At 32.9% G+C, this 975,175-nt stretch overlaps 4 protein-coding genes and 1 non-coding gene across 7 annotated transcripts; 1 reads left to right on the top strand and 4 right to left on the bottom strand.

Annotated features, from left to right (window-relative positions):
- Positions 1-255,034: 255,034 nt before the first annotated feature.
- Positions 255,035-255,748, bottom strand: LOC149373841 (uncharacterized). Its single transcript, XM_089595667.1, has one exon. It carries the CDS (start codon positions 255,746-255,748, stop codon positions 255,035-255,037), a length of 714 nt encoding a protein of 237 aa, XP_089451793.1.
- A 120-nt stretch (positions 255,749-255,868) lies between these two features.
- Positions 255,869-257,530, bottom strand: LOC149373842 (uncharacterized). Its single transcript, XM_089595668.1, has one exon. It carries the CDS (start codon positions 257,528-257,530, stop codon positions 255,869-255,871), a length of 1,662 nt encoding a protein of 553 aa, XP_089451794.1.
- Positions 257,531-257,875: 345 nt separating this feature from the next.
- Positions 257,876-259,678, bottom strand: LOC149373843 (uncharacterized). The gene is made up of 2 exons (XM_089595669.1): positions 258,721-259,678; positions 257,876-258,321 (listed from the first exon to the last, which is right to left on the bottom strand). Exons 1-2 carry the CDS (start codon positions 259,676-259,678, stop codon positions 257,876-257,878), a joined length of 1,404 nt encoding a protein of 467 aa, XP_089451795.1.
- Positions 259,679-271,911: 12,233 nt separating this feature from the next.
- Mccc2 (methylcrotonyl-CoA carboxylase subunit 2) lies at positions 271,912-974,054 on the top strand. Of its 3 annotated transcripts, XM_089595591.1 has the most exons (10): positions 271,912-272,107; positions 300,825-301,078; positions 374,714-375,000; positions 524,301-524,448; positions 650,287-650,702; positions 735,780-735,914; positions 831,059-831,195; positions 970,977-971,062; positions 971,132-971,245; positions 974,033-974,054. In XM_089595591.1, exons 1-10 carry the CDS (start codon positions 271,997-271,999, stop codon positions 974,034-974,036), a joined length of 1,692 nt encoding a protein of 563 aa, XP_089451717.1. In that variant the 5' UTR covers positions 271,912-271,996; the 3' UTR covers positions 974,037-974,054. The 3 variants fall into 3 exon arrangements, with proteins under 3 accessions (XP_089451717.1, XP_089451718.1, XP_089451719.1); XM_089595592.1 differs by lacking the exon at positions 974,033-974,054 and having other exon boundaries at positions 374,729-375,000; positions 971,132-971,378; XM_089595593.1 differs by lacking the exons at positions 831,059-831,195; positions 970,977-971,062; positions 971,132-971,245; positions 974,033-974,054 and adding an exon at positions 775,211-775,301.
- On the bottom strand, positions 932,391-932,551 carry LOC111643499 (U1 spliceosomal RNA). The gene has a single exon (XR_002759707.2). It is a non-coding gene; the product is annotated as a U1 spliceosomal RNA (small nuclear RNA).
- Positions 974,055-975,175: the final 1,121 nt, after the last annotated feature.

The raw sequence follows: 975,175 nt of genomic DNA on the forward strand, positions 1-975,175 counted from the left end.
AAAGTTTTAAACTAAAACCCTAAAACACAGAAAATGTAACCCCAACTTTAAAATTTTTCGTGTCTTAAGAAAAAAAACTTAAGGGCTCATATTACCCCCTAGAAACCATTCTCCACCAATAAAGATAAAACAGATGTCATTTACTTTTTAATTCTTTACCAGAGTGCAAAAGTTTATTAAAATCAGTGAGTAACACTTGGGTAGGTTTACTTGTGAGTTTATAAAAAAATGTTGTTCGTATATGTAAATAACACTATTAATAATATTCATCTAATTATAGATGAAAGAGTCAATTATAGCAATAGTCTTAGTAAAAAGGCCATATTAACTTTAAAAAAAAAGTAATGACTGTGTAGGACGCTGTTATTAACATCAACGTTTGTGAAAAAACATTGATTTACAAATTTTTGACACTACTAAGACTTTTACGTAAATGACAGTCCATTTTAGCCTTAGTCATATATATTTCGTCGAACAGTTGAGTGCAAAATTATGTAGCAATGCCTTGGATATTACGTAAAAATCTCTTAAAAGTTGGCACTGTTTTTCTTGTTTGAGATCACTACTTCTGCAACACACTAATAAAGTTGTTGGATAATAAAACTTAAGCTTTCATAGCTATCATTATCTTTAGATAAATAATAGCTTACAATTATCATTAAAGGTATGATAGTTTGTGATAAAATATTTATCTGTATGTAGTTATTTTATAAACTAAATTTTTTATAAACAGCATTTTTTAGTGTTTCCTTTAACAATAAACATGTTTGTCACTCTTTTTTGTTTTGTTCATTAATTTTTTTAATAAACTGAGCGGACTGTACAAATACACAAAAGACTTTTTTATGCTATTCACAAGGACATCGTCTTATGTGTACTCAACCGACTTTGATAAAATTATATGTGTTATAATCAATACAATATAATATACGTATTTTCTCTACTTGCTGAAAAACGTCTTTAAGAAGGTGAGATATACGCTTAAAGCTCACCCTTCAATACAGTTTTTCTTAATATCTCCAGCTCTAGTTATTCTGTTAACTTAAAAAAATTTAAATCATACGTCTAATAAAAAAAAATTATTTTCTGTGCGTATTGTCGCTGTCAGTTAATAAATAATAGTATATTATTAAAAACTATTCAAATCAACTTTACATATTAAGGAATTATATTATACTTCATTCCTATTTTAAGAATATTCATTTGTAGTACCCCATTCTGTGCCCTTGATGATGCCCCAATTCAGAGATTTTTGAGAGGAAAAAGTGCCAGAGGGAAGAGCAGCTCCTTACAAGTACCTCTTAATCATTTTTTGTTTTCAGTGACGTCACAGCGCTTAAAGTTTAGAGATGAATAAGACGATCTGAAGTTTCAACTTTCTGCGCAGGATAGTTAAAACCGGAAACATGTCTCGACTTTTAAGCGTAAAGAAAGAAGAAGAAAAGGAGATTAGTTCTAAAAGTAAAATAATAGTTACAGTTCTTTCAGACTGTGCCACATGAGCATCTATGTCAAATGTCTTGATTTTTTTACAGTTTCTAGGATAAAGGGGCATCAGTATGTCAAGAATAACTAAGGGTCTCATTTATTTCTCTTTTCAAATTGCACCCTACTATAAGCGTGTTAGCCAAATGTCTTGAGTTCTTACTGTCTTCCGGACTTAGTGTGCAAGCACAAGTGCCTACACCAAGAGAGAATTGGTATAGGTATTATCCTACGTGAGGCACTTACTATGCCAAAGAGACGGAGAGGGACTCTCTTTCTGTTTAAGAGAGGTACTTTCTTGCGTTGGGAGACTGAGTCTTCCAAACGTGGAGCAGCACCGACACCATCTCACTGGGTGAGCCACTGAACTTTTTGGCGGCAAATATTCTGTTAGTTTTAGCGCCTGGACTCATATAGAAAAGTAACGGATATTTTGTTATTTACACCATATATAAGAAATAGATTTCATGAAAATTCACGTACCTATACTTAAGAATATGTTTTTTTGTACAGTTTTAAACAAAACATTCAACCATATGCTACATTAGAAAGCTGATATTATGGTAGTAAATACTTTAATTCTTTGGAAAAACTCCAAAAATTTGATGAATATATATATTATGAGGTTATGTATTGCTGAGGAATTACAATGGTTATTGTATACCTACATCATCCATTTTGTGAATTTATATTGTAAAAAAGTAACTCAATTTATAAGTCAGAAAATAATAAACCTTATTTATAAAAAAACTTTCTGGTGTTTCTATGAATTATTATCTAATGAATACAAATAGCTAGATACTTAACAAAACCATTGCAGTATAATATATTTTATACGTAAGGGCATAGTGGGGAAAAAATTACAATTATTACTACAATAAACTTTGATTCTTCCATTAAAATATGAGTGAATACGTTGTAACCTACTAATAATATAAATCAATGCAGGTATACCATAGAACCAACAATTTTTCTCAATAACACTTGTATTAAACTAAGAAATAATCAAAATACTATCTTCCCTAGGCTTCAGGTACCTCAGAGACCGTAGTCGTCGCGATAGTTGAGTTAGTGAAAATTAACTCCGGAGTAACAAGTTTCGACTGATATATTACAAATACCAATTAAAGTTCAGAAGACATTGAGGATACCATCCATCCAAGGCACCAGGTATCTCAGAGACTGTGGCCATCGTCATAGTCAGTCTCAGCAACCCTAAAAACCCCTTAATTGCAGAAATAAAATGACTTTTGTCATTATTTATCTCGTTATAAATTAAGAATTTGTTATCTTTTTGGATTGCTAGTATAAAATACATATTGTTTAAAAAAAAGCGTATTCAAAAAAATGTATTTATGACTTAGGTCACAACGTATGTTGACGCTCTAAATAAAGCGAACGCAAAAAATCATATTCAGATCCATCTTACTGTTCAAAAAAATTAGTTCAATGCTTCATTTTTTTAACAAGTATAGTATATACATAGAATTTATGCATTTGTTAATGTTACTTTTCTTTAAAACGGAATATCTTTGTTTGATACATATAACTTTTCATGAATTGAAGATTTACAATAGTGCTTCAAAAATATACGTATTTGATAAACGTATAAAATGCGTAAGTATGCTAGTTTATTCCTTTTCTAAACAGAGGTAGAGGTAAAGGCACTCCACCATTATGGGTGTAGTGATCGTTCCACACATTGAAACAGTCATTCCACTCTTTGTGAGACTCAGTCTCCCAAAAGTAGGAGAGCACGATCACTAACTCATGGTTGTACTGCTATATTACTACTAGTACACTATCCTTACTGACTTTCTCACAGTGTATGAATGCCAAATATAACCTCACACTTTCTAAGAACATTCTTTTCCTGAATTATATGTAACAGACTCATTTAAGCAGGTAGAATCGAATGACTATTTTAAGAATAAGATATTTTAGAATAAGGTCAAAAAGATGATGCTACAGTTTTATTTGAAGAGAATCAAACTCAGAAGAAGGAGAAACTCAAACTATATGCTGATTTATTAAGTAGGTTACAGGCATGAATCTAAATGTAGCTACTTAACGCTAACCCTGGGAAGGGTCTTGAAGAAACTGCCTCTCAAAGTTGGTGTGAACTTAGAATATATCCAGCTTGATAATGAGATGGTCTCAGATCTGCAATCTAAAAACATGATGAAGAGTCTAGCAACAGACACTAATGACCTATGCCAACAGAGGCAAGATATGTGGCCCTCTACAGAGAGCACCTGCTTACATGTCAATACTATGAACACTATTATAATATCGGCAGAACTCTTTTTTCACTTAAGTTAATCGTTGAGGCTTTGCATAATGTACCATTATGAGAAAAATCCAGAAAAAGCCCAAGACTACCTTACTTTTCTAGTTGGTGATAACCTTAAAGTGGTAATAAAACGTGATAGATACATGGGTAAAGTTGCGAAGTATCTACATTCTGGATGTAGATCTCCTTTAAAGTAATCGGACAAGAATCAATGGTTCTAGAGTAATTTTTAAGCAAGACAAAAAATAAGCAAAGGTAGCACTGGCTTGCAAGAATCATTTAGGTATTTGTCAGCGTGGTCCGAGCTTATGCTATAGACCTTACCCTGAAAGAGAGTTTTATAGCAAATTTTAGCTACGTAATTATAAGAAATAACAAGATGACTCTAATAAGATAAATATATTTAAGTTTTTTTAAAGTCCTTTGGTTAATATCTAATTAAAATCTTGAGTAATAAAACGAGCATAAAATAATTGTACTTTTTCAAATAAAAGAAAGTTGACAGAACCAATGTTTACTGTGTATTCGCTAGTGGCTCTAAACATTCATAAAGAAATATCCTTGAACAAGAAATAAAGTGTTATTTATGGTTAAACAAACCTTAGTGAAGTTCAATTGTAATCATAATAATAAGCTTGTTCGAGAATTTTCTAATATCACCGTAAATGTACTCACAGTTTATACATTTTCACCTAATATACTTTTATTTCTTAAACTTTTTAAGACTTACACTCATTTGGCTGGTGCATTGAGAATAAGATTAAATTATGTTTAAACCTAATTATTATAAATTTACATAAATAAACAAACACATCTAAAATTCAATCACTTTTTAACTTCTCAATGATACTTATTAAAAAATAACCTTGAGATGATCGGTCTTTTTCAAACTTAGGTGTCTCACTGAACGTACCAGATGTGTAAGAGTCAACTAAAAGTAAGCCAGCGTGTTCAACATACTGAATTATCTTACTAATATATTAAGCAAAATCGCAAAAACCGTTGTAATCACTAACCGCAAAAACTACTGAACTGATTTTGCTGAAATTTTGCACACTGATTCATGATACTTCGTAGATGGTTTTAGTATAGTTTTTATTTTAAAAAATTTAATAACAATAACAATAAATGAGCTTGAAATTTTTCAAAAATACGCCAGCTTTAGTTCAGTAAAATCCGCTAGGTGGCGTCGACATGAAATCGAGGCTACCTGCAACAGAATTAAATAAGTGTGGGTATAATACGCCATAGCGTCATCGATAGTGATGCAGTTGTGCCTCAGCAGTTCAACGGGCTGCATAGAGAATGCTGATGATAGTCTTGCAGCTGAATATCCTGGTTACGGACAACACTCGTCTGTAAGGGGGAAGAGACCTAGGTGTCCATTCAACCTGCATCACGACGAGTGCGACCAAAAAAAAATTCATTCCAACCGATGGCGTCTCTGCCACAATACTAGGAGACATACATAGCCAGAGCACAATCTGCACTAACTCTTCGGAGTTGTGTGGCAGTCCCACCATCCCACCTGGTGCAGTCAGACAATTTTTGGCTACAAATGTTAACCAGGGAAAACAGCTCTGAGGGGCGCGGGCAGCCACAATGGCTACCTTCTTAGTCGTCACGTCTCCAACGCACTTACTCACATGTTTCCGTCTAACGATGAGCGGTTGGTTATCTGGGTAACGACCCGAAGACGAGATATTCTTTGGTCAGCGGCGTACCTCCCTTTATCACAGTCTCCGTAAATTGAGACTCCTAGGGTAAGAATCAAGCTACCTGTAGCCAGCTCTTTATCATCAAAAATGATAATAAAAAATAGCCTGGAAGTTTCACCACTGGTGCTTTTTAGGGTCATTATATGTATTAACATTCCCTACTTACTTAACCATCAATTTCATCGATTCTTTTTAGGGGCCACCTAAGTGTAAACTACCTTGCCAACAAATACATTTTTGCTACCATTTCCGGAAGCGATTAGTCGACTAAAAAAATATATTAACTAAAGACGGGCACTATTAAACCAAGTCAGCCATTCACTGGCAGATGTCACCGGCGGAGTTGTTCTTCGCAAGGCTGAAAAACTCGGTGACCGACGACCCTATATTACCCTCTTGACTCTAAGCATTCAACCAGGAATCACTGATCCTCTCCAAAGTCTGCGCTGAGCAAACCTATAACAGCTATGAAGGAAAAAATAATTGAGCCAACGGAACAGCCTCCACTGGACAATTATCACTAACCAATCTCCCCATCTAAGATCACCAAAACAACTAAATCTTCAAATAATAAAGGTGCCTGAGACACCAACGTCTTTGATGTTATACCGGGAAACGTTGGGAAAGAGCACTACAACTAGCCCCAAAGCTTCGAAATACGTAATTTTTCTTCTAATCAGTCTGGGTCTTCAACAGCAAGCCAGAGAAGATCACCCTAAGGTATCCAGGCAGTCACAATTGCTGTTAACGGAAGTCAAGAAAGAGTTAATTTAAGAAGCTAACAGGTCTTTTTTAGGGCCATCGGACGTTAAACTACCTTGCCAACAAATACATTAGAACTTAACAAAATTGACAGGAAATAGCCTTTAGGGGTCAGAAAAGTCGCAAGAGGGTATATTGGAAAGAAAACCTCAAATGTATCTAATGAATACAATTTGAGGCGTCAAGTAACTGACGCAGAAAATTTATCGAGATTGAAACAGCAGCGTCAAAATCGTCAACTTAAGAGTCCATTACGTGAGAGATCAGCTTTTCATTGTACCCTCACAGCAATCTTTGAAATCTTTAAATATCCAACTTCAGTTTTTTAAGTAAGTAGAAAATGTATTTGTATTTTTGTGGCAATAAAAATGTAGGGTTTCAGGTCCAGGACTTTGTTGCTGTGGTAATAAAGTTGTTAGATAAGAGAAAAAAATTTTTTTTAATATTAATTTTTTGGGAGTTCAAAATCTCAACTTTTTTAAAAAATAGCTCTTTTCGTAAACAACACGGGAAAAACTGCAAATCAATGGCTCCTTATGGCCACCGATTATTTTATGGCACAAAGAACGCACGGTACTTTTCAGCATAATTATTTTCTCGAATTCTTAGACCTTATTACTTGACCAAATAAACTATATGGATTCCGAAAAAATTTGTTTTTAATAAGAAGATTTTTGTTCTGAGATGTGTCAAAAATATGTGTCAAATTCCTAACTGAAATCGTTTCACATTACATGTCAACACACGACAGTGTTTCATTTAGTAAGTCTCGGGCAAAGCCGAGACAGGGGGCAGTTAGTCCTTAATACATGCCAAATACATAACAAATTGAGAAAAGTTTAATCAGCTACCATAATGAATTTTACAATATCGAAAGTTATTACATTTTAAGACTTAATATTTTTTTAATCGAAGCAGTTTTGTTAATAAACTACAAAAATGTATTATTTTTCACACTTCTTATGATTTGCACTTATTCGGCTAATGCATAGATCATTACGCAGTACGGCTTGTAGCTGTACTTATAGCCTGTTAACCCAAATATCAAGCTTTTTTGATGTATGATAGTGCTTTAGCGGCTCATCACGTATGTTTACGGTAAATTTAGTCCAAAAAAAAAAGTCACGAATGGTTTTTCACCAAAACTATCACCAACAGTTCCTTATCGTATTATGTAGAGTGTAGTTCGCTACATTTTAAGCATGTTTACATATATTAATAAGCACAATCTTTATCTATGCCTTGTTGACTGAGGATTTCTTTTATTGCATAATCTGATACGGTGGCTGTTATAATAAGGGATTTATTTATACACGGAGTTGTAAGTACTAACTCGCTAAAAAGAGCGTCTTTTAGTGTTGTATGCATTTTTTATTGTGGATCTTCCCATTTGAATTCTACTGTTTTTCTTATTAGTTTTGAAAGTGGTCAAGCTATTTTTGGGTAACCTTTAATGAATCAGTAATAGTACCCTGCATAGCTGAAAAATTGCTTTGTTTCATTCGTATTTGTTGCTTTAGGGAAAATTTTTTACTGCTTTTTTTTCTAGATTTGTTTTGATTTAGCCATTTCCGGCAATATGTCCATGTACCCATGCTTTTTCCCGAAGAAATTAAAGTTTTCTACTCTGTATTGTCAGGTTCGCATTAGTTTACGATACTTACAGCCTTTTAAACCCTATTTCTAGTTGATCCAAATTTTTTAGAAATACCATGATAACATCCATGTATACCACTTTCTCACGCCGTAGTAGGTCCGCAGATGCTAAGGTTATTGCCCGTATAAATATGCTTGGGAAGTATATGCATGTCATTGGAATCCATTAGTATTAGTAGTGTCAATTTGGGCCTAAGAACTTTGTTTTAGAAGTTTTCTTACATTTTATTCTAGAATGGCAATGCATATCACGTACCAACTGTTATCTCCTTTAATACCTACAAGTCTGTTACGACTCTGTAGCGTTGTTTTGTTCGGTTTAACGTTTTTTAGGTTAATCCACATTTTTAAGTTATATGGGGACATCAAAAGTTAAAGTTTTTATTGCTGCAATTACTTCTTTATTTAGACTTGCATTAGTTTCCTTAGTTCAATAAGATGCCTTACACTTTTTGCAACGATTAGTTTTTTTGTTGGTGTCGTGATTTGATGTTTTATTTAAGTATGTTTGTAGCCTGTAGTGGTTCACTGTTCAGGCTGACTACAAAGGGACTGTATTTTATAAATTCTCAGATCTGTTGAAGCCAGATACATCAAAAATTTTTATTATGTACTTGCACCTATCACTATATCTATTCTTTAATTATCTTCAGGATTTTAAATGCCGTTATTAATAACACTGTAACTATTTGTGTAACTTATAACACTTTTTTATTTTACATCTTTGTTATATTCTACACTTTTCCTAGCTTTTTTAAATGGTTTCATCATTTGTCTAATTTAAGATTAGTAAAAATCTACCTCTGGTATTGGTAAGACAATTTGTTTATTTTCAATATTTATTCTCTTGTAGAAGCAATCCAGTTGACTTGTACGTAGCTGCTCTTATCTCTTACACGTGCAAATCTTATTTTCTTTGACATTGTGGAGATTGTAAGACACTATGTTTTCAACAGCGAAAATCGAATGCTATTGAATTCTAGATTATTTTGTTTGGCCCTGATATGGCCATTATATAATTTAAAAGAGTCTCTGCCAATAATGGGACAATAATTTGGGACTAAATCTAAAGTAATTATAATACCATTAAAAGACAGCCTTAAGAAAGTTTTTTTCAATAATTGTTATTTTGGCACCAGTGTTAACGTAAAATTGTGAGCTATGCAACTCCAGCTTCTTGCTGCTACATATCACCGAGGGTGGTGTGCTTAATATACTTGGCGTATTTTCCCTTGCAGAGAGGTTGATTTATGTATATTTAGTCATAGGAATACAAGCCATAATTTTTCGTTTGCATGGCTTTCTTCTGTTTGTTCTTAGTCATTTAAGGAGCCGGCTCGTTGTTGAAACTCTAATTTTTTTTCTTTTCGTTGACATATTCTTCTGTAATATTTTACTAGATTTACTTCTGATGCATATTTCATTTGACTTCATTGACTCTTTTTCTTCTTTGGCTGCCTCGTTCTCATTTTTTTTATGTACACTTTTTCTCTTCTTTTATTTTTATACTCAGGGCTTAAAAAACATGACGAGTATCCTGCAAGTTTAAATGCTCTGTATAATGATTGTATTTTTTTTTTTAAGTCAGGGGTATTATCTGTTTTATTTGTAGACTCTCTGTTGGGATAGTTGTTCCCCTGTTTCAATTTCTGTTATAGTTATATCTACGATTATTATAATTACAGTTCCAATTGTTTTACTATTACTATTGTTTCTTGAATAATTAGAATCTCTGTTGAAATAATTATATATGTTGTAATCCACATTGTTCTAAGGGTTCTTTTTTCACTCGTTTTTGTCGCTCGGGTAATTAGTATAAAAGGTTTTATTATAATTACTTTAGTAGTTTAAACTATTTTTTGTGCGATTTTGGTCATCATTCTTGTATTGCTCACGTTATTTCTTCCTCGCTTGCAGAAAGCTCAATTTCTATTCTTGAAATTTTCTGTATCTTATGTTTCTTGCTCTGCTTAGTCACTCTTATTTAAATGTAGGTTATAAATGATCTTATTTTTTGCGTCTGCAGCCACTACTAATCACAATGTTAAAGCGTATTCCCCGTATTTATTGCAATACGAGTCAAATTTATGATCGCATACCGTTCTATTTTTCTCAGTCATGACACTTTCTTCTGTCTGCTAACGGCTGCGCACATAATCATCTGTATTTCTTGACTTTGTTCTCGCTAGATATACGTGAGCCTTGATTCGCACTGTTTCACATTATTTCGCGTAGACTTAGATCGTTTTTTATTTTTTTATCAGAGACTATAGCTTTGTCTGATGCTTTCACACAAAGGCATGTTAGTCTGTAGTTATGAGGGGTTTGCATCCGATATATGTATTATATTACGGCTTCTTTTTCAATTTTTTATAAATACTTACCATTGTCTAAGCAGTAGTGTCATGTCCAAGTCGTATAAAGTTGTTGTTTCACTGTTTGTTTTCTGAACGCGACTGCTGTATTTTTCTACTGATTTGTGTTTGTATTGTGTCACTACTTTTAATTTTTCTTATAGTGTATTGACGGTACCAATGCTGCTACAAAATTTATCGGCTGATGGCAACAATGCTGCTATATCTATTTTCTAGTTCTGGTGTCATTTTTCCTATATTTATTTTTTATTACTAAAAATTTATCGGCTGATGAGAACTACCCTGGGCATCGTAAGAATTCGGCTGGCTTTTTTCTAATTAATTTTCCAGTAGACCTATTACAAATTTTTTACGTTAGGGGCTTACTGTCCCAGATACCATTCTTACCATTTGCTTCAACAGTGGTAACTTAACAGGTTTTCCATCAAATATGGAAATATTAATTAATGGAAATATATCAAATCCATAAAAAATTTCCGCATAACTATTTTTATTGGATTAGGAGAGCTCTGATGATATGAATGAACATCAACTTCTGTATCTAGCTCCATATTCAATTGAATAGTACTAATGAACAACTGCAACTTAGTAAAAGGGCAGCTTATTTGTTTATTCTAAAATATATAACGCTTTATCAAACCACTTTGACCTTTTCAGAGATCTACAAAAAGTATTGACAATATAAAAGTACGTATAAAATTGAGCTGTGCAAATCAAAACAACACCACAGAAGCATGTTCACGCATGTACATACTTTTACAGAAAGTGCCTCCCCAACCATTTCATGACGATAATATAATCATATAATGAACATTGCTTACAAATAAAATTTCTGATGTAGGGACTCGGTATAATAAATGAAGAGTCATCAAAAATTCTATTGCAAGTTGTGGTTGTAACAAACAATACACAAATGCGAGCGTCAGTAATAAGGTTCATATATAAAACTGTCTTCAAATGAGAAAAACTAAGGATCATTAAGCATACAAATTCAGAGTTTTCATACACGTACACATAGATGCAAGATTCAGCCATATGCTAGGGGAAAAGTTATAAGTGTCAGAAATGATAATAGGGACGGAAAACGATAAAGGAATGAAATAGTTGGCAAATTGAATTAAAGGTTTAAAACGGATGTATGATAAAGGTGTTAAAAAAAAGAAACTGCGTGTACAAATATTAAAAATCTAAGACATTATGAATAGAAAGACATAAACAAGTATTTATAAAACTTATAAACTCCCAATTATAGTTATTAACAACATTTCTTACAGACTCATAATATTAAATCTATATAAGAAGTATCAAGAACGCTTTCTCTTGGGGTAAAAGAGTGAAAATGAGACACATGTTTCATATTCTGTAGTTTGTATTTACAAGTTAATTCTGTCAAAATAATAAATAAACCTGTGCTTATGAACATTCTCATGAATACTCCAAATACTCCATCCTTGGTATTAGTTGTATGGATCGTCCTCATTTTTTATATTTTCTTCAGTTAAGTAATTGGCAGCTACCTTTAGCATCCTGGTTTAATTATTCACTGGCTTGATGTACAATTATTTTCCCTTATTGTTGATCTGGTCTCCTAATCATGTTGAACCTTTCTTCCAGATAATTTCTATCTTTCTTTATTGGAACTTCTTGTCTATGAGAGAGGTAGCACGTGTATTTTGGTCTCGTAGGACTGGTGTGTTTGCTCTCGTTTCTCTAGCGAATCTCTCTAATTCACTGTCTCTTACTTCACTTTTTCTTTCCCACAGTTTCTTTTCTTTATCCCCCTATTCATAGGACCCAAACTAGAAGAGATGCACGGATGCATATCTATATTCTACTGTTCGTAACAATAGTTAACTTAAGGACATTCGGTAGAGATAGTGGAGGGGAATCACTTGCGGGGCAAGGGGGAAGTAGCGATGAGTGAAGGTGGTGTGCACTGTGCAGTGTCACTGTCTGATGTATCAGTTACGGCAGCGTATATGTATATTTGTAATGTATTAGTACTAAAGATATAAGTATTTAATTTTTATTTGTTATAACAATGTAATGAAAATGAGTAAATAATTAAAAAGACTTGTGACAGATATATGGACATACAATTATATGCGTAGCTCTCATTCGTAGAGTAGATTTTAACGTAATTGTTGATCAATTAATGGAAGGCAACGCTAGTTTAAGATCGTTTTTATTAAATAAACAAAATCCTTTTATTAAAAAAAAAGCTAATGTAAATAAAATTCTTGAATTTTTATGTGACTTGAAAAGTCTCATTGAAAGTGATATGTTAAATAATTAGGACAGACTCTAGTCTCTGCAACTTCTACAGGTATGTGATTTTGTTATGTTGCGTAAAAAAATTGTATTGTATAAAAATTAGAAATTAAGAATTTTATTAAGAAAAACAAATGTGTTATGATAATACATTGTTTTGTCATGGGTACGGATGAGACCTATGTACATACACTCACAGACTATATATAAACTTACGTTTTATACAGAAATATAAAAACATGTACCATTACATTTAAATATTTACTTATTTACGTCCTGGAACATTTTGAATTTACCGCTTCTTGCGGCGTTGCCGTGGCGTCTTTGTCGAAAAATTATGTAATTTATTTCATTTATAAACTAATCAGACGATCGTTGCGAAACTTTGTGTACATATAGTTAATAACATTATCGGTGACATATAAAAAAATTGGAGACATTCATTACGCCAATTTTTTTAACAATGAGTTTTTATAAGTTTTCCCACAAGCGACCGTGTTAAAATGACTGAACTTTGAAATTTAATATCTCGGAAATGAAACACACAAACCTCTTGAAATCTTATAAGCTTTAGTGTAACAACAATTTAAACGTTTGGTTAAAATTTTAAAAAGATTCATCAAAGGGTTCTATTTCTACCAAACGTCCTTAAAGAAAAGAGGGTTAAGAATCATTCGATCAAGACGATTAGTGAGAAAAAAAATTATAAATAATTAAAACACCTACGATTGTATTTTAAAAAAAAGTGTCTTCAACATGCTATAATTATGATTTCTTAAACTAAATAAACTAAGAGTAAGTTCATGTGTTAAAAATATCTCTGTAGAAGCAGTTAAGAAGACAAATTAAGAGTAACTATGACAGTACACCATAGATATCTGGTATAGACTTCATCAACATCTAAGGTTTACTAATATCAACAGTTATAAGTTTAAATAAGTTACATTAGTTATGTATAAAAAAGGAGTTGTTTCTTATAATGGTATGATATTTCTATAAAAATGACTTTTTAATAAGATGTTCGGAGAGTCTAATATGTTGAATGAATTTTTTTTAAGCAACGTTAGAGCTCTTATACAGTGTCAATAAATTGCATTATTTTCAATAAATCCTAAGTCTTACAAAGTTCTGAAGTTAACATCTAATAACGTTCGAATTTTTTAATTTTTTTGCCACAGAATTTTTTTGTATGATACTTGTAGTATGATACTTTCTTGTACTTGTACATACATATAACTAAACTAAGTGATAGTGACACTTGATTTTTTTGACAGGTACGAAATTCAAACCTCACAATAAATACATGGATATTTCATTAGTATACGTAAGTATGTACAGTGCTTTTTTTAGTCATATATACCTTATTATATCGTAAGCAGAAGAAAGTAAGGTAATTACATGCATGGGGTAATTGCAACTAAAGCTATTTCGGTATGAAAGACTCGTCAAAGCTTCTTTGTTAGTTGCTCTCGTTTTTACTTGACTCGCATATAGCATAACTATCAGAAGAGCGATATGGTAAACGTAGTTCACTGTTAGTATACTTGTGTATTTTTATTGATTTTCATGTAACTTGTTCTTTGAGCTTATATGGCAGTATTCTATATTTCATGTATACTACATTCTTGTTTAAGCAAGTTTAAATTTGTCACAAACTAAATAATGTTTATATGTTCTTTTATTTTCAGATTTTATTTTAGAACTCTAAAAATAAAGGAGAAAATTAAAATTGTTACTGTGTAGGATAATAGCATACGAATTAAGCAGAGTAGTCTCCAACGTTTGCATCTCCTCTAATAATATACTATTTTTATCTTATTAGATTGGGTGCCTGTTAATATAAAAGTTACACATTTTTATGACATTGCTTATTAATATTCTGTAGCTCCTATAAAATCAGAACTGAATGAAAAGGGTTGTACGGAAGTCTTGTAACTAAACATTAAATTATGTGCTACAGTTGTACATTATGCGTTTATAGAAAATGTATCAGCAGTGAGAGTACATCAAAACGCGATATTTATGATTATCTGTTAGGGGATAATTAACACAAAGGGTGAAGTTCTAAGTTCAGAACTCTGTATTGTTTGTTTAGTTTATACAAATTTTCGATGGTAAGAAAAAAAAGTACGAGCTTTGATCTAGAAAATGAATACATTCCAGAGCCTCAAAAAATTTTGAAAATCATTTGGTCTGGAATGAAAAAGGTATTATAAAGGTAATGAAGCTTTGTTCATAAAAATATTTGCTTTGTTTTGGTATTTATAGTTACTAAGTTAGCATGTGATTTTTAATTGAGAGAAACCTACAAGTTATACTTGCGTAAAATTTGAGCGATCTCTCTGATTTGAAAATTCAAACAATAAAAAATAAATAGTTTTACAAAATTAGGGACTCTAAAGTAATCACAAAATAAAAAACCTAGAAACAGTCAAAACACAAGTCAACCTTAGAACTTAGAGATTAAAAGTACGCAATCAGAGGAATCAGGCGGTTCAGAAGTCCAGAGCATGACAGTAGGAAAAGTTATTACAACGGTCTGCTAAAATAAGAAAAGTAGCTGAAATCACAACCACAACAACCATTCTTTAAACAATCATTCTTTAGTTAATTTACAATTTAATAACAGTTAGAGACTTCTGAATTAAAATGATTAAGAAATTGATATAATTTTAGAATATCTGAGCCAGTTGGTTGTCAGTTAGATGTTAAATCGACTTGACTATCATTCACACCCAATTGATTCATAATAAAAATAATATACTTGCTTATAGAGGGTCCCTCAATTTTTAACTTGACTACAATACTTTGAAGTTAAAATAAAATAATCTTTCAGATGTTATTAAACACGAAAATCTGAAGGAAAACTACATCGCAGACAAAATAAAAAAAAAATAAAAAAATAAAAAAAAATTAGTCAGAGAATAAATAACCAACCATTTAGATGTATGCTATCACAAAAATTGTAAAGATTACAGATATGGAAGTAAAATGGAGTAAGAAACATTTTACCTAAAGTCAATGTCGCATCCCCTTTAGGCAGAGAAAAATGAGGTTATATTAAAGTAATTCTAAAAAAATATATAAAAATCGTATGATAAATTTTACAGAAATACCTAACTTAGAAAAAAAAAGATCTTAACAATTGGAGAAGAACTTTAAAAAAAAAAATAATCCCAAATCAACGTAAGTGAACACTTAGAGACGATTTCATCATAAAGAAAGAATTAATTTGGAAGATTCTCGTATGCTTTTCATCTGTGGTATGTTTTAATATCATATGTTAAATTAGGCTATACATACGTCTGTAAGATATTTGAAACAATACGTATGACGTTCTTATGAACTTTAACTATCGTGAGTACCGATTTAAATTTTCTCATTTTTTTTTATTCGTTTTTCAAGTTTTTGTTTCAGTGAACTACATGAATGCAGTAATTATTTTTATTGAGTCTCGTTCTTCCCATAGGTCTGGCGACCCCTTTGTTACCTGAGAAATTTTGTGTCTTTATACTTATGCCATGTTTAAAGAACTTCGTTCTTACGATGAGTCCCATGACCCATTCATACCCCTGGTTTTTTTTTAAAGTACTGGTCAAAAGGCTTATGTTGATAAAATTTAATATTCTAGATGTACAGCTTATGCTACAATCTCAATTGCTTAAATCAAATTTTTAGGAAGAGCTTTAAATGTCACATAAGTAGGCTAGCCTTTAACAGGTTGCTTCGGCACTCTTTCCAATATCCCAAAATATTAAGTTTCATAAGAAAATAGCAAATAAAGTCATTAGGATTGACATGACTAACATTACAGAAATTAATTAAACAAAAAATATAAAGTTCCAATCAGCGATCGAGTATAAAAATTCTAAGACTTCAGAGCACACTTAAGAATCTACTTATTCAAATACTATTTTCTAAGCAAGAAGAGGCCAACCAAGGAACAGAGAAGCTGATAAAGAAAGTATACACTAAAGTACAAAAAAATCTATTTAATAGAAAGGCAAGGATCAACAAACCTACTTGATTTTATTTCAGACTGGCAAAAAAAGACACTACTTTTTATGATATTAGTTGCGTACCCATCATAAATGAAGAACAAAAAAATGTAAGACTAGAGAATAAAATTGTTTTAGCTTTCTTAACTAAAAGAAACTTTTGAGCTTGTAAAGAGGAGCATTTAATATTGGTGCGATAAAACACAATAGTTAGATGCCATTAGAGAAAAACTCAAAACTATGGAAACCAAAAAAGTGCGAAACATAGTAAATAAAATTGCATTAGATGAAAAGATGCCAAATTACATACCATACACTTAAAAAAGGTGATTAGAAAAAAAATTAGGCAACATGGAAAACCAACTTTGAGAAACTTACTCCCTTGTCTCTAGACTGGCAGAAATCAGACTGGCTCTTGCTATCATCAATAAATATGATATTAATGTTTGTAGATAAATGTTAAATCATTCTTTCCTAATGGGATCGTTCAAAAAAAATTTTTCATGAAAATTCCAGACGTGGCTCAAATAGGTACAAAGGCAAAAAGATATGCCTGTCCAAAATATTAATTTATGGTTTTCGTATTATTCCCAAAAGATGAAATAAGCAGCTTACTACTGAAGCTTTAAAACTTGGTTTAATATAAGGTATTTATGAGTCTTTACTCTTTAATAAGAGGAAAAATAACTTGTAGTAGTACTAAACTTATATGTTAATGACATTATACTAGCTGAAAATAAAATTACGAGTATAATTGCTATCAAATCAAGTTTTTGTACAACGTTTCTGAGCTTAGATATAGGAGACCCTAAACAAAATCTTTGTATGCAAATTTTCAGAGAGAGAAATGAAATAACTCTTACCAATACTTAATCAAAGTAAACCAAGATAATTTCATAGAGATTTATCGTCAATTAGAGCAGACGAAATGAAACTTTTATAGTAACGAGACCAGTAAAAAAAAAGAGATAAGGAACTTACAGCAGAGTAAAGCAGTAGAGCAAAAGTAGCACAATGGACTCAGGGATTTGATAGAGTGGCTATATCTTTAAAAGTCAACTACTCGTGTAGGTGTCAGCTGGGATCTACTGAATTTAAGTGAAAATAAGTTGAATGAAAGTTTTGGTACAGTAAAAGCACTTATGAGTTAGACCTTGTTTTCAGAGCCAAATTTAAGAATATGGATGTTACTACTAATACTTACTTTATAGACTTAAAAGATTTTACCATGACTAGTTATTCCATTACTAAGCATTATATAGATGCCTAGAGACTCTGGATATTAGAGAACTCATAAACAGTGTTAAGAACTTATATCTTGAGACAAGGCCATCTCTTCTATAACAGAAAAACCATGTACCCTGAAAAAATTTGGAGTGACAGTCAGTCTGCAGTGAAATTAACTAAGTTAGATAGAATTTACAAGTCAAAAAACTTTGATACCGACTTGATAAATACTCAGAGATAATTATAAGGAAGAAAAACTACTGGACCGAATAAGTGACATGATTAATACCTTAACAGTTTTTTAAAATTTTGTGTACAACCAAAAAAGTAACTTAGCAGTGGGTAGATTTATTAAAAAATATAGCTTTAATCATGACCAAGCCTTTGCCTATAAAAAGTCACCACTTCTTTAAAGACAAAATATTAAATATTAAATTTCTTTTATTCAAAAAATGTTAACTTATTAAAAGTAAGCACGTGCATACACGTATACATGTATAAACATATAAAGCTGTTATGCCAAGTACACATCACAAAGAGTCAACAGTGTCCACCGAATAAAATTATAAAAGAAATGGTGATTATAAGATGCATTTCTCAGAGTGATTATATCAAAAGTAAACTTCGATGAACTCAAAGTAAAGAAGAGTAGAGTAGTAATTTTATGAGGCTAGGAACCAACGGTGCACGATAGCCTTGCAGTATACATATATATATATATATATATATATATATAGTTGATTTAGACAGCTTACAGAAATTTATGAGATACGTTTTCTGTTACATTGTGTTAGCGAGAAATATCTTTCGAGAGTCAGCCTTTGGCCCAGGTGAGCGGTTGGTGGCGTTGAGAAAAAGGTAGGGCGTTCCATTATTTAGAAACTTCTTTGGTAAAAGAGTTGTTGTAGATGTCTAAGTTGACATGTTGCTCTTGTGGCTCTAAGAAATCAGTGTTGCGAAAGGCAATGGCGTCGGATGGTCTGGTCTTGAATTCGAAGAGTTCAGCCAGGTATTAAGAGGACCCAGTTTTGAGTACATTCTTAAAGAGGCTAAGCATAATATATGGCCTTTTGCTAAAAAAAGACTGGCATTACCGTGGATGTAAAAATAAAAATTGTCAGTGTATATGTGATGGTTGCACTCATTTTATACTTGAGGAAGATTATTAATAAACACTGAAAACAGTATGAGGCCAAAAAAGCTGCTTTAAGAAACGCCTGAGTTCCTGCAAAGAGTTTGTGATAGCTCACCATCTAGTGGATGTAATGTTTGCGTTTAATTTGCCAGATATAATCTAATTCTCAGTTAAGTAAGCAGTTAGTCAATGTTGACAAAATCAAAGGCTCTGGTTTGATCAGTTGCTACGAAAAGTTTAACCTTTTTTTTATTCACAGCTTTCCTGACATTATCAACAATTCAGATAATGACAGTACAGCAACTGTGTATTTGTCTGTATCTTGATTAAAAGCGATCCAGGATGCCCTGGCTTTTGATGTACTGCATAATCTGGTTAAGAGCCACAGACTCAAGTATCTTACCTGCGGTGCATAGTATGCTAATAGACCAAAAGTTATGTGTGTCAGTGACATTTTTTATTTCGGCAATGAGCATAATGATGGCAAGAATGAGAAGAGTCATTGGAAAGCAGAGTTTCAAAAACTTGAGACTTGAACTGTCAGAGCCATTTGTATTTGAAAGTGCAGAATTAATGGCTTTAACTTCCTCTGAGGGCTTTATGTATCTGAAGTGAAAGCGATTATCAGTGGTGATCTTTGATAATGGTAGCAGTGGTGTGGGCATGGGGCCCTCAGGTTCAATGAAATGTTTGTTCAGCTCAGTTGGCGAGACCAGAAGCTGGCAAGGATGGTCATTCTGTTCAACGATGCCCAATGATCTGACAGCTCTCAAAGTCTTAGCAGAAGATTTACACTTAAGAAGCTTAAAGCGATGGTAATTCTGAGTAGTGTTTCAAACGACAACCTTTACTCTATAACGTAACTGCTTATACGTGGTGAGATACTTCTTAGTTCTGTGGCGTTTGTAGTTGCGCCATGATAAATTTCGCTCTCTAATGAGTCCACAAATTTCAGGAGTGAGCCAAGGAGCAGGTTTTTTACTTCCTATTTTGATTATGTAGAAGGGCGCATGGCGATTGAGTACATAAGTCAAAAATTGTTTGAGGATTTGTAATTTTTATCTACATTGGGTGCCTTGTGTAAATTCCTCCTATTCAGCTTACGTAGATCTTTAAAAACAGAATTTGCGTGAAGGTCTCGATACATGTGGCATCGTAAAGTTATTGGAAGTACTGGAGGAAGGGGGATCCTCAAGTTAAGTACAGTAAGATCATGTCTGTTGGTGGTTTATGATGGTAAAAATTGTTCGTGGCTCTTGACAAGACGATTCCCACTCAGGTATATATAGCCAATCGTGGAGTCAGAAGTAGTGCAGTGACGGGTAGGGTCAAAAGGCATTGTTTCCAAGCCCAACTACATCAGAGATTGCTTAAGGAAGTTAAGGTTAGTTGTGTTGGAGTTCCATTCTATGATAAAATCACATATAAGTACTAATTAATCGTAGGTGCAGTTACAATTAACGATGGCAGACACAACATTAGTCCAAAAGCCAGCTTTCAGTGGACTTCAGACTACTGCTTACAAAATGGTGTATTCATTGCTTTTAGTTTCAGCCAGTAAGTATTCAGAGCTCTTGACGTACACTTGAAGAGTGTCATGTATGCCCACAGTCATGGGCCTGAATAATTCGTGAACGTACAAAGCTACGCCTCCACAGCCCTTACTGACACGATCACGTCATAATAAGTTATATCCTGGTATGGACACTAGTTGACAAGGTATGCTATGCTTTAGAAATAACTTGCTGATGAAAAAGATATTAACATAAGTGACTGTATATCGTTTAAGTTTCCTGGAAGCAACTGAACATTAGCATGGGTTAGAGTGAGACAGTATGGGTTTGCAGGTACAATGTTATTCATCGATGTCAATCGAGCTCAATTCACACTCTATACTGGCACGAAGAGTAGGACATTTAGCTTTGTCGAAGGCGTAGTGCATATAGTTAGGAGCCTCGGAGTTTTTGCAGTTGACGCAACAAATAGCAGATTTAGTTGTGTAATCTTTAGAAGAGTGATGACCAGCGCAAAAACCACAAACTAATGTGCTGCTGCGGTCAGATGTAATGTGTCCAAGTTTGTGACACTTTAAGCACTGAAGTACTGAGATGTGATCGTTGAATCTACACTGCACCCAGTCAAGGCTCATTCTTTTCTTGGAGAATAACTTATTTTAACACTCAGAAGATACCTCAACGACGCAAGACATGTGCTTTTTGTTGTGAGCCGGATATAGGTAAACAATTTTAATGTCATCAGGCTTGGAATCACCCAAGTTTTGTGCAATCATATATTTATGTATCTTTCCGTGAGTATACTTAACTGGTATGCCGTTTATGAGGATGCGAGGCTGAAAGTTTTTTTTAAGTTGAATCTCTAGTCCAAGGTCATTCAGTGCTGGGCTATATACGAGACCCTGTAGTGTGTCACCCTCACATATTACCAGTTTTTCAGCAGCTAGAAAAACATGCGTGTCACAAAACCATTTATAGTAGCTCGAAGCTCTTTTTTGTGGGTAGTATCTTTTACATTGGCTAACCATAACATTAATGTATTACAGTGCTCATTTATTTTAGCATCGAGAGCTTCAACATCAATAGCAAGCGTCATAGCTCACTCTTTAGTTTATGTAAGATGCATAATCCCAACTATGCGAAGCAAAGTGGAGTAGGTAGCTCTGCAAATAACAGTTTAACCCACTCTCACCTTGATTTAAGGTTAGGCCTAGTATTTATGTCCAGGGTGAAAAGTATCCTTGGAGATAACAGTACCACGAGAAATTGCACATAACTTTGCGCCATCTAGCAGTATACCTGAACACTGGTTATACTGTCTACATATGCACGTGAACCACGCACTTTCGCTCACTTTGATGCCAGCAGCATTACAATCAACATGCACTCTTTACTTTCTCAGTACCTTCATTATCACATTGTTTGTGTTCAGAGAATTATTGCTATTCTTAAATTTAGAGTGTGATAATTAGTACATAAGTTTGTTTGTTACGAAATTTTGTATTGAATAAGCATTAATGAGTGTTGCCAAGATAAAAAATTAAGTTATTCTACCAAAATCTTGCTAAGCCAGCCACACTTATTCTAGCAACTTTGATAAAAATTTATTCTTATTGACATTATTACATTAATCTCAGCGCTTTCTTTGTTAAGCTAATTATCAAGATTAAATTACGCTTCCTACCAAAATTCATAAACAATATACTTGGTGATTAGGTGGGCTTCCTACTAGGCCAGCTAGGCTTCCTAATTGGCAAGTTGGGGCCTATCTAGGCTGCCTTGGTAGGACCTACGTAGGCGTAAAACAGAGCATGAAGTTAGCGCTAGCTTATGCTTGTCTACGATGTATGCATATATATACAGTCCAAGGTACACTAGGTTAAGACTCTTTAAATATTCTCTAACATGGTCTTTGGATAGTGCCTCAACTGTTTGTTTGAGCACTTGCCCACCCGTTATTGAGTCTAACGATACTAACTCATCTCTTAACTCAAAACTTGTATTAAAGCTAAGGTCCAAATCACTATAGTTGAATCTCATTGCTACAAACCCAGTACACTGTAGGGGCAGAGTAAAAGAGACGAAGGTAAATAGAGAAAAGAAAAGAAAGCGACAGAGAAAAAAAAATTAAATTCACTGAACGGTTAAGAAAAGAGAAAGAAAACAAAGTTTAGTAACAGTATAAGGAGAAAAGAAAAAAAAGTAACTACAAGAAAGAAAGAAAAAACAAGCCTATGAAAATTGTAGAATGTAAAAAAAATTTATGTGTGTTAAACAGAAGAAAAAAGGAGAAAGATACAAGGCCTAAAAAAAAGCCTTTTTTTTGTGCAGTTATAGGAGAGAAAAAAAAAATTTTATTTTCTTATTGGTGTAGTGGTAAGGGCTGTTGGTAGTAATAACGGCTAACATACACGTATTTATAAATTTGTTATGTTTAATAACATGCACATAATAGATAACATAATAATATTAAAACAATTACTAGATTTATAATGTGTGAATAATAAAATTGATATATTGACAATAAAGTAGGCATTATTGTCTACTATGTCTATTCATAAGAAATCCGAAAGATGACGCTATAACTAGGTAATCTTGTTACTATTTATTTGTTATTAATATTTAAAGAAAAAGTAATAAATACGTACATTTTTATATACTACAATATTGTGACATGTTCCAGGTATATTATGTGTAAAACAATTAAATAAACACGTGGCTGTAGTAGCAGCATTTTGTCTAACAAAGGCTGCCAGAGTGTTAAAGAAACAAATCATCCTGCTCCTCTCTGTTCTATTCCTTTACGTTAAAAGAACGGTGTCAAGTGCAATTTTGTTACATGTTTTCCTGGGATTATAACTAACGTGTGTATTTTATTTTTGTTTTGCTAAAACCTCATTGTTACTGTATTCGGAAAAAGATTTGATTATTAACAGCTAAGCATAATGCCAACTGCAGCAGTCTGTAGTCAAGTGTAGATGGTGATTTGGAATAGCGTGGAAACACTTTTATACGTATATATACAAGTTGGGCTAACGCCTCCCTGCGCGCTCCGCGCGCCAACCCCCCACTAACAGATTGAGTAGACAAACTAATGACATTACTCGTGTAACTATCAATGCAGGCTGAAAATTAGTTCACAACAGCACAATACGTGACTCAGGAGTTAATAAAACATATGATTAACTTAACATAATTAAATTAACATAAATGTTAATTTTTCAATAGTATTTTGAAATAATATGAGAGAGTCTCTTTCATTACATGAATTGAAATTAAAAATAAATGCTATAGTAGTGTTAATAAGAACTTGAAGTATATCAGACGATCTCCGTAGAGGCACACGATTGAAAATAACTGAATTATTTAAGTTTAATATAGAAGCAGAAATAATCATGGGAGAAAAAAAAGCAAAGCTCATATTGCTAAAATAACATTAAATACTGGCACCAGTATTATTAATTTTTATTAAAAATTCAGAAAAACAGAGTTTTGATTCTTTAAAATTGTATATTGAAAAACTTTTATTCTTTTACGGACAATTATATGTTGCTTTATTAGGATGTAAGAATTCAAAAAGAATTTTTTTCAAAGTGCATCCGAAAACAAATCAGAAATTAAAAATATTGCTATAGCTAGAAATTTTTGAGTAATTTAAAAATATGTAACTTTGAAAATCGTCACATTAAAACAGACGTATGTTAATTTATAAGAACCATGACAAACAAATATGTGAAAAATGTGATAAGGGTTTTAAAAGAACAGATGGGTTAAAATAACACATAAAATGTCACAAAATTAAGCTAACAGAATAAATTTTTGTTTTAAAAGCTTAATTGTGTTTGTTCATTTAATTATCTCTCCTTCGAAATTCTGTCTTTTACTTAATAAAGTCCTAAAGTAATCAAGAATTTTATATTTGGGTAAAATAGACATGGACCAGAAAGAGATTTTGAATGTAAAAGTTTAATCAAGTTAAACAAATAATGGTACTTCAAAGACACATAGTGAGTAAGGGGGAGCGAATAGACAGAAGGAGACTGATGATCAGTGACTTCAAAAACCCTAAAAACGAGGTATTACTTAGGTCGTAAATTGCGTATATTATTTAACATTTATGATAGTAAAACATTAGATAAATAAGTATTTTGTTGGGGGGAGGTGGAGCGAGAGTGAGGGGGAGCTGAGGAGGAGTGAGAGGAAGCTCACTTAAATATAATTTGATTAAAAATGACGTTAAAATAAAAGCAAATCACTACGTAAATCGAGGGGGAGCTGTGGGGGAGCTAAGGGGGAGCTGAGGGTGGTGGTGAGAGTGGGGGGGCTGAGACTCACTTTTGTCAATACATATTTATAATATAGGGAGATATTTACGTACGTATAAGTGTACGCAAAGGCATTTACATTTTTCTCTGAAGTATTTGAACATAACCTTAGTATTGTATATTTATATATACGATTGACCTACATATTGGGAAACAACTACCTTAAGTTCTGCAACAGCCCTTTGAGTCAAGTATCTGGGTTGTTGATAATTTGAATTTCCGGTGATACAAGCCACGAGTTCATTCTTAGAATTATTTTTATTCTAGAGATTTACTTCCACGAGCAAATAAAGTTGTCGGTAAATGCCTGCGATAATTGACTGTTTGGACTTTGGGTCGAATATGTTGATATGTTGACTCTCTAAATATATGGATACACCTTGACCAACAAATTTTTGAAGCAACAGCAGATTTTCAACCAGTCAATCAGAAAAAATTACGTTATCCAATTTCATTCTATTATTATTTAAAAATCCTCTGATTTTGCTAACTTCCTGTGTTTGCAGATCAGCTGTTGAATGTTTGTTTGCGCATTTAATTTTATCAAGCTTTCTAAATTTTAAAGATTCAAAATTATTTTTTGAATTTGCAAGGTGCTCCGTAGCACCAGAATCATCGACGAATCTTACAGTAGAACAATTATTAAATTTATTCAAGCCAAATTTAAAGGTCAGAAAATTTGTACAGACTAAAAAATCCTCACCTTTGTTACTGTTTTTGTTTTTATTTTTATTATAACTGCCCTGATTCTTGTTGTACTTGGGCTTTTCTTTTCTGTCGTCAAATCTGACACGTTTAAGATCTTTATTATTGTCGTTCGAATAGCTAACCTTTTTTTGCGTGAATCTTTCGAATGACGAGATCGTTGGAGTTTTCCTTCATCATATTTATTTGTGGTACAATACCTTTTATCCTCCTTTCGCTTGGGGCAGTTTTTCTCCTTATGGTTGGTTCTCAGTGGATTAATGTCTGGTACATTATCGTAGGTTCTCATCAATTTCTTGAATAAGTCCTAGTGCTCCGAAGCCTTTTGCTTCTTGAGGTAGTATTTTTAAATTTGCAAGTTTGCGTCAAATATCGGAGAAATTTAGGCAAGATTCATACTTCTTGATTCAAATTTTTCGAATTTCGAATTTTTCTTGAATATGTGATCAAATTTTTGTTTATTTTCATAATTGAATCACCTGGGCATGACCTTATTAAGAGTAACGAAGGATTTGGACTTAGCGATTTTATTTAAATTGACAGGCATGGAGCCATCTGTTATGACAAAAATGTTCGATAAAACTCGAAGATCCTCGTCCAACACACCAGTTTCTTTTCCTCGAGAAACTTTTCCTGCGAGGACATTCCACTCAGAGCTCTTCACCTTGGTCTGCTCGCTGCTGCTACTCTTCTCGTGCCTTTGGTTTACCTAGGGGCTAGTGTCAATCTCACTGTCTTTATAGATATCGTCAGCCTTAAAAGGCGTCTTTCTGTTAAAATTCATCACCACCTGCACCGGACACGATACTTCAACAAAAACTGCCTAGCACACAAACTTTTATCGAAGTAAGAGTAGACAAAAATACAAGAAATAACTTTATTGTTATCGAAGATATCTAATGGTATTGAGTAGTGCAAGGAGCCGTAGGCTTCAACAACAAGAGCACGTCTGTACAGCACGAGTGGTAAAAGAAAAATAAATCAGCGCTGAGCAAAGAGAGGTGCTGCAACTATATAAAGTTAGATATACAAACGCTATACAATACATGTGTCAGGAAGCCAGAACCACTTATATTCTAGCAGCTTGAAACAAGTTTGGATTTCTTGTATAAAGAACCATTTTATATTGATGCTTTGCTTAAACAGAACACCAAATTGTACAAGAAATATGAAGAATTTAATTCAATCTTTTTTTTCATCAAAAATTCATGGAATAGCAGGAACTAGAAATACGCAGCTTAGTATATTTGTATTAAAAGAATACAAATTATAGATGTGAGCTCTCTTCTAAGTCTTCTCACGACTTATTTATACTAGGCCATGTAGTATTTATTGTTTCTATACTTTTGTTAGTTTTTGGTGTGATAGGTCATAAATGACATGTGCATTCGCTGTGTGCTATCCATACACGTATGACTAACACTTGAGATACGTAATGCAACTTATTTACAAATCTGTATACAGGACTGACTGTTATTTGTATTTTATTAAACTTTTCATGAAATTTAAATGATTATCATAAATTATAAGGAAACGAATATGAATCATAAAATTAAAAAAATTTTACCTTTTAAGTATTATAGCCCTTTTCAGTTTTGTGATACATGCTCAGATGCTTTGAAAACTTAGATGTATTTCCTATTAATTTCATGAATAACAACTATTCTTCAGTATATACCTATATGTATGGTTAAATGAATTAAGTTTAACTATGAAAACGATACGTATTTAAGAAAAAGTCGAGTAGTAAACGTTGTGTAACATAGCTAATTTGTTAAAGATTGTTTGTACATGACTATTAGGACCCAAAAATGTTTTTAACAGTTTTTATAACACTAATAAGACTCCAAATTTTATTGTATGTGTATTTTCATTTACTAAAAAAAAATGTTACGAGGTTTGTCAGAAAACTACTGGGTTGACCTCTACAACTCCACACCGTAGTATTCGAACGACCTGTGTGGTGCATTCACGTAAACCGTAAAGCCTCACAAACTCAACGGTTGCTCGTTGACACATTTCGGACGCATAGTTGATGCACAGCGCATCTTTATTTAGAAAGTTATTTTGAGTTTGGTGGATTTCGTGATTGTCAAAAATGACTGAAAAGTAATATCAACAAATTTGCATGACATTTTTCTTTCAGCTCGGAAAAACGAGCTCTGGAACTATTCAGACGATGCAGAAGGCTTATGGAAATGAGTGCATAAGCAAAATATAAATAAAAAATTGATTTAATCGTTTAAAACATGTTCTTACTTTTTTTTAATGGTGATCCTCGTTCTGGCGGACCTTCGACGATAAAGACATTGGATAATATTGAGCAGGTGCGACTTGTGATCGAACAAGATCGCCATATGACTGTGTGGAAACAAGAAGAAGACCTTGGAATAACAAATACTATAATTTGGGGAATTTTAACCTCAAATTTACGAATGACTTGTGTGCATTCGAAATTCATGCCAAAATTGCTCAAGGCAGAGCAAAAACAGCTCCGCTTATAAATTGCATGAGAAAACTTAGAAATGGTCAAAAATCAATGGTCTATCTGACGGGACTACACTTCTAATCTTAGCATACACTTAAAAACTTCTGTACACTCTTGACTTTTTTCTATACTTTCTAATTATTTTATAAAAAGTGACATTACTCAAAATAAACTTTGCATAGAAAAACATTCGATGAAATTTTTATATCCTCCAGTAAATTCCTTTTACAGACTTTGATAATAGTATAAAAAAATTTCATTCTCTTATTTAAATCAAACAAGTAAAAAACAGTTCTTGACTTATATGTGTACAAATATTGAAAAATTTATTTCATTTATCTAAATAATATATAAATTGATGCAAATAGCTACTTACTGACATACTGACGCGTCAGTTAAGTAAAGATAACTCCAGATCTTGTGTGTATCGTCACCTAAGGTAAAACAGAGAGTTATAAACACGAAATCTAAGTTTTAATGTGTATATAATTTTACACCTCATCTTTACCGTTACTTATACGCAATTGCCCGATTAGTGAGTGGTTGATGATTAGTTTTGGGCTAGGTGTGGTGTAAATCCTTTTTTTAGCTGGTATTTAATACTCTCTCTAACGTACCGAAGAAAAAAGATAAGCGGTAACTTTGTTGTAACGAATATAATAAATTAATTACACTTTTCATAATACATTTTATTTCCCCAAAATAAAATTAACGAGCAAAATTTTAATCATATGTGTAAATAAAAAGTACCTGTATTATTAGTTACTGGACTTTTTGTTAAAAAATAACTTAACAAATACAAATAATGTTAAAAGTACATTCATAAAACGTTTGTAAACCATTTACGAGTTTCTACCAAGGTGGTAAATATTGTACACTAAATAAGGAAAAAAAAACATTTGTTGAAGATGCACCTTATCAGGACAAAAAATCTCTCTGGCCATGTAGGTGAGACAAACTTCTAGAGATTTTTCGGACCAGCTCAAAATCTATGTAATCTTCTTACTTGAAGTAAAAGCTTCTTTTTCTTTGGTTTTTTTACTATAAGACTAAGCTAATTATGTACCATAAATATAGGAGGAATAATCAAATTTAAGGGCTTAAAAAAGTATGATATGATCCTTCTGTTGCCAAAAATTTTGCTTAATATCGTGTTGGGTACATGCTATGATATCGTACAAAATTTTTGTTACGGAAAGGGTATCAAACGTTATACCTGAAATAAGGAAGTAAACATTCGTTTCAGAGTTACATTGTGGGGACAAAAAATTTTTTCCAACTTTCAAATCCACTGTGGTCCGATGTGTTAGACACTTGACTAGCGATCTTTTAAACCAGATTTAAATTTTTATACTAGATGTAACAGTTTCCTCTTCTTTTTTTTTTTTTTTCTTTTTTTTTTTTTTTTCTGTTTTTACTAGCTTTTTTCAAACTTCTTCTACAGAAGGAATCTTAGAACAAAAAAAGTACCCGTTGTATGGTTTTATTTTTAAGCTGCCAAAAATAATGCTTGATATTGTGAAGATCATCATGTAGTCAATCGTGCAAAAAATATCTCTATTATACTTTATTTCATGCAACTATTGTCTCTTGATTAATTCTCGATAAATTCCAGATTTTTTGTACGAAATTTTAAATCATACTGCATGAAACATTTTTTCACTAAATTAATAACTAGGAATCCTTAAAGGAGTTAAAGTGCCATTTATCTAACAGTGAGAATGTTTTAAGAAAAAATGTATGTGGTAAAGAAACACTCCATACATGTAGTCACAAAATTTGAGCAATCACGTCAACCCGTGTCAAGAAAAAGATTCATAAAGTTTTCTTTATACTTTGTGTTAAACATGGGCTTAAATGTAAGCTGTCGGAAAAGTTTTGGAAAAACACCAGTTACGCTTGACGTAAGAATAAAAATGTTTTGAAAAACTAATATGTTATTTATACGAACCTTATTCATTCATACGCTGAGTTTTAACAATATTAAGTCTGCAGTTATGAAGATATTTGCACAATCATATACAAATTTATTTCCAGCTCGTATTTCTTACTAATATAAGAGACAAAAATGCACTAAGTATACTGTCTACCGTCAGCTTAACTTCTTACGTGGCATGATGGCTTTTCACAAAATCACTTTTACAAACCGTTCTACTTAGAAGTATGATTTTAATTTTTAGTAAGCTCTTCATGAGGCTTTGTTATTTGATGCTTTATTGTTTAAGCCTCAAGTTTCAAAAATTCAAAGCACATATTTATCGGAAGAAGATCAGTTCGACCAAACCTATCTCTTCTTATTTTTTGTCTCCTATAAAAAAAGTATTTCGGCTTTTTGATTTGCACTAAAAAAAATAGTTACCTTTGAGAACATCCTGTAATTGACATAATGTTAATACATTAATGAGTACTGGCAAGTTAAACACATCTGCATTTTCCGTAATCAAAAGAGCAGATGTTCTTGGGCTATATTAGTACAACAGACTTCATTACGGCACCTTATGCTCTGTAACGGGGTGTCCATGTTCACTTATGGCCTTGATAGCCACAAATTAATACGAGGGATACTCTGACCAGGACTGTGTTTCCCAGGCACCCACGGTGACAAACTCGCGTTACAACGCGGACAGCGATTCCGCTTTTCCTCGTTGACGTTTGCTTGCTGAGGAGCCAGCTCAGCTCTGGCTCAGCTCAGGACGCTCGCGCGTTGGTGTTTACGCGCGAGCCCGCGGAGGCGGCAGGATAAGGCCGATGCCCAGCTTACAGCTCCCTTCTGGACGCCAAGATTGCTATGGATAAAACCTGTAAGGGAAGAGTAGCTGGAAGGGCTTCGTGCAAGGGAAGGCTCACGCAAAGCAAAACAAACATTTACTGATCAAAAGAACGGAAACTATATTGTCTGCACTAGTACAAAAGCATACGTGCGTGTGTGTGTGTGTGTGTGTTTCGCTCGATCACGTTAATGGCAAAGCCTGTACGGTCGAGGAAGGCTTTCCTCTCTGGGCCGACGGCCAGCGATAATTCGACCGGGCACAGAGAGAGATTACGCGGCTATTATGGTTCTCGCGCACGCACTGCGCTTACCTGGCTTTTTGCAGCCTCTTATTTGCACCTGCTCGCCAAGCAGTTGGCCTCTCAGCAGAAATATTCGACCTGGTGTTTAGTCGATAAGCCTTCTCGTCGACGGTACGTGGCTGCAGGAGCGGGCGAGGCGATGGCGAGGTTGTCCTCTCGTGGTTTGACAAACGTAGCGAGCAAGAGACGCACACGTGTTTTCCCTACCTATACCTTATCCCTTCTGGCCTAATGGCCAAGAGCGTCCCTCGCTAATACTCATATCAAGACGCTTGTCTCTTCTTTCTCTCTCTCTTTCGCACGCATTATCGTGCTCCCTTCCCCTCTCGCTCTCTCTCTGGCCTTTTTTCCTCGCGCAGTCTAGATAAGTGTAAACGGCGTTTGAGTATTAACCACCCGTTACACCCCTGCCCCAGAAGATTTGTAACCCTGCGGATCTTCTTAATGGAGTTGCTCACCAAACGGCGGAGAGAGAAAGAACAGGATGAGCGTAGGAAGAGCAGTGCAAACATTTATCATAGAATGATGGAATAAAAAAAAAAAGAAATTTTCTCAACTTTTGCTTGGGCCGTTCTGGCCCCTATTCTCTCTCCAGGCCAAGACGGTTTGTGCTTGCCACGAAGCTTCTTTCAACTGCATCCTGTCCTGCAGTGAGTAACCACGGAGGGAGAGGATTTTAACAATTGGGTGGAGAAATGAAAACTAATCTGTGGTATGAAATGATTAGATGTAATCATGTATAAAAGAAGAGAAGGGCACAAGTGTAGCATGTAATTCAAAAAGAGAAAAAAAATTAAATGATAATACGGAAGAAGAAAAAGATGAAATGTTCGGCGTGAGGTGCCTGTGGTCAGAAGGACCTCTTGATCTCTGAGATTTATTGATTTTTGCGGTGCCAAGTGCCATCTGGGTAACGCTCCCACATGTTGTGATCCTTTCGGCGTGGGCAGCGGTCAGTACGCTTCACTTAAAAAAAAATCCACAGCTGTGACAGAAGCCAATTTGCCCTGTGCTGGTGTACTCTGGCCACAGGGCCGTTGGGTCGCTAGCAACGGTCCTCGGGTACCAGGGCCGGCGGCAGGTGTCAGTGGTCGTAGGCTCCTCTAAGTGTACGCGGGGGCTTTCCCTCAGCTCCTCCTCCAGGTGGTGTTGGCATGCCTTGGAGTAGGCCAGTGCATCCTCAAAGCCCTTAAAGGCCGCTCTAATATGTCGGGCTGAAACCTCATGAGCGTTGGAGTCTTCGTGCGCTCCATATTTCAGGAGATGTCGATGCATCGCACTCAGGAACTCCGTAACCTTTACCCTAGTTTCTGTGAGAGCGCAAGCGGCACTCTTCTTTAGGCGGCTTATCTCAGCCATGCTCCTCTTCCGCGCCAAATCATGAGACGTAGGGGCCGGTGCGTGTAGCTCCTGAGTTGCCAAGGCTGCCTCTGAGTAGGGTGCGTTATCCTCGGCAGGGGTAGCTTGTGTGGCTTGATCCTCGCTTCTAGCGTCGCCTGGTTGCTCAGTGTAGGCAGCGTCTTCGGCCGGAATGGCCTTCGTGACTTCGGAGGCGGGTATGCCAGCTTCTGAAGTGACGACTTCCATGGGGTCGATGACGAGTATACTTGCCTCTGGTGGGCTGGCGTCTAGGGCCTCAGTTGCCGACGCAATGTTTTTGGTCGGCGCGGCCGCTGTGTGAGTGGCTGGCGCACCGATTTCTGCCAGAGTTTCTTCCATGGCCTCACTGGCCGGCGCTTCGCTTTCGGCTTGGGTAGCCTCAGTGACCTTGGAGGTTGAGACCGCGCTTACTGCCGGGGCGGCCTCCACGGACTCGGTGGCTAGCGTATCATCTCTGGCCGGAGTGGCCTTCTCATTCCCGCGGGCGGGTAAGCTGTCTTCCGTAGGGGTGAACTCCATGGGCTCAGCGGCCTGGCATTCCCTTGCTGCATCATCGGGTTTCTCCGTGGTTGCGGTATCCTCGGTATTGACCGTCTCCCCTGTAGTCTCATACCACTCGCTTGACTGGTCCCTGACGGGAGCGTCAGCCCATGAGATGCCCAGCTCGTCCACGTAGGCGAGGGATCCCACCTCGTCAGTCCTTGCGTGTGTAGGTGGCCGGTCAGCGTCCTCTGCGTCGGATAGCGGGTAGTCCGGCCAGGATGGCCCTAGGCGGGTGAGGCAGACCGTGAGGTCATCTGCTTCCGTTAGCCAGTCTACGACCAGCGGCTCAATGGGGACGTAACTGGAGGACACCGTCATCTCTGCGGGCTTCTCTTGTTCATCCAAGTGCGTACCCCTCAGCCGTTCTTCTATCTCGTTCTCAGGGGCTTGGTCCATTACTGAAAGGTGGTAGTGAAAAATAGATGAGGCAAATAATGAAAACAGTTATGCGAGTAATTAATGAAATGTATGAAATGACGCATGAACGGTGTAGGAATGAATAAAAATAAAAATAAAAAAGATTGGAGCGCACAACTAGTAAGCCGACGCAGTGGCTTTCTTCGGGCGCCCCCTTTTGCGTTTTCCTGGCGCGTCGACCCGCAGCGGTTGGTCTACCTTTTTCTCAGGTTTTGTCGACTCAATGGCCTGTACACCCGGGTTTTTAGGCGTGCGCCCGCGCCTCCACTTGATGGGTCCCGCAGCCTCGCTAGGATTTACAAGGTTATTCGAAGGCGGGGCATTGGTCTTCGGGGTTGCGAGGGGCATTTTTCGCCGGTGACCCCGACTTCTATTTACAGACTCGTCATCGCACAGATCTCCCGCAGTTACGCTCGCTAACGGCGGGTCGCGCTTCGCCAGTTCTTCGTTCTCCAATAGCGGTAGAGATAACTCTGCAGATTTTTCGTCTTCTTCGCTCTCTGAAGTGTCTTCCCTTGTTGAGTAGGCCTTCAGTTGTTGCACATGAACAGGGCCTTCTTTCACGCCTTTAGCGTTCATTAGCTCGTATGAGTTAGAGCCGGTATTCTTAAGGATGGTGTACGGACCAACGAGTTTTGGTGCCAGTTTCGCCGCAAAGTTCTTACTGGCCGAGGATAGAGCTCGATTCTCCTTCCAGACTTTGTCACCGGCCTGGAATTGTACGTCACGTCGGCGCACATTATAGTATTCGGCCTGTTGCTCTTGGGCTTGCCTCGCAGCATCGTAGGCTTCTTCGTGCAGGAGTGGCAGACGAGTCATTCGATCCTTTCATTCCTCGATGGCTTGCTGACCGAGACAGTTCATTGCCGTGTGGTCCGTTTGCCGCTTCAGAGCGTTTGGAGCCAGTGGCTCGTGGCCGTGGTTGAGCATGGCCGGGCTCGAGCCTGTGGATTGGTGTTTGCTTGTATTATAGGCAAACACGAGCTCAGCAAGCTTTCTATCCCAGGTACGGTGGTCTTTTTCGATGAAAGACTTGATCATTGTTTTGAAGACCCTATTGACTCGTTCCACCGAGTTTGCCTGTGGATGGTATGCGGGCGTGTAACAGTGTGTAATATTTCGTTGCCGCAAATAGTCGTCGATTAGGTGGTTTTTAAACTCCGTCCCATTATCGGTGAGGAGCTACAGCGGCGCACCGAATCGCCAAATAATTCTCTCTTCGAAGGCACTTAGTACAGCCTTCGCATTGGCTTTTCGCAGGGGTACAAACTCAATCCACCTAGTAAACAGATCTTCAAAAATCAAAATATACTCGTATCCATGCGGGCTGCGTGGTAAGGGACCCATGATGTCGGCCGCGACGACCTGCCACGGGCCGGGAATTACGCGCCTGCTCATCAGACCCGCTGGCAGCTTTTGTTCTACTTTAAGCTGCTGGCAGACCCGACACTTTCTCACGTGCTTGGCTGTGCTTTGATAATATTTAGGCCAGTAGTAGTGTCAGGCCAGGCGCGTGAAGGTCTTCTCTCAACCAAGATGGCCTGCAAACGGCTCGTCGTGGCATTCCTTCAGCACTTTATTTCTCCCCTCCTCGGGTACGACAAGCTTCCACGCGTCCAAGTCGCCCAGCGTATCGTCAATTTCGGGGTCAGGGGCGGTACACATAGAGTTGTCCACCAACGATTTTCCAGCGCGGAAAATCGGTGGCCAAGCGACTGACTTTCTTTAACCAGGCGTTATACCAGGCGTCTTGCGTGATGTCCGTAAGAGTCATCGCTCCAATAGGGAGCTCCTTTTCTTCTTCGTACAGGCGTGAGAGCGCATCTGGCACGTAATTTAATGCGCCTTTTTAATGCTCTATTTCGAAGTCATAATTCTGCAACTCCAGTGCCCAGCGCGAAAGTTGTCCGGTCGGGTTATGCATATTGCGCAGCCACCGGAGGCTACTGTGGTCCGTGATGACCTTGAAGTGACTTTCTTTTACATACGGGTGGAACTTGTGTATAGCCCAGAGCACAGCGAGACATTCCTTCTCAGTCACGCTATAATTCTTTTCCGCTGGCGTTAAATTGCGGCTAGCATACTCGAGCACTCGCTCCTGCTCGTCGACCTCTTGCGTGATCACGGCGCCAAGTCCAACATCACTGGCGTCTGTTTGAATAGTGAACGGCGCGTCGACGAGGGGCCTTTGTAGCATGGGTGCCGAGACTATAAGAGCCTTCGCATGCTCAATAGCATTCTGTTGTACCTCGGTCCACTCAAACTTACAGTCTTTCCTTAGTAGTTGGGTCATGGGATCAGTGACAGAAGCATAATTAGGCAGAAACTTCCGGTACCAGGAAGCCATGCCTAGAAAGCGACGTAACTGCTTTAGATTCCGGGGCGCCGGATAAGTTAGAATTGGCTCAATCTTCGTTGGATCAGGGCAGAGGCTTTCACGGTTTATAAGGTTTCCAAGGTAGCGAACCTCCTCACGACAGAACTCACTCTTCTTTTTATTGATTGTAAGTCCCGCGGCTTTTATCCTCTTAAGTACGTGTTCGAGCCACTTCAAATGTTCCTCGAAAGTCTCGGTGACAATAATAATGTCATCAAGATAAGCGTAGGCGAAGGGCTCTAGTTCAGGACCAATCACCTTGTCGATCAGCCGCTGGAACGTGGCCGGGGCTAAACTCAGGCCATATGGCACTCTGCAAAACTGAAATAAGCCCTTTCCCGGTACGGTAAACGCGGTGATCTTGCGGGCACGCTTGGACAGCGGTATTTGCGAAGCTTGCGCAGAATTGTCTTCATGTATGGTAAGGGGGACGCGTCCGATTCTAACACAGCATTTACTTTCCTGTAATCGACACAGAAGCGATAATCACCATTTGACTTTTTTATCATCACGACAGGGCTCGACCAGCTACGGTCCGACGGCTCTATCACTTTGTTCTTAAGCATTTCATCCACTTGCTCGTGCATTTCCTTTTACAATTTCTCTGACACCGGATAATAACGTTGTTTAATCGGCTTTTTCGTGGTCAGCCCAATATCGTGCTCGATCCACGAAGTACAGCCAAGAGGTGCTTCATCGCTTGTAAGGCTGTCGACTAGCCGGCGGACTTGCTCCTTTTCCAAGGGTGTCACGTCAGCAAGGCCGATTGAAGCCAGTTGAATTTTATTCCCTGATTCAACTGCCGCGATCTCAAGGTCAAATCTCTCGCTTTCTCGCAAAATTTGGCCTGCATATGCATCGAAGACTACCCGAAAAGCTCTCATGAAGTTCATGCCTAGGTAGCAATCGTCCTTCATGTCGGGTAGGATCGCAACTTCGATCTCCCTCGTTTGTCCTGCGAACTCTATCGGGAGGACTGCATAGCCTGCACATCGGGCTACACTGATACCCGCTAGGTCAGCTCCATGTCCGTAATGGGGGCTCAGGACCCGGCCGAATGTGCCAGCTAGTTGCAAGCCTATCTTGCCCATCACCGTTTTCTTCGCACCGCTGTCTCCAAGGGCTTGAAATTTGTACCCCTGTAACGTGAGTGGAAGCCAGCACCGGCCCTTCTCTTCCCAATCTCGCTCTGGGACCGCCTCGTGGTGCACTTCAGGAGGGAGGGGCTGAGGGGCACTAGAAATGCTCGCAAACGAGGGTTGTGAATTCCGAAGAAGCGTAATTTCCTCGCTTACGCTCCCGGGTTGGCGTTTCCTGGATTGCAGGGGCAGTCCAGGAAGCGATGATCTGTAGAGTTACAGCCGAAGCACCGTGGCTTCCCTGGCGTGCGTTCAGCTGACACCACGCCACGCCCTTGGCGCCTTGGCTTTTTATTGTTTGTGTCCTCTTCTTTTCTTGGTTGCGTTGTCTTCCGCTGTTCTACCTCTTCGTTTCCTCTGTCGTCACCATTCCGGCCGGAGTCATTTCTTTCCTGGTTTGCCCGAAAGAGTTGTTGCAGCAATTTTTTATTGGTGCGTCTGTTGGCTTCTTGTTCGATAACCACTTTCTGTAGCCGGCTCAAGATTTTCGGGTTGTCGGCCGTTTCCTTCACATCTACGGCGCCGATTTTTGGGGATGGCTTGGGTTTCTTTGACACCGGTACTATTCTTGGACAGGCTAACTCTGGTAGCGCAAAGTACTCTGGCGCTGGAGGTTCCTGAACGGTTTCTTTGACCTGTAGCAGCCGTTCGGCCTCCACGGCTTGAGTTTGCAGGTCCCACGAGTCGCGCACCTTATGCCGTTTAATACACAGCTGCAGTTCCGGCCTCATATTGGTAACAAGCAGATCGACTTCTGCTTCTGCATCTATCGGTGGGTCTAATCGACGCAACATTGCCGTAAGTTGCGTTAGATAGCTTCGTACTGGCTTGCCGTCGTATTGTCGGCGCATTAGCGTGTCCTGCTTCAGCTTGTGTTGCAAACCCTTGCCGATGTCGGTCCATTTCCTTGCTGTAGTCACGAATTCTGCCCAGGTTCTCCATCTCCATTCCTCGTTGCGAAACCAGAGGAGCGCATTGTCGCTTAGGAGCGCGGGCACCGCTCAAAGCATTTCGTCGTCCGAAAGGTCGACGAACTCTCGGCATTCCTGTACTTTTGTGTAAAAGCCATCAAAGCTCTCTTTGCCTTCCCCTGTGAACTTGAGATCCCACTTACGCACTACTTGGCCCAGATCGCGAATTTTTTCTCTGTTGTTGAAGCTGCCGGCCGCTTGAGCACTACCTGTAGTTATCTCCCTTCCCTCCCAGGCTGGACAGAAGTCCGATGCCAATGGAGTGGAGTGGCCAAAAGGCTTCTGCTTGCCTAAGTCTGCTGTTTGATGACCAAAACCCTCGCTATTAAAATAGTGCTGTGTAAAGGTGTCCTGAAACTGTACTTTATTGTTTTCGCAATTTGTGAGGCAGGCTTGATTTGCACCTAATATCGACGAATTTCCAGCGGGCCTAGTGCTACTCTGCAACTCTTTGTATCTTTTCAACTCTCTTTCTTGGTATTCCTGGTTGAGATGCAAATCATCTATTTGCTTCCTCATCTGTAGAACTTCGTTGGCAAATTCCGCAGGTACAACAAACGGTTTGCCACCGCTGGTCGTGAGTTTAAAGACTTCTTCATTTTCTTCTTCTACTGAACTTACGTAGGGCGTATCTTTTAGGGGATGGCCTGGAGTTCACACAGCTTGTGTCTTCCCTTGTTTTCACGTTTTGTCGTAGACGTCGGCCGATTCCTCGTCGTTGTCTCTTTCAGACTCCTTGGAGTGATTCTCTTCTATTAAGCAGGTGTGGTGTAGATTTTGTTGCACTGCTTTTTCGTCTAAAAGTTGCAGCAGGTAGACATCTCCGCCATTCTCTCCCTCGCTTTCCTGAGGCATTTTGAGCTCTTCATCCACTGCAGTCTCAATGAATGAAGAGCTAGTGGCACAGCGTCTAGTCCTGTCTTCGACTGGATTGATTTCCCTAGTAAAATCTTGGGGAATATATTCTCTGGACAACCAGCGTGCAAGTCTGGCAGCTTTATTAATCCTCGATCCGTCCGAACGCAGTTCTAAATTCTTCATTATCCCTTCGCAGGTTAGTCGACAAGCGACATCTAGGCAATAATTTTCTATGATCTCTTCGGCCTGTGGCCCGAGTTCGCTCATCTTCCTGTAAAACGGCGGTGCAACAAATATATAAAAAGAAATTGGACGTGTAGCTGAGTGTAACTCACTCTGAGAAGAGAAAAGGATCGGGGAGCTACAATTAGGGCGGACTCTACGCTCAACTGTTAGTTTAACGTATTTGACAGCTCTTTTAAGCTTTACAGCTTGTCGTAAAAAAAAACAAAAGATTTCAGAAAAAAAAATTTAATAGAAATTGCTTCATCTAAGAAACAATTTTTAATCTAAATTTAAGCACGACAACTGTAACTCCCTACTAGTGTAAAGTGTATGTAGTACAGGAACAGATAAATACAACTATGTTTTTGTGTACCTGCCTACACACAGCTACTCGTCTCCGCTTTTACGCACACGGTCAACAAGGCGTTCAGCCAAGCGCGATGTTGCTTGAAGCCGAAAAGCAAGCTTGTACGCCTTGACTTGGGCTTTGTCAACAAATCAAATGTAGTATTCTAAGTATTTATCGAAAGACACACGTAATGCAAGATAACTTCTAAACATATAATCTATAAGAAAATCAAAACAATCTATTGCTACAAAAAGCCCAAGCCGAGGAACTATACACGGATTACGTATGTTCACAATACATGTAAGTCCTCGTTGACTGACAACAACGTGACACGCTCTCGTGCCCTTAGCGACCAATCTACTCTCTCTCTGGCCATGCGCGAGTCGAGGCACAAATGTAAACACACGCAGCCTTGAAAAATCCGAAGCACACACACACTACACTAAAGTGCATTAAGTTGTAACTAACACGATCAAATAAAACGCTGATTAACATAAATATCACCTAGGGAGTGTAAGGCCTCTGCCGAGCATCTCATGCAAACCACAAGGTCGGGCGCCAGTTGTAAAGAGGTGTCCGTATTCACTTATGGCCTTGATAGCCACAAATTAATACGAGGGATACTCTGACCAGGACTGTGTTTCCTGGGCACCCACGGTGACAAACTCGCGTTACAACGCGGACAGCGAGTCCGCTTTTCCTCGTTCACGTTTGCTTGCTGAGGGGCCAGCTCAGCTCTGGCTCAGCTCAGGACGCTCGCGCGTTGGTGTTTACGCGCGAGCCCGCGGAGGCGGCAGGATAAGGCCGATGCCCGGCTTACAGCTCCCTTCTGGACGCCAAGATTGCTATGGATAAAACCTGTAAGGGAAGAGTAGCTGGAAGGGCTTCGTGCAAGGGAAGGCTCACGCAAAGCAAAACAAACATTTACTGATCAAAAGAACGGAAACTATATTGTCTGCACTAGTACAAAAGCATACGTGCGTGTGTGTGTGTGTGTTTCGCTCGATCGCGTTGACGGCAAAGCCTGTACGGTCGAGGAAGGCTTTCCTCTCGGGGCCGACGGCCAGTGATAATTCGACCGGGCACAGAGAGAGATTACGCGGCTATTATGGTTATCGCGCACGCACTGCGCTTACCTGGCTTTTCGCAGCCTCTTATTTGCACCTGCTCACCTAGCAGTTGGCCTCTCAGCAAAAATATTCGACCTGGTGTCTAGTCGATAAGCCTTCTCGTCGACGGTACGTGGCTGCAGGAGCGGGCGAGGCGATGGCGAGGATGTCCTCTCGTGGTTTGACAAACGTAGCGGGCGAGAGACGCACACGTATTTTCCCTACCTGTACCTAATCCCTTCTGGCCTAGTGGCCAAGAGCGTCCCTCGCTAATACTCACATTGAGACGCTTGTCTCTCCTTTCTCTCTCTTTTTCGCACGCATCATCGCGCTCCCTTTCCCTTTCGCTCTCTCTCTGGCCTTTCTTCCTCGCGCAGTCTAGATGAGTGTAAGCGGCGTTTGAGTATTAACCGCCCGTTACAGCACATATACGTGTTCCCCTTTACTCACTCACTGTAGAAGCAGCCAAACTCCCTTAAGAAACATGATAGCATGAGAAAAAAAATAGTTAAGTAATTCTGGAAAAAAACTCGTTCTATATTAATTTAACGTACGATGCAAATTCTTAATGCTATAAATTACGTAATCCTGGAGTGGAAAAACACCATTACACTCAAATTTAACGGTAAACTGAAAGTGCTCATCAAACGAGTTCAACATAGAAATAACGTCATCTGGGTATTTGTTTTTCATTAACGTTGAATGTTTATATATGCATGCGTGCATGTGCTTATGTGTGTGCACAATATATGGCAATGTCTTGCACTTCTAGGCAGTTTGCCTTAAGCCACCGCCGCACTATGGGTAAAATGGGACTCTTTTTATTCAAAACCTAATAACTTGGGAAGGAACAAAGATTATTAAAAATTTTCAAATAAAACGTCCAATGACAGTTGGTAAATAATTAAAAACAACGTCCAATGGTGGTACTGTCATATTTTGAATTTATTAAAAAACAAAACGACGTTCCGGCCGTTTGGACAACGTCCCAGCCCTCATTAGGTACAAAAATCTATGAGTAACAAAATTCTTTGCAATACAAATTTAAGTAATATATAATAAACGCAAATTAAGTTACATGTATAACATACCTCTGACTCTTACAAAAGGGATGTAAAATCGTAATGTAGTCAGAGTTTCAAGCTAAGTTGCTTTTATACCCTGCACATATACAAATGACATAGTACACGCACGTAATACAATCGAATAAGAATCGCAAGCAGTTCCTTGAGACGCACATAAACAGTTCATGTTTTCCTAATACTATGAATGAAAGAGGTCCTCGAATCATGTATATAAAGTTAGTCACCTTTCTTAATTGACATAACGAGAGACCTATAACAATCTTTCAATTTTTCTGTATCTTGTTGTCTATTAATATTATTATTAAAGTAATGTATATTTAACATCTCGGAAAAAAGGCGCTTTTTGTAATTTTGTTCTATGTCTAAAATTTTAATATTATCAAAATTAAAATTATGTGTAAATTCAATGCTATGTTGTGATAGTACCGATGTATTCTTTTTTTTCTCGATGTCTCTTTTGTGTTCTATCATTCTTAACTTTACAGCTCTCGATGTTCGACCAACATAACAGCAGTTGCAATTCGCACATGGTATGTGGTAAACAACATTTTCTTTATCGAGTGGCTCAGTTACATCTTTTCCAAGTGAAAAGATCGATTTTAATTTATTGTTTAAACTGTATATAATACCAATGTGAAGCTTCTTACAATAATATTTAATATGACTATGCAAGTGGGGAATATACGGTATTGATAAGATTAATTTATAATTATTTTTATTTCTGTTGCTATTGTCGATCATATTCATGTTTTTCAAGGTATTTAATCTTTAGGTTTCTCGTTATGTCAATTAAGAAAGGTGACTAACTTCATATACATGATTCGAGGACCCCTTTCATTCATAGTATTAGGAAAACATGAACTGTTTATGTGCGTCTCAAGGAACTGCTTGCGATTCTTATTCGATTGTATTACGTGCGTGTACTATGTCATTTGTATATGTGCAGGGTATAAAAGCAACTTAGCTTGAAACTCTGACTACATTACGATTTTACATCCCTTTTGTAAGAGTCAGAGGTATGTTATACATGTAACTTAATTTGCGTTTATTATATTTTACTTAAATTTGTATTGCAAAGAATTTTGTTACTCATAGATTTTTGTACCTGATGAGGGCCGGGACGTTGTACAAACAGCCGAAACGTCATTTTATTTTTTAATTAATTTAAAATATGACAGTACCACCATTGGACGTTGTTTTTAATTATTAAAAATTCTTTGGAGCTTTAAATAAAATAACAAAAAAAAAAGACCACAGAGAATGTCAATTAGTTGAAACCTAACTTTAAAATTAATTAGAAAACTTGAAAAAACAGTCTTTTTAGCTAAAAAATTACTTAAATCAAAATATTTTTTTTTAATCAATTTAGAGGTCAGGGCTTTATAACATAATTTTCTTGTATTGTTTCTCTATTCCCTCCTACTTTATGTAAAAACTTTACCTAGAATTTTTTAAGTATTTCTTATTCTCATTATAATAATAGGTTTCTGTCACTGTTACCTATAATTTCGAATTTTCATGTTAGGTATCAATGACTAGACATTTTCTCTAGTTTTTCTTTATTCTTCATTGTCTTAACTTGAACCTTAAAAAAATGTTATTGATGAATCTTTTTTCTTACTTAAGTTATAAGGTCTCAAACGAAAAAACCCATATAACCCATACTGTGCCGTACGTGTCTTCCACGCCTTACTTGTATTGCAATTCTTTACTTCAAATAAGCACACGTTTATATAAAAATACTACGATAGTACTACTTTTACATACTCAATTAGTTGATCTTAGACGATTAATAGATTATGGGCTGAGGTCAAGGTGTTTTACAGCAAGGAAAGTAAAAGTTCTTCCATTGTAAGTCGCACGAAGTACTAAAGGGACCGTACAAGGTGGTGGAAGAAATATCCACATACCTTGTATCAAAGCTTAATAGAATGTATGTCTTGGCTTGGAAATCCCAGATCAATGCCATTTTGATCGCACATGATATACTCAATGTCATAACCAGTATGCAAGTGAAACCAAAAGTAGAGATTCATAAGCTGATAATGGTAACGTTGATGCAGCTAAGGATTGATGCAGAAAACAGTAAATATCTTACATGTGACAAAAAAAGGATATTATTAGTGTCCCAAAAACAAGAAAAAGAATCACACTGTGCTTACTAAGGATCCATCTCAAAACATTAGTTAGATTGACGAAAATAATATCTTCATAAAAAAGGAAGTCAATGGCAAGGTGCCAACTAAGAAATTATCTCTAAAACGCGAGATAGTTATGGACACAGGTACAAAAATGTCTGGTTTACCGACAGTGGGTTATCTGCTCATATCACCTACTAAAAAGATTGGTTTGTTCGTTACAATTTTAATCAAATCAAAGCGTTTTTTTTTTAGCCATGCACAGGCTTTAAGTAGGTATATACTTTATAGAGAACAACACTAACGTGTTTGAAAAATTCGCAGTATTTTAAAAACTACTTAAGTATCAATTTGGTAGGACAATTAAAACTCTACGCTCTCATAACGAACATGAATATGTCAAAGGCAAGATAATATAGTATTTTATCACGTGACGTATAATCAACAAACTTACAGCTCTTTACACACCTAAGCAGAACGGCAAAGCAAAAAGTAAAAACAGAACAATCATCGAAGCAATCGGCACTATGTTTAATGCTAAACATTTACTGAACTATCTTTTGGCCGAAGCAGTCAGCACAGCCGTGTATTTTTTAAATAGAACAAATATCTGACCCGTCCAAAAAACAGGGCTGTTTATGAAGTGTACATAAACAAGAAGGTGACATTAAAACATATGAGAACGTCTGGGTATAAGGCTGGTATAAATATACCTAAACAGCTGATTAACAAAACTATTGATTAAGCAATGTGCTCGTGTACATGTGTCAAGTTACGTAACTTTTAACGAACAAGATTGCAGCAAACCAAACGCAGGTGTCAGAAGAAAAGTGGTATCTACTTGGAAGTTTTCAGCCGATGAACAAAGATACTGTCAATAATGAGCAGGTTCATGATTTCACCAAGTACGACGACGCAGAATAGGTGGCTTCTGGATGTATGGTATTGCATCCTCGCTCTGCCATCAGACTGCCGGATAGGCTTACACTTTACATCACAGTTTTCAGACCTGCTTACTTATTTGAAGATTCAACAGACTAACCAGATGCCATGAACAGGCAGACGGCTATTGAAAAGGAGCTGAAAAGTAGCACTAGAAAAATGGGACGTTGGATCTCGTTTCCAGGCACCTAGGTATTAAACTGACTGACTCAAAATCCATTTTTGTGGTAAATCCAGGCTCGTCGAATCAAGATGCTTACTACAAGGGGTATCTATGTATAAGAGGACTAATATAGATAGATGGTCTAGGCTGCCCTGAAACATTTACATCAATAGCGCAGTAAGATCCTCTGTAAATGCTGCTAGCCCACGTCGCTCAACACGATTTGAAAACAACTCCTTATAGCATTAAGTCTGCATTCTTCTATAGTGATCTGGAAAAAGAGATGTCCATGAAGTTGCCAACAGGTGTGCGCGTGTACGAGAGAGGTATGAAGTATGATATGAGTGGACAAATATGCACTGTGTGCAACAATGCAGGTGAGTTTAAAAGGCAAATAATATGCAAATTGCAAAAATACCTAAACGGGCTTAAGCAAATATCTTGTTACTGGAATGAAAAATTCAAGTGCTTTTTGTGTCAGCTTAATTTTAAGGAGAGTCATGCCAATAACTGATAAGTGCAAAGGTTAAGCAGTGCACTAAGTTCTGCAAGATAATAATAGGCCTTAAGTTTGTGAGCCAACAAAAATGTTGAACTTACTTTTGTCTCAACTGTGTGAATGTTTTTAAGAAATCGTGAGTGACTTTAGCTATTTAATTGGCTTTAAAATCAGCAGGAAAAGTAAGTCTGTATATGAGTTTACGATCTCGTATCAAGTATGTTTATAAAAAATTCAGAATGAATAGTGTAAACCTAATTTAAATGTACATGTGCAAGAAGCATATGAGAGTGTTAATAATAAATTATAAGAACCTTATCACTAAGCTATAGGCTTCCTTATGAACCTTGCCTTTACTACAAGACTCGACACTGCCTATATAATTAGCTTTCTCAGTAGATTTCAAAATTCATATAATAACTGTTACTGGCACGCAATTGAGCAAGTTTTAAATCATTTAATGAAAACAGTATATCTGTGCTTGGAGCATACATCTAGTAATCAAGCTGGCAGTTAAGTAGGGTACTACAATTTAAGCTTTGCTGGATGCTTCGATACCCAAAAATAAACCACCATCTATGTTGCTATAACGGCTAAAGCCACAGTTACGTATGCTTTAAGACGCCATGAGCTGATAGCACCCAGCACCGCTGAGTCAAAGTATGTTATTGCCGACTCAGCAGTCCGTGATACAACGTAGCTCAAGAAATTGCGACTGAATTTTGAATATCAATGTGGTTGGTGTATTTTTTTCTGCATGTTAATAATAAAAGGGTTTTTTATTTAATATAAAATATAATTAATTATAGTGAAATAAAGCACATTAATTTCCAATAAAATTTTGTCGAAGAAAGATGCAAATGTGACAATATATGAACATATATAAACTTACTTGTAGGGCTTGGCTCCCTGTGCACTTGGCACACCCATTTCCCTATTTTAGAATATCAAATAAAGAATTCATTTTTTCAGTTATTTCTGAACGTTAAATAAATATAAAAACCGTGTACATTTACGTATAAATAAAGTTGTACAACTGAAAGACAAATCATTTAGAAATTTAAATTTACTCCTATCAACAAAAGTTAATAAAAAAAAAAACAGTACCATAATAAACATTGTTTTTTGTATTTAAATGTTTAACTCATCGTATAATGAATTAAATGAAGATTAAATTGTGTCTTTTAAGATTCTATGTTATCAAAAAAAAAATTTTTTCATTTACGCCCCAGGAAGTTAAGAAAAAATACTTCTATTTTAAACGATAATTTATTATTGTAGTATTCGTGGAAAAAAAGTTTCTTCTATGGCCTGAACTGCTATAACTATAATATTACTTCCCAAAAATATTACTTTGTTCTTAAAATTTAAATCTAAAAGAAAAAAAAAATTAGAGAAGTTAAATTTATTACGTGAGATGAGGCTTCTATTATCCCAAAATATCCTTAGAAATAAATGTAAAAACATATCGTGATTTATGTAAAACTTATAACCATTTAAGTGATGAATAATTAGATTTAGAAGAAAACCTTGGACAGAATCTTTCAGTTTCTAAAACTTAAAAAAACTAAAAAAAGAATTATCGTCATATATTTGAACATTACTTCGTATTCGAAAGCGTAATATTAACTCCATAAAAGTACCTTTTAACAAAGCAAAACGCTTAGGTTAGTTCAATGTGTTGAATTAATATTTTGTAAGAAATTTCTGAAGCCTTTGTATACTGGCAATAAATAGTTGTCTTAAAGCCTTAAACAGTTCTAAAATCTAAATATAAAAAAGGTAAATTTTTTTTTTTTTTTGAGCAACATAAATTTCGTATGCCACTCGTAGTATAATACTGTTTACTAATCGTACTTTAACAAAATCAATCTAAGTAATATTGACTTATACCCTAACGTTTTTATATACTTTCGACATGGTTTAGCATTAATGTATTTGCTGTGAGGTTTTGTATAAAAGGCCAGTCCAAAGGCAATATTACTTAGCTTGATTTCGTTAAAGTACAAGTACTAAATAGTATGTTACTACAAGTCTCATATAAAATTCATGTTGCACGAAAAAAAAAAAAAAAACTTTCCGTTTTTATATTTTAATTTCAGAACTTTGCAAGGCTACAGATTCATAAGGAAGGAGACTTTTACAAAGCATTAACTTAACATACCCAACTTACCTAACTGTTTTGTTTTCTTCAAAGGTATTTTTATGGGGATATCATAACTTTTCAGGAAAACACCATTTTTCAAATGTTTTTTTTTTAAAAACTTTAATATTCACATTAGAAAGTACTGGATAGAAATGAATTCTGTACAGTATGGCTACGGTGATCTATACAGGTTTTACTAAATTTCTACTAAAAATTGCTCATATGAAGATGTTTAGAGTAAGATGAATGTGTGCAGAAGGTAAATTGTACAAATAGCTTATAAGCTTACCGAACGAAATAAATTTTTCTAAGAAATACAGTTTCAATATTTTTATCTATGACGCTTTCTCTTTTTCTTTCTTGTATTCAACCACACAATCTCACAATTTTCAGGAATTCTGTCTTTAAGCTAATAACATAAATTAAATGACTCTTTCCAATAAAAGTTACAGATAAATTCGTAATTGTATGCATTAAAAATCTCAAACGTGTAATTTATTTAACTGGATCTTATTCTTACATTTTTTTTATGTATCGATGAGATTTTAACATTTTAAATTACAGTTATTAAGTAACTAAATAAACCTCACAATAAATAATTTTTTATTACGAAAATACTTACGAGAACTGTAAGGGCGGTGTATACTAAAAATAACTTTAAAATTTGATTCTTTGAAATGATTTTTTATTCTAATACCAGTTAAATAACTGGTTATGAATATATGATAACTAACTACCTAAATAGCTGAATTGAACGTGGTAGAGGCTTACAGCTTGTTGTTCAGGGCACTCCGGAAAATGTTAAGAGTTTCCTGTCTTCCCGATAAGATTATGTTGATACTACGGCAGCTGTGTTACACGACTTATTGTAAGCAGGTATTTTATCAAACAATACGTAAATTGTTAAATTTCTTGACTGCATCTTTGACTAATGGCACACTTTTAACAAGATTAAAAAATTAGGTTATATTTTTAGCATCTATAATCTTATTTTTCTTCTTGAGCTGTTAATTATGTCACCAAATGTAGGCTTTCTTATCTATAAGAAATAGAGAAGTCAAGTGATAGTTCTTCTTTTCCCGATAAAATAGTATTTTTAGTAATAAATTTGTTTAATTAACTAAATACTTGAGCCAATCTAATAAATAAAATAAAAAAAATTAAATTTTTTTGGATGATCCATTATTTCTTATCAATAATTATTGAAAGAATCAAACTCTTTCTAGAGTTAATGCATGTTAACAAACTCCAAAGATACGTAGAAGCGATACGAATAATAACTGAACAACATAACTAAAAAAAAGTTTAATTTATTACTAATGATTCGTTTATTTATAAGACATTTTACTTTAGATACTTAAACTAAGGTGTGCAAGTGTAAGGGACACGAAATTCAGGCTTAAGATAAAATATGACATTAATCCATTCTAGACATTTAAATTTTTATGCATCATTTGAAATTCTTCACCAAGTAAGTATCCCACCTTAGCAACGCCACGTCTTCACTGGCTTTGTTAACTGCTTTTTTCACTTCTCGATGTATTTCATTATTTTTATTAATTATTTATTTTTATATCTTACTACAAAAAAATTATCTACCTATCTCCCTCTTTGAAGACATTGTAGTTCTCTACTTTTATCTGAAAATCAGCATGCCACATGAAAATGATGTATACTAGAAGCCTATTTATACAATACTCTAGTGATTAGATTATATAAAAAACATCATAGAGTTACCCTGGAGAAAGTAACAGAGCAGAGTCTCAAACCCGAACCCTCCAGGTGGGGAGCAAGTGCTCTACCATCTTAGCAATTGAGAACCCCAACGCTGCATGCTATCTACTGTGACATTGGAAAGTACCTGTAGCCAATATCAGACTGTTAGCAGCTCTGCTTGATTCTAAGGACACGCTTATTCAAATTATACACAAGAAAAAATTGGCTTCCAGATAAATTAATGATAAGACCATTTGTCGAAGACAGCCTAAAAAAATCTTGTTTTTAGCATTTTGAGACTTAAATGTAAACCAACTTTTTGACCTATATTTTTTGGTAAAGCTGTAAAGTAGGATTAAAGATACTGAATAAAACTAAAATACATCAATTACACTGGCAAAAAAAGTTTTTTTTAATATTTAAAAATTTGAGTACACCAATCTGAAGTTAGTAGTAGCACGGTAGCCGAGGCTTCGTCTGCTTTCTCAAACTTACCCCGTTACGATCCCTCAACTTGATATTCGTTTAATGGAGAAAATGATCTCTTATTCATCATCATTACCTTTCATTTGACGAAGAAGACTATTTTCCTTAGTTTAAGCGTTTTTCACGATTATAATTAAATCTTAAGAACATAGTTTTAATAATATTGGATTATGTTGAAGACAACTACTATTTTTGTCTTATCATATAAACGTCATGCTATTAACATGCAATAATGAAAATGAAATTTATACTCAAATAGAAAAAGATAATAATATAGAAATAGAAAATATTGTTTGAAAAACTACTAATGACGCTCACTATTTTTAGGTAGATAAAAAAATCTAATTTTCATACATTTGCTAAAGAATAAGACTGTATGTGATACTATTGATTATTTGATAATGCTAACGTTTACAAGAAACAAATTTTAATATATCATTTAATGGCCATATTATTATAACGTAAGCTGTTTTATTTTAATTTATATCTTTAAATGAAAAAAGTTTTTTTTTAATAACTGATTTGTTCAAGGAAATGAAATTTTTTACGTGAAAACTTTAAATTAAAACATGAATACATTTATATTAAAATAACTTGATTATGAGAAATTTGAATGATATATAATTTTTATTGCACACGATTTTTTTTTCAAATTTTGCGTTTTATTGTGGTTGGAGACAAAATTGCAAACTTTATTAAAAGATGTAACACACTTAAACAAAATAAACATATCGTAAACAGAGCTACTAGCAAGGTCCACGATCTCAATATTCTATGAGATAAGTCATTGTTTTGTGATTTAATAGAAAAATATCATGTAATGGTTTTATACATGTACCCGATAATGCCCTTATTTAACGTACTGAGAATTTAATAAGAAAAAAACCAACGTCTTATAACACTCGTTAAGAACGGTATAAAAATGTGATAATAAATTGTATGAATAAAGGAATTTTTAAGTGAGTGTTAAAATGTGTCTAAAAAAGGTAAAGAAAATTTTAAAGCATGGCTTAGACTTTGCCATTAATAAATTCAAATTCTTTACATAAGTGTTGCAGTAAAAAGCAAAAAATCTTTTTTAAAATTAAACATTCTATTTTAAAATAAGAGTTGTGTGATTTGATGTAACTACTGTATTCTTAGTCCTAAATTATGAGTCACGTGATTTCTTAGTGTAGAAAGTAGTAATTTATTTTAAGTCATTAGTGAAGCAGAATCTTTTGAAATGTTAGAAACAGTTGATACACTACGTCATAGTGATCTTTTTATTGCCTTAGGTTAGGTGTTACGTGATTTCGAAGTCTAACTTATATATGAAGCAAAGTCACAAAAAATCATTGTAATTGCTAACCGTGAAAACTACTAAACAGATCTTGCTGAAATTTGGCATACTGATTTTTGACACTTCCTAGATAGTTTTTGTATAGTTTCTATAATAAAAAATGCAGTATTATGAGTAACAAATAAGCTTAAAATTTTGTTAAAATAACCTAGCTTTTCACTTCAGTTTAGTAAGATCTGTTAGGTGGCATACAAGTGAAGTTAAAGCTACCTACAACAGAAATAAGTAAGTCTGGTTATTATATCCTCAAGCAAAGTACCGAATAGCACAGTTGATCATTGGCAGTGCATAAAGCCAAGAGCTGGAAATTGTGCAGCTAGATATCCTAGCTATTAATAACACTGTTCTCTACCGGACAAGTGATTTACGTCAAACTCCATCCTGAAACACCAAGACTGACGAGTGCTACCAATAAAAAGGTGTTCCTAATACTAACGTCACCAGCGGAGCACTAGGGGACGTGTCTAGTAAGAGCACAATCTGCTCTAGCATTTTGAAGTTTGATGGTCTCTATCTCAACCTTTCTGGAGCTACCAGATCGAATTTTGCTACAACAGCAAACCAGGGTGAACAACCCTTAAGAGTTCAGGCGGCCACAATGGCTTTTTTCACAGTTTTCAGTGGTCATCCCAATACCGTACTCACAGAAGACGTATTGTCCAGGCCCACTTTCCTGACTAATGGTGAGTTGTTAATTATCTGGGAAACGACTCAAATGCGAGATACTCTTTGGTTAGCAGCTTACCTACTTCCAGCTCGGTCTCCGTATGCTGAAACTCTAATAGTAAAAGTCAAGCGTCCCGCAGACGGCTATACATCATCAAGAATTATGATAAAAAATGGCTAGAAGTATCAACACCTAAATTTTTCAAGGATATCATAAGTATTAACGATTCGTACTCAACCATTAATCTCATCGATTTTTCTAAGGCCACCTACCGTTAATTTAGCTTGCCAACAAATACCATTTTACTACTATTTTCAGCAACGATTTATCGGCTTAATACTATATAAAGCCTACCACTACTAAAACAATTTAGTCATTCTTTGGCAGAAGTCACGAGCAAAGTTATTTGTTGCAAGGCTGGGAACTTCAGCGACTGACAACCCTGCATTACCCATTAAACTTTGAACATTCGTCCAGAAATCACCAATTCCTTACGAGGTCTGTGCTAGGCAAATCTAACAGCTATCAAAAAAAATGAGCATGAGCAAACAGGACAGTCTCCTACGGGCATGCATCAAAATACAACTTTCCCACCGTAGATCACCAAAACAATTAAGTCTCAGAAAAAGGTACTTTAGACACCAACGTTTTTGGCGCAATACAGGGAGACATTGGGAAAGAGCTCTACAGTTAGCTTCAACACTTTAGACGTTATGGTTTTTCTTCCGATCAGTCTGGTGCTATAATTACAAGCCAGAGGAGATCATCCTGAGATGTAGAAGTAGTCACGTTTAATGGAAACTTTAGTCAAGAAAGAGTTTACTTAAGAAGCTCACCAGTCCTTCTTATGGCCATTGGACGTCGAACTACCTTGCCACTAAATATATAAGAACTTAACAAAGTTAACGAAAGCAACCTTTGGGCTTACAAAAGTTTAAATCACGCTCACAGTCATGAAAGAACGAATTAGAAGAAAAGCTTTAAATGCTTTATACTTTTAAAACTTTTGGCGTCAAGAAACTGACGCAGAACATACATCAAGATTAAAACAGTGGCGTCAAAGTCAACAAATAAAGAATGTATTATCTAAGAAATTAGATTTTTATTTTTACCCTGACAGTAATAACTTAAATCTTCCAGATTCTTAAATAGGTAGAATAATGTGTATTTGTATTTATTGTAGCAACAAAAAATGGAGAGATTAGGCTCCAGTACTTTGTCGCTCTGGGAATAAAAATGTTATATAATGAAAAAAATTGTTTGATTATAAGATTTTTGTACGTTTCAAATCCTTACAGCTTTAACAAACAGCTTTTTAATAGATTTTACTGGTAAAACTTTGACTTAGCGGCCGTTAAAAGCTAACGATTACTTTATCGCATAAGGAAGGTGCGGTACTTCTCAGTGTAGCTGAATTTTTTTTTTACCTTCTACAGCTTATTATGTGACAAAATTAACTGCGCTGATTCCAAGTCCAAATGATTTTTATTAGAAGATTTTTTTTTAGAAGTGTCACGAATAGATGTATAGTTTTCAACTGAAAACATTTACCGATACGTATCAACACACTTTAGTGTTCTATTCAATGAATTTTGGGTGAAGCCGAGACGTAGAGGCCAGTACTTCATTATATTTTTGAAGAAGCATGTAATGCTATGCTACCATGCCAATTGAAAAATTTTTTTTGGTGATTTTAATGTCTGAAGATATTTGAGGCTAAAATTTATGGAAAAAATTAAAATAAGTGATCTACAATATTTAAAAAAAGGAAAGTATAATAATTCTTTAATACAGCTAAATTTAATTTTGTTATTTAAAGAAAACTCAAAAAAATGTTTAAAAAGTCTTTTATTAACAAAACAATTTTTAAGTTGTTATTAGATATTGGAGAAAAAAGAACTCAGTGATTGCAAGTGCCAAATAAATGGAAGGCAACTGATGTTTATTCCAATATTTTTAGCAAAGATACTTACTTTTTAATACATAACGTTATACTTACTTCTCATGATAAATATACTTCTTTTTCAAATAATGAGATTCTAAATCATGTTACAAGGGAATTAGAACATGTTACAGCATATATCATGTAACGCGCAAAAGTGATGATAAAGTTGATAGTAATATTGATACGAATTCGAACTTTAATTTCTTAACGATGTCGATAAAGGATTATCTTCGTAAAAACTTTATTCAAAAATAAGAACAACTGTTATGCTAATAAAAAATTATGCAATTGATAAACTTACTAAGAATTTCAGATAAAAAAGCCAGCATGCCACAGCACTCCCTTAAAAATGGTGAGAAAATGTGTTGACAAATTGTATAGAGATAATTATTTGTAAAAAAGTGATGTAAAATGTCTGAACAGGGCTGGGACATATGTTGAAGCGTTTCTAAGACAATGTATTTGGAAATTGTAAGGAAACTGAGGTCATTTCCTTGAAGAGTGTAGGAAAAGCTTCGAGGGGTGTGAGAGGGGGGGGGGTAAAAAAAGTAGTTAAACAAAAAATTACATGACAACCAACATACTTTAACCTTGTTTAAAGATGTAGATAGTAGGTGGCTGAAGGTAGTTCTTAGAAGTTGTGAGGAAAACTTATCTGGTTATATGGTTAAAGGATTATATTGCGTAAGGGAGGGTGGGTGGAGGAGGATAAACAAAAATTTAACCCAGTTGAAATAAGGTAAGAATCAATAGAATAGTTCCTTAGTTAGGGGGAAGATAAGGGGTAGCAGCAGAGGGCTCAGGGGAATCTTTAAAGTCGAGTGGGGGGTGGAGTGGGGCCTCACAGAAATTAAACCCAATAATAGAAAGATGAAAACGAATAGAAATTTATCTTATGTAAAGGGGTGATGAGGGAGTCTGTTGTTGGTGAAGGGGGAGTCAGGAGGTCGTGTGAAATAACTCTCTAAAATTATTCTATAATATGAAAAGATGTATACGTATTAAGCTCTGTGTTAAATTTTTTTACTTTCCTGTTACCCTCTTTTTCTGATTGTACATAGCACTTTATTACTCACTTTATAAACGAAGCTTACAAAAATATAATTTATTTACTATTTAAGTTGAGTAGTTGTCTGTTCTAAGTTGCGTGAAATGAAAAAGTGTGTCACAAAACTCGTTATTTTACTGTAATTCAATTATAATATCCTTATTGAAAATTTGCATAATTTTTTCAAACTTTCTTTTAAAATTATGGAATGTTTATAAGGTAAAGTAAGTTAAATCTCGTATAAGTCACAAAAAGTAGGTATTCCAATCTTTTAATGCTATCACTTTATTACAAACCAAATTATAATGAAATAAACATATGTACTACATACAGAAGAACAATAAACTTGAAAACAAACTATTTAGTCACACTACAAATCTTTTTAATAATTGTGGAGTTTATTGTTTTGGTAAAACGAATTGTATATTTTGTTTTTCGTTACTTGAGCGTGTGTTAAAGTTTCAATTGCAAAGCAATTTGTTAAAGTTGAGACAAAATAGAAAATAAATTTGTAATGTAATGTTTTACCTTGTTTGCCAATGGACTTTTTAGCTTTAGATTGTCATATATTTTTTAAAGATTCATAGGAAGTCCGTGATAATTGATGTCCCAAAGGTGAAATAATGTTATCACTATGGTGTAAATGCAATAAAAGCATTAAGCAGCTGGTATTTTATTTTGAAAGTTGTAGGCAGTTAATCAGATACTAGAGTATTCAGAGTTGTTTTTTAGAATTCAATACAAATAGATTGTAAAAAAGCAACTTACAACCATAAAAACAGTTAAGTGTCATGCAAAAAATTGATTTAAAATCACGTTGAAATTTTTCAATAAATTTCCAAGAAAAATTTTGAGACAAGAAGAAAAGAAAGAAAAAATGGAAAGTTCGAAAAAAGTGTTTTAGACTCTCAATACAAATAACGACCTTATATGAGTTACCAAACAACAAAATGTGCTTTTTACGTACAAAAATGAAAAAAGATACGAAAATAATTTAATGAGAGCTTAATGCAGTGCAAGAATAGTGGTTAAAATTTCAATAAACCTATGTATTAAAAAATATGCCAAACAACATTTTAAATTACGCATACTTGAGTAAATCATTGTAATTTATAGACTCAATCGTATGTTTTTTTATTTTTTCTATTAGGAAATCTGGGTTGGACCACAAATACTTACAAAAATCAAGCATATGAATGAAATTTTTTAAGTTTACAGTATAACTCATATGGATTATATATCGTTTCTCAACTCGTTGTTATGTACCAGGAGATCCACACAACATTTTTTATAACTAATACATTGCAGTAAGAAATCGTAAAATTATTTTTTAAATGATCAAATAAACAAAACGAAGTTAATGTCTTGTATAAATGCATCAGTAAATAATATTAAAAATACTGGTCCTTGATTACTCAATAGTTTTAAAAATAAAGATACAACTTGAGACCTCCTTATACTTTGACGTTGGTGGATCACGTTACGTCTAAAGACGATATCAGAATGTGAGTATAATGTGCGATTGTGGTAAGCTAGATTAATGTATAAGTGTAATCTTTTAATTATAATGAAATGAATAAAAGAGTGTTTTAAAAATTTTTTTTTAGAATTCATCATCAAACCATGTATTGCATACTACTAATGAATTATTTTGTACGAATTTTTAGTTCAAATTTTTTAAAAGTAACAAAAAGTTACATTTTCGTAAAGTTGTCATATATTTGTATTTCATACTCTTAAAAAAAAAGTTTGTCACAAGCACATCTGTTAAAAACATTACATTCTCATAAAACTTTATTTTATTTAGAAAGTATAAATGTAACCGTATAAGCCACGATATCTTAAATAATAAAAATCATAATTTAAAGAAAAATGAGTAATGACGATTCGTTGCTAAAAATGATAGTTGTTTGCAAGATAGTTTAACGTCAGGTGGCCACAAAAAGACCGATGAGATTGATGGTTAAGTAAAAATAACGTTAAGGACGTTGCCCTGTTTATAAAAATGATTACAGAACTTAACGAAACTTGAAAGTATGATGGATTAAACCATTCTGAACTCTCACACGTTTTTTGGGCATACCTTATAATACTAAAGAAAGAGAAATATGCGATCTATGATAAGCAGTTTAACACTGTTTTTATGGGACAGCGATTGAAATAACCTTATTAAACCTGTTAGAAATAACACAAGTGAGAAATATAATTTTGTTAATAATTAAAAAAAATATTTTATGATTCCACCCTTAAAGTTTGGAGCCATGTTATGATGCTTTTCATTAAGATATCAATGAAAATAGTAACGTCAAAAGATGTTTGAAGGTGAACGTGGCAACACCGTATCTTAGAGAAAACGGAGGAGAGAGCGGGACATTGGCGGCACATTCAAATGTACCTCATGTGCGATACTGAATCTACAGCAAGTTATTATAGAAGGTGTGAAACAATATAAAAAATTATTAATTGACAAATACAAATTTATTTATCACAGAGATATGGCGTAATATGTATAAATTAAGGTATCGAATTTTTATAAAAATTTTTGCTTCTCTATTTATAAATTTTACATAACATTACTTGCATTAGTACCAATGCGACAAACACTTTTATTCCTCAACATGTTTATACAACTCTAATATCACATAAAAAATTACGCATGTAATGATATAACTTCAGTTATAATCTAATTTTGTACTTTTGTGACTGACAGTAAGTGATTGAGAATATTATCGAGAATCAGTCTTTTTCTAATAATTGTTGCTGATCCATTTACTCTGCCTTCTAAAAGGTGAGTTGCACATTCTGGGCCAATTTTATGGGCATCGATTAAATTTTGATAACTGAAGTTTGACTCAGCCAATCTTTGCATCATTTCTTTTGAAAGTATACCTTTTAAAGGTAGAAATGTTACTACCGTTCTCTGATCTCTGCAACATGTGTTTGTAAACCTTTTTGGACACATATTTTTCTTTCCAATGGTATCTTTCGGGAGGCATGACACTTGACTCGAATACTAATACCTAATAATGAACAGCGATCAGCTGTATCTAGTATATATTCTCTTACCCCATGTATAAGTACTTAACAACAGCCGGCGGTGTTGCCGAGTTTCGACTCTACGTCGATAATACAGGTAACTGGTCAAGACGAAAAGATCCAGGGCAACGTCCTTAATACTTATGATGGCCCTGAAAAGGACCAGTTGTGATACTTCTAGATATTCCTTATAATTATTCTTGATGACCGCTGACTTCTGCTGGCTGTTTGGGTAGCTTGACTTCAACCCTCAGAGTCTCTGCGTATCGAGACCGTGTTGAAGGGAGGTATGCCATCGACCAAAGAATATTTCGTCTTTGGGTTATTCCACAGATAACCAACCGATCATCAGTAGTCAGCAAAGTAGGCCTTGAGAATACCTTTTCAGTGGACATGCTGTTACTACGAACCGCTGAGATGGCTGTTGTGGCTGCACGAACTCAAGGTTGTTCTCTCTGGCTTACTGTTGTAGTGTAATCTGCCCTGATAGTAGCCTGAAATTAGTTTAAAAAATGGCTAAAAGACTTTAAATAGGCTAAGATAATTAACTACTTTCAATGTTTTTTTGGGACGAAATTCCTTAAAGGTAACGGCATACATTGTCAGGTGTCTATTTGGAAAACAAACGTTCCTATTGAATATCTTCAATTTTAAAAGGTTGGATCATTTTTTTTCCGTTTTCAAGTAACAAAAACAGTTTTTCAGTACTTGTAAAAGAGCTAAAAGCCTATTAACAATATATAAATACAAAAATCTTTGTTTAGTAAACGATACTTAAACAATTAATTTGCGACCAGAAATATCAAAATATGTCAGTATTTGTTATTAATAATGGCAATATAGTGCCGAAATATCAAACATTAGATTATTTTTCAATTTCATAAGTAATTATCTTACAGTTTCAAAACTTTTTGTAAATATTTATTTTGCTGTCTTATAACCACTGTAATTTTTTTCCAAAAAAAAAAAAAAAATTTTCAAATTGTTGAAAAAAACATTTGTTTACTAAAAAGGTCTTAATTGTTAAAATCAATCTGACTCAGTTTCTGCTATTCAAAGTAACTCTTTCACAGCTTATTTTTGTTGTTGTTACGTCCAGTTTATAGATCTGAAACTGGCTTAATTTTTCCCTTTTTTCTTAAAAAAACCACGTTTTACAAAGTTCAACATTTTTGGGCGTTGTTTTTCGCAAAATATCTTTTAAACAAATTATCACAGGGACAATTACATGACTTTTCTTTGTATCTGGCATTTTTTTACGAATTAAAAAAAATTTTTTTTTTATGTTCAGAAGCCAAGATAATGTTTTTAATTGCTTATTACGCCAGTTGTTTCATAAAAAACATTAGATTTTAAAATTAACAGGATAGCTGGTTACAGCCTTTATCTTTATTTTGCATACTAATAAGCAGAATGTTACTTTCAACATCGTCTGATTCAAATTTTTATAAGTCACACTTTTCATGAGTCATCAAGACCATCGAAAATTTTTCCCTTAAAACTTTTTCGGTCGAGCTACTTCAAATTTAATTGACGAAAAAAAATGCAATGTATCTTGGTCAATTTTTATCTAATTTAAATCTTTTATTTTAGTAGAGGTAAAATGATGATGTATTAACAACTAACGTATGTACGTTGTTACTAATTCGTTTATAAGTTTGTTATAAATAATTTTTAAAAAAAGATTTTTTTTTGCATTTTTTGTGGAAAAAAAAGTTGACATAATTTTGTGCTAGTTTCTTAGTGAACAGAAAAAAGTTTTGACTTTTTTTATAAACCTATATTAACGTTAGTTATTTAAATAAGCAAGATTTTGAAGCCGGAAAAAAAAAAGTGAAAATTTTAACTATCTCACGTCCTCCATTATATGGACTTCAAAAAGAACAAATTAAAGAGTGTATAGCAAAAAAATAATGTTCTTACTGTATTATTTTTTTAACGATAAAAAAAAAGATCTATTTTCCATCAGAGACGTAAGAACAGTCCAAAATCTGTATAGTTTATCTACATAATTTATTGTTAAATACAGTTTAAACGGAACAACGATGATTAGTATACAGTATTTATTCATTTCTTGCATCAATAAAGTTAGAAGGACATTCAACATCACAACCCTTTTTTTTCGGTAAAAAAATAATGTTATATGACATCTTACAGTTTTATGTTACTTTTTTCAAAAGTAAGGGTCCAAACAACGTTTTTATATACATTCAAAATTGTTTTGCAAATAATAACTGCAGTAAGGAACGAAATCACACTTTCTTGACTTCTGTAGCCACAAAATTTTACTAATGTGATTCATATACATTTGGTTTTATGGAAAATTTATAAAATTTCAACACTCCTACTCAGTACAATCAACTACAAGACTTTTATTTAAAGTTTAAATAGTGAAGAGTTGGCACATGTAGCAAGCATAGTGGTAAAGCTTAAGAGTATACAAATAGTTGCACCAACTTCAGACAGGCACTTACGTAAAGCTCAACTGGATCCTTGGTCAGCTTGTTTTGTGACTTTTAACATTATAACCTTTTTTTTTCTCTTCGGTTTAAAGGTATTACACTAGAGTTAGGTTTTTTTTTAGATTTGAAGAGGAGGGACAATCCTTATCAACAAACGGATAGAACCCAGAAAAGTGTTGGATTCACCAGCAAATCCTGGTGCCCACTGACTAAAACTAACCTTTCTGTTTATAGACTAACCTATAAGGTTCCGTCATCTTGAAGCCTTATTAGAAAAGTGAGAAGGAAGAACAGAGAAAATCAGTGGCCCGCTTACTCTCAAAAGAGTGAGGTGGTGAAATCAGGTTAAACAAAGGGGTTATAACGCTGTTTTATTGTAGGTATTTGGTGTAGGCTGAGTACGTGGTGTGCAGGATACGCAGATGCGTAGTTAGTTTACAGTTAATATTGTTAGTTTTTAAAGTTAATGAGTAGATACTGTGTCATGAGTGTGTGTATATGCTGTATGTGGGGTAGGTAAAAGCCTATTTGAGTGAGTGTAAGTGTACATAAGTAAAGAGTGTAAAACTAATTGTGTCAATATAAGTTAAAAGACGAAAGAATGATACTATTGAAAGGGCAAATTAGTAAACGAAAAGATTTTTCATCCACAGTATTTAAATAATTAACAATTTAAAGTAAGTGTAAGCACTTTATTTAAAATATGAAAATCGTTGTAATTATTCATGTAAGCTTTTTTTTTTATTTGATAACTTAAAAGTATAATATAACTGTAACAAAGAGTAAAAATATTCCAGTTTAGTACCCGGTTAATTAAATTATTGCTATCAGTTTATCCTGCACATTTGTAATAAAGAATTTAAAACTATTACTAGCCACCATTCATAGTGGAACGTTCTTAAACATAAAAATATAAGTTGACCACACTGCTGACTTCTGCGTCAATAATGTTGGGTATAAGTTAACTTTCTTAAGACTCTAATAAGATAACTTTTAGTTTAAAATTATCTATAAACAATAACAGAACTTCGCTTTACCCAAGAAGATTTATTGTGAATATCTAGCTATTTGCTTATAAGGTTACAAGAATGAATTACAAGAGGACAAAACAATTATTACTTGAAAAATAAATGTAAGACAAGAAAATAAATCAATTACTGAATTTTATATGTATGTAAAATAAAAATGTAAAAGAGAATAACTTCTTTTGAGGAATATATTTTTCTCGAGAACGTTAAATTTGAGAGTAGTTCCAGTCATACATTTTTTAGAAACAAAAATTCTGCCAGATCAAGATGAATGTATTGTAAAATAGTTAAAAGATTGTATTCATGCAGACTCAAAAAACATTAACTTACTATAACTAACTAAATGGATAGAATTGGCTGGATTAAAAAAAATAACGTGTATAGGAAATTACTTCTCTAAAGAAATAGTGAAAACTTATTAAAAAAATAATTTTACTGGAATAATTCTAGGTGCATACTTTTTAAAATATAAGTCAAAGTTTGTTTGGTCTAGAGAAGTTTAATGTTTAGCAGAAAATTTAATAAAATAAAAGAAGTTGTTTTTTAATACCACAGTAACTGTTTACGAGAAAATGTGAAAATTTTTTTTATCTTACAAAAAAATAGTTCCTCTTAACAAGCCTGTTATATTGGATGAATATGTGTTTCCTAGACTATAAGAAATAACTTTTAACATATAAATCTATAAATGAGCGATATTCCAGTTTTTCTTAGAACAGCTTGAATCAAGTTTATATCGTAGCAATTTAAATAAAGTCATTGTTACTTATTACCATATCTTCAATAGAGAATCAAAATTTTAAGTATTTTGCGTAAAAGAAACCAAAATTATTTCATAAATCGTATTCTATTAGGTACTTACATAATAATTACTCACATCCTTAGTAATAGGGTCCAACTCAAAAAATAAGCAATGTTAGAGATTAGTAGGGAGATTGCTGACTGCGTTGCTACGGAGTAAATCCACTTTTTTCAGTGGTTTAAGTATCCTGCCTGCGATAAAGCCAAGCGGCCGAACCAGGACGACATTTTTTTTTATTTGAAATGCACGGTAGAGGTATGTGCCTACGAGGAGAGGAGGGGATTCGCGTGGAAATGTCCATATAGGCGCATATCTTGAAGATGCGTGAAAGGGAAGTGGAAATGTCAGCTATATAACTGCATAGCTGAGCGCACAGCCAAAGCAAGCAATGACACGAGTTTTTCTCTTTTGAGTCTTTTAACTCTGCAACCGAGTATATGCTATATATATTTAACTGACTTCTAATTTTTATACATGATTTTTGTATTCTCCCGTACTCACAACATTCCCAAATCCATTTATGTTTTTAAAAAATATACGGTTTCAACTATTTTTTAAGGTCTTCAGTACAGCTTTAACCACTATTTTACTAATTATACACACCCTAACTGCTGTGAACTGTAGGACAAGCTCCAGAGGATATTCATGAACAAATAAGACTTCAAAAGAAAATTCATGTGTCCTTTGGATAGCTGAGATGGATAAGGCTTTTGTCGCTTTCAGGGCTGTTTTGCACTTGAGGGTTTAAATCCACATCATGGAAGATTTTTTTTTTCTTATTTTTAAATTAAATTTATCATTTTGTTTTTATTTTTTTTACTTATGTTTTGTTATATATAAATATGTCGTCAACATTTTTTTTGGATACACCAAAATAAATATTGTTACTTTGATACTTCTTCTTATCAAGGCCATTTCATAATTTTGTATTACTACGATAACTTTTAAGGATTGGAACATAATTTGTGTATTTAAAAGCTTCTAAAAAATTACAATGATTCTATTTACGACAAAAGAAAGCTGGAGGCAGAAGTTTCAATTAGAGTACCATCATCAGCGCCCTTCTACTGCTATTTACTGAATATTGAAATTTGAATCAGTAAACGAATTTGATGAACAAAATAGAAAATAAATTTGTAAGAATTTTAAAATTGTTTGCAAATTTTTAATAAGGTGTGCTATTTTTATCGAATCTTAGAATTTCAGAAGAATCATAAAGAATAAAATAGTTCGATGAATAAGTGATGAAAATCATTTGACAAGATTCTGAGACAAAATATTTATTTATAATACGATTGTATTTTGCTTAAAAAAAGAATTAATTACCTCTCAGAGTGATGATTTAAATAAAGTAATTTCAAGGCTGTAGATTATTAAGAAACTTTGATGATTTATATTAAATGCAGAAAAAGCATCGTAATACTTTCAATAATGACACCATCGGGTGAGTGCAAGAAAGAGTCTTTTCAGAGTAAAAGCCAAGAAAGAGCCTATTTAGATTTTTGGGCAGAACAAAGTCTTCTTAAAGTGCGCTAGCTTATCCGAGAAGATGTTGGCGCATTTAAGAATGTAATAGTGTGTGCACATAAGTATCAGAGTGTTCTTAAAGTCATTATAATTGTATCTGTTTATTGCGTTTATATTTAAAAAAAATACAATAAGTTATTTAATGAATTCGTTTTCAACAGCTTTTAAAATAATTATTTAGTATACATAAGCTTATAGTTTAAATGACATTAGATTCAATTTCAATGATATTAAGCATACTTTGATACGTATGGGCACACACTATCATATTCTTATATGCACTAACGTGCTCTCGGATGTGCTAGCGTGCCCTCAGAGTATTTCTCTGATGCATTCGCGTACGCTCGCACATTCTAGTGCTCCTCAGACGTGCGTTTATAGGAAGCACTCGTATAAGCTTCTTTTTTTTGGATGCGCCTGTATAAGCTTGTATTTCTGAGACATGCTTGTTTATACTAGTAGTCCTTGCATGCGCTCGTGTAAGATTATATTTCTTGAATGTGTTCACATGCACTTGCACACGCTGGTATTCTTCTGCTATGTTTACGTATTCTCGTATACGCTATTGTTCCTTGGATGCGCTCGCGTACGCTAGTATTCCTTGAATGCGTTTACCTATGCTCACGTATTCTCATAACATGTGGAAGATGGAAGATACAGTCTGTGGGTTCTGCCTAACACTCGCATCCTTCTGTGAGGGATGAACTAGGTTACACTTGAGTACACCAAATGCTTAAGGATGTGTAGGGACAAGTTTAAGTAATGCTGTGATATGCTAAAGATGCATGGATATGTCAGGTAGCAAAAAGGCTTGTCTTACGTGAAGACGGTTGCATGTAAAAAATAGATCAGTCAGTACTCTCTCAAACATTGCATCCGTACGAAATAGCTGAAGAATATTATTGGTTGTGCTGAGGTTTGTCTGATACGTGGAGCCACGCATGAGACATGTTGAATGCCACTGGAGAATAACTAACAAGTGCATGATTACAAAATATGGTTAGGTGGGGTTGGAATCGCTGGTCCTACGCAAATGATTAGTGGCGCTCAGATGACAAGTCGTTCTTGTTAGCCTTGGTACGCATCGCCTGTAATACACAAGGGCACGTCAGGTAATACGAAAACGTACCTGGTGAATAGGCATAATTATGAAATTAAAATGAAAGGAAGCTACGGTAGCATAGTAAAAGGCTGAATTTCGTCAGATTATACTGTCCTTACTAGAAATTGGGTTGCTTACAAGTGCATACGCAACCTAAGCTAGGCATTAACCAATACTTTCATGTTGTCTGCCGTGCCATACTCAGGGTTCACACGAGCTGCCGTAGCAGCTTGGTTGAACAGGTGTAGTTCAGATGGTGATCAAGATTGTATGTATTTCATCCCAGGACGAGTTAGTAAGAATCCTTAATTTTCTAGAAAGTTCGACAATGTAAATTATCTACTTCATAGTGGTTTGTCGAACAAAGCTAAGCTTTACCAATGCACTGGCTTTCACGATAAGATCCAGAGGATAGCTGAGGCTGACTTATAATCACTGATCTTGGATATGCTCATTGAATCAAGAGTCCTAGGAATTGTTTTAAAATACGAGATCGCGCTGGATGGCGCTAGGGTCAGTCAACTTTCAGGGGTACTGGTAATCTCGGCTGCCAGAAAGCTCTTTTTGTACTTCACTGATAATACTCATATTTAAAATAATCGTAGTTATTGTATAAGTTTTCTAGTTCCTCCAGCTTTTTTTGTTGTAAATAGTATGTTCAGAATTTTTTAGGAGTTTCCTCGTCTTTAGGAGAGGACACGTATATGTTTTTTTACGAAACGTAAATAAAAGAAATGAAAACAGAATGATGAATTTAATTAAAAAAAAAAAAAAAATGTTTCATGATGTAAATTTTCGCAAAAAAATACACGAAGTGGCAAAAGCCTTATCCATGTCAGCTATCCGAAGGACACATAAATTTTCTTTCAAAGTCTTATGTGTTCATGGATATCCTCCGGAGCTTGTCCTACAGTTTACAGCAGTTAGGATGTGTAAAATTAATAAATTAGTGGTTAAAGCTCTACTCAAAACCTTAAAAAATAGTTGAAACCGTATATTTTTTTAAAACATAAATGGATTTGGCAATGTTATAAGTACGGGAGAATTAAAAAATCATGTATTAAAATCAAAAGTCAGTCGAATATATATAGCTTATACTCGGTTGCAGAGTTAAGAGACTTAAAAGAGAAAAACTTGTATCGTCACTTGCTTTGGCTGTGCACCACACTATACAGTTTTATAGCCTACACTCTCACTTCTCTCCTCATAAGCACATGTTCGGTATACCCCTTTCATGCGTCTCCAAGATCTGCGCCTATATGGATATTTCCACATGATTCTAGTTTTCTTCTCGTAGGTACATATCCCTACCACGCTTCTAAAATAAAATAAAAATTTACGCCTTGTTTGGCTGCTTGGTCGTGGTGGAGTGCTCGAACCACTGGAAAAAGTGGGCACACTCCGTTGCATGGCAGTCAGCAATTTTTTCACTAATCTCTGGCAATGTGTGATACTGAAAACTCTTGAAACAAATACAAAAGTTATTATAAAGTACAATTGGGCTTAGAGTAAGAGATGAAATCCTTGAAACTGTATGTGATGGATGCATAGCCCTTTGATTGATGAATTCTTAAAACTACAGTCCAGTGTATAGAAGGTTCTGTACAAAAATCGCATTTGGGAGATTTTTTTTGGCTTTTATTTGCTGTTGGACTGTATTTTATATAATGTGTAAGTTTTTTTTAAAAATTACCCCTTAATAATCGCTATTTATTTATTCCATTTGGTATTCAGTACTTAATCGAACAGAATGTAATAAAATAAGATATTATTATATTTCCTCAAAGCAAGTCATAATCTCTAGCAGTTTACTTTACAATACATAATACTATGAGCTAGTTAAATAAATTTAATAGAACGAGACTCATTCTTAGATTCCTCGTTACTTTCACTGCTAGTTTTTAGAGAACACTGCAAGTAATAAGAGGACTCATAGTACATAAGAGGGACTGTACAACAACTCAAAGTCATCCTCTCGTACCATCCCATCTGTAGCCATCGCTAAGTCTTCGCTCCCTCGACAAAACCTGTATAACATCAATTGCAAGGGCAGTGATTATATAAATATCATTTCTATGTATAATAATATTACCGTGTTAGCTTTCCATAACCTGCTCTTACCCATTATTATCTACACTCTTTGCTCAATTGTCCAATGACGGAGGAAATCGAGTCTCAATCACACTGACTCATCTTACTCTCTGCATACTTCCATACAGTCATCCACCAGTTCCAGTGGCAACTCGAATCTTAAAAGCAACAGCTGTCTCTTTCAAGTCACCCACTTCAACATGGTGCTTTTAACAAAATAAATGTTACATTTTAAGATATAATTAAGAATAGTTTTTCACTTGTCGATAATTAAGATATTAAAAGTTTGTGGTATAACTAAAAAGCCACTTAGTAGCTCAAATAGTAAAGTAACTGTCTTGTAAACAAGAAGCTATGTGTTTTTAAAATTTTTTGTTATTTTCTAGTTATTTTCTTATTTTTCAAAAGCTTGATTTGATTAATTTTTTTAACACAACAGCAAAACTAAGTTCTAGGCAAAAATTATTAAGATTTGTTGCTTTGACCCCGGAAGCGAGAAGCTAACGTGGCCTGGCTTTCTAGCGAGCGTTTTCTCCACCTATTTTCTATTATTTCATCCTATGCACAGTGCGGCCGTGCACTGGGTGAGCTGCTCTGATGGTCCATCCTCTAGTACTCGTCCACCACCATTGACTGTCAAAGGACGTCCTGTCAGAACGTTGCTCTCCTGTTGCAACTGTAAAGTAAACAGAAATTTATTTGTTCTATCCACACCTACAAAAGATTTTTTCTATTCTTACTAAAAACTTAAACTTATTTAAACGTTTAACTTTAGACACTTTCAAGTTCAATCTTGAAAAACTATTTATTACCAAAAATAGACATGGGTAGGTTGAGAATTTCTTGGACCATACCTCTGTCTATATGTAAGCCCATTCATTTGATGATATGCATGTAAAAAAAATTTCTTGTTATAATAGTAATATTGTTACACTGATTTTATAGAAACGAATGTAATAAAGCTACTCAATAAGGAGAAAATAAATTGGATAACATCTCATTAAGCCATTATATTTGAAGACTCCTGCATTTGCTCTGAAAAGAAATATTTTCATCCATTTTTAGTTATAAAATACTAACGTTTTACATAATTTTCTGTACCTGTTAATATTGCGTCAATTGATAAAAAAACATAATATGGATATATTTTGATACTTAAAATTGTTTTAGGAATGACTTGTGTATTCACTGGAGTTGTAGTAACAGCAATAGACTTTATTTATCCACACTCATTTTCTACAATCCTAGAAGTTGATTACGACACTCCCTATGACCGACATGTAATTATTGAAGAGAGTTTTGATACGCAAAAGAGAGATTTCTGTAAAAACATCAGCATCATCAAAGATCCTTACGGGGATGAATATACAAGGTAATATGAAAAATTAATTTAAAAAACATTTTCTTGCATTGTGATTTTTTGACTATGTAAAATTTTGAAACTATTAAGTTGTCAAGTCCTAACGATGTGAAAAAAGTAATCATTAAAAAATTACTATCACAAAAGATTGTTAACTAACTAGTTCTTTGAAAACGACAACATGCTATACAATCAAATAGATAAAATAATTATAAATAAAAATCAAACGAAAAATCCAATAAAAATTACATACAAAAGCTACTGTATGACTTTTTAATAACTTAATTTGATTTATCTTTTCAAGATAACAGCAACACCAAGTTCTTGACTAAAATTTTTAAAAATTTTTGTTTTGACCTAGAAAGCATGTAGCTTACCTGGCCTGGCTCCCTGGCTAGCGCTTGCCTCACCTCTTCCTTTTTTCTCCAACCTATGCATAGTGCAGCCGTTAACCAATTAAACTGCTCTGATAACGCACCCTCCAGTACTCATCCATCACTATTAGATAACAAAGGACGTTCTAGCAGAACCATACTCTCTTGTACTTCAGCTACTCTCTACTGTCTACGTGTTCGCATGAAACGCTTAACTTAAAGGAGACTGCCACGATTGCCTTAGGCTTGTGTCACAGACATAGCAAATGTTTGCGTTCAAGCTCGATCAACACGCCATACCATGGCTACGTCACAGCCAAGCTACAGGTTACCTCCCCGATATCACCCTTAGATCAATGTAGCTCTAATGAATTAAGGAACAACAATGAGGCTTCTGATGAACAGCAATGTGAATTAAATTTAAATGTAAATGTTTATGTAGATAAAAATACGCGTGATGATGAAAATTTGAACAATGAAACTTCTAAAAATGTTCTGAGTAAAAATGATGAATGGAATGATAAAGCAAGTGACGTTGAAGAGAATCAATATTTATTCAATCTTATCCTAGCATTTGTGGCGACGAGGATGAATGTGTAAATGACTACGAAGATAATGAATCTTTTAAGGAATCACATATATGTGGCTAGGATTTTGGCATACTATGCAAGAGAGTGTAAGCCCCCCTACAGACACATTGAATTTTTATTAAAGAAATTCAAGTCTTATTGTCCCAATTTACACGTATCACATAAAACGTTATGGAAAAGAAAATACGTTCTAAAACATACAGTTGAAAAGTTCAATCCCGCAAACCCAAAGGATTCATCTCAGTATGTATATTTTGGTATTTCTGAAACTTCAGGAAAGATAGTAAATCCCATATATCATAGTGATAAAATAATTTGTTGCAACTGCAACCATTTGTACTTGCATATTTTTTAATGCTTCCTGGCCGTGTACGGGTACTTTATGGTACGTATACGGTCCATAATACTTCCAGTAAATGGAAACTGCCCGGAAAGTTAGCTGGTAACACAACATGAAGGTACCTTGAAGGCGGTGGAAGAGGTCTGTATACTTACTTTCCAGCAACATGTAATGTCCATATACTTGCTGTGGAGTCAATTTCTGATTGGTTAATTGCTCACGCAAGATTTGATATCATTCCAAACTGCTCCAGCCCTCACCTTGGCCCATGTAATAGATAAGCTACATGCTTGCTCTCGATATTTTTTTCCGTAGATGTAGTCGTGATGGCTTCAAAGCCATATGCTTCTATGATACTCGCACAAAAGAGTACAATTGGAACAGCCATTATGATCGTTCCACAGTCTACGTCGTGAGCAGAATCTAATCTTGCATGAAACCCCCACATCCATTTCTGCGACTTTGGCGGAGGAGAATGGAAAGCTCCGTTTAACAACAAATATCAAGCTTACACTCTGACAATGTTTCAAGGAGGACAACAGCTGGGAGGACTCTTTATCGGTACAGTGTACTCTAGTCGATGTTATTATTGCCTTCTTTGTGATGTCAATGAAAGCGATTAAGGCCCATCAGTGGATTCTCTGGGAGGTTAAAATCTGAACAAAGCTGTTTGACAACTATTTTCGCCACTGGGATGCCCTCCAAAACCCAGAATCATTGGAAAAAAAAGCACTAGTGATTCACCAAGTCTTGAGTTATAACTATCTTGGATCAGGCCACTTAGTTAAAACGTACCTCATGTGCTCAGTCTGCCAACGCTTTAATTTAACTCACCATAGCCTGCTAAATGAGAGCAGTCACAAGCGGAACTGTTCATCTCGGGTCACTCAGCTGAATAAAATAAGTGATAAGTGGAAGATCAATTTGGTTATCGATCTCTGAGCCAGTAGTGCCTTATTACTACAACTTTCCGTTTTGCCAATGGCGCAGACTCAGTACAGAAATCTGGGCCACCTCGTGACAGCGTAGACCCTCGTCGACACGTGCTAAAGAATATCCTTAACTTTGACCAGACTTACCTAGTGTCTGTGAGTACTTCTTAAACTGAACTTTACAAGCATCTCAGGTGTCAGACGCATTAATGGCACACAATCGCAGCATCAAGCACAAGTTTTTCACAAACTATACGATACAACTCTTAAACTTCGAATGATGACAATGAACTTATGCAGACCCATAAAGGTCGAGGCCCTTCTTGGTTTGGACGTATATCTAAGCTTACTTCATGTAGAAATGCTTCAGCAGGGCCAAATAGTCGATGAAGTAACGTTACTTGGCTGGATTATCACTGGTGAGGCCACAGAATGTGTTTAGAACACCTAGGCTACCTCGTGCTCAACAGCGTAGAACGACTTCAGGCCTCTTCGTCATTAGAAGCTCACCTCCCTTCTACAGTGGTTTTGCATATTATAAGAAGTTCTCCAGGTGTGTTGAAAATCATCCAGCAACATTGAGTGTGTGGACAGGTTTGCAAGTTACTTGCAAGTGACAGTTGGCAGGTACATTGTAAGACTGCCATTAAAGAGTGACAGTTTCAGGGCACTTGGAAAAAGTTTGACTTGATGATCTCTTGCCTTGCCATGTTCCTGCAAAGCCAGATGCGCTATAACCCAAAGACGGTGGTTTATGGATAAATACAAGTTACTCAGCCACATGAGATCGCTTACCAAGGATAAGTTGCCACAAACTATCTGCCTGATCTATTAAAAACCTTACCATAGACTCTACAAAAATGGAAATAGTGAAAAAAGCTAAGCATAGTCTTTAACGTGTCCCAACACACATGTAGTAATTTAAACTTGATTGCCTCTCTTCACACTGGATCAATGCTACGGGCCTCTTTTTTCAGTGTACATATAAGGTAAAAAAAAGATTGGATGGCGTTTTAAACCAATATTCGCATAATATTTTGGCATCTTTGGATCCATCATCACAATGTGAATCTGCAAAGAATGGTATAGAGCTTGGATCGTGGAGGTCCGAAGCAGCTAGTTTTGTCAGGCTCTTAGTGCGTATCTATTTTGGGTAAGACTTTTTTCATAGCCATTGATGCTTTCGTTTTCGAGGTAAAAAACAGAATTAGGCTACTTTTACCAAATTTTAACCTTACAAGAGATTTCGTAAGAATATCTAATATATTGCTTTCTGGTTGTACTTTTACTCTCAATTATTTCTTTTAAGTAACTTTCATAAATATAATGATAATGCACCTTAATTTATTTCCAATTATTTGTTAGATTTCCAAATTTTGCGATGCTTAAAGTTCCTGAATTGTCTTCATAAATTTTTATCATTGTCATTTTAATACTCAGCATCTTTAAATTCGTCGCTTGACTCGGATTTATCATCTACAATTTCATTTTCATTTTTTAATTCATCATCATTATTATGTCTCAATCCAATATTTACATTTTTCAATGACATCTACATGTCTTGCTATAATAAATCTATAATTAATTAAACTTTGATATTCTACATTTTCATAACCTACAAGAGTTCCTCAATCGGCTTTTCTATCCCATTTTGACTGCCTTCGCTGTTAAGGCACACGGACAATACTCTGGTTCCATACATTTTTAAATGTTAAACATCAGCTTTTATACTAAAGAACAACTAAAAGGAGTTATGAAATCAGCAGTATTTGCAAGTATCCTGTTTTTTTAATATGCTGCCGCACATACAACTTATGGTCAAAATCTTCTATTTATTCTACCTTCAGATGATAAACATCTAGCGATTTCCGTAATGATTCTATCGTATATCTAAGCAGTACCGTTTAATTCATAAACATATGGTGGACAAGCATCTCACATAATACCTTTTTTCTTTTACTAATTCAAAAGTTTTCTTATTCACATATTCATTTCCCGTGTCACGCCAAAATTTTTTTATTTTTTTCCCGGTTATAGTTTCAACTTCATTCATGTATGACACAAAACAATCATAGACTTGATCTTTTGATTTAATTTGATTAAATATACTTCGTCTATTTTGCTACAGTCATCAATAAAAGTTAAAAAATGGTTTTTTTCCCATTTAATCCAGTGGTATTATGAGGCCCATTCAGATCAGTATGTACTATTTTTTAAATTTCCTTGGCCTTTTGTCTATTATTTTTAGATGGTAAATTGTGCATTTTATTTTCCATACAACTAGCGCATTTCATGTAGTCACTCTCAATTTCTTTTGGCAGACCTTTCGCTAGCTAATTTTTACACAAAACATTCGAATACTTGGTCAATCATTTGAGCGTCAAAAGACTGAGTAAATTTCTTAAATAATTTTATTTTTCATGAATAAAAATGGTGTTTTATGATTTTTTTAAAGTTTTAAATAATAATATAGTTATATATCTTATTAAGGATGATACAATAATTTTTAATTTGCGCTAAACCGTTTTCTGTTTTTTTTTCTTAAATTTTTTTACTGACAAAAACTTTTGATATTCTCAATTTGGTAGTAAGCAATCTCGATCTATTATTATTCATTAGTGTTTCGATTTTTATGCCATCATTTTAATCTGCTTAATTTTGATATTGACACTAACTCTAACTTTGCTCATGAACCAGCACTTTATCATGTAGATCAAAATCGTACATTAGTCAATAATAAGAATAGCTGCTATGTAAATATTACAAAAGTACGAAATATAAAGAAGAAATGTTAATATAAGCCAAAAAATAGAATATATAAATGCAGACAAAAATTTATGTATAATGGGAGGAGCGCACGGTGGCTCAGTCGGCTAGGTCGTGGATTGGCACGTGGGAGACCGTGGTTCGATTCCCGGCTGATAACATCCTTAGCTATATCACATGCAAAATAAGAAAACTCCATAAATTCAAATCATTTTTCATCACTACCCTAAATAAGAGCTACAGGTATAACAGCAGACGCAGCTCCGAAACCATCTTTCATCTAAAATTTCTTATATCTCAAGTCAACGATACACTCAAAAACGAGTATAAAGTAGCCTACAACAAATATTGGGACAAACAAATCAAATTTATCGACCACACTAAATCGCAGTCTTTCTTTCCCAAAATAAACTGGTTCTTCCGTCCCAAGGGAGCACCCAAAATCGACAACATTCTTCTCGACAGTCAAAATCTAAATCTACTGGTGCGTTGCAATTGTAACCCAGAGAAACTTACAAAAATTGATGACAAATTCTTGTTACACACACCTCAAGACAATCTTAATGTGCTAGGAGCCTTCCTAGAAACCATCAACATGCCTCGGCAATTAAACGCCAATACACCTCTCTCTAATATAGTCAACAATCAAATAGATACCTTAATCCTTGACTTTGAGCAAAAAGAAGCCAATAACATCACAATCACTTCCTTCAACGACGAAAATACAGCCCTCAACCCATCCCAAATAAATGACTCCATCACCTTCCTTAGTGTTCCACAAGTGGCTAGAATTTTCAGCACACTGCCCAATAAAACCTCTTCTGGACTTAACTCCATCCCCCCTATAGTACTTAAACATTTATCTATCAATGTTATTAAAGACTATACTACTATCTTCAATAACTGTATAAATAATAAGCACTATCCATTGGTCTGGAAAAAAGCCAAAGTCCTCCCCATCCTCAAGAAAAACAAACCCCCTAACCATATAGCTAGCTATCGCCCCATTAGCCTCACACCCGCCGATATTAAAGTCTTCGAAATCATTATTAATTACTCATTAAAGCACTATACCAAACTAAACAAAATCATACCTCATAATCAATTCGGCTTCTGCCAACGATTATCCACAACTCATGCCATTCACAAAGTATCAACCGAAATCAACAGTCATCTACAAAGAGGCGACACAGTTGGAGCCTGCCTCATAGACCGTGAGAGAGCATTTTATTCTGTCTGGATTAAATGCCTGCTCTTTGTTCTGCTTAAAAACAAATACCCACGAGACCTAATCCAATTAATTTGGAGCATGACCCAAGACAGAGCCTTTATTACATGGAATGGGACGATCACATCATCCATCACCTTTAACATACAAGAAGGCCTAATGCAAGGTACTGTCAACTCGCCCGAACTCTTGAACATTTTTACACACGCCCTACCTATACTTTTTGGTCTCAATTCGGGCAATAATACCTACTCAGCCTGCTTTGTCGACGACTTTATTATATTGGTTGCTGATAAATATCCCTTTGTTATTCAACATAAGCTAGAAAGCCTAGTTACCGGCAGTAAAAAATGGTACACTAATTGGAATTTAAAGATCAACCCCCCCAAAACGGAACTAGCTCTTCTCCATAAGCCTCTAAGATTCTTAGGCAGTAAAATAAGAAAAGAAATAGAAAATTTCCAGATTACTATAAAAGACGATGATGCTACTCACATTATTAAAAATCAAAAATCAGTCAAACATCTTGGCCTACAACTCGACTACCTATTTAAACTCACCCCACATGTACTTGCTCAGCTCGACAAAGCTAAAAAAGCTTTCAAGGCATACTCCCGTCTATTCTTTAGCAAATCCCTCTCTTCTAAAGCAAAAATTATATGCTACCTACTGCTGATTCGTCCGATCATGACCTACGCCTCACCGATTTGGTGGAACATCAGCGCTTCTACCATCGAAAAGCTGCGCAAGTTTGAGCGACATTGCCAACGAGTCTGCCTTCACGTATTTAGAAAACGCGACTCCGTGCACTTCGTAAGCAACAATACAATCTATAATCTTGTGGAATTCCTCGCATCGATAACTTCCTGCTAAAAAGCAATCGAGATTACTTTGCCAATCTCAGAAAAGTCAATAATTACTACTATAATAAATTCCTAGCCGAAGCTACGTCTGACTTTTTGACCGAAACTGTCTTGGGCTATCTCCCACCTCACTCCTTTGTGTTCTTCGATAAAAAAGGATACTTACAGGATGCCCTTAATGTACCCATTCTTTATCATAAAGCAAGACATCACACCAACAAATTTATTACCTTCGATCCACAAGAAGACAACATACACACATTCAAATACTCCCGCACAATCCCAGACCGAGACAAATGAGACTGTCATAGATTATAAGAAAAATATTGGTGGCTCACGAACGATGCCAAGTTCATTGACGAAATTAGAGGGCGAAAAATTAGCTTAATCGGTCCAAAATTTAATCATAACGTCATCCCCCCTGATGCTTATTGTCTTATCGATCATACCTTAATTAAAAGTATAACTGGTTTAAGATATCTATTCATATCTTTTAAAATCAAGCCTCTGGCACTCTTGTATCTAGCCCAGTGTGCCGAGATCGTGCTGAGAACTCGCGCACACTTGTGCGCAGCCGGCCTCTGATTGGCCGAGCGACTGCGCGTCGTTTGAACGTACAAAACTCAAAGACACAGCGCTCAAAGCCCGAACACATGAAACCCAAATGCCTAATCCCCAACGACCCAGTGCGCTTACTTGGCCGCACTTTTATTTTATTTATTAATAAGAACAATCTCAAGCGGCTAATCCCCAACGACCCAGTGTGCGTACTTGGCCGCACTTTAATTTTTTTTATTAATAAATACAATCTCAAGCGGCTAATCCCCAACGACCCAGTGCGCTTACTTGGCCGCACTATCATTTTATTTATTAATAAGAAAAATCTCACGCGGCTAATCCCCAACGACCCAGTGCGCTTACTTGGCCGCACTATCATTTTATTTATTAATAAGAACAATCTCAAGTGGCTAATCCCCAAAGACCCAGTGCGCTTACTTGGCCGCACTATCATTTTATTTATTAATGAGAAAAATCTCATGCGGCTAATCCCCAACGACCCAGTGCGCTTACTTAGCCGCACTATCATTTTATTTATTAATAAGAACAATCTCAAGCGGCTAATCCCCAAAGACCCAGTGCGCTTACTTGGCCGCACTATTATTTTATTTATTAATGAGAAAAATCTCATGCGGCTAATCCCCAACGACCCAGTGCGCTTACTTGGCAGCACTATCATTTTATTTATTAATAAGAAAAATCTCATGCGGCTAATCCCCAACGACCCAGTGCGCTTACTTGGCCGCACTATCATTTTATTTATTAATAAGGAAAATCTCATGCGGCTGATCCCCAACGACCCAGTGCGCTTACTTGGCCGCACTATCATTTCATTTATTAATAAGAAAAATCTCATGCGGCTAATCCCCAACGACCCAGTGCACTTACTTGGCCGCAATTTTATTTTATTTATTAATAAGAACAATCTCAAGCGGCTAATCCCCAACGACCCAGTACGCTTACTTGGCCGCACTATCATTTTATTTATTAATAAGAACAATCTCAAGCGGCTAATCCCCAACGACCCAGTGCGCTTACTTGGCCGCACTATCATTTTATTTATTAATAAGAAAAATCTCATGCGGCTAATCCCTAACGACCCAGTGCGCTTACTTGGCCGCACTATCATTTTATTTATTAATAAGAAAAATCTCATGCGGCTAATCCCCAACGACCCAGTGCGCTTACTTGGCCGCACTTTTATTTTATTTATTAATAAGAAAAATCTCATGCGGCTAATCCCAACGACCCAGTGCGCTTACTTGGCCGCACTATCATTTTATTTATTAATAAGAACAATCTCAAGCGGCTAGTCCCCAATGACCCAGTGCGCTTACTTGGCCGCACTTTTATTTTATTTATTAATAAGAAAAATCTCATGCGGCTAATCCCAACGATCCAGTGCGCTTACTTGGCCGCACTTTTATTTTATTTATTAATAAGAACAATCTCAAGCGGCTAATCCCTAACGATCCAGTGCGCTTACTTGGCCGCACTATCATTTTATTTATTAATAAGAACAATCTCAAGCGGCTAATCCCCAACGACCCAGTGCGCTTACTCGGCCGCACTTTTATTTTATTTATTGGTAAGGAAAATCTCAAGCGGCTAATCCCCAACGACCCAGTGCGCTTACTTGGCCGCACTATCATTTTATTTATTAATAAGAAAAATCTCATGTGGCTAATCCCCAACGACCCAGTGCGCTTACTTGGCCGCACTATCATTTTATTTATTAATAAGAAAAATCTCATGCGGCTAATCCCCAACGACCCAGTGCGCTTACTTAGCCGCACTATCATTTTATTTATTAATAAGAAAAATCTCATGCGGCTAATCCCCAACGACCCAGTGCGCTTACTTGGCCGCACTTTTATTTTATTTATTAATAAGAACAATCTTAAGTAGAACAATAGTTATTAAAAATTTTTAAAGATCTCTATTTTTAAAATCTCTTCTTTTAAAATCATCCTTTATACTTTGAGTTATTGTATTTCGCGCCGAAACAAACGAATTTGCGATGCACGTGCAAAAGCATGCTCGCGCTCTTGTCAACTGTCAACACACGTCAAGGCGTCGCAAAGAGCTATCTATATATCTCTCTTTGGCCTGGATGTCTTCGTAAAGCAACTGCTTCTTCCAACTTCATGCGGATTAATAAGGTATTTTATTAATTTTTGTGTAAAAGTGTGTCAAAAACATACACATACGTGCGTGGTGTGAGTAGAAGTTGTACTGTGTTGCGTAAATAATTGTAGCAACATCTGTAGATTCTGCTTTTACGTGAATTTTTGTAACCTTTGTATTTAAGTTGTGACAGTCTTTGCACTTAATTTTACTTGTTTGTTGTTGTTAGCAGAAAGTCTATCATCATGAATATGTTGATGATTTTATTTTTTTCTTTTTTCACATTAGCTCTTGTTATCGCGATTTTTTTTAGTTCTTTTGTTTCTAACCTTGATGACATCACTAACAACAACAAGCGACCGAAGAAAAGCGCAACTGAAACACCGAAAAAAAGACGGTCGGCTATTTTGTTCCAGGAAGACTGGTTACGCGATCCGATATTAAAAGATTGGCTTGTAAAGCACGCGACCGATAAGCAAAAGGCTTACTGTAAAGCTTGTCAAAAAGATTTAAAGTTTTTTAGCAAAAGTGACTTGATTGCTCATAGCACAACTTTTACCCACGTCGATAATTTAAACGCCGCGATCGATTCAGGTACCATTGTAACAGTTGTTATTGAAGGACTATCTTTTCAAGATAGAATTCATGCCTTGGAAATGCGCGTATCAATGTTTATTGCGCAAAACCCCGTCAGTGTTCGAATAGTAAACAATTTAATTCCTTTCATTAAAAATCTTGTCGAGGATTTTCAAGCCGTGAAAAATATTCGTATGAAAGAAGATAAATGTGCAAAAGTCATTAATAACATTTTGTATAAAAATGAGTTTGAAAATTTAACAAGTATTTTAAATAATTCTTATTACTCAGTTCTTATTGACGAAAGCACTGACATTAGTAATAAAAAATTGCTTTGTGTTTGTGTACAATATTTTTCACCGCAAAAAAATTCGGTTGTCCAACAACTTTTGCAATTAATTGAAATCGACGCTCAGAAAGGTAGTGCACAAGAGTTGTTTCGCGTGTTTAAAAAATTCCTTGACGATAATTCAATAAACATTAAAAATATAGTTGCTCTTTCGTGCGATAACGCTAGTGTAATGGTCGGCAAACATAACAGTTTTCAAAAATATCTTCGGGATTATGTTCCTAATTTAATTGTCCGGAATTGTATATGTCACTCGGCCGCGATCGTGGCAAAAAATTGTTGTAGTATGCTTCCTAAAGAAATAGAAGAACTTGCTCGCTCAGTGTACTCTTATTTATCCTCTAGTCTAAAACGCACCGCGGAATCGTCGGAAAATTTAGAATACTTGAATTTGCCTGATAACAAAGCGCTCAAATTTTCGGGAACGCGATGGCTCGAAGCTTTTAAATGTTATGATCGTCTTCTTTCTATGTGGCCAGCTTTAATTGCTTTTTTTTCGATAGAAGTTTTTGAAAAAAGATGCCTGTCGCGTGAAAAAAATGGGCCTGAATCGAACGCGGAAAAAATTTTAAATTTACTGCAAAATAATACTGTGAAAGCCTACGTAAGTTTTTTACATTTTAACCTAAATTTCTTTAACTCTTTTAATGCAGCCTTTCAATCGAAGGCTTATAAAACACACCAGATTAATGAATCCATCAAAAGATTATTAATGCAACTTGCAACAAATTTCATAAATGTAAACGTAATAGAAGATATCTTTTTACCAAATTTTGATGTAATGGAAAATCTGATGTCCTTGGAAAAAATCTATACAGGACCCTTATGCTCGGAAATAGAAGAAAAATTAACAAAAGAGGAAGTCGAAAATTTACGGAGTAATTGCAAAAAATTTTACATTCGCGGTTTTCATGAGATCAAAAAGCGTTTTCTTCAAAACGACGATATTTTCAAACATTTAGATTTTCTTAATCCACAAGTAGTGTTAAATGAAACGGAACGACAACGATATCCAAATTTAAATATTATTTTAAAGTATTTTCCATTTTTAGATGCCAAAACTGTTGCTAATGAGTGGCAAGATATTCATACAAAGTTTAACGAGCAGGAAAAAAATTTATTAATGAATTTTGATACGGAAACTTTTTGGAGTAAAATCATAAACTTAAAGAATCAGGCAAACGAATGTCTTTATCCCGCGTTAACATCTTTAGTTAAATTAATTTTCGCTATACCTCACTCAAACGCGGAACCTGAGCGAACTTTTTCTGCTGTAAATGAAATTAAGGATGACAAAAGTAATCAAACTAGTATCCCTTTACTTAATGCGCGATGCTTTTTAAAATCGTACGGAAAGGCGTATAATATTAATTGCGAAAACTTAGTATTAACGGAAAACCATTTTAATAAATTCAACAGTGCTAATATGTACTCCAAGTAAATTTTCGACTAACTTAGCTATATATTTTGTTTCAATAAATTCTGATTTAATACTAGAAACAGTATTCTTGCAGTAAGTTTAAGTGGTTTAGGGCTTCGAGATCTTTTTAATTAGAAAATTATTACTAGATCTTAAACTTTACTGACTAAGAATAAGAGTATTATTACCAAATTAAAGTAACATTACCAAAGAATTAGAAATAAGATGGATAAGTCAAAAAAAGGTCTCTTGGCGAAGGAAGTCAACAGTTGAAACTAATGTGTGAGTAAACTAAATTAAATTTTTTTTCAAACTAAAAATATGACATGTTAAAAATTCTCAAAAAAAGTCAAAACATTATTATTCTTTAGACACTTTGGCAAAAAACACAATAGTTTCAATAAAAATTCCAACGCACCATAGACAGTACCTCTTCGGTGGTGTGGAAACCTGTCTAATAATGAAGAAAATTAAATAAGTAGCAACCAAAAAGAAACATAAGCAAACATAAGAACAGTTTTAAAATTATGTTATAATTATATAAGGCTTTTTATATTTAGTTATTATAATTGTTTAGTTCATTATATAAATAAGTGTATTTACTTAATAAATAAAAGCGAACACAATCGAGGAATTCAAATTTCTTAGGATAAGCCCCTGAAACGATCAATAATTAATAAATAACTAATACTGTGGCAAGGAAAGCACTTCAAATTACTTAACAGTAGAAAACGCTCTCGAAATGTAACATACTTCGCAAATAAATGAAAGCGCACACAAGCAAGCGCTTCAACTTACTTAGGCTGAGTAAGTAAATAAAAGTGCGGCCAAGTAAGCGCACTGGGTCGTTGGGGATTAGCCGCTTAAGATTGTTCTTATTAATAAATAAAATAAAAGTGCGGCCAAGTAAGCGCACTGGGTCTTTGGGGATTAGCCGCTTGAGATTTTTCTTATTAATAAATAAAATGATAGTGCGGCCAAGTAAGCGCACTGGGTCGTTGGGGATTAGCCGCTTAAGATTGTTCTTATTAATAAATAAAATAAAAGTGCGGCCAAGTAAGCGCACTGGGTCTTTGGGGATTAGCCGCTTGAGATTTTTCTTATTAATAAATAAAATGATAGTGCGGCCAAGTAAGCGCACTGGGTCTTTGGGGATTAGCCGCTTGAGAATGTTCTTATAAATAAATAAAATGATAGTGCGGCCAAGTAAGCGCACTGGGTCTTTGGGGATTAGCCGCGTGAGATTTTTCTTATTAATAAATAAAATGATAGTGTGGCCAAGTAAGCGCACTGGGTCGTTGGGGATTAGCCGCTTGAGATTATTTTTATTAATAAAAAAAATAAAAGTGCGGCCAAGTACGCGCACTGGGTCGTTGGGGATTAGCCGCTTAAGATTGTTCTTATTAATAAATAAAATAAAAGTGCGGCCAAGTAAGCGCACTGGGTCGTTGGGGATTAGGCATTTGGGTTTTATGTGTTCGGGCTTTGAGCGCTGTGTCTTTGAGTTTTGTACGTTTAAATGACGCGCAGTCAATCGGCCAATCAGAGGCCGGCTGCGCACAAGCGTGCGCGAGTTCTCAGCACGATCTCGGCACACTGATCTGGCCTCCTTAGGCCCCTTCCCTGTATATAATCCCCCCCTTAAACTTTTTATCTTTTTTTTCTCTTTCGTAACGTTACCACTCTCGGGTTTTAAAAAAAAAAATACTTTTTACCCGTAATTATCCCCCGATACAAGCTTGACAAACGACGAATCTGTCACCGTCTCTTAAATAAGTTATAGTAAGCTTACTTTTATTCGTCAATATGTTTCAGATGCGAGTTCACTTAGCTCTTAGTCATGTATCTGCTCATCTAATGTTAATCCGTATGGCTTTTGTTTGTATTTTTGTTTGCGACAACCATGTACTAATTTACTGTATTTTTGATTTAGCAAATAAAAACTTTTTAAAAAAAAAAAAAAAAAAAAAGGTTCGATTCCCGGCCAGTGCGACTTTTTCGGTCAAGTACCTCTGTGATTCTTCACATGTGCTTTTTCACCACGCAATTCTCCTCGAGAAGAGTTTAGGTGACCTCCTCGCAGCATAATTGCCTAATTCCCCCCCTCCCCAGTACTGGGAGGCATCCCATCTGTCTTCCCTTGCTTCTCCAAAGTGCCGGACGTAGAGCACTATAATATATAAAAAAAAAAAAAAAAACGTATAATGGGATGTATTGTTTTACCCTGCTAGTGATAGTTATATTCTAGATGGTTGTAAAAAAAGTAGATTTTCTTGTGCTTTTAGTTTTTTTTAAACTTTTTTTGGTCTACAATTTCTAAGGAGTTTTGAAGTCTATCGGTTATATTCGCATCCTGAAAAATCAATTTGTCACTTTTAAATTAAGGAATAGGCTTGCAAACAAAAAGTATTTAACAAGTTAGTTAGGAAAGTTATTATTAAAATGTTTAGTTCAACGTATAGGAAAAGAAGTACTTACAGTAAATATAAATATAAGTAATACATAAATTAAAAAATGAGAATAGGATGATAAATGACACTAAAAAAAAATCTGCTAACAGTTGTAATTAATCCAAAAATTAAGAAAAAAATTGTGAAGCAGCATAATCCTTAACCATCCAAGCTATAGAAATAGTGTAAAGTATGTACAACAAAATTCCATGTATCAATAGATGATCTCGGAAACTAGTCCTACAGTTCTTAGCAATAAAGATAACTAAAAGTATTTGATTGGAGGTTATAACTGAACTGACATTTTTAAAGAAAAGCTTTCGCTGAATGTTTTGTAAGAATACCAGATTACTGTAGCCAAGAGTAAGTACTACAAAAACAAAAAATCTAAGGAAAATTTCGTGAAATTAAAAGTCTGTGCATATATTTGTGAGTATTTAGTTCCCAATTTAACTAAATAAAATTATCGGATGAGACTGATATTTCCACTCCACTCCTTGTAGACGTACATTTAATACAAGCCTTCCATACCTCTTCAAAATGTGTCTCTACATGCACAATTTTACAGTAATCTACTCTTCTTAGTGTAGGCACACGTTTTTTGATATGAGTGTCACTCTCTCGAAAAATATGTGCCTGGCTCTACGGGTGGGAACGTTGGTTGCTCGAATCAGTGGCTAAAAGTAAACATGCATGTTAACTTTGGCATTAATTATTTTTTACTAATTCGAAATCATGTCATGTCAAATTGGTTACACAACTAACTAAATCAAGAAACGCCTAACCTCACTAGGCTTCTAGCCCCTTGTATTCAATATTTTCTACAAAAAAATTGTTATGATGAGCCCGTAGGGGCTAAGTCTCTAACTTATTCGGTTGCTATTGTAAATTTCTTAGCTGCTTAGATTTTTTTAGAGGCTGGTAATGCTACTTGTGATAAGAAAAGGGTCTGCATCATTTCTCATTACCTTTATCTTACTATTCGTTCAGACAAAGAATTAAACAAGCTGCTTTCCTGATTAACACAGAGCGGAACTTTTCAGAACATAAAAGTATTTTTTTCAATCAAAAAAATAAACTGAAGCTGGTAAATAGTATCTATGTATTATGGTATCTAAGCAACTTTGCTTATTAAAAACAGTACAAGGACTGTTATACATAGGTTACAAATATAAATTTTTTTCTTCACAGTTGAAGCATCCTACAAGTATTTCGATGTCTAGCTTACACGGTTCTTAAGCCCTATGATCATGCTTAGCTCTCGTCACCTAGAATTTGCTACATGCATAGAAAAATCGAACAACATGCTGTTACACCGCAATATGTAATGTTTACGACCAAGACTTTTGCCCTGTAGCCTGCTGTAGCTTCAACTCTAGATTCGCGTCAGCAGTCTACAGGGCTACAGAATTCTTTATAGTCCCGATGGCTGCTGTTTTTATTTGTCAAGAAGAGACGCTAATGTTTAAATTCGTGTCAGCTAACGTCAACGTTTACTATATTGCCCAGTTCGGGGGCAACCTGTACATTTGCGCCCAATAATTCTTGGGTGGGATGAAGTGAAGAAAGAGAAGTTGAAAACATACTTTTATTCATCTAAATTAGGACACTGAGGTGCAACTCGTGTACTGGAGAGCAAGGCTCTTATTTTAGGTTCAGAATATACACTGAAGTCAGGAACCCGATGAGGAACTATTTGCTCTGACACTATGGGCCCTTTTTATATAAAAAACTTTAACCACTGGCGTTGTTATTAGAGAGGACTTGGCGAGGGGAATTTTTAGCTTCCTTATGACTTATGGTTGAATGAGATCAGGCCAAGCTTTAGGTAGCCAATTGTTGAACATACATACAGGCCACTTCTTTCCCGTCCAGCTCATACCGCGCCAGAAAAAGGTAAAGAAGTTTTTGGTGTTACTTATCTCTTTTCAACTTTCTTTACATAGGTAAAAATTTATGCGGTTGTAAATGATTCAAGTTTGCTCAATTGGTTGGGTCTTATATTATTGCAATTATAATTATCTTGGTAAATAAAGAAAGTACCAATTGTAACGGTAAAAATTGGCCTATCTGGTGAAAGATCACTCGAGGGCGTTTAAACATACTTGTTTTATTCCTTGATTTAATTGCTTTTTCTTACTGCTAATATGTTGAACACACCGTTTTTGGGGTACAAAGTATCATTGAGTATTGTGCATTGCTTTTGCATAAGATAACTGGATTGCGCAATATGCTGCTGCTTTCTTTGGTTATTAGTGACAGTTCAAAAAATCAACTTTTTCCTTGTTTTTTCGTTGTATAATTTTCACCAAAGATTTCGCAGCCATATTTTTATGAAATCAGTCATAGGTATTGAAAATATGTAGCAAATAAGCCCAAAAAAAATGAGGTTAGTAATTTTAATGTTTACGAAAATGTTTAAAACGTAAAAAAATACAGTTTTATAATAAATTATGAATTTAAAGAATAACAATTGTAGAATTTTGTCAGTTCAACTAAATAATAGTTTTGTAGCAAATAAATAGTCGTTTTTACATTTAAAATATTAAAGGTTTTTGAAAAAATGCTTTATTGATTAAAATGGCACTATTTTCTAAATTAAAAACTTTTGCCCCAAATGCCACAACAAAACGTTCAACGGCTCATTTTATTCTTAAAAATTTGAACTACTATTACACCCCGAGTTGATACGAATTATATGATAACTAAAAGCTATCCGTCCGTCAAATTCAGATAAGATGTATTGTGAATATAAAGCAAGCTAATAAGACAAGAGGAGCTTGTACGTTGTTTCTGTGTGCGTGTGTGTGTATTAGCTTTAAGGTGAATGCTTCATAATATGCTGACATGGAATACGGCCAGCCTCATTGTTAACATTCATGTATGTACGAATAAATAAATTGTATTGTAGGTATGAATGAATAGTTACTTGCTCATTAATTGTTCAATTCTGATAATGTCTACTAATTTAAAATTTGTAATTTACACATTAATACATTATATTCAAAATTGATTGTAAGATCTCCAGAAGGATTAATTTCAAAATTTGTAAGCTTACTATCACAATTAAACTTGTAATTGTCGTTCTTACATTGGTGATGCGAGCTTTCATCAACTTTGACGCACAAAAAACTCAATCGCACTTGTTAGAAAAATGCAATTGGTACTTTTGTATTGTTATTTCCTAATATGTACAATCATAGCATGTAACATTATCGTGCAACTGTCAACGCAGTTTGCAAGAATATCGCTCATTGGTTGATCTAATTCAACCAAAGGCCTCTTTTACTTGCTCTGATGCTATAAAAACGCACCATGAAGAGGAAAACTCGCTTTCTTTACGTCTGTCACCTGTCCTCTAAAGTTTTAGTTAACTCTTGATTCTCGCGACTCCTGAGTACCTTATATACGTAAGGCATAACGTGTTGGCTGAGGCAACTTGAGTGCGTATCGAGAACATCAATAGTATCGGACTACGCTAAGGAGCAAGGTACAGCAAAGGAGGCCCGCCGAAAATGGTTCCGACGATAGCAGAGAAGGCAAAAATCGTAACATCCTACTGGCAACGAACTCATTCGTGTATTTTAAGGAAACACCTAAGATTATCGCACAAAGCATTAGGGAACTTTGAAACAGCAGTAATAACAATCAGTGATAGAAGTAAGTTATCCATTAGTAATAAAATTAACACCGAACCTTGTGAAAGTGATCTAATTAAATTGCATTTAAAAAAACAAATTATTACTAAACTGCTGTAATAAAGGAAAACAATAATTGAAATTATCCATTTTGTTAAAATAAAGATACTTATTTAATACAAAAAGAACAAAAGCTCAGGAGCTGAATCCTAAGAGACCCATGAATGACATTTAAATAAAACAGTTAAGACCATACTCTAAACAGGTCCAGTCATAACACTAATTCCAATCACTTGTTCACTGCAAATTAATTCAAACAACGTGGTTACTATAAATAAGACTATAAAAAAGCGTTAAGCTAAGAAATTAAATTATAAACAATTTAGACGATAACAATTTTGAACTTTCTGCAACAGATTGGCGCAATTTATGTTCAAGTTTGATAAAAAGTTGGCTTTACGACCTGTAGACGTAAAAATAAGTCTTTTTATATATATATTCCAGCCGCTTAATCTTACTAATATGTATATATATATAGCTAAGTCTCAAAATTCATTGTTATCCCTAACCGCAAACACTACTTAGCTGATCTTGCTGAAATTCTGCACACTGGTTTTTGGCACTACCTAGATGATTTAAGTGTAGTTTTAATCTTGAAAAAATGAATATTGCTAGCAATAAATAAGCTCAAAATTTTGTAAAAATACGCTATCTTATTACTTTAGTTCATTAGGATCTGCTAGGTGGCGTAGAAGTTAAATTAAAGCAACCTACACTAGAATCAATTTAGTCTGGTTATTATATTTTCAAGCAAAGTATCGAATATCATAATTAATCACTGGCAGTGCATTAGGCATACTTTTCTCTAATGGACTAGCAACTTACTTAATCCCGAACTTCTAAGATTAATGAGTGCCACCAACAAAAAGTGTTCTAATTGCTAACGTCTTTGGCAAAATGCCAGAAGATGTGTCTAGCCAGAGAACAATCGGTTCTAGCATTTTAGGATTTAGTGGCCATTCTTTCAACTGTTCTAAGGTTAGAAAAACCAATTTCGCTACAATACCAAGCCAGGAGTAACAGCCCTGAGAAGTTTACGCAGCCGTAACGGCCTCCTTCTCACTGGTCATCCCAACAACATACCTACTGAGAAGGATTTCTCTAAGCCCACTTTTCTATGATAAGTAATTGCTGAGAGTTTTAACAGTGGCCCTTTCAGGGCAATCATATGTATTTATATTCCCTACATAACCATAAACCTTATCAGTTCTTTTGAGGGTTGTTGAATTAAACTACCTAAGCTCAAACTGCTTTACTAACAAATACATTTTGACTATTATTTCCAGCAAGGATTCGTCGACTAAAACACCATATAAAACCGGCCACTATTAAACCAAGTCAGTCATTCACTGGCACACTTCACGATAGGAGTTATTCGTCACAAGGATGAAAATCCCAGTGACTGACAAAAAAAAATTTTGTCAAACGGGAGAGTCTCCAATAGTCAAGCATCACGAACCAATCTTCCCACCTTAGATTACCAAAACAACTGAGTCTGCAAAAAAAGAAGATGCTCTAGACACCAACGTCTGTAGCGTAATATCAGGAGACGTTGAGAATCATCATTACAACTAGCAGCAACGCTTTGTACTACAATATAATGACAAAAAATATCATCCTAATGTATAGAGGCAGTCACTTTTGCTGGAAACTTCAGTCAAGAAAGAATTTACCTAAGAAGCTCACCAGTCCCTTTTAGGGCCATCGGACTACCTTCCCTTGAGAATAAATATATTAGAACTTAACAAAGCCTACAAAAAATAGCCTTTAGGCCTGACAAAAGTTTTAAATATGCAAAAAGTCACAAGAGTTTAAATTAAAAGTACAACGTTAAATGCATCTAATGTATACAATTTTAGGCATAAAGAAACTGACGTAGAACGTTCATGAAGATGGAAACAGCACCGTAAAAATTGACAAATGAAGAATCCATCACGCGAAAGATCTGATATATATGATAACTCTGACAGTAATCGCTTAAATATTTCAGATTTTTTAATAGGTAGAACATCGTGTATTTGTATCCATTGTAGCAATAAACAATAGGGAGGTTATGTTCCAGGACCTTGTTGCAATGGTAACAAAGTTGTAAGATTGAAAAAAACAATTTTTTAATCATACAAATTATGTCAGTTTTGAAAATGTATAGTCCTAACAAATAATTTTTTTCATTCATTATAATGGGAAAAAGCGAAAATCAATAACCCTTTAAGGTCAGCAATTATTTTATAGCATAAGGAACGCCAGTTACTTCTCTGCATAATTAACTTTTTTTTTCCTTTTTACTTCTTCACGAAATAAACTGCATGGATCTGAATGAATAATTTTTTAAAAAGAAGATTTATATTTTAAAAAGTGTCAGGAATAAATGTAAAATATTGAACTGAAAACATTTTATATTACTCCTCAATATGTATACTTTGGTCTTCTATCCAGTAAATATTGGACGCATCCAAGACGGGAGGCCGGTAGTTGGGCTTATAAAATTAAAGATATAAATATGTACCTAAATGTAAAGTAAAAGATAAGAAGTTTTAATACTTTAGATAACGTAAAAGACTTATAAGGGATCAAAATTACAAAAAAATTGTTACCAAGTTTGTTGGTTTACAAAGTAAAATTTACTCAATACGTGGTAGTAATAGAAGAACAATGAGATTAAGTTATTATAATATAATTTGTTTTATTAAACAAACCTTTTTATTTTAATACTATGTGAATTGCTTTTAACAAAATAGAATATTTTTGTACGGAAGATAACAGACGCTCATGATAACACGTTGTACATGCAGAAAAGCGAGGAAAATAAGTTGAAGTAATTTTGATAACAAGCGTTATCGACTTACAGATATGAGGGACTATGTATTATACATGATGTGTTATATCTGTAGATAGATACTGCAGATGAGTAGGTGAAACAGTGGAAGAAAAATAACGTTATCTCTTATTAAGTGTTGTGGTACTTGAGGGTATGACTGACAGAGATAAAAGCGGTACATACATTTACAGCGTTTCGTGTAGTAGAAAACAGTTACATAACCATATTTTTCTCATGCTACTCATCATAAAAATTGTTATAGAACAAGAGTAAAATAAAAAAAAATTCTACGCCTCCTTACCTTAATCAAGGTTTCTTTTCAATTGCTTCTAAATAGTGTTTTACACAACATATGTAGTAAGTAACAATGGAGTTCAACCGTGTCGCTCATTAATGATAAGTCAGTGGTGTGAGTCCAATATTTGAAAATTAGGGTTAAAGTGTATGTAAATATCGTCAATTTAAATTAAAAGTTGTAACATGGCAAAAAGTAGAGTTACAAGTTGAAAAACTGAAAAATACGATATTTTTGTGGTTATTAAATAGAAACTGTAGCAATTAGAGTGGGATGCTCAAAACCTTCTAAAATTAAGTGTTATGTGTGCAAAAATAATAGTACAAAAATAAAATTGACTTATCTTATAGGTACTAAAAAATCTAGTTTGCATCTAAGAAATAAGAAAAATTTAATATAGTGTTTAATTTTTGAAAGCAATGGGAGTTAAGCCACACGACTGTTTAAAAGAGCGTCATCACTGAACGTAAGATAATTCATGAAAACATAGAAAACTGTATGTAAAAATAGAGTATAAAATGTCAACTTACAGTAAAATCGTTATTTAAAAATTTCTACCTCATCTGTATTATTGCAAAAAAGAAAGATTGATTACGTGCCACCACTTTAAAAGAAAAAAATTAAAATAATAATAAACTAGACAATAGAAAATTCAATATTGCTCGTGTCCACGAGTTCTAACTCAATGGATTTTTCATATTAAATTATCAAAGAAAAATTGTTATTTACTTTCGTTTACGTTCTCCAGTTCAATAACTCGGACGATTGACAGTGATGGCGTTCTTTCCAACTTTTGCATAATCTGAGTATAAGCGTCCATTACTATTTGTATTTAGTTCATCATATATTTTAATATTTAATCGTAAGGTAATTTTTTTAGAAAGAGTTACTATTTTAAACTATTTACAATGGTTGAGTAAAATAGTTATTTATTAATTTATGAGTTTTGAAAAACTTAGAAATAGATTTAGTTTTATTGCGTTGCTAGGCTTATTCTGAAAGTTAAAAAAAAAGTAAATGTTATACATTTAATAGGTGCAAAAAAAGTTTTTTATTAAATCGTTTTGTTTTTTTATTGTCAATATTAATACGTAAAAATACAGTAAGTCACAGCATAAAAAATAAACTTTTACAAGAATTTCTATTTATTTCCTGCATTTATCTATTTGATGGCTAAAATACAGTTAAAAACCTAGTTACTTTGTATCTTCATGGGTATTTTAGAATTTTATCTTCTGCTGTTCCTAAGCTATTTTTCTAAAAGTTATACCTCTATAAGCTTATTCTACGCTACAGACTTAACCAACAGTTTTATAATTGTGACCTTTAAAAAAAGTTTAACAGAATGAGTATCTCATTTTATTTCCCCCTGCTTTTTCTGGTCATGGCATGATGCTCCTCGCTTTATTTAGCCTAAAGCGTACATGTGAAGAAAGTAACTTTGAATTTTTATTCAATTTTTATTTCTTGTACATTACTGAATTTTCCTACAAGAATGAAAAAAAAAAAAAAAAAATAAATAAATACTTTCTAAAAACATCCAACTAACGATCTTTTTTTAATGAGGCAACAGCCTTGCTCATTTTAATACAAGTGATTTTAAAATGAATGAACCTTTTACTTGTTTTTGAACTGTAGCTCGTTATTTATTTCTAATTAAAGATTCAATTACTAGTCGAAAAATTCTAGATGTAGATAATCATGCTGTCAAACTTTTTGTTTGTTGAATAATATTTTAGCCTGTACAGAACAAATTGAAGGCCCTTACTAGGTCTAACCTGAGTTATTATAATGACATATTTAAAAACAGTTGCACTAGAAATACTTCCTACTCTTAATTAGTCACACAGCAAACTACGTTAGCACCGCCTTAGATATTCAATCACCGACTATGAGTATAACATTTTTAATTGCGCTTTTATAGTATCGAATGGTAAAGTATTGGTGCGTAAGCGTGAACTACAACAAGTAACACACATAACTGTCTAAAAGTATGAGTCAATGACCCCCCACTAAGTAAGAGAAAACGCAGGGTCTTTTGTCCGAAAAAGCGTACGAATAATAGAGAGTCAATAAATCATTTGGAATAATTTTTTAACTTGTTTGAGTTAAACCGTCTGTTAACGTCATCATGTTTAATATGCCTATAAAGCACTTCTGAGAATTGTCTCTTGAACTTCTTATTCTCAAGGCTTAAAGCTTTTTATTAGCAAAGTCAAAGGTTTGTGAAAATGATGTATTTTTCATAAGTTGCACTAATGCTTATTTATCTCTTAATGCTTATAACCGCGTATGTATTCATGTATTCTTGGTCTTGGACTTCTAGAAGACTGCCCTATGTAAAAAGCTTGGTTATCGCGAAGACTTTTTTTAAAGCAATATTAGTTTTGTCATTATCCTTCAATAGATCTTTTTCAATTTCAATAAACTGAAAGAACTTTTTGATACCTTAAAAAATAAAGAAATGTTGTGTTCTTATAATAAAAACTTTTAGTAACTAAAAGAATAAGTTTGTTTTCGGTATCGATCAGGATTGATAAAACCACCTTTTTTTATGATTAGTGTCGGGTCATGAGAATTAATTACGTTTGTACAGTTCTATATGTAACTTGTTGAAGTGCACACTAACGTAGTGAGCGGTCCAAAACTTCAGTATTTGATACTATAAAAACTGGATTCATTACGTTGTATTCGTCGTCACTGAATGAATATTTTAGGCGGTGCTACCATCACTCGTTGTGTAAATGTTTGTAGACAAAAAGTGTTCTAGTGATAGTTTTTTGTAAGAATTTTTTTTTTTAATATTTAATTGTTGTTATTAAGACTATAAGAAAAAACTTGTTATTTTGCGTACTGATAATTGTATAAAATGTATGTGTTTTATCATAAGATTCTTTGTAGGTAAAATCGTCTCGTACTTCTCTTTATACTTATTTTATTTCTATATATTTACAATAAACTTCTGCATAAGTAAAGTAGCAGGGCAAACGCGTAAATATTGACTATGTAAACGTGTTATATATTGTATTGCATCTCCCGATACTTATGCGATAATTTTTGTTATTTCCGTGAACGTCTTAAATAGCGACAAAATAATTAGAGTAACTGTGTTGTATTGTAGGCTTGAGTGGGAAAATTTAATGTTTAATTTATTTACACAAATTTTACTAGGCACGATACAAGTATAATGTAAATTAAAAGTTATCAGCCTATTGGCATTGAGCCTAAATTAAACTTGTTTTTAAATATAACAGTCTTGTCAGGCGTATTGATGACTGGTGATCCACCGTGAGCATGGTTGAAAAATGCATGGCAGAAATGCCGTGATAGTCGGTGGTCACGTGATATAAGATACCAGATTTGCGACGGCAGGAAAGCGCATCCCGAGCAGTGAAGGACCCAGAAGATCTGAGAGTGTTAGTGAGATGAAACTTCAGGTAAGGGAGGCTGAGATTTTCTTGATCAGAAGCTGTCTTTAGTTGACCTTACGCGGGCAAAGTCTTTTCTAGTAGGCTTAGTATAACAGTTACTGATATTTTTTTAATTTTTAAGTTCACCCGTTATTTGATAATTTCTTGTTGTTAATTCAGTATAGTTAGAACAAAAATTTGTTGTAAGGTGGAGTTTTCTACGGACATTAGATTTACTATTATTAATGAAGGTGAGGTTTGAATGCATGTTTTTGTAGTTTGAATGTTACATGGTTGTACACGTTTAGTAGTGACAAAAAAATATATTTATTGTTTTTGTAGTTTTGACGAGTCATAGTCAGAATCTTTGAAGACTCCTGTTATCATATTGTTCTAAGATTATCTCAACTCAAATGGTTAATTCAAGAGAAGTTTTTTTTGTTTCGATGAGGTTGGCACTTAGACAGAAAGATCAAAAATAAGACCAATCGGTGGTTTGATTGCCAGTGATACTTACCAGGAAATCTCTGATTTACGATGGATTGTAGTATGAAAAACATATAATTTACAATAATTCATGGCCGTTGACATCCGAATTGAAAATTAAAAATTTTGATCTTATTTAAAAAATTTTAGAGAGTTTGTCAAGACAGTTATTTTAACGCTTACGATGGAAAGGCATCGTTTGGGTGAGTTATGGTGTCATAAAAACTCTCAAAGTTATCGGGAGCACATCTCCTGTAGATCCTAGGGGCACGAGGTAACAATCGTAGGCGCTTGTTTCGGACAGTTAGCTGTAACGCGATTGTCTCTGCATATTTTAAGTTTTCAAATAAAAGACTTTATCTTTTAAAGTCAATTTATTCTCTGTGAATTAAATAAACAGAGCCCGAGGAATGTGAGGGAGCCACGGGGCAATGGTACTTATGTAGTAAATCCTATTTTTCTGCCGAGCGTACACTGACCTCTCGAAAACGTGGGAGGTAGACAAATTGTTTACTTTTTGACCCTAACTAATTTTTCTTTCATATTTTTTTGTTAAAAAGACAGTTCATTCATAAATATGTATTTCTATAAGTGAATATAATAGATAAAAAAACAGCAAATTATGTTTAAATTTTTTATGTTCATTAACATATAAACAACGAAAATAAGGAAAAACAATGATACATGGCAAAGATTACATATACTCCCTAGCTACACATAGGTACGTATAGTAGTTTAACAAACGTCGTGTGTAAACGTTCTCTGCATCTCTCTTTCTCTTTTTAAATACCTTTTTACTCTGCGTAGTTGCGTATGTGCCCGAGTTTCGTTGGCGCTTTAGAGACGGGCTTAGATAAAGTATGAATAAACACAATCGAAAAGACACCAAGAAAACTCTTGTTACGTGGGAAAACCGAAAGGTAAGGAGGTGCTTCGCGAGAACGATCAAAACCTTGGAACCTTAAAGACTTTTAGTTAAGATACTTATTTGTAAGGCAAAGACGCGTGTGTGTTCCCGATGAATTGCCCGAGCTCTCCAAGTGCTCTCTTCGTTCTCTCCGTCTGTGCGAGTCTTCTCTTCGTTCTCTCGGTCTGTGCGAGTCTTCTCTTCGTTCTCCCGATATTGAAGCTTGCCGGGCCTTATATTATCTCATTCCCCTCCCGTCGGCACCCTCTTGATAAGGTAGCTTCGTGGTCACCAGGGGGAGTTAGAATGATATGCCTAGCATATCGTACGTAACACGTCTGAGGCCGCGACGGCGTCGCCCTCGACGACGCTGGCTTTCTGAAGTTTTTGGTACTGAGCCTGTGGATTTGTTGCGAGTGTGCGTGTGTGTGCTGTATTGTATTTTGTTGTTTGTGTAGTTTATGTAGTTTAGTATCCTACACTCATTCTTTCATTCTTTTGGAGAACCGCTGTTTCTTTTACATTAATATTTTTGCTCTTACAATCATTCAGTCTCTTCTCATCGTATGCTGAGTGTATAACAATACTGTTTTTGTATGCGCTTTGCCTTACATTACAATTATATATGAAATTGCCGCGAAGCGGGCTTCTGCTTACGACTACTTTACATTAAGTGTGGTTTAACAATGTGGTTTTTTTTTTTTTTTTTTATACTTTCACTTGCGCTTATTTATCAAAAAAGAAAAAGAAATATAATAATTCCGTATAGCCTTATCATTAGAGGGAAAAAAAAATTTTATTGTCCTATGGACTGCGCCCTCCGATATAGTCGAGCGACTTCTGGTGCTCATTCTTATTTTTTTCATTGTTAAAATGGTTTTTGTTGTGTTTTTTTTTTTTTTTTTTTTTTTTTTTTTTTTTTTTTTTTTTAATATTACTATTACCTTATATCTATATAACTATACTGTATTATTATTACATAATTTTAATTAGTATTGTTATCATTATTATTACAATGCTTTTTCCCTATATTTTACTTGTTATTTTGTGTGCCTTAATTTTGTTATTTTCTCTTTTTTTTTGGTAGTAGGGATCACTTGTTACGTCGTATGTTTTATTTGGGCCCAGGACCCGTGGAGGATGCTCCCGTGATGGTTACCGGGATGTTAGCTAGGTGTCTCGGTGTCCTCTTCTGCATTTCGAAGGATGTCGGCTGAGGCGCTGAGGGACTCGTCGCTGCAGTCCCTTCCCTTTCTGCGTTGTCTCTGCGTTGTCTACCTGCGAACATTCTAGCCAGATTTAATATCAAGGGGCCCCCCCATTTAAGGAATCCGAATGACCCTGCTGCTAAGCCTAAAGTTATTTCTGCTGCCGCCCACGCGTACTCCTTCCAATCGGATAATTCGCTTTGTGTTTGCAAGAGTTCGTGCACGCGTTGGACTATGTCCATTAATTTTGTGCCAGTTTTTAAGTTTTCCTCAGCCCCGTGGTCTTGATTGCCAAGGTCCTGTAACCCATCTCTTTTTATTATTATACTCATTAGCTCTCGTAACTTGCCCCCTTTTATCCCTTTTATACCCTGTATTATTCTCCCTATATTTAGGTTCGAGTCATTAAACTTCATTATTTGGCTCTTGCCCTCTTCTGATCCTGGACTCAGTCTTGTTTCTGATGCTTGAGCCGTGCAATCTTCTGAAAAATTTATCATTCCTGCGTCTGTAATTTTTAACGTTTTATGCTCCGTATGCTTGCATTGCACATGTATTTTCTCCTCTCCCGTAGTGCTGAAAGCATGCTGGTTCTTCGCATGTAGGCGTGTCCAATAAGTACCTGTTAATTTGGCCAAAATTATCGGGCATTGCACTGGATATTTTATTGGATAATCCAGGATTAATCTTATTTCGCACGGGTGGTCTTCTTCTATCTCATGTGCTGATTCCAACAGTGTGCAAATTCGTTTTCGTCCTATTTTTTTGCATTTTTTAACAGTTTCTGGCGACACTGGTGCGAAACTCTTTGCGCTTGTGCTGATTGCTACATATTTGTATGTTGGCTGTAAGTATGCTACGATGTCTGTTGCATTAAACCACTCCTGTTCCACCGGTAACGGAGATATTCTGAGGAGATCGAAATCCTCTTTTGTCACCAAGGGTATCTCTATATAATATATAATTTTTCCGTTAAATGCTATGGTTGCTGCCTCCACAGTTTCCCCGATTTCTTCCTCTGTTGTAGCGCTTTCCTCCCCCGGAAACTTAAGGTCTGATCTTAACTGTCCTGCCAAAATTTTGGCCTCTGATATGGCTATTAATATTCCCTCTGGTAGGTGTATTACGCCATGGCTCGCTAAATATACCTTGTCCATTCCTGTTATCCAGTCTGCGGCTACTGTTAGTCCTTCTTCCTTTATTTTCCCTGCTTCTTCTTCAAATTTTCTCATTTTCTGTATTTCTTCTTCGTGATCCCCAAACGTTGAGATCGTTATATGTTCCGTTAAATATTTGTTTGTGTCTATTGTAGTAAGAGGTTTTGAAATTGTTAATTCTTGTATTTTCTTCTTTTCCGCACCTGTTAATTGTCCTTGAATTATTTGCACATTTGTGGTGTGACTATATATTCCTTGGCCCACTACTGCTCTGTAGGCTTCTTACACTTTTTCCCTTGTTTGCAGAACTTCCTCAGTGGCCCGATTTATTTGCTCCGTACATTCGTCCTTCTTTCTTAATGTTACTGTGCATTTCCAGCTGGCCTGCCTCTGCGCTCGTAAAAATTGTCCCGCCTCCTCGATCAGCTGGCTCCAATCTACGTACCATATAACTTTCCACGTTGCTGTGGCCGACTGGACTGGACCCAGGTTTTCCACTATTATTCCTGGATTTATTTTTATTTATTTTACTTCTCCTATTTGTTTTTTTCCTTGTGCGGCTTCCGCCCTAAAACAAAAAAAGGGTGGGTACTTCTCTGCAAGATACTTTTCGCGCGCGTTTAAAGGCCGCTAAAACTTTATCGTAATTCTACTTGATCCCTTTTTCCCTGAAATATTTTCGCGCCGCGTCCAGGGGCCGCGAAAATTTAAGTAAAGTCAAATGTTTAATTCCAAACTTCCGTGTTCTTCACCCTGTTCGCATTTTCTGGCGGTGCCTTTACCATGCATGCTTTTTTAATCTTATCTACATGCGATACTCTTATTTCGTCACCTCTCTGTAATTTTACGTTTTTGTTAATATAATTGATACCTGTAATTTCATACGGGCCCTCGTATAGTGAATCATATTTGCCTTTCAACGGCTCTTTTAATATGTACGCCATTTCTCCTTCCATAAAAAATTTGGTGTTAAGTTTTCTGTCGTAGTGATATTTGGATCTATACTTGCTTTGTACTTGTTTCAGCACTGCTATTGTTCGCATTTGTGTGAGGGTATCCGTGATTTGCTCAAAGTATTTGCTATACGTTTGATCTGTTTCTACCCTTTTGAAGCTTGCAGGGATACGTGCTCTCTGTCCGAAGAGTAACTCGTACGGAGTGTACCCCGTGCTCTCATGCTCGGATGTATTATATGCGAGCATGCATAAAGGTATTAATTCATCTCATTTTTCGTTTTTGTCAACGTACGCCTTGAGATACTCGCATAGCACATGATGCATTCTTTCTATTGCTCCATTACTCTGTGGGTGGAATGCTGTGCTGCCGATTTTATCGATTTTGAACAATCTTGCGAACTCTTCCATTGTTCTGTTCATAAAGTGTGTCCCCCTATCTGATAATAATTTTTCTGAGGCTCCAAAATATGCCATAAAGTAGTTTAAGAGAGCTTTTACCGTCTCTTGCGCCGTTGCTCGCTGTACCGGCGCTAATACTATGTATTTTGACAGCCAGTCCTGGATTGACAGTATATGCGTATTACCATGGTCTGAAGGCTTATTTATTGGTCCATAAAAATCTGTTGAAATTTTCTCAAATGGTCTGCTCGGTGTGTCAGTAATAAGCATCGCCTGTTTGGTTATTGGTTATCACTTTCTTCAACTAGAGCTTAGTTGAGTCCCCTACTCTCTTCTTCGCTTCCCAAGGCTATTGTCCATGTGCTATCGGAATCAGGTGGTGGTGGAGGGTCAGGTGGTGGCGTATCCCTGTCCTCATGCACCTTCTCTGTTGCGCTCTCTCCCTCTTTTTGTACGAAATTTTCACTGCTCGTCTGTCTCTCTTCTTTTCCTGACTCATCATTGGAGCTCTCCCCGTTGCTCATACGTCTTACATCACTATCTCCTGTTTTGTGTCCTTCTTTGCAATTGCCCTGCTCACTGGTGCTGACTCTAGTATCGTTCAAATCTTTCCCGCCAGCTAAGCCCTTTTCACTGTTTTCTTCGTGATCTGTTGTCAGGTGGCTGCCTCCATCGTATTCTATCAAAGCCTGATAATGATCATTCTTGAGGCGTATGTGTTTAAATGTTTCCCTTTTTTTTCCTATAAAATGTTGAAAGATTGTTCTTTCTCTTGATAATTGAAAGTGGATGCATATGTTTACTTTATGTATTTGGGAAAATACAAAGGCGCATTCCCCGTCCCCAAACGCGTGGCTCTTCTTTAAGATATTTTTTGTGCCCTCTGGGTCTTTACATTTATTTATCCATTCCGAGCTAAGGAGCGTTTTTCTCAGTCTGTCCTGTAACATTTCCAATCCATATAAAAGTATGAGGCAATAAAAGAGACAGCTTCCGTCCCGGGGTACATCGACTAACGTGAGCCTCTTATTCGGCTTTGCGCAAGAATCTCCACATTTACGAGTCTTCCTATCGTCTCCTTCGCTCATTTCGACCGACGTTGCATAATTTTCCCTTAACTCATTTGTTGGTGGCGAATCGTTCCTAATTCTCGTGTTCTCATTTCCTTTTTGGTTTTTACTGTCCATTGAACTTTCTAATTTTTCTACTCGGTCATTTTCATCTTTCCATAGGTCTATTCTTAATCCTTGTTTACCTTCAACCACTCGTTTTTTAACGTCAATTAGGACTTTTGCCCAAAATCCGCCACCAAGGCCGTCTATTAGGTCGTAAAGGTGTGCGTCGTGTCGGATTGCGCCGTTTATACGTTCAGTATTATTATATATGTTGGTGCCGTTGGTGAGTGGGCTATTCATCATATGCTCGTCCCGTGCTAGCTCCTCTTCGCTCTCTTTTTCCTTTGGTTCGCTTCGTGCTTGGTCGGCTCTCTCCATCACTTCGACCTCCTTGCTTTTGAAAATGCCTTTCTCCGTGATCTCGGTCTTTTCTGCTGTTTCGTCAATTTCCGTCAGCTTCCAGATATCGCTTGCTTCTTCTTTGTCTCTCTTTTTCTCCCCCGCTTCGGCTGCTAGGCTTGCTTGTATCAGCTGCCGACCCCAATCATCAAGTTTTGGACTATGGTTTTCTGAATCATCATTTGTTATTATTGGTGTCCTGCAGTTTGCAATTATAATATCTCTTGACGAACTTTCGTTGTGTTCTGTGATAAAAAATGGTGCTTGCTTCCTTGTAAGTGTGTCTAATTGACGCTTACAAGTTTTCCGTTCTTTTGGTCAGATTTCGTTTTTCTCGATTGCTAGTGTGCTTGTAGCAGTTATCCCTTTTCGAAAGCCCAGTTCTTTCTTAATGAAGCCCAATTTTCCGTCTGCTGGCCCCTTGTGAAATAAATTCCCCTTTTTCTGTAACATCGCGTATTTTCAACTCGTTTTGATTCCGTAGTGCTTGCAGCAGCGGCGAATACCTTTTGCTAGGCTCCTCTGATTCGGAGTCCGCATCGCCGTTTTCTTGACCTTGTGTTCCCATATCTAAATTTTTCCCAATATTTTCACCCTGATATCGTTTCTTTTTCTGTATTACGACGTTCGAGTTTTCTGAGTCGGTGCAGTTGATTTTTATTTTCTTCGGATTACCTTGAATTCTTTTCTTAAGAGTTGCCCGTATTTTATATATGCGCGCCGGTGGTCCGCTGCTATCGGCCAGTTCTTCATTCTCTTGTTCGTCCGCTAGCTAATATAGCTCTTGGCGTGACCGTTCGGGATTCACTTCCCCTTCTTGTTATATTGGGTTTCGTGATAATGCGTCGGGTGGTCTGTTGTTTATGCCTGGGTGGTATATGCTTTCGAACTCATACCCTCTTAATTCCGCTTTGAGCCTATTGAAATGAATGTCTGGTTTTTTAGATAAATGAAAGTGTTTAGCGGCTCGTGGTCTGTAACTACCGTAAATTTCCGTCCGTATAGGTATGGCCTAAATTGCTCTTTTGCGAATACAATTGCCAAAAGTTCTTTGTCGTACGTCGGGTAGCGGAGTTCGCTCCCTTTAAGACAGCGAGACGCATACTCACACGGTCTATCTTTCCCAATCTCTCCTTGACTCAAAATTGCTCCAATCGCGTAATCCAATGCATCCGTCGTAACGATAAAAGGTTTTTCTAAATCTGAGGCAATGAGTAGAGGTCCGCTGCACAATGTATCCACAAGAGTTTTAAATGCCTGCTCCTGCTGATCGCCCCATTCGAATTTCGTGCCCGTTTTTAGGAGATTTGATAGGGGTTGGGCAATTCGTGCATAATTCTTAATGAATTGTCTGTAATAGCCTACGAATCCTAGAAATTGTTTTATCTTTTTTGCATTTGTTGGTTGAGGGTAATTTCTAGCTGCCTCAAGTTTCTTTGAGTCAGTCATTATCTGTCCATTGCCTACAATATGACCGAGCACTTTCGCCTCTCTTTTTAAGAATTGACATTTCTTGGGCTCTATCGTGAGGTTGGCGACTGCGAGCCGTTTTAGCAATTTCGTAAATCGTTTCCCGTGTTCCTCAAGGTCAGAAGCAAATACCATTATGTCGTCAAGATGAACTTCTATTTTATGGCCTTGTAATCCTGCTAGTGCTAGTGCGATAGCCCTTAGAAATGTGTTTGGTGAGTCCTTGCACCTCATAGGCATCCTTTTGTACTGGTAGTGCTCGTCTGGGCCCGAAAATGCGGTTTTATGTGCATCATCTTCGTGTATTTTTACCTAAAAAAATCCTGATTTGAGGTCCACGACCGTGATGTAACGTGCTGATGCTAGATTCTCTAAATTGTCACTCTGAAACGGTAGTGGGTAACATGACCCTACTGTGACTTTGTTTAGTAGTTGAAAGTCTGTGACTACTCTTATTTTTTTTTCATTGTTTGGCCCCAGTTGTTTTGCCACTATCCATGTATTTGAATTATACGGGGAGGTGGAGGGTTCAATTATCCTTTTTTTAAGCATTTTTTTAATTTCGACTTTTATTTGATCCCTTATTGCTGGTGGATATCTGAATCTTTTCGCTGCGATGGGTTAATTCGACGTCGTTATAATTCGGTGTTTTATCAGGTGTACTGCCTTGAGAGGCTCACCGTCGAGGCCAAATACATAAGGGTTTGACTCGATCAGTCTTCTCACATGTTCTATTTATTCCTTGTTGCAACCAGCTGTGTCTACGAGTTGCATTATGTGTCTACCCGTTTTCGTTTCTCTAGCTCCCATTCGTTTTTTGTAAAAATTTCAATTTTTTCCTCGTCATCTCTTTTTTCTTTATTAAATAATCTTATCGTTGCTTCCCCCAAGCTTTTGACGTCGTCCCCTTTGACGTCTTCTGCGTACTTCCAGTAAATTTCCCCGTATTCTAGCAGCTCTACTTCCGAAACAGGCACTTATTTTATTTCGTTACTTGTATTAATGCACTCTGCGACTATTTTATCATTAACATTCCTGGCTATAAAGTTCCCGAACAGTATTCCTTTCTCCATTTTTTGGAGAGTATCCAGCCATTTTCTTAATTATTTTTGCTTTTTCTTATTCGCGCATAAATTATTTGCCTCGATCCCGCAGGTATTTTAAAACACTCCGGCCTTACCAGTGGTATCTCTTGTGATATGGTAGCCGGGGATTACGACTAGCGTGTCGGTGTGGTTTTTACCTTAATCTTTTTTTTAGTTATTTATAGCAACACTCTGTAGAATATTATGTTTAGATTCTACTAGAGAAAGGGATCGGGATTCAGCTAGCAGTGTACAGTGCTGACTGCAGCAGCATGTAGCGCAATATAGCAAGTATCGTGGACTAGCTTTTTATGACCTATGCAACGGCACTAGTCTGCTGCCACTTCAATCAGCACGGCTCACTTCCAATTAAAAATAACACTTTGTGTCTAATTTTGAACTAAGTGTTTATTAAAATCCACCTAATTACTGAAATATAAGATTCTAGTGGCACACTACGAGGACGCTCCCTCTGTTGTGGCTTACTAATCTATGTGTTCCTATACGTTACTAACTTCCGTAGGGGTGCTTCGGGTTGACTTTACTTAAACATTTAGGGATAAGTAGTTATGGTAGGACCACTTTAACTCACTGTATGCACTACGCTAAGATAACCTGGCGTCACCTACCAGTTCAATATTTCGGCTGGACCAATCGTCTTGTTCCCAGCGATGCTGCGTGCGTCACGGGCAGCGGAGAGCTTGGGCGACCTAGTTAACGTCGTCGAGGTTGTGTATTGGCACTAGATTGCAGTGTTGCGGCTACTAAGTGGCTCGGCAGGCGAGAGTCTAACGATGCTACGTCGTGCAGCACCAGTACCAGCCTTGAGGCAAGCCCGAGTGTCTATCCTCGTCTTGCCGCGCAGGCGCAACGTACTCTCTACGGTCTGCCACACACACCACCCAACATGGCCTCACCGGTCGACCACTGCTACCAAGCTATCTCCCAATACACTGACAGCTATCGCTTACGGACCTACAGCCTACTTTCATGATATTTCTCATGTACACATTACTAAGGTGCCTTTGTAGGACCACGGGAGAAAGAGTCAAGCCAAGCTCTTATATTGTTTGTATTATGACGGCCTCCGGGCCTTGTATCGAAATTCCGCGTGTTATACTTAGTAAGCCACATACACGAGGGAAAGAGAGAGCTATCTTTGAGACTCTCGCCGTTCATTCGCGACGATAAGGGCTCTGTGACGTGCTTATACACACCTTCGCTTCGCCACGTCACAAATCCCCCCTCACAAACCCTACTTCCACCTTGCGCAGTTCAAGTTAATCTGTAGGTGTAGGTCCTATCATAGAAACTATCAAAAATTCGACGAAAGCGTGCATTGATGTGAGTGTGTGAAGCGTAGTTGTTCGTGTATTGTCATGTACCGTCTTCTTCTTCCGGATCTTTTTAGGATATACTGGTCGGCATTATGTTGCCTTGTTCTATGTATTTGTAGTTATGTCGCGCTGTTCTTATGTAATTTACTCAGTGTATCATTATTGCTATTGTCCCTACTAGTTTGTGCTGTGCCAATACATTTACAAAAAAAATCATTACTAAAAATAATTTAAAAACATCGTTACAAAAGAAACAAAGACAAAAAAAATAGAAGGTTGTACATTATTCGTTGCTGAGAAATGTACAGGCGTTTACAGAATTATTTTTACTGAATGGTTAGAAGTATAAAGTATATATTAATAATAATGGAAGTTATACAGAAATAATTATATTAGTGGGGTGAAAGCAAAGGGTTACGTTATTCGTTAACTATTGAAAATTTATTTGAAATGAAAAAATTTTTTCCATAAATCTTGTGACCACTTTGCTTTCTTTCTCAGGTACTAGTGCCATAGTGTATTACATGTGTATTGCTTACCTGATTGCCCAGCCTTCCCGTGCCCAAATTTTGCCAATACCTTGGCGTATAATTGTACACGAATTTCGTCGTATTTTGTACGACCAGGTTACCAGCGCTATACATGTCGGCCACTGTAGTATAGTATATTGTTATGTATGTGGTTTTGATAGTTGTTAAATAAATTATTCCAATTAGATAAAAAAAATACTTATTTATTTTCTCTGTAATCACTGAGTCCCATCAGGGGAATTTACAAAAGTTAAAAAAAACGAAAATTTACTAACAAAAAATAGAGTTATTTAAGCAATTTATTTTAAATTGGGCAAAGAAAAGAAAGAGAAATGTAAAGGAAAGAGAATAAAAAAAAAATAAAAAAGTGTTAAAAGAAAACAACAACAAAAATATTAGGGGGCGGTAGGGGGTCGGTAGGGGTGGCCATTTGCCAGCTCGGCCAAGTATTGTCGCCTTTCTTCCAGCCAGCCCTCGCGGCAATACGGACAATGTGCTACTGTTACGTTCTGGAGTCCACACTGGTAACAAAATTTCCACGTTAGGGTGTAGCGACATCGTACGAACTGGTGCCCAGCTTGTCCGCAACCCCAGCAAGCAGTTTTCGGAGCTGGTTCCGAAGGTAATACCTCCTCTTCTGGGAGTGGGGGTGGGTTCTGTGTGCTGCCCGGGCTTTGATGCACGGTGTCGCTCGGCCATGTAACTTTTAAGGCCATTAGTGCCGGGATCAAGGCTGGATGAAAAGGCTCTTCGGCCAGTCTGCCCACCACGTCTTCAGTGTCCATAAACTCCGGGGCTGCCTCCTCTACTCCTCCCACTTGTATATGTTCTAGCTCTGCCTGCTCCTCGATGGTGTTGCGGGGAGTACAGAGCGCTTGATCAGGCTGGGTTGGATTCACGGCCAATTTTCCGGGATGGTAATCGTCGATTCCAATCGGCTGGGTTAGCGATATTGGGTTGGATATTGCTTGGCGTCGCCGCTTCTCCCACCTCTGTCGCTGCCTGTCTCGGACTTCGTCCAGGTCAGGGAGCGGTGTTGTCTCCCAGGGCTCTGGAATCCAGCCTCTGCTTTGCACAAAGGGATGAGGCTCAGCCTTCTCGTCGTCTCCTGGCTCTTCGTATAGGGTTTGAACCCTGGGATCCCGGCGCTGGTGGATCAGCCATGACCATTCTGACCTTGTGTTCCTCGAATGCATTCTCTGTAGGGGTTAAGGTAGTCGTTAGGGGTGGGGTATACTTTTTTAGAACTGACACGTGTGCTTTGACTGTTTTCCCGGTGTTTATGTCTCTAACCTTCATAACCACTTCCGACAATGCCTTAACGATCATTAAGATCAGCAAGTCCTTTAATAAAACGCGAGTACCAACCAACCATACCAATAAATCGCTTCAGTTGTTTTAAGTTTACTGGCGCTGGGTAATCAACAATTGGTTTGAGTTTATCTGGGTCTACCCTCAGTCCATATTTATCTACTTTGTATCCCAAGTATTGAACTTCGGCACAGCCAAATTTCACGATTTATTACTAAGTTGGCATCTTTTAAAGCGTTCAAGACAATTTTTAGCCATTTCTTATGATCCTGGAAGTTTTCCGTCACGACTATGATATCGTTCATGTATGTATGAACGTAGAGCTCCCATTCTAGCTTAATGATTTTGTCCATGATCGCTTGAAAAGTGGCAGGTGCATTCGTGAGGCCATGAAGCATCCGTACGTACTAGTAGAGACCTCGATCCGGTACCGCAAAGGTTGTTAGCTCTTTGCTGCCCTCTTCCAATAATATTTGATGGTACGCTTCGCTAAGGTCTATTTTTGAGATAAATCTTGCTTTGCGGAGCTTATCTAGAATGTTGTCTATCAAACGCATCGGGTATGCATTCTTTTTTGTTACCTCATTTAGCTTTCTGTAGTCGATGCAAAATCGGAATTTCCCGTTAGCTTTGGGGGCCAATAGTGGACAGCTGCACCAAGCACTTTCAGACTCCTCTATTATGTTCTCTTGTTTGGGTCTTTCGATCTCGTCATATGCTATTTGCAATACTTTAGGTGCATATCTCCGTGGTCGTTGTTTAACTGGTGCTTGTCCTTGTACATCTATCCGATGTTTTGCAACAGTCGTAACGCCTAGTTTTTTGGGACGTGGTGGTATCAGTTCATCCAAAATTTGGGTCAACTCATCTAATTCTGTAGGGGACAGGGAATGTAATCCTTCAACCATTGCTGTGGCTGAACAACAAGCAGAATCCTCTGCTATTGGATAGAACTTTTCCCATGTCAATTTATCCTGACTCTATGAGTCAGTATTGTAATCTATCAGAAATTTAAATTGGCGTAGGAAGTCAATACCTAGAATTGCTTCGTACTTCAGTCCATCTGCCAGTCCAAACTCGATTGATTCCCTTATACGACCTATTTTAAGGTCTACCTTCATTGTACCTTGTAACAAGATGGGCATACCATTTGCTACTGTTATTGTGGACTGACATGGATTAAATTTCTCCAATTTTTTTGAAAAATTGTTACGCAAGTAACAATGGGCGGCCCCACTATCAATTAACGCGGATACCCGTGTCCCGTTAATATATACAGTGAGAAAATGCCTTGGTTCGCTGTTTGATGACAATACTTCTAATATCCCATTAGCACCTGTAAGTATCCACGGACTTATTTTGTTGCCGTTTAACCTACCCGTATCCTTTGGCGTTGTGCCGCTATTTCCTGATAGCTGCCGCCCCAAACGCCTGCTTCGCAATATGGGTGATATTCTTCCACCACATATTCCTAAGCCTGTCGAATGGATCCTTTTTATCTGTGTGCTAATACTTTTACCTAAATTAACAAGACTCGCGCAGGTTTTGTCAATTTCCATTATTCGTTTGGGGACGACACTACATGCTCTCCCTACGAATCCTTTTATCGTTATGTTGCCTAACGTATACCCCCAGAGGATTTGTATGATGAGCCACCATAACTTTCCAATTATGGGTGTAAATCTAGCGCATACTAACGAAAACTTATTAACTACACTATTTATGTTATACTTAACATCGATTGGTAACTTAGCCTTATTTAGTATTTGAGCCTTTTGTCGGTTTGGAGAGGTAGCACCGACTCCTAACGCATTCCCTCCTACAGGTTTTTCGGCCTAGGAGCATCACAATTTCTACATTTAACTCTCTTGCTGCCAATCTTACCACACTTCCAGCAGTAGATGGCTTCTGGGCAATTCCTGCGCCAGTGTCCACCTTGCTTGCAAATAAAGCATGCGCTTGACTTCGTGCTCCTTTGCCCATCGCTGCTAGAGGTGTTTCCGTTGAGACCCTGCTCTGCCGTAGGGTTTGTTCCTGTGCATGCCTGATTTAATTGATCGTTAGTGCTTATTTTGGTCATTGATTCTACGTTTTTGATAGCACTTAGTGCATCATTATTATTTATTATGGAATCTACCGCTGCAACTTTCCTGGTTGTTACTTGTTGGCGGGGCTGGTATGCAGTAAAGGAAACGAGAGATTCTTTAGGTCCGGGAGGGGGTCTATAGTCTTCATCTTGGCTTTTAATCAACTCTACTTCTTTACCTAAATTAAGAAATATGTGAAATTTCCAATATGGGCCCTGTTGATTCTGCCTCGATAGCTAGGATGTAGATTCCGATACGCTCTGTTTACTTGCTGCTCTAGGGTAAGGGGGGGGGGTTGACTTGATCCGAGAGAGTTCAAATTTTTGACAGGTAGGCTGCTATTTCTTCGTTTGGCCCTTGTGTGCGCCTATCGATCTCTCTCAATAATCTCTCCTGTAGCTCCCCAACCCCGAACTGTAATCGAAAGGCATCCGCCAGTTCCCAAATTGACCGCCACAAAAACTTCTCTCTACGGAACCAGTGGTTTGCCTCAGCATCCAATACTGCAGGTAAAGCCCGTACCACGTCCTCTAATGTTAGCCTATAGGTTAGCGTACATTCGCATAATTTTGCTTTAAACCTCTCTGGATCGTCCCTACTAATATTACGGAATTCTATTCCCCATTTATGAAATATATCCACTGTTTGTAATTCACGTCTGAAATCTGTACTGCACCGTTGTCTGCTTGTTTCATTATGCTAGTTATCTACTTGGACCAGACTTGGCTGTCTGTACATTTGCTGATTTTGTCCGTAATCTGTTGTGTGATTCCTGGACGTTTCTAACTCATGCGCGGGAGGACGTTGTCGTATTCTATCTGAAGTGTAGTCTATATTCACGTACTGCCTAGACTCGTCGGTATTCTCGAGGTTTATTGACGGTAATAACAGACTTGGATTCCGTCCGTACACTCTTCTAAAAGCCTCGTGTAACTCTTGGTGTGTATCTGGGTAAAGCGACTGTTGTTGTGTCCTTCTTAGTTAATGTAGCGTCAATTGGGCTTGTGGGCCCAACTCGCTTCTCAATCGATTCCCTCTTTCTATATCTTCCATATACACATCCTCTCTACGTCCTTCCAAGTCGTTATTTCCCTCTATACCTGCATTTCCTATGATGGCAGTTTGTCTTCTTCTCCTCTCTTCCAACAACTGACTTAATTCTACCTAATCACGTCGTTCCACGTGTGCTCTTCTAGTCTGGATGTCATCGGTAAGCAAATCCTGTTGGTTTCTGTTGTACGAACTATTAGAGTAATTCATTCCATTTGACGCTGCTTGCTCATCTTGTGGGTCCTCAGACAATCTCATTAGTAACATCCGGTTCTGTAAATTTATTTCAACTTGTTGTCTGACTACATCTTCAGAAGTATTCCTGTCCCTATTAAGAGTGTTTATCTCTTCACGTTCATTATTCGTATTTAATTGGACAATCATTTGTTATTCGTATTTTATTTTGTAAGGTATAGCAAAAAAGAAGAACGAGATAGAGTAGAAAAGAGAGAAGAGAAAGAAAAGAGAAAGTGGGCTATAACTATTTAACGGAAATATCACCCGTTGTAGCGAAGAGAACGAGAGAAGGACACAACACAAAAATTTTTTTTTTTTTTTTTTTTTTTCTTTTTTATTACGGGTGACGGTAAGGGTTTGCCGGTAGTGGTGATAGATAACAATTATGTATATTTATATATATATATTTGTACTCAAAATATATTTATGGTACAATTAATCTGTTTTTAAATGAATATTTTAATTATTTACAAAAAAAAAATTGTTATTGTTACGTGAAATTCAACGTGTATATTTATTAATTATATATTTATTGTATCCTGTGTGTATGTAAAAATGTGTGAATGAAAACACACGTGCTACAGTAGCAGCGTTTTGTACTAACAATGGCCGTCTACGTGCAGTGAAAGTAGTCTTCCCGCTTCTCTCTGCTAAATCCCTTTACGTGGAGAGAACAGTGTCGAGCGCCATTTTGTGATACGGTAGCCAGGGATTACGACTAGCATGTCTGTGTCGTTCTTAACTTAATCTTTTTTTTAGTTATTTATAGCAACACTCAGTATAATATTATGTTTAGATTCTACTAGGGAAAGGGACCGGGATTCAGCTGGCAGTGTACAGTGCTGACTGCAGCAGCATGTAGCGCAATATAGCAAGTATCGTGGACTAGCTTTTTATGACCCATGCAACGGCACTAATCTGCTGCCACTACAATCAGCACGGCGAACTTCCAATTAAAATAAACACTTTGCGTCTAATTGTAAACTGAGTGTTTATTTAAATCCACCTAATTTCTGAAATATAAGATTCGAGTGGCACACCACGAGGACGCTCCCCCTGATGTGGCTTACTCATCTATGTGTTCCTATACGTTACTAACTTCCGTAGCGGTGCTTCGGGTTGACTCTACTCAAACATTTAGGGATAAGTAGTTATGGGAGGACCACTTTTACTCACTGTATGCACTACGCTAAGATAACCTGGCGTCACCTACCAGTTCAATATTTCGGCTGGACCAATCGTCTTGTTCCCGGTGATGCTGCGTGCGTCACGGGCAGCGGAGAGCTTGGGCGACCTGGTTAACGTCGTTGAAGTTGTGTGTTTGCACTAGCTTGCAGTGTTGCGGCTACTTAGTGGCTTGGCAGGCGAGAGTCTAACGATGCCACGTCGTGCAGCACCAGTACCAGCCTTGAGGCAAGGCCGAGTGTCTATCCTCGTCTTGCCGCGCAGGCGCAACGTACTCTCTATGGTCTGCCACACACACCACCCAACACGGCCTTACTGGTCGACCACTGCTACCAAGCTATCTCCCAATATACTGACAGCTATCGCTCACGGACCTACAGCCTACTTTCATGATATTTCTCATGTACACATTACTAAGGTTCCTTTGTAGTACCACGGGAGGGAGAGTCAAGCCGAGCTCTTAGATTGTTTGTATTATGACGGCCTCCGGGCCTTGTATCGAAATTTCGCGTGTTATACTTAGTAAGCCACATACACGAGGGAAAGAGAGAGCTATCTTTGAGACTTTCGCCATTTATTCGCGATGATAAGGGCTCTGTGACGTGCTTATACACACCTTTGCTTCGCCACGTCACACTCTACGCTATTCACTTTAATCGTATTCTCGGTGGCGCTTATCTGGCCCCGGTATCGCTTAGAAATATCTAACCCTATGATTCCTTCCGCGTCAATTGGGAAGTCATGGGGGACTTTATGTTATGTGCACTCTTATCCGTGCAACTGGGCCTGTACTGTGCCCAACGTTTTTCGTGCTCCGTGAGTCACGCCGATAATAGCTACTCGATACCTTCTGTCTATTAGCATGTCTGTGCTTAGAAAATCAACCTTTACAATCGAAATCACTGCACCTGTATCTGCATAAAGAGTCGCCTTTCCATTCTTTAACTGTGGTCCCTGTAACTGGACTGATAGTGGCCTATGCCCTGTTCTCGCGAGTTTTATAGTTATCTTGGGAAGCTGCTCTATTTTTTCGTCGCGCTCTGAAAGCTTGGGTTCATCATTATCTACATGTGCGTCCGGTGCCTTTGTCCAGTTACTTTTCTTGCGGGCTCTCCTGCCTTTTCTTGTGTGTTTTCCGCTCCGTTTTATCGGAGTGGTATCCTGCTGTGCCGTAATACTTTCTATTTTTTTTTGCACTGTGTAAGTACTCGGACTGTCGTTGTGCGTCTTCTTCTCTACTATCTCTTTCTTCGTCTTTTGCGGCCTCTCTCTCACACATTCTTCCTCACTGGACACACTTTTCTCTATCTCTTTCTCTAGTTGATGCCCAACGTTTGGGGAGCACGCCGAACATTTTGCGAGTTTAAAGCTGCCGGTACGTCCCTCCTATTGTCATGGCCGTATGCGTTGTTTTCTCGATGCTGTGGGCCCCTATCCCATGGCGGCTCTTGCCTCATTGGGTCCCTATTATAGCCGTTCCTACTGTCTTGATTTTTATAGTTGTTCCTATAACGGTTGAATGATTCCCTGTTGTTGTTGTCATAATACTGGTCACTGTAGCCGCGGCTGGTGTAATAATTGTTCCCTGTAGGGTTGTAGTTATTATACCTGTTATTGTAATCATTCCTGTCATAGTAGTTGTTATTTCTATTATTGTAATCGTTATTTCTATTATTGTAGTTATTATTCCTATAATTGTAATTATTATTTCTGTTATATTGTTCCGCCGGGCCATTATTATAGCCCCTGTTGTAATTATTGTAATTATTGTTATTAAAGTTATTATTTTCACCCCTATAATCATAGGCTTTTCTGTTGGTATGGGTATTATTCACGGGTTGGTTGTTTCCCTCGTTTTGCCGTCTTTTCTCTTTCTCTATGTCTTGCATACGTAAACGACAGTCTCTCGCGTAGTGTCCTGGTCTCTGACAATAACTGCAATTCCTTTTAACTCTCTTCCGTTGTCTCGCGAAGTTTTTCTGTCATTGATTACTGCTAGTAATTTTCGGCATTCCTCGACTGAATGCCCGGTTTGGCCGTCGCAATATATACAGCGTTTTACGTTTGCTGCGGTCTCTTGTGCCCCGTTAGTAATTTCTGTTGTGTTATCCTCTTTACTTGCTAGGTTTACTAGTGGCCCTCGCTCGGTTGTTGCCTTATTGTATGCAGGCAGTGCACTTACTGGTAATGCGTGCGGTAGACTGAGGTCACTCTCTATTTTTAATGCCTCTATAATTGCTCCACAGAGAGTCCTCAGATTTAAGCTTGTGATTTTGCATCTGTATATTGGGTGCAACCCATATGTGAATTGTTTGACTGCTTCTGCCTCCACGCCTTCCTTTAGGACCTGCTTTTGAATCGGCAGTAAGCTTGGATTCGGATCGTGCAGCATCGTGAGCCTGTTATATAATCGTTGTACCCTTCCGCCGTAATCTTCTATCGATTCCCGATTTTGCTGTCTGATTATCTTCAATTGTGCCATTAAAGTGTCCGAATTATTTATACCCCCATATCTGTTCGAAAGTTTCCGAAAAAATTCCTGGACCGTGCCGAATAAAGCCAATCTAGGCGCGAAATGCTCAGCTGCTTTTCTCTTTAGTCTGCTTGCAATGGTTCCAAGGAAAAATAATCCGTATTCTGCACCGATCATTTGAGCAGTCATTCTTACCATTCTTTCGAATAGCGGCAGATTGATTGGGTCGCTGTCGAAGAACGGGATGCTATTTGCCATGTGGCTGAGCGTGGGCAGAATGTTTTGTCGTAAATTCTGCGGTCTGCGTGGATGGTTATGATTACCTGTAGCTTGCATATTTTCTGTATATAGGCCCATGGTTGGTGCTATATTGTCCCTATCCCTATGTTCATTGAAATCGGTCAAGTTTGTGTAATTATTAGTCAACGGTGGTTCTGCTACCATAGACACAAATTCCTTTATTTTTCCAGGTTCTTTGTTCATATCCCTTAATCCGTCCCACAGCTGTTGAGCATGTAAGTCTCTCGTCCCGGAGTTTCTTGTGCCTTGATACTCGTAACGGGGTGTAACGTGAATCGGCCGCTCTTGTTTCTCTGGCATGCTTCATTGTGTTGATAACATATTTGTTTTATTTTTTCGAGTTCCACGTATTTCTTCAGTTTCTCTTAAGCTTCGCCCGAAAACTCGTTCGTCAGAAAGAGGGTCCATTTCTTTATTTATACGTCCTGTGTTTGTGTTTGTGTCACACAATATGTCCCTTTGATCCCTTATCGTTGGTGACAGATTTCGGCTGGTCTCAGTGTTTGACTCACGTGGCACGTTCACTTCCTCTGCTTTTTTTAGTTTTGCTTTCATCTTTGAAAATAAACTCATGACTATCGCTTTTGTTTCTTCGTCCAGAGCGTCTAGTTTCTCGCACCCCTCGGGTTCCAGCTCCAATTCCAACATTCGTTCCGTCATATTTTCCTTTTTTTGTTTACTATTGGGCTCTGGCCTGTACAAGTCTGCCGTCATATTATTACTTGGGCCTTCGCTATCACTCTCTGACTCATGGATAGTGTCACGTACATGAATCATTTTTTTTCTTTTTATTTTATTTTTCTTTTTTTTTCCTCTTTTATATAGGTATTTCTATGTGTCGTATCCTCCTTTTTGGTTCTGATAAGGTGTATTTATTCTCCTAGCGACGGGGCTGCATTTAATTACCTGTGTCACAGCTTAACAATAATCAGGTGGAAAAAGTAGTGACAGGCGAGATAAGAAAATAAAAGAGCAGCGTTCGTCTTTTGCTAGCTCTCTTTAATTTTGGCCCTTTCTTTGTTAAGTGATAACTAGGAAAAAATATTATTTTGGGAATATCTGCAGTCTGTTTTGTTAATAAGAATTATAATAATGAAATAATTGGTGTATATGGGTGCCGGTTATTATTATTATGTTATTATTTTCGAATATTTCCTATATCTGTGGAAGCCTACTTATAAATTTCCTCTGTCTTATGTTTGATATGCCCAAATTTTCCTAATCTGCTGTTTGTTTAAGTCTGTTGTCTCGCTCGATTTCTCTTCGGGTTCTAAGAATGAGAAAAAAAAACGCCAAACACGGGGAGCGGACGTGATAATAATTATAAATCCAGAAACAAAAATTTTCTACGACCTTATTTTCGCCTAATAAGTGCCTTCCCTCTTTTTCCCGGGGAGTAAGGTATAAAATTAATTTGATTATAAATGGACTTACGTTCTCGTTGATATGCACACCAGGAGAAATAAGATTTTAAAAATCATCTCTTTTCAGCGCTTGCCGCTTGTCTCCTTGATCCTTGATCCTGTGATTATCAGCAGTTGGTGCCCTAGTCCTGTTTTTCTGCGGGTTGATGTCACCGTCGCTTGCAGAATATGACTGCTCCTGTCCTTTTTGATCGGCTTCTCGGCTCCTCGATTTTTAATCGTTGTATTCTCGTGGCACTGCACTATGTGTGCTTCTCGGCGTGAAAAAAAAGATTTTGACTCTTACCAAACCCCACACCTAGCACCAAAACTGTTACGTGGGAAAACCGAAAGGTAAGGAGGTGCTTCGCGAGAACGATCAAAACCTTGGAACCTTAAAGACTTTTATTTAAGATACTTATTTGTAAGGCAAAGACGCGTGTGTGCTCCCGATTAATTGCCTGATCTCTCCAAGTGTTCTTTTTGTTCTCTCCGTCTGTGCAAGTCTTCTCTTCGTTCTCTCGGTCTGTGCGAGTCTTCTCTTCGTTCTCCCGATTTTGAAGCTTGCCGGGCCTTATATTACCTCGTTCCCCTTTTGTCGGCACCCTCTTGATGAGGTAGCTTCGTGGTCACCAGGGGGAGTTAGTATGATATGCCTAGCATATCGTACGTAACACTCTCCATTACGGTTAAACATTAATATTTTAAAATAACCATGTTTACAAAGAAGAAATTTCTTAAAAATAATAAAAAAATGATACAATTATTTAAATAATAATGAATCATTTTCTACAAGTACAAAATATTTAAAAAAGCGATAAAAAAGCCCTACCTAAATGAGTACAATAGACAGAGATACAGAGAGCCAGCGCAACAACAGACGATTAACTGCTCTTTCTATCTCACTTACCTTTACAGGTACTGTAGGTCAAGATTCTACGCTTGTTAAAACAAAATTAAAAGTGCTTATCAATAGAAAATTTTTCGCCCTACACACTTGTATTTTTATTTTTTCTCTATATCAAACCGTTAAAAGAAATAAGCAATACGAACTTCACAACACAATTTTACTTAATTTTAACATTGTTCGACGATAACAAAATAATCATAAATATTTCTTCCGAAGTCAGCAGGCTAAGTTATATGTAGTTTAATGAACGCCTGATTATCAATCAATTTTCTTATTCAGAAGTTTCTCCGTTAGTATCGATAAATAATAAAAACAAAGGTTGTATTGGCGTGCTGCGTAGCACAATCGACAATGTCCCCGACTACCAATCCAAAAGATGTATTTCGATTCTAAGAGTCCATCAAACTTCATTTACACACATATAACATATAATAAATATGTATATGTATATCTACGTGCTATTTATACAATACATACATGAGAATCAATAAGTATAAGCTCTTTCATATAGCCAATATCTACCGGTACCCTTTACAAACAAGAGAGGGTGGCAGTAAGCGTGCAGAAGAAGAGACAGAGAGCTTAACGAAGCCAAGCTATATGAAGTTTAACCGGAGATCGTGTTATCACACGGATCACTTCATCACGTCAGTTGAACCTCCAAGCGCCCCAACAGATGTTTTACATCGAAAATCTTATTCATCTCAGATTTGCAGAGACGTGTTTCTCGAGCAGCTGCCAATAAGTTTGCTTTCGCCCACCTCTCAAACACATCTACAAGTGTTACGAAGTAACAAGGAACTACACTTCCTAAAAAAAACTGTAAAATAACTTGAACACAATTTAATAAAAGGATCTTGAGAGTAAAACTCTTATGCTGTAATATCCTGTTATTTAACATATTTATGGTATCTAATAATGTAACAGCGATTTAAAAAAAAAAAAAAACTTGTTTCTAATGGTCCAACGACAATTATTTTTTGTCATTTTTTTTTTTGCAGAAAGAATTAAGCACCTTTATGAAATTAAGGCCATTATTTAATTTTATCAACTCAACGACTACTTAAACATGTAACCAACCCAACAAACGTTTGTAGTGTAAAAAACGTGATTATTACATAGTTGCTTTTTTTACTGTAAGAAATTAAAATTAAGGATCACGTAAGTATGTGAAGTGAAGGACCTTGATTTATCATGTCTCGAAACAATTTTCGCAACATATTTTATTTTTCAGATTTTTTAAATTGCAAATTTCAGTGTTTAGTATATATTTTGAGGATTATTCTAACTTAGGAATAACTGTTGTTTAATTGTGTTGTATATATCTTGTTCTATTTCTGCATAAATAATGCAGCTTTACGATTGAATTGGAGCATTTTATTATAGTGGTGACAACTATTATCTAGTAACCACCAAAAAAAAGTCTCTGTTTCTTGTGACCTGCAATTTAACTTATAATCAAGTAAGACATGATCGCACGACATCTTAGTTTGAGGAGACAATGCATGGCACCGTGCTATTATATAAGTCTGAATGATGCTTTCTAGTTTTCAAAACTTATGAAAAAATATTCAACATCACTGTAACCTTGACGTTTTGTCATAATAAAATGTTATTCGCATTAATTTACCACTTCCCAAGAAAATCTTGACTAGAAAATCCTTTTAATATCGTTATTGAGGAATAGGTAGCGTTGGTATGCTCATTAGCAAGATTCTCCAATGTTCCGTTTCATCTAGCTGAAACCTTTCAATCTAGAAATCAGCCACAAGTAAATAAGTATTTCTACACAAACATATTTGAAGTAATCAATAGCAGATAAAAAACACAAAGAGAGAAAAAGACAGAGACTGACATCGACCATATTGTTGGCGTTGTATGTATGTATATTGCCATTCACGCAATGTGTGCGCGTATGCATGCATACACGGCTGTGTGTGTTGCTTGTGTTTTAAAGTATGCATGTGTGTGTACTGGCTACCCTTAGATCCCTTATTCTACAGATTGTGCTGTCTATGCATGCGCACATATGAGCTCCATGAACTAGGCACCCAGCATTGTTTAAGTGAATAAATAAAATATTTTACGAATTGTGTCTTATTTGCGCTTTTTATATTCGCTTGAAACACATTTGTGCGTCTTTTTGTTTATGTTTAATTAAATAATTAAATCCGGGGGCTCAAATTTTTTCGTTTGCATTTTGAACCATGAAAAACATTATTTTAGGCATCTTTCACTTTCTCATTAAATTGCGCTTCATTTGTTCTTTCGATTTAGCTTTTTGTTCTATCGAAATGATTAATAATTCGCAAGATATTATAAAAAAAGGTTTGTACAAATATAAATAATAAATATAATTCTGCGCATGCGCATTGTGCGAGACTCTCAGACTCTAGTCCACAGTCCACGCTCCACTCATCATCTACTCAATCACTCCAGAGAGTCCACGGTGCAGCCCAGTCCTTCGTCTCATCTTTAAACCCTAACACGCTTATTTATATATACATACATGTAGCATCGACTCCGATTCAACAAAAGGCTAAACGAAAACCTCAATCCAGTCTACATGCTTATCTATATTATTTTATAAAAATTTTCCAGATCAGTAATTGAGTTAGCAGGAAATGATGCCCAAGAGGAAAAGCATTGGATCATTCCTCCTCACCTTCAACTTGCTATTTGCAACAACGAAACATTGAATAAGTTGCTACATGGACTTACTATTGCTCATCATGATGTTCTGCTTAAGATTCAGGCTGTTTTTTTACCCAAAAAGACAGAAAGAAAAGATTAATCTACTTTTAATCACTGTGGTCTGCTTTTGCAATTGATAGCAAGGCTACGGCAAATATGATGATGGAAAGTGGAAAGGTAAGACCTATCTCAACAACAAATGTATTCTAATGAGGTCATTACTATTTATTGCTCCATGATCTAACATAATTAATTTAACAATAAATAGAATGTAGCTTATAATTAATTTTATTTAAAAATATGTACGATTGATTGTTATGATCAATGTAACTTATATTTTCAGGTAAATTACCAAGGAAACTTTTATTGAGAAATGTAATGTTTTTGGGTCCACTATCTTCTTGTATTCGTTGATATTTTGGTTTTTTCACTTATAATACATGTAGATTATATATGTTTGTATTATTTTATTTTTTTATCCACGTGAAGTTGTGAATTATATAATTTTTTATTTGAAGTATGAAGTTTTATGATAGTGATGAGCGTATTATTGTCCTTATCCTATTATCTAGACGTATTATGGAGAATTAGTTATGAGACCATGTTTTGGGTAGGAATATGCAATACATAACACCAAGAACAATTTATTTTATTTTTTTTTTTGTTCATTCAATAGTTACAGTATGTTAATTTTTTAAAGAAATATGCTGGTTTTTTACTTGTCAGTATAAACATATAGTATGAAAGCTATTTTTATTTTCAGATCCTTGTTAACGCGTGAAACTTCGCGATTTTTTTCATCACGCTTTTGCCATTGTCCATTCATAAATCTAATGTAAGAAATGTAGTAAAATTGTCCATTTTTAATAAAAGCTGCTAAATGCTCAATTATTTCAGTTGAAACAAAATATTTATTACAAAACTTGATTTGATCTTGAATATTATTAATATTTATTGTATCTTGTTCAGGCAGAATTGATATAGCTCAATATTTTGTTACTGTGTATGATATTAATCAAACGCTTTTAAATGCGCATGTTTTACAAACTTTTTTATAGTTAAGATCTAAGATTTTGACAAAGTTATCATCAGTAGTATTAATAGTAATACTATAAACCAGTAAGCAAACAATATTTTTATATCTTAAACATTCTTTTTTACAGTCTACACATCACATTTTTATAACTAAACTATGCTTGTGATGAATGAATTGTGTAAAATAAGTACTTGAGTCATCGTTGAAAAGAATTCTATTTCCATCAAAGTTGCCATTCTGAAAGATTAACTGAAATCTACTATCGTAATAAAGTTGTTGATTGTTATTGCTCTCATAGTCAAATACTATTCCGAAAGAGGTCAAATCACTAGTTTTTTTCAAAATTTTTTCGCAAAAATTATGAAACTCTTTATAATTTTTCACAGAATGTATAAAAATTTCTGCAAGACTATCGAATAAACAAGTGCTCTCTAATTTATACTTTTTGTTTGACAATATTTCTAATTTTACTTTATTACCATTTATTAAGACCGGATCTTTAAAATTCTGTTTCGATGGTTTATTATACATTGTATTAATATAAGGACACGGATCTATATATTTCGATTTTTTACACTTTTTAATAGGTAATTTTTTATTTTGAATTAGTGTCAAATGCAAAATAGTTTTGGTTTTCGAAATATTTTCTGGTGAAATGTTTTGAAGTGCAAAATTAGAAGCAGACTGGTATGAGTAGATATGTTCAAAACTCATCATTTCGTTAATTGACGACTCAGTACACTTCGGAGAAATTTTTGTTGTATTTGTTCTTTCAAAAATGTCATTGGTTTTCATTGAAGTTTCACTTTTTATTTCACTGGGAACTTTAATATTTCCTAAACTTTTAATACATTTTTCTCCTTGGCCCTTCCAGTTTTCTCTAAAATTAAGAAAAGAATTACTTACATCTCGGACTTGTTGATTTGAAGCACAGAAAGAAGAAAGTGTTAAATTTTTAATAATGTTGCGACTTTTTTGAATTCGTTTTGTTAATAATTCTGTGTGTTGTAAAATAAAATTCTCAACGAGCAATAAATTACTGTTGTTTGATAAATTCATGTAATCACGTGTTGCCATAAAATTTTGTTCGTAAACATTGGAAGTCCAATGTTTTTCATCATTTAATAAGCTACTCCATGTGGGAAAAGAAGTAAGAAAATTTATCAGTTGTTCTAGTAATATTTTGTTTTCGTAAGGATTCAAATCATTTTCTAAATGTTTATAAAATCTATTTGTCATTGTCAAGCAAATGTTTTAAAAATTTTAACAGATTTCATAATCATTTTTATATTTTTGAAACTCACTCATAATTTGTAAACACTTGAAAGTATCCCTTACATAATATTCCAAATGCACTTTTCAAACTTATAAATTATATTAGAAATATCATCTTTTGTAATGTCAACCATCAATTGGTCTCGTGCTTCTTCAAATTCTCTATCACGATTATTTTTATTTAAAACTACAATGAAATTGTAGCGAATGCTTAAAATTCTTCAAAGTTTGTGGTTGTAATTAAAAAACTAAAACATTCGAGACAAAATTCACATATTGCATTTGAATCAACATTCATAGTTTCATAAAGTAAATTTTTTAAAAAACCTAACAACAAAAGTTGATCAAGATTCACATAACAAGCTGGCAGATTAATGTTCTCTCCAATTAAATGCTTGTACAGTCTTATACAATAATCTTCTTAGCTACACTGATTGAAAGCCAAAGTAGCTGGTTCTAACAATACACGAGAAGCAATAGTGCAAAAATAACGATGAGTATGTTTCAAAATTTCACATAAAAAATGAAAAACGAATTTTGTGTTTGTTCTTTCGGTAATCATCCGAGCAAATATAATTGTTTTGTTATTAATCATACTAAACAGAAAAAACAGCACTAAATTTTTGCTATCATTGTTAAAAAACTCGTGCTTTCTTCACAAAGATATCAGAAACCCCTAAATGTATGGGTACTCCAATAGACCTAACTTCTTTGAACAAATCCATTTGATCAGAAAACCAGTATAATACATATGAAAAGGTTTAGCTCCTATTTTTTTCAAGATAGGGTTCATCGACACATCAGATTTCAACACTCGAAGCTGTTCAATGGTGTCATTATAATATAATTGTCCTTATCCTTACTGATTTCTGAATACATTGACTGTAAACTAGCATTGTGATGATATATCAATAACATATCCATCGCACCTTGCCTGTTATCATAAAATCTTGTATAAATATTTTTGCTACTGATTTTGAAAGACAATTTTTGACGAGGCATTTTTCAAACTGGATCTCGTTCTTTCTTCAGCTTCTTATCATTGTCAAAAATTGGAAGATCCTTGACAACTTAAAATACTTCTTCATGGGAAATTAATGGTTTTCTTCCTACCATAGTAAGTCCTGCTGAAAAAATCAAAGTTTTTGATAAGGTTATAAATAACTAACTACTTTTAACGTGGTCAATACATAATAATTATAATATATTAACTTTACTCTTTAATAAACTCTTTAAGCAAGTAGGTTTGTTATTCTGTTTTCAAAATCATAAAAAATTTTACTATCGAAGAATAAACACTACGTAATCGTTCATCTTTTAGAAACAAATAAAAAAAGACAGAGCTATATGAAAATGCAGACGTTTTGCGCGTTTTTCAAGATCAGGCAGGCACGAGACTTGTCGTATTATTTTTCTACGTGAGTATTTTATGAAATTTCGAAAAGAAATAAACGTTAAAATGTGAAGTACGTCTAAAATATCAGTTGTAATAAGTTGTACAACTTAAATTTTAACAATGTTTTATTCTGTATTGTATTACTTCTAAAAGGTCTGAAAACAGTAGAATTTAAAAAAATGGTTGGACGTCAGGTAGCAGTTGCTGCAGATAAAACTTTTAATGTGCTAAAGGATTTAAACATTTTTAGTAAGAGTGGAGAACTAATTGTTGAAAGAAATAAAGTGTGGGATGAGGCATGTGCTTTACTAAATCATGAGATAATAAGGAAAAATCTGTATATATTTGTTCATCAAAACAGAAAAGAAATTTTTACAAGACTCGGATGGCATTTAAATATCTACGAGACTAAAGAACTCGAAGTCGACATTCATACATCTGGAATTTCAGATGACGAGTGTATTGGAAATGTTATGAACGATCCAGAATACAAGACTAGAAACCCACCAAACCCTGCAAGATATGAAGCTTTAAATCTCAGTATCACCCAGAATATAAAAGAGTGGGAAGCTATAAAACCAGTCGTAATCACTTATGCTGATGAAAGAGAGTACACAGTTTTTCAAGCAGATTGGACGGATTTAATTGCAAGTAAAATATCATACACAGAAAAATTTTGTTGCAGTTATGCATTTAAAAACAGTAAATTTTTTTCAAAGCCAGATCTTCCATTTTTTGAATTTCAAGACCAATGCAAAGAGTGTTATATTTTTTTTAAAGAGATTTACTCAAATGATTACAATACACACAGTGAAACAGTAACAACTGATATTTACACATTTGACACCAAACATTTGAAGCATAAAAATAAAAGAAAATTAAAAGGAAAATACAGGAGAGAAGCTATGAGTGTGTTAAGGTACGTAAAAGCCAGTCAATACCGCCAAGAAAAAGCTAATGAAATGATGGAATACTCAGATTTAGAATCACCGGAGTTTCCAACTTCACGTGTACTAAGAAAAGCAAGACAAGAAGCAATAGATAATGCATTAAAACTAACTGGTCCAACACCAGTCTTGCAATCTTTTATTTACTTGCAAAGTAATGGGTTCCCCAAGATCAGAGAGATTTATTTATCCTCATTTATAGTTAAACACTTTACAGATGAACAATTAAAATTGTGGACTGAATTAAAACACAGTGGTTGGTTTCAAGTTTCAATTGATGCAACAGGTAGTTTAGTAAAGAAAGTGACCATTGACGATTATAAATCAGATTTTTTTAAACGCCATGGTTAAACCTTATAATAATAAAGTTGTACCCCTTTGGCAAATGTTAAGTGAAAGACACGATACCAACACTCTTCAATTCAGCTTAAGTGGGCCTATCAGCTATGGCGCACCTTGTCCCGATGAAGTTGTCACTGATGGCTCTTCTGCTTTGCTAAATGCAGTTTCATTGGCTTTTAATAACTGCCCTTATAAAGAATATTTATTAACATCGTTCAAAGTACTTATGAAAAAAAACATGCAATCAAAACCATGTTATATTCATTTGGACCGAGCACACATTATAAAAAATGTAACTCAATGGAAATGCTTTCGAGGTAAGATTATGAAAACAAAAGACTTTTATACACGTTGCGTGGGCTTATGTATCAAAATAGATAATATTAAAATGATATCAGACATTATTTTTGAAATATTCGTTATTTCTTTAACCCAATGTTCTAAAAATGGTTCTTTATGTGATCAACAAGTTAAATGGTTGATGGAAGAATTTAAAGGTTTTTATTTTGACACTGATATTAAAAATTTTGATGATACTGAACATATAATAAGATACCAAGATGTGAAAAATGAAGAGGAATATAATGAAATTGTAACTAATAGTGAAATGAAAGATTTTATTATAAGTATCCTTCAAAAATGTATTAAATCAATAGCCAAGAAAACTAAGGTTTTAAAAGCAATGCCCAACATTTTTTATTGCCCGTCAATCAAAGATAATATTCTTTACCTCTATAGTCAATTTCCAGCTTGGACGAACTGCCTAAGATCTTTGCACAAATCTCCTGTTGAAGCAGCAAAATTCGCAAGATCTGAAGAATATTTCAAAGATGTGAAAAAAAATAGTTACGCACAACATTCAATCAATACAAATAAATTTGTACTTAGTCATTTAATAACAATACAAGGAGAAGTTAAATTGGCAAAAGCAGCAATAAATAATGAGAATTTAAAAACAGTTAAAACTGACACTTTTAATTTGAATTCTAAAAAAAATAAATCTAAGCAGAAAACTCTATGTACAAAACGATAAGAAGTGAAAGAGATTGAAAATAATTGTAACCATAGAGAATTAATTAATGCAAAAAAAACCCTTAGCTAATCAGAAGATCAAGATACCACGGACAAAAATAAAGTATTTTTAAGAAATGGTTAGAGTTTACCCCCAATTTTGTACGAGGAAAAGTTAACAAAATTCGTTAACACATGTGCTTTTGACAGTATTACTGAAATTGTTATACAGTCTTACAAACAAAGTGGTAACTTTAAAACTTTTGTAAGTAATTGAAAAATGTGCAGATATTTAAAATTTGTTTATACCTGCACTATGCATGGAATTAGTTAAAACGAGATGTATACGGAAAGGGCCTAATTGTTACTTCTAAAGTACAAAGAAACCGCTGCTCCTAATATTAAAGATTGCTCTATAAATGTGACAGAATCAGTTGAAAACATGTTGCGGGATAGCTCAAATTTTTTAATTAAAAACCAAAAGAGATGTTTTACGTGTAGATTTGAGAAGAGTGCTCGATTCTTTAATACACTAGCGCTTCCTTTCAAGGTACTTTATAAGATAATTAAAGAAAACCACGGCATGAAAAATTTACAAAGTTGTCTTAGTGATATCGTCAATCCTGATCTAACAAAATGTTCGTCATGTAACAGTCGAACTTTACAACTGATATATAAAATAGAAAACGTTTTAATGATTGAAACCAAATCTATTTTTACAAGTAACAAGATAAATAAGATAATAAATAGTCAGTGTCCTACACATGTAACAGTTAAAAATGATGTGTATCAGATTATTGGAATACTAGAAATTGTTAATACTGGCAGAAACACAAACCATTACATTCATCACTCTTTTGTCAATAACCGATGGGAAAAAAAAGACGATCTATTGGACTTGATACACCATAACACTGATCAACTTTCAGCATTAAAGGTTTCCTTGGTAATTTACCTGAAAATATAAGTTACATTGATCATAACAATCAATGGTACAGATTTTTAAATAATATTAATTATAAGCTACATTCTATTTGTTGTGGAATTATTAATATTAGATATTGAAGCAATAAATAGTTATGACCTCATTAGAATAAATTTGTCGTTGAGATAATTCTTACCTTTCCACTTTCCATCATCATATCTGTCGTAGCTTTGCTATCAATTGCAAAAGCAGACCACAGTAATTAAAAGTAGATTAATCTTTTCTTTCTGTCTTCTTGGGTAAAAGAACAGCCTGAATCTTGAGCAAAACATCATGATGAGCAACAGTAAGTCCAGGTCGCAACTTATTCGATGTTTCATTGTTGCAAATAACAAGTTGAAGGTGAGGAGTAATGATCCCATGCTTTTTCTCTTGAGCATCATTTCCTGCTAACTCAATCACTGATCTGGAAAATTTTTATAAAATAATGTAGGTAAGCATGCAGACTAAATTGAGATTTTGTTTAGCCTTTTGTTAATTCGGAGTCGATGCTACATATATGTATATATAAATAAGCGTGTAAGGATTTAAAAACTATACGGAGGACTGGGCTGCCCGGTGGACTCTCTAGAAAAATTCAGCAGATAATGAGTGGAGCGTGGACTGTGGACTGGAGTCTGAGAGTCTTGCACAATACGCATGTGCAAAATTATATTTATTATTTATATTTGTACAAACCTTTTTTTATAATATCTTGCGAATTATTAATCGTTTCGATAGAACAAAAAGCTAAATCGAAAAAACAAATGAAGCGCAATTTAATGAGAAAGTTAAAGATGCCTGAAATAATGTTTTTCATGGTTCAAAATGCAAACGAAAAAATTTGAGACCCCGAATTTAATCATTTAATTAAACATAAACAAAAAGACGCACAAATGTGTTTCAAGCAAATATAAAAAGCGCAAAGAAGACACGATTCGTTAAATATTTTATTAATTCACTTAAACAATGCCGGGTGCCCAGTTCACGGAGCTGCACATATGTACGTATTATACACATATATTCTATTTTATGATGTTATTTCCATAAAGATCACAAAAAAAATTTTTCATGCATGGCTGATCGACGCAGATAGCCACTATCAACATGATTACTTTTCATAATGTATCGTATTTGTCCTATCTGTCTTTATGTCCTAAAAAAAAAGTTATAAGCGTCATTACTAACGATTTTAACAAGTTTTGTAAGAAAAATAAAATATCACGGTACACAAAACTAAAGGCATTGAGTTACATAAAAAATATCTTTTATTGTAAATATTTTTAATAAACCTTTATAAAATCAAGAAATGGTAGTTTTAAAAAAATTTATAGAATGTTGAAAAATTAGAGAAACAACACTGTAGAAATAATTTTTCGTGGTCATGCGTGCACATAAATTATCCATTCATTATTTAATAATAGGGCTACATACGCAGATGTGTCTGCATGCATACGTGCACACATTATGTGAACGGCAATATACATACATACAACGCCAACAATATGGTTGATGTCAGTCTCTGTCTCTTTTTCTTTTTGTGTTTTGTATCTGCTATCAATTACTTCAAATATGTTTGTGTTAAAATACTCATTCACTTGTAGCTGATTTCTGGATTAGAAGGTTTCAGCTGGACACAACGGAACATAAAAGAATCTTGCAAATGAGCATATCAATGCTACGTATCCCTCAATAACGATATGAGAAGGATTTTCTAGTCAAGACTTTTTTAGGAACTGATAGATTAATGAAAATAAAATCTGAGAATGGCAAAACATCAAAGTTATAGTGATGTTGAATATTTTTCCTTAAATTTTTAAATTGGGTGGCCCAATTTAGACTTATATCATAGCACGGTACCATGCATCGTCTGCTCAAACTTAAATGTCGTGCAATCATGTTTTACTTGATTATAAGTCAAATTGCAGATCACAAAAAACAAAATTTTTTTATGTTGTTGCTAGATAATAGTTGTCACAACTACAATAAAATGCTTAAATTTTATCGTAAAGCTGTATTATGTATGCAGAAATAGTACAAGATATATACAACAGAAATAAACGACAGTTATCCCTAAGTAAGAATAATCCTCAAAATATGTACTAAACACTGATATTTGCAATTTAAAGAATCTAAAAAATAAAATATATTGCAAAAATTGTTTCAAGACATGATAAATCAAGGTCCTTTACTTTACATACTTACGTGATCCTTTATTTTAATTTTTTACAGTAAAAGTGGCAACTATGTAATAATCCCTTTTTTACGCTATAAACGTTTGTTGGGTTGGTTACATGTTCAAGTAGTCGTTGAGTTGATAAAACTAAATAATGGCCTTAATTTTATTGAGGTGCTTAAATTTTTCTGCAAATGAAAAGAATGACAAAAAAATTGTCGTTAGACCAATAGAAACAAGTTTGGTTTTTTTTAAATCGCTGTTACTTTATTAGGAACCATAGAGATGTTAAATAACAAGATATTACAGCAAAATATATGTTTATACATTGTTGCTAATGTATGCTAATAAGTACTTACACATAATCTCACTACCGTGCCATCTAACAGAGCGAGCGAGATTGATGGTAAAAGTGAAAGTGTATGTATGCGTTAGCTTGGTTATACCAACACTCTGACTTAATGGCCGCTATGGCTTCTATCCTAATTGGTATTGAAGGTTAGAGCTGGTTTTTCTTAATTGATTTCTAATAGAAGCATATTGATGATACCTCATACGTTTAAGCAACTATTCCGACTTTAATTTTAATGGACAACATAAAGAATATAACGAATACACGACTGACTTAGTACTTGAAAAGATAATATTTCTTTTCTTTAATTTTTAATCTTCAAACAAATTTTCAGTCATGGCAGTAAAAAGAGCAGTTTCAAATTAACTAAGAACCGATATTACTTTGGCAAATACATGAATCTCATGCGTCAAAATAGGCTGTTTAACTTTAACATGTCACGTTGTATATTTTATTAAGAAGTGATTCTGAAAATATTACAAATTGTGAAATACAGAACAATAATACCAAAAGATTGAAAAGTGAAAAGGATTTTGATATTGTCAGTGACAGTGATTCTAACATTAGTGATAGTGACACTATAGCTGGTCTAAATAAAAAAAAAGTAACGGTATCTGTAGTGGTGTAGATTGCGGTAGTGATAAACATGTTTTAATTAGTAATAGAGACAGTAACACTAACACTGAGATGTCGTTAATGGTTCTAATTTCGATCGAAAAACTTTAATAAGTGATAGAGACAGTGACAAAAATACAATCGTTGTAGACTATGATAGTGATAGAAACATTTGTGATAGTACGAGTAGAAGTCGACTTTCTGTAGTGGATGAATAGAACATTGATAATAATGAATTAACTGAAACAGTAGCTATCATAAAATATAATTTGGATAATGAAAATAGCTACACTTTAGTAAGTGAAGAAGATTTTCGAAATGTATTTATGCCCCTTTAAAATAAAAGAAGATAAAGACTTGTTATGATTCAAAAATAATATTTATGAGTGCCATGCCTGTTACACAAAGGAAAATGTAATTGCTTACCGGAGAAAAAAGTGATAAGATTTGATAAGTGTAGAATACGAAAAAAATTATATTGTAGATAACATAAGACTGCTAACTACAAGTGGTAGTTATAGTGGATTAAGTGGTTTTGTTTGTTATAAGTAAGTTTTCCTCATTTTAGAGTAATAATTATAAGTAATAAGTAAATACAATGAAACATATAAGATTTATTAAATTTTTATAAACATGTATAGCTATAATGTAAGAAATTATAAATGTAAGAATTATCATCTGTTAATAATAGATGTAAAAAATAATATAAGAAATTGTAGATGTGAGGAATATCATATATTATAAAAAAGTTTCTTGTCTTCACATTTTAAATTTAATATTTTTGTGCATGACAACACAAAACATATTTATTGATGTAAGCTATTCTATCCACATCCTCGATCAGCAATTTTACTCTGCTACTTTAGGTACGATGCTGACATCTGAGCGTAAAAAGCTGTTTACCTGGTTGCCAGCATAGCTCTGACTAGCGCAAAAAGAAATAATATATTATAAGCCGATGTATCTGAGGGAAGACTAGTCTGATTTTCATCGTAGGTGCAGAAAATTTTTTATTATTTGTTTTATGTATCTATCTATTTTGAAGCGAAAAAAAAACAATTGTCACTAAATTCTTTATGGGCATAATTTTTAATTCAATCGCCTTAATTGCCACTTACCGTAAAATACAATTTATATTTTATGTGGAGTTGTTATACAGTAACACTTTTTAACCGAAGTAGAAAGTATTTTAGATTAATTAGAATAAATTTAAAGTTAATCAAATAAAACATTAATTAAACTCAATCGATAAAGACTTTTTTCTTACTATTTTTGGTACATTTTTTTGGACTTTGAAAAGAAGCACACTAGTTAAAAAACAAAAATTTGATCCAGCGTGTCGCACGCTCTTACTGCTCTCTATATAGGTGTACTGCATTATATCTGTAGATTTATATATACATACATGTACCTGCTACCTGTTTTTTGTTGTATGTGCTTGCTGAGTTCACTAAGCAGTGATGGCGTGGTGTCGATAAGGTGGCCCGTCAGCGACTGCTGCTCTCCTCTATGTTAATGTCTTAGTGGCAAAATCACATAACCGTTCTTTGAAGCGTTTTTTTACAATTTTGCACTCAACCAAATCAAACGAACAATGTCTGTATTCTCATGCAACTTTTCGTGCACTTTTGATTGGTTCAAGCCATTTTTAGCCTAGTACTACTCTTCTTACTACTCTTAGTACTACTCTTCTTACTACTTCTCTCAAGTAATAAGAGTTTCTGCAAAATTTCACGAATAAACGGTATTTTTGCCATGAAATCCAGTGTTTAGAGCATTTTTACGTTTTTTATTGTAATCAGCGTTGTTACTTACGTAATAAAATTCAAAAATTCAGCCAAACATTTTTTCAGAAAATTTTAGACCTTTAATTATTAATCTAGTAGCAACTTAAGGATTACCAGTTCCTACATCTAGCGGGCCCTCCTACATGCATTAAGGTAAACGAGGGTGATTCAGTTTGCCATGCCCTTTCTTCCACTTCAATATCCAAGTTTTACAGATTTTCTTTTGTAAGTTAATAATAAGATAAAAATAAGATGTCACTAACATTGACTTTTGCTATACACTGTTAGTTTATTCAATAAAACTTATTGTAAAATGACCTATAAAAGTCGCTTAACATTTTAATCCAATGTCTGGGTAAATAAGCACTCAGTGTGTTACGATGTACTAATAAGCATTAATAGTTAAACAATAGCAACAGTGGCCGTCGCTATGATAATTATGGTTCTAATATAGGTACTGGCAATAATAACAACAACAAAAACCACAGTAGTAGTAGTGATTATAATAATAATAATAATATTAGCAATAATGATGGTTATAATAGTAACCATAGTGGCATTAGCTACAGAAATAAAAAAAATAATAGTACTAATGAAAAAATTAGTAGTACTCAACCTGTAACGAATTAAGACTACTGAGTTCACTGGCAGTTTTGACTGATTATATAAATGTAATAAGGAATATTTGGTAAAATTTTGATCAAATTATTTACTGCTAGCCATCAGAAAGAAAATTTGTTCACCGTGCCCTGAGAAATTAGGAATTCCCTTACTTTTCTTAAAAACAGCAGTACGGATTCTCTTTATTTTTTGTAACGACACTAAGATGGAACGAGGAGAAAGGGCAATATCCAGCTTCTTTATTCTTCTTTACACATTGAACAAGTCGCAAAAATTAATAAGGTTACAAAGTTAGGCTATTACGGATAGCTCATGAAATCAGTAATTTAATGAAGGAAGTAACTTAGAAAATCATGCATTTACAAACAATAAATGGTGAAAATCAGATAAAAGGTTAACAATATTAATTTGCAAAATTTGTCATATCTCACATCCTTATATATACATATACGACTATCATCTACTGTAGGGCTAATAAATTTAGTATACAGGTGTTTAACTTTACTTCTTAGGTATGTTTGACTTTTTTTTGTAATCTATACGCTTTAGTTTTAGATTGTTTTGGAGTTCAATCTTATTTTTCAGTGTAGCTGTCTCCAGCAAAACTTTGTATCTATGGGTTTCTGAAATTTATCTTAGTTACGTGTACATAAGACAATATTAGTTTTTTATTTTTGGTCAGCAAAGGCCAGCGTGCACGTGCAAGAATCATGCTTAGTCTTATTACAGCAGGTAGTAGTAAGCTCGCATGAGATTTATTTTTTTTTAAATGGACGTTCGTCTTTGCTTTAAGTGCTTTTTTAATAAGCATGGAAAATTCAAGAACAATGAGAGAAAAAAAATCATTAGTTGTTGTGTTGAAGATAGTTTACTGATATTACAGTAACTTAGATATACAATCCATAATTGTCATTCTATTTTTCTTATACATCAGAAAATTATGGCATCTATAGTAATTGAACATCTAACTGTTGTTTAAAAAAGATTATTAACCATATAAAACTCTAACCCGTCTTGTCGACAATCTATTTTTAATTGAAATTTTAATCCATTAGCTTCTGCCAGTAACATACTAAAAAACAGAAGCAAAAATGTACGGTAGCCCATATTGCTCACTTCTTACTGAGTGGCAAGTGGTGCTATCTACATCTCACACAGTTGGAGGTAGCAGAAAATAAAATATCACTATGTTGGGATCTGGTGTATTTATATTTACTAAAAAGGATTACGCGTTAGCATGAGCATATAAATCTATAACCAATAAAATTATTTGTGAATAAGTATGCTTGGTTCTCTGCATGATTTTTTCGACCATCTCTTTTTGTATCCCACCTCTTACTGTGTGAGAGGTAGTGCCCTCCAACCTCTCACACAGTTGAAGGTTAGTGGTATGCTTACTGCAGTTGCGACTGCGAGTTGAAGGCCGCAGTTTTGGTTTCTTTTCGTTTCCTTTTTAGAGGGATGAATGATAAATAATATTTTATTATTAGCTTTAAGTCAAACACACAAACAGCATATGTAACATGGACTGTATTAAAAAAAAAAGGCACCTGAGCATTAACAAATTTCATACATGTAAAAAAGGTGCATAACCTTACTTTACACAACAGACAGGAGAACGTCAATTTTAAACTCGTTGCAACCACTGCCCTAACATATTAGTCACTGTATTAGAGGTAAGCTGTAAAAAAAGATAATTTAAGAAAATCATGTGGAGAAACAACTGTATTAGTTCATAAATAATTCTATTGGCTATAAATAAATGTTAATATTAATGCGGTACCCTTTTTTGTAGATCAAAACACGCCAAATCTCAAAACGGTGATATTTACCGCTCTGCTATCTCTAATTGTGTGAAAGATAGAGAGAATCACTTGCCACTTAGTGAGAGGTTAGCTGTACGAGCTTTCGTAAAAATATTCATAATGAATCCTGTTATCTAATGGCTAAGTGACTTACGCCAAATTTTATCTCAAACCACGAAAATTGATGAGTGTTACCAGTAAAATGGTGTTCTAAATGCTAGCGTCTCTGGAAAAATACCAGGAGACGTATCTTGCCAGAACACAATCTGTTCTAGCCTTTTAGAGTCTTATGGCTATTCTTCTGACCCTCCTGGGACTATCAGAGCAGATTTTTCTACAATAACAGGCCAGGAAAAATATGTATGAGGAGTTAGAGTAGCTACAAAGGCCTACTCACAGAGAAGTTATTTTCCAGGCCCATTTTCCCAATTAACAACGAGTGCTTGGTTATCCAGGGAACCACCCGTAGACAAGATATTCTTTGGTCAGCGGCATACCTTCCTCCCACATGGTCTTTGTGCACAGAGACTCTGAGGATGAAAGTCAAGCTATCCACAGCCAGCTCTCTATAATAAAGAATAGTAATAAGGAATAGCTAAAAGTTTTACCAATGGCCCTTTTCCATGCCATTACACGTACTAAAATTCCCTTCTCAACCATTAATCTGATCGGTTCTTTTAAGGGCCACCTTAGGTTTAACTACCTGGCCAACAAATACATTTCAACTACCATTTCTGGCAATAATTCATTGACTAAAGTACTATATAAAGCCAGCCACTATTAAATCAAGTTAGTCATTCACCGATAGATATCACAAGTAAAGTTATTCGTCACAAGGATGAAGCCCCCAGCAACGGACGACCCTATATTATCCTCTTGACTCTAAGCATTTAACTAGGAATCACTGATCCTCTACAAGATCTGCGATAGGCAAACCTAACAGCTGTGGAATAAAAAAAAACTTAAGCTAACGAGACTGTCTCTAACAAGTTAGCACTACGAGCCAATAAACCTACCTTAGATTACGAAAACTACTCAGCTCTGCAAAAAAAGGTGCTTTAGACACTCACGTCTCTAGCAACGTTATGATAACTAAAGTAAAATTGTTCTTGAGAATGATTAAGTCACTTGTTGTGTGTCAGTAAAACTTTCGTTTTTCTAAGTATATCGTTTACCAAAATCAGTAGTAGTACTTGTGTTTTTTTACCAGTGAGTGAGTGTGCAGCAGTATATGCATATTGCGCAATAATGTTGACGCAGCAAAGTGTGGGTGCCAAGCCACATACAGTCTCCTCAAACATTTATTTGTGGGTCACTGGGGATGAAAGTACACACGTATTTGAAGTTTGATCTCTCTATTCATTTTTTAAATTTTAATATTTAAATTTGCTACCAATTTCCTAGTAGTTTTGTAATTGTAGCACCTAGGCTTGGATGGGTATGAAAGTCGTGTGCTTGCGTGTGAAACAAAACAGTGCTTCTTTTTTTTTAACACCACCAGTTTGCAAGAATTTTTGTGTCATTTGATTTATTATCAAATTCTTTTTAAATTTTTATTTATTTTTTTTATTTTTTCATTTGGCTTTTTTTTAGCCAATGACAATAGAAGTGCACGTTTTTTCCTTATGCTTTCGGGCCGACAGGTCCCTGCTCTAGCGGGCTCTTCCTCTTTATGTAATGCCACACTTGCCACTACTATTGTGTTCTCCCCCTTTTCTTTAGGTGCACGCCTTTTTCTTAAAATTTCTGGCTAATAGGTCCCTGCGCTGCCTGGGTATGTATCGCTACTGCTACTCTGTGATACCCCCACTCTAAAAGTCCACGCTTTTTTCTTACACTTTTTGGCTGTTCAGTCCCCATTCTCAACTGTTCTTGTACACAGAAAATACACTCAAAGTATGTATTCTATTAGTACCTACGATAAAGAACTTCGTTCTCAAAAAAAAAAAAAAAAAAAAAAAAAGGTAAGACTGCCAATACATATGACTTTAATTTTTTAAACAGTTAGACGTTATAAGCAGCTTAGACATTAGGCTTATGTGCTCCTAATAAAAAGAAAGTTTTTACGTACATGCGTACACTCATACACACATTCTGGATATTTGCGATATACATTTCTTTCTATAAGTAAATATACATACTCACGCCTGATTTTTTCTGCTTTTTTGACACACTTTCACACAACCAAGTTAATGGTAGTTCCCAACTGCTTTTTCTAATATAAATGCGTGCAACTCTCTCCCATCTCTCGTGCCATGGTGCCCCACTCCGTGCTCATGATCCCCTCTCTACTCCTTCCTTGTCACAAAAACTGTATGGACACTTTTTCCGTTGCATTAGGTGAATTTACTCGTCTTCAGACTTTATGTACACAGCTATAGAAAATTCACTTTAAAAATTGAAGTATAAAAATTGTAATTTCTTAATTAATCTCTACGGTAGTAAAAAAAAACTGATACCACAGTACTTGTAAAACTAGCACTATAATGTTTGTAGATGTATTTAAACACACACATTGTCCATTATTGATTTCTGATCTGATCAAGTTTTAATAAAGATCAAACAACAATAAGAAGTGAACTTTTGATCCACTTATCTTTGACGTTAACTAATACAATTCAATCACTTTAACTGACGTGATACACTTTTTATAGTGCACCATCATAGGAGTTTTTTTATGTAATGATACATAAAGAACAGTAAAACTATGTAAAGTATTTGAATAATTTAAAATTCATTAATACCTCAAAGTCTGAGTTTATGTAGTTAGAACTCAAAAGAGCATTACTTTTACTCTCAAGTTGTTTACAAGAAATAGTTATATTTTATGTACTTCACGTAATAACGAATTTTATACAATTTTGCTACTTACATAAATAATTACCTTAGTTATTTAAAATATTCACAAGAATTATATTGAAGTTAATATTATTTGGTTCACATTATTATTATTGTACAAAGATATCTCAAAATTTCAATATAATACGTTTCTAGGATTGTGATTCTTTTTTTTTAAATAGCCACTTACTTTTTAACACATAGATTTTAAAAATGAGTTATTGCTGCTCACAGTACTTTTATATTCATCAAATTAAAAGATTTTAACTGCTTAAAACACAACTTGCATTTAAAATGTGCTATAATAATTAAATAGAGTCTCAAAATGTAACATTAATAAACTAACATCTACATTGCAGTGAGGTACCTGTAAAATATGCCAATAGCAGCATCATCCACAATGACAATTATCAAGGCCTGGTAAATCGAGGCTATCATCTATCAGATGCTTGTGTGGATACTACGGATAAGCTGGACAACTGGTCATATCCATTTCCATCCTCGAAGCTGCGGCAAATTGTTTGAAGGTGTTTGCAATAAATATCCTCACATTGTTTTATGAGTTTTTACTACGAAATATAATTTTTGAAGTTCTTGTTTTTCATGTATTAACATGATTTTTGTGCAGCTAGAAAAAGAGTTAAAAAAAAGTTTAAGATATTGTATATTTTAAGAATTACGAACATTACATTTGTCTTAACACTTACTGTATTAAATTTGAAGGTTCTGTGACAGTAGGTGAGCTATTAGGATTCCAAGCCAATAAGGATTCTCATCCAGTATGGGTACTTATACTCTCATGTGGATAAGATCACTCACTGGATTGTCCTTCTTACTGGATATGAACCCTTTCTAGATTAGAATCCTTATAGGAGTTTTCAGCCTGGTAGCCGCAATGCTATTGCATTAAAAGTGCTGCTGCGTTGAATTCCATTACTCTGTTACCTCCAATCTTTACTGTGTACGTTACTGCATAGGAGCAGCCAACAGCACGTAGATGCTGTTGTCGCGCGGCAGTTCTGCTGCTGACCTTACTGCTCTTGGTGTCATAGTTAAAAAAAAGCTTATGCATACATATAAATGGACAAAAATTTATAAGAAGATTTGAATTCAAAATTGCTGACAACAAAAAATTATCTTTCAAAATAAAAGTTAATTATTTTAGTCTTATAAATATCATTTATATCCATTCCATTAACACAGGCAAATCGAGGAAAAACTTTTTGTGCAGTCTAATGTTATGATGCGCACAGTTGGCCTTGTATATCTCATTGTAATGTGGGAGAACAGTGGCTAGTTATGTTATTTTAGTTGAAGGATAGCCCAAATCAGTAATATCATGACCAATAAATTTGAATCCCTCCAACCATTGTGTCCTTAACGAGCCAAAAACATGCAATTTTCTAGCATTGTGTAGTTGTTCTTGGAGAGTTGTTTCTATTGTATTGTACGGAAAATTTTTAGATTTACAAGGTATACTGTAAAAACAGAGTTCCAACCATCAACTTTCTCTTTTGTATTTGACTGAGAGCTTTGATGTTGTGGGCAAGAGTGAATATCCATAGAGCTCCTAAGTTTGGAGACTTATGAATATGAACTTATCTTCCTGTTAATAATAAAGTAGTTAAATTTCATAAGAATCTGACATCACTATATAGTGCATACGTCATTCAAGTCTTAATATTTCTATTTTGATCTCTTTTCAGACTAATACTGCGTTAGCGTTGCCACTAGACATTATCTGTAATTGCATGACTGCATTGAAATTAGTTTTTGATCACGTAAGTATAAGTTTATGTTTCTCGTTAATAACTATCTGGCGATAGTCTTTAGAAAAATCGAGAATCATATTCGAAGGAATCAAGGCACCAAAGTAAGTATAAAAATAGAGTGTCAGGAATTTTTCGGTGGAAAAAATTCTAACTGCCCTTATCAGTAGAAGGGCATTTTTTTTTTTTTAAATTTAGATGAAAGCTTCGCTAACCAAATAGCACAAATTTCGAACCAAAGCTATTATTATTTACTGTCTAATTTCATTTTGCAACTTATCACTGTTTTTCACTCTGATTTTCAAGATCCAAATTGTGAAAGTAAATGAGCTGTTAACAAACACTAGTAGTTCAACTCTTAATAAAGAAATTAAGCCCAAATACAACACTGTACGACTTACAGAAGAGATAATCATAAAAATTGCAAATGAGTGGTTTTTTATAGATAAATTTGTAAAAAGTATGCAAGGTGAAAAATCAAAAAAAATACCACTAGCACAACTCGTTGAAGCCTTTAATGTATTCAAATGTAAGACGTCTAAGTATAAAATTCTTTGTTTAAATTGTTGTCTTAAGAACACTGATTTTAAGGAGTTTTTTGCATTTTGAAAAAAATTATTATAACTTGATTAGTCTTATTTTGTTGATCTATTTAATATCTACAAGTTCTTTTAAGGACACTGTTTTTTAAATAGTTAAAAAAAAATTGTAACTGTAAAAAACGACGTTTTCACAACTTCACCGGTAAATAAAAAAAAAATAGTACAGGTATTTTTAGGCTCCTTTTTCATTTTTACGAATAAACCTAAGTCCACTAAAATATTTTAGCTAGCGTTTTTTTTAACCACTCTTCTTATCCACTACTTTTCCCAGTCTCATAACTGCAGACGTTGTTTTGTTAAGACTGTGTACGAAGATGTCATTACTAACGTATTAGTTTTCAGGAACTTGTTATCTCTGCATCAAGCTCAATAAGTATTTAAAAAAAATATTTTCGACAATTTTGCTTACGTAAAAGATAACGAAAAAGTAAAACTTCAGACGGTTTCTTCTTAAAATCGGTAGACAAGATTTTGTTAAGATTTTGTGACCCAATTAATGCTATTCTTTTTTACAATATACTTAAATATATGTATATTTAAACATTGGTATTGTTAAATAAATTGTGCCCCAACAACTTTGAGCTCTTATACTTAAACATTTACCATTTAAATTTCTTCTGTCGTTTAAAAGATACTATACTTCATAACTAGGTGCTTTTTTCTACTTATTCTTTGTTTTAATCATTTACAACATATTTGTCCGATTAAGTTTTTAATAAAGTTTTTCATGAAACTTTGAAATATGAAGTGAATGATTTAAATTATAGATATTTTAATAAATAATGCACAATTCTGCTACTAAAAAGAAATTTAGATCTTCGCATTTAGTAAATATTCTTTTGTGTTTAATTAAAAAAAAAAGATCAGAAAATGCATCACAATACAGCAGTACTGTATAGGTTATAGAAAAATTAATAGTAATATACAAAAAAAATTAGTAATTTTCTTTTTTTCTACGTATGAGATGGTAAAATAACGACTATCGTCGATTTTTTAAAAACACTTACAAAGTGTCATTCTATTTTTAACTGTGATTTTTAGTTGAGAATCTTGTTCTTAAAAATAAATAATAAGGAAATTGAAAGAACGTTTTATTATTTTATAATAAAACAAAAAAAAACTCTTATTTAGTCAGTAAACTCTGTTCCAGCTTAACCCAAATGCATACATGCAAGAATTGTAAGTAAGGAATTGCAACTTTCACAAAACTGTATACACATGAAAAAATGCACAACTACTGTTAACGTTTAAAATCTCTAGGAATGTTGTTTTGGAACTTAAAAGTTGTATTTAATTTAAAAAAAAACAAAATAAAAAAAAAAAACATAAACAATATTCATTATACTGCATAAAAGATCCATACATTTAATGAGACACAGGGCCATTGTAATTAAAATAAAAATTATTAAGAATATCTACTTTTGTATTTGTTTTGTGTGTATTTAATGATAATTAAATGCTTCACGTTTTGGATTCCATTACATCGAAAGACGCTGGAAAAGTACTGATGAGTAGGTGAAAATTTTTAAAATAACTTTATAACATAGGAAAATTATGATTATGTATGTTAAGGGTCTGAAACTTGTCAAAAATACCATTATTTTCAAAATAACTAAGAATATGCCAACATTTTTCCTTACTTGTATAGATGGATATAGTAAAAATAAAAAAAATTTCCAAGGGTAAGTGTAACCGTTTGTAATAAAGCAACATTATTCTATTAAAAAATAGGATGATGGAAGAATTTAACAGGACCAGAGATCAAGGGAAAAAAGATGAGAACATTTAATAAGCCAACTTGATTTAGTTGATATAGTTCAAGACCATAAAAAAACCACAGAATAACAGTATATGATATTTGGAATAGGACCTAAGAAGGGGCCGTAGTAACGGCAGATGAGGAGCTGACGAGGAGTAAAGATGGAGTGAGAAGAAGGAATTAGCCAATTTAAATGGGTTAAATATGACTAAAAATCTACAAAGAACTTACGTTATTTGAAAATGAGTTAACAAAAAGCCAAAGAGGAGGTAGAGAAAAAGCTGAGGAGGAGCGAGAAAAAGAGAGTAGGAGCAAGAAAAATGAGGGTGGGGTTGATTGACAACTTAATTTAAGAAAGCTATGCAATATAGAATGATATATACATACAAGAACTCTTACCAACGGTAAAAAGTCACTAAAATCCTCAAAATTAAAAACGAAAGGTCAGATGTAAAAAAAATGCAGGACAAATTATATTGTGTAAGACGAAACATCAATGATCCCAGAAAGCTTAAAAAATCGTTAATTGTACAATGACAGACTTGTCCGATACCAAAAAACTATCAAGCAACAAATTAATAATTTTTGTCATAAGCTTTGCTTAATTTAATTATTTTTTAAAAATACAAGACAGAATATAAAAATAAAAGCAATTAAATTTCTTTCTTCTTTGTCTATTACACTTTAAAACTGAAATCAAATAGATAATTTCCTAACAAAGATTTTTGATTACTTGCATAACATTTAATAAAGGTATAATAAAATTATTGAAATTATTAAAAACTAGCTGCCCCGCGTCTCGGCTTCGCCCAAGACTTACTAAATGGAACACCGTTGTGTGTTGACATGTAATGTGAAACGTTCTCAGTTAATAATTTCACATTTATTCTTGTCACTTCTCAGAACAAAAATCTTCTTACTAAAAACATATTTGTTTGCAATCCATTTAATTTATTTGGTCTAATAATAAGCTATAAAAACAAAAAAAATTATAATTATGCTGAAAAGTACCGTACGTTTCTTATGCACAAAAATAATCGTTGGACATAAGGAGTGGTTGATTATCAGTTTTTCCCGTGTAATTTTTGAAAAGGGCTGTTTTTTAAAGACGTTGAGATTTTAAACTCTCAAAAATATTTCTAAAAAAAAATCTTTTTTCTCTTATCTCACAACTTTATTACCAGAGCAACAAAGTCCTGCAGCTTGATCTCTACATTTCTTATTGCCACAGAAATACAAATACATTTTCTTCTTATTAAAAAATCTGAATTGAGATCTTTAAAGATTTAAGACATTACTGTAAGGGTAAAATGAAAAGCTGATCTCTCACGTAATGAATTCTTTATTTGTCGATTTCAAAGCTGCTGTTCCAATCTCGAGAAATTTTCTGCGTCAGTTTCTTGACGCCTAAATTTGTATTCATTAGATACATTTGAAGTTTTCCTTCCAATTCACCCTCTTGCGACTTTTCTGACGCCTAAAGGCTATTTTCTGTCAATTTTGTTAAGTTCTTATATATTTGTTGGTAAGGGAGTTCGACGTCCGATTGCCCTCAAAAAGACCGGTGAGTTTTTTAAGTAAACTCTTACTTGACTAAAGTTTACAGCAAATGTGACTGCCTGGATACCTCAGGATGATCTTCTCTGGCCTGCTAATGAAGACCCAGACTGATTGGGAGAAAAATTACAAAGTCCGAAGCATTGGGGCTAGTTGCAGTGCTCTTTCCCAACGTCTCCTGGCATAACGTCAAAGACGTTGGTGTCTAAAGCACTTTTTTTGCAGACTCAGTTGTTTTAATGATCTAAGGTGGAGAGATTAGTAGAAAATTGGTTCGTGATGTTTGCCCGTTGGAGTTACTCCCGTTGGCTCAACTTTTTTTTTTCCTTCATAGCTGTTAGGTTCGTCCAGCGCAGACCTAGGCACAGACCTAATAGTGGCTGGCCTCACGTAATCTTTTAGTTGACGCATAATGTTTCCGGAAATTGGAGTAAAAATGTATTTGTTGGCAAGGTAGTTCAAACTTAGGTGGCTCTTAAAAAAACCGATGAGATTGAAGGTTAAGTAATGAACGTGAACACTTATTTTGGCCCTGAAAAAGGCCAGTGGTAAAATTTCTAGTTATTCCTTATTATTATTCTTGACGATAAGGAGCCAGCTGTGGGTAGCTTGACTCTTACCCTTAGAGTCTCTGTGGGGGGAGACCGTACATGAGGGAAATACGCCACTGACCAAAATATATCTCGTGTTCAGGTCGTTCCCCGGATAACCAACCACTTATCGTTAGTCAAGAAAGTGGGCCTGGAGAATACCTTCTCTGTAGGTATGCCGTTGGAATGACGACTAAGAAGTTGGCAGTTTTGGCTGCCCATACTCTTCAGGGTTGTCTTCCCTGGCTTACATTTGTAGTAAAAAAATTCTCTAACGGCGGCAGGCCAGATTGTGGTACAGCCACATAACTCTGAAGTGTTGGAGCAGAATAGGCTCTGGCTAGACGCATTGCCTGTTATTCTGCTGGAGACGTTATCGGTTAAAACAAATTTTTTATTGGTGGAACTCGTCAATCCTGAAGGATTGGAGTGGAAGTAGACCTAGGTTCCTCGTCTAAGGGGAAGAGCGTCATTGGTAACTGGGATGCCCAGCTGTACGACTATTATCTACATTCTTGATGCAGCACTATGATCCGCCAGTAGACAATTACAGAAATTTCCATGACGCTCTGGCCTATTATAACCACACTTATTTAATTGTGTTGCAGGTAGCTTTGATTTTATGTCAATGCCACCTATCGGATCCTACTGAACTAAAGTGAGAGGCTGGCGTATTTTTGCAAACCCTTATGCTTATTTATTGCTATTGTTATTAAATTTTTCAAAATAAAAAACCATACTAAAACTATCTAGGAATTGTCAAGAATCGGTATGCAAAATTTCAGCAAAATCGGTTTAGTAGTTTTCGCGGTGAGCGATTACAACGGTTTAAGCGACTTTGCTTGATATATTAGTAAGATAGGGAGCTAATGATGATTGTTAAGAAATTTTTAGAAACGTTAATGATTCTTTAACGAAAAGCTTATTGCAATATGTTGTAATAAATGAACGTTTTTTTTAACCATAAAATTTTATAATTCATAACTGGAGGAATAAAAACTCATAACGACCTAGATCATGCACTTTTAGAATGAACTATTAAATGTTGCTTTATTAGGATACAAGAATCCTAAATCAATACTTAGAATAAATTAAAAAGTTTCTTAAATGTAAGAAATAAAAGTAATGTACGAAAAACCATTTTTAATTGACCTATATAAATTATCACATTAAGTTACTAAATTTGTTTTAATTATTAGTCTGATAACACTTAGTATCCAACTAAATATTTTATATTAAGTTGTTTCTCTTATTCTTTAGTTTGTTAAATGAACGATACCTGTTTTTGTTTCAAATTTCGTTAAAAACAAAATTAATTTTTATTTTTTCTATGAAAGTATGCATAGTAGCTAATACTTATCCAATTGCCACTGATCTTTTAGAAATACAAAAATGTGTACTTTTTAATCAAAATGGATTCTTAAAAAAAATTTTTTATTAAGATGTATTATTTATTAACAATAATTGTACTCAATAACATTTGTATCTATAAGGTGCCAAAAAATATATCTATAAAAATAAGTAGGGTTTTCTGTTAACAGAATCACAAAAATTATATAAATTTGTATTTGTAGATTGTAGTGAAGGATTAAGAAAGACCTTTTCATGTAAATATTTATGTATTATTTTATAACTCAGTATAGAAAAATTTTATCAATAGCTTGCACTGCTGTTGCCTCTATTCTACTTTTAAAAAGAATGGCGAATCATATAACAGTTTATCAAGTTTCAGACTTAAACAATCTTAGAAGTATTCTTTGAAAGTTAAGATCATCAGAAAGAAAACTAAGAAAAATTGATCAAATATTTAAAAAAAAGTTCTTATAATGTTTAAAAAAGCTTCAATAATAATAGATAGAACTTAAAAAAATGTATGCAATACAAAAAATAATTTTGGAAACGAAATAAAAAAGATTTTTGGTAAATGAAACTGATTTTAAAAAAATGTATAGAAATTATTACGAGAGCTATTAAATTACTGCTGATTTGAATATACTTTTAATAATCAACATAAAGTGTTAATACTTGATTTTGTGACAAGGAATTTCTAAAATTATCATTAAGAATAAGATAAAAATATTATAGACATTCAACGTCTTTATTAAATACAAAACAAAGAGTGTCTTTTAAAATCTTTGTATTGAATACAATACGATAATTTTTTGATAAGCAGTACAATAAAAATGTCCTATAATAAGTATATTTATTTACTAAATAATAAATTTTCAGTTAATGTAGAAATGAAGAAATACATATTTCAGCGTAGATTGCGCAACGTTCAAAAGTGTTGATTAATCATGTGGTAGCATCTATTTGAATCGTCAAACTGAAACAATAAATAGTACTCATAAAGTTTTACTAAGCCATAAACTTTAATTAAAAATTAGAGCTATAGTAATATTGATCAGAAATTACAGTTCAGCTGACGGTTCGTGTCATGGTAGAAGTCTGAATGTAAAAACAATCATAAGAATATCATTTTAAAGCTACAGTGATAACGAGAGGTAACATTGCTTCTGAAGTTCTTATACCAAAATCAACATATAGTTTAAAAATAACAGGTTTATGACTATTCATTTCGTATAAAAAAGCAACTTCTTTTAGTTTTAGCATTTAATATAATAGTAAGTAAGTCCCAAGGTTGAAGTTACGACAGCACAGGTTGAAATTTGTTAGTTGTTGTTTTTTAACATAAAGAATAATATGTTGCTAACTAACGTTTTAAGAATTAGTAAAACAATTTTTTAACAAATTAAAAGTGGAAATAATTTAGTCATAGAAAATAAATTTTGGCAAAAAAATTTTTAGTTGGAAAGTGAGACTCCTCTATTACTTTCATTTGCTTGTTTTGTACTAACATCATATTTTAATTTTTTAATAAAATAATTATTTTAACTTCATTTCATTTCAATTTAAATGAAAAGTTTTTAATTACAAATATTTTTAAGATTGAGATAAAAAACTTAAAATAAAATTCTTATGTAAGATCAAACAAGGAATGATTAAATATGAAAGACGTTCCCCGAAAACTAAATTTTGAAATGAGATCGATAAATAAGGCTTTACTTATCAGTACCCTCAAATTTTTTTAATTAAACTCACAGTTTACTTTATGAAATACATAAAAAAACCAAAAAATACTCTGTTTTATTTCACTGTGTAGCCCAATACATTACAAAGTCAGAGTGATTTAGTATCGCTACCAAAAATCTTTTTTAGAGCAACCATATACTCCTTTTACATGCTCCTTGGTCATCATAATCAATATTAGGAAATAAACTTGGTATTATGGAGCATGACTACTTATTAACTCTTTATTTGTATAAAATTCATATTTTGCTGTTCTGCTGACAGCCTCTTCTGGATTAAAAATCTACAATCATAACAGACCATAATTGAGTGTTAGTTCAAGAGGAGTAAAATAACAAATTTATATATCTACATAAATATTTATAAATAGAATAATATACAATGTATTTTACAAGACAACATGTTACATGGACAACAATTGTGCCTATAATTTCGTCCAGATATTGCAACAACTTAACTTGGTTTAAAAAAAATCATGTTCTCAAAAATTTAATTATATGACAGTCATAAAGTAATTTTTTCTTTAAAAGTTGTACCTAAGTGGCACAACTATTTAAGAGTAAAGAAAAGTAAAGTACAGATCGCAATAGACACTAAATATAAGTAATAGAAAACAGTAAACATCGAAAAAGACACAGTACCAGGAATGAAGAGGAGTTATATAAACATTTAGAAAGACATTATACCGAGGATAAAGAAAAGTTATCTGAAGATGTAAACAATTGCGTATAACAACTACGAGAATTTATAGATGTTTTAATTATGGAATTGTGTTATTAAAGACTATAATTTAATTTTCATGTATTTTTTCATTTGAAATAAAAAATTTTCGTGAAAAATATTGAATTTTTCAGTATCTTATTCTCTATTAATATTGTTATTAACTTATACTATAAAAATTATTTCAGAAAACTTGCGCTTGTATCTATTAGGCTCTTGGTCAAGGATAACTGTTTTTTTTTAAATCAAAACTCTGCGGACAAAGTACAGAGAGACAGTGCAGGGCCGATATTTTGTCTTTGTTTTTAATGTAGCGCTCGTGTTCTCGTAAAAGTATCCATACGTATCCCTTACTTTAGCCAATATAACACAGCTCGCACCTACATGTTTTCTTGTAGACAATGCTACTTATATCTAACTTACTTATTGTATCCTTTAACAACTTGACACTATGAGTAAGACTCCTAGAATCCGTATATACTACCCGTATGTTGCTTTTAAATAGGGATTTCCAAACAGCCGTCTCCAAAGGTTAGAAATAAGGAACAGCAAGGAATTCATTCCTGTTTAAGCCAAACTGACTCGAAAATCCAGAGATAACTCTTGTATCACATTCTTGAAGATTTTGAGTGCGAGATTCCTGCAAACTCTTTTTCTGTCTATTGGGAAAACTAATTCTAGCTTTTATGCATCGATTTATAAAAGATAAAGGATAAGCAATATAAATTAGAATTTTGCGAGTTGCTATATTATTCTTTGATCGAAACGATAAATCAGCGAGTTTAAAGGCTTTCTCAATCATAGAGAATGTAATTGCGATTGATTGACATTGTAGGTTGTGCGAAAAAAAGAATTAAGTGTTTAACCTGAAACAGAGGGTTTTTTATATAAATCTATCTTATAAATTAAATTCATTCAACGTGCGATGTAAATATGTAAAAAAGAAATAAGATTGTTGACTTCGTATTTGACTGTAAAGTGTAAAAAAGAATTAAAATTGTTAAAAAGGTTTAGGACATAATGAATTTTATCAGTTTTTATGACTGGTAGGCAATCATCAACATATCTGATATAAAGGAAGACAGAATCATAGCAATGATAAAGCACTGAATTCTTCAAAGATTCCAATACGATTTCCACGAACCATGGTGAACAGCAGCCTTTCATGGGAGTTCCAGAAGGTTGCTTCTATGCGTTGTCATTTAAAGAGAGATAATTAGAATTGATAAAAAGATCAACTCCATCTAAAATCTCAGCTCTCTTATTACCTAAGAGGTTACTAAAATTGGTTTGCTAGTATATATCAGTGCCCTTCGGTGAATTTGGAAATTCAAAGTGATCAGTGATCCGTTGAGCGAAACGTTGCGCATCAATAAATCAACGCAGAAAATTTAAATACACTTTACTTGTATTTATTTATTTGGTTACTAAAATTGTTAAGTTTTTAAGAAAACATCGTTTCATCAGAGAAAAAGAAAAATGAGTACATAGTAATACCACGTTTAAGGAAACAAAAGAATAGTTATCTGAAATTGCTAATTTTTTATTTTTTCCTTAGTTTTGTAGGAGTTTTTTACAAAATATTTGTTTAGAAGTTCGTTGGAAAGTGTTACAAACCAATTATCAAGTTGATACATGAAGGTACCAATTGGAGACACAATTAACCTTGCCTGAAAATCCTCCTTATGTACCCTAATTAGGCCGTAAGCCCTAGAAAGTTGGCTTCATTTAGGTTCAAAATATCAGACTCCAAAAACTCTACTGCGTTGAAGTTATTAAGAAATCCAAAGACACATACGAATACGTTTACGAGAATACGAACGTTATATATAAAACAGGGACGAAAGGTTAGCCCTGTGCTGTCATTCTGTACATTGTCCGCAGAGCTTGGAATTCGAGAAACAGTGAGCCTTTATTAAGAGCCTAATAGGTATAAGCGCGAATTTTCTGAAATGATTTTTATAGCATTAGTTAATAACAATATTAATAGACAACTGAATTCCTAAAAATAATAGTTCTCACAAAAACTTCTTATTTCCTATAAAAAATAATGTAAAAATGACATTATAGTCCTTAATAACACATTTCCATACTAAAAATATCTATAAGTTCTCTTAATTGTTGTATGCAATTCTCCTACATCTCCTCGTAACTCTTCTACATCGTTGGTATAATGTCTCTCTTAATGTTCACTACTCTTCTACATCTTGGGTACTGTGTACCTTTTAATGTTTACTGTTCTCTATTAAGTATATTTAGTGTGTATTTCAATCTTCACTTTACTTTTTCTTACCTTTGATTAATTATAATATTTTTAAATAGTGCCGCTTTGGTATGACTTTTTAGGAAAAAACTTCTTTATGACTATTATATAATTAAAGTACCAAGAACATGACTTTAAAAAAAACTCAATTAAGTTGTTTAAAATAGTGGATGAAATTACAGGCACCAATGTTGTCCATGTAACGTGTAGACTTGGCACATACATGGTAAATTATTGTATTTTTTAATTTTCACATAGATATATAAATCAATTATTTCAGTCTTCTTAAACTCATACTTAATGGTAGCTTACTAATATATAAAGTAAAGACGCTAAAACCATTGTAATCGCTAACCACAAAAACTACAGAACCGATTTTGCTGAAATTTTGCATACTGATTCTTGATAACTCCAAGATGGTTTTCGCATAGTTTTTTTCTTTAAAAAGTTAATAACAATAGAGATAATCAAGCTCAAAGTTTTGCTTACATAAGCTAGCTTTGCACTTTAGTTCAGTAGGATCCACTAGGTGGCGTTGAGGTAAAACTGAAGCCCCCTGCAGTCGAAGATAGTGAAAAGTGGTTATAAGATGCCCTATTAAATAATCAATTGTCAAAGCCGTTCTTGTCAGTACACCAAGGACAGAGGCGTTAGTCATGCAGCTGGGCATCCTGGCTACCGATGACATTTTTTTTTTATGGGCAAGCTAACAAAAATCTTATTTTACCCCGGAACGCCAAGACATCCGAGTGCCACGAAAAAAAAGGAGTTTGGAACGTCAACGTCTCCAGCAGAACGCCAGGAGATAGTTTAACTAGAGTACAATCCGCTCCAACACTTCAGAGCTCTGTGGCCGTTCAACCATCCAGCCTGGTGCCGTCAGAGAATTTTTTACTCTGAAAACAAGCCAGGAAAGACAGCCCTGAAGAGTACGGGCAGCCACACCGGCCTCCTTCTTAGTAGTCATCCTCAGGCCATACCTACAGAGAAGGTAATCTCCAGGCCCACTCTCCCGACTTACAATGAGCGGTTGGTTATCTGGAGAAGGATCCGAAGACGAGATATTCTTTGGTCAGCAGCGTACCTCCTTCCGTCACGGTCTTACACAGAGACTTTAAGAGTCAAGCTACTTGCAACCAGCTCTCCGTCATAAAAAATAATGATAAGGAATAGCTGGAAGTTTTACTACTAGTCCTTTTCAGGGCCTTTTTAAGTATTAACGTTTCCTACTTAACAATTAATCTTATCTGTTCTATTAAGGGCTACCTAAATTTAAACTACCTTGCCAATGAATACATTTTTACTACCATTTCCAAAAACGATTCGTTGACTAAAAGACAATGTAAAGCTGGCCACTATTAAAACAAGTTTGCGCTGGGAGAACCTAACAGCTGTGAAGAAAAAACAAACTTTAGCCAACGGGACAGTCTCCAACGGGCAAGCATCACGAACCAGTCTCTCCATCTTAGATTACCAAAACAACTGAGTCTGCAAAAAAAGACGGTGCTTTAGACACCAACGTCTTCAGCGTAATACTTGGTGACGTGAGGAAGGATCTCTAGAACTAGCTTCAAAGCTATGAATGTTGTTGTTTTCCTCCCAAAGGAGGGGTGAACAGGAGAAAGAAGATCACCCTAAGGTAAAGAGGCAGTCAAGTTTGCTGGAAACTTCAGTCAAGAAAGTGTTTACTTAAGAAATTTACTGGTCCTTTTAAGGGCCATTGTACGACGAATTGCCTTGCCAACAAATATATTAGAACATACCAAAGTTGATAAAAAACAGTGTTTAGGGTTCCTAGAAGTCTTAACCATGCCAGAAGTCGTAAGAGGGCGAATTCGCAAGAAAACTTTAAATGCATCTAATCAATATAATTTTAGACGTCAAGAAAACTGTGCTGAACATTTCTTGAGATTAAAGCAGCATCAAAATCAATAAATAAAGAATTTATTAAGTAAGAGATCAGCTTTTTACTATAACCCTTTCGGTATCTTTTTTTGGAAATCTCTTGAATCTTTCAGATTTTTAAATAGATAGAATATGTATTTATATCTTTGTGGTGACAAAAAGTATAAAGATTAAGCTCTAGGTCTTTGATGCTGTGGTAATAAAGTTGTGAGATGAGAGAAAAAAAAATTTTTTTATTCATATTTTTTTGGTGGGTTTTTAATCTTTATAGGTTTAAAAAAAGCCCTATTTATAGATTGCATGGGAGGAACTGCAAATTAACGGTCTTTTACGGCAAAGGATAATCATTATATGGCATAAAATGTGCACGGTACTTCTCTGCATAATTATGTTTTTTTTTACTTTTTGCAGCTTTTTACTTGATTGAATAAACTGTATGGATTTTAAACAAATATGTTTTTAATAAGAAGATTTTTGTTCTGAGAAGTGTCATAAATAGATGTAGAATTTTTAACTGAAAACGTTTCACATTGCATGTCAACACGCTGTGGTATTCCATTTACTGATTCTTGGGTGAAGCCGAGACGGGGGCTGCTAGTTCTGTTATCATTGTAGATACTCAATTCAGAAAAGGCAGTTTTTAGGACAGCGAAATATTGATCTCATGTTCTAAAAAATTCAAGAAACAGTTATGCTTCACAATACTGAGTTAATTCCTTACAATTATTTATTTTAGAATGTTACATTGATAAATAACTTTTTTCGTGCAGCTAATTTTTTTTAAAGAATATACATAGTAGAAAGTAGAAATGCTGTCAAGTCAATGATTTATAAAACTGTTTCTATATTTTATTTCGACAATACTGATTTTTATTATATATCTCCTTATACGAATTTACAAAACAGTTGTATTAATTTGTGTGTCTATTACATGTTTTTGTTAATATATTTGTATTTCTAAAAATTGAGAGCTGATAAATTCTACAAATTACATGTTATATTTAAAATTTTTTTTTTTCCAATGCATATAGGTGACAGACGAACGGGTACTTTTAGGAATAATAACCATTATCATAATAATAATAATGATAATAATAATAAAAATAATAATAATAATAATAAAAATAAGAATAAAAGTTATTACTTATAAAAGTTATGTATAAACGTAATGCATCTCTTTTTACATGCAAAAAAGATCATGGCAATTATTACTATTGTTATGATTACTATATTGCATTGTCACGTTGACGTTGGTATCTCTAACTAATATCACACACGGAACGTTATTAAATTCGTTTATCTAATAATTGAACAGTAAAATAAATGTATTGTCAACGTTAAGAGATCAACGCTCATGAACTCCATACTTAAAAGAATTATGGTAAGTATTTTTTCAATGTCTAATGGAAATAATATCAGATTACATTATTTTTGAAGTGAAAACTTTTTATGGCGCGTTGGGCACTTTTGTGGGTGAGCATTTTCAGCCGTTCTCGCGATAGACGAGATTTTACACAGCTATTCTACGCGTGTATTCTTATAATATATGTGTATACTGTACGCGCTCTTTGTATGGGCATTCGTTCGTGCTCTCGCGACAGACGAGATTACATACCTACATGTATACTCAGAGTGTATAGGTATGCGAGAGCGCTGCATGTTATACGCAGCAGCGTTGATGTGAGCATTTTTCCAGACTCACAGTTCATGCTTGATCGCGCATAGCGCCGCTGCCTGGATCTCACCGCAAACTACTTGGCGAGAGAATTTAAATTCAAAATCGCATGATTTTTTCAGCAGACAGTAGGCACAGAAATTCAAATTCAAAATAAGACTTTGTATGTATTGGCTAATTAATGCCTAAAAATATTGGATAATGTTGTATGATTATAGAGATCAAGAGGTCGTCTATAAGAGAGTTACAAGATGTTCTGTCCCGAGAGCACGCCAGGACTCATCATGTAAGGCTGATGACGTGCTCCCTGCCATAGACACAGAAGAGGTGTGGGCTTAGAGTGACTCGATCGCGCTTATATATGAATCGTGCGAGAATTTCGCCGCTTGACGGGAGCGAATATCAGGGGCTTGGCCACCTGGCAAGTAGAGCCTGAAGGGCGAGAGATGTGAGACGCCACATGATTACATACATAAATAGTAGACCAAGAATTCTTTCGAATTTGAATTTCTGTGCCTACTGTCTGTTGAAAAAATCATACGATTTTGAATTCAAATTCTCACGCGAAGTAGTTCTCAGTGGGATCCAGTCAGCGGCGCTATGTGCGATCAAGCATGAACTGTGAGCGTGGAACAATGCTCAGACCAACGCTGATACACAGTCTTTGCATGTGCATTCGTTCGTACCCTCGCGACAGACGAGATTGAGAGTTTTTCATCTTTATTTTTCATGTACAATTCCTCATGTCGCGAGCGCACCTAAAAATGCTCACCCAAAAAAGTGCCCAACGCGCTATAAGTTTAAGTTTTCACTTCTGCCTGCACTCCCGGAGTGCTACTTGTACTTCTACTTGGTTTTTAGTCTTATAAGAATCAAGTAAATTTATTTATCTGAAAGGCTGCGCGGAAGACTAGACAACATTTACATTGTTATACTATTCAAAGAAATTATTTGATAAAGAGTGCCCCCCTCGTATCGACTTCGCCCAAGACTTACTGAATGGAACACCGTAGTGTGTTGACCTTTAATGCAAAACGTTTTTAGTGAATTATTCTACATTTATTCTCGACCCTTCTAAGAACAAAAAGCTTATTGTTTATAATATGTTTGTTTGGAATTTATGCAGGTTATTTAGTCAAGTATTAAGCAGTAAAAAGTAAAAAAAATATAATTATGCTAAAACGTATAGTGTGTTTCTTACTCCATTAAATAAATAATTGTAGGCCCTTAATGCGGTTGATTTGCACTTTCTTACGTTATAAGAAGTGAGGGGCTATTTGTCAAAACTGTAAGGATGTAAGACTATCAAAAAATATAAAATAAAAAATTGGTATTTCCAATGTAACAACTTTGTTACCAGAGCAATAAAGTCCTGGAGCCTAATCTTTCTATTTTTCGTCACCAAAATGGAACGAAATAAATATTATTTATATTATTGCAACTATTTCAAAATCTCCAAGACTTTAATAATCACAGTCAGTGTCATAATGAAAAGCAGATTCCTCACGTAATTGATTTTTTATTTGTGGATTTTAACGTGGTTATTTTAATCTTAATAAACGCATCAGTTTTTGACGATAAAGATTGTATACATTTGAAGCATTTTAAGTTTTCCTATAGATTAGCCAGTTTGCACCTATTGGCATGGCTAAAGCTTTCGTGAGCCCTAAAGACTGTTTCTTGTCACCTTTGTTGAGTTGTAATATATTTGTTAGGAAAGAAGCTCAACGTTTGATGGCCTTAAAAAGACCAGTAGGCTAAAATCTTTTTTGACTAAAATTTCCAGTATATATGACTGCCTAGATACCTCAGAGTAGTCTTTTAGTCAACGAATCGTTGGTGAAAATAGTAGTTATAATCCTCTTATTAGTAGGGTAGTTTAACGTTAGATAGCCCAAAAAAACCGATAAAACTGATGGTTGATGAGAGAACGCAACTATTTATGATAGCCCTGAAAAGGAGTGGTAATTTTTTTAATCATTTCTTATTATCATTCTTAATAAAAGAGAGCTGGCTGTTGTAGTCTGCTTACAGAGACCATACTGAAAAAAGGTATACCGTTGGTTGATGAATGTCTCGTCTTTAAGTTGTTTCCTTGATAAACAACCGTTTACCGTTGGTCGTGGCAGTGGGTCTAGGGAATACCTTACCTGTGTGTAAGCCATAAGAACGAGCCACTGAGGAGGAGGCTGATAAAATTTCTAGTTGATAAGGTGCCCGGACTCCTGAAGGTTGTTTTTCTTGGCTTACTGTTGTAGCGCAATCTTCTCCAGTAGCGTCTGCTTAGTTGGAAGAACAACCACTAAACCCTTAATTACTAAAGCAGACTGTGCTCTTGCTAGACTTCTCCTGGTTTCATACTAGAGCCGTTTGCGTTCAGAATATCTTTTATTCGTTACTCTTGGTCATTCAGGGTGGAATTTAACGTAAGGCGTGTGTCCAGTAAAAAGAAGAGTTGTTGGTAGCCGGGAACATGACTCCCAACTCTAGGCTTCATGCATTGCTGGTAAACGACTGTGTATAAAGTATATTGCTCAGGCCTACTACAACTACACTTATTGAATTTAATTGCAGGTTGTTCAGATTTTTCTCTGATGCCACCTAACGGATTCAACTAAACGAAAGCGCAAAGCTAGCGTATTTTTAAAAATATTTGAGCTGATTTTGTACTTTCGTTATTAATTTTTCCAAGACAACAACTATGCTTCAACCATCTAGAAAGTTTAAAGAACCGGTATGCAAAATTTCAACAAAATCAGTTGAGTAGTTTTCGTGGTTAGTGTTCACAACGGTTCTCGGAACTTTGCTTAATGTATTAGTGAAATTGAAAGTAAACATTAAATGTCTTTGCATAATATTAATGGAAGCTTTGTTGTACTGATTTTCAACTGGAACAGGTAGCGAAGTAGAAAAAGTCAATTTTTTTTACTACTGTGTGTTTTAGTAAGAATAATTAATTACATATTTATGTACATAATACAATTATTTTGATAAAAATAGAGAGCTTAACGGAAATACTAACAGCTTAATGCACAAAGTACAGTTGTTTGAACAGAACAGCAAATAGTAACTGATGTAAAGATCGCAAAGGAAGTAAAAGGGATCTTAAAATCAAGCAGGGGAGATAACAAGGTAAGAACTCGTGTAAAGCCGCGCTAAAAACATTATGGTATATAAATGAAACGTAGACGAAAAATGTAGTGCTTACTTAGTTTTATTTTACATGTTAAAATAAAACTCACTGAGATTTTTTACGAGATTATTACTAAATATGCACACTTTGCATACTACTGCTTAAGTTTTACTTTGCTACAAGTGTTCAATTTATACTTGGCGATAATTAACGGAGGTAAAGAAAGAGGAAAAATCATGAGACAAAAAGAGTGTTAACGAATTCATTTAATTCTCTTATTATAGTACACAAGAAAACACACCCTCAAAGACACTTGTAATGCATGTGTGTATGTTTTTGTGTGTATGTGTGTATCTTCCTACATCACATAATTTTTTTAGAAAAGCTTTATGTACATATGTATGTATACCAGTAGGAATTCACCCACAGCGCACTTAACACGCCTTCCCCTTATCACTCAATAAGAATTTATTGTGATAATAAAATACAGATGATGGTCAAATGTATATTAGTTATCATTGAAGAATATTTTAATTCAATAAAACAATTGTAATATTTTCATAAATATGAAAAAAATTTAACTTTAATGTTACGAATTTGCAAAAAAGCAAAATTATTACTGTCCATTATTTCAAACGTTGGTTAACTTTTTTTTAATAACAAATTTATTTTGTTTCTTAGATCTGTACTAAATATTAAAATTAAATATTCTCTTACTTGATAATCACAAGCCTTTTGTTATTAATTTATAAAAAAATATGGTATGGGCAGTTTCATCATTTTAACAGTAAAAAGAGCAGCTAGACTCATAAAAGATTGTCTGAAACCTCCTAGAAAATGCCATACTAAAATTTTGTTATATTACGTGATCAACCCTTCAGATTATAGAATTTATATCCAAAAGGCTTTAACTGTTGTAATCCTAGCAAACAAAAAGGTTTTTTTGCGAATTCAGACGAAAAACAATGATAATTAAGAAATAGAAGCACGTATCAAAAAATAGTTCATCTAATTTAAAGAGCATCAAAGATTACATAAAAATGGACCCTTTGTTTGATTTTGATAAGTGCGAAATGGTGAGGAAAATAGTTCAAATAACGTTATTCTAACTTTGCGAAAAGATAATCTCGTAGGAGTAAATAGTGGCCATATCTCCACCATACTGCTGACAGCACGAAATGGAGAAGCAAGGGAGAGAGTGCAGGTAAAAAAGAGAGAGCAGATCAGCTGCACATAGATAATACATATATTGCGTGCAGATACTGCAGACGGCCAGGCGCTGTTGTTTCCAATAATTCATTGAATGCGTATTCTGTATTTTCAGATAAATGTGATGTGTGATTAACTTTGATGACTTTGTTTTACTGTGCATTCATTAGTATTTAGCGAAACCACTGCGAAGCATGTTCTATGTTGTAGCTTTGGTAAGGGCCTAACCTAGTGTCTCCACGTAAAGCTGAATGGTAACGCCACAAGTCCCAACAGTGAAGGGACTTGCAAAGGAGGCGAAACTAGGATTAGCTTTACCTAGTTCAAAGTGATGTTGCAAGAATTGATTGACTAAAGGTAAAGTGAAGTGGCTAGCCCTGAACGAGCTTGCTTGGGATCAAGCGTCCTCGTTTCAGAATTCTCAGGGGGCCGTCGTCAAAAAATGACGGTACGGGTGCGGCAAGCCCGAGCGACTCCGAGCTAGGGGAGACGAGCGCCATCTCCTCTAAATATGGTATTCAAACTTGATGCTTCAACGACTTGCACTAGGACGTGAGTGTAGGAACGTTACATCGATGTAGATCTGGGGCTTGGCTTTACTGCCCAGCTGCGAGGTAAAGTCTCTTTAAACTTCCCAGAATTTTAAGCTTACACGGATGGTCAGAAAATGAATGACCCACTGGGAGCCTGGGCCTCTAGTTTGTGCTGATTTTTCTCACGATTATACAATAAACTGAAAGTCTATCCATGGACGCTGCGGTGTCCGGATGGAGTAAGAAACGGATAATACACCAAAATAAATAATGAAAGCGAAAGAAAGAGGAGGAAAAAGAAGTTGTGTAAGCAGCAAAAGGAAAGCTACAGTTGAAAGCACTGAGTCGCATGGTGAACTTGTCTGCCCCAAGTGACGTAAAATTGAAAGCAACACAAGAGCAATAAGCAGCCCTTCGACACCCTCTCAAACCCCCGGTACATTGACTACTCTCAAAAGTGGTGATGACTGGCGGGCAAAGGGTACTGGACAGCCGAGAATGCATATAGAGAGCAACTTAAGGAAAACATATATACTTCTGAGAAGATGTGATGAAACGCATCTGTCCACGTCATCTCCTTGGAGTATTGAGAATATAAGCATTGAAAGCATTGAACCAGTTAAAAGTCACCATAATTCGTCGAAATACAGTGATTTCGAGTCCGGTCGACTCCTCAAGATCGATTTCCTACAACTTAACGTAGGACGATCAAACAAGGTCACGGGGGAGATAAGCCACCTTATCTCTACCAAAAGATTAGATGTGCTACTTCTCCAAAAACCGGCCAAGAGTAAACTGGGCAACTCTTGGAAATGCACTGGGCTTGGCACTAACATGATTATGGCTACTTGTTCCACGAAGCCTTGGGCTGCCGTCGTTGTAACAAACCCCAACTACAGTGCACTACATATTCCGCAGCTGAGTAACCAATACTGTGTAGCTGCAGAAATCACTGCTCCCGGACTCTTATTCTATGTCGTGAGTTGCTACTTTAAATTCAACGAAGACAGGGAGTCGCACTTAATCCATCTGAAAATGGTGCTTCGAAAGCTAAGCGGGAAGCAGGTAATAATAGGCACCGATTCAAACGCAGAGTCATCACTTTGGAGCCCCAGAGGCACCAACATGAACGGCGAAGCTTTTAAAAAAGTGATAGCCACCCACGGGCTTGCCACCCAAAACAAGGTCACTGGGACACCGACATACGAGTTGAAGGGGCGTAAGTCTTAGATTGACGTCACCTTGATGAACTCGTCGATGAGCCACAGAATCTTTAATTGGAAAGTGCAGGACCTGTGGACAACTAGCAAGCACAAATCGATCTCCTCCAACTTCGAGGTTCAACAAGTCGAAAGCGAAACTCCCCCTGCAAAATCAAGGTATAACCTTGACAAAGCTGACTGGGAAAAATTCGAAAACGAACTGAAGAGACTCTCTACAGAGAGACTCGATATCCTCGAACTAAAGGACATTGATGAAGTAGAATACTACGCTCAAGAACTAAACAACGTCATAATAGACGCATGCGATTTAGCAATACCTAAATAGGGTCGTCGGAGAAGCTGGAGTCCGTGGTGGAGTGAAGAATAAGAGGCAACTAAATACAAGCTAAATAAAACACACAGATTGCTCAAGCGATATCGCCACGATCCAGAGTTAGTAAATAAGTACATAGCACTGATAAAAGAATAAAAAAGAATGATACACCGTGCAAAGGATAAGAGTTGAAGAGATTTCGTAACGACAGTCGGCAACGAAGACATTTTTGGCCACGTTTACAAATCTATGACGAATAAGAAATCTCCTCGAACAGGTTTTAGCGCCCTAATGACTGATGAAAATTATACCATGTCAATGGTTGAAACAGCTGACACCCTGTTGAACACTTACATCCCGGACGATGACAGAACTGACGACTCTCCAGAGCTAAGTCACATGAGGAGAGAGATGGAAGCCCCCCCGGAAACGGAGGACGCCCAAATCTTCTCTGCTCACGAGCTCAAACTTGCTTTAAAAGGGTTGAAGAATGGCGAAGCACCGGGAGCTGATGTCCTGGAGGCGCAAGTTGTTAAACATGCAGCAAAGCTTCTTCAGGCGCAGTTCCTGGGCGTAATGAACGCCTGCTTGGTAAAAAAGTACTTTCCACAAGTGTGAAAAAAGAATACGCTTACGATCTTGCTGAAAAGCTTTGATAAAGATCTGACGGTTCCGCGTTCGTACCGCCTAATCAATCTTCTTCCTGTAAATGGCAAGCTTTTGGAAAAGCTCATAGTCAACAGACTTAATCGTGATATACTGAACTCTGAAGGTATCTCGCCTCATCAGTATGGCTTCCCATCTCTCGGAAATCGACAGAAGACGCCATCGTGGAACTCAGACGTCTGGTGAACGATTCGGATAGTCGGTACACGTTGGGGATTTTGTTCGATATCAAGGGAGCGTTCGACAACGTGCAGCACTCGGCAATCCTCTCAGCTTTAAAAGTGAGAGGATGCCCTAAGAAGGTGTATCAGCTCATAAAGAGCTACCTCGAAAACCGTTAAGTTAATCTTGAATGGGCCGGTCAGACTGCCTCTAAGGTAGCAGCGAAGGGTTGCCCCCAAGGCTCAATCCTCGGACCGAACTTTTGGAACTTGGCTTTCAATTCGCTGCTTGAAACCTTGGAGGCTAAGCCCAACGTAGAGTTCCTAGCCTACGCAGATGACCTCATAACGGTCATAGGTGGAAACTCGCGAAAAGAAATTGAGCTGAAAGGCCAGGAAGTTGTTGACGAGGTTCTCGGGTGGAGCGAAAGGATCAAGCTCGAGATCTCAGAAAGCAAAATTGAAGGCATTTTCCTCAAAATTAATGAATTTGGGAAAACTGATTGGAAAGGGAGACCCAGACCTCACAGACCCCGGAAATCTAGAAAGAAAGAGGCTAGACCGCTGCTGCGAACGCCTATAATCAAGATAAGGGGAAAAAGTTTGAAAGTAAGAAAGTCTGTCAAGTATCTGGAAGTCATGATCGATCAGGACATGAGCTTTGGAACCCACTGGTCATACATAAGAAACAAAGTGACGCCTCTCTTCCAAAAATTAAGAAGACTTACCAAAAGCACGTGGGGACTTAAGTTCGCCACGAACTTGCGAATTCACCAAGCCGTTTTCACGCCAACAGTCGCGTACGCGGCTGCGGCGTGGGCGAATAAGTGCACGGTGAACGATATCCGCAAGCTAGAAAGTGCTCAGTATACAACTCTGGTTGCAGCAACTAACGTTTACAGAACAACATCAACAGATGCGCTGTGTGTACTCACGGGAACCCTCCCAATTGATCTCATCCTTGAAAGCAGAATCGCTCTGTATAACTTGAGGAAAAGAAATACCATTTCCTTTGGAAACCTTATAAATATGGAGGCCGAGGATGTGAGTGAGAAGCAAATCAGGAAGGAGGCCCTGGACATATGGCAAGAAAGGTGGGATAGCTCAACAAATGGAAGAGTAACCTACTCTTTTATAAGCAACGTCAGAATAAGAATCAACTCAAAATGGTTTAAACCAGACCACGCATGCGTTCAGGTGTTAACAGGTCATGGAAACTTCAACGCGAACCTTCACAGGTTTAACTTAAAGGACGATGACCTCTGCACTTATGGTACCGTGGATACCATGGAGCATTGATTCTCAAAATGTCCAAGAACAATTAAAAGTCGTAAGCAGTTCATGGACAAGACGGGGCAAAGGACATGGCCAAGGAACAACGAGTTCTTTGTATCAGGTCCTGAAGTCTTCCTGGCTTTCTCAGAACACTGTTAAAATGTTGTGAAAGTCGCAGACTCTGTAGAATAAGCCAAGATGGTAGCAAATACAAAACTTCGAAAGCCGGGTGTGTGCGGCGTAAGGGTCCAGCCATCAGGGAGTTGTGCCCCTGCCCGTATCACATGCTAACCATGTCGCTCCAGGCGGGAGCTTGCGAACGCGCCTCCTCGTAGTCCTTGTGGACGCGATCATCGTGAAAACTGTTGCCGAACGGTTAGCTCTGGAATGACTGATCGAGAGTCGGGACAGTTGATGATCGTGACAGAAGCGTTCGTCCCGGTTCAAGCACAACACCCATGCTACTCGATAAAATTTACCTTCGAGCGGCATGAGCGATGTGCTCGACACAACCAACGGGCACGTAAATTTTTCTAAGTCAGATCCCTGGCATGTTTTGCTGGGCGCAGGTGGTAATTCTTCCGATTTCCCTAGTACTAGCAAGTGGCTGAAAACCCCTTACGGTGGTGTCCGACCTTGAACGGGGAGCAGTGTCAGCCTTTCGGAGTATACCGCTGTGGGCTTTTTTGCGCGTCGATCACCCTTCTGTCCATTCATTAGTATTAATAAGACTTCGATTTTCATCATATATTTTAAAAAAGTACTCATTGTTCTCAAAAGATAACAGGGTGATTATTTAAGAAACATTTGCTTACAAGAATTTTTTATTTTTTATTTTTTTTAAATCTTTTTTAGTTGGCAGAAATATGTAAACCCCAATAAAGATAGTTCTCATGCCCTAAGTGGTAATCAGACTTTTTGTTAGCTACTTCTTCTAGTGAAAAAAAAAAAAAAAAAAATTTTAATATCCAGTGCCAAAATGTAGTCTTTTTGTTATTATTGAAAAATATATCTTTTCTTCAATTTATTCAAATGATCTAGGAACTCCATATATGTATGGCAACATTTTTTTGTGTTGTATGTATAAAAGTTGACATATGCATGCAAATCTTTGGATTTAAGATAATTTTATTAAAGAATAAAATCAAGTCACCAGTTTTACAGTATTTTAGCTCTTAAATGTACTTGCTCTTGTTTTAAGTGACATTTAAAAAATTGTATTCTATTAGTGAATGCATTTGAACCTTGTGATAGCACAAGGGCGTTTTTTAGTAAAGGAAAAAAGCACATATTTTCAATTTTTGAAAGTTACGATTTGACCAGTACGATGAAAGCGTTCTACGAGGCAAGCACAATCCACAAAATTTTTCAGGCTGGAGAGAAACTAAGAGTACCGTTGTAAAAAACTAAGAGCTCAGTATGTGCATCAGTAAATAACTTTTGATAGGAAGTATGTGCATGGTACGGACATAAAGGAAAAGTTGTTTATCCGCGTTATCTCTAATCAACGCAGCCCTGCTTGAGCATGCAAAGAGAGTCTTCTTTCAAGTGAAGTAGTGTTCAGGCAACTTATTTAGTCCAGAGGATGATGGCTAGAAAAAGACATTATTTATTCTTGTTTTAGTTATGAGCATTTAACAACCCACAGCTCAAGATTTACCTCATGTAGTAAATTATTTCTTAGTGATTGAATCACATCAAGCACCCTGGTGGTCCAAAAAGTATCGTAAGTTAAAAGAAGTTTGTTAGTTAGTAGAGTATGTACCATTCAAGCGTAATACGGTGGACGTTAATATTTCTTTGTGTCGTTTTCTCATCAAAACCACTGAAAAAATGTACCTTTAAAACTTGAGTAGCAACAAACTTTCTTTAGCGTGTCAAAGTTTAAGTTGCTGTTAGTATTCACGTGTTAAAAATGCTTGTCAATATTTTGTTTTTGTATTCATTTGACAGTCATAGCTTTGGAAATAAGCTTTTTTACAAAATTTTGCAATGAATAATTAAAGAAAAGTGCTTCATGAAAAAATTTTTTTAGCCATAATACGCCGCAACTAGAAACTTTCATCCCATTTTGTAAATAAAATTGCTCTTTATTAAGGGACTGGTGAAAAATTGCTTAGAATTTACAGGGTGACAAAATAAAGTCTCAAACACTTTTTTTTAATTTTTACTCTGTAGGTGATATAATTAATATTATATTACTTAAGCATTACACTTTTTCTGTTATTTTTTTTCTTGTTTTATTCTTCAAGAATAAGATTTTATCAAGAACTTTTAGAATAATGTAGCTTGACGTATATTCTGTAAAAAAATCCTAACATAAATTTGTGTTTTTCACGTAGATTATCATTGTAAAGGCTGATGTACTACTGCATGGTGTATCTGCAAGAAAGCTGGTCGTGATAACGCATCCATAACGGAGTCGAGTAATAAGAGATCTTGATGAGACCTGCAAAAATGTTGCATGCCAAGATGAGATATCTGTTGAGTTAGTAGCTGGAAAAAAGCATAACTTTTAAATGAGCCCAGCAGTCAACAATAATTGGACACAATTCTTTCCATACAACTGCATTTAAATGCACAAAACAACCATTGGACATGTAATGAAAAACTGCAAATAAACGATACTTGTATAAGACGTTAAAATCAGTTATAACTTAATATGTACAATTGAGTTTAAATAACACGTAAAATACACACATATTTTTACAAAAACAAGCATACGAAAAAAAAACTGTGATTATCATGTAAGGCATTATAACTGTGTGTTCATTCATAAAAATTCTCATATTCCTGACAATTAAGACACTTTCAAAAAAAAAATTTATGACTTGTAAGCGAGTTTTTCTCTATGATCACTTTTTACATACAGCTTATCTGCTTTCTGTCTTTTACCTATACTCTCTCCCTTGCATCTCTAGTTCGTGCAAAAAAACGTTATCTTCGCAAGTGTGTCAATTCTTTCTCATTTTTGAAATTTTTGCATATTCAGAGAGGTCCATTGCATAATATAACGAAATTAAAGTACGGTATTTAATGGGCAGTGTCATTTTTTTTTTATTAGATCAACTGAGCTTTCTCTTGGACTTTCGTACAACATTTAAATCAAAAAGTTATTAATAACTACGTGTACTAATGATAATTGCAAACTTTTGTTTTGTTTACGGATTTATTTGTCACAGTAAGTAAGGGTGATAGCTGTTTCGGGAGCTTAACTATTGTCAAAGTTTTTAAATACATATGTACGTACTTCTTTTCTCAGTTTACACAACAATATAAATCACAAAACCTCTAAAGATAGTTTTGTTGTGTTAGTTTCCGAAAAAAGGATTTCTTGATTTAATAATATTTTTTTTTAAATGCTTTTTGTTAGTTCAAACAGTTTTTGTGTGGTTTTAAGTTGAAAAATTAGAGAAATGTATTTTTAAGAGGAGATTTAAATGAAAATACCAACGTTTGTGAGCTTTTGTAAATATAAAATTTCTTAATAAAAAAAGTAATTTCATCACGTTTGTCTAACATTATATGTTAAATGTGTTGTGTATTTGATGAAACAGTAACTAAAACAAAATACTTTCAATATTTCAAGTCGAAAAAATAAGAAAACTTGCATTTTAGACTGTCCTAAATAATAAGGCAAAAACATTTTTGTCGAAAGCTTAGGATAATTATAATACTTTCTAAAAAAAAAAAATGTGTTAATGGCTTAGACTGACATTGCATTAAGTATCCTTCTTATATTAAGAAATTTTTAGTAATAAAAGAACCTTTTGTTTATTGGCTTTTCCTACTTTTACTTTTCTAAGCCCAATGAATGTTATTTTGGGTGCTGATCTTGCAGGTTATTTATTTTAAAATGGTCCTTTAATTGGTTCATTAGAAAATCCAGTAACCAAATTTACTATTCTGGGCTTGATTCTATATGGCAAAACTGGTCCGTTAATGCTGAGTTCTTTGAACTGTTCTCTAAATAAAAGTCAAACTTTTTCCTCGTGTGTTGAATTTCATACCAAGCTCTTTTGGAAAGCTTTGTTTTCCACTTGGGCATACTGATAAGGTAGATTAACTACTTGTTTAATCAGTAAGTATTTTAATAAGTATAGGTCCAGTTTTTAATTTTTCTTAGCTAAAGGGTGTTACAATAGTGACTTGCAAAAATTCTGTTAGTTAGATAATTTCCACAATCTTCCTTTCTAGTCTGAGAAAAATATCAGATTTAAACAATTTTTCACCAATTCTGTTTTATGTACTGATAAAAGCTAGTACATAATTTTGTTACTATTTTAACTTGATCCAGACTAACATTTACAGTCAAGTTTTAAAGATGCTTCCCAACTCATGAGCAATTAAAAATCCAGGAAATAAAAAAACGCTTTCTTGGTAGATAAATAGCCAAGTTTTGTTACTGCGTACCAAACTTTGAGTTGAATGTTGGCTTTATCTTTTCTAACGGATGTTGGTTAATTTTTACAGCACCATAGAAATAAAAAACCATTAGATTCTAACAGTAAGACATGTGTCGTGTTAACTGAATTATCTTAAACTTTATTTCGTTATTCATGGAACAGTTTGCCTCTATGCAGGCTCCAAACTTTAAAAAGACTTATCTTCTTCCCTATTTCTGGGTTAACAAGTGTTAAAGCAGTTTGGTCCGTGAAAAAACACTTGATTTTTAATCAAGGCTAAGGTCTTGGTCGATGATTTATTCATACATAATTTTTATACGGAAGTGGATGATAAAAAAAAAAACTTTATGCTGCCTTTCATGGCATAACATCGGTGCAGCTAAGAATCTCAGAACTATGGTGTCGTGATCCTAGACAATTTAGGAATCTAAAACTTGACTGATCTTCGTTGATTCCAGAACTACTTGATTACGTCCTAAGAACCAAAACAAATTAAACAGTGCTAATAGCTAAATAAAATATTAAACTTGATTTACTCTTAAGGTTTTCTACCCTTTCACAGTTAGTTGAAGTTCCAGTTTGTATTCTCAGATTTTATTATAAAAGTAGAAGTTCATTTTCTTGTCACGTTAGCAGTCTGTTTACTCTTAAACTAAGTGAAGCTAAGAAAGTATTGATAAAATACTCTTAACTACACTTTTTTTCTCCGAAGACTCACAATTAGACATCTAGAGGGAGATGTGTTAAATGAATATGCTATGAGTCAGTGGATCAATAATATAACACTTGTGAACACTTAAATAAGTGCATTTAACAATAGAAATAAAAATTAATTGAGATTGCAAGATCTCTCTTTATACTAAGAGAAACTCTACGAGAGCGTGCGTGCGTGGCAACGGCCATGTTCTTTCTACTTTATCTCCATTACTGTACAAACTACAAAGCACACACATATCATCCTGCACTCGCAGTGCTTACGCCGCATAACAGACCTCACTACTCACGCATCTAATACAAATTTATTTATATTCCAACACGCCTCCTTAAGTTAATAGTACAGTCTCAGATTTAATATCTTAAACTACTTTACATTCAACATATTTCTAAATCCATTGAACTTATTTCAGCCTAAAGTTTTAGTAAAAATATCTGCTATATTTTGTCGTGAATACACTTTTACAACATAAATTTCGTGTTTCGCATAACTCTGGTTTACAAAGTGATGATAAGTTTCAATGTACTTCGATTTTCAAAGAAATTTTTAAATCTAGCTATTCTTATCGCACCAGAATTATCTTTATACATTTAAATTGGATTGCAAACTAAAATTTTCAAATTAAGCAATTTATCTTTGATAACTTTTGATTCACTCACGCACTCAGACAACGCTACAAACTTATTTTCTTTTAATGATTTGGTAACACTATTCTGCTTTCTGGATTTCCAATCAATTGCATTTTTAAACATTCTTATTACATAGCCTGACGTTGGTTTTCTATCAATTATATTATTAGCCCAATCAGCATCGACAAAGCAATCAATGATATTATTATTACTACTCTTTTCATACGATAATTGTTAATCCATTGTTGAAAATAAATATTTTAAAATCCTCAAAAGCATTTTAATAGTGTGTTTTACCGTAACTTAAACAATATATACTGAAAGTAATGTTGGATCTAGTTCCTGTACGTACATACAGAAGGGCTCCAATTAAGTTTCTAAACTTAATAACATCGCACAATGATTGCGCTGCTTCTAATTTCAAATTTTGTTTCATAGGAACCGCATACAATTTTAAATTTTCAATATCATACTTCCTTGTTCATGTTTCAATGTAGTTTTTCTGATAAAGTGACGTCTTTTTATTTTCAGAGTTATAATTGATACTAATACATAAATTAGTACTTATTTTACCCGAATTTATCCTTTTCTCTATAATCTTTCAAACAAAATTTAATTTTTCTTTTTTTTTTCAGCAAATTAATAAGTCATACACAAAAAGAATTAAATATTCATTATTAATTTGGTCATTTAAAAAATATAAGCAACAATCATTTCCGCTTCTTTCAAAATAAAAATTTTGAAGTAAGAATCAAGACCTTTATATCAAGCTCTTGGGCGTTCTCTCCATCCATACAACGCTTTATCCAATTTTAATACCTTATATTTCTTCTAAGAAGCACAGCTGTTTACTTCAATACGCAACTAATTATGTCTTTCCTCAAATGTCGCATGAAAACTACTCACATTATCATCTTTGTTTTGATGCCTTTGATTATTCTGCTTCCAACCACCCCTTTAACGATGTTGACTAGAGCCTCTATCAGCTCCATAACCTTGGCCTTGAATACCACAATGTTAGCACTGCTGTTGTTGTTGTTGTCACCCCCCTTGTTGCTGCTGCGCACTATCTTGCTGACCTTGCTTCCATGAATTATCGCTCTGTCTCGTTCTTGTAAATTGTGCCTTGAAGTGTCTATATTTTCTGCACTTGAAACATGCTCCTTTTTTTCCTTCCAATTTCAAATGCACTTAAACTGTTTTTGCTTCCAATATTTCAGTTGGCTGCTATTATAACCCAAACAGAAGTTGGCTTCTTCTTTACTTATTTTCTTAGAAAGCACTATATTTTACTGTGCCGTCAACATGGTGGGAGAAAATTTCAGAAAACTTCATTTTCAACAATTTTTTTCGCTTATCAACAATAATTCGACAATGTTTCAAGAGTTAACGAAAAAATGACACACAGAAATTTTTTTGTAATGCTAACAATTTTACTAGCTTGTTGAATTATTCTGGTAGTGGGGGGCTTATCTGAATCATTCAAGTAGCGTTTTCTTCGAACCCTTGAGATTCCGCAACAGCTTGGCCATATTTATTTTACAATATGCAAGAATATTTCTTCAATCCTTATAATGTTATAAGAGTTAATATCTGCAATAGAAAATATTCTAAAGTATATTTTATCATATGCCTACTTTTTGCGGTACCACAAAAATCTATCAGCAAGATTTTTATTAATTTTTTGTTGTTTTGGGAACTGGAGGTACCTTACTGCCACTCATGTTTTCTGCAAAAAAGTTCTTACATTTTACTTGATAGTTTGTCGTTCTTACGCATTGGGTATATGAGTACGAAAGCTCTTGTACTTAACCTTAATAATTCGCTCTGGAGAATTTTTTTTCTCTCTCTCTCTCTTATAACTAGCACAGTGGTGGGAAGAGTGTGATACCGCCTTAGTGGTGGAGCCTTGTGCTGTGAGATGGAGTGCATACAATATATATATATATATATATATATATATATATGTACGTATAAGGCCTATTTCAAGGACCCTCAGAATTTTTGGTATCAATGATATCTCCGCAACTGCCTTATAATATATTGCAAACATTTAAAGTTGTATAGTACATTTTTAAAAAGTTGTGATCAATTAAAAAAAAAAATATTTTCAAGGACTTAAGATACTAATTTTTCAAGGACTACATATTTTCAAGGACATGAATATATAATGAAACTACATTATCCAGGACTTACATTGTACATCTTTGGGGACTTTTTATTTTCCAGGACATGAATATTTTTATTTCAAGGACTCCTTATTTTCAAGGACTTAAATATTCGTATTTCCAGGACTACTTATTTACGGGGATAAGCATCTTTCAGAATAGTTTTTCATTTATGTTATAAATAGTTTATTGGTACAAGATTTTGTTGCAATACTCTAAATTTTTTCAGGACATAATATTTATACGAAAACTGATGAGAAACAAAATCCACGTCAAAACATGGAAACATACTTTCTTGTACCTCTCATTCAGAAGAAATAAGTTTTTTGATCATACTATGAAGTGACTGTACTTAAATCGATTTACTTAAATGTGCATGCTTTTCCGTATCCGAAAGTGAGATAAAATAAAAGCTATTTAATGCTCGTTTTACTGCAGGAACTAAAAATGAAGATAAAATTACTTTAATAACATAGGTGCTTTTCTCTACAATAATCGTAAAAAGTTTGTAGAAGTTTTTACTTTACACTACCTTATACACTTACTTAATGTTGTATGGAACCACACAGAAATAGTTGCTTTACTTTAAGTACTAAATCTCAAGGAATCTACAGTATTGAGTTAGAAAAATGCTTACATAGAAAGTATTTGAAAATCCATACATATTAAATGTCTTAGATTTAAGCTCTTTACAGCAATAGATTTACATGTAATGTTGTAAAACAAAAGAAATAAGTTGAAACTATTTTTTTTTTTTATATTTAAGTTTTTTTTTTAATTTCTTATAAAGAGTAATTTTAAATGCTCGCTTACGCGCATTTTCGTCATTTACAAGCACAAATCATATATTTTCTTTTAAGCAAGAAAGAGCGTATTGTAATGAACTTGGAACAATAGTTAAAAAAAATGCAGTGTTATTTAGCATTAGTTTGCTTTTAACAAAATTACTTTTTTTTAATAATAAGACCTAACCCAAAGAAATTGTATGAAAAAGTGGTACAACGCTTTGGTTCTTTTAAGTTCTAAAATAAATAGTCCCATGATTACAGCTAGCAGTATGACAAATACAAATAATTTATCCGTTTCGACGCTAGAAAAATAGATACTATGGATGAGGTTTTTAATAAGAACATAATTCAATAACATTACGATTTAATATTTCGTTAATTTTAAGATACTGCACAATTAAAATTTGTTTTTTGACATACGCTGTGTGGCTCTTAACTTAAAATAGTAAAAAGTGCATTGTCACTCATTTACAGCCGACGACGTCACAAAACAAAATTCATTTATTGATGTACCTACAACAATAGGTCGAAAAAGTACAGTTAAGAAAGGAGATAATGTTTGAACGGATCTACACACATTTATTCTCGTAAAATCATAATTTATTTATTTAACTTTAAAATGAGATATCAAAAAACTACTACTCTTTGGATTTGTAAGGCTCCGGAGAATATAACATGGTGGATAACCGAGAAAGATAGAAAACCGCATCTCAACCACTTAAAATATTATATGTTACAGCACTTTCTTAAGTTTTGTATTTATTAAGCAATAGTTTAAATCTTTCATACGATAAGGATTTCTAATTATATTTCTTAGTACATATGGTCATTTTCAAGACACAAAAAATCTTTACAAATAACAAGCATACAATTCAATTGCGTCTTTTGATGTTTGTTAGGTTTGTAACGGAGATTTATATTATTACTTGTTTCAAACTTCTAGCCAACTGTAAAAAAAAATTCTTTATCAGTTAATGCTAGTACATAAGGTCGCCAAATAACGGTATTTACTAAGAGAGTGATACGCTAAGTACACAAACGTTACTTGTTTTATAACATTTAGTATAATAGAGGAATAGAGTAAGAGATGCTGTAAAAAATAAATACTCAATTCTATGACACTTTCAGTAAGAGTAAAATACAGCTTTTATTCAGTAAAAATAAATGATCTTAAACAGTAATGCCATGATAAGGTACATCAGAGTGAAATGCGTTGTTTTTTCAAGCATAAATGTCAGACTAAAATAAATATGAAATTACGTATGAAGTCTCTTCATTACTCAAGTTTTTATTCTATACTGTCAAAAAAGCTTGCATCCAAATCACATTTATTATGAAATTGAACATGTGTGAGTTCACTAAGTGAAAGAAATACGAAAATAAAATAAATGTCGAATTTTTTTTATTAAAGGTGTGCTTAAATATGTTTTTGTAATTGACAGAATCAAATTTCTTACTTTTTTGAAGGCACAAGGGAACACTTGTTGTATTACAACATTAACAATATGTCGCAAAAATGAAGTGTTACTATCCAGGAGTATGATTTAATGTAAAAATAACAATACTTTTTACGTGCCTGATTCTCAGAAAGTAAACATTCTTGTCTACTGTGCGGATGGTAATATTGACTTTCCGAACACCAGAACACGTAAAATTTTATACGCACCACGTTTGAAGGTTAAAAAAATGCCATAGATTTCACGTTATTCACGTTTATTCACGTAAAATCTGTGACATTCTTAACCTTGCTCACTAGGTGCGTTAGTATATTATGGTGAGCGATAAGACATAATGCAATAACAAATTCTGTCTAAATATCTTTAAGGTCTTGATGCAAAATGTTAAAAAACTTGTCGTCTCAAGCTGACAGCCAGTAGTAAGAAATATACAAAAAAATAGCTTATTTTGCGATAAATTAGTGTACTACAAAAAAACGATTCTTAACACGTCCATGATTTAGTAATATACCGATTCCACCTTCTATCCGTTGTAAAAGGGGTTAAAAAAAATTTGATTTTTAAATACATAAACACTTTAATTAAAAAATTGGAATTAAAACTAATTGCCTCTTACTTTGCATATTTGCATCATGAATACAAAAAGGTTCTAAAATTTGTCTTTAAACAGGAGGTCACAAAAGTACAATTTAAAAAAAAGCTTCAAGAAATGTACTTTACTTTATTTAAACATGGTGTAAACATGTATATACATTTAACAAAAGTTTGTAATATAATGAAGGTGAAACTCGCAGACAAATTCCAGCAGCGATATCATCAAATAACAATTGAACTTGGGGTACCCTCAAAGCTAAGACGAGGTACCTTTTTAATTTAGTAAGATAAAAAAGTACCTATCTTAGTTAAAAGGGTACCCCAAGTGGAACTTATTATTTGACTATACCACTGCTGGAATTCGTCTGCGAGTTTCAGCTTCATCAATTAGTATGATGAAAAAAACAATACATTTTGGTTGTTAGACTACATAAAGTATTACATGATAAACAATTCTTAAGAAAATTAGTCAAATAAAGAAAAGATCTTATGCTAACCACGTGTAACCATCAACGCTAAAGCAATTTTTGTGATCTTGCTTTTCTAAGGCAATAATTTTAAATTTCAATACATTAAAACCTTTATTATTTATTTATTTGTAACATATAGTTATCTACTCCGGACAAGATGTTATACGACAGAAGATTTTAAATACTAATGTACGGTGTCGACTAATGGTGGTAATTAAAAAATCCATTACTACTTTTTGTCAAGAATGCCGTTCTTTCATAACTTTTTTTTGAATTTCACCTAACAGCACTTTAGAAGAAGCATATTTTTCATTGCGTTATAAATGTAATAAAAACAGTTAATGTTTTTTACTCGTAAGACTTCTTAGATAAAAGATATTATTTTGATTAAAAATAGTCGAATATCCTAAATAGGAACTAACAAATATATCATAGTTTTCGCTGTTTCTAATGTAATTGTTGTTACTAAATTATTACTGTAAAACTTTAAACAACCTTAATAACGATGTACTCGATTAAAATTAATGGGGAATGTATGGTGTCCAGCTCAGTTCAGAGGGAGCCAGTGCCCGCTGATCGAGAACGTTTAAATAAAAATAATATTAGTTTAAGAAATAAAGTGAAATGAAACTAGAATTTATCGACAACAACATGGATTTACTTTTGCAAAAAATGAAATAGCGCATTATAAAATGATAGTCGTTTTTGAAATCACTACTAGCATTATCGAGGACTCCAAAAAAATGGACAATAGATTAAAGATCAACATCCTTAAATTCTAATATTAACATGAAAATTCATAGAGAAACGATATGATATTTATTACGCAATTAGTAGTGCAGGTTAAATTACAATGTTGTGCAAAGTACACAAGTGCATAAATAACTTACTTTTGTTGGCTTCGCATCCCTTGTTTCAGAATATAGAACACAACAAGTTGAATTCTAGCCCTTAAAGTTTGTTGGCATAACATTAATATTTATATTCGAACTACTGACTTTTTTCTACCTTTTTTAATTTTTGGCAAACTGAAAACTAAGCGGTTGTTATTAGTACTGTAATAATTCCCAAGGTCACCAGAACAAGGAGTAAGATCAAGAACATTTATCTTGGAATTTATTTATCAACTGTGTGCAAAGATACTATCTCTTTTATTAACAGTGTCAAATTTTTTAATGAATATAAATTTTCTTATATCATAATAACTTAGCCGTAGACTGAAACATGGTTTTTGATAAAAGCATGGATTCACAATTAAACCTTCTTTCAATTTATACCATATGGGCATGTAAAAATAAAAAAAAAAAAGCAGGTAGATACATTAAAACTTCTCTTCGTATAATAGGTAACGAAACGGCAATCACTTTTATTTAATAACGTAAAAGAATGACACTTTTTTGTGTTACTTAGATTTTTTTTACAACCAAGTAGATTTACACCAAGGTGTACACTGAAAAAAGTGTTTCATTTAAAATGACCACTTGTTTCTACCTAAACCTTTAAAAAATAATTTTAAGACTTAACACAACATGTAATCAATTGTGTTGTTTAAATAACACCTAAAAGCAAAGTTCTTTTTTTGCAGTTTTTCAATAAAGGCAAATTATGTATAAGTGTTAAGTGTACGATTCCTTACAACACAAACTCTCAGGAGATTGGCTTAACTAATTGTAAGACCTAAGTCCTTTACCATTTAGTTTTAAACAATGATGAGTGCAAAAAAGTGCACTGGCATTTCTACTATTATTTTTATTATGTTGTGGCCGATTCTGGAAAAAGGAATTGTTTAACTCTTAAAAGAATACGTAAGGTCACAAAAGTGCAGTTTGTTACCGAGAGCGTTCGACTAGATGTTATTTTCAAGAATACTTCGTAACATGATTTACCTTATAAACAAAGTCAAATTATGTTTTAAGTCTAAGGGGGATTAGAAAAATCCTTGTAATCTCACTTACATTGCAGGTCGCAGAAGTGCAGTGTTATTACCAAGACGTATGGCGCAGCAAACGACTATAATATTTAATATTAATGTTAAGATAAAGTGCAACTTTGAAGAATATTTAATAGTATTAAAGATCCCGATGCAGAATGTTTTAAAAACGTTTCTTTTTATGCTGGCAGCTGGCAAAAACATATTAATAAACAATTCGAGCCCATAACAATAAAATGTCAGATCAAGATCATAGAATATCAAATACAATAACGCTTAAATTAGGAAAAATACTGTTTCAGTAAGGGATGAAGAAAAATAATATGAAAATTTTTGGACAACAACATTGATCTTCTTGTGCAAAGGATAAATTAGTGCAATACATAATTAAAGTCGCTTGAAGACTCACTACTTGTCTTATCCAAAACTTTAAAAAAAAACGAGAGATTCTACATCAACGTTTTCAAATTCTAATAAAAACATTTAATCACATAGAGAAACATTCGTACGGTCGCGAAAGGGTGGTTTGTATTAAAAAGTGTTTAACTTAAAAATATTCAATAAACCGCTTTGTAACATAATTTTCTTCATTAACAGATTCAAATTATAAAAAATGTTCCAGGAGGTCTAGGCTAATATTTATAATATAACTAATATCATAGGTCGCGAAAGTGCGATGTTATCAAATAGGTGTATAGCTCAGTAAACGACTATAATGTTTTATATTAATAAAAAGGTGAAATGCATTTTAAGAGTATTTAAAAAATTGTTTAAGACTCCAATGCAAAATGTTAATAGATATTTTTTTCTGTGCTGACATCAAGCAAAAATATTTCAATACAGAGATACAGTCTATAACAATAAAATACAAGATTGATAAATAAAATATAATACATTAAATGGCTTCATAAATAAAAAGATAGTTTAACAGATACAGGACAATCGAATTAGGATTAACTAGACAATATCATAGATTTACTTGTGCGAAAAAAATTGGTGCTTTATAAAATTAAAGTCGATTTGCTCTCACTCCTAGCATTATCCAGGACTTAAAAAAAATGAACAAGAGATTCTAGATCAGCATTCTTAAATTCGTATACAAACATTTAATTACACAGAAAAATTACAGAAAATTTCTGAAGTGATCAGTAGTGCAAATTAAATTATATGGTAGGGCCCCAGTACGCAACTGTCTAGATAACTAACTTTTGCAGGCTTCACGTCCCTTTTTGCAGCATATTGAACACTAAGAGTTTAACGTTGTCAGAACTTAAAGTATGATCAGGATCTTTTAATTTATTTGTCAATAGTGTACTGTCATACAATTTCTTATATAAACAGTGTCAAACTTCTTAGTAAGTTACATACGCAATAAACACCTTTTTGTATCAAATTTCTATCAACAAGGGGCAATGTGTCGCCTACTAAGCTAGAGGTATTAAGAACTATGATATGAATATTTCTTTCGTCAACGGTAAGTCCAAATAAACTTTTTCTTATCATTATGATTTAGTAGTTGGCTATAAAGTGGTTTGTGATAAGAGCATAGATAAATGAAAAGAAATTTCTATATTTTTAACTCAAAAAGCATGTTCGAATAAAAAAACAGTTAAAAACATAAACATTTTTTTCTAAATAATAGGTAACAAACCGTCGACGACCTCTATTTATCTAAGTACAAAAATTATGCTTTTTGTGCAACTTAGATTTTCTTGACAAACGAGTAGGTACATACAATCCGAAAGTAGTGTTGAATTCAGAATTACTGCTTGTTTCTTTCAAAACTTTTTAAAAAGTTATATGATACCTAACACAACCTGTTATTTATTTTGTTAAAAAATAATACTTTAAAAAATTCATATCTTCTTATTGCGATCAGTTTATAAGGGCAAATTATGTTGGAGTGTTAAGTACACGCTTGATTACAACACAGCCTCTCATGCGCTTGGCTAACTTTTATGTGTGCAGAAAAGTACACTGGAATTTTAATTATTATCGTTGTTGAATTGAGATGAATTCTATAAAAAGCATTTGTTTAACTCTAAATAAAATACATAAGGTCGCAAAAGTGCAATAGCTTACTTGACACGTTTGACGAGAAGTCATTTTATAGAATGCTTCGCCAAATGGTTTTCTTCATTAGCCTAGTTAAATTTTGTAATATTTTCCAGGAAGACTAGACTAATTTTTTTAATTTTTTTTGTTTTACAGGTCGCGAAAGTGCGGTGATATCAGGTAGTTGTAAAGCTTAGTAAACACCTTTAGTATTTTATATTGATAATGAGGTAAAATGGAATTGATGAGTGTATTGAATAATGTTTAAGGTCCTGATGCAAAATGTTTAAAAACATTTGTTTTTTTGCTGACATCTAGCTAACATCTATCAATATAGAGATAAAGTTTATACCAATAGAATACTAGATTGAGCCAATGAAATATATACGCGAGTATACGCTTTATTACAACAGAAAATTTCAGCTTGGCTTAACTTATTGTAAAATCTAGGACCCGTACAGTTTAATTTTAATCTTTCATTGGACCAGAAATAAATCCTGGCATTAATATTATTATTGTTGTTGAATTGTGGCCGTTACTTTAAGAAGCAATTGTTTAACGTTAAATCAAATACGTAAGGTTGCAAGAGCTTGGTTTGTTCGTAAAAGTATTTGACTTAAAAATGTTTACTAAACAGCTTTGTAACATAATTTTCTCAATTAACAGAGTCAAATTATGAAAAATGTTCCAGGAGTACTAGGCTAATCATTAAAATATAACTAATATCATAGGTCGCGAAAGAGCGGCGTTATCAAATAGATGTAGAAGACTATGATATTTCGAATTAAAAATAAGGTGGAATACCACTTAAGAATGTGATAAAAATTGTTTGACGTTTCGATGCAGAATGATAAAAAATATTTTTATATATTCTGACACTAAGCACAAATATATCAATATAAAGATAAAGTCTATAAATAAAATACTAGATTAAGTTAACGAAATAAAAAATATAAGGAAGTTTAATAAAAAAGACTAATTCAACAGATGAAGTGATATCTAATTAGGATTTGATATAAAACATGATAAATTTAGTTGCACAAAAAATGTATTGCAGCGTTATGAAACAAAAGTCGGATTGGACTTACTACTAGCAATAACCAGGACTTTAGAAAAATGATTAAGAAATTTTAGATCAGCATTCTCAACTTCTTATAAAAACTTTTAATTACATAAGGAAATGACCGAAAGTTTTTGAACGTGATTAGAAGTGCAAGATAAATGATATGGTTAGGCCAAGTACGCAAATGCCAGATAAGTAACTTTGGTAGGCTTTGTGTCTCTTTTTTTTGAATATAGAACACAATAAGTTCAGTTGTAACAACTGAAGTCTGTTAAAATAATAATAATTATGTATTCTAACAACCTACTATGCTCTACTTTTTTTTTATTTATAGAAAACTACAAACTAAGCCATCTTTATTAAGTTCAGAATAATTATCAAGGTAGCCAGAATAACAAGTATGATAATCAAGAACACTTCTTTCAGAATTGACCTGTCAACTGTGTGATAACATTGAATTTTTAAATTCAACAGTGTTAAACTTTAAAGTTAGTTTATAACGCTGTAGAATACTATTCGTAGTACAACTGTAGTACTGGGGTTTAAATGTGCACTCTGATAAGCTAGAGGTATTGTTAACTGAGCCATAAATTTTGTTTTGCAAACCGCATGTTAAGATAATTACTTAGTGTATTTTAGAAGGATTAAAATCTTGATACAAAAAAAACATCTTAATGAGTCATGCTAACGGCCAGAAGTAGAAAGAAGCGAAGAAAAAATTTATTTATATGATCATAACTTAGTAGATGGCTGTCATACAATTTTTGATTAAAGATTATAATGATCATAAAATAAATTTTTCGGTTTACAGAACATGATCATGATCAAAAAGAAAAAACAGTTTATCACCTTAAAGCATACCTATAAATAAGAGGTTAGACTTTAATCACTAACCTATACGTAACTACGTAAATAAAAATACCGATTTTTATGCAAAATAGATTAACTATACAAACAGGTAGATTAATATGATCTTAAAATAGTATCAGATTCAAATTTAACAATTTTATGTTCCACGCCCATAAAGAAAGTGACATAATACTTAAAAAAATCTCTTATTAATTTTCTTTTAACTTAATAATTAAAAATAACATATTTTCTAGATGCGACAAGTTAATAAGTGCAAATGATGTGAAAATGTTAGGTAAACGCTTTGCTACAACGGAAAATCTCAGCTTGAATCGACTTAATATATAACCTAAGACCTATACAGTTCAATTTACATTTTTCATTAGTGCAAAAAAGTGTACTGGCGTTTATAGTGTTATTCTTGTAAATACATGGATGATACCTTAAAAGCAATCGTTAAACGTTGAAAAAAATACGCAAGATCGCAGAAGTGCTATTTGATTTGAAAAGCAATTGACTTAAAAATATTTGATAAACTGTTTTGTAACATAATTATCTCCACTAACAGATGCGAATTATAAAAAATGTTCCAGGAGGACTAGGCTAATCTTTATAACATAACTAATACCATAGGTCGTGGAAGTGCGGTGATATCAAATAGGTGTATAGCACGGTAAACGACTATGGCATTTTGTATTAATACTGAGGTGAAATAAAATTGAGGAGTGTTTTTTTGTTTCACGCCCGTCAAGAAAGTGACTTAAAACATAACAAAATCTGTTATTTACTTTCTTTTAATTTAATAATTGTAAATGACATATTTTTTAATTGCAATAAGTTGTTAAGTGCAAATTATGTGAAAGTGTTAGGTGGACACTTTTCTACAACAGAAAATCTTAACTTGGCTCGACTTAATATGGAACCTAAACAGTTTAATCAACAAAATTAAAAAAAGCAGTTGTATAACTATCAAAAAAAGGTTAGGTTACAAAAGTGCTGTTTGTTTTCAAAAGTGCTTGGTTTAACAATATTGAATAAATTGCCTTAAAACATAATTTTCTCCATTAACAGATTCGAATTATAAAAAATGTTCCAAGAGGACTAGTTTAATCTTTATCATATAACTAATACGGTAGGTCGTGAAAGTACGGTCTTAACAAATTGGTGTATGGGTCAGTCAACGACCATAATATTGAATATTATTAACGGGAAAAATGCAATTCAAGAGTGTGTTTTTGTTTCACGCCCATCAAAAAAGAGACATAAGATTTAACAAAATCTAACATTGGTTTTCTTTTAATTTAAATATCAGGAATGACATATTTTCTGATTTCTGAAAAGTTGTTAAGTGCATATCATGTAAAGGGTTAGGCGCACGCTTTGCAACAACAGAAAATCTTAACTTGGCTCGACTTATCATAAAACCTAAGTCCTATACAGTTAAATTCACATTTTTCGTTAGTGTGGAAAAGTGTACAGGCCTTTAGGGTGGTATTGTTGTTGAATTGTGGCTAATACTTTGGGAAGCAATTGTTTAACGTTACAAAAATAGTAAGGTCGCGAAAGTGTGGTTCATTTTTAAATGTGTTTGACCTTTCAATATTTAATCAGGCATTTTGTAACATAATTTTCTCCATTAACAGATTCGAATTATGAAAGATGTTCCGAAAGAACTAGGCTAATCTTGATATTATAACTTATATCATAGGTCGCGAAAGTGCGGTGTTATTAAATAGGTGTATAGCTCCCTAGATGACTATAATATTCTATATCAATCATAAGGTAGAATGCAATTCAAGTGTGTTTTTTTGTTTTACGCCTGTCAAGAAAGTGACATAAGACTTAACAAAACCGTTATTGAATTTCTTTCGAAATAATTATTCAAAACGACATATTTTTTAGTCGCGATAAGTTGTTAAGTACAAATTTTGTGAAGTGTTAGGTGCATGCTTTGCTACACCAGAAAATCTTAGCTTTGCTTGATTCATTATAATACCCAAGAACTGTACAGTTTTTTACATTTATCATTATTGCAGGTAAACATTCTGGCATTTATGATGTAATTGTTGTAGAATAATGGCCGTTACTTTAAAAAGCAATTGTTTAAAGTTAAAAAAAAATGCGTAAGGGCACAAAAGTGCAGTTTGTGCAGAAAGTGTAATGGCAATTATGGAGTTATTGTTGTTAAATAATGGCTGATACTTAAAAAAGCAATTGTTTAATGTTAAGACAATTACCGTAGGTCGTGAATGTGTGGTTTATATTAAAAGTGTTTGTTTTCAAAAGTGTTTAAAGCGAAATTATTTAATTAACCACTTTGTATTAAGATTTTCATTATTTACAAATTTGATATATAAAAAATTTTTTAATAGGACTAGGCTAATCATTGTTAAATAACTATCATTATAGGTAGCGAAAGTGCGGTGTTACCCAAAAAATGTATAGCTCATAAAACGACTATAATATTTTATATTAATGATAAGGTAAAATGCAATTAAAGAATGTTTTATTGTTTCATGCGCTTCAAGAAAGTAAGATAAGACTTATCAAAATCTGTTTTTTATATTCTTTTGATTAATAATTAAAATTGACTCACTTTCTAATTTTGATAAGTTGCTAAGTGCAAATTATGTAAAGTGTTAGGCACACGCTTGTCTACAACAGAAAATTTCAGCATAGCTCGATTAATTATATCACCTTAAAACCCATACAATTTAATTGACAATTTTTGTAAGTGCAAAAAAGTCTACTGGCATTCATGGTGTTATTGTTGTTTAATTGTGGCTGATACCTTATGAAGCAATTCTTTACCGTTAAAAAAAATACGTAAAGACGCGAAAGTGCAGTTTCTTTTTAAATGTGTTTGACTAAAAAATATTTATTAAACCGCTTTGTAACATTATTTTTTCTATTAACAGATTTAAATATAAGAAAAGTTCTAGAAGGACAAGGATAATGTTTATAATGTAACTAATATCAAAGGTCGCGATAGTGCGGTTATATCAAATAGGACTACAGCTCAGTAAATGACCATAATATTTTATATTAATAATAAGGTAAAATGCAATTTAAAAGTGTTTTTTTGTTCCACGCCTGTCAATAAAGTAAAGTAAGACTTAACAAAATATGTTTTTGATTTTCTTTTAAATTATTCATTGTAAATGACATATTTTTTAGTTGCGATAAGTTGTTAAGTGCAAATTATGTGACCGTGTCAGGCGCACGCTTTGCTGCAAAAGAAAATCTCAGGTTTGCTCGACTTATTATACAACCTAAGACAGTTTCAAACACATTTTCCATTAGTGTAGAAAAGTGTACGGGCCTTTATGGTGTTATTGTTGTTGTGTTGTGGCTAATACTTTGGGAAGCAATTGTTTAACGTTACAAAAAAAGTTAGGTCGCCAAAAAGTGGTTTGTTTATAAATGTGTTTGACATTAAAATGTTCAATCAACAGCTTTGTAACATAATTTTCTCTATTAACAGATTTTAATTATAAAGAATGTTCCAAGAGAACTAGGCTAATCTTTATATTATAACTAAGATCATAGGTCGCGAAAGTGCGGTGTTATGTAATAGGTGTATAGCTCAGTAGATGACTATAATATTCTATATTGATATTAATGTCAAATGCAATCTAAGTGTGTTTTTTTCTATTCTTCTTTTTAGTTCTACACCCGTCAAGAAAGTGACATAAGACTTAACAAAATCCGTTATTAATTCTTTTTTTTAATTAATAATTATGAATGACATATTTTTAAGCTGCGATAATTTGTCGAGTGCAAATTTTGTAAAGTGTTAGGCGCCCACTCTACAACAACAAAAAATCTCAGTTTTGCTTGACTCATTATATTACCCAAGACCTATACAGTTTTATTTACATTTATCATTATTGCAAAAAAATATTCTGGCATTTATGTTGTTATTGTTAAAGAATTATGGCTGTTACTTCGAAAAGAAATTGTTTAACGTTAAAAAACATACGTAAGGTCGCAAAAGTGCGATTTGTTTATGAAAGTGTTCGATTTAGAAATATTTAAGTAACCGCTTTGTAACACAACTTTTTCCAATCAACAGAGTTGAATTGTAAAAAATGTTCTAGGAGGACTAGGCTTATCTTTATAATAAAACTAAAACCATAGGTCGCTTAAATGCGGTGTTATCGAATGGGTGTATACGGCAGCAAACGACGATAACATTATATGTAAATAATAAGGTGACATGCAATACAAAAGTGTTTTTTTTTACGCCCGTCAATAAAATGACATGAGACTGAACAAAACCTGTTATTAATTTTTTTTAAATTTAATAATTGAAAATGACATATTTTAAAATTGCGATAATTCGTAAAGTGCAATTATGTAGAAATGTCAGGCACATACTTTTCTACAATAGAAAATCTCAGCTTGGCTCCACTTTAGATAAAACCTAAGACCTATACAATTTTTTTCACATTTTTAATGAGGGCAGAAAGTGAATTGGCATTTATGGTACTATTGTTGTTCAATAGAGGCCGATACTTGACAAAGCAATTGTTAAACGTTAAAAAAATACGTGAGGTCGCGAAAGTGCCGATTGTTGTTAATAGTTCTTAAATTAAAAAAATTTAATTAACAACTCCGTATTAAGATTTTCTCTATTAACAAATTTAATGTATAAGAAGAGTTACACTAGAACTTGGCTAATCTTTGTTAAATAACTATTATCATAGGTCGCGAATAAACGGTGTTATTCAAAAGGTGTATAGCTCATGAAACGACTATAATATTTTATTTTAATAATAAGGTAAAATGCAATGTATAAGTGTTTTTTTGTTTTACGCCCGTCAAGAAAGTGATGTAAGACGTAAAATGCAAATTAGGTGAAAGTGTTAGGCGCACGCTTTGCTACAAAAGAAAATCTCCACTTATCTCGACTTATTATAAAACGTAAGACCTATACAATTTTATTTATATTTTTAATTAGTGCAGAAAGTAAACTGGCATTTATGGTGTTATTGTTGTTTAATTAAAGCCGATACTTTACAAAGCAATTGTTATACGTTAAAAAAAAACGTAAGGTCGCGAAAGTGCCCATTGTGTTTAGAAGTGTTTAAATTGAAAATATTTAATCAACCACTCTGTATTAAGATTTTCTCCATTAACAAATTTGATGTATAAAAAGAGTTCTAGTAGGACTAGGCTAGTCTTTGTTGAATAACTATCATCGTAGGTCGTGAAAGTACGGTGTTATCCAGAAGGTGTATAGCTCATGAAACGACTATAATATTTTATATTAATAATAAGGTGAAATGCAAAGTAAGAGTGTTTTTTTGTTTTACGCTTGTCAAAAAAGTGATGTAAGACGTAGAATGCAAATTTTGTGAAAGTGTTAAGCGCACGCTTGGCTACAAAAGAAAATCTCAGCTTAGCTCGACTTATTATTGAACGTAATACCTATATTCGGTTGAATTAACATTTTTGATTAGTGTAGGGAAATTTACGGCCTTTATGGTGTTATTAATGTTGCATTGTGGCTAATACTTTGGAAAGCAATTGCTTAACGTTACAAATAAAGTAAGGTCGCGAAAGTGCAGTGTTATCAAATAGGTGTATAGCTCAGTAGATGACTATAATATTCTATATTGATAAGAAGGCTCAATGCAATTAAAAAAGTCTTTTTTTTTGTTTCACGCCCGTCAAGAGAGTGACATAAGACTTAACAATACCTTTTTTTCATTTTCTTTTAGTTTAATGATTAAAAATAACACAATTCCAAGTTTTGATAAGTTCATAAGTGCAAATTATAGAAAAATGTTGGGCGCACGCCTTCCTACAATAGAGAATCTTAGCTAAGCTCGACTTTAAATAAAATCCAACACCTTTACGACTTTGTTAACATTTTTTAGTAGTGCAGAAAGTGAACCAGTATATATGGTGTTATTGTTGTTGAATAAGGGCCGATACTTTCAAAAGCAATAGTAAAACGTTAAAAAAAACGTAAGGTCGCTAAAGTGAGGATTGTTTTTGAAAGTGTTTCAATCGAAATTATTTAATCAACCACTTTGTATTAAGATTTTATTTATTAACAAATTTGATATATAAAAAGTGTTCTAGTAGAACTAGGCTTATCTTTATTAAATAACTATCATCATATGTCGCCAAAGATCGGTGTTATACAAAATGTGAATCGCTTATAAAACAACTTTAAAATTCAATATCAATAATAAGGTAAAATGCAATTTAAAAGTGTTGTTCTTTTTTAATGCCTGTCATGAAAGTAATGTAAGACTTAACAAAATATGTTATTGATATTTATTTGATTTAATAACACAAGACTACAAAGAAAACTTAGTTTGAGGGGCCTTTCAAGCTACAGAACATATCCCACGTATTTTGAGGTGCTGAATTGAAATCCGTTTTCTAAATTGCTTTATTACGTTACAAATTTTTACACTTGCTTACGTAGGGACTTACTTACTCACCGAAATTATAGCATTGTTACTTATGGACTCGTTTTTTTTAAATAAAAAAAAGTCGCGACGTGATAGAGCAATTCTGACAAAAGATTGGAATTAAGCATCTTGAAATACGTGGAAAATGAATAGTAGCCAAAAAAGACCATTTCACTTATTTTTTTTCGTGGTCCTGTATAATTAAAAATAAATTACTTTTTGATTTTAATAAGTAGTGAATTGAAAACGACGTAAAGTGTTAGGCACACGCACAGCTACAACAGAGAATCTCAGCTTGGCTTGGTTTATTATAAAACCTCAAGACCCATATAGTTTAATTTACACTTTTCATGAGCACAGAAAAGTCTACTATTAATTATAATGTCATTTTTGTTGAATTATGGCTGAGACCGTATAAAGTTATTGTTTAACTTCAAGAAAATACGTAAGGTCACAAAAATACGGTTTGTTTTTCAATGTGTTTGCCTAAAATTTAATTATTAAACCGCTTTGTAACAAAGATTTTTCCATTAACGTATTTAAACTATAGAAAATGTTTCAAAAAGATTATCTTTATATTTAAAATATAACTAATATCATAGGTCGCAAAAGTGCGGTTTGTTTTAGAAAGTATTTGACTTAAAAATATCTAAGAAACGACTTTTTAACATTATTTTTCTCTTAAACAGATTTAAATATAAAAATTTTTTTAAAAGGACTAGGCCAATGTTTATAATATAACCAATATTATTTGTCGTGAAAACGCAGTTATATCAAATACGTGTATCGCTCGATAAACGACTGTTAAATTTATTATCGATAATGAGGCTGTTTGCAATTTAAGAGGTTTTTTTTGTTTCACGCCCGTCAAGAAAAAGACATAAGACCTAACAATATCATTTATTGATTTTTTTTTGTAATTGAATAATTGTAATTGACATAATTTTGTAGTTTCGGTAAGTTGATAAGTGCAAATTATGTGAAAGTGTTTAGTGCATGCTTTGCTTCAACATAAAAGCTTAAATTAGTTTGACTTATTATAAAACCTAAAGCTCATATAGTTTAATTAACATTTTTTTAGTGCAGAAAGTGAACTGGCGATTAAGGAGTTATTGTTGTAAAATTGTGGCTGATACTTGGAAAAGCAGGTGTTTAACGTTTAGACAGATACCTAAGGTCACAAAAGTGCAGTTTGTATAAAAAGTGTTTGATTTAAAAATATTTAATAAAATTTTTTTTCACATAATTTTGCTTTCAACACTTTCAAATCATCAAAAATATTCTAGGAACACGAGGCTTACCTTTATTTTATGACTAGTAGTAAAAGTCGCGAAAGTGTGAAGTTATCTAAAAGGTGTATAGCTTATGAAACGACTATAATAATTTGTATTAGAAATAAAGCAGAAACAATTCAAAAGTAGTCTTTTTTAATTCACGCCCGTCAAGAAAAAGATATATTTTTAAACAATGTCTTTCATTGATTTATTTAAATTGTATAATTGAAAATAACTGAATTTCCAGTTTCGATGAATTAATAAGTCCAAATTATGCAAGGTGTTGGGCACACACTATACTACAACAGCAAATCTTAGCTTGGCTCGACTTATTATGAAACCTAAAACCTTTACAGTTTAATTTTACTTTTTATTAGTGCAGAAAAGTAAATTAGCGTTTTTAATGTTATGTTTGTTGGATTGAGGCCGATATCTTAAGAAGTAACTAATTAACGTTAAAAAAATCGCAAGGTCACGAAAGTGCGGTTTGTTGTTAAAAGTGTTTGACATTAAAATATTTAATAAACCACATAATAACATGATTTTTTCTATAAACAGGTTTGAATTATAAGAGATGATGTCGGAGGAATAGGCAAATCTTTGTGATATAACAATTATCATACGTCGCAAAAGTGCGGTATCATCAACTAGGTGTATAGCTCGTGAAGAAACTATAATATTTAATGTTAATAACAAGGTGACATGCAATACAAAAGTGTTTTTTTTTACGCCCGTCATAAAAGTGACATGAGACCAAACAAAATCTAATACTAATTTTTTTTAAATTTAATAATTGAAAATGACACGTTTTTTAATTGCGATATTTTGTAAAGTGCAATCATGTAGAAGTCTCAGGCACACGATTTTCTACACTAGAAAATCTCAGCTTGGCTCAACTTTAAATAAAACTTAAGACCTATACAATTTTATTTACATTTTTAATTAGTGCAGAAAGTAAACTGGCATTTATGATGTTATTGTTGTTCAATTAAGGCCGATACTTTTTAAAGCAATTGTTATACGTTAAAAAAAAACGTAAGGTCGCGAAAGTGCCCATTGTTTCTAAAAGTGTTCAAATTGAAAATATTTAATCAACCACTTTGTATTAAGATTTTCTTTATTAACAAATTTGATGTATAAAAAGAGTTCTAGTAGGACTAGGCTAGTCTTTGTTGAATAACTATCATCGTAGGTCACGAAAGTACGGTGTTATCCAAAAGGTGTATAGCTCATAAAACGACTATAATATTTTATATTAATAATAAGGTGAAATGCAATGTAAGAGTGTTTTTTAGTTTTACGCCCGCCAAGAAAGTGATGTAAGACGTAGAATGCAAATTTTGTGAAAGTGTTTAGCGCACGCTTTGCTACAAAAGAGAATCTCAGCTTGGATTGACTTATTATAAAACGTAATACCTATATTCGGTTGAATTAACATTTTTGATTAGTGTAGGGAAATTTACGGCCTTTATGGTGTTAGTGTTGTTGGATTGTGGCTGATACTTCGGGAAGCAATTGTTTAACGTTTTAAAAAAACTAAGGTTGCGAAAGTGTGGTATTATTAAATAGGTGTATTGCTTAGTAGATGACTATAATATTCTATATTAATAATAAGGCTCAATGCAATGCAAAAGGTCTTTTTTTTGTTTCACGCTTGTCAAGAAAGTGACATAAGACTTTACGATATCTCTTATTTATTTTCATTTATTTTAATGATTAATAATAACATAATTCCAAGTTTTGATAAGTTCATAAGTGCAAATTATGGGAAAATGTTGGGAGCACGCATTCCTACAATAGAGAATCTTAGCTAGGCTCAACTTTAAATAAAATCCAACACCTTTACAACTTTGTTAACATTTTTTAGTAGTGCAGAAAGTGAACTGGTATATATGGTGTTATTGTTGTTGAATAAGGGCCGATACTTTCAAAAGCAATAGTAAAACGTTAAAAAAAACGTAAGGTCGCTAAAGTGAGGTTTGTTTTTGAAAGTGTTTCAATCGAAATTATTCAATCTACCACTTTGTATTAAGTTTTTTTTTATTAACAAATTTGATATATAAAAAGTGTTCTAGTAGAACTAGGCTTATCTTTATTAAATAACTATCATCATATGTCGCCAAAGATCGGTGTTATACAAAATGTGAATCGCTTATGAAACAACTTTAAAATTCAATATTAATAATAAGGTGAAATGCAATTTAAAAGTGTTGTTCTTGTTTAATGCCTGTCATGAAAGTGATGTAAGACTTATCAAAATATGTTATTGATATTTATTTAATTTAATAACACAAGACTACAAAGAAAACTTAGTTGAAGGGGCCTTTTGAAGCTACAGAACATATCCCACGTACTTTGAGGTGCTGAATTAAAATCCGTTTTCTAAATTGCTTTATTACGTTACAAATTTTTACTCTTGTTTACGTAGGGACTAACTTACTCACCAAAATTATAGCATTGTTACTTATGGACTCGTTTTTTCCAGATAAAAAAAAGTCGTGACGTGATAGAGCAATTCTGACAACAGATTGGAATGAAGCATCTTAAAATACGTGGAAAATGAATAGTAGCCAAAAAAGACGATTTCATTTATTTTTTTACGTGGTCCTGTATACTTAAAAATTAATTACTTTCTGATTTTGATAAGTTGTTAATTAAAAACGACGTAAAGTGTTAGGCACACGCACAGCTACAACAGAGATTCTCAGCTTGGCTTAATTTATTATAAAACCTCAAGACCCATATAGTTTAAGTTACACTTTTCATGAGCACAGAAAAGTCTACTATTATTTATGTTGTCATTTTTGTTGAATTATGGCTGATACCGTATAAAGTTATTGTTTAACTTCAAGAAAATACGTAAGGTCACAAAAATACGGTTTGTTTTTCAATGTGTTAGCCTAAAATTTAATTATTGAACCACTTTGTTACAAAGATTTTTCCATTAACGGATTTAAACTATAGAAAATTTTTCAAAAAGATTATCTTTATCTTTAAAATATAACTAATATCATAGGTTGCAAAAGTGCGGTTTGTTTTAAAAAGTATTTGACTTAAAAATATCCAAGAAACGACTTTTTAACATTATTTTTCTCTCAAACAGATTTAAATATATAAATTTCTTAAGAAGGACTAGGCCAATGGTTGTAATATAACCAATTTTATTTGTCGTGAAAACGCGGTTATATCAAATACGTGTATTGCTTGGTAAACGACTGTTAAATTTACTATCGATAATAAGGCTGATTGCAATTTAAGAGGTTTTTTTTGTTTCACGCCCGTCAAGAAAAAGACATAAGACCTAACAATATCATTTATTGATTTTTTTTTGTAAATGAATAATTGCAATTGACATAATTTTGTAGTTTCGGTAAGTTGATAAGTGCAAATTATGTGAAAGTGTTTAGTGCATGCTTTGCTTTAACATAAAAGCTTAAATTAGTTTGACTTATTATAAAACCTAAAGCTTATATAGTTTAATTAACATTTTTTTTAGTGCAGAAAGTGAACTGGCGATTAAGGAGTTATTGTTGTGAAATTGTGGCTGAAACTTAGAAAAGCAATTGTTTAACGTTAAGACAGATACCTAAGGTCACGAAAGTGCAGTTTGTATAAAAAGTGTTTGATTTAAAAATATTTAATAAAATTTTTTTTCACATAATTTTGGTTTCAACACTTTTAAATCATCAAAAATATTCTAGGAACACTAGGCTTACCTTTATTTTATGACTTGTAGTTAAAGTCGCGAAAGTGTGAAGTTATCTAAAAGGTGTATAGCTTATGAAACGACTATAATAATTTGTATTAGAAATAAAGTAGAAACAATTCAAAAGTGGTCTTTTTGAATTTACGCCTGTCAAGAAAAAGATATATTACTAAACAATATCTTTCATTGATTTATTTAAATTGTATAATTGAAAATAACTGAATTTCCAGTTTCGATGAATTAATAAGTCCAAATTATGCAAGGTGTTGGGCACATGCTATACTACAACAGCAAATCTTAGCTTGGCTCGACTTATTATGAAACCTAAAACCTTTACAGTTTAATTTCACTTTTTATTAGTGCAGAAAAGTGAATTGGCGTTTATAATGTTATGTTTGTTGGATTAAGGCCGATATCTTAAGAAGTAATTAATTAACGTTAAAAAAATCGCAAGTCGCGAAAGTGCGGTTTGTTTTTAAAAGTGTTTGACTTAAAAATATTTAATAAACCGCATAATAACATGATTTTTTCTATTAACAGGTTTGAATTATAAGAGATGATGTTGGAGGAATAGGCAAATCTTTGTGATATAACAATTATCATACGTTGCAAAAGTGCGGTATCATCAAATAGGTGTATAGCTCGTGAAGAAACTATAATATTTAATGTTAATAACAAGGTGACATGCAATACAAAAGTGTTTTTTTTTTACGCCCGTCATAAAAGTGACATGAGACCAAACAAAATATGTTACTAATTTTTTTTAAATTTAATAATTAAAAATGACTCGTTTTTTTAATGCGATAATTTGTAAAGTGCAATAATGTAGAGGTCTCAGGCACACGATTTTCTACAATAGAAAATCTCAGCTTGGCTCAACATTAAATAAAACCTAAGACCTATGCAGTTTTATTTACATTTTTTATTAGTGCAAAAAGTGAACTGGCATTTATGGTGTTATTGTTGTTCAATTATGGCCGATACTTTACAAAGCAATTGTTAAACGTTAAAAAAAAACGTAAGGTCGAGAAAGTCTCTATGGTTTTTAAAAGTAATTAAATTGAAAATATTTAACCAACCACTCTGTATTAAGATTTTCTCTATTAACAAATTTGATGTGTAAAAAGAGTTCTAGTAAGACTAGGCTAATCTTTGTTAAAGAACTATAATCATAGGTCGCGAAAGTACGATGTTATCCAAAAGTTGTATAGCTGATGAAACGACTATGATATTTTATATTAATAATAAGGTGAAATGCAATGTAAGAGTGTTTTTTTGTTTCACGCCCGTCAAGAAAGTGATGTAAGACGTAGAATGCAAATTTTGTGAAAGTGTTAAGCGCACGCTTTGCTACAAAAGAAAATCTCAGCTTGGCTTGACTTATTATAAAACGTAAGACCTATATTCGGTTGAATTAACATTTTTGATTAGTGTAGAAAAGTGTACGGCCTTTATGGTGTTATTGTTGTTGGATTGTGGCTAATACTTTGGGAAGCAATTGTTTAACGTTTCAAAAAAACTCAGGTCGCGAAAGTGTGGTATTATTAAATAGGTGTATTGCTTAGTAGATGACTATAATATTCTATATTGGTAATAAGCCTCAATGCAATGCAAAAGGTCTTTTTTTTGTTTCACGCTTGTCAAGAAAGTGACATAAGACTTTACGATATCTTTTATTTATTTTCTTTTATTTTCATGATTAATAATAACATAATTCCAAGTTTTGATAAGTTCATAAGTGCAAATTATGGGAAAATGTTAAGAGCACGCATTCCTACAATAGAGAATCTTAGCTAGGCTCGACTTTAAATAGAATCCAACACCTTCACAATTTTGTTTACATTTTTTAGTAGTGCAGAAAGTGAACCGGTATATATGGTGTTATTGTTGTTGAATAAGGGCCGATACTTTCAAAAGCAAAAGTAGAACGTTAAAAAAAACGTAAGGTCGCGAAAGTAAGGTTTGTTTTTGAAAGTGTTTCAATCGAAATTATTTAATCAACCACTTTGTATTAAGATTTTTTTTATTAACAAATTTGATATATAAAAAGTGTTATAGTAGAACTAGGCTTATCTTCATTAAATAACTATCATCATATGTCGCCAAAGATCGGTGTTATACAAAATGTGAATCGCTCATGAAACAACTTTCAAATTCAATATCAATAATAAGGTAAAATGCAATTTAAAAGTGTTGTTTTTTTTTAATGCCTGTCATGAAAGTGATGTAAGACTTAACAAAATATGTTATTGATATTTATTTGATTTAATAACACAAGACTACAAAGAAAACTTAGTTGAAGGGGCCTTTCAAGCTACACAACATATCCCACGTATTTTGAGGTGCTGAATTGAAATCCGTTTTCTTAATTGCTTTATTACGTCACAAATTTTTACACTTGTTTACGTAGGGACTCACTTACTCACCGAAATTATAGCATTGTTACTTATGGACTCGTTTTTTCCAGATAAAAAAAAGTCGTGACGTGATAGAGCAATTCTGACAACAGATTGAAATTAAGCATCTTAAAATACGTGGAAAATGAATAGTAGCTAAAAAAGACCATTTCAATTATTTTTTTTCGTGGTCCTGTATAATTAAAAATAAATTACTTTTTGATTTTGATAAGTTGTTAATTGAAAACGACGTAAAGTGTTAGGCACACGCACAGCTACAACAGAGAATCTCAGCTTGGCTTGGTTTATTATAAAACCTCCAGACCCATATAGTTTAATTTACACTTTTCATGAGCACAGAAACATCTACTATTATTTATGTTGTCATTTTTGTTGAATTATGGCTGATACCGTATAAAGTTATTGTTTAACTTCAAGAAAATACGTAAGGTCACAAAAATACGGTTTGTTTTTCAATGTGTTTGCCTAAAATTTAATTATTAAACTGCTTTGTAACAAAGATTTTTCCATTAACGGATTCAAACTATAGAAAATGTTTTAAAAAGATTATCTTTATATTTAAAATATAACTAATATCATAGGTCGCAAAAGTGCGGTTTGTTTTAGAAAGTATTTGACTTAAAAATATCCAAGAAACGACTTTTTAACATTATTTTTCTCTCAAACAGATTTAAATATATAAATTTCTTAAGAAGGACTAGGCCAATGGTTGTAATATAACCAATTTTATTTGTCGTGAAAACGCGGTTATATCAAATACGTGTATTGCTTGGTAAACGACTGTTAAATTTACTATCGATAATAAGGCTGATTGCAATTTAAGAGGTTTTTTTTGTTTCACGCCCGTCAAGAAAAAGACATAAGACCTAACAATATCATTTATTGATTTTTTTTTGTAATTGAATAATTGTTATTGACATAATTTTGTAGTTTCAGTAAGTTGATAAGTGCAAATTATGTGAAAGTGTTTAGTGCATGCTTTGCTTCAACATAAAAGCTTAAATTAGTTCGACTTATTATAAAACCTAAAGCTTATATAGTTTAATTAACATTTTTTTAGTGCAGAAAGTGAACTGGCGATTAAGGAGTTATTGTTGTGAAATTGTGGCTGATACTTGGAAAAGCAATTGTTTAACGTTAAGACAGATACCTAAGGTCACGAAAGTGCAGTTTGTATAAAAAGTGTTTGATTTTAAAATATTTAATAAAATTTTTTTTCACATAATTTTGCTTTCAACACTTTCAAATCATCAAAAATATACTAGGAACACTAGGCTTACCTTTATTTTATGACTAGTAGTAAAAGTCGCGAAAGTGTGAAGTTATCTAAAAGGTGTATAGCTTATGAAACGACTATAATAATTTGTATTAGAAATAAAGCAGAAACAATTCAAAAGTGGTCTTTTTCAATTCACGCCCGTCAAGAAAAAGATATATTATCAAACAATATCTTTTATTGATTTATTTAAATTGTATAATTGAAAATAACTGAATTTCCAGTTTCGATAAATTAATAAGTCCAAATTATGCAAGGTGTTGGGCACACGCTATACTACAACAGCAAATCTTAGCTTGGCTCGACTTATTATGAAACCTAAAACCTTTACAGTTTAATTTTACTTTTTATTAGTGCAGAAAAGTGAATTGGCGTTTATAATGTTATGTTTGTTGGATTGAGGCATATATCTTATGAAGTAATTAATTAACGTTAAAAAAATCGCAAGGTTGCGAAAGTGCGTTTTGCTTTTAAAAGTGTTTGACCTTAAAATATTTAATAAACCGCATAATAACATGATTTTTTCTATTAACAGGTTTGAATTATAAGAGATAATGTCGGAGGAATAGTCAAATCTTTGTGATATAACAATTATCATACGTCGCAAAAGTGCGGTATCATCAAATAGGTGTATAGCTCGTGAAGAAACTATAATAATTAATGTTAATAACAAGGTGACATGCAATACAAAAGTGTTTTTTTTTTACGCCCGTCATAAAAGTGACATGAGACCAAACAAAATCTGTTACTAATTTTTTTTTTATTTATTCATTGAAAATGACACGTTTCTTAATTGCGATAATTTGTAAAGTGCAATAATGTAGAAGTCTCAGGCACACGATTTTTTACACTAGAAAATCTCAGCTTGGTTCAACTTTAAATAAATCCTAAGACCTATACAATTTTATTTATAATTTTCATTAGTGCAGAAAGTAAACTGGCATTTATGGTGTTATTGTTGTTTAATTAAGGCCGATACTTTACAAAGCAATTGTTATACGTTAAAAAAAAACGTAAGGTCGCGAAAGGGCCCATTGTTTTTAAAAGTGTTCAAATTGAAAATATTTAATCAACCACTCTGTATTAAGATTTTCTCCATTAACAAATTTGATGTATAAAAAGAGTTCTAGTAGGACTAGGCTAGTCTTTGTTGAATAACTATTATCGTAGGTCGCGAAAGTACGGTGTTATCCAAAAGGTGTATAGCTCATAAAACGACTATAATATTTTATATTAATAATAAGGTGAAATGCAATGTAAGAGTGTTTTTTTGTTTCACGCCCGTCAAGAAAGTGATGTAAGACGTAAAATGCAAATTTTGTGAAAGTGTTAAGCGCACGCCTTGCTACAAAAGAAAATCTCAGCTTGGCTTGACTTATTATAAAACGTAAGACCTATATTTGGTTGAATTAACATTTTTGATTTGTGTAGAAAAGTGTACGGCCTTTATGGTGTTATTGTTGTTGGATTGTGGCTAATACTTCGGGAAGCAATTGTTTAAAGTTTTAAAAAAACTAAGGTCGCGAAAGTGTGGTATTATTAAATAGGTGTATTGCTTAGTAGATGACTATAATATTCTATATTGTTAATAAGGCTCAATGCAATGCAAAAGGTCTTTTTTTTGTTTCACGCTTGTCAAGAAAGTGACATAAGACTTTACGATATCTTTTGTTTATTTTCTTTTATCTTAATGATTAATAATAACATAATTTCAAGTTTTGATAAGTTCATAAGTGCAAATTATGGGAAAATGTTGGGAGCACGCATTCCTACAATAGAGAATTTTAGCTAGGCTCGACTTTAAATAAAATCCAACACCTTTACAACTTTGTTTACATTTTTTAGTAGTGCAGAAAGTGAACCGGTATATATGGTGTTATTGTTGTTGAATAAGGGCCGATACTTTCAAAAGCAATAGTAAAACGTTAAAAAAAACGTAAGGTCGCGAAAGTGAGGTTTGTTTTTGAAAGTGTTTTAATCGAAATTATTTAATCAACCACTTTGTATTAAGATTTTATTTATTAACAAATTTGATATATAAAAAGTGTTCTAGTAGAACTAGGCTTATCTTTATTAAATAACTATCATCATAGGTCGCTAAAGATCGGTGTTATACAAAATGTGAATCGCTTATGAAACAACTTTAAAATTCAATATCAATAATAAGGTAAAATGCAATTTAAAAGTGTTGTTCTTTTTTAATGCTTGTTATGAAAGTGATGTAAGACTTAACAAAATATGTTATTGATATTTATTTGATTTAATAACACAAGACTACAAAGAAAAATAAGTTGAAGGGGCCTTTATAGTTACAGAACATTTTTCACGTATTTTGAGGTGCTGAATTGAAATCCGTTTTCTAAATTGCTTTATTACGTTACAAATTTTCACACTTGTCTACGAAGGGACTAACTTACTCACCGAAATTATAGCATTGTTACTTATGGACTCGTTTTTTCCAGATAAAAAAAAGTCGTTACGTGATAGAGCAATTCTGACAACAGATTGGAATTAAGCAACTCAAAATACGTGGAAAATGAATAGTAGCCAAAAAAGACCATTTCACTTTTTTTTTTTCGTGGTTCTGTATGATTAAAAATAAATTACTTTCTGATTTTGATAAGTTGTTAATTGAAAACGACGTAAAGTGTTAGGCACACGCACAGCTACAACAGAGAATCTCAGCTTGGCTTGGTTTATTATAAAACCTCAAGACCCATATAGTTTAATTTACACTTTTCATGAGCACAGAAAAGTCTACTATTATTTATGTTGTCATTTTTGTTGAATTATGGCTGATACCGTATAAAGTTATTGTTTAACTTCAAGAAAATACGTAAGGTCGCAAAAATGTGGTTTGTTTTTCAATGTGTTTGATTAAAAAATATTTATTAAACCGCTTTGTAACATAGATTTCTCTATTAATGGATTCAAACTATGGAAAATGTTCCAAACAGATTAGCCTTATCTTTATAATATAACTAGCAGCCCCTCGTCTCGGCTTCACCTGACACTTACGAAATTAAACACCGTAGTGTGTTGACATGTAACGTGAAACATTTTAAGTTAGAAATTTTACACATATTTCTGATACATCTCAGAACAAAAATCTTTTTATTGAAAACATATTTCTTCGGAATTCATACAGTTTATTTGGTCAAATAATGTGTAAAAATTTAAAAAAATAATTATGCTGAAAAGTACCGTGCGTTCTTTATGCCATAAAATAATCGGCGGCCATGAGAAGCCGTTGATTTACAGTTTCTCTCGTATAATTAACGAAAACGGCTATTTCCTAAGGCTGTTAAGATTTTAAACCCCCAAAAAATGTATATTAAAAAAATTTTTTTTCTCATATCTCACAACTTTATTACCTGGGTCCGAACCATATAACTATTTTTCTGTATATCGGCCTATGTTATAACATAGGCCCGTAAAGCTAAAAAAAATTATATGGTACGGCTCCAGAGCAACAAAGTCCTGGACCTTAAAACCTACATTTTGATGGCCACAAAAACACAAATGCATTTTCTTCTCATTAAAAAATCTGAAGTAGGATCTTTAAAAATTTCAGAGATTGCCGTGAGGGTACAATGAAAAGCTGATCTCTCACGTAATGGACTCTTTAGTTGTCGATTTTGACGCTGCTGTTTTAATCTCGATAAATTTTCTGCGTCAGTTTCTTGACGCCTAAGTAAAATTGTATTTATTTGATACACTTAAAGTTTTTCTTCCGATTCACCCTCTTGCGACTTTTGGCATGCTTAAAATGTGTGTGACCCCTAAAGTGTGTTTTCTGTCAACTTTGTTAAGTTCTAATATATTCGTTGGCAAGGTAGCTCGACGGTCGATGGCCCTAAAAAAGACCGGTGAGCTTTTTATGTAACTCTTTCTTGACTGCAGTTAACAGCAATTGTGTCTGCCTGGATACCTCAGGGTGATCTTCTCTGGCTTGCTGTTAAAGACCCAGACTGATTATGAGAAAAATTACAAAGTCCGAAGCTTTGCGGCTAGTTGTAGTGCTCTTTCCCAACGTCTTCTGGTATAACGTCGAAGACGTTGGTGTCTAAAGCACCTTTTTTATTTTGCAAATTAAGTTGATTTGGCGATCTTAGATGGGGAGATTGGATAGTGATACTTGTCCAGTGGAGGCTGTCCTGTTAACTAAAGTTTTTTTTTCTTCATAGCTGTTATAGGTTTGCCCAGCGCAGACTTTGGAGAGGATCAGTGATTCGTGGTTGAATTCTGAGAGTCGAGAGGGTAGTATAGGGTCGTCGGTCACCGAGGTTTCCAGCCTTGCGAAGAACAACTCCACAGGTGACGTTTGCTAGTAAATGGCTGACTTGATTTACTTAATAAAGCTTATTTCCAAAACTAAAAAAAAAAAAATAAAAAAAACTGACTTGGTTTAATAGTTCCCGTCTTTAGTTGATATACTCTTTTAGGCGACGAATCGCTTCCGGAAATCGTAATAAAAATGTATTTGTTGGCAAAGTAGTTTACACTTAGGTGGATCCTAAAAAGAACCGATGAAATTGATGGTTAAGTAGAGAACGTAAATACTTATAATGTCCCTAAAAAGCGCCAGTGGTGAAACTTCCAGCTATTCGTTATTTCTGATGATGAAGAGCTGGCTACGGGTAGTTTGATTCTTACCCTGTGAGTCTCGATGTACGGAGACTGTAATAGAAGGAGGTACGCCACTGACAAAAGAATATCTCGTCTCGGGTCGTTCCCCGGATAATTGACCGCTTATCGTTAGACGGGAACATGTGGGTGAGCACGATGCGGACGCGACGACCAAGAAGGTAGCCGTTGTGGCTGCCCATGCCTCTCAGAACTGTTTTTCCTTGCTTACATTTGTAGCCATAAATTCTCTAACTGCACCAGGTTGGATGGTGGAACTACCACACAACACTAAAAAGTTGGAGCAGACTGTGCTCTGGCTAGATATGTCTCCTGGCATTGTGGCAGAGATGGCATCGGTTGGAATTAATTTTTTTTTTTTTTTATTGCACTCGTCGAGATTTAGAGTGATCGGACACCTAGGTCCTTTCCATCTTAGAGAAAAGTGTCGTCCGTAACCAGGATACCCAGCTGCAAGACTATCATCAGAATTCTCTACACAGCTCATTAAATTGCCGAAGCTCGACTACAACACTATGGAGACGCTTCTGCCTATTATAACCACACTAATTCAATTATGTTGCAGGTAGCTTTGATTTTATGTCGAAGCCACCTAGCGGATTTCACTGATTTAAAGAGAAAGGCTGGCAATATTTTTGAAAAACTTTAAGCTCATTTATTGCTATTGTTATTAAATTTTTTAAGATAAAAACTATGCTAAAACCATCTAGGAAGTATCATGAATCAGTGTGCAAAATTTCAGCAAAAACGGTTCAGTAGTTTTCGCGGTTAGCGATAACAACGGTTTCACGCTTTTGCTTTATATATTAGTAAGACTAATATCGTAGGTCGCGAAAGTGTGATTTGTTTTAGGAAGTATTTGACCTAAAAATATCCAATAAACCACTTTGTAACATTATTTTTCTCTTAAACAGATTTAAATATAAAAAATGTTTAAGAAGGACTAGGCTAATGTTTATAATATAACCAATATTATAGGTCGCGAAAACGCAGTTATACCGTAAAGGTGTACCGCTCGGTAAACGACTATAAAATTTACTATTGAAAATAAAGCTAAATGGAATTTATGAGTTTTTTTTTGTTTTACGCCCGTCAAGAAAGTGACATAAGACCTAACAATATCTTTTAATGATTTTCTTTTAATTTAATAATTGTAATTGACATAATTTCTAGGTTCGGTAAGTTAATAAGTTCAAATTATGTGAAAGTGTTCAGTGCATACATTGCATCAACAAAAAAGCTGAAATTAGTTTAAGTTATTATAAAACCTAAAGCTAATTTAGTTAAATTAACATTTTTTATTAGTGCAAAAAGTGTCCTGGCGAATATGGAGTTATTTTTGTTAAATTGTGTTCGAGACTTGGAAAAGCAATTGTTTAACGTTAAGACAAATACCTAAGGTCGCGAAAGTGCGGTTTGTATAAAAAGTGTTTGACTTAAAAAAATTTAATAAACCACATCATAACACGATTTTTCTATTAACAGGTTAGAATTATAAGAGATGATGTCAGAGGAATAGGCAAATCTTTGTGATATAACAATTATCATATGTCGCAAAAGTTCGGTATCATCAAATAGGTGTATAGCTCGTGAAGACACTATAATATTTAATATTAATAATAAGGTGACATGCAATACAAAAGTGTTTTTTTTTACGCCCGTCAATAAAGTGACATGAGACCAAACAAAATCTGTTACTAATTTTTTTTAAATTTAATAATTAAAAATGACACGTTTTTTAATTGCGATAATTTGTAAAGTGCAATAATGTAGAAGTCTCAGGCACACGATTTTCTACACTAGGAAATCTCAGCTTGGCTCAACTTTAAATAAATCCTAAGACCTATACAATTTTATTTACATTTTTAATTAGTGCAGAAAGTAAACTGGCATTTATAGTGTTATTAATGTTCAATTAAGGCCGATACTTTACAAAGCAATTGTTATACGTTAAAAAAAAACGTAAGGTCGCGAAAGTGCCCATTGTTTTTAAAAGTGTTTAAATTGAAAATATTTAATCAACCACTCTGTATTAAGATTTTCTCCATTAACAACTTTGATGTATAAAAAGAGTTCTAGTAGGACTAGGCTAGTCTTTGTTGAATAACTATCATCATAGGTCGCGAAAGTACGGTATTATCCAGAAGGTGTATAGCTCATGAAACGACTATAATATTTTATATTAATAATAAGGTGAAATGCAATGTAAGAGTGTATTTTTGTTTCACGCCCGTCAAGAAAGTGATGTAAGACGTGAAATGCAAATTATGTGAAAGTGTTTGGCGCACGCTTTGCCACAAAAGAAAATCTCAGCTTGGCTTGACTTATTATAAAACGTAAGACCTATTCAGTTGAATTTACGTTTTTGATTAGTGTAGGAAATTGATGGTGTTATTGTTGTTGCATTGTGGCTAATGCTTTGGGAAGCAATTGTTTAACGTTTAAAAAAAACTTAGGTCGCGAAAGTGTGGTGTTATTAAATAGGTGTATATTAGCTCAGTAAATAACTATAATATTTTTTATTGATGATAAGGCTCAATGCAATTCAAAAGGTCTTTTTTTTTGTTTCACGCCCGTCAAGAAAGTAACATAAGACTTCACGATATCTTTTATTTATTTTCTTCTAGTTTAATAATTAATAATAACACAATTTCTAGTTTTGATAAATTCATAAGTGCAAATTATGAGAAAGTGTAAGGTGCATGTTTTGTACAACAAAAATGCTCAGCTTAGTTCGACTCATTATAAAACCTGAAGCTTATATAGTTTTATTAACATTTTTTATTAGTGCAGAAAGTGTAGTGGCGATTATGTAGGTATTGTTGTTTAATTATGGTCGATACTTTAAAAAGCAATTGCTTAGCGTTAAGACAAATACCTATGGTTGCGAAAGTGCGGTTTTTATAAAAAAGTGTTTTACTTAAATATATTCAATAATATGTTTTTTACATGGTTTTCCTACTAAAATATTTGAATGATCAAAAATGTTATAGGAATACTAGGCTTACCTTTATATTATAAGTAATATAATAAGTCGCGAAAGTGTGATGTTATCAAATAGGTGTATAGCTTAGTAAGCGACTATAATATGTTATTTTTATAATAGGGTGAAAGCAATCCAAGAATGTTTTTTTGATTCACGCCCGTCCAGAAAGAGACATATTGCTTAACAAAATCTGTTATTGATTTTCTTTTAATTTAATAATTAAGAATGACAAATTCTCTAATTGCAATAAGTTGTTTAGTGCAAAGTATGTAAAGTGATAAGCTCACGCTTTTTTATAACAGAGAATCTTAGCTTTGCTCGATTTATTATAAAACCTAAGACCCAGTTTAATGAACATTTTTTATTAGTTCAAAAAAGTATACTGGCATTTATGGTGCTTTTTTTGTAGAATTATGGCCGTAATTAAAAAAAGCAGTTGTATAACGATAAAAAAAAGGTTAGGTCGCAAAAGTTCCTTTTGTTTTGAAAATTGCTTGATTAAACAATATTCGATAACTTGCTGTGGAACATTATTTTCTTCATTAACAGATTTGAATTATAGGAAATGTTCTAGGAGGACTAGGCTATTCTTCATAATATAACGAATATCATAGGTCGCGAAAGTGCGGTGTTATTAAGTAGGTGTATAGCTCAGAAAACGACCATTATATTTTATATCACAAATAAGGTGAAATGCAGTTTAAAAGTGTTTAAAAAACTTTTTAATGTTCCATTGCAAAAAGTTTGAGTGTATAAAATTTAATATATTAAAAAGCTTAGTTAATACAAAAATAATTCAACAGTTACAGGAATATTAAATGAGGATTAACTAGACAATATCATGGGTTTACTTGTGCAAAATGATGTTTTGTGCTTTATGAAATTAAAGTCGATTTGGGTTCACTCCTTGCATTATTCAGGACTTAAAAAAATGAACAAGAGATTCTAGATCAGCATTTCGAAATTCTTATGCAAACATTTAATTACACAGGGAAATGACAGTATATTTTTGAAGCGATCAGTTGTGCAAGTTCAATTATATGGTTGGGCCCCAGTACGCGACTGTCTAGATAACATACTTTTGTAGGCTTCGCGTCACTTATTTCTGAATATAGAACACAGCAAGTTTAATGTTAACCCTAAAAGTTTCATGGCATGATAATTATATTGTACTCTAACTACTGACTTATTTCAACCTTTTGTAATTTTTGGATAACTACGAACTAAGATATTTTTATTGTTTTTAGAATAATTTTTAAGGTCGCTAGAACGAGGAGTATGATGAGGATCTTATTATTTATTTGCTAATTGTGTGCTAACATACAATTTCTTATATCATCATTGTCAAACTTTGTAGTTAGTTACATTCGCTATATACTCTATTTTGTAGTACATTTTTTTTAACAGGGTGCACATGTGCTGCATACTAAGCTAAAGGTAGTGAGAACTATTATATAAAAATCTTTTCAGTTAACGCTAAGTCAAAATAAACTTTTTCATATCATCACTACTGAGTAGTTGGCTATAAAATGTTTGATGATTAAAACATAGATTAGTGTGATGATATGATATTATCATAAATTAAAAAACAGTTAAAATCATAAAAACTGTTGTTCAAATGATAGGTTTTAAACTGCCGGTCACCTGTATTTAACGACGTAAAAAAATTACGCTTTTTGTGCAACTTAGATTTTCCTGACAGACAAGTAGATACATATAATCTAAAAGTAGTGTCAAATTCAAAATTACCGCTCGTATTATCTAAAACTTTTTTAAAAGTGACATAATACCTAACATAAGTCGTTATTAATCATGTTGTAGAATAATACTTAAAATCAAAATCATATTTTCTTATTGTCATCAGTTGACAAGAGCAAATTATGTGGTAGTATTAAGTATATGCTTGCTTACAACACAAACTTTCAGACTCTTGGCATAACTAATTTTCAGACCTAAGTACCGTTGCGTTTAGTTGTAATATTTGCTGTGTGCAAAATGTTTACTGGCATTTCTATTATAATTGTATTTGAATTTTGGTCAATTCTAAAAGAAGCAATTGTTTAACTTTGAATAAAATACGTAAGGTTGCTAAGGTACCTTCAAAGTAACCGTACGTGCGGTTTGTTTTTAAAAGTATTTGACTCAAAGTTGTTGTATAAAATGCTTCGTAACATGATTTTCTATACGAAACGAAGTCAAATTTCGTTATAAGTTCTAGGAGGACTAGAATGATCTTTGTAATCTTACTTATATCACATGTCACAAAAATACAGTGTTATTAACTAGTCGTATGGCTAAGTAAACGACTATAATATTTTCTATCAATAAATAGGTGGAATTCATTTAATTTGAATATCAAGAAATATGTAAGGTCTTGATACAGAATGTTTAAAAACTTTATTTTCTGCGTTGACTGTCAGCAAAAATATGTTAATACGTAAATAGTATTCTTTCTAATAAAATAGTAGATCAGGAAAGTACAATATTTAGTACGAGTACGCTAAAAAAAAAAAAAAACATGTAACACTAGTTAAATGAATAAAGTACAACAAAATTCAGACTTTATGTACAATAACAACATTGTTATGCTTGCGGAATAAGTAGATAAGTATATTCTTAAATTAAAGTCGTTGTTAGGTTCACCACTAGCATTTCCTAGGACCTTTAATAAAGGGACATGAATTTCGAGGTTGTCAGATATAAAATTTCGTATTAATTTTTGAATTTTTAAAGAAACGATAGCAATTTTTCATCGCAATTAGTTTATCAGATTAAAATATATGGTTGTGTTTAGCACATTTTTGCATACAGGGCTACTTCTAGAAGGCTTCACTTAACTTATTATACAACATGAAATATAAACAGTTTACTTTTTACTTCTAATGTTTTTTGTTAATTATAAGGTAAAATGCAATCAAGGATTTTATCTAAAAAGATTTTAGTTCTTGATACAGAAATTGAAAATTTTTTTCTTTTATGCTGACAGCAGTAGAAAATACAAAAAAAACTCGTTCATTTAACGATAAATAAGTGCAATGTAAAGATGCAATTAAAGCTTTGCTTACATACTATTGTTTATTGTAACATTATTATCCTAAAGTTTTTATATTTACGTAAAAAAACTTGGATTTGCGAAAACTCGTAAATGTTATTTTTCTACCTTGAGCACTTTTTAAGAGGCTAGTGTGCTCTTGGTAGAAATATAAGATTTGCAACATAAGTGCCATCGCACCGTAGTTACCTAACGTTCTTTGAGCCCTGCTTTGCAGTTATCTAGGGCCGCAAAATAGCGTCGGCGATGATGGCACTTATTAGACAAAAACTACTTTGTCAGAAACAATTGATATGCTTGATGTAGCGCTAATAGCGTTCTGAGAAATCGATAGGTTGTAAATAAAGACTTTAGTAATGCGAATTAAATGTTTACCCTAAATACTGTCTGCAGTTAAAAATTATCCCCAAAAATAAATAAAATCGGATAATGACTTGTACGCTGAAAAAAGAAGGGTTAAAACTGCAACATATATTCACAATTTTTATTTTCACGCATTTGCTTGGAAAACACCTTACAGAAGCCATTTTATGTAAAAAAATGATTTAAAACTTTCTGAGGCACTATACGAAACTATGTACATTGATGCTATCCAAACAACTACACTTTTCAGAAATCTATAAAACATCTCAAATAAAAGAACGACCAAATGTTGATTTAAATTTTTTTTTATCAATAGTAAAAGGTATTTATGCTATTAGTCTTCAAATTTAAAAAAATAAACGAGTTTTAATACATTCTGTAAATCTTTTTACTTAATGTTAATGTACTATGTAGTTTTGGCAAGTTCAATATAAATGCTTTTCTCACAATTAAGAAATCAGATGGTTTTTTGTAGGTTAGTAAATTTTTATTGATAGATTTTTCTACTTGCTTATGCTATGCATTAGCGTCAAATTATCCTTAAAGAGGATCGGTTGTTTTTTTGTGGGGCAGTGAGCAGGTATGCGAGGGCTCTCATATGACAACGCGTTAAAGTGATTTGTACAAACCGTGCATGAAAACAACCATCTACTGCATCATGGTTAATTAAATTACTTATAAAAAAATTACCGTACGTACTTAAAAACAGCTAGTTTCTGATAGTATGTGTGTAGTATAAAACTCAAAAATACGCTGTTTACATTATAAAAATAAAAAAAAATTGAAAGAGACTCGATAAATTTTTGAAAAACAAACTTATTTTGTACAACATTACAGTTTGAGGTCTTGAGGAGGGCTGTGATAAGTTTCAGATCATGATTTTAAGTTTAATAAATTCTAGACACAATTTGGTAAAGATGTCTCGCTGCCTATGGAAAGACCAGGTGGCAGCAGACGATGGTTGGTTTTCTCCCATACACATAGCACATGACCTGCTCGTGACTCTGTTTACGTTTGCATATATATTTCTTCCAAATGCCTGATAAGTGCATATTTTTCACTATAAGAGTCTTTCTTAAGAGTTGAGTTCTCCAATCGAACTTTCTCCCTATTATGAATCTATCTCTTGCCTCAAAATTTGTGCAACAAAGGCTGAATAATCGCTCTTGCCCATGAGATCAATGTTAGATAATGCAATTTTAAAAATTTTTTTCTTAAAAATTTTGGCTTGTAAAAAAAATGGAAAAAATATATGTGTACTTTAACATGCTAAAGTACAACACAATGATTTATTTAGTGAGTAAGTACATCTTATCAAAAACGACAAAACCTTCATGAAATAAAAGTAGTTGAAAAAAAGAATAATAGATTACGGCTCATACTAAAATTCTTAGATTAAAATGCAATGAATATGAAAGTATACTTGAATACTCACACTATTTTACTAGTGGCCTTACTTACAAGATAATAATTTTAAATTATTGATCTTATGTATTTATATTTATTTTTATCTATTAAAATTTAAATAATCTTGATTAAAATTTCCAAGGACAGTATTTGCACTTTCAAGGACTGCCCTGAAATTTTCCAGGACAGTTCAAAATTTCAATGACATAAGTATTTTCAAGAACATCACTAAAATATTCCAGGACAGTCTTATATTTTTCAGGACAGTCCTTGAATATTCCAGGACAGTCCTTGAATATTCCAGGACAGTCCTGGAACATGACGTTAAACATAAAAATTTTCCAGGACTGTCCTGGAAGTATGCAAAAGTCCTTGATAGTGACGTTATACATACGAAAAGTCCTTGAAAGTTACCTTATACGTACATATATATATATATATATATATATATATATATATATATATATATGTTTATAAAGAGGTGACTTATGCGGACAATCACATGTATGTAAGGGTTATTATGAGGACAAAAGTGGAGTTTGTGGATGTCCGCATAATTCTACCATGTTGTTAATATATATGTTAGAAGCACGTGAAGTCCGCATAAGTCACTATTTATAAGCACACACACACATATATCTTAAGCTCCTAAAGAACTCTTAAACAACTTAACAAAGATTTTAAAAATTTTTTTAACTTTAAAAAACAACTGAAAAAATGAAGTAATTAACTAATTTAAAAATGGGGGAGTTAACACACGTGTCGGGGGGGAGGGGGCTCCATCTCGTGCGCACTACAAACATTTGCCTCACAATTTTTAAATTAGTTAAGTAGCTCATTTTTTTAGTTTTTTTTTAAAGTTAAAAAAATTTTTTTAATTTTTGTAAAGTAGTTTAAGAGTCAAAACAAATGCAGTGTTTATTTAATAAATACTTTTTTGTTTATTCATAAGACAATTTTTTGCCTCTTTACTAATCGCAGAAAACATGCAAGGAGATAACATTTTAAAAACATTTCCAATCATTTAATTTATTGTATAGTGTTTCCGGAGATAAATAGGATGTTAAGTTTAGATAAGAATATTTAAAGAACTTGTGAAATTAAAAAATAAGTTGTATTATTCTTTGATCATTATGAATCTCTCTGATCGTAAACCATGATTTTCATTATTGTATGTAAATAGACAGATAACATTTTTTTTATTGATGGCCCAGGAGGTTTAGGAAAAACATTTTTTCGTAGCTGTGGCTGTAAAGTGGTGAATCACGCAAACGTGGTTAGCCGTTTTATGACCACAGAGGTACGAAAAATATTATACGTACCACGTTCAAAGGTTGAGAAATGTCCTAGATGTCAAGTTAATCGCCATCGGCTTGGCCTGGGGCGCTTGTTTACGTGAAATCTGCGATATTCTTAACCTCGCTCATGAGGTGCGTAATGTACTATTATATAAAATGTTAGTTTATTATCTTCTTCCTCGTGGAAAAAATGTTATCTGTGAGATGGACTGGTAAAGCATCAATACTACTCTCAAAAGGAATGCCTAGTCATAAATTATATCGTTTATTATTAGACTTAAATAATGTAGAAAGGTTTTTCTTGAAATTTGAACCTGAAAGAAAAAAATTAAATGAAATAGATTTAGTTAAATGGGACGAGGCTTCAATGATCCCAAAAAAAGCCTTAGAAATAGTTAAGACTAATAACGTGATTTATGTGATACAAATATTTATTATGGTAATTAACTTATTGTTTTAAAAGGCAACTTCAGACGGATTCTTTCAGTTTTTAAAAATAGTAATAGAAACATGATTGAACTAGACAGTATAAAATTATTACATCTTTGGTCATTAACTCGATTTCCAAGACTTAATATAATTATTCGTTAAACTGACAAAACAGTGTAAAAATTATTATGAGACAATAAAAAATAAAAAGTTAAATTATTTTAAGTACCAAATAAATACAAAACAACTTATGTTTGTTCCAATATTTTTGTTAAAGATATTAACTTTTCAATAAATGGCGTTGTACCTTCTCATAACGAGTATGCCTACTTTTTCAATCATAAAATTTCAAATTATGTAAAAGGAAAAATCAAAACATGCTACAGCACACATCATACTACTTGCAAGGGTGATCATAAATCTGATAATGATATTTATTTAAATCTTTCAATTGAAATTCTAAACAATATTTGTGATGGCTTACCACCACAAAAGCCTAACTTCACAGTTGGAGCAATTGTTATTTTGATACGAAATTTAAGTACAGTTAATGGCTTATGTAACAGTACAAAATTACAAGTTGCAAAATTATTTAAGTACAATATTAAAGCAAAAATTATAACTGGGGAAAAGATTTAAAAAAAAGTTCTTACACCAAAAATAACTCCCAGTACAGAGAATTCATCATTATTAACTTTTACTGTACACTGAAGTCAATTGCCTATAGTCTTGGCTTTTTTAATGAGTATGAATTAATTTCAAGATCGAAGGTTTAATAACATTGGATTATACAAAAAAAAAAAAAAAAAACAATTTTGGCATGGTCAATTTTATGTCGCTTTAATAAAATGCAAGTATGAAAATAAAATTTGTATTAAAATAAAAGGTGAGAATAATTCAAAAATAGAAAATATGGTTTGGAACAAAATTTTTTATGTTAACTCATTTAAATTAGATAAAAAAAATTAAATTACTATAGATCAGCAAAAGTATAAGATATACATAATATTCTTGCATAGTTTATTTAAATAATAAAAAAGTGTATTAAATTATTAAAATTATTATTTAAATATTGTTTCATGACGATTCACCTTATTTGACATATTTTAATGATTATGATTTCTATTATTGAGTAGTAAGTAGGGCTACGAGCTAAGTCCTTGGTTTTCATAATTTGTAAGTTCATTTGCTGTTATTGATTAAATACAAGAAATACAATGTTATATTCTTATATATATTCAACAATGCAATTAATAAGTATTTAGAAAATTCAAGAAAAAAAAAAAAAAAAGAACTAGTGCGCCATAGCACTACCTTAATGGTGGTGTGGAAATGTGCTAATAGGCTAGAAATTAGAGGCTTTCTTAAAACTGTAAGGAGAGCTGAGAAGAAAGGTGCAAATAGTCATATAACTAGCAATGAAATGACATCCGATATAATTTTATTTCATTTAGAGATGTGGCTAAAGGATGATTGAAGGGAATCCCTGAAACTGTGATGAATTATTTGGTGGTTAGGTAATAAAGTTATGAGAAGAAGATAGAAAGGAACTAAACGAAAATGTATCCCAATAAAAATTAAGTAAAAACTAACAGTTTAAAAGTGTGCCAACAAATTATACAGCTAAAATAATTTTAATATTTGAATAAAAAATAATAACGTGGAGCAAAGGAGTGATAAAAAATGGCAGTTTTAAAATTGTGTTTTCTTAAAAAGTGTAAGGACAGCTGCGAGTGTTGATGGAAAAAGTAATCAAAATTTAAGTGATATGATAACTGATATAATTTGACTTTTTTCAGAGATGCTACTAATGTGAGGATGAAGAGAATTTTTTAAATTGTAAGGGAGACTTATCGGATTTTTTAGTAATTGGGTTATTAAATTTTAAGAAGGGGCTGAAGGGTTGTTGAAGAGGGGTGGAGGAAAAGTTGTGTTAAATAAGCCCTTCAAAATTACTATAGAATATAGGAAGATTTGTATATTGCTTTACAGAGTGCTCTCTTTTTCTTCCTCCTACTATGAGACAAAGGTTCAAGCACTTTATGTATGTGCATGTTTGTATTACTTTTAAATTAGCATATAAGTACAAGTGAGAGCGTATTTATACAGGCAAAAGTACACATGTACTTACATTAGGTAAGGTCAGTTTATTTATAATCCTAAATGATTATACAGATAGCTAGATAGCTTAGTCTTAAAAAAAAATTTTTAATGTACATGCATTTGTTGTGGAACGAAGATTTTATTTATGCTCTGTATTATGCAAGCTTTTAAGCTTAGTTGATCAACCATGTCATTGGTATGGAATAGTTAATCATCTTTATCTGTTAAAAATCTCAGCTTTTAATTTTTTTGTACTTTTGATTCTTCAACTTACTTTTGGTCTTTGTCAAATTTTTAACTCTTGGTAGCAAGTAATAAGAAAAGTTTAATCATAAGTAGTTCAAACAAAATTATATGGTATAAGTTGTATAATCAATATTAACAAGAACTATATTTTGAACATATGAAAGAAAACTTATATATAGAATGTATTCTGCAAATTGAATATAACGTATCTATTACGTATTTTATGACACAATTAACAACGAATTCTGTTTAGTTTTTTCTTACATATTTTTTGGTTTCTATTAACACAACAGATTACCTCGTTAATAATCTCTAGTTATCATGGAGATGATTTAGTCAAATCCACTAACAGTATTGTCCTAGACTGTTGCATAGAGGTTACTAGTGACTGGACTTTCAATCTATCCGTAAAGAAAAGATTTTGGAATGCTGGTAACGGTGTTGATATCCTAGTCTAAAAACAGTATCTTTGTCTGATTAAGCTGGTGATGGTGGCATAGACCACAACAGGCCGCTATGATTTATAAATGGTGACGGAAGTAGAAGCCATTTAACGTCATTGATCGTCGAAGGTATTGGATTTTACAGTGTTAAGTCAAGTAGCTCTGAAGTAATAAGAATCAAATAAAGAAAAACAAATTAAAATACTTGTTATTTTGCTATCTTGAAAATATAAAAACTTACCAGAGATAGTGGGTGGAACGACATCTGGTACATTCTAAATTTGGACCCTACTACAAGTTAAGGCTCTGTAGCAATAAAAAAAAAATTTAAGCAAATATTTTAACATTTCAGCGTTACACACTCATATATAATGATAACTTACCCGAGACATTAAATGAAATCACATCTTGATTATTCTGTAAACTGAATCTCAGTTGAAAGTTTAATAAATGCTGTAAAAACTCATCTAATAGTGACTGAAACAGCGTGTACACCTCGTTGAAATATCTCTGATTCTCCATGCTGCTAAAATACGACTTTAAAATCTTAAAAAACTGTCGATTAACAAACTGCCCTCTGTTAGTAGTTGGTTTAAATACACCTCAGAGCAGCAGTGTCAAGTAGCTGTGAGAAGGGGTAGCTTGAGAAGAGAGGTTGTTATAAGGACTTTCTACTAAGAATTTTGTAAAATTTAGAATACTTCCGAAATACTTTTTTAAGTCTGGTTAATTTTGCGTCTGAGACATTTTCAAAAATTTTATAGGGCTGCTTCATCAAGTAATAAAAAGCAGCAAAAATCTGATGTGCACGTGGTTTAAAGGATGGTGATGCATGTTGACGAGTTAAACTCTAAGCGCGTAATATAAATTCTTGATATTGCTGTACATGTAAGACAAATTTTGCTCTCTTTCCAAATAGCTTTCCTAGAAAATTATTACACATCTTTTGGGATTTGATACTTGATTTTATAAGCATTTATATTAAAAGCGTAAGAATATTTAACACCCTGATAAAACATTTGTAAGGGCTTACTTATACAAAGAAAGTTGTGGCGCGCATGTGATTCAGGAGAATTTGGGCCAATCCGAGAAAAATACCTTACTTAGACGTCGCTGGAGTGTACTTTAGGAAAATATGTACACTAATAATGGGCAGTCTTTCTTACACATATTATATAAATGCACGAATTTTTGTGTACTTTCCATGGTGGTCTTAATATGTAACCGCAACTTCTCTCCCTCTTGCAGAATTTCATTGATAAACTGCTATAAATAAAGGTAAAAGCAGAGCATGCTATTGGTCGAGTAAATAAGTGCTTACAATCAGCATCACAGACCAACTTTTTATGCACTTTGTGAATGCTGATTCTGTGAAACGTTACGTCATTTTTTGTAATATAGTACGACTAGTTCATTGACATTTGATAAATAGTGATAACGTTACAAGTATTCGAGATCTGATTGATAATAGTAAGACAGTACTTAAAAGTATTTCAGACTTCAAGAAATCCATAAAATTATTATCATTCATCGAACATTAGTTATTGAATACTGGACGTCTAGTATCAACTTTTTTAGCAACATTTTGTAAAAAATTTAACGTGCAGAGTTTAAATTGCTACAACATTTGCTAAAGAAGACATGGAGAGTCTCACAAGAGAATAAATCAATAGCGCATATGAAGAGCGTATACGGACCACTATATGTGGTTATAGTTAACACTTTAATGTAATAACATTTTTTAAATCTGCAAAAAAATTTTGTTTAAAGAATGCGAGAAATTCTGAAACAACCGCATATTCTAAAAGTTAATACTATAATTTTGGCTGAGTTTGCTATAGTTAAGAACAATGTTATTAAAGTAAGAAAACGAGACTATAAAAGTAAAATATTTTTATACTTAACCAGAGTGCGCTCTCCATACCACAAACTTGCATAAATGGTTTCAAATAAATGTAGGAAATCTTATTTGCACTGACGTTCAAGAGCTTTAGCAGAGAGACTTTAAGTGAACACTGTACTCCATTTTGGATTAAATATTGAATCTAAATAAGTATTGTATAATTAATAGAACTTCTTACATTGAACTATCACCTACTATCGTTAACGAAACCTTGTATAAATATATGAGATACAGATTACCACTGCTTCATTTGGGCTATTTTGTCTGCTTTCCATTCTACGCGTAATATATCAAACCGCGTCTCTAGATAGATAAGATATAAAAGTAATTACAACTTAAGTGGCATTATTTACTCTGTTAAAACTCAACAAATACCCTTATTTAGAAAATAGAATGATACTTAAATTATAACATAAATTTTAAAGAAGAAGAAAAAAAAAATACATTTAAATAAAAAAAAAAAAGAAAAAAAAATAACAAGTAGTGAGAAGTCTACGGACCCCCAGTTGGAAAGTAACTCTCTTTGCTTTTTTTGTAAACTTTGGCTAAATACAGTCATAATGTACAGGATAAAATATTAAGTTAGTATTCTAAACAAATTTATTATAAAACGTATTTACTGTACATAAAATGAATAATGATAGCTTACAGGAAGATTAAAAAAAAAAAAAAAAACAACAACACATTACAAAGAACGAATTGACCAAACAAATCAGCGGCTTATGTACATATAAGGTTTAAGTACAGTATTAAATTTGTTTGATGGTAGCACATGTGCTACGAGATTAGAAATACGTAAAACTATGCATTGTGACTGTGTCAACATAACATAACGATTATTCTTTTAAACTGACCATAAAGTTTGTAATAACACTTTAAAAAATCTTGTTCGGGACGTAACAAATTTTGTGTTCAACTCTAATTACTAAAAGTGAGTTACAAAAATTAAAAATGAATTTTTAAAAGTGTCTTTTTTGTATAAAAGTTATTGATGAAAATATTGATGGTCAGAATATTACTCGACAAATAATAGAAGCGAATTTATAACCAAAAAACAACACAAATAATTGGCAATTGATGATGAACTTTTCAATAAATAAATAAAGCTAAGTGTTGATGTAGACACAACAGTTTATCCTAAATTCTTGAAAAAATCCTGTTGGAAAAGGACTAATTTTTCTTCTACTGAAAAATATAAAATTGAATCGTATTTTTTTTTTCAGACAATAGACTAAACAGCTATTTTTACAGCCAGTTTTATTTGTGCAATAGTGTATGATGCGGGTCGCGGGGTCCGGGGAGAGACTTATACGTTGTATATTACCGAAACAGATAACATACATTACACGACCAATTTTTAGTCATACCTGAGTTGGTCACGTGACGTAGAAGTCTTCTAACAGCTCAAAAAAAATAAATAAACGCAGTATAGGTAAGGACCTTACACTTCTGCATTTTTGCACGGCTGCTCACTATCATTCTCTCTCTCTCTCTCTCTTTCTCTCTCAATCAAACTTATTAATTTTACAGAGTACCTGCTTGTTGGATTGCGTTTGGGGGAGGGCAGCGTTTGCTTCTATCATCAATTTATCGTAGACCAAAAGGCGTAGTTCTTACAGATTTTTTCAAGGTAGTTCAGGATGAAGTACGTGGCTACTCAAATATTATCCTTGCAGGTAATTTAAATTCAGACCTCTTTTGTTATGATTATTATTCTAAACAATTAAAAAGTTTTATTGCCGAGAACTCACTTTGTTTGGTACCATTTTGCGTGACTCATCATCGGAACTAGTCTGATATATGGCTGGATGTTATATTGGTGGATTCAGGGAAAAAAGGTGCCCATTTCGCATCATCGCATACTCCTTTAATGAATGGCCACGACTACATGTATGTTGACTATTTGGTAGGAACGTCAAATCAACGCCTGAGACGTAGGTTCCAAGACCTTAGCCGGTTTGATGCTGTGGCTTTTGTTGTGACTCTTTCCCCTTAGCTTGAGTATGAAAGCACGATGGATAGGGGAGTGGAGGAAATTCTGGCTAAGGCCTCTTGGGCTCTCAGATGAGCTTTAGACTTCCATGCACAGGTGACCACTATGCCTCTATGGTGATGGATTACTTCAGAGTTGGGTGAAAAATGTCGTGAGCGTGATCAGCTCTATAAAGAGGGGCGTAAAGTTTGCACAGATCTCGCTTTGGTTCGATACCGTGAGATGAGGCGAAACGTGAAGGTGAGCCTTCGTATTATAAGGGATGTTTTTCTGCGAGATTTGGTTCGTTGCGAGCGTGGTCCAGGGGCCTGCTGGAAGATCTTGCAACCGTACGTAGTTGTAAACGGAACACGATCGCTGCGTTTTGATAGTGATATGCTTGAATTACTGGCAAAGTATTTTTCAGATACGTCAAGTGTCCGCTCAGCCTGTACAATTACCAAGCTTGAGGAGATGATTGCAGAATTGCCAAGGATAGCACAACACTTTAAGTTGCTACCGATTACTAAAATGGAGGTTCGGCAAGCCTTTATTAAATGTTTGGATCACACCCATAGTAACTGCCTGGATAAGCTGTCACTTGCATATTTTTAGTCATCTTAGCAGATTATTATCTCATTCTTGACTAACCTCTTCAATCTGTGCATCTCGAGTAGCGTCTATCCGGGTGCATGGAAGCGCTGTATTATTGTTCCTCTGGGTAAGGTGGCGAACCGTTAGGGTTCCAGTTATTTTTGCTAAGTTTTAAGGCAGGTACACTTTGCCAAAGTATTTGATACTAGAAACCGAGGCACGCAGTCGGATTTACTCAAGCTCACAGATGATATCCGTATTGAGATGGAGGCAGAAAACGTGACTATTCTTGTCCATTTGACTTTCGTTGTGCCTTTAATTCTATTGATCATACCGTGCTGATAGAAATAATGGGGAGACTAGGCTTTTGGGAGTATCTTACGGTGGTTTCACAGTTATTTATCAGGCTGCTCCTAATCAGTTTTTGACTCGGACGGTGAGCAGTCCGAATTTCTTTTGTCGACCTTGCAAGTGCCACAGGAGTCATCCACTGGTCCTGTCATCTTTTTCTTCTTCATTGATAGCATCTTGTCCGTTTTTCTTATGCCTTTGAGGTTTTTTTTTCAGATGATTCGCAACTTTACCTCACATGCAAGCCATCGGAGCTTAGACAGTTTATTTCGCGATTTAATGAAAATATAGGCAGAGTTGTAGGCTGGGCTGAAGCACATGTAAATCAATTTGATTTTGGTAAATTCTATGTAGTTTTAGTGGGCACTAGTTAGAGTCGAATGCGTATAGACGAGACTAAATTACCATCACTTGCCACTGGTGGTCGCGTTGTTCTATTTATAAAGAGGGTTAAGACATTAGGGGTTGTGCTTTCGAACGATTTAAGCTGGAGTGCCCACGTGGTGGCTATTTTCTCGTGAGTTCATAGGGTTTTCTATAGGCTGTGATATTAAGTTGAAATTTTGACTAGTTCCTTTGAGATGATGCTGTCATCTAGCTTGATAGTGTCTCACTTTAATTATACGTGTTTGGTCTCCGAGGCTTTATCGGGGTATCTTGCTATTAAATTTGACAGACTCTATAATACCATTGTTAGGATTATTTTTAATCTCAAGCGTAATGCGTTAATGAATTAGTACTATGCGAGATTGGGATGGCTGTGCCTAAGCGTTAGATGTGATTATTTTTAGTAGCTGTAACGTATAAAGTATTAAGCACGTGAGAGCCTCAGTACGTGTACGATCTCTTTCCACCAGTGGGTGAGATGCTGCAGCGCTCTGAGCGTCTCCCTCAGTCTAATTTTAATGCACCACGTGCACGTTTGTATTGTTATGCAACATTTTTTTTACAACGTACTATAAAGTATTGGGACCAAATTCTCGCACGCATGAGGCTGAGGGGCTCACTTGAGTCTTTTGGAGAAGTATGCTACAAGCACTTACTCCTGCAAGGATCAAAAACTTAAGGAGATCAGTGACTTATTCATGTTATTCTGATTTTTATGCAACAGTGATTTTATACTTATAGTAAATTTATAAATGCGTCTGCAAATTACACTGAAAATTATATTTTTACTGAAGTATATTACTGCGATTGTCAGCGATTTATATAAAGGCAATATTATGTATGTATCTTTGTGAGCAAAATATTTATGTATTTTTTATGATTTGTAATAATGTTTGAAAGCCTTTACCATACAAGTACATGTAACCTTTGGTATAAATAAGATGTATGAAACTCAAACTCTCAAACAAGAAGTAGGGAGTAGGGAGCACTGCTGCTTGATCTCTCTATCTTTTTTCTAGGCAAGGAGAAGTAGACAGCCAAAAATATTTTCTCCCGATCCTTATACGCGATATAGATGTCAGTTTGGTAGAGAAAAAACATTTGCTTTCATCCGTATACACTGCCGCAAAAACTGTAAATTTCAGGTGAGGTAGTAAGAAAAATGCTTTTACAGTGGCAGTAAGCGTATGGGTATAGTGCTAACGCTACGCTTGGAAAAGCTACTGACCAAGTACAATGAAAAAGACCAAACAAAAGAGAGCCATCAAATTCTTCGGTTTGAAAGCGGAAAAACAGAGAAAAAGAGCAGCGAGCTGCAATGTATATAGCCTTATACACTGCAATGTATTACTAAAGTGGGGTTGAAAAAAAGTCTTGGTACACTTTTTTTGGTCCAGCCCCCATTCACCCTAAACTCATAATGTGAAAATAGGAACATACTTCTAAAAATAATGAGAAAACAAAACAAGTGGGTATTAAAAATATACATTTATAATGCCATGGACAAAGAAGAGTACGAAGAAAAAAAAGCAAGTCAAGAGCGTAAATATAATAGTTATTATAACGATGAGGAATATCACAGTGTTGATGCTGACAGATGTCGGATGTATAAAAAAGCAATGATGAATATTTACAATTTTTACGGCTACTGTCATTCAACTATACAGTCAGAAGTAAACATTGACCTAATTTAAGACATTATCTTCTTAAAGTAAAAATCTTATATATATTGGTATATGTATTGGTAATATGATGCTGGTAAAATCACTGAAAGTTGTGGGGTTCCCTGTACGTAGGAGAACTGCAACCTTCGCAGATCAGTTTGATCAAGAACATATACCAGCATCCTCAAGCAACAACCGTATCAGTTGTTGACTTAAAAATTATGAAGAAGCAAGAAATAAGTCACAAAAGGAATTCGGAGTTAAAAGAACTGACAGAAGAAATTGTTTTGAAAAAGCTAAAGGTAAGTTTTGAGGTATTTAAGAATTTTGTCTTATCATCAATATATTTTTGTATTCTTTATGAAGCTATTTTTGATAACTGTTCATTATTTTAATTTAATGGAAACAATGCATTTTTACCTGAGAAAATGATGCATTTGCTTTACACTTAAGAGCACTTTTATATCTTTTTTTTTTTTAATTTTAAGACATACTTTCTGTTTTAATTGTACAAGTAATTAATTTCTTTTTTTATTGACAATGTGCATGGTCAATTTAGATGGCTATATAAATTAGCCAGTAAAGAGTTCCTCCCAATAAAAAAAATAAGTAAGTTGCCAGTTGAAGAAAGTCAAATGGTTGCTAAGCTAAAAAATATAAACAACCGACTTTGGCGAAGAAATGAGAGAATCATTTCAGAGTTAAGAAAAAAATTTTTAATATTTATACCTGAACGTATATAAGCAGATTTAACTAAACAAGAGAGTCTCTAAAGTTTGCTTGGCTTGGGAAATAAAATAGAATTATTTATTAAATATATATTAATTTATCTATTAAAATTTGTTAGGCATAACAAGATTTAAAGTAAAAAATTTATTGATAATTCATGTATTCTTCTATTTGTTAAACAAAAATCGTTCCTTCTTTTTTATACAAAGCCTTGATTAGCATTCATCAGAATATAATGAGTATTGACAAAGCCTAATCACTTGACAAAAGTTAACAGAGAATTTTTTTAACAAAGTAAGTATCTGGATACTGAGTATTCTGCAGTTTCTGCTTGTAGAAGCCCGCGAAAATTTGGTGCTATAAGTTATCCGTCAAATGTGGCTTGGTAGGTGCCACTCTTACAATAGTTAATACCTCAGATAATCAATTAGGTGTCTGCTACTTTTCAAACACTCGCTTTGAATTACTCACTCGCACCTTATCATCCCCGTTTATTTTATGAGATATTTCCACTTTTGCTATGGACGTAATATTTTTTAAACCTTATCCTTATTAGCAGCTAACACATCTTTGAATTTCGTCACAATTGCTAAATGTTTGTAATTATTATATGCTGTAACTAAATTAGATAGAATATCGGTTCATTAACAGTTACCACGTACGATACATTTTTTCCACATAGCATGTTGTTAAGTACGATTAAATCCCTATATTTCCACCAGATTCATTCTTTACTAGCGCAGCCTATACATACAAGAAGAATATGTCGATGACGGTAAGCATACATCTATATCCTTTGTTTTCTTGAGCATAGGGTTGCATCTCAGTAAGATCTGCTTGCCAAGTCTCATCCAAGTCTCGCACACTAAATTTCTGGCAAGGATGGTTACAGCTAGGGGACTTCTGACGTTCTTCAACAAACCTCTCGGTCTTTTGAGTTTCAGTTGTCTGTTCAGTTATCTGTGACAGTTTGAATACTGTCAATTTTTTTACCAACAATTTGAAGTCTTTCTTTCAAATAAGCATAACTTATTGCAACATTGCACAACCTCTTGTTATTTAAATCGTACTGGCCATCTAAAGTAAGTCTGTATCTAATACTCAGAGGGCCTTGAATGCTACAACCCTAAGTATTACCCAATTTACGTCCGCAAACGTCAAGGCTCATGCTACTACTGATGTCAAGCTTGATCTCTCAGTAATTATCAATCGAAGGCAATTGACTATCCGATTATGATAATTTAAATATAAACAGTCTGTGTAAGTATTTAGTTGTACAATTTTTAGTTGTGGTAATGCACTCCTCACTCTTCGTGCAACAGTTTTATAAAAAATTGGTTTGATTACTATATTAAATTAAATGATAATCTGATTTCATACACTCGCATTTTTGTCAAACTTTTTTCTATGTACGCTTGAAGTTCTAGAAAAAGATAATAATTTATTCAATTCTTATTTGTGACGAAGTTTTTTAAAATATTTGTAATGAGCAGCTTTTTCTTTTAACATGTATAAAATATTTCCTACTATTTATAAAAATTTCATCATTATTTAAACTTATTTTTAAATAACCTAGTACGTTGTAGCCTCCATCCTTTTTTCGTATACCATAAATCTAATTTTATTCGTCTGATTCATTGTGATTCGATATTTAAAGATGTAACTTGGTATCTTGAAACATATTTTTTTCAGTGTAATTATACTTAACTGTGGCAAAGCCTCCTAAAGGTCAATCCAAAGAAACATTAACGTTATCAGTGCTCTGACTCATAGATGTTTGAGATGCTTGAGTTTGGAAAGTATGCTGGGCTAGACTGGTAGTACCATCACTACTATAAACAATGGATGACTGTAACAGTAGAGATTTACAAGCTTGTCATATCATTTTTGCATGCGTTTATCTAATTTCATCCAATCAACTAAGGGTACGGACACTTTAAGTAATAATTCTCTTGGTTTCTTTAATGATTTCTCGAAGAGGATCGGTGCTTGGTTTGAATGATTTGCCGATGGCTTTGTTCCTATTGGATGTATCATTTTTAAAAAATCTATAATAATGCCTTATAGTCTCTCAAGACTTTTCAATATGCTAAAAAACTTTTTTTTTAACCTAAGTCAGACATGTTAGCTGTTTGCTGAATAACAAAGGTCTTAAATAATTCAACGGTGTATGCGTTATAATTATAGCAAAACAACTAGAACCTTTTCTTTATCTACTTTTCTCAACATCTTTATCCTTATCTGTCACGACAAATCGATGTTTCCCATCTTTCCACCATTTTATGCATAAGTTTTCAAATTCTGCAAAAGTCATCTATGTATTTACATGGTCGTGATAAGTGTGTTTTAAACTTATATCATCCTGTCTGAACATTAACAACAGATTAACATTATTTTGAACCAAATTTTTTGAAATTAGTGCGTAAGATAGTCATAGATAGAAACAATTGACGTTTTTGTATACCCTCATACAAAAAACTGCATTAACACTGAAATGCTAAATCATTAATAATCATGATACAATTGAAAAGTACTTTGTCTTGCGCTATTACAACTTTAAACTCACTAAATGAAAGAAACGTAATATTCTTAACGCTATTTAATATAACCTTGAAAAATTTATGTTTTGGCTGACTCATTGATTTTAAGTAAACGTAAACATCTTAAAATTTTTATTCATAAGAATGTGTTAGTAAACGAAATGAGCTGTTTGTATTTTTGCAGCTTAGAAAGCCACAAAAAACAGGCCTCATCGTGTCGAAGAGTAGATCTCTGTTTAAGCGGTCGATGGCGACCTGTCTTGATTGCTCTCCACGTGAGAGAAATCAAGTAATTAAAAAATTTTGAAGGAAATACTTGGTAACAGGTGATCAACACAATAAAACACTCATTTAAGAGAAAAAGCCGTGTACGGCAGTAGAATCCGTTTTATTGAATTATTAAAAACAACGACAACAAACAAAGAAGATATTGACACTTGAATGAGATATTACAATAACGAAGCAGTGATAAAAAAAAGGGGAACGTGATTCTGTATGAATGTGAGTGAGTGTGTGTAGAGAAGACGTCTTGAGATGCTGATGATCCTAAAGTCAGCACGTGTGGCTGCAGTTCGCGCACGTGAGGGTGAGCTTGGCCAGCAAGAGCAGGTAGGTAGACACCATTGTCACAGTCACGCATCGAGATCAAGGCGATGGAAAAAGTAAAATTCGTGGGTGCAGAAGCTGGGCCACAAGAAAACACAAAAACTAAGAAGGCTAGAGAAGATATCCTTGGGTGTTGGATAATATACGAGCTAACCAATCACGAACCTAACGCGATGAGATCAATAACTGTACTACTGAGAGCTACCGTTGACCCTTACCAAAATGCGCCTTTGCCCCCCACCCCTCCTGTCATTTCTGCGAGAAGAAAGAGGCCAATTAACGCACGTTAATTATCTGCTGTTACTGAGTTGCGCATTCCGAAGTGAAAAATCCCACCACGCGTTGAATAAACAGGACGGGAGGAAGAAAGAGAGAGAACAAGAGTAAACGTAAAAAGAGTTAACGGAAGGATCGGAACCAGCTGACTTAACCTGATGCGCTATCTCTATCTCTCTCTCTCCTCACTACCTAGACTGTGTTCTGGGCTCCAACGGAACAACCTCCATGCCATTTTATTTGTTTATCTTGTTTAACAATTGTGTCAAAATTTTCAATAAAAAGTTTTATTTTTTGCTGGATAAAATTCATGTTAACTGCGCAGTGACTCACATACAAGTGATTGTCCAGATTTAAGAAAAGTGTTTTAACGATTTTAACATCATTTTCAATCAACCACAGTTATGAGCATTCACCGAAAAAAAGGTCATTGAGTGATTTATAGACTAAACAATTGTCTACCCATAGAACAACGCATACTATGCTATCGATACTGTGGACCAGGAACCAAGTAGTCCAGAAGGTTTTGCCATCGGATTCCAGCATCATACTTCCGGATAAAGCTTGTGAGCAACGTGATATAGCGTATTCTTAAAATCTGGAAGATATAACAACCAGAAATGTTGTAGACAAAATTCTTGCAAAGAGTGCTTAGCAGTGATTCAAGGCAAAAGATTTAAGTATTAGTAAGAAGGCTACTGCTTTTGCTGTCACTGGTGCAATAGTGTAATAAAAACAAAATCAAAACTTGAAATGGGTCTGTCTGAGAATAAGAAAAAAAAAATCACGAAAAAAAAAAAAAAAAGGAAATAAGATATTTTTAAACTATTTATTTAAAACTCAATGTTTTGTATGTAATTCAAAGTAAATGTACTTGCAAAGCTGTAAAATCAGCTATAAGGGCAGCTTGAGACGCTATAAAAAAAGCTGATGGGAAAAAATGTTAGAACACCTTGTATGGGACGTTTACCTATAAAGATTGGTGATTTTTAAAGTTATTTTTCAGTAGGTGCTTTATCAACAAAGATAAATCAACGATTTCAGATTCTGATCTTAAAAACAAGTGTTACGGAAGTGGATTTTTCTTGATTCTCCCCCTTTACATCAGCCATCGTGACGTACTGCTGGTCTACTTCACACCACATAACGCCTCAGTACTACATGACAGATTTTGAATTTCATGAATTTGATTTTTGAAGTTATACTTCCGTAGGTGCGGTCTGTCCTACAGAGTAAGTCAACGATTTCAGATTGGTGACCTTGAGAAAAAGTGTAACGGAAGTAAACTTTGCTTGATCCTTCCCTCTTTACCTCCTCTCCTCATGACGCTTTTTTCGTCCCCTACACACCACATGTACTACAGCATGCATTTTGAAAAAAAAAAAAAAAAAAAAAAAGTAGTTTTCCAAAAGAGTTGAGCCTCCAACCTTGTGTATGCTGGCCAAGACCCTTATTCTATCTGCTATGGGCGTGTTTGACGTAGAAAATTTGAATACTTTCTGTTGTCGTACAGTTCGTTGCCCATTTTTTATTTTAATTTTTGATCACTACATAGTAATTTATCCATTTTTATTATACATTTGATAAATAGATAGCTTATTTAAAAAAAATACATTTTTTAGCTTTATAATTCTCAAATTTCACGATAAGTACATATTACTAAAGCAGCTTTTATATTATATAATGATAAACATTAATAAACTTATAAATAATTTGTTACTTTTAAAATGAATGAATAATTATTTCAAAATTTTCATATTAAAAAAAAGCTTTGTACTGTATAAATACAATAATTGATTTCGATTGCGTTTTCTTCTTATACAATTTTTCCTTTGTGATTAAGGTAATTTTTTGACTTACGAACGTTTGTCACATAGTTTGTAGAATAAAAGTTAAGCTCAAAACTCAGAAAGGTGAGAAGAGCAGCAATTTATGCAGCCACGGTGAAAATTATGTCTCTCATTTGGATGTACTTACATCCACGCTTTTACGCGTACTAAGCCTTTTTTTTCTGTGTTATTAAGAAAACAAAAAAATTGAAAGATCCATTTAAAAATACAATAGGCTTATCTAATAGTAATCTTCCATACAAAACAAAATCAAGAGGTTCATACAGCTCTGATAAATGGAATTTTAAGTGATCTTCTTATAAGATTACGTGTAAAATTGCAAGTTTGTTAGATTTAAAATGTTAACAAGGGTATAGCTAAATAAACTGCGAATTTTAAGGTTATTTAATATTTTCTAAACAAGTTGTTTTTAAACCAACGGAAGATTTAATGAAAGAGCACAGTCTTGTTCTGGCCAGCCTCCATATTGTTTATATTGTATTGTGCTATAAAATGCTGTTTATAATCGTTTAGTTAAGAAATATAAAAAAATTCATTGAAAGCACACCTAACTAACGTTGGTATACTCATTTTCAGAGTACTTTTTTTTTAAAAAGGTTTTTTCAGAAAACTTATAAGTTAGAATATTTTAGCGGAGCAATTTATTTAAATAGATTAAAAAATATTTATAACTTGATATTGAATTTGTTACTTTAACATTAAAGAAATAATTGTGTATACTATTCTTATAATTTTTCAGAATTTTTAAAATTAAGAAAAATTTTTTTTCAATACTGTTAAAATACAATTATCAATTTTTAATGTGTTTTATTTCTTTACAATTTTCTTATTCTCAATTGACATAATTTTTTGACTTATATATGTTCTTCACATAGGAAGTGGGGAAAAAGTTCAGAGAAGTGAATTGCTTTTTCAATGTGAATGTACCTACATACATGCATTAACGCACACTTCATCTCCTCTTTCTAAATTTATTCAAAAAGTGACTTGTGGGTTCATCTTAAAGATTGATAAGTTAATCAAAATGTAGTTGTTTGTACTTGAAAAACTGGGATATTTCTACAATTATGTAAATGCCATTTCATGTGAGTTTCTTATGAGTTTAAATGTTGAACATCGATTCTATGAAATTAAACGTATGAACAGTTTTGAACAGTTAAACGAGCTGCATCTTTTGTAGGTCTTCTCTATGCTTCGTCCATATACGTTTTACGTTTGAAAAATATCTGTCAAAAAAATCTATGTGTGATAAACGTCCTGAAGGAGCATTCACGTGCATGTAATACTTCCGTATTGAAGAAAGCGATACTACAGAATGGATTTCTTTAATTTTTCAGATGCAATTTTATTTTAGGTATTGAATACAGTCTAGGAATAATTGTTAGAGCGTATATAATAGATGTAAGCGTGATGTTACAGATGTAATCAGCGTATAGTCAAGAGAAAGTTGTATTTAAGCCATTGAAAGATTAGATAAAAGTTTTAATTTTGTTATTTTATTACACTCATACCCCTTATTGTTATTAATTGCTTAAAATAAAATAAAGCTTCGAAGCGAGGGCTGGTTAGTGTTCGTTCGAAATTTGAGTCAAAAAGTGGTTTTCGATGAGGAACATCTGCTTATTGTCTAATTCTACACGATCGTATAGTTAAATATAACTATGTGAATGGAGACGTGAAAAAACTTGTCTAGACTTGGCTTAAGATCGAAATACCTTAGAATCAGTCATTAAAGTTAGTCCTTATCATGATGGAGTACAAAGTAGACATGCAGGGCTCCAAGAAGCCTGGTTATGATTATGTATTTAAAGAGCTGGCCATTCTTGGGCATAATGAAAATATTCAGCCATGTGTTTTTTTATTCAAGCACTGTTTTCTTGGCATTAATGAGGTGACAAATACAAACGATTAATTTTATGGCTCAAGCTTAACAATCATGGACTAGAATAGCAATCAGATGATATAACTGTACAAAAATTGGCAACGTGCTTCGTGATAATCTTTAGTATGCTTAAAATATTGCTGTTATCGGTGGGATAAAGAAAAAATGGCGTTAGTGATTTTACTTTAAACTTCCCAATCTGTCGATTATCTGCCATTTAAGCTACCAGATTTGTCAAGCACATTCTCTTATAAAAATGGTCCATATAAATCCATGTGTGCCATTCGCAACGTAAAAGGAATGACAAAATTGCATTTTTAAATGTTATGAAAATATGTCACAAGCTATGATAAAAAAAGGTAACAAATATTGGTTGCTTAATGTATTTCTCTAAGTTTTTCACATTACAGAAAAGTAGTTAAAGTGATAGCAAAGAAAAGAAAAAGCCCCTCATCAGTGGCAAAGGCGAGGAGAAAAAGAATAAATTGCTCTGCTTGCTTGAGCAAATCACATGGTAGATCTCTAAAGATGGCGTTGTCATTCATCCTCACGATGGCCTGACGTTTCTCTAAGTGGTCCAGAAAGTCTTCGGGGTTGTCCGTTTGCTGTCTTTTCATATAGCGCAGTCCCTAATTCTGTAGATCTTTTACGGCCTTCGTTTGGGTGTCCTTCTCTCTAAAGTTACCCTGCGACCTTTGGTCCTCACAGATGCCATCATGTGGTAGTGGTCCTTGTTTAATGGTGCAATGATCTGCTAAACTTCCTAGGAGGACGCTGATAGATCTTTGTTCCTGGTATTTAGATTTCTGTTAAGGAGACTGACTTTTGAGTCCTCCATTCTGGGTTGGCCAATGGGGTTTGGGGCACCGATCGTCTCTGGCTACTTTTAAGTCTTTACGGTTGTCCTAGTACCTTGGGTTAAAGTTCTGATTCGTACTGTTGACTTAGAAGCGATTTACCACCGGTCACTTCACTAACCTTGAATCATTACTTTTCTCGCAATTGTCCTTCTTTCTTGGATTACGTTGACCTGAGAGCGGATCATACCCCCAGCTCATATTTTCTTATTCTGGAAGTTTGTGTATGTCACCTTGGACTCGGCCAGTGGCCTAAACTCCTGTTTTGTGGAGAGCCCCAGTTAAAATAACTACAGTTTCTAGGAGTCTGAAAGTCCTCTGCGTCCAATTCCTTTCCGGATAAGTCCCTGGGTTTTTAGTCCGTGGATTTGGGTCGTTGATTTCCCAGTCCTCTGTCAATCTTACAGCGTAGCAAAGGAGTAGATTATTTCGAGTTGTTCTCGTAGATTGACAAATTTGTTTATCGCGCAATTGCACTCGGATCTCTTTTTGATGAAGTAACCGGATTTTATGCGAACGCTACGCTTTCAGCAAACACTGTCGTCTGCGCTTTCAATTGGGAGCCCACTTCTCTGAGGATTCTAGTATTCTACATCACTGTATTTAGATGCTGCAGTAAGTAATTTATTATCTGGAGGGGTATTAGGAACTGATCTCAAATCGCCGATGGTTAAGAGTATGGTATAGGACGAGTGCTCAGAGGGTGATAAGCTCTTGGAACGGGCCTATTGGCTGTTCTCCTTGCGAGAAAGTCATGATTGTCCTGGTTATGGTATATGTAGTTTTAGTGGAAAGAGATGTCATGCACAAGTTGATTGTCTCTGCTGATAAGTATTCTCCGTGGAAGAGTTGTTTGTCCCATGGATTTCTTCTGTCCAACTCTACTGAGCTAGTTTCTTTGTACAGGCCTTGTCTTCTGAGTGGCCTCTCTTCCTTAAAAGAGCTGGTGCCTCAGTAGGCTACCTTGTACTCTGTCTTAAGTCCCTCTGCTAATGAGTCTCCAGGCGTGTTGTATCTGTTGAACTTTTAGATTGGACATGTTTTGGTTCGTGCGCATTATCAACTGGCCTTAACTAAATCTCCTAACGAAGGGGTCTATATCTAGGTCTTGTGCCCCCATCTAGTATACAACCAATTTATAATTATAATAATGATAATGCACAGACTTAGTTGTCCAGCTGTAATAGCATGGTGGCATGGCTTTTTTATATCTGGGTACAGATACTCAGAGATCTGCGATTCCACCGATGGATCTACCTGGCTCATGTATGTTCTGTTTACTTCGTACTTGTACGGGGAAACTAACAACACTTGGGATAATCTTATGCGCACGATAGTATTCACTATCAGTTACTCACTTGTGAGCTACAAGATCGTTCTCAACTCTAGCGCATTATCGACTGAGCTCATAATCCGGGTTGTGCAGCTGTCAGCACTAATGCACTACCGTATGCTGGTTATTTACTTTTATGATAAAAAATATAGAGACTTTTCTTGTTAAGTATAAGTATAAGTTCTCTTTAAGTGTCGCACTGTCGCTCAAATTAATAAAGTGGTAATTGTAGAGCTCACTGACTGTTGCATACAACATGAAGTCCACCAGTAGCACATCTATAACTTTTCTACACTTATACCCTATATTTTACTTGTAACAGTCTCACTTCCACCACCTAACGCTAGTTTGAGGAAGCACTTACTATAGAAACAACCGCAGTCCCACACTGGTCCTTACACTGGGATGCCATTATGACACACTGCTTCTATACCTGTGAAGAAAAGGGTGGGGGCATACTAAAAATGTTGACACCTCTCGTCTCGTACATTTTCTTTGTCTCTTGTTCTCTTAATTATCTTTTTTAAAATGAGGAGAATTTGTTTAGAATTTCTCTCTTTCTAAGAAGAAAAATAAAGGGTAAAGACCTAATGACTTTTACGAAAATAATTTATTAAGCCCCTGCAAATTACCCAAAACAGCAACTCGACGATGGTACAGCAGCTCTGCCTCACTGCACCAACTACGTCTAGGATCCTATCACCAGGAAGATTCCCTGCCCTGTCACGCACCTGTTCCTTATCGCTCGCACACTCATACAAACGTTTACCCTCACACGCACGTCCCTTGTCAGACTAGTCCTTCGCTACTTTATTCTCTCTCTCTCTCTCTCTTGCTCTGCATTCCCTTCCTCGTCATTGTACTACTTTGATCGTTCCACTCTTAGTCGCACTTTTCTAGCTTCTTCCTTGCTTTTAGAGTGTTTCACTCATGGCATAAATAAATTCATTTACAATTAATCAATCGCTTTCTCCTCTCTCTACATGAATCCCCACATTTGTCCCTTATGTGCTTTGTAACGACTCTCTTTCTATCTTCCTTTCTCTCTTTTTCTCTCTCTCTCTCTCTCTTGTTCTCTTGGCTTGATATTAATATCTTCACCTAGCCTACACACCCCAGGTGAAATCACGCGAACACTAATAAGTGGCACTCCTGAGCATGCACCCAGGATTTCTCGTACATTTTGTACTCTCTCTCTCTCTCTCAAACAAGAAGCCTTTACTCTTCGTCTCTATCCTCTACTCTAGACCGGTGTCTAGGTGTCTAACTAACGCTCATGAGCCCAAGCACGTTGCAAGAAAACAGAAAAAAATCACTACCCCTCACTCTCAAGTCTTTTTGGCGGATGCTGAGTGTCTTGCTTGTTCTTGGGATGCCTGGTAATCCTTGAGCTGTTAGTTGTCGTTTGTCTCTTTCTTTTTGAAAACTCAACTCCCTTTTTTTCTCTCTCTCTCTCTCTCTCTGCACACAAAAGCTTTCTTTACTCGCATGCTCAGCTTGCGATGGATTTCGAGTCGAGACTAACTCGGCTGGTCTCATGCCTATTTCCACAACTGCAAACTATAGATACCACGGTCTACCTTTCACCAGGTTGCATAGTAGGCACTATCAGGATTTAGAACAACTCTTAATGGACGTTCAAAAAAATTTGGATCCAAACGAACGGTTTTATTAACTAATTACTGACTCTTTATTGATCTTAATTTTAAGACAATCTTTTTCTAAGCAGAACTTAACAACATAAGGGATTTTTACATGGGAAGCAACGAAACTTATACTGCATCAGTCAAAGTAATACTCTATAATGCTTGCAGTTGTCAGAACACAACTTTTACGATCAAGCAGGTTTCTGTCCATTTTAAAGTTATGATTAAAGTTGATTATTCGCTTATACTTCTCAAAAAGTATGAAATAAGCAGTTTTTGTATGTTTAGAAAAGATAATTTCTACGCGAATGACTAAGGCATTTTAGTTACTATCCGTAACAACGTAGTCTTTAAAGAATTTAAAGTTAATCTCCCCCACTTTTTTTTAGAATGTGCAGGCTTTTATTTAATATCACTGAAGTAAATATCAAGTTGTACGTATGTTTTAGATCTCCCAATTTTATGCAAACCCAGTCAGAGTGGAACTAAAAAGTTTGCTGCGTTGACACTAGCTCGTACTCCATTCTGACTGGTGGTTTCAACGTCAAAAGCTTATGTTGGAGTTGAAATTTAATAACGATTATAATATCCATGTAGAATTGGCATACCAAGAACAAAATGTATTACTTCACAATTGTTAAGCCCAATTGTATATTAATGTTAGTTTCATATCGAACACTCACTCATTTTTCTCAAGTACTAATTAAGCTGACTGGATTAAGGAAGAAGTTAACGATAACTCTTGGGAGTGTGACTACCTTACAATATTTTCTAACATTATGTAATTGAGTCAACTTGTCACAAAAAAAGTCTTAAAACGAAATTTTACCCACACTAATTGAAACAGGGTCAATAATGTGTGGCTGAATGCTTATTGACTCTTTCTCAATCCATAATACGAAGATCTGAATCCTGTGAAAAAATTTAATACGCTCTTAACTACTAATACTGGCACTATTTCTTTACAAAGCATACGCATAGAATCAAAACGCAGGCACATCAATCCTGTTTCATGGTAGGATACTAACTGTAATCGTAACACAAGACTGAAAAAATGTATAAAAAATTTAATAATACATAAAAAACAATGTACCGTAAGTGATGAGCTATTGAAACTAAAAAATAAAACGTCTTTTCAACGCTTTATAAAGAGCATAAGATATTGCTCTAACCTTTCTAACGTTGAAACAGATAAAATGTATTAAAAAATTTCTAGTGTCCTGGTTAACCTAACCACATAACGCAACCTCTAACAAAACAACCGCAGTGTACTGGAATACTAACTTGACAAAATCTGCACTTCCTGAGGGCAAATTGACCCTTTTTGAATACCTCTAAAGAGAACGAACTCATTAATTCCATTTTCTCTTTCACTAAATTTAACCTAGCTCAAGACAGAAAAAAACAGTAAATTAATACAGGGTGTGGACGGCATACGTTTTAATGTAATTAAAAGACTTAAAAATAAATATAAACTACTTTTCCTCGATGTTTTTTCAGGCGATGTTTCTGAAAAACAATTTTTCCGACTTGTGAAATTATACATTCGTTTATTTTATAAATAAATAAAATGGCAACGGTCTTAAATCAATCCTGGTAACCTTCTGCTTTTGCAAGCTCCTTGAAACATTAACTAAGAACAGAATGCAGTGGTGGTCAGAGGTGAGCGATCTTATTCTCTAAAGCCAGCATGTCTTTAGAAAAAGCAATTCTTGCCCTAACAATCTATCAAGCTTTATTTTATTCACTGAGAAGGCCTTCTAGAAATAAGCTGATGTTCATGTTGTTTTTCTCGGAGTTGAAGGGGCTTTTAACCATGTCGACATTCATATCCTTTTTCAAAAGTTAAAACTTAGAGGATTTTCTTTCGTAGTGATAAAGATCATAGGCTTCTTGACAAAAAAAGACACATGTATTTTGACTACAGAAGAAATTTTTATGTTACTCACAAAGGAGTTCCACAAGGTGCCATCTTAAGTCTTCTGTGGTACTCCTTATACGTCTCTGACTTAACTTTAATACTAAGTACCGTTGTAGTGTCTTAATTTGCCGATGGCATCACCCTATACTGGTGACCCCTCTGTTAAGTCTTCTGAGTACGTAAGATTTAAGGATGTGCATTTAGACTATCAACTGAACTTGGATCATCACATCTCCCACGTACTCAGAAAATCCATGACGGCCACAAATATGGTCAAATATCTAAAAGATACCTGGTAGAGTGCCCACCCAGAAACTCTTTTTATGTTATATAAAAGCTACATTTGCTCCTGGATCGACTACACGTGCTTTATTCACCTTCCAAACAACTACAAAAAAGTAAACTAAGTGGAAAAAAATCCAGTTTACCACTATAACTGTACATCTAACAGCATCCTACTATTAAGCTTCAGATTTTAAAATAGACTAAGGTACCCCAGTCTTTTTCATCAATGTATCTTTTAATTTCCAGACATAAAGAATACTTACAATATGGTCATCAACAACCACTTCTGTATGTACAATATTCATTTGTTACTAATATTACGTCCATCTTAGTAGACATAAGCTTAGGGCCTCCTCTTGTACTACTACAAATATTTTTATTTTTCAGATCACAATGCCATGGCCAGCTACACTAATGGCATTAAAAATTTAACAGCTTCTAGCACTGGCGTGGCTTGTTTTTGCCTCTAGCTTTGTTCTCACATTCCTCCAGCCATACTTCTTTGTCCTCCATATTCATGGCTAAATGATCAGCTACCGATGCTGCCTTCAGCATAATACTTACCAACCCTAGCAAAAATTTTCTCGCTCCTAGTGTTTCCCTTAGCACTCTGCTAGGTTTAAACTTTTCTATGCTCAGCATCAAAACTAGCTATCTTATTTTTGACATGTAATACAAAATTTATATGTACTCTACCAACAGTTACCTTGATTTTGTCAGAATAGTGTGAATTCTAGCTTGTGTTGACTTAAAAGATAACGACATGGTATTCTTGATTGTAAAAAATTTTACTAATTACTACACCTACTATAAAATACGTCAATTATACACATCTTTATAAAACATTATACTCCATCGCTCTTACGAACTTTTATTCCAACGAACTAGAAGGTAGAGTAAAAGGTAAGATCTAGGTTCATTATTAAATAAAATAAATGACTCTTGATTCAATAGCCGATCCTCACTTTTGTTCGTTACAAACGTTACAGCTGCTTCAGTATCATAGTACCTTCTTCAGACGTATGTACGACAAGACTATGTAATATACCACGCTCATGTAATAACAATACAAACAGGCGTACATGTGTTTTAGTTTAACAACAATGGACTATACACACAAATCGTACATGGTCAATACACATATATTATCTTAATTTTAAATTTAGTAAAGGTGAGATATTAGGGTTAAGCATATCACTTAGCAATATTTTTAAATTTTTAATTCAATAATTTCTAATGCTTTTTTTGATTCTCATGCTGCAATAGAACTAATCAATAAAATAAAAAAACTTTAAAATACCACATAATTCAATCTTAATCTCATTTAATGTGAAAAATGTTTTTTCTAGTGTACCAGTTCGCAAAGTACAAAGAATATTATGAAAAATATATTAATAATGTCCCAAACCAATAATTTCGTTACACAAAAAATACTGCAGACTCTTAAAATATTCTTAAAACAAAATTATTTTCAGTTTTAAAATAAAATATTTTCAGCTACAGACGGACTTACAAATGGCGATCCTATTAGCCTGCTTCTAGCAGAAATCTTCATGAATCATTTATAGAAAGATCTTATGAAGCATAATTAAAGTAATAATTTACCGTTTTTACCATAGTAATAAAAACTATACAAGCTATGCTCATCACTAACACACCAAATTTACCATTTGAAAAGATTTATATAGACTTACACGGGCCTATTAGTAAACCCTCAGAAAATCAGAGCACACACATACTATCCATGCGAGACTGGCTATCACAATTTGTTAGCCTTGCACCTGTAAAAAGAGCAACCACTGACGAAGCAGTAAAACCGATTATGGATAAATTTTAGCGTACTTCGAGGCACTGAAACATCCATCATCGGACCATGTCACTTATTTTATGAACAAAAGCATGAAAAAACTCGCAAGGTTGTTTGTAATCGACAAAACGGACAGCACAGCATTCTACTCATAAAGAAACAATGCTATTAAATGTATGCATCATAGTTTGCATACCCAGTTCGGATGAAATACCAATCAAAGCATTAGTACGACTACAAACTTAATTTCAAACATTTCTCGTAAGGTAAAATGGTGTGTGTACTGAAAAAGCTATCAAAAGATGAATGAGATTTACTATACGAGGACACATAAAATAATAGATATTTACTATTTTAGCAAAAATTTATCACCACAGAGAGGCGACGAAATGAGACTATTGCACGTAAATAAAATCATAAAAGCATGAATGATAAGAGCCCTGCCCGAAAATAAAAACTGGGTAAAGAATGCGAAGGTACAGAATTACATATTTGATTCCTCATACAATTTTTGCAGCCCTTGGACGCAGCACAAAAATATTGTAAAAAATAGGGATCAAAAAGAGTTACGATAAAATTTTGGCGGCCTTTGGACGCGCTTGAAAATACAAGTAGAAAAAAGGAAGAAGAGAGGAAGAACTATAGAAAAGGAAATGCAGGCATAAAAGTGGAAAATAATACAGGCAATGATAGGCACAATATCATCGGAGAAATAGTCAGCAAATATCATATGATATTAGTTTGTCATACTACTTAAGCTTAACAAAAAAAAAAGGTGTATGGCGTTACATTATGTGATAAACTTGTTAATCACAAAAATGGAAAAGCACTTCTTAGGATAGTAAATACATAAAGTAGCGTGAAAAACACGGTAGAAACAAGAAATATTGAGCTTTCTAATACTCAGAATGTTATTTTTATGGTCGATTATCTTGCACACACATACAAAAGGAAAGAAAACCCTTTTTTATGACTTGTTTCTTTCTGGACACTCACAAGCATGGTATGATGTAAAACAAACAGCAGATTGCATTAAACTAATACATGCATTTCAGCAAAGTAACGAAAAGAATTATGTGACAAATACGCACATTAGTGGGGATTGACAACTCTTCTGAGTAAAAGTTAAGTGAGATACATATAAAAATACAAATATAAAAACATAATGAATGTGAAAAAAGGATTTGCTAATCAACTGATCCACGTGTCTTATTAAAATCGAAATGTAAGGTATCGCTATCCTAAAAAAGAAAAGAACTAAATTTTCTTTACTCAAAACCGAAGAAAAATTTTTTTAACAGAACAATGCTAAAAAAATAAAGGGGTAGTACAATAAGACTTGACAGCCGTTGTTTTCGTTAAATGTTTTTTTATTTTTTTCATCTAAGGTGTGATTTTTTTTTCTTTCTACAAATAAACACGATTTCTATTATTTTTTTTCTATTTTATATTCACCCCTGTAAACATTATCTCGTCCCCGTCCCCATCCCTGTCCCCACCTACGAGATCTATGCACGACACCCACTTCTTGCACCCCTTTTATAAGCAGAGCGTGGCCCGATTTCGATTACGTCAGCCAAGGGGAAAAAACACTACGGCAGTCTGCGTAGAACTTGGGTGCTGTTGCCTCACCAGCAACAACAAATAGCCTGCCTGTGACCAGCTTGTTCTACAAAAACAAATACCAAAAACATACTGGAAGATTAACAATGCACGAAAAAGTAAGTATTCACAAGTATACAAGGCCGTGCTTTTAATGGAATCCGTCAGAATCATCCGCCTTCACATCGATTACCAGAGCAACAAAGGTGCTATGGTACGTGCAGCCCAGAGCAACTCTAAAGAATGTCCCTGACTCCAGAACGTTGCAGCGGGCTTGGACCACTCGATCCTAGAAAGGCAATGGTGGACACCGAAGACTGTCCTGAAAAACAGCTATAAGCAACGGTTTAGACGGACACTAAATGTCGCAATACACATAACGCCTCCACGATATTTATACCTTTGTACCAGCATAGACCAAGTGTTAGCTGGTCAACCATGCTGACGCAGAGAAAGTAGCAGATCAGAAAATTTGTGCGGACTTACGAGCAAGCCCATCCCTAAATGCAATACAAAAAAAAAATAACCAGGAAGGTCATATGATGCACAATAACAAAAAGTGATAAGTAAGTAGAAAAAAAAAATGTCAACAAGATACCTCTCACTTGATAAGTTGGTCAGACAATTAGAGCCAACACCATCTGCCCTTCAATAATCACGAGCTAGGTACCATGGATATACGTCCAACAAATGGCACTTACCGATAAATATACAATACAACAGACTTAGGGAGAAAGACAAGAAATATATATACGGTTACATACACAAAGTAATTGATACAAACTAAGCTAAGAAGAATTGACGTAAAAACACTCGTGGCATACCAACGCCTCCTCCGAGGCAACACTATCTAACATAGCGCACCTACTCCTATCAGTAGCTACGAATCCCGTGACACTGGTATTATCGAGTGGCAGGCTCATGAAGTCACCTAACCAGCGTAAAAAAACGGATGCACTCGTGGAAGAGGATGCCATTATATTAACATAGAAAAAAAAGGGAGAAAAGGAAAAAAAAAGAAATGAAGGTAGTGTTAACAAAAAGTGTGTTGACAAAATAAGCAAGTGCTAAAACAAACAGACGCTGAACACTTTACAAGCAAAAAAAGCAAGGAGTACTGCAGGGAATTCTAGAGAACTTAACACGACAAGGTCAGGGTGCGTAGTGATAAAAAAACTAAGAGGACAAAAAAATACCTGCAACGCCAAATACACCTTTCTGTTACAAGCAATATGCATCGTTATACGGTATGACAGACAGAAGTATGCACAATAATCTGCTAGTGTTACCTATAAATGTTAATACACGCATACACTTCCTTCGAACACGTTTACACTAATGTTGTACCATGAAAATAAGGAAATAACAGCTAGACTAGTAATTTAAGTATTTTTAACAAACTTTAGCTATTTAATAAAGAAGAAAACAAGCAGTATTCAATACGTTTTCTCTGACAGATGGGAAAAAAAGTTTTTTTTTTTTTTGTTTCTTCGCTAATTTTTTGTAAAAATGTCGAATTTTAATAGCTTTCTATGATCTAAATCAACGAGTACTAATTTGTCCTTTGGTTTTAACCGTACAATAATGTGATAAATATTTTATCATACAGTACGCAGTTTTCAAGCAGTGCACAAGCACCGAAATATTTAAGGGTAAAGCTGTACTCCCGACTTGACTTGCGATATATAACCTTCTCATGTAATAAAAGTATTGCTTCAGCTATTTGCATTGTCTTTATAAAATGTCAGGCTTAGAAGGGTAATAAAAAGCCATGTACAAGTCACCCTCACAATCTGTTTTTTTTTTCTTTCTAAATAATTGAGAAAGTTGTTCATAAAGAGGGGAAGTGCAAGAATCATAAAGAAAAGTGTTCTTTTTTTATGTTTTAGAGTGGAAACCACAAAGAAGAAAAACAAATAGAGGAAGTAGAGTCGATCAAGAAAAATTCAGGGAAAATAGTAGAAAACATAGGCCCGATTCAGTGAACCACATTAAGGTGGAAATTTATATCGTATGTACATTGGAGTCAGCTAATTGAGGAGTCAAGACAGTTTCTACGGGCACAAAAGCAAAAAAGGTAGGAGTACGCAGTAACATTAAAAAAGGAAAACAAATGTAGTGAGCAAATAAATTAGGCCAAGGACAGAGTTCTACAATCAAAAGAAAATTCGCAAGAGGCATAAAGAGCAGTAGTGGGTCAAAGAATTCATAGACAAGCTACAGCCATGCAAGTGATTCAAAGATTAATAATAGTTAAGGAAAAGGACAAGATACAAGAATTAATAGTATTAAAAGCAACTACCACAATCAATACAAATAAATTTTAATGGAACAAATGATAGTCGCAATGTTTTAGAATCATGAAGAAAAAATTCAGAATACGAAAAAATTGAAAAAAAAAACTGTGAAAATAACAAAAAAAGGGTTACCAATATTAGCAGACTTTATAACTGGAAAGGACGAGGTATCAAACATGGAAGAAGAGCTTGAACAAACAGCCAAAGAACTGACGACAAAACTTAAAAACGCAACTGATATAATAAATTAATCGATTTAAGGTAATACACCTACCAGAGAAAGCATTAGTAACAATTTTGGAAGACAAAATTTTGGCAAGGCAACTTAGACCGAACCTTAACTTTCCAGGGGAATAAAATGCCATAACAGAGAAAGAATTTGAAGAGACCACTACCGTACCATTTAATGGTAAAATCATAAACTATATACAGATACCTTTGGTAACGATAGAGAATTTTAATCACCGTAAAATATTTTTATTACCTATAATCTAGTGGGACAAAAGGGTTTAACGTAAAAGACATCGTGGTATATCTATAGCCAACATATGAGTACGTGGCAGTCAGTACAAGTGCAAAGAGTTTTGTGCCAGTGTTGCAGGAAACTGTTAAGAAATACAAAAGAGTAGAACGAAAACGTATTAATACACTAATGGAATTGGCATATGTGGTAGAGATATACCATTCTTGTGAAATAAAATGAATCCTGGGTTACCCATTAGTAAATCCAGAGAAATGCCTAATAATATAAGCCAAATTAAAAGGCACTAACTGGACGCGCATACATGCAAGAAACCTGCACGCTTTTAGCACCACGGGTCAGGAGAAAATACACGTGCAATGCAAGCTTAGAGAGCATTAAACGTTGAAAGTTGTAGACTCAGAAGGAATAAATTTATCAGAAGATGGTATGGTTTAAGCGTCAGACACAAAATTAAGCCTGGGATTAGAGGAGGGCAAGAACAAAATAGTAAAGTTTAAAGATTCAAACTTAAATATAGGAAAGACAATACATTGTATAAAAGTGATGAAAGGGGACAAGTTATAAAAGCTTACGAGTACTATAGTAAAGAGGAATGGATTACAGAAATTCGGCCATTAAGAGCACAGGGCACAAAAAAACTTAAAAGCAGAGACAAGACCAATGGACATAGTCCAATGCCTACGCGAACTCTTGTACTCGAAGGCGCTGAAGGGCTTTGGTAGAAGACAGCTCTGAAAATTAAGAATGGGAGACTTATCTGAACTTCCGGTGTGAGTAAATGTACAGCTCCTCGGTAGCTCAAGTGGTAGAGCAACTGTCTAGTAAACAGGAGGTTGTGTGTTCGATCTTCACCCAGAGAGAATATTTTTCTCATTCTTATTCATTGTTTAAAAAAATTTTGTTTAAGAAGAATAAACGTGGTTTGTTAGAATGAGTCTCAAGCATATTGGACATTGAAAAAAAGGGCATGTATAGAGGATGTCGAGTGCTTGCATTGAAAGTGCCGCCATCTATGCATATGTACCTCTTGATACGATGATTTAGATGTATCAATATTCGCTTGTATACCATTGGTCGTATGAATTTCTCATTCACTGACAAGCATTAGAGTCACATAACTACAATCAATATTGTAATACACTAAACTTACAATGAGAGAAGACTGAATAATTAGAAAAGCAAGAATATTAATGTAAAGAGAACAGTGGTTTTCAACAATTATATGGAAAGATAAGTGTGAAATACTTAACTACATAGACAACACAAACAAAAAAATACAGCACAGCACACATATGCACAATTGGAAACAAGTCTACAGACTTAAAACTGGATAATTTAAAAAGTCAGCATCATTGAAAGCGACGACGTTGCGGCCTCAGACGTGTTAAGTACGATATGCAAGGCGCACTATACCGACTCTTCTTGGTTACAGAGAGGCTACCTTTGCAAGAGGGCCGTGACGGGAGAGACATGAGGTTAAGTGAGGCCTCACGAGCCTGAAATCGTGGCACTCGAGCGTTATCAAAACAAAACACCAGGTGATAGATCCAAGAGGACACAATGAGCTTTGAAAGGGAACACACGCATGACTTTGACTTATAGATATAATATCTTGGATACTAGTCATTAAGTTTATAAGTATTGGTTATCCTCGCGACGCACTACCGTATTAATCTCTTTTTCACGTAACGCTTATTACGTGGGCCAAAACTTTTTTTGAAGTAAAACTTCTTATGGCACGTTGTCAATTTTTTCGAGCGATACGAAATTTCTGAGCCCCCCACCACTCCAGCCACTCTCTCTCTCTCTCTCCGCGTCCCCCTTGCCACCACATGCTATACAAGCAGTGCATCCCTACCACTTCAGCCGCTCTCTCTCTCTCTGCCGCGTCCCCCTTGCCACCACATGCTATACTAACAGGCATCCCTACTACTCAAACTCCAGCCACTCTCTCTCTTTCTCCCTCTCTCTCCCTCGCTCTCTGTGCTTAATGAGTGCAACTGGACGTTCCTTTTGCGTGCTCCTCCAGGTTTGTGCTTTTTCTTGTTTACTGCCGTGCATTTTATTCAATTTGTTGTAGATTCGCTTGCTGGTAGGCTCGCGCAACTTATGAGCAACTAGCTTCGGGCTCCTTCAAGTAATCTGAGCCACGGCAAGCTTGAATCTACAACGGAGGCCTTTGGAGGTTAGGAGACTTTCCTGACTGACTTCTGCAGCTCCACTGGGTAAGGCGTCGCTTGCATCCCTACATTGTAGTGTTGTTGCGGAGGCTGAGTAACGTTCAGGGTATTGTGGTTGAAGCCTGGGACTGCCTGTCGGTGCCACTTGTGTTGCTGCTGTGTCCAGCTGTTAGTGCATCATCTCCGAGGCCCGGAAGTGTTGGGGTCAGGAGGTTGTCTTGGCTCGCTCAGTAGTGACATCTGTTGGCTAATTCTGGGTCGCTATTGCTGATAACTGCTCAAATGGTAACCCATTATTACATGTACTGCAAATTAAAGACAGGTAATAGTAATAAGGAATTGAACAGTTAGACTATTAGCAGCCTCGAACGATATAGAGATTAGCTGAGAGAGCATCTGTTATTAATGAGCACATCCAATGAGATTTCTAAAGCTAGTTTATTAAGTTGTGCTGACTACTTTATATTTTGTACGGTATCCGACTGTCTTCTTGTTAATTTGTTCTATTGTTTTACCGTTATATAGTGATTGCGTGCTTTGTATGCTGGCTCTGTACTGTTAGTCTGCCCTCTGAAATTTAGAATTATTTTAACACGATCTTCAGAACTATTAGTAAACTTAGTGTGCTAGGTATTTTTATGTAGTACATTTTACGTTATCGTTTGTGTATTTATTTATCTGTTTAATTTGTATACATTTTTAGTGCCTCACTAGCGTAACGCTTTAATGCGATTAAATTGTTTTTGTTAAGTTTGACAGCTCTATGGGATATATGCCTGGTGGGGTTGTCTGAGTAGCGGTAGGACTTGTGATTCATATAATCGATCTTATCATAAATCGTGTTTTGTTAGAATACCTCTCAACACGGGAACCAACAATTGCTGTGCCCGTGCGCTATCGGAGTCCGTGCGTCGTGCAAGACCTGCGTTCTCTCGTGCCTTGTCTTAACCTCAGGTTGACCGACGCTCACGCCAATTTGACGTTGCCAGGGGAGTAGTTGTTCCGTCCGTTCATCATTCAGATATGTCAAACTTTGACTCCGATATGGATTTGAATATGGATAATATTCTTGAGGGGGCGAATGAAGGTGTTGCCACGAGTGCATCCGGTGTTGACCTGCCCGTTGGTTGGGAATCTTTCTCACCCTCGGAACAGTTTGCTATCCTTTTTAAGGAAATCAGAAGCTCCAGTCGATCGGTTCAAGAGTCCATTAAGTGTGTTGAGCGTCGTTTAGACGACCATAAACGCCGTATTGATGAGTTGGAAGCGTCAAATGCTGCATTGAGAACTAGACTTGATTGCCTTGATAGTGTGAGGAAATACCCTGACAATTCCGCCGATGAGTTGAGAGTAACGGGTTTGCCTCTTAAAAAGGGGTTATGCTTGCACCTTAAAAGGTGCAAACATAATAATGATGGTTTTGAGTTTGCAGGCCCTTATGTCCGATATTATTGAGGTTCAGCTATTGGTTAGTAAGCGTGCGGAGGGGTTGGGGCTTGGCGGCAAAGGTGGGTTTGGCTCATTTGCTATTTGGTTAAAGTCAACTTCGGCACGTGACTTCATTCTGCGAAAAAAAAAGCGTTTGGTGACTTGAAGTTTACAAACTTCTATCTGGAATTCACTGGCAACAATGTAATAAAGCTTTATCCAACGTTGTCTTCCACTACTTATTCGTTATTATATAGTACGTTTGGGCTAAAGGAAGATATGCTTATGTTAAGCGAGATGATCGGTCGGAGCGCCACTGTGTTGCCTCGGAAGATGATCCCTCTACAGAAATTCTTGGCCTAGTATTTTGCTAGCAAGTTTGCTTTTTTCCTCACGCAGTCTAGGTGAGCATAAACGGCGGTCAGGTATTAATCGCCCGTTGCATTACATATATTGTAGGTATGTAGTATGTATGTTTCTATGCTACGACCAAACCGATGTGCTTGCTTAAGATAAGGTAAGCGCATGGGAATTAAACAAAGGGCGAGAAAAACAGTTATACATACCTATACTACAGGCAAAGAATACTTATGTATATTGTATATATGTACGTGTTGCAAGATCTGGTCTTTGTATAAACGTTCTTATGTAAACATGTATCTAGAAAACGTGCATATAAAATAAAATATTTAATACGACCACCTTTTCTTTCCAAACAAAAAAAAGGCTATATCTAGGAGAGGAATGAAAATTAGCTAAAAATATTCAATTTGACAGGTTTTTAAACGGGAAGCTACATAATAAACGCACACAAATAGACAGGGGTTGGACTCCCCACAAACATAACATGTATTTTCTCGTTATTTGGCTGTTTTTTTAAAACAACAAGTCAACAAAATTCATTATTTAGTATCTCATATTAGTAACATTACTGTAAATGTTAAGAAAATCTTCGAAGAATTTTTGTTACAACTTAATCTCTGAAAATTCGAAAAACAGCTGTATATCGAAATGGAAGCTAGATAGGCCAAAAATAATTCCATGTATATAAAATAACTATTGAGATGCAAAAAAAACATATTACATGGATTTATACAAACAATCTTCATAATTTTAAAAATAAGAAGTCGTATTTTAAAGGTAAAGTTACATTCTATATATTCTAGCAATAAATAACTTTATTTTCTATTGTCTACCTTGTCTTATAAGACTAATTTTTAGCCGACCAAAACTTTTATTCTTAATATTAATTCTAAAAAAAGTAGAAATTTATTATAAGCATAGGTAAGCTTCAATATTATTTCTAAATAATCTTTAAACACGAATTAACTGATACATTACAACTTTGCAGTGAAAAATAGCTATATGTCTCTTGTTTTCCTCAATCTCAATTAGACAGAGTAAATTATCTCATTTTTACTGTAGCCAAAATTTAAGAAGAATGATATTTGTTTGACATGATTCCAACTCAAATTAATTTTTAATATATAAAATCACATCAAATATACAAATAGTAATTTGAAACAAAAAAAATGGGTCGTGGGACCCAGGATAGAAGTGAAACTTCAAGTATTAAATAATGAACTCATTTTATACAAAAATTATATGAGAAGCAATAATATGTGTTATTGCTACGAGTTAAATAAGTTAATTTCTTTTTATAACATTGAACAAGTAAAAAAAATTCGTATTTGAAATGGCTGAAAATCATGTCTTTATCAAACCAAATTAGTTCGATTGTTTTTCCCCTTTAGTAAACCCATGAAAATTGGTATATTCGCCTAATGTTGCGTCTCCTTCGAGATATGGTGTTTTTTCTAATTTTTTGAGGTTATGTTGTCATAAAAACACTTTAAATTCTTCGCACACATCTGCATTATTGTTTAAAGTATACTGTAATTTTAATCGCAATTTATAACTCCACATTCATAAAGATAGAGCGAAAATAAGAATTTGAGGTTATGTAATCACAACAAATGACACCTCTATTTGTGCATCTCGATATTTTATTTTCCCTTCAGGATACCCATAAAACATCGGTATTATTGGCCTATTTTGCTTCTCCGTCGAGATATAACGATTTCTCTTATTTTATGAGGTTATGGTGTCGTGAAACCACTTTAAAGTAATTTGTGGACATCTCTATTAATTTTCAAGCTATGCTATAACTTTTTCGCAATTTATAACTCATATGTCAGAGAAGTACAACAAAAATACGAATTTGAGGTTATTTAATAACAAATAATACGTCATTACCACACACACACACACCCATGTATATATATATATACATAAAAATTTGAGCATGTAGTAGCAAGGGGAGCGAGGCAGAGGGAAAGGCCGTCCCACGTCCCACTTCACGCGTATATGCACTGCTCTGGTGGCAAGGGGGACGAGGCAGATTTAATTTGATTTGAAAGCTATTTATTTATGCCAAGGGCATTACGCCCGAATGGCAATTATTGAAGTACAAAGATTTTATAATATTGATATTTTCTACAGTATTAAACAAAGGTTACAGAATTTTTACAGATTTTAATTTAATTTAAACGGCGACAGTTTAACATAGCAATCTATATATATATTCGTTAATTTACATAAGATTGCACTTAATTTAAGTTTTATTTACAGTATGCCCTAGATTTAAGAAAGACAAGTAATAATTAATAACAACAAAATATTTTTAGTCTCGCCATAATGACTTCATAGAGCTTACAATCATAAACATAAGCGTGCTTAGTAATCAGTCCCTCTGTTTTTCTAAATAAAAACGGTAAAAAGTCGTCTTAAAAACGTTCAGTGAATCAACCTGCCTAATACTTAGTGGGATAGTATCCCACAACCACATAAGTCTCTGCAAAAAGGCTGATGCGTATGACGATAACGATGCAGTGGAAATCATGAATTTCGGCCGATCACAACGTGCGGAACGGCGGAGCCCATCCGCAAATCGGGGGAGTGAGTCGAACAAGTACGAAGACTTACCCAAGGTCAAGAGTTTATAGGCAAACACAGCAAGAAAGTACTCCCTTCTAAAGCTTGGCCGTAATCAACTCAACCTTTTATAGTACTGAGAGAGTGATGCATCCCTCCTCAACTGAAAGATGTACCTAACAACAGTATTAGACAGACGATCGAGCTTGATGGCCAGGTGGGTACCCATGTAGACCCATGTAGACTAAGCAGGCATAATCGAAGTGGGGAACAACAAGACTCACAGTAAGAGCAGCTCTAAATTGAGGTGACAGGGTGCCACTCCGATACCGGAGACGATACAACACACCATGCACCCTTGAGCATATTGTTGCAACGTGGGCGTTCCATGAAAGGTCACTCGACAACGTCACCCCCAAGTCCTTAACCAAACTAACAAGTGGGATCACCTTCCCATCAGCCAGTAAGGGAGGTATGGCATCAACGTCAATTCGCATTAAATTCTGACAAGTGGTCAGAAGCATAGCACGCAACTTTCCAAAATGGAGCTGAAGACCAAACTCAGACGCCCAGGCTACAACCCTCCTGATATCCTCATTGAACCTGCCCACAGCTCCAGCAATCTCCGAAGGCCTGCACTGCATGTACACCTGCAAATCATCCGCAAAAAGTATTCCCGTACAATGAGACAGTACCACCAAAATAGAATTTATCACAATTAAAAACAAAATTGGTCCCAGAGAAGAGCCCTGAGGCACACCCGACGTACACGGCAGAAAATCAGTCTGCACCCCATCCAGCCCAACGACGGCCTGCGATCGGTCAGACAAGTACGAGTGAAACCACCTAATAGCGTCCGGAGAGAAGTTCATCCTGCTCATAGCCTTTAGCAGGACCACATGGCTGATGAAATCAAATGCACGCCTGAAATCAAACAGCACCAAAATCGTAACCTTTCCAGCCTCCATCCCAACGCGAACATTCTCCGTTAACTTAAGTAGAGCAGACTGCGTGCTATAGCTCCTCCGGAAACCTGATTGCATGGCCGAAAGGAGTCTCCAACCCTCCAAGTAAGCCACCACCTGTCGTGACACAAGAACGTCCAGAACCTTCACAAAATGCGCCATATTCGTGACAGGACGCACATCAGAAGGGCCAATGGGTTGCGTAATCTTAGAGAGCGGCACGATCACAGACCGACGCCAGGGTGCAGGATACCTGCAAGATGCAAACGAGCGATTGATAAGGCCGGTGAGGAATGGCACAATTGCGGCAAGGGAGCCACGAAAATATGAGAGAGACAGCCCATTCAAGCTTCTACCCCGTGAACGAACCATGCAATGTGCCATCGCCTGAGACACGCCCACAAACGACACTGGAGCCAATGAAAAGCCATCAGGACGGGCACCAGCATCACCCAAGATACCCTCCAGCTCCCACACGGTGCACGGCAAGTAAGTACAAGACATCGCCGAGAAGTGCCGGGACAGCACCACGGGTGAAATAAAATGTAATGGTGATCGCTGTGAGCCTCCAACTATTCCAAATCTACGGAGAATACTCAATCGCTGGGATGGCTCACGTGCACCCTCCAAAGCACGACGCAGATACTCCTCTCGCGCCTCTCTTATGTCTCGCTTCAGGGCTGACCTCAGCGCATGGATATCCAGAGACGACCTCAATACCTCCTGGAAGGGCCCAAGTAATGTATCCACGTCCACACCATCATCCACATCGACCCTTGCCAACCCCGACGATACCGCGGCCGAGAAATCCTCAGCCGAGAAGTGTTGAAACTCACGAATCTGTGGCAAAACCCTCACCAAAGGCTCACTCAAAGCGTAATCTATATACAAATAATCATGACCGTTGATGTGTGGAGCATAAGACGACACCACAGACCGCACCACTTCACTTGAATTTGTTACTATCACATCGATCCAAGTATCAGCCAACGGACAATGGTGCGTTGCACCTGTAGGCGCAAGGTACATTGAATTCTCAAGAATCAACCGCCGCAGCTGGCACGCGTAGTAATCGTCTCCCAGTATATCGAAGTTCAAGTCACCCGCTATTACAATACCTGAGAAGCGTCCCGAGCTAGCCTGAATTGTGCCAAAAAAATCAGTGAGAACATCACCCTTCGGACGCCTGTACACGGACGCAAAGAGCATACGTCACCCTCTTCCAGGCCGTAAATCGAATAACATGTACTAGGTTTCATTTAGAGGCGTTATTTGCGGTGTCGCTACAATCCGAAAGAACAAATCATGTCGTATATAACAAGCAACACCTCCACCCTGCATGAACTCACGCCTCCCATTGTTCGTTCTGAGGCTCCTGTCATTCCGCACAAGAGTGTAATCAGGCAACTCGAAAAGCGATGAACAGTGGCGTGGTGTCAGCCAAGATTCTGAGATTGACAGCACGTCTATATTATTTTACCCTAAAAGAAGTGGCACTTCGGGAAGATGCTCACGCAAAGAACTAGCATTCAATTAAGCGATGCGAATAAAACCTCGGACCCCCACACCATCCCGACAAACATTAGATCTTGACCGTCATTTGAAAGATCTTAAATCATCTTTCGAGGCAACACAGTGGCGCTCCGACCGATCATCTCGCTTAATATAAGCATATCTTCCTTTAGCCCAAACGTACTATATAATAACGAATAAGTAGTGGAAGACAACGTTGGATAAAGCTTTATTACATTGTTGCCAGTGAATTCCAGATAGAAGTTTGTAAACTTCAAGTCACCAAACGCTTTTTTTTCGCAGAATGAAGTCACGTGCCGAAGTTGACTTAAACCAAATAGCAAATAAGCCAAACCCACCTTTGCCGCCAAGCCCCAACCCCTCCGCACGCTTACTAACCAATAGCCGAACCTCAATAATATCGGACATAAAGGCCTGCAAACTCAAAACCATCATTATTATGTTTGCACCTTTTAAGGTGCAAGCATAACCCCTTTTTAAGAGGCAAACCCGTTACTCTCAACTCATCCGTGGAATTGTCAGGGTATTCCCTCACACTATCAAGGCAATCAAGTCTAGTTCTCAATGCAGCATTTGACGCCTCCAACTCATCAATACGGCGTTCATGGTCAGCTAAACGACGCTCAACACACTTAATGGACTCATGAACCGATCGACTGGAGCTTCTGATTCTGAAGATCGCAGGGTGACTCTAGAAAGAAGGCCACCCAAGCCAAGGCCATAAAAGCTCTGCAGAATTAAGGACTGCGCTATATGAAAAGACAGCAAACGGACAACCCCGAAGACTTTCTGGACCACTTAGAGAAACGTCAGGCCATCGTGAGGATGAATGACAATGCCATCTTCAGAGATCTACCATACGATTTGCTCAAGCAAGCAGAGCAATCTATTCTTTTTCTCCTCGCCTTTGCCACTGATAAGGGGCTTTTTTTTCTCTTTGCTATCACTTTAACTACTTTTCTGTAATGTGAAAAACTTAGAGAAATACATTAAGCAATCAATATTTGTTACATTTGTTTATCATAGCTTGTGACATATTTTCATTACATTTGAAAATGCAATTTTGTCATTCCTTTTACGTTGCAAATGGCACACATGGATTTATATGGACCATTATTATAAGAGAATGTGCTTGACAAATCTGGTAGCTTAAATGGCAGATAATCGACAGATTGGGAAGTTTAAAGTAAAATCACTAACGCCATTTTTTCTTTATCCCACCGATAACAGCAATATTTTAAGCATACTAAAGATTATCACGAAGCACGTTGCCAATTTTTGTACAGTTATATCATCTGATTGCTATTATAGTCCATGATTGTTAAGCTTGAGCCATAAAATTAATCGTTTGTATTTGTCACCTCATTAATGCCAAGAAAACAGTGCTTGAATGAAAAAACACATGGCTGAATATTTTCATTATGCCCAAGAATGGCCAACTCTTTAAATACATAATCATGACCAGGCTTCTTGGAGCCCTGCATGTCCACTTTGTACTCCATCATGATAAGGACTAACTTTAATGACTGATTCTAAGGTATTTCGATCTCAAGCCAAGTCAAGACAAACTTTTTCACGTTTCCACTCACATAGTTATATTCAACTTATTGAGATATTTTTTGTCAGTTAATCGATAAGGCAAGTTTTTATGCCTTGAAAGTCATAACTACCTGTTATTAGAATCATTTTCTTATCACCCACGTTAAGTTTATTATAACCCTTGTAAATATTTCGTATGGAATTAAATGTTAGTAGTTTTTCTAATTTCAAATTACAGTATGTTTGCAGTAAAAGTTGAATTAAAGAAAAATATTGTGCTTCGAGAACAAATGAAGAACTAGTCAAACTCAAAGTAGATAATTTTTTTTACGACTTTTATCTAACAAATGATAATTTGATATATTTATTGCTTATACAGGTTTGCAGTCAAGGTACTTTGATAAAAATCCAAGCCATAGGTAACCACAGTTTCATGTATTGAGCTTTGTATATTCTTCGTAACAGTACCTAAATTAATCAACTTTAAAATATAAGATTAAATCTAATAGGGGTTGAAGACCACTTAAGCTATCAAAACATGTAACACAATTTCCACGTTTTTTTAAGGCAATGCAGCCAGTGCCAGGACTATCTTTACTGTCTAGATTAACAACAGTAAATATATTCTTAAGTGCACTACTAAATGACATATTATTTTTTATGTACACTTCTTTAAGATGTTGGATTCTCGAAATTCACTTTTTTTATGAAATAACCTGATTTTTTAGCACTCGATTAGAAAGTGTTACTTTAAACTTTTTTTTTTAACCCATGTCTTATTTCTTAATAGAGTCCCAATTCTTTTTTATTAAATTTTCAGAAAAGTCCTTTCCCAAGCAAAATAGTTTTTATTTGCTAAGTACATCACATACTTTCTTTAAGTTGCTTTTAAGCTTGATTTGCATTATTAATTGCTTCATATATACCACTTGCTCTATTAGCAATAACCTATATTGCGCTTGGACCTGCAAACGTAGGAATAACATAGGGTTAACCTGTAGACAGTGGGTGCTTGGGTACTCAAGTATAAACTAATTTTTTCATAAAATTATATGCCCAACAATATAATTATAAGTATAATAATCCCTTCTATAAGACAATATTATGTACGAAAGTGATGCATTTATCGTTGAGATGAGTAAACCTACTTTAATTGAGTATGATTTTAATTATTCTTCAATCAGTTAGCGGTTATGAGTAATATACATATAACGGCCCAATACAACAAGTACGTAATATCGAAAAAGTTATGTTGAGGTTAAATGTAAAAAAAAAAAGATAAAAGAAGAAATTCACCATTGATTTTAATACATGGCACTGGAAGCTATAAAAATGATAATTATTATAAAAATTATAATCATAAGAAATAACAATGACAAACAGACAGAAGTAAGCACTGGCAGACGGTCAACTGTATTGGGAGACGCAGTCCATAGGACAGAGACAAGAAAAAGTTCTTTTTTCCTAAATACGTAATGACGGTAAAGTAATGTTAAGTTTGATTGTAAATAAAACCAGTGGACAGTGGTTAAGTTTTTTAAAGAAAAGTTATACTTCTAGATGGCAGATAATATAATTATAAATATAAATTTTCCTTCTATAAAATGATGTTGTGTACGAAAATGGTGCAATTATTGTTGGAAAAAGTATACCTCCGTTAGTTTGGTGTGCTTTTAACAAGTATTTAAATATCTAATAAGTTAACGATTTTAAACAATATATTACAGCACAATGCAATAAAAACAATATATAGGCTGGCCAGTACTAGACTGGTCGTTTTTATCGAATCTTCTGTTGATTTCAAAACAACTTCCTACTGCTAACACTGATTACATTTGTAACGTCACGCTTACATTTATCATATACGATTCCACACTTATTTCTCGTAAATATTTAATACGCAAAATATAATTATACATAAGAAATTAAGAAAAACCATCCTGTAGTAAAGCTTTCTGCACTGGTGTAGTATGACGTGTCAGTGAATGTCCCTTCAGAACGTAATTTATACATAGGTTTCGTTGATAGAAATTATTAAAAATCTAAAAGATCTTATTAAATTAAAAACTGACAAGTAAGTATATAATGATTATTGCAAATAATTGATGTGGTTTAAACACGTAAGTTGGAAAATTTTAATTTTTTATTTTATTGATACTTCTAGAAAAATAATTAATTTGTAGTATACTGCCAATAAAATGGGGTGAACCAAAGATTAGAGAAATTTTTTCAGTTGGACCAAGTTTCATTTGAAATATGAAAGCAATGCTCAAAGAGAACGTTAATGTTAATACTCTTTATAAGAAAACAGTAAAATCAGAAAAATCTACTAAATTGAAAAAAAATGTTGTTAATTTTTATGAACGAGAAGACAACTCTCGTCAATTACCTGGAAAAAAAGATGTCAAATCTGTTAAGGATTTAAGTGGAGAAACTCATTTAGTGCCAAAGAAGTTGATATTATTAAAGTTAAAGAAACTATTTCAAAAATTTAAAGCAGAATACCACGACCTAAGAGTTGGTTTAACATCATTCACTCTTTTAAGACCTCAGCATTGCGTATTAGCTGGAAGTAGTGGCACACATACAGTGTGTGTTTGCACGTATCATCAAAATATTAAATTAACGTTGGACGGTAAGAACTTTTCATAAATTTGTTTTAAGAATAAGAAATTACTTCAAGAATAAAATGTTTAAACAGAATAGCATTTAAAATTTTCTATATTATTTAAAAAGTTAATAATTAACAGTTTGCTCTCCAATAAAGAAAAAAAAAATTTACTGTTTTGTTTATTTTTTATTGTTTTTTATTTTAAGAAAGTAAATTGTTCTGAATTGTAGCACAGGGGTCTTATACTACCCTAATGACTGCGTCTAAGTGATGAAGCCATGTAATTTATTAATTAACTGAAAAAGAGGAAAACCGCGAAGCAAATACAAAATACAAAATAAGAAAACGCGAGACAAGCAACACTATGATGCGAACAAGTTTCTAAATTCAAGGGCAACAATTTAACAGATAAATTATTAAATTACTTTTACTATAAATGAAAAGAATTAATTATGAAGCACTTACGTTAATAACGAAGGATAGAATATGTGGGGTTGAACTAAATAAAAAACACTACTTATGAGCCACTGGTGAAGAAGTAATTTGTTGCTCAAAGGAGGAAACTCTTGCGAGAAAACCCCCTAAGAGGAAAAAAACGACCGATACAAAATTAAATACAACAAGAACTACAACCTGGTTTAAATTGATGTGTAGATGTGTAGGTGTGAATGTGTGAGAGTGTGAAGGTAAATGCGCGTCCGCACTGTTCTCCTCCTCGTCTTCGTACCACGGTTCCGCGAGTGTGGATGTTCGCCGTGGGTGCTCACAGCACGTGGTGAAAGTTAACGCGGCACGCGGATGTAAGTTAAATTCGGACGAACAAGAAGAACTAATGTAAGAAACACGTTAATGCGTCGCGGTGCAACAAAAAACTCCTCAAAAAAACTCAAACGAGCAAAATTTATCCTAGATAAGCTACGTACACGATTTCTCAAAAAAAAACTGAAGACCGCTCTGTACAGAAGCAAGTATCGGACTGGACGAGGCCTACCAAATTTTCCCAGAAGAGACGCCCTTTCTCTCTCCCTCGACCCCCCTCCCCTTACTAATGATGTGCGCCAATTAGCGGAGGTGTTATTCTTTTCGAGTGTCAATTCGGGAGCCAGGACACGAACAATGCCGAAGATAAACGATGTATACTAATAAGTCGGTTTTGAAGGGAGAGAGCGACCGAGAAACTAGAGCATAATAATAATCGCGCGCAACAAATGTGTAAAAGTAAAATGATTTAAGTGTAGTTCAATGTATTGATGAGGACGGACGTGCTGTGAGCTTCGATGCTCCTCCGCTCACGTGGCGGTACTCGATTTAGTCGCGTTCGACTAAACATGTTCTCTTTACTCGAAAATAATGAATAGATTAACAATGCAGGTTATAAGAAATCACTATACAAACAGTTGCTTTTAAAACTGGAGTGCATTGATCTGATAAAAAAGTATTTTTTTCAAAAATTTAAAAACTGCCAACTAATCGACGATTCAAGACAACAATGACTGCAAGCTCTCCATTGATCATCGATAACTAAAATTTTATTAAAATTTTGGTGTATTAGAAAACGATTTACACTACTGGAAGTAATATGCAATGTTGAAGACTTTATAGAGAACTTAATGAAACGTTTGGAAAAATTGGCACCTCATGACTTTATTTCAAAATCACAAAGTAAATTTTACATTGAACTCAAAAATAACTTGAAAGAAAACGAGGTTCTTGTTGTGCTTGATTTTTCCGAGAATCATGCGTTTATTTGTCAAGAAGCAGCTCAAGCTTTTCACTGGAGCAACAATCAGTTTACAATATTTCTAGTAATTATTAACTACAAACAAAATGGTGAGCTCAAATATATAAGCATGGTTTTTCTGTCGCATTGTCTCTTACAAAATACAGTTGCTGTCTACGTAATTCAAACAAAAATAATCATTTATTTAAAGAGTACATTCACAAGGATTGATAAGATTTTTCTTTTTCTGATGGCACTCCACAACAGTTTAAAAATAAGATTGGTTTTGAAAATCTATCGTTGCATCATAAAGATTTCAGTATCCATGTAGAGTGTCAGTTTTTTGCTGCCTCTAATGAAAAAAGGCCATGTGATGGATTAGCAGCAACAATCAAGTGCAATGCATCAAGAGCTAGTTTAAGAAATCAAACTATTTTGAACGCTCTCTCGATGTATAAGTGGGCTAAAGATACGATGAAAAATGTTGAAATTTTTTTTGCGCTGCAAGATGAGTACTTGACTTTCTCTAATTTTCTCGAAACAAAATTCTTGAATCTAAAGACTATTAAAGATACTTTAAATAATCACGCGTTCATACCTTGCAAAAACAATGAAAATCTTATAGTTAAAACCATTTCAAACTCAAATTAAAGTAACAAAATTGTATTTCTAATTATCAAAATCTAATTATAAATATTACCCTTTCATGTGTTATTTTAGTCATATAATAGATTATAAAGTGTAAGGAAAAACAACCTGTTATATGAATGTAAAGTATTAATGCTAAACAATTGTTGTTTTGTAAAAAATTAGTTTCGATAAAAACACTTGAATTTAATTTTTTCACCTCAGTCCAAACGCAAATCCCCATTTTCTGTAACTGTTTTTATCGTAAAATATTTCGCTCTTTCTGATGGGGAACTTAAATTTTAGCTTAGTTGATAGGATAACACTGAAAAATTGATTTTTTTCATTAACATCAATTTTTTTCACAGTATTTATGCAGATGAGACAAAATAGATATTACCGTTGGAAAGACCAGGAAACTTTACGTCGGTATGAGGTTAAAAAATTTTTTTAGTATTATTAGAGTTATGATAAACGATTTTGAGGAAAACGTACAATTTACAGAACAGTCCATAACTATAACTGCACTTGATATGTTTGGCTAAAAATTGATGAGTTAACTCAGCAAATGGTAGAAAGTATTTGGTTAAATTTTGAGCAAGTTCTGAGACATTGACTCCAAATCCCTTACAGAATTTTTTTATGTTTCCCAACTATAGAAGAGTCTCTGATTGTTGTGCTATAAAAATAACGCATAAACCTTAAAATTGTTCTTGCCGTTTAATATTCAGCAAACAGTCAGCATGTCTAAATTTTGCCGAAAAAAAAGTTCTTTAACAGATTAAAAAGTCTATAGAGGCTATAAGGCATTATCATAGATTTTTGAGAAATAACAAATTCAATTTTGACAAAGCCATCGGTGAAACATTTAAACTAAGCACCGATCCTCGAAAAACTGTTAAAGAAGCAAAAGAAATATTACTTCTCAAACGTCTATACCCTTAGTTGATCAAAAGGAGTAAGGTAAACGCATGCAGAAAAATACGACCAGCTTATAAATCTTTACTGTTATAGTCATCCATAGTTTGTAATAGTGACGCTCATGTTTCTAGTGATGGTACTACCAATCAAGCCAAGCATACTTTCCAAACTCGAACGTCCAAAACACCTATAAATCAGAGCACTGATAACGTCAATATTTCTTTAGATAGTACTTTGAGAGGCTATGTCACAGTAGTTGAGTAAGATGGCACTGGAAATGATTTATCTTATAATAGCAAGTTATATCTTAAAGTATTGGATCACAATGAATCAGACTAATTAGATCAAATTTATGGCATACGAAAAAAGGATGGGGGTAACTACATACTAGAAAATTCAAAAATAACTTTTGATAATAATGAAATTCATATAATTAGTAAAAAGTATTTTATAAATGTTGAAATAATAAAGCTGCTCATTAGGAAACATTGCAATAAAAATCTCGTCACGAATAAGGATTTAATAAATTTTTTTTTTTTTTTTTTTGGAAACTTCAAGCGTACATAGAAAAAAGTTTGACAAAAATGCAGGTGTACAAAATCAGAATATTATTTAATTTAATAAAGTAATTAAACCAATGTTTGATAAAGTTGTTGCACAAAGAGTGAGGAGTGCATTGCCACAACTGAAAATTGCACGATTATATATTTAGACAAACTATGTAGATTCAGATACTCATTATAAGATAGTTGTTTGCCTTTGATTGCTAATTGCCGAGAGATCAAGCTTGACAACAGTATTATCATGAACGTTGACGTTTTCGGACGCCAGTTGGGTAAAACTTAGGGTAGTAGCATTCGAGGCCCTCTGGGCATTGCATATGGACTTACTTTAGATGGCCAGTACGATTTCAATAACAAAAAGATATGCAATATTGCAATAAGTTGTGCTTATTTGAAAGGAAGACTTGAAATTATTGTTGAATAAATTAACAATATTCAAACTGTCACAGACAACTTAGAATAAAAATTTTTATTTGTTCGGGCTTTAAAAACAACTTTTAGTCGAAAAACTCGAAACATGGAGAGGTTTGTTGAGGAACGTCAGAAGCCCACTAGCTGTAACCATTTTCGCCGAAAATTTAGTGTGCGTGGCTTGGATGAGACTTGGCAAGCAGATCTTACTGAGATGCAACCCTATGCTCGTGACAACAAAGGATATAGATGTATGCTTACTGTCATCGACATATTCTTCTTGTATGCATAGGCTGTGTCAGTAAAGAATGTAACTGGTGGAAATGTAACAGCAGCTATATAATTTTTATGAGTTAAAGGACTAATATCAAAAGATCTCCAAACATATCGCGTAAAGCAATTTTACAACCTAAATTTTCAAAGTTTTATGCAAAAAAAAAAATTAATTTATACTCTATATGTTGTTATCTGAAAACACCGATGCATGCTATGTAAAAAAAATGAAGCGTACATGGCAGCTGTAAGTGAACCGATATTCTATCCAATTTAGTTACAGCATATAATAATCACAAACATTTAGCAATTTCAACGAAATTTAAAAATGTGTCAGCTGCTCACAAGAATAAGGTTTTAAAATATTTTGTCTGTAGCGAAAGTAAAACTATAGTATAGAAAGGAAGAAATGGTTTTTGTCTAATAAGTATAAAAATACATAAACTATTAATAAGTTTTATATTTAACGTCCCGTTAAGCTTAACAAAATTCAATAGATAAGCCAATATATATTTTATAAATAATTTCATCTTATTTACCAAGCCAAGCTAACTTTATATACTATTTGTTTAGCAGAGTATAGTCCTCTGCCGCCCTATCGGCTGCGTCCATGCGACGTCGCCGACTGATTTCTTAATTTTAATAAATAGGGAAACCGCGGTACAAATATAGGTAAAATTAGAAGTACGTTAAGAGATTAAATTCACTTTAACTAGAACTGATACACGAATTTACAAACAACTATCGGAACACTAAAAAATATGCTAATTTTCGCGTGGACTTCAAAACAAAATGATTAAATTCACTCGACCTTTAACACTAATTTGAACAACTCACTGATTTTAAACTATAACGGAGGAAAGGATGGCGTTGGGTTAAAATAAAAGGAGACGCTATGTATGAGCCACAACGAAAATATATTCGTGACTCAAAGGAGGAAACTCCGAAGAGAAAACCCCCTGGAAGAACGACCAACCGATACAAAAGTAAAAAATATAAATAGAGGTATAAACAACTTCCTGGTGGAAACAAAAATGTGTGGATGTGCGTACGTGTAAAGTATGTGTGAAGTGCGCGTCCGCACTGTTCTCGCTCTCGATCACCGTTACACGGTTCCGCTGACGCGGATTTTCGCCGTGTTTGCTCGCAGCACGTCGATATGAGACAACGAACACTAATAGCAAGAAGAAAAAAGGATATAACGCGTGATGTTAAACACGTGCACCCGGTATGCAAACGATGTAGGAAACTCCCTCCGCACGATGAGACAAGGAAATCCGATAAAACCAGCTAGTATTCGAGATCGCAGTAAAAACTGTAGACCGCTCAGTACGAACTGTAACTTCGGAATGACTGCGCCCCCGCCGCATCTTCTTAATTTTCGCGTCTCGGCCGTCGGCGGCTCCACCCCTCTCCCTTCGATTTACCTTAAGTCTCTCGGATGACGTCCACCAATTAGCGCGGTAGAATAAGACAACTATATTAGACCATGCCGACTAAACACGGACAAAAACGATCATGAAAACGAATCCTTTGCCGGGTGCTCGACGTGTTGCGATACGCATCCGTGCTGCGAGGCTTGCTTCTCGGCCACTCACGTGGTGGCCCGTACGTTTTTAGTTGTTTACGACTAAACATGCTCCCCCCGTTGCGAGGGAAGCGAGCAAGATTAACTTCGAATCCGTGAACCGTATGTCTCGATGATATGTCGTTAGCTGTAAGTGTGTGTGTGTGGTGGTATACGTGTTTACATTCGAGTAATTGATATTTACAAATATACAAATCGTAAGATATCGATATGAAGTTTAGACTTCTTCAGTAGTTGATATCGGTAGTGGACACAGATGAGTGATATTTCGCTTGAATGTCCCATGCGATGTTCTTACGGAGACGACGCGTATGATGCCATCGGAGCCAGGGTAGACCTCAGCGACGACCCCCAATTGCCACCGCATGCATGGTTGATTTTTCTCAATGAGGAGGACGATTGAGTTTACCCTGATTTCGTGGTTAGAGTCGTGCCACTTCTGTCATTTTTGCAATTCGTGGAGATACTCCAAGTTTCACCGCTTCCAAAAATCTTGCCTTGCCTTTGTGATGAAGCGCCACACCGAAAGTCGATTACCTGTAACACAAGAGAGATCAGCCTCTGGCAGAAAATTCATCGGTCTTCCAATCAAAAGATGTGCCGGCGTGAGGGCCGTTATGTCATTAGGATCGTTTGAAAGAATATATAAAGGTCTCGAGTTCAAAATAGCTTCGATTTCTATTACCAGAGTATTGAGGACTTCGAAAGTTAAAAGTTGCTCGCCAACTACCCGTTTGAGATGATGCTTAAACGATTTAACCGCAGCTTCCCACAACCCGCCGAAATGTGGCGAAAGAGGCGGATTGAAATGCCAATCGATATTTTGTTGAGTCGCAAAATGATTGACTTCGTTACGAAATTGGTCGGAGTTAAATAAAGTATACATTTCTTGTAATTGATTTTTTGCTCCGACGAAGTTCGTACCGTTATCTGAATATACATGACTGGGGATGCCTCGTCGGCCGCAAAAACGTTTAAAGGCTCCTAGAAAACCCTCAGTTGTTAAATCGCTCACTAGTTCAATATAGGCCGCTTTAGACGCCATACATACAAATACACACCCGTAAATCTTTACCTTGACGCGATTACGAAATTTATTCTTCTTCATGAATAATGGTCCGAAAAAATCGATGCCCACCTGCGCAAATGCGGCTGCTTCGGTAACACGAGCTGACGGTAAATTTCCCATTTTGCTGTGAATAGGATTGAAAGGATTTCGCACGCATACGACGCATTTTCTAATAATTTTTCTAACCTGATGCTTTCCGTTGAACAACCAAAATCGTTGTCTGATCGTGTTCAATGTCGTTTAATTTCCGGCATGCAATGTTTGGTGATGCGCGTCGCGAATGATCAGATCGGTAACGTGATGATGCGATGGTAATAAGACTTGATATTTTTGATCGAACGAAATTTTCGCATTTTTGAGCCTGCCGCCTACCCGTAAGACACCGTGCTCATCGATGAAGGGATCGAACTCTGCTAGTCTCGAACGTTTTGTCCCTTTCGAATCCGATAAACGTGCGATTTCGTCCGAAAACTTCTCTTGCTGAATCAAACGGTGGATTGCACGCTCCGCTTCCCCTTTTTCCTCCACGCTGATCGTTTTTCCCTTGTACCGATTCGAACTCCGCATTCGCAAACAATAGGCAATTACGTTAATTAATCTTCCATACGACGAAAAACGCGAAAATATTTCCTTCCCAGAATTTATTACGAAGCAAGCCTTTCCTTTCAGACCCGGTAATTTGCTCGGCACCGTAAGAGCAATTTTCGGCCACTCGATCTCGGATTTCTTGAGCCACTCGGGGCCATTGAGCCAAACTGGGTTTCTCACGAAGTCAACCGGTAGTTGACCTCGAGAGAGCGCATCCGCTGGGTTGTCCTTCGTTCGCACATGCATCCACTCGGGAATTACGTCCAGCGCTTGAATTTCGCTTACTCGATTAGCTTCAAAAACTTTAAGAGTCGCTGGTGACTTTTTTAACCAATGTAGAACTATTGTCGAATCCGACCAAAAAGCTACTTGATCGATTTTGAAATCGAGCGCTGGACACATTTCCTTATATAAACGCGTAAGAAGCTGTGCGCCGCATAATTCGAGTTGGGGAATCGTTTTTAGCTTGAGTGGAGCTACCCGGGATTTTGCACATGCAAGACGAACGACGCACTTTCCTTGCCGATCAAACGAACGCAAATAAATACACGCTCCGTAACCGGACTGACTGGCATCGCAAAAGCCATGCACCTCAATTCTCGTTGGTTTATCGATCAAAAAATTGCGATTTACCGCAAAGTTACGTACAAGATCAAGCTGACGTGCAAATTCTACCCAACGTGAATAAAGCTCTTGCGATACCGACTCGTCCCAATCGCACGCCTCTTTCCAACAATCTTGAATCATACTCTTTGCATACAATACGATAGGCGCCAATAAACCCAACAGATCGAAAATTTTCGCGATTTCAGAAAGAATATGTCGCTTTGTAATCCTCTTTGGAAGTTCTATGCCCTTGACCGTATAATTAAATGTGTCTGACTGCGAATCCCACGTTACTCCGAGTGTTTTTGAAACGGTTTCTTTTTTAAATGCGCAATCTAAATCGAACACTCTTTTTCCCAAGCCCTCGAACGCGTGTTGATCGTTAGAAGCCCACTGCCGGATGTTGAAACCGCCGCGTTTAAGAAGACCAATCATCTCATCGCGAATTTTCATGAGTTTCTCGACCGAATCTGCGCCCGTTAACAAGTCATCGACGTATAAATCGCGTTTTAAAATTTTCGATGCACGTGGAAAATCATCGCTTTCATCGTCAGCTAATCGGTGCAGTGTACGTATCGCAAGATAAGGGGCCGAGGTGACTCCGAACGTCACGGTATTTATTTCGTATACCGCAGTATTTTTACCGTGAAACCAAAAGACTCGCTGATAACGCCTATCGTTGGGGTGCACGAGTACCTGCCTATACATTTTTTCAATATCCGCTGTCAAAACAAATGCGTGAGAACGAAAGCGCAATAGATGCGTAAACAATTAAGGTTGAATAGTCGGTCCCACGAGCAGCTTGTCGTTTAACGATATACCTCGATCCGTTTTCGCGGACGCGTCAAACACCACGCGTACCTTTGTTGTGTTACTCGATGCCTTAACGACTGCATGATGTGGTAAGTAATATCCGTCCGCGTTTTTGTTTTGAACCAGCGTCATGTGACCAAGCGTTATATACTCTTGAAGTACCTTCGAGTATTCGCGGCTGAGTTCCGGATCCGCCTGTAACTTTCGTTGCATCGCATGAAAACGCCGAAGGGCCTGGGCTCAAGATTTTCCTAATTGAGGTGACTCTTCGCTGAAGGGAAGTCGCACTATGTATCGTCCCGTTTCATCGCGTGTCGTGTGTTCAGTGTAATGACGCTCGCAAAACGAGTCTTTCGTCGCGATTGAAGCCTCGGGTTTCATTTCCTCTATCGTCCAAAATTTTGCAAGTTGTTCCGTCAGAATCGTTAAATGGCATGACGCTACCTGTTTCTCCCTCATCTCGCGCAACCCACCTGCGATCGTCCAGCCCAACTGAGTTTTTTGCAAAATTAAGTCACTCCCTTCGCGTGAAAGATTAATTTGACCGACTGATAAAAGTGATAAAGTGGCCCCGGATCCAATCAACATGTCTATTTCGCGCGGAATGTGAAATTGTGGGTCAGCTAATTTTAAATTCGACGGAATATTGATTGACGCACGCGGAAAGGGTTCGTCTGGTATGAAATCTGCGATTTTAGGGATTGTGAGAAACGTTAGTGTTTTTGAAAAATCGTTTGTCCGCGATCTAAAATATATTTCCACGCTGTGTTTTGTCTGTGTATTTAATGTATTTATTGCACCTACGGGAATTCTACACGCTCGTAATGGCAATCGTAAGTCACGCGCAAACCTTTCTGTGACGAAATGCGCCGTAGCGCATGTGTCTAAAAGCGCGCGAGCTTCAACGAAATTGCCTTGTGCATTTCTAACCCAAATAACTGCGCTCATCATCAGCTGTGACTGCGGCGCTCGAGTAATCGTCCCTAATACGCTTGTTCCTAGTCAGATAGACTTCTCGGGCTTCGATTCGCGATGTAGAGAAGTATGATGCTGCTCGCCGCATTTCCTACATGTCCCTGACTTACAAGTGCCGGTGTGCTTGTTCAAACAATTTTTACACAACCCTTTAGATTGCACGAATTTCCAACGATCTTCTACTCCCAACCCACTGTACTCTGAGCACGAATACACGCGGTGAGCTTCTCCGCAACGCACGCATTTCAATCCGGTGGCGGTAGTGGCCATTGCACGCGCAGACGAATTTTGTTTTGCCTTTTTAAACGTTTCCGATGCTTGTTCCGCTTGTCGCTTGTTTCCCCTGTCTCCCGTTACGCGCAAGATTTCACCCTCCATCGTGGAAAGCCGGAATGTCGTCGCATTAACGAATTTGTAAAATTCGTCGAGTTTCGGAAGTGCGTCGAGATCTAACGATTCCTCCCATTTTTGTCGAATACTAATCGGCAAAGCTCGCTCTAATAACCGCACGATGAAAATGTCGTCTAATTTCACGCCTAAGGAATCTAAAACGTTCAGATGTTGACGCGTGTCATCAACGAGCTTTGACAGACCCTGTGCTCTCGGCGTACCTAGTGCCTTGATGTCGATCAAAGCATCAAGATGTTTCGCGACGAGAATTCGCTTTCGATCGTACACTTCGATCAGGATTTTCCACGCACTCTGATAGTTCGCTGCGCTCGCATTAAAAATTGAAATTTTATTCAACGCCTCTCCCTGTAACGCGTTTTGCAAATAAAAGAACCTCACCAAATCGTCAATATCCGTGCGCGCATGTACCATCGTCGCGAACGCGTTTTTAAATGGCATCCATTTGTCATACTGACCGCTAAATTTAGGGAGTTCCGCGATCGGTAATTTTAATAATTTTTGCTTCTCGACGAACGTTGACGAACCTATCGGTTGGGTGCTGTTCATCGGATCGGTTAAAGACCCGCCTGGCATAGATGCGACGCGAGTTGCGAGTTCGTAATATCGATCCCGGATCTCTTCGAGCACCGTCGCCGCTTCTTCATCTGGCTCCGTCATCGCGAGCTCTTCGTGCAACTCCTCTTACGCAAAAAAACTCGCCTTCAGACGCTCAAGTCTCAACACCGCGTTCGGTTTGTCAACCGTCCCCTGTTCCAGGATGTTATGGAGCGATGTTAGCTGCCCTTTTAACGCGGCCCGTTTTATAGCAACTGTTTTAGCTTGCGACATCTTACTTGACCGACGATTTCAAAAAATAGAAAACCGAACTCCCACAAATAATGAAAGAAACAATAGAAACTTATTTAGAACAAACGCGAAAAACAAAAAAAATTATAATGTAATAAAACTCCCCTCCGATGTCGTTGAGGTTAATTTACTAAAACGAGAGACAAACAAAAATCTGATTCAACAGTTCCGGTATTATTTGAATTAAATTCAAGACCCTTTAGTTTGATGATAAAAATGACAAGACCGACTAATTAAGTAAATTATACGAAGAGATGTAACTACTATATTAAGTCAAGCGATTCGAAAGTATTAGCGAAGCCACGCGTGGAAACAAAAGCTACGAGAACGCGACCGTTACGTTAGCTGGCCCGAGCGTGTTCTCTCTCCCCCCGATTTTGGTACTTCTCGTTCTAGCTTGCACTCGTTGGACGCGTGATCGTCACTAACACGCGCCAACTCTCCTACTGGCTGTGTTTGGCGCGATTACCAAGAACTCGAATTACACGCACTCACTCTCGCTCGCCGGAAAAACGACGTAACGAATTTCCCGCACTATCGCTGTATGGTTTTCACTTCGATTTTCGCGCACTTTATAATAATATTCTAGAGAAATAAATCACTGTATACAACTAAACGCCAATCTCAAACTGATACTTATGACTAAGTAAAAGTAGCTAAAGAAAGAGGAAACGAATGCGTGTGAGTTAAGATAGAGTGCAGTCAAAGAGAAATTACAAAAGAAAAACAATTTTCGTAAATCTTAGATAATATAAGCGCTTGGTAAAGCGTGGGGCACTTAGCTTTTTTCGATGGTGCACGTGGCGGCTGACGATGAGATCCCTCCCCGCCTGGCTTCAATGGCAACGGCCTCGATGACCTCTCAATCCTTGTCCTCGTAGATGCTGTGTCTCTCCAAGAAACCGAAAGATGCGAGACAACACGAGAATTCGCGATCACGAGAAACGCCGAAATACGAGGAAGTGTTCAGACCTCACAGGAGGCACCAAAATGTTTAGCAGAGTATAGTCCTCTGCCACCCTATCGGCTGCTTCTATGCGACGTCGCCGACTGATTTCTTAATTTTAATAAATAGGGAAACCGCGGTACAAATATAGGTAAAATTAGAAGTACGTTAAGAGATTAAATTCACTTTAACTAGAACTGATACACGAATTTACAAACAACTATCGGAACACTAAAAAATATGCTAATTTTCGCGTGGACTTCAAAACAAAATGATTAAATTTACTCGACCTTTAACACTAATTTGAACAACTCACTGATTTAAAACTATAACGGAGGAAAGGATGGCGTTGGGTTAAAATAAAAGGAGACGCTATGTATGAGCCACAACGAAAATATATTCGTGACTCAAAGGAGGAAACTCCGAAGAGAAAACCCCCTGGAAGAACGACCAACCGATACAAAAGTAAAAAATATAAATAGAGGTATAAACAACTTCCTGGTGGAAACAAAAATGTGTGGATGTGCGTACGTGTAAAGTATGTGTGAAGTGCGCGTCCGCACTGTTCTTGCTCTCGATCACCGTTACACGGTTCCGCTGACGCGGATTTTCGCCGTGTTTGCTCGCAGCACGTCGATATGAGACAACGAACACTAATAGCAAGAAGAAAAAAGGATATAACGCGTGATGTTAAACACGTGCACCCGGTATGCAAACGATGTAGGAAACTCCCTCCGCACGATGAGACAAGGAAATCCGATAAAACCAGCTAGTATTCGAGATCGCAGTAAAAACTGTAGACCGCTCAGTACGAACTGTAACTTCGGAATGACCGCGCCCCCGCCGCATCTTCTTAATTTTCGCGTCTCGGCCGTCGGCGGCTCCACCCCTCTCCCTTCGATTTACCTTAAGTCTCTCGGATGACGTCCACCAATTAGCGCGGTAGAATAAGACAACTATATTAGACCATGCCGACTAAACACGGACAAAAACGATCATGAAAACGAATCCTTTGCCGGGTGCTCGACGTGTTGCGATACGCATCCGTGCTGCGAGGCTTGCTTCTCCGCCACTCACGTGGTGGCCCGTACGTTTTTAGTTGTTTACGACTAAACAATTTTCGTAGTTAAATATGCTAATACACGTTCTCGTTTAAATATTAGAATTTTGTTTTGCTCAACTCTGCAACGATTTTTTCATTTTCTCACTAAAGTTGATTTTTACTTTCTTTAGCTTTACAACGATTTGTTTTTTATTAACTAGCCACTAGCTAATTTTTTTGGTTTGAAAGAATTCTTCACTGACTAATTTATATAGTGCTGCCAAATCTACCATGCACAATGTAAATCAAGAAGAAACTCAATTAGTTGTTCAAGTTATACAGGAAGTATTTTTTACAATTATTAAAGAAAAAAGAACCAAAATAATATTCCTGAGTGTAAAGCAAATGCAATGTATCCTCGGGTGGAAATGCATTTCTTTTAGCAAATGGAAATAATGAAAAACTTTGAAAAAAAGTTTTATCAAGGATATAAAAATGTGAATAATGAAAAAAAATTCTAACATACCTTAAAACTAACCTTTGGTTCTTATAAAAAAGTTTCTTCTGGTAGTTCTGCTGGTTTCAAATTCCGTTTGGGACTTTTTTTCTGCTTTTTATACTTTCTTAGTTAACAACTAATACTGCTGTCACTTGAGAATGCTGATTGATGTTCTTGACTAAACTGATCTGCAAAGGTTGTAGCTTTCCTACATATAGGGAGCCCGACGACTTAAAATGATTTTGCTACAATTAGCTGATCTATATCTATCTTTTTTTGACTTGTCATTTTTATATCAGTCTTACACCCTTTGTTTTCTTTTTTTGTTTCTTATACTTTATCGGTTAGATTGCATTACTCTCCAAATGATAACAATTCAGTCATATAAGATAACTCTATTTGACTTACTGTTCACCCTCTTTCTTTGTTTTTGTCACGTACGCATTTAATTTGCTGCTGCTCATCTTCGTTATCCGTTTTTGAGATTTTCTAGAACATTCCATTGCTTACTATTTTTCTCTTTACTAGCCATTTTTACTTCTTAGGCTTACAAATTTTGATAAATTTTTACATTGCACTCATCGTTTATTAGTATAACAATTTTTTTATTTTCTAACGGCATCATAAATTTATTACTTTTGAGATAATTTAATGTATTAAATTCTTATATTTCAGCATTCATTATTCTTTAAATAACATGGTTTGTTATTCGATGAAAAAAACTGTCTGTATCAGTGTAAAGTAATTTGAGATTATTTTTAAGCTTGAAGAGCATATAGTCATAATGCAAGTGGTAAACAAAAGTTTTTGATAAGTCTATCACACTAAGTCCAATATATTCAGGCTTTCTTATCCTCACTTCTGTCCGTTGCAGTTAAACGGCTACGCAATTTTCATCGAAAATATTATAGCTGTGGAAATTTAGTTGAGAAATATTAGAACGTGCACCATAGCATGTACACCAATGATCTAACAGCTTAACAATTAATACATTTCCTCTCGTTTTTTATTGTTTTACCAAAAAACTGCATCTTTGATGAGCTTAAAAAGTATTTTTTTAAATTCTATTTTAGACTTTTTTTGTTGATTACGATTTAGGTCAACATATTCCTTGACTCATGCTTTCTGCCAAAATTCTAAAGCACAGTAATATTTCTCGTAGTCGATGCTGCACGATTTTCTCAAAAGCTTCAAAATGCGGTACATTAGTTGGATTGTTATTCAAAGTTATTAATGATTTTGTCAGTTCTGATCATAAAGCTGCTATATAATTGGAATAAAATAGCAAATCATTATAAAACTTATGAAGCTTTTTTGGGTACTTCGAATCAACCTCTAAAATATGTCCGTAAGTAATTGTGCGCAAATTTTGTTGGCTCTTTACTAAAGACGGCTTAAGATCAGAATCCTGTTTACAAAGAACCAATTTGTTAAAAATAATAAATAAAAAATACTAATTCTACTAATAATTTATTATTTTTTACAAGCGCAAAATATTAAGAAAATCAATAAAAAAAGCTTACCTGTATGAGAACAGTAGAAAGAGAACAAGCTCGGCAACAAAGCAGACGATCAATGGCTCTCTCTATCTCACTTACGCTTACAGGCACTGCTAAAATGCCTTTTATAATTTGAAAGTTATTATTCTCAATATTTAACGCTTATTAAGACACAAGTTAAAGTGTTTTTTAACAGAAAATTTTCCACCCTACATGCTAGTATTTTCACTTTTTCTGTTTATTAAACCGTTACAAGATATAAGAAAACGAGCTTTGAAACACGGCCTCAACATTATGAGACCACTTAATAAGAATCAGAAATATTTCATTTTATAATAGTGATTTGAATTACATTAAACATACGAAACGCCCAATTATCGTTAAATTTTCTAATTCAGAAGTTCTTCAGTTAATATCCTTAAGTACTAAGAACAGAAAACAAATCAGCGTGCTGAGTAGCACAATCGATTAGGTCCCTGACTACGAATCCGAATGATCTGGGTTCAATTGTCGAAGTCAATAAAATTTGGTAATTTTATTTAGACATATTTTATTTACACATATATTATAAATAATATACACACACGAAATTATGTATAATACACACATACATTATATATAAAGTATACACATATATACAATGTCTGTGCCATGTGTTATGTATATGCTAGGTATACAGTACATGTATGATGTTATCTTATATATGCACACGTATACTTCTTCATGGCAATGTAGAGTGTGTAGATTGATAATATATCCATAAACGTACTTTACAACAAAAAGATATTTATACACGACAATGAACCATATATACGAATATATGAATATACAAGTTTCACTGCATGTATATATATGTACATATGGGACATTCCACGTCAACGCGAACGCTAAAAAAATAGATTTTGCTTTTATCTAGCGCAATCGATAGTACTCATTGAGAAAATAATCCCCTAATTTCTTCAGATTTTTTGACACATCCCATGACCGTCAGTGACGGTCACAAAATCAGAATTTTTTTCTCTAGACCAAAAATCTTTATTTTTTCTCTGGAAAATTAAAAAAAAAGTGTACAATATAGGGATGGTTTTCTCCGTATTCTTTCACGTAGATTAGGATAAAAACATTTAAAAAATGTTTGGGGGTAGTTTACACCCCTAAATTGCTATTTTCAAGTTTATAATCGAAATTTCGGAAAGTATGCCATGATTTTTTTTTATTCTTTATTTTTCATTTTTTAACTTTTTTGATCCCCTTTCAACTCGTCAAAGTCGCATAATGGGCGTTACCCGTTAACTTGCCCAAAACAAAGGTTAAGGGCAAAACTCCTGAAAATAATCGAGTTTTGTATGTATTTCTACAGTTTTAAGGTTGCTGATTACGAATCAAGGGTTAAATTTTCAAAAAAACAAAATGGCGGATCCAATATGGCGGCCAATGTTTGTGAAATTCAAAAATTTTTTAATTCTAAAAATACTACTGCAATCTACATCAAATTCTCAGTAAAGAATGTATTTTGAATATTTTTTATTAAAGTTGCCATTACAGAGAAAAAAATTCATTCAATTTTCTTGAATAATAGTTTATGTATTCACGATTTACGATTTTAGTAATTTGTTCATGACAAGTTAGGATTCATTTTTTTAACTGGTTATTACCTTTGTCATTTTTGATACTGATTGCTTATTGAAAGTTTAATTTTTTAACAAAAAAATATCAGACTCTACATTGAAGCCATCTGTATTGCAAAATTTTGTCAATATAATGTGGATTTGTTCGAAAATATATTTGTTGTATGTGTGCAAGAAAAATAAATAAGGAATGCCTAAATAAAAGATTAAAGATGTTTATTCTTTGTTTTATTTTTTTATTTCCAATTTACTAGTAATTAAAGATTTTTCAAGTGAAAACTTCTTATGGCACGTTGGGCACTTTTGTGGGTGAGCATTTTTAGCCGTTCTCGCCACAGACGAGATTTTACACAGATATACTCCGCGTGTATTCTTATAATATATGTATACTGTACGTGCTCTTTGCATGGGCATTCGTTCGTGCTCTCACGACATACGAGATTACATACCTGTATGTATACTCAGAGTGTATAGATATGCGAGAGTGCTGCATGCTATACGCAGCATCGTTGGTCTGAGGCCTGAGGCCTGAGCCATTATTCCACGCTCACAGTTCATGCTTGATCGCACATAGCGCCACTGTCTGGATCTCACTGCGAACTACTTGGCACGAGAATTCAAATTCAAAATCGTATGATTTTTTCAGCAGACAGTAGGCGCAGAAATTTAAATTCGAAAGAAATCTTTGTATGTATTGGCTAATTAATGCCTAAAAATATTAGATAATGTTGTATGATTACATACATAAATAGTATACCAAGAATTCTTTCGAATTTGAATTTTCGCGCCTACTGTCTGTTGAAAAAATCATACGATCTTAAATTCGAATTCTCGCGCGACGTAGTTCTCGGTGGGATCCAGTCAGCGGCGCTATGTGCGATCAAGCATGAACTGTGAGCGTGGAATAATGCTCAGACCAACGCTGATACGCAGTCTTTGCATGGGCATTCGTTCGTGCCCTCGCGACAGACGAGATCGAGAGTTTTTTATATTTATTTTATAAATGAATATTAAGTGGAAAATTTATTTACTTTTATATTTCATTTGACTTGTGTTGCTGCTATGGTATTGTGTTAAAAAAATTGATAAATTTTGTATTTACTATTTACTAATATTTATTCATTTAAATAAAACCACTTCTTTCAAATATAGTTTCTATATTATTATACTTCATGTCCATTCAAGAAGTGCCCACATTGCTTTGAGAAACTTGATTTTTTTATGTACCATTTCTTATGTCGCAAGCGCACCTAAAAATGCTCACCCAAAAAAGTGCCCAACGCGCCATAAGTTCAAGTTTTCACTTCTGGCTGCACTCCCGGAGTGCTACTTGTTTATTGTAGAATTGATCAAAAAAAAACTTAAGTGGCATCTCATGAGAAAAATATAATCAATATTTTTATTTCGAATCACAGATAAAAAATAGTAATCCTTAAACCAAAAAAAAAATTTTACAAAATTATAAAATTTCGAAATCTTTATAAAGACCTTACCCAGAGTGTTTTTTTGCATGCACGTTACCATTTTCTAAAACAATAAGACAGTGCTTTTTCTGAAGAGATTCAATCTTACAGTAGTTTAAGAATCTCTTGTTTAGTTCTTTTTTATTACATCGTAAACTGCTGAGTCTAAGTATTCAAATTGAATATTTGGCAATCTGTTGTATTTTTTGTAAGAACACATGTATCTTCTTTTTATGCTGGAATTGTTATGTAAAGCCTTTTCCTCACTGATCCGCTCCTGCCTAATCAAATGGTATTTCTAAATTCTCTAATATCATTAAAGATTTAATCAACCAGTAATAATGTATATATTGAAAAAATAAATTGTTATTAATTTTTTTCTCTGTAATGGCGACTTTAATAAAAAATATACGAAATACATTCCTTACGTTAAGTTTGATGTAGATTACAGTAGTATTTTTAGAATTTGGAAATTTTTGAATTTTACAAAAATTGGCTGCCATATTGGATCCGCCATTTTGTTTTTTTTTAAATTTAACCCTTGATTCGTAATCAGCGACCTCAAAAATTTAGATAAATTTTTTTCTCAAACGAAAACTTCAAAAACGAAAAATTAAATGAATTTTTTTCTCTGTAATGGCGACTTTAATAAAAAATATACAAAATACAGTCTTTACGTATCATTTAATGTAGATTACAGTAGTATTTGTAGAATTTGGAAATTTTCAAATTTTTCAAATATTAGCCACCACATTGGATCTGCCATTTTGTTTTTCGAAAATTTAACCCTTGATTCGTAATAAGCGACCTCAAAAACGTAGGAATACATACCAAACTAGATTATTTTTGTGTTATGCAACAAGATATAATGATAAATTCATGGAGTTTTGCCCTCAACCTTTGTTTTGGGCAAGTTAACGGGTGACGCCGATTATGCGACTTTGACGAGTTGAAAGGGGATTAAAAAAGTTCTAAAATGGAAAATAAAGAATAAAAAAAAATCATGGCATACTTTTCGAAATTTCGACTTTAAACTTGAAAATGGCAATTTCAGGGGTGGAAACCACCCCCAAACATTTTTTCAATATTTTTATTCTAATCTACGCGAAAGAATACAGAGAAAACCACCCCTACATTGTACATTTTTTTTTTAATTTTCCAGAGAAAAAATAAAGATTTTCCGTCTAGAGAGAAAAATTCCGATTTTGTGACCGTCACTGACGGTTATGAGGTGGGTCAAAAAATCTGAAAAAATTAGGGGATTGTTTTCTCGATGAGTACTATCGATTGCGCTAGATTAAAGCAAAATCTATATTTTGAGCGTTTGCGTTGACGTGGAATGTCCCATATATACGTAGAGAGAGGGAGAGAGAACAAATCTCAGTGGTACAGTGAACAGCTACTGAGGAGTGGACCAGACTTTTCGTTGCATATTTCCCCTTACACGGCTGTTCACTGCCAGCCATAAAATGTTTCACACAATAAAATATTAATATCAGTGATAAGTTCCAGTGAAATCTGAAAACAAAACTAAATTATTTATTACCAATTTGTACGTTAGTTATATTAGATGTACTTGAGTATGTAACAACTAAAGTTTGTTTTTTTCTCAACATAGCATCTCAAGTCAATCCTGGTGTGGTAAAACAGTACACGGGACTTGATTTATATATTTTTAAACAATTATTCCTAAAGTTTTCAAAAACTTCTATTCATAGAAGCACATTAGTTTTGAGATATAAGTCTGAGTATTCGCCAAGGTTTTTAATATCAAATTTTTTTTATATAGTTTGAGGGTGTATATAATCCGCATAACTTATAAGTGTGTCTCATAATCTATACTGTAAAAATTCTTTCGAGAAGGAAGCTCAGTTTCTCTTAGTTTTTCATACTACGGCACATTATCGTATGAAAACAAACCTTTTGTTTTGAACATATTAATTTGGTCTGATGAGTAAGCATTATCTTGGCTGAAAATATAATCTCAACTATTTTACTTCTCCAAGTAGGATGTGAATTTATCTAGAGTTGATGGTAAAAGTTGAGACGAGTCAATGAAGCGTAAGGTAATGCTCGTCTCTTTAAAATAATTTGTAAAAGAAATATGCTTTTCTTTCCTTTGGAAAACTATTTGTACTCGTCTAAGAAAACAAGTTATAAGTTGTTTATAAATAAAAGTGCATTATAATTACTTAGATTATGAAAAACTATGGGCATGGATCGTGAGTCCGGGTACTTAATATTGCATTTACTATGTGCAGGTCCTCGATATCTAAATAATGAAAATAAGAACTTATCTTTGAGAAAGAAATGTTGAAATAAGGTAAATGTCTACTTCTGACTTCCTAGTTGAATGACAGTGGTCATAAATTTTGTTAAATTCTTAGTTGCTTTTTCACATATCCAACACCTGTCAGTATCAAAACAATTGAAATCTTCTTGTTAAGTAAGAGATCTCATAGGCCCCAGATTGTTATATACTTTGCAGCTCCAAGGAAAAATTATGCATTTTTTTAACATCATGTGGCCGAATCTCTAACATTTTCATTGTCTTGTCTATAACATATTTATCATGATTAAGCGTTATCAAAATTGCACTTTACATAAAAAATCTCACACTTAAATTTTTATGATGCTGTATGGCTATCTACACCTTATGTATTGGTTGTAATTTGTATTCAAAGTCTGCACAGAGAAAAAATGTTGTTAGATCTTGATTTTTTTGATTTTCTAATCTTAAAATGTTATTAAAACATGGATAGTATTGAAACAGCGTCACCAACGGCAAAAATTGTTTATACGTACTCACTGTATTTTTTATGAAAAAATTTTTTTTCATCGTGAAACAGTGGCAAAATTACTGTCAGCTCAAAACTAATTAACAACATTTAAAAAACCTAACTATATCATAAGAGATCCATTAATGCCTCCAAAAAATGTATGAAATGTCATGACCCATTTCTCATGAGTACCGCCACTTTTACCCATGCTGGGAGCACTGTTTCAGATTGCTGTACGGAACGAATACCGTAGATGAATTAAAAACTCCAGATGTTGCTTCCTGGCGCCGTCAAAACTGCAAACTTACGAGTGACACACGGGCCCGTAACGCTAATTGAGCCCCTTTGTGTATTTTAAGCTAGAGCAATACTTTTTCATGGTCTTTGTTCTACTGTGCCTTTAGCAAAAAATGTTTCTTGATTATTTTAAGAAGCTTTTAAATCAATATCTTCTTACACGAGATACGGTTTTGGATAAAATGTCCCATATTACATTCTTGTTTGCTTGTAAGGTATAGTCCACATACATGCATACTAAATAAGTATGTAAAATATATAATCCTTCTTAAATGTTAAAGGTTGTCAGAACATTTGATAAATTATCATACCTAATATGCTGCCATAGTCATTTATTAAATACTTATTTTAGGAAAAATTATAAATATATTCCACAGAAAAAATACATCAATTAACAGAAGTTTAAGATTTATATAGTTTCTATATACATTGATATTTTTTTCTACAGATACTTATAAATTTTAAAAATGTCTTTATTTCAAAAAAGATACGCAGTAACATGGAATTAAACCTCCATCCTTCGGCCTCCGCATCAGGCTCTACAACCACTAGACCACGATATATAATGTCTGCGCAATCTTTCATAAAGAATATGTAAGAACGTGTGCTCTTTATATGTAATGCAGAATAAAGTTAAAAACCAAAGGGTTTCCTGTAGACCAATGTGTTAACAGCGGATACGTCATTAAGTAAGTATGTCTTAGCTTTCCTAAAAAATATCATAATTTTTAGTATTGTTAAAATAAAATTTATAACATCATTTTTCTCAGTGTAGCAAGCATGTATGCAAAACTATTGTGTGATCTGATATTCGAAACATTCTGTCAGAGTATGTAAGAAATAAAAGTAATAAATAGATATTCAAATTTAATGCAGAAATTTAAACAAATAACGATTGATGCTATATTTCATCACTAAAATAAACATTGAATAAAATCAACAGTTTATACCAACTTTTAAACTGTTTACAGTACCAAAGATAAAAAAAAATACGAAACATCAAATAACTTTTGTTAGAATAGAATTTTTAATGCAGACTGTTGTTAAACAAAAACGTATAAGTAGTCTATTTCTTCTTCAAGAAATAGTTGTACCCAATTTAAAACAAAAAATTTTAAGTTTTCTAAGATTTTAAAAATATATGTTCCAGTCATTTGATGAAAACGGAAGTGTATGCACTTTGCTTAAAAGTTTCTTTAACACACACTTTTTGCTAGCCATTTGAACAGACAACTGTAAAAGTAATTTACAGTTTTACAAAATCAAATAATTAATTTAATTTACTGTCAAAAGTCTCACACAATCCTTAATAAGTAATATGTATGTAAAGGTATCTAGATATAGGTACGAATAGGTATGTATACCGAAATTAGTTTCAGGTTATGTTCAAACATACGTCAATCAGTACAAGTATGAATACAGCGGTCTAATTGCGTGATTCGATATACGCAATACGGTTTGAGATTTACCGTCACACTACTCACTTCATGACGATAGCGTAACAAAAAGTTTACTTTTTGATGTTCAAAGGTATATTATGACTGTAAATCTCGAAAGCTATTGCGTATATCGAAGAACATAATCAGACCCCAGGTGTATGCATTTATGTATATAAGGACAAGTGTTTGTACAGAAATAATGAGCGTCAGAGTGCTACGTTTCCATTACAACGTATACTAAGAATAGCATTCCAGAATGTTTATATAAAACTAAGAAGTTAAGGATGATAACAGGTGACTCAAATGATAATAAAAATGTAAAAATTGACTAGCTAAGAAGACAGTTTTAAAGCGAGATATCTCTATTATAAGAGAGATGTCACCACTTAGATTTGTTATCAAATGAAGATAACGTATAGACCCACACACAATCTGTACATAAAATCACGAGGTCGTATTTGAGTAGAAGGCATGACAAGAACATTTTTTAATTCTTAAATGTTTTGAGTATAAAAAAAATTGTCATTTAATTTAAAATGCTGCGAAAGTGTGTATTTATCAATCATTTTAAAATTGTGAAGAGAAAGTTTGGTAAAGCCACCTACGTTATTGGTAACACGCAGAACGTAAATTCAAAAGAATATCAGGTGAGTTCAATGATGATTTTAAATAAACTATCATGTTCGAATAAGACTATTTGTTACAATTAATTTGGTGATCTAGTTTTTTTGCTCAGTTAAGAAAAAAATTTTTACTATCCTATTGTGATAATTAAAAAAAATGTTAATCAAATAAAATAAAAACATACTCAGAGTTACCTTATCTTACTATAAATATCAGACATGTAGAAGTTATTTATTAAAATACTTTAAAACAAGCTGCCTGTATGTCGTAATTGTCTCACACTTTATATTGGGAGAGGTTGAGTGCTGTTAGGTAATATACACACACGCACTATGTTACGTGTGAATATGTGCATATGAATAGGTAGTAGTAGAAGTTTGTGTCCACACAGTAACATGGTAAAGCAAGCTTTCATTTTTAATGAAGGTATAATGTTAAGAAGTACAACTGATCAAGTATTGCAACAGTATTTTGCATTTATGCTCTTAAAAAAAACTCATCCCTAATTAAACTTTATTTATAGTGACCACATTATTCCACTTGAATAAAATATTAAGAAGCAAAAATATCATACATCATTAAGTATAAATAATGTTTTATAATAACTTGCAAAAAATGTAATTAAATTATTATTATAACAATTCAGAAACAGATAATTTCAAACTGTTATCATTATTTATTGATACTTGTTCTGATTTGAATCAATAGTTATATTGTACTTAATGCACCCTCATTCACTCTATTTATCTTTATTACTCCAAACGTAGCTTGTTGCATTTTTTTCGACGTTCTAAATAGTCTGCTTAATTGAAGTCTAGAATATCAAGAAGGTTTCAAATTCTTGCTCGATTGAATCTTATACCACTCGAAAAAATTAGTTTCCTGGAACGCAAAGGTTCTTATGAATTTTCAAGAGATGTAAGAATGAGTTTTTATAAACATGCTAATTTCATAGGAGCTTAACAAGCACTGCTAACTTCCATTCTAATATTTTATAAAATAGCTGACAAACACCGTTCTTCTTTAAATTGTAGAGTAAGATATTATTTTTCATTAAATCTTAATACTTCTTCAAAAAATTTTACTACTTTTTTTTAGAACTTTTTTTTTAGAAATATTAAAGAATTTATACCAGTAGACAAGAACAATGACAAAAGAAATCTTAAATAGACGTTTTATTATTTTTTAATAGATATTTTTAATATTTGATTATGAAGAAGTGAGTTAATAACAGGTGTTTTCTTAATAATGTACAGAGCAGACGTTTTAAAAATGGGTTAGTTAAATTTTTTATAAGACAGGAGCTTGTCATTCTTCACTTCGTGTATAAAAACATTATTTTTCTTAAATATGTGAAAAGATCAAAGTTTCTCTTGCATTAAAAAAAAAAAAAACTGAATCCTTGGAATGACTTGAGGAGGCTCATCACCTTTTTGAAAGCCGAGCTATTGCACAGAAACTAAAATCTGTGATGAAGTATCACTTAACAGATGTACAGTTGCGATTTTAAAGCATGCTGTCAACCAATAAAAAAAAACTTTCAAAATTTTAAATTTCCGCATCGGATTTAAGAGGCATATTGATTTTTTCACTAGAAGTTTCAGCTTTCTTAGGCTAAAAATCAAGCCTTATACTCTATAACTTAGCAGCAGGTTGCTGTAAAAGTATTTTTTCCAATGAATTTGCAAATGTCCAAGGTTGCCGAGTAGAAAAAAAATATGACGTACTAAAAGTCCAAAAACAGAGGCTAACTTCGGCACGTAAACAAGCAAGCTTATATCTATACGGATACATATAAGGCCTGGTATATGATATTCTTAGGTGTGACAGTCTTACGAGACACCAATGGATAGTACAAAGACTGTGTACCACCTTAAAGTCGTTTATGCCAAACTCTGAAGTCAAGAACACGAACAAAAAATTAAAAAAAGCCTATACTATAAATATACGTATATCTGAGAAATAACTTTAAAATTTATTCCTTTTTTCCATGTGTCTAGTTATAATACAGTTTCTTAACCTAAAAATAAAAAGAGTTGCCGACGCAGCGTTGACGAATCTCGGTCATGTATGTCACCTATGTCCTTCTTACACCTTGGGTCTTTTCTCCTGAGAAAGGGGTACTGGTGCTGAAATTCTCCCGTTCTACAATGAGAACTATTAAACTTATACCAACAAATGTCTAACTATTTATTTATTTAATCTCTTAACGCTAATGCACAGTATCTCCTTATATTTTACACAATATAACGCTTAACATCATCCCCTAAACTGCACTGCAGCGACTCCGTCTCGCACCACGCGAGCCACAAGCACCCATTCACCATGTCCTGCTCATCTTGGACCAGGAGGGGCTTCTTCTCGTGCTAGACCCACGCTAACATACACACAATTATACTCCGTCTATAATCTCACACTCTACTATATTCTCTATCTCTCTCTCTCTGCTCTGCTCGCTCTTGCTCTCCACATTCTTACTCTCTCTCTTTCTCTCTCTCTCTCTCTCTCTCTCTCTCTCTCTCTCTAGGCACGAGTCCATTGGTTTTTCGATTCCTTTTGCGTGAACAGTTATGTACAAGCTCTTTTGCCCTGAGTGCGTTAAAACTATGGGAAGACATTCTCGCAGGGGTGAGATCGGTGAGTACTGTCAAATCTTTCAAAAAAGGGCGTTTTTAATTACTTGTTGGAGGCTGAGGGACGGCTCTGTATTATCGTGCCTTGTTTTGAGCCCCGTGGTATAGGTAGTCGTACTGTGTTTTTACCCGGGTGTTTTCTACATCTACCTTACGTTACCTATTTTCCATATTTTTGAACGTTACTGTGCTAACTACCATTGTTATTATTATTTATGTTGTAATTATTAATGGTATGTTACACACTATGCTAAAATTATCAAAATTCTGTTTTAAATTTTGTAGTTTGGTAGTAACTTAACTCACTAATTCTGTAAGTAAACTGCGAACTACATTATTTGTACAATTGCCACGTGCCATTTACCGAACGCTTATTAAATGTACGTACATATTATTATGTATCAAATTGAAATTACTATGTATTTTAGTTGCCATACGGTTTATCACATCTAGGCATTAAAAAACTTGTTTCATCATCATCATCTCTCTACTCGAAAAAAGTACTCTCTCTCTCTTTCTCTGCTATCTTTCTCACACAACTCTGCTATCTATCCTCACACACGGCAAAATGCACAAACAATAGCGGCAACTCCCAAGCATGCACCTTGCGGTCTCTCTTACACCTCGTCTCGTCAATCCACACACTACTTTTTTCTCTTTCTCTATCTCTCTCACTGTGTACGCTAAACTCTCTTTTTCTCTGGTCAAACAACCGTTAGTCTAACCCAGCGCGATGTTGTCCAGGGTCTTCAAACGGGTCGTTCGTCCTATCGTTCTGCTCTTTGTCTTTACTCTTTCCTACTCTCTTCTACTGGTCTGAGCTGCTTTCGTACTCATCTGCCTTGAGACCTGGTTGTCTTGGTAAAATCCAGCAGTTGCTAGACTCTCACACAAACCTCTCTTCTTTCAACACTCTATGCACCTTCTTGAGAACTCTCTCTCTCTCTCTCTATTTCTCTCTCTCAACTCTCTTCACAAAAATCCTTAGAAATCACGGAAACTTTCACTGCTCACACTTAGGCGTACAGCTTGAGACTCTCCTCGAGACTGACTCACAATCTCCTGCTTGAGCAATGTCTGCTGCCGTTGCTGCTACCACGTATCTTCCCCTGCAGTCACTCTTGACATAGCAGCTACTGTGCGTCCTGGTAGTCGCGTTCGCATTTTTTTCGTCCTTTCTCGCTGGCACTGCTGTGTGTCTGAGGGTCAGCTGGTTGACCTTAAGCGTCCTCTCCTCCATCTCTCAGTGTAAACACAGCACTCAAAGTACGAACTAATTTTGAAAAGCTTTAAATTAATGCTCCACGTATGTACGTTGCATTAGCGAGAGCATTTTTGGGCATAAAGGCCATTTTTGCATTGTTATAAGCCCTAGGCTTAATCACCTCTCTGGTTGCTTGAAAGCCGATTCTTACCAGCATGATCTTGCTGATCCAGCTCCTTTATAAAGTAATGAAAAGAAGGAAGAGTACGTACGTTGTCTCTGCACAGAATGGTGGTCCTGTGATTATTCAATGACGTCTCCCTAATAGCATCCATCTGGTCCTTGGTCAGCATTTTAAACCTTGAAATGGTCTCTATCGTCGTCCCGAGCTGCTTATCCTATCCTTTCATAAGTGCTGTGTCCCTTATGGTTTCCTTTTAGTCTGGCATTCCTCAATTCTATCTCTGTCTTAAGTTTGTCCATCTTCTTTTTTAGTTCCTCACAGTTCTTTCATGTTTTGAAATTACATCCAGAGAAGTTGAAATTTTGGCTACTGTCAAGGGGTAAAGTCATCTTTGAAAAGTGATAAACCAAATGTCTCTTTCCTTGGCAAGCAAAACACTAGATCGGAGTATGCTCAGCCGCTCGGTGTCCTACTTTCTCACAAAGGAAGCAGACCCCGTGACACAAGCTCTCAGATTTAGTCGTAGCTGGCGGAGCAAGTGTTACTGTTACTGGACTTATTGTTTGTCTCCATGCCAGGTTATTTATCCAGTCCTGCCGAGTCGTCCTTGAAAACGGTCCATGCGTTTGTTTTTGACTATCCCTGTGCACTTGGACCCTCATTACAGACAGTTGCGCGTGTACGTCCTCATCGCTTAGGTTGAGTACTAATGTGGTCGTGAGTGGGTCTGGGTTTGAACTGATCTCTCTATTAAGCAGGAAATCATTTTTTGAACGTTGTTTTTTAAAGGAGCTTCATTCCGACTCTTGAGTCTTTCTGGCAAATCAGTTACTTCTGAGATTCTCGTCTTTGGTGTGGAGTTTAAATACACGGCACGTTGAACATTCATGGTTTAAGCGGGCCGATATCATCAATTCAGGTCCTTTAGGCTTATGGGCCTAATATAAGCCTATGGGCTTTTGTTACTCCGGTAGAAGATTTCGGTAAGCCTCATCAGCCAAAGTCTTTTCAGACAGGGAGAATTTTAATTTTGAGGCAACGCACCGGAAGTAGGTTAAGAAAACAAAGACTTTCTCAGTCTTTCCTCAAGTCCGGGTGTATACGATGTTAACAGCAGCTTGTTGGGGTGGGTAGTTTTAAACTGTGGAGGGTTGTTGGGGATAGAGAGAGTCACTTTCAAATGAGTCAAAACGATCCTTTAGGCTTAACAACGATGGTGGTATCACAGCCAATGCTGTAGGAGTGGTAGAATCGTCGTTTCTTCAGGTCTGGATCGCCGTAGCTGTGTGGGGGCTGGGCAGTGATCCTTAGAGACCAGGGAGGTCTAGTCACCCGGGTGGTTGATATATATATATATATATATATGTGTGTGTATTGCAAAATAACGATGACTAAATATATTTTAACTATTCTATCCTCGTCTGGGTAGTTTTGTGTTGGCTTGGTGACCGCCCCTGGGCCAAGATGCCTTTAGATCCTGGAGGGGTGACAGCACTGCGGATAAGGAGTTTTGGCCCTTCCAAGAGCTCTGGAAAAGTGACGGGGAAGTGGGTGGGGATTTGGCCTTGTGGGGCAAAAGTACTAGAATTGTTTAGGGTGGTCCTAACCCGTTGGGTAAGATCACCTCTTATCGTTTCGAGAGGGTGTGGTGGAGAAGTTTTGAAAACGTCTTCCAGGAACTGTGTGGCTCCGTCCCAAGTGGATTTCCTAAGAAGAAACTCTTGAGAAGTTACCACTTTGTAGCCTTGTGAGAGACAGTCGTCTATTCACTGACCAAGGGTCAATTGTCTCCACTCTTGGTTGAGAGGTGAAGAGGTCATGAGCTTTTAGCTTAGACGAAGTAAGAACAAAGGAGAGAAGAGTAGAGAGGTAGAAGTAAAGTGAGAGACGAATTTTACGTACAGTGATGTTTATCGAACACGTACATTCTTCTACCACTGCTTTATATGAAGACACTTGGGAAAAATAAGATACATGCTATACACAATTTTGCACGATCAAAGTTGATTGCTCTTGGATCATTGCGCAGTCCTTTTTATGTACTATAAGTAACTTTTTTACTAGCGATGTTCTCTAAAAACTAGTAGTTGCTACCTAGCGAGTGATAGGTTGTACTTTCAAGTACAAAGTTTAAGATTGGGGCTGCGTGCGATATTTCACAATAAAATTTATTTAAAATGATTAAATTTAATTATTAATAATTATTTTGTTAACTAATAATCAATAAAATAATACCCCGGATAATAAAAAAAGTCCTGAAGTAGACTTTTTTCTGGTTCCTTCCACCACCTTGCCTCTTAAAAGACTTACAAAACGCGGTCCAGTTCATGAAGTCCTGTTTATTGGTCCTTAACCAGCACGGAGCCCGTTTGAGCAGGCCACACGGTAGAGATCTCAAGAGAGCTTGGTTGCTTATGTCCATGCTATCCTGACAGTTATCTAGGTGATCTAGGAAATCCTTGGGATCTTCTCCACGTTCTTCATCTGTGTAACGTAAGGCCTGACTCTGGAGAGGTTTAACTGCTTTCGCTTGGGTGGCTTCTTCTCTATGGTCACCTTGGCACGGCTCACGTATGTCTGGGTCGGGAGACTCAGAGATTTGCGTTTTTGCAAGATCGACCTGACTCACGTATGTCTTATACACTTTGCACTAGTCCAGGGGACGTAACTGAGAATGCTAACTAACTAATGCTGGGAAATACAGTAAACGCACAATAACAGGATGTCAAATCCTCGGCCAACTCTAGTGAGCTACTTGGTCAATCGGAACTCCAGCGCGTTATTAACCAAGCTTACAGTCTATTACGCGCAACTGTCGGTGCTAGTGTACTCTCGCGCTAAATACAACAAAAGTTTACGAGAAATAAATTATTTTTCTGTAGTGTATTACTCTTACTAGTCCTCTGCATAACCTGCACAAGTATCTAGCTACTGAGACTAGTCCTACACGAAACACCACGCACCACTAACACTAACTCACTCAAATACGTTAAACACTTATTCAGAAAAAACTACAAAGTCCCGCGCGTCTCCCTAAAAGCAATAATATTTTGTAACACTGCTTCTTTACCTGAAAATAAAAAAGAGCCGTCGACGCCGCGTTGACAAATTTTGATCACGTACGTGACCTATGTCTTTTGTTATACCTTGGGTTTCTCCTCCTAAAAAAGGGAGAATAGTGTGGGAGTCCTCCTATTCTGCGAGAGCAACTGTTACATTAACACTAACAAACACCTCTAACTAATCTTTTATTCAATCACTTATCACTAATACACAGTATCTTCTTACACTACACACAACACAACGCTTTACATCGTCCCCTAGACTGCACCGTAGTGACTCCGTCTCATACTAAGCAAACCTCAAGCGGCCATCTACCTCGTCCTAATAGTCCTGGACTAAGAGGGGCTTTTCCTCATCCTTGACTTACGCTAACATACTCTCTCACATACTCTCTTCTTCTGGTCTGAGCTACTTTCGTAGTCCTCTACCTACAGATCTCATCGTCTTGGAAAAACACAGCAGCTGCTAGAATCACGCACTTACCCTTCTTCTTTTAACACTCTACGCACCTTCACGACAATTTTTTCTCTCTCTCTCTCTCTCTCTCTCTCTCTCTCTCTTTATCTCTCTCTCTCTGCTCTTGCAACGAAAATCCGCAAAAATAACCGCAACTTTTACTGCTCACACTTAGGCGTACAGCTTGAGACGCTTCTCGAGACTGACTTGCTATCTCTCGCTTAAGCAATGGCTGCCACTGTTACTGCTGTCACGTATCTTTTCGGGTAGTCACTTTAGACATAGCAGCTACTAGGTGCTCCGGTAGTCGTGTTCGCATTTTTCTTGTCTTATCTTGCTGGTGCTACAGTATCTGTACAGCTTAGCTGGATTTCGATTGGCGTCCTATTCTTCTCTTGGCATCTATACAGCTCCCAAAAAGTAAACCTATTTAGAAAAGCTTTAAATTAATGCTCCACGCATGAACTTTGCATTAGTGAGAGCATTTTGGGGCTTGCTGGCCATTTTTGTATCATAAAAATATAAATTTACGTAAGTTGTAACACGTTAGCCAGCGATTGAAACTAACGTGTGTGGTTATTATGACTTTAACTGTAATGCTGTTATTTACGTTATGCCGTACAACGTTTAGTTAACGAGATTGGGAAAGGACCGGGTACAGCCAGTAATGTGCAATACCAATTGCAGCAATAGATAATACCGTACAGCAATCGCAATTGGATAGCCTTTTATATTCAGAAGCACTTCTTAATCATGCACTGAGGCGCCACTCTGTCTCAGCTGCTCTCGGCAGCGCTCAAGACAAGACACGACAACACGACTCACTTGACTATTAACTACTCATATATTCTTATTGATAGCTGTTATTAAAATAACAGTTATAGCACGGCACACTACAAGGGCAATGATCCTGAGTTGTGGCTTGCTGTTGTCACTAACTTATATTTAGTGATGTCGTTTACCTGGTAACTATCAGTAGGGGACTCGAGCTGACTCTATATGGCATCCAGAAAGGGTAATTAGGGACGACCACTTTCGTGCACTTGATACACAGCACCAACACTATATGTATTTCCTTACCAGTATATTGCCCCGGTGGAATACTTGGCGATGCTCCGGGCGATGCTACGGGCATCAAGGGCACTAGGGAACCTGGGTGACCATGTGAGGGCTGGCTTAAATGTATGTGTGTATAGGGCAGTAAGGCTTCGGCTTCACAACGGCACAGTAACTCGGCAGGCGAGAGTCTGCTGAGGCCGTGCCGTAATATCACGATGCCAACCTCACAGCGAGCTCAAGTGTCTGTCCTTGTCTCACCACGCAAGCACACCGTATACTATGCGGCCCAATACACACTATCAGCCAACACAGTACTACGCCCGCTCTCGGGATACCGACACACCGATAGCTACCGTTCACAGATACATTCTCTTAACATTGCCCATACACTTTCTCGAGGTACGGGTATAGGATGAACGGAAAAGAAGTCAGACCGAGCTCTATAGTTTCTCTTACTGCTATGGCTTTCAGGCCTGATACTGGGGCTTCGTACTCTTCAGCAAGCCACATGCAGGAGAGAGAGAGCTACCTACGAGACTTTCGCCACTTATTGACAGTGTCAAGGGCTGTGTGACATGTTCAGATGTATCTTCAATTCACCACGTTACAAAATGTAACATAGTTCTGTTAGGAACTCGCACTGTACGCAGATTAAAAACTTGCCTAATTGTTGATGCGTGTACATATAGTGCAGCAAGTATGAAGCTTGTTTTTTTGGCCAGACAATACATAAATACAATTATACCCATAAATAGAATTATACCTCGTATTAATCAATCTAGTAAATAATTCACTGTAGTGTATCAAAGGTGATGTAATCACCGTGAGACTGAGGATATTTGGTGGTTAGATGTGATTTAAATGAATGATTTAATATTTAATTAATAAGCTGTGTAGCTAAGCTGGCCCGTAAAAAACTATGCACTTTCATCGATTCTTATGATTATTTTAAAACAGTTTTCTTCCATGATAAAATCTTTGATGTCACGCTTGCACCTACCAAATACGCTCACATATAGCCATTCCTTATTGCGTTTGTAACAACCATGAAAATTAAACAAATTTCTTGTAAAAAACATTTTGTAGTACCATTTTATCTAAAGTAGGGTAGTATTGTATGCCAGTATATGTCATTTTAGAACATTTATAATACGCAGATTTCTTCGATGGATATTGTTGAAACATTAAATGTACGTTTGCTGTAGGATAAAAAATATCCACAAAAGTGGCAAACAGCTTAACTACGCCGTTATTTAAGAACTGTCAATAGAGGATGGAATTTAAAATTCTGGTTGAAATTTACGAGTAAGTTAACATAAAAATATGTCTTAAAATATTGTTCTACGTAAGAATGTATGTTACAGTGGCTATGTAAGAAAGCAAAGAACTAAAACACTTACAAAACTTTCTAAGTTTCTTTAAGAAATAAAATAGATATGGGTAAATCTGCCGGATGCAACTAAAAATGCCTTAAAGAATCATTAAAAAAAAAGTTGGTAAAAAAAATTCTTATTCATAGTATTTTTACCTCAAATATTACCCATGACAAATATCTAAAGTCATTTGACTACAAAACTTTTGGATCAAAAGATATATGGTATTTTTCATAAGTCATTGATTAGAGTTCATTTGGAACCACCTAAAAAGGTGTACTGTTTGCTACTAGTGTTGGAAGTGGAATCGATATTTACCGATGTATCTCGCAAAAAAAGGCCAATTAGACTATACATCAATACATGTGTCTTTTGCTTCATCTAAATGTTACTGGAGGAAAAGTTTCGTAACGCTCTGATGCACAAAAGCTAGGAAAAGAGTCACTTTTACCATTGAGGCGAATGGAAGAACAGAGGTTACATTTCAAGCTTTGGAGTACTATTCCAGCTCATAGAGCTTACACAAACGATTTTTTTACTTGCAAAACATCTATCCCCAATTAATATTACAAGAAAAAATTTTTTATTACCTGCATGAGTTACACAGTACTGGAGCCACGGGCAGACGGAAGTAACTAAAATTTTTGCACGCACGAAAGTTGAAAAATTAAAATGTGCATCAATTAAAAAGATTAGAGTTTTTGACAGCTTTGGCTTGTGCACTTATATGATTATAATATGAGATTAAAAAATTGACCACTAAAAGGGGTTACAAAGTATAGCAGTGTAAGTTTAAACAGCGATTTCCGCTACAACTGACTCACGACGTCTATACTTGACAATGTATGTGCGAGGACATGGCAAAAAAACTTTTTTTTTTTACCACGAGATTTTAGGGGTGCAATGGAGATGGGAACATAGTATGGAAGTGACATTTTGATTATTTTTTCGTATTTATCTCTTCGATAAGTCAGTGTATGGGCTTGAAAGTTTTTTCCAAGATTTTTTAACACTTTTGACATAATTTCACGCAATTAAAACATTTAACTTTAGATTCTTGTATAATAGCAAGGGTTCTGGACACGATTTTGACCACTTACAGCAGAATCACTATTATACATTCAAAATTTTTGCACATTAGTTGTTTCGTAACATTTTTGAAAAAATATTATTATTTAACAGTAAAAAGACCACTTTTTTGTACAGACTTCTGCAACCATTACAACATGTATTTATTTCTACCTACAAGAAATATTATGTAAAAATGCAGAGAAAAAAAACAAAAACTGATACTATACAAGCAATCATTTATGTACTTGATGAATCTCACCGGGTCCAGCAGCAGGCTTGAGCCAGGACTATTTATTAGGGTTTTTCTGATTGTGGGATACGCAGAGTACTGAAATCTGATAATTAAACCTTATTGTATTAAGCAATAGTATGTCGATGCCATAACAGTAAGTTGGAAGTGATTAAACAAAGATCAAATAAAAGTATCACTCATATGCTGTTATATGCTATAACTTTGCGTCCTAATATTCATAAACAATGTTACAAAGATTAAAATAAAAAGAAAATTTTTTTGATTCTATTGGTCATACAACAATTCATTCATTTTTTTTTAATTTGCAAATTAGTTCCAGTAACACAATAAAATTAAAACCGTTATTTTGTTTTATCAAATGAATAAGCTCTGAAGCAATTGATTAAGGTGAAAAAAGAGTTTTTAGTGCAAAGTGATCAGTTCTTATAAAATTAATTGGCTCCATTTTTACGATTAAATATATAAACATACAAATGTAATGATAGAATTACCCAATTATGAATGGTAAAGGACGCTTATCTACCATTACCCAAAAATTTTTTTATAACATTCTTAATTTTTTGAGTTCTTTTAATTGCCCGCAAAAACTTTCAGTACCCACCTAATGGATCGTTTGGATTTTTGAATGACGATAAAGGACCCAATACGAGACAACTCTACACAGTTTTGAGCTTGATTGCCTTCTAAAGTTTAATCACCTGCAAGGGGGCACTTCTATCACCTAGAATTTATAATACACGCTTTACATTTATATTTATATTCTTGTATTTATTATATTTTCTTGTAATAAACAATCCGTGTAATGGATAATTCAATATGACACATTTTTTTTTATACATACACATATTTCATTTTATAAAAAATTCCTATTTGAAAATTCAAATTTGAACGCCACGCGCCGGGAATGTGCGTCTAGTACGTTAAGAAAACGCTAGAGCGCGTTCACCCAAAGAAGGGAAAACCTGCTACTCAAAACGAAATAACGTTAGCATAAAAGGCACCAGTGCGCAATGCAAAAATGAGTTCCTCTTCCAGCGAGCCTGGTACGCGGTATATCCGTTGCTCACCCAGACCTGGAACTTTCCCGTGCACCGGTACAATACCGCGACGAGCACGAAGGGAGAGAAAGAGACGAAGTACGAAGACTGATAGCTGAAAAGTAAGTGTGTACACCACCAACAAGGTAACACTTCCACTAACCGGTATCTACTTGGACTTTCGGTGCTCGACCGCTTTAAGCGTGGAGACGACGCATCCCCAAGTAGTCGAGGCACTAGGGTTAGCGACCACGTTCTTAGGCGAAGTTCCTGGGTTGACGACTTGAGCAGTGCTCAAGACACCCAAGGGCCCTGAGAACGACCTAACCTTACGTGACTTGGTCAGATAGATAGTTACCTAACACTAACTTTCCACGGTTGTAATAAAAATTCGCATTAGTCTAACCTAACGTGTATAAGCGGAGATATTAAGGAGGGAAAATTCAAATTGTCATTTATGTAAAATTCTCTATTAAAAGGGCGGATAAATTTTAAGTAAATTATCGAGTATATTATATATTTTTATTATTAACGTAAATAATTGCGATTACTCAAATACAATTAATACATGTTAAAATTGAAGATATAATTTCCTTAGAATCATATGATTGAATAAATATAAGATAATTAAAAATAAATTGATTGTACTTATTTAAGCAAACCTTCCCCTCCACGTAAGATTGAGAGTTCCTTTTTATAGTTTAAGATAAAAACTAGAAAAATAGCTGTTAAGATTTGAAATCGTTTATATAAACTGAGAATATTATCTGGACCCCAAAAAGGGACAGGAATAAAATAAAATAAAAAGATATTAAATTAGAAAAATATTGAATAAGTTAAAAAACGTATTAAATTATCAAATAAATTAAATTAAGGGAATATTCAGGAGAATTCAATAAAGTAATAATCAATAAACAATTGCTGTATATGGTGCAGGAATTAATTGATTATTCAACAGATAAATTTTGAAACTTAATAATAATTATTTTTTAGTATTGTATATAATCGTCAATCTGAGCAATTTCGCTCTTTTTACACAGGGCAACGAACCGGCCCTCCGACATATAAACACAATCATTGTTTGTGTGTTGGTTCCTAATCTTAGAGTTTTCTCGGTACAGATAATATTCTTAGCCAATTGTTACCATCACAAATTAACCGGGGTTATACTCAAAGAAATAAAAGTCGTACACCTTTAAGAATTTACAAACATAACTTTCTTATTTCTAAAGTCGATTACCTAATTTATTTCGATTTTTGCGAATGTGTAGATTACAAAATTTTACTTTTGCGTTCGTGCAGATGACATAAATACTGTGTTCGATTGTTGGTGCTCAGTCAAATATTGTGTCCTTTACCTTACAACCTCCACATAACTTATACTACGTTTGGATCGATTTTGAACATACTATACTCTTGGTCACTAGATAACGACATTAGTTTTTAAAATACCACAATAGGGGGTAAGAGAAGTTAAACAGGTATGTAATGACCATGCAGAAAGAGCTTTATTGTTTTTTCATTTAACGTAATAATAGGATAATAAAAGGGCTATGAATCTTTTTTATAATTAAATTAAGTATTCAAGTAGTGAAAGAAAGGGTGTTTTTCAAATGCAAGTAATCGACAAAGTTTATATCTCATTAAATAAACTAAAATCTAATTTCACTGACACAAACATTTCAACGGATCGCAATGTTCTACAAGGTAAAAGGTACCAGTACGTGAACACTTCCTAAAATTGTACCAGTAGATTGAACAGCTTGAATAAACTTTTTTTAATTTTAGTGGATAAAAAAAATGTTTCTGATATCCTTTAATCGTTCTTTAGATAAAACAAAATTTCTATTTTTGTAAGTCTTTATACTTAACGAGAAAAAAATTATTTATTCGTGCAACTTGCATGAGGTGGCTTGTGAGACTCTTTAGGTACTGGAACCATTAGGTTTTACCTATGCCCAGTACTCGAACACATAAAAACGATTGAAATCACTGTTATACAATAATAATAGTACGTCAAGTCAGTCTTTCCAGTTTTCATAATATGTTACCAATAAAATTAGAAAGAAATTTTGCGCTTTCGTTATTGCAATACATAATGAAAATAGAAATCAGTAAAAGGCAGCTAACATAACCTCTCTCCCATTTAATTAACATGCGATATTTAAGTACTCGGTCAAAAATGCGTATTGGTACCAATATCTGAACACGCTGTTCATCTACTAGGTCATTGATAAAGAAACTTTAAAGTTAAGTTATTAATTGTATACGCAACCTAGAAAAACTTTTTTGTTTTCTTTTGATAGGAAAAAATATTAACTTACTGGCTCAATGACTGTTTTATTGTTATGTTATTCAGAAATTTAATAAAAAATGTGAAAGCAAAGACTTTATGGAAAAAGTGTTCACGTACTTGTACTTTCACCATAATTACGTAAAACTTAAAAACAAAATTGCTTTATTAATGTGGTTATTACATACCTCCTTATCTTTTCTTACCTCTCTATAAAAAAATGCATTCGAGAAATGGCCCAGACGTTTTACACTGTAGGGCATTATCCATTGATCCAATTATGCGATTGCAATAGTTGTTCTTTGATAAGAACGAAATGAACGTTTTTTTTTTGTTTTCTGCAATTTACAGCTTTTCACATCGCAACTTTTTTTCTAAAACTGTTGAAAATTATATAGGCCTTAACTTTTACAGTTATTATTTTTTGAAGAATGACTTTCACAACAATCACAAATCAAGAAATGTTCTTAAATTTTTAATGTGTATCTATTTCATTCCTAAAACAATATTTAATAGTTTGTTAAATGGTTTTAGTTTTTTTCTTCCTTGAACAGTCACTGTAACATAAATTCTTACATTGAAAGGTATTTAAGGATCTTATTTGTATATAAACTTGCTTGCAAAGTCCACCCATAGTTCTTAAATGCCACGTTCTACTAACATTTTTTTTAAACTTAGTAAATAAATAACGGGATTCTTAAACTATTTGCTATTTCTTGTAGGTATTTTTATGCTGTAGCATTTGTACGTTTAAAGTTTCAATAATATCCATCGAAAAAACCTTTCGTACTATAAACGTCCTAAAACGACGTTTACTGGTTTATAATTCTACTTTTTTCTGAATGAAATGGCACTACCAAATACTTTTGAAAAGAAATTTACTCATTTTTATGGTTGTAACATACGCAATTTGAAATTACTGTGAGTGAGCACATGTGGTAGGTGAAACCATAACGTTATAGACCTTATTAATGTAGAGAATTGTTTAGAAATAATCATAAGGTTCAATAAAAGCGCACAGTCTTTCACCAGCCAGCTTGGCTGCATGTCGTCCCATGGTCTTACCTTAAACTATTTTTGTCTAAAATAAATGTTTGATATAATTGTTTATTAATGCAATATTGAATCATTCATTTGAAATTATATCCAACCATTGGATAGTCATACTTGAACGGTAACTATATAACCTTAATTACACTACTGACAATCGTCTAAAATATTGATCCATCGACGGTATGTTTCTATTGATGTATTACATGGCATAGAAGTATAACTTCATACTTAGGTACCCAAGCCCCGGCTGATAACTGGGTTTTTTTAATTGTAGATAATTAAACAAGCTTTAATTTTGGCATTCAACATTATTTATTGTATTACTTACAGTTTTCCAAAATTTTGTTGAAACTGAAAGAAATTAACTTTTTACGACTTATTTACTAACAACAAAGAATATGGTAGGTTAGTGTTACGTGTTTTGTAAGACATTATTTTAAAGCGAATGAATAAATAACTCATTAGAAGATGAATTAGAAAATTAGCCTATGAACGTTTAATTCTAGTGGTCCGTTTGGTGCTGGCGCATATACTGAATTGATGCTCTTGGAGTCAACATTAATAAATGGTAAGAGCGTTAACCGAGTGTTCAAAGACCTGACTCAAGGGTCTCTGGTATTTTTTCATGTAGTAACCATCTTTTCTAAAGCTTGTTTACAAAATACATTATAATTTTAAATTGTCTTGGTTGAATGATGATATACTTGTGGGATAGAATTAGCGCTTTAAGTGAAAAGCCTTTGACCTCGAAAATTCTCACTAACTCGACAAAAAAGATAGTTGTTTCAATGCATAGTAACAAACTGTCACAGAATTAAACTAGCAAAAACTTTAATAAAGAACCTGAAAACATGGCAAAAATGGTTAGTTAATGTGTTTTACGTCAAGAAGGAAACCAAAGAACTGCACATAAAAAAGGATGGTATAAAAAAATGGGCCATGTCCATAAAAATAAAATGAGCCACATTTGATCTATATGGGCTTAGCCGTTCATTTGCAAATTGCCAAAACTGCCAATAATAGAAACAGTTAACTGTGGGTGCTTAAGTACCCCAGCATACAGTTATACTTACTGGAAATCATATAACAAATAAATGCAATTGTTACTATAAAAAAACCTTCTATAGAAAGATGTTTTTTACGAAGATGGTGCAATTATCGTTGGAATAAGTATACTAACATTTATGGGATAGAAATTAAAAAATACGTAGGCTAACCAATACAAGACTGCGGCTTTCATCAAAATTATCGATGATTTTTATAGAAGAACTTTCAACCACCTACGCTGGGTACATCTTTTACTTCACGCTTGCTTTGGTAGTGTTACGTGCTAGTGAATGTCTCTTTCAGACATTCATAAAACACCGATTTTTTTTTTTCCATTAAAAAAATCTTAATCATTTATGTTGTAGCATTATCAAACAATCACATAAGTGATGAATTTATTATTAAACTTTCTTATTATTTTTTAATAAAAATTAATTGTAGATAAAACTATTAAACTTTCTAATACATCTAAAAATTGATTTTTTCAACAACAAACGTAGCATAATATACTTAGTTTTTCAACCCAGAAAATTCTAACTACCTCAAAAAAAGTAAAGGGGATGTTTTAATGCATGGTAACTAATTGACACAGTAAACTTAATTACTAAAAATGTCAGCAAAAGCCCCAAAATATGGCAAATATGGCCCAAACATGTTTTTTGCATTTGAAGAGAATTAAAAAGTTACATGTTAAAAAAATGTTGTGGAAAAAAATGTGCAATTTTAAAACAACTAAAACAAGTGGCGTAAGATTAGAATTAATTTAGCTATTTCACCGAAAATCACAAAAAATGGTCATTTTAAGTCGTTTTTCGAACATCAATAACTCTCGTTCTATACAATATTTAGCTGATTCCAGTGACCAAAGAGCCAAAAGCCGTTTTTTGCAATTGATGTTAAGGATATTTCTAACTGGTAAAAACAAACGGTGTTTTAAGTAGTTGTAGAGTAAATATATACGAAGCAAAATACGTTTGAAAATTGTACGTATGTGGGCAATTAACTTTTTTACGGCAATTTTTCGAGAGGATATTTTTTTGGTGTTTGCTGTGGTTTGAGAAAAGTTAAAAACCAATCAAGCTGAAATTTCGTGTGTACGTTGAAAACTATAATTCACTGCATGTGGCGTATCTTAAGCTCTAAATATTATTAAGGATGCGAGTTATTGAATTTTGAAGAAATTACTCCAAATGACAATTTTTTCGTGATTTGTAAAAAAATGGCTGAATTGGCTTGAACCGAACGCAGCTTATGCCTTAGGAGCCATTGCATCAGCAATGTTATTGTTTTTAAATTTGAAAGTCCATTGGGAACTATAAAAGATTATCTAATCAGTGGTTACAAGCCTTTTACTCAGTTATATAGTAGACTTAGAGAGAAATTTTCTAATAATTATTTCAAAGATGAGTGCATTTCTAAATATAAAACTTTAAAAAATAATAAAAATGCTGCCTCCTACTTAAGGAAGTTAAATACAATCTTTAAGATGGGTGGCAAAGTGTGGTCAAGGGTGTGGAAAGCTCACATTATTACCGATAGAACGTAATACAGCTTATTCCTCTGGAATGCATGCATCCATCTTATTAACCTAACCAAAGTTTTTATTTTTATTTAAGAAAATTGTCATTTTCTGTCTGATCAGTATGAATACTGATAAAAATTAGAGGATCCTATGAATCCGTAGTATTTGGAGTCTTGAAAGTTATTTTTTGTCAATTTTTTTAACAATCATAACTAAGGTGTGTTACTTCAAGGTTACAACATTGTTTCCGTAACAGCCCATGTTAAATTGTTCATATTTCGTTTTGAGATATATTCAAATAACAATATGGCTGAGATCGCCCGAAAAAGTACTTTTTTTTTATATAACCCATACAATGAATTAAAAACTAAGTTAGTGCCCCCAACTAACGTCGATAAAATGTATCCAACCTCCTTAAAAAAATTATCTTCAAAATGAAGCAAACGTATGGTGAAAAAGCTAAATAACGTATGTGAAGACACAAGGTTAGAAACAGTGAAAATACAAAAAAGAGTACTGTACAATCGTGATTTTTGAAATGTAGAAGTAACTGGATAGCAGTTACGTACTGTAGGGCCAGTGTAAAGTTATCCAAATTTTTAAGAATTCACACATTTTTATTCAGTAAATGAAAAAGAATCGATTACTTGCATCAAAATAAAACTTGAAGATATTTAGTATACAACGATTTTTTTGAAATTTTTAAATTATCTAATGACATTTTGGCACTGTACGTAACACTTTTGTTGCATTAAAACGAATACTTTTTCGCTCGACTTAAGTACTTTAAAAAGTTGTGGTAAAAAAAAAAATTGTTAAATATTTACGCAGATTTTATAATTCTTATATTGAATAGTGTGTACTCACTATAACTTGGCTATCTTCTATTATATTAAGTGACCATCAAGTCATCTGTAATCCAGTTGGGTCAATTTGATTTTATGAACAAAGTTAATCAAACTGCAGTGTAAGCAATTATTTTTATTCACAACTTGATCATTATCTTAAGGTACTGTAGAGATTACTTGTTAGTCAATATTTTTAAGGTTAAATTTACATACTCTCTGCTAAGGTATTCTCAATATAATTATTTGAAAAATGCTGTACAAATAATAAAGGTAAGATTGAACGAAAATTTTACTAAAATATTACTTGATAATTCAGTCATTGTGTTGGAGATGGGATCAAGGAAAAAGTATTTTGTTGTCATAACTTCTGATTGTTTAGCTTTTATCAAATTAATTATTGTTTCTGAAGCATTCATGATTAACTATAATGCAGGACCTTTTAATATTAAATACATGGCTCCTTCTAACTCATTACATGATGTATAATGTATACCATTCAGTAAAAATACTGCTACACCATACCCCCTGGCGGTTGGATTTTATTTGAGAGTCAATTTTTATAAGCATCAGGTTTATATATAGCAACTTAAAGTTTTAAATGACTTTTATATTTTTCTGAAATTTAATTAATTTTTAGAAACAATGGAGCAAGCCAAAGTCTGTCACAACATACAAAAGTAAGATCCATCCATCACTTTATCAAGTTGAGAGAGACACAAGTTACCAAAAAATTGCATTGAATGAGAGAAGTGTAACAAATAAAAAAAGAACATTTTACGAAATAATGTCAGTGTCTGACTTGTTTGAACCACCATCAAAAAATAAGTCTAGAACTTTGCAAGATTTATTTCGTAGTATTTGAATAAAAACATTTTTTTGTCTTGATGTATTTGGCCGTAGTTAACACTGAGATAGACATGAATGTGAAAATAACTTTAAAAACTGCTGGCAGATAGACTAATAACACTGGGACATCCCACGTTATTTGCTCAATATTTATTAAGATAAACCACAGAGTTCCATTCTAAAATTATAAAAAACGAATATGCAGCGATCTTCAAACATCGAGCAGTATACCTACTTCTGCAAACACCTCATGTACAACTTATTTCATTTGAAACGATTTGCTGACGCGAAACTCGAACATCGTGCGCAATCTCCAAACAATTTTATAAAGCACTCATCTCAAAACATCAGTTTGCACTACAATATTTAAAAATGAGAACCATCAACAGTTTTAATGTTCTTTACCAAGTATATCCTTTGAAAAATATTATACACCATTTCGATAGCAACTTGTACCTAATGTCAGATCCAAGAAATCAGCAGTTTTAACCATTAAGTACTATATAGTTATTGCACCATGACTGGGCTCATGTCAATCAAGAGTAATTAGATTAACCTCTGATGGGTTGTTCAGATCGTCAATCTGACATGTCTCTCTTAAATGCAAGAGTATAAGAACTCCTTGCATATACCAATATTCGCCTCTTCTCTTTCACCAAGTGCTCTAACGTGACTGCAGAAGTTAGAGAGTGAGTTCTGTTGCGCCTTTTGAGCGAATGTATGGCTTAATTCGTTGATTAAATTGTGTCAAAAAATCTCGAGAAAACCACAACACTGTAGACTCGTTTAAAAATTGGATTAAAGACAAACAAGAAGGAAAGGACCATCGACTTAGAGACTGACGTTAAAAGCAGCAGCCTAATTATAATTATCGCCATGAGTACTATTGTGTAGAATTCGAATCATCGTTGCGATCATCTTCGTAAGATCTTGCGACTGCGTGCGCACAAGCAGCGGCTAATCAACGATTATGGAAGTATGTTAAAAAAAACCATAAGTTGTTCAAACAGCATAAATACAAACTTAAAAATTTTTAAAGTATTTTATTCGTAATATCAATTTTTTCCGGCTTCATCAAATTCATTAAATTATTAAATAAGACATAACTTTTTTTTTAAACAAATTAACTTTCTTTATTCGAATATTTTAAGATCTTAAATTTGAACTGATAGAAACATTATTTCAGCTTTCATAAATAAATTAAATATCAAGCAAAAGTAAGCAGATAATGTATGACAAAGACCTTCACAAGGCCGTGACATAAAGAGACAAGCACAATACGCTACTACTGCTTTATGTTAGTTAGAAATTCAAGCAGTAGAGCACGACCAGCTCAGCGTAAAACCCATTAAGACCACCCTATACACACCATATGGTGAATCTAATATCACTACGCCGAGTGAAGGATTTAAAAGAAAAGTATACTTCAACTAAGAAAAAATAAGGCCTTTCTGCTGATGGATGGTTCTTAACGAACAAAAATCAAATTTGTTTCATTGTAGAACAAATCTATGAGTTCCACCCTTCACTTAAAAGTTGAGACGTTACAACACTGTAAAGGAGAACTGGTTTTAACAAGAAAAAACAAAAAAACAAAAAAATCGAATGGCATAATCTATCCTTTGAGAGCTTATTGTTTATAAAATGGTTATAATTTTAATTTTTTTTTTTAATTCACACAATTCAAACTACATTTAAATTGAAAGCTGGTATTACAACTGCAAGGAATAAAAAAAATTCGGAAGTTATTATGGTTTTTTTGATATAACAACTACAAATCATCAGAGGAGAATAAATTCTAACTTATCATGAACTTATTTTAAAATAGAAGAATCATGAATTTCTGATTCCTACTAAAGAAAATTTTATGGCTTTTTTGATTTAACTTGATCCTAATACTAGTGTACAATGAGCAGTGGTAGAAAAGTTGGTTTTTAATGAAAATAAACTTTACTCTTGGCTTTTAAGTGAATTATTAACACAATTGCTATAAACTGAATTCGATTTTTTAAATAGGAATTTATTTTTTAAATTCTTTTATGCGTTTCTACAATTTCTCTTTACTTAAAGATAAAAAACTCGATGAAAAGTTAATATTAATAGCACGGGGCTGCATTTCTCAAAATTGCAAGGACTGTATAGGAGGAAGGTCTGTGAGGTTAAATAAAAATTTGAATGTATCGAATGCTCAAATAAACTAGTCATGACATGTGTTAGTTAGATTACATGTGTGTTGTAATGGACGATAAATACTTAAGCGCCGTTTGCGCTCGTCTAGACTGTGTGAGGAACAAACGCCAGAGAAAGAGAAAGGAGATACAAACGTCTTGATGTGCACGAGACGCTCTTGGTCATGAAGCCAGAAGAGATCAGGTATAAGTTCAGTTGACACGTGTGTCCTTGCCCGCTAAGCATTTGCAATCGCCTCATCAGTGTTTTACCTCTCACACCTAGAATCCAACGATATATCACTGAGGTATTGGGTCAAGAGTTCTTGTCGGAAAACCATCCGCTTGATTAATAGAGTAAACTAAGGGTACAAAAAGCCAGGTCAGTGCAATACATGCGTGAAAAGCGTACTAGATGCGTAAGCTCTTTCTGTGCCCGGTAGAATTATTATGTGCCGTCAGCTCCAAAAGGAAAACTTTCCTCGGCCGTAAGCGCCCTGTTGTTAGTGTGATCAAGCGACCCACATACACACATAAAAACATGCTTTTGTACCAGTGCAATTAATTGATTTTATTTTTGTGTGGCTCCCGCATAATCACCATTGCGAGAGCATGCTGAGCTAGACCAGGGCTGAGCTGGCCCCTCAGCAAGCAAACGTCAACGAGAGAAAGCGAACTCGCTGTCCACGTTGTAACGCAAGTGTGTCTCTGTGTACTAAGAGAAGGATTTGTTAATAATTAACATTATATGTTAACCATAAATTTACGTATCATATGTATTTCGTGTGGTGCTATCTAACGTAGTGCAGGTTCAACGTAAATATGGCATGTTAAAATGACCATACAGTCTGTGTCAGTCAAAATTTAAAAAGTTGTAAAGAACATGTAAGCTTATTTTCTGTCAACATACTTGTACGTTGACAGGTAGCAAATTCGTCTCTCAAATTTGGTACCTAGGAAGCACAGTCCTGGTCAAAGTATTTCCAATCGTTATAAGTTATTGATCAGAGCCGTCAGGGAGTATAAACACCCCATTGTAATAGATTAATTGTTTAGACTTTGTTTATCTTATGGGACAGAATAAAAACTTGAATCACTTGGTGTTGAGTAAAAACAAGAAAAATATTCTCCTTGAGTGTGGATTAAACGCACAAACTTCTGTTTACTAAACAGTTACTCTACCACTTGAGCTACAGAGGAACCGCAAATTCACTTGCACCGTAGGCTTGGATAAGTTCTCATTCCTGATTAGAGCTGTTTTAACCCTAAGCTCAATTTTTAATAGATATATCAGAAAATAATTCTGGTGCTTAAAGAGAATGTAATTCTTCACTTCTCTACAAGCGTTACCATCATTTTCTAATATACCTATTAAAAATTGAGCTTCGAGGGAAATCAGCTCAAGTTAAGAACAAGAACTCATCTAAACCTACAGTGCGAGTGAGTGTATGACTCCTTCGTAGCTCAAAAAGCCTTTGCCTTGTAAATTTATATACTTATTTTTACTACAATTCCACCCATAGAGATATTATCATAGATCGAGCAATCCAGCTATAATCACGTCCAGTTCATTGAGAGAGGAAGAAAATTTCAGTGGTCTCTGCAGTGTCGTATACGCCACTTATAGTAAGCATGTAAGGATCACTGTATGTGGCAGATGCGAGCTCGATGTTGGAGATGTTATCAGAATAGGGAGTTCTTTCAAAATAATCAATTAAAGCGAGTACTTTCATACGTCACGTTATAATTATACTACGTACTATTTTTCGTTATAGTCTTATAGGCACGTTATGCATGATGGAAAATAAACAATTTCAGATAAGTAACCTTAAGAAAAAGTATGACGGAAGTAGATGTTGCATGTTACTCCCCCTTTGACCTATTTTTCTAGCCGTACCATCCAACTCCGGCTGCACAACACCATACATTTTTTATTTTATTAAATTTCTATTCTTATTCCTCCAACAAATTCTGAAAAAAAAAAAAATGGTTTCTGAATAGATTAAAGCCTCCAACCACCTGCACCCTAGTTGAGGTCCTCACCCACATAGTGGGATCGAATTAGGTTTTTGGCAATAAAAATTCAGACCAGTGCGAAAAAAATTTGTTGTAGAAAAATGCACAATGCCAATCAATTGTAATAAAATCCAACAAAAAATATTTTCAACTACAGCTTCAAAAAAAATGGCAAAAATGGTAAATCTCTGTTGTTAGCGTTGGAACTGTATAACAAGCTTTAGAAGAAATATATAAAAGTATGTGTGGAAAAAAGACGAACAAAATAAGCTGTCATCAATCTTAGTTGGTTTAGTGATTTCCCCGCGAAATGCAGAGAACCCATTTTTTTAAGCTAATACTGAAAAATTAATAACACTATTTTGCATTAACATTAGGAGCTATAATTCAACAGAGTTTAAGTTTTAGTATTCTACAACAACTACACCAAATTTTAGCAAGATCGAATAGATAGGTTCTGCAAACCGCAGCGTAATGCAAAAAAAGGTACTGCAGCAAAACGGCCGAAAAAAAGTTGTTTATGACGTTGGATGCAATTTTTTTGTTAGATCAGATTTTTTAATACTTACTCTACAACTTACTGAAGTATCAAAGTCTTTTGCAATGCAGAAGTTGGTTAAAAAATGATAAACCACATAGATAAATTACGCACATGGCAGCACCGGTGCATAAACCACGTTTACTTTCTAAAGCTCGACTCTGGTGTTATTGATGAAGTACGTTCAAACTGCAAGTGCTCTTAAAAATAACGAAATCTTAAAAACGAATAACAAACTTTCACACTGTTAGAAAAATTTAATATTTTGGTAAGTTATAGAGTAAGTAATAAAGAATATGATCCCACAAAAAATTGCATATAACGTTGTAAACAACTTTTTTTAGGCCGTTTTGCCAAAGTACCTCTTTTTGCATTTAGCTGAGGCTTTCAAAAATTATCTTTCTGATCTTGCTATAATTTGTTGTGGTTATTGAAGAATTCTTAAGCAACAGCTCAGCTTTCAATGTTTATGCAAAATAGAGCTATTAATTTTTTAATATTAGCTTAAAAAACGAGGTTTTCTGCATTTTGCGGGGAAACCGCTAAAGCAATTGGGATTGGCTGAAAATGTTTTGTTCGTCTTTTCGCCCCGCATACTTATACATTTTTTTTTAAGGCTGTTGTACGTTTCCAACGCTCAAAACAGTGTTGTACCATTTTCGCCATTTTTTTAAGCCTTAGCAAATACTATTTTTTGTTCTATTGTATGACAGTCGATTGGCATTGTTTAATTCTCTATAATATATTTTTTAGCACTCGTCTGAATTTCATAAAAAATTACCGACATTGTAGCTAATTCGATCCCACTCATTCTGTTGTGAGCAATCCCTACTTTGGAAATTCGATTACGGCATACTATCATTCGTAACCTATTATTAATATAAATATTTATTTACTGTATAGTAATTTATTTAGTTAAGTTATAAATCAGAACAATTAATACTTTTTTTGACAGCAGTATTTTTGCAGATATACGTTTTTTTCGATAGCTTAAAAATTATTATGCTCCTTTTGCAAAGCAGTTTTTTATGTAATAATGAATACTCATCTATTTATTATTAATTTGTTACTTAAACGATGAATAAACGATTTTTTGTATGATTTTTTTAATGTTATCCATAATTTTCAAAAATTAAAGAAAATTCTTGTACTGTATAAATACAATAATTGATTTGTATTGCGTTTTATTATTTTACAATTGGGCCAGTCGTAATTAAGGTGATTTTTGACTTCAGAACGTTTTTACACAGTTACCAGTAAAAAGTTCAGAGGGATGAGAGAAGCGCAAATATTTGCAACAACACTGGCAGCTTTTTTCTCATATGGATAAACTTGCTACTCGCTTGTACACATACTTGACGTCCTCTTTTTTCCTGTGTTATTTAAAAAAAAAACTTATACATCTATTTAAAAATGCAACACGTTTATCTTAAAGTAATCTTCCATTAAAAAAGTTGCGAGGTTTCTACAAACCATATAAATGCAACTTCACTTGACTTTTTCAAATGGTTACATGTTACGTGGCAATTTTTTAAATTGATGAAAAAGGATGTAGTTAAACTATATACAATTTTTTGGGAATTTCTTACGCTATTTTGGATATATGTTTTATGTGAATGTGGTCTAGAAAAAAAGGTTTCAGCGTATCTGACAGATGTGAGCATCACGTTAGTGATGTCATCAGCGTAGGTAGTAGGTAGTTGTTTGAAATCATCTAAAAAAATGATAAAAGCGCATAGTCTTGTACTAGCCAGCCTATATACTGTTGATATTGTATAGTGCCGTAATATGTTGCTTCTAACTGTTAATAAGTTGAATATTGAAATATTTATTGAAACCCTGCTCAATGAAAGTAGGTTTACTTATTTCCATATTAATAGCACCACCTTCGTACTTAATATTGTTTCATAGAAAATATTTTTTTACTCACAAGTATATTGTTTGCCATACAATTTTGTATAAGTATAACTTTATATGTGGGTATCAAAGCACCCACCGTTAACAGGTTTTTTCATCTACTTTACTTATTCTTTATGGTTATTTATTTATTAAATATAAAAAAATTCATTAAAACCACACCCAATGAACATACTTGTTCAAATGATCTTTGCACCACCTTCATATGCAATATTATTTTATAGATATAGTATTGTACATACCTGGTTTGTATACATTTATAGTTGTGTGTGAATGAATTTAATTTTTTTTTTAACAGAAGTATAAGATAATATCTAAGTAGCTATAAAAATTAACTTTCTGTCTCTTTGCACAAGGCATTTACATTGACATATTTCTCCTATTGATCTCTCACTAACACAAACACTTGATATAATATGAATGCAAAACATTTTTTAATCGATCGAATTTTTTTGCCATTTTGTAACGCGTCACATGGTGACACATAATTTTTTGACATTTTATTTTGAGAATTTTGAATGGACCCATTTTGATTTAAGAGTTTGTTGACTCTTATTTCACTCTTAAGTTTTCGTGCCCATAATAATTTTTGTTATATTTTATAACGTGAATCACGTATAACCATCTACAAATCATAAAGAAACGTGTTAGTTACCCTAAGAAAAAAAATTTTGTTACATCGTCTAAGATTTGAATCCGGGACCTCCACATGTCAATTAGATCATCAGTCATCAGTTCATTACGCCACAGTACCACTTCATTCTTGGTGCATAAATAGAGTAGATATACCAACTGCCCCTTTGCATATAATGTGTAGTTGACAGAAAGAGAAAGAGAAAGAAGGAGAGCATGCACGTCTTATACGCTACATTATATAAACTACTAGCTTTTTTTTTTTTTATTATCACTCGTAGGCTTAGACATGGCTTTCTTTAACACAAGCACAGTGTTTATAAAGCCATTGATGCCCCTAAGTTATGACCAGATGTTTATACGTATAAGTACGAGGGCCAACTTAGTCACACCTATAATCACGTAAGTAAAGCGTCAGAAAAACAGTTAATTGACCCACGAGAACCAACAGCACAGATGAAACGGCGAGACTTGAACGGTCACCCATGCAAGTACTAACCGCATCAAATGTTGCTTATCCTCGGAGATCGACGAAACTGCAACTTTACCATGGCGCCACCGTGACCAGTATATATATATATCAGTATGATATATATATATATCATACTGTAACATGTAAATATATGTATAGATAGTTTATCATACATATTGAACTACAATCAGTGGTATTGAACTTTAAAGTTCTCTTACATATTTGGTTCGGATTTTTTATATAATTGAAGCTCCGTTATTTGTAATCCATTACACATAAAGGTCACCTCAGAATTTTCTATTTTAACTAACATCAGAAATCATGAGTTATTTTTCTCTTCAGCTTAGGCATTAAATTTGTTCATAAGGATGGCATTAAGTTTTACTGGAACGCTATGGGTTATAATCTAGCGCAACTTGTACATTCCACAGTGAAAATAAGTAACTCTTTCTTTTTATCACTATTGTATGTGCTTCCTTTATTGAGGATATTTTTACATAAATCAGTTTAATACAAGTGTTATACAAAATTATGCTGCACACAAATGAACCTACTATTTTCTTGGCTTTGATCTCATAATTTTTCAAGGTTGATGAATTATTTGAAAAAAAATTTTTTTTAGGTAATGTTACATGAAAATTGCAAAATAAAAAAAGTTTTTAATTTAACACATGAAGTGCAGCTAAACCTTTTTTTCGTTTGAAGAAGATGTATATTCATGAAAATTTCATACAATACAAACACAAGTTTTTTAAGACTTCTTGACATGACAAGTGGCTCATATCACTCTAGTCAATAATAGTTCCTGAAGTGTCTATACCTTTAATAAGATTTTGAAGGACTTGTTGTTACTTACGGGTTTTAATTAAGTCTCTGTTGTCATAAGTGAAAAATCTAACTTAGCTACGCATTTTACCGTTAAAAAATTTTTTTTAGTATAAGAGAAATGATAAAGATAAGAATACTGTTATAATTTTCTGTAATATCTGTAGTTGATAATAAAATTGATGGTTTTGTATTGAAGCGTGAATAAATAGCTGTTGTTTTATTTCAGAAAAATTACATTAAAATGAAAGAATTAGTTCAGGAGTTAAAATCTGTTGTTGAAAAGATAGTGGAAGGTGGTGGAAAAAAATCAAAAGAAAAACACGTTAATAAAGGAAAACTATTTGTCAGAGATCGAATCAATCTTCTACTTGATCCTGGCTCACCGTTTTTGGAGTTTTCTCAACTTGCTGGATACCAAATGTATGGTGATGAGGAAGTCCCTGCAGGTGGAATCATCACTGGAATAGGAAGAGTACAAGGGTAATCAAGTTATATTTTAACTAAATAAAGTTTTTACAATACAGATGTTTCCAAATATCACAACATATTGAAGATGTACTATTAGTCTTCCAAAAATGTGTAATCTACGTTCAAAAAATTTCAAAGCAAAGAAAATGATTATGAATAATGTACCGTGAATTAAAATTTATTTTAACACTAGTACCAATCATAAAATAAGTCAAAAAATATGTGTGCATAGTTGGAAAGCTTACTAAAACACGCTTATAAGAATATTTACACAAAAGGTTCTTCACTTGTCCTGTCAAAAATTGTTTTTCTATTTGTTTCCATAAAAGTATTTCTAAGAAAACTTCTAATTTTTATGCAAAAAGTTTAGTTCACTTATTTTTTGGTCTCTCACAAACGTATTAGGGTAACAACAAAAGGTTGTGGAAAAAAAGTGTGAAAAAAACATTTATAGAATAAAGATATCTTAATTTATCTTAGTTTCATTTGTAGATTGTTCATATACGATAGTATTGTAAGATGTATGCTCTGGCTTCACAGAACTCTAAGGTCTAAGTTTTAAAATTTATACGTATAAGTGCATCCGTAAAATTATAAAAAAAAGAGCCACACCTTGATAATATAGATAAATTATCATCGATCCTTACGGATAACATACTCTTATAGTAATTTATCATTATAAAAATATTTTAAGATTAGAAACTATAGTGCCCTCTTTGCTACGCCTTTCTTATAATTTGATAAAAAAAAAATCAAAAATTGCTGCGTTAACTTATGGGTATATGAAGACACTTTTTTTTACTAAGTTAACAGAATGTTCTATTTAAAAGTTGCTCTTAAAAAGTTTTTATCAGTTCTTTTTAAAGTAAAGTTATTTTTATTTTTAGTCAATAGAGCTTTATTTTAAATAAAAGTATTAAAATCAAAAGCAAGCTTATTAATTAACAAAACTGTTTGAATTCTAAGAAAGAGTTCTTGTGTCACATAACTACATTTTTAAACTGTAATCAAATAAAAATCTCAACTACACTTTGGATGCATAGACCCTACTCTTTGAAACATGCACGTTAAGCTTCCAACAATGACAATGCTTGATTGAGAATGTGAATATGAAGAAGAAATGTTTATGAAAGGACTCTAAGTGACGATAATATTGTTATTGTGTGCGTAAATACATGAGTATATTTTATTGTAATTTAGTAGGAAAGTAGAAATATATGTGTTGTTGTGTTGTTATTTGTGGCTATTATCATAATTATTAATTGTATTTTACTATCACTTCTGTAAATTTTATTGCGCTGCGAATAAGAAGAGTATATACATACGTGTAGTTGAGGGAAGGATGGGCCATGCACGAGTTAGATTGTATAAGAAGAGTAGGGGAAAGAAAGAGATACAGAAGATTTCGGAAAAAGTAGGCCACGAGCAGCGAGGCTGAGAGGACTCTTTGACAGGCCTTCGAGAAGAAATGATTTAGACCGTGTGCACCATCAAGAAGTTGTCCAACCTACGTCCATTCATCAGCTCATGGCAATATATGAGAGGCATTATCTGTAGCTTGGCTGGAGACTGGGTAGTCACAAGCCACTCGAGTGCACTGGGCGGCTCTGTGAGGACACGACGCAGGCATCTACCCTAGAGATAAATTGTCAGGAGGTATTTCAGCGTATTACAAGGTAAGGTTAGCGACTAGTGGGGACGTGTGGAAGAGAGACTTTCCACATTGTGCTGAGGTGATATTATTCGTGTGTAGGATGTGTCGAGGGTAGGGATAAAAAGGGTACGTGTGGATAAGTGAGTGTGGTTAAAGATACTGTGAATTTCCTTGCATCTAGGAGAAGAGTGATAAGTGTAAGTAAGGGGTTGAGATCGCTAAAAAAGTGAGGGAGAGAGAAGTAATAAGAAGAAAGAGAAACGCGTAGGTGAGAGCGAAAATAAGGTTGTCCAAGATGAAGACGTCCAGCTCGGGGAAGAGAACTTGGCGGGCGTGATCGCTCGAATCGTGGGCGAGCCGATGCATTAAGAACGACGGAAAGCTGTAGCACTGCATATGCAAGAGGTATATAGAAAGAGTGTGTGCGTATTAGAAAAGTTGTCTTAGCTTGGCAGTTGGTGAGAGGCCACCTGCTCATTGTAATAGGACGAAGAGGGTGCGTGCCTATCTATGATCATCTGAACCTTGACAGTCAGCGATGGGCTACCTGCCCATGTCAATACGACGAGAAGGGTGTGTGCATATCCAATGGGTCGTCAGAGCCTCGACAGTCAGTGAGAGGCCGTCTGTCAGTTGCAATAAGACGTATTAGGAAGTGTATGTGTGTGCGCGTCTGCAGCATCGTCAGAGATTTGATATAGGTTTCCGTTTACGTAAGAATGTCAACCGGGCTCGAAAAATGCAACGTTACAACAATCTAAAGTAGATTTACTCTGAGCATCCTATCCAATCTAATGTACACTTAAAAAAATTAGGTCTACAGGCCGAAAGCTCACATAATTAAAATCTTTAAAGTAATAAATGCTTATTGTTTTCGTCTAAACATGTATTCTAGGAATAGTTATCATTTGTTATGAAGGCACGTTGAGCGTGAAGGTAAATCAACAATTTCAGATTCTTACCTTGAAAAAATTGTGACAGAAGTAGATTTTGCTTGATTCTCCCCTCTTCGCCTTGTCCCCCGTAACGTACTTCTGGTTCCCCTACACCAAATAATGTTACGCCACGTCACTACATTACACATTTTTAATCTTATAAATTATACTTATTTTTCATCTCTTAACCAATTCTAAAGAAAAAAAAAATGAATAAATAAGGAAAAAAGCAGTTTTCAAAGAAAATTGAACCCCGCACCTTCCACACACTCTTTCAGGCCCTTACTCACTTGGCTAAAAACAGACTTAATATTGGAAATTCCATTACTGTATATTATGCTGTGGTTCGTAACTTATTTTTAAAATAAACTTTTATTTAATGTACATCAATTCCTTTAGTTTAATTATAAATTAAATTAATAAATAATTCATGTAATAGAATAACCTGTTTTTAAAAATTTTTTCGGAAAACTTTGAAATTAGAATATTTTAGCAGAGCAGATTTTCAATGTAATAGTAAATATTCATTCCTATATAAATAGTTTGTTACTTTTAAAATGAATAAAATATTGTACGACTTTTGATATTCTTACAAAATTTTAAAAAATTAAAAGAGAATTTCATTTGTACTATACAAATATAATAAAAAATTTTTATTAAGTTTTGTTTTTTTACAATATTTTTATTTGTAATTAGAGTTATTTTTTGACTGACGGACGTTCTTCACGTTATTAGTGGGGAAAAATTTTGAAGAAGTAAAAGAAATGCTAATGTGTGCAGCAAAGCTAGCAATTGGTTTTCTCATGTGGATGTACCCACATACATGCTTTTACGCACACTTCATCCCCTCTTTCTAAATTGCTTGACAAACTAACTTATAGATTCCTTTAAAAATTTGGTACGTTAATCTTAAAGGAATATTTTGTACCGCAAAAGTTAGAAAATTTAAACAGATAACATTAATGCCATTTTAAGTGATTTTTTTGTAAGGTTACATGTTAAGTTTGGATTTTTCGAAATTAAACATATATAACATTAAAGTACACTCGAACAAGCTGCAGTTTTAGTGGGTAATTTTTATGCTATATCAAGTATATGTCTTACATTTAAATAACATTTGCAAAAAAATTTGAGTATAACGAACGTCCTTATAAAACATTCACTGGCATGTTATCCTACCCTACTAAAGAAACCGATACCACAGGATGGTTTTTCTTAATTTTTGAAAATACACCTATATTTAAGGTATTAAATATGGACTAGGAATAAGTGGAGAGCGTGTGTAATAGATGTGAGCGTGATGTTACAAATGTAATTAGCGTATAGGCAGTAGGAAGTTGTTTTAGAACTATCAGAAGATTTAATAAAAGCGCAGTCTGGTACTGGCCAGCGTATATTTTTTATTTTATTGTTTTGTGCTGTAATATACTTATTCCCACAATAATTGTATGACCTTTGTACGTAACATTGTTTTGTAGGAGGTACATATATATATCAATAATTATATTATCTGCCATGAAATTTTATCAAAGTGTAACTTCTTACTAGGGTACCCAAGCACCCACTGTCTGCTGATTTTTTTTGTAAGAAACAAATGTTTTTTATCACCGAAACTTCGTTTAATTGTTTGTAGTATCATTCTTATTATAATTATCATTATAACTATTGTTATTCTTATTATTATTATTATTATTATTATTATTATTATTATTGTTGTTATTACTATCACTTCTATCATTATGATTCCTATCATTGTTATCATTTTTATTATTGATATTATGATTATTATTATTATTGTTATTATCGTTATTACTATAATTATTATCAGTATTATAATTTTGTTAGTTTCATTATTATTATTTTTCTTACAGTTCTCTTTAACTAGATATTTTTCTTCCTTAGTGTTAAGGTTAGTGTTAGTTTTTGTCACTGGTATTAGTCGAGACCACTGTGTCCAAAATCTTATTTCTTACTTACACAACACGTTTAAGTCTTGTTAAATCTGGTAACATACCAGTGACAAGCTGTAAGTAGTTTTTCTTATTATTTTTTCTTTGGGAACCATTTACACCTTTTTTTTACTAAAATTTAAGTTATTTTGAGTAATTAGATAGATTTTTTTCGAGCTTACTTTTTTTTTTAAGCAATTCGATTCAACTTGGTATAAAAAATATCTATACATTCTAAAGCATTAATCAGATTTATACATTTTTTGACTTCATATTAAGAATATGGACCTCATTGATTCAGCACTATTTCTAACTGCTTCATAATATCATACTATATTTGCCGTGAAGGTACAGGAACTTTTGGAAGGTCAACTTATACTTTATCAAGAATATGAACTTGCTCAGGTCTTTTCAAACAAGTATTTTTCATAGGCTTTGATATCCCACTCGCAGAAAAAACATGAACACCTGCTGTGTTCACCTTGATTATCAGGAATAACGGATACGACTGTAAAATTCCTACATATTATAATTCATACGTCATGCATGATGATGCATATTGTTTACAATAGTACACGAGAGGCATTCTTGAACTACGTGTAAAAGAGTAAAGAAAAAGTCTTTATATATTTTGATCACATGATTAAAGCCATAAGGCAGTTATCAAACCTAAAACATTAGTACAAAAAACATATAAGCTATCTTTAGGAAAAGAGAAACATTTTTGTTTTAATGCTCATACCATGCAAAGCCAAGTCTTGTAGTACATCTTTTTTTTTTTTTTTCTTAATTTTCTAGACCCTGATTCGAATCATTTGATTAAACCTAATTAAAAATAATGGTCTTACCAGATGGTGAGCACAGTTCTTTCTTATAATATGCTAGTACACATTCTACATCAGAATTTTTTGTTGACAACTAGTTTTTTTTGTTCTTGGTCTAATTTCTTATTAGAAATTAAATAATACTAAATAAACTTTTCATGTCAAAAGAGTCATGACAAATCAATGAACTGAATGAAAATACAAAAAAATAATGGATCAAGTAGTAATGAAATAATCCGTTCTAAAAAAATCTTGTGTTGTACAAGAACATAATATAAGATTGAGACAGAACTACACAAAAATTACTCGTGTAATAATGGTTGTTACATTTGCTATACGTAAACTACATTGGTTGTGATGGATTTACCATACTCCAAAAGAATTTGTGTATGTATACACGTCTATAACCAATTTAAATTCAAGCTAATACCGTTTAACACCGGCTAGATAGTATACAATAATGTAATTACGTAAGATCAATGTGATAGCGCCTGTGATATGATGATATGGACTACTTATGTGTATACCAAAACACGCAAAAGTTGAAAATTGCGTTGAAATAATGCAAGTCATTTGAGCCACCTAATGACAGCCACCAACACCGTTGATTCTCTGGAGGGTACGAAAAGCGCCTGCCAGTCCATGTTAAAAACATTTTCCATCAGCAACGATTCCTGCGCTATGACTAGGGAGCTCTGCTTTTCAAAGCTCTATTGTAATCTGACATGTTTATTGCAATAAATAGCAAAATTATACCTATATCTTTGGTTACCGCTTTTTATATTACAACGTTTACTTTACATTCCACTCTGGCTAAGCGGGCGACGAAAATGCTATGACGGTCCCTTAGTTATCCCCGTCCACCAGTGATTTCTCTTTTATGTTCCTTGGGTAAAGAACGGATCTCTGGGGCAATGCAAACCGGAGCCATCCTCTAGATAAGGAAGCTAGTAAATCGGTAAATCTCAAGGGCAGTATAAACTGGAGTGATCCTGGGATATTGGCAATCTACCACGCCCAACGGAAGCACAAGAGAGATGATGAATCTATACTTCGTAATGTCATGAGACCTAGGGACGTTATGTATCACGCGTCAGGGGCATTATGAATCTGACTATGTTCTTATGTACTCCCACTGAAGTATCTGGTAATATAGGTTAGAGGCAATACGAACTTAACTTTATACCTACGAGTCCTAAATGTCTTTTTTCCATCTTAAATTTTAATCTATTAATACTCACCTACATGAATATGTGACGTCACGTAAAAGAAATCTATTATAATAGTACACCGTATTATATAATAAATATATCCATGTACAATCACGTTCCTCACATAGTATATTAGTAGTTTTAGATTTACTTTAAAAACAAATAGTAAGCTATTAGTTAACAGTTTTAATAAAATCAGGGAATACCTCAAATACCAGCAAGTAGACTCAGTATTAGAAGCTAATACTTTAAGGAAACGTTTACATATTTGTTTCAGTTACTAAAAAAAGTAAACGTTTTTTAAAAGTATTAGCCTCAAAAAATGTATACACAATTACTAAAATTCACATTATTTTGGGTAAAATTTGCTCAAATATAATTAATCTGATGTTATTTTACTCATGTTCACATTAAATGCTAATGTCACCAAGATGAGGCCAAAAAAGATCTAAAACTTTTTTCATCCCTTCATTTTTTTCTATGAATATCGAATTTTCTGCTATACTGAAATTATTTTTTCATTAATAACTAATAAAGAAGTACTTGCCAAACCATGGAATTTTTAATTAGAGTAAACATTTATTTATATAACTGGGGTTACTTTCCCTCACGTTTTTATTTTTAATTATTAACTATCTAAGTAGTATTTCATACAACTATTTTTGTATATTGGCCGTGTTGTGATATTGAGATAATAAAAATACTCTCGTTTTTATCCTTAATAGAAAGTGCCATACCTGATAAATACTTTGCACTAAACAAAATAAAATAAATTACACATTTTTCTTCTAATCTTCCTTCTTTCTACTCCACATAAAAAAAGATGCGTTATTCCGAATTCTAAAAACCATGTTTCTTAGGTCAGCTTTAATGGTAAAATAATACTATCCAAATCTTATTTGTACACATACAATTAAAAACGACGTTAACAAATCATGGCTTATTACGGCGCAGCCGCTGTGCGTTTCAGGGATCATGGAGAGGAGACAGGTGAGGAAGAGCGAATCGAAGAAGAGTGAAGAGTGGAGCTAGTCGAGTTAGAATAGCTTGGGAATCAGTGTGAGACAGTAGTAGCATACGAATAAGAGTGTTGTAACGTAGAGAGGTGAGGGACGCCAGCAAATTCTGGTGAGAAGCAAGACCCGGCCAAGGTTGATGTTTTGAGAATCTGGAGATTCCCGGGACTTTGCTTCAGGTCGTGAAAAGGAAGTTTGGCTGGTGGGGAAGCCTATCAGTTCCTTTCTCTAACTCGAGTCTCATTCCATAGTTCCATATTAATCGACAGTCTGGGTAACTGCGTGTGATCAAGTAAGTGGATGGAAGCGTTTCTGAGCATTTATTGTGTTGTGATTTGGAAGATCTGTCCATCGTATAGTAAATAAAGGTATGAGAGAGACAGTGGTCTTTTCTAGTAGATCACTCTGGGCTTCTAAATGATTGCTATCGTTTATGTGTGTGTTGCCTATGTGATAACCATGATCCCACTCCTTTGCATGCTATTAGAATTTTAGTGTTGCCTCTCGTCCAAAGTTTATGTTCTCTGCGAGATCGTCCCCGTAATCTCGAGGCACATGGCTACATATATGGTGTGATAGAGGCGTAAATGCAGGTTTATTAACCTGTGTGTTCAATGAGAAGTGTTAACGCAGGTTTCCGGGCCTAACCGCACAATCGAAATTCGATTGGGCAGGGCGTGAGACCATGTCCTGTTTTTTGTGTTGTCTTGAGCAGAGCAGAGCTCAAATATGAGGCATATACCTAGCCGTTAAGTGGTACGAGCTCTTATTTAATTTCTGAATATAATTATTTTTAAATAGTTGATCCATCTCTTAAACATACACTTTCGCATATTTCTGATAGCGACTTTGTTTTTTGTTGTCATTGTTAATCTACGTATGGCAGTTGGCTACCTAGTCATATTTATGTAAGTATTATGTTTCTGAAGCCAACCAATCTCCCAGGTTCTACTTTATTATTTACTTATTCAATATTCTAGATAAAGTTTAAGATGTTTTTCATCATTATCTATTAGAGATCCTTTAGTGTACAATGTTTTCCTCCAGAAAATATTAAGATAACCCATATGAGCTAGTTGAAACTGTATCGTTCATGTATCATTGACCCAAATAAATAACCATTCAAGCAAAAATTACTGAACAACAAAAAAACTCTTGGCTTACTATAAGAGTACAATAGTCTCGGCCAATTCACATATCTCGGACTGTAAAAATTGATGCTATTTAAATCACAGCAATATTTTTAAAAAACTTTAGCAAAAAGTATTTATACATTGATCGGATACTATGAAATTTTCAACGACTGATGGATTATTAGGGTTGTATTTCTCATTTTTTGCCTAAATTTAAAAGTATGATTTTTTGATGGATATGATTGCAGAATCGTTTACAAGTCAAGTTTTACAATTTTATTCTTCTTGATCATTGTTATTTTAGAAATTAAACATAAATTTTATGATTTTTTTAGCTGTTTGAAACTCTTACTTTCATGTAGTCTATTATAATAATTACCTTTTCACTATTTGCGCAACTCGTTTTAACATTTTTGTGATCATCCCCATTTTTCTAGCAATTCTAGCATTATATTAATGCTTTTTAAATTTTCCAACGTAAAGAAATTGGAGTACCAATACATACATTATTTATAAATTTCAGTCACTGCAAATTGAACATAGTCATAAAACATGATGCTTGACATCTTACACTATTTGAGATTTTTATAGCATTAAAAAGTCAATACAATCTATTCCACTAGTTTTTTTACGTCAAAAGTCTTTGATTTAACTTATCATTTAAAAAAAAACTTTTAAAGGACTTTTAATATAACAATGCTTTGACAGAATGAGCATTGTCTATCAAATATTCATACAATCTCTTCATATTTTTTAGTTGGTATTAGTTTTGAGTTCCGTGGAACTATCATACACTTCTTCAAACCATATGTGAACGAGATAATCACTACTAAAAAATGCTCAGTTTTTAAATTAAGACATACAGTTTATTAAACTATGGTATTAATTATTTATAGAATTCTTGCATATTGATAAAAAAGTTATGTCTATGATATCAAAGGAATGTCTTGCAGAAAACTTGTCTAATTGAAAACGTTTCCATTAATTTTTTATTACACTTTTTAAGAGAAACTTATTAGAAGTATTGATATTTTCTTTAAAATATTTGCTATTATTACCCTCATCGTAATTTCTAGCATTATTTTCGAGAAAGTTTTTCTCACTACTAGAAACAGAAGATCTGCCTTCAACAACCTTATAATAATAATGTAAGATCATGCTACCACTAATGGTAGAGGTGTTAGCAGTTTATGACCAAGGTCTGTCAAAAGTAAAGGGCAAGGGGGAACGTCATGGGTGCAGAATGTAAAGTCATACTTAATCAATTTCAAGTTTTACCGTGTTGTGACACGTGACTCCATTATACTTTAGTTATAATAAGACAATAGTTTCTATAATAGAATTCGATAATTAAATTTTTTTTATTAAACTCAAATTTTTCCATTTGTTTTCATAATGTTTGCATCAATCTATTTAGTATTTTAATGACTAAAGCTTAAAATATTTTTAACAAATTACTTTTTGTGTATTTCATTATTTGTTTTTCGCTTTTCATAACCAAATCAGATATTTAAAACTGAATTATTATTACTTTAAATTAACCATTAGAATTATAACTTGGTTAAAGAAATAAAATCAAATGCTTCCTGGCTAATGGGTTGCGTACTAACTCCACGTTTGTCGTTCTCTTATCTCTTAACGACTGCATTCTTGGAGTGTACATATATCGTGCTAAATTTGAATCAAAGAAACTACATTTTGTTGACGGGCAAAAGTTGTGAAAAAACATTCTCATATCTGTCAATTTCCCCCTTGTTTTTTTTTTCTTTTGTTTTTATTTGTCTTCTTTATCTGTTTCGTTTGAAATTGGTATTTGTTTTTTTTTATAGAAATGATTTGTCAAAGCTTTCCTTTTTTTTGTGTTTATCTCATAAGCCGTATTAAATAACTTTTTTGTTAATTCAAAGGGACCGATTCTTTAAGAGCCCATTTTTTTCTATTTAATTTATTACTGCTCTTAATGTAGACTTTATTTCCTTAATTAAACGTGTGATCTTTGCGATTTTTATTGAATTAAAGTTTACTATATTAGAGTGATTTCAAAGTGCTTTTAACTGCTTATTTACAATTTTTCTACGAGTTCTCTTCTTTTTCAATGTTTTTTAGCTCATGTGGTAAGAGTTTTGTATCCATGATATGAAGTAGTTGTTTTAGAGCGTAACCAGTTACTAAGTGTTTTGTTGTATTGTATTTCTCTATACATTTTTGTGCTACTGTTGTCCACAATTTCTTGTTATTATACTCGTTTTTTCCGCATCTTAATTTATTTACTACCGTTTGGTTCAATCATGAAGTAAGTCTATTCAAATGGATTCATTTACTGCTGTTAAGACGAGTTGTATGTTGCTATCTATTAGAAATTCCTTGAACTTTTTAAAATTTATTCCTGGGTACTGGTCCGTAAGAATCACTACAAAATGATCATTTTTAAGCACTTTTTGTGTTAGCTTGATAAAGTCACTTGCGCTTTGCGTCTTTGACGTTGTAACAAAAACATATCTTGTGAAATGGTCCACCAAGAGGTGTCAATATTTTTTTGTTGATCTGGATCCTCCAAAACCACCTATGGTCTCCATTAAAACAATCTCGAATGGTCTCGTTGCTGGTTTAAGGTAAAACATTAATGCCAATTCTTCTAGTCCTTTGGTTTTATTCTTCATGCATGTTTCACATTTTTTTTATATTTTGATATATTTTTCGTTCAGTTTCTTGCAGTATACTGCGAATCAATTTTCTCTTGCATCTGTCTAATGCTTTTGTGGCACCAATTTTCGTGCACTTGTTTTCTAAGGTTTTTGCAAAACGCTTCCGACAGTATAATTTTTTTTTTTTCATATTTTTATAATAGATATTATTTTCTTTCTTTAAATTTTCATTGTTTTTTCTTATGTGTTTATTCGTATTTTGATCTGATATTATGACCTTTAATCTTATTTAATTTATGATCTTAAGTAACTAGTTGTTGCTATATGCTTTGGACTTTAGTGACGGATTTTGGATTCAGCAATTAGTTTTAATATATTCGTTGCCTGGTATATATTTTATTTCAAAATCGTATTGCAATAAGTAGTAGGTCAACTTACCTAGTTCTTCGTCAGTCCTCGCTTTGATGTTGAGTTCTTCTAATGGCTTATGATCTGAATAAACCACGAAATGCCTTTCTATAAGCTAGTGTTGCCAGCATTTTAATGTTTACTTTATGGCTAAGCACTCTTGATGAATGGCTTTCTTTCTTTTTTCGACTTCACTTATTTTTTTTCAAAAATATGCCATTGATTCATCCTTTCAATCTAGTTGTGTTTGCTAATATACTGCTCCAATACTTTCTATCGATGCGTCTGTGTGTATTTTTATTGGGAGATTCGGATCAAATATTTGTAAGATCAGTTGATATTAACAAATTTTGTTTATCTTTTTGAAGGCACTCTCACATTGTTCAAACCGTACAAACTTTTTTTTCTTCATTAGGAGGTTATTGAGTGGTTCCAATATGATTGCACTTCTTGGTATACATTCATGGTAGAGTTTTATCTTTCCTTAAAATTGTCTTACAATCTTTTGGGCTCTTGGTTTTGCGAAATTGTTTAATAGAGATCAAATTATCTTTTATCGGTCTTACTGAGTTATTTTGTATTATGTGGCCAAGATATTTTACAGAGTCTGAAACAAATGTACATTTTTTCGATTTGAGCCTAAATCCTTCTTTTGTTATTGTTTCTACAACTTGTTTTATGTATTCTTTATGCTCTTTGACAGACGATGAGAATATTAAAACGTCGTCAATAAAGTTCACTGAGAATGTTGTAAGCTTTTTTTTTTTTAAGATGTTACTTAGGATCCTTTTAACAATTGCTAAGGACATTTTTAGTCCAAACAGCAAGCATGTCCATTGAAAATGTCTATCCTGAGTAACGAATCCCGTTTTCTTCTGTCTTTAATTCGTAAAGAGATCGACCAGACAGCCGAGCTTATATCTTGTGTTCTAAGGTACTTGCAGTTTCTTGTTTTAATTATGAAGTCGTCTATTAGAGGGAATGGTTGTTCTTGTGGTACTATGATTTTATTTATATCTCGGAGATCTATACAGAGCCTAAATTTTTTTTCATCTTTTTTAATGCTTGTGTTACCGGGGTAGCAAAGAGTACCTCAACTTAATTTTTCTAGTAAATTTGCTACTTGCAGCTTAGTTCTTCTTTTGTCTTTTATTGTACATCTGTATGGCCTTTTACTACAGTATTTGTCCATCACTTAATCTATGTGTGCTTCATAATCTTTTACCGTTTTTTTATTATATTAATCTTTGGCAAATACTGTTCCATAATCTTTTATTATTTTTTTTATCGTATATTTTTTTTTGTCTCAAATTATCGGTTTGGATTTAAAACTCTTCTTTATTCATATTCCCAATGAAATTTACCGAGAATACTGTTGGTTTCTCTGTTTTTTTTTTTTTTTTTTTTTTTTTTTTTTTTTTTTTTTTTTTTTTTTTTTTTGTAAAATTTTTAAATTTTCTTTCTAAAGCAACTTTAAATTTTAAATCATGTCTGGACCTATTATAAGGTCTTTACAACCATCTTTCTCGATTACAAATACATCTATCTTTTTTTCAATGTGAAAAACTCTTACTTTTATGCTTATTAACCCTTTTGTACTTTTTACGCCATTAACCGTTTTCACAAGTACTTTATTAAAATCTTCCTTTTTTTTATTTATTTTTTGTAATCTCAAGTTTAGTAACAATAATTGTAAGTCAGAATTATATAATCTGTTTTACTTAAAATTTACTATTCAATAAAACTTTTACCTTGACTAATGGTGTGATTATTTATATTTTTACTCTGTGTTAAGCTCCACTCAACACAGAACTCCTACACTTATCCCCCTTTTGAGGAGACAAAACCTAAAGTGTGTGAGGAACAAAGGTGACGTACGCAATCGAGATTTGTCAACGATGCGTTGGCGCCTCTTTTTGTTTTCAGGTCAAGAAGCAGTGTTACGAAATGGCATCTCTTGACACAAACGCGTGGGATTTAATAATTTTTAAATATGTTTTCAAAGTGTTTGTGCAAGTTAGAGTTAGTAGTAGGTGGAGTTGCGTGTAGTAATAGTGTGCGTAGCTGAGTTCTTATACAGGTTGTGTAGATAATGAGTCCGCGTGGAATATTTTCTTGTTACAGTTTATTATATTCCCTAAATTTTTTTGTTCTTAGCACGGGAGTACACTAGTACCGACAGTTACACACCGAGGACTGTGAGCCTGGCCAATAACGCGCTAGAGTCACGGTCAACCAAGTAGCTTGCAAGTGACTGACGAGAATTTTTCATCCTGTAGTGCGTATAGTGTAATTTTGAATGCTGTTTCATTTCCCAGACTAGTGCAAACTGTATGGAACATATGGGTGCCATTAAATCGTGTTTAATTAGCTGGTTCACTAAGTCTCTGTACTACAGTGAAGGTTACGGATATGAGACTGTATTGGACGTCAAATGGCAGTCTAAGGACTGGTGTCAGGTATAGGACAGCTGCTGACCTGCCTCACAGTGTAAAATATTTAATGAAACTCAAGCCACGACTCAATTTTTTACGGATTAAAAATCCACAGGTGGAAAATACTCGGATGATTGTCTGCAGTAACATGCCTTTGATACATTCTTATTTTTTATAAATCTACAACTCCTAAAACCACCCCTGCCAAACAACAAGTAGCCCAACCAAACTGACCCAGGGAGAAAAAAGTTTATATTCTTATTTTTTCTTTGAAAACCAAATTCCACACCACAAGCGGGCTAATTCACCCATTTTCATACACAATAAGCTAACCTACCCATCACAACTCTTCAAACCCACCCCTACCATATTACAAGCAACCTCAATTACCTGACCTCAGAATCAGATTTGTATAAAGATATTTTTTTACTAAAATGTTTTTCTGGCTTTAAAAGTATTTAGATGTGGTATAAAACTAATTTCTTTTTTCTTTTTTAAAATAAGTCAGACTGTCTGTTTTTATATAAACCGTTTTAAGTACTCTAAGAATCTTTGTTTGAACGTATACAAAAATAATAAAAATGATTTTTTGACTCTCTAATATAAATAATTATTTTAAATTTTTATGTAGGTTCTTACATATTGATATTTTCATTATACTTACAGTCATAAAAATTTAAAACATTGCAAGGTATTGACTATTTGGTTAAAGTATCTTTGTACTTAAAATATTCGGAATTATGTGAAATAATTTTAAACAAGAAAATTAGTGAATCTCTTATTGATTCGGTTGTAACAAGTCTGAAACACAAATATTTATTTTCCCAATCTAATGAAAACGAAATAAAAAAAAAATTGAGTAAGACATTTATCGCTTAGTTTAAGAAAAATTGGAGTAATGCTTCTCGTAGAAGAAATATCTTTAAGACCAAGTACGACAATTTTTTACAGTAAGGACTTTCTATCACTTCAGAAAGTAATTGTTCTTCTAATCAATTGACATCATTTAACAACTCAAATCGTTTGAATCAGATTATATTATAATTGCAGTAGGAGGACCACGGATATTTTCCTTAGAAGCATCTTCAAAAACAGATTATAGAAGATCTGTTGAGATTGCTAAAATGTATACAAAACAAGAACTTACTCTGACATTAAAAATCAAACTACGAGAAAGCACCAGGCTGAGTGCCTCTAAAAATGAAGGTGTTTTTGACCCTCAATTAATTTATAAATCATTAGCTATGTTTTCTGACTAAAATTTGTCTTTTGGCAAACACAAATAACTAAGATCTGATAATCAGTCAATATTTCATATCAAATTATATCTACGATATGGAGTGATTACTAAATCTTAAAATGCATGTTACCCAGTAAATATTAACATATCTGATACTAGAGCAGCAATCGATGTTATATCTCTGCTCAATCGAACTTTACAACTGATTTTGATGATGTTAGACTCCACAGAATTAAAAAAATGCAACAAAAAATTAATTTTTTCAGGTAAGTACGTAATAGATGGAAGCTCAGGGCAACAAAAAGCAAAGTAGCCTTTTACAAACAATTTTTTAGATAACACTTTAAGTGATGATTAAAACAATAGCAATTATCATCAAAAAGACTTTACTGATGTATCTGTGTTGATTGCGAATCTAGTTCTTATTAAAGTAATGACTGTTGACGATGAAATTGTGTGGCTGAATGAAAAACCTTCTTCCACAGTGTACTGCCGTCTAATAAGCTTTGAATTTGTTAAAGAGAGCGATATTATTACGAGAAATTGTTATACAACAAATTTTAAATCATTGACTGAAGGAAAACATTATGTTTTAAAATTTATGGATGTAAAATTTAAAACTACGTTCGATTTTGGGCGTATTATGATAGATGATAAAGAAGGAAACGTTTTAACAGATTAAAAATCGTCTAATTGTTGTAATATTCATAAAGTTGGACCCAAATAGCTAAACGAAATTAATTGTATTTTAGATCTTCTTTGGTATACAGAGTATTACAAATCCGGATTTCCAATATTACATAGCTAGATAAGATTCATGGAGTATGTGTTGGATATTGCCTATAATTCTGGTTTTGAGGAATGGGCAGCATCAGATTCAAATAAGTACTTGAAATTAAATAGAAAAAGACAAATTCAGCAAGCTTCAAGACAGAAAGTTAGAATAACTGTCAATATCGTGAAACAAGGTTCCGGTACAACAAATACTGGCAATGTAACCCATGCCTTTTTTTCTAAGTATGAAGATGTTTCTGAAATTTTAAATATCAATGAGGAAATTAAAAATGATTATATGTAGTGTAGCCAGTTATATTTTCTAAAAGCATGGTTCGTTTGAACTTATTTTAGAATGACTGTTTAAAAACTGCTAGAAAACGTGTTTCAATGTACGGTTGGTATAAAATGCCACCATCCATACATAAGGTACTCATTAGTGGTTGTGATATAATAAAAATATTTTCAAAATCTATGAGATATTATTCAGAGAAAGCTCAGGAAGCCAAAAACAAGATTTTTCGAAAAGCTCATATTTCCTATAGTAAAATGATGAACAGATTACAAACGTAAGCATTTAAGCACTCCGTTTTCGGGTTCAAATAGTTGAGGTTGCTTGTGGTTTGGTAGGGAAGGTTTTTAAGAATTAGAGGTGGTTACAATAGGCTTAATGGACTCAGTATAAGTGGGTTAGCTTGCTTATTGCATGAAACATAATTATTTTAAGAAAAATATATACTCTAACACTCTGTTACCACGGTCAGATTGGTTGGGATACTTGTAGTTTGGTAGAGGTGGTTTTTAAAAGTTTGTGATGGATAGGTTAGCTTACGATGTATAAGGAATGGGTGGGTTAGCCCACTTGTGGTGTGGAATTGGGGGTTTAGAGAAAAATTAAGAATGTAAAATTCCTTTTTATCGGGTCAGTTTGTTGGGCTGCTTGTGGTTTTGTAGAGGTAGATTTAGGGGTTGTAGATTGAGAAAAAATGAAAAAAAAAGCAGTGTCATGTTATAGCACACATTCTTCCAAGTATTTTTTATGTGTGGTTGTTATAATAAGTTAAAAATTGAGCGGCAGCTCGAATTTTGTCTAATATTTTACACTGTGTCCCGTGGCATGGCAAGAGAACATCTTCTTATACTGGCTGCTACCTCTTGGGCTACTGCTACCTCAACCAAGACTTCGTGCACCATAACTGAGTCAGTAATGACTTCCTCTCGAAGAGAAAAGGCTATCAGCTCTCATTTTGAAGGGGAATCATATTTTCTACAGTGTCTAAATCCAGTGATGCGGAATACTGGAATCCCCAGAATAGTAGGCTCCCTATTTAGAGCGTAGACATTGGTGTATGCTGGAAGTGCGGCGTTTGTACAAGGTCCCCTGGCTTCACTGAAAAGGGATCCAGATGCACTTGCGAGATGAAAGAGTTTGCAAGCCTGTAAAGGTGACCCAAACAGACTGTTTACCATGCCACGCCGACAGATGGACACGGGACTAGAGAATCAACGACCCAAACCCGTGGATTAATAAAGAAAATTAAAAAAGCAAACCAGGGGGTATAAATGGGTCATGGGACCCACGGTAGGAAGAAAGTTCTTTAAACATGATATGAGTATAAAGATACACAATTTCTCAGGTAACAAGGGGGTCAGTACTCACGATACTTGAACTTCGTGAGTACTGTATTTATGCATGACGTACACACAAAGTTCAACTATTGTGAGTACTTAACTAAACTTCCTTTTTTTTTTAAATTTCGTTTTTAAGTTTTTGTTTGAGTGAACTACACGAACGCAGTACTAATTTTTATAGAGCTCCGTTCTTCCTATGGGTCTCATGACCCCATTGTTACCTGAGAAATTGTGTGTCTTTATACTCATCTCATATTTAAAGAACTTTCTTTCTACCGTAGGTCCCATGATCCATTCATACCCCCTGGTTTGTTTTTTTAATTTCCTTTTTTATTTTTTACTTTTTGTTTTATTTTTGTTTACATTTCTTGTTTTATTTTTTTTTTCATATTTCATTTCATTGTTATTTCAAATTTCATTTCGTTTTTTTTTTGTCCATTTTTTTGTATTTTCCTTATTTCATTTCTTTTTAAATTTTTTATTTAATCTTCTTCTTTCATTCCCTTTTTTACTTTATTTTTTTTTTCATTCCATTGTATTTTTTTATGTCTTTATTGATTTCATGACTTTTTTTTTATATTTCATTTCATTAATTTTTCTTCCTTAGTTTTTTTCTTACTTTTGTTTTTGCAATTGTATAGACAATTATTGCAATTTTTGTTTTATTTTTATATAATAATTTCATGACATTTTGCCATTATTCGCTTATCAAATTTAAAATAAGCGCCCTTAAGATTTCTTAAAGTGATATATAACTCGAAATATCTACATATAATGGTCTTACATAAGTTATTCATTAATAATTTAACAAATAACTATATTTATATAATTATGTGACATTGTAACATAATTTGTTTGTCAAATTTAAAACAAGCGCCCTTAAAAACTATTGATACGTTCTGCAACTCTATAGTATATGTTTATTTAAAAAACTTACTTATTTGTCAAATAATTTTTGTATAGCAGTAATTACTAGAATAATTTTAATGCTTAAAAAACATCAGGTTTAAAAAAATCGGTTGGTATTTTATGCATCAAATACATAAAATACTAATATTTAATGCATAATAACATGCCTTATTTAATTTAATCTACATAACCATATTTATGCTGATTAAATTTTTTGTTTTCTTTCAATTTATTATTTAGAAAAAAAAATTTTTTTTTTTGGAGGAAGAGACTTCCGTTTCATGGAAATCTGTCGTTTTTCTATTAATTCTAGCCTCCCAAGCACGTGACACAAAGAACTTCGTTATAATAAATGATTGAATAAATAATTTAATCAATTAAATGTATTATCAGTGAATGCATATGAAAATGAAAAATAAGTCACGAGCTACACAATAAGTACAAGAAACCGAAACTGTGTAGTCAGCAGCGTTCGTAGCAAAATGGGTAAGGTACTCGACTCGTATGCAGGAGGTCAAGAGTTCAAATCTTTTTATTGGGAAGTGTTTTTTTTTTAAATTAAAATTCGTTTGAAAATTACCTGCTTGGAAGTGTGAAGAGGAATGGTGGGCTGAGGTATGCAGGAAACTAGCTCAGCACAGTTGAAAGACATAGGGTGAGGGCAAGTGTGTAGGGGACTAATGGTGAAAGCGACGGGGTAAGGGGGAAAATGCAGTGAATTAGGAGAAAGAGACTTCCGGTTAATGACTTCCATTTCAAACAAATCTGTCGCTTTTAAAATTCCAGCCCCGCTCAGTACGCATCGTAAAGAACTTCGTTCTAAAAATCCAGGGACCTATCTGGAGAGGAATTAGACCAAGATGACTTCCGGACTGCTACAAACTGGAGTAAGTTTTACCAGGGCTCTCCACCAGGACATAACCTTAGGTCACCGGCCAAGTTTTAAATGACATGGAAGTACTTATAGGACGAAGGGATGTGGGTTAGGTGAGATGACCTATCCCCAGGTCAATGTAACCCAAGGGACGACTACTACTTCCAGGAATGTGACGGTTTAAGCTGGGTGAAGTTACCACCAGTAAATTTCTTGCAATAATTAGAACCCCAAACCCTTTTAGCCCACCCAGAATGGGGGACGCTGGAGTCGGTCCCCCTAACGAAAATCTTGAAACCAGAATCCAAGATATGTCAGCGTCTTTCTGAAAAATTCCGTAGACCATTGCAGCAACAAACAAGGACCACGACATGCTGATAACTGTGAAGACTAAAGGGTGCGGGGCAATTCTAGAGAGGACGCCACTCAAGCCAAGGCCGTTAAAGCTCTGCAGAATTGGGGAACGTGGTGTATGGGTGAAGAACTCGCAGAGAACTATAAGGACTTTATGGACTGTATAGAGGACTGCCAGGCCAGCGTGGGAATAAATAACTATACCCTCTCGGGAGCTTTCACGTGCATCCTGCTCAAGCGAACAGCGCGCTGGTTCAGGACCAATAAACGGGACAATATGAGCTGGAAGGTATTCTGTTAGTCTTTTAAGAGGTAGTTTGGGAGGAAATACCAGAAAGAGGAACTGCTTCAAGATATATATGCCCAGACACAAAAAAAGACAGAGAGGATCTCTGTATTTCTAATCAACATCCGGTACTTTGCCTCCAAGTTAAAAATCTCCTTGTTGGAACGGACTTTTGTCGATAGGGCTTACCAAAACCTTTTACTGGAGTATAGACAAGCTATGGTGGACAAAGTGATTTGCCATCTAGAGAGCATAGAGAACTATGGACGGCCTCGGAACAGTCAAAGGAATTGGACGGTATCGTCCTTCTCACGGTGTGAAAACTGTGCACGTCCAGGAGGCAGCTCACCTAAACCTCATACCATAGACGAGGATCTCAGAAGTAACTGGGTTGCCGGAATGACTCAAGAGTCGGACTCCAGCTTCTTGAGTAATCAACGTTAAAATAAACGATTTCCAGCATAATGCACAGGTCAGCTCAGACCTGGACCCACTCCCGACCACGTTAGTACCTAATCCACGCTCAACTTGCTACCATAAGGACCCGAGTCTACGTGAAAACTTAACGACAGACCCCTGGACTTATTTCAAAGACAACCAGACCAGACTAGACTACTGAACAAGCGTAGAGAAAAACAGTGAGCCCAGCTAACAGTAACATCTACATCACCTGCTACAAACAGATCCAATGGACCATTTATCATGGTCTGCTTCGTTTGTAGAAGAGTAGAACACTGAGTTGCCAAGCGTTCCCTTATCCAGTATTTGGCCTCCAAAGAAAGGGGACATTTGGTACGTCACTGTTAAAAAAAAATAGCGTCACCCTGTGATGGTTGCCAAAATTGCGACACCTTCAGATGCACTTTCAAAACATGCAGGAACTGTGAGGAATTAAGAAAGAAGATGGACAAGCTCAAGACAGAGATATCATTTAGGCAGGCCAGAGTACGAGGAAGCTACCAAGGACCCAGAACTCATTAGAAGGAAAGATGAGCAGCCGGAAACGACGACGGGGACCATTCCAAGGATTGAGATAATGACCAAGGACCAGATGGATACCACCAAGGAGACATCACTGCAAACCCACAAGACTACTATTTTGAAGAAGACAACATAAACACACCTCCTTCTTCTCAGTAATTTCTAAAGGCTCACACTGCATCTGGTAGGCTCACTCCAAATCAAACTCTACAAGGTCAACTGGGTCAAGCTCAGCAACAGCCACAACCTAAAAAATCAACAACGGCTTACCCATGCACTTACTGTGGACAATTTCATTCTGTTGTTGCTTGTCCGGGTTTTGATTCACTAACAGTGAATCAGAGGTATGGATTTGTTCAAAATGTTTGAACACTAAGAGATGTTGTGATAAGGCTCACAATTCGATGATTTATTGTGCGAAGATGTTGCAACCTATAGTTCGTTTAGCTTCTCAGCCAGATCAAAATCAAGCTTAATAGGAAGTCAGTGCAGTTATGAAGTAGTCAAACTCATCAAGTTAAAATCAATAGAAGTGTTTATCTTTTCAGATATTCATTAGTCAAGAAATCGAAATCGGTTCAGTCATACTCAGCATTCAGAAATAGTCATACTCATCGAACTTTGCTACCAACTGCTATTGCCAACGTTAGTTAAACTCACCAGACTTTATTTCACAAGCCAAGTTCTTTTGGGTCCAAACCACTCAACAGCAATTTTTCAAAGAAGAAATATATCAACTTAAGAGTAACTTACTACCAAAAGGTCATGTTTTTTACCGTTTAACGGCTTGTATTAAACATAAAGGCATTTTAAGAGTGGACATTTCACTACTCTCGTCATAAGTTATGCTCACTATCAAACTCTTTATGGAGAAACTAAACTTACACTCAGCAAAACTCGTCAAGGCATGCTAGATATTGAGTACAGAGGACACAACAAATAATGGGTCAGTTGCCAGAGGCCAAAGTAACACCCTCTAGACCGTTTTTCTATATTGGTGTGGATTATGCTGGTCCTTTGTGTCTTCGTTTGCTTTTTAACTTTAGCAACTCATCTTGAGATAGTAACAGATTACTCAACAGACGTATTTTTGGCAGCTTATAGACGCTTGATTTCTCGACGTAGACTTTCTTTTAAGTTATATTCAGATTGTGGGACCAATTTTATTCGCGTGGACAAGGCTTCTCAACAGTTATCCTTACAAGCCCAACGTCACAACTTAAATCTTTCAGCTATATTTGCACAGAATGGTACTACTTTGTTCTTTAATTCTCCAGCGGCTCCTCACATGAAAGGTAAGAGGGAGTCAGCAGTGTAATTAACAAAATTTTATTTGCGACGTACCATGGGTGAGACTCTCTATACATTTAAAGAGCTCACAACTCTACTTACTCAGATTAAAGCAATTTTCAACTCACGATCACTAGAAACACTCACTAACGATCCAGAAGATTGGGATATTCTTACTCCAGGACATTTTTTAATAGGGTCAGCACTTACTGCTTTTCCACCAGAGCCACATTTGCTCGATTTTTCTGTGAGCAAGCTCTCCATGTGGCAGCTAATCCAAGCTGAAACTTGGAAATTCTGGAAACAGTGGTCATCTTATTATATTCAACGTCTGCAGTCAATATTAAAATGGCATCATCCAGCACAAAATATTCAGCAAGTTCATTGGTGCTTCTCTCTAGTGAAACTCTACCACCTGGTCAGTGGCCTACAGCCAGAGTGGTAAAAACTAATCCAGGAAGAGATGGTCTTACACAGATAGTTACACTCAAGACAGCAACATCAACGATACAACGTCAAATTCATAAGCTCGTGATTCTTCCAGTGTATGATTTAAGTCAACATATTCTTGACAGCAGGTGGGAATATTCAGAATTTGGAAGCAGCAGTATTTGTTTGAATCACGAGCACTTTTTTACAGTAGATGTAATGGCAACACTGAACGGCTCACAATTTACAACCGTGACTAACCCTCAATATTTTTCCTTTGCACGCCTTTTCCTGCCATGCTGGCCAATGTGACTGGTCTACTTTTGCAGTTTGTATCTAGCTCTCAGCCGTTCATGTTCAAACCTTGTTGTAGCTAATCCTCTAATAGTTACCACTAACACTCATTTTAGTTTTCAATCAAGATAGTTGATTATCGTGCACTATTTTCTGTATTTAAACTCAGAAGACTAAATTCTTAGTTGTCTATATCAGTTTAGTATCATTAATATACTGTTAAAGTTGACATCACCTTGCAGTAAGTTTCATACAAGAGCTACACATAGTACACACGTCTTATAAGGTGAACACAACTAAGGAGATAAGGTTCACTGCAAAAAGTTGTCTTTCATCTGTGCTTTGTTGCAACAGTAGTGTAATCTAGTGTTACATTGTGCTTGCAGTTTAACTTCAGTAAACTTGAACTTCAATAAAGTCTTATCATAGCAGTGCCTAATTCTAACTTTCTAACACAGATGCACTCTCTACAGATACAACACACACACACAAACACACACAAATGTATATGGGGCATTCCATGTGAACTAAGACAAAAAAAAATTTTTTTTTTTCAAACTTTGGCTATAGATATCACTCGGTGAGCTGACAATACTTTAATTTTTTCAGATTTTTTGACACACACAGAGGCCGTCAGTGACGGTCAGAAAATTGGAATTATCGCTGGTACCGGTATTTTGTTAATTTTGCTGTAAAATAAATGTAAAAAATAAAAAATTTTAAAAATAGCTATTTAATAGTATTTTTTTCGTAGAGCACGATGAAAATATTTATAAGATTTTTTAGGTTACGTTTTACCATTATTTCAGCATTTTTAACTTTTAAATCGGAATAACGTTATGATCGACACGTTTTTTTTTAATTTTATTTTATTTTATTTTTTACCTTTTTTTTACCCTACTTGCAACAATAGTTGTCCCGGTATAAAAGTTGTACGGAAACAGGCCCAAAAACGGGCCCAAAGTTAAATATCCACAACTTTTTTTTTTCAGCACTAAAAAGTCGTAAGTTGTGATATAAAAACCAATTATACGGTTTTTTGGGTCGCTGAATACCAATCTAGGGTCAAAATGCCGAAAAACAAAATGGCGGATTTAATATGGCGGAGAATTTTTTTTTGATTAACAAAATTTCAATTTCAAAAAATACCATCATATTCTACATGAAATTTTGAGTCATAATGTATCTTGCCGCATTATTTATTAAAATTGCTCTTTCTGAGAAAAAAAAAAAATAAGTTTATGACATTTCTTGAGCTTAATGGAATTTCCTAATTTTGCCTCGCACATAGTTATATCAGTATTGTACAAAAATTTTTCGTATACCATGAACTGTTTAATGGTGGTGGGTTTCCAACACGATTTCTAAATTTTCTACATGTCATTTATGTCGTTAATATAATAATAAACGCGTTTTCTGCAAGCTCTTTTTCCTTACCACAAGACTGCATAAACTCGGGAGTCGTAATACCAAAGTTGAATTGACAACAGTGGCGTTTAGTAGACAATACTAATAGTATAAATATTGGCTGACGAACGGTGAGCATTAATTGATTTAAATTACCGAAAGTTTTACAGTTTCGCAAAATTGGCCATAATGAAGGAAGTGGAATATGAGAAACATCAACAAATTAATAATATCTCACGTTTAATTTTGTTCTAGTAATAAGTACACGTATGTAGAAAATTAAATAATTCTTACGGTAATTTATATCAATTTCTGACGCGTCATAAGTATAATTTTCAACTTCGCACAAGATCTCTATTCACCACTGCTTTTGACTGCTGTCAGTTACTTCGTGAGGGGCGAAAAGTACAGTATTCCTTTTGATTATAACCAGGGATGGGTACGTACAAAACTGCAGTGTCGAAAAGGTAGTTTTATGCATGTAGAAAACGGTGTATAAAATTGTCGAAAACCATTTTTGAGTAGTTTTATACACAGTTTCATACAATTTTCTACGTTTTCGACATTTACACATACCGTCGAAAACTCTTTGTTTCTTACATCTACCCATCCCTGATTATAACTCTGAAAGTCTTAAATGGTAAATATATCGTGATTTTTTGGAAACAACTATAAAAATCTATTAACGGACCGAAGACGTAATGCATTATTCTTTGGGTGTACAAAGCAGACGACACTATATTAATACAGTGGTCTAATCAAATGTTTTAATATACGCGAGCAAGTACGAACTTTGACCGTCATTGTACGGTTGCGGGGGAAGGGGAGGGGGTGTTTGTTATATTCTCCTCACTTTTTTCGTATACGTCATAGGTAATGTCACTGTCAAATTTCGAACTCGGTCTCGTATATCGGAGCAGTCGATCAAACATTCGGTCTAAGAGAAGCGTAGTCAAGAGTCCAGAGTTAATTACTCAGTTGTCACCATTCAATTAGAATGCGCAAAGTGGTGCACAAATTTGAATGTGAATAAATCAAGTAATTGAAGATAATATTTTTTATTTGCACCTATAATTTTATTTAAATCGTTCTAATCATTGCTTTTTTTTTTTCTTTTAAAAAAAAGTAAGAGACCCAAATTTGTAATAAAAGCAGATTTGCAATGTTTATCAATATGAATTTATTGAGCTAATTGTGTTTTATCAAATTTTTGAATTTGGATGGTCCAGGGGTTCGATCGAAGTAGCGATTTGACGTCAAAATACCGAAAGACGAATTAACTTACAATTATATAGGTGTCTTACCCGACAGTCTCCTCCTACGCTCCTTGCCTTAGAAAGTGTGTTCGGTTGTCGTATCATGATGTCAAATTTTTTACCTTGATCGAACCCCAGTTCACAAGTCTGACTGTAATTTGTAGTTGTACATATAAGTGAATCAGTACATATAGGTGTACGTATAGTATACCTTTTCTGAGTGTAGTAGCATCCCTGCAGTAAGGTTGTATTATTTGGTTTGACTTAAAATTTTATGTAGAATATGATAGTATTTTTTTTAATTAAAATTTTGTTAATCAAAAAAAAATTCTCCATCATATTAAATCCGCCATTTTCTTTTTCGGCATTTTGACCCCAGATTCGTATTCAGTGACCCAAAAAACCATGTAATTGATTTTTATATCACAACTTACGACTATTTAGTGCTGAAAAAAAAAAAATTGTGGATATTTAACTTTGGGCCCGTTTTTGGGCCTATTCCCGTACAACTTCCATAACGGGACAACTATTGTTGGAAGTAGGGTAAAAAAAAGGTAAAAAAAAAAAAAAAATAAAATTCAAAAAAACGTGTCGATCATTACGTAATTCCGATTTAAAAGTTAAAAATGCTGAAATAATGGTAAAACATAACCTAAAAAATCTTATAAATATTTTCATCGTGTTCTACGGAAAAAATCCTATTGAATAGCTATTTTAAGAATTTTTTATTTTTTACATTTATTTTACAGCAAAATTAACAAGTTACCGGTACCAACGACAATTATAATTTTCTGACCGTTTCTGACAGCCTCTATGTGTGTCAAAAAATCTGAAAAAACCGAAGTATTGTTAGCTCACTGAGTGCTATCTATAGCCAAAGTTTGGAGAAAAAAAATTTTTTTTTGTCTAAGTTCGAATGGAATGCCCCATATATATATATATATATATATATATATATACACAAGCAATTAAGTGCACACAAACACTTTCAATAGCATATCTGCTCAAGTGCACATAAACATACTCAGTGCTTACAAACCTAATAGTGATAAGGGACAGTAGACCTTGTGTTCATCTTAAGTTCAGTCAATCTTATTGTTTCATATGAGTTTAGATATTATTTACTACATTATTATCTTGTTAAATAACTCAGTGTCAATATTTTTTATACACATCAAGACTCTTTCCTATTTTATTATTACCATACAATTATTATTTTATTAATGAGTGTTAAACATGCTCAAACCTACCTGAGCTGGTGCCTTAGAAGTGCATCTACATCAGCACTTAATATCAAACAATATACTCGACAATACACTAAGAGAATATTAGGTAAATACCGTTAATTAAAATTGAATACATCAACACAAACATTTTTTTAGAAAAACTATAAAGTCAATTTTATAACACAAATTGAAAGAAAGTCTTAGTACGGGTACGATGTGTAGACTATTTGTATTTCAGTATTAACCATTCTATCATGGCCTAATGTTTAAGCGTGCTTGTATGACATGTGAAATTTTGATGGCCAAAGCTCAAAATCAACTTCTGTACGACTTTTTTCATATGTCATGTGTGTAGATCATTTGTATGTTGGCATCAAAATCTAGATTGCTCCACTTTTTTTCAGTTGAAATTTTTGATGATTTTTTTATTAGAGTATTTCTAAAGAATAACTTTCACTTTTTGTGTTACAAAATTCAGAAAACAATAGCTAAAATCGAGACAAATATTTCAGCAAAAATTTAAATTTGGAATCTTGTCCAGATGTAACTGCACTGGTAATACTTATATGATTTTGTCCATACATTTTTATTATGTACTCACTATAAAAAATTGTACAATCCACTACGCAAGTTAATAATCCATCATTGAACAAGGATACTAAGTGGTACCGGATAGCGTTACGGGATCTCAGCAAACAATAGAGTGTCACGGGCCCTTGTAAATTTGTTGAAAAATCGAGATTGTTTCACACTTAATGAAAATCGAACTTTGCCTTTGAACTTATATGATATATATTACAGTTATTTTAACCCTCCGTTTTCTAAGTCGATAACCCAACACCTTGAAAATCCACATGAGATTTCTTACCGTTACGGGCTTTTAGTTTTGTTTCGGAAAAGACGAAAAAAGAGCCTATATTATTGGAGAATTTGGAAAAAATTGCGCCACCATCCACAACCATTGTTAAATACGAAATACTGTAATTAGACTACGCAAGATCAGTTATATGCATTTGTAACAGCATTTTTCGTCAAAATGTTAAACTTTTAAAGAGTTATAATATCACAGCTGAGTAAATTCTGGGAACAGTACCGCTACCACATGAAATTCCTTAGCAAGTGAGTACGTATACCCTACAACAACAACAATATACGTATAAAAGGCGATGAATCTGTAGAAAATTCTGTCCCCTGTTTGCCATAAGATGATACAGACTAATTATATAAACTAATGGCCGTCCCATTGTCTCTGGCCATTTTAACGATAATATGGAAAAAGATTTTTAACTATATAAGCTCATGGTTTCCTTTACAAGCGATTTATATGATGGTCTGGTGAGCTTATATGTACACCTACAGCAATAGTAAGACTCAGTATGTGACCTTGAGAATCCATCGGTGCAACATATACGAGTGACCGCTTTAAGTTTACCCCACCCCCTTTAAAATTATGTTCTTAAAGTCAAATCATAACGAAAGGCCCTCCAAGTCAGTAACATTCTACAATAAATCTCAGGGTGTCATCAAAATAAACGTAAAATCAACCATTTCCCACATATAAGTTAGATTTCAATAAAATGGTCTTAATTGATAAGTATAAATAGCCAAATTAAATTCTCCGCATTTTTTTATATAGGTAGTCCCTTTGTCACATGAGTTTTGACCTTGCCTGTAATAACAAATTTATATTGCAACACCAAATGATTTACATACAACTTTTCTGTATCGTGACTCAGCGTTCCAAGTCATGTCTGCAACTTAGCTGCGTTCATTAGAATGCTCTTGAATTTTAAGGTTAATGCATATATGCTAATCTTCTCGGGTAAAATGCAATAGCCTTCTTAATTGCACATTAACTGTAAATGACGTGATAAAAATTATGTAAAACTTATAGGCTAGTCACTTGTAAGTGATTTTTCTTTATTTTTTTGCGGTTCAGTACCCAATTCTTTTACTTTGAGAATTGAAACACTAATAAATTTAAAGTAAAATATTTGCGATGGATGTTAAAGCATTAGTGTATACTATTTTACCTCAAAGAATCTGCGATACCTAAGCAAATCAGAGGTATATCACATTTCACCTCAGAAAATCCTTGGTACCTGTGCGTATCCAAGGCGTATCGCATTGAACCTCAGGGAATTTGCAATAGCTAAGCAAATCTACGGTGCATCACATTTCACTTCAGAAAATTCACGATACCTGTGTGTATCTAAGACGTATTTCACTTTACCTCAGGGAATCTGCAATACCTAAGCAAATCAATGGTTCATTCCATTTTACCTCAAAAAATCCGCGAGACCTGAGCGTATTCAAGGTGTCAAAGCGTATCGCACCTTACCTCAGGGAATTAAAGATGTATCAAATTGACCTTTAAGAATCAGTGATTAGTAAAATAATTAATAGCGTCTCGAACAATACCTCCAGTAATCTCCGTAACGAAACCAAAAGCGTATCACACTGTATCCCAGGCAATCAGCGATAGCTAAGAATACCTCAGATATATCGCACTTTATCTCAGGATATCTACGATAACTGAGTAAATTGAAAGCGTATAACATTTAACCTCTGAAAATGGGCATAATCTAATAATTCAAGAAGTATCACATTTAAGTCTAGAGATCTGCAATAGATGAAAAAATCAATGGCATATTACTTTTGACCTCAAGATATTTGCAATAGTAGTTATACAAGTGTCTTGTCGCGCTTTATCTCAAAGTATCAGTGATACCCGAGCGTATTCAAGGCCTATCGCACTTTACCTCAGAAAATTTGCGATATCTGAGAAAATCAAAGGTATTTTGCACTTCACCTTAAAAAATCCGTGATACCTGAGAATATTTAAAGCGTATTACCATATACTTCAAAGAATCTATGATATCTGACGAAATTGAAGGTGTATCGCATTTTACAACAGAAAATTCATAATACTGGAGCAAATCAAAGGTGCAGTGCATTTGACCTTAGAAGATCGTAGATGATTTAGCCATAACAAGTACAATAACATCAATAATATCGGTAGTAGTGGTCCCTTTTTCTTTCGTACTACCACCATCATCATCAGCAAGAGCTGGACGTGTACCTACAGGTCTATCAGATACAAAACGACTAGGGTTCTGATAGGCACGACTAGGGCATCCTGGCTAGGGCCTGTGTTGACGTTGTTGGTAGCATTGACGTTAGGCAGCGAGCTGCCTTCGTAAAGTTGGTTGTCCAGGCTGATGTGCAAGGCATTGCTGCTTGGCTAGGGCTAACTGGCGATTGCACTCTTGACCAACAGCCTTGGTCCCTGAATCCCAGTGTCCTTGGTTAAAGTAGGTAGGAAGGTGTAGGTATTTGCGCCATAGATACAGTAGGATTAGTGCGCAGTGTACCACCTCTCCTCTTGTCTGCTACTCTTAGGCACACACTTGTATTTTGACGTGGATTTATCACGTCACAATACATACTGTAGCAAAACGTTATTTGTTCATCTCGTGAGATCTACTTTTTAAGGGGGCCATGGTCGATAAACTTTTAAAGCGTTTTATTATGCCCGCTAGTTTCAAATGTCAAAAAAGAGCGTATCTCACTTTACCCGAGAAAATCTGCGATATCGACTTTGAAGATTCCTCATGTGACAGAGCAGCTCCTTTGGCAATGGCGTTTAAGTGACAAAAACTTTTATTAAAAGTACTTTCTTAATTGTTAAAATTTTATTTATTATAAGTTTAAATCGTAGTTGAGGCTTAAACACCCAGTATGTTAGCTTGCAAGTTTGCCAGTTGCAAACCAGCACTCTCTCTCTCGTTCACGCGTGTCTCTTGGATTTAGAGGTCAGAGACTCTTGCTTCATACAGCTCAGCAGGCAAACACGTCACTAATGTACCAGTGCTTTATCTCATTACCTCCTTCTGTATTTCATTGACAGGTTTTTATTCACATGGGCTGACGTGGTTATCTGCTCACAAGTATCCCAACGCTTTCTCTTTTTGTCTTCTACAGCATAACCAGAAGACTTTTGTGTATCTACATCAGATGTAGTCAGGTGGCAAATATGAAATAGTTAAAATTGAAAGTACAATTTATAAAATCTTATTCGACAGTTCGTAATTATGTATAATGTTCATCTTTAGCAACCAGCTGTTTATTTTTGAATGTTAATTTTAGTCCAATGACCTGTGTTTATTGTGCTGTTTGAGGTAAAAAAAGTAATTTTTTTTAATGTTTAGTTAATTGAAAAAAACTAACATTATTTATTCATAAACATACTACGGATGGTGAACCCACTTGTACCAACTGGACATTGCCAAACTCATGGCTATGCATAAAAAATCATTAACTTGCGAATGTTTCTATTTGCAAACATGTACACTAAAGGACAGATTTTAGAGAATGATCTGAAAAACGTTAAAAGTGCTTATAGAGCGTTTGGATGCAAGCCTACGAGTGTTTCATTAAAAGTTTTTCTCACTTTCTGCACCGTCCCTATCAAACTCTACGATGATCTGATGAATAGCAATCTTGATATCATTTTTCCAGGGAGTCTGGCTGTAGCATGGATTTATGCATAAGTAGTATTTTTCCCCTTCGTTGAAATGTGTAAGACAACTGCACAATACATATACTTTGATCAGCGTCCAATTCAATATTAGGATTTAGATAAGTTAACTTAGGAAATTGAATTGAACTATTAAGAATAAAAAGAGAGTCGCTCCTGTTTTATTGATAATTAATTACCAATCTTTCAGCCACATGTCAGCTACTCTAGCTTCTTTTGGTAAGTGCATTCGATGCAGGCCTCAGCAAGCAAGAGATTTATATAACGACTTAGTGCCATTTTCATCAGGGACAAGGTTTGTTAGCAACCTTCAGGTCCAAAAGGTGCATGCCTCACTTGCATGTAGTAAACCAATCGCTGAATCTGTTATAAGTTGCGTCCTGCATGTTTATAAGGATACCACTTTTGAATGTCAAGAGGGCATCACTCTTCGACTGCTATATATAATGTGAGCATCATGTAAATTGTTATGTTATACATTTATTCAACAGACATGTATTTCAACAGCAAAGCAATCTCAGTTTACTACTTGGCTTTCGAGTATACTAGCACGTCTAAAAAATTATCTGTACAGAGCGTATTAGTAGGAACCATTGCAAAATAATTGATATTTATACGCATGGAAAATAATAACTGTTATAGTAACGATACTACTGGCGTTAGTATTTATCGACGGGACATGGCTAAGGCTGATAAAGGTGAAGGAAGTAACAGCGTAGAAAACGATGAAGGTGTAGACAAGGAATAAAGACAAAGATGCAGCCGATGACACAGAACATAATGACACTAACAGTGAAACGGAAGCTAGTACAACGGATAAAAAGGAAGCTCACACCCAGTGGTAGGCATAGTTTTTTGTTATTCTTCAAGATTCTTTTTTTCCTGTACTCATAAATCGCTGACTTCTTTTAACTCTGTAACAATTGGTAAATAATATCAGCATTGTTAAGAATTTTTTGTAGTAAAACAAGAAATTAATAATACATCTAATTTTTTATGATTTGAAGAGTTATTTTTCACAAGTTTATTGGATCTTCTTTAATAAAAATATCCCGCAAATAAATGAGTTCATAAAAAAAAAATTAAAGGTTTGAAAATTTTTTAAATTATTATATCTGCCTCTTATTAATAGCTCAGACGAGAAAGCCACTGCTAAGAATGAGAATAAAGCAAATAGCAGTGTAATCAGTAACGAAATCAGGGCTTTTGGTAAGGAAGCTGCTAATGAAGGTAAAAGAGACTATGAATACGTTGGACCTGGGAAAAATTGTTGTGTAGTTTGAAAGACAGCTTATAATTCAAGAGAAATGAGAACCAGTGATGCGAATGACATGCAGGCTACTAGTACTGTGACGAGAAATGATACCATTGATGACAGCTGTGAAAAAGCTACTAGGTCAGATAAGGATGCACTTTTCGAAGAAAACAAAAACTCTAGTAGTGCTCGCCATGCTAAAGCTAAGAGCCTAGATGTTCCGTCATCAACACGAAGATATAAGCCAATTGCTACCAAGTTCCTCTGAGCCGTATAATAAAATTATGTCTAAATACGAGACAACAAAGTCACAAGTATTTAGAAGGAATGAGCATTTAAATTAACATATTGGTATGGATTTCTTGGCTACAAAGGGCACCTCTGCTTTCTGGCTAGCAATAATACGATTGTTAAACAGATGCACTTATTTCCTTTGACTAAGTATCAATGTAAAACAGTGACCGGAAAGCAACATAACATCAAACATTTTTTAAAAATTTATTTAAAAGAAGAAAGAAGAAGTATTGATTCGTATGCCAAAGTGTTAAAAAAGTCAATGAGAATCAACTTGAATTAATTAATAAGACCTTCAGTGAAACTTATTATATATGGTTGTATGCCTTTCTTGATGCTGTATCAAATTAGTCTGAAAGGTATTTTTTGATACGATTCGCTTAACAAGTTTTGTCCGGCAACTCTCTCTTACTCTCTCTCTCTCTCTCTTTCCCTCTTTCTTAGTTTTAAAAGGCATCTCATCGTTATGAATCATGCTATACCGGACGCCATGCTCTATTGGCTGATTCCAAAGCCAAAATCATACGCTCCACTACTTCAGATGCCCCGTACATCAACGACCATGACTACATCTTTATCGATTATCTGCCACACATGTCCTTCGTTGAGTAACGTCCAAAATTCACAATTTTCGAAATTTTTCTCTCGAGATTTTCTGCTCTTTTTTTACCCCATCTCAATATTCTATGAAAAACCGTATGCCAAGTAGATGAGGTGCTTTCCACAGGATTATACTTGTAGAGCTGTACGTCAGTACCCCTCAAGATAACAGGAAGTTATACCACCACTCCCCCTCTCACTGGTTTATCCCAGAAATAAGACTATGTTTCAGAGCTTGCAATCGCCTTAATAAGTCAGCATGGCGTACAGGTAATCCTGCACGTCTAAGGCTCTGTATACCATGCACTACGTCGCGACTTCTAGCGTGATATTAGAAAAGCACGCAACTTCTTTCTGCGTGGGGCCCTGGAAGATGTAAGAGAGCCTTTACTGTGCTGGTGAATACTTTTTTTAGTGGTGGATATCTAAAAACTACACTAAATATGGGCTAGAAGTTGGCTGATTTTCCTCGCACGAGACTATAAGCAACAGTTATTGCAAAGAGCTGTATCAAAATAATCGATTAAGCCCCTCTCTGGAATCTAACTACGTGGTCTTTTTCAAATTTTTGTTAAAAAAGACAATAAAAGTAATAAGCACCTACATTCGAAAGTGTATATGAAACTAGTAGAATACAGGTGTATACTATTTGGGTGCTCTAGTTATCCCAGGTGGTGTAGTAGACTTATAAGATCAACATTTTCTTCTTTTTCTGTGCATTTACCTATCAAATAATCAAAAACTCCATCAGCTGTATAAGGTAAGAGGCGCAGTTGCTTCGATATATTTGATATTTACAAGTGAGGTAAATAAGCTGATCGTGTCAATCGAGAGATATAATTTCGTTTAAATACGATTCTAATGGCCCGTCAACGACAACAACAACGACGTCTAAGGCGTGTCAGTATAGGGGCTCATCTATATACTGAGCATGTAACGCTCTATTGAAAGAAAAAAAGGGGGATCTCTGTATAGCATTAAGTGCGATTATCGGGGTCTCGTGATGCAAGGCACAACCATAATTGGCATACATTACGGACGAGTTAAGGAAGTAGTGCAGCACGTTCATGTACATGTGGGTGTGCGCTTGCACGTATACTTATTGTAGTGATAATATAATGATAAAGTTACAGTATAATGATAAAGTAACTGCTGTTATAAATATAAACTCCTCCCTTAGCAATAAGACACTCCATTTGGCGCCCCATTGAGAATTGTGCGTTTCTTATTTCCTGAGGTGTAATAGCAGCGTATTCTCAACGAATTCGCCTTATCATATCTTCCAGAGCCGTTGGTGGCCCTCTGTAGCAACGTTTCTTCAGATCACCCCAGAGCCAGTTATGACATGGAGTCAGGTCTGGGGATCTTGAAGGCCAACGATGTAATCCGTTTGTACCCAGCCTTTTTTTGGGAACATTACGTTTAGACAGCTGAACGCATGGCTACTATTGTGCGTGGGTGCCCCATCTTGTTGCCACCACATACTCCGTTGAGGAACAGGATTGTTTTGCAAAAGCCTTGGCAAAGTATTTTCCAAAAAAAAGGCAGAACCACGCCCATGTGGATTTTGATTAAAGAAATGAGGATCAACGAGCCTATTACTGATGATTTTAATCCAAACATTTACTTTCCACTGTCTTTGCCTTTCAATTTCAAAAATTTTGCGTGGATTATCGTTACTCCAACTGCGATAACTCTGGCTATTTAGTGTGCCTTTCTAAGTTAGTTTCAACTCACCAGTGAAGCAAATGTTTCTTGCAAAGTCGGGATTACGTCTTAATTTGTCCTGCATCTATCGAGCATAGTTTAATCTTCTTAGTTTATCACCTTCTGATCACAGTTTATGCAAAGCTTGCACTTTTTAGAAGTGGTACGGGCAGCCAGTTTCTCTGGCTATCTTACGTACTGTTTCCCGATGTCACCCTAAATAGTTTAATTAAATTGATGCCTCAAACATTTTTGACGATGAATTTACAGATATTTACACAATTTTTTATAACCTTGATCTTGTGAAAGTGTTCGTACGCTTTTTACTGGTCGTTCCTCAAGATTTCACTCAACAACTGCTCGTAATAGGCCATTTCTCATAGGTCCCTGTATCTGGGCTCATAGATGATTTACCAATCCATCTCATCTATACGCTCTCAGAGTGCTGTAAATCTATAATTTATCATACAACTAGATGATTTATCATTGCTTTGCTGTTTACAATTAATGAAATGGGAGTTAAACCTTAATCTGTATCGTTTAATACACTATAACTAGAAAGTTAAATTTTTGGTTCTCGAAGCCATAACTTAACAGTAGTAAATCATGGTAAAATATGATCTCGAAGGTAAAAAAAAGCCAGTTGAATAAATAATAATTTCATAGCATAAAAATCCAAACAAGAGAAAAAATTACTTGCGAAATGTAGCACATATTTGGCAGCAAAAATTTGGAAAGCACTAAAGATGTAATTTGATTGCAGCTTGATAATTCTTTATACCATTTACACGTGTCTTAAAAATTCATTCAATAATAAAAAGTCTTCTTTTTTCACGTTAACGTAGAGGATTACAGATTCAATCTGCCATTCTTAGTCCTTTAAAAATACAAATTTTACGAATGAAAAAAGCAGAGAACTGGTCTACGTATGTGGATCAGCCGCTGACAGTATCTAGGACGTACTCCCCAGGAAGTGAAGCTTTTTTCACACCTGGGCTATCAAGTGCGATGTCTAAGTATGTGGACACATCGCAGACAGCGTCTACGAGGCACTTCCCAGGAAGTGAAGCTTTTTTTACATTGGGCTATCGAGTGCGATGTCTAGGTATGTGGACACACCGCAGACGGTGTATAGAAGGTACTCCCCAGGAAGTGAAGCTTTTTCCACATCGCACTCTATAGCCCAGATGTAAAAAATGCTTTACTTCCTGGGGAGCACCTCCTGGATGCCACCTTTGGATGGTATATGTACCTAGACATAGCACTTGATAGCCCAGACGTGTAAAAAGCTTGACTTCCTGGGGATCATCTCCCAGATGGCACCTTCGGTCGGTGTATGTATCTGGACATCGCACTCGATGGCCCAGGTGTGAAAAAAGCTTCACTTCCTGGAGAGTACCTCCTAGACACCATCTGCGGTGTGTCCACATACCTAGACATCGCACTCGATAGCCCAGATGTGAAAAAAACGCTGACTTTGTTGGGCAAGCTTTTTATATGCAGCCGCGTCATTTTCAGTTCGTGCGCGTAGGTTGAAATTAAATATTTTTTATACGATTTAAGTTTTTCCAGCTTTAGTTGGCAATATTGGGTACGCTTTTGTTTGTTTGTCTCAATGTCCAAGTTTTCGGCTAAACGTCCGATTCGGCTCATTGTCCTAGGTTCCAAACTAAATGTGACTGTTAGTCATTGTCGTTGGTTGCAAGCTAAACTTCTTCTTTAACCAAAATCAACAACATCTTTTGAACATGACAACGCTCGTGATTTACATTCAATAATTTTTTTTTTATTTTACTTCACATACACAACAAAAGAACTTTCACATATTTTACTTTAAAATATATGCTCAACTGATCTGGAACATCTTCATCCTGAAAAACATTAGGTTTGTACCATATGGAATAAAAATAAATAATGTGGTAGGGGTATGAGCTAATTTTTAGAGTCAAACAAGTCAAACTTATAATTGTTATTAATTCAATAGTCTTGATTTTATTATTAAGATTATTTAATCAGTAAAAAAAGTTCAAAAGATAAATTCCTTCATTTGACAACTTGAAACATACAAAGATAATCGCTTCACAGCTGACCATCCACAAAAAGTTTTTATGCTTGTGACTCCGTGCCAAGAGGATATACAGGGAATATATATCTGGTAACTTTCAGAGAGTCTTCGTAACAGTACAGCTTACATAAAAGATGCCTTTTTATCGTAAGTGCTAAGACAGCTGTCTCTTTTCAATTTTTTTAAGAAAATCAAAGTTTCCAGTTTTTCATTTAGATGTCAACAACCACCACTTCTTTCAAATAAAATGTGTTTCAAACTACAATCCATTCGTAAATCCGATTCTTTGGTGAGTATCACTGCCAATTAAGCTACAGAATGATGTCACTTTTGATCTTTATGTCTTAGTGCTAACTCCATCGAAACAAAAGAAAACTTTCCTTGAAATAGCCGTTTCAATTGGGATAGTTCTAAAAAATTGTGAAAAAAAATTTAATTTGAGAAATTCATGTAAACGAAACTTTTTTTATTTTTTGGTTTTAATGAGTGACTTTCTTTAAATTCTGTCTATAATTCTTCAAAGCTACGAAGATAGTACATAAATTATTTTATAACTACTAAATGTGTGACAACCGTATCACATTCATACAACAAAGAAATGCATTCAAACCTCATGTTCATTCGAATTTTTATATAATGTCTTTAGAAATTCCTACCTTATGATGAATGTTTGTTTTAACTATCCTAAATTGGCAATAAGAAATAGCAGAATCAAATATGCGATAATTTTGAGGTCCTCGATAGTATTAATAACTGCTGTGCTAAAGCTACGAGAGAAGACTTTGCTCGCATGAGGTCAAAGAATACGGCTTTCCACCAAGGAAATTTCAACTTCCCCAAGGATAGGCTTCGTCTCACTAGCACTCTCAGATCTTTAATGCTCGAGAAGCACATCTCTGCCATAGCGATCTGTGTCGATCCCAGAATAGATTTCCGGGTCCTTCACTGCTCAGGGTGCGCTCACCTGCCGTCAAAAACTTGGTATCCTAAATCACGTGATCACTGACTGGCCCGGCCTTTCCTGACATTTATTAACCAACCATGTTCACAGTGGATCACCAGTCAGTGATACGGCTGACGAGACTATCATACTTACAGCAAATCTGATTGTTGCTTATAGACAAATCGATTGTTATTTACATAACTGTTTAAATTAAATCCTCCCACTCAAAATAACAATATGTACAGTTTTTTTATTTTATCATTAATATTTGAAATGTAACCAAAAAATTCCTAAAAAAGTCACAAAAATAAAAGTAATCATGCTACCGGTATGTAGCTTAATGACATCGTCATAATAACGCAGCATTCTCAAACGCCCAGTTGCTCAAAAAAATCAGGAAAATAAGGAGATGGTCGACGACGATATGGCGTGTGCAAACGCACTGCCACTACGAAGGATCAGAAAGTCAAGGTTAGGGCATGCGTGAACGCACTACCACTTAGCAGGATCAGGACAACAAAGTTACGGTGTGCGCAACGCACTGCCACTAAGCACGATTAGGACGACGAAGAGACGGCGTGCACGAACGCACTGTCGCTAAGCAAGACAAGTACAATGAGGAGACGGCGTTTGCATACGCAGTGCCACTTAGCAGGACTAGCTAAAATTTACTTAATATTACTTAATCTTATGCTGTTAGAGTACGAGTACTCAACAGTATTATACAACAAGTGTTATTCAAATTGTATGTTGCACCTAAAGAAAAACTTTACCGTTTTTACATTTTTTACTTCAGTACTTTTTAAGTCTATTGATTGATTTGGAAGAATACTATGCATTACCAGCGCAAAAGTGCTGCGCACTCGTGCGAGTGCGTGTGTACGTCGAGATCTTTAGAGCCACATTAGATGGCTTATAATCTCGTTCCCCAATCACGATGCGTCGAAGAGTTATATACACCACACATGCGAGAAGTTAAGTGATTGACATACGTGTGCATCAATCGCCTTCCTCACGCACTAGTATCGTAATTTACTATCATCTACCACCCTCCCTAAGTAGCCTTAGTATTGCACATCTATATATTTTGTTAACATATAGCTTTGTAAGCAATAACATTAACGTTGCATTATTAGAGATTCAACATGGGATCAATACAGAATCAAAAATGTAACTTACGACTGATTTTATCATTAACATTTTTGGTAGGGCATGCAGTATCACTTTTTATTTTTACATCCATCGGCTCTTACTATGCCAGAAAAGAGCTTATATATATCATATCTGTGGATAAGAGTCAATAATTTTTGAGTTCTTTCGACCAAGTATCACAAATATTGCAGCTAAATTCTTTTATGAACAATTCGTAGGGAAGTGTGCATGTAGCTCCAAAGTTGAGTCAAAAAGTAAAGGTGTCGCATATTAAGCCTTGACATAAGTTCTGTTTCGTATTATTGCACTATACAATAGTAAAGTTTCTAACTTTAGTGTAAATGTAAGCAGTTAGCAACACCGTATTTAATCTATATTTAAAACTCTAACGTTACCAAGAACTCAAATTTTTAAACTGTAAATGGATAAAACCTTTCGTCGTTCTCGTCCACCTTTATTCTGCGACTATATAATTTTGGAAGGTACTAAATATGTATTTTCTTCAAGTATACATTATACTACAAGAATTTGTATCACCAGAAAAATATGTACATTCTCTTGGCTAGTTGTACGAGCTTTTTAAAGCTCAACAGGTCCCTTTTGTCCACTTTAATTATAGATGTACTTCTTTTGCACACTTTAGGGCTACCAGTTATCATGATACTTTCTTTTCGACACTACTTGTTGAGCATATATCAGATATGTGCTTCTGAATATGTCCAAGAAAGCCTTTTTTTCAAGATACATCTATTAACGGTAATACTACTGCTAACGTAAGAAGAAAAGTGATGCGTACACTAGCATAGGTGGTCTTTGTAGAGCTTAAACGGATATTGGGACCGAGCCTGTCAGGTATAAAAAGTTTTTACCAAAAGTTTTTTTCTTCAAGATTTTTTTTCAGACAGTTAAGAATATTCTAATTATACAAGCAGCTTACCTTTTGGCTGGGTGACAACAAGGTGCTGAATCCACCTGGTTCCCCAAGCTCTGTCAATTTTCATGGAGAAAGAGTTAGTTTGATGGCTGGTAATGGTGAGCTCGGGCCCTCATTCCCCTAAATCTAAGTGTTAAAATGACTAGTGACACCAGCCCTTTCCTTGCACGACTTGCACCTTGCAGAAAAACTCATAAGTGCTTGAAAAGCTGACTTACCTTTCACGAAGTTTATTTTATTTTTTGGACAGTATAATTTCAAAAAAGAATTTTTTCCACCTTGTGTTATGGATGGTTATTTAAATAAAAATACAATGACGAATACTTTTCTACAGAATTTTTTCCATACGGACTTTTAAAATCATCTTAAATCAGTCATGGAGGAATTACTAATATGTATGAGAAGGTGTGAACAAAAAATATTCCCATTATTTTGTCCAATTTTCAAATAAATTCTTTTGCTTGCTATGTCATGAATTATAAAAAAAATATTTGTTCAATAACCTAGCTAGGAATTAATTCATAACGACTCACTGCCTGGGCAGTCAGGTTCACGTATGACTTCCAGGTGAGGTGTAAAATAATTTATTTCTTACGGGCAAGAGTAAAGAATTCTTTAATATCGCATTTATAACTTTTGGCTATGCCTCAAGTGACAATACTCACGTAAATCATTCTTTACATAACCACCCTAGGTGTAATAATAACAAGTAACATAAGTTGCAGAGAAGGTGATACCATTTTTTGGTGATCTAAGTATAAATGTAATATGTTAAAACCATATTTGCATACTAGCAGCCCCCCGTCTCAGCTTCACCCAAGACTTACTAAATAAAACACCGTAGTGTGTTGACATGTAATGTGAAACATTTTCAGTTAAAAATTTTACACATATTCCTGAAACATCTAAGAACAAAAATCTTCTTATTAAAAACATGTTGTTCCGGAATCCATATAGTTTAATTGGTTAAATAATGAGGTGTAAAAATTCAAGAAAATTATTATGCTGAAAAGTACCGTGCGTTCTTTATGCCACAAAATAATCGGTGGCCATAAGAAGCCGTTGATTTACAGTTTCTCCCGTGTAATTCACGAAAACGGCTTTTTTTTAAAGCTGTTAAGATTTTAAACCCCCAAAAAATTTATATTAAAAAAAAAATTTTTTTTCTCATAACTCACAACTTCATTACCAGAACAACAAAGTCCTGGACCTTAAACCCTACCTTTTTATTGCCACAAAAACACAAATACATTTTCTACTCATTTAAAAATCTGAAGTAGGATCTTTAAAGATTTCAAAAATTGCTGTGAGGGTACAATGAAAAGCTGATCTCTCACGTTATGGATTCTTTATTTGTCGATTTTTACGCTGCTGTTTCAATCTCGATAAATTTTCTGCGTCAGTTTCTTGACGCCTTAGTAAAATTGTATTTATTAGATACACTTGAAGTTTTTCTTCCAATTCACCCTCTTGCGATTTTTGGCATGCTTAAAATTTTTGTGACCCCTAAAAGCTGTTTTCTGTCAACTTTGTAAAGTTCTAATATATTTAATGGCTAGGTAGTTCGACGTCCGATGGCCCTTAAAAAGACCAGTGAGCTTTTTAAAATAACTCTTTCTTGACTGCAGTTAACAGCAATTGTGACCTAGATACCTCAGGGTAATCTTTTCTGGCTTGCTGTTAAAGATACAGACTGATTGGGAGAAAAATTACAAAGTTCGAAGCTTTGGGGCTAGTTGTAGTGCTCTTTTCCAACGTCTCCCGGTATAACGTCGAAGACGTTGGTGTCTAAAGCACCTTTTTTATTTGCAGATTCAGTTGTTTTGGTGATCTTAGATGGGGAGATTGGTTAGTGATACTTGTCCAGTGAAGGCTGTCCCGTTGGCTCAAGTTTTTTTTCCTACACAGCTGTTATAGGTTTGCCAAACGCAGACTTTGGAGAGGATCGATTCCTGGTTGAATTCTTAGAGTCAAGAGGGTAATATAGGGTCGTCGGTCACCGGGTTTTCCAGCCTTGCGAAGAACAACTCCGCAGGTGACGTCTGCTAGTGAATGGCTGACTTGGTTTAATAGTGCATGTCTTTAGTTAATATAGTCTTTTAGTCAACGAATCGCTTCCGGAAATGGTAGTAAAAATGTATTTGTTGGCAAGGTAGTTTACACTTAGGTGGATCCAAAAAAAAACCGATGAAATTGATGGTTAAGTAGGGAACGTAAATACTTATAATGGCCCTAAAAAGCGCCAGTGGTGAAACTTCCAGGCTATTCTTATTCCTGATGACGAAGAGCTGGCTACGGTTGCTTGATTCTTACCCTGGGAGTCTCGATATACGGAGACTGTGATAGAGGGAGGTACGCTGCTGACCAAAGAATATCTCGTCTCGGGTCGTTCCCCGGATAACCAACCGCTTATCGTTAGACGGGAACATGTGGGTAAGCACATTGGGGACGCGACGACCAAGAAGGTAGCCGTTGTGGCTGCCCATGCCCCTCAGAGCTCAGAGCTGTTTTCTTCCCTTGCTTACATTTTTAGCCACAAATTCTCTAACTGCACCAGGTGGGATGGTGGAACTCCCTCACAACTCTGATGAGTTGGAGCAGATTGTTCTCTGGCTAGATATGTCTCCTGGTATTGTGGCAGAGACGGCATCGGTTGAAATTAATTTTTCTTTTTTTTGATCGCACTTGTCGAGATTCAGGGTGAACGGACGCCCAGGTCCCTTCCCCCTTAGAGATGAGTGTTGTCTGTAATCGGGATACCCAGCTCCAAGACTATTATCAGCATTCTCAATACAGCTCGTTGAGTTGCCGAAGCTCGACTACAACACTATGGAGACGCTCCAGCCTATTATAACCACACTTATTTAATTATGTTGCAGGTAGCTTCGATTTTATGTCGACACCACCTAGCGGATTTTACTGAAGTAAAGTAAAAAGCTGGCATATTTTTGCAAAACTTTGAGCTCATTTATTACTATTGTTTTTAAATTTTTTAAGATAAAAACTGTACTAAAACCATTTAAGAAGTATCATGAATCAGTGTGCAAAATTTCAACAAAATTGGTTCAGTAGTTTTCGTGGTTAGCGATTACAACGGTTTTAGCGCTTCTACTTTATGTATTAGTAGGACAGATGATAGGTATGTACCTTAATGTAATAATAGCATGTATATCACGAAAAACGCTGTCACCGCTACTAAGATCCATGTTTCAGATTTCCTCGTCATAGTGCATGGCAAGAAATTTTTTGTGGATTTCTGCATTACACTAAGAACATTACAGTTAGCTAAAAAGTGATAAAAATTAAAATATTTTATTTTTCTTATGTACCTTATGTCACCTGAGCTTCTTCAATTTTTTTGGACAACTCGCTTAGACCAATTGAACCAAAACATCAAGTAGCATTGTCGTGCTACATGCAAGTTTGAGCAGACTATACATGGCACCATACCATTGTATACGTCTAAGTTCCCCACATTTATTTTTAAAATTTATTAAAAAATATTTAACATCACTGGAACCCTTATGTTTACCAATTATTAGGCCTTAGTAGCATACAATTAAAATTTTTTAATACAAAATTTTTTAATACGACCAGAAAAGCCTTTTGATATTATTATGAAGAAATATGTGAACATAGTTTGCAAGGTGATATGCTCATTCTCAAAATTCTCTAATATTTCGTTTTTACTGGCAGAATTCTCCCGATCCTAAAATTAACAATGAGTGAATAACTATGCTGGGAGACCCACTGCACAAAGGGAGGAAGAGACCGAAGTTAACTATCGAAATCGAAAAATTGTTACAAATATGCAAAGTTATAATTTTAATCTTTGCACAAACGTCACCTTAAAAATAATTGTAAAAATGCAAAATTACTAACGGTATAACAAATAGTTTAATGAAAAATAGTCTTTGTATGTATGCTCGTATATTCAATTTCAATTAGCAGTATTATATAAACTTAACATTATATCGGTATACTTAATGCAATACTGGATCTTTACGGCAACAACAAGAACCTTACACTTTCTAGACAAACTGATTATTAAACATGTAAAGAAACATCCATAACCTTAAATCTCTTACATTTTTATACACGAACTCTTGTTTTATTGTAAATTCATGTATACTAAAATTATTTTTTAAGTTCTTACTTCTGTGGTAGATCACATGAAATGCAACACATTTTTTTTATAATACACTTCTTATGACATGTTTCAAAAGTTACATTGTAATTTTTTTGTTATTATTTTTTTGTTTGTTATTGTGGTCATCTTGTTTTTTTTAAATCCTAAGTCGCATCTTAGGTCCACTTTAAGATTCCAAGTGTATCAGATCTACACTAATTACGTATATTTTCGTTTAAGGCTATAGCTTGATCTTACACCTTAAAATTAAATGGCATGACAATTAAGTTTTGCTTATTATTCTTGTAAAAAATTAAGCTACAGTACCAAATATTAAGAAAAAACTTTATCACTGCGTATCCAATGATTTCTGCAAATCAAAAACTGGTCTGTATTATATCTGAATCCCAAAATAAAAAACGGAAACACCTTTAAACAAAATAGATTTATATACACCTAGTAACACCTCTTAAAGCTCTTAGGGCAGTGTCCTTATCTTTTAAAGTTGGGTATGGGCCAATGATTTCAGATTTACAATTTTTCATGGTTGCTTAATTATTTTTTATCTTACTCAGTATCTTATAAAAATTTTATTTTACTTTTTGAAAAAAATGTACAAAAATGAATAAAAAAACATATGGGGAATGCCTTATGTGTGTGTGTGTATGTGTGTGCACGGGAGCGTCGGAGGAAAAATCGGTTTGGAGAATGCGCGAAAGGTCAGTTTGATGATGGGCGCAATTTGACTACAGAGGCCTGTAGTGGTTAACCAATAGTAGCATCTAACTTGAGAGAGCTTGAAGTAAAGGGCTAAGAAAAGCAGTCTCAAAAATTTGACTCGAAAAGAAGGACAAAAAGCGTCACTACGAGAGATCAGATTGGAGTGCTTTTTTTCTGCTGCCAGGCCGTTATATGCTAAGGTCAAAGCATCACTCCGCATTGCTGAACAATCAGGAAAAAAGTAAGTTTACTCTTTGTCATCTGGATTCTCGCTTTCATTCATTTCTGGATGAGCTCAGGTAAAGAACAAAATATATTCATGGTTGCTTAGTTAACCCAGCCAATGGGTGGTCCTGAATTGGTGATAAGTAGCAAAGGAGTATTATTTTGTTTGTGTTTTTTTCTTGATGTGTGGGTGTTTCGCTTCGGGAGAAGTTTTCTGGTGCTTCCCAATGCTTTTTTTTTGGGGGGGGGGGCTCCCACTTTAATTAATCTCAACTTAGTGCTATAGTAGCTTCCGTGAAGTACTATCACTGAGTAGCTGTTGCGTGTATCATTCAAGGGTTAGTGACAAGCGTTGGATTTATTTTGTGAAAACATTTTGTTGGTGAATGAAACTGTTTAGCTATTTAATTAACTGATTAGTGGCTTACCAATAGCTTTCTTCGTCATGCCTGGGGTTTTTCTTTGTTGCGATTTTTTTTGTAGGTGTGGTTTCTGAGACCACGTTCTCGCGTTGTGGTCTGTGCAGTGGTACTGCTTGTGTATGTACGATACATCTGTTGTTTTTCTATTTCTTATTTAATTCAATTTTCGATTGATAAAAAAGAAATGGAAAAGTTAAGCCCACTTGCATTCTTGAGTAGCTTGTACTTACCTTTTTTCAATGCACAGCAGTGTTGATGTTATATGATATTGTTATATTATTTTCTATGGTAAATTAAAATTTTAAATGTTTTATTGTACACAGCGTTTATGTAGTAAATTTTAATCATAGAATATTGAAAGGCTTAGTATTAAAAAAAAAAAAAAACATGTTCTTTCCACGGAGGTTACAGAGTTAAGATAGCTGTTATGTAGAAGGTATTCTACGAAACTTCTTCTGTACCGAGTATTATTTTAATAACGTTAACTTTTTGGCTCAGGTACTTTCTTCTCTTGTAATTTTATCTTATTGTCTTAAATAATTTCGTTAAATCTGGTTCTTAATTTTCTTTAGTTTTGTGTTAGATTATGTTTTATAAATTAATAACAATTAAAAAAATCATTTTTTTCAATGGTTCATTATTTGCTATATAATAGGCGAGTTTCAGGTTATTTTTAAATTATTTAATTGAATCAGGTAAGCATGAATAACGTATTAATCTTTATTGGATTATTTCTTTGGTTTAATAATTTAAAGAATTAATTTTTTAAATCACAAATAGTAATTTTTACTTCAAATGAAATATTAATTATTAATTATTCAATTTATAAAATTTTTAAATGTATTTGATTCTAATACAATTGGTATAAATCTATGATTAACTCTACAAATTTCTGAACATTGACCGTAAAATAATCCTGGACGATTTAAATTTATTCTAATTTGATTTAATCTTCCTGGGATTGCATCTACTTTCATTCCTAATATCAATTTTAATTTTATTAATTATACCATTTAATTTTAAATATGAAATAAAATCATTTAAATTTTATTTTTTAAATCAAATTCTATTTTGAAATTTTGTTGGATTATTTATAATTTTAACTTGAATTGGAGCCCGTCCAGTTGAAAATCCCTACATTTTTATTGGACAAATTTCATCAATTTTTTATTTTTTATATTTTTTTATATATTTTTATATCTTTAAAAATTCTAATTTATATTTAAATAAATAATTATTTAGTTGTTAAAACTATATGTTTTGAATACATATGTAAGAAATTAATTTTTTTAATAATTTAAAATTTTAATTAATAAAATAAATATTAAATAATTTAATCTTACAGGTAAATTACTTATTCAAGTAAAATATAATTAATTATTATATCGAAATCGAGGAAATGTTCCTCGAATTCAAATTACTAAAAATAAAATTATTGAATAAATTAAATAAAATTTTATTTTAAATAAATTTCCTCATATAAATATAAACATAAATAATATTATTATAAATATAATTATTCTGTATTCTGAAATGAAAATTAATGCAAACTTTTCTCTTATATATTCAATGTTAAATCCTGACACTAATTCCGATTCTTCTTTAGAAAAATTAAAAGGTGTTCGATTTATTTTTGCTAATAATCTAACAAAAAAAATTAATATTAATGGAAAATTAAAAAAAAAAATCAAGAATATTTTTGTAAATTTATTAAAATAATTAATTGAATTATTTCCCTTAATAATAAAATTGATAAAATTATTGAAATTATTCTTACTTTATAAGAAATAGTTTGAGCAATTCTTCACAATCCTCCTAACAATGAATAAATTCTATTTGATGATCAACCTCCAATTATTAAAGGATAAACTCTTGAACATATAAAACATAAAATAATTATTTAATTTATTTTACTTAAAATTATTATATTTAAATAAGGAATTAAATTTCATAAAATTAATATTAAAAACATACTTAATAAAGGACTAATAAAATAAAATAAGAAATAAGATTTGAAAATTAATGAAATTTCTTTGTTAAATAATTTAATTGCATCACTAAATGGTTGAAGTAATCCTATTTTTCCAACTTTATTTGGACCCTTTCGAATTTGAATATATCCTAAAACTTTACGTTCTAATAATGTAATAAAAGCTTCTCTAATTAAAACTATTAAAATTATATTTCATCTTCTAATAAAAAAATGTAAATTTATATATATATATATTTATATATATAATTATTACTTAAAAAAAATTTTTATTAATAAATTCTAAATTTATCACACTTATCTGTCAAAATAATTATTTTATTTTTAAATAAATTATTTATTAAAAAAATAAAGTCCTTTCGTACAAATATTTTTTAAAATTATAAAGATAGAATCCAATCTGGCTCACACCGATTGAAACTCAAATCATGTAAGATTTTAAAAGTCGAACAGACTTAATTTATTAATTTCTTCATTAATAAGTTATCTTAATTCAACATCAAGGTCGCAATCTTTTTTACCAATATGAACTTATATAAAAAATAACGCTGTTATTCCCAAGGTAATTTATTTGAATTATTATAATTAAATTTTTAAATATAATTTATTTATAATAAATTAATAAAAAATTTATTTAAATTTTTTTATATCCCCAATATAATATTCTTAATTTGTAGAAATTTTTATTTATAAATTATAAATTAATAATATAAAATTCGATGGGGTCTTCTCGTCTTTTATAAGTATTTAAAATTTTTTACATAAATATAAAATTTAATTATTCAATTTGATAAAGTTTTTATTTCATTTATTCTTTTATTCTAGACTTTATTAAAAAGCCAAATAATTATGCTACCTTAGTACAAAAATGCAGCTATTTAAAAAAAATTCATGGAGCAAAAATTATTTATTATTAATAATTCAATAAACTATGTTTTTATTAAACAGATAAATGATAATTATTGTCGAATTCATTAAATTTATTTTTAAATTTTAAAATTTTATAATTTAATTTTTACTAATTTAATCATTATTAATTTAATTTTTTTATCAAATGGAATAATTTTATAGATGTTTTAATAAAATTTAAATAATTTTAATGTAATAAATTTATTATTATAAATTATAAAAAAATAAAAATTTTTAATTTTTTAAAGTTAATTTATTTTTATAATTATTAAAATAATTTTTAAGCTTATCCCTAAAAATTTTTCTAAAAAAATTTATTTAAATTTTTTAAATAATTTAAATATTAATTTTGAACTAAATTGAATTTAATTATAAAATAATTAGATATCAATAATTATAAATAACATATGATTTTAATAAAATTATTTGAAATATTAATTTTCAATAATTTTTATATTTATTTAATTAAATTGTTTTCAAAAGAATAAAATTAATTATTTAATTTCAATTAACCCTGATACAAAAGGTAAAAAATAATAAATTTATAATTTATTTAACTAAACACATTTTCTTTCTAAATACTAAAAATATTAAATTATTTAATTTTTAAAAAATAAATTATCTACATATTTATTATTGATTGAAAAAAAATTAAAATTAAAAATCTTTAAAATTAATTTCATTTATTATTTTAAAATAATGTATTAAAAATAATTTTACTAGCGAAATAAATGTTATAAATTGAACTATATTTTTATTACTAAATACACTTCCCAGTATAATTACTTTGTTTCGACTTATTCTAAATAATTTTTAAAAGTGACGGGCAATTTGTACATATTTTAAATTAAATTAAAAAAAATTTTTTGTTTTTTACTTTGAAATTCAATTTCAAAATAATAATTTTAATAATTTGAATAAATTTAATTTAATGGATTTCATTTATGTTCTTATATATAATTACATATTGATTTATAATTTTATTTTATAGATATTTGAATTATTAAATTTTTAAAAAATAATTTTATTAGAAACATACATAAATTTTATAATATAAGTTGATTTTATTGTGGAATATTGAATTAAGTAACAAAATCCCCTAATAAATTACAATACCGTCATAATTTTAAATTTTTATTTTTTAAAAATTAATAAGTTATATAATTGTCTTTAAATAAAATAGTAGGGTATCTAATCTTCGTTTACATTATATTTTTATAATTATCTTTATTTAATTTAACAAAAATAATTTTTAATAAAAATTTTAAATTTTATCTTAAAATTTTTATTTAAATTATTCATAATAATTAATACTACATAAATTTATTTAAATAAATTTATTCATTTATATGCTTTGTATAACCGCAAATGCTGGCAAAAAGTAATTTCAGATTAATTTTATATCTATTTATTAACTTATTAATAATTAATAATTCTATATCTTAAGTTTATATAAATTATTTAAATTTACTTATATTATTAAATTTTATATATACAAATTAAAAACAATAAATTTTTAACTAAATTAAAATTTATAAAATTAAATTTTAATAATTTTCTTTTTTATGTAAAAAAAAAATTTCCAATAAACTAAAATTTATATTTTAAGAAATTATAAAAGATTATTGAAACACTTTATTCTAAAATAAATATTTAATTGATAAATTTTGATAAACAAAGAAATAATCCAATCAATGTATCCGTATAAAGTATTCTAAGGTAGGTACCGTTGGGGCAGGATTCTATCTAAAAAATATTATTAAACCAAGAAATTTTGAAGAGTATACTGCAAAATATTTATAATTCCTCTTACAAGGAATGCAATCAATGTATCCGTATAAAGTATTCTAAGGTAGGTACCGTTGGGGCAGGATTCTATCTAAAAAATATTATTAAACCAAGAAATTTTGAAGAGTGTACTGCAAAATATTGATAATTCCTCTTACAAGGTATGCAATTAATGTATCCGTATAAAGTATTCTAAGGTAGGTACCGTTGGGGCAGGATTTTATCTAAAAAATATTATTAAACCAAGAAATTTTGAAGAGTATACTGCAAAATATTGATATTTCCTCTTACAAGTTATGCAATCAATGTATCCGTATAAAGTTATTTAAGGTAGGTACCGTTAGGGCAGGATTCTATCTAAAAAATATAATTAAACCAAGAAATTTTGAAGAGTTTACTGCAAAATATTGATAATTTCTCTTACAAGGTATGCAATTAATGTATCTGTATAAAGTATTCTAAGGTAGGTACCGTTGGGGCAGGACTATATCTAAAAAATATTATTAAACCAAGAAATTTTGAAGAGTATACCGCAAAATATTGATAATTCCTCTTACAAGGTATGCAATCAATGTATCCGTATAAAGTATTTTAAGGTAGGTACCGTTGGGGCAGATTATTTCCTGTTCAATAAATATTAAATTGCAAATTCAAATAAATTATTTTTATAATAATTTAAATTTAAAGATATAAATAATTTAATATTTATATAATAAATTAGAAATTCAAATATTTTAATATCTTAATTAATATATAAAATAAAATAAATTATTGTCTTAAATTTTCAAAATTAAAATGTATTAAACAATTTTATATAAAATAATAATTAAATAAACTTTATCAATAAATTTACAATTTATTTGCTTTAATAAGCTACATTATTAATTAAAAATTAAATTTTAATAAAATTATTAACAATAATTGACCTCTATTTTGGTTTTAACTAATAATGAAATTAAATATTTGATAATTAAATATTTTATTTTATAAAAATTATCCTTCAATCAGGCTTTTCATTAAATTTTTAGATATTATTATTACTTTTCTATTCCTATAATTTTTTTTTCTAATTTTTCAATTTTTTATTCTAAGTCTTTTTTTTTATATGAATAGTAATAGAATTAAATTTGTTATGTTGTATTCTTTTCATTTATATATTTAATCAGATAAATATAGAAATTTTAATAAATCATTTTTTAATTCAATCATTTAATTTTTATTTATTCTCATTTTCGTTAATATTTATAGTCAATTTAAATTTTTTTAATAAAGAAATATTATTATTTTTAATAATAAGAATAATAATTGAAATAGGTCTCCCTCCTTTTCATATGTGGTATATCAAAATAAATAAATATTCAAATTAAATTTTTTTTTACTTAAATTCTTCAGTACAAAAATTTATTCCTTTAATAATTTTATTTATTTATAATAAAAAATTTTTTTTTAATAATTATAATCAATTTAATTTAAATTCCTTTAATAAGAATTAATAGATATTTTTTAAAAATTATTATATCTTTTTCTTTAATAATTCAAGTATTTTGAATTTTAATATTAATATTTTTAAATGAAAAAATTTGAATAATTTTCATTCTATTTTATAATTTTATTACTTTGAATATATATACATTTTTATATTCTTATTTTAAATTGTACTTTTGAAATAAGAAATATTGAATTTTCCAATTCTATATTCAATTTTTAATTATTAATAATTTTATCATTAGCAATAATCTCTCCTTATACTGGATTTCTTATTAAATGAATATTTATCAATAATTATTTTAATATAAGATCAATTAATTTATTATTATTTATAATAATAATTTCTTTACTCAATTAATTTTTTTATAGTCAAATCATTTATTCCTTTTCTATAATATATTTTTATTCAATAAATTTGAATTTCGAATTTATAAATTTTGAAATATTTAATATCAATAATTTAAATTTAATATTTTTATTAATATTAATATTTATTTTTACTAATGAAATTGTATAATAATTTTAAGTTAAATTAAACTTAAAACCTTTAAAGTTTTAAATATATTTATTAAACATAAATTTTATAAATTGATTAATAAATTTAAATAAATAAAAAAAAATTCATTTTTCCTAAATTTATTAAAATAAATAAAATTTAACTACATTGATTGCATACCTTGTAAGAGGAATTATTAATATTTTGCAGTATACTCTTCAAAATTTCTTGGTTTAATAATATTTTTTAGATAGAAATCAATTTAAAATTTATTAAAAATTTTGTAACTTCGAAAAATAAAATAATTTATATAAATAAATCTTAAATTTATTGCACTAATCTGCCATATTAAAAATTTAATTTAATTAGATAGAAATTTTTGGGATTTCATAAAAAAAATAAGACCTTGGAGGATAAGAAAATATTTAATCAATTGAATTATCAGAAATTTTTATAAATAAAATCAAACGTATTCTTATAAATCTTTCTAAGATAATGTAAAAAAATATTAATGTTCTCATTAATGAAATTAAAGATCCAATTGAAGAAATTATATTTCAACATACATATGAATCAGGATAATCTCTATATCGTCGTGGTATTCCACTTAAACCTAAAAAATGTTGGGGAAAAAAAGTTATATTTACTCCTAAGAATATTAAAAAAAATTGAATTTTTAATATTATTTTATTTAATAAAACTCCAAAAATCATTGGATATCAATAAATAAATCTTCCAAAAATTGCAAATACTGCTCCTATAGATAAAACATAATGAAAATGAGCTACTACATAATAAGTATCATGGAGAACAATATCAATAGAAGAATTAGAAAGTATAATTCCTGTTAATCCTCCTAAAGTGAATAAAAAAATAAACCCTAATAGTCATAAATTTGTAACATTTAATTTAAGTTTCATTCCATTCAATAATGCTTATCATCTAAAAATTTTAATTCCAGTAGGAATAGCAATAATTATTGTTGCAGAAGTAAAATATGCTCGTGTATCCACATCTATTCCAATAGTAAATATATGATGAGCTCAAACAATAAAACCTAGTAAACCAATCGAAATTATAGCATAAATTATTCCTATAATGCCAAATACTTTTTTTTTTATTCTTTCATTACAAATTATATGAGAAATTAAACCAAATCCTGGTAAAATTAAAATATAAACTTCTGGATGACCAAAAAATCAAAATAAATGTTGATATAATACTGGGTCTCCCCCTCCAACTGGATCAAAAAAAGAAGTATTAAGATTTCGATCAAATAATAATATAGTAATTGCTCCTGCTAAAACAGGAAGAGATAATAATAATAGAATTGCTGTTAATAATATTGCTCAAGCAAATAAAGGCAATATTTCTAATTTAAAAATTTTTATATTTAAAATTGTTAAAATAAAATTAATAGATTCTATAATAGATAAAGCTCCTGCAATATGTAAAGAAAAAATTGATAAATCTACGGATGGTCCTATATGTGATAAATTAGAAGATAAAGGAGGGTAAACAGTGCAACCTGTTCCTGTTCTAATAAATATTCTAGAAGTTAATAATATGATTCTTGGAGGAAGTAATCAAAATCTAATATTATTTATTCGAGGGAACGCTATATCAGGAATTCCTATAATTATAGGAATTAAATAATTTCCGAATCCTCCTATTATAACAGGTATAACAAAAAAAAAATTATAATAAATGCATGAGCTGTAACTAAAGAATTATGAATTTGATCATTTCCAATTAAAGATCCAGGGTTTTCCAATTCTAATCGAACTAAAATTCTTAATCTTGAACCTTTAATTCCAGATCATATTCCAAAAATAAAATATAGTATTCCAATATTTTTATGATAAGTAGAAGATATTCATGTTTTTATTTATTTATATAGTTTAAATTTTTAAAACATTATATTTTCAATATAATAATAAAATTAATTTTTATAAATATTTAAAAATATAAATATTTTCTTAATATTTTTATTATTAAATTTTAAGATAAACTATTTAAATTTAAATTATCATTATCAATAAAATGAATAATCTTATTATTATTATTAAATTTTTTATTAAACTATTAGAATAAATTTTAAAATTTATAAATTTTAAAATTTTAATAATTAAATTTTCAAAGATAAAATTAATTATTTCTTTATCAATAAAAAAATAATATTTTTTTATTATTTTCAACAAAAAAAAATTTAAATAAAAATTTAAATAATATAAAAAATATATTTTTCCGAAAAAAAATATTATAAAATTATTTTTAAGATGTTTAAATTTGAATACATTAAATCTTAAAATAATTGAAATCAGACATAAACATAAAATTTTAATTTTTTTAAATTTCAATAAATAAATTTCCTCAATATTAATAGAAATTATTATAAAAAAGTATTTCCCAAATATAATTAAATTAATTATTAAAATTATCATAGAGAAATTTATAACTTTATTCTCATTACAAATAAAGTAATTTATGAAATCTATTTTTTTATTTATTAAATAATAAATTAATCGAGTAGAGAACATAACTGTTAATATTGTTCTAATAATTAATATAAAATATAAAATTAAAAAAAAGTAATTTAAAAAATTTTTTTCTAAAATTAAATCTTTAGAATAAAATCCAGAAAAAAATGGCATACCACATAAGAAAAAATTAGAAATTATTATTTAATATTATAGTTATTGGTATTAAATTTATTAAATCTCCTCTAAATTGAATATCTTGATAATTATTTATTGAATGAATAATAATTCCTGAACATATAAATATCATTGATTTAAATATAGCATGAATAATTAAATGAAAATAAGCTTAAAGATAAAATTTTATTCCATAAATTACTAATATTAATCCTAATTGGGATAGAGTAGAATATGCAATAATTTTTTTTAAATCATACTCGAAATTTGCTGATAAACCAGCTATTGATATAGTGATTATTCCAGTAATAGTAATGTTAAATAACAATATTCTATTTTTATATAATAAATTATAAAATCGAATTAAAATATAAATTTCTTGCCGTTACTAAAGTAGATAAATGAACTTATATTGATACTGGAGTTGGAGCAGCTATAGCTGCTGAAAGTCAAGAAGAAAAAGAAAATTGAGCTCTTTTAGTAAAAGCTTGAATAATAACTAAAATTATTAATATTTTATTATTGAAATTTAAATTCATAAAATTTCAAGACCCATAAATTATTATTTATCTAATAGATAATATAATCATCATATCTCCAATGCGATTTATTAAAATTGTTAATATTCCAGAATTATAAGAATAAAAATTTTGATAATAAATTACTAAACAATAAGAAACTAACCCTAAACCATCTCATTCTAAAATTGAAGAAATTATATTTGGCCTACTAATTATTAACAATATAGAAATAATAAAAAAAAATACTAAATAAAAAAATCTAATATTGTATAAATCATGATTTATATATTTACAACAATGAAATATAATTATTGAAGAAATTAAAAATACAGTGAATAAAAAAAATATCGTAATTCAATTTATGTAAATTAATATATTTATTGATAGAGAATTTATAATTATTAAATCTCATTTAATAAATAAATTTAATTTTATAAATATAAATATGTGGCCAAAAAAAAATATTTATAATCATATTATAAAAAAATAAATTCCTTTCAAATGATATAAAATAATGTATTTAAAACAAATTTTGTAAAATTAATTCCGCAAATCAATATTTTTAATTAAATTATTTAAATTGATGAGAAAAATTAGTTTTTAAAATTAATAAATTTAAAGGTAAAAAATGAAAAATTAGTATTAAATACTCAACTATATTATTAGAATTAAATCTTATTAATTTATCATTTTATATTCCATGAAAACAATATGAAAATAAATAAATATTATAACATGCTCTAAAAAATATTCTTAAAATTAAAATTGATATAATTATTTTTCTTCATCTTAAAATAATTATAACGATTATGATTTCTCTAAATAAATTTAAAGAAATTGGTGAAGCTTTTTTATTTATACATAAAAAAAATCAAAATATGATTAATGATGGTATAAAATATACTATTTCTTTATTTATTATTATATTTCGACTTTTAGATCGTGAGTAAAAATAATTAACTAAAACAAATATTCTTGATGAACATAAGCCACGAGCAACTATTATTATTAACCCATCATAGTACCCTCAAATTTTTATCGAAAATAATCATATTAACATTATTCTTATATAAACAACAGATGAATAAGCAACAATAATTTTTATATCATAATGTCGAAGACATAAAAATCTTAAAAATAATATTCCAAAAAATCTTAAAATTATAATTAAATCATTAAAAATTAAAAAATTAATATCTATTATTACAATTATTCGATAGAATTTGTACCCTCCTAATTTTAATATGATTCCTGCTAAAATTATTGAACCAATAACAGGAGCTTCTACATAAGCTTTAGGTAATCAATTATGAAATGAAAATATAGGTAATTTTACTAAAAATGCTCTAAGCATTAAAAAATAGAAAATAACTATTAAAAATTTATTTAATAAAATAATTTCTGAAAATATAAAAAATCTTATTGAATTTGATATTTTTAAAAAAATAAATAATAAAATTAATAAAGGAAGAGAAAAAAATTATGTATAAAATAATATATATAAAGATGCTTTAAGTCGTTCAGGTTGATACCCCCAACCTATAATTAATAAAAAAGTAGGAATAAGACTAAGTTCAAATATAAAATAAAATATGAATAAACTAATAAATATAAATCTTATTAATAAAACTAATATTAAAATAATTAATAAAAATAAATAAATTAATATATTAAAATTTTTTTTCCTTACTATAATTACTAGCCTAAATGATAATAATGTTAATATAATTATTATAAATCTAGTTTTATCAATTATAGAATTAGAATAAATTATTATAAGATAATTAGTATAATTAAATATTAAAATATTAATAAATGAAAATATAAAAATTGGAATCCTTAAAAATAAATATATATATATATATATATAAATAAAATTATAAGTTTAAATTAATATAATTGAATAAATTTAAAATTTTATCATAAATTTATAAATAAAAATTTAAATCTATCTCTTTCTTTATTTCGAATTAATAATAATAATAAAGTTCAACCTAAAACTCTTTCACAAACAACAAAAATTAAATAAAATAATATTAAATATAAAAGATTTATTGTATTCACTATTAATTATAAAAATATCAATAATCTTAATATTAAAAATTCTAATCTTATTAAATTTAATATTAAATTTTTATATAGGCAAAAATATAGAAACAATGAAATAATTAATATAAAAATATATAAATGTTAGAATAAGAGTTTGTATAAAGCGCCATCTCTGCTATTATATATGTACTGTGCATACGCGAGCCCCGATGCTGCGCATCAGGCCAGCTCAGTTGATCGCTAGTCTCTAGCCAGTTAAGACTTAATTGAAAGAACAGTTTGTAAAGACGGTATTACGACAGTTTATATCTAAATAATAATAATTACGATTTCTCTACAAGTGTTTAGTGATTTTCCCTTCTTGTTATCCTTCCTGGCTTATTTCCCGAATCCTGAAGGCCTCGCGCAGTGAATTATAATCTCAGCAGGTTATGGGCCCAGCACGCTTCCACTGCGCGGGGCTTTTCTTTGTGATAAGGGACTTGAGCCGGGATTGACGCGTTTTTCTCTTTTCCATCTAGCAACTACTAATATGAGTGAAAGTGAAGAAAGCAACGTGCCAGTAAATGAGATTGGGTTCGAGGCAGAAGTGCCAGTAAATGAGATTGGGCTCGAAGCAGAAGTGCCAGTAAATGAGATCGGGGTCGAGGTAGAGGTGCGAGTGAACGACGGCGAGACGTCGGCCAACGACAGCGAGGTGGCCCCACCTGGGTTAGAAGGTGCGGCGGAAGGCGTGGAGGAGGCACGAGCTGTGTCACCGGAGACGAGGATACAAGGACAGGAGGGAAGAGGAAGGGTCATGAAGGACGCAGCATGCCAAGGTATTAGTGAGTCCTGTATTGTAATTGTGTTAAGGGGGCAGTTATTTTTCGTGCTTAAAATTCGTTGCCTATTGGCTGGGCCTAGCCCTGGAAGAGGAGGTGAGCGAGCGCACGGACGGATTGGCGGCGCTGTCCGTGGTTGCTGTCGCGGGCGGCCGAGGCGCCGGGTTGGGGCTGGGGACGCCTGGTCACACCTGTGTGCCAGAACGCCGTCACCGTGGCGCAATCATGGCGGTCGGCTCGTTTCTTTCCTCTCTGTAGTCCCGTAGTGCGCGCGCATGTGTTGTGTTCACATATGTGTGTGCATGTACGAGCAGCTCATGCGCCATCTTTTCTTCCTTTAATTACATCCCGGCGTGCCGGACTGTATGTGTTCTACGGTTTACGTGTGCGTGGGGAAGGGGCGGCCCAACCTGCCTGCTCTTCGCGCGCAAAGTGGTAACGTGTGCAGTGTGCATGAACAACTGTGTCTCGTTGTTTACGCACGCTTGTACATTTCCAGTTGAATCCCTTCTTGGAAATAAACAGGTAAACTTACGTAATGACGACTTTATTTTAGATGAAGATGTGATCGACGCGTATATGCGATTTTTCCAACTCGGTGTGGATATTTGCGGAGAAGATCTCGTAAGAGATTTATCTGTGAGATTAGAAGACGGATTAATTCTATTCGCAAATAAGAAAGAATCGATCGCAGCCATCTCAAAGGGTAACTTTAAGCCCTCAGAGTTTGACAAAATATCGCGAACAATTAGAAACTCTGGCGGCGTTGTATCCCTGTCTGCAAAAAGGACTGAAAATTCGCAAGTCCCAAAATTTTTGGACGCGCTTGATTTCTCGCCCGGATATTCAAAGAAAGCACTGTTTAAAACGACGGAACTGCAAAAGACTGAACTTCTGACTGATAAAAGGACGGACGATGAGAGTTTTGACGAAATGCATTTCGGAAATTATCGTGACAGAGTTCCAAAAGAGAAATCAACGAGTTCAACTATCTCGGGAAAGCCGAAAATAATAAAAAATGAAAACGTTCATTTTAAATACGACAGAGAAAAAGATAAACTGGTCACTCAAAGACAAGTTATCAATAACTACTCAAGACAGGCACTTGATAAAAATGAACTTTTAGTTAGAAGGAGTGCGGCCGCGGAAGAAAGGGACAGCCTGAGACGTCGGATTGGCTGGCTTGAAGAACGGCAGAGGGCGGAGCACCAGAGTGCTGTACAGACCACGACTGAGGCCGTTGCCCGTATAAGGGCCCTAGAAGAGGCAGTGGCGACAATGTCCAGGTTGTCCGAACGACTGGAACAATTTATGACAGCTCAAGAGGTAGGTCAATCAAATTTTGCAGTAGACGCGCTAAACTCTACTGCAATACCTTCACCAAATCAAAATCTCAATAAGTTATGGTCCGAGCATGTAAATCGTAAACACAAAATTGATTCACTCTTGGAAAGAACCCTAAATCGAGTACTGCATGACAGAACGACTGATCTTGATCGGAGTGAAAGGTTCCAACTCGAACTGTTAAACAAGGACTCACCGTCCCGTTATGATTATAAATTAACCCCTAAAACAAAGATAGAATTGTTTCTCGATAAATTATTTTCAGAATTAAAAATTAAAAAACTACTGTACGTCTTGGATGATACCGTTGAGTTTCCCACATTTCTGTCTGCCAAAGAATTAGATGATCACAAAGAAAGGGTACGACATGTTATAATCAATCACATTGATGACTTTTACCATCTAAAGACTGCTCATTATTCCGATCCCAAAGAACTACTAAATAAATTGAAAGAAATCAAAAGAAACGAGTCAAACTTATCGTCAAATGAAATCAGACGAAAACTGTATACTTTTCGGTATTTCCCAAATAAAATGACAGGGTCTGACTTCGTTGATAAATTTGAAGAGCTTCTCAGAAGCTACGAAAATTTACAGGGAAAACAACCCTTGTCAGAAGAAGAAATACGTGACGCATTCTACAATGCCGTCGTGAATAACGTAGCGCAGATTGAAACCCTCGACGCTGTGATTGAAGATGCGCAAGGAAAAAGGATGACTTATGACCGTTTGAAATCTTTCTTTTTAAAGACAGAGTCGAGACGACAGAGGACCGGAGCTGCTGGGGGAACTGCGCCTGCAACAGCGCTACGGGTGCACCAGCCCAACTCAACCCACGATAACGAACGGTGTTATCGGTGCGATGACTACGGGCACCACTCCTATAACTGCCCAGTCGACGCAGGAATGAGAAAGTGCTACTCCTGCGGAAGGCTTCAACGGAACCTCATGGAGCATAAGAAAAATTACAGGGGTGCCAAATCAGGTGAGAAGAAAAATTTAAATTGGGATTTCAAAAGACGGGAAAACAAAGACGGACAAGGATCTAAAAATTCGACAAATAAAAGGGGAAAAAGGGAGCATGACAGTGAAAAGAACAACCAAAACAAAAGACAGAAAAGGGACAGTGATAAAACTAGTAAAAATGAAAGTAAAACAAAAAGAAAGAGTGGAAACACAAATGACAAGAAAGGTAAGACTGTTTTTAAGCAAAGCGACATCGCCTCTTCGCTGTTTTCAAGTTCTGCAAATAAATTAAAGACCGACAACTACAATCTAGTTAAATTCATCGCTGACTCAGGAGCAACCGACCACTTGGTTAACTCTCGGCTAGTATTTAAGAGCTTAAATTGTGATAAAACAAGCAAAATTAAGTGCGCGAATAGTAATCCTCTGGCAGACTTGAAAACGGAGGGAGAAGGCACCATCGTCGGTAAAAATAATAACCATGAGCTGACACTAAATAATGTGATCTGCTCTGAATCCTTGTCGGAAAACTTACTTTCTTTGAGAAAATTTGTGGATTCAGGCCTGGCCATATACCTCGATAATAACAAAATTGATATATTTGACCCGACTTCGAACGAGTCATTCATCACAGGAGTCTATCAACAGCCATACTGGCTTGTTGAATTAAATGTTCACAATAAAGATAAAAACAAATTTCACAGAAAATATGCATATCTAGTGACGAATGGCTCGGGTGAATGTCGGTATAATACACGAAACAAAGCTATAACAAAAGACAGTGAACAAGACAGAGACTTAAGTAAAAATGTCGAGCAAGAGGAAGCTATTGGAAATCCGTTGGCACTACATCCCATAGGATCTTGCTTTGATAACTCAGTCAATGACCGTAAGCTTCTGAATCCTAATAAAATAAGCGTGTACAATACACCCATTAATGACAGCTATAGAACTCTTGAAAAAACAAGCCCCATCAACGAGGCCATCCTATGGCACGTGAGATTAGGGCATGCTTCCCTCGCTTATCTAAAGGCATTTCAGAAGAAATTTCCAAATTGCAAAGATCTGAAGAAAGTTATATTTGATGACAGTATAGCTAATTGTGATGTATGCTCCAAGGCAAAGTTCAACAAACTTCCGGCTAAGACAGTTAGAGTGAGATCCACCGCTCCCCTCCAAATTATTCATTCGGATACCATGGGTCCCATAAGTCCAACTTCATACCCCAAACGCTACAAGTTTGTGTCAGTGTTTGTGGATGATTACTCAAGAATGGCCATGGCATATCCAATGAAAGCTAAAAGTGATACAGGGATTTGCCTGGAAAATTTTGTCCGGAGCGCCAGAAACATCTTGGGGTATGACGCCAAGTTCTGCTATCTTAGGTCTGACCAAGGTACGGAATTCACTGGTGGCCATACCCAAGAGGTCTTAAAGGAACTGGGGGCCGAACTGCAGCTAGCCAGTCCGGATACACCGGAGCACAACGGGACGGCAGAACGATTTAACCAAACAATCGCAAAGAAGACAAGAGTCTACATGTTCGACTTCGGTCTCCCAGAAAACATGTGGGACTTGGCTCTAAGTGCAGCAGTTTATGCTTACAACCGAACACCTCACAGGTCGAATGGAATGGAAATTCCGTTGGTAAAATTTGCGCCGCATAAGAATCTCAATATCGAACAACTGAAACGGTTTGGGTGCTTGGGATACATGAAGATTCAAAGAAATTCCGGCCCGAAGTTCAGTCCGTTAGCTCAACGAATTGTTCTAGTGGGATACACAATCACAGGATTTATCCTGATGAAACCTGAAGACGGAAAATTTTATGAAAGCAAAGATGTGAGATTCAATGAACGACTGGTATACAAAGACAGATACCTGAAAAACGATATAGTGAATTGGGAATTAGTTACAACGACAGTTGATAACGACTGCTGGCTCCTGAAGTTCGACGAAAAGACGGAAGAAAGCACAAAAACGAAGGGAGAAATCGTCAAACGAAAGAGAGGACGACCGCCGAAAACATCTGGTTCAGGAAATACGGAAGAGCTCTTACCAGCGAAACGACAGAAGATAATATATGACACTAGTTTCACAGGACTGCAGGTGCCCCATGATTCAAATAATCAAATCAGATTTGGACAGGAAAATTTTAACGAAGAAGACTGCTCTGTGGATCAAAATCAGGATGAAGTATATCATGCATTGTTAGCAGAAATTTACAAAGATCCAACCAACTACCAAGATGCTCTGAAGAGCAAAAACAGCACAGAATGGCGGAAAGCAATAGAAGAGGAACTGAAGTCGATGAATGACAACTTTGTTTGGAAAATTGTAAATAAACCAATGAGTGATAGCAAAGGCAGAAAACCAAATATAATTGACTCCCGGTGGGTCCTGAAAAGGAAAGAAGACAACTCTGGAAACACAAAATATAGAGCCAGGTTAGTGATCCGTGGATTTAAAGACAGAAACCAATATGATCTGATGGAAACTTATGCTCCAGTCTCAAGACTAGCAGTGATTCGAGTCTTACTGGCAGTCATAAACAAATATAACTTGGAAACACGACAGCTTGATGTAAAGACTGCTTTCTTGAATGGTACATTGAATGATGATATATACATGGAAATACCTGATGGTGTTCCGTGTGCCCAAGAGTTGAGAAAAACCAAAGTGTGCAAGTTGGAAAGATCCCTGTACGGTCTTAAAATTAGTCCCAAACGCTGGTATGAGAGGTTTTCAGAGACTGCTACAAAAATAGGACTCCAGGAACACCCAAGTGAGCCCTGCCTTTTCATATGGAGATGTGAAAGCAAATTTCTATTTTTGATTCTGTATGTGGATGATATGCTGATGGCAAGCAACGATGTCGATAAACTTACAGAAGTGAGTGATAAGCTTAAAGCCGAATTCGAAATGACAGATCTAGGGGAAGCAAATAATTTCCTGGGAATACAAATCGACAGAGACAGAAGAAATCAAATCATTCGTTTAACACAGGACAAATATACGAACAAAATACTGCAGAGGTTTGGTTTCGACAATGCACGACAGTGCAGGACACCTATGGTGACGAGACAAGTCATAAATCAGCAACGAAGAGACAGAGAAGAATCTGGAAACGAAGAAGAGCAAAGTGTGAATAGGCCAGAAGATTTCCCATATCGAGAAGCAGTCGGCAGTTTGCTGTACTTAGCAAACACTGTTCGACCTGATATTTCTTATGCAGTGAACGTATTAAGTAGACATCAGATCAATCCTACAGAAGAAGATAGACAAATGGTCAAGAGAGTTTTCCGTTACCTCAATGGAACTAGAAAGAAAGGACTGACTTTTAAAGGAAGCACAGAAATCATGACGGCTTATTCAGACGCAAGTTTCGCAGACTGCAAAGATTCGCATACGACGAGTGGATACGTCATACAACTATTTGGCGACTCTGTATCTTGGAGAACGCATAAACAAACTTACGTCTCGTTGTCAACCTGCCAAGCTGAATATATAGCTATGAGTGAGGCATGTCAAGAACTCATGGCTCTAAGAAACACCTTAACAGCAGTGCTAAATATCTCACTCTATCCTATGACTGTGTGGTGTGACAATAAAGCAGCCGAAGCCAGCGCCAAGTCTTATGGAGGAACTAAACTCAGACACATGTCATCAGTGCGAGAACATTATGTGAAAGAATGTGCTAAATATGGGTTCATAGAAATCAAGTGGATTGCCTCTAAAGAACAGATTGCCGACATTTTTACTAAAGCTTTACCGATTGAATTGCATGAGAAAATGACTGCAAAATTACTAAATGACTGTTAGAACTACATGACAGTGAATCTCGTTTAATCAAAAGAATCTAATCCTTATGGTTTGAATTCTGTTTTAGGTAACAACAATCAGTGAGCAGACTTCAAAGACCCGAAAAACAGCGAGATTAAGGCTGACCCATTGATACATTTTATTTATTACTTCTATATTACTTATTTCTTATAACCGTTCAGAGATAGGCGCTCCATTAAACTGAAGGGAGTGTTAGAATAAGAGTTTGTATAAAGCGCCATCTCTGCTATTATATATGTACTGTGCATACGCGAGCCCCGATGCTGCGCATCAGGCCAGCTCAGTTGATCGCTAGTCTCTAGCCAGTTAAGACTTAATTAAAAGAACAGTTTGTAAAGACGGTATTACGACAGTTTATATCTAAATAATAATAATTACGATTTCTCTACAAGTGTTTAGTGATTTTCCCTTCTTGTTATCCTTCCTGGCTTATTTCCCGAATCCTGAAGGCCTCGCGCAGTGAATTATAATCTCAACAATAAATAATAATTTTAAAAAATAATTTAAAAAAAAATAAATTTATAATTAATCTTCAAAATTAATATTTAAAGAATAAACTTTTTTTAAATAATCATTTATTTAAATAAAATATTAATTTTGTAAATTAAATCTATAAATTTCAATTTTATATAATTATATAACAATAAAATTTTTAATCAATACATTTATAATAAATTTATTTTTATCACCTTTAATTTTAATAATTATTAATTCTTTACCTTCTTATTATAAAATATTTCATCTTATAATTTTAAGATCAATTCTTTTATTGTACAATATAATATGTTTATTAAATTTATCAATTTTTAATAGAAATAATTGATGATCATACATTAAATTGTAATTATTGTAGGAGGAATGATAATTTTATTCTTATATTTTACTAGATTTATTAATAATATAATTACTTCAATAAAGAAATTTTTTTTTTTTAAATTTTATTATTAAATCAATAATTATATTTTTATTATTTATTATTATAATTTTGAATGTTAATAAATTTTCAATTAGGTACAATAATTTTAATTAAATTTTTAGAATATTTTTATTAAATAAATTAAATTTAATTAATATAAATTCAATATTATATATATATATATTACTATATAATATAAATTTAAATTTATTAATTTCTATAATTTACATTTTAATTGTTTGAAGATAAATTGTAAAATTAATTATTTTAAATAAATTTACTTTACGTAAGATGAATTGAATAAAAAAATCAATTTTAAAGTCAAATGAATTATTAAGAATTAATAATTCAATAATTGTAATTTTACCTACTCCTTTAAATATTTCTATAATATGAAATTTTGGTTCGTTATTAGGAATTTGCTCGATCATTCAATTAATTACAGGATTATAAAAAATAAAAATACCTACCTTAGAATACTCTATACGGATACATTGATTGCATACCTTGTAGGAGGAATTATCAATATTTTGCAGTATACTCTTCAAAATTTCTTGATTTAATAATATTTTTTAAATAGAATCCTGCCCCAACGGTACCAACCTTAGAATACTTTATACGTATACATTGATTGCATACCTTGTAAGAGGAATTATCAATATTTTGCAGTATACTCTCCAAAATTTCTTGGTTTGATAATATTTTTTAGATAGAATCCTGCCCCAACGGTACCTACCTTAGAATACTTTATACAGATACATTGATTAAATACCTTGTAAGAGGCATTATCAATATTTTGCAGTATACTCTTCAAAATTTCTTAGTTTAATAATATTTTTTAGATAGAATCCTGCCCCAACGGTACCTACCTTAGAATACTTTATACGGATACATTGATTGCATACCTTGTAAGAGGAATTATCAATATTTTGCAGTATACTCTCCAAAATTTCTTGGTTTAATAACATTTTTTAGATATAATCCTGCCTCAACGGTATCTACCTTAGAATACTTCATACGGATACATTAATTGCATACCTTGTAAGAGGAATTATCAATATTTTGCAGTATACTCTTCAAAATTTCTTGGTTTAATAATGTTTTTTAGATAGAATCCTGCCCCAACGGTATTTACTTTTTAATATTTTATGAGAGTATATTGATAAATATATCATATAAAAATTATTTATAATTTATTATTTATTTATTTAATAAATTTATTCATAAATTTAAAAATATTTATATAATATAATAATAAACATTTTTTTTTAAATATAAATAATAAATTCAATTCAAATAATATTATTATTTTCAAAAATTTATTAAATATTATTAATTTAATTTTTAAAATGAAATTTTATAAATTTTAACTAATTTAGTTAAATTACTATTAATTTTTTTTTTTTAAATCTGAGTTCATGTTTTTACGTTAAATAGTATACATATATATATATATAATTTTATTAATTATAAAATATTTAATTATTGAGAACACATATATAATTAAAAATAAATTATTCAAATGTTTAATATAATAATAATTAAATATGTATTTGTTAAAAAAAAAAATTTATTAATATAAAAAATTTATAATATATGAAAATCTTAAATTTTATATATTATTATTCTTTATATTTTAATTATTCAATTAATATTAATAAATTTGTTATTATTAATATTATTATTATTATTATTATTATTATTATATAATATATATATATATATATATATATATATATATATATATATATATATATATATATGTCTCATTCTCATGAGACCAGAGAGCTTTGACTGGCAGATGCTAAAGAGCAGATCTTTCATGTACAGGCACCGTAACCACAGACCTGGCTACCATGTTTAATAAATGTACTAGGAGGTAGTTAGATCAATAATGTTACATTTGTTAACGCTTAAATTAATTTATTTGCTAACAGAAATAAAGATTAATGAAGATTACAAAATTTCTCCTTTCATTGTACCGAGAGAGCGTTCGTGCAGGGCAACGGCCGTGTTCTGTCTGCTCTAACTGTATTACTATACAAAGTACATATACATATTATCTTGCACTCATAGTGCTTACGCCACATAATAGAAATCTCTAGTCACTTACATAAAAATAAGCTTACTCAAACTTTAACGTAGACTATTTGAGGAATTAGACTACATGGTTTGGGTTTGTATCTCCTACTTGTGAAGAAAAATTCCATTGTGGTGATACAATAGTATATTACGCACCTAGTGAGTGAGATTAAAAATGTCGCAGATTTTATGTGAAAGCCAAGAGCGGATAACATAAAATCTAGGACATTCCTTAACCTAGTGATTTTGTATAGCTCAATATCAAATTTTTACATTAGAATTTGAGCTCAAAAACGTCTTACATCAATTATTAACTGAAATTTCTTATTTAATAAGAATATATTTGAATGAAAAGAGAAGATTTGTTGTAATTTGTGGACTAATAACAAATTTACCTTTGCCTAACTCCACATTTTCGTAAAAATTATTTATTTTATAATTCATGTAGATTTTCAGTGAATAAAGTAATATCTGAAATATATTGATCTCATAACTTCAAGAAAATAGAAATTAGTTAAGTAATTTGTATATAAATAACGTTTGTTGTTGAATCTTGTTTTTATTTTAAGTATATTATATACATGTTTATATATAAATTTTGTACTTAAAACAACAAAGATACACGTGTTGTTATTAGTATATAATAAAAAAAATTAAGTATTGATTACTCGTTATCAAATTGGTACAGACATAATCAAAAATTTTTTTTTTTTAAAGATATTCAACATTATAAGGCTATACATACATTAATTATGCTTACCTAATTTAATTAAATAATTTAAAAATAACCTGAAACTCACCTATTGTATAGCAAATAATGAACCATTAAAAAAAATGATTTTTTTAATTGTTATTAATTTATAAAACATAATCTAACACAAAACTAAAGAAAATTAAGAACCAGATTTAACGAAATTATTTAAGACAATAAGATAAAATTACAAGAAAAGAAAGTACCTGAGCCAAAAAGTTAACGTTATTAAAATAATACTCGGTACAGAAGAAGTTTCGTAGAATACCTTCTACATAACAGCTATCCTAACTCTGTAACCTCCGTGGAAAGAACATGTTTTTTTTTTTTTAATACTAAGCCTTCCAATATTCTATAATTGAAATTTACTACATACACGCTGTGTACAATAAAACATTTAAAAATTTTATTTACCATAGAAAATAATAAAACAAAATCATATAACATCAACACTGCTGTGCATTAAAAAAAGGTAAGTACAAGCTACTCAAGAATGCAATTGGGCTTAACTTTTCCATTTCTTTTTTATCAATCAAAAATTGAATTAAATAAGAAATAGAAAAACAACAGATGTATCGTACACACACAAGCAGTACCACTGCACAGACCGCAACGCGAGAACGTGGTCTCAGAAACCACACCCACAAAAAAAATCGCAACAAAGAAAAACCCCAGGGATGACGAAGAAAGCTATTGATAAGCCACTAATCAGTTGATTAAATAGCTAAAGAGTTTTATTCACCAACAAAATGTTTTTACAAAATTAATCCAACGCTTGTCACTAACCCTTGAATGATACACGCAACAGCTACTCAGTGATAGTACTTCACGGGAGCTACTATAGCACTAAGTTGAGATTAATTAAAGTGGGAGCCCCCCCCCCCAAAAAAAAGCATTGGGAAGCACCCATTGGGAAGCACCAGAAAACTTCTCCCGGAGCGAAACACCCACACATCAGGAAAAAAACACAAACAAAATAATACTCCTTTGCTACTTATCACCAATTCAGGACCACCCATTGGTTGGGTTAACTAGGCAACCATGAATATTTTTCGTTCTTTACCTGAGCTCATCCAGAAATAAATGAGAGCGAGAATCCAGATGACAAAGAGTAAACTTACTTTTTTCCTGATTGCTCAGCAATGCGGAGTGATGCTTTGACCTTAGCATATGACGGCCTGGCAGCAGGAAAAAAGCACTCCACTCTGATCTCTCGTAGTGACGCTTTTTGTCCTTCTTTTTGAGTCAAATTTTTGAGACTGCTTTTCTTAGCCCTTTACTTCGAGCTCTCTCAAGTTAGATCCTACTATTGGTTAACCACTACAGGCCACTGTAGTCAGTTTGCGCCCATCATCAAACTGACCTTTCGCGCATTCTCTAAACCGATTTTTCCTCCGACGCTCCCGTGCACACACATACACACACACACATAAGGCATTCCCCATATGTTTTTTTATTCATTTTTGTACATTTTTTTCAAAAAGTAAAATAAAATTTCCATAAGATACTGAGTAAGATAAAAAATAACTAAGCAACCATGAAAAATTGTAAATCTGAAATCATTGGCCCATACCCAACTTTCAAAGATAAGGACACTGCCCTAAGAGCTTTAAGAGGTGTTACTAGGTGTATATAAATCTATTTTGTTTAAAGGTGTTTCCGTTTTTTATTTTGGGATTCAGATATAATACAGACCAGTTTTTGATTTGCAGAAATCATTGGATACGCAGTGATTAAGTTTTTTCTTAATATTTGGTACTGTAGCTTAATTTTTTACAAGAAAATTAAGCAAAACTTACTTGTCATGCCATTTAATTTTAAGGTGTAAGATCAAGCTATAGCCTCAAACGAAAATATACGCAATTGGTGTAGATCTGATACACTTGGAATCTAAAAGTGGACCTAAGATGTGACTTAGGATTTAAAAATACAAGATGACCACAATAACAAACAAAAAAATAATAACAAAAAAATTACAATGTAACTTTTGAAACATGTCATAAGAAGTGTATTATAAAGAAAATGGGTTGCATTTCATGTGATCTACCACAGAAGTAAGAACTTAAAAAATAATTTTAGTATACATGAATTAACAATAAAACAAGAGTTCGTGTATAAAAATGTAAGAGATTTAAGGTTATGGATGTTTCTTTACATGTTTAATAATCAGTTTGTCTAAAAAGTGTAAGGTTTTTGTAGTTGCCGTAAAGATCCAGTATTGCATTAAGTATACCGATATAATGTTCAGTTTATATAATACTACGTAAGAAGTTATATTTTTATAAAATTATATGGCAGATAATATAATTATAAATATAAATATACCTTCTATTAAACGATAGTTTGTACAAAGGTGGTGCAATCATCGTTGGAATAAGTATACATACGTTAGTTTAGTGTAGTTTTAATAAACATTTCAATATCTTATAACTAAACAATCATAAACAATATATTATGCCACAATACAATATAAACAATATGAATGCTAGCCAGTACAGGACCGAGCACTTTCATCGAATCTTCTAATGGTTTCTAAACAACTTCCTAAGAAAATAAGAAATACCTTTAAAAAATAGCAGATCGCTTAACTGTACTATTTTTCACATGTTTAATTTAAAAAATTTGCAGTTTAACATGTAACCTTATGAAAAAATCACTCACAATTGCATTTGTAAGATTTGCATAAGCCTCCCAATTTTTGTTTGTATGAAATATTACTTTTACATAAACCTATTTCGTTTTTAAACAGATATATAATTTTTTTTTTATAACACAAACAATTTCCAGTATTGCTGTATATATATGCGCTCCTCAAACCTCTCTGAATTTCAAGCTAATTTTTCCCCCACTAACTATGTTATAAACGTCTTTAAGTCAAAATATCAATTCAATCTTAAATAAAAAATTGTAAGAGAAGAAAACGTAATTAAAGTCAGTTACTGCATTTATTCAGTACGGAAAATTTTTTTTTTTGAAGTATAAAAAATCGTAAAAAATCGCATATACAACAACTTATTAATTTTCAAAGTAACAAATTGATTATCAGTAAACAAATGCTTATGAATACATACAAAAGCTGATCTGCTAATATGTACTTATTTTGAAATTAAAAAAAAAAACTTGTACCAAAAAAATGAATACCCTTAAATAAACAAGTTATTTATTTATTATGGAACCAAACCAAATTAATTAATACACAGTAAACATTTTCATTAGTAATAAGTTACAAACTGTAAGATAACATGAAGTAATTGATTTTCAATGTCAGGCTTGCTCGTAGTAGAGTTGGTATGGGCCTCGGTCAGTATGCAAGAGGTGAAGACGTCAAGGGGCTCAAATTTTTCTGGGAACTGCTTTTTTTCACTTTTTTTTTTTTTTAGAAATTGGTTAAAAGAAAAATTGAAAAAACATGCTGTAGTGTGGTGTAGTGTAGGAGGGACTAGAAGTACCTCAAGATGGGTAGGGCAAAGTGGGAGAATCATGAGAAATCTACACATCCGTTATACTTTTACTCAAAGTCATCAATCTAAAATCGTTGATTTACTCTGTAGGGCAGAACGTGCCTATAAAAGTATAACTTCAAAAACTGTGATCTTGTCGATCAACTACCTTCTATTTTATATATTTAACAACACTGCAACAACAGTACCTTAAATTGAAACTGAGTATGATACCAAGCTAACGATTTATCGAACTCTAAAGCAATTTCAGGGCTGGCAAGATATGTAATACCTCTTCTGTGATTCGAAATCAAATTCTTAAATTATTATTTTAGCTTAGAAATGTTTCACATCTATTAACAATTTAGTTCATGGAACTGTAACATTAATTTAATATGGTTATTATCAAATTCAAAGAAAAGCATTCTTTTGATATGTGGACTAATAATGAATATATCTTTGCCAAATTTCATATTATCTCAAAAATTAGTTTTTTATAATTATCATTCATTTTTAATAAATATATTTTAAAGGTTAAATACTTTTTATTAATCTTATAACTTTAAAAATATAGAAATTGGTTAAGTAATTTGTGTATCAATAATGTTTGTTCTAAAATAATTTTTTCATTTTAAGTACATTAGATGTACGTTTGTATGCGCACTTTCGCGCACGCATGTGTGTGCATGTGTGCGTACGCGCATGCATATGTGTGTATGAATGTGTGCGTATGTGTGTGATGATATATTTCTATTTAAAAGCAACAATATTACACATGTCGTTATTAAGCTATCTTAAATCTTTTGTAATATTTTTACTAAAAATGTTTTTCAATGATATTTAATACGTTTTTGTACGTAAACATCCAATTTTTTTCAATTTTTAACTTTAATAGAAGCGTATGATCTTACCTTGTGGAATGTTGAAATTTGGTATTTAAATATAATTTTAAAAAACAAGTTCTAATCATTCATAACCAAATTATTTAAGAAATCTTGAGAAAATAATATCCTTCTGAAAAATATTTGACAAAATAAAGCTGTACGTATAATATTCATGCTAAAAATAAACTTGAACTTGCATGAACGTTACTTTTATTTTTTTATGGTATTAAATGCATCGATGCCTCAAGATTAAAAATTTCGGCTCTATAGAGACAACCTTTTATTTAATACACAAAGTGATGCACTTTTATGTAAAGATATATATGTGTTATGATATTATCACACAGCATTCATAATTTAATTAAATACGTATAAGATCTTACATCTTTTTCGAAACACATTTAAAAAAAAGCCAAAGAGATCCCCTTAAATTACGTGTATTGTATACAAATATGTCTATCAAACCTTTTTACATACAATTTTGTGGCTTGTTTAAGATAAAATTTCTTGCAGATTAGAGTTTAGAAATATTTGTAACATTATAATCATAGTTTAATATTTAACAGTATTGAATGCATGATTGTGGCAAACGATGCCACAGTAAAAGCCGGCTCCTACTACCCTATTACCGTAAAGAAGCAGTTGCGTGCTCAGGAAATCGCTAAAGATAATAGGCTTCCCTGTATCTATTTAGTGGACAGTGGAGGAGCTAATTTGTCAAGGCAAGGAGAAGCTTTTGCTGATAAGTCTCATTTTGGAAGAACATTTTACAATCAAGCTAATATGAGTGCCATTGGGATTCCACAAGTTGCTGTCGTGATGGGAAGCTGTACTGCTGGTAAGTTATGGATGTTTCAAATATTAAGTTAATTATTATTGTAAATAAAACGTATCAAAAAACCATTTGGTCTGGTGTTCGTTGTTGTATAAATAAAATTTGCCTTCTGAACTTGAATAACTTTAAATTAACAGTTATAACTTATGACCATAAATATTAAAATTTATTAATTACAATGACAATCGATACTGTTAGTGTAAAATTTAACGCTCATATTGCTTTTTGCCACTATATTGAGCACCCTGTAGTGGCTGAACGGGGAGGCTAGGTGCACATATTTCTATCTACTACGGGAATTTGCATTGGGCAGTAATATTTAGGCGATCAAATGACTTTTTTACTTCACTGGCCTAGGCTCGTTATATTCCCTTGTCTTCAATGATCAGGTGAGATCTCACCAGAGTTCTCAGCTAATTTATCAGGTGAAATCTCATGCCAAAAACTCAGCTGAAAACTCAGCTGAGAAACCAACTAAGAACTTATCTGAGATTTTTGAAAAAAGTTTTCCTAGGAGTTTGCTGTTTTTTCATTTCAAACAGTTTCTAGTCGTTTAAGCTATACGTTTAAAAATGTTTTTTTTTTCAGTTTTTTCACCTCATATGCATTAAGACTTTAAAAATTTTTTATAATAAAGAAAAACGTCATGTATTAATTAGTTTTGTTGTAGTTACGGGGATATTGTCTAATTAATCGCAACTACTCCTATATAGATGTTAACTAGAGCTGCCTTATTCCTACAATAAAATGTGTGACGTCATTGGAAATATAATATGGCAGGTGGCACAATATGGCAAACGAGCTTCTTTTTCACAAACACTCGAATAATATGTGTTAAATAAATAAGTTAAATACATATTATGTTTAATAAAGTTGATAAACAAAACGCCAATTTCCATTCAATGTGGTGGTCAATACTAAATAGCGAATTACATATGTTTTTGGTGACTCTCATGATATGGGTGTCACATAGTACGGATAAAAAATAAAGTACACATAACTAAGTGGCCCTACGCTTAGTCTAATATGGTGGCCACAACAGAAATATAACACCACGTGACTAGTTTAAAATTTTACGATATTAAATAAATATTAGTCAAGATTTAGTCTATGGATGACTGAAGGATCAAGAGACCATTGCCGTATAATTACTATTTTAATCGCCTAAAATCAATTAGGAAGAATAGGAAGAATTAGTGAGACTGAGTCGTCACAGTACTCGTATTTTTATGACACCGTGTTCAGAACTTGATGACTGTTATTAATGCTCATTCCAAACTAGGGCTTTTACCTTAAGAATACATCTAATCACATAAATAAGAATTCTTTGAAATGTTGAAAGAGGGGCTTAAAACTATGGTTAAAGATTACAGATAACTTATAGATAATTTTATTACTTTGTTCACAAATAAATAATATCGAACGGTGATTAGATTGTCCAATGTTTTGTACCCTTATTTTTTGACAAATTGTGTACTACATAATTATGATGTATTACAACAATTTATACTGATTTTCTTAGTATAACAAGCTGAGTGAAAAAAGTGGTTGTATCGCAAAAAATATAAAAATCCGTCGTAAGTTATAAGGTGATGTTTTCAAACTTTTTTCAGCAATAAAATTTATTTTAAAAACTACATGATTTAATTATAACGGTATTTTTTGAAGAAATACACGGTAACGTAAGCCAACCACTTGGCTTATAACGCAAGACCACACGGTTTTGTTTGTTTAGTACAGTTTTTTTGATAATCAGTAATTTCAAGTGTTTGGTACTAAGCATAAATACATTACATCTAACACTTTAACGACCACGCAAATCTTTTCGATGTCTTCTATAAAAACTATTACATCTGTTTCTTCAATTTGTTGTATTAATTGCATATCTTCGCACATAACTTATTAAAATTTGTTGTACGTACTTTATTGCACAGCATTACTTCAAAATGTCTTTGATAATCTACAGTGAAAGCAACTATTTGAATATATTTTACATTTTTTAGTTTCACTAAAGAGTCGTTAGACCTTTTTTAATTTTTATATGTGACTCGTACATACATTTTGTTTTAACCATTTTATTATAAATATAAGCCTGACTTGACAAATTTAAGTTGTTAGAAAATACACTTAGTTTTGTGTACTCCATTTTTTAGGTCATTCTAAAAAATTCTTATTTTTGTGATTAGATGTATTCTTGAGGTAAAAGCCCTATTTTAGAATAAGCATTAATAAGAGTCATCAAGTTCTGAACACGGTGTCATAAAAATACGAGTACTGTGACGACTCAGTCTCACTAATTCTTCCTATTCTTCCTAATTGATTTTAGGCGATTAAAATAGTAATTATACGGCAATGGTCTCTTGATCCTTCAGTCATCCATAGACTAAATCTTGACTAATATTTATTTAATATCGTAAAATTTTAAACTAGTCACGTGGTGTTATATTTCTGTTGTGGCCACCATATTAGACTAAGCGTAGGGCCACTTAGTTATGTGTACTTTATTTTTTATCCGTACTATGTGACACCCATATCATGAGAGTCACCAAAAACATATGTAATTCGCTATTTAGTATTGACCACCACATTGAATGGAAATTGGCGTTTTGTTTATCAACTTTATTAAACATAATATGTATTTAACTTATTTATTTAACACATATTATTCGAGTGTTTGTGAAAAAGAAGCTCGTTTGCCATATTGTGCCACCTGCCATATTATATTTCCAATGACGTCACACATTTTATTGTAGGAATAAGGCAGCTCTAGTTAACATCTATATAGGAGAAGTTGCGATTAATTAGACAATATCCCCGTAACTACAACAAAACTAATTAATACATGACGTTTTTCTTTATTATAAAAAATTTTTAAAGTCTTAATGTATATGAGGTGAGAAAACGTAAAAAAAAACATTTTTAAACATATAGCTTAAACGACTAGGAACTGTTTGAAATAAAAAAATAACAAGCTCCTAGGAGAACCTTCTTAAAAAAATCTCAGGTGAGATCTCAGTTGGTTTCTCAGCTGAGTTTTCAGCTGAATTTTCGGCATGAGATTTTACCTGAGAAGTCAGCTGAGAACTCTGGTGAGATCTGATCCGATCATTGAAGACAGAATCTATTTTGTATTTAAAACGTATAAAGGGGGTGTTCAGAATGTATGCCTACGAAGGTAAGTAAAAATGTTAACTATCACTATATTGCTATAAGTGCATGAACCTATGATCAACCGTTATGTCAGTTCATCATCTGATTACGTTTCGTAAATAAGTAAGTAGGCTACAACTTTCAGTAAAGAAATGATAATTGACTATAAAAGCACATAATTAGAATTTGCTGTTTATTAACCATTGTCTTACATTTATGTTCATCAGTCTATTTTAAAATTTTTAGGGGTAGTGTATTTGTGGTGTTGATTGACAAGTAGCGCAACCCTGATGGTTAAAAGCTAAATTCATTGTACTATTTAGTATGTTAATCAAACTAAGAGTATAGAGTATATCCCTTCAATTATAGAAGGCCAAAGCGGTCAGTTTCTTGATGCTGAAAACATACATCCCCCAGCTATAGTAAGCCCCCCGTAACGCAGGTGGCGTTAGCTCTGATGCGGCAGTTACCAATGTTACCATTACCAATGTTACATGTTACCAATGTTACATGAATAATGAGGAGTACAGTTAAACAATAACATTCTGTTAGAAAAATAATGAAAACAATAGTCGTAAGTTTAAATACACAAATTTAAAATAATAATCTCCAATTTCATCTTAAGCTCTAATTCTTGATTAAACACTTCATATATTGCTTATAACTCTTTGATCAGAAGTCTCATCAATTGCTGCGTGGTTAAGACCACACGGTTCGCTTTTGCGCTCATGCTTTCGATTCCACAGGGCAGTCTATTTTTTAGTTTTTTGTGAGTTTACTTTTCACAAATATATAAGTTCTATATTATATAACTATGTTGCAATAAGGATGAAAAATCGTTTTATTAAAAAAAAAGAAACAAATTTAATTTCATTAAATTTCTTTAGTACCAAATCATCAAATAAAAATAAAATATTATAAACAAATAAAAAAACTGTAGAATTAAAATAAAACAAAAAAGATGGTTTTTGTTGGATTTTAAGGATAGTTTCATTTTAATTTTTGAGGCTCAACACACGGTTTAATAATTTTCATGAAGAAGTACGTTCATAATGTAATATTTTAAATTAACAAATGACATTTTTTTTCTGAATACGAAGTATAATGTAAAGAGGGTGTTTACACATGGACAAAATATTTTGTAAGCTCCTTTCTCAACATTTTATTGGCATTAGCCAAGTGCAGTACTAAAATGAAATTAAAATTTTTTTTTTTTTTTCTATAAAACAATTGTACATCTTTTTTAACACAAAGTGATATGTAATACAACTAATATATTTATGAAAAAGTAAGCTGACGAAAAATGAAATAAGACTGCTTTCCGGAATCGAATGCATGGTGATAACCGCGCAGTCATTGATGAGACTTATGGACAAAGAGTTATTAGCCATATATAACGTGTTTAACAAGGAATAAAAGCTAAAGATACAATTGGAGATTATTATTTAAAATTTATGTGTTTAAACTTACAACTATTGTTTTCGTTACTTTCTAAACGGAATGTTATTGTTTTACTGTATTCCTCATTATTTAGGTTACATTGGTAATGGTAATATTGGTAACTGCTGCATCAGAGCTAATGCCACTCACCTTATGAGGGGCCTACTACAGCTAGGGGACGTGTGTTTTCAGCATCAAGAAACTGGCAGTTTTAGTCTTCTATACGTAAAGAGATATATTCTATATCCTCTGGCTTAAACGGTATTGGTGGTAAAGAGTAGTGAACTGAAGCACTGATTTTTTCGTCATAAACTATGTCAGCAAAAGTCTCAGCACTATTTTTGTAGTGTGTCTGGCTGCGATAATAATTCAAGCATAGATAAAATTATTTTTTATAGTATACCAAATAATACTAGTACTCAAAGACATTGTATTAAGGCGTGTTACATTACCAAAAAAAGGAACTACTTAAGCATTTATTTGCAGTAAAAGTTTTGAAAAAGACAATTACTTCCAAAATTGTTTGATTATAATGTATAATATATCGCACGTGAAAATTAATGTTCTTCAGTATCAGATATTGTACAAATATTGTAACCTATATAGTTTGACAAATATTTTAAGATACCTACAATATGCTTTTAGCTTTCTGTAGAGCCAGTTGGTCTAGAACAGCTACAATGATATAATTATTTTTTCTCACAGCTTATAGGACTTACATATTAATTGCCGGTTTATGTAGCTTTTCAAGCAATTTATTAAATTTCAAACATTAACGGAATGCGTATGTTTGGTATGACGCTCTCAAACTTATGGCACACTAAAAGATATGCTTAACATTTGCTACATTTAGCCTTTGGACGTATTTATAGGGTCCTTTATCAACATCATTAGATAAGTCAAATAAACTTGTTAATGGAATACCTAACTCATGTTTTAAGTTTATTCTTGCGTCTACAGTTTGAACTCAATACTTAGTAGTAGAATTGGTTCAACTTCTAACTATCAGGGAGGGCTGCTTGTCACATAACATTGTGAATTGTAACTTAATAAATAATTCCTTAAAGTTTTATGTTATTTTCTCCATAATCATTTTATAAAAAAACGATAGTAAATAAGATTTAGGAGACTAAAGGGAAAAAGAGAAAAGACGTTTCAACAGATCTGATGTTTATGAAATAAAACACCTATTTCTGCGTTGAAAAAATATTCAGCTTAAGCAATTTTTGAAGGTTGAGAATACGGCTATAACCATCTTATGTACGATTTATTATTTTTTCTCATCATAATCGCTATTAACTGTACGTCAAGCTTCGGTAATTATTAATGAACATATGTGACTCCGAAATGTACCGTATCCAAAGTTTGGATAGCTAAGATAGCTACGGCTTATTTCGCTGATTTAGTAAGTTTTTAATTTTAGATTCAATTCTAATTGCCGTTGGATTTTTTTAATAAACGCACTTTAGTATTTTGTTTTTATTTCTTATAACAACTTTCGTGAAAATTCATCTATGTTGTCAACACTTTTTTTTTAGTTACGTCAAAATAAATATGTTTTCAATACTGACTCTATTAAATAATGTATCACGTTATTAGTTCTTGTTTGTCAGACTATTCTATAATTTTTAAATACTGAACAAATGATTTCTTAGTATATGAATACAATAAACACGTTTTGAAACTTTTCACACATTATGAGCATCCAGTTTACAAGACGAAAGAGCTAAAAGCCCCAAGAAAACTGACTTTTATTTTAATAATACTTACAACGATTGTTATATCAGCAAGTTCTAACATACATTTCATCGTATGTAAATATTGTCTCCATGTGTTTATTATGTTTTTTTAGCATGCTTTGATATCTTATTTATACCTCATGGTTATTATATGATCAACATGCAACATACTTATAGAAAAATTAACACAGCTTTGTACTTCTAATGAATAGGGTATATTTTAGATTAAAGAATCTTGCTAAGACTAAATGAAACCTTTTCTTTTCAAATCACTAAACAGTGACGAATAAGAAAATTGTAATGTATAAGTATGATCATTATAATTATTAGATTTAAAAACTCCTACTCAAGTTACTCATTAGAATCATTCTAGGAACTAGTTTGCGTATAAATTTTTTAGTTATGGAAGCTTCATTTTTCATATCAGTTTAATGTATAATTTCAATTCTTATTCAAAAATGATGATTTAAAAACAAATTTTTAATTATTCAAAATATTAAAATCAAATGGCTTTGACAAATGATTATGGAATCAGAGCTCGGGCAATCTGAACAGCGATAAAATAGATCAAGTTTGTTGATTTGCAAGTAAAGTAATGATATCTTCTTACATATTTCTATAGAGTTACTTATATACACTCTAGACATTTGCTCCACTTTTTATTAAGGTCTGTGTACTGCTGATTACTAAATGCTTAAATGCAAATTAAAAAAGGAAAATTTAGTTAAAAAACAGAAAACGTGATGTAAAAGTTAAAATCAGTAATCCATTGAGAGTAAGACAAGAAAATGACACACATATTATTTGACATTGCCAACAATAAAGCTCTTTATGCAGAGCTATTCAATGCATACGTTTAACATTTGCTTAGGTCCAGTATATACAACAACATGAGGTTAAAAAGGAAAAAAAAGATGCTTAAAAAAGTGGATGTGCTAATGATCTAAGCCTTTTTTACTCTTTGTAATGTAACAGTGAAGGGTGTTTTGACTAACAAATGCTCACATTTTAAGTCTAAGATCTGAAAGAGACTCATGACAAATAAAAAGGTTTTACAACATCCTGCACTGTTCGTCAAGCCTTTCTGCTTCACTATACATACACCCACACTAATGAGTTCTGCTAACGATCTAAGACAAAACGTGTTGAAATCCCTTCCTCTTTTTTCTCTTTTACTTGACCTTGCTGTGTATACTGGGACAATGCAAATTAAACCTTTGCTTCAAAGAGCTCTCTTTAGAGAACTACTTCATGATAGTACTAAATACTTTTGTGTGTCATTATCCTACCTTACCCATTAAAAATCACTGATCTGAACTTCTTTATCATGTGATAGTGGGGGGTGCTTTAACTCATGAATGTTAAAAATAGAGAACAGTTTTAAAAAAATTTAAAATTGTTTTTATATATTGAATAAGATTTAAAACAACTTTTTAATTTTATACTACTAAAAGAATAATTATGAACAACTAAATTAGTAACTAAAATAATTTAGGTAGTTTCTGAGACACAAAAGATATTGTAACATTCCGCAGTATTTTTTTTAGAAAAAAGAGAAACTCAACAACCTTTTAGAATAAAAATAATATATTTGTTTTTATGTTACAGATCTTTATCAACATTTATGTATTCACTCACCAATTTAAAAGTAGTTGTGATACTTTTAAAAACACTTCGTCAGGTTAGCGTATAAGTCTTTACAGAGTAAAAGGTAGAAAAGAGCGTTTTTAAATAAAATGGCTGGACAGAGCTTTTTAGATTTCAAGACAAAAAAAAAACATATTAAGACTGAAGAACAGTAAAAAACTTCTTTATGTAAAACCTTTTTTCTCTGGTTTTGAGTTAGTGACACATGTAAGTATGTACATAAATTAATGAATTATTACTTGATAACATAAAAGCCAATCGTCAAATCAGATGTGTGGCTTACTTGCTAATAAATAATTAAACTAATTAGGAATTAACTAGTAACAGGAACGCTATTATTTTTATAAGATAGGGTACGTAATAAAAACTTTTTTAATTAATAAAGTGTTTATTAATTATACAAGTGCCAATCACCAGGTAGTATAAATCACTTATTGGCCAATATTTAAACAAATAAGTTTATGATTTAAATAAATAAAGTGGCCAGGAAGTTTCCCGTATTATTAAGTGATATGTGCTTTTATTATTAATTCATGCATCAATAATACTTAACAAGAAGTGTTAAGTAAGCATCTCATGCTGTTAAGTAATTCATTTTTCCGTTATTAGATAAAGATTTATTAATTACATGTATTGCTAACTTCAAGTTGGACAAAAAACATTTTATCAAAAAAAACTTTTATTTACAATTGAGCTTGAAATGGCTTTCTGTTATCTTTTATTCTAATACGATTGTTTAGTGATGCCCAGATATAGTATTACGTTGTTTCTACACCTGGCCACGCTAAAATTTGACATCACATTACAATGCATGCATAATTCAACAGTAACGTACCGTCAGTTTGTAGCGTGGTGAGGTCTTAAAGTTACAGAATATCACCCCAAGGGTGGACGAATTATTCAGAGTCGAAAAATTGAATGAATTGAAAAAAATGTTAGTAGGGTAACTATACACGTACAAAGCCACCCCCTTATCCTCGCTCTGAGCTCCCCTATCCATATAGGTACTAAGTCTTCCCCCCTAAATTTGCCCCAAGCCCAACCACCCATACAGATACAGGATCACCCCCTGATTCCGTTCCAAGCCCTACCACTCCGCTACTTCTCAATAATTATCAGTGGTAAGAGAGCTACCAGGCTCATTCAGTGTTTAGAGTCGTACGTGGGCACGTTTGCCCTCAGCAGTGTCTAGCGATTGAGCTCGTCGTCTGATACTTTTTCCCTTTTCTTTTTATTATGCTCTGTTATAGGTACGCTAATAGTTATGCTTTCGTAGAGTTGAAAGGTAGCTGTACTAATACAGATATATTTGGAAGATGGTACTGCACTGTTTTATCAACAAAAAAATGAAAGAAAATGTCGTAAAGAAAACTTGAAGATAACTTCAAGATGAGTGAAAGATGACTTTAACGTTACTTAAATGTGTTCAAACAATAACTTTAATATGACTCTTATACTGTTTATAGCTGTAAGGTAATTTAATTAAATTTTTCACGTTTATGAAGCAGAACGAATGATACGAGCTCCAACAAAACGCTATTACCTGTGAGCTACAACCACTAAATCTCACCTCTCCAAAACAAACATGGACAAACATTTTAGTTTACCTACTTAATGCAAAATAGCGTTTGTTAATTTAAAAAAATATCTAATAAAATAATAAAATACTAAGAGCAATAGTTACATCTATTCCATAGACTTAGGCAAATCGAGAAGAAACTTTTTGTACAGTCTAATGGTATGATGTGCACATTTGGCTTTGTACTCCCCATCATGATCAGGAAAATACTGGCCAGTTACATTTTGTCAGTTGAAAGATAGCACAAATCTGTAGGATCGAGAACTTCAAATTTTAATCACTCCAACCATTGTTCTATTAAAAATTTGAATGCATGCACATTTCTTGCATTGTGCAGGTGTTCTCTAAGCATTGTTCATATCGTATTATCAAAGAAATATCTTGACTATTATGGTGTACCGTGAAGACAGCCTTCTAACCATGAGTTTTCTTTCTGTATTTGTCTAACCGTCACTGTCATAGAAAAAACTTTTTTTAGAGAAATACTTCAGGTTCAATATAAGTATAAAGCTGTAGTATAGCTAATACCTTAAGAACTAGATTGTTGACTGGCTATGTAAAGCCTTGCATATCAACTATGCAGTCCATAAATTGCTCATATTTTTCTCACTACCTTATTTTTTGATTTATTTTCTTGCATAATGGGTCAGTATTTCTTATTACTTTTGTCTGAAATCTTTTCTATATGTTTAGTCCATTTAACATACATGTAAATGAGCTTTTAACACTTTTTGTATTTCCTATCATATTTTTTCTACTTGCCACTATGATCTTGTCCTGATAGATAAATGATATGAGCAGAGTTATGCATAAGCCTTTAAAGCTTTACCCTCACCAGCATGATGGCAGCTGTGTAATTCGTTAATAACAATCGCTCTAAGTCTGCACATTGAGCAAACGATGATTTATAAGTTGAAAACTTTTCTGTCAAATTCTTCAACCAAGATTTTTTCTTATTATCATCCTGGGTAAAAATTTTTTCATAAATTTTTTATCCCAATCTTCTTGTCTTCACTTGTTTTCTTCTTCTTCTTCTCTGCTGTAGCTGCTAATACGACTTTTCTTTATGACAGTTGCAATACAAATGGTGTTGGTAGAGCTGTGCGCATGGTTTTAATAGTCTGACATCAGTTTTATAATGTCCCTGTTCATTGGACTGCACTGAACAATATCATGTAGAATCAAGCAGTAGGCTGATGTATTGGAAGAAAAATGAGCGTAAGATTTTAGTTCTAAGCGCACATCTACTGGAGCATTTTTTTATGACTTATTTTGCTTGAAGCTATCAGTTTTAATTAAAGGCATGACGTTAAGAAAATCATATCTGTTATAGCAAAGGTGTGGGATCCTTACTATAATGTGAATTCTAAAAATGAGCATACATGTCATACAACAGTTCATACTGATTTTTCATGAGAATGAGATTGAGGTTACCATTAATATAATATTGTGAATTTAAGTAGAGTCTCACATTTTTTATGTTACAGTGATCGAACTTACTATCACTAGCAGCTCTCAGATTTTTTAGGTTTGTTTGGAGAGCCCGTATACCGTAACGTGGCTTTTCCAACTCATAGAACGTCTTGACTGTTTAGGTACGCTCTGATTTTGTGGGCCAGAGTGGATATTTATAAAGCTCCTTAGTATAGAAATTCATAGATGTCAATTTCTCTTTTTGCAAATAATTAAGCAAACAAATTTAATGAGAACCTGACATTAATGCATAAAGCATAAGCCATTCAAGCTTTAGTATGACTATTTTAAACCCTTTTAAAGTCGGTTACTTCTTAGCATTAGCAGCAGAAATAGCACCTTAAACAACTGCATTTAAATAATTTCTCGATCTTAGAAGTATGAGCTGATGGTTAACATTGACAATTATCTTTCATTAATCTTAAGCAAAACTTAAAACCATGCTGAGGGGATTCAAAACATCAGAGCAGCTACCCTCTGTTAAACTCAAGAAATAAGTTTTCTTATAACCTGCACTATGACTCAATACGTCTTCATCTGGACTAAGTGCTAACTCATTTCTTATTAGGGTAGTTGGACCTAAATTTTCACGCTTACCTATCTTGATAACGTTCATCTTATATCCAATTTCATTAAATGAGAGGCAGATGGCGTTATTTAACAGCTTGGTGTTCGTAGTTGCTGTATTTCCATCTGCTTTAACTAATTTTCTATAAATGGGTCATGAGCTGCTAGATGGTAGCAGACATAGATTCTGATGTTGTATTGATGTACACATTTTATCGGTATTACCATAAGTTGCGGATGTGTATGGCTGATAAGCATGAATCTCATAGTGCACTATGGACTCATTAAAGTTAACAGGAGAATGAACGCTTAGAATTTTTATGTTTCACGTGACAAAACCAAAATCTGCCAGTTAGTTTTAACCACGGCCTTTTATTTTCAATCCTCAACTTATTAGAAAATAAACGTATTGACATGTTAGTTGTATTTGGCGTGTTAACAGTTTCACAGCTCATTATCGACTGACTGCTGGAGCGCATGTTAAACTTCTTATATAGTTTTTTGTATTGTATGTAATCCTCATTATAGTAGAGTTTTTATATGTTACCTCACTGTTGAGACTTTTCTATGAAAATTGACTAAATTATCATTCTGATCGTCCATGAATAGTTGTATGTAGCTATAATGCGTCTAACGATTAGCAAGTATAACTTGTTTTTTTTTTTTTTTTTTTTTATATTATAGTGCTCTACGACCGGCTCTTTTAATAAGGGCACTACTATGGGCACTTAGCACTTGGGTAAGTGACAAGGAAAGGGATGGGAGGCCTCCCATTACTGCGAGGCGGGTAGGGGGAAATTAAGCGATTTTTGCTGCGAGAAGGTCGCCTAAAACCCTCTTCGAGCAGCATTGCGTGGTGAAAAAGCACATGTGAAAAATCACAGCAGTACTTGCCCGCAAAAGTTGTACTATGGCTGGGAATCGAACCACGGTATCCCGCGTGCCAATCCACGACCTAGCCGACCGAGCCATCGCGCGCTCAAGTATAATTTATAATGATACTTCGATAACTTTAGATAGTGGTATAGCTGAAAAAAATTTGTTAACGGTATAAACTTTTTTCCGTTTGTATATACTTCAGTAGTGATATTACACTTAATGCTTAGCGCATTCACTTTGAGATTAGCTAAAGGTCAATCTGAGCTGTGGTATCTTTGCTACCTTCAAAAACACGTTCAGTAAAACCTAAAAGACATCTTATAAAATCTTTTGGTCTAAAGTCGATCGTATGGCTACAAGTGATGACACTACAAAGTATATTGTTGTTAGGTTTGATATCAATAGTAACATTGATAGACTGTAATACGTTCACTAAAAATGACTCAGCATCTTGAATTTCAGATCTGCCTGTTAGAAAAACGACCACTTTCTTTGGCTCGTGAGATTTATCATTACCTTCGGAAATATTTAGAATCGAATTAAATGTTAGACTTTCACTAAGCCAAGAACGTCGTTATATTTTAATAATAACGTAATAGGTAGAAAGTCTTGTTCTTAGAATCCAAAAGAAGTTTCAGACAAACATAGTGTCTGTATTTCTTTCATGACTGCTCAAAAGCAAACAAATGATTTTGCACTATGACATTACCTTGTATACTTTTTAAGAGAAATTTCAAGCATAAATTAATACAATTATAAAAATCTCAGTATTTTACATGGTCATACTTTAAATTGGCCACTCCCAAGTACAGCATTCAATGGATGGGTGGTTGTTGATTACTTAAACTGTGGAAATAGATAATATCAGTACCACGCTTTCAATACGCCACTCAGTGTGTTCTAGAAGCATCTTTATCATTAAGATTAACTATAGCAGTTTTACGATAATAAGGTTCAGCAGCTGGTAAGTCATTTTATATATGAGTACAACATGAAAATTGTGTATTATAAACTTTTTAAAATATTTTTTCAAGCCAACATTTGTCAGAGCTCTTTTGACTAAATTCATTTTAAACTTTTTTTTCTAACTTTCTCTACGTACAGCTTAAACTACACACTTAATCCAGTTTTACATGGTTAAGGTTTTAGATCTTCCTTAAGTGCAATGACCTCCATACTTTTATTGTATCTTTGGCTTTCTTACAGTTGCTGTTTAGCAGTTTTTCTTGCACTTATACTTTATATTATTTCAGCTGCACCGTGAGCTAGTGTACCGGTTGCACTCAAGGTAGAAAATAAGGGTATTGTAGATAGAGCTCCACCAGTTCGAAGAGGGAGACATAAGATATGTAGTATTTTTACACTTTTCTTACCACCTGCTTTCGTTTGACAAGCTTAATGCCAGGATCACAGTATTGATAGCCTGATGTGTGTAATTCTTAAGGTAAAGTAATTATATCTACATTTAGAAGACCCCGTACTCTTGTACAATAGATAATCATCACTATTAAGTGGTTGAATCATGACTGAGCACCTTTGGCAAAAATCATTGTGTTTATAGGTTGTGAAAACACTGTGCATTCAATTATCACATGAGTCGTTATCCAGCCATCATACCATCTAGACATGCAGTTCAAAAAGCCAATTATTAAATTGCAAGTTTTAAACTTTGACATGGTTGTGAAACAGAAAAAACGTTTGAGTAAACATGACGATTTACTTCCAGATAGTATTTGAGTTATATTCTGTGGTCTATTCAACTGTGCTAAAACAAACAGTATACTAGCACTTATGGTAAACCTCAGTTGATTAAGGTTTGGAAATATCGATTTTTACTTACAGTCGCTTAACCAGCCAAATTACAAGTTTTTAAAAGAGCTGTTGGGAACGATAGATGACATACAATTTTTTACCTTCAGTGAACAAGAAGCAATAGTACCTCCAGATGATATACTACCAAACTCAGTCATAATTCTTGATGGTAAAGTTTGGGAAAACTAGGATACTGCCAGAAATTTTAACTGTGTGGGAAGACATAAAAATATGGACTGTTTTTATCTATGCCAGTCATACGCACAAGTATCAAAACATTTTGTAAGAGACAATATTATTCTTTTAGAGCTTTTTGTCAAAATAAACTTAATTATAAACGTGCGTACAATAATTACATAATCTCTGGCGTGCTATCTATTTAGTTCAAGAATCTCTGCTTATTATGTTAGAACAATAGTAAGTATGGATTCTTTATAATTGACAAGAACAGTTAAACATCGGTCAATACCTCGAAGGTTTTGAAAATTTTGCTGCAAATATAGGCCAAACATAGTTTACTACATTTAGTCTACTCAAAGATGTTCTAGTGTCAACACGTACAAAAAAGAAAAAATGTACTTCATCAATAAGGGAAGGTCAGAGAAGCCGTCAAAAAAAAGTATAAATTATTAAAATTTAGAAGAGCAAAGGTTGAAAAAGTACTCAATAAAACTTTCAAACCAATTACTAATCCTCTTCGGGAAAGCATTACTGAAACGAAAAACGACAAACAAAAAAACTACTTGTTTATTTATAATTATTACGATAAACCATACATGCCTAAGCCACTACCAATAAAACAAATAAAAGAAGAAAAATACAGTGATAAAAAGTCAATATTTGAATCTGCTTTTAGTCAAAGTAATCACAATAAAATAAATGTTACCATCTAAAATCACACTGATAAGAGTCCTTCAAAAAATATGTATCTACAAATAGTTTATCAAAATCAAAAAATATCATTGGATTTGGTGTATGGGCTTTAAAAACAATGTAAAATGTACAAACTTGGTAATTTTCCAATTAGAACGAAGAAGTTCAAGTTTTCTATGAGTGTTCGATTCATGGAGTATCATTGGTGATGAAACATCCTGACACAATTTGGATAGTTGAAAATAATTTGAAAAACTGTTATATTCTTTTGCAAATTTTAAGTGCTAATTAAAAGGGGTATGACAAGAATGAGCCTCTTTAAACGCATATGTGATATATTAAATGAAATTATAGCTCTAATATTTGGTCTTATTTCTAGCAAAGATCGAAGATTATTATTATCTTTTTACAAAACTGCTTAAACAATGCAGCAGCAAGTGTATTACGTACACTCGAATGATTTAAATCAGCTGGTCAATTATTTTTGATTACGAATAGCAGACGGATTTGCAGAAATTCTTAGCCATAACAATAAGATAATTCGATTATTGAAGAGTTAAGTAAAGCTGTATATGTATACTTTAGCTGGCAAACATTTACGTCAGTAGCAATATGAGCATTGACGTGTTCGGACGAAAGAGTAAAGGCAATAGCCAAGGTCCTCCTGGTCCTCCAGATATTGGCTATAAACTCACTACAGATCTACAATATGGTTTGGAGCACAATAGACTATTTAATGTTGCAGCAGCTAACTACCAGAATAATGCAATGAATCTTAACACTTTTCAAAAAAAAAAAAAAAAAAAAATGATTAGCGATAAGCAAGGTAAGAAGCTAAGCAATGACAGTGGAGTATGTGCTATGGCACTTTCTTATAAGATAGTTGTAAGCTTTAATCTAAAAGTAAATACAGTTAAAGAGATATTGTCTTAGACCTCAAATATAACTTCAAAAAATAAGTAAGTTGGATATATAAAACCAATAATCCAAGGATTTGATTGTTATTCTCTTATCAGTCGTCAATTAAGATGGATCGTAAGATGTAAGTCGTTGTGAAATAGCTCCACAAACCACCTCGTCGTAACCATCAATGTTGAAAGTATAATTTTTATCATTTGGATGAGACATAGCAAGCTGACCTTGTAAAAATGATACCCAATGCTCGTGAAAATATAGGTCATTGGTACATGCTAACTGTAATAGATATATTTTCAAACTATGCATGGACTGAGCCCATAAAGAGGATAACTGTAAAAGATGTTACATTAGCTATGAAGTTTGTATCACAAGATGGTTAAGTACCAATAAATCTGAATACCAATAGGTAATAAGAATTTTCTAATAGAAGTTTTTAAGTTCTTATGCATTATTAACATAAATATTTATTTTATATACAGTAATATAAAAGTATTCACAGCGTACAACACTCGCAAGCATCGAAAAATTGATATAAAGCCTGCCAATGTCACAGCCGGCTATCAAGCTCAAGTTGAACAAAAATTGATGATAAAGAAAAAAATAATAAAAAGGCCAAAATTCGGAGTTAAAGATGAAGTGCCGGTGAACAAAATTAAAAATGCCTTTGTAAAAGGGTACACGCCAAACTGCTCTACTTAAATATTTACAGTCTATAATTTATTGTAAACTAATCAAGTTCCTTATTATTTAAAAAATTGTAAGTATCAGCCTGTCTCTGGTGACTCTTATAAAAAGAAGCTTGTTAAATTTAAGTATCCAGACATACATATGGTGAAAAAAGTCATCAAAATCGTGACCAAGTGGCTTATGTTAAGTAAATTAGATTCTATCAATCACATAACAGTTGAATTAACAAGTCAGATTTAAAAAAAAAAAAAAAAGAAAGTAAAAGAGACACCATCCAACGCCTTATTTTGTAATAAACCACCTGTCATGCATTTCCATCTTTATTAAATTCTTTCATTTATTAATTTATGAATTTACAAATTTAAACTCACTATTACCATCGTATACCATAAGTGAAGCATATTTTTTTACCTTTTTTTCTTAACTCATTGTATAAATAATCATTGGCTTTTATTGCTTTTAAAACATGATATAGAATGAAGACTTAAAATTTGTTATTGATGGTGATGACCATTTTGCATCAAAAGCGAATACTGACCTTCTTAAGCTTGGTCCAAACTTATTTCCGCTTTTACTCCAGCTGCAACAGCCTTATAGTTGGGAGGTAGTTATTGTTTGCGATACAGTTTAATGCAGTGAACGCCATTTAACTGGAACAAAAATAAAAAAATTTTGGCATACAACGTGTAAGATTTTTAAAAAATGTTGCGTACCTCAAAGAATTTTTGCTTTTTTTCTTGAATATGCGTACTCCCAGAGAGACAGAGTACGCTCTCTAGCTTGTCAAGTGACAGAGTGAGCTCTGCTGAAGATTGCAGCTCTATTTGTAGGTCTTGTTTCTCCTCTTTTTCTTTTTCTACGTTTTCTTCTTATTCCATTATCTAGACAAAGAAAAATATCCAATAGCCGGAGATCTTCATCATTTAGTATAATATTGCCCCATAATAGCGCATCCATACTGTCCGGGAGTAAGTGACGTTTGTCATCTAGTGGACAAAGAGCTATTTTTTTTTATGCTTTGTATGGACGATGTAAAGTCTAAAGCATGTATTATTTTGCTCAAACATAACTGTTGACTTATTGAAGAGACAGTTTCAGTAGTCCTTGAAGCTGGTTTTTGTCTCCACTACTGCTGTTTTGATACCCTTAGCCTTCTCATTAAGCCTTTTATTTTGCACGTGAATACAATACATCTTACTTCGTAGTCCAATGAATTTCGTAATAATGTTGCCACAACACTCATCCTACATTAACCCTATAACTTTTTTGCTTACGAAAGCTATATTAGATTGATTATTCGACGGATAATCTGACGTATCGAATTTACTCATATCCTGCTTTATAACTAAATAAATATTTTGAACAGAAATTTCCTATACTACGCTGTCCATGCCAGAATACAGCCAATTGCACTGATCAAAGCGGGGCTTCATATACGAGTAATAAAAATTATATTCATAAGAGTCTTTGATACGCCAAGTTTGTACGTTCTAACTGAAGAGCCACAAGATTCTCTGCAGAAATGGAGCATCTGTGAAAGTTTGGCTGGGCTAGAAGTGTTTTTGCTGTATAGCGTCTTTCTCACTTATGTATGAGCTTAACATCTACTCACTTTCACTCGTTCTTCATGGTCTAACAAAACACAGCGTTAACCATGAGTTTAAGGAAAAGTTTTTCGAACTCATTTTTACTCTGTTTTCTCATCTTTATGTTAAAATCAACGTAGGGTTTAAACCATAGACTTAGTTGAAAGCGTAAGACTTTATGGACTTTCTCGAGCACCAGCTCTGGTGTGAGAGCTTACTTTAGTGCCTTGTAAAATATGATATATGATTTTTATCATACAAAGTCGTTATGAGCTTCTGATGCTTGAAGCAAGTCGAAACCATATGTTGTGGGCAGAGAGGTGTATTCTCATGAGCATCGTGGATAGCTATTAGGTACTCAAGATCTACTTCCAATAAGTAACCGCTATGATGGTTATCTGATATATTGAGATAGAAACATTGTCAACTAATTGAAAGTCTCCTTTCATCGATGCATGTATCATCACCAATCTGTACAAGTTTTTTGCATCAAAGTATATGAAATACTTGTCTACTTCCACAGATTTTTTATCTTTCATGTAACTATTATTAGCTTTGGCATACCAGTTGCAGCACTGGCTCATACCTCCTTTGATGCTTACTTTACTTATACAAGCTGACAGTATAGTATAGTCAGTATTGTATGGAGCAGCGTCAAGAGTTGATCGTAGAAAGAGACTTATAGAAATACGGTAAAGGTGACAGATGAGAGGTAAGAAGAGTATTAACAGAGATTAAGATAGAAGATACCAGCAGAGAGAGAGAAAGAGAGAGAGAGAGAGAGAGAGAGAGAGATTAGCATATGGAGAATAAAGTGGAAAGAGTAAGAACAGGAAATATCTAGAAAAGAGGATAGTGGCAGCAGATTGATTTTCCTTAAGTTATCTACGCAGCTGAGCCGCTGCTAGGACCAGAAAGAGCTCTAGGTAGCACTGGGTAACAACGAGGATAGTGATAAGGTAGGTGGGCTGTGCAAAGTGCACTGAAGGTATAATACGGAATTGAGTGTTAGGGGATGATCCGAGGAAACATGAGTGTATGTAAGCGGCTGTGCGTAGAGCTACGGAAATTAAAGTGAGCGATATTAAGTGTGTGTAGGTTTACATAGAGATAGAGCTATTAAACCGATTACGAGGTGTGTTTGAGGTTGCGTGTGTGTGCACGTGTAATCTAGATGCCAGGTGCTAACAGATTATCCAAGTAGGAGTTCAGTAGTAAGGACAACCAAGAGGTGCTTGCACGAAGACATTTTACCTCGATAGTGGTGTGCCAATATATTTATAGAGAAGAGAGAGACAGAAAGTGTGTAATAGTTGAAAATGTTTAATGTTTAGAAGACGAATATATAGCGCAGGAATGCTGTGTAATTCTCATGTGTGATTGGATTTATTTGTAATGAGTGGTCCTTTATCTGACTTTTTAATTTCCTTTTATGAGTGTTTAGGGTTCCCAAGCTTAACACCAGTGGCAGGCCTCCTGAAGGAGAGAAATTCAGTGTGTAGAAATTAGGTAAGTGACGTACGAGAGATTTTGTTACAGGAGATTAGGACGGCTATTTATCAGCTCCAACATCCCCGTCACAAGCTTTTCAAAAAGCTGCAACAACATAAATTATAGTGAAGGGCTTTCGTATGATTCTCATCTACTTATTTAATTGAACTTTGTTTCAAGATTTAGAAGTTTCTGCCTCAAATTCTATATCTTCAAATGTCTATTATGATCTGACAGATACAACGCCACCTGTTCATTTCATATTATAATTTTCTTTTATTCACATGTATTTGTTCATATCACTAAATATGCAAGAATCACCTATTTAGCCTGAAGTAATTGCTTTGGAGTCTGATATTGTGAATAGACCAAGGACTTTACTCCATTATCTGAAAAAATAGCATAAGTCAATTAGTCCCTAAAAAATGCTAATGGCATTATTGCTTTACTAGTAAGAATTTAATGTCCGCTCTAGAAGAAACATTACAAGTATTGAACAGAAGTTTATTTATATTGAATGTAAATTCCAGCTTAGCTCCTTAGAAGGGCACAGAAACATTAGATATAAGTAAAAAATCGAAGATCTACACAAGTGCTGAAAAATTGGAACTTTAATTGAAATTGTATGTTTAAATTTTTTTTTTTTTTTTTTGTGACAAAGACAAATCGAAATAATAAAGAAAAAACACTAATAATTACTTCTTCTTAATATATGGATAAATTGATTGCTTCCAAAGCCAAACAACCAAAAATACAGACAACTAACTGACATTATAAATGTAAACTATGTTCCACAAAATGCATTAAAGAATCAACCTCAAGAAGAAGTGTTAGTAAATTTGCCTAATCTAGCTATTATTGAAAATATATTTGTACAAATATTATCGCAGACACGAACTTTCCAAATTCATTATAGTTTAGTTGAACGCAACTCAATCGAGTATCGCCACCTAAGTGGAGGATGATCGAAGCTTACAGCAAGTTCGTTCTTGGCAACACATTAAAATCGTGTTTAAATTCTTACTTCACACATACACGCTCATTTTACGCATTTCTTATTTCGCTCTAGATTCTCATTCTTTCTCCCCCTTTAAAATCAATGTCTTACCCACCTTTAGCATAGTTAACGTCCTGATGCCCAATTGACATTCAAGATGAACAACACGTCTGCTAAATAGCACGCATTATCAGTAAGGGAGATTGGAGGAGAGAGTCAAGGTACTGCCATTAGAAAAATTTGGTAGGCCTTGTCTAGCTTAATACTTGCTTCTATACAGAGAAGCCTCCAGTTGATTTCTGAGAAAACGTGTACGTAGCTTCTCGTGGATGATTTTTGCTCGTTTGAGTTTCTGATAAGCTTTTGTTAAACTGCAACTCATAAACATAATCTTACATTAGCTCATTTTTTTTTGCTCGAATCTTAAAGAAAGCCACGAGCCACGTTAACACTCACGAAGTGTGAGCACCTACGGCGAACATCCACTCTCGCAGAACTGCGGTACAAAAACGAGAAGGAGAACAGTGTGGACGCACACTTTCACTCACACTCTTACACATTAATACCTTTACATCCACATACTACTTTGAGCCAGGTTGTTATTTTTGTTTTATTTAATTTTGTTTCGGTCATTCTCTTCTTTTAATGGATTTTTCTGGAAGAGTTTCCTTCCTTGAGCCACAGATAATATCTTTATTGCTGGCTTATAAATAGTATTTTTCATTCAGTTTAATTTAAACAAATCCTATCCTTCGTCAATTAACGTAAATGCTGTCGAAATTCATTTTTCATTATTCAAAAAGAAGTAGTTTCATATTTTAGCTGTTAACTCATTGCTTTTAAATTGAAAAGTTTGTCTTGCTCTTTTACATCTATGTATTACCTTTTTTCTGCTCATTTTGTGTTTGATTTGCGGTATCTCCAGTAATTATCATATTCAGAAATTAGATAGCTGCATCACTTAGACAGCGCTATTAGGGTGGCATAAGACTTACATGCCACAGCTCAATTATTTGTCCTAAAAATCTGAACGTGAAGTCTTGTTCTATAGGTATAGTCACATTTACTTACGATTAAGAACAAGTCTTATACAAATAATCTATTAGCTTTTACGTTATAACAATAGACAGTTGCAACGCTAATGTACTCAAAATTTTACTGACTCATATGAGCAGAATTTAACCTACTTTAACGGCAAAAAAACAACCAACTTAATAAGAAAGTCTGACTTCCTTACACATTGCCTAAAAAATTTTTCCGACACTATAAACCTTTTGAAGACTCCTTAAATCAAGAAATTAGCTGTAACTTTATCTAAAGTAATTGATAATAAAACCATCACAAGTGTTTGTCAAGACAAATTAATATGTGACATCTTAAAAAATTTACTAACTAAGGAGAGAACATAATTTTTTTTAAAATGATTGCCATTTAGCAAAATAAAGCCATTGCCAACGTTAACCTAAAAATAAGTAAAATTTTAAAAAATGACACATAAATAACGAAAGATTTTTAAATATTATATCTCAAGACCCCATTTTACACAACCATAAAAGCATAACATCTCACCTATACCAATCATAAATCATGATTTTTGCAAAACAATAATGTAACCAAGTCAACTGAAAACAAAATCACTAACAACTTCAAGCATTGGTGCAATACCCAAAACGAAAGATATCATCGAAAAACCTAAAAACAACAACGAAAACAAATTTACAACGAATAATTACTCCAATTTTTACAAAAATTTACTTCTAATCCCTCTTTTAGAACTGTAAGCAGCTTGTATATCATAACGCAATCGAAATGATACCTATCGACAATGGGTCAAACATCCTACTCTCAACCTTCTTAGATGGCTGCGGAGAAGCATGCCACGTAATCCCGAAAATAAGTGAGCCTGATTTAGCAAAATTAAATTAAATTTAACTTTTAGAGAAGCATTATTCTTCTTAAAAAAGAATTCTTTAACACTACCAAAAAAAAGCAATACTTTTTACAAACATCTTTGGATCCGCAAAAACATGGCACTAAATAATAGGTGAACAAGCAGCCATAAAAAAAAGACAGCGTTATCTCTTTTTCTAATAGAGTTCAAGATACCACTCTCGAAAAAATTGAAGCAACTCTCTGCGACGGTTAAATACATCTGAAATTCTATACACTACTAAAAAAGGACGAAGTTAAATACTCTACCAGATGGCTACACTGGGTAATAGAAGCGCAAATGGGCTTTGCGAAAAACTTCAAAAAAATAACAACTCAAGTTGTTAAAATGAAGAGAGACTTGGCATGCAATAAGCCCAAACATTAACAAACCAAGTTAAAATTATAACTAACAGATAAAATCACGATGCACGAATAAACTTTATCCAAGAACCAGAAAAATGCCAAATTTGAAAAAGTCAAGGGCACAGAGCAAGCACTTGCTGGTACTACTATAATACTACTAAAGACGACACATGTCAAGCCACATCCAAGTACGTTACACCATCAGCAACCAAACATCACCCAAGCCACTCCCCTATACCATTACATAGTTACCAAAAAAGAGTGTGTCATGGTGTCAACTATAACATAATAATCTTGTCATTACATACTAACCTAACAGTTATGTGTTAAATCAATGCATTCAGCAACAAGCGTTCAATTTAATTAATGATATTCATGACTGAAATAATTAGAAAAAGAATGCAGCTGTTGCAAAAAATTAGGTCTTTATAATAGTAAATAGAAAATAAAGACCTACAACGATAAAATAAAGCAAGTGGCATAAGAAAACGATTCAGATTTCTTTTAGAATAGAAGCTTTGAAAAAACAAGAAATACAACACTAACATTTCTTCTAAATAGACAATAATTAACAAAACTGTCATACTGAACATCAAAACACTAACTCCTTCTGTGCTAATGAAATTCAGTGAAATTAATTAATCTTTACTGTTTCTTTTTGAGACCAGTGCAGAGGCTTTTCTTATTAAAAAATCCATTATTCCATCAAACATAATAATTTTCTAAGATACCATTTTGCTATTCAAAGGCATAACGTACAAAGAAATTATAACTAAAGCGTACATCATTCGAAGATTTCATAAATTCTTCTTCAAATTTCCCACCATTATGGATGATTTTTCTATAAAATTATACGGCCTGATAGAAAATAATATATTTTTTACTTGTACAGTATACATTAATGACTATATTAATCTTTAAAAAATACAAAATTACGTAATGCCTATTAAAACCAGAATAAATAACAAGAAGTATTTCCAGAAAGAGTGTTAAAATCTTGCCACATACACAAATATTGTATTTTATTTCGTACGCTTTAAAAACATACCAGCCTTACTCAGAATCTCTGAAAATTGCCAAATCTAAACTTAATAGTTATCAAAAAACCAAAAACTCCGAAGTATCGATAATTTCCGAAACCCAAAATTATGAAACGGAAAATGATGTTACAAACGCCGAAATCCAAAACCAAGAATTAAAAACTTAAGCAACAGACTCTGAAATCCAAAGTCTAAGAAATCAGAACACCGATAGACACGACAAAAAAATTTATAACTTTGAAGTAAGCAATAATCAAGAATCCGTATTTAAAAACCAAAAAGAAATTCGAACCCTAAAAAAATATTGCGAAACCACCGATAATAGTAAAGACATCAAAGGTGAAAATCATAGCAACAATCTATCAAAAAATCTACTTAAAACTCCATACACGCAAGATTATATTACAAATAAAAGCGACACATAAGCCTTACAAGCTTATGAGAATCACTAATATATGAAAATAAAGATTACGACTACACTTGAATTCAAACCTTTCTTAAAAATATTTCATTTCAAAGTACTAAGAAAAGCTTTATACCTTGCTTAAACATATAGTAATATTTTTGAAAAAACAAAATCCTTAGAAAATCATACAAGCGAAAGAACGCGCTTACAATTGCACCAAAAACGTTAAATTACTAAAAAAAAAAATGTACAGTAGAACTGGGCGATATTTTTCGATACACAAGAATATTGATACTTTTTATGTGAAATATCGATATTTTGTATCGATATTTTGTCACCGTAACTATCGCTGTATTGATACTACATGGCGCAGTATCGCCAGTATCGCATGCCGATATGCAAAATTTAAACAATTAGAAAAATGGCTACTATTGTTATCTGTCTTTTACAGATACTTAGTAATTGCTAAGATTAAATAGAACAACAAATATTTAAATCTAGATATATATATTTAATCTATGTCTATAACCTTATATTGGATTCGTCATTCGTGCTTCTGTTCGTTAATTATTGAATTTAAAAAAAGATTTGAATTTTTAGAGGACATTTTAATTTTTGCTGAAGCCACGATTCTCGACCCTAGATTTAAAAGAAATACATTTTAATAATCATTTATCTTATTCTAACGCACTGAAAAAAATTGTGAATTCTGTAAGGGTATGCTCAAGGGATACAAACCACAAAGAGAGAAGTCCGCCATTATTGGAAAAAAAATGATAATTTTTGGTCATTTTATGAGAATAAAGCGCAAACATTAAAAAATTCAAATGCCGTACAGAACGAAAATGAGTTACCTTAAGATCTACAATACTATTTACATCAAGATGTTTTGGATATGACATCTAATCCTATTACGTTCTGGAACAATAATGGAAATACACCTTTATCTCAAGTGGCGAAAAAGTTTTTTTGCGTCTTAGCGACTTCCGTTTCCTGTGAGAGACTATTTTCTGACACAGGAAATATTGTCACAGATAAACGAACGTGTTTAAGTGGTAGTTATTTACAAATGTTACTATTTTTACATTCATTATCACTAGACGATTGGAAAATTCAATTTTTTTTTTTCAACTCGAACGAAATTACATAAATCTGTATAAAAGACGATGTTTTTTAACTAATTTTTTTTAATATAAGATATTTATGTAAGATACATTGTACACTATACACATTAATAATAAGAAAATCCTTAACACATTCATGCACCTCGAGGTAATACCACGTTAATAAGATACTATCAATTTATTATCACTAGAACACATTAAGCAGAAATAACTAACAATCATAAAAAGATAGTAGTAGACTATGCTGACAAATTTTAACACACAGGTGAAAGTTTACCTGCTACTGACTTCATAGAGCTAAGCATTTTAACAATAGCTTGTACCCCCAATAGAACTAAGCCTTTCTGGAAATCTCTTGCCTTAGAAGAAGAAATAAACAGACAAGTCAAAGAAGTGCTTAACAACAAAGATAATGAGCCCTCTGTGAATGCTTATGTGGTGCCTGTTTTCTGCGTACCAAAAAAGCTGGAGCCAGATGGATGAAAGTTATACAGTACAATATAAAACCCGCGCATCTAAATATTTCTTAGTTATCATTTCAAAAGTAGTCATCATCAAATTAAAATAAGAAAAGAAGATATATATCAAACAACCTTTATGTGCGATGTAGGGCGTTTTTATGTTAAAAATTCTCTTCCGCATTAAAAAGAAGTGCACCAATAATTGTAGCACTCATAGCCTGCATTATTTTAAACATTAAAGGAGTAGTTAATTTTTGCAACGATGCATGCATTCACTTCCAAGAATTCAATAAACACTATACAATAATCATTTAATTTTAAGAGCAACTAAGAAAAGCCACTTGTCTTACAGTTAGAAAAATGTGAATTTCTAAAAGGAAAAATAAATAAACCTGGCCACATGGTTATTCAAGAAAGACTGAAACCCAACTTTTAAATAATAGAGGCAGTGGAATGATTTTTCTCACCAAAAAAAAAGCGCAGTGACTTTTTGGATTAGTAGGCTACTACCGTAGATTTATAGGGGACTTTCCAAAAACAGTAAAACTCTTGAAAATAGTAAAACACTCTTTAAAAAGAATTTGGAGCTCTCATGGAACAAAGAAGCTCTAACAGCATTTAAAATCTTAAGAGATTAAGTATACATTCTTTAGGGATCAAATCAACGCCCATATACGTATACTCACCTGCACAGACGGGGGGCCGCAACAGCTGCCAAATACAATATCAGAAGAAATCCTAACTATATGGCATAACGATACGCCAAAAAGCAGGCAAAAACATCAGATCCCGCTACAAAGAAGCCTTATTAGGCTTAGCCTACAAAAAACGAGATCTCAATAATAATAAAAGAAAGACTTTGCACCTTATTTACCGACGTTCGAGAACACCATGCAAGAGTAGATGGTCTTCTCTGTAATAGAGAGGCAAACCAAAAGGAACTTGCTAATCACCTATTAAAAAACTACTAAATGTCAATAACCATATTCTCATAATGGTGAAGAAAATTTGTCTCATACTCTACCCTTATGCGAAGCATCGATTCTTGGAAAACACATTAAAAAATAATACTCAGAATAGCTTACCCACCTGAATCATGCAGAAAAATGAAATAATTTTTTCTCGAGAAAAGGTCTAGATCAGAAAAGACAATGACGTTTTTTATACTGACAACCTTGTTCATCCAATCGATGACGGAGCACTTACAAATTAGTTAAACATAACACACATTTTTACATAGTTTTATTTATTAGAGGTTAAAGTAGAGAAAGCATAACAAAGATAACAACAGCACTAAGTAAGACATTTATCAACTTAAACGAAATAATGAGAACAAAAATATATTGACCGTCAATACCTCTGGAACCGCTGAGTTAGACAATGTGGAGTTCCAAAGGTATCGCTAATATTGCAAGAAGACACTAGGAGGACACAAATGAGTAAATAAAACTTATAATCAACTGTAGCACACATACTTTTGGAAAAATCTGTAATAAAACATATAACCCTCCACACAAAAATGCCTTAAATGCTAACTAAAAAATTTTTACTTGTAAAAACTAAACAAAATTTAATGATCACTGATACACCTACAAAATCTTTTGCAAAACTCGCTCTAGTTACGGTAAGTCTATCACCATCAATGCTACAAAAGAATAAATATATTTTAACAAGGCCATGCTTATTTTTAAAATACGCTAAAGCAGTACTATTAAAAGATAAAAGTAAAATATTAATAGCAGACACATTTGTCAATAAATTTACTTGTATGGATAGTGGTCTAGCAGCTACACTGACGTACAAAGGCACTTACTTTCTCGGAAAACTTGTTAAGATAGTAGCTAGTCAATTTAAAGTTGAATAATTTTAAACAACAGCCTCTCACCTCAAATTAAATGACTTTCTTGTGAGATCACATTATACACTTGCTAAATAACTTAAAGTATTTATTACAAAAGAACAACGGTGACAACAGTGGAACGAATAGGCAGAATCAGCATTATTTAATTTTAACAATAATAAACAAAAAAGCACTAAACACCCACCTTTTAATAAGTTTATAGGACGGCTACCTAGTAGCAAACCCCTAGAAGAAGATGATTTATTACTCACATAGTCACAATATATGTATCAAATTAGCATTCCTCGGCATTAATGCAAATGTTTAGTCTGAATATTTAAGACTTTTGTAGTTCTAGCTAATTATGGAGATAATTTATTTTTGTATATTATTTGAAAATACTAGAAAATTTCTATCTACAAGCGAGTCATTGAAGTCAAAGATTATCTAACGATAAATATATATTGAAATCCATAAAAATAAGGTATACTTAACAATAAACGTTAAAATAAAATTTTACTTACAGCAGTCCTTTGAAGCACCCCTTTTTTATTAGTTCCAGAAATCCTCTAAGACCACAAGAATTGTTGGAACTTGCAAACGTAGCCACGACAAATACATCGTTTAAATACTGTCATGACTGTACATTACAAAATAAGAAGTAATATGTTGTACTTTAAAAGTTCTCACAATAACTACTAAGCTTTCTACACTGAAGAAGTTAATAGTACCGTTCACACAAACCATTTACATATAAGAATTGTATGTAACATTGTCCTATAAAATTGCGTATGGTATTGCGAAATTGTATTGTACAAAATTACCTCGCTCGTATAAGGCCATATGTACTAAATATACAGTAAAATTTCTAGTATGTAAATACACAACGTTAACAATTATTCAATGAAAAACAGAAAATTTTTGTTAAAGTAAACGACTGTACCGCTATACTGTATTTATGTGAGTGTGTATGCATGAGTGCATGCAGTTCAAAGGATGCACAGCACCAGTGAGTATTCAGCAGTTTTGCTTTGACTGTTATCACGCGCATACACTAGGAGCCAACGTTCATGTACCACACGGTTCTGTGTAGGCTTTTTTCAGTATATTTTACTAAATCATTTTTCACTGTCAAATATTGATTAAAAACATTTTACATCAATGTTTTGGGTTCCTTGCATGTAAGATAACTTTTTTAATATAACACCGTAAAAAAACACTTTTACAACAAATAAATGGTTTTAAAATCGTACTTTTGATTACCGTACAACTGACTCTATTACCGCACCCCATCTACCGGACGTGTTTCCAATACCGCATACCAATTACCACCCGATGACAAGCATAAGTAGAACCTGAATTCTAGTGCATAGCTTTATTTATAATTGATCGTTTCTGTTGTTGTTATTTTCATTACGATGAAAGAATTAATAAAAGTGAGAAGTAAAAAATCTAAGGCTAAATGAAGATAAAAACGCAAGTGCATGATTTTCAAGGAACAAAGAAAGAGACCTGAATCAATTTCTCTAAAGAAAGTGTCTCCAAAGCTTTAGATAAGATCAAGTGAGGAGCAGGGACTAGCAACACAGTTTCAGCGAAATATAGAATTCTATCAATGACTCTGAGAGGCAAAATAAAGACCCAGTATTTAGAGAATAGACCCAGAGTCTCTACGGCCCTTATTCAACAACAAGAAAATAATTTTAAAGACTGGATTCTTAATGCAGTCGAGAAAACTACTTCTTTTTATAAATTTGAATTAATTAGTATGTAAGAAACATTTGTATAAATCTTGGAAAAATACCCATTTCTCAATAACACATCTGGCAGGTAATGGTACGAACTGATTATGAAAATACATCTAAGAATTGTCTCACGAGTATCTGAAACGGTTACTTACAATAAAGCTAATGTGACTGAAGAAAGTTTACGGAATTCGTATTCTCTGATTAAGGAGTACTAAAGCGAAGAAAATATGTAGTTTGTTAAAATGGACCGTCTCTTTAATACTGATGAAACAGGAAAAATTATGAGAGGCAAACATAAGTGATATCACTTTACAGGAGGTGTCTTTCATCATGACAAACTTAATCTATAGCTGTTTCATTAATTTTCAGGAGTACCACTAAATCTACATGTATTTCTTTGTGCTAGCAACAAACGGTTGCATAAATGGGTACGAAGTAGTCGGCAACAATGAAAAAGAAAATGTCAGTGTATTCATCACAGCAAATACTGCTGGTGAAATAGCTTTACGATTCATTCTTTTGAAAGGGGAATCATAACTAGAAATGGTTACACAATTTGTACCAAATGATTATACTTTAAGATTTAGTGATCATGAGTACATGACTGCTCAAAACTTTATTGAATAGATAGAAAATTTTTTGAGCCATGCTTGACTAAGATAGAAAAAAGACCAGTTTTTATGTTTGTTAATAACCGTAAGTTCTACATGACATTTAAACTCAGTTCAATTTGGCGTAACATTAAATTGCTCTTATTTCTCTAAATCTGAATACAGCTAATGTCACGGAACCATGAGATGCTGTTTTTTTTCGACCATTAAAGGTTTTGTGGAGAAAAATGCATAAAAAATTCTGCTTGGATTTCTCAAGGAGTGGGATTTACAAAAATTAATTTGCTTCTGTACTAAAGGCAACACTTAATCAAATGAGCACACAGTCTATTTTACCTTATGGTTTTAGAAAATGTGGATTAAAACCTTTCAAATAATTAGTAGACTTTTCCATAATCTTTATTCCCTTGAGCAACAACCTGTGACCAAAGATCTTAGTACTGAAGCACCCAGTACTGAAGAAGCTCACAGGACTGTTAATTCTCAAGGACTTTTACTGGATCCTTAAAAATAAATTCCAAACGATGTTTTGGATGCATTAAGACTAAAGAGTAGCTCTGGCTGGAGAGGTGTGAAAAGCCACAGGAGTCTGTACAACATCTAGTTCAAATCATCTTATCCAAATGGACTTCCAACCAATGAAAAACGGGCCAAGGTAGAATACTATGTAAAAAAATAAGTAAAAATGACTCGTAGAGCTACATGATTTTAAGTTTTCATAAAATTGAAAATAATTTTTTTTTCTTTTTTTATAAAAAATAATTTGATCTTGAAAAATTAATTAGTACATTATAATTTTTTAAAAACAATTTTTTTTTAATGATTGGGATCACTTAAGATCATTCAAATTTTGTTAAGCCTTCAGATAAATTTTTATTGCTGGTTAATAGTACCTGACCAAGCATGTATTTGTTTTTTTTTTTTTTTTTATAAATAAATAACAATCTTATCCAAAACTGCTAGTTGAAAGATCGATTTTATCAAGCCCATTACTAAGAATACCCTGAGGGAAAATTTTTTGTCCTTTTTTCGAGAGTCCAGATATTGCCTTTAAAAATCAACCATCTACCATTGTAGAAATTGATGACAGTGTTACTTTAAATTTTATTAAATCCTTTGGTGTAGAAAAAATACATTTTTTTAACTGTAATGAATGTCTGTCTTTTAAGAATTATACTATTGTCAACGTAGGTAGTTGACAACCAAACCTTTTGTCAAAGTAATCAATAAAATAGAATATCAATGTCAGAGCGCCATTGAGAATGAGTAAGTAACAGTTAAAGATACAATTAATTTTTATGAAATCTCTAGCACTCCAGATTTCAGTAGTATACGTGATGAAAATCTGATACTGATTACGAAAAAAAGAAACAAATTATCAAGCTTCACACACTAGCACTGTCTGCACCCCATCATCTGGGCAAAAAAATGTAATACTATAGTGCCTCATTCCCTGCTCTTTCTAAAACCGAATCTGCACTCAACGAATCTTATTTCACTTTAGAATACAATTTTAATGCTGAAATCTCTTGTACGCTTAGTAATTCTGATGAAAAAACTTATCACTTGCCTTCGGAGCAAGACGATGAAGACGACCAACCAAGTCACATTTTTAAGAACATTTTAGTTCCTAAACGTTGTAGTCAACTAGATTCTATTAAAAAATTAATGCAATACCTACGCATAGATTTAACAAAAAAGAGCAGTAATAAGGAAAAGGTAGAATATTAACAATATTAACAGGAAAGAAGTAGTTAGAGCAAGATAAAATAGAGTAAAACACAAACGTAAGAAAGAGAAAGATTTCATTGATAGAAAAAACTTAAGTTAGAAGTGCAAAATGAAACACAGTTTAAAAAATTGGCAGGCAAAAGAATTTTAAAAAAGTGGTTGTTAAGAGATAATCAAAGATTACAAAAAAAATATAAATAGTTATGGGAACAAGAAGAAAAATTAAAGCTTATTGAAAGTAGAAAAAAATCTGTTGAGAAAGATTTAATGAAGAACAAAGAACAAATGGATTTAGAGAATCAGTTTTAAGACCCTTAGAAGAACCAAAAAAAAAATTAAGATACAACAAAATAAATAATCTTTGAAAAAAAATTGTAATTCTAAATTGTATAAATTACTTTTGTCAAGTAATATTTCAAGGTATTATGGAATTTTTTGTTCACGTTATTTTTGGTATACTTGGAAATTGAAAGCGTCTCATACTGCATTGAATAACTTTTTTGTGTTAGTAACTGCTAAGTGTTATGCTTTAATAGGTTTCATTAAAGGCACCTGACAGCGTATCAGTGTTAAATATTTTTCAGTGCCGTTAAGGGGACAGAAATTAAGTTAAATAGGTTTTTATTCAAACAATAATAAATAAATCTGTCATATGGAAATAAATAAGATTAATATCATAAAGAAAAAAAACTTAAATAGAGGTTGTACTCGTATTTGTTATCAGAAAGTAATTGATGTGCAGTATTAATAACACGTACGGTAGATGGAGTGCGGTAATAGCGTCAACTGTATGGTAATTAGAAGCATGATTTTAAAATTATTTATTTGTTATAAGATTATTTTGGTACGGTAAAATAATAAAAAAAATTTTCTTACATGCAACTGTCCCAAAAACTACGATTTTATATGTTCCTAATTCATATTTGACTGTAAACCATGATATAGTAAAATATACAAAAAAAACTCGGTGAAGAACTGTATCGTCATGAGAACGCTTATCCCTACACTCTGATCCTTTTATACTGTAAAGCTAATGAAATATCTTAGGTCAGTGTATTTTCTAATTAACTTTTTTTTCCTAATAAAATTGGTGACAGATTTATTCTTCCTTTGTACAAAGCCATCGACTCCAAAACGTCTTGATTTTGTTCAGAACTGTCTACGATTGTTAAATCAAGGTATCAGTGTAAAATGTAAGAATACTCTTGCAATTCATCCTTAGTTGAATGGCTTACACTTAAAAAGCTTTAAAAAAAAGTTCTGGAACTCTTGTTACTATTTAAAAAAAACTCTTATTGTAATCCCCTAAATTAAAAGACATGTAAATTTTAGGTGTGGTTAAGAAAAAATAGATCTTAAGTCTCAATACCAGTAGTCCTTTTTTTTTAATGGGCTTCCTTAAATCTTACTCTTCTGTTTGTACTGATTATAGAAGATTAACGATAAAACTCATGGTAAGATATTTTTTACTTAAAAAAGTTTATTATTTGCAATTAACAATAAGGATTTCATAAGAATCGCGAGTCCAGTGCAACAAAGATGATAACTATAATACTTTTACACTTATAAATAGATACATTTTGTAATAATTATTCTCCCCCTTACTAATGTCTTCAAACTATGTAATAACGTGTAACACCATACTTGCTGAAAAAACATTAAAATACCATGTTCTTTTTTTAACAAAGTAATTAAACTCGTTATGTTATGAAAAAATTCATGCTCAAAGAGTTCAAGAACAATTCTTCTGAAAATAAGTACCCTTAGGTATAAGGTAATTCGTGCTTGTGTTGCAATATAATTGTTTTCTTATAAATTAAGTGGCTTGTAAGTATCCATGATTGTGGAGTTATTAGAATTTATGTTAATAAATCATGAGGTGGCCAGTAAGCCATTAATCAATAAATTATTTATTGAATAGTACAGATAGTAAAGCGTATTAAGTTATGGAGCTACTGCTAATGAATCTAAAAATGCTTTAGGTAATTAGGAAAAGGTACATGGATTCTTATCAATTCCGGTGTATAGTCTGTTTAAACTGCCCATGGCAGCTAACGCATGCTCAGTTTTTGGATGTTTTCTGTGCAGTATCATGTCACTTGAGGTTTTTGGGTTGTTTCTACTGTCTCTACCAACGCATAACTTCAATTATACCAATAATTTTAAAAGCAGAGACCAACGCATTGCACACAATTTGAATTGGGTCTAGCAATAAAAGTTGCTTCAACTAAATAACCCTGCTGACTCCCTAGGAATCATTCTTGACAAACAATACAAACATCTTCAACCACACGACTCATAGTACGATTTGGCATCATTATGATTTAATAACACAACTGCCAATTATCAGATAGCCCAGGCTTCTTACTTGCTTCTTTATTAACTGATAGATCATCAAATAGTAACAAAAGTGCCGGTCACTGGATAATCCAGGGCACTTACTGGCCCCTCTATTAATTGAGAAATTATTAGATAATAACACAATCGCTAATCACCACACAACATGTTACTCTTACTGCCTACTTCATAAATAAATAAACCATTTCATAATAACATAAATGTAAATTACCACATTATCTGCATTTACTAGCCACCAATTGTAAATAAAAATGAATAAATAACAACACAAGCACCTATTACAAGATGATGTGTAGCGTTGACTGGCCTCTTTTAATTACAATAGAAAAAAAAAAATTCTTAACACAATCATCTATCATCAGAAGACCTGGGGCATTTACCAGCCACATAGTAATTAATAATAATAGACAGTTATTAACACAAACACGTATCAGCACATGACTCAGAGTGTTTACTAGATACTTAAGTATCAGTAAAATTAAATGAAAAAATACACAGTTACCAATCATGAGATGACCCAGGGCATTAACGATCAAAATTATTCAGTTTTTTATCAACAGAATATAAAATAAATAACACAAGCACCTATTACCAGATGATTTGGAACGCTTATTGGCCACTTTATTGTTAATAAAAATTGATAATTATTAACACAGGCATCGATTCCTAAATAATTTTCGCACGTTCTGGCTACTTTATAATCAATAAAAAATACAAGTTATACTATATGTATCCATCAGCAGTTACTGGATAGATTGCTCTGTAATAAAATTAGTAATTATATAAGCATCTACTAACATGTAAGATAGGATTCTTTTTTGATACTTTGTTAAGCAAAGAACTATTTATAACACAAGTTACTATGATCGTTTGACCTAAGGTGTTTACTAACAACATTACTTTGACATATATAAATAATTTATATTATCAGTGTCCATAACAAGGAAATCCAGAACACTGTGTGGCCACTGAAATATTTAATCAAGCACTAATGTAGTACTTAACATAACAGTAATCTAGTGAAAAAAAGGTTCTGTTAATAATCTTTGCTTACATCATTGTTAAATTGGTGACTATTCACCCTGGGTGACTTGGTTATATGCACTTACCGTATTCCTTATTCATTTTAATGGAAATGAGAAGTTGCTAGTAAACACACTAAGACACATTTTGATAAGCATCTGTATTCAGAATTCTTTATTTTATTATTATTAAAGTGGCCAGTTAATGCTTTCATCCTTCTAGTAATGGTTGCTTATACTTTTATAATATAATTTTTATTACAAAATAAAAGGTCAGTGGATGGTCTGGGTCATGTAGTTATACATGATTGTGTTAATTATTTTTTTTTTCTTGTAATATTCAACTGCAAAGTCAACGACCTAAGTAGTCATCTAGTGATATCTGCTTGTATTATTATTACTTCTCTTTTTAGAATGTTTATCTGTACAGCAAATGTATTGGGGGAACTAGTGATAGTAACTACCGTTATAATTTACTTTTATTTATAAATAACTGGCTACTCAATGCGCCAAGTTATCTTTTTATATGTGCTTTACAATAATTTTACTTTATTTATTATTGTAATAAAGATACCATTAAACACCCCAGGTCATGGGGTAATTGATGTTTACGTTATTATTTTTTTCATTTTCATTTAAAATTATAAGGAGTTATTTAATCAGAGTTATTTATTAAGACCATTTTTGCTGCAATTAAATGAACTTAAAAGTGGCTTACATTTCCGACCGTAAGAAACGAATAACACACATCCTATAGGGTAACTTTTGAGCTGGAAACCGTACCCGAAATTCTGGGTAACAGTAAGAGATATATTACTCATATCAAGGTATCTGAAAAATTTAAATTATGTCCCTTAAACTTTCACTTAACCTAGAGATGATATTTTATGTACACAAGACAATTTTAGACTTCACTCAAATAGTACTTATTTTTGTGTAGTATTATAAACAACTAGTATAATTTAACTAAATAAAAAGCAAGCTCTACTCTAAGGTATAATATATACATATATGTACTATTAAGGCTTCACTCCCCTGTGCGCTCCGCGCGCCATCCCCCTACTGTTTTAACTGAAAAGGAGAGTCTTTAAATATCATTTGTAAGTGAGAAGAGGTTGGTAACCAGAATCTTCTGAGGAAAAAGAGTTTTTGATTTACATTATTAAGCATTAGTTATATATTTATTAGTAAATTTCCACACCACCTAAAAGGTACTATTGTGGTACGTTGAAATTTTCTTTTAAAAATCTCCGTTATGTTTAGAAAAAAAAGGTATACATCATTTTCTTAATGATTAAATTCTAAACAACGAAAAGTTTTAATCACTTCAATCACATATAAATTATTCAAATTTTACATAACATATACTTTATATTATGTTTGTAACTACTATTCATTGTATATTTTATCAATTGATATAAGTGGTTGGAAAAATTTTTTCATTTTTAGATTCAATAACAAATATGGAAATAATTATTTTACAGAATTCCACACTATAAATTAGAAAAATTGTTCGTACTTTGTAGTATTAAAATTTAATTTGAAAACAATCTAAATGTTCCTAAAATTTATTTAAATAAACAATTTGATTTATTACATGTTCACGTTATAGTTAATTTCTAGAACAACGATATCCTAACATATGGAAATTTAAATAGTAATCTTAAACTGAAAACTAATCTTAAAGAGAGAATGTAATACGAAATATTGCAATTGGTCGATTAAACATTGTATCTGCAAAAAATTATAAAAAATTTTTTCTTAAACTTATATTAAATAAAGTAACTGATTTGACATCGTTCAAAGACATTAGAACATATATAGGAATAACTTAGAAAACTTTCAATGATACTGCAATTGCAATGGGTTTAATAGACAATGATGAAAAAATCGATAATATTTTTAAAGAAGCAATTCCTGTTATGTTTCCATACAATTAAGACAATTTTTTGCTTGGTTTTCAATTTCAATAAACATTCAAGGTGATAAAATATGGAAAAAATACCAAGAATTTTTTACAAAGGGTTTGCCTAATTATAAAGATAATGTAGCTCTTTTACATATTAACCAAATTTTCAATTTACAAGATAAATCATGTGGATACTTTAATTTACCTACACCAAAAAAAATGGAGAGTAAGAAAGAAGATATAGATTATGAAATACGTTCCAGTAAAGAAATGTTTAACTTGATGTATAAAAGTTTAAATAATGACCAGAAAAATATATTTCATATTATTTGCGAACAAAGAAATGATGTTTTCTTTATAGATGGTCCTGGAGGGTCAGAAAAAACTCATTTATATAAAACGTTAATTTACTTTTTTATTTCTCAAAATAAAAAAGTCATGTCAACGGCATGGACTGGCATAGCATCAATTTTGCTTCCAAAGGAAATGACCAGTCATAGAACTTTTAGACTCTCTTTAGATCTTAGTAATATAGAGAGCTCATTTTTAGAATTCGAGTCAGATAAAAAAAAATTAAGAGAAGTTGATTTAATTACTTGGGATGAGGCTTTAACGATTTATATAAAAGCATTGAAAATAGTAGACAGAACGTTGAGAGATTTATGTCATACTGAAAGATATTTTGGAAGTAAGTTAATTACTTTAGGAGGTTACTTTTGTTGGATTCTTTCAGTGATAAAAAACGGTAGCAGAAAAATTATACTTGAACAAATTTTTAAATCTTTATTTTAATGGAACTCATTCCAAATTTTAAAATTAGAAATTAATTTTCGTTCTAACGATCAAGGATTTTCAAAATCATTATTTAAAATTGGGGAAGGGGAAATAAAAACTTTCAACATTTCTTTAAATTGGATCTCAAATAATAAATGTTTTCAAATATTTTCTAATATCTACAATTGATCGATAAATAGTATTATACTTACATCGCAGAACGAGAACACTTTATTTTAAAATAATAAAATTCTTAAAAAATTAACTGGAGAAATTAAGACTTACTAAAGTATAGATAACGCAACTTATAAAGGGGTTGATGAATCAGATAATAATATTTTTTTAAATTTTCCGGTGGAAATGTTGAACAATATTCGTAAAGGATTACCACCTTATTAACTAAATCTAAAAATTAGTACAGTTGTGATATTACTGAGAAATTTAAGTATATAAGATGGACTCTGTAATGGAACACGCTTACGAATCACAAAATTATCACAGTATATTCCAAGCATAACTTTAGACACAGGAAACTTCTCAACATTATTGTTTATTTTGTATCGTAATTAATTTTTAATTGTTGTGGCATTTGCTATAACAATAAACAAATCCCAAGGTCAAAATTGCGATAATAAAGGTTTGTATTTTAAAAAACCCTCATTTTCTCATAGTCAATTGTATGTGGCTTTATAATAATGCAAAGATAAGAATAATTCATTTATTCAAGAAGAAAGGCAAAAAAATACAGAAATAGAAAATTTTGCTTGAAAAGAAATTTTTACATAATTTATTGACCTTACTCGATGATTTTTATTGATAAATCGGTAATATTTATGGTAATAAATTGAAAGTCACTTATGAGTATTTTATCATTTAACAAGTATACATGACATGATATAAGAAAAATGGTGTGGGGGCCTGCGGGGGTCTGTAGGGGGACAGGCAAAATTGTGTGGGGAGCTGTGGCGGTCTATGAGGGGACTGTGGGGGGTTTGTTGGGGGCTTTGGAGAATCTGTGGAGGGCTGTGAAGGGACTCTAGGGGGAAATGTGGAATGCCCTACACAAGTAACTATATAATATGTGGTAATATGTAAATATATAAATACATACATAAATATATTTCACGTATATTGACGTAAGAAGAGTCTAGTAAATGGAAGAATTGGATGTATCTCAAACATCACACAATGGACAATTTCGCGTTTTTTTTGAATATAAAGCGCCAAAACAAAGAATAGTGTTGAACTACAAAAAAAATGTGAAACTTGATATGCACAAATGAAATCATTGATGAAAATGTACATTTGCATAATATAGGTTAAATACTGTAACAGTCCAATACACCAAAATTATTTTTAAGTATATACTACAATCATTAATTAGAATCTGCTTTTAAACCTAAAAATAATCTAATACTAACCTCTAACTTTCCATAAATAACCTTAATATGGGCTCTTTTTCTTTTACATTCTGCTATTTTTCCACTCTCAAATTCGTAATTGGTTATAATTTTCTGTTTCTCAAATGATTAATAATACGATGTATATTCCTAAACGTCCGTTTGTACAGTTCTGTATAAATTTTTCACCGGCACTGACGTCAATATTTACACTATTTAATATATAAAAGGTTTGTTGTAAACTTGGAACATAATCGTGTTCAAAGTCTATTACGTGGCCTTTCTCAAAAGTGCAAGCACGACTATAAGACAATATTTCATCATCGAATGCCAGTACCCATCTTCCAGCTTTATCATCAGACCTTGAAATCTGATCGTGGTCACAGTTGATAACAAGACTTTCCTAAGACATCTTAAACAGCTACGTTACAATTTTTTATCATAAGGTTCCAGTTTATATCTTCTGGCTCTATCATCAGATCAGTTTGATAGTACAATGTTGTATTGTTATCAGAACGTGATACAGCTGTCAATTTTGATTACGCTTCGATCCTTGGAAGACAGTTGAATTAGTAACCGTAGATTTAATTACATAGTTAGTTCCATACAAATTAAACTAACAAAAGCATGTTTACAATCAACAATGAATTACTTAGTGAATTTATGAGTTTAGATTGTATTTTCAGAGGTTTCTTGTACGCTTTTAACAGAGTAAATTGTTGGGTCAGTATGAAAGTTTGAGTACCTGAAAATTAGTCTTACTTTTTCCAGGCACAAAATCAGTCTTAAAAGATTAACATAAATAGTAAAGTTTCTAGAACATAAAAGGTTTTGTGAGAAATTAATTTTCATGCCAGCTTGCATTGTTACGTTAATCATTAAACCGTAAGACCTTAAATCTATTAGCGCATATTTAACAGGAAGCTTTTTTAAACATTTACTTGCTTTGACTCAAAAGTCTTCATTTCCTATTGGAAAATTGGACTTGCTCATATCTTTTATGAGCTTTTGAATTTTTTTCTAATCTTGGAAAATGGGTTTAAGCCTATTATTCTTTTCACAATGGCTTCCGAGCGATTTTCTGTTTCTTTTAACAGCCTTTAAGTTTTGAAGCAAAGTTTCTTGTATTTGATGCAGGTAGGCAGGTCGTATCTGTACCTCATTGACTTGAACACTGCTCTATGTATTCGAACTTCTCTGCTGCATTTCTTGTCTCCAGGTGTTGTGGACGACTCTTACTTTATTTTTATTATTTGGCTGGCGGTTATTATTATTTGCGTTCTTGATATTATTTACGATGATATTATTGGGAGTATCTGCAAAAAATTTGTACTGTACTAGGTGGTCTGCATTAAAAAAATCAAGGCTTTGAAATTATTCTTTCTGACTATCTATATTTTTTAAACATTTGTTATTATTTAACATTTCTAAGTTGTACTTGTACTTTTTATGAGTTCAATCTCTGGAGAGGTATTTAAATTAATTTGTATAGGAAAGTGCTTGCTTCCTCAGGAGTCGTCCATTACTTTTCTGTTGATATTTAAAGCCAGATCCATAGAAATCAAGGTAAGTCAATGGTCGGGAATTGTAATTCCTCGTCATGAGGAGTAATAATGTGTGGGTTGGCAGTTCTTGAGGGGAAAAAACTCGTCCAAATCTGAATAATCATAAGCAGTATGGCTATTCTCAGAAAATTTATCACTACTCCAGAGAGAGTTGTGTGCATTTAATTTCTCTATTAGCAAAAAATGTTCTAATTACCAATCTCCTAGCTTAATGTAGAAAGTTCAGAATGCGTAAGATTATAGTTATTCTTTAGTAACCTATAATAACCCGTTACTAAGAGGTTGTCTTTACCTGTGCCATTCAAAGTTAAACCAACATCTAGATCTTCATTAATAGCGTTCAAGTTGTTACTTATCTTGGAAACCCAAACGAAGAATAAAATCAAAATCCTTTACACCACTTTTGTTTCAGTTTTCCATTGAGAAGAATTTTGGTGGCATCTTTAAACTTTTTGTGTAGACTGTTTTTGTTTTCAGTGTCCTTTATATTACTTACATTTCAGGCTAGTCTATGATAGCTTAGTTAAAAATATAAGTTTCGAGTATTATACTTCTGTGATAATGTTACGAAGCAAAGTGTGCTTTGAAGAATACATTTGTGCTTTAGCATCGTTCAGATGAAGTGGGAGAAAAGCTTATTCTTTAAGCACGTAATAACTGCTAGGATGTGTGAGGCCTCGCATGTTTACCTCGTTCTCCATTTTGTCCTTTTTTCATATGAAAATCTTTAATTATTGTTCGAACCATTCATGACTTTCACATTGAGAAAATGATAATTCATTAAGTAAGAATTTTTCTGTTAAATTTTTCAGCCAATATTTTTTACTTCTGTGAGTATTATGTTTGAGAAAGATTTATTAATATTTTACATCAGTTGAACATTTGCTAATGGTTGGGTTATAAGGCATATTGAATTATAAGAATCTCTTTCATAAAGTTGATCTTTTTATATCAGAGTGTGTCATCTCAAATTTTTTTTTGTTTTCTTGTTTTCTCTTAGTATCTTTTTTTATTTCTGGTGTAGCTGCTCTGAACTTTCTCCATGTTGGTTAACAGATAATGTTGACTCTGGTGTTTTGCATAGAGCTTTGTAGCCTTACATACTTATTTTGACTTCTCTACTTAAGAGACAGTACTACACGATACGATCCTGGAAAATTAGGCAGTAATCTGATGTATTATTAGAAAGTTTTTGTTAGATTTGAACTCTAATAACACATCAACGACTCATTTTGTTTAGAACAGTCAAAGATAATCAATTTGCTTAATGAAGATGCATGTTCTTTACTGCAATATAAACTCTGAAACTAATTATACATGTCATAAAACAATAGAAAACGCTTGTTTGTTATATTGATATTAAGATCTCTATAAAAATAATATTGTAAATTTAAGTACAGTTTTAGATTTCTTATACTACAATAGTCCAACTGGTTAGCACTTACACCTCTTTGATTTTTATAATTCATCTAAAACGCTAATATAACATAGCACGTTTTTTTCAACTGATTAAAGAGCTTGACCGTTCAAATAAGTTTTGATGTAGAGGATTACAGTATATATATTTACAAGATCTCCAAGTTTGATTGCTCACAGATGCAAATTTATCTTTTTGCAAATAATTAAGTAGGGGAACTTTATGCCCATTTAAGATTACAAAATGAGCCCTTCTAGTTGAAATATTAATATTTTGAAGTCTTCAAAAGCTGTGACTTTATTAGGTTCTATAGCATAAATTTCATTTTGTAAAACTGCATTCACATTACTTCTAAATCTTGGGAGTATAAGTTTGTGCTTTTTATTAACAACTATTTTACGATTGTCTTTAGCAAAACAAAAACTTATACTAAAAGAAATTAAGAGATCAAAGAAGTCATTGTTGTTTATTAAATAAAGTTTATTAAAAGTATCAAGCCAACCAGCATTCTCAGTTAATACATCTTGATCAGGATTGAGCATGAGCCAGACGTTTTTGAAAGTTTTGGAACGTACATTATTACGCTTGTTGATATTCATAGCATTTATCTCATATTTTATTACTCCAAATAGATAAAAGATAGCATTTTTTAACTTATTTAGTATTTTCAATTATTGTAGTACTATCTACTATGACTTATCATTCATGAACATGTAAAGAACTGCTGAATCGTAGCAGGCATAGGTCTTGATATTGAATTAATATACGAATTTTATCACTATTATTATATGTTGATGATACATACGGTTGATGAGCATAAGTTTTAATAGTTCAAGATAGACTTATCGAGCATGATGGCAGACTGAATTCTCAAAGTGTCATCCATCTTTAAGGTAAGAAAGGTGAAAGGTTTCTGATGCTTCCATTGTCCTTTCTTACGTATCAACAATTTGAAAGTATTCTGTGGTTTGAGTGCAGAAGAACATGTTATGCTGTTAAAATACATTTTTTTATTATGAATAATAGCCATTACTATGTAGGTTTAATGTGTGATCTTATCATTTTAACTTCTGCGACAAAATTAATTAAATTACCATCTTAATCAAGTACTCGTAGTCTTAAGTGATTTATGGCTGGTATGATGACAGGTAAGTAGATTTTGTGTGACATAAATTATTTTATAACCAATAAGTACTGCTAAGAAAATCTATCAATTTTGTGAAGTTTTTGTTAATTCATGTAAGCTGCATTAGTAATACTTTACTTGACTCACAATGTGTTAATCTTTAGCATGCATACGAGTAAGTCAGAGTCATGAGTTAGATTATATTGCAGTACTTGTTTAGTAAAACCTAGTCACCTTATAGAATCTTTTGGTCTAAAACTAATCATACAACTACACCTAGTAACACTACAAAACGTTTTTTAAGTTGGATTATTACCGATGGTTATATCTTTTGGTTGTTATACATTGACTAAGAATGACTCAATATCTTAAATTTGAGAGCTGTTAGTTGGAGTAACCACCACTTGATCACTTACGCATAATTTGTTATTATTAACGTCAACATTAAAAATTAAATTGAATGTTTAAAGTTCTACTAAGCCATAAACATACTTCTTTTTTAATAATGATTCAATAAGTGAAAAATATCGTGCCAGTAGGGTAAAAGAAGTACCAGACAAACTAAGTGTTAATCAGTTAGCCCGTAAGTATGTGCTTACGTGGACAAGACAGACCATATAAAGCCATTTGCAACTTCGCAGCCCTCCTGTATGAACAAGTGCAACATTATTATTTAGCTGGACAACTCACGGCCAGATCCTTTACAGGTTCTTTCCAAAAGCTCCTGAGAAGCACGAGACTGCCCCTAATTGTATATTTTTCTTTTAAGACCGTCAATGTAAAACGACACTTTTTTTTCATCATTTTAAGTGCTCCTATATTTTTGGACACAAACTTTAAGCACAAATGACCACAGCTATAAGAATGAAATTTTTAATATTGTTTATGATTATAGTAAACGGTATCAACAAGCCAATACAATATTAAAATCAGAAGGTGACTGTGAATCTCTAGAACTGCTATAATAAACAACGTTCCAGTCATATTTTTGATACGCCACCCAATTAGTTCCAGGTCTATTAGTATTGTCAAGATTTACCATAGCAGGCTTACGATACCGTGGCCTATGATTTAGTAAGTCGTTTCGCATGAAAACACCACAAAAAAAAACTTCTAAGCTTAGAAAATTCTACTAAATCTACATTTGTTAAAGCTCTTTGAGATTATTCTAGTTTTTTTGACTTTTTTTTTTGAGACTTCTACCAAGTAGATTGGAATATACTTTCAATCGAGTTTAATGAGGCTTTAGATAAGGACCTTTCCCTAACTCAATAGCTTTCATAGTTTTATTATATTTTCAATTTTCTTCTAGTTTTTTTTGCAGACCTATCTGTGCTAACGCTCTGTACAATTTTTGCTAAACCATTTGCAAAGTGCTAGTTGAACTCAAGCAAACAAATAAAGAAATCAGACGTAAGGCTTTACCGATTCAAAGATAATGACGTTAAATACAAGGAACTTCATTACTTTTTACCATCACACTTCTTAACTGCACTACGAGCACCTTTTAAAGCACTCCTGATTCCAAAAAATTCTATACTTGCACTCATTGGATGAGTTATATTATAGCCATGGTTAAACATAAATATGCAAGAGTGTAAAGTAAAATACCATTTTATTTGACAGTTCAGTAACAACTACAACGTCATTCAAGACAAACATTATATTTGAAGAACAGTATGTAACATTACAAGTTTTTAAGTTTAATACTATTATAATACAAAAAATGCGTGTAAATTGACATGGCAAGCACCTTCCAGATAGTACTCGAGCTGTATTTTGCGGTACATCTTACGTATTAGCATTGTTAGTACATCATATTTGACTGAAGTTTGAAAATATATACATACATTTAAAGTCGCTAAAGCAATCACAATATTAATTTTTAAAAAGCTGGTAGCGCCTACAGATAGTGTGAAGTACTTACCTTATTGTAAATATGAAGTAGTAATCTCACCAAATAATGCAATACCTAATTCGATTGTGATTTTTAACAATATAGCTTGTGAAATAAAACACATAATAGTGTAGACAATGTTTGTTTTCGTCAGTCATATGCTCCAGTACCAAAACATCTTGTGAGAGATAACGTAGTTTTTTTAGCTTCGTTTCATCAAGATGAAGTATGTTTGAGGCAGGTATACAATGATCATGTGAACTTAGATATGTCATGCATTAAATTAAAGGAATTGTTCTCTAGTTGTTAAATTTCTGAGTGGTATGGATTTTTTGTTATAATTAAGGATGTATAAATAAATAATGGTTAATATGGAGAAGCTTCTAACAATCATGCTTTAAATAAGGGACACAAAGAGCAAAAATTTGTGGTCGAATAAAGAATATTAAAGCATCAATGCGTGTGAAGGAGAAAAAGACGTGCACAAATGATTAGTTGAGGCAAAAGAAGTTGTAAAAAAGAACATACAGTTAAAGCTTAAAAGGGATGAAGAAAAGAAATTAATAAGCAAAACTTTTAAACCAATAACATATTTTTTACCAGAAATTGATACTACAACAAAGAAAATGGCAAGAAATTAACCTATAGTCTACAGCTAGTTGAATAACAATAAAAATTGAGATGTTACAAAAGTGAATACTAGAGAGCCCTCCAGCGTTGATAATAGAATGGTGTTTGAGTTTAATGTCAGTAAAAGTGATGACAGTATATATGAAGATACTAAGGAGATAAATGAAACCATTCAATATATAACAAATAATATTCAGCCTAATAAAAGCTTTTCTAGTAGTTCATATTTTTAAATGATTCATAATAATATAAGAAAAGTTATTGGCTTTGATTTATAAACTACATCTAGATACAACGCAGGAAAGCTTATAAAATCATACTTGCTTTTCAAAAGTTCGACTGCTTATAAAACAGATGGTAATAAAAATGGACCTATTAGGCAATATGATAGTCATCAATTTAATTAAGTTATTAATTTAATATCGGATAACGTTCCAAGTAAGACAGGAGGATCATTATAACCACAATACGAAATTGCTAGAAAAATTCACATGGAGATTATGTACATTGGGACAATCTCAACAAATTTATGGGTTGTTTACAATTACTCACAGGTGAAAGATTGGCAGCAAATCTAGGTTATGACAAGGAAATAATATTAGTTATTAAAGAGTTATGCAACACAGGATATTTATATTTACTTAAGCAATCATTTGTTTCAGTATGAAAATAAGTGTTGATGTACTTAGGTGTTAGCTACGTTGAAGTAAGGGCTGTAGTTAAAATCCTTCTAGGGTTGGATACAAATTTACTTAGAGGGGCAGTATGACTAAGATCATAAAAACTGTGCAATGTTGTATCACCGGAAAAATCTCATGCTGCTGTAAATTGTGCTTACTTAACCAAAAAAGTTAAAAGTAATGAAAAAGAAAGATTTTGTACTTGACCTTTCATACGTCATAACGAAAAAAATTCAAGGTAGCAAGACGTAATTATCCTTGCTAAAAATTGGATGTCCGTGGCTTAGATGAGACTTGGTAACCAGACTTTGTTGAGATGCAACCTTACACTGGTAAAAATAAAGATTAAAGGTACATATATACTAAAACAGATATAATGATGTTGTTTCCAAGTATGCATAGGCTGTACTGATAAAGATAAAAACTGGTAAAATAGTGTTAACAGCGATGCGGTCTATATAAAAGGACGTAAGAGTGCCAGTAAACTTATAAACTAACCAGAGCAAGGAATTTTACTGCTTAAAGTTTTAAAATCTTATGTAAGAGTACAAAGTTAACTTATCTTTACTTTACAGCAACCTCAAATCATCTGTATGCGTCAAAACGTGAAAGTAGCAGCAAACAAAAACCAAGATTCAAAGCTGGTGGTAAAATGTGCGTAAAGAAGATAAAACAAGCATTCAAAAAAGGTTGTACTTCCAATAAGTCAACAGAATCGTTTAAAATTGCTTATGTAGCAGAAATGAGCCTAACTATGTATCGTCTTACAGATTATTGATATGAATCTATCTCTGGAGATTTTTACAAACAGGAACTGCAAAAATAAGAAATCCTGATATTAACCTGGTGGAAAAAGTTCTTTGAAGACATGGACATTTAGTTTTTGTCAAGCGGTTAGGTTTCAACAACACTCACAATAGTTGGATTAATTAAAGTAAATAACACAAAGTAAGTAACACAAGTAAATAAATCTTTTCTAGTTCTTCATTTTAAGTAAAAAAAATTATGTGCAATGTCATAAATTAAGTAAGCAAAAAAATAAGTTAAAAAAAAAAAAAGTTTATTAAGAAAATTTTCTTAATGTAATTATTAAATTTAATATCACTTAAAAAAAAACTTTTTTGAGTTAAATAAAAAATCTATTTTAAAAATAAATGCTTTAAAGTTAAAAAGGTCTTTTATTATATTGAATTATTCTTAGTCACAAGACAATACAATATATTATCAGTTGTTCATGACGAATAATTCAAACTTGTTAACAGCATCCAATGGATTATTATGAAAGTAATCATTATTGTACACAGTTACGCATACTAAATATGGTAAAAATGTCATAAAATCATCAGTCAATTCAGTTAATTTTTTGAACCCAAATTTCGTATTGGCCATCTTTAGTTTGGTCACCATACACATTTTTTTTGCGGAACTATCTCATATACTTTCTTTTTTGGCAGAAGACCTTGGTGAGAATTTTTATTAAGTCTTGCAAGATCCAGCTGTCATTTTTTTTATTTATAATTATTATTTAAGCGTTAAAATTTTTTTTTTTTTGAAAAAGAAAAGAAATGGAAAAAAATCATACTAACCTGCGAAAAGTTAAGGCTTCTTACTCAGCATAACGTTGTAAAAAACAGCTACTGATAACGACAAAGAATCTTGTTGTCATTTTAGTCAAGTTTGATATGAGCCTCTGGCTCAAAGTATAAATTTATCTTAAAACTTTATACAATACATTTTACTCATCAATCTTAAGACTTCCAACATGACTTTCCTACTTAACTCGTCCTTCATCAGGCTAACAATTTTTGTATTACAACGAGGCATGTTAAAATTATTAGTTACATGATAGTTCCATGTATTAAGGTCTATGATGGTTCTATGCATCCCATTTAAGCTATTGTTGTTTGTTATTTCATACAGAAAACTTATGGTATATGTACAAAAAAGTTAATATTGATCTGCCATTTGACTTCTCATAAGCTTTAAATGAAGTTGATACCTACATAAGCATCTTAGATAGGTCCAAGACACTCAATATAACATGTATTGGCTTCTTGATATATATTTTGGTACGTAACAATTATCTTGACACTTAATGCTTATCTAATATGTCACGGCTATAGAATTTGGTCAAGCAATGTAACTCTCATCACAGTTACATCTTTCTATTTGCTAGTAAGCTTTAAATTAAAACGTTTACGCTTCTTCCACATTGTTTTTGAAGATACAGTATTATCAAACAACTTATACATTTTTTTAATGTAGTTTTCTTGCATTCTTACGTTTTCCACTAGTAAAGTCTATATTTTCCTTTAACTATGAACTTTGAATAAACTGTAAGAATCAATGAACTTCTGTCAAATGAAGATCATGACTCACTACTTGTTTGGCTGCTTGTTATGTATAGTGTAGTCATTGATATTTGTGGCCTAAATACCGGAGGTGCAATGTGGTGGGCATAAGAAAGTTAATACTTCTATGCTTCAGAAAACGTTTTAGAATAGTCACGATCCATTTTTTATATGCAAGTGATTTCGCCATCGTCTGCCACGTTTAAAATACTAACCAAAATAACACTTTAAATACATTTAAAGTCTAGACAAGACAATGTCGTTGTCATAGCCCACCCATACAAATTATTAACATCATAATACATGAAGTATTCATTACTTTTATTATCTTTATAGCCTTCTTTTATGTATAGATTCCTGGCCTTGACATACCAATTGCAACATTAGCTTATATCATTACGAATTTTACGCACCATAAACATAACAATATGTATTATTCAGCAGCCTAAATTTATTTCTTATTTTATATACATATATATCTTCTTATATCGTACAGTTAGTTTAGTGGGTCTGTCTACACTACCCCCCCCCCCTGTGACCACCAGAGCCCCTCCGCCATCTTCACACTTCCCATGGTCGTACTGGTAGTCTCCTGGCAGCTTTACAGGTACCCACAAAACAACGATAGTGCTATACGATTCTCCGTAATTTTTAGTAAACAGCAAGTGTACAACCCCCAAATCCCCCACTATTCGTCACAGCCTTCCTCCTGAATCCGATAAGCCCCATACCCCCCCAACGACAGCCTCTAGACACTTTAAATATTTTGAAAAGTGTAATTGTAATTGTGTTTTTGAAGCCACATCACAAAATAAGTCGAAATTTTTTATATTTTTCCGTGATTTTTACCCAACAATAAATGTGTAAAACCCCTCCTCACCACCCCCTCTACTCCCACATAAATTTAGTGTCCCTCCCACCTTTTTAACTACACGTAACAGAAACTTAGAGTATTCCTAGAAAATGTAAAACTTCCTTTACTCTACCCGGAAAATATTAAAAAATTTTCCACATTTTTTCGTAATGTTTACCCAGCTTAATAGGTGTAAGACCTCCCACGCCTGTCGTCTACCGACATGGCTCACCTTAAAAATTTGGTTCCCCTGGCACATTCCAACACTACCCCCCACAAAAATTTGAAACATTTCTAGAAAACAATGTAAATATCCTGATTTTTAAAGCCCCTCACAGCCCTACAAGAATAAGGGAAATTTTTTTCATTTCTCCATGATTTTTACCTAATAAAAATTTTGTCCACATCCGCATCTCTCCGCAATCTCTATTGCTCCCCTTACGAAATAAGAGCTTTTTCCATATTCTTCCACAATCCCCCACAGAAAATGAAATACGTTTCTAAGAGACGTTATAATTATTATGTTTTCTGACACACTACCCTCCATGGAGTCAAGGGAATGCTTTTTCTACAACAACAAGCCAGAAAAACAGCTCTGAGGAGTACGGGTAGCCACATTGACTAAAAATTTCATTAGCATTCTCTTAAGTCATTCACCCTAACATCATATCCACAGAGAAGGTATTCTTCCGATCCACTTTTCTGACCAACAGTATGCTGTTGGTAATATGGGAAATGATCTGAAGACAAAGTATTCTTCAATGTATTTAGGGTAATTCTTCAATATAATTTTAGCAACTTACAGCTGTCTCTCTATTATTGAAAACAAAAATAAGAAATGATTGAAAATATATTTACTGGCTCTTTTTAGGACCATCGTAAGTCTTTACGTTAACTAAATCATCATTAATGTCATCGTGTCTGTCAAGGCAATCTAACGTTAAACTACCTTTCTGACGAGATATAAATTAACAATAATCATTTTCGACAATGATTAATCCATTAGAAGACTTTATAAAGCCAGCCATTGTTAAATCAAGTAAGCCGTTGACTAGCAGACGTCACAATCAAAGTCGTTCATCGTGAGGTTGGAAACTCCAGCTATCGATTACCCTGCATTACCTTCTTATTTCTTACCATACAACCACATATTACTGGTTTTCTTCAAGGTTTGCGATAGAAGAACCTTACACTGGATAAAACAATAGATAAAAAATAAACTCGAGCGAATGGGACAGTCTTCAACAGGAAAACGCTCACGTACCAATCTCTTCACCTTGGCATACCAATATGACTGAGCTCTGCAAAGAAGATGATGCTTTGGACACCGTCATCTTTGACGTTACACCAGGAGACGTTAGAATGGAGCTTTACAACTAGCTCCAACGCCTAAAAGTACTATGGTTTTTTTCTCAATCAGTCTTGTGCTTTAACAACAGGTCAGAGAAAACCATCCTGAGGTATCTTGGCAGTCTCGTTTACTAGAAACTTCAGTTAAGAAAGAGTTAAGCTTACCATTTGTTTTTACGGCCATCAAATGTCGAACTACCTTGCCAACAAATATATTATATTTTAACCAAGTTGATAATAAACAGCTCTTAGGGCACAAAAAAATTTTATCAATGCCCGTAGTTGTTAGAAAGTAAATTGAAATGAAGACTTCTAATACTTCAAAAGTATACAATTTTAAGCGTTAAAAGACTGATGCAGAACATTTATTAAGATTTGAACAACAGCTTCAAAATTCCAGTTCCTTAAGTATATAGAACTAGCAGCCCCCCGTATCGGCTTCGCCCGAGACTTACTAAATAAAACACCGTAGTGTGTTGACATGTAATGTGAAACATTTTCAGTTAGAAATTTTACACATATTCCTGACACATCTCAGAATAAAAATCTTCTTATAAAAATCATATTTTTTTGAAATCCATATAGTTTATTTAGTTAACTAATTAGGTGTAAAAATTAAAAAAAATAATTATGCTGAAAAGTACCGTGCGTTCTTTGTGGCATAAAATAATCGGTAGCCATAAGAAGCCGTTTATTAACAGTTTCTCCCGTGTAATTTACGAAAAAGGCTATTTTCTAAAGCTGTTAAGATTTTAAATCCCCAAAAAATTTATGATAAAAAAAATTTTTTTTCTCATATCTCACAACTTTGTTACCAGAGCAACAAAATTCTGGATCTTAAACCCTACATTTTTATTGCCACAAAAACACAAATACATTTTTTACTTATTTAAAAATTTGAAGTAGGATATTTAAAGATTTCAGAGATTGCTGTGAGGGTACAATGAAAAGCTGATCTCTCACGTAATAAATTCTTTGTTTGTCGATTTTGACGCTGCTGTTTCAATCTCAATAAATTTTCTGCGTCAGTTTCTTGATGCCTAAGTAAAATTGTATTTATTAGATACATTTGAACTTTTTCTTCCAACTCACCCTCTTGCGACTTTCAGCATACTTAAAATTTTTGTGACCCCTAAAAACTGTTTTCTGTCAACTTTTTTAAGTTCTAATATATTTTTTGGCAAGGTAGTTCAACATCCGATGGCCCTAAAAAAGACCGGTAAGCTTCTTAAGTTAACTCTTTCTTGACTGCAGCTAACAGCAATTTTGACTGCTTGGATACCTCAGGGTGAATTTCCCTGGCCTGCTGTTAAAAACCCAGACTGATCGGGAGAAAAATGACAAAGTCCGAAGCTTTAGGGCCAGTTGCAGTGCTCTTTCCAAACATCTCCCGGTATAACGTTGAAGACGTTGGTGTCTAAAGCACCTTTTTTATTTGCAGATTCAGTTGTTTTGGTGATCTTAGATGGGGAGATTGGTGAGTGATACTTGTCCAGTGGAGGCTGTCCCGTCGGCTCAAGCTTTTTTTTCTTCATAGCTATTATAGGTTTGCCCAGTGCAGACCTTGGAGAGGATCAGTGATTCTTGGTTGAATGCTTAGATTCGAGAGGGTAATATAGGGTCGTCGATCACCAGATTTTCCAGCCTTGCGAAGAACAACTCCGCAGGTGACGTCTTCTAGTGAATGGCTGACTTGGTTTAATAGTGCCCGGAAATAATAGTAAAAATGTATTTGTTGGCAAGGTAGTTTACACTTACGTGGCCCCTAAAAAGAACCGATGAAAGTGATGGTTAAGTAGGGAACGTAAATACTTATAATAGCCCTAAAAAACGCCAGTGGTGAAACTTCCAGGGCTTTTCTTTATTATTATTCCTAATGATGAAGAGCTGGCTACAGGTAGCTTAATTCTTACCCTGGTAGTCTCGATATACGAAGACTTCAATGGAGGGAGGTACGCCACTGACCAAAGAATATCTCGTCTTCGGGTTGTTCCCTGGACACCCAACTGCTCATCGTTAGACGGGAACATGTGGGTAAGCAAGTTGGGGACGCGACAACTAAAAAGGTAGCCGTTGTGGCTGCCCGTGCCCCTCCGAGCTGTTTTTCCTGGCTTACACTTGTAGTCAAAAATTCTCTAACTGCACCAGGCGGGATGGTGAGTCTGCCACACAACTCTGAAGAGTTGGTGCAGATTGTGCTCTGGCTAAGTATGTCTCCTGGTATTATGCCAGAGACGTCATCGGTTGGAATAAATTTTTTTTTGTTCGTACTCGTCGAGATTCAGGGTGAATGGACACCTAGGTCCCTTTTCCCTTGGAGAAGAATGTCGTCCGTAACCGGATTATCTAGCTGCAAGACTATCATCTATATTCTCTATGCAGCTCGTTGAACTGTCGAAGTAAGACTGCATCAGATTTCCATACGCTTCGGCGTATTATAACTACACTTATTCAATTCTGTTGCAGGTAGCCTCGATTTTATGTCGAAGCCACCTAGCGGATTTTACTGAACTAAAGTGAAAAGCTGGCGTATTTTTGCAAAACTTTGAGCTCATTTATTGCTATTGTTATTTAGTTTTTAAAGATAAAAATTATATTCAAACCATCTAGGAAGTTTCATAAATCAGTGTGAAAAATTTCAGCAAAATCGGTTCAGTAGTTTTCGTGGTTAGCGATTACAACGGTTTTAGTAACTTTGCCTTATATATTAGTAAGATAATGTGTTTTTGTATTAATTGTAGCACTCAAATATAAAGAAATAAGACTTTACATCTTTGTTGCTCTAGTACAACAAATTTTGGATTGGAAAAAATTGACTGTTTATTCAAAGTATGTTTTCAATATTTACAGTCTGAACCAATAGCCTTTTTTGTTGATTTTAACGTAAAAAAGTGATAATTAACGTCCCTTTAAGGCCATTAAGTATTTTATGGCGTCAGAAGCACACGGTACTTTTCAGCATCAATTTTCAAAACTTTCCTACAGCTTATTCGTCTAAAACCGCCCGGATTCAGAAAAAAATTTTCTTTAATTAAAATTTTTTTTCGAAAAAATATTAAGATTTGATGTCAAACTGTTAGCTAAAAACTTTTTCCATTACGTGTCAACTCATTAAAGTGTGTCCATTTAGCGAGCTTCGAATGCAGGCGAGACAGGAGAGGGCTGCTAGTAAAATATGTTACGATTTGAACGCTCTACAAGGAGTACACATTGAACAAGGAATTACCATCTCTTTATAACTAGAAATAAGCTTCTACAACAAAGATAGAATGTTTTCTCGATTAATTATTTTCAGAATGCAAAATAATAGAACTACTTCATGAATTAGATGATGGCAATAAGATTCCTGCATTTCTGTCTGAAAAAGAGTTAAATGATCACAAAAAAAAAGTGTACAACATACAGTAATTAATCACATTGATGATTTGCATTACTTAAAGACTGCTTATTGTTCCAACCCCAAAGAACTGCAAAATAAACTAAAAGAAATGAAACCGATGTATCGTCAAACAAAATTAGACGAAAACTGTATACTTTCCGGTATCTCCCTTATAAAATAACAGTGTCAGACTTTACGGACAAATTTTAAGAGCTCCTCAAAAGCTACAAAAATTTACAAGGGAAACAATTTTTGTCCAAGGAAGAGATACGTGACGTATTCTATAATGCAGTTGTTAACAATGAATCACAGACTGAAACCGTTTACTACCGAAGACACCCAAGAAAAAGTAAATAACCTATAACCGTTTAAAATTTTTCTTCTTAAAACTTCATGGAGATGGCAAATAACTAGGGCAGCTAGAGAAACTGCTTTTGTAAAAATGTTGTATATGCCCACATTCAAGTTTTAAAACTTGTTTTATTTTTCTAGTAGAGAAAAGCAATTTTTTTTTATGTTATATAAGTATTTAATTCCTAGAAGTAGAAAGTAGACTTAAAAGTTATGATATATTTATGAATATAAAGTAAAAACATGGAAACACTTATGACTAAGGTTAATTACAAAAAAAATTAATACACTTCTTACGAAACACTTTTGGATTAATAAAAATAGGTTTTTTCAATTGAAACACAAGCATAGCACAAATATTTAGCAAAATATAGATTAATTGAGCAAAAAAATCAGTTAACATTAATTGTAAGCGAATTTACTACACACTTGCTAACTAGAAACGATATTTATGTTTTTCAACAGATTTTTGGAAGAAATAAAAATAAAACGCAAAAAAAGTTCCAGTGAAATAATGAATATAATAAATAAAAGACAAAAAATAAATAGTGAAATAAGATATTTGCAGTGCAAATCAAGGACTTTTCACACTGTTCTGCGATCACACTGCTAATAGTTGACTTTTCAAATTTTTTTACAAACGAGAAAACTTATTTTGTTATTGCAGTGCTCCTTGATTTGTTGTGAAACTCAAAACAATTTAAAAATTTTGCTTGAAAGGATGATAAAAAGCAAGCTGCAGATTTCAGGTAAAAACGATTAATGACTGCGCAGGAGCCAATGAGCATTTCCAAAGCTTTAAAAACATTGTTCAACTTATCTGGAGGAGGATATTTACCAACGTACAAAATATGTTGTTAAGAAGCATCTTCATTATATTTTCCCAAAATGTTCTCTGAGCTACTTTGGTGGTGTGACTCTTATGTTCTTTAACTGGTGTGGCACCTACAAAAAATAAACTATACTTGCACTTGAGTTTGGATTTCGTAAAAGTGATTTTCTATTTGAATAACGAAGATACTACAAATAATAACTACGCATGGGTGATCGATCTCTAATTCATATGCCATGGGATCTGCAGTTAGCTATGAGGTAAGCCAAAGCGCGTTAGGATTATTTACTAAATGTTCAGAAAATTTATACATATGAGGATATTAACTAGACATACTCCCTTAACTAGCAAAAATATTTAACTAGACAAATTTTTCTGTACCACCATATTTTAAAATTTCTCCATATTCTTTTAAGAATCTTTTGTCAAAATCGAAAACTATTTTGTCTGTGAGTAAGTTAAAGTGGAGGTGTAAAAGTTATTTGTTTTTAATTCAAGGCCACTCTTTGATGCTTTTCTTAGCTGTAGAAATATGTTTAACGTTCTCTAACAATTGACATTACGCATCGTATGATCTTTTAAAAGCATTCGTATGTAATTATATACTTGTAGGGTACCTGTAGTTAATACTCTAAAAATTAAATAAAAATTCTCTGTCAGTTTCCATTTATTCATAGTTTACATCAGGACCCTTGACAGGATGCTTATTGTTTATGCTATTTTGCGTTATTAACTTTATTAAATGGTACTAGACTTTTTTGGAGGTTTGAAGTCACACTTGTAGCTTGTCTTTTTCTATTTTTGTAATTAGTATAATCTCGACGCTTCTAAGAATAGTAAGATATCTATTACAATTGATATTTTTAACTTAAAAATTGTGAAAGACTCAAAAGAATAATATAAATACTTATTATTTCAAATTTTTCCATGAAAAGCCCAAGGGAAAACATATCTCAAAAGCATCCTCTTGAAGTGCTTATTCAAATGTCGTATTTAATCAGAAAAAAGCTATCCTTTATTATTTTATCATCTACGATATCATGATATCCTTTTTTTATCTGTATTTATGTAGTTCAATACAGTCCTATTTTAAACATTCTTGCGAACGTCTTCAAAGTAGGTACACTAGAGTAACTTATATAAGTAGGTATCCTACTTGTATTATTAATTGCTAAATCCGTTGGTTAAACATACTATTTGCGAACCACATAAGACTTTGCTTGCATAAGCATTTCTGAGCTTTCTATGCCAAGGGTTAAATTAATCGTCCAAAGCACTGAAATTACTTTTCAGTAATTGTATGATATAGTAACTTTAAAACTCTGACATTAATTGGCAGTATTCATTAAGTCTAAGAATCTCCAGAAAACCTTCAATAGGACTTGGCAAATCTGTGATGTCCTCCAAAGTATCTGAGGGCGATTTATTTGCACTAGTGAGTGGCCGTAAAGTATCAAAATATGCTGACTTTTCTGTTAAGCATATATATTGTTATGATATGTGAACCCTGAAGAACATTTTGCAAGAGCGTGTGCAATATGGTCGGATAAAATGTTCATTTGCATTACGTTAATATGTGTGGTTATACTTTTTTAAAGATAATGCATTACTAGTCGCACACAAGCAACTTTCATGTATAAAAATATGAGAAACATCGGCAGAATATTTTTGAAATTGAAAGAGGTTTTTTCTAAAACTAAGAAAAGTGGAACGCGAGGCATTACGATTAAGTTACAAGCACTCAAATGATTGATTAGCTCCACTTTTGTGGTCTTGCAAGTGCTCATAGTAATAAACTACATTTCTTACGTTAAAATTAAAAAATTTCATTTTGGAAATATTTAAGAAGGAAATAGTTTTGTTAAGGTAATGAAAATAGAGTCACACATCAACTACTCAATTTTTGCTTATTGTCGATCCTATGAGTTGTGGCTACGGCAATTAGCTGAAAGAGATATTGCTGTTATGGTACTAATAATTTTCAAATAAAAATACATAATTAAACTTATATACTAAGTTTAATCAACATAATAATTTAAAAGAACAGAGAGATTTTTACTTACAAACAATTAACTGCTTTTTACATCAAAATCAAAATGTCATAGGGAAATTTATTATTTAGGATGAAATGGAATGAAATAATTTAATTTTAATTATGTATTGCAGTGATCGGCTGTTACTGTAAGGGACACGTGCCATCTTATACTTGTTATGACAAGCATAATATTTTGAATACTGCATACTCCCTGGTACGTAGAACCCTTACATTATTGTGATTCAGACAGAAGACCAGTAGACAAATGTATGTATCCAGTCTGCTCATGTAAAGAAGCAAAGTCAATTGTTAAAATGATAAATTATAACGTAATAATTATATTTATCTTTTGTTCTGGACTAAGTTGATATTTTTGACATTAACATAGTATCATTAAAAGACAAACTTCTTTTGTTTCTACTCACACCTTATTCTGACATTACAGAACCAAGAATACTTTTTTTGATAATTATAAGCCATGTTAAAAATTATTTTTATGATACACAAATTTATTTAAGCACAAATTATAAAGTGCAAATATTAACTTTAAAATACAGCCGTAGATCCCAACATTTTACTTAAAATTTATAAATAACAGTATTGAAGCCAATTTTTTAAACTCATTAAATCTTGACCCATTAGAAAGAGTCTGTCTAAGAGGCCCGTTTCACATTACGTGTTACGACAAACTCTAAATATTGTGAGCATCTGATTCAGCTGATGCACATGTTTAGCATAAATCATTGTCTTTATACGTGCTTACAGCAAGTAAAATATTTTAAGTCGTACATTGATTAAAACAAAATTTTTAGAAAAAAAGGTAGACTTTTAATCAAAGAGATAACAACCTTAGTATAGTACAATGTGGGGTTTTAAAATTTTTTTATAAGAGGCATCTCTACTTTTACGACTCTTTTTATTAATACTATTCTACAGTATTATAGCTACTATTTAAGTAGAAGAAATAGCATACGTACAAGACTGGAATCAGTACATATATCCAATCTACGTGAACTAAGAAGTAGTTGATACCATTACTGAGGTACTGATCCCAAGGACTTATAGTCTGCAAAAACTTAGATATTTGTTAAGTGATGCATGATACATACATTTACGTACATTTGTTATGAATAACCATGTCCCAGGCTCGTTTTTTAGGACGTGGTACTCCAGGTTCTTCTTGTAAGAGATGACCTGAGATTACTCCAGACAACTATAGAAGTCTTGTCGTAATCGCTTTAAAATACAATTACTGTTTTTTAAGGACAAAGAACGTTAAAGAAATGCACTATTAGGTAGTGAATCACTAGCATAACACTTGTTAACACTTGAACTAATATATTTAACAATAAAAAGGAAGATGAATCAAGATTACAAGATTTCCTTTCTTGGTACTGAGAGAGACTCTACGACAGCGTGCGTTCATGGAAACGGCAATGTTCTATCAGTCTCAACTGTATTACTTTACAAACTACAGAGCATACACACACATCATCTCGTACTTACAGTGCCCATGCCGCATAACAGATGTTACCACTTACGCATTAATTATAAATATACTCATAATCCAATAAAGAACTACGAAGTAAAGAGTTGGAAACTCTCGAACTTTGTAGAAACGAGATTGCACTGGAATCACGTTCAGTTGTGTTTAACAGAATCACAAAAATTGAAAGGAAGATCAATATACCTACAGGACATGACGTACTAGGTGCATACAAAGATGACACATTGTTAATAGGTATTGCAGTGGCTGTACTAAAATTACAAAACTTCTATTGTACGTAGCAATGTTATGAATTCTATTTTAAAAATAATTAATAGTGCTAGCGTAAAACTATCTTGTTTAGAATGAGTTCACGTATAATGATCGCTGCATGAAGTAAAATTACCATCTGCGTTATAAAGTACCTAAGTATTTGTAAAAATACTAATGTAAATGAAATTTTATGACACTTAGCATAAAAACAGTTTCTAACGTCATAGCAAAGTTACAAGGATATTTTTTACTGCGTAGGCTATGGGAGTAGAGAAAAGAGGGAAAACAGAAAAAGTTGTATAGGACATACGTATGCTAAGAGAGAAAAAAAATGAAGGAAAGAGCTCAAAGTACGAAAAAAAGCAAATAAGATTGGGCCTGTGAGGGGGGCAAGAAGTTTGTACCCACGCCTTGATATTGTTGTTGTTGTTGTTGTGCATTTTGCTGTCTCTGGCGTTTTTCTTGGTGTGACGTCCCAGTGCAGTGCTTTGAGCTGTTGTTTTATTTCTGGTCCTGCTGAGAAAGTAAATGACGCAGGGCTCATGACCAGTGAGATGAGCTGCGAGCAATAGTTATGTGGCTTGGTCAGCAGGGAAGCCTATTGACTTCAGTTGATGCGCTTCTTATCAACACCACAGCTACTGGAAGTGATAGCGTCTTGAAAACAGAGTTTGTAAAGGGAAAGAAACGAGGATATTGTTGTGGTTTTTTTTAAGCGGCTAGCTTTAAATATTTATTAAGAAATTTAGTTCGTTGAATCATTCTTATTCTTAAAGTTATACTTTTATAGGTACGTTATGCATGAGGGTATATCAACGATTTCAGATTTTGACCTTGAGAAAAAGTGTGACGGAAGTGGATTTTGCTGGATTGTCTCCCCGTGACGTACTTCCGGTTTCTTCTACACCACATCACGCCACATAACATTACTACGCCACATATTTTGAGTTTTGTATGTTTTACTTTTTTTTTAACATATCTAAAAAAAAAAAAAAAAAAATAAACATTTTTCAAAGAAATGTGAACCCTACACATTCTGCACACTAGTCAAAGCCGTTTCTCACTTTGCTACGAACAGGTCTAATATAGGAAATTCAATTCTTTTATGTTATAGTGTAGTTTGTCATTTTTTTTTCATGTAAATTTTTGTTTAATGTGTATTAAAATATTTAATTTAGTTATAAACCGAATGAATAAATAATTTACTGAATAGGGTGATCTTCTTTTCAAATATTTTTTCAGATAACTTGTGAATTTGTATATTTCAGCAGAGCACCTTTCCAATGTATCAGTAAATATTTATTCTAATATATTTTATTTGTTACTTTTACAGTAAATAAATAATTGTTTATATAGTTTTTCATATTTTTTTACAATTTTAAGAAATTTGAAGAAATTTTTGGCACTGTATCAATACAATACCAAATTTTTATCGTATTTTGTTCTTTTACAATTTTTTTATTCGTAATTATAGTGACTTTTTTACATAAGGACGTTCTTCACATAGTTAGTGGAGGAAAAGCTCAGAAAAGTGAAAGAAACGCTATTGTGTTCAGTAAAGCTAGCAATTGTTTTTCTCATGTAGATATAGTTGCATACAAGCTTCTACGCATACTTTATACCATCTTCTTAAATTCATTTGAAAACCAACTTGTAAGTCTATTTGAAAATTTTATAGATTTATCTTAAAATAATCTTGTATCCTCAAAATTGGGGGACTCCTAAAACGTATACAAATTACATTTAACGTGATTTTTTTGTAAGTTTACATGTTAAATATAGATTTTTTTAAATGTATTATACATAAAATAATCATACAGTCAAACAAGCTGCGAGCTTATGCTTCTTTAATATACGTTTAACGTTTGAATAATATCTGTCAAAAAAACCTATCTGTGATGAACATTCTGAAGGGACATTTTTGGCATGTCATGCTAACCTTCAAAAGAAACTATCTATGGGATGGTTTTTCTTAATTTTTTACATACAATTATATATAGGGTATTAAATATGATCAAAAAACAAGTGTAGGATCGTATGTGATAGATGTGAGCGTGATTTTACAGATGCAATCAGCGTAGGGAGTAAAAAGTTATTCAGAAATCACCGAAAGATTCGATGAAAGCACGCAATATTTTACTGGCTGGCCTATATATAACTTTAATTGTATTGTTCCGTAATATACTGTTTATAGTTATTTACTCTTTAAACATTTTTTCAAAATCATACCCATTTAACGTAGGTATACTGATTCCCACAATAAGTGCACCACCTTCGTACACAATATAAAAAGGTCAAAAGTTTAGTGGCCAATGGTGGTATTTATTTGGGCTTGTATGTATCATTGTGGTCAATTTTAAAAATTAATTTACGGGGTCTTCACAACAATACCATCATAGTGAAAAATTTTATGTGTACACCAGTTATTGTGCACTTGATACTTTTTTATGTAAATGTAAAGTTTTTAACGCCATTTTGGAACTAAAATCTTATGAATTGTATACTTCATTACTTTATTTGACGATTTAAAGTACTTATTTACCATAAATCACCAGTTCAATTAAAATACATGCATTAGTAAGGAGTTTGACAATAACTGGAGCAACCACAATAATACCTCCGTTAACCAATATCTGCCAGCAGGTAGTTTTTGTAGAGAGCAGCAGCCTGCAGCCCTCTTTAATGCGCGTGCATTTGCTCGTGCCATGATTTTGCGTTTCGAGCTCGTCAAGCATACACACATACACACACACACACACACACACACACACACACACACACACACGTGTGCCCATGAGTAAGCTGTAAATTATTTTTATTTTCTATGTATATAATGTTATTTAGTTAAAATAGTCGCAAAAAGAAAAGCCGCCTATAGCTGCGACATCTTGTAGCCGTGTTGTCTTGACGGGTCAGACTTGCGTATTAGATTATATAGATGGTGTCACTAAGGGTATTCATGCAGCACAGGCCCGGTGAAGAACAAAGTTTCTACCTCATAATTCCGCATTGCCTGCACCCTATAACAAAGTACTATTTGATAAGTACTTCAAATTTTATTTATATTCTTAATCCTTGGAAAGTTTCTAATCAGTAGTACGTTTATTATTAATTTTTAACTTTTTTTTACGATAAACAGTTGCCTTCTTCAAGAATTTGTATAAAATGTTAGTGTAACGAAGAACAACACCATTTTTTTGTGATATGTGTAACACAGAATTCCATGATTTTAAAAAAAAAGTCTTAACACATTGTTTCTAACCAAATCACAAGGTTGTGTTATAAGTATGACTAAAATTTTAGTTAAAATTTTTATCTATTTTTCTTACTATTTTTTCAGTTCATGCTTATCATTTTTATCTCAAATTATCTATAAAATTAATTTTGTAGCTAGTAAGACGTGAGACAGTTGACTTATTATAAGATAATGCAGTAAAATATAATTATTTCGTATAAATAAGAGTATAATAAAGTCTTTGTGTCAATGTTAATTACAACATACATAAACACAGGGGTACTGTAAAATTGGCAAAATTTTGTATGTTTCAATTGTAGTATTGTCTTGTTTAAAATTTTTTTATTGCTGTATCAAAATAAAAAGAAAATTAAAATTTTGTTTACTTCACTTTATACAAAGGCAACATTTTTATAAAGTTTTGAAGTCAAGACGTTGGACCTTAAATGGCTTGAGTCTTATTTATGATTCAGTTTATTACTTTTCTTATCGTGAGAAATTTTATAATAGTTTTTCTACCAATACACTAATCACTTATCATTCTTAAATACTGTCTCGTTTATAAGGTGTGAGATGATAGTGACTTGACTTTATTTGACAAGGGATCTGTAACTTACAATATCAATATAAAAATAAAACAAGCTTTATATAAAATGAGCAGTTTATCTGGCAGAAAATATTTAAAAAAGTAATAAACTTTTTAATTCTATAAAAGATGAAAGGGTTGTAAGAGTAACTTGTAACGAACAATTAGTGACAACGTAAGTTTTCGTTCAAAGATGCAATAATTTTGTTTTATTGTTTGTTTACTCCTTTAAAATTAGTTCTATTATCACTAGAAGTTTTTTGCGGGAGACACGTTCTTGCTGCGAACCAATGCATTGCCATAATTGCTGAGTCTACTCTTTAGCAATGTACTAATTTACCATGCATTTCTCTAACATTTAAATACTTAAATATCCTCTAAAATTTTTCAAACCTTAGGAATCCGAAGTTCTTATCTTAATTCGTTTAAAACAATCTCGGTACTTTTATGCTAAGACTCTCTATGATGATGTTTGATCAATAAGCGAATCTTTCGAACATTTCCATCTAAAATTGAAGACACACATGTTATTCGTTCTTTTGGAATAAAATAAACCTAACCACAAAGGCGTAAGAGATTTTGATCATCGAAAAATCAGTTTAATTGTAATAAACAGCTCTGTTGCAGAATATTCCTAATAATTTAAGACTATCGATCTCTTTTTTAAAAAATATAGATTGAAGAGATTTAAACCACAGCTTTTTTGCGAAGTTAAAACGCTGCCAGTCAGAAAACTGATGATTTGTGTCAAACAAAATATCATGACCCAAAAAAAAATAAAAAAAATAAGAAATAAATTAAAAATAAAGGAAATACAAAAAAACGAAAAAAATGTAATAAAATGAAATATGAAAAATAATGAAACAAGAAATGAAAAAAAAAATAAATAAAACAAGAAAAAAAAAAAAAAAAAAAAAAAAAAAAAAAAAAAAAAAAAAACAACAAACCAGGGGGTATAAATGGGTCATGGGACCCACGGTAAGAACGAAGTTCTTTGAACATGACGAGTATAAAAACACAATTTCTCAGGTAACAAGGGGGTCGCCAGACCCATTGAAAGAACGAAGCTCTATAAACGTTAAAACTGCATTCATGTAGTTCACTAAACAAAAACTTGAAAATCGAAAAAAAAAAAAAAAAATAAAAAAAATAGTTCAGTACTCACGATGGTTGAACTTCGTGAGTACTGTATTTATGCACGACGTTCTTACGAAGTTTAACCAGCGTGAGTACTGAACTATTTTTTTTATTTTTTTTTTTTTTTCGTTTTTCAAGTTTTTGTTTAGTGAACTACATGAATGCAGTATTAACGTTTATAGAGCTTCGTTCTTTCAATGGGTCTGGCGACCCCCTTGTTACCTGAGAAATTGTTTTTTTATACTCGTCATGTTCAAAGAACTTCGTTCTTACCGTGGGTCCCATGACCCATTTATACCCCCTGGTTTGTTGTTATTTTTTTTTTTTTTTTTTTTTTTTTTTTTTTTTTTTTTTCTTGTTTTATTAATTTTTTTTTTCATTTCTTGTTTCATTATTTTCCATATTTCATTTTATTACATTTTTTTCGTTTTTTTTGTATTTCCTTTATTTTTAATTCATTTCCTATTTTTATATTTAATTTTTTTTTTTTTCATTCCCTTTTTTTTTATATATCATTCTTTTTTTTTCATATTTAATTTCATTACTTTTTTTTCATTCTTATGTATTTCCTTCATTTCTTTTTTTATATTTTTCTATTTATATTCATTCTTTTGTATTTCCTTTATTTTATTTCTTTTTTTATATTTTATTTCATTATTTTTCAATATATTATTTTATTTGTTCAAATTTCATTTAATTTTATTATTATTTTTTTTCATGTTTCATTTTTTCCTATTTCGTTTCTTTTTTTTTCATATTTAATTTCATTACCTTTTTTCATTTATAACAGTAATTATTAGCATTACTGTAATGCCAAAAAAACCTCAGGTTTAATGAAAATACAAATATTTAATGCGTAATAACGCGCCTAATTATATTTAATCTACATAACCATATTTATGATAATTAAATTTTTTTTTTTTTTTTTTTTTTTTTTTTTTTTTTTTTTTTTTTTTTTTTTTTTTTTTTTTTAGATGTATTATTTAGAAAACAAATACACAATTTATGAAACAAATTCATAATTGAATGTATTATCAGTGAATACATATAAAAATGGAATGTTATAGTTACGAATCACACGATAAGTACAAGAAACCGACTTCTAAAGTCGGCAGCGCTCGTAGCAGAGTGGGTAAGGTACAGGACTTTCATGCAGAAGGTCGAGGGTTCAAATCTCTTTAATGGAAAATGTTTTTTTTTTTTTTTTTTTTTTTTTTTTTTTTTTTTTTTTTTTTTTGAGAATTGTGAAAGAAAAAAATTCAAAGTCAAAGAAAAATTACTGTGGGGAAATGAAATTAAAATTTGTTGAAAAATTAATTGCTTGGAAGTGTGAGGGGGAATGGTGAGTAAAGGTGTGTAGAAGAGTAACACGGCACGGTTGACAGATATACATATATAGTGAGGAGAGGGGAAGTGTGTAGAGAACACTTGGTGAGGGGCGACGGGGTGAGGGGAAAAACTTGAGAGGAAAAGATTTCTGATTCAAAAAAAAAAAAATCTGTCGGTTTTAAAATTCCAGCCCCCCGAGTAACGCGACATAAAGAACTTCGTTCTAAAAATTTCTTTGATTGATTTCGTCTAAAAAGACAATCTTGAAAAATCTGGCAGGTAAGCAGGACTTTAAGGTGTTAAAATTTTAACAAAGTTATTTAGAGCACAAACTACTATTTATGCTTCCACATTAGAATTCTTACAAAAGTCTTTTTTTTTTAATGAACACAAATTTTGTTGTTGAAAAGGAAATTAGGGTGTGACAAACCACCGACTCTAACTATTTAAAACTTTCTAAGTAAGTCTAGTTGTGTAATCTGCAGGATTTTCAACCAAAGCAACATGATCCAAAAATTTTGTTTTTTTCAGAAATGTTACTCAAACAGTTTATCACAAAAATGTCTTTTAGAAGTGTGACGTTAACTATCTAATTTCATGCTGTCTAAGAATCTGATAAAAACTTACAAGTTATGAAAAACGAGTACTCTCGTATGATTAAATCAGCAAGTTGTACTGCCAAAATAGCTGTTGGAAGTTTCAAACAGGGAACTTTTATTGCCTTCATAGAGGCAACATGGCTGTTTCAGGCTATGCAAGATGTGCAAAAATGGCCATTTTCAAGAATGAACCTTTAGTAGGTCACAGCAGAGAACGCTTGAGTGCTCGCATTACAAAAATGTGCAACTCAGTGGATACAAATTTGCTATCTTTAACTTCATAGCATCTTAGTATCTTACAATAATCAATGTTTGCAATTTTTAAGCCATTGTAACCAAAGCTCATTTTTATCCATTTTCAAACATTGCTCCCATTTCAAATCACTTTTCCAAGCTTTTTGCATCAAGATTCGTGAATTTATTGTTACGGTGCGAGAAATTCAAGGGGATCAAAAACTTTCATAGTTACAATCAATGATTCTCGTTTCATAGGTTTTCTTCTTCTAAAATAAGAGTCGTCTTATTTCACTTGCAAAATAACACCATAAAATAATGTACACTGTATATAATACAATGAACCAAGAACTTACTTTTTTCTATCATCAGATAAACCTATACCAACTGATTTTGTCTCAAAACTTTCAATGGAACTTAATGCCATAGGTTTATCATCTCAATAAGCTAATTTATACATACGAATAACCTCAATTATCTGCTTTTTAGCCTCCCAAAATAAATCTGTACTGACTAAAAAATCATCCATGTAAAAACTCTAATTTTTTCTTTCCGCCGTTGTTGGAATCAAATTTTTTAATAATCTCACGTTTTTGTCTTTGATAAAAAGCGCAGTTGTTAAGGAAAATTTTGTATTCTGGATGGCGCTTGAGTGATCTTTTTACCTTGACAAATATCTTTGCGCACATTCATCTTCTTTTCTTATTTTTATTTTAGAAAACAAATCTTTCATGAATCCCTTGTAAGCGAATAAATCCTATGTTTAACGCATTAAAACTCCTAGAAGATTTTCAAACAAGTTTGTACCTTTAATCATGGGACCATTAAAACTCACTGAACTTGACGTTGTAGTGGCATTTAAAATCAGGGAGGCTCGTTCCGGCTTATTTGGATTGGTTACTCCAAAATAAGGCAAACACCATAAGTGCTTATCAAGTAACGTTTCAGCTTTTTTTGAAAAACCAAGCTCAGAAAGTCTCGCCATTTTTTATAGTGAATTTCGGCGTTGTAAGGATCCCTTTATAGTTTTTTCTCTATAAATATAAACTATTAAGGGCACTTATACAACTGTAAGAAACATCGTGTGAAATGTTTTCCCAAAGAAGACCTACTTTCCAGACGCTGTTTACGTAATGGCTTATTTCTTCTCGTATTCTTAATGGTCAGCTATGATCATAATTTTGCATAGATTTTTTTTTCCAATGCAATAATGGTAAAGTATCTCTTCATGAGGTTATACAGCGAGTCAAGAGACATAAAATTACAAACCGAAAAGTTTGAGTTATGGCCAGATCTCACCCCATACATTGACTATCTCAGAGAAAAACTCGACAATTATAAAAAACTTTTAAAATTTTTAAAGTTTCTTGCAAATAATAAAATTTATGCAGTCTTGACCTTATAACAAGTTTAGAAAAGTAAAAGAACGATGTATAAAAATGCAAGATTTGGACTTGAAAAAGTCAGATTAACTCTTCGTTATTGTTTTGGATGGTAAATGAGGGTTTTCAGTGACTCATTCAAAACTTTTTTAGTATCCAAGAAATAAATGGATCTTGTAAGACCGAAATGACCAATTATGAGCAGGCTAGCTTCGAAAAACAACAAATCTGCTGCTGTTTTAATAACAGTCTTAGAATTCATGACTCAAAAAGTTAAATTTTTGTCTATAAAGGAGTAAATAGCTTAAGAACATTTTTGACCATGCACTTCGAGAGGTAAAAATTTTAGAAGTGGCCATTCATGTCTAGATCTAGCAACCATAAACGCTTTATTTTCAACGGAATTGGAAACAACAACAGATTTTGTTTTTTCTTGAGTATATTTTTTAGAGCTTGCAAGATTATTATTACTATTAAGTAAGCTATCGTGTCTTGGCGTACAACAAGAACATTTGTTTTCAACTTCATATTAAGAACGTGCATAATCTTTCTCCGAACAGTTAAAGCTTACTGCAAATTTTCTTGTTGTACTAAATTTGTTCCTTACAGACTTTTGCGTCCAGTCATGATAAGCGGCTGTAGCATGATTTTCTCAGTGACAGAAAAAGCAGCCCAAATTTTTTTTAAGTATAAGGAGGAGAAACTTTGATACCTGCAATAAAATTCTCTTTTTAACTATAAATACAAATGCTATTCTTTTTCTTGTTAGGAGAGTGTAACGAACTTTCAAAAATTAGCAAATAAACTATTCCAGCAAATAAACTTAATATACCCTCACGGGATAAAAAATAACTTACAATTTTTAAGGGTGACGTCTCAGTTCCTTAAATATTAACAAAATATTTGTTATTGTGCAGCATAGATTTCGGATTTCTTTTCAAAGAGTATTTGAATTATTTTTAAATGTAAAGATGTTCTTAATAATTACAAGATCTTATTGCTACTACGGTATCATTTAATTTAAACAAAAATTTAACTTGATGTATTGTACATCACTTCAAATGTATAAAAGATTACACCTCTTTTAAAATTTTTTTACAAAAATGCAACTTTGTTTCCATAGCAAAGCTTTAAGATACCAAACACGTATTCGCTCACCATTTGAACCTAAAACAAACTGTGTATTAACAGCTTCTGTAGCTCCTTCTTACAAGGATTTGTTTAGTCTTATAATATTATTTTTCTTAGAAAACTGACATAGATTCATGGACAGTTTAGAAGCATCTTTGAAAAAAGGTTATTAAAAAAAAACTCCTGAAAAAGTTGGCAACTTTTTTACTAACATATAGTGGAAAAATCGAGAATTTTAGAAAGAAAATTTCTTGTTGACAAAAAACTAGTTACTTAATAGCCTAGGCTAGTCTATGAATGGGTCTTAAGAGCCAGTAACACCTCTAAAGTCTTCTGTACTGGATATCCATTCGTTGTACTTTTGAAAAAATGACAGATTCTGACGAGGGAAAGAAAAATTATTACTCGTTGCACTCAAGTAGAGGTAAATGTAGGTATTACTAACAGTCATGCAATTACCACCACTTCAAGTAAAATGACGAATAGTAATCTTTAATAATTGCATATTATGTCTAAAAAAATATTACAGTGAACTTCACGTATTGCAGATAAAATTATCATAGTTACACAAAAAAAAATTAATCTTAGATAAGCTATGATAATTATTAAATGTTTACAAGCCTATTAACATTTAAAAAGTGCAGTCCATCGTATGAAATCAATGGGTTTCAAGTAACTTTTAAGAAAGACATCACCCGTAAATGACGTTCAAAATTTAAAGGCCTATAAAGTCATAGTTGTTGTTTCATAGTGTTTAAATTATTCTTTATTAGGACGTCGAGTAAATACAAGATCGGCAAATCAGCCGTAACAGATATTTTAGAGTAGGCAGATCGACATGGAGGTCCGGTTCGAGAGTTCCCAGCGAAGCAGGAGGTCGAGGCGTGCACACACGTTGGCTCCACTCGATCAAGCTGTACGCTCGCGCCGGCAGAGACCAAGCGAGCAGCAGCTTCCTCTTCTTTAAGCAGAAAGAGGGGGAGGGGAGGGCATGGGTGCGCAAGACAAATCTTGCACAACCCGCCCGCCTCGTTCCGTGAACGATCTCAGTCTCCGCCCGCCGTACCTGGGTCAGATTCGGCCACAGGGTCTTTGGAGGCGGCGTCGCCGGCACTAGGCGATCGGACGGGCAGTAGAGAGAGCTTGCTAATGAGACGGGTGTATTCACCAGTGGCGGTCTAGATGGTGGCGGCGCGAACGAGCCCGTCGGGTCCGGGATGAACCGAGATGATGCGACTGAGCGGCCACGTGCCGCTAGACTGGAGGAGCGTGGCGTCCAACACGGCGACGACGTCATCAACCTGGAAATTACGACGTGGGACCTTCCACTTGGGTCGTTGTTGGAGCGTGTTCAAGCACTCGCGGCTCCAGCGGCTCCAGAACTGGTCTCAGATTCCCTGGACCAGCTTCCAGTGACTTAGGCGATCGAGCTTCTCGGGCGGGGTACTGGCCTCAAGCACAGAATTCAGCGGGCCACCGACGAGGAAGTGTCCAGGGGTGAGAATGTTCAGATCATTTAAGCCTCCGGTGAATGGAGTGAGCTGGTGCTGGGTCGGGCGCGGCCCTGTGCTTGCGACCGCCATCATGGATGAGGCTGTGATGCTGCTCCTTGCAATATTGGCATACGCCTTGGAAAGGGCAGACAGTTGCCATGTGGCCCGGCTTCAGGCAGTTAAAGCACAGCTTGTGCTGAGCGACAAAACCCCTTTGCCCAAGCGCGTCCAGTTTCAGGAAACGGCTGCAGTGACCTACGTAGTGCGGTGCGTGGCAAGCAGGGCAGTCATTGTTGACTGCGTGGGTGGCTAAAGATCGGTGGTTGCGGCTGAGTGGCGTCGGCGCGGGAGGGCGACTGCCGGTCGAGCGTACAGGATCGTTCGTCGATCGGGGAGGGCGCGAGGCTTCCATTGAAGTCAGTGAGCGGCCACGCCTCCGCAGAAAGCTCCGCAGACTCCTCGCGCAGAGGCTTGAGCGTTCGGAGTGCCATGACGTGGTCCTGCACAAGGAGGCGGCGATGCTCGAACCGCGAGACAAGAAGACTCCAGGCCGTAGGATAATTGGAGCCAACGAGCTGCAAGGTGTCCAGAACTGCTTTTGCCTCACCCTGCACATTTGCCTTTAGGTAGTAAAGCCTCTTAACGTCGGTGAGCCGAGCATCCTGGTGAATGAGCGCCTAGAACAGGTCACGGAAAGACTGCCAATCCTTGTGACGGCCAGAGAAGAGCGGGATATTGATGCTCGGCAGGCGAGGGCCCGAGTGCGGTCCAGGGAGCGGTCCGGGGAGTGGTAACTGGCCACCACCTCCTGGCATGGTCGGGAACAGCCGACTCCTAGGGTCATACAGGCACGCCTTAGCGTCGAGGTAGTATCCCTCTGCAGACCTGTACAGGGCTCTCAAGGAGGCAACTTTGTCCACAGGTGCGCCCTGAATCAGATCCTTATGATTAGCTTGAAAGTCATTCGAATAATCAGCGAGTAGTTCGAACCTGGCGTCGACGAGACCCATGCTCCATACTTCGACGCTCTTGGCGGATTGAGTGAATTCCGCGAGAACCTCTAGCAGGGCTTGTTGCGTTTCCAGCAACGAGGGCCAGCCTTCGTTATCCCTGTAAATTAGTCACGTGCTGAGCTCGACGCTTGTCTCTCAAACGGCGCCTTGTTACTTGTGGTGCAATCGTGCGTGCCAAATGAGTCTACGTAGAATATTGAGAAAAAGGGCGTGAGGAATCGCAAATGAATCTGTCGACCCGACCAGCCGCGGGATGACGTGAACTAGTAAATCCCGTGGTTTAAACATGAAGCAGCCTGAAATCTGCAACCCAAAACCTCTCGACAGCCTCACTGACTGAGTAATCGCGGTCGCACGCGAGGTCCACGACGCGGACTGCACGGCAGTCGCGGTGGGGCATCTCTCGCCTGTCACATCTTGTTAAGGCTATCATAACCTCAAATCCCTTTACCACGTGGCGCGGCTCTGCACGATTGCATCACTTGCAACAGAGGCCTAATGTCTCGATACGTTCTCGGATGTAGAGAATGTATTTTCGCATGATCGCATCTCACATCGTCCTACTTACATTGCTTCGCGTAGCACCGTAGTCCTGGCTGTCCTGGGCTCGATGAGGTTCTGGCGGTTGTCCGTCCCAGTCACGGTATCCGGCTCGAAGGACCAAAGTTTCAATTATTCTTTATTAGGACGTCGAGTAAATACAAGATCGGCAGATCAGCCGTAACAGATATTTTAGAGTAGGCAGATCGACATGGAGGTCCGGTTCGAGAGTCCCCAGCGAAGCAGGAGGTCGAGGCGTGCACACATGTTGTCTCCACTCGATCAAGCTGTACGCTCGCGCTGGCACTGACCAAGCGAGCAGCAGCTCCCTCTTCTTTGAGCAGAAAGAGGGGGAGGGGAGGGCATGGGTGCGCAAGACAAATCTTGCACACATAGTGATTCAAAAAAATATTTATTGATCACTTGGATCTTATTTCATTCAAATGACAGTATTATATACACCATCAGTGCCTGTGATTTTATTACTGTCATCAGTTTTATTAAGCCTTGACCGTGAAATATAACCTATCATGATGTTACGTGAGCGTGACAAAATTGTTGTTAAGTCTTTTTTTGTTGCGTTATTTTTTTCTATGTATGCATAAAACACATATCTACTAGGCAAATAAAAGAAAAGAAAATTCTTGCCTACTTAATTTTTTTTTTAACTCAAATTCTTTTTACACGTAGGTACGTATTACTGCAGAAATACGAAAGAATAAACATATTCAGATAATGCTATTGTCACGAAAAAACTATTGGTGCTTCAATCATAGTAAAATTTTTTCTTAAACGTCATTTCCAATTCTATAGGCAAAATCCAAAAATGAAAAAAAAAAAATTCATAGTCCAACTGAAAATACAGACATGCAAACAGTAACAATTTTGAGCTCAACTTAACTACAATTCAGTTTTTCAAATAAGACATTTGTAAAACACTCACCTTCTCAGGTGTCCCTAGTGACACGTAGTGGCCGAGTATGGTACAGAAATAACCACGAAATTGGAATGTAATCATCATGACAAATCTGCACTCGTTAGGCTACGTTTTGCAGTGACTGTCAGTAATCATTTCTGATGTTACTGTTTAAAAAGATTTAACCTAACAAGTGCAGATTTATTCGTTGTTTTCTTTTAATGTGATCATACGGCAACTAAAGAAACTGACTTTATGATGGTATTGTAAACTTAAACACTTAAAAACACTTTTTTCTCTCCTGTCAAAACCTTTTGTTTTGTCTTCTTGTGATTTTTAAGTAGTTTGTAATGATGATTTCACTCCAATCACCTAGTTATCTCAGTGCTATACTAGGCAACTATGTGTCACTAGGCACACCTAACAAGGTGAATACTAATTTTACAACTCAAGGCAATCTTCACATTTAATTTCAAGATATTTACATGTCCAGGTAACAAAATCTCTTACTCGAGTAGCAAAAAATAAAATTAAAAAAAAGACCAAATTAAAAAAAAAAATCTGTTATATCTTGTCCTTAGTGACAACAAGCCGTTTAAAAAAAGAAGACCCAGAACAGTATCAAAAAGACGACTGTTTTATTAAAAAAAAAGATAACAGAAACTGATGTATTAAAATCCAAAGAAGAAGATTGTTTGACCAAACAAATCAGTAATATGTAGAAACAGTCACACTCTGTAACTCAGTAATAATTATTAATTCTTGATTTTTGTTTGAGATTGAAAATCCAATGATTGTGGACTGTATGATTTGATTTACTGGTTGCGAGGGAAAAGAGTGGGAGCCAAATTGCTTGATTTTATTGAAAGATTAACACTCACACCTTTTTATATATAACACAATCATAAAGTATATTAACAGCAGAAATTACAACACTTGATAAGAAAAAATTGAAAAACTCTGGTAAAAAACAAAATTACATTTTATATGCGCTAGCTGAAGGATATTGAACAAAGTTGAAGAACAGTTATTTTACTAATATAATTAAACTGAAAGTGATGTTGTTTGAGTCACGTGAGTAAATTACACAAGACATTATTTTCTCTTTCTATTTAAAATGATTTACTCTAGAAAATGTCTGCTTGATTGGTGTACACAGTGACCACACTGTGGTTCACTGGACAAGCGATCGGTGCGGACTGACTAAATGCTCACAGGCGAGCAGTCGTGAGCAGCCAAAGTAACTTAAACGTGGAGCGCTATGATTGGTGGTCACGCAGGACCATCGTACGCACGCTATTGGTTACAAAATACTAAAGTTAATTGCTTGCGCGCAAATATATAAATTCTATATAGTTAATGTTTTGTAATACTTATTTGATGTTGAACACACTACCCAGGTTGATGGTCAGCAGTCAGTACGAATGTACATCAAAGAAAGAGAAAAATGAATAAAATAAACAAAGTTTAACGTATAAATAAAAATTTGAAAATATTAATATAAGCCGTTTATCTACTTACAAGGATAATTATATAATATAAATATGAACAAAATTTTAAATTGGGCTTAATAACAAGGTATTACATTTAAAATTTAATCAATTCAAACTAATATGCTCCCGTTTTTTTTATATAATCAACATTTAATTCTTGTTCTAAAATCCTATTCTTAGTTATTGGCGTCGATTTAGAGCTAGTTTTCAGCACAATTAATTTGTTAATGGGTCTAACTAAGACCTAGTCCCTAGGTCCTAACCCTTACAACTCTGACTAGAGAGTTGGGGTCTTTAAAAATCTCTATTATTCGACCTAAAGGCCACTTGCCAGGTGGAGTCAACTCAATTTTTATAAGGATCAAATCTCCTACTTGCATGGACCTTTGAGGCGTAAGCCACTTGGATCGTGCCTGAGGGATGCTGAGGTACTCCGAGGACCAGCTTTTCCAAAAAAACTGAACTGACTGCGATATTAATTTCCATCTTTGTAATGGAGAAACCCTTTCAGCTAGAAGGTCGTGTTCTGGGACACAATAAGAAGCCTTCAGGGTTAATAAATGTGCAAGAGTTAATGGATTCGAGTCAAGTGGGTCGTCTGTCAAGGGGCAGAGGGGACGAGAGTTAAGGCAAGCCTCAATGTGACAGAGAAAAGTTGACAATTCAACGAAAGTCAAGATTCGGTCACCCACAACTCGTTTTATATGAAACTTGGTTGATTTCACGGCTGACCCCCAAATACCACCAAAGTAGGGAGCAGCCGGTGAATTAAAATGCCATTGTGTTCCTAATGACGACAAGTTATCAGCAAATTAATCTGACTGATGTCGACCCTTAAGCATTTTTCTAAGGTCGTGGTTAGCTCCAACAAAATTTGTACCCTGATCACTGTATAAGTTAGTACCATGACCTCTACGTGAGACGAAACGCTGGAAGGCCACTATTAACAACTCTGTTGAATAATCTTCCACAATCTCTTAATATATGGCTTCAATTGCCATACACACAAAAACAACGACATAGCCTTTGAGTGTGCCCTTTCCACGACATTTTAATAATCGAACTGGAAAAGTCCAGCATAATTAACTCCTGTCTTCTGAAACACTGCAATCGGAAAGATCACCCATTAATTGAGTTTGAGTTCTTGACTTGTATCGCTTACAAGTAAAACAATGACTGATTTCTGCGCGCACTACTTCACGGCCTCGTAGCACCCAATATTTTCTCCTGAGAGAGACTAAGACCATTTCGACACCTCCATGTAACATGGTTCGATGAAAGTAGTCAATCAGTAGTCGAGTGATGTAGTCGTAACCATAAAGTATCAGTGGGTGTTTAGAATACGAATCCAATAGCAAGTTGCTAAGCCTACCAACTATTCATAGAAGTTCATAAATAAGCACTGGTGTAAGTTTACGTAAGCTACTAAACGATGAAAGCTGTTCAAATTTATCAGGTTTGAAACTTTGGTTTCGTCGAAGAACAGCTAAATCGGCAGAAAACCAACGTTGCTGATGTGTGTAGACTAACAAGAGTGCAGCATTTTCTAATTCCTCGATTGATAGGTTGAATAAAGCTAAATTAAAATAAGTACTTACGGAAATAAAAGGTAATTAAGGTTTAAAATTGTCAGTATGATTTTTTGACTTCCTTTGAATTATTTTGACAAGGAGTCTATAAACAAATCTAAGACAGTAGGCAGTTACTTGAAGTAGCCTTTCCCATTGGGAATAACGTCCTTAGAATCCATTGACAAAGGTATCTAGGCCTTTATCCTTAACTTATATATTTACATGCGAAATATCTTCAAGGAGGTCAATTTTGAGCTTTGGGTATTCGGGTTGGAGCTCATGTAGTATATCTGGACCAGAAAACTATAAACGCTGTCCACTCATTTGACTCGGATAAATCCCCCACGAGGTGATATTAGCTGGGTTTTGCTTAGACCTTATATGATGCCATTACTTTAGGTTTAGGTACTAGCTCATAAATACTAGAGCATCTGTTGGCAATAAAGGTAGGCCTCTTAGAAGGTAGAGCATTTAGCCAATGCAATACATTTAAAGAGTCGGTCCATAGGTGTACAAGTGCCTCCTTGACAGGACAACAATCTGAGAAATGTCTAATTATTTTCACAAGAAGCTTAGCAGCGCAAAGTTACAACCGTAAAATACTCAAAGTCTTAATTGGGCTTACTTTGGTTTTAGCTAATTGAAGAGTTACATCAACCCCTTGATTCTTGACAATACGAACGTATACAACTGCAGCATAAGCTGACTTAGATACGTCAGCAACACCATGAATTTCAAAGAAATCAAAATCAGGCAAAAAGAAATTCCAGCAAAGTATTGTAATTTGGTTTATTGGGGTAGTTTGTCCCACCAACTTATCCATTTAGAGACTATCGGTGGTGGCAAGGGTTGATCCCATGATACTTTAAGCAGCCACTGGGACTGAAAGAGAATTTTGCCCAAAATGATAACAGGCGAAAACCATCCCAAAGAGTCAAACATCTTCGCCAACTGTCTTAATAATGATCGTCTCGTCCAAGACTGAGGACTAAGATCAACGACTAGTTGAAATTAAAATTCATCATTTTTGGGATTTAAAGACAAGCCAAGAACAGGGACCGTTTGATCATAGTCTTTGAATTCTTTGGGCTTGCTAATCTTAAACTTATCAGGGATCTTTGAGAGTACTTCCGCCGAGTTAGAAAACCATTTTCTCAGAGGAAAACGGCCTGATTAAGCTAAATCTAGAAGTTCAGCGCCCTTTTGCTGTGCTTCCAAAAGAGAGATAGAGCGCCAGAGAGACAATCATCAACATAGAACTCTTCTGAGATAATTTTGGCGGCTCTTGGGTGTGAATGAATACTATCCATTGCCAGCTGTCAAAGAACACGAGTAGCCATATATGGCGAGCTGATCAGGCTATAAGTGACTGTAGTGAGTAAATAAGTTTTTACTGGATCAGATGGTTGTGAGTGCCAAAGAATAGCCTGAAAGACCTGATCCTTAGGGTAAACCATTATCTGTCTAAACATTTTGTCCACATCAGTAGTGAATACAGAACTATAAAATCTTCATTTAAGAATGATCTCAAACAAATTATGTAATAAATTGGGGCCTGAATGCAAAACGGAATTCAACGAATGGCCTTCACGATTTTTGAATGATCTATTAAATACAACTCTTAATTTTAGAGTTTTACCATTAGTTTTAGAAACACCATGATGGGGTAAAAAATGTTGAGCACGATTAAGTTCATGACCTTTCCTCATATGCCTTGAGGCTGAGTACTTAGTCATAAACTGGTTATAAGCCTTAGACAATTCAGGGTCTCTGACGAATCTTTGCTGTAGCTGCTTGAGCATAGACAATGCAGCCTGATGCCAGAACTTATTAGCGGCTTCGAGGTCATCTGCCAAAGCTTTAAAGGGCAAACAGACCAAATGCCAGCCATCAGGTTGCCTGGAATAAGTGTTAGAGAAATGCTCTTCACATTCAGATTCCTCAGGACTTAACGTAGGTTTAGATACGGGCTCCTCAATCGACTAAAACTTACGTACGAGATCAAAAAGATTAGAATTATCTATGATATCTAAGGACTCTGGGTTTGTTGAATTTAACGACGATGATGAAGATACTGGGCCGGGCAGTAGCCAACCAAGTTTGGAAGATGAAGCTATGGGTTAACCAGCTTCATCTCTTTTAACAAAATTATTCATTATTGCAGCATAAACAGATGAATCAAGTAATAAATCTATTTTACCCAGCCCCCAAAAAAAAGGGATCAGCCAATTGCAGACCCTTTATATGGCTTAAGTTTATTACCTCACGAAAAACCGGAGGTTTATAAGAAGTGATCTAAGGCACTACCAAAGCTTCAACTTCCAAACTAAAATTGGATTCAAAATGAAGTTGAATTTTGAATTGAATTGACTGTTTTACATTTACAGCTTGTTTTCTTATACCAGACAACGAGATGTTGGTACTGCAACTCTTAAAATTCAATAAGTCATAAAGAGATTTAAAGACAAGAGATGATTGCGAGCATTGGTCAATTAATGCTCTCACTTTGAGACTCGAACCATTAGAATCAACAATGTATACCACTGCAGTGGCAAGAAGAACTCTGGGTGCTCTGGGAAAGCTCACTTCAGAAGCAGTAAGGACATTAAGACATGAACTGTTTTTAGAATCAGGATTCTCGTTATTCTTTCCATTATTAAGTTTTCCCTGGTGAGAATCAAGCTCATCTTAATGCATCAATGTGTTATGCCTTTGATGACAGTTAAAGCAATTTAGTTTTGATGTGCACTTATTAAAATTATGTTTACCAAAACAATTAGGACAAATTCTTTTGCTTTCAACAAAACTTTTTTTTATTTCAAGGCTTTGATTTGAAACTGTCACATTGGTACAACCTATGAGTTTGATTACAGAACAAGCATTTTGGTGTATTGATTTCAGAAGAATGAGCTGCAGTTTGATGCACTACAACTGACTTATTAGGTGTATTTGTTTCAGAAGAATGAGCTGCAGTTTGATGTATTACAACTGACTTATTAGGTTTGCTCCTTTGGTCCAGATTGATCAGAGTCTTCCTAGCAGAAGCTTTAAAAGTTATAATTTGGGCTGTTATAAATTCACGTAGTTGTCCTAGCGTAGGCGTATTACTACTGCTCCCCAGATGCTTCTGCCAATCTTTATATGTGTGGAAATTGAATTTGCTAGTCACGAAAGCAATGAAAATGTCATTATCGCCCATGTGTCTTCCCATGGCTGACAAAGAATTCAAGGAACCCAGCATTTCTTTGGAAATGCGTTTTATTTAAATGCAAGAAGACTTTTTCATTGGTTGGGCACTAATAATATTGCTGGTATATCAGGACACTAATCGACACTGGTTGTCGTGGAAGGCAAGCAGGGTCTCCCAAGCCTGCGAGTAGTTTTTCTCAGTAAGAGGAATTGTTTTAATTAAATCTGAAGCATCACCAGTAACGTGAGTACGTGAGTGCTGGTACTAAATAATACCTGGGGGACCCTGCTTCCTGTGTACTAAAGCTCTATACACATCGCTAAAATCCTCCCAACAATAAAAGTTACCATTAAAAACTAGTAAATCAATAGAAGGTAACGAGGCATAACTTTGCACAAAATTTTGAGGTGAGGCAAAGTTGGGAGGTACAGGAGCTGGATTATCGGTTGATAATAAGGACAGGTAGTCCTTAAAGTCCCCAAAGGCCAAATAAAAAAGGTTTTCACCACCCTCGAACACGCCAGTTTTAAAATAGTCGTGTTGTTTATTAAGAGGATCCACAGTCATAATAGTAAAACTAATCATTTTAAATTGTTCAAACGCATCTTCAATTTGTTGTAGTCAAGCCACAGCTTGACCCTTTGTCATTTTGGCCAAGCCAAGTTTTTTGAATGTAATGAAAGCATTCTTTATTTTGATATTAAGGCCAAGCTGCGTTGAGTAATATGCATCCATAGTGACCAAACGTTATCTACACCTGGCAGTGACAATCAAGCTAGCTCTTATCAGTACAAATTGTTTAAACAAATATTATAATAAAATAGTAGAAAATGTTTAAACAAATATTATAATAAAATAGTAGAAAATCTCTAAATTAAATAGTTGTATAACTAACGCAAATCAATACTTGCACTAGTGCTTCAATAAACTGAAATTTTCTTATTTTTATCGCTGAATTAAATCGTGTAATTAATACATATTTAAATTTACTAGAAATCGCAATTTAAAGCCTGTTGAAGAAGCAGCCGTAGACGACGTAGGCGATCAGCTACCTGCTCAATCGAGTGCAAAGAATGTATGCAGGACCTTGAAGACGACGATTATGTGCACAGGTACTTAGGCCCACGCAATGGGTACCCAGACATTGAAGTGGCTCAATAACAACGACGGTTTACGTTGAACCGGCAGGCAATGGCGGCCTGCAGCTATGATAAGAAGCACTTTCAAGTGCTATGATGCCCTGCAGTGACAAGCGAGCACACCGTAAGTGTTAGTGCACTGCCGATAACACCCTTGATGTTCTATGGAGCAAAAAGGTTTATAAGTACGGCACACGAAGGAAATTGAAGAGCAAGGGCACCAATGGCCAACAATGTGCGAGCCACGTGCTTATAAGTGCAAGAGTATATATGGCTAAGAAGGCCAAGGCTCAGTACAAGCCAATTGTTTTCTATGTAGCTAAAAGCTATTTACCAAAGAAGAAAACGAGTAGTAGTACTCGAGCTAGTACAGCTAGAATAAGCTGAGCTTTAATATGAAGCTAAAAGCTATTTACCAAAATAGCGAACGATTAATAGTACTCGAGCTAGTACAGCTAAAATGAGCTGAGCTTTTATATGAAGCTAAAAGCTATTTACCAAAGTAGCAAACAAGTAATAGTACTCGAGCTAGTACAGCTTAAAAATAGGCTGAGCTTTTATATGAAGCTTAAAGATATTTACCAAAGGTGTCAAACGAGTAATAGTACTCGAGCTAGTACAGCTTATATGAGCTGAGCTTTTATATGAAGCTGAAAACTATTCACCAAAGTAGCAAACGAGTTATAGTACTCGAGCTAGTACAGCTCAAAATAAGCTGAGCTTTTATATGAAGCTAAGAGCTATTTACGAAAGTAGCAAACAAATAATAGAACTTGAGCTAGTACACCTAAAATAAGCTAAGCTTTTATATGAAGCTAAAAACTATTTACCAAAGAAGCAAACGAGTAATAGTGCTTGAGCTAGAACAGCTTAAAAATAGGCTGAGCTTTTATATGAAGCTTAAAGATATTCACCAAAGTAGCAAACGAGTAATAGTGCTCGAGCTAGTACAGCTCAAAATAAGCTAAGCTTTTACATAAAGCTAAAAGCTATTTACCAAAGTAGCAAACAAATAATAGTACTCGAGCTAGTACAGCTAAAATAAGCTGAGCTTTTATATAAAGCTAAAAGCTATTTACTAAAGTAGCAAACGAGTAATAGTACTCGATCTAGTACAGCTAAAAATAAGCTAAGCTTTTATATGAAGCTAAAAACTATTTACCAAAGTAGCAAACGAGTAATAGTACTCGAGCTAGTACAGCTAAAATGAGCTGAGCTTTTATATGAAGCTAAAAGCTATTTACCAAAGTAGCAAACGAGTAATAGTACTCGATCTAGTACAGCTAAAAATAAGCTAAGCTTTTATATGAAGCTAAAAACTATTTACCAAAGTAGCAAACGAGTGATAGTACTCGAGCTAGTACAGCTAGAATAAGCTGAGCTTTAATATGAAGCTAAAAGCTATTTACCAATATAGCGAACGATTAATAGTACTCGAGCTAGTACAGCTAAAATGAGCTGAGCTTTTATATGAAGCTAAAAGCTATTCACCAAAGTAGCAAACGAGTAATAGTACTCGATCTAGTACAGCTAAAAATAACCTAAGCTTTTATATGAAGCTAAAAACTATTTACCAAAGTAGCAAACGAGTAATAGTACTCGAGCTAGTACAGCTAAAATAAGCTGAGCTTTTATATGAAGCTAAAAACTATTTACCAAAGTAGCAAACGAGTTATAGTACTCGAGCTAGTACAGCTCAAAATAAGCTGAGCTTTTATATGAAGCTAAAAGCTATTTACCAAAGTAGCAAACAAATAATAGAACTTGAGCTAGTACACCTAAAATAAGCTAAGCTTTTATTTGAAGCTAAAAACTATTTACTAAAGAAGCAAACGAGTAATAGTGCTTGAGCTAGTACAGCTCAAAATAAGCTGAGCTTCTATATAAAGCTTTAAGCTATTCACCAAAGTAGCAAACGAGTAATAGTGCTCGAGCTAGTACAGCTCAAAATAAGCTAAGCTTTTACATAAATCTAAAAGCTATTTACCAAAGTAGCAGACAAATAATAGTACTCAAGCTAGTACAGCTAAAATAAGCTGAGCTTTTATATAAAGCTGAAAGCTATTTACTAAAGTAGCAAACGAGTTATAGTACTCGATCTAGTACAGCTAAAATAAGCTGAGCTTTTATATGAAGCTAAAAACTATTTACCAAAGTAGCAAACTAATAATAGTACTCGAGCTAGTACAGCTAAAATAAGCTGAGCTTTTATATAAAGCTAAAAGCTATTCATTAAAGTAGCAAACGAGTAATAGTACTCGAGCTAGTACAGCTTAAAATAAGCTGAGCTTCTATATGAAGCTATAAGCTATTCACCAAAGGTGGCAAACGAGTAATAGTACTTGAGCCAGTGCACAAAGCAAAAAAAAATTAATCTGTCTGCTCAACGCAGGAAGAACAAGATGGCCAGCGAGTATGCACTAGGGCCTGTGCGCTAAATGATGACGATAAATTGCACGAGAAAAGTGTTGCAATAAGCTACGCAACGAGGCCAATGAGTATGTACTCGAGTTTGTGTACGATGAGAAAAAGCACTGAACTTACTACAGGTACCAAGTGTTGTTGTATGCGAGTGTGTGTGAGAGAGAGAAAGTACACCCAACGCGCCGGTGTGCTGACCACGTCCGCACGTCGCGCGTTGCTCGTGAAGAAGAAGTTGGTTAAGATGGCCGACTCTGTAACTCGCACGTGGCTAATAAGAAGCCAGAGCTCTCCACTTATCCTTTTTTATCTGGCTAGAAGGACAAATGTTTGGGACTGAAAATCCAATGATTGTGGACTGTATAATTTGATTTACCGGTTGCGAGGAAAAAGAGTGGAAGCCAAATTGCTTGGTTTTATTGGAAAATTAACACTCACACCTTTTTATATATAACACAATAATAAAATATTGTTACGTTGGTGCAACGTATTATTTGAGCCTAAGCTTTTGGTCAATAGCTCGGGACTCACACTGGAAGCGTAGGTGGGACGCGGGGTTAAAGGGGTAATTTAACTTAACGACGCGGTATTTGAAAAAGGGCTACGACTGCTTTCACGCGACTAAGACTGACTGCTGTGCAATATTCCGATAAACTTGCTCACGGCTTTCTTTTACCAGGAGCGGTGTATACCTCGTTCACGATCTAAAAACTGTTAACACCGTCACGAGTAAGGGTATCGTACGTAATTTGACTTTGACACACCAATATCGTGGTGAGTAGTTGCCTTAATCCGATCGGTCCTTGTTATTCTGATGGTATTATAATCACGGAGAGCAATGGTATGTGCGTGGCTAATTTGCTATTTCCGGTGACCAACGGGTGCCAATACTGTGGCGAATAATGGCGTTCACGAAAAACACTTTATATTTCTCGGTGATCCACAGGTACCAATACTATGGTGAGCAATGACATTCACACAAAAAAAACACTTTATGTTTCCTGATTATCCAAGGGTACTAATATTATAGCAAGTAGTGGCGTTCGCGCAAACAAAACACTTTATACTTCCCGGTGATCCGTGGGTACTAATATGGCGTTCGCGCAAACAAAAGCACTTTATACTTTCTGGTGATCCACGGGTACTAATATTAGAGTAAGTAATTGCGTTTGCACAAAAAAAACACTTTATACTTCCCGGTAATCCACGGGTACTAATATGGCGTTTGCACAAACAAACAACACTTTATACTTCCCGGTGATCCACGGGTACCAATACTATGGCAAGTAATGGCATTCGCGCAAAAGGAAACACTTGATAAGAAGAAAGAATCTTTAGAAATATGATACTTGGTCACTTATTTTTATTTAAAAGTGAAAGTTGCTTCAGGCGTTGAACCAGCGTAGACAGAAACCGTGCTCAAAGAAGATCAAGTGGTAGTAGAGGCGGACTCTGGTAACCAGTTGATCGTTCGAGGGTGATCACGAAATTTGACTGTGTCCTCGATTCGTAGTAGACTGGGTTGTAGCAGAGTCGGGCTCTCACTTCTTAGTCTACTTTGAAGGGTGTCGTCGAATTTTGCGTGCTGAACTGAACTGAACTTTTCTTTCGACCTACGGGCCTTTTTATTGTGAGAAGTGGACCTCGATCACGCGCTGGCTCGAAAAATGCAGGAAAACTTGCCGGGGGAAAATTTCGGAGAAAAGACAATAGCCGAAAATCTAATTGGCTAGAACTGCTCTAGTTTAGCCACTCAGACATTGGCACAACCCACATCCGGCTTGTTCTCCTCTGTGCGTCAAGAGAAGGGAAGGTGATTCACTTACTCATAACCTTCCTTTCCCTTTTACATCAAAAGTTACAAGATTTCATCATAACTTAATATTAATGTTAAGATAGTATTAATAAGTATTAACTAATAGTAACCGTTGTTTATCTATTCAATCGAACCCAATGCAAAAAGAGCGGTGAAAATCGCTTAATATTCAGGTTTGATTGAATAAGTGATCCGTACTTTATGATATTAATAATAGTCTTAGTAGTAGTTAATAACTGTAATAATTGCTAGTTTTTCCGCTGTACACGTGAGCATTGATCGGACTGATAAGTTTTTATGAATGATTATTTAACAACAGCGGTTTCTTTGGTTAAATCACGTACATCCATAGAAACAGTGGTGGGGGCTCGTCGCGAACTATTATGTTGTTAACTTACTTAAATTTACTGATAGTTTTCATTCATTGTTCGTTGTAAATGTATTTAAAAATGTTAGTAGCATTTGGTCAACTATGGGTTTTTCTGCTTGTCGTAGGAGAGAACGTCGGCTTGGGGTGCCCTGGGGAATCGGAAATTTCGTTACCCGTGTTGGGGCAAGAGTGCGGACTCTCTCTCGACATCTCTGCGTCAGGGAAAGGGTGAAGTGCCTCTACGGTTCCGTTTTTCTTTACATTTGAAACCGTTACAGTTTTTTAACAAGATGACGATGACAATTCAGGCTATTTATATTACTAAAAAGCATTGTCTAAGCGTAAAGAGTTCCATAAACAAATATATTTAACAAACTGAATATAAGTTCGTTATTTAAAAATGCTACTATTAACAATAGAGATTTAAAAAATTAAATAAGGAAGTTAAAGTCACATGTATATATCAAATAAATGTATTCGAAAATTACACAACATTTTAAACAATAGTTATTTATCAGATCTAAAATGTTACAAAAACGTAAAATGAATCACTTTTGGTACTCAAAAAATTTTTCCAAAAAATTAAATTGTTTGAAGTAGTATGACACGTTATAGTACCAACAGTAGTTTTCATTTGAGTGTAGTTAAGTATTATTATTTTTCTCGTTGATCTTTGTAATACATCCCTTTAAAACCATTTTAAGGAACACTCTGCCTTAATTTCAACTAATCTCGAGGGAAAAAAGTAACAATTTTAAGGTTTTTAAGTAATACAAAAAAATCGAATAAAACCTGCGTTTATTTACTTGTTTACATGTTTGCATGTATATGTGTGATTAAAGTAGTTAATGCTGTTGATTAGTTTTCAACCTATGTAATTTAGATTCTCCATCATTTAGAACAGTAGTTATCGTTATCTAGTATTTGTTGTACCCTGAATCATCCTTAAGTACTGATAAACAAGAGGTTTTAATAAAGTCTTGAAAAAAGCATAGAATACATGTCCTATTTGTTAAATAATAAATCGTAACTATTTGACTTTATCATCCAGTAAAAAACTGGATGTTGGTGATTTTGAGTCTCACGCTCCCTGACAGGCCGCGGGACCAGCAGTATGTCTAACTATTCGGTTGTCTACTTTCCTAAGTGTAAGGTAATTTTTTATTTATTTATATGTATGTGTGTGTATTAAAATAATGAAAAGTCAAATACCTGATTTCATTCTTCTTGGTTGTATTAGACTTCGTTGCTGTTGATCCGTCATCCAGTGGTTCTTTCCTCTATTTATTAATATTCACTTCAGGTAAATTAGTTCAATAATTTAAGTCACTGTCACTTTATTTGATTTGTTGTGAATTGATTTATTTTTATTTAATTCAGATACAAATTGATCATGCAAAGTGATGAGAAAAAAAAATAGTCAGTCACTTTTTAACAAAAATGTTTAGCAAGCTACCTATTTAATAAAGTACTGCACTCGATGAGCGGCAGCGGGCTACTTACTAAAACGCCGTGCAAAGGAATGCACCTTGAACGGAGTTTTAGTTAAAAAATCTTCGACTTACTTGCTATGGGGCTGGTACTTGCTGACTTCATGTGTTTAGGCTTCATGGCTCGCTTCGATTGTTACTTGACACTTCCGAGAGCCACGAAGTACACAGTCAGCTTTGTAAAGCGATGACTTTTTTTAAGTACGATTCTTTTAAGAGTCTTAAAATTTGATCATAGGAATAAATATAATATAAAACGAAATAAAATTATGAAATTTATTTATCCACGTAAATCATCACATAACAGCCTTCGTTTCTTAAAACTGTTACCGTCCTCGGTGAATGTACATATATTAAAATAATCTGATTTAAGGTAAGAAGTTCATCATGGTAAACTTAATACTTGAAAAAAAAATTTTTTTACTTTTCACCTGTTTTTTAAAAATTATTTTAACCTTAAAATGAAAATTTATTAGCAATAGTCTTAACATCTTTGTTTTAAAAAAGTTGATTTTTTAAAAACTTTTATATCGTATTATACTAAAATGGTCATTTATTTTATCATTCTACGGAACAATAACAGTTTTTCGGAAGTATGCAATTTGGAAGGATAATAGAATTTAATATTATTAGACATCAATTTTATATTGGTTGTGAATGGTTATAATTTATATATTTATTAGTTATTAATCGTAGATTGTTTTTTTTTTACCCTCCTTTGTCCTTGGTCTTTTAAAGCTTATTAATAATCTATTGAGGACATTTAGATCTGCTGAAGCGCCCGTTTTATGGCATAGCTTGTAGTGCCAGTCGTATTTCACTAGATTAATATCTTTCTGCCATGACGGACAATTTTATTTCAACTTCATTTGTGTTCTGCACAAAAGATTGTGCACCTCCATATCACTTTTATATGTTAAATTTCCACGTTGTGAATGTACGATTTATTTGCGATTTTTTTTAAATCCTTGTTAGAATATCTTACCCCATTTATCCTAAATCCTTGAAAGGCTTTTTCGTTTGATTCTTCTTTCCACCGCAGTGGATCATAATTTTTAGGAGAATTATTTTTACTGTCCGTTTTTTCTGTTTCTTCCTTTTTAGTACTTACAATTTTTGGCTGCCACGTTATACAGTATACTACTACTTGGTGCATGTTTTCTGCCCACTTAGATGATCCATATGTTATATACATGAGAATTATATCTGCCTGTGTCTGTCTCTTGGCCGAAATATAATTATTCTTGATTGGATACTTGTTTTCAAAAAAATCGATAATATAGCTTGTGTCAAACGGTTTTTTAATAAGAACGCTCATTTCTGTCCCAGTACGCCTTACTCTTACCAATTGTAGTATTGAACTAGATTCCTTTATATCATCTTTTACAGGGGATTCCACTTTTGTGATCAAATTTATATTCTTTTTTAGCGCTTGGACGTTTTGTATTTGTAATTGGCTTGCCCTTTCTATTTCGAAGAGTGTTGTTTCATCTAGGGTCGCTGCAGCAATTGCTGCATCACATAGCTGATAATGTTTGACCTTACATCCGGTATACAAAATGGTACAAGGATGTTCCTTTAAAGATAACACAGGATCAAATTTGTTTAAAGAAAATTCCATTTAGTGTTTATTAACCAATTCTTTCGTCATTATGTCTAATCGAGGTCCATTTATTGATACATTGTGGACTTTGATTTATTTCCTATTTATCTGGAACTTAGATGCCGTTGACGTTACCTGATTCCTCACATTATCTGATGGACTAGATAGTAAGTCCACATGCTCCTGTAGCGTTGGCACTGTATTTAAACGGTCAACCGCCATTTCTGCTTCCGGTGGTGAACGAAATACCACCCCATAACTTGAATAACTCTTAGCACAGAGTTCTCGTTTTATAGACAGCACTATTCCAAAGTTCCTCAGAATCCCTTACAGCATAAGCTGGCTTTAATTTCCCTGCAGCAGTATGTGAAGTTGGGTTCTATCGGCCATTGCTTCTACGATTTTAGGATTTTGTCTGTCTATCGTGTATATTATTCTGCAAGCGTAAATATGATGGGTGTTGTGAGGATACGTACTTAATACTGTATGTATGAGTACTGTCGTAGTGTATTTTGTGCTGTTAATAATTGTAAGGATTCGTAGGTTATATGTGGAATGTAAGTATGAAAATAAAATTAGGTTTATAAAACTATGCGATAGTGGGTAGGGAATATATGGATAAATACAGTCGTTATCATTATGGTATATCAAAATATTTGCAGATTCACAATACAATTGAATAAGTAGTTTTAATACATGCTAAAGCTTGTTTTTGAAGAAAAAAAAATCTTACCACAGAGTAACATGCAACTGTGATAAAATACCGCAGGCGTTTTTTGGATTAAAAGCCTACTAACAATTAGTTTTATTATTATTGTAATGATAAATATGTATATTTTTTTTTTTTTATTTATATTTCTTATATGCTAAAACTAATACAAACATACTTCATATAAATTTAAACATAAAACTAAACAATAAAGTGCAATTGGGAAAAAAGATTACGTAATGTCTGTGCGTACTTATATAGTTTGCATATGAAACGGTGATAATTAACTAAATGTAATTCGCTCATTGATTTTACAAAGCTTACAATTAAGATCTAACAACTACGTAATGTATTTTTTGACGTAAAATGTGGCTAGTTTAAGGGTCGAGTTTAACTATTGGGTTAATTTTCTGCTACTTATGATCCTTTATCGTAGATCGCTGATTTTAGCACGGGTTATCTTCTGCATGTAATCACATGTCTTTGATAAGTCATTAACCTAACTTGTCGTTGACGCAATGAGTAAGTCAATTCTGTGATCATTTTGTATTTGAAACTCTTATGAATTAGTTCAGCATATTTCGTGCGATACTTGGATTTATTATTCTGCAATTCTAGAATATCACTTTTAGAATCCACGTATTTTACATATCCTTGGAATAATCTTTCTCGCCAATCTTTAACAGCATAACAATATTCTAGAGTACCAAATAGAGAAAAATAATTAAAGAAATCTTTTTTCTCTTTGTTTCTACTATATCCCGCAGTAAAAGACAAATAAGTCTTTTTGGATCGATATTTGGTATGGCAATGTCACTTTTTGGTGATGTTGATGGAGAAATCCTTTCTACTTGACAAATACTGGATTTCATCTTAAATGTGGAAAATATTTAAGCTTCCTCTTTTATTTTTAGTGTTTCATCGGGTTATTGATGAGCTGCATCACTATTGTAAATGGTGGTTAAAGTTCGATGTGTATAACAATGCAAATCTGGAAGGAAGTGCATTTCCTTCATGTCTCCTTTATTCTCTAATTGTTCAATGACTTCGTATAAAGAATGATTTATGTTGACTCTAATGTTTATTGTTATTTCATAATCGGGGTTCATCGTACAGTCTGGAGAAACATAGTATTAAATTACTATTGATATATGAGTCCATTTCTAACTTTTAGGGTGTATGGCGTGGAAGTATCAAACTCCATGTCTTTATCATAGGTCCAGCCTTATATGATTAAGTTTTTTTTTATTTTTCTTCAGTTTTGACATAAAGTTCAGTGAGTTCGTATTTTTTTGGTTCTTAATTATTTTGATTACTCGGGGTTCTGCGTTTAGTGGGTTGATGACGCGTTTTATGAATTTGTCTGAGATACTATGTTTTATAGTCTTCTTGAAACAACTTCTTATTTTGCTGATGAGTATTGCTATTATAATAATAATAGCTTTAACGATGTAACATATTAAAATAAATAAAAAAATTTGCTTCTCCTCTTACTTTCGAGTTTGTATTTTTACCATTTGATTGATTATATTTTGTACATTTTTCCTTATCCGTCCATGCTTGTTTATTAAGGTTTGGTTCTCGAATCAATTTTATATTATCATGACAGTCATCGGTGTCTTTTAAAAGTTCATGTAATACAATTCTTTTTACTAGTTAATACAGTTAAATTCTAGCTCGCTTCTACTTGATATGTATATTGTATCTGAGTGATAATCTTGTGTTTACTGGTTAAGGTTAGTTTGTGTGTTTTTCCCGTACATTTATCATTCATTTGTAAAAGACACATACCTTTAACTCTTTCTTATTGATCTAGTATATGAGAACAGATGACGTTTATTTCTTCTTCAGTAAGTGTCGAGAATAACCATGAACTATCATCTGGTAAGTAAATCCATTGTCTTTTGGTTTTTATAGTAAACATAATTTCACAGTATTTAAATACTTTTTTTTCAGGTCGTGATAACATAAGGATTTTACATTTATTTATAAAAAAGGGTTCTTTCAATGGTTCCATAGCCAAGCATATGTAACCGTAAACAGTCGTATCACATTGATTAAATGAAACTTCGTTTAATCGTTAATACGAATTATGAACTGCTGCTACTGCTAAGTAAGAGAATGATATTTTGACATAGGCATAAGATTTTGTCTGAACAACATTTTTTTAAGTGATTTAAAAGCTTTTATAAGACTTTTTAAAGTGACTAACTCGGTAGATGTTCCATTAATAATGATTGACAGTATATTATGTCTTCTATAAGGTGTTATTATTAGTTGGCTAACTTTTGGTTTCTTTAATTTCAAATAACTTAAGTTCAGTGCACCTATCGATCTCGACAGTCTTAAGACAGATGTGACTGGTTGACAATCTTTGCTAATAAAATGAACTAAATTGTTTCTTTTGTACGTAAGACAAAACCTGGTAGTAATAACGTTGGTTAATAGCTTGGCTCTATTTACGTTCTTATTATTCTCAGTACTACTGCTACTATCACTAAGCTTACATACAGTATTTCGTACTGATGTTTGTATCGACTGATTGGTGAGAAAAAGTATAAATTCGATAGTAGCATGAAATCAGGTGCAATACCTCGATTTACTAATTTGTTTGTATTGCAGTTTATTTGTTTGTTGTTTTTATTTAAATAATCTGAGGCTTCTTTTGTTATTTGTTTCAAGTGCAGTGATTTAGTCCGTCTGTTTTTTTGCAAGAAAATTACTCGTGTGCGTTGGTGTACTAGAACATAAGGGTATATTTTTTTGAATACGAGAAGTAATTGATAATTTTCCACTCGTCAAATATTTTCTTAAAATTTTATCCTTATAAAATAGGGGTTCAAAGTCCGCTGAATGTCTTGATAGATCTGCAATTTTTTCATCTTATACAGAATCATCAAAATTATCAGGATCAAAGGTGTCCATTTCAAATAATATGTTCTAAATTGTAGGATCCAGCCTGTCTCCATTAGAAAATCTAGTTACTAAAAAAAAATCCGTATCAGCTTGCTCAGGTTCATCATTGTTATTGGAATTGTCTTAATATTCTCAAAGACTTTGGTTGAATTTTTTAATGTAACATTATTATGACATGTTGTAGTTTTGAGTTGGTCTTCAAACCTTTAAATGACAAGGTCTTTGAAGACCAACTGAAAGGTAAATGTCCTTTACGAATAAATGATAAATGTACGGGAAAAACACACAAACTAACCTTAACCAGTAAACACAAGATTATCACTCAGATACAATATACATATCAAGTAGAAGCGAACTAGAATTTAACTGTATTAACTAGTAAAAAGAATTTTATTACATGAACTTTTAAAAGACACCGATGACTGTCATGATAATTTAGAATTGATGTAAGAACCAAACCTCAATAAACAAGCATGGACAGATAAGGAAAAATGTACAAAATATAATCAATCAAATGAAAAAAATACGAACTCGAAAGTGAGAGGAGAAGCAAATTTTTATATTTATTTTAATATGTTACATCGTTAAAGCTATTATTATTATAATAGCAATACTCATCAGCAAAATGAGAAGTTGTTTCAAGAAGACTATAAAACATAGTATCTCAGACAAATTCATAAAACGCGTCATCAACCCACTAAATGCAGAACCCCAAGTAATCAAACTAATTAAGAACCAAAAAAATACGAACTCACTGAACTTTATGTCAAAACTGAAGAAAAATAAAAATTCCTCAATCATCTGAGGCTGGACCTATGATAAAGACACGGAGTTTAATACTTCCACGCCATACACCCCAAAAGTAAGAAATGGACTCGTATATCAATAGTAATTTGATACTATGTTTCTCCAGACTGTACGATGAACTCCGATTATGAAATAACAATAAACATTAGAGTCAACATAAATCATTCTTTATACGGAGTCATTGAACAATTAGATAATAAAGGAGACATTAAGGAAATGCACTAACTTCCAGATTTGCATAGTTATACACATCGAACTTTAACCATTATTTACAATAGTGATGCAGCTCATCAATAACCCGATAAAACACTAAAAATAGAAGAGGAAGCTCAAATATTTTCCACATTTATGATGAAATCTAGTATTTGTCAAGTAGAAAGGATTTCTCCATCAACATCACCAAAAAGTGAAATTGACGTACCGAAAACTTCTGCCTTTATTTTATCAGCCAAATGCTGGTATAACTGCCAGTGTGTTTGTATTATTGACACCAAATTACTGTCATTCTTCAATTACTGACACCAAATTACTGCCACTACTATAATTACTGTCATGAGTTAAAGAGTTTAACGTAAGATCAAATCAATAATGTCTTATTATCGATCAAAAATTAAAATTATAAATTAGTAACAGAGTGTAATTGTTTCTGAAAATTACTAATTTGTATAGTCAAACAATTTTTTTCTTTGGATTTCAATACATCAGATTTCGTTATCTTATGTTTTTCTCAAAAAATGCGTAACTAGTTGTTGCTTTTTCTACGACGATTAATAAATTGCAAGGTCAAAGGTTTAATAAATCAGGATTTTACTACAAAACACTTTTGTTTTTTCATGGTCAACTATATGTATTGGTATTAAGATGTAAGAGTCCTTAGAATATATTTATGCAAAATAATTTGGAGAACCAAGCAAACATTGAAAACATTGTATGGCAAGAAATTTTTGATCATCAACAAGTTTATTATTTGTTTGTTAAAGTTTATTCTTTACAATTTTTTATTTTACTTCAAGAAACTAAGTTTTTTAAATATGCTGAATGCATCTTAAGCATCAGAACTTTAACAACTGAAAGTATAAAAAAACCTGATATATCAAAATACTGTCTTTATAAATTTATACATTGAAAAAACTGAATTGCTTACATTACAACATTTTTCATGCTTATATAAACTTAACATTTATCTTGAAGATTTTTGAATTTTGTTAAAAAACTAATTTTACAAAACTAAAGAACAAGACAGCCTTGAATTTCGTGCTAAAAATTTTATAATGATACAAGTCATCTCATATTTTCAATCACTGGCTTGATAATTATAAAAATTTTATACTTTTATTTCTTGCTCTAAATACTGTTTCACCGCTATGTTTTAAAAATAATAAATTCTAATTTATAAATATCTCAATTTAAACGATGATACAGATATGTAAATTTTCCTTTCACAAAAAAAGCTTTTCTGATAAAACTTTTATCCCTGAATACTTGCACTCTAAGTATAAGTTGTATTTATACTATAATCAGATTTTGTGATACCAAACCACATGTTGTACGTGTATTTTAAGTATCTTCTCTTCCATCAATAAAACAAAATATTTTATTGTTTGAAATGTACGAAAATTCGTTATGAGTTGTTAGAATTACTTTGTATAGGCAGCTATTTATACCATTTCTATACATTTTTTTAGAAACATTATAAGTTTTCTATCCTTGTGAAATTTTAGAAGACTTTATTGTTCTATTTTCAATGTCTATGAACAATAACAATAACAATTTTTAATCAGTATACCACATATAACTGTTCAATTTTATTATTTTACAGTGATTTTCTAGAAATGAATACCTTATAGTATTACTCACTATAAAACTGTCACACGCATGCTTTATAACCAGAAATAATTGTTTATCTCAAATTGGCTGTTGTGATAAGCAATTTCCCTTCTAATAAAATATCATTATAACATAATTCTTTCGAAGTTTCATCTACTATCTCCAAAGCTAGGGCTTATGAAAGGTTTATACCAAATAATAACATGTACTTCTCGTAATTTTTTTTAATCAGCATTGTATTTTGAGAAAAAGGTTTTAATGATATTGACATCTAATGGTAATCAAAATGTTTGATGACTTGTCATTCCTTTAGGTAATAAAGTTAAAGCAATTTCAGTCCAACCCATAGATATAACCTTTTTCATTCGAAACAAAAAAAAAAAATTATAATATTTCATAAAAAATTTCTACATCGTGTTTTTTATCACTCGTATCTGTTTTTGTTATTTTACGTAATTCTCTATCTACTTCTTCATGAACATAATCAAAAATATACTTTACATTTTAAATACATGCACAATACTCAAAATTAATATGGCAATTTTATTTTGTTAGTAAAAATAAATTGTATGGTTCTACCATTGAATTATTAACTAAGATTTTTTCATTACTTTTTTTGATCCCATGTATGAGATAATCACATCTCTTGCCACTTCTTCGGTAATTTGGATATCCACTTCTTGTAAAAAAAAGTATAATTAGTAAGCTTCTTCGGAAACTTTTTTGTACACATTTTTTGATGACCGGTAAGACATGGTCTATCTTTATTATGAGGTCCATGAAGCATATAATTGATAACCAATTTTTGTATTTGTGAATCAAGTAGAATTTCCACTCAAATACATTTATCTCTGTCTGTAGTAGTAAATATTTTATTGTTTGGATACAATGTTACAATAATATTAAAATGAAATGATTCTCTTTTTTGAATTTCAATGTTCAACGTAAGCAATGGCTTTTCCAAAATTATTGTGTTTAGTTTTATCGTCTAAAATTAATTACAACTTTGTATGAAATAATCTTACAGTTATATTTCGTATATTATTCAGAGTGGTAGCTTTAAAAAAGTTTTTTTGAATTTGCTTTATTATTTTTTCATTTAGGGTTAAATGTTACGGTGATAAAAAAATCAGGTCGTCCAAACTTTCGCACTATTGCCATTACATTTTGATAATGTTTCTGCATATACTTAGTACCACCGAAGTATTTCAAAGGTAAAATGAACACATTTTTAACTTTATTGTTTTTAAAACTTTTAGAGTTATTAGAGGCACTACGCATTACGTGACCTATTTAGCATTACTAAAAATCCATTTTTAGAATCTTGTTATACTTACTAATAAATTGAAGTACAACTTATATGATTTGGTTTTTCATCGTACCTTTAGTTGTATGAATAAAATGGTTAATCGTTATTCGCAAGTATAAAGTCCATCTATTTGCCTTCTGAGCAAGGCATGAATAAATGAATAATCTTTCAACTACCAATATAAATGGTTTTATGTAGTAAAATATTGCTTGGAACGCCCCACACAGTTAACTTTGTGATATAACAGTTAACTTTATAATTTAATAGATAAATATTATAACGCTTTGCACAATGACCCTCTATAAATCCATCATAACTCAAAATTTTTTTCTTGGCGATAAAATAATTCATGTCAATGAGACAGTTTTGTTTTAAAGTAATTTAACAATGAAGCAGTTCAAAAATAGTACATTAATTCATTTATGACACGCACACGTCTGTATACACATCAAGGTCCAAGAAAGACTGTATGATCCCTGTCAGGTTTTCCAAAAGTAGTGTTGTGGGTGGTGAGAGTGGTAGGGGATCAAGAAAAAATGCGTAGGGGTCTGTGGGGGGCTGTGGGATTTTTCGAAAAAAAACTACGATGTGTTAAAAAAAGCGAGACAATGACGAGATTTTACCTCATTTTGTGGGAGGGGCAGTAGGAAGGCGGTAATGAGGATATGTTATGGGTCTGTGGGGGCTTGTGTGGGATGCCCCACTGAGATAACTGTATAATATAAAAAGAGATATACATATATATATATATATATATGTGTGTGTGTGTGTATATACAACAAAGTAAATGCAAACAGGGTACCGACCGATTTAACGTTTAACCTCTGCATTCCATAGCTTTATATTCAGTTAATTGCACCAGGATTATCAGCTGGGAGAGTTTAACTGAAAAACATTGATCAATTTTTTTTAATATCAAGAACTTGTTGTTTGTTTGTACTTCGGTTATTGCATAAATTCTATCATTAGATGCAGTAGTAACTATAATGCAATGGCTGCCCGACACATATAACAAGTCATAACATTTCGTTTTTGTGTTTATACAATATGTTAGGATATTTTTAATAAGCATGAAACTTGCAGGGTCTTTTGATTTCAGCTTGCTTGTGAGAGGAACAGGATACACACTTTATTACCATGCAACGTTATACATCACAAAAATACTTATAATAAATAGATGACGTAGTAGTACTTTGCATGTGTTAGGAGGCAAAATAAACACTAGAATCACTTAAAATTCAGTTAAAACAAAAAAGGTATTCTTTCTAAGTGCGGATTAAACGCGCAATCTCCTTTTTATCCGAAAGTGGCTCCAGCACTTAAGCTACCAAGTAGCCGTACATTTACTTGAACTGTAGTTTCAGATGAGGTCTTACTTTTAAATTAAGCTGTTTTAACCCCAACCTCTATTTTTTATAGGTATATTAGGAAATAATTCTGATGCCTGTTGATAAGTGAGAGATTTAATATTATTCTAAGAAGTATACGAGCAACAATTATACATTTATCATCTTATCGGCACATATGTAGATGGTAGGTCTTATATGAGCACTGTTAACATGTCTATGTCTTCTTTTCAATAACAAGTATGTAACAAGTATTGTATCGTAAATTAAATAATGAAGTATAATTGGAAAATAATCTTTTTGCCAAAAACTTTGAAAAAATAAATTGTTCGAACATTATAGATTGTCTAGGGTAAAATAAAAACTTGAATCCGTTGATGTTGAGTTACAATAAAAAAAATATACTCCCTGAAAGCAAATTGAACGCATAACTTTTGTTTACCAGACAGTTGCTCTACCACTTGAGCTACCAAGAAGCCGTACATTGACTCGCACCCTAGGTTAAGACAAGTTCTCGCTCTTAATTCAAGGTGTTTTTACTATAAGCCTGATTTTTAATAGGTATATAAGAAAATTACTTTAATGCTTTTAGATAAGTGAAAGATTTAATATTTCTGTAAGAGGTATACAAGCAATATTAAAACGGTTATTATCAAATCGACACATATGTAGATAGCAGCACTTTAGAATGAGCAGTTTTAAAGAGATTGGCGGAGAAGCGCAAGCCATTGGTAAGTAACGACAACCGTATAAGATTATAAGTCTGAGCCTTAAGTTTTTGACAATAATTTTTTACTATTTTTGATATTTTTTTTAACGAAGCGCACGTACAAGTTGCCTCTCTATTGATTGTAGTTTAATAATAGTAATCTCCCTCCGAGCAAGAAGCTAATCGCACTTAACATGGATTATGGCATAAACAAAGGCATGACATTCAGCCTAGTAGGAGCTAAAAGATAGTTCTAAGTAGTTAACATAGAGGAATTCAACAGTGCAGAACTCAACAACCAGAACAAAAAGTTTGAGATAATTAATGACTCTTTGCCGGAATGATTAAAATCTAAATTGTCTAACATCACTGGAAGCAAAGAATTTTCTCATGGAAGCAACCTTGGCCCTTATAATGTATAGGTAAGACTTATCACCCAAGAGGGCCAGAAATAATTGAATATATTTGCAGTTCTGGGCATCGTCTTTCAATCTTATAAACATATTGAATACATAAGAAACAAAACTAGATATCTAGTCAAAATAATGATCAAAGATAAGAACAAAGCTAACAAGCTCTTACTTGATCCCACAATCAGCTCACACGAGTAAGAATCTTATATTCCAACTATCCGTAAGCTAAGCAAGAGAATAATGAGGAATGTACTGACCTACCTATCTGAGGAATCTATCCTGGAAGGCCTCCAATCAAGCATTGAAGTCAATGATGTCAAAAAGATGAACAGGAAAGACATAGAATCCCAAACAGAAGAAGATAAATAGCTACCAAGTAAATCCATACCGATCTTGTTCGTTAGACAAGAACTCCCAAAATGCATCTACCTTTTTTTATGTAAAAAAACAGTAGAACCATACATTTTAAGACCACTACAATGTTTTTCGTGTCACGATTTGGAATACACTAGCAAAAAATACTAATATACAAGACGCATAATATGTTTACAAGAAACACATAAAGGGCTTCCATACACCATCTTTTCTACTCACCAGGGTGTGCAAACTGTGGTGGAAACCACAAAAGCATAGATTCGCCATGCAACATGTATAAGATTCACGCTACATTCAATGGCATCATGGCATTGTACAATACTTTTTTCATAGAGGCTAAGCAACAAATCATTAAAGAACCTGGATGTCCACTTTTATCCATCGAAATACATCTGAAAAAACTAAGTAAAATTTCGCAAATCTTAAAAAAACGAAAAAAAACTAACTCAAGAAATACAGCTATGTAGTCAATTAAACGACCAAATATAAGAATCATTATGGAAAAGTACAATATCAAGAGGAATGCAACACACTCAAGATTTTCAAAAACAAGACAGAAGTTGGTCAAACCCCATTATCCTTGTCAGATCACTTTGTTATCCAGACAGGCCAGAATCTACCAAAAACTTAAAATGGGCCTAACTAATATCATAGCTTGTAACAAGATCGTCATTCTCAAGCTTCGCAGACCCGACAACCCAAAGATGAAGAATAATCTCTAATGCTTGAGAACAAGTTGAACCACAGCAGTATAAGTATTAACAACTCCACTAACAAGTTATCTACTAGGTTAAAAAGCGATGCATCCAAGGCAGTGATACTGTAATTTTACTCTATTTCTATGTCTAAGGCTTAGGCTTAGAGTTAAAGTAAAATTACATTATCACTGCCTTGGAAGCATTGCTTTGTAACCTATTGTGTAATTTGTTCGTGGAGTTGTTGATACTTATACTGTTATGGTTTAATGTGTGTATCTATGTATACATATACATATATATATATATATACATATTTATATACCTATTTATACCTATTTATACATTTAAATAACTCCTTGATATAACACAAAAAAAATGTCTAGATTTAACTTGAAGATACTGCAATGGAATTGTAGAAGTATTAATAACAAACTAGACCCTTTCAACAAGCCCATTACTTTGATGTTATCACTTTTCTAGAAACATGCCTCGTAGAGGAGGACAGATTATTTATTAGGGGACTCAACTCAGTAGGATTTGATAAAATAAATATAGACCATGGTGGAGTGGAATTTTTATAATAGTGAAAAACTTATTTATACTACTTTTATTCTGAACTTGCTTTCTGATTGCCTTTAACTAGGTTCTATTGTTATAGACGCTGACTCAAGGCCTTTCACAATCATTTTATGCTATTGATATCCCAAACATCATTATAATATAACTATCGAAGCATGGTTGGAACTATCTGACATTATAAAAAATTCAGACACCTTCGCTCTTGTTGGAGACTTTAGCTTACATCACCGTGTAGGGCAGCTCCAACAGCTGTATCACTGGGAATTTAATCTTTAATAACATTGATAATGACTTTTTTTTCTAACTGATGGCAGTTTAACCCACTTTACCTTTAATGAACATGGTATTACTTACTTAAACATAGACCTTTCCTTCATATCTATAAATCTTGCATCTGCCTCAGAATGGGATGTCCTGGAAGATCCCTGGGGCAGTGATCATGAATCAATGAAATCTCAATCAATATTAAACCAGGCTACATTCCTAAAATTGATTACAGATACAATCTAAAAAAACTAAGCTGGGATGAGTTCTATCTTGAATTGGAAAAAAACAAACATATTTTCTTCTCTCTTAACAATATTGAAAGTGACGTTCTGCTGAGATACAAGACCCTCACTGATGGCCTTCACAACAGTATTCCAAAATCTCTTAACTATTGTTTCAAAGAACCAAATTACTTCCTCAACCCTTCTCCACATAAACCCAAAAGATGTATTAATCAACTTATCTGCTGAAATGAAAGATAAAACAGAGCCATCAGAATCAGGAAAGCCAGTTTCAAACCTATACAACATAAGTGTAACTTATACTCTTCAATAAGCCATACAAATATTATGACATAAGCAAAAAAAAATCTTAAAAAAGAAAAAAAGACTCCTTCAAAAAGTTTTGTACTTCTATTAATATTAAAACTAAAATCACAGACGTCTGGCACAAAGTCAAATGCTTTAAAAATGGCTTTAACCATCCTTCCAAATCTATGGGCAGCAAAACTTTCCTGAAAGTAACAGAAAAGTGTCTCAACTTGTTGTGCAATCGTATGTCCACCTCAAATCTTGTAGACTTTTCTATAATCAAAGATGACCCAGGAAGCTCAAATTACATTATTTCCAAATCTTTTTTCTAAGTATATCTTAATCTTGCTTTAACCTCTGTAATATTAGATTTGTTCCCAGGTTATGACATAATTACTTACAGGATTATCTACCACCTCCTAGAATCATACAAACACAAACTCTTAGACATTTTTAATAATTTATACAATCAGAATATATTTCCTGAGGACTAGCAAAACTATCTAATTTTTTTCATTCATAAACCAAATAATAAAGCCAGGTTCATTGCCATGACCTCTTGTTTCTTAAAAATCTTTAAAAAGATAATCAGTAACAGGTTTCCCCTGGTATTTTGAATCAGGCCACATTTTACGATATTCTTAAAATTGATTTTGCAAAGATAGGTCCTGTATTTATAACATTACTAAACTTACCAAAAACATCGATGAAAGTTTTTATCAAAAAAAAGCCTTTTCACACTATTTATTAAAGTCAAAGAAGTTTTTGACAATGTTCTACGAGATATTGTCATCCAAGTTTCAATTAAATTAAATTTTCTTAAGAACTTAATTCTCTTTGCCAAAAAATTGATACATGACCGCTTCTTTATCCCTCTCAACTAAACAAAAAAAAAAAAGTTCTATGCAAACAAAGAACTTCCTTGAGGTTTGACCCTCAGCTCAATTTTATATGCCCTATACATCAACGAAATTAACTCTATCCTAAGTAATTAGGCCAATGAATTGAGCTTCACAGACGACGAAGTCATTTACACATCCCTAGATAATATTGTGGACTTTATTAGGCTAATTAACTCTGAAATAAACAAAGTTTTTGCTTTCCTTGTATATTAATGACTATCAATAAAACAAATATCAACTCTAAATACTATTTCATCAACATAAGGTCTTGAATTTGTATCAGCAAACGACGTCAAATTTTTAGAATATATCTAGACAAAAATCTTAATTGGCATAAATAAATGAACTACCTTGTTGCCAGGAGCCATTTTCCTATGAGCGTTGTAGGATTTTAAAGAAAAATGTGGCAGGGTGCCAACGCACTACTGCTAACTTAACTGTACAAAGCGTGTTTAGATCTATCCTGGAATACTTAGGCTTTTTAATATCTTCTAGTTCTTAATCCTTCTTAAAAAAAATGGAATCATGCCTAAACAAAGCTTTAAGACTAGCCTTAAAATACAGAAAGAGCACCCCAACTAACATTATTCTTTCAGAATCAAAGACACCTTATCAAACTGTCAGATTCAAATACCTCGCTTACACCTTTCTTCCAAAGTCTCTCTCGTACAAAAACAACTTGATCATTAAGAACCTGGAAGAACTCTCACACTTATTTAACGACCAAATCCTTGATTTTCATTACAAAAAATCTTTTCTTCTAGAATGCTATTAAAACTGCTAGTTTTACGAAGATGCGATAATCTAATCTAACTTTTACCCTAATTTCTCCCATCCATTTTTCCGCAATTTTTTTCTCAAATAACTGCAATCCCATAACCAGAAAATTAATACAAATGTCGAGTTCTTTGAAAAATAAATTTATCAATTCATTCCATACTGGTTCAAACAATATTTTTATTTACACTGACGGCCCTACAGAACACAACTCTTACACTGGTTTTGCCACCTGGTCAGAGAAGAGGGATTTTATTTCAGCTTTCAAGTGACCTTACTCCTAATCAGTTCTTTTAGCAGAATATTTAACTCTCATCCAAGTTTTCAAACAAATAATTTTTTCTAACAAAACAACTTCCAAATTTTTACAGACCCCCTGGTGTTTTAATTTCTTTCAGTAACATATCTTGACTCAAAGTTGAATCTCAACTGATAGTTCAGTTAAAAAACTCATGTTATAAGCTATCTTTTTTAAGAAAAACTTCAAGTTAAACTATATACTTTTTAATTGGGTATACGAGGCAATGATACAACTGATCTTTTAGCAAACAATGCTATACGCCATGGCACACTGATAAATCTGCCAATTCAATTAACTAATTTTATACCTAAAATTTGCAACAATTACCTGATCAAAAATAATCTGCTTTTAGCCAAATCATTTGAACTTGAAGGGAACAAATTCCTTAAATTTTACCACAATTATAAGAAACAACCTTTGTACCGTGACCTTGTGCTCCCAACGAAAGGTATTGTAACTTTAAATAGGATAAGAAGTGGCCACACGTCACTTAACTGTGATCTCTCTAGATTTAATATTGTTAATAGTAGTAGATGTGAGTGGAACAACAGTGATATGAATATTAAGCACAATTTTTGGCAATATGACTTTTTTCTACTATTAACTTACTGTTAAGGATAAACCAAAATATTCTTATAATTCTGGCTGACCATAGACGGCAAATAAAATAAAGTAAGTATATGTCTTACTTACTAATGTTTCATCAACCTTCTTAGCCAAATAACAAATTGTAAAAAAAAAGGTCGTAACATATCAAGTACACAATAAATATTGTTTATTAATTTTTATAATAATTGTAAGTGTACTTTAAACATGGAATTTGTGCTAGAGAATTCCTTATTATTTCTGTATGTACATGGCTGTGTAACTCAAAGTTAGTGCTCATAAAAGCTATACGAATACCAATTCAAAATCGTACAATATGTCCTCTTTTAGATAAAAAATATATAGAACTCAGCTATATCTAGATCGTAGATTTTATAATATTTAACAATAATAAAAATAGTATAATCTTTTTACCATAAATTTTGAAAAAATAAATTGTTTGGGCTTTGTTAATTCTATTAGATGAAATAAAAACTTGATTCACTTGATGTTAAGTAATAATAAGAATCATGTATCCTTCGATTGCAGATCGGACGCACAACCGCTTGTTTACTAGACAGTTTCTTTATCACTAAAGCTGCCAAGGAGCCGTACATTGACTTGCATTGTAGGTTTCGATAAGTTCTTGCTCTTAATTTAAGTTGTTTTCATCCTGAGCTTAATTTTAAACTGGTATATTAAAAAATGATTCCAATGCTTGGAGATAAGTAAATTAAATATTACTGCAAGAATCATACAAGCAATATTGATACATTTATTATTGCATCAGCACATATGTGGCACTTTAAAATAAGCAGTTATAAAAACATGTTCTTTTTCCATAACAAATGTATAGTACTTAGCCATATCTAAATTAGAGACACGATAATATGTAATGATACTAGTATAATTTTTTTGTTCCAAATCTTGAACAGGTGAATTGGTCGGACTCTGTTTATCTTACAGAGCGAAATAGGAACTTGAATCACTTGATGTTTAGTAAGGACGAGAAAAATATTTTCCTCGAATGCGGATCAAACGCAGAAGCCCCTCTTTACTAGACAGTTGATCTACCACTTGAGCTACTATAGAACCGCACACCCAAGTGTAAGTGATCCTTTTCCGGCACTGACCCTGAATGGCAACGTCGAATATCGCTTCCTCTTGAAAGACAAGAGATGGCGTTAGGGTCTGTAGGATAACCATATATTTACCATTAGAGCAGTATAAGGAAGAGAGAGAGAGAAAGAGAGAAAAAGATTCAATATAGCATCTGCATCATCTGCTAGTGTTTTTGTTTGTAACGTTTTTGCATTCGAGTAATTATCAAAGATGATTTCATTGGCCTGTTAATAAGTTATGGCACACAATGTCTTGTGCAAAAAGAATGATACTGTAGTTACTACCTGATGGATATGTTTCTTTATGGACAGCTGCTTTCTAATGAGATGATCATTAGTTATCGTTTGCAACAATCTTTTATCATTGCTCCAAAAGTAGTAAGCAAATACTATCCTTCTTAATGTCAGCCCACCTTAAAAAAAATAACAGAATACTATGTGAAATTACTTCTGCATTATCCTTTGGAAAGCCATTTAGCTTTACGTAAGGTTTTGTGTATGTAATTACATAAGGAGTTTCAGCTTGGTGATACTTTATTTAATTCTCCATGGAAAAACATATAAAGTTACTAATAAGAAGCAACAAAAAATTTTGTCATCTATAAATAACTGCAAAATATCACAGTAAGTTATTTGCAGTTAAAAATTTATAGTACCATCGAAACGATAACTCCCAAACAAGAGTGTTCACATTTTTCAATGAAAAAACTTATTAAGAAAATTTTTAAACTATGATAGAAGTGTCATCTTCTTGTCCTCAATGTTAGAAAAATTAATTGTTTAGGGGTAGTTGATTTTCTAAGGCAAAATTACAACTTTAATCATTTGATGTTAAGTAAAAACGAGAAAAATATCATTTACGCGTGCCGATCGAACGCTCAACCTCTTGTGTACTAAACAGTTGTTATACCACTTGAGCTACCGAAAAGCCATACATTAACTCGCACCATGGGCTTCGTATAATTCTAACTCCTAATTTAAGCTGTTTTTACCCCTAGCTGAATTTTTAATAGGTATATGAGATAACAATTCTAATGTTTGTAAATAAGTAGGAAATTAAATTGTACTCAGGAGGTATACAAGTAATATTTATACACTTATCTTTACATTGGCATATATGCAGATAGTGGTGCTTTCATATAACCACTTAAAAGACCATCTATGTACTTTTTTTAATAATAAATGTATAGTATTAAGCCACATCTAGATCATGGACTTAATGATATATAATGATCATGGATAATTATCAAAGCACGAGTATTAAAGTGTTGCCATCTACACATGTGCTGATGCGATAATAAATGTATCAATATTGATTAAGGTAGTTGTATCCTCAATCAAAGTATCTAAAAAGTTACGATATTGTCAGAAAAACTAATATAAGCGTCGAGAAATATGTGTAAAAAATTGGAGACTTATTTACCTCGTCATTATTAAAATATCCTCATCTAAGAATCCCTCTTTTTACATTGGACCAATATAAATAGTGTAAACATGACATAGCCCCATTATCTAAATAAATTTAACTTACCTTATATCTATAAATAATTGAAAAACTACTGAAATTTACCTAAGACAGTAAAGAAACACATAAATTTTTGTGAGAATTCTTACCTCATAGTTTTAAAGTAATAGTCATTAAAGAAGTATTGCGTATGTGGTGATGTCGCATTGTCAGATGAATACAAGTAGATATATACATATGTTGATGTATGTATAAGTATATGCAAAGGCATTCACATTTCACTCTAAAATTTTTAATACGGGATGATATATGTATATTGTATATCTAAGTATAACATTGACCTTTGCGTCAGGAAACAACTACTTTAAATATCTCTTAGAATTATAATCAGCTTATCACTTGTCTATAAGCTTTAGGAGTATTCTATAATATACCTGTTAAAAATCAAGCTTGAGGTAAAAACAGCTTAAGTTTAGAGCGAGAACTAATTTAAACTGACAGTGCGAGTTAATATATCGCTGCTTGGTAGTAAAAGCGGTAGAGCAACTGTCTAGTAAACCGGAGGTTGTGTGTTTGATCCACTCTCGGGGATAATATCTTTTTGTTCTTAATTACCATCAAGTGATTCAAGTTCTCATTTTGCTTTATAAGATTAACAAAGTCAAAACAATTCATTCATTTTAAATTTGGGGCAAAAAGACAACACTATTATTATCACATTTGTTATGAATATTTATGAAATATTTACAGTATTTTTTATATGATACCAAGAAGTATCCAAATTAATTAAATAGTTTGGATGTTACTAATAATTTGATACGTCAAAGCCCATTATTTTTTAGAATTGTGGAATTTCAACGCTTGTATGAATGTTACTAACACGGATGACATATATTTTGATTTTAAACATTTGTTGGTTTGTAAAAGAATACTCCTTTTTTCATCTAGAGCTTATATCTACGTACCGTATATTCATACATTTCTATAAATCATGGTCCATCGTACATTGGAACGATAAAAGAGCAAATAAGTCTAGTATTCTGACGTATTACTACGACTTAAGTACATTATACTTATAGCAGTATTGAGTCATACAGTAACGAAACATCAGTTAAGCTATCTCATAAATATTTTTTAACTTAACACGTTAAATGTTCTCTTTAAGTGAATAAAAGAATATCAGACAAGCTTCACATATGTAACACTATCTTACAGTCCTGCAAGGGTAGTTTAGCTCTACTAGTAGTTAAATTAGGCTTATATTGTACGCTTTACTATTTGACAAAGACAGCAGTGAATATCTGAAAAGTACTTAAAAGTAAAACTTTCGATACGTAAAATGATTGCTTTTACGATTAACGTTTGAAAAAAACGTTCTGACACTCAGTGAATATTAAAAAAAATATCGTGGTTTGTTTTTATTATGCATTATTTGAGCAATTATAATGATACTATTTTTTTTGCACATTTTTATTAGTGAACTGTAATTTTTTGATTCATTTTCTAAACATTTATACAAAGCTCGCTTTTGCCTGAGTGCACAAAGTGATGAATCAAGCACTAAGTATTCTCACAGGAGCAACATTACACTTAGCACGCTTGATAATCATAATAAACCTGAGTTAGGCATGAACATACATTAAATGTGTCCATTAGGCACTGATGTTTATACTTTGTGCCATAGTAACGTAATGTATTATTTTCTACTTCTGGCGTTTTTCATACCATTTGGACGTTTACTGCGCCCTCAGTAAGAAAAGTGGGATTTGCCACACACGCTATATTTTAGAAGGACTACTCTACAGTTCCACATCCCCCAAAATAGCTTTGATGACGATGTCACTTATGTGACGAAAACAGCTACCATTCTATCCTTGATAAAAAAAAAGTTACCTGCTGATTTATTGCTCCTTCTCTTTTTCTTCTCTTAGGGTTTTTAAAACTGCAAATCTGAAAATCAAATTAAGTTATTTTTTTGACTTCATCAATAAAAAGTTAATTAGTTATTGACATCAATCATTTCATTTATTTGTATGTGCCATGTACAGCTTACGTTTCAGTTTTATGATTTATTGACTCAGAATTTTTTTTTTTTTTTTTTTTTTTTTTTTTTTTTTTTTTTTTGTGGAGGCAGGGAAAATGTATTGAGGCACACCACAGGGACAGCGGTAGTGTGGGACTCAGTGGATTTTTTTTATTAGACCACCCATACCCACTAAAGCCCCCCCATGCCGCATGGCTTTTGATCCACCCCAGAACCGCGTTAGCATTACTTCAGGGTGGAGCCACCAGGGAGACCATCGCGTCTCACAGCATTAACGAGCTAACTCGCCACCATTTGCTAGAGGTGCTGATGCTCTCGAGTCCTGAAAAGGACTCGGGGTCTCTGAGGACCAGCACCTTGTCTAGCGCTCCATAGTAGGCCGCCTACTTAGCCAGCACCACTACAAGCTTAATGCTTTCCCTTGCTGATAGGTAAAAAGTACCCAGCGCAGCATGGGTTCACATAAGCCTGTCTTTCAACTCAAGGCCTTTTTGCCTTATTTTGATCCTGCTTGGGCCTTATCCCTGGCCTCTTTCAGGGCTCTTCTGAATAAAGGGCAGCTCCCGCTGCCTGCTTCGGGCTTGTTGTTCGTTGTTGGGCAAAGGAAGCACCGTGCTGGGCCTGGACACTCTTTCTTCCGGTGGTTTGAGCTTCCACACCGGAAGCAAAGCTTGGATCTGTTTTCGTTCTCACAGTTGCCTGAGACGTGTCCAAATCCCAGGCATTTGTAACATCTTGTTACTTCAATTCTTCTTCAAATTCGGCAGCATACAAAGCCAACTCGTAACCTGCCTTCCTTTTCTACTTGTCTGGCAGATGCTTCGTCCACCTTTATTAAAGCCAGCCTCTGTCCTCTGGCATTTGGCTTCAAGAGAGCAACTTCTGGCTCCTGGCTCTGATGTCCAAAAGTCCTAGCGAAGGCCTCTTTGACCTCATCTTCCTCTACAATGGCATCCAGGTCTCGGACCTCTAATTATTGACTCATGTTGCACGGGTTGTAGTAGTACCACTTTATTGATAGTTATCGTATTTACTGATCAAAAACCGTTTGTTATATCTGATTACAGTCTACTTTAATTTGAATATGGGTTTGAATAATTGTCATGGTCTTGTAAAAAATATGGACTTGTGCTGGTAAATATTGGTATAATACTAGCTAAAGAACTGATGCAGAGGTCATAAGGTATATTTAGTAATACTTTATAATCATACGTTGATTTGTTATGGATCGATTTGGTGAAATCAAACATTTTAATACAGAGCAAGGTGTATGATTTTATCCTATTGATTTAATGAACTAAGGAGAAACTACCTCGGTACTAACTATATAAGTCTAATTTATTATCATAAAATTTGGTATATATTTACAAAATATATGTCACCATTACCATGACTACCAACTATACCTCAGAATTCACTCCAGTACCGCAATGGCCAAAAATTTCTCTATAGTTTGACAGTCTGAAATTTGTTTTTTTTTGCGCTATTCTATTTATTAGATTATGCCATGCAAACATGAATAATACTGAGTCAATTAGCTTAAGATTATAGTTATTTACTACTAATGATAATAACAATGATATAATAGTCATTTTTATACGGCAATTACACACTGCTGACGCTAATATTCGCTATGCACTGAGTACAGGAAGCATCACTGAGTGAGGGAAATTGTCTGTCACTAAAATCATCAAAGTGCACAATACCTGGTGCCTATAAAAGAGATATTTTTTAAATCTATTTTTAAAAAATTGTAAATACTGAATAATCCAAATGAGAAAGTAATTTAAGTATACATTCTGCTAGTGTACAGTAACAAAATTTGTTTGGTGTTGTCGTGCATACTACAATGTTAGAAAAAATAAAAACATGCATTGTAACTGTGTCAACACAACATGTATAATTGTATATACATGCTTGCAAATGTATTACGCTTAAGAGACACAAGTTATCCCATAGGAACGCAATATGAACGTAATATAAATGTATCAAAGTTAAACTTATCTACCAGTAATATTTATGTTTGTTAAACACTGTGTTGTCACAAAAAGATAAATGCAAGTGTTCTTATGTAAAACGATAGAGACACAAGTTATACTATATGGAATTATAACATAAGTGTGCAAAAGTAAATCTTATCTGCTATAATTATTTATGTTTCTTAAACACTACATTGTGGCAAATGGACAAACGCAAGCTTGACTTGTACTTCTACAGCCTTACACAAGCGCAAGCAAGTGTATGCACTTATATAGACTACGTTGACATAGCTGAAATCCATGTTTTTTATTTTTTCTAATCTTTTATTATACGTAACAATACCAAACAAAATTTAGAACTGTATATCAGTAAAATATACACTTTCACCACTAATTAATTTGGCTAATTAACTCTCAATCTTTTTTTTCAAATAATTGAAAAACTTTTAAAAATTTGCCCATAAGGCTTGAACCTCCATGTATTCTAGAGGTCTTAGTGAGAAACAATTTCTCTTATTCGGTGGTGCCTTTTGAAATAGGTGCTTAGCAAATACTCTACAGTATATCAAAATACTGATTAAGGCTAAGGGTATAATTCACTTACGATTTTTTTCGTCAGATGAGTCAATGGTATGTACAGTACGTATATGCCTTTACACGCTTACTCAGTTAGTTAACTTTTAATAAGGATGTTCTGGCACTTTATCATGTCTTTCATCACTGTTTTTTAGAGAGATTAAGGAAAATTATACAATAATATACTTGATAGTATTAATAATATTGCAGTGCATGAAATGCATTACCATTTTTTTATTCTGTAGAATTAGGCCATATTCCTAGTGAGCTCAGTAAACGAAAGCAGCTCACTGAAAAAATTGGCTAAGATTAGGAAAACGTAGCTCATCAACACTACTAGGTGTTGCTTACACTTTTTAACTCTTACTTTATGCTGCTAACTGTTCCTTTTTAATATACGTATGTACAAAATAGTATCAACAAAGGATATCATTAGATAAGAGAAAAGAGATGCAAGCAACAGATGGTAGAGCTGGTTCTTTACTTTTTCTTAACCTTTGCCAACTTTTGCTGTCAGCTGCTGCGTTTTCTTTAAGTGGGGCCTTATACATGCTACTTTCTTTACTTGAATCTGTGGTTTATAGTATGCGCCTACTTTCTATGGCAACTACTGGATGATCACCTAAATAGTTGTCTCCATCTACAGCATTAAAATTGTGATTACGATCTGAATCTTAGCCATTATCACCGTTGTAATGTTTACGACCACCATATTTAGCATTACTGCCAGGACCAACACGACTACCATGACTACTACTACCACCACCACGACCATGGTTGTGGCTATTGTGATATTGTGATATTCTTGCTCCTTTTCTCCTTTTAGAACTGACCCTCTTCATTAATTCGACCCTTATCATAATCATCCTTACTCATCATTCTCCACCCCCTTGCACGTCTAACCTGTCACACCATTTGCTCGTTCTACATTTACTCCCTCTCTCTATCTTTATCTCTACCTTTCTTCCTCTCGTCCATCTTTGCATCGACCGACGAATATAATCATGATCACAAAAAACGCTTACTTAATCCCCTGTCTCTCTTTTTATCTTCAGAATAGTACTCTTGTCTTAAAGTACGCAATTACCTTCTGTAACAGTGATACTATTAACGTGTGAAACTAGTTTTTTGTAGCTTTTTTTTAACTAATAGCATTAAGGGTTATTGTTGAACTGTCCCATTTGTCTAATACACGAAAAAAGCGTTTCTAAGAGGTCTTGGACAAGAGCTTAAAGCTTAAAATGTGTTCCATCAAGTTGTTTTTTAAAAGATACTGGAGATTTATTTTTAACCCAACAATAAAGCTCAAAAATCCTGTTTTTTTATTGTTTATACTTTTAAAAACTGATTTCACCTTGCCTTTTTGCAATATTTGTAAAGATTGTATGTAATCAATAATTTTTATTCAATGTGTTTTGATGTTGTATATATTATAATTTTTATCCCGTTTTGAAAAAAAATTTTTCCAAACTTACGCCGCAAATTCGAAATATTAAAAGCATTGTTAAAAGTGTAACAAAAAATTAAGGTGGGCCTAACGTTGTCAAAGTCGTTAGGAAACTTTTTTTCCATGAAAATTTAAGCCTTGGATACCGATTTAATCAACACTTGAGCAGTCAATTCTACTTTCATCTTATCATGTTCAAAAAATACATGACAGCAACGTATTTTTATTGCTGCATGCAAACTTTTAACCTCTTAAACATCCACTAATTTTAAAATATTTTTTTACTGTATAAGATTACCTTTACCATCGTACAAAGGACAACTAGCAAACGTATTCCGTATAAGCTTAAGAGTACGACATGCGTCAGGTATAATAAAAATTGGCTCCTTGGTAACAGGATGTTCGATACAACAATCACAATTTATTTTAGAGATGTGCGCACCCAATGACGATATCATAGATAAATTAGTCGACGCCCCATTGAATGTTACGGAGCGCACGCCACTAATACCGTTTTCATTAAGATGTATGAGCAATTGATTCAGCAAGTTAGCTCTTGCTTCCCAAGACAAACGTTCAACAAAATAATACTTTATGGGCGTTGCAAAGGTTCCATTTAGGCACACAAATGTTAAAAAAGCCCATATTAAGCTTTTTCTCGTATTGAATCATTACTTGTTTTATACGAAGCCTCACCGATGTTTACAAATCACTATCACTCTTTTTTTCTAAATTGAATTGGAGTTTTTACAGACACTTCATCCATTTACATTCCAAACTGCAACTCTTCACCTATTACTCTTTTAGCTGTGATCATTTATTGGGTGTTTTTTATTACAGATTGACTTCTACCAGAATCTAAATTTATTTTTGAGAACAACCTTTGAACTGTTTGTGGATGTGGAAGTACATTATTGAATTTTTTCCTTATAAATTCGTAGTCAAGTGTTGGGTTAAACAATAAGGTGCATGCAAACTGCTTTATTGTATCTGAATATTCTGAAACGTACTTGTTCATAACTAAATTTTTGAAAATTTCTCTTGGGGCAGGTGATGTTTAAAACTACAACAATAAAAAAAAATATTTGTAAAGGGATTTTTTAACTTGTAAAATAAAACAAAAATTTTCTTATGCTTTATAATAATTTTTTTTTTTTAATGTATATATACATACAGTTAGACCTAATATGTTAAACGTTTAGTGTACGAATTTTTTATGATGTGAATCTATCATTAATATATTGTATGTAACAGTATATGCAGAATTCGTGGGAATATTTTTTTTCTTCAATGTATACATGTACACTTAGAACTTATGTTAAACATAAAGTGTAAAAACTTTTTATAACAAAAATCTATTATTAAAATATTGTATACGACAGTATATGCAAAGCTAGTAGAAATAATTTTTTTTTAATGTTGTATACCATAATTCACGTACAACTAATACGTCCAATGTATTAACCTCTCTTTGACCCACTGTCATCATAAAATACTGCTGGTTCCAAGCTTACTCGTAAAGCATTTTCTGCTTCTGCTGTTAAAACTCCTTGTTCTTTCTGATGCAGCAGTATTCCGTATAGAGTTCTGCATCTCTTTTTCAAACCATTTAGTTTTTAATTTAATGTTTTTATTTTTGTTTGAGTTTTATTTTCATATTTTCTAGCAATGTTATTTGCTGCATCACACGTAAAGTGCTCATGAAAAAGGTCTTCTATGTACCAGAGGCAAGGTCTTTTGGAGTTGTTCACAAGACTTTCTTTAATTTTACTCCAAATAAAATCTATTTTTCTAGGTCTTATTACGAAAATTTTGACATAAAATTAGTGACGACTAAATTTGGTTTCACACTTTTCATTTCCATTAGTACATTCATTATATAATTCAATGGTGATTCTTTTATAGTCTGTTTCACGAGATTCCTAGATTTTTCTTGTTCACTGGTGTAACAGTCTGTAAAATTATTATCACTGATACTTCTGAAAAAAATTTTTTTATTACAAATCCAACCTAGTACAAGAAAATCTGGAGTAATAAAATTTTACCAATCCACTTTTTATTAGCTGCAGTGAATTATCACTCGTACTAAAATGTATGGCTTCATCGACATTGCAGGACCCTGAACATGCAGTTTACGAAAGACTAAAACAGAATAAGAATTGTACATACTCACGAAAAATATTGCTTGTAATAGTATATAAAATTAGATTAGTCAATATGCTTTTTACCTTAAGCATTCTTTAGCTCATAGTGCAGGAACTGCTGAAGATTTTAAGTATCTCCTTATTTCACTACTTACCGTAGAGTTTGTATTAAAAATCAGATTTATTACAATGACGGCTGTAAACATAAACTGTCTTTGCCATAGTTTTTTTCAATGTATTGTTCCCATTGCTCTTTTTGTCTGCTGTCTCCCGAAAAACATTTTCATAATTCACATTTTTATCCACAGATATTTGTTCACGCTAATTTTATCGCAGTATGATAAACGTAACATAATGTAATCGTTTCAATAACTTTAATATTTACTTATAAAAGCAAATATTTTAACAACTCCTTTAGTTAACTTGCAAATACAACAGGGTTGAACCATTATGATGGACAATTTTTATCTTGAAAAAATCTATTTTCAACAGTGATTTGGAGTAGATTACAAAATTATCCATCATCACTTGAGTCACACCACTGTTAAAGTTATTATGAACGTTAAATAGTTCTTGTTATAGACATGTATCTGTCACACTGCTTAGTGCCTATCACTATAACCTCATCGCAAAACAAAAAAAAGGGAGGACTGAATAACGCTGTCTTAAGAAAATTAAGAAGACCTACAGATTTTCTTTTATAAAACTACTATAAATCTTGTGGCATGGAACCTGCAGGGGTCAAAAAAGGCTTTAATAAAAAGTCTTAAGCTCTTCTATCAACATAAGTATAAAAAAGGTTCTTGTCTGCCATAAAATTCAAAATGGTGGCAATAACATGAGACCAACAGCTTTTTTTTTTTAAAACTACTATAAACCTCACAGTATAAGCCCTACAGGGGTCTAAAAAGGCCTAAATAAAAAGTCTTAAGCTCTTTTATCATGTGTTGTCTAAAGAAAAATTTTTTTTTTGCCGTCAAATCCAAAATGATGGCAATAGGACATGACCAACAGCTATTTCTCAAGAAAACTACAGTAAATCTCGTAGTATGTAACGTAAAGGGGTCTAAAAAGGCTTGAACAAAAAGTCTTGAGCTTTTCTATCCAAAGATGTATAAAAGAAGTTTTTTTGTCTGCCATAAAATCCAAAATGGTGGTAACAACACGTGCCCTACAGATTTTTTTCAATAAAACTACTATAAGTCTCGTGGCATTAGCCCTACATTTATCTATAAAGAATTGAATGTAAGGTTTCAATCTTTCCTATCAAAAGATGTACAAGGGCAATTTTTTGTCTGCTACGAAATCCAAGATAGCCGTAAAAAAACGCGACCAACAGCTTCTTTACATATAAGCTACTATAAATCTTGTGGCATAAACCCTACAGGGGCTTAAAAATGCTTAAATGAAAGGTCTTGAGCTCTTATATCAAAAGCTGTGTGTTTTTTTTAGCTGTACAATTTAAAATGGTGGCAAAACACGTGACCCACACCTAAAAAACACATGTAAATTACGGGTTTTGGCATCATTTTAGATTTCATATTGGACAAAAAAATTTTTCTATATGATGATTAATAGATTTGCTTAAGACCTTTTACATTAATTTCTAGTAGTTTTATTGAAAAAAACCAAAAAAGCATGTGTTTTTACCACCATTACTAATTTTATAGCAGACAAAACATTTTTGTTATATTTTTTTTGATAGAAGAGCTGGAGACTTCTAATTAAAGCCTTCTTAGATGGTTGTAGAATTTATGCCACGAGATTTATAGTGGTTTTATTTTTAAAAAATTTCGAAGGTCACGTGTTTTTACAGCCATGTTGGATTTTATAGCAGACAAATAATTTCTTTTATACATCTTTTAATAGTAGAGCTAAAGACTTCTTATTCAATCTTTTTTGGACCCCTGTAGAATTTAAAAGCTATTGGTCACGTGTTATTGCCGCCATTTTGCATTTCATAACAGACAAACAATTTTTTCATACAACATTTGGTAAAAGAGCTCAAGACTTTTGATTGAAGCGTTCTTAGATCATTGTAAGGCTTATGCTGCGAGGTTTACAGTAGTTTTCTAGAAAAAAAACCTGTAGGTCACGTGTTATTGCTGCCATTTTGGATTTTATTGCACACAAAAACTTTTTTTATACTCATTTTGATATAGGAGCGTAAAACTTTAAATTTAAGTCTTTTCATCCCTACAGTGTTTATTCCACGAGATTTATAGTAGCATCATTGAGGAAAATCTATAGGTCACGAGGCTCAAGCAGCTAAATTGGATCAGGAATGTTGACTGTATATATATGCCTCTCGGCATTAAACACTAGATGCTCAGACCTTTTATTTGACTACATATAGAACCTAAATAAATTAGACCAATTTTGGAGAAAAGAGGGTCATTCGTTTACAAAGAATATCTCATATATATATATATACTAGCGAGGCTTTGCGTGTTTGCGGGCTCCGCGCTAACACCCCCTTTTCAGTTTAAAATAAATTAGTGAAATAAAGAAGGTTCTCATTTTTCGTTTTGCTCATACAATCTTTCAACGAAAAGTAGCCTAATCCAAAATATTAGCACATTAAATTTTAAGATAACATATTAAAGAATGATAATTTTTATAGTTTAGAAGTTAGTCAGATGATTGAAAACACGAAAAAGTTAGCAGTACGTTTAAAAAATTCACGACTAACTTTAAGCTTGTCTTTGCGCCCTATTCACGTTCTTCCTATTATCAGAGATTTGTATGAAGTAAATTAAATGTACTCCATTGTGTTTTTTTTCATAAATTTTTAGTACGTCTTCTCAAAAAATATAGTAGCAGTATTTGCACTTAAAAATAAATAAATAGATGAAAAAAAATTTCTGGCTTGTATAACAACTTTGATTTTAGATATGTATATTTTAAAGTGGCTCATCACCTTTTTGATGTTGAGCCAATACATTTATATTGAAATCCATGGTAAAATAAAACTTAAAGAATTGACAGTATAAACTCTTTTTTTAATAAAGTGGAGAGAGTGAAAAATTGCAGAGTGAAAAAAAAGATATTACATGTTCTAAGTCCAAAACGAAGGTTAATCTAGAAACGTAAGGAAGTGGATTTATATCTATAGGTGCAACTATCAAACTTGCTAATCAATGTTCTCAGGTGTGATAGTCTGAAATTGCACCAACATATAGTTCAGGGGTAATGGAGGCTATTCTGCCACTTGGGGCACTATGAGCCATCTTAAGTATAACTTCTCAATGCTTTTTTTTAACAACAAATATTTCAAACTTAATAAAAATAATGCACTTATAAGAGGTCTTGATATATTAAGTATTGTATTCTAAAAGCATACTGGTTTTATATATAACTCTTATCTTTGAAACGCAATAAACTTTATTAACTTAAATAAAGATCCCAGCAAAATAAGCCCATAATTTATGGTAAAGTTACGAATAATTGTACATGTATTAAAAAAGTGAATAAAATTACGAATACTTGCTTTTGTTACATTTTGAAGACAAACAAATACAAAAAGAAATTTATATTAAAATATTACTTAATTTGTATAACTTGTGTGAAATTTTCAACAATACTAGTATTATGAAAATAACAATAACGTTTTTTTTGGGTACTAAGAGGATTAATGCCATTTGGGGCGTTGAAAAAAAAAAAAAAAAAAAAAAAACAAACAAATGTCAGAATTTTTCTTAATTAATAATTCTTCTTACTTCATGCTATATCAGCAGAAATTTGGAAAACAAATTAAAAGTTGGTGACAAGTCTGCGTAAGTAAATAATGATTAAAATATTTCATACTTACAGAAATATTTTACACAGTTGTTTTATAGTTGACAAAGAAATAATTCAATGTTTACATAAAAACACAAAAATAATAGTAATGCAAGATAATTTAGATAAAAATAATTATTTAATTTACTTTCATAAACTCCAAAATAAGTCATAAAACCTTTTTATACTCTAAGCCTGAAAGAGTTAAAGTGGACGCTAGAAAGAGTAATTTCTCGATTTTACTTTTTTCAAAGTAGTAAGAACTCAAAATTACTCTTTATGAATAGTAGTTTCTAATATTTTCTCTTTCCAAATGAGTAATGTTTGAATTTGACTCTTTTGAAAAGAGTAAAAACCTTAAATTACTCTTTTGAAAAGAGTAAAAAGCCAGAATTACTCTGTTGAAAAAGTCAAACTCAAATTTTCTCTTTTAAAAAAAGTAAAAAACCAAAATAATTTTATGAAAGGTACAAAAAGCCACAACTATACTTTTTTTAAAAGAGCAAGCTTAAATTATTTTTTTTTCAAAAGAGTTATTACTATCAAATTTTTTTTTTTTTGAAAAGAGAGAAAAGCCAGAATGACTGTTTTCAACAAAGTAAATTTCAATCCCCCCTTTTCGAAAGAGTATAATTTTTAAATGTTACTCTTGTGAAAAGAGTCAAAAGCCAAAATTACTTTTAAAAAAGAGTCAACTGAAAATTACTAATTTATTTGAATTTGCACTTTAAAAAACCAAATAAGCTATATTTTTTAAACAGCAATAAACATGAACTAGTATACAAAAGACTGTTTAAGGTGAAAGCAGAATCTGCCTGCTCGTGTTTGAAGGCAATTGTGTTTCTTCTTATATTGTACAGAATACAGTATAGTATACAGGAATGCTTAAAGGAGTTTGATCATACTTTGAAAAAATTGATAAGTGAAAGTCAAACAAAATCCATGTAACTTTTTTCCTAAGCCTCCTAGAAAAAAAAGATAGGAGTACAACATTTTTGCTTAGAATGCATTGTTATTTCAAAAAAATGGTTATCTGAGTGACTTAAATACTTAAAAAAAAAGTTTGATTTTGGCAGTGTAGACCAAAAGCAAGAATCTTAAATCTTGCGACTCCAAACTCTCTTACTTTCATGTATAACGTGGTTTATCATTTGTTCTTCTTAGTGTTGGTCTTATTTCTCTTAAAAAAAAAGTTATGCATTAACTTTGACAGTTAAGGTATAAATTAAAATAATACATATGCATGCATTTAAGAAACTGAAGTGGTATGATTTTTACCATCCAAAATATGTACAATAACAAAGTTTCAATTTTCATTGGTAATTAGAGGCTATTCTTAGTTCATATTGTTCGTAATATTAAGTTTGTATTTAGTTATACTGAGTTGCGTTTGAATTCATGTAAAATAAAGGCAAGTAAAATTAAATATTTTTGTAACTTCCAACAAGTTTTTTCAAACTCTTCCATCTTCTGTACCCTTTTTCTCATTCTTTTATCATTGTTTTTTATATACACCCTCAATTGTATACACACATTTCCCATTTTCAACAGTACAACTTGTAATCGTTTCCTTTTTTTAAACAGGTAAGGCGTTTTACGCAAAACGTCCCAGGCCTACCACACGAGCGCTTAAAATCACTGTTTTCAGCTCATTTTCTCGGCCTTATACCTATTCTTAAAAAATGTTGCAAATGGCATTTTTGATTATTTTCCAGTCTGCTTTCCGGTGGTATGGTTAGTTTAAAAAAAAATTATTTTACTGAAAAAAGACACAAAACGTATTATATCTCAAAAAAGGCATTTATGAATTTTTTTTTTTTTGATAGGCTAGATGGAAAGCTGGGGTTTTTTGCATTGAAAACGTCTTTTTTCACAGTGTGCTCTCACTAAAAAGTCGAAGTAAACTATACCAAAGAGTAGACGTTCGGCCATCTAAACGTGCGCCAAAGATCAGTACCGCCCCACGCTTTGCTTAAGTTAACTAATATTATTAGTTTTGTAACATTTAATCATTTATTTAACAATGAAGTATGCTCATACGTTATGACTTAATATAGTATCTTATTATTAAAATAGAATATTTGATTTTTTATTTTAAACTAATTCTTGAAGCTATAGATCTGGAGCAGTTATCGGAAAATACTAAACTGCCTTTTAAAAACTACTACGACTCTATTAAAGCAGTAGTGTGCATTAGCACTATTAAGAAATATTTCTAAGGTGTAGAATGTCTGGATTGTCCCAATATGTCAACGTTACATCCACATCTGCTTAAATGTTTGGAAAAACATAATATTTTTGAAATTAAATGTGAACCGTGGTTTAAAACAGACAGATGTACCATTAGCACACAAACCTTGAATTCTCATGATTTTGTTGATTTACTAAGTGTAGAATTTACTGTAACTTGTGATTTTTCGGAAAATCATGCGTTTGTTACACAAAATAAAACACAATTTTACCATTGGAACAATAACCAAGCTTCCATTTTCACAGTTGTTTTTTATTATAAAGACAAAGATAAGCTTAAACGCAAAAGTATTGTTGTTATTTCCAATAACCTTAATCATGACACAATCGCTGCATTTGAGTATCAAAAAGTTATAATAAATTATTTAAAATCAAAGTCTGTAGTAAAGAAAACTTTTAACATAACTGATGGATCCAGTCAACATTTAAAAAATAAGAGCACTTCTAGAAACACACTTTTTTACAAAAAAGATTTTAAAGTCAATTGTGAATGGCATTTTTTTGCTACTGCTCACGGAAAGGGAGCGTGTGACGGTATTGGAGCCAACTTGAAGAAAGGTGCAAGACGTGCAAGTCTTCAAAGTTCCTCTAATAACCGAATTTTAGCAGCAGAAAACTTGAACGACTGGGCAAAGAATCATTGCAAGGAAATAGAAGTTTCTTATTTGAGTAAAGAGTCGTATGAAAAATGTAAAATTACACTTAAATCTTGATTTCATGAAGCAAAATTAATGCCAGGTACTTTGCAACTCCATGCTGTCATTTCAATCGATGATGAAACATTGAAATGATTGTTTAAAAAGTATTTCTAAAATGATAATATACATAGTTAACTTGAGCGTGGTGCAGCTGATTCCACAAGATATGGTCAAAAGTCAAAAATGTAAGTAATGCATTTCAAACAATAAACTAGAGGATTTTTGAAGTTGCTGATTACAAATATTATGTCAAATTTATAAGAATTTACTTCACTGATCCCTGGTTCACCCCGTCTGTCATGAAATACATCAAATTATTTAAAATTATTGCATCTATAAGAATTCCTTCTATCAGATAAGTTTTAAAAAACGCAGTCAGTCTACCGATTACTGTAGATCTTTTCATCATCTGTTTCCAATTCAATCAATTAATTGAGTTAACTTCTATTGTTTCACGAAAATGTTCACTCTTTACTGAAGCTTTTCTCTCATCTTGCTATAATTTTGGATAATAATATTCTAACAATGTTTATAGAAGAGTCAGATAAAGTTTAATGTAGTAATGGCTTTGTATACATCAATTTTTCAATTATAAAATGCTCCTCTAAAGCAGTTACATTAGCATTTTCTTTGATTATATCTTAATCTTCTTTCAGGTCACTCCATTCTCTTAAGTATTTCCATTTAAGTAAAAAAGTAAATAATTCGATCTTGCGTTTTTCTATTTGTTTAACTTATTTGTTAACTTATTCGTTTTTTATTTTTTATTAATCAAATAATAATTTTAGAACTTTTCTTGGTTATAATAGTGCCAGAATATCCTTGTAATAAATCTCTTATTGTAAACTTTACAATATTACTATTTAATTGATCTTTATTTTGTGCAACATTTATCTACTTGCATTTATACATCCCGCGCTTGACATACAAGATTAGAGACGTTGACCCTACAGTGACAGAGCAGGACGTGCAGGCTGCACTTAGACGCTGTTTTAAGAAAAAGAGGGCCCCTGTCATAGAGGTGGGGCTGTCGTCTGGCACTGTCAGAGGAAATTGGGTTACCTACGTTAAGGCACCTGTAATGGTGGCTACAATCCTAAATAAGATGGATCACATAAAGCTGGGCTGGGTAAACTGCAGGATACAGCTCAAGTCCAAAACTCAGCGCTGCTTCAAGTGCCTAGGCTTTGGCTACATTGCCAGGCAGTGTGGTGGGCCTGACAGGACCAAGGTGTACTGGAGGTGTGGTAAAACGGGCCCATGTAGCACGTAACTGCTCCAAAAAAGGAGTGAGCTGTTACCTGTGTGAATGCGTCGTCTCCAAACCAAACACCAGATACGTCTCTGGGACTGCCGGGTGTCAAGCACTGCGGGCGTTTGAAGGAGAAGCTCAGCAAAAATAGCGGTGATCCTTCAGGTAAATCTTGATAGGACCGTACTCGTACATTATCTGCTGGACCAGCTTGCACGTGCCCGAGGTGTGGACTTGCTCTTTACATATGAGCCGCCCCACACGTTACCGGGCCGGGGCTGGTACTGCGACAGGACGAAATGCACGGCCATCCTGATCCGCAGCGACAGGCTCTTCGTATCCAACACTGGAGGTGGAGATGGTTTCATGTGGATCAGGTGTGGGAGTGTGTACTATGTGAGTTGCTATATTTCCCTTAACATTCTGATTGGCGTTTTTAGAGGGCGGCTTGCCGAGCTTGAGGATGCTGTTCGCGCATCTGGGGAAATATAAGTACAGGTCAAGTGCCTCTCTTTACCCTTGATAAACTGAGGTCAGTGGCATTGGAGACGCCAGGGCGACAGGCCTCTGGCCTAGACGGGGTGCCTTCCGAAGTCCTTAAGGTTATAGCTGTGGAGAAGTTGAACGTTTTGCTGGACATGTTTAATGCAAGCCTGCACGCTGGACTGTTCAGCGATCGTTGGAAGATCCAAAGGCTTGTTCTTTTGGACAAGGGCAAACAACCCTCCCTGGTCTCATCGTCATTCCGACCCTTACGTATGTTGGGCAATTGTAGAAAAATGCTTAAGAGGCTGATAAGAACTTGCTTAAGAGGAGAAATCAGCCTCTCGGAAAATCAGCATGGATTCATGGAAAGGGGCGTTCTACGGTTATGGCTCTGGCTGATGACGCTCAACATCAGGAATGCCCTTAACTCGGCAGAATGGTCTTATATAATGAGGGAATTGAGGTGCCAGTATATATCGGTCTACCTAAGAAAGATCTTGGACAGTTATCTCCAGGACCAAGTACTCCGGTACTATACAAAAGACGGTCTGAGAGAGACGCGTTGGAGTAGCTTCAGGATCACAGTTTCGAGCTGGCTATTGAAAAGATGGAAATGGTCGTTCTTACCAGGTAGAGATGGTTCGGGCGAGACTTCTGCCTGAACGTTGTGGGTGAGGTAACCTGAGCGAGTCCGGTAGTGCGCTACCTAGGAGTGTGCATCAATTCACAGCTCACCTTTTGGGAGCACATCAGGAGAGCAGCCGACAAAGCCACTAGAATTTCTGGGGCCTCACTGCATTGGATCGCTGAGAATCGCGTGCGCCTATTGAACAGTATCCTCCACTGCTGCTATGGTAATAGCACGAATGATTCCTGTTATGTTGCTTGCGTTGGAGTGGTGAAGGAAGTTCCTGTTTTCCGGTGACTAAGGTGATAGTAACAGGTGGGACAAAATGTTGATGACGTGGCAACAGGAGTGGAGTTGGTCTGGTATGGATAGGTAGACGCATCGGTGGATTCCGCACCTGCGGCCATGGGTAGAGAGAGGACACGGAGAGGTGAATTACTATCTTACCCAGTTCCTCTTCAGGCATCGCCAGTTTAATGCCTATCTCCATCGCATGGTGGTGATAGCATCACCCAGATGCACTTACTGCCCTGCGTTAGATGATACCATCAAACATACGTTTTTCTTATGTGAGAGATGGTACCGTAAGCACCAGCAGCTGATGGACGGGATCAGCGTGGCACCCGCTCCCGAAACCATCATCTCTGAGATGCTATGCACCAAAGAGGGATTTTAGACAGTGGATGGCTTCGTTGCGTCTATCATTTAGCGTAAGAAAGAAGAGGAGAGAACTGCCACGCAGGAAGCAGGGGTTCCTGAGTAGGTTGTCAAAGATGATCAAGGCTAAGAGGTAAGAAAGCATCCTACAAAGAAGCGCTAGACATAGGTGCCAGTCCTTAGGGACCCCGAGTCCTTTTCAGGACTTGAGAGGATTAACACCTCTAGCAACTGGTGACGAGCTTGCTCGCTAACGCTGTGAGATACAATGTTCTCCCTGGTGGCTCCACCCCGAAGTAATGCTAACAAAGTTTCGGGGTGGAACTAAAGCCACACGGCATGGGGGGGGGTAGTGGGTATGGATGGTCTAATAATAAAAATTCTCCAAGTCCCACACAACCGCTGTCCCTGCGGTGTGCTTTAATGCATTTCTCCTCGCTCCACAAAAAAAAAAAAAAACTTGCATTCATCAATGTTTATTTATTTTGGTACATTATTTTGTTTTTTAAGAATTTTTACAATGAGAGAAGTTCAAATTACTCACCATTTTTATTAACTTGTCACGTCGTCGTTCTTTAACTAATTATGGTTATAAGCTTCCCATCTTTATCAATATATTTATATACGACGGTACTTGAGAAAAATTGTATGTGTATGAGTGAAGGTGTGTTTGGGTGTGTGCTAGAGTGTGTCATTTATGTTAAAGTTTGTGTATCCCACGCTTTGTTTCTTATATAATGAGGTTGGATGCATACAAAAATAACTGTTAAGTAGAGAATATATAATTCTTAGCTTTAATTGTTCACAGTCAATTTACTACCAAAATCGAGTAACATAATTGTCTTTCACTACAATATAAAAATAAAAAAAAGGCACAATTTTGTGCAGCAATTTTTTCAATCAATTTATAATATAATAAAGTAAGACTCAAAATTTTTTTTATGGAAGAACAACGTACAACAACTAATTTTTTTAAGTAATAAATTGTAATAATTGAACGTTTTTCAAACAATAAAATTAACAATAATTGTTGTTTGACTTATGGGAAGTGCTAAAAAAAGATTATTTAATTATTTATCATTTTATTCTACCTCTATTCAAAAGCGTATTTTCTTTCATCAAACTTATTTCGTTTATCAAAATATAAATTTTGAAACTCATACGTCGTTTAGTAACATAAAAGCAGTATCAACAGTGCTTCAAAAGAGGTAGAATTACTACTACTACTACTACTACTTTGGAGCAGGTAAACAGAAATAGACAAAGTTATGAGTATTTTATGACCCTTGATGGTAAACTACAGCCAACTCAACACTTGGTATTTTTTTTAATACTTTTGACCAGCTTTTTTGGAGCTATCTGCACTGTGCAACATTAAAATATAGGGTGTTGAATTCTTTTTCCTTTTTTTTTTCAATTGAATCATGCTTATCTTCTCCATCGTAAGAACATGAAAGGAAAAAATTTGTCGTGCACGAATAAAACAAAAGTACTGTCTTCGAATACATAATCACAACGGCTGCAAGCTGTCACTCTTTTGTTACAGGGTACCTTTATAAAACACATCTCACTGTAAAGTTTTTTGTTGTAAAAATGTACAACCTTTTTCCTTATAATGTATACAGAAGGATATTCCAAGCACTAGCTAGAAAAAGCGCTAAGGGTATTATTACTGCACAGTACAGTGTGGCTTACACTTTTGAAAGTATTGTTGTGATGAGTTGCCACGGTACTGTGGCAACACAATTAATTGTAAGTCATCCCTACTGCCTATATTTCTTCTTTATTCTAAAAATCAAGTAATATCTAAAAAAGGATGTAGTCTTGACAAAACTTACGTTAACTATATTATAGTATATAATGACTACACCTAAAATTGTAAGCACTCTGATCTATTAATATCTAATCATTTACTAAAAGACTTGTTGCATTCAGAGTATGTTGTTAACAAGAACTTGAAATATTTTAACGAACGATCACATTGGTTGTATGTTGCATTATTATTTTCTTCAACTAACCTGTCACTGCTGCATTTGTAAGGCTTGTGTTCATTGTTGTAGCTCCAGTCTTTACTGTCCAAGCGGTTGCTGAGCCAGTAGCTGCTGCATAATGAAAGTATAATGAAGCAGGGTATATTAATCTACAGACGTTCTCTACTTAATACTTGGAAAAAAACTCAGCTTACAGTAATTATGAGAGCCAAATACCTATATTACTGTTTAATGCAATTTTTTTGCTAAAAAATCCTACATTATAGAAGAATAACTTTCTTTTCCAGCCAACATCAAAAATCTAAGTTAGAGACGGATTTGAAGTCAAGCTATCTAAAGTTTTGGTAAGGCCCAGAGGTAAAGCTATTTAACATAACTGTAGAACTCAGCCTGACTTTCCTCCCACACTTCCCACCTATACCCTTAAAGTCTTTGTGCTGTTGTTTGTATAAATATGTAAACGGCCACCAAAGATATATTGGTGTACTCGGAGCTAGAATAGAGATTTTGGACATTTCACACTAGTGCCCTTGCTACAAGTATGTAGTGGGCCGTATAGTTTGCAGTGCGCAACTGATACTGGAGCAGCGTGGCGTGGCATCGGTAGAATCTCGCTTAGCATGATACTGCGTGCTTAAAAAAAATAAGCTGAGAAAAAACGAGAGCCCCAGCAGTAATGAATACGAGCTCACTCAGCTATGACTGTCTAGACTTCTAGTGCCCAGGATGCAGATCGTGCCATCGAGAGCATCGTTATGATCAGCCTTAGAGATATTCAAGTAGGTGCTATTACCTTGATTAAGTGCTGCATGGAGTCTCGAGTAGAAATAGTTGTCTCCATATACCCTATTCCAGACTATAGAGTTAACCCAAGTTCCCTTGACTACCAACTACTGAACAATATTGAATGCAAGTAATCTGTGTGGGAGCAAGCCACGACATTAAAAATTGTTGCCTGTGTAATGTGCTACCAATTTACGTACAATGCAGATTTTTGTTCAACATTAATATACGTAGCAGTATTCATTTAATCAAACTATCCAAACTATCAGAAGTGTGACGTGATGAATGATCTTTGTCCCTTTTACATTTAACTTTAAGCAGAAATGCGTTTCTCATAATCTTTTATTTTCCTTTTTTAAAGGAGCTTTTCGTAAAGCTTTGTCAAAGTACATTATGAAGGTTACTCACACCAGTTTTGGCAGTTTGACAAACATTAATAAGTTAGGAAAGAAAACAACGGATGAATTAAAAAAGAGTAGCATCGTCCGTATGATCTTATGTGAATGTGGAGTGCGATATACCGACTAAAGTAATAAGCACTCACGTGGACGCTCGTGCGAGCACAAACCATGCTTGAGACACAATGATGATACTTTATGCTTGTACGGTCATTCTATGCATTGTTCATAGGGTTTTCAGTTTGATGATTTGTATGTTCTTAATTAAGAACCTGATAAATCTAAGAGTCAATTATTGAAGATGATTTTTATCAGACTATTAAATAATAACATGAACAAAAAATTAGATATACAAAAACCTAATAACTTATAAAAAAACTTTTTATTTCTTATTTAAAACAAAATAAGAACCAAATTTTATTTTTAGTTTTGCACATAACTTTTCGTAAGAGTCTTATACTTACTATAGTTTAAGTCCTTTACAACTTTTTTACGTTACTTATACATCCTTGTCATTAGTTCAGGGGCTCACTGTTTCTTCTAATGAACATGTAGTTTGTGTCCATGATGGATTGTGTTCATTGTGGTTCTTACATGTATGCTTAGCCTTACATAATCTTTACGACTGACTTTTTCTTTTAGTTGTACATTTCAATTTTTATTACATAAGTTGTATTTTTGCTCAGGTTGTATGACTTTTTTGCTGCAACGTATAAATAATTCTTTAAGTGCTATGATTGTACATTCAACGTGTTATTTTTGCACTCATATGGCAAAATTAAACTTAATAAAAACCTTACGTTAATTGTTAACAAGCTCGCTGTTGTTCATTCATTTTTGTTATGATTGATGATTTCTCTTTTAGAACATTTCGTTTGGCAATCATGCTCCTAGTACAAAGTCTTGACTATTTTCGTATTCATAATGACAGAGTAGTAACTTTAAGAAATTCCTAGATGAACTATTATTTAACATTATGTTTACAGTGAAAACAACAAATATATGGAGCTTAAAGGATAACGTTAAAATATAAAACTTACACAAGTGGTGTGAAAATCTGTGTTTCACATTTTGTTTCCCCCCAATGAATAAAATTTAAAATGCAGACTTGAAAACTACTTGAAATGTGCCTTACATAAGTTTCAGTATAAACTTTAATATTTATTATTGTCTATGTTTTTTTTTCGTAATAGAATAACCTTGCTAATAAAGATCTTGTTATGGCCTGACTTGTTCAGAGTTTGGTCTTAACTGTTTTATTTAAGTGCCATTCGTGGGATTCTTAGATCTCAGCTCGTGAGCTTTATTTGTAATATTTTTGTATCAAATAAAAATCTTTATTTAAATAATAAGGGTAATTAATGTATTTCTTTATGAAAGCTATTTCATAATAATTCGTTTGTTTAAAAACAATGTAATCGGGTCACTTTAACAAGATTCAGCGTAAGTTTTATTACTGTTATTTTACTTACATCTATCACTGATTATTTTTACTGCTGCTTCGAAGTTCCCTTATGCTTCGTGCTGTAACCGTCAGTGTTCCCTTAAGCTACACGAACGAGTTCGTAGCCAGTAAGATGTTGCGATTTCTGCTTTCTCTGCTATCACCGGAATCATTTTCGGTGGGCCTTCTTTTCTTTACCTCGGTCCTTAGCGGAGTCTGATACTTTTGATATTCTCGGTACGCACTTAAGTTGCCTCAGCCAACACGTTATGCCTTACATGTATAAGGTACTCACGAGTCGCGAGAATCAAAAGTTGACTAAACCTTTAGAAGACAGGTGACATACGTAAAAAGAGCGCTTTTTCCTCTAGATGGTGCGTTTTTATAGCATCAGAGCGAGTAAAAGAAGCCTTTGGTTAAATGAGGTCAACCAATGAGCGATTTTCTTGCCAACTGCATTGACAGTTGCACGATGGTGTTACATGTTATGATTTTACATATTAGAAAATAACAATACAACAGTACCAATCGCATTTTCTGACAAGTGCGATTGAGTTCTTGGGTCGGTCATGATAAAAGCTCGTATCAGCAACATAAGAACGCCAAATACAAGTTTAATTGCGACAGTAAGTTTACAATTTTGAAATTAATCCTTCTGACGATTGTACAATCAATTTTGAATATTATGAAGTAATGTGTGAACTAATAATTCTAAATTAGTATACATTATCAGAATTGAACAATTCATAAGCAAGTAACTATTCATTCATACATACATGCATTTTTACAATGAGGCTGGCCGTATTTTATGTCAGCATATTATGAAGCATTTACCTTGAAGCTAGTACACACACGCGCACACATAAACGATGTACAAGCTTCTCTTGTCATATGAGCTTGCTTTATATTCACAATGCGTCTTATCTGAATGTTGATGGACGGATGGTTTTTAGTTATAATATAATTTGTATCAACTATGGATGTAGCAATCTTGACATTTTTTAAAACTAAAGTGTTTAATAGTTTAATCGTTGCGGTATGTTTTTGCGTATGATTAAATCATAAGCAAAGCTAAGTTTTTTTTAACACGAAACACTTAGTCTGCCTTCTGTTTTAGTGCTGATTACGATGCATTTGTATAGTGATACAATAAAATAAATAGTACCAGTAGAAAGTCGAGAACAAATTTTATCGATATAGAGGTTGATAAATTGTTTTCCGAATTTTCTCGACAAATTAGTACATTTTTTTATAGCATACAAAGAAAATAGCTTTCAATTAATAGCACCAGTAGGAAGACAAGAAAAAACAATCTTGAAGACATATTATATCACTTTTGTCTACTATTTTGTTACCAAGTAATTTTTTAAACATCTCAAAATTTCTGGTACCAGAGCTTACCCGCACTTTTATATTAGTTTGTGATAAAACAGTTGCTTTAATCGGTCTAAAAAAAATTCCTAATGTTTATTATATAATAAAGAAGATGCTGGGTACGGTCTACATTCAAAACAGTTAATAAATAGCTACTACGAGCACAAAGTTAAAAATAGCGTATCTTAGTTTCAGTCATTGTAAGAAAAATTTTTTTTAGCTTCATTTATGAATAAATTAGTACAATCAAAACCAACTACTTCCAGATCGCTAAAACAATTACTCACGACAAAAGTGTCTTAAGCTACGGGTTTTATTCATACAATTATTTTATTTATTTATTCTATAGTATGAATATTGAACCAATCACAAATTTTGTCTACTTCTTTTGGTTCTAGCAAGCTTGATTTTGGTACAATGGGCAGGACCAAAATCCATAAAAATCCAGATTTCAACTTAACGATTTTGCAATAAGCTGCTGTATGCAAATTTTTCGATCGAACTTACGGTCTACTTTTAATCATAGATAAGAATGTGTTACGTACGATAGCATATAGCTATGCGTGCGTGCACCTCTGCTGGCTTGGGCCTGAAAGGTAGGGGAATAGGGAAGAGAGGTGATAGGAAAGGTAGAGAGAAGGGACAGGGAGATCAGCTAGAGACGCGAGAGGGTAAGGACGAAGTCCGCGAAACGATAATACATGCACAACTTTTCTCAATGATAAGTAATTCTGATAAAGCATAAGTAACAACGAGTCACGCTTCTATTTATTCCCGCACCGAGAATTCCACGTAACAGCTGGTGTCAGAAGTGAAATACAGATAAAATTTTTTACGGTCTGTCGCGTGTGCGGAAATCACTTAGTCTCGCAGAACAAAAAAAAAATTTTTTTTTTTAATTAATTTTTTTCTTGTTTTAATTAACGGAATAAATAAAAGAAAGAAAAATAACATATCTCTCGCCGCAAAGAAAAAATTGTCAGAAGTGCCAGACGCCAAATTCAGTGTGTCAAGTGCCACAATATAAGGAAATTGGAAAAATAAAGGAGAACAGAAAGATATAATCGTAAAAATCTTTGATACTGCAAGGATACCAGACAAAAAAAAACTGCATATTAAGCCAGTGGACCAACATACCAGGACACTAGAGGCAGCTACCATTCACTCAACCCAGAAAAATACAGACAAAGAGAAGAAAGCACGGTACGCCAAGCCCGGACTACAGCCACAGAACACGGGATACATTGCACAGAAAAAGGGAACAACGAGCAAAGGCAGAAGCTGAGCAACTCCAGAAAGCATCAAAGAAGGAACCTATAAGTATTCACGGGATCATCGTTATGCTGACCATCGTCACGGCAATCTAGTAAGTGAATTTTTATTACTCGTATATACTATACTCATAACCCCCGAGGGAAATACGCACCTAAAAGAAGAAACTTAAATATCGATATTATTTCTAAATCGCAATATCCTCAGACCTTAGCGGCAACCCATAATTGCATGCACAAGCATATAACCGATACAAACGACAAACACCCCATACAAAATTTTTCAAATTAGTTAATAAATACAAGGAGCCAATCGAAAACGAAAACGAAAAAAAAAGACTATCGACTAACACTCGATAGAGCGCGCGTATCTATCAGGTTAACACAAAGTACACAGAAACGACGGCGTTTTGTGATTAGAAGAATATAAATACGAACTAGAAAAGCACAAGAGAAACTACAGAAAAAAAAAAAAGACTTAAGAACAAAGATATGAGTGACGTAGAAACAAATGATACACTGGGAAGGGGAGAACAAGAAGCCGTGAGGTGTACAGATATACACGAAACAGGACCAATTGACACAGATGACGAAGTAATACAGATTAATTTAGAAGATGATCCAGAAACATGGACAGAGTGGCAGAAGGCCAGCAAAAAACAGAGGCTTTTTATGATGAAAATGTTAAGAAAATTAACGCCAAGCATAAAACGCAGACAGTTATCTCATAGACAAAACATAAGCAATAACGAAACTGATGCGCCATCCCACACAGAAACACATAGACCCCCCGTATTTGAAAAATTAACTTCCTTTACCGAACGTGAAAACGCGACAACTGACATGAATTGACGAGTCACTAATCCACATAGCGATAAAACACAAGCCAAACATGACACTAATTTACACGATATAATAAGAGAAGCAGCGGCCCAAGCGGTGCAACAATATACAAATCGAATACCTACACCTACACAACCAAAACATCAATCATCACAACAGACGTACGGAGAAGTTACACGGCGTCAAACACAAATGTGAACCCCAGTAGCTCAAGGTGAGCAAGAAATCGGGAACTACGGCATCGCCCACAATACAAACCACGACAATAATTATTATAGACAGAACACAGTGGCACCAGTTTATCGTGCAGGAGAGGACGAGTTAGGCTGGGCAAATGAAAATTACTTAAACGCCCAAGACCAATTTACAGTACCCCCACATTACACAGGAAATCCTTTTTACGAACGCCCAATTCAGAACACACTGTCGTCACTAAGTCACCTAGCAGTAAACATACCGATATTTGACGGCGATTCTGTTAAACTACCCCTTTTTGAACAAATGGTAAGAGTAGTATCGTGAACGGTAAGCCCCGTATATGAAAAAACTTTTATAGGCTCACTAGCGAATAAGCTAAAAGAAGCAGCCACCGAATTTAGACCACGCCTGGCACAGTTCTCATCTGTAGATGAATTCTTGGTAGAATTGAAAAATAGGTACAGCAGCATCGGAAGCGTCGACACGTTATTAGCAAAATTAAAAGTAGTGAAACAATACAGAGGGGAATTAGTAGAGGAATACAGCAGGCGCGTTCAAAAATTATACGATAGAATAATAACTCTATACGATTCGGACACGACACTATCACCCAGACAACGACACGCATTAAAGAAGAGCTCTGAAAAAGAAGCTATAAAGCAATATACGTACGGGATACAATCACCTTATAACTACAGGGTAACATGCCTTAACCCGAAAACGTTAGGCGAAGCTATAGTAGCCGCGCTGAAAATGGAAAGCGACTTAAGTCTACGAGAAATAATGCTGGCACGAATCGAGGCCCAAATATACCAAGCGAGAGCAGAAACAAGAGATACGGACGATCGTGTAAGCAGCCACGAGCAGGCAGAAATACGCTACACAACAGATAAAAATAAAATAACAGGGGACTATCAGTATTGCTTATATTGCAATGAATACGGGGAGCATGCTACAAAAGTATGTATGAAATTAGTAGCAGACGCAGTGAATAAGAGAATTCAAAACCCAGACATAAAGACAAATGAGCCACTAGTGGAGGTATCACAAGATAAACAAAACGTAAAGGATAAAAATTGCGCTTACTCCAAACGCAGGGGGCACTATACAAGCGAATGCCGTACACTAGTAAGAGACGCAGAGAATGGGAAAATAAATTGGAGGACGGACGCGAACAATTTAACAATAACAACAGGGAATAGACGGAAGAAAATTTTAACTACCGGAATAATTATTATCACCCCCCTAATACGTATAGCCAAAACTATAACAACGATTATAGAAGGAGCCCCTATACGAATACAGGCTACAACAGATATAATAACTACAACAGAAATCATGATTACTCAAGAAATAATAATATCAATTACAACAACCAGTACGGTAACAACAATAATTATAGAGGAAATAATAATTATAACAGAAATTATAGAGAACCTCCAAATGGAACAAACGATGCACCTGATGAAAAAATATCCACGCGTAGCACGGATCATTTAAACTCGCAGGACACTTGTCGTGCTCCCCAAGCGCCGAGCGGGCCCCGAGAATAGAGAAGGAGATAGAGCATAAAAACGAAACGGAGTCAGCTGAAGGAGGGGAGCAAACAGAGTCAAATAAAATACACATCAGAGGTAAAGATAGTGAGATATCACGCAAAGAAAAGTATATGAAAAATGAAACAATTAAAGTATCGTTAGAAACAGACTTCGAACAGGCTCCTCAAACAGCTAAGAATGCCCACAAAGAAAAAAGAATTAAAACATAATTTATAACTAGTAGCCCTTTAGCTGGTAAAGAAAAAATCCATGAAAACATGAACCTACCTCTCCGCAGGGTAAATATATCGAGTACTGGAAGCACACCACCATCAGTAATATTAAACAGCAATCAGCTGCAATCTTATAGCGCAAAATTTTACGCGGGTACTGGTGCCAAAGTATCAATTATAAGAAAATGCTGTCTCACTACAGACACGCATATAGAGAGCAGAGAAAATGTCCTAATAACTGGCGTCACACACGGAGCACGCTACACGTTAGGGACGACTAAAATACCTCTTAACGGTATAATAATGAATCTGCACGTAGTCCCCGATACCTTTCCGATAGAAATGGAAGGCATTATTGGCTGGAACGCTTTTAAGTTGTATAATGGCCTCATAAGTGCCAAAGAAAATTATTTAGAATTAAAAGGCATCAGAATCCCATTACTAAAACCAGAATATTTTAAAATCCCCGCAAAATCTAGGAAAATAATATTTGCGCGTATAAAAGATGAGAGCAGCTACGTACAAGTCGGCTGGGTCCCTCTACAAAATATAAAGGAGGGAATCTTATTTGGAAATTTTATAGGAGAAAACAAAAACTTAAAGATATATGCAGAAATTATAAACATATCAGACAAAAAAAATTGACGTGCCAGTACCAGAAGTAAATGTTTTCGAATGTGAAACGAGACAAGGGGCGGAACCATTCAGCATCGCTGGGGACGACGCTGAAGGGTTAAACGAAGCCATGATTGGGCTTTTTATCGCTAAAAATTCAGACGGAAAGGTGAAAAATAATGAAATTATAAAAGAAAGAAATGCCGTAGGCAGTAAAAATAATGAGAATATAAAGAACAACAGCGAAAATTTCAAAGATATTAAGAAATTGGATATAGCGGCTCGAGTAAGCAAAATAATGGAAATCGTCGATACATCTGGCTGAAACATGGAAGAATTAAACCACATCCAGAGCCTCATAAAGTACAATCCATTCGTATTTGGCCTCGACGGCGAGCCACTAAAAGTTACAAACTTACTTAAGCATCGAATAACAACGGCAACGGAGAAGCTAATAGTTGCCAAAAAAATACGCTACCCAATAAAACTAAAAGAACAGATGCAAGAAGAAATAGATAAACTACTGCAGCAACAAATAATTGAGCCATCGACATTCCCATATAACTCAAATATGTGGATTGTCCCGAAAAACGTGGGACCAAACGAAGAAAAACACTGGAGAGTCGTAACAGATTTCCGGCTATTGAACGAAATAACAGTCGGTACGTGCTATCCACTGCCATTCCAGAACGAAATTTTGGAAAATTCAGCGGCTGCAAAATATATAACCGTGATAGATCTGAAGAGCGGGTTTTTCCAAGTAGAGATTCACGAGAAGGACGCTCATAAAACTGCGTTCTCAGGACCAAACGGACATTACCAATATAAACGAATGCCGATGGGATGCATAGACTCACCAAATACATTCATGCGAGTGATAACACTGGCACTAGCAGGCTTACAAGGACGGGAGATAAAGGTATATATAGATGACATCATGGTATTCGCAGAAAACTTGGAACAACACGAGATAAGATTCAAAAGGCTCCTAAAACGGCTAGCCGATGCAAACCTCACAATAGAGCCAAGAAAATTCCAATTCCTTAGAAAAGAAGCGAAAGTGCTCGGTTATATTGTAGGAAACGGCCAGATCAAAACAAATCCTGAAAAAATTGAAGCAGTAAAAAATTTTCCTAAACCAACAAATGCGAGGAAAATGAAACAATTTCTCGGGTTGGCGGGGTACTATCGACGCTTCATCAAGGATTACGCAAAAATAGCCCAACCTCTCTCAAAGCTTACAAGAAAAACAGCCGAATTTAAATGGGAAGAGGAACAAGAACATGCATTTACAAAATTAAAAAACGCTGTGAGCAGTGAGCCAGTGCTGAGAGCTCTAGACATAAACGAACACTTTATCGTAACAACCAACGCATCCGACTACGCTATCGGAGCAATTTTAAGCCAGGGAGAAATAGGCAAAGATCACCCTTGCGAATATGCATCCAGAAGCTTAAATGGCAGTGAATTACGATATCCGACATATGACAAGGAATTATTGGCGATAGTGTATGCCAAGGAGCAATTCAGGCCATATTTGTTCGCTCGTAAATTTACAGTTATAACTGACCATGAACCACTCAAACATTTCCACACATCAAAGAAATCGGACTTAAGATTCACAAGATTGAAGGCTCCGTGGATATGAGTTCAATGTTGTTTATAGACCTGGACAGAAAAATAAAGCACCGGATGCTCTTTCTCGCAATCCAGTACTCAAAAAAGGGGAAGGAAACCCAGAACTACCACGCTGGGAGCTATACGAGCTTGAGGAAAAACAGGAAAGGGACAATCACGAAGACATAAATGCACCACCGGCACGAATATACAAAATGCGTACAAAGAGATGGAGGAATCTAATACGAAAGAACAGGAAAGTAAAAATCGAAACGTCAAACTCAGACGAGTCAGACGAGAAGGCAATTAAAAAGAAGCCCAGAAAACTTGGAGAAAGCGAACAAGTATCAGGTACCCACAACTACAGTAGTACAGACACAGGATCAGAACGGGAAAGGACGGAAAAACTAAAAGATAAGGCAGATAAAAACACCCTTACAGCAGTAAACAATAAAGAAAAAATTGTGTCACAAGGACCAGCGGACGATAAACTGGCGTACATGTGCAAAGAAAAAAATATGGAAAAAGGGGTTAAAACAAGGAGCACACCATTTATCAACAAGGGTGTAACAGAGAAAACACAACACAGAACCCGTAAACGACAGTTAGATACTCTACATAGGGAAATCACAGATTTTTCTATCACCGCCGAGCACCCGCACAACTTAAAGGAAATTATTATCGCGCATTGTGATACACCAGCAGCAACGCAGAGGGATAATGAGCAAGAAAAACATTTGGGTAACCAACAAGCGCGGAATAGCGAGGCAGCAGAAAGAGCGGAGAAAGAGAGAGAGCGGAAAGCTAGGAAAGCAATAGGGGAAGCAGCAAAAACACCTGACAGAGACAAAGAAAGCGAAGGGAAATTGGAAAATAAAGGAGAGGTACATGACCAGAGAGAGAGTAGAGCCAAAGGTAGACAGCAAGTAGATGAGTGGGGGACGGAAATGACCGAACGAAGCTGAACGGCACCGAACGAACACGAGAGCCAATAACCACCAGATACACAGGTACCCAACGGCGGAAACGATAAGGATAATAATAACAAAGGTCAAATTACCAATTTAAGGTCAATATTTGATGAAACAACCAATCGAGACCGAGCAAAGGTCTCAAACGACATTGAGAAGAAAGAAATCAAAGGAAAATAGGGCATAAGAATCGATGTATGGGAAAGCGATAGCACACCAACCGCAATGAACGAACAAGAGGATGCAAAGATTCGAGTATCGGGGACCCAATGCGCAAAACCTTACAGACAGCTAATAATGATCGATGTCCCTAGAGACGAAAGTTGTCTGTTTCATTGCCTAAAACTTCTATACGGATTGACAGAATCAACAGACGAGCTCAGAAAAATTCTACGCGGGTCAGAATGGATAAATAAATGTAAGGACCCAAAAGGAACCAAACAAATATTAAATAGCAGCCATGAATTCGGCGACGGAGAATGTGCTTTTATATTTTCACAATAATATGAAGCAAACATATGTTTACACCTACAAGTATCACCCGATAAGATAGTATACTAACAATTCATGGGGGGAAAAGACGAAGAATTTAAACACATGCATCTCAGAAACCAACACTATCAAATCCTTGTAGAAGAAACTAGCGGCGATCACTCACCCAAATTTAATAATGAGAAATTATACGACGATTCCGATACTCAGGAACCTCGAGATAACATAGAGGGAAATTTTGAAGGAGATAGCAACGACCACGCCGTAAACGAACAAGACGAAGAAAACGATGAAGAGGATGCATGGGATACAGAGAGCGAGGAAAAGAGTGAGAGGGAGCAAGAAGGAGTATGGGAGCCCAACGAAATGCGCACAAGGCCCCCACCTGAACCACCACCCCCACCAGACCTTAAAGCGACTGTCAGCCATTAACTGAAGAGAATACAACGACGATAGTTATAACAATATCAACAATTTTAATAATAATAATAATAGTAATATAATAATTATAATAATGTCAGAAGAAATACTGAGTATAAGAGTAATAAAAATAGTAAACCAAAGTAGTATATTGTATAGGAAGACAGGATACACAGAAACGTACATGTATAAATGTATATAGGGAAAAGCGTTGCTTTTCATTAATTCGTGGCCCTCGGACGAGCCGCGAGAGAAAGCAACAAATTATACGGAAAGAAAGTACAAAATAACTAATAACTTCGTAACCAACAGACATTCAGACAATTACCACCCCCCTTTTCTAAAGGAATAATATCGATAAAAAAAAAAAAAAAAAAAAAAAAAAAAAAAAAAAAAAAAAACTTTTTCTCGTTGTGACCTTCGGACAAACGCTTAAAGTAAAGGCGAAGAAAAAAAGAAGAAAGAGAAGAATACTTATGTAAAATTTTTGGCTATACAACATCCAACTTATAGAAAAATGAGTAATAGGATAAAAGATAGAGTTATCGTATTTTGCAACCCTCAAAAATAACAGGCATTGTCAAAAAAAAAAAAACCAATAAGAAATATTGTTTATAATAAGAATATTATATGTTTGTACTCGAAACTATAGAAAAAAATATAATAAGAATAATAACAAATAGGTAAATAATATTAATTATTATTGTTTTCTATAAGAAAAAAAAAACAATCAAAAGAAGAACATTAATAACATTACAAAAAAAAAAAAGGATTTAATAACAAAATAATTACAAGTACAATTACGATTAAATATGACGCACTTCAGAACAGTATTATGAGTAGATTTTCAAGGACGTGAGACATGCAAAGTTTTAACCAAAAAAAAAAAGATCTTATTTTCAAATGATTTTGATTTTAATTATCAAGAAATACAGCTGCAATTGAAAAATTTTGACCAATTCCGCACTCAGCTATAATCCGTTAATTACTCTATTCATAGCCAATCCTGATATTCCTTACCTACCATCAAAATCAACGGTTATCAGAGGATGACAACAACTACTAAAAATTCTGGAAGATTCGATTACATAATAAGATTAAAATAAAACTGAACAAGGGAAATGGTCACACACATTTAGTATGGAAGCCATATAAGATAAGACTTCCACCACTGTATAAGAGATCAAAATCACAATTAAATCTGAAACAGCATTTCACCACGACAGTAACAGTAGCATCTACATGCATAGTCATACAACATAGCAGAGCCTACAGGGGATAGTTCCAAACAATAAAAAAAAAAGAAAAAAACATATACATACATTCAGATGTACATACATACGTATTCACATGGGAAAAACCCTATAATACGAGTCATCAGTCTCATAAACGAAGCCAGAACATCCTAAGAGGGCACCTGTGATAAAAATTCCTCAAAATTTGCAGTGGACATAAAACATAAATGACCAGAACAATGGAGCAACCCTGCTAAAGGAACACTACACAATACTATTAGTGAATGCTAGTACTACCAGGGCAGAAGAGATATACACCAGAGAAAAAAAACAACTCGATTATGACAACGTAAAGGGAAGTCAAAAACCCTCGTATTGTCTGACCCAGATACATGTATCCAGAGAAAAAAACCAAACATTCGCGAATCATACGGAAATGTGAAACAAAAAACCAACAAATTACCGCCAAAATACTAACGAATTTCCAAATAATTTCCCTTCCAACAACGTACATGGTCACCAATCAAAGAAAGAAACAAACATGTATTATAGCTAAGAAATATTTGAAATTGACATCGGATGAAAAAATATTAAGCATTTTAAACATAAAAAAAGAGCAGTTACAGAAAAATAAGAATTTAACAAGAGGCCAGAAAAATTTAATGTGTAAAAGGGGTGCAGAACAAATAAGTACCTAATGGCAAGATCTATTAGCATATAATAAATATTAAACAAATTATTTTTACCCTGTTACGTTAGGTGCAAAGATTCAGCATATTGACTCAGCTTGCCTTCTCTTTCTTATAGCAATAGTCAAATTTAAGTGCCATTCCCACGGGGGGGCCCCGCTATTCACTTGTTATAAAATGATTTCAGGTAATAAGCGAAAACACACCAGTCAGAGAGCCAACAAAACGTCACTGGACAATAGTTTGGCATTGAAACAAGCAATAATTTTTCAGGAAGGTATCAAGACAAACCTAAGTGGCGTACTGATACAAGGGCAATAATTGTCCAAGCAACCAAAACGAAGAAAAAAATGTATTAATAATAAAATTAATGAACGCAGTAAGACCTTGACCCTCGACATCCTTAACACAAAAAAAAAAAAAAAAAAAAAAAAATATGAAACTGACAATTATATTAATTTTTATCCAATGCAAGAATAAACTGTTAATAATAATAACCCTGTATAATGCATATGTACATAAATGATAAGCAAGAAAACTGTATTTAAGCGATTATATATAATAAGTAACTAAGCGAATTCTAGGATAAATTTTTTGTACAAGGGAAGCGTGCAAACAATAAACAAAAAAAATGTATACACATGAAATACAGCGAATTAAACCAGTAGAGAAAATAGGGATAGAGCGCTTCAAACCACCCTCTTTCCTCTAACTAGAAAATGCTATACAACACAAACAACATAACACAGACATAAGTACACATCAAAAAGAAAAACGCCGCACAGTGGTCCCAAACGCTGAAAAAATTATCAAAATTCGTGCTTCACACGAATTTTCAATCAATTTCATCAATTTTGGGCTTATTTTACTCCTAAGGCCATAACCTTCAAGAATCCGTTTCCCTCCGTCCTGTGACGACTTTGTATATGTATGATTTTTATGTATATATATAGCGAATTTCGATAGTCACATTACTGTGTATACATAAAAACGTTGTTAAAATCAACCAATTTGTACCAAACTTAGTGTACGGGGGTTTTTGGGGTCACTGATTACGAATCTGTAGTTGGATTTGCGAAATTCAAAATGGCGGATCCAAGATGGCCGACAAAGTTTTCAAAAATCAACCGATTCGCACCAAATTTGGTGTACGGGTGTTTTTGGGGTCGCTGATTACGAATCTGTAGTTAGATTTGCCAAATTCAAAATGGCGGATCCAAGATGGCCGACAAAATTTTCAAAAATCAACCGATTCGCACCAAATTTGGTGTACGGGTGTTTTTGGGGTCGCTGATCACGAATTCGCACACTGGGAGAAGGATTTATTAACTGTTAACATTTACGTATATTGGAAGAAAATTAGTTGGCATATTCATAACTACCATGATATATTTTTTATCTGAATAGCCAAATGTTACTTTACAAATTTTCAAACTGTAATGGTAAACAGACGGTATCTTAATATTTAATACACCAAAGTTGAGTTGCACCTGGATCACGCTAGGTACGGTACGCGAGGCAGCAGAAAACTGGCTACAGTGATTCAGGAAGCCGAAAAAATTATCAAAATTCGCGCTTCCTGTGATTTTTCACTCAATCAATACGAATTTGGGCTTATTTTGTTCGTAAGATCATAGGTTACAAGGATCCGATGTCCTCCGAAGTGTCATCCATCATTATATATATGTAATCAAGGTATATATATAACAAATTATAACAATTCGCATTATTTATTGTAATAAAACAATGAAAAAGTATAAAAACGACCAAACACATGAGTTTCATTCTGTATATCGATGAAAACATCCCAAATTATGACTTAAGCGGGCTACATATACATATGTATGTAATAATGGACACACACACACTTACATACATATATGGGACGTTCTTTGTGAAACGGAACAAAGATCTGCCCAAAATTCTATAAGTCGTAAGAAATGTTTTATGGGCGCAAACTGTAGCTTAGTTAGGAGGCTTTCTTTTGCCGTCTGGCTTTTTTCCAAAATTAAAAATGGCGGACCAATATGGCAGCTGCAATTAGTCAAAATCACTCTAAGGTAGCTGTTTTACTTGATTTAAAATAATTTTGGACTTTCAAAAATCCAAATTAAGGCTTAATTATATGTATTTTTCATCGCTGATTACAAATTTATACTTATTTTTGATCGAGCACATCACTAATTCTTCCTAACCTCAATAAACTTCGAAAAAAAGTAGTTTTGCGTAGTTTTTCAACGTTTTGAACGTTAAAAAATTCTTAAAAAATGATTATCATGCGTATTTTTTATACCAAAACATGAATTAATACTCTTTGTTTGTCTACCTTATTGCTGAATTTTCCTAACCTCAAAAAACTTCGAAAAATGTCGTTTTGCGTAGTTTTTCAACGTTTTGAACGTTAAAAAATAATTATCATGTGTATTTCTTATACCAAAACATGAATCGACACTTTACTTTAGTCTAACATATCGCTGAATCTTCCTAACCTCAAAAATCTTCGAAATAAAGTAGTGTTGCGTAGTTTTTGATAGTATTATGCGTCAAAAAATTCTTTAAAAAATTAACCATCATGAATTTTTCATAGAATGATGAGAAACATTTATTACTTTTCATTGTGCTGATCACTGATATTTCCTAACCTCAAAAAACTTTAAAATAAAGCAATTATGCTTTGTCTTTGATTGTTTTAAAAGTAAAACAATTGGGATCTTGCATGAAAAATTCCATTTGGTCCGTCTTGTAGTGCTTTGAAAAATAATCGACACGTATTTTTTCTTTTTTCTTAAAAATAAAAATTGAAAAAGATATAGTACCTTGAAAGTTATGCTATTTTAATAGGGTCGTTTGCGCCAAACGGGACTATCATATTCGTAATCAGCATCCCAAAAAACATAAATACACAAATTTTCAGCTCGATTGGTGCCTGACCGTGTTCGGAAGTACAGCCATTTTTTTTTTTTTTTTTATTGAATGATATTCACACTATTCGTTTGTCAATAGGATCGCAACAAATACGGACATTTTCCAGAGGCTTATGATACACTCAGATCCGTTCTTTTCCATGTGTCGATCAAGTTCGAAATTATGAAGGGAATAGTAATGATGATGATGATGATGATGATGATGATGATGATGATGATGATGATGATGATGATGATGATGATGATGATGATGATGATGATGATGATGATGATGATGATGATGATGATGATAATGATGTTTAGAACAAAAATAAGATGTAAATTAGATAAAATATTTATACAGTGGAATTTTTTATAAAAATACCAGAAATATAATTCATAATAAAAATGGTGTGAAAGCTTCAGATAAAAAATATATTATGGTAGTTATGAATATGCCAACTAATTTTCTTCCAATATTCGTAAATGTTAACAGTTAATAAATCCTTCTCCTAGTGTGCGAATTCGTGATCAGCGACCCTAAAAACACCCGTACACCAAATTTGGTGCGAATCGGTTGATTTTTGAAAATTTTGTCGGCCATCTTGGATCCGCCATTTTGAATTTGGCAAATCTAACTACAGATTCGTAATCAGTGACCCCAAAAACACCCGTACACCAAATTTGGTGCGAATCGGTTGATTTTTGAAAACTTTGTCGGCCATCTTGGATCCGCCATTTTGAATTTCGCAAATCCAACTACAGATTCGTAATCAGTGACCCCAAAAACCCCCGTACACTAAGTTTGGTACAAATTGGTTGATTTTAACAACGTTTTTATGTATACACAGTAATGTGACTATCGAAATTCGCTATATATATACATAAAAATCATACATATACAAAGTCGTCACAGGACGGAGGGAAACGGATTCTTGAAGGTTATGGCCTTAGGAGTAAAATAAGCCCAAAATTGATGAAATTGATTGAAAATTCGTGTGAAGCACGAATTTTGATAATTTTTTCAGCGTTTGGGACCACTGTGCGCCGCCGAGGACGTCGGCGTCGCGGCCTCGGACGTGTTACGTACGATAGCATATAGCTATGCGTGCGTGCGCCTCTGCTGGCTTGGGCCTGAAAGGTAGGGGAATAGAGAAGAGAGGTGATAGGAAAGGTAGAGAGAAGGGACAGGGAGATCAGCTAGAGACGCGAGAGGGTAAGGACGAAGTCCGCGAAACGATAATACATGCATAACTTTTCTCAATGATAAGTAATTCTGATAAAGCATAAGTAACAACAAGTCACGCTTCTATTTATTCCCGCACCGAGAATCCCACGTAACAAATGCAACATAGTTATAATTTTTCTAATTGTTATTCACCTTTATAACTATTTTGCTACAATTTTATTTATTTATTTTTCTTTTTTTGCTTTTATTGCTTGGTTGAACAATGGAAAACTTTTCAAATCTTTTTAAGTATCTATTCTTATGTCAAATTATTGCCTGAACAACTTTTATTAACAACAGTTTTTTTTTTATTTTAAGACCCAAATCGTTATTATGGAAAACACTTCAAATTTCGATACCTCTGGCTCTCTGAATATTTTTAAGTTTTGAATGCACTATTTCCATTTTTGACATCAGTATGATATTCTATAGATTAATAATTGTATTAAAAAAAATTTTGTAACGAAAGAAAATGTTAAATCTTATACAAACATTCTTTTTATAACAGTCAAAAACTACGAAAGTTGAAGGTTATGGTTTGATTAAACCGTTGAAGCAGTTGTTAAAAAAAATTTAGTAATGAAAATTGTATTGATGGTGATTAGTCTAAGAATGTAACTATTTAAAAACTAACAATGAATAAATCTTTATCAGCAGTTGATTTTGCAGCGTTGTGAGAGTGCTTTAATGAATAAAAATTTGAGAAAGACCTATTAATTGATTTTGATATAAACATTTGCCATCCTACAAAGATACATAGAGAAGCTCATAGTGTTTTTGATATACAAACGCTTGAAAACTAAAAAAAAATCTCAGTGGACTAAAACACATTATCACTTAATAAATGAAAAATATACAAAACAGAAAATTTTTCTTGTAAAAAATCAATCAGACGAGAATACAGTAAAAATTTTCATAAAGGATACGACACAAACCGTTTTTAATGCTCAGAAGTATGCTAAATTTTTAAATCCTGTCTTTAAAATTCTTTAAAAGTGTCGTAACACTTTTAAATACTTAAACTAACACTGTAAAAATTAAAGATATCCTATGCATAAAATAAAGAAAAATTTTTGAGCAAAATATGCTGGATGATGAGAATATGTGGGATGTATTGGGAGAAGTAGAATAGAAAATTTGTCAGCTGTCAAGTATACATATTCTTATAGGCCGGTGCTTGAAGCCCAAAGAAAAGGTCAATAACGTCTTTTTTCCCCACTTCGACCAAAATTAGTAAAATTGCTTTGTATTATGGTCAGGATAGATGGAAAAATAGTTTTGCCCAATAAGTGTGCAGGCATTTTTATTTAATAAACTAATACTAAAAATCGACCCAATTTTTTTTCAGAATTTTTCTTACAACTTTTTTCAGGGACGTCGTATTGCAAAAATCGGTAAAGATTATTTGCTCGTTAGATGATTATCTATCAACCTGTACTTGTTAAATTACATTTTAACAATTTTTCGCGAAGTTATAGTGTAAAAAAGAACAAAAATTTTCATGAAAAATTTCAATACTGCAGCATCGTTGACTCTTACGTTTGTCAATGAAAACGCTGCAAATTGTGGGATTTGAGACCTCTTATGAGAATCTTAAACCGTTCGCAACAATTTTTTGCTAAAATTAAAAATAACGTCACAAAACGAAAAGGATTTTTCAGATGTCTTTTGATATCCTGATTCTCACAGAGCAGCTTCATCAAAACTTTAAACAGCATTTCATTAGGTATTGCTTAAACTTTGTTACAATAAAAAAAAAATTTTTTGTCGCATTTTTAATCCCAATTATTCAGAAATATCAATTTTGCAATATAAACAAATTGACGTTACTTTGTTATATTTATTCTTACAATATTTCGACCAATTGTATTTAATGAAAGGTATTTTTACACGAATTAAAAAAAAAAAAAATATTGCGATAGCATTTTTTTAACAATAGTTATTAACAATTTAGTGTTACTCGCAATTGTTCAACTGTGAAAGGTTTTTTTGATTGAAAAAAAATTTTTTTAATTTTTTTAGGATATCTCTAATCACTTTGTAAGGGTTACTGATTTTTACACAGATAAACAATGTTAAAAAAAATAGTATTCTTGAACACTTTTTCGAGCAATATGGTGATTGTATGGTGGGTTGCATGCGTTCGGGCTTGAGCAGACAACTGAAAAAACTCATATTCTATGATAACACGCATTTATTATGATTCCATTCTTTTTTGAATAATACTTATCACATTGTACATAAATAATTGTATCATATCCTGTTAAATACACGTCATAATACAAACTATTTTTAAATTCTTCGTTTTTTTGTTGTCGGAATGTCCTCACTCTCGCTATCTGTAATATCATCGATATCTGCATGAAGAATATCGTCAGAATCATCTTCTAACACGTTGCCACTGATGATGTCAACTGCCTCATGCTCTACTGTTGCTTGAGCTGCTTCCAATACGTCGTCCTCTTCATCATCATTAACGCATATCTGTTTGTCTGTTAAGTTTGCCCAATTTTTTCCTTCACAGTGCTTACAGACTATTGAACTCTTGATCCCTTTTGTTTTGCAGCTGCATCTTTCTCCATAGCCTTTCTTGCATTTACAAGCGATTTCTTGCAAAATCATCTCGGGAATTAGTGGTTGCAGTGTTGTAACTGGGAGAAGCCCATTTTCAGTTTTTTTCCAGCCTCATTTTTATACGTCAAGTCCTACCTTCGTACTGAACCACTCGCGTAATTGATAATACACTCTACAGAAGTGCTCTTAAATTGCTCTTTCAGTTGGTGGTAGCATTGCAAATTTAAAATTCTTGTAGCTCGAAATTTTTTGAAATCTTTGAGATTGGAATTCATTTAAAGTACTCTCTTTCTCACTAACACCCCCATACATAGCTTGAATTAGTTTCTGTCCTGCCCAGTTGATATAATTCGGAAAAGCTTTGTCATTGTTAAATACTTTACACACAGTTTGCAGATCTTTATTTTAGTCCAATACCCTGATTAACTTACCTTTTCCCTGATTAAAGAAGGTAGACGTACTATCACAGCCACTATACGCATGGATCAGTCCAATGAATTCTTTTATATGGGGGAACTAAAAGCTATTGCTGCCATACCTTCGCGGTTCCTTACCATCTTGACCGGGCTTTAGGAAAAAAAAACATTACACTCACGTGGAGCGATTTGAGTATAAATTACAAGTAAGTTGACATCTTCACCGACTATTACTACATTACTGTAGTTTCTTTTTTCAGCAAACGTAGTATGCACTATCAAAGCATCAGAATCTTCGGGAGCTTGACGAACAACAAAATCTGAGTTATTCAATTTTTGTATGATTTATGAGACAAATCGTTTTTTATTGCTTTTATGTGACAAAAATTTCGACTGTGCGACGGGTGGAACTATATTTACATTAAAAATATAATTGGGACATGTGTTCTTCTTTAATCTGCGTGATCTTCTGCTGCTTTTCTGTGTTTTAATCTCGCATCTTCCAGGTAACCATCTAAATTTTTTGCAAGAAAAAGTTTATTTACTGTATCCTAGTTGTAAATTAGGAAACACAAGTCACAAAAACATTGTTGAATAGTTGACAAAAAATTGGCAAGAAACGCGGATGATGCGTATTACGTAATACAACCAATGATCCCAACGGTCTATTTCAAAATGATACATCGTGAGCGAGAGCAACCGAAGCAAAGATTCTCTTACTATACAGAGTGCAGAGTGAAAAGCAGGGATTCTCAAATTTTCACTGGCACGGAAACCTATTATTCGCATGTGACGCCTGCGTAAATGCAACCCAACATACAATCACCATATTGCACAAGAAAATGTTCAAGTATACTATTTTTTTTTAACATTGTTTATCTGTGTAAAAATAAGTAACCCTAACAAAGTGATAAGAGATATCCTAAAAAAGTAAAAAAAATTTTTTTCAATCAAAAAAACCTTTAACAGTTAAACAATTGCGATTAACACTAAATTGTTAATAACTATTGTTAAAAAAATGCTATCGCAATAGTTTTTTTTTTAATTCGTGTAAAAATACCTTTTATCAAATACAATTGGTTGCAATATTGTAAGAATAAATATAACGGAGTAACATCAATTTGTTTATACTGCAAAATTGAAATTTCTGAAAAATTGGGATTAAAAATGCGACAAATGATTTTTTTTTTAGTTTAAGCGATACCTAATAAAATGCTTTTTAAAATTTTGATGAAGCTGCTCTGTGACAATCAGGATATCAAAAGACATCTAAAAACTCCTTTTCGTTTTGTGACGTCATTTTTAATGTTAGCAAAAAATTGTTGCGCACGGTTTGATTTTCCCATAAAAGGTGTCAAATCCCACAATTTGCAGCGTTTTTATTGACAAACGTAAGAGTCAACGATGCTGCAGTATTAAAATTTTTCATGAAAATGTTTGTTCTTTTTTACACTATAACTCCGCGAAATATTGTTAAAATGTAATTTAACAAGTACAGGTTGATAGATAATCATCTAACGAGCAAATTGTCTTCAGCTATTTTTGCAATGCGACGTCCTTAAAAAAAGTTGTAAGTGAAATTCTGGAAAAACATTCGATCGATTTTCAGTATTTGTTTAATAAATAAAAATGCCAGTACGCTTATTGGGCAAAACAATTTTTCCATCTATCCTGACCATAATACGAAGTGATTTCACTAATTTAGGTCGAAGTGGGGAAAAAAAACGTTGTTGAATGCTTTAAGCACTGGCCTATTACTGTCTTAATTAGTTTTTTTCTGTCAATTTGCTATCATATTTATGACATATTTAACAGTTCTTTTGTAAGTTGTATTATTTATGCCTTATTGTCTAATCTATAATAAAGTAATCTGTATAACGTACTTGTTATACGGTATACAATTTGTGAACGACGTCACAAGTGTATTTTTTTTCCGTATCTATTATTTTAGCTTATAAAATACATGGTGTAATAAATATGACAGTTTTATTTTAATATAAGCTTGTTATTCATTATTTTACAGGTGGTGCTTACGTGCCAGCAATGGCAGATGAAACAGTGATAATCCGTCATCAAGGTACAATTTTCTTAGCTGGGCCACCATTAGTAAAAGCATCAACTGGAGAGGAGGTTACAGCTGAAGATTTAGGAGGTGCAGATCTTCACTGCCGGCAAGTTTATTTTTCATCACTAGTACAATAAGAATTTAAGCTATTTATCTGAAAACTTGAGCACTTATTATTTACTCAACTTACAATGTAGAGACTTCCAAGACCTTGCTTCACAGTTTTTGAGAAAAACATCGCAGAGTATTTTTGACAAACATATTCACAAACAATAAATTTTCAATAGATAGTTCTAGTAATAAATCAAATTTAAATTAAACGAGCTGTATAGTTGACTCCTCTATCAACACGATGTTTTCTCAACAGAAACACAGACATTCTTAATTATAAATTTAAAAAGGAAGTTTTTAAGTATTTTTTAACTGATTATAAAATATTAGTTAGACTTTGTAATTTGAGGAAAAAAAATTTGTATTTTTCGATTAACTTATTTAATGATATTTTTGTTGCACATTGAGACTAATGTATTAAAAAATTGCAAGTATAAGATGAAGCTTATGACTATGTACTTTAAAAAACACTGAATTGCGTGTTTTTTTCTTTCCAGAGATTAAGTATCAGTTTTTGTAGAATGAGCGGAAAGAAAGAAGAACTCACCTAAAAGATAAGATTTTTGTACCTTTGTGACTAAGGTGACAACAGCGTTTTTCTATCAGATGGCCTAATTTCATTACTAATGCCAGTAGGCCCACTTTCCCCACCTTCTGACCTTTATTTCCATTATAGTTACCCATGGATGAAAGTTACTTAAAGGATGCAAAAAATAATGCATGCAGGGGAAACAAATTTAGTACCTATTGTAAGACAGATTTCTCGAAACTTTGTTTGAGGAGTAGAAGTACCTTAGCGGAGGCATAGCTTAGCTGGTATTACGGTCACGCTACGATCTTCACCATGCAACAGTAGGTATAGAGAAAGTCTATATGATGTGTATCGATTGAATCACTGTGGGACGGTGCACCTTTGAGTGCTCGTGAGAGGGAGAGAGAGAGAGTAAGAGAGACAGACAGACAGAAAGATTTTCTGTTCTACAGTCAGTGCTAACTAATATGTAGATAATATCTATAAATATGTACACGCCAGCATTGACTTGCTCTTTTACTTAATGCGTAGATTATCTTCTTATATAAAGCGCACCCAAAAAAATTTTCCTCTGGAAAATCAATTCAAGTTTCTCATGAGGATGTAGGCAATTATTTTTTGATACGGCCACAGAAGTTTTGCTAGGGTCAACTTAAATTTAATGCATTAAAATGTGTAACCTTCTTCAAACGTTGACAGTTTGTTCAGCTTTCGATATTCTTTCTTTTTAGTGCAACAACGTATTTTGAAGTGAACGAATGCAAGTAGACCAATGATCCTAAAATTATTACCTTTAAAAAAATTGTGAACATAACTAATTGCTTTATTTACTTTCCTCCTTGCCTAGTTCTACCATGCCACACAACACCGAGCTATGAAAGCACATATAAAAAGAAAATAAACAGTGAATTTTTATGCGTGCTCTTTAGCTACTACTTGTTAAAAAATATAAATTATCATAAATTATATCAAAAGTAAACAAACAACTGCATAGCAACAAGCTGTGTATCGATAAGAAGTTCAGCTGTACGGATCTGGTGATTTAGAGGTAACACGGTACATTGTTGCAAAACACAAGTTTATTAATACTTACTACTACAACAGTGTAGTACGTTTTAGGAGTAAAATTGTCATTACATTATCAAATGAAATACGTTATTATTTAACTAACATTTCATTCTCATTTTGTGACGAACAACTGACAATAACTACGAGTGAATATACTACAAAAACGTTATCCTTTTATAATGTAGTAGTCGAAGTGACAAAGAGTTTATATAATCGATAAACCATAAGACAACTGACCACAACTTATACAGAATATTTTTTTTTTAATGGAGACAAAGATAACAAAAAATTTAAAACTTATACCAGTACTTAGCTAAAACCTTACTTCAGTTGTACTTGGGTTTAAAAAAATCAGTGGACAATGGGTGCTGGGATACCCACGTAAGAAGTTGAATTTCCATAAAATTATTGGCAAATAATAAATTTATCTTACTAATATATGAAGCAAAGTCGCTAAAACCGTTGTAATCGCTAACCGCGAAAACGACTGAACCGATTTTGCTAAAATTTTGCACACTGATTCATGATACGACCTAGATGGTTTTAGTATAGTTTTTATCTTGAAAAATTTAATAACAATAGCAATAAATAAGCCCAAAGTTTTGCAAAAATACGCCAGCTTTTCGCTTTCGTTCAGTAAAATCCACTAGGTGGCGTCGACATGCAATCGAGGCTACCTGCAACAGAATTAAATAAGTGGGGTTATAATACGCCGGAGCATCTCAATAAAGATGCAGTCATGCCTCAGCAGTTCAACAAGCTGCACAGAGAATGCTGATGATAGTCTTGCAGCTAGATATCCTGGACGACACTCTTCTGTAAGGGGAAAGGGACCTAGGTTTCCATTCACCCTGAATCTCGAAGAGTGCGATCAAAAAATAATTCATTCCAACCTATGACGTCTCTGGCACAATACCAGGAGACATATCTAGCCAGAGCACAATCTGCACCAACTCTTCTGAGTTGTGTGGCAGTCCCACCATCCCGCCTGGTGCTGTTAGAGAATTTTTGGCTACAACTGTAAGCCAGGGAAAACAGCTCGGAGGGTCACGGGCAGCCACAACGGCTACCTTCTTGGTTGTCGCGTCCCCAACTTGCTTACCCACATGTTCTCGTCTAACGATGAGCAGTTGGGTGTCCAGAGAACAACCCGAAGACGAGATATTCTTTGGTCAGTGGCGTACCTCCCTCCATCGAAGTCTCCGTATATCGAGACTCCCAGGGTAAGAATCAAGTTACCTATAGCCAGCTCTTCATTATAAGGAATAACAATAAAGAATAGCCCTGGAAGTTTCACCACTGGCGTTTTTTAGGGCTATTATGAGTATTTACGTTCCCTACTTAACCATCAATTTCGTCGGTTCTTTTTAGGGGCCACCTAAGTGTAAGCTACCTTACCAACAAATACATTTTTACTATTATTTCCGGAAGCGATTCGTCGACTAAAAGACTATATTAACTAAAGATGGGCACTATTAAACCAAGTCAGCCATTCACTAGCAGACGTCACCTGCGGAGTTGTTCTTCGCAAGGCTGAAAAACCCGGTGACCGACGACCCTATGTTACCCTCTCGACTCTAAGCATTCAACCAAGAATCACTGATCCTCTCCAAGGTTTGCGCTGGGCAAACCTATAATAGCTATGAAGGAAAAAAAGCTTGAGCCGACGGGACAGCCTCCACTGGACAAGTATCACTCACCAATCTCCCCATCTAAGATCACCAAAACATCTGAATCTGCAAATGAAAAAGTGCTTTAGACACCAACGTCTTTGACATTATACCAGGAGACCTTGGGAAAGGGCACTACAACTAGCTCCAAAGCTTCGGAATTTGTAATTTTTCTCCCGATCAGTCTGGGTCTTCAACAGCAGGCGAGAAAAGATCACCCTGAGGTATCCAGGCAGTCACAACTGCTGTTAACTGCAGTCAAGAAAGAGTAAACTTAAGAAGCTCACTGGTCTTTTTTAGGGCCATCGGACGTCGAACTACCTTGCCAAAAAATATGTTAGAACTTAACAAAGTTGACAGAAAACAGCTCTTAAGGGTCACAAAAATTTTAAGCATGCCAAAAGTTGCAAGAGGGTGAGTTGGAAGAAAAACTTTAAATGTATCTAATAAATACAATTTTACTTAGGCATCAAGAAATTGTCGCAGAAAATTTATCGAGATTGAAACAGCAGCGTCAAAATCGACAAATGAAGAATCCATTACGTGAGAGATCAGCTTTTTTTTGTACCCTTACAGCAATCTCTGAAATCTCTAAAGCTCCTACTTCAGATTTTCAAATCAGTAGAAAATGTATTTGTGCTTTTGTGGTAATAAAAATGTAGGGTTTAAGATCCAGAATTTTGTTGCTCTGGTAACAAAGTTGTGAGATATGAGAAAAAAAATTTTTTTTATCATAAATTTTTTGGGGATTTAAAATCTTAACAGCTTTAAAAAATAGCCTTTTTCGTAAATTACACGGGAGAAACTGTTAATAAACGGCTTCTTATGGCTACCGATTATTTTATGGCATAAAGAACGCACGGTACTTTTCAGCATAATTATTTTTTTGAATTTTTACGCCTTATTATTTGACCAAATAAACTACATGGCTTCCGAAAAAATGTGTTTTTAAAAAGAAGATTTTTGTTCTGAGATGTGTCAGGAATATGTGTAAAATTCCTAACTGAAAACGTCTCACATTATATGTCAACACACTACGGTGTTTTATTTAGCAAGTCTTGGGCGTAGTCGAGACGGGGGGCTGCTATTTTATTCATAAGCATACCTCGTATGAAACGATGTTATAAACAAAGGTGGTGCAATTATTGTTGGAATAAGTACACCTACGTAAAGTAGGTGTAGTTTACATAAATATTTTAAGATCTACAAACAGAACAATTCTAAACATTAGTTTTTGGCACAATACAATTCAAACAATATGGTTGCTGGCCAGTACAAGACTGTGCCCTTTATCGAATCTTTCGATGGTTTAAAAAAAACTTTTTAGGAAAATAATAAATACCCTTATAAAGTAGCAGATCGTTTAACTGTACGTTTTTTCACATTTTTAATTTAAAGAATATTAAATTCAATTTAACAATCAACCTTACGGAAAAACCATTTTAAATTAGATTTACAAGATCTATAGAAAGCTGTATTTTTTTTAGTCATGTGGAAGATTTCTTATAAATAAACCTCTTTCATTTTGAAATAGATCGATAATTATTTTATTTATTTTTCTTTTTTTTTCATTAACACAAAAAAAAGGGGCCAAGTATGCATAAAAGCTTGTATATGAGCTTATACTTAATGAGAAAAATAATCTCCAGCGTTGCAGCATATATTTGCGATTTTCCTACCTCTCTGAATTTTGTTCTCAGTTACAAAGGAAAAATTGTGAAAGAAGAAAACACAATAAAAATCAGTTATTGTACTTATACAGTACAGAAATGTTCCTTGCTTATCTAATGTGCAATACAACCAAATAAATGATTCCTCAATCAAAGAAAATTTACACTGAAAATACGTTTCGAAGTGTAAGATAAAATGGAGTCATTGGTTTTCCTGGGATGAGCTCGCTCATAGCAGAGTGGATAAAGAGCTTGCCCAGTGTGCAAGAGAATGGGGGCTTAAATTTCTTTGAAAACTGTTTTTTTTTTTTTTTTTTCAAATTGGTTATAAGAAAAAATAAGTAAAATTTAAAATGTGTGGTGTGGTTTGTTGGGATGATGTTGTGTAGTGTGGTGATTTGACGTTTTGTGGTGTGGTGTAGTACTGGAGGCCAAAATTACGTCAAGAGAGTCAGGGTCAATAGGGAGAATCAAAACAAAGCTTACTTCCGTTACACTTTTCCTCAAGGTCATCAATCTAAAATTGTTGAGTTACTTCGTAGGACAGAATGCGCCTATAGAAGTCTAACTTAGAAAAAACACAATACTAAAGATCCATTATATCACAAGTTTTTTTAGTCGGCTTTAAATTAGTAGAAACTTGGTGGGCAATCAACGGGCACTTGGCTAGCACTTGACAGGCACTTGACAGATACTTAATAGGTACTTAGTAGGCTTCTGACGGCTCTATGGCAGGCTAATGATGGTTAGTTGATGAGCACTTGACAGACACTTGACAGACGGTTTGTTAGTACTTAAGAGAGCACCCGATGGGCACTAAACATGCTCGTGGTTGGCAGGTTATTATTAGGTTTTTGACGGGCACTTTACCAGTACTTGATGTACACTTGAGAGGGCACTTGAAAAACACTTGCTAGGTACTTTGCGAGTACTGTACAGGTTACATTACTAATACTTTGTGGACTTTTATCGTATACTTGGTTGGCATTTCATAGGCACTTAGTGTGTATTTAAGGGGTATGCATCAAGCACTTCGCTCTTATTATATTTTACATAATATTAGAAAATATTCAGTATCCAGGCTTACACCAAGAGCTATTTAGTACCTGTAAAGTACTTCCTAAGTGCCCGTAAAATACCCACCAAATATACTAACTCTTGTGTTATCACTAATGGCTCTTTTTTTTAACCAAGGTTAAATTCGTCAAATTTGTATTTTTTTTATTATCATTTTTTTAAAACTCATTTGCAAGTTTCTTACATTCTTTAGTAAATAATACGATTTAACCAATAACATGATTAAAATATATTGGTAATTCTAAATAAGGTTTGTAAGCTCTTTTTTTTAAAGTTGTGCCAAAAAATAATTATTAAAAAGATAAAAAACAGTTTAATTCAATTTTTCAAAAAAAAAGGGCTATGAGATGTTTAAAAATTAGCAGCTTAGTCTTTTAACACTTAAGAGTATGTTATGCTTTGCACTTTATCATACATATTTTAATAGTAATTTGTATTAAAATTGTAGTTTTGTAATTGAAAAAGATTGTTAATAAAATACCACATTTTTTGATACCGTAACATATAAATAACAGAATAACAACACTTACAAATATGAAGTGAACTATATTTAATAAATAAGAAGTTAATATTTTTATTGTTTAGGGTTTACATCAACAGTAAAACACCACTTCGTTTTTCTTGAGCAAAATTTTTTTATTTTTATACTTTGCGATATTTTGTCTCATCATGGAGATTTTTTCAAGACTGAATACATTAACTTATATATTAGTTTATTGTACATAAAAAATTAAATAAAATGATGATAAAAATTCAACACGTCTACTACCTTTTACTTTTTTACGCAGAAATCTCACGCACTATTGACCAACAGTTTTATTTTATACACAGAGTATCTTATAAATTAAGGAAAAAGATTTTTTAATTAAAAACTATAGGTAGACTGTTCATACTGACGGATGAACGGCAATGAGATTACAAGGTATGCGGTCTTCATGTATATGTATATATTAGCGGTCAAGTTGGATTATCTAGCTATTAGTGGAACTATGTATAAATGTGTGAGAGTGGATATAGTTGCAAGAAGTATATAGGTACAGATTAATACATTTTTATTAGTTTAGACTTATAATACAATTATTTAGTTGCTTCTTTTTACACTGAGATACGGTATATTTTAATTTATGAGATAATTTATTTAAATAATTTTTTGTACTTATGTTATATTTAAAGTAAATAATGTTAAACATTTCTATGATTTCTCTTTGTAATTACTTTTGTTCAGTACCTATTACTTTGATATTTTTTTTATTGGTGTCAATATTAAAGTCATAACCATGGTTATGTTCTCTTGCATATAGAAAAAAGACAGATTTTTCAGACTTATTTTTATATAGTCTCTTATGTTCTTATAATCTGGTCGTAAGTTTTTGTTAACTTTAGGCTAAACAGATTCTGTTACATTTTTGTTATTTAATCAAATATACGAAGTGTGTTTTTCGTCCTGTATCTAAGGTATTTTTTTCAAATTCTATAATTGAAGGTAATCTATTCTTAATCCTGTTAGTTACAGTTACACTTTTTTGAATAAAAAAAATTCTTGCATTTTGAAGCAATAATTAGATGGTAAGGTATTATTATGAGCTGTTTTTTTAGTTTCTGGTAAAAAGTTTGTTGGTTTTTACATCAGTTTAATTAACGACTCTATTAACATGTTTTTTATTTCTATAAACATCAAACGTTAAGTATCGATATAGACGATATACACGGATACATCAATTTTTTAGATAGAGAAAGAAAAATCTTTCTTTTTTATTACAGCTATTTATGCCCAAACAAATCATTTATAATTTCACTCATTTTTAACGCTGCAAAAACTGTTTTTTTTGTTTTTAAAAAAAAAAAGAAAATCACAAAAAAGTAAAATGTTATTTATAATCCTCAACACAAAATATACAAACTCTTTCATCATGAAAATAACTATAGTTTTTATCACTGTTTGAGGCAAAAATGGCTTGTTTGAAATATTAATAAGAATTAGATATTTGGTGTTTATAGAAATATAGAACATACCGATAGAGTCATTATTTGGACTGATATTAATGTGCCACAAAAAGTTACTTATATATTATCTTTAGGCTGAAATTATAACTACAGCAATATAAACACTAACTAGAAACTTTTGTTTAAAGTTATCAAAGAGTTAAAATCCAGTATAATTTTAAATAGCCTTGACGATTATTACAGTCATTAACTTAAAGAAGGTTTTAATACAATTTTCACCAAATGGTGTATTAACATCATTAGATCCACATACATTGACAAACAATTACAAAACGATACCTCGCTCAATAAACGTTTTTTTAAGAAAACATTATGACATCTTAGTAACAAAATCTGAAAAACGTGGTACTGTTGTTATCATTAATAGATCTGAATATATGAAAAAAGTAGAAGCACGTTTAATTGACTAACAACAATACAATACACTTAATGTCAACCTTGAAGCTGACATGAAAAACTCACTAAAAATACAGTTAAAAAAGTGGGATTAGTGGAGTATTTTTGATAATGTGCATAGATCAAGAAATTTGTCTCTATGGTTGACAACACTTTTTTGTCAAAGGCACATGAAACTCTCAAAGTACACAAAGATAACATACCCGCCAGACTTATAGTCTCATCAATAGGGTCCCTTACTTATTTCCTAGATAAATTTATCTCCAAATTAATAACAAAATACATTCTGAAACGTAAACTTACTGTCAAAAGTTTTTATGATACAAAAAACTATTTTTTTAATATTTAAATACCTGAGGATTTCTGTCTGGTCTCTTTTGATGTTGTGTCTCTGTACACCAATGTACCCCATGATCTCATTATTAAAGGCTTAAAAAATAAGTGAAATTATTTACCAAATTATAGTGGCATGTCTATGAATAAGTTTGTGGGGAGTGTAAAGTTGTTGCTTGCCTCAACTTGTTTCCAGTTCAATAAAAATTTTTTTTAGAAAACCATAGCGTGTCCCATGGGGGAATGTGTGAGCCCAGTGTTTGCTGATACAGTTTTGGAACACGTTGGAGAGAATTGACTATTTAAACTACACGATGATGTTTTGGTATACGAACGTTATGTAGATGATGTCTAAACAATAGTTAAAAAAACACAAGTAAACAATATTCTAAATAAATGAAATAGTTACAGTAGTTTCATATAAATGACATCGGAGAACAAGGTTGATGGCTCTTTACCCTTTTTTGACACGTCAATCATAAGACATGACAACAAAAGCTGTCGAAAGTTGTGCTTTGGGGTGGTACAAATAGGCTAGCAGTACTAATCGTGTATTAAATTACCACACACACTACTCGATGTCGGTAAAAAAAGACATTGTGTTAAATATGATTGAAAGAATTTTGGAATTCTATGATAGTTAATTTAGAACTAGGAACATTATGTACATGCGTAATGTGTTATGTGAAAACTGTCATCCAGAAGACTTTGTTACAAAAATAATACAAAAAAAATTTAAAAAACATTGTTATAGTGATAAGAATCAACAAACTTTTATTCAAAAACTTGTTATTATACCTTACTATATAATTATTGCTCCTACATGCAATAATTTTTTGAAATCAAAAATGTTAGTGTAATAAACAGGATTAACAACAGATTATCTTTAATTGTAAGATTGAAGAAAAATACCTTAGACACAGGACAAGAAACATACGTCGTATACTTAACTAAATGTCAAAAATGTAACAATCTCCATTTAGGCTAAAGTTTACGAAAATTTACGACCAGATTGAAAAAACATGAGAAACTATACAAAAATAAATTTGAAAAATTTGTCTTTTTTAAACATGCGAGAGAATATAACCATGGTTTCGACTTAAACATAGACACAAATAACAAAAATATTAAAATAATAGGTACTGGACAAAACCAATCACAAAGAGAAATCATAGAAATGTTAAAAATTATTTACTTAGACCAAGGTAAGGTATATTTTTATTTATTAGATAATTTATCCGAATCATTTTTTCTTTTTATGTTATGGTCAAAGAAGAAACAACCAAATAATTGAACATTAAGTCGAAACTCATAAAACTGTGTTAATCTGTATCTATATACTTCTTGCAAATATGTTCACGCTTACACATTGTTCCACTAATAGCTAGAGAATCAAACTTGACCACTAGTGTGTACATATACATGAAGATCGCGTACCTTGTAATCTTATTGCCTGTTTGTCCGTGGGTGTAAACAGTCAACCTACAGTTACTAACAAAACAAGTTTTCTCCTTTATGTTTAAATTGCTGTGTGTAAAAAATAATACTGTTGGTCTATAGTGCTTGAGGTTTTTACGTACAAAAGTAAGAGTTAGTACACGTATTACATCTTAACCCTCATTTTATCATATATTTTGTGTACAATAAGCTAATAAATATGTCAATATGTTAACAGTCTTAAAAAGGTCTTCATTACGGGACGAAATATTGACAAGTTTCTAAATAAAAAATTTTTGCTTAAGAAGAACCAAGTGGTTTTTTATTGTTTCTGTAAGCTCTAAACAATGTTCAAGTTATCAAAAAACGTGCAAGTGGAAGTTCTGAGGGAGTTACTGTTTCCAACTAAATATATTTATGTTATGATCACCTTTTAAAAATGTAAAGTTATTTTGATAAAATTTATTACCCAATTATTTTAAAATATATGTTACAAATTTGCTGAAAATTCAAAAGTAGCTTATTTTTACCTAAATATCAAGAGTAGCTGCGATTAATACAATAGTAAACTCAACCGGAAGTAGAAGAGCCCATCATCAGTTTCAGCAGGGAAATCACGGCAGATTCTGGGTTGGGACTCTTAACATGAGTAAAGAAGAATAGTAGAACTAAAAAGTCTAACCACAAACAGATAACAATGGAATTAAACAGATTCTTTCTCAAGTTGTAGGGGTGCATGGTGTGGTGTGATTAAACTTTCATGAACAAAACTGTGTAGTGTACAATAACTATCAAACTATGTCGGACAATAATACTACATCATGTCATGTTTGATCAAACTAGTAACCATCCATGAATACGATAACATTAATTATATTATTTTAGTAATGAATAACTATTACATTACTAAACATTTATAACAAATAAATTTTTGTTTTCATAAGATCTCATTTTATTCAATCATTTTAATACTAGAATTATGCTGTCTTTCTGTTCAAACGAAAATTATATCTTGATTTTGTGATATTAATGGAGCTATGTACAATTAATCGTAAAAAAACAAATTTTTGTTTACGTATAATTCCACATTATTGGAACTTTGATCATAAAACTTGCTTACAGTCATAGCAAATATTACAATAGAAATCTTTTTATTAATAAAATGAAAGGTAATAATGAGTTATTTTCTGCATTTGACATTATTATAGCGATGGGAATATTACGACAAATATATTTTCTGTGATTATTTTGTTTTTAATATAATAGTTTCACAATATAGTAACTTGTAATCATACACTATTACACAAGCCATTTGGTACATGAAAATTTTAAATGAGCATTACCATAATTTCTTTTTCTTATTTTTTAGTAAACTTTACGTATGGCAAAAGTTTTTAAATATTTAAAAAATTCCTACAAAGTAATTTATACAGACATTGTCATTCTATTTAACAAGACCTTGATAAATTGCTTTATTTACGCTGTAATAAGTTGAAGTTTATATTATAACGTACAGTATTTAATAGTACACATACTACGTAGGGTGGGCAACGGCTCAATAGTAAAAGAAAGAAGGATAAACAGAAGAAGAAAGAAAGTAAAAAGGTCCGCAGCAGTGGCCACATGGTCTTAAACGCAAATACTAGAAGGGAAAAGAGACCGTTATAAGTAAATCAGGACTGCCAAGTGCCTTTCTTTTAAAGGGTTACAACAATAAAGAGATCAATTTGGTTCAATTGTTTTGTAATTGTAGAGCACCCAGAACCCTTACAATCCTTCATTACAATATATTAAAATCACTTTTTTAAAAGCAAAAGTTATTGTGTTAGTTATACTAAGCACTTATCTAACTAACAATTATTTAATCTAGCAGATAATGTAAAACAGAATTTGCTCAACATTTTTTAAAAACATTGTGAGCTAACTCTTTCTTACCAAAATATCAACAATTATTAATATAATCTTATAACATGTGAAAAAACGTTAGATTGTGAATGAAAAATGTAGCCCAAAAATCGAAATATGATAATTTTCAAGGTTTTGCTAGTATGTTTCACGATACATATGTACAGAATACAGTTTTTTTCTGAACGTAAGAATTTTGCAAATTTTTGTCTTAACTCAATTAGTTTTTTCCCAAACTACACTTAAGCATCATATAACTATCTCAAAATTCTGTTAACTGTTTCAATGACTTCATTTCAAATCGTTGTGGCTCTATCTTGGTGGGTTAACTCTACTTTTCCTAGATTTTTTAACGACTTACGGATTCTTGTAATGTGATTTAGTTGTTGTTCAAATCTTACAAAAATCTAATTGTCCTCTGACTTCACGTACCTTTCAGAATCAAAAATATTGCTACGCAGGTCGGAACTATTAAGAAAAGTCTCTCAGATTAACAAATAAAATAACAGTTGGAGGATTCACATAAATAAGTTATTCAGGATCCTCTAAAAACACTTATTGAGAAAAGCTTATGTTTTTCTTACACAGAGAATTCTTTTTTTCTTTATCATCACTCAAGATTATATACATGAGGTTAATCATTTTTTAACAAAAAAACATTTGCATAGCCATACAATTTTAGTAGCTTGAGTTTGTTCTTGTAAACGTACATCAAAGCATTAACATAACGTATATTTTGATTTTTTCTATTTAATTATAATGTACAAGACTACATTCATGTTTATATTTTACAAAATCTTCTGTAAAAGACTTTTTAAAGTAAAAACTTCTTATGGCGCGTTGGGCACTTTTGTGGGTGAGCATTTTCAGCCGTTCTCACGACAGACGAGATTTCACACAGATATACTCCGCGTGTATTCTTATAATATATGTGTATACTATACGCGCTCTTTGTATGGGCATTTGTTCGTGCCCTCGCGACAGATGAGATTACATACCTATATGTATACTCAGAGTGTATAGGTATGCGAGAGCGCTGCATGCTATACGCAGCAGCGTTGGTCTCTTGGTCTGAGCATTATTCCATGATCACAGTTCATGCTTGATCGCACATAGCGCCGCTGCCTGGATCTCACCACGAACTACGTGGCGCGAGAATTCAAATACAAAATCGTATGATTTTTTCAGCAGACAGCAGGCGCAGAAATTCAAATTCGAAAGAAATCTTTGTATGTATTGGCTAATAAATGCCTAAAAATATTGGATAATGTTGTATGATTATAGAGATCAAGAGGTCGTCTATAAGAGAGACAAAAGGTGTTTCGTCCCGAGAGCACGCCAGGACTCATCAGTAAGGCTGATGACGTGCTCCCTGCCTTAGACACAGAAGAGGTGCGGGCTTAGAGTGACTCGATCGCGCTTATATATGAATCGTGCGAGAATTTCGCCGCTTGACGGGAGCGAATATCAGGAGCTTGGCCACCTGGCGAGTAGAGCCTGAAGCGCGAGAGATGTGAGACGCCACATGATTACATACATAAATAGTTTACTAAGAATTCTTTTGAATTTGAATTTCTGCGCCTACTGACTGTTGAAAAAATCATACGATTTTGAATTTAAATTCTCACGCGAAGTAGTTCTCGGTGGGATCCAGTCAGCAGCGCTATGTGCGATCAAGCATGAACTGTGAGCGTGGAATAATGCCTAGACCAACGCTGATACGCAGTCTTTGCATGGGCATTCGTTCGTGCCCTCGCGACATACGAGATTGAGAGTTTTTTATCTTTATTTTTTTATGTACAATTTCTCATGTTGCGAGCGCACCTAAAAATGCTCACTCAAAAAAGTGCCCAACGCGCCATAGGTTCAAGTTTTCACTTCTGCCTGCACTCCTGGAGTGCTACTTGTACTTGGTTTTACTCATTCTATTTTTATCACTTTGAAATTTTCTAAAAATAAAAACCATGCCCTTCATTTTCCTTAATGAACAAGAAAAAAGTGCAGGAATCACTTATAAATTTAAAATTCTCCACTAAAATCTTTTTCTAATGCACTAAACATAAAGTCATTGTTTTAAATTTGCCGTGAGAGGTCATTTAAAACTAAAGCCCAACTGGTATGTACGAAAATATGCTTTTAGAAGAAAACGTACGCACAGTGACACACATGCTTGTCTTCAAAATTACGTAGGTATTTAATAAAGGCATTCCACACAACCCCCTTATAGCGTCACAGCAATCCTACAACCCCTCACTAATCTCCAATCACCATTACTATCCTTTTACTGATATATAAAATGAAGGAAAATTCAATCATTTCCACCGTTATTTTGACTTGTAATATTCCTTGTCACCCTACAATGGCCTCATACATATCTTATACCAAATCCATACATAATTTTTGCTGACAACCTCATGTGTGCAGGAAAAAGAAGGCACTAAATACATTTATATTCAAGGAAGGTGGCTTATGCAGACTTTACGTGCTTATAAGATACGTACTTAAAACATGGGAGAGTTGAGCAAACTGTCTTCATAAGTACAATTTTGTCGTATAACGGAGATTGTTTTTTTTTTGAGCTGAAAAATACCAAAACTTGGCTTGAGGAAAATTTTTATGCCCAAGGCTCTTTTTAATGCCTATGTACGTGTGTTAGCCTTTTTAAATATTTAATGTCAGAGAAATTAAGAGAAAGACACAGAAATATAGCCGTTGAGACGAGCTAAGAGGAAAGCAAGGAAACGATTGATTAGTAAGGACGTGAAGAAGATAGGTGTATTAAAGGACTCTAAGTGACGTTGATATTAATCGTGCATGCCAGTGTACGTGTGTATTATAGTTTAATTCGTATCCTTTGTAAATCGTTTTGCACCGGGAGTAAGTATGAGTGTGTAATTGTGTACAGTTAAAAAAAGACATGTCGTATGAAGGGCTTGTGTCCAATCAGGAGTGATTTGAAGTGCCTAAATAAGAGTGAAGGAGATACCTGCATATTGAAAAAAAATTATGAGAGCCGTGGGCTTTGCAGCGTCCTTTTTTGGCTAGTCTACGAAGCCAAAGAGACAGTTCAAGTCTACACTTAGCAGATTAACAGTAGCTTTTGGTCTACAGCAGCTAGCTGCCGTTGCCATGCCGAAATCTTAGTTGTCACCGCTACTTCTTGGGACCTGCCAGACCCCAGCCATGGCAAGTGTATCCCTCGACATCAAACCCGGTAATCAAGGGTGGAGAAGAATGTCGCAACTGCAGGTAGGAGTTGAAATCGAATGACTGGGCGTTGACAGTCACTAGGTAGTGGTAGCTAGTACTCAAGACGGTCAGGGGTGGAAAAAAATTAGCGTGAGGTAGAGTGCAGGTGTACGTGTAATAGAGAGAAAGAGTATGCATGTAAAAAGGCTCAGAAGTGAAAGGTGATTTTACAGGTGCGAGTGAGTGTGTGTATGAAAAAAAAAATATAGAAAGCGAGAAGGAGAGAGACAGAGATAAATATATAGAAAGTGAGAGAGTGGGAGAGAGAAATATTAAGAGAGAGAAAGATATACATGTATATATATATACACAGTAATCTCGGTGGGGCATTCCACACAATCTCCCACCGCCCCCCTTTCACTCCCCACCGCCCCCCCAAAAAGTAAGGTAAGAACCTGTCATTTTTTCCCTTGTTATAACATATCGCAGTTTTTTCCAAAATCCCCCACTGCCCCTTATAGCCCCCCTACAAACCTCCCATAGCCCCCGTAAATTTTTTCGTGACCCCCCACCGTCTGCCACACTTCTTTAGGAGACCGTAGATCAAATCGTATTTATTGTATTTCTTGGACCTTGATGTGTCTACCGACGTGTACGTGTCGTATATAAATTAGTGTATTACTTTTAATCTGCTTCAATGTTAAAGTACTTTAAGACAAAACTATCTTATCACCACGATTTATCTCATCGTATGAATAAATTTAAAGTCATAATTTAGCTATAGGGGATCATTGCGAAAAGCATCAGTATTATTATATATTGAATTATAAAATTAACTGTTATATTAAATAGTTTACTGTGTAGGGCATTTCAAGTAACGTTCCACCATATAAAAACCATTTATATTTGGAGTTTTAAGATTATTTAGTCATTCATATTTTACTCAGAGTCTTTTTAAGAAATAAATAATTTAATAAATCATAAAAAAAATATGTCATTTATATTTTTGTACCGTAAAAATGTTTGTGAAGAATGTTAACTAATAAGATTATGTTTTGTTTTTTACAATATATTTTGTTTTCATCTATTTTTCTACACTACCTTAGAGGTCAATAGATGGACTTTATACATACAAATAATTCATAACCGTTTTGTTCATTGAATTCAATATGACCAAACATAAATTTATATTAATTGTATATTTATTTATTTGTAAGTATAAAGTTCTTGGTGCGTTAAACTTTTTTTTGTTAGCATAAATGATAAACTATGTGTTAAATTTTTATGTGTATGTATTGTATTATTTTATATATGAATGAATAATACCAATACATACAAAAATTTAAATTACATTTAGTTTACTATTAATACAAACCGTAAGATTTTCGCATTAAGATGACACATTATTTTATGTGTCAACTTATACAGCTCTATCAAACCACGAAGACTTAGGTCTATTCTTATTCTGTTTTAAAACGATGTTGAAATTGGCACAATAAGTACAATTGGTACAACATAATATAGATTTATGGGATGTATTATTAAGTAGCAAATTTTGTCCATACATAAAAGAATATCAAAATCATGTTGTTATTATAAGATACATTATTACTTTTAATAAAAAATCTCTTTCCAAACTATATTTTTAATATTTAAAATGTCTTCTCTATCGATTTGAATGAAAATTCCATTTTTATATTTGCATCTTGTTAAGCCACGTATAATTAACTATGAGAAAAAAGAGGTTTTTTAAAGTATAATCCTACATTATTAAAGCTTTGACCTTGAGACTTGTTTATAGTCATAACAAATGCTACAACTAATGGGAATTGTTATCTATATAAAATAAAGGGTAATAATGAAGTAATTCCAGTATTTAATGTAATTTGAGAAATAAAAACTTTATCACCAATTTTTACTCCCGTAACTATTTCACCCTATATGTTATAAAAAAAATTTCTTTATTTTCATTTTGTTTTTACCAAATAAATTAGCTTCAGCTATTCTTAGCCTCATTCCGCTATTCCTAAGCTTCACCATATGATTTATTTATAAAATAAAAGTATTTAACCAATTTAAAAGTTGGGGAGGTAAGCACACGGAGCGTACAGGGGGACGAAGCCCTACTATTGTATATATATATATACTAGTAAGGCTAACGCCTCCCTGCGCGCTCCACGCTCCAACGTCCCACTAATAGGATGAGTAGACAAAATAACAATATTACTCGTGTATTTATCGATGCAGGCTAATAATTAGTTTACAACAGCAGAATACGTGACTCACAAAGGAGTTGATAAAACATATGATAACATAAATATCAATTTTTCAATAGAATTTTTAAATTGTATCAGAGAAGGTACTTGACCACACGAATAAAAATTAAAAAATGAATACTATAGTAGTGTTAATAAGAACTTTAAGCATTTTAGACGGTCTCCGTGGAGGCACAATATTATGAATAACAAAATTATTTATATTATAGAAGCAGAAGTAATAAGGACAAAAAAGAAAAGCAAATAAAGTTCCTATTACTAGAATAATATTGAATACTGGCACTTTATCATTACCTTTTGTCTTGTATAGGAAACAGTTTCCCTTTGTATTAGCATGTTCAATGTTTATCAACAAATCAGAAAAACAGAGTTTTGATTCCTTAGGATTGTATATTATCAAACATTTATTCTCTTACAGACAATTATACGTTGCTTTATCAAGATGTAAGAATTAAAAAAAAATTTTTCTTTAAATTAAATCTGAGAATAGATCATTAACTAAAAATATTGTTTGGAAGCAAATTTTTCAGTAATTCAAAAATGTGTAACTGAGATGATCGTCACATCAAAACAGACGTATATTAATTCATAAAAACCATGAAAAATAAATATGTAAAAAATGTCGAAAGGGTTTTAAAAGAACAAATGGGTTAAAGCGACACACCAAATGTCACAACATCAAGCTAGCAGAATGAATTATTGTTTAAAAACATTAATTGTGTTTGTCTATTTAATTATACCTCCTCCTGAATTCTGTCTTTTTGTTAATAAAGTCCTCAGGTACTCAAGAATTTTATATTTGGGTAAAGAAAACATGAGCCAGAAAGAGATTTGAAATATGAAAGTTCAATCAAGTTAACAAATAATGGTACTTTAGAGACATATAATGAGTAAGGTGGAGCAAATAGACAGAGGGAGACCAATAACCAGTGACTTAAAAACCCATAAAACAAGGTATAACTTGGGTACTCAATTACGTAAATATTTTAACATTAATGATGGTAAAGTATTCTATAAATAAGTATTCTTTGGGGTGAAAGTAGAGGGGGAGGTGGAGGTGGAGCGAGGAAGAGCTGAGGGATAGCGGAGGGATAGCGGAGGGAAGAGGGGGTGAGCTTACTTAAATATAATTTGATCTAAAATGACATTAAAACAAGCAAATAACTACGTAAATCGAAGGGGAGCTGAGGGGTAGCTGGGGGAACGGGGGGCTGAGATTCAATTTTGTCAATACAGCTATATAATGTAGGGAGCTATACATACATACATACATGTATATGTGTATATATATATATAGTATATATATATATATATATGAATAGTGACTTATGCGGACTTTACGGGTTTTTAATGTGTGTATTAATAACATGGTAGAGTTATGCGGATGTCCACATAATCCCACTTTTGTCCTCATAGTAACCCTTACATACATGTGATTTTCTGCATAAGTCACTTCTCGATAAACACATATATCCCTATATTATAAGGGTATTTGTGTGTGGCATTCCACATACCCCCCCCACGGACCCCCACAGACCCCCCATATGAAAGCTAAAATTCAACCGTTTTTACGTTTAGTTTGACATTCTAAACTTTTTCCTAAAACCTCTCAGAGCCCTCCTGGCTATTTGTCAGCCCTCCACAGCCCCCCAAACTATATTTTTGGTCTTTAAAACCTTCTTACAACATTTTCTTGTCCCTTTGCCACATCCTCTATTAAGTATAAATCATCACTCGTTTCAAGATATTTAGTTAAAGTAGTTATGTGGCTCCAATGCTTGTGAGTAAATTAAAAAGTAATATGACCAATAGTATACAAGCAAATGTTGATACATCTTAATCATTGTGTCAAGAGGTGCATATGCATAGAAGGCAGCACTTTCCATACAAACACTCTATATCCTTTATACATACCCTTTTTTTCAGTATCTAATACACTTAAGACCCATAATACTTGACCACATAGCTTCTTTTTTAAAAAAATTTTATTAAGAAATAAATAAGAATGAGAAAAATATTCTCCTATGCATATGCAACTCTCCAAACAATAATTAAGATGTATCCACATTCGTTTGCATACTATTGGTCGTATTAATTTCTTATATACCAACAACCGTTAGAGTTACGTAACAACTTCATTAAGCTTAAGTAAAAGACTGCTCTTAAAACTAAGAATAAAAAACTTATCTGAACTTACAGTGCGAGTGAATTAATAGCTCTTCTGTAGCTCAAGTGGTAAAGCAACTGTCTAGTAAACAGGAGGTTGTGTGTTCGATCTGCACCTGGGGAGGATATTTTTCTCATTTTTATTTATTTTTTAAGAAAATTTTTTTTAAAAAGAAACTTTGTGGCTTAGTATTATGAGTCTTAAGTATATTAGATATTAAAAAAAAGGACATGTATGAAAGATATAGAGTCCTTGTTTTGAAAGTGTTGCCATCTATGCATATGCACCTCTTGATACAATGATTAAGATGAATTAACATTTACTTGTATAGCATAAGTCGTATTAATTCTTATATTTCATAATACTAAGTTTAAAAAATTATTATTTACATATTTTATTCTACACCACGTAGGAGGAAAATAGATGGACCTTATACATATAGATAGAATGTAAGATTTATGTAAAAATATAAGATAATCATATAATAAAATTGTAAAATAACCGTGACAGTATGGAAAAAAGTTTTTGTGACCGATGGTCGAGACAGATTGCTAGGCAGTCCTTATTGCTGCCGGTGTTTACGATGTTACCCAGGAGGCAAGCAGGATAATAAAAGGCCTCGGTTAATAACTTAACAACGATGAATCTTTTATATAAGAAGTTAATTGTGCCTAGTTGTCACGAGCTATAGTTACAGCCCTGAACGATGTTTCTTCGGTAACGAGTGGAATAAGTCTGGCGCGGTGGCGCAGCTTGCTGATGCAAGAGCGAGAGACGCGCATATATATATGTTAGTACATACATAGTAGTTATTGTCTGATGGGACGAGGTCCCCACAACAGTATCGCCTTATTTACCAAAGTAAAGTAAATAACCTTTTGAATTTAGCTATAATATAACCACAAACGGATAAATGTTACACCTTTTCCTTCGCCGTATACATATTTTAAGGTAATATTTGTTGTATTATTATTTTGTTAATCAATAAATCAAAGTTTAGTCTTATACTGGCAATTGAGAATAGTAATGATAAAAGTAACCAAATTTTTTAAAAACAGTGATAATAAATTGTTTTCAACTGTTAAAGTAGACATTTTGTTAAAAAAGCTAGAGATTTTTAACGCTGAAAAATTCAAGATAAAATTTTTCAACAAAGAAGTATCATGATTTAGACCCAGCACATCATTAGCACACGCATAAATACGTACATGCACGTACATGTGTGTACATTTTTATGCATGCAGATAAGAAGTCCCATCCAAACGCTAGTCTGGGGAACAAACCGACACTACAAAATAGCGGGAATGCGGATGAGCTCGTGCAATAGCACAGCTGACCTGCGACCTCTTACACACACCACACGTACGGCACTTTCTCTCCACGGCAGCCACCCACTTGGTAGGGGGAGCCCCATACCCTCGAACTTCGACTCACCTCTCAGTAAGCCAAAACTCTCACATTACACCTGCCCCCATAGGGAAGAAGGGAGGTGAGCCATAATCCTTCCTACATACCTACTATCTACGATTACTATTTTATGAAAACCAAAGAAGTTAAATAATGTGATCTCCTGCTCAACAAATATTACAAATCACCTCATAATGATAAAAAAAATCAATATTTCTGTTTGCAAGTTTTAATTTAAGTGTTATCTTTTATAGAAACTGCATTCATCCATCTGTGAGATTAAGGGGCTTGTATATTACATTTCTTTATTACACAAAAAAACTACTTGTGGCTTTTAATAAATACTTAGAGAAAAAATATACAAGATGTATTCTATTCTTATTTATAAATATCATAGTTTTTAATTCATTGCCATCAATATTGCCGATTTATAAATAAGAATTATTAGGTAAAGTTCATAACTAATGAAAGAATCTCTTTCTAAACAATAATTCCTATTTCAGTTTTTTTTGCCTTTCTACTTAAATAAATAAATTATTTCTATCTTTGCATCTGAATAAAGTCACATGTAAGTGACCATAACAAAATAATGGTTTTTTTTTAAACAAACGTACATTATTAAAACTTTGACCTTGACATTTGCTTATTGCCATAGCAAATGCCAAAACGATTGGAAACAGTTTACGATACATAATAAAAGGTAATGTTGAGAAGTTTCCTGTGTCTCAAGTTATTCTGGCAATAAAGATTACATTTCTTATTTTTCTCCAATTATTATTTCTCCTTTCATATTATACTGTAATAATTTTGTGATTCGTAAACGTGTTTCATTACAGAGTCCATCTGATATACTTGTATTTCTCAGTAACATCATAATTGTACCAATTTTCAGATGTAGTTCATGAGGTGGTAATCCTTCACAAATATTGTTTAACATTTCCACCGAAAAATTTAAATAAATATTATCGTTTCATTTATCAAATCCTTTATGAGTTGAGTTATCTATACTATAGTAAGTTGTAATTTCTCTAACTAATTCAAAAAAAATTTAATTATTCAAATAAGAGGTGTACTCGTTATTTGATGTAAGTAAAACACTATTCATTGAACAATTGTAGATATTATAAAATATTTAAGAACATACATCATTTGACATCTAATTTTAAGAAATCTTGAAAATTTGGACTTCCTCTTCCCCAATTTCCAATAATAATTATAAGAATTCTTTATCGTTAGAACAAATATTAGTTTCTCATTTTGAAATTTGAAATGAGTTCCATAAAAATGAAGATTTGATAGTTTGTTCAATTACGATTTTTCTATTACCGTTTTTCATTACTGTTAGAATCTGAAGAGAATCACCTCCTTCAATAACTAATTTGTTTCCAAAATTTTTTTTTGTATTTCATAAATCTCTGAACGTTCTGTCTACTATTTTTAATGCTTCTTTTAAAATCTTTTAAGCTTTATCCTAAAAAATTGAATAAATTTCTCGTAATTTTTTTTTATCTGACTCAAATTCTAAAAATCCACTTTCTGGATTGTTAAGATCTAAGGGTAGTCTAAAAGTGTTATGACTGGTCATCCCTTTTGGAAACAAAATTGATGCTAGGCCAGTCAACGCCATTGATATAATTTTTTTATTTAGAGGAATACAAAAATTTATCAACGTTATATATACATCAGTTTTTCCTGATTCTCCAGGACTACCTACAAAGGAAATACTATTTTTTGTTTACAGATATCATGAAATGTATTTTTTTGTCATCTTCAATTTTTTAGACATTGAGTTAAAAATTTCTTTACTAAAGCGTATTTCACTATGTATTTTTTTTTTACTCCTCATTTTTTTTGGTGTAGGTGAATAAAAGCATTTAAATGATTTATCTTCTAATTCTAAAATTTGGTATGGAAAAGAGCTAAACTATATTTATTATTAGGCCAACCCTCTATAAGAAATTCTTAGTATTGTCTCCATATTTTGTTACCTTAAACGTTTTCTGGAATTAAAAACTGAGCAAAAAATTGTCTCAATTGATTTGAAAACATAACAGCAATTGCTGCTTTCAAAATGTCATCGATTTTTTTATCATTGTCTATCAAACCCATTATAATTGTAGTATCTTTTAAAGTTTAATGAACTATTTCTATATTTGTTCTAATACTTTTAAATGATGTTGAAATATTTAATACAAGTTTAAAAAAAAATCTTTAATAATTTTTTAGAGGTTCAATGATTAATTTACCTATTGTAATATTTTTTTTTTTCTTTGCCAAATTTTTCACTTACTATTAAAAATGTAGTATTCTGGAATGTTTACATACTTTATGGATCTTGCAAAGTCATCATGTTTATTTAATTTGAACCAAGCTGTTGACTGTGTCTCACAGTTTTCCATAACAGTTTCAACATTATTTTCTTTAAGTACAAACTTTTATTTACTATAAAGTTAAACAGCTAAATTTGCAACTTTATGACTTCTGCTGCAAATTGGGAGTACTTGAAATCTCCAAGCTGGTTCCATGGGACCTACATACCTAGCATGAACGTAACTATTAATTTCTTGAAATATTTCTCCATCTTGGTCTTTTAATTTTTGAATTTTGATACATGTTCCGTCACTACCTTTATAACTATAGTCATAAATATATTTAATGCTTGAAATAAATTCACAGAATTTGACGTTGACATAACATTCACATTTCATTAACAAAAACTTTTCACACAGAACGACCATTTAGTTATTTTCTAAAATTTTATCGTTTCTCTAAATTTTATAAACATGTTGTTCAAAAGTTTTATTTTTCTTTTACATTCAGGGTAATTATTCGTTTCAAATAAAGTTACATTTGTGAAAGATTGGGGAAAATTTTTTGTACACTTTTTATCAATCATGCAAGGACTTAGTTCTGTATATGGTCCATGAAATATATGTTTAATCACTAATTTTGTGAGCTTTGTATTACGAGAAAGAATTTTAGCAGAAATAATTGCATCAATATGTTCAGATGTAACAGTTTTTTTTATCAGGATGCAAAGTTATTAATATGTGCATGAGGTAGACCACGTTTTTAAAATTCGATGGTATAGACGTATGTTCATACTTTACTGAATATATCGTTTTTAGTGATGTCATCCAAAACTGACATGTATTTCAAGTGAAATAGTGTACCAGTTAAGTTTGGAATATTATTTGGTGTTGTATTCTTAGAGAATCTTAATCAAATTAACTTTAATTCTTTTCACTTAGGATTGCATGTTACTGTTATGAATAAATCTGGTCCACCACATTATCTCATTATAGACATTGAATCTTAATAGTGTTTCTGCATATATCTTGGACTTTTAATTTATGTAGATGGAAGTAAAAAAAAATTTCCAATTTTTCCCTCTGTCTCAAAATTTTTAGAAATGTTAGATGGACTATTAACAATTGCGTCTAATAAACCTTGATAACATTCTATTTTAAAATTTTTTTTATTACATCTCAAATAATTAAAATGGATATATTCACTCGTGATGTAAAAATAAATAAAAAACTGATGTGTAAGCCATCAACCGTATCATAATGGATTAAAATTAATTTTATTTGGTCTGAAAGACAGTTCATAGGAATAATGTTGTAACATAGTTGACTTTTCGCTCTTATTTAAGCAATTTATTTAATATCTGGTACTCCATACTAAATCTCCTAAGGGTAAAAATAATGTAAATACCATGGGATCGATAAAATGAGACAGTTTATTAAAAAACGCTTTTTTAGGATGATTATTGGATAATTCCTTCAGGTATACAGAAAGATCGTAACTCTCCGGTAGTCCAGAGTCTGAAACTATAATAGCACTGCATTCTGCTGGCAATGGTTTATTGTATGTATGTTTTTGCTGGCCAGTTTTTCTTAAGAAAATTATTTTATAATTTGGTGGTTTTTCTTCATTCTTAAATGTCAATGTTTGTATTTTTTTGCTATTAGATCTTAGTTTATGATTTTTTTTAAAGTTTTAATATGTTTTTTAAGAATTTAACTATAATTTATAGTTGCGAACCTTAGATCGTTAACAATTTTATTATCATGATGTACATTTATATATATATATATATATATACATAGCTAACTATTTTTTGGTTTCTCATTAAGATCAGAATTCGATGTGTTTTGCGCAACATAAAAAATTTGGCCTTCAATTTTAATATCATACATACTTCTCCTTTTTGTTCTATTTCTCTAGTTATTAAAGATGCAAAACTGATGACGTTATTGAAGTACGTGATCATTATTCTAAAGTTATCTTCATGATGTAAAAGTTCTTTTCATTATAAATTATATGAACACAACGGACTAGGACAAGATTTTCTTTTATGACAACACGTTGATTTTTTTCTTTCTTCTGGCCAAAATACTGCTGAACAAAACATGCACTTATAACTTATTTCACCATGAAACGCAGGATTTACTAATAAATCATTAATTTTATCAAGAATACTACTTAAAAAAATTTTCGTCTTTGAATGTATGTTTACTTTTTTTATATTAATTTTTTTTTTCTTCTTTTTTTATTTAATAAATATGAGATTTTGTAGTTTTATTTTAATATCAGTCTTTTAATGACACAATAACTTAAATGTACTGAATCTGCACTTCCGCAGAAATAAGTATATAATTTTGAATCATTTGAACAATCACCAAAATATAACACTCTTATAGAGTTCCGAATAACAGTTCTAATGTGTAGATTTATTATATCCACAAAACTTTGTATTTCAACTGACGTCCCGTAAGTTTCTTAAATTTTATCCATAGTTTAATCTTGTTCTAGAATACAAAAGTTAGTGTAAAATTCTTGGTGCATTCAACTTCTCTTGCGTTACTATAATTTGAGAATAATGTAAAATTTACTACTTGTTACATGTACATGTATGACATGATAAAAAAACATAAACGAATGAAAACCTAACATAATTGTTCAATAATAATAACCGTAGAAGTATCGCCTAATTACAAGAGTTTAAGTAAGTAATCGATTAATTTCAGCTTTATCATAACCACAGAGAGACAGAACTCCCAGTACCCAATTTCAAACTAGGAAAATAACTAAAAATATTCATAAACATTATCAATTTATAAATTTATTATATTAATAATAATTTTAATAAATAATAATTTTTTAATAACATGACGTATACTGAGCTATTATATTACAATAAATTTTGTTGTAATAATTACAGATCCTTTACTCTACAAAATTAAAGATTAAATTATTTTAACGAAAAAGTCGTATCATAAAAAAATACATCACGTCATATATTTTTTTTTTAATAATGAATATAATAATTTCTTATTTATTGCCATAAATATTATCGATCCATGAAAAACTATTATTCATCTAGATGATTTATCAAGTAAAGTGAACTAATTATGCAAAATTTCTTTTCAAATAACAATTTCTATTTCTGTATTTTTTTTCTTTCTACTTAAATTAATATATAATTTTAATTTTTGCATCTTAATAAAGCCACATATAATTGACCCTAAATAAGGGCTTTATTAAATCCAAACCTTCATTATTAAAACTTGGAGCTTGATATTGGTTTATTGCCATAGCAAATGCCACCCCGATTGAAAATCGTTTACGATACAGAATAAAAGGTAATGTTGAGAAGTTTCCTGTGTCTAAAGTTGTTCTTGGAATAAAGCCTCTGTTTCCGATTTTTTCTCCAGTTATTATTACTCCTTCTATATTATACGGTAATAATTTTGTGATTCGTAAACGTATTCCATTGCAGAGTCCATCTGATTTACTAAAATTTCTGAGTAACATTATTATTGTACCAATTTTTAGATTTAGTTGATGAGGCGGTAATTCTTTACGAATATTTTTCAACATTTCCACTGGAAAATTCAAATAAATATTATCGTTTGATTTATCAACCTATTTGTAAGTTACGTTATTTATACTTTAGTAAGTTTTAACTTCTCTAGTTCATTTTTTAAGAAATTTATTCTTCAAATAAGTAGTGTGTTAGTTATGCATTGCAAGTATAACAGTATTTATCGAACAATTGTAGATATTGAAAAACATTTGAGAACATGCATTATTTCAGATCCAATTTATAGGAATGTTACTAATTTTTACCTCTCCTTCCAGAATTTTTAATAAAAGTTTTGAAAATTTCTTATCATTAGAACAATTATTGATTTTTTGTCTTAAAATTTAGAATAAGTTCCATAAAATTAGAGATGTAATAGTTTGTTGAATTATAATTTTTCCATCACCGTTTCTTAACACTGGAAAATCTGACAAAAATCACCTTCTAAGATAATTAACTTATTACCAAAATAATTTTCAGTATAACATAAATCTCTTAACGTTTTGTCTACTATTAACAATGCTTTTTGTGGAATCATTGAAGCCTTATCCCAACTATTTAAATCAACTTCTCTTAATCTTATTCCATTACAGTCCAGTTCCAAAAATGCAATTTCTATATTATTGAGATCTACAGGAAGTTCAAAATTCTATGACTTGTCAACTACTTTGGAAGCAAAATTAGTGCTATGCCAGTCCATGCCATTGACAAAATCTTTTTATTTTGAGAAATAGAAAAATAAATTAATGTTTACCATAAATAAATCCTTCCCTACCCTCCAGCACCATCTATAAATCAAAATATTTTTTTGTTCGGAAATAATTAGTGGGGCAGCCAGGTAGATGTCCATAGCCTCTTATATGTCCACGACTGCACCAAAGTTTTTTCTACAAATTTTTATCTCCTAAACACGATGCTGTTGGGTATGAGCCCGAAAAAGGCCGGAGTCGATTGTTATTAACAAATTATGTAAACAAATTGGAAAAAATTAATTTTTTTGAGAAAAAAAAAATTGCTCCTCATTCTTTGGCCAATTTTAAACAAAAAATTAATTGAGATGTATATACCTAAACCCGACAGATTTCGAGTAAAAAATTCCTCGAATTTGGAAAGTCTCGTTTTTACGGTTTTCGAGTACGTATTACTTAGCTACTATTGCATTATTTTAAACCCACCTGGACTTCAATTTTACCTTGAAGCATGTACCTTAGGATAACAAAAGATTTACAAACGTTAGCTGCTTAACAACTGCGATATTGTTGATCTACGCATGAACATTTCGATAGCTTATGTGCAGCGTGCGTATATCTTTGGGGCGGCCAGATAGGTATCCGTAGCCTCTTTATAATATGTCCACTACTGCACCAAAGTTTTTTCTACATATGTTAACCTCTTGAACACGATGCTGTTAGGTTCAAGCCCGAAAAAGTCCAGATTCAATTGTTATTAACAATTTACATGAACAAATAAAAGAATATTACATTTCCGAGCTAAAAAAAATTTCTTTAGGTTAATTGGTGCATTTTATACAAAAATTACTTTGTGCTATTTTTCGGTAAAATGCTTAGATTCTCCAGAAAAAAATAAAAAAGATAGAAAAATAAAAAAAAAGCAATTATTTGTCTGTTAACCTTTTTTTAATTATTTTCATAACCTACAAGAACTTTTTCAACTATTGGTCAAAGTAAAGCCGGATCAAATCTTTATCAATACAGTTTATAACATTCTCAATGAACTTTCACACTTGGAAGATATAAATTGCTATTGATTTTTTCGTTGCTATATTGTACAAAAGATCTTTTGAAGATTGCAGACGGAATATTTACGGATTATTTTAGTAATGTCAGGACAAAAACATCTGCTTCACAAAGTAATCCAGAGAAGTACTTATTAGATTTCGGAAAAGGTAAGTTTTATGTATATTTGCAAAGTATTTTTACATTTCCATATAAATAATTTAAAAACTTCGCTCAATTTCCATAGAATACTTCGAAATTGTAAGTGAGACAGTACTTAGTGTAGCTGAGGAGTATTTAGTCAATGTTGTTAAAAAAAATAGTGATTGTCAAACATTTGATGGGCTTCACATGTGGTCATACCGAAGTGGATGTACATTGATAGAAAATCTACCTCCAACAAGCGCTTCTGTGAAATTGCATATTTTAAGATGTATCTACGTGGTTAAAAATCAAACGCATTGTTTAAATGCCAGTGCAACGTATTTAGATCCCAAACTGTTCGGCTGGGAAGAACAAGATGAGTTACTGGTACCGAAAAAAATTACAAATTTATTACCTCCCGTACATAAACTTGTACATAACTGCACCTGTACAGTGTGCTCAAAAATAACTTGTGTCTGTGTATCTGCCAGGATTCTATGCTGTTCTTTATGTCAGTATAAAAAAAAAATACTTGCCGGAATCGTTTTAATGATGAACGTTTTTCATGTGACAAAGTTATTATGGTTAAAAAAAAGTACTTACATAATTTTTTTTATAAAAGAACGGTATTTTAATGTAGTAAACCTATATAATGTACAGGACAAAAATATTTATATTCAGTACATATCCATGGAACACCGTCGATGAGCCGAAAAATCAATAGCAATTTATAAATTCAAAGTGTAAAAGTTCATTGAAAATGTAATAAACTGTCATAATAAAGATGAAATCCGGCTTTACTTTAACCAATAGTTAGAAAAATTTCTTATAGGTGGTAAGAATAATAAAAAAAAGGTTAACAGACAAGTAATTACAGAATACAAGCAAAATTATACGTAAAAAACTACTAGCCCATGAGCTGAAAACTTAGTTTCTGTCCAACTTTTTTTTTTTTTCTGAAAAATTCAAGAATTATACAAAAAAAATTGCAAGAGGTATTTTTTGTTTAAAATGGAGCAATTCATCTAAGAAATTCTTCTTGGGTCGAAAACGAGAAATTTCTTTTTTTTTTGTGTAAATTGTTAACGATTTCCATGGCTCTGTTAAGTAGATGAAAACACGTTGATTATTACATGAAAACTAATGAAACATAAATTTTACCCCAAAATTGTCGTCGAAAGAATAACGCGTACCGAGAATTCATCAAATTCAGTGATTTTTCTATCTTTTTAATTTTTTTCTGAACAATCTAAGCATTTTACCGAAAAATAGCACAAGGTAGTTTTTGTATAAAATGGACCAATCAACCTAAAAAAATTTTTTTTAGGTCAGAAATATAGAATTTGTTTATTTGTTCATGTAAATTGTTCATGACAATCGACTCCGGACTTATTCGGGCTTGCACCCAACAGCATCGTGTTCAGGAGGTAAAAATACGTAGAAAAAACTTTGGTGCAGTAGTGGACATATTATAAAGAGGCTACGGATACCTATCTGGTCACCCCAAAGATATACGCACGCCACACATAAGCTATTGAAATCTTTATGCGTAGATCAACAATACCGCAGTTGTTAAGCAGCCAATGTTTGTAAATCTTTTGTCATCCTAAAGTGCATGCTTCAAGATAAAATTTAAGCCTAGGTGGGTTGAGAATAATGCAATAGCAGCTGAGTAATACGTACTATAAAACCGTAAAAAACGCATTTTTCTATACTTGAGGAATCTTTCACTTGAAATCTGTGGGGCTTAGGTATTTACATCTCAAATAATTTTTTGTTTAAAATGGGCCAAACAATAAGGAGCAATTTTTTTTTTCTCGAAAAAATTAATTTTTTCAATTTGTTTATATAATTTGTTACTAACAATCGACTCCGGACTTTTTCGGGCTCGCACCCAACAGCATCGTGTTTAGGAGGTAAAAATTTGTAGAAAAAACTTTGGTGCAGTCGTGGACATTTAAGAGGCTATGGATACCTACCTGGCCGCCCCACTAAATATAAAATATGTTTTTGTAGTTATTGCTTAAACTTTTATAAATTACCTTTAACGTTTTTTTACTAAAACGTATTTATATCTTTATTTTTTTTTTCCCCAATTTTTTTGGTGTAGTTTAATTAAACCACTAACATGATTTATCTTCTTATTAAATTTGTGTAATAACTAAAATAGCTATGTTATCTTTATTGGTATTATATGTTGTTATTAAATTTTTAAGTTTTAAATATTCTTGGGGAGTTGGCATTTAAAGTGTGCAAGGGGCGAAGCTCTACTAGTACATATATATATACATATATATATAAAGAAAGAAAGAGTGAAGAAAAGTGGGACCTTAGTTTATTCGTGATGAAAATGTTTGGTTAAGGGATGGGGGCCCAGCATGCCTGATCATTAGGACTGTGAACGTACCAAGTCAAGGAGGACAAAGAGTGTGTGTATGTGTATGTTTTAAAGAATTAATGTGAGACTTGGCAGTTATTAAGGGGCCATCTGTGAAGCGCAACATGACGTCTCAAACAGAGTGTATGCATATGCAAGGTCGTAGACTCGTCTGAGCCTTGGCAGGTCACTGAGAGAGACCGGCAGTCTGTAGTGGTAGGTTTTCACTTATACAAGGCTGGCTGTGTGTGTAGTATATGCTCGCGATGACTAGATTCTGCTTAGGATAGCTCATTGTTGCGAGTGTTACGGAACAACAGAGGATTCTTGTGGCCAAGTCAGATAGTCACAATCTCGAAGTGGGCCGTCCTTTGGGTCGTACATATAAATATTAATGCATATTAGTGAGTGTGAGCTCGATGGTGGTGATGTGTGAGTGTAAATGTGTGTGGTTGCTGGTGTTTGGTTGACAACGTACGAGTGTAGGTGTGTAGACGTCTACTTCTGAACTGCGAAATAGTGCCAGAAATAGCAACATTTATCTGTGATTCATCTGATATAAATGAAATAAAACGGTAGTCTGAAAGTTAGATCTGAGTTACGTGTATTTATTTGTAGGTGTTCAAAACGTATGTCCAGGTCATCGCCCTTGGGAACTGTCCACATCTCGACGGACAGTCCATAACGGGGCATCCTCTAGGTGAAAAGTTTCTTTCAGAAGAGCAGAGCTGAGCTTGCACTGCTGCCTTTAAGGGAGAGACATTTAAAATATATTAATAAATAAACTGACTTAAAAAAAATGCACTATTGTATATAGCTTATAAGACCGCCTTGTTTGTTAATTCACTAATTTATAAAGAAATTAACTTTTCAGTCTTGTTACTTATATATACTGCATTAATATAAGATTGAAGTAGCGTAATATGGTTAGTCATATAGTTTTCAAAAATTTTAATTTTCACCAGTACTGTGATCAGCAATTGTGCTTTTTTAAACAGCTTTCTGCTTCGTGTTCTTGATTGTCATCGTATCACGTTACATGTGGAAAAAAGCTGAGCTATAAAGTATCCTCAAACAAAAGAATTTTCATTTAATTTGTATCGTCCGTCGATAAAAGATGATCTTAAGAAGAATTTGTTCTGAATGTGGTCTGTATTTTGCATCACAAAAGTCAGTGTAAGATCATACTTAAGTAAATTACAACAAATTCATATTAATGTTTGCTATTTAGTCTTAATTAATATTTAGAGTAGAAAAAATGCATACTTATCCTTACTTAGCTCATCGTGAAATCGTTCTTCAAGTATTGAGTAAGAGACGAGAACTTTTATTTAGCCTTTCCAAAGATACAGTTGAATAGGTAGATGTTAATTCCATTAAAAAAATTCTGCAGATTTCAGAAAATGTAACATTTAAGATTACTATGCCGATAATTTCAAATATTTTTTCGTTGATTGCAAAAGGGACTCTATTTATTTATGAAAAAAATAAACTTTTATTTATTATAATACATTGGTTAGACAGCTTTTTGCAGGCGTAAAAATCTATGAGACTTTTAAATTATTCTCAAGAAAATCGTTAGTTTACGAATATTATCTAATATTATTTAGTTACAATAAATAGTTTATTTATTTCTTGGGATTTATTTGTAATGAACAATACTCAAAAAGTAGTAAGTTACTGGTAATGGTTATACAGAACGAAATATCTATGGTACCTTTTGGGGTGGGGGAGAAGGTAAAGCATACGTCTACGCAAGTCAACGAAGGGAAGGGACGTGGTCAAAGAATATCTTGAAATTGGTAACGTAGTTTGTCCACGGCCCCTATGTTCTATATAAATTATCATTTAAACATCAGCATAATGACAACAAAACATTATTTTTTAATATTTAACAAATTTTAAGTAAATAATTTATGAAGCCACTGATATTAACGCAGTAAGAAATTAGCTTATAAAGTATCAAACGCTAAAAAAAGAGATGACACCCATTTAATGGACTCAGGTAAATTTATGAAAAAATTTTTGTACAGTCTAAAGTTTTGATGCGCACAGTTGTCCTTTCACGCCCCATTGTAATCCAGGTATATATACACTGGCTAGTTAAATTTTATTAGTTGGACGACAGCGTAAATCAGTAATGTCATGTACAATGAATTGGAATCTTTCCAAACATTGTTTCCTTAACGAGCCAAATACATGCACTTTTCTAGCATTGCGTAGTCATCTTCGAAGGGTTGTTTCTATAGTTTTAAACGAAAACTTTCCAACTACCACAGTATACCATGAGAATAGCGTTCTAACCATAAGTTTTTTCTTTTGTATTTGTCTAAAAGTCGTTGCCATGGAAACGGCTTTTTGAAAAAAAAGATTATAGGTTTACCATTAAATGAACTGGTAGTATAGCTAACTCCATAAAAACTAAGTCATGACAGGTTATGAGAAAAATTGATTGTCAACTATGTAATCCGTTAGTCTTAACTGTTATAAGGACCTTTTTGGATACTTAAAGTTTGCCTCCCTAATGAATCATTATTTTTCATTACTTTTTTCTCATTCTTTTTTCTTATTTTACTCAGTCGATTTCACATACACGTCAGTAAACTTTTAACATTCTTTGTAATTTCTATCGTACTCTTTCTTTTCCGTACTCTGACTTTGTCCCATAATGGCTGGCTTGGGTGATAAACAAACAGCTCTTTGAAAAATACCACATTTTTTAATTTTTTTTATTTACATTTGTCTTCAGATAATTTCTGAGTTAATTCTTTCTTCTCACATCTCTTTTCAAGTTTGTCACACTCCTATTGCCTTCATGCTTCTTCTCTTCTTCTTCTCTACTCTAGCTGCTGCTGCCGATGCTGATGTTGTGACGTTTCTCCATGTTGGTTAAAAGACAAAAAATGTTAAGAGTGAAAGGCACGAGCCTTTCTAGTTTTACCTCCACTATTACCATCTACGCTCACAACTACTTTACATGAGTTTCTTGATATCTAAGCCCATCGGATTATATTGAACATTGCAATGGTTTAAGATTAAGCAATACGCTGATGTGATAGCAAAAAAACTATCGTGAGATTCAAATTCCAAACGCTTATCATCCGCAGCTTTTTAAGCGACTCATTTTGCTTGGAGCAATCAATGACAATAATAAGAATATGGGATAGGAATTAAACTTTGCTTAACAGCGGGGCGTGATCTTTACTATAGTAGGAATTCTGAAAGTTACCATACATATCATACAACAATTCAAACTAATTTTTTGCTATATCGAGATTAAGATCACCGTAAAAATAATATTGGAAATTAAAAAAGAATTTACATTCCTTACGTTGCAATGATCAAATATACTAACATTAACTTCTCTTTGATTTTAACAATGTATCTGGAGGGCTAAAACTACATGGCTCTGTTTTTTCAACTTATTGGACGTTATAACAGTTCAAACATGTTTGAATGTTGTGGACAAGAGTGGATATTCATAGAGCTCTCAAGTTTGGCAATTCATAGATATGAACTAATCTTTCTGTGAACAAGTAAACGGTCAAATTTTATCAAAATTCGACATTTCTACATAGGACACATACTATTCGAGTTTTGTATGGTTTTATTGTAATCGACAAAGATAGACAGATGTACTATGGCCAATGTTAAAGAGGTCTTAATAGTTTTGCTATAAATAGAGTTCGTATATAGCGCAAACAAATCAGTCTACTTTAGGACGAAAAAGTGTCAACATGTTCAAGAGGTATAAAGACCTTCTTTATTAGCTAGAAAAGGCAAGAAAAACCTTCAAAAAAATATGGATAGTTAAAATTTATAAGATATTAAAAGAGTGCTAAGTGAGGCTTTCAAACCAATTACTAATTCTTCACAACAAATTGTGACGCAAACAAACAAATGGAGTGAAAGGAATTATTTCGTGATTGATAATTATCTAAATAAAACTCCTCATCAGTTCCCTACACACTTTCCTTCACCCTATCTCTTCCAACGGTGCTGCGCTTGTCCCCTGCACACCTCCTCTTATCACTCCCCATTTGGTCTCATGCCCCCTATTCCCCTTTATACTACACCATCAAAACACACACCAAGCAGATTATGTTTCATACAATCATGTTTTTTTTTCCCCACAATAACTTTTATTTAACTTTTAATTTTTTTTTTTACAATTGAAAAAAAGATTATCATAAAAAAACGCTTTTCAAGAGATTTCGACCCTTGATCTCCTGTATACGAGCCAAGTATCTTACCCACTTTGCTACGAGTGCTCCCAACGTGAGAATTTTGGTTTCTTCTACTTATACTGTGGATCGTAACTCAATTTTCATTTAAATATTTATTTACTGATTATTAATTTATTTGGTTTGATAACACGTTATATTATTTATTAAATTATTGGTTTCTTTAACTGCTTCTTTTTTTTTAAATTAAATAATTATGTTCCAAATTTTAAAGCAATTTTTTTTTTAAAAGCAGCTTTCTTGTACATAAATGAATAGTTCTTTTATGAGTATTTGGTTTTTAATTTTTAAATAAATCAATTAATAACTATTTTTACAATTTTTTTATTTTTTCCAAAGCTTTTAAATTTTTTTGCAACAATCTTACCTTTTTTTTATCGTTTTTTCATAAATAGCTTATTTTTACAAGGTTATATTAATACTGTAATTAATTTTCATTGTGCTTTATTCTTTTATAATTTGTGTATTAGAGACTAAGGTTATTTTTTTAATTAAAAACGTTTATCACAGTTAGCGGAAGAAAAGTTTAGAGAGGTAGGAGAAGCGCAAATATGTAGCAACGCTGGCAATAATTTTTTTCAAATAGATATATCTCTATATGCAATTTTATAAATACGTGACCCTTTCTTCCCTCCTTTATTTAAAAAATTAAATGAAAAGAAGGTAAACAAAATGCAATGATAAACAACTAAGAATCAAAATTAAAAGTAAGGAATAAAATAAATATAAAAGTATTAAATAGAAAAAAAAATTAAAAAAAAAATCAATATGAAATCATAAGAAAACTAAAATGGAAAATAATATGGAAAATAATTAAAAAATAAAATTAAAAAAAAGGAACTAAAATCAATAAGGACTCAAAGAAATGAGACGAAATAAAAAAAAAAAAAACGAAAAAGGAAAGGAAATCAATGAGGATTAAAAAAAATTAAATGCAATGATAAAAAAAATTAAAAAGGAAGCGAAATAAAAATAAAAAAATAAAATGTAAAAAAAAATGATAAAAAGGTTTAATTAAAATTAAAAAAAGAATTTAAATAAACGGAATTAAAAAGAAAATTTTTAAATTAAAAGAAACAAACCAGAGGATATAAATGGGTCATGGTACCCACGGTAAGAACGAAGTTCTTTAACCATGAGATGACTGCTCAAAAATAATTAAACATGAGATGTGTGTCAAAAATATTATCAAATAAAGAAAAACAATGTCTCAGGTAACAAGGGGGTTGCGAGACCCATAGGTGGAATAAAGCTTTATAAGAATAAGTATTGCATTCATGTTGTTCAGTAAAATAAGAACTTGAAAAACGAATAAAAGAAAAAGTTAAAATTATAAGATAATTAGTTTAGTACTCACGATGGTGGAACTAATTTCTTTTTTTAATTTTTTTTTTCTTTTTTTATTCGTTTTTCAAGTTTTTGTTTTACTGAACTACATGAGTACAGTACTTATTTTTATAGAGATTCGTTCTTCCTATAGGTCTCATGACAGCGTTGTTACCTGAGAAATTTTGTTTCTGTATTTTATAATGTTTTTTGACACAACTTTCATGTTTAATTATTTTTTGGCACTCTTCTCATGTTTGAAGAACTCCGCTCTGACCATGGATCCCTTGATCCATTCGTGTGCCCTGGCTTGTTTCTTTCATTTTTTTCTCATTCCTCTTTTTGTTTTTTTCATTTTAATTTTTTTTGAATTTTTTTAGTTGATCTTCTTTTTTTTCTTTTTAATCTCATTTTTTTTATTCCCTTGTATTTTTTCACGTCTTTTTTATGTCTTTTTAGTTTAATTTTAGTTTTTGGCCCTTCCGTTATTTTGTTTCTCATTAATAATGTCATCAAATATCATTATGGAGTTAAGTAGTGCCTTATTTGGTGATATAACTGATTTATGCTCGCTAGTTAAAAAATATCCAATGGCTCAATCAATCAATGGTATCTAATAGTTCTTTAAAAAATGTATATATAGGTTGATTCGAAGATTTTAAGTACAAATAAATATCCTCAAATCTCAATTCATTGGTGTCACTAGTAAGAGCTAGTATGCTATTAGTTTTTCCACAGTTTGATGGACCACAAAAAAAGCTCTTTTAGTTCTGGGTGGCAAGTTACCATGACATTTTACTTTTTAATTTTGTTCAACAATATCATCAAAATTTATGACGAGAAATTTAATATTCTGTTCTAAAAAGCTCATGTTAACTGTATGCTCACTTAACTCAGATAGCAAGTGATAGTATACTCAGCATGTCTTTAAACATTTAATCATTTTTTTTTAAAACATAAATAGTGGGCTACTGATTTTTTAGAGCTCAGTAAATGCTCCACACTCGAGAAGTGATGATTATTCATCGACGAAACGGTCGTGGTATCACAAATAAAGCCATTAACAAACTGTCAGTAGAACTGTACGTATCAGGATACCAGTATTGCAGACCGGGTACTAAACTATCTAAGAGATTAGCCCGTGAGGATCCGGGCATCAACGTGTTAGATAAAGCTTGTTTACTATACGATATAGCTTATTCTAAAAATTCTGATAATATTACGGTTAAAAACGTAGCAGATAAGATTCTTTTGAAAAAGGCTTGGCAACAAGCTGGAAATTTAAGTATTGATAAAAAAGGTTACCGCTTGTACGGTTATGAGTGTAATGAATGTAAAATAAAAATTAAAAATTGGTTGATCAAACATAAAAAAAACCTAAAAAAGTTAGAAGAAAAAGTCAGAAAGATAGTGACTCTGAAAAACTTGACTTAAAGTACTAAAAAGTCTATGGTTACAAATAAGTGTGCTCAAAAAAATGTAAGTTCTTTCTTAAAAGGAGTTCAATAAGCCATAAGAAAAGCAGATAGTAAAAAAAAAATCAAAACACCATGCATGTTACACATACCTCAAAAGATTGGGGATTTTTTACCTTTTATCGTACCCATATTTGCAGGTCTGAGCGCTGTAGGGGCTAGTACTGATGGTGCGAGTGGTATGTATAAAGCAATTAATCAAGCAAACAAAGCCAAAAAATAGCTTGAAGATAGTACAAGAGACATGAAAAAAATTTCATCTCTTTAACTTGGTAAAGGCCTCTTCCTAAAACCACATAAAAAAGGTTCAGGTCTGTACTTGAAACCAAGAGGGGGATTTAAAAAAAAAAGTAAAACTGCCTTATCAAACTCTCACAAATAAAGCTATTATGGAATTTGCAAAAATGTTAGATACCACATTTTTAAGGAGCATTCATAAGAAACGATATGCTTATATGCGAGCTACATGAAAATGAATCAGCTATTGTTAATCTAGATAATACAGAAGGTTCTGATACTCATTGGCTTGCATACAAAAAACGAGGTTATGACGTAACATATTTCGATAGTTTCAGCAATCTACAACCACTGCTAGATTTGATGTTATACCTCAGTGTTTATATTATTAAGTATACATAACAAAATATATACATACATTACAAAAGATTATAAAAACTCAAAACTCATAACTGTGTAAATCTTTGTCTCAGATCTTATAGTTATAACTTAAATCGTAAGTTTTTATAAGCAAGTAATAAAAAGAAACTTATTATTTATCGATGAACTATTGTGGCAGACGCATTCACTTTAAGTTTATATAGTACACCATCCGTTCTCGAAGCACAATATTTTCCTTTAATTGAGCTCTGATTCCGAAAAGATTACGTTCTTGGCTTAGTGGAATTACTCACATTTAATTTCATACCTAATAATGACAAGAAAAATAATAAATTTTACGTGGGATGAAGAGGTGATAACCTTACCAACAGTCAGCTATGCAATGCAAGACATAGAAAATTTTCTCATCGACGTATTAACACCTACAACCTACAGGTGTTTCGGTAAGTTTAAAGCCAAACAATAATACGCTACATAGGGAGGCATTCTCTGTAGCTACCCAATTGATTTTTGACTAGAAGACTCGTTGGGATCAGTTTGAGGTTTGAAAAATATATACTCGCACCAAATAAAACTCATGAGTCAGAGAAACCTGTATTGATTCTGAAGGTAAATGCACTTTGAGTTAAGTGTAACATTACTACTGGAGCATATATGAATGAACATAACGTTTAAGCAATTTATAAATTATTCCTTGCAGTTCCTCTGGGTATTAAATTATTGAAGTTCTAACACAAATAATTTACCTACCGTGTTTGAGAACTTGCGTGGATCAAGGTAGAAAACGACCGTTCCATCTCAGCTGTGTTGGCTTGTTTGTGTGCGCGCCCGTGTGTGTGTGTGTGTGCTTGTCAGTCAGCGCCGCTGCCGACTGCCAAGTCGCGCGGCGCTTTGGAAGCCGCTGTTTGATTGGTGCCCGCGAAATGTTGAGCGAGCCGTTGATTTGTTGGGTTTTATCATAGAGAGCCACTCGCATCTATCGCTATTAGTAGAAGAACGATTAGATTTTCTCTAGTGCATCTCATTGATACAAAGTTTTCTCAAATATACAGTACACTCGTTATTAGTACAATAACGTGCTGCTCACTGCAGTGGTTTGGTTTTCGTTGACATCTCAAATTAATATGGAGTGATTTCACCACCGATAGTTTTTCTGTCGGTGTGCACGAATGCGCGCTAATAGAATTAGTCGTGTGTGGCAGAGTTCTCAATAGGCATCTCACAAGGACAGTCTCACCCAGAAGCATTCGCAAGTTGTCTTGATTTCCAGGCGCTGGTGTGTATCTTCGCTCTTGCCTGTGCTCTCTCATGACCACAGACACACACGCACCAGGCTAGTTCATCGGCACCAAGTTTGTTTACATCAGACAAATCAGAGTAAGCCCCTTCCTTCAAGACGCTTAGAATCGTGTCTGTGTTGTGCTAGTGCTTGACTTTCAAGACTTAATTTCTCAATATATATAAGTTACGTGCCCTTTAATTACAGTGCTGTTTAAACTTTTCTCAAACTATAGACTATTTTAAAATTATTTTTGTATCATATTCGAACGCGAGTGTTTTCATTTAATTATCTTTGTTATTAATTGCAGTACAGTTAATTTTATTTAATTGAATTTAATACGAACTTCCGTGTGGATATGTTGCTGACTTTTCTTTGTTATTTTTAAATACATTTTATATTTTTTCATATTGACATTGTGTTGTGTGTTCCACTACCTAATAAGCTCCACGCTGATCCCTTCTCACAGAGAATCTGCTCAACATTTTGCTATCCTGGTGAGGCCTCCAATTTAATCCGACAATCTTAGCCTTGCAATCATCCAATGAGAGTGGTTGAGGGGTCCTCTGGATTGAGTAGATAAACTCTGGCGAGTTCGAATGCCATTTAGCCAAAGGCATGCCACCCGCCTTGCAGAGATTCGACAGTTGCTGTGCCTGAACGTTAAGCTGGGATAAATCGTCAGCTCCTCCAAAGATGTCATCGACATATCTGCCTTTTCTCAGGATCTTGGCCGCCTGAGGGTACTTATCCCCTTCATCTGGGGCAAGTTGTAGCAATGAGCGGGGAGCTAGAAAGGGGGCAGCCCTTGTGCCATAAGTGACCGTTGTAAGATGGAAGTGAGTGTCTCTTTGAGTTTTATCCTTCCATATGATACGTTGTAAATCCCAATCATCGGGGTGAACATCAACTTGCCGGTACATCTTTGAAATGTCTGTTGAGAAGGTCCATTGAAATGATCTAAGCCATAAAATCACATCCGTGATGTTAGCCAAGAGATTAGGGCCAGTGTGAGTGATACTGTTCACAGAGAATCCAGAAGAAGTCAGAGCAGAACCATTGAAAACGACACGAATCTTAGAGGTATCTCCATCCTTCTTCAGCACTACATGATGAGGCAGATAATAATGAGGTGATCTAGAGAGGTGATCCAAACTGATGGGGCGCATGTGACTAAGCGCTAAATACTCATCCATGAAATCAACATATAGTTTGCCATAGTCCGGATCACGCTGGATGCGGTTCGAAACGCACTTAAAGCATGCTTGGGCACGCTGTTGAGATTCACCTAATAACGAGGCAGAATTTTTTAACGGTATTCGTACCACGTATCTACCTGATGGATCTCGTGAGTGAGTCTCCTTGAAATGCTGCTCACACTCCTCTTCCTCTAGGGCGCTAAGTATCATATCCACACCTCGTGACAACCAAAATTTCGGATCAGCTAAACTCAAACCTTGTAAATGTTGCCATTCAGACTTCGAAACGAAGATCGATGGTATAGAGGCTGATACGGTGAAGAGAATGTGCGCTTCCACTTCAACGCTGAGATCTCGGTAAGTTGAATATAATCTGATATTGACTCTACCTAGAGTCTTACTGGCAACGCCACCTCCATTGCCAATAATCGATACTGATGAATGGGTCCGTCTAAGGTGTAGTTGAGACACCAGAGCGTCCGTGACAAACGTCAACTCTGAGCCTTGATCTATGAGAAGTCTTACTGAATGAGTAGCCGTTGAAGTGCGGTACGATGCCATTGCAGTTGGCAGGAGTGTCCTACTGTGTTGAGCTTGACTAGATGAGCAGTTTCTTAGTGAGCCTAGCTGAGGTGAGCACTGCCTTCGGGATTTACATGTTGAGAGATACTGGAGAGAATTCCTGGGTAATTGTATGACTGCTCTAAGAACCTATTGAGTGTGAGTGTTCACTGACGGTGCTGCGACCCTGGCGACTGTTCTCAGTCCCGGGGCTCCATGGATCATCGTGTGGTGAACATTACCACACTCTACACAGCGCTTTTGATTCTGGCATCTTGATGCTGCATGACGTCCCAAGCAGTTGTAGCAGAGCCTCTTTTCCACCACAATCTAGTGTTGCTACTCCACAGACATGGCAGTGAACTGAGGACACATCGCGACGAAATGCTTGTCGCCGCATGAATTACACGCGTAGTCGTTTCGTTAAGTGACTTCCTTCATTCGAGGCTTGACCTATGAGTCCCTCTGTTGTTAAGTATCCGTGTAGAGCTGTCGAAGAGCTTTATCGGCGCTGATGAAATTCGTACTGCAGTCTAAGTAAAGCTTGAATGGTAAACCACGGCGTGAAATAAATCGGCGATAAGCAGCAAGAAATCCATCTGTTGAGCAATCTGTTACAGCTTCAAGATGAACTGCTGATGAACTAAAGCACACAAAAACGCAAATCCAGCCTTTGTACGTCCTTGAGCCTCGACCCTTTCACGATTTGATGGTAAGTGGACACCAGTGTGAGAGAAAGGTCTCGATGGCGTCACTCTGGCCTCAGGCAGTTGACCCATCATTTCCTGCGCACGTTGAGCACGGTACCTTGCACACGTCACGCATTTAAAAATGCTGGATCGGATGGGAGCTCTTCCACCGATGATCCAAAACTCCTAACGAGTGCTACTGAGAATTAGTTGAGTACCACCATGGAGAGTTACCTGAAGAGCATGTTCGACCACTAGAGATGTAAACTGTGAGTGTTGAGGTAAAATATATAAAAAATATAAAATGTATTTAAAAATAACAAAGAAAAGTCAGCAACATATCCACACGGAAGTTCGTATTAAATTCAATTAAATAAAATTAACTGTACTGCAATTAATAACAAAGATAATTAAATGAAAACACTCGCGTTCGAATATGATACAAAAATAATTTTAAAATAGTCTATAGTTTGAGAAAAGTTTAAACAGCACTGTAATTGAAGGTCACGTAACTTATATATATTGAGAAATTAAGTCTTGAAAGTCAAGCACTAGCACAACACAGACACGATTCTAAGCGTCTTGAAGGAAGGGGCTTACTCTGATTTGTCTGATGTAAACAAACTTGGTGCCGATGAACTAGCCTGGTGCGTGTGTGTCTGTGGTCATGAGAGAGCACAGGCAAGAGCGAAGATACACACCAGCGCCTGGAAATCAAGACAACTTGCGAATGCTTCTGGGTGAGACTGTCCTTGTGAGATGCCTATTGAGAACTCTGCCGAACACTAGTAATTCTATTAGCGCGCACTCGTGCACACCGACAGAAAAACTACCGGTTGTGGAATCACTCCGTATTAATTTAAGATGTCAATGAAAACCAAACCACTGCAGTAAGCAGCACGATATTGTACTTATAACGAGTGTACTGTATATTTGAGAAAACTTTGTATCAATGAGATGCACTAGAGAAAATCTAATCGTTCTTCTACTAATAGCGATAGATGCGTGTGGCTCTCTGTGATCAAACCGAACAAATCAACGGCTCGCTCAACATTCCGCGGGCACCAACCAAACAGTGGCTTTCCAAGCGCTGCGTGACTCGGCAGTCAGCAGCGGTGCCGACTGACAAGCACACACACACATGGGCGCGCACACAAACAAGCCAACACAGCTAAGATGGGACGGTCGTTCTCTAGCTTGATCCACGCAAGTTCTTTGTAGTCAAGTTAGTAGATCATCTTTAAGTTTAGATCGTTGGTCAGGAAGGAAGATTCATAGATTTTCGTGGAAAAGTCATAACAATAAGGCTACTTATGAAATATTAAGTTTAAAGGAATGGATATTTTATACATTGTGAAGAGAAACAAAGAAAAATTTGATCGAGGATGTATAATTAAACCTACATGGGAAAAGCAAGTCAGTTTTCAACGAGCAATTAAAGCATTATTACTTAAAAATGAGCAGTTTTTAACAAGCCAAGGTTTAAAAGTGATCGTTGGCTAAAGTTGATTAGCATTTTTTCTGCTATTTTAAAGATTGATTTCTTCTGAATTTCTTTCCAAGCATTAAGTCAGGTATCAGATTTTACAAACCAATTACATACTATAAAATTCATGCATACTAGCCTTGCATTTTATCAGCATTTAACAATAGTGATGTGATTTGCATTTCAATTCAACATTAAGATTTATGTCTCTCACCCTCATAAAATGCTATAAATATTTGGGGACGTATTATTTAACCAACGATACTGCAGTTATACGAACTAAGTTAGTTAAAAAAGTTTTTTATCATTTGTTTGGAGAAATTGGACACAAACTTAATACCATTAAAATAGACAAGGGCCAAAATGTTGATAAAACAACTTTGATAAAAGGTTAGATATCGCTCTATCAAGGTTAAAGTTTAGTGCTAGAAAATGCAGGACAGCTAAATATTACAGAAATAAGCAAATTGGTGAATGATAATGGTTATTTTAAGGTTTCTATACCTTTAAGCATGATTCTTGGCTTTGCTAAGAACTATCGTAAAGTTCTAGTGAATGCAAATCATGAATTTATCCTCACGCGATCAAGAAATGACTTAAATTTAGTCGTACAAGCAGTTGCTAATGATGTTTCTAAAGACTTTGAAATGACATTTACTCGAAAAGAATGGCTCGTGCCTTACGTAAGTATGTCAGACATACTCAAAATTTGTCTGCTTAATTTCATTGCAAAAGATAAGTAAATTTTCATGAGTTATTGCAATTAGAAGTTGTATGAATATCCCCTTCTTGTAGAAGCTCGTAAACACTTTTGGACCGTAAAAATCCTAAGTCAACAGTAAAAGCCAGGCTTTGTTGATTAAGACTTTCAAATAAATCATGAAGATCAGAAAGCTGCAAATGCTAGCCACTTTAATCATTGTAATATAAGTAATATTAAGTTGTTCCTTGACTCTCAGTACAACCCTTATGAAAATTTTAACCCCAATACTAATCATAATCAACTTTATTTACTTTACAATATGTATACAAATTTTTAAAATGTCTATTATAATAAGGAAACAGAACAAATAATCTATAAGAACCATTTTGTTACATACATGCCACTCATTGTTATTAAATGTTCAAAACAAAACGAATTTTTAAAAAGCGCACCAATTGATGTGCGCTTCAAATTTAAGTCAAGAGATCATTTTCTGCAAGGAATAGCTACTTATTGTCTGATCCTACATGATCGCATAGTCGAGTATAATCCCGTGAGGGGATTTAAGAAAAGTTGTTTGAACTTGCTCACAAGAAATAAAACAGCACAAGTCATTTTAGGCAGTCTATCCTATGCTATGGAAAAGTACGTAGTAGACATGCAAGGCATTAAAAAGCCTGTCAATGATTACGTGTTAGAAGGATAAGCAATTTTTTCGTTAAGTAAGAGCGTTCAACCATATGTGTTTCTTTCTAAGCCACCATTTCCTTGGCTTAAGTTGAGTTAAAAGTGTAAATAAAAAATTTATGGCTTAAGCTTTACTGTCATTAATTAGATTAAAAATCTGTTAGTATTAACTATAGAAAAGTTGGGAATGTACTAAGAGAAAATCTCAAAGATGCCAGGAAGATTTTTGAAATCAGAGAATTGTAAAAAAGGTGGCTCGACAGGTTTAATTTTCAAACTAAAGTTATGGTTGATTTTCCAGAGTTTGAACTCTTAACATAAGCATTTATGTGTCCTATCATGATAGTGCGTATGAATCTATGTTCGCCAATAAATTCAAAACGTCAAAAAAATGAAAAAATTTTACTTTGCTATAGGGTAGGAAGATGTCGCTGATTTCAGAGTTGATGTATGATAAAATCTTAATGAAACTACAATATTTTTTTTCTAAGTCATCATTACAAATAAATGTTTTGTATTTTTATTTATTGTTATAATTTATCTTTATTTTTTATTATTGTTATAACTAACTTTTTTCTCAAACTATCGTAAAAATAAAATACTAAGAACCAATGATTGATTTTTAGAAAGCATATACATACACTAGCACAGAGTAGGACATACGATACGCGTACAGATCACAGTATGATGTGCTTAGGCTACAAAATAAAAAAAGAGTTTTTACATGGATAATGTTATAGAGATTTAAGGTTTTCTCCACGCTTCTCGACAGTTTTTTATCAAAAGAAGTGGCTCTTGTGGCTCTTATGACGCCAGACATTAGATTGTGGGGACCCTGTGCAGTTTTTCTACCTTACCTATGAATGTACATCGAAATAACGATCATCAGTTGAAGAAAGTGCATGGACGTCGCTGGCATAAGTGCATTGTTCCATAAAATTACGGCAGCATTCGCACGCTGTAGCAAAAAATTCACACCGAATTTATGTTTATGAAGATAATATAGCTGCGCATACTTTACCATTTAAAATCTACTATAAAGGGTGCAGTCAAAACTAAGAAATTGAATAATAAAATTAAAACAGATAAAATGACAAATTTGCACAAAATAACAGCGGAGGGCATGGCTTTGACATCAGTCTCCGGCTGAGATGTCGTCTTGGCAGACTCGAGCGAGGAAAACAGTGTCAGGAGGGAGCTGGTCATTTGGAGTGTGGTTGATTGCTTGCAAGTAAATGTTTAATCAGATGATATCGCTAACAACATATTTCGACCTCTCCACTGTCGCTGATTGGTCATGTTGACAGTGGGATACCCGGTAATTGCAGGAGAGGGAGTGAAACAGGGTGGTGCAGTCACAAGTCAGATGAGACTAGCCGTGTGCCATCCTTGTTTGTTCAACTCGCAAAACCAGAACTACACGGAGGATTATTGTCCTAATAAAAGTCGATTCTTAAAATAGCGTCCTCGTTAATTAATGTGTTGTAACCAAAAAGTACGATGTATGACACAAACATTTCAAGTGCATGCAGCATCATAAAATTAAGGTGTATGTAAACGGTTATATTACGTGCATACACTGCTAATCTCGATGTCACAATACATACACCAAAGTTTTCAGTGAACGCTCTTGCATTCACTGAAATTTCCAGTGTACGTTGAAGCGTTCACTGAAATTTCCAGTGTACGTTGAAGCGTTCACTGAAATTTCCAGTGTACGTTGAAGCGGTCACCCAAGTTGAGATTTTGTATCCATATACCATGATACAATGATACGTTAATAAAGTTATTGATACACGGGAAGTTTTTAGAAAGGGTTTGACTTTTCAATAAGTTGCAAGGTACAAAGTTTTAATGATGCGTTTGTGTAACCAGGAACGTTTGATACTCACAACCATATGATACGAGCCACATAACCTGTAAAGTGTCAACTTATGAATATCCTACACGGCACCTTAAGTTTCACCGAGATTTTGGATGCATCCTGCGTCGTACATCGAAAATCTCGGTGTACGCTGTGTCGTACATCGAGAATTTCGATGTACGATATATTTACACGCAAAGTGACCGTGCACACGCACCTTAATTTTTTGTTATCAGAGAACCTTAAAAATAACGTGTCATACATCATACTTTATTGTTCATACATGCTTATTGACGATGCTCTTTTATTGTTCATCGAAGTTTTCAGTGCTTGCATGTCAGAACAGTGATTATTTAGGACAATAATCCTCCGTGTAGCAAGAGATGTATTAAACCGATCATAGGACGTGAAGTGCTGCGTTGCCAATATGCCGATTTATTGATTTAAATCTTATTTGGTTTAACTTAGTTAATTTTTTTTCTTGTGTACGACATTGAACATGAAAAGGAAGCTATTCGTTCCATTTTAATAAAAGAAGATATTGTATAAGTGCAAGTAAGTAAAAGCGTGATGGGTGAGAATTTTCATCACGTCCAGGCCAGTCTCTACATTAATATAAAATAGTGCAGATGAATGCCTGCACCTTCTTTATTTTTCCTACCCATGTAATTTATTCTGTTGTGGGGTTGGAAAATCGATTTTTAGTGCAAATCATCTAAAATCAATGATATAATGTTTGTATATACCAAGAGAGCTAGTCACTTTTATCGGGGCATATGAATTGACTAACTTGAAGCATTAATTTCAGGAGATTAATTTTTTTTTTAAATATCGTTCCCAGCACATCCTTGTATAAAGATACTTTGGAACGTTACATACGTAATTTTTTGGCACATTCATTTACAAAATATTACTTAAATATATACATTTTTTTGTTAACTATTCACCATCCCTGTTAGGCTCAGACATGGCTCTTCTTTATAGAAAAATAGTATTTTCTAGCTATTGATGCAAGCCTAAGTTATGACCAGATGATTTAACGTATTCACACGTATAAACACTAGAAACGACATAATAACCCCTATAATTTTGTTGACAAACGGGAAAAGAAAGCTGATAACTGGCCCTTGAAACTAACACAGGTAAATGGGCTAAACTCGAGTGGTCACACCTCCAAGCACTTATGCTCCGGTGTGGGATCGTGACAACATGTTTTTTTTCGATCATATATCATTTTGTCTAATATTTAATGGCTTAAGAAACGAGTGCGTGCGTTCTATTTTTCTTTGATACGTAAGTTTTCTAAATTACAGTTTTTCAGTGAAACTGACACCGTTGTAGTTAAGCATTATTCAAATGACAAGTTCTTAGAAATTTCACTACTTCATAATTTGTACGAAGCTTAATTTTTTTAGCTCCTCGCAAGTATAGTTGTGATTTGTCTAACGATCAAACTAATGCCAATACGTCTTTTTCCGTCATGTAGTAATTTGTTACTCTAGTACGTAAAGTTCGGCTGATGCATGTTACAATTCCTTCTTTATTTTAAAATTTCTAAGAGAAAGTATGGTAGTAATTGCATAATTACTTACATTAATTATTGATAATACAGGTGGTTTGTGTTAGAAAATTTTAAAGTCAAGTCACGTAGAAGTGTAACAAGGTTAGTTGGAGATAGCTAACGAAGCCCTGGTGACCGCACTGCTATTTACTTCAGATTTGCATGATCAAATTTTTAAATATCGAAAATTAAGTGTTTTTGGTAGTATGCCTAAGGTATATTGATTTAAATGAGTTTCTTTACTCCTATTTTACCACTTTATTAATAAATACACGCCAAAAAGTCGTTAAAACAACAAAAACGGGACGTGTGTACCTCAAAATGCTTAAACCCTCATTCTCCTGGCTCAGCTTTTATGAAGATTGCTCTTACCATTAAAATAGCTGCAAAACAAATTCTACTTGTATATAATTGGGGCAGGCGTATTGTTCAGATTAAGCAGAGCAGCTGACGGTATCATATCAGCTACACGTATTTCCTAATTCCACAGTAGATAATACGGAGCGTTATGAGTTCTCAATGGCTAAGATGGTAGAGCACTGGCTTCCTGCTTGGAGGGCTCAATTTCAAGACTGCACCATCACTTTATCCCACGTAACAAGTTGATGTTTTTTTCGTGACTTAATTATAAGGATATTATATAAGTAGGCAACTTGAATAATGTGTTTTATCGTAGCACGCAGATTTGCAGATAATATAAGAACAACAATGTCTCACAGAAAAAGAGGAACGTGGACGACTGTCTTATGATAAAATTATCTCGTAAATAATTAATAAGTCTAATAATAATGTACATGAAGTGAATCGTACCTATAGCTATTGAAATAGAGACATACAAGATGTAAGTATGCTATGGTAGGATGCTTACTTGGCAGAAAATTTAAAATATGCAATAAAATTTAAATACCTCGAATGCATTAATATTTTATTATCCTAACCTTAAATTTTGTGCAGCTTATATATAAACACCTTAATTACAATAAATGTAATAAAGATTTGCGAACAAATTTATTATCAGCAATGAATTGTAAAATTTTTTCGTAACGACAGTAGGTTATTACTCCTACCGTTTTTACAATTTTCGTAGACAAATTAACTGTAGTAAAAGTTTGATTTGTGTAATAAAGATAAGTTGTAGATGATGCATCGATAATTTGAAGAAAATAAAATAATCTTACCTTAACAATAATATTATTTCCTGTATCAAGTTAATTAACCTTATCAATCATAAAAATAACTATTTTGTTGCAAAAAGAAGTATTGCCACTAAACTTAAACGTTTCTCTCAAATAACCAAGCCCAAAATAAGCTACGTAATTTTAAGCTCCGGGAAAAAAGTAAGGTAACAGACGAGCATAAAAACCTTATTGTGCATTTTTGTAACCCGTGAGGCGTAAGCCAAAGACGAAATTAAAAAATTTACTGATCAACTCATTATTTAACAAAAAAGCTACGTGATAATAAGTCGTGTAACTTAATAATAAATCATACAACACAGCTGTAATAGTATCAACATAATCGGATCAAGAAGATAAAAGATTTTTTTTATTTTACAGAGTGCACTTAATGACAAGCTGTATACTTAAGCCTCACTTTACGGAGCAATTTCCGCGGTACATAATAACATATAACTAAATCGTCAATCCTTTAAACAGTAGTAAAATAAAAAAAATTTAATATGAACATTCCTGAAGTATCTTCAACCTCATTTTAACGGTTCTTGTAAGTATTGTCATGATTGTATCGATACAAAAGCCAAAAATTATAAGAACTTGTTCAATAAATAGAACATTTAAGATTTCTAAAGCATACAACAACTAAGAATTTTAAATTAAAATTTTGTTAAAAACAGTAACACCATTTGTATAATCAGCTTAAAAAAATGTTGCTAAAAATTATCTGATACAGCAGTTTGATAAAAAAAAAGAATAAAAAATTATCGTTGTAGCTAAAAAGTCTGAAACCAAAGTTTAAAAGGCAATTAATTTCGCTCCATAAATATATGAACTATTTGTGAAACTAAACCCCTTCACATATGTATGTATTTAAGAAATCTTTATACAAGCTGCTTTAAGCAAAAACTTAAAAGGACTATTGTAGATCACCATAGCTATATCATTTATACGTCGTTTTTATCGAGTACTTTCTAATATAAAAGATGTCTAACATAGTTTAGTTTTTAAAGATTATAATCAAAAAAAGGTAAACAATAAATAGATAAGTATTATGGCATACTGTTAAGAAGTGTATTCTTGATCCAAAAAAAATGTGTACAATGGTACGGTTGTATATTGATAACCCTATTCCAGTAAACAGTAACAATAAAAAGCAAAGAACATAACTAAACATATATTTCACAAATCATACGCAAATTAGAAAACAATGACAATGGTAAAACTATCCTAACTTACAAGCGAGTAACATTAAACATTTACCTAAAAAAAAATATAACAAAAAATATATTTAGTTGACTTAAAAATAGCAAAATAGTTCTACTTACTGTACTGTGACGGTAAAATACCGTCGAGCCATCATCGGTAGGCTAGGACCGATAGGGAAAGAAGGAAAAGGGAAAAACGGAGAGGACAGTTAGGAAAGGATGGAAAGGGAAGAAAAGGCCGAAAAGGGATCAGATTAGCTTGGGCCAGCGAACGCGCGTAAAGCGAGTTTTTGTTGGGGGTTGCGAGAAGCAATTTCCTCAAGGCGATTTCCCCCGCGAGAAGCGAATTCTGTTTTGGAGGACGTGAGACGCGTCCTCTGAAGTGTTTCCGTTCCTGCGATTGTTGTCGTGGCGGCTGTGCTTGAGCTGTCCCCGGTACAGTGCTTGGTGCTGAGTGTCCGGGTCCTGCTGGGATAGCAGGCGACGCCGGACTCAGGGTCACCGAGGCCGATACCGCCGATCTCGGCCTTCGAACGCTGCCAGTAGGGACGCCTACTAACCTTAGCGTAGCCGCTCCACTGCTCCCGTGTAGACTTGGCCTGCGAGAGGCATCGTCGGGGAGCGACCCCGCATCGCCGTAAGTACCTGCCAACAGGCAGTTTATTGTAAAGGGCAGCGGCCCTAGATTAGCCCGCGTTGTCTGCCCGGTTCGCGAGTTTGCGCCGCGTGCTCGTCGAGTATTCTCGCTTAACGAGCGTACGTACACAGGCACACACATAAACACACACACCTGCGAGTAATATTTTGTATTTCATTTTATATTATTTAGTTGAATATATTTTAATTTAAAAATACCCGCGAGTGCTACTTCTTTTGGTGTGCCTCAATTTTCTTCTTTATTTATAATTGTAAACGATCGTCACGAAAAGCGACGACAGACACCAATAGCCGCAATACTATATCCCGCAGCGGTGTCTCAGCGCACGAGACCCGCGAAATATTTTACAGGGAGTGTCAACGTTGGGTATCCAGGCAACACAGGCCCGGTCGAAGTGGAGAGACTCTGCCTCGTTGATCCGCATTGTACACCCCGTAACATTAGCGCCCGACGAATAACCCACGGTTAGGTATCGCGCGACGTCGTCTACAAGGTAGACGACAAATACTATTGCTGTAGCTATAGCAATAGTAAAGTAGGTGCTGTAGCAGTATAGCTACATCAAAACAAAATAGATCGCGTGTATAACGCGTAGAACGCGTAGAACGCGTTAGCATACGTGAGAGACACTGGCAGACTCGTATAGGTCGCGCGTGTAAACAAAGCAGCGGCTTTGTTTACGTGACAACTTTGAGTCGCTGCGGACTTCCAGCACTCAAAAATTTGTACTGACGAGTGCGAGCGAGAAAGAAAATAATATTTTGAGACGAAATATTATTTTCGACTGCCAACAAGCTTAGCCTGTGAAATCGGATTTTCACAGGCGGCGAACGCTGATCTACGGCGCAAGTAGAGTACACAGCGCGTATACGACGGTATACAGGTATACACGGCTGTTGGCTTCTCGCGGCTCGTAGAGCGACGAGCAGTAGTGTACATGTGCAAGGTACACTATACATAACTGTATTTAAAATTGTACCACACACATGCACAAATAAAAAAGAGAGAGTTGAGGGCAGCGATATCCCTACAGCTGACAGCTTTAAGTATAAGGCTGTATCAAATTATGAATTTTCTTTAAAGCCTAAAGGCAGAAATTTAGGCGGAAAGTTGCGTCCAACTAACGCTATGGCGCAAATTCACCCTACCTGTCAGCTCTCTCTCCCAAGCTAATCTCTGCGTTGCGGCACAGTACACTTACTGCCAGTAAATTTTTATTGTGTAGCGCGCATCTAGTAAATAAAAGGACCATGACAACGCAGACACAAGCGTTTACGACGTGGCCACAAACGTATGCGGTAAGCTCGTCAACGCACCCAACGTACTCCCACCTATCCCAATATTTGGCTGTACCTGTTGATCCCATAAGTACAGCCTGGTCGGGGGGAAGTCTCCCGCCTCTGGCAGGAAGAAATTCGGGGTCAAACAGGTCGTACGTCGACTCCGGATGCCGTGACTTAGGACAAATTGTCCGACAGTGGAATGTAAAGTTCACCGGGGAAAGTCACGACAACTTTGACACCTTCCTCACGCGCATTACGGAGTGCCGCACAGCTTCCAGATTGACGGAAGAAGAGCTTTTCCGAGCTCTACTGGAGCTTATTACCGGCATGGCAGTGACATGGTTCGCATTGTACACCCCGTAACAGTACAAAGGGTACTAAGGTGTTATATCGTATGTATTAAGTAGTAAAAAAAGGCGCATTTTTAATAACTGACATCAACCAATAAGGCACAAAAGTGCAACAATAAGATTAAGAGAATCAAAAACGATAATTATTATTGTTAAAAACCAATTAAACATTCTATGATGTATAAAACATTATATATATATCAATACGAAATTTGTACGAGTTATGTGCAAACGGAAAAAGCGATATTTAATTTATCAAACCATCAATGTATTGTTTAAATACTCAACTCCAATTTTGTTTACCACTTATTCTATAAACATTGTTTTTTTGTTTTTCAATGCATATCATACCTAAGACAAAATATTTGTAATAGTACTTTTCTTGGTCTATAATTCTAATTGGATCTCGATCAAAATTAAAAAAGTGTCTTGTATTAAGAGTATGGGTACATACAGCCGATTTCTCGCTGTTTTCCTTCTTACGTATACCACGGTAATCATCTGTCTCACAGTTCTTACACTTTTTTAAAATTTTTCATGTTTTTTTGTTTTAGTTTCCAAAGTTCTGCGACCTACATAGATACATATACCATCTTAACACTGTCTTATGAATAATATTGCATTTATCTATTTTATTTGTTTTATCTTTATATAAGTTGTCGATTTTTCTATATTATTCAACAGACCGGTAAACTACATTGACTCCATGATTTTCTCTAATCTTTTTGATTTTTAATTCTAATGATTTAATGAAAAGTAAAGCAACTATATCATGATATAGTAAATGTTAAATTTTGGTTATATGTTTGTAATTATTAATCTGATAATTTGATTTGCGAAATCGTTAACTGATATATTTATTAATAAAATAAAGTGGGAAGTTTTCGGCCAGCAACGCAAAGCGTACGTAGCACAAGTGGTCATTACGAATGCATTTATTACATAACGTAATAGCTTTATCGACTACACCATAAACAATATCTTACTTCTGTGACAAAGGACAGTAAGGCTAAAAATAAAAATATAAGCCTCCAGGAGTGAACTTCTTAAAATACTTTAATATCAAAGAACAATTTTGTTATTTTTTTATTTTAATGTCAAAAAAACTAATACTGTCATTGACTGGCGTTTTAACTGTTAACTGGATATTCAAAAGTTTTCTAAAAGTTTTAATAAAACATGTAAATAATATTTAAAAAATAGGAACAACTTTGAAGATTAAATTTTAAGTTGTCTTAAAAATAACATAAAAAATAGTTCTAAAATCTTAATGTGAATGATGAAGTCATTTTTTACGCGTTAGTTAAATTTAAATTTACAAAGAAAATAAAAATGTTATTATAAGTAAATCAGACATAAAAGGTACAATCTTAATAAGGGACCAATCTGGTTATGTATGAAATGTTACGAATAGTTTAAAAAATACTAAGTTGGTACAAATAAAAAACCTTTTTTAATCACCTAGAATATAACAATATTGTTTAAGTGTTGTAGACAAGTAACAGTACACAAGATGAATAACCCAGTAATCATAACAATCATCTTTGTTTTAAGTTCTCTTTTTTACCACCTTTCTAGATATGGTTCATAAAATTTTTAATGAAGATTATCCGAGAAACCTAATCATTTTGTTAAAAATGGCTTACAGATAAAACAAAAATAAGATCATTGTAAAGTATCACAAGGCTACACTTTAGTAAGCTTTCAGATAGTCGATTTATCATATAATGTTCATTGGAATTCTGTGAAGTTAGTCAGTGAACGAAAATGTCATTTATTATGTCAGAAGACAGCGTTACTATTTAAGGAGTTCTTGGATGTTATACAATTTATTATAGACAATTATTACTTTATTTGTAATAAAGTTGTTTTCTACCAAATTTTTGGCAGTGCTATTTAAAGACCTATCAGTCCGATTCCGGTTGACTTGATTTTGGGTGATTTAAAAAAAGATAGTATTATGACTAGACCAGTAAGTGTTCTTTGGTGATTTAAATATGTGGATAACACTTCAACGTGTATACAAAAAAATGAAGTAATCGTTTCTTAACACTATTTAAATGCGTCCGATATAAATATCCAGTTAACAGTTAAACGCCAGTCAATGACAGTATTAGTTTTTTTGACATTAAAATAAAAAAATAACAAAATTGTTCTTTGATATTAAAGTATTTTAAGAAGTTCACTCCTGGAGGCTTATATTTTTATTTTTAGCCTTACTGTCCTTTGTCACAGAAGTAAGATATTGTTTATGGTGTAGTCGATAAAGCTATTACGTTATGTAATAAATGCATTCGTAATGACCACTTGTGCTACGTACGCTTTGCGTTGCTGGCCGAAAACTTCCCACTGCATTTTATTAATAAATATATCAGTTAACGATTTCGCAAATCAAATTAACAGATTATTAATTACAAACACATAACCAAAATTTAACATTTACTATATTATAATATAGTTGCTTTACTTTTCATTAAATCATTAGAATTAAAAATCAAAAAGATTAGAGAAAATCATGGAGTCAATGTAGTTTACCGGTCTGTTGAATAATATAGAAAAATCGACAACTTATATAAAGATAAAACAAATAAAATAGATAAATGCAATATTATTCATAAGACAGTGTTGAGGTGGTATATCTAGCTATGTAGGTCGCAGAACTTTGGAAACTAAAACAAAAAACATGAAAAATTTTAATAAAGTGTAAGAACTGTGAGACAGATGATTACCGTGGTATACGTAAGAAGGAAAACAGCGAGAAATCGGCTGTATGTACCCATACTCTTAATACAAGACACTTTTTTAATTTTGATCGAGATCCAATTTGAATTATAGACCAAGAAAAGTACTATTACAAATGTTTTGTCTTAGGTATGATATGCGTTGAAAAACAAAAAAACAATGTTAATAGAATAAGTGGTAAACAAAATTGAAGTTGAGTATTTAAACAATACATTGATGGTTTGATAAATTGAATATCGCCTTTTCCGTTTGCACATAACTCGTACAAATTTCGTATTGATATATATAATGTTTTATACATTATAGAATGTTTAATTGGTTGTTAACAATAATAATTGTCGTTTTTGATTCTCGCAATCTTATTGTTGCACTTTTGTGCCTTATTGATTGATGTTCGTTATTAAAAAATGCAGATCTAGTTTGTTATGTTCAAGTTGACTAAGTATAACTTTTGTTATATTTTTTTAAGTTAACGTTTAACATTGCTTGCTTGTTAATTAGGATAGTTTTAGCATTGTCATTATTTTCTAACTTGCGAATGATTTGTGCATTACGTATTTGTGTATGTTCTTTGCTTTTTATTGTTACTGTTTACTGGAATAGGGTTGTCAATATGTAACTGAAACTTTGTACACATTCTTTTTTTTTTGAAGGATAGACTACTTGACAGTATGCCAAAAAACTTATATATTCATCATATACCCGCACTGTCGTAAGAATTGGAGCATAAAAAAATTTTCAAAAACGGTATTTGTCTGAAATTTAGGATATCCTTATATAAAGAATCTTCTAACTGAACAAAAGGTAAGGTAAATTTGATGTATTAGGTAAATTTTTTGTATGTAATTTTTTAAGCATCTATACACAAGCAATAAAAAATACTTTTTTTTATAAATCTAGAGCATGCGAAAGTTCCAAAATCAAAGTATAAAAATGGTAAAATTTTTTTTTTTGGTACAGCATATTTTTGTAGGATATTCGTAGTATAATACTATTAAGTACTCGTGCTGTAATAAAATGAAACTGAGTAATATTGATTTCTGACTGGTACCTTATGCAAACCTTAGATTAAATGCATAAATGGGTTTATACGTTAAAAGTATGTAAAAATATAGGGGAATATTTTGAATCTTTCTTTTTTTTAATTTTTTAAACAATATTAGTCAAAAGTCAATATCACTTTGTTTTTAAAGAAATCTGATTAGTAGGTCCATATCTTTTTACATGTAACATTAAAGCATTTTGGAAAGCTGGAAAATGTTTTGATGAGAAAATTTTACTTATAAGTCATTTTAAATCGTTAGTGAGCAACTTTCCTCAAAGAAACTTAATCTCTGCTTGTGAAAAATTTGAGTTTTTGAAATTTAAGCTATGATTGTATTGCAAAAAATGGTTAAAAAACAAGGTCAATGGTGTTATGTGTGTTTAAAAATCTCGTAAAAGAGGAATCATAAACGAATTATAATAAAAATTGTTCAATCTTTAATAATAGTTCATATAAACATTATATTAAAGCAGCACCTAAAGTTAGAATTTTAAATCTTTAACTCCGATATGCAGTTATCTTACCTAAATGCTGTCTTTTTTTTTTAAACTTCTGTCATCAAAATTTGCTAATGCGAGCAAGTAAAAGTTTGAAATAAGTTGCGCATTCTTATGCCTAGGGAGCAATTCTTTTAAGGGTTGCAGAAGTTTTAGCATCGTTGATAAGTTCGTCGTTTAATTAACGTGCATCTCAACACACTCTTACAGAATTATTTTTTTTAATGACGATACGTATTCAATCAACATAAGGGCTATACAATCTTCAAATAATACTCAACTCAACATTTGAGAGATTTGCTCTTGTAATTATGAATCATGATTCAGAGGTATTGAATATTAAAGCGTTAAAAAAAAGCTTTATTTTTAAAAATAAGACGATGCTGATATGTGTTCATAATACCGAGTCACTTTCGAAGAACATGCTCGTAACTGCTTCTTAAAGTTTTAAATCTAAATTTTTGTGTATTTGACAAACTTTATACAATTAAGTTTTTCAATTAATCTTATCAAAAGAAAGATAACAATGGTTTTAATCAATAATATTAGCACTGTCTTCTCAATAGCTTAAAGATAATTTATTCGATACGTTATTGTTATAGATTTATCATTAATTTTTGGTAAATAATTTGAAAAGATTGATATTTTATGTTTCGTTCAATTCTTTTCAAAACTATTTGATTTTCATACTTAGTCAAGATTTGTTTTCGTTAAATGTTTAGTTTAGAAATTTTTTTATAGATTTAAGAAACGGGTGAAATAAGTTTCTGAATTAATAAGTGCATGCATATGTGTATCTAAAATTTGAGATGGTGTTTCAGGACATAATATGGTATGTGTATTCTCTTTTGAAAGTGTAGGATCATTGTTAAAGATATAGTATTATCATATTTTTAATTATTTTGTAATTTTTAATCGTATTTTTGGAAAAGACGTATAAGTATAAACAAAGATTAGTTATAATTTTTTGCGATTACGTACAGCTGAAATAATTTCGAATGTAATAAACTGCTAAGATTTGAGCACACAGCACCACCTCAAGACGCATATATGTATACCTATTCCCAAATGTACATGTATATAAATACATACACATATGTACATGTATATATATGCATTGTAACACATCATGCCGTAATAATTTTTTCGTTAGTAGCAAGGCATGACATGTATTTATTTTACTAAAAAACTAAAGAAACAAGGTGAATAGTGTGCATTTGATATTTATTAATCGAAGACACCAATATTTTAACATTTAAGCACTTCTCATATTTCTAAACAGTTAAAATATACTATTACATGTGTTGATTTGTTGCTCTACTATCTGACATTAACTAACCAGATTTTATCTTAGTCTTACTGGTATAGGTTTGGCAGTTGCTGCTCGTCACGATACTGAGGTGATAGGGACAGGATAAAGGAAGACAGGCCTCCCCTACTACTATTGCAGTTTAATGTATTGTGTCGTTATACTTGAGGCAGGTCCTGGGGGATCCATTAGGCAGTAGTTAGCACCGTAACAAAAGTGTCCTTTGTGGTTACCGTGCACGGATTATTACCGTAGCCACAGACGGTAACAGGAAGTCACTATTCACTGCTTTTGTTGTTACTCTGTGCCACGAATGCCACAATTTCTTGCACTCCCCAAAAAACGTACATGGACTATCAAGAGTGCCCCTTTTAACAAAAATGCGTCACAACTATAGGCAAAAAAAAAGCGAGAGTGTCGTCAACTGGCTTACCTACTTACGCCTTCTCAGTGCTCTACAGTTACAGATGTCCGTTGATCCGCATACATACCAGCTGCTGCACATGGTATACTACCAATAGTGGAAATGGGTACGTGTACTCAGGCATAGGGCAGGGTTGGGCTAGATTGCATTGTGCTACCTCTCCTTTTATCTGGTGGGCTTATATTACTTGCTAGTGTAAAATGCTAATTATTTTTATTGGTCTATGGTCAGATAGTAGGCTGTTGATGCACTTGCAAGTGCTTATAATTATGGCTTAAGAAAACTGATAATAACTAATACTAAAACAAATTTTACCACGGGCTTACAAAGATGGACTGCAACATAATAAAAAATAGCAAAAATGATACGTTTGAAAAAAAAATAATAATAAATACATGAAAAAAATCCAAGGAACAATCGCGACAATCAAAGAAAAAACAAAGGGCAACAAAAATAAAAAAAACGATGATTACCTGTCTTGTTAAAGCAAGGTTACTGTTGATTTTCTGGATGCATTATAAAAAAAAACACAAAAAAACTTTTAACTGTTATTTTAAAACAAAATCAAATTCTTCGTCTTTTTAAATTGGTCAGAGCCGTAAGGCTCTTTCTTGCTTTCACTGTTGGTGCTATAGTGATGCTCGCACTTTATAAATTCACTTACCTACACGGAAAAACTTTTGAACGTACAGAGCCCAGTTACGCACACGGAAAAAACTTTTCAACGAACAGAGATAAGTTACGCAGGCTAGAGAAGTTCAAATCGCTTTGAACTCCTACTGCACAAGTGTACAGGCCGCCTTGACTCGAAGATCGAGTCACACGAGTTCAAAACAGCGTTCAACTGAGACTGCACAACCATGCGCGCCACGTAGCCTGTAGTTTGGGCTTGTACAGTACGGCATAGCATTGAACTGCAGAAGCTCGAGGGGGGGGGCTACGTGAGCCCGATGGTTGTGCTCTCACAGCACAATGTCCAGGCTCAGCGAGCTCAGTGCTTCTCCGAGCTCTCTCTCGGCGAATTTTGAGCTATCAGCAGACAACTTTTGGGCTTCAATTAATACAGCCGTTCATTATACAGAACGCGAACGGGTAAATGAGTTAAAACAAATATTTTATATACATACATGCCAGTGAATAATTTCATGAAACTTATTTAACCTTTATGTAACTCATTAATTTGGTATAAAATGTTCAGGGTTAAATATAACATTTTGACCGTACAAACTAAGAATGGTCAAAATGTTATAATTAACCCTGAAAATTTTATACTAAATTAATGAGTTACATAAAGGTTAAATAAGTTTCATAAAATTATTCACTGGCATGTATGTATATAAAATATTAGTTTTAACTCATTTACCCGTTCGCGTTCTGTATAATGAACGGCTGTATTCATTGAAGCCCAAAAGTTGTCTGCTGATAGCTCAAAATTCGGTGAGAGAGAGCTCGGAGAAGCACTGAGCTCGCTGAGCCTGGACATTGTGCTGTGAGAGCACAACCATCGGGCTCACGTAGCCCCCCCTCCCTTGAGCTTCTGCAGTTCAATGCTATGCCGTACAGTACAAGCCCAAACTACAGGCTACGTGGCGCGCATGGTTGTGCAGTCTCAGTTGAACGCTGTTTTGAACTCGTGTGACTCGATCTTCGAGTCAAGGCGGCCTGTACACTTGTGCAGTAGGAGTTCAAAGCGATTTAATTTTCTCTAGCCTGCGTAACTTAGCTCTGTACGTTCAAAAGTTTCTTCCGTGTATCCTTCGGTACCTCCCCATGCCAAAACTTAGCCAATATCTTGGCTGGTAGTACAATAAAAGAGGAAGAAAAAATATTACTTAGTTGTAGCAGGAAAATGAAGAAGCAGACGGAAAAACAAAAGAAAACTAAAAGGAGCCTAATGTATATTGGTGTGAGACACCAATACAAGATGCTGCCTTACACTGTACTTAAAATATACGAATTAATTGCCTGACAAGCCTTTTTCTTATTTGCTTTAGAAACAAGAACGTGACTTCAATCGAGAAATATAAAATTCTTTGTGATTTATTTGATCATTTGGTTTTTCATGTGTTATAATAAATAAATTAAACAAAGCATTGATTGTGAACATAAAGAAAACCATGTAACTAATGATTACATTATCGTTTATTAAGGCGTTATAAAAAAATATTGATATAGATAGTCTTTTTAAGAAATTTAAAAAATTTCTAAGATCAGAAGATACTTGTATAAATATACTTATTTGTCAAAACAAGACAACTTTGAATAAAGGATTCTGAAGGAAGTTTATGAGTATCATTCTAAGAGCCGAGGAACAAGGAGTCCTTAAAGCCAGCACAGCTGGACTTCCTTTACCGCGCACCTCCTCTTGCACTCTACAAACTTAAAACTGTACGATTGTAACTGCTTATAATTTTGAAAAATGCCTGGCAAGGCTTGATTTTATTTGTTAAGCATCTTCCTTTCGTAACAAGGTTTTTATGAAAAACTTTTTTTTTTCCACCACATTTAGAATACACCTTAATTTAAATTAAAAACCCAATTAAAAAAAGGAAGACCTAACCTTACTCTCTCTTAATAGACCATGTTAATCTATCAATATTTTATAATTTTATTCTTGAAAATTTCCCGTGGTAAGAAATCTAAAAAAATTATGTGCACTCGTAATAAGCTTAAAGATAACATACATTTTTTGCGCATTTATCTATTTCGAACTTTTCTTTTGAACCTCCTTATGACAGTGTGTCCATTTACGGCGAATGTGATAATTTACGCCAATGAGACCAAAATAACGTAAATATGACTGAGAAATCCAAAAACAATAAAAGATACATAAAAACCAGTCGGCAGTCGTAAGACTGCTGACAGAAGTGAGAACTTAGGACTACGAATTATATTCTTACTTGAGTTCTGAAACGAGTTAGTAGCCATTCAAAAAATTTACTGTTTTTAAAATAAGTAATCTAAAATTATGGCATTTATATAATTATGTGGGTCGTGATAATACATATGATCACATGCCTACCTCTTCATTATATATATTTTTAATAATTAATAATAAAGTTTATTACCCGATAATTAGGGTACTCTTTGAGTTGGAAATTCTGAAAATTATGCGATTTGTCATGAAAATACTCGTTCTAAATTTTACTACAACAGATACTTAAATGTAAGAAAAAATTCATTAAAGAACTGATACCATTAACGTCCGATACAGGCTTATTATTATTTTTTAATAAATTTGTTTTGAGTACTTGACCTGCAATTTGTGAATAATTGAGCTGATTTTGCAGCAGAAACCCTAAATACTTACGTAAAGGAGAATGTTGTTTCGATTTTCTTTCTTTAAAAAAACAATTAAGTTTTCTGAGAAGGCTGTTAAATAATTTGTAGAATGATTGCTAATTACTACTTATAAATTTGTTTAAGGAAGAGAGTAAGACAATGAAACTCGCAATTAAATAATAAATTATACCTTTATAAGTTAAAATAATTTTATTATAGTGTAAGGTATTATAAAGCATAATTCAAATAATAAAAAAAAGTGACGACATGACGACAGATAATTGCAAATATATGTGTATGTGTTTGTATACGGTAATACAGCTTATGCTGACTTGCTAGTCACGTATATACACTACAAATCGCCACACACGTGTGCAACTATATGCAGTTGAACTTGCATGGGTCATTGATACAACTCGATATACACTATACACTTATTTAGTAATACTCTAGTAATATGCATGCACTGTATACAGTTTACACTATACACATTGAAACGTGGCAAATAATTTATATTCCAAATACCAATGTCGTACGTAGTTACACAAAGTTAAAAGTTATCTCGGTAACTCGGTACTCGGTACCTGCGAGTAAGTAAGTACCTGACTTAATAGTTACGTACACCATTACTCCACACATATGCGGTGTAGTAGTGTGATTCGAAATTTTATTGCACACTATATGCACTGTGCAGTGGCTGCCGTTGGACAAAGAGAAAGTATTTAAGCCATTTGCAATATATGCATGCCCATACTACCATACCCCGCCATAGTAAGCCAGTCTGCTGCGCCACCAAGCTACTCTCTCCTTCTCTATCACCAGCCGATACAGAGTGGAGTCCCTCTCTTCTCCCGCCCCCCTCATCAACATTTCATTCTCTCACGCTCACACACGACTTATTGCAGGGATTGCCTTGTTTTTAAATGAGAGTGATCTGACACGAAACCAAGAGTTTTTCCCCCATCTAAGATCGTCCAACGCACCTAAAGAATTTTTCACGTTAAAAAGAGAAGAAAAAGCATTTGTAATAGTTATATGTATAGCTTTCATAATAACAGGAAAATAAAAGAATAAAGATTAATTATTTTACTGAACGGTAAATATTGTATATGATTGCCTCGTCAGGTATCATTCCTAGGTACTGCGCACATTATTGCCAGCTTTTGTTGTCAGAAAAGCTTGCTTTTTAGCCAGCCACAGGTCAAAAAAATGCGTGCAGTTTAAAATACTGTTACCCTGTTTGACACGCTTCTGGCAAAAGTTTTTTAATGATTAACGAACTCTGTGCCGTTCTCAGTTCAAATGAGTTCTGATTTTTATCACATGTTTAATATTTATTCTTTGACTACTTTCAAGATTTTTGTCCCGTCTTTCTTTCGCAGCACTTTTAACTCGAGGTATTTTGAGAATAGATCTTACATGATCAATAGCTATCTGTAATAATTATTTGACAAAGGTTTCGATCCAGTAATATCCAATGTTATTGCCATCCATGGTTGTTCAGTAATTGTTTCACTTATAAAACCACATTATTTCTGTACGACCTTTTGCTTTTGATATTATAGACACTCTTAGACATACTTAACTAAATCTTGATCCAAGAGGATTTGTCATTAGGTCTTGCTACGGTTGATTTTTTGTATACCTCGCCTGACAAAATTTATATAAGACTAGCCCCACCCGGCCCACCCCATCTCGTCTTCACCCGAGATTCACTGAATAGAACACTGAAGTGTGTTGACACGTAAAATAAAACGTGACAGTTAAAGATCTTACATCTATTCCTGACACTTCTTAAAACAAAAGTCTTCTTGTTAAAAACAGATTCGTTTAGAACTCATGCAGCTTATTTTTAAATAATAAGCTGTAATAAGTAAGAAAAATATAATTATGCTCAGAAGTATTGTGTATTCCATAAGCCATATAACAGTTACTGGCCCTACAGGGTCATTGATTACTTTATGAAACCATAAATATTTAAAACTGACGAAAAATGTATAATTAAAAAATGGTTTTTTCTAATTTTACTATTTTGTTACCAGAGCAACAGAGTCCTGCGGCTTAGTTTTTTTTTCTGTTGACACAATAAATACAAATACGTATTATACGATCCATTTACAAATATTGAAAATTTACATCATCATTGTCTGGGTTTTTAATGGAAATCTGATCCCTCACGTAATAGACTCTTTATTAGTTAAATTTGATGCTGCTGTTTCAATCTCGATGAATGTTCAACATCAGTTTCTTGGCACCAAAAATTTTGAACATTTGAAGCATTTCAAGTTTTTCTTCCGATTCGCTCTCTTGTGACTATAGGCATGGTTAAAACTTTTGTGAGCCCTAAACGCTGTTTTTTGGCAACTTTGTTTAGTTATAATGAATTTGTTGGCAAGGTAGCTCGACGTCCAATTGCCCTCAAATGGACCAGTGAGCTGAGCTCATTCTTTACTAAAGTTTCCATCAAACGTGACTGCCTGTATTCTTTAGGGTGATCTTTCCTGGCCTACTGTGGTAGCACATTTACACACAGAATAGCCCATTCATATACAAAACAGCCTTTTTTTTAACTTGCAGTATATCTTTAAATGGAGCTTACATTTCCTTTAGTTGCTGCTGCACTCTTTTCTGCTGCCCTATCATCTGATCTTCCTTGACCAGTGTGGTATTAGCCGTAGTGGTCATTGCTTTTATCAGCTGTTACTTAGCATCATCTTAGACGTTAGTAATGAGAGTACACTAGCTACTGCAGCCACTTTCTTTTATGCAGTCTGGTTTTGGAGAACGAATGATATTGCTGGAAACAAACAGTCTTCGAGTGGTAGAGGTGGGTGGTATTTCTTGTCCTGCTGCTAGGTGGATTCGAAACTTTTGCCCAATAGCAGAAAGTCATTGAAGCCACCTATTTTTACCCTTAAAATCCTACCATGATAATAGGGATGACGGTTCCCGTATGCCCAAATCATATGTTTGTAGTGCGCCAGAAGTAAATGGTATCCAATAGAGTTCGTTAATTAGACAAATAGCTTATGATAGCTTTATGTGATGCCTGTGTACACCCCTGAGCCCCCTTGTTTACTCTACCCTGTAGGTCAGAATTCTCATACTGTAACTGGAAAGCAGTAATCACCTAGCCTACCATAAATCAGTGATATTTTTCCTGTTGGAACTAATTATTGGTCTCCATTTCTAACAATGCTAGTAATATTCTCAACAGTTTCCTTAGTGACATGTTGTATGTTGTCACACATTCCCACAAGTGCATCAAGAAATTCTTGGGGTTCTCTGTAGTGCTTTCTCTAAATTTTATATTTCATCGAGTCACAAGATCTAGCGTGTACCTTTTATACCAAATCTGTGATTTGCATTGGTAGGCTGATATTTCCACGCCTTGCTAAAATCAAGTTTTACGGTTCATGCGTAGCGTCAGTGTTGAGAATATTAGCTCTCCTGTTTTTCCCCAGTTAACTAACGAAGGTCTTGTGGCTGTTATCCCGGGGCCCTGTGACGAAATGTTGTTTAAGTAGTAGGAAATTACCCGAGTTATGGCTATGTATCTTTACACTTGATTGGCTGATGCTGTCAGTTGTCGGTAACTGCATACTTGTGGGATTGATAAACAAAGGCAGAGATCCATCTTGTATTTAAAATCCTGGTATTTCTTGAGTCTGTTGAGGTGTTGCACTTTGATTAAATAAATGAGTCGTAGAGTTTGCTCAGGGCCCATTTGCAGTTTAATGGGGTGCCTCAATCAATGTGAAGAAGTTATGTTTAACTTTATCTCCACGTTGTTGTGTGTGTCCATCCACCTGACATGACGTATCGTTCCACGATGCACGGTCTTTGTACCCCAGATACCAAGACTTCTTGGCAGTGATCAGTAGGGTTTCCGTCTTGAATTATCTTCTGTGTAGGTTACTCTTATGACCTTCTGTAGCTTAGCAAAGATTGGTACGTGTGTGTTAGCATGCAATGTCTATCGTGCACTTTTGATTTCATTCTTAAGCAATTATTATGTATTCTTACACTATGAAGATCGTGACGTGCTTTTTCGTTTACAACGTCACGGAATTTTTAAGGTACCGCTGATAAAAACTTCTAATCCGTTTATCCACTTACTGTGTTCTTCACGTAGCAAAATAAGGTGTGAGCATGATTCTCTCTCTTCCTTTTCTGTTTTTTCCATGGTTGTATACTTTTCAATAGATTTTGTTTTGACTTGCTGTATTTTTTTGTTATACTGATTTTTGTCTTGAAGAAAGTGCAGTGGTACCACACCCCATCATAGCGCCTTTATTGTTTTAGAAATGTTTAAAGATTTTTAAGTCTAAAGCTGAGATGTGCACATTTCATAAATGTGGTGTCCATTATCATGACATATGTCACCCCTGGTCTGTGAGTAATTCAAAAAAAATAAGAAAAAACATCTGTAAGACCTGTACTACAAAAGGTGAGATGGAAGAAGAGACTGGAAAATCTTATGTTATGTTATTGTAAATCTGTTCTACCATCATTTACCTCATAACCAGCATCATAGCGTCAGAACTCATGCAGCAGAAGCATGACACTAGCGTTTAGTGGTGCGCGTTACCCAATTAATGCGTCTACTTCCATTGTTGCGCATGAATTGGCAACGACAAAGAAAAAGAAGACAGTGTCAACGAGTGGATTACCACTTTGAAAGATGCGTTTATACTTTCTTCTGTGATTAAATTACTGACAACAGCAGCAGCAGTGAAGCGAGTAAACGAAGATGGTACTGAAGGTGGCTCTTTAATGTTTGACAGTGGCAAGGGTTCCTCATTTATCGAAGCAAAGAAAGTAAACATAGGTGCTTCTCTAAATTTTTAAGTACTTCACAGCTTAAAAATAAGACCATGCCCTCTACCATAGTTAGATTTGCTAATAAGACTTTTAATGATGTTAACTCTACTTTGCAAAAACATTGCGTATCTCGAACAGGGGTCTTAAATAAAGGTTTATCAACAAAACTAGAAAATATATTTAAAACGCACAATTAACAAAGTAACTTTGTAAGTAGTCAAATTACTTGAATTAAACAGTTGGCACAAGAAAACAATAAGCTTGTATGTAACAAAAAAAATCAGTTGCTAACAAAAATTCCTAGTCAAAACAAGGAAATTAAATAATAAAATTAAAACAGATAAAATGACAAATTTACACAAAATAACAGCGGAGGGCATGGCTTTGACGTCAGTCTCTGGCTGAGATGTCATCTTGGCGGACTCGAGCAAGGAAAACAGTGTCAGGAGAAAGCTAGTCATTTGGAGTGTGGTTGATTGCTTGCAAGTAAATGTTCAATCAGATGATATCACTAACAACATATTTCGACCTCTCCACTGTCGCTGATTGGTCATGTTGACAGTGGGATACCCGGTAATTGCAGGAGAGGGAGTGAAACAGGGTGGTGCAGTTACAAGTCAGATGAGACTAGCCGTGTGCTATCCTTGTTTGTTCAACTCGCAAAACCAGAACTAGCAAGAGATGTATTAAACCTAGCATAGGACGTGAAGTGCTGCGTTGCCAATATGCCGATTTATATTAAAAAATTACTTGAGCTGGAATCATATAAGAGTTTTCTTGATTTAAAAATGATTGCCAAGGGCCTCATCTTTAAGTTTGTATGACATAGGGGGGAAAATTTTTTGTTAGGCTCTGTAAAGGTAAGCAAGCACATGCATTTCATACTGCATCTGATCTGGAGGCTATGCACAGTACTTATCACACTGTAAACTCTTACGCCACTCAATAATGTAAAAGTACCACTAACCTCTCGGCAAAAACTATAAATAAAATAAAAATATGCAATTACATAATTTATATAAGAAAAACTAAGCCAATTAAAATTCTCAATGCCAATATCTTCGATAAGGAACAAAAAACTAAAAGTAAAAAAAACAAACAAGCTAAATGTAATGTCAACAAACAAAATTGACTAAAAAAATACGATGGTGTGGCTGTGGAAGATGGTGAGAGATAATTCTTGGCATGCTTTTATAAAATTAGCTCACTAATAGATTAAATAAAATAAATTAAGTATTTTGCTAATGATCATCTCAGTGGGTATACTGAGAGGGTTGTGGTTTACTGAGGGGAGATTTGTAGCGCGAGAGTATGGGGCTATCGAAGCAACTAACGTGCGCGTGTGAGCGAGTGAGTGAGGGAGAAAGCGCACGGTACCGTTGAGTACCACTGCACTCTTACTGACTACTCACAAGGCGCGAAAATTAAAAAACTACAAAAATATCTCCCATACTACTACGAAATCTCCCAAACCTTATAACCTAATAGAGCATATCCTAATTACTCAGATGAGAGGCAGGCAATACATTATCTATTTTTTTAATAACTTTTTAACTGCACACATAATTATATGGATGAACGACTGACATTAAATTTGTTTTGAAGTTCTCATAGTAAGTATTAACAATTAATAATACTACAAACTCATGCTCAGATTTTTTTAAGAGCAACAACAAAACTTATTTGTATTTTTGTCATTCAAGAGCGAATAATACGTACCTGCATGAAATCCTGTCTATGACTCTTACTACTTCTAAACTAATAGATTTAAACCTAATGCAGGGGACAGTTGTACAGTTAATTATTAATAAAATATTTTCAAATAATATGCAATATAAACAAATGATATCATGAGATTTTTAGAAGTTTTAATAGTAAGTTATTTTACTTGTGAATTGATCTTATTATTTTTTAGGTGGTAAGTAACATTTCCACTGTAAGTTATTATTAATGCTATGGATAAAGACTCCAAAAGCCAGGTTTCATATTCAAAGCTGCAAATATAACAGAACTTTATAAGCTCAGTTCTAAAAATCTATACACAAAACTGCTGAGTTTACAAGCTTGCTGGTTAATCGTTTATATATTATTTATTAATTTTTTCATGTGTTGCATTGTACTCCATTTATTTAGTTTTTTGCTCATGGCAGGTATTGGATCGATATCTTTTGATGCATATTTTCAATAAAAACTACATATAAAAGCACATTAAAAAAAAAAATTTCATTTTTTCTATGGATAGTAGCCAAAAAATCAATGTCCAAAAACACAACCTTAAAAGGTTGTTGGTTTGGAAAGCAAACAAATACCTTCCGTAAGATTGAATATCGTAGCTCGTAAAACAATCAATCATTTTGAATAAGAAATGTGCAGACCGATTTCCACTGGAGTATATTCTTAAGTTTTTTGATTGTCTGTATTTGTATGGAAGTAGGGTGATAAATTAGGAAGCAATTTCAAAGTAGCGATTGTAGCACATACAAATAATTTCAAAAATAACTTTTCCAAAAAAAAAAACAAAGGTTTCTTTGACAAGAAGCATGCTAGGATAAACAACAGTTTATAAGTTGCTTTTAATAGCTGTACCAACTCTGCAACTTAAATTACATAGATATTTTTCAATCTTTTCACGATATCTTTCTGACGTTATAAACAAATCCAGTGGAAATTATGGCAATCATAGGTTGTAAATATTGTTTTTTTATAATTGAAAAATATATTTATTTATTTGATTTGAGTATGCTTAGACACTTATAATTCTTATAAATTAATGTACATGTTATCCACAAAACAATTTTACTTGCAACCTAATTCTGGTATTAAACTTAAGCCATTACCATGACTGGTTTCAACAATGTTGCATACTCTCCTGTAAATTTCATCGATTTCAGGAGGCTCTTCCCCATCAGGATTTTTCGTGCGTTTCTTAAATGCATTTAACTTTGCGTTTTCACGACGTGCATCGGATTTCAAAGTTAGCCAAAACTGAAAGTACAAAGAAATAACAAATAAAAGATATTATCACAGAAAATCATATAACAAACTTTTACATCGATCCTTAGTATCCTTACCCTCTGTCAAGCTGTGACATCTTTCTCATTTCCTTCAGAATTTGAAAACGCTGTTATTTTAAGCCATAATCTTCTCTTCGTCGCTTTTGGATCAGAATCCCCTTTGACTGTCCCTAAAGCTAAATTTGTATGAGATTTCACAAAGCCAATCATAAACTATATTTGGAAATCGGTCACATTATACCTGTTTTAAAAAAAAAACCATTTGAAGGATCAATAATGTCTGTAAAATTACAATGCTGATTGATAAATATTACAAATTGAAACGAAATGAACAATTACAGAACGAGAGCAGATGTGTGGGCTTTTGAGGTTATGATACAGAAAATTGTAAAATCTTACTTCTTAGGTATCTAAGCTTCTCTTGCTTTATCGCTAATACTTATCATCTCTTTCCATAAGCAAGATTCTCTATACCGTAATGCCTGTTAATTTTTTCTTGCAAGTATAATATTAAATTTTTTTGCACCTTATCATTCTACGATTGAGCAAAAAAGTTGGACGTCTCCTACGATTTCTGTTTTGGCCATCTTATGTCTCGCTGAAACTCAGCTTTTTCGGTGTGGAATGCGGATTCATGTTCAAGCGACACAAAGATACCTGCATATACACCTACATGTTACACTGACATACAGGTTAAAACGTTCCACTCATTTTGCTCGTCCGTATTTGACCAAATCCGGATCCACAAACAGTGTCCATTTTACTGTAATCTCTGTCAGACCGTTATTGTTCAACAATTTGTTTATATTTTGCTCGAAAGTGGGTCAACTTTGCAAATATAACCGTGAGAATGGAGATTCGTACAGCAACCAAGTAAGTTGCTTATATTTACTGCGTCATATATTATGTATCAGAATAATTAATAGTATGTGTGTGTCATACCAAACACATTTTGCTTTGGCTTTCATAACGTTTATTTGTAGGGAAAAACATGTGAAAATCCCTAATGCAAAACAAAGGAAGCATTTATTTTGTTAAATTCAAAAGAACCCTTACATCATTGTGACGTATGATGTTGGGACCGAGTGGGAAAGCCTCAAGAATCATTTGAATAATTTAGGACCACTGCATAGATCTGTCGAAGAATGGCAAATGGTATAAATACTGCATTTTTTAAGTAACTATTGTAACAAAATTAGTGAAATAAAATACTTTTTTTTACTTCTAGACAGTTAAGGACAAAATCAGAAGAGAAAAGGCTAAGCTGAAGGAGAACGAGAATACTAGTTCACAAAATGAAGTAGCAAATAGTACCTCACAGTCTGGACCTTCCACTTCTCAGCGTTTGGGTTATTCAGAAGTGACAAGCACAATCAGTAGTGATCCTTTAGGTACTGCTGAAGAATTAATGGGCTCTCAAGTGTCATCGCAATTATCCATTATCACTGGAGAGTCATCTACTGCAGGTTTGGATAAGTCAAAAGATACTGGAGGACACTCTTTCTCCAACACTGGTTCGTCGTTATTTAGGATGTTAAACAATGTAATTTTGAGATAAACAAACAATTCAGACAAATTATAAATTGAATTATACAACAGATCTTGATGCCATAAACGTTGATTGTGAGCCAGAGGATGATGTACTGGGCCGGATCAATCACTCATGTAACGAAACAATCAACGTAAATCAAAGCACGCCAACTGCTTCAGAAACACGTTCAAAACGAAGTAATGTCCGATATCAATTTCTAATATTACTATCAACAAAAGAATTGTATTACGCACTCTGTTTTCTCTTTTTTAGCCAGCACAGCTTCTGCTGCCTACGATACAGTCGATGGATTGGAGAGTACAGAAAGGGCAATAACGTCATGTGCTCAAGTATTACGAGATATCAAAACCGTATTGTTGAGCGAAGCAAAAACCAGAACTAGCACTGATTCCAAGCATCTTGAAGTATTAGAAAACATTAATGAAATAGTGAAAAAACATGTTATGTTCACACGAGACGTCTTGCTCAAATTTTCATTAGAATTTTTTAAATGTAGATTCTCTCATGTATATCGAACAGTATTAATTGCATGACACAATTATCTCCTACGCATCGTATTACATCATCTGTGTCCTCAAAGCTACGGCAATAAAACTATGTTAATGTAATAGACTGCATTGAAATTATTTTTCATTAAAAAAGGAGATGTTTTATTCCTAGAGAAATTTAATTTTACAACGAATAACTGTAGCTATCTTAACAGTTCTTTCGACTATTAAAACTTACTATGAGCCGATTAAGGTTTGTACCATAGTAAAACAGAAATTCTAATTGGTAAATTAATTACAGATTTTTAACTATATAATAAACATAAGCCAAGCAGCTAATTATTATATACATACATTAAATCAGTTACGTCGTTCAGGCCAATTTAAAAAAAACTTTTTAATTACAGAATTAAATAAAAAGGTTTAATACATACAACTCGTATTTCTAGTAATGGATTGAATCAATTTTTGACTGAAATGAAACAAATGTCAAAGTGTGTACGTAAAAATATCATAATTGTTTTTAGACAACAAGCCGTGCCAAGAAAATCTTATCTAAAAGTAAAGAATTTTGATATTGAACCAAGTTACCAACAAACCAATTTTCCCTCACTTTTTCAAGAAACCACTCAGTCCGGTCTCTAAAAGATCTAAAAAAATTGCAGCATACTTGTCTTAACATACTCTTTCAAGTTCTACAATTTAAGCTGGGTTTATTGATATTTGGTTGAGTTACCAGCAAAAAATTACTCTTACCTTATTTGTGCAAAAATGCTTTTAACAGTGATTTCACTCTGTCCGGGTCTCTAAAAACTCTAAAAAAGTTACAGCATACTTGTCTAAACATACTCTTTCAAGTTCTACAATTTCAGCTGGGTTTATTGATATTTGGTTGAGTTGCCAGCAAAAAATTGGTTTTACTTTATTTGTGCAAAAATGCTTTTAACAGTGATTTCACTCTGTTCGGGTCTCTAAATAATCTAAAAAAGTTACAGAATACTTGTCTATACATACTCTTTTAAGTTTTACAATTTTAGCTTGGTATATTGATATTCGATAAAGTTACCGGCAAAAAATAAGTATTACCTTATTTTTGCTGAAACGTACTTACCACAAGTTGTAGATTAGTTATAGATGATTGTAGATACATAATCATAAACTCTCACAACTTGTATACGCAATTTTTAGTCATCTTTTTACAATAGGCAAGTAAGAAAACGACAAGTTGATATTTTAAGTTTGTAAGCCCTTGTTTAATAATTTTTAGACATTTTTTAATCAACTAGTTTAACAAAACTTGTAACAAAGAATATACTTATTTTGTAATCTATAGTAATTTTAATATAATTATATTACTACTACTTATCAATTAATATTTTATGAAATGTGTTGCTTACTTCCAACATAATTTTTTGAATCAAGTCATCTTTGCCTGCTCTATCATTATTTCTTTGCCTAAGACAATCCTTGCGTTGGTGTAAATTCTTTTCCAAGTCTTCATTTAACTTTAAATTGAGACCTGTATGAAGTTATTAAGGTATTAATATGTTATTATGGTTTATTTAGGATTAACGTGATGACTTTCAAACATTACATTGACATACATGTGGAAGAATATCATCAATCTTTTCAGTGGTATTTTTAAAGTAAATTTGCATTTGGTCTTTAATATGAATAATAACTGTCATACACTCTACAGCCTCCATGACCATCTTGTTTACTGCTTGTGAAACATCCTTTATTTTCCTGTTGATTTTCAGGTCTGCTACACTACGGGTAGCAGCAGATGGAAATAATAGCAAAGTATCTGTAAAAACTTCACAAATTAGTATGTTATAAGATGATATGAAGACCTATTCAGAATGCGAGAGACGCAAGAAAAATGTATTTATCCCTGACAAGTGTATCTTAATATCATATCATGGAATTTATTTACTTGGATATTACAAACGTGCACCTAATCTTTCTAGATCGATCATTAAAATAATATTTAAGAATATCTCATGTTTGTGGAACATGTTGGGTAAGACCAGATTATAACAAAAATGTAGAAGTTGGTAAACGTGCTGAGGTATAAGTAGATGATATGGTACTTTCTCTCCATAGGTATCATGCAATGAACATCACTGTTTGATTTATTTTGAGATAGCGAGTGATTATGATTAAAAGCATGTTTGTAATATATGTTCGTAATAATTTCTGGTTATATACTTAACTGTACATTATGACAACTGTACGTAGATAAAACAAATTACATAACGTTACCTACTAAAAATGTCAATTATTAGAAAGAACAGATTAAAATAATTTTCATTCCTTATATGTACAGTCCAATATAATGTACCATCAAATAACAGTGGACGAATACAAATAAGTACGTATACATCAGTACCTGGCAGTTCTGACTCGCTTACAGGATTATTTTCAGTGTTCAATAACGGGACTTTCCGGAGATTTGCTTTTCCAATGCACTTAACAGTCTTTAGTTGCAAATCTAAATCAAAATATCATTATTAATTTATATATTTACTGATAACACTCCTTATAATAATATAACTGTATAGGTTGGACCGTATATTAATACCTTTTGGTAGTGTAGCACTTCTCCAAAGTGTGGCATCCATAAAAGTCTGAAATAATTACAGTGTATGATAATTTATAACCTTAGCGAAACCCACTGTGATTTAGTACAGAAAAAAATCTTTTTTATTGACCCTTATTCATGTGTGCGTTGTTCTGACAGGAGGACCTTCTTTGTTTAGTGTTTTTTCAACTTCCACCCATAACGAAAAGCCAACATCAGGTTTCTATTCCTTTAGCCGCAGATTTTTTGCAATTAATACCTCCAGTGTTTTTTTTGCTTTTCTGTTGGAATCAAATGCTTCCTAGAAAAGAGGCTATTCAGATTAGATTCTAAATTGATGAATTTCAATGTCAAATATCATGTATGAGCATACTTAGGTTTTTGTAGATGAGACATCGTGATGTGATAATTCTTTGCAAGTACAATTCGTATAACTTTGTAATGGTGTTTTGGTCAGGTGGTTGGTCGGTCGGTTGGTCCAATTTCTCAGGAAAGTATAGGTATGCTGATCACAAAAAAACGTGGGCCTCAGGGTGAATTTAGACTATGTGAAACTTGCATGCGAAGCTCCTCATACGAAACTCTACTCAGCCAATGAGAGAGGCTCCGCAGACCCTTACGGATGCAAAAACTTTCTCATTGATCCGTTAAAGTTCCGCATGTGGAGCTTTGCATGTAAATTCCGCATAGTCTAAATTCACCTTTAGGTGCATGATAGTACATAAGTATTTAGCGAGATAAGTATCCACATGCTTGTGTTCCAAAAGTCAAGCTTTTTAAGTACAGGGAACTCATATACGTTAAAAATAAGTCTTGTTTTATGTTTTCATATTATATTTACTTACTTACTAGTGATGCGCCTCACTTTCGGAACTTAGTACAAAAGATAATAAGGTGACTAGTTATTTTGCTGCTGCTGTGGTTGCTCACACTGTTGTAAGTTACCGCTCTCTGTTCTACGTAAAGTCGGCCTAATACGTATGGAATTGGATAGTAAAATAGTATACACAGTACAATCTAACCTCTATCATACGAAAAAGCATTTATGTTATTTTTCGTACTTACAAAGAGTATTTATTTTGGTTATTTGTAACTTCTCTCTTACAGTCATTCTTCATTTATTGTCCTCATTGTTATCATAGACAGTACGAATCGGCTATGGGAAATATACTAGGAAATGCAGCACGCATGGCTGTAGATCAGTACGAGGTAAACAGGACAAGAGGAGTTGAAATGCTGAGAAAGCGTATGTTACGAGATGCAAGTAATTCATTTCTTTTGAATGATAGTGATTTTTACAACCATTATAGGTATGTTTCACTGTAAACAATGTTCATGTCCATTTGTATTTGAAATCGACTTAACAGAAAGTATGTGTACAAAAGATAAACATCTTTCATTAGTAAGGCCCAACTAATTTTGTGAATGATTAAAACATACATTTACATCAGTATTATTTTATAACCAGAGTAAATCAAAAATCTTTTAAGCAGATTACTACATCTTTTTATGTAAATATTTGCACATTGTCTTTTCATGTATTTAGGAAGTTATAAAAAATAATTATTTAGGTATATTTTGATATTATTTACATCCTATTTGAATTATAGAGGCAATAACGGTATATTTTTAGAGAAATAAAATCTAAAAGTGTGTTGTTTATAAACCAGCTCTTGTGAAAACCCCAGCACTGTCATGCCTGTCAATATAGTTCAAGAAATACCTTAATTAAAATTGTGGACCTTATTCTATCAGTGTATCTGTGTATAAAGCAACAGAAAAAAATATCGTGCCTCAATTGAACTTCAAAGCATACATATATTTTCTCACTTATTAGTTTTTTGCAGAGTATTCTATAAAATATCTTGCATTATTTATAAAGTTTCATTGTAGAATAAACCAATTTTTAACTTCATTTTTAATAATTTACTTTTGGGGTGACTGTACGATACGAAGTCTTTTAAAACATTGCATGAATAATTCTCATGAACATCACAGCACACATGAAAGTACTCATCTTTCCCACTTTCTGCGTCATTAATCGAACAGTACTGAATGTATGGTATTTTGTAGAATAGACAAATTCAGGGCTATTGGATTATTAGAAATAGTAACTCCTCATTTACCGATACACCCGGAAGGAGTCCCACCGTTTTCGCAAGTACTCAGTACGATAAGATTTCTTGCGGAAGGATGCTACCAGAGAGGATGTGGTAGAGATATGTATCATCCAATGAGCCAAGTTTCTGTGAGTAAATATTTGCACGTTGTCTGTGATAGAAAAGTTGAAAATTTGTCTCACCTAGTAAGTTTTCCGACGACAATAGAGGAATGCCTATTAATTTCAGAGGGGTTTGTCATGAAATTAAATTAATACATATTACTTTAAAAATATGTCAGTTACTTCAAGTTAAATTAATAGTTAATATTCAAAACTCAAGATTCCCATTATGTTTATGTATTCTCTAGTTTTGAGCCTACAATTCAGTTTCCCGGAGTACTTGGTGCTATTAACTGCACATTAATAAAGATTGTAAAACCAGCAGATCATGAAGAGGCTTACGGGCATTACAAAAGATATCATTCCTTGAATGTTCAAATGGTAATTTATTTTTCTAGTACGAATAAAAATATAAAATAAGAAATGTAAAATATCGAAACCCAGTGATTATGACAATTATGTATATTTAAATGTGTTGACAGATTTGTGATAAAGAGCATAAGATAAGAAATCTCAGGATCTGCAGTGGCTCAACTAATGATCGTTTCATCCGGGCATAGAGCGATATACGAGGGATCATGTATGGATTAAGAAGTAATGATAATATTATTAAGCAAGAAGGCACTTATTACCTAATCGGTAAATAAAGCTATAGCTTATTCACGATTTCTTCATAGAAATAAAATAAATACTGGACACAAAAGCTTGAAGCAAAGTTATGATAGTCAAAGACACAGAAATTATAATTGCTTTCCGATGTGAATGAGTTGAAACTAAATTTCCTCTGTGACTTCGCAACTCAGTACCGACTGTCTACGATTTGCTAAAAACTCGTTTAAAATTTTCAAAGTTTTTTACACTTTTTGATTTTTATAATAATCGTTTAAATATTGAGTACGATTTTTTTATGGTATATGTATGTATTGTGTTACTTGTATTATCACCTGAAATTATAAAAGCACTGAATAAATTGTTTGTTGCTCAAAAAAAAAATTAAATATCTCTGATCAATGAGTAAGTCGATTTTTGTATGCAAGGTTATGGTGGCTACACATTATCACCCGGACTACTAACACCTTATGCCAGAACAGAGCCGAATACACCAGAAAATCGATTCAACAAAGCTCTGAAAGCTACTAGAAGTGTAATTGGAAGGACGTTTGGAATATTAAAAAAAAAGTGGAGGAGTATATTATCGGATAGGGTTTTGCACTATACGCCCCGAACTGCAGCAGTCATGGTAACAGCCACCGTCATTTTGCACTATTACGTTCGACAAAATGGGCAAAAAATGCAATATTTTAATAATATATTTGTGTTTAAGATCATGCCAATTATATTGTAAAAATATAATTTCACGTTTCTTAGAATAAACGAGCCCGCAGAACATCAAAACGATGATTACATAGTAAATGATGTACCCAACAATGACGACGATGATGACGAGGTTGAAATACATGGCAATTACGTAGAAGGTGTAAGAATTCGTGATGATTTCACTTGTTTATATTTTCAGTAGTACACCTGTACTCAACCCGTTCTGAAAAAATCTACCAATGTTCACTATAACTTTTTTCATTACAATTGTTCGAACTTCATTGATATTAAAAATATAATTACTGCAAAAAAAACGTAGTATTTGTAAAATAAGTGTACAAATCCTTATATAAAAAGAAAATGTATCATTTTAATAGTATGGTGAATTAGAGAATACGAAAAAAAACGTACATCAAAAGGTATTAATTTAAAACCTGCCATTAGCAATTATAACTATATAAATAAAGTACAATGCAACACATGAAAAAATTAATGAATAATATACAAATGATTAACCAGCAAGCTTGTAAACTCAGCAGTTTTGTGTATAGATTCTTAGAACTAAGCTTATAAAGTTCTGTTATATTTGCAGCTTTAAATATGAAACCTGGCTTTTGGAGTCTTTATCCATAGCATTAATAGTAACTTACAGTGGAAATGTTACTTACCACCTAAAAAATAATAAGATCAATTTACAAGTAAAACAACTTACTATTAAAACTTCTAAGAATCTTATGATATTATTTGTTTATATTGCATATTATTTGAAAATATTTTTTTAATAATTGACTGTACGGCTGTCCCCTGCATTAGGTTAAAATCTATTAGTTTAGGAGTAGTAAGAGTCATAGACAGGATTTCATGCAGGTACGTATTATTCGCTTTTAAATGACAAAAATACAAATAAGTTTTGTTGTTGCTTTTAAAAAAATCTGAACATGAGTTTGTAGTATTATTAATTGTTAATACTTACTATGAGATCTTCAAAACAAATTTAATGTCAGTCGTTGATCCATATAATTATGTGTGCAGTTAAAGAGTTATTAAAAAAATAGATAATGTATTGCCTGCCTCTCATCTGAGTAATTAGGATATACTCTATTAGGTTATAAGGTTTGGGAGATTTCGTAGTAGTATAGGAGATATTTTTGTAGTTTTTTAATTTTCACGCCTTGTGAGTAGTCGGTGAGAGTGCAGTGGTACTCAACGGTACCGTGCGCTTTCTCCCTCACTCACTCGCTCACACGCGCACGTTAGTTGCTTTGATAGCCCCATACTCTCGCGCTACAAATCTCCCCTCAGTAAACGACAACCTTCTCAGTATACTCACTGAGATGATCATTAGCAAAATACTTAATTTATTTTATTTAATCTATTAGTGAGCTAATTATATAAAAGCATGCCAAGAATTATCTCTCACCATCTTCCACAGCCACACCATCGTATTTTTTTAGTCAATTTTGTGTGTTGACATTACATTTAGCTTGTTTGTTTTTTTTACTTTTAGTTTTTTGTTCCTTATCGAAGATATTGGCATCGAGAATTTTAATTGGTTTAGTTTTTCTTATATAAATTATGTAATTGCATATTTTTATTTTATTTATAGTTTTTGCCGAGAGGTTAGTGGTACTTTTACATTATTGAGTGGCGTAAGAGTTTACAGTGTGATAAGTACTGTGCATAGCCTCCAGATCAGATGCAGTCTGAAATGCATGTGCTTGCTTACCTTTACAGAGCCTAACAAAAAATTTTCCCCCCTATGTCATACAAACTTAAAGATAAGGCCCTTGGCAATCATTTTCAAATCAAGAAAACTCTTATATGATTCCAGCTCAAATGATTCTTTAATATAAATCGGTACAAAGCACAACACGCAGGTTGTGAAACAAAAACGAATGTCAATGGTTTAAGTGATTATGCATGGTACACAGTAACAAGCAGAATTTTTTAATGAATAATATAATAATTTAAGAATAATTCGATGAACGATTAAGCCATAAGAAAGATAATTGAACCAGAGTACTTACGGGAACAAAAAAATGGAGCCATGATACTCATTTAGCCACACTGCGTGCATTGCTACTGGTTTTGGGAAAGTCTTCTCTAAGAGAGTTCCAAAGAGAGAGCATTTTAAACTCCACAGTGGAAAGCTCAAAGAGAAAACGCCCAGAGTCAAATTTTGGCGTCAGTAGCTGGTCTCGTGAAGTTGACAGCTTGACGCACTCTTTCCATTCCCATGGTATAGTAGAGACACAGCGGTACGCCATCATGGTTTTCCCCTGCTGCTGCTAACAAGGAACTATGCTGGCCTCGTGGCAGCCATCTCAAATGCAAATAAATAGGGAAAAAAACATAATACTAATAATAGTAAAACAAGATTCATTTTTATAAATTTTTTACTAAGTATCCTACAGTTACAATCTCAATAAACACTTTTGTTCATCCATTCATATACGTTATAAGAGATTATTTACTTAAGACAAAGTGAGAACTATTAATAAACTATGAATAAAAGTTACTGACCACCGAAAAAGTTTTAGACTCTACAACGATTAATAAAGAGTACCTGCAAGCTATGAGCAATTTTTATGAAGTCGTTAGTCAACACTATATGGATTTGTAGAAGAATATATGTTACATGGATGAGTATACGCTGAATTTTCGAAAACAGCCTGTCTTCTATTAAGGGCATGCATATGGTCTACTGTACCGGCTTACCTCGATTGCAGATTTTCATTTTACTCTCTGGAAACCGATCCGAGTTGATTTTCCATTTAAGTATGGCTTAATTGACTGAAAATAAAGGGCGCTCTGGTCCCTTTGTCGCAAAAAAAATAATTAGCAAGTGCACTTTTGTGGGTGAGAAAGTCGGAAGAGGCACCTATATATAGATGCTTTGTTGTTATCTGCTGTTCACTGTCTATATGTATTCCCGCGTCCAGCCGTCCCCCGTTCCGTTCGTTCCTCGATTCCGCATCGTGCATTAGGGCTATTGTGTCGGCGCTGAATTTGAATATTTTGCTGGATAGTTTCAAGGCGTAATAAAAAAGACTAACGTATTGTATAACGGATAGCATAAAAAAGTGACAGACATCGATAAACTATCGGTTGTAGGTAATCAGTAGTAATATGTTATAAAAGCTATGCATTAGTTTGTAATGCAGATTTAGAAAAAGAAATGTAAAATAAAATTCGTTGGTAAGAAGTCTAAAAAAATATAATGAGCAAACAAAAGTCTTGTGCATGATTATGAATATTTACCATTTATCTTTATTGCTTACTTACTCACTGATGTACTATATATTACAAAAATATTGTTCCAATAGTTTAAACTTATCATATATCTTACAGTATACTTCATTCATTACGTTAGTTATAAGTTTGTGAACAATTTCTATCAAGTTAATATTGTTAACTACCGTGGAAGCCTTAATATGGATTTAGTTTGTATTATATAATAAAAATGTTCCCTTAGTGGGATTTCATTTTCATTATAAGTTTCAAAGGAGGGATCATCACCCTAAACCACAGACGTAATGTAGGCCGCTGCAAAAAGTCTACAACTAGAATTATGTTTTTGGTTTTGTACTTACAAAATAATGCATAGCTTCCATAACATATTACTACTGATTACCTACAACCGATGGTTTATCGATGTCTGTCACTTTTTTATGCTATCCGTTATACAACACGTTAGTCTCTTTTATTACGCCTCGAAACTATCCAGCAAAATATTTAAATTCAGCGCCGACACAATAGCCCTAATGCACGATGCGGAATCGAGGAACGAACGGAACGGGGGACAGCTGGACGTGGGAATACATATAGACAGTGAACAGCATATAATAACAAAGCATCTATATATAGGTGCTTCTTCCGACTTTCTTACCCACAAAAGTGCACTTGCTAATTATTGAATTTCGCGACAAAGGGACCAGAGCGCCCTTCATTTTCAAATAATTAAGCCATACCCAAATGGGAAATCAACTCGGATCAATTTCCAGAGAGTAAAATGAAAATCTGCAATCGAGGTAAGCCGGTACAGTAGAGCATATGCATGCCCTTAAACCGTTTAGCTTATAGAGGTCGTTAACAATACTCTTTAAATATTTTTCGTAAACAACGAGATTTTTTTCTCATTTTTTATTCTTAAATAAAAAATATACTCCATAAGTACTAACAATCTAAAAATCATAAGTAAGTTTAATGTATATTTATAAAAAAATATCGTAAAATACATGAACCAATGGCATGATTTCATTTACTAGGTCCACTGATCATTTATTTAAAAAAATGTAAGGCTTTAAAATAGGATTTTTTTCATTCTACGCAGCTACAACTCTGACATTTGACATCTGAACTCTGACATATTAACTGTAAATTTGTTAAGTAGTACTTAATTATGGGCTTTATCACTAGTGCAATAGCTCAGCTTTTTATAGTGATGGGCTTTTTTGACAGTCCAAGAATCAAAAAAAGAGATTGCCTTTCTAGAAAAATAACGTGGCATAGATTATTTTGAATATTATTTTTAATTCGAATGAAATTAAATGAAAAAAGAAGTTTAGTTAATAATGTATACAGAATGAAAATTTAAAAAAGTATTCTAAGAAAAAAGTCTAAATGAAAAAAAAGAAAATGAAACAGAAGAAATCTTAAAAACTAAAAATTTTATGAAATTTTTATTTTTATTTTTTATACATTATGTGTTCAAAATTTAGTCGAATTTGTTTGGTAAATTTGTTAATTTTGTACTAGGTTGTCACGATTACAAAGAATGCCAGTGCTTATCTAATTACAATCTTTTGATTTGACATTTGTTTTTTCTAATTCTTGGTCATAATTCACGTGGATTAGCTTTGATCTATCCTGCGATAACGCTTGCGTAGTTATCATTCATACGGGAGGCGTTAAGCAACAGTTTTTAAGTTTTATTCCCCATCGGTAGATTCTTATAGCACTTTGTGGGTGGAGAAAGCTTAGGTGTCTTTGATACTTCTGAAGAGCGAGAAACTTGTATGTGGTTGAACTCTGGGTTTTGCACTTCCACTGTGATGATTACCCTCCTTATTGCCTCCAGTTTCATCATACTTGTCTGTGAAGATAATTTTTTTAAGTTGGTCGATGTTTGTGTTGACTGTTGTCAACGCTTTGTATAACCAAAACTTGTTTTGAGCTTATTGAGCCCTAAGCCATCTTTTTTGAAGTTAATCACTTTCAAACAAAGGCGCGATAATAAAGTTCACAACGTTGTTGGCTTAGGAGATTTCTTTTTTATAATCTGAAAGTGATACACCATTGATCTATTCCCAAGCATTGCGGGATTTACCCAAATACACGTGTCGCATATTTCTAAAGAAGAAAATTGTGTTTAAGCATAACGTGTTTCTTTTATGGTGCATTATTTAAGACTACATGGTATATTTAGTTATCACTCATCTCGTAAGTTGTATAGGCCAATAAGTCATATATACTAACGTCAATAAACACTCGTCCTGAAGCTTGCTTCATCATACTGTTTTATTAAGAACTCCGAGAAAATTCGTCACCTCTAAACAAAAAGCATTTATGTTTACGTTGAAGAAAAATATGGTCTTAACTTGAATAAATGGAAAGTCCTACGAACCTTTTCACTTCTATCATCATATAATACACATACGTCGCCTAATATTCTTGTAATCCTATAAGTCCCTTCGTAAATTGGGCAAAACCTAGCTATTCACTTCTTTGTCGCATCAGATACATTTGATGTTTTGACTAATAGTAAATTATTTAGTTAAAAAAACGTGCTTTTGATTTTTACTTCGTTTATAAATCCATTTTCTTAGGAAACTATGCTCATTAAATTTTACCGATTCTAATTATTTCGAATATACTAACTGATTTTGTGGCTCCGATTTAAAATATTTTTTTCAAACACGCTTAAGTGTTTTATTTAAAAAAAGCTTGATGTGTGAAAATTTCGTGGTTTTATTAACTGTTTTATTTATAATGCTAACAATTAGTTTTAAATAGTTAAACCTTGACGTATGTTTATTGTTCATGCAAGTCCTAAACAATCACGTGAGCTATCTATGAATGCGCTTTACCAAATTTGATTGTGGATGCCAGATGCTCATAAATGACATCAATGTATTCTCCTTTTTTAAATAATTCTGCCATTTGTCTGACATTAACTGAGTGCCATTGTTCTGTACAATTCGCAAAGTTTTTACAAATTTAGGAATGTGATCTGACAATATTTTTGTATTACATTTTTAGAAGTAGCTTTGCTCATGGAATACAAGACCACATACTTAAAAAAATATTGTGTTGTAAACAATAAATATTTATACCGATATTCAGCGGCAGAAAATGGGCCATAAAAATCAATGAATAGCAAATTAAGAGGTTGAGTACATGAATAGTTGTCAAAATTTATTGATACTGTAGCTCTTTAAATCGTTCCAATGATAACTTAAATTGCTTGCTTGGTTCATGTACACATATTCATAATGTCACAAAATCAGCTGGTTCACTTTCATTTAGTTAGTATAATATTTTTAAATAGTCAATGCTTGTTTTCCCTTTAGCTTTAAAAAATGATACTTATAACTTGTCCAATGACCATTCTAATGCCAGTTATCTTTTTTCAGTAGTATAATAATTAATTATACTAGCTCGCAAGGTACGGGAAAAAAATGTAATGATTTATTTTTCTTGATCATTATTCAACTGCGATAGTATTGCTGCAACGGCGTAATCACTGGCAGCAGTAGTCAGTTTATAAGGTTTATTTACATCAGGAAATCTCAATATCATATTTTCGTCAAATACTTTTTTCATGCTTTAAAAGGCCTTTTGATGCTCGTTATTCAAAGCAAAGGGTTGATTTTTTTGATCAAGAGACCATTTAAGAGTAAGTAATAGTACAAATAATTTTGGATGAACTTGGTGTAATAGTTTACAAAACCAAAGAAAGATCGCAATGTTTTTAAATTTTTTTAGACCAAAAAATCTTTTATCGTAACAATCTTTTCTGGTTGTGGCATTAAACCTTTAGCTGATAACTTGACCTCAAAGAAATCAAGTTCGCTCTAGACAAAATGCAATTTAAAAAAATTAAGACGTAAATTATGTTTTGACAACCAACAACCCTTCCTAAATTCAGGAAAAAAATAACCATATTATTAACAAACTGTTATATAAAATTTTCCAAATCCCACAGTACTTTATGCATTGCCTGTAACACTGCTGAACCAGAAGTTTTCGTGCCAAATCCCACGACATTGAATTCATACATATAATGGTCAAGTTTGAGCACGGTAAACTTTTTTTATTTTTCCGTTAATGGTATTTTCCAGGATGATACTTAAATTTAGCATTGTTTGTATTTTGCATTGAACTGATTTCTGATAACTTAAAGGGATAGGATATCGATGCGTGAAAAATAAAATATTATTTTCTTGGACTAGCCTGTGTTGATGTGTAGTTATCAAACCAGGTGTAATCTCGAATATGTTTTTATGTTTAAGAATTAAAATTCGTTATTAATTAGGTTGTATACTATTTCAGTTCGTATATGCCATGCCATATTTTCATGTTCAATTGATCTCGTCAAGCACCAGCTTATAATTGTAATTAATGATATGAAACGTCCCATAGACGTCGATAAATTTGTGCATTAAATCTGAGATAGAAACAGATCACTCCGGCTATACTTTATGATTCATTTGAAAGGACTGACACCATTCATTAAATTTATTGGACTTCACAAAACCAATTCTTTCATTTTTATCATTATAGTTTACGTATATTAATTATCGTTGCGAGTCTAAAATTATATTTATTTTTTTAAATACATTAAATTCTAGAATTATATCTTTCATCTAATAAGGTACGATTATAAGTAATTCTAACACAATAATATTTCTAATCGTCATTCCCACATTAGTTTTTTTTCCCTAATTTTAGTTGATCTTTTACAGGTAGCCCCTTTTAAATACTTTCTGACCAAGGGTAACGTTAGACAATTTTGATACTCATCAAAATTGTTGTTATAAAATGATTCCGACATGCATGTTACTATGCTTCTGGAATCTATTAATCCCTTTACCTTTATATTTCGTATAACAATTTCAATTTTTTGACATCCAGTGGAATAGACGAATTTTACTTGTGGATTAATATCGTACAACAAACACTCACGTGAATCCTTAAAAATAGAACTAGGCTGTAACTTAGCATTAGAGAAACTTGTCTTGAGGCAACTTTTTGTATAAATAGAATTAGGTGCTGTGAAAATCATATCACAACTGTTTACAGCAACCACACATAATATAAATAATTAAACACTAGCACACCCTTCAAAATGGCTGTAGATCATCAATTTCTTTTGTTTCTCAATTTTTACGGATTCTTCGTTAAACTTTTTGTGTAAAAATGTTCGTTTATAGCGGTATTAAATCTCTTTCCATTCCATATCGATTCTCGTTATTTGGGCCTTAAGAATTTGGATCGTGTCTAGTTCCCAAATGATATCTACCTAAATATCTAGCACAATCCTTCCATGTTTTTTGTTTTTTTGTCTATGCCTAAGCTCCGTAACATTTTGTTTCAAGCCTTCGGTTTATGAGCGCGTTTTCAGAATGAATACTTCAGTTATAATGACGAGATAAATTCCTTGGATCGGTTTTATCTTGTCTTCAGGCAGTACTGGTCTCATTAGTAGAATAAAACGAAATCTGATTTAATTTCTATGTACATTGATTTTAGTTTTAATATTATAATGCGGAAGTGGTGTTCGATTTTTGTGTACTTGAATTGCTATAATTTGATAAGAAATTTCTCGGCGTCACTTGATGAGTTAATTGCACCGATTGTAGGGATCACGTTTTAGTGACATGAATTTTATCAGAACGAGGGGCATTATAGTTAAAGTGCTTATCGTCAGCTTCAAAATCAGCTAGTAAATGAAATAAATTTCCAAGTGCTTAATCTTCCTCGCATATGATTGCTTGTCTTACGAATTCATCGAAATAACTAGCTATCCGTAATAGAAATTGCAAAATCCAATATTTGTGTCACATATTTAACGCAAGTTTATTTTATATTGGTATTTAGTTAATTGAATTTAAAAAAAAGTCCGAATAAAAAGGATAAGAAATTAAACAGAAGAAATCTCTGAGACTAAAAGATTGAATATTTAGTAAACAGCTAAAACTAAGAAAAAAGTATTTTAAAAAAATTAAAGGTTTCTTTAAACTAACACATTAAAAATAATTACTTTGGAATCACGATAAATTATTCAAATAAGCACTAGAAATCAGAAGTAAATTCTTAAATTGATAAATATGAATTTATTTTTGCAAAAAAGCAATAAAAAAGACATAGGTACTGTAAATAGGTATTAAGCAAGAATAGAACCATCAATCAGCATGTCCTGTAATAAAAAATCTTACAGATGCACTATTAAGGAAGGAAAGGAGATTCAATAGGTCAACTGCTTGAAACTTAGCTTATAGAAGAATCGTATAGTTTCTTCACTTCACATATTCCCTTAGCGTTTAGAGAAAAAATATTTCAATTATGTGTAAACTGAAGAGATTTGAGAACAATAATAATAATATATCAAGCTTAACCTTTTTTAACTAACCAAAGTCCTAGTAATTAAAACAAGATGGATTTTTTCAATGGACCTGTTTGCTATACGGATTCGAATTTTGATCGAAATTTTTCAAAGAATACTACATAACATATTGTGGAAGTTTAAATTTACTTATTTCACTATTCATAATATAGAAAACATGAATGTTTTTTCATGAAAATTTTCACGAAACATTGATTATTTAGCACAGCTTGTAAAAGCAACGAATCGTAATGTGCAACATTAAAATTTTGAAAATTCACAATCTGATCAAACTTTGTTAAGTATCTTAGGCACATAATACAGGATATTTCCATTGAACTGGCTACTTATAATTTGATTTCAATAAAAAACTTTTTAGTTTCAAAAACAGTATAGAATATGAGACAGTAAAAAAAAAATTTTTTTATGGTAAATTTGTATAATACAGGAAATAATTCTGGAACTATTCCGTAATTCACCTTAAATATTGATATTCATATAAATGTCTCTTTTCAAAGTTGAAGTCTCAAATTTCAAAGTTGTATTTTTAAAAATTTTAATTGAATTTAGCTAGATTAAAAAGTAAACGCAGTAGTCTACTTTCAAAAACTTATATGAGGTTAAAAAAAAGAAAGCGATATATTTGCAGTTCTTAGCGACCAAGGAAATGGTGAGATACTGAAAATTCTGAATATTAGGTATATAATTTACCGTATTTTTAGGCCGTAAACTGTTGGAAAACATAAATATCCAGTCAAGAGCTAATAAAGAGCTTGGTAATTCAATACGTTATTTGTCACAGTACGAATTTTCAATAAAATATTTTTCGGCAAATTTAGAATTATTAGAAAAAATCGAACTTAAAATTAAGTATATTCCAAAAAGCAAGGAAATAGATAAAAAAAATATTTTGTTAGACAAATTTATCAGTAAATTAAAAAAAACAAAGAGATATTAAGCTTTATTATATTAGAATTATTCAAATGCAGGAATCGATCAGTATATTGTACGCAGCAAGACATTTGACAAAATACGTAAAAGAAATTTGTAAGAATACTACAACACGTATAAAGAATAAGTCAAGCATACAAACAAATTTTATTTTGATGTCTCATCAAGGCCTGGCCAAAGAACCTTTCAAAATAGTAAACATGAACATGATTGAAGGTTTTGGTAATTACAGATTGCCAAAAAAATACTTGCATTTATAAGAAGATCACTTTGCGAGATACGCATGTATCATGACGTCAAAAACATAAAATGTGAATTGTTTCAAAAATATAGTCAGTAAAATAACAGAAACAAAAAGTATCAGTACGCTGCTTATGAATTTTACACGATGAATTTTATTCTAAGGAAATCGCTTTTAATCATTTTTGGCTTTTTCATAAGCTCTTATAGGAATGCAAATATCCACAAAAATTGCAGCTCGTTTGACTGTGTCATTATTTGATATGTGTGATATTAAAAAATATACATACATATGTATATATTAAATGTGCAACATTATGAAAAAATAAGGTTAAATGTTATTTCATATGATTTGCTTAATCTTCCAATTTTTTGGATAAAAAATAATACTTTTAGATAAACCTATCAAATTTTCAAATAGACCTACCAGCTGGTTTTCAAATAAATTTAGAAAAAGGGTTTAAAGTGTGCGTGAAAGCATGTATGTAAGTAAATCTGCATGAGAATAACAATTAATTGCGTTACTGCACTCATAAGCGTTCCTTTCACTTCTCTGAACTTTTCCCCCATTAATTATGTAAAGAAAGTCCTTCAGTCAAAAAATCACTTTAATTACGAAAGAAAAAGTTTCAAAAGAATTAAATATTATAAGAATTATTTATTGTAGCTGTACCGTACAAATAAATTTTTTTTAATTTCTAAAAGTTTTGAAAAAATATGAAAAATTGTGTAACCAAATATTCATTTCTAAGAAAATTTAATATTTTGAGCCCCTTTTATTACCAATGGTCAATATATAGAGAAGGAAAGCGAATGTGAGAAAAGAATACAACACAGTACTAAATTTTCCTTATTGGTGTATATTCGGCGACGTTTCGCTGGCCAGTGTGCCAGCCTCATCAGGCTAAAGCTGTTTTAGACGAATATTTACATTAGAATTGACAAAATTTGCAAGTAAAATACATTAAGGATTATTTAGTTATTTCAAAAACTACATGTTCTTTCGTTGATGAATAAGTATGAAAGTTTATACTTAGTGTGAAAGTTTATACTTATTCACTGACGAGAGTACATGTGGTTCTTGAAATAACTAAGTAAGTCTTAAATGTATTGTACTTGCAAGTTTTATCAATTGGAATATTAATATTCGTCTAAAATAGCTTAAACCTAATGAGGCTGGCACACTGGCTGGCAAAACGTCGCGTTGCCAAATGTACATCAATAAGGAAAATATAATACTGTGTTGTATTTTTTTTTTCCTTTTCTACATATCGAGCGATTATTTATTTATTTTAAAAGTAACAAATTAATGATTAGTAAACAATTGTTTATTATTACATAATATGTAAGCTGCTCTGCTAATATACACTAATTTCGAAATTTTCAAAGCATGTACCTACAGAATGAATTTAATTAAATAAATCATACATTCGTGTAATGTATAATCAAACCAAATAAATAAATACACAGTAAATAAAAATTTACATTAAAAATGAGCAAAAAACAGTACGACAAAATTAAGTTATCGAATTTTTCATTTTGGGTACGCTTACAGCAGAGTAGATAAGGGCCTCGACTAGCGTGCAGAAGATTAGGGATTTGAATCTCTTTGGAAACTGTTTTTTTATCTTTTTTTTTATTTTCATTCTTCTTCTTTTTTTTAGAATTGGTTAAAGAAAACAGAATTAAAATTTGTCAATTTTAAAATGCGGTGATGTCATATGGCGTCATGTGGTACAGAGAAAACTGGAAGTACGTCATGGGGGGGCCAGGTGAAGAAGAGAATCAAGCATTATCCACTTTTGTCACATTTTTTTTAAGGTCAAAATCTGAAAGTGTTAATTTTTTCTCGTGCATAGTGCGTTTATAAAAATATAACTTCAAAAGTTTTTTGTCAAATTAAAGCTTAATGATGGAGTGAATGAGACGTAGAAAAAAATGTAAGCATGTATAAGTAAAATGGATACAGATTTATATACATACGTACATATACAACGCGCACATGTACGTATACGTTGTGACACGGTAGCCGGGGATTACGACTAGCGTGTCTGTGTGTGGTTTCTACCTTAATCTTTTTAATTAGTTATAGCAACACTCAGTACAATATTATATTTAGATTCTACTAGGGGAAGGGACCGGGATTCAGCTGGCAGTGTACAGTGCTGACTGCAGCAGCATGTAGTGCAATATAGCAAGTATTGTGGACTAGCTTTTTATGACCAATGTAACGGCACTAGTCTGCTGCCACTACAATCAGCACGGCGCACCTCCAATTAGAAATAACACTTTGCGTCTGGTTGTGAACTGAGCGTTTATTAATATCCACCTAGTTACTAAAATATAAGATTCGATTGGCACACCACGGGGACGCTCCCTCTGATGTGGCTTGCTAGTCTATGTGTTGCTATACGTTACTAACTTCCGTAGGGGTGCTTCGGGTTGACTCTATTCAAACGTTTAGGGATGAGTAGTTATGGGAGGACCACTTTCACTCACTGTATGCACAACGCTAAGATAACCTGGCGTCACCTACCAGTTCAATATTTCGGCCGGACTAATCGTCTTGTTCCCGGCGATGCTGCGTGCGTCACGGGCAGCAGAGAGCTTGGGCGACCTGGTTAACGTCGTCGAGGCTAAGTGTTGGCACTAGCTTGCAGTGTTTCGACTACTTAGTGGCTCGGCAGGCGAGAGTCTAACGATGCCACGTCGTGCAGCACCAGTACCAGCCTCGCAGCGAGCCCAAGTGTCTATCCTTGTCTCGCCGCGCAGGCGCAACGTTCTCTCTACGGTCTGCCACACACACCACCCAACACGGCCTCACCGGTCGACCACCGCTACCAAGCTATCTCCCAATACACTGACAGCTATCGCTCACGGACATACAGCCTACTTTCACGATATTTCTCATGTACACATTACTAAGGTGCCTTTGTAGGACCACGGGAGGGAGAGTCAAGCCGAGCTCTTAGATTGTTTGTATTATTACGGCCTCCAAGCCTTGTATCAAAATTCCGCGTGTTATACTTAGTAAGCCACATACACGAGGGAAAGAGAGAGCTATTTTTGAGACTCTCGCCGTTTATTCGCGATGATAAGGGCTCTGTGACGTGCTTGTACACACCTTCGCTTCGCCACGTCACAAATCCCCCCTCACAAACCCTACTTCCACCTTGCGCAGTTCAAGTTAATCTGCAGGTGTAGGTCCTATCATAGAAACTATCAAAAACTTGACGAAAGTGTGCATTGATGTGAGTGTGTAAAACGTAGTTGTTCGTGTAGTGTAATGTACCGTCTTCTTCTTCCGGATCTTTTCAGGATATACTGGTCGGCATTATGTTGCCTTGTTCTATGTATTTGTAGTTATGTCGTGCTGTTGTTATGTCATTTACTCAGTGTATTATTATTGCTATTGTCCCTACTAGTTTGTGGTGTGCCAATACATTTACAAAAAATCATTACAAAAAATAATTTAAAAAAAATCGTTACAAAAGAAACAAAGACAAAAAAAAATAGACGGTTGTACATTATTCGTTGCTGAGAAATGTACAGGCGTTTACAGAATTATTTTTACTGAATGGTTAGAACTATAAAGTATAGAATAATAATAATAGAAGTTATATAAAAATAATTATATTAGTGAGGTGAAAGCAAAGGGTTACGTTATTCGTTTACTATTGAAAATTTATTTGAAATGAAAAAATTTATTCCATAAATCTTGTGACCACTTTGCTTTCTTCCTCAGGTTCTAGTGCCATAGTGTATTACATGTGTATTGCTTACCTCATCGCCCAGCCTCCCCGTGCCCAAATTTTGCCAATACCTTGGCGTGTAATTGTACACGAATTTCGTCGTATTTTGTACGACCAGGTTACCAGCGCTATACATGTTGGCCACTGTAGTATAGTATATTGTTATGTATGTGGTTTTGATAGTTGTTAAATAAATTATTCAAATTAGATAAAAAAAATACTGATTTATTCTCTCTATAATCACTGAGTCCCTTCAAGGGAATTTACAAAAGTTAAAAAAAAACGAAAATTTAGTAACAAAAAAAAAAATAAAGTTATTTAAGCAATTTATTTTAAATTGGGCAAAGAAAAGAAAGAGAAATGTTAAGGAAAGAGAATACAAAAAAAATAAAAAAGTGTGAAAAGAAAACAACAAAAAAAATATTAGGGGGCGGTAGAGGGTCGGTAGGGGTGGCCATTTGCCAGCTCAGCCAAGTATTGTCGCCTTTCTTCCAGCCAGCCCTCGCGGCAATACGGACAATGTGCTACTGTTACGTTGCAGAGTCCACACCGGTAACAAAATTTCCACGTTTGGGTGTAGCGACATCGTACGAACCGGTGCCCAGCTTGTCCGCAACCCCAGCAAGCAGTTTCCGGAGCTGGTTCCGGAGGTAATACCTCCTCTTCTGGGAGTGAGGGTGGGTTCTGTATGCTGCCCGGGATTGGACGCGCGGTGTCGCTCGGCCATGTTACTTTTAAGGCCATTAGTGCCGGGATCGGGGCTGGATGGATTGGCTCTTCGGCCAGTCTGCCCACCACGTCTTCAGTGTCCATTAACTCCAGGGCTGCCTCCTCCACTCCTCCCACTTGTATCTGTTCAGGCTCTGCCTGCTCCTCGACGGTGTTGCGGGGAGTACAGGGCGCTTGATCAGGCTGGGTTGGATTCACGGCCCATTCTCCGGGATTGTAATCGTCGATTCCAATCGGCTGGGTTAGTGATATTGGGTTGGATATTGCTTGGCGTCGCCGCTTCTCCCACCTCAGTCGCTGCCTGTCTCGGACTTCGTCCAGGTCGGGGAGCGGTGTTGTCTCCCAGGGCTCTGGAATCCAGCCTCTGCTGGGCGCAAAGTGATGAGGCTCGGCCTCCTCGTCGTCTTCTGGCTCTTCGTATAGGGTTTGGACCCTGGGATCCCGGCGCTGGTGGATCAGCCACGACCATTTTGACCTTGTGTTCCTCGGATGCATTCTCTGTAGGGGTTAAGGTAGTCGTTAGGGGTGGGGTATACTTTTTTAGATCTGACACGTGTGCTTTGACTGTTTTCCCGGTGTTTATGTCTCTAACCTCCATAACCACTTCCGACAATGCCTCAACGATTGCGCATGGACCTATAAATTTGGGGGCTAATTTCGCTGAAAATTTTTGGCCTGCCGCAGACAGAACATGATTTCTTTGTAACACCAATTCTCCTATCTGGTATTGTGCGGGCCTACGGTGTTTATTGTAATATTTCTCTTGGCAAGCCCTAGCCTCGTCGACATGCTTCTTAGTTAAATCTCTTATAAGAGTCAACCTCTGCATTCGATCTTCCCAGTTTTTCGTGTCCCTCATGTCTAATTTATCTGCGTTCCCTGGCTTGTTAGAATTTGTTATTGGCAATGGATTTCTACCAAAATTCAAAAAGGCTGGAGTCATTTTTGTGGACGCGTTTTCCATGGTATTCATAGCAAAAGCAAACTCTTGTAGGTGAACGTCCCACAGCTGGTGGTCTTCTTCTAAGAATGAACTGATCATTGTGTTTAACGTTCGTATCACTCTCTCGGCAGGATTAGCTTGCGCGTGATATGGTGGAATTGTTGTATGTTCGATATTTGCATCAGTGCACATTTCCTTCATATCTTTGTTAATAAATTCCGTTCCGTTGTCTGTAAGTATGTATTTGGGAGTTCCCCACCGATTCAAGATCAGTTCCTCAAACGCTTTTCTTACATTCTTTCCGTCTGCTTTGCGAAGAGGTCGCAATTCCACGTATTTTGTAAAGAGGTCCTGGAACACTATGACGTATCGGTTCCCAATCTTCGATGGTAGTTTTGGCCTTAATATATCCGCGGCCACCACCATCCACGGATGTTCGATATTCCGTTCCCCCATCAGTCCTGCCGGGGCTTGCTGCAAGACCTTATTTTTCTGACATTCCTGACACGCCCTAACATATTCCGCGACATCATGGTAGCATCCTGGCCAGTAATGGTACATGATCAACCGTGCGTAGGTATTATTAACCCCTAAATGTGCCACTTGAGGCTCTGCATGGACTTCCTGTAGGACTTTACGTCTTACTTCTTTCGGGAGAACTATCTTCCATGCATTGAGGTCGGGCATTACCGGGTCTATAAGAGCATTCGGTTTATGGTACCATAGTTTACCCTCGGAGATCTTCCAATTGGGAAATTTATGGGGAGTTCGCTTTACAGATTTTATCCGCCTTTTATACCAGTCATCGTCTGTAGGGGTCGCTGAGGTTATCTCCTCTATTACAGCTACCTGGCCTTCATATGCTCGCGACAACGCGTCTGGAACCTGATGTCACTTCCCTTTCCTGTGCATGAATTTCACATCATATGCCTGCAGTGCAGTATTCCATCGAGCTAACCTACCCACTGGATCCTTGAGCTTGTTTAACCATAATAGGCTACTGTGGTCCGTGATTACCGTAAAACTTTCTCCTTGCAGATACCCTCTAAGACGATCTACCGACCAAAGTACTGCTAGACATTCTTTCTCCGTCACCAAATAATTCCGCTCGGCTTTACTCAAAGTCCTGCTTACATAGCAAATAGGGTGCTACTCTCCATCAACTTCCTGAGTCAATACACCAGCAATGGCGTAGTCACTGGCGTCTGTTTGTAACACAAACGGCTTAGAGAAGTCCGGTCTAGCCAATACTGGCGCTTCGGTTAGTGCTTTCTTTAGGTTTTCGAATGCCTTCTCTTGTTCGCTAGACCATTCTCATTTAATATTCTTAGCCATTAGCTTCGTTAGGGGTGTTTTAAGATCAGCAAGTCCTTTAATAAAACGCGAGTACCAACCAACCATACCAATAAATCGCTCCAGTTGTTTTAAGTTTACTGGCGCTGGGTAATCAATAATTGGTTTGAGTTTGTCTGGGTCTACCCTCAGTTCATATTTATCCACATTGTATCCCAAGTATTTAACTTTGGCACAGCCAAATTCTGATTTTTCACGATTTATTACTAAGTTGGCATCTTTTAAAGCGTTCAAGACAATTTTTAGCCATTTCTTATGATCCTGGAAGTTTTCTGTCACGACTATGATATCGTCCATGTATGTATAAACGTAGGGCTCCCATTCTTGCTTGATGGTTTTGTCCATGATCGCTTGAAAAGTGGCCGGTGCATTCGTGAGGCCATAAGGCATCCGTACGTACTGGTAGAGACATCGACCCGGGACTGCAAAGGCTGTTAGCTCTTTGCTGCCCTCTTCCAATAATATTTGATGGTACGCTTCGCTAAGGTCTATTTTTGAGATAAATCTTGCTTTGCGGAGCTTATCTAGAATGTCGTCTATCAAACGCATCGGGTATGCATTCTTTTTTGTGACCTCATTTAGCTTTCTGTAGTCAATGTAAAATCGGAATTTCCCGTTAGCTTTGGGGGCCAATAGTGGACAGCTGCACCAAGCACTTTCAGACTCCTCTATTATGTTCTCTTGTTTGAGTCTTTCGATCTCGTCATATGCTATTTGCAATACTTTAGGTGCATATCTCCGTGGTCGTTGTTTAATTGGTGCTTGTCCTTGTACATCTATCCGATGTTTTGCAACAGTCGTAACGCCTAGTTTTTTGGGACGTGGTGGTATCAGTTCATCCAAAATTTGGGTCAACTCATCTAATTCTGTAGGGGACAGGGAATGTAATCCTTTAACCGTTGCTGTGGCTAAACAACAAGCAGAATCCTCTGCTATTGGATAGAACTTTTCCCATGTCAATTTATCCTGACTCCATGAGTCAGTATTGTAATCTATCAGAAATTTAAATTGGCGTAGGAAGTCAATACCTAGAATTGCTTCGTACTTCAGTCCATCTGCCAGTCCAAACTCGATTGATTCCTTTATACGACCTATTTCAAGGTCTACCTTCATTGTACCTTGTAACAAGATGGGCATACAATTTGCTACTGTTATTGTGGACTGACATGGATTCAATTTCTCCAATTTTTTTTAAAAATTGTTACCCAAGTAACAATGGGCCGCCCCACTATCAATTAACGCAGATACCCATGTCCGGTTAATATATACAGTGAGAAAATGCCTTGGTTCGCTGTTTAATGACAATACTTCTAATATCCCATTAGCACCTGTAAGTGTCTACGGACTTATTTTGTTACCGTTTAACCTACCCGTATCCTTTGGCATTGTGCCGCTATTTCCTAATAGCTGCCGCCCCAAACGCCTAATTCGCAATATGGGGGATATTCCGCCACCACATATTCCTAAGCCTGTCGAATGCATTCTTTTTATCTGTGTGCTAATACTTTTACCTAAATTAACAAGACTCGTGCGGGTTTTGTCAATTTCCATTATTCGTTTGGGGACGACACTACATGCTCTCCCTACAAATCCTTTTATCGTTATGTTGCCTAACGTATACCCCCAGAGGATTTGTATGATGAGCCACCATAACTTTCCAATTATGGCTGTATATCTAGCGCAAACTAACGAAAACTTATTAACTAAACTATTTACATGATACTTAACATCGATTGGTAACTTAGCCTTATATAGTATTTGAGCCTTTTGTCGGTTCGGAGAGGTAGCACCGACTCCTAACGCATCCCCTCCTACAGGTTTTCCGGCCTAGGAGCATCACAATTCCTACATCTGACTCTCTTGCTGCCAATCTTACCACACTTCCAGCAGTAGATGGCTTCCAGGCAATCCCTGCGCCAGTGTCCACCTTGCTTGCAAATAAAGCATGCGCTTGACTTCGTGCTCCTTTGCCCATCGCTGCTGGAGGTGTTTCCGTTGAGACCCTGCTCTGCCGTAGGGTTCGTTCGTGTGCATGCCTGATTTTATTGATCGTTAGTGCTAATTTTGGTCATCGATTCTACATTTTTGATAGCACTTAGTGCATTATTATTATTTATTATGGAATCTACCGCTGCGACTTTCCTGGTTGTTACTTGTCGGCGGGGCTGGTATGCAGTAAAGGGAAAGAGAGATTCTTCACGTCCAGGAGGGGGTCTATAGTCTTTATCTTGGCTTTTGATCAACTCTTCTTCTTTACCTAAAATTAAGAAATCTGTGAAATTTCTAATATGGGCCCTGTTGATTCTGCCTCGATAGCTAGGATGTAGATTCCGATACGCTCTGTTTACTTGTTGCTCTAGGGTAAGGGGGGGGGTTGACTTGATCCAAGAGAGTTCGAATTTTTGACAGGTAGGCTGCTACTTCTTCGTTTGGCGCTTGTGTGCGCCTATCGATCTCTCTCAATAATCTCTTCTGTAGCTCCCCAACCCCGAACTGTAATCGAAAGGCATCCGCTAGTTTCCAAATCGACCGCCACAAAAATTTCTCTCTACGGAACCAGTGGTTTGCCTCAGCATCCAATACTGCAGGTAAAGCACGTACCACGTCCTCTGATAATAGCCTATAGGTTAGCGTACATTCGCATAATTTTGCTATAAACCCCTCTGGATCGTCCCTACTAATATTACGGAATTCTATTCCCCATTTATGAAATATATCCACTGTTTGTAATTCACGTCTGAAATCTGTACTGTACCGTTGCCTGCTTGTTTTATTATGCAAGTTATCTACTTGGTACAGACTTGGCTGTCTGTACATTTGCTGATTTTGTCCGTGATCTGTTGTGTAATTCCTGGACGTTTCTAACTCATGCGCGGGAGGACGTTGTCGTATTCTATCTGAAATGAAGTCTATATTCACGTACTGCCTAGATTCATCGGTATTCTCGAGGTTTATTGACGGTAATAACAGACTTGAATTCCGTCCGTACGCTCTTCTAGAAGCCTCGTGTAACTCTTGGTGTGTCTGGGCGAAGCGACTGTTGTTGTGTCCTTCTTAGTTGATGTATCGTCGATTGGGCTTGTGGGCCCAACTCGCTTCTCAATCGATTCCCTCTTTCTATTTCTTCCGTATACACATCCTTTCTACGTCCTCCCAAGTCGTCATTTCCCTCCATACCTGCATCCCCTATGATGGCAGTTTGTCTTCTTCTCCTCTCTTCTAACAACTGACTTAATTCTACCTGACCACGTCGTTCCACGTGTGCCCTTCTAGTCTGGATGTCATCGGTAAGCAAATTCTGTTGGTTTCTGTTGTACGAACAATTAGAGTTATTCATTCCATTTGACGCTACTTGCTCATCTTGTGGGTTCTCAGACAATCTCATTAGTGACATCCGGTTCTGTAAATTTCTTTCAACTTGTTGTCTGACTACATCTTCAAAAGTATTCCTGTCCCTATTTAAAGTGTTTATCTCTTCACGTTCATTATTCGTATTTAATTGGACAATCGCTCTTCTTCTATTTCTGTCAGTTATTTGCGGTAGGGATGGGCGAGGTAATTCGAGCCTACCTGTAGGGTACAGTTGATCCTCTTAGTGAGACCATCTAGTCATCGGACTGTTGTAATAACGTTTCGCGAAATATCTTACAAGTCTATCCCTGACATCTAAGGACGGTCCTAGATACACTAGGTTAAGATTTTTTAGATACTCTCTAACGTTTTCTTCCGATAATGCATTTACTGTTCGTTTAATTACTTGCCCCCCTGTTGTTGGGTCTAGTGACGCTAATTCGTCTCCTAATTCAAAACTATTATTAAAACTAAAATCCAAATCGCTGTTGTTGAATTCCATTGTTCTGTGCTTGTAGGGTATTTTATTCTGTAAGGTATAGCAAAAAAAAAAAAAAAAAGAACGAGATAGACTAGGAGAGAGAAAAGAGTAAGAGAAGAGAGTGTGGGCTATTACTATTTAACAGAAATATCACCCGTTGAAGCAAAGAGAACGAGAGAAGGAGACAACACAAAAAATTTTTTTTTTTTTTTTTTTTTTTTTTATTATTATTATTATTTAATTATGGGTGACGGTAAGGGTTTGCCGGTAGTGGTGATAAATAAGTCTAGTCTATGTGTTGCTATACGTTACTAACTTTCGTAGGGGTGCTTCAGGTTGACTCTATTTAAACGTTTAGGGATGGGTAGTTATGGGAGGACCACTTTCACTCACTGTATGCACAACGCTAAGATAACCTGGCGTCACCTACCAGTTCAATATTTCGGCCGGACTAATCGTCTTGTTCCCGGCGATGCTGCGTGCGTCACGGGCAGCAGAGAGCTTGGGCGACCTAGTTAACGTCGTCGAGGCTGAGTGTTGGCACTAGCTTGCAGTGTTTCAACTACTTAGTGGCTCGGCAGGCGAGAGTCTAACGATGCCACGTCGTGCAGCACCAGTACCAGCCTCGCAGCGAGCCCAAGTGTCTATCCTTGTCTCGCCGCGCAGGCGCAACGTACTCTCTACGGTCTGCCACACACACCACCCAACACGGCCTCAACCGGTCAACCACCGCTACCAAGCTATCTCCCAATACACGGACAGCTATCGCTCACGGACATACAGCCTACTTTCACGATATTTCTCATGTACACATTACTAAGGTGCCTTTGTAGGACCACGGGAGGGAGAGTCAAGCCGAGCTCTTAGATTGTTTGTATTATTACGGCCTCCAAGCCTTGTATCAAAATTCCGCGTTTTATACTTAGTAAGCCACATACACGAGGGAAAGAGAGAGCTATCTTTGAGACTCTCGCCGTTTATTCGCGATGATAAGGGCTCTGTGACGTGCTTGTACACACCTTCGCTTCGCCACGTCACAACGTATCATGGTCCGTAAAGATCGGTACGGTCTCCATCAGTTCTTTCAAAAGTGGTGAAGGGGTGGCTAGAGGGTGGGGTGCTGAAAAAACGCTTAGGGGCAGTACAGAATCTGTGATGGGTGGCTGTAGGTTTGAAAAAATTGTGATGTATAACTAAGGAAGAAAATGACGGAATTTTACCTCATTATTTGGGGGAATCTGTGTAGGGTTGGTGGGAAAGTTAATAGGGGTAGTAGGGAGCTATAGGACTGTGCGAGGGGCTTTACATAATTAACTATATTATATAGAGTATATAGGTTGTAGATTATACATTATTATGTAAGTAGATAAATTTTTATATAATATGGATGTATAAGTAATATGCGTAATTGACAAATTTTCCGATCGCAAAATGGGATACGATTAGAACCGTGCATGGATTAGTTACAAGTTTTCTCGATTAAATGAGTACCCAATTGCTTTCTCATCCTAAAAAAACAACATGCGTTTGAAGTTTGAAGTTATCATAGTAATATGGCCCCAGGGTACAGAATTCAAGAAAAATATTGGAATTAGAAAATGATGATCTTATTTCAAAACTGATTTAAGCTTCTTAAAGTTATAACAAGATTCCAAGATAATGAGCAACGTAAACATGACTCATCAACAAATTATTCCAGTTGATTCGCAGTTTTCAACATTTATGAATACCATCGTAGACTTTGGTGAAACTTAGCTTCAGTGAGACATTAATAAATTTAACAATAACTTGTCCTGTACATAAAAATGACCTAATTTAATAACATTTTTTAATAATAGACATACATTACTGCAAAAAGCACTTAAAATAGAGATATAAGTCTTACAATGCATACAAAACTAAGTAATGTTGTTTTAGTAGAGCCCAAAATTAAAGCTTGCCTCATTCGTATTTGTTATGTATTTATAGGTATGAAAGTCTTCTAGTTTTAAGTGTGATAAATTAGTTAATATGGAATGTATAATTTTGTTTGAATGTGTATCTTCTTATGTGTAAAAAAAGATACTTATGGCCTCTTGGTCAGCTGACGCATTTAACACGCTATGTAAGTGCGTGATTACAGCCTTATGGTAATTGTTCAACGTTATTTTTAGAAATGATTTCTGTTTTGCCGTTAAAAGCCATTCTTGTGATGATTAAACTGTAAAAAGAAAATAATAGAGGTATATTTGTCGAGTATACATGAAGGAAAGTTTTCTCAAAAAGTTGACTAAGCTACGTACCGTATGTGATAATTTGATTTGGTTTAAATAATAGCTCACCAGTACTCTGTGATATTTAAACGTGACGTGTTTTCATCCTACTTTAAACTTTTAAGTATTAATCTACTTCAAGAAGTTTATGAAAATTTGGTATAAGATGTCAGTTATCAGAAATCTGAAAAAAATAGTAATACGTCAAGTGCACTTAAAAAAAATTGTAAATAAAAAAACCTACAGTTTTTCAAGCATGAATATAAAAATCAATAATTAATTCCTTAGAAACACTAGATACAAAATTCAAATTAAGGTCTTGAAGTATAGGAAAAAAAAAAATGGATAGATATGGTCTTCCAAAAAAATGTAAAGAACAAAGAGATAAAACTGTAAACTCTCACATGAAAATATTATTAATAGTCATGAATGTATTAAATATACCTTGGGATAATAACAAGCCTTTTTTGGCCAAAGTCGATTGAGTGTTAAAATTACACCATTTTTGAAGCACCTATTTTTGATTTTTGATTAAATGTAATAGAAAAAATTAATTGTTATCTTTTAATACTTAACGAATTTGTCTTCATTTTTTTTCAATATTACGAGAACGTAATCATATTCACCAAACACAGCTTTACCTCTGGTCATTTCGTTAGTTTAATGATTTTTGATACTTTTGAGTAGAAAATCTAGATGTATGTAGGAGTCTGACAAAAAATCCAGAATGTTTATCATCAAAGCCATGTTCCATCAGGGACGCTTAAGTATCTTATTTGAAGACTTCTTGTGCAATTACTCACTTTATGTATCAAGAATTTAACAAATTTGAGATACCTCAAATTAGCACAGAACTCGTAAACACTCTAGTACATGAAAATTTTGCGGCCTAGAATCCGAAAACGTCTTAGGGAGTGCCCACAAACATAACACGTTTGTCACGAAAGGTGTAGTGGATAGTAAAGACAATAAAGACTTACTCTCGGCTTTTTCACCAGTCACTCCTTTCGTCACCTGTCCCCCAGACGGCAGGTTCAATGGCGCCCTGTCCACCTTGACGTCCTCACCATTCCGCATACCTCCAGCCCGATTGCCCATTACATTGGCTTCCAGGTCGCTCAGCTCCTTGTCAGTGGCTCTCTTACTTGTTGCCTTGGTTTCCCTTTTACGTGCAGTCGCAGTCCCACCAGTCACACACTAGAACCGTCACATGCGCAAAAAACTAAAGAAACCAGTTGTGGGTCTTGGGACTTCCGATAGAAGTGAAACTTTCAACTTAAATATTATTAAACTTGGTATAACAGAAACAAAAGGAATCAGATTACCCCTACTTTTAAAAGATCTTAAAGAATTTGATATTAAAATAGTGAAAATTTTATTATAATTACGTATGTGAGCACGCACGTATATGAAATACATATACTTATGTTGCATGTAATTCGCGCATTCTAAGTATGACCACATTTGCTATGATATAAGTATTTATATGCGTACGGATTGTTGGTCATGTAATGTAGAATAAAACAAACATTTTCACCATAGTGCCCCGAAAAAAGTTACTTTGGCCCAGTTTCTACAAAGGCTTTTTACGAGGGACAAAAATTCTTTTTATATGAAATAACTATTCGCGCGTTGTATATAATATCATCCATATACAATCACTTTTTGTTAGAATCATTGTGTCTGACAAATTTTTTTAAAATTTGAATACCATAAAAGTAAAATAATCCACTCTATCTGACTAAGATTAAGGAAAACAAGAGACTCATAGCAATTTTCTATTGTAAAGTTGTAATTTTTTATTCAATTCGTGTTCTATAATAATTTATGATTTAATATTAAAATTTGCTTACATTTCTCACTAGTTTCTACTTATCTCAAAATTAAAAATAAGAACATATGTTTCGGTCACGTAACATAAATTCCTATAATACAAGATAGAAAATAAAAAATGAATGAATTTATAGCTAGGATATATGCAGTATGCAGCTTTGCTTTTGAGATATGACTCAATCTTTTAATAATTCTTACGATTGTTCGTATGTATCCGTGTAACATAAATTTTACAACCTCAATAATTATTTTCTATACGTGGACTTATTTTTAGCCGATCTAGCTTCCCTTTCGAGATATGACTGTTTTTCAGACCTTTAGAGGTTTTGTTGTGACAAGTATTTATCAAAGATCTTATAAATGTCCATATTAATTTTTCAAATAGGCATGAGAAAAGAACTTTTTTTCTTTTCAAGATACAGTCAAACAAGAAAATAGTTGAGGTTATGTTTGTGCATAGTCCAACCCCTCTACATTTGTGTACCTTGGTTATGTAGTTTACTTTCAGAAACCCCATAAAAATTTTTATTTTTAGCCAATTTTGCTTTCCTTCGGAGATACAGCATTTTTCTTGCTTTCAAAAGTAAGGTTATCGCATATTACATATTTGATACTTAATGCACATTTTTTTACACACATGTATACATATGAACACGTATGTGATGACTGGGACGTTCAGCACGTATCAATGTATACAATATACATACGCATATATACTCTCTTTTCTCCATACCTATACCTCAGCTTGAGCAAGCGTATCGATTTGGTGTTAAGTCGTAGCGTACAAACGTACATACTTACACACTGATAATATATCTATGCATGTACATGTAGGTATAGTAGCTGCATAAGGGGAAGGAAGCAAGGGGCGTACATGCGAGAGAAAGAGAGATGGAGCAGTAGACTACGTCGCACAACGTTAAATCTCTTATTTTGTGTGAGTTTTTTTATCTTGTTTATAATAATTTTTTGATTTGAGCTATATCTGTATTAAATTAAAGTACAACTTTTAAAAATAGTTTTGAATGTTAATTAAGATTAATAGTTATTTTTCAATAAATTTGCTATGTTCCAATATGATGGAAAGAAAAAAAAAATATCAAGGAAAGTAACACAGGAAAAAAAGTCGTTGAAACGCTTTTATAACAGAAAAATAGAGATTAAAAGTGTACCACGAAAATGGTACAAACATATCATCTAAGATACTTTTTGTGTTACACTTTTATGACGTTGAAAGGCAAGTTTCTTACAAAACTCTAGCATTTTAATCACATTCCTACAGAAACTTTTCACTAACAGAAAAATTATTAGTGAAAAAGATGCCATACCATGACAGTAAATCTGTGTTAAATAGAGAGTAAATCTTTGTCTATTAACTGGGAAGACTTGTTTTAATAAGGGCAAAAAAAAGGATCTGTTTATTTTCAATATGAAAATGTGAAGTATGTCTGTACAGACAATTAAATTGACCTGTTAAATGTATAAAAATATAACATTGTATGTCTTCAAGTATGCCTAATTTTATAATCTACTAGTTAATAATAGACAAATCAAAAAGGCTACGTAATTAACTTAAGATTGTAAAAGAAAACACTTTGAATTTCTGAAAACTCAAATACATTGATACATCTTGATTTGATTTTTAAAGAATTATTTATCTTTTGTACATTCAAATGTGCATACATAACATTGATTGTCTTAATAATTACTATATTTGTATTTAAACTAACTTCATCTATAGGGAGAATCACGTCAACTACCCCAGCATCACTGCTTATAATTTTGGATTATTACTAATAAAGTGACGCATTTATGAGTTTAATTAATTAAAAATAGAGAGAAAATCACATCAACTGCCCCAACGCTGCTGCGCACGGCCCTCGCAAGCGTAAAACATGACGTTCTCAACTCGTCGTTTCGGTCTCAAAATGTTAATAAAAAAATTACCAAGACACATACTCTCACGTATTTTTTCTTCAGCTTTCTAGTGGTGGCATTAATTTTTTAAGATTCTGCCTCCATGACCTTTAAAAATTCAAAAGCTCAAAAAACACGTTATATCTTCATGATCTTAAACTTTTAGCATTTTTTGGACTATCTACATCGAAATATGAGATTTTTGTCACGTAGGTATCAACAATTTAAAAAAAAAACCGTTTATTGGTTTGACGAAGTATTTAAACGACGAACGAGACGGCGTGAGTCGCTGCAGCTACACTGGTAGCGGATCGGCCGCGCGCTGTCTGTTACCATCTCTATGACTGGATATAAACAAAAATACCTCACCGTGGCGTTTGCACATCGCAAAAAACTTTTTAATTGTTGTTTTGTATGACAATGCTTAGTATGTTTAAAACACAAGATTATGCTATGGTAAGTTTGAAGTTCTTGTAGTTTTTGGTACTATTTTAAATTCTTAATGTAATTTTGTTTAAAAATTTTTTACGTTGGTTATGTGATTGTAACAGAGAATCGAAATGAGCTTAATACTTCCGCATTTATAGACAGTTTATTTAAGCAGTAGTTTGGTTTTTATAATTCGTTTTTAATAATAAGTAATCAAGAGGTTTAAATGTAATCCATTGAATACAGATCATCACAAGGTCAAGCAGAATTTGGTTAAATTTCCGAATTTTTTGACAGAAACCTCTTCTTTTATCCAAGATGATGCTTTGATTTGTGTAAAGTGCAAAGTTAGAGCTGGTATATATAAATTAAAAAAAAAAAATTTAAGATGATGAATATCGTAAATCAGGCATTGCAGTATTGAAGCAAATTATCGAGAAATTTGCATCATCAAACAATAAGCGAGAAAGAATGACGTTGCTCACTCTCACCTCAAAATTTTGAAACCAAAGAGATCGTATGTAATACTTTGGTTGCATGAAAAGAGAAGCTAGACAAGCTTTAAATAAAGTTGTTGAACATGGCAAACTCACATTACCCGATAAAAAAAAGAAAATGTTTTATCTGCTAACGTTAAAAACTGCATAAAAAATTTTTATAAGAATGATAGTGTAAGTCGTTTAATGCTGGGATTGAAAAATTATGTTTAAGTCAAACAGGATGATGGTACACGGGTGCATGTCAAAACCATTACTACTCGAAAATTTAAATGAATTATTTATTTTATTTAAATAAGAAAATGAGAACGTCAAAGTGTGTCTCACGAAATTTGTGCAGCTCAGGCCTCCACACTGTATTTTAGCTGGAAGTAGTGGTACACACAATGATTGCGTATGCGTACATCATGAAAACGTGAAATTGATGCTTGATGCAATCAATTAAAAGCAATTGACTAAACCCACGGACACACCTGTTAAAAATTTCACGGACTGTTTAGACGCCATTGTTTGCGATACTCCTACAAAAAATTATTTTTTAGAAAATTGTTCGGATTGTCCCGATTTCAGAAAACCACGAGGTTTATTATTACATTCATTAGAAGCTGAAGGTGTTTTTAAAGTCAGTGATGAATTATGGGTGCTAACTGAGCGGTGCATGATAACATCGAATATAGTGCAAATTCGTAAATAGTTGGATTTACTTCGCAAAAAATTAATAAAGTTTAAAACGTAGGTTTATTTTGCTAAAAAAAAATCTTCATTCGTAAAAAATTTGAAAAATAATTTACTTGACGGTAAATTTATAGTAAGCTTCGATATCGCGGAAAATTATCCGTTCGCGATTCAAAATGCAGCCTAGTACTTCCAGCTGAATAATAACCAAGCAACGATATTCACGTGTGTTCTATATTATGAGAAAATGAAACGAAATAAGTCATAAAAGCTTAGCGGTGATATCTGATAACCATTTGCATGACTTAGTTGCCGTATTCGTTTATCGAAAAATCATCGTCGACTGTTTGAAAAAAGAGTTTAATACAAAAAAAAATATATTACGTTAGTGATGGTGCATAACAACATTTTAAGAACAAAAATAATTTCCATCTTCTTTTAAGTCACGAAAAGATTTTGGAATTTCAGCAGAGTAGCATTTCCACGCTACTAATAACTAAAAGGGAGTGTGTGATGAGATAGGGGCGAATTTAATACGTGGCACTAGAAGGACGAGTTTGCAACTTTCTGCAGGCAATCACATTTTAACGGCAGAAAATCTTTTTAACTGGGCGAAAAATCACTGTAAAGAAACGAAAGCTTTGCTTAGTAGCAAATGAATATAAAGAAACTGCCTCAAAACTAAAAGAACACATTTCGAGTGCAAGAACAATTCCAGGAACACTGAATTATAATGCGTTTATCCCCATTAAGGGTAAGAAATTAATGCTAAAAAAAATTTCTTTAAGTAATCAATATGAAATCTTCCCAAAATTCAAATAATTTAAAAGGGGTGTAACTAAAAAGAAGCCAAAAACTAATTAAAACATCAGTGTTCTTATTATTAAAAACATTTAAAATGTAAATATTGAATTTTTTATGGACATTCTATAGTATTTATTTATTATCATAAGTTTATTGAATGTGTAAATAAATTTTATCAACAAATTAATTACTCATTCATTGCGAAACCTTGTTAAATAACAATTGTTAACATCGCTAACACATATATTGCTGAAAAAACCAATCTAATCGTAGCAGATAGCGCGTGGCCGACCCTTTGCCACCGAAGCCGCAGCGGCTCGCGCCGTTTTCTTCGTCGTTTAAATAATTCATCAAACCGAAAAACAATTTTTTTGAAATTGTTGATACCCACGTGACAAAAATCTCATCTTTCGACGTAGATTGTCCAAAAATTGCCAAAAGTCTCAAACTATGAAGATTTAACGTATTTTTTGAACTGTTGCATTTTTCGAGGTTATGGAGGTACAATATCAAAAAATGGATGCCTTTACTAGAAAGCTGAGGAAAAAATACGTAAGAGTATGTGTTTTGGTAGTTTTTTTATTAATATTTTGAGACCGAAACGACGAGTTGAAAACGTCGTATTTTACGCTCGCACGGGCCTTGCGCAGCAGCGCTAGGGCAGTTGACGTGATTCTTCCCCTATTCTTAATTAATTAAACTAATAAATGCATCACTTTGTTAGTAATTATCTAAAATTATAAGCAATGAAAATCAACATTTGAAAAAAAATTTCTAAGCTTTTATGTGTACACTCAGATTTTCATTAAAATAACCTTAAAAATCGCTATACTTGACCAAATTAAGTTTTGGACAAGGATTAGGTAGCTCCTTATTGATAAGTGCATTTTCTTATTTTATTAAAAATAAATTTGTGTACTTATAAAAAGTAGTATTTTGTGGATCTACTATTTATGTTAAATTTTTTTTCATTAGGCTTAAACATTTAATGAAAAGAAAAACAATTGTGAAGTTCTTACTTACGTATGTATGAGCTTATGTAACTTATATATTATTAATCAAACAGAAAATTTTTCTAATTAAATATAATGCAAAACTTGTATGTAAAAAAATATTCATTTGTTGTTGCAGTGACTTTAAAGTTAGGAATTAATAATTTTTCAAAATCAACATTTTTTTTAAAGATAGGACACAAAGATTTAAATAAGAGATTAGAAATAAAAAGAAAAACTTTCAACACTTTAACTAGTGCAGATAATCTAGTTTTATTATATATAACTGATTTTATGACACACATATACAAAAACAATAATTAAAACAGTCTACAATGTAATATAGAAAAGAAAATATTACTGTTAATAAAAAGATACAAGAAATGTATGTGTGTGTGTGCCTCAGTATATATTTATGTGACAGACAACACGGGCCTAAATACAAAATATAAAATAATGGGCTTGGTAGTACTGCTATACCGACGTTTACGTAAGGCAGGTTATTACATTACTCCCAGATGTACGCACAACTTTAATATAATTAACAATTTAATTATTATTAACATAGTTTGCCTTGCCTAGCACTAAAATTGTTGCCAACGTTGGCAGTCTCATGTCACAACGCACGCTCGTATTTTCTATTTTCACGGAAGCCTAGGACCTGAAGATGTTCTAGATATTTTGCATAACTGACTTCTTGACACTACTACTCTGCTTGGCAGTATTCGTACACTACTCGTTTACTTAACGTTTACCAAAAAATGTCCAGATGTTAAACCTATGACTTTTCACATAACTATCATAGTCATACGCCTTGCATCCTTTTTTTACAATTTCTTGCCTTTGTTTAGTTTTTGGAGCACCAAGATATTTTTAGCTCTCTTTTTTAGAGGCTTACTTGCCACCTATCGACAAACTTTCCTTGTCACTTTTTCTAGTCCCCCTCTCTCGTTTCACTCTTCGTTAATCTTAACATTTATAAAAAGCGTTAGACAGTTACGTCCCATTACAACATATATTACTAATTAAGTAAATAATTTTTCAAAACATTACTTTCTCCTTTACTTTTAAGAATTGATGGATATTAAAAAATTTAAACATGACCCTAAGTATAAGTTTTGGTTGAAATAATTTTTTTTATAGTATAAAATAACTCTATTCATAAGCTCACTTACCTATAGTTTTTCTTTAAGACATAAGCTTAACCTATAAGTTATAAAAGTAAAACTTTAACGTTGGTGAGCTTAAACATATTTAATGATGTGAAAATATTTTATGTGGGTCCCAAACCTTTCCACATAGGGAGTAAAAATTTTTATTTTTAAGCGAATTTTGCGTTACGCCATACATAGGTATACTGCAAAGCCGATGTATCTGATCCTGCTCCCGGAGTAGAGTCAATGGCCCACGAGTGAGAGAGAGCCGTGCACGGTACTTCGAGCGCAGCGCAGACCCCTCTCCCCCAGCCCAAGAAATTATTAAAAAAAATAAAAATAAAAATACAGTGAGAAAGAACAAAAAATGCATCCTCTGTTTACACAGTTTGTTATAACTGAACCCTCATAAATTTTGTAGAAAAAACTTATTAACAGTTGCCAAGTTATATTGTTTTAAACCTCCGATATCTTTGGAAAACACTTTTTCGATACAATTACGTTGGCTTATAAAAAATGAACCATTTCTGATTTGAATTGAGCTTATCTTACATTGCAAATATAAGCTTAGTTTTTTATTAACGATTAATATATAATACTGGTCTACAAGCTACCCTCATCTCTATCATGCATATCAACTGCACATGCGCTCTGGGGGCTTGTGTGTCCACAGAGCTGAAAGAGCTCACGTACTCAAAAATTATGAAACAATAACACGTAAGGATTAATAGTGAAGAGTTAAATAGTATTTATTAAAAAAATTTACGCCTAAACCATTTTGTGTTAAACACTTTTGATAATGAGGCTCCAGACTTATTTACCACTTATTTATAATCAATATAAATTTTCAAAACGATAATATAACTTAAGTTTTTATAATTAAAGTACGTAATAATGAGATATTCACTGTTTTAATACATGTTTGTATGTATGTATCAGGGGATCTACTGCCAACATTTCTAAGGTGGCTCCAGCGCCTCGTGCCGTACCAAAATGGGGAGACTAAAAATTAATCATTATTTTCTTTAAAATATGGTATAAAATTATCGTAGAGACTGTTGTAAGCCATATTCTACATTTTATCTGTTACTTTAGTGAGTAAATATAAAAAGATAAAAAAGTTCTATGGTGCCCTATTTGATGAACTGTTACGGTACGCTCCTAAGTTCAAGAATGTGGCAACATTGCTTAGCTGTAGTCATACCTATATATATGTACTCTGCAGAATGCAGACAGCTGAGAGCTGACTTCCACTCGCAACTGTATACTTAGTCTCCGATTATTTAAAAATTTTGTTCAATAACAAGACACTTTTCTCATGTCATCGAGAACTACGTAATAATATATACAAGATAGTATATTTTTTACACCTTACGGGTTATTTATATAAGTGCAGCAGTAGGTTGTATATCGCGTAAGCTTGCATTTCCTATCCAACCCGTCTTAAAACTACGATTTTTTTAACATGATTTCTTACAATTTTCATCGTCAACCTTAATTTTTTTTTATACAAATAGAGAGATGGGAAATTAAAGAATATAATTCAATTCTATTAACCTCGATTGGGTTATTTATAATTTTAACATTGAGGCCACTGGAGCCACCTTAAATGGCTGAAAATCTTTGTCGACTTGTACGAGTAAGTTCTTATTAATTTTTTTTTTTATTTCCAGATTCTCTTTATGTGTCTATGCATTTTTTTATTTTTTTTTTTTTTTATATTGTATCAACTAATATATATAGTTTTTAAAGACCTATAAAAATTATTAAAACTAAACAGGTATTGAAACTAAATAAGTTTAAATTATTTTAAGAGAAACACAACACGTACTTTTTTTAATAATATGTTGCAAAAGTTCTAATAGCGCTCTACTGTAATGATAAAAGGATGTGTAAAAGAACTGAAAATCATTGAAGAGAGACAGAGGCTACTTAAAAACACAAAACAAAATTCCATCGAGTTTCAATCATCTCAAATCTCGAATGCACGTTATTGTGTCGGTAATACCGACCACATGAACTGGGAGAAGGGAATGATGGGCTCATGGAATAATGGATAAACAGTTTTCCTACCTCATCAGTGCATGGCATTGTGTTTGTATTTGTAATCATCAGTCGTGGCATCGTTATATTATATAATTATAAGTTTTGAAAACGATCGAAAGAAGCCGGTGCTAGGATTCCTACGATTAAGTAATCCTTAAAGCCGATTTCACCGGAACTTATTGTTTTGTTTAGATTTTGTGTATAGTACAGGTATCGAAAAGTTGCGTTTCTCAGCTTGTCGGCTGCTGCTGTATTATGTCTGCTAAGTACAGATCTAAAATAGACAAAACATAACTTCAAATTAAATGGTTATCAATTATTAGTCATTAACTCATTCATGAGTCGTAGCTAGTTCTTTAATGTTTATTTCTCTCTTTTAAACAAGGCAATATAATACATACATGCCAGCTAAAACAAATTTCAAGAATAGTTAGTACAAATCTGTTATTATACAAATTAACAGGGACATCAATTGGATAAAATAACTAAGGGATATACAAGCACGCCAACTCACATACCTATCTCAGCCATCCGACGATTTCTTATCGTTAGTTTTTTTCCAGACTAACGAACTGAAAAGTCTACGTCAGATAAGTATTCCAGTTCAAGAACTTAGTAAAGTGTAAATTTAATAATAGGCACTTTGATTCTTTGGCAAATTTTTTTTTTTCGTTTTTCAGAGATGATATTATTCGTGTAATATAATATAATTCAATCGAACATCCTTACAAGGGCTACCAAAATCTTTAAAGAGCATGGAAACAACTTTTAAAGAGAGCAGAAGTGTTCGTACATCCCTTTGAGTCTGATGTAGCATCAAAGTGTTCGTACCCGTATTAGAAAACTCTTGACTGTTGTAGTTTATTTAAAGAACTTTAGGCTGACAGCTGAATATAATGTAACTATTGTCTATCTATGACATGCTAAAACCTTTAGAAATTGCTTTACTTTCTAAGCTTTTTTTTGGCAGATAGTGATTTTACTGTACATTTTTATTTCTTATAATTCTGAATTTATATTAATAGTTGTATGGGTTGTTGGAATTAGCTTAATCTGTTTATGTACAGATGTTTGTAAGTAAACATGTATAAAATAGACTCAAGAAGCTCACAAAGAATCAACTAAACAAAATGTAGGTTGTATCTTTGTTTGTACGCCTACCTGATAGTTTTATTTCCGACCATTCGTAACGAAAGAAATAAGTATTCATATGTTTCAAAGTTGCAAAATGCAAAAAATGATGTTTTGTTGTATTTAATCAGTATGTTGACACGTTAGTGTATGATTATAAAAAAAAATTGTTGTAAGTATAAGAAAATTAAACTTTGTGTATTACAAATATAGACCAAGAGCTTAGGCCTGAAGGTGGTCGAAAATCTCAATCAGCCACCACTTACCAGAATTGAGAAACCTCATGATTCGTGAAGATCCCAAATATTTTTTGTCATATTTTATTCTGGTAAAGAGTTATGTAGTAATTAAAGTAGTGCCATGTAGTTAATTTTTTAAACCAGGTCGCAACCTAAGCCAACTGCTACAGAAATTAAAAGATTTTTAACTAATTGCCATTTGCGGCAAGATTAGAATATACCTTCTTCTCGAAATTCAACCTTTAAAAATTGGATCCATGGTCGATTTTTAAATAAAAGATGAATTTTAGTCTTCCCGCAAATGGCACGTAAACTACTTTTTATTTTCTTTATCCATTGGTTAAAGTTGCGGGTGGTTTATACGATCGACCACATAGCACTACTTTAATTACCGCATAACTCTTCACCAGAATGAAATATGTCAAAAATATTTTAGATCTACAAGAATCGTAAGATAACTTAATTTTGATAAGGGTGGCGGCTGGTTTAGATTTTGGACCACCTTTGGGCCTTAGCTCTAGGTCTAATGCCAATACTAAGTTAACAGGAGCGATTCTTGGCAAACTGGTGGGAGCTAATAAATTTATAATATATTAATTTGAAATTGGCTTTATTATCATACTATGTTTTATTTTAGATAACAAATGGTGCTACTCTGAATAAAATATACCAATTTATCTAGTGAGATTATTGATAATTTTTGCGAAAACAGAAATGCATGTTTCCTGCGTTCTAATATTTTATGTCGATAAGTGTTCATACGGTATAATAATGAGATGTAAAAGAAATTCAATTTTTTCTATAAATAATTTCGTAAAAAAGAGTAATACTTATCTTATTTTAAGTTAACCATTGATGCACATTTTAGCTGGGCAGATTTCACATCTCATGATTTTTATACATTAAACAATTCATTTCTTCAATTACCACCTATAAAATTGTTCAATGATTAATTGGTATACTTGAGCAATTGAAGAATAAAGGAAATATATGTGCTATATAGTATTTAATTTAATAAGGACGTGCAGATTTTTTTTTACTAAGCATACTCGTCATTCACTGTCTCTATCTTCCTCAGATATAGAGGGATAAAGATGCTCTTAAAATTTATAATTTTACTGTTTTGTGCGTGATAAATCGATGTGCGATTACAGCGCCATAAAACAGAAATCTACCGGTTTTGGCAGTTATCGTGCTTAAAAGCATAAAACTATATCTTTCAGGTCCATGTGTGAGAATTAATAATTAGTTGTATATATCAAAGAATATCACCGATTAAAAAAAAAAAGGAAAAATAAATAAGAAAAAAAAAGGTCTAAGACCAGCCGTGGAATCCACCGTAATATTGGATGCTTTATTACATTTGGAGATTTTTGAAAATAATGAATTGAAAAAGAAAAGTAATGTAGTTTGGCAACAAGTTTGTAATCACTTGCAAAATGTGATTGAGCCCTTGAATCTGTACATGCAAGTGCATGGAGATAGAAACAATATTTAGTCTTTGTAAATAAAATAAAAAAAATCTAAATATTGTAAAAACCAAGGACCAGTGTGATAGAATGTGTGATAGCACGTATGAAAGTGATGACAGCAAGTCTGTATCTAAAGGAACAATCTTAAAAAAGAAAAAAGGAAATACCCTTAATTTTAAAATAACGGTTTTCGGTTTTGACTGAGACATGAAAAATGATAGAACCCATTAAAAAAATTTTAAAGTCTAGAAATGAAGTAGACATGCTTCAAGAGGGCTAGACTCATATCTTTGTACGCGCTATGTGGGATGTAATCCAGCTTCCTTGCACATATAATTTCAAGAAGCATCAGTTAGACAGCTGGGAATTTTTTTATAAGCTACAAGTTATATCTTTACGTGCGATAATTTTTTACTTATAACATGCCATGAAAAACCGAAAAAGGATGAGCTGGTTATACTCAGTGTAGAAACTAAGGATTCTCGAGGTATACCTCATTCCACTAACCGAAGAATGACCAATACAGAGAGACGTAAGATCAAAGAAGAAGTCAAAACTATAAAGCCAAAAGAGTGGCGAAGACAACAAGCTTGTTTATTAAACGATGACTGCATAGAACCACCTTTTTTGTACAAACCAGCTGCAGTTCAAAAGGCTGCACAGGAAGATAGATTTTAAGAGTATGGTTTAAATAGGGAAGACAATTTGTTTGACTCTCTAGCTAAAATGAAGGGTATGGTTGAATATAACCACTTCATTAAAAGTATAGGCTTTATTCAATTTTTTACTACCTAATGGTCTACTCAACAAATTGATCTATACGACGACATTCAGAGAGATCTCAGGCATCCTGTTTACATTGATTTAACAGGCTCTGTGACTAAAACTGTTAAAATCCCTGACTGTCATTCCAGCCATGTTTTATTTACTGCGATAGTCACTTACGTGAATAATGTGATTGTTCCTGTCACTCAAATGCTGTCAGAAAAAAATGACACAAGTACATTGTGTCATTTTTTCTGCCAGTGGTTAAAAAAGGGTGCCCTTCCTCCACAGGAAGTATATTCTGTTATCAATAAAGCACTGCAAAACTCAGCTGCTTTGGCATTTAATCACTTAACGTTTGCAGTGTACAATCAACAGTGTTTGAGGATTCTGCAAAAAAAAAGATTATCACATTGTTTTAGATACATACATTAGAACTGATGTTGAACATTTAATCAATGCAGTTATTCGATGGCCTTGTTTGAAAAGTGCAAGCTTTAAAGTTAAGGAATTTTATAAACGCCCTGTCCATTATTTAACTACAGTGTCTAATTTTGATGATTTCCGTGCTGTGGCAAGGAATGTTTTTATTATTTGTAACAGCAAATATTATACAAAATTGTGCGAAGAATCAGTCAAGTTTTTAACAGGCATACTAGCTACGAGAAATCGAACTCTGTCTGTGAACGCGGACGCATATACATGTTATCAAGTTTTAAGATTAACTTGAGTAGTTATGATCTAAGTAGGCCCCAACTTTGTTGTTAGATTTGAGCTGAATGTCTCAGCTGAGGGCTTACAATCAGACAAGTTTGATCAAAGCGTAAAATTTCGAGAGCATTTTTAGTGCAGTGCTCATGGACAAAAAAAATCCAATTTTCCCGCAATACGTTTTTTTACATACATTTTATGACATGTATACACCATGAGACATACTCAGACTACCCTTTTATTAGATTAAAAATTTTTTAAACAAAATATAGACGATTAATAAGTGGTCACAATTATGGCTCTGAAAAAATTATAAGGTACTATAAATTTAATTTTTTTGGTAAATGCCGTATGGATTTAAAAACAATTTTTTGATCTGAATCATCGAAATTAGTCTAAGAACTTGTACAACATAAGTTATATCTATATAATAGGCAAAATTTAGTTCTAAGATAGGAAAAGAAATTTTAAGTCCTCAATATTAATTTAATACCTTGCCTTTTATTTTACTAATGTTTTCATGGTTTCCTTTATGTTAAGCGATGCCATACTTTGCTCTCCAGTTAACTGAGCGTTTTATCAATAAACTCGTGTTAAACTTGGAATAGCAATGAAAAATCATTTGATAAAAAGTGTTTTCAAAAATTGTCCTGGTTTCTAATAGTTTAATTAATTGTTTGAATAAAATTTATACAATTATTAATAAGGTTGTAAAAGGTGTGATCCTCATCGAAGTAAGATTATAACCATTTTGTTAGAATAGTGTAAAATAACTTAGTACTATTCAATTACTAAGGATAAAATGGTAATTAGCATTTTCCCCACTATTGATATTATATTTTTATTAAAAAATTTACATATCCAACAAAATCACCCAACTTTACAAGGAAGGAATTCATAAATCGTAGTCGTTACGCAACATATACATAAAAATTAAACACTATTATCGAAAAAAGTCTTGTACTACCATCAAAAAAAAAAAAAAAAAAAAAAATTCTGCTAAGGGCGAGATTTAAACCCCAGAATGCTCAAATCAAAAGTACACGATGCGGTATTTAGCTACCTCGACTACCAAAGCACTGTTTCCCTAAGCACTTAAATTGACACATGTTTATCGTAAAGCTCCAGGGTTTAAGTTTAAGTATTAGTTTTTTTTTTCTTTATATTGATAATTGTGTGGAAGTTTGACCTACAAGTAGAATTATTATTTTTCTAAATATTTTCACAATTACTTATTCTTATTAGAAAAGTTACATGTGTTGAAGAATGACATTTGAATCACAGAAAAAGTCATTCTCTATTGAATAAACTTAAAAATCAAAGTGAAGTGTGTGTATATCATCTGATATTTTTAATGTGCTAAATTTTTATAAATCTATAAAAACATAAATTATTCAAGTTGTAAGAATGATTATTTTACAGAAATCAAGTTTCAAGAAGTTACATTAAATATCGGGACTTACGTTTTTATTACTTAATTTTTTATTTTATACGAGGAAAACTTAGTATTTAGATGTACAAGTATTTAATACACATTTAATGAGTAATATACATGACCGGACAACTGTCCAACATTCAAAACCGCTTTTGAGGAAACATCACATCAGGAATAGATATAGGTATACGCATGCATGCGAGAGCTGCGAGCTGTGAGAGCCGGGAGCCGAGAGCCGAGGCAGCTAAAATACAAAACATATATAGCTATACCCGTGTATACGCACATATTCCTTCCCCCTCTACTAAGTACCTATTGTACGCACAATTTGGTCTTCTCCTCCGCTGCTGAAACGTGCGTATAGTTCGGCTGATTTGCCGCGACGGGGCGCTCAAAACAGTGGAAAAAAGCGACACACTCTCTACCATAGGCACTGGCAATCTCCCTTCTAATCTCTGTTGATAATGATGTCAAATTAGCCAGAGGAACATTGACAAATTTACATTTAAAATTTTCAAAAGAAAAAGAGGAACAGGAAGTAAAAATTAACATACAGCAAAAATCAGTAAAATCAAAAAACATGAATGCTTTTCATCATTTACATGATATTAAAAATTGGAGAAATAAGTGTGCTCAAGATGAAGAAATTGATGAAATATTTACACATGAGATCCCTTCTAATAATAAATGTACAGATGTCATTTACCAATAGCCAATAAATGAAATAACCAAGGATGACGTATCAAACCTTGAAAAGTCCACTAATGAAGAAAAACTGAATCTTTGTAATCAGTTCATTGACCCTAAGATAATTGACCTTACCACTGTTGAAAAAGAATGCACAAATGACCACGACTTCTTGTATTTTTTGGAAAACGTACAATTTTCTTCCTCCACTTGTCAAAGTCCTATTGTTAGAAACCTAAAAAAAGAAAAATTAGTGAGCACATCAAGTAATTCTCTAGCAAAGAATCTACTATCGATAAATGCTTCACCTATCTTGGAGAGTCAGAAAGAAAAAGAAAATGCTTAACACCAGATCCAGAGCTGTATTTAAAACAGCAAAAACCTGTAAATAGTAAAAAAGCAAAGAGCATCAAAGCTATTCTCCAGAATGGAAATAATTTAAAGTCTAGATTTGTTGAAAGTTTGAAAATAGGATTGAGAAATATTTGTGCTTATGACCCTCTCTTAGAAATAATGAGCCATACGTGTTGCAATATCACTTTTTAAAGATTCAATTGAAAGTTTCAGAAACATTTCTATGGCTGCTCGTTACTTGTGCTTCTTCACAACGATTTTAAAATATAGCATCTATGGACCCACCAATGTCACTTACATTGTCCGAGCTCACATTATAAAGTCTTTATTACCGGTAGAAAATGGTGAAATCAATTGTGAACAAAATATTCATTATTTATTTCAAAATTTAATGAGTCCAACTCAGTTTTTCAGTTTTGAAGAAATGTCTGACTGCAATACATGCCCCAGAAAGAAAAGTTTAGAAAAATATGTTGTGCCCATTTCAGACACAAATGTTGTTAAAAATAAATACAAAAATTTGGAAAAAATTAATCAAGATTACTTTTTAACGAAACTTTTGCATTGTGAGTCATGCCAAACCTTGTACTCTTCTTTAACAAAGTATAACTTAGGCTCCTACTTTTGTTTGAATACATATGATGCTTACATTAATTTTTTGAAGGCGACCAATCCAGAAGTTTACCAAGACGACATAAATGATTTAAAAAAATGACCGACAAATGAAAATGTTCGACAATCACCTGATAACAAAGACTCCGATGAAGAATCCATCAAAGACCAGAATGATGTGGTTTCTGGAATAAAGTAAAGATAATTGAGGCATATTCCAGCTAAATTACACATTAAAAACTTTACCCATGTATTATGCGGTGTTATACAGTACAAGCCTGGTGCAGTAGGTCACTACTAAGCTTTTTGTCGCACTATTAATAATGTGTGGATTGAAAAAAATGACTTGTGTAAATACAGTAAGAAAGTTCTCTTGCGAAATGCAAAAATTAATATAAGCACACTTTTTTTCGCCAAAGTTGAAGAAATACAGTAATGGATTTTAGTTGTTTATATGAGTGTATCAAAGACATATTCAATATTATTACTATAGCATGAATATTAATTTGTCCTTATTTTTTTATTAAGTATGAAAACATATCTTTGTTTCAACAAAACTTACAATATGAGTTACTTGACATTATCTATATGTGTACATGAAAATATGAATAAACAAAAAAAAAGTATGTAAAAATACAACTGACCATAATACAATGAGAACTTCTCCAATGTAACTGTATTAATACTTTATAATCCCTTAACCTCAAGGTTATAAAACACTAAGGTTCCTGTTCACAGATGTGTGAGCTAATACTTGGCCAGGATTTTGGATACACATGAATCCTAATATTTCCAGATACAACTTTATAATGAAGGATGTACGAACACTTCTGCTCTCTTATGAAATTTGTTTCCATGCTCTTCAAAGATTTTAGTGGCCCTTGTAAGTATGTTCGATTGAATTATATTATATTACACGAGTAATATCATCTCTGAAAAACGAAAAAAAAAAATTTGCCAAAGAATCAAAGTGCCTATTATTAAATTTACACTTTACTAAGTTCTTGAACTGGAATACTTATCTGACGTAGACTTTTCAGTTCGTTAGTCTGGAAAAAAACTAACGATAAGAAATCGTCGGATGGCTGAGATAGGTATGTGAGTTGGCGTGCTTGTATATCCCTTAGTTATTTTATCCAATTGATGTCCCTGTTAATTTGTATAATAACAGATTTGTACTAACTATTCTTGAAATTTGTTTTAGCTGGCATGTATGTATTATATTGCCTTGTTTAAAAGAGAGAAATAAACATTAAAGAACTAGCTACGACTCATGAATGAGTTAATGACTAATATTTGATAACCATTCAATTTGAAGTTATGTTTTGTCTATTTTAGATCTGTACTTAGCAGACATAATACAGCAGCAGCCGACAAGCTGAGAAACGCAACTTTTCGATACCTGTACTATACACAAAATCTAAACAAAACAATAAGTTCCGGTGAAATCGGCTTTAAGGATTACTTAATCGTAGGAATCCTAGCACCGGCTTCTTTCGATCGTTTTCAAAACTTATAATTATATAATATAACGATGCCACGACTGATGATTACAAATACAAATACAATGCCATGCACTGATGAGGTAGGAAAACTGTTTATCCATTATTCCATGAGCCCATCATTCCCTTCTCCCAGTTCATGTGGTCGGTATTACCGACACAATAACGTGCATTCGAGATTTGAGATGATTGAAACTCGATGGAATTTTGTTTTGTGTTTTTAAGTAGCCTCTGTCTCTCTTCAATGATTTTCAGTTCTTTTACACATCCTTTTATCATTACACTAAAGCGCTATTAGAACTTTTGCAACATATTATTAAAAAAAGTACGTGTTGTGTTTCTCTTAAAATAATTTAAACTTATTTAGTTTCAATACCTGTTTAGTTTTAATAATTTTTATGGGTCTTTAAAAACTATATATATTAGTTGATACAATATAAAAAAAAAAAAAAATAAAAAAATGCATAGACACATAAAGAGAATCTGGAAATAAAAAAAAAAATTAATAAAAACTTACTCGTACAAGTAAACAAAGTTTTCCGGCCATTTAAGGTGGCTCCAGTGGCCTCAATGTTGAAATTATAAATAACCCAATCGAGGTTAATAAAATTAAATTATATTCTCCAAATTCCCATCTTTCTATTCGTATAAAAAAAAATTGAGGTTGACGATAAAAATTGTAAGAAATCATGCTTAGAAAATCGTAGTTTTAAGACGGGTTAGATAGGAAATGCAAGCTTACGCGATATACAACCTACTGCTGCACTCATATAAATAACCCATAAGGTGTAAAAAATATACTATCTTGTATATATTATTACGTAGTTCTCGATGACATGAGAAAAGTGTCTTGTTATTGAACAAAATTTTTAAATAATCGGAGACTAAGTATACAGTTGCGAGTGGAAGTCAGCTCTCAGCTGTCTGCATTCTGCAGAGTACATATATATAGGTATGACTACAGCTAAGCAATGTTGCCACATTCTTGAACTTAGGAGCGTACCGTAACAGTTCATCAAATAGGGCACCATAGAACTTTTTTATCTTTTTATATTTACTCACTAAAGTAACAGATAAAATGTAGAATATGGCTTACAACAGTCTCTACGATAATTTTATACCATATTTTAAAGAAAATAATGATTAATTTTTAGTCTCCCCATTTTGGTACGGCACGAGGCGCTAGAGCCACCTTAAAAATGTTGGCAGTAGATCCCCTGATACATACATACAAACATATATTAAAACAGTGAATATCTCATTATTACGTACTTCAATTATAAAAACTTAAGTTATATTATCGTTTTAAAAATTTATATTGATTATAAATAAGTGGTAAATAAGTGTGGAGCCTCATTATCAAAAGTGTTCAACACAAAATGGTTAAGGCGTAAATTTTTTCAATAAATACTATTTGACTTTTTACTATAAATTCTTACGTGTTATTGTTTTATAATTTTTGAGTACGTGAGCTTTTTCAGCTCTGCGGACACACAAGCCCCCAGAGCGCATGTGCAGTTGATATGCATGATAGAGATGAGGGTAGCTTTTAGACCAGTATTATATATTACTCGTTAATAAAAAACGAAGCTAATATTTGCAATGTAAGATAAGCACAATTCAAATCAGAAAAGGTTCATTTTTTTTAAGCCAACGTAATTGTATCGAAAAAAAGTGTTTCCCAAAGATATCGGAGGTTAAAAACAAGATAACTTGGCAACTGTTAATAATTTTTTTCTACAAAATTTATGAGGGTTTAGTTCTAACAAACTGTGTAATTAGAGGATCCATTTTTTGTTCTTTCTAACTGTATTTTTAATTTTTTTATTTTCAATACTTTCTGGGGCTGGGGGAGAGGGGGTGCAGCGCAGGCCAAAAGTGGGAACTGGAAAGCATCATATGTGAATACATCAGCGCGGAGCAGAAACAGCTGACTGCAGGATGATAGATACAGAAAGAGAGCCATAAGTATGTGTATGTTTACATATACGGGCGCGTGGGTAGTGCAGTGACGCAGTCAATGCGTTGGCAGTGCTTCCATATTAAGATATTGGTAGGTATTTCTGCGCTGGAAGAAAACTTTCATACTTTACCATTCATCGCTTCTGGTGATTTTAATGTTTACTTTAATAATAAAACATCACGGCTATTTCTAAAATTTTTACCAGATTTTTTAAATTTACGTATCCATAATGATCAACTTAAATTAACTACTTTGGGTGATACAACTATGGATGCTATTATTTCACAATTTTCAGATAACATGGAGTCAAAAAATTTTTTTTCATGATTCAGCTATCACAAACCGATAATGACAGGTGTAAGAACTGATGAGTCAAATTATTGACGATCATTTGACTTGTTTCTATGATACAGTTATTGAGATTCGTTTAAATACATATTTTTATGCTCTTGCAACAATAAACATATATTTGCTTATGTGTAACATTTAAAATACTTATTTAGAAGAATTTTTTTTTTTTATTAAGAGGGAACATAGTTTATATAACTTTTCATAATTTTACTTAACTATCACTTTTGTATTAATTAATAAATACGACATATTATGGCTTACATTCTTTTCGTCTTAAACATCCATGATTTATTGCGCACTAGTTTAGTACGTTTTTTTCTGATAAATTTTTTCAAAATAATGTAACAAATATTTTCTAACAACTACTTCTCCTTATATTAATGGATAAACATTTAATTTTCATAAGTTTGCTGATTCTTAAGTTAATGAGTAAGTCATTTTTTAAACTATAAATTCAATATTTTTTTAAATTTCTAAAAATTTTTTAAGCAGTAATACCTTTTTTATCTTTTTATTACTAGTCATTTATTTGTATAAGTCTCTTCAAATACATTTATCGATTTTTATAGTATTTTATTAGTTCAAAATTATTTTTGCTTCGGTCTAAGGTAATTTATTGACTGCAGGACAATGACTACAGTTAGTAGGGTGACGGTTCAGAGAGAGTTGCAACAAGTGCAATTACTTTATTCGTATAGGTAAACACTTATTTACTCCTTCATGTAAAATCAACCCCTGCTTTGTTTTTTCATATAGAAAATTCAATAAGTTTATCTTGTAGTTATCCATCATGCGAAAAAAGTAGAAAAATTTCTATAGATCATTTTTTTATAAATGTTATTTTATGTCATGCTTTTATAAGACTACAGTGTTAGTCAAAATTTTTTTGTATCAAACGAATAAAGAAAGTTAATCGATCCAGAATTTTCTAAGGGTATTTTTTCTGCCACAATGAAAATATATTTGATATTTTCATTATATCTTTTAAAAATTTTATGTGTAATAAACATTCTGCAGCAACATTCACTGGCATGTAATACTTTACTTTAGTAAAAGTGAAGCAGTACTACAGGATATTTTTTCTTACCCTCTTAGATACTTCTATAAACTGTGGGTATTAAAAACGCGAATAGAAATAAGTACGTAAATGTATGTGACAGATGTGATTGCAGAGATGTACAGCATAGATGCTAGAAAAACGTTTTGAAATCATTGAAAGATTTGATGAAAGTGTACAGTCTTGTGCTTACCAGCCTGGCAGCCTTTCGTACCATATGGCTTTCATCAAAAACTTCTCTTATCTACAGTATATATTTTTGATAATTGTTTATTTATTAAATACATAAATATTAATTGGAACTAAACCCATTAACTAAATATCCCTGTTAAAACGGTTTGAGCATCGTTAGCCATACAAGTATGACTTTTTACATGGGTACCCAAACATTCACTGTTTTTTTTTCTGTGGCTTTGTTTTAAAAAAAGCATGAGCGTTTTGTTGCAGTACTTGTCAGTTGAAAATATGATTTTTATTCTTCATAAAAATAAAAGTTAACAGTTGCATAAATACTATTAAAAATTTAAGAATCATGAATGCATGATTATCGTACATTTGGTTATACTTTTTATTTAGTTAAGTCATACAAAGATATTAAAAGAGAATTCAAAAATTTTAACTTAATTTAGAATATCTGGAGTGACAGACCATTTGGCTATGAACGAAAAGCACGCACTGTATCTTACTCGGCAGATCGTGTCAAACCTGAACTACCAACGTAAGATTAAAGCCACAGTCAATTCGAAGTATGAGTCACCGTTGCATGCCATTGACGAAATCTATGGTATTGTCGGTACAAACCTGAAACGGCCCTACGATGTCAGAGAGGTTATTGCTCGAATCGTCGACAGCTCTGCTTTCCACGAGTTTAAGGCTCTTTACGGAGAAACTTTAGTAACTGGATTTGCGAGCATACATGGATACCCAGTTGGCATTGTAGCAAATAATGGTGTCTTATTTTCTGAGAGTGCACTCAAGGGTGCGCACTTCATCCAGCTATGTGTTCAGAGAAGAGTACCACTTATTTTTCTGCAGAACATTACAGGTCTATTTATATTTTTTTTTTGTCTTATGAATATTTTTTATAATAATTTAATTAGACCACAAAGTATTATTTTACTTTTGTTGTTTATGACTTAATTTTAGTCTTGACATGGCTACTTGTTTTGCCAAAATTTTCTTTGATTTTTGGTGCAGAATTTCTATGGGTATACAAACAAACTGTCATAAATTATTAGTTATTAGATAAACTCCTTATAAATAAATAAATTAATGAGCAGTGCTTAGTTATCAATTTCTAATAAATCTAACAAATTAGTTGCTACTGAGCTCTTTTATTCTTTAGTGTGATAAGATTTACGATTTTTAAAAAAAGCATACAAGTAAATATAATTAATAACACAATTCCGTTCCTTAACAACTTATCTACTTATGTGGCAAAAAATGATGATGACAAGGGTTTGTTAAAATACGTTAATGTGGAGAACTGACCAATTTTCTCGGAAATAAATTGTTTTAACATATATGTGAAAAAAAGGATTAAGGCCGAATTTTCAAAGCAATGACAATAATTTTCAATTGACTTGGCTTAAGCAGTCAGTGACATTAAGAATAAATATAACATACAGCAGACAGGAAGCAATTTAGTATATTTAAAATGCTTTTCACATTACTTATTTGAATTTCAAATACTTCACAGATGTAAAAGGGCAGCTGTCACTTTTAACAATTTACAAAATCCAGTAAATGATACAAGATTTAAGCTTAATTATATTTTATAAAAAGTGTATGTCCGATACAAATAACACAAAAGGATCTTCAATTTAAAAAACTTCTTGTCTCTAGTACAAATTGGCGTGCTTTAGAAAACTAAGCTAGCTTAGAATTGCAGTCGTTTACCTAAATACGTGTTTTTCACTAGAATCAAAGTCCAGGTAACGCGTTTCTCTAAACGAGTTAAGGAGGTTTAGTCACTCGCTACAGTCCATGTGACGCTCTTTATAGTGTGGGATGTTGTCTGTCTTTCTGGTTCTCCTGTGATAACATAACCTTTTCTAGTTTTTACCTCCCTTATTAATTAATTACTTCTCCCACTTGCACCGTCCAAATGCTTAATTAAATTAAATACGATGCTTCAATACTTTTTTACTATTAGTAGATTTTTTTATCAAAAGTTCATTGTTAATAAGTGAGGTGAATGCAATAAAAGCACTTAAACGTAGATCAGCCCCTAAGGCTACATCTAAAAATTAGATCAATATAAATATTAATTACTTAACTCCTAGGAACTCTTGTGCCTTAAGATTTTGACAGTATCATTTTTATAACTTTATTAATCTGTAAACACATTTCAATTAATTTCTCATAGTTAATTCTGTAATTGATAGACCTCCCTTTAGTTTTGTCTTAAGCATTGACATTGGTTCTAAATTATATACATACAGGCAAGCTATATAGAATAGAATAGAATAGAATATTCAATTTATTAAAACCGTGTGGTAGAACCACGTACAGAATATAGGTAAATAGAAAAAATATTCTACTTTCTTGAATATATAGTTTGATACAGCATTTAGTGTTGATATTCGAATAAATATTTTTGAAGCTAAGCATTTTAGAAGCATATCACTTTGATAGTACTTTTTATTATAAGGAACTATTACTTTGTCAACTAGTTAAATGTTCAACCCCGGTAAAGTTCATAAAGAGAACCACCAAGATACTCATACATAAAGATAACAGAGAAATGTATTGTTTTTTATTTTTTTGTTTTATCTAGGTTTACTTTTTTATGACATACATGTATATAATTCTTCCTTTATTGAAGGAAAGACGGTAGAAAGTTTTAAGTGTATTTTTCATGCATAAGTTATTTTATTGTTTTAACTGCTTAATTTTAAGGTATAGTTGAACCGTTTAAGTATGCGCCAAAATTTTTGGTGTGCTTCATTTTCTAATTAACTATTACAGACTGAAAAAGTAATCAATATTTTCTTTAATATCTCCATTCCTCTTAACTTTTAGTACAGTATACGCTTTCAAAAATTCATTTCAAATCAACTTTCCTGAAAAATAAGCACGGATAAAGGTCACTAACTGTAATTGTTAGCCTTCAAATAGCCTCAGAAAATAAAAAGCCGTTTTTTCCTTATTTAAAAAAAAAAAAAATGACTGCACATGGATGGCTAAAAATTCTAAAAATTATAGCAATATTGACCCAAACATTCACAAATTATTGTAGCGTCATTCGCCAATTACTTTCTCAGTTATTAACGATAATATTTTTTTTTTCTTTAATTACAAATGGCACCACTTTTTTTACTAACAGATTCTACTGGTCAGACAAAGCCATACAAATCATAAGGCTATTGAGCTCTAGTATTCCGTTCAAATATTTATTAAAAATTAATTTTTACAGATTTCATGATTGTTATTTTAGCAATTTGAGTTTCCGACGCACGTGTAGAATTATATTACTCTTTTTATAATCCATAAATATGATTTTCGTAAGCACAGCTGTAAAGCTGATATTTTTTTATAAATAAAAAAAAGGTTGTCCCAGCATGCACAGAAGTCAACATGATTTTTTTTTTTTTAAATCGTATGAACGTTATATATGTCACACAGTACTTAAACTAAAAGGAGTTAAAGTTTAATACAAGTTTTTACGTTACAAAATATACTGTACTAATATTACATAAAATAGTATTAAATAACAGTAGTCGTAGTAGATCATGTGGAAGCTCACCACGCCAAATTCTCTGTGGCAGCAGAGTGGGAGGAGAGACCAGCTGCTACTGCAGAACTCAATTCAAGTGCTTCAAATTATCCGTGCTTGTAGAACCAACAATATTTTGGCATATATACTACCCGAAAAAATTCTTATACAGTGGATTTGGGAAAGTTTGATGAAACGAGTATAAAAATCGAATTTATTTATTTAAAATTATTAAAATAATGTCTCTTCTTAATGTACTAACACAAAACATTTTAGGAACATTACGTAGAATAAGAGAGAATAATGTTATAAAAATAATTGTATTTGACGTAAAAAATATTCATTTCTTGACAGCAATACAAAATCAAAACAAAAGTATATTAAATATTCATTAACTATTTAAATCTAAGTTCTTTTAATGTCACATGTGCTTAATATACTAAAGTCATCAAAATAATTTGTAAGACTAATGATAAAAAAAATGTCATCACAGACTCATTTCTAAAACATTAAAAGTTGCTTATACTAACTTTTTTTAAATATTTAATACATCAGAAGTATTTTGCTTCATAAATAGCAACAGAAACGACATGAAAAAAAAGCTTTTATACCTTGAAAAATGAAGAAAACCACATAAATAATAAAAAAAATTTGTGGGTAATGTAGAAGCCAAAATATGTCCGGTCTTGTAAGTGTCCATGATTTGAAGCACTCAAATTCAGTTCAGCTAGATTTGAATAGTTTATATGTATATTATACATGTCTTATTGATTTTGTAAAGTGTCATGTAATACATATCTTTCTATGTCAAAAACAATTATTTATATGGTATCTTACTGAGCATACTCACATTCTACGTTATAATCCTAGAATGCTTTCCGTTCGTATGTCATGTAGAGACATTATTTTGATAATTTTAAATAAATGCATACGATATTTATATTCGTCCCATGAAGCTACCTCTAATCAATTAAATAGAAATTTTTGTGGGTAGTACAGAAGCCGACATATTGTTGGTTTTACATGCAAGAATCATTTGAAGCGCTCGAATTCAGATGTAGCAGTTGGTGTCTCCTCCCACTCTGCCACCACAGACGATTTGGCTCGCTGAGCTTTTGTATGATGTACTTCGATAAATAATGTCTAACACTATTTAATGTAATATTAGTACGGTATATTTTTTTAATGCAAATACAAGTATTTTAATTCAACTTCTTTAAGTTTAAGCACTGTGTGACGTATATAATGTCCGTTAGATTTTTTTGAAAAAAAAGAATCATCTTGACTCCTGTACATGCTAGGGCAACCTTTTTTAAAAAAATTTGTTTTAAAATTTAACCCTTACAGCTGTGCTAACAAGGATTATTACTATGTATTTTAAAAAGCGTTAAATACTTTTATACGTTCGTCAAAAACTAGCATTACTAAAAAAATCATTAGAAAATTTGTAAAAATTAATTTTCATCAAATACTTTAACGAGATACTAAAGTTAAATCGTTCTATAATTTTTTGAAGTTGGTCTGACTAGTGAAACCTATTTGTGAAAAAAATGGCGTGATTTCTAATCAAGAAAAAAAAGCGATTTCGTTAATAACTGAAAAAATTATTGAGTAATGGCACCATAATTTATTATTTATGCATCTTTGGGTCAATATTATTATCATTTTTAAGAATTTTTATCCATCCATATGCAGTCATTTTGAAATGAAAAAGTAGTTGAGAAAAAAACGTTTTTTTAACTTCTGAGGCTGTTTGCAGGATAAAAATTGCAGTTGGCGACCACCATTAGGGCTCATTTTTTAGGAAATCTTATTAGAAACAACCTCCCTAATGCATATGCTATATAAGAAGTTAAAAGAGATAGAGATATCAATGAAAAAAGAGACAGAAACACTTTTTTTTTTTCATTGTTAATTGTAAAGTAAAGCACATCAAAAATTTTGGTGCGAACTTAAGGGGTTGAACTACACTCTAGAACTCAGTGATTCAAGCAACAAAGTTGTCTGTTACTGGAAATCACACTTTTTATTGTTTTTACGTCCCCACCATCTATTATACAACTGTCTACTATAAAACATCAAAAAGTGTAATGATGTAAGTGTACCTAGTCTATTATACAGTTGTTAAGGAAGGGCTGTTCACACTACCTTCGTTTACTCATCAAACATCCCTTTTACAAAATGACGGAACGTTTCATTATTATAACTGGTATTTTTAACATACAAAAAAAATATATAGAGCTCACCTGTCATCTCCCAGTTCTTCTGTATAATTTTTAAAGCCCCTTTTATCTGCCATGAAAAAATAAGAAATGTTCGGTAGATTTTACTGTTATTCTAATCCAATGTAAGATGAACTTATTTTTTTAATGGTTTTCCCGCACCTACCCACATATGCTCAAGTGCCTCTGCTCCAAAGTCCTTCTGCAACTCCTCTACATAATATTCAGAATATATGCTACCATTTCAGTACTTTTTAATTTTTAAGAATTAATAGATGTATCCAATATGTTTACCGTAAGAAACCATTTCCTATTTCTTTTTGTATGACTCTTTTGTTATCTATTAAATTTATTCTGTTTATTACTCCCTATTACCTTTGATAAGTACTTGATCTCAGATGCGTTTGCTTTTTATGTTATTATTTTTTTATACCTTAATTTAAATAATAAGGGGCAATCATATGACGTAATAAGATCATATATATTTACTCAAAGTTGAAAAGTAAGTAATAATAGTTACTAAATAATAGAGTCATCGCCTGTTAATGATCTAAACCACAAACAAACAAAATATCCTAATACTTACTTAAACCAAAAATAATTATTTCATGCAGTCATCTCTTCATTTATGACGATTTTCTTTAGTTACTAAAATTGATCAAAACTAATGTGAATTCATTTTCTTGAATAACTGATCTACTGCCAACCTCTTTCAATTCATGTATAAGTTCTAAGAAATAACTATTTGATACATAAAAGTTATAAATTTCATGAGATAAGATTCTAAGTTTTAACTACGTAATTGGCTTCTTTTCATTTATTGTTGTTTTAAGCATTTAGATGCCTATATATACATGCCTCTCCTGGTGTCCCTCAGAGCTTTCACACAAGTCCTCTTCTCTTTTCATGGCCATAAGTAGTTTTGTATCTGCTGTTTTCGCTTCGTTCTGCTTAATTTATATGCTGATAATATAAAAATATATAGAAAAATCAAAGCATCTACTGATTCTGTCAGTTTTCAGACAGATCTTACCACAGCTGTCATCTGATGTACGAAAATTTTTTTTACTGTTTACGAGAAAAAATGTAAAATACTATCAGCTACCAAATTGAAAACTACAATATCCTTTAATAACACCATTTCTGGCACACGTATTAGGAGGGCTCAATCATTATCTTATCTAGACGTGAGTCTGAAATGTACCTGGAATTTTAACAGTCGTATTAACAGAACGGTTGCCAAATATAAAAAAATACTAGGATTTATCCAAAGGTCAACACTCCATCTTACAAGATCTGAGTTCATCATACACTCATTGAGATCTCTAGTTATACCTCAACTTAGTTATGTTTTAGTTGTTTAGATACCTCACACACAAACTAGTTTTTCTTTACCTAATAAAGTAGTTCACCAAACTTATTGCCTGCTTATAAAACCAATAACGCAATGCCATATTTGGACCGTTGCTACTTGCCACTGCTAACCAAACTTTTTTTACAATTTATAGAGCTTCTACGTAAATACCATGAAAGCTTATTTTTGTTAAAACTTACACTTTCTCGCATACACTATCCTAAATTATTCACTTTCTTCTCCTCTACCCCAATCTAAGAAATATCCGCACTATTGCTGACAAAACTACACAAATAACTAACTACCAGCACAACTTATCTTGACCTCACCTAAGAAGACTCTTCAACTTCACATTTCTAGATTAACCTGAAACTGATAATTAATTGCATTTTAAATTAAACCATTGCACTTTTATTTCTGCTCAACAAAGCCCTTAGAACCAAACGTCTTCATTATACTACCTCTGCTATTTCTTTAGACTCAATCCTATCATTACGTTATATAAGTACATTATAATTCTTATTTTACTTTGTTTTAAGTGTTTATTTTACTTTATACAGAATAACATTAAATTTCATTAAATTCATTTTAAATTATCTTCTGTTACATTGTTACACATTTAAAAATTTTTCGTGTTTGCGCCCAACAATATGCTAACACACTCATTGTATACTTATTTCATTGGATCTTTGGGCCAGTAATTAAATGAATAAATACATGTTTACAAAGAAATCACAAAAATTGGCCAGTGTTGCTTGAAAAAAAAAATTTTAAGATGGTTAGGTTTGAAGTAATAGCAGAAACAGTGACACTGAATATAAATCTTAAGTTGCATGACTTTTAAAAAAACTGTTGTATGATAAAATTTTGAAATATTATGTCAGAAACTAGTATTTAATGATGTTCTTATCAATTACTTCATAACTTACAATTGATTACTTTTTAAAAAAATTTGTATCTTATATCAAATATAAATTTTTCTTCGAACAACATTTTCTACTTCCAAATTATTTTCACGTTCAATTTGCATCTCTCCTTTTCTTAGTGTTGTATCTCAATAGAGGAAAGGATAAGTGTCTACAAAAAATAATATGTTATAATAAAGTAAGATTTTTTCAATCAAATTTATTATAAATACTCATTTTTTCCATGGATTGACCAAAAACTACTCTATTACTTTAGTTTAGATACAATTGACAATATATTCTTAAGTACTATTTTCAAGATTACATTTTCTGACAAGTAACAGTACCATGTCGTTTAGAAAGAAGATATGAGTTAACTGTTTGTCATTAAATTTTTATGCAAATTAACAAAATTGACCCGTTCATTTTGCGTCATTCCGTTATTTTTATAAATATATCATTCACGTTTTGCACTTAAAGTATAGCTGACAGGGGTTGGCACGTAAAGAGCATGGAGAAATAAAGCTTCTACTTCACTTAACTACTTCCACTGCTATGACTTACACAAAAAGTCTTTTTATCTAATATATAAAATAGATACAAGGAAACCCACAAAAAATATCCAATGTTGTACCCCATTTTGTTAAAAAAAAGACTTTTTTGTGGCGCACCTACGAGATAGGGCACATTTTACTTGTCATGCCATGTTATATGAGGAAAAGTTTTTAAGCACGGTTTTCAGTGACATCCTAATACGTGAGTCAAATTAAAATTTAAGACTTTTTAAACTGACAATTTGACATTAATAACCTTAAGAAACTGAGTGACTTAAGTAAATTCGTCATTCTACAAATCTTTAAACAATGGATTATTATGATGAGGTTAGTATATTATAATTCCTTACTAATCGCTTTTCTACAACATGAATACAAAGCTTTCATAGGAACACTAAATTTTGAATTTTTAAAAAATTGTCCTTATTAATAATAGTAAGATCTAAGACTTAATATTTTGTGGTATGACCATTAATGTAAGTAATTATTAATAGATATGACTAATACTTTACAGTCATGCTGACAGCCTCTTTAGAATAAAAAAACATTTAGGTATCAAGACAACACGCTGAAAGGACACATGAGTGTGCCATAGTTAAATGCCTTTGAGAAGTTTTAGGTTATAAGCTTAATATTTATTCGCACTCGACAGCAAGCTTGTGCAGCCTCTGATGAGGAAATAGGTAAGCCAGTTATCAGTGGTGCGAGCAGCTGACCCGTTTATAATTCAATGGTGGCCAAACATTTATGCAAAATACCTATAAGTAAGGCTGTGTTGTGTCCAAAAAAGTAATGGAATATATTAATACGGGTCTTAGCCAAATATTTATCATTAATCGGATGATTGGATATAAAGAGTAAGGTGAATATTGGCGTGAAGAAAGTGTGATGTCATTCAATGCCCCGTGGTAAGTACATCTATGTTAATTACTTAAAGTCAATACAACATCACAACGCGTATACATACGAATACGCGCAAATAAGTACACGACCGTTCTTGAGAAGGCTATCATATTACTACCTACTTGCAAACAAAGAGCAAAAATGGGGAAAACAATCTTTGTTTACTGTTTCTGTGTACACCATTTTATGCGCTTCTAATATATATATTTTTATACATGTCCTTTATGCAGGAAATACAAAAATGTAAGCAATCCCAGGACACTAAATTAAATTTTAAAAAAAATGGAAAGTATAGTCAATTTTTTACGAGAACGGTCGTGTACTTATATGTTATATTTACCTTGAGTAATACATATAGATGTACTTACCACATGGCATTGAATGACTTCACACTTTCTTCATGCCAACATTCACCTTACTCTTTATATCTAATCATCCAATTGATGATAAATATTTGGCTAAGACCCGTATTAATCTATTCCATTACTTTTTTGGACGCAACACAGCCTTAATTATAGGTATTTTGCATAAATGTTTAGCCACCATTGAATTATAAATGGGTCAGCTGCTCGCACCACTGATAACTGGCTTACCTATTTTCTCACCAGAGGCTGCACAAACTTTCTGTCGAGTGTGAATAAATATTAAGGGGGCTCCTTCACAAAAGTCTCCAAACAGAGATATATTATTTCTTGTAAATAAAAGTCTACTGAATTTAATGGTGGTCTAAATTATATTTCGAATGGGTCAAAATTTTGAGAAATCCGAGCTTAAAGTTGTAACTATTAGCACGTGTTCCTATGGGGCAGCGTGAAAAACAATTTGTTTTCATTTATAATAAACCTAAATTTAATGTCTCAGCAGACTGAATATATACGTTTTGTAGATAAAGTCTTCCTCTGTAATATGCTGTAATAAAAATTGTGGATAAAGGACCATTTTAGCGAGATATTTGTGATGGAAATAAATAAATAGTGTCCAAGAGGTCAGGAGGTCACGTGGGTAGCAGACGTACTTGTTCACCTAATCGCGCGAGTTTTCAAAAAGTTGAGATTGCCTTTCCTCCATCCTCCTAAGACTCTATGTGCGTGGTATTCTTTTTTTTAGGTGGATTAGAAGGACCGTCATCCATTGTTTATCAATTAAATGATGTTAATGACATACAGATACTAAACACTATAGAGGTAGAGTAATAGCAGAAAGGCATGCAAACACGACATATATGTACCATATACCTATATATTACATCGCTATACAACACCAACACAGGTGGTGTACCACTGTACCCTCGTATGCACTAGACTGGTCAAAACAATAATTAATTTTTCGTACAAAGTTAAACTACACACATAAATATCATTTTTCCCACTTTACACGTTATTAAAAATATTATAATGATTTTCAGACACATTTGTTTATTGAAAAACAAAACTTAATTTTTTGTTTGTCTTTGACCTTAGCAGTAGTCGTAGGAGCCCCCTTAAGCTTATAAACTAAAATTCTCAAAGGCATTTAACTATGGCACACACATGTGTCCTTTCTGCGTGTTGTTTTGATACCTGCATGTTTTTTTATACTAAAGAGGCTGTCAGCATGACTGTGTAGTATTGGTCATATCTATTAATAGTTATTTACATAAATAGTCATACCACAAAATATTTAGTCTTAGATCTTACTATTATTATTAAGAACAATTCTTTACGTGGTTTTTAATTTTAAAAAACATTTAAGGTAAAAAATAAGAAATGAATATGAAAAAATCTACAAAAAATTTTGTTGATGATAGAAATAATCACATTCTTTTATATTTTAACAAAATTTTAGAATTCAAAGATAAATTGTGTGATGATTTTTATCCACCTATACCAAAAAAAATTTAAAATAAACCATCCTATAAATAGAGAAATGTCTATAAGTAAGAAAATATTAAAGTTATCTAACAAAAAATTACGTAATGATGATTTAGTTACTTAGAATGAACCTGTAATGGTTTCAAAAAAAGCAAACAGTTGAAAAAAAATTTCAAGATGTATGTTATACGGAAATATATTTTTTTTTTTAAATTAATCATTTCAGAAGCTAATTTTCATAAAATTTCAAAAGACGATTTTTATAAGATTTAATTATTCATAAAAAAAAGTGATAAAACAATTATTATTCAGAAAATTTAGAAAATGAATTGCAGCATTTGCCATGAATGTCAATTAATTTCAAGGTCAAAATTCATAATTTTGGCTTATACTTAAGAAAACCAGTTCTTTCTTGTAGCCAATTATACGTAGTCTCATCAAGCTGAAGAAGAGGAATAATGTATTTATGAAGGTTGGAGGCAAAAGTTTGTAGACTGAAAATTTTATTTGAAAAGAAATTAAAAAAAAGGTACTTTCACTAACAATTCTAATATTCTTACGAAGACATGACTTTTCACATTTTATTTAAATTTTATCTATTAATGACTATTCTGTATTTTAAAATAATTAGTGACATCATGTAATTCTATATTTTAATACAATTTTTTTGTTTAAAAAAATTTCCTCGCCACTATTATAGAACATCTATAATAACTTAAATTTTCTTAACAAAACTTAGTTTTCCTATAAAAGCTTTGTATTCATGTTGTAGAAAAACGATTAGTAAGGAATTATAATATACTAACCACATAATAATAATCCATTGTTTAAAGATTTGTAGAATGACAAATTTACTCAAGTCACTCAGTTTCTTAAGGTTATTAATGTCAAATTGTCAGTTTAAAAAGTTTTAAATTTTAATTTGACTTATGTATAAGGATGTCACTGAAAACCGTGCTTAAAAACTTTTTCTCATATAACATGGCATGACAAGTAAAATGTGCCCTATCTCGTAGGTGCGCCACAAAAAAGTCTTTTTTTTAACAACATGGGGTACAACATTAGCTGTTTTTTGTGGTTTCCTTGTATCTATTTTATATATTAGATAAAAAGACTTTTCGTGTAAGTCATAGCAGTGAAAGTAGTTAAGTGAAGTAGAAGCTTTATTTCTCCGTGCTCTGTACGTGCCAAGCCCTGTCAGCTATAATTTAAGTGCAAAACGTGAATGATAGGGGCACACATCACCTACTTATTTATTTTAATAACGAAATTCTTAATTTGCATACAAATTTGATGAAAAACTGTTAACTCATATCTTCTTTCTAAACGACATGGTACTGTTACTTATCAAAAAATGTAATCTTGAAAATAGTACTTAAAAATATCTTGTTAATTGTATCCAAACTAAAGTAATAGAGTAGTTTTCGGCTAATCTATGGAAAAAATGAGTATTTATGATAAATTTGATAAATAAATAGTTATGCTTCAAAACACTAAGTTTAAGACCTTAAAATTATTTATGATAACAAAGGAGCAAGTGAAAGGAGTTCGTAGATAATTATCTTATTTGATTTTGAAACCTAAAAGTTATTGCTTCTTTAAAAATATTATTCATTGCAAAATCATTGTCAATTCAATCCATTGAGGTGGCAGTATTTCTTAATAGCTAATATCTAATTTTTTTCATGTTTACATCTCTTTAAAAAATGTTGCTCCGTTTCTTATATTTAAGGTTAGTTTAAACAAACCATTAATAATTCTTTGGGGACTTATTGTTTAATTTAGCCATAGTTATAATTTTCGTCACATTGTTTTTTTTTCAAGTTGTTAATTTGTTACTGAAAATGTAATATTCTTTAATGCTCACATACTTTACTAACTCCTGAAAACTATCATGTTACTAGCATTTCATAGCTTTATACGGTTACCAAAATTATTCTTGTCGTGTATCAGTTTTTGTTTGTTTTCAAGATGGACAGCTTAATTTATGACTGTGTGACTTGTATCACAAAGTGAAAATTGTTGCAGTCCATGATCTGCTTTTATTAGATCCATGTATCAAGCATTAGTACAACTAATTTTTTTGTTTAATATTCTGTTCCTTTGCCTTTTAATTTTTAAAATTTAATGTATGCTCTGTCATTACCTGTATAAGTGTAGCCGTAAACAGATTCAAAGCTTTGGATTAATGCACTACATTTAACGGTAATATAACATTTACATTTTGTCCACAGAAATTTGTTAAAAGGTACAACCATTTGATTATCTACTGAAATTTGATCTTTTGTCTTACTTTTGTTAATTTTTTTCTCAAATATGTTATTTGTTTTCTTATATTAAGAATAACTGTTTGCTTGCAACTTTAAAATATGGTATGTTTGTAAATAATTAAAAAAAATTTTTCGTATACTTCTGGTTTAAATAAATAATACGAAGACCTTGTTTTGTTTGAGGACCGTAAAGCATGTTACAGCCAGAAGGCTTAAAGTTTAAATAATAAGAAAATAAAACACAACGTAGGCTAGTAACAGAGAGAGACGACGAAAGTCGAAAGGGCAGATGTCACGAGACGGCGACCGCTCGTCGCTTGTCGGCGGCGATCGGGCGTTCTCGACTCTATCGACAGGCCCGCTCATTTCTTGAAGGAGTCCTCGTAGCGCTGCGAGAAAGAGAGCATCTCAAAGGAGCTCTGACCTTGCACGGATTTATGGTGCCAAGAAATCACGCTAGTGAGTACGTTCTCGTCGTCGTGTCGCTGAATGCGCCTGGGTTCACAGCTCAAAACGTGACTTACGTTGAGTGTGGGCTACGTGAGACGAGAGGTCAACTGTGATTATGAATTATTTACTGGGTAAATTAAGATCTTGGGGCCCCATTGTGCGCTTATTTGCGTCTTTATTAACAGTTTATTCGGTCAAAATCGTTATCGAAAAATTGTAAAAGTTAACGTTTCTTTATGCTTGTATTTCTAATCAAATAAAAACTAATTACTGTTTGTACGTACTGGAAAGTGAATTTCATTTGAACTGTGAATAAACCAGCATTTATTTGGACTATAAAAACCAATATTAATAATAATTTTACATCAATTTGGGACTATACATTTTGGTGCCATGACCAGGATTGCTGGGTGTGAAGGTCATCATCATCTTCGAGCTGGCCCTCTGGCCACGCTGTCGACCGCCGGTCTCACCCATAGAGATATTATAGATAGAGTAGGCAAGCTCCAACCTTTCCTGCAAGTGGTAACGTGGAGGGGATGAAAAGAGATGCCAAATCGAGTGACAATTCTGTCTCTCTCTTTGGTCGCTGCTGATTGGCTACGGGAATTTCATATGTATAGGTATAAAACATATAAAAGCAGCACGGTGGAGTGGGAGGTCGGAGCGAGGGTATATTTGAAATGGACCTGCTGACGAGTATAGCTCGAAAAGTACATCACAATATAAGTATAATGTAACAAAAATGTAAGTGATCGAACAAAGTCAAATTAGTAATCATAATTTTATTCACCTTTGAAAATCGTTAGCTTATTGAACAACATTCGTACTCTATACTTTTTATCTCCAATTTTATTTGCCTCGTGTTGTCAACGCTTATCTATATAGTCTTGCACAATTAAATAAATTAATTTTTGTCTATGGTAGCATGAAGTTTCATTATAAAAATAAAAAAAATGATTTTTTTCGTCTAATACGTAAGTTGGAATTATTTTGAGCGTTTCAGTAACTAATTTATAATTTATACTTGTAGATAATAATACTGTTTTGTTTTGTCTTATAATCTTTTCTGTTAGTCGACATATGTGATGGACATCGTCTGAAGCATATTTCAATCCACCACGATTTTTTAAATCAGTTAATTTGGATTTCGTTGTTACATCTCCATTCAATAAATGTACACACTGAGTACATTTGATTTTTTTTGTTACAGAAAAGATGACAGCTCCAGCTGTATGTTTAATGATATGCTCTAAGTAGTCAGACTCAATCCATGAATCTTTCTTTGAATAATCGTGTTCTAGTATCGTTGAATTAGAGTGTAAATTTTCATTTATTAGAGACGATGAAATTTTGTTGATATTTCTATAAGCCATCTCTTTTTTCAAATGTGATTTATCTTTGGACGTCATTTCAGAATTAGTTGTGCTCATATCGAACTTGTCAGCTGTGGGTTTTTCGATGGAGTTTTTGCAATTAAAATTACATGCTGTAAAAGTGTCATCTTGAGGTAACCAGTTAGCATTTCGAGATACCATTACATCCATGTTGTTGCACAAAAGTTTTTTAAGGGCAGATTGAAATTGAACGGTGGTTGGATTAATGGTAAATCCATTCATCCTCCTAATAATGGCAAATAGCATCTCGACGTGGTCTTGTGATAGTTTGTAAGACAAAACGTAGGCTGCAATGTTTTTCTCAAAAATAGTTGTACACAGTGAGTATAGGTTTGTTAAACAAATAATTAGTCCAAGGAAACCTGTTTTTGTACTTGACGTTTCAAGAACTGATTTACGTACTGTTAGTTGTGTAGGATTCACCGCTGCATTGTTAGTTTTTTTTGTTGATTTTCTTTTGACTTGAACATCAACGGATAATTTTGTAATATAATCAATCAAATCATCAATTTTTTTTTTAAATCGCTCACATTTTCTTTTGTTATAGCGTTTCGCCCGGATACCTTACTGAACTTACTTCTCGTGTTAAAAATATCGAAGATATCATTTATTTTCAAACAAAATTCGGAAGTGGCCGATGAATCTTAAAAATTTGAATCTTGAATTCCGAATTCTAAAAAATGCAAAGCTGACGATACACTGCGACTCAAAACTTGCGCCGCTAGAAACACCTTCATCTTCTCATTAGCAAAGTTAACGTGCCTGTTGCGTATTTTGCACGCACAGTGCATTTCTTCAGCATACTGTTTATCATTCAATAAAACTATGTACCTCCAATTGATATGTTTTTCATCGTTATAAATAATTGGTCCTTTTGCTGCGAAATAATTGCGCACCAATTTTAGCATGTGGCAGGGGTTGAAAAAAACGTAAACTGGCTTTTGAGATACAGGGTGCACAATGTATGGCTTAAAATTATCTTGATCTGTGTATTGAAAGTTGGCGCTGAGTAGCTTACACGACCTCTGAATTAATTCGTCGCCATCAAATGTTATACTCATAACATGAACGTCATTACTGTGTAATACGACTAATAAATCTTTCAAAAGTAACGCTTTATGTTCACCCAACAAAGAATTACATAGATAGTAGGCTATGGGAGTTTTGAGGCAGCCACTGATGTTGACCAACATGAAAACTAAGGCTTTGCGGGCTACTTTTGATCGACCTTCGGAATCTGCTTCGTCCATTTAAGTACCTAAGTCAGACAGGCCTTTCCACTCGTGTGAATTTTTACAATAATAGACGTGTTCCTTTATATACATTTCATCAAATGTAATGTTAAATATCGATTTGCGACCCGCTGCTGCCTCTTTTCCGACTAGACAAGAAACATAAGAAAGAACTTCTTCACAAATTCCAGGCTTGAAATTTAACGAACTTTTCCACCTACTCAAGCTCTCAACGCATGGTAAACATTTTAAAAAAGATCGCCGCACTATCTCGTAGGCTGCTGGAGAGTAAAAGTGCAAAGTACGGGCGAATGTTTTCAATTCTGAAGGGAATTTTTCTGTTGAATGTTCGTTTTTCATTCTAATAATAATCTGCTTCACGTGTTCAGGCAAGCCCTGTAAATAGCTTACAAAAGAGTTGCATAAGTGTTTTGTCATACAAAAATAACTATCATACTTTATTGCATGAAAATTTATTTGTAGATATATACACTTTAGTTATAAAATAATTAAATATATTTTTATTTTTTGACTTGTGTAAATGCTATTGTTTTAGAAAATTTTTTTGTGCGGTACGGATATGCAGTTAATTAAGTAAGGTAATAAAAATGTTATGATGGTGCATACTTTGATTAATTTAATTATTGTTTTTTTTTCTTAGATATAAACATATAACTGTAACATTCATTAAAAATAATTTACTTACACACATCATTGAGTTTGGATTGCATTATACATTGGTAACGCATACAATCGTAGGTATATTTCAAATAACATAAATAATTAATTGTTAAAAAAATCTTGCAATTAAAATATTGCTAATCGTAATAAGGATAAATATAGATGTACTCGTGTGAAAAAAATTATTTGTAAATATATGAAATTAATTGTTTGTTATGTGTAAAAAACTCTTGATAACATAAAACAAAGGCTATTTCAAAATCTAACGTATTTTGTAGATGGAGTATATACATGTACATAAATGATAATACGAAGAATTAACATTTAACCTGTAAATAGCTAAAGACCGCTGAATCTTTTTCAATTCGTGCGTCTTCCAATTCTTTTTGAAACTGTGTTACTTTTTTCTTCTCTCTGTAACGTTTCTCTTGAGCAGCCTTAATTTGTTTGTTTTTGCTTGCGACGAACTGTAAAAACCGTCTCCACCCATCGTCAGATACAAAATCATTTCTGCTCAAACATTCAGTGCGAAATCCACTCATAAACCTAATCTTCTTGCAAGATATTTCAGTTTTGTCTGTACATAGTTTCCTGGAAAGATACAACATTGAGATGTCGCCCAATTTAAGTAATCTCTATCACAAACCTTTTTAAATTTCTTGTTTTTTCTCTGCCATGTAACTTGGCACTATTTGTACTAATGGTTGCTTCCTCCCAGGATTCACTGACTCCAAAATTTACTTCATCAGCTTGTTCAGTACTCTTCAAAACAGATATATTTGTCGATGAGTCTGGTTCTGACGTAGAAGAGTTGAAACTGGATTTCATGAAAGGGTCTGGTGTTACACAAACACTCACTTTTTCCAATGAAAAGCTTTGTTTCACACTAATATTAAGAGTAGTATTTGGAAAACTGTGAATGCCATTTGATACTGGCTTATTACTTGTACATGCTTGATCACAGTACGCATTGTCTTCAAACTCTACTCCGACAAGATTCTCACTACGAAGTGGATCAGTACTTGGAGATGAATGTGGTACAGACGTTGGAGAGTCATACGTTGATTTCAAAAGATACTCTTTACTTAGATGGACACCTTCTTTTTCCAACGTGGAGCTCTGTTCTTCATTTCGTGTGATTTTTGTGTGACTTTGAATGTCATTTAACAATGGTTTGTCTGTTTTGACAATGGGTACAGCGCCTGCTAACAGTCTTGTCCGTGTTGTGTAACCATCAGTTACATAAAATGAGCTAGCCGAAAAATGAAGATTGCAAACAGCCCACGTTTTTTTCCCAGTTGTCACTCCAGTAAGTTTCATCCATTTTTCTTTTTGATCTTGCTGCTGCGGAAATCTGTGAAATAGTTGTTCATACAATTATATATTTTAGAATGGTATTCATATTCACTCAAAAATTCTATTGACTTACTTATGAAAACTCCGAGTTTTATCTGAAGGATTAGGTTCAGCCTTACATACTACGCAGGTTAAGGTCATTTTAAAAAAAAGATTCAACTACTATTGAATTATCATGTTATCCATATACTATTAACGACCCGTATCGCTTTACTACTATACTAAATAATAAGAACAATTAAAAATAAGCAGTTAAAAAATATTAATATGTCGATTTCCTTCGACCTCGACTCAGACACTGGACTCAGCTGTCAGCTGTCAGCTGTATGTACCTATACATAGACATACAAGTATTAAGATTTTGTATTGCTTATATGCCTATATACATATGAAATTTCAGCAGCCAATCAGCAGCGACCAAAGAAAGAGACAGAATCGTCACTCGATTTGGCATCTCTTTTCATCGCCTCCACGGTACCACTTACAGGCTTGCCTACTCTATTTATAATATCTCTATGGTCTCGCCTCCCTCTGCTCTGGTTTGACAGTTGGAGAGAAGTTGAGTATTTTTATTGACATCCACGTAATACCTGCTTGCCTTGTCGCTTTCGTTAAAATTCATTTGTTCTGCGGTAAATGCATGCATGCATATAAAGACGCGTGACTGAGACATTTTCTATAAAGAAGTTAAAATCAGTGTATGGTTGTCTGGTTACCCGCTTTTCTCGAAAGGGGGAGAGGAGAGTGTTGTTTACTCGATTCGCTGGTGGCATGAGCGTTGTTGATCTGAGCGATTCCGCGAACTTGCCTTGCCCATAGAAAAAAGTCGAAGCGCGCTCGCGCGTAGTCGGATTGCCAGGCGACGGTGCTTGTTTTGTTTCGCTGGCGTTCGTCGGTTGTTAACGTTTAAATGGAATTTTCTTGATTGCTCTTTTGTTACGAGATCTTGTCTCTTTTAGTTTTTTTTAGCTTTTATTTTGTTTTTTGACTACATCAAAATGAGTAATAGAGTAAGGATTATTAACTAAAAGCGTGCCACTCTTAAAACCTACATTACGAAACTTAAAAAGATTGTCGCCGACGAACAGACAATCCCTCCGGAGCCGACAGATGCGGCTATAGCTAGAGGTTGACTCGAGCGCGTAAGGGATATGTTTACAGCGTACGAGGAGCTACATGACGAGCTCGCGTTGCTTGTTGAACCGAACGACGCTAGTCTCATAGATTTTGACCAAGTTGGAGATAGATACTACTTAATTATCGCGCGGATTAACGCCTTGTATCCCCCGCTTCCACCTCCGGTGCCTCATGCCAACTTAGACACCACGTCGATAACCATCGCGAATGATACGCAACGTCTAAAGCTACCCATGGTTGAACCGTCTAAATTTGACGGCGACTTATCGAAATGGCTGTCATTCAAAAATGGTTTTACAGCTATAGTTGAGGCTGAAAAACTGTTGGAACTGCAGAAGTTCATGCTTCTTCGAAACTCCCTACAGGGGAACGCGCTCGCAAAGATCTCAGTGTACGGACTGCACGAAGACAATTTTAAGGCCGCTTGGGCGTTACTTCTCGAGTCGTACGATCGAAAGAGGATGGATCATAATAACAACCCACTTGGACGCATTACTAGATACGTCTACGCCTACCGAGATGTCGCATAGTAGCTTAACTAAACTAGTCGATCACGTATAACAACATATCGATATGCTCGCGACGTTAGACGTAAAACCCGATGAACACTTGATAGTAAGAATTGTCGAGCGCGCCCTTCCGTCCGAGATGCGGTCGGAGTGGGAGAAATTGCTCACTCTTGACAAGATACCGACGTTAAAGAAAATTTTTGCGTTTGTAAACGAGGCCGCGTTTAGAAAACTTTTACGTGGATGATTTTATCGCTGGAGCAGATAGCCTCAAAGAACTTTTAAGGCTCCGAGATGAAGTTATAACAATCTTGAGGAAGGGAGGATTTGAAATTAAAAAATGGGCGTCCAACGAGGTGGCGGTTTAAAACGGCTTAGTGGGGGGAATAGAGAATTTAGAATTTCTCACAAAGGACGATTCGGTTCACAAGACGTTAGGAGCTTCCTGGAGTACTTGGAGCGACGAGTACTCATTTGCCGTAAAATCAGATCGGACAGTAGAAAGGATTACTAAACGAATAATTTTAACTGAGTTAGCCAGAATATTCGATCCATTAGGACTCTTAGGCCCAGTTGTACTCGTGGCAAAAGGTATCATGCAAACTTGTTGGAAAGACGATCTCGCGTGGGATGAATCGGTACCCCAGACCTTTGAAAATACGTGGCACATTTTTTCAAGAGAACTTAAAGCAGTGAATAATTTGAGAGTGTCGCGTTATTTGCTCGTTAAAAATTTCTCGAATGTACACCTTCACGGTTTTTCAGACGCATGCAAGACGGGCTACGGAGCGTGCATCTACGTGCGTTCGACGAGTAGCCACGGAAATGCTCGAGTTGTCTTACTCTGTTCAAGGTTGCGGGTCGCTCCGATAAAAGAGAGGACCATTCCACAATTAAAGTTGTGCAGCGCGTTAACTCTCGCTCGATTATACCAAAACGTAATTTCGTGGCTATATTTTTGTCCCGATAACGTCATTTTTTGGGTAGATTCAACGATCGTGCTTCATTGGATAAGGAAACCGCCAGAAGCCTTGAAGGTTTTCGAGGCAAATCGCGTCTTGGAAATTCAAAAATTGGCAAAGAATATCGAATGACAGCACGTACGCTCTGAAGACAATTTGGCAGATGCACTGTCAACAGGGCAGTTTAGTAGTGACTTTGTAAAAAATAGAACGTGGTTCGAGGGACCCAACTGGCTATCGCAGACGGAGGAGCAGTGGCCTTGTTCGTTCGAACTTCCGACCGTTGATCTGCCAGGATTAAAAAAGGTCGCCTGTTTAGTCACAGACGTGCGGGACGAGGACTTCTTAAAAAACGTAACGACGCGCATATCAAGTTATGCAAAATTAACGCGAATATTTGCTTACTGTTTACGTTTTACTAATAACATCAGAGTAAAAATCAAAGAAAAGAATAAAAGTATAAGGCTGAAGGAGATCAGAGAGGTATCTCGTCTTGTGATATCGGAGCTAGATGCGTCGGAAAAATGCATTAATAAACTCGTACAAAAGACTTGTTTCAAAGAGGAAATCAAGCGCGTCTCAGCGTCCGCAGAACTGAAAAGCGTTAAATTGGGGGCGTTAAGTCCAATTCTTGATCAGTATGGTATTTTGCGGGTTGGAGGCCGAATATCAAAGGCTAGAACGACTTACGATCAAAAACATCCGTTTCTTCTTCCCTCTCGAAATCGTATTACCGATTTATTGATTTGGTACTATCATGAAAAGTTTTATCACACTGGGATTCAGTCTACGTTATATAATAATAGGCAGCGATATTGGATTATCGACAGAAAGAATCAAGTCCGATATATTATTCGCAAATGTGTAAAATGTCGACGTTTCAGGGCGAAAACGGTAAATTATAAAATGTCGGAATTGCCTGAATCGAGATTGAGTGCCGCATTTCCCTTTTTTTATACAGGCGTCGATTTTTTTAGTCCATTATTTATAAAGAAAAAGAAGATTTGGAATAGAGGAAAGATCAAAGCATACGGGTGCATTTTCGTTTGTATGACCGTTAGAGTGGTTCATATTGAGTTAGTGAGCGATCTTAGTATCGAAGCATTCTTAGCCGCGTTTAGTCGTTTTAGGAGTTGCCGAGGAGCACCAGTGCATGTATATTCAGAGAACGGGACGAATTTCGTCAGAGTGAATAACAAGCTCCGGGAGTTGTACGCTTTATTCGAATCGAATGATTTTAAGTCACGGGTTTTTGATGTTACTTCGAAAGAAAGAATTAAATGAAATTTCAATCCACCGCTCTCGCCTCATTTCGGAGGTTTGTGGAAGGCGGCGGTGAAATCTGTGAAACACCATCTCAAGAGAGTCGTAGGCGACCGACTATACACTTTCAAAAATCTTCAGACTCTGTTATATGAGATTGCCGCAATCATGAATTCGCGACCGATCTGCTCTGGGTCGCCTGACGCTAATGACCCTCCGGTTTTGACACCGGCGCATTTTTTAATAGGGCGTTCTTTCACGATGTTACCTGAAAGAGATGTTAGAGGGGTACCAGACAACCGATTGTCATGCTGGGAGGCTATAACGAAGGCAAAACAAGAGTTTTGGAGGAGATGGCAAGTCGAATATTTGATTGAGTTACAGAAGTGACAAAAATGGCACAGGCTGGATGTTAATATGGTAGAGAACATGATTGTTTTTTTAATAGATAAGAACCAGCCGTGTACGCAGTGGCGGATGGGGCAAGTGGTAAAAGTACACCCCGGTGGCGATGGCATGGTGAGAGTGGTGACAGTGAAAACGGGGCATGGAATTTACCAAAGAAATGCAAGATCACTGTGTGCATTGTTTTCAAAAGACTTTGAAGTCGAAAATTCATGACAATATTTAGGTATTTAATTACTTGCATGTATTTATTCTTATTACTCTTATCTAATTCAAATTCAAAAATTTTATTTAATAATGTTGTTCGTACTTACTCCCAACGGGGGGAGTGTGTTACAGCCAGAAGGCTAAAAGTTTAAATAATAAGAAAATAAAACACAACGTAGGCTAATAACAGAGAGAGACGACGAAAGTTGGAAGGGCAGATGTCACGAGACGGCGACCGCTCGTCGCTTGTCGGCGGCGATCGGGCGTTCTCGACTCTATCGACAGGCCCGCTCATTTCTTGAAGGAGTCCTCGTAGCGCTGCGAGAAAGAGAGCATCTCAAAGGAGCTCTGGCCATGCACGGATTTATCGTGCCGAGAAATCACGCTAGTAAGTACGTTCTCGTCGTCGTGTCGCTGAATGCGCCCGGGTTCACAGCTCGAAACGTGACTTACGTTGAGTGTGGGCTACGTGAGACGAGAGGTCAACAGTGATTATGAATTATTCACTGGTTAAATCAAGATCTTGGGGCCCCGTCGTGCGTTTATTTGCGTCTTGATTAACAGTGCATTCGGTCAAAATCGTTATCGAAAAATTGTAAAAGTTAACGTTTCTTTATGCTTGTATTTTTAATCAAATTAAAACCAATTAATGTTTGTACGTACTGAAAAGTGAATTTTATTTGAACTGTGAATTAACCAGCATTTATTTGAACTATAAGAATCAATATGAATAATAATTTTACATCAATTTGGGACTATACAAAGCATGTAACTCATAACTAGTCTTGCCATTTCTGCATTACCTGATATAATTTTAGCCAAAATAGATTTATTTATTTTTTTAAGCATAATTTTTCTTGCAGTATGTGGACTTCATGAGATATGTGCATGAGGTAGACCATGTTCCTGAAATTTAATTGTATGGATATGTGAGAACACCTTATAAAAAATATAATTTACAATAAAATAACAAATATTAAACTATTGATATACATTCATATGTGTTCGATATAGCATATAGACCAATAAAAATAAAAATATTGCATACGTTACTATTTCATGAATTAAATTGAAAGACCCTTATTTCAAGTTTTCATTTATAGCCTGTCTTAAATCTATGAGTTCTAACAATCCATAAAAATTTTATTGTTTTTAAAAAATTGCAAAATTTGTCTCGCAGCTTAAGTAACACCAATACTTTCTATCAAAAATTTTTCATTTTTTGATCATTAATTTTATCCATAGCTATGTTTTTCATGGCTACAGTTACGAAACGAGACGATGCATATTTAATTCATTCTGTTGTAAGATTTTTATCTGGGCCTATGGGCTAACAGTTTTTGTTGACTTTTTAAATATATTGGATATTAGAATTGTTGTTTTTTTAACTATGTGACTTCTTTGATAGTAAGTTTTTTATAAAACAGCCTAAATGCCACCATTATTCCGTTAATTTTATAATAAAGTTATTGTTTTAATAACGTGAAAGGAACTGTGGTACACAGTAGTACAAGTTAATTCTTGATTTCGTATTTCTTGTCTTCATAGAACAGTAATTAATTGTCATATTCGTAAACGTAACGTTGGCTTATATACTTGTAAAATTTTCAGTAAAACGTGGTTTTTTTTATGTTGGACGAGAAATGCACAAAGGCACACCGCAGAAACTACAGTAGTGTGGGACTCAGAAAATTTTTTTACTAGACCACTTATCCCCACTGATCCCCCCCCCCATACTACGTTGCTTTATTTCAAAGCCAGAACTGCGTTAGCATCACTTTGGAGTAAAGCTACTAAGGACAACATCGTATCTTATAGCATTAGCAAGCAATCTCTCTATAAGTTGCTAGAGCATCCATTAACACTTGGTGTGTACCATTGCTGATAAGTGGGAATACTTAAGGCAACATGGGAACATCAGTTCTGTTACGGAGTCACCTCAGTTTTCCCCTTTTTTTTCTCTCTGAGAACTGTTTAGGCAAACCCGTTACGACCCTCTAAGCGTCGGCATCGTTAAGCATGCTGTCAACGATCCTCTCAGGCATGATGGCCCCACCCAAATGGCTCTCCAGCTGTTGCTGTTGTTTGTGCCGCCTACTCTAGAATAAAATGTGCTTTGCTGTATAGTTTACCCCAGAGGTATGATGACAACTAGCTGTTAAGGTTAGAACTATGTCGTAAAGACATGCGTTGAATTGTCTGTGGCTTATAAAAAGTTGTTACGAGGTACTATTTTATTTCGTCGTACCCATGATCTAGCCATAGATGTAGGATTAGTGTTGATCAGTGTGAGCACCTTTTCATTGTGGTCTTATCCTACTCCTGCTGATATCGTTGCATGCTTGTCTCCCTACTACTGTTGTCCGGATCGGTCCTATCGGACAGAAATATACTTCTGCGCTCCTGTACCAAAAGAATAATATGTACGGTCTTGACATCACCTTCACCGTGGCTACAGATTCTGTGTGGTAGGCATAAGCAACTCACAAGGACCTGGTTCGCTAACTGATGCGAGGACCCTTATTTGGAATTCTCTTAGCTCATCGATTTCTGGCACCGTTTGTAATGGAGCCCCTGTTACCTTTGAGGCCTTGGTCATGGCTCTCCAAACGTGTTTCTTAAATGTAAGCCAAGAATCAACCTACACTCAATGTTACAAAAGCTAGGATCTGCAACAGAGTCCGTGACACTCCCTCTGCTTACCAGCGATCTGCTTATTCCACCAGTAGCTCTGTTTCCAACCTAACCTGGTATTTTTCTGGTGCAACTTTTTAAAGGATCGTGTGTTTCAGTACAACACAACAGAGAGACCACAAGGTCATCCTAGCGAAATTCTGGGCCTAAGCTAAGCTCAGTAGGGAGTGGGGGATTTCCAGTGTCAGAGTTGTTAAAAGATGATGGTTTCGAGCAAGCTGACCACAAAACGAAGATGGTTGCTCTTACCAGGCAGCGATGGTTTAGTTAAAATTCCTATTCGAATGCTACGGGTGCAGCAACTGCGAGAGACCTCATATAAGGTATCCAGGCCTGGAAGGTGTCAAGAGCTCTGTCACATCTCATGATGAATAAAGGTGGGCCGCAGAGATCGTAAAAAAAATATACTCACATCAGTGGGAAACAGCATTATGTTGTATGGTTTGAAAATCTGTGAAAAATGCATTTGTGATAGCATTATCCCAAAATCGCTTAACAAACGTGCAGCGGGTTAGGGGCTGCGAGTCACCTGTGCATACCATACAGTATCATTGGCAACGTTAATGGTGATCGCAAGAACCGTGTCTATAGTATTTTTTTTGCTTAGAAGCGTAGAGTGAAATTCCAAGTAAGTAAGACTAAGTTATACAACGCTCGTGGAAAGGAAAGCTAGCAACGCTACTGGCAGCAGGAGTAAAACGAGTCTGGTGTAGGTAGGGGGACTCACTGATTCATACCAGCCCTGTGATTGTGATTAAGGCGTGGCCACGGTACAGTAAACTACTACCTTACCTAGTTTCTCTCAGGCCATGGATAGTTTAAGCGCACATTTTCACTGCTCAACTCTAAGATCAGAACCTAGCTATGATTACTGCCCTGGAGTAAATGATAAAGTGGAGCACACTTTTTTCTAGTGTGAGATGTAGTGGAAGCGATGGCCGATGCGAGATGACCATTAAGGTATGGGCGTCACAACAACAATTATTATCAGCTTCATGCTACGTGGTGCTGACGCTTTCAGGGTTATGAAGGAACTTGCTTGGATAGTTCTTCGAGAGAAAAAGAGGGAGAATATTAAAGTGACTTCCTGATGAAATAATGCGTTTTTAAGTTACTCTAACTTTAACTACTTATCAGTAAGGAAAAGCACCAAGCATTTAGCGAAGCTTGCAAAGATTGCAACAAACAAAGAAGTTTTGGAAGACTGATGCTGGTCCTTAAAAAGATGAGTCCTTTTCCAGACTCGAGAAAATTGGCACTTCTATCTACTAGTGTCAAGCTTACTAGCTTATGCTGTGAGATATGATGATCCTCTTAGTAGCCGAACCTTCAAGTAGTTCTTACGTGGTTCAGAAGTAGATCCAGAGATATATGGCATGGTAATAGGGGTTAAGTACGTATTAGTGGTCTAATAAAAGCGATCACTCTTGCTACCGCTATAACTAATAACACCACGAGCACTACCACGATGTTTTCTACTACTTCTTAGCTTACCATTAAAACTATTGCTACTATAACCAATAGCTCTACCTTCACCACTATCACTACCATTAAGAACCACGCATCAGGGGAGGAGGTGGTTTAGTGGGTTGTTGTAGTGTAATAAGAATTACCTTCTGAGTTCCACACTACCGCTACCCCTGTAGCGTGCCTCAATGCATTTTTCCTTCCTCCACAAAGAAAAACCACCATCACTACAACTACCTCTGCCACTACCACTACCAGTAACCACTATTACTACTACTACCACTATCCTGGCGGGGGTTTTTCTGGTTTCTTCATACTGGGCACTTTTTAGGTGGAGAAAAGAAACTCTCTCTGATTCTGAAAGGTGCTTTTCAGGTCTAGAGCGATAATTAAAAAGTTTTTCTTAAAAACAGGTATTACACTTGAACTTTACCAACACAGGCATACTCGCGAGAAGATTTGGGTAGTGGGTGGTAGGATCTCTCTCTTACTGACTTCGAAGACGTGTCAGCGGGTAAAACCGGAAAATTATGCCCAGGTTATGCCAAGTAACTACATCTGATATGGCTGCAAGTCCTGTAAACAAGAAATACGAAGAAGGCTGACAAATCTAGGCTTACTGCCACTGAAAAGGCTACATAGTGGCTTTTTTCAGTGCATTGTCTACGCCCGCCCGTTTTGGAAAGTTTGTCACGCTGCACTCCTGTACTTTTAAAGAGAGAAAAAAAGGGGGGGTGGGGGTACCGAAGCCGCAGACGTTGCGCATTTTATCCGTCTCTTTGTTGTCCCTCGTCCTCTCGATTTGTGCACCTGTAATAAAGAAGGGAGGTCTGCGCAGGATTTCTCTTCTTCTAAGAAAAAAGAGAATAAAGGAAACATAATCACTTTAGTTTTAAAGGAATAAATTAATCAAACTCTTCCTTGTGGTACAAGTTAACTCCTCGAGAGTGCTATAGTGGTTCCGCCTCGCTGTATGAACCGCGAGTACACGTTCGGAGTTCTGAGACCAGGAGGGGACGCTACCCTAACGCGTTCCTGGCCACGTCACTTACGCACACATACATTCGCGCTTGCCCTCACACGCAACTTCTCATCCCTGTCTCTTCCCTGCTAAGCACACAACCTTTCTCTCTTCTACCGCTGCCCTATCCTTCTCGTCTGGTTAAATTTTCTTCACACTCTCTTTCTCACACTATCTCTGTTTTTTGGTAACCTTACCCTTGTCCTGTTTTGTCCCTAGTCCCGGTTCTTTCTTTCTCTCTCTCTCTCTCTCTTTTTCTCGCACTCTCTCTCTCTCTCTCTCGGCTATGCCCCTATATCCTGCATACCCGGAACGGAATCGCGTGAACACCCCAAAATCTGGCACTCCCGAGCGCGACTTCTCGTGCCCTTGCACTCCCTCTCTCTCCCTCTCACTTGCATTTGCACGCCCTCATCTTCTTTCTCACTAACTCTCCCAGCTCTCACCTCTACCCCTGGACCTCATCCCAGCGTCCTACTGACGATGGTGAGCCCTAGCACGACGCACAGAAATACGGGGGGGGGAGACACACGCTACCTCTCGGCTCCTTGAACTCGTGCATGTGGCGTATCAGTGTCTCGCTGGGGTTTAAGCTGCCTGGTGGTCTTCAGGCCATGTCTGTCTCTCTCTCTCTCTCTCTCTCTCTCTCTCTCTCTCTCTCTCTCTGTCAGAAAGGATGGTGTCCTGGGGCACGGGCACAGCAGCGACCACTCTATTCTGATCTCTCCCCCCTTTTTTCGCGTGACCTTGGATTCGCACCCTAAAAAAGATGGAAGAACGGCGCTACACACGATTTCCTTCTCTTCCCTAAACAGTTCACAAACTATCTCTTTCTTGTGCAAGAACAAAATAAAAACTCCGCTGGCATTTTCTGCTCATGATGGCTCCTTACTCCAGACTGCGTCAGCCCATCCCACTGCAACCGCAGTGCATACATCTTGGCACCTTTTTTTCTTTCTCTCTCATACCCGAGAGCCACCGCCGCGGCCCGAGCAGTGCTGCGCGCGCTCACTCTCATTCTCTTCTTGCTGTTGCTGCTGTGCTCCACGTCACCTCGGCCTCTTCTCTTTTCTCCGATAGCCAAAACAAAAAAATTCCAGGAAGGTAAACCTTTGCCGGTGTGACGTCATCAGCGTTACGTCAGCAATAACAGCATGAGCCTGGAGGCCAAATTAACCTTGTTACAAGTTCTCTGCTCTGGTCATAGAATTTTCTAGTCATGAAGATGCTTATGGTGAGTCACTGGGATTTTTTGTTTTTCAGCTGAATACACTGCAAGCAGCAAAAGATAAAGTTAAGCCAGTGTGTACAGCAACATTAGTGGAGGAAGGCACGTAGATGTATTGAGCAACTAAATAATAAAAAACTTTACTTTCGCTGAAGTTCTTGAGTCTAAAAAACTTGTTTTCATCTGGACAAAAGAAAGGCTGTTGTACAAAAGTGTTGGTACCTCAAAAAAAAATCTTCCCTTGAAAGCCAAAAGAGTGAAAGATGTTGCAAGATTTACACAATGTGTACAACAGTCGGTAACTGGCCAAGAAAAGTTAGTGACTGGAGCATAAAAAACAACACTTGAAGTCCACGATTTTAGCAGTATTGTCGAAAAATCAAAATAAAATGCAGTTGTTCGAGAAGGATATTAAAAGCCAAAACCGAAACTAAGAGGTTTAACTCCTAGGAGCAAGCTCTGAGGTACAAAAAATGCCGTTAATAACCCTTGACCAAATAGTCACCAAGGAAGTTGAAGAATTTAGCCAAATTAAAGTCAGATTTGTCTTCTACCGTACTTAGACAAAGCTTTTGAGAAATGGTGTTAACAAATTCCAGAGTACGGACCCATATCTCTTGAATGCAAACAATAAAACCAATCAAAGATACGCTTTAAATGCAAAAGCTCAGACCACCACAACAACGACTGCAGAAGTAGAGCATAGTGATTATTTTGCAAGATGCGGATTACAAAAAAGATGGCTGGCAGTGAAAGCTGCCCTATATTTAGAGAAGCGCTTACAAAAACAAGAAAATAGGCCAACTTGAGGTTCCATGAGAACGGTAAGGTTTCTGAATAGAGGAATGGTCTAGTGCATACTAACGGTGCACTTAGAATACTTACCTATCAGCTAGTAAAAATATCAAGAACTATGTGGCACTTGTAAAACTTGAAGTAACGCTAACACAAGTTTCACACTACCGCTGTCCATGTCATGTGTGTCAAAGTATCTCCCTTCCTCCGCAAAAAAAATCACTATCACTACAACTACCACTACAATCACTACTCCTACTACCTCTTCCACTACTACTACTAATACGATTACTTATTACCACTACCATTACTTGTACTATCATGACTTCTAGTACTTCACCAACCTTTACTAATACTTCTTTGACTACTACTGCAGCTATTACTACTACGTTTTTTTTGTCAAGGACCAAGAAATGCATTAAGATAAGCCGTAGGAATGGTGATAGTGTGAAACTTCGTAGATTCATTTTTATTAGAGTACAACTACTTATTAAAGCCTATCCCTGCTCCCAAGTGCTCTATGGCTTTTGTTCAATCGAAGAACTGTATTAGCATGACTTTGGGATAGACCAACCAGGGAAAATATAGTCACCTACAGCATAAGCAAGTAAGCTTGCCACCGGTTGCTAGATGTGATTAATCTCTTGAGTCCTGACAAGGACTCTGGATCTTTAAGAATCAGCACCCATTGTCTAGCGCTTCATTTTCCGCTGCATTTTTTTTTAGTACTACTAACTGCTTGATACTTTTCCTAGATTATCAATTGTTTTTAGTGCATTATAAGTCTGCACTTAACACAATTCTTTTTTCTCTTCACCGTATGAAAGACTCGACGAAGTTGTCCACTATCCTTCATCTTTCTTTGGCGCGTAGCATCTCAGAGGTCATGGTTTAAATAGCAGGTGCTCTACTGGGCCCATCAACTAGTTGCTGACATTTACGATGCCATCTCTCGCCCGTGGAATGAGTGTGCTCAACGGTTTTATCTAATGTAAGGCAGAAGGTACATCTGAGGGATGCTGTTACTATTACTATATGATAAAGAAAGACATTAATCTGGCCATGCCTAGAGATGAACTAAGTAATATAGTATTTAATCTTTCTATGTTCTCTCTTCACTAGTAATCACAGGTTTTGTGTCAGCTGATGCATTAACCTAACAACACCAAACTGATCTCACCCCTATTGTCATATCGTTACTATCACTACAACGGTTTTGGAGAAGACCGTGCGGTAGGCGCACGTTATTCTCAGAGATCTGATGCACTGGATGGAAGTAAGGTGCTCTTGTGCGTCCCTTCTTTCTATCACATTTATCCACACCTCCGCACGGTACAGAAGAAAAGAATTAAAGACCTATACAAGAAACTGTCTTTTACAAGTATTTTTGACGCCAAGAGTCACCAGGACACAAACGCTTCTCATCTTAAAAGAGGGTTTTCATGCATCCTTAACTGATTTAAGAACCTTGGCTACAGCCACAACTGTTGCACTCCCCTTTGAAACCTGTATTGGTTGTTCAAGATGCTAACTTAACCTTGTAAACGTTATCTTATCATTTTCTTAAGAATTTTTACAGAACTATATAGCATGCTTCAGGGACGTAAAGTTGATGGTACCAGAAGGATCGTTTGCCCTTGTCCAAAATAAGGAGCCTTTAGATTTTGAAACGTTTCCTGAACAGTCCAACAAGCAGGCACGCATCAAACGTACCTAGAAAAATATGTATTATTTCTACGCAGCTATAAACTTTAGGACTTCAAATGGTATTCTGTCCACGCCAGTGGCCCTGTGATCTCGCGTCTTCAATACTACTAACCTTAGTCTATTGAGGGTAAAAAGAGGCATTTGTTCACAACTCTATCCTACCACCTTTTCTTGGAAAACTCCAGAAAAAGGCAAGAGATTATATTTTCCAAGAAGGAGGGTTCTATCAGTGGCACTGAGTTTAAACTACGCAGTCTTTTAATCGTGATCTAGTATTGAAGACCCTACGTGTCAGTATCTACTACAGCGATAAGTTCGTACCAGCATCGGTTCTTGCTTACTTGGATCCCCCTAACCCAAACCTCTCACACCACCCTCTTTTCAAAGTCAATTTTCAGATTCCTCTAAGTGATAGCTTTGGAGTTATGCACTATTGATTATGTAAGAAAAGCTTAGAATCTTTGCAGTATTAAGAGCACAGGAAATGTTATGTTCGATGGCATGTTAAAAGACAAACTTTAAACACTGCTCTAGAGGGAACAAAACGCGTCAATTAAAATAGGTATCTTTTAGACAGCCCTGAGAAACAAAAAAAAGTGGCGTACTCTAAAAACAAGTAAACAGAAGAAAGCTAAGTTGAAGTGCTCTTTTTAAAAAGCAAGAAAGGTCAAAAAGGCCAAAAAACTAGCAGCGAAAGTATTCGTTAAGGTAGCTGAACAGCAGACCTTTAATTATGTGTTTAAATTAATTAAAGTGAATTTTCAAGTAGATAAAGTTTTTATTGTTGTATAAAGCGCTGTTACGACCTGTTAAGTGATATGCTAGTAAAAACCAAAGGTATTAGGGATTCAGCTGCAATTTCCCAACACAAAGAAAAGTCGGTATAATGACAAAAAACAGTTGTAATAAGCACCAGAAAATCGAAATCAGCAGTTCAAAATCTGCATACCATCGTCATTAAAGTAGAGGTTAATGAGACTTTTTAACAGATTTTTGGACAAAAAAGTACCAAGCTAAGAGAGTAGCACTCCTAACTCAAGAGAACAGAGAATATCGCTTTTAATGATAGACAAAGTTATAGCAATACAGTCGGAAAATGCAGACAGAATAAAAGTTAGCTTTATAAGCTACCAATTTCTAAGAAGAATAGTGGTAATAAAATATAGCAGATGCATGGGATACAAACATATATAAGAAATTAGAGAGAACGTTTATAGATCAAAGCTATACTTTTAATAAAAAAGCTCGAATCACCAAAAAAAAATTGCCCCAGCCCAGCATGGTGTCTTCTCTGCCCAACAGCAAAAAAAACAAGCACAAAGATTTTTGTAGAAACTGCCCAACGTTTAGAAAATCACTAGATGGGGCCAGAAAAAAGGATCAAGTAGAGTGTGCTTAAGGTGTCAAAACTTGAAGAAACAAAAAAGATGCATGCAGGCCCACGCTGTGCTAAGTCCCTTACACTTATCAGCTTAGAAAAGTATTAAGCAGTCAGTAGCGCTTGCAAAGATTGCAGCCCTTAATAAAGCGCTAGACAACGGATGCTGGTCTTTAGAGATCCCGAGTCCTTAAAAGAACTTGAAAAGATTGGCACCTTTAGTAACTGGTTGCGAGCAGTGATACATAAAAAACATCGTACTGTTCTACTACAATCTGTTATATGGTGGTTTAAGCTATTGCATTAAAAGCACAGTCTCATTTTTTCTTCGTATTGCAGTTGTGGAACACATGTCTATAGCCCTAGGCATCGGAAACACCTTTAAAGATAAGCCTTCTTCTTACGTGACAATTCCACCTATTCTTTATTTTCAACCGTATCACTTAAAGACTTAAGCGTTAAGTTCTTAACTGTGGTTCCAATGATTTTCTTAAGGGATTTCTTTATTTTCCCCTTTAACAATAATATGGTATAAGATATACATGCAGTCTATTTGTCCATATTGCCTTAAGCAAATTTTTGTTATCATTTTGTGTCATTTTTACTATTTTGCACCAGGTGTCACAGTACGAAACTGGGATTGAGTAGACAAGCACCTGGAGTCGGTAAACACTGCAAGGAAAACATAAAAAAAAGGAACACAATTGTAAAATTTAATTAAAATTTTTATTTATAAATTCAAATATAAATTCATAAAAATAGGCAAAATATTTCGTGTAAATGACAGTAAAACTGGCTCAACATTATTTGGTGAACCAAAAAATGACGAAAGTCTGTATATATCATGAAGCGAGACCATTAAAGTGGCTTGTTATGTCAATAAGTTATTCTTCAAGCAAACGACACCCAATCAGTTTCAGCAGTATTATAGTAGGGCTAACAAACACTCATTGTATAATTATACATAAAATTTGCCAACACTAGTAGTATAACTGTATATACGGTCTTTGTTTCTCATTTCACTATGTGCATAATTTCAGATGGAACATAACAAATTTTTAACAAAAATAATGCCTGCTTGACACCACCTGTATATCTTACACTGTAGACAATACTATATGAATCTTGGATTTTAAGCGTTAATTTGTATGAAGCTGCAACCACCACTCGTTTTCTAGCTACTGACTTTTTCACATGTAAAGTTAATCTTGCAACATCCAAAACTTGTTTGATTTCTAAGAAAAAAATCTCCTTTCTTAGTCATATAAACAATCTAAAATACAGCTTATGTCTCTTCAGGGTTAAAGCCAGCCTTCATTGACTTAAGAACCCTGGCATAGGTTTATTTCAACCTCAATCAGGAATTTTTTCAATGTATCATGGCCTTTTTTTGGGCACTCCTATAATTGAAAAGCACCTTTCCCTTTTGCCATTGCTAGTTCTTTTATTTTTTAAGATCACTGCTCTTTACCGCTCTTCAGGGCTTTCTGAGAAACTCCTGTTTCATTTCATCACTGCTTTTTTCTTCAGGGTAGTCTTCAGAGTTTTTTCCTGCACCTGCTGATAAGAATCATATATTCTCTTTTTCCTGTGTCACGTTGATGCAAAGCTCTCTAAGTGTAAAAGTAGTAATTGTGTGCAGTAAATGTTTAAGTAGGCAAACTTTGAATGTCTCAATGTGACGAGTAGCAGAAACACAATCTTATCACCAGAGCAAAGAACCCACTAAAATATGATGATGTAAACAGTGCAATAAGACTGCCACCATGTAGCCTATTCAGTACAAATAAGCACAGATAAGTCAGCCCACCACATTTTTTTGTTAACGACGCGTTAATCCATATTAGATGTGGTAATGCAACGTTATTCAGCTTTATTGTCTGGCTTTACCCGACACGAGGCCTGACTTTTCACATGATAAGGTAGTTTGCCGTCAGATTGAAGCATCTCACCCAACCAAAGCTACAAGCAGCACTGTACTAAACAAGATATTGAGAGAAGCGTAGTAGTAATAGTTAAAGTAGTAGTATAGTAGTAGTAGAAGCAGTAGTTTTTTTTTTTTTTGGGGGGGGAGGGATGGAGGAAAAATTTGTTCTAGCACACCACAGGAACGGCGAAGTGTGTGGGACTTCTTGAATTTCTTTCAAAAGACCACCTATACCCACTAAGCCCCTTTATGCCGCGCGGCTTTTGTTTGATCCTGGAACCACGTTAGCATTACTTCAGGGTAGAACTACTAGGGACACAATCGCACCTCACACCATTAACGAGTAAGCTCGTTACTATTAACTAGAGGTGCCAATCCTCTCAAGTCTTGGACAGGATTCGGGGTCCCTGAGGGCCAGCACACTGCCTAGCGCTCCATAGTAGGCTGCTAACTTAGCAAGCACCAGTATAAGCTTAATGCTTTCTCATGCTGATAAGTACAAGTACTTAAAGCAGCGTAAGTCCACATTAGCCCACCTTCCTACTCAAGGCCTTCCCGCCTTATTTGCGTCCTGCTTAAGCCTTTTTTTAGCCTCTTCTAGTGTTTTTCTAAATAGCAGGCAGCTCCTACTGCCAGCTTCATGCTTGTTGTCCGTCATTGGGCAGAGAAAACACCTTGCCGGGCCTGAACACTTTTTTTCCGGTGGTTGCAGCTTCCACACTGGAAGCAAAGCTTTGACCTATCTTCTTCTTTGCAGTTTCCTGAGAAATATTCATATCTTAGGCATTTATAGCATCTTGTTACTTTGATTCCTCATCGAATTTAACAGCTTACGAAGCAAACTCTTAAACTGCCTTTATTCTCTGCTTGCTTAGCAGTTGCTTCGTCTAGTATTATTAACGCCAGCCTCTGTCCTCTGATATTTGGTTTCAAGAGAGCTACTTTAGGCTTCTGGCTATTCAGTCCAAAAGACTTAACAAAAGCCTTTTTAACCTCATCTTTCTCAACAATAACGACCATGTCTTGGACCTCTAGCGTCACTTTTTTAGTGCTTACTTCAACAGTTCCCTGTCTAGCTACCAATTTTAAATTTTCTGTGAGAATGCAATCGCATCCTCTACACCTTTGGTTTTTATGAGAACGTCTCCTTTCTTTGTGGTAACAATACTTTTAACTGCGGCATTGGCCTTGTCAGGATCAAAGTCCGCCTTCATTGTCTTTAGCACCTTAGTAAAGGTCTGCCCTTTGGCCATTTTAACCAGTACTGTTATCGTCGAGTCTACTTTCTTCTTTTAGATACTTCTGTCACTTAGGAGAACCTCTTCTTGTTAGCCTTTGCCTGATTTCTTTTTTTTAGAAGATATGGCTTGTTGGTACTTCTTAGGACTGTCTGATGAACTCATGTCTCTTTGAACCTGTACTATGTCCTTAACAGCAGTGTTAAGTGTTTTTAAAGGTGCTTAAGCGCCACTTTAAGACCATGTTTAGCAGCGTTATCTGTGTTCCCATACATTTTATTGATTACTTTTAGCGTCTCTTGAATCGTTTTGTTGCAGGTTAAACTTGCTTGATTTGCTGTCGTCGCCTAACTCTAAGCTTAGCACCAGTGTTTTTCAAAGAGTCATGCTCCTCCTGGGTCTGGTTGCTGAGAATCGACATGATGCATGTATCTGAGAAGAATGTTATAACCACCTCTTACTTCCATACACGACGGGGTGTTAGTTTTTGGGGGCCCGCATCAAGCATTAAGGTGTCACCTACAGTGGCAGCAGAAAGCAAAGAGCAAAAAGCATAAGAAACACTGGGCCACGCATCCATATCAATGAAGACAGAGAGCACAAGGCTTATGTCCACAAAGATACAGGCACACACGCCAACACCGCCAACACCAACTGATCAGCGCCCCCTACCGCCACTGTAAATAGATACCCCATCTAACCATCGTCACCTCAGATGTTAGGAGGATACCCGTATCCACCACCTGGGAAAGCGCTTGGTATGGAGAAACTAGCAAAACCCCTGCCAGGAGACGTAGTAGTAGTAATGATTTTTTTTTATTGTCGAGAGAGGAAAAACGCATTGAGGCACACCGCAGGGACAGCAGTAGTGTGAAACTCGGTGGATTTTTTTTTATTAGACCACCTATACCTACTAAGCCCCCCTCCTGCCGCGTGGCTTTAGTTCCACCCTGGAATCGTATTAGCGTAACTTCAGGGTGGAGCCACCAGGGAGATCATCGCATATTACAGCATTAACGAGATAACTTGCCATCATTTGCTAGTGGCATTTAGTTTTAAGAGAGCTACTTTTGACTCTGAACTCCTAAGTCTAACATCCTAGCAAAAGCCTCTTTTACCTTATCTTCTTCTACAATAGCATCCAGGTCTCAGACCTCTAGTGTCACTTTTTTGTCGCTCGTTTTGACAGTATCCTGCTTGGCTACTGACTCCAATTTGCAATGAAAACGCAATAGTATTCTCTGCACCTTTGGCCTTAAAAAGTATCTCTCCTTTTTCTGTAGTAACAACACTTTGGACTGCCATATAAGCCTTATCAGGATCAAAGTTCACCTTCATCGTCTTCAGCACCTTTGCAAAGGTCTGCCCTTCTCGGCTATCTTCACTATTACTGTTGTTGTAACGTCCACTTTCTTCTTCTGGCTTGTTGTGTCATTCAGAAAAATCTTTTTTTTTTTGCCACTGCCTGTTTTTTTTTTTTCTTTAAAAACATGGTTTGCTGGCGTTAATCAGGGCTGTCCAATGAGCTCCTGTTTCTTTTACTTTGTTCTATTTCCTTGAGGGCAGCGTTCAAGATTTTTCCTCTACATACCATTAGAAATTATTTCGCCTTTATTCTCTTCACTTCAGGAATTTAAATGACACCTTCCAAAAGCTTGCAAACACTTATTCTTCAGAAAGAAAACCTTTTTTCATCATCTCTATCTCTTCAAGTTCTTTAAGCACGGCTTAAAGCTTATTTTTAACAGCGTTCGCTGTGTTACTATACTTTTTGTTGATTGCTTTTAGCGTCTCTTTAATGTCTTCTGTTGCTGATTAAACTCTATCAATAACTTGCTGTCAGCTTACTTGAAGCTTAGCACCACTTTCATCTAAAGAAGCAAGCTCCTCCTGGGTCTGATGGCTAAATACTGACACGTTGCTGTCCTCGGTATCGTGAGTGCCTTTGCTTGACAGGCTTGCTCTTCGTCCTTCGTCTGTGAGAAAGGGCCATGAAACATTAAGCAGTCCCTGTCCGCCGTGAAGCATGTCTTTGTGATCTCCCCTCCAGAATCCATGGGGCCTGCAACAGTCACCCGGGCTTTCACTGGATCGGAACTGCCAGTGGATTTTCTTAGAGAGGTTACCGCCTGCGGTACAAGTTTTGAATCGACGTTTTTCATGTTGCCATCTTTTTTAATGTCGTACTGACCCACGAAGGCCAGCACTACCCTTTTTTCTAAAAATAAATATTTGGAAAAAGTTAAAACCAGGGCAGCAGCTCTCTCTGTTACCAGAGAAAACCGCTACTTGCTTGAGCTGGCCTGGAGTCGACACTCTTCCTCAGTCCCACCCACGGATACTGCCCTGGCGTTGAGTAACAAGTGTAAGAATGGTGTTCATGTGTGATGTATGTATATGTTGGTATACAACGGTCATCTTAGCGAGACGAGCGGCAGGTTAACAGTCCCACGACTGCGCAGACAATCTAACAAAACGGGCTGGCGTAAGGCACTAAGGTGCCACCATATAGCCTTCTCAGTGGTTGTAAGCCTAGATTAGTCAGCCCACCACTTTTGTATTTGTTTATGAAGCGTACAGCCATATCAGATGTTGTTACCCATACTGACCATCGTCTTCAGCACCTTTGCAAAGGTCTGCCCCTCGGCTATATTTACTACTACTGTTGTTGTAACGTCCACTTTCTTCTTCTAGCTTGTTGTGTCATTCAGAAAAATCTTTTTTTTTTGCCACTGCCTGTTTTTTTTTTCTTTAAAGACATAGACATGCTGCCGTTTCTCAGGGCTGTCCGATGAGCTCCTGTTTCTTTTACTTCGTTCTATTTCTTTTAGGGCAGTATTCAGGGTTTTTTTTTTGTACATGCCGTCAAAAATAATCTCGCCTTTGTTCCCTCCACTGCAAGGATTAAAATGACGACTTTCAAGCGTTTGTATACACATCTTCTTCAGTAAAACAGCCTTTTCTCAGCACCTTTACCTCTTGAAAATGCTTAAGCGTGGCTTTGAGCCCATTTTTAACAGAGTTTGCTGTGTTACCATACTTATCGCTATTTATTTGTAGCGCCTCTGTAATGTCTTTCGTTGCTGATTAGACTTTATCAGCAACTTGCTGTCACTTTGAGGATAGCGACACTTTCTTCTAAAGAGGCAAGCTCCTCCCGGGTCTGGTTGCTAAATACTGACACGTTGCTGTCCTCGGTATCGTTAGTGCCTATACTCGACAGGCTTCCTCTTCGTCCTTTGTCTGTAAGAAAAGGCCATGGGACATTTAGCAGTCCCTATTGGCCATGAGACACGTCTTTGTGGCCCCCTTCCCCAGAATCCGTGGGGCCTGTGACAGTCACCTGGGCTTTTACTAGATCGGAACTGCCGGCGGATACCCTTAGAGAGGTTACCGCCTGGGGTACTAGTTTTGCATCGACGTTTTTTATTTTGGCATCTTTTTGAGTGTCACACTGACCCACAAAGGCCAGCACTACCCTTTTTTTTCTAGAAATAAGTATTTGGAAAGGGTTAAAACCAGGGTAGCAGCCCTCTCTGTTACCAGAGAGAACCGCTACTTGCTGAGGCCGGCCGGGAGTCGCCACTCTTCCTCAGTCCCACCCGTGGAGACTGCTCTGGCGTTGAGTAACAAGTGTAAAAATGGTGTTCGTGTGTAATGTATGTTTATGTTGGTATACAACGGTCATCTTAGTGAGACGAGCGGCAGGTTAACAGTCCCACGACCGTGCAGACAGCCCAACAAAACGGGCTGGCATAAGGCACTAAGGTGCCACCATACAGCCTCCTCAGTGGTAGTAAGCCTAGATTAGTCGGCCCACCACGTCTTTTTTGCTTATGAGGATTTGCTTTTTGCACCCGGGAGTAGTAGTTGTGGTAGTAGTAATACTTGTAGTAGTAGTCAGAATTGTCGTAGAAGTAGAAGTTTTGTGAAGGAAGGCAAAATGCATTAAAGCTCACGACAGGGACAGTGATAGTGTGGGACTCAGTTAATTTTTTTTATTAGGCCACTAATACCCACTACAACCCCTCTTTCATGACGCGTGGTTTTAGTTTTACCTCAGAATGGCGTTAGCATTAGTGGAAGGTGAAGCCACTAGGGAGAACATTGTATTTTACAGAAATAGTGAGTAAGCTTGCTACCAATTGCTAGAGGTGCTCAGCCTCTTAAGTTCTGAAAAGGACTCATCGTTTCTGAGGACCAGCACCCGTGTCTAGCGTTACATAGTAGGCTGCATTTAAATTAGTTGTTTTAGCGCAGCGTTGATTCACATAAGCTAACACTCCTTGAAAAATCTTACTTCAGTGCCACTTAGGCCTTTCCCCTGGCTTTGTCCAGCCTTTGTGTGAAAATTAGGCAGCTTCCACTACTGGTTTTGTATTTCATGTCTTCTGCCTCCAAAGGAAGCACCGTGCTGTACTACTGCAGTATTTATGTAGTGCTTGCAGCTTCTAAATTTTAGGCACAGCTTTGAGCAGTCTTGTTTTTTTGAGTTATAGGATAAGTTACCATACTCCAGACATTTAAAACACCTGGTTATAACTAGGCTCTTCTTAATACGGTAGAAGATAAAGCCAATCTTCGCTCAGCGTACACGTTTAACTTCCTTGACAACTTTTTAGTAGCAAAGCGATACCGAGTTTGTGTGCCAAAGTAAATCAAACTGTCTTTGGCTCTTGTTGACTGCAAGACTGGAGGCTGGATCCTCATCCTAGTCTTGTCAACTGTCTAACACTAAGGGGACCACGTTGGTTGGGGCTAAATTGGTCGTGCTGCTTCGGTGACTTTTCCGGTGGATGGGGATTTGTGTGGCTAGGATGGTGTGAAAGCTGAGTAGAAATTGTCTGCCCAGCCCCCACACCAGTTGCACCTGCTTGGTCTAGCATGCACTCACCTGGATTGGCGTAGTTGCTGTTGTAGTGCTGCTGGTTTTCCCTAGCTGTGGGGCTTTTTAGTGTGGTCAGTGCGTTCTGTCACGTGATGTCTGCTGGAGACTTTTCAAAGAGTAAATTGCTTCTTTTTCGGGACATGAAGCTTGGGGAAGTGGAGGTGGACTAGCGTGGCAAGGCATGCTATATCTCAGGGTTACCCACTTAGTCTAACGCTGTCTTTTAATAATGTGTTAGGGAAAAGATGGTAGCCTTTACCAGTTAATATATCTAAATAAGTTCATGGGGATCTTGGCATAAATTTTTTTTATGTTGCAGAATGGTTGAACTAAGCACAACCATAAAAAGAGGAAAGAAAAGGAAAGAACTAGAGTGGGCCAACTTTAATGTGGAGTCCCCTGCTTCTGGTACCACTGGAACGGATAAGCTTAATCGAGAGCCCAATATTAATGAGAGTGTAGACGCTGTATTTGATACCCTTGTGAAGGTGGTGTCGCAGCTGACCACGCTTGTGGTTAAGCATACCAACATGGCGATGTCCATGAATAACAACGTCAAGTTGGCGGTAGTAGCCGTGGGTGCCCTCCGGCATTTTTGGGAAAAGTTAAAGGAGACGGATGATTTTTCTTCGTACAAAAAGTTACCAGACGTGTGACAGAAGGTCAAAAGAAAACTGGGCTAGAAAGAAGAGAGACCCCAAGTGTAAAGATAACACCGGAGAAGACTCTAAGGGAGGCGAGAGGTCCTAGCTCACAGCCATGTGCAGAACGTGCTGCAGCGAGCGTTCAGGCTGCAGATAAGAAGAAGACTAAAGTCCAGAAACTAAAAAAGAATAAAAAAAGCAATAAAAAACTAACCTGCTAAAGGCACAGAACGGTCTGAAAATGTTGCAAGGAAGAAACGTTGGAAGGCTAGGACCCACGCAATCTCAGTCAGGCCGTCACAGGGAAAAGAGTATGCTGAAGTCCTGGCCTAAATGAGAATTTTCAATGCGATTAGACTCGAGGTGGGTGAGAGATTTATCATGGAGACAAGAGCAAGAAGTGCTCTCGTCAAACTGAAAAACATTGCACCTGAGGGTCGCAATGCGTTCGCTGAGGCACCAAAAAGTGTCATGGTAGATGCTTGTGGCGTTAGGATTCTTGCCCCTCAGCCTAACATGGGAAATGGTGGACGTCAATTCTACAATGACGGAGCAGGATGTGAAAGATACACTAACGGGCCACTTTGGTGAAAGATGGGGCTCCCAATGTGGTTATGCGACTTTCATCTGTCACCGTGGGGAAAATTGGTGTGGCCAACATCGAATGTGGCTTCGATCCTTGAAAAAAGGAGCCACGTAAGGCTGGGTGGCGTAAGCTATAGAAAAATCCAAGGCTGAGCACTGCTTTAGGTGCCTGGGTCTTGGCCGCATTGAAAATCAGTGTTGCAGAATGGACAGGATCAGGGCGTGCGGTGTGGACACGTGGGCTACATTAGTTGCTACATATCTCCCAACATTGCAATTGGCGTTTTCAGAGAGTGCCTTGCTGAACTCGAAAACGTTATGCGTGTGTAAGAGGAGAGCAGCAATATAGTGCTGGCCAGCAACTTTAATTTTAAAGCCATCGTTGGAGGGGAGCTGAGAACTGACTCCAGAGGGCTGGCAGTGCTAGAAGTGGCTGCAAGGCTAGATCTCATCGTCTTGAACTCTGAGAATTCAGCAACGTTTATGTGGCATGGTAACTGAAAAACAATGATTGATCTTACGATGGTGTCATAACAAATGGCGGTACGGGTGTCTAAGTACGGGTAGCAAATCTTGGAGGACTTTATGGCCAGTTATCACCAGTATGTCAGCTTTATATTAAACGAGGACTTTGGTGAGAGCTTGCAAAAAGTAATCCAGAGGCGAGCAGCAATTTGCTTTTAGACCCAACCTTTGGAACCTAGTCTATGGCAAACTTTTGCACCTAAAAATGCCTTCAAGTCTCAAGTTGACGGACTTTACTGTTGACATAGCACTGCATAATACAGTGAGATCCCGAGAGGATTCAGAGCGCAAAATACGGTTGGTGTTCACGATACTGTCAGATTGGCTGCGGAATCACGGCTTTGAACTGCTGATCAAGAAAGCAGAATCTGTTCCCATCCAGCATGTTTTGGGGGTCACTTTCTGTTTCAAAACATTGCAAGTGAGGGGATCGTTGCAAGTCTGGTGGTACAATACCTAGGAGTGTTCAATAATTTGTGGCCTACCTTCTGGAAGCACATAAAGAAAGTAGGTGAATAAGACGCTAAGGTTTTGAGGGTACTTTCACGTTAGGAGTCCGTAGAAAGCTAGAAGATGTCTTCTTGCGTCTGTCTTCATTTTGATCTTGGAGTAGGGCGTGGGTGTATGAGTGGACGCACTCACACAAAGAGACGTCTGAGAGCGCCTCTTCTTGGTGCAGCGCAGCGGATTTCTGAGGGTTACGTGTGTTTATCACATGATCTTCTTTGCTGCCCTGTTGTGATAGCATAAACGATACTCGTTGTGCTGCTTGCACTAAGGTGGTAAAAAAGTTCCTGGGCTCCAACGACGAAAGTGATGGTGACAAATGGCAGGTAACATCGATGATGTGGCAACAGGAGTAAGGTCAGTCTGGCACGTTAATATCTTGCCCAGTTCTTTTCCGGACACATACAGTTACATGTCTATACTCACCACATTGGTGGTAAAAGCATCTTTTCGATGCACTAACTGTTATGTGCTGAGTCATACCATTGAACATACATTTCTCGTGTAAGACGGCTGATACCTTATGCGCCAAAAGCTTATAGACAGGCTTAGCGTAGGACTAACTTATAAAACCATTATTACTTATATGATATAAGACATAGAGAGATATGGGGCAGTGGATAGCTTCGTCAAGTTAGTCATCTGGCGTGGACAAAAGAAAAGAGATATGTCACGCAGGTAGTGGAAGCTCCTAAATAGGCTGTCAGAGATAATAAGGTCTTTACGATAGGTCAAATAAAATGCGTATTAAAGCTGCACGAGATGTTAAAAATGGGAGCTGGTCCTCAGAGATCTCAAGTCCTTTTTAGGACTCCAGAATATTAAAACCTCTAGCAAGTTATGGTAAGACTGCTTACTCATGCTGTTGAGTACCATGATATTCCTGGTGGCCCTGCCCTGAAGGAATGCAACCATGGTTTCAGGGTGTATCTAAAGCCACGCGGCATAGAAGGGAGTAAGTGGGTACGAGTGGTCTAATAAAAAAAATCTACTGAGTTTTACACATTCAGTGTTCTGCAATGTGAAAAAAAAGCCATGACACGACGACAAAAGTCCTGGTAAAAATCAGAGAAGGACAAACTTTTGCCAGGATACTTAAGTCGTTGAGGGTGGGCTTCAACTCTAAAAAGATAGAAGCAGTGGTCCAAAGTGTTGATGTTACCAAAAAAGTTGACCTACTTCTGAAAACCAACGGAGTTATGAATGTTAAAATAGTTACTCAGCATGTAGAAGAGTCAGTATCAGGCCCAGAAGTACTGGTTACTACTGCACAAAGAGTGATATTTGAAATTCAAGATTTGGACACTATTTTTTAAGAAAAAGAAATCAAGGAACCCACTGAAAAGATAACCAGTAACCAAAACCAAGATCTAAAGATTTAACTTCTTAAGCCAAACAGTAAAGAACGAAAAATGGCTTTAATAACCCTTAACAAAGCAGTTGCCAAGGAAGTCGACAGTATAGGCTAGGTCAAAATTCTTTTCGTCTCCTGTTGTGTTTGAAGAAGGCTTGTGGTAATAAATTTATAAAAATGTCTAGGTAATGGTCACGTATCGCATCACTGTATAGAAAAAGACCGGTCTAAGCTTTGCTTTAAATATAAAAGCTGCAATTATCGTAATAAAGACGGCAGTAATACTGCAAGGTGCTTTTTTTGCAAAACAGGGGACACGAAACATGAAGCCCGCAGTACTGGTGGCAAGCTTGCTCACTCATGCTATAAAATGTAATGTTCTTCCTAGTGGCTTTACCCTCAAAATATGCTTACGCCATTCCGAGATAAAACTGAGGCCGCGCCTTATGAGAGGGGGGTTTGAGTGAGTATTGCCCTCTAACTGTAACTATTCTGCACATTAAAGTAATCTGCAATACTTTTGACGTTATCATGGTTTTGCTCACCTTGCATCTCTTTTTTAAATAATTATGTTAAGGCATCAATACTAAGCTCCAAAAAAAAATTAATCACTTATTAAGGTAGCTCTATCTATAACTTTGCGTCCCTCTTTACTAGTGAAAATAATAACGTAAAATATAACTCTTTAGACAGTACTGATTGTTTTGCTCTTGTTAAACTTTTTTTACGTACTAAGCCTATCCATATTTCCCCCTGATTTTTTATGCTAACTACTTATTTCTACTCCATACAGTTACAGCAAAGATGTGATAGAAGCAGCCTTGACGTTACTGTGATTCAACTTCTATGTAAGTAATATATAGTATAGGTGAAAAGTAAGGATAATAAAAAAAAAGAAAGTAGACAAAAAGTGCTTAGTAAGTAGCTAGATACTGTTAAAGATAAACGTCTAAGTTTTTGACTTTAAGCACTGATTGAGTCTTCTACCTCTTTACCACTGCTCTGTGATTAAAAGTAGCAAGGAAGAAGTAGTAGTGATTAAAAGTAATAGAATTAAGGAAAAGTGAAGGAAAAGTAAATACAGATAGGTCTTCAAATGTAGCAAGGGGAATTTTTGACCAATTAGTGAAGAAGTCAGACTTCCTTGATTATGGACTGGGTTATTGATGTTCAGAACTTTGAAAGATTTACAAGCTTTTTTTTTTAAAGAAGTTTTTTTTATTTTGCCTTTTGAAAAAATATTTAATCAATACTTTTGTTTTTATGCTCGATACAATTGGTTGAAGCTGTTGCATAAGAAACGTATTTTCAATGATTGGCTTAAGATGAATTGTGATGGTACACCCTAGGATTCAGGAAAATTATCTTACACTTGATTTATTTTTTTTAATCTAACATTAGCTAAAGAATGTCTACATTATTTATTAAAAGAATCATAGAAAATGTACTAGTTAAATCAAGTACTATCTGTTTTAATAAAAGTAAGCAAATACCATAATGTGCTTTTAAATTATAGTTTTTGTAATTTCTGAACAAAACTTCTGTAACACTTAGATAACAGTTTTTATTTTAAGAAACATTCTACAACTTTTAATACATCTTGTTAGGAAAAGTTGTATTATTTTATCAGAGATAATCTCATATACTTAGATTAAAACAATACTTCAGAGACTGTGCTACATTTATACATTTATTTGTTGAAGGAGGCTTACACTTTCATAACATGCTTAAAGATTGTTATATGCAAAGTTTAAATGTATCTTATTTACTTTATACATTATGACATAAAAATAAATCTTCTTAAATGTTAGTATCAAAGGATACACACATATATATATATATACGTAGCACGATGAGTTCGAACACGCTCTGCTGCTGAGCTAAACGCTTCAATCAGTTAGTAAATGTAAATACACCAAATAAGTGTAAATGTGTGACTCTATGATAATTAAAACTTTTTGTAAATCGTTTGTACTATCCGAAATCTGCTTTTGACGTGGGCTGTGCTAAGCCCACGATGAAATCGGTCGTACCATGAATATAATCTGTACAGTTAGTGTAATATGACACATCATGTGTCAAACTTATTTTCATCATTGCCCTTCATGTTTTCATTACATTCGCAAAGCTGTTAATAAAGCATGCTCTGCTGTTCGCAAAATCAGAGCAAAGTAAAAAGTATAGTTTGCACAGTAAGTATGTGCAAAATCCGTTTGAGCTTCCGTAAATGTTTCTGCATTTATCAACTGGCTACTCAACTTCATAGATACCGTGTATACTGCAAATGATGATATACTTGACATCGATTATAATTTATAAGAATTTATTATCAAATGCATACGATATCTAACAGTAAATTTGCACATTAAAACGATTATTTTAATCTTGTTTACTTGTGCTTATTTTGGGAAGATACAACTTAATTGCTGTACCTCACAGATAATATAGTTTAGTTATATTTTTTTTAACTCCTGCTCTTAAATTAACACGAAAGACAATCAGATTAATTTGGTCGTACCACAACGTGTGTTGATAAGAATTTTAAAATGAAATAAAAGGTCTGTCACAGCGAAATTTATTTTTGTCCTATTTTTAACATGCTCCAAATGGTGCCGTATTGTTATCGCTATAGATATAATATAAATTGCTAAGAATAATACTATAAAGTAGTTTATTAAATAAAGAAGAAGAAGAAGTAGAAGAAGCATGGTAAAATGAGAATTCTAAAATTACATTTTTTAAGATAATTTATTTTGTTGAGTATACAAACAAACTTTTTGTACAAATTGATCTACCACACAATCATATATTTAAAATATCCTACTGTCAGCAAATTGAAGCAGAAATTAAGTAAGACCATTGTAGATCACCGTAGATATGTTATGCATACTTTATTTCTATCTAGTATTTCCTAATGTTATTATTATTTTATTTAATTAGGTTTTTTTACGAAATAACATAAAAAAATTGGATTTCCCTTGAAAGTGATGATACGTTATGCAAACACCCTTTAAAAATTCTAAAAAATTTATGTTTTTGTTTTTAAACCTTTTCTGCTCCCGTAACCTGGAGATGCAAGAGTTATGGACTGAGTAGAAATGTCCTAATACTCGAAAATTTTAATAAAAATTTACCATTTTCTTGCTTGATCATTGTGCTCCAGTTCCAAGAAATTTCTAAACTTCATTAGCATGTTAGTGACAACAGGTTGAAACAAGACTTGAATTTTTATAATAAAAAAATTTTATTCAATAAAATAAGTTTAACATAGATATGAGATCAAGAGTATGCTACGAAAAAACATGACTCTCAGATTGAAAAGTAAAAGACTAAGCTCGAGACGACAACGAAGCAAGTTGTTGGAGATGGCCTTAAAAAATAAAGCAAACTACCTTCAGTAGTTATTGAGGGAAACAGGCTGATTTTTTTCATTATAAGGCCCAGGATAGGCCAACAGAGAAGTGAGAAAAAGACAGGACGAGTAGAGGGAGAAGATTAACAAACGCTATCGACATTTCTTTTTTGTGTAGATGTTTGCAGCGCAGTTGGATTCCTTCCTCTTCCACGTTTGTTTTAATTGTCTTGCCCAGCTCTACTCTCCTGGGCCTATATTAAAAGGTGTGGTTACAGGGAAGTAGGCGCAACTATCATTGTTATTGTTTTCTGTTGTTCACCCAGCAGCTGTCTCTAAAGTTGTTTTCTAATTTTTTTTGCCTTTTAGTGTGACCTTGCGTTATTTGTCCTTACTCTTGATTCTTTCATTTACAATGGAAAACTTGTTAAGAGCACAATCAAAGCTGCATTGTTACAACCTATTGTTTATGTGAACTATTTTTAAAGTTATCACAACGTAGGAAACTAAATGTATAAGCAATATATATATATATATATATATTGTATAAACATCTTACGATTGCTATTGCATAAAACAAAATATCATCTGGAGTTAACTTTCATTCTTAGCCTTGTGGCACGAAAAGTAAAAGAAAAGAGAAATTGGCTCTCCGCAAGAATGATCGCAACCGTCTTGAAAATAGTATAATTTAATAGCCTCGATTGACTATTATACTTTCTAAGTAACCTCGAAAGGTTAAGTATTGTGGGGCCCTGGTGCTCTCTTGGTTGAGGCGCTTGTGAACACGTTACTTTTACAGTAAAAGTGAATTTTTTATGCCTAAAGCTTTTTTTCATTAAGTTCGTGTTATTTTTTTTTTAATTTTATAATTTTCCTATTTATTTTTAAATACTGAATCACGAAGTGACATTGCAACGAAAAAGTTCCGAACAAACATTTTGGCGCCGTGATCAGGATTTCGTGCCTAATGTATCAGCAACATTCACCTAAATTGATCAGACCTCCAACACGGCCGTTCGTTTCCAACATCATCACGTTCGCCGTTACTGCCCTGCTGCTGGAAAAGCAGAATTTCATTTGTTTTCTTTGTGATTCCGTCTATTATCGTAAAGTATTCATATATGCGTTTATCGGTGATTTGTGTTTGACTCGAGCTTATATAGAAGACAGCATCCTCGGCGAGCAATAATTTAAGACGTAATTAATATCGTGCAATTGGCTTTTTACGATGAATTTCTATTGAATGAGTTCCTAATTAAAGGTTGGGTTAACTAATTTGAACTGATTCTTTCGTATTTTTGTGCTATTTTTTATTTTTTATTTTTTTTTTTTGATTGAGTTCTGGCTTAGGATGGCTACACAAATAAAGTTTATAAATTTAAAACGAGCTACACTAAAAAGCCTTATTACAAGTTTAAAAAAAATTATCGCAGACCATCAAGCAGATCCAGCGATTCTAACAGAGCCTGCGATCGTGAGAGCACGTTTAAGCCGTTTGAAGGTATTATTCGAAGCTTATGAAGAGCTCGATGATGAGCTTGGTTTGATTGAAAATACGGAAAGTGAAAATATCATGGATTTTGAATCAGTACAAACGTGATATTTTGATGTTATTGGTAAATGCGATGATCTTTACCCCTGAACCCCTAAAAATGACAATAGTTTAAACGTAACATCAATAGTCGCTGGTAACAACACACACCGTTTAAAACTTCCAGTCGCTGATTTACCAAAATATAATGGTGATATTGCAAAATGGCTTTCTTTCAAAAATTTATTTACTACTATGATCAATTCGAGCGATATGTCAAACTTGCAAAAGTTAATGTATGTTCAAACGTGCCTTACTGACGATGCGCTTTAAAAAATTTCAATTTATAATATTAGTGATGGAAATTATGAAAATGCGAGGAAATTACTATTGGAATCGTATGATAAAAAACAAATTTTAATGGTAAAACATCTTGATGCTATCTTAAACACAGTCAAAGTTACTGAAGCCACTCATAAAAATTTAACGAAATTAATTGATGAAATGCGACAACATATAAATATGCTTGCGACTTTAGAAATCCTTCCAGATGAAAATTTAATCATCCGAATCTTAGAATGCGCTTTACCTAACGAAATTTGCGCTAAATGGGAAAAAACTCTTGCCTTAGATAAAATACTGACGTTACCAGAGTTTTACACATTCATTTCAGAAACAGCTTTTAGACTTTTTACTATCAAACAAAATACGCGATCAAAACCTGCTAATATTAGGATAAAGCGACCATTTTTCGGAAAAGGCCAATGCGTAAAAAAATGACAAAAATCTGAAACGAGTGCACGTATACTTAAGACTGGAGCTTCAATTAATTGCCCTACTGGTTGTGAAGAAAAACACCCACTCTATCGTTGTCGCATTTTTCGAGATTTCAAGGTTCAGCAACGTTGGAATATTGTGAAAAAGAGCTCTGTATGTAGAAATTGCTTAGTCGAACAAAGTGGTAAATGCTCTTTTCCAAAATGTAAAAAATGCTCACGTTTTCACAACACTCTTTTGCACCAAGATTCTAACGAAACTGACAAGAAATCCGATAAGCCAGTCAACACAAGAGATAAAAAAGAATCATGACTAGTTGCAAATATTCATAACCTTGAAACGCCCTTAAATCCGAGTTCATGTGAACCACAAAGGTACGAATAAAAAATTCAAAAAACGAATTAGTCACTTGTCAAGCATTATTAGATACGTGCGCTACAGCCAACTTCATTACTAAAAAACTCGTTGATAAACTTGAATTAAAAGCAAAAAATTTTTTGTTTTCCGTTCGAACCGTAAACAATTCGAACACACTCTCGTCAAGTATTATAGAATGTAAATTTTACTTGATTCATAGTGATTTCCGTAAAGAACTAATTTTTTTAATAATCTCAAAAATAACAGATCGAGTTCCGAACGAAGTTTTTCCCCGTGAATTGATTGACATACCAAAAAATATCAAGCTCGCAGATCCTCAATTTCACTTGCCTCAAGAAGTAGATCTTATGAAAGGATCTGGAGCAACATTATCATTACTTTCTGTAGACAAATTAATTTATCTTAAAATAGCAATGATCACTTTATACAAAAGACACAACTTGGTTAGACTTTAGCTGGCGGTATATCGAGACGCAAAGAAAATGCATCGTGTCATCTAACATAATTGAAAAAGTTAATTGAAAGATTTTGGGTAATGAATGACGAAGGTTTGAGTCAAAACGAAACTTTAAAAAATTATAAATGTGAAATTCATTACGCAAAAAATGTTACGAGGAAAGTTACAGGACGACACATCGTCAGATTACCGTTTTGCTCGAGTAAAGTAAATCTTGGTGAATCCAAGGAATTAGCACTAAAACGATTTTTAAGTTTGCAAAGAAAATTAAAGGCTAACCTTTTACTTAATCAAGATTACTCTAAAGTTATGAATGAATATATTGAATGAGGACATATGACATTAATTAATGATGATTCACTGAGCGGATATTATTTACCTCACCATGCCGTAGTAAGATCGACAAGTTTAACAACTAAGACTCGAGTCGTTTTTGACGCGTCGGCAAAGACAAGTAAGGGAGTATCTTCAAATGACATTCTTATGGTAGGCTCCACAATACAGCCTAAATTATTTAAACACTTAATTCGATTTCAAATTTACACATTCGCGATTACAGCCAATATAGCACAAATGTACAGACAGATATGGATTCATTCTGATGATCGTCAATATCAAAGAATATTTTGGAAACATGATGATCAAATGAGAATTTATCAATTAAATAGAGTAACCTTTGGTATATTATCGGCTCCATTTCTTGCTATACGCACGATACATCAACTCGCGAATAATGAAAATAAAGAACTTCCAATTAGAGCTGCAGCCCTGCTCCACGATTTTTACGTTGACGACTTTCTTTCAGGAGCCAATATACTTCAAGAGCTTCTTACCTTACGGGATCAAGTTATTGAAATTCTACAAAGAGGTGGTTTTGAAATAAGAAAGTGAGCTTTTAACCATCTGCAAATGTTGCAAGACTTAAATGAAAAAACGAATAATTTAGAATTTTTAACAATCGAAAATGCAATTCAAAAGATTCTAGGAATTTTATGGAACGCGCGTCGTGATAAATTTTTTTTTCAGTAAATTTGCTAGGAACGGCAGAAAAAATTACGAAGCGCTTCATCTTATCTAAAATTGCTCAGATTTTCGATCCTCTCGGTATTTTTGGTCCAGTAATGTTAATCTCTAAAAAAAATATTCCAAGAATGTTGGAAAAATAAAATTACGTGGGATGAATCAGTATCTCTTTCACTACACAATTTGTGGTATGCCTTTGCAAATCAATTAGAACTTTTAAATAATTTCAAATTCCAAAGACGCATGTTTATAAACGATCCTATTAATATACAGCTTCACGGATTCAGCGATGCTAGTAAGATTGGCTACGAAGCTTGTATATATATTCGGTCTGTTAATAAGAACGGCGAGATTGGTGTTAAATTTCCTTGTTTAAAAGGGCGTGTGGCTCCATTAAAAGCTCAAACTATACTGAAACTTGAATTATGTGGAGCTCTAACGCTAGCACGTTTGTATAACGAAATCATTCAAACACTTACTTTTAAATTCAACAAAGTTATTTCTTGGATTGATTCAACAATAGTTTGACAATAGATTCAAAAAAATCTAAATACTTTGAAGATTTTTGAAGCAAATCGCATCATGGAAATCGAAAAGCTTAACAATGTTGTAGAGTGGTGACACGTACGTTCTGAATTTAATCCAGCCGATGCTTTATCAAGAGGTCAATTACCACGGGAATTTTTAAAAAATAAACCTTGGTAACAAGGTCCTGAATAACTTAGTCAGTCAGAAAAGAATTGCCCTGTATCTGACGTTTCTCCTCACGTCAATTTACCAGGAATGAAAAAGATCCAATGCAATACCACGCGAATGCAGCCAGAAAAATTTTTGAAAATAATTTTATCTTATTATTCCTCATATACTCGCTTATTACGTGCAATAGCATTATGAAATCGATTTTTGCGATGGATAAAAATTCGTAATAAAAATAATCTTGATAACAAAAATAATAGTAAAGAGAAAGCAAAAACCTCAACTATACAAGAGCTTGATGATGCAGAAAAAGGCTTAATTAGATTAATACAGCGACTTTGTTTTTAAAATGAAATCATTAATCTCACAAACGAGCAAATGGTAAAGAGTGACCCCTAGAATAGGGGCTTTAAATCAATTTCTTGATGAACATGGTTTAAAACGCGTCAGCGGTAGAATTAAAGAAGCTAACATAGCATACGAGCAAAAACATCCTATGCTTCTTCTCTTACGCAACCGTATAACCGATTTATTGATTCGATATTTTCACGAAAAATTTTATCATACTGGCATTCGATCGACTCATTAAAATATTCGTCAACGATATTGGATAATCGATGCCAAAAATCAGATACGCGCGATCGTTCACAACTGCGTAAGATGCAGACGTTTTCAACCAAAACTACTCGAATATAAAATGTCTGATTTACCCAAATCACGTGTTAATATTGCGCCTCTATTTTATCATACTGGATTTGATTGTTGTGAACCATTATTTATAAAAGGAAGAAAGCATAGAAATAGAGTAAGAGTCAAGGTATATGGTTGTATTTTATTTTTTATGTCATCAAGAGCTATGCATATAAAAATTGTGAGCGATTTATGAACAGAAGCTTTTTTAGTGGCATTAAAATGATTTATTGCTCGCCGAGGTATACCAGCTCATATATATTCAGACAATGGGTCAAATTTTGTCGGTGCCAATAGTAAACTACGAGAATTATACGTATTAATGGAATCAAATAAATTTAAATCACAAGTATCAGAATTTGCGGTAAACAAAAAAATAAAATAGCACTTTAATCCACCAATTTCTTCTCATTTTGTAGGGATATGGGAAGCGGCCGTGAAATCCTGTAAGCATCATCTTTAATGCGTTGTTGGCGATTTTTCATACACTTACGAAGGATTAAGTTCTCTTGTTACGGAAATGGAATCGATTCTAAATTCACGACCGCTATGTCCCATATCCACAGATCCAAATGACCCGATAGCTTTGACACCAGCACATTTTCTAATCGGTCGACCATTAATTATGCTACCTAAAACCGGTATATCTTGTATGCCCAATAATCGTTTGTCTTCCTGACAACTTATCACAAAAGCTTAACAAGATTTTTGGGGTCGTTGGCAAATTGAATATTTGACGGAGTTACAAAAGCGTCAAAAATTGATTAATTCTGACGATAATATTTAAAAAAATGCAATCGTAGTATTAATTGACAAGAATCAACCATGCATGCATTGGCGGTTAGGACGAGTGATAGAATTACATCCAGGAGATGATGGCGTAGTCAGAGTGGTTACAATTAAAACATCGCAAGGGTTATTCAAAAGAAATACAAGATCTTTATGTCTATTACCCACTAAATGATAAATGTATGTTTAATTGTCTCTTTGCATTGAATTCATGCGAATTCACGTTTCATTTATTCAATTATAAATTGATGTTAAGATAGTTATAGATTTATTTTGTTAATTAATTGAAGTTAGTTCTATTCACTCCCAGCGGAGAAAGAATGTTACAACCTATTATTTATGTGAACTATTTGTAAAGTTATCACAACGTAGGAAACTAAATGTTTAAGCGATATATATATATGTATATATATATATTGTATAAAAATCTTACGATCGCTATTGCGTAAAACAAAATATTATCTGGAGTTAACTTTCATTCTTAGCCTTGCGGCACGAAAAGTAAAAGAAAAGAAAAATTGGCTCTCTGCAAGAACGGTCACATCCGTCTTGAAAACAGTATAATTTAATAGCCTCGATTAACTATTATACTTTTTAAGTAACCTTGAAAGGTTAATTATTGTGGGGCCCTGGCGCTCTCTTGGTTGAGGCGCTTGTAAACACGTTACTTTTACAGTAAAAGTGAGTTTTTTATGCCTAAAGCTTTTTTTTATGAAGTTCGTGTTATTTTTTTTTAAATCTTATAATTTTCCTATTTATTTTTAAATACTAAATCACAGAGTAACATTGCAACGAAGAAGCTCTGAATAAACATGCATAGCTATATTTGCTTTTTTTATACCAATACGGTTGAAGAGGCCAAATTAGATAGTAAAAATGTTAAATATTATAAAGTTCGATTAAAATTGATAGCTTGTTACTGGGCCAAATACGCTGTAAATCGTGATGAATTTATATTAAGGAAGAGGCTAACGCAAAAATTCACTAAGTTAAGGGTGACTTTTACACGAAATGCAAGACTAAGTTCACAATCATGATGGGATGGCCTCACGATAAGATTGCTGAACTCTAACTACCTGTGCTAAGTTAAGACCTGCCCATGCTGACATCCATCGTGCAGAACATTAAGACTGATGCGCCTCACGTCACCCCTCCACCCATGGCATTGCCCACATTTTCCGGTAAACAGACTGAATGGGAAAGCCTTCAACATCGACTTTGTTCTCTTGTTAAAGACAAATCAAAGATCTCCCGAGAAGAAAAACTACAGTATTTATCAAATACAGTCCATGGGGCTGTACAACATCTCAAAGATCTTGACGTTATCGATATGAATTTTAATAATGCTTGGGAAAAGCTCGTATGCCGTTATGATAATCTGCATATCCGACTTTTCTTGACACCTGAAAGCTTACTACAGCTATCTTGGAACAAAGCTTGCAGCATGCAAGACCTCAATGATTTTATCGATACGACCAAATATCTATTCAAACTGGCCAAAAAAAAATATCTGGTCAAATATTACGATCATTAAATTATTGACTGTATTGTCTACAAGCTCGATGCTGGCTCTAGTGAAGCTTAAGAAGCTTTCCAGTCGAATATTGACGGCTTTTTGACATTGAATGCGTTAATCAATTTTTTACGAAAGCGTATTTAAACGCTAGAACAAGCACATTTTTGCGTAGACAAGTGTGAGCCTTCCAGCAAGCAATTTAGTAATTCGATGCCTTGAAAATTGAATATAGTTACCGCAAATAACGCGCACATGGTGGATCAATGTGAACCAAAATCAAAATCCTCGTGTGACCTATGCAAATAGTCCCTTTCGTTTGCAGCGTTATGGATATTTTAATGCTAAGGCGCAGTCTCAGCGTCTTAAGAGCTTGAGGCTTTGTTTTAACTGCTAAAAAAAAGACATAAGTCCAGTTGATATGCTTTATCCAACCAATATCTTAAATGTCAACTCGCGTAACATACAAAGTTGCATTCGGAAAATAATTCACAGAACAAAGGCTCAGGCTGTCGGCTGGATCATTCGTTTGCTAACAACGAGTCCCAGCCTACATGAACTTCTGCAAACTCAGACAATTTATCCAGCCGTGTAACATCAGTCGGAGCCACAGCGCTTCAGTCAGAGCCTTAGTGCTTCTTCCTACAGCTAAGGTCGTGATAGCAAGCGTGTTAGGCAAGAAGTAGACTGATCTGATCGACCATTATGCTGAACGATGCTTTGTATCGTTATGGATGGTGCAACAACTAGAGCTGGATTCGAAAAAGAAACCAGTTAACGAAATTTATTTAGACACTAAGCCATTGCTTTTACAGCAACTCACACAATTCTGCGAGTTCAAAATAATCCCGCACAAGGCCTTCTTGACTCCCAACCAAGAGCGTTTTAAACAGCATTTATTTGACACATATTATGGTTAACAGGATGGATGCTTTATCGTTCGATTGTCTTTTGCAAAACAACCCAAGTTTCTCGCTTCACAAAATATCATGGAGGCATGTTTGCGTCGATCCAAGAAGTGACTACTGTGTGATACGCAACTTGTCGAGCGCTATGAAGTCTTCATGCTCAAATACTTAAAGTTTTATCATATACAGTCTGCTTCTTGACAGCAAATGCTAAATTCTGGATTTTATTTGCCTTATCAGGTGCTGGTGAGACCTGAAAATGCTGCAAAAATTCGCGTAGTTTTCAACGCAACGCAGAATTCTTGGAATGCTCTATTATTTGTTGATTTGCTCTCGCCAGGGCCTAAACTTCAAGCCAATATTTCAATGGTTTTGTCACCTTAGAATCGATTTAAATTTGCCTTTACCACTGATGCTGTTGAGATATTTTGTAAGATGAAGGTTCACTGGGATAACGTTGACTGGCAACGAATACGCTGGTGTGATAACACGAGCAAGCCAATTTAGGACAATAGATGCGTTACGGTAAGATACTGTACTTAATCTGCCCCTTCCTGGCATCAAATGGTTTCCAAAAAACGATGTTTCTACGTTCACAGCAATAGTCACTCAAACAACTTTCACTACCAAAAAGTGGGTATTGTCTAAAGTCACTCATTTTTTGACCCTCTAGGTTGGTTGCCACCCCTGGTCGTCGAGGCCAAAAAAATCAAGCAGGACCTTAGGCTCAACAAAATAGACTGGGATACGCCTGTTCTTGATCAACTGCAACTCCGCTAGTCAGAATTCCAAGCTGGACTCACAGAAGTACCAAGGATTCGTATTTCACGATGATTTTACACTTTGGAAGAGGATGACTGATAAAAATATGGATTTGCTGACGCTTCACAAAGAGCATATGCAGCTACTCTACACGTAGACATAGCTAGACGCCAGCCCATGCTCTTCACGGCCGAAACGAAGGTTGCTCTCACAAAAGTAAAGTCATTGCCACGTCTCAAACTTCGAGGGGCCACATTACTAGCTTGATTTACCTTACACGTGATGAAATCAAGTCAACAACCAATGGAATCAGTTCACTGTTGGTTAGATTTACAAGTCATGTTGAAATGATTAAAAGGACACCCATTCAAGTGGTAAACATTTATCACCAACCACACCAGCAAGACAATGGCAAGGTTACCATTAGTGACTTGGAGTCACGCAGATCACTGCCGACAATGCTATTAATTGTGTTTTTAGAGGTATCTTAACGACTGATCTTTCTGAGCACGAGCTTTGGTGGCCTGGACCTGCTAGGCTATCCTTACCTGAATTTACATGGTCAGCTTATGCTCTACTCAGTGCTCAGGGTACTGAGGAGGTGCATACCCTTAAAGCTTTGAGATAAATTCTAAAAGACAACGTCTCTACAGGCCCTGAATGCAACTGCTTGATAATGCTGCAGAAGTTCTCACGGTTCGGAAAGATCCTGTGCATCTTAGTTTACTGCAGCTCATGACATCTAGAAGCTCCGAATAAATATTAGTCTCACATCAATGAGCTGAGTCATCAAGGTTGGATTTCCACTCGAGTCTTCTCCTACCGCGTAACTCGGGAGCAACATTACAAGCAGGAGCTCAAGCAACTACACTTTGGCGAGCAGCTCTTGAAGCGTAACTTACTGGCTGCATTTAATCCATAAATATGTGTTCAAGGATAAATTTAAATTAAAGGTTAGAAACAACTTTCGCCAATTTCTTACAACAAGATGCACTCAATCGTGCTGCCAATAGGTTGCACCATCGTCAAGGGGCTCGTCGAGAAAATTCATTACATCACATTGCACTAAGAAGTGCAATTAATGCTGTCTTACATCTACAGATCCATTTAGATCATACTTGGCCACGCAGTCACCGTAAAAATTCTCAGACGGTGCGTAAAATGCACCCGGTTTAGTCAGAAAAGTCCAACACAACTAATAGGTTCTATGCCTGATAGGCAAACCACTTCAACCCAAGCTCTTAATATCACTGACCTGGACTATGCAGTCTCTTTTCCAGTGCTTTCTTTTCATAGCAGAGGTACTAATTCTACTAAAAGCTGCATAGCCTTCTTCATTTGTTTTTTCACAAGAGTGATTTGAATTGAAGTTGTCTTTGATCAGTCAACGAGTTGTTTTATTACAGAGTTTAATCAATTTCTTTCACGTCGAGGAGTCTTTCAAAAGCTGTATTCTGACAACGCCACCACATTTACAAGTGCTGACAAGGAACTGCAAGCGCTTTCCGCCAAACCTCCGCCATTTATGGATAGTGTAACACCAACTCTAGCAGCCCTAAGTACGGAGCAGTCATTTATTCCACAAAGGGCTTCACATTTCGAAGACCTCTGAAAAGCCGTTGTGCGCAGCATCAAGCACCACTTCTACCAAGCTGTTGGTGACCTTACCCTCACGTACAATAAGCAGTCCACTTTAACTTTTTAGCTGCAAAGGTTGAGGCCTGCCTTAACTCTTGGCCTCTTTTTCAACTTAGCTTCAATGCCGTGGCTCTCACACCAGCTTACTTTTAAGTGGGCACTTTTCTGCAACCATGTGTTTTTGTTTTTAAACCTTTTTTGCTCTCGGGATCTGAAGATATAAGAGTCACGAAATGAGTACAAATGTCTTAATTCTTAAAAATTTAAATAAAAATTTATAATTTTGTCACTTGATTAACGTGTTTCAGTTCTGAGAATTTTTTTTGTTTAACTAGCATGGTTGTGATAGGAGATTCTTACAAGACCGAAATTTTAATAATAAAGAAATTATATTTTGAAAAATAAGTGAAACACGGATATTAGCTCAAGTGCTCACTACAAGAAAATACGACTCTTAGAATTAAAGGTAAAGGACTAAGCTTAAGACGGAGATGAAGCGAGTCGTTTGAACTAGTTTAAAAAACTAAAGCAAACCACGTTAACTTTCGTTAGTCAGTAAAATTCTTCCAACTCAAAGAGGACTTTGTCAAAAATTTTCCGACGACAATTCAGTGGCGATGAGGAGGCTAGCTTAAACATGACGTAATGCGTTGCAACCTTAACAATAAAGTTAAACAAATTAACTTTAAAGATCAGGAGCAACTACGTGGGAGCATCCATTAAACTTTGAAGGTTTGAGAGGAAGAAGAAATAGCCAAGATAAGTGTGTGAGCTCACCAGCGATGAGACTCGGTGCTTGAATCCAGATAGCCGGAGAGCAAGCACCCACATTCGCTGGAGTAAGTATATTTTAAACTATCCAAGTCAACTGCCAAGAATTTATTTTAAGCAAACAAGGGTAGATAAGTTTAATATGTTTATTTAATATTTTGTAAGGAATCTGTGAGGCCCTTATACACTGGCAACGGATGTTATTTCTCCTAATTAATTTGTAGTCTTGAAAAGTTTTAAAATCAAAATATAAAAACGATCAAGTCCTTCTGTTTGGTAGCTCAGCACACATTTTGTGTGACACTCGTAATATTCTGTCTCATACTCGTACTTTAACAAAACAAAATCAAGAAATATTGACTGTTAACTGGTATTTTATTTAAAACTTATATCAAATACAGCAATGCCTCACTTTGTTAAAAGTATGTAAAAAGGTTAAGGAATTATTTGAATCTTTTTAACAAAAGATTTATATACAACACCAGTCAAAAGGTAATACTAATAATATATTGTTAAAGTACTAGTACTAGACTGTATTTAACTATGAGTGTCATACCAAATATGTGTTGTGCCACAAAACAACCTTGAACATTTTTTATACTTGGATCTTAGACCTTCTCAAGGCTATCGATTAATTATGTAGAATACAATCTTTCACCAATCTACAAGGGCTTAAAAAATATGTTACAAAATATTAACTTAACACATTTAACTGACTTATTCTTTCAATTTTGTCTGATGATATTTTTATAGGTATTATAAATACTTATTAAGCTATTAAAAATTGGTAAATTAGAAATATTTTTCACATTATATTTCTATATGCACAGTATGCACGAGAGTAAATCAACGATTTCTGATTGGCGGCCTTAAGAACAAGTGTGGTAGAAGTGGATTTTGCGTGTTACTTTCCTTGGTCCCATCCCCTTGACATACTTCTGGTTCCCTGCGCACGATAAAACGCCACTGCACCATTCCTTACATTGTAAGTTTTATAAATCTCATTTTTTTTAAACTAATTCTATTAACAAAAAAAAAAGAAAAACAGTTTCCAATAGGATCTTAACCCCTCCCATCAGAACACTAGCCAAGGCTCATACCCACTCTGCTATGAACGATACCTACATAGGAAGTTAAGTCACGCAGGAGCACGACGAGGTAAGTTTAAGAAAGCAGACGAAGCCTCAGTGACCATGCTACTATTTACTTTAGATTTGCATACTTGAATTTTCAAATACCAAAAATTAAGTATTTCTGCCAGTAAGCCTGATGTATTTTGGTTCTTTTCACTCTTTTTCATCCTACTCCACAGCTTTACTGTAAAATATAGCTGAAAAAGTCGTTGGATCAACGACAACGAGATATGTGTGTCTAAAAATACTCAAAACAAGATTTTTTTAGGATCAGTCTCCGAGAAATGGTCTTATCGTTAAGTAAGCTGCAAGCTGAACTTTTTCTGTGTATGACTCAGATAGGCGTGTTCTTAAGATCAAGCAGAGCTGCCAATAGTGTGATATTGGCTACAGGTACTCCCTAATTTTACTGTCGACAGCGTCTATCGTTGGGAGTTCTCAGTGGCCAAGGTGGTAGAGCGCTTGCTTCTTGCCTGGAGGACTTGGATTCGAGACTCTGCTCCGTTACCTCCTCCCAGATAGCTAGGTGGTGTTTTGAATATGACCTTATCACTAGGATATCATATAAATAGGTTACTGGCTTACAGCATTTACCGTGGCATGCAGATATGCAGTTGATAGGAAGAAACAACAACGACTTAGGAAAGGGGGGTGGTGGATATGACTCTCTTCTAGTAAAATCGTCCCTCAAATAATTGATAATACGAATACTAAAATATATGGGGCAAATTGAAATCGAGTGTGTATGTATGCACTTATAAGCATATAAAATATACCCAGCCATTCAAACAACGACAGACAAGACGTGGTGTTGCTAAGGTAGGATACCTATTTGGCAGCAAATTTTGAAATGTTAATGAGAATTTGAATGTTTAGAACACATATTTAGAAATATAAATGAGATATTTAATATCCTATCATCCTTACTCTAAATTCCATGTACCTTAAATGTGAGCATCTTAACTATTTTTGGTATTGAAATTAAAATTCGCCATGAATAAAATAATGAAAAGCAATAAATTAATTTATTTTTTAGTTTACATTTTTCTCCTATTTAAAATAAATCTTAAAACACAGCCCCAATAGTATTAACATAATTTAAGCGATAAGATAGAAAGCTCTAATTATTTCTTGGAGTCCCCTGAAAAACAAGCTGTAAACCTAAGACTTATTTAACTCAGAGATTTAAGTCGTTAATAATCATTCATTATTAATTAATTTTGTAAGCAGAAGTAAAGTAAGAAATTATTTAATAAAAACAGTTGTTTCAGAAGTTTATACAAGACTTTTACGATGTTTGTATATATTTTCGTAATAAATAATTTTTTATTGTAAAAATTCCTTAGCTATTAAATAGCTGTAATTTGAAATGTTTGGATTTCATCTGTACGTAAGATATACGTAATGATTAAAGCAAGTTAAATAAATGATAAAGTAAGGATTTTTAATATGTATACTTACGAAGTGTGTCGGATGAAAATTTTCTCGGAAGGAGTGATTAAGTTTCTGTAGTTAACTTCAAGGAAAATTTTTGAGATTTATATGATGGAGTGGTTTAATAAAAAAAAAGCATCTTAGATAAAAATCCTAAGACTGTATTTTTTTAGATAATGTATTATATTTGGTAAATTTATGAACTACTGGTACGCATCATGGTACAATAAAACAAGGTAGGTCCATGCTCATGTTTACATAACCCAACGAATCAGAGAAGGAGCCTGTATGACGTCATAATCAGCGCTAAATTAAAACTGCGTATATATAAATGAGATGCAAGCAACAAAGTATTTTTGTTATGTATTGAGAAGGTGAGTATTGATGGTCACTGTTACTTAAAAATATGAGGTTTAACATCAGACTTGTAAAAAAAACTGACCTGTTCAAAAATTTTTTTTAACTATAAGTTACAAGTTACGAAAAAAAACCCATAACAAAATTTCTGTGTGATATCGTACAAGATATCCTACACGATATCTTACAAGATATCCTACATGATATTGAGCAAGATTTTCATTAACAAAAAAAAAAAGTATTAATTGTATCCTATGTATTCTTAGATTTTTTCTGCTCAAAAGCTGTTAGAAAAGCTAATGTAAGTAGTAAAAAAAAAGCATCTGTTTTCTGGATCGTAATCGAGTGTCTTACCCACTTGGCCAGAGTGGACTAGACACTCGGAAAAAAATTTACTTCCTTCTGAGGTAGATCTGAAACTGATATTTATTATTTCATCATTTCGTGAATAATATTTATCACCTTGGTTACCTAATTAATAACTAACATTTCATAAATGTACATTTTATATTGTTTCGTGTCTCTTAACACGTTTATCAATAATTGATCCAGTAATTGATTTTACAAATGCTTTTCGTTTACGGATTTTACTTATATTTTACATATACTTTTCATCCCAAAGGAAAATTAGCCAATACTTAAAAATTTAATAAATTTATTGTTATTATCACAACAAAGGTGTATATTGTCCTTCCCTCTTCACTACTTTAATCTGGGTATCGAGTACTAGCAGGAAAAACAAGTTTTTTCCTTATTTATACAGTACTCAGATTAATTGTATTAATTTTTACAACATGAGATTACTCATAAATTGAAGTATTCCTTAGAACTGTTAGATTTGAGCAAAAATTAGGAAAATTTTTTCTCAACTAGAATGAGAAACTGTAAATTAGCAATTTCCTTAAGACATAATAACATTATTACATGTTATTTTCTATAGTTTTGTTAAATTTATTAAGAATTTGTTCTGAAAACTGTTCGATTTACAAATGAAAATTGATATTTTTGTAACTGTTCTCAAAGTCTGTCAAAATTATTTTGTAAGAACATGAAAACTTTATTATTTGTTGTTTCATGTAAAACTTAATTAAAGTAATTTAATTTTTCATAAATTTAATCATAATACTTCTGTTTACATGATTTAGTAAAAATAAATTATTAAAATTGTTAAGAAAGATCATGTTCATTTTGTTTTACATTTTTAATAATAAAAATTAAGTTTTCACAGCATAACAAGAATTTTTCAAATAATTATGAAAGCTTATTTAGTGCTACAGTTTTGCTGCACTGCAAAAAGCAAATAAATTATAACTTTAGTACTAAAGATAAAATTCCAATATGTTTAAATAACGTGTTTTCAAACAAAAGTCTTAATTCCATCAATAATATATAATACTAGCAGCCCCCCGTCTCGGCTTTGCCCGAGACTTACTAAATAAAACACCGTAGTGTGTTGACATGTAATGTAAAACATTTTCAGTTAGAAATTTTACACATATTCCTGATATATCTAAGAACAAAAATCTTCTTATTAAAAACATATTTTTTCGGAATCCATATAGTTTATTTGGTTTAATAATAAGGTGTAAAAATTTAAAAAAATTATTATGCTGAAAAGTACCGTGCGTTTTTTATGCCATAAAATAATCGGTGGCCATAAGAAGCCGTTGATTAACAGTTTCTCCCGTGTAATTCACGAAAACGGCTATTTTTTAAAGCTGTTGAGATTTTAAACCCCCAAAAAATTTATATTGAAAAAAAATTTTTTTTCTCATATCTCACAACTTTATTACCAGAGCAACAAAGTCCTGGACCTTAAACCCTACATTTTTATTGCCACAAAAACACAAAAAACATTTTCTACTTATTTAAAAATCTGAAGTAGGATCTTTAAAGAGTTAAGAGATTGCTGTGAGGGTACAATAAAAAGCTGATCTTTTACGTAATGGACTCTTTAGTTGTTAATTTTGACGCTGCTGTTTCAATCTCGATAAATTTTCTGCGTCAGTTGATTGACGCCTAAGTAAAACTGTATTTATTAGATTCACTTGAAATTTTTCTTCCGATTCACCCTCTTGCGACTTTTGGCATGCTTAAAATTTGTGTGACCCCTAAAGGCTGTTTTCTGTCAACTTTGTTAAGTTCTAATATATTTGTTGGCAAGGTAGTTCGACGTCTAATGGCCCTAAAAAAGACCGGTGAGCTTTTTAAGTTAACTCTTTCTTGACTGCAGTTAACAGCAATTGTGACCTGGATACCTCAGGGTGATCTTTTCTGGCTTGCTGTTAAAGATACAGACTGATTGGGAGAAAAATTACGAAGCCCGAAGCTTTGGGGCTAGTTGTAGTGCTCTTTCCCAACGTCTCCCGGTATAACGTCGAAGACGTTGGTGTCTGAAAAACCTTTTTTATTTGCAGATTCAGTTGTTTTGGTGATCTTAGATGGGGAGATTGGTTAGTGATACTTGTCCAGTGGAGGCTGTCCCGTTGGCTCAAGTTTTTTTTTCCTACATAGCTGTTATAGGTTTGCCCAACGCAGACTCTGGAGAGAATCAGTGATTCCTGGTTGAATGCTTAGAGTCGAGAGGGTAGTATAGGGTCGTCGGTCAGCGGGTTTTCCAGCCTTGCGAAGAACAACTCCGCAGGTGACGTCTGATAGTGAATGGCTGACTTGGTTTAATAGTGCCCGCCTTCAGTTAATATAGTCTTTTAGTCGACGAATCGCTTCCGGAAACGGTAATAAAAATTTATTTGTTGGCAAGGTAGTTTACACTTAGGTAGATGCTAAAAAGAACTGATGAACTTGATGGTTAAGTAGGGAACGTAAATACTTATAATGGCCCTAAAAAGCGCCAGTGGTGAAACTTCCAGGCTATTCTTTATTATTATTCCTAATGATGAAGAGCTGGCTACGGTTGCTTGATTTTGACCCTAGGAGTCTTGATACACGGAGACTGTGATGAAGAGAGATACGCTGCTGACAAAAGAATATCTCGTCTCGGGTCGTTCCCTGGATAACCAACCGCTCATCGTTGGACGGGAACATGTGGGTAAGCGCATTGGGGACGCGACGACCAAAAAGGTAGCCGTTGTGGCTGCCCATGCCCCTCAGAGCTCAGAGCTGTTTTCTTTCCTGGCTTACATTTGTAGCCACAAATTCTCTATCTTCACCAAGTGGGATGGTGGAACTCCCTCACAACTCTGATGAGTTGGAGCAGATTGTGCTCTGGCTAGATATTTCACCTGTTATTGTGGCAGAGACGGCATCGGTTGAAATTAATTTTTTTTTTTTTGATCGCACTCGTCGAGATTCAGGGTGAAAGGACACTTAGGTCCCTTCTCCTCTAGAGAAGAGTGTGGTCCGTAACCGGGATACCCAGCTGCAGGACTATTATCAGCATTCTCAATACAGCTCGTTGAGTTGCCGAAGATCGACTACAACACTACCGAGATACTCCAGCCTATTATAACCACACTTATTTAATTATGTTGCAGGTAGCTTCGATTTTATGTCGACGCCACCTAGCGGATTTTACTGAACTAAAGTAAAAAGCTGGCATATTTTTGCAAAATTTTGAGCTCATTTGTTGCTATTGTTATTAAATTTTTTAAGATAAAAACTATACTAAAACCATCTAAGAAGTATCATGAATCAGTGTGCAAAATTTCAACAAAATCGGTTCAGTAGTTTTCGCGGTTAGTGATTACAACGGTTTTAGCGCTTCTGCTTCATATATTAGCAAGACTATTAAATATTAAAGTTAAATCACCAACCTTAAATAATTGAAAAATATAAAGAGTATACGGAACTTTTTATGCTACTGCTATAAGATTACAAGTCTAGCACCGTCAGCTAGACTATTAGTTGTAGACCCCGATTTATCGGGCTTTAGACACAAATGTTTTCGTTTTTTTTTATTTTTTTGTCATCAACTGACTTATTCAATTGTTAGTTTCTATTTCTTAAAACATTTCATACATCTATAATAGACTTAAAATTTTTTGTTTAATGTATGATGGCTTGAAAAGGTGTACATAAGGTCAAAATATCATTTCTGTGCTTTTTCAAGGAAAACTTGTGAATGTGAGATTATTTAAAATAAAGCAGAAATATGATTTTCTTTAAGAATCTAGAAATATATGTGACAAAAAATTTTTATTTTTATTCTTATTACAAGCAGTATTAACAACATTTTTAGGGCACAATAGTGATCTGCGAACTATCTTTATTAAATATGTTATATACATCACACAACGTTTACCGCTTGCGCTTCCTATGAATATTCTATTAATGAAATCAATTCTTCTGATTATACATATAAGTGTATTTAAAGAAAGTAGTAAAGCTGGTACCTTTAATGTTTTAAGTAAAAACAATTTAAAAACTTAAGTCCGAGAACAAAAACACAGTATTTGATCGATGCTCCTTGAAAATTATTATTGTCGCTATTATGAGTCTAGTATCTTCATGAACAGTATCTTTAAAATTGTCAAATATGTGTATAAATATGTATTATGTGTATGTGTATAAATCTGTATTATGTGTATAAATCTGTATGTGTGGTCGCGGTGGCACAACGGTAGAGTTGCAGTTCCGTCGATCTCCGAAGTTAAGCTGCATTCGGCGCGGTTAGTACTTGGATGGGTGACCGCTTGGTCACCATTCGAGTCTCGCCGTTTTGCCTGTGCTCTTGATTCTCAAAGGTCGATTAACTGTTTCTCTGACGCTTCGTCTACGTGATCATAGGTGTGACTAAGTTGGTCCAGATGTTCATGTATGTATATGTATATAAACATCTGGTCATAACTCAGGTGCACCGGTGGCTAATTAACACTATGCTTGTGTAAAAAAATGCCATGTCTGAGCCTACGGGCGATGATGAATGAAAAAAAAAAAAAAAAACATGTATGTATTTACTTTGTGCAGTAGTATTAAAAAGATCTCAATCCCATTATGTTTTAGCATCCTAAAGTAAGACAACTTACACAATTTTAAAATAATGAAAATAATCGAGAAGCAATTATTGTTGACAGTTTTTTTGATGTAAAAATATGGTTTGTTTTTTCAAAAGTATCAAACTAAATTAACTTTACATGAATATTTTTAAAACTTTTTTGTTTTGCTATTTTAATTCAACATGCCTAATTAAGAATGCAAATGAAATCCTATGTAATACTTCTTCACCATACTTCACGATTTCTTTTTTCAACAAAGCTATGGAAAAAGAGTTATTATTATTATTTAAACTATGAAATATACCATTAATTAAAAGAAACTATATCAAACAATATTTAATAATGTTATTATGTCTTTAAGATAATGCTTTTTTACCGTCTCTAATTCGAGTTCAGAAAAAATTTTCCTGATTTTTGTTTGAATCTAATAGTTTTTAAAAGTCTTATTTTATTTTATGTATAAACTTGTGTTGTAAGAATTTATGTTATTTATCTGAGTACTGTATCAATAAATAGAAGAATGTTTTCTTTCCTGCTGTATTCGATACCCAGATTAATGTGTTCAAGAGAAAACGGTTATTTACAACTTTGTTGTGATAATAACAATAAATTCATTAGACCCTAGCGGGAATTTTCAATCGTAACAAAATGAAAGAAAAAATAAAAATGAGTGATATTACGCCATGTCCCGTAAGAAAACGTAAGAAGATGTAAGAAACTATTATTCTCATAAAATTGAGACGTTTTTTACATCCTATTGTGTTGTGTTACGTTTTCTTACATTTTCGTTACGTTTTAATATGATTTACCACATACTATTGCACTAACAATTTTTTATAATAATTACTCAACTTTTTTTCGTTAAAAGTTATTTTTATTCAAAAACAATAAGAAAATTTACCTGAAAGTTATTAATTATAACAAAATATAAAACAGTGTTATAAACTGCCAAAAACTGTAAGTTGTTATGAAATATTACACATGACAACATTTCCTTATGTTTTATTAGAGTTTGTTACAGTTGCTTTTTCACGAGATTTGAGTGCCATTTTAAAATCATAATAGTAAATGTAACGAAACGTAAGGTAATATATTGAGTTGTAGTCGACTGTAAGTAAATATAGAAAAACGTAACGAACTGTAACTGTGGTAAAAAATCCAACCAAACCTTACATTACATCACAGAAAGTTACGGTTTGTTAAGTTTTTTTACATTATCTTTTTCCGTCGGCGCACTTTTAAAAATCGACTAATTCTCCCTTGGAATGAATAGTATATGTAAAGTATAACTAAAATCTGTGAACGAAAAGTAGTTGTAAGATCAATTACTAGATTTATTGTTGACAAACGTGCTAAGAGACACGAATCAATATCAAATGTACATTTATAAGATGTTAATTATTAATTAGGTAACGAAGGTGGTAAATATTATTCACGAAATGATAAAATAATAAGCATAAAATCTCGTATTTGGAGCAAAGAGATTTTTTTTCCCTACTTACATTGGCTTTTCTCATTGCTTTTAAGCAGAAAAAATCTTAAATTACATGTGTTATAGTTTATACTTTCTTATTTTTTAGTTGCCGAATCTCTTTCTTAATATTGTGTAGGATATTATGTAGACTATCGTGTAAGCAGTCTTACACGATATCCTATAAGATTTTGTGTATGATATCTTGTAAGATATCGTGTAGGATATCTTGTAAAATATCGTGTAGGATATCTTGCATGGTATCGCACTGAAATTTTGTTACGGGAAATGTATTAACTCTCCAAAAACTTTTCAAAACTTGTTGAAAACACTAAGTTATCTAATTTTTTGTTAAGAAATAAAAAATTTTCCTTACATTTTATAAATTTTATTATGACGCATAGACTAATTATTACAAGTTAACTGCATTTTCTTACTTTATATTAGACATTTACTTTACGTTAGTTCAGTCTAGTTAGTTAATGTACAGATTTTTATAATGATACTCGATTCAATTCGCTGTTATTACCATGATTTTATATTTAGCACAAAAAACATATGAACATTGGGTACCCAATTCTGACATCATACAGGCTCCTGCACAAACTTGGAAAAAAATTGTCTGGTTAGTGAGCCTACCTTGTTTTATTGTAATATGGTACAATTTTACCTCTGCACTCATTTAGATATTCAAAACATTTTGAAATAAGCAACTTTAAGTAAAAATATAGTTGAACGTTGCAGATCACCGCAGCTTTATTGTAGGGACTTCGTTTCTATACAGTACTTTCTTATATAAGCAATTTCTAATGTTATTAAGTTTTTTAAATAAAGAAATAAAATTTATATTTTTCTAAAGAGATATGATATCGCCTTAGAAAAATTTTTAACATAACTAAAATGTGAGATGAGTTTGATGTGTTGAGCTCATATTTTATAAGGAATTTCTAAAGCCTTAATGCACTGGCAATAAAAACTTTTCTTTCTTATGAATCTGTTGTCTCAAAAAGTTCTGAAATGAAAATAATATAAAAACAATAAAATTTTTTTTTAATTTTTGGTGCAGCATATATTTTATAAGACGTTCGCTGTATCATGATGTTTCGTATTCGTACTGTAACAAAATCAAACGAATTAATATTGATTTTTGACTGGTCCTTCATGGAAACCTTACATTAAATACACTCATGCCTTTCTATGTCGAAAGTACATTAAAATGTTAGGGCAACAGTCAATACTACTATAACTGATTTTATTAAAGTACAAGTACAAAACAGTATTATACTGTGAATGGCATTCAAAATGTTTGTTGCACCAAAAAAAAAAAAAAAACTTTACCGTTTTTATATTTTAATTTCAAAATTTTTCAAGCCAACAGATTAATAAGGAAGACAACTATTCATTACCCCTGTAAAGGCTTTAAAAATTCTGTACAAAATATGAACGTAACATATCAAACTTACGTTAACATTTTAGTTTTGTTAAAAGCTATTCCTAAGAGGTTTAATTACTGCATGTTATTTCGTAGTTCGTAACTTATTCTATAAAGAAGTATTTATTTACTGTACATTCATTTATTTGGTTTCATATTTAATTAGAGTAATTATTAATTTATTAAATGAACTAATTTTTTTAGTTAAAAGTTTTTACAAGAAGTTAGAATTAGGTTATTAAAGAAGAGCAGAGCAGAGTTCCTATGTATTAATAAATAGTTTCTTACTTATCATAATTGTACTGCTTTTACAAAAAATAAGTAATTGTTCATTCGTTCATTTATTATTCATTCAAAATTCGTAATAAAGGTGACTTTGTTACTTATGGACGCTCTTTACATAGGTATCGGGGGAAAAGTTCAGAGAGGTGAAAGAAGCGCAAATATATGCTGCATGCGGCAGTAGTTTTTCTCATGAAAATGTACTTACATACATGTTCTTACGCATACTTTATCCCTTTTTTATAAGTTTACTTAAAAATCAAATCTTAAATTTATTTGATGTAGAGGTTTTTTCAAAAAAAACTCTGCTTTGTCCATTGAGTATAGTTTTGAGTTATAATTAACACGTATTTTTCCTTTATTCTTAAAAATGAAACTACAAAAGATATAATACCTAAAAATTATTATAATGATAAAAACCTCAAAATAATGTGTTAACGGTTACATTAAGTTCACTCAAAGTTTAACCTTGTCTTTATAATACCAAATCCAAGTATTACTCAAAGGTTCAAAAAAAAAATTTATTTATACTTGAGTTATAGTAAGAAATCTAAATGACTGTTTTTGCATGTATTATTATGATGTTACATGAAAAAGGAGTATATTTATAGCTATAAAAAATAGAGAATCTTCAAGGAACTGTATCTTGTAAGGTTTTTAAATACAAAAAAAAAAAAAAAATACATGTTGATTGATTTTTAAAATCATGCAAGATAGACCAAATTAAATGTTTTATACCATTACCTAATTCAATATGTTTATTAAAAAATATCAAGAGTAAGTTGGATCAGTATGAGAGACATTCGTCATAAATTTAATCTTGCTTGACTGATGACCTTATTAATGATTTTTTTTAATTTGTACAACAATACAAGCTTTTTCTAAAATGTTAGCTACGTTTTTCAAATTCTTAAAAAATTTTATCTAGTTATCAAATGCATGTATTTATGCAGATATTATCACTTTCTATTCTATCATTACTGTGTTTTTGACACCTCATTTATTTACCTTGCAGATAAGTATACAAAGATACAACATTAAGTGAAAAAAATTTATATCTATATGGAACAACGATACCTTCAAGTTACTTCTTTATTTTATAACTATTTTCTGAGGTATGGCTGAATTTCGAAATATTAGTTATCAAACATTTTGTGAAAACCTTATTAAAAGTATAAAGAGTGGAACCAATGCTAGAAACAATGATTCTAACAAAAAAATTTCTTTTCTGACCTAGGGCATTTTTGAGGATTGGGTGTGCCCTCGGTAGAAAAAATAGGATTTGCTACATAAGTGCCATCGCTCCACAACTACCTTTCGTCCGTCAGGCCCTGCTTCACAGGTCCCTTGGGCCGCAAAATAGCCCCAGAAGCGATGGCACTTATCCGACAGAAACTACCATTTATGTACTCTTATCAACCCATATACTCTGACTATTGTAGAAATAATGACAGTATTTTATTCAAATGAAAAACTTCACTTAACACATGGCTTTTTAAATGTTTTATCTATTTAATATTTATATACGGAGTGAGAAAAAAAAGAATGAAAAACCATGAAAATCCAGTACAAGACCAAGCTTTATTGTTTGCTTACATAGCGCTTCATTTTCATTAAGAACTTGATTGCACCAAATAAATATTAAACTTAATATAGATCAGCATTGCTGTAGCATTAGTCTTTCTCTTTATATTTTTGATAACGTTTTATCTTATTTGTTAATAACTAATATTTCAAAACCTATCTATATTCAAAAAAAAGTTATAAATTAAAGAGATTTCTAAAAGGTATCGTGGATGCGTATAAATATATATTAACTTTACTCGATACTATATCTATGTATACTGATCTGCTACATAACAATATAGTTCAGGGTGTTCTTAATAAATAGGGACTTTTAAGACGTTCCTCATACATGTCAAAGGATAAGCTCTTAAGTAGTTTGAGGCTTCTTTTTGACTCCACATTTTTTGTGTTTAAGAAAAAATATTTTAAACAACTTATAGGCTGTCCTATAGGTAGTTGTGTTCCAATATTGAAGAATATGTGGCGCCATCCACCAGCCGAAGAACACAATAAGCCTCTTGGAAGAAGCAACAACTAATCCCGCACACAGACTAGCTACGTGTGCCAGAAGAGTGCTCTCTCCTACCCTTCCCCCCGACGCAGTGCCAATCTTTAGTTGGCCTGCACGGCTCGGGCTCACTCCACGCTAGCCCAGTGACAACGACGCATCTCGCTCGTCACTGGGCTCGTTATCACACTATGTTTGTATTGAATAAAATTTAAGTTGTCTATACAGTGAATTGTTCATTTCACGCACTATTTCGAACCTTCAGTATCCTTTAGCATTGGAAAGAGCTTTATCGCAACATCAAATCTCAAAGTTGCGATCCTGCCAGGATCTCATCGAGGTAAGCAGTGCCGTATGATGTACCACGAAAAAGTGTTTCAAGAGCAAGAGTGCAATAGTCAACGACTGTTCACAGAGCCTATACTGTACCGTTTCTCTCTCTTCCAAGTGACCTTAATGACATTTTTCTTTTCGCCCGTGGCCCGCTTTGTGCCACCCAGGGCATAAGACCCTTGTCCACGCGGCCATCACGCAAAAAAAAATCTCCAGCCACGGAGCACGCGTTCGACCTCGCAACCATATTTTTTTCAACCTATTCGTCCCCATTTCTTTACCCTTCTTGCGCTCTCACGAGTGAGCATGCAGGACAGAGGCAAGTCAACGCCCCTCCCCCCCCGCGAGTTACGGCTACACAGAACTACAGCGCTATATGGCGACAAGTGAGCTCAAATCAACAGCTCGCCATTGGCACGCTGTCCACGTCTCTTCTTTTCCCTAGACCCAACAAAGGCGAGCGTGCCGAGGTCGGCCATTTTGACTCACGAGAAGAGGCCGTCTCGCGTGCAACTTTACGCCACTTGTGCTCGAGTGCAGCAAAGTGCCAGTGCTCTGTCATTGGCACCTCAACATTTGCAACGCTGGCAGGCGCGGAAGACGAAGTGACAGTGCGTGACGAACGCTACCAGCGTCGTTTGAAGAGGCAAAAGGAAGGTCATCTGCAGTCGGCTCTCACTGCCATCAAACAACAGCAGCAGCAGCCGCCGGCCCAACAACAGTATCAGCGCACGAAAACCATGTCCGACCCGAAGATTCCTCGCTTCTGGGCCGAGGCGCTCGTGGCATGGATCGCTCAGGTAGAAATCATCCTCGAAGCCTCTGCCGTCACCGACGACAGTTAGCCATACATCGCGCTCGTCGGTGCCCTCAGTGAACCAGCAGTGTCCAAGCTTTCGGATATCATCGCCAACCCCCTGGCCATGGGACGTTTCAAGGCAGTGAAGACAGCGATACTGTCTAGCTTTCAGGACTCCAAAGATGCTTAGCTGTGGAAGCTCTTCAAACAGCTCTAGCTGGCAGACGCTAAGCCATCCCAACGCCTGCGCCAAATGTAGAGCCTTACAGCTGGCAAAGTCATGAATGAGATCCTCAAAATAAGGTGGCTTGACCTTCTTCCTCAACAGGTTAACGCCATCCTCCGGATCATAAAGGCGACTACCTTGGACGAGCTTAGTACCACGGCAGACGAGCTCACAAGCACGGTCCCGGCCGTTAACTCTGTAACCTCACCGCCCGGACCACCCACACCACCCGTTGCCACTGCCGAACCCAGCCTGGCATAATAGGTCACTGAAATGCGGAAGCTTCTCAACGAGCTGCTTTTAAATAAGCAGCAGTCACGCAGCCATAGCCACTCCAGATCACGCCTTCAGCCGAGCATCCAACCCTGCTGCTAACCCGGACTGGTGCTATTTCCACCAGGAGTTTGGGGCAGCTGCCGGGAACTGCCGTGCGCCCTGTACCTACACCACGTCTAGGCCAGGAAACCAATAAGGCCCCCTTAGTCTCAAGTGTCGAAGGTGGGCCACCAAGCTCTCTCGGAGAACCACCTACTTTTTTGCGATCCAGAATCACGAGTGCAATTCCTGGTAGACTCAGGCTCCATCGTTTCTCTGCTACCCAAGCACCTCATTAAGAACCAGAAGCTGGAGCTGCAACCTCTAACGCTCAGCGCTGCCAATGCCATGCCAATAGCCACCTTTGGCACTCACATCCTCACCATCAAATCGGGTCTCTGGAGGGCAGTGACGTGGAATTCCATTGTCGCTGACACCCACGTCACCATTACCAGCGCTGATTTCCTCAACCACTTTGGCTACCTCGTGGACGTTAAGGGTAAGCATCTTATTTACCCTACAACTAACCTCTCGACGCTCGGCTCTTTAGCACCAGCGGCCATCTTCAGCGTATCGGTCGTCACGCCACCAGAGCGCAGGCTCCCTGGAGATCTAGGCCAACGCTACACAGATCTCCTCGTAAAATACGTAGAGCTCTGCTCTCCAGAGGCTACTAACACAGCGCTTTCAGACCTATCAGTGCAACACACCATCCACATCACTGGACCTCCTATCTTTGAGCGGCCTCGACACCTGCTCGGACCACGTCTACAGGCAGCCAAGCAGAAGATTGGACAACTTCTCGACCAAGGCATCGTCCGCTTATCATCCAGCCAATGGGCGAGCCCACTTTACCTGTGGAAAAGTCCAGCGGAGGCTGGAGAGTCACAGAGGACTACCGGCGCCTTAACGCTTGTACTACCCCAGATCATTATCCCCTGCTGATAATCAACAATCTGCTGCAGGAGGCGACTGGTAAAGTTTTCTTGGTCATAGGCCTGAGAAAGGCCTTTTACCAGATTTAAATTACCGAGGAGGACATCCCAAAGACAGCGATAGTCACACTATTCAGTCTTTACGAATTCACGAGGTCCTCGATGGGTCAACGAAACGCCGCCCAATCCCTCTAGCGAAACATGGACCATGTTCTACGCAACCTACCGTTTGTCAAGTGCTACCTCGACGACATCTTCGTGGCTTCCGAGAACTAAGAGCAACACATCCAACACCTGCACCAACTTTTCGACGTATTGCGCAAGGCGAAGCTGCGTATCAACCCGCAGAAGTGTGTACTTGGCCAAGTCAAGATGGATTACCTGGGTTACACCGTCTCCACTGATGGTGTCCACCCACCAGTACACAACACAAGGTCCAGGATGTTCAGCATTTCTCGAAACCAGAGAACTCATCGGAGCTCGAACGATTCCTGGGCATGGTAAACTTCTACGAGCAGTGCATGCCTGGAGTAGCCAACACCATGGCCCCACTTAACAACCTGCTGAAGAACCTTCCACCTTACAGTAGGAAGGCTCCACTTGCTTGGAACTGCGACGCTGATCTCACCTTCCAATAGTGCAAAGACGCTTTTACCAAAGCAGCCACGACAACCTTCCTTAGACCAGATGCCCCGATTGCCTTGAGGACCGACGCATCAAACACGGCCATTGGCACTGCCCTGGAGCAGGATTACCAACGTGGCACTTAGAGGTCACTTGGTTTCTTTTCCAGGAAGCTGTCCAAGGCCGAGGCCAACTACAGTGCCTACGATAAAGAGCTGCTAGCTATCTACGTGGCCATCAAGACCTTTGAGCGAGTCCTCGAACGACGCTTTTGCACAGTCTACACGGACCACAAACCTATCATCTTCGCAAGCCAACAACGCTTGGACAAAGCTTCGGCAAGATAGGCCTGACAGATCGACTACATCCTGCAGCACCAGGTGACGCTCTTCCACGTCAAAGGTGAAGAGAACGTGGTGGCCGACGCGCTGTCCCACATTACCTTCGTTGCCATGACATCTATCCTGGAGCCAGAGGTCATTGCAAAAGCCCGAGCCAGCGACTCCAAACTCAGACATCTGCTTGATGACATGTGTCTCAACCTTCAAGGCCTGAAGATCGACGGCCAACGGATCCTCTGCGACATCTCAACTGGGAGCGTGAGGCCGTATCTCCCAGAAGCCATTCGTAGGACAGCGTTCGAGGTCTTGCACAACCTCTTCACCCTGGCATCAAGTCCACAGCAAGTCTTGTCTCCGAGAAGTTCATGTGGCCCAAGCTGCGGAAGGACGTAACTCACTGGGCTCAACAGTGCGAGGCCTGTTAGCGCTCTAAAGTCCACAGGCACAATCGCTCAGCTCTCGGCGACTTCAACATGCCTGACGGACGCTTTGAGCACATCCACCTTGACCTGATGAAGCTCCTCGTTGACCAAGGGCGTCCAGTACTGTCTTACGGTGATAGACAGGTTCACCAGGTGGCCAGTCGCCGTTCCCGTTCCAGACCAACATGCAGCAACCGTTGCTAGGGCCCTATACGACAACTGGATTGCCTCCTTTGGAACACCCCTGACTATTACTTCGCACCAGGGAACCCAGTTCGAGTCAGTGCTCTTCACCGAGCTAGCCAAGATGATCGGCTTGAATCATATATTTTATTTTCATCGCTTCTTTAAGGTTGGCCTCACGTGCTGCCCGACGCACTTCCTTCGTCCAAGCGGTCCAAGTCGTACCCACCGTCTTTTGTCCAAAGTCTTCGACACCTCACACAGGCCATCGAGCCTGTCCAAGCATCGAGGCACCTACCTCCACAGAAGCCGTTCATCTTCAGCGATCTGCAGAAGTACTCGCACGTCTTTTGCCGCATCGATGCCATCCAGAAACCACTGGACCCTACATATTCAGGGCCACACAGAGTCATCCAGCGCATCGATGAGAGGAACTACACTATCAAGGTCAACGGCCAGCCCCACACGATTTCCACAAACACGTTGAAGCCAGCCTACCTCGAAGCAGCTGACTTGCCCATCACTGAAAATGATGTTGGTACCCCTAAACGTTCAACAACACCAACGTCAGCTCCAAACAACTCCTAGACACAGGACCCATTAACAAGGCTTTCAGCCGATTCTCCGCCCACGCTTAGTCCAGCTCTGACTTCACCCAAGGCTAAAAAGATCATATCGTTATGTCTGCACCCCACAGACAACACTACGGGGGAAGTTCCTGTGGCGCTATCCACCAGCCAAAGAACACAACAAGCCTTACGATGGAAGCAACAACTAATCCCTACTAATAGCTACGCACACCACAAGAGTGTTCTTTCCTACCCTTCCCCCCGACGCAGTGCCTATCTTTCGGTAGCCTGCACGGCTCGGGCTCACTCCGCGCTAGCCCAGCGACAACGACGCATCTCGCTCGTTACTGAGTTCGTTATCACACTATGTTTATATTGAATAAACTGTAAGTTGTCTATACAGTGAATTGTTCATTTCACGCCCTGCTTCGAACCTCCGGTATCCTTGAGCATTAGAAAGAGCTCCATTGTGACATTAAATCCCAAAGATATAGCATCAAATCTCCTAGAAGATGAGGTGTTCCCAGAATATAAGAGCCAATATTAGATTTTAAAAGATATGTGAGTGACTGCTTTTTAATTAGTAAAGAAGCAAGATATTAATAATTGGCTAAGATAAAATAATTCGTATAATAAATATATTTAGTTTATGGGAGAAATCGAAGTAGACAATTTTTAACTATTTTTCAATATGAAAATAACTACAATTAAAAATAATTTCTATTTATTTGATTGGTATGACAGGAGCTTTCTCTTAAACATTATTTAAAACTATTTTTGACATCATGGCATGCATCTTTAAAAGCAATAAAAAAAGGTTTAATTGACAAATGTCTTAAGTGGTATGATAATAGATTTACAACAAAAAATTCAATTAGTGTTAGAAAAATGCTCAAAAATAATGGTTTTACCAATTCGTTCTCTTATCAATGAATTAAAAATAAAGTTAATATTTTAATAGGATTTAAAAATTTGAAAGTTTACCTTAAAAAAATGTAACAATTGAAAAATCTGAAATTATTGTTCCTTATAATGAACTAGAAGTTATTTGTTAAAAAAACTTTTGTACAACAATTTTTCCTAATTGTAAAATGATTAAACATCATAAAATTGGGCAAAGATTTAATTAAAACCGATAACTAGAGATCTGTAGCAAATGTTTTTTGTAAACGTTGTAAAATCAGTTTTTTTTAGATGAACCTTAGATACTGAAGAGTCCGGCTTCGAAAGGAAGTTTTGAGAAATCTGACACATTTTTTTGTCCCCTTAATAGTATTAATACTCATCCGACTTGAAAAGCTTATCTAAATGGTATGCAACTTTTATAAAATTCATGTACAAAACATTGAAGCAAGGACTTTATTAAATACCTTAATACAATATGTCACGCTGCCTTTGAACCTGGAAATAAAAAGGGGGGGGGGTACGTAGAAAGTGGACACCTCGTCTCGTACGTCCTCCGGGTCCCTCGTCCTCCTGGATTCTGCTCCTGAAAAGGGGAGTTTGAACGGAAATTTTTCTCTCGTTCTACCAAAAGAAATAATTATGGGAAAATGCTATCACGTAAAATTAAGAAAATCGTTTATAACAACTCCACACTGCTCTACACAAAAACTCCTCAACGGTGCTACAGCGGCTCCACCTCACCACGTGAACCGCGAGCGCAGGTCCTGAGTCCAGGAGGGACCGCTGCCCTAACGCGCTCCTGGCCACGTCACACACACACACACGCACACTCGTGGACGCCCTCACACGCAACTTCTCGCCCCTTGTCTCTTCCCTTGGCAAACGCCCAATCTTACTCTCGTCTACTTGTTGCCTTTTTCTTTTGTCCGATTAACTTTTTTTTCTTGGCACTCTCTCTCTCTATCTCTCTCGTACTCTCACTGTCTTTCGGTAATCTTACCCTTGTCCTCCTTGGTCCCTAGTCCCGGTCCTTTCTCTCTCTCTTCCTCTCTTCCTCACTCTCTTCCTGGGCTATGCCCCTTCTATTCTGCACACCTGGAGCGGAAACGCGCAAACACCCCCAAAATCTGGCACTCCCGAGCATGCACCCGTGACTTCTCGTGACCTGATCCTCTCTCTCTCTCACTTGCACTCTCACTCTCTCTATCTCTCTCTACCGTCCTCTATCCTCAGTCTACTCTCGAACCTCATCCAGGAGGCTTACCGGAGCTCGCGAGCCCTAGCACGACGCACAAAAAAAAACGGAGGGAAAACAAACACGCTACCACTCGGCTCTCTGACTCGCGGCAAAGGCGTATGGCATCCTGCTGGGCCTCGAGCTGCTAATGAGTCCGTGGGGCTGATGACTGCGGTCTTACTCTCTCTCTCTCTTCCTTGTTCTGCGATCGCTCTCTCTCTCGTCCTGGATCTTCTCGCAGTGATGGTCTCTGACGACGGGGACACAGCAGCTCTCTCTTCTCTCTCTCTCTTGTTCTGAAAACAGCTTTCTCTTGCTCTCTCTCTCTCTCACTCTCTCTCTCAACTCTCAAAACCTCTGGCTTCTATGCGCGCGCGATGGCTCTTGACTCGAGACTGAGTCAGCCCGTCCCGTTGCAAGCACAGCGCGTACATTTTTTTAGCACCTTTTTCTCTCTCTCTCTCCCTCTCTTTCTCTCATACCCGAGGGCTGCTGCCACGGCCCAAACAGTGCTACGCGCACTCACTCTTATTTCTTCCCCACTGTTGTTTCTGTGCCCCGCGTCACATCGTCCTCTTCCCCTTTCCCCGGGAGCCAAAACAAAAAAACCATTCCGGGAAGGTAAGCCTTTGCCGAGGTGACGTCATCCGCGTTGCATCAGCGAGAGCAGCATGAGCCTGGAGACCACTTTTATCTCTTTACAAGTAGAGTTGCTGGCAATATCAAATGTGTTGTACCTCTTAAAGCCCGGGTACATGGTGAATGTTGCATTGTTAGGACTGTAAAGGTGCTGTTAATTCGGTAGTTGGCTAGTTAACCGTTCCATAGACTTACAAAATTGATTGTATGTATTAATAAATCGGATAACGTTAATAATGTTTTTATAGTCCTTGTAAGAGTAGTCTATGGCAGTGACTTGTCATCAGTCTGGTAGTTTGGCCCTCCTCGGATTTGGCAGTTCTATGGTCTGGTCATGACATCAGTGTGAATTGCAGATCTTCTTTTCATATATTTTGAGTGAGAAAGAACTTCGAAGATAGGTCTGATTAGTGTAGCCAAAACCTTTACTGTAAATATTTTTTTTATTTTCTTTCAACTCTGTAAATTAAAAAATATTTTTTTGACACATACGTGATTACTATGAGGAATAAATATGTAAGTTGACGTTTGAATGCTAATTGAGAATTGTGAAAAATCTCGGAGGCACTTACACAGGCAGGGCTGTACGTAAATAAGATTGTAACATTTTTTAGTTCTGTTAACTTATTAAGATAAAAAAATGTTGTTTCATTAATTTATTAACTCTGATGTACAGGTTAATATATTGTAACATCGGTGTGACGTACTATTTAAGCCTAAGTTTTCGCTTAATAACTCGGAACGCACGCTGGGGCTACGACTGCTTTCACACGACTTGAACCGACTGCTGTGCAATATTCCAATGCTCTTGCTCACGGCACGTCTAAAGTTGGTTGATTTCATCTGGAGCGTCATACCGCAGGGTGTCCCCTCCACGATCCAGATATCACTAACACTGTTACGGGTAAATATATCGTTTCTAGGGATTACGTGGGGGTAGATGTTTACTAAACTCGTGACCTGACTGGGATGTTCCAATACCGTCGCGAGTACTGGTATTTGCATTAATCCGATTAGTTTTTATCACTCTCATGGTACTACTACTGTAGCGAGTAGTGGTGTGCACGTTAAAGAAAATAAAACTGAGTATTTCGCGGTAATTCGCGGGTACCAATACCGTGCTGAGTAATGGTATGCGCGTTAAAGAAAACAAAACTTAGTATTTTCCGGTGGTCCATGGGTAACAATACCGTGGTGAGTAATGGTGTGCGCGTGAGAGTTTATGCTCGCGTCAGAAAGAAAAACGGTAAAAGAAATAAGAAATGTGGTAAACTTTGAACACTTACTTTTGTTCGAAACAAAAAACTTATTCACGGGGCGAGCCAGCGCGAGGTGTCCCTATCTGACGTTAAAACCACGCTCATGGAAAACCGAGTAGCAGAGGTAGACTCTAAAAACCCAGTCGACCGTTCGAGAGTACAATAAAAACTGTGTCCTCACCTCGTGGTAGACTAGGAGTTAGAAGAGGCAGACTCTTACTACTCAGTTTAATCTTCGAGGGGTAAAAATTAAGAAAGTCTGCACTTTCAGAGCCTCTGAGTCTGAGATAAGGAGTAGCAGACCTCGGTGACGTGCTGATTCGAGAACGACGCAGAGAAACTTGCCAAGGAAAAATCTTGAAGAAACTACAATAGACAAAAATCTAATTGACTAGAACTGCTCCAGTTTAGCCACATAGAATTTAGAACTTTTCACATCTGGCTTGCTCTCCTACATGTGTCAAGAGAAGGGAAAGTGAATTTGTTACTCTTGCTCTTTCTTTTTCTTTTACATCGAAATTTTACAGAATTTCACTGTTATCTTATATTAACGATCGGTGTGTTACGATAAATCAATTAACACTACTATTACTTAATAACTTATAATTATAATATTCGTTGCAGTAGTTATAATAATAATATTAATAATAATAATATTAATAATAACATAACATTAATAATAGTTATAATAATGATCAAAATAATAGTACTTCACCTGTCACGAGTTATCATAATGATATTTACAGGTAGTTTTGACTGCTTATAATGTAGCAAGAAAAATGCGGAATTTGGGTAAAAATTTTAGTCAACATCTTTTGAGCTATCGTTTGAGAGGGAGTCGTCTCGTGGTACCCTAGGAAATCAGTAATTCTGTTACCCCTATTAGAGACAGGCGTATAGACTCTCTCTCTCTCTCTCTCGACATCTCAAAGTCAAGAATAGGGGAAGGGCTAACTTTCTGTTTTCCTTTACATTTGGGAAAAAGTGTTAGTAATTAACTAAATTACAAATTAGACTATTGCAGTATGCTTTTAAAATTGTTAATGTGATCTAAAAAGGGTAACTCGGTAAGTCATGAGCTTGTGAATTTGAATGGTAAAAATCGGGTAATCCCTTGAAAGTTAATAAAGTTGTTTACCAGGCCCATCATAGTTAACATGTAATTTAGTTGCTTGCTAGTAGTGTAGTGTGTACTGGTTGTTAATTTCTCACTATGTGTGACGATTCTGGCTTTTACTAATATTTTCGGTTATTTATATGTATTAATTCTAAGCTACCCTAATATTGAACTGTATCTGATTTGATCCTAATCTAAAATTATGTTCGCCTTTACTATAACCCGTTAGTTTAACTGTTCCCAGTTTAACTTCTGCATCTACGGTTGTTGAAGAATATTTTGTTTTTCATTTCTGGTCAGTGTAGGCCAGCGTGCATGTACATAAATAATCATTGTACTGCAGGTACTAATAACTTGCAGGCGATTCACCTCTTTTCAGATGCATGTTGGTCCTTGCTCAAATGCTTTCAAAACTACATTACTAGGAAATGAGCAGGGAAAAAAAGGAATTTATTGGTAATTTTAGTCTACCAACCTTACAATATTTTAAAAAGATCTTTTTGAAGAGGGAGACGTTGATAATATTTAACTGAATTAAAAACATTTACTCCACACATGGCTTTTTAACTGTTTTATCTTTCGAATATACATACATGGAGTGAGAGAAAAAGAAAAAAAAAGCATAAAAAAAGAACTATTACGCAACCAGCTACTAAACAATGCTGGAAAAATTTTTTATTTTTATCCAATAAAAACGAATTTAAGAATTCAAACTTGCTGGTTTGTAAATTAGGCCACGGAGAGTGTACTCTTACTAACATGTTGAAGAGATCATAATGTTTTATCTTATTAGCAGTAAGTGGTGTAAAAAATGTTTCGAAGATAACTTAGAGATCACTCTAGCATTGTCTAACATTTTCATAGGAATAACTAAAAAATAAATAAAATGTAAAGAAATTAACAACAATTATACTGATGTACCTCTTGAAGTGAGTATAATCAACATATTTCTTCATGTGTAAGCGTTCTTTGGAATCTAAAGCAAATTATGTTCTTGCATGCTCCATATATTTTTGCAATTTAAATATGCACATGGAAAGACCAGTGGTCAGTAGCCACTTGGGTACCCAAGTATAAAATTATACTTTTATGAATTTGTATGGCAAGCAATATAATTATAAGTATAAAAGTATCTTTTATAAAACATCATAGTGTTCAAAGATAGTGCAATTAAAATTGAAAATTCTTACGTCGATTGGGTATGGTTTCAACTAATATTTTAGTATTTAAAACATTAACGAATATAAAAAATTCATTACATTGCTTCTTTTAATTTGCTACATGGTTTTTTCTATTAAATAGTTGTTTTACTTGTATTGTAATCTCATGGTTATGGTTCTTCTTCGTGTTTTAATATGATTAATAATTCTAAGGACTTAAACTTTCGCGGTCTATGAATCAAGCTACAACGATTGTACGTACCATCTCTTTGGTAGTTTTCGCCTTTATTTAAAGGAGGTTAGTGAATATTAAAAATTTTGTTTTATGATGAGGTATAAGTATAGGAAGAGGTGGCTGAGTAAACTTTGTTTTACAACTGCATTATAATTATGACATATCTATAGAATATTTCATGGTCAGTCTATGTGTAAAATTGGTAATAAAATATATGTAGTACTTTTTGATACTACTTAATTATTTTAAATAACTAGAACTTAGTATCCAAAGCTAGATTAACTATTCCCGATATAAGTTATGAGATAAACTTTCGTAGTGTGACAAAAAAACCATAAAAGTGTTTGAAGAATAGATTTCTTATTTAAAAAACTCACTTATTAGAATACTATCTCTGAAATCTAATAAAACGTTATAAAATTATAAAGAGTGGTCTAGCGTAATACGTTACTTTCAGTTAAATATGCAGATTATATAATCTAGGAAAAAACATTGTTCTATTTCTTATAACTACGAAAATGCATGAAAGCTGATGAGTTCGTATAGGATTTTAAAAAATAAAATTTTTTACTCTTACTCATAGGCATCTTAGCACTCAAATTTGTCTTAAAATGGCTGTTATATTATACTTTTTAAAAGTAGCATTTGACTTCTTACTTTTGAACAAACAACATATGAGAAATCTTTATTATTACTCTTTTATTATTTGAAACCGTTTTTCACTACGTACTTTAAGTATAAGTTATAAATTGTAAGATATAAGCAATAGTGCTAAAAATCGTTAATAGTAAATACTAGCATCAATCAATATTGTTAGGCCTCAAATACTTACTTTAAGAAATCATACTTTTTAAGGCTGATAGTTACAGTTAAGAAAAATGTGAACGAGCTTTTTCTATGTTTAAGTATCTCTAGTTAGGTTGTTATATTTTTTAATTTAACAGCATTTTAATGATTTTTTGATTTTGTAAAATATGTACGTTATTGAAAGGTTTTGTAGATTTATTGCTATTAAGACTCATCATGTTTATTACTCAGTTGCACAAATCCATTTGTTAAACAGGTTTTATGGTTGGAAGAGATGCAGAGGCAGGTGGTATAGCTAAGAATGGAGCAAAAATGGTCAATGCCGTTGCATGCGCTAAAGTTCCTAAAATTACCGTCATAATAGGAGGATCCTATGGAGCAGGAAATTATGGTAACTGATAAAAACTAGAGTAAATTATGATAAATAACTATTTTTTTATGTCTTATCATGCTCTTACGAGTTTAGTGCACCAAACCTATACGTGCTATCTAACGGCTTAAAATTATTAACTAGTAAAATTATAAAAATGTATTATAAAATGTATAATTTACAATACTACATATACTTTATACATAGAAAATTTTTATTTATGAATTACTAAAAGACTTTATCTGGTATTTTATAGTTTAGTAATGCATATATGCTGTTATTATTAAATATTTTTTGATCATTATTTAAAAGATAATGTAATCATTAATGTCAATGACTTTTGTCTATTTGCAACAAAAGTGAATTTTTATAACTTGGAAAAAGTCCTACATAAATAGCTATCTACTTACTTCACAGACGAAATACCGTCTGATTAACATATAGTCTAGGTAAGATAAAGTTTTAGTTATTGATTAAAATGTTGTTGCTTACTAGAGACGTTTCATCTTAAGGGTGCAGTTTTTAATACAACCAAAACATGATCAACCTTTCAAAAAAGTCCTGAAGAATAATAAAAAAATATATAGTACTATCGTTGTTTACCATCAAGCTGTTCTAAATCCACACATACATTGAAACCATAAAGACAGTAGCTTAGTAACTTAGCTGATGACAGGATGCCAAATTAAAGAATCATCAGCTAATAAAAGTCCTTACAACCATTACTCTGACTAATTAAAATACTTCATTTTGATCTCCATTACTATTTTTATTTTCTATAAGTTTTATATTAGCAATCCTATTGTAGTATGGCATATTCCTCACAGTTTTTTAGTGTGTTAAAAAATGTATAATGGCTTAAAACAACTAGTCTGATAAAGTTCTTAAATGCACATGCGTCTTAATTATAATAGCAAATTGTATTAACTTCTGGAATTTTTGTGTTAATAAATATTCCTTTCTTTTTTCATCTAACTTTAGTAACTTTTTATGAATTTTATGGGTACCCTCTAATACCTCTGTATAAAAGGTGCTTACGCTTAACCTGAAAAGAAGACTTGCACTATGTCACATTATCTTCTTTTACTAAAATTAAGCCAATCACCTCTGTCTAAGTTTCTCTAGCTAACATATATGTACCTCTATTTTTAGCCTTACCCCAAAATTTTATATAGATTTGTCCATCTGTCTCTGCTTACTTAGAACCCAAAAAGCTTAATCTCAGAAGTTCTAAGGTACCAAACCACCTGAGAGATACTACAGGAAGTCTCAGACAAGTCCATCTAATAAATACTTAAGCTGATTACATATTAAACTTTTACCTAATTGGAACATCCATACCCCTAATAAGATCCTTACTAACTAAACTATGACCTGAATGCACAGCCGTTAATCGTCTTCTTTTCAAGCAATTAAGAGCACTACTCATTACAAAACTCATTTGAAGCCGAAAAGTTTAATTTTTCAAATCATTGATCATGCCTTGTCCAGGGACCAGACCAAAACACACGTTTTGTTTGGTTTAGTAAATTTTTAAAAACCAAAACGTATTTTTAATAAGACGCGAAATAAAAGCCTGATCCCAACCCATCCGACCCTGAACGGTAGCCATCCTGCAGACGAGGTCTCCTCCCGTGACGACGCTAGCCGAGCTCGAGGAGAGAGGTGTACGGAACAACAGGCGAGAAAGGCCCAGGTATCACGCAGCATCGACTTACCGGACAGTGATCCTCGACGCTCATGATGGACTTGTCTTACAGTGAGGAAGCACGGGATACGCCAAGGTACAGTGCGTAGGTTACGAGGGAAAATGGATGAAATTGTCAGCCATAGCGATAAACGCGAGAGCAGAAGTGGAAGGATCGGGGCATAGGGCAGTGATTTTCGCGTGGCATGGTCAAGCCTCCGTCTAGACGTGAGGACGGACGCGTCGGGCAAAGTGTTTGAAAGTGGGAATGGGACCAAGAGAGAGAGAGAGAGAAGAGAGGATGTGCATGGGCGCAAGAATAAAGTAGAAGAGTACAGGACATGGGTACAGGCAGGGGCATAGACGGGAAGCAAACGCTGTGGACATCTCTTAAGGAACGTCACCATGACCTTTACGGGCCGCTACGACGACCTACTCCATAGGCTAGAGATCGGGCTAAGTGTGGGTGTGTGTGTGTGCACGTACAGCCAGCCACGTTGAAGAGGCCTGGCCCTGACCAAGAGGCGTGTGGAAAAGAAAGAGAGTATAAGAGTGAGTGCGTGTGTGTGGGTGTGCGTAAGCGAACATCGTGTCTCTCTGAGCGCACCACTGGCGTCGTGGTTACGATCGAGGGATTACGGAAGTGTAATTCGGACCAAAAAGAGGTGTTTTAGTTACTATTATAAATACGTGAAGTAAAGTCGAAGTTACTGTATGTTTTTCGTTTGACCCAGACGCGAATCCCCTTTTCAGATTGATCCAGTGAAGGAAGAGTCGAGAGCGCGAATCATTGAGTAGAGATATACGAGAGTAAATTATCACGGTATTTCCTCTCTAACGGTAAGTCGCTGTGGGTAAGAAGAAAAACACGTTATAACAGAGATAAGGTCTTGGATTAATTTGAGAATGCAATTTTCAATGCTAATAATAAAAAATGTTAGGTATCCTGTTTTGGAGTAACAGTATTATTTTTTAAAATAATCACTACACTGAAAATAATTTTAAAGTGTCAAACCACAAGTTTTTGAACCATAAGATTCCAAAATACTACAGTAGTGATATTGATTGAAATATGTAAAGTAATATTACAAGATTTGAACTTGAATACCTTTGTAAGAATTTGTAGTATTATGCTACAACTCTGTGAGTGGCACACTGTAAGCTTTGATATTCTGCACTTGTGAGAAGCGTTGAAATGTACGAGCGCAAAGCTTGAAGAGCTGAACATCAACTTTTGCAGTCATTGATTGCAAAAATTAGGGTTTATTCTGTAAATAGAGCTAATGGCAATTTTACGTGAAATACCTTACTTATTTACATACAGGCTAAGCCTTAACTTTTGCAGTCAATGACATTTCATTTTTTACGTACGTATGGAGGAGCAAGTATATGAGGTGAATAAATAATCGTAATTAATATTTAAACGTTTAATTTTACTTTTAATGAATCACTTAACAACAACTTCTTTATAAATAATTGTTGATTAAAGAATGCTTTAATAAAATCACAGTACAATCTGGAAAAAATTTAGATTTTTTACTAAATTTCTGTTTTTACTTTTTTTTGTATTTCTTTCATTTCATTTTGTAGCAATTTTGCTTCTTCTCGTAATTTCTTTTTTTTTTCTTGTAACAGTTTTTTTTTAGCTATTTTTTCTTGTTTTTCGGCTTCCTTTCTCTCTTTTTCTTCTTGTATTTTTATCCAAGCATCAGAAGTTACGGCCACAGGTAGTTTTCAATTTTTCGTTTCTTCCAGTTTAATCTTTTTTCTTAGATAAATACTTTTCAGGTAACATGTACATATTTGTAAAACTATTTGCTCTTTCAATGGATGCTGTTAAAAAATAAATGTACAAATAAAATGTAAGAAACATGTATTTGTAGGTACAATTTAAATGACTTTGATTACACATACATGGAGTATCTTCCATATTATTTTTGCTACTGCTCCCTTCTTAATTTTTATTTTTTCTACCAACATCTGTTCCCAATTTAAGAGCATGATTTTCATCGATTATATTATTGCCTAATATTGCACCACTAAAAACTTCGTGGGTGGAATCCAAATTGTCTTGATTATCTGTATCAACGTATTCTACAGTTATAAAATTTTTACGATTAGTTACATTAACATTAAAGGTACAGTTATTTGAAAATGTACTTTTACAAATCTGAGAGTTCTATAATCTTAGGTGAGTTTTCATTTATTTCAACATTAATTTTTATGATTTTTACTATCCTAACTAATCATATTATTTTCATAACTTTTTTCCATCAAATCTGACAAATTTTTTTCAGCAATTAGTGGCTTATCGTTATTATTTTCGCTTTCAGTGTAAGTAAATATATTATTTTCAAATGGACTGATATTTATAGGATGATCCGAAAGGGTAACAGGTGGGGATTGAGAAAAATCACTAAGAAAGGTGGTTATACAAATTCCCTGTATACGTACAATACCTCTAACATTTTTAATTGTTGGCTTGTTTTTTATGTTAGATCCTAAAGATGATTAAAAAAGAAAAAAAATTTGTAACTAACAAAACTGCTTAAAAAATCATATTATATAAAATTAATAGAATATAGTTACAAATTTTTGTATGTTAATAAAAAAATTAATTCAAATAAAGAAAAATTAAGTATGACTACCATTTGTAGATTTAAGTTTTAGCCAGTAATAAAAAAGACTTTTATCTTCAATTTTTCCAGTCCATATTTGTGTTTTTTTACAATCTTCAAATTCTTTTAATAATTCTTCTGATATACTTTTATCCAACATTTGAGAAAATCTATTAGACTCAATCATCATAGAATTTGTGTGCATATTATCAGAATTTTCAGATGATATTTTAACGTCATCAGTATGAGTTGATGTTGGAATTTTATTTTTTTTATTAAAAATATCAAACTCAACAGCACTTGGGTTGAAAGGCATAAGCCCACAAGCTTGAGAACCGTTTTGAATGGTTTTTTTCTCATCGATCAAGGCATCCAAAGCAATATTCAAAACAGGAGAAGACTCTTCTTTTCTTAACTTCAAGGTGTTGTTTTGTATTTTCCATCTTGGCACAGTTCTCTTCCATGACTCTTTCAAGGAATGAAACAGAGCTACATCTAATCGCTGTATTGAATAAGTAGCGTTTGGGTATAATGAAATTAACTCTATCTTATTCTCACGACTATCTGATCAAAGGAATAGTTAAATGAGAACCATGTCCATCTAGATATAAAATAACTGGAAAGCAAATACATTCTTGACTAGCCATGGATACTATACATTAGCTACATATTCAAAAAAAACTTCTGTTGTTATCCATCCTGAATCAGAGAGACCAACTTCCCACCCTTTTGGGATTTTTTCTAAAATATGTGGGGGGGACTTCTTTTTCGTAACTATACAGGACTATAGGAGGGGCTCTGGTCCCATCAGCAGAGTAGTTAAAAAGCACAGTTATACCCTCCTTTCCACAAGCATCAACTTCTTTGTAGACAGCTTTAGAGCCTCCTTCAGTCAACACTTTGTCACTTTTAGGGCATAACAAGAAGTTGGACGCAGTTGAAAATACGAGAAGCTTCAATCTCAAGTAAATTCTTCTTTTTCAAATATTGCCCTACTTCTGAACACCAGCCTAAAAGGTTCTCTTTAGTTACAGAGGTCCGAGTAAGTGTTAGATGCTGAGGTGTTCTGAGGTACAGTTCAGGATGTCATTTTGCGAACCCTTCGTACCAGTGCCTTCCTGGTCGAGAGTTAGTAAATGGTGTGTCCTTATTTTTATCGATTCCATAACTATGGACAGTGTCTAATAAATCTGTTTGTAAAACAGGAGATCCATGAACAGCCTTGTAACGAATCCAATCAACAATTTTTGATTCTCCTGTAGCTTTCAATATTGTTGGAGGCCCAATCTTCCAATCAGATTTTTGATAATTTTTTTGACGCCTATGTACAGTTGTTGAAGGTACATTGAATATTTTTGCTGCTTTTCTTCCAGAAATTCAATGGCTAACTCCTTTAATGGCTAAATCAAGGAATTCTTGAGCATAAGTTTTAACGTTTTTTTTAATACAACTACTTTTTTTTTTTTTTATCGCCATCCACATTTTTAAGCTGTTTTTTGATGATTTTTCTTCCCTTAACTTTTTTTTTACTTGTCTTTGCCATTTTTATCAGGAAAAATAATACTTGAGCTGTAAATTGTATTAAATAATAAGGAAAAAAAAAAACTGTCTGTGCCATGATATGTCAGCATTTATGTATGATACTTAGGCTATGTTTATAGGTTACATACTTACTTTAATGTATATCGATCAATAAAATACATTATTTATTACGTACTTCTGAATAAATGCTGCTGTGTGACTTATGACTTAAGCGCTGTACAAAAGAATTTACAAGAAAACACGATAAAATGATTTAATTCATCAAAATACTTTGAAGTGACACTTTGTTTACGCTGTTTCACGAAACGGACATACAGTACTATAGCTAATGTATCCAGAAAACGGAACGCAACAGTTTTCTGCTCCACTAAGCAGACAACTCAAAAATTTAGTCTCCATTGGGCGGATCATCTCAATAAATTATTAAAATAGTCTTCAACTTTCATAAAACTTTAAAATTTTTTATTCTATATTATGTTCTAAGCATTATTTAAAATACATAAACACATTAAACATTGTGACAAACAATAAATAGACATCAAAACATCCAATGGATATGTATTCGAATTCAACGATATTATTCATTATTTATTATAGGCTTTCTATAAGATATTTTTCGCGCATCATTTAATGATAAAAAAACCGTCATTCTTAACATATTTTTTAATTACTTATCATTATGATTGCTTATAGATTTCAACACTTAGAAAGGTATGCCAGAATGAGATATGCTGCGTGATTAAATATCAAATACGACAGTAAAAAAAAGTAGTGGATTCATGTATTCTTTATGGTTTTTCCTCAGACCAAAATGCTGTTGAAATATTTAATTGAGAGTGTTTTAAGTGCATAAAAATTTTAATATTCATTTTATATGAGTTAGTTTGGTAGTAAAATCTTATACATCTGTAAATTCTGAAATATTGCTTTGTATTTTATTGTGTTATTACTCAAAATTTATGATAATTATTACAATTTTTGCTAAGATATTTCTCAACGTACAGCTTATATAGTACGAAATAAAGGTACTGGATGTATTATAAGGAAATTTTTTTTTGGAAATAGGAAACGTGTTCCAACAAAAAGAGTTTAACTGCAATTGTTGAAACATTGTATTAGTTTAGTGATAAGCAATTATACTTAACAACTAGAACGCTTACATACGAAAAAATCACATTGATACTGTTGTAAAGAACCATTGAAAAAACAAAATAAGCTTTGAAAAATAAGAATCAATAAAAAAAACAACAAATTTTTCTATGTTTAAAGGGACTATTCGAGAAAGTGATAATTTACACTTATGTAATATTTCAAATAAATTATTAATAAAACAATTTTCGTTCAGAACATCATACACTCCTATTTCATGAAACCTTTTTTTCTGTCAAATACTGTAGTGCACTACGTAGTCAAATTGTATGGGGGAACATTTCATTACTAATAAAAACTTAGGCAGTGTGTTATATTTGAAGCTTTTAATAATGAGCTCCAACAAATGGAATAAATTAGTATAGTTATAAAGCAAGAGTGTCTAAATAAAATCCAATACGTTTTATAAAAATTAAAGAACATCATAAAAATTATTTAGATCCTTACCAAAGCTTAAAATGGCCGAAATAGTTTTACCTTGTCATAGTGTAAAATGAGATATCAAAACCACACTTTCGTTTATGAAATGTAACTGTAAATTAGGATAGTACTTAACGTTGATGATGTACATCTCCTATAGGGTGATCACTGGGTGAAAAAATGGTTAGGATGTTTGAAATGCATTACTAGCAAAAGCTGCTTTTCTTTCAAAACATCCACAGATCGTCTAAAGGTTTCAAAAAATGTTGAAGTAAGAAATAAAAATTTTTCTATTTTACAGCACAATAAATAAGGTTTGTTTTTTTAAATGATTTCTTATTTTATTCTATATTTTTGAGGTTCTCACCATTTTCATAATTATTTATGTATATAATAACGTATCTCTTTACAATTGCAGTACTACAATACAAGTATCTTTATGTACGTGGCATAACTCTATATTACACCCTGAAACCATAGATGACTGTCCGATGAGAAATTCGTTTATTTAAAAAAGCTGTTTCTTTGATTTTTTACTAATACTTGTTATCTGTTACTAGAATAATGAAATTAGTTGTCTTGTTATAGTCAGGTATGCCCACTCACAATATACCAAAGTAAAGAATTAATCTAAATATGTGACTTTTTAAAATAATCCATGGAGGAATCTTAATTGTCATTATCGCATAATACAGTCATTATAGAAGAGGATTTTTTAAAACGCAGAAAATAATCTCTCAGTTACATCCATTCATTTTTTTGAATTTTTAATAAAAACTTGAAATGAAGGGAGATTTTTTCCGTTTTTCTTTTAATTTTCATGTGGCATAGCTTATCTTATTCTTTAAATTATTTCAGATGAAGTCTTTGCAAAGAAATTTGTATTACAATGAGCATGTAGGGAGAAGTAAGCAAAAGTAGGGAGAGAACTAGTGTTGGTTGATCATGTCGCTTCTGAAACGTTGTAGAAACGTTTCTGGCCAACTATCCCAATAATTTGTCTGAGCAGTTATGTTAATCATGTTTCTGTAATATTTCTGTAATGTTTCAAAATCTTGCAATCTGGAGCACAAGCAGACACTTTGACAACTTAACAATATCTCGAAAGCATTTGTATAATAACAATAAGCTTTTAGAGGTAGTTAATCTCATATTCTTTGAAAGTTACAGAAACAAAGTACATTCTATCTGTGTTAAGTAAAAAAAAAATTTTTTATTGAAATAATATGTTTTAGTATCAAATCCGTACCATTTATATATTGAGTGATTTGATTGATTTTAATACCGTCAAACAGTATTTATTTTTTGCTTGCAGTTTTACACGTTGGTGTAGTGTTTGTTTGTTGATGAACGAAATGATTAGCGTTACCGATGTGTTATTAGTATATTGTACTTGCATACTTACATATACGTATACCTGATTGGCTATAGCACTTTCTGAGCTGAGCTCAAGACCATAATATCGCTCGTTTTCCGACGGATAAATTTCATGCTGCTGTATACTTATGTATATGTATACAGAGCGCGCGGTGGCTCAGTCGGCTAGGTCGTGGATTGGCACGCGGGGAGACCGTGGTTCGATTCCCGGCCAGTGCGACTTTACGGGCAAGTACCTCTGTGATTTTTCACATGTGCTTTTTCACCATGCAATGCTCCTCGAGGAGGGTTTTAGGCGACCTCCTCGCAGCAAAAATTGCCTAATTTCCCCCTACCCCCCTTCCAAGTAATGGGAGGCCTCCCATCCCTCTTCCCTTCCTTCTCCAAAGTGCTAAGTGCCCATCGTAGTGCCCTTATTAAAGGAGCCGGACGTAGAGCACTCTAATATAAAAAAAAAAAAAAAAAAAATTTATATGTATACACTAGCTATATAGGCTATTTAAAAAGTTCAGTATATACGTAAATGGAGGATCCCACTATGACTTACTCAGACTATGTCCCCGTCTTTCATGCGTGTACTGCTACGAAATTTATGAACGTTATGATCAGAATTTATGTCAAAAGTGGCGTTTTTTTTTGCTACAATCGTATTAATACCTAACTTCATCATTAACAATCAGAAAAGTCTGCGAACATTTCGGCAACAAAATATTGTCGAAAATAGTGCATCGCACTGTAGGCCAAGACAGCCAGTCTAAGTTGATTAATAGCACCACTTAAGGGGGCTCCTATGACTACTGCTGAGGTCAAAGACAAACAAAAAATAAAGTTTTGTTTTTCAATAAACAAATGTGTCTGAAAATCATTATGATATTCTTAATAACGTATGAAGTGGGAAAAATGATATTTATGTGTGCAGTTTAACTTTGTACGAAAAATTAATTATTGTTTTAACCAGTCTAGTGCATACGAGGGTACACCACCAGACCAGACCACCTGTGTTGGTGTAGTATAGCGATGTAATAGATAGGTATATGGTATATATATGTCGTGAAAAAGTACGTCTGCTACCCACGTGACCTCCTGACCTCCCGGACACTATTTATTTATTTCCATCACAAATATCTCGCTAAAATGGTCATTTATCCACAATTTTTAATACAGCATATTACAGAGAAAGACTTCATCTACAAAACGTATGAATTCAGTCTGCTGGGACTTTTAATTTAGGTTTATTATAAACGAAAACAAATTGTTTTTCACGCTGCCCCATAGGAACACGTGCTAATAGTTACAACTTTGAGCTCCGATTTCTCAAAATTTTGACCCATTCGAAATATAATTTAGACCACCATTAAATTCAGTAGACTTTTATTGACAAGAAATAATACATCTCTGTTTGGGGACTTTCGCGAAGGAGCCCCCTTAACGGTGTGTACTTTTACTAGACTACATAGATGAACAATTGACTGTGAAGTTATCAGTCTGTATTTAAAACTGTCGCGCCAAGGAGGGCTAACACTTTAAAACTGTGTGAGTATGAAATTCTCGGTCCTTTTCCGTCCTTACTGGCACACAACTTGCGAATCATAAAAAGGTAGTTAATGCCGATTGTTGTATAGAACATACTGAGCTTGAATGTTAAAAAAGTTAGTGTTGCACCTGCAAGCTGTGAAAACATTAAAAAGCGAAATGTCTTTTCCGTCCATATTCTTTGCATCCCCCTATTACTCAAACTGTCTCTTCATTTTTCTCTTGTTCATCGGATCCTTACCAAACTTTTTTTTCAGCCTCATTAAGTTCAAACATGAGACACGCGTTTGCTCGGATTAGCCTTTCTTTGCGACATACATCGATATAGCGTGGCACCACCTCCAACGCCAGTAGTTAAGTATTAGTTAATGTTACATGTTCCCAATTGTTTAAAAGCACCTCAGCTGGACGAGTAGCTTGTCTTCACGCACTGGGAGTGAAGGCATGTTTTTATTTATAATTTACTACATTTCAGTAACATCAATTGTTGCATAACATTTGCTGGATAAACTTTGAAATACAACCGCTTTGGATACTTATTGTAGATGATATTTGGCGTCAAAATAATTTGGAAAAAATTTTTCAACAAACTTTATTAAAAAAATCCTTTATGTGTAATGTTGACTATACAAAAATATTTAAGACGTATATTTTTTTGTACAAATATAAACCAACAAAGATACAGCATATCAAGGTACAAAAAAAAGGCTTATGGTGGTTTGAAGTTGTAAAATATTACAGATTCGTGACGTCATCCAGTACCTACTCCAAGACTTTCATGTGCTATATCTTTATGATTAAATATTTTTTTATAATCTAAATCACAAGTCGAATACATGTTTTTATGAAAAATATTAATTATTTTTTCCCAACACTCTTCAATCCTGTGTTACGATATTTGTACGAATTTTTTACTACGTATTGAGAAATCAAAGCATACTTTTCTAATAGAACTGTAAAGTTTTATTTAAAACAAAAAGCACTTTTTGATAAGCAGACTGGGGATCATTACTTTTTGTGCTTAAGCGTTTGTAAAAAGCTACTATGCCTTTGGTAGAAAAAATAATGTTCGCCACTTATGTGTATGCGATAACATGTGCACATTGCTTCGCAAGCGCCCGCAGGCCCAGAGACCGCCTTGGGGGTATGCACATTTGTTACGAAAACTGCTATTTCGACGTCATACTAACACTCGTACTATATACTTTTATTTGAGTGAATGTTAGTAATATTCTACCTTGGTCAAAAAGTGTGACAGATCCTTTTTGAGGGCAGAAAGCGATTAGCGGGCACAAAGTGCGTCAATGTACAGAAACCTGCACTTTCTGTCCTCAGTATGAAAAATAATATTCACGGCTTAGGCACAAGTAGACAACCACAGTAGTCGTATTTTCTGTCCTAGCCACGACGTGTACATTTGACTAATAATCTTTTTTTATACATAATGCACTTTGTCCGCAATAAACAATTAAAATTTAATTTACAACTTGGTCAAACATGTAGTACATTTATAATATAAACAGTTTCTTTGGTTTATGACGTATGTCTAGGCCAGTAAAGTGAAGAAAGTACATTCTCAGATCAAATTCTACTTTCCTGCTCAATGACGTCAGAAAGTGGCAACTTCGTTTGGCACAGCGGCCCGAAGAGTTAGCGCTGTCAGGCTAAAGAGCAGAAAAAATGTTTAGTTTTAAAACTTGTATAAGAGTTTCAGAATTAAAGATCTAGCGTACGGTTAAGTGCTAGACAATGGTAATAATCATATCATACAGTAATTAGTTTTAATAGATGCATGCATCGCGCCCAATGCCACTTTGAGAACTAAATTTGCCACTACCTTAAAAAAATTTTATACACTAATGGACTCTGCCCCTGTGCGCTTTACGCGCCAGCCCTCAACTTTTCAGTAAATGTCAATTTTTTATAATTTTTCGAAAAATTGTATTATTACCTTATTATATCTTTTCTTTTTCTGGAAAAAAAATTTTTCAATCTTTTTTTTTAATTTTTAAAAATATTATTTCTCTAATATTCCCTTTCTAAAATTTACGTGAATTTTCTTAACCATTAATATCACGGATTGAGAGGCTTTAGTTACGTGACATTCTTCTTTCGAAGACAGAAAATAGAAAATGAAGCTGGAAGCTTTATAAGCGCAGAATTGATGAGTCACCAGAAACAACTTAGGTTTCAATCTAAATTCGATTGCAATTTTCAAGAAACTATTGTAACAAATAATGACATAAGAGATTTTTTTTACTATTCTCTTATTATTCTACAGAAGGATTTGGTCAGGCAATGAACAATTTTTTTCCACATGAAAACGTGTTGTTACGATTTATAACATCACATTTGATTGCTAAGAAAATCATTTATAAGTTATAAATAATAGAATTTTTTGGACACTGACAAACTTTTCCACGTAGACAGTTATCATAACGCTTTTTGTAAGGAAGTTGTCATTAACGGTGATTTTTTTTCATCATCGTTCAAGCAGATGTCAAGGTGAGACAGTATGCTGCTATTACAATGCGATTAAATTTTTATTAACAACTTAGTATGAGAACGTCAAAAAATGTTTTACTGAAACATTTCATGACATAAAAATTATTGATACTATCATTAATAGCTATTAATTATAAATATTAAGATATAATTTTTTATCAGTATACTAAAGTAAAAAGAAGAATGTAACCTATAAATTTATTAAAATATTTGCTACACCTATTTTTTCCTCATAAATTTAAGTCAACGTCTTGCGTTAAAATAATTTTTATTAAAAATATTAATTTTTTAAATTAAATATTTAAATTAAAATATGTTATAATAACAAACACATTTAGGTTTTTCATTCCAGCAGATGTTTCTACTTACTATTGGACATAATTGTACCATCTGGCATTGGATTTAAGTCAGTTAAAATCGAGTGAGTGCAACGCGTAGTAATAAATAGTAAACACAGTTTATATGATTCGTTATCTTCCACCTCGCACTAAGCCAACACACAATTTAAAAAACCTACTGTATACTGTTAGGCAGCACTTGAGGAGTCGTTAGTTTGTGAAATTACTTTAATCCTTCAGGATGTCACAAATATTTTTTCTATATAATACTTATAATTATATGTTTCATGTTTGACTCTATCGCGTAGGCATGCACTTGTCAATTAACGTGCAGTCATGAATCATTGGAATTATGAATTAGTTAGCTTGGCTCACTTGACAATGTAATAAATGTTTATTTGCTTCGATAATAATAGTACGCAAGCGTGTGTGCTTGCGTACCACGCTCACATGAACTGTTTATATGCTCATTGTGTGTGGTACCAGGGCTCCAGAGTCCCAGGGGTGGTATTGCGTAACTTTTTTTGGACGTGTGAGCCTGTGTTATAGCATAGGCTAATGCACTGAAAAGTGTAATTACCATGCCATTTGGCATAATAACCGTACTACCAGCGCTGTTTTGGTGGCTAAAAATGCAACTATAACCTGTTACATTTATATTGTTTCAATTGCAGTGTAGTCTGTATTTTGTGCTGTCTTCATAATAAGTTATTTATTTTGACTGATGATCTCATTTATTCTTTTGGTGCAATTTAAAATTATTGATAACAATGCATCCTAATACGGGCTGAACTTTAATTATAACAAAGCCCGCCAAAATTTTAAAACAATAAGAATGTAACAGACTATAATTGCATTTTCAACCACCAGAGGATTTCTGGTAGTATGGTTATCGTGCAAAATACCATTACAGGTCCACAGCGGCCACCTGTGATCTTCTTAGAGGATATAATACTGAAGTAAGCACGTAATGGGAGAATGTGTAGTCAGGAGTAGAGAGAAGGAGAGAAACACTTTGGGGTACCCCACTCTTCAACCACTTATCAGAGACAGTATTCTGATGGGCTGCCACATATATACAGCAGAAAAGTTGCAGGAAAGTTAGGAAAGCAGGTGGATACAGCATAATGCACACATGCTATGAAACAAAATAACATTATCATGTTAGCTAATTTTGCCCTTCCAAAACCATAAATATTGACGAAAACGATAAATATAAACTCCGTCAATTGATAGTATCAATTTATCTGTACGTAAAACTATGGTCTCTGTTTAACCTACAGTGAATATTTACTTGTGAGTCGTAAGGAAAATTTTTGTTGGGTGCCAGATGATTTTTACAACTGGGCGAAACGGTTAAAATTGTTACGGTTAGGTAAAAAGTCTAGAGTAACGTTTTAGTCCCATGGTTACCGTTCTAAACAGTAATTTTTATGGGCATTTACCATCAAATTTATAAAAAGTTTCTCTCAAAGTAAAAAGTATACTCAATTGCAAAATAATATCATTTAAGTATAAGCACGTCTCAGTTTTTTTTTACATTATTTTTTAAGTGATTTATATTGGTGTACTCTAATCTTTAGATAATGAGAAATTAAATATATGTACCAAAAACGCACATACCGCTGTACATATATTATAACTTTCGAAAATTGATTTTGTATAACCACATGAAATTGAATCTTATGGTAGTCGAAGTTCTTCTTTTATTAAAACTTATTTAAACAAATTTTAATTGTATACAATTTTTTTTATATTAAAAAAAATGATTGTATGAAGTGCATTTTTTACGAATATGGAGAGTTTAAACTATTGAAAAAAATGTTGATAAGATATAAAGAAAGAGTAGACTCTGCGAGTATTTTACCTTAATATCCTCTTGTCAAGAAAAAGCTTTACCTCTACGCTACGAGCACTTCAGAAAAACTGATATAAAAGTTGTATCTGTTTACGCTCCTACCCATATGTTAAACTTAACTTTACAGACAAATAAATGAATATTATTGAAAAAGTTAATTTTTATCGTTATCGTAAGTATTTGTGGTTTAGGGCAGGATAAAATTAACTGCCATAATATCTTATTTTCATGGTATGTGCGCATTTCTCATTATCCAGTTACTTTCCCAACTTTCCTGCAATTTTGCTGATGTGTATATAGATGTTTAACAGCCGATTTGGAGGTAGCATCAAATGAGGGATCAAAGGGTTAGCAGAATTATTCGCTGTCATAATAATATGAGGCACCACAGACCGTGGCACAAGTTGGCAACCAAGGGAGATACCACTGACATCAATGCACGTAGTTCATAGATATCCTTGAATATCTTAAAAGTTAAGTATTTTACGGTACGGCATAAAGAGAAGAAGATATAGAAAATTTAATTACAAGTAAGTGCCTATATATCCCATGTTAATCGAAGCAGGCATTTTCATATTACAGCCGTTAAAAGTATGAGGAGCCGGCGAGAGTATGATGTATATATAGGTATACAAAGACTTTCCAAGTTGTGCGTCTGCTGAGTCTGATCGTTGTTTTTCTCCCAGTTTCACTGTGTATATATATATATGGTTAAGCAGACCCAACGCACAGTCCTTGCTTAAATTTATCAAACTTTTTACGGCTGCAATGACAGAATGCCAAGACTGATTCACATGGGATGAAAATTTTTTTACTTATAATTAAATTCACTATATGTTTTACGCTTTATGTTTTCTTATACGATGCTTACCTTTTTAATATTTAAAGATATCTAAAAACTACGTGTATTTGATACCACTGGCACCCCCCCCTTTGTGTTCATTCAATCGACACCATGGGCACTGGCGCATATCATTAATTTTATCTCTTCTAGGTAGTCCCAGACTCTCGTCCCAATCTGTGTACTGCGAGACTTCTGACTTCTGCGCAGAACGCTGAAGAAGACAAGAAGATAAGGTATCATTGACGATGTAGCAGCGCGCACCTTAAGCACGCTATACTCCTAATTCCACAAATCCCGAGTACGTTAACCCAACATCCGAGTGCACACATAGATCAGGCAATTTATTAATTAAATTTTTTATTTACACAAGCCACACAAGTTATTCAAACCCCAAAATATCAAGACTCCCGAGGGTCAATCAATGTTATTGTAAAAACTAAGTGTACATTCATTTTTAAAAACCTTGAAAAAGAAAACTTAATCTGGTTTGTTTATCAAATTAATCATACTTACTCAACATATAAGCTTTCGTTGTCATTAATTTCTTCGTTTTATGATGAGTCAGACGTATTTTTGTGGTAAGGTTGAATGGTTGAATTAAGTAAACCACGTGATTCAAAACGGATTTTCGTTAGATTTGTGTAATAGTCTGCCTTAATAGTAAATATTTGGAAAGTTTAATATTTACATATAACAAGTCAAAAAATACTTTCAGATATTGTAAAACAATTAAAGACATTATACTTTGCTAAACATTAATTAAAAAATTTTAATAATTAAAGCCATCAAAGCAAGTTATTAACTAAAGAGTCCGAAACAACCAACTCACCAAGTGCGTTCGAAAGTGGTGTATGAATGGTTTAATACTTTACAAAGAATATTTTCGAAAAAAAAGAAAAAGAAGACTTGGCTTTTTAAGATTTTAATTTCACTACTTTGAAAAACTGCATATTTCTTTTAAACAATATAATTCATTAATACTATATCAAAGCCTTGAAAGTTCTTTGAATACTGAAATTAAACACATTAAGCTTTCCTAACCTTCTTATTTTTGTTAAAAGATACTTTTCAAAGAAAAACAATTACAATAATTAGCAAAGAGATCTTTTTTTAGTTAAATAGAGAAAGCACACGCAACATAGCTGCATTAAATGCGTTTATCTAAGTATAGGACTAGAATACAAAAAAAACGTGCTTTTTTTATTGTACTGAATGTACAGGTTAAAGCGATTTAATACCAATACAATTAATTAACCTAGTAATTGACTCTTAAGAATACGGAATCATTATATTTTGAACGTTTGAATTTGTAGTATTTCGGTTAATTAAATACCTTTTTCCCAAACGTTCAGTCATTGGATTGTTGGCACTTCTGTTAATAAATAAATAATACATAACCCAAATTCCTTTAAATAGTTATTAAGTTTTTAGAACTCTTGTTAAAAAATAGTTTCAAAAATAACTATGGATTCTCAATTGCATAGATTCATTTAGTTATGGGTGCTTTAGTTATGACTCATAAATGGAATTACTCTCGAAGGCACTTTTTTTGTAGGTACTGGGCGCTTTTTAAATAAATATACAATAATTACAAGGATGAACTTGTGAGACTACTAAGATATTGGGTTTTGAGCACTTATGTAATTAAACATTTAAATAATATAACATCTGATGTATGTGTACTCGGTTATTACGTATACATACTTGAGATGTGTAGAATTAAACGTATAGCGTGCCTAAGCTGCGCGCTGATGGGCTGCCAGTGCTCATGCGTTCTGCGCAGAAGTCATGGGTGAAGCAAGTCCAATATATATATGGGATACCTGGTGCGTCACCAAGAGAAGGGATCATTTTGTTACGAAATCAGCACTTCAGATAAAAAAACAAGCTTCAGCGTACAAGGTATCCAAAAATAAAGTTATTAGTAATCCATAGAAATGAGTTTTTGTTTTTTTAAGCATTTGTAAAAAACATAAAATCATAGAAGCCAAGCTCTCTTTTGTATAGTTGTTATTCATGTAGTTACTGCTACTGTAACTGTTGGTTCTCCCTTGAGAACAGTAATTTCTTATGCATATAACAAATGATTGTATCGTGAATGTTAATAGGAGGGGGTAGGGGGTCTGAGAGTTTCTATCATCTTTCGGTCTCTTTTCTATAACCTTCATCTTTTTCTCATCTCTCGGTCTATAGTGTTGAGTACCAACAGCATAAAATTGTTAACTGTTACCTTTAATTGACCATAAATGCAAGTAGGGTAATCTACTTGAACTGTGATGGTCAATAAATAGTTTTAATCTTAACCAATAGAAAAAAAAAATTTGTTTCATACAGTATGAAACTTAAAAAATAGTACATTTTATACTAGGGCAGAGAAGACGACTACTACGGTTATTGTATATTTGTGTCTGAGTAGCGAACAGTGATTTTTGTACCCAGGGAAAAAAGTGCAGTTGGATGGGCGCCCTTTCTTCACATTAGAAGAGCTCTGCTACACTTCTTGCCCAAGGTAGAAAAATTATTTTTCTTTCTTTCTTTTACTCTTCTAAAAAAATTTTGTTTACGAAAAGTGAAATGCACATTTAAGTGATAAGTGCCACCGACTATTAAAATAACTTGATGGGTCGTGATTTTCTCTTACAAATAGCATATTATTTGAAAAAAAAAGAATGTTTTTTTTTTAACTCAAATGACGCTGATTGAAATACTCGATCAAAAATCGAAACAGCCAGATCCAGGATGACAGGCTTTATGTTTAAATTTGTGATTTTTTAACAAACCAATTGAACTTTTAATTTTAGATAGTCTAATACCAGTTCAAACCTGCCTTATTTTTGTTTTTATGCTCTTTTGATTAAAACAAAGATGATTTAATATTTTCAAAAAAACTTACGGTATGCTGTACACATTACTTTACACAATATAAAATTTGATAATTTTGCTTCATGAAAATAGATTATACTAAATCAAATCTCTCTTGTGTGTAAAATCAACTCAGTACGTTGACGCTATACAACTCTAATTTTTCGATCAAAGACAGTGTTAAGTAGAAATTTATTAATTCGACTAATAAAAAAACGGCATTAAAACAAAAATTAATAGTTTTTAACATTCATGAGATTTTTTCCTATAAAACAATGCCTCTAATCTAAAGATTACCATAGAGGTTCCTTATTTAAAATTTTTTAAGGAATAGAAGTTTATTTTGTTTTGTAAAAAAATGCAAACTTGAAAATATTGTCCGCAATCGTTTTATTTATGATAATTTATCTGCAGCTTTCGAACCTCCCTTGTTTATATTTTGACGTTCTTTCGATTAAAATGTAAGAAGAATCTATTATTTTTTAAATAATGTAAAATGGTAAGAATACAATTAACTTATATTTCTGCCACTATTGCTAAAGAAATTAAAAATTTATTCATTTTACCTAATAAAAATACCTTATACTGACAAACCTGCTTTGTTTGGAAAATCAATTCAGTACGTCAATGACATGGAACGAAACTTGACTAGAAGACCTGTGACTATTCCAGTTTACCAGTTTTTCACGTACGATGAAAAAGGATATAGCTGCTTATGCAACATTGAAGACTGTAAGCGAAAACTCACTGTAAGTGAAAATAAAAAAAGTTTAATACAAAAAAAAGTTTTATAACTTTAGTGGATACAGATCTGCATATTATTCAAGGCCAACCATACTTAACCAGCAGCTCATTCTGTAAAAGTTGGAGTCGTTCGATATTATACAATCATATTTGTTAATTCAAAACATCATAAACGATTTCTGCAGAAAATGTTTTATACACTGACACCTCTTTTTTCAGCTTTTCCATTTTAAATGTATATTTCGTGTAAATTGTCTATTTATATCGGCATTACCTATTTACTTAGCATCATTAAAAAAATAAGCTTAAGTTTATTTCATAGCAAACTACACGCTTAAAATACAGACTAAAGTACATATTTAAAATACGAAGAATATGTATTAAATATGATATATAAATGTTTGCAAAGAAATGGAAAAGTAGATTTTAAATTAGAATTTTGCGCCATCAGCATCTGCCGACAATCAGACATTTCTTACTGTTTAGTTAAAAAGAAACGCAAACTTTAAAAAACTCAAGATTTCATACACTAGATAACAGTATCATTAACTGCTAACAACATTCGGATTTGATATGTAATAACGTAACGTAAATGACAGCTTAAAGAATTTTTGGTGGATTACGATCAAGGAGCTTATGGTGATAAATCCCTTATTTAAATTATACTAAACTGTTATGTGTATAATTATAGGGGTGGGCCAAAAAAATTAATTTTTTTCTTAGCTACCATATAGTCATTGCTTGAAATGATGAAAAAAAATTGTAAAAAATTTTTAGATCTTAATATTAATTTTACATGCTCAGGCTTTGAATTTTTTTTGTTTATTATGTAAAACAAAAATTTAATGGTAGAATATGAAAAAAATTTTTTTTTTGGTCCACCCTTATATATGTATAGCAGTGGGGGTTCGCAATCTCAGCGCTCCATGTACCAACCCCCATATTCGTATTTGACCTAAGAATAATAAATTAAATCTTTCTACTAAGGTTTTTTTTTCATTTAAACTTATGTAATATTACATATTTCAAAAGAAAACTCTGGAGAACATTTAATTTGTTATCAATGTTGAAGTAACTTTTTATGGTACCTTAATAATCTGTACTTATTTCATGAATTTTTTCATGATTTTCAAAGTAAAAGTGTATTTAGATATAAAACAGATGTAGATATTATTAACGAAACGGCTTACTGAGTTTAAAAATTAGGCATATGGAAAGCATCGTCGTCTTTGATAATCGATAACCGAATCAATAATCGATCCTCTTCCAGAGAATAAACGACTTACAATGTCTAGAATTAGCATTCAGAATCAAATGAAACTAAAAGCAGAATAAATTTGAATAATTATCCTATAATCAAATAATATAAAATATAGAAATACCTACTTTAAACAGACAAAAATGATAAAATGGTTTGTTAGTATATATCAGTGCCCTCCGGTGAATTTGGAAATTCAAAGTGATTAGTGATCCGTTGGGGGCAAAATGTGAGAAAATAAATAAATACAAGTAAAGTGTATTTAAATTTTCTTGCTTTGATTTATTAATGCGCAACGTTTCGCTGACAATATGCGTCAGCCTCATCAGGTGCAGGTACGCGAGAATTCGTAAGTTTGGTTGACTTACTCGTCACCTGTCGTGCTATCGACTGACAAACTTGGCATTATTAATTTTCTCACATTTCGCCCCCAACGGATCACTGATCACTTTGAATTTCCAAAAATGATAAAAATAAAAAACGTCAATATATGTTAATTATCTTTATTTGTTTATCAGACCTAAGACTTAACAATAACGAACTTATGATTGTCACTTCAAATTTCTGCACATTATTGCATTCAATTTTCTATGTTAATTTTTGTACGTACAAGAAACTCTATGTTGTGGACTAAGAGATGCATATGAAAAAGAAAAATTTCGATTAAACGATTCCTTTCAAATACTAACTGATAACACATTACCCAATAACAATAAAAGTTTATAAAATGGTTTTTGTACGAAAAAAATTTATAGAAACCAGTAGTATCCAGATAAAAAATAAATAATTATTCAAATTAAAATTTTTATTTCTCGATAAAATTGATATCTTATTAATAAGGAGTGAGCCAGAAATAAAAATTGGTCGAGGCACTCATGAAATATGACTGCATGCATATGCTGATGTACAACCATGCACACTGACATTCTTAACTGTTTAAATTTTTTCCTAATATTTTTTCATAAAGGAAATCGTATGATCGTTTGATTTATTTAATAGTAAAATCAGGGCTCCAAGTAATTTTTTAATTCCTAATTTAAAGATTTTTTCAGAATTTGCAGATGTCATTTTTGCGATCTATAATAAAGCAGTAATGGAAAAAAATTTATACATTTTCCATAAAATAAAGCATTAAACAAATTGTTTGAAATCTTCAAGTAAAACAAATTTAGGTACAAAATTATAAAACAAAATTGATAAATTTTTATCACGCATTGTTAACATCATTTAAATTTTAAACACATATTATCAGTATTCAAATAACTTTAATCGAATAATTCTCAAGTATGACTTTACAAATGCTTTTAGTTTACAAAATTAAGATTTATAATAATTATTTTATTGCTTCTGCTGATATAAAATACATAATAGACTATAAATAGATTTTGATTATTTTTATACTCATAAAGTTGCACTGTTTTGCATATAATAAGACCTTAAAATAATGTTTAATATTTAGTACTATAACATTAAAATTAAATGAAAAATTAAAGACTATTTTTTTCAAACAGAAGTTCATTTTTTTGTATTCTGTAGTTCTTTGTTATTCTTGACAACATTTTTTCTTTTTTTTTTCTAATTCAGAAATTTGTCGAAGTTTTCTTTTCTTCTTATTGTATCCTGACAAATTTCTAGATCTTAGGTCTCTCTGCTGCCTTAAATCTTCTTTCTATTCTAAATAGTCTACAACAATAACCATTAGCCAGAAAACAAATTTTTTTTTGTAAATATTCGATTTTCAAAAATCAATAGAAACTAACAAACTGCGAATCAAGATAACCAAACTTTTTGTAACCATGCACACCCACATGCTCAACTGTTTTCAATTTAATCTCAATGTATTATTATGTAAAAGAGTTTGACAATTTTTTAGAATTTACAGACTAAAATAATCAAAAACAACAATGGAACACAAAAAATTGTTTTTTTTTTTTTAATGTAACTTTCGAAAATTATTAAACTCAAAATGATGAAAAAAAGTTTATACATAATTACTAAGTTCTCTTAACTGTAGTCACTGATTTTGGTTAAAAAAAATAAAACAAAGTTTACAATAATCAGTAGAAAAAGTCTTAAGTTATGACTAACTGTGTATGTGTTGCCAACTATCACACACGTTCACTGACATAGTTAATTCTTAAAAAACTATTCTTACATGGTTTTTTCGTAGAATTTAATATTCTTTTAAAATTGTCTTTGTAAGATATGTTACAGTTATGATAAGCAGATAAACTTTTATTAATTTTCAGACGTTTATAAAATAAAAGTAAAATTAAGATAAATTGGGCACATTGAATCGTTGATTAGCGGTGGTCGGTGTCCAGAAATAATAACAATAATAAACATTGATAAACAAAGAAAGTTAGTCAAGTTTCATCGAATTCTCTTTAAACGTTTCTGTCATAATACTGATTTTATACATTTAACTACTTACACCTACAGACATATTTTTTTAAATTTGATCTCAACACGTTCTTTGTAGAAAACTTTATGTTTCGAAATTTTTATCGGAATCACTAAGGTTAATCACTAAGAAATACGCAAATTGTTCTTTCAATTTTTAAAATATTCTTTAAAAAAAATTCTAATTAACTAATGACAAACAAAAACTTATTGAATAAAAATCAAAATGGGTAGAAGAATTGAATACTTATTAGGAACACAACAACTCTTTTTTCAAACATATTTTTATCTACAACTAATTGCATTACAGGTGAAAATCGTAAGTTTAAAAAACAATATTGCATCAAGACATGGAAAAGCTTCTCTAGGCGTAAATATACAATTTATTGTAAATAGAAAAGTTCAATTAAAAACTGTTACAATGGAGATATTTGAAGAAAGGGATACTGCCATCAACCTTTTACGCGTGATAAAAAATTTTTTCGGATATTTATTCCGTAAAAATTAAATATTTATACAAGCACATTGAATAACGGCAGTAACATGATAAAACTGGCACGATTGTTGAAAGGTGAACAAGAAAACTTAGATAGTAATGATGTTAGTGAGGAAGAAATTGATGGAACATCTGATGACGCAGAATTACCAGATGATCCAGATAATTCTGGTGTTATAAATGATTTTGATGACTCCGAGCTCCATGAACTACTAAAATGTGTAAGATGTGCTACTTATACTCTGCAGCTGTGTACCCACGAAGTCATAAAAAAAAGTGCAACTCTTACAAAGCTAAAAGTCTTGTTTTGTTGTTATAATAAAGAACTGACGTCAATCCTTTTTTTGTATTACAAATTGAAATTCTCAGTTGCGTCTTCGAGTTATCGATCGATTTACCCGAAATTGATTTGATAAATTCCTTAAAATATAAATAATCGTTATAAGTGTTTTTTTCAAACTGCTTATGTTGTAAAGTAATCAAATCAAAGTAACGCAATGAGTAAGATAAAAAACTCACAAAATTTTCGGACTACTGTTGAAATCTTCATTTATTTTTTGAATTCTATAAAATTATAAGTAAAAGTGCCAGTGCTACTAGGTCCATATACGATGAGATTAAAAATTACTTTTAGGCACGCGCTGCTGTGAAGACCCTACGAAATGAATCAATGGCAAAAATTTTTGAGACTGTAAAGTTAACAAACCCAGCTTGGATAACAGTATGAGGTGCAGCTCTGTATATTTTAATGTTAAAATCTCTTTTGAATGCTCAAGAAGTATACGACGCATTAGGAAGTAAGTTTAAGTCTCTCTTGTTGTCTGAGAGAATGTGGGATATGATAAAAAATCATATTGCAACATTAGACCCTTGCTATGATGCAACAATTATTCTACAAAAAAAAACAATTATACCTCGTAACTTTTACGAAACTTAGATGAGATGCTATTTGAGAGTAAAAAAATTAAAAACTTCTTTGGATGAAAGCTTGACGAACGTAACAAAAAGAAAGCACGCAAAGCTTTTGGGGAATGATGCCTTCTTGGCTGCAACGTATCTTGATCCACGGTACAGAAGAGCTGTTTTTAATAATAAAATTGCAAAACTACAACGTGCAGAGAATACTATACTTCACCTATGGAAAATAATAATCTCTGATAATGAAGTTGAAGGTTCTAAAGTCAGCCAACAAAAATGTAATACATCTGCACAGGTAATACATTTTTTATAATGAAATGATAAAACTGGTATCATAAATTCATATTATTCTTTAATTTATTATTTATCGTTATTGTTATCGTTAGTAGAAAAGCTATGGCGGTTCTAGAACACGGCGGTTCTAGAACAGCCCCCCTTTTTGCGGAATGTCCCCCTCTAAGGCGTGCCCCTGCGGCCAATGGGCGAGAGGCATGGTTTTTTTGCGCGCGCTGCGTGAGTTTGTGCGCACTACTTGCAGCGCTACTCGAGTTAGGTGCACTGCAATGTGCGTATGCAGCGGTAGTTTGCGCGCACTGCTTGAATATGTAACATCTTGTGCAGCTTGCATATGTGATGGTTATATGCATTTTAAGGTAAGCAAGCACGTTGCATGATAATGTAGGATGTAAAGTGGTAGGAAAATAATTGTTAAAAATTTCTTTGTTTGTTTTGATCAATGCGTTTATTTAAAATTTAAAAAAATTACTTGTACAAACTAGACTTACAAAATAATTTGTTAAACATCTTATTCTTGAAATACAATACATTTTTTCACAGCTCTTTATCATAATCGTAATCGTTGTCATCATCAACATCAATCCATTCCATATTTAAGTAAAACTTTTTCATTCGTTTGACAATATGAAGAGCACACATGGATCTATAGTCACCATTGTGATGAGCACAAGTAGTAACTCAAATACTAGCCTCACATCTACTGGAGCACTTTTTAATGACTCGTTTTGTTTGAAACAATCGAGGACGATTAAAGGTATTCGATTGAGAAAGTGATGTTTGCCTAATAAAGGCATACAATCTTTGCCATAATATGAATTTTAAGAATCAGCATACATATTATATAGCAATGCATACTGATTACGCGTTATATCGAGATTAAGATCATAATTTGCATAATATTGTGAATTTAAATAGAGTTTTACACTTCTTATATTGCAGTAATCAAACATACTAATAAACTAGCGCTTACATCTTTCTGATTTTTTCGGTTTGCTTGAAAGGCTAAAACAAAATAACGCGGCTTTTCCAACTGATTAGATGTCTTAACCGTCCAGATATGTTTTGATGTGCTAGGTAACAGGGGATACTCATATAATTCCCAAGTTCGAAAACTCATAGATACAAACTTATCTTTTTGCAGATAATTTAGTAAACAAATTTTATGAGAATCTGACATTACCACGTGAGGCATAAGCCACTTAAGCTTTAATATTACTATTTTAAAGTCTTTCCAAGTTGCTGCGGCCGCAGGATCAGCAGCATTGGCATTAATTGGAGCTTGCAACATGGCGTTTATATCGTTTCTTGATCTTGTAAGTATAAGCTCATGTTTTACATAAAAACTATCTTACGATAGTCTTTAGCAAAACCTAAAATCATATTCACTGGAAGTATTATATCAAAGTAGCCGTTGTTATTAGTAAGGCTATCATCTTTTTCTCCAACGCCAAGCCAACCTGCATTTATCATAGATTTATTTTGATCAGGACAAAGCGATAACCAATTTTTCATCAGGGTTGTTAGTCGAACATTTTTGCACTTGTCTACCTCTATAGCATTTATCTTATATCGTATTTCTTCAAATAAGTGACAGATAGCGTTATTTATCAATGCAGTATTTGTTACTGCTGTATTTTCAGCTGCTTTGACCAATCTTCCGTAAACATGTAGAGAACTTCTGGATGGTAAAAGACACAAGTCTTGATGTTGAATTGAAATGCGAATTTCATCGCTATTGCCATATGTTGATAATGCATACGGCTGATGAGCATGAATCTCGTAGTGCGCATTCTCAATTGATTCGTCAAATGCGACTGGAGACTGAATACTAAGAATCTCGCTCATTTTGTATACAATAAAAAAGTATCCAATTTAGTTTCCACCAGAGCTTTTTATTTTTAGACTGAGACTTTTTACAAACAATATGTTTTGATGAGTTAGTTTTTCACGTGTCAATCGTTTTCTTGGATGTCTCGATTCTTTGATGAACTTTTTTTTCTGACGTCTCAACGCTTTGACAGTTCGTTATTGACTGAGTGCTGGAGTGCATATTGAACTGTCCGTATGATTTGTTTAGTTATTATAAGCGATACCCATTATGTAGAAGGTTTTATGTGCAATCTTATAGTTGTGATTTCTCCACGAAAATTGACTAAATCACCATCCTGATATACAATGCGTAGTTGTATAAGATTAATAATACGTCTAATAATTGGTAAATAAATTATTTGTGAAGGAACTTCAATGATTTTATACCTGGGTGATACAGCAGGAAAAAATTCATGAATCGTATGTACTTTTTGGCTGTTTATGTAAGCTCCACTCGTGATGTTACATTCAACTCTTAATGTGTTAATCTTTAGAATAGCTACAGGTAAGTCTGAAATATGAGTGGTATGATTTTTTAGAACTCTCTGAGTGAAACCTTATAGGTGGCCTATAGAATCTTTAGGTCTGAAATCAATAGTATGACTGCACTTGATGACACTTCAAAGCGTATTATTGTTTGGCTTAATATCGAGAGTTATATTGCGAGGTTGTAATACCTCAATCAAAAATGACCTGATATCTTCAATCTCATAACTGCCCATTGGTAATACAATAACTTGATTGCCAACATAAAATTAATCACAGTTTTCATTAATATTTGGGATTGAGTTGAATGACAAAAGTTCTACTAAGCCAAGAACGAAGTTGTGTTTTGGTGATAATTTAGTCGGTGGAAAATACTGTGCTTCTAAAACAGAAGAAGTACCGGAAAGGCTGAGTGTTAATGTTTCTTCCATGGTTGTTGAATTGTAACTAAGCCGTTTTTCCCTATGTAAGAAAGTTATATTTGTTTTAAAAGAAACTTTAAGCACAAATGACCGCAGTTGTAGGAGTTGAATTTTTTATATCGCTTATGATTATATTTAACTTTATTAACTTTTAGATACAACATTAAGTCAGTAGGTGGCTGCAGATCTATAAAACTGTCAAAGAACACTACATTATTACCACGTTTTACATAAGCCACCCAGTGAGTTCCAGGTCCATTCTTATCATCAAGATTTACTATAGCTGTTTTACAAAACCATTGACCATCAGCAGGTAAACTGTTTCTCATGAGTACTCCACGAAAATGGGGAATTTTTAAGATTTTAGAATATTTCATCAAATCTATGTTAGTTAGAGGTCGATTAGGTAATTTTGTTTCTTTGACTGTTTTTTTTTTGGAATCTTTTTTTAAACCTTTCACAGCGTAAGGCTTCAAATAGACTCCTAGACCAGTTTTATGTGGTTTAAGATAAAGACCTTTTCCAATCGCAGTAGCTTCCATGGTTTAATTATGTCTCTGACTTTCTGCTAGCTGCTTTTTGGCTGACTGAGCAGCATTAATGCTCTTCATAATTCCAGCTATTCCATTGGCTATAGCACTGGTTGCAGTCAAACCAGCAAATAAGGGAATTAAAGGTAAAGCTCCACCAATCTAGGTAGGAAGGTGTAAGATGCGCGAAATCGTAACATACTTTTTACCTCCCGATTTTTTACCTGCACAACGAGCACCTTTTAAAGCACTACTAATGACGTCACGAGCACTTTTGCTTTTAGTATTCATGTCTTGCGAGGCAGCCTCAATAACTGCACTTGAAGCACTATATTATTTTTTCTTTAATCCACCCATCCTTCTTTTCTTTTTTTTAATACCCTGTTTTTTCTTCTGTTTCAGCCCCATGCCAAATTTACTTTTAACCTTCATAGCGCCAGTCACTAGGGCAGCTGCTGCTTTCTCACCAATACTTAAATCTAAAGCTTAAACTCTTTGCCAAGCCTTCTCAGCTAAAATTTTATCTGCTTCGTGTCTGGCTTTCAAATCTTGTCGATTTTTTGAGTACGCTATATCATGCTCTTTGCACGCTACGTTCAGCGGATTTACCCCTAGATCGCCTTTAGCAAGACGCTTAACAAGCTTAGTACCTGGGCCGCAGTACTGATAGCCTGGAAAATAAAGCTCTAATGGTAAAGAATTTATGATTTTATTTAAAATTGATAAATGAAGAGCTAAAACTATATAAGCGTTGTACTATTTCATTAAAAGGTTAGTTTGAACTGATTTTCATACAGTATAGACACGGAGTTGAAAGAGCAATCCATAAAATTACAAGGTCCTAATTTTGACGCTATTGTAAAACAAGAAAAGCGTTCGAATCAATATGGCGAACTACTCCCTGATAGTATTCGCGCGGTATTTTGCAGTCCATCTAATTGTGGTAAAACTAATAGCTTATTAGCTTTAATCGTGCATCCTAATGAAGTTAAGTTTGAAAATGTGTACGTGTATTTAAAGTCACTACAACAACCAAAGTACAAGTTTTTAAAAGAACTATTGGAGCCTATAGAGGGTGTCAAATACTTACCTTTTAGCGAACACGAAACTGTAGTCTCACCAGATGATACTTTACCAACTTCTATAATAATTTTTGATGATGAAACTTGTGAAAAACAAGATAATGGAAAGGCTTTTTTCTGCATGGGTGGACACAATAATGTGGACTGCTTCTATCTTTGTCAGTCATATGCTCAAGTACCAAAGCATCTTGTAAGGGATAATGTTAAATTTTCAGTTTTATTTCGTCAGGATAAAGTTAACTAGAGGCATGTGTATTATGATCATATAAACTCAGACATGTCACACATTCAATTTTAAAATTTATGCTCTAATTGCTGGAATGACGATAAACATGGATTTCTTGTTATGAATAAGAATAGGCAAATAAATAATGGCCACTATAGAAACGGCTTTGATAATTTTGCTGTACATTTACGGCATACCTAGCACAATCATTACAGTGTGTTACAAGACATTTAAGACGTTCTACGTTAGTTAGTAAAGGCGCGAGAGGTGGTTAAAGAAAAGTACAGACTGTTAAAGTTTGGGAAAAATGAGGCTGAAAGAGTACTTAGTGAAACTTTTAAACCCATTACAGACCCTCTAATGGAAATTGTTGCTGAAACAAAAAAAAAAAACAAAAAAATAATAGTAATGATTCTGTTACTTACACTTATCTTTATCGTAAAAACGATGAAGAAAATAACAAAGTTAATAACGTGAGTCAACAAAAACATAGAAAAAAAATTAGAGAAGGTGATACAACATTTGAGTCTGCCATTAGTAAAAGCGATGATAATGATTTAAATAATACTATTCCAAACCAATCTATTAATTACATTCAAGTCAGTAAAAATTTATTAAATAATTTTTATTTACAAATACTTGATGAGAATTAGAAAGATTTATTAGATTTGAAGTATGCAGTACGAAAAGAAAATGAGATGTATAAGCTTGGTAATTCATGAATAGACTTTGAAAACAATCGTATCAAAAAAAATGATATAAATTATCCAACGAGTGTTGGATTAATGGAGTTACTCATTCAAAAGCATCCTGATGAATCTTGAATGATGCAGGATGATTTGGAAAAATACTACACAATATTACAAGCTTCAAGTGTTCATAGAAAAGGGTTTCAAAAAAACGGAGCTATACGAACCCATAATAGCAATAAGTTTAATAAAATTATTGCTCCAATGTTTAATCTTATGGTTAGTAAAAAAGGTAGATTGTTGCTACCTTATTTTAAAACTGCTCAAAGAATGCAACAAGTAGATTATATATACTGGGATGACCCTAATGAGTTAGTACATCGTTTACACTTATTAATAGCTGAAAAGTTGGCAGAAAATACAAGTCATGACAATAAAATTATATCACTTATCGAAGAGCTTCATGAGGAAGAATATATACATATATTGATGCATGTAATTATTGCTTCAGTATCAAAATGAGTGTCGATGTATTCGGTCGAAAAGTGGGTAGGACCGGAGATGGTAGCCGAGGTCCTCCTGGTATTGGATACAAACTTACCGTAGATGGACAGTATGACTTAGATAATAAAAGACTGTGCAATGTTCGAACACCAAAACATCCTCAAGATGCAGTAAATTATGCTTACTTGATTGAAATAGTTAAAAGACTTGAAAAAGAAATAGATAGCATTCGAATTTTTATGTACAACTTGCAAAAAAAACTCCCATTTATTCAAGCTGATTCAAAAAACTTAAACCTTTACAAATAATACATGGAGCAAACCGTTGAGAAACTCCATAAGGCAGTCAGGCGTAACTATCCTCACCAAAAATTCAACATACGTGGCTTAGACGAGAGTTGGCAAGCAGACCTTAAAGAGATGCAGCCTTACGCTCGTGAAAACAAAGGTTATCGGTGTATGCTCATCGTAATAGATGTTTTCTCCAAATACGCATGGGCTGTACCTGTCAAGAAAAAAACTGGTGAAGAAGTAACTGCAGTAATACATTCAATATTAAAAAAAGGACGCGTACCCGTAAACATACAAACTGATCGTGGCAAAGAATTCTACAATGCTAACTTTCAAAATCTCATGCAAAAATATAAAATAAATTTATACTCAACTAACAGCAATCTCAAAGCGTTTATATGTGAGCGATTTAATCGTACTTTAAAAAATTTGATGTTGAAAAAATTGAGTTTGCAAGGCAATTATAAATGGTTTAATTTGTTACAAACATTAATAAAATTTTTTAATAATAGAAAACATCGAACAATTGGTTTAAAACCGAAAGATGTTGTTGCTGAAAATAAAGTTCAAGTCATGAGGAAGTTGAAAAAAATATGTGGAAATAGTGATCAGTCTAAGCCTAAATTCAAAATTGGTGATAAAGGACGAGTAAGCAAAACCAAACAAGCATTTGAAAAAAGGGTATACGCCTAATTGGTCGACGGAAATATTTACAATTACACGAGTAGCAACAACAAATCCAACAACGTATCATCTCAAAGATTACCTAAATCAACCTATTTCTGGAGGTTTCTACGAACAAGAACTGCAGAAAACAAAGCATCCTGATATATACCTCATAGAGAAGGTTCTTCGAAGGTGTGGTAATCAAGTCTTCGTCAAATGGTTGTGCTTTGATAATACTCACAATAGTTGGACGAATAAATAAGATTTTTTTTTTAATTGCTTCAAGTTTAAATCATATGATTGTAATATGTATGAAATAATAATGAAAAAGTTACATAGAACTTTTGAAATAAATACACAAAAATTTAGAAAAAATTGTAATTTATTTTTCCCATCTTTTTTACATTATGCATAAAAAAATATGATGTGCTTTCCGTTATACACTATAAACAATTTAAATTCATTTACAGCATCCAACAAGTCATTGTAAAATTCTTCATTTTTATAGAGAGCTGAACTTATTCTAGTCTGCAGAAAAATTTGGAATTCATCAAGTTCTGCAGCTTTTCTAGGTCCGAATTTAGTATACACTTCCCTTAATTTTGACACCATGTAGTTTCAATTGGGAATCAATTCGGAAAGTTTCCTTGTTGGAAGGAAATCGCTGTCAGCAATTTTGTTGAGTGCTGCAAGATTCATCTTAAAAAAAAAAAAACAAAAAAACATGATAGTTAGCATAAAATATTTATACATTACATATACTGTGTAAATATGCACAAATATTGACTATAAAAATATGTTACCTTCACTGTATTCAGATTTTTTACTCGGTGGTTTACTTAAAGATGATGTCACCTTCTGTTGATTAAGTTCAACCTTACTTAGACCTGTGCTTGAGAGTAGAATGAGCTTGTCTGGCTGTGACAACTCCTTATATAGTGCTGATCTTCCCTCTATTGACTCATCTGCTAGTGTTCTGTCTATTTTTAGTTGATCCAATACAATAACTACCCTTACAGCTTCTTCTACCTGATTGGCCATCCCTTCTATCAAGTCTTCCCTCTTATTGGATGATTTTACTCCCACTATGCTGCAATGACCCCACGGTAGAGTGTCTGTACAATCAGGTAGCAAATATCGTTCGTCATCATAAGCACTTAGTGCAATTTTTGTCTCTTTTTCACTAAAAAGCTGATGATGATGCGATCTAATTTTTTTTTGCTCTCATTCAATGATGGTGTTTTCATACTAACATGTTATATAATCATCAAAAGTTATTGTAGTCTTTGCAATGGAACTTTTAACTCCTTTTGCTTTCTTTACGGGGTTTTGATCTTGAATTTTTACACTATTCATTTTGCTCCTTAGTCCTACAAATTCCAACATAATTTTTCCATTACATTTATCCTTCATTAAGCCAACAATTTTTTTATTAACGAGCGGTATATTAAATCTATTATCCAAGTGATAGTCTGAAGTATCGAATTCTTGAATATTCTCACGCATTATATTATAAATATTTTGGTTCTTTATTTCATACACAAGACTGTTAGTGTTTGTGTACAAAAGTTTGCACTGATCTTCCATTTTATTTCTCATGAAGTTGTAATGAAGTTGATACACAAGTGTCGTTGACAGGTCCAAGACACTTAATCCAACATATATTCATTTTTTTATACATACATCCGTACGAAGTAACTGTATAGCCGCAAGCTGCTAATAAAAAACATCACAGCTACGGAAATTCGGTCTTGCAATATATGTCTCTGCACCATACCTCCCCTTTCACTTGTTAATTAGTTTAACATCAACTCGTTTACGCTCATTTTTCATAGTCTCTCCGTAAACGGCATTATTAAATAACTTATAGAACATCTTCTTGAAGTCATTCTTAGCATTTTGACGTTTTTTACTGTTCAAGTCGATGTATTTTTTTAGCCAATGACTTTGTTTAAACTGTAGAGTTCTATGAATTTTTTTTATGCGAAGACCATGACTTACAGCTTGCTTGAGTGCACGGTAGTGTATCACATATCGTTCTTTGTCATATAAGGTGGTCATTAGTTTATTTTGTTTGGATCCAGGAGGTGCCATATGCTCAGCACAGAATGGTTAATCTTTATGAGCATTGTAAAGGGTTTTAGGATACTCAAGATCCACTGCAAGTATATAACTGATTTCAGCATCATCATTTTGTTTGCAAAACCATGATGCCCATGATGGTGAAAGTGGTGATTGTAAATCAATATAATCTAACCATTCGCATTGGGAAAACTGCATTTTTTCTTCTGAAAAATATTTAGAAAACAACTATAGTATACATCTTAAGTAATTAAGTAGCTAAAATTTTAAGTTTGTGCATACGTGTATTATGTAATTTGAACTGGAGTAAGATTGTTGGCTTATTTGAACTTTTACCTGAGACGTATATATCATTGTATTATATATAGTGTACATCAGAATGTTAGAAATTATGTTTCAAACGCGCAAAAGTAAATTTTTCTACTTTACCGTTTTCATATGATGCTGCTGTTGGCGCTGCCTCTACTTCTTTAGCTGCTGATTTTATTGGTGCTGTGATTTCTTCTTCTTCTTCCACTATTACTTTTGGCATTTCTCCTGCAGAAAGATCCATTAACATGAGTTCAGAAGGTTGTTGTTCAGAAGAAGTTGTGTGTCGTTGCAAAGCACAAAAAATCAGATGTTCCTGATATCTTCTTATATCACCATCAGTAGTCTTTTTTACCATATTTATGCTGAAAAAAATAAAATGAAATAAATTAAGGAGTTTTCGCTTCTTAAAAAGGTAGAGAGAAATAAAATTATTAATGAGAAATATAGAAAGGTAGAAATCTTAACATCATTTCGGCGTCTCGAGTGAAATTTAGAAAAGTATAACTTTCAACATCATTTCTGCGTCTCGAGTGAAGTATAGAAAAAAGTATTACATAAAAACGTAGTTATAAAAATTTTACCATACCTTGATGAGTGTGTCTCGACCTATGCGTTGTGTGAGCTTGTGGTTTAACTCCTTAACTCCTTGACTAATTCGAATAGTGTGACTATGACACTTGAGGACCGTCTAGGGCGTTCTCCACAGTATATTATTAGGGAGAGAAAATTTGTATCCACGCACTAATTTCCCTCACCTGCAGACATTCACACGTGATAGAAATTAAGTTTTCCAATTGGCTTATGGTAGTTGGAGGGAGGGGGAAGTCAAATTTTCAAGCAATTGTAGACCTCTGATGCTATGGGCATGTAGTGAAAAAGGGTTGTAGAATAATGAATAAGTATTTCCGTTGGTTTAAAATGAGTATTTAAAATTAGAATAAGGTGGGGGAAAAAGCTACAGTTTTTGGAGTAGCTGCTTCAAAGTGTTTAAAAGGAGGGCTGAATACTAAAATATTTAGTTTTGTAAAATCATCGAAATGGCTCATACACGTCCATCACATACGTTCTATAGTAAAGTAGAGCTTATAGAAATAGAGAGTTTCCAGAATATTTTGGATAATATGCTGCCGCAGGATTTTAATGATGGTGATTTAGAACCTTGCACATCACCACAACGAGTATCTGCAAACTCAATTTCCATTATAGATGAAGAAGATTTTGATGTACTCCTTGGTAAGCCACGTTTTACTTTATAATTTATTTACGTATTTATAATAAATCTTAAATTATTGTTAAATAACTCTATCCCCTCCAGAATCAATATCTTTTTCGTCGTGGAGAACAGCACCGCCCTCAAACATTAATGGAGCATTGTCAGCAGTGACTTAAGTCTTCCTCCGGGACCGTCTTGTCCTGGAGTCGTCATCCCGACGACAAATATATCTTTATCGTCTCCTACACCTTCCTTTATACAGAGGTTTTAGACGCTTGAAGACGGTGGAATTCACCAACGGCTGCAGCTCAGGATTTTGGTAAATTACTTTGCTATATTTTATTACTTTTTTTTTAAACATTTTATAATTTATAATTTATAATTTATATAATTATTATGTGAACTTTTTCTAGAATCAATCTCTTTTTTACCGTGGGAAACAGCATGGTGTTCAAACATCGATGCAGTGTCATTGGATTCTAAGAATCTTTTTCCAGCATCCCCTACACCTGCCTATACGGAGAGATTTGAGATTGCGAATTGGAGTTCACCGCCAGCGGTACCTCTGAATTTAGTTGTGCCAGTCGTTGATCTAATGATATTACCATTAGTACATTATGAGGCATTAGTCATTGATTTAACAACATCGCCATTAGGTAATTGTAAGGAGGTAATTAACATATCATCATCGCAAGTTGATGATATGCCATTACTTGAAATTGTGTGTAAAGTAACATACGTGAATAAGAGGAAAATAATAGAAAAAGAAACGAATAGTACAAAGGTGTGTCGTTTTCTGAAATTCGATTAAAGTTTTTATAATTTATTTTTATTTTCAACTGTAAAATGATAAACTGTTTTATCCAAATAAATTGACATTATAGTTTTCATAATGTGTAAGGTATTCTTAATAAAATCTTAACTTAGAAAAAATCAACATTTGTTTATTTAACAGTACCTATTCGTTATATTATTTTACATATGCAGTTAAACATATATAATAGTTGAAGAAATTTCAATTTTCAAAAAAAATTTTTAATAATATAAATGAAATTTGCCCATATTAATTTTATTTCTTTTAATAATTTTTAAATAATCCTAACTTTACAAAGTAAGCACCTTCAGCATCAAGTTGCTTTAAAATTTTTCTACCAACTATGTGTATTGCTCTAGATAGAAAATGCTCCAAACCTGTTGAGAAAAGAAATTCCGTTGGGAATTGTTGATCTGCGGATTAGTCAGCATACGTACGGGGCTTTGAACTACACATGTAGAGCCATAATTGTATAAGACAAGGTATGTATATTTGGCATACATAAATGATGCATGGAAAAGGAAACTGTGCTCCAAACATTCAGCCGTTTTAATTTTCTCATTGTCGAGAAAAATTTGGAGCGACTCCTAAGCTGAATGTGGTACAACTAAACTTAACGTCTTGGAATTATCTACTTCTCTCGTTTTAAAAGAACAACTCTTCTAAGCGAAAATGCATGAAAAAGTAAAGTGGTGCTTCTAACTATCCAACTGTTCCAGTATAGTCACGGTTTTTTTTAGTTTAGTCACAGCTGCTCGCGAGCTCGGGTATGCTCACAGCGGTTTAGGCGCTCGGAGAGAAGGGAAGCTGTATCTCATACTTACTCACGGGCTGGGGGGGGGTCGAGGAGAAAGGAAGTTGTATCTCATGCTCGCTAACAGAGAGGGGATTGCAGAGAATTTACGCAAACTCAAGCAGCGCTGCGGGTGGGAAGATGTCGCTAGCTCTGATACAGAGAAGTTATAAATAGTGGTTGCATCTTCTTATTATCGCAGTTTTACTTATTCAGCATAAGTAGTAAGAGCAACGGTGAAAAAAAAGCTAGTCGAATAGAGAAGACATTGAGAAAAAATACTTTTCAACCTTAAAATTCTTAATTTATAGATACTCATCAAACGCATCATCATGAATTTTATCATCAGTATCCATGGCTTTCATAATGCTGATAAATACTTCATACCAAAAGAATTTTTTATGGTTTCGTTGCAAGAAAACGTTGTTGGGCACTGGATAATCAAACCACCCTGCAATTTCAATGATTTACCGCTGGATATAAAAAAACATAATAATCACCAGACACTAGAAGTCCACGGAATCGAATGGTTTAAAGGTGATATAACATTAAATGACTTTAAGTTTCGTCTTACAAATATTACTAAAAACCTTAAAAGAATTTATACATATGGAAGTGATAAAGCCCAATCCATTAGCTCAATCCTGACGCGAGAAGTTGACGATTTGTTGCAAATATGTCGTCCCTTCAAACACCTTGAAAATAAAGTCTCTTCTTCCATATGCCTTACACATGGGCAAGATCATTTCGAAAAAAGAAAGCTATTTTGAGCTTAAAGTAAAGCACAATTATTAAAACAACAGTTTATTACTAGTACATCAGTCAAATCATCAAAGCGAAACAGTGATTCATACTATGCAGCATATGAACGTCTTAAACGGCAAAAACTGCTGCCTACATGGATAAGTGGGTACGACGTGGTTGGTTAAGTATAGCATATGGTAAAGGGAGTAGTAATAAAATTTTTACGGTGTATTTTTTTGTATTTTAAGAATAAGATGTTTAACAAATCAATTTGCAAGTTTAGTTTGTACAAGTAATTTTTTTTTAATTTTGAATAAACGCATTGATCAAAATAAACAAAGAAATTTTTAACAATTATTTTCCTACCACTTCACATCCTACATTATTATGCAACGCGCTTGCTTACCTTAAAATGCATATAACCATAACATATGCAAGCTGCACAAGACTTTACATATTCAAGCAGCACACGCAAACCACCACTGCAGACGCACATTGCAGTGCGCCCAACTCAAGAAGCGCTGCAGGTAGTGCGCACAAACTCACGCAGTGCGCGCAAAAAAAAACTATGCCTCTCGCCCATTGGCCGCAGGGGCCCGCCTCAGAGGAGGACATTCCGCAAAGAGGGGGGCTGTCCTAGAACCGCCGTGTTCTAGAACCGCCATAGCTCATCTACTATCGTTATTATTATTATTATTATTGTTATTATTATTAGGAAGTTACATAATTTATGGTATATAGTTATAAACATTATCAAAACAATAACAAATTTCATTTTGATGATTAAGATGATTAACGTATGCATTTTTCATGAGTAAAAGACAAGAAAAATTTTTTTTTTTTTTTTTTTTTTTTTGTTATCCTTACAATGTATTTTTGTTTAGTACAAAATTTATTTCGACGTATTAATAATTCATATTCCAATCTTTATGATCATTGAAATTTAATAATTTACTGTTCAAATAGTGTTTCTCACAGTGTACCAGAAACTAAAGTCTTTACAAAAGCATGTCTGCTTTTACCATACAGTAGCACTTAGAGAACTCAAGACAAGTTGTAATATTAAAATAACTCAGGCTCGTTAAAAGTTTAAAAGAATGTCATAATCAGTAAGAAACTGACTAATTTTGGTGAGTTTTTACAATATGTTGAATTGTAGTCAGAATTTTAAAAACTAGTATCAAAAGTAAATACATTGAAGCCCTTTATAATACAATACATAAAAGATATGAGAGTTAATGAAATATTAATTCATGATTTTATGTGTCAAATAAACTTGTAAAAAGGTGAACATTTAGAAATATAAAAATAAATACAATCATCAAGAAGAATGATTTTTACGCATGATAATCAAAATTGCGTGATACCTTTATGTTTCAAAGTAACTTAATTTAAAATGTACAAAAAATCTTGAGTTTGTCAGCAGTTAGTAGCGGGATGTCAAAAGAGCAAGGGAGTAAAAGATTTGTTATGGTCTGCTACACGGGATCTTAGAGTACTCTGTTATTCTTTTTTTTTGGTGGCAACAAGCTTGTGGCTATGATTGAGATATACCTAATATACTACTCATAGGTATATAATGCCAGCGTATGAAAAATCCACAATAGCCTCTTACTAATGTAAATAACTGACTTTAATCCAAACAGTAATGATATGAACTATATTTCTGTAACAGTAGCTATAGTAGTTTATTAATGTTACTGCATTTTTGCAATTAGTTAAAACTACAAGATATCCCATTTTCAGGATGTACAAGGTGAAGATACAGATTTAGATAAATTTGATATATTTTTACAAGAAAAAGAAGGAAACAACCTAGCATTTATTAGAAATCAATCGTTCTTAATGATTGATTAGATCATGATGAACTATAAAGCTACGGAGTTTAAGTTGAATAAAAAAAAGAATGTTATCACCCACTGGGAGTCAAGAAAAAAAGTGATCCTGAATTATATTTATTGTTTTGCGTACCAAATATTCTGCCAATGACATAAGTTACCGTAGAACGGTTATTTTCTGGTATGGCATTCATTTAAGATGTAATCTTTCAGCAAACATATTACAGGATATTTTGGTAATTCAATGTAATAAGCGCTTAAAAAAGAGATTGAATCCAAACAATAACAAAAAAAAAAATAAATAACAGCAATACAAGCCAAAGTGATTCTCATAATAATACTGAAAAAATTGTCTAATATTCTCTGATGGATACAAAATGTATTACTAAATATTATCATATAGTACTCAATAACTAAAAACGAAGTATTTGTGTAAGGTTTTTTGATTTTTAAGTAGTTTTAACTCGGTCGTTTAACGTTTTTACATTGTGATAGTAAAAATTTTAGAAACGAAAACTTCTTTATCTGCGTCAGGTTTTGTGATTCACATTGATGTTCATCACTGTATAATAAAGTACTACGATTGTAATCGTATTATTGTTTATGCACGTTAAAAGTGCAAACTTAGTAAATTTAGAATTTCTGTAATTGACAAAAGATGCAAGAGAGGTTATTTTGTGGTAAGAAAAATGTTTGTTTCATGCTTCAATAACAAGGATGTGTTGTGTGAATATAAAATATATTTATAGTTTTTAAAGGAAATGCAATAAATGTGACTGTGTAATTGTTTGTAAGAAATTGTAAGGTTGGAATATGAGTAATAATAAATATAAATTTTTATTTGGTATATACAATCCTATGATTATTGTCATTATTATAACTATTATTATTATTATCATTATTATTACTATTTTTCTTAGTACTATTATTATTATTACTGTTATGATTATTATTATCATGATTATTTTTATTATCATTATTATTATTATTATTATTATTATTATTATTATTATTATTATTATTCTTATTACGTCATTATGCTTTCTTGTAACGTATTTTAGCAGCATAAAGTTATTGTAACTAAAAGTAGAATAATTATAACTACAGTATTTCAGTGTTATCTTCTACATCAGTGTCAGTACTTTAAGCTGTGGCTTTACCTGCGAGAGATTCATTTAAACGATAAAAACAGCATGTTCTCTTTTTGCATTAATTTTGAGTATTTTTTCTTTGTTTTCTCATTTTTTAGCAGTTGGATATTCTTAAAACTATTTTTTTTGTGTACCTTTCAATTTTATTATGTAAACTCATCCCCTTTAGTAAGCCTTTAAGTTAAATGATAAGTTATTTAATTATAGTATCAAACAGGGGTATTCTTCTAATTAAGTTATCAAAAACTTCTGAATTTCCAGTTAGGCGAAAGATATGATGATTTTATATGGATTACGAAGACTAGGTAACACTAGTTGAGAAGTGGTTCTAAATAATGTCATAATGAATTTCTTATGTATTTGTAAGTTTAAATATGCCTTTTTTTCTAATAGTAACAGAAGTAATTCTTTTTATACTTTGCAACCTTTTCAAGATAATTTTAGTCATTTTTCAATAATTTTATTGGAAATTACGAATAAAATATTTCTGTTGTATGTGCAATTTCGTAGACACGCTATTATCATTTCCAAAATTCTTTATGATTATACAATCTAAATAGCCAAAGTAGGGTTGTTTTTTAATTTTTTTTAATGTTTTAACACGCTTCGATGCTTTTTTTTATTTTTAGAAAATCCTGAATATAAAAACTTCTGACTTATTTTTATGCAAACTAAAAACACGACCTTTTCCTCACTTTTAGGCTTAGGTTACAATAAAACCATGATAAAACAATGTCTGCATATCTTTAAAAAATTTTAAACATTATAAAATTTTTCCGAAATATTATACTATGATTTCATGATTAAATAAATAAAACATCGAGAATAGAGATAACGTTGTAACGTCGACTAAAACATGTACTGTATTAGTTTTACATATACCCATACTGGGGTTTTACGCTTATATTACCAAATTTCTTTTTTTTTCTCTTAATTCTGTTTTTTCCTACTCTAAACCTATCTACTTACCCCATAGGTAAACCTATCTTTTCTAAATACCTTAACGTTTTCTACAAAGGGTGTCAGTCTTCCGTGCAAGTCACTAATATAAGTGTCCCTTTATATGACTAAGCCATTAATCCAACTGGGTACTATACTTTCAGAGCACCGTGATCATCTCAAGTACATCTCAGCTGTTGTCAGATTAATGGAAGGATTTTTCCTAATAAATCATCTATCGGATCGTACTGACTTTTTTATACTAATAGTGACTTTACCGGCGAGATAGACAGGTATTGGTTTCCGTGAAAGATAAGAGGTCCAGACATTATCTGGAAAAATCCACTGATCATTTTAAAAATTGGTTTAGTTTTTTTTCAGCATCCTGTATACTTTTCTCAACAAAAGAACTCAAGAAATGAGATCTCGAAGTTTTTTCGCGAGGATTCGAACCCAAGACTCCTCAAAGTCTCTCATACTAGTCAACCATCGCCCGCCAAACACTAAGTTACCCCTAAGGGCAGTACTAAAGGTCCTGGGAAAAGCTCTGAAGCTCTGGAGATTCGTAATAAAAACTACTATTTTTTAGTTGCTTAGCTGAAGATATCACGTTTTTAAGAGTTTTTTTAAAGGGTACGTGGCCATAATGTATCTAAAAATTATGAAAATGATTGTATCACGCTTATATAAAGTTACTAAGCATGGTATTATTTTACATTCGAATCTTGATCTTGTTTGTACGAAGATGAAGTCGAAATAGGAAGGATTAAAATAATATTTTTATATCGATCAACCAATTTCGGTACATAGATTGCTTCTCTTACTATAGAAAACAAGTAAAAGTTGTTGATTTTGGCCTATCTTCCCGGCCGTTGAAAGTATCAGGTTTTTCTAATTTTTGAGGTTTTGTTGTCATAAAATTATTAGAACAGGTTATTTTCTACACAAAAATGAAAATACGACTTTTACGTTCTAGTGTTCACACAAACGAGCCCAATTGTCAAACAAAATTGTTTTATATGGTGTGAAATAACTAAATGTGTAGCTAAAGAGACTTTTCTCACAGCCAAAAGTATTTTTCCGCACACTTTTTCACACAGTGAAAATCAAGGTACTCTTTTGCATTAATATGGGGCCCGAAAAAGTCCTTTTCTCCACGCTGGTGAAGTGCTCTGGGCCCTGCGACACACATTTCGCACTCCAAGCGTAAAGTCCCTTTCTGCACTAGAGTGTAAGTAATTTAGAGGGCAAAAAGTGTATCCATAGGGGCAAAGTGGTACTTTTCACTTTTCGGTAAGAATAATACATTACTTATCTATATTTTCTGTATGCATGACAAACATGAGATTTGAGGCTTCTTAACTAGTTCCCGTGGTATGTATACAATTTTACGTGCTCCTGTCGGATGGAAGGGGTTCTTTTGTTTCATTTAGCGGGATCAAAGTACCTACTTTTGCCACAGGCACATAAAAAAAGTATACGCCACTCGAGCACCAAAGTACACTAACGCGCTAGTTCTATTTTGGGCTCTAGTGACGAAATATACTATTTTGTACTGTTTACTTCACACAGAGTAGCAAAATAGCAAAAATAGTTTTCTCTTGTCTACAATAACCTTCTTATAATTTAATGAAATCAGCATTCGGATTTTGTATAAGTGAATCGAAACAAAACGTTATTATGTAGATTCATGTTTCTTTGTACGAAAACGTTATTTAATACCAATTATGTTTAGTTTTTAATATAAAAAACAAACATAAGGTTAATGCTATTTATGTTTTGTTATCAAATTCCACAAGGCAATAAAACCGTTTCTCCATAGTGCACATTTTTGTTGAGTTTTTAAAAAACAAAATAGAAAAAAAAGTTCTTGTTTTAATAATAAAAACAAAGCAGTACAAAACAAATGGTTTAGTTTTTCAAAATTCACCATAACAAAACAAAAGTACGTGGTCTTATGTTTTGATAGATGGAAACGAAATCAAAAAATTAAGATGTTTCCTTCTTAGTACGAGAAACTAAACGAAATTGTCTCAAGTATTGGTTTTAGTATTAGAGAACGCTACATAACGTATTTGATTTACATGCTTCGTTTTGTTTCAGTCTGGTCCCTGACCTTATCACTTATTTCTTAAATTTTGTGTAAGTGATACGAAATGTAGACCAAAAGTACAAAAAAACATTGATGTATCACATTATTTAGCTTAAACTTTGTTACAATACTTAAGCCACTGGACAGTAAATGCTTAGGTCCCTAAGTATAAAGTTACACTTCTATGAAATATAATGACACCCCACATAATAATAAATATAAATATACCTTCTTAAATTATAATATATTGACCTCTACCTTCTAAGTTGCGCTATCTATATTTTTTTACTTTATAAAAACGTTGCACTTATTTTTATGGTAAAAATTGCTGGAGTGCAAAAAACTTCGTCGATTAAAATTACAAAGCATTCAAAAAAGTTATCCTTTTCAGCCAGGAGTCAAACTTGCACCTTCTTCTTGCCAGGAAGGTACGTTAACCAAATTTGCCACTGAAGTCTCGGTGGACACCCTACTCTACTGCTCTGTTTAGGCGTGTTGAAGATCAAACGCCGATATCATAGATATTGATCTTATTAATCTATTCTATAAAGTAATCATTACTGAAAAGTAAAAAAATGTAGATAGCACAACCAAGATTGGTAATGATGTAAGCAAAACCTAAAAAAATTTATATATCGCTTTATTTTACCCTGTTTTATATGTTTAGTTAAAAAAATTTTAATTAAACTTTAAGCCTTGTACAAAACTCACTTAAAGCTGCATTTATATGATTTGTAGAAATATTCTTACTTTTATTCGAATGCAGATTTGTTCTGAAATAAACCTGCTTCCTTCTTTAATAAATGTATAATTTTTTTTTTATTAAAAAAAATGAGGTCGAGCATGAACAAAAGTGTATAGGCTAATACATCCACGTGAGAAAAAGAATTGTACAAGTTGCTGCAAATATTTGCGATCCCCCAGCTCTCTGGAATTTAAGCTGAGCTTTGGCCAAATTAACTTATTAATTGACGTTTAAGGGCCTACAAATCACTCTAGGTACGAAGGCGAAATTGTAAATTAATATAATATCTCAGAAATAAACTTTTTTACCACATAATACAAAAAATTTTTGTTTATTTTTTAACATTAAAAAAAAAAGAGAGAAGCTACTTATTTATTCTTAACGTAACACATTTAAAAAACATTAGTTAATGCTTATTAATCCACAAAAAGAGGTCTGCTAAGAAATACTCCTTTCTTAGTTTAAAAAAAATCCTTTTCTAAGAAAATCAGTTTATTAAATAAATTATTAATTTAGAGTTGTCAATTGCAAACCAACAAAATTAAATATAAATTAGTATAAAACAACTAAAACCTGAAAATAGTAATAAAGTATGGCATCAAGAAAAGTAATAAAGTAATAAAAATTCCTACGTTAGAACAGCTTACAGAGAAGTAAGCAAAAGCATTAGCTAAAAAGGGAAAATACGCAGGGTCGATACCATTGAGAACCAACCTTTTTTTTTTATATTATATAAAAAAAAAAAAAGCAATTCCTACAGTCCAAAGTACATTCTTATTATTATTATCATTATTATTATATCCAACCTTGTCATTATTGTCAATATTTTCAGCAACATTATTAATATTATAATCATTATTGTCATTATAATCATTATCCTCAACATTATTATTATCATTTTCATTATAACTATCATTATCATTATAATAACAACTATCATCGTAATTCTTATCATAACAATTAAAGTTATTATCATTATAATCCTTATTACTATTAATAATGTTATCCTTTTTTTAATCTCCAGTATCTTATTATCAATATCCTAATATTATAATCATCTTTATAATTATCGCAAGCATAACCATAATTAAAATCATATATGTTTTAACTATCATTACTATTGTGACAACAGTTATTAATATTATTTTTATCTACAAAATTATTAGCAAAATTATTATTATATTTTTTCACATGATCGTCACCATTATCAATACCAGCAAGAACAACGTGATTTTTATCATAATCATTATTACCGTTTTTACTGTAGTCATAACCATATTTCTTAATTTTTAATTGTTATAGCTCTTATTTTCAGTATCGAAAATAGTATTATCATTTGTATTAAGATCATCATTATATTTATCATAATTCTATAAGCAGTATTATATTTATCATCATTGTTATAACCATCATGATTGTTATCTTCTTCCTAAATCCCGTCACTACATTTGTAATCATGATAATAATTTTCATCCTCGTCATGATTATCATCATTGAAAATATTATTATTACCCTTACTTTTTTTATAATTATTTTTATTAACACTATTATTATAATTATGTTATTAATTTTTTTTAATATTTCTTGTATCCTAATGACCATGATCATAACTATTATTATTATTATTATTATTATTATTGTTATTATACTTCAAATCTACTTTATTCTTAGCACTTATATTATTGTCATTATCGAAGTTTTCATTAAAATTTTAGATATTATTATCATTATCATCATCATCATCATTATCATCATCATCATCATCATCATCATCATCATCATCATCATCATCATCATCATCATTATCATAATAGGCAATATTTTCATGATCATTAGTATTTTTATTGCTATCATTTTTATCGACATTATCATTGTTATCGTTATTATCATTAATATTCTCATTATTGTTCATAAAGTAGTTATAATCATTATAATGACAACCATTTTTAGTAATATTATAATTATTATCACTGTCGACAATGTCATTGTCGTTGTTGTTATTGTAAATGTCATAATTATTTACATCATTATTATCCTCTTCCTTAATAACATAGTTGTTGCCATTATCATCAGTATTATCATTGTCAATGTCAATATTAAAACTGTTTATATCATTATCTTCATCGTTATTTATTATTCAAATTTAGTACTGCAATTATGATTATTTCTACAACAGTTTACTATTTTTTAACTATCAACAAAACAACTATCCTAATGATCATTGTTATTACTATCAGTACTATAATAATTATTATCATCATTTCAATTGTAATCATTCTTATCATAGCAAAATTATCACAATACCTTATCTTATTGTTACCGTTTTGTTATTATAAATATTAAAATTACTATCCTTATCTTTCTTAATGCCACTATTTATATAAAAAACATTTAAATTATCATTATTATCAACGTCATCATTATTTTTTTTTAATAAACTCTTAAATCCTTATTATGAATATTATAATAAGAGTTATTATGGTCGTTACTACTATCATTATCTTTTTTTTTCTTATTTTGTTATTATTTCAATGTGAACTATAGCTGTCGTTATGGTCATCAGCATCGTTAACCTCGTTATCATTTATATCCTCATAAATATTGTCATTATTGTCAACTTATTTATTACTATTACTATTATCGTTATTGTTATTTTTATCTTAATTACATTCCTAATCATCATTATTACTACATTTTATTTTATTCTTTGTTTTATTTTATTTTTTCCTAGGGCGTCCAGAGTGCCTTGATGTATAAAAGATTGTACCAATACTTTACTGTGTGGGACTCGTTATAACCATACTTACCAAACTGGCTAAACCTTTCTTCTGGGACACCTAGCTCGGAATCTGCTCTCGCATTTAAAGTTCAAGCCGGGCCCATAGAGGCTTAGCCCCAGATACGGGCTTCCTTTAATGTTCCGTTACCAACGCTTCTTTTATTTTTTGCATCGTTTACGGTATTTTCTAGTTTCCATTATGCATCAGAGCCACTTTTCTCTGTTGAGTTGAAGAGAAGAAACGAAATCATAAGCAGAGGCTCCCCAGCACAAGCTCAGACCCAGCTACCCCCAACAAAGGCTAAAGGGGTGCACCCACCGCAGAGCCCGTGGAGCTAAAACTTAAGCCACCGAGGTAGAGCTGCTCTTCAGCAGGAAGGTAATATAGCAAAGCAGTTGACAGAAGCCTGCCCACATTCAAGCACCCACGCAAGCTTACATACCACACACCAACCATCCTGCTACCATACTTTAGAGGCCCAGTCCCTAAGAGAAAAAAAAAAAAATAAAAAACCCAAATACCTCGAGCACCACAGCAAAAACACTACCCCACACCCTCACAATGGCACCAGATCCACGCGCGTACCACCTCCACTAAGTCATCCAGAAAACCGTCCTCTTTTTTAATCCAGAGAGCTGTATGTCTGTATTGGGCTACTGCAGTCCATCTTTGTTCATTGAGTAGCATTTTGTCTATGACGTTGTCGGGATTTAAAGTTCCGATCCTTTTTTGCAGCACGATTCGTTCAGCTTGCCACTTTGTGCAGTTAAAGAACAAATGTCTGCGTCACCTTTGTCGTAGCCGCAGTACTTGCAAGCATTTATCTGTGTTTTTTGCATATTGTTGAGGTAAAAGCAAAAATATTCGTGATTTAAGAGGAATTGGGTAGAAAAGTAATCTACTTTCTCGTGTTTTCGCTCAGTCCATTCCTTGACATCTTTTAATAGGCGTACTGTCCATCTTCCTTAAGTTTTCTCTTGCCATCTATGTTGCTAGTGTTCCTAGGTAATTTCCTGGGCGTTTTTCTAGGCCTCAATTGTATTTAAGTCCTGCTTCGTAGGGTGCTTTAATCGTCTTTTCCTTGCAAAGACGTGGTCTAAAATAGTAGCATCTTCAATCTCCATTATTATTATTACTTTAGTTTCTATTATTATCATTTTTATTATTATTGTTGTTCTTATTATTATAATAACAATCGTTATAATTATTATTATTATAATTGTTATTATTATTATAAAATTTATCATCATTAATATTTTTTTTACTATTATTATTATTAACATTAGTAGTATCGTCTTAAACTTCATAATCATTTACGTGGTAACTATTACCACCATTATCATTTCTATCACTTTTATGGCATTATAGTTTATCTTATTATTTTTTTTACTATTTTTATTACTATTACGATTATAATTGTGATACTCATTGACAAAATTATAATTTATGTAACTTATGTTGTTGTTATCATATTTTTTGCTGCTAATATTAGTACTACTATTATTACAATTATTGTTATTATTATTATTATTATTATTATTATTATGATTTTTACCATCACGATTATCATTATTATTATAATTATTATTATGATTTTTACCATCACGATTATCATTATTATAATGATTACTATTATTGTCATTGTAGTAGCTACTGTTATTATTCGTATCATTATTTTTATTATTATTGTTATCATTATTATTGTTAATATTATTATTTGTATAGTAATTTCTATTTTTATTTCTATTATTGTTATCATTATTTTTTATCACTCTTATTACCATTATTAAAATCTTAAGTATCAATATTATTACCATTATCGTCATCATAATTTTTATCATTCTTATGGTTAATAATATCCTAATCATTATTATTTTTATTATTAACATTACTATCATACTTTTTTTACTCTATCGTCTTATTTTATATTTGTATTATTGTTATTATTTATATTATCGGAATGGTTGTCACTTTCGTCATAATTTTGCTTATAATAAGTTTTATTATTACAATCAGTATTTATTGTAATATTATCATCTTCATTATGATTATTTTTTTATCATTATTATTATAATTATTGTTATCTTTATGATTATTATTATTATTATTTTTATTGTAACATTTAGATTGTTATTATAGGCATTCTCATTATTATAATAAGTGTTAACATAAATTTTGTCGAAATTACTATTATCGTAACAATTGTCTCTTACATCCTTTCTTACTGTCTTTATTATTTTTAGTACTTTTATCATTATTACTTTCATGGCTATTACAATTATTTTTTCTTTTATTATTATTTTCTTCATTATTTATACTGTTTTTCATATTATTTTTGATGTTATTCTTATTACCATTATCACAATCTACATTGTTATTAAATTTATTATTATTAATGCTATTATGGTTATCATTAGCTTACTTTTTTTTCAGCAGTTTATCGCTATTATTATACATATTACCATTATTACTACTATTTTCATCACCGTTATCATTATCATTGTTGTTATCACCGTCGTCGTCCTAATTATCGCTGTTGAGTTCATCATCATTTTTATTATTAGTATTATTTTGGTAATCATTGTCATTATTATTATTGTTATTATCAGTGTCAATAACTTGGTCACATTCTTGTCATTGGTATCGTCGTCGTTATTGTCGTTGTGATTATTGTTATCGTTATTTTTGTCGTCATCATTATCAGTATCAATAACATTATCCTTATCATTGTTGTCATTATTATGTCCTTGTTATCGTTATTGTCTTTATTGTTAGTATCCTAATTCTTATCATCGTTAGTATAACTGTTATTTACTATGACCATTTTGACCATTACTAACATAATTGTCAGCATTATTATCCGTATTCTCTTAACAATTATTATCATGGTTGACATTGTCAACCTCTTAAATATTATTATTAACCTTATCGTCATTTTTATACTGATTTTGACTATGAACCTCATTATAATTATCTTTACCATTGACATTGTCGTCATCGCTGTCACTATTATAAACATTGTCTTTATAATTATCATTATCATTATTTTATTAATTAATATTAACATTTTTATTACTGTTTTCATTATTGATATAAACAAGATTATCATCTTTGTTACTACTATTGACATTTTTGTTATCAATAACATAATCGTTATTTCTATTATAATAATTATTATCAACATTGTTGTCGTTATCGTCATCATTATAGTCATCGTGATAAGTGTCGTTAGTACCTTGTTGCCATTGTTATTTTTATACTTATGGTTATCGTCGTAGTCGCATATTTGTGTCGTCTTTCTTTTTATTATCGTCATTGTTATTCTTATTATTGTCATTTTTAACACTATCATTGACATTATCTTTATTATTGTCGTCGTTGTCTTTATCAAGACGTTGTTGTCGTTAATGTAGTAAATATCAGCGTCGTTGTCATTATGAGTATTGTCAACATTATAATTATCCTTGTCATAATGACTATAGTAATTAGTATACATATCATTATGATTCTAATTATTACCACCATCTTTATAAGCTTTATTGTTGTCTTTGGTATTGCTATAATACATACCATTTTAATTGTCGTTATCATTATAACTATTATTATTATCATTATCATTAACGGCATCATAATGACAATCATTACTATAATCATCTTAAACATCATCATCATTAACGTTATTGTTGTTATCATTTTTATTATTGTTATCACTACTGTTATCTGTGTCGTTCTTGCTACTTCGTTATGGTTATTGTTGTCTTTGTTTTTGTCAATTTTTTTATCACTGTCAATATTTATGTCACTGCTATCAGCATTTTCTTTACTATTTATATTATTATGTTCATTAGCATCATTGGCACTGGTTATATTATAATTTTACGACGGTGCAACGTGTTATTTGAGTCTAAGCTTAAGCTTAATAACTCGGGATTTGCACTGGGTGCGTAGGTGGGACACGGAGCTAAAAGGTGGCTCAATTTCTTGACCAGGCGCTCAGAAGGAAGGGAGTCTGACTGTTCTGATCGAATCAAAGCGGTTGTCAAGCAGTAGTTTGAGGCACTTGATCACGGTGCGCCTCTGATCGTGTCAAAGTAGTATCGCATCCACAATCTAGTAGATACCAATAGCGTAACGAGTAAAGGTAGTTGCACTCTAGAGGTTACACAAAGGGCAAAACGGTTTAAATTTGCGACCGGTCTAGGAGCAACCAATACCATCTGGAGTAGAGATGATTAACCTAGACTTTACGTAAGGAACAATTCTGTTATTTATTCTCGTAGTTAGGCCTTTAACCGACATCGTATTGCGAAATCTAAAAACACGTCGGCGCTGAAACGGAGTGGAAAGGTACAGTTAATCACTTAACTATTTCAAATCGACTTTCTTTTATGTTTGGATACTTAAACTTACACGTGCTTAACCAATGTGAAGTTTCCAAGGTTAAAATTCATAAATCGCACTCATGGAGGACCAAAAGATAGCAGAGGTGGGCTCTAACTATCCAGTCAACCGTTGAAGGGTAAAATTTAAACTGTACTGTGTCCTCACCTCGTAGTAGACTGGAAAGTAGCAGAGGCGACCGTTTACTATTCAGTCTTCTGTTTGAGGGGTAGAAATTAACTCTCTTTCTTTCTCTCTCTCTCTCTCTCTCTCTTTCTCTCTCTGGTTTTTTCTGGGCTCTCAGGTCTTATTTATAAGGAGGAGCAAACCTCTGTAACGCGCTGGTTCAAGACGAAGCAGGAAAATTTCCTGGAAAAATTTTGGAGGGGAAAGACAGTAGCTAAAGATCTATTTGGCAAGAGATGCTTTAGCTTAGCACCTCAAAATATGGCACATCCCGCATCCAGCTTCTTCTCCTCCACTCAAGAAAAGGAAAGGTGATCCACTTACTTAAGCCCTTCCTTTCACCTTTACATCCAAATTTTACAAGACTTTAATTTTTACTTTATATTAATGTAAAGATAGAATACAATTATTATTAACTAATGCTGGACACTGTTTGTTTATTTAACTAAAACTTGTTGCAGAAAAGGTGGAGAGAATCGCTTAATATTTAAATTAATGCTTGAGTTAAGAAGTAATCGGTGTGCTACGGTAGATCAACTAATACTTAAGCAGAAATAACGTTGGTCATTTTTATAACATTTCATAATTTCAACATTAGTGAAATAGTATGATAATAATAACAATAATGATAATAATAATAGTATTTATCAAAGTAGTAGTTGAAATTATTAAAGTAAGGGTAGTGGTAACAATAGTAGTACCTTGCCTTTCGCGAGTTAACAGAATTCAAATTACGGGTAGTTTTGACTGATTGCAAAAATAATTCGAGATTTTGGTAGAATTTTAGCTATTATGCTCTTCTCTTCTTGTTTTTCAAAAGGGAGTTGGCACGTGTTGCTCTGGAGATTAGGAAATCCCGTTACATATTTTGGAGCAGCCACACGGACTTTCTCCCAACACATATAAGTCAAGAAAAAAAAAAGAAATATTGTTAATTATCAGCTTAGCTTTCCCGTTTTCTCTTACATGTTGAATGAATTAAAAATTTTTGGCTATTGTAGATAGTATATTAAAATGTTTGGTTATGTAATAAACAAAAGGGTAGCTTAGCGTATTATAAATCTATAAAAACTAAATGGAAAATTAATGATGTTGCTTTGCTAGGAGAGTAGTATGTACTATTATTTGTCCATACGTATTAGCTTTACGTTATTCTAACTTTGAACATCATATCAAGTCGAGCCAGCACTTAGTATTGCAGCCCAGTTTATCTATTCCTAGTTGGACTTTTCGCCTCTATTAGTTGTAAAATAAATAACAACAAAATATCGTTTTTCTGTATTAAAAAATATTGTATTATGTCATATGCTTTTCATTTCCAGTCAGCATAGGCCGACGTGCGTTTGCTTTAATCATAGTTGATCGATATGCTGCAGCAACGAATAAAGTTTGCAGGTGAGTCACTTCTCTTCAGATGCACGTTAGACCCTGCTCGAAAAAACTTTAAAGTCCACATATAAAATTCCGAAGAAACGAGTGGGAAAAAAACTATTAATAATTTAAGTTTACCGATGTTACAACAATTAATTATTTAGTGTTATTATCAGAATAATTATTATCATAATAATCATCAGTGTCGTCATCGTCATAGTCATTGATGTCATCATCATTATCATCATTGTCATTATTGTCATCGTCATCGAAGTTATTCTCATTATCATCATAATTATTGTTATCGTCATCATTGTCGTTGTGGTAGTTATTTAAGTTATCACCATTGTTTTTATTATTCTCGTCATTGACATGATCGTTATTGTTTGTATAGTCATTATCGTGATTTTTGTTATAATTGTCATCATTATCATCCTTGTTATTTTTGTCATTGTCATAGTCACTTTTCCCTCGTTACATTTGTCATTGCTATAGTTATGTTTATTACGGTCATTGTTATTTTTATTATTGTTATTATGATAACCACAAACATTTTAGTTATCTTTATTACCATTGGGTCGTTTTTGTCATTATTGACGTCATTGTTATCGTTAACATTATAGTTATCATCACCATGATTAAAATTATTATCTTTATTATTATTATTATCGTCATAATTCTTATCATAACTTAAGTTTCTATCATCTTCATCTTACATCATCGTAATTTTAATCATTATTGTCGTCATCGTCGTCGCTGTCGTCTCCAACATGGTCATCGTTCTTGTCATCGTTGTCTTCGTTGCTTTGTTGTCGTCATGTAATTGTTGACTTTATTCGTTATTATTATTATTATCGTCATCTTTATTTTCATTATTATTACTTTTTTTTATTATTATTATCATCATCGTAATTATATTTTTTATGATTATTAATATAATTGTCAATAATTATTATAATCTCTCATATCGACAATACCATTATTATTACCAGTATCACTGTCATCATCATTATTATATTAATTGAAGTTATCGTAGCTGTTGTCACCATTGTTATCACCATTATTATTATAAATATCATTTTTGTTTTTGTTTTCATCACTGACATTTTTGTTTTTGTTATTATACTAAGGATTTGCATTATCTTTATCTTTATTATTATAACTTATATTATTAATATCGTTACCATTATCATTGTCATTACCATTATCATTGTCATTAGCATTATTATTACTCTTATTACCATCATTGTAATCATTATTGTCATTGTGAGTATCGTGATTTTCGTCGTTGATATCATCGTCACCATTTTCCGTCTTATTAGTATCGTTGTCATCGGAGTCACATCATTTTGGCTGTATTGTCGTCATTTTTATCAACGTTTTTAATGTCATTGATGATATTTTTTTTGATGGCATGATAATTGTTATTCTGATTATTATGACAATTATTGTAATCACCATAGTCATTGTCTGAAACACTTTTGTCATCATATTTCTTGTTGTTATTATTATTATCACCGTAATCATTATTATTATTTTCATTATTGTCATAAGCATTACCATCGTTATAATTGTTATTATTACTGTCCTTACATTTATTGTTGTTATTTCTATTATTATTTTTACTATTATAATTTTCATCATTGTCGTTATGATTGTCATTATCGTTGATATTGTAATCATTATCGTCTTTATCGTTATCATTGTCATCATCATGATAATCGTTGTTGGTACTATCATCATAATCATTATCGTCATCATAATTGTTGCCATCTTAGTTGCGTTGCTGTTGTCGTCGTTACTGTTTTTAGTGTTATTGTTGTCGTATTGTAAATATTTTCATAATCGTTGTCATTGTCATCGTCGTTGTGTCATTATTATTGTCATTGTTATGATCATCATTATAACCACTATCATTATATAGCAATTTGTTAAGCAAAAGCCTTAAATTTATATTTTTTAATATTGTTTGACTTATTTGTAAAACCAGTCTACTAGAGTCACCACGGTGCATTGTTATTGCTCGAATAAAGCTGTATGACAACCAACTTTTATTCATTTTTTTATGAGCAAAGTGTTTTTATGGTTGGCTTCTGGACTACAGTTCCTAATTACATTATAATGTCCCATACAACATTACAAACAACCTCAATTTATATATAATCGAGTTAACAAGTGTATGCTTAGTAAAATAAATAATGGGCAATTAATAAACTACTCTTAATTATAATTCGTTGTTATTATTACATTACTATGTATGTAGTCAATTTTTTGTCGTCTTTGAGGAGTAAAACAAAAGATCAATACAATTTTTAACTACTAGTTCCTTAATTTTTTGTCACTAATTTTAGTATTTTTCTTATAAGCAACAAAACTTATTAGGTATCAATGAAATGATGTGATGGATCAGTTGGGTCTTGCGGGGGGAGGGGTGACACAAAATCGTGTAGAAGAGAGTTGTTGTTAAAGAGAGAGTTGGATAGAGTTGGTTGAACAACGGTGACGGATGGTCATGAATTTTTGCTTTAACTCTATTGGCTCACATTAACTAAGATGTATGTTGATTTTTCTTTTATTTTATAAAAGAGCTAAAGGGGGGATGATTAGGAGTCAATCGAGGGTTAGTAAGTGGCTGTAGACTAGTGGTGGAGAAATTGTGTATAACACCTTATGGAAATAACTTTAAAGTAAAGTGAAATGTATATTAGTATGCTTAACAGTATTTAAGTTTGAGCTAACCAGGATTCTTTCCACACAATCTTGAGTCACGTTTCAACAATTATTCTATAGCTCTTTAAAAAAATTAAGGATCATTTGCATGTTGTCTTTTTGTTTTTGTAGACTCAGGTTTTTGGTTAGGTTGCTCTACAGCTTTCGTCCCCTTTATAATATTGAAAGACCCTTACAGTTACTTCTCCTAATTTTTTATAGCCCTTTCACTACTATTCCTTAGTCAGACTGACATTATATTTGTTACATTTACACTGATCTAAAGCCAAATGAATAAGCTTAATTTTTATGAGTAATGATAAAAAACTTATTTAAAAATGCATTTTATTGATAGGGTTAGATTGCTATGTTGAATATTAAGATTAACGGCACTAGTCCTACACAATCACGGAGAAATTTAATTTTTCTGTACTTAACTTTTAATGGAATAAAATTAAATGCTCTAATAAAAATTTTTTTTCAAAAATCTATTCAATGGTTTTGTATCAAACACTTACATTTACTAACATTGAGTACTCGTAGAAAATTAAAAAATTTTCTCCTAATACAACTTGTTTAATACATAATTCGTAAAGAATATCACAAAAACTTCATGTAAGTAGTGAGTAAGGGACTGAAAATCATTACATAGTATCGAATATATTTTGAAATTACTGCAATAAGACTGTAGCCTTACAAATCAAGGAAGTTAATGTATTAAAGTCAAGTTTTTTTGGCATTACACTAACTACGAGTGTAATACATATGTTAAACATTTTTCATACAAGATTAAAACGCTTATTAAAGTTACGATTACGTTCTTAGGATTTTATTGATATTAGACTTACGTCATTGCTTATTATCTGTATGCACAGAGTATAAAGTTCGCAGATAAAGCTTTATAGACTTAAGTTCGTTGCATGACTTATCTTGTACATTTAAGACTCATCAGTTGATTGAAAACTATGAAGCAATTAGTTTCATTTTCCGTGATAATTTTAATTTAACCAAGAGCTTAACATCATATTGAATACCTTAGCATTATGCACTAATCTTGTATGAGCGACGATTTGCTAGACCCTTGCTTTAGTTGTATATTTAATACCACTTTTTTTTAGCCTCTTCCTAACCATCAAAGTATTTGATGAAATTTTTGCATTTTGGCCTAGTCAAAGTCCCCTAACTAAAGTGTGCAAATGTTGCAGTAATTTTTGATGGACTATAGTATCTCGAATATACAAAATAAAGTACACTATGACTTTTTATCTGTAATTTTAAATTGTTCTCTGTGAACGCAGAACTCAATGCATCTAGAAATAAAGCACGACGCATATTTAAAACCAATGAAACTTTTTGTATATTATTGTATCATAGTTAGACTTCTTGTACTTATGGAAGAAGTTTTAAAGTAAAATATAAAAAAAATAATAACTACATTTAATTTTAGAGTTTGAATAAATATGGTATATATCGATACTTGTAGTTAGTATACTACCAAAAATAACTTAACTCTTTTTTACTTATCAATTTCATGGCTTACTAAGATTAAAGTCTCATTTCAGTTATTAAAAGATAATAACATCAGAGAAATGTTAACAGATGTCCCAAGTATTGATGCACGCATTCGTACTTAAAAATTGTATACTATATAAGAGCGCGCGGTGGCTTGGTCGGCTAGGTCGTGGATTGGCACGCGGGAGACCGTGGTTCAATTCCCGGCCAGTGCGACTTTTACGGGCAAAGTACCTCTGTGTCTTTCACATGTGCTTTTTCACCACGCAATGCTCCTCGAGAAGGGTTTAGGCGACCTTCTCGCAGCAAATTTGCCTAATTCCCCCTACCCCCCTCCCAGTGATGGGAGGCCTCCCATCCCTCTTCCCTTCCTTCTCCCAAGTGCTAAGTGCCCATAGTAGTGCCCTTATTAAAAAGGAGCCGGACGTAGAGCACTATAATTTAAAAAAAAAAAAAAAATGTATACTATATAGACATTATTTTAATTCCATTACGTCAAATATAACGCAGCAGGTAGAATTTGATATCATACGTAGCAGTTGCTTACAAGATTCAATAACTGTTATTTCTAATAATAAAAAAAAAATAATGAAAACTCTCTAGTAGGTGTTCTTAGGAATGAAAAATTTTCATGAATTCATTTACAGAGTAAAAGGAATAGTATATTAAGTTAGTTTTAAGACATTACACTCTCCTAACCTTTCATATTTAGTTTTACGGAGGTATTCTTTACTTTTATATTGGTAGATTAAAAATGGAACCTATGGTAACAGAAAATCCTTATTTATAGAATGAATCGTCTGATTTAGGGTATAAAAGTTTAACAACTACGAAAAAGGTCTGCTAAGCTTATTGTCTAGGCAGATTGACAGTTTTCATGTTGTATTAATGATTAAATAAATTGATTCTCGTGTATTTGGAAATAAGTACAAATATAACAATATTTTTGTTATTGTAAGTATAACGTACAATATGTCACAACAGTAATCGTAAAATAAGGGTTTTTTTCCTGGCAAATTAACGCCACTTAACAAGGGCAGAATTCTTATATCAAGTCACCCGAATGATTTAATGTTATGGTCTTATCTTGATGAAGAGTTCTTTTCTGAATAATGGTTAAGTATACAATGATCCCAACAACTTAACGTTTATTACTCAAAAATTGGCAGTCTTGTCTTAAAGTGTAAGGATATTTGAATAATAAGTTTTTAGTTTCTGTTTTTGTGATTTCCTTTACTTCATTTTAATTCTATTTAATTAGTGAGTGTATAGAAAACGTTTTTTAGCCTATTACACGTTCTCTATAAGTGTTTAGCTCTTGAATGGGCTATTCGTCTAGATCAAATTGAGTAACTCATTACTGCAACTTAGTTACATACAGCAAGTTTAAAAACAGTCTACGTTCCAGGACGCACGACCAACCAAAGCCTGTATTTTTTTATGACTTGAGGGTCAGTACCTAAGAGCTTATTTAGAAGTACGAATGAAAACTCTAAAAAATCTGGTGTAAGTTTGAGCAACGTTTCGTTGGTCGCAACGCCAACCTCATCAGGCTCAGTCTATATCGTTAAGACGATCGTTACAGTCTGCGATTGACAGTCAGTTTACATTCGTACTTCTAAATTAGCTCTTAGTAATCGTGGGCTTAGGCACTGACCCTCAAGTCATCATGGAAACAACTGAGAGCAGAATGACATGTTCAACAAACGACATAAAGCCTGTATTTTTTTATTAAGCTATAAATCTCTTACTTTTACAAGTGGTAATAAAAAACCAATTTCTAAGAAAAAAAAAAAACTAATGAAACAAGTATGTAAGCTGTTGGAAAAATGTGTATAAGGAGCCTTAACAGCTATAACTACGGGTGCAAAATATTCGTGGTGCAGGTAATAATAACGTTCTCAAGTAACCACTGGTTAATAATATGAAAACTATTGTACTCATTGCAGAAATAGTCAAAAAATTTCAAGAACGACGTTTTTTATGTTGCGTACTGGGGGGGGGGGGCTAGAATTTTGAAAACGACAGATTGTATAAAACGGAAGTCACATACTGGAAGTCTCTTCCTCCTGAGTTTTCCCCCTTATAATGTCACCCTCACCACCAGTTCCCTACACACTTCTCCTTACCCTACGTCTTCGAACCGTGCTGCACTATCCTCCTTCACACCTCCCCCACCATTACCCTTCACACTTCCAAGCGATTAATTTTTGAACAAATTTTAATTTTCTTTTCCCACAGTAATTTCTTATTTTGAACTTTTTTCTTCTATAATCCTAAAAAAAAAAAAAACACTTTTTAATAAAGGAATTTGAACCCTCGACCTCCTGTATACGAGTCAAGTACCTTACCCACTCTGCTATGAGCGCTGCCGACTATAGGATTTCGGTTTTTTGTACTTATTATGTGGTTCGTAACTTATTTTTCATATGCTTTTTTTTATATGCTTCCACTGATAATACATTTAATTAATGAAAAATTGCTTATTTAATTATTTATTAAAACAAAGTTCTTTATGTCACGTGCTTGGGGAGCTGTAATTTCAAAAACGACAGATTTTCATGAAATGGAAGTCACTTACTAGGAGTTTTTTCCTCCTAAAAAAAAAATTTTTTCCAAATAATAAATTAAAAAAAAACAAAAAATTTAATTAGCATAAATATGATTCTGTAGATTAAATCAAATTAGGCGCGTTATTACGCATCAAATATTAGTATTTCATGCATTTAATGCATAAAATATCAATCAATATTTTTTAAACCTAATGTTTTTTTGGCATTAAGATAATGCTAATAATTACTGTTATAAATAAATTGTTTGATAAATATGCATACATATATATATTTACAGAATAAACATATACAATAAAGTTGCAAAACGTATTAATGGTTTTTAAGGGTACTTATTTCGAATTTGACAAACAAATTAGGTTACTATGTCACATAATTATTTAACTATAGTAATTTATCAAATCAATAATAAATAAATTACGTAGGAGCATTAAATACGTATATTTTAAGTTACATATCATTTTAAAAGTTTTTTTGAGTACTTTTTTGGAATTTGATAAACAAGTAATGGTAATATGTCATTAAATAATTATCTACAAATAAAAAAAAAATGTATTACTTGGCTATAAAATTGCAAAAAAATAAGGAAGAAAAAAATTGATTTGTACAAAATTTATATACAGAACTTAAATTAAAACAATTTTAGCGAAGTGCAATGGTAAACAATTAAAAATGTAACTAAAAAAAGGTATGAAATCAAAATAAAAGAATTCAATGAAAAAAAAAAAACAAATAAGTATAAAATAATAAGCAAAAAAAAATGCAAGATAATATGAAGAAGAATTGAAAACTGACATCAAAAAAAGAGAATAAAATAAGAAAAGACATTTAAAAATGAAATGAAATAAAAAAAAAATGAAAAAGGAAATGATATGAAATTACAGAAAATAAAATTTCAAAAAATAAAAAAAAAATCGCATCAGACAAAAAATTGAAGAAAAAAAAAATAGTAAAATGAAACACGAAAAGAAAAAGAAATAAATTAAAAAAGACATAAAAAAGTACTATAAAACAAAAAAAAATAAAAAAAAGGAATAAAAAAAAAAGATTCAATGGAAAAATAAATAATAAAAAAAAATTAAATAAAAGAAATCATGAATTAAATAGAAAAATAAAAAAAATCAAAAAGAAATAAAGGAAATTAAAAAGAAAAAATCATATGGAAAAAAACAAAGCAGGGGGTATATATAAATGGGTCATGTGACTCACGGTAAGAACGAAGTCCTTTAAACATGAGATGAGTATAAGGACACACAGTTTCTCAGGTAACAAGGGGTTTACCACATCCATAGAAAGAACGAAGCTCTATAAAAATAAGTACTGCATTCATGAAGTTTACTAAAACAAAAAATTGAAAAACGAATGTAAAAAAAAAAAGAAAATTTCGTTCAGTACTCACGATGGTTGAACTTTGTAAGTACTGTATTTATGCATGACGTACTCACAAATTTCAACCATCACACTGAACTAAATTTTCTTATTTTTTTAAAATTCGTTTTTCAAGTTTTTGTTTTAGTGAACTACATGAATGCAGTACTAATTTTGATAGAGCTTTGTTCTTCCTATGGGTCTGGTGACCCTCTTGTTACCTGAGAAACTGTGTCTCTATACTCATCTCATGTTTAATGAACTTCGTTCTTACCGTGGGTCCCATGACCTATTTAAACACCTTGGTCTGTTTCTATGATCAATCTGGTTTTTTTACAACAACAAAACTTACAACTTAGTATCAGTAAAGAAGGACAGTTAAATAAACATGTAGTGGTTTAGTTTTTTTTGATTTTTTTTTCAAAGATGTATATATTAGAAGATGTACATGCAATAACAGAAAAATATGGGCAGCACTATTTTCATTAAAATGTGAGCATTTTTTATGTGAGAATAAAAATTATCATTGATATTTTCGATACCATTAAATAAGTATTGATATTGCAATGTTGTTTGTTACGTGTTAATAAGTTTGTTTATGTAACTATTGCACAATGCTTCGATCAAACTTAACAATAACGTGCCTACGGTAATTTTGTCTTATTATCCTTGCGTGCTGATGCAAGTTCATAATAAATTAATGTTAACGACATATTATTATAACACAGTTATTGACAATAACTAATTTATTTCATTAAATGATATTACCATAAATCGTATCATACGTCATAAAAATAAACTAAATTTTAATTTTTTAAAAACGTAATGGCAATGAAGTTCTGTAAGTAAATAAAATATCAAAATTCTTATTGATAATTAAATTTAGATAATAACCTTAAACGCTTAATGGTTTTTTTCTCCTAAAGCTACCTTAAGTTTATGATACGAAGATTTTCGTAAGTATTACGGAAGCCAAGAATTGTCTAATTTTGCAAGTGGGCACGATTGAAAGCACTCAAGCTTACTTCTGCTAAGGCCGCTCTTCAAGCAGTCACGTCTCCCCTTCTCCCTCCAGCTTACGCCAGCTAGCATGCTTAGCTCACAAACTTTAAACTTTAAAATTTTTTCTAAAGTACTGTTTTATGTAGTACAGGTACTACTTATTTGTTATTGAAAGTTCACGTCAAAAACTTCAATAATTTTTTATAATACTGCTACACGTTGTCTAATAGCTTTTCACGAATTTTTTGAAAAAAAAAAAACAAATTATCTTGACCTTATGCATCCTAAGGCAACTATTTTTTTAGAGTCGTGAGCCCTCCAAAGTCGTACAAAAACATTAATTAATACTTATTTTTGGGAAAGTTATATTATTTTACACGTCTGCTCACAACTAGTACATCTGAATAAATTGTTTTAAAATTGGTTGGACCTAATTGTTTTTTTTAATTCTCGAGGAACATAACATTTGAATACATTTTTGATATTTCTAGCTTGGTCTGTCTAGCAAAAGCCATTGCAAGAAAAGTTAGTTCATATTGCAATAAAAGCAACGAAACAAAATCTTAAGGAATATAAATCAGAAAATAAAATATCAATCTTCCTGAGAATTTCTATACGTGTTACAATCAGCTAATGTAACTTTTTTAAGAAAATTTAAGTTATAAAGAACCACATTTCCTGAGAAAAAAAGCCAATGGACAGTGGATGCTTCGGTATCCAAGCATAAAGTTATTTAATTATATAGCAGACTGTATAATTATACTAGGAAATATAATTATAATTATAAACATACCTTCAATGGAATGATATAGCATACAATGGTAGTAAAACTATCATTAGAATGAGTGTATCAACGTCAATTACGTGTGGTTTTAGTAAACGTTAAAGTATTTCCTAAATGAACAACAATAAACAATACAAGACCACACTATACAACATGAACAATATGTAGGCTGGTAGTTTAAATACTGTACATTTTTATTGAATATTCTGACAATGTCAAAACAACTTTCTACTACCTACGCTGATAACATCTTCAACGTGACGTTTACATCTATCACATACACTGGAACATTTTTCCTTAGTCCATATAAAATACCCAAAGTACAATTATATCTAAAAAACTGAATAAAACCTTCCTGTAGGATCACTTTCCTTTATAGGGTAGTATGACATGCCAGTGAACGTCCCTGCTAGACGTTCATCCCACATAGATTTATTTGACAGATATTATTTAAGCATCGAACGTACATTTAATGTTGCATAAAAAATATCCGAAACAAGCAGATCTTTTAACTGCTTTTTTTTTACATTCAACCTTAAAATTCTTGTTTGCATAAAATATTTTGTTTAAATCAACGTAGTAGATTTAATAATAGATCTGTTACTTGATGTTTTTATCAATAAAAGAAAGAAATGGTCGAGTATGCGTAAAAGCGTATCTGTACGTACGTCAGAGTGAGAAAAATTATTGCCAGCATTGTTTTATATATTCACGCTTGTCTTACCTCTCTGAATATTTCTCCTGAGAGCTATGATGAACAGACTTAAGTCAAAAAATTACCTTAATCATGGATGAAGAAATTATGATAGAATAAAACGTAATAAAAATCAGCTTGTGTATTTATAAAATACAAAAAAAAATTTTTTCTTCAGTCTTAAAAATGATTCTACTAAGTTAACTCTGTAGTGGAATCACTTAGAGTTCTGCAGTAGGATGCTCTTACAAATTCCAATAGTATATATACGTGCTATAGACGTATGCGTATTTTTTTTGGAACGTCGTGAAATCAACCATAACTGTTTATTAAAAAATTTTGTATGCATATCTCACTTTTTCATACTATTATTTTATCAATTATGTATTTATTAAATTTAAAAATTTAAAAATTTACATCAAAATGCATGTAAAACAAATTTGAACTAAGCAATTGTTAGATTCATACGTTATTTTCTTTACAACAGCTTGTATCCTGTACTTCTGCAATTTAGGCATTGAATTTAATATAAACTTGCTTTTCTGTATACAAGTTATGGTGTTGATATGCAAAAAAATCTAAAAATTTCACATATTACTTGAAATATGACTACAAAGTATATGTAATTAAATCGGATTCTTTCCTCACCTATCTGAAAGCTTCTAAGCGGATGATCAATATTGTCAAACGATGAAAATACATTCGTTGTTTAAATTATTCTCAGTAATATTATATAAAAATCATGGACGATACATATTAAATTTAAATATTCACTCATGACATAAGAATATTTTAAAAAAGTGGTATTGAATTAGTCTGTATTGATTATTATCACTGATTCCATAACCTCCTTAAATATTTTTTACGTGAATGATCATAGGTAGCTATCAATAGGGGATGGCTTTCCGTGCTTATATATTTATTTGATGAGCTTTAGAGGAGCAAAAAGTTTCACTCTTTGCATAAATAATAATTCATTGAGTTTTCATTTATTTGTTGGATTTATTTTTGCTGCGTCTTACTCTTTCACAACTTTTAATTCATCACTAAGGTAACTTTGTGACAAAAAAAAGTGGGACATCATTAAAGTTGTTTAATCAAGATACAAAGAAAATGTGAAAGTGTGTAAATAAAAGTAACACACAAATCATGTAAGAGATAAAAAATTTAATATTTATATGATGTTATAAAGCATGTCTTGAGTAGTCAGGCGTGTGAGTCTAGGTTCGTATGTGGCCTAACGCTTGGGCCCACTGCATATGACTGGCTCACATGTAAAATGAACAGCATATATTCAGTGCATATCAACATTATTTGTTAGATTTAGCGTATAATACTAAGAACGTTACGAAAAATTCATCACAAATAATAGGGAAAAGTTGAGAGAGGTTGGAAAAATACGAATATGCAGCAATGCTGGCAATCGTTTTGCTCATGTCGAAATACATAGATCCATACTTTTACGCATACATTACTTTTTTTCTAGTTTTATTAACAAACTTACTTGAATGCTCGTTTGAAAATTTAATATATTGATCAAATAGATTTTTATCATGAAAAAGGGAAATTTTAACTTGTTATTTCTTTATAAATACATTTTTTTTGTTTTACTAAAACATTAGATTATTGGTACCAACCATTTTATGTTTGATCATTGGTTATGCATGCATTATTATTATTATTATCATTATGTATGCAAAGTATGTTATCTTTTTTATGTATAAAGCAAAGTTAAAAATCTGTAGTAAGAAGTAACCGCAAAAACTACTGAACCAACTTTGCTAAGGTTTTGCTTACTGATTCTAGAATCTTCTTTAATGGTTTTTGTATAGTTTTCATCTTAAACAAATAAATAACAAAAGCAATAAACTAGCTTTAACTGTTGCAAGAATATGCTAGATTTTCACTTCAATGCAGTAGGATTCGCTAAGGTACATCAAAGTAAAATCGAAACTACCTATAACAGAAGTAAGAGGATCTGGTTATAATATTTTCAAGAAAATTACAAAGTACCGTGGTTGTTTACTGGTAGTGCATTAAAAATAATTTTGTAAGTCGTGCAGCTAGGTATTCCGGCTACCAATGACAGTCTTCATCAATGGACAAGTGACTTAAATCAATTTTTATCTCAAAGCACAAAGATTATCAAGTGCCACAAATAAAAAGCGTTTGGAACGCTAATGTGTCTGACGTTTATACCAGAATAAGTAAAGCCAGAGCAAAATCTGCTCTAATAATTAGAGGCATCTTGGTCTCCTTTTCAACCAACCTGATTTTGCTGGAGCAGATTTTGCTACAGTATTAAGCCAAGAAAAATAACCATGAAAACTTATGGCAAGCACATGACCTAGAAATTTTATCAGCCGCCTCCTTATTAGCTTGTCTTGATGGCATACCCACAGAGGAGATATTCTCCAGATCCACGACCCCATCTAATAGTGAGCAATTAGTTATCCAGGGAACGTTCTAAAGACAAGATATTCTTTAGCCAATGGCGTACTTCCCTCCAGTATAGTCTTTAAACGCAGAGATTTTTAGGATAAAATTCAATATACTGACAGCTGTCTCTCCATCATCGAAAATAATAATAAGGAATTACTGTAAGTACCACCACCATTATGAGTATTAACGTTTCCTTATTCACCATTAATATCATAAGTTCTTTATTTAAACAACTAATCCTGTCAACGAACTCTGTACTAAGAGACTATATACAGCCAGCCACTATTAAACCAAGACAGTCATTTACTGGCAGACAAACCGAGCGGAGTTGTTTGCTGCGAGGCTGCTTACGCCAACTACTGACAACTCTGCATCACTCTCTTGACTTTAGGCATACAACTGGGAATCACCAATTGTCTCTGAGGTTGGCGCTGGGCGAACCTAACAGGAAAGTTATATAGAAAAGTAAACTTGAGAAAACGGAACAGTCTCCAACAGGCAAGCATCACGAATCAATCTCTACAATTGAAATTACCAAAACGACTGAGCTCTGCAAAAACAAAGTGTTCTTTACACCAAAATCTTTGGCATAACATCACGAGACGTTGGAAAAAAGCTTTTCAGCTAGCTCCAACGCCTCAGACGTTTTAGTTTTTCTCTTGATTAGCGTGGTCCTCAACAGCAGGCTAGAAAAGATCATCCTAAGGTATTTAGGCAGTCACGTTTGTTGAAAATTTTAATCAAAAAAGAGTTCAGCTCACCGGTTCTTTTTAAAGATATTGGACGTCAAAGTATCTTGCCAACAAATATGTAACAACTTAACAAATTTAACAAAAAACAACTCTTAGGGCTTACAAGGTCATTAGCATTACCTGTAGTTGCAAGAAGCTTACGAGCTTAAGACCTGGCCTTTATTCTCTTGGCTTGAGCCACTGAGAATCTACTTTCTCATGTGCGTATTCCAACTCTGGTTCAACGGTTCGAAAGTCCTGTCAAATAAGGTCCCGTTTGCTGTATAAGTAATAAATATCACAATTTAATATAAGGTGATTTTTCATTATTAGTTACACAGAATTGTAGAGCCAATCAGGCACAGTTCTCATAAATGGCTGCAAAATATAAGAAAAAAAGATTTATTTTATATCCAACTTGAAACACTGCATTTATTTTGTAACCAAATTTTTATAACATTAAAATAATTTTTAACATGAAAGCAGTAAGACTTTTTATATTTAGTGTTCTGAACATTAAAACATCAGCTGGAAAATAAGTGAAGTTGTGTACATTAAAAACAACACTTTTCTCACCAAAGATTTTTTTTTTCATCAATGTTACATACGATAAGATCTTTAGCATATAAATTATTTCATATACATTAATTTATATAAGTTAGTACATGCAGGGCACAGTTCAGAGAACTTTTATAAATTGGTGGTTCTAATTTAATAAATAATGATACTATAGGGGCAAATCTCTTAATAACTGTACAGGCATCAACGCATTTGCCAATAGTAGAAAACAATAAAATCAGACAAAAACATTTACGTGCTTGCACATTGTAAAACATATTAAAATAAATAGCGTTTAATCCAGAATCGTACTTATTAACATGACATTAATCATTGTGTAACTCAACAATTTTTAGCGAATTTTACCTATAAAATTTTGTAGTCGTTTGCAGTACTCGTGTGATGTAATTATGCCTATGCTTTTCCATGACAATCTTATGAGATATAACTACACAAGAAATAAGGGTGCAGTATCTAGTGCTGATTTTACAACTATAAGCAGTTGTACATGCAAGTGATATCAACATTAATACAATTATAAAAAAAAGGAATATAATAGCAAAATGTTTACCTTTTTTTTACTTATATAAAAAGCAAAGTCACTAAAACCGTTGTAATCAATAACCACGAAAACTACTGAGCTGATTTTGCTGAAATTTTGCATACCGATTCTTGACATTGACTAGATGGTTTTAGTATAGTTTCAATCTTGAAAAATTGAATAAAAATAAATAGCAATAAATAAGCTCAAAGCTTAGTAAAAATACGCCAGCTTCAAACGTTAGTTTAGTAGGATCCGCTAGGTGGCGTCTACATAAAATTAAACCTACCTGCAACATAATGAAAGAAATGTGGTTAGAATAAACCAGAGCGTCTCTGAAATTTCTGCAGTTGTCTACCAGTAGTACATGGAGCTGCATCAAGAATATTAATGATGTCGTGCAGCGAGGTATCCTGGTTATCGACAATACTCTCCTCCAATGGGCAAATGAGCTAGGTCTACTTTCACTTTGAATCTCCAGTATTGACAAGTAACACAAATAAAATATTCTTCTAACTGATAACATCTCTGGCAGAATACCAGAAGACGTGTCTAGCCAGAGTACAACCTACTTCAACATTTCGCAGTTATATGGCCGTTCCACCATCTGGCCTGGTGCCATCACAGAATTTTTTACTACAAATGTAAGCCAGGAAAGACAGCCCTGAAGAGCATGGGTAGCAACAACGGCTTGCGTCTCAGTGGTCATCTCAACGGCATACCCACAGAGAAGGTATTTTCTAGGCCCACTTTCCCAACTATGAATAAGCGGTTGGTTATCCGGGGAACGACCCGAAGACAAGATATTCTTTGGTCAGTGGTGTACCTCTCTTCATCACGGTCTCCATACACAAAGACTATGAGGGTTAGAGTCAAGCTACTCGCAGTCTGCTTTTCATCATCAAGAATAATAATATGAAATAGCAGGAAATTTCATCACTGGTCTCTTTTAGGGCCATTATAAGTATTTACGTTTCCTACTTAACCATGAATCTCATTCGTTCTTTTAAGGGCCCCCTAAAATTAAATTATCTTGCTAACAAGTACATTTTAACTACTGTTTCCAGAAGCGATTCGTTGACTAAAGGACTATGTCAACTAAATACACTATTAAGCAAGTCAGTCATTTACTGGTAGACATCACGAGCGGAGTTGTTCATCGCAAGGCTGGGAAGCCCGGTGTCTGACGACCCTATATGATCCTCTTGACTCTAAGCATTTGACTAGGAGTCACCGATCCTCTTCAAGGTCTGCGCTGGGCAAACCTAACATCTATGGAGGGATAAAAGACTTGAGCCAATGGGACAGTCTCTATCGGGCAAGCATCACGAACCAATCTCTCTAACTTAGATCACCAAAACAACTGAGTCTGCAAAAAAAAGGTGCCTTAGACACCAAGTCTTCGACGTTATATCAGAAAACGTTGGGAACAATCTCTACAACTAGCTCAAAAGCTTTGAACTTCGTAATTTTCCTCCCGGTGATCACCCTGAGGTATCCAGGCAGTCATTATTGGTGTAAACTTCAGTCAAAAAAGTGTTTACTTAAGAAGCTCGCTGGTCTTTTCTAGGACCATCAGATGTCGAAGTATCTTGCCAAATAATGTATTAGAACTTAACAAAACTGACAAAAAATAACTTTTAGGGCTTACAAAAGTATCAACCAGAACAAAAGTCACAACAGAGTGAATTAAAAGAAAAACGTTGTATGCATCCAGTAAATACAATTTGAGGCGTCAACAAAATGAAGCTAAAAATCCGTCGAGATTAAGGCAGCATCAAAATCAATAATTATAGAATCCATTGCGTAATAGATCAGCTTTTTAATGAGTAATCTCTCAGTTATCTCTTAAATCTCTTAGATTTTCAAGTAGGTGGACCATGTATTTGTATTTTTTTGGCAGTAAAAATTTAGAGATGTAGCTACAGCACTTTGTCACCAAACTTTTTTTCTTCATATGTATTTTTTGGAAATTTTAAATCTCAACAGCTTTAAAAAAATTTTTTAATTTTTTTATTTTATTATACAGGAGAAACTACAAATTAATCTTTAGGGCCAATAATTGATTTATAGCATATGGAACGCCCGATATCTTTTAGCATAATAACTTTTTTTTTATTTTTCAGCTCATTGTTTGACAAAATAAACTGTATGAATTCTGAACAGAAATGTTTTTAATAAGTTATTGTACATGTAATTTTTACATACCATGTATGCAATTTACATAATGTCCCACTAGACTAAAAATAACCAACCTTAAAAATAGGAACAATAAATATCCTAGAATATACACGTTGTCAAAAATAGTAATATTTGGGCTTTTTAAGATTCTTGTTTACCGTAGGGTTAGAGAATTGTTTGGGTCATTTGAAGTTTAAACTTACCGTAATTAATGCTCATAATCTTTTAATGTAAAACATCAACTAAACCTTAGAAAGATAAGTCATTTAATGAAGTTCCGTATGTACCTTACATTAGTCACTGTTAAAAAAAGTCAGCTGGTTTCTGACACCAAATCATCTGCTGATTTTATCTACTCAGAGACTTTTTCCGTCTATTCATGAATTTTAGAATTATTTTAGAAATGCACTACACTACACTCGCTATTAAAAATTGAACTTATAGAACTGCATAACATAAAGAAAAGCTTAAAGTATCCCGTTAACTGAGTTTTGTGAGCTTTAACATACTACAAGTTAAAAGCGTAAGAAGTCATATTTTTTATCATGGAAAATATGTGTAGTAGGACATTTACAGTAAAGTCAGACAATATATTAGTATAACTTTATAAGCAACTATAACAATAACATTTGAAAGCTCTATTTTGTTGACCCTTTAACAGTATAACTTATAAGTTTTGTACTAGTGACTAAATGCAAGATTTTTTAAGGACTGATTTTGTTTTGCACTTGTGTTACTTGTATTCCATTTTACATGCAGTGTACTATCAATTTTAGTGCTGAAAATTTTAATTCAATACTATTATTTTGTTCTCGTACTAGATTACAAATTCATTTGAATGCTTCAACCTTATTATTAATAATGATCATTTTTTTTGACGATGACAATTCTGGACCCTGGAGACTTGTATTTTTCCTTGGTAACAGAGCTTGAAAATATAGAAGATACAAATTTGAATAAATTCATATTTCTTAGTAACAACAGTCATTTTCAAATGTCCCAAAACCAAGACGAATAGTTAAATCTTTTTTTTTTAGAATCAAGATTTGTATATCTTTGCACACGTTGGACTTTGTAGCCCTTCAACTTTCTCAGGAATCACATGATTTAATTACATAACTTTACTAATTATTTGCAATAACGCATGTATCTTATAATAAAAATTCTTATTCTTTCTCTCTGGAACTCTTCTTTTGTCGTACTAGTGAGACTTTGACTTTTTTTTGCTTGAATTTTTTTACAAATTTAAAATTTGAAAATTCATTATTTTTCCAATTCGATATAATCTCACTTTTCGTGACAGATAATTAATTTGCAATGTCATACAACTCAAGTGTTATTTACAAAAAAATTAGAATTTTCTTTTTGTTATGGCTTCTATTTTTTGTGCTTATAGGATTTGTATACATTACCAATGCAAGACTCATGGATTTTACTGTTTAAAGTTCTAAAAAAATGAAACTTATTAGTTTAATTATTATAATTAAGTATAATATAAGTATGAATAGTATACAACACACTTCGAAAAGAGAGTATGGAGTTTCTTTCCAGGTGTATAGTTACCCCCAAAAGTCCATGCCATACTTTCGTTCAATGTAGCTCATGCGATTTTTTACGTGCCTTTGAAAAACACCTGGGAGATGCAGGTGTACTTCCTTCCCAAGATTTTTCTGTACCCTCTTAGTAAATGCAATATTTTAACATGATTTTAGGTTAAAAAAAAAAAAACTTCTTAGGTTATCATCAAGCTTACTGTTCACTAGGAAAACCCAATTTTCTTTGGAATCCCCTGCAAAAAAAACACACTCACGTGGAGGAAAGCGTCATACTTCTTTTAAAATCATTACATGCAATTTTTCAACCAAGAGAAATGTTGCACTTTCCTTTCTAAAAATAGAAAACAACGTCTTTCTTTTAGTGGGATGTAGAAAAATAAAAATTATTTTTATCTGTTGTCTTACTAGTTTATGAATCACCTTATTCACGTATTTTATAAAGTATGAACTACGATTTGTTGGACTTGTAACTTCTGTCTTATTTATGCTCGCCAAACTTTTTTAACAAGGTACCTTCAGTTTTTATACATTTTATGCAGTTCCATTAGTGAATCATTTAATCGCGATTGCAGTTTGATGTGTGTTAAAAATAATTTTTAAGTTTATAAATAAAAAGAGCAAATTTTAAAGTTTAAAAAATGTGCTGATGAATTTATGTCAAAAATTAGTGGATTCAGTAGCAGCCTTTTCTTACCAGTGACATCTTATTTAATTGTATATATTAAATACTGCTGTAATAATTAGCAGTGTTCAAAGTTTTGTTGGAAGATTTATTTTGAAAGCAGTGCTGTAATAACGATAGTCAAGAAGTTTATTATTAGTACAAAGAAAAGCTTATTATTAAGAAATACAAACATATGTTTTGTAAAAGAGATAAACAAGCTTCACTTACCATAGCTTCAGGCTAATGCTGCAACAAGTGAAACAAATCACGCAACGCCACCTACAACTAAAACATATGATACAAGTATGCAATCTAAAACTTATTACCTAACTCCCCTTTTCGCGCTCGAACCATAGTATATTAATTTTTTACAAAACGAGGGCTATTTAATGTTGTAAAATAAAAAAAAGAATCTTAAATTAATGACTGAGAGTTAAAAGATACAGCTCTCATTGTCTTGTCTTTCTACAATATATAGAATAAATGATGTAAACTAACAATTTATTTGTAATCGTTTAGTATTTTAGTCTCATCAGTCACTCGTAAAGTTTAATTAATAAAGGTTTGCAAAAATTGCAGCAAAATCGATCTTTGGATAAAACTCATTTAATTTTTACCATCACAATGAGAACCTTTTCCTTAATAAAGTCCTGCTTCACTATCAGCATATGTCGTTATTTTTCACTTCCTGAAAAATACGCGCTTACTCCAGCTGCACCATTGTCATACTCTAGTGTCATTGAAAAAAAGTTCTTGCATACAGTCTCAATAAGTAAATTGTTTTATGTCATTGTCTGCTGACAAAATTAACTCAAAGCTACGTATTCTACCTTACACATTAAAAAGGTAACATACGTTTGTTTGTGTGTACGCCAAGCCATGGGGTTTTCATAAAGTTTTACCAAGTATTCTAATATTGTTGGAAAATCTTTGAAATCAGCGAAGCTTATATCTGAAAAAAATTCCAAACCATCTTGTTTCTCACTAAGTGTTTATCTCTTGCTTTTGCTTCCAGACCAATAACAAAATATTCTTTTAATTCTTAGCTAGTCTTCCTCAGTAGGATACATCTGATGTCTGCTTGTAATGTTGATCGCATATAGTATATCGAGACTCACCATTTGGACGAGAAGAGTAAGCTAGCTACGGCTGTTCAGTATGGTACATATTTGATATTAAAGGTCTCAACTAAAGTTCTGTTGTCAACAGTCTCTTCTCTGACTCTTCTAGATTTATTAGCTACATAATTTGTAACTTTCGGTGTTTTTTTACTTTTTATTTCAAGGCTCCATTACCATCAAATTTTGAGGTAAATACCCAACATGAGTCGATTACATTAGGCTTTTGTCCTTTTTTATCTTGATAAAGTCTATTTACAAGTTCCCGTATATTGTTTTTTGTACATGGATCAAAGTTCCTCCTCAATTTTCAGTCAATTTCTAGTCAACTTTGTCATTTTCATTCATGGCTTAACTTAAGTTTTGTGGGTTCATGTTAATCTTTGTCAGTAGGGCATGGAGTAGTTTAATGTAAGTCCTGATAATCTTGCAACAGTGTGCTGTCATATTTTCCTTAAGATCTTTCTGGACGAAAGCAATTTGCTTATATGTGTTGCATTTGGCATTCAAAAAGAACTTAAGATAAGTACTTGTAAATCGATTCTTTTCTTTTCTTAGTTTGAAAAAGTCTTTGCTATTCTGCTGTTATTTCAAGATCTTCCTCTTTCTCTTTGAACTTACTTTTCTTTCTCCGTTCTCATAGGTTCTTTCGTCTCAGCTTCAGTTAATTATATCAGCCATTTATCTTGGTCAATTGGTTTTAAAACGTCTTGCCAATCTTTAATATTGTTCCTTTTGTACACGTCCTTATATACTAGTCTCTCCCTAAACCTTCAGTCTCTACTTCCATAACATTCTCAAGCCTCAGATTATAAAGCTGTATACACCTTGTAAGTATATATCCGACAAGTATGAGAATTTTAGTCTCATTTTCCTCTGCACTATCATGTAGGTTAAGTAGTCAAATATTTTAAATTGTTTCTTGTCAATCTTTGAATTTGGAGCAAACTTTTGAAATGGAACTTTTATGTTGATTTATAAATGTAGTATTGAACTGTATGAGTGTACTGCATCTATCAAAGCAATGTTCCAGATGTTGTCTGGTAAGCCAGAGTCATACGTATAAGTTCTGGTATTTATTTGTATACTTTAGTTTAGCCATTTAGATTTATTATTTAGCTTTGGCCTGTCTGGCCTAGCCAATTTCAAGTTTGCTCCTAGAGTATGCAGAACCTCTTAAGTATATTCTCCTATAAATTTAGTACTTTGATCTGCTCTTAAATAGCACACCCTTACATTACAACGTAGTAGATTTCTAGTCGTTCTTACAAATCTTTTTAAGCATGATCCAGTATCACTTTTTAATCTTACTGGGTACGCTAGAGTCAGTATTGAATAATTGCTTATAACGACAGCTATGAAACTGTACCCTTGGGAAACAGTCTGTGGGCTAATTAGTCCCATAAGATTGGAATTGATAATTTCTAACGTTCTTGTTTTTCCAGCTCTTATTGTTAGAAAGAAAAATTAAATAATTTTTGTCATCAGATACATCTGGCACGTCCTAATGAAATCATTAAACTTAACATCTCTGATGTCTTGAATGTCCATCAATTATTTCTGAATCTCCCTCAAATAACTCAGTGGAGCATGGCTTAATCTCACAAGCTACACCATGGCTATGTTATTGTTGTCAAATTTTTTATAGTTACTTATGTATGGGCTCTTATTGATTGACATTTTTAAAAATTCTAGCTTACTTAAACTACATAGCTTTCGATTATGCATCGAACATTTGAAATATATTTTGGTTTCATTTTTGTCCATCATATTTGTATCAATCACATCATTAACTTTAATAATTAAACTTACCTCCTTACCTTTATTGATCTTAGGATTTTTGTTAATGTATCTATTTTCTGTACTATTATGCTGCGTGACTAGCATTTTAACTTTTTACTAAAATTATCTATCACCTAGTGAGCTAGTTTCCTTTTGTTACCACGGTATTCTCAGTTTTAGTTTTGCTCATATTAAATCTTAATTTTATAATCTAATGGAATTCTTTATACATACGGCTCAAAAATATTTCGTTTAATTAAGGGTCATATACATTGATTTTTTTGTTATCTAAACATATGGTTAAGCCAGACTTTATAAATGTTCTAAGGGATAATATATTTTTAGCAAGCGTTTCAGCAAACATAACATTTTTTAGTCTCATAATATTGTTATCATTAATACTTATAGTTACTTTGCCACCTATTAATTTAAGGTCTACCACTGGGTCCTCATTGGCACATTTAAAAATGATCGAGCTTGTTTCTTCAGATTTATTTTTAAAAAGTTTTGAATCAATCAGTGCTCAGCTGCTCTTGAATTAGCGCTAAGGCTCACCAGGATTTTGGAATGAGAGTTTAAGACTTGATTACTGTCAGTCAGATGAAAAAACATGGATAAAACAGTCACATCTTTATATTTAAACTCACTTTTGTTAGTGTCACTCTTTTTACAGGGTCATTTGCTCTTAAAATTATCACTAACCTTATGGTTGTCACTTTTTTGGTTTCTTGGGCTCATTGCCGTTATTATAGTTGTTTTCGCGCTTGTTTTTCTGTTTTTTGAAATTTTAACTGTGTATTTTATCTCTTTCAATACGATGCTTAAGATCCCAACCTTTTTTATTATTTTTATTCCTTTTATCGTTTGATTTATCTCTTCATCCAGATTTATGATTCATTTTTTTTCAACAAGAAGAGTTTGCACCTGTGGCCTTGTTTCCTCCCGCCTGATCTTCAGTTATTACAGAATAAGTGACCATGGACATCATACTTACAGCATTGGTCTTCCTACTGATTGCGATCAATCTCAGCTATATTTACATTTATCGGTCTCTGGTTTGGCCTCTGGGTTACTTGGCAGTTTTTAACATTTAGTAAATTCTGTATAAGGTTGTTATAGTTTAGCACTCCCTTATTGTTACTTTTTTTTATAAAATTAAGTATTTGCAGATCATGGGCCGAGCCAATGACGGCACCCAATAAAGCGTCATATTTTTCGTCCTTGACTAAGGTTTTGTTCTATGCAGTATTGTTAAACTATCCCACTAAGTCTTTAAAATGGTTAGAAAACTGAAATGTCACCTCTGGTTATAATAAACTGTATACAAGTACTTTTTACTAGCGTTAGTCGTCAAGTTGAACTAGCTACGTTGAATTATTTAGGTTTGCGTTTCGAAATTAATTGGATCCTAAATAATAATTGTCTTAACAATCAAATAGTCACTTATTCTATTTATTAAAATGTTGCACACAAGAATTTCATATTTTTCCGTCACTTCTTTAGTCATATAAGATGCTGGTTCCATGGCTTTATGAATGGTGCATGTGAAGTCTTTAGCCAATAACTCAGACATGAGTTTGTCAAGAAATCATTCTAGTTCAGTGTTTTAATCTAATTTTAAGGTAGGTCATATGGTAGTACTGTTTGTAGTATTTTTGACTTGCAGTCTCTCACGAGCTACATCACTAAGAAAATAAGTTCTTCTTCTGGTTTGTTTTCTGATTGATTCGTTAATATAATCGACACCTCACCAGGATTTATTTGTCAAATAAATATAAAAATGATTAAATTTTACCTGGTTATCATTTTCTCTTGAATGTCTGTCACCAAACGGATGAGGACTTAGTACCTTGAACTTTTTTATGATCTTGCCAAGCATTTCCCTCTACTTCGTAAGACCTCAAAGTCACAGTGTTTGACAACCCATCGAATTTTTTGCCTACTTCTTTTCTAAAAGCTTTATTTTCAAACCTTCTTTCATAGTAGCGTTAAGTCACTCTGTCAGCCTTCTCATTAGGCTCATCCTATTTCATATACAAAACCGGAACATTGGGTGTATTTTATTTTACTTAATAGGTTTTGTTTATTAATGTATTTCTTCTCATTAGGAATATATCTAAAACTACATGGAGATTTCATGGCTTGGTTTGATTTAACATATATTTGGTTTCTATAGGATACGCTTGTTCCTTTACAAAGGAGTGAGTGTGAGAGTCTTCGATGCTTGGAGTTGTTTTGTTTTAGAACCTTTTTAGGCAACTTTGGCTTTGCTACATGCCCCACGATCACTACTCGAGACGTACTACCAGTCATGTCAATGGTCTCAGTAGTTAGTCACTCCGATGGTCCCAGTAGTTTGTCTCATCATCAGTCACACCACTAAATCATACTGATAGTCATACTAGCAGTCCTATGTCTCGTTTTCTTTCAACCAGTGGATTTGACACATGTTTTCTGAAAAAACAAGAGATTTTAGAGATACGATCTTAAATAAACTCTTATTGTTGACCTTGAGAAAGTCAGAGAGACTTTTATTCACCTAGTTCTAAAAAACTCCTACTGCCTCATTAACTTTCCGAATTTCAAGTAAATCCTTTTCTAAAAAAAAAGAAAATGATTACAGTATATGTTATCAGTCTCTTTGCGATTCAACTAAAGGCAAGTGGAAATCAAGCAAAACGAAGCAGAAGTCCGTGAAACTGAATACACGTTTTCACAAGACTTTTGCCTCACTCAACATGCTGATCAGATATGGTAGCTAAGTACAGAGAAAGAAAAAACTCATCATTGCAAGGATCTTGCTGTGACTCTCGAATAAAATCATCTTGCCTTGCAGTTTTGCCGTGATCTCATCACTTGCATGCTTCCTGTCTACTTCAAGAGCTTTTGCATAAGGTTTTGTCATAACGTTAAGATATTGTTCACCTAAGCTTATTTCACCCAGAATATTTTTACATACAGTCACTAAAAAGTATGTATATCCTAAACGGGCAGAGAAAACAATGCTAGAGAGAAGAACACATATTTCAATATATATATATATGTGTATGTACCAGCAAGCAATGCCACGCTCGTGTTTTTGCGTTCCCAACTGAAGACAGGTATTAGGAAGTACACACATATGCACACTGAAGCTTCAGATACTAACGGATAGTGACAAAGAGAGAAAAAAGAGAGAGAGAGAGAGAGAGAAAAGTCACTGGGGCCCATAATGACGGTTTGAGACACAGGCTATGCCAGCCAAACGTATGCAATAAAGTAGGATGTCTCCCGCTGTACACACGTTCGCCCCGCAATGTCTACAGCCAGGGCACTAGGTTCAAGTAAAAGCACCTATTTTGCTCCCTAATCGCATCTTTAACTGTTACCACCAATCCTTTGTGAATTCCATGAGTTCCACTTATATCTTCGCCAAAAATGAAAAAAAAAGAAACAATCGAGACTCATCCTTGGTGTTTTCACCCAGCACCTCCTCCAGTGCCAGTCCCCTTAACAAATTAAATGTGATGCTGTCTGGCTTATCGTCTTCACTGCTTGGTGCATCTCTAGCCTAAGAGCTCAATACATCAACTTCAAGGTCACTCAGACTCTCCTCGTCACTGGTCTCCTCACTCATCACTTTTATTTAATGCACCACGTGCAAATGTAAAAAAATCAGGAAGCTCGAATGAAAGTTCAAAATAGTGCGAAAACTTGCATAACTTAGTATTTTGTGATATACTGTCAAAGCATAGATGAACAAGAAGTACAGGGAGAACATTGGTTGGATAAAACAATAAGTTTTTTTGTAAGTATTTATAAAATTTGTTACGTGTGTATTCTTAGACTACATTGTATTTAATCAATAAATACATTATAAAAAACAGCAAAGTATTCACATACTTTTACGTTTCTGTCCTAATGTAAGCAGTCAAGTTCTTAAATGGACGTCAAGCTTGCATTTCGTAATTTGAAAAATTTCAGAAATTAAAAAAATCTTGCGTAGAAAGCTTATGAATGACGTATTACGACGTTAGTAGTAGATGAATAACATTTCAGGTTTCATAAGCACTTCCTTAAAACAATATAATGTATGTCTGTTAATTTTAAACATTAACATATTTTCTTGTTAAAATTTATTGTTGCATACTTGTACCTAAATACTGTTTATTTCTTCTCTTACGTAAGATAAGAAGTGTGGTACTCTAATTTTTTGTTTTGACCACAAGCCCCTGGCTTATAAATTTACTTTTAGTATTATTTACTTATTACGAAAAAAGTTTAACTAAACTCTGTCTAAAGATATCGTGTAAGCACTTCTACATTTTTAATCCTGTTTCAAGAGTTACAGCTTACCCTCGATATCAAGCTCAAAACTGAGGCTTTTTCAAAATCGACGACCCAAAAAATAATTTATTTTGACAAATATAGTCTTAATATTTTAGGAGTGCAATTTTACTTCCACAAAGTACTTATTTATAGAAAAACTTTCAGGCCTTCTGCACATAATTTGTTGAGAATTCAGTTATCAATGTAAAAATAGTATACGTGTACTTTGTGGTACATGTCTGACGAGTAAGCACAAAACACAAGGGACTCTAGTATATTTTGAAAAATATTATTTTCAAAGGAGAATAAAAAAACTTTAAAAGTCTAAGTGAGATTTTTATTCAATAGATTAATGACTTTTTTACATCAGGTATGTATGTTATTTTTGACTGCCAAAGAAAAAGCAAGGAAGAAAAAGAAGAATTAGAAAAAAAATAGATAGTTGCTTAGCAACCGAAAAAATTCCGCATTCGTAGGTCTAAGACATTTGAGACCACAAAAATTAAAGCAGTGAGAATGGTATTCAAGATGACAACAGGGAAGATTGGCTACTTTCTGATTTGGATGATTTTTTTGTAAAATTCTACAAATATTGTATTCATCCTTAATGCATGTATGCGTTTTTCAAGCTTTCAAAATTAATGTCTCTGCCTTTATAAAAGAATTTTTATGACAATATTTAATTGTTTATTTAACTACTTGGTGATCTCTATCTTAAATAGATTCAAAAGTTGTTAGATCACCCTGGGATAAAATCTTTGCAGCATTCAACCATTACTGAACTTTTTCATTTACAAATATACTAAAAATTTTTAATCAGCTGTCTTTTAATACTTTTTTTCTAAGCTTTAATCTTTCCGCTGACAGAGTTTCATAACATTTAGAAAATCAATAATCTTTACGTATAATTTTACCGTTCTTATGCTAGGAAAATTTTTTTTTTTCGTGAAACAAAATATCAGATAAAGGAATAACAAAATAAGAAGATCCTATTAATACATAAAGCAAATTCGCTAAGTCCGTTGTAATCGTAAACCACGAAAACTACTCGCCCAATTTTACTAAAATTTTCCATGCCGATTCTTGTTACTTTTCATATGGTTTTAGTACAGTTTTTACCTTGAAAAAATCAATGATAAAAGCAATAAATCATCGTTAAATTTTTCAGAAATACGCTGGATTTGCGCTTTAGTTCAGTTAAGTACGGTACGTAGCATCGAAGTAAAATCGAAAAAACCTGCAATTGAATTAAATAAGTGTGGTCATAATAGGCCTGAGCAACAACCCTATTACACAGATGATCACCGATAGTGAATGAAGCCTAGACCCTAGAGGTAGCAGTCGTGCAGCTAGATATTCCGCCTTCTGATGATGCTGTCTTCTAATGGACAAGCGACTTACGTCTAACTCTATCCTCAACAACCATGCTTGACGAGTGCCTGCACTGGGTAAATCTTACAGCTATGAAGAAAAAATGAACTTCAGCAAACGTGTTAGTCTTCAATGGGCAGGCATCACAAACCAATTTTTCTACTCGGATTACCAAAACGACTAAGGTAAAAGCACCACTACGTGAACACTTTTTCCACAAAGTCTTTGTTTTCTCATTTTTATTGAATATCTGATTTGTATAACAACAAAACAGTCATTGCGCCAGTAAGTTTATATTTTTTCCTTAAAAAAAAAAAAAAAAAAGTTTTTCTAGGTCATGTGTACAATTAATAAATTAATTTTAAAGTTTTTTTACCAATGACCCAGTAGATGAACAGCGTGTTCAGGTATTGGTACCAATACGTATTTTTGACCGAGTACTTGAACATCCCGTGTTAATTAAGTGGAAGAGAGGTTATGTTAGCTGCCTTCTACTGATTTCTTTTTTTATTATGTATTGCAAATAACCAAATCAAAAAATTTCTTTCTAATTTTATTGGTAACATGTTATGAAAACTATAACGACTGGCTTGACATATTATTATTATTGATTAACAGTGATTCCAATCGTTTTTATGTGTTCGAGTACTGGGCATCGGTAAAACCTAATGGTACTTGTACCTGAACAGTCTCACAAGCCACCTCATACAAGATGCATGAATAAATTATTTTTTTCTCTACTTAGTATAAAGATCAAAGGATATCAGAAACGTTTTTTTTTTTTTTAATCCACTTCAGTTGAAAATAGTTTATTCAAGCTGTTCCATCTACTGGTGAAATTTTAGGAAGTGTTCACGTACTGGTGCTTTTACCTTAAGTATGCAAAAAAAGAAGGTGCTTTGGACACCAACGTTTTCAGCGTAATAACGAGAGACATTAGGAAAGAGCTCTACAACTAGTTCCAACGCCTTAGACGTTATAGTTTTTCTAAGGATCAGTCTGGTGCTACAACAGCAGGCCAGAGAAGATAACCCTGAGAAATCCAAGCAGCCACGTTTGCTGAAATTTTCAGTCAAAAGTTTAGCGTATAAGTCTTTTTCACGACAATCAGATGTTGAACTACCTTACCAACAAATACACAACAACTTAACAAAGTTAATAAAAAACCGTTTTTAGGGCTCACAAAAGTTTCCAACATGCCTTTAGTCACAAGAGAGTGAATCGAGAGAAAAGCTTCAAGTTCTTCAAATGTTAAAGATTTTTGGCGTCAAGAAACTGACGCAGAACATTCATCGATATTGAACAGCATCATTGAATTCAACAAATAAAGAATTCGTTGCGTAAGAGATAAGATTTTGATTCTAACCCATCAGGCAGTAATCACCTTTATCTTTCAGATTTTTTTAACAGGTAGAATAATAAGTATTTGTAATAATTGTGACTATAAGAAATAAAGAGATTAGGCTCAAGAAATTTGTTGCTTTAGTAACAAAGTTGTAAGATTGGAAAGAACAATTTTCCGATTTTTTATTTTTTGTTAGTTTTAAATATTAACAGTTTCAAAAAATAGCCCTTTTATTTATAATAACATAAGAAAGTGTCAATCAACGGCCCTGTAGGGCTAGCAATTAGTTTACGGCTTAAGGAACGCACAGTACTTCTTAGCATGATTAAATTTTTTTTTACTCTTTACAGCTTATTATTTCGCAAAGTAAACTGCATGGATTTCAAACAAATATGTTTCTTATAAGAAGATTTTTGTTCTTAGAAGTGTCAGGAATGGATGTAAAATTTTCGAGCTAGAAACGTTTTACATTACGTGTCAAGACACTTTCAGTATGATTCAGTGAATCACGGGCACATTCAAGCCCCCCCTCACTAGTTTAATAATATAAGCTAACATGTAAAACCTAAAAAAATTAGGCTTAATTTTAATAATTTAAGTGACTTTTTTATTGAACAAACCAGTGAAGCCCTTTACTTTTTCAAATCCCATAGTTTTTTTTTTTTTTTTTTTTTTCTAGATTTTTGATGACAATGGCATAAAAATACTGTTTTTGTTGACTTTCCTGAGAAAACTTATACCAATAACCTGATAAAGATTCTCATGCAGGGCCACAAAGATACACTTTGTGGCGTTTTCCATGGAACTGTCAATGGAATTCACATCAACTCTTGAAAACTACTCTTTTCTAAAATTTCTTTTTAACCATTCTAAACAAGAATGTCTTTGAAAAGCAGCTCAGAGAGTTTTTTAGTTTACAAGAAAAAACTTCATGTCATTTTTGAAAGCTTGCTCTTTAATCATTACGTCGGCAAATTTTAATTCAAAAAGCAGTCTCTGAAGCTCCAGACGAAAAATTGTCGTTGAATTTCATTTTGTAATATAGATGTTGGAGATAATAAAAGAGGTATGAAAATGATTGTTTAACAGATCAAATCTCCAGTAAGTTATCACCATCAAAGCTGGGCTCCTTGAATCACAAAATATATGCAACTGCAAAGCTTGCACTTAATTATTTTAAGTTTTACGACACTACAGAATTTTAATTTTTTTGATAATTCTCATACTTTAAAGCCACTGCAACTGAAATTCAAATTTACTTTTTCCTAGTTTTTTAGTTCCTAAGGTTTTGCTTAACCAAATCTATTGCATTAATATTCGAGCTTGAATTTAAAAAGGAGCCGAGGAAGCTGAGACGATGATAATTTAACATTCTTACGATTAAGAAAAATATTTTGTGAGAATTCCTGTTTCCAGAAAACACATCAGTAGAACTTTTCTTACTTATAAGATTAAAAAAATAATGCACCAGATGTGGTTAGCCATTGAAGACTAAGAACCCCCTCACTCAAGTGCCATGTCGCTCATGTTTTCTATGTAAGCAACAAGTTTTTGGCAAAAATATTTTATTGCGCCTATAAAATTGTCGAACTGATTGGGACAAACAGCATTGGGTCATTATAGCTCCTTCAGCCTAATCTTGCAGCTGCATTAAGGACTAATCAAATTCTTCTTAACTTTTCTACATTACTTTCACTAAAGTGTGGTTAATATCAAACAGAGTCTGTGGAAGACGATACAACTTTCTCTATAAAACTCAGCTTGAGAAGTCGATCCATTTCCTAGTTTGAATCTTAGCATAATCAGTATCACAATCTTATTTTTTTGTAATCAATATAAACAAGTTAGATCATTAACACGACTGTTTAGACTTTTTCTCAAATTTTCTTTCCAAAGTAAACCTACTCTCCAGGCCCTTTTTGTGATCAACAATGTGGTTAGTAAGCGCTCTGGTTTACTTGGTAATAGGTGTTAGTGTTGATAATTAATGTCTCATTATTTAACAAAGTGGGCAGCAAGAAACGTAAATTACCTGGGGTTGGTTATAGTTATTTATTTATTCATTTATAAACTAATGGGCCAGTAAGCAGTCTAGGTAATTTGTTATTGTTAAAATATAAGTTATTAAAATTTAATAAAAACATAGGGTAACGTGGCTTAAGATGTTCAGTGTACACGGTAATTTAGTTAAATAGCTCGATATTTAGTTATTTGGTTGAGTATATTCAAATCTGCTGCTTAGCATGCATCAGCTTTGGCCCCAGCTGTACTTAATTGTCAAGTGCATACTTAGTAAGCCCTTTGCTCTCTCAGTCACTTGCTTGTTTATTGGTTTAATAGACACAGCCCACTGTTTTAAGAGTCATTCCAACGAAAAAAATGCGATCGTTGTTGTGGCGGCAATGATCGAAAGCAAAAGCTTATTCTGAGAGTTATTCTCAAACTAAGCATCAAAGCACTTACAACGAGTTTCATGTACTTTTCAAAAATTATTTTTAGTGCTTATGATAGAGAGATAAAAACAAAAGGAATTGTTTTTTTAGAAGGTGCGCACAGCGGTCATGTTAGTTTTCGAAACATTTGATCATTGACTAGGGAGATGATGGGTTGACATAAACGTATTTTATAAATGAAAGAAGTGCAGTTTCAAGATTTGATTTTTACTTGGTGCATTACAATCTTGATTTTTTGACGCCTTTGTAAGAGCGTGTAATGCTTTTTTTCAAAAGCACGTAACGCTAAACAATGTTATGCATCTTTTTGAAGCGTTTGTTTATCGACTTAAAAAGTAGTGGGTTAAAATATATTTAATCTTTACATATCATTAATGTAAAGACTGAGTAAAATTCTTACGAAGTATGTTATGATCCTAATTAATTGACAATTTTTCAACAGCAAATGACGTTTACTTTGTCGCTAAGATCCTGTAACGCTATCCCGCAACGCTGGGTATCTTCGTTTAGTGGCGGGTCATGGAGTCAGATAGTGATTTCGACTGATGTTGATGGTAAGGAGATTATAAAAATTTAGAAATTAAGTCAAATTCTCATTAATTGCTCTGTTGTTTTGATTACAATTAGATTCGGTGTGAGTCCGTAACATTCTTATACATCAAAAAAAATAAAACAAAAAAGTCATCAAAATAATTTTTTTCATACTGATTTAGCAGGGACCAAAAAGTTTGAGCTTAGTATAATCAGGGATGGAACAAAAAAAATTAAACCAAAATAATCTATTTCAAGAGTTTGTCCTTTCCAGCTTTCGAATCACGCTGGTTCTTGTAGAATGAGCCACAAATAGATAAATTAGAGATGTTTTGTTTGTCTTATAGTATCATTTCAGTAACTATTGTATCAAAAATCAAGAAGTATTAGGAATTTATCAGTTTAGTATACCGTCTTGAAACAAACTTAGAATCTTAATAACTATAAAAAATATACGATGACTCTTCGACCGCAGTAAAAATGCCATACAAAGCAGGAAAAACAAACTTTTAAGGGTAGTAGAATGACCGATATTACAAAAATAAAAAGCATGTATAGAAATAGTGTGGCTGTAATAACTTAGTTGCGATTCTTAGTTTACTTATAAAAAGCATTTTGAATAGGGACTTACTTGTTTAATAAAATGTTAGTCGATCTATTGATCGAGACCTGATCATAGAGACAAGATATTTTTTTATTTGCAATGGTGTGGAAGCGTAATAACGATCATTTTCATAATATCTCTGCTTTTGTAGTAAAATAGAAATATATTCTACTAAAAATAATTATTTAGAACTTGGTATAGCCCTCCCTAAGACTCTGTTCTTCAATGCTTTATCATTAAAATGTCTGATTTCGGAAATTTATAGCACTCTTTTCTCAAAGATCAGATTTCCTATGCTGTTCATTTCTTATCTTTTATTCCCTTTTTAAAAAATAATAATGCTATTTAATTTAAACTATGACAAACAAGATACCTTCAGGAACATTCAATAATTTTTTAAAAGCATATTACGCATATACCAAAGCATACTGTCAGGTTGGATATAAATGCGTTTTTCACAACCAAGAGAGCAGACGTTTTTGGGCTAGGTGAGTGAAGCAGACGTCATCAGGGCTTCTTGTGCACATACACATTCTTACCTTTACCTCCCATCCCCCACAAGAGCGATTTAGCTCCTTTAAACAGTTCCTTAGCTGTTATTTGTCTTAAACTCATGAATATCATATTACTTTGTGTTTAATTCATCAGTATTACTTTACATAAAAAATACATATTCAATGAATTTTTTTAGTTTAAGTTTATAAAGTTTAAATTTAATAATACAAGTAATAATAAGTTATTACAAAACGTCTACGAAAAAGAGAAAATTACTTTGTATCAATAGCCCGTAGACCCCTCACGCCTCGTTCTTTTTACATAAAAACGAGATTCACCTAAAAAACAGGCATAATTATCAAAACAACTTTTTTCTTACTTAATTAATTCAAATACCAAGTTCTATTCCTAGAAAATCCCTCTTTTCATCCACAATAAGGCAAACTTATCTATAACGCTTCAATTGTCCAGGCACAGTCCAAAAAAATTCGATTTATTACTGTACTTTCCCAAAGTCTTTTCGTACGTTTTATCGTAATTTTTCCCCAAAGTTAGCTTATCACGTAAAATTTTGAGTTAAGGACCGCACATGGATATTTTGCTCATTAAAAACTTTCGAAAAAGTTGACTTTGTTTTCTGGAATTCAAAGTTCTTCACCTATGTTATCGTAAAAACATTTTGTCCCATTACTTTTTATTTTTCATTCATTGTAACTATCATTGTAACTATTATATATATTCTTATTATTGCTAGAAGAGTGTTATTTCTGAAACAGTATAAGTCTAATTATCGTACATTATTCGCTCATACCTGTCGCATGTATACGCTTGTGTCTGAAGTAAGAAAGCTGATCTGTATGCTATTGAGCAAGCACACAGATGAAACTTTGTAACCTTTTGCTTTTCGATTATTAATTTTTTGTTTAAGGTTATCATGTATTTAACTGACTCATATATCGTGTACATTACGTTTGAATTTAAGTCTATCATAAGCACACAATCGTCTGAAGTAAACTAAACGTAGGTCTGGTAAAGTAGCTAATGTTAGTATGTATAATTCTAGAAAACGTTTGCTTATTATTTTGCTTTATGTAAAATATTGCGCTACAAAGTCCGGCTCACATTTGTTTACCAATCAAATGCAAGTATATATTTGAAGACATCAATTAAGCTTTCAAGAGTGTAAGCGATTGGCCGAAATGTAAAATATTGCGCTACAAAGTCCGGCTCAAATTTGTTTACCAATCAAATGCAAGTATAAATTTGAAGACATCAGTTGTAAGCTTTCAAGAGTGTAAGTGATTGGCTGAAAGGGTCCGAAAAAAAGTAAAAAAATCAGAAACAAGGCCAGCAGCTTATGTGCAGGCAGTCTGTTTCAGGGCTCAGTCATAAAAGCAGCTTAATTCTGCTATTAGTAGACTTTTTTTTTTTTTATAAAAGCTTATTCCTTGTTCATTAACAAGATTTTAGTTTATTACTTTTTTGATGTGAAACATCTATAGGCGCACGTGAGCATGGTGAGTGAACGTGAGTGATGCGCGGTGACCGTAACGAAAAATCATTACAAAAAAAAAAGTTATACATTGCAAACATAGTATACTGTACAGGAGAAGTTTTCAAATAAGAGAGTAAAAGAAATCGAAAAGAATGGCCGGGGGACACCCCACTCTCTCTTACTATTCGTGCATCCAGCAGGTATAGCTATAGACTTTTTTTTTTATTATACTGCTTTACGTCTGGCTCTCTCGTAGAGGCACTACTTAAGGCACTTAGCACTCAAAATTGGGAAGGAGTCAGGATGGGATTGGAAGGGCGGAGGATCCTAACAACTGCTCCGCATTCACCCATAACAATAGTCATGTGGATCAGAAAGACCCTGAGAGATCTTCCGTAGAAAAAACCTGATCCGTAACAGCCCGGTGTATCTGCCTCATTTCTGACCAGGTGTTCAAGCTGCAAACTTAAACAACGGGGCAGAAATTAAGCACACCTCCTGCTCACGATCTCAAAGTGACAGAGTTACAGTCAATCAACCCACCAAAGAGACAGCAGAGGTGAAACGGCGAGACTTGAACGGTCACTCTTCCAGGTACTTACCGCGCCAAATGCTACTTGACCTCGGTGATCGACGAGACAGCAACTTTACCACTGAGCCATCGTGTCAGTGTATAGATATTTATTATATAAGTGTAATGCCTATACATACACATGCACATGCGTAGTCAGACACATACACACGTAGTCGTAGTAAACGAAGTTCGTGTGTCAAGTGGCTGAAGATATTCTATCATTGCTCTCAAACCTCTGTACCTAATACAATATAAGTATATCTTAAATAAGCTTATCATAGTTCTGATCGAATTAAAGCGGTTGTTAAGCAGTAGTGCGAGGCACTCGTTTGCGGCACGCTTCTGATTTGTCAAGAGTACCAGGCACGATGTGTTAAAATGGTATCCCGTCCGCAATCTAGAGGTTACCAATACCGTAACAAGTAAATGTAGTTACGCTCTAGAGGTTACGTTAAGGGCAAAATGGTTTAAATTCACGACCGATCTAGGAGCAACCAATACCATCTTGAGTAAATGTGATTGTCCTCGAGATTACATAAAACACAACTTGACTATTTATTCACTTTGCCTATAGCTCAGCAAATACCATATTAAGTAAATGATGTTAATTCGAGAAGCACGTTCATGACTTAAATAAGAGAAAAAAAAAATTAACCACTTGGTTACTTTGGTGTAAAGTACTTCTATCTTTCAAAACTTTACTTTTAACAAAATTTCACACACGAAGAACCAGTGCAAGGTGTTTGACGTAGAAAGTTAAAGCCGCACTCATAGAGGACCGTATGGTAGCAGAGACGGACTCTAACTATCCAGTCAACCGTTCAAGGGTAAGATTAAAACTGTACTGGGTTCTTCCTGTGCATCCAGGCTCTTTTTATAAGGAGTAGTGGACCTAGACCACGCGCTGCCTGGAAAATGACGCAGGAAAACTTGCTGGCGAAAATTGTGGGGGAAAAAACAATAGCCAATGATCTTATTGGCTGGAGTTGCTTTAGTTTAGTCACTTAAAATTGGCACTTCCCACATCTGACTAGCTTTTCTGAATGCATCAAGAGAGGGAAAGGCGATTCACTCACTAGTTCCCTTCGTTTCTCTTTTACATCAAAATTTTACAGAATTTCCATATTACTTAATATTAACATTAGAACAACATAGTACAAAAATTAACTTAGACTAGCAAGTTGATAGTCAAGAAAGAGTAATTGTTAACAGCGGTCCAACCACTTATCTCTGAAGTGGCTGTAGTTGTGGTCCAAATACTAATCAGGTGTTCGTTGTGACCCATTAATTGTTAACTTAACTAAGCTTTTCAGTCATTTTTATTTATTGTTGGCTACGAATATACTTCGAACTGTTTGTAGTAGGATAAATTCTTATTTTTCCTTCTAATTGCTCTTTGGGGAGAATGTTGGCACGTGGTGCCCTGGGGATTTAAAAATTCAGTTACTTATATTAGAGTGGCCGTACAAACTCGCTCTTAACATGTCTGAGTAAGGAAGAGGGAAAGGAGCTATTGTCAATTATTGGCTTAACTTTCCCGCTTTCCTTTACATTTTAAAGAGTAGCAACATGTGTTGGAATTACAAAAATTAGGCTATTGCGAAAAAATTCTATGGTGAAAAAGAGTTTTTCATGTATTAAAACAAGCAAAAAGCTAACAATGTTGCTCTGCTAGGTTAACTGTAGTATGTATTATTATTTGTCTATATGCATTAACTTTACGTTATTCTAACTTTTAACATCTCATCAAGTTGTGCTAATATTTAGTATTGCACCTGAGTTTAGCTGTTCCCAGTTAGACTTTTTGCCTCTATTAGTTTTTAAGGTTATTTAATTTTTTTGTATTAAAAAGAATGTTATTATCTTATTTGCTTTTCGTTTCCAGTCAGCATAGGCCCACGTGCGTTTGCATGAATCATAGTTGGTTGATATGCGGCAGCTACGAATAGAGTTTGTATGTGATTCATCTCTTTTTAACTGCACGTTGGTCCATGTTCAAAAGTACTTTAAAGTCGACATAGAAAATTTCAAAGAAACAACCTGTTAAAGTAAGTAAGAGAGACAAAAAGTGGCATTGATTGTGTGCTATTACACTTGCTCTCTTTTGCTTTTAGAAATAACTTTCTGAAGAAAACTTTCATCAACGAAGTTTAATCTGTGTGCTTGCTCAATAGCATACAGATCAGCTTTCTTACTTCAGACACAAGCGTATACATGCGACAGGTATGAGCGAATAATGTACGATAATTAGACTTATACTGTTTCAGAAATAACACTCTTTTAGCAATAATAAGAATATATATAATAGTTACAATGATAGTTACAATGAATGAAAAATAAAAAGTAATGGGACAAAATGTTTTTACGATAACATAGATGAAGAACTTTGAATTCCAGAAAACAAAGTCAACTTTTTCGAAAGTTTTTAATGAGCAAAATATCCATGTGCGGTCCTTAACTCAAAATTTTACGTGATAAGCTAACTTTGGGGAAAAATTACGATAAAACGTACGAAAAGACTTTGGGAAAGTACAGTAATAAATCGAATTTTTTTGGACTGTGCCTGGACAATTGAAGCGTTATAGATGAGTTTGCCTTATTGTGGATGAAAAGAGGGATTTTCTAGGAATAGAACTTGGTATTTGAATTAATTAAGTAAGAAAAAAGTTGTTTTGATAATTATGCCTGTTTTTTAGGTGAATCTCGTTTTTATGTAAAATGAACGAGGCGTGAGGGGTCTACGGGCTATTGGTACAAAGTAATTTTCTCTTTTCCGTAGACGTTTTGTAATAACTTATTATTACTTGTATTATTAAATTTAAACTTTATAAACTTAAACTAAAAAAATTCATTTAATATGTATTTTTTATGTAAAGTAATACTGATGAATTAAACACAAAGTAATATGATATTCATGAGTTTAAGACGAATAACAGCTAAGGAACTGTTTAAAGGAGCTAAATCGCTCTTGTGGGGGATGGGAGGTAAAGGTAAGAACGTGTATGTGCACAAGAAGCCCTGATGACGTCTGCTTCACTCACCTAGCCCAAAAACGTCTGCTCTCTTGGTTATGAAAAACGCATTTATATCCAACCTGACAGTATGCTTTGGTATATGCGTAATATGCTTTAAAAAAATTATTGAATGTTCCTGAAGGTATCTTGTTTGTCATAGTTTAAATTAAATAGCATTTATATTTTTTAAAAAGGGAATAAAAGATAAGAAATGAACAGCATAGGAAATCTGATCTTCTTTGAGAAAAGAGTGCTATAAATTTTCGAAATAACACATTTTAATGATGAAGCATTGAAGAACAAAGTCTTAGGGAGGGCTTTACCAAGTTTTAAATAGTTATTTTTAGTATAATGACTTTTAAAAATAGTTTTGTGAAAAACTATCATGTCAAATGGAAAATCAGGCTGATGGTAAATAGTATAATCATTGCATCGTTGCGTCCTGCATTAATGTAGCTTACGAGCTAAAAACTAAATTCGTTAACGTTTTTGCAATCATGTTGATAACTGCATATGCAATTTTGCTGAATTATTACACTTATGTCTATGATGTCATTAATAACATTTTACTTTTTTTAAAAATTCATGATGGCTACGTCAAGCATAGTTGGTATTTTTCTGAGACTTTTTTAAAACTTACGTTTGAGTCCATTATAAAGACGATGAAAAAGGAAGCTACGGATTTTTTTTCTCTAAGCCTGCAGACGCAATTTCATTTTCATTTCGTTACTCTATCCATGTAGTTTTTCTCTACTACATTTTTTTTACATTTTTATCGTTAAGTAAGTTAAATCTCAACTCTTTTTAATTTTTTTATATTTATGATGCATTTCCAATTATAAGGTTCATCATAAGCATGCCCTTAGGCAAACAAAATAGGATCCTTAATACTCCAAAGCAAACCCACGATATATCTTCTTGAAAAATGAAAAAGGCTAGAGAGAATGAGAAGCTTATTCCTGAATTAAAGATTGACGGCAGTGGGAGTAACATACCAGAACTTGCCAGAAAAAAAATATAAGAAAGTTTTTGTTAAGGTCGCAAAAGGGTAAAACTTTCTTAAGGTCTTTAAAACTATGAAGTTTGATTAAAAGCTAAAAATCTTAGTGAAAGAGTTTTCTCTCAACTAAGAAGGGAGATCTTATTCTCAAGGTTGAAAGAGTATAGAAAAGAGAATCTTTAGTTAGCAGTCTGAAAAATACCGTAGAAAAGCTAGAATCAGTTAAAAATGACAAAAAAAGGGTTATATATAAAATATGAAACTAAGATCTAATTACAGAAAAAGAAGAAGTTATTGTTAAAGATTTCTTGATGCTTATTACAACGAAGAACAGTGATGCCACTGAAAACGTTCACAAGAGGGCAAAACGTAGCGAGTACTGAAGAGTGCGATGCCCTAAGTATAGAGAAGATAAGGAGTTCACCAATAGGCTTTACTAGTTACTAAGTGAGGAAATATTTTAAAGTCCTTAAACACTACAGAGGCCTGGGATATGAGCTTATAGTTTAGAATCTCGGTGAGGTAGACCAGTCAAAGCTATACTTTTAATTCCTAGCCAGGCATCTCAGAAGATAAGTCTTGATATTTTACTTGATATTTAGTCTGTAATATTATTTAGATCATAGCAGAAATAAACATTTTCACGAAGACTCCGAGTCATACTCAAAGAAGGAGCTTATAACTCCTTCTAGCATACGTAATTGCAATCTGAATAACATTGATTGAAGAAAAATCAATATTAATAACAAAACTTGTTATTCTAATTATTATGTATTGTTTCATCAAGAAGTAATAATTTTATGAGTATTTTTATCATAGTTATAGACAATTTAAAAATTGGAGAAGCTAACTTAAATAATAAAGAAAATACACATTTTTAATGAGTGTCTTATTGACTCTAAATCTGAAAATTTATATTATTTCCATGAATTCCAAAATCATGTTTCCTTGCTTTATAGTATGAAAATAAACAATCTTTTGACCTCGTATTTCAATAGTCAATTCTTGTTTGCTTTAACACAAAGCATTTTACGTTAGGCTGACAAACTGTTTATTATTATGGTACATTGGCTTCATATAAAATATCTCTTTTATTATTAAAGAATCAGCTTCCACCTTTTATACTTACAATTAGATCTAAGTGATATCATCATGAAAATTCACGAGCCATACTAAACAAGATTTTGCATTCAACGTTATATCATTCTGCTACTACCTTTTTTACCACCTCAGTATTATTATAAAAGAAGTAGTCAATGCTCAGATCTAAGACAACTTTTTTTAAGTACCTATAATAAGTCCTAACTTCAAGTACCATTAGCACTAGTCCTATGATGCTTCTTAATGAGACTGATAGATAGATAGACGAATAGAAACGAAGAGGTCTAAGAAAAGTGTGATACTTTCCCCTATTTTCGTGTTCCCTTTCCCAAAACTTTCCTTTCTATCTGGTCTAGCATCATAAAATACTGACAGTGTGTACTGGGCAGGTTTAAAATATGTGAGCTACAATTCAGGGTAGCCTATGACAGATAGTAAGATTCTTTGTTGAACTTGAAACAGGTGGATTTAAACAATACAAAAATTTCGTGTATGAATTTATTTTAAGACAATCAAGCATGGCTCCTTTACAACTTTTATTTGACAATAATACCTTTCATTATAAGCTGATAGGGTGGAACTCAGCATTATAGCATTAAAGGAAGCTAAGCACTATTTATCAGATATCATCACGTACACATGGCAGTGTTTAATTGTATATAAATATTTAATAAAGTAATGAGATTTTCGGGTATGATTGATGAGTACGTCTGATATAATTATTTTTGAAAAACATATAGCAATAAATTAATAGAGTAAGCTATTAATCTTGCTGAACTATCAGTCTTGTGATCCTTAATTTCCTTGTACGCCCTGGATAAGTTAGTGTTATCAACTATTGAACGCAAACTACTTGATCTCCTGATATAATCAAACACTCTTACCTCTCATACTTTTTTAGCAGTTATTCAGTTCTTAATTTAATACTAAATTTTGTATTATTCTTAAAATCAGTACAATGGGTTCATTATTTTAGCAACCTTCTACCTTTTCAATGTATTAATTTTTATGAGTTAGTCTTCAAGGCTTTTAAAACTTTTTTTGTAGATATTGATTTAAGTCCTAGAGAAGTCTCAAAAATCAGTGACGAAATATGAGCTTCTTATAAACAAAAAAGTTAGGCTTATAAAAAACGTTGTTAAGTTTATTGTTTGTTTAACAAAGCTTATTCTTAGAGTAATAAGCAGGTCTTAATTCTTGGCTCTTTACAAAATTTAATGGTTGTCCTTCTATTTTTTATAAAATACAATTGTTTAATGAAAATTTTAAAGCTTATTTAGACAATGCAGGTACCATTAACGGATATCTTAGGACAGCAATAAGCTTACGAATAAACTAATAAACGTCTTAAAAACAACACTTAGAAAAAATCCTCGATTTTCTTAACCTTTGCATGGCTCTATACCTTATTTGAATTAACGTGGAACCTCAAAATATAATGTAAGACAAAATTTCGTAGCAAAGTACTTCTTCGCACCTATAGGTACTTTTTGAGCCAACATATGGTCTACAGTAACAGAATATCATAGCTTTGGTTAGAAATGACATTAAACATAGTAACTTTTGTTTTTAGTAATATTTTAACACATGATAATTTAAAAAATTTAAGGAATGTGTGGGAGGTCCTATTCCCCAAGATTTTTGTACATGTGGCCTAATGCAAGAATATCAGTCATGGGAGGTGAGCAAGCAGCTAGCGTAATGGTACAAATTGCAAAGGATCAGCGCAAAACAGAAGGAAGAGAGGTAAGCGTGAATACTATCTAAGTTTTATTTAGCTTTATGATTAAAATAGCTCTTATACTTCCTTAACTTAAAATTACTAAATATTTTCTAAACTTAAAAAAACTTAATGGTTATTCTTCAATATATAAAAAAGAAACATATTTTTCAAAGAAAAAGACCTTGTGTTGAAAAGAAACATCTGTAAAATATTATGATTTTTTTTATATACCAGGAGAAACAAGATGTAAGTGCATAAAAAAGTATGTTTTTTAGTTAGTATTTTATGCGTAATGATCTATGTTTTCAAACTTCTTGAACGTACTCTACTTATCTAAAATTCTGAAAATTAAAAAAGTCACATATTTTTACTGTATATTAATATCTTTGACGTTGTTTACGATATTTTTTAAATTCATACTAAGAATGTATCCCTCACGTATTTACCATATCAATTTGCTTATAAATCGTACAGCTGCTAGCTGTTACTTGCTCAAGTCTCGTAAGTTTTTACAATCAGTGCCTTATAAATAAAATACCAAAAAGTCTTAGTTTAATTTAACTCATTTTAACACTAAAACAATTTTGAAAAGTTAAATCAAAAGCTTAATGTTCTTTACTTATTTTAGACAAATAAGTGGCAACAATACTAAGAGAGTACAAAGAAAAAGAATCATTAGGACGTCACGTAGAATCCCTCAGGCCTAAGATACGCCTAAAAAATGTGTGCTTATGAAATTCAGAACACTTCAATCTAATAGCGTACGTCAGTTTTCAATTTTAATCATTTTTTTGTTAAACTGCAAATCATGTTATTATACAGAGAATTAATTTACTTACTGATCAATACTAAGAAACCAAATGACTCAAGGTAAAATATATACTTGTTTTACGCTTAACTGATAAAAATATTTGATTAAGCTGGCCTGATTTTTTTACTGTAGTATTCCTTGACATTTAAAAGCAATGTTAATACTAGTTGACTCGTACAAAATAGCTTAAAAAATTCTAAGCTATTTAAAGAAATTACACATCAATAAGATTACTTTTTGACTAAAATTGAAAACAACATCCCTCTTATTATCTTAACAACTAAACGAAATGCGTATAATGATAACAGTCTGCACTGCAATTATACTACATATCCTCTTATGCATTATCAATTTTTCAAAATAATTTAAGACGTAGAGGATTAATTAGTTAAAAAATAAACAAAAAGTAAGACAGATTTAGGCGTCTAAAAACTCGTTTATCTTCTACCATCACTGAAAGTACGACTTTGATTCCTGCGTTCAGGGAAAAAAGTGCAATGTTTTTTCCAGGTATAGAATCACATTAACTGCTTGAAATACAAAAGTTTTTATACTTTCTGCACAGTTGACTCCTTTACCTCTAGCTTGAGAGGCAAGTTTCTTACAGAAAATGCCAAAATAATTTTGTTCAACAAAAATATAATCAATGATAAAGCTCTTAATATTAAGATCCCGGTCTGATCCCAAATTTTTCTGCTCAGATTTCTTAGTGTGCGTTGAAAAATGCCTGTAAAGCTGACTTTTTGGTGCTCTGCCATTTAAGCTCGCGTTAAACAGTTTAACTTAGGGCTGAAATATCTCGAGATTTTGCTCCACTTGAGACATAAACAAGGACGACGTTGGATTCAGTAGATCAAAATCTATTAAATGGGACATATTTTATTCCGTAGGTTTTTGCAAGGGAGCTACCTTAAGTATCTTTCATTGGTATGTACTTAATACCAGATTTATTGCACGTCAAAGCTCTTAATATTCAGATTCCGGACGAGCCCCCAAAACTGTTACACTTACCAGTAACAATCAAAACATGTTACTTTACAAAAACAAACCAAACTTTGTCGGCAGAAGTAAGCAGAAGTAATTAGCTTAAGGTAACAATCTTGACTAGGCTATTATTGTTTTATCAACAACGTCTAGCAACGCATAGCAATATTTCCGATCTTGTGGAAGTATACCCAACTACATATCTTACTACATTATAAAAGTGTTTTAAAAAGATCATTCAACAAAACCCTTCCTCCACCCCCATAGCCACCTCTTGGCCTTCCTCCTCCCCCTCTAAATGAGGTTAGATTCTCACAGTATTTACGTTACTATAATTTAGTTGAATTTGAAGATAGCCACTATTCACCACTATAACTACTCCTTAGCCCCCACTTGATTTTGATGAGCCCCCGTCAGACACTTCTTTACCCCTCATCAGCCACCATCTAAATAAGGTAGAATCCTATTAGCTTTTACCTCATCTTAATTAGGTTATATTTCTGTGCTGTCTACCCTCTGCTCCCCTTCACCCCAAAATATTTTATAATCCAATAATAGTATAACCCAACACAATTTTAAAGACGTTCCTTCTGGCACCCATTAGCTACATCTTTGAGATAATATTTTATCGGTTTTAATATCATTCTTAGTTATATTGTATTCTACTGTCTACTACTCTGTCTCTCTCTGTCTTGCGTGTACGCCACGCGCTTTCTATTTCTAACGCTGCGACTATACCTATATATGTTGCAAGTATGTTTGCTTCTACGCTACGATTTAATTAATGGACTTACTAAAGCTGAGGTAAAGATATGGAGACAAGAGAGTAAAAGAGAAAAACAACAGCTATACATATGCTAGAGGCATAGTATACGTACGTATATCGTATACATATAAATATGTTGTATATTGTGAGCTTCGAAGGAGTAAATAGCAAAACCACCGCTGTTTGGTGCAAGATCTGCAAGGCGTATAAATTCATAGATATACTTTGGCATAAACAACGATTGAAATCCTGTGTTAATTATAATAGTTGTGACAGCTAATCAGCTAGTCTCCTGCATTCTGCTGCTCCCTTCCTTGAAGCTCACTAGCTGCATGTCCTGATCCACGCGGGAATTTCGTACGTACTAAGATATAAAATAATAATAGTGTTATTTTATTTTTTTTCATACCTGCTTCTTAAAGACCTGTTCAAATGAGGTTTAATCTAATTTGATCAGCTTCTGTTATACCAAGTTTCATTTATTGTGATTTATTTTTATTTATGTTTATGGTTATTAATAACAGACGGTAGTAAAACACTAGCACTAATGTACGTATATACGTATACATACGCAAGTGAAACTCTCTTACTTGACTAGAGCAGTAGATAAGGCAGCTACATTAAGTAGTGAAGCAACACGTAGAAAAATAAAAACAGCTGTTTTAGCAATTAGAGAACTAGCTACAAAACACAAGTTGAGTTGTTAAAACTTAAGATAAATCAGTATGAAATATTAAAAGTGAACTGATTGAGCTGCAAAAAAATCGTGGCAATTCGTATGTTTAGCTTGATGATGTGCAGCAGTAAATGGAGGTTACACTACGCTTGCACAGGGGACTTATGAGAGGACACTTAAGCAGTTAATGGCAACTTCCTTTGATTTTGCCACAACTACTACAATTGTCCCAACTACCACAGACATCACAGTCAATATAAACTTGACAGACTTAACATGCATCTTTTTGGCAATCCCTCTCTAATGGTTTTGTGGCAGGCTCATTCCCATTTCTTAAATTTCAGGTTGACGAATATGATGGTAGTTAATAATTAGGAGATTTTTCTAATTATTTTCGTTTGATCGCCAAATTAAATGGTTGGGATAATAACAGGAAAATTGTTGCACAAATTTCTTGTTTACGTTGAAAGCCGAGATCGGTGTTTGATAATTTTTTAGAGACAGAGGAACTGTTGGATTTGACTTCAAAACCTTAGATTCGTTCTGGGGGAAAGTGTTTAACAAAAACATATCATTCTCAACTACAAAATTGAAAACATGATCTTGATAAAGATTTTTCAAGCTTAGCTGCTCATTAGTATAAGCTAGTTTCAGTAGTTTACCCTAAGTATTCGCTTACTACTTGAGATGAAATTGCTTCTTCACAGTTCATTATTCTGATTGCTAATAATTTCATTAGAAAGAAGCTTCAGTTAGAGAGGATCAAATTTCTGAGAGTTGCTCTTCAATAGGTGATTGAGGTTAAGTTATGTCACCATTGTTTAGTGCTGGAATTGCAAAAAGAAGGGTCATGTGAATTACAACTGTCCTCAACTATATGCGTTTAATTGGTAGAGAAAGTAAGTTTTTTTGAACTTACTGGAGCAAGTTAAGCAATAAGCAAGCAAGTTTTTTTAAATTTAGTCTTGAATAACAGGAGGATAAACTAAAATTCTAGTAAATTTATATTAAAAGGTACTTGGAATATTAAAATAAGTAATTTTGGATTATGTTCTAGTTCTAACATAACCATTTTGAATTAAAAATTTGTCAATTCAGTTTATATTAACATGACCATAAGTAATGTGACACTGACGTATTTAACTGGTAAGAATGCTCCTGTAAAATGTAGGGTAAGAGAATCTATAGTTCTAGGAAAACACGAGGTTATAATGTTTTTGTTTGTAGTGAATATGGTTGATGATTGTATTCTTGAAAGTGATTTCATTTATAAGATAGGTTCAACAGGTAATACTCAAATTTAGATAATTGAGTAATCGATTTGTAAGATAAATATAATGCGCTCGTTTAACAGATTATAAACTTACAGGACATCACCAGTAATAAAAGTTTGCTGATTTGCTAACGAAATGTACAGATATTTTTTAAGGTGACAATGACGTGGAAAAATGTGATTTGGTCGAACATGAGATAACCTTGAAAGGAAGAACAAGACCCATTAGATAGCAACTTAGAAAAATATCTATTTACAAAAAAGAGGACGTTGACATTCTTAGAAGAGGAATAAAGAAACCAGAAGTTATTAAAAAATTATCAAACTCCTGGTGTTTTTCAGTCATCTTTATGAAAAAGAATGATGGATCTACAAGATTTGGGGTTGACTTCCGAAAAGTCATTGCAACAACGATTAAAGATTCAGATCCTTGACCATGACTTGGTGATATTTAGACAAACTATCAGAAAAATCGTGGTTCTCTACATAAGATTTAGAAAGTGGCAACTGGTAAGTGAAAATCAAGAATATAGATGAAGAGATCATGGTTTTTTTTATTGAACAACAATAGTGGCAACTAAAAGTCATGCTATTTTAATTATGTTATGCACCAACGACTTCTAATTAATTTATATAAAAAGTACTTAAAGGATTGTTGTATGAAATCTGTTTAGGTTATTAAGATAACGTTATACTTCTAGCAGATTTGCTTAAAAAAATAAAAGTGTATCTAGAAAAAGTATTCCTTCGATTTTAAGAAGATGATCTTTAATTTAATTTAAAAAATTTGATTTCTTTAGAGAAAAATTTAATATCTTACTTACATTGTATCAAAAGAAGTAAGAAAGTCAGATGAACAAAATATTAAGACTGTTTTGAAACGGTTAATTTTAAAAACAACCAAAACATACGTCGGTTTTTAGAATTTTTCTCGTACTACATATAAATAATGAAAGGCTTTTCACATATTACAAGACCTCTCCATAGTTTGAGATTAAAAAATAAGCTGTTAAAATATACTTCAAGTCAGAAATCATTACTAGAATTGAAGAGCGCTCTTACATCCCTTTAAATTTTAGTTTTTTCGAGAATGAATTGTGTATTCACCTTACATATAGACGCATCAGGTCGTGGCATTGGTAAAGTTTTTTCTCAGAATCAGCAAGGTAAGGAAAGTGTTATAACTAATTATATTTAAATGTACAGTCTGTTAAGAAAGAGTTATTGGGAAACTTGTAGAGAATTATTAGTGATTGTTGAGGCAGTGAAACATTTTCGTTGTTACTTATACATATGGGAATTCATAATTAGAACTGATCATTTCAACTCAACTTGGTTTTTATTAATTACAGAGTAGGGTGGCTAGCTCACTAGATGGGCAAGATTATTAGGTCACTTCAAGCTTAGAATTTTCTGCAGGAGAAGAATAATTGATGGTAATGCAGATAGATTATCCAGACAACCACCTGAAGATAAATTCTGCTTGTACTACGATCTTGTTAAACAGAAGTACAAAACATAGAGTAAAACAATTAGTTCAATTGTTTTTATTTAAGAAAAAGGATCAACTTGGCAAAAAAATCAAATGGAAGATGAAGCAATGGGAATTATTATTGATAATAAGAGAGTTAACACTTTATTAAATTGGCAGCAAATTTCATTGAAAAACTCATTTACAAAAATATACTGCAGTCAATAAGATTAATTCGATTTTTATGATAGAATTTGATATAAAGAATGGACTTCTCAAAACTTGATAACCAAGACTTAACCATTAGTCATACCAACAAAAATAGACAAAAAGCTTGCGATTTACCTATAGGATCTATATACCTATATATCTATAGAACCCACTACTATGAAGATACATATATAAATTAGAAATGGGCTCACTTATTGTTTTCTGTTTCCATGAGTGCCAAAAAATACTTATTTATACCTCAAGTATTATGCGCAAACAATAGTTGTGCTATTTGGACCAATAGCCTACTTGTGCAACGTACCACGACGTTTCAATAAGAATGACATGTGAAAAAACCCGAAGATGTGTTTATTTCTTGAAAGTAGTGTGAACATATTTGAAAAATTGGTATTACTAGATGCTTGTCATATATCTCGAGATGCTGAATTAAATAGAATTATCAGATTTTGTGGAATTAATGGAGAAAACGTTTATGAACAAAAAACACTGACACACTTGAAAAATTCTGGAAAATAGCCAATATAACTGATTGTAACAGCAATAATTTCTATTTATTTATTGTTTTTTACGTTGTTTTTGACATGTTTTGAGATGCTAAGTCAAATGAACTTATTAGATTCAACAGATTCAACGTAAGAAAAAATACTTACCAAAACAGTTTGGGAAACTTGGAATGTAATTAAAACTTAGGATTAAAAATTAAGAATAACTTTTATTAGCAATATTTGTATTGCTGCATTTTTAAGAATATTTCAATGTATTTTGTGCTGTTATATAAAGTATAAAGTACAAGTATAAATAAGGTTTTTATGAATGATATATTAATACTAACTCATTTAAAATTAAGAATACAAGGAATAATTATTATTAGGATCTAATATTTTGACATGAATCGTTATACATATGCTTCAATGGAGTTTCTTTGTTGAAATCAAGTTACAACTTCGATAGTCTTTTATCCCTGATAGGCATTGTATTTGCTGTTTATCTTTCGTTATTAGGTTATCCAAGCCTGTAATAAGCCTGACTTATCTCTCAGTAGCATTATTAACAATTTTTTAGTTATTTATAATTATCAAGCCAAGAACTAAACTTCTCTCTTTCATTCAACTACATGGATTTTTTGATTATAATGGTATGATAATCTTAAATCGTTTGGAAATCTTAAGACTATCTTTACTTATGAGATTACTAATGCTAGAATGAACTTAATCAGTTATACTTATAGAAGATGTAAGTCTTTTTTTTCACATGCAAAATCAGTGGATTCTGAATTTAAAGCTTCACACATCCTGACCCTCTTAACATCAAATACGATAGGATTAAAAAAAAGAAAAAATTGGAAGTTCCAGGGTTTGGTTCCATGAATAATTCTCAAATTATTTTATCAGAGTATCGGATACCTCTGTGATACATTAATATTTCTGTAATCATACAGCTTTTTCAGAAACTGTAAGATTTGATAAGGTGCTTGGGTAGTTGACGATGAACACAACTCTGCTTGAACGTATTTTTTTATAGAAAAAATACGTACATTTTCATATGACATCTCGTCATCCCTCCCATTCAAAGAAATGCTTTTCTAAGGAGAAATATTTTCAAGCTGTATATAGCTTTGGCCATTTATCTTGCATGAAAATGAGCACCAGAAAAATAAAACATAATACCTTTAGATAATTGCTTCCTAAGAAAGACTCTGACTAGTTTTAAATATATTTAATAATCTATAAGCTAACTTGATATGTCTATAATTGATTCAAGCAGAACTTTTAAACGATATTTTTGATATTTTGTAAAGATTCTTCTACAAAATTATCTGTTAAACCTGACTGAAGTACTTTTATTTTAAGATTTCTAAAAAATTTTAAGCTTTCTAGAATTTTGAACGTCAGCTCCAGTGATACTGCCAAACATTTATTTAAAAATACATCCCAACAATAACATATATATGTAATGCCTGCAAATAAAAAATAAAAGTTTGTTATTTAATAACCTTTCCAGGATTATGAAAAACCTTTCGTTCAACTGGTGTTACCACTTATTTAGTTGCAACACAGAGCTTCAACGTTATTAAGCAGAGATTAATTGACCAATCTTTCATACACGACATTAGTTTGATTTTCCGAAGTGTCTGTCAAAATTCTGGGTACACCCCATATTTGCTCTATTTCTCCGCTTGTAACAGTTACTGCCATCTTATTAATTTTAAGATTTTATGACAGCCCTTTGAATGTTTTCCCATCCAAATAAACAATAGCTGATAAATCAGTGAAAAGCTTTGGAGTGAGTTCCCTTATGTACAATTTTTGTAGCTCTTGTTCTTAAGGAGGTGTGAAATTTAATTTTTGAAATACAATTTTTTGTCAAAGTATCCCATTTAATTTTTTTGAAAGTAAAGATTTAGAATCATAGATTAATTAAATAAAGTACATAACAATGAGCTTTTAGCATTAATTTCTTAGTTGTCAAGGAAGAATACGTTTAAAGTTTTTTCTTGATTATTAAAAACTTATTCTACTATTTCAAAACTTTTGTATCAATTGTTTTTTATTAGAAGTTAAGATAGATAAATGAAATTTTTTGAAATGTATTTCGTTACTGTTTCTCCTCAACTTCTTAGGAATATTGACAATTTTCACTAAAGATGTAAAAAATTATTGGTTTGTATTATCTACATTCATAGCGACTTAATCCGTTGAACTTTGCATTTCATCACACGACTCCCCCGATGCTGGACTTATGCTTTCTGTTTTTACCATTGTAGAAAGCTCACTTGTTTGCAAAACTAAGAAACATTATATATCAGTTATTCTGATTAAAACTTTAAACATTTTAATAGAACATTTATTTGACTTTTCTTATAAATCTCAAATAAATTAAATCTCATGCAAAAGGAGACTTTGTTTGTATTGTAACGAAATTAAAAATATTTCTTTTTTTATAATTCTTAAATTAAACAACAAAGATTATTTAAAGAGATAGAACTAAAGCTTACTTTTACTTTTAATATAAATAAAATGAAATGAGTACAGTATTCAATATGTAAAGAAGAACATGCAATGAGAAAACATGAAAAAATCTGTTCTAACTAAAAAATTAACTTTTTATGTTAAACTTTTTAATGCAGTTAGAATAAAATAAATTGTAGAAAAAAACAAAAGTTTTTCATTTATTTATTATTAGTTATGGTTTGCTTTTACATCTAAATCGTGTGTTCAAGATTGGGAATAAACGAGGTTTTGAAGAATAAGTAAGAATTATTTAGATTACCTCTTTGACTTATTAGATACTCTTGAAAATTTTTTTTTAGTCTAGAGTGCATTAACATAAATTATGTTGTACCACTTTTTAAAGCTCTCTTTCCAAGCTTTTCTTTGCTTGTGAGGAAATACAATATTTTGAGTGCCTTCCATTTTATCAATGGTCGATATGCAGAAAAGGAAAACAGCGATCTGTTGGAGGCGTATGTGAAAAACAAATACAACACAGTATTATATCTTCCTTATTGATGTATATTTGGTAACGTTCCGCTGGCTGGTGTGCCAGCCTCATTAGGCTAAAGCTAAAAATAAAAAAAGCACTTTTATGAGAAACACACAAACGATGTTACACGTATGAAGGTTGAGACCACGGATTACCTATTTTAGACCAATATTAACATTAAAATTGACAAAACTTGCAAGTACAATACATTTTAAATTTATTAAGTTGTTTTAAGAACCACATGCTCTCTTGTCAGCGAATAAGTATTAACAGTTGATCGAGCTGCATGAATCCGCACGGGAAAAGATAAACACGATGAACCAAAACCGAGTAGGAAAGGAAGATACTGAACTCGTGGTACAGGTATTAAAGTTCCTTCAATATTAAAAAGTATGCATGATTAAGCAAACATGTGTCCTCCTCTATATCAATACTATGTTTATTATGTTTCATTTGTATAATCGCAGAGATCAGCTTTTTATGGTAGTTAGATTCTCTGTCTACAATTTTCATGTTGTCCCAATCAAACGTGTAACAATATTAAAGTTTGTGAGAATGAACTACTGAAAGAGAAAACCAAGAATTGAGATGAAACGAACGTCATCTTCATATTTAATTGTAAATATCCAGAATGTCTAGCTTCTTATACGGGTGAAACAAAATGAACCTCAAAATTCAGAACTAACGAACACAAAAATAATAAAAACATAGAATCAGTAGTTCATTCTCACCAACTCTAATATAATCACATGTTTGATTGGGACAGTATAAAAATTTTAGACATAGAATCTAACTACCATAAAAGGTTGATCTCTGCGATGATACAAATAAAGCATAATAAACGTAGCATTATTATAGAGGAGGATACATGTTTGCTTAATCGTACATACTTTTCACAATTGAAAAAACTTAAACACCTGTAGCACGAGCTTATTATCTTTCTTTTTTACTCGGTTTCTGTTTATTGTGCTTATCTTTCCCCGTGCGGATTCATACAGCTCGATCGACAGTTTATACTTATTCGCTGATGAGAGAACATGTGGTTATTGAAACAACAAAATAAATTTTAAATGTATTGTACTTGCTAATTTTGTTAATTTCAATGTTAATATTTGTCTGAAAAAGATAATCCTTGTTGTCAACCTTTATACGTGTAATATCGTTTGTGTGTTTTTCATAAAAGTGCGTATTTTGTATTTTTAGCTTTAGCCTAATGAGGCTGGCACACTAACCAGCAAAACGTTGCCAAAAATACATTAACAAGAAAAATATAATACTGTGTTGTATTTGTTTTTCACATTCGCTTCCAACAGATTGCTGTTTTCCTTTTTTTCTGCTTACTTACGTTGTTGAACCACTTTTTTGCCATACAGTTCCACTTTTGAATCTTCTTTAATTACTTCAGCAGCAAATTTGTGAGTTTTTTGTGTCAAAATACCAACATCACCCTAAATTTTAGGGCATGATATTATTTGCAACGATTGAATCACTTATATAACCAACGAAGTACTTTTTTTCTTGTAAGTCATACGACATTTTGGCATAGCTTTTTAAACAAAAAAAAAAAAAAAACGACTTTTGCACGAAATCTGAATTTCTTGTTGTTTAAGGGGAGCTAGTGCATAGTGCACTGATAACAAAAATAAGTAATCAGCATCCGAAAGACATACAGCTCCACGTGGAAAACAGAGCGTGAGCTCAGCCGCCTGTTTCCAAAAAAAGTATACAAGCACAAACTGTTTCGCAAACCTAAATTCAACGTTGCATTGCATGAAGTAGATACGTTTCCTTTGTGAAGTGAGACACTTTTGAAAAAGAAAAAATATGAATTGGAAGACACACAGATTTTATATTAGGAAAATTTATCAGGTATCATTAGTTCTATCACATAAGGATTTTAAAATAGTATTGACTAGTGAGTATTCAAAAGTTTAGTAACCTCGTAAACACAGTTAATAAGTGCAAATTAGCTCTATTACAAAAAGTTTTTTAACAGTTACAAATTTTTTTACTGTTTTTCTAATTTTTCTAGTTTTTTTGAAGTTCTTAACTCATACTCATTCTTCTCTATAATTTCCATAAAATCTAATAATTTTAATAGATTGAGCAAATCAAAACACACTGATACATTCTATTCAGCAAAATTTTTTTATGATTTTTACCCCAATTTTCATCAATGAATGCTTTACGGTATTTTTTTACTGGTAGTTCTTAAAGGAAAGTTGTGGTCCTTTCCGATAGCAGGCTATTTGTCTAAATGGCCCAATTCTTCGTTACTCATGGTTTATAAATAATTATAGACATGTATAAGTGATCTTTGCCGAGCTACATAGAAAAAAATATTTATTAAGCCCTACCTTAATGTATACATGTAAATTTTGTGTTCCGATTTAATGTCATTTTCTTTGTTAGAAGATTTAGATAGTTACTGGGGACTAAGATGGGAATTTTTTTCACAACTTCTTTTGATATTTAAACATTTGAAGCTTAGTGTTTTCTTAGAGATTATTTAGTATTTCTATGTTTTTGAATACTTAATAAAATCAATCCAATGTGGCTTCATGTGTTGGTTTTTGCTTTGGCAAATAGTTATTCAAAGTATTTATGTTATTACAATTAGCAAGAAGTATGCATTATTTTATTAGGGTTTTCTTCTTTGCACAAAGAAAATAGTTACGACAACTTGTATATCTTCTGTTAGACAGTCAAATAAGCATGTAACATTTTTATGATTGCTTAAATTTTCCAACTGCATTAAAAGATCGAAAGCTTTCCTGAAACATAGCTAGTCAAGCGGAGCACAGGAGACGATGGGATTCATTTAAGAATTTTTTTTGACCTTACCACCTAATATGGACAGGGTTGGTTAACTCAGTTTGAAAAAATAACGCAAATCATTGTACATATCCCTATTGCTTTAAATATCATTACCATTTAAACTCCTTCACAAATAATTTGAGTTGTGCTGATTCAAAACGTAGTCAGACCTGTTTTTCAGAAGTTTTAATATGTAGTTAGGACGGTAATTAATAAGTTATGATTTAACAACCATATTTGTAGTGAAAACGTAAGGGTTCTACAGCATATGATAATGTATAAAGATCGAAGCAGCCTGTGCCTCTTTATTAGAGTTCACTGCGGATGCTGATATGATTGTTAACTGTTAATGAAGAAGTTCCAAAAGACTTTTGTCTGAGCTTTTGTATTAGTCGAGAGTTGATGGTCGTCGATAGTGATGGATCCTGAGCTGTTTGACCGGTGCAGCAGTGTATTGGTAATAGGCTACTGCAGTAGTTGATGGCTGACATCAATAACTTAACGCCAGATCAGTATTTGCACGTTATTTTTTAACTTTAAGGTAACGAAATTTTTAAAGCTCTGTGGCGAGAGAAGGTAGGCAGAGCTAAGACAGGTTGTTGGTGTTCTGTACTAGAGTGCAGAGATGGTTGATAGTCGTTGGTCAGCAGCCTATTACCAAAGCCATGCTAAAACATTTTAAGCCAGAGTTGGTAGATAATATAACAGCAACGGTCGCTCAAATACCGTTTAAGTAACAGGAGACCATGGTGGTATTTAGTCTCAGCTAGTGTCACATTGAGAAGGAATCAGTGATAAAATTCCTCCTGGAAGCCTCTATAGCAGTGGTGATAGTGTTATTCTATTGTTTGAGTCTTCTTGACTCTAAGTTGATGCACAAGCCAACGAAAAGCTTGGCACAGGAACGTGTGCGAACGCTGGATCACTCCAAAAAATGGTTGTGGTATATCGTTTAAGTTAGTTGGATGACAATGAATTTTTACGCAGCACAGTATCTGGCGAGACGTAAGGTTGTGAGAATGTTAAGTTATCTACAGGAAAAGCAGTGGCTTATTATTAAAAACAGTAAGATATAAGAAATCTAAAAAGCACGCTCATTAGAAGTACGGACAGATTGAACCAGAATGAAATAAATGCAAGAAGGCAATGGTTGATTGTTGCTAGTGCTGCCCATGAAATAAAGATTGTTAATGAGTTGTGAGAGAGTTTCAAGATCAGAATCGTCCATGAGCATTTCAAGTCGATACTGAGAAAAGTCCAGTATTTCTACATCTAAGTAATTTTTGGGATTTTGGCATGTTGTCCGTTCACAGCGTTGTTTATTAACGCTAACTAAAACGGATGCAGAGATTCTGATTGAGGCTAGTAGACAACCAGTGGCAAATAAAACACACTTTAGCCACGGCACATGAGGTTGTCATAGCTTGGACATCACAAAAAGTGCTACTGACATCAACACTGTCACTGAGATGACATCAGCGTAGGTAGTAGGAAGTTATTTTTATACCATTAGAAGATTCAAATTAAGCGCAGTCTTTTACTGGCCAGCTGAAATATTTTTTATGTTTTATGGTGCTGTAATATATTGTTTTTACTAGTTTATGTATTAAATTAGTCTGATGCCTGATGTATATGCTCTCAATTCAGAACTTGCAGTTTAAAAGTTTTATTCTCACTCTTCTTTCATTTTTACTTATTAAATTCTAATTTCGTAAGTTATCAGTAAAAACAGGATTTAATAAAATATATCATTCACTATACAGTTAATAACATCATGACTACTACTTAATGTTTATTGTGATAGTCTGATATCAAATTTTTAAAATACACTATAGTATGCATCACTATCTTTCCGTATGATTTTCGAATATACACGTTTAATAAGCCATTTTTTTGTATCGTATTAGTACGCTTTATGCAGCGCACAAAATAGCTGTTTATTTAAAAAAGTCTCTGTGCACCCAATTAAAAGATATTCTCAGACAGACTCGACCAGTGATGTTGCGTGTTTAGCACATAAAAATATTACTAATGAAGTAAGAAAGTCAACTGAAAATGGGTCCTGTCAGTAGAAAGAAAGGGCAAATAAATTGATCCTGTATATACAAATGGGTGAAATCTAAAAATTCCTTGTGCAATGTTGAGTCAATGTCTTAGAATTTGCTCAAAATTGAGCCATACATTTCCAACAATTTTTTAAGTTAACTTATAAATTTTTAGCCAAAAATATCAAGTACAGCCATAGTCATGGACTGTTCCGAAGATTATGCGTTTTTTTCAAATTTTATCATAGCTCTAATAATACAAAAAAAATTTGTTTTAAACAACATGCTGGTGTAAAATTTTCTGTTTTTTTTTAATGGTTATATAACAAAAATTACATATGAAAGAGTTACAATAATAAGTTACATATAATATTTACAATTAGATTTTGACAATTAGAAGTAACATTCTTTTTATTTAGATTATTATTTTGTTACTTTGATTTGAGTTTGATATGGTTTTAACAATAAGATTTTTATTGTTTTCACAGGGTATGAACGCCTGATAACTTAAAATACCTTTAATAGTCCGTAAATTTAAGAATCTTGTTATGAGAAAATTAGAGAAAGTCAAGGACTTGTCTTGTGGCACAAAAAAAATTTCAACATTTTTCATCGTATCAGTAGCCCACTTATACAACGAGAGATCGTTTGAAAAAGTGTAATTTCTTTAACTAGATCTTGATGCATTGCTCCTAATCCATCGCATGACCCTTTTCTGTAAAAGGTAGCAAAAAGTGCCATTCTGCGTGAATACCGAAGTCTTCATGATGCAATGATAGATTTTTAAAAGCATTTTTATTTTAAAATTGTTGTGGAGCCCCATCAGAAAAATAATGAATCTTATCAATTCTTGTAAATGTACTCTTTAAATAACTGATTTTTCTTTTTCAAACATGTAGACAGCAACTGTATTATGTGTGAGACAATTTGACAGGAAAACCGTGCTAATAATTTTTAGCTAGCCATTTTGTTGGTAGTAAATAATTATTGGAAATATTGTGCACTGATTGTTGTTCCATTGAAAAGCTTGAGCTGCTTCTTGACAAATAAACGCACAATTCTCGGAAAAATCTAGCACATTAAGAAAACCTGTGTTCTTTTAAGTTATTTTTCAGTTAAGTATAAAATCTACTTTGTGATTTCGAAACAAAGTCATATGGCACTATTTTTTTCAAACGTTTCATTAAGTTCTCTGTAAAGTCTTCAATATGGCATATTACTTCCAGTAGTGTACATCGTTTTTCAATACACTAAAAATTATATGAAATTTCAGTCATTCATGATACATTGAAAATTTGCAGTAATTGTTGTCTTAAATCGTTGATTGGTGGGCATTTCTTACATTTTTGAGAAAAACACTTTTCTGTCAGATCAATGCACACTAATTTTGAGAGCAACTATTTGTATAGCGATTTCTTATAATCTGAATTGTTAATCCATTCGTTATTTTTGAGCAAAGAGAATAATTAACTTCCTGAAAATGATAAACAATGAAAAATAAATGAAACTGTAAATTTTTTTTTTTTAATTGGAACACGAATTGTTAATTAATTACGTTTTAAATAATTTAAAAAATTTAAAATGGTAGTCTATTCTGATGTTTTATTCTTAAAGTTATTTTTTATTCGTAAAACAAATTTATGAAAAGTTTTTACCATCCAATATTAAATTTAATATTTTGATAATACGTGTAAACACACTCTGTATGTGTGCCACTACTTCCAGCCAATACGCAATGTTGAGGTCTTAAAAGAGTGGGTGATGTGAAACCAATTTTGTGATCGGGATATTCTGCTTTAAATTTTAAAAATAGTTCCTCTAAATTCAACAATATGAACTTTTTTGCACTAAATGCCTTTCTCCACTTAAATCCTTAACAGATTTGCCATCTTTTTTTCAGGTAATTGACGAGAATCGTCTTCTTGTTCATGAAAACTAACATTTTTTCTTTAATTTCAGTAGATTTCTCTGATTTTTCTGTTTTCTTATAAAAACTATCAATATTAACGTTTTCTTTTAGCATTGCTTTCGTGTTTTGAATGAAATTTGGTCAAACTTGAAAAATTTTCATAATCTTTGATTTACCCCAGTTTTTGGCAAAATCCTTACTAACAAATTAATTCTTTTTCTAAAAGTATCAGTAAAGTAAAAAATTAAAATTTCTCCAATTATGAGTTTAAAATTTCTTAATTATTTGCATTATACATCGTATATTTACTTATCAGTTTCTTATTTGATAAGATCTTTTATATTTGTAGTAATTTCATTAAAATTCTCTGCTTTTCCATCGTTTTCTGATTCAGGGTCAGCATCAAAATTAAAAAAAAAATTTTTTCTCACTTCTGTTATGACTTCTTCATACTTTCTTTTGACAAGCCAGATTCTTTCAGACAAGCCGAGCATATAAAACTATTACCTAACGCTTCAGGAAACTCAATTCTCACATCATCAGTTACTTTTCTCAAGTCAGCCTCACTTGGATCGTCTAACATACATGAAGTTCTTTGTTTTAACAATTGCATGTCATAACTCCAACATAGGTTAACTACAGATAAATGTACTTGAAAAGGATTCAGGTAGAAGTAAACATAAGAGTCACATGTCACAACACCTATACAGTGACATCTACTATGAGTCTGCAGAACAAGTAACCAAGAGGTAAAAGAGCCACATGTATTCACTAAAGAGTACTAATAAAAGAACGCGGTTGTTTTTAAACGTTAAAACATTTTTATTAATTTAAAAAATGTGTAAGTCTTATTTTTAAGTTTTATAATGGATTATAAGGTGAATTATTTTTTGAGAGAATATATTTGAGAAATAATGCTTTAGATAGAAGTAAAATATTAATGCTGAATAGTTGTTTGATAAAAAATTAGTTTTGATGAAAAAACTAGAATACCACGTTTTTTTAACGTTTGAAACTTAATTTTTATACCTGAGTCTCCATGTAAATCCCCATTTTTAATAACTATTTTAAACGCAAAATTTCCCGCTCTTGTTGATGGTGTACTTAGATTCTAGCCTACTTAATGGGATAATACTCAAAAATCAATTAAAAAAAAATAAATCAATTCGTTTCACAGTATTTATACTGATAAGACAAAATAGACATTGCCATTGGAGAGAGCAGGAAATTTTACGTTGGTGTACGGTTTAAAAAAAATTTTTTTAGTATTATTAGAGCTATGATAAAAAGTTTTTTAAAAACGCATAATTTACGGAACAGTCCATAACTACGGCTGTATTTGATATTTGTGGATGAGAAATGGTGAGTTAACCCATCAGATGGTAGAAAATATGTGGTTAAATTTTGAGATATCGACTAAAAATTGCTTACACAATTTTTTGATTTTACCCAAATATACTTTAAAAGTTTTCATACTTTTCAGAAGTAGGGTGATGCAAGGTCTTTTCATTCTCGGTCATTTTCTTTCAACGAAACACTCACACTTATGCGTTGGTTGCTCACCTCCCTACTCTATACGGCATATTTCTATGGTTGAGCGTCACTGTCAGTGTGTAGAAGCATGTATGGTAAGGTACGAGCAGTGCTTGGTACATTTGTAGTGATACTTAGAACGCAAAATGTCTAATCAGGCGTATCAGAGAAAATCTTTCCGTCAGGTGTAAATGTGTAAAATATGGTCCAGCGTGTACTTTAATTATTACATTTTCTAGTGTAACAGAATATTTATAATAATCTCATTGTAAGTACAAGATGATTTTATGATCCAATGGCAATTATAGCGGCCATTGTAAGTATATATGTATAGAAATATGCCTGCGCTTGCCTGACTGCTTGTACAAACAGATCCGGTGCCTGTACAGGACCTGCTCGTCCGAAAAGGTACCGGGCCTATACAGAAGTGCCAGGACTTAATTTTGTGTGAGTTTTTGTAATAATTTATACAATGTATACAACGTATATGATAAAAATAAAGTGTTATGTATAGTTCAAGGTAGTAATGATGAAGTAAAGTAAGTTACGATTGGAGATATTTTTTATAAGCCATTATTCAATGAAGTCATTTGTACAATATTGAATTTTTTTGCTGCGAGTAATCAATATTTTGAAAAAGAGGAAGACTCGTTTGTTACTATTTTTAATTTCTATTTGAATAAAAAAAAAGTTTTACGTTTTTTATATAAAATGAGTATTATAAAAAAAATTAAATCCAAACAGTTCCTACATATTTATTTTTCATTAATTTTATTATCTAAGATCATTAAGCCATTAAGTTACCACTATTCTTTTTTTACATGATAAATATATTCCATCATAAACTTTTCAAATTTAGTCGATCAACTTAATAATTAATCCAAAAAAAATTAATGTATACAACAAATGTCTACAACAAAGTAAAGGTTGCTTTGTCCTGAGCGGACAAAAGTAGAAAGAAAAACCCTTTTTTTGTTAAAACATCTGCCAGATCCTTAATTCTTTACCGATTCTTACGATTTTTTTGAACAAACAAAATGAGATAGGCTTTAAAAGCCAAATACTCCTTTTTTAAATCTGCAACATAACTTGAAAAAAAATTTTAAGAACCATAAAATATTAACAATTGATCACTTTAAAATAATGAAAAATATCTTTGCCATTAAACATAAAGCTTACACGTATAGAACCTTATAGGGTTTTTACTCAGACATAAGAAGGTAATGTCATTTCAAGTAGGACCAACATAACCTCAAAAAGCTCTATATTTAACTTAACAGTGCTTACTCGGTTGAAAAGTTAGCCTGCTCTTGAAATCTTAACGTCTTTTGTTTTTGTTTTTTTTAAAGTCGAAGTCATAGGCTCCAGCTACTTCTTTGATGCAATGCAGCATTACTTTACAAATTAGTATAATCGATAGAATAAGAATTATGTATGCTTCATAACAAATAAAAATATGTTTGATATTCGTCATAAAGTTTCGAGTAATAGAAACATATAAGCTTGTTACTCGAAAATATAGAGGAAATGCAAATCTATGTAGGCCTTACATAACCTAAAAAAATTTCATACTTATCTTATTCCTGAATGTATTAGTAAACTTTTGACCAATTTAAATGGAATAATGAGATAAGTTGATTTGATTAATTAAATTAGCTTAAAAGTTTTTTGGGAAACTATAGAAGCACATTTAACCTAAAATTAGTTCGTTAGTTTCAGAATAAGCCTTACAGAAGTATTAAATGAAACAACAGTCATATATATTGCTTTTTATTTGTGAACATTATCAGAAGTCTGCATACTACGGATTTAATGTAATTTTAAAAAAATGCATTTTTATCTGGTAATTACAGTTTGTATAAATAAATTTAAAAAAAAGCAAGTACGTAGTGTAAGCTATACCTCTTTACTAAAAATAATTTATGACATCTGTTTACAGCTGGAAATATATCTTTAAAAATGTTGTTCCTTACGAAATTTTTGCTTATCCACGTGTCTCTAAAATCATTACTAATAAATTTTAACAAATGGTCAAAATATTACAAAAAAATATTTACCGATATATTTTAGATACATTATATTTTTATTCGTTATTAGGTAGATTTATTAAATAATAATTTTTTATAACATATTTTCACTTTTTACAAGTACTTCTGCAACGTCTTATCCATCAATTGTATAATAAACTTCATTATATTTAATAAATTACTGTTAATTTACTATGATTTTATCGCTTACTTATTGTTAACCAAACATTTTTAAGTTTCAACATTTTTTTGCTTCTTCCATTAACTCTTTCACTTCTCGTTCTTCTTTCACATGTTTAAACGTAATTGAGGGATCTGATGCTAGTAATAGATGATGTATAACATTATCGTTTGTAGATAGTTTGTTAATCATTTAACTGTTTTCTTATCTAGCTTTTAAGGTAGATTAAAATTTTTATAATTTAACTGCCATGTAGTGCCAATTTTATGAACAGATGGGGGCATTATATATCAGGGGTACAAAATGACAAAAAAATTAGTCGTATGCAAAACACAATCTTTGAACTTTTCAGACACAACCATTTTATTTCAGGTTAACAATTGAGTAATAGTATGAGTTCTTTGTATCAAAGTTTAATCCTTACCAGTGGCCTTAGCTGCCATTTTATAATTTAAAAAAAAATACTTTTGCCAAATTGCAAGTTTTTGTTGTTTCGAGATCTTTGCTTAACAACGTTTGCAGAAATTTGTAATAATAATTAAAAATTTTCTTGTACTTTTATTCACGGCTTTTTTCACAACTGAAAGTTTTAAGTTACCCATGGCTGGATCTTTACTGCACTCAGAAGATTCTTGTCACTTACACGCACATTAGCAGCCATGTTTACTTGTAAAGCACTTAGCTCGTTTTTTCTTCATTCCACATCTGATAAACATTTTATAAACAAAGCATTGATACTTTCAGCGCAGAGTCGTCAGCTGAGTTACTTTTTTTTTAAACTCCGCTGCGTGGTTACTGTGGTGGACATCATCAACTGTAGTGATAACCTGTGACAAGGTGAACTGTGTTACTGTGTACTTAGTTAAGATATCTTACACTAACAATCATTTAAATTATATACCTTTGTTATTAATCTACTAATTTTGTAATGACTTACATTGAATGTTTTATAATACTCGTATTTCTTCAATCGATGTTACTGGAATTCTCATCACCCTAGTGCATATTTGATTATGGCTGCTTGTGGTGTGCCTTATTTGTTACATTATTAATTAGGTGCGAGATGTTTGTTATAAAAATATTTATGTTGTACAGTTTCATAGTAGGCCAGCAGCAAACAATTATGTTTCTCCCGTACGTTACCAGCACAGTGGCAATGGCTCAAACAAATTCACATAACTATATACTAACTTGCAAGTATGGAGCATAAGCCACAAAAAATACATATTTTAGGTATAAAACCACAATCGTAGTTTTTTCAGGCTAATTCGAGGCATGGTGCATCCCAAAGAAAAGCTTCTGTTCATTTTGACTGCATTGCGTAACCTTCACATGTCGTGTAGTAATAAGTTTCTAATTTTAATAATTAAATTGAATTCAATCTCATGATACTCTAAGTGAATTTTTTTTAAAGTTCTTTTTATGTGCAAATAAATTATTACTAAAATTAATAAAACATCAATTTTTTTTATTTGAGTATTCGTGTCTGTTCGATCATAAAAATATTATGAACTTATTTTATCATATTTAAGTTCAAGTGTAAGTTACAAAAACGAGTGGGAAGTTATGGGACTGCCGACAGAAGTGAAAACTTAAAACTATTCGTCTTAAAAATGTTTGTTTTAAATTTTACTACAACAGACACTGAGGAGTGAGAAAAAGTTCATTAAAGATCTTAGACACTTTACGTCCGATAGAGGCTTATTATCAGTTTTTGAATTGTTCATTTGGACTCCTCAACATGCAATTAGTAAATAATTGAATAAATTTTCCAGCAGGAACCCTAAATACTTATGTAAAAAAGAATGTTATTTCAATTTATTTTTTTTTTTATAAATAATTGAGATTTCTGAGAAAGCTATTAAATAATCTGTAGAATAATTGCTAATCACTACTAATAAACTTGTTTAAGAAAAAAAGTAAGGTAATAAAACTTACAATTAACTAATAAATTATACCTTTAAGAGTTAAAGTAATTTTATTATAATGTAAGATATTATAAAGCATAATTTCATAAACAAGAAAAAATGACGACGTGATGACAGTTAATAGCAAATATATATACATGAGCGTATGTATACGATAATACAGCTTATAGTGACTTACTAGTCACGTATATACACCACAAATCGCCGCTCACGTGTGTAAAATACACGCAGTTGAGCTTCCATGGGTAATTGATACTATTAGATAAATACTATACACTTAAACAGTAATACTGTAGTAACATAAACTGTACCCATTATACACATTGACACATGGCAAAAAGCCATATACTAATATAGTGCGTAGTTACACATTGTTAAAGGTTACCTTGGTAGCTTGGTACCTTAGTACCTATGACTTGATTGTGATGTACACCATTAACCCATACATATTTAGTGTGAATCAAGATTCAAATGCGTACTATGCGCACTGTGCAGAGGCTTCCGTTAGACAAGGAGAGACTACTTAGGCCATATGCACACCCACACTACCATACCCCACCGCATTCCACCGCACCGCCAAGCTACACTCTCGTTCTCTACCGCCACACAGTAAGCGAATTCGCATTTTTTTGTATCAAAATCGTGAATCTCGAGACAGGATAAGGATATCATTATGATTTTTTTTTATCTTACAGGTAATTGAACTAGGTATACAGAAAAACTATAGGGAATCGCATAATATCGTTATAAACAATTATAATTTATCATAAACATTGGAAAAATTACTATAAAAAAATTAAATTCCTCATAAAATTCCTGTTTTCAATACAATTTTCTCAAAATTTACCACAGGGGGATTTTTAGGGTCACTGATTACGATTCTGAGGTTAGTTTTTGTTAATTTAAAAGGGCCGATCCAATATGGTTGCGAAAAATTGAGAATTTCGAACAAATTTGAATTTAATTGTTAAATTTTTTATTAATGGGTTTTTGAGGACTCTGATTACGAATCTGAGGTTATTTTTTTTGTAAATTTAAAATCACCGATCCAATATGGTGGACAAAAATCGGGAATTTTATAAAAATTTGAATTTAATTATTAAAGTTGTTAGTGTTCAAGTTACTTATGCCAAATTCAAGGTAAGACAAGTAATGAAAAAAATTGTTGATTCAATATGGCTGACAAAATTATGCATTTTTCTAAATTGAAAGAAATTTATTGTTTTATTAATAAACGTACGTAATGAGTAATGTTCACATGCTATAATCTCCTTTATAGGTATATACGTATTGTCTAAGCTAAGGCTTGCGTAACATGAGTTGTATGCACGAAATTCAAAATGTCTCATCCAATATGGTGGACGAAAATGTCTATATAAAATGTCCAAATATAAATACAACTGGTTTGTGACTACAATCAAAGTTCTTTTTTAATTGCTTATAGCGAATTTGAGGTCTGATCCATGTGTTACCATAGATACGATTTAATATGGCAAAAATAATTGTAACATTGTTTGAATTTTAAAACAAAATTTCAGGTTAAAGAAATGGAAGAATTATAGTTCGCTCGCTAACTTTTATCTATGTGGATTCAGATCAAAAGTTAGGGTTGGATATGGCAAAATCCTATAAAAAATTTATTATATGTATTTTTTATAAATAAATACAAATTATCACTTACTAGACAAGCCAGAGGCGCTTTATGCGTTCTCCTCAAATTTTGCATTAATTTTAAATGTTTTCCGGCTATTTATGTAGCTAAAAAAACACGCATCATACGTAACCTATATATTTGCATTACTGGTGCATTGAGGATTATTTATATTTTTTATTTTATTCCTGTTATTTAATCAAGAATAAATTAATACACAAGTTTTTACAATGAACTTTGACATAACTACATCGTAAAAACTTTAACTAAAAACTTTAGCTATATTATTATCTTTTTTATCCGCGGTTTTTTTGGAATATGGTCATGTAAGCATCATAAGCCAATCACATGACGAATGAATGGCTTTATACGAAATATTTTACCTTTTTGAGATAGGTTTTTTGATTGCGCTCATGAGTGTTTTTTTCTGAACTCGAAAGAATTTACTTTAAAATTAAGCAGTTATAAGCAGTTTTTTATTATTCTAATTGTACAAGAAGTTCAGATAAATCTCAAAGCTATGTACTTACATTTCCAAATTATAACAAGAAAAATTTAATATCATAGCACTTACTTGCGTTACAAGCATATGCTCAATTTATGGTTCAGGATTTAATGAGATTTTACTAGCGTGGTAGCAGTTTATGACTATGGTTGTTGGTTAAAAGTAATTTTTCTCAATAAATTTTAATCATGCATATTGGTATGCCTTGATCATTGTGCATAAAAAAATTAGTAGAGAAAAATTTCATATGACTGTGCATAAAGCAAATGAATTTAAAAAAAATTTTTTTCTAACAACCACGTACCTAAACTGCCACCACGCTTACAGAATCTTATTAAATGCTGAATTAAAAAATCAGCATATGCTTGTAACGAATGTAAGTGCTAGTAAAAATTTGCTGCTATTCTGAAAAAAGTAAGATAACTTTTGAGTAGGAATAAGCCAGTTTTACTGTACAGTTTGATGTTTCTGATTTTACTTGCATCAAATATGTAATCTTATGTGATGAGCTTGCGTTGCATGTTGATATGCAAACAGAATATTCTTACAATAGATAATATAATATTAGGACGAAAAATAAGTCAAATAAAATTTATTAAGCTCTGCATTAAATATTGGTAAGTTCGGATTTTATTAACATAGCTTCAATTGAATCTAACAACTCTTTACAAATAAAATATGCACTACTAGTAGTTTTTACTGTTACAAGTAAGTTTTTCCGTTCTTATTAATGCTGGTTTAAACTGGAAGGCTTTCTGCTTCTGTAATAGTTTAAACTGTGAAAAGATATGTAACTTATAGCATCGAATTAGATAAAAGTCAGCGAGAAAACTATAATTCTTCCATCTCTTTAGCCTGAAATTTTGTATTAAAATTCAAATAATGTTACAATTATTTTGGCCATATTAAATCGTATATATGGTAACACATGGATCAGACCTCAAATTCGCTATAAGCAATTTTAAAAAAACTTTGATTGTAGTCACAAACCAGTTATATATTTGGACATTTTATATAGAAATTTTTGTCCACCATATTGGATGGGACATTTTGAATTTCGTGCATACAACTCATGTTGCGCAAGCCCCAGCTTAGACAATACGTATATACCTATAAAGGAGATTATAGCATGTGAACATAACTCATTACGTACGTTTATTAATGAAAGAGTAAATTTATTTTAATTCAGAAAAATGCATAATTTTGTCAACCATATTGAATCAACCATTTTTTTCATTACTAGTCTTACCTTGAATTTGGCATAAGTAACTTAAACAATAACAACCTTAATAATTAAATTCAAATTTTTATAATATTCTCGATTTTTGTCTACCATTTTGAATCGGTGATTTTGAATTTACAAAAAAAATATTCTCAGATTCGTAATCAGAGTCCCCAAAAACCCAACAATAAAAACTTTAACAATCAAATTCAAATTTGTTTGAAATTCCCAATTTCTTGCCGCCATATTGGATCGGCTATTTTAGATTTACAAAAACTAACCTCAGAAAATAGGAATTTTATAAACAACTTTATTTTTTTATAGGAATTTTTCCAATGTTTATGATAAATTATAATTGTTTATGACAATATTACGCGATTGCCTATTGTTTTTCTATATACCTAATCTAATTACCTGTGGAATAAGAGAAAATCATAGTGATATCCTTATCCTGTCTCGAGATTTTTGATTTTGACATAAAAAAATGCGAATTCGCCCACTCTGCACCGGCCAGTACAGATCGAGCTCTCCCTTTCCTCCTGCCCCCATCGCCTACACTTTATTCTTCTGCGCGCACACATGAATCTCTGCAGGGATCACCTTGCTTTTAAATGAGAGCCATCCGATCCAAAACCAAGAGTTTTTTTCTATCCAGAATTTTCTAACGCGCCTATAGAAGTTTTCACTTAAAAAATTAAATTGCATTAGGACTTGAGGGAACTAAGGTAGAGAGTTACCCTCACTTAACGTAAGTGAGAACAAGGAAAAAAAAAGTAAGCTTCGAGCGGCGCACAATCAGTACACTTGTAAGCACTTCTCAAGGTGCTCAGACTATAGCACAATAAACGAGTTCACACAACCAATGTCTCTCCCTCTCTCTTGCTCCAGGTCATTTCTGCCTTCCTTTGGAATAAGAGTATTCGTATGGTGCTATATACAGTCTTAAATCTCTTCACTGGTTCTTGCACTCGCAAACTTATAGTAGATGTACACCCATCTTTGTAGCTTTTTCGTGGATGACCGCTTTTTGATGATGTTCTTATCTTTTTTTCAGACAATAAATTATGTCCCGCTTGTAAGCTAACGTTTCCCAAATCTCGCAACTACTGTTCAAGTAACTCTCTCTGCAAAAAATTTGTACATTTTGGCACTTTTAACTCTACGAACATCCACCTACTTCTTATCGTATAACTGTTTAGAAGTATTTGGAACTTAATGTTTGATTGTTGAGATTAAAATACTCAGAAAACTTGCTACTTAATCCTATGCGATGAACCATGATATTTCATATATCTTTTTTTTCTCGAGTAATTAGTCCATAACATTTGACAAAGTACTGCACTGGATAGCTTGTATTTTATTTATTCTGGAAACAGTAATATTAATTAAATTTTTCTGTTATATTTAGTGCATCAAATATAAGAATTTTTTGTGCCACAAATTCGTCACCTGCTATAAAATAGTTTGAAGAAGGAGATAGCTTAATTTATAACCGTTTAAATAACGATATTAAGCACCTATGAAAACAGTGATAAAATTACTTAAAATAATAAGCTTAAGACTAAATTAATTTATACTATTTATTAAACATTTTTCAATCAGGGGATGTTGGACTTTCTCATTTATCTATATTTATGATTTTTGGCACAATTATCCATACAGTTTACATGTTCTAATTAAATTTAAATTAGTCTTTGAATTTTTGTACAACGATATAAGTTTTTTCTACAGATCATGTACAGTTCTCCAGCATTATCACTTATTATGATAAACACATACGTTTTCAATTAATAGGAGAATATTCATTTTGCAAAACACCTTTGATACTAGAGCCATCCTACAAATTGAATATTTTGCAAGCACTATTTATAATTTATGTTTCAACTATAATGCCTGAAATACGGTCTGATTATTTTTTTATTACGAGTTGATTAATTAGTTTAGAGAGTACGCAAAATTGAGAAAAAAAACATGACGTTAAAACTACGCGGTAAATCCAACTAACTAACAGTATTGTCTAAGTATCAATAAAGAAAATTGCTGTCCAGGTCAGGTCACCAACCGTGGCCATGTTGTGATAATAGAGCTGTCTATGCACTTAGTGAAGTAGTAGTTTACCTACTATTCTGCATAAGAGTATATTAACATATATGGTGATATCTCACGATTCAATAAAAATACAACGTGCTCACTTGACAACAAAGAATGTATGATAATAACAATCGTCTCACTCAATAAGCATGGAATAGTCATCAGCTAGTAATCTCCAGACATTTTGATACGATATTTAACCAATATTTACCAGATTTTCACACGATCAACTACTTACTATATGTTTCATATTAAAAGTTAGCTTGGATAAAACTTGATAAATAAATAGAAATGAAGTGGGTGACATGAACTTATTAAGTGTGTACTGTTTTAAATAGAACTAGCAGTAGATTTTTCAAATCAGTGAGAAAAAACTTACAAATTTTGGTGTCATTTTTTAATCGATAGTTAATTGATACGTAACAAGAATGCGTAAGGCAACAATCAGATTAAAATCAGAAAAGAATTATTCCAGAAAGTAGTCAAGATAAGGATGTAAAAAATCTGGCTTAGGACTCATCAAACAATTGAACTATTTGAAATTATGTTTCAACTCTTGAACTATATTTTAATAAATATTATTTTTCTTATTTTCTAAAAGTTCCATAACAAACTTTTTAAACCTTGTTATGCTCCTTTTTAATGTCATTCATCTTTGTAATAAAATTGTTATCATAAAATAAAGTAGGAATTTAAGGATCAAAGACTTTCTGATTAAATTTAAAAAATCATTATTGACTTTGTTTAGAGCTTTAACAAATTGCTTTATAAGACTAAGCTGAATATGGAGATGTTGTATGGAAATTTAAGATGGGCTAGTTGATGGTGTATGTCAGATTTCTCTTGACCCAGAATAATTTTCTTTTTTTTTTTGTAAGTCTCTTTATACATAATAATCTTTTCTGCCACGGTTATTTTACTAACATGAAAAGTAGGATTTTTTTTAAAAGCAGATTGTTCACCTAGTAATAGAGTGAGGCCTCTCATATCACTGCTAACTTTTTTTGATGTCTTATGTAGTCTGTCTTCTTTAATACTATCTGCTAATTTTCATAGATTTCTATTAGCTTCGTAGAATTAACTATTGAAATGGGAGCAAACGCATTTTTGTTATAAGGTAAATCTGCAACAAGATTTCGCTTTAATAAGTTAATGAAAAGTCTCTACCCTTTATTTTTTTAATATCTTATTTCAACTGATCAATTAATTTTGCATGCCAGTATTATTTTTCCCTGTGTTTTCTTACCAATAAATCCTCTATTATTTTCTTGCACAATACATACGATACTTACGTTTCATTTTAATATTTTATGTTAAGGTTTCTAATAAAAATTTCCTCCAATTATTAATCAAATTCATATCTTTATTAGAGACACGCACCTAAAGGTAATTTAACGTCTTGATTGCGACTGGTAATTAGGTTATCCGTGATGAAACTTTAAGGATATAATAGCTTTTAGGAACCACAGGACAATATTTATGAGTCTCATCAACTTTATGTTTATTATTGTATTCTCCAGTGGTTATGTTGCATTTAACTCGAAGTGTATTCATTTCAAATATTGCTGCAGGTTGATTTGATTCATTAGTCAATCTGAGTATATGTTTTGTGAAATTTTATACTAATCTTATTGAGTCATGTGGTGGGAAATTCACTAGTTCACTATATTTGTAAAAGCTACTCCTTAAATTATTGCTTGCCTTCTAACTTATCAACGTATATTTAAACATTGATTATTATTTATTTATTATAATGTACTAGTCTGACTTAAAATAAAGCAATTTTATTGGGTACTTGTATAGCTTTAGAGTTAAACTACTAAGCCAAGAAACTGTAGCCTGCAACATTAGTAATACTTAACTGATATAAGTAGAAAATAAAGCTAGTAAAGTTTAAAGCTTTGCGTACCTGGGACCTTCAAACCAGACTAATAAGGGTTTATTCTATGGATTTTCTTTGTAACCTTTAATAGACTTACCATCCTTTGATGGTGATTTTGATATTTAGGAAATATTTTACAACGTTAATATGGCTATTGTCCCTGAAAAGCGGAGGATCCTAGCTATTATCCAATCAAAACATCTAAAGGCGTATCTAAAGCTTGAAATTTGACAACGGTGTATTACTACGATAGCACTTATTATCTCATGAATACTTATACAGCTGTTATCCTTAGTTTTCATATCACAACGAGAGGAGTTTCTCACTTTTAAATGAAGCGCATCTCGAAGAAGATAATAAGTTTTTTTAATTTCTAGGTTTTTTTAAGAGGGCAGTAAGAGATGCATATACATTTATTATTCTTGTAGCTGAAATGTTTGATTTTCAAACATATAAGAATTGGTGAAAAATATTGGACAGTAGCAATATTCCTTTTACCTTATATAGATCCTAGGACCTAATTTTATTACAAATTATTACGATGGAATCGTTTTCTTACTAAACTGTAAAGATGATTGTAAGTAATTGTTCTACCACATTGACTTAAAATTTAAAAGCTTCTGGTAATAAATCTATTTCTAGTGTTATTTTCCAGAAGAATGTTGTTTCAGATCCCAATGTGTGTCAGTTCTGTAATTAAAAGCACCGTATTGCTTTTTATGGTTCATTAAAATCTTAGGATTAAGAGACTAAAAAGAAATTTCTTAAATCCCACTACCTCTGTATCAATTTTTTAGGCCTTCACCGAAATGATGAGTACTTGACTAATAAAAAGTGATCACACTGTCACCAAAGTCATCACACTATCATAAGCAGAGATAACAAATGTGACTCTTGATCCGCCACTGCTATAAATATACAATTTCAAAACAACTTTATGAACTCTTTTACTGTAAAAAGCAAGATTTCAGTTTTGTTGAAAGCAAGTGTTGATGTACAGTCATGTATTAGTAGTAGTAAAATTATCTCTAAGATTCTCTCATCCAAGGTTCCTCTAGCTTCTGCTTATGTATTCGTATATGCCACTGATGGATCTCGCCTATTGCTACGATCTCTCATACATCAGTGCTCACAAGTAGTCTTTCTACCTACTATCTCTGTGGTGTGCTGCATTAAACACCAACAGCGGTTAGTGCGACACTGTCAGGAGTAGGTGGACTAATTTTTACAGCCACTAGCAAATTATTTGCTTTTTGATTTAATCCTTGTTTCCAGTCAGGTTTTAAGTTCTATGTTGATAACTTAGTCGTATCAAAAATATCGTTCTACCAACCATCTGGCATTAGTTTAAAGGAATAAGATTATTGTGCCTATGTCATTCTAGTAAATCTAGAGTGCTATAGCTTAAACATGATTAATACTTTAACAAACGCTTATATCCATGATATTGTTATTAGTCTGAAAATGCGGAAAGTAGCCTCAAACTACTTAATTTCTCTTGCTTCTAAAATTGGTATGTAATTATTTGGTCAGGTTACTTTTAAATCTAAATCTGAATTGTTTAAAAAATAACTAGTGATAGTTAATATTTAGAAAACTGAGCACTATGAGTTGGTTCAAAAGTTTTGGATTGTTGAGAAATCTCTCAAGCCTTGCCAAATTTTGAGTAGAGACTAGATGGCCTATGAGAAGTTTTTGATCGATTTACACTTTTGAGATTTAGGTGACAGGTATATTATACGGCTTTCATTTGGGGTTCATCCAAAAAGTCTCACACAACTACAGAGACAACCATATTAATCAGCATTTAAAGTATTGTACTAATTAGATCGGAAGCTTACGAGAAATAAATCTTTAAATGATGTTAAATCCGTATTTATATTCTATACTTTATCTCAAGGCCATATTAAGGTACGACCATCTGATAAATTAACCGCTTCTTATCAACCTCACCATAAAGTCCTTAAGGACAAGAAATTACATGACATCTTTAATGGCTCACTTTTTTGTTGTTCTTATTTCTTGCTCCCTTCTATTTAAGATCCTGGAAAAAATTTGTTGTATAGTATGATATTCGTGTTAAGTAGTGATTTTAGAAATTTTTCTTTATTACAGATATTAGAAAAATTTTCTTACAAGTCTTAGTAACTCCGAAAGATCGTGAGTTTCAGGCCATTTTATGAAAACCTAGAAAATTTAATTCTTTGTCTTAAACACTGTTCCATACATGCATAGTTTGACAAGTTCATCTTACTTGGTCGTGCATATTTTAAGATAACTTACAAATCATAACACGGACTTTTACCCTATAACTGCTCAGATTTTATAAATTGTGTAAATTAGGGTAATTTCTAATAAGAAACTAATCAGACAATTTATTTGAGTTGTAAGTTAAGTTGCCTCTTAAATACTTGTCTTGTATGACAAAGAACCTAAGTAATAAGGAGCAAACTATTACTGTCTAAGGCTAACACTGAAATCCTAAAAGTGATCAGTTTTGATTTCACGTTACACTGTATAATGACACACTCATTCACTGGGCAAAACGTACCCAATTGATGCAGCTTTCCAAATTCTTAGACCCTTTAGGATGTTGGTTCTAAATATTTTCGAAAAAATTTTTTTTTAGTTCCCTAACGTGTTACAAGTTTCTTGGCATAATGCTTTGTCATCTGATTTAGTTAAAACCTGGACTCATTAGTTAACTGAAACCCAATTGTTGAACAAAGTTTGGATTCCGAGATAAATTAGTTTTTCACAAGATTGCAAATCTATCAAACTTTATGGTCTTGCCAACGCCTGTAAAACTGGCTAGGCAGCAGCTGTTTGTTTGCTAATCATGCAAGAAAGTAAGATTTATGTGCATCTTCAGTTAGCAAAGACCAAGCTGGCTCTGATTAAAACATTAAGTATTCTATGACGAGAACTGTGTGCTGCTTAACTATTATTCACATTTGATATTTATTTCGTTTATTTGCTTAAAGAAATACTGGTGCTCTTGTGGTCTGGTTCTAAAAATGTGCTATTTTGAATTAATGAGCTTTCTTCTAAATGGCCAGATCTTTTAGCTAGTTCATGCTTTAAAATTTATGAATCTACTCCATGTGCTAAGTGACATTACGTCACGTTGATGCAACATCCAGCTTATGTTAATTCCAAAGGTGTTCTTCCTAGCTAACTGCTATATCAAACATAACGGTATTAGATTCCTAAAATTCTCCATGAATAACACCCTAGCTATGCAGAATTACAGTAAAAGTAATCGCACCATCCTCTCTAAATTTCAATAGCTTGGACTTTTTTAGAAATAAACCTGTTGCTAATTCCGCAAGCAATTCTGCATCATTTTACATCACTCCGTTAACTCTTGTTTTAAGTGGGAGTGATTTCTAAGAATAACAGCATATTGCCTTTGTTTCAAACACCGTTGCTTATACAAACTTTAACAAAAAAAATTTGATTAATTTATAGCTACAAATCTTAAGGCCTCGAGACCAGTTTGCAGCTTATAGACTTGTCTTTCTTTATTAAAGTTAATTTGATTCATTTTTTATTTTCAGAAGTTGATTGTGCTGGATTGTATCTCGTCCATCACCAATAGTAAAGTCTTTTTTTTGGTGAGTTCAAGGTACTGACTGAAAATCTAGATCGTTATTTTTAAGGTAGCCAACTACTACTTTCATCTAGTCATCTGCATAACTTATTGCCGTTCTTTAACTACGGTTTAATCCAAGTTAGAGGTAGATTAAGCAAAGCTTTACTTCATGATCATTATGAATATTCTTCGATTCTCGCAGATAGAAACCAGTTGATATCTTCGCTCGTCAGCTATCATCACAAATTAATATCACAAAGGACAGTACATTTAAAGCTTATTACACTTTGTCAAATTTACTGAATCTAACCTAATGGATAAGCTGTAAGAGCAGAGCTTACTCATTGTGGTCCTTATAAACGATATCTGGCAAAACCACGAATACAGTTAATTGGTGACTTATGTTAACCTCATACTGCTCTAAGTCTCTGTTTTCAAAAGTAAGGAATGAATTATGCTGGCTTCTTTTTCATACACATTTAAAAACACAAGGGTGAAAGGACTTTAAAAAATTGTATGGCAGTTTTTATCTGCATGCCGCTTTGGGCTGTACATTTTTAAGTTGTAGAAAGTTGTTCATAGATGGCTTTCATAGGTGCCTTTCTATGTACGTCTGTTGACGTAGCTACTGCACAGGATTATTCAGTAAGCGTGGTATGAGTTTTATCTGTGCTATTGCTAAACCAAAAAAAAATGTTAGTAGAACGTAATAGTTATCGTAATTTTGCCTACAAGTGAGGTAAATCAGAAACCTAGTGGTACTTTAGTTATAATTTTGTTATACACTGTAAGGGTCGTGATTATACATAGATATATTATATAAGTTATTAACATCGGTTGGCATGAGCCTTTTATACCCTCCTAAGAAGTAGCGTCGGAGGGTTTGATTAGGCGGCTCAGATAGAATAGTTGCGAGTTCTAGTATAAGGTGTATCTCTGTGTCATACGTTCAGATATTAAGGCGCTTTTATATTTCTTAATCACACGAAGATTTTAATTTACAAAAGCTTCGATTAGAAGGTGGATTCAAATATTTCTGATAAGAAATTAATAAAAATATATTTGTGACGTTACAACACTTTGACATTTTGTATAAATCTCAATATTTTCTTAAGCGTAAAGTTAATAAGCTTGGAGTATTCTCCAAGTATTTTGAAAAAGTTGGTCACTTAAATACTTTTCTACCTTAAGTTGTTACAAGTGGTCCATTTCTCAGCACTCAGCTCAAACTAGTGATCTTGTGCTTATAAAAAACGAGTCCTCTTTTCCAGGTAAACAGCTTTTAGACAGGGTTGTTCAGGTGTTTAAGGCTGCCAAGTCTCACATTAGAATTGCTAAAATAGAGACCATTTTATTTTACGTAATAAACTTTAAGGTATAACATATAATAGAGAGGAAGTGAAGGTTCACCAGAGCTATAAAAAAATATTACATTACTTACTAATGTTTTGTAGAAAATCCAATGAGTTTTGTGACTCTTTTCAGCATTAAGATAAACAACAGCTGACTAGTTAATAGGTAAAATATATCAGGTTTTAAGCCAAGATATTTACAGAGCAAGATAGCCTTAATTTTTCCATTACATCTTACACATATTTTGGTTACCCAGTCATTTTCCTGCATGAACTTTCTTGAATACCATTCTTCATAATATCTAAAACTACCTAATGTAGTTTGCAATTATCCGTGACATAGTCAATGTAGCTTGTAGTGATGCTCTGTATCCTCTTGTTTGTCAATATCCAGTTTTTTTCGTGCTGCTTTATGATTTCTTCCAAGTCTACGTTTAGCAATGGCAACTTCAGTATCTGCCTGCTTTTTCAAAATATCAGTCAGAAGATAAGCCAAATCAGGATGATAATTAGCAATGACAATAGCAAATATGTTGTGCCAACCTTTTCTAACGTTGTTGATTCGATGATCCCTGATACAAACTGCTTTATGTTGGTTCCACATATGTATTGAATACTTAGGCAAAACAGCTCTTTTTGGCCCTTGTGCCAGCTACCTCAACAAATAATTTTCGCCAAAGTAGTCTGTGATCAGCTTAAGCTCCTCTGATGTATTATCTCAAAGCAACTCGCCGATACGTCACACATCATCAGGTGGCACAAATGTTAAAGAGAGCATTATATGCGTAAATCTCTTCAGCTCGTGATGAATAAGGGCATTATATGCTTTTTGCAAGCCTTGAGTTGATACACAGTGATAGCATGGTGATAGACTGATGGCCTAAATAAAAAAAGGAGGACGAGATAGCAGCCGTAGGAAAGACTAAGTCACAGGAATCAATGATGGCTTTCTCTAAGTCTGTCATGATTCTAATTGGTTGACAATTAATTCTATATTCATGAGCCACGTTTTTAATGACTGTCAAGTATTGCAGTATATTGCAGGAATTCCTTCAATGAGAGAAAATCGTACAGAAACGGCCAAGCAACTTTCTCCTGACGGACTTTGTCGTAATGATTGATCACATTTTTTTACCACTTTAAGAATAGTAAAAGCTTGTGCAGAAATGTTCGGAGACACCTGTAAATGTATGAAGTTACTAAAAAGTATATATTACCTTAAGTTTAAGCTTAGCTTAAGTTCCTTGAACGTTCCACCTTAAAACCAGATATGATTTTGCGATATAAGCTCCAAGTTTTTTCGTGTGCTAAGAACCAAAATTTTTCTCTCATTGTCTAAGGACTCATGAATTAGAAATTTTTCTCCATCAAAAGTGTTTCGATACTACTCATAAACTGTATAAAGGTTGGCAGGCGATGTAGGATAAAGAGATGAATTTTTTTATCGCTGTCGTCTTATAGTTTTTAAGTTCTATTGCCATAGTAGTTAACTGAGAACTCGTAGCAAAAATTAATGTAAATCACAACATTAAATTGCGTTGGACGTTTCTCGAGGTATTCCTAGCATTTTTTTTTTCATTTAAAACAGATTGATTTTATACAACAGGCGAGAAAGGATTGCTGTTTTACTATATTGATTTACTAACCCATCTTGACCTGATAGCCTCAGCATTTTTCTTGGTTGAGAAAATACTGATGCTCTGCTGTAGTTTTCAAAATTACGACAAGTTTAGCAGCAGCACTGTCTGTGGTGACTATGCGCACAGTACACCTACACGAAAATTTGTACATGAAAACAGTTTTTATACATAAAAAAAAGACATTATGAGCATGTTTGCTACGACAGCAGAAACGTCGAACGTTCAAGAAGAGATATTAAAAAAAAAATTATTAAGTGTTAAATGTTAATAGAAATAATAATTATAATATAACCAATAACAATAATAATTATTTAAATAATGATAATAATGATGATACTGATGATAATAATGATGATCATGAAAATGCTAATGATGCTGATGATGATAAGGATAGTACAAATAATCATGATAATAACAAAAATAGTATCAATAGTAACTATATAAAATAATAATAATAATAAAATAATAATTATTGTTCAATAATGATTAATATTATTAAATTTTGTCTTCAGTTTAAAACCAAAGATTGTGGAATACATTATCATGCTCCTTCACATGCTGCGGGACAGCCGATAGTCAAACTATTTGTTAGTTTGTACATTAGAGAGAGGAAAAACAAAAATAATAGTGTTAGAATTTGTGAAATATAAATGTCCACATACCGTTTTTTTTTAATTTTAAATTATTTTTTAGTGATACTTATTTTGATATTATTAATTTTATCAAATTTCAACTATTAAAATATTCTGCACAATCTGCTATGCTTCTCCTTTTTCTTCGTTTATTTTAACAGTAACTTACAATGATAACTGTGAATTTGTCGAACAGTATAACTATGAACTTATCAAGCAATCATAACAATTTTGATTAGAATATTAAACTAATAGTTAGAAACCACACTCGATGTGTGGTGAAAAGCTACTAACTAAAACGCCGCGCAAAGAAATGCACCTTGAACGAAGTTTTAGTTAAACTTCTTTGTCTTTCTTGCTATGGAGCCAATACTTGCTGAATTCATGTACTTAGGCTTCATGGCTCAATTCGGTTATAACTTGACACTTCCAAGAGCCACAAAGTACACAGTCAGCTTTGTTAGGTGAAGACTTTCGTTAAGTACGACTTTTTTAAGAGTTTTAAAATTTTGCCATGGAGGGAATATATACATATATAATATACAATAGAATTAAAATAGAAAATTTATTCATTCACGCAAGTTGTCGCTTCACAGCCTCTCCTTCTGAAAACTATCACCGTTCTCGGTTAATATATGTATATTAAAATGATCTGATTCAACGTTAGAAGTGGACAATGTTAAACTGAATATCAAAAGGAAAAAGAAAAAAAATTCTCACTTTTTATCCTTTTCTTCTTTTTAAAATTATTCAAACTCTATAAATAAAACTGTGTCAGCAATAATCTCTAAAATATATTAGCATCATAAAGAAAAAAAAATTTAATAATTAATCTATAAGTATATGGGTTCGTAGATTCATCTTTATGTTTCTTTTTTTTTTCCAACACATCATAATACATGAGAATAGTTATAAATTCTGCTATTCTACGAAATTATCACAGTTACTGTGAAGTGCGCTATTTGAAAGGATAATAGGATTAATCATAGTTAGTTATAGATTTAAAGAGCGCACGGTGGCTCAGTCCACTAGGTCTTGGATTGGCACGTGGAAGACCGTGGTTTGATTCCTGGCCAGTGAAACTTCTTGGGCAAGTACCTCTATGATTATTTGCATGTGCTTTTTCACTACGTAATGCTCCTCGAGGAGGGCTTAGGTGGCCTTCTCGCAGCAAAAATTGCCTAATTTACCCCTACCCTCCTTTTGTAATGGAAAGCTTCCTATCCTCTTTTCTTGTCCCTTCCCCAAGTGCTTAGTGCCCATAGTAGTGCCCTGATTAAAGGAGCTGAACGTAGAGCACTATAATGTTAAAAAAAAGTTATAGATTAAGCTTTTTCCTTGCACTTTTGTCCTTGGTCTTTCTGTTGTTTATTACCAATATATTGAGGGCATCAAGATCTGCCGAAATGCTTGTCTCAAGGCATAGCTTGTAATGCCAATCGTATTTTACTAGACCGATATCTTTCTAGCATGATGGACCTTTTTTTTCAACTTCATTTGTGTCATTCACAAAAAATTGTCCACTTCTAAATCACTTTTATGTATTAAACTCCCACTCGGTAAATGTGTAATTTTTTATGTTTTCTTTGACAGTCTTTGTGGGAATATCTCGCCCCGTACTTTTCAAGTCCTTCGAAGGCTCTTTTCATTGATTTTTTGTTACAGCATGTAGCTAAGCTTAGGTACAGTTATATTTCATTATCGCGCACAAAATCTAATGGCTGGTAGTTCCAATGTAGTTCCAGTACGATTTACTCTCACAAATTGTCGTATTGGACCAGATCCCTTTTTATTATCTTTTGTAAGGGCCTCCACTTCTGTGGTTAATTTTATATTATTTTTAGATGCTTGGACGTTTTGTGTTCGTAATGGGCTTGCCCCTTTTATTTTGATAATTGCTGTGTTATTTAGGGTCGCTGCAGCAACTGCTTCACAACATAGCTGGTAATATTCACCTTCATATCCAGTGTATGGTGCGGTACATGGTTTTTCTATTAAGGATAATATCCGAATTTATTTGAAGACATTTTTATTTGATCTTTATTGATCGGTTCTTTAGTCATTATATCTAGTCAACGTACATTTATTAGTATATTGTGGAACTTGATTTGCGTCTTATTTGTCAAGGATGCGTGTGCTGTCGGTTCTTCTTATTCCGTTATTTTATCCAGCAAATGCGACAGTGAGTCAAATAGTTTCTGCAGTGTTGAGACTGCCGTTAAACTATTTGCCGTGATACGTGCCTCTGGTGGTAAATAAAGCACCACTTTATTACTTGAGTAGCCTATAGCACAGGGTTCTTGGTCCAGCATACGTAAGCCTTTTCGGATGACTGATTGGTACATCATTGTCGCTTTTTGACGGTGTTGGTAAAGAAATCTTTACTGCTTGTCAAGTAGTGGATCTCATCTAAGAAGGAAAAAGTATCTCAACTTTTTCTTCCATACTTAGTATTTTATCAGTTTTTTGAGTAAATGAATCACTATTATATTTGGCAGATATAGTTGGATGTGTATAACTATGTAAGGCTGGAAGTATATGCATTTCAACGATGTTTCCTTTATTTTCTAATTGTTCAATATTACTCTTCTGCTACTGACTCCTTTTACGGCTCAAGCTTCTCCTCGATAGTGTTTAAGGGGAACTGGATGGACAGGTCAGGCTAGCTTTTCCCGATTCACGTGCCAAGATCAAAGTCGTCAACCCAAATCAGCTGGACCAATGACCTGTGATTGGTCAGAGGTGCCTGGCGTCGCCACTCCTATCTCTACCGTTGCCTCTCCTGGACTTGGACTTTGTCCAAGTCTAGAAAGGGCACCGCCTCCCAGGGCACGAGAATTAAGCCTTTCCTTGGCGTGAAGGGGTGCTGCTACGTCCTTACATCCTCTCCCCGTTCCTCTTACAACGCTCGAATTCCCGGGTCCTGTCGTTGGCTGAGTAGCCACGTCCTTCTCGACCCTGTTTTTCTTGAGTGCATGATCAGTAGGGGATACTTTTTCAGATCTGATACGTGTGCCTTTACTATTTTCACTATTTCAATGTCCCTAACCTCCATTACCACTTCCAACAACGCTTTAGGATTTTTGCATGGACCTATGAATTGAGGGGCTAACTTCACTGAAAATTTTAGCTCGGCTAAGGACAGGACAGGATTTCTTCGTAATACTAGGTCTCCTACTTGGAGCTGTTCAGGTCAATGACTTTTATTATAATACTTTTCTTGTTGAGCCCTTGATTTATCGAGATGCTTCTTCGTTAAGTCCGTTATGAGAGCTAGCCTTTGTATCCAATTCTCCCAGTTCTTAGTATTGTGAATATCTAATTGACCTCCGTTCATAGGTACATCGGGCAGTGTCATGGGTGGCGTATTCCTACCGAAGTTTAAGAAAGCTAGAGACATTTTAGTAGATGCGTTCTCCATTGTGTTCATCGCAAAGGCAAATTCTTGGAGATGGATGCCCCAAAGTTGATAGTTTTAGTCCAGAAAAAAGCTTATCATTGGGTTAAGCGTCCTCATTACTATTTCGGCAGGATTTGCTCGCGTATGGTATGGTAGTCTTGTTGTATGTTCAGCACTTAAGTTATGGCACATCTCTTTCCTATCCTTATTTATGAACTCTGTCCCATTATCAGTAAGTATGTATTTGGGCGTTCCCCACCGACTTCATGTTACTGTTGGATTTATACGCTTTCTAACAAATTAATTGATACAAATAACAGTACGGTAAGGTATATGTAACTCTGAGTGATAATAGCAGTAGTACTGACAACTATAAGAACGTCAATAGAGCCAAGCTAATGGACAACGTTATTACCACCAGATATTGTCTTACGTACAAAAGGGACAATAGAGTTCATTTTATAAGCAAAGATTGTCAACCAGTCACATTCATCTCGAGACTGTGGATGCAGTTATTTATTATAAAAATTATGATAATGATAATTAAAAGAATGATAAACATAATAATAATGATAATGATCATGATAATAATGATGATGATGATGATAATAATGATGATGATGATGAGGATAATGATGATAATAATAATAATGATAATAATAATAATAACGTCGATGGTGGTGATAATAAGAATAATTATTATAAAAATTATAAAGACAATGCTTATAATTCTAATTATGACGGTAATAATAATCATAATTGTAATAATAACAAAAATAATAATGAACCTGATAATGATAACAATAATGATTATATTAATAATAATGTTGATAATAAAGATAATAATAATAGTTATATTAAAAATGATGTTGATAATAAGGGTGACAATAATAATATTGATTATGATAATAATGTTCATAATGATAATGATGATAATGATACTGTTGATGACGATAAAAATAAAGATAATGATAAAGTTAATTATAATAATGATAATGATATTTATAATAATAATGATTACAATTATTTTATTAAAAAAAGTAGTAATTGTAATTCTAATGATAATTAGGACGATGATAATAATAATTATAACAATGATAAAGGTGATGACGATGATGTTTAAGATAATAATTAAGATTATGATGATGAAGATGATGATTACAATGTTTATGATAATGATGATAATGATGACAAAGATAATTATGATGATGATGATAATGATGATAATTTTAATCGTTATATTAATGATAAGGATTATTACAAGAATAATACTAATAATAATTTAAATGATAATGATAATAATGATTTTGATAATATTAATAATGATGTTGTGAATAGTGATAATAATGCTAATAAAGATGGTGATGATGATGATGATGATAGTAATTATAATGATGATGATGATGATGATGATAAAGATGATAATAATGATGATAGTAATAATAATGATGACAATTAATATTATAATAGTAATATAAATGATAATAAAGATAAAAATAAAGATGCTCGGAAATTTAAAGTGATCAGTGATCCATTAGGGGCAAAATGTAAGAAAATAAATAAATACAAGAAAAGTGTATTTAAATTTTCTGCGTTGATTTATTGATGCGCAACGTTTCGCTGACAATATGCGTCAGCCTCATTAGGCTACAAAATTAAAATTAAAAACACACAATCAGTGATCTGGAAGGCTCAAACACAAAAATACAATAAATTCTTTTGTAAATTGTTACCGCAGGTACGCGATAATTCGTAAGTTTGGTTGACTTCCTCGTCACCTGTCGTGCTGTCGACTGACAATAAATTACAACCACAAGCCAGCGCTTATATAGGCGGAGCCGCAAAGGTAGACGGTAAAGGGCGATAAACTCGATTGGGACATTTAAACTTTCGTAGTAAAGAAAGGTATGCTCTATTAAAGGAAAGCACATCCTCCTTTCTATTGATGTTGTGTTTGTCGAGTTTTATATAAAGCATTTCGGAAATAATTCTTTTTTTATAATTGAATTCTTTGTCAAGGATTTTAAAGTTATCCCACTCGAATTCATGGTCAAAATTGATTTGGTGTGCACAAACAACGGAATCGGAGTTTTTACTTTTCATATGTTTACTGATGCGGACCTCCGCCGCTCGCTTTGTTTCACCCACATATGACGCAGGACAATTTTTACAATAAAACTTATATACTACATTTGTCTGTTTATGTTTATTCGTTGTATCTTTTCCTAAGCGGACGATATGCTGCAGTTTATTATTAATAAGAGGGTAAGTGTGAATATTGTAGGGTTTTAACATGGTTGAAAATTTTTTAAAATTATTGTCAATATATGGTATGCCAATTTTGCAGAGAGGGTAGGTGTTTGTAGTGCTTCTGTTATGATTACTATATTTGTGTCTTTTTAATCTGACCTTTATGTTTTTATTAATAAAGTTAAAAGGGTAATTGTTTTTTATCAACAGGTTTTTCACCCTAGCAATATTCACACCGTGAAAACGTGTACTGGCAAGTAAGATCGCCCTATCAACCAAATTAAAAACAATATTTCTCTTATAGCTAACTGGATGACCAGAAAAATAATTTAAGATTCGTCCGGAAGAAGTAGGTTTTTCAAACCAGTCAAAATTAAAATAATTAGAATTTCTTATTATCGTCAAGTCTTAAAATGTTGAGTTTCTTGTCAATCTCCATTTCATATGTAAATTGTAGTTTGGGATGATATGAATTAAAAATATTTAAGATTTGGTCAATATGGTCAACATTAATAAAAAGTAATACATCATCCACGTAACGAAAATAAAAAGATGGAATAATATTATAGTTATTTTTTAAGATGGAGAGACAATCATTTTCCAGGTCGTCCATTACAAGGTCAGCAAACAAAGGTGAAATTGGAGAACCCATTGGCGTGCCGAAAATTTGTTAATAAAAAATGTTGTCAAAAGTAAAAAAAGTATTATTGAACAAAAATTTTATACATTGTCGAATTTTATCAACCGGGATTCGACATTTATTCATTATGGTCACAATACGTCGATCGATGATCCGTAGTACAAACTCTAGAGGAATATTAGTAAATAGGGAGCTGACATCTAAAGACATTAGTCTATAATTAGTAGTGGGTTTTATATTTTTTAGTTTATTTTTCAATTCAAAGCTCAACTGTTACAATCATAATTATGATTATAGTAATAATAATAATGTTAACAATAATTATAACAACAATAGTCACAATGTTTATGATAATGATAATTATAATGATGATAATAAAGATAATTATCATGATACTAATAATGATTATAATTTGAATAAAATTAATGATAATGATAATTTTGAGACTAATCATTTTATTATAAATATAAATGATAAGAATTATAATGATAGAAATAACAATTATAATAATAATGACTAAATTGATACTGATAATGATAATTATAAGAATGCGGTTTTCATTAATAATAAAAATTATGATAATTATGATTGTAATAATGTTAATAATGATGTTAATAATGTTATTGTTAGTAATTGTATCAGTGTTAGTGATAATTATTATGATAATGGTAAGAAAAATTATAATTATAATGTTTATGATAATAATAGTAACTGTCAGAATAAAAATGATGACGACAATGATGATTATAATTATGATGAAGATATTAAAAAAAAAAATAAAAATAATAATTACAAGAATCATAAAAATAATAATTTCTATTATGATACTAATATTAATTATAAAATAGATAATCATAATAATAATAATAATAATGATGATAATAATCTTATCAAAAGTGATGATGAAAAACACACTTTTGCTAATGACAATAGCAATACTTAGGGCAATATTAATGAGGATGATGATAATGCTAATGAAAACTTTAATAATAATCAGGATGAAAATAATAAAAATGATATTAAAAACAACAATTGAGATTATAATGACCATTAGTATAGTAATAATAATAATAATAACAATAATAATAATAATAATAACAATAATGATACTGATGAAAACTTAAATAATAAAAACGATGACGATAATAAAAGCAATACTTATAATAATAATGATTATGATTATGATGTTGATGAGAAAGATGATAATGTTGTGAATAATGATACTTATAATAATGATATTAATAATTATAATTATAAAAATGATAGTGATAATTGTAATAATAGAAATGATAACAGTTATAATAAAAACGTTAGTATTAATCATTATAAAAACGATAGTAATAATAACAATGATTATAATTTCAACAATGATTATAGTAATAATAATAATATTGACGATAATTATAGTAATAATAATAATAATAATGATAATGCTTATGATGATTATCATGATGATGTGGATTATGATACTAATAATAGATATAATTATATTGATTTTTATAAAAAAACTATAAATGTCTTTCATGTTAATGATAACTGTTACAATCATAATTATGATTAGTATAATAATAATATTGTTAACAACAACTATAACAACAATAGTCATGATGTTTATGATAATGATAATTATAATGATTATAATAAAGATGATTATCATAATACTAATAATGATTATAATTTGGATAAAAATAATGATAATAATTATTATGAGAATAATCATTTTAATATTAATATAAATGATAATGATCATTATAATAAACATAACAATCATTATAATAATGACGTTATTGATGCTGATTATGATAATTATAAAAATGCGATTTTTATTAATAATAAATATTATAATAATGACGATAGTAATAATTTAATAATAATGTTAATAATGTTATTGTTAGTAATTGTATCAGTGTAAGTGATAATTATTATGATTATAGTAAGAAAAATTATAATTATAATGATTATGATAATAATAGTTATTGTAAAAATAAAAATGATGACGACAATATTAATCATAATTATGATAAAGATATATATAATAAAAAGAAAAATAATAATAACAAAAATCATAAAAATATTTAAAATAACGATAATGATAACAGTTGTGATAATTATAATTATGATATCAATCATGAAAATAATAATTTCTATTCTGATACTAATTATAATTCTAAAATGGATAATCATTATAATAATAAAAATAATGATAATAATAATCTTATCAGAAGTTATGATATGAAACACACTATTGCTAATAACGATAGCAATAATTATGGCAATATTGATGATGATGATGATAATGCTAATGAAAATTTTAATAATAATCATGATAACAATAATAAGAATAATATTAATATCAATAATTAAGATTATTATAACCATTAGGATAAAAATAATAATAATAATAATAATAATAAAAATAACAATAATAATACTTATGAAAACTGAAATAATAGAAACGATGACGATAATGATAGCGATACTAATAATGATAATGATTATGATCATGATGTTGATAAGAAAGATGATAATGTTGTGAATAATGATACTTATAATAATGATATTAATAATTATAATTATAAAAATAATAGTAATGATTTTAATAATAAAAATAATAACAGTGACAATATAAACGTCAATATTAATAATTATAAAAACTATAATAATGATAACAATGATTATAATTTCAACAATAATTATAGTCATAATAATAATATTAACGATAATCATAGAAATAATAATAATAATAATAATGCTAATTATGATTATTATGATAATGTGGATTATAATACTAGTGATAGATATAATAATATTGATTTTTATAACAATAGTATAAATGTCTTTCATGTTAATGATAACTGTTACAATTATAATTATAATTAAAATAATAATAATAATAATGTTGGCAATAATTATAACAACAATAGTCATAATGTTTATAATAATGATAATTATAATGATGATAATAGAAATGATTTTCATGATACTGATAATAATTATAATTGTGATAAAAATAATCATAATGATAATTATGAGAATAATCATATTAATATAAATAAAAATGATAATAATTATAATGATATAAATAATAATTATTATAATAATGACTAAATTTATGCTGATAATGATAATTATAATAATGCGGTTTTTATTTATAATAATTATTATGATAATTACGATAGTAATAATTTAATAATAATGTTTATAATGTTATTGTTAGTAATTGTATCAGTGTTAGTGATAATTATTATGATAATAGTAAGAAAAATTATAATTATAATGATTATGATGATTATAGTTATTGTAAAAATAAAAATGATGACGACAATATTAATTATAATTATGATAAAGATATAAATAATAAAAAGAAAAATAATAATTACAAAAATCATAAAAATAATATAAATAACGATAATGACAACAGTTGTGATGATTATGATTATGATATCAATCATGAAAATAATACTTTCTATTCTAATACTAATTATAATTATAAAATGGATAATCATTATAATAATAAAAATAATGATAATAATAATCTTATCAGAAGTTATAATATGAAACACACTAATGCTAATGACGATAGCAATACTCATGGCAATATTGATGATGATGATGATAATGCTAAAGAAAATTTTGATAATAATCATGATAACAATAATAAAAATGATATTAATAACAATAATTGAGATTATAATAACCATTAGAATGATAATAATAGTAATAAGAATAATAATAAAAATAACAATAATAATACTTATGAAAACTGAAATAATAAAAACGATGACGATAATAATAGCGATACTAATAATAATAATGATTATGATTATGCTGTTGTTAAGAAAGATAATAATGTTGTGAATAATGATACTTATAATAATGATAATATTAAGTATAATTATAAAAATGATAGTAATAATTGTAATAATAAAAATAATAACAGTGATGATAAAAACGTTAATATTAATAATTATAAGAACGATAATCATGATAACAATGATTATTATTTTAACAATAATTATAGTTATAATAATAATATTGACGATAATTATAGTAATAATAATAATAATTATAATGCCAATGATGATTATTATGATAATGTGGATTATAATACTAATGATAGATATAATTATATTGATTTTTATAACAATAGTATAAATGTCTTTTATGTTAATGATAACTGTTACAATCATAATTATAATTATAATAATAATAATGTTAACAATAATTATAACAACAATCGTCATAATGTTTATAATAATTATAATTATAATGATGATAATAAAAATGATTATCATGATTTTAGTAATGATTATAATTTTGATAAAAATAATGATAACGATAATTATGAGAATAATCATATTAATATAAATAATGATAATAATAATTATAATGATAAAAATAACAATAATTATAATAATGACTAAATTGATGCTGATAATGATAATTATGAGAATGCGGTTTTTATAAATAATAATTATTATGATAATTTCGATGGTAATAATGATGATAATAATGTTAATAATGTTATTGTTAGTAATTGTGTCAGTGTTAGTGATAATCATTATGATCATAGTAAGAAAAATTATAATTTTAATGATTATAATAAAAATAGTAATTGTAAAAATAAAAATAATGACGACAATGATACTTATAATCATGATGAAGATATTAGTAATAAAAAGAAAAATAAAAGTTACAACAATCATAAAAATAATTTAAATAACGAGAATGATAACAGTTATGATGATAATAATTATGATATCAATCATAAAAATAACAATTTCTGTTCTGATACTAATTATAATTAAAGAATGGATAATTATTATAATAATAAAAATAATGATAATAATAATCTTATCAGAAGTGTTGGTAAAAAACACACTATTGCTAATGACGATAGCAATACTTATGGCAATATGAATGATAATGATGATAACGCTAATGAAAATTTTAATAATAATCATGATAACAATAACGAGAATGATATTAATAACAATAATTGAGATTATAATGACTATATGGATAATAAGAATAATAATAATAATGATCATAATAATAATAAAAATATCAATAATGATACTTATGAAAACTGAAATAATAATAACGATGACAATAATGATAGCAATACTAATAATGATAATGATTATTATTATGATAATGATGAAAAAGATGATAATGTTGTAAATAAGAATACTTATAATAATGATATTAACAATTATAATAATAAAAATAATAGTAATGATTGTAATAATAAAAATAATAACAGTGATAATAAAAACGTCAATATTAATAATTATAAAAACGATAATAATGATAACAATGATTATAATTTTAACAATAATTATAGTTATAATAATAATATTGTCGATAATTATAGTAATAATAATAATAATAATAAAGCTAATTATAATTATTATGATGATGAAGATTATAATACTTATAATAGATATAATTATATTGATTTTTATAACAATAGTATAACTGTCTTTCATGTTAATAATAACTGTTACAATCATAATTATTATTATAATAATAATAATAATAATGTTAACAATAATTATATTAACAATAGTCATAATGTTCATAATAATGATAATTAAAATGATGATAATAAAAATGATTATCATGATACTAATCATAATTATAATTGTGATAAAAATAATGATAATGATAATTATGAAATTAATTATATTTATATAAATAAAAATGATAATAATTATAATGAAAAAAATAACAATTATTATAATAATGACTAAATTGATGCTGATAATGATAATTTTAATAATGCGGTTCTTATTAATAATAATTATTATGATAATTACGATAGTAATAATGTTAATAATAATGTTAATAATGTTATTGTTAGTAAATGTATCAGTGTTAGTGATAATTATTAAGATGATAGTAAGAAAAATTATAATTATAATGATTATAATAATAATAGTAATTGTAAAAATAAAAATGATGACGACAATGATGATTATAATTATAATGAAGATATTTATAATAAAAATAAAAATAATATTTACAACAATCATAAAAATAATTAAAATAACAAAAATGATAACAGTTATAATGATTATAATTATGATATCAATAATAAAAATAATAATTCCTATTCTGATACTAATTATAATTATAAAATGAATAATTATTATAATAATAAAAATAATGATGATAACAATCTTATCAGAAGTGATAATAAAAAACACCTTTTTGCTAATGACGATAAAAATACTTATGTCAATATTGATGATGATGATGATAATGCTGATAAAAATTTTTATAATAATTATGATAACGATAGCGAGAATGATATTAATAACAATAATTAAGATTATAATGACCATAAGGATAATAATAATAATAATAATAATAATAATAAAAATAACAATAATAATACTGATGAAAACTAAAATAATAAAAACGATGACGATAATGAAAGCGATACTAATAATGATAATAATTACGATTATGATGTTGATGAGAATGATGATAATGCTGTGAATAATAATACTTATAATAATTATATCAATAATTATAATTATAAAAATGATAGTAATAATTGTACTAATAAAAATAATTACAGTGATAATAAAAACGTTAATATTAATAATTATAAAAACGATAATAATGATAACAATGATTATGATTCCAACAATGATTATAGTAATAATAATAATATTGACGATGATTATAGTAATAATAATAATAATGATAATAATAATGCTGATGATAATTATCATGATAATGTAGATTATAATACTAATGATAGATATACTTATATTAATTTTTATATTAATAGTATAAATGTCTTTCATGTTAATGATAACTGTTACAATTATAATTATGATTATAATAATAATAGTAATAATGTTAACAATAATTATAACAACAAGTCATAATGTTTTCGATAATGATAATTATAATGATGATAATAAAAATGATTATCATGATACTAATAATGATTATAATTTTAATAAAAATAATGATAAAAATAACTATAAGAATAATCATTCTAATATAAATATAAATGATAATAATCATAATGATAAAAATAACAATTATTATAATAATGACTTAATTAATGCTGATAATGAAAATTATAAAAACGCGGTTTTTATTAGTAATAATTATTATAATGATTACGATAGTAATAATGTTAATAATAATGTTAATAATGTTATTGTTAGTAATTGTATCAGTGTTAGTAATAATAATTATTATGATTATAGTAAGAAAAATTATAATTATAATGATCATGATAATAATAGTAATTGTAAAAATAAAAATGATAACGACAATGATGATTATAATTATGATAAAGACATAAATAACAAAAAGAAAAGTAATAATTACAAGAATTATTAAAATAATTAAATTAACGATAATGATAACAGTTGTGATGATAATGATTATGATATCAATCATAAAAATAATAATTTTTATTCTGATACTAATTATAATTATCAAATGGATAATCATTAAAATAATAAAGATAATGATGATAATAATCTAAACAAAAGTGATAATATAAAACACACTATTGCTAATGACGATAGCAATACTTATGGCAAAATTGCTGATGATAATGATAATGCTAATAAAAATTTTAATAATAATCATGATAACAATAATGGAAATGATATTAACATTAATAATTAAAATAATAATGACCATTAGGATAATAATCATAATAAAAATAATAACAATAATGATACTAATGAAAACTGAAATAATAAAAACGATGACGATAATGATAGCGATACTATTAATGATAATGATTATGATTATGATGTTGATGAGAAAGATGATAATGTTGTGAATAATGATAACTATAATAATGATATTAATAATTATTATTATAAAAATGATAGTAAAGATTGTAATAATAAAAATAATAACAGTGATAATAAAAACGTTAGTATTAATAATTATAAAAACGATAGTAAAGATAACAATGATTATAATTTCAACAATAATTATAGTTATAATAATATTATTGACGATAATGATAGTCATAATTATAATTATAATGATGATGCTAATAATTATTATTATGATAATGGGGATTATAGCACTAATGATAGATATCATTATATTGATTTTTATAACAATAGTATAAATGTCTTTCATGTTAATGATAACTGTTACAATTATTATTATGATTATAATAATAATAATAATGTTAACAATAATTATAACAACAATAGTCATAATGTTTATGATTATGATAATTATAATGATGATGATAAAGATGATTATCATGATACTAATAATGATTATAATTTTTATAAAAATAATGATAATGATAATTATGAGAATAATCATTTTAATATAAATAAAAATGATAATAATTATAATAATAAAAATAACAATCATTATAATAATGACTAAATTTATGCTGATAATGATAATTTAAAGAATGCGGTTTTTATCAATAATAATTATTATAATAATAACGATAGTAATAATGTTATTAATAATGTTTATTATGTTATTGTTAGAAATTGTATTAGTAATAGTTATAATTATTATGATAATAGTAAGAAAAATTATAATTATAATGATAATAATAATAATAGTAATTGTAGAATTAAAAATGATGACAACAGTAATATTTTTAATTATGATGAAAATATTAATAATAATAATAAAAACAATAATTACAAGAATTACAAAAAAATTAAGATAAAGATAATGATAACAGCTATGATGAAAATGATTATGATATCGATCATAAAAATAATAATTTCTATTCTGATACTAATTATAATTATAAAATGTATAATAATTATAATAATAAAAAAATAATAACAATAATCTTATCAGAAGTGAGAATAAAAAACACACTATTGCTAATGACGATAGCAATACTAATGGCAATATTGATGATGATGATCATAATGCTAATGAAAATTTTAATAATAATCATGATTACAATAACAAGAATGATATTAATAACAATAATTAAAAATATAATGACCATTAGGATAATAATAATAATAATAATAATAATAATAATAACAATAATGATACTGATGAAGACTAAAATAATAAAAACGATACCGATTATTATAGCGATACTAATAATAATAATGATTATGATTATGATGTTGATGAGAAAGATGATAATGTTGTGAATAATAATACTTATAAAAATGATACTAATAATTTTAATTATAAAAATAATAGTAATAATTGTTTTAATAAAAATAATAAGAGTAATAATAAAAACGTTAATATTAATAATTATAAAAACGATAATGATGATAACAATGATTATAATTTCAACAATGATTAGAGTTATAATAATAATATTGACAATTATTATAGTAATAATAATAATAATAATGATAATGCTTATGATGATTATCATTATAATGTGGGTTATAATACTCATGATAAATATAATTATATTGATTTTTATAAAAATAGTATAAATGTCTTTCATGTTCATGATAACTGTTACAATCATAGCTATGATTATAATAATAATAATAATGTTAACAATAATTATATCAACAATAGTCATAATGTTTATGATAATGATAATTATAATTATGATAATAAAGATGAATATTATAATACTAATAATGATTAGAATTTCGATAAAAATAATGATAATGATAATTATAAGAAAAATTATTTTAATATAGATATTAAAGATACTATATATAATGATAAAAATAACTATCATTATAATAATGACTAAATTGATGCTAATAATGATAATTATAAGATTGCGGTTTTTAATAATAAAACTTATTATGATAATTACGATAGTTATAATGTTAATAATAATGTCAAAAATGTGATTGTTAGTAATTGTATCAGTGTTAGTGATAATTATTATCATAATAGTAAAAAAAATTATAATTATAATGATTATGATAATAATAGTAATTGTAAAAATAGAAATGATGACGACAATGATGATAATAATTATGATGAAGATATTAATAATAAAAATTAAAACAATAATTACAAGAATCATGAAAATAATTAAAATAACGATACTGATAACAGTTGTAATGATAATGATTATGATATCAATAATAAAAATAATAATTTCTATTCTGATACTAATTATGATAATAAAATGAATAATCACTATAATAATAAAAATAATGATAATAATAATCTTATCAGAAGTGATGATAAAAAACACACTATTGCTTATGACGATAGCAATACTAATGGCAATATTGATGATGATGATGATGATAACGCTGATGAATATTTTAATAATAATCATGATAATAGTGATGATAATAATATTAATAATTATAATTAAAATTATAATGAGTATAAGGATTATAATAATCAAAATAATAATAATAATAATAATCATAATAATAACAATAATCATAATAATAATAATAATCATAATAATAATAATGATACTGATCAAAACTGGAATAATGAAAACGATGACGATAATGATATCAATACTAATAATAATAATGATTATGATTATGATGTTGATGAGCATGATGATAATGATAAGAATAATGATACTAATAATAATCATATTAATGATTATAATTATAAAAATGATAATAATGATTGTAATAATAAAAATAATAACAGTAATAATAAAAAAATTATGATAATAATTGTAAAAACGATAATAATTATAACAATATTGATTTTCAATGATAATGTAGATTATACTAATAATAATATAAATAAGCATATTGATTTTTATAACAAAAGTATAAAAGTCTTTAAGGTTTATGATAACTATTACAATAATAATTATGATTATTATAATAATGATACTATTAACAATAATTATAACAACAATCGTCATAATGTTAATGATAATAAAAATTATAATGATGATAATAAACATGATTATCATAATACTAATAATAATTATAATTTTAATAAAAATAATGATAATGATAATAATAATAATATTAATTTCAATATTAATAATAATGATAATAATAATAATAATGATAAAAATAATAATCATTATAATAATGACTAAATTAATGCTGATATTGATAATTAAAGGAATGCGGTTTTTATTAATAACAATTATTATGATAAATACGATAGTAATAATGAAAAAAATAATGTTAATAATGTTATTTTTAATAATTGTATAAGTGTTAGTGATAATTCTTATAATAATAGTAAGAAAAACTATAATTACAGTGATTATGATAGTGATAGTAATTGTAAAAATATTAATAATGACGACAATGATGATTATAATTATGATGAAGATATTAATAATAATATTGAAAATTACAATTACAAGAATCATAAAAATAATTTAAATAATGATAATGATAAAAGTTATGATAATAATGATAATAATATTGATTATAACAATAATAATTTTTATTCTGATACTTATAATAATTATAAAATGGATAATCATAATGATAATGATGACAATGATTATAATAATGTTATAAGAAGTGATGATAAAAAACACACTATTGCTTATAACGATAGCAATACTTATGGCGATATTGATGATGATGATGATGATAATGCCGATGAAAATCTTGATAATAATAATGATAATAATAATGATAATGATATTAATAATACTAATTAAAATTTAAATGACTATGAGAATAATAATAATGATCATAATAATAATACTGATATAAACTGAAATAATGAAAATGATGATGATAATGATATCGATTCTAATATTGATAATGATAATGATTATGATGTTGATGAGAATGATTATAATGACGAGAATAATGAAACTGATAATTATGATATTCATAATAATGATTATAATAATGGTGATATTGATTGTAATAGGAAAAAAAATAACAGTGATAATAATAACGATTGATATAATCAATATAAAAACGATATTGATAATAACAATGATGATAATTTCAATAATGATTATAGTAATAATAATGATGACGATAATAATTATAATCATGATAATGATAATTATAATAATATCAATGTTGGCTATGGTCATGATAATGTCAAATATAATAATGAAAAAAATCGTGACTATGATAAAAACTATAATGATAATAATAATCATAATAAAAGTAATAATGACAATGATGATGATAATGATGATGTAAAAAAATTATAAAAATAAAAATGATAATGACGATGGCATTAAAAATTATAATGATGATATTATTGTTAATGATGATAAAAATGATAATAATAATATTAATAATAATAATAATAATAATAATAATGAAGATAATAATGATGACAATGATAAGAATTATTATCGTAGTGACAATTTTAATTACATTTTTAATAATAATAATAATTATTAATATTCAGTGATTGATAATAATAATTCGATAATGATAATTATAGTAAAAATAATGACAATCATAATAATGATTATGAAAATAATAATTATAAAAATAATAATGATTATAACAATGATAAAATCATCGTGTTGATATTAATGCTGATTATAATAATAAAGATGACAATAGTGTTTTTTATAATCATTGTTACGATAATTAAAATAATTATAATAATAATAATTATTATTATTATATAAGAAACAATAAAAATGACAATTATGATGATAATGATAATTTTGATAATTATAAAAATAATAATTATGATTATAATAATGATGATAATCAAAAAAATAATTACAATTATGATAATAATGATAATGTTTATAAAAATCATGTCAAACATGATAATAATGATAATAATGATAGTAATAATAATACTAGTAATAATTATAAATATTTTATTACTAATATTAACTGTAAAGGTTTTGCCAGCGAAAATGATGATAATAATGATGACGATAATATTGATCATGACGATAATGATAATGATGACGATAATGATGATGATAATGATAAAGATGGTAATGATAATGATAATGATAAAAAAAAAAATAATAATAATAATAAAAATAATGATGAAAATGATTATAATATTAATTATGATTTTAGCAATGACAATGATAAAGATAAAGATCACAATGATGACAATTAGAATAATAATGGTGATAATGCTAGTCAAGTTAATATTGATGTTTATAATATTAATAATGATTATAATGTTAATAATAATACATATTTAAATAATAATAATATTTATTATGATAATGATTGTAACAATTTTATTAATAATAATTATAGTGATTACAATGATTAAGTTATTGCAAATGACGATTGTGAAGATTATGTCAATGATAATGACGATGACAATAATAACGATAATGATAATAATGATTATATTAATCATAATCATGACATTTATAATGGTTGTAATGATGATAATATTAATGAATGTTATAATTATGATGTTATAAATGTTAATAATAATAATACCAATGTAAATCCTAATGATGAAAATATTTCTGACGATAATGATAAAAATAACGATAATGATAAGAATAATAATAATATCAACAATAAAGATTATGATATTGATATAAATGATTTTAAAAATAAAAATAAAGATTCTGATAATGATAATGCTCATAATAACAACGATGACAATGATAATAGTACTCATACTAATGATAAAAATGATAATGATCATAATAATAAAAACGATAGTGATAATGATTATAATGATCATATTAATGCTAATAATAATGGTGATTCTATTCGTGATGATGATGATAAAAATGATAATACTGATCTTAATGATAACGATAATAATAAAAATAATTATGAAAATAATTTTAGAAATATTGATGCCGAAAATGATAATGATAATAAAAATAATGTTGATCATGATGATCGATACAAAGATATTCATAATAATAATGATGATGATGACGGTGATGATGATATCGCTAATAATGACAGTTATGATAACAATAATATTAATGATAATTATAATCATAATGGTAATGATCATAATGACAATTAAATTGATGTTGATGGTGATGATGAGGATGATGATGATAATAATGATAATGATAATAATAATGATAATTATAATAAAGATAATAATAATAATAATGATAACGATAAAAATAATAACGATAACGATAAAAATAATAATGATAATGACACTTAAATCAATGAAAATTATAACTTTTATAATAATAATAATCATGAAAATAATAATAAAAATAATAATAACGATAATAACAATAATGAAAACAGCGATAATTATTACTATACAATGGTGAAAATTATTGCGAAAATTATGATTGTAATAATAATAATGCTACAGATAATAAAGACAACAATGATAGTAATGATAATAATAATGATAATAGTGATTTTTATTATAAAAATAATGACGATAAGAATAATGAAAATAATGACGATAATGATTTTAATAAGAACGATAATGATAATTAAGCTGATAATAACAATGATTAATATGATGATTATGATAATAACGTTGATTATGTAAAAAATGATGATAATGATAATAAAAACGATGATTATGATGACGCTGATAATGATGACGTTGATATCAATAAAGATAATAACGCTTATCATAATAATATTAATGTCAATAATAATAATTATAATAATGTTAATTGAAACATTGTTTTTTTTTAATGTGATGATAATTATAATGGTGATAATAATTAAAATAATCATGATAATGACAATAATAACTATAATCTCGATGTTGTAATGATGATGATAATAATGATGTTGATAATAATTATTAAAATTAAGATGAAAAATATCATGATGATAATTATAATAATAAAAAAGAAATAATAATGATAGTAAATATTACAGTTATGTCATTGCTACTGGCGATTGTAAGGGTTATGTCAATGATGATAATGATGATGCTAATGATGATAATAATGATGTTGATAACGATAATGTTAATTATAATTATGATGTTGATTCTGATAATTATGACAATGATGATAATAATTATAATAATGTCATTAATAATAATATTGATGTTTATTATGATGATTATAATATAATTGCCGATAATAATGATGGTCATAATAATGATGTTGACAATAATAAGTGTGATGATAATGATAATGATAATAACAATAATTATTATAATAATTCTTATAACAACAATACTAATAATAATAATGATAATAATAATAATAATTATAATAATGATTATATAAATGAGAATAATCATGATGTTGATAAAATTAGTATTAATGATAAGGATGCTGGTAATGTCTATAATAATGATGATAATAATGATGATGTTAACGATAATAATGATCCTTGTGATATTTATTCTGATAATAATGATGTTAATAATAAAGATACTGATAATAATTATTGTAACTGATAATAATAATGATAGAAATTAAGATTATGATGATGACGTTAACAACCATAATGTCAATATCAATGATAATGATAATTATATAAATAATAGTTATGATAATAATCATGGTAATTATAAATACAAGTAGGAGAATAATAATAATAATGATGACAATTATAATAATAATGATAATGATATTATTGCTAATGTTAAAAATCATATTGATGATGATTATAATAATGATTATAATGATGATAACGATATTAATAATAAGAATGAAATAGATGATATCAATGACAATGATAATGATCATTGTGCTTATTATGATCATGACATGATGAATTCCGATAGAAATAATAATAAAAATTATTATGTTGACGATGATTATTGTGACGTTGATAATGATAATAATGATAATGATACTTATAATAATAATAAAAACGACATTAATAGTGATGATTATGATGATAATAATAATAATGATAATGATAACGTCAATAACTATTATACGAATGATTATGAAAACGAGAATGATAATGATTTTACTGATATTTAAAATTATGTTATTCGCTAATGACGATTGTAAAGATTTCGTCGACGAAGATGATAATGATGATAATAATTATGATGATGATGATGATGATGATGATGATGATGATGATGATGATGATGATGATGATGATGATGATGATGATTATAATGATAATGACAATAATAATTGTGATAATAATAATTATAATGATAATAATACTGATAATAATGATATTAATAATAATAATTACGATGATGATAAAACTAATAATGATAAGGATGATTATAATGATTGTAATAATGATGATTATAATAATGATGTTAAAAATAATACCAATCATCGTGATATTTATGCTACTAACGATGATTCTAATAATTTTAATATTAATGATAATTATCGTGACTTCGATACTAATAATGACAAAAATAACCATAATTATGATGATAATGATAAGAATAATTATATTAATAATAGTTGTAAAGATGATCATGATAATTATGTTAATAATTAAAAAAATAGTGATAATAATGATGACAATAATTATAATTTTAATGATGATATTGATGCCAATGTTAAAAATCATGTTAATGATGATGATCATTATGATAATAATGCCAATAATAAAGATAACAATGACGATAGTAATAATAGTACTTTTTATGATAGTTATTTTAATTATTTAAATGATAATTATAATAATGATCATAATAATGACATTATTATTTATAATAATGATTGTGATAATGATGATGATAATGTTAATTTCAATTATAATAAAAATGTTAATGATGATAATAAAAATGATAAGAATAATAATGATAATAATGACAATAATTATAATAATAATATACATGCTGATTGTGATAATTTTGATGCCGATGAAAAAAATTATTATGATAATGATGTTGACGATAACAATTGTGACGATAATGATGATAATCATGATGATGATAATAATGATGATAATGATAACGACAAATATTATTATGATTATAATAAAAATTTAATCATGATCATACAAATATTATAATTATACAAATGATAATGATGAAAGTAATAATGATTTTATTGTTTATCATAATAATGATAATAACGATGATGATAATGATAACTATGATAATCAAAATCAAGATTATGATAATTATAAAAATGACAATGATGATGATAATAATGATGTTAATTGTAATGATAACATTTATGTTATTGATTATGACGATAGCTTAGATTATGGTGACGATGATGATGCTGATAATTATAATGTCTATGATAATAAAAATAAGATTAATGATGAGATTGATGATGATGATGATAATAATAATGATGATGATAAGGACGATGCTTATAAGGATAATAAGAACGATGGTTATGATGATAATAATAATAACAATAAGAATTATAATTATAATAATAATAATAATAATAACAATAAAAGTGACAATGATAATCATAATGATTATGTTAATGACAATGATAATTTAAATCATGTTAATGATGATAATGATGATGATATTTATAATGATAATGATTATGATAATTGTGACGTTGATAATAATAATGTAGACCATTAATATTAATAATAATGTTAATAATGATAATTGTAATTATAATAATAATTATAATGTCAATGATAATTTTTTTCATTTATGATTATAATGACAATTATGATAATGATAATAATAACAATCCTTATAATGATAATTATCATGATGATAATCATGATGATGATTATGATGATTATGATGATAATAATAATAATGATGATGATTTTTATGATGATATTGATGATTATATTTATTATAGTGATATCAATGCTAATAAAGTTGATAATAATGATCATAATATTAAAGATACTGTTTGTGACTCTGAGACTAATAATGATAATGATTGAAATTACGATAATGACAATGATGACAATAATAATAATAATAATAATAATGATAATAATAATTTGAAAAATAATACTTATAATAATGATAATAATAATATTTATTATGATAAGAAAAATAATGTTAATTATGATGATTCTGATGATGAAATCAATGCCGATGTTGAAAATCATGATAATATTAATCGTCATGATGACATTAATGCCGATAATAATAATGATAACAGGGATGATGTTAATAATAGTAATCGTGACGATAGTTTTTATTATAATTATTCTGATGATTATAATAATGATTATAATAGTGATAGTAATTATCATAATGATAATTATGATAATGATGATGATAATGTTAACGTTGATTATAATGATAATGTTGATGAAGATAATGATAATAATGATAACATTGATACTTATAACTACAATAATTACAATTATAATATTAATGCTAGTTATGAATATATTGATGTTCACAATAATATTGATTATTAGGCTAATGACAATTATGATGAGAATGTTGATGAAGATAAAGGTGATGGTAATAATGGTAAAAATAATGATAATAACGATGATAATAATGATAATTATTAGGATAATCATAATGATCATGATAAAGATTATGATAATAATGATTAAAATCATAATGATGATGATAAGGATGATGTCAATAGTAATAATAATGATTGTAACAATATTGATTATAATATAGATAATGATAATTATAACAACGATAATAAAGATTATAATGTTCATAATTATCAGAATATTAATGATAATTATATAATAATAATAATAATAATAATAATGATGATAATGACGTTGCTAAAGATGATAATGATGATGATGGTGATGATGTTGATGACGATGAGAATAATAATGATGATGATAATGATAATAACTATGATAATAATGATTGTAATGATAATTCTTATAATTATAATTATTATAATAGTAATGATACTGATTATAAAGATGATGGTGATGAATATGATTATAATAATTATTATAATAATAATAATAATAATCATAATAATAATATTAATTTTGATTATGATAATAATGTTGATGATAATAATGAGAATGAAAAACATAAAAATAATAATGACAATGTCAATAATAATAATTTAAATGCTAATTATAATAATTTTGATGCTTATCAAGAAAATAATCATGATAATGATGTTGACGATAGTAATTATGACGATAATGATGATTATGATGATGATAATAATTATGATTATGATGATAACGACAATAATTATTATGATTTTAATAAAAATATAATAATGATCATTAAAATATTATAACCATCTTAATAATTATTATAATAGTGACGATGATAATATTGTTAATTATAATAATGATAATAATAATGATGAGGATAATGATAATTATGACAATAAAAATTAAGAGTATGATAATTATAAAAATGACAACGATGATGATGATGATGATGATAATATCGATTGTAATAATAAATTTTATGTTATTAATTATGATGATGGTAAGGATTATGGTGATGATGATGATGTTGATGATAATAATATCTATGAGAATAAATATAATAATGATAATGAGATTGATGATGATGATGATAATAATAATAATGATGATGATAAGGACAATGCTTATAATTTAGATATGGACGATGGTTATAATGATACTAATACTAACGATAAGAATTATTTAAATAAAAATAATAATAATTATGGGAATAATGATTATTATAATAAACTGATGATGATATTTATAATGATGTTGATTATAATAATTGTAACAATGATAATAATATTGTAGATGATGATATTGCTAATAACGTTGATAATGATAATCGTGACGATAGTTATTATAATGTCAATGATGATTTTTTAATTACGGATGATGGTGACAATTATGATAATGATAATAATAATAAATTTTAAAATAATAATTATCATGATGATAATCATGATAATGATTATGATAATTATGATGATAATTATAATAAAAATGATGGTTATGATAATAATGTTTATGATAATAATGATTACAGTGATATTATTGCTGATAATAATGATAAAAATGATATTAGTATTAATGATACTGTTTGCGACTTTGAGACTGTTAATAATGATTATTTAAATTATAATAATGACGGTGATAACAATAATAATGATAATAATGATAACAAAAATTTAGAAAAGAATACTTATGATGATAATAATAATGATAATAATTATGATAAGAAAATTATTAATGATTATTGTAGTTTTGTGAATGCTATAAATGCCGATGTTAAAAATCATGATAATGATGATGATCATGATGATATTGATGCCGATAATAATGATGATAACAATGACGATGTTAATAATTGTTATTGTGACGATGGTAATTATTATAATAATTTTGATGATTATTCTAATGATTATTATGGTGATACTAATTTTATAATAATAATTATGATAATGATGATGATAATGTTAACGTTGATTATAATGATAATGTTGATGATGATGATAATAACAATAATAACATTAATACTAATAATGACAAAAATTAAAATAATAATTTTAATGTTGGTCATGATTATATTGATGCCGATAATGATAATAATTATTATGCTCATGACGATTATGATGAGAATGTTGATGAAGATAATGATGATGCAAATAGTGATAATAATAATAATAATGATGATAATAATGATAATTATTAGAATATTCATAATGATATTGATAATGATGATAATTTAAATGATGATTAAAATCATATTGATGAGAATAAGAATAATGATGTCGATAGTAATGATAATGATAATAACAATATTAATTATGATGTAGATAATAATGAATATAACAATGATAATTAAGATTATAATGTTAATTATAATAATAATAATGATGGTTATGATGATGATAATAATAAGAATAATGATTTCAATGATGATGCTTATAATGATGATGATGATAATAATGATGATGATAATGTTGATGAAGATGATAATAATGATGAATATGATAATGATAATGATAAAGATAATAAAGATACTAATAAGGATGATGATGATGACGATAATGGTGATGATAACTATGATAATGATTATTCTAATGACGATTATTATAATAATAATCATGATAATAGTAATCATAATGATTATAAAGATGATGGTGATGATAATGATGATGATAATGATGATTATGGTTATAATGGCAATGATCATTATAATAATTTGGTTAATGATGATGATAATGATGATTATAATTATTATAATAATGATTATGTTAATATCTTTAAAGATTATTTTAATAGTGATAATGATATTATCGATAATACTATCGATAAAAATTTTCATTATTGTGATAATAATAATAAAAATAATCAGAATTATTTTGAAGAGATCGACACTAATGATGATAATTCTGATGACAGTCATAATATCGATGATAATAAAGATGATTATTACACTTATGATATCGATAATAACAGTCCTAATTACAATGATAATAATAATTCTGAAAAAGCGAACCTGAATTAGAATTGCGGTGTTGCAAATATCAGAACTTATAATTACAATAAGCATTATAATTTTTATGAAAATTTTGTTAATTACGACAATTACTTCAACAATGTTGATTCAAAGTACAATAATGATAATCGTTTTAATAATAACGACAACCGTATTGTTAATAGATTTAACGATATTAAATATCGTAATTGTGATGCTTATAGTTATAATGATGATAGTTATGATAAAAAAGATAATAGTTATAGTTATAATTTCGATAATACTCATAATAGTGTTTGTAATAGTAACTTTGTTTGTGCTAAAGGCAATATTAAACGATATCTGAGATTATTTAAATTAATATTTATCCTACATATAACTATGTCAAAAATAAAAATGAAGGCATTGATGCCAACGATTATAAATGTTGTTACTATTTTTGTATGTATGACGTTTATGATAATTATAATGATGCCAAAGATTACACAATTAATAATGAGAATTATTTAACTAACGACAAAAATGATGATAATAATGATAATGATGATTGTGGTAATCATGACAATGATAATTATAATAATATGGTCGATGATGATGATGATGATGATGATGGCAATGATAATGATGATGATAATTATGATAATGATAATGATGTTGATAACTTTGGAGATCATAGTAATAGTGATAATAATGATAATGATGTTAATAGTAATACTTATAATCAAAATACTTATTGTTATGATATAAATGACAAAAATAATAAGAATTATTACAAAAAGGATGACGCTTATGATGATGCTGCTGATGACGATAATAACATCGTTGATGTTGAAGACGATTATCATGCTTACGATATTCATAATTACGGTTATAATCACAATATTAAAAATGACTGTGGAAAAGCGAACGTGAATACAAATTACGGTGTTAGAGATATCATGTTCCATAATTATAATAATTATTATAATTTTCAGAACAATTATGTTAATCACGACATCAACTTTAACGTTGTTAATTTAACGTACAATAATAGTTTTTATAATAATAACGACAACCATTATGTTCATAGATATAACGATATTAATTATGGTAATGGTGATGCTTATAGTTATGATGATGATAATAATGATAGAAAAGATAATAATCATAGTCATTATGGTGAAAATGGTTATAATGGTGCTTGTTATCGTAAAATTATTTGTGCTTGAGGCAATATTAAACAAAATCTGTGATTATTCAAATTAATATTTATCTTACATATAATTTTGTCAAGAATAATAATAAAGGCATTGATGACAACGATAGTGAATGTTGTTACGATTTTTGTATGTATAATGATTATGATGATTATTATGATGACGAAGATTACACAAATGATGATGTTAATTATTAAAATAACGACAAAACTATGATTACAATAATGATGATTATGATAATAATAATAATTATTATTTAAAAAAGTAAATAGTAACAGCATTAACAATAATAACAATGTTTATAATCGATAACATTGTATTCATCATTATTGTCCTGACTATTGACATTGTTAAAATGACAGTCGTCATTATTATTATTAAAATTAATAGCATGATTGTTATTATGAATACTCTCACCGTAATCGTTATTCTAATCATATAAACATCGATATTATTTTTATCATAATAATACTTGTCATTGTCATTCCTATCATCATTACCATTATTATTATAAATATGACTATTGCTTTTATTATCTTTATCATTACTTTCATTAACATCGGTATTATTATTGTCACCATCATCGTTATAACCATTATTAACGTAACATCTATTTTCGTTCTTAGCACTATTATTTTAATTAATATTTTAATTGTTATTTTAGTAAGTGTTTTATTACTACTTTTATCGTTTTTATTATTATTATCATTATATGTTTTATTATTATTATTATTAGTATTATTATTATCAGTATTATCATTATAACTTGAATCACGATCACTTTTATAATTATTTTAACTTATATTACATTTTTTATTACCATTACAGTCGTCTACACTACTATATTTATAACTATATTATCCTTAGATTATTATTATCGCAAGCATTATTTTTATTACTAATGTCATTAACGTTCTTACTATAATTAAAGTCATCATCACTATCATTCTTATCATTATCACCATCATTATCATTTAAATCATCATTACCATCATTATCATCATTTACATTATCATCATTATTATCATTATCATTATCATCATTATCATCATCATCATCATCATCATCATCATCATCATCATCATCATTATCAGCATTATCATTATCATCATTATATCATCATTATCATTATCATTTCTCATTATTATGATTATTAGCATTATTATGATCATCATTATTCTCATCCTTATTATAATTATCATCATTTTTATCATCATCATCATTATCTTTATTATTATTATTCTTATCATCATCATCATTATTATAACCACAATCATTAATCTGATTATCAGAATTATCATTTTTATTAGAATCATTATATTTATTGACGTTTAAAATTAAATTTTTTCAACCTAATAACAACATTATTATTTTTATCATTTTAATGTAAATAATTTCTGGTACCAATTATTTTAACAATTATTTCTATCATTATTATAATAATAATTAATAACTTTATGGTTAGCCTCATAATCAAGATTATTATTAAATCTAGTATCACCATTTTTTTTATTTGTCGTATTAGTATTATTTTTTATATTATCTTCATTGTTACATTTATTATCATCATCAATATCGTTATCATTTTTATTATTATAAGCATTATCATCATGAGTAACATCATCATAACAGTTTTTATTCTTTTTATCACAATTATTCTTATCATACATACTTATAACATCACAATTTCTACAGTTATTGATATTATTATTATCACTTTTTTTGATTGTTGACAGAATTATCATTATTATTTTTAGTATTACTATTAGCATAATTATTCTTAGCAATATTCGAAATATCATCATTTTCATCAATAGCATTATTATTAATAATAATATTATGACCATCGTTGTTTTTATCATTGTAATCATTGTTGATATTATCGTTGTTGTTACCATTATCATCGTTATAAGCAGCATTTATATTAATACTAATATTGTTTTCATAGTTATTTTTAACATTGTTATAATAATTATTATTATTACTATCAACATTCTTACATCCTAATTATTATTTTTATTGCTATTATTATTAGCAGCATTATTATTACTATCACCATCATCATAATAATCATTATTATTATTTATATCATCATTATCATTATTATTATTTTAATTATCGTCGTTTTTCCTATTATCATCAATACAACGATTATGAACATAACTACTATAAACATCGTTTGCACTATTCTTCTTATAAACACTATTATCAATAAAGTCATGCTCAGAAAACTTTTTCGTACAGTGTCTTATTATCAACTATCATAATCGTCATCATCACTACCATTGCTATTAATTTTATCATTATTATCATAACTATCCTTAACTACATTACTATCCTTATTATTATCATTATTATAATTATTATTTTTACGGTTTTCTTTATTATCATTGTCAATATTATTTAAATTACCTCTATCATCAGTATCATTATCAGTGGCAATATTATCATCATAATTATGCGTAACTTTAACGTTATCATAAATATCAATAAGATGTCATGATCTCTAACATTGATAGCAGCATAAACTTTACAATTTATATAGTCATTATTTCCATTATTTTTATTATTATTTTTATGATTTTTATCACTATTGGCATTATTATTCATGCCATTAATATCATTTTTATTATCCCCATAATTACTATTGTTATCAATAATATTGACATCATTAACATCATCATGAGCATCATAATAGTCATTATTATCATTATTATCGTCGTTATCTTTCTTATCGTTATTGATATTATTTTTTAACTATCGTTATTGTTATTATATTCAACAGTTTTGTCATCATTCTTCTTATTAAAATTATTGTAATTATCATCATCACTGTTATTTTTCTTACCAATTATTTATAATTATTATGATCATTATCATAATGATTATCTGTATTTTTGTTTTCAAAAGCATAAGCATAACTATATTTATCATTTCCGTTAGCATTATTATTATTATTGTTATTTTCTTTTTTCTGAGCTTGATTAAAATGGCTTCATGCACGATAGAAGGGTATACGAACTCTCTCCTGTAAGGAAATCGTTATAACCATACCTACTAAACTGGCATGACCTTTCTTGTCAGAAATCCGGCTCAGAATCTGCTCTCGCATCTAAACCTTAAGATAGGTTCACAGAGGTTTAGCTTATGACATGTGCTTCCTTCAATGTTTCGTTACCAACGCGTCTTATAACTTTTGCGTCATCTAGTTTATTCTCTAGTTTCTGTCGTGTATCGAAGCTGATCTTCTTTGTGTAATTGGAGAGAAAGAGCAAAATAATAAGCAGACGCTTCCCAGCAGAAGGTCAGACTTTGACACCCTAAAAAAAGACGCAAGGAGCTCACCCACCGCAAAGCCCGTGGAGCGGAAACTTAGGCCACCGAGGTACAGCTGCTCACTGGCAGGAAGGTGACATAGTGAAGCGGTCCACAGGAGCCTACCCGCAGTCAAGCACCTAAGCAAGCCTTTATACCACACACTGACCACCCCGCAGCTGCACCTTGGAACCCCAGCAGCGAAAAAAAAAAAAAAATAAATAAATAAAAAAGAAAAAAAAAGTAGGGTAGCGAAAGCAAAGTGTCCAAGAGCATGGGGCACCAAGCCGCAATTGCTTGTCAGTTGAAAGATTATAAAAATAAGGCAGAGTGGTTTAAGGAAGTCTGCACGCGCTTCAGCACCCACACAGACCCCCATCCCGCACACCGACCTCCCAGCAGCCACGCCCAGCGGCACCGGCCCCAAAACCTCAACACCACCTTCCCACCTAAGCACCTCGATTACCACAGCAAAAATGCTACCCCCCACCCTTACGATGGCACCGGATCCACATGAGCATCAGCTCCACTTAGTCGTCCAGAAAACCATCCTTCTTTTTTGCCTGGAGAACTGTATAAATATATTGGTCAACTGCCATCCATCTTTCTTTTTAAGTAGCATTCTATCTTCGACGTTATCAAGATTTAGTGTTTTAATCCTTTTCTGTAGCACGTTTCGTTTAGCTTGCCACTTGATGCAGTCAAAAAACGAATGTTTTGCGTCATCTTTGTCGTAGCTACAGTACTTGCAAGCAGCCGTCTGTGTTTTTTGCATCTTTTCGAGGTATGAGCAAAAATGTCTGTCATTTGAGAGGAATTGGGTAAGATACTAATCTATTTTTCCGTGTTTTTGCTCAGTCCATTCCTTGACATCTTTTATCAGCCATGCCGTCAATCTACCTCTAGCTTTCTCTTGCCATCCTTGTTGCCAGCGTTTACAGGTGACTTTCTGGGTGTTTTTCTGAGCCTTAATTATTTCTAAGTCCTGCTCCGTAAGGTGCTTTAATCGTCTTTTTCTTGTAAGAAGGAGATTACGCCTGCTATCACCATTATCGCAGAAGCCAAGGCTGTTCGATAGGTACAAGCTATCCTCAAGGCTCCTATCTTTTGAATTTAAATGATTTTCACTCTCTTCTTTTTTACATCCACCTTATCTGACTATATTTATGCCTCGTACAAAAAAAGACTGGTCCCTAGAAATAAGAAGCCTGCGCTTTTCAGGTTTTGGACCTCCATCAGTCAGCATGGTTTGGCTTAATGCTGCTATTCTCGCCACCGCCTTGTGTGCTGCTTGCCTAAGGTGGTTCTAAAACAAGAGCCTTTTATTCATCGTAACTTCAAGGTATTCTATGATATCCTTCATCATTACTTTTTCTTTTTGTACCTTAGAGGGGATGATGGTGTCTATCTCTTTCTTTGTCAATAGTACCATCTCCGTCTTAGTCCTATTTGTACAAGTTCCATCGTGCGTTTAACGATCACTGCACCAGCATCGTCCACATATACCACGAAGAACATCCCCTCTGGCATTTCCTGGTGGAGCAGTCCGTCGTATGACACGTTCCAGAGATCGGGTCCAAGTATGAATCCCTGGAACTACCCTGCAGTTATTTTCTTCTTTGTTTTACCTTCTGTTCTCGTATAGGTCAAGAAGTGGTCCTTAAGATACTCTTTCGATACTCTCAAGAGATAGTGTGGTGTTCTGAATGTAAGTTTAAAAGCGTAAAGCATATTTTTTTATATTGCTTAGTTAAAAGCGTTCTTTTTATCCAAGGTCCCCAGAAAAACGAGGGATCTCGCTCTATGACATTTGTCTCGAGTGCTCTGAACTGCTATTACTATTTCTTGTACTGCTCCTATGGTAGACATTTTTTTCCTGAATCCGTACTGCCCATCGGAAAAGTATCCTGCGTTTTTTATGGCCTGTATAAGACAGGCCTTAAGCAGCTTTTCGTATAACTTTTTAGACGTGTCCAGCATGCATAATGGCCTGAAAGATGACGGGAAGTTAGGTTTCACCTTGCCCTGATCAATCAGTACCAGCCATGCGTTTTTCTAGAGGGTTAGGAATAAGTCCTTTCGTAAACATGCATAGTATAGGTTTAAGAGCAGCTGTGCGTGTTTTGTCACCACAGTTTTAACTTTTTCGACCGGTATACCATCTGGTTCAGGAGATTTTCTATTTTTAATAGATCCACCTGCTTGATCCAGTTTTTCGTGGGTAAATAAAGGTACGTTTTCTATTAGCTCCAAGTCTGCTTGATCCTCTAGTTTTTGATGCGTCGCGAAAAGCGTATCCACAATATGTATCATGGTATTTGCGTCTCTGATTGCAGTAGGTGCCAGTTTTCCTAGTTTTCCTATCACTATCTGATATGCTCTGCCTCAGGAGTCGTTATTCACTTTCCGGCAAAGAGTCTGCCAGCACCGCTTTTTACTGTTCTTAATAGCAGCTCGCATCGTCTTTCTTGTAAGCTGGTACTCGGAGTACCTTTGTCCGGCCTCTGGTCTGTTTCTAGCCTTTTGATAGAGGCGTATGTGTTTGAGACATTGGTGCCTTGATTTTGCAATTTCCTTGTTCCACCAGTCCATTTCTTTTTCTGGGCATGGAAGCCTCACATGTGGTTTGTAGAAGTTGCATGGTTGCTTCGGTAAGCTTCTATACTCCTTTTACTGTGGTTTATTCAATTTATTCACGACATTAGGTTTCGTTCATCGCTTTGAATAGAAGCGCTGTCATTCTCAACTTTTTTCACTAGTCGTTCTGTATCCAGATTCTTAACATTATATCCTTTTTTGCGTGCAATACCTGTTCTGTTTATTGTATCGGTGATTTCAAAGACGATATATTAGTGATTGCTACCATTTTCGTCCTTAATTACCTGCTATTCCCTTACTCTCAAGACAAGCCCCACGGAAGTTTAAGACAAGGCCCAGCAGCATTACTGGAAAATAATCCTGCGCCTTAGTTGGCACCAGATCCAACCCACTGCTATCGTCCTTTTCCTCAAAAGGGACAAAGCACCAGCCTCGTCCATTTTGGTCAGCGCCTTTCTTTCCTGCCATCGGTTTGGTGGTAACATAGCCACTTTAATTTTGCTTGGGTCTTCTCTAGTTTAAGCAGCTTTTTGGATGGTTGCTAAAACTTTCTCTTTATTGGCGACTGCCTCTAAGTCTAGAACCTCCAACGTATTTCTAGATTTCTTTGATTGTACCTTTCCAGCGATACCGATAGCCAGTAAGACGGCCTGCGTCAACTTCTCCTAGTCTTTGGTGCTTTTGGTGAGCTCCACTAAAATACAACCAGCCTTTGTGCAGCGTATTCTCGTAACTTTCACGCCACAGTCTCTTGGGTCAACAGCGTGACGAAATGCTTCCAGTACTTCCACGTATGACCTTCCTTCTGCTAGTTTTACGAGGATGGCCTCGATTTTGTTCTTTGCCTTTCTCCGCTTTTTAATTTCCTTTCTTTCCTGGCTTATTTTCTTTAGTAGTCAGTGTGCTACCTACCAGCTCTTTTCTACCAGCCACTTGCTCCTTGCGGTTCGCAAGCGCCTGCTTTCCTTTGTTTACTACTTCCCTCCACAGTTCGTCGTCATCGTCGTTTTTTTTTTTTTTTTTAATACGCTCTGATTTTTTGTGGTGCCGTCATTCTTACCTTTTTTTTGAAGGCTGTCTGACGACATGAGCTGTCAGAGATATCCTCAACACTAACATCTCCCCTACGGTCTTCTGGAAGCGGCCTTTAGGGTCCTTTAGGATCCGACAGATTTCTTCCAGGTGAACTCTGGCTTCCTTGACAGTGCTGCTGACGTTTGGCTTTCTGTCAATTGCTTTTTAATACTTTGTAAGACTTCTGTCATCCTACCTTGTACTTTTTCCTCCTTCTTTTCTGTGTCACTTAAGGTTTTCTGTAGGTTAGCAACTACCGATGATATAGCCAATGCTGGCTGATCTTTATTCTGACAATTCTTGTCTATATCCCGTGGTTTGTTTGTCTAATCGTTGAACCAACCTTTAGTTGTCATTTGCTTTTAGATGTTAAAAAGCATAGCACTTTCGTGCTGGACACTTTTGTCACCTCTCTCAAAATCCGTAAGGCCAACACCAATCACCCGGGCTTTCACCAGGTCAGAACTGGTAGTAGATTTTCTCTGAGAGGTTACCTGGGGTACGTTGTTATTAATAGCGTCACCCTTGTTTGGTTTTATTTAGGAACTAACCCTAGATTTAATGAAGAGGTTTTTTCTTTAGCGTTTAGGTCCACGAAAACTATTTTATTTTGTTCCAACCACCTGCAGATACATGCTCCAACCGTCGTACCGCCTCGGAGCCATACATCTGAGGAAAACTTGCCTCCATGCACCACCCAGAGAGCACGCACCCCGTAGGTTCACTGCCTTAGCTCGGAGATTATAACTACTATTACTGTCTTTATTATCATTATTATTATTTTCATCATTGTTATCATCATTACCATGATCTATATCGTTATCATTATCATTATTACTAGCATAATAATTATTATCTTTGAAATCATCATGATTATTATTTTTAGTATTAATTTTGTTACTATAATTATTATTATTTCTATTATTGACATCGAAATCATTGTTATTGGCAGCATCATTATTAATATTATTAACATTATCATTACAATCACGATCGTCATTTTAACTATTATTATCATCATCATTATCATCATCATAATTATCATAAAAATCACTATCGATGTACGAATAATTTTTCTTATCATCAATGTCATTCTTTTTTCCATCACTATTACTTTAACTATCAGCATTATTTTCATCTTTATCCTTATAACCATGATTTTTACAATCATTATGATTATCAATATTTTTACAATTAAATTTGTTGTGATTCTTATTGTCATAAGTATAATTATTATTATCGTTATTACAATCGTCATTCATATCATTAAATTTTTTTATTTTTATAAATAGTTACATATTTATCAACATCATCATTTTTTTTATCACTATTATCATTATTGTTATTATTACTTTTTTTATTGACTTTATTATTGTTTTTACTATCATAATTATCACTATCAGTATTAAGACTTTTTTTTAATTTATCGGAGTGGTAGTAAATACTTTAATCACTCTCCATACAATATTATTATCGTTACTGTTATTATTACTGTCGTAAGCACTATCTTTATAACTACTAGTTAAGTTATCATAATGATCATATCTATTTTAAACATTATCATCATCATAATAATAACTTTTAGTATCAGTATTAGAATTACTATTATTCTCATATTTACTATCATTATAATCATGATCATTGCTTACCATAATTGATATTATGATGATTGTTATCATTAATATTATTATTTTTACTATTATTGTTAATATAATTATTAATATTATTATAATTATTAAAATTAAAATAATTATTATTGTTATCGTCATCATCTGTGTTATCGAAATAATTATTGTCATAATAAAAAGTTTTATTACTATTATTGTCATTATAATTATCATTATAATCGCTTTTTTTACAGTTATCATCATCATTATCATCATTATTTTTATCAGCATCATCACCATAGTCATTATCATCGTAGTCACTGTCATCATCATCGACGTTTTTTTGATCAGCCGTATTATCATCATCAGTATAATTATTGTTGTTGTCATCTCAATTGACATCATTATTATTATCATCGTTACTTTCGTTTTTTTTAATGTTGCCATGACCAAAATCACTATTTTTTAATTATCTTTCATACCATTACTGTCGTTGTTACTATTATTATTCAAGTCACTATCATGATTATTGCTCTCAACATCATCATTATCATTATTATTGATATTATCATTATCAGTATTATGATGTTTTACACTCTTTCTACTCGTCCTAATATTATTATTGTTATGATCCCTATCATCGTTGTTGTTATTCCACTAATTATCATCATTATCATTGTGATTATTATAATTATTATGATAATTATCATCATAATTATCATTGTCATAACAAAAAGTTTTGTTATTATTATTTTTATTATTATAACTATCATCATTATCATTGTGATTATTATTATTATTATGATAATCATCATCACAATTATCATTGTCATAACAAAAAGTTTTGTTATTATTTTTTTTATTATTATAACTATCATCATTATTTTTTTTATTTTTCGGAATAGTCACTGTTATTGTTACTATTATTATTATTATCATCATTATTGTTTTTATTATTCTTATAATCGTCACCATGGTAATCAATTTTACTGTTATTATAATCTTTTTTTTTCATACTATTATCATTACTATCATTGTTAACCTGTTTATCATTTATATAATTATCACTTTTATCAATATCAACATTATTAACATTAATAATACTATCATTATTGTTATCGTGATCATTGTTATTCTTCTTGCTGCTATACCCTATATTATCAGTTTTTTTATTTTCTTTCATACTATCATTATTATTGGTATATTATAATGAACACCACCACAATAATCATTGTTATTATCATCACTTTCATATTTATCATCATTTTCATTATCATTGTTATCATTACTATTATTATTCTTATTATAATTATTACTATTGTTATCATCATTATACTTACTGTTATTATTAGTTTTCTTAGTATTTTTTTTTCAAGGTCGTCCAGGATGCCTCTATAGGATGGTAGAATAAGCATAAAATCTTATCGATATTTACAAAATCATGGCTGTCTTGAAAATGAAATACGGTAATAGTTTAAATACATCATAATGAATTGACATTAAATTTAACAAGTAGAGATGCCAGCAAAAACCCCCACAAAAATGGCAAAAATGGCAAAACATGTTTCATGTGTCTAGACGACAACCGAAGAATCATACAAAAAAAGTGTTGCGTAAAAAAAAGCGTAATATTGATACAAACAAAATGAGCCACATTTAGTTTCAGTTGGTTAAGCCATTTTTTTAACAAATGGCAAAAAACTGCTATTTTAAGTAATTTTTGAAATACTTTATAACTAATATTCTATATAATTCAAAAGGCTGAAATTGAGACACAAGATAAATATAATAACTCTTCACATACGCACTAAGTTTTAGCAAGATTGGTTGTAAACTTTTTTTAAACTGCAGAAAAATTTAAAAAAGCCTCCTTCCAAAAAATGGCCATAAAAAACTCGTTAGCCAATATAGGTACAGTCTTCAAACATATTTTTTTTTGTCTATGTTTACTCTGTAAGTAGTTAAAACGCCATTTATTGTTATTAATAACAAGTATTTTAAATATTAATCGCAAAAAATGTTAATTTTGCTCCCCGGCTAGTAGAATAGGCGGCTCGGCGAGCCGCAGCTAGGCCACGCCCACTTTTCCCGAAGTATGCTCTAGAGGCTTTGAGCGAGCGCATTCAAAACAAAAATATGAATAAACAGTAACGATATCGAGGTAACAAAATAAGATTAATAAATAAATTTTTTGTTGAATTGGGGCAGCTCGTAATAATATTACGATTACTCATATTTATAGCTTTCTGCAAATAAAAGGAGGACCTAATAAATTGAAATTAATAGATTCTTAACACCCACCGTTTCTGTTTTTTCTTTTGTGAGCGTACCAATGTTGTGAAATATTGTTAAAAACAATCAAATATTATCTAAGTAACTAATCTTATTATAAACAATAATAGATAAATTGACTACTGTTGGAAGAAAAACTTCGAAAATTTTTTTATCAAAGATATGTATTATTATTTTTAATTGTTATTGTATTTTTTTATTATTATCTAACAATGTAAACAATATGTGTGTAATAATAGTCTATTTTTTTACTTGCTTAACATGTTATAACAAGTTATTTTGCGTTTATAACAGCCGCACAAAAAACGATTTTCCAAGTGCAATTTTAGCATAAATTAAATATAAAACCTTACCGTTAAATAGTAATTAAAAATACGATGAAAATAAAAAAAAAATCCATATTTTTACTGATCTGAAAAATTTAAAAAAAATGAACTTTTTTTTTAACAATAGTTAATTTACTAATTTTTGTTAATAATAAGATTAGTTACTTAGATGATATTTATTTCTTCTGAACAATATCCAACAACATTGGCATGTTTAAGAAAGTAAAAACAGGAACAGTAGGTAATAAAAATCTATGAACTTCAACTTAATAGGTCCTCCTTTCATTTGCACGAAGTTATAAATATGGGCAATCATAGTATTATAAGGAGCTACCCCAATAAAAAAAAAAATTGTGGTTTGCGAAAAGTTTGCAACCAATCTTGCTAAGACTTTGTTTATGTTAAAAGCTATCATATCATATCATAAGAGCTTGTGTTTAAATTTCAGCTTTAAAATTATATAGAACATCAGTTATTAAGTATTGAAAAAATGACTGAAAATGGCAGTTTTTTGCGATTTGCGGAAAAACGGTTGAACCAATTAAAACTCAACGTGGCTTATTTTGTTTGTATCAAGACTGCGCATCTGTTTTACGCAATATTTTTTTTGTACGATTCTTTGGTTATCTTCTAGACGCCAAAAACGTGTTTTAGCTATTTTTGAGGGCTTTTGCTGACATCTCTACTTGTTAAATTCCAGGTCAATTTGTTACTATGTATTCAACCTATTTTACTTTTTTTTTCAAGTTAATCACAATTTTGTGGGCCGAAAAACTAATTCTACCATACTATTATGCACGATAGAAGGGTGAACGAACCCTTCCCTGTGTGAGACTCGTTATAACCATACCTACTCAACTGGTAAGAGCTTTCTCCTGGGACACCCGGCTCAGAATCCGCTCTCGCATTTGAACTTTGAGCCAGGGCCATGGTGGCTTAGCCCCTTGTACGAGCTTCCCTTAGTGTTTCGTTACCAACGCGTCTTGTAACTTTTTCGTCGACTAGGATATTTTCTAGTTCCCATTATACATCTAAGCTGCTCTTCTTTGTTTAGTTGGAGAGACGGAGCAAATGGATACGCAAACGCCTTCCAGCACTTTCACAGACTTGGCCACCCCCGACAGTCGCGTAAGGAGCGCACCCACCGCAGAGCCCCCAGGGTGAAAATTTAGGCCACTGAGGCACAGCCGCAAGAAGGGGATACAGCAAAGTGGTCCACAAGAGCCTGCCCGCATTCAAGCACCCGCGCAAGCCTTAATCCCGCACACTAACCGCCCCGCTGCCACACCGTGGAAGCCCAGCCCCGAAAAAAAAAAAAAAAAAAGTAGGGCAGTGGAAGTGAAGCACCCAAGAGGATAGGCCATTAAGCTACAGACGCTCATCGGCAGAAAGGTGATAGACCGAAGTGGTTTGAGGGAGTCTGCACGCGCTTGAGCACCCACACACCGACCGCTCCACAGCCACGCCCTGGTGGCCCTACCAACACCCCCTCGAACACTACGAGCACCACAATGGAAACACCACCCCACGCCTCCACGATTGCACTGGATCCTTCGCATAAACAAGAATAAATTTTACAAATATGTACAGTATTAAACGATCAGTAGAAAAAGTGTGCAAAGATATATTCCACATGTGTTTTAGTAAAAAATTTATGAAGAAGCAAAAGGGTTAAAAAACTTTGTGAAAGAGAAAGTTCAGCACGTGTTTAACGAAAAGAAGTGTAAATGAATGAAAAACTCAACAGGTTAACAACGAGAAAATCTTAAACGAGAGAAACAGTGCAAACTTTGAGTTAAAAAAGGAAGACAGAGAGTACGTGAGAAAAAGTGTTTTAAAAATTAAAAAAAAACGTGCTGTGTAATTTAAAAGTACTTAAAAGCGAAAAACAAGAAGACAAGATGGTGGACGATATCAAATTTATGTAACCAATGTTTGATGGTGGTATTTATAGTTTGTGAAAAAAGAGAATATCGATGTATTTAAAGTTGAGAAAATGTCAAAATGTTATAAATTAAGAAACAAGAAATCAAAACAAAACAGAATCAGCTTGAGAAGCAAAAGATTTAAAAGCGATGAATTATGTACGTAGTGCATTAACTGTAGATTGATTCTAATTGACACTTAAAGAAACAAACTTGTATAATATTATCAAAAAATAAGATAATTTAAACTTAACAGAATCAACAGCATTGCAAATATGTGTGAGAAATAAATTAGATATAATCAAATGGAGTGATTTTGAAAAATCAAGTGACTTTTTCAGTGAATTTTCAAGGATAATAATTAAACTAAAAAATGTTAGAGCAACTATTAATAAGAAGAAAGTTCAATTATTTACTAAGAACATTGCTTTCCACATTAAAATGTATTAGTGATTTAATAGATGTTTTAAAAGAAGAGGAACAAACAGTAAAATATTGAAAAAACAGAATTAAAATGTACAAGATAAAAGACCGGACATACAAAAATACGTATGATAGTGAAAATTCAAGTGTGATTGAAGTAAAAAAGAAAAAAATAAAAACTGTTATAAGGGTGGTAAACCATGACATTTCCAAAATCAATGTTATAATCACAATTATAATCAAAGACAAAAGGAAATCAACATTGGCAACAACATTTTAAAGATAACAGTGCTAACTATGGTCGAAGCGATACTGAAGGTCAAAGGACTAACAAAGGCTTATTTTGTGTCCGATATATACAAGATTTTTAGCATAGTAGATAAAAACCGGCATACGATGTATCATACAATATAAGTCAGAAAGAAAAAAATCATAGAATGGTAGGCCATGTTAATTTGATTACCTTAATATTTTGTGTAAAAAAAAAAGTTAGCTGAAGGTATTCCTTATACTTAAGATAATGATTATTTAAAATGTGGCACTTGTATTCGAAATAAAATGCATAATATTAAGTTTCATTACGATAGACGTAAAGCAAATAATGTTTTAGAAATCAGAAAACTTGGCAGGAAAAAGAGTAAAAAGGTTGAGATGTAATAATGGAAAAAAATTTTTAAACAAAAGTATTTATAAATTTGCAAAGCATAAGGGTATTTAATAGATTCTTGTCCTCCATATATGCATGAGTTGAATGGAACTGCAGGAAGATACAATCGATCAGTAATAGATACAGCGAGGTGTCTGTTGTCTGATGCAAAATTAGATAAAAAGTTTTGCCTAAAAGTAGTAAAAACGGCAGCTCACTTAAAACGCAGAACCTCAGCAAATACTTTAAAAGAAAAACCCAAAATACAATTCTGATGAGAGCTAAGCCATACTTAAATAATATAAATATGTATGAAAGTTGAATAATTGTAAGATTGCCAGAGGTTAAACGGAATAATAAATGGAATAAAAAGGCAGAAGTAGAAATATTAGTAGGGTATAAAAGTGTTGGTTATAGAGCCCGTATTAATAACAAAATTATAATTGCTAGGCATGTTAATATTGTAGAGGAATATGTTCAATTAGTAGGTTTTAAAGGTGAAGAAAGTAAAAATTTTTACAGTTAAAAAATAACAATAACGATAATAGCGATAATGATCCGGTTTTTGATAAAAGAATTAAGACTGTATGGAGTACTAATACTCCACAAAATTATAATGAAGAAATATGTGATTAAGAGTGTGAAAAAAGGAAAGACGCAATGAATAAGGAAATGAATTGCATTATGGAAAATAAAACTCTTGAGGAGTTCTATATGATTTATCATGTTGGCATTTTATATAATCTTGTGAAGTATACAATTTCATTTTTGAAGTAAAAACATTCTTAGGCCCTTTAGGCACTATTCAAGTACGTACAATATTGTCATTTCGCTACACTAAAAAAGAAGACCAAAAAAACCAAGCATTAGGAGTCTCGGGACCGCTGACAGAAGCGAAGCTGCCTTATATACATGCCAGTGAAATATTATAAAACATTAACTCAACCAGTTACACCTGTAAATACACATAGATATACATGCCAAAGCATAAGCGCGTGCTAATCCACCCACCTACCCTCATAATCACACACACAGTTATTAAATATGTACGCACATATCGCTTCAAACCAAGTAAATCATAATAATAAAATAAACAATGATGTACAGCTAAAAGGAGATACACGAAGAAGAATATGTACAGTGAACCTTAAATAAAGTTAATGTCTCTTTTATTACTCCCAATAACATTGTAATAGTTTTTAAAATTTTATTTCTTAACGGTAAGCTATCATGCTGGAAGTTTCGGTTTCTACTAATGCACGATAAACTTACAATAATTATTTGAATTGTGATTTATAGTTCCAAATTGTTAAATTACTTAGCTTGTAAAAAGAATGTTAGACCAAAATGTACATAATTTTGAAACATTTTACTTATTGTTTCATAATGACCTCCCTACTTATAAAACTTTACTAAAAATGTTAATTAAGTATAAAATTTTAGGACAATAAAAACTTGTTTACTTTTATGACACTATTTTAATTAACGGAAATAACTTCAATGGTCAGAATTGCATAAATTACTCATGGATGTTTGATACCTATATATGTACGGTTCTAAAGATAGGTTATGTTCCACTTTGTCACTACTTATAAAATTATCTTTATAATTGATTACGTATCGTATGTATAATGAGATCTTTTTAATGAATTCATAAATATCATTAAAATATACAACTACCATGATGTTCTACGACCAAGGACAGTTACTTTACGTGCAGTGAGTAGCAACCGCTGTTTGTATATATAGTAGTATAGCTGAGCTGAGCTCTGTCTGCTCCCATGCAGTCAAGCAGACGCTGTACTATGGTGGCACATATTATTATACAGACACTAGCAATATATTTACAAGTGATTGTCTCTGCATGCACGCGTTTGATGACGCATCATGATATTTTATTTTAGTATTTCTGCTCTGGATATCTCTCCATGTATAGGGTATAGACTTGTTACCAGTAAGAATAAGCAATGGCTATAGTAAGTGAACTGTTGTTGCATACGTATGTATGCATGTATGCATGCGTCAGCTCAATTATAAATGTGAGTGTATCATACATATAGTATAAAGGCCAGCTGGGCGAGCTGCTAGCCATCCAGAAGCAGCAGCAGCACTATACTGTACATGCATAGGTACAGCTCACAGTCGCTAAAGCAAGGGAAGAGCGGCCAGGTGACCATAACGTAAAATTATGTCAATTTTAACAAAACCACTTTCCAAGCCAAGATCCCGAACGTCACATTAAAATCTTCACTTCAAATTGATGAACAAAAATTAATGTGAAAAGTTGAAAAAAAATTGTAGAATAACAAAAAAATTATCATACACATCGTACAATCACTTCCTTATTATTTAACGACATCGTAACCTCAAAAAAGTGATAAAATGTGATATTCGGAAGGGAAAGCTGAATAGGCTAAAAACAACTATTTGATATTTTAAGCTACTAAAACGAACTTGGACATAATTTTTGTATATTATAGATTAATTTACTTTTTTTTATACTAATAAATACATAATAATACATGTATTGCAAATAAATTTATAAGTAAAATAATTTATTGCATCACGAAGTAAAATTAAAAAAAAATTCATTTAAATTGAAGCAGGGTTTACTAATGCAAAGCATATATATATATATATATATACAGTATGCGGAAATCTGGCTGCTTCTAAAAGTACTGCCCACTCTACTAACACATTAAAGTGTTTCCTACAAAAAGTATTTTTTCACCATTAAAAAACACCTATATTGTTGTAAGAGTTTTTATTTCTATCAGCACTCCTGGAGTGCCCTTTTTTTTGTATACTTTTTACTTATTTTATACAACTGTCTTGTCAAAAGCAAATAAGTACATGTCAGTATTAAGTTATATTGACTGTTATTATATTTAGTTACGTATTGTATGCAAAACTTTGTTGTAATAGTATAGTGATACTAAAAAAAATGATAATACTATGTGAGTACTGGTAAAAACTATTTTTTTAATGTTGAATTATAAGAACAATAACTTTTGTTATAAAAAGCATAGAAAATTAAAATACCAAATGTATTGTAGTATAAAATAATACAAAAATTACTTGTATTCAAGCAAGCATTCGTATGCGTTACAAATAAATCAGCTGGTTCTATATTTTAAATATTATCATATTTGTTTTTATGCCAGTTAGCATTAGTAGTTAATGAATACATGATTTTTCAGAAATAAATCAAAGTATTATAAATTTTTGAGCAGGTAAGCATCGATCATACGTAAAATATACTTAAATTTTGAGTTATAATTATAATGAATATCATTATTATTATTATCATTATTATTATTATTATTACTATTAGTATCATGCCTTTTTTATTATAATAATTATTCTTACTGTTATTTATACAATAATTGTCAAATTATTAGTAAACTCTAGTATTTAACAAGCCAAACGAAATTCCACATATTATTTAGTAGTATTCAGTAGTTAAATGTGCTTTCCAACAAGCAAGCGTTGGCAATCAAAAATCTTACTACTTATCAATAAAGTGAATTGACAAAAAATATTGACGCATGGGCAAGCATCACTGATAAGAATTCTAATTTTTTTATCGTGATATTTAGTTATAATGCATTTAACTGATAACCTATAGTTACAGGCAGTTAAACTGTTAGTTGCTAATGGTTGTTGGCCCAAGGGTATATTTTTTTAAAAAGAATACTAATAAAATGTTAACTTGATAATTATTGATGTTGTTCACCGAGGAAATATGAATCTAAGCAATAATATCCCAAAACAATAAGATATCATATCACTAACATTTTATTGCCTGAAATATAATCTTATTAATAAATCATACAAAAAAAAGATGCATGGCTTACCTGACACTATATTGAGTTTTATTATAACACTGAAAAATAGTAAGAGTACCATCAAAATGTATAATTTTTAATTGCCAATGCTAACATGATTACTAATTTATTGTATTATTGAATAATTTAAAAAAAAATGATTTTGAAAGGCTGATGCTTGCTCACCTTAGGGCACATTTCATTTATAGACAGTTCAAGAAACAGTTGGCATTATTAATGCTGATGCTTGCTTTGCTAAATCACATTTCGTTACAAGATTAAATTTTAAAAAACTTACACTTCTCATCACTGATGTCTGCTTGTCCAAAGAAAATATTAATTGATTCATAATACGAAAAAACGATTAAGTTCTTAATTGCCTAGGCTTGCTGGCCGAAAAAAAAATTTATAATTAATAATACTGAAAGATGGTGAAAATTCTTATCACAGACGATTGCTTACCTTAGAAAAGATTTAATTGATGATTAATATTAAAAACGGTTTGGTTTCGAATCGCTGCTGCTTGCTTGCTTAGGGACAAGTTTACAAATTTATAATACAAAAAAAGTCTTCTGGCATACCTTATAAATAATTATTAAGCAGCTGGGTTGCTAATAGCAAATGATTTGACATAATTTAAATAAAAGAGTTGGAGTTCTAATAACCTAAGCTTGCTTGCTGAAGTGCACAGTTGAGTAATAAATAATACTTCAAAATAGTGGTGTTCTAATCACCAATGCTGATTATATCAAAGAAATTTCATAAATAAATAATACTTAAGACGAGTTAGGTTTTTGATGACAAGAACTTGCTTTCATAAGGGTACATTTTGTTTATTGAATTTTTACCATAAAAAAGTTGGACTTTTAATCACCAATGCTTAATTGCCTAAGGGTTAATTTAGGTACTAATAGTCATATAACAAATTAAAATTACTAATCGTCGATGTTTGCTTACCTAAGGTAAAACCTTTAAGACAATCATACAAATAACTGTTGAGCTTGCCATCGCCAAAGCTTTTTAGCCTAAAGAAAAAATTTATTAACGAATAATACCACAAAGAATTTAATTTATAATCAATGATGCTTGCTCACCTTAGGGCATGTTTTATCATAAATAATATAAAAAAACAAGTAGGTTGCTATTTCGCCGATGCTTTTTCTTAAAAGAAAAAAAATAATTTTATCAATAGTACTAAAAAAACAGTTGGGTTTTCATTTGATGATGCTTGTTCAACTAATAAAAAAGTTTAATTGTCAATAATAGTCAACAGCAGTAAAATCTCTATTTGGAGATCCTTGCTTACCTAAAGGCCCATTTAATTAATCAATTGTTAAAACTAGCATACAGTTAGATTTGTAATCGCCAATGTAGACTCACGTAAGGAGAAAAAGAATGATTACTAAAACTAAAAAAACGATTTTTCGTGTAATTGCTAATGCTTGCACGCCAAAATAAAATTGTTTGATTAAAAATACTGAATTATAGCTAGGTTTATAATCTGGGATGCCTAATCACTTACTGAAATATTTAATTAACTAATGGTTTTAGTTAAAATTTTATTGCTTATTAATTTTAAAATATGGATGGTTTTTTAATTACTAATGCTTGCTTGCCTAAGAAGAAGATTTACTAATTATTTATTCTAAAAAAATGAATTTCTAATCGCTGATACTTGCTTGATAAAAAAAAAATGTATAATAATCAAATACAGCCAGGTTTTTTATCGCCAATGCATGTGTTACATCCTGAGTTGATACGAATTATATTATAACTAAAAGCTGTCCGTCCGTCAAATTCAGATAAGACGTATTGTAAAAATAAAGCAAGCTCATCTGACTAAAGGAGCTTGTATGCCGTTTATGTGTGTACGTGTATGTATTAGTTTTAAATTGAATACTTCATAATATGCTGACATAGAATACGGCCAACCTCATTATAAGAATGCATGTATGTATAAATGCATAAATCATATTGTATGTGTGATTGAATAGTTACTTGCTTATTAATTAATCAATTCTGATAATTTATACTAATTTAAAATTTGTAATTTACACATAACTTCATTATATTTAAAATCAATAGTAAAATTTCCAGAAGAATTAATTTCAAAATTTGTAAACTTACTGTCACAATTAAACTTGGATTTGGTGTTCTTATGTTGCTGATGCAAGCTTCCATCATCACTGACCCAAAAAACTCAATCACACTTGTCAGAAAAATGCGATTGGTACTGCTGTATTGTTATTTTCTAATATATTAAATCATAACATATAACATCATCGTGCAAGCCTATTGTTTTGCTGTCAACGCTGTCTGCAAAAACATTGCTCATTGGTTGACCTAATTCAACTGAAGGCCTCTTTTACTCGCCCTGATGCTATAAAAACGCACCATCAAGAGAAAAAATTGCTCTCTTTACGTCTGTCACCTGTCCTCTAAGATTCTGGTCAACTCTTGACTCTCACGACTCGTGAGTACCTTATACACGTAAGGCATAACGTGTTGGCTGAGGCAACTCGAGTGTGTGTCGAGAACATTAATAGTATTGGACTACGCTTAGGAGCAAGGTACAGCAAAGGAGGCCCGCTGAAAGTGGTTCTGGCGATCGCAGAAAAAGCAGAAATCGCAATATTCTACTGGTTGCAAACTCATTCGTGTAGTTTAAGAAAACACTGAAGGTTACCACACGGAGCACGAGGGAACTTCGAAGGAGCAGTATAAACAATCAGTGATAAATGTAAGTTATTTATTAGTAATAAAATCACCACTGAACTTTGTTAAAGTGATACGATAAAATTGTACTTAAAAGAACAAATTATTCTTAAATTGTTTTAATAAAAAAGTACATTGGTTGAAATTACTCATATTATTTGAATGAAGATTATTATTCAGTTAAAAAGAAAAAATAAAGCTTACGAGCTGAATCCTGAGAGATCCAAGAATGACTCTTAAATAGAACAGTAAGACCATACTCTAAACAAGTCCGGTTATAGCAAATTTCATACACGAGGATATGTTTCAATTCCTTACTATACAGAAAAAAAGGATTACGGATCGCCATTGCATGCTTGACTCAGAAAAATGTTCCTTACTTTTTAATATAAAAAAACAGTTGGGTCTTTAATTACTAATGCTCGCTTGCATTTTAGCATATTTTAATAACTTAAATTACTTAAAAACTGTTGATTCTCTTATTAATAAGGCCTGATTGATTAAGGGCACAATTTATTTATTCCTTTTTTTTAAAACAGTTGGATTTCTAATCATAGGTACTTGCTCGCCAAACACTTTTATTAATAAATGTAACGAGGCAAAAATGGCCCCACGTCCTGAAATGCTCTCGCTGATGCAACGTATACACAAGAAGCATGAATTTTAATTTTCTCCAAATTCAATTGTTTTTCGGGAGCTGTATATACACTGAGAGGAGAAGAAAAGAACGCCAATGGACAACCAACTGAGCATCAGAGACGCAGCAGCACTATCGAGAAAGGACAAGAAGAATACAAATGTGACTACCAGGACACACCGCAGCTGCTATGTACAGAGTGTGTATGAGGAGAGATACGTGGCAGCAGCAGTGTTGGCAGCCATTTCTCAAGCGATAGGTTGCGAGTCAGTCTCGAAGAGAGTCTCAAGCTGTACGTCTGAGTGCGAACAGCAACAGCTTTAGTGATTTGTGCAGGTTTTCGTGGCAAGAGTTGTGAGAGTGAAAGAGAGAGAGAGAGAGAGAGAGAGAGAGAGTTGTTGATAAGTTGTGTAGAGTTAAGCGATAAGAAATAAGTGTGTGCACGAGTTAAGCAGCTGCTGTGTTCCACCTGTCCCAGGACGATGAAGTCTCCAGGTCAAGGATAAAAAAAGCAGCTCAGATGAAACAATAATAGATAGTAAAGAGAAAGAGTGAAGCCATAGAATAAACGACGTGCTCGAGAACCTATGATGACATTGCACTGGGTTGAAGTCGCCATCGTTTGACTAGAAGGTGAGGCTAGAGAGACAGAAATTGATTGATAATGGAGCTTTATTATGCCATGGATGCTAAGTCTGAGTGGCAAAAAATAATTTCAGTGCTAAAGCAACATACATATACATAATACATAAAATAAAAAACAGTGACTTACAGGGTTTAGTACCTTAAAATATAGCACATAACATATCAATACTGTAAGTTACAATTCAATCCTATAATGACAATAAGCAAAAGGCATAACAAGTGCAACTCAATAATATAAGCTGTGCTTCAATAGGTGCTACGTGGTTTGTAAGGCTATGGGTGTTTCATTCAATAAGTGCATTCTAGAAAAAAGAGACAGAAAGAGAGAGAGAAAGAAAGAGACAAAGAGAGAGATAGATGAAGAGAGAAAAAGAGGAAGAGAGAGATAAAAAAGAGAAGGAGAGAGTTTTACAAAAGAAGCGTAGACAGTGAAAAAGAGAGCCAGAGAGTGAGTGCTAGTGCGTGGATAGACAAAGCAAAGTGTTTGAGAGACTGTCAGGTGTATGCTCGGGAGTGCTGCCATTATTCGCACGTTTTGATGGGTGTGTGGAAATAGATAGCAGAGAGAACAAGAGAGGGAGAAAATTGATGAAATCAGGACGACGATAGTCGTATCAAGGATGAGAAAAAAGAGAGAGAGAGAGAGTGTAGCTGGTTCGAGTAGACGAGAGAGAGAGAGAGAGAGAAAGAGAGAGAGTATGAGTGTAGGGAGCAAGAGTAAGCAGGGCAGAGTAGAAAGAGAGAGAATAAAGTAGTGTGTGGGATTAGAGGCGGAGTGTTTGTGACTAGTAGCGTTCGTTTAGGACGACCCGAAGCCCCTCTTAGTCCAGGACGAGTAAGACGTGGTGGACGTGCGTTGGCAGCTTGCGTGATGCGAGGCCGGTTCACTGCAGCACAGTCCATCTTGTATTAGTGTTAAGTAACTTAATAAGAAAATAGTTAAGGGTGCCTGTTTGTACTAGTTTAATAGTTCTTCTCGTAGAACGGAAGAACTTACATGCCAATTCCTATTTTTCAGGAAAAGAAACCTAAGGCATAAGAGGGGAAAATGCGACGATCGTGAAAGAGATTTGTCAACGCTGCGTTGGCACCTCTTTTTACTTTTAGCTGAAGAAACAGTGTTACAAAAATACTACTAAGATCTAGTTGTATTCTGATCACTGATGTGTACACGGCTAAGATCAAATTTTATTGACAAATAATATTTAAGTTAAATTGGATTTCTAAGAACTGATGCTTGCTCGCCTGAAATTAAAATTTATTCAATACTTATAAAAAAACCAATAGGTTTTTAATCACTAAAGATTATTTAACAAAGAAAAAATTGAATTCATTAATAACTGTCACGTTAACGTCAACAGTTACATTTTCCTCTGCTGCTCTTTCTATATTACAAGAATAACAGCCATAATTGCCTGAGGGGCTTTTGCAGCCTAAGTTAAACTACCATAGTAAATGAAACTGCTCACGTTGGTAATGCATACCTTATTAGTGTGATAACGACTCTTGGAACTCTAATTCCATTTTTCACCTCCCAAACCTTATGAATTAGTTGCATGACGTGTGTGCCTCCTAAATAATTGTAAGTGTGATAAGAGTTTCAACAGCGAGTATCACAGTTGCTCATGTACAAACAATAACTGCTATTATCGCATCTGAGGTTCTTATACAGCTCGAAATCATATCGCCAGTATAACGATGTATGTACTATAGACACCTTTGAACTAATTTTGCAACTCTGTATCCATACACGAATATAACGAAATCTCGTTTTAGCCACCAGACCTTCCTTTTTTTCCTATAATGGCGTCATAATACTAATAAAATAACTAACTTCAATCCATAATTCACTTCGAATTAAACTTGCAGCTTATCGTATTATGATACTCTCTTCATCCTTATGCACTAGGATTGATACCACCGTTAAAATACGTAAAAGTTAATGCAAGCAAATACCAGTGGTTGGAATCAATGATCTTGATGAAACAAGTTGCATACCGTAAGGCAACTTTGCTTAAAATTAATCGAATTCGCTACTCAAGTTCGCATGTACTTGCACCACCAAGAGATGATAAATCCATAAAGTACTATTGAGACATCTAGAGAAGTCAACCTCCATAAGAAAACAGTAAATTTATGTATCTTTTGTAAGGAAAGACGGAGGGAGATAAGCAATGAAGGAGATTATTTCCTCTGTTTAGTAAGCAAAGAGGGGAACTGGGAGAATACGTGTACGTGCATTTATTGTGAGTGGGTAACGATGAGGTACACTAATGGTTGTTGTTCGTTATTTGACCAGCGATCATCAGAACATTTTAAGAAGGTTAGGGAGTTTCAGCAGGGGGTGGGGCTGATGCAAGAGGGGAGCTACATACTTTTGAATGAAACAAGAGTGAAAATTCCAACTTAAAAGAATGAAATATGATTTCTTCAAAAAAATTTTGTTATAATTTTTTTTTTAATAAAAAACATGTCTAATACCAATAATTAGTCAATGCATTTTTTTTTTAAATTTTTGAGTAAACGTGACAATATTGCGATTGCTTAGACGTTGGTAAACTTTGGATGATGTATATATAGGTATACACCATACTATGAAAGCTGGGGCCAGCTATTCTGCTCTTCTGCTGTGTAAAAACTGCTGCTACGAATTCTAACCACACACCTATCATTGTTATTTATTTTTTTTACCGGTTTTTTCAAGTGCCTCCAGTAAATGTGAAGTGCAAAATAGTATACGTTTCAAAAAAAGTGTTTGAAGCTGAATCTTGGGCTTCTAAAGTTGGAAAAATTCAAGATATTGAAAAAAAGCCAAAAAAAGATTTGTTGTCAATTTCGTATATCAAGTGCAGGCAGTGTTTGTACATAAATGCTGTCACTACGGAAGCTAAAAGCCTGAGTCCAATCACCAACCAAAAATTAAGTAATTTAAATGCCCCATTAGTGCTTGGTAAATAATCACTAACTCTTTCACTGCATAGCTTTATATTTATATAGTATAAACTAAGCAAACCGTCTAACTATTACTAGGTGTTATGCATGCTGGTTTTGGGTTTTGAAGCACAATAGAAGTTCCATGTTTGGACGACAAAACGTTCAAAAGTCATGAAAAAATGATTGAACCCATTGTGGAATTAGTTGCAAAAGAAAGTTGCACAGAAGCGGCTAATTAAGAGAGACTGCTGACATTGGAAAATATTGAAATATTATAAAAGTTGATGTGAGTGTATCCCCTAATTTCTGAGCAGGTTTTAATATTCATGTTATATACAACAGGGAAAACCATTATTAATTTGGCCAAACATTAAGTAAATTATTGTTTATTTGGTGTTCATGATTTTTTAATAAATTTTTCTAGCTAGAAAGTTTATTATCTATGAATTTATATTTATCCTAAAAAAAATATTTTTCTACTTTAAACTTGATAAGATTTGATCTGATTCTCACAATCATTTAAATACATAGACCGGGTATTTTATAACATGATTTAAAATTTTTTTTTAAATGCATACTTAACTGTACTTTTTGATAAAAGATGAAAGTGAAACAAAATATGAATAAATAAAAAAAAAAGAAAAAAAAACCAAGGACTTAAAAAACCACGATTTCTTCCTAGTAATTTCCTGTATTTTTGTTTATGTAACAGACCAAGTGAGCAACATAAAGGTTTTTATATCATTCCAAAAGAGTCGCTGGATACAGAAGATTTTACCGTCAGAATTTTTGCGTTGTACGATATGGGATGGACTCAACGAGGTAATGGTTACACCTACGATAGCCTAAATGGGTATTGTGCCTTAATCGGTATGCAAACTGGTAAAATGTTTGAGTTTTGTACAAAGAATCAGACGTGCAGATCTTGTGAAATTAAAGTAGCAACTAGTCAAACAAAATTCCATAATTGCCATTAAAATTTTACTGGTAGTTCAGAAGCTATAGAAGCTGATGGAGCTGTTCAACTAATGAGTAAATGTGACTTATTGAAAAATGCAAAGCTTGAAGTAGGGGTATTCATAGGTGACAATGACAGCTGTTGTACAGCAGCTTTGCAAAAAGCCGCTGTACGCCATATTTTAAAACAATCTGATTTAAATCATACAGTGAAAGGTATCGAAAATTTACTGTATGGTATAAAAAATAATAAATCGAAAGATCCCAACAAAAATTTTAGTACAAAAGTCATAAAACATATCTAACGATGTTTCACCTATTCTATAAAACAAAATAAGGGAAACCAACAAAAAATTAAGGAGGCTATTGTAAATATACCATTTTATTTGTACGATATTCATCATGGCTGTGGAAATTGGTGTCATGAGGGCATTGATATCGAAAATGTTGGAGCTGTAAGACTGAAGAATAATTATCTTTATTAGGTTTTGAAAGAACTTTTTCGAAAATTGACTGATAATTTGTCCAAATTTGTTGCTACAGCAAGGAGTCAAGCTAACGAGAGTTTAAATAACTTTATGTGTTTCAAAGCTCCAAAACGATTTTTTTACAGTACGACAGAATCAGCGGATTTTTTTTTGCTTGCACAGTAGCTCAAAAAAATTGTGGTGAATCATAGTTAAAAAGTACTTTTAATGCATTGCAAATAATTACAAGCTTGGTAATAAATCGTCACATTAACAGGCAAAGCAGCTTATTAAGTTACAAGAGAGAGATTTTAAGTAAGCCAGCACTTAAAAAAAAAAAATTGCAGTCAAAAGATAAAAGGTCACAATTAAGGAATCAAGAAGAGGCTTTAGAAGGCAAAATATATAAAAGTTATATGGTTTTATTAGAATTTTTAATTGAATTAAATGTTGTTAAAGATCAATTAATTTTAAAGAGAAAATTCGTGTCTTTAATAACTCTGAATATGCAAGAGTTTATTTTTACCTTGAAACTAGGAGATTAGCTGTATTAAAAGATACCTAACAAATATCTGTGAAGTCTGAATTTACTGAATTTAATCGTTTCATTATGCCGACAACTGCTATAAATCCAAAAGTGTCTCAGGTTAATGGCATAACTGTAGTTCAAAAACAGTTTTTTCAACGATGTAAGAAAGTGAATGGTATTAGTAAAAATGTTGCGTTTGCCAAAATGTTAGAATACTTGAGAAATTTGAGTAAAACATGTATTCTCATAGCTCACCATTGCACTTTTGATTCTATCTGGTTTGTATTTGTTATGCAAAATTTAAATACAATTGACAAATTTGGGCAAATAGTAACAGGATTTTCCGATACTCCACCTTTAGGAAGAGGTTTCCAAATACAGTATCAAATTGTAAATTAACAACACTTGCCTCAAAACTTTTGAGTTAACCAAGTGATGGAGCTCAGGATGCTTTTTATGATGTTAAGTATTAGAAAAACTTACAATAACTTTTTTTACCGTACATGATATTACCAACAGTATTTAATCTGTTGAACAAATAGTAAAAAAGATAGAAATAAGAGCAACAATGAAAGTGAGTTTACAAGAAAACGTTGGCATAAAAGATATTTTTAGCGAACAAATAATAATAAAAATAAGCAGTTTCAAAATCAGCTACAATTCTTGAGTTTTAAGCTATAGGATTTGTTGAGAAAATAGAACGTTAGATTCATAAAGAGGCAGCGTCAACGAAAAACCTCAGATTATAAAAACCAAAAAAATTCTTAATGTTATTTTAAACTGAAAAAAAAATTAAACTTCTGATAAAGAAGTATAAAAACCAAAATAAATATGTATAATAATCTAATAAGTATAAGATAGAGTTAACATTTGTAATTCATAATTTGTCCAAAACAACAATATTATTAATACAAAGTTTACGATGTACACAGGTTATTTATATCTTATACTACTGTTTACATTTGCCTAATGTTTACCTCTCACGATAAATAATGTTCCTACGAACATTAATTAATGTCATTAAGATTTCACAATACCTATATATATATACATGTAGTCTAAGAGATAGAGCAACGTTTTGCTCCCCCCACTTCCCCCCCGCTCCTCCCAGGCTCCCACCAAAAAAAGTAGTTATTCTTGCATTTTCTTGCATTTTTCGAGTAATCCTACTTTTTTTTCTAGCTCCCCTCTGCTACCTCCTAGCTTTCCCATGTATAATGTAAATAAATTTGTAGAGCCTTATGTATTAACTGTTGCGAATGGTCTAGTATTATTTTACATATAATTTTATTTGACCATAATAAAATATTTTGTTAAAATTATCTAACTTTCCATATTTATTTTGATTACAAACTCAAAAATGTCTTTTTAGGAGCTCTGCTCTTACATAACATTTCCCTTAATCTTGACAAATAATTTTTTTAACGTTTTTTTCATGTTTTTTGAAATGTCTCTGTAAGTGATAATTTTTTTTAAAACTTTTTTCACATTTAATACTTTTAAAATCTTTTTCAATATTTTGGCATTCGTTTGTGTGACGCAAAAAGTTTTTCTTCTCTAATATTACAATGCTACACAGATCACATACAAAAAATGTTTTTTTGTAAATTTTTTTGTGGGATGGGAGACACTTTTAAATAAAAAATTTTAAGTTGCATTTGTCACACTGATAAAATTTTGCATCTATGATAGTTTATCTATACACATATTACAAAAAACCGATTGTTTATAATAACATAAATCTGGGTACTAGACGATACTGAAATTTGCTTTTTTGATGAAAGAAAAAATTTGCAAGAAAGTATAAAAATAGCAATGAACTGTGGAATAGTTTTTTTGTCAGTCTAAAATTTCAATTGAAACAATATTTTTAATTTCAAATTTGTTTTCTGATTGAATTAAAATAAAAATTTTTTTTGGGTTTTTACATCTAGACAATGCAACATATAATTGCCCATGAAAAAATAACGGTTTTCTAAGGGATAATCTTAAGGCATTTAAATATTATTGATTTTATAAATACTATTTAATTATTTTGTAGGGTAATTAATATAAATATTATCGTCTGATTTATCTACTCCTTTGTGAGTTGCTTTATCAATACTATAGTACGTTACTACTGTTCCTACCATATTATTTAAAATTTTTTGTTCAAAAAATAAGTGTATTCATTGTGAGATGTTAATACAGCCTTACTTATAAAAGAATCATCATCATTATTAAAAATTTTTATAACATATATCATTTGTTTTCCATGTCTAAGGAATTCTGAAAGTCTCAATTTTGACTTCTCATATATCCAGTAGCAATGAAAAAATTTCTTATTAATTGAACGTATATTATTTTTTAAATAAAAATAATAATTAAACGCTAAAAATTAAGAAATTTTATGGTTTCTTGAACAATAGTAATTTTGCTTTCATTTTTTACTACTGGGAGAATTCAACGAAAGTCTTCACCTAAAATTATTATTTCATTTCCAAAAAATTTATTACTAGATGAATCTCTTAAAGCCCTATCAACGATTTCTAACGCTTTTTTTGGTATTATAGAAGCTTCATCCCAAATAATTACTTCTATATTACGTAATTTTTGTTTATCGAGCTCAAACTGGAAGAATGCACTTTCTATAGTGCTTAACTCTTAAGGAAGTCTGAAAGTTCTGTGAGTGGTCATTCCCTTTGGAAGCAGAATAGAAGCAATACCTGTTCAAGCCATTGTAATAATAATTTTTTTTCAATTAATATGAAATAACAAATTAATGTTTTGTTTAAAAAAGTTTTTTCAGATCCACCAGGACCATCGATAGAAGAAACTAATTTTTTAAATTTTATTTTTTCTTGAAAGATTCGATGGAAATCATGACTGAGTTAAGAAAACATTTCATGGAATTTATGTTCACAAAATATTTTTTTATCATTGTCAGTATCGATATTTTTTTTTATCGTTTCTGTTGGTTTTGGTAAACTAAAATCTTTACAAGACATATTTTCAGATTAAAAACTTTCGTTGAAATGTAAAAGAGCTTTATTTTAATCATCTTTACAATCTTTTATAAGGAACTTTTTGTATTTGTTTTAAATAATATTACAAAAAAAAATTTCAGACATAATAAACCATGCGAAAATTTTCCGTAGGTAAAAAGGCAGCATAACGTTACAAACTTCTTCAAAAATTGTATCGTTCTGAAAGTCATGTTCTACTAATCCCATAGAAATAGCTGTTTCTTATACGTACTGTAAGTAATCTCATTTACGGTTCTTAAATCTATAAAAGAAGTTCTTCCTGCTACTTTATTCAATATGAATTTTAAGTAAAATTTTTCCTGATCTTTTGGAGAAACTACATTTCGTCTGCCGATTGTAATATTTTCTTTAACACGTTTGCGTTTATTTCATTGTTTTGCTTTATTGCTGAATGTATAATATTCGGAAATGTTTACGTTTTTTATTGATTTTCCACTTTTATTAATTTTATTAAGTTCAAACCATGCTATTAAAAGGGTTTTTTAATTCTAAAGTGATTCCTCAATTTTGCCTTCTTCTAATATAATGTTTTGTTTATGTTTGACGTGAACAGGTAAATGAAATAATAAATAACTTTTCCTACAGAGAGAAAATTCTTAAAGTCTCCATGCTGCCTCCATCGGCCTTAAATAACGACTATCAACAAATTATGATGATTCACCGACTATCTCGTTATAATTTTTTTGACTTTCATTTTGATTCTCTTTCTGGATTTTACAAAAATCTCTATTACTTTCTTTATGTATGTAGTCAAAAATATATTTAATGCTTTGTATAGATGAACAACATTCAACATTTATATGACAATTATATTTTATCAACAAGTATTTGTTGTAAGGGACCACCATTAAATTATTACTAGAATTTTCTTACTGCTGTGCCTTTATTAATATAATTCGGGTTTTTTTCATACTTTGTAAATCTAATTTGCAATTACGGGGGTTGCTGCGAAGAGCGTGCAGGGGGCATATATAGTCATAAGAGTTTAGAAATGTCTATGAACACATACAGGATAGACAGCTTATTTAAAAAAGGGAGCCACTAGAACAAATAATAAAGCTCACCAAAAAAAAAGTCAAGGGCACATCTCTCTGTCTTTATAAACTTTACCACTTTTATTTGAAATTAGCAGCTTGTTCATCATATTTTCTTAAAAGCAGCCCAGTAATCATTCTCCAGCGTAGAAAATTTATTCCCAAGTATTTTTGAAAAATGCCATAATCTTCTGAATTCTGTAATATATACTTTAACATATTATTTTCATACCAACAATTAATTTTATTATTTATTAAGTCCTTATAAAATTTTCATGCAAACCTTATTATGAAAAAATTAGACTTATTACCCAACAAAAGGAAGGGTTGGTGCGCAGAGCGCGTAGGGAGGTGGATTCTCACTAGTATACATGTATATATTTATATACCAACAAGAAAATTACAAAAACTAAAATTATAAGAAACAAAACCATTTATATAAATTACACATTTAAATTTATTTTATGTACACATATTGTTACACATGCACGTATATATATATATATATATATATATATATATATGTATATATGTATATATATATATATACATATAAATATCTATACACACACATATATTATTAAAAAAATTATAAAAACTAAAATTACGAGAAACAAAAACATATACTAATATACACATACACATATATATATATATATATATATATATATATATACATCTGCGCGTGTGTGTAACGATATGTATATATGAAATGGATAAAAGCAAAGGAGGGATTACAGATACCTGTTGTAACGTCTAAACAACTTGGTATGTTTGGCGCGTCTTTGCAGTCTGTGGTGTTGCTACTCTTGCACTCTCTGTAGCAGACACGCAGTGCATGTGACTCTAGTATACAACTTTTATTTTTGATATTTAAAGAAAATGCTTTGCAAGGTCTGATTTTTTTAACTAATATCTTTCTTTTGTACTAAGGTACCTATACACACTTTATTGTTTGCTCCAACGCATTTACATCATTTAATATATTTAAGAAAAAGACAACTGATACCGTCCGTCCAGAAGAGTTGATGTTAAGTTACCTATTTTCAACATTTTTTTCTCAAATATTTCCCTAAAAAAACATTTGAAAAAATTATTATACATGCATTACTTCTTTTAGAACAACATATATCTTCTACAAAAAGGTTCTCCATTTTTAACTTTTCTCCCAAGTTTCCTTAAAAGCTGACCGTTAAACCCCAGTATGTTAAAAGCGTATATACATAACCTGGCTACCCAACGCAACTCGGCTACTCAGGAGTTAATATGTGACAGTAATTTCACTGCCTAAGTGGGCTTTTAAACCTTTCTATCCGAAGTCTTCTCATCTCTCTAATTCCCTGATCGTCTCTGAGTTTCCAATCTCCACAGTGCGATAGCATTTTATATATTATGTGTACCATACTCCTAAATATTTATAAAAATAAACGAGAAGTCAAAAGGTTCCCACTTACAAAACTTTCCTCTCACATATTCTGCCTATCCTTGAACAGTATCCCCATACTTGTCTGCCCAGTTGCCAGACAAAGTTACCAAAATACTAACTTGCTGCTGTTTGTGCACAACCTGCTTTGCACTGGCCATTTTGAGTGAAGTTGCATTAGTCGAGTTCCAGTAGAGAGAACTTCAAGACTGGGACATCCAACTCGCCAACATAGGCATAGGACAGAGGCTTGTACTTGTCACATTACGAAGTGGCCTCTTATACATTTTTATCTCTGCTAGAGAAAGACTAACCGTGCACTTTGCATTTATCGTTCTTAGTCGAGTGAATCCAGCCAAGTCTAGTCAGTTTTAACACACGATCGTGTTGGGAACACACAATCGGTAAGTATTATGTCAAATTTTCATATATTGACCTGTTCCATCAAAATTGCGCTATATATATTTTTTTAAATTTTTTACTTTATAAAAACGTCGTTTATATAAAGAAAAAAAAATATATATATACAGCGCAATTTAGATAAAAGAGGTTAATATATGATAATTTGAAATAATTTATTATGTTGCGTCTTTGACATAACAATCACTTGAAAACAGTCAGGTGGCTTATCACAGATGCTTGCATTCCCGAGGGTACGTTTTGTTTTTTAACGATCCCAAAAAGTCAGCATTAGCATCGACAATCAAAAATCTAACTTTTTTAAAAACTTATTATCAATAAAATTTTTATTGCAGCAAATAAGTATCGGTATATAGAAAATTAACAGTTTTTAAGAAGAATCTACAATAAAAATATGCCTTAATGCTATTAAATATTGATAATCAGGAGCCCAACTGTTTTTTTGTGTTATTATTTGAAAAATTTTTTTCTGAGAAAAGCATGCAACGGCAGTTTTATTTTAATATAATAAGAAACATAACTTATCTCTGGATATACAAGCGTTGGCGAAAAGAGACCTGACTGTTTTTAACTTAGATAATCAAATTAATTTTTTATTTTAATAAGTATGTATCAGAGATTAGAAGCTTAACTGTTTTGAATATAAGTAATCAATAAGTTTTCTCTTAAGGGGAAAAAGCATCAGTATTTAGGAACTAAACCGTGTCTTAGTACTCACTGCCAATAAAATTTGATCACAGCTGATAAAGTTCTGGCAAGGAATAAATAACTGTTTCTTAGTATTATTCACTTTTAAAATGTGCCCTTATAGAAGCAAACATTAATGATTAGAAAGACAACTTTTTCTTGTACTTATAATAAATCTGCCTTTAGGTAAGCTAGAAGCAGTCATTTGGACCTAGCCGTCTTCAGTATTATAATATTAAGTTATTCTCAATTGAGTAAATATCGGTTGTCAGTACACAACTATTTTTTTAAATCTTTCATTAATTAAGTAGTATTTTTCGTTAACTTAGTATCTTTTGTTAAGCAAGCATGGGTAGTTTAAATCCCGAGTGTTTTTTTCATTATTATTTTAAAGTACTGACAGTAAGCAACCCACCTTAAAAACTTGCCCTAAGGCGGGCACACATTGGCGATTACAAACCTGATTGTTTTAAGTATTATTTATCGATAAGCTTTCAGTTTAGGTGAATAAGGGTTGGCTATGAAAAATTTAATTTTATAATGTATTATTAATATACGTGCTTCTTAAACGCGCTTGCTTATCAGTATATATTAATAAATTTTTTTTAGATGACGAGACATTCGCCCTTAGAAGCCAAACTATTTCCTAAAAGTACTAATAAATAAACTATGTTCATGGGCAAGCAAGCATTGACTAGTGAAAATCTGACCGCATTAAGTATTACTTATTTACAATGTTTTTTTCTTAGACAAGCAAACATCAGTTAATGAAAGCAACTGATATTTAGTACAACTATTTGATGTCTTTTTTTCACAGGTGAGCAAGCATCGGCAATTAGAAATGCAAGTGTCTTTTTGCGTTCATAATAAAAACATTGCTTTCTTAAGCATAAAAGTATTGGGGATCATAAACTGTTTTATAGTATGATTAGTTATCAAATTTACCCATAGGTGAGCAACCATAAGTCATTATAGAACTGATGGCCTTCTCGTGTTATTAGTTAGTAAAATTTACCGTTAAGCAAGCAAGTACTTGTCATTAGACACATAACCGTTCTTCAGTACTATTCATTTATAAAATTTGGTCTTGGCCAAGTAAGAATCGCTAATAAGAACACAATTGCTTTTTAGTAATACTTATAAATAAAATGTGCTTATAGAAAAGCAAGCATCGGTAATTAGAGACTAAACATTTTTTTAAATATAATTAATAAATCAATATTTTCCTTTAGCAAGCACTCATCTGTGTTTCAGAATCTTACTATTTTTTAATATAATTAAAAAAAAATATTTTATTAGGTATTTCAGCTTTGGCGATGAGGGATGTGAGGGTTTTGAAGTTTTTTAAATAAATATTTTTCTTCTTTAGGTAAACAAGCTTTAGCGATGAGAAAACTCTACCATTTTTTTAATATTAGTGAGTCATAAATCTCACCGAAGACAAGCAAGTATCAGTGATTTGGAATATAATTATTTATTACTATAATATAATAACAAAGTATATTACTGGATTAAAAAGCGTTGGCATTTGAGCATCAAGTTGGTTTTTAGTATTATTGAACTGTAAGACATTTTTCAAACTGATTAAGCATCGGTGATTGAAATACAACTGTTCTTTAGTATTGTTTAATAATGGAATATGCGAGCAAGCATTGACAATGAGGAAATAAAAAATCTCACTGTTTTTTTAGTGTAATATTATGAATGTAAGGTATTTACTTTAGGCACGCAATTATCAATGAATAGAGACTCAACCACTATTTAGGATTGTAAATGAACAAATTTTTTTCAAGCAAGCAAACAACGGTAAATACAACCCTACCGTATTTTTAATTATTAAAACTTGGTTTTGGTTGAGTAAGAATCGAAAACAAGAACATAAATTTTAGTTATTTTTATCATAAGTTATAAATAAATTTTTATCAAGAAAGCAAGCATTATTAATTGAAAATCCAACAGTTCCAATGTTTTAGAACTTAATTAAATGATCCCTTAGGGAGAAAAGCACCTTTTATGAGAAATGTTACTGTGTTTTACCATTATTAGTTACCGATTCGTTTTTTCAGGCAAGAAAGTATTGGCGATTAGAAACCTAAGTGTCTCTTAGTATTATTAATAAGTACATTTTCGTTCTTGGTGAGCAAGCATCGGTAATTAGAAAGTCAACCGGTTTTTGGTATCAACAATCAATTTATTTATCTTAAGTTAGTGAGTGTCATTGTTTAAAAATCTAACTATTTTCTTGTATCATTAATAAATGAAATATTTTCTCAAACGAGCAAGAATCTACAATTTTCAATTCAACTGCTATTTATTGTAATACCACAACAAAGTATACATTTTCAAAATATGTAAGTATTAAATAAAAGCAACTATTGGAAATTAGGAACCTGGCTATATTTTACCTGTATAATAATACAATTGGCTACTAAAAACAAAACGTCCGAGATATCCACATAAGGGATATTTGCAAGGGTCAACTCATCCGTAGTGCAATGGATAGGCCTCGTCCTGGAGAGACCGCCTTGTTGATCACGGTTATCTCTACGCTAGGTAAGTACAAGATCTGTATAATGCAACACTTTTATCTAAACCGTTTTTGGTATTAATTATTCATGAATTTAATTAAGCCTTAGCCAATTGAGAACTAGTGATAAACAAAGATCCGGTATTCATCGCGAAACCTCTGACAGATGTAAAACATTAAAGAATATGTTATTGAACTCAGTGCAACTTGCTTGTCTATAATGAAAATAGTAGTTTTCGTTAGATAAGTGCCGTCGTATCCGGGGCTATTTTGTGACCTGAGGGACCTGTGAATATCTTACGAATTAAAAAATGTACACTTTTATCAGTGAATATCAAAGATTAGAAAAAGCAAACATTAAATTATTTTGATGTTTTATCTATTTATGAACATTGTAACAGTAAGAATGAAAAAAAAAAAATAATACGAGGAGAAGAGTATCTATACAACCTACTTACACATTTGTCCATACATGTTAAACAATACGTTTATGTCTATTACTTTCTGTGTCTCTCTTGTTTTCTACAGACGTGTTATAATGGAGTTTGAATAAACACAATTGCAAGACCCCATAAAAACTTACTAAACGGATTATGATCGAATATTTAAATTTTTTTAAAAACTGTTCACAAAAAAGAGATTTCTGAGAAATAAGAAGAATATAATACAAATTCTCATATTGATTTATGATTTTCTACAAGCGCAAACTATTTAGAAAAGCAATAAAAAGTGCTTACCTGCATGAATACAATAAAAAGAGAGCAAACGCAACAGTAGACAATCAATGGCCCTCTCTCTTTCTCTTACGTACTTTAATAGCTCCTACCAAAATGCCTTTTCAATGTTTTTTCTCAACATTTTGTGCTTGTCAAAACGCAATTGGAAGTTAATTTTGATAGAATGTTTTTCACCCTACAGACTGGTATTTTTATTTTTTCTGTATATCAAACCGTTACAAGATATAAGCAAAATAAACTTTTAAACACGACTTTAACATTTCAAGACAACTTAAAAATTATTATAACTATTTTATTCCAAATCAGTGGGCTTAATTACATATCATATAAAAACACTTTATTATTATTCAATCTTCTAATTCAGAAGTTTCTCAGTTAATATCTATAAGTACTAAGAGCAGAGAACAGCACAATCGATAAATTCCCCGATGACGAATCCGAAGAGTGTGGGTTTAATTCTCAGAGTCAGTGAAATTTGGAACTTTTATTTACACATACGCTAGAAATAACACATATACATATATTTTATATAATATATTCACATGTATTATACATAGTATAAGCACATATATAACATAAATTATAAGTACATGTGTGTATACGATGCTATATACACAATACATATATGATATTTAATTCATAATACCTGTATGATATTCAATCTTATATATACACGTACACTTCTATATGGTAATACACTTTACAGAAAAAAACACACACACTGATCCAAGTGACGTTAAGTACGTTTTAGATAAACAAATATTGTAATAGGTACAGAGGATTGGGAGTAATAATAAAATATCTTAAGCCGCTTGACACACGCTTCTCTGACTACGTGTGTACGTGTCAAACTACACGTGTACGTTTGTATATATGGGCATTATACTTCTATAATCTATAGCTATACCTACTATATACGTGAACAGTATAAAGGGGATGGGAAATCCCCCAGCCGTATTCTTTGATTCCTTTTACTTCCTCGTTTGCACACTCTGCGTGTACAGCATACTTTGTATGCAATGTATATCTATATATTTTTGTAGTGCTTTTCTGTTACGGTCACCACGCATCACTCACGTTTACTGACCATGCTAACGAGCACCTGTAAGTGTTTCACATCAAAAACAACTGTTTTTAAGTCGTATTCTTAATAAAATATACAATCAAGCATGGGTGATAAGAAACTTAACTGTTACAGAAAGTAGGCGCAAATGATGTGATAGTAAAATTCTTGTACAAAAGAGAGATAGCGATTAGTATCAAATTAAAGGTTCAATTATATTGAATTGAGCCTGAGATTTTATAAAATGTGCTGAACTTAGTTCTAAAATTAGATGTCAAACTTACCTTTTGGGAGTATGGAGCGCCCTCCGAGGCTAGTTTAAAGTGAATTTTAAAACCTCAAAGAAGTATTGCATGTATTATGCTTTAAAAATAATACTATAACAACTAATAAATAAAATCAAAACTACAATCAGAAAGCTTATCAAAAAAACATAATTTCCAAGTACTAATGAATATAAATATGTAAATTACATGCTACTGTTAACGTGCTAGTGATGATGCTAACATAACTCTACCTGCTATGAGAATATTACAAAATAAATGACACAGCCACCTTATAAAGTAAAATATTTCATACGAAAACGGCTCTGTATCGAGTTTATTGTAGTGTTCCTAAATGTGTCAAAATAACAAGAAATGGGCAACATTTTTCGAAATATGAAAAAGTTGCGATAAATGGCTAAAAGTTGAAACTTCGACTCAAAAACAACACTTCTGATTTTGTAGTAACTTCTTTCAAAGTGAGAATTACGTTACTCAAAGCTTATTTGCGAGATCTTTTATAATACATCTTATTTTACAGACAGTCTTATTCGTTGGCTGTCTTATTTGTTTTCAATATTATAAGAGAAGATAGGATTGGGTTCTTTAATCCCGATATTCTTATGCATATGTATGAACTATCATTTTCGGTATTGTCAAAAACCGCTTTTTATTAAAATTTTATTAAAAAACCGCTTTTAAAATTAATTGTCATATATATATATATATATATACATATGTGTGTGTGTGTTAAAAAGGTTATTATGAGGACAAAATAGTACTTATGCAGACTGTCTTCATAACTTTTCAATGTACTGAGTATATATTCTAAAAGCACGTAAAGTCCTCAAGAGTCACCTTGCGTATACATATATATATTTTTTTTATTATAGTGCTTTACGTCCAGCTCCTATAAAGGGCACAACACGGGGCACTTAGTACTTGGGAAAAGGAAGGGAAGCCTCTCATTATTGATAGGGGTAGGGAAAAATTAGGCAATTTTTGTTGCGAGAAAGTCATCTAAGCCCTCCTCGAAAAGCGTTGCGTGGTAAAAAAGCACATATGAAAAATCACAGAGGTACTTGCCCGAAAAAGTCGCACTGGCCGGGAATCGAACCACAGTCTCCCGCGTGCCAATCCACGACCTAGCCAACTGAGCCACCGCACGCTCTTGTGTATATAAATACTAGTGGGGCTAACGCCCCCTTGCTCACTCCGCTCGCCAACCCCCCACAAACAAATTGAGTAGACAAAATTATGACGTTACTCGTGTATTTTTCAGTGTAGGCTGTGATATGTTTACAACAGCAGAATACGTGACTTAAAAAAGAGTTGATAAAACATATGATAACATAAATATTAATTTTCTAATAGAATTTTTAAATTATATCAGAGAAGGTCTTTTACCAGGCAAATAAAAATTAAAAATAAATGCTATAGTAATGGTAATAAAAACCTTAAGTATTTCAGACAGTCTGTGTAGAGGCACAAGATTAAAAATAACAAAATAATTGAAGAATTGAATATAAAAGCAGAATTAATAACGGGAGAAAAGATAGGAAGCAAAGTTTATATTCCTAGAATAACATTACATACTGGAACTTTATCATTATTACGTTTTTTCTTCTGTAGAAAAGAGTTTTCCTTTGAAGTAGCATGTTCTATATTTATTAACAAATCATAAGGACAGAGTTTTGGTTCATTAGGATTGTATATTAAAAAAATTTTATTTTCTTACGGACAATTATACGTTGCTTTATTAAGACGTAAGAATCCAAAGAAAATTTTTATTCAAATAAAATCTAAGAATACATCAGAAATAAAAAAAATTGTTTGGCAAGAAATTTTTCAGTTATTCAAAACTTTGTAGCTTTGAAAATAGTCACATTTAAACAGACGTATGTCAATTCATAAGAACCATGTTAAAGAAATATGTAAAAAATATGGAAAGGGTTTCAAAAGAACACATGGGTTTAAACGACACATAAAATGTCACATCATACAGCTAACATAATGAATTATTGTTTCAAGAGCTTGATTGTAATTGTCTATTTAATTTTACCTTTTCCCGAATTCTGTCATATTGTTAATGAAGTCCTCAGATAATCAAGAATTTTATGTGAAGGTAAAGTACACTTGGACCAGACAGAGATTTTAAATGTTAAAGTTCAGTTAATTTAAACAAATAATGGTGCTTCAAAGACATATATTAGGTAAGGGAGAGCGAATGGACAAAGGGAGACCATAAAAATGAGGTATGACTTGGGTACTAAATAACATATAATTTTTAACATTTATGATGGTAAAACATTTAGTAAACAAGTATTTTTTGGGGGGGGGGTTGGATAGGAATGTGGAAGAGGAGCAAGGAGGGGCTGAGAGGGTGGGGGGGAGCGTAGGAGAAGGTGACTAAAATATAACTTGATCAAAAATAACGTTAAAACAAGCAAATAACTATGTGAATCGAGGAGAAGCTGTGGAGAAGCTAAAGGGGAGCCGGGGGAGCTGAGACGCACTTTCATTAATACAACTACATGATATATATATATATATATCTATATATATGTATGTGTATATATATATATACATATTATGTAATATTTTATATATCTAAATCTTCGTAATATATGTAGTCATCAAAGTTAGAGCAAGGTTTTGCTCCCCCCTGCTCCCGCCACCTCCCCCTCAGCACCCCCTCAGCTCCCCCCCAAATAAGGTAGTTGTTCTTTCATTTTCTTGCATTTTTTGAGTAATCCTAATATTTTGCTAGCTCCCCCCCACTCCCCTCACCACCCCACTTGATCCCCTCCCCTCTCTCCCCCAGCTTCCCCATATACAATTTGAATATATTCGTGAAGCCTTACATATTAACTGTTACAAGAAGTCTAATTTTCACATGTTATTTTCTTTGACCATAACAAAAAACTTTATTACAATGATCTTACTTACGATGTTTATTTTCATTACATACTCTCAAATATCTTTTTAGGTGCTGTGCTCTTACATAATCTTTTCCACAGTTTTGACAAATATTTTTTTGAACGTTTTTTTCATGACTTTTCAAATGTCTCTGTAAGCAATAGTTTTTTTTTTTAATTTCATGCATTTAAAACACTCAAAAATTTTTTTCAATGTTTTAGTATTCTTTTGTGTTACGAAAATAGTATTTCTTTATTAATATCATAATGCTACATAGATGACATACACAAAATTCGTTTTTGTGAATTTTTTCGTGCGATGATAGACACTTTTGATTTAAAAATTTATAGTTACATTTGTCACACTGATAAAATTTTGCATCCAGGATGGTGTATCGGAAAACATATTACAAAAAATAGATTGTTTATGTTTACATAAATCTGTTTACTAGACGGTATTGAAATTTACTTTTTTGTTTAAAAAGAAAACTTGCTAAAAAGTATAAAAATAGTAATGAACTATAGAATATTTTTTTTTGTTACTCTAAAATTTTATTCCAAATAATATTTTTAATTTTAAATTTGTTTTCTGTTTTAATTTGGATGAAAATTTTTTTTTGGGTTTCTACATCTAGACAATGAAACATATTATTGCTCATAAGATAATAATGGTTTTCAAAGGTATAATTCTAAGGCATCAAAACTTTGACGTTGAGATTTATTGATAGTCATAGAAAAAGCTAAGGTAAATGGAAATTGTTCTCTATACAATATAAATGGTAGCAAAGAAGAATTGTTTAATTGTAGGATTATTCTTAGAATAAAGACTTTTTTTTTTTTTTTCACCTGTAATTATTTTAGCTTCGATGTTGTATTTAAATAATTCTGTAATTCGTAATCTCGTACGATTGCTAAGTCCTTCAGATATGTTTAAGTTTCGTATCAACAGAGCAATAGTGTTAATTTTAAAATTTAATTCATGTGGAAGAGGACCTTTTTTACTACTATTTAAATATTCTGTAGGAAAATTGATATAAATGTTATCATCTAATTTATCTACTCCTTTGTAAGTTGCTTTATCAATACTATAGTACGTTACTAATGCTCCTACCATGTTATTCAAAATTTTTTTGTTCAAAAAATAAGTGTATTCATTGTGAGATGTTAATACAGCCTTACTTATAAAAGAATCATCATCATTATTAAAAATTTTTAGAACATATATCATTTGTTTTCCATGTCTAAGGAATTCTGAAAGTCTTAATTTTGACTTCTCCTATATCCAGTAGCAATTAAAAAAATTTTTAATTAATTGAATGCATATTATTTTTTAAATAAAAATAATAATTAAATGCCAAAAATTAAGAAATTTTATGGTTTTTTGAACAATAGTAATTTTGCTTTTATTTTTTACTACTGGGAGAATTAAACGAAAGTCTTCACCTAAAATTATTATTTCATTTCCAAAAAGTTTATTACTAGATAAATCTCTTAAAGCCCTATCAACGATTTCTAACGCTTTTTTTGGTATTATAGAAGCTTCATCCCAAATAATTACTTCTATATTACGTAATTTTTGTTTATCGAGCTCAAACTGGAAGAATGCACTTTCTATAGTGCTTAACTCTTAAGGAAGTCTGAAAGTTCTGTGAGTGGTCATTCCCTTTGGAAGCAAAATAAAAGCAATACCTGTCCAAGCCATTGTAAGAATAATTTTTTTTTAATTAATATGAAATAACAAATTAATGTTTTGTATAAAAAAGTTTTTCCAGATCCACCAGGACCATCGATAAAAAAATAAACTTTTCAAATTTCATTATTTCTTGAAAAATTCGATGTTAATCATGACTGAGTTATGAAAACATTTCATTAAATTTATGTTCACAAAATTTTCTTTTATCATTGTGAGTATCGACATTTTTTTTATCGTTTCTGTTGGTTCCGGTAAACTTAAATCTTCACAAGACTTATTATTATTATTATATCTTTAGAAGAATTATTATATATATTTTTAGAATGCAAAATTTCGTTTGAATGTAAAAGAGCTTTATTTTGATCATGTTTACAATCCTCAATGAAAATTTTTTGTATTTGTTACAAATAATATTGCCAAAAAAAATTTCAGACACAATAAACCATGTGATAAATTTTCGTAGTTAAAAAGACAGCATAACGTTACATGCTTTTAAAAAAATTTTATCGTTTTGAAAATCGTGTTCTACTAATTATATAGAAATAGCTGTTATTATATTAGTCAGGGAAAATAAAAAGTGATTGTTAAAGTTTCATGTCATTAGTTTGGATCAATATACATTTATTACATATATCAATTTTAAGTAACAATTAATATAATTCAGGTTTTTTCCATACTTCGTAAATCTAATTTGCAATTACGGGGGTTGGTGCTCAGAGCGCACAGGGGGCATTTATAGTTCTAAGAGCTTAGAAATATCTATTTACACGTACAGGAGAGTGTTAAATAACGATTAATGTCATTTAAGTTTGTTTTCAGCTTCAAATCAAAAACTAAAAACTGTGGACTACAGTCTCACGCTCCTTCACAGGCTGCGGGACAGCAGATAGTCCAACTATTTGTTTGTTTAAGAAAAGATTAAAAGGAAGGAAGAAGTAGAGTGTTGAATATAATATCCAGATTACTTTACCTTTCTATCCGCTAATTATCAGTTCTGACGACCTGCACTTTCTCTTTCCGTCGATTTATGATTATTTATTTTTATATTTATTTATTTGTTATTTATTATTTTATAATAATTTAAATTCCTTTTCCAATTAGTTTTATATCACTTTATTTGATATTACTAGTATACATATAAAATAAAACAGAAAAGGAAAAAATAGACGGAACGTCTGGTTAATCTTATAAAATTAATTATAACGTCTGCACTTGATGAGCGGCAGCGGGCTACTGACTAAAACGCCGCGCAAAGAAATGCACCTTGCACGAAGTTTTAGTTAAACTTCTTTGTCTTACTTGCTATGGGGCCGGTACTTGCTGACTTTATGTGTTTAGGCTTCATGGCTCGCTTCGGTTGTCACTTGACACTTCCAAGAGCCACGAAGTTCACAGTCAGCTTTGTTAGGCGACGACTCTCGTTGAGTATGACTCTGTAAAGAGTCTTAAAATTTTATCATTGGGAATGAAATATAACAGGATAAAATAGAATAAAGATAAAAATTTATTTATTTACGCAAGTCGTCACCTAACAGCCTCCCCTTCTTAAAACTATCACCGTCCTCGGTGAATATATTATATTATATTATTTTATTGGTTTTTTCTTTTTTTTTTTTTTTTTTTTTTTTTTTTTTTTTTTTTTTTTTTGTTTATATTTATCTTATAAGTTAACATTTATGAGTTACATAACATAAACATTTTACAATAATCCTTATAGTAATGTAATAAAGTATTAATTTACAGAATTATTATATTTGTTTATTCGGGACTGAGAGAAAGGGAAGGAATGGATTCGTGAATATTACATCTTCTACTTCTCCTTGGCCCCTGATTTTGTGTTGTTAATTACTAGTCTATTAAGTGCATTAAGATTTGCTGACACTCCCATCTCAAGGCATAGTTTATAGTGCCAGTCGTATTTTACCAAGTTGATATTTTCCTGGCATGATGGGCAGATCTTTTTTAATTTCATTTGTGTTTGGCACAGAAGACTGTGCACCTCAAGATGGCATTTGGATATTAGATTTCCACACGATGAATGTGTTATTATTTCACGGTTTTTTGGCGAGTCTTTTTGGGAGTAATTCGCCCCATACATTTTGAGTCCTTTGAGGGCCCTTTCCGTCGATTCTTCGTTACAGTATGTAGCGAAGCTTAGGTATAACTGTCTTCCATCGTCACGTTTGACATCTAATGGGGAGTAGTTTAAATGGCTCAAAGGGCCAAAGGTCATTAACAACCGGGTGTATTCTTCCGGATTCATAATGGCCGGTACCTTAGATACTACTTTTCGTGGAAGTGAGTCATTGTCTTTTGGATCGTTATTTATTTTGATCGTGTTTTCTGTTTTCGGGTTTTTTGTGAATACATTTTTTGGCTGCTGAGTTATGCAATACACTACTATTTGGCGCATGTTTTCTGCCCACTCAGCGGATCCATACGTTATATAAACGGGAACAATATCTTCCCGTGTTTGTTTTTTGGTTGAAAAATAAATATCTTCTATTGGATATTTGTTTTCGAAAAATTCAATAATACAATTTATGTTAATAGGTTTTTTTTAAATGACGCTTATTTTAGTCCCGGTACGATTTACTCTTACAAATCGTAATATTGGACTAAGCTCTTCTTCATTAATTTTTTTAAAGGTTTTGACTTCCTTCGTTGATTCTACATTCTTAGCTGGTGCTTCGATGTTTCGTAAAGATGATTTGTCTTCTATTTCTATGGTCGTTGTATCATTTAAGGTTGCTGCAGCAACTGCTGCATCACATAGTTGGTAATATTCGACCTCGTAGCTGGTGTATGGGACCGAACATGGCTGTTCTTCTAATGATAACATCGGACCAAATTTGTTAAGCGATGTTTCCAATTGGCGCTTGTCAATTGGTTCTTCGGTCATTATGTTTAACCACCGTCCATTTTCCGATATATTGTGGACCTTGACTTGTCTTTTATTTGGCAAGGGGACAGGTGCCGTTGACTTTGCCCAATTCCTCTCGTCCGATACATTCGACAATGAGTCGAATAGCTCCTGTAGCGTTGGCGCTGCATTTAGGTTATCAGCTGCTAACGCTGCCTCCCGTGGTGAAAGGAATGTCACTTCGTAACTTGAGTACCCCATAGCACAGGGTTCCTGTTCGATGGACCTCACTATCCCGAAGTTTTCCAGAATTTTTTTTAGCATTAGCCTACTATAATCCCCCTGCAGCAGTATGCTAAGCTGGGATCCATCAGCCATTGCTTCTATGATATTAGCGTTTTGTTTGTCCATTGTGTGTGTAATTCTGCAAACGTAAATATGATGGATGTTGTGAGGATCATCACTTGATACTGTACATGTATGAGTGTTCTTGTAGTGTACTTCGTGTTGTTATTGTTCGTAAGTGATGTATGGAATGCAGATATGAGAATAAAATTAGGTTTATGAAACTATTGGATAATGGGTAGGGAATACATGGATAGATACAATTATTACTTATCATGCTATGCCGAAATATTTGCGTATTTGTAATACAATTGAATTAGTAGTTTTAATACATGCTAAAGCTTAATATTACAAAAGAGGAGAAAAAAAAAAAATTTAACAATAGAGTAACATACAGCTAAAATAGAATACAACATGCGCTTTTAAATTTAAAGCTTAATTATTATTATTTTCATAATTATTATATTTATTTATTTATATTTATATTTATATATATATATTTTTTTATTTTTTTTTATTTTTTTATTTTTTTTTTTTTTTTTATAACTAATAATAAACGTACTTCATATAAATCCTAAAGATAAAATTAAAAAATAAAGTGAAGTTAAGAAGAAGGAATACGTGAAAGAGAAAAATTGATTTTACAAAGCTTAAAGTTAAAATCTTAGAACTAAGTGATGTGTATTCGACGTAGAAGGTAGCTAGTTGAATGGTAGGGTTCAATTATTGGGTTCATTTTCTGCTACTTTTGATCTTCTCTCGTAGATCAACGGTTTTGGTAAGGATTGACTTCGTTTCTGTAGTTTGTGTACAGCGTTGTCTTCTGCATGTAATCACATGTCTGTGGTAGGTCATTAACTCAACTTGTTGTTGACATAATTGGTGAGTCAATTTTCGGTTCATTTTGTATTTTGTACTCCTTTTAATTGGTTCAGCGTACTTTGTGCGATATTCGGGTTCATCGTTCTGCAATGCTAAAATAGCGCTTTTAGGATCCATGTATTTTACATATCCTTGGGATAATCTTCCCCGCCGATCTCTAACGGCATAACAATATTCTAGGGTGCCAAATTGAGAGAAATAATTAAAGAAATCTCTTTCTCTTTTCTTTTCTTCTATATCCCATGGCAGAAGACACATAAGTCTTTTTGGATCAATGTTTGGTGTACCATTGTCGTTTCTTGATGGTGTTGGTGAAGAGATCTTTTCTGCTTAACAAATAGTGGATTTCATCTTAAAAGGAGAAAGTGTTTGAACTTCTTCTCCTGTATTTAGTGTTTCATCAGTTACTTTAGTAAATGAATCACTATTGTATTTGGCGGTTATAGTTCGATGTTCATAACTATGTAAATCCGTAAGTATGTGCATTTCCTTAATATTTCCTTTATTTTCTAATTGTTCGATAACTTCATGTAAAGGTTGGTTTATGTTGACTCTAGTCTTTATTGTTATTTGATATTCGGGGTTCATTGTTCTACCTGAAAGGAAAATAGTATCAAATTACTATTGATTTATGAGTCCATTTCCAGTTTTTGGGGTGTATGGCGTGGGAGTATCAAATTCCGTGTCTTCATTATAGGTCTAGCTTTAGATGATTTAGGTATTTTTTGTTTCTCTTCTATTTCAACATACAGTTCAGTTGCTTCGTGTTCATTTGGTTCTTGTTTTATGGTTACTCGGGGTTCTGCGTTCAGGGGGTTGATGGTACGTTTTATAAATTTTTCCGAGACACTACGTTTCATAATCTTCTTGAAACAGCTTCTTGCTTTGCTGATGAGTATTGCTATTATAATCATAATAATAATAGCTTCAAAGACATTTCGTATTAAAGAAAAAAGAGAAGTTTGTTTTTCCTCCAACTTTCGGGTCCGTATTTTCTCCATTTGATTTATTATATTTTGTACATTTAATTCTTCATCTGTCCATGCTTGTTCATTAAAGTTTAATTCTCGAATCGATTTTATAGCGTCATGGAAGTCATCAGTGTCTTTTAAGGGTTCATGCAGTACTGTTAAGTTTAAGTTCACTTCTACCTGATAGATATATTGTATTTGAGTGATAATCGTATGTTCACTGGTTAAGGTTAATCTGTGAGTTTTTCCCGTACATTCATCATTCATTCGTAGAAGACCTATACCTTTTACTCTTTCTTGTTGATCCATTTTATTAGGACAGATAATGTTCAATTGTTCTTCATTGGGTGTTGAGAATAACCATGAACTATCAGCTGGTAAATAAATCCATTGGCTTTCGGTTTTCGGCGTAAACATAATTTCACAGTATTTAAATACTTCTGGTCCAGGTCGTAATAACATAAGAATTTCACATTCGTTCATAGAATAAGGTTCCTTCAGCGGTTCCATAGCCGAGCATATATAACCATATACCGTCTTATCGCATTGGTTAAATGTAACTTCGTTTAGTCGTAAATACGAATTATGGTCTGCTGCTACTGCTAGGTAAGGGTACGACGGTTTTATGTAGGCAGATCCATTTTGTCCAGATTGGGGTATCATGACTGGATGTAGTCTATAAAGATTGTAAGGGGTTCGATCTACGAGTGGCAAATGTAATATTACCATGGTTCTATTTTCTTGATGTACAACATCTAATTTGCTTAGGGTACTTATTTCACCAGCATAAAGGTTTTCTATTGGTGCTACAAATTCTAGATTTCCCGCAAGGTTCTTTACATCCCGGGCTACTGTTCTAAATATATTTGGAGAAAATAGCTTTGGATGTGCTTGACCTCTTTGTAAATCATGCAAGATGTCAATCAGATCTTCATGGGAACGAATAATGTGATCTAGGGTAGCCTCAGTTCTTCTAAGGTATGCTGACAAATGAATCAGATATCTGTCAAGAGTAAAATCCTGTCCTGAAGTCAATATATCAGCAACTTGTTTTAAAATATGCTCATGGCGTTTCGTGGTATTGTATAGTTCTTTGAATGCGGCTGCAAAAATATGGCTATTTTGTTCGTACAATTTAATATATTCTTTTTGATTGGTATCTAAATTGTTGATGTTAGTGTTTATAACGTTAATATCATCTTCTGTGACTAAGCCGTAAAGTCCTTTAGCAATACTCCCAATAATTCCAAAAGGTATCAGTCTTTTTGCTCGTATGCTGGGGGGTGGAATAATGTTATCTCCTGTATGGATTCCCACAGTATTTATTATGTTCAATAGTGTTGCTTTGAGGTTTGTCAATCGCTTTATTTTTAAATTCAAGAGGTCCATTTCCATATACCGAGTGCAATTAGAATAACCAAACTGTACAATACAATATCGAAAAGTTTCGTTTAATCCTTGAGTAGGTGTTTGTTCCAATATGAATTTATTAACATCCAGCCATATCACAATCTTCCAATCGGCTCTCTTAATTTTTGTTATACCGATTCGTTCGTAGTATATTCCAGGGTTTGTTTCAAGTGGTTCTATGCTATAGTTGCCATGATTAGCATAGTTTAAATCTGCGCGGCCTTCGAACGCTATTGTCATTAAGATGGCCAATATAATCTGCATCGTTGTGTTTTTTTCTCTGGAAGACATGTAGAATATGTTTCTTACAAGATATTATTATCGGGGAACTAGCTTTAATTTATCTGTATGTTTGCGTATGGTTTCACCATTGGTTTTTTCAAGTAACACATTATTTTCCTCTAAAACTGTTCTAACCTTTAGGGGTTCATTATAAAAGCGATCAAATTTATGGGAACGCACTTCTTTTTTTACCCAAACGTAATCTCCTGGTTTAACATTTAGAGGCTTTAATTTTTTATCATATCTTGTTTTTGCTTGTACTTTCATCTTTATTTGTTGATTTCCTGCCGCAATTTGCATTTCTTGAAGTCGCCTTATAAGATCTTGTAAATATAGTGGGTATGTTCGTAATCTTTCATCTTTAGGTATCTTCAAGGGCAACCTCGCTACTCTCCCGAATACTAGTTCATAAGGCGTAAAATTTGTAGCTGCATGTACACTCGTGTTATACGTGAAAGCTGCAAATTTTGCTAAGTTGTCCCAGTCATCATATGTTTCAGAGTAAGTTCGTATAAAGTCAGCTAGGGCAGCATGACTTCGCTCTAGTGATCCGTTTGTTTGAGGGTGGTATGCTGATGTAGTTAGATGATTGGTTTTGATGGTTCTCATGAGTTGTTCCAATAAATTAGACATAAATGTAGCATGTCTATCTGATAGAATTGCTCTAGGCGCACCATAAACTAATATTAGATTTTGTACGAGTGCATCGGCAAGAGTGCTAGATCTTAGGTCTGGTACAGGGACTAATATGATATATTTAGTCAAATTACACTGTATGGTCAGCAAATGGCAATTACCATTGGGTGTTATTCTTAATTTACCAACGGTATCGATGGAAACCTTATCGAAAGCTTCAATAGGTGTATCTGTAAGTACCAAGGGCTCTCTTGTTTTTAGTCGTTCAATTTTTTTCTCTTGACACTTGCTGCATTTACGTACATAATTGAGAATATCATTTCTCATTCCGGGCCAATAAAACCGTTCTCTTATTTTTCGGTAAGTTTGGTTTATTCCCTTATGTCCTCCAACAGGGCTGTCATGTAATGTTTGTATTATTTCATTACGTTCTTGGATTTTCAGAAAATCAACCTTACCGTAACAGACAGTAATTTGTATGGGTGTTTTATCAAAAATTGTTAATAACGTTTCTGTTATCAATCCAGGTTCTAATTTGTCTGTAAGATCTCCCCTTCTTGAAATTCGGAAGGTTTTAAGATTTCGTCTCAATAATATTTTTTTGAGCGATTTAAAAGCTTTTGTAAGACTTTCTGAAGATACTAAATCAGTCGACGTTTCATTAATAACGATTGATAGTATATTATGTCCTCCATAAGGTGTTATTAAAATTTGGCCAACTCTTGGTTTCTTCGATTTCAAATAGCTAAAGTCCAGTGCACCTATCGATCTCAACAGCCTTGAGACAGATGTGACTGGTTGACAATCCTTGCTAATAAAATGAACTATATTGTCTCTTTTGTATGTAAGGCAATATCTGGTGGTAATGACATTGTTTACTAGCTTAGCTCCATTTTCATTCTTATAATTATCAGTAATACTGCTACTATCACTAAGACTTACATACACTTTTCCGTGCTGTTGTTTGTATCGATTGATGGGTTGAAAAGAGTATAAGTCCGATAGTAACATGAAATCAGGTGCAATAGTTCGATTCATTGATTTATTTTCATTGCAGTTTATTTGTTTGTTGTTTTCATTTAAGTTATCCGGGGTTTCTTCTGTTATTTATTGCAAGTCCGGCGCTTTAGATCGTCTGTTTTTTGTAGTAGCAAAAGTACTCGTTTGCGTCGGTGTGCTAGAACTTAAGGGTGTATTTTCCTGAATACGTGGGGTAATTGATAATTTTCCACTTGTCCTATATTTTCTTAAAATTTCTTCTTCATCGAATAGGGGTTCAAGACCTGTTGTACGTCTTGATATATCCGCAATTCTTTCATCTAATACAGAATCATCAAAATTATCAGGATCGTAGGTGTCCATTTCGGTTAATATGTCTTGAATTTCGGGGTCCGGTTTATCTCCATCAGAAAATCTAGTTACTGATAAAAAATCGGCCTGTTCGGGCTCATCATCGTTGTTAGACTTGTCCAAATATTCTTGAAGGCTTTGGTTAAATCTCTTTGTTAACTCTTCTATTTCTTTATAAGTAACTTCATCAGTATTATTTGTCATAGTTTTAGGTTGGTCTTCAAAAACGTCATCATTTGAACTTTCGCTAAGTGAAATTGGTGTAACGGAAATTTCAGTATTTGTCATATCTGAGTCTGAATCAGTATCCGTATTTGAGTCTATTTCTGTTTCAGTCAGTTCTTGCCGTAATCCACTTCGTCTAGGGTCATATACTGGTATTTGAGTATCTTCTCTTGACGATTCTTCAGTATCGCTTGGGTCATTTTCGGAGAACATACTTGTTCTTGACGATGCACCAAGGTCAATTATATCTCTAACTGGTAATTGTGTCATTTCCTCATTTTTGGAACTATTATGTTTTATTTCTGTAGTTTCTAAATTCGTATCGCTAGCGTGTGATGTTGAGGCTACTGATTCTGAAAAATTCACTTTTAATGAGCTAGAGTCTTTTGATGTATTTTTAGTGACATTTCTTAATATATTCGGTTGAGATGTAGATGATTTCTGTGGCTGTGGAAATGTTTTTGTTCGGGTTCTTTGAGCAATCACACTATGATCTAATTTCGGCCGTTCTTTGTTTGTTTTTGAACCAAGGGGTCGTCCAGGACCCTTGATCAACTTAGGTTCATCTGGTTCTGATTTGGTCATGCTTCTTGGTTTTGTTACTCCTATTATTTCCTTCGAGGTTGTTGGCAATGCTTTAGGTTTGATCGTCGTTAATTTGGGTGCTCTTACTGTTCCTTTCTTCTGACTTTGTAATTCTGTTTTCTTCTTTTCCTCTATTTTCTTTCGACCCATCATCATAACTCTTAGTAATGGTAATCCATTGTTTATATTATTTTCTGCATAAAGAAATGGTCCTACTGGGTTTCTAGATAATGCATCAGCGTTGGTATTGAGTCTTCCTGGTTTGTATTTAAAAGTGTATTCATAGTCGGTGAATTTAAACATCCAGCGCATCAAACGCTGACCTGGGTCTTTTCTTGTATGCATCCAATTCAATGGCTCATGATCGGCTACGAGAACGAATTTATTACCTAATAAATACGAACGAAAGTGATGCATTGCATATAGTGCGGCTAGACATTCCTTTTCAGTCGTGGAATAATTTATTTCGGCTTTATTTAAAGTTCTTGAAAGGTAAGCGACAGGATGGTCAAACCCATCTTTTTCCTGACTCAATACCGCTCCAATTGCATAGTCAGATGCATCTGTTGTTAACTTGAATGATTTACTAAAGTCGGGGAATTGTAAAATAGGCTCTTGGCATAGGTGATCCTTTAGTACTTGAAAACTCTTTTCCTGCACTTCAGTCCATTCAAATTTTTCTCCCTTTTTTAATAAATCTGATAATGGTTTAGCTATTTTTGAAAAATCTTTAAAAAAGCGTCTATAGTATCCTGCTAGTCCTAAAAATTGTCTAATATTTTTCATAGTTTTTGGTTGAGGAAATTCTCTAACGGCTTGTATCTTTTTAGGGTCTGGTTCAATCCCTCGTTGACTCACTATATGCCCAAGAAATATTACTTCTTTTCGCAAAAATTCAACTTTATCTGGTTGGAGTACCATGTTCGCTGATCTTAACCGATCGAAAAGTAACCTAACTTTACGCTCGTGATCTACTAGATCTTTTGCGTAAATAATAATATCATCTAAATACACTAGCATTTCAACATTCAATAAGCCTCTCAATATGAGATCCATTAGTCGTTGGAACGTGGCAGGTGCGTTTTTCAGGCCTTCGGGCATTCGTCTATAGTGGTAATGTCCATGGGGTGTCGTAAATGCTGTTTTATACTTATCATGTTCATCCATGGGGATTTGTTGGAATCCACTTGCCAAATCGAAAACTGAAAAATATACGGCTCCTCCCAACTGGTCCATAATATCTGCGATATTAGGCAATGGATATGCATCACCAATGGTCTTTTTATTAAGTTCTCGGAAATCAATTACTACCCTCCATCTTGGGTTTCCCTGGCTATCAGGTTTTTTAGGGACAATCCAAAGAGGTGAATTATACGGTGATGACGAAGGTTCAATTATTCCATCGTTAAGTTTCTTTGCTACGTGTTCCTCTAAAACTTTTCTATGTACTGGTGGGTGACGATATTGTTTAGTGTTGATAGGGATGTTATTTTCCGTCGGGATTTCGTGTGCGACGAGGTTAGTACACGGTAAAATGTCTCCTGGTAACAAGAAGATTTCTGAGAATTCAGAAATCAATTGATATATTTGGTCTCGTTCTTCCAAGTTTAAATGACCGGTGCGCACGAGTCCTTTTAGGTCGTTTATTCTATCTCGTTTATTTTTAACAATTGGTCTTTCATGTTCGCTGCTAGTATCGGGATCAAATTCAGGTGCAATGTATTCGAAAGGTAGGATTTCTCTTGGGTCTATTTCAATCGTAATATCATCCTTATTAGTATTTATTGCCATAATATTACATTGACCGTTCTCATTTTTTACTATTCCTTCTCCTAAATATATGTTATCACACCCTACATCTATTCGCGGTAAGTATCCTTCAGTTAAATTAGTATTAATTAAATTAATTCTTACTATATGACGTGTTCGAGCCTTAATCGTATATTTAGTTGCTTTACTGGTATTTTTTTGTTCCTCATTAGGGCAATGTTCTTCACTAAGAGTATTTTTATTCTGATCAATGGCATGGGGTTGGTCGACTAATTCATTATTTTCACTGTATATCCCACTTTTATCAGTTTTATTATCAGTGGCCTTCATAAGATTTTCACCTCTTTCTGATAAGATCAATTTATCAAACTCATCTCGAAAATGAAAATCAGCTTTTATGTCTCCAAATTTTTCGTACTTAGGTATATTTGACCTTTCGGGTGGGCCTACAATGTATTCGTCATAAAATTTCTGTTGGTTAATTTTATCCTTAAGGCATTCCGTCTCTTTGTTTGTATCAAGGGTTGTAGCTAAAATTTAACTTTCCTGTGCTTGTTTTTTGAGTTTTATGGTTTTTTGTTCTTTTTCATCTCTTTCCAATTGCTCTATTTCCTCAAGAGTTTTTAAAAAAGGGATGGGGTTCATTACGTCATCATCTAGTACTATAGCATCATGATAATATGATAATGTGGCTCGTCGTTCCTTACAAAAGTTTCGACCCAATAAACCGCCATCTTTGATCGGAAAATCGTTAGGGATTACATGAAAAATTGTAGGTTTTCCTTGTATGGTCATATACGTTGTTCCTTTAGTTAAAACTGGGTGAGGTATAATACCTTACAAGCGGTTTTTTTTTCTTCTCTTTTTTTTTTTTTTATTGTTTGAACCTTTTTTATTTTAAATTTTTTTTTTTTATTCTATATGTGTGTAATACTAACAAAAAAAAAAAAAAATTATACTACTATTTTGTTTTGTTTCTTTGTTTTGGAAAAATATTCTATCAAATCCTTGACATTTATCGCAGAAGACATAAGAAATAAAGAAAGAATTGTTTATATATATATATATATATATATATATCTGTGTATTTATTCGTGTGTGGATGTGTATGTGTTTAATGTGAGCGTTTGCTTAATGCATGCAAGTGCAATAAGTTTGCTTTAATTTTTATAGGTATACGATAAGTGTACTATGTGTATGCCCAAAAACTAAAGTGAGAGAGTGTAATCAAGCACGCTTATATGATATCATCTGCTTTAAGCCAGGGAGTATACGGCGCAGGGATTTCTAATATGGCATGTGTAGCTATACATACAAATTGCTACGCGAGCATCAGCTAGTGCGCGGTGTAATATTGAAGGGCTCTTTCTGTATGAGAGTATCTGACTTAACTTAACACTTTTTCCTCTTTAAGCAAGAATGGGCTCGACGGTCACGGTTTAAATACCGTATTAATAATTTTTTTTTTTTATATATTCGTATGTATATGAGTAATCTCCTGCCTATGCGTTTATATGTTCTTGAGTGCCTTTAAGAAACTCTTTTTTCGCGAAAGCAATTAATTCATCAAATTGTGTATTTAATCGAATTTTAAAATTATCGCATTTCCGCGGAACATTAATTTCTGAATTATAAAAATTATTTTTCTGAAACGTACTTACTACTTGTTTTTCGATTTTTTTGTTTTTTGATAAATTACTGTTTAATGTATCACAGTTATAGTAATTTTGTAACTGATTATTAATAAAATCTAATTTTTTTTCTAGAACGTTTTTTTCTCTCACAAGCTCCTGCATAAACAATTTTCTACCACTTCTCTTACCTTTTTTATTACTCGCAAAATTATTCGTTGGCGGTTTCATGAAATATTATTTTATAAACAATCGTGGGTATATAAGTGAAATCATTAATTATATTAAATCTTTACTCCGTTTTTTGAGAATTATTCTTCTACTAACACTATTACGTGCAAATATGTCTGTGTGTATGTATTTGTTATTTTGATAGACCGCTTTAAGTAGCAGATCTAGGGTAAAGAGTGTCCGCTATTTCAGCAGGACTAATGGGGATGAACCGCTCTGGTTAGCAGATTCAGGGTAGGAAGAGAAAGACCGCTTTTTTACTACTATTTAAATATTCTGTAGGAAAATTGATATAAATGTTATCATCTAATTTATCTACTCCTTTGTAAGTTGCTTTATCAATACTATAGTACGTTACTAATGCTCCTACCATGTTATTCAAAATTTTTTTGTTCAAAAAATAAGTGTATTCATTGTGAGATGTTAATACAGCCTTACTTATAAAAGAATCATCATCATTATTAAAAATTTTTAGAACATATATCATTTGTTTTCCATGTCTAAGGAATTCTGAAAGTCTTAATTTTGACTTCTCCTATATTCAGTAGCAATTAAAAAAATTTTTAATTAATTGAATGCATATTATTTTTTAAATAAAAATAATAATTAAATGCCAAAAATTAAGAAATTTTATGGTTTCTTGAACAATAGTAATTTTGCTTTTATTTTTTACTACTGGGAGAATTAAACGAAAGTCTTCACCTAAAATTATTATTTCATTTCCAAAAAGTTTATTACAAGATAAATCTCTTAAAGCCCTATCAACGATTTCTAACGCTTTTTTTGGTATTATAGAAGCTTCATCCCAAATAATTACTTCTATATTACGTAATTTTTGTTTATCGAGCTCAAACTGGAAGAATGCACTTTCTATAGTGCTTAACTCTTAAGGAAGTCTGAAAGTTCTGTGAGTGGTCATTCCCTTTGGAAGCAGAATAGAAGCAATACCTGTCCAAGCCATTGTAAGAATAATTTTTTTTTAATTAATATGAAATAACAAATTAATGTTTTGTATAAAAAAGTTTTTCCAGATCCACCAGGACCATCGATAAAAAAATTAATTTTTCAAATTTCATTATTTCTTGAAAAATTCGATGTTAATCATGACTGAGTTATGAAAACATTTCATTAAATTTATGTTCACAAAATTTTCTTTTATCATTGTGAGTATCGACATTTTTTTTATCGTTTCTGTTGGTTCCGGTAAACTTAAATCTTTACAAGACTTATTATTATTATTATATCTTTAGAAGAATTATTATATATATTTTTAGAATGAAAAATTTCGTTTGAATGTAAAAGAGCTTTATTTTGATCATGTTTACAATCCTCAATGAAAATTTTTTGTATTTGTTACAAATAATATTGCCAAAAAAAATTTCAGACACAATAAACCATGTGATAAATTTTCGTAGTTAAAAAGACAGCATAACGTTACATGCTTTTAAAAAAATTTTATCGTTTTGAAAATCGTGTTCTACTAATTATATAGAAATAGCTGTTATTATATTAGTCAGGGAAAATAAAAAGTGATTGTTAAAGTTTCATGTCATTAGTTTGGATCAATATACATTTATTACATATATCAATTTTAAGTAACAATTAATATAATTCAGGTTTTTTCCATACTTCGTAAATCTAATTTGCAATTACGGGGGTTGGTGCTCAGAGCGCACAGGGGGCATTTAAAGTTCTAAGAGCTTAGAAATATCTATTTACACGTACAGGAGAGTGTTAAATAACGATTAATGTCATTTAAGTTTGTTTTCAGCTTCAAATCAAAAACTAAAAACTGTGGACTACAGTCTCACGCTCCTTCACAGGCTGCGGGACAGCAGATAGTCCAACTATTTGTTTGTTTAAGAAAAGATTAAAAGGAAGGAAGAAGTAGAGTGTTGAATATAATATCCAGATTACTTTACCTTTCTATCCGCTAATTATCAGTTCTGACGACCTGCACTTTCTCTTTCCGTCGATTTATGATTATTTATCTTTATATTTATTTATTTGTTATTTATTATTTTATAATAATTTAAATTCCTTTTCCAATTAGTTTTATATCACTTTATTTGATATTACTAGTATACATATAAAATAAAACAGAAAAGGAAAAAATAGACGGAACGTCTGGTTAATCTTATAAAATTAATTATAACGTCTGCACTTGATGAGCGGCAGCGGGCTACTGACTAAAACGCCGCGCAAAGAAATGCACCTTGCACGAAGTTTTAGTTAAACTTCTTTGTCTTACTTGCTATGGGGCCGGTACTTGCTGACTTTATGTGTTTAGGCTTCATGGCTCGCTTCGGTTGTCACTTGACACTTCCAAGAGCCACGAAGTTCACAGTCAGCTTTGTTAGGCGACGACTCTCGTTGAGTATGACTCTGTAAAGAGTCTTAAAATTTTATCATTGGGAATGAAATATAACAGGATAAAATAGAATAAAGATAAAAATTTATTTATTTACGCAAGTCGTCACCTAACAGCCTCCCCTTCTTAAAACTATCACCGTCCTCGGTGAATATATTATATTATATTATTTTATTGGTTTTTTCTTTTTTTTTTTTTTTTTTTTTTTTTTTTTTTTTTTTTTTTTTTTTGTTTATATTTATCTTATAAGTTAACATTTATGAGTTACATAACATAAACATTTTACAATAATCCTTATAGTAATGTAATAAAGTATTAATTTACAGAATTATTATATTTGTTTATTCGGGACTGAGAGAAAGGGAAGGAATGGATTCGTGAATATTACATCTTCTACTTCTCCTTGGCCCCTGATTTTGTGTTGTTAATTACTAGTCTATTAAGTGCATTAAGATTTGCTGACACTCCCATCTCAAGGCATAGTTTATAGTGCCAGTCGTATTTTACCAAGTTGATATTTTCCTGGCATGATGGGCAGATCTTTTTTAATTTCATTTGTGTTTGGCACAGAAGACTGTGCACCTCAAGATGGCATTTGGATATTAGATTTCCACACGATGAATGTGTTATTATTTCACGGTTTTTTGGCGAGTCTTTTTGGGAGTAATTCGCCCCATACATTTTGAGTCCTTTGAGGGCCCTTTCCGTCGATTCTTCGTTACAGTATGTAGCGAAGCTTAGGTATAACTGTCTTCCATCGTCACGTTTGACATCTAATGGGGAGTAGTTTAAATGGCTCAAAGGGCCAAAGGTCATTAACAACCGGGTGTATTCTTCCGGATTCATAATGGCCGGTACCTTAGATACTACTTTTCGTGGAAGTGAGTCATTGTCTTTTGGATCGTTATTTATTTTGATCGTGTTTTCTGTTTTCGGGTTTTTTGTGAATACATTTTTTGGCTGCTGAGTTATGCAATACACTACTATTTGGCGCATGTTTTCTGCCCACTCAGCGGATCCATACGTTATATAAACGGGAACAATATCTTCCCGTGTTTGTTTTTTGGTTGAAAAATGAATATCTTCTATTGGATATTTGTTTTCGAAAAATTCAATAATACAATTTATGTTAATAGGTTTTTTTTAAATGACGCTTATTTTAGTCCCGGTACGATTTACTCTTACAAATCGTAATATTGGACTAAGCTCTTCTTCATTAATTTTTTTAAAGGTTTTGACTTCCTTCGTTGATTCTACATTCTTAGCTGGTGCTTCGATGTTTCGTAAAGATGATTTGTCTTCTATTTCTATGGTCGTTGTATCATTTAAGGTTGCTGCAGCAACTGCTGCATCACATAGTTGGTAATATTCGACCTCGTAGCTGGTGTATGGGACCGAACATGGCTGTTCTTCTAATGATAACATCGGACCAAATTTGTTAAGCGATGTTTCCAATTGGCGCTTGTCAATTGGTTCTTCGGTCATTATGTTTAACCACCGTCCATTTTCCGATATATTGTGGACCTTGACTTGTCTTTTATTTGGCAAGGGGACAGGTGCCGTTGACTTTGCCCAATTCCTCTCGTCCGATACATTCGACAATGAGTCGAATAGCTCCTGTAGCGTTGGCGCTGCATTTAGGTTATCAGCTGCTAACGCTGCCTCCCGTGGTGAAAGGAATGTCACTTCGTAACTTGAGTACCCCATAGCACAGGGTTCCTGTTCGATGGACCTCACTATCCCGAAGTTTTCCAGAATTTTTTTTAGCATTAGCCTACTATAATCCCCCTGCAGCAGTATGCTAAGCTGGGATCCATCAGCCATTGCTTCTATGATATTAGCGTTTTGTTTGTCCATTGTGTGTGTAATTCTGCAAACGTAAATATGATGGATGTTGTGAGGATCATCACTTGATACTGTACATGTATGAGTGTTCTTGTAGTGTACTTCGTGTTGTTATTGTTCGTAAGTGATGTATGGAATGCAGATATGAGAATAAAATTAGGTTTATGAAACTATTGGATAATGGGTAGGGAATACATGGATAGATACAATTATTACTTATCATGCTATGCCGAAATATTTGCGTATTTGTAATACAATTGAATTAGTAGTTTTAATACATGCTAAAGCTTAATATTACAAAAGAGGAGAAAAAAAAAAAATTTAACAATAGAGTAACATACAGCTAAAATAGAATACAACATGCGCTTTTAAATTTAAAGCTTAATTATTATTATTTTCATAATTATTATATTTATTTATTTATATTTATATTTATATATATATATTTTTTTATTTTTTTTTATTTTTTTATTTTTTTTTTTTTTTTTATAACTAATAATAAACGTACTTCATATAAATCCTAAAGATAAAATTAAAAAATAAAGTGAAGTTAAGAAGAAGGAATACGTGAAAGAGAAAAATTGATTTTACAAAGCTTAAAGTTAAAATCTTAGAACTAAGTGATGTGTATTCGACGTAGAAGGTAGCTAGTTGAATGGTAGGGTTCAATTATTGGGTTCATTTTCTGCTACTTTTGATCTTCTCTCGTAGATCAACGGTTTTGGTAAGGATTGACTTCGTTTCTGTAGTTTGTGTACAGCGTTGTCTTCTGCATGTAATCACATGTCTGTGGTAGGTCATTAACTCAACTTGTTGTTGACATAATTGGTGAGTCAATTTTCGGTTCATTTTGTATTTTGTACTCCTTTTAATTGGTTCAGCGTACTTTGTGCGATATTCGGGTTCATCGTTCTGCAATGCTAAAATAGCGCTTTTAGGATCCATGTATTTTACATATCCTTGGGATAATCTTCCCCGCCGATCTCTAACGGCATAACAATATTCTAGGGTGCCAAATTGAGAGAAATAATTAAAGAAATCTCTTTCTCTTTTCTTTTCTTCTATATCCCATGGCAGAAGACACATAAGTCTTTTTGGATCAATGTTTGGTGTACCATTGTCGTTTCTTGATGGTGTTGGTGAAGAGATCTTTTCTGCTTAACAAATAGTGGATTTCATCTTAAAAGGAGAAAGTGTTTGAACTTCTTCTCCTGTATTTAGTGTTTCATCAGTTACTTTAGTAAATAAATCACTATTGTATTTGGCGGTTATAGTTCGATGTTCATAACTATGTAAATCCGTAAGTATGTGCATTTCCTTAATATTTCCTTTATTTTCTAATTGTTCGATAACTTCATGTAAAGGTTGGTTTATGTTGACTCTAGTCTTTATTGTTATTTGATATTCGGGGTTCATTGTTCTACCTGAAAGGAAAATAGTATCAAATTACTATTGATTTATGAGTCCATTTCCAGTTTTTGGGGTGTATGGCGTGGGAGTATCAAATTCCGTGTCTTCATTATAGGTCTAGCTTTAGATGATTTAGGTATTTTTTGTTTCTCTTCTATTTCAACATACAGTTCAGTTGCTTCGTGTTCATTTGGTTCTTGTTTTATGGTTACTCGGGGTTCTGCGTTCAGGGGGTTGATGGTACGTTTTATAAATTTTTCCGAGACACTACGTTTCATAATCTTCTTGAAACAGCTTCTTGCTTTGCTGATGAGTATTGCTATTATAATCATAATAATAATAGCTTCAAAGACATTTCGTATTAAAGAAAAAAGAGAAGTTTGTTTTTCCTCCAACTTTCGTGTCCGTATTTTCTCCATTTGATTTATTATATTTTGTACATTTAATTCTTCATCTGTCCATGCTTGTTCATTAAAGTTTAATTCTCGAATCGATTTTATAGCGTCATGGAAGTCATCAGTGTCTTTTAAGGGTTCATGCAGTACTGTTAAGTTTAAGTTCACTTCTACCTGATAGATATATTGTATTTGAGTGATAATCGTATGTTCACTGGTTAAGGTTAATCTGTGAGTTTTTCCCGTACATCCATCATTCATTCGTAGAAGACCTATACCTTTTACTCTTTCTTGTTGATCCATTTTATTAGGACAGATAATGTTCAATTGTTCTTCATTGGGTGTTGAGAATAACCATGAACTATCAGCTGGTAAATAAATCCATTGGCTTTCGGTTTTCGGCGTAAACATAATTTCACAGTATTTAAATACTTCTGGTCCAGGTCGTAATAACATAAGAATTTCACATTCGTTCATAGAATAAGGTTCCTTCAGCGGTTCCATAGCCGAGCATATATAACCATATACCGTCTTATCGCATTGGTTAAATGTAACTTCGTTTAGTCGTAAATACGAATTATGGTCTGCTGCTACTGCTAGGTAAGGGTACGACGGTTTTATGTAGGCAGATCCATTTTGTCCAGATTGGGGTATCATGACTGGATGTAGTCTATAAAGATTGTAAGGGGTTCGATCTACGAGTGGCAAATGTAATATTACCATGGTTCTATTTTCTTGATGTACAACATCTAATTTGCTTAGGGTACTTATTTCACCAGCATAAAGGTTTTCTATTGGTGCTACAAGCTCTAGATTTCCCGCAAGGTTCTTTACATCCCGGGCTACTGTTCTAAATATATTTGGAGAAAATAGCTTTGGATGTGCTTGACCTCTTTGTAAATCATGCAAGATGTCAATCAGATCTTCATGGGAACGAATAATGTGATCTAGGGTAGCCTCAGTTCTTCTAAGGTATGCTGACAAATGAATCAGATATCTGTCAAGAGTAAAATCCTGTCCTGAAGTCAATATATCAGCAACTTGTTTTAAAATATGCTCATGGCGTTTCGTGGTATTGTATAGTTCTTTGAATGCGGCTGCAAAAATATGGCTATTTTGTTCGTACAATTTAATATATTCTTTTTGATTGGTATCTAAATTGTTGATGTTAGTGTTTATAACGTTAATATCATCTTCTGTGACTAAGCCGTAAAGTCCTTTAGCAATACTCCCAATAATTCCAAAAGGTATCAGTCTTTTTGCTCGTATGCTGGGGGGTGGAATAATGTTATCTCCTGTATGGATTCCCACAGTATTTATTATGTTCAATAGTGTTGCTTTGAGGTTTGTCAATCGCTTTATTTTTAAATTCAAGAGGTCCATTTCCATATACCGAGTGCAATTAGAATAACCAAACTGTACAATACAATATCGAAAAGTTTCGTTTAATCCTTGAGTAGGTGTTTGTTCCAATATGAATTTATTAACATCCAGCCATATCACAATCTTCCAATCGGCTCTCTTAATTTTTGTTATACCGATTCGTTCGTAGTATATTCCAGGGTTTGTTTCAAGTGGTTCTATGCTATAGTTGCCATGATTAGCATAGTTTAAATCTGCGCGGCCTTCGAACGCTATTGTCATTAAGATGGCCAATATAATCTGCATCGTTGTGTTTTTTTCTCTGGAAGACATGTAGAATATGTTTCTTACAAGATATTATTATCGGGGAACTAGCTTTAATTTATCTGTATGTTTGCGTATGGTTTCACCATTGGTTTTTTCAAGTAACACATTATTTTCCTCTAAAACTGTTCTAACCTTTAGGGGTTCATTATAAAAGCGATCAAATTTATGGGAACGCACTTCTTTTTTTACCCAAACGTAATCTCCTGGTTTAACATTTAGAGGCTTTAATTTTTTATCATATCTTGTTTTTGCTTGTACTTTCATCTTTATTTGTTGATTTCCTGCCGCAATTTGCATTTCTTGAAGTCGCCTTATAAGATCTTGTAAATATAGTGGGTATGTTCGTAATCTTTCATCTTTAGGTATCTTCAAGGGCAACCTCGCTACTCTCCCGAATACTAGTTCATAAGGCGTAAAATTTGTAGCTGCATGTACACTCGTGTTATACGTGAAAGCTGCAAATTTTGCTAAGTTGTCCCAGTCATCATATGTTTCAGAGTAAGTTCGTATAAAGTCAGCTAGGGCAGCATGACTTCGCTCTAGTGATCCGTTTGTTTGAGGGTGGTATGCTGATGTAGTTAGATGATTGGTTTTGATGGTTCTCATGAGTTGTTCCAATAAATTAGACATAAATGTAGCATGTCTATCTGATAGAATTGCTCTAGGCGCACCATAAACTAATATTAGATTTTGTACGAGTGCATCGGCAAGAGTGCTAGATCTTAGGTCTGGTACAGGGACTAATATGATATATTTAGTCAAATTACACTGTATGGTCAGCAAATGGCAATTACCATTGGGTGTTATTCTTAATTTACCAACGGTATCGATGGAAACCTTATCGAAAGCTTCAATAGGTGTATCTGTAAGTACCAAGGGCTCTCTTGTTTTTAGTCGTTCAATTTTTTTCTCTTGACACTTGCTGCATTTACGTACATAATTGAGAATATCATTTCTCATTCCGGGCCAATAAAACCGTTCTCTTATTTTTCGGTAAGTTTGGTTTATTCCCTTATGTCCTCCAACAGGGCTGTCATGTAATGTTTGTATTATTTCATTACGTTCTTGGATTTTCAGAAAATCAACCTTACCGTAACAGACAGTAATTTGTATGGGTGTTTTATCAAAAATTGTTAATAACGTTTCTGTTATCAATCCAGGTTCTAATTTGTCTGTAAGATCTCCCCTTCTTGAAATTCGGAAGGTTTTAAGATTTCGTCTCAATAATATTTTTTTGAGCGATTTAAAAGCTTTTGTAAGACTTTCTGAAGATACTAAATCAGTCGACGTTTCATTAATAACGATTGATAGTATATTATGTCCTCCATAAGGTGTTATTAAAATTTGGCCAACTCTTGGTTTCTTCGATTTCAAATAGCTAAAGTCCAGTGCACCTATCGATCTCAACAGCCTTGAGACAGATGTGACTGGTTGACAATCCTTGCTAATAAAATGAACTATATTGTCTCTTTTGTATGTAAGGCAATATCTGGTGGTAATGACATTGTTTACTAGCTTAGCTCCATTTTCATTCTTATAATTATCAGTAATACTGCTACTATCACTAAGACTTACATACACTTTTCCGTGCTGTTGTTTGTATCGATTGATGGGTTGAAAAGAGTATAAGTCCGATAGTAACATGAAATCAGGTGCAATAGTTCGATTCATTGATTTATTTTCATTGCAGTTTATTTGTTTGTTGTTTTCATTTAAGTTATCCGGGGTTTCTTCTGTTATTTATTGCAAGTCCGGCGCTTTAGATCGTCTGTTTTTTGTAGTAGCAAAAGTACTCGTTTGCGTCGGTGTGCTAGAACTTAAGGGTGTATTTTCCTGAATACGTGGGGTAATTGATAATTTTCCACTTGTCCTATATTTTCTTAAAATTTCTTCTTCATCGAATAGGGGTTCAAGACCTGTTGTACGTCTTGATATATCCGCAATTCTTTCATCTAATACAGAATCATCAAAATTATCAGGATCGTAGGTGTCCATTTCGGTTAATATGTCTTGAATTTCGGGGTCCGGTTTATCTCCATCAGAAAATCTAGTTACTGATAAAAAATCGGCCTGTTCGGGCTCATCATCGTTGTTAGACTTGTCCAAATATTCTTGAAGGCTTTGGTTAAATCTCTTTGTTAACTCTTCTATTTCTTTATAAGTAACTTCATCAGTATTATTTGTCATAGTTTTAGGTTGGTCTTCAAAAACGTCATCATTTGAACTTTCGCTAAGTGAAATTGGTGTAACGGAAATTTCAGTATTTGTCATATCTGAGTCTGAATCAGTATCCGTATTTGAGTCTATTTCTGTTTCAGTCAGTTCTTGCCGTAATCCACTTCGTCTAGGGTCATATACTGGTATTTGAGTATCTTCTCTTGACGATTCTTCAGTATCGCTTGGGTCATTTTCGGAGAACATACTTGTTCTTGACGATGCACCAAGGTCAATTATATCTCTAACTGGTAATTGTGTCATTTCCTCATTTTTGGAACTATTATGTTTTATTTCTGTAGTTTCTAAATTCGTATCGCTAGCGTGTGATGTTGAGGCTACTGATTCTGAAAAATTCACTTTTAATGAGCTAGAGTCTTTTGATGTATTTTTAGTGACATTTCTTAATATATTCGGTTGAGATGTAGATGATTTCTGTGGCTGTGGAAATGTTTTTGTTCGGGTTCTTTGAGCAATCACACTATGATCTAATTTCGGCCGTTCTTTGTTTGTTTTTGAACCAAGGGGTCGTCCAGGACCCTTGATCAACTTAGGTTCATCTGGTTCTGATTTGGTCATGCTTCTTGGTTTTGTTACTCCTATTATTTCCTTCGAGGTTGTTGGCAATGCTTTAGGTTTGATCGTCGTTAATTTGGGTGCTCTTACTGTTCCTTTCTTCTGACTTTGTAATTCTGTTTTCTTCTTTTCCTCTATTTTCTTTCGACCCATCATCATAACTCTTAGTAATGGTAATCCATTGTTTATATTATTTTCTGCATAAAGAAATGGTCCTACTGGGTTTCTAGATAATGCATCAGCGTTGGTATTGAGTCTTCCTGGTTTGTATTTAAAAGTGTATTCATAGTCGGTGAATTTAAACATCCAGCGCATCAAACGCTGACCTGGGTCTTTTCTTGTATGCATCCAATTCAATGGCTCATGATCGGCTACGAGAACGAATTTATTACCTAATAAATACGAACGAAAGTGATGCATTGCATATAGTGCGGCTAGACATTCCTTTTCAGTCGTGGAATAATTTATTTCGGCTTTATTTAAAGTTCTTGAAAGGTAAGCGACAGGATGGTCAAACCCATCTTTTTCCTGACTCAATACCGCTCCAATTGCATAGTCAGATGCATCTGTTGTTAACTTGAATGATTTACTAAAGTCGGGGAATTGTAAAATAGGCTCTTGGCATAGGTGATCCTTTAGTACTTGAAAACTCTTTTCCTGCACTTCAGTCCATTCAAATTTTTCTCCCTTTTTTAATAAATCTGATAATGGTTTAGCTATTTTTGAAAAATCTTTAAAAAAGCGTCTATAGTATCCTGCTAGTCCTAAAAATTGTCTAATATTTTTCATAGTTTTTGGTTGAGGAAATTCTCTAACGGCTTGTATCTTTTTAGGGTCTGGTTCAATCCCTCGTTGACTCACTATATGCCCAAGAAATATTACCTCTTTTCGCAAAAATTCAACTTTATCTGGTTGGAGTACCATGTTCGCTGATCTTAACCGATCGAAAAGTAACCTAACTTTACGCTCGTGATCTACTAGATCTTTTGCGTAAATAATAATATCATCTAAATACACTAGCATTTCAACATTCAATAAGCCTCTCAATATGAGATCCATTAGTCGTTGGAACGTGGCAGGTGCGTTTTTCAGGCCTTCGGGCATTCGTCTATAGTGGTAATGTCCATGGGGTGTCGTAAATGCTGTTTTATACTTATCATGTTCATCCATGGGGATTTGTTGGAATCCACTTGCCAAATCGAAAACTGAAAAATATACGGCTCCTCCCAACTGGTCCATAATATCTGCGATATTAGGCAATGGATATGCATCACCAATGGTCTTTTTATTAAGTTCTCGGAAATCAATTACTACCCTCCATCTTGGGTTTCCCTGGCTATCAGGTTTTTTAGGGACAATCCAAAGAGGTGAATTATACGGTGATGACGAAGGTTCAATTATTCCATCGTTAAGTTTCTTTGCTACGTGTTCCTCTAAAACTTTTCTATGTACTGGTGGGTGACGATATTGTTTAGTGTTGATAGGGATGTTATTTTCCGTCGGGATTTCGTGTGCGACGAGGTTAGTACACGGTAAAATGTCTCCTGGTAACAAGAAGATTTCTGAGAATTCAGAAATCAATTGATATATTTGGTCTCGTTCTTCCAAGTTTAAATGACCGGTGCGCACGAGTCCTTTTAGGTCGTTTATTCTATCTCGTTTATTTTTAACAATTGGTCTTTCATGTTCGCTGCTAGTATCGGGATCAAATTCAGGTGCAATGTATTCGAAAGGTAGGATTTCTCTTGGGTCTATTTCAATCGTAATATCATCCTTATTAGTATTTATTGCCATAATATTACATTGACCGTTCTCATTTTTTACTATTCCTTCTCCTAAATATATGTTATCACACCCTACATCTATTCGCGGTAAGTATCCTTCAGTTAAATTAGTATTAATTAAATTAATTCTTACTATATGACGTGTTCGAGCCTTAATCGTATATTTAGTTGCTTTACTGGTATTTTTTTGTTCCTCATTAGGGCAATGTTCTTCACTAAGAGTATTTTTATTCTGATCAATGGCATGGGGTTGGTCGACTAATTCATTATTTTCACTGTATATCCCACTTTTATCAGTTTTATTATCAGTGGCCTTCATAAGATTTTCACCTCTTTCTGATAAGATCAATTTATCAAACTCATCTCGAAAATGAAAATCAGCTTTTATGTCTCCAAATTTTTCGTACTTAGGTATATTTGACCTTTCGGGTGGGCCTACAATGTATTCGTCATAAAATTTCTGTTGGTTAATTTTATCCTTAAGGCATTCCGTCTCTTTGTTTGTATCAAGGGTTGTAGCTAAAATTTAATTTTCCTGTGCTTGTTTTTTGAGTTTTATGGTTTTTTGTTCTTTTTCATCTCTTTCCAATTGCTCTATTTCCTCAAGAGTTTTTAAAAAAGGGATGGGGTTCATTACGTCATCATCTAGTACTATAGCATCATGATAATATAATAATGTGGCTCGTCGTTCCTTACAAAAGTTTCGACCCAATAAACCGCCATCTTTGATCGGAAAATCGTTAGGGATCACATGAAAAATTGTAGGTTTTCCTTGTATGGTCATATACGTTGTTCCTTTAGTTAAAACTGGGTGAGGTATAATACCTTACAAGCGGTTTTTTTTTCTTCTCTTTTTTTTTTTTTTATTGTTTGAACCTTTTTTATTTTAAATTTTTTTTTTTTATTCTATATGTGTGTAATACTAACAAAAAAAAAAAAAAATTATACTACTATTTTGTTTTGTTTCTTTGTTTTGGAAAAATATTCTATCAAATCCTTGACATTTATCGCAGAAGACATAAGAAATAAAGAAAGAATTGTTTATATATATATATATATATATATATATATATATATATATATATATATATATATATATCTGTGTATTTATTCGTGTGTGGATGTGTATGTGTTTAATGTGAGCGTTTGCTTAACGCATGCAAGTGCAATAAGTTTGCTTTAATTTTTATAGGTATACGATAAGTGTACTATGTGTATGCCCAAAAACTAAAGTGAGAGAGTGTAATCAAGCACGCTTATATGATATCATCTGCTTTAAGCCAGGGAGTATACGGCGCAGGGATTTCTAATATGGCATGTGTAGCTATACATACAATTTGCTACGCGAGCATCAGCTAGTGCGCGGTGTAATATTGAAGGGCTCTTTCTGTATGAGAGTATCTGACTTAACTTAACACTTTTTCCTCTTTAAGCAAGAATGGGCTCGACGGTCACGGTTTAAATACCGTATTAATAATTTTTTTTTTTTATATATTCGTATGTATATGAGTAATCTCCTGCCTATGCGTTTATATGTTCTTGAGTGCCTTTAAGAAACTCTTTTTTCGCGAAAGCAATTAATTCATCAAATTGTGTATTTAATCGAATTTTAAAATTATCGCATTTCCGCGGAACATTAATTTCTGAATTATAAAAATTATTTTTCTGAAACGTACTTACTACTTGTTTTTCGATTTTTTTGTTTTTTGATAAATTACTGTTTAATGTATCACAGTTATAGTAATTTTGTAACTGATTATTAATAAAATCTAATTTTTTTTCTAGAACGTTTTTTTCTCTTACAAGCTCCTGCATAAACAATTTTCTACCACTTCTCTTACCTTTTTTATTACTCGCAAAATTATTCGTTGGCGGTTTCATGAAATATTATTTTATAAACAATCGTGGGTATATAAGTGAAATCATTAATTATATTAAATCTTTACTCCGTTTTTTAAGAATTATTCTTCTACTAACACTATTACGTGCAAATATGTCTGTGTGTATGTATTTGTTATTTTGATAGACCGCTTTAAGTAGCAGATCTAGGGTAAAGAGTGTCCGCTATTTCAGCAGGACTAATGGGGATGAACCGCTCTGGTTAGCAGATTCAGGGTAGGAAGAGAAAGACCGCTCTGGTTAGCAGATCTTGGGTATAGAATGTCCGCTATTTCAGCAGGACAAGAGGGATGAACCGCTCTGGTTAGCAGATTCAGGGTAGGAACAGTGTATTTGTTCTGTCTTGTAAGCGTGTAGTATAAGAGGTCACTATTTTCTTATTTTTCTATTATCATTTAAAACACATTATTATACTATTACTTATTTATTTTTTTTGTTATTTTAACGACAGTTAACTCTTATTTATTTTTCCGTTTATTTATTAATGTAGTATTACATTTATTATTTTATTTTATTTATTTATTTATTTTTTTTTTTTTTACTTTATTTATTTATTTATTTTATTTATTTATTTATTTTTTTTTTTTTAGTTATAACGAAATATCGCATATACTATGCTATCCGCAAAAGCACAGCATGTACGCGTCCGCGCACAGTGTACTATATGGGGTATTACGCGTCATTCATTAACATGCTTCATTGAATGGTGTTTGGTGTTTCTTAAGAAAAAATAGTAATAAGAGAATATATAATAAACAAACAAATAATTAGAGACCATAAACCACGCTCTGCTACCAATTTTGTTAAATAACGATTAATGTCATTTAAGTTTGTTTTCAGCTTCAAATCAAAAACTAAAAACTGTGGACTACAGTCTCACGCTCCTTCACAGGCTGCGGGACAGCAGATAGTCCAACTATTTGTTTGTTTAAGAAAAGATTAAAAGGAAGGAAGAAGTAGAGTGTTGAATATAATATCCAGATTAACTTACCTTTCTATCCGCTAATTATCAGTTCTGACGACCTGCACTTTCTCTTTCCGTCGATTTATGATTATTTATTTTTATATTTATTTATTTGTTATTTATTATTTTATAATAATTTAAATTCCTTTTCCAATTAGTTTTATATCACTTTATTTGATATTACTAGTATACATATAAAATAAAACAGAAAAGGAAAAAATAGACGGAACGTCTGGTTAATCTTATAAAATTAATTATTACGTCTGCACTTGATGAGCGGCAGCGGGCTACTGACTAAAACGCCGCGCAAAGAAATGCACCTTGCACGAAGTTTTAGTTAAACTTCTTTGTCTTACTTGCTATGGGGCCGGTACTTGCTGACTTCATGTGTTTAGGCTTCATGGCTCGCTTCGGTTGTCACTTGACACTTCCAAGAGCCACGAAGTTCACAGTCAGCTTTGTTAGGCGACGACTCTCGTTGAGTATGACTCTGTAAAGAGTCTTAAAATTTTATTATTGGGAATGAAATATAACAGGATAAAATAGAATAATGATAAAAATTTATTAATTTACGCAAGTCGTCACCTAACAGAGAGACAGCTCATTTAAAAAAGGGAGCCATTAGAAGAAATAATAAAGCTCACCAACAAAAAGTCAAGGGCACATATCTCTGTCTACATAATTTTCACCACTTTTATTTGAAATTTGCAGCTTGTTTTTCATTTTTTTCAAAAGCAGCCCAGTAATCATTTTTCAGCGTAGAAAATTTATTCCCGAGTATTTTTGAAAAATGCCATAGTCTTCTGAATTCTGTAAAATGTACTTTAACATATTATTTTCATACTAACAATTGATTTTATTATTTTTAAGGCTTAAAAAAATATTTTTACAAACCTTATTTTTAAAAAATTATACTTTTAACACAACAAAAGGGGGGGTTGGCTTGTAGAGCACGCAGGGGGGCGGAGCTTTACTAGTATATATATATATACATATATACATATATGTAGCATGTACATGCGTCTATATACGTATTTTATATAGTATGTGTGTAAATAAAACTTTCAACTTTAATTGACTTCGAGAATCGAGCTTCCATCCTTTGAATATGAATAAGCATTTTTAGTTTCGTTTCGACAAGCGCAAAATAATGAGAAAAAAAATAAAAAATGGATTTTGGCAGAACCCCTGTAATATTAAGTGAGATAGAGAAAGCCCTTGACCTTCTGCTGTTGCACTTGCCACGCACTTTTACGATTTCTTTTTCTTTTTCTCTCTCTCTTTTTCTCTCTCTTCCTCTCTTTCTCTCTTTTTTTTCTCTATTGTACTCATACAGGTAGGCCGTTTTTACTGCTTTTTTTATATTTTGCGTTTGTAGTTAATGATAAATTAATCTTAAAATGAGTATCAATTTTCCATGGTTTTAAAAAAAATTTCTTCTTTGTAAACAGGACTATTCTAAAATATTAATATTTTACCATGATGCAAAGTTTTTTCAGAAGTCTTTTAATTGTGATTATTGTAACTTCATCTTCACCCGTCTTTAGTAAAGAGCAAACTAAATTCTCGCACGTGCGCAAGCACGCACAGTAAAGAGGTATCTTCAAAGAGACAAAGAGACTCGCAAAGAATCTAATACGCCACGAACGTTTGTTTAACTAATGTATGAACCTATGTTATGTGTTGGTAGGTAGTAGAATATACACTCTTATACATACTGTTTGCCATGTGTTATTCTTCTTTCTCGTTCTCGTTGTATACATGTTAATGAAAAAAAAAATATAAACCTGATTTGCTTTTTTCTAATCTGTAATATTCACTGATGAAAATCTATATTCATAAACTAACTGTCTTTTTAGTATAAAAATACGAAATAAAGATCATTTAGACTCTAAAAAATAAGTTCTTTTTCTACCTTGCACGTGTGCACTGTAGGCCCATGGTAAGAAAAAATACTTTTGCGACCTCGGGCGTTTTTGAGAGGTTGGTGTGCCCTTGGTAAGAAAAATAGGATTCACCACATAAGCGACATTGCTCCGTGGCTGCTTTACGTCCCTCGGGCCGCATAATAGCCCTGAAGACGATGGCACTTATCTGACGAAGACTACTTTTTTTATCTCAGACAATTTGATACTACCAGGTTAAATAACATATTCTTTAATGTTTCACATCTTTGGGGGTCCCGAGACCCACACCCATTTTTTTTTTAAGGCAATTAAGTCTTAAAACGTCACAAACTGCCTTTTAAAAAAGTTAAACGTATAGCAACCTTTGAAAACTTCCCATTTATTTATAATGGGACTAATGAGCCTCTCTAGTCATACCGAGTTATATAGGTATATGCAAGTATTTTTTGATAACGATTCCTGCGTGTTCAAAACTTAGAATATCTATAACTTGATATACTTGATAGGCTATGTCAGTTCCTTGAATCCACTTAAAAGCAGTAAACTGTGAACTAATACGTACGTTTACTTATAAAATCTATTTGTCAAAGTTTTGATTCACAAGGATAAATTTCCATAAGAACCTAGCTTTTTTCCTTGCCTAGATTAAACAGTCTTCATCACTTAATTAATAAAAGTAAATATTGCATCATCTCAAATTTATCGTAAGCTCTGGAATTCTTTACAAAAATTATTACCATCCTATTACCTTTTTTAATACGTTTTTCCATAATATATGCGAGTCTTTTGCAACAAACCTTGGTAAAAAGGTCTATTTCAGATCACTCAGTCATTTTTTTACTAGAAACTATTTAATAAGCCCAGTAATCGTCTGAAAGACACCCTAATTGTTATCAGATTAAAGTCAAGCATTTGTTTCAATTATTATCAGGCTTATGTATAGACCTTGTAAATTCTATGGTAGATTTAACAACAAGTTTACTAGATGTTGGCTTTTTTTACAACGATACCTACCTAAAGCTCAGAAACTATACAGAAGAATTCACTAATTTTCTCAAAAATCTTATTAAGTACTTTTTTTAGAATCTTACAAAAAGAATTATCAATGTTTGAAAATAAAATCTCAATATATTTTTACATACTTAGAAGTTTTTTCTAAATTTAAATTACTAATACTCACAGTTTTACGGACGTTTAACTTTTAATGTCTTAGTTTTTCAATTTTTTAACTGCTACAACGTTAAGTTTTTGTTTTTTTCAACCTTTTTAAACTATTGTTCTATTGTCAAAGCTCAATTTTTTTCACTATTTTATAAGATTTTTTCGAAAATACATATATCAAATCAACTCATTGCTTATGTAACTGTAATATAAATAATGTTACCAGGCATAGAATGTAAGAACAAGATAGTATCTAATAATCTGTACCTTCTTTTCTGAAATATATAACATTTAACAATTTTGCATGCATTTTTTTGCATTTTAACTGATAGAGAACTAAAGCAACTAAAGTAGCTTTACAGTCGAATAAAAAAATTTATTTTTTGCAGCTTACCAAAGAAGAAGAAAATAACTTAAAGCATTCGATCATTAACCAATTTGAGACGGAAAGTCATCCTTTTTACTCCAGTGCTCGGTACAATTCGAGTTTTTTTTGTTTTATTTAATTTTGAACATTTTATAGATGATTTTTTTATGTTTATAGGCTCTGGGATGATGCAGTAATTGATCCAATTGATACTCGGGATGTCATTGGCTTAAGTTTGGCTGCAGCTCTTAACGCACCTATACTTGAAAGTAAATTTGGAATCTATAGGATGTAAGTTGCATCATAAACAATCCCAACTGTTGACGTCTTGCTTCTGAACAGATATCGGAAACTTTTGCTTTCTTTTATCAAACGTCTTTTAAGTGTGTTATATGGTTACGAATAATAGTGGAAATGCGTAATAGACAGAACTTGAAATTGTAAAAAATAAAAATTTTTTATGATATGATTGTACTACTTATAGCTTATTAAACGTTATCCATTAAAACTTATTTCTTCTCGAAATGGCCTTTGGTATAAATATTTTTCTACTGCATTTACTTCCTTATCTGCTTATTTAACGTTAAATGTTACTTAACCCAGTTATTTTATGTACTGAATCAAAACCCTGTAACCATATATGGCACATAATTCGTTGCTAGAAATAATCACACAAGTTTTGGTGATTCATGGGGTGCTAAACAAAGGAACCCAAGAATGAAATATCATTGCAAGTAACTACGTTAGAGCTTTACATTTATTGAATAAACTTTTTTTGGTACTCACCAATCTTATAAAAAGTTCTAGAATATTTCCTGTTATTCTTGTTATTTATATAGCTCAGAAGGCATTTCGTAACATTACGCTGATAGAGTCCAATTTAGTATCTTACATTAATGATTTAAAAATCTGATTACATGTTTACGATATTCTAAGGCATTGTTTTATTTATCAAAATATGCAACGAAATAATAAGAGGTTTGTTACTGTGTCTCTTTAATTTTTGTTTACACAAGGATAACTTTAGTTTATTTTTTACTTTGTACTGTCACATGAATATGTAAATTGTTACAGAATGCTATTAGTACTAGAAGTTGTAGTTACTACGTTATGTGAGTAAGATTCATATAATATTATTATAAATATTGTCAACATAATGTTAATTATATCGACTGATAAAGACTCAAAGTAAATCTTTCATAACACTTTGTTAATTTTAGCGCATATAATATTACGTTGTCCTACGCCTACGTATCTGAGTTTTCTCCACTTTGCAAAAGTCAATCGATTTCTTTGTCTTTTTTTTATTGATTTGCGAACATTTAAAGCAATCGACAGCCATTTTTATTGCAACGTATTTTTCTCATGTTAATTTAGTGGACAACTTCATTACTATACCCATTGGATGAGCCACTAACTAAAAAAAAAAAACATTAGTAAGTTACAGTATACTCAGTATTAGGCTAAAAATAAAAAAATAAGGGAATCATAAGAATGTTACGAGTTTAATACAAAATAGATTGGTGTTGGAATATGTAAACGTGCTTTAAATTATAAATCTTATTGTACAGTTGCAAAACAAATAAATCTTTCGAACTGCTGCTATCAGAGATCTACTTTCTTAAGAAGTTATTGGAGTCTTAGCTTTTGCATTGTATTTTAATAGTCTTAAAACACAAAACACAGGATCTCGTTTTTCTCTTATTATTATACTACTACGAGAACCAGGTAAAGTGTCACACTTAACATGGTATTTCTTATGTAATTTTTATCATGGCCAATTTTATCATTTTTCTATAACAACAGCTTAGGCCTTTAAAATTAAGTATCACATAAGTACTCCACGAGTGCAAGATATTTTGTAACAAACACAATCTTTGTCTTCACAACCGAGTTATTTTTAGAAGAGACATTCTGCTAGAGCGTTTTTTCTCTTTTATCTCCATTTCTTAGGATTTTTAATGAAATTTTGTTGTGATTAAGAATATTACTTTTTAGTAAATAAGGAACTAAGAAACGATAACTTTAGGACCAATACGTGGACTTAACTATATTTTAATGTTGCATTTCAAGAAAATGTACTAAGAAATACAAGAAAAAAGGAAAATTATCCTCTCCGGATATGAATCAGGCACACATTCTCCTGTTTTCTAGACAGTTGCTCTATCGCTTGAGTTACTGAGGAGCCAGACGTTCACTGCCATTATATGTTTGGATCAATTCTTATTCCTCATTTTTGAGCTGTTTTTCTGGAAGCTCAATTTAAAATAGGTTCATTGAAAAATGACTCTTATATTCACTGAGAAGTTAAAAATGTTATAGAAATTCAAAAGATCAGTGGTTTTAAAAGTGCTTACATAAAGATGTTGCCATCTACATACGCACTAATTGATACGATGATAATTATTAAAAATTGCTCGTATATCTCTCAAACATATATAAAATATGTAACTTATTAACAAACACCAGAATCATTTTCCAACAAACCTATTTCAAATGAAGCTTCTGGTAAAATAGCTCAAAAATTAAGAATAAGAATTTATTGAAACCTACGATGGCAGTGAACGTGCGGCTCCTCAGTAACTCAAGCGATAGATCAACTGTCTGGAAAACAAGAGGATGTGTGCCTGATCCAAATCTGGAGAGAATGTTTTTTCCTGTCTCTTGTATTTCTTACTAAATTTTCTTGAAATGCAATATTAAAATACAATTCTGTCTACTTATTGGTCCTTCAGTGAACATTCATCAATTCTTAATTTAAAGTTAACTAGGAGAAAAACTATAATTTAACTAAATAACAACTATTTTTTATTGTGTTTCGATTGCAAGAAATGTTTTAATAACATTTTTTTTCTAAAAATCCTTATTCAAAATATTAAGATTTAAATTAGATCTATTAAACCCAATACATATATATAAATATATTTTTTTAAATAAATACCTACTTACGTAGTGTATTTATTTTAAGGCTTTATTGTAAGTGAGTACATATACCTTTGGTACAGTAAGGCACTTTTTTACATTATATTTGTTAAATATCACATTATTGCTTAAACATTACTTAATTTACTTTTGTAGTTAGTTGGTACGGTGATGATGTCTCATAGACCATCTTGAGAGCAAAGGATCTATGTGGTAGGCAATATTTGCTGCAAGAAGATCACCCATTCCTTCACGAGGAGCATTGCGTGGTGAAGAAGCACATGTAAAGTTCACACAGGTACTTTCTGGGGAGAGTCGCACTGGCCGCGGATTGAACCCGCAGTATCCCGCGTGCCGTCTTACAAACCAGCCAACCGAGCCACCGTGCGCTCACCAATACATATATACATATATATAACCCAATACGTTTACAATTTTTTGACGTATTCGTGGCTTTATTAAAATATAAGCTGCCCTTGTTTAAACTGTAGGCAATAAGAAAATTTTTTTTTTTTTTTTTTTTTTCAATTCCTAAGACTGTATATTGAAAAAATAAAATGTATGTCATAGTTCTCAGGTGTCACTTATTCTTGTTTGCAATGTACATGGGTTATTTAATGAACACTGGAATATTTTGTGGGTTGTAATAAAAAAACCCTGCCAATGGGTATTTCATTTTTTTAAATATTTTTTTTTTGTATTTAAATGAGCCAAAATCTTGATAAAATAAGCTGAAATGTTTCCAGTCCTGCTAAATCTGCAGGAAAAAAAATTTCATGACTTTCTTATTTTATTTGAGAAAATGGAAGCGTTACGACCTTTAATAAAATCTTACTATAATCGAGATGAAGGTGCTATAAATAAAAATTTGACATTATTTATACACCTTTATCATAAGCTTACCATTTGGATAATTACACTATCTGAGTTAATAGCCCAAGATTAAACAAAAATTCAAATCGTTACGAGATGGCGTTACGGACTCCTAGTAAAAATCAGCATTATGGACTCTTGTACAATTATAAAAAAATTCATTATATGGTGCTCCACATATAAAAAAAATGTTGCCCTTGCACTTTTATTGTGTACAAAATAAATTTATTTTAACTCATCAACTTCTGAGTTGATCACCAAATGACTTGTAGTTTTGAAAGTTACGTGGCATTCTTCAGCGTTACGGGCTGCTATTGTTATTTGGTGGAAAATAAATAAATAAACTCGCAAGTCTGTCGCAATTTTTCATCCTGATGGTAGAACCAAAAAAATTTAGGCAATTTTTCTAATTTCGTTGAATGCATA

Source organism: Copidosoma floridanum, unplaced genomic scaffold (genome assembly GCF_036245765.1).
Source record: "Copidosoma floridanum isolate Cflo_tuat_1 unplaced genomic scaffold, Cflo_Japanese_pri ptg000026l, whole genome shotgun sequence".
Taxonomy (NCBI): Eukaryota; Metazoa; Arthropoda; class Insecta; order Hymenoptera; family Encyrtidae; genus Copidosoma; species Copidosoma floridanum.

Bases quoted from the DNA above. Each gene is read 5' to 3' on its own strand.
- LOC149373843 (XM_089595669.1), bottom strand. From the start codon at position 259,678: ATGACGGAGCCAGATGAAGAAGCGGCGACGGTGCTCGAAGAGATCCGG. The intron at 258,322-258,720 runs GTAAGTCAGGGA...CTAAAATCGCAG, and splicing joins GAACAAGCACACCGGCACTT to ATTTCATACCAGACGAACCC.
- Mccc2 (XM_089595591.1), top strand. From the start codon at position 271,997: ATGCTGCGAAAGTGTGTATTTATCAATCATTTTAAAATTGTGAAGAGA. The intron at 301,079-374,713 runs GTAATCAAGTTA...TTATAATCATAG, and splicing joins GGAATAGGAAGAGTACAAGG to TTTAATATTTAACAGTATTG. The intron at 735,915-831,058 runs GTAACTGATAAA...AAAAAATTTAAG, and splicing joins CTATGGAGCAGGAAATTATG to GAATGTGTGGGAGGTCCTAT.
- LOC149373841 (XM_089595667.1), bottom strand. From the start codon at position 255,748: ATGGGAAATTTACCGTCAGCTCGTGTTACCGAAGCAGCCGCATTTGCG.
- LOC149373842 (XM_089595668.1), bottom strand. From the start codon at position 257,530: ATGTATAGGCAGGTACTCGTGCACCCCAACGATAGGCGTTATCAGCGA.